Source organism: Drosophila ficusphila, unplaced genomic scaffold (assembly GCF_018152265.1).
Source record: "Drosophila ficusphila isolate 14025-0441.05 unplaced genomic scaffold, ASM1815226v1 contig_414, whole genome shotgun sequence".
Taxonomy (NCBI): Eukaryota; Metazoa; Arthropoda; class Insecta; order Diptera; family Drosophilidae; genus Drosophila; species Drosophila ficusphila.
In genome coordinates, this window is record NW_025064328.1 from 14,083,300 (window position 1) to 15,134,660 (window position 1,051,361).

The window sequence follows — 1,051,361 nt, forward strand, 5'->3', positions numbered from 1 at the left end:
ATATACCAAAATATTGCTTAATTGGTCGATTGCCTTTCACTATTGTCCTGAAGCCGCCTTTGGGTATGCAGCACATTTCGTAACAGGGTAATAAGCCGTTAGTATCCCCGCAGAACAGGACTCCTCCTTGCTTCTTTTTCCGCTGCCAAACGCAGGTCAACAAAGTTTTTATTAAGCTGCGCCGGGGGGGAAACTAATGGCGGGTGGGTGGGCGATTGTTTGTAGAGAGGATCCAGTGGCAAGGACAAATAAATTAAATACACACAAAAAACAGAGGGGGAGGTCCTGGGAAGCGGAGAGACACGGATACAAAGGAAAAAGGAAACCAAAGCGATGTTTTGGCAGGGGGTTAGTTGGGGGAGGGCAGTTTGGGGATAATTAACATTTATGGGGGGCTGCTAGAGCGGGACAGCGAGCTATGCGAGCGAAATAACTGTAACTGTTGCTGATTGATCGAATGTGAGTGTGTCCGTGTGTGTGTGTGGCTGTGTGTAACTGTGTGACTGTGTGTCTGGCTGGGCACAAACAAAAACCATATGTTTCTCGTTCGACTCCCGCACGCACTCACCCACGTACACTCACTCACCCCCTCTCCCACTCTTCCACGCTCCCCCTCCCCCCTCCACAACTCTCCCACTCTTGCTTTCGTTGCGAGTGAAAACTCAAAGCCAGCGCCTGCGCACTCTCTCTCCCGCTCTCTCTCTCGCTTTGGGCATGTGTGTGCGATATTCTGTTACACAAAAAGGCGAAAACAAAAGGCACCGTTAGAAGGTGAGCGCGTGTGAGTGAGTTCGTGAGTTCACCACGAAACGAAAATCCTCCTCGCCGCTGGCAAGTGTGTGTGAGTGTGCGACTGCGGCGGCGGCGGCGGCGGCGGCGGCGGCGAGAGAGCCTGCCTGTATCCGCATCTGTGTGCGGCCGTATCGGTGTGTGCGTACTTGGCGTTACGACGTCAACGGCGGCGTATCCGTCAGTACGTTTGTACGCGTCCGCAGCGCCGCTTCTTCAGCTTTTCGGTTTTCGGTTTTTGGGACTCCGGCAGATTCAGATCAGATCCGTTTGCGAGTTCGATATTTTCATTCCGAGCCGATCCGATTCCGCTAGCGATCCGCAGCAGATAGAGATCCTAAATCGAACGCGCGAGAAATTATGCTGGCCCGCTGCTCTCGCTCTACGCGCAATAATTTATTTTTACTCCATATAAACAAATTCAACGTCTATTTCCAAAAATAAATGGCAACAATAATAAAAATAACAACAGCCGTCGGACAATTATAAGTTTTTATTTTTAACTTTTATTTGCGCCCGCCGTCGTGAGCCCCGCCCCGTCCACTTCCCGCCCCCCGGACTTTGTTTATATTTACAAAAGCTAAGGCACACGACAAACATAACGGCAAACATATCACTGACTGCATTTCGCCCCGATGTTTATCGAGCGAGCGGCGTAAACAAAGCCCGAATTCTGAGTTCTGAATTCTGAATTCAAACAACAGTTCAATTTGCATCTCAATTGCGAAGATTTTCGTGTGTGAGCGGAAACATTTGTGCAAACACCTCCCGAGCGACCTGGCATCCCGCAAAGTTCAAAACTCGTCGGTTTCTATTGAGCAGCCTTTTTGGGAACCTTTCTTGAGGAAACGGAAGCTCTGCTGAAAAGCGAATCATGTAAGTTTTTCCCCTTTCGAGGAATGTGCTTGAGTTTTCGCGAATTCGAAAAAAATAAAGAGTTTAAACTTGGTGATTACAGTATAATTGAAAATATTTTAGATTTAGAAACAATTACTTTAATAAGTCAGCTGTGTTACTCATGTACATATGTGAATGGTGCTCGCGAGAGAAGTATTCTCAACTAATTGTAAATTAACTTTCAATCTTGAATAAAACAAATGATTAATGCAGAAAAGACGACCTCACCACACTTGTGGTGGGGCTTTGCCCACTGACTCGCCGTTGCTCCCAAAGGCTTAGTGGTTATTTACAGATCTCGCCCGGGCTGTAACCCCTCCTTTGAAGGGCCGATAGGCAATTTGATTATCTATAATTTACAATTACAAACACGATGGCAGCCGGCATGTCGGTAACGAAATCGGTAGACCGATGGCAACTGACGTCACCGCTGGCCAATCGACTGGATTCCGCGGAAGAGCAGATATCGTCCGGGCCTTCGACTCGTGCTCTGTCCCGGTTCCACTTATGGTATTCCCTTCAATTGATATCGTTCGATGTTCGGTTTCGGTTTCTTTCCCGCGACTTAATGCTGGAAGTGGCTGCCACACACGGGGGAGCGACACGCACATACTGAGAACACTGAGTTCGCTCGCCTGATAAGCGATTTTCGTATCAATTGTGAGGGAGCCGCACTCCTCCGCGAAGTTCAAATCCATTTCCCTGCTATCAAGTTATTTTGCATGTAGTTTTATGGCCAACCGACCAGCCGACCAACTGACGGATCGACTGGCTGGCCGATTGGCGAGCCTGCTGATAATCGTCTGCACTTTGCTTCAGCCATTGGCGAGAGGAGAAGGGAGAAGGGAGAAGAAAGCGCGAACTGCGAGTTTCGTTATCTCGCTCGCACTCCAGCCAGCTGGACATGCGTGCAATGCACTTTGACACCTCGCAGGATCCGCAGGAGGGGCTGGCGTTGCGGGGGGCAGTCGGCTCAACCAGCTAACTAAGCAATTGAGGGGCGATTATCGCTCCCGATTTGCCTTGGACTTAGCCACGGCGATTGGCTATCGATAAACGATAGCGGGCGCTCGGCAATGCAGGCCCGAGATAACGGGATCCACCTCTGATCACGTTCTCGATTACGATCGATTACCTTCGAACCTGAAACATGTTTGCCGTAGTCACGTTTAAGCCACGTTTTCAGTTTCAGGCTAGTAATTACTAAGGAATTTCAAACGTAAAGTCCTACTAAACTACTTAAACTTTTTTGTTATTTGGGTTTTACTTGATTTTACTTTAAGTTCTAAACAAGAATTTGCATTGTGTAAAGTGACGAAGTACTGTTATTTTTCAAGTTCGAAGTCAAACAAAGAAGTCAATCCAAAACAGGAAAACCTAACTAACATCTTATCAGCAGAAAATAATTTGTTGGCAAATTTTTCAACGAAAAATAGTTGAGTTAGCTCCTCGTTGTTGTTGTTGTTGTTATAGTTGTTGTTGTTGCTGCTGTTCGGGGCTTGATAAAAATTCGCAATCAGAATTTGTTTTATTTGCCGTGCTTTGTGCCGCTGCTCCACTATCTGCCATCGAGAGCGAGAGTCTTTCTTATCACACGTGTGTGTGCCTGTGTGTTGGTGGTGGTGGTGTTGGTGGTTCTGGTGGTGGTGAAGGTGGTGGAGGTGGCGGGCTCACAGCTCACAGACAGGCTCATAAACACGCCGGCTTCGCTGTATGGGTGTAGTTATTAAAAAATAAATGTTTTTTTGCCATTTGCCGTGTTTGCGGCTCTCGAGTGTCTGTGATAATTATGGTTATTGCCGCCGCTCTTCCCCACAATTATAATTATTTTTATTATTATTATGATTTCTTCTGTCGTGTCCGTTGTGTCTGTTTGTGTTTTTGTTTGGCCCTCTCTCCCACAATCCGCCCGGCGGAGTGCGCCTGTGTGAGTGCGGGCGATAAGATAGTAGATGGTAGGTGTACCCGTAGGTGACTCGGGGCCCGGGAACTCGAGTTTGTTCGACTACCTTAACATGGGACGCGTGTTTCGGGCCAAAGAAGCAAACCTTGGATTCGGGGAACTGCACTCCTCCCCCTTCGCTGGCCTTTTCTGCTTTCTGCAATCGGAATGTTGATAAACAGGCTGCAGGAAGGCGGCCAGATATCGAGGGGTACTGCAGCGCTGGCAGAAATATTGGAAATCGAAGTGTGCAGATATCCCGCCTTCTTATAAACAAGAGCAGGCTATCGCATAACACTTCTTCGGCCACATAAAACCGCCACGAGTTCAGAACAATGTTTACGGAGTCTGCAGAAAAGCTGAGATTACTTCTGGATATAACATTACATTCAAAACACGAGAGGTAGATTGGAAAACCAATAGTGTAAGGCATTTGTAAAGCCAAAGGTACAGGAACCCTTTTTAAATGGCTCAATGGATACCCAATAAAAAGCACATTAGATCAGCTCTACTGCCAACATTATATTGATGGGGTAACCCCAACTTCTTTGTTCGGTAATTTACAGTTCTAAACTCAATTTCCGACCACCAAAAAGTTCCGCCTCAGTGGCCGCTCCAAATGACGCGTTTGTGGCGCGTTTTCATCGCGTCTTAAAGCGCGCGTGTCTTTAATTAAGTCAAGATTTATAACCGAGTCCCAAGAATGCGTTAACTGCGGCACATTAACAACAGCACAGCAACAACTAAGCCCGGGGGACATTGACAGATCTGCGGCAGATGAAAAAAGTGAAAGTGAGGCGCAAGGCGGAAGTCGGAGCCTCCCAAAGCGACGATCTATTGAATTAAGAAAAATTATCAAGTACCTCTAATGCGTTCACAAGTTGGGCAAATACTATATAAAGGCCCCTGAGCTTACATTATTCGAAGGCAGGTGATAAATTGCGAGTTTCTTAAACTTGAAATTTGGCCGGGCAGCTGCCATAAAAACTGAATTTATGAAAGGTTTGCCGCGATCTCCGCCGCTCTAATTGAGGCTGCGCGACTCGGACGGTGAGAGATTGCATTCAGATCGGCTCATCTCAGGGCGGCCACAACTGGTTTCGCAATCGGTTCGGAGTTCATTCCTCCAAAATACGGAAAAGTTTAAAATTTGCATAAATTTGCCCGCAACAAATGCTAATTGAGCGCAATCAAGGCAGCAACAGAAACAAGTTTTCGCCTTTTTTAATGCCTGCTCATCGGAGAAAAAGCCGCAGAGCGGTGAGTGATTCACTAAATCAAATCGATAATGTGCCGCCGCCTTTGTTGGCCAAACGAAACAATTAGGAAAACACTGTATAAAGTTGCCAAGCGGAGGGTTTCGAGGGATTCGCGATTCCGGCAAAAAACACCCACATTCTTGAGGCTTGTTCTTGGCCATTTGCCTAATGATGTCGCCGCAGACTTTGGGCCAATTAAATGGAGAAGCAGGCAGCAGGCAGCGTGCAACGTGGCGGCAGCTTGCTTCGTTTTAATTGCCCGCTCGCAAGACAAATGTCTTGACACACATCCTCCGATGGAGCGGACTGGGTGCATCCTTGCTCCATCCTCTTCCGTCCTCTTCCGTTGTCCTCAAGTGCCGCCTTTGCCGTTGACCCAGTGAAAAGTTGCAGCCGCAAATGGTTGATTGTCGCAATGAAAACCGTGTTAAGTTCTTTCGGCCCCCGGGCCACAGATTCATTCCGCACATCCTTTGTTTTCCGAGACGTTCCGTTGCGGTGATTAGCCCTCCTTCCGATCCCGAGCACCCCGCCATTTCCCCACTTTCTGCCCTGCAATTAGTCGAATATTTCAGCCGTCATTCTAGATTGTTTTCGTGGGCCCACACCTGCACCACTTCAAGTGCCGCTCGACCGCGCAAACACAGGCCCATTAATGTTCTCCGGATGACGCGGGTGTCGCGGGTGGCCGTTTGATTTATAAAGAGTTTTGGCAGCTTGAAATTCTCGAGATTAGATACCGGTGAGCGAGTGCTTCTCCCGGGCAAAGAATGCAGATTTCCGATAGCTCTTGAGTGGGACTTTCTGGCCATCGGACTAATTATGACTGATAAAAACCAACCGCTTTTTACAACAGAGAGATGTAAAAGAATAACATATTATAGTTGAAAAAGGGGATCCTTGATTGCCGTATTCTGCCCAAACCGATTGTAAATTCCCTTTTAAGTGCAAAATTAACCTTTGAAGCTGTGACCCTTAAAACTCCCCCGCTTCAGCTGCCTTCCAGCCAAGTCCCGAGCAGCGTGGGTCCAATTCAATTGCAGACGCTGATAAGTATGCTACAAAAAGGACAAGCTCGTAATTCGAGCACTTGGCGTCCTGCTGCCGTCTGCCACATGGCCTTGCGTACTTGCCACCACCCCGAATCGCGGCCACTTCCCAGTTTGCAGCTGATGCAGTGACAGATGTGGCATGTTGCTCCTAACTGACTCACTTGCGGTGTGATAACTGGTTCGCCTGTGTCACGCCTTCAGTTATTCATCTGCGCCACTGACGCACTTCTCCCAAGATTTGGACTTCTGCAGCTTGGAGTCTCGATAGGAGCACAAAGACCCCAAAAGTGACTGGAATCAATCGCAGGCTATTTCCCGGATAATCCGCTGAACGGCAATCACAAAATGGTGAGCGGCACGTCCTAAGCGGATTAGGTGTCCCTTAATTATGGCCCAAGTGCTTAGCCGAAACTCAAACACGAGCAGACAAACAGAGAAGAGCAGCAATTTGCCCTGTTGGATAGAATTTTCCAAAATCTAATATTGATTACTAAACGGATAATTATTGATAGCGGGGCGGGGGTCACCACTGCGTATACTTGATACTCTGTCTCGCTGCTTCTGCTTTTCCATTCGGAGCAACACTTGTCCGTGGTCATGCCATTAAATCCCCGAAGGAAAGTCACCGAGTGAGAGTGGCTCTATTCTCTCCACGATGTCTCCTGATTCTGATTCCGATTCGGTTGCCAGCGAATCAAATGGTAACGTCATCAATATCATTATCGATTCATTCCTTATGCTCGCTCCCCGCCTGCTGTTTGCCTCCGTTTCGTTTCTTTTCCATATCAATAATGAATGCTCAAGTCACCGAGCACAAAACTCACGCATAATCATGGAGGGTCGCCCGAATAAAGGAAGGCGAATGGGAAAAGCAGGGAAATGTATCGAGTTTGTTGAGTGTGTCCTCGCTGTTGCGAGTGTGTGTGTGCTGGCTGTCACACATACTCGTCAAGGCTAAGACCCCTCCCACCCACAATAACACCACCCACTTTCTCCTCCCGCTGGCAGAACTGAAAGCTGAAAGCTGAGGCATATTGCGTAGGTCGCTGCGTGCGTCGAGGAAAAGCGATGGGGGAAAAGGAAAAAGGGAAAGCGTTGCCAAGGCACTTTAGTTGTTGCTGTTGTTGCTGTTATTGTTGTTTTTGTTGTAGTAGCAGTCCTGGCCGGAGGACAAACAACAGACGAAGACGAAAAGGAAGACCAAAACTGAGCCAACTGAAATTCATCCGCCTCGATTTCCTTTTACTAAAACACGGAGAAAAAATGTATGCATTCAATATTGAAATTTCGGCAGAGCAGCGGTTTATTTGTGATAAAAATATATCCCGAACTTAATTAAATTTTTGCCAACCTACGTGATGAGACTTCTGTCTCGGAACATATGTTCTAAATTTAAAAGAGTATAAAAATATTGCTTATTGTGGCGCAGGGCTGACACACTCTGGTCTTCTCGGTTTCATAGTTCATTGCAAACTTGATCAGGCCAAGTTTTTCGCAGTGATGAAGCGATTGGGGGACACGAGGATGCTTTTGCTGGCTCGCGTTTGCCAGCCACGTGCCACTGCCGCAGAGGGGAAGGGCTGCGAGGGGCGGGAAAAGCGTGGAAAGCCGACAGAGACCCAGCTTCCGCCGGAGCTCCTCAGTGTTGCCGTTGCCCCGGGCGGGCGGAAAACGGGAAAACGGGATCTGGAGTGCCGCTTCCGCTTCCGCTCTCGCTCCTCGTCTCTCGCTTTAAAGCGGCTTGCGAGCGAGTTGTCGGCACATCCTCAGTGATTCGGTGCGTGTGAGGAGGGAGCTGGCAGGACATCAAAGCAAACCCGCTCGGCTCGGGTCCAGGCTCCCAGGGTCTCCCGCTCCCAGGGTCTCCCGCTCCCAGGGCCTCCAGTGGAGGCGGAGGAGCAGCGCTTATCTAATCATGCGTGGGTCAGTCGACATCAATTAGAGACGAGGTCGGGGCAGGAAATAGGTCATCGTGGGCGAAAGGTGGCTGGTGGGTGGTGGGTGGTGGGCGTCACTTGCTCTTCATTAGCGGTGCATTGAACTTTCAGCGCCAGTGGAGCGACAATGGAGCAAGTTGACCGCAAATCCTGCCCCGTCCAGCTGGAAGAGCCTTTTGAAGTGGCCAGCTAAGTGGGTTAAATGGTCAGCCACGGGTTAATTTACGGGTTAATTACTCCCACCCATCGAGCCAGTCAATCACTTATTGTCTCCCCTTCTCCTCGTTTTTTACTCGTTGCAGTTACCTGAGGACAATTTATACGGAAACACAACAATTATATAGATCTATATACACACCTATATACACAAGAGAATTTGCCGTTTTGACAAGCCGTCCACTTATACACACAGCGAGAGGAGGGATACTATATAGGCAATATATATAACTATGCCCCACGCCTGCCGCCCGAGGAAGAGCCACAGCAATCCGCAGGGCAGCCACTAACAGTAAGAGAGTTTTGCAGTTTGCAGTCGGGAATCCGGCGAAGGAGCAGGAATCCAAGCCAGCAGGACTCAGCCAGCCGAGCCCAAGGACACCGACGTCTCCGTTTCAGCCGCAGGAGGAGGAAAGCGAAGCTGTTGCCATGGGTCGCAAAAAAATCCAAATATCACGCATCACCGACGAGCGCAATCGGCAGGTGAGTGTCAGCAGGTCCTCCCATCCCCGGAACTCCCAGCAATCCCAGCAATCCCGGCAGTCTCGGCAATCCAAGGCAATAGTAGCATTCCATCCCAAAGGAAGCAGCAATTGTTCGCTTCTGCTTCTCCATGGCAATGCAACTCAATTAAGACGCTGATGAAGCACGGGAATCGACTTACGGTTGTTAAACTGAAATCGAACCCGCGTTACGCGGAATTTCCTCATTAGTCAGGCTAATTAAATGTCTGATCGGTGGTCCGTATTCCATAGTTTGGTCCGCTGAAGTTTAAGTTTAATCTAGAATGCGTAACTTCCGATTGGGCATTGTAATAATTCTTAAAATATATTATCCGTGAGCAATGCTCATTTTCCACAACAAGTAATTTCCCGAAAGCATTATCTTCCACTTTGTTATTCACTGGAATTATAAATACGAAAGTGAATAAATAGTAAGCAATCTTAATTTCAAATTGCTTTGCCCAATGGCTTTGTTCTACAGTTTAAGGCAGTTTCATTCACTTTTCTACTCTAATCATTTTGGGCCACAAACCATCCTGCCAGCAGTGAAAGTTTTTCACTCGGAAATTGCCTCCGCCATTCCCACTTTTCCGCTTTTCCACTTTCCAACTGGCGAGCGAGCGTGTGTCGTGTCATCGCAAGGTTTTCCCACCGCTTTTCTGCTGGGCTGAGGCGGTGTCTTGGCCAGGCCATAAACGCGTCATCGCCCGGCAGTAACAACTTGTTTATTGTGCTGCCCCTTTGGCCTTGACTCGGCCGTAATCGATTCATTACCAACTAGCCACCAATCCAGCTAGCCAGCTTTCAAGCTTACCGGCTAGCAAAGGAGACAGAGTTCTCTGGCCACCTTTCCCCTAATTACCTTTGAGGCGCATAAATATTTGAGCACGGGCCGCAATTGAACGCACTTCCGCTTCCGGTTCTCCGCCCGCAGGTGACCTTCAACAAGCGCAAGTTCGGAGTGATGAAGAAGGCCTACGAGCTGTCCGTGCTCTGCGACTGCGAGATCGCCCTCATCATCTTCTCGTCGAGCAACAAGCTCTACCAGTACGCCAGCACCGACATGGACCGCGTCCTGCTCAAGTACACCGAGTACAACGAGCCGCACGAGTCGCTCACCAACAAGAACATCATCGAGGTGAGTGCGGGGAAATTGGGTGGAAAGCGGGGGGGAAATTGGGGGGAGCGACGTTATGCAAAACTCAAGTGAGCCGTGAAAAGCGCAGCAGCAAAGGGATAAAAACGGGGGGATTGGGGTTGACGGCTACAGTAGTAACCTGGCTCTAAAGGAAACTTCTTCATTTGATAACTATTCTCTCTTACTGAGTACTATCTACGTTTAAACGAATAGTAATTCTAGTAGTTTATTTAATTTATTTTAAGGGAGTGTAATCTAGTAGGAGTCTTTAATAAATCTATTCCAACGGAAGTGCTGCAGACCTTTAAGTAACCGGTTGAGTCTTTTGGCCAGGATTAAAGCCACAGCGACTGCAGCATTTAGTGAAGGAAGGGGAAACAGGGGGAGAGGGGGGATGGTTAGATGTCACCAGCGCATTTGAATTTCTAATGCGGCGTCGCCGTCCCCGCGCAAATGGTTCTGTAATGGTAATGCTGCAGGCGGGGATCGGATGGCAGGACGCGATGGGCATTTGCATAATTCAGCACAACAGAGCGCGAAGTGGTCCGAAAGGAGTAGGATAAGGAGAAGGAGGGGCAGGAGGAGGAGGAGGACTCCACGTCACTGGGCGACTTTTCTCACGACTCTCCCTTTGCCCGCAGAAGGAGAACAAGAACGGCGTGATGTCGCCGGACTCGCCCGAGGCCGAAACGGACTACACACTCACGCCGCGCACGGAGGCCAAGTACAACAAGATCGACGAGGAGTTCCAGAACATGATGCAGCGCAACCAGATGGCCATCGGCGGTGCGGGGGCGCCGCGCCAGCTGCCGAACAGCAGCTACACGCTGCCGGTGTCTGTCCCGGTGCCGGGCTCCTACGGCGACAACCTGCTGCAGGCCAGCCCCCAGATGTCGCACACCAACATCAGCCCACGTCCATCGAGTTCGGAGACGGATTCAGGTGGGATGTCGCTGATAAGTTAGTACAGTGTCTCGCGCGGCTGCACACACATTTCTATCTCTATCGTTCGATTGTTTCTCTGTTCTGATCTTCCGTTCTGTTTGGATTTGATTTCTGATGTGATTTTAAATTGATTTCCGATCTGATCTGCATGCGAAAGCTAACCATTCTAACATTCTATTGGTTACTTACTGCTTATGGTTTCTGTTCTCTGCTAACCCACTCACCATCGCCATCTAACCTCGAGTTGCGTGCCAAGTAAAATACTTACTAGCGATTGCCATCCGGTCTAAACGTGTTGCATATTCTTATCTTCTCTATCCCCGGAATATCCATCAGTCTATCCATCGGGTTCCATGCTGGAGATGTCGAACGGCTATCCGCACTCGCACTCGCCGCTTGTGGGATCACCGAGTCCGGGTCCCAGTCCCGGCATAGGTGGGCATAAACCTCATCTATTCATCCATCCATCCACTCCACTCCACACCAGTCCACCCCGCACTTAACCATCCATCCATCCATCCGAATCTAACGTCATCCTGGATGAATCCAAATCCAAATGCAGTGCCCCACTAACCGAACTCTCTTGCAGCCCACCACTTGTCCATCAAGCAGCAGTCGCCGGGCAGCCAGAACGGCCGGGCTTCCAACCTGCGGGTCGTCATACCGCCCTCCATCGCCCCCTTGCCGCCCAACATGTCCGCCTCCGACGACGTGGCCTACGCAGATGTGAGTACTCCAGGAAGCCAAGAAGGCAGACCTCCTTATATCCTCCATCCTCCTTTTATCTCTGCAGCAACGACAGAGCCAGACGTCGCTGAACACGCCGGTGGTCACGCTACAGACGCCGATCCCCGCCCTCACGAGCTACTCCTTCGGGGCGCAGGACTTCTCCTCCTCCGGCGTAGACATCATGAGCCTCAACACCTGGCACCAGGGCCTCGTGCCGCACTCCACGTAAGTTTCCTCTGATCTGTTCGCACTGCTTTACATTGCTAACCAATTCGATGCTCTCTTCTGCAGTTTGTCGCACCTGGCCGTCTCGAATAGCACGCCGCCGCCCGCCACCTCACCCGTCTCCATCAAGGTCAAGGCCGAGCCGCAGTCGCCGCCGCGGGACCTCTCCGCCAGCGGGCATCAGCAGAACAGCAACGGATCCACGGGCAGCGGCGGCTCGAGCAGCAGCACCAGCAGCAACGCCAGCGGTGGCGGCGGGGGAGTTGGCGGAGGAGGAGGCGGAGGCGGCGGAGGGGCAGCCAACGTGATCACGCACCTGAACAACGTCAGTGTCCTGGCCGGAGGATCAGCGGGCCCCGGAGGCGGCGGCGGAGGAGGAGGAGGCGGTGGCGGTGGCAGCAACGGGAACGCGGAGCAGGCGACCAACCTGAGCGTGCTGGGCCACGCGCAGCAGCACCACCTGGTCATGCCCAACTCGCGGCCCTCGTCCACGGGCCACATCACACCCACTCCAGGTAGGCTTCGATTTCCGCACCTGCTCGCTGCTCTTCCTTGTTCTCTGTTCTCCGTTCTCCGTTCTTTGTGCTCTGACTTCTCCTCGTGCTCGAGGGACTTCCGCTTGCACTTGGATTTTCTGCCACTCGTCTACTAATTTGTCCAGAGCTGCAAATTTGAAATTTGGAGTGCCTATTGCAAAAATTAAAACCTAATGCGGCATGTTTCCGGCGCTAATCGCTCTCCTTTCCGCTAACGTTCAGTTTTCAGTGCCCAACGGGCGTATACTTAATGCCCTATTTCGTATTACGTATACGCTGCGTTGCCCTCGGAGGCACTGCGATTTTCTAGCTACATACTTTCTACCAACCTGCAACCTGCCGTTCTAATATTGTTACTACTTAATACGATTGTCTTTTTTTGCATTAACCCACAACGACAACGACAACAACCACATTGTGTGATAATTTAGGGCATGATAAGTATGAAGGATATCCGTACCGCGCGCTAATGGGACATAATCCTAGATGGAATTTTGCCGGTAAATTGGCCACAACCGAAACTACATCAAAACATTCAGACACACACACACATACACATAAACACGCATACCAACACCTATAAATACGCATACATACACAACTGTAGCAAAATTGTTGTAAAGCAAAGAAATTCCATTTAACTTAGGGAAGGGCTTGAGTTCGGTTCAGTTTGAGTTTCCTTTTTGAGGGGGTCCTTTAAGATTGTGAAATTCCAAAGAACATTTTGTTGCCTGGCTTTGTTTTGATTTCCCCCACTAACCACACAACCAATCGACTTCCCTCTAACCAGAAACACCCACTGCAGCTTCAAAGGTCGCCGAAACGCACTCGTGTGTGACCTTTGGAGCTGCAGGACTCATATTCACGAGACACACACTCACACTGGTCAGATGCTCCGAGTGATCCGAGTGTCTGGCCACGCCCCGATCGCCCACCAACCCGCCCGCCTTGAATGTCCGCCCGCCTGCCTTTGTCACACACACGCGACCTGGAGCAAATCGACTAATGGCTTAACAGACTTCATTATCCTTAACGCAGGTGCGCCGAGCAGCGAGCAGGATGTGCGTCTGGCCGCCGTGGCGGCGCAGCAGCAGCAGCAACAGCAGCAGCAGCAGCAACACCAACAGCAGCAGCTGGGCGACTACGACGCCCCCAACCACAAACGGCCGAGAATATCGGGCGGATGGGGCACATAGCCGGCACGAGCTGCCGGAAGCAGCCACTACAAGCCGCATCACAGCAACAGTAACAGCATCAGCAGCAGCAGCAGCAACACCAGCTGCCACAGCAACAGCAGCAGCAGCAACTCCATCAGCAGCAGCAGCAGCAACAAGAAGCCGGCGGAGTGCGACGACCTGGCGATGATGCCGCCACCGCCGCGGAAGGAGCTGGCGAGGAGCTCCTACAGCCTCCTGCAGCCCGGCTACGACTGCTACGGGCAGCAGCTGGCGGTGTCCTACGGAGCGCAGCAGCTCCCGTAGTCCCTCGGCGTCCTCCGTTCCCGCACCAGTGCAATAGTTGAGAAACGGGAAGCGTGAAGCGTTAGGCGTTAGGCGGGGGGAGCGGGGGCTTTGTTTTGTTTTCGGTTCAAGCGAACAGTGACAGTGTCATATCTATAGTTATTGTAACTTAAATGAATTACGAGTACAGCCTACGGTAATAGATATAATTTTAAATTATGATGCATGGCAGGCAGGAGCTCTGCCGCGCAGTTCGGGCAGGCCGGAGTGTTGAGCTGATTTAGTTTAGTTTTAGTTACAATTACAATTACGAGTACAGTTACGCGTATGGTTAAAGATAATGTTAAATCTAGTTAAGGCAAGTGCTGCAGACGAAAAGAAAGAAGAAGAAGAGGAAGGGGGGAACACATTCAGAACGGAATGGAACGTAACGTAACTTGACGTAACGTAATGGAAACGGAAACGGTTGGGGCGAGCTCCTTATGCTGTAAATATCACACAGACCCCCAGCAGACGTACTCAGTGTTCGATCATAATTTATAGCTTATCATTTTGTGCAATTACTGTCTCTTCAGTTCTGTTCTATGCACACACTCTTTTGGCGGTTCGAAGTCGAGCCCGGTTTGTTTTTAGCTTACGCAATTATACACATAAATATTATACACACTTTACGATTATGATTTAGTCCTGATTTAAGCGATTATTTAATAGACACTCTTCTCTTCATCTCTTAAGCGAAACGAAGTCATATTTGTAATTTACGTTTAAAGTGGATTTCTATTCAATTTGAAGTGCTTCAAATTCTTGTCCCTAAGTTTTGTATTTTCTACATTTACATGCATGCAGTTTGTAAAACAACAACAATCGCAATCGCAACCGCAACAACAACAACAACTCAACAAAATATAATTTAAATAAAATTATTCGAGAAACTCTTGTGTTCGCTTTTTGTTTCGGTTCTTGTTTTCGTTGCCAGTTTTGTTTGATTAGTCCATATCTTTATTTGCTACCCGCCCCGGCCCCACTCGCCATGTTTCCGGCCCTGTTTGAACAGGCCAGTGGGCGTGTGGGCGTGTCTGCGTCTGTGTCAATGTCAATTGCCCATTTCGAAATTGCCAATATTTGACTAAGGGGTAAACGCGCCCGCCAATATTTGCTCTGGCCGCATGACCTGTTGCACTTTATACAGCCGCGCGCGGAGCGCAGCAGCAAGAGCAAGGTATTTATGTAAATTTGTATTTAAGACGGGCTGCATCAGCTGTGCACATTTAGGAGCAGAATGCTTTCTGCAAGCTGCAACTGCAACTGCAGCCGGAGGAGAAAGTGAAGAGGAGCTAGCTTACACTCTACAGGTTTCCCCATTGAACAAGCTTTACACGTACATATTTAAGCATATTGAAGCGGATCGGGCGGGGAGTGCGAAGCGAAACGTCTACCAGCACGCGAAAGATATTTTATAGCCATATTCGATATACACATACACTAACAACTAAGCAACCAGCCGAGGTCCCCGAACCGAAGCGCACTTTTAGGATGAGAGACCCTGGACGCGGTCCATTCCGCGGCGAATCTCCTCCAGTAACCCCGGGGATGCCCGGAACGGGCCGCTCCCTTCTTTGTTGGTAACGTTATATATTATATATATTGTGTACATATAAGTAATTCGTGGATATTGTGGTTATTCTTGTTGCACCCCTGAATGTTGTGACCCGGACCCTACATGATTTTCATATTGTTTGCGAGGACTTTCGGACTTTCCCACACCCCTCCTCCCTCAATTGATTTGGACCTCCTTCTGTTGGTGTACATAGATCCTGGTGTATAACTTCACTGTGTAGTGTTGCCTTAAAAACAGTGCCTCTTTTTGATGAACAAACAAATACATGGAGACATACACACTTGCATACCTGCATGTTGTACTAATGTTGATTGCAAATGATAATGATAACGAACAACTTGATGGTGAAAAATTTCAATACAGGTGTTAATTGTGCTACTTGAATAAGCGTAGATAAATCTGGATACTTTAATGATAACCCCAATCGAACCTAGTGAGTCCCGAGAGAGAGATAACCTCCACTAAGCAGCACGTAATGTACAAAGGGCGTTTCAATTGGCATCGGACAAGGAAGGCTTACCCCGAAACCCACATAGTCTAGTCTATTTAAACAAGAAGTTGTTAGGAGTAATATAGATTCGGTGGACTCGTTGTACAGTACAGACTGTCTAGAAGACGTCCTACGGTCACAGGGACCACTCGCAGCACGGAAGCAGTCGGGAAGTGGGATCTCCGGATCCAGGGTGTACATTTGTATTCGCTGTACCTTTAGGATAGTACCTAGATAAAATGTTAGGCCCACGCACTGTTGTAATGGGATTTATGTGGCACCCCACACGCATCACGTACACGTACTAGTTGTACAAAGACTTGTGCTTGGACTCACCTAGATAGTATTGCGGCTCGCCCCAGATAGTCTGGCGAGACGTGCGGATCTGCACAAGGATTAGGAGCATTTCGGAGAGAGGGTCACCCACTAAGTGTATCCATCGATGTGTCTGTTCAAATAACCATATACATCTAATCTTAACGCTAAGCTAAGGACATGCAACCGTTTTGGTGAAAAACAAAGTAGAGTATACACACGCATATATGTGAACTATATAATGAGAAACAAGTTTTATCCGTGCACTGAATACGAAAGGTTTTGACAAATTGACAAATTGATTGTGGATTCAATATTTACCTAATAAGTTGGTGTTTTAAACAGAAAAAGCGAGGGCTAAACCGAACAATGATAGTAGAACATTTTAAATAAAACCTTTTTGGCAACTGACTCTGGTTCTTTTATTTCAATTTTATTGCAACTTTAAGCTTACTTCCGAATCGCGGGTTCAAATTATCAATTTACAAACTAGAGAAATGCAATCGCGGTACACGGTACTCGAACGGGCTGGGGGCCGTTCCCTCACATCCCGTTGTAGGCGGGGCCGCCGCCCCCCTCGGGCACCACCCAGTTGATGTTCTGCTTGGGGTCCTTGATATCACAGGTCTTGCAGTGGATGCAGTTCTGGGCGTTGATCTGCAGCTTCATGTTGCCGCCCTCCTCGTTGGGCACGTACTCGTAGACGCCGGCGGGGCAGAAGCGCTGCTCGGGTCCCTCGTACAGCGCCAGGTTGTGGTCGACGGGCACCCGGTCGTCCTTGAGCGTCAGATGGGCGGGCTGGTCGCCCTCGTGGTTCGTGCCCGTGAGCGCCACCGAGGAGAGCAGGTCGAACGAGATCTTGCCGTCGGGCTTGGGGTAAACGATGGGCTTGCTGGAGCTGGCCGGCTGCAGGCACTCGTGGTCCTGCGGCCCGTGCTTCAGGGTCCAGGGCTCGCGACCGCCCATGAAGATGGAGAAGCCACTGAGGACCAGACCGCCGTACAGGCCCAAGGGATTGTGGAACGAGGGGTGAACGTTGCGCACGTTGTAGAGGTCCTTCCACACAAAGGAGTCTTTGATTCTGGGGGGAAATGGTTCGGTTACTTGTATTTCCATCTACTGAGGACTCCTCACTTACTTCTCCGCATAGCTAGTGGGTTCCACGCCAGCCGTCGACTGCGTGCCCGCACTGATGGCCTCCAGCGCACTCTCGACCGCCAGCATGCCGCTCTTCATCGCGTAGTGGGAGCCCTTGATGCGGGGCACGTTCAGGAACCCGGCGCTGCAGCCCACCAGGCAGCCTCCCGGGAAGGAAAGCTTCTGCGGCAGACTCTGGAAGCCGCCCTCGTTGATGGCTCGCGCTCCGTAGGCGATGCGCGTGGCGCCCTCGAAGACGTGGCGCACTTTGGGGTGCGTCTTGAAGCGCTGGAACTCCTGGAAGGGACTGAGCCAGGGGTTCTTGTAGTTCAGGCCCACCACAAAGCCCACTGCGATGGTGGGAGTGGGTTCGTTCAGGTGGTACAAGAACGATCCCCCGTAGGTGAACCGGTCCAGGGGCCAGCCGATGGTGTGCTCCACCAAGCCGGGTCTGCAAGAGGGGATATTCGCGTGAGGAGATGATCGGTAGAGTATTGGGCACGACTACTCACTGGTGCTTCTCGGGGGCAATCTCCCAGACCTCCTTCAGTCCGATTCCGTAGGTCTGCGGCTCGCTGCCCTCGTTCAGGCCGAACTTCTGCGTGATCTGCTTGGTCAGGTGACCGCGGCATCCCTCGGCGAAGATGGTGGTCTTGGCGTGCAGCTCCATGCCGCGGGCAAAGGTGTCCTTCGGAGCCCCGCTCTTGGCGATGCCCACGTCGTTGGTGGCGATGCCCTTGACACTGCCGTCTTCGTGGAAGAGCACCTCGGAAGCGGCACAGCCGGGGTAGATCTCCACCCCCAAGGCCTCCGCCTGGTCGCCGAGCCACTTGACCAGGTGGCCCAGACGGACAACGTAGTTGCCGTGATTGTCCATGGGCCAGCCCTTGAAGACGGGGATCGAGATGCGGCCGGAGCCTGTGAGGAAGGAGAACGTGTCCTTGGTCACGGGGGTGTTCAGAGGAGCACCCTGCTCCTGCCAGTCGGGGATGAGTTCGTTCAGCGAGACGGGATCGATGACGGCGCCGGAGAGGATGTGGCCGCCCACCTCGGCGGACTTTTCCACCACACAGACTCGAATTTCCTACAGATGTCGAAGATAAAATGTGTGTGGTCGAGATGGACATGCAGAGGCCAACCCACCTGATCCTTTTCCGCAGCCAACTGCTTGGCCCTAATGGCGGCGGACATGCCGGCAGGCCCTCCGCCCACGATCACCAGGTCCACCTCCTCGATGCAGCGCTCCATGTCCACCTCCGCCCATCGGTCGTCCTTCTCGCGGGGATTCAACGTGTAGTGGGTGGTGATCCTCGGATACTTGGCCGCCTCCGAGATGCTGCGCACCAAGGAGGGCCTGAAGAGCCGCTGGACTGCGAGGAAACAGATTGCGGTTAATCTGCCGAGTTTGTGGGGCTAAGAGGTCTCCCCGCGTCTTTGCGGTTATGTAATGCCAGCCATTGGGATTCTGGGAACACTTACCTCTGTGCATTTTTAGCAGCGCCGACATCTTTTATTCCGTTCCCAGCTGATAACGGTTTAGAAGTGGGAAGAGTTTCAGGAACTCTTTAAAAACTCTTCCTAGATATGTAGATATGTATGCTGTTGTGTTTACTCTGATCCCAAACACAACACTAACAACAAGATCGGTGCAACAAGTTGGACTTTAGACCCGTCCGGCTGATGACGTAGCGCCTTCCAAAGTTCGTTGGCAATTAATACCGTTCGCAAAGAAGTTTTTTCGGATTGTGATTGCCAACTTAAAAAGCAAATAAACTGATAAATAAAATGGCAATATTAAAAGTGTTTGCTTTTGATTCTCAAGTAGCGGTTTTTATGCTACACAGCTGGGCGATAAGGAAATTGGCACTAAAAAAGGCCTTATAGCGTGGGCGCGAACCATCTTAAAAAAACGTTGTTGAGATTTTTGTCTCGAACAGAACCTGCTGCCTTTGCAGAGTTGACAAGCATTCAAAAGCCGTTACCATCCCAAATTAAAATTTACCCTGAAAAGTTGGTTTTTAAAAAAGTGGTGCTGGCCAAGATGGGGACGGCGGATGTCCTGCTCCGGTAGGTGACAAGCGAGGACGAGGCCTATATGAAACGCGGTGAAAAATTTAGCTGGGGAAGAAGGGTTGTCAATTAAATTTAAAACTTTATCAGTTTTATATATACATATTATGTATATAGAGAAGACAAAGGCAAACACAAATCATTCTGATAGTAAAAGTTATCGGTCAATTTTTTTTGGCCGTCCCATTGGTATAAAAAGCTGCACTTTCTTTTCGGTCCGACAGAAATCAAGTTAAATTGTAATGGATCTGCGTATATTCACACTTCTCTTTGCTTTATGCGGTTGGCTGCACATTCCAGAAGCAAATGCTGAAGAGGTAAAAAAATAAACAGTCGAAGTAAATGACTATCTCCTGCTAAAAAAGTATTAAATTTCAATAAAAAATATTTAGGTTGAGTCTAAGATTCGCTCACCAAGAATACGTGTTTTAAACATTTTATCAAATACTAATCTCATATTTTCTAGTGTTCTCTGCATCAAGTAATAAAGACGGGTGAAAAGTACGATATACGGACTCCCCTATATCCAGACTTCTACAGAACGCCACCTATTTGCAGGTGGCATGCACATGCACAGGGGTCAGATAACGTAATTGACCTCCAATGCTCAATTGATATTCCATTCGGGGTAAGTACTTTCCAAGCAGTATATTTCCAGAATCTTGATTTTTAATTCGTAAAAATCCTTGTTTAAGGGACCCAATTGCAGGTACAGTTACCTTATGGTGTTCGACGACAATTCTCCTGACTCTCCAATGGTTTTCTGTGGATTTTCTAAATACCATAGAATTAGAATGTCATCGAGATATGCCCATATAATATTTTCCGGGTTCGGAAAAATTTATTGTGAAGTAACGGCTGTGCGAGCTTCGACTCCTTCCGAAGAGACCTAAAGTCTAATACTTCCCTTCAAAATACAAGAGCATTAAAAACTAAAATGGGCTTTTTATTTCAGCCGCTTCTTTGTGTTATTTTTCTGACCAAATCCCGGCTAGCACATCCCCTCCCCAACGCCATGCATTTCTGACCTCGGAGTACAGTGGAGCAATCTTTATTTGGAACGTTTCACGCCTTCCGATGCGTTCAGATTATACTTATAAACGATATATATATAGATAAGAACTCCAAAGCGCAGTGAATTTTTAATCCAGCCCTCATTAAAAATTCATGGGTTCGGCGTTTGTCGGGAGTTCGAGTGGTGTGAGGGGCGAGGGAGTACGTATACGTATGTCAGTTACGATTAGTGGGATCCTTTGTCAACATCTATTTACAAGGAGGACCTTTCAGGGAGCACCGCTCACTGGCCGAAGAACTGCTCCTGCTCCTGCTCCTGCTCCTGCTCCGCGCTGCCCTCGTCCACGGAGCTCGCCTGCTCGCCGCTCTTCGCCTGCTGCTCCTGCTGCTCCTGCTTCTTGAACAGCTCCGACATGGCCTTGTCCACGGGACTCCGCTCGCCCGGCTGGCCCGCCTTGGTCTGGTTGGACTCGGGCTGCGCCGGCTTCACGCTCTTGCCGAAGCGAATGAAGTTCGCGTCCATCTTTCCGGAGCGCACGAAGTCCTGCTGGGCGGAGCGGCCGAAGCGCATGAAGTTGTCGGGGCGGCCGAAGCGCATGAAGTCCTGCTTGGGGCTGCGGAGCTCCTCGTGAGGACTGCGTCCGAAGCGCATGAAGTTGTCCGCGCGCCCGAACCGCATGAAGTCCTCCGCCGGAGTGCGCCCGAACCTCATGAAGTCCTGCTTGGGATCCCTGCCAAACCGCATGAAGTCCTGCTTGGGATCCCTGCCAAACCTCATGAAGTCCTGCTTTGGATCCCTACCAAACCGCATGAAGTCCTGCTTGGGATCACGTCCGAATCTCATAAAGTCCTGCATGGGATCGCGACCGAATCGCATGAAATCCTCCTTTGGGTCCCTGCCAAACCTCATGAAGTCCTGTTTGGGATCCCTACCAAACCTCATGAAGTCCTGCTTGGGATCCCTGCCAAACCGCATAAAGTCCTGTTTGGGATCCCTGCCATAGCGATCCATGACGGACCGCTTGCCCACGCCCTCCAGCTCGGCGGAGCCACCGAAGCCCCCGAAGCCCCCGTCTGGCGGAAGGAGCTCCGCCTGCCGCTTGCCGAAGTGCATGAAGTTGTCCTGCAGGGACCTCCGCTTGGCCTCCAGCTCGGGGTCGAGCTTGTAGCGCGGCTTGCGGCCGTGCTTCTGGAAGCGCAGCACCAGGGCGTTCTTGGAGTAGTCGATGCCGATCACGGAGACGGGGTGCCGGAACTCCAGCTCCGCCTGCTCGTCCTGGTCGCCGGCGAGGAGGGCGTCCACCAGCTCGCTATCCTGGGGGGCGGGAGGCGCCCCGGAGTCCTGCAGGGAGTTGCCCCCGAAGGCGGGCGTCTCGATGATCTCGCTGTGGATGGCTGACTGCATCTGGTACAGCGCCAGCAGGAACATCAGCGCGATGCCCATCTGCAAGGAGAGGAGGAGCAGGGAAGGCGAAGTGAGCAATGGTGGGTGGTAATTACCTCTCGCGTTATCTACTGCAGCTCTTAATCACATTAAGGCTGTTCGTTTTACCCGGCGAAACAGTAGCCCCAACCAGGAGTCAGGACACTAGACTTCAGAGCAGAGTGTCCTGCTAATTAACCATCAGGATATTTATGGCCAGATCTGCTGGGCGGCGCGTAAAAAGTTAACCGGCCGCATTAAGGCCACCGCAAGGACAATGGCTCCCACTCCGCCCACTCAACCCACCTATGACGGGTTTACAGGCACTAACACTTGCTCGCCTCGGAAGGTGGGCGTGGCAGGGGGAGGGGGCGTTGATGTATGGTGTCCGGGCGACGACAGAGCAGCACCATTAGAGATGCAAATGATTATGGCTTTTGGATAAGGTGACGGCTCAGCCTGCGGAGCTGCCGAGCTGCGTCGCCTCGATGCGAGTGTGGCAGGTGCAACAGGTTGTGGGGCAGGGGGAAAGGGCTCCTCACAGCCGAAGTTGGACTTCAAACAAAGAAGCGGGGTCACCGAACACCTTTCCCTTTCAGCTTGTCAAACAGTAAGTACTATTTGCCTTCCCCATGTGGCCATAATATTCCCCCCTTCCTTTCCGCAGAACTTTGAAGAGCAGTTTGTGGTTGCAACAAAGTGCCAAGAGAAGAACAGCCAGTGGGGTTTCCACGGGTTTCCCAAGCCCCTCAATCAGCGGCCAATTAGCACTTCTGCCCAGTGCTCCGCTCGAAGAAATTAAAAACTTGGCCAGACAACTCGCGACGAAAAACTTGACCTCCAAGTCGGCGGCTGATGAGCGGACTTCGCAACGCGCGCATTAACATACTTTCGGCGGCAATCAGACTCGCATTCAGCCATTCAAGTGTCGGAGTGTCGGAGTGCTGGAGTGTTCAAATGCGGAGATGGCCCAGACGAACCGTCTGAAGATTTGCATACGCACTTCTCACCGTTTCCCAACCGACGGCAATCGCATTCGCATTCGCAGTTGCATTTGCAGTTGCAGCGAAAGATTGCAACAGGTTGGGACTCAAGGGTCCCATAAAGAGGAGACTGGTCGGAGGCGCTTAATTTATGGGCTCCAACCGGAGTTTCGCAAGGCGCCTGCTTCGCCAAAAAATATGACAGACAGCCTCTCCAGAGGCAAGGAGTCGGAGGAGTCAGAGGAGTCTGAGGAGTCAGTGGATTCAGCGGAGTTGGCGATGTGAAGTGCGCAGACAACAATTGCCAAACGTCTGATTGATTCGCGATGCCGAAATGTGCATTTATAATTCACGAGTGCCTGCCTGCCCAACTGCCTAACTGCCTGAACGACGCCTTCATAATTCTGGAGGTGGTATCGATGACACACTCGTTAATTCGCTTAGTCGGCGCGTGGAAGATGAAACCCGGCACTCGGGGCTAAACTGATTTGCATGGATTATGCGATACACCTGGTGGGGCAGGATGCCTTTGAAGTAGCTGGAGCTGCCTGGCAACTCCTGGCTGGCAGGATGGCAGGATGGCAGGATGTGTGGAGCACATTACCCGGGCGGCATTTAAATATCATTTGTCAGGCAGGAGCAGCCAGGCGGGAAAGCGGGACAGTGGGACACTCGGAGACAAATGATGGCGCGGCCATTTCAGCTGTCCGGTGTCGGCGATAAATCAAAAATTGCACACGCTTCGCTTTGCACTTCTTGAGCTTCAGCCGAGAGTGGAGAGTGCTGCCCCTCCTCCCCCCTCCCATCCTCACCTGTGCCACAACAGGTGCGAGTACGGATGCAAATGGAAATCTAGCTCTGCTCTGGGCCCCAAAAGTGCACTCATAAATATTTCAATTTGCCTTCATTAGCCGCAACGACTCCGACTTTTCCACGAGGCTGCTGGGTGCGGGGAAACTATTTGCCTACTTCCTGGTCGCATTTTCCCTACCCCAACTAATTTTCCGGGGGGCGAGAGTCGAAAAGTTGACAAATCCGAATTAGTTGCTCTCAGTTTGGCCGCACACTTTGGGCCAATTAAAAATTACTCCCATTCGAGGATTATGAAATCACATTTAATGTTGATATTTGAAGGGCAGCTGGGCGATAACTAAAAATAGTATAAGCTTTTTAAATACAGACACTAAACTCCCATAAGGAGATGTACTATAACAAGACTATTACTGCTTTTGCCTCATTATTTAAATCTCACAAATTAACGAATTTCTTAAAAGTGAAAGCCAAAACCTCTTACAATTTTATGAAACAAGATTTAAAAGCAAACTATTCCCTATTAAAAATGAAATGCATTAAAATAGCATTTTAGTCATTAACTTTGACTTGTAGGCCACCGATTCACTTCACCAATCCCACTTCGCACTAAATAGAATTAACATTCCCCGAATAGCTCGTGTTTGCTTCCTCAGAATTGGTAACTTTCGAGCACTTTGGATATCTAGATGGCCCTGCCTAGTTGATTGCTCAGCATTCGGGGATGCCTTTGAAGCCCCCTGTTCCAAAATCTCACCTTCTAAAGTTGTTCCTTGGCTGCGGTGGGCACTCGGAACTGGGATGGAGTCGGGAACGGGGATCCTGGTCGCACACACACTTGTTGCCCGGGCGAGTGAGTAACACTTCTGTGCGAGTGCCTGCCGAAACATCCTGTTTTATACGCTGTCCTTTGTGGGCCTCCAAGGAGGCTGCTGCTGCTGTTGTTGCTGCTGCTGTTGCTGTTGCTGTTGCTGCTGTTGCTGTTGCTGTTGCTGTTGCTGCTGCTACTGTTGCTGCTGCTGCTGCCGTTGAGGTGTCGTGTGGGCGCGAGCAACAAGTGCTGCGGCAACATGTTGCAGAGGACTCTCGCTGGAACGGGACTCGGGGCTCGGAGTTCGCCGGCTTTGTTGCCACTGCACTTTTTCAGCACTTAGGCGCTATTCCGCGGCAGATTAGCGGCTGCATAGTCACTGTCACAACAATAAACCCTGACATTGTCCGGTTGTCTGTCTCTGGTCAGCCGTGATATGTTTGTTTCGCCTGTCAGCGGCTGTCAGTGGGACAAAGGCCGAAAGCAGCCGCATTCAAGCTGGCTTATTAGCCAGCAGCCAGGAGCGGCAACAATGACGTAGCAACATTTCGTCGCCAGCCTGCTGGCCACTCGAGCCCAAATTGTATGCAAATCGCCCACAATTGTTATGTTACGCCCACTTTTAAGGGGCGCGGAGGGGAGCGGAGGGGCCATCCTGGCCGGGCACGTCCAATTAGCCCGCCAGCCAGCCAGCCATCCAGCTAGCCAGCGGATCGACTACGTGTCCGTATGCGTTATAATTTGCCCTTGCCGTCGCGGCGTTTATGGCGCTTTATGGCCCTGTAACCTGTAACGGGATACATTGTGGCGCCTCTGGCACCCACATACCATCTTCCCATCATCTGGATCCATCCACCCCCAGGGCCACCCCCATCCCATCTTTTGGGTGGGGCTGCGAAACTGTTTCAAAGACGGAAGTCTGTAATTACGGCCCGCAAAGGCCGAAGTTTCGGAGAGCCGTCTATCAATGGCTTTTGGCCACCTCGCATGACTTGGCAGAAATGGGTTTGTTGGGCAGGTCCATTGTCATTGTGTCACTGCGTCACTGCGTCACTCCAAGATCGCATAAAACAAACACCAGCTCGCTCGATAGATAACCAGGTCTGCGGATGGCTCATTTGCATAGGAGGCTGGCTGGCAAAGCGAACTGAACTGAACTGGAATCCGAAGTAGAGATGAGTCGAGAGTAGCTCAAGTTCAAGCACGGCTCCGCGCTTGGGTTTCTTGACCAGGCCAAGTCGTGTGCCAGTCCCCCAGTTTAAAAATAGAGCAGCTCCGCCGTCCACGTGGCTGTGGGATCTGTAAAGTCCGTCTCGAAAACTTTGTTAATAAGGCATTTGCATTCTAGTTCCTCTTCGAATTTGAATAAACTAAAGAAGCTCTGAAAGGTGTGTAAGCAAAGCTGACAGAATGGACTCCAAATATTATGGTTATCCGAATTTAAATCATTACGGCATAGGGTTTTTTATTTCTAAACATTATTACTCCATCTAAAAACCATTTGCTATGGCTTTTGTGTGACAAGAACACAAATCTAAAGGCGTGAAATACCTTTTGATACAGTAAATATAATATATATGATAAAAGAGAGCGCCTAATGCAAGGTGACCTGAGGTCAGCTTCGCTGATGCCCCTCCGAATGCTTCTCTTGGCCACTTTGATTAGCCCGATTAGCTGCAGCCCTGGCAGAAATCAGAAATCAGAAATCAGAGCCAATAAGCAGATGCTGAGCTTTGTTTCGATGTCAATGCCATTGCCAATTTGCGGCTACCTCTCTTTCAGCTGCTTTGAGCTTCTTTTGCATCTCGTTTTCTGCCTCGCTTTTGGCCCGCGTTTTGGCCAACAACTGTAACCGAGCAGGTCCGCCTAATTAATGGCCAGCGCAATGGGGATTTATGTGTGCCATAAAGCCAGCTCAGCCGCTTTCCGCCGATCCACCCTCCGATGCGGTTCGCTGGCATTAATGGTCGAGCCACGCCGATTTCCCTAAGCGGACCCCACTGCGTATGCGCAACGCAACGCGGTGCTGGCCTGAAAATTGAATTGTTTAGCCGGGCCAAATTGCATCACGTTCTAAGTGCACTGGCTCCGAGATTAAGTGGTGATCGTTGCTCACCCAGATGAATTTGTATGGTAACTCCGTTAAGCAACTAGACTTCAGTTCTTGAGTTGTAAGCCTACGCAGAAACTATTAATTGATTTAGTTAAATAAAGTAAGGCGTCAGTGCCCAGCAGTTTAACCCCAGACGAATGGAGTTAGGGGGCTGAGTGGGGTTAAGGGGACTGGAAGGGGTCGAGGGGAAGCCCCCCTTCCGGGGTTTTGAGCCCCTGCTTGAGTCTCTCTCGCATTCGGTTACGTCTGCGTGCAGAGAAAGAAAAAGTGTACTTGTTTCTACCTAGGAAAAAGCTACAAGCGCAAGAATTACTAACTAAACTCATTCAGATTAAAATCATACGGAGAATGGGATGAAAGTGCATACGCAATTCCGGCGAGATTTAAGACCAAGTTGTGATGCAACGAAAAGAAATTAAGTTCAATCCCTATCACACATTGGATGCAATAATAGCGTAAAAATGTTAATTCCTCTTTGACCTGTCACGAACCTGTTTCTCTCTGTGTGCCAGCTCGGAAAGCAGCTACCAGATCTCGGATCTGAGTATCCGAGTCCGCAGCTGTGTGTGCGCCAAACTAGTAGATGCGATACATAGTTTGGCCCAAAGTTGTTTTCGTTTTATTTTCTATTAGGTTGGCTGGGAGTGCGAGGCGCTTTTCGCGATCAGTTTGTGTTTAGCATTCGGCGAGCGCGGGTCAACAGTATCTGAATCCGAATCCGAATCCGAATCCATCTGAGTATCTTTCTAAAAGGGTCTGCCAGCGTTGATAAGTGAAGGTGCGAAGCAGTAGTCAAAATCGAAGACGTTCCAGTGGCTCTAATGCAATTAGCATGCGAATCAAACTCGTTAACAAAGGCCAAGGCGAATATCCGAAGATATTCATGGGGTTCAGTTAAGAAGACCTGGCCGTAAAGTGTTCGAATAAGTTTCCCAACCACTGTATGTACCCACCATCAGCTTCGTGACTTCGTCCAGCTGCTGCGACTCCTTGATTTTATTATCGCATTGTTGACATCTCTGCCTGCTCCAAACTGGTTGGCTGTCCCCAGCGGAGAAGCGGAAAAGCTGCTCATGCAAACGGACCCAGGAGCAGCAGGCGCTGCTCTTTTCGGCTGTTTTTTTCCAAATGGGGAAACTGCCAAGTGCCAGCCATCAGCCACCTGGACACTGGCAGTTCTCCCAAGCAAGTGCCGCTGTCGTCGGGCCTGCCGCTGATTGCAGATCAAATGCTGGGAACGTTGGCCAGATTCCCATGACCGGCGCAAGGGGCGGCTATCCGGAATCGCTTGCTTCCCGAGCGATTTAGATGCCAACTCGATTGCCCACGGAGCAGATCTAAACTGCGGTAATTGCCGCTCGAGTGTGGCAGAGCGGAGCTGGCCGAGATTAGCGGGTCAGCGGTTCAGCGGGCCGAGTGTGGCAAGCCTGCCCTTTCCACTTTCGAAACTCACGTTCGCCGCCTCAGTTTTGGCACTCGTATCAGCAATGAACCGCGCTCCATGGCTGCGATCTTGGCCGCAGGCTGGCCATTCTAGGCCCAATGCTAAAGCCATTAGCGCGATTAACTGGGGCCCAGACACGCGGAGCCGCCATAAAACCAGAGCTTTTATCGCCGCGCTTGGTCGTTCGGCTTTTTTATACCCTCGCAGTGGGATAACCACTCTGGTTGGGTTTGGCAAGGCCACGCTACAAAGTATAAGAGTATATGGTATACCCCTGACCAGCATCATCTAGGCTATAGATCTGGCATCGGAATTATCTAGACTCATATGTAAATAACTTTCTTTTTTGAAAACCACTTATAGGTAGTCCAAGGTTAAGCACTTCTAGTTAATGTGCTGTCCGATTAACTTTAAACGGTGTTCATGCGCAAGGGTGTGTAATCTTCGAGCAGCTGCAGTCTGCCAAGACCCACTTGTCACCCCAACCCCAGCTTAGAGGGGCTGTGCTCCGCCAGCCAGAAGATTACAGGTTGCCCGCCTTGTTAGCCGGGTCCAAGTCCGCGCGTCTAATAACCAGGTTCGCGATGTGCCGAATGCGGGTCAATGTGTCAGCGGATGAAGGACACAAGGTGCTCGGGTATCGGGGATAGGGGATCGGGGCTCTGGACACGCTCCACCACCCAGCGCCACCGGAGAGCCCGTGGTGCGAGTCGCGGGGCATGCGACTGGGACACGGTGTGGCAATCTCTTAATTGGTGCCGTAACGCCGAATCGGTGTCGCTCCGCTTGCCCACTCGATGGCCACCGCGTTGACACTCAGCCGGCCAGCCAGCCAGCCAGTTATGTGGCCAGTCAGCCAAACGTGGCCTAATCTGCAATTGCCGCTCCGCCGGCCAACTGGTTGGTTGCCTCATAACCGCCTTTACGACCAAGATCAAATGAAATTAAAAGTGCACTTGGCGGCGACATTCGTTATGTGCTCACCGCTCCAAAAGTGACCGAAGAAATCCCCAACAATGTCAGCGCGACTTTTGGAGATCATGTTTCTCTGATAAAATGACAGTTATCACTGAGAGTTGTTTTACCGAGGAACCACTTTAAACCACTTACAGATCAAATGGAGTTTTAAGGGGATACCAAAAATCTACTCTAGTTTACACTTGGGAAACATTTCCATAAGAATAGATTATAGAACGCCATTACAATCCGACCTTTTCAACTAAAGCAAATTAGTTATAAGAAGATAATATCAGCTTATTAAGACCTGCACTATAAAACCCATGTTCAATGATTAGTAAACAACAATTACTAAATTAACTCACCCCTCACCCCTTCCACCTGCATTCAGCTATCCGAGATGACCGCCAAGCCGAAGTTCGTGTACGAGAAGGACGACCTGGGAACCATCGGGGAGGTGGACGAGGGCGAGGTGGACCGCATCGCGGAGTGCTTCAAGGGACGCAGCCTGTTCATCACGGGAGGCACTGGCTTCCTGGGCAAGGTCCTGGTCGAGAAGCTGCTGCGGTGAGTGGGCGGAGTGGGGGAGACTAAGCGGAGCGAGGGGGCGGGGCAGCTCTTCCGTACGTGGCCCCATTAATCCCAATTTCCGCCACGGCTTATGCAATATTATTAATTCCTGCAGGTCGTGCGGCGGCCTCAAGCGCATTTATCTGCTCATCCGGCCCAAGAAGGGCAGGGATCCGCAGGAGCGCATCAAGGATATTTTCCAGAACGTGGTAAGCAGGGCGGGAGTTATGGAAGCAATGAGAATTCATAGCCGAGTCAACGGATTAATCAAATTACGTGTTGTTCGCTCTGTGCGCAGCTGTTCGACCAGGTGAAGCAGCTCCGCGGCGAGGAGCACATCCTGCAGCAGGTGGTGGCCATTGCCGGCGACGTCCTCTCGCCCGGACTGGGCATCTCCGAGGAGGATCTGGAGACGCTGCGGCAGGAGGTGTCCATCGTTTACCATTGTGCAGCCACAGTGCGGTAAGCGCAATCCCTTTCATCCCTTATGATTACCCAAGGATACGACAGATTGCAAAATATAGATTATATCTTCCAGAACTATAACCCCATAGGAATCTCGCTTCCAAGGGTTTATGGTTTAATTCGTGAAAAAGGATGCATTTTCAAACAGTTAGGCATTGTAAAGTGAATGGTGCTTTCCCCTCTTCTCCAGCTTTGACGAACCGCTCCGGAACGCCGTGTTCATGAACACACGCGGCACCAAGTACATGCTGGAGCTGGCCCAGACCCTGCGGCACCTGGACTTCTTCGCCTACTGCTCGACGGCCTACTGCCACCTGCACGTGAAGACGCTCTACGAGAAGCCCTACGACCCGCCGGCAGACCCGCACAAGGTGATGCAGGCCTGCGAGTGGCTGACGGACGACGAGGTGGCCACCATCGAGCGCAAGGTGCTGGGCAACATCCCCAACACGTACGCCTACACCAAGTCGTTGGCCGAAGCCCTGGTGGTGGAGAAGTTCGACGAGCTGCCGGCGGTGATCCTGCGGCCCTCGATCGTGATCCCCATCTGGAAGGAGCCCATTCCCGGCTGGACGGACAACATCAACGGCCCCACCGGGCTGCTCATCGGAGCCGGCAAGGGCGTGATCCGCACCATGTACTGCAACTCTTCGGGCTACGGCGACTTCCTGCCCGTGGACGTGGCCGTCAACGGGATCCTGGTGGCCAGCTGGCGCAACATCACCGCGGGCACGGACACCACCAACCGGGTGGCGCACATGACCTCCTCGAACGACATCAAGGTCTCCTGGGCGGAGATCATCGAGCTGGGGCGCTGGGTGATCGAGAACAAGGTGCCGCTGAACGGCGTGGCCTGGTACCCGGGCGGCTCCATGAAGTCCAACTACTGGGTGCACTTCGTCTGCATGGTGCTCTTCCAGTGGCTGCCGGCCCTCTTCGTGGACGGTCTGCTCTGGCTGCTGCGCTACCCGCCGGTCCTGTGCCGCGTCCAGAACCGTATCTACAAGGGCTTCGAGGTGTTCGAGTACTACGCGAACAACGTCTGGAACTTCGACAACTCGGAGGCGGTGAAGCTGCGCAAGCTGATGAACAACCGGGAGCGGCGCACCTACGTCATCGAGAAGATCGAGCTGGACCTCATCGACTACTTCACCAACTGCGTCCTCTGCGCCCGCCGCCTGATCCTGAAGGAGTCGGACGAGTCCATTCCGGCGGCCAGGAGGCACATGAAGGTGTAAGTACAACCCTGGTCAGCTTTGTTAAAACCCCTCTGAACACGATCTCTTCTCCGCAGGATGTGGGTGGTGGACAAGGTCTACAAGGGCCTCTGGATATTCGGCATTCTCTACATGCTCTACAGGTGCTTCTTCGCCGGCTGAGTCCTCTTTGAGGCGACGCCTAGTTAAGTGCTGGAGACCAAATGACGTGCCCTGTCCCAAGCCGTAGTTGTTATGTTTTCCTTAGGAATTAAGTCTTCTAGTTTTAGGCGGTTCTGTTGAATAGAAACGTTGTTCACTTGTTTTGAATGGCAGCGAATAAATCATTGGTTTATGTAATGTGACAGTTTTTTATAGAGGCAGAGGCGTGATGAACCCATGCACACTCAATTGGAATAGGCAACGAGGAAAGGATATATTTGATTTACGCGGTAACTAATAAAGTATGACCATATTTGTTAAATTTGAATTTATTTCAACATGTACTGAAGGCCTATCTAGCTTGCTCGAATGCCTATCGGTAATCGATAATAACAGTGTGGTGGGGACGTACCGGTCGGTGGATAACAGGAGTCAGAAAATCGTTACAATCGTTCGACAAACCGATGTTATTGCAGCCCTAGCGGAAATAGAGTTGTTGAATTTATATCGTATCTACAACATATTCTTGTCCAAAAACATATCAAAATGATATTTGGCTCATCACTTAAAAAGTATTTGTTCCCAAAAAATAATTGTAAATATAAAGACACCAAGAAAATAAAAATATTATGAAACGAGATTCGAAATTATTTCAACACTTGTTAAATAGGATAGTAAGAGGATAGCTATTAGATTGGTCAACCAAACATTCAACTGTTTTACAAAAAAATTGTCTTCACTTAATTTTTAATTTCAAAGGAATTCAGTTATTAAGTGACAAAGTATCGTACAACACAAAAATCGTATTCTGGTATTTAGGCAAATAAATATCCCTATATGTAAATGCATGACTTAAAAATATCGATATTTTGATATATTTTCAACAACCCTATTTTCTAATCGAACAATTTCAACTTGTGAGACCGATGTTTTTGTTTTCCAAGCGAGCGAAGCTGCTGTGACAGATTGCGGGTGCGAGTTGTGGAGCAACATTGCGTCATCATCGGCTCCTGGCCAGATAAGAGCTCGCAAATCGAGCCAAGCGATCGCCGGCGACACGGAACGCCACTGGGGAAGAAGACGAAGACGGATCAGTGGAGGGGGAGGGGGCGGTGGTCGAGTCACGGGAACTGGAGGACATGGCCAGCAGCGGTGGAAGCGCTCCCAGCCTGGGAGTCCCTGCTGGTGCAGCCGGAGGCTCGGGGGCCACTGGCACTTTGGAGGGCACGCTGAGCAAGTGGACAAACGTAATGAAGGGATGGCAGTACCGTTTCTTCGTGCTGGACGAGAACGCCGGACTGCTGTCATACTACACGGTAAGTGACCGCTGTAGAGCGAGTGACTAACCCCAGAACCCATTGCCGCGGCTGTGGCCTTATCTTATCTGCACTAGGTACATTTGGATACACACACTTGTTGGTTGTGCACTTTTATTGCGAGATTTGTTTGCGTGGGATCATTTCCCCACTTCGGGCGAAGGAGACAGATTCTTGCAGCGCTGCGAGCCCTGGTAGGCACTATTGTAGAAGTCCAAGAAGCCGTAAAACATGCCCACAATAACGGCGGAGAAGTAAATGATTTGTAAGGGCGGCGTGCCGCAGAGCACGATCTGACAGGCCACCTGGACCAGGATTAAAGCAAACTGCGTCATTTGCATCACCGTGATGCTCTTCTTGACAGGCCACAGGGCCTGCACTATCTTTTTGTCGGCTACGGCGGCCAAGAAGTAGTAGGAGTACATGAAGACGTGGACGATCGAGTTAAGAAACACGCTGAAATAAGCGGCGTCGCCTGTGGAGTATTGGACGCTTTAGAAATAGATAATACGTAAAGAGGAAAGGACTCGCCATTCTCGTTGTGGTTAATAAGCAAGTATACCAGCGTCACCGTGGATAAATGGTGAAAGATGTGAAGCTTGGACACCTGCTTTTGCTTTTTGCGCAGCACGAAAATTACGGTTTCCAGGAGCTCCGAGAGCTTCAGCCAGAAAAGGAAGTAGGCCAGGCTGTAGTAGCGGCGCACATGCTCAGGACTGCTTCCGATATCGCGGCACTTCCAGAAGTACAGTATGGTGTTGTCCGTGATAAAGAAGACCTACGGAACTAGAGCCATCAGCCGCTGCTGCATGGGCGTCTTTAAGTCCAAGCTACCCACCTCCTTGATGACGTAGACGCAGGACACCACCTGGATCAGGTTATGCGCGAGGATCAGCCGCTTCAGCTCGTAGGCCTTGCGGAGCTCCATGAATCTGCAAAGCGCATGCGATTAAAAGTTTGTTCTGGAGATTTTGCGTAAGCGTGCAAACGAGTGCGTTGCCCTTATCATGTGGACTTACTGGGGACCCGCCTTGGTGACGAAGTAAAGGTAGAGGATCAGTATTGTTATCATATACCAGGGATCCGTGTAGACCCCCGATATCTGCACAACTGCCGGCAAACTGGCACCTGCAATGCGATTGGACACATCAAAACAATCTGGCTGGTTATTTAGTTGGTTGAGGCTCACTTTTTGACGCCTCCATGTTAATATATTTAAGTGTGCTCTGCCCCGTATCCTTTAGCTCGCGAGGGTCTGTCGGGTTAGTTGCTGCTCCACCGCTGGCGCAGAATTAAGCGCGAAAAGTCCACTGACCACGGTTTTTATATTCCCCGGCATTGATTAGAATTCATGAATTTGTAGCTCGCGTTATAACCCTTGACAGCAGCATTTTTGCTTTAATGAGGTAGCCTAATTCCGTCTGTCCTTCTTTTTCAGTCGAAGGAGAAGATGATGAAGGGCGTGAGGCGGGGCTGCGTGCGCTTAAAGGACGCGCTGATCGGGATCGACGACCAGGAGGATAACACGTTTACGATCACCGTAGACCACAAGACCTTCCACTTCCAGGCAAGTTTTGAGTAGAAAATAGAACAAGCAACATTTGCAATTAAAATAAAATGCGAAGGTGAATAAACGATCGTTGAGTTGCTGTTTTTCCGGTGTAATACTAAAAAGAAAACACCTTGGAAATTAGAATTTAACATTGTTTACTTGATGAACTCATTCCAAATTAAACTTTCGATTTCTTATGACGACCAAAAGTATACGTAGGCAACAATTGGATCGAAAAGACAGACACGTTTATTTTTCCAATGCGCAGCGTCGAGGCAAGAACGTGTGTGCCATCCTGACCCCTTGGCAATCAGAGCTCTGTTGTACGGAAAACAGGCGCACAATAGTCGGAGAAAGCGTATTCGTTGTGCGACCTGAAAACCTCTGTCTGGCCATCACGTTTCTCCTTTTGTTTGACTTTGTTGCCTTGATGTAACGATAAAACTTTTCCCAATATCCACACACACTAGCGAGAAGGAGCCCACTAAACTTGCCAACTTTCCAACCGTTTGCAGGCGCGACACAGCGAGGAGCGGGAGCAGTGGGTTCGCCGACTGGAGGACACCATTCGTCGCCACGCGAACCGGTCGCGTCTGTGGGACAGCCAAAGCGCCTTCTACATCGCCGGCGGCTACACGAGGGAGGTGGGCGGACCCGGGGCAGGCGGCAGACGACCCAACCACCTGGAGCTCTTGGCGCGCCGCGTTTCCGAGGCGGATGCCTACCTCCAGCTGATGATTGAGCAGACGAACGTGAGTACAGTGCCACGTAATGCAGGCATTATGCAATTTACTGTCACTTCGTTTTTACCCTGTTCTACTCAGTTGCTGGACAAACGCATTGCGGAGCTGACCGACCCGGCGGAGCAGATCAAGTGCAAGGCTCTGCAGGACAACGCAAGTGTAAGTTGAAGGCGGTTAATGCCGTGCCGGTGGAGCCTGGGTCCGCGAGCGACACCTCGAGGTGCAGTTCGTCGCGGAAGTTGTTAGACAGCTTCGTCACCTCTGCGTGAGACAGCGGCCAGTAGTTTTCGTCGATAGCCATGAAGCAGTCCGTGTCCTGGCTGGAGCTGACCTGCCGAACCCCCACCACGCATTTCGCCCGCACAGCAGCATCCCTGCCGCTCAGAGAGAGGGTGGCGCTCAGCTGCAGCCGCTCGCTGGGAGTGACTAGCCAGAGGACGTACACCTGATCGGAGGGCAGGCCCCTTCGCGGAAGAGCCGTGTTCCTCAGAGCCGCTGGTGCCGCTGTGCGGCAAATGAGCACCACAACCGGGACGTGGGCCTCCAGATGGAAGTGATCCTGTGGCAGAACGCTGTTACAGACCTCCCCGCGCCGAAGGGACGCTGGGGAACGCTGCTCCGGCAGGCCACTGTAGGCCAGGAGTCCCAGCACCTGGTTCACCCGGAACTCGCAGCCCTGCGGCCGAAAGGAGAGCACTGCCCGCTCACCCTCCACCAGCGGCTGGCAGCGTTGAAAGGAGGCGTCCTTGTGGTCGTGGTCGCAGAGGTAGTGCAGCAGGAGCAGCTGGTTGTCCACGCGCCTCTGGCAGTTTTCGAAGAGGCACTTGCTCACCCCGGACTTGATCACTAGTTGCGACAGCTTGGTACAGCAGTCCTGGGCAGAAGAGTCCGCTTGGCCCGCTGGAGCAGACTCGATGGCCTCGTCGCTGGTCGCCAGTTCTTTATTGCACAGCTGACTCTGCTGCTCTAGTTCGAGCTTCTGCATCCCTGCCCGGAGGGTTTCCATGGCGGAGTTGAGCTTCTTAAGATCGCCATCCAAGTTGAACTTGGACTCCAGCCTTTTGTGCAGCTCCTGCTGCTCCAGCTGGTGTTGTTTTTTGTACTCCTCGAATTGGGCACGCACCTCTTCGAAGCTGTGGAGCTCAGGATCAAGGAAATCCATGTAAATGTGATTCTGTTCGCTGGCCAATCTGGGAATTTAGAGAGTCGGATTGCTGGAATGTGTGTTCGTTCTCCCAACGGAGTTTGCCAGGTGAACAGTATTGCCGGGCCGACTGGGCCACCCACCCGTATCGATTTCCAATGCAAGTTCAGGGTTAGCAGGCGCCCGGATGCAAACGCCTGGGAGAATGCCCTTCAACCGGCAGCTGGCCACCAGCGGCAGCTGCTCACTTCCTCAGCGAACTTTGGCGAGGCCATATCGACGTTCATTGCCACCGCGCTCGGCTAATCGCGCGTTCTCGTTTCAGGCCATGCTGGATCACATCAAGCACTCGATTGTCAGCCTGCAGATCGCCAAGAATATGGCCCACCCCATCAACGGAATCTACAACGGGCCGCCGGCCACTGCCTCGACCAGTTCCTCGGCCAGTGGAGCGGCGACCACGGGCAGCAGCAACAACGTCCAGGCAGGCGGCCTGAAGGTGCCCCTGGAGGGCGCCAAGGGTGAGCTGGGCGACGACGAGGACGACTCGGCCACTGAGAACGGTGAGTGGTGCTCTTGGCCCAGCAACCGGTAATCCAGCCAGGGTCAAGATGCCATCGAATTCGATTCGAGCGCCCCATTCCGTTTTGAATCACACCCCTAATCGCTCGTCCATTTCTCCCCCAGCCACCACCGCTCCTCTCGGCCTGGTTGTGCCGGAGACCTCCTATTCGAGCAGCGAGGGCGAGGAGGACTTCTACGATGCCTACGACGATCCCTTCACCAGCCTAGGCAGCTCCCCGATTGGCTGGTGAGTGGACCACTTGCAGCTCTTTCAAGCAGCAGCCAAGGCAGCAGCCCACTTGACCAAGTGAGCCGACTGGCCATCAATCAGATGCCAGATGCGATGCGGCAGCCGGCGAGCGTGCTGTGTAATGTGTAATGTGTTGTGTGTTGTGTGTGATGTGAGCTGCGTGCTAAAATTACGCATTCATTGCCCTCCGGTCCGGAACCCCCATCTCCTGGCCTGTTTGCCCCGCTCCTTCTCCTTCCCCCGCTCTCGCTCCTGCTCCTCTGGAGAAGCGCATGCGCATAGGCAGCGCATGCAAAATGCAGTGCCGAAGTTCGTCGCAGTCGCAGTCGCAGTTTCGGGGCAGCCTGTAATTTCGGCCAAGTCGCGTGTAAATAATAAATACAGGACCTCCTCCTCCGGTTCCCCGGCTCCCCGGGCACTCGTCGTGGCTCTGTTGGCACAGCTGACACGGCTTCGCGGTCGGCGCCTCGCTTCGTCATCGCCTTCGCCTTCGCCATCGCTGTCGCCATCCTTCGGCCTAGTCGTAGTTACAGTCGCCATTGTGTGTGCCTGTCAGTTGTAGTTTCGTTCGTCATCGGGTCGCAGTGTCAGAGCGCTCCTTTGGGTGCAAGTTGCCCCTTCCCCGCTCCCCGGTTGGATTTTTCAGCAGATTCTGCCTCCACCAGTAATGGCCTAGCCCCTTTGGCGGCTTTTCTCCAGGCTTCTATTCGAGGGCTTCCGCTTCCAGAGCGAAACTATGCAGCTGTTGGCAGTGCAGTGAAGCATCCGGCCAGCATCAGAGTTCGCCGTAATGTTCAAGAAGTGGGTCCGACGCGTGAGCCTGAGGTGAGGATGTACTACGTACATGGGCGCCAGGGCCGTAAGTGTTTTCCCCCATCAATTGTTAATGAAGCGAGCAACAGAGCTCGCCGAGAAGGAGAGGGGGAGCCGTTGTGGAGGCTGTTGGTCCCAGTGACGCACACGCACTCGTACACGCTGACATCACGCCTCTGGATTTTTGTCGGCCCATTAGTTATGCCCAGACGCCGCAGGAACCCCCATCAACAAGTCCCGATCTGATTCCACTTCACCTCTCCTTTCCCGTTCAACAGCGCCACGCGTGGCTTCTCGGAAACCACGTCGCCCAGCCACGAGAAGGGTCCGGACGGCTTCGCTGGCTGCGAGCCAGTGCTTTCGGGCGAGCCAGCCGCCCCCCAGCGCTGCCGGAGATCGAGGAGAGCGCGGCCGATGCGGATGCCAGCATCAACACGGCCAGGACCGCGGCCAGCTCCCGAAGTGCCAGCTACGATAATGGAATAGACTACGACGCCTTATACGAGGAGGAGGAGGAGACGGACCTCAGCATGGAGGCGCACGGCTCGATGATCACGCACCTGCTGTCGCAGGTCAAGATCGGGATGGACCTCACGAAAGTGGTGCTGCCCACGTTCATCCTCGAGCGCCGCTCGCTGTTGGAGATGTATGCCGACTACTTTGCACATCCCGATCTGTTCTTGAAGTATGCGTTTAGAAGTCTCACCCAGTCTCAACCCATTAACCATATTCCCCCACAGAATCTCGGATCTGGAAGATCCGCGCGACCGCATCGTCCAGGTCTGCCGTTGGTACATGAGTGCCTACCATGCGGGTCGCAAGAGTGCTGTGGCCAAGAAGCCCTACAACCCTATTTTGGGCGAAGTCTTTCAGTGCCATTGGGACATTCCGGGTGGGTGATGCCGAATCGCTGGTATGTGGCCTCCATTTACGTTTTATTTCCAATTCCAGGGGAGACCGAGGATGCCCAGGAGGTGCGCGACGGCCCAGTGCCTTGGTGCCGCCGGGATCAGCTCACCTTTTTAGCGGAGCAGGTGTCGCACCACCCGCCAAGTAATGCTCATAGAGAAGCCTCTTCGAGTGGAGATACTCACATGTTTACTCATTGCAGTTTCTGCCTTCTATGCGGAGCATTACAATAAGAAGATAACGTTTGCGGCCCATGTCTGGACCAAGTCGAAGTTCTTGGGCCTCTCGATCGGAGTCCACAACATTGGCGAGGGGGTTGTCACCCTCGTAGATCGCAGCGAGGAGTACATAGTGACCTTCCCCAACGGCTACGGCAGGTGGGCGCTTACCCCAGGAAAAGCTTTAACTGAAAAACTGCATAACCATCCATTTGCAGGTCCATTTTAACGGTGCCTTGGATTGAGCTCGGCGGCTCGGTGGAAATCAAGTGCCCGCAGTCGGGCTACTACGCCAACGTGGAGTTCCTCACGAAGCCCTTCTACGGCGGCAAGCGCAACAGGGTCTCCGCTGAGGTGAGTAGCTCCTCGAATTGTGCTGGACGTTGTACTGACCCACAGAATCCGCAGGTCTATGCGCCCAACGAGAAGAAGCCCTTTGTCTCGATTGCCGGCGAGTGGAGCGGCCTGATGGAGGCCAAGTGGCACGACAAAAACGTAAGTCGTAACGTAAGATCTGTGCGTTACACGTAGTTAGCTAGTTACCGTAAATGTTGAACCTTTTTGTGTACTTTCTCCTCCGCATACCGTGCCAAAACGCTGCAACAAACAACGCCTCGAGTTGGCAGCCACATCCACTCTCCACACCCCACCTCTACCTCTACTTACTATCCACGATTCTTCTGCTTCTCTCTTAAATAGCTCGGGAGCATTTGCTCTGTGGGACTACTTTGTTTGTCTAGAAAAGCGAACCCACCAACTACTCCCCTGCCTGTCTGTCCAAAGTTGTGTTTCAAATTGTTAATAGCCGTACTTATGTTTATTATTGTTGTGTGTTGACCATTAGACCGATACCAATCAGCTTGAGCGCCTAGTGAACCTGAATGAATCTCTTGCATTTTCTAGAAAACCGAAGTATTCGTCGACGTAAATCGCATACCCATATTTAAGAAACAAGTTCGACCAATCGTTGAGCAGGATGAGTACGAGTCGCGACGCGTTTGGAAGGAAGTGACAGCGGGACTCAAGTAAACAGCTCACCAATCAGCCGATTAATCTTTGACCCCCGAACGCAAGGCAGACTAATCTGATATCTTGTTCGTTGCTCTCCCGCAGGTTCAACGACATCGAGCGCGCCACCACCGCCAAGTTCGTGGTGGAGCAGCAGCAGCGTGACCAGGCAAAGGTGCGCAAGGAGTACGATTTGGCTTGGGAGCACAAGGTAATCTATTCGTACCTCTTCGGATGCAGCTTACTAACCAGAATCCCCACAGCACTTCAAGCCCGTGGGCGACAACTGGATCTACGCCAAGCCGCTGAGCCAGCGCATGTATCTGCAGGAGAAGGAGGCCAAGAGATAATGCCAGCGCCGGGCGTCGAGAGCAACAACACCAAAATCGCCTATATATATGGATCATATCAAGAACGAGCCTCAACTGTATGTTTAATTCCACAAGTGCGCAAACCCCTGAACACTGGCGAGCCAACGTAACGAATGCAGGAAAAAATGGAGGGAGGACGTGGTCTCCAGTGTCTGTTTATTAATTGTAAATAATGTACACGAACAACCAGGCAGCGAAACAGAAGGAGCTCTGCTCATAAGGTTGAAACACGAGTAAAGCTCGACAGCTCACCAGAGACAGACAAAACAAAGACACTCACAGTTTCTACACACAATTAACGATTATTATTTACTACTAAGTACTAGAGTGTTTCAAAGGCAATCGCAGTAAACTGCAACACAAGAACACCTATTCAATACCTTTTCATACTAACATTTATTAACTAGCAACAATGAAGAGGAAAACCAATACATAAAGGGATATATCAAAAGTTGTAGATTACGAAATGATAGAGATTTAAGGATAGAAATTCTATTTTTGAAATAAAAGACTCTGCTATAGACGAAATACAATACCGACACGCTAGTATCTGATGGATACTGCCTCTACGTTTGTTTCCCAGACCCCAACAGACATCCAGAAAACGGTGCACAATGATTTTCCAATCGCATAGTTTTAATCAAATTCAATTATACGATTACCTCTAGTATTATGTTTCGAATTCCACTTGTCACAATGAATAAAGCTTTACTAACAGTCCGCTGCTAATACTCCTTGAGATATTCACAGACAAACTGTAACTTTAATTTTAAATCTATGAGCCTACGAAAGGCCAACACCACCCACAACCACAGCAAAGCTACCGAATACTCTCACGCAAAGTTAACGCAAATGAAACGAATAAAGTAAATACGCTTCGATATCTATTAAAAGTAATATTTAACGAACTAGTTAACCCGTAGAATAAACGAATACAAGTCCTAAGAACCCAGATTGGAATCTGTATCCACTCCCGGGTGCACAGAATCTGTATATATTTTTTCGATTTCCTTTTTAACCAAAGTGTTAAACGAGAAATAAAGCAAATTCCCCAATCAGAATGATTGTAACGAAGCCCCAGATACAATTATTGCAAATAAAGCGATTTGTTCTTACAGTAGATGGTATGCATTTTAATTTCATTTTATTTTTTTAAGGAAACAAAAGAGTTTCTCAAATAGGAAAGGTTGTCCTTGCATACATTTTCAATTTAAATTGTAACGGTCTTCTTTTAGACATCGACATAGATATGTAAATTATCTCTATCGATATATTAAACTTTACAGACAATAGGCGACCAAGCGCAGTGCCACCACTATTTTAATAAAGCACGGTCACACTATTGACGTGGCCTCAAAATTTTTTGTTCTCTCCGGATAATGCAAAAAGTTAGCATTTTTTAATTGTGTAAAACTCGTCACCAAGTCCACAGAATCCGCCTGCTAGTCCAGGACGTGCCCGCACTTATCCGGAACACGCGGGGAGCGCTAAAAATCGCGAGAGAAAGAAAAGTTTTGAGCGGAGAGAGTGCAAGGGCAGTGCCGTGAAAATTGTTTAAATCGCCTTCGGAAGAAAAACTGGCCCAGGACTCACCTAAATCCATTTGACAAGTTCCCACCCAGCGGTTTTCTCAACTCCCGCCGCCTTTTCACGTGTTATAAAGCGGAAAAGCCAATTCGCAGCCCGCAGCAAAATCGCCAATCAAGGGCGCAAGAAGAAGAGGCAACTACAAAGTGCAAGTGCTGGTCGAGAAACTACATGCCACTGCGGCTCGGACAGGTGATAAGTGACGGGTAACAATGATATGGACACCCCATTTGATACGCCTTGATTGCCCCCAATTAAAATGAGTGGGTGGTGGGACGGCGATTGGTGGGAGGGGCGGGATGACTTTGCCAATAGGCACGTCATCAAAAATTCGCTTTGTTACGGAGTTGGTTCCTTCCGCTTCCGCTCGCTTTCGTGCAACTGGGTCACCACCCACTTGACCCAACTCCCAACGATCACTGGTGGCGAGGTCAAGTGCTTGAGGGGCTCTCACACATCACAACCATTACGCTCCGCCGTTCAAGCTGTTTAAACAGCCGAATGTGATACAATTACCAGGTTATTTCCGACTTACTGTTGACGTAGACACACTTCTGTAAACATTGGCTGGAGATATTTACCTACGCAGCCAGCCAACTGAACGATAAAGCCGCGTAATACCACCTTCTCACATTCCAATTGTTCAGGTACCTCTGCATTCGATGCAGCTACCCGTCAGCTGGAGAAGCTTTGATTGCTCGCATCTTCAAGCACATATCTGCTGCACGTTCCGCTCATGTAACCCGCTTTTTTGGCATTGAATGATAAGATAACGCCTAATTTCGTGTCGGCATGATCGGCAGCAACCTTCGCGGGTGATAAGATAGCAACTAACAGAAAATAACTCTCCATCTTTCAGACCTCGAACTTATGAATTAGTAGCATGTCGGCTTACAATCCGAACCTCGTGCCTCCCGCCCACGCTCCCATGCCTCTTAACGGCAACAATCTGATGAACGGCCTGCCAGGTGCCACCCAGCAGCCGCAGCAGCAGCCAGCTCCTCCAACTAGTCAACAGTATCTGCCACAAAAGCAGCCACAGCAGTTCCAGCAACCTCCGCTTGCAGCAGGATATCCAGCAGCTGGACCACCGGCAAACCTGCCACCGCCGCCGCAGTTCAACAGCGGCATTGCGAGCCAGTTCTTGCCACCCACGTCAGGAGCAACTCCTCACCAGCAGCAGCTGCCGCCCAGCACGCTTCCGCCACATCTGCGTCCACCCACTGTCAACGGCCCACCCCTCACTAACGGTAGCAATGGGGCGTCAAGCGCCAACTCTTCGCGCACTGCGTCCCCCAGGCCAGTGGGAGCTGCTTCCCAGTATGCCCAAGGACCGATCGCCGCAACGCTAAACAATCCGCCGCCGGCGTCAGGACTGCGTCCCACAACCCAAACGGCAAGCCAGCCCTTGGCTAACTTGACAAGCAATCTGGAGAACCTTAACTTAAACCCCAACCGGACAAACGGAGGTGCCAGCGCCGTAGCAGCGCCAACGCAGCAGTTTCCGTCTCTGGCGCAGAAGGATTACAGGGGCGTGGCCTCGGCGCAGACGGGACCGCAGCAGTTAAACGATGCTGGTAGTTTGTTAACCGTCAGCGGAGTGGTCCCTCCTGTAGTTTCCAATTCCATGGCGATGCCGTTTAGCGGACAAAAGCCTCCCAACTTGGCTCCGCATCCGGCAAAGATGTTTGGCAGTGCAGCAGGACCCGTCAGACCCACGCCGCCCCCAGTGGGCGGTATCCAGAGGTTACCCTACGGAGTGCCTCCTCCTCAGGCAAACTCCGAACTGCAAAACCAGCAGAACAACAACCTGCAAAGGGCAGCGCCGCCCCCGGGAGCGGGAGCAGCCTGGCCGCCCAGTTTGCCCAAGGCAACGGTGCCGGGAGCCCAGCCCTTGCTGCCACCACCGCAAGCGCAGCCTTATCCATACGCCCAGGCGTATCAACAAGCGCCTCAACAGCAGCCGCCTCCCCCTGCGTCTGCAGTGCAGCCACCTCCTCCAGGAATGTTTGGAGCACAGCCAACAGGGGCTCCACTGCAGTACCAAGCCCAGGCTCCTCCTCAGGCTTATGGACAGCAACCCCAGCATCCACAGGCGGCTCCAGGCGGACCTTTTAGCACTGCTGCTCCAGTGAGCGTTGCTCAGCAGGGATTCAGCCGGCTGTGGGGTCAGGATACGATCGACCTGATGCAAAACCGGCACATCCTGTCGCCGGCCACGCTGCCGCCCCCAAAGGTGGTGCTGCACAACCAGTTCCACGAGTCCATCAACTGCAGCCCGAGCATCATGCGCTGCACTCTGACCAAAATTCCCGAAAGCAACTCGCTGCTGCAGAAGTCGAGGCTGCCGCTGGGCATTGTGATTCATCCGTTCCGGGATGTCAATGTGAGAACAATCATAAAAACCCTTCTAGTTTGACTGAGCTTATATGTATATTTAATTATCTTCTACAGAGTCTGCCCGTGATTCAGTGCATCAATATCGTGCGCTGTCGGCTGTGCCGCACCTACATAAACCCCTTCGTTTACTTCGTGGACAGCAAGATGTGGAAGTGCAATCTATGCTATCGCGTCAATGAATGTAACTTAATAGATCTTTTAAAACTCCAAAAGAGTAACTAATTTATTAATTCTTGCCCTGCAGTGCCGGATGATTTTCAATTCGACCCGGCCACTAAGACGTACGGAGATGTGACTCGACGGCCCGAGGTGCGTTCCAGCACAATCGAGTTCATCGCCCCCTCGGAGTACATGCTGCGTCCGCCGCAGCCGGCCATGTACCTGTTCCTTTTCGACGTCTCGATCATCGCGCAGCAAAGCGGCTATCTGGAGGCGGCCTGCGCCGTGCTCAACCGGCACTTGGACGAGATGCCCGGCGACGCGCGCACCCAAGTGGGATTTATCTGCTTCGACAGCTTCGTGCATTTCTACAGCATGGCCGAGGGCCTCAACCAGCCGCACGAGATGACGCTGCTGGACATCGAGGACCCCTTTCTGCCGCGCCCCGACAGTCTGCTGGTCAACCTGAAGGAGTGCAAGGAGCTGGTGAGGGATCTATTGAAGCAGCTGCCCAAGCGGTTCGCTCACACCCACGATCCGGGTTCGGCCTTGGGGGCTGCTCTGCAGGTGGCCTTCAAGCTAATGGTGAGTGGAGCTAAAAAAAGTCTCAGGAAGTGTTGACATATCTTGCTTCCGGTTTTTCCAGCAAGCATCTGGCGGCCGCATTACCGTCTTTCAATCGTGCCTTCCCAACAAGGGACCCGGCGCCCTGGAGCCGCGCGAGGATCCCAACAATCGATCCGCCAAGGATGTGGCCCATCTGAATCCGGCCACCGATTTCTACAAGCGTTTCGCCCTGGAGTGCTCCGGCTATCAGATAGCCTGCGACCTCTTCCTGATGAACCAGCAGTACAGCGACATGGCAACCATCTGTGAGAATCACTTGGTTAAAAGAACAAGGCTATCGGACAATTACACATCTTTCCGTTTTTCTAGCTGGCATTAGCAAGCACAGCGGCGGCTGTGTGCACCACTTTCCGCTCTATCAGAAGACGAAGCCGCACATGGTGGACTCGTTCCGGTCGTGTTTTAAGCGTTACCTGACCCGAAAGATCGGTTTCGAGGCGGTGATGCGCATCCGGTGCACGCGCGGTCTGCAGGTGCACACATTCCACGGCAACTTCTTTGTGCGCTCCACAGACCTGCTCTCGCTGCCCAACGTGAATCCGGACGCGGGCTACGGCATGCAGATCTCCTACGAGGAGAGCCTGACGGACGTGAAGACAATCTGCTTCCAGGCAGCGCTGCTCTACACGAACAGCGAGGGAGAGCGTCGCATTCGGGTGCATACTGTGTGCCTACCGGTTACCGCCTCGCTCCCAGAAGTTATGCATTCGGCGGACACGGAGGCTATCATCGGGCTGCTCTCCAAGATGGCTGTGGATCGCTCCGTGGCCTCTAACCTGTCGGACGCACGAGACGCCTTTATCAACGCCACGATCGACGTGTACAACGCCTTCAAGATCGCACAAAATCTGCCGTCGGGGCAGTCTGGTCAGCTGATAGCCCCGCGCAGCCTGGCTTTGTTGCCCCTCTATATCCTGGGGTTGCTTAAGCATGTGAGTATCTAACCGGAAGACGAAACTTAAACACCCCGCCTAACCCGCCCGTTTTTTCAGCCCGCCTTCCGCGTGGGAACCAGTACGCGACTGGATGACCGCGTCTTCGCCATGGACTGCATGAAGACGCTGCCGCTGGACCAGCTAATGAAGTACGTCTACCCGGAGCTGTATAAGATCGACGCACTGATCTACCACGCCCGCAACTCGAACGTGAGTGCGACGCAAGAGGACGATGAGGAGGAAGACGAACCGCTGCCGGAATTGCCGCGCCTGCAACTTTCCGCGGAGCAGTGAGTAGTGGTCACTTTGATCTCCTTTCGGATATTCCATTCATTCTCTTACAGCTTGGACTCGCGGTCAATGTTCCTGATGGATTGCGGCACGCTGATAATGATCTACGTCGGGCTAAATGTGCCGTCTGATGTGTTGGAGGCTGTGCTGGGTAAGACACCTAAATCCGTGCGACCCAAGATCAGTAGCTAACGTTTCCGCATTTTAGGCATTAGCTCCACCGCGGAGCTGGGTGACTATGTATACGGATTGCCAAACGTCGTAAGCAACGAGAACGATGTTCTAAAGCGCTTCATCTTGCGACTCAACTACGATAAGCCCTACTCGGCGCTGGTTCAGATCATTAGGTAAGCCGAAGGCCCATAATTAAAAGGAAGTTCTCTTTTGCAATAATTGTTTTCCAATTTCAAGGGACACGAGCACGGCCAAGGGCCAGTTCATCGAGAGATTAACCGACGATCGCAGTGAATCTAGTTTGTCATACTATGAATTTTTGCAACACATTCGGGCTCAGGTTAAATAGTACATAAGCAGGGAATCCCTTCACTACTGTATGCAACATAAATACGAGTTTCTTAGACCATAAAGACTCAGACTCTGGTGACTAAAAGCAAAAAGCGAGTGCAGGCGATGAAGGCCACAACGGGACACACTACCACTGGATTCCCCCACCCTCCCCCGGTAACCCATTCTTCACCACTCTCTCGGCTTAGGTAATTTAAAAGTGCATGTATTTATTTATTTGTTGATTTGTTGCACTAAAAAAAAAAAGTTAAATCAATTAAAGAACATAGAGAATGCGTGAGAGCTGACTTGTCACAACCGAGACTAGAAATCGTTGCCAGTTCGAGTTAGGTGAACATTAGTCAAAAGTCCAGCTAACCAATCAGTAGAGCTCCCCTGCAAGCGGATTGCGCTGTTATTTATTATAGATATTTTATGCGATAATATAACGAATCACTGTTGTAAATTATAATTTAACGCGATTTTTGTTCGTTCCAACTGCTTCAAACATTCTGCAAACTCTGAGCCCACGAATTGTTATAGCTTATCCGTTTTTTTGCTGTTTTGCGTAGTATTTATTTTCGGAACCCAAAAGAACCCATCATACAGTCTATTTATTCTTAAGTAAAAGGGAAGGCGCTTTGTTGCACTGTAGTTAGCGAACTTATTTCAAACGATTGTACGGGAACAGATTCGGTATTGTGTATTGCATTGATTGGACTGCTAGGAAGTGAAAGTCTTAAACTTAGAAGGATTATTATACTGTATCAATAAAGAGACCCCAAACCCTGTACTCCAGGTGACACAGTTGTCGTTCTTTGAGTGGGCTGACTAATCGAAACCATATACATATTCTGTACTATACTTTATACACATACGAGTACATCAATATATAAAGCGAAATACATTTTAATTAAATCATAAAGGAATGCGTTTTGTTTCAGCGGGATTGCCCTCACGTTCAATAAACTTCTTCTTCGAGCCTATTACAGTAGAATCCTGTTAAAACGACTCCGCTTATAGTGTCCCTCCGGGTATTGCGACGAAAACTCGATGGCTTGATTGGTCAGACAGACCTATACTCTTAAATCCTTTTACTTAGTGCGTCTTCCGGGTATAACGACGAAAACTCGTCGGTCCCTTGAAAGTCGCTATAAGCGGATTCTACTGTATTTTCATTTGGCGAAGAGCTCTAGGTTAAGATTCATACTTGAATAAAATAAGTAACCATGGTTTCGAAGGTATATATTGATACCGTGTATTTACAGAGTTTCTTCACATGAAAGATTGGTCCAGCCAAAGATTTCTAAAAAATTTAATTTTTCAATTGCTGAATCGTGGAGTATCTCATCTCAACTTACGGGTTAAAGAAGGGGGAACGCGGCGGATACTTTCTTTTAGGTGGTGGGAGTAGGATGGGATCTAGCTCATCGTCGGCGGTTAAATCAATGCTGATGGGCTTAGGATTCTCCCACTCCGACGACTTCTCTGATCGAAAGCGGTCGGTCGAGTGGTCCAACTTCACATGGACTTTAAGGTGTTCCTGGAGGAGAAACATCTTATCGCAGAGCTGGCAGGAGAAGTGGCCGTCCGTGCTAGGCACGTGGGCCTCATGAAATCTTTGGTAGTGCTCGTGCAACTCCAGGGAGGATCGCATTCCGCGTCCGCAGAGATCGCAGTTCTGGTTCCTGGCCACCTGCTGGGGAAAATGTGTGGACAGGTGGTCGTTTAACTTGTCCACGGAATCGAAAGTCTGGTCGCACAACAAGCACGACAAATGAATCTCCGGCAGGACGACCTCCATTATTGGCTCTCTCCTGAAAGTTTTAAACTGGATTTGTGTACTGTGTTGTATTATATTTTGAGATCTACAATGTAAAAATCTGAAAGACAAGTTGTTCGCTATACAAGCGATCACTCTCAGACAATCACAAACAGTTCGAGTACGTATTATTGTATTACAATTACTTATGAACATTATAAACCTACTGCAAGTTCCGATCTTTTGTCACACTTCGTGATGTTGAAGAATTTTGTTTCCACGTTCACCGATCGGCGCCCTTTCCCGACATCACGAAAAACTAAACTGTTCTTTTCCCAAACAATCGTTGACCCTACTCATGAAGTCAGAAAAAAAAGAGAGTGAAAACGGAACATGGAGAGCGTTGGAGAGTTCTAGAGCTCCCGTTTCTTTTGTTTATCAACTGTACCTAAAAAGACGAACAAACACCTGTAAAACACCCCTATAAATAAAAATATCCTGATTATTATTAGAGCATATCTTTTTTAGCAGGTGCGTAAAGGTGCGTAAATGCGAGAAAAATAATTTAAAATTCAAAAGCAAAAACAGGATCTGAATTAACGTCCTGACAGTTCAGATGTTACAGCAAAGAGCGTGGCTTGTGAACCATCTGCTTATTAAAAAAGAAACGTCGTCCGTAAAAATTAAGACGTAATTACAAAACAACGTCGCCAATAGTTTAAAGAATGACACACAACAAAGCTCCCTGCAAATTTGATGTGTTTCAATTAAATTCTTATGTGATAAATAACAAGAAAGGAAGCTATATACCCTTGCATGCATCAAATACTCAAAGCCTAAACGACATCGAAGCTACGACGACTTTTCTATTAATTTTCCATATTTTTTCGTCTGATTTTAATGAAATTTTATTTATTATTCAAGAGTCGTTAGAAAACTCTATATTCCAAAAATCATGATTTTCTGATGAATAACAACGATGTTATAATTTTATATCTGTAATTCTATATAGATTTTTTGATCTTTCCTATGGCAGCTATATGATATAGGTAGTTGTCCGATTTTTATTACATTTTTTTTATAAATCAAGGCTTGTTACAAAACTTGATACTCAAAAAAGCATGGTCGTGTGATAATCAATGACGTTATCAATTAATTTCCATTAATTCTATATAAAATTATATTTTGATCTCTCCTATGGCAGCTATATGATAGAGTTATCCGATTTTAATCCAAAATTCGACAGTTGTTAATAAACACTATCTGGAAAAAATCAAGTCGATGCGACTTGAGATTGAGAATTTTTTTCTCAATCTCTCGTATGGGAGCCATCCGATATAGTTGACTGATCCGGCTCGTTCCGACTTATATACTGCGTGCAATAACTACACAACTTTTGGGAAAGTTTCAGCATGATAACTTCAAAACTGAGAGACTAGTTTCCTTAAAAACTGACAGACGGACAGACGAACAGACGTACAGACGTATTTGGATTCTGATCGTTATGCTGATCAAGAATATATATACTTTATGGGGTCTGAGGTGTCTCCTTCACTGCGTGGCAAACTTCTGACTAAAATTATAATACTCTTGGCTCTGCAATGGTATAAAAATGAAGACGTAGTTACAAAACAACAACGCCAATAGTTTAAAGAATGACACGCAAAAAAGCTCCCTGCGGAGTTGATAAGTGTTTCAACGGGTGCTTAACGGGCGAGCGGAAGTTTAGATACCCCTGCAGTCATCACAAATGTCGAATAAAATGCATAAATTAAGACGTAATTACAAAACAAAATCTTGAATAGTTTAAAGAACGACACACACACAAAGCTCCCTGCGGTTTTGATAAGTTTTAATAGAATACAAGTGTATATAATACATAAAACAAAAAAATGTCATGCTTTAAAGAAAATACACACTTACAGACCTTATTATTAATTAAGAAAAATTTCCTCTGCTTTTAAGTAAGCTTATAAGTAGCTTTAAATGTATAGCAGCGAAAGATAAAGACTCGTAATGTAAATCTGAGTTCCCGATGGTCCCTTTTCAACGTTTTAAAAACACGTGGGTGTCACATGTCCTGGACTTTACAGGGACTATCAGTAAAATCCCAGCGGGAGACTGCTATGCCTTAAGTGCTGCGTGTAATCCGAGAAATCCTGCTGAGAAGTACCGTTTTAATGGATCCTCTAAGAGTTCTGCAGGGCACTAAAATCACGTTATGCTTGGTTGTTTACACACAGCTCTTTATTTATTTGTTCTTTTTTAAGACACACAAGACCAACGGTCTTACTTTTGCTTATGAATTCTCAAATTTCTTTGCCGAGCTCAGCGAATTTATTTTGTTTTTGCGGCGTAATCATTATTAAAGCTATCCCTTTGGGACTCGATGTCGAGCTCCAAAGTGCTGAGACGGCAGAAAATATCGCTAACGCGAGCGATATTGTTCGTGAAATTCTATATGTGCGCTGTACATTGTACATACTTTGGACGCTCCATAATATGAAGTGGTTTTCGAGTCTTAAGTAATCGGTCGGCCAGCTCGGCTGATATCCGCTCGGTGGCTTTATCGTCTCCGATGAGCTAAAATAGTTAGAACAGGATATTGACTCTCCTCCGATCCGGTCCAGAGCTCCCTAGAGGTTTGCGTCGCAGTCGAGCCACAAGTCGCTGGAAAGAAGGACAGATTAGAGGGCATGGAGGGAGCTGATAAGACCGGTCTGGACGTACGGATTGAAGAACGGCGACCGCATCGGGTACGTCCGCTTCGGCTTCACCGCGAATCCCGATTCCAGCTGCGGAGCACTGAGATACTTGTCCGCCCGTTCGGTGGCCGGTCTGTAATTGGCTGCCGCCACTGCATTGGAGACCCGTGTGCTCCAGATCTCCCGCTTTAATTCCCCGCTCGGGGAGACTGGGGAGACGGCAGCCTCCGGGGACTTCGATGGTGCATCGGCACCCTTTGCGCACTCCCGAGCGGGAAGCGACCTGCCTGCGCTCGATCCCGTGACCCCGTGCTTGACCTTCATGTGCATCAGAAGGAAGGTGCGCCGCTTGTAGCGCTTCTTGCAGGTGGCGCACTTGTGCTGCTTCTGCACATTCCGGCCACTCCGGTCCGAGGGCAGCTCGTCGTCCGAGTGGAAGTGGCTCTCGTGGTACTTCAGAGACTGTCGCGAGCTCAGCCGCTTTCCGCACCAGTCGCACTCGAAGAGTCCGTGCGAGGAGGGCTTCGGCTTCGCCAGCACCGGCACCGGCACCGGAGAGCGGGATCGCGGTTGGACTGGCTCCGGCGACAAGGGTCGCGGTTTCACTTGAACCACTGGCTCCTGCATTGCCGCGGAGCTCCTCACTGGCGCGGAGAACCTCTGCTCCAGCACTTGAATCGGTAGCTGGGGCCGATGCTTTTCAGGAAGCGAGTTGACCACGGGGAAACCGGGAAACTCGAGCGGGGATTGCGGTGTCATGGGTTGCTGCATTGGGAGTTGAACGGGTCCGGGTCTGGGTCCTGGGAAGCCCAGAGCTGGCTGTGCCGGCAGTTCGCAAAGCGAGTGTTGGAGGGAATAGTGCACTGGAGGCGGGACGGGTGGCTGTCGCTGGAGCGGCGGCATGGGAAACTGCATTGGATGCGGTATGCTCTGTTGAACGGGAGGCGAGTACAGACCCAACGGCGGCTGGGTGGTGAACTGCATGGGAACGGTCATGGGCAGGGCAAGCGGCTGATGCTGAACCAGGGGCTTGAACATCGGCGACGGCTCCTGCACCCGCGCACGCGTGTTCCAGGCGTGGATCTCGGCCGCGTGCTGCGTGAGGTGCTCCTTGAAGGTTTCGATGTCGTTGAAGGGCTGCTGGCACAGGTAGCATGGAATGCAGAGCACGAATCCCGGCGGCACATTTGCCGCTCCATTGCGGGCCAGGAGCTCCTTGAGCAGGGGCATTTCATTCGAATTCGGGTCCGCGAATGGCCAGGGATCTTCGTTGGGCGAAAGCGGTGGCGAAAGCAGGCCACACGGGACTTGGAAACCGGCGGAACACTTAAAGGGCTCCATAGGGAAATGGCGATGATACCGATTCTGATCGATGGGAGCCTGATCTGTCTCAATGATCTCCACATCACTGTCGTTCTCCAGAGGCATTGCGAATGAACTGAATTCCGAACTGAAGCCAACGAGAAATATAAACTCCGAACGACTGCACGCTTCGACGACTCGCAGAGAACTGACTATTTCACCGCATTATTTTAGGTTCGAGATGCTTGGTATTCGGTTGATGGGCGGTTTAGAATCGATTCCCAGGCTAGAGATAAGGAGCCTCTTTTTTTGCACAATAACACCTTTTTTAAGCAGACGACCATTTTGCGATTGTGACTATTTAAATTTGCGATAAGGCATTGATCATTTTTTTAATTTTTAAACATTTTAAATTTTTTTAATTTTTAAACATTTTAAACTTCTACATCAAGCAGGACGATTCTGTTCTTAATGACAAGGTTTTCTGGGTTTTAGAAAAAGAAGGTCAACCAGGTAAAAAAGGACATATTTAAAAGATAAGGAGAAACGTTGAAAGGAGAAATATTTTACAGGTCCAGCCACGCTTCAGTGTCATAAATTTTATTTATGGATGTTGTTCATACGGATAGTGTTCGGATAGTGCACAAAAGTACAGGCTGTACCTTCTGAACGGAACATTGAGGTTGTATGAATTCAAATGGATTTCGAATGCTGAAATATAGAATTATGTTTTTGATGTGTGCCGCAAGTACAATACCAGTGGCAGAAGTCGCCGCAAGAAGTAGATACAATACAAATTGGGCTCCGGAGAAGTGAATACGCCAAGAGTTCTTTTCGTACTAATTTTATTGAGTAAAACTTAGGCTTTATATAGATGCTTCTGGGTTAAAGGATATTTACTTAGGTATATTCTAGATAACAATTATTTGTTCCATTGCTTAGCCTGTAAAAACAATACCATTAGGACACAGATATCTTAGAGAATAAATTCCTACAGATAGGAATGAAGATGGTGTGAAGACGTGACGTGATAGGTCAGAACATATGGATGCAGGCCGAAATCGTCCTGTGTTTGACCGATATCAATAAACGAACCTTATCTAAGTTAACCCATAAATACCGATCCAGCTGCGAGCTATTTTCTCCTTGACGAAATCGTACAGAGGTTTGAACGAACAATAACCGAACACAAATATTATATAATGATTAACATTATTTTCTTGCTGTTTTATTACTTTATTTGATAATGCTAATTAAAATCTAAGCATCTAAGAGTAGAAAAGAAAACATTTAAAACCCCATTTCGGGTCGTGAGCGCTATCTGTTCTGTTATGAATGGAGGCTATTATTTTGCGGTTATCAGTATAGGCTGACGACAATAATATTTTATATGTATATGTTAATATGTTAATATACGTTTATAAAATATAAATTAATAATAATTTGCTGTTCTTCGCAGTTTTTAAGTTCGTCCCGCCATAACATTGGGTTTTACTTGATTTTGGAGATAGGGACATTTTTGGTTGCAATTTTGTAATCAGTGTATCGCTGTTAACTCCTCATATCAATGTCAGTGGACAGGATCCATTCGTATAACCTGCAGGTGTATACCTAACAGGTTATCGTTCAGAAAGTCAAAAGATGATTTATTTATAGCAGTGAGATAATGTTTTTGGCATCTATTCTTTTATTGCTCTCATTAAAACCTTGATTTTAAAACCCGAGACTATTTATTTTGTCATATTGTCATTATAATTAGCACTTTAATGTGTTATCAAATGCTCAGGATCCACAGCCATTTTGGTGTTTGTTGTTTTTGAAACGATAATACTCCATACTTTCATAAATATCAGCCTTTTCACAAAATCAGTTTTGATAACTTTGCAAATTATCCTTATTTTCTATGTCTCTATGATCTTATTTAAATTTAATAAAATTACGAGGGGAACCCATTGAAGTTCCTAGCCCAAGGGAAGTACAAACACTTAAAACACTTAACATAAAAAAAAAACTAATAAGGGTTAAATTTTTTTCTGGTTTTGTATCGTGGCAACATCGCTCAGATTAGCCACCTTAGGAATGGTCTACCGCAGTGTTTCCCAAACTTTTCGGGACCGCGACCCACCTATACAAAAAATTGCAAGATCTATATGACAATTAGTACCCACCAAAAATCTACCCGCGACCCACCAGTGGGTCGCGACCCACACTTTGGGAAATACTGGTCTACCGGGTTGCACATTTAAAAAACTATTTAATTATTACATTCATATTCGTTAAGGAACGTGAATTAGCTCTTGCAAGCAAGTTTATTTGCTGTTCAAAACGATACAATTTTAAATGACTAGCTAGTAATGTGACATTGTGGTAAAATATCTTTAGTTCAATCTAAACTAACTAAACTTTAGAAACGGGCTTGCAGGCTATCATATAGACCGGAAAGAGTCCCTTAGGAAAGTTCTGTTGCTTGACCTTCCGCACTATACGAAATCCGGCTTCTTTAATAAAACGCTCATAGCTGTCCAGAGGCCTGGTGACTGAGGAGTCCTCCTTGTCCAGTATCGCCTGCTTGGAGCTGCTAACGTTTTCTTTCAGGCAGAAGAAGGCTCCCGGCGCCAGACCCTGCTTGATGCGCCGGAAGAAGGCAACAAGGTCGCGATCCGTGAGATGCCCCAGCACCCACTGGCTCCAGATCAGGTCGTACTGCTGGGAGGGAGCGAACTTCTGTAGTCCTACGTTGTAGATCTGACCTACCTTTCCGGGGCCCACGTCTTCAGTGCCACAGTACTCGCGAGCCTTTTCCGCGAAGGCGGCATCCTGCTCAACGAGGTCGACGCAGCTGAAGCGCGGGATCAAAAGGTTCCGGGTCACCCGCCCGATTCCAGCGCCGCAGTCCAGGGCCAACTTGTTACCCGGCACGCGTATCTCACGCAGGAACACGTTGGAGCCCTGGATGTCAATGGCACTGATGTAGCCCAGGCCACCGAGCATCCCGTTTACAGTTGCCGGTACCTCGGACCAGTACTTCTGTGCTTTGTTGTAGAACTCGGGTTCGGGAGCGGAGGTCTTGGCAACACTAACGGTAGGAGGCGGTGACGGTGCCTTAATATTGGATTCACAAAGTGTCAAGGCGGTTTCCTCCTGGTTCGCCGGCTGCTGGGCGTTGTCTTTAGTGTCGTCCATCACTTGCAACTTGTCTAAGAGCTGCGCTTCCAAAGTCGTGGTCATTTTTGTCAGGTCTTCAAGCTCCGCATGTTGTGTTTTTATTTGGCCAACCAGGGCTGCAAAAGAATCTGATTCCAACTGTGACATGCCAATAGGTGGCAACTCTCTGCAAACAGCTGGACGACAAAGCCCACTTTTCGTTTTGCTTGTTAGTTTTTGTTTATTTTCCCATTTGTTCAAAATGACGCTTGATTTTGATGGAAATAAAAAGGACGACAAGCTGCTGATCGCCACCATCCAGCAGGAATATAAAATTCTGGCAGAATAGTGAGTTGCTTTGGTGTTTAGTAAATGAGTAAAGACAAACTAGTTTCTATATCTTTGATTCTAGCAAAATGATTGAATCAGAGAAGTTAAGTGGCTTATATGTGATACCCAGCTATGCGAATTCATTGCGTTAGTAATCCCACAGGTTTTCTATATGAACCCATTGTCTAATTTCTACCTTTTGTTCAGAGTGGTTCGGGGTCCTCTTTGGACGCCAAGGATTATATGCTGGAGGCGTATTCCGCTTCTCGATTCTGCTGCCCGATCGGTTTCCCGAAGACAAGAGCCTTCCGGTGAGTGAAATCAAGGTAAACCAAGGAAATGCTCATCAACATACCTCCGCAGACCGTTATATTCCAGCAGAATGTGCTGCACCCCCACGTGTGTCCGTACACCCACAGCCTGGACGTAAGTCACGCCTTTCCGGAGTGGCGCTGTGGCGAGGATCACCTCTGGCAGCTGCTCAAGTACGTCCAAGCAATTTTCGCCGACCCCGTGGATAGTGTTCGCGGCATTGAAGTGGACAAAGTTAAAAACAGCGAGGCTGCTCAGCTGCTGCTGACCGACAAAGACGAGTTCGCGACCCGCGTCCAGAGAAACATTGAGGAGAGCAAGGAACACATCTTTGACACCCCACCCACAGAGGATCCGCACTACATAGTATTCGAAAAGTTCCAGCCGGATCTGCACGGACCCGTTCTCGAGCGAATAAAGGCTGGCAGGAGCAAGCAGGCGGAAACCTCCGCGCAACAGGCCAACGGAGGCCACACCACTGGTCTCTCCTGGGTGAAGGAGGGGGAGTTCAAGCCTCTCAGTATTGAGTAGAAGCAATTCGTCGGCCCTGTAAGTTCAAAACGTAGTACTAACGTTGTCTCAATTTTACTCCATTAAAGTTATTCGATTATATACACTCCTCGTTCATGGGAAATCGCTGGGTGTTGCTAACCCATTCGTTCTCCAGTTTCAATCGCTCTCCGTTCCACTGAAAATGAGTGGGGGAAGCCTCACCAGCCGGGAACTCGAAGTGCTGGCTAAGTTCTATGGCCAGCTTAGAGCGGACCAGGCCGATTCCACCCACCTGTGGCGTGGTTGGGTGATAAACCCTTCCATTTCGCGGGTCCATGTGCAGTTTGTGGGGCTCGTAGGGCAGAGTCAGGACCTGACCCGAGTGCGCATAGCTGAGCACCTCTTTATCGTCCTTTATCAAGTGTTCCGTGAACACAAGAGGCGTATCGTCGCATCGTACAAAATTCCTCTCCCGTCCGCAAAGGGAAATAAACGGGAACTCGCTTTCATATCTATTCGTTTTGTTCACCCGCAGTCGGTTGAAAAAGAACCTGAGAAAATCCTTTTCCTTAAAGCAGCTGGTGAAGTTTTTCATTTTTGCATCGTCCAAGAAGAGCTGCAATAGTTATTGTTTACTGTAAAGATATTTTCACAGTATGAGAACTCACCATTCCCTCATGGTCAATGTAGTAAAAATACTCTCGAATTTTTGGCTCCGGGGATTGACCTTGATTGTATTGCAAATAACGAGTAGCTAGACTTGGGAAAGCATTCACCTTCGGCCTTTTTGGATACCTAGCCAATAGTACAAACATGACTATAACCACTGCGATGCAGAACGAGAGACAGCTGACTTTTGTTTACTACTTAATATGTTGTACATTGTACTGATTCACCGAATCAGGGGTTATTATTGCCCCTGAATCATTACTGAACTGATTAAGCTTTATTGGCATGTCCTTTCTGATGTTGGCACATACAAAAATTGCCTAAAATGTGGACAACCTCTTTGAAAAACGTAATTAAAAAATTTGTTTTATTTAATATTAATGTGGCTGCTCTTTCAAAGTGCAATTGGCTTTCTAGGTCTTTTTCTACCGTTGGCCGAGAAGTATGCAAAGCTTTTTTGCTACCTTACAGTCAAATGTAAAATTCCTTCCAGTAAAAATGATTAACATTTAAATACCTTCTACACATCATACTTGGTTTTTAATTTTCGATGTAAGAGATATGTGAATATGGATAAAAAATGAGTATGTCTCGCTATATCGGCAAATTTCAAAATACAATACATTTAAAATAATAATATCATATTATATGTGATAAATTATCAGGACAGGACCTACAGACCTTGGCCAACTGCTACTGCTTTTAAAACCATAAATCCGGAAAGACCTTTATCAACCTCAATATTTATCTTGTGCCAATGAAATTCAAAGCACCAAAATAAGCGGCACGTGTATAATAGTGCCACTGATATTTTGGTACCTATGATTAAAAAATGAACTCCTGTTGGATGCTCTTTTTTATAAAAAGTAGAAAAATCCCATTTGTTTTTTCGGACGGCAGAAAAAGAGAGAACCCCAATCGGGGTAGGGTATTATGGTTTAATTCCCCGCACTTGGAGCTGATAAGATATTGACTGTCCGGTAATTATTGTGACTGCCTATTTTGCACCATCAGCTTGATAGCTTGTGAAAGATTTCCATTCAGACGGAGGCGTGGCCCTTCTTATCAGCTCGCCAATACGTGATGTTCGTGCGGAATCTTTTCTATAGTGGTAGGTAGTAAACCAAATTAGCTGCTAGATTTGTTTAATCTAATCTTAAGGCTTCAGCTTTAATGATTTTTTATTTGTATTAAGGCTCTGACTGTTGCTTCAGAGTTCAAAGTTTCTTAAAATGAGGAGAGATTCACATTTTTTCCATTTAATTTTATAAATAATCTTTCGTAGCTTTTGTCAATTAAATAATCCTTATATTCAGCTAGAGTCGACTCAAAAACGTAATGCATTATGTTTAGTTGGTAACTATTTGCACCACTAACATAGTTTCTTTGGGGTGAGGTCATTATCTGGCTCCTATATCTCCCGACGCGGGTACACAACATCATTTTTGTCGGGCCCTCTGTCGGTCTGGCGATAAGATTCAAAGTTTTATTATTCCCCAACCGCGCGTGCCGCAATATATAAATAAAAATCTCAAAACTTCCGATATCAACGTGCATGCATACATAAGCTCCAAGATGTATTTTGAGAGAGAGCTCCCAATAAATCCAGCTGATACCGGCGATAACAGAAACTGAGAGCGTAGGCGAGCAGTCCTCTCTCTTCTCTTTCGGCCAAATCAGCGCCAAATCTTTGTGTCGTACGATTCTCCCGACTCTGCCAACAAGTCCAGAAATATATAGACACACCGGCTGTTCATATAATAAGTTTCACGCATTCGATCCCAATGGCCATAGCACTAGATTCCCTTTACAACAACAAAACCAACAGAACAACACAGAGCTAAAAGTTTCCACGAGCATAATAGATTTCAGGGGTTGTGATGCGATTCCACTACTTTTAACCAGGCAATCGTGGCAACCAAGGGTATGCTAAAAACATTTGTTATGAAAACTTGAAATAAAAATCGGATTTTATAGTCGATTTTATAACTATAGGATAGAGAATCATATAATTGAATATTGAGAATGTTTTTTTTTTTTTATTGTTGTTGTATTTAATTTATATATTCTGGTGATAAGGTGAACCAACAATAAAAAAAACTTTAATTTTTTGGATATTCATTTTATTATAGGCTAAGTAGTCTTTTTTGATTTGCCGATCAGTCAGTTTTAAAAATTCCAAGTGCTTAGATTAATGTAATTGCCGTTTTTTTTTCCCTTGTCGCATTAAAACACGTTTGTATGTCAAAATTTGGAAGGAGTTAAAGTTAAGTGGTAAGGTCGGGCTTAAAGGGAGCTCTCCGATTTGGGGGCCGGTAACCAGCTGGCGCTCTCTCTCGAGTCGACGCTCTCCCTCTCCCTGTCTCCCGATTGACGACCCGTGTCAATAGAAAGTTCTCTTGCGACCGGCATACGGCGACAAAAACAGCTTTTCCACTAGGACAAAGTTCGATGTTGTCTCAGTCTCTTGTCCAGGTACTTCTCGAGTATATTAGACTAGAAAGCCAAAACAAAGCCACCTCAATTACAAAGGTTTTGATTTAATTTAGGTTTGAAATTTTTGAGATGCACCTTACTAAAAGTAAAAATAATTGCGGTTAAACATTAATTAGAGAAGAGCAAACAATGACATTTGAAAACCGTTTTCAATCTTTTAATTGTGGATATTTCAGTTCGGAAAGTTTACCCAGGTGGGAATTCTTAATCTTAACAGCTGGGAAGTAGGCTCTTGTGATTTCTTATACTTCTTAGCGCGCTACCAATCCATCCATTTAGTGAGTCAACCCCAACTGAATGAGTAAGGGGCAACTGAAAGTCCACGCGTTTTGCCCGAGAACAAATCATTGCCGGCGGGGAGCATGAGAACGCGCAGGCCTCGAAAGTGCGAGAGAAGCCGCGGAGATTGGGGGAGAGAGCCGGCGAGAGGCCTCCACGGAACTTGTCGAAACTTTCGAGTTTTTCAGCCCGGCCAGTCCGACGGACAGCTTCGAAGTGAACGGTTCGCGATTTCTGGGCACGAGACCGAGAAGCAGAGTGCAGCCACCGTTTGCGAATCCGCGCTGTTCTACCTACCAAACCCAGACCCGAACCCAAAGCGAGCCCACAGGCAAACCAAAAAACAAAAAAAAAAAACCGAAAAGAGGCCGACTAGTTGACAAACGCCACATCTGGGAGCCGTGAATTTGTATGTGCCGAGCCTTGTGTGCAAGCCAAGGAACCCACGTTGACTCACGACTCGTTTAAATTGTTTTGTAGTGCTGGAGCGAGCGATTACCCACCACTTGGAGCCGCCAGGACCACGCGGATAGGCGCAGGACGCCCCTTTCGGACCTTTTGCCACTAAAGTGAGTCGGGGTCAGTGGACCCAGCCAATTTGATTTCGCGTATCGATCAGCTGCATGGCAAATTAATTGCATAAGTTCGCTCAATTTCTTTTCCACTCGGTGCGGCGATGGGACCTTCTCCCCCGTCCCCCGCCTCCCGCTTATCCAACCATCGTAATTCGCCTTCGTCACTCTCTGGCAGACATGTGTTAATTACATTTTATTCTATTCCATGGCCCATGCCCATACTTCCGACACACACCCATACCCATGCAGAACGCACCATCCCAGAGAGGGAATGTGGCTGTTTTATTTTCGGACTCATCCTACTTTTTCTGCCCAATATTTATGACCTTCTTATGGTTTCGCCATCGGGGGAAACGTGTTTGTCGCACATACGCCAAACACAGATCCGTAATCTATACGTATGCGCATAATTCAGATATTGGCCCGCATTGGCAGTGCGAGGTAATTAAAGTGTGATCTGTGAGGGGATCGGGGGCACCGAAATTTAACCAGTTTATGGGACAGTTTAATTTGTTCGATCGCGTTTGATTTGATTTGCCCGGCACGTCAGGCCGTAAAATATGTGAGGAGCTGGACCCGGACTAGTCAATGTCAAAGCTCCTCTATCAGCTATTCATTTGGCGCGATAAGGTCTAGAGTCTAGACGGGGTGCTCAAGTGAATTGAAAAGTTTTCGAACAAATGTGAGAATGTGTAGTTCCCTTTAAAGGGGAATATTTTTGAAGATGAGAATTGTTGAGCATATTTATACAAACGAGTGGAACAAAGTCGCAGAAGCTTATTCCTTTACAAATTTGGGCGAATTTAAATACTTTGATCTGGTTGGACAAAGAAACTACATTCTAACCTTATAAACCGAATCTTCCTCCAAAGTCGGAATAGTGAAAGTATAATGATATCCTTTCCATCCTCCATTTTTATTTGCGGAAAAATCAATGTACGACCTACATAGAAAGGCGACTCTGACCTTAGCAGCTTGTCGTTCAAGATCATACGTTTATTGAGCAAAAAATCAAAGCACGCACATTTCTCTGAGCAAAGTTGGTGAACAAAAGCGAAACGTTCGAGTGTGCTCCATTATTGCTACTGTTGCTCGATGTAGTTAGCTGGGTTATCATGCTATTATTACATAATCGCTCATTTTGATGGGCAAACACAATCGGGCTTCGGGGTTGGTTTTTGGTTTGGGTTTTGGTATGCCGTGTCAACAACGTTTTCGTGTAATTGCATGAGATTGGACCGAACTGCGCCCTCCTCACCTTTAGAAAATAGCGGAACACGCCCAGAAAACAAGCCGAAGCAACAGGATAATTGATCGCCTGTAAATATTGTCAGAAGTGCCGAAGGGGCCGCGTGGTTATTCCAGAAATTCCAGAAAATATCTGTAGTTTTGCATGCAAAAATACGTGTTATTTTCACAACTTGCTAAACAATTTGTTAGACTGGCATTTTATCACATTTATTAAGATGATAATGCGCTTTAATTTTCAAATAAAGAAACTCAATAGGAAATCCAGTTCCTTAAAAGCTTAATTTCTGATTGCAAACTAAGCAATGGGTTTCAATATTAAGTTAGATAAACATTTTTATCGCAGATCGATTCTTAAACTATTTATGGCAAGTCCTTTTAATTTCAGAGGGTAGTGATACCGAAAATCTTCCGATTATAATTTCCGGTTGGCCAGAGATAAGATTTGCCTCCAGCGACTTAACTTGCACTAGAGATAAACACACAAGAATTTAAACTTTCAAAGACTTTTTTTATTTCAAAGTGACCTTATAAGTCAAAGAACATTTATTGATAACTTTCGCTTTCGATAGGTGACTGTATCTTCATCAACTTCCCGAGAATCTTTTAATCCGCTTTTAATATTTAACCAAACTGTTTAGATAAGGGAACTAATATAGCAAGTGACCTAAATTTCCAAAATACTCCATATGCTTCAGTTGCTCGTTATCTTGATTTAGATACAAGCCATATTTTGAAAACCTCGAGAAGGATCTTGATATTGGATTCGTGAACCGTGGGATAAAAGTTCCCATAGTTGCATATATCTTTTGCCATACATAGCGTTCTTCATAATACAAATATTGCGAGGTGATACTGGACAAGTTTATAATATTTGACAATAAATAACATAATCGTGAGTTATGCGGTGCCAACTAATCGAATTAGCAAACGAAATTAATGCTAACACAGGGGAATTTAATTAGAGTGGATCGAACCGAAGATTTCCATCACTCCGCGACTAATTATAGCTCCCAACCAGTGGGCCCCCAGGAGTTTCATATGAGCGCACTCCCACCGGGAGTGATAATGTTTACTCTAGTCCGACCTCCGATGTGTTAATAAAGCAAGCTTATCGTGGCTCATTATCTGCACCTGTGTCAAACATCCAATACAAGTGTCAACATTGGTACTTTATTATCTGCGGACCCCAGGAATCCGCTTTTGTAGGGCATGCACTTCATGTGCGGGTGCGAAAACAACCATTTATCATAAGTGCATCCAAAAACGGTAAGCCTGCTGGCCGAAACTAAAAACTAAAGGGGTCTCTTAACCGAACTCCGAGGCCAGACCAACTCCTTGAATCTCAGATCGACGATCACCTGACCTGATCTCCCAACTCGTTTCAGTTTTTAATGAACCCTAGGCGGATTATTTCGTAGAGTCATAGGCGGTATAACCAGTCATCAGGTTTGCGCAGACGAGCCCCCACAAATAGAGTACGATTTCAAGAGTACTCCCTGCGCCGGTTATTGGAACTCAATTTGGGTCGGAATCTAAAATGCAAATCACTCGTCTGGCTAACAAACCCGGTCTTCGGCGCACCCTTGCACCCTTGCACCCGTAACCGCGTCCGTTGATCTGTCCCATCGACAACGGGGGCTACAACACCCATTTGAATCGATGATAATGAGCTAAACAAGCTCAAAGCTAACAGACAAAAAACAAATAAAATATTTAATGGCGTGTGCGAAAGGAGCGAGCCAACAATCGACGGACTGCGAATACTCTTTAGAAGACGAGTCTTAAATGCTTATTACATTGTGTCATCCATTTATCAATTTAGGGTGCTTACTAATCCTCCAGCCATTTGAAGTCGCAATAAACAAAAGCTTCAACTCAGTGAAATGAATCGAATTCCCAATAGCGCTTTTTAGAAGAAATAATTCCTGACCCTCCTTGATCCAAGCAGTTAGACCCTCCAAGTGCGCACGACCATTGGGTAAACTCGAAGTGCGAAAACGTGCTGGAGTATTTCTGCCAGTGCAAATATTTGTCAATCTATTACAACCTCTGCTTTTATAAGTAATAGTTCCTAAACAGGCAGCTTCAATGTTTCAATCAAGTGAATCGTTTGGATTCTAAAACTCGGAATATGCAATAAGCAAAGCGTCACTCAAGCCATATAATTTAACAAGTTTGTCGTAGATTTGATGAAGCCCGCTTTGGATTTTGATCACGTGAGTCAACTCATTTTAATGAGCAGACAGATCGCCATTTATATGGAATAATACCTAAACAACAGACGATCGGACTTTGAGCCGCAGATTAAACTCGCACTTAAGCAAGCAGATGCGGGTTTTGTGATGCCGAAACCCAGGATTGCTCTTCCTTAGCTTTTCACCCAATCAATAACTCCACGAATAAAACACTATTTCGTTGCAGTAGTTTTCGGTAAGAAATCGGTTGTTAGTTTTAGATTTCCAATTGCATCAACATCAGACCTTCCAGCAGCGCTTGTTGTTTGCTTTTCGAAAGCAATGTCGATAACCTTAGGCATTTGGCAATCGAGCTTTTGAAATTAGCAGATAATTAAGGCGTTAAATGCAATCTCTCGATCGAAAGGCAGAGCGAGCTGAGTGCCCCTCCGTTCCCTTCTAAACGACCCAAATGAAAATAAATATTCACGAGCTGTAATGCTTGGACATACTGGCTTGTTGACAAGGCCGTAAATTCTTAATTGAGTTCAAGCTCTTAAACCAAATATTATGGTAAATCGTTTCTTAATAAATCCCTTTCTTGCAGATAAATTCGAGTCCTAGGCGGGATCACCATGTTCATTCCGGCCGCACAGTCCGCGTACAGGACGCTGCGCAAGACGCAGCCGCGCGTCCGGCTCAACTCCCTCTTCAAGAATGGATACTCCAGCAAGGTAGGTACCCCCGTATCGGTCTCTTTCTCGGATCTGTAGTAGCGGTTATCCTCTTTCCCAGGTGGAGTACAAGCCCATCCGGTCGGTGCTGGTGGCCAACCGCGGCGAGATCGCGATCCGCGTGTTCCGCGCCTGCACGGAGCTGGGCATCAAGTCGGTGGCCGTCTACTCGGAGCAGGACAAGATGCACATGCACCGGCAGAAGGCCGACGAGTCCTACGTGGTGGGCAAGGGCCTGCCCCCCGTGGAGGCCTACCTCAACATTCCAGAGCTGATCCGGGTGTGCAAGGAGAACGACGTGGACGCCGTGCACCCCGGTTACGGCTTCCTCTCGGAGCGCAGTGACTTCGCCCAGGCGGTGATCGACGCCGGACTGCGCTTCATCGGCCCCTCCCCCGACGTCGTCCAGAAGATGGGCGACAAGGTGGCGGCCCGCGTGGCGGCCATCGAGGCGGGCGTGCCCATTGTGCCGGGAACCGACGGCCCGGTGACCACCAAGGAGGAGGCGCTGGACTTCTGCAAAAAGCACGGCCTGCCCGTGATCTTCAAGGCCGCCTACGGAGGCGGCGGACGCGGCATGCGCGTCGTGCGCAAGATGGAGGACGTGGAGGAGAGCTTCCAGAGGGCGAGCTCCGAGGCAAAGGCCGCCTTCGGCAACGGAGCCATGTTCATCGAGAAGTTCATCGAGCGACCGCGCCACATCGAGGTGCAGCTGCTGGGCGACAAGGCCGGCAACGTGGTGCACCTGTACGAGCGCGACTGCTCGGTGCAGCGCCGCCACCAGAAGGTGGTGGAGATCGCCCCCGCCCCTCGCCTGCCCATCGAGATCCGGGACAAGATGACGGAGGCCGCCGTGCGGCTGGCCCGCCACGTGGGCTACGAGAACGCCGGCACCGTGGAGTTCCTGTGCGACGAGTCCGGCAACTTCTACTTCATCGAGGTGAACGCCCGCCTGCAGGTGGAGCACACGGTCACCGAGGAGATCACGGGCATCGACCTTGTCCAGTCGCAGATCCGCATCGCTGAGGGCATGACCCTGCCCGAGCTGGGCTACACGCAGGACAAGATCCAGCCGCGCGGCTACGCCATCCAGTGCCGCGTGACCACCGAGGACCCGGCCAACGACTTCCAGCCCAACACCGGCCGCCTGGAGGTCTTCCGCTCCGGCGAGGGCATGGGCATCCGGCTGGACAGCGCCTCCGCCTACGCCGGAGCCATCATCTCGCCCTACTACGACTCCTTGCTGGTCAAGGTGATCTCGCACGCCAGCGACCTGCAGAGCTCCGCCTCCAAGATGAACCGCGCCCTGCGCGAGTTCCGCATCCGCGGCGTCAAGACCAACATCCCCTTCCTGCTGAACGTGCTGGAGAACCAGAAGTTCCTGCACGGCGTCCTGGACACCTACTTCATCGACGAGCACCCGCAGCTGTTCAAGTTCAAGCCCACCCTGAACCGCGCCCAGAAGCTGCTCAACTACATGGGCGAGGTGCTGGTGAACGGACCGCAGACACCCCTCGCCACCACACTTAAGCCCGCCCTCGTCACGCCCCACGTGCCCGATGTTCCGCTGGGTGAGTTTCGGCCTTAGGTCTCCCAGACCCCAGGTCCTGGCATGTGCTTTTCGGGTTCTCGCTTGCTTCTTTGGCTTCCACTCACGGCAGTCGGCGCTCTCCGAATGCTTCAGCCATCCGGGTCAAGCGGCCTAGATCCTGGATGAAAGGTCCCTACACGAAGTTTTGCTTTTTGGGGCGCCCGTCTGGTGACCTTAATTGCGCATTTAGATCTGCTGCATTGCTACAGTAGTTTAGGATGTTTAAATCGGAGTTTCATACTGCAGACATGAATTCATTGCTTCGCATAGGAACCCTAATTGTCGAGGCCCACAACCCATAACTTTGCAGTTTTAGTCTGATTCCAAAGTGACATACCTCTAATGTTTGTAATCGCATCCTTAAAGAAACTGCGTTCAAAATTTTCCATTCTCCGATGGTCGAAATTTTGCCCATGTTCATGTCGGATTTACTCTTGTCGGGTAACTCTTATAATTAATACAAAAATCGCCATAGCTTTGATTTCGTTTAAATAGTAAATATGCTCGGCTCGCCGAAGCCAGCTTTCTTTCTTGTTTTACTTGTGAATTTTATTCAAAAGTGAAAACTTTGTGTAAGGGACCTTTCGCTTGGCAAAACGGATCAATGATCTTTTAACAATTTAAACTGATTCATTGAAGCCCTTTCTACCCAAAATAATCGAAAAGGCATGATAGTGAATATTTATTAGCTTTACGCATCTCCTGTGAAACGTTCTTTGCTTTTCTTATATGCTTTAATCGAACCTTTATGTTTTTACTTTTCAACTATCAATTTTGTTGCATCCGTTATTAATCAACCAATACCGAAACCGAATCGAAACCGCGATCGCAATCGAATCGGCAATTGCAAACACCAAACCAATATCACACACCTATGTTATGTATCAACAACCAAACAACAACGCCTCAAAATGCACAACACGCCCACCAACAAACCCACGACCACGCCCACGCCCACTCCGCCCCGCTCATTCGCGACCGTTCTCATGATCGAACTCATAACCAACGGTCCGTAGACCTGTCCCCGGAAGCTCTAGAGCGCGAAGAACGCGGCGAGGCCAAAGGTACGTTGAAACTGAACCCGAACCCAATGGGGGAAGGACCCCATTTCCACACAGGACATTTGTACATACGCTCATTGGTCACTTCGGTTTATGTCCACAAGGGTTTCCCAAGGTGACTTAACCCTTTTTCCGATTCTTCAGTCGCTACTCTCTAACTGAATTGCAAAAGATATTACACTCGACTCGGAACACTGACCGACACAGAATAGAAGTTAATATACGTATATATGTTGTGTGCTTGGCGCTTTCCTTGGATTATGTAATTATCATTTCTGGGTATAAAGCTAATTTCATTCAACGCACCTAATCAATTCGATACGTTTGTTTGTTAATGCTAATTTTGGTTTTACTAGCTTTCGATGTTCAGTTTAACCGAGTTTATGTTTTGGGGGTTTGGTAAAAGTATCTGAAACCCTCCATTAATGTCCCAACCTCAAAGATACATTGCCGCTATGTTAATCCTGTAGATGCGGGAATGTATCGAACCACTTGAAGCCCCGAACTAACGAATCCTTGTGATCTAGTTACGGAGCCGCCAAAAGGACTGCGCGAGGTCCTGGTCTGCGGGGGTCCCGAGGCCTTCGCCAAGGAGGTGCGCAGCCGCAAGGAGCTCCTGCTGATGGACACCACCTTCCGCGACGCCCACCAGTCCCTGCTGGCCACCCGCGTGCGCTCCCACGACCTACTGAAGATCTCCCCCTTCGTGGCCCACAAGTTCAACAACCTGTACTCGCTGGAGAACTGGGGCGGTGCCACCTTCGACGTGGCGCTCCGCTTCCTGCATGAGTGCCCGTGGGAGCGGCTGGAGGAGATGCGCAAGCGCATCCCCAACATCCCCTTCCAGATGCTGCTCCGCGGCGCCAACGCCGTCGGCTACACCAGCTACCCCGACAACGTGGTCTACAAGTTCTGCGAGCTGGCAGTGCAGACCGGAATGGACATCTTCCGGGTGTTCGACTCGCTCAACTACCTGCCCAACCTGATCCTCGGCATGGACGCAGCCGGCAAGGCGGGCGGCGTGGTGGAGGCGGCCATCTCCTACACCGGCGACGTCAGCGACCCCAAGCGCACCAAGTACGACCTGAAGTACTACACCAACCTGGCCGACGAGCTGGTCAAGGCGGGCACCCACGTGCTCTGCATCAAGGACATGGCGGGTCTCCTCAAGCCCGAAGCAGCCAGGTGAGCTTGCTTGGACTCCACTGCCGAGTGTTCTGTGTTCTAATCGACTCTGATTCCCCGGCAGGCTGCTCATCACCGCCATCCGGGACAAGCACCCCGACATACCCATCCACATCCACACCCACGACACCTCGGGAGCGGGAGTGGCCTCCATGCTGGCCTGCGCCAACGCCGGCGCGGACGTGGTTGACGTGGCCGTTGACTCTATGAGCGGCATGACCTCCCAGCCGAGCATGGGAGCTGTGGTGGCCTCCCTGCAGGGCACCCCACTGGACACGAACGTGGACCTGCGCACAGTGTCGGAGTACTCCGCCTACTGGGAGCAGACGCGCACGCTCTACGCCCCCTTCGAGTGTACCACGACGATGCGGTCGGGCAACGCCGACGTCTACCTGAACGAGATCCCCGGCGGGCAGTACACCAACCTGCAGTTCCAGGCCTTCTCGCTGGGCCTGGGCGACTTCTTCGAGGACGTGAAGAAGGCCTACCGCGAGGCCAACCTGCTGCTGGGCGACATCATCAAGGTGACGCCCTCGTCGAAGGTGGTGGGCGACCTGGCCCAGTTCATGGTACAGAACAACCTCACCGCCGACCAGGTGCTGGAGCGTGCCGAGGAGCTGTCGTTCCCCAAGTCCGTGGTGGAGTACCTTCAGGGCTCCATTGGCATCCCGCACGGAGGCTTCCCCGAGCCCCTGCGTTCGCGCGTCCTCAAGGACATGCCCCGCATCGAGGGACGGCCGGGCGCCGAGCTGCAGGACTTGGACTTTGACAAGCTGAAGAGCGAACTGAAGGAATCTCACTCCTCCATCACCAACCGCGACGTCATGTCGGCCGCCCTCTACCCGCAGGTGACGAACGACTTCCTCCACTTCCGCGAGAAGTACGGACCCGTCGACAAGCTGGACACGCGCATCTTCCTCACCGGACCCAATGTGGGCGAGGAGTTCGATGTGCCGCTCGAGCGCGGCAAGACGCTGAGCGTCAAGGCCCTGGCTGTTTCCGCCGACCTAAAGCCCAACGGCATTCGGGAGGTCTTCTTCGAGCTGAACGGCCAGCTGCGAGCAGTCCACATCTTGGACAAGGAAGCCGTCAAGGTGGGTGCAGCCTCTACTGTTGCCTGGGCACTCGCGTTTACCCCTTTTCCTTCCTTTCCTTCCGCAGGAGATCCACGTGCACCCCAAGGCCAACAAGTCGAACAAGAGCGAGGTGGGCGCCCCGATGCCCGGAACCGTCATCGATATCCGTGTGCAGGTCGGCGACAAGGTGGAGAAGGGCCAGCCCCTGGTGGTGCTCTCGGCCATGAAGATGGAGATGGTGGTGCAGTCGCCGCTGGCGGGCGTCGTGAAGAAGCTGGAGATCGCCAACGGCACGAAGCTCGAGGGCGAGGACCTGATCATGATTATCGAGTAGAGTCAGAGCCTCGGAAGAGTGCCCCGGGCCACATTGTAATGTCCAAGCTGCCACCGCACACCTTATGTAAAATTAAGTAAAAACAGTGATAATGTAGGGATCCTGTCGTTTGACAGACCACTAATTGTCCACTCGCCTGTGTCTATTTTAATATGTGTCCGAAGAGCCGCAGGCGCTCTGTCGGACGTGTTTACGTACCTCCCGGATTACCGACCAACCGCTAAATCAACTGGAATGGAAACGGATTGCATACGTAAGTGCCGGTACATATTTGTAAATTCATTGTAGACACACTTCCTCAAAACATCTGAATAAAAGCTGTACGATTTTTGAATTTTAAATTCGCAAAATCTCCGTCGAGATTCGCCACCTCCAGTAAATATGTTAGTGGTTATAAATGTTATATTTACTATTGTCTAATAAACGTTATACAAAATACAAGAATATGTTTTCTTTTCCCTATAAAAATACAACAATAAAAACAATTAGATTGTACGTTTTATTTTCGTATAACTAATTTAACTCAACTATATTACTGCAGTGCTCTAGTCTACATGCACTTGACAATAAACTCCAGGAAGGCCAGCTCCTTGTTCAGCTCGGTGACCCTTTTGAAGTGCCTCTGGACGTAGGGTGTGAGCACCTCAACCATGTTGCCGTTATTGTAAAACCGCGCCTTGGGATCCTGCAAAGCGTCGCCGATCAAGTGCTTCAGGATCAGGTTGCCCACCTGCGAGTGTCGCGAGTTGGTGGTCCACGCCTTGACGTGCTGCAGCAGTGCCACACGCTGGTCCACGTTCAACTGCTCCACCAATTGGCGAAGACCGGGCTCATCCCGCTCGCGGACAAATTGGTTGATGATGTCGAAGCTGGCCTTCGGCTTGTTCAGGTTCAAGGCCAGCACAAATGCCTTATGCAGGTGCTTCTGGGCGTGCAGGAGGGAGTGGAGGGTCTGCTCCTGCTCCAGGACAGCCTGCCGCTGATCCAGCGCCTCGTTGCGCGTCGCCTGCGTAACGTCGCCGAAGCGAATTAACTTGGAGTCGGCTCCTCCGGTGTAGAAGAAACGGTTGCTCCTGCCGGAGACCGCCAGAGCCCAAACGCGGTCGTTGTGCTCGTCCAGGGACTGCAGGCATGTACTGGTCTTGATGTTCCACAGCTTGAGCAGACCGTCCGAAGCAGCGGAGAGAATGAACTTCCCGTGGTCTAGAAACTCGGCTCTCAGTATAGTGCACTCCTGGTCGAAGCGCTTTATGCAGGCAAAGTTGCTAATCGACCAAAGGCGAAGACTGCAGTCCGAGGAAGAGGTGAGAACGATTTGGTCCACTGGCGAGAAGCGCACACTCCACACTCCGCGGGTATGACCCCTCAGCACGCCTTGCAGCGAATTGGAATCCGCTAGCCAAACCTTGGCCGTCTTGTCCTGCGAAGCGGTGGCTAGCAGTTTGTTGTTCGGGGCATAGGCCACACAGTTCACCTCCTTGTCGTGGGAGAGCGCTGCGTAGCGCAGGTTGAAGGAGTACGAGTTGCGATCCGCCTTGTCCCTGGCCAGCTGCCACACCTTCATGCTGCCATCTTGGCTCACGGAGGCAAAGCCGGTGGCTCCGTTGTGCGTCATGGCCACGCACCCAATGGTGGACGTGTGGCAGTTCGCCTGCTCTGCCAGGGCCTCCAGCGAGCAGTCCCTGTCGTGCTGGAGCCTCCACAGCCGGATGCTGCAGTCCTTTCCCACCGAAATGAGCAAATTCTGGGAGGCAGCCAACGACATGACCGTATCCGAGTGGCCCACGATCAGCTTGCAATTCATATCGTGTTCCGTGTCGTAAAGCTTAAAGTGCTTGCTGTTGGTGGCCACGGCCAGGTAGCGGTCGTTATCGCCCATGAAGCACATGTCCAGGATCTCGTCGTTGTAGCCCACCAAGTGCTTAACGGGTGTCAGGCTCGCGGCGTCGAAGACAAGGATGTTCTGCTCCGTGGTGACCAGGGCGAGCTGGTTTAGTTCTCTGCAGTGCAGCAATCGGCTGATCTGGAAGTCAGACTGAGAGAGAATCTCCCTGATTTTCCAGGTCTGGGCATCCACCTGTTGCAGCTTGCCCGCTCCACTGGCCACGATAATCTGGCGTCCCTCATTCACGAAAATTAGTCCCTCCAGCTCGTCATACAAGGGAAGAACCTTTAGCTGTTTGCTCTCCAACTGTTCCTCCAGCTGCCAGACGATCAGAACCTTGTCCCGGCTCACGGTCGCAACCTCATTGCAGTCTGCTGCGGTGCTCCTGAAGCTCAGGCCCGTGACCTGCGAAAGGTGACCCCGCATCTTGTGCAGCAGCGTCTTGGTCTCGTAGTTCCAGGCATAGACAGTGTTGTCCGCTCCCGCGGCGAAGATCTCCTTGCGTAAAACATTGGGGTGGAAGACGAGGAGCCAAGCGGGACCCGGGAAGTCCTTCAGGGCGCCAAGGCAGCTGTTGTTAGAGTAGTCCCATAGCCTCAGAGTGGCGTCCGCTCCGCCGCTTGAACAAATAAGGCGGCCGCAGGGACTGAACTCCACCCGAATGACGGGTCCTTTGTGCTGAGCCTTCCACAGTTTCACCAGCTTGCCGGTGGTCAATTGCCACAGCCTCAGGAGCCCACTTCGGTGCGCAGTGACCAAGTGCTCCTGCGACAGCCCAAAGCAAGTGATGGTGTCCTCCTCTACCTCAATGTTGTCAACCTCAGCCGTCCGTTTATTTTCGGTAGACCCGGAGGATGTTCCGAAACTGCACAGGATCTGAGAAGTTTGCACATCCACTTGGTTGACAACGGCTCCGTTCAAGCAGTAAAAGAGCTGGCCATCCGCGCTCCAGGCAATGTCGCCACCTGCATAGAAGTTCGTGTAGCGCGCCTCTGCAGCATAGCTAAAAAACATAATAATTATTAATACTGCCTAAAAACTTAGCATTGATCTTACCTTTTCTCGCTTATATTCGCCAGCATGATTTTATTTTCGTTGTTTATAAATACAAAAACCGCGTGCGCCGCGGGTTGTAGCTAAAAAAAAGGAACTAGTTCAAAATGGTACTGGTCAGAACACTTTTAGGATGTTTTATTTGTAGTGACATACATAGGGGTTAAAGTTTTAAATTAAAAAATACTTCCACTATTTTCATTGAAGAAGTTCGATGACCCCCTGTTTTTATTATTATCCGCACATTTTTATTGGTTTTTGAAACAGTACCCTTCCTTGTGGGCCCCGTAAATCTTAAAATTTAAGTTCTATTCCAAAACCTGCATTAAAATATTTTCTTAAATGAGAGGGATATAGCGAAGGATCTTGAGTTTTTTAGGTATTATTTTTAAACTGTCAATGCTCTGAAGATTCAAAAATTTGTTAAAGCTTTGCGACATCTACTCGTTTGGAGACGTTGCTCGCAAACACACTGTCGAAACCTTGGCAATCGATAGGAGACATTGTTTTGTCCATCCCTAGCAACAAAAGCCGTCAAATCATTGTCGTCTAACTCATTTGACTCGACATATTAAGCTAAAATTTGCGTTTAAACTTTTAATTTCGATCGAGGCTTCACAATGAGTACTATTGGCACAGGAGTAAGTAGCTATTGATCGAAATCTCGGATTGATTGATTCTAAAGATGGGCTTTTCGGTTGCAGTACGACTTGTCGGCCTCGCAGTTCTCGCCGGACGGCCGCGTTTTCCAGATCGACTACGCCTCAAAGGCGGTGGAGAAGAGCGGCACGGTGATCGGGATCCGAGGCAAGGACGCCGTGGTCCTGGCTGTTGAGAAGATCATCACCAGTAAGCTCTATGAACCGGACGCCGGTGGCCGCATATTCACCATCGAGAAGAACATCGGAATGGCTGTAGCGGGCCTGGTGGCCGATGGAAACTATGTCGCGGACATCGCGCGCCAGGAAGCTGCCAATTTCCGGCAGCAGTTCGAGCACGCCATCCCACTAAAGCATTTGTGCGAGCGGGTCGCCGGATACGTCCACGCCTATACTCTGTACAGCGCTGTACGTCCCTTCGGGCTGTCCATCATTTTCGCCTCCTGGGACGAGGTCGAGGGTCCACAGCTCTATAAAATCGAGCCTTCTGGCTCCTGCTTCGGCTACTACGCCTGTGCCAGCGGTAAGGCTAAGCAGCAGGCGAAGACGGAGATGGAGAAACTGAAGTCTGACATGAAGATCGACGATCTTGTGAAAAGCGCCGGAGAAATGTAGGTTTACCCCCGCAACTCCTTTCATTTGTTACTGATTACCATTTCTATCCTGTTTTTAGCATCTACAAGGTCCACGACGAACTGAAGGACAAGGACTTTCGCTTCGAAATGGGACTGGTGGGCAGGGTTACCGATGGTCTGCATCGCATAAATCCCCCAGAACTGACGGAGAAGGCGCGAAATGCCGGAGATGCCGCCAACAAGGAGGATGACAGCGACAATGAGACGCACTAGATTGTTAGTGGCAGTGAATATAATTCTTGGCCTAAATGCATAACGTTAATCATATATTTCCCTAAAGCGAAAAATGTATAAAACAAATCGGGTGAACAAATGGCTTTTTTCATGTAGTATTGGGGGGAGCAACTGGCTTGTGCATCTTATATACATAGTTTTAAAAAAAGCTACTCTTGGAAATAAAGTAAAAAACTATTGCGCCCTTATTTAAAAATTAAAAGTAAAATGTTATCGGAACGCGAGCTAGTTCAAAGATTTGCTATCAGAAACAGCTCGATTACTACAAAAATTGTGCTATCGCCCACAGCTGACGCAGTTCGCGCCAGAAATTGTTTGTTTATTCGACTTGAATTTGGGAGTACAATGACCACGCTAATCGAACAGTTGATCAACAAAATGGGACTGCAGGAGGAGTCCAACGCGTTGGAGTAAGTCTAAAATCGTGCAAACATACAAAAGATATATCCTTGTAACCAAATGCTTTCCAGGAAAACCACAGAGTTGGTGCGCCTGTTGGAGCTGCGCTCCACAAATGTACCCCTGCAGATTAACGAGTACGGCAAAATAGTCCTATGTGCGGACATCGCCTCCTGCCTACTGGGCATCGGGTTCGATAAAGAGCAAGCCCTCAAGTTGTCTGGACTCCGCAAGAGCCACTACCAAAACAACAAGCGGATGTTTGAGAAACTCCTTGACCTGAACAAACTGGCCAGCGTAAACGACATCTGCGTGCAGCTGGGCCTCAACGAGGTGGCCCGCAAGGCGGAGGAGCTTATGACCCTATTTCGCGGCGTTGCTGCCACGGAGGACACCGACACCAACCATCCGCAGTACGCGACCATGGCAGTCTTCCAGGCTTGTCGCCTGCTTAAGAAGAAGGTTTCTAAGACGAAGCTCATGCCATTCAGCAATCTGCGCCCCACTCAGTTCCAGCAGCTGGAGCAGCAATGGGATCGCATGATAGCAAAGCACTACAAGGAGGTAAAGCTGGGACCCAGCTTCGATCTGGAGGGAAAACTTAAGGAAAGTCAGCAGGAGAACATCAAGGGCCAGGAGGCCAATAAGGCACAGAAGCCTCAGGCAGAGGACTACGAGAAGTGGAAGGCACGAATGCTGTCCGCGGCCCAGGCCAAACTGAAGGAAATGGAATCAACCCATCCTGAAGTCTAGGAGGCTTTTACCATTTTAATTTTTATATCTTTTTACCATGTCCAAGTGAAAACCAGTTTATTCTGTTAGTAAAACTATTTATTACGCACAACATTCTCTTTAGTTATACAAATGTATATAAAAAGTAAAAAAGTTTGCTGCTATCATACTTATACATAATATGTCGAGAATGGTTATTTTTCAGGAATATTTAAAGTAATTTCTCGCAACTTAAGTTTTGTCTTTAGTTTTTAGACTTTCGGATTGTCAAAATTTTTGGTTTTATTTTCCATTCGAGCTATAAGCAAATCGCCAACTTCAACCAGATTTCCCCTTTCATCATGGGCTGCAAAAAAAGGATCAGAAAATGTGTATGCTGTTAGAGAAATAACTGCAGGTATCAATATATGTTTTTAATTTGTAGGTTTTAAGTTTTTTTAAAAATTATATATCCGTTCAAGAGATTTCAACCCACATTTATAGATTATAAGCTCTACTTCGTTGCGGGTCTCAGGCCATGTCGTAACGAGCTCCTTCAAGTGCTTGTAAAACTTTAGCCAGATTTCCCGCTTCAATTCGCGCATCTGCCAAGTGGTCGACAAGTTTGACTGCATGGCTTCGAAAAAGGAAAGCATGGGCGTGGCGCCCTCGATGGCAAAGTAGTAGTGTTTGCCGTCAACCTTTTTATTCATCCTGTAGACAGCGTGCTTGAAGGGCCGATTTACGCCGGCCCGATTAATGAACTTTGTTTCCAGGGGCTAAAAAAACATTAAGTTTTCGGTTATAGGATCTACATATGTTACTAAAGAATATTTAAGGCTTTACATCAGCTTTTTCCAGCAAATCGCTTTCGAGTATGCCGTTCACAAACATTTCGTCGGGAATAAGAATAACCAAGCGGTCTATGCCGAAGGTGATGTTGTTCTTGTCCTGGAAAGTTCGAGAGTATTATTGCTGTGTACCGAGCGAAGTATCACCCTACCTCGTAAAGGGCCATTCGGTGTTTCAGGCCATCGTCCTTGCGTTCCGGCAGCGAGAGCTTTAGGTAGCCGTGAAAGTAATTGGAGGCCATTCCGGACGCATAGTCCAGTCCATGCGATTCCCGGATCCAGTGAGAATAGCTCAGCGTGCTCCTGCCCAGGTCGCTGAAGATCCAGTACAGCGGCATTTGGGCCAGGAAGACGGCAGTGGGCACTACAGTCTTGAAGTTCCCTGTGACCGAAATTCGAGAGAGAGCCAAGAAAAGGAACGCAAGCAGGAGGTAGATCGACTTGTTGTTGTAAGTGAACGAGCGCCGCAGGATCGTCTGCACCCTGTCTTCGGGCAGATAATACCGGCTATAGCGGACATATTCGACGATAGACCGGTACAGGCGCTGCAGAAAGTCAGCCAGGAACACGGTGGCCACAACGCGAACAGAAGTCTCTGAAGTGAATCACGTCTGTATAGTCTATGGCTCCTTATCAGCCGTCACTCACCTATGTAGTCTCCAATCATTCTCTTCAAATAAAAACATTTCCGGCCCTCCTCCTTTCGAACTGTGTGTTCCGCTTCTTCTGCGTCGTTTGTGATTGCCATTTTGCCCAACATATGGTATTTAGGTTGCCAGACTGATCTTGAACTTTTATAAAACAAAGCAGGATTTAAATCGAAAATAAAATAATAATTTCACAATTAAGATTCGTTAAATTATTATTATTACATTTCTAAATTAAATTATACACAATTATACAATTGAATTACACTTGAGTTTTATCACATTGTATAACAAAAACGAAATGTTGAGATGAGAGAGTTTAAGCTCAATAATCATTTACTGCTGTAAAATAGCAGATCACATAGCGAAAAACTTTAAAACTGTATAATTTTTTTAACCAATTTAAGCCAACTTCTACAGATAATAAAAAATATGATTTATGTACATATGGATGTGGTGGTATGTGTACCCTTTGTGATAGTCCAGTAAATGAACGAACACCCGTTGTTCTTTAGATTTGTGATATTTTTTCTGTTTTTTTTTTTTTTCAAAGGAATCGTTCGCTAATTTTGCATTTTTAATTCACTAAGTTGGTTTAAAAAGTCTGCGCTTTGATGACGGATACAATTTTTTGTTCCTTTTTCGAAGTTAAAGTTTTTTCATTACACTTTTTTCGAGCTACAGGCAAAAACACACACCCAGCTGTAATGTACACATTCGTATATGCAAATTGCAATATTGATGACCATCATGATCAAAATAAATGAAAACTTAACATTCCTGAACACGTTTCGAATGTTTCTAAATGGCTGTTACTTGTATACATACCTTGTATGTCTGCCCAAGACTACGAACCTCAACTGAATGATCTCAAGTTTGAAACTCACAGCAAATATATGGTTTACTGATTTCCATTCTGATTACAAACATCTGTTTAAAAACTCGAGCTTGTGATTACGTAATCCTCTGAGTAGTACGTCTAAAATGTTGGGATTTCCCTGTTTCATTTCCAGAAAGGCATTAAATGAGTTAACCAAATCCAAATAATAATGAGACCGCCGAATACATTTTTAAAAAACCTATTGTTCAGAGTGACCGTATCTTATAATACCTGACAACAGGGCATAGATGCATCGGCAGTGGACCCTTTATTCTCCGCCTCTGATTTGTATAACTGCATCGCATTGTTGTTCGAATTAGCAATACGAAAATTAGAATAATTTTCCGATTTGTAATGTTTTTTCGTGAGTGCCAAGCAATTTAATAAACTGCTGTTCCGCAATCGCAAAATGTAATGCCGAAGTTTTCCTAGGAACTAAAACTAATTGGATAAACAAAGCAGGTTCTTTATATATTTGTACATATATGTATTATATATCAGTCATGAGTATCACTTTTGTTTTGTGACTATAGGCCCTGTTCTAGTCTAGTCGATACTAAATCCATATTTTTTAACTTCTCAGATTCCGAGCGCACGTCATCCGTGACTATTGTCGATTCCCCGATAAGCCAAACAAAGCGGGCTGAGGAGCTGAAGAGCCGAGGACAGGAAGTGTCGAACCGCACCCTCAACAAAGAAGAATCTGCGGCTCCACCATGCCGATACTGTACAGCGTAATATCACGGGGCACCACGGTGCTGGCCAAGTTCGCGGAGTGTGTTGGCAATTTTGCCGAAGTAACGGAGCACATAATCGGCCGGATCGGGGTGCACAACCACAAGATGACCTACACACACGGCGACTACCTGATCCACTACACCTGCGAGAACAAACTGGTCTACATGTGCATCACCGACAACGTGGGTGAACGAACCGAGCCACTGGCCCAGTTACCGGTTACGCGTTACCCAATCGATAACATTAAGTTTCTTCGTAGGAGTTCGAGCGTTCCCGGGCGTTTCTCTTTTTGGCGGACGTTAAGCAGAAGTTCATCCAGACGTACGGCCTGCAGGTTGCCACGGCCATTGCCTACTCCATGAACACGGAGTTCTCCAAGGTCCTGGCCCAGCAGATGGTTTACTTCAGTCAGTCCCGGGAAGTGGATACAATTTCGCGGGTTCACGGACAGATCGACGAGCTAAAAGACATAATGGTTAAGAATATTGGTGGGTAGCAATGTGGATCCTAGAAACTTGCACTTCCCCTGATAACTCTTCATCCCAATTGCAGACAGTCTGCGAGATCGCGGAGAAAAACTGGAGCTGCTGGTCAACAAGACCGAAAACTTGAGCAATAATGTAAAGCGACCCGATACAAGCTTCGTCAAGTTTTTACATCTGCCTTTTTTTGTTACAGTCCGTTGCATTCCGAAAAGCATCCCGAAACTTGGCGCGACAAATGTTTTGGAAGAACATCCGCATCTACGTGGTGGTGGGCCTGGTAATAACCTTTATTGTATACGTTATTGTGAGCATGGCCTGTGGCGGCCTCGCCTGGCAGTCCTGTGTTTAGGACCCGCTTAAAGTTGTTTGTATTGTTATAAGCTCATAACACGTGTATATTTGCATATAAAACTCTACGGTACTTTATTTATCTATGTTCTATGTAATAAACGTGAATGTATACAGTATATAATGTTAAAAAGCCAACGCAGTATTTACTTGTCCTCAACATAAACCACATCGTTTGCCTTAACCTTTCCTGGCAGCCGAAGACCAAGATGAATTCCCAAGGCCGGCGAGCTGAGTTTAAACAAACGATAGCTCCTGAGCGTCTTCAGTGGCTCTCCGTCGGGATCGCGTTCGGCCGTCTTCGCATTAATGTTCGGTAAGATGCAACGAGTGCATGGCGCCACCGTACGAAAAACAGCTTCGTCTCCAATGCGTACCCACTGCCAATTGTCCTCAGCATATGGCTCGTCCACATCCATTTTCAGCTCAAAGTTGCCCCGAAACTGCAGCGCATCAACGGGATTCTTTAGCCTGGTGTTCAGATCATCCACCGACGAAAGGTTCATCAGCATGAAGCTGGTTGCATCGTTGAAGGTTCCCTGTAAAACGTACAAAAAGGGATAACGCAGGTCAAACTTTCAAATTGAAAACTGAAAAAAAACTTACAGAATCCTCCTGTCTTATGAAGGGCATATCCTTGAGTCGCGGATTAATGCTTTTTACCGGCTTCGGATAGGGATAGTGGACCAACTTAAGGCCACTCTCTTTCTTCAGGATGGCCTGCGAGAACCACTTGTTAATCCGGTTGCCGCAGGGCATCACTTCTACAGGAACGCCCCAGACTGCGGTGCGCAAATCCTTTTCAGGACCCTCCAGGTTCTCGAAGTCCACCTCCAAGTCGGGCAGATCCTGCGCGGAGAAGACCAGCTTGCTCGGCGACACCTTTCTAGAGTGAATCTGCGTCATGTGCGGATACACCCGCGCAGTAACCATCTCGTTCTGGTCGTTAACCACCATCAAGGTCCGGTCCCGCATTCCGTCGAAGGACATGCTCAGGACATCGCAGTCGTACTCCGCGTTGGGCTTCGAGATCTCCAAAGGAGCACAGGACTTGACCGGAAAGAAGTGGATTCTAGCCACGGTGCCCACGCGTCGCCATTTTTGAGGCATCAGGTCGCGGGTGAGGTGGCGGTACAGTAGGTAACTGGCCCCGCCGACCACCGCCAAGCCAACGCCCACGCCAACCATGGTCTTGGGGCTGAGTTCAAAGCTTGCATTGCTTCCGCCAACTTTAGGATAGTCTGCGTTACGGGTGGATCTCAAGGGCAAACCCAGATTTTCACTTACCTGCCATCTCCTTTTAATTTACAGCAACTTGTTGCTATCTCCGCGATGAAAGCTCCACTGATCGGGTTTATGGGACAAAAGCTTTCCTCTCATGATCTTTCCAAGGCTGGAAAATATCCACTGCCATTTTACACCTTTAATTGAGAGAGAAAAAGTTGCTACGAATTGCAATTGGGGAATTATTTACCGTGTTAAAAGTTAATTAATCCAGTGTAAAATTATCAATAAGCTTATATTCTCCTGTTTTTGAATTACCATCCCTTTGGCCTCCCGTTCAATCGATTAATGTTATCGGACAGCCGGTGAATTTGTTTACATTTCTTTAGTAAATAAACACACGAATATCTAACTTTCAAATGGATCCGATAGTGTCGATGGAAGCGACGTTCAAAAACCCCGAATTGGATGTGTGCAGTGACCAGTTTAACCCCCTTAGAGCCTTGTACGAACCCAATTATAAGGTGACCGATGTGGTCCCCAAAGTCCTGTACCAGAATCTCGCCGCCTTCGACAGTGCGCTAAAGAAGTTTGGCATCTGGCAGTTGAACAAGCGACAGAAGTCGGAAACTGGGGGAGAAGCAGGAGACGATGCAGGACCTAAGAAGGCCTTAGCTTCCAGGTCTGCAGACATCGCAGAGGCCCCTCAGCGGCGCTTTGAGCTGCATCAGATGCCCACGACCAGCACTTCGAGAAAGAAACACAATCGCAACATTTTCACGTACATGGATGCGGTTGTCGGTCCCCTGGAACTGCTTAAAAGGTGCATTTCTCGGGAGAGCCACAAGGAAGTCAGCGAAAGAAGGCGTGTTCGGGTGGTGCTCCGCAAGCAAGGAGCAGTCGGTGGATGCGTGGAGGGTGATCTGATCGCCTTTGACAAGCAGTGGAATCTCCTTTTGAAAAGGGCCACCGAGACCTGGAAGCGACGCAAGTACGGTTACGGAGAGCAGAACATATGCGACACAGCTTCGGACTGCACAGACCGACTCAAGCAGTTGGGAATTACTCTTCCCAGATTCCAAGTCAAAAGTCTGAACCGGAAAAACGTGGAAATTACGCGGGATCTTCCACAGATCCTTATCCGCGGTGAAAACATAGTTTTCGTTAGTTTAATAACATAAAAAACAATTTAATTATAAAATATATTTTTGAAACTGTAACTACGTATTAGAAGTTGATATCTTAAGAGAATTAAAACAATCGTCGATAAAATAAAATATAAAATCAGGCGGTTATGCCCCTTCCCCCAGTGTGACCAAAGTCTTTCAACGTCTTTTTAAAGGCAATTGTTATCGATAAGCACTGTCGCCCAATCGAATTCAAATGTGAGCTTAGACTTGCTCGAGACCAATATTTGCTTTGGCTTTTGTTTTGATGGCCTTTTGTGTGTGAACTCAAAGGACAGGCTTTGTGGCGAACGCACAAAAAGTGCACATTGTTTGCCCACAAAGCGGGTAAAAAAAGTACGCTTTCATTCATTAAAACCGGCATTGTTGCTGCTGTGGTGTTGCTGTTGCTTTTGCTTTTGGTGTTGCTGTTGCCTTTGCCTCGATCTCGGGCTCAGTTGAAAACACGTTACGCGCCTGTGCAGAGCGTTTTGCGCTATCCAAACGTTTCCGATCCGAACCGATCCGATCCGATCCAAAGCCAGCAGATTCGAAAGTTTTGAGCTGCGTGCTGCAGCAGCAACAACAACACCACAAAACAATCTGCATAAAGCAACAATAACAATTCGTATGTTTCGTTGGTGTGTTCAAGTTTTAATTTTTATGCAAAGCAAACGACAGACTTTTCGGCTGGTCAACAATTTCTATTTTAATTGGCAGCGCCCAGCAATTTACCATAAGCGAATGGAAAGCTGACAGAAGTGAACAAGTCACCGACTCTTATTTATTGTGCATAATTCAAGCCAATCAATGTGTTTTCTTTTATCCGTTTTTGTTGCCATTTTGCCATTTGCGACAAGACCGCGATCACGCAGTGGCCAGAATTTTGGTTCTTGCGACCCAATTCGTTAACCACCGCCATTATGGCATAATTGCTTAGAATTAATAACTTTTAACGAACTGCGTGTGCCAGTTTTTTGCGTGTTTCTTTCTCGCAGTGTACGCAAATTGGCAAGCGCCGTTAATTGGAAATTTTCTTTGTCAAGGTTGCGGGTCCCAATACGAATCCAATCGGAATCCGACTTCGACCGCGACTCCGGCTCAAGTGCACGTCCATTTGTGTTGTGTGTCAATTAGCGTGTTATTCAACCGCGCTCGCAAATAGATCATTAAAGTAAAGCACTCGGCGGCGTAATTGTAATGATGTGCAAACATCGTCTGGCGAGCTGGCAGCGGAGCTGTGGAATTCTGGACTCTAGATTCTGGAGTCCCAGTAATTAGCACATCGATTGGCCTCTGGCCAAAACTGGCTTCCTCCGCTCCGCTAGGCGAAAACTGGTCGACACAGAAAAAACACATGTAGGGGAGAGTGGGGCATTGTCGTCACTTTTTTTTTAATTGCGTAATTTGTTGATAAAATAACTTATTTTTATCATGTAATATACATGGTTGGATTCGGAAAAGATCTGGCTATAAAATGCAGTAAGTATTTCGGACATCCTCTCACTTGTTTATTAATACGAAACTGTTATCTGAAAGAAGGCAAAATTGGAAAATTGAAAAATCGTGGGGCAAAGTCGTCACCCCCCTGGGGCAAAGTCGTCACATAGAATAATGAATGCAAATATAGGTACCCATGTGCACAAAACTATTTCAACTTGTCAAACACACATTTATTGATATTCATACATATAAAAAAGTGGAACACTATACCTATTTTTTGCAAAAATTTGACACATTCAGATCTAAGTGAAGGATAGAAAGCAAAAATCAGAATTTCTTAAAGTTTTTTCTTTGGGCGACCTCTTTTTTAGAATTTTATTTTTTTTGAAGAACATTTTGGAGAAATTATATTTTATATTTAATACTTTACATAAACAATCACAAAACAATAATAAATTGATACGAGTTTGTATTTCAGTCTGAGATAATACAGTGACGACTTTGCCCCACCCGTTGAGTGACGACAATGCCCCACGCGACATTTTTTGATAAAAACATGAATAACAAATCGAAACTCGAATCAGGTGTTACACAACCTACCATCTCGTGTTCGCCAAACATTTCTCAACAATAATAACTCACCTTTATACTTCTTTGATCAAAAATGTACTTGGAAGAAAAAAAGTTCTGCGCCGGAGAAAAATTACTTTTGAGGCTCCGAAACACTTTCTGATGAATAAATAATTACACATAACCTATAATTCTACCAAACTCCGTCGGTAATGTAGGAATAGTGCAATACACTTACGCTAAAAAAATTGGGTTGGTAGCCCTTATATTTTTTAAGATAATAGCGAGTGACGACTTTGCCCCACTGACGACATTACCCCACTCTCCCCTATTCATAGTTTTTTCAAAATTAGCAGATCAAGATTTCATCAGTCAAAAACTTTATATAGATTTTGTCGCCTCAATTGTTAACTAATTTGTTAACAACAAGTCATGAAAATGATTTATAAATTACCGTACTTAAACTTACCGCCTTATCAACCCTAAACATTTTCACTTTGATTCGATCTGGGATACTAAGCTAACAACAATATTTCTTCAAAAGAGATTTAATCGCACTTACTGGAAAATATCCCCAATCGATGACCTATATCTGCGGTGTTTTTTCTCTGTGCCGTGTTACCAGTTTTCCTGGCCTTATGATGGCCAGGCAGCATGTATATGGGACATTCGTTCGTTTTCAGGCCAGGCCACTCCCGTGGGCACAAGTCAAACGGCTTTCCCACTCCACCCAAATCCACTCTGCCACATCCCGCCGCCACTCCCCCGCGGTTTTCACGGCCACCGGGGAGGTCGTCCGACTTTGGCGTTATAGCACTCACATTCTCGCTCTGAACCGCGGAATCGGAATCGTGTAAACGGAAAATACACTTTGCTCTCGCTATCAGCGAAGTAATCAAACAGCGACGAAAACACAACACCAGCTCATAAAATTTCGGTGTTGGCAAAAGTTATCAAACCAATATGGCTTCGTGTGTTTATTTTCGGGAACTCTAGTGGTGATGCGAACTTCAATACCGGAAGCCCAAAAAGTGTGTGAAAAATATAGCAAATAGGGCGTCAGACTAGGTTTTTATTTTCGGAAGCAAAAGATTTGTTTAACTAAATCGTTAGTGTATTCAAATTTTGTTTAACAGCACCAACTATGTTCTGAGAGTATTTATTGACATGAGATTGCGAAGCAAATAATAAATGCTTAACAATATTTTTAATTACTGGTGAAAAGTGATCTGTGGTTCTTTTTCTGATTAGATACTCTTTTATGATTCAGTTTATATGTACAATTGCTCACACCTGACAATTATTCTTAATTAAAGTTCACGATAAAAATTTTATTGTGTTGTCTTAAAAATACTATAAGAATTCGTAACTGAACGACTCTTATCTGCCCTCATATACATTTTATATTGCATCGATTTATGGAAGCCAGAGAGAGTTTCCACACGAAAGTTGAACACTAAAATTGATTCTTCTCATCTGTATCGAGGAACTTCAACCCATTGCAAACTAGTGCACTCTGCACTTTGTCTCCTTTTCAATTAATCGTTACAAAAGCCGATCTATAAATACGCCGCAGTTGCAGTAGTCATAAAGCAGGGCAGCGGGTGATCTTCCCGCCCATTGAATAACCGCGTAACTCGCGCAAGGTAAATACACATACGTGTCTGTCTAGAGCAATTGTCCCGCCGAGCTGACCTATTGGGCTGAGAAAATAATCAGTGGGTGAGTCAACGACAAGTTGTTCCCGTTCGCCGCGCAAATAAACACATTCGAGTAGTGCTAGAACGCAGTGCACATTCCAGATCGCGGATCATGCGACTGCGGCAGGTGTGAGCTCCGTCAACTTATTAATTGCTTTCCGAAGCCATTTAGGCCAGTTGGGGGCTTCTTTCGTTCCGCCCGTCGGAAGTGTCCACTTTGGGGAGTCCAAATGCACAATTTGCCAGCAATTAAGTAATGTACACACACACCACACTTTCCGCTCTTTTCAGGGGGTGTTGCGAAGCGCACCTTTCACGCCGGGCGCCTCTGGGGCATTTTTCTGGGGGCTCTGGGCCACGGCTATTAGGCGCCAGCGGCCACAGCTCTCAGGCACTGGGTGCTTGGCGCTCGTGTTTGTTTTGCCAGCCATGTAGCCAGCTGTATGGCCAGCTATATGTGCCAACTTTGTGCGCACGAGCAGAGCGATAACCGCCGACGAGCGACGACGATGTGACTCCAGGCGTTCGAACTTCGAAGTTGCTCGCTCGGCTTTCAGTTTCCAGTTTTCAGCTTTCAGCTTTCAGTTACGTTTTGGCGTTTTACGGTAACGCAGCGGACAGTTAGCCTCCAATTATAGGTGCGTCCCCATCCCCACCCCCCTAGTGTGTGCCAAAATCCAGCGGAGTAACGCCAATACTTTGCGAGACCTGCGAGCGTGTAAATTTCGTCTGAGCGCCTTACGATCGCTCATACGCCGCGTTGGCCGCTGCGAAAAAGCCGCTTACGCTCGGCGTTCGTGACTTTGACATTTGGGGCCGTTAAATTGCCATCTATATCGAATTGCCGCGTATCTCAACACGTTCTACGGCGTGCATGTGCATGTGTGTGTGTTGTGTGTTGTGTGTTGTGTGTGTTTGGGCCCTAATCGAGGGGACCCATTCCCGACGTGCCTGGCTTTCGCGGCACCTCATAACCATAAATCCCATAAAACGTATAAAAATATTTACAACTAATTATGCGGCCAGACGGCAAAACACTCTCGCCGGAGATCCACCGCGGTGCCTTGAACTCGGGCTCTGGCTCAAGCTTTTCTTTCTGCCAGCCGATTTCACTTTCTTTTCGCTCTGTCTAGGGCCGTTAATCACATGATTGAGTAACACTCGAGTGCCCAGTTCAGTTCCCAGTTTCCATTACCTATTACCCATTACCCAGTACCCAGTACCCAGTTCCCAGTACCCAGTTTCCAGTTTCCAGTTCGAGTGGCCTTATCGCGCGGATTATGCTGCCCGCTTATCAGCCGATTTTGGCGATGTCTCGATAAGATTACCGCCCGACTTGGCACCCTTTCGGCTGATGTTTACGGGCCCAAAGAGCCGTCGCTCTTGGCCAAGTCGGCCGCAGCAAGTTCCCAAGTTCCCAAGAGCTGTGAGCAGGCTGCAATTGTTGTACTCGTTTTCAGTTCACACAGCGCTGACCGAGTTTGTCTGCGACCACAATACCATCAGCCCAACGCGGGTGAGCCGAAAAGGTTCAGGAAGGGGCCGCGGGAGCAGCGAGATCCGCCGCGTGATAGACGCACCCAGCTCACGCAACTCGAGCCGGGGAGCTGCCAAATCGAATTTCTGAGGCAGCCGCTCTTTTATGGCCGCGGGTCTCATCTCGCCCTGAAGCCCAAGATGCTAGGAATTCAGGTGAAATGGGCACAAGAAAGTGGCCATTCCCGCGCATTGGGGGGAATTGGTAATATCTCGATCAACGAATGTTTGGCTTTCGCTCCAAGATCAACAAAAGATGCTTTATTAAGTTCGAATGTGTTGTTGTTTTGCCACTTAAATGTAGCAACACAAAGGGAGAATGATTTAACAGTCAAATATTTGTATTGACAGCGAACGTATGATTCAAGAATGTTGTTTGCTACTTAAATACAAAAATTCCACAAAAAAAATTCAAAAAGTAGCTCCTATTTTTACAAAAGTATGATTCAAGAGAATTTCGATTTATTTTATGACTATAAATCGTTATCTTTTTAAATGCGTTTAATCAGCAACTTGTTGAAAGAATGGTTGGCTAGATTATTTTATTGTGCAACGAATTGGCGCACCAATGGTGTTTCACTCTCGCTCACCTTATGCAAATTGGCAACGAAAACAGCCAGCAGTGCACTTCAAGCGGCTGTACAGTGTACACAACAGCTATTTCAAGGCCAATTGGTTGAACGCGGTCCGATTGCCGGCTAACCAAAAGCGAGTAAGCGAGTGGGAAACGGCATACAAACAGCTAACAGCTAACAGAGAGGCGAAATCGGAGTGCAATTGGGAGTGTGGGACAGCGATCTCAGGCAGCGCTTCATCCCAGTTGTGCGCAATTAGCACTCCCGCAGCCCTCGAAAAAAACAAAACAAAACAAAACAAAACACACACATTGGCCGGCTAAGCCAGGCGGCAGAGTTGAAACACTCGGCCACAAATTCGTTTACGCTCCGCCTTTATCAGCTCCAGACATTGTTTAATTGTTTGTCACGGGGCCCACAGCAGGTTGGGGAAATATTGTAATAAACTCCGCTTGACGCACTCAATTAAGTTAGGGGGTCCGTAAAGATCTTGCTCACGGCATGTGACTCACTCAAAATGGATAATATTGCCAAGCATTCTCCTAGAACTTAAAAGCTGATAACTTATATAGTGTAGATAGACTTTATCATTTAATTTTAGTTGACCTTGTCCCTTTGCAAAGCTGGATTCAAAACTTTGTGGAAGCTATTTACTTGTAGGCAGGCAGTGCCATTACCCTAATTAATTGGTTTGGCCCAGACTTGCGCCTGATTAATGCGGGGCAATCAGAAAGCTGAAATCAACGGCCAGCGGAGAGCTGACCTTTCCCTGGCCAATCGAACGCGACTCGAATTTACGAGTGCCGGCGATGCACACGGGCCATAAATTGCAGCTCTTAATTCAATTACCTCGGAGTGCGGCGGGAAATGCCAATGGAAATGGGCTGGTATTCCGCTCCTATCAGCTGCGATCGCAGCCTACGTGCGCTGGTCAACTGATGGGTTTTCGGGGCAGCCGTCGTCACGAGGTCGTGATCGATCTGGATCGCGAGACGGATTGCCTTCCGGCGGGCAACTGGCTTCCACTTCGCCGGACAAACCCACGGCATTCGAGTGCGCCACCGATCTAATTGATATTTAAGCAGCTCAGCTTGGTCAGCAATCAACCTGTGCTCGCTTGGGGCCTCCCAGCTCAGTACTCGGTGACCCTGGAATTCTCACTGCCAGCGGAGTTACGTAATTACGCATACGCCGTGTGGAGAGATTGCAAGTCGCTCGCTTGCGAAAGTGAGTTGGCAGAATGAGTTATTCGTGAGTGCCGCTATCAACCGGATTGATAGATTGGCGTATGATTTATGGGGAAGAGGTTCCACATGAATATATGAAGAGGGTCTCCTCCCGAGTGCTTTCGATTAGATTCTGAGGAAACCCCCGAAGTAATTGTAAGCTTTGGAGGATGAATTATTCATCAGAAACATTAGTCTTGACAGGCCAGAATATATTAGTACGAGTGAATGACTCACTGCGCAACTAATCTAAAGAGGTTGTGAAGAAATCTAAATAACCGAACTAAAAGTTGGGTTCTTGGCTGTAAATCGATAAGATAGCATTCGCCACTAATCTACAGCCAGTTTTTGGTTAATCAAACCTGCGAAATCGTTGCAATTAGCTGGCCGCTTTTTCGCGTTTTCTCAAGCGCTCCTCTCTTTCACCTCCGGCGATTTCGGATGGAAATTTGCATGATTGAAGCCGAGCGATTTAATTTTGCCATCCGAATGAAATTATTAATTTGCTTTGTTCGTCTTCCTTTCTTTAACCCGAAAACAGCGACCGTTAGAGTAGCGACGGAAACGGAAAGTAAAAGCCCCGACCACGACCACGACCACGACCACATTCCACATTCCCAGGCAGACCGAGATGGCCGAGACACTCAACAACAAGCCGAGCATCCAGATCCGGAGCGGACTGCCCTCGCCGCTGCCGGACAAGAGTCCCTCGCCGGCCACCAAGCTGCTGATCAGCCACGGCAAGCCCAACTTCACCATTCCCCGCTCGCCGAAGGCCGATGAAAATGGCAATGGCAATGGGCAGTTCAACCCCCTGTCTGCCCAGCCCAACGCCAACAACAACTACAACGCCTACAAGAGCGCCAACAGCAGCGCGGTCGCCAGCCAGAAGTTCCTGGTGGGCACCAAGTTCAACGGCGTCTTCAAGCCCTCCAATGCGGCGGCCACTTGGGCCACCAACGCCAACGCCAATGGAAATGGAAATGGAAATGGCAACGGAGCAGCGGAGTCGGAGAACGAGGCGGCCAAGGTAGTCCTGCGGAGGCCCAAGCTGGCGGACTCGCCGCCGCCCGCCGAGGGCGAGGACCAGGACGTGCCGGAGTTCATCAGACGCCAGCGTCGCATCCAGGAGCGACTGGCCAAGGAGAACGTGCTGGACTTCGAGAGCCGCCGCAGCGGCTACTTCACGCACGTCGTCATCTCGCCGGACTCGCCCAACCGCACCTCGTTCGTGGAGACCATGGCCAGTCCGGCCATCGTGCCCGCCCTCGAGATCCCCGCCCCGGTGGCGGAGAGGCGTGAGGAGGAGCTCCCCGAGTCGGAGCAGCCCGCTGCTCCCGCTGCAGCCACAGAGCAGTCCGCCGAGGTGGCCCCCGAGGAGGTGGCCCAGGCCATCGAGCAGGTCAACCAGGCGGTGGCTGGCGAGGAAGAGGCTGAGGTGGAAGCTGCTCCAGAGCCAGAACCAGTGGCTGTTCCAGTGGCTGCTCCAGTGGCAGAACCGGAGGCTGCTCCAGTGGCTGCTCCAGTGGCTGCTCCAGTGGCTGCTCCAGTGGCAGAACCGGAGGCTGTTCCAGAGCCCGTTCCAGTGGCTGCTGAGAGGAAGGCAGAGCCCGTGGTGGAGGAACCCACTTCTGCTCCCGCTCCCGCTCCTGCTCCAGTGGAGGCTCAGGTCGAGGTGGTTGATCCAGTGGCGTCCACCAACGGTCAGAAGGAGGAGCAGGCAGCTCCCACCACAAACGGCCACAAGGAGGAGGCCAGCCCCGCCAGCAACGGCCACAAGGAGGAGGAGCAGCCCATTACCATCTCGCACACCAATGGCCAGAGCAGCGACGGCCCCAGCCTGCCGAATCCGGACCCCAGCGGCGCCCTGGGAGTGAACTACGAGCCGAAGACGGTGGTCAGCTTCTCGCAGGAGCTGGGCGGCGGGGAGAACCACTACCCGGACACCGTGAAGGTGGTCACCGAGGTGCCCTCGCAGGCGGAGCCGGAGCTCCAGGAGCTGACCAAGCTGAAGTTCGACATCAAGAGCGACGAGCAGAACGAGGTCCAGGTGACCCCCGTCCTGCGGGCGGACTAGGATCGATGAGCAGGATCGGGGATGAGGACGAGGACGAGGACGAGGGCCAGGAGCAGGAGTAGTGCAATTCGTTTGTCCGCCGGACACCTTCAACTATTGTATTGTATTGTGTTAGCTGCTAAGTTGATTACCAGAAATGTTGCCAAATTTAATTTTATGCTTCGCGCATCAGTCAGTATCGAGAGTCGAGTATCGAGTACCAAGTACCGAGGGGGTATCGAGATGGGAGTATCGGGGGAGCATCGAGTGGTGAGCCCAGTTCCCGAGGAGCCACCCAAGGAGGCCCGGTCCCCAATAGCGCGTTTTTGGGACTTGCTAAACCAAACTACGTTGTTGCAGTAGACACCACTTGCTTTATTTAAATAAATTATTATTATTGAGAACGCGACTTTGAATTGGATCGGTAGATCGGTAGGTGCCTATAGCTGCGATAGCTATCTACAGCTTGGAGTTGTTTACCCCGCTGACTTGTTCCACAGAGATAACGCTGTTTGTTTCCACGGACGGACGGCAATTGTCTGCGGGGAATGTTGTCTCAGAACTCGAAGGGTCTTATATAGCGAATTGCCATCGCGATAGGGAAATTGATAGATCTACATTCCAGACCTCGCTGGCTAATTTGGCCGACTTGCTGCGAGTGTTATTTCTGTAATTATTCGGGGTAATGCCTGCTAAGTCGGGAGATACCAGGTAGGCCAGCTATCTGAACTGAACGCCCTGGGAATGTCGAGACCACGAGCTCAGGGAGTGGGCGAACGAAACCGAAACCGAAAGTGTTTGCCGGGTCTGGCATTGAACCCGAGCCGTGACCTTCGCTCCGGTGAGCTCCAGCCGCAATCAGGGCCCTCCGTGATTGATTGCCCCGCTGCCACTGGTCGTCCCAATCAGTGATTGATGGCGGTGCACGAACAGTAACTACGTAACGAAGTAGTGGTTCGCTGGAGTGGGACTGGAGTGGTGAATCATGGAGGGGACGCGACACCTGTTCCGCCGAGTGGGGGTGGGTCAGGTGTGTTCGTTGAGTCGTTGAGGTGGTTGAGCTGGTTGAGGTGGTTGAGGTGGTGCTGTAACCATGTCAACTGCCCTCGGCTTCGGGGGTTGCAGTGCTGACCAACATCTGACCCTCGTGGCGAGCACATGCGTTTAATCGATACGAACGGTGGCGGTTTCCGCTGGGCGCAGCCAACTCCGGGAGAACTGGAGTCAGTCCGGCTCTAAAGGCAGTAGGCGATGGCAACTAACTCAGCTACTCAGCCGCCAGCAACCGTCTAGAATCCAGATGCGGGCCCAGCTTAGAAGCTATTATGGATCTATGTCTTAGGGGCTCGCAGATCAACCTCGCCGCCCGCCAGAAATCGAAGCCTAAGCTCGCCGCTCGCTCGCTGACGACCCTCCACAGCCCGTGTCCACACTTCCGGCCCCGCTCGGCCACCTTCCTGCAGCAGCGCAGCCGCTCCTCGCCCTTCCTGGGCAGACCGCAGTCCGCGGACCCCAAGTGCGGCCGTCGTCTGGGCAGCTTCTTCGTCGACAAGGAGCTGCGCCACAAGGTAGGTGCTCCCCACTCCCCACTCCCCACTCCCCATTCCGTTCTTCCCACTCCCCGATTGTTCAGTGACGTAACTGACCCTTCCAGCGACAAGTGTCCTCCAACGACCTGCTGAAGTCCCTGCTGGAGGAGCCCATCAAGCGCAGCTGGCTCTGCCGCAGCACCTGCAACTCCTCCGAGTCGGACTACTCGCTGCACAAGCGCACCCCCGACAGCAGCGAGGAGGGGGAGCACCTGGAGCACCTGGTGGCCATGGCGGCCTCCTTCCCCTCCGCGCAGGGCCTCAGCAGCGGGGCCCTGCTGCAGCGCACCGCCAAGCCGGACCTCCCCGGCAGGGTCTCCTTCAGCAAGCCCAACGTGCACGCGGACCTGGACTCCAGCGACTGCGACAATGACAAGCAGGAGGTGCGGCCCAGCATCTCTGCTCCCGGACCCCTCGCGCTGCCCAGCTTCCTGGGCAAGGGGGAGCCGGCCGACTCCGGCGGCCAGAAGAAGTCCGTGCACTTCGGCTCCTCTGCCGCCGCCGAGGGGGAGGTGCTGGCCGAGACCTACGAGTACCCCAAGTGCCCCTCGGAGAACTGCACCTGCAGCACGCGCTCCTCCTCCACCACGAGCACCACGGAGGCCTCTGCCTCGGAGGCCAAGTGCGCCTGCGACGCGCCCAGCTGCCGCTTCGCGGAGTCATCCTCCTCCTCCTCCCCGGGGAAGGTTCCGGTTCCAGAGACAGTTCCAGAGGCCCCCACCCCGGAACTGAACGTCATCAGGGAGTACAAGCAGGCCGTCCAGGTGGTGAAGAACCACCTGGGAGGCGAGACCCTCAACAACATCGAGCTGCTCCCCAGCTGCAACTTCCTGGACAAGTACGCCTCTCCGCCGAAGGAGAAGCAGAACAACCTGTCCGAGACCAGGAACCAGGTCACCAGTGCTTCCTCCGCCAACGGCGGGGCCGCCTCCTACAGATCCGCCTCCAACCAGAGGAACTTCGGGGCCGAGAGCAACTTCCTGCCGGCGGTGCAGGACGACAGGAGGGCCTTCGGGAGCGGCAGCTCCGAGTCGGTGATCAGCAACTACCTCAAGGTGGCCTCCACTCCGCCGTTCGTGGGCAAGAAGAAGGAGAACGTGAAGCCCGCCAGCGCGGACCCCGTGGCCAGGAGCAGCAAGTCCAGCAAGGGGACCAAGCCGGGATCGGCCCCGCTGGGGAAGCTGAAGAAGGCCATCAGCGTGGGCAGCCTGCGGGAGGAGCGCAAGCTGACGGAGTACAACCTGGACAAGGTGGACAGCTGGATGAGCATGCAGGAGCAGAAGCAGTTCGAGCACAAGCGAGGCCTGGAGGACTTGGACGAGGGCCAGGACAACGACTCCGCCTCGCAGCTCTCCTTGAAGTCGAACGAGGACTCCAGGGACTCCACGTACGACGAGATCGTGTCCGTCATCAAGGAGATCGAGGAGGACAAAAAGAGGGGTGAGTTGGGGGGCGCGTGCGGCTAAGGATCGGCTATATTCTGCTCTTCTCCAGACAACTTTTCAGAGCGCATTCCCAGTGAGCTGAACCTGAAGCTGGATTCCCGATGCGAGACCGCCGAAACAACGACCCACAGCGAGGGAGCAGTTCCCGAGAGCGGAGACAAGTACAAGTGAGGAAATAACAGGGATCTTCTCCCGATCATCTCACCTTGAACCCTTCCCAACAGGGACATCCTGGCGTATCTGAACAACGTGGAGAGCAGCTGCGACAAGACGCTGATGGAAACCCGTCGCTCCATCCCGGACAGCAACCGATCCGAGGTGGAGTTCGTGGTGGAGCCCGACGTCACCGACGAGGTGCCAAAGTGAGTGAAGACCTTAGAGTCCTTAGCTATCTGATCTATCTCCGAACGCATTGCCAGGCTCTCGGAGCTGCTGATGCTGCCCAACCACCAGCTGGCCAGGCGGGTCATCGCCCTCAGCCTGCGGGCCAACGAGCTGGCCAACGCCATCCACCTGTCCAAGGAGCACGTCCTGCAGCTGCGCGGCGAGAAGCAGAAGAGCCTGCGGGCGGAGAAGTCCTCGGCGGCCGCCAAGCTGCGCGACCAGAAGAAGCACTACGAGGAGGTGGTGACCCGCCACCAGGGCTTCATCGAGCAGCTGCTCAAGGACAAGGGATCGCTCTGCGAGAAGGTGGCGGCGCTAACCCGCCGCCTGGAGAGCCAGAACCAGGCCTGGGAGCACCGCCTGGAGACGGAGCTGGCCAGGACCAAGGAGACGACCATGGCCGGCGAGAAGATCCGGCGCGAGCGCTGGGTGCGCGAGAACACCAAGAAGATCAAGGTAGGCGGTTAGGAGGGGTTCCCTCTGTATCTAATGCCTCATCTATTGTCCCTTTAAGGAGCTCACTGTCAAGGGATTGGAGGCGGAGATCAACAAGATGAACTGCGACCACCAGCGCGAGGTGACCGAGCTGAAGCGCGCCCACCAGATGCAGCTGCTGGACGCCCTGGAGGAGGCGCGCACGAAGCACGAGCAGATCGAGACGGGCATCCGCGAGAGCTGCGCCCAGGACCGCGAGGCGGTGATCGAGAAGGAGCGGGCGGCCATCCGGGAGCGCTTCGAGCGCCAGCTGGAGGAGGAGCAGCGGGCGCAGGCCGAGCAGCGCCAGAAGCTCACCGAGGAGTTCGCCGCGGAGCGGGAGCGCCTCCAGGCGGAGCTGCGGCAGCGGGAGAGCGACCACCAGGCGCGCCGCCAGGAGGCGCTGCGGGAGCAGGAGCAGGAGCTGGAGCAGGCCAGGTTCGATATGCAGGAGCGCATGGCCAAGCAGGAGGAGAAGTACCAGAACCGCGTCAACACCATCGAGCAGCAGTACCGGGCGGACTTCGAGCTGTGGAAGGCGGAGCACGAGAACCGGGCCAAGCTGGCGCAGGCGGAGAAGGAGAACGCCATCAGGCAGCACTACCGGGCGGAGCGGGACCGCCAGCTGGACGAGCTGGTGGTGCGAATGGAGGCGGATGCACTGCAGCACGGCGAGGAGCACGAGCAGAAGATCACGTGAGTAGAGCCAGCCTTAGGATTGAATTGGATTGGATTGGATTAGAGATATTCCTGTTTCCGGTTTCAGTCGGCTCAAGGAGAAGCATGAGAAGGACCTGGCTCTGGCCGAGAGCGTGGAGAAGTCGCTGCGGGAGAAGTACGCCGAGACGCGCGGCAAGCTGGCGGAGGCGGACGCCCAGGTGCGGAACAGCCAGGCGGAGGTGCAGCAGCTCCAGCTGGAGCTCGGCCACAGCAAGAAGATGTGCGGCGACATCATCATGGAGCGGGACCGGCTGCGGGAAAACCTCAACGCGGACATCCAGAGCGAGCTCGGAGTGCTTAGCGAGCGGCACAAGCAGGAAATGGAGCAGCTCCAGAAGCGGGTGCACCAGACCATCCAGCGGCAGGAGGAGACCATCGAGATCCTGAAGGGCGACAACGATGCCCTCCGTCAGCAGTGCCTCAAGCTGAACGCGGTGATCAGGCAGCAGCGCAAGGATTACTGCGTCAAGTAGACATCCCTTATTCATCATTAACCCATGGGAACTCCAAGCAAAGAAGCTCAAATATTAATGTTAAGAACACTTTAAATAATATCAATAGACTAAGATAAATTTCTTAAAGTTCTACGGAACGTATCTAAATAATGTATCTAAAGGATAAGCTAATTGCTAAAGCTAGGTAGTAAAACAAATATAGGCGCTCGGAATCAAAATAAAAGAGTTTTCAATTCCAGAAGATTTAATAATAATTATACATTGTAGCATTTTTTTAGCTAACTTGATTTTCTTTGAAAATGATTTAAAGTGTAACGGATATTATTTAAGCCACTCTACGATCGATAAGTTTGGGTATATTTCGTATTTTTTTAGAAACCTACGGTCACACTGCGAACGGTACAAAAAATAAAGAGTGTTTACTTTAGATTTAACCGCGAAATATGGATATTTTAGAGGTTTCCGACAGATATTCGCACATCGGCAACAGCTTCGGCTTAGTTTGTAGGGTAAGTTCGTAATCTAAATTCATGCTGATTAAATTAATCAAGATCTTTCATCCAGACCATAGAAAAGCAGTGCGGAGTTCAGCGACAAGGATTGGTTGAAAAATTCGAGTTTGAGCAGCTTCTGAAGATCCTAAATGCCAAGGAGAAGGTGAGGAGTTAACATGATAAAGGTTCAAATTCAAACTTTCTTTACCTTCAGATGCTGGCCGCCAAGTTCTTTTGCCAGCTGCCCACAAATGTCGGAAGCTTCCGGGTGCTCCTTCAGCTCCAGGACCTCGGCTACCTGACGGCCACTGAATACATTCTCTGGTAGGTTTGGCGCTGTAAGTAATCATTAACTCGTCTTGTCATTTATTCACAGCAAGAAGGACTCGGATCAACTGCAGGTGGACATGATTATATTCCTGGAATCTGAGTTTAAGCTTCTAGAAAATATTTTTACATATGCGGCTTACAGTTTGTAGTACGCCAATCCTTATCACTTTCCCTCTTAAACTTATGTCCACCTTCAGATGTCGACTCTGGGTTGAGGTTAAAAGAGATACTTACTGCTGCTTTGGGCAACCTCTACTCCGGCCTTCTCAACAATCCCAAAATAAGCAATTTGGGGTACGTAGAACCTTTACGAAAAGCTCTACCTGGTGTGTAATTCTCCCTAGTCCGAGTCAATTTTACCTAATAAGTTTACACTTTTATTAGATAAAGCCATAAGTTTGTGTATAAAGATGCATTTAAGCACCTTGCTGGAGCTTCACCGAGCGGAGAGTATTACCGAAGCATTCGCAAATTTCAGCGCATGGATCAATGAGGGCGTAGACGAACTTACTTTTGTGAAGCATCTCTGTGAAAAGGTTTAATGATTTTATATAACAGAGTAAAAAAATGTTCTTACTTGCGTTTGTTATCAGCTCTTTCTTGAACGTCACGAGGAAGTTCTCCAATACCTTTTTAAACAGTCAAAGTCGGAGAACTTTAAGCACTGGAGGTTCTACCTAATTTTAGTGCAGTCCATCGCCATCTCTGAAAACCCAGAAACCGTCTTGTTTGTTAAAAGTAAAGGTTCACCCCCTAAGTACTAGCTTTTTTATATTGTGTATATTTTTTCAGAGTATTTGAAAAATAGACTTTTGCAAACCGCTTCTACTGGCTGTCTGACATCCCTGCTCCACTTGCTGCTGACTGCAAGGGCTGCCACGGCATCAACGATGGATATTGAGAAAAATCTGGACAATTATGCCAAGTGGTACAAGCAGAACATTGGTGAAATGACCTACATCCTAGGAGCGGAAAAGTTTAAAATCACTCTGGGCCTCTTGGAGGAGTGTTTGCAGTACGAAAGAGAGCTGCAATATCTGGAGGTAAGAGACAGTGCACAGCGTGAGACAAGCAATTCATTGCCATCCTATCGCCCACAGATTCATGCCTTAATTGCCATTTCACCAGGGGGTCGACTGGTTCAGGCCTACAAGGCTAAGTGTCGAGCACGTGTATCTCAGCTAAAGTCAGCAGTCAAGCGAAAAGCCTCCGGAGTCTAAACGCTAGGTAGGATAACGTATCAATTGGAACCTTAACAAAGCCCGCTTCACAAACTGAATACAGAGGCATACAAATATTATTTCCTCAGCATTTATTGCGTGCTTTGAACTACGATCTACGAATTAGAGGGCTACAACTTGTTTCTCCTCTTCGGAAATGGAACAGTGGGACACTCCATGCCTCAGGTTTTCCCCGTCGCACATTTCGGTTCTGCTGCAGATGAACCTCTTATGGTCGAAGCAGTCCGCAGACGCAAATTTGTAAAAGCCGCGTTCGTGCTTCACAAAGGCGCACTGTCCTTCGCTCGCGAGCTTAGAATTCCGTGGAGCGTACTCAATCGACTTGTTGTTGGATACGTATCTGTAGGTGAATTTCTCGTGCGAGTTCAAGCCGAACCAATACTCGTGGTCGTCTGGGTTCCACTTTTCTTCCATCTGGATCAGGGTGACTTCGGTGCTTAGGTCAGCCAGGCACATGCGATAACTTTGGCAGACAGCTAGGGCCTCAAACCAAGAAGCCTGTTGCACGTTGTTGCTAAACTTTGAATGGCTTTGAGTTTCTTTGACGAACTTACTCTTTTTTCGCTGAGATAGAGACATATTCCCTTGGCATTTACCTCCTTGACATGCAAGTGGAGCAAAAGTATGGGAAGGCAGCAGACAAATCGCACCAGTCGACTCATTTTGTTCTGGGTTCTATGTGGAAATGTAATGAGCGGATTTTGAAATTAGCTTAAACTGCTGTGGAACTGATAAATCCATTTTGCCATGGCTTAATCAATTTCATTCTAGTGACTGCAATTTCCATTTGATTATTTTTTTGTTCTAAATAATAAATATTTATTGCTAATCAAATTATTGTTTTAACAAAATTCTATCATATGTCTTAAATTAATACACGTTAACGGACTTTCACTTCCAATTTTTTCTTCCAATCATTTTTCTTGGGTGTAGTCCCTTAACGTTCTGAATATCGGTTGGAGTGTTTGGGAAAATGTTGTCCAATGTTAAATATCTGTTAACCAGCAAAAGGAAAGCGCCTCTAGCGGACGACAGTGACTGCCGAATCGGTGGTTCGGGCTCAGCCCGCTGCCGCTCGGGTGGCGCTCGCAACTACCTTACTTATTCTACCATGCTTTCGCTTACAGTCTATACGAGTTTATAAGTTTCTTTGCTCTCGACGCAGTCGGACGTTTAAAAATAAACGCGCTCCTCCGAAAATAACAAGCTCGCTGGCCGCAAATTCCAAAGCGATCTAGTACAGAATCCGAGAATCAGTTCCCCCGACTCCAAGGACCGAGAAGCACCAAAAGTTCCAAAATGTTCAGCTCGATTTCAGGTAAAGAAAGCCCCATATCGCCGATGTGAAAGTTTCGAAATTAGAAATCTTAGGTCTAGCATACGTATGTACCCATTGTGTGCAGCTGTGTATGACATATATACACATATATATATATTACTACGTGCAGTGAGTGAGTTAATCGTGGTAGTTCATGACAGCATTGCAAGCAAGGATGGCCGTAAACACCAGTTACATCATCACCGTCATCAGCCAGGAGTCGGAAGCCAGGAGTCCGAGCAGCTGGCCACTGGGGACGTGGACCGGACTGGACTGGGCGGGGCGGCCGTTCGGGCGTGTTCGATCCGATACGGGTGGCAGTAGCTAAAGCTAATTGCCGCTACCGTTGCTGCCTGGCTTTTGGCTTGGCTCCGATGATGGTGATGGTGATGGTGATGACGACGCTGCGGATGATACGTAAGCCAATTATGGCGCAGTTATATGTAGCTTCAAACGGACTACAAGTTGCCGTTCTCGCTGGCACATCCCACACCCCAAAGATGATGATACGTATATATAATTATAGCTGCCTAGATACACACTACGCGCTGTGTGGAAACATATTATATATACGTACATATACTCCGGGTCTTCAGGGGCCGTGCTCCGTGGTGTTCCTTGAACGGAGCACTTGGCTCTTTGAAGTGGGTGCAAAAACCAGAGTTCTAACGTCCGTCTTGCTTCCGATTTCTGAAATTCTTCTGCAGTAGATTCCACTTGAAAGCGCTCACTCAAGCATCGGCACTCGAGATAGGCGTCTATTTCTATTATACAGATCATATGCTAACTCTATATGTACCTAATACTATTATCTGTTCCCACTCAATGCCAAACAGATGCGTCGAAATGTAAGTAACCCCCACTGGTGAACTTTCCACGAATTTAGCTTACTTGATAATGTTATTCAGCCCTAGACATTCCTCACCGACTGCGTAGTTCAACCTTAGTAGCTGCATCTTTTTATTTGTTTTTTTTTTTTAAAGCATGCCTGGAGATTAAATAATTTATTTTATAAACTATCCAGAAATTATTGTGCTTTGGTTTTCTTATAGAACCTAAGGAATTCCATTCGGAACTTGAAAACAAATTGAACACATTCTTTGATAGGTGATTCCATACCTGGGGAATTTTTTGTAATTTTTTGCGGCTAATCAGATTTGGTTTTTAAATAGAATATTTTCTTATACACAAAATTAAGATGTTTTCCTTTTTTACAAATCCCAAAGTGGTTAATTTTATGTCGTGAACCTGTTTCCAAACAATGTTCTCGTCACAATCAATAATCCATTGATTAGAATTCGATTTTATTTTGTGAAAGCTCAAACATTCTTCGATCGCCGAGGTGTGTGTTGCTGTGGGTCAGCCGGGTGGGTGGGTCGAGGTGCTCAGGCCGGAGCTGCTGTGGTGGCTCCTCCCTCTGCCGGCGGCGCCACAGCAGCTGCTGCCGGAGTGGTGGCCTCGCCGGCCGGGGTTGCCGCTCCCTCCGCCGGAGCAGCTGTCCCTGCAGCGGCGCCTTCCGCCGGAGGGGCTGTGGTCGCCGCTCCCTCCGCCGGCTCCGTCCCAGCTCCCTCTGCTCCCTCTGCCGCCCCGCCCTCCGCTGGCGCACCACCCTCACCAGCAGGCGCCGCGCCTTCCGCTCCAGCTTCCGCATCCGTGCCCGCCCCCACCTCTCCCCCCTCCGCCTCCTCCGAGGAACCGACCTCCGTTGAATTCGAATTGTCAGCTGGCCGCGAATCGCTCTCCACACTCGGCCGCTCGGTCCCCGCCTCCTGCTTCTCCTTCTTGGCGGCGTCGTGGTGGAAGTGGTGCAGATGCTCGTGGCTGTGGTGCTGCCCGTCGCCAGAGGTTTCCTCTGCGGGCACGGCGCACTTCTCCTGGCTGCGCTCGCAGACGAAGTACTTCTTCTCCTGGCAGTTCACGTCCAGCACGACGGTGCGGTTGGGCCGGATGCGGATCTCCAGGCAGTCGTCCATGTTGGAGCGGTGCGTCGGCTCCACCATGCCGTCGTCGCCCATGTAGCGCACCAGCCGCCCGCTGCTGATGTAGGTGAAGCGGCCCTCCGTCTGCAGGTCGTTGCCGCCGAACCAGAAGTCGTCCATGCCCACCTGGGCCTCCATGTGGCGCACCAGCGCGTGGAAGTCCTCCGGCGTGGACACGTCCGCCAGGTTGAGGCCCTTGCGCAGGCAGTTGTTCTGGGCGCCGAACCAGTTGATCTGCCAAGGGATTCGGGTTTAAGTTGAGCTCTCCTCGAGGCTCCTCGGTGGCTTCTCACCTTTTTGACGGCCACGTAGTAGCACTTTCCGTTGATCTCCTTCAGGAAGGGCTTGCCGCAAGGACCCTTGTCCTTGGTCCTCTTGGACTGGCGGCGTGCGCTGCCCGAGTGGATCGCCATTAGGGCCAGTATCAGGATTGGAAGGATCCGCATGGCTGCCAGACGAACTGAGCCACCTGTCCAGCAAACTGTTCCCATGCGGGCCGCCCCCTGTTCTATATATACCCTTCTGGGGGCGTGACATCTGCATTAGCGGATGACCAACTCCCTTCCCGAGTTTCTTGGTTTCCCACTGCACTTTCCTCCACTGATTAGGTTCGTCGAATCGATTGGCTGCGATTTGTGATGGTGGTGCGCTGGTTCGCTACTCGGTTGGTAATTGCTTTACCACTGCCCACCAGTGCCACAATTATGCTGGTGCTCGACTGGCATTCACATCGGAAGAAGATCAGTTGTAAATGAGCGGGCCCTTCTGGGATTCTGGATAGTTCAATTGCTTTCCATTGAAACCTAATTAGTCTGAGATTCACTATATTCACTTGTTTGAGAAATAAGTCATCGGAAGTAACCAACTCATTGCATTCGATGTTCCTTACATGTTCCTCTTAATCACTAAAACTGAAGTTGGGCTTTAAAACAAAGAAACACACAAATAGTTTTTACTGAATTTCAATTTATTAAAGTCAAGCCATGGAGTCAAGTGTAGTCAGTAGCGAATCCAAGTTGTATTTAATCTAGCTTATAATATTCTCAAAGATCCCAATTTATTAAAGTCAAACCATGAAGTCAAGTGTAGTCTAGAAACAGCTTCCAAATGCAATTACAGTGACGCATCCAAGTTGTAGGATATTTAATCTAGTTTATGATATTCTCAAAGATCTGTTCTTATGCTCGGCTCTCGTTTATTTGTGATCGTGGGGAGGGACGGGATTGGATGGGGCGGTGCTCCACAGCTCAGGCTGGAGCCGGAGTTTCGGCGCCAGGAGTCACTGCTGCTGCGGGGGCTTCTCCTCCAGGGGCGGGGGCGGGGGTGGCTCCCTCGGCTACAGCCGCCGCTGCTGTGGTGGCTTCTCCCTCGCCGGCAGCCGCAGTGGGAGTGGCTCCCTCTCCGGTCGCAGGGTTCTCTGCTCCTCCGGGGGCTTCGGTTCCCGGAGCTGGCGATCCGCCAGGCACTTCCGGCTCAGGTGGGACCTCCACATCCGGCACGTCCGGTGCTGCGGCCGCCGCCTCCGAGTCCTGCTCCTCCTGCTCCGCGGACCCGCTGGCAATGGGCTCCTGGCGGTCGGCCGCCTCCTCCTCCGCCTCGCCGTCCCCGCTGTCGCCGACGTCGTGGTGGAAGTGGTGGAGGTGCTCGTGGCTGTGGTGCTTCGGCTTCTTGCCCTCGTCCAGCTCCTGGCAGTAGCGCTCCGAGCAGATGAAGTACTGCCGCTCCTGGCAGTTGTCCGCCGATACCATGTTGATCTGGGAGCGGACGCGCACCTCCAGGCAGTCGTCGCACTCGGAGTGCTCCACGGGCAGCACGTTGCTGTAGTTGCTGTAGTAGCGCACCAGCCGCCCGTTGCTGATGTACTGGAAGCGGCCCTCGTGGTACAGGTCGTTGCCCCCGAACCAGAAGTCCTCCGTGTTGCCCAGCCCGCTGAGGAAGCCCACAGCCCCGTCGAAATCCCGCTGGTTGCTCAGGTCCGCCAGGGTGAGTCCCTTCCGCAGGCAGTTGTTCAGTGCCCCGAACCAGTTCATCTGCGAAGGAAAGGAGGGGGTTTCTCTATTGAGTGAGTGTCCTGGGTAGTGGATAGTAGATCCTGGGAACCCTCACCTTCTTCACCGAGAAGTAGTAGCACTTGCCGTTGATCCTGCGCAGGTAGCGACGCGGACAGGGAGGTCCCGAGCCCAGGACCTCGTCCCGCGGCAGCAGGCTGAGCAGGGTGACGAGTGCGGTGAGTAGGTGCTTCATCGCGGCGGCCTACAGACTGTCCGGAGCGGCGGTTCCACTCCTCTACTTGTATCCTCCGCCGGGCGGCAGTGCGTCCAATCGATTGGACTCCTCTTGCGGAGCATCGGGCATCCCTAACGTCCGGCTAATTCAATTACGAATTACGAGTTCGTGGCTCCGGAGGAATGCCTGAGTAGCTGACTAGCTGGCTCGCCAGTGGGTCAGGTTTAGGGTCATTCAATTTAATTGCCTATTGGCTACACTCGGAGAAAACAAGCCGGAAAGCGTATGTAACAGCTGGAATCACAAGTATCTTCCGCCATCATTCCATTCCGCCTCAAGAGTCCATTTGTTTTAATTCTGTCGAATTACTCTACCTATTTCACCCGCTTAATTCACTGGCAAGGTCGGGGCTAATTGCCTTAGCGGGAGGCGCCAGTGGCTCCCACCCCTCCCAAAGAGCAGCGGATAGCACTCCGCGATTCGATCAACTCCAGTGACTTCATAGTCATTAGCATAACCCGCAACCCGCAATCCGCAATCCGTAACTCGTAAATAGGGCCGATGTCTGACTCCGACCTGCCCTCGCTCTTTCCGATTATCGATTTACCTGGCGGGCCATGACATCAGCCACCAGCCATCAGCCATCGTGGATTCCCCCTTGGACAGGACACGAATCCTTTGGCCTCCTGGCTCGCTGCCAGCTGACTCAGGCGACCTTCGAACGGATGACGACTGCCGAGAGTCGGCACAACCGGTTGGTAGGTTGGTTGGTTGGTTTGTTGGGCGTGCGAGTTCCGTGCCACCGCTCTCTGCCACGCGCTGCTAGTGTTTGCTGTACGAGCACACACACACACATTGTGTCTCCATTCCACTGTGGTGTCTCACATGACATCATCAGCAACCGAATGAACGACAACAACAACAGAGAGCAGCTCCATCGATTCGGATGCGGAGTGGGCTCTTTTGGGCATCCAGAACTGGTGTGGAACGCGAGTCGGCAGACCTCGAATCGCAGTTACTCATAGATATTCATCCGGCGATTCATTCTCTGGCGGCAGGGGTGTTGGTATGAGTGTTGGCATGAGTGTGAGTGTGAGTGTTAGTATGAGTGTGAGTGGGTTCTCGTGTACTGGCTACAGGTTTTCCTCTATTCAGAGGCTTCTGCGCATTATCTGCGGTGCGGGAACGACGTCGAAAAAAATAAAAAAACAAAAGCGACTGAGGCTGCGAGAGTGGGTCCGGGCTCTCGGCCGATTGTGTTACCTTGTGGCCCTGCTTCCAGCCGGTTTTGGCACTGACCACAAGCTCTGTATCTAACGAAGACCGCTCAGAACCAAATGCGTCGTACTACGCAAATGCTTTGGGTCGTAAAAGTGCGTCTTTTATACGCACGAACTTGGCTAGACGCAACGCAAATGGGGAGTTTGCCTTATAGATGCGGCATTCCCTTCAGATCCATTTGAATTTAAGTTCGCAATTTATATCTCTCTATAGCGATATAGCGTGCGAGTACGAGTATATTTAGTAAGATTTTAATTTCGAAAGCAGCACACACAAGAATGACCCTCTGTACATAAATATTAGTAGTACAATGTAGAATGCACGATTATTCCACCCGAATTCCTGGATTATTAGCAAGTTCAATGCCACACGCGTTCCATAGCCATTAGAAACCATCAAATTCCTCTGGAGCACCCCGTTTCTTCACCGAGTGAAGACTGTTTTAACACCTCCACCGATCCCACATTCCCACATTCCTCAATCCGATACCTCTACACGTATTACCTTCGCACAAATCGCAGCCTCCGCGGAGGCGTGTGGATCATTAAACGCGGCATGAAATTGGCCGCAAACGAACTATTTCGAAATGGGCCGAGTGGCGGGCCATTAAAGTATCTCTAGCGAATTAGAACAAACACATTCCCGATCGCAATCAGAAAGCGTGGAGAGTGGTTGCCCACTCATGACATCACATTCGCCGAATAACCAAAATATTTGCATACACGGGTACATAGTATCCAATATTTGTAGACAAAGAAATTCCGCTTCCGATTCGCCATTTCGCCCGGTTGCCCATTCCCCATTCCCCATTTGGTGGCACAATGTTTCTATTTGAGGGGGAGCTCACGTCACTCCAAGTGAATGCATATTCGAGGGACTGAAAAAGTGGCGCTCGTTAATTCTTATTAAGTGCGAGTAGTATTCTGAGCGGCTAATTTGCCTTAAACTCGGGGCTGACGACATGGGGCGCTCGATCACGATTTGAGCAGCCCCTAGTTGCGCAGTTTCTATTAATATAAAAAACTGTCCCAGTCCAATCGATTCGGTAATCGATTCGGGTTCGACTTGAGTCATGTATATAGTTCATGCTTCAGCTGATTTGCTTCTGATTATGTTTCGGCAATTAGCAGCCTGGAATTTGGAATCTGAAATCTCGCATCCGATCGGCGGCCAATCCCGCTGATTAAAATCAGGCTATAAATTATAATTGGCGCCAGCCCAGAGCTTAGTTAGCATTCAGAGAGCCAGTCAGCATGTTTCCCAGCCGCCAGAACCAAAGTAACCCGACTTTCCCAGCCGCACCGAGATCTAATCCCTCCCTTCCTCCCCAGCCTCGTTGAAGAATTTCGGCGACAAGACGGCCAACCTGTTCAGCAAGAAGAAGGACGAGGCCGAGAAGCTCGCCAACGAGAAGGCCTCCGAGGCCCAGAAGCTCGCCGAGGAGCAGGCCAAGAAGGTCGGCCAGTCGGTGCAGCAGACCAAGGGAGAGGCCGAGCAGCTGGCCGCCAGCACGGGTAAGCTCAAAAAATCATATAAAATAAAATAAAAATTAAATGCATTATTCAGGAAGATTAACGATTAACAATCTGCAAATGTATATCATCTTAATAATTTTTAAATTCAAACTATATACTCGTAGAAGAAAAGCCAAAATGTTAACTGAGTAATAACAAACAAGATCATATACGATTTTACAAGCACCTTTCTATTTCGAAAAAAACTTGTTCAGAAACATCTTTCATAAATAGAATTGATCTAAAGAAAAGAACCACTTTGAAACATAATTAATGGATTGCCAAATTGACCCGATGACGCAACTCGAATTTCTCAGAAATGTTTTTGCGCTTTAGATAACGTTTTCAAATAATGCTGAGCAGCTTCTACATTAAAAGCTATATATAATATACATATGTTTCTTTCTGAGATGTTTCTTGAATTCCTGAAATGTTATTGCATTATTAACTACTTACTAAAAAGGACCCATATTAAATTGCCTCCTTGCAGCCAAGGAAGCCGCCGCTCTGGCCTCCGCCGAGGCCCAGAAGGCTGGCCAAGCGATCGACCAGGGCGTGAACCGCGCCGCCGGAGCAGTCAACCAGGGCAGGCAGGCGGTGGACAACACGGTGGCGCAGGCGCAGGCCGTCGCCCAGAACTCGAAGCAGGCGGCCGCCAACGTGGCCGAGGCCTCCCAGCGGGCGGCGGCCAACGCGGTGGACCAGACCAAGAAGGCGGCCAACGACGCCATCAACAAGAGCGTGAAGGCCGCCGAGACCGTGGCGGACCAGAAGCTGAAGCAGGCGGAGGGCGCCATCGACGGGGCCCTCAAGCAGACCGGCCAGGCGGTGGACCAGAAGCTGCAGGAGGCCAACCAGTACGTCGACCAGAAGCGGCAGTCCGTCGAGAAGAGCGTCCAGGAGGCGGCCGGGCAGGCCCAGGAGTCCGCCGGGCAGCAGGCCAACGCCCTGCTCGGCAAGCTCCACCTCGGCCAGAAGTAGAGGGGAGCGCCTCCGCCGGGCAGCTCGCAATATCTCGATGTGAAGTGCTTGCAAACGGAACCGGAAACAGAGGGAATTTGCTTCAATGTAACGAGTGCCAGTAATGTGATGCTAATCCTCGATTGAATATATACACACACATATTTTTGAAATCTCGCTGGTATTGGTAGTAGTCCTCCACTTGTATAGGAGGCCGCTGCTTTTGGTGTGAGCGTTTCGCACATCTCTGTCCGCACAAATCGCAGCTAACCCTTCGTTCCCCTCGGTTGATTTACTTTTACTGTTACTTGAGGCCTTTGATATTTTACACTCGGCGACGTTGAGATGCTTTTATATACGTATATTCTGTTTATGTAAAAATGTATGATTAAGTACCTTTAGCTCTTGCACAATACATTGCAAATGTGTTTTTAAAATATTGGACTCGCAAGAGTTTTGACTTTCAATTGGCGGCTAAAGCGGAAGTGAGGCTCTTATGGTAACAATACTTTACCCTACATTTAAGTCAAGCGCGTAATCTTACAGAATGAGTTGGTTGTTTCTTTACATATACTTACACGGTTTCTACATGCTGTACAGCGCCATCTATCTATGGGACTTCCGTCTTCTTTATTTACTTCCTGCATTTACACGCGTAGAGGATGTTTGAGTTCCCGAACTCATCTTTCCGTTAAATTGTAATTTTATGTTTGATTATTAATAGAATTGCTGGACTTTATATCATTTGGTGACCACGCTTATGTTCCCCGCCTTTGAGATTAGGTAAATCCTGCAAGCTGCTCAATGCAAGAGGTTAGAGAAGGGTAATAAGATTGAGTGCGAGAGATAAGATCCAGATTGCCATCGGTAAGTGGATACGAGTTCAGTTTTAAATAAATAGTAGTTTCGAGCGAGTAGGGTTTTCAGCAGTACAAATTAGACAGCGCTTCAGTCGCGTCTCTCTTTTGGCGAAGTTACGACGAAGAACACCGGGAAATTTGTTGCGAAGGAAATAATGTCGGTATTGTTTTCTACTCCTGTCTCCTTTCTCCTCCCTCCCCCTACAGTTTCCATTGCTTTGTCTCATCAGCGGACCCTTTGAAATATGCAACGTCGCCATGTGAAACTTCCGCACAAAGGTGGACCAGTTCCATGGAGATGGATGCGGACGGGATGGATGGGATCCATACAAATTGACCGAAACATGCTGAAATTTGCTAATAGAAGCTCGCATTTTGTCCTCCGATATGTCGGGGAACTTTTCGCCAGGCACAGGCCAGAAGTTGTGTTGGCTTTTAATTATGGGAAAAGTTTGTTGCTGTTTGTGGCTAACAAGTGGCCCGGCGCATTGCAACGTCAATAGGACACACGACTTCAAAGGACCAAGGAGCGGCGGCGATGTGTGCGAAGTATTGGAGCCAGAGTGCTGACATAAATTCAGGTGGAGCGATTTTTAATTTCAGATAAGCCCTGCCCGCTGGAAAATCGAGTGATAAATGCATTGCCACTGCCAACTGCAAGTGGAGTAAAAGTGGCAGTGGCGCCAAATTCAAATCCACGCGGACCACGGACCTCGGACTACGAGTCGCGCCAATTAGGTTGGCCAAGGGAGTTGATTTAAATTTAAGCGACGCCCGCAGCGCGATTAATTACAATAACTGTTTATCAACACGTATTAATCATGGTTCAACATGCTCGGCGCTCGTGTTTGCCCAAGCAAAATGGCGTGCAGCAGGTTCCGGTCATGTGGTGGCCACCCCTCACTCCCTCCACCCCTCCATCCCTGCTCCCCTCCCCTATGTGATTTTGTGGTGTATATTTTTAAAGCTGCTAAAACTTCCCTTAAATCTTTAAGTGCGCCATTCGAGCGGAACAATGCTTTCGGATGCGTATTTCGCGTTTATTTAGCATTAGTTACCTCACCGATTACCATCTCTTTGGGCCCGCACTCATGAACGTGTTTTACAACTCCATCCAGAAAACTGGCCGACGGCGCTTACTTTATCTGAAAACTTAAATGCGAAATGCGAGCGTGTGTGGGCAATTAGGCGAGGATATTATCGGCAGAGCGGCGGAATCGCGCGGAAGAGAAGTTTTAAGCGACAGCCACTGATTGTTGCCGGCGGGGAGGTCCTTTTCCGCCGCACTCACACTCCGACAGCCTCACATACACACTGGCATACACACACACATGCAACGAGCGCTTTATTGCCGAGCAGCCATTAGATCCTTGGGGACTCAATGGACGCTGACGCGCGTCTTGCCAGCTGCATGCTAAATAAACATCCTCGCCGAGCAGCCGAATCGTGTGCTCTTGGGGTTCGACTTGGGGATACTCAGTGGGTGCACAGAGCAGTTTGTACTGCAATTAGTCATAAGACCTAAAGTAATGTGGTTCAAATCCCATTAGTTTCTGAAATCTTTTAAAAGAGTATTCCAAGTGATGTGCTGTTGGTTGTGCCCCAGAAACCAAGCATGCCCCCAAAGAAGGCAGCAACGCCGAGCGACAGCAGTTACGGCATCGAATGTGTTGTAATTGTCAGCTGAACGGACATGCAAAGAGGGCCAGCTAAAGGGGCAGGGAGGAGGGAAGGGGAAGGGGGGGAGTCCGGTCTGGAACAATTGGTTGGTGCTCAATTTGAGCCAGTGGCGCGTGTCGCAGAAGACGCAAATAAAGTCGTCCATCGTCCATCGAACGTCGAGCGGAGGAAGAAGAGATGGGAGAAGGAGGGGAAGGGGAAGGGAAGGAAGGGGGGGGCAGAAAAAGTGTTGCAACGGACGTGCCTCGAACGCCAAGGTGCAGCGACAAGTGGCCCCAAGAGCCGCAGCCGAATAATTGGCTTTCTGAGTCGGACGGCAAATGAAGGGCTAAGCAAATTCGGGCGTTCGGTTTGTTGGGGCATTAATTGCAGCCCGGCAGAGGGAAGCCCCAAATCCGTTCCATTCCGTTCGAAGATAAGGGGGCGGTTTGCTGAGGGTGCCCACTGCATGATGCGATAAATTGCTGGCAAATCCCTGACGAACGGGCATTGAGACAACTTTGATTGGCCTGCCGGTGATTTATGCCCAAGCTCATTAATTATGGTTGTTAGCCCGATGTTGATGTAGTCACCTGGTTATGTCCTGGTCGCCTCCTGCCCAAAGGAGAGGCACCAGCAGGGTCGCCTGTCCGGCTAACGAGGTTCATAATTAGCAGCCCCTGAAACTGGATCCCTCCATCGGTTCCCAGATAGCCAGCCAACCGCCGGAGCGTGACGATTGACCGAGCGAGGATTTATGGCCTCCAAGGAGTCCCTCGAGCATGTAAATTCTCCACGCAGCCAGCGGTCCACGATGTTAGCAAATAAATCGAGCGCTGAATCGCCGGCAATCGCCTTTTAACTCGTCTTGGCCAAATTCAATTATTCCCTCGTCCATTCCGCTGCACTGGTAATGATATACACACAAAGTGGTTCTGGAGGGGATCCGGCGGAGGAGGACGCCATCGAAATTGCATTTGGGTCGCCAACTGTGCACGCATTTTATGCATCTCATTGGACCGCAGGGAAAGGGAAAGGTTTGCACCCACAGATAAAGGTATTAGATTAATGTTAGGACAGATTCCCGGCGAAATGAGATGGAATAATTGAGAGGTTGCAGAGCGAGGTCCCTGCGCTAACTGAATTCGAGAGGGTCCTCCAATAGCAAATAGCTAAAACCCAAATTGGTTGCCAAAACTACAAAATTTGCATTCTAATTTGGAAGGTCGTTTAATGCTAATTACATTTTACCACCCTGTTGGAAAAATAGTTTGAATTAATTGTGTTTTTCAAATATTATAAAATATAATAAAAAGGCAGGTCGTCGACTTATGACATTCTTAACCTTTACGTTTTGTTTGCAGGCCTTGGGACTTCACAGGTATGTGGCTAGGATTGCTTGAATAGCAGCCCGGAATTTTCGGGGTGAAGCTCATAAAATATGCTCACACCTAAGCTGCTGCCACGTATTCCTAGTCAGCCGCAACTCCACTTCAACCCGCTTCAGCTAACCGCCTTTGGACGGCGACGTGTTTTGTCGTTTGGCTCGGGCGAAACGATTGCTCGGACACCTCTGCCAGAAGGGAGTCCGCAGCTTAAGGCGCCTGCCGTTCCGGGAACAAAGGCGTCCTCGCCAGGACTCGACCACCCACCCGGATCGCCTGAAAGGAGGGAATGCATAATTGAAATCTGCGATTGCAACTGCTGTTCCCGCAAAGCTGGCTGCTTTGGCTGTTTTGGCTGCTTTTTGGGGCCATTGAAAAACGGCTACAATGTTTTCAAAACGACATCCACTGGAGCAGCAGGCGCGTGCGCCGTTTCGAGTGGAACCCATTGGGCCACCGGGTTCCGCCAAAAGCGAGCTGCTGTCCCCGCTGAGGCTCCAGTGCGACATCGGCTGTCCAACGAGGCGCTTGGCTGCGACTCTGGGCAATCCTCTATCCAATATCCAATATCCAATAGCCGACATCCGAAACTCGACTCCAATCTGAACTGGCGTAACGGTCTTTTGAATAATTGAGGCAGTGCGTGCCGAACTCGATGCAAATTGATTGCCATTCGTATTGCTCATACGCCGCGTGGCCCGGCACAAAGGAAGCGAAAATCGAAATCGCAATAGCAATAGAAATAGAAATAGAAATAGAAATGGAAATTGTTGCATGCTCTCGGCGGCGCAATTGTTGATTGATATTTGTTGGTGCAGTGAGTGTGTGTCAGTGCGATTTGTGTGCCATTCGCCTCGAATGCTTTTTTGATTAAAGCTCGCGCGTGAATAGTTTTCCATGCAGTCGGAAAATCTCTTTGGCCGCCCAAGCCCGCTAATTGCTCAATGGTGTTAGCTCTGTTCCGGCTCTCCGAATCGAGGGGTAAGTCAAGGGGGAGGCGGGCTTACAGGGTAATGTGTCATATTTGTGGTGCCAACAAACAGGCGTTGATCCCGACGAGCCCGCAGAAATAACAGAAAGTCAAGGACGACTCCGAACCGTTCTCACTCGGTTTAATGCTCCTCGCTGTTGACTTTTTAAGGGCCATCTTTATTGCCAGGCAACTGGCAGGCCGATGCCCCCATCCCCGCTTCGCTGCGAATCACTTAGCAATTTGTGGCCCCATTCGGGAATCCTTTTCAGCTTTTCAACATTTCAGCTCCTCAGCTCCTCAGCTCCTCAGCTTTTCAGCTCTCCCTCCTTTCTGCGGCTGTCATTGTGCAGTCTGTTTAATTTCACAATTCATTTCATGTCAATCGAATTGTCTGGGGCTGAGGCCCAGGCACTGCCATCCCCACTTCCCCTTCCCCGATCCGACAAGTGTCGCTATCTCGGAGCCGCAAAGGGAGATAAGGCCGTGGCAAGTTGGCTGTCACGACGCTTGAGTTTGATGTATTAACGGTTCCGGACTTCAGGCTTGCCTGCAGCTGGAAATGGACCATAAAAATGCGAACGGCTCGCATTAAACTCGCCCGTTCTGCGTCTGGTTTAGCCAGCGATAAACCTAATAGTAAACACTCCCCTTTGTTGACTCTATCTATTGGATTATGTTGTCTCCGACACAAAGCTTAGATGCTCGGCGTTTGGGCAACGACATAGTTAAAAGTCCGTCCTTCGAGGGCCCCCTCCTCCTGCCGAAAGGAGGATAAATACTTTAACCAAGCCTGCTTTTAGTTTGATTTGAAAACTTCATAAAACGTGTTTAAGCCACTCGGATGTTGGACCGTAAAGTCTTTTAAATTGCTTGGTGCTATAAAGCCGACTGGAGCTGCAAAATAGGTGTCTTTAATTTGAGTAGCTCTACTTATTACTGCTTCTGACGGACGAACTACTTTGCAAGAAGAGGGAAACGATTCAGATTAAACAGCCTATCTAAATATTTTAATTGTGAAGTGGTTCCTCCACATTGAACTGATAGTCTATGTGCTGTTTGAGTAGCTCTCTCGAGCTCTGTCCTTTAAGTCACCAAAACAATTTGGTTGACAAGGCTGACAGGCCAGGAGGCGAACAGGAAAGTGGCTCGCAGCTCGCAGCCGCGGTGAAGCGAGGCGAATCGGGGCAAATGGAGCGGACAACGGGGCGTATGCCTAATCGTTTTTCACACGGCCAACGACGGCAACTGCTGTTGTCTGACGGCCTCGGCTCGGCAAATGGAATATTCATATCTTGTGATAAACATACATCCAAACATAATCCATTGTGAAGTACCGAAAGTACTTCAAACAAGTTGCTTACCTAACAAAAAGCGCCGAGGATGGAGGATAACTGCGCGAGTCCTGGAGTCCTGATTTCTGCCTTCGGAAGTTCGCGGCGCAACGCCTACTTTTCCGTGGCGGCTTTGGCCGGCTTTACTTTTGCTGACTGCTATTTTATGGTGGCCATTAAAGGAAATTGAATATAATTTTGTTTGCTAAGCTCTTCCATAAACTCCCAGAGGCCAAGTGGCCTGAGCCTTGGTGTTGCCGTATGATTCCCCACCCTCCGCCCCGCACTTTTCATATTTCACCGGGTTTCGGGGCGCAAAAAGGTCGGTGGTCCGATGGGCATTGGCCACGGATTCGGGTGCAACCGGAGCTCAGGCCGCTGGCCAGCGCCAAATGTGATTGGGAAATCGCACGAGAGGCGGCAGATTTCGCAGCTTAAACTCGGCACTGCCCTTTGACCTCCGAGATGACGGATGAAGCACCCGTTCGGCCGAACCTGATCGAATGTCGAACGTAGAACGTCTTGCCATCCTGACGGCCAGTCCACTCGGATTTGTTTGCTGTCCGGTTCCAGTCGATTCTGTGGTCTCTCTCGGCCACAGCTCCTAACTTTCGGCATCTTGGGCCGCCTGCTTACCGACTCCATTATTTATTCGGTTCGTAGAGACGACCTGCATATTGGCACTTTCGGGGGGAAATCACAAATAATAAATTGTTTCTGCGGCCGTTTCGCCCACGATCCCTTTGTTGGCTCCACTCCACTGTCCTCCACTCCACTGCCCTCCACTCCACTCCACTCCGGCTGTTTGCTTTGTCTTAGTCCCAGTGTGCTGTTTGCTGTTTGCTCTGGCTGTTTGCTTATCTTCGGGGCTTTCCCATGGATTTGCAATCGGACGGAAAACATTGTTTTCATTTAATTTAAATGCTTTCGTATCATCGCCGCAGAGCCCTTGGAAAACCATTTGTTACATTTGCTGTTGTTGTGCTGGGCATTTGCTTTGGCTTTTTTGCACTGACGGATGTAAATGATGGACGGCCATGGTGGCGGAGGGGAAGTGCAAAAAGCCCTTTGCGGAAACAGAGTGTATTCAAGGCTCGCAAAAACCACAAATATATTCGTAATTTTGTTGTTTGATTGATCAGTTGGTTTTCCATGGCAGCCTTCCCATTAAAGTCAAGAGTAAACGCAAAAGAGTTGAGGCTTTGGCATTGTGCAATGCTTTGACTTGCCCGTGTCAACAAATTGGATTTATTGTGGAATTGATCCAGAAACCATTAAGTGTCGCCGCTGACAGGTGACTCTTTTGGCACGGCTCAATCGAACACTCCCCCTACTCGCCAGGTGACGAGTGTGCGAGTGTACGAGTGTGTGTGCGACAAGAAATACCCGAACATTTGGCCGTGACAGCGTCATCAATCAATTTCGCAGATAACTCCCCCAAACGTCATTGTAATTCGATGCAAAAGCCATCTCCTCGTTGTTGTCATTGCTTGAATAAATAAATGCCCGCTATTCCGGCGGGAGGGCGAAAAAACAACTCACATAATTAAGGCAAACCCGAGCTTAAATTGACATTTCCAAGAGAGCGCACCGAAAAGCAGAAAAAACGGAAAAGCGGAAACATTTTTTCCGCTCCCCTCGCCGGATGATAAATTGAGTGATGACGGGAGAATTCACTCTCGACCGAAAGCGAGGGAAACACTCACCTGGAGCCGCATGATGTCCTGCTCCCCAAAGCGGCCATTGTAATTTTGATGAGTGTGGAGGGGGAGGGGGAGGCGGCGAGGTAACCCACTCAAGGTCAGCAGGACATCACGCATACGCCATGGTGAGCTGCGGTTAAATCTAATAAAGATTTCCGGCTTGCGCACGCATGAATCTTAATGCCTCCTGCCTGCCAGCCAGGGTTTAATGTACTAGAAATTACGTCCGGCCCCGGAGGAACTTAAAAGCGAGACATAGTTACGGGTAGCTGACAGGCAGTCAGTCTGCCGTTTTCCGGAGTCAACTTCCCCGGGCGGTGGCAAAGATTTGCAGGCAACTTTATTTGCCGAAAGATAAATCCACTCGACTCGGAAGTTGGCCCGTTTAGATGGAAAGATTTGATGCATGTGCCAAACTCAAGCAGTTGGGCACTTGAAAGGGGTCCCAAGTGCCGCTGGTCATTCGGGTTTGAAATGGATTTCCCCGGAATTAAATTAGCCAACTTAGCCAAAGGATATTCAGTGGAGGCAGGCACTTGCTTTTCGACTCCCAATTAACGGCGAGAGTTTAAAGTTCCCTGTTGATTTTTGCAGGCTGTTGTGCCAACTACACGTGTTTAACAAGTCCATGATGTTCGTCACAAACTTTGGCTCTTTTTGTTTTCCCTGCCAGCTGGCAGCTGCCATCTGCGGCTTTCCCATTTCCCATTTCCCATTTCCCTGCGACCAGTCGCTGTCGCTCTCGTTGCGTTGACGACATCCGGCGACATTTCTTTTCACTGCTCCTCGCTCCACAGGCATTTCAGGCTGTCGCATCTGATTCCTCGATGTGGGCACTGTGGGCGCAGGGTCATTAAAAGCAAATATGTTCTGTGGAGCGGAGTGTGCTCCTTCGCCTGCAATAATGTTTATATTTGCGCGAGGAATTGGTTTAATCAAACGATCTGGGAGGACCTGTTTGGTATCAGTACGGCTTAAGTAATCTCAGTTAACAAATATTAAAGGGAGGGATTTCAGCCCAGGGAGAACTTTAAGCACCAGAAACTCATAAATGGTATAGGGACAATAAATAAGTGAATAATAAAATACGTTTAAAATATGTTTGTGCTCCTTCTTCGCAAATATGTTCATGTGGACAGATCTCTGCACTTAATTTGTGGAATACCCCGCATGCTTCCCAGCAGCAAGGCATTTCCTTTTAATTGTGCGAAGGTGGATGCCTCAACCGGGGGTTCCCGAAACTCCGCAAATGAGTCGGCAACCTAATGGCCTGCCCATGCGGCTGGAGCCGGGATGCCGTAGTTTGCGTCCCGTGGCGTGCCAGTTGGTGGTTCGTTCGTTGTTCGTTTTGACCCATGGTGCAGGATCCGGGATGACAGCCAGCCATTGTGATGTCGGTTTTTGCCAGGGAATGCCCTCTGATGGGCCGCTCCAACTCCCCTCCCCCTCCCCGCCGCCGAGTGGTGGCCTAATGTCTGTTTGGTTTCTTGGCACGACATGCCTGGCGTCTTGTGATGAAAAACTTATCATAAAACTTTGGCAAAACTGCAAAGTTGTCAAGGTTTTTGTCATTCGCCTGTCTCTCTATTCTGTGCACTGCTTTTGAGCTGTGGCTGGCTGGAATAATTATAAATAACTTAGCTCGCAAAGCGGCAGGCAAGCGGCAAAAACCGAGAACCAAAAGCAGAAAACCGAAAACCGAAAACCGAATACCGAAAACCAATAAACAAATCCCCTTCAGGCAGCTCGCCCCACAAAGTATGCAATGGCGGAGCACGCGATGCTCGTATTTAATTTTTACGCTTTAATTGGCACTGTAAACAGCTAATAAAGGCGGAGGCACTCCACGTCAAATGGCCAATCGATAGCTGAAGAGCGGCCACTCCGGCGAACAATAAAAGCTCGAGCCAGGACATGGAAGTATCCGTCCGACCGACATGTACATTGTCTGCCGAGTGATTTGTTTGCTTCGCGGGGCTCCTGCCATTGACAGACTGTCATAAATATGAAACACACAGACGGCAGGCGGCAGGCGGCAGCCGAAACTACTGAATACAGAACACAGAATCGCAAACGTCCTGAATCGCTTCGTGCCTGTAGTTGACATCCAGGCTCGGATCGGCGACCATCGACATAACAAACTGTGCAGGTACACGGATCCCGGCGAGTCCTTCGCCAAGGCAACGTTTGATAAAAGGCCGCCTGCCTACGGAATGCTTTTCCGCCGCTCGAGTGGGGAGGAATGGCTGCAACTTGTTGTCGCTCGATTATGACGAAAAAACCTCTGGAAAGATACGATATTTATATATATACGGATATATGGCAACATCCTAATTTTTCGTCCTTGAAAATTACTATTTTTGACCGAGTTATAACAGAAAAACGCTTGGAAAAATACGATATTTTGGCTAAAAGTCCAAATTTTTGAGGGTGCGACTCCATCTATGCTTCCGTTTTAGTTTGCAGTCGAAAAAAGATCTAAGGATTAAATACAGCCTGAGCAGTTCTTGTACTTCCAAAGGTTTTGTCTTTCCCCCTATTCCATTAAAAAAACCTAATTATTTTGCCATAAACCTAAAAATAAACCAAAAAATAAATAAGTCGACTTCACAGCTTGTTTGGTAAGGTTGTCATACTTTATTCTGGAATGTGTTTGTGTGGTGGCATCGTGTGTCTCTCTGGGCCTTATACATTCCCGTACTACTTACTTATCGTAGCTCCAATAGCAATACCAGCGCGTCTTGGTTGCTCCGTCTGTTTACAGGTGAAGCCCTCAATTAATTAGACTCATCGAACGGGGGAGAGTCCAGGGCAGTTGTCAACGAATTTTAATTAGCATTAGTTCCACTTTCGAGCCATTTCACTTCTAATTAAATACATATTAGCATTGACAGAGCAAAAAATGTGAGTGCCACATTATTATACATTGATTTTTAATTAGGTTTCAATTAGCTTTCAGGTAGGCACTTGTAAAATCGTTGAATATTATCGAATTAAATTGAAATTATTCATATTTTGTTGACTCAATGCAGTGGGAAAACAATGTTCAATAATAATTTAGGACTTAGCAAGCAACACAAAATTGTTGCCCAATAAAAATGTAAATTCCCGGCAATTGCTTGGCGATTAAGGTAAACCGAGACTCTCTGAACGAAACATTCGGAGCTGAATTTTTATGTTAAGGCAAACTCAACACATTCTGATGCCGTTTGTGGCCTATAAAGTTCGGCTGTAAATTTTTACAACAATGAAAGAAGGACACAAGTGCCGAGCAGATCCGGCCAAGTGCCATTCAAACTAAATCACTGGCAATCTGTTCGCTCGGCGGGGGAGCGGAGTGGAGTGGCTCTAATTTATTTAAATAATTTAAAATTCGGGCCGGGAAATAAACAAAGGCAGGTAATAGCCCAGCAGCTGTGTCTAGTCGAGCTGTGTCATTGCCGCCAGATAAGAAGAGGTCGCGGGTCGGCAGACAAAGCGTTCTTGGCCGACAAAAGGCCAAAAGTTAATGTGTGCCTAAGCAGAAGTCTCTCGGCTGTCGGCCATTAAATCGCAGCTACTTTGGCCCGCATCCGACAAGTGGCAACTGCCACCCCCGCCGGATCCTGTCCCGTTTTCCCCGTTTTGGCCAGGCCGAAAGCCCGGGCCTTTGTCTGCGGCCAGTGCGTTGATTACCTGGGGGAAATGTGCGTGAAAGGCACGCCGTGTTGCCGTGTTGCCGTGCAGCTGGCTGTCGCTTTCTGTTTGCCGTCTGCCGCTCAACTTCCGTTGGCTGATTTATTTGGCCACCTTCGGGTTGCCCACACTCGCACAACGCACTGCTCGCTGCTGGGCTATGATTTGCGCTGTTATTACGAGGCCATAAATCATCGCATCCCCGGAATAATAAGCGTAAATTGTAATAAAACCAAATATTTGCTTTCCATCCGGATTTGATGGGGGTTTCCAGACTTGAGAAACCGTTTTGGTCCCAGCTTTGGAGCTCTTTAAACAGCCCATGCATTTTGCATGCCCTTTAAGGCGCAGAGGATCCAGACAGACTAATGGACTCTGACCAGCCGTCATTTATAATTAAAATCAAGCGATTGCAACGGCAAAACTTTCCGTTTCGCTTCTTCACGAACGCCATTTAATAACAGCCTTAATCGACTTTAATGGCAGCGATTAATAAGTAATCCATCTTAGGTATTCATGATTTTTTCCCTATTTACGATGACATGTGCATGCATCATAAATAAACACTTTTATTGGCCGCCGCCGGAAGAACAATATTTTAAAAAGCAATTCACTGGCCTTTTTGTGCGAAATCACTGGCTCGTTTAAGCACAAATTAATTCCATTTACATTCAATATTGGTGGCTGCGGCATTCGATCGATGGAGCGCATCCACTCCGGCTGCATGGGTTTCCATTACGCATTACGCATACGACCCGTTGACGCGGCCATAGTGTCTCATTATGTTTGAGTTGTGCTGGAAAACAATGAAATTAAGCGGGGCGGACACTCGCCGCCGACCACTTGAGCGGAGAGCACAAAGCACATTCACGTCCATGTGCGAATGTTCAAGTTTGGCCATTAAAAACGCATTAACACGGAACAATGGCTTGACAAATAACTCGAAACGCATTGGCTTTCCGCCCGGCGTTGCGCATACGCCGTGTGTTCGCCCGGCGAAGCGGAGCGTAAGCGAGCGGCCTTTGTGTCGCCGAATGCGTTTTATCGGTGCAATTAGCACGCCCAGCTGTCCGTGCAGCAGACGTCTTCATTAAGGCGGCAGTCGGAGCTGTTCTGCGGTTCCTTCTGGCCGGGATGCGATCCTCCCTTGGACTACTATCTACCTTACTATCTTCTGAATACTCGATTTCGGAGTGGAAGCTCCCCTCACTTCCCCACCCGACAACACTCCAACATCACCCAGTTTATCCGCGCAGCAGGAAGCCTTGTTTGCCTCCACAAATTACTTTAATACTTTGCGCCCCATGTTCCGCGGAAGTGTTCTACACACACACACACAAACAGCACACACACATTCCGGGTAACTTTTTCTTTCAATCATAAAATCAGAGCTGCCACCCTTTGCGGCATAATCAGTGCGAGTGTGCCACACCCACACACACCCCCGAGAGAGGGAAAGGCGGCAAAAGTGCCGCTGGCTGCAATTGTCTTGTCTTTTATAGTGCCGCCAGTTGGCAGGAGCCACTGGAGATGGCAGGGCGACACAAAAAAGTACTTTCTCGGCACGAGGAGCTCGGTAAAAAGTTTACAATCTCTGGCACGAAATCGATTCCCCCTAAAAACGGATATTGTGGCCTGAAAGGGTTCCAGAGCTCGCCCTTTATGATTGCCAAATGGCTAACTACACGTTAACTAATAACAACAATAACGCATTCCCCCCTCCTGAAGAGGAGGTCATCTAATTTACGACGGTATTCCTTGGCCATCTCTTTCGGATTGTAGTTCTCCCCGAGGGCAACTCCGCTGCCATTTAATTCGGCCCTTAAGCCCCGGGCTGGGTCCGCTTTTTATTGCGAAAGGGTTGCCCCTCGTAAAGCGACTGTTTCTGGGTTGGGTTGTACCATATACTCGAAGTTTTATTGCTAATTCAGCGCTAGCCGAAGATATTGTCATAGATTCTCGCCCAGATGCTGCTCCGCCGGAAGAGCGCGTTGGCGCGGTCCTCCTGCACGAACAGCTGGTACCGCTTGAGGGTCTGCGGGTCGGCGGGTCCCCAGTCAGGGAGCGGTTCGAAGGCCTTGCGGACGCGCTCCCAGAGCCCGAGGTGGGCGGGCTGCTGTCGCACGGCGGGAATGGCCCAGAGGAGCACCTGGCCCACTCCGAAGGCGCTGAGGCACCAGCCGAACACTGAAAGGCGAATTCGGTTAGCCAGGTTTTGGAAGAGGGGAGATTTCTCAGCTTACCGTACACCCCCTGCTGGTAGGTGTAGTTCTTGTACTGGAGCGGCTTGTAGAGCACCAGCGTGTAGACCAGGATGGCCAGCATCATCAGCGGGGTGACCACCGCCCAGCAGAGGCGGTAGTAGAGCGAGGTGCGGACGCCGATCATGAACTCGACGTCGCGGCAGAGCCTCCTCACTCCGTACACCCAGGCGACGGCCAGCAGCTCGAGGATGGCCAGCACCAGGGCCACGAAGGTGGCCCCGAAGAAGTCGAGCAGGTTGAGCACGAACTGCCCCCGGGGGTGATGTAGAGCAGCCCGAGCAGGTAGCCAGCCACCGCGATGCCCGCCACGATGGCCCAGCTGCGCAGGTGCGTGAACTGGTCCTTGATCACGGTGGCCAGGCAGGAGGCCATGCCCACGTTGCTGCCGATGCCCAGCACGAAGAGCATGAGGAAGAAGAGCACGGAGAAGAGCTGCGGTAGCACCTTGAACTTGGCGATGGCGTCCGGGTACGAGATGAAGGCCAGTCCCGGCCCGCCGTTCACCACGCTGGCGATGTCGCCGGTGCTGTTCTCGTGCGCCAGGTTGCCCAGGATGCCGAAGATGATCACGCCGGAGAGCAGCGAGGTGAAGGTGTCCAGCGTGGTCACGATGTTGGCGTCCCTGTGGATCGGACAGCCCTGTAGCTTGTAGTTCTTGATCCCAGAAGTGGACAGCTGACTCACCTGTAGATGTTGTGCCCGAAGCGGTTGTAGGAGGCGTACATGATGATGTTCCCGAAGCAGATGGCCAGCGAGAAGAACACCTGGGTGACGGCGGCGTACCAGACGCCCGGCTCGAGCAGCTTGTGCCACTGCGGCCGCAGGAAGTAGAGCACCCCGTCGAAGGCGCCCGGCAGGCTGAGCGCCCGCACGAGCAGCACGAGCATCACCACGTACGGGAAGAGGGCCAGGAAGTAGGAGGCCTTGCCGGAGCTGCGCACCCCCGGTACAGGATGCCGGCGATGAACAGCCAGGCCACGGCGAGGGCCAGCGCCAGGCTCCAGCTGGGGTAACCGATCCCGTCGTCGATGCTCGCCTTCTCGCGCAGCACTATATTCCTGCGAAGGAAAGGGAGGGAGGTGATTAGTTCCACCTTATTCAGGTACCTCCTGCTTGGAGCCTCACTCACGTGAAGTAGAACTCCGCCGAGGTGGTGCGCACCTCCGAGCTGTTCGAGCTGCTCGTCCCGCCTTCCTCCTGCGGCGCCGAGTCCAGGCAGTCGGGCCCCCACTCCGGGCGGCAGTAGCTCCACGGGAGCGTCGGGTAGAAGGAGTCCACGAAGTAGCGCAGGGTGAGCGCCATCAGCGTGGCGTAGTAGGTTGTCACGATGCCCGTGGCCAGCACCTGTCCGTAGCCGATGCCTGTTGGGGGGAGATAGGATAGGAGTTATCCCCTGATTTATCACACTTCCCGGGCTTCGCCGCCTGAATTCTTAAACGGCTTGAATATTCGATTGCCCGGAAGGGTAGATAAACGGTGGTGGCTTGAAAACTGGCTACCATAGGTTACTGGTGAGTAAAGTTTCACACTCTGTTACATTTTCATCTCTTCAATCTGAAGTAGATACTTCAAAACCTGATTACCTAAATCAGCTTATTTATCCACTTGTAAGCGGTGTTGATTCACAGGGAATTTACCTAAACTCATTCACTGAAATGCTGTTTTTACTCACCCCGCAAGATGGGCGCGAAGTCGTAGACCTTCACGCTGCCGCGACTCGAGAACTGGCCCAGCAGCATCTCCAGGTAGTAGACGGGCTTGCCCACCAGAACCAGGACGATCAGGTAGGGGATCACGAAGGCGCCGCCGCCGTTCTCCAGCGCGGTGAAGGGGAACCGCCAGACGTTGCCGAGACCCACGCTCAGCGCGATGCAGGACATGAGGAACTCGAGGTCGTTGTTCCAGCTGGCCCGCTTCTTCCCCGGCTGCCCCGCCTCCACCCCGGCGCCCTGGCTGTCCCCGGGTGCAGCTCCCGTCGATCCTGGCGAGGATCCCTCCGGGATCGCCTGCTTGCCATTCGCGGACTCGTTCGGCTTGTAGGCGCCGGGGATCGAGATGGTCGAGGTGTTCAGCGAGCCCACAAACGCCTGATTCATGTACCCATTGTTGTTGTCGCTGCTGTGGTTGTTGTTGTTCGTGGTGGCGGCCTCCATGTTGCAGCTGCAAATCAATCAGAAATGTGATTACAGCAGCCTTCAACTAAGGTTACCTCCGCCGGTGGTCAAGTTGTGAGGCCCAATTATGGCCACTGGCCACTGGAGCAGGCCAATCACGATCGCTGGCCAGTGGAGTGGGACCAAAAACAAAGACAACGACAAAGACAAAGGCGGAGACAAGTCACTGACCCACTGACTTAGACGATCAAGAGTTGCATAACAATGGAGAGGTGGCGCTGCCGCCTTGAGGCAGCCAAAACTGCACCAAACTGGTAAGAGGTAAGTGCAGCAGGCAGGCAGGCGAACAAATGCTGGCAATTTGGCTGCCAAGCGACCGAAACCAGTTTGCTGGCCTTTTCAGGGAAAGGTCTCCGAGTGTTTGCCATTTGCGCCCCATTCATAACAACATCTCGGCTTTCTCGCCTGGCTCCGATGCGGGACAGCCAGCTTTCCTGATATCTCGGGTTTCGGATTGATTTATTGCCCCATCCCTTCTCCCCTCCCATAAATAACTCTCAAATTGATTGGGCTTTTCAAATAAGGCAGATATGAATGACACTCCCCAAAAGGATTCTAAGCTGTTTATAGCTGTGTAATACTGAAAGTGGAAGTGATTAGCGCACAGTCCAGTTGCACCGGCCTCTTCCTGATTAGAAACCAGTTGGCATTGGCCTTGTTATCGCAACAGCACTCGGAACAGGTTAACGAGCTGTTACAGACAGCTTTCACAGCGGATTGATGTGGACATTCTGTGACTCAGCTGAGAAGGTGGAATGTTTTTGTAGACTAACTCTTGGCTGCTTCAGCTGTAATTTTCCAGCCACTCAACTTTGGATTAGCATACAAAACAGGTGGGTAGGGTATTCAGTCTGCGACTTTGGAGCCACCTTCCTAGGTTTGTTTACTTCTTGGGTGACTCTAGATGCCACTAGATCGCGCCAGACTGTTTTGAGTGTTGCGCATGCGCAGCTGCTCTTTCGATTGTTCTTGCGGCAATAATGGAAAGTTATGGCACACAATGCAACTGCTGCCTGGCTGGCATGGCATGGCTCCAAAATGTCAGGGGAACGTGCAAGCCGCAGTTACCCGCCAACTTGGCCCAAACGAAGCAAAACAAAACAAAACGAATCGATCCCAACCAAAACCAAAACCGAACCAAAACAAAACAAAGCGTGAAGTACGCGCCACAAAACTCGATGGCACGTTCCCCCGTTTCTGGTTTTTTGATTTTTGTTTTTCGGGGGAGGTTGCGGTTGGTGGGGCGATAAAGCCTGCAGCGCCACACGTTCTAAATGAGTTTTTATTATTTTATATTGGCAAGAGTCAATTATTTAATTGCGCCCGAGGTGCTTTCCTGCCGCTGACAGCGCTTTGTGCAAACGCGTTGACTGTTGCGCTTCGGCTTTGATTTATCGCACAGTATGTTGAGTCCGACTAATATAATTTTGAAAAGCAATCGGGTTATGGCCCGCTCGCAAAAGTGTCTTCTTGACTCACTTTCCCACTTATCTGGCTGGCGGAATCATATAGTTTGCAGACGAATTGCAATGCGAGAATCTTTACGGCGCGTCAATAAAGATATTGTGAACGAGAGGTGTTTCGCAACCGAAGCACTCGGCTGAACTGGGAACATCACTCACAACTCTCGTTGTTGCCCGGCGCTCTAACTTGTCTCATTGAAAGAGTTTTGGGACAGACTTATGGTACCCCATCATATCTTGTTGTTTGTAGTTTGCACACGAGACATATTTAATGGCATGTTTCGCTTCTTGAACACACAAAAGAAAAAAGCGGGTTGGCAAACTTATGAAATTACTTTCGCTCCACTTTCGTCCGGATTTATCTTTTTTCAGGAATGCGTTCTCCGGTTTTCGGGAAGCCTTGGCATTTTCGGCTGATTTTCCTTCTGAGAATCACTGTCGCGGGCACAACTTTGTTTTTCAGTCATTCAAATTCGATTTTCTGTCTATTCCGCAGGCACTCCGCTCGCAAACAATTGAATTCCGCCGAGAAACGAAGCGAACCTCTCACCGCGAACGCCGAAAGCTCACTGAGCAGCTCTTTTTGCCCAGCGTGTCTGGCGCTATTTGCCGGAATAAAAACAAAGAAAGATACGGCTCGAAACGAAAACAAACTGCGAAAACACAAGACGGCGAGTCGAGAGTGTTTGGGAGCTGGCCATTAGACTTGACATAAGCCAAGGTAAGTGAAAATATGGAAATTGAGTTATTAACTCCGCCTGCGCGGCGCACTTATATACGAATCACTTCTTGTTGGAAAGCCGAGTGGACGTGCTTCGGAGGGTCAGTGACATAAGCTCTGTTGTTAAGAAGTCGCTATAACGTCGGTTTTATAATTTGTTTTCCCTCACAAATTAAATTATCTTTCATTACATTTCGCCCACGGCAAACAAATTATTTCGTAACTTGAAAAACTACTCTTAATTTATCTCGAACAAATATTGAAACTACCTCAACTGCTATTTCGTTGCTCATTTCACCTTACTACTTTACATGACTCCGATACAAGTTATTTTGGCTTACTGAAGCAGTTGCGCATCGATTATAGTCGATCTTATCTTGAACCAAAATTAGAAATACGGGTTTTATCAGAATCGTACACAGAACTAATAAACAGTCCGTCGGCGGAATGACTTGTCGAAGTAGAGAAAGAATGTTCCTGGAAAAGAAAACCCCTCTGGGAGCCCCGAACTTGATAAGAAACCCATATAAGTTTATGATGGCGACCCGGATTACAACCTAATTGCAGTTTTCGGTCGGTGGCATCTCCACTGGAGCCACACTGCATTTTGGTCATGAAAGTAAGCCTCGTGCTGGCTGATGTGTTAGGGCAAACATTTTAATTGGATGCAAATTTTCGACACTTGGCTGCTGCGGTTCGTTTACCGACTGCGGCTCACTTTTGAGAGGAAGGGGGATTGCTGGGGGGAAATATAGAAATGGTAGTAGTGGCAAACATTTTTCGGCTTTTACTGGCATTAACACGCAAATTGACCGCAACAAATTTACAGCATTTCCATGCGAGCAGCTTCGGTGCGTGGGCGTATTGATCGCAGCGGCAACAATTCAATTAAAATCTGAACGATGGCAAAAGGCTCTAAATCGCATTCCCTCCCAAATGAATTGCTGTAATGACATTTATTTTTACTTTTCAATTAAGTGCCCCGGGACAGCCGTTCGGAGTTTGGAGTTTGGAGGAGGCCGCAAAATTAAATCTTCGCCCATTGAAAGTGTAATTAATTTTTAATGCTCGCATGCGGTGACGTTGACGGGTTTAATCTGTCTGTTTATGGAAAAAATTCGCCCCGATTATCCGCTCTGCATGTGTTTCTGTGGTTTACACATTGCCCATTGGCAATTGGCAATTGTTGCGATGCCAACAATGATTCGGCCTGCTGAATATGCAGTTAATTCGATTAATAAAAGCTAACGAGTCTGTGAGTAAGTGTTTGTTGTGTGTTGGTTGGTTGTGTTTCCCTCTGCGATTTATTTGTTTTAGTTTTCAGGTTTTTTTGTCTGGATCTTCACATTTGGAACTGAATTCCGTGTCTCCTGTTTTGTTATCCCGTTTTCCATTTAATTAGCCCTTTCGGCTGGTCACTATATTTAATTTCCTCCCGGTTGCCGGGTCAACTCACCGACAATCGCAATTACGGAAATTATCTAGAATTTCTCTAATTTGCCGGGCTAATTTGGCGTTTTAACGAGACTCGGCCGCCGAGAAAATGACAGAGCAGCAGCGAACTGTGAATTTATGGCCAACGAGCTCTGCTCCGATTCGTACTCGTACTCGTATTCCATTTGACAAAAAGTGAGGCCCTCCCACAAGTTTTCCCAGTCATTTATCAGGCGCTAGCAGCGCATAAATCTCGTCTAAGCAAATAGCGAAGTGGCAGTGACAAGCCACTAACGCAGTCCTGGCCAAAAGTCAAATCCAGGCCGTGGCCATAATGCTCCGCGGCACGCAATTGTCTTCGGCGGCATTAAATTTTACTGCCTTCGACTGTTGGACAATAAAACAAAGGACGAAAGACGCAGGACGAAGGACAGCGGATTGGGACAACAAATACAAATGTCGCGCAGACAATGAGCCAGGTTAACGTGGCTGTTACAACGGCCTTAGTTGCTGTTTAGTGGCATGTGGCATACGGCGGAGGCACGTGGCAGGTTGCCAGTCGGGTTGATTTATGCAGTCGAGTGAGATGAAAAATTGATGACTTAAACCCGGCTCTTCGGGAAGCGGAATGCCTCCTTGGGGCCTCGTTTTCGGGTGCGACTCGGCCATCTCGATTGATCCTTATCCGTGCTAACTTAATTAAATCCAAGCTACCTGCCAGAAAACACGAATCTGAGCCGCAACTTTCACATCGAGATGCGGCAACTTCCGAATTAGTTGTGTGGCAATTAGCCGGATTACCTGGCCGGCAGAGTAATTGGAGCGAAGTGCAATTTAGTTGCTATCTGTGATCCGGAAGGCCGCAACTCGTTGCCAGAACCACAGGCGAGAATCTGATGAATAAAGGGCTTTCGAGTTGGCTGCATTCCAGAATGGTATCTCGATGCTGCCGCCACATGGAACGCCACAAGTGTCGGCCACTCTATGTCAGCATACTTTCGGGCGGAGCCATTTGAATAGAAACCACATTAATCATACGCCCTGTGGCCCTCCCTCGGAGCCGAAAACTAATTGAGCTGTGGTCGCTGCATTTTTCGCCGCCCCTCTCCCCCGATCCGCTGCCTCGCTTCTTGGCACATCACGCATACGCCGCATTGTCCGCATATCAGCGTTGCAGTGTATTAAGTCATTCCTCCGCGCCGTTTGACAGCCATGCACATGTGTTTATGTATTTACATGTCGGGGAGCTTGTTAAAGTCACGTTTCTGGCAAATTCTATTATATAGCAAAGCGCTCCCCACTTGCGCCAAGTGGCAAGTACCAAGTGGCAAGTGGCAAGTGGGAGGCGGCAGCTGCCATCTGGCAGTGCGCTGCATGCCATAAAAATGTCTACGGCACACGCAACTTGACTCCGGATCCGGCGAAAGGCGGCTCCCATCGCTCCGGCCGGAGCGCATTTCGTGCGTACGGAAACAGGACGGGGCAACAAAAATCTGCAATTCATGCAATTTTCATGGAAAATTTGCCACGCCAAGAGAACAGAGAACACAGAACACCGAACAGAGGACAGAGGACAGGCGAGCAAGGACACCACCACACAGCTGTGTACATATTCATGTGTATTAGGATCTGTGCTTTGAATGTCAAAATATTTGTGTGTTCGGCATTTCGAGCGTTAAATTTCTGCTGTCAACGCTCCGCCCGGAAAACTCTCCATCTCCATCTCCATCCATCGGGAGCAGAGATATTTTGAGGTTTCCCAGCGCTCTGTTTTTCCGATTTGGGCGAGTTCACCGACGGAATCCAAATTAATTTGCCTAGCACGTGGGCCCCAGTGATTATACTCGTAGTACGTTATGTCTGGCTGGCTGGATGGATGTGTGTGTTTTTGTTTGAACTTGTCTTAAGTGCCAAAGTCCCTGGCTCGATGCTTTCGAGATTACGGCTTACGTGAGCCATCGCCCGACGGCTGCCACTTCCATCGGGACACTTGATACGGCGTTTAAGGAATACTCCTAATGAATTGCGGCAATTATTCTTCGGATGCCAAGGAGATTGGCCATCTTTGAAGCTGTAATTCACAGAGCCTCCCTAAATGTGCAGTACAAGTGCCGAACAAAGGGAACTCTGTCACAAAAGACATGAGAATTAAATTTAACTTTGAATGAAGTGCATTTACACTTTTGTTGTCCTTATTAAAGAGCTACCTTTAATATTTATATCGACTGCTCAATGTTAGTTCAGCTTTCTCTTGCCACTAGCAAAGTCTTCCTACGATGTTTTCGAACACTTTGGGATGTGTCCCCCTAACAAAGGCTTACCCAGATGGGAAGTTCTGGTGCGTGGAATCCCCAGACTTTCGTTAATCCCAATGCTTTAGGCTCCTTTTGGCTCCTCTTCCATTGGCTTCGAGTTGCGCCTGAAAATAGGAAGTGGCAACGAAACAGAGGAGATAAATGGAGACCAAGGCAGCAAACAAGGCAAACCACCTGCCACGCCCACCGCATCCCTTCGCCTCTGCGGCAGATTTGCGGCGGCAGTTGAGTCTAGAAATATGCCGCCACCGCTAGCCAGCCACGCCCCCCTAACCGCCCTCTCCGCCCACACGTGATGTTTGCGGAAAGCGACGTCGGCGTGTTTGCCCCGGCTGCATGTGGAAAGTGGCACATAATTAATTCAAATTAATTACGAATTGTGTGGAATTAGTGCTTGTGGCAACTCCTGTTGCGAGTCCCAGATCCTGGCATCCTGGCAATCTGGGATCCTGGGTCGATGCTCGGCCTACATTGGCAGCCAGATTTTTCGGTCGGTCCCCTTCAGTTTGCGGCTGCTTCAGCCGGAATGCTAATTCCTCGCCGGCCAAAAGTCGGCCATGGAGCTATCGCCATTGTGTGCGGTGGTGTTTGTGTTTGCCTGACCCAATTAGGCGCACTGCAACAAAGTCATAAACTGGGGCGGGCGACTGCAGACAGCAGGGGGCGTGGCATCTGATGGCCCGCCGTTTGTAAATCAATTATGCAGCGATTGCACGCTCATTAGTGTCAAACTCAATTAACGCTCCGACAGTTTGGCAGGGTTCAAGTGGACAGACGGTCGGCGGACGGACCGACATCGGAACAACGGACTGCGGACGACGGGCGACAGCCGTGCGGATTGGGGTCACTTCTCCCCGGCTGTCCGGTTGTCCGTTTTCCGGCTGACCGGAGGTCTACTCAAGTTCAAGCCCTAATTGGCCCTGTCGACCCGGAACTCGGGAACTCCGGACCCCCTGAAACTGACAGGAGGAGAGCGCCGAGGGATTAGCGAGGATAATGAGTCGAAGGCGGTCAATCGATTGTTGGCCAACGGAAGTGATTTTGCGCGGAATATTCAGTCCCCTGTCGTTTCCCTCTGCCAATTATGCATAACTAAGCGAAAAAGTAGGGCAAGCTGGTTGGTTAACCATGCTTACGAGATGGTGAGCTCGGGCACTTGAGCATTGAGTTATCAAAACACATCCGAATGCAGTTTCTGCCAGAAGAAAGCAAACTGGCTATTTCACAGTCAAGATGACCCTGTGGATAATCTCCTGGCTTGCAGGGCTTCAAAAGCAGTCTTTAGCCGACATCCTCCTAATCTTCGACTGGCACATTTGCGAATCTGAAACGACCTTGGCCCAATCATCAGCTATGCTCTTGGCTTCTGAGGCTCCGGGCATCGCGGCATTCAGCGGGAGCGCAGACAATGCCGGCCAGGTCCATTCAGCTATCTGGGCCCATTTCCAGCTGCGACCGGTGTTCTATATCATAATTGCAATCTCGCATAACTGCGAGCCGCCCGACGGCTTCAAGTGCGCCAAATGAGAGGCGAGTGTTTGCGATGGACTCGTCGGTGGGTTTGTGTGCGCATCCTACACGTATCGGTGGCCGTGTTTGTTTGTCCTTCGGATCGCCGTTTTAGTGTGCGTCTTTTTTACAGCCCCGCCGCAGCAGCAAAGGCAAAAGCAATCCCAGGCAGCCATCTATGGAATGCCCGCCTGCCATCATTATCATCGTCATCGTCATCGTCGCTGGAACACGTGTTTCCCCTCCCGCCAAAACAAACCAGCCAGCCAGCCAGCCTCGCCATGTCCATGACACACTTGCTCCACAATCTGCGTGTGTGTGTGGGTGTGAGCTAGGTGTGTGGTGTGTGCATATCTCGGTGTTTGCATCTGTGGGTGGCCACAGCCCCCATTCACCCCTCCACCCTGCCACCCTTCCACCCTTTCAACCAGCCAGCCCTCGGCAAACATGTGTTCTCCGCCCTCCGAAACGCATTGAAACGCGTTCTGTTTGCTCTGGCTGGTCAGCAGAGGAGCATTGAGGTCACCCGGCCTGCATGTTGCCACCCACAGCGAGGTCCCAGGGTCCTGGATTCGCACCCCCACCCGATTTCTTTCGCTCCCCACCACGCCAGACCCATTAGCACTCAATCACTGGCTGATAGCAGCGCCACTCGTGCGTCAAATTAATACCAAACACCGAGCGAAATGTCATCAATAACGCTCCTCGCCTCAAGGAGCCGCAGCCCCGCCAATCCCCCGCCACTCCCCTCCAATCGCCAATCTCCGCCGGCCACGTGACCAAGTTAATTTGGCGTCCAGGCCACAAACAATTAGTAAGCAAAACAAAGCAATTACAATAGTCGGGGGAGAGTGAGGCGGGAATCGTTGCGGGGGAAAGGATGGGAGTCCCCCGAGTTACACTCGTCATCGGAGCATTCAGCCGGGAATTAAGTTGCGAAGCTGGAAAACTTGTGAAATCAAATTCACAAGAAGGTTATTAGTTGTGTTGTGTAACAACAGCATTCGTTGGAAATTAATCCCCCTAAAAATAAGTTATTAGTAGGTATCTCCTGTGGTATTAAATTCGATTCATTTTGCTTTTAGGCTTCAACAGCGATTATGGAGTTCTGCAATCATTAATGTTTGCAACGCCGGGCTTTGCGTGTTCGGAAAATCCCCGGGATCCGTTGTTGACAGCTTTGAGCCCCGTTTATGTAGACCAGTTTCCGAGCGTTGAGTGGCCAGACCCATTATTGCATTCGGTGGCATCCAGACTCACACTCGCTTCGGGAGTCTGGCCGCTTAATTTGGGCACATGTCTGCGTTAGTTGGCTCAATTAAAACACTCGGCGGTCGGTTTGCGGTGCTCGGCCTGCGGCACTTCTGCCCGCTTTTGTGGCGCAGGAGTGGTGCAGGATGTGCAGGCCCAGCCAACTAATCCAACCGCTGGAAGAGATCCCTTCATATCCATGCAAATCGCCACGACACTCCACATATCAGGGGATTAGCTACGATCTGGAATGTTTTTAATGGCGGCGGGACCTGAGACAAAGTGCGCGTAAAGTGCATTCAGAACGGCATTATATAGACGTGATTCCGGGAGCGAGTTACGGGGGGGTCAAGGGTCAGGGGGCAAAGGGCGGAACATCAAAGCTGACTACGTGCCACGGGCTTTTATGCAAATTTGCGCCGCCATCCTTTCGCATGCATTTTATGCATGCCCTTGCCATTTTCCGCTTTTCCACTTTTCCTTTTTCCTCTTTTCGGGCAGTCTTATCCCCCGCTCAATTGGCTAACAATTCGATTTTATTTGATTTAATTTCGTTCTTTTATCTCGTTTATGCCAGCCGAGAGCGGCAGAGAGTGAGCGGAAACTTTTTGCTTTAACTCGGCAAAGTCAATTAAGCCAACTGGGCAAACATTTGTTTACACATTCAGGGAATGTGGAAAAGGGGGAAATCGGGAAAGCGGGAAAGCAAAAAAGAGGAGGTGCAAAAGGGAAAGGGGAGGGAGCAGGACCTCTGGACCATTTGAACTCGGTGTGACTGCAAACTGCCATTGGCAACGTTTTGCTTAATTAACATTAAATTGTGTTGTACTACAAGCGCCCAACGTAACCGAGTCTTGAGCCCCTCCCCGAAAAGAGTTAAGACAAAGGCAAATTGCCACTAAATTGGCACTTAAGGAATTCGCTGAGCTGGCCAAAGGACGATGTCCTCCGGAGCCCGGTGCCCGGAGTCGGTGCTCCGCCTTCGACGACTGTCAATTAAAGCCGAACTGATGTTTAACAATTTAATTATGGGAGTAACGAGTTTATGTCGGACTTCTGCCCCCAGCTATCAGCTATCAGGCTCAGGTTTTTCCGATGGCTGATTAAGAAGCCTGTGAATGGCACGCCAGCTGCCCTCGGGCCAATTATTTAAGACCCAGCCTTGTCAACACAGTAATTGCGGCCTAATTTGTAATGAAAATCTGTTCTTAAGACTCACTTTTAAACCTTTAAAATTTAATTGGCAGGGTGTAATAAAAACTTTCCGCGAACATTGTTAAGCTTCGTAACTTTAGTTACCTTCCTCAACCCTATTCACTCGAAATTGCAATTATGATATTCAGCAGCTGATTGAACCAATTTTGGCCATTAGCCAGAAACATCTTCGCAGCCTTCGCCCTGCGATTCAACCATTCAGCTTTCCCGGCACAAAGGAAGCCTTCATTAGCAGCCAAACGACTTTTAAATTTGCTTCTAATTATTGTGCATTTGTTGGGCAGTTTTGCATTTTCCCGCTCGACTTGGCCAACCCCCATCACCCCTCACCCCGCTTTCCCATTTTTTCCCAGGGTTCTGCCGTGTATTTATGGGCCAAACGTTGCATTTGTGCAGTTTTTAATGAGTTTTGTTGTTCTGCCACGCCGCCCGGAAAAGTTGCCAGCGCCCTGCCACTGATGCCCACTGACTGACTGGCTGACTGGATGACAGACTGAGTGGAAACTCCGATGGCGGACCGCGTTGCACTGCAGGCACTCGAAAAACTAATCAGCGCGGCCAAAGTTTTGCCGGCCAGCTGAAAGGAGAGCTCTGCCACTGCGATCCCCGGGATGTTTTTCCAGAGCTCCTGGCCGAGGACTTTACAACATAATTAAGATTGTTGCGAGCGACTTGAGTGCGTTTAATGAGGAACGAGCAAGCGGCCAAGACGCCGGGAAAGGAGAGCTCCACAGCTCCACACTTCCACTGGCTTTCCGAGTTTACTTGTTCTGGGAAAAGTTTGCGAGCGGGGAGCGAGATGCGCTTTCGGGCTCGTTACTTATCTCGCTCGTTTCCTCTCAGTGCACTTTTGTGCCGGGCATTAACATGGTCATTATAGCCCGGCTCCTGCACACAACATCCGCTGGCCTGCACTTGCCAGCCACTTGGCTCGCTGTTTTTTCGGCCTTTGTTCCTTTGGTCCTAATAAGAGTTACGAGCGGCGCCCAAGTGTTTCCCGCACTCGATTGCATAATCATAATCGTATGAATTTCCCGCTCCCCCTCCCCCTCCCCCCGACTGGTTGTACTTTCGAGTACCTTCCCGAGGAAATCCCCATCTGAATCTGTTGATCCCCGGCCGCCGCTTCTTGTTTCGCACCTCCGGCCATAGGAGCATAAAACCAACTACTTTCCGCACTTCTCGGCTAATGTGCCGAAGTTCAGCGCACGCTCCAGTGCTTTTACGGCTCCGAAAGAGTGGAAAACTGGATGGGAAACTCGGGAAAGCCTTATCGGACCCCTCCCTCCGGCGGACCACTAATCTTGGAGCATTTAGTTTTCATTATAGGCACTTGACTGCGCAATTCTATTGTGCTGCTTATAAATAAAGCTGCTCCTGCGTTTGCTCTAATATGTTGCTAATTTATCTAGTTTTGTGTCACGTTTTAAATTTCGATTCGGATCAGTTGCTATTTTAAATTCGCTTTACCCTAGAAATAAATAAAGGCAATCGTTGTTAAAACAATACGGAATGGCAAAAAATGGCAAATCGCCAAAAAAGTGTTGACGATTCGCCCTCAATTAACAGCCAACATGCAAATATGGTCCGAATCAAAAAATCAACTCTGCATTCGCCCTCCTCCCAATTTGCTCATTTAACACGATGTACTTTTCCGCCACGATGTCCTTTTTGTCCTTTTTGTGCGGGTTTTTCAGCGCTGGCTGCTAAGTGTCAGCAATGCAATTAAATCGCCAATGACCAGATGGCAGGGGGAATAGAGAATGGAGAGGGGGGAGGGGAAGGGGGGTTCTCCAGGGACGGAAAGCGGATTGGAGAAGAGCTTGCCGGTCGCGTTATAAAATTATGAGGCGAAATTGCATTTAAAAACAGCCAAGCTGTCCTCTCCTACTCTCCGGAGGGCGGACGGAATGAGAAATGTTAGCGCCATTAGCGCCATTTTCCTTGGATGTCCTTCTGCTCCTTCTGCTCCTCCGCTTGCTCCGCTCCTCCTCTGCGGCTGCTGCATTTGATGAGTTGAAAATTGTAATTAAACTGCGTTTGTTGTCATTGCATTTAAAAATAATAATAATAAATAATGCACAAAGCCGAGTCTGCAGCGAAGGAAATGAATGGAAATAAGGCGGAGGAGGAGGTGAAGAAGAGGGAGGAGGAGCTCTTGGCCACGTTATCCCTGCCTGCAGATGTACTTCACTATTAAAACTTTGGCGGGAACTTCATGAAATGACGTGCGAAAAAGAACGAGGCGAGGAGCAGTGGGATGAATGAATCCGATGAAATACAAAACGGAAAGAATATTCCCCGGCTGAAAAGGGTTTTGTCAGCTGCGAGGCTGAAAACGCTTTAATTAAAGTGAAACGCAAACATTTCAATTAAGGAGCGCCTGTAAGCTGATTTCAATCTGGCTAAAAGGGATAACTTCCGGCAGACATTTCCCAGTGCCTTTTGCCCTCTCCAGCTTTTCTGGCTTTTCCGGCTGGCTTTTCCTCCTGCCTCAGTGTCCTTCGCTCGCTTAGATGTGTGCGTGTCCCCGCCGGAGTTCAAATGTTAGGTCACAATTAAGAGGGCATTGGCATTTCCCCGGAGAGGGGGCTTTCTATAAGCGATTGACATTAATTTTGCATTAGCCGGCGCCTTCGTCCTTTGTTGCTTTGTTGCTTCGTTGCTCATACGCCCCGTTGTGGGCTGGACTAAATTATGCGCGCTAGCCGTAAAAAGGCTGCTCGAGTGGCCATTGTTTCTGCAGCCAAACGGTTTCCGGCTTGGCGCAGCTCCAGTGCCCCAAATCCGGAATCCTGAACTCGCAATCCGAAGCCCCGAGCCAAACCCCAATCCAAACCAGTGCCCGTCTCTGTCTCGGCTTGTTTTATTTTCCAATTAAGTAAATTGCGTGTGCCAGCCGAAGACGCCCATTCTTCGCCTCAAAGGGTGGCTACAAAAGAATAAATGTTTTCCCCGGGGTTCCTCGTCCCGGATTCCCCACATCGATGAATGTTGCGTGCCGCCCGATTCTCCCAGGGAGCTTCAATAACTAATCTCCGGGTTTCCCGGCTTTAATTGGTTCAATGTCTAAATATCCTAAGCGTATTACCCAGCCGCCCACGAAGTCAGCTCCATTACGATTATGGACTTTGATGTGTGAAGACTGAATGGATGGAATCGGGGCAGTGGGAGGAACCAACCATGTGGGTATTCAGATGGTGCTCCGGCAGACGGATTTCAATTTGCCACTCTCCACCGCCTCGCCCAATTTGTATTACGCGCTGGCAGTGCGGACTCCGCATTGTTATCATTTTATGGCCTAATCGATGGGATCCGATAATGAGCTCTTTGTGGGCCAGTCTGGTTAAATGGGGCTTTAACCATGTGTGGTGCAGATTTAAGCTCCCTCCGGAGTGGAAATCGATATTCAAATGGAGCGGAAGAAAGTTCGAAGGGGAATAATGACTTTCTGGGATTTTGCTTATATATTTAAATCGTGTTTGCCAATAATGCAGATTTATTAACAATCCAATTACCACAATCCCATTGTGTTGCTAAGTAAATGCAGTCACGTATTTTGGTTCAGAGTCGCAAAAAACGCTAACTAATTACCTCTTATTTGTTATCAGTAAACTACTTTTTGCTCCTCAATCAACATTGGAGAAACATACTCATTCGTCTGCCATTTTGTACACGAGGCTGGCCACCTGGCAAGAACAGAAAGCTATGGGCCTTAAAGAGTGGCTAATTAGATTAAGTGAAGTGTCAAATTTAGTGCGCTATACTTTGTGTGCGCTTAACCTACTCCCAAGTGCACTTCAACGGAAGCAGCGAGGCGGCAGCAGAAGCAGTGGCAGCTACTGCAGCAGCAGCAACTGCCTCTGCCTCTGCCACTGCAACTGCAACAATGAGAATACCGACTACAGCATACAAATGTTTTCAATTACAGGCACTACAGGCTGCACTTCGGCGAGGAGGGAGCGGGCAAACTGGCACAACAACTTTAAAAGTACAAACGGCTGGGCGGAGGAGGGTTCCACGGAGTGCGCAGACCGGGAACAATGCTAAACGCCACGTCAGCAACATTGGCAGCAACAGCAGCAACAACATCTGAGGCAGCAACATCATCAGCCAGCAGCAACAGTAGCAACTGCGGCAACAACAGGAACTGCAACAAAAACGAGTCAACGACAGCTTAAAACATAATACGCTTGCTGAAGGCAACAGGCGGACAGACGACAGAAGACAGGCGACAGACAGGCGGGAAGGCACAAAGATATAGGGGCGATATAGGGCCGACATAGAGGACAAAGCGGCATTGCGAACGATGAGGAATCGCTGTTGCAATTAGTGAGCCAGGGGTTCCGAAGCCATGAATCAGGGGCTCTGCCGCCAGCGGGAACGGAAGTGCTTGCTGCAGGGCGAAGGCAACGGGAACGGGAACACGGAAACGGAAACGAAAACTAAAACGAAAACGAAAGCGGAAGCGAGAGCGTAACCGGAAACGGAAACGGAAACAGATACGGAAACAAGACGCGGAGGGAGGGGAGCAGCAGGTGGCCACTAAATGCCATTGAGCGCAGAGCGATCATGTCCGACGTTGAGCAGGCGATCAAGGCCAAGCAGCGGGAGCCCCAGCCGGAGCTCTCCCACGACGACGAGGCGGCGGCGGAGGTCGGAGCGGCGGAAGCCGGAGGATCGGAGGTGGGGGCCCGGACCACCGCCTCGCTGACCGCCAAGCCGGGCAGCGGAACCCGGCGCTGCTGCGGCCTCCTCCTCAAGCTGCTGCTCTCGACGCCCGGGCTGGTGCTCCTGGTCGTCGGCTACTCGGTGCTGGGCGCCCTCATCTTCCCGCTTCTCGAGGCGCCGCAGGACCTCAGCAAGTCGGCGGCCATCGCCAAGAGCCGCGAGGACTGCCTGCGGGAGCTCTGGATCATTACAGGTGAGCATCGAACTGGGAACCTATTCAACTTATTTATAAACTAGAATAAGCTATATAACCCCCGATAATCAGCTATCGCAATCTTTTTGAGAGTGCTGCGAATATTTTAACGCTTCGCTGGCGGCGCACGAATTTCCGCATAAATTATTATGACCGCCACATTTTTGCCGCATCGCCCGTAAATTTTCGGCGAGCTTTTCACGCTTGATTTGCCTGCAAATTGGCAAAGTAATTCGGACATTAAAGCGACAGTGTTTTGTTATCGCCCAATAATGCCAAGTAAATAGTAGCGGTTGCAGGAGCAGAGCCAGCACAAATATTTTAATTATAAGTGCTGGCAAACACGCCCCCCTCCCCACTGAAATCCAAACAAAAGGCCGGCTAAATTTCATTTTCGCAGCTATTTATTTGCATAGCCAAATATTTGGCCGGGCGCGGCCATTTAATTTCCTTCCGCAAATGCGATGCGATTGGACTGCTTTGTCGCAACTATTTTGAGCTCTATTTGTTGGCCTGATTTATGAGAAATTAATTACTTGTCGCACCTGCCAGTGGCACTCGATTGGAGGCCCAGGAGGACTCCTATTCCGCCGACGCAGCGGCACGTGCGTGTGCTCTAGAGCTGATGTTTATTTAATTAAAATTCCACATAATAAATAAACCAATTAACTCGAGCTCATCCGCGGCAGAGGCGACCCACCTGGCGTATGATTAATTCGATGGCCCAGCAGCAGATCCTAATGATGTGCTGCACTCGTCTCACCTTGCAGCCTGGCCCTTATATCACAGGCAATTTATTACTTGCCTCAACGAGGGCTCCGCGATTTAAGGGTTAGTCTTGTTCAGAGGTAAATAGAGCCAACAGGATCCCTGCTTTAAAGCTTCATCCAGCCATGTCTTAAGGTAATCTCATTAAATCCAGAAAAACAACCCATAATCTTTTAGTTAAAATTTAGTCAGTTAGAATCATAAGAATTTTATGTTTTTCCGAAATTTACAACTTACTGAAAATTTACCATATTAACTACTCCTAAGCCCATTACTTTTCTTATTTATATCCGATTTTGAAGTGACAACCTCTAAATGTTTTTATTTAAATTCTGTAACCAACTACATTATTAGTTAATGTTTTATTTTTTGGTTGATTTTTGTTGAATTTTTGTTACTAATTTTTAATTTTGTTGCCTTTTTTGTTTTGCTTTACATTTGTGATGACTGCAAGAGAATCTATGTAAGCTTCGGCTTGCCAAAGTTAGCTTCCTTTCTTGTCTTCAAATTGCTGCTTGCTGTCTGATTCTTGATTCTAATCAATTTCAATCACCGAAGATCAAGTATAAAATGCTTAACTAAAAGTTCATACTACTTTCGGATTGTTATTCATTGCCAATTAGTTTCTTATAACTCTTCAGTTCTGAATCAGAGGGGATTTTCCGAAATCGGTCGATTAAGTGAAAAGATTGACACAGAAAAGCGTTTGATTTCGGCTTTGTTCTGGCAACTTGCTCCTTGCTCGATGGGACTGGGTGGCTGCTGGGTGGATGATCTCCGGGGAAGTGCGCCCTCGAGGCTTCCGACTCGAGAGCCCTGCCACCCCAACCCCTCACACAACCCCCATCCCCCTTTAAGCCCCTCCCAAGGCCAGGGGGCGTGGCAGGAGGGCAAGACGGCAAACTAGTCTCGAACTGCTGTCAACAGCGACCTCTGCAATTTGCAAGGGGCGTGCACCCAGCACCCAGCCGAACGGAGGCAGATTCCTCAAGACAGGCGACCGACTTCGAAGGGAGGGATTGGGGGAGGGCAAAGGGGCCAGGGGATTGCAGATTGGGGACTGCGGATTGGGACAAGGTGAGTCCGATTTGTCGGCACTTGTCGCCAGTGTCGATGGAGGTCGAAGGCTGTCGTTGCACTTGGCATGCGATTGCGACTGCGACTGCGATTGCATAATTACGGAAAGAGCACTCAAAGCTATCCGATTTAACCTCTTCCCACCTTCCTCCTCGTTTCTTGCAGAGAAACTCAACGTGCTGTACGAACGCAACTGGACGATGCTCGTCCACGAGCAGCTGCGCCGCTTCGAGGGATCCATCGTGGCGGCCACGCGCCAAGGATCCGCTGGCTCCCCCGCCGGAGCAGGTGGAGGGGAGGGGGAGGGCAGGACTCTTCCAGGGCGGCAGTGCCAGCGCCCTGGGCCACTTCGGATACGACGCCGGCGACTCGCAGGGCTGGACGTTCAGCGAGGCGCTGCTCTACTCGGTCACTGTGATAACGACAATTGGTGAGTTCCGCTCCTGTTTCCCGTTTCCTGTCTCCCGTCTCCCGTTTCATGCTCCCTGCCACCATCACTCCACCCCCGAATTACCTAAGCTACTCCGTGTTTATCTTGGGACTCGGCTGCTTATTATGCTTTCGACCAGCCAGCAACTCGTGCTGGCCCACAAATATTTACTCTGCGGGGGCAAATAGACCTCGACATCCGAACGCCTTCGATGCAAACTAAGCCACAGGAGCGGACGTTGGACGCTGGACACTGGACGCTGGAGTGCCAGGACATTGGACATCGGCCGTTGTGTATACGCCCCGTAGGCGGGGCTAAATATTTGCATATGCTAAACGACGGGCCATCCTTGTGGCTACAAATTAACTGTATCCCTTGGACCTTGGCTTTAACGGCAGGCCAGTTATCCGGAGAGAGTCCGTCGAAGGGCATTTATATAAGCTACGAAGTATGTCGCTAAACGGATTTATTGTCGGCAGTTTGGGCAAACAATAACTGGGTTACACTAGTAAATATTAGCCTTAAATTGAGTGCTTGCGAAGTTAAGTACTCGCACAGAGTACGAATGTATCCCTTTAAATTAAACTTGTGCAATTTACACTTCAATCAGGCATTTAATGGCTGATTTCACATTCCGAAGGAGGGGGCGCACATTAAAGATACCTATGTCCTTTGAAAAGCAAAAAGCCATTCCACTGCAGACTGCGAGTGTCCCCAAGGTTCCTTCCCCACAGCCCCATTGCCCAGCATCCTAACCTCCATACATCCGATTAAAAGTACATGCATTTAGATTAGCCCGTTCGTGCCTCCCATTACCAACCAACCATTCTAACCGGATACCGGACACTTTCCCGATCCTTGCAGGTCACGGCAGCCTGACCCCGCGCACCGCCGCCGGGAAGCTGGCCACAATCTTCTACGCCCTTGTGGGCGTTCCCCTGATGCTGATGTGCCTCTCCAGCCTGGGAGCCCTGCTCGCTGACGGCCTCCAGTGCACCTACGTGCGGCTCTGCTGCCAGCTGCACAGGCACCGCGACCCCGGGAGGAGGAACCCGGTCCAGAACGCCGCCACTGCGAGGGAGAAGGAGAAGGACAGGGAGAGGGGCTCCAAGCGACGAGTGGTAAGCCATGGCGTATGATTAATATCGCTGAAGCGAGAACAGCAGCTGCTCCCCTTTACTCGAAGTGTATTTTAGGATCCTTATATTATCATGAACTACTCTCCATTCATTTTACTGAAAGAAAATGAGATGTTTAGGGAACTCCTTTTCCTGCTCAATGCCAAAGAGTGCAATCCGACTCCGCCTGCCGCATATTGATTTCCCCACGGAGAAGAGAAGAACTCCTGGCAGCCGTGGCGTATGATTGATAATGCTGAACGGAAAACAGCAGCTGCATCCAGTTCATCAGCAACTGCAACTCGAGAACATTTTTATGGGTCCTAATTCGATAGTTGAAGGGACATCGGCCAACGGACAATGGACAACTTACTTACTTACTTACTGCTTACTTTCTGCCTTCCGCAGCAACTGTTGCTGCCGGTTGACCCGAATGGAAAGGGGTCCAAAGTGTTTTGCTCCGCACTCCGGTTCAAAGCAAACTTTCGACATTGTTCCGCGTGTCCAAAGTTGCCGGGAAACTTTCGCTGGCTACTCCGCTGTTTTACGCATGAACTTTTCCCACTACTCACTAAGTGTTTCGCTTGTAGTTTTTCCAGCTGCCCGCTCGCCCGCGAAACTTTTCCGGCGGCAGGGTCAGATTCTGCTGGCTTCAGCTGGGCAGAGGGAAAACCCAGTCGGGTTACCCGCTCGGCGAGGTATGGAAATGGCGAACGGGCTCTTGAGCCAGGATGTGATGGGAATCTTCGATTGCGAAGGGTTCGATTCTCCGGACATCAAGCTGCACTGGGTCTCGAATTACGGCTTTTAATTGCGACAGCAGAAGCCTTTTAAGTGGACTTGGCCCGGAACTCCGCTCCGGATTTCTATTAACGCAAGCTGGAAGTTTGTAATTGATTTGGGCAAACAACAAAGAACTTTTCGGTTGCCTTTTTGTTTGCGTTATACTTTCCAGGTCTTCCCACTGCAGACTGCTGTTTTCTGGTTCGGATTCGGGTTTGGGTTCGGCTTCGGTTTTTTCCTGGTTTACTGCGTTTATTTACACTCCCCGCCGTATACATTATAAATAATTTTTAGGATATCAAACTCCGACTGGGTTCGCCAGCGAGCCCTTTTTGTGAGCCCTGCTTGTTTGTTTGCGTGCTCAGAGTTCTCTGTTCTGTGTTCTGAGTTCTGTGCATTCGTGCACAAGTTTTGTAAGTGATTTGCTGGCCTCCCGTAATGACATTTCTGCTTTTGGAGCGGGCTCCGGATTTCCCGGGTTCCCCGGCTTTAAAGCTTTAAGGCACAAAAAGCGATTCGCTGTTTGCACTCGCAGCCTTTTTTCAATTGCGGCCACTCATTTGTCCGCGCGTCCTGTTTGTTTTGCCTGCACAAATTTCTGTTTAATTGGCAATTTATGGCTGGCGAAAAAAGAGAGAGCGAACAACAAGGTCCGATAAATAAATAAGTGATTTTGCGGTGGCCTCGCCACTGCGATGGCTGTTTGTCATTCTGCGGAGCGTAGGGCAAAAAATGCATTTCATAAATTAACATTTACTTGGTCGACACTCTTAATGAACTCCCCGCTAAACTTGGCCCGTCAAACTTGAAGTTCCTCGGGGAAAGTTGGCCTCTAAGCGGGAACAAGGACCCCTTTCGACACTTTAAGAGTTGCGCAAACTTTAGTTCGAGTTCGCGTTCGAGTTGGAGCCGGGTCAAATGGCGGCGGCATAAATTTAATTTTGCCGGCCAAGTGGCCGCGTTTCGCGATTCGTGCCAGGTAAATTGAAACGAGTGCGAGCCACTTTAATGCGGCGCGCAAAAGTTTTCCCCGCTCAACAATTACACTTCACCACAGTGGTGGCATGCAATAACTTCTCATTTCCGGCACTTTTGGCCCTAATTGATTTGATTTGGCCGCGACTGCGGCTCCGCGTGGCAGGTGCCATCGAACCTGAAAACTAAAAACAAGAAACTAGCAGCTAGAAGCTAAAACTTGCGCATTCTCCGACTGAAGTGGTAATCTACTTGCCGTGTTCCCAGCCACTCGAGCATGGCTTTCCTTTCAGGACGCCAGTTTTCCAGTTGCCAGTTGCCAGGCTGCACTTGTTGAACAGGATTTCTGCATTTGCCAGCCGATGTTGGGATCCATGTGCATTCAACAACTCATTAGGACGGCATCCAATCTCGCAGCAAGTGGACTTTTGGGCTTTGGACCACAGGATGCGCCTGGCAATTGATAAGACTGCCAGCAGATTGCGGTTGCCTCCGGGGATGTGCACTCATCGGTTGAATTATTATCGCCCTCGTGTCGACTGCTGCCATTTCGGCTTGGCCCTCTGGCCTTTCCTTTGGCTTCTGCTCTGGCGTCGTCTTTGCAATTATCATGTCGCATGCCGCAACGGTTTTGTCTCCGGGTCTCCGGGTTTTCCGGCTCAAACCGCAACACTAGCAGGGGGCATTTCACGTTTCGCATTTCCCCAAGCTCCCAGCTCCATTTGCCATTTGCCATTTCCCTCATTTCCATCGGTTGTTTGCGTGTGTGTCATTAGATTTGCCTGGCATTTGATGATGATGCCGCAGAACCGCAGAGCACATGAGACGCCGCCCGCTCGGCCGCAAACAGCTTTTGGGGGCGGCGGATCAGGGGGCGGGGCATCGGTTTCGGGTCCCAAGAAGCCAGGGATTGGGCCTGCAAATCACGTGTTTTATTGCCATCACGACAATTGCCCACAGTCCGGTCGTTTGCCCAACCAGTTCTCATTAGATGATGCTTGAAATTACCCCTAATTTGCGCAGAAAAGGTTGACTCTTCATTTGGAATAGCAAGCCATAATACTTTACATTTTATAATCATTCTAAAAAAGGCTACTCAAAGCAATGAACTTCCTTTTCAGGCCAGCTGCAAGGGCTGCAAGTACGATGCGGCCAACAGCGAAACGAGCTTGAACGACTGCCTGGACTTTGGCCAAAGGGAAAAGGGGAAGCTGCCCCCGGACAAAAAGGAGGGAGGTGAGTATCGCATTGTTGCATTGTTGCATGCTAATTGTGATGTCAGCACAATCGCAAGTCGTTAATCATCCCGAACACGTCTGTTCTTTCCTTTGTTCCGTGTGGTCAGCAGACGGCTGTCAATTGCTGCGCAACTTGAATCAGCAGCAGCACTTTTACCAGCACCAGCACCAGCAGCAGCAGCAGCAGTTGCAGCAGCATCAGTTGCAGCAGCAGCCGGATGTCATGCTGATGACAACGACATCGGGCAGCGCCCTGCTGAAATACACACCGCAGCAGCAACTGCAACTGCAGCAGCAACAGCAAATGCAGCAGCAATTAGCGACAGCCACTCTCCCGCGACAACACCACCAACTGCAGCAGCAACACCAGCAACTGCAGCAGCAACACCAGCAACAGCAACTGCAACAGAACTTCGTGGCGGTGCCCAGCAGCATGCTGCGAATGCCGCTGACGGTGCCGCCCAACTGCTACGCGCCCGCCACCGCCACGATTTACTTCCCGTTCGGCCCCGCCCCCTCCGCCCCCGGCAGCCCTGCCCACGCCCACGCCCATGCGAATGCCAGTCCGCTGGGGAGCTGCGCCCTGAGTCGCAGCGAACAGCCGCTGGTGAAGTACCACACGATCCACTTGCAGCCCGCCTCGGGGAAGCACCGCGTGCTGGCCTCTGGACTCCAGGAGGCAGCTGGCCCGGGAGGCGTCCGGGAGGGATCCGAGGCAGCCGCGTCCGCGCTGGAGGCCATCACGCTGCCCCCGCCGCCGGCCTACCAAACAGCCAGTGTGCACGGTGAGTAATGAAGTTGTCCCCAGATGAGCAGTCGCGTCATCCCGAAACGAATTGACGACCCACCCGCGTTGCATCCACTCAGGAAATCAATTTCCTCGCAAAAGCGCTCTTTGATTTCGGTTTCACGTACTTCAGGGCATTTCGAAGGGGCTTTCGGCGAGAAACATTGTTTGTTTCCCTTCAAAGTACGAGTTGAAAATCCGTGCATGTGCTGTAAAATAACTGCAGCAAATTGCCGGCATTTGTGAATTGTTAATGAGAGCTAATGCTAGGCGGCATTAGAATTTGCATAAATCGAACAAAGGAAAATCGAATTTAATTGGACGGGCAATTTGCTGGCAGGCCAAACCAAAAACCGAAAATGTTCTGCTGACAGCTTTGGCTTAACCTGAGCGAACTGCGAAACAAGACCGAACAGTAATCAATCAATCATACGCCCCGTTGTCGCAGGATGACTCCCCCACCCCCCTCTGCTCCCTCCCTTCTCCCTCCCTTCTCCCTCCCTTCCTCTCTTCCCTTCATGTGTCGTCGCTCATTTACGCTTTCAATTATATAGCAATTTTCGTCATCATCAGCAGCTTGCAGGCTGCGGAAGCGGCGTCGTGTCGAAATGACAGAGTCATTTCAGGCAGTCACACACTCCGCCGCATTAAAAGTTTCCAGCTCGAGCTGCCTGACAAGCCAGGACATGCCAGGACATCCACGGCAGAACAACAACAACAACGGGGGGATAAGGACAACATGCACTTGAGGCAACTTGCGACATGTGCGACACTTTTATTGACGATAATGATGACTTGGCGCAAAGCAGACGGCTCTCCGCTCCGGCTGTGCAACGCATGCAAAACTCATTACGGCTAACAGCTCTTTGCAGCGCGGCACGTGACTCGATTTGGCAAGCCGTTCCCCTCGATTCCGCGGCGAGTCGTAGCGTGGGACTTGGCCATTTGTCGCCATTGATTCCATTATGCATGTTAATTGTCTGCGACTGTCACTCCGCTGAGGAAAATACCAGCAGGAGCAAGAACAGTAGCCGGAGTCCACTCCCCGGAGTCCGAGTCGCGGCGAACCGCACCATTAAAGCCAAAGGCCAAAGGCCAAAGTTGCAGCTGCAACGACCGCAGGAGCAAAGTGACTTTCCTGCGAGTCCGGATATATAGTGCCGGGCACTCTAATGAATGTCCTTGTGCGCCGCCTGTCCTGCCAGCCAGCCAGTCAGCCAGCCAGCCAGCCAGTGTGTGGTGCCCAAGTTTAAGTAAATATTTCCAAATTGGCCATGTCCGGAGCAGGTCCTCCGCTCCAACGCACTCTGCACCGCGACTTTCTGGCGTCCTGCTGACAGCTCCAAAGCGAAAGAAGCGCTCCTCCTTCCGCTCTCCCCGCTCCTCCTCAAGAGGGGAACTATTAACTCAGTGACAGGCACAGTGGTTGCGATGGATAGTCTCTGCACATTCGGTTACTTACCAGTTGAACAGTGAGCAGAAAGAGCTCCAGACTCCAAACTAGAATATATTAATACATATGAGCTGAAGTCTAATCCTTGGTTTCAGTTGTAAAATCCATTAATGTTACTTTTAACAACTTGATTCCAAATCATGCTAACATTAAACACAGTCCTTGGCTAACCTATTTAAACGAGTAATGGTTTAAAGTGCGTTAAAGATGCAGTAATGCCCTCAATGGCAGAAATTTCAAATTTCCACATTTGTTCGCGGAACGCGATGCATAATTTACCGCAGTGGCGAACTACGAGTATTTCGGTGGCGCCGCCAGATGTTTCCGTGCCCCTGACTTCCCGATTCGCCACTGGCAGCCGCTAATGAAAGCTAACGCCAAACTTTTGGCTCTAAACTCTGAAGGGCAGAAGCGGAAACCGGGAATGGGAATCCGAAACGTTCCGCCACTTTGTTGCATTGTCGGGCGAACTTTGAAAATGCAAAGCAAATACTTTTCGCAGTGTGTCCCTGTCCCGGCTAAATGCACAACTTTTCCGGCTTTTCCGCTGCTGCCACTCCCACTGCCACCCCCACCGCCACTGCCACTTCCGGCGGAACTAACGGGCTAAAGGGATAATCTAACCGTGTGTGGCAGTTGCCGGAAGTTGTTTTGCCAATTTGTGCGGAAACTTTTTTGGCCGTGTGCATCTCGGTTAATGCCGGTATTGGAAGCATTCTGACCCGTGTTCCCTTCCGTGTTTTTCCCTCATTTCGTTGCAGCTGTGCGGCGAGCCAAGTTCGTGACCAAGCCGCTGCCACACGAGATCAGCGCCCTGATGGACTGCGGCGCGGGATCCCCGGACTTATCCGGCAGGCGTGATTTATTGCCGCCGGCCCACTCGGCCGCCACCAGCAGCCCTCAGCTGTCGTCGGGAATCAAAGGAGCCACAGGGACAGAAACAACATCAGCAGTAGCAGCAGGAGGAGCAACAGGAGGAGCAACAATGGCTGCCACCAGCATGGCCGATAACAGTTTTATGGCCGCAGGTGTTTGTGGCACACCAGCAGCAGCAGCAACATCGTCATCGCCGGCAGTAAATGCAACAGCATCCTCGGCGGCGGCAACATTGTCGGCCCTGCTGAGTGCCACCTCCACGGGCACCGTGGACATCATGGAGGACGAGGACGAGCAGGAGCGGGAGCGGTTGAGGTAAGTGCCCCCTCCCCAGAGGAGGAACAATCCTTCCCATTCCAGGTTTCTTCGACTGTTTTTGTTTCCCTTAGCTTTGAAACTAGTTTATCAGAACAAAGATTTGTTTGTTTATTTTACTTTAATTAAATCCCTGGCTTGTTGCAGAGAATTTATACAGAGTTATCTTAGCTCAGATTATCATTCAGTGCCGACGGCACAGCTGCAGGTATTTAAGGTGCATCTGATTAAAGCCAGCTAAATCGGGAGCCAAACGCTGGGGGAGAACTGTTAATTTAATTTCGAAAACAAACTTTCTGCCAGCCAGCAACACTTTAAATCAACACTTCAGAATCTGCATGCTGCCTGCTGCACACTGCAGGCTGCCAACCCCTCGACCCACTAGCCACCCAGCCACCCACTTTTCCCTTGAACAGCCTTGCGGATTCCCCTCCGCTGCGGTGGCTGCCCCTCCACCCGCCCATCCGCCATTTTCCGCCAGAGTGAAGAGTGCTCCGCTTCTGATGATGGTTCCTTCGCCTTTTTGAGCGCACAGTTTGAGCATTTTATTTAATAAAAAGCAGCAGCAGCAGCAGCAGAAGCAGCAGCAGCATCAGCAGCATCTGGTAATTAATTTTGACAGTGAACCTGGCACGCGTCGTGGGTGTCCTGTGGCAAGTATGCTCGTGTGTACGGCCTCGGCCTCGGTTTGGGTTTCGGTTCAGTTTCAGTTTCAGTGCCAGCCCCGTTTCGCTCTGTAATTAATTGTAAGCCGAGCCGGGCACTCACTCGCAATGAATCGGGCCAATTAATCGCAGCCCCGCCCCCTTAACCACTTTCATCTCTCCTCCCCTCCTGTCTTAGCCAAACATGCACTTGGGAGCAGCCCAGCAGTCGATGTGCTTATTGATCGCCGCCCAAATCGGGAGTGCTGCTCAGGCACTTCCCGGCCAATCGCCCTGCAAGTGCAAGTGCATCTCGAGCGAGTGTTTGCCCAAACAAGGGCCCCACTTCCACTTCCACCCAAGAGCTGTTGGCCAGGTTCAATAACTGTTCGCCAAATTGGTTTGACAGAGTGAACTCGCCGGTCGGAAGCCGGAGTGCGGCATCGCACTTCTCCGGGGAACTGTTGCGGGATGTCGAGACCCTCGTTCGGCGACTCAAGGGGCTTTGGATTGTCAATCAAATCAGTCTCGATTCGGGACTTGAACTTCTCGACAGGAGAGATTTCGAGACCTGGTTAAGCGGTTGCTTGCCGGCTTTAAGGCGGATTGCTCGCAAGGAGTCTTTAGTTTACTGGTTTTACAGGTTTATTTAATAAGTAGAAATCATGTTATGTATGCTTTTTATGTATTTAAATGTTTACCTAGGGGTACAGCAGGGCTTCTCTGCAGTTCCCGCAGTTGTAGTTTCCCAAATATCGCGCATACGCCCGGTATTCCCATCCAGTTTGGACCACGAACACGGACAGTTTAATGTGTTATTGATTGATCGGGGAGGCAACGCACAGCTATTTCCTTTTTACGGCCCGGGTTGCTGGGTTGCTTTTTATGCCTAATTGATTTGTTTTATGGTCAGCTGCGGCGCAATATTTATGTCCACCCATGTTGTTTTTTTACCGCCCACAGCAACTGCCCGCACGGAACGCCCTCGCGAGTGCCGCTGATAGCGAGTCCTGTGCGCGTGCCGCAGGACTCCGGCCCCGCCCCCTTGGCCGCAGGACCCTCCTGCTGACGAGGCGCTGCCACCGCCACGCCACCGGAACGCTGCTCGAGGGCACGGCCAACAACACGGAGACCTCCGAGGACGAGGAGTTCCTGCAGCACGGCGGCGAGCAGTTCGCGCTGCGCAGGATGCGCCATCGCTGCGGAGCGGAGGAGTGTGGCTTCGGAGGCGGGGAGGATACCGAGGAGGAGGATGAGGATGAGGGAGGAGGCGGAGGGCCGGCAGGTGCCCATCAGCCTGGTGCTGCTCATCCTGGCCTGCTACATCTGCGTGGGCACCGCGCTCTTCGCCCTCTGGGAGAACTGGTCGCTGGTGGACGGGGCCTACTTCTGCTTCGTGACCCTGTCCACCATCGGGTACGGGGACTTCGTGCCCGCCCGCAGCTTCAACGGACCGGAGCTGCAGCTGTACGCCTGCTGCGCCTACCTGCTCCTCGGCCTCGTCCTGGTGGCCATGTCCTTCAGCATCCTGGAGACGCAGCTCATGTGGAAGTGCCGCCGCATCGCGGTGCGGCTGAAGCTGGCCCGCACGGAGGGGTAGTCTCCCTGCGCCTGCGTCTAGCTAGCCAGCACCCAGCATCCTGCACCCAGAATCCTGCATCCCGCATGGTGCAACAATCGAATCTGCAATCCCACTATCGAACCTAGGCTAAGCACTCTGTAATTACTAACCTCTAGCCGTCGTCTCTGTGTACATTGTCTGCCTAGCGAAGTAGTGAGAGCTCGAGCGCCGAGTTCGGAATCCGGAACTCGGAACTCAAGTGAACTTGTGTAAATAAAGGCGATTTTTGGAATTTTCGATTTTCTGCTCTTGGCATTCCATTGGGTAATCGGATGCGGATACGTGATGGCCAGGAGTTCGCGCACCGGAGCATGAATATCAGGTTTGCATCTGCTGAACTACGTGGAGCCTAATCACATTAACATACATTACTGCCGCAAGGGGCAGGGGCAAGCGACATTTATACTTGCTCGAGGCACCGCAGGGCGGGGAACACTCGTAATAATCGTAATACCTGCGTTTATCCGGCGAGTGTCAGCAAAAAACATCGGGTTTCATGCAAAACTCACGGACCCCCAACTTTGTCCCCCGAAAAACACACACACGTACGGCAACTTGGGGCGTTCCTCATCTTTCCGAGGCACTGGCCGCATACAAAGTGAGCTCCGAGTGGCGCATAAATTTCAAAAGTGCCACGCGTCATCAAAATCAAATGCCAGCCGCAGTCGACTCTTCCAAGGATCCCTGGAATTCGGCTGGCGAAGCGGCAAAAGATGCGGCCCGAAATCAATTGATATGACATCAAATTGAATTTATAATTCCCCTCTTTTCGGCCCCAAAGCGTTTATCCGGCGACTTGTTTGTGTTTAAGTTTGTGTTTGTGCCTCAATTGCCTTTGAAGCTTCCTGCTTGAATGCGAGTTCACGCACGCTTTCCCCGGGGAAAGTTAAGTCCCGGGGGTCCGCATCACCCGGGATGCTTCATCGGCTGCAAGTAACCGGGGGAAGGAGACAGCAGAGCCCTCATTACATTTGCCTAAACAACTTTATTCCCTGTTACGCATAATAGACGGATGGATACAAGAGAGGCGCTGCTCGGAAGGCACCTTGAGTAGCCATTCCCAGGGAGACTTATGGCCCGAGTCCACGCCACAATCACATTCAGTTGCGGTGCCTCGGCCGCTGGGGACTCGTGCTGGCTATGGAGCTGATGTCGGACACGTTGTCCGCGGCCGTGGCCCTGCCCGGGTGACCTCCCCGCTCGTCCAGGTCCACCACGTGGATGTCTATGCCATCCGATGCCATCCGGGAGCGGCCCCTCTCCACGGAGAAGGGCGTGTGGGCGGCGGAGGCCTTGTAGCTGGGCGGCGGGGCTCCAGTCGGGATGGAGGGAGCCGCCTTCTTGGGGGGATTAGCCGAGGGAGCGGGGTTGGCAATGAGCTTGCTGGCGCAGAGGGGCAGCTCCCGGCTCCGCAGTTGGGAGACCGCACTGTGCTTGGGCGTCTCCACGGGAGTGGGAGCCGGACTGGCCGAGGACTTCCGGCTGAACTTCAGCTCCGGCGCTGTGAGGGATCGGGTGTTGTTGGAAGCGATGGCCCTGGCGTGCACCGACTTCAGAGGAGGCCGCCAGGTGGGCTTCGCCTTGGGTCGCTCGCTGTCGCTGATCTCCGCGCTGATCTGGTTGAGCAGCTCCAACAGAGTGCTCGACTTCTCGTCCTCGAACTCGATGCGGATGGGGGACTCCCGCCCGGAGGGACATCCCGGGTTGAGCATGATGAGTCTGCAAGGGAGGAGGAGTTACTAGGGGGAGAGAAAACTAATCTGACCCACCTCTTGGCCTCCTCGATGGCCCTGCCCAGGTTCTGAAGGCTCTTCCGCTCGCTCCGGGTGCAGCGACCGATCTGCGAGTCCTGCGCCGCCCGGAGCACCACGTTCCACCTGTGGGCGGTGGACTGGAGCAGCACGGTCCTGGCCACCCGCTGGAACCGCTCCCTGGCGGTCTCCTTGGCGGGCTTCGAGGGGATCGCCTCCACCTTCACCTCCCGCATTTCCCCCTGTCCGTTCACGTTTCCAAAGGCATCCGCCTCGCAGCTGCTCTGCACCGGCGCCACCTGGAAGCCCTTCATCAGGCGCCGTTCCCAGACCTTGATGCGCCGCGGTCGAGGCTCTGCCGAGGATTGAGGATAGAGGATTGATGGTTGGGTGTCCCATAAGGGATTGAGGAGCACTTACGCCGCTCCTTCTTGTTCGCCGAGGAGACGTCCATGCCGCTGTTCTCGAATATCTCGAGCATCTCGTAGCGCATCGTGTTGATCTCGCTCTTCACCTCGTTGATGTCGTCCTCGGAGACGGGGTTGTCCTCGAACTTGCGGTGCATGGCGGCCACGTAGCGCCAGACCAGGGAGCGCATGATGTTGTCGTACTTGCTGAACTGCTCCTGCTCCTGTCGCTTCTGCCGAAGAAGGGGATGCTGCACTTCACTGCAGTGGTTTTAATACTCGATTGGAACCCACCTTGGAGCGCTGGCGGTCGATGGCCTTGCTCGACTTGCGGAACACCCGGATGAGCCACTTCACGGAGGGCAGGACGTTGAAGGGCGGCGGCAGGGTGGCGCTGTCCTCGAAGAAGCTCATCCACAGCTTGGTGCGGGCGAACTTCCACTCGGTGTCCGAGTGCTCCTGCAAAAAAAGGGGTTGACTGAACCAGACGGGAAAGGGAATGGGAAGGGGAAGGGGAACCGCACTCACATCAATCATGGCGTACGAGTTGGACATCATGGCGATGAGCAGGTTGAGCAGCACAATCACGTTGATGACGCTGTACGAGCCGAACATGAGCAGTCCCCAGAAGCGCGTGTACGACTTGATGCCGCTCAGCTCGAAGTCGTCCAGGCCCACCATCCCGAAGCTGGCCCAGAACAGCGACTGCGAGGATTCGAACAGGCTGGAAAGATGAGGAGGAGGAGGAGGGGGAACACATGTAACACGTGTCGAATCACCACGATGAGTGGGCAGTGGTCAGTGGGCAGGGGCAGCGCTTAATTGGCCCGCTGACTGGACTTACTTGCCAAAGCGGCGCCACTTCATGCAGGAGTCCCCGTGGGAGCCCCAGTCCGCCTCCCCGTTGGGCAGCACGTAGCACTTGCTCTTCTCCAGCGCCGCGAAGTACCAGAGCAGCTGGTTCAGACCGCAGGCGAAGGCGAACAGCACCAGGGTGTAGATGAAGAAGAACTTCACGATGTCGATGACCATCCGGCCCAGCGAGATCTGCAGCGGCCCCAGGTGCGGGTTGATGCTGAACAGGTGCACCAGCTTCAGCGCCGAGAAGACGTTGGCCGCCGCGAAGAGGCCCTCGGCGATCAGCTGCGGGTCGAAGTCGTGCCACTTCTCGCGCGGGATGTACGCCATCTGGGGGTCCCTGGCAATCTCCGTCGCCTGCTGGATGTAGGCAAAGGCCCTGATGGGGAAACAATAGGAGAGGGATTACCCTGTGAACTCAGAAGCATTATGCTAACTCACCGCAGACACATCACGCTCACGTAGAGGCTGTTGCGCAGGAAGTCGATGAAGTTCCACATGTTGCGCAGGTAGCTCTTCAGTCCCACCGCGAAGATCTCCTGCACCTCCTCCCACACGAAGCCCACCACGTAGAGCACCACCACGAGCTCCAGCTTGCTGGGCGGCTGGCCCCGCTGGCGCAGCTCCTGCTCCGCCAGCTCCTTCCGCATCCGCTCCGTGCCGAAGATCCGCACGAAGTCGTCGTCCGCCCGCTGGGAGACCAGGATCAGGATGACTGCAAAGTAAGTAGCAACCAGACTTTGTTACTTCAAATAAGGTATAAGAACCTTCTTTCCAAATTAACTTGTTTTAACCATACAGCTCAAGAAGTCAACCCAAGCTGTCCACAAAAAGAATTTAAAAGGATCTGAGGACCAATGCTCACTCCGCTGGTTGGGTCCTCCGCAGGGAGGTGGGATACTCACACAGGAAGAAGAGGTAGGAGGAGGCGTGGACCAGGAACTTCATGAAGGGCTTGCGCATCAGCTGGCCGGTGCGGCAGTTGGGGGCACACATGTAGATGAGGCAGTAGAGCGGGAAGAGCACGGCCACCTGGCCAATGCAGAGGACCTTGTCGACGATGCTCTTACGCCGGAACCCGGGCAGTCCGTCGTACCAGATCGAGGACAGCAGCTGCTGGATGTTCGAGTGGGCGACGAACTGCGGAGGAGAGCTTGAGTGCGGGGAACCTGAGTGTAGGAACCTGAGTCTAGGAAATACCTTCTTCTGCTTGTAGGAGATGGCCTGCACCAGGCGGGTGAGGCTCATCCGGTCGCCGGGCTCGTAGCTGGACATCTGCGGGTCGTGGTTCAGGATGATGGCCAGCTCGCTGGAGGTGCGCGTCTGGTCGAGCAGGTCCACCGCGAACTTCTGGCACTGCCGGCGCAGCTCCATGTACTCCGCCTTGCACTCCTGCTCGGTGAGCGCCAGGTTGCGCAGCTCCCACGACAGCTGGAAGGCGGTCAGGATGGGGTCGTTCGAGGTGAGGCAGATCAGCGAGGGGCTGCACAGCGCCCGGTAGATGTTCACCCGCGAGAGCGAGTGCCGCAGCGAGTCCTCGGTGGTCAGGCGGACGCACTCCTCGCAGCCGCAACTGCGGGGGACTTGGTTCATGAGGGATTCATAGTTGGTGCGACAGCTCCACTTACCGAATGTCGTGGGGCACGGGCACCGCCGCCCCGCGGTCCAGCAGGATGCGCAGTATCTCGAAGTTATTCTTGTGGGCGGCCAGCATGAGGGGCGTGATGTCCGGCGCGAACATCGCCGTGTTGATGTCCACCTTCTGCCAACTCTGCGGGGATAACCAAATAAAATAACTGAATGAATCCTAAATTTTCTACCCCCATTATAGTAGATAGCCAAGCCATGATGAAATATCAATTTACCTTCATTTATTCTGATACCATACTTTATAAACCTAAATCCAAACCTATTGTAAATTTATTTCCTTACTTTTTTCTGACTTCCCCCTCTGACCAACCTACACACCTCATCAACCTCGGATGCTGACTCCCCGAAAGAGGACCCGAAATCACTCCGCAGTCCACTCGAAGCGCGTTGTCTCCGCCGCTCGCCGGTGTTATTAAGCCTGTTAAACGTTTTATTGCATATGCGCCACAATAGTAATTTTCAGGCTCCAACGGCGCCCAATGGCTGCCTAATGAAGCGTGCCTGTGTGCATAAATACGAGCCTTGCCGACGGAAGCCCAGACGACTTTATTTGCAATAAGCGTAAACCTCGTGGAGTGGAGTAGGGGGGCATGCGGGGTATCCTGCCTGTCCTGGAGGAAGTGGGGGTTCTTGGTCGTTGGCCGCTTATCGCACACTCCCAATCACTCGAGGACCGAGATGCTGCGAGTACGTGCCCAATGGCGAACATGAGCCCGATGGGTGGCGCACACCAAGTGCTCCAAGTTCCCCTCCTCCCACTCCCACTCCCACTCGGAAACTGATTAAAATCGTGTTAGCTCCAACTTACCGGGCCTCAACGCCTACGGACGATAATGTGGGCCACAAATTAGCTGAGCACAGCAGACAAAACAAAGGGCGCACAGGGAGAAACTGAGCTGACTGAAGTGAGTTCCCCTTTCGAGGCAAAAAATGCTTAAAGGTAGATGGCTCTACTCCGAACTTCCATGCCCAGAAAGCTCCCATCAGTTTCTTCGAGTGCACAATGACTTACGTAGGGCTCGCCCTCCTTGTAGATGAGCTCCTCGTGCTCGAGCAGCAGCTCCACCGCCTCGACGAACTCCGCGTTGATGGCGTGCAGCAGGGCGTCCTTGGTCTCCACCCCCATGACGACGAGCAGCTCGGCCATCTCCAGGTTCTCGTTGTCTATAGCCAGGGTGAGGGCCCGCCGGCCCAGGGGGTCCATGCAGTTGATGTTGATGTGCTGGTGGCGCAGCGCCTTCTGCAGGATCCTGCAATTATCGGAATTTACTTAACAACGGACCGCCAACTTTTCTTTCCTTATTTTGGGCGACCCTCCCTCCCCCCTGTTCCCCCAGTCGAGTCAAAAGTTGGAGCCAAAGTTTCTAATTACATCGCTGCTGCTGCCGCGGCCGCGGCCAACAGAAAAGTTTGCCAATCAATCGGGTGCCAAAAAGGAACTCATATCGGGTCCGTTTTCCCAGCTGGCGGAGAATGAGGTCGAGAAATGGGTCTTGAGTTGAGATTTCCCCAATTAAGTTATGTACATGGCACGAAGCGGTTTTTTTTTTTTGCAACACTGCCTGCCAATTAATCGAAATCTAGTTACCCTGGAGGCGAGCTGTCACCTTTTGCTGGCACCTGCCAGTCAGTTCGGGCAGAAATCTCTCATTTTACGATCGTTCGTCAACATAAATTGTTGTACTAAATTCAAAGAAACGGAGTCCGCTTTTCAAGACGCGATTGAAGTGAGCACATAGCACCCCAACATTAGGCGATTAAATTATTCGTAAGCCCAGTGGATCTGCAAAATCGACACCAAATGGAAGCCGTCGAGGGTCAGAGCCTGGTCATCAAGATGACCCAGAAGAACAAGGGTGAGTACGCGATGGCCGATCAGTGTTCCCCCCAATCTCCATCCCCGTCCATCTGTAATCCAAATCGCACTCCGAATCCCGCAGAGACGCAGACAGTGAAGTTGGGAACAGGCGCCGCACTGGGCGACAACTGGTACAACCCGGCGGCCTACGGAGCGGGGGCTGCCCCCTTCGGGGCTCCCCCATTGACGCCTCCGCCGGCGCCTCCGCACCACGCCGTCTCGTGCCAGTTCTACATGGACCGCGAGGAGCAGCTGTACCGCCGCGCCTGCCAGATGAAGGGCATCCGCGTGGAGCGGCTGAACGAGATCCGCGAGAAGGAGGACGACTCGAACGGGTCCGAGGAGGAGCCCCCCGAAGGGCATCCGCTACCGCTACACCCTGGACGAGATGAAAAGCTACAACCCCTACCGCTACATCAACTTTTGAGAGCCGCCTCGCAGCAGCCGCAGCCCCACCCACATCCACCGAATCCACCGGATCCAGCACTAGGATTAGCCCCCACCACAAGCCAGCGCCCACCAGAATCAGCACAAGAAGTAGTAGTACCGACAGGAGCCCCATCGGCTCAGCAGCACATTCCACATCCCACAAGAGACGCCAGCTCGTGGCGCCACCATGCATGCCTCCAACCCGAGAAGGGAACCCCGACAGGAACGGGAACCGAAACAGGAAGAGAATCAAGGACACCGGACACCACAAGCTCGTTCGTTGTCAGAGTTTTGCCCCACCAATGAAAACAATAAAGAGTTGTTCATAAATGACATCACCTTGCCTTTTTTACCAAAATTGTCAACAAATCTTTTCCAAAGTGGTTTTCATCAACTAACCAAAGGATCAGTTAAATGACAACTTAATTGCATTCAATTGAATAGATTATTGAGCTGCCTGTTTTTTAAAACTATACTTAAGTCGTTTCCTGTCTAGCCAATTTGTAATAAAATTTTCAATCTAATGGCATCCTTGCCTAAAAATGTTGAAACTTGGTAATTTTTCGCAAAAAATGATGACGTTACCCCTTACCAAAAATGCGAAAATAGACCAATAATCAATTTTTTAATCGTCCGAAAAGCCGCGTCCGAGTAATAACCAAATTTTTATGTAATTGTTGTTGGCGTTACAAGAATTAATTGTAAATCTAGTTTAAATTGATCAGCTGATCGCTTACACTCTCTTAGCGGCTCTCTTCATACATAAGAACCCTGCTGCGCATTCACCTACTTCGAATTTCTGTTTTCCTGGTATTTGGCGTCTTAATATCAGCTCAATTTGCTTTCCAAATCGATTTTATGCACCAGGCCAACATAACTCCATAGCAGGTTGCTGCTGGTAAATCTGATCTTACTCAAATAACGGTTCTTTTTTTTAATTGGCTGCACTTGGAGTGAGGGGAAACACTGTTCCACCAATCAGAAAGTTATCTCGCTGGAAGGTACCGTTTCTTTAAAGTAAGTATCAGACCAGAGATGCGAAACCACGCTGATTCTTTGCGCGTGTCACGAAAGTGGCACGCCACTCACGAGTAATAAATAAATTTCCATGTGGTTGTTGTTGGCGTTACAAGAATCACTTGTCACGCGCTCAACACTGAACAAGCCAAATTTAAACTGATCAGCTGATCGATTTTCACCTGCTAAGCGATTATGTTTGCCTGGTGTTAAGGTTTAGAAACGTCCAAATTTGTATGGGAAAAGTGTTGTTGTTTTCATACACAAAAGCGCTGCTGCGCATTCACCTACTTCGAAGTTTTGTTTGCCTGGTATATGGGGCCCAAATATAGCCGATTTTTCTATACAAATCGATTTTATGCACCAGGCCAACATAACTAACAGCAGGTTGCAGCTGGTAAATCTGATCTTATTCAAATAACTGTTCTTTTCATAAGATAGCTGTCCTTGTTACGCTTCCCCTCCCTGTCCACACCAATCAGAAAGTCATCTCGCTGGAAGGTACCGTTATTTAAAAGTAACCATCAGACTAGAGATGGGAAACCACGCTGATTCTTTGTGCGTGTCACGAGAGGGGCACGCCACGCACAAGTAATTAATAAATTTTCATGTGGTTGTTGTTGGCGTTACAAGAATTTGTGTCACGTGACCGTCACTAAAAAACCTAGCTTAAACTGATCAGCTGATCGATTTACACCTGCTAAGCGGTTATGTTCGCCTGGTGTTCGCAATTCAATTCAACACAATTTGCCTGCGGAAAGTCTTCTTCTTTTCATGCATAAGAGCGCGCAATTCGAAATTTGAATTCCGGAGTTTCGGCTTGAGAACCACCAACTTTTGTAACTTTCTTTTCTAAATAAAACCATAACTTTCTGAAAATAATTACTTGTATATATACTGGGATTAGAAGAAAGGCATTTAATAATTTAAATTTTGTTGAAAAAGCACAAATTATGTCTTAAATATTGGTTTTACGTCCACGAAACCAATTAATTTGCTGTGGATTTAAAATTTTTAAACTGCATCTTATCAAAAAAGTAGCCGAGAATGTGCGGTGGATCCCTTAACACTTTCCCTGTTATAGTAAATATAAGTTAAGGCTTCCGGAACTTGGTGGCTAATCTGGTAGAAAGCCACCTTCTGTATCTGTAAATTGGGTAAAACCCAATTAATTATTATCCTAACATTAAAATCCAATCTTTTGGAAATTCCCATTGAACTTAAATTTATGATTTGATCTTACTTTAATTGTGCTGTTCACCCTGCATTATTTACATTCAATTTAAAGGCGAAAGTAAATTCGAAGAGGACTGTTCCCTCACTTTCTTGGACGAGCTAGCGAAGAGGCGCGAGTACCTTGTCTCGTATTCATTGCCAGCGAAATTAATTGTACATTTATTAAAGTAAAGCCGTAAAGGAGCGCGAATGGGCGTATGTGGGTCGGATGAGTCCTTACACTGCTTATTAAGTGGCGTGCGGATGCGAGTTAGCTAACCATTTCGGGGCCCACAACAGTGGCGGGCGACTGAGCAAATAATTGAAACCACCTCCGGCACCACAGCCAAACATCCCGAGGTGGCTCCCAAAGGGGACCTGTGCTTCCTGTCGGCCCAACCCAGTCAACACCTGTGCTTCCCCGGGGACGACGCCTATGGATCTCGTGATACCGCGCCACAGGAGTGGGGCTGTGAAATCGAGGAGGGTATGTCTGCACTCAGCGGAATCGGGTAACAGTGTGGGTGGATTCAAATACTCGGAGGGATAGTTACTAGTTACCACTTATGGCTTGGGTTAAATCAGTTTTGCAAGGATGATTCACATCGAAGTATCACGCACTTTAGAACAATATATAATTAACTTCAAGACTTTCTTTGCTCTAAGTGTATGCTCCCTTCCCCTGGTAACGCCGCCCACCTGCGGAAAAAGCGCTACTCACCTGCGCACGTTCGGCATGTCGCCCCGCTCGACGGCCAGCAGGAACTTCTTCTCCTCGAGCAGCAGGGGCTGCGGCAGTCCCAGCGGCACACAGAACCCGCCCACCGACTTGGGGGCGGCGGCGTTGCTGCCGCCAGACGATACCTGCCGCATTTCGAGCAGGTGAGTCGGCGAAGGGCAGCACATGTGTGTGGGGGGTGGGGAGTGGGTAGCGGGGAGCCGAGAGGGCGGATTGCAAATAAATAAAAAATAACACACGCAAAATTAAGTGCAAAGTGGGGCTGCTGGGCGATGGGGCTGATGGCTGCCGGGCGGGATGCCCGGGCTCCTTCTAGATGGCGGGAGCGTTTAAGGAAGCGGCGTTCTAGCAAAGCTTGCGGCTTTTGGTGCGGGGGTGCTTCTGTATTGATCGACTCTGGTTGCTACTTACGCCCGTCGGCAGCTTCTTTTTGCGACCCATTCCGGGAGGGAACGCCTCGCTCGACAGAAGGAGGCAGTAATTAATATTCCATGTACACTGTCCGGGTTCAGAGTTCAAAACTCCGGCTCCGAGTCGCAGGGCTCACACACACGGCAACTGCACGGTATTTACATACAGCACATATAACACATATAGTATCACACATACGAGTATTCACAATGGCTAAGCCAAAAAAGTCCGATATAAGCCGGGCCAAATGCAACTTTCAAGTTGATTTCGACCTATAGTTATGTCCAACTGAGTCTGGTTCTGTGTGTGTCTGCTGGGTTTCGACTTGGTTTATGGTTTCTGGTTTCCGGCTGGCAAAAAGTTTCTATTTAAGCTGTTTATAGTGTTTTTAGTTGGCCAGCTAAGCCTTTTTCGAGTGCCAACTGCATGGAGTCGAGTTAAGTTTGCCAGTTGATTAGGAATGTGTTCGGAATTCTTGACCCCGCGGACGGATTGGCAATGGCAATGGCAATACAAATTGTGTTTCGCGAGCACTGATTTCCCTTCTATTGCTCAATCACTTTCTGTTTCGATTTATTATACATTTTCCCGATGGAAAGCATTCCCATTGCATTTCCCTTATTAGCCACGACCAGCTGCATTTTTTTTTTTTGGATTTTTCGCTCTCATTCGATTGTTTACATCACCGCCAATCGATTTCCCATTAGAAATAATTTTCAGCGGCTCTTTGTTCCGCAATATTTTCCCAGGCCCACGCTGCGGATATTTTTATTTTGCCGCTCCCCTCCGCATGTGTGAACAATGCCAAAATGAATATTTAAGGAGGTTTTTTCGGCAGCGTCGACCGATCGGTAATCCGCAAAGAAAAAAGCCACTCCGTTTACATGCTTTTGCTTTAAAATGGCTTTATGCTCCTGCTCATGCGGATGCGGATGTGAGTGCGGATGCTGCAGATGCATTTAAAAGTGTTTGGGTCGCTCATAAAAAATGCAAGTGCTTTGCATACGCGGCCAAAAAAAGGCAGGGCTCGCTCCACCAAAAAACACTTCCTGTCCGGACAAAAGGCTCTCCGAATGCCACGGTGGCCGATGGTGCATTGTTTAATTAACTTAATAGAAATATAAGTGCGAGGACAGGTGGAACCGCACAGCAGACATAAAAACGTCACAATAAATTCGGTTTTATCTGGCTCTTCATGGCAAGCGTTTATAAATGGATTTATAGCCCTTCGCCTGGAGCAATTGCACAGGGAAAATTCCACCGAACCTTGCAAACCCACGGAAAACCCAACACGAAAAGTACAAGTTTTCGTTCTTTGTTTAATATTTACACCGCTCTGTTAGGCAATCAAAGCTCCAGTACATTTTTGGTTCATTAAAACTTTAACCATTTGCATTCGCATGCAGCAAGGGCTTATTACGAACTCCACATTCGGAGACCACAAAATCCCACAAAATCACACAGAGGCACAGACTCCACAGCCAAGGAGCCAGGGCTCCCTGAATGAGGGACACAACTACGTAATTCAGCCGGCTCTCGGACTGCACTTAAGCCACTTAAAGCCGCACGGATACACGGATACTCGGATACCCGGAGAATCGGATACTCGGATACGTACTTCTTGCATTCCGGCACATAAAAACGTGTGCAATTGTTCGACTCGCTGGCACAATGGACGCTGAAATTTCATGGGACCGGCTTAGGTGGGCTAAGAATATGAGTTGTGTGTGTGCGAGTATTTTATAACAATACGCCAAGAACCGAACGGACTCCCGTTTTTCTGCTCCTGGTCCTGAGGAATCCCGCCGAGTTGCGACCCGCGACTGCCACCTGCGAAATTTACACGCTGCGACTGCCGCGCGGAAATTTATACCTTTGCCGAGGGCCGAGCGGCGCTGGGCTAATTTAATTAGACTAAAACGTCAAATATTTGTCGGCCAGCGCGTGGATCCGCCCGGAGGTGGCAGCAAGTGTATGAGCTGCGGGTCGAGGGCTGTCCCCAGAGCCAAGCCACGTATGTGGCTGTAGATACGATACATATAGCCGCGCAGTATCAACAAGTTTTCGCCGGGCTCCTAAGGGGATTAGGAGCCCAACCAGCATGGGGAATGGAGGGCGGAGGCAAGGCGATTCAGACGGCGACTGTCGGCAATTGAATTACAACTAATTTGCCGTGATTTGATTTGCTGCGCCAGCCATTGTTGGCCAAAAGAGATTCTGCTGCATACTTGCGGATATTTCCGATGTCGTGCTGCCCAGTGCAGCGTGCCTAACTTGATTTGCTGGATGCCATTGACATTGCTTACCTGTCGGCCTCAATCTGTTTCAATAACTCTGATTGTGACTCTGGACCTGGCCATATTTCATACCGATGCAAAACAGATTTGTTTTCGTCTGCATTCGCCCTTTGGCCCTCCAATTTGACCTGTCGCAACCAAACGCCCACTTCAATGTTTTCCAACGCTGAACAAATTGTTCAATAACTTAATTGTTTCTATCAATTATTTTGGTAGAGCCCCGAGAGCAATAAACGGATTCAATTGAATGAATTTTATTTAGTTTCTTTCGTATTTTAAATCAAAGTTGGTAGAAAACTTAACTTTCAGGTGGACTTTAATAGCTCAAGCTCTTGATGTTACTGCAGAAATGTATTTAATTGTTGACATTTGATTGGAGCACTCAGAGATGGAGCTCTGTTTTGATACAGCAAATGCTAGACAGTGCTGGAGGATCCTTCACAAGTTCATGTGTCTCCGGCAGGACAGCCTTTTGACGGCCACAAACAAATTTGGCTGGCAAGTCCAAAGCCAGATAGAGTACACATGGCATGAGCAGAAACCGACTGACTGGCGAACAAAAGCGGAATTAAATCAAAAATCTTAAACTGGATTTTGATGAGATAGGGCGTGCAGTGGGCGGTGAAGGTGGCGGTGGTGGTGGTGCTGGTCCTTTGGCGACAGACAACAATTGAAGCAGACTCCAGCTGAAAAGTCGGGGTTTGGGCCGGAGTCTCGCATGACTGCACGTAAACAGCAAAGCCAAGCAAACAAACATCCGAGGGGTTTTTGGACTGGCAGGGGCACCTCCCACCACCCACCACCCACCTTCCACATGCCAGCACGTTAACTCATTTAGTGGCAGGTGGGTTGCCATGACTGCGTCTTTTATCAAGCTGCATGCGGTTGGCAAAAGGCTCCACTCCGGAGGAACTCGCGATGCTCAGCCAGCGTTGGGATGTACACGGGGTTTTCCCGTTTAAACCGAATAGCATAGTAGTATCCCTCCTGTTTTGGCCAGGTGTAGAGAAATCATAAATACTGAAAAGTCACTAGCGGTTACTCCTTAACTCAGGCCATCAAACACGCAATTCTTTTATTGGGGTTGGCAAACCATTTATTTTCCTTACAGCCCAGTTAAAGTAGAAAGGGTATTTATGATTTCCAAGACTTGTACACAGAGTGCACTCGTATTTCTCGCTGTGCACTTGAGAGCGTCTGGCGGAGGCAGCCCCTTAAGCAAACAGACAGTAAGTAGCATAGTTACACGCACGCCCTCACACATTCCGCAGAAGGTGCTCCTGGAGGAGGAATCCTTCCTTCTTTCTTTCGGGGGGAATCCTGGGGAGCAGGAGCCGCGGAATAATATGATGCATCTCCATAATTCACCCGGCAGTTCGCCAAACGCTTTGCTGCTTTGGAGCATCGCTACTGTGTGCGGCAAATAAAATTGCATTCAATATTTCTCCCGTTTCGCTGCAGCTCGCTGATGAGATTTTTTCCCAGGACACCGGCCTGCCACGCCCCCTTTTCATACTGCACATTGTTTGGCTTGCATTAAATTTATGGCTGCTGCCGCAATCGCCCCAAATTGCGTTTTGGTTCTATTATTTCAAGCAGCACGCTCGCATAATAATGAAACTTTCAGGTTAACTCGATGAAAATGTGTTTAAATCGAATCGTTTAATCTGGTTACCAGCAAGTCCATTTGAGGTAATGAATTTACCAGTTATAAGCTATTAAAATATCGAATGCTGTTCATGCTGCTTTTCAGCCATATTCCCTGTATTTCGATTTCCCGCCGAATCGCTTTTCACAGCCGACTTTTGGGCGCCGCATTCGTTGTGCATTTCCCTACATTTCCGCTTTATTTTCTCACGCCTTCTCTCTCTCGAATTTTCCCCCAGTCGACTGCAGTCGCTGAAATGACGCCATCAACTGGAAGTGGCGGCCTTTAAATATTTATTCTCGAATGCCAAAGTGCTGAGGCACCTTTCCTTTAAACAATGCGAAATTTCAATCAATGAAATGAGACTTTAAGTTGAACCGAAGGCAAATAAAGAAGTGAACCAAGTGGCTGGCCTGCCCATTGTTGGCCAAAAGAAGTCCCCGAACGCTCCGCAGGCAACATCAAAAAGCAGTCCTTGCGGTAAAATAAATTCCCTGCAATTCATGACAGTTCAGCTGAGTCCTGGGATGCCAGGTGGAAGTGGAAGTGGAACTGGCAATGGAAATGGAGAGGCGAAAGGGGAAAGAGGGGAGATCCCGGAGTGAAAAGTGGGCGTGCTGGAGCGTACGTGCCGAGATACAAAACTTGCCGGAACGGATTAGAAAGTCGAGTGTACGACGCACGTTCCTCCGTCCCCCAACGCCACCCACTCCACCCGCTTCTGCTCCCCCTCAAAGGGTTTAAAAGGCAATCAAAATTAATTGTTTTGCGGTTGGCCGCAGAACTTCTCCGTCTCCAAACTTTCCATGGTCCTCCGCCTCTGCCTCTGACAGTTGGAAGCGGCAGCAATGGACCTTCGGTCCCCCATGATAAACGAGGCACTCAGCTGCCAGACAGCCGGCAGAAGTGCCAATTAAATGTATTTACCATCTACGATTTACAACTTACCAGCCGACGCAAATCAGGCAGATGAAGTGCCGCATCACTGACGCCACCGATCCGATCCAAATAGGTCGTGTCCGGCTAAAAATACGACTCACCTGTGCATTTGTTTACGCGGTCGGCAGTTAGACGTAAACAAGTCCGCCGGAAGTCCACGAAGAGAAGAAGAGGAGAGTACACTAGAAAAAAAGACGCCGGACTTGTTGGCAAATCAAGTCATTGCCCCACTTGTCGCAAGTTCAAGCTGCAAGGTCCGTCGCACCACGCGATTCCCCTGCGACATTGATCTCCGGCTGTCAACGAGCCGTGTAAAGGCCAGCCGTTTATTTTCGACGGCGAGATACAGCCACGGACCCCAGATATCATATACGTACGAGTATATGCCCAATGGGAAGTGTCATAAGTCTTGGCGCCAGTCAACGACTCGCCGACGACCTTAGAAGTCAGAACAAAGCGCTCTACGGCTGTCTTGCTGGTGGCATCCACAGAGCGGCTAATTTGGGACCACGCACTGCGATCGCTGCGAATCGAATCAATATCTGCCTTTGTCTGCGTTCTCCGCATATTTCCCACTAATGACCCAGAAACTGTGGACGGAAAACTGGACGCGAGGGCCAAGGGGAAAGCCACCAAATTGATTTGAAGCGATGGCTAATTTCGCTGTGGTCGCTGAGTGGGTGGAATGCAGAACGCAAGGCTGCCGACTCGGCGGAGAGCAGAGTACAAGAAATCAGAATGTATTAACGCGCTCTGGCCAAAAATAAGTGATAAATTCCCAAATGCCACAACATGTACCACCCTCGGCCAAAACATAGCGTTCCTTGTTTTACTATTTTCAATCCAATCGTGGTGCGTCATTTAGAGAAATTGCAAACACATTTCCGCAGTTTTACTGCTGGTCTAAGACCAAGTCTAGAAACGCTGCTCCGTTAGGACCACGACGACCTCCAATCCCCCGAAGACCACGTCGTCCTTTCTAATCGTGATGATGCACTTGTTCAGGCCCGTCTTGCCAAAGTTGGCCCAAGTGGCGCCGGACAGGTCTGCGTTCCTTACGTAGTACTCCCCCTTCTTGATGGGGCACGACTCCTTGTCGATCGGGAAGTTGGAGTCCTTGAAGGAGGGCGCGAAGTAGGTGGCGTAAATGATCGCGATGTAAGTGCAGGACTTGTAGCAAACGCCGATGTTCGAGGACCTCCACTCGCCGCGCTGAAGGACATACAGCAGGGTCGACACTTCGAACTCGTCGGACAGGTCAGCCAGGAAGTTCATGGATCCATTCGCCAGATTGTCCCGTCCAATGACCCGCAAGTTGAACTCGAACAGCGTTTCGGTGTCTCCGTCGATCCTTTTAATCGACTCCAGTCGACTCTCATATTTGGCTCGCACCTGCTCCTTGGGTTTAAGTTCTTTTCAATTCGAGTTTTGGTTGCTTGATTGCTTACCAAAGAAGCGAAAAACAGCAACAGTGGAATCCCAGGAAAAAGCATTCTCCTGCAACTTGTTTGTTCTTAATAATGCAAAACCAACTGAATGCATTGGGTTTTATATCTGTTCACTGCGTGTTGTGTCATCATAAAGCGATATCTTTTAAATCTCCAAGCATTCTGATACAATCTGATCATCAGTAGTTGATATTACTTGTTCGATTACATCGATAAAAAATAAATTAAAAGCAAAACAATTTAATTTTATTTTCCTTTGCCGAACAAGGCTACACAACATGTTTTTCTATCGAGCGCTTTGGAAGTAGAAATGTTTGCCTGCTTCTCCGCACGTTTGGCCAAGGAAAAGTACTATACACCGCCTCCCACATTCTGAAAATGGAAATGGAAAATGGAAAATAGAGAACGGGGCTAATGGACCAGCGATGCGTTGTTGCACTGCCGAAGTCCGATTGTCGGTTGTTGCCGCTTGTTGTTTGCTGGTTTATTATTAGCACGCAAAGAAGTTTAGCGAGGTAAACACATTGACTTCATGTTGCGCCGCGGAAAACTCGGCGGAAAGCGGGGGGAAATTTCGAAACGAACGCGAACGGGAAAGGGAATGGGAAAGGGGTACGAAAATAGCGCAACGAGGCGGTGCCGAGGGCCCAAAACTAGACTGAAATTGAAATTGAAAAATATTTTCGAGCATTCCGAAACAGTTGCGCGTGCAATGAGCGAGAGGGAAGACGAGTTGCCAGTTGTCGGCCGGCGGAATTTGTCAATTTTCCAAAAAATCAAGCGGAGCGGCAGTTCGCACTGATATGTAAACATTCGCAAGGTGAAAAGTTTTCGACGAAAAATTCGGTAAAAAGCCATGGCAAAGTGAAAATATTGCTGCGTGGGCACATCTAAACAATTCGGTGCACCCCAAAGCGGCAGCAGAAGCTGTGGTGCTGCCACAACACCGGCTCCCAATAACGATGGCCTTTTCACCTGGCCGACAAGGTGCGAAGTCGGAACAAACCCAAAAACAAACAGAAAACAGGGCAGAACAACATAAACTGCAGTGACAACGACAAGCGAGCGAAACACCAACAAATCAACTAAATTGTAGTGAAAAGTTTTCCTCGCTCTGTGAAGAACTCTCGTTTCCCTTGCCCGAGATTAGGATTTAGTAAAATGGGAGGAAACTAATTGCACTACTCCCTATTCCTGTATAGATATTTTGGGGATTGCGTTTATAACTTCATCTATCTTTTAATTTATCCAAACAAAGTGATTTGCAATGTATACATACACATATTAATAGGATATTAATCGATCTCTGCATAATAAGTCAGTATGTTGTGCAACATTCAAATATCAAAGTGTCAATCAAACGAGTAACTCAACCCCAAGGCAGAGCAGTTTCTAAAACAAAACGTGCCGCCAACGCAGTTTTCAATCGAAGCGAAAAAAACGAGAGGAGGAGCGACTGCCAGCTGCGTTTAGCGCATTTAAGGGATTTGCATTATTCAAAGCGCAGCCAGGAGCGGAAGCCCGTGACGTGAAAGCGGGGAGGATTGGGGCCCAAACCAATTTCTGGCCAACAGCCCTGACCACTTGGCCTGCTGCAAATCAAAACGCAGCTTAGCGCGCCAGCCGCTCTGTTTGCCTTGGACTCTGGCCGAAAACTTTAAGGCCTGGAGTGGCCATCTGTGGGTGGCTGGGCTAGTGGGTTCGGGGATTGGGGATTGGGGTTTCGGGATTCGGAATTGGAGGAGTTTCGGGCACACGTTTTCCAACCACACACCGTTGTCCGGGCACGTTCGCATCAAGTGGCTCGACCTGGCGGCGTTTTGTTTTTTTGCCTTTGCCTCTGCCGCCGGCGGAGGCGACTGACCGAATCGGCGGAGTGGAGAGAGTGCGGGGAAAGTGGGGAGGGGAAAGAGGGGAGGGGAAAGTGGGGAGGGGAAAGTGGGAAGCAGAAAGTGGGAAGCGGAAAGTGGGGAGCGGAAAGTGGGAAGTTCTATGGCTGCAGCTGCCAACTGCGCGTATACGTAATTTTATGGCCAAGGCTTCGGCTTGTTCGCTTTCGGCTCAGCCTTTGTTATTGTTTATGAGGCACTGGCACTCTTAAAGCGATTTAAGCCATCCCACTACCATTCTCACCCACCGCCAACCAATTAGACAGAGAGTCAGCCATGGAAACAGAGTAGGAAATACAAGCCATTGGCCATCAAAATGTTCGCTATCACAGCAACCTAAAAGCGTATGTGAGTCTGAATTTAACTAGGTTTTTAAAAATTCGATAGATTCGATATATCACAGCAAAAAGTTTGCTTACTTCTCGAAATACTAATAGCGGGAAAGAAATACCTTATCTGGCAGAAAATCCACTCCCAAGCGGCGTACTTGGTGCCACTGTGCAATCTATTTATGTTTGACTTCGTGTGCGACCATGACGCATGCCCCCCGTTCCGCCGACGGGCTTTCTTCCGTTTGATAAGATACGGAACAGTCTACGGCTTCGGGAAAGACGGGAACCACGTACCCGTAACCCATATAAATATAGACGGGCATAATTTAATAACGAGGCTGGATAATTGCCGGCTTTGCCATTATTTATAGTTCACACCTGTAGCAGACACAATGGGAAACATGCACTTTCGGGAGACATGGGAAATAGTGGCAGGAGATTGGAATGCCAGAGATTTACGGCTGTGTTTATCGCGTTTCTTTATGTACCCAAAGCTCGCAAATGAATTCTTTTATAAATGATGAGCTGTAAGCAGCTTGGAATGTTCCTACAATCTTTGAAAACGGGCGAATAAATGCCCTATAAATTTGTCTCTGTTATTAATTGTTGTACTCAATTAATTTGTTGCCTGAACACCTACATTAGCAGCTAAAAGTTTTTAGTATAAAGGTAGCCAAGAAGTGATTTAGCCAAATATGACAAGCACAGGGCAACAAGTTGCTGATGAGTGACAATTGGGAATGGGAATGGGAATCGGGCGAGAGCACTGAAAAATCTGCTAGAACAGGAACTCATACTAATGTCGCATTTAGCCGTTCTGTTGCCAAAAAGAATACGGGAAAAAGTGTAGAAAATGCGGCAGGCGACAACAGGCGAAATGATTTTCATTCGCGTACGAAAACAAGCCGCAAACGAGCGGATGGCCAAGAGAGCGGAGCGAACAAATGGCTCTGCAATTTATTTTTATACGGAACGAAGCCAATACAAATAGCCGTGTGTGTGTGGATGTGCGGCCGAGGTTTGCCCCTATATTTGCGCCTGTGTTTGTTTATTTATAGACGCGAACGCGGAGAGTCGATCGAGCGTTTCTCTCAGTGCGGCAGTTATCAGGCGAAAGCACATCAAACCACAAAGGAACCGTATTGGCAAAAGGCAGCGGCAGAAGCGGCAGTGGCAGCGGCAGCGAAAACAGCTCAAATCAAATAGTGTGGGCCAGGCCAGAACAGTTTGAGGCAAAACGCTCGCTCGCGATGACACAATAGCCATAGCAATAGCGAAATACCGAATAGCGAATAGCGGATAGCGAATAGTGGCGCTGGCAACCGAATTCTGCGCTAATATCAAGCATACGCAACGTGGTGCGCGCCGACCAGCCATACCAGCTATAAATAAAGAATCGTTCTTTGTGCCATTTTTTAAGTGCGCAAAACCAAGTGGTTCGGCGGAGTCCATGCAGCCAGTGAAGTGAAAACGCAAACGCGCAAAATGTTGAGTGATGAGTAATTACAGAAGCCATTAGGTATTGTGAAAAACCAAGCGAGAAACAAACACTAAAATCAAGGGAGTGAGTGCGGGAAAGTTTCGTGGATAATCCAGTTCAGCCAGCAGCAGCACAACGGGTCAGCGATTGCGGGTAGCCGGCGGCAAGCGACGCAGCAACATGATCTACATAGATGACTCAGAGCCGGAAGGTGGTAAGTCTGCAGCTCTGCAAAAGCCGAAACCCCGATAAGGGCTATAGTATAGCGAGCTGTGATAAGAGTCGTCGTCAGCGATTCGCTATATGTGTACTCCTAACTGATAAATGTGTCAATCAGCCAGTGTAATTATTGTAGATTCCTTGCCAGAGATTGGGGCGATAACTCTTTCCATTGCCTCTTCCCCAAAGTCCACATAAGCCAAACTGCAAATAGACAAATCAAATCAGCCCAAATCTACGGCTTAGCAGCTGTTTTCGATCCCTCCTTTTTGGCCATTTAACTTATCAGCAGCTAACTACGCTTTAATACAGGGCCAAAACAATAAACATTTCGGCCGATGATGCCGATGGCGATGGGAATGGCGATGTCGATGCAAAACATTAACTTTTATGCACAGATAAAAAACAAGCCGAGCACAACTGCAGAGCGGATCTGGCGAAATCAAGCTGTGAATGGTGGAAACAAATGCTTAAACGATTTAGAGCCGCATCCCGGGCAGTGGGCTTTTAAAAATACATGAATTTCAATAAAATACGGCAGTGAGTGCTGGGAAAAGCGGAAAAGTGGGGGCGAAAAGGGACCAGATAAGGCGAACTGTGATCAGGAAACATTTGCGACGCCGTTCCCATTGTCAGAAGCAATAAATTTCACGCATAAAACAAAAGAGGGCCGAATTTATTTTTTGTCTGGCGAATTAAAGCTGAACTGAAGCCGAAGGGAAGGGCAGACGATGAAGGATAAATGTCACACCCGATGAGCGTTGGGCAACTGCGGTAACTGTGTTTCCAGTGGCTTAGGCGCTCGGAGACAAAGGCGAGTGGCAGAGAAGCCCAGGCTTCCGAGGGGAAAAGGAAGTGTCAAGTAGTTGGGCCACCAGGAAGGGGAAGTGGGCGGGGGCGGGGGCTTCGGGTTGGCATGAAAAATGTCCAGCGTCGGGCAATTCCAAAAATGAAAGGAACCCGGCCCGAAAAAAAACTCGTAACACGAGCGGAGCAGAACCCGCCTGATTTAGTGCCATCCAATCCACACAGTCGGCCGGGAAAAGGGTAACGCGTTTGCAGTTTTCCCAGGCAGTTTTCCAAAATTGGCATATAACAACAAACGGAAATGCCTGTCTACCTGCGGCAAAGGTGGCAACCTGACCGATTGGCCGACCTTTTCCCCGGTGAAAACACTTTTCCGAGTGCAGGGCTATCTTGGGCTTGTCTCAGCTGAATAATGTGCTAATGGCGCATAAGCCGATTTCTCAATTTCCTTTCCCCAGCTCGTCTGGGCAATTAGGGCAAGTCTTCGGAAAAAAGACTCTTTAACCGGAGAGGAAATGAAAGCATTACCAGCGGAAATTGCCAAACCGCAGGGAAAACCAACACGTGGACTTTTAATAAAAATATTTTCACGATTTTTTCCCCTTTTGTATACACAAACTCTAGTCAAATAAATCAGACAAGCGGCTCCTATTATATTTTAAATGTAGTTCGTTTTATACATTTTCCAGCGTTTATTGTTTGCCCTGAAGGCAGGGGAGCACGCCGATATTGTATAAATATTTAAACAAGAAATCTGCATAAAAATGCTGGCCAGCGCCTGATTGTAGCGTCATTAGATGAGCGAAATATACATATTTCTCTGCTAGGAAGAATTCGCTGCACACAGTGAAGATTTATAAGAATGAATAATATATTCGAATTGAAAAACAACTGGTCCCGAAATACATTATAAACATTTCCCATTCAAACAATCTTTGGAAACCACTCTTCGTTGCAAACAGTGAAGTCTATTAAAATATTATACATATTTTAAATTCCGCTCTATATCCTTGGATATATACTCACTTACAGATAAAACCAACTGAAGATTGGCAGAAGTGGGTGTGCAAAATCGATAGTCAATCAGTGATTTGCGAGCCCTGGCCCTTAACTTATTAACGATGCGTTCGTTTTAGGGAGGCCTGCCGGTTGGAGGGAAGCATTTCTCATTTCTTTTTTTCGCCACCGCCGACTGAAAATATTCAAAAATAAACTCGTATTTTGCTTTGGATTCGAACTGCGCTGCCAAGGTGAATGCTGAATGCTGAATGGTGAATGTAAACCAAAGCAGCGGCAACGGCGGGCCGAAAGAATCTCTCAGTGGCGTCTTGAAAGTTACTCGCCCGCACCGCGAATCCGCGAATCCATCCGATTTCCTCGGAGAGGCGGCCGAGTATATAGATCTGGTGGCGTATATAATTGAGATAAGTTTATTTTACGTCGCATTTCATGTTGAAGGTCGTTCGTTGATATTCACTTCACTTGACGTGGCGCATTCCTCGACTCTGCCTCATCGCGGGGTCTCTGTACTCGGACTCTACTCTGTACTCTTGGGCGCTCGGGCTTTTAATGAAACGCGGCCAGAACTCGATCATTTGTGGTATTTAGTAATTCAGTAATTATGTAAATGCCGCGCGTTTCCTGATTTCCTCAGATCATGTCAGACATTTTCCCTACCCCCTCTAAATTCCGCACATATACGTATGAGTACTGCATTACGTTTCGTTTGCTTTTGGCCTGCAACCAAATTTCTGAATTTATGTGTGCCTCCACGGCGACCGAAAGGGAATATTTATTAACCCGTCTGGGCGAAGCCAGATTAAGAGACATTTAATTTGCTTGTATCTGGGGAGCATAACAATTTGCAGAATATTTAATTTGGCCCCAAGGCATTTCGGCACAAGTGGGCAACCGATTGCGAATCTGCCTCAGATGTGCTGCCCGCTGGAAAGCAAGTCCAAATCCATTTTTGTGCCCGACTCTCCTGCAATGTCGCTTAAATCTTTAATGCGAAAGTATCTCCGGCAGCTTGTGGGCCGCAGCTGCAGGTGGATTGGATTCGAATGGAGTGGAGTGGAGTGGATGGAATGGCAGTATTAAAAATGCAGACACGGCGTGGAGTGCATGTATGCAGGGGCTGTGCGATTATAACGCATACGCCATGTGGTGCAGCTGCAGATGCAGATTCAGATGCAGGACGCCAGTGCCGCATGCTAAACAAATTAAAATTGCAATTTAATGTATTGGCAGACGGGCGGCAGGAAGCCCTGCTAAGATTGCATTTGCCAAATGCAAACCAAACAAACAACTCTCGACGGTCGAACGTTCGGGGGGGAAAGCTGAGCTGAGTGAGCCGAGGGGATCTGCTGCTGCTGCTGCAACTCAATTTGCATGTAGACACTTCGCGCCCCAAAATGACAAACGGAAATTTCCATAATGCCAACGGGTTGGGCAAAACCGCAGCAAAACAACCCCAAAGCAACCCAAATACCAAATACCAAATGCCGAATGTCGAATGCCAAATGGCAACTGCAAATGTTATTCGGGCTAAGGACACCGCTCGCATCCAGCGAAAATAATCAAAATTATGTAAATGGCGCAAACCGGTGTGTTTTTATTTATTAGCAGCCTTGCACTCGCCTTTGCCCGTCATGCAGGTCATTCTATTTGCATTCCAGCAGTAAACATCATTCGTTTGGTAATTTCCCATGCCGCTGATTTATGGGCAACCGAGTTCCATGGGACCTCCATTACGCAGCCAGCTCGTCAGTTTCCCAGCTAATAAAGTGCTGACAGCCGAATCGCAGCTCTTTGGCTCGGGATCCCTTGATTGTTGCGATATTGCGATATTTAATTGCCGACCAGCCCCTGGTATTTAAAGTCCCATAACTCGTCGGGTGCTCCCAATCCCCTCCAGCATCCGCGAGTCGCTCCTGCTCGGTAATCGCCTTTATGTGGCCAAACAGATCGTTAATTCAGCGCTTTTCCCGTTCGGACTGAAATTAAATTAAAGCCCATAAACTGTAGCAGCCAAGAGTAATGCGCTGGTTGCCACCAGCGGGATTCTCGAGCTGCAAGTGCGAGTATCCTTATCCCATCCGCGAGGGCGGAGACTGACGAAGGACGAAGGATCCTGCCGCCTGTCGGAAGCTGTCCTGTCAATCTTCGTCCTTCGCGAGGGGCTGAAATGCAATTCGAACTTGTTGAGAGGGTTGGAAATGAGGTCGTGGTTCCAAAATGACTTCAAATAGATTCTCTCTTTTATATCCTTAATTCTTAGTGCTATTTAAAAGTTCGATGACTAGTAACCGCATTTTAGTTATACTTTATGTCCCATAAAACATTAAGCAGCTCTTGTCATACTAATATCTTATGACTGGTTTTCTATATTTAAAGTACTTTCTTCATAATATCATGAACTCACTTGCTTCAGTTAAGCCATAGCGGACTTATATCTTGCTAATCGCTTCGATAAGATTAAACCAAAACACAAGCGTTCCATCGGCTTGACTTGTAGTTAAACGGACTAGTTTAAGCCATTAAAGCGGCACTTTAACCGACTGCCGGACATTGGCTGCCGGTCACTGAATATTTGAGTGCTTGCAGCGAGCGTATTGTATAAATAACCTCAACACCATTAAATTGTCAAACGTGCCCCACTGGGTGTTCATCTCCCTTTTATTTTCCCCGCATCTGTGTGCGTGTCTGTCTGCTGTATGCATGTATGTGTGTGTTTGAGTGGGTGTGAATGTGGTGGGTGTGTTGGCTGTGCCCACGTAGCCAGCAAGTGCAAACTTTATTTAGAGATGTCAAACTGTCGCTCAGCCAGGACACGGATACAACTGCAACAGCACAGATACATTGCCTTTGCAGTTCCACGTGTCAGCACTTCGAGGATGTGCAAAAAGGCGGGACACACGGTGAAAAAAGAGGAGGAACCAAACGGAAAGCAACTACAAATCCATTTATCGCACCCAATCAATTCTATCAAATCAAGAGATACAAACTGCGAGTGCACAGAGTCGGGTTCAATCCGATTTTCTCTCAGTGTACGGGGACGAATCCAGGGTAGACAGTCGGGCAGTAAATAAAGCGTTAAATTTTAACAAATTGTTGGCAGAAGCGCGTGCGAACATGCAGCATGTGGCCGTCACTGAACCGATGACCTTTCAATTACCTCGCTGTGTACTCCCGATGCCACAGATTCCGATCCACTCGCACTAGAACCTGCATCTTGATTAATTGCTTTGTTTTTGCCGCGCGTTAATTGATTTATCTTGCTGACGCCGCAACTAATTCGCAGAGCTGGCCAATTATTTATGGGCGGGCACACTCCCCCCCGCAGAATATTCGATATGCCATATGCTATATTCTATATGCTATATGCTATGTGCTATATGCTATATGCGATATGCAGACATGTGTAAGCGGCACTTCCACTTCCGGTCGGCATTTTTAGAACGCCTCGCTCTCCGCCATTCACAGTTGTTATTCAATTATGCCCCGAACAAGTGCAATTCGATTTGAGTGCAAATATGTGTTCGCACTGCTCGGCACATTCGCAATCCCCTCTGGGTTTTCCGAGACAGCCGCACTCTTCGCTCTGCGTCTTTGATTTATGCGACCATTCCCAGCGGGAAAGTGGGAAGTAGGTTTTTTTGTTCTGAAAAAACCAGTGGAAAACCTACTGCTTTTAGCAGGCGTAGGGGTAGGGATAGATGAAAACCTACTTCTTTTGGCAGGCGTTGGGAAGGGGTAAATAATTTCGGACCGCTAAATGGGGTGGGTTTCTGAATATGACCATAAGTTACAACGAAGTTGTGACTAATTATTGTCTTTCTTCGGAATGTTGTTATAAATTATGTTATGATGCACGGTCACATCAGTATAAAATTTCGTGCAAAAAGTGTAAAAACTGAAAAAACGTTGTGTTAATCTTAAAAAACAAGATAAAGGTAAGTTATAACATAAATATTTTTGTTTGTATGTATATCCTTATTTCAGCGTTACGGATATGGTGAACATAGGCATTTTTCCAAAAACTACAATTTAGCCGCCGGAGGCGTTTGTCAAGTAATTCATATAATAATTCATATAATAATAAAATAATAATTCATTTAAATTTATTTTTCAATTTTAAAAGAACAAACTATGTTTTTTTTAGGGTTTGTAATAGATTCGACTTCAAAGATTCTGGCCCTTGTGTTAATATTAACGGCAAATCTGAACAGGCGCAAGCGGACAATTCGATTTCGTCATTTGAAGAACTCGGCCATTTGGACTCCGATGCCGAAGCCAATCCAGAAGAATTTGTAAGTACTCACTAAATTTTTAATAAGTTTCAACAGCCCTGTCCCCATGCTTTTTACTATGTTTATTACTTATTTTTCTAAATTTCTCCATTTTTCCCATTACTTTTTATATATGTATTAATGTGTAATATATTAACATATTATGGTTTTTATTTTCAGAGTCACTCAGAAACGACAATTACAGTCTTCCCCAATATCAAGATGATCTGCGTTCACCGTTCACAAAGGCAAATAATAACATACAACAATATTTATGATAAAGGACCTTGGACTGTAAATAGATTAATAAATGCATATACCAAATTAAAAAGTATTATTTTTTATTGTGGAAATTCTGTAAAGCGGGAAGGTCAAAAAGCAGTGGATTTTGTCCTGCGTTAAGCAGCCAGATTTCCACTGTTTTTTTCAGTACAAAAACGAGTGGATTTTGCCCTGCATTCAGCAGCTGTAGGTCCACTGGATTTTGTCCTGCATTTAGCAGCTGTAGGTCCAGTGGATTTTGTCCTGCATTCAGCAGCTGTAGGTCCACTGGATTTTTTCCCTTTACCCCTTCATTTTTGTGTCACCCCCGTGTATTTTGAAAGGAGAGACGGCAAAAATGTAAGGGGTAAAGGGGTTTTTCCACATTCCGCTTGTATGAAGAAAGCACAGGAAAATAGCATATTTTCCACAGGTTTTTCCCGCTGGGTTGGCCTACACACACACTCTCGCACACACACACACTCTCGGCCGGGAAAAGATATAGAAAACACGAATATATCTCTCGCAATGGCTGCCTTTGTCTGCTTTTTAATCCATTTGTTTTGGCAGCTGCTCCGGTCCGAGCCCTTAAAGTATTTGCGGTTTAGGGATTTAATCTGCGGAATGCACGCCGCAAATGTCTTAAATTCAGCCCAGTGTGCCAAGCCTTTCACCGAATTTCCCAGGGAGAACGGAATGCTGCCAGTGGCAGTGGCGCCGGCCTTTGTGTTGCACTCATAAATTAATACACTTTGAACGGGATGCCATCGGGAGCCGATAATTAACTAAGCGCCCGTCGCTCACTAACCGCCATCAACAGCGACCATGGATAGCTAGTTTATTGACAAAATTCGCAAAATTTCAGAATTTTACGCTAACGAGTTCAGCTGATGCCTTGGACCCAACCCACCTGTCACCCAAATCCACACGTAGTTCGGTACAGCAGAGGGCACAGGAATAGTAACTGATTAAAAGAGATACTTTATTCACTATAGGAAATAATGTGTAACAGGCTGGGTATTAGTTATGTATATTAACTTATATTATTAATGTCATTATTATTATATTATCATATTATTTATTATTGTAAGCGCTGGTCACACTTACGATCTTTCGAGAGAGGATGTGCTCTCTCGAGAGAGTAAGAAGCTGAACAGGCAGTTCGTTTTGAAAGTTATAAAAGAACACAATAAAGAAGATCCTGATACAAAGCGATTGTTAGAGTTTCAGCAAATGATTCGCATATGTTGCTTGTAATATTTGAACAGTGTCGAGTTGCAGTTCAAGATATTCTAATGCTTCGACCACGATGGTAGGCATGAACAGCAGGCAAATGGCGAGTGGCAGCGGCGAATGGCGAATCGCAAATGGGAAATGGGAAATGGGAAATGGGAAATGGGCAAATGGGATGTGGCCCAGGAGCCGGGGCAGAAAGTCATTTATGAGCGCTGGCAAGAGGTGTCTGCGGCGGCCTCACGTCGCTCATTAAATTAATTAAACGCCGAGTTGAGTTGCCGCCAGCGAATGCAATCGGCTCCTTTTCCCATTTGAGGCACTCGCCGTTGAGCTCAGCAGTCAAACGGTTTTGAACTTCCATCGCAACGCGCTCTTTGACGCCGTTTTGTTGCAGGTTGCAGGTTGCAGGCTGCAGGCTGGGTAGAAAGTTTTAATGAGTTCACTGCGGGGTGCGTCGTTAGACTGGCCTGAAATTGTTTTGCATTTAGAGCAGGCTTTCCCCGACTTCCCAGATTTCCCCTTCCAGTTGCTGATGACACGGCAGAGAGGCCAGAAATGCTTGTGTTTATCCTTGGAGCCTGCAGTGCAGAGGTCCCCTTGCGATGTCCTTTGGCCCATTGTTGAACTTCGGAACTGGCTCGGAATTGGCTCGGAATTGCTGTGCTCACATCGATCAATTAGCAGGCACTCTCCTGCAGGCTCGGCGTTTTTAGGGTCAGTTTAAGCTCGGCACCACTGCAGTGCCCTTAAAGCGTCGTCGCACCGCTCGACTTTCGGTGATTAAAGGGAAAACAAAATGGAAAATCCCACACACTCGCGCTCCTCGAATGGCGGCGTTGATTATAAGCGCGAAAAGCTCACCCACACAGCCGGCCGGAGATTATGTGTGTGCCCACAAAAGCCAGCGTAATGAATGTGTAAAAGGATAGCCACGAGGACAGGGGGTGGTGGGCAGGGAAACCCTCGGAAAAGCGCCACAAAGCGATCCAAGAAAGGAGAGGGCCGCACCGTCACACAGCGCGTATGGGTGATGTTCGGGCGACTGATATTTCGGAATAACTGGCTGGTCCTCAGCGAGCAAATGACTAAATTAAAAGCGAAATAAGCTGAAATGAAAATTCCAATTGAATGAGCCTGGTAATGGGATAAAAAAATAGGAGCGCGACACATGCATACAAATTTCTAATGCTAATTTCATTGTGTCAGAGCTGCGAGAGCCAGCGAAAATGAACTGAATAAAATAAAATAAAATTGCATCAGCAAGTAAATTGGCAGCGAGAAGGAGCCAAAAGTGACATCCCCTCCTCTATCCCCTCATGCCATCCCGTTAGAAAGACTTTGGCATAAATTTTGAATGGCAATTGCCCAATTAAAGTGTGCCGCAAAAGTATGCAGCATAAACTGGAAATTGCCGCGGCGGGCGGGGAAAATGTGGAAATACTTTGCACTGCATTAGAGCAGAGAGCTTTACGGCAGTCAGTTCTCGGGAAGCGCTCAAGGTCTCCACACACACATACAGAGAGACACCGACACACCAGCACACCCACACAAACACACGCCCACACTGATTATTACTTTTCATTTTTCCATAACGATTTTCATTTTGTCCCTGCGCCCCGCAGATGAAAAACAGGGCGTTGTCGCAGCGGATTTACGCTTGGCGTGCGGGAAAAAAATGATGAAGATGAATTGCCGCCGTTGAGATACTGCCGAAACATTCGATATAGATATGCAGGGGGATTAATGCGAACGTATAATATTTACGTATACGTATATGTTCGCACGCAGGATAAATGGATACACGGTATTGATTTGTCCCCTGTCATCTGGCCCAAACGAATTTGTTTAAACAAAAAACGTGGGTTTAATTCCGCAAGTTTCACTTGTCATTTATCATTTATTGAATTGGTATCGGCGAGCGTTTAACACATCTAAAGTGTGCACTCGCTCGAGAGAAATAAATTGTGCGACTGTCTAATCAGATGGCTTCGACAGGAATCACTGGATTCTAAGGGCTCGGGATTGTTTCAGGACTTGAACTTATCTCAAATATCTAGTTACTTTTCTCCAAGCGAAGCCCTTCTTTCAAATAGGGATTTTTAAAAAGAAATACGAATTTCTGGAACCTCTCCTTTTACATCTTGTTTCGAAATGACCCAGTTTCCGATGAACAATCTTAAGCTTGCTTCGGGATTGACATCCTGCTTTGATGTGGCATTGTATCCAGGCTTACAGTAAGTGTGAATCCCCCTTTCTTCTCCTGCATTTATGCATGACCATTTGATGGGGGCTGTATATGTGTATGTGTGTGTGTGTGTGTGTGTGTGTGGGCAGACCTGTAATAACCAATTTGAAATGGCACCGTAGTCACAGCCGAGGCAAATTTTGCATTTTTTAATTCTGCCACCACACACTTTCAGCCATGCTCTGCCATTCTCGTGAATTCCATGGCATTTCCCAGGCACTTAGGCTGATTAAAATGCACAGACATCCCGCAGCATCGTCATCAGAAGCAACAATAACTGGGAAATATCCACCGGCAACTGGCAACTGGCAACTGGCAACACAAACACGTTGCAACAGTTTTCGCCTTCAGATAGCTCGACATCATCAACTACGTTCGGAGTCGAAGCGGAAATTCAAAAAAGGAAAGAGCCACCGAAATCAAAATCAAAGTTTGGTGAATAACACATTTATTTCTGCTTTATTTCGGCTTTAAGCGAAACCCAAATTCCTACGAAAGCAGAAAACAACCGAAAATTACAACACTATTTGACTTTCATTTATTCAGGGAAAAATACAAAATGGATCAATTGTTTATTATTTATTACGTGTGCTAATAATAATTATATTTGCTTTCAAATAGTGCTCTGTGCAAATGTGAAATAAATTATACAATCAATAAAAGAAATACAAGAAAGTTGGCATGATACTATTCCAAAGTGGCATACTTCGAAATGCTTATCAGATTTTTCCAAGATTTCCGATTTTTTGCCAATAGGAACCCTAATTCTCGAGAACTCCGATGGTCGAAATTTTTACCCCTGTTCATGTCAGATTTTTCCCAGTTTCCCGACAGGAGATTCTCTGCCTTGAATTCAGCGAGTGATTTACTTAAGAAACAAATAGCGTAATGCGGTGAGATTTCTGTGGCGACTTCCTGTGTGAAATGTATTAAAACGAATTACTATGTGCGCTTTCCGTCTGGCCTTGCCATTAAATGCTCGGAATACTTGTAATAAAGTGTTTTTAAAAGCGAATATAAACAATGAGGAAACGCCAGCAGGACTCTCGTGATTGCGTAACGTTGGCTCGCATATTAAAATGCCGACGTCTGGCTTGTGGTTTTTTTTCCGCCTTTGTTGCTGTGTAATGTGTGGCACATTGACATCCGCCGTTTGATGTGCAACAGTTTGCATTTGCCGTACACATTTTCCCTGCTAACTCACGTGCCCTTAAATTGTGTTATTAAAAAATTTCATTAAGCACATAACGCAATTTTTATGACAGAAACAAATTGCAGCATCAAATCGACGGGCTGTGGGTGGGGGAACATTTTTCGCTTCCGCTGGGGATTCGGTTCGCCCGGATTTTATTTTTAATCTGAAAGTCGGGAAAGTCGGGAAAGCCTGGCAACAGTTGCCGAAATGAGCGGGGGGACGGGCTCGACTGCCAGGTCCTTGACGACCGAAGGAGCAAAGGCAAATCAAAGAAAAATTTGCTGATTTTCATATCAGAAAAAAATTGCCATCGTTGGCAAAAAAATGGTTCGCCATTTGCATCGGCAGCTCCAATGGCACTCCACTGAATGAGCTGTGCAAATATAGTATCTCCGACTCCCGCCCAGCCATTTTTATTGATATTGTGCATAAATTAACTTTATAAAGTTTTCGAATTGAATTTGCAACGAGTTGCACTTTTGAACGAGCCCCACACATTGGCCCAAGGAGGGAGGGAGATGGAGATAGCGAGGGAATGGGAGAGGGGAGCGGGGAGAGGATATAGACGCCGATAAAAGCGCTTCAGATTAAGTGATGTCTGACACAATTCAAACTTCAGACGAAACCTATTTAACAGCCAACAGACAAAAATTGTTCGGGATGAGTATCATTAATATCCGTGGAACAATTATGAGTGGGTATATATGTAGCTGGATATTTTAACTATTATTAATTGGATAAATGTGAGAGGGAGTAGCTCAGACTTTTAAGTGGCTAATACTACTAGGTATTGGTTAGAGTCTGAATTAAAATTTGAAGAAGCGGTCCCTTAAGTAAAATTCGGAATTCACGTATTTGCAAACCGGAGTACTTGTACATCAATATTTTCACTCCACTTTCTCCGAATCCCTCGCATCGAAGCGAGTATTATATGCACATCTTGCAGCTTAATGGAACTGAAATTGATTTACGAAAACACTTCAAACGGCTCAAGTCCAATTTCGATTGCATTTGGCTTGTGCATCGGGGTCGTCAGCCCCCCGCAGCCACGCCCCCCGCCTCCTCAGAGCATATGGCCGTGCCCCGGTAGCCCCCTTCGCGCCAAGTCCCTGGATAAGCGGTGCGGTGCAAATGCCAAGCGGAGTCGGTATAAATTCATTTATTCATGAGCCCGAACCAGGAAATGAATGGGAACTACCTGCCGCCCCCTCGCATGCGTTTGTGAGTATGAATATGAGTACACGCGAAGAAAAGGGATTTTAATACAAGTGAAATTGGAAAGGTTAAGTTGACTAACTAATTTAGGTTATTTTTCCGTTGCTTCATTGCCCGAATTAGGAGGTTTAATTCTCTTGCTTACTTCCCATTCCTTCCACAAACATCACACTCAAATATTTTTCGATATTATAGCTTCGAGGAGATTTTGGGTGAGTGTGTGTGCATAATGTATGTCTGTCTGCGCCCATGTTGGAATTTCATGAGCGATGAAACATCTCGAATCTCGTCGCCCCTTTCGAGTCCTCTTTTGTGTCCTTTGAATCATGAGTTATGGGCCGAGAAGTTGGCAACTTTTCACCGAATCTTCCATTCAGCGCTGGCCCCTTCAATTTTCTTCTCTAATGCAAGTGTTTGGGCGTGTTTGCCGAAACTTAAATTGTGCGCATTATTGGCAGAGTGCACTCAACTGCACTCACACATGCACTCACTCACTCAGCGAGTCGCTGCATGAATTTGCGCCAAAAAGCGTTTAAGCGGCATATGGCCAGGGGGCGTGGCCGGAGAAGGGCGTCAGGTCTCGGCAATCGCAGCAAATGCATGCATACACACTCGTAGACTCAAGTGCCTCGCTGCACACAAATGGCGAAGGAACGCTCGCCCAGCTTCCATTTCTATTCACAGTAGACGCTCAACTTTCACTTTGAATTCGCCAAGTTTGGCCACTCCCCCTCCCCTCTCCCCTCTCTTTCTCCTCTCTTCTCTCCCCTTGACTCGCAAAAGTCTCTTACTTTGCCTCGCCTTTGATTTAAAGATTTATCGTGTTTTCCGTAGCATACTTATGTGCGCCATTTACATATTAATGGGACAGCTGCCGCGCAGATGACATCAATTCATAGGCGCTCGCTAACAAGTTAACCCCTTAAATGCCACAGTCAAGTGGGGGTGTCTATGTCGTATAATTTTGAATCCTTTGGGGCTGGAGTACAGCCATTTGGTAATTCCCAACCATTAGGTGAAAGTGTGTTTAAAGCTTAAACATCTCCCAATATAAAAGTGTTCTTTAAAGTAGTAAAAACTTTCAAAGCAAGTATTTCCCTCTCTTAATATCCCATATTTTAGAGGTCTACTTTGATTTTCTGAGCACTTGCAATGAGTGGGTTAATCCCCCAGAACGACTGGCTGACTTGGTTAACTTTTACCATGAACCTTTCCCGGATTATCAATAATTCCGACTGCAAATTTTTGAACGCAACCGTTTCCATGCCTTCGATGAAATCTCGGGGGATTATTGTGGTCGAATGTCAAGTTGAAAACTCTCCTGCGTAATGGGAAAAAATATGAAAAGCCGAACTCAGTTTGGTGACCACCTCGCATAGCTCCCCGCCCACAAGCAGACAAGAAAAGCCATATTTGTCACAATATTCCCACTCGTCACTGTTGTTGGCCCCATTTCATATCGTTGCGCTGCACAAATTCAATTGAATCAAGTCATTTCTGTTTGTTTGGCAACTTGTAGATACACACAACATCGAATCGAGTCCTGAAAGGGTTTCCCCCGAACACAACAGGAAAACTTGTGTGCAATATGTCCTGCAAAATATGTGACAAGCACAAACTGTTGTTGAGCAGTCGGTGAGGGCCATGCCCATAATAGCCGATATTAAATGCACTCCGAACTGGCTCGGGACAATGGCAATGATTGAAATGCCATATTGCCAGAGCAGCACTCCCCACTCGGCCTGGGGGGCACTTGGAGTCCCCTCTGCTGGCCAGGAACGGAAAATCTAATCAAATCACGCAGTTGAGGTCTTAATCAGACCGAGACATTCCCAACCAAGGAGCCCACCTTGTCTGTCAATTTATGGCAGTCGACTGATATGCTGATAAGGGGGTGCCATGCAATTGCCAACTGATGAAATGGCAGGCGAAGCCAAAAATTGTTGATTTCGAGCACATATTGGTGCACTGTTGCGTGGCCTTAAGGGAAAGAACCCAAATGTGCCAATGAAATGGAAAACGTGTAAATTAGATATCGTTTGCCCAAACTTATAATTACCTTTTAGTATCCCATTGTATGTCTTATGGACATTATTATATTATATGAAAAAAATTGAAGAATTTTGAAGGCCTTTTTCATATTCATTTCTTCCAATAAAGCTATTTAAGAAAGGTTCTTGCTGAACTATTTTATAATCTCCTTTTAATAGCTTCTCTTCTTTTTCCGCAGTTTTGGAGCCGGCGTTTCCCATGCGCGATGTGACCATAAACCGGAACGTCGACGCCCACAAACTCTACGACGTGCTGGGCGAGGTGGGACGGTGAGTATCCCGCAGCCTCGGTGGAATCGTTGAGTAATCAAATGTATCCCTCTGCAGCGGGAAGTTCGGCACGGTGTACAAGTGCAAGGACAAGGCGAACGGGCTGCAGCTGGCGGCCAAGTTCGTCCCGATCCCGAAGAGGGAGGACAAGCGGAATGTGGAGCGGGAGGTGGAGATTATGAATTCATTGCAGCATCACCTCATTATCCAATTGTACGCGGCATACGAATATCAGAAAATGATGTGCGTCGTCCTGGAACTGTAAGGATACCGAGATGCCGAGGCGTCGCGACTGAATGTGTTGATTTGCTTGTCTTGTCTCGTGGGACCGACTTCCTTTCTGTCTTTCTGTATATTTGTTTGGGGGTAGATTACGCTTGGTAACCAAAACTTAGGAGGAGGCTCTAAGCCATGCAACGATACAAAACTGGAAGCCAGAAGAGGAGAATGCTCAGAGAAGAGAAGCATTTTCTATTAATTTAAAGGGAAATCCAGCAGTAAAACGCGGAATACGCTCCGCAAATCCAAAGTATAATTGAGATCTTAGAGGGCCATTGCCTTGAATGTATTCCTCAGCATGGCTCACTTCTCCCCAAGTAAGTTTTGGTTACCAACTCCGGGTCACCCTAATGAATACTTTCGCACTCAGATCCACTATTCGTTCAGTTTGTTCCCCCTTTGTTGTTCGCCACTTTGTTGCCGGGACACAATATCTTGCAATCAGTGGGAATGTGCATAAAATGCGATTTACACGTACGCACATTATCGTAAACTAGTAAACTTTTCTGCCACACCCAAACACAAAGCACTCACACAAAGTCCGAAAGAAAAGCCTTCAGCAACAGGTTTTCCCTTGGCACGCAGCATTCACAAAAATTTACAGCAACTTTTATTCGCCTCGCTAAAGTTTTTCCCAGCTCTTTGTTCGCAAATGAATGGAGACATGGGTTAAGGCCCTAATGGGCCATAAAAACGATTGAGGCAGGTGTTTGGCCCACTGATTAGTCGACGGCCTTGACCCACATCCGCCACCCAGAGGGGAAATAAAAGAAACACGAAACAATTTCGCTTCGTTTTCATAGACCCAAAGACAAGGCCCGAAAGACTTTGTCAACTTAAATTAATTTCCAACAAAACAAGGAAACTGCAGTTTGGACAACTTGGGCTGTTGTTCTTGCCGCTCTTGTTGTTCTTGTCTCCTCCCCAGGAAAAGTTAATTGTTGACTGGCATAGTTATCCTTGGCATATTCATAACAGAATGTTCAACTACGGGCAGCATATTTTCCGAAGAAGAAAATTCCTCGCACCGAGACGAGCTGCAGGGAAACTTTAAGCTCAAACAAAGTGTTACTATTTCATGTAGATTTAAATCGAAAAGTAATATCTTACCAGGAATACCTAAACATTGTTGTCTACGGCTTAAAAGTTTCAGGAGATATTCTTTGCTTAAATATAATCTCATTTCGGCAATGGAATTGAGTGGGATACTCAACTATCTAATAATTAGAGAGAATTTATATCAACGTTTGCTGTTATCCACTTTGTGTAGAAACATTTGTTTAGCCTTTGAATACTCTTAATTGTAATCAGTTTGTGCACAACATTTTTTTCAATTTATTTGCTTTGTAGAATATTTGTATTAATTTTTAATTGGACTACGACGGACTTACCAATTTATTTCGGACTGTGCCTGAAGTGCCGCACTCGCCAGCAATTGTCCATCTGGTAATAACAGTATTCCATTTCAAACTGGAAATGCACAAAGGTCCACATGCAATTTTAATTTACTCAATTTTGGGGTGAAGTGCATCAACTAACTAACAACCCGAAAAAGCAGAGAAAAACTAATGCACTGCGGCTTTTCTCCTGTTTTTTCGACATTTTTCATGAGCATCCGATGGAATACTAAAAGGGGTTTTGTGCTGTGTTTGTCGAAATTCAATGGCGAATCTCGGCTGACGTTTGTTCGAGTGTCTGAACATAATTCCCCCGATCCAATCCGCATGCTGTTAGTTGATGCCCGTCACTCGGCGGATGGATGTTCATGGATTATCTGATTTTCGTGTCTGGCAGAGCAATCGGTTCTCTTGTAAATAACATAACTAGTTTAGAGTGGGCAGTCAGGTAAGGTGACTAAACACGAAGCTAAAACCTATGGTTAAAAACGAGGAGGAGACACTAATTGAAAGGCGATAACCCTGCTTCTGGTGCTTGGTTTGCATGTTTTGCTATGTGATTTTTAGAGTTCGCATGCCCCTTTCCCTAATTTCCTCGTGCCTCCGATTCACCCAATTTTCTTTCAATTTTCAAAGCATCGAAGGTGGCGAGCTCTTCGACCGCGTGGTGGACGACGAGTTCGTCCTCACCGAAAGGGTCTGCCGCGTCTTCATCCGCCAGGTGTGTGAGGCCATGGCTTTCATCCACGGCAACGGGATAGTCCACCTGGATCTGAAGCCCGAGAATATCCTGGTGCTCACACAGAAAGGAAACCGCATCAAGATCATCGACTTCGGTCTGGCCCGTAAGTTCGATCCTGACAAGCGACTCAGAGTAAGTATCCATCGCTTCGAAATACTTTGCACGCAATCTCTTATTTTACCTTGACTGGCTTTTAGGTTCTCTTCGGCACCCCAGAGTTCGTCGCTCCAGAAGTGGTCAACTTCGACTGTATATCCTATGGAACCGATATGTGGAGTGTTGGTGTGATATGCTATGTGCTGTAAGTTTTGAAAACATTCTAATATAATATCCATACACGTCCTAGCAATTAAATCATAGCTTGTACACTCGACACTGCTCATTAAATTAAAACAAAAATTCTTCCAAAGATGTTAATTTTACCGCACCCTAGATTTCGGGAAACACAATGCTTTCGAACCGTTTATGGGGTAGAGCAGCAATTAGAAATTTAATCAAGCCCCGCTCTCATATCTCAAGGGTAGGTGCTTGGCAGGAAACCAATTAAAAATGTGTTCCAGCTAAAAATGTGATAATCAAAGGGGGCGGTTCGGTATCTCCCCCTCCCCCGTCCTGGCAAATTTAATTTAGTTAATTAAGTGTTGGTTTTGTGTTTTTATTTATTCTGCTTACGCTGCCTTTACATTTCATGTTTATTGACTCTCCCACACCTCGGAACCCACACACTTGGAACGCCGCGATTCCGCACGATGCGATATGTGTGGCTGAACCCAGCATCTCAGGACTGTCGCCTTTCATGGGCGAGAACGACATTGAGACAATGTCGAACGTAACCATTGCGAAGTACGACTTCGAGGACGAGTGCTTCAACGGCATCTCCCCCGAGTGTCTGGATTTCATAGCCAAGCTGCTGGCGAAGGACCTGAGGTGGGTGTTCGCAGTCTCCCTAATTAGAGCCTGCCGCTAACCCTCTCTATTCCGATTCCGATTCCGATTCCCCAGCACTCGGATGACGGCCGCCGAGTGCATGAAGCACAAATGGCTCCAGCAGCGGCCGGCCACCGCCGCCACGGCCACGCCCATCACAAAGGCCGCCTCCGCGGCGTCGAAGTCGCGGCTGAAGTCGGTGTCTCCGGTGACGGCTCCCTCGGAGTCCTCCGAGGACTCCACCGAGACCATCGAGGACGAGGACGACGAGGAGGAGGAAGTGGAAGTGGAAGTGCAGGCGGAGCAGGCCAAGCAGGAGGCAGCCCAGCAGGACGAGGAGCTGGCCAAGCTGTGCAGCTCCGCCGACCTGGAGGTGAGCACATAATCGGAACGACGGGAAAGGTGTCAGGGGAACCAAGCACCGACTACCGAGGTGTCATATTCCCAGAGATGTCGGGGTTGGCGTACTTTGTACACGAAAAGAAGGGTTACTTTAAATGCGAATCAGTACTCAAAAATGTTGTGCACTCTATTTAAATTCAGTGGGGTTTTAAGATTGATAGGTACAGATCGAAATAGCGCCCAAGAATGGTTAAATATACTTTTGAAATGCAGAAATATTGCCCGAGTACCTATCGACTACTGTACCCCGCACCACTGGCTCTTTGCAGGACAAGGAGCTGGACGCCACGAAGGACAACCTGAAGAACTTCATCGTGCGCTGGGAGACGCACCCGAACAGCCCGTACGTGTTCGACGTGGAGGGCAACGTGATTGCGCCGCTGGGCGAGACGAGCTACCCGCATCCCCGCAGGACCCACGGCCAGGACAGCCTCTCCTCCTCCCGAGGTGAGTACGGATCCCAGCGACAGCGCGACCGACACGCCCTCATCCACGGCAAGTGAGGCATCCGCATCGCACCTCCGACTGGATCGACTTGTATATTACACGATTAACTTGTCAGACTAATTGTTGTTCTTAACTTGAATGTGGACCAGGCTGGCCAGCCCCCGTCCGCCTCTCTCGCCTCCGTCTCTGTATTAACCCCTGTCGTCAGTTACTTTTTGCGGACGCGGGGCCCGGCTGGCCAGCCAGAACTGTTGTTTATGTTTAAGTAACCGTAGCCGTAAGCAATGTGCCCGGCGTCCTTGTAGCGGACGACCAGCTCTTTAACCACTTGACACTGTGATAATGACAGCCATTGACAACAACTACTGAAATATATATATCCAATATGTAACTCAAACTCCAGCACAGCGGTTCTTCTCTGTAGTTTCTTCGCGATGAGAAACCGAATTCCATCCAAACTCTGTCCATTCCCCATTCCCCATTCCCCATTCCCCAATCCCCCTTCCAAGCCCAAATCCCTACCAGAATCCAGAACTACCCGACTCCCAGTTCAGGTTTCGATCAGCACACATACTCGTAACGCCACGGGTTCTGGTCCGCCAGCCAGGTAAGCCCAACATCCAGCTCCGAACTCCATCATCCTCAGAGATCGCAGTCAAATTCCAAAGTCAGCCTCATGTTCATTTGTGGTTTGTCCGCCAGGAAGAGTCAACTTCAAAGTCTGAGAATAACTATTTCCTTGTGTATAAAAGCACTTTATTTATCCTTTTTCAAAACAGTAATTCTTTCGTATGGATCAATTATAATACAACTATTTATCAAGTAAGGCAGTAAGGCAGGCAGTCGCTTTCTCCTTTTTTAGTTTGAGAATATTAAGTTCATTGCCTTATCAACGTGTTTTAAAGCTGCCTAATTATCCTTTTCTGTAGATGATCACTCACTAACCCATTTGCAAGTTTCGATGTTACCAAGAGCCACTCTACACAACTCTCTGGACTCATTAGCATGATTTCCGTGTGTGAATTACCATTTCATGTACACTAACGTGTCTGTTAACTCTTTCGGCAATAAACCCACAACCTCTTACTGACCAGATGCTCCCAAAATGCCAGTCTAAGACCCATCTCCACTTGCAGTTTGCTCGCCCTCGCCCTGCGAATCCATCGCCACTCTGACGGACGACGAGCGCGGCGAGGAGGAGGAGGAGCTGCCCGAGGAGGACGAGTCCCGGAGCGCGGACAACGAGAGCCCCCACTCGGTGGCCACGCCCATCAACGAGTCCCGGGAGAAGCTGTTCCCGGCGGTGGCCACCTCCAGCCCGGCCACGCCCACGCCACAGCACCTGTTCAACGAGAACTTCGACGAGTTCTCCGGCAGCCAGTCCTCCGCCCAGCAGCAGCGCAGCATGAAGAGCTACCTGCACACCTTCGACCGGCGCAACTCGGACACCACGTACCTCCTGGGTCGCCGCAGCTCCGGCGAGCGGGTCAACCTGGCGGACGAGATCCGCAAGCTCTCCGACCACCTGCTCATGCTGGCCGAGATCAACACCAAGCTGGGCGATGCCAACAACAACGGCGGCAGTGCGAGTAACAGTGGGAAGTCCGATCCCGACCCGCCGGCTCCTCCAGCCCCCAGTCCCTCAACTCCGTCCGGCAGCAGCTCCAGCAGGACCTCCGAGGTCAACCAGGAGGGTGGCCGGTGGAGCAGCAAGAGCACCGCCAGCAGCAGCTGGAGCCGGCCGACTGCGCGGGGAGGACTCCTAAGCCAGGCCAGCAGCAGCTCCTGGAGCCAGAGCAGCTACGACGACGGCCAGGGCAAGACCAAGGTCAGCTCGCTGTCGGTGCGGCTGCAGCAGTCCATCGAGGAGACGCCCAAGCTGAGCAACGGCAGCAGCTCGGCCTCCAAGTCCCTGGTGCAGTCGCAGCGCAGCAAGTCCACCGTGCAGACGGTGAGCAGTTCCAACGCCAGGAGCACCACCAGCCAGCATGTACAAAGAACCAGCACCACCTCCTCGAAGGTGATCTCCAGCAGCAGCGCCTCCGCCTCCAGCAGCTCCAGCCACCAGATCTCCACCAGCGCGGGCCACGAGTCGGCCAGCAGTCGGCGGGCCAAGTTCCGGATAAACCAGATGAGCCGGGACGTGCCCGTCGGCCTGCCGGACACGCATCAAACCGTGAACCTGGAGGAGGCGGCCAACACCACCAAGGACTGCCTGCTGCACCTGCTGGAGAAGTACAACGAGACCCGCATCCGCAGCCCGATGGGGCGCCACCAGAGCATCAGCGTGGACTGGCACGTGAGCGACAACCTGGAGTACCGCTCCATGAGCTCCATCAACGCCTTCTTCCAGCGGCACAACCACACCGGCGGCGGCCACAACGTGCGGCACATCCAGGCCCAGCTGGAGGAGAAGGCGGCGGGGAAGTAGGCGCCCTCCCGGAGTCCACTGTATATATCCGGTTTGTATAGATGTATGTAGGCAGAGATCGACTTAACGGAAGCTAGGTAAAACTACGAGGTGGCAAGTGGAACCATTTAATATTTATGTACTTGATGTAAGCGATAAATGAAATTAAATTATTGAATAAAAGCAAAAACATGAAAATCTCTGTTGCCCTGGGTCGGGATGTCTCTCACAAATGTGCAAGAAATAAAACCATCTTCACTTACTACCAACTAAAAAATCAAAAACAATTTATTGCAGAAAAACAAATATTAACTTATAAAATGTACAAAATCGGTTGAATAAACTACATTTAATAACTACGTCTACAACCAAAGCAATGGATAGGAAGGAATAGAAGTGAATCGGTAGCAAACATTTAAATAATTGTGTGTTTTTTCTGTTTTAAAGAGCATATTGGGCGATGTTTTGTTTTGTTTGTTTTATGTTTATTGAAGTATAAGTTTGCGTGTAATTTAAATATACATAGAGCATCTATCTATACATATAAATATTAGGAGAATACTTTGGATTTGTTCTTAGTTAGGCTTACAAATAGAGGCTTTGTATAACTGTTATGAAGAATAGGCTCTGCCTATGTGTATAGTATAGTAATCTAGCATTTGTACATGATAGTTTTAGGCAAAACTGTTTTCATAATTTGCCCAGAGATCAAAGCAAATCATAAGGACATTTTACCACTGGTTAAGAAATGAGAGCGCGACAATTCGTGCGCATTTGGCGGCCGTCGAACGAACGCGGCATCCAAACGCGCAGAAATTGAAGTAAATAATTCAAAGACATTCCTTTGTTTGTTTTTCCACTGGTCGAATTGGGTACAATGTTAGTGGGTCACAAAACAAGGCAGCAATGAGCCGAAAGCAGGCTCATTGGGGCTCCGTTTTAGCGCCCTCAAAGTGCAACACGGCACCAACGACAAAATTCAAATCTGCTCTGCCCTGAGTTGCTGGTTTTCGGCAAACTAACAAGGGCAGAGAGCAGGGATGAGTTTTGTTTCCTGCCAAATTTCAAATGCAAAAGTTGCCGGAGAAATTTGAAAGGGTTTTACAAAGTTATGTAAAGTTAGCATTTCATCGTTATAAAGGTTAAATTTCGGTTGGCTTCAACATAGTTAAGACTAATTCCATTTAGCTTGCGGTCTCTCTCTTCTAGTTCAATAGTTGGTTGTTGTTAAGAACTAATCACTTAGTTTATGGCATTTCTCACTAGAGAAATCTAAAAAGTTTCATGTAGCTCGAGCTTACTGGTTGGCTTACAACTAATTACTGGTTACGAGTAGTTGAAGACTAACGATTAATATTCGCAACTGTCGCCCTTGCACTGCATAAAAAGGTTCGTAATAAAAATTAGGAATACTACACAATCGCAGTGGCTTATAAAAAATCGTTTAAAATTACAAATTGCAATTCGGTGGGGTTGGCCAGCGAATCCGAGCGTTAGTTGTGGCGCGGACGCTTCAGCATCGCCCCGAAGTGCGTCCCCAACCCGATTCCCCGCTGGAGCTCGAACTGGCGGATGAACTGGGGGAGCTGGTGCGCAGACGCTTTGCGGGGGACAGTTTCTTGGGAGCCTGAGCCAGGCGCTTGCGCTCCTTCATGAACTCTGCAAACAGAAGAGAAGAATCGTGTTATTAATCTGTGTTACGTGTGATCGACAAATCAAAGTCAGCTGCTGCACTTCCGGTCGTCCCTGTTGAGAAGTCATTGATCCCTGAACAGCAGGCGCCGCCTGTTTTTGCACATTTTGATTTCGGATTCGGGTAGATCCCAGATTGTGGCACGTGGCCGGCAGCAGTTCCCTGCAGAGGGTTGCAGATCCGCACAGGGGTAGCAAATAAGTGCCAGACGGCAGCCAGACAGTCGGTCCCCAGCCGGTTTTCAGGTAGTGCGGTGAAAGCGAGAGTGGTGGTGCATAGCTGCATAAATTACGCGCTCCAGCTTACTGACCAAAGTAGCAAAAAGTACACCCAGAGCGCTGCGACTCTGGGCTTTAGGGCTTCAGGGGCTTCCCGACTGACCACCCGATGCGGGTGCATTTATAATGCCCCGAACAGACACTTTTTACGATTATAATTGCACTGCGTGTGCGAGTGGCATATAAAAAGCCGAACACAAAGCAATCAAAGGGAGGTTTGATAAGGCCTCGGACCCTGGATGGTGGTGCATTGAAAGCCGATCCCCAGACCCCTTCTCTCCTCGTTTTCTGTAATGAGGTCATGGCATAGACAAAGCCGAGTCACAGCTGTGGCATTTATAGATGCAGCCAGCCAGCCCGCATGCGATCGATCTGGAAACCAACCCCCGCGTAGCCAAGGATCAGCTCAGAATAGTTTGGTTTCGCCGATGAAGAGCTGCGGCAGCTGCCAACAGCTTTGAAGTTGCTAACCCTTTTTAAGGAAAATAAATCTCCCACAAAACATTCGCTAATTGCTGTAATTTGGGTTTAGTTGCACGAGATACGCCCACTTCAAAAGGTCCCAAGTCCTTGTGAAAATAAACAATAAAAGATGAGGGAGTGCTGGCAAACAATATGAAGAACCAATTAATACCCCCCTTTAAAATTTAAATAAATGGCGTCTTTGTTTAACCAAAAAAAATTATCAACAGTAAAAATAAATGCAAAACTCAAACTCAAAACTGAAATAAAATGTTTTGTAACTGCCTAAATTAAACAGGTCACTCCCTCAACTTCCGCCTGGGAAAAACAGGAAAAGAGCTCAAAGCTATGGGAAACCAATTTGTATCGCCCACCGAAGTGCAATGAAGCTTGACCCTGGGAACCGTCAAGCCTGGCTGATCAATCCGTTGTGGAATAACTAAGCCTGAGTGGGAGACTCACCTGTGATTTTGGGCTGTCGCTTGCGCAGGACTATCGAGGAGGTGCTGGCCAGGCTGGAGGAGCTGAACCGCGTCGTCAGTGACTCGTCCTGTGAATCGTAGCAGGAGTCGTTGTCCGTCGTGGACTCCAGCGAGGAGTTGGCCAGGTTGGAGCCGAAGTTCTCTCGCTCGGAGCGCTCGTTCACCAGAACATCCATGTCGCTGGGGCTGCAGTCGGCGGAGGGACGAACATGGGCAGCTCGGGTGAGGGTGTACATCTCCGGGGCGAAGCTGGACTCCTGGAAGCTGACGCGTTCCCAGATGAAGGGCGACTTCTCGGCCAACGGGCAGCCGGCGCGGAAGTCAAAGCCCCACTTTTGGGTGGCCAGCTCCTGGTGGCGCTCCAGTTCGGCATTAAAGGGTCTAAAAAGATGTTAAGTTAGTTGGGCCTGTATCAAATGGGGGTTTTCGCAAACTCACGTTTTGTTGGCTGTACCCTCGGTGGACTTGGAGCTGCCGAACAGGTCACGCTTGATGCGGTTGAGCTGGCGACCGCAGGGCAAATTGCGACTGAGCGCGGGACTGCTGGTAATCTTGCAGAACTCGCTTAGCATAGCAGGATTCAGGACTCGAGCACTGACCATGTTGACTAATCTTAGACTGCGATCCGATTCACTCGACTTTTTCTGCTCTGTTTTGGGACGCAGTTTCCTCGCCACTTGTTTGCGAAACTCACGCCAAAGCGAACTGTCAAACTTTTGGCGCCAAAACTTTGTTTTCGGGCAGCCCCAAAAGAGAACGAGAGAGAGCAGTCTCCACACAAATACAAATCACGGTCTCCACACTTTCGTGAGTGTGGGAGATCGAGTGTGCGTGTGTGAGTGCGCTGTGGAGCAGCCTTTTTGCGTTTTGCCTTCAAAATTGAAATTTCACACTGCAGTTGTTTATAAAATGATTATAAACAAAGTTCTTAGTTTAACAGCACTTGGTCACGGTTTTCGGTTGACGGTTTGGCACAGTACACTGCAATTCTATTCACAAAACGGAACGTTTGTGTGTCTTTTGATTTTTTAACTGGTTGTTGCCCTGTGGCAGCACTTCTGGTGTCTTGTGTGTTTATACAACTTGCAAGCGTTGTAGCAGCGAGGTTTGTTGACTTTTTCGGGTGTTGTGTTCAGTGCACTGCGCCCTGGGGTTTAAGATATAGCGCTTCCGATCGGGGCGAACCTCTTTCGGCGAACTCAGAGAAACGAATAAATGATAAATAAAACACGGAGCAAAAGCAAACGTCAAACAACCACCACGCGGAGTTGCCGGATAGTAGACAGAGCGGTTCGCGCTCTCTGTCAAGCAACCCTCGAATTCAAAACGATCGAAGCGACAGCGAGCGAGAAGGAGACGGAGGATGAGAACTGAGCGGTTCTGTTTGAATGCGCTTTTATTTTGTTGTTGGGCACGTCGAAGGGGCAATTCACTTCTTGGGCTCGATTATAATACTTGATAAAACTCAAACCACTAAGAAATTAACATTTTGTTGTTAAAAAGAAAGTTTAATGAGAAGTACAAAAATGGAAATACTAGATTCTTAAACAAATAAGCACCACACATATTTTTTCAATTGGAAAATGGAAGCGTACAAAAAGTCGGTCTGACTCCAATGTCTCTCTCACTCCTTTCTCCCTCTCTCTTTCTGACTATCTGTCGCTCTCTCTTTTTCCATCCGAGTGTTTGTTGTTGCATTGGTGGAGCTGTACTTTTGGTTACGATTACGATGGGAAGATACAAAAATAAAAATGCTTTGGCTTCGGTTTGTTTGGCTTCAAACTGGATTTTTAGCTGTCAAAGGGGCGTGGCAGGGGGCAATTTGGGGCAGCGATTCTTTTCACTTTCCTCGTGTTGCCAAGGGGAAAATCGCGCATGCAATGTGGGGCACTGGTCCAGTGTATACAGACCCAGTCTAGATTCTGTAATTTCCTCGTGCAGTTGCCATAGCAATGGGAATTTTGAAATTTCCGTTAAGGCTCACTTTTTTATTTCCAAAGTTTTCTGCTTATTTTATGCTGCATTTTCCATAAGTTTTTCACTATTCATGTGCAAAATCGTAAAAAATTAAATTACACTACCAGAAGCAATAAAACGAGATTTATATTGTTTGCACAAATCCAATTAAATAAGAAGGAAAGAAAGGGAACAAAGCCCTGGAAGTCAGATTCGAAGACTAAAGACATCATTTGCTTTGTCCTTTGCTCTCGACGAAATAATGTGAAACCTCTTGGTTTTCCACATAAAAAACCGAGAAAAAACGAGGAAAATCGGAGTGCAATCACCCCAAAAAAGGCAGAGATCGTTTGACGACCGTTCGATTAGGCAGCATCATCCATAATTCTTCCCCGAGCACTCCCATGCGATCCGAACCCTTGTGGTTCGGTTTCTGTTTACGGGACACACCCTCCCTCGAGAAGAAAAGCGACGTGAATTTACACACTTTATTACAAATTTGAGAATTCTACCGGCGTTTGGTGGCAGTCATGCCTGAAAACATAAACAACTCAAGAGTTTTTCGAAAGGGGGAAGAGTTCGTGATCCCTTTAAGTAATTTCCTCCCGAGCAGGATATCCTGGCAACTACTTGTAGTATATGGGTTGTGTCAACACACGCGGAAAACTAAAAGGCGTAGAAAGGAGGTGGAAAAGCGGTTTCAAGTGCCCGGCTATAGGGGCCGATCCCGAAAGGATTGTCCTGGAACGTGCGGGCACTAGATGACACTCAAGGTATTCGCTTGATTGGAGTCCATAATGCTGGTTGGATCGAAATCGGTTCTTATCGGACGCTCCCTAATACGCACTTAACTATCCTCTGAACCGATAAGAGCTAGGCAAACATCATCAGCAGTTCCGTGGCGAAGGTCGCGGTCTGTAAAACACTATCTCGTATCTATTGAAACCTCAACAAAGTCCGGTCCTGCCTCGACATGAATGTATAAAAAATACGTTACACTCATTTCGAATGCAACGCGTCTTATCGCCCCGGCACTCAGCTCACAATCAGCCAGCCCAGTCCACCCCAGGAGGAGGTCCAAGATAGCCCACTCTATAAAGCATATAGGACCGAGAACTTGGCCCGACCTGCCACGTGATACGGTGGTGGGGGTGCAAATGTTCAGCGAGCATGACCAACCGGCTAAGTAACGCTCGAAATTGCCGTAAGATAGTTTTCAAACACTCTCCGCTCCGTAAGAAAATTACCATAAAAACTGTCCAGCTCACGGAACTGTGACCGCAATTCCGAAATTTTGCCAGGCAGGTGTGCTAAGACTAGGGATATTTCGAGGGTTCAAGCCAATTTGTGGGAGTGTTTCATTACGTAATAGCAACCAATAGACGGGAGGTATAATGAACTGCGAGCAAACGTTTACTTGGTTAGATTGGCAGAGAAATTAAGGAAGAAAATATTATCGTTTTATAACAACTGGAATCTTTGAAACGGTCATAGGAATACGGATCGAGATATTAATTATACTTGTATCTGGTACCCTGCTCAGAGTCGGGAAACAATCTGTACATCTCAGATCGCAACCTTAATCACAGGGATCCCTATCCCGAGTGTTAGCGAGCAGTTACCCTGGCAAATGACCCATCATTAATATTACCAAATCTCTGGCCAGGACATTTATAAATGACTTTCGCTCATCTGGCATCTTGTGCTCGGACAAATTGCGGTCAGATCGAGGAGTTATTGATGGATTTCCTCAAAGTGGAGTGCAAATAGTCGGGCAGTATGCAAATATTTGGACTGGCTACCGGGCAGGCTAATCCTTTGCTGATCCTGCGGCTACTGTGCTACTTCCACTCGACTCATCAATCACGGCAAGGCACTTGTGCTGACCGCGGACTAAACTGGCATGACAACTCATTTTATTGGGACAGTCTCTCGGTGGACAAACACCCGAGGAGGTTGTGTGAAAAGGTTCCCTGTTCCTGGTAAACGCGTGGAAAACGTGTTTGGGAAAAATCGTTGGCTCAGCGTGATGCGAGGAACTCGTTTTTTCGGCCGAGACTATAAATATTTATGGAAAACCATTTGAGGAGAGCGGACCCGAGGAAAGACAAACAAACAGAGGCTTGGAGTCAAGAAGTTGTCAAATCCCAAGGTATCTTAGGTCAGGAAAGCAGATCACCCAGAGATGTATCTCTCGGATCTCGGATCTCGGCACTCTGTACTCGTATTTGTGTACGCTATCTGCGGCCGAACTACCCCAAAAAAGGAAGAAACCTCAGTCACTTTTGGATACATATTCGGTACATTAGGGGCCCTGGCACCCCGACTCCGCGACTCTTTGACTCCCCGCCTCCCAGAGCAAACGCAACTCAAATAATAATAAAAACGCATTTATGACTGCATCGGCGAGAAACGCCATAAAGCAGCGAGGCAATCAGCGTCGGCGATCGTTCCAATGCGAGAAACAGCCGAAAATCCTTTTGAAAATCATCCAGAAAACAGGTTGGGAAAGAAGGCAGGTAGATCGCCGGCCATTTGGGGTTTTCAATCACAAGACGAATTTATTAGGGAGCAAGAGACGTGACCCTTTCCTTTTTTTTTTGGTGATGGGGAACAGAAACAAACCAAACGAACAACAAACTCGAACTAAGGCAGTGTACAGTTGCGCAGGGGTTCAGGGGTTCAGGGGTTTAGCTGATGGACTCGTCCTCCTCCAGCTCCACGTCCTCGTCCCAGGAGCTCTCGCTGCTCCACGGACCGCTCTGCCTGGGCAGGTTGTGGCGCCAGAGGACGGTGGTCCCATTGCTCCTGGCGAAGGCGCACACGTCGCCGTCGGGACTGAACCGCAGGGAGCACACCTCGCCGCCTCCGCTGCCTCCGCCGCAGTCGAAGGAGTCCAGGAGCGCATCCGTGGCGAAGTCGAACTTGTGGACGTGGCCCCGACCATCCCCGCAGGCGTAGCACTCCTTGCCGGGGTGCAGGGAGGCCGAGGTGACCTTGAAGGGCAGCTTGCGCTGCCGCAGGACCTCGAAGCGCCGGCAGTCCAGGAAGAGCAGGCTCTCGCCGTAGGCTATGGTCACCGTCTCGCCGTCGGGGTGCAGCTCCAGCGACTTGGCGTGGTGGGGCAGCACCACCGAGTGGCTCCGCTGGCCGCTCAGGCAGTCCCACAACTGCACGGTGCGGTCGTAGGAGGAGCTGAGCACGCAGCGCTCCCCCAGGCAGAAGGTCACGTCCCTCACGCCGCGCTGGTGACCCCGCATGACCACCAGGGCCGTCTGCTCCTTCTTCTCCTTCTTGTCCGGCCTCTCCAGGTCGAAGAGGCTGATGGTGGGGTCGCGGCCCAGGCAGCCGGTCACCAGGTGCCTCCCCCGGGCGTCCAGGTCCACGCAGGCCACCGTCTCCGGGTGCGAGAGCCGCGTCAGCTGCCGCCCCAGGACCGCGTCCCAGATGCGCGCCTTGCAGTCGCCCCCGCCGCTGGCCAGGATGCCGGCGTCCTCGCTCAGGGAGACGCTCCACACCTCCGCCTCGTGCTTCCGCAGGGCGCCGATCCAGTCGCCAGTGGCACCGTGGCGCAGCACCGCCAGTCCGTCGAGGCCGGCGGAGGCCAGGTAGCTCCCCGATCCGCGGTCCCTGCTGAAGGACAGCTCCACCACTGCGTCCGTGTGACCCTCGCACACCACGTCCGACATCTCGAATCTCGCTGCTTGAAGCGCTGCTAGGTACTTGTGGGGATCAGTTAATCGGGAAGAGCTTCCAGCTGGAATCTTATATTTCTAAATCGGAAAGCTCGGGGGCTACTAGATGAGACAGTGCTGAGTTTATTCTCGTTAGCTGCTTTTCTATCTGTCAATTGGCTTTCCTCCCTACAATTCAATGCTCTTTCAGCTTCCTGAATATCCACTAGGCAAAAAATCGGGAAAAATCCGAACATGATGCTACGACGGATAGAAACAGAGTGAAAGCGCTTTAATTTTCGTATGCTTAGTGGAAGGTTTTCAATATAAATTTTGGCACAGCTTATCGCAATAGGAATCTCTGCAAATACATATATTTTAAGAAGAAACAAGAACTATTACTAACTAAGCGACTGATATCGCAGAAGAGCAACTTCTGATCCAAAACCATTATGGTTAACAAGTTAACTTGTATATTTTGTGGTTTACAAAAATCCCATGAAAGTTACAGAATAGGTGTATTTTTCTTTAAAAATTTCAAAATAACACTGTCCGTTTTCTTATCTCTGTTCCAACAAATGCCAAAAAGCCTAAATTACATACCAAGCATAAATAAATGTTCTTACTAACGTAAATAAAATAGCATTGCAGAATAGTTTTATCAGCTTAAGAGAAAAAGATATCAGCAATGGCAAAATCGAATTATCACGTCTTTTTGGGGGCTTAGAAATTCTTAAATTGAAAGGCTTATCATTAATTCGATTAAGGATGCTTTATCGACACGACACAAAGTCTGCTGCTTAAGCCGAAAATCGAGTGGCCCAATAAAGCTTGCTCTTTGTGCCAGAAGCCAGCGGCTTCCTCCGCTCCTCCTTCGCCACTTTTAATTTAATAGAAAGCACACAACCCCAAGGACCTGGGCGGGATCCCGGTATCAGTCATCACTTGTTAATCTCACTTAAACGTTTCAGCGGATATTGTGTGGCCCGCGCACCCGAGCATTTTTCGGCAAACACGGAGGATGGCAAACTACTTGCAACTTTGTTGGCAGAGGAGCGCCAGGATATTAGCAAGGTGCCAAAGGCGGGGAGCACGAACGCGTAATGTATATTAAATGCACTCGAGGAGATTCAATTCATATTTCAGGACGTTTTGCTTTCATTATGCGGCGAACAAAGGGCGCCCGGCACGAGTCCTTCGCCTCGGGAGGATCCGTTTCACCTGCAGGACGACACCTGAGCATACACAAGCGGGCCGACACAATGCTGCTGCTCCTGGCACCTCTGACTTGGTACCTGGACCACTTGTGCGGGCACAGGACCAAAAACCAGGAGCAGGAGTCCCCGGCAACCGCAAGACTAACAGCACACGCCCGCAATTGCGTCGATTTCACTTTCACACAAAGTCGGAACAGCACTCCTTCCAAATCATTGCACTGAGGAAAAAGAGGCTCAGCAAAATAGTTGCGTTCAAAATAAAAATACAAAACAATCTTTTAAGGCGTGTTTATTTTCAATAACCCCCCACCTTTGGGCTCCGAATGCCATTGGTATATGATTGGAAAGTAAATCAGTAGTATTATTATTCTATGTGTAGCTTCTCGAGGAGGAACATTTGTCGCTGAGTTTTTGGGTTTAGGGGAAATTAAACGGATTTCCCCAAGAGCCTGACTTGACAATGTGTGATGTGGAGTTGCCTGAAGTCATTGTTGGAGCAGATGCTAATTAGATTTGGGCACAAAAGAAGCTCGCAAAGAAAACCGCACTTGAAGGAGACGTCGGATACTAAAAAGGTAAGTGTTGTATGTACTTTGTAGTTGAATCTTCAGAGGTTGGTAACCAGACAACTTTTGTTCCCATAACCCACTGTCCCGGATTTCCTGAACTGGCCCACAAACACACAAATCATTGAGCGATTTCCCTTTTCGATTTCGGTTCGAAAGAGCATTAATAATAATTAGTGCGCAGAGGAGTTTAAAGGAAGTGCAACTCATGTCCGTAATGGTCTCGTTCGGAAAGTGAGTGGCATCATCAGAATCGGGGCGTGGTCAGCGGGAAGTCGGACTTCATTTGTCAGTCAAGTCAGAGCGTTAGATAATGGTGCGAAGTCAGCGAAAAGCAGACTTACGAAATTATTTTTCTGCGAATTCGCGGCCATCAAAATATTTACTGGGCCCATAAAGTCGCGTACTTTACGACAATTCAACGGAAAGCATTTGCGCGTAATTGGTTATAATTTTTATAGGAACATCGGGACATTGGGAGCAGGAGCCTCAGCCTCAGCCTCAGCAAGGGGTAAGGACCACTGAGGGAAGGGGAGTGGCGGAAGGACACTCCCATCGATAATGCGAGCAGACAGCAATCTGTCCCGGACGCGGAGGCTCCTTTCGCATCCCGAGTCCGTCCTCTGCCAAAGTGTCAGGACAAATCAATAAACCTCTCATTTTATTGCGAACGTCTCAGATACCGATCTGTCACTTTCCATTGTCGCCCTGACAATTGATATCTCACACATCATTTGGCTCGAGTGCGCACAATGAGATTGTTTATGCCATTTTCGGGTAGTAGCAGAGTCTTGCGAATATTTCCCCGGCTCTGCGGACCTTCTCGCAGGGGTTCTTCTAGGTATCGGCTTTTCACCTTTCCCATTTCCCTCGCGGAGGCTGCTTTCTCCCGTCTAGGGGTTGGCTCAACTTGCGGTTTTCCCTGAGAAATGGACGTGATTTTTCCGCATTTTCTGCCGGCATTTTGTCCACTTAACGCCGCTCTGTGGTCAGAGTTCAAATATGGGACCATTGACTTATGACAGTTGTCCGCAAATGTTTGCATAATCCTGCGATCCGATCGGATCGGCTTTTCCGGGTCAATGTGCTGGAGAAAGCGGGCGGGGGACTCGGTGAAAGGTCCTTGGCCCACAATGGGGTTTATGACCTACTTAGCTTACTCATTTCGAATGAGATTATCTGAGGGATTATGTTCGATGACCAAGTGATATAGTTGCTGGAAATCATAATAGTAATAATTTAATTTATGCCTATAAATCACAACACATTGTTGTAAACTAGTTTTTTTCTCTAAACTCTTTTGTACATCTCTAGTTTCGCCTTTCGCTGCCAGCTTTCCCATATCTAAGGACCTTTCCCTTAAGTCCCTTGTAAGAATCGTGTAAACCCGAACTAAGTTATGCAAAAGCCACGCTCTACATCATGTTGAGAACTCGAGTGATCAATCCCGGCGGCTCCGAGTGCCTGTCACTTCTGCTGGCAGATCCTGGCGAGACAATGGAGAAAGCGAGTCCTGTACCAGTTCCCCGATTCGCGACGCCTGTCGCAGGAGGATGTTTCGCTTTCGCCGATCTGCAGATCAATCAAAGTTGGTCACGCTGTCGGGAATTATGTCACTCGCTCACTCAAATTGCAGGATTCGCAGGATTCGCAGGACGAGGATGACGAACTGACGGTTGAACTGATTTGCATACGAGCAGCGGAGAGTTTTCCTCGGCAGCTGCGGTTGGGTTTTCCCAGTCGTTTCCCCAAGGGGGTTGTCGGCAAACTTGGCTTGACAACGGTTGAAAGTTTTCCGCGTTTTTCCTCTTTTTTTCCCTTTTTTTTCATTCTGATGCTCTGTCATCGCATCAATCATGCACTTTATGTTTGCGTCTTTTAGGCAAACTATCCTTTGTAATTAAGTAAAGTCCGTTTAAACGGCTGCCAGGTTATTCGATACTTTTCGGGGCTTACCCTATCCTGCTATCCTGTTTTTCAATTCATATGGAAATCCGGCGGCTGAAAGTTAATACTCTGCGCCTGCGCAGATGTGGGAACTTCGGCAGGGAAAACTTTTAAATGAGACATTAGGTTTTGGACGAAAATCAGGCCAGTTCTCTGGATGTTCCCCCTGCCGTAAATCAATCAATTGTCAGGGCCCATAAACGATTTTATAATGGCCACCGATGGCCAGCTGGCCGAAAGTGATACAAAGTCATCGGACGGGCATGCCAAAATCGCACTTTATGGCCATATAAAATCGGGATCTGCTCACGAAAAAACAGATGTGCCACTGCCAAATTAAACCCAAGATTCGTGTAAGTCCACAAGTTATGGCTCACCCTCGAATCGGGCTTCCTGTGTGCCGCCGCTCCACTAATTGCTCGAAGGATGCGACATCGCCGGCACAGGAAGCGGAAACCAAAGTGGACGAGAAGAGGGAGGAATGAGGATTAGGGGGTGGGGGACACTTGGTCGTCTAACTAAGCGACTAGCCAGCGGCAGAAGTCATAACAGCAAACAAAACACACGCAATCTCCTTAAGCAAATTTAAATGACGCTTCTCCCCGGGTGCATTCATTAAAGTCTGCCCGATAATTAACGCCCTTATGTCCGGGAAGAAGTCCACGAATTCCTCTCTCGGGAGGAGGAAGGGACACTTCCACTGAGCCATTGTCCTGCCGAGGGCCATTGTGACTAATTGATTCGCCCAGACAAATGCCCGTCGCTTCCCTCGTCGGTTCCTCGCCTTAATTTTGTATGGAGTGCCATTGCTTGTCTGGCCAAAAGAATTTGAATTTGCGGCGGATAGTTAATAGGGCTCTAATGCCGACTTGAGCGGATTTCATTTGAGTGAGACAATGGGGCATTCGTCATGGGAAGGGTGCATTTCAGCATGAAATATTGCTCACACTTAAAAGACAATGGAGACTTTCAAATCAAATCTGAAAGGAAGCTTCATTAACATCATAGCATTGATAATAAAGCACATAGATACTCCACAGATTAGTTCTCGATTTCAGTTTCTAGTTTAATATTAAAGAAAATTCCCAGCCTTATTGCCAACTGAAAATGTTGTGTTCCGAATCCTCCCTGATTAGCAGCATCACAACATCTCCGATGCAAAGTTTTGCCAGATTTCAATAAAGTTTCCCTGCACAGATGAGTTTACCTGAGTCACCCTTTCGTTTCAGAATGACCATTTCCCTGTTTTCCTGATCTCGAAGGACCAGAAAAACCTCGCCCAGCGTCAGAGTTGTGGAAACAAAGGGGCTTGCAATCGGAAAACCCTTTTGTTTTCCCACATGACACATAAATAAATACGAGTATGTAGCTGCAACTGGTCAGCCTCGGCTCAGCTGCCCTGTTAATTGAATCATTAGGGTGGTGCAACCAGAGACAATGCCTCCATAATCATTATGAGTGATTGCAGGCAGGCCGAAAGACAAAGGTCTGTCCAGAGCGCATTTGAATAAGTCACCAGCTGGCCATTTCACTCGTGTAACTCCAGATGCGATTCTTGTAATCCGCTCAAGGGTTTCCCCTAGTCTGGAACCACTTGAGGAGCGGGTTTAGCCGATCCGCCAGTCGGGGAGGATGTGACTCGGGGATTTTTCGGACTGATGCACTCCAGTACCTCTCACGGGTCAATAACTTCCTTCCGAGTGCCTTGGTCTCATTTCCAAAAGGGCAGAAGCTCTAATATTTACTAGTCTGCCTCAAGAGCAAGCAAGTTGCCTCCCAGTTGCACATTAAAGTAGAGTCTACCCATCAAGCAAGATAACTGAAGTACTCTCCTTAAGTTCTGTCCAAGCTTCAATGCATTAAATTGGATAAAGTTAGTAGAAAGCAGGATCTTGGTTATGATGACGACTCCGCATTACCCAATGCTGCCACTTTCTTTCGGCTCGGGTTCACTCCTCCAGCGGCACAGCTGTCTTCCAAGCTCGGTTTCGCATCCCGGAGTCCCGGCCGCAGTGTCGGCTTACTGCGGGGATATCATGTCAACGCTTTGGCTGGCATTTAACTTGCCCTTGTCGCCGTGTTTCGCCCAGGCAGCAGCACTTAGGGCTTAAAACTTTAATTAAAAGGCGCAGGAACAGAAAAGGACGAGCACAGCTGGGTCCTTAGCATTTGATCTATGCGCTGACAGGACGGAGAACGGAGAGCGGAGAACGAAGGACTCGGCCTGGTTCCCAGTGCATTCCGTAATCGGATACTTTTATTGCTGAAAGGATAAACCGCAAACTGCTTGCACGGCCATCGCATAATACATTTTATGGGAGTTTACCCGCTGGCATAAGCAGCTTAAAGTCGCAGCGGCACCGAAACTTTACGACAGTTGTAACGATTCCTGCGCCTTTTTTCTCCACTTCACCACGGCTTCTTTTGTTTCAGGAAGTGTCGCCTTTGTTTGGGGCTGATCGCAAATAAAAATAATAAATATTCCCGGCTGGCCATAAAATTGATGGATTCGTTGCGCGGCGGGCTCAATAAAACGTTGCAGCGGAATGAAGCAATGAGAGGCGCTGCTGCGGAGTATCAGAAAGACATTAAAGCCGGGATCCCGATTCCCAGACAGGAAGTGCTCAGCACACCTCGAGACGGCGACTAAGCACGTTAAAGCGTTAACTGGGCATTATTCAAATGCCAATGCAGTAATGCCGCAGTAATGCTGTCCGCAGTAAGCACATTAAGCGGGATTATGTATGGGCAATAAACCGAGCCAAGACTTCCTTTACGGGTATGCAAAGTTCGCCCGATCCTCGCTGCACTCGGTGGTGGCACCAGGGGACTGGGAATGGGGGTCGCTGAATTCCCCGATTACACATCATCTGCTGTCAGTCGTTTTGCGAGACCCTTTGTCTTCCTCCCGGTTGAAGGGAATCCTACTATACACGTAAGTAGTTGCCGAAGGGGTTGCAACTGGCTGTTGTAATAAAATGTTTACAAATTTCTGCAAAATGATTTTGCATGTGCCAATTGAATGAGGAGGATTTCTCGTTTGATTTATCGCCCGCTGAGTTTGTCCCGAGTGGGAAAATTCAAGTAAACTCTGCTGATGGCTTGATCAAACCGAAGGACCAGAGGAGTGAGAGCATTTTCATATAATTTAATAAGAAAAATGTAACATGCAACCGAAAATATATTTAAAATTGGCAAAGTTCTAGGATCAAACTGACTGTTTGAAACTAAATTTAACTACAAACCATCAGTGGTAGGTCACTTTGGAATCGGAATAAATTGGCAAAAAAAAATGAAAAATCAAACCAATTCCAAAGGCAGCAAACTTTCCCAAGCACCTTCCTAATGTTGAACCCATTAATCTATGTTGAATGAAATTTGAATAGTCAAACCCCTGGGCGATAATGAAAAATGACTCGCAATTGAAAAACGACGCCAATGGAGATCCATATGCAAATTTACCAGGAGACAAACGGCTACAAAAAAGAGCTGAGAAATGTGTCTCTCGATATTCGCGCATTAATTACAAACGCAATATTTACAAAACAAATGTGTCGCTTTGTGTCCTCCAGTCCTCCTAAAAAGGCAAAGGCAAAGGGGAGGGCAAAGGGGGAGGGAAGGGTAGGGAGTGATTCAGCTGCCCGCTGTCAACCCCTTGGAGTGACAAAAATTACAAAGATTACAACTTAATTTCGACTTTCAGCCCTTTGGGTTGAGTGCCGGCCGGCATTTACATACATAAATCTCGGATCTCCGCCTCTTCGGCGCTGCAAAAGACACTCGAAATAGTTGAAAATATTTTGTCGGGCCCTCCATTGTTGGGAACCCCTTCTCGAGATCCAGGTAAGTCGGCATTTGCATTTCCTGACAGCTCCGATTCGTCCTTTCACACCTTTAAGACTCGAGTTTAAGCCTGCAGATCTCACACTCCGCTGCACTTCTAAATGCTTTGATTGCGTTCGGTGGGACTCTTCGGTGGGGCAGGAGGGCTGTACTCCGCCCAGATACCAATTAGCAGCTGCACTCACCTGTGGCCAACTGTCCACGCCCTCGTACCTGCAACAATGCCACCGCCGCAGGGCCAAATCAAAATTGCAGCCAGCACTTCCTTCGGGGTTTCCATGGTCTGAGTTCCTTCCCCCGACTTTCACACGTTATTCAGTGAGCATAAAGCGGCGCGTATTTAGGCCAGAAAAAGAAAATAGGGGAAGACCAGCAGCAACTGCAACTGCAACAGCAACTGCAATCCACTTGACCAACTCGCTGGATGCCAAAAGCCAAGTCGCCGAAGCGTTGGATTTGTAACGTATTTTCCATTTGGGAAAAGGCAGAGGGGACACTTCTTTAATTGTTGCGACTGTTAATATTTACGCCGGGTCTTCTTCTCGGTTTTCTTCTTTAACTCGTAGATGGTGGCTGTGCGATAGTGCACATTTTCCCAGACAATTAAAGTAAGGGAAAAGTCGTCGTTTAGTGGCAATAGAGCTGAGATGTTGATCGCCATAAAAGATATATTTTGTCTTTAGTAAGCTGTCCGGGGTTAGTTAAGGAAGCAATTCTTGTATCTGAAAGGAAGCCAAAAATTAAGGAAACGATAGCGGATGTTCGCCATCTGAGAGAGAAAGGAAAGAAATGCAACCAACGTAGCATGTTAAGGATGGTATTCTCATTGGTCTAATAACAACTTACACTAAAGGAGCACCAAATCGTTATCTGAAACATCGAATCTGAAATGTTTGACATTGGCCATTTGCTGAATTCGGGAATCGGCATAGCTGTTCTGTGCGCCGTTGACAGCGCGAAAATTAATAGTGCCAGCTACTTTTTACCGAGTTTTCATATTCAAATTACATTCCAAATTGATTAATGGGCCAAAATTTGCATAGGGATGAAGCGGCGCCATATGCGATGAGGCTTAATTAGGGAAGGTAGCAATGCTTTTCATTTTTCCCCGAGTGAACGTATCTCTTTAAAGGCACGCGATGCAGGATATTCGGCGGACAGATGGGCAGCAGGACACCCCCGCTCTGCGCAGGATCAGTATGCTAATTTGTCCAGGAGTTTAGTTTTACCACGCGACAAGGCCTTAAACACACCGCACGCGATAAAGTCCGCGGCCAGTTTTCGTTCCTATCGAGATCGAACTAAAATTAGAGCCCCGAAAAGGGGAAATTCCGAAAACGGGAGCAGTTTTTCGCGCAGCTGTAGGCGTAAATTAAAATGCATTTTACGCAACTGTGCCACGGGATCCGGGCTCAGATCCTGCAGCTGTTGCCCCTCGAATTTTCCTAATGGCACGCTCTCAACACTTGAAAAGGACACCCCCGCCGCACTGAAGACTGGAATGGCTCTGTTTTTCGTGGAAATTTACGCATTTTCATGCTCGACTACCGTTGCACAGAACGAAGGACCCCGGCCGAAAATAGATTAGCCGCTCTCAAAGGATATTGAACCCGGCAGGGACGGAGGGACGTAGGGACTCTCAAGGACTCGCTGCCGGTCAGGGAGATGGTTAGACAACCGGAGCGCGTGCCACGATCTAAATTTCGGCCCAGGATAATTGCCTCAAGTGCCGACAGATTGACGACTGGTAAATTCCGATGCAGGATATACATAATTCAATTTACGGCTGACGGGTTTGAATTTGAAAGATACGATTTTAAGCTATCCTTTTGCTTTTAAAACAGAACCTTGCTCTCAACCGTTTGACCGATCTTATCCAACAATACCCGATTTTATGAAGATTGCTTTGCCCAGTCCGTGTGGCTTGATGGGCTGCTAAGTATTCGTGGGGATAATGGTACCAGCTGGGAACTTATATTTCTGAAGTCGGAATGAAGCTACTTGATGTGGCAGTATTAAGTTTATTCTCGTCAAGTCCTATTCTGTTTCTGCCTGTTTTCCTCCCTACAATTTGGTGTACCCCGCCAGCTTGTTGAGTATCCACGGCACGTAGGTGGGCACGTCCATGTAGTAGGCTCCAAGGCCAGCTCCGCAATCCTGGTGCCCAAGGCTGACCACTCCGAACTGGACGAACCGCAAGGAGCCAAGGTATTCGACCGACTGGGTGAGCGGTCCGCCCGAGTCGCCTGGGCAGGTGTCCACGCAGTTTCCGTCGGCGCAGAGGAAGCTCTCGTCCCTGCCGCCGAGGCACTCCTTCGTGTTTATGGAGACCTGCATGGTGCTGTTGGCGAAGTACCCTTCCCTGTCCGACCCCCAGCCCACCGCCCAGTAGGCATTCCCGATGGTCGAGGTGTACCCAAGCAGCTCGTCGGAGAGGGGCAGACAGATTGGCTGAATGTGCTCTGAAGGAAGGCGGTTACTCCGGGCCTTGGAAACAATGTTACAAGCAGTTACCTTTAAAGAGCGCTGGGCGGTTCAGTCTGATCAGGGCGATGTCGTTCCAGCCGGAGGAGTGATCGAAGTACTCGTGGACAATCCACTCCTTTATGCCGAACTCCTCCGCGGGTGGAGCGCACACGCTTGAGTCCCCGTCGCAGTCGACATCGGAGTTCAGGTCCAGCTCTCCCAGTCGCACTCTCAAACTGCTCGACAAAGGGGATTAGAAACCTATATGTCGAGGAACATGCCTAGAAAGCCTTACTCATTTTTCCGGGCACACAATACGTTGCAGTGGGCAGCAGTCAGAACGAAGCCTGCGCAAAGTGGGAGTTTGGATGGGAGGGGTTTTTTCCAAATATTCATTGCTTACGCGGTGAGATAAGGGAGCCTCCGCAGCGACAACTCTCGGTATCATCTGGCAAATAGATGAATGCCATCCAGGGCTGGGACATAAGTAAGGACTTTCTGCCACCGGTGATCCTTCGGAAGAGCCTTGGTTGGGGCATCAGCAGCGAACGAACTCCGCAATGCTGTTGCTTTAGTTTTTTGCTCACCCCGTGATGTACGAGCTTCCAAATTTCCGGACATGCTTCAATCTGCGAAATCGAAAAGATTGTACAAACTAGGCACAAAATCGGGAAAAAACTGATCATGATGCTAGGTCGGATAGGAATAGACTGAATGTCTTAAATATATATTTTGGCACAGCTTGTCGCAATGGTAATCACTGCAAATACATATATCAAATTTCACATATTTCAGGAAGAAACAAAAAACATTAATTATCAACTAAACAGCTGATAACACGTAAGAGCTACTTTCGATCAGAAAAAAAAAATGAATCATCAAATTAACTTGCAAGCAAGTGGGCTTCTTTTCCTATTTCAAATTACCACTGGATGTTTTCTTATATCTGTTCACCTTAGATGCCAACAAGTCTTAAATAATAATAATAATTAGAGCGCCGAGGAGTTTAAAGGAAGTGGAACTCAGGTCGGTAATGGTCTCTTTCGGATCGGAAAGTGAGTGGCATCAGCAGAATTTTTTCAAGTTTCCCGATGTTGTGCCAATAGGAACCCCAATTCTCGAGGCCCTCAACCTATAACTTTGGCAATTTTAATCCGATTCCAAAGTGGCATGCATACCTTTAAATGTTTGTAATCGCATCCTTTATGCAGCTACGCTCAAGATTTGCCATTTTCTGATGGTAGAAATTTTGTCAGATTTTTTCAAGATTTCCGTTAATTTAAATAAGAGACCCAAATACGAACTTCCCGATCCATACCTCCGCCAATTCTAATCCGATTTCAAAGTGCTATGCCTCTAAGCATTTTTGATTGAATTCTAAAACAAACTGCGTTAAAATTTTTAATTTGTTTGTAAATTGATTTTCTGCCGTAATGGCCGATCGTTAGCTGGCAATCCGTTACTCTTTATATATAGTGGATTATTGCTGATGCTGATCTCTAGTTGATGTTGCTGCACAGATTAGTTTAAAAATACCGGGTTACTTGTTGTATTTAGCAACACTTATTTTAATGAAACGCTGCCAGATCATCAAAAAAAGAATGTCGGTTGAAGTCTCTGCTATCTTAGCCAGGGCACTAAGCCGCTGGTTTTGAATATTTATTTTTCTCGGCCAAGATTAAATCCGCTGGCTGGCCTTTGTTGCCGATGGAGGAGGGATTTATACATTTAAGTTACGTAATCTGTTTTCCCACCGCCACTAATTTCTGAGAATAGACCTTTGGTCAACAATTATCGTTTTCTACTGGGTATATAGATTCGATAGTATCGAACAATCATCGATTTTTGGTACATCTCTATTTCATTTGCATTTGCCAATTCTACCTTGCCGCGGTCACACTTTTGCGAATTCATACCAAACCCGATCGTGCGTGCTCTGTGTTTTTGCTATTGCGTTGAGTGAAATTTCGCCGCAATCAGGACCTCGCTGTCCTGGAAACCAAGTGAACACATCGGACAATTGCCGTCAGTACGCTCTCGCGTGTTGTGAGTCCAGCCGTGTGCGTGTGTCGCCTTGCAGCAGTGTGCGTGTGTGCACGACCGAGAGGGAGAGAGCGGTGCAGCCGCATCTGGGAAACTCGATTGCCAATATTTCATCGAGGAGGCAATGTCGTCGAGCGGTCAACAATTGATGGCCGATTCGCCAGCCTGCAGCTCCACCGACCACTCGCCGCTGGCCAAAAAGAGGCGATTGGAGCCGCTTGGCGAGGGAGAGGGAGTTGTAGAAGCCGGTGGAGCAACGAGCAGTAGCGGCGGCAAAAAAAAAAGCAGCAGGCGGCGTGGATGTGTTAAACATGTGTCAGAACGAGACGACTAGTGAGCGCCAGCTGGAATTGTGCGTATCGTCGTCCACCTCTGACACGTGCGGTGTTAACGCGTTGGCGAAGCGAGCCGACAAGCAGAGTCAGCAGCAGCAGAAGCAGGGAAGCGACGACGTTAGTACTTCGTCAGCAGTGGAAAAGGAAGGAAGCAAGCGCCCAGAGAAGCGCAATTACTTGGACACCACCACCTCAGAATCGCAAGAAGCATCCTCCAGCGGTCAAAACAACAGCAGCGACAAAGTCAGCTCCAGCAACAATAACAACAATAGCAGCAGCAACAACAACACTAGTGGCAATCGGCACCTGGAAGGAAGCAGCAGCATGGCTGGAAATAGTGCCGCCGCGGGCGGAGATATCGATGAATCGCTGTACTCGCGCCAGTTATACGTCCTGGGCCATGACGCTATGCGCCGGATGGCCAACTCCGACATTCTCCTGTCGGGACTTGGAGGACTCGGACTGGAAATCGCCAAGAATGTGATTCTGGGCGGTGTGAAATCGATCACCCTGCATGACACAGCAACTTGTGGGGTATGTGTGTGAGGCGAAGAAAAAAATCGATAATTTTCCAGGCTGACGCGGGAAATGCTAGGGAAGGCGGTCTTGGCAGCCCTGGTTTATGTGATTCATTTAGAGTTTTTCCTCGCCTAAATTTTAGACTCGGCGCGAAATAAGGTTAGGTTATCTCTATTTGCTTGCAAAAAAGTGTTGTGTGTGTAATTCGGTTTTCCTTCTTTTTCTATTTGCCTCAAAATGTCTGCGCCAAGCTGAAAGTGTGCGTGCGAGCGGGACGACGGTATAAGCATAGCGGGACTGCAATTGTTTTTGCATTCTCTTTTGTTCGGCTTATCCGCTATTGTTTTATGCACTGTAAAAAAACGTTTGTCAATTAGTCGGTTCTTAAATCTCTTTATTTGTTGGCAAAATATTAACTAAGTTCGTTTACATCATCAGTTTATAAACCCAGTAGTTCCGGAAATCCGCAATTTTTTTTGTGCATTTAATCACGCAACAAATAGTCGTTTGTTAGTCATAGTCTCTTGCTCAACTCCTCCTCTCTAATTTCACCACATTTCACAATATGAACTAATTAAGCCTTTTTGGTCTTGCAGCTCCAGGACTTGTCATCGCAGTTCTATCTTACGGAGGCCGATATTGGCAAAAACCGGGCGGAGGCCTCCTGCGCTCAGTTGGCCGAGCTGAACAGCTATGTGCGCACCTTGTCGCACACGGGACCGCTTACCGAAGAGTTCCTGCTCAAGTTTCGCGTGGTGGTGCTCACCAACTCGGATGCGGAGGAGCAGCAGCGGATCGGCCAGTTTGCCCACGAGAACGGGATTGCCTTGATCATCGCCGAGACGCGCGGACTGTTTGCCAAGGTGTTCTGCGACTTTGGCGAGAACTTTACCATTTACGACCAGGATGGAACCCAACCGGTGTCCACCATGATTGCCAGCATCACGCATGATGCCCAGGGAGTGGTCACCTGCTTGGATGAGACGCGACACGGCTTCAACGATGGTGACTTCGTTACCTTCTCGGAGGTGCAGGGCATGCAAGAGCTCAACGGCTGCCAGCCTCTCAAAATCACCGTGTTGGGACCCTACACTTTTAGCATTGGCGACACTAGCCAATTTGGCGAGTACAAAAGCGGCGGGGTGGCCACCCAAGTAAAGATGCCCAAGACCATCAGCTTCAAGTCCCTTGCGCAGGCCAACGATGAGCCCGAGTTCCTGATCTCCGATTTTGCCAAGCTGGACCACCCAGCTACGTTGCACGTGGCCTTCAACGCACTGTCCTGCTACCGCAAGGCTCACAGCGGAGCCCTGCCGCGACCCTGGAACGAAGAGGACGCCAACAGCTTCCTGGAGGTGTGTCGGGCCAGCAGCAGCTCGGAAGTAGACGAGAAGCTGGTGCTGCAGTTCGCCAAGATCTGCTCGGGCAACACGTGCCCGCTGGACGCGGCGGTTGGTGGAATTGTGGCCCAAGAAGTGCTTAAGGCTTGCAGCGGCAAGTTCACTCCGATTTTCCAGTGGCTGTACTTTGACGCCCTGGAGTGTCTGCCCACGGAGGGCGTGGCGGAGGCCGATGCCCAGCCCGTCGGCTCGCGCTACGATTCTCAGATCGCCATTTTCGGCAAGAAGTTCCAGGAGAAGCTAGCCGATTCCAAGTGGTTTATTGTCGGAGCAGGAGCAATCGGTTGTGAACTGCTGAAGAACTTTGGGATGCTGGGCTTGGGTGCCGGCAAGGGCCAGATCTTCGTCACCGACATGGATCTCATCGAGAAGTCGAATCTGAACCGGCAGTTCCTTTTCCGGCCGCATGACGTACAGAAGCCGAAATCCATGACGGCGGCCGCCGCCATCAAACGCATGAATCCGGAAGTGAATGTCACCGCCTACGAGCTGCGTGTTGGCCCCGAGACGGAGAAGGTCTTCTCCGAGGACTTCTTTGGCAAGCTGGACGGCGTTGCCAATGCGTTGGATAACGTGGATGCCCGTATCTACATGGACCGCAAGTGCATCTTCAACCGTATCCCTCTGGTCGAGACCGGAACGCTCGGAACCTTGGGCAACGTCCAGGTGATCGTTCCGTTCCGCACCGAGTCGTACAGCTCCTCGCAGGATCCGCCCGAGAAGAGCATTCCTATCTGCACGCTAAAGAACTTCCCCAATGCCATAGAGCACACTTTGCAGTGGGCGCGCGACGCCTTCGAGGGCGTCTTCAAACAGTCCGCTGAAAACGCTGCTCAGTACATCGCTGATCCGCAATTCACCGAGCGAATTGCCAAGCTGCCCGGTATTCAGCCCTTGGAGATCCTCGATTCTATTAAGGTGAGGGTTTGATTTCGTTACGGTTTAGTGCTTGACTAACTCCTTTTTGCTGTAACTTTCAGAAAGCTCTGATCGACGACAAGCCCAAGAGCTTTGCTCACTGCGTGGAATGGGCCCGCCTCTACTGGGAGGATCAGTACGTTAACCAGATAAAGCAGCTGCTTTTCAACTTCCCACCCGATCAGATCACCTCTAGTGGTCAGCCGTTTTGGTCCGGTCCCAAGCGCTGTCCTGATCCACTTGTCTTTGACGTCAACGATCCAATGCACTTGGACTTTATCTACGCGGGGGCCAATCTGCGAGCACAGGTCTATGGCATTGAACAGGTACGCAATCGCGAGACGATTGCAGAGCTGGTGCAAAAGGTTAAGGTTAGTTTCTCGAACAAAGCCGGTCGAAGGCAGTCGCTGATTCTTTTTGTCGCAGGTGCCAGAGTTCAAACCACGTTCGGGAGTGAAAATCGAAACCAACGAGGCAGCGCCGCCGCCGCCTCAGCTAACAACTTCGATGATGGTGAGCTGGATCAGGATCGCATGGACAAAATCATTAATGAGCTGCTGAAGAACGCCGACAAGAGCTCCGTGATCATGCCGCTTGAATTTGAGAAGGACGACGACAGCAACTTACACATGGACTTTATTGTGGCCTGCTCGAACCTGCGCGCTGCGAACTACAAGATCCCTCCAGCCGATCGCCACAAGTCCAAGCTGATTGCCGGTAAGATCATACCAGCCATCGCCACCACCACGTCGGTGCTTTCTGGCCTGGCTGTGCTCGAGGTGATCAAGCTGATTGTGGGCCACCAGGAGCTCGAAAAGTTCAAGAACGGATTCGCCAACCTGGCGCTACCCTTTTTGGCGTTTTCCGAGCCGCTGGCCGCTGCCAAGAACACCTACTACGGCAAGGAGTGGACGCTGTGGGACCGCTTTGAGGTGACCGGCGAGCTGTCGCTGCAAGAGTTCCTCAACTACTTCGAGGAGAAAGAGAAGCTGAAGATCACGATGCTGTCGCAGGGCGTCTCCATGCTGTACTCCTTCTTCATGCCCAAGGCCAAGTGCTCCGAGCGGCTGCCGCTACCCATGTCGGAGGTTGTGCGACGCGTCTCCAAACGCCGCCTGGAATCGCACGAGCGGTCGTTGGTCTTTGAGATCTGCTGCAATGACGTCGACGGCGAGGACGTGGAAGTGCCCTACGTCCGCTACACGCTGCCCTAAGCCCATACATATTCCTAGTTTACCCATTAAATTATTTTACTAACCCGTTTTGTTGGCGCCGCGATTCTAGCTGTTTGCATTTTAAATTATAGAACACCACTACGGGCAGCCCAGATCTAGAAATTATATATATTATGTGTGTATCCTCTAAGGAATGGCAAATGAATTCGCAACGTACGAAATACAAAGACTCGACTTAAAGCAAAACCTAACTGCATACGAAGAAACTCTCTGCTCAGCATAGTTGTAAAAGAACCGAATTATTGGAGATGTAAAGCGGACGGTCTTTAATGCCATTGCGTAATTGGAAACTGGAATCTGATTGAGCCAGCTGGCAAATTTCACACTTCTCATATATTTTTTTTATATGAAAGCATAAACTAATTACGTCATTGTATTAAAAAAGAGTAAAGCAAATGAATAAAGCTGTATATTTCATATGGTAATCGCCCGCGAGATGACTCAGATAATTTCGTTCTGCACTTGACGTTAGTAATCGCATTTCCCCCGCCAGTTCAGAAATTAAAATTGTAATGCATACTGCTCAACTGCAGGAGAAGTATATAAGGGATGCCATCTATCCGTACGCCAGTCAGTTGGAAGAAAGTTACGTGACACAATTAAATATTTTATGCCCTCTCAAGACGTTTATGCCACCCCCAAGGAGGCGGCTGCCACCGAAGTGCAATTGGCAAGTGCCGTAAAGTTGCACTGCTCCCGAAAGCTGTGGGCGGGCAGAGGGCGGCGTCTTATAATTAAATATTACACGCAATGCAACTGAAGTATGGCCAAACTTATGCAGTTTCGCCTTTCAGTTTTGGCCTTTTGCGGCTTTCCGGGGAACTTGCTTGAATAATGCAGTTAATGAAACAAACAGGCGGAGTGTGTGAGCTGGGTTGCGGATGTGGCCGAAACGGATACAAGCGGAATCCCCGTGGATCCCAAAAACGGCTTTCTATTTGCCAAACAAGAATGTTTTCGGCAGGCTAATCAAAGTTTGTGGGCGACGTCCGTTTTCTTTATCGTGTCTTTAAAAACGAAGTTCAGCATGTATTAAAGTTGTGTGACAAAGGAGTACTTAGGGGTATTTAGGTTATGCTAAAATAATGTCACAATAATTTCTAGCAAAAAAACCGTTATTATTTCAGATTTTGCAATTCCATTGTATGAATTTTACGTATGAATGTACACATCCAAAGTGCTTTCTTTGTGGTGACCGTCGTTTTCTGCGTAATTCGTGGGGATGAGCCCATAGATTTAAATCTCTGCGTTTTTACGTAAACGTTTGAATAGTATGCGTCAGCTTTTTATCCAATGATCACCGGACAAGCGCCAGAGGGTATTGACTCATGGGAAAAGAGGACCGCTGGAGCGTTTGTTCTTTTTGGGGAATCTCTCATCCGTGGTGCCGCTTTCAGGTGTAAAAAAAATATGCGAGTATTGTAGTCGTAAATTTGGATTCGAACTTCAGGCTTAACTCAAATGCTGATCGAGCTAATGTTCACCAGTTGTATTTCTCGATGTTGGGATCCCAGGCAAGGGCACAAAAACTTCTCTCAGCGCCAGTCGCAAATTAAAATCTTTTGTTTTATGCCTCGCAATCTGTTGCTAATATACGAAGTATGCGGGCCGCCCATTTTTCAGATTTTTTGGTTGATGTCTCGTTGTTTTTCATGCAAATCGGATATGGAAATAAAATGTGTGGCGTTCTCTATATTAATTGTTTGTTTTCTCTTGCAATTGATTGAGCGAATTCAATAAATCGCCAGTTGGCCGTGTGACACTTTCCGTGCGATAATGAGCCAAACTCCGCCGAATGTGATTAATGGACCTGTTAAATGGAAATGCTGGGTGGCGTTTCTCAGATGGACACATCAAGGCGAGACGAGAGCAACGCACGAGTCCAGGGAAAGCACAGAGCCGAGTGCACTGGATGCATATTTTAATTAATTACTCGGATACAGATACATCTGCCTGTGGGCGGGGAAGGTCAATTGGGCTGGCATTTCCTGCCCATTTGGCTATATGTCGCATTTGGGTGTGCGTCACGTTGAGAAAGTTTGGGGCTGTGTAAAACACAATTAGTAATTGCTTTGATTTCCTGCCTGCGGAGGAACGTGTTCGATATCGCACGCTTGGGAAATGGTAGTATGTAAATCGCATGTCCGACCAGTGGGTCGCTTCCATTTTAGACCAGTTGAACATAGACTCAAATTGAGTCATCGCACAGTGGGAAGTGCGATCTCCTAGCCACACTTTTCTGAGTACACTGAGGAAAAGATATTATCCACTGCTCATCGAGTAACTTCGCCTTTTGGAAATTTATTTTTCTGTTGCCTGGTAATTATAATTGTATGTTAAATGTTAGTAAGCATAATATTTTTTATTTTTGCATGCATTTTGTCAAATTATTATTTGCAATTACAGCCGCCGAGCAATGTAAGGTAATTTTTGAATTTGGTTTGAAATATTCGAGTGTAAGTCGCATATAAATAAATAAGTTTCACCATATCTGTCAGACGTCCGTGCCACCACCCACTCAAATAATGCAATATTGTGCGAGCAGAGGCGACAGGCGGTCGCAGCGAAGATACCCGTATCCGTATTCGCATCCGTAACCCGTAGTCGTACATTACCAGACAACACTTCTCCATAATTGATTTGTCACGAGCTTGTCCCCGGCCATCCGAAATTGAGGACTGCTTGGATGCTCCCGACCAAAGCCACATAGTTGCATGGAAAGCAAAGGCTAACGCTGCAGATAGGCTTATCAGCGGAGAAAAGGCAATAAACAAGATAATGCCCCACTGAGTCAGTGACATAAAAGTTACTAACCTTTCGCATTATCAGCGGCCTTTCCATCCGCAGGAAATGGTCGATAAACAATTCTTCGATCCTGACCATGGAAACTCAAGAAAAGTTATATTCACGGATAACTCCCTGAAAGTGGCGTAAGTCCCATTGAGTAACTAGCATAAGTCGCAAGAACTGATATGAACACTGACTGCATACCCAAGTTTCCAAAATATTACGCATCTTTGAGGGCCCGACCATGTGTCATGTATGTTGGGTTTGTCATTTGTACTTTATCTGGGTCAACTGCAAAGCAAAAGGGGGTTTTGCATTCAATTCGTGTCCAATTAGCGATTGAACTCAAGACCTCAGTCTAGGTTCAGAAATTGCCGGCAAAATGTTTCGGGTATCTGTGGCTACAGCACAGAACGATACCATAAGATCACAGATTGTCTATTTTTACCAATATGCAAAAATTCGTACTTAGGGAATATCTAAGAAATATTTTTGACCAAAAAAAAATATCTGCGATACTTCTAATAATATTTTCATGATTTGTACTTTTCATTTGGCACATTTTTTTACCTATGTATGTATGTACATACAAAAATTAGGTTTGTTCATTTTTCCTTATAGTAATTAATACGCATGTTCGCTTGCTCTTGATTTTAGATTAGTAATGATTAAGAAATAATAAATTGAATTTAAACGGATATTGATCATGAAGGTTATAGAAAAAATGAACATACATGTTATCATTTATAATTGTTTCTAAGAACTTGTCAGTTTATTCTTGGTAGTGACAAGCAGTTGGGACCTAAAAAAGGTGTATGACATTCATGACTACCACGGTGAGCAATCGGGTAATGGCCAATATTCGTGCGTAAAATGATTGGCCGGCCATTCCGAAAAAAATACCGGATTTATCAATGAACCACTAAAAAATGTGATAACAATTGAGACAGTAAAACCCCCAATACCGTATCTTGACAACAACATAAAAGTCATTGATAAAAGTCTGAGTTTATCTCGGTCCCCAATATGCACTATCTTTTTCGCAGACGTTTTTATTTATCATTTGCCTTGAATTTATTGGGCAATCCCGGCGATCTTTTTATAAATGTGTTAGTATTGACAGTTCTTTAAGTGACCTAGAACACAATAGCCGGAAAACATATCTACATAAATAAAGAAGAGAAGACACCACCTTGCATCATTAGGCGCTCTTAAAAACTCTTAAGAGTAACCAGTACCTTTGCACTTTAGAAGAGATTTAAATTTTTTCGTTCGGCTTAAAAAAGTTAAATAGGTATAATAGGAAAAAATTAAAAAAAAATTTAAACAGGTATATGATACAAATGGAAAATTCGTCTTTATTTTTAACAAGATCAACCCACAAAGTCTATCTTTTTTTAGGGCAGCTTAAGAGAGGGGAAGATTAAAACTTCGCGATTTTAATGTTGGGGCTGATCCTTAATGGGCAACGGCTCCACCTCCCTCCGATCGCGCTCTCTTTGGGCTCTCTTTATTAAACGCGCGGGCTGTGTGCTCTTTGTTTCGATGGCAAGTCGCATTGGAGCGCCGAAAGTCAACTCATTTCCAGTCAAACAGCCGCGCGAAGCGGTGTATCCGCCGCTGTTCTCCAATCGGCGGTGTAACGAGACTTTTCAGTTCGAACAAAACAGAAACAAGTACATAAGTGCAAAAAACGAAATCAACGAGATTTATGCTCAAACGAAACTTGCGAATAAAGAGAGTGCCGCCCATTTCTTTTCTTTTCTTTTGTGGGGCGAACAAAGCCACCTAACGGTCAACGGGCAACGGGAATCGGTATCGGAAATATACTAAAAAACGGGAGAACAAGGAAGCCTTCTTCTTTGTGCAGGCACTGCGTGCTAATCATTTGTGTTCCTGTAGCCCAGTGGTTAATGTGCATTCGATATTGGATTTGAACTTAAATTAAATCCAGCCCAGCCCATTTCAGCACCCCCTGCTCCTGTTTCCCACCATTCGTATGCGTCATATGTAAAAGAGCGGAAAAGGGGCGAAAAGGAGAGAGAGCCAACGAAAGAAGCAGTAGCCACAACAAAAGCAACAACCATCACACAACACAGAACAAGAAGCGGAAAACTGAGCCACGACACCCCCGCCCGCTCCTTCCGTTGTTTTTGTTGCTGCTGCAGCTGTTTATTTGCTGCCGGCTACTTGTGAGTGTGTGTGTGTCGCCACTGCGCATGAGTGTGTGTGTCAACCCCCGCGGTCAAAAAAAAAAAAAAAATAAAATAAAAGTGAAAAGTTCAGTTCCTCATTACATTAGGAATTGTTTACTTATTACATCAATTATTAAGCTTCCAAAAGAAAGCAAAGATAAATAGTTATTGAAGTGATCATAGTAAAGTGCCAAGTTGTTGTGTTCATTTTCACGCGAAAGAAAGTCGGCACAAAAGGCTACAAAATGTGCTCCACACGTGTCGCCTCCGTCCTGCTCGCACTCGTTGCCCAGACATTTTGCCTTCAGGACCTGTTCCTCCCCCAGCGGAGTTTCCCGCCCACTTCTGAACAGCTGGACATGCAAGCGATCAAGCCCGGAAAAACGAAGAACGCCGTTTCCGAGGATGTTATGGTGAGTTGTCAAGACCTTCGACCGAAACTTTTCAAATAAACCCTATTGTAAGGCGGGTGAAAAATACTTTCCCATGCATCTATGAATTATTCACCTAAACAAAACACAAATATAGTTAACCCATGCTTTGCTGGTGATGAATAATTGAACAGTGTTTGACACAATTGCCCATTTAAATAAAAGGGCCTTATTGATTAATATTTTAACACTTGAGGAATATAGTCGTTGAATGCTTGCAATAAAAATTATGTACAGCAATTACTGCTTCTGCGACATAAATATTGAAGCATAATAAATTTGACAACTAAAACTTCACTTTACTGCATTCACTAAGGGGAAAGGAAAGGGCGAGAGGGTCAGTGGCAAACGTCTGAGAATAAAATCTCCATACGAAAGGAGCCAACTCAATGCAGATGCAGTAGGTAGTTCCAGATACTCAATCCGAATCCGTACATACGGGAGCAGAGAGTAAACCGAGGGGCGGGGATGTTTCATCGAGATAAGGCTGATCCGAAGGCCCCCGACCACCACCTCCTCATTCCTTGCCTGCTCATGCTGCTCATGGCCCCAAATCCCAAAATGGTCTACATATGCATACACAGTGTGAGACATAAATTCAAAATGTGTATATCTTGTTAGAGAGTTAACAAAAGATACATAACATGAAGAACACTATAATGATATCATTTGATTATGTTCCATATTCAACTTTAAGAATAGTTCCATTTTATTCAATAAGGTTTATTTCAGGTCAAAATACTTCAAGGTGGTAAGCATTCAAGTAATGCTAGTACCGTGTATTTCTCTTTTCGAAACGCACTGTACGTGTGTGCACTCAGCCGCCGCGAGACGGGGGCCACCAGATGAGTAGTCTCGGTTTGGCCACTGCAGTTCGTAGTGCACAATGCATGCTTATTGTTTGGCACCATGCATCCCGTGGCTCTTAATGCATTTGCGGGTCTGGCCCCCGCTCCGGTGCACCGAACCCCCTTCGTCGCCGCCCATGTGGAGCCCTCGCCACTAGGACATTTGCTGGCGGATTGCTGCACTTAATGAGCGCGGGCGCCTTTTTAATCAGAATAACAAAATATGAGCAATTTACCCATTATGCCTGCCTTTTGCTTTTGTTTTTTTGTGTGCCAAGCAGTTGTGGTGGCATTCTTAAAGGCGCGCCAGGACATTGAACCCGATCCGCTGACTCAGCAGCTCCAGACACGCGAGGCGACCAGGATGAACTATTTACGTACTATGTCCGTCTGCCGTCCAGCCAGCCATTCAGGCGGTTTTGCTCATTTGGCTGGGCCGAATATATTATATTCGAATTTGAACAAATATAAGCCCAGTTTCATAGCTACAAGCCTATTGGTTATATTCTCTATCAGAGATATTCTTCAACTTGCGAACGATATGCGGAATTTCCTAAGTCCCTTGCATTTATTTTACTTAAGCTTTGATATCGTGTCAATGTTTTTTTATTTGCTGGCTGCTTTCAATGTAAAAGATAATAGAAAATAAATGGATATAAAATTCTTTTAAAATTAAATTAAATTAAGGGTCTGTAGATGCTCCCTAAGATGGCACATTTCATCCCTGAAACAGGTTATAGGATGAGGTCTTTAAGGGCCCGCATGTTGGTTATTGGGTAAGGATATCGAATGCGATGGATGTCGCCGCTCTCCAGCTGCCCGTGGAATGAGCGAAGCGAACATATGCTATATAGAGATAGGTCTGTGAATATGTGGCGCACTATATATAGCGGCGATATGAGCGGAACCGAAAAGAAAAGAACTGAATCAGTTGAGTTGAGTTTGGCTGGGTTGAGTTCGGCTGAGTGTCGCCAGCTAGGCGATGCCATTAAGGCGGTTCAACAAACGCACCCCTCCCCCTCACACACACTCTCCGAATTGTTCGCATACACTCACGCAATCGCGCTTATGAGTGGCGTGTAATCAAATAAATGATGAAAATGGAGCCAAGACGAAGCGCAAGATTCCGTACACGGGGAGAAAAGCAGTATAAGTCCTATCCATGACTCAAAAAGTTTGCTGGAAATGTTCAGTTTGTGAGTCGAAAAGTAGGCAACATCATTTTTAGGCCAAGGACACACCAAAATTTTTACAATTATCTACATTTTGATTTGCGATTTACTGACCCCAACTTGTGGACTTTTGTGTACTGTGTATTCTTGGGAGTGTGGCCGGGAGGGAACGAGCAGGGGTGCCGGGGGCAGGGTCACGGCACTGCAGTGCGGTTGCATGCCCCAGCGGAAGTAGTCCGGAAAATATACATACACACATAGAAAGTGAAGTGAAGTTAACTTATCTGCACGCGCACAACCACACACATTTGCATGTCGCCACGCACAAGCGTCTATATAAGTGTGGATATATCTGTCTGAAGGAGAGCGGTTTGCCGGGATATATATAAACTCCCGCTGCCACTGACACTGAGACGGGGACAGGGACAAAAGGAAGTCAGAGAGGGATAGACAGCCCTAACAAAATGTTGCAATTTGCTTTCAAGTTTTCGCAAAATACTAATTGGAACTATAGGAAACAGCAGAAGGAAGCGTTGTCATCCGCAGACTTTGGGGGACTTTCAACTTTTGTGTTTGTACTTGTAATTGCTATTTGCGGCCAAGCTCTTTCTGCCACTCGAGGGTAGTTTTCTAATGAATTCAGCAGAAGAAAGCACAAAGAAATTTTGGTCAGCGACAGGAACAGGTGTTTCCTGTTCTTCATGGAAACTGAAAATGATCGAAGCATCTGCGTTACTCATTTGCAATTTGTAGAACTTGAAAGGAATCCGGTGTACTCTTAAAGCATATACACAATTTTATTTATAATTTTTTGTGTTTATAACACTCGTATATTTGAACTGCATTAGTTACACTAATATGTAATCAGTTTATTCAACATTCAAAAGTTACTTTGAATGGTTATACAAATTGAACTTAAATAGTGTATGATTAACGAATGCTTTCCAGAGATGAAGCATTTCCAGAAAGAGAAATATTTCTCGATATGAGTTCCTGGCATGATGCACAATCTGACGTTTATTTATACTCCCGATGAAGTTATTTGCAGTTAAAGCTTTATTACTCTTTTTAATTGATCCACTGTCAGGACCACCGAATTTCTTAATATTCTTAAATTCCTCTTTTCGGAATTGCAATTAACGCAGTTGCAACTGATCGAAGTCATTCCGAGCATTTTTGTTGATTGTTTTATGGCTTCCTGGTAGGAGGGCCAGTTCCCAGTTCAAAATTGACCCCTCCCCGATTTGTGGAACGACTTTTATGGCGCACTCAAGGCAGGGCAGCCCCAAGTTTCTGACAAAAACAATCGGCCTCTTAATAGGCTTATGACAATTCTTGGAGCGCCAGTTGAATGCGCCAAGCGGGACAGTCATATGACAGCAGCCAGATCAGATCGCATAATTTTTAAATGCCAACTCCATATGCGATAATCAGAAACAGGAACAGCGAGGGAGTAATCGAGTCAGATCCGACTTGGAACAGATTAAATTTGCAGCTATTAATTAGCTGGCGACGATCTCCAGTCGCATTAAGTCAAGTCAAAGCCGTTGATTCAGTGGTGCTCCAAAGCCAGGAAAATGAGGGGGACTTTAATAAATTGAGCAACTCATTAACGTTATTATCAATAACAATAACAGATATTTCCGGCCGAATCGTTGACACGATTGCGATGCCCGCTTCTCAGTAATAAATTAACATTTTTAAGGTAATTTGTCAGTGAATGAGTGCGACCCACTGAAAAACGCCGCTTGACACCTGTAAAATGCGTTAATAAGACCTGTACGACTACTTGGGCGGCAAAATTAATGAATCGAGAGTAGGAAATCCCAGATCCCACATTAAGTCAATGACTAACATCATTACACGATTTTGTTACGTATCATGGAAATATCAAAATGAAAGCCGTAGAATATATACATATTTACTTTTAAGTTAATGAATCACCGGTCAAGTAAGAAATATAAAACATAACCATTTGAACGTGTTAATTCAGCCTTTGGATCCAACTTACGAGTCGTTATTAACACAAAATTTAAAAGAGGCAGGCCAGAAAAGGAGGACCCTTGAGTAAAAGTAATTTTCTTAGGCTCTTTTTATTATTCTCAACTTCTTTCTCGATTAATTTCAAAAAGGTATTCCTGGTTTTGATAATTTAGAGTTTTAATTAGAGTAGTGGGCAGTCTAAATTCCAATTGGCTTGAAAAAATGTAATTTCTTATGGAGTAAAAGGACCCTGCTCACTGTCGCCCCCTGGTGGCCAGTCATGCAACCTGCACATGCATTTACTTTACTAAAAAAGCTTTTTATTAAATTTCGCTTTCAATACATAATACTGCATTCGCTGCGGGCTTCCTTTCTATTTATTTTTTTAATTGTGTCACGTAGGGACCTATAGAAAAACCAGCTGCCGTTTCGGCTTTGCTTGCTGGCTGGCTAGAAAAAGGTAAAATAAACTACATCCGATACGTGTTTGTGTGTGTACTGCAACTCACACGCATTGAAATGCAAGGAGCGGAAAAATTTTCGAGCCGAGCACAAGAACAAATAATGCCCAATTTGCATTGGCAAAAGAGCGGAATACAAAAACCCCGCTAATACCAACGAGAGGTTTATGCACTAAAAAATATATATGGGAGTAGGGAAAAGGGGAGTTATATGATATGTTATCGAGATTTTAATATTCTTTTTTTAAAGTCTAAATTGGCATAGTTAATTCAAAACCTAAAAAAAATTTGCTTCTACTGAGGTATTTTACATTTTGTTTCAAATTAAAACATAATACAAGCGACTTTTGTACTTCGTCCCACCTTACGATTACCAGGCATCAACATGAAAACGTGTTCGTTTCAGCTAAAATACACAAAAGCAAGTAAATAGGAAGCACTTCCAATAATTTACACATTCGAATTATATACTTAATTAAGCTGATAACCCAAAAAACGTTGCTTCGAAAAGGAAACACTCAGCTGGGCGATAAGCCTGCAAGCAGAAGCATCAACAAAGGCCCCCCGATTTCCATTGTTGTTGTCTTATTCATTAATTTTATGTGCCATTGATTGATTTTTAATGTCATTCGGGGATGGGGAACGGGAGGCAGAGTGGCTGAGAGGAGGGGGCGATTGAAGTGTTATCGTCTGGCCAACCCACGCAGCGTATGATTGATGCATTTATGTTGATTTTCCTTCGCTTTCCGCTCCTTTTTTCGTGGTCTCGCTGCATTTTATGCATCATTATGGCTGCGTACCCAAAAATATGAGACATTTGCTGTGCATACACAATTTCTGACGGTCCTCCTGCCAGTCAAACTCAATCTGTATGCACATTAGCCGATGGAGCTAGCGCGGTGCGGATGGACAACCAATGCGCTCCCCGAAAACTTTTTGCAACATGCACATGTGTTCGCTGAGCTCTCCTCAACTGTGTGGTTGGTAATTTCTATGATTCATGCAGACAAAGGGCCAAGGAGAAGTAAGTGGAATATATTAAACGAAATATCAATGGGATGATGGTTTCAAGGGACTTAGGATTTAATTAAAACGTGGATGAATAGGTACCAACCTGATTAAAGCAAATGGTGTATGTTCAAGAACATTCCCAAACTGATAGGTTACTCAAGTGGGGCACCCAACGAAACCCCCAAGTGGCATTCACATAAATATCCGACATGCAGATATGCATTTATGTTTTTACCATTCGTGCAAATCACTCAAGTGAGTGCTGAAAAACGAATAATGCATTATCGGAATTGCACAATTCCGATTGTCATTGTGTGTGTGTGGAGTTTCGACTCTATCTGCTTTGCATTTCACTCGAGCAGAACCCAAGAAGGATTGAAAGATATATGCTGGGAGCCAAGGAAGCGGGGAGTGGTGAAAGGAGGTGGGGAGACCGATCCGGAGGTCCAGCCATTGGCAAAACACAAGCACTCACACTTTAGAGCCCGTATGCAGATTTGTTTCCAACGGTCTATAATGGCGGGAGGAATAAAAGCGCAATAAATCCAAGAGGTTGGCGGTGGCAAAGGTGTAAGTGCATAAATAAATACGAGCGTTTAGCCCAAGCCAGAAATTCGATGTTGGAGTTCCAAGAGCGCCACAAAAGCTCCACAAAAGAAAATATAAACAAAGTATAAAGCAATTGTTTGACCCAGATTCATTGCTGCCGTCTGTTCCCGTCGATTTCCCCTTATTTTTTTTCGGCTTGTGCATGTATTAATTATCACATTTTTGGGCCCCGATTGCAGAAGCACCAAGAGCAACAACAATCGGGAGCGAATAAAAACAATTTATTATCGATTTATTTGTTCTGGCTTGGCTTTATTTGGGGGAACCGAAACAGAAATGCCGAGAAGCACGCGAGCTAACGGGAAATGTTGGGTCCCAGCGAGGGGTACCATCCCATCCTCCTACAGAATTTGTTCAGGAACCGAGTGGCAGCGGCAGAATGAAAAAGCTTTGACATTTTGGCAGGAGGCAGAACGCCAGAGCATCAGAACGGCAGAGCGGCGGAGTCTTGATTCCTTGACTTGATTTTAATGATGCACATGGTGCTGCAGCTGCTTGGCCTGGCCTTTTCCAGAGAAACATCCAACCAACCACTGGCATCCAGCAAGCGGCAACAATGGCAATGACAACGCCTTTTTGGGCGACATTTGTGCAGCGAGCAGGTTTCCTTTTAAGCGCTGAATGTGCCATCAATTATGCGGCATGAAGCCAGATCAGCGGCCAAAGCTCCAGCGCGAGATCCAGCTGCAGTTGCAGCTCCAGAGCTCGACTCCAACCCCACACCCAAAGAAGGCTCGAAAGGAACAACAAACACGTAGGTGTTGCTGCGCGTGTGTCAGTCATTTGTGCACAGAAAGAATTAATTAACCGGTTTGGAATTTAAACGAAATAAATACACAACAAATTGTTCATATTATATGATAATATTAATCAAATTGTAGTTATTGATATTATTAAATATATTTTAAAGAGCCCGAAGCCACATTGAAACAATATGGGGTTTTGGCAGTGTGATGCTCGACGCCTTTGCTTACCTGTTTGCCACCGCTGCTTTGAGTCCAGCATTCTGACTCAGCGACATTCCCTCGAAGCTCTTTCTGATTTGTGTCTCATCTGCGTTCAAAGTGCACAAATATTGACCAGCTCATTTGGGCGTTCGGGGGTTTTATTTTTCCGCTTAGCCACCTAATTTTGCCACACTCATCAGCGATTCAGCGACTCCGCAGCCAATTTCGTCAAACGGTTGGAAGGCATATGACCGAAACTGGTTTCAGCAGTGCCACAAAATTTATGTACGTGTGCAGCGAGATGGCGGCGATGGTAATCCAGCTAGGCCAGTCAAAATAATAGCCGTTTGCTGCAGGTTTCTCGCCTGATTTACATAACCCATACAACTGGCGCCTAACAACCAGTAGCTCCGCAGAAGATAACATCTTGTCTCGGTCTCTGTAAAAATAATTTCGAATGGACTTTATCCGAAGGGAATCAAATTACGGGAAGAGAAAAAACGTCAAGAATGAACGATTACAAAGGCTTTAAATTGTGAAACATGATTGTACACTTCATAGATTTCGTTTCCAGATTTCAGATAGCATTACCTATTTTCTATGCCAGTAAAAAAACCATGGACATTAGACCTTATTAGATCCCATCACTTCCCCTCCTTACGTTGCTGCACATTTTAAGTGTTCTGCAAATTATTGCTGTTGCTAGAGCGGCTTTCCAAGGAAATAAAGTCGGCGGAAATATGGCATCCTCAATTGAATTATTAAGAGAATTTATGCACTGTCCCCTGAAAGCCGAGTCGAAACCACGGGAGGCGGGGGGCTTCGACAATATATCACCGGCCGTATCGAGTGGCCGCCGCCTTGGTGCTCCGTCTGCAAATGGTCTTAATGTCACAAGTTAAGACGGAACGCAGCGAACCGTTTTAGCCAGGCTGGTTGTGGGGTTTGCATACCAGTGTAATTGGACAGCCATATGCTGCGGCTATTCCAGATCTCGGATCTCAAGGCGCTGCATGTCCTCACATCGGTTTCTGTTTATTTAACTGTCATGCCGAGTCATTGAACGCAAACTTGGCAGCTTTGTTTTTGAGCGGAACGCAGCGCCAGAGTGCGCTGATATATATAATGATTTATTTGTTTATTGCAAATGGCTCTCGGACACAAAGCGTAGTAATCAAGAGTGCAGTTCGCCTTGGAGTCCAGATTCTCCTGCCGTTTCCATTTCCATTCTCACATCTTTGCTATTTACGCCGCCGCCTTCTCCGCCGGGGATTGAACCTATTGTGTGGTGTGGCGAGATTGAGGGAGTGATTGGGGCCGGGATGATTGAGAGTGGGAGTGGGAGTGGAAATGGGAATGGGGATGGTGTGGGGTGGGCGCCTTTAATGACTTGTTGCTCGGCTCGGCGACAAAGTAAACGCTCGAGCACCGAGAACCTGGCGGCTGGCAAGTGCCGAGTATCTCATCACTTTCCCATAAACTCTGGGGCCCAGATGGGGCCGCCAGGGGCCGTGGGCGGGGATATTGCAATTTACGTCCTGCGGTCTAATTAAAGTGCAAGCACAAACACAAACGCAAACACAAACGGCAGAGGACCAACTCAACTTGTGGCAGGTTGAAAGACGGACCACGAGCAATTCGCCAGGCGCATTGAACGTTGCGTGTTTGCAGCTTTGCGGTCGGTTCATTTGATGGGCTACACCGGAAGAAAAGCGTAGTAGGTGATTGGGAAATCGATCAACATACCTCTTATACCAGAACTGACCTTTCTCATTTCAAAAGAGGTTTATTAGAAGTTACCTCCCTAGTTGGTACAATTACTTTGAATTGGAGGTACACAATCTACCACCGCTTTTTCTCTCTGCACTGGCCAACAGAGCAGCTTTCAATAATATAGTATCCAACCCTATCGCTCTGCCCCTTTCTTTGGCTTCGTTGCTTTTCTTATCCCACATTAATCATGTTCATTTCAATTAATTTACCCATTTCTTCACTTTGTCCAGCCTGTTGAAGGAGAGTGTGTCTGTGTGTGTATGTGTGGGTGGGTGTGTTTGTTTTATTAAATGTTCGCAGTGGTGGGCGTGGCCATCACTCGAGCCGCTAGTTGGCACATCCTTTTTATTAAAATTCGCAGTCTATAAATTGCCAAGGAGCATCGGTGGGACGGATGAACGTGGGATTGGTTGCGGAAGGCGATGGTGATGGTGATGGTGATGGCAATGGAGATGGTGACGTTGACGGTGTTGAGAGTTGGGATGGGGATGGGGATGGGGAAATGGGTCCGACTCGCGCACATGTTTCCGAAGACGTGTGTGTAGCCAAGACTTTTATGAGACAGCAACAGGAAATGCACGGAAACGATCTGGGCTGGGCCCAAAAAGAGGGAGCGTGTGTTTCTTTAAATGGAGCAGGTCAGCCGAAGAATGTGGCAGATGCGTGTGCGGCTGAAAATAACTTAGGAACGCTGCCTAAATACATTCGAAGAAGCTTAAAAAGTTATTGCTGCATCACATTACACATAAATACACCTTTATAAAATGAGTCCCAACACCCCCCTTGACTCCATTTGCAATATAAACCAAATAAAGCCATTAATATGATTGATTTAGAATCCATTTCACACACTCACTTGCAGTAAATTTGTTTGTGGCGAGGACCTGTTGTTCCGACGACACATTTAGGTCCATATCCTGGCAATTTGGCCTCGATTTCAGGCTCCTTGTGGTTTCTCCTTCTCCAGTTTCCTCTTCCCTCAGCTTTTTTGCTCCTTTGCGGAATTCACAGAATTTGTGGCAGGCTCTGAGGCCGTGTCCTTCTTGGCAGGCGGCTTATGGCAGGAGCCAGAATGCATATGTCTTGTGGGGGGTTTGGGGGCCTAGTCTTATAGATGCGCTCGTTTGTTGCAGTCGCCTGTCATTTTTATAGGTTTGTTTGCCTGCCGATCCGGCGACATTTGTAGATGATTTTTATTGGCCACTGTCGCATGTGGGGCAGAGAGTTATGGCCAGCATATGAACCATTATGATTTGTTTTTGCGGTTCTCAATGTTTCCAGAAATCTAACTTGATTCCTAAATTTTAAGGTTTCATATCCCCTCTCCTAAGAAAAAAACACTTTCGCTTCGGACTTAATTGAATTAGGCGCCCCGATAAGCCCTTTATTTTTATTTCTGTGTGACCCGCTCGCGCGTAATTATAATCCAATAAAATAATAAACATATCGCCCCGTTCATCGTTCAATTTACTTTCACACTTTCACCAGCAGACGGAGGCGAGAAGTTTTCCTTGTGACACGCCAACTTAACTAAATTAAGCCCCACAATTATTGGATGGCAGTGGGGAAAAGCCACACACACACACACACACACTCGCCCCCGGTCGCTCCATTCGCACTTTTCTCAATTGTTTTTCGTTATTGCTTTTCGTTATTATATTTTGATAACATGATTTTGTTTACACGACAAATACTCACGTAGCAATGTTTTACTGTTATTGTTTCTGATACGATGCTCACCTCTTTTCCCCCGACTTTTTCCACTCCACTGGCGCTTTTCTATTAGTCAGAATCATGGCTTGGCCACGTACGAAAGCCCCTTCCCGCTCCTCCCCCGATTTTCAAACACGTAGCCTGGGCCACAAATTTCCCATTAAAAACGCAAAAGGCCAATGCATAAATGATTGATACCGAACGGGGGGGAGATCGTGGCTTAAAAGCGCTTGGTGGCTGGTGGGGGGTCAAGTGCGAGCACTTCCGTCACTCGGAGACCTGGCAACTCATTCACATGCCCATCCATCCATTCATCCATTCATTCATAACTGCGGATTATAGTTTATCGTGGTCGTAAATGCCCTGGCCCTGCCATTTGGCACACCTTTGCAACTTCGTAAGTACTGTTTACAGTCCGGCAATACTTCGATTAGCCAAATTGACTAGTTGCCTCCTCCCGAAAGCAACTCGAGTCCCCCTCCAACACTCAGCTCCTCGGTGGACAAGTCTTCCATTCATTAAGAAACTTGAGGCGTCTGCTGTTGTCTCCGCCGACCAGACATTCGGCTTCCGCTGTGTGCCACATTACTCTTGCCCCACCCTCAGCTTTTCACAGGCAAACCTGGCTAAGGTGGAACTTACTGTTGATAATGGATTAAAGCAAATATTTGATTTGCCTTTTGAATCATATATGCATAGCAAAACCTGACAAGTTTAATCAACCGAAGGCAGCGGTGAGTCACTTCACTTTATGGGGTTTCTACTGTAGCTGGATGTCGCCTTTGCATTTCAGCATACATATATTAATTGATATCGTTTTCGTGTAGTCATCGGTGGAAAGCGGGGCCGGGGACCAAGACAGGGGCGCAGACAGGGGGGTCACTGGCTGCGGGGGTTCGTTATGTGAATTTCAATTTGCTAGTGTGGGCTTTCTTACGTTGCCTGGCGTTACGTGTGGCCGGTGCCGTGCTGACGCGTTCCGAGCAACGTGACAACCCGTGAAGGGACGCGCTCTGAGCCAACTTTCTGTGACGCACACCTGGCCGCAATCTGTGCTAACACCAGCCTGGGGTCACTCCGGCTTATGCAGCTCCATCCCGGAGTCCAGTGGCAGTGGCTGCTCCTTCGACCTTTATTGCCGACCTGATGCACTTGCAGCGCTGCGGGAGTTACGTAAAATAATAAATAAAATGGCTAAGCATACGAAATGCTGCCCTCGGCCATTCCAAGAAAGTTTCCTTCGGTTTAAGCCATAACATGTCGTTGCTTTAGTGTTGCTTTTGTGGCCTTTTAAATGTCGCATTCGAGCGAAAGCCACAAAAGTGGAAGCAAATCTGCGGATTCGCTGGGCAATCAACCTCAGATTGCTTTTACGCTCCCCAGAGAGGAAATAATTAGAAGAAAGGGGTACTTGCTGCTTGAGTTCAATCCGGACTTTTAAAGAGCCATGAAAGGCAGCGAAACAAACAACTTTCCTTGCCAAAAAAAGTTAAGCCATGATTCCTTAAAGGCCAGCAACTGGAATCTGATTTGTGCATTTGTATGCACCGCACATAGCTACTTTTCAGCACCTAAACACGATGTAGAAGGGCCATTCATCACTCGAAATAAATCCCAACTAATCGCCACACACCACGCTGCCTCTATAAGAATACCAATACCAATCTAGCCACAACTTTTGGCTAACGATTCTTTTCATGAAATTTGCAAATCGTTTGGCCATTCAAAACTTTGTATATAATATAATACGTATACCTCTTCTTTTTCTTTTTCGTGCACAATTTTTAAGCGACTGACAATAACAAGTAAGGCGAAAATCGAAGCGTTCCGGGGGGCGATGGAAAACGTGGTGCGAGTGTGACAATTTTCTCGTGTGTGTGGGGAAAACGAAAGAGAAAATTAAATTTGCAGGTCACGTAATTTGCTGGTGTATGTGTCAAGTTTGCTCTGCGTGCCACTGTGTGCGTTAGTTAATAAATATGCGCGCACGCGATGTAAAAATATGTAAATCCAGAAGCAACACACATATGGCCACTGGAACGAGTCGATATTCGAGTTGGGTTCTATTCTCTATTCTCGTTCTGTTTTCGCACTTTACAGTTATGACCCAGTATACACACATACATACATACTTTGGGTCTGAACGTAATTCCCTAGAGAAAACTGGCACTCAATAGGGCGAATACAGCTCGAGATGCTGTGGTCCCCAAGGGGAAACCTCAAAGCAAAAGGTTTTCTAATGCAAACTAAGACAAAAAAGTAAGATATTCAATAATATTTAATTGTAATCAACGGGCTAATAAATATAAGTATTATTTAAATGGTTTACAACCCGAGCTATGTTCAAAGTTAAAATCGGCTTACCAAACTTGATTGATACTTCTTAAATTTCTATTGCTGGCCCTTTAAGTAGCCAGCGCTATGATCTCGGCCAGGAGATATGGAAGTGGTCCACATCCATTGGCTCTGCCAAGCTCCTTCCTTCGAGCACTTCTCCATCAGCGTTTCCTTGCACTTTTTTGCTGTGGCACACTTTTCGGGTTATTAATGTTAAAGTTTTTGTTGCTGTTTATGTTTTGTTGCTGCCGCCCGCCGTCCTATCTGGCGTTGCTTTTATCATTAACTTTATGCAAAAAGTTTCGGCTCTGGTCCGGGTCCTGGTTCTCGTCCTTTTTTGGGGAATGATGGTTTTTGTTGATGCTGGCAGGCTGGCAGTCAGGCAGGCAGCATCATTTGCAAACGACAAATAGTTTGGCTCACCGAACCGGCCATATGGCAGACGGGCCATTGTTGAGATACCCGTTCCTTGGCACTTGGCACACTTCCCTAATGCATCTGTATCTACCCATCTCTCCTTGCAGTACAATTACCTCATGCAGTTTGATTATCTGCCCAAGTCGGACCTGGAAACGGGCGCCCTGCGCACCGAGCAGCAGCTGAAGGACGCAGTCCGGAGTCTCCAGGTGAGTTCCTCCCCCCATTATGCTCAATTTCCCCACTAACATTACCGTCTGCACAGTCTTTTGGCAACATTCCAGTCACGGGCCAAATCGACGCGGCAACGGCCCGGCTAATACAGCGACCCCGGTGCGGCGTGGGCGACAAGCCGTCCGCGTACAGCTTCTCGCCGGATAACCTGGACCACGACGGCGGCTCCGGCGGACGGGTGCGGCGCTACGTCCTGCAGGGACCCAAGTGGTCGAAAAAGGATCTTACGTGGAGGTGAGTCGCCTTTCTGTACCCCAAGACCCCGGCTTGAAGAGCTCTTGGCACGGCCTCGCTCAACAATAATGTGAATACCCCTCGAAGACATCGCAGTATCGCGGAACGTTTCTCCTATTTCTTTGCGTTGCCCTGCAAGTTTTCTCGATTTTTATGCAGTCCCGATTCTCCTGCAAGACCCGTGATTCATGATTATGCCGCCCTCGGCGAACCCCATCCATCGACCGGCTTGCCGCTCCCTCCGGCGGATGTTCATTTCAATTAAACTGCATGCAGTTCATTAATTTTGCAGCGTTCATTTAGATGCGAATTTATAATTTTACAAGGAGCTGGGTGGCGGGAAGGGCTCCTTTTTCCTTTTTCAGACAGTCCTGCCCTCATTTCCCCCGCCGCGTTGTCCTGTGCATACGCGCTGTCAATTAATTCAAAACTCAAACGTTGCGTAGCTTGTTAATTTTTATTACGGCCATTGCACTCGCCCCCAGAATGGGATTGCATAATTTCGAGTCCGGAGCGCTTGTTTTTATTTTTATGCAAAACAATTCAGTGCGTTCCGAACCTTAGTTGGCTGCTGTTCCTCCGCCCGCTTGTTGGCCAAGTTGACCCGCTGAGCGCTGAGCGGGAAAACTTGGAAGCGGGTGGCAGTCGCTTTCATTAAACACTTTGCGCCAAATTGAATTTTACGATGAGCCAGGCCGAGGCGAAGGAGCTCTGATTGCAGCTGTCACTTTTAGTGTTGTGTTTGATTTTTAATGCGCAGCTGCATAATTGCGCTTGAAATATTAAGCGGGAGTCTATCTCATTAGGAAATTTTCCAATTTAATTTGCATAGCTCCGGGGAGCCGTTCTTCGCCGGCAAACTGCATACTTTCGGGCTGAGCTGCAAAAGTTGAGAGCTCATCGCCATATCGCCGAATAGCCACATCGCACATACGCCGTGGTGGCCCTTTAAGCTGCTGGCTTCGCTCCACTCGGTTCACTGGGGTTCATGCAGCGATGGCTATTTAATTATTTCTTGTGTCGTCTACCCTTAATTGGCCATTAAGTGGCAAGCGACCAAAAGGGGCAGAAGCAGTAGCAGAAGCAGAAGCAGCAGCAGAAGCGAAACGGCAGGACAATATTGCGACTAAATTAAAGCATTACGCAGCTTCCAGGAGCCAGGACACCGGATCCCGATCACAGCGGTGGCTGCCCGCATCAAATTGACTCTACATGAAATACGCATATGGCGATGGCTCGGGCTGGGACATCAATATGTATTGACCTGCTTTTGGCCTAGCTGCATGTGTTCTCCTTAATTGCGGCACAAAGCGCTGAGGAGCTGAGGAGTCGAGGTGGCGAGGAGGCGGGTGGAAAAGGGGGTGGTCCGCCTGATTGTGTGCCGGCAAGTGTTTTTCCATTTCCGCTCAGCATGGAAATTGTGGGACGGAAGTCGTTCTTAGCAGTTTTGTACTCATTTCGTTTTCACCGCATTTTCGCGAAAACACACAATGACAACATCCTGGCACAAAGTTGTCGCCATCGCAGCATTCCTTGAGATATTAACTGCTAAAATTGCTGTTACACAGAGAACAAATTCCACAGTTGGGATTGATAATCTATCTATTCTGAGTAAGACTAAAAACTTAAGGCAAACTTAGGCATCTTAATTGAAATCCTCACAATAGGATGCACATTGCTTGTTTGATTTTCATGACCTGTTGAAAGTACCCTAAAGTTATTTCCTGTGCAGCCACAAATCAAGTGACAGTAGCAGCTTCAGCTCCAGCGGAAGTGACCAAAAACTTGCACTTTGCGCAAATGTTTAAACTAAATTGGCAATTGTCCTGCAGGAGAATGGGGAGAGAATATCTGTTTGGCAATGGCAATAGTCGTAATGTGGCGTTTGCTTGGCTGCAAATTAAGCTCTCACACTTTCCCCATTGTCAAGTGTTGACTCTTCTTTCCTCAAACTTAAATCTGTCTTAATTAAGTCAGTTATGCAGTCGGTCCTGCTGCCGAGTCAACTTGTCAAATGGCTTTTGAATGGAGCAAAAAATGCTTGTTCTTCATCTCCTCTGTTTAAGCTTCCATTTTTCATTTTCCATTTTCCATTTCTCTCTTAATGCATCGGCAAACAATTGTCCAGCCAGGAAAAGTGTCAATAAACGGAGAACTGGTCCTCGCACCTGTTGCTTTTCCCATTTACCTTTTGTTATAACTTAAAGTGTTCTTCATTCTTTTTCCTAAAAGCTTGGGAAACGTTTGAAAAATTCTCTGGAGAATTTTTCGCCTAATTGCGGGGATGCCTTTTCGCCAGTTTGCGCTCGTTTTGCGGCTTTCTCTCTATTAACAGCAACAATGTGGTCAAGGGCCGGCCATTAATTGCCCGTTTTTGTGGCATTAATAAACCGCAGCGAATGTGCATTGCGCACTTGCTGGGCATTTGTTAGATTTTTAATAACATTAATAAAGTGCACAGTGAAGTCAAAGGAGCGGAGCGGAGTGAAGGTCCTTAACACGCACATTCTTGCGTTTGCGTTTACGCTTATTAGCGTGCATGCGAGCCATTAACACGATGCACTGGGAGAAAAAGGGGGCGAGCACGTGGTCCAACCTTTTAGCTGCTGCAGTATAAGGGGACGACGTGAACGGATGCCTTTGACAGACGCCATAAAACTGTGTGCCACTCGGCAAAATATCGTAGAGACAAAGCGCCATCTTGTTGTCCATGTTACAATGATAAAAAGTAATTTTATGACGGCCACTCGCACGCCCACAAAGAAGAAGAAGAAGGGCCCGGATCCTTGGCCAAAGATGCAGCTTCACCTCGAGTTGCACTCGATGGCGGTGGGCCATTGTGTCCTTGGCCCGCTTGGAGTCGCAGCTCCTGATGGAAAAGCTTTTAACCAAAGGATGTAACCGGAAACTCCCGGCGAACCCCAGATCGTGTTTGGCTCCAATCTTAAAGAGCTGGGTTGCTTAAAAGACTATATATGATAGGTATTTCTTCAATTAAACCTGTTTACTCAAACGAATTCGGTTGGGGAATAATGATTTAAATGAAATTAGTAGCAGCTGTGCATTCCAAGCAAAAAGTAAAAGAGGAATCAGTTTGTAGTGAAGTACTCAAGGTGGGTTGGCTAAATCAATGTTGAATGGTGGGAAAACCATAACCAAGCTATTGTCAACTGAATGGGACCCCCAAAAACGAAAATGTACTTTTCTGCACAACAACACCCCATTTGGCCCTCTTATGTTCCCTTTATTTATAACCTATTTTTTATGATTTTTAATTTGCATAAAATAATTTGCTGATCAGCGCCAGTGAGCGTTTTTCTCATCATAATTTATTCGCCAGGCGGAGTAAATCACACGCACCAGGCCGAAAGAGATGGCCGCAGTGGGAGCGAGGGAGATGGGTGTAGGGAGAGAGCGAGAGGGCGAGAGGGGTCATTTAATGCCGCAAACAGAACATGGCAATAGTTTTATGCTGCTTCAGCTGCTGTTGCTGTTGCTGTTTATTTTGCAGCAGTCATTTGCAGAGTTGCCTTTACTGCACTTTGTCCTTTCATCCTGCCCAACCCCCACCCAACCCCTCCACTGTCCCTGTCCCTGTCCGCAGGACTCTCCTGACATTCCTCAGTCCTCGTCCTTGGTCCGTCCGCTGTGCATTTTTTTCGGGGGGCGGCCAGGGCTAATGGGCGTCCATTGGCCATAGTTTTCTGACTTTTCGTATGCTGTCAAGTGCTCGGCACTCGAAATTATTATCTGCCATTAATCATGGCCATAATGTTTGCCAGCTATAAAACGGAGCAAGTGCAGCCAGAACTGCACTGCAACAGCGAACCGGACTGTACCCAATAACTGCTGGCAGTAAGCAACTGCCAGAGGGCGGCTTAAAGGAACTTCCCTCTGGTAAGTAAAAATAAATTTGGCCGTTGGAGATTGTTATTTGCAAGGAGCAGAACGAAAGCGAAAATGGTTTAGGATTTCTCTTCAGATTTATATATTACGGAAAAAACTTAGTAAAACATCGCAACTGGAACAGTTAAATTCCTACATTTTAAATTCGTATTACCTTTCTATATCTCTGATTCTGAAAACCCTTCGATCTACCCTCCAGCGGGTCAGTTATAATTTTGTGCATTGCTTTATTACTGTGACAATTATTTTAACTGCTGGAGATTTTTATTATTTTTGTTTTTTCCATAGGATTCCGTGTCTGTGTGTTTTTTAAGTCGGTTGTCTGGTCGCTTTTTATGGGCCGAAGGAGAGGGTATACCCAAAACACGGGCAGTGCAGAGAAACAAAAGTGCCGCGTACAGTTGGGAACAAAAGCTCCTTGAGGTAAAGCCAGCTAGTATTGTAAACTAAGCTCGTGCATAAATAAAATCCTCAATTTGGGTTCATATTAAAATAGACATTTTGTGCTGAGCTCAGACGGAGCTCAAGGAAACTGTGTCAACATCTGTCTGTGTGTGCGGGCAGATCCTGTGAAAGGATTGCACTCACACAGCAGAGCAGCAGAAGAGCCGAGGCCCGTGATATGCCAAATTTATGATGTGGCATATTTTCTTATGCTGGCTAGGGCCTTTGAATTTTGCATGAACTTTGATAGCATATAGGTTAGGGTTTCCTGCGCCGACACACATACACACATGTACGTGCTGCACGTATCCTTTGTCTTAGCGATTACTCCTTGAGTCGGCAATCCGATACCGCACAAGGTGTAGCATTTCAAAATTTAATAACCAAGTGGGCTGCAGAACTTGCCACCGCACAAATGCCTATAAGTCCCTCGCTTCCTGTTCGAGCTGCGGGCGAACCGAATTCGAGCCATCGCATTAGAGGAGGGGCTTCTGGGGACGCAACCCATTGAAAACCCATTTGCCAACCGCCCGCTGACACAGCCGCAAAAACAGCAGCTGGCGGGGGAGGAGGGAAAGGGGAAAAGGGTGGAGGAGCGGATGGCCGAGCGGTCCGCTTCTTTGTACGTGTCAATTCGGGAAGCAGAGACTGGTTTGTCCACTCACAAAAAGTTGTCTTATGTTAGCATCCGTTAAGTCAAAAAAAGAAAGTGAGTAAGAAACTTTTTAAATGCTTAATATCATTGAATAATTTATCTGTTGGTAAATAATCATTTGGTAAAAGCTAATACCTTTCTCAGATTATTTGTAATCAAATTTTTGCTCAGTGTAATGGGCAGGGACTGTGTTTTTCCGCTGGCTAGCAGTCAGTCAGGCTGGGCATTTGGTTTTGTGCCACATCAGTCACTGCGCCACAGAAACATCACGAGCAGCACAAACACACATCCGCCGTTGCAGAACGTCCTTTTTGGGCAACTTAACACTCGCAGGCTGTCGCTCGGCTACCCGCTCACCCGAAAAACCACCCAAAAAACCACCCAAAAACACCCACTCAGCTCCCCGGATTGTGCTCCGGCTGGGAACCGTTAGTGCATCAGTTTTGTGTGCTAATTTAGCGTCTAATTTTCCATGGACAGCAAATGAGCAGCTTCAACTGGCGCTTTTGGCTGCCTTTGGTTCTCTGTTGTGTCAAAACCATCAAAACGAGATGACGCTGCAATTGGAGCTGCGAAAGCGATTGCATTTTGTCACTTTTGTGATTCGACACCGAAATTTTCCTAGCAAAACTTCATTAAAAGTACGTAGAATTTTCAGTGGAAGCAACCCAAAACCTGCGCTCTGCCGCCAAACCTAATTTGTATCCAAAACAACTAATTGTAAGTTGAAACAAATGTGCAATTGTAGGTCAATAAATCCATAAACAATATGATTCTTAGGTAAACAATACAACATAATAGGCAACAAAAGAAGCCAAAACCCAAAGCTCTTCTATTTAAAATGCATTTCGAAACTGACATAAATTTGCAATGCCAAATTATTCTGCCATAAATTCACCTCGGCAAGGAAAATTCGACCATGACGCAAAGCCAATGACGCTGCCCGGAGATACAAACACACTATACTCAAACACATCCATACATATGTTGTGTATTCCTGCGTTTGATCCTGCTATATTATTATACACGACCGTGGAGCATTGGCATCCGCGTAATTATGTTTGCTTCCGTGGCCGACGTCGCCAGGAGCTCTGGCAGCCACAAGGATGCGGCCGGCCAGGATGCGGGGTCCGGGGATCGGAGACAGAGCCAACAATGTGTGGCTTGAAATTTGACACTTTCGCAGTTGGTCAGTTGATTTGCTCGCCCCTCGCCCCTAACCACGCCCCCCGCCCCCGCCCCTTTCCCCGCTCCTGCAGGCTGTCTGCATTTTGTTAGATTAATGTCCTGTTCAATCATCAATGGTTCAGCGTACAGCGCCATCTTTGTTTGTATACCACTTGTTTATCGCTGTCCTGGATGAACGGAGGGATAACGGTGCATTGAGAAAAACATCGACCAATTTGTTATTATTTCTGGTTGTTATCTTTGGGTTTCAGATATTTATGGCTTCTGTAAAACTTCTATATTTTTTTCAGTAAAAAAAGCGTTTGAATACAATTTTTAAAATCCTCTAAATAAAGAACAGCGGAATGCAATGCTCATTTTTCTCAGTGTAGTACTGGACATCGATAACGGTCATTGCTGGTGTGGCTGTGTGCGTGAGTGAGTGTTGGCTGTTTGTGTTGGGTTTCATCCTTGTGTTTCTGCTCTTGCTTTTCGGTTTCCTTTTCGGTCGCTCCTTTTCCTCGTTTCCCGTTCATTTGCTCCTTCCATTCTTTCCCCGTGTCTCCTGTTCTTCTATTTAATGTTGTGCCCTGTGCATTCATCCTTTGCTTTGTTCTTTCGTTTACTTTTAATTCATTTGGGTTTCGTTTTGATTGATGACCACTTTAATTGCGGATATTAAATGACAAGCGCCAGAATCAAATCGAACCGAAATGCAAAAAAAGGAGCCTTCTAATTTTCTGGCATTTTTCCCGAATAGAACTTCTCCTTCTAACTAGTATGATTTGCAGTAAACAAGGGATTTAAGGCTTTCCACATTGAGTTAATCATAGAGGGAGAAATAACATGCAGCTAGTTTCCAAGAAGAAGTGAAAAAAGAGAGATATGTGTACACGGCAAAAGATTTCCTATAAAGTTAAATTGGAAACATTCGTAATCCCTATTTACTTTTACTTTTGAACAATAAGAATTTTTGTTGGCATGTTTACTAAAACACATCTTACTTTAAATTAATTTGTGTAATTTTATGCGTTCACCCACTTCCTTGAGCCTCTCCGTGAACCCTGCGCTACGCATGAACCCAAGGACCTTTGATTAAAGGTCTCTTGTCCACACAATTTTGCGCCTTTGATGTGGGCGCGATATAATGCTGTTGATACAGACTTGTGGAGGGCGGGACGGAGGGCGGGGGAGTGCAATCGCAACTGGGTTATACCCGCTGTAACTACATAATAATTCTAATGAAAAATGTCAGGAGGCAAATTTGATTACTTGCTTTGATTGTCAATTAAAGCCCAACAACAATTTGCCGTGCGGTGAAACCTCGTTACGTTTATATGGCCGCCAAGTCGCCCGGCAGACAATCTATATACTTTGTGCACACATATTTATGGCGCTATGTGTCGGGGTTGATGATGAGCGAATCCTAATTAATTTTGCAATACATATGTGTGTTTGGGGGAGCCTTGCATTAAGTGACACAGCAACGAGTCACAGTTCGCCTGCTCATTAGCCGCATTAATTGATAAATTGATATTGGCTTTGGGGCAGCGGTGGGTGGGATTGGGAGGAACTGGCTGGTGGAATTGGGGAACACTCCCGAGCTGCCGGCCATGCTGCACTGGCCTTCTGACCGCAAAGTTTCCACTCCGGGCTTAAGTTTCGGCCGAATCGGAAAGAACAACACCAGTTCCGGGCATCCTTTTCGACCGGTCTGTTTGTCTGGCTGTCAAATCAAACTTTGATTTGATTCGATATAGCAACTGGCCGGCGTCCGAACTTTTATTCAAACTGACAAGTTTCCTGGCCGCAGCAGCAACAATCAGTTAATGCAGGCGGCTTGTTGGCTTGTTTGGCTTGTTTGGCTGTTCCTGAGCCCCAGTTGATTAATAGACGGGAGTTTTAGTGTCACAACTGTCTTGATTAATGTTTGGTCCTGCGGAATTCGCTTGTTTGTTGGCCCCGGAAAAAAGTGAGGCGGCCAATTGTTAATTGTGGTTAAGCGCTTTTAATTTTCACATGTGAGTCGAGCTGAGCCGAGCCGGCAAGCCGAACTCGTTCGCCAGCCGAGAACCAATTAAGGATGCGCCTGCGCACCACTCTCTTATACTCGCTCGAAAGCTCTGCGAAAAAGCTCCGAGATCGAGCGGAGCTTGGCCAAGGTAGAACCGTACTCATGGCAGCCACTGATAACGGACTGAACGACCCGAGAGGACTGCCTTATACTCATTCTACCATGAGCTTGGCGACACTTTTCGTTTAAATACGGCGGCACACTTGGCACGGAGCTCAGTCGCTGCCAAGTGAGTGGTGCTCCAGGGAGGAATCATCAGGAAGTGGAAGTGGGAGACCCGAGGAGGAGGAGCAGCCCAAGATCATCTGGGAGCGACAACGATAACCGAAACGGGAAACAAGCAACGGGCAACGGGCAACGTGCAACGGGCAACGGGAATGGGAGCGGAAGTGAGCCACTCCAGACGCGAATCCTGCGAATCAGCGGCGCATTCAACGTCGACACGTAATCCCCGCAAGGACTCAGCGTCGGCGTCGTCGTCGTCGTCGAAGTGGAGGCATCACAATAATGCCCCCGATTAAGAACAAAAAGCCAGGCTGAAGTGCTGCAAGTCATTTGTGTGCTCATTGTGCAAACAGATCCCGGGTCCTTGTGCCCGCTTCCTTGCCCCCGGATCCTTGTTGCTGCGCCGGAAACGCTTTAAGAGCCACGGCAGCCGAGGGCTTAGAGCCGGCACATAATGTCTGCTAATATTTGAAGAGTGCGTCGCATTAATTGACATGAAAGAAAGTCACGAAAAAGAATAGGACGACCCGGCCGACCGAGTGCAGCCGGCAGAAGGGGACGGACGTGCCCCCTAATGAGTGCACGACTAGGAGGAGCCTTCTTGACGGGTAAGTGCCTCTGGCTAAGACGGCTTGGCCCCACTCCTCCGGGAGCCGTGATTTTACGCAGTGATTTATGAGCCAATAAATGCAGGCGGCCACAAGACATTAATATTAGATTGCACTCTCGACCATCTGCCGGGCCATATATCCTGGACCAAAATTAGCCTCGATACCCCGATACCCCGATACCCCGATACCCTGATACCGATACCCTTCGGGCCACCGATTCCCGACTCCATGTTAATTAAGTGCCGCAAGAATCTCTTCATAAATTACACAATTTTCGCCCGCTTTTCCGGCTACGGCCATTAGCCTCATTGGCATATGCCAGCAATCAATTTGAAATTATACACCACAATTTCTCATCGCTTTGTTGTTGTTTTTGCCGCTGTCAGCCTGCCAATTAGGGATATATATATATGTATGTATATAGCACTAAAATGCAAATAGGTCTGCTGATTTTTTGTCCCCACTTTGTCTGTCCGCAATCAACCATCAATTGTCAAACATTTTCTAGTTGATTACGGGCTTTTTTTGTGTCCCATTTCTAACGATTCCCACTCTTTGCTGGTCGTTCTTGTTTGTCGTTTTTTAATATTTTCGCCAATACTGTATTAATTGAATGCTTTGTGAAATTAATGTCATTGATTTCGATGCGGGATTTTCATAGAGTAATTACTGATTTGCATTAACTATAATCTCATTATGTTTAAGTCAAATGTGTGTTGATTGGAATGACGAGCACTTGTTAAAAGGTAAAAAAAAGCCTAAGTCATTGTTTTAATAACACTTGTATCAAATATCGAATATGCAAGACGAAACCAATAACTCCCTAAACAGAGTATCATTTAATTTAACCAATATCAGGCTCTATGCTCTGTTGCTGGAAAACTTTCCTTTCAACTCGTCCGCCCTCCTAATTCTCCGGCTTTGTTTATGGCAACTCGCCACAAACAAAACCAAAAGATTTTAAGCCAAAAAGTCAACCCTCCTCCGCCTTTTGCCCGTCAGCCCGGAGACTTAGCATCTTTTGTAGATTTGCGAGAAAGACAAAGACTGGCTAAAAATTCAATTAAACAAAAAGGAAGTGAAAATCGTTGTCGCTGGCACAAAATGTTCCATATTATATTTAAATGGAATTAGTTTTAATTAAGTCCCTGGCTAGGTTAGGCGCAGCCACAAAGAAAATTCCCCGCCTGGCCAGAAAAATGGCAACAGACTCAAATTACCAACTCAGAGGCCAAATCCCGCCCAAAAAAAAGCAGCGACCCAACTAAATTGAGCAACAGCAACAAAGTGAAACCAAAATGTAGCCGCTGAAGGAAGTGATTAAAATTTTACCTAGCCCCAAAACCCCAAAAACTCGGACCCCAGACCCTGAGGCGAAGACCAAGGAATCCCGCCGGGCTCTGGCTCCCTTTTACCTTTTCCTGCAGTATATTTTTTCGTAATAAGTATTAATTAATGCAAAAATGAAGACGAAACGTAAGTAGGGCTTCTGATGATTTTGCTGCCGCTTCTTGTTTTACAAAAGGGGAGCCGCTTCGCAGTTGTTTCCCTCTTTTTAGTTCGTTTTTTTGTACTTTTTGTACTTTATTTTTTGTTGAAATTTGAGCCCTGCCGTCCAAGCAAAGTGACGCAAATTAGGAGAACCCCTGGTCAGGAGCAAGTCAGGCAGAAGCAACTTAATGAAAACGAAATTGACACCTAGCTACCTGGAGCGGGATGTCTGAGCAGCTCCGCAGGCTTCCCGACCGCAGCGTAAGGTTATCCGCACGTCTGGAGTTACGCAGTGAGACGGAGTCACGGAGTATGTGGTATGCTCCTTCATGGAAGGGCGCCCTTTCCGGGGAAAGGACACGTCAATAGCTGCCCGCTTCGCACTTCCGGTGACAGTCTGCTGCCCGTCATCGAGTCACGCCACTCACTTCCTCGTGTCCTGTCCGGCTGTGTCCTGTTCCGAACTGCTCTGTCCTCTGGCCCGCTCATAAATCTTCCGCTCGCACATTCCTGGGTGTGTGTGCTTTTATCTGGCTTTCACGCTTCCGGGCGCTTGCAGGACCTCCAATCGGGGAACCCGGATCCAATACGAAAACCGAAGAGCCGAAAAACCGAATTGTGTCTCCAGTTATTTGAGTTTCGTTGTTTAGCTCATAAATCTGCTTATCTGGGGAGTCGGATCCACAGGCGATGGAAAGGGCTGGGAGTTCTGCCAGCCTCGGTTTGTTTTCCCAGCTTTCCCCGCAGCTGCGTGGCATTAAAGGCTAAGGGCTTTGCAACTTGACCCTGTTGCAGTCATGCATAAATTTCTTAGATTCCCAGCCATTGACAAGCCGCACAAACAGTCCGAGAAATATAAATTAAAATATGTTTCGGTATTCGGCAGTAGCCATATTGGCCCAAAAGTTATAAATATTTTTGGGAGAATTAATTAAGCCCTTGCACGGGCGGCAAAGGAAAGCCAGGCCGAAGTATGCACAAAATGAAATTAGAGCCGAAAAAAGATAAAAACGTAATGAAATGAAATGCGGCCTAAATGTTTTCAGACATTTTGGGATTGTCGCAGGCTGGCAGAGACAACGGAGGGGCAGTGGATTGGCACTAAGGAGCGAAAGGGGGGAAATTGAAATATGTTCGGCCTACAAATGGGTTGGAAGGATGCTGTGTGAACTGGAGTGTAAAGCACGGGGTCCTAATGAAAGATTATGGCTGCAGGTTCGAGATGATCCATTGTTATCGGCCGAGAACAAGTGGGGGGACCCAAATCGCCACAGTGATATATAGTGGGTGGGGAAAACTGAGCTGGAAAAGGTCGGAAAGTCAGGCAGGGAAAACCCAAGTAATGTAGCGTTAATTGCGAAAGAAAAGAAGACGAAACTTACGAATTATCTTGAGACGTTTTGCTTCTGATGAGATTATTTTAAAAGCTTTGTTTAATTGAATTCGGCTGTGACATTCCTGCCAATTAATAACTAAGCCTCCAATTAGCCCTACAACAAGTTGGGCTCTCGAAAAATCCCAACAAACGGAGCATTTTCATTTATTTCGGCCCTAAGCCTTTAATCTTCTCTGCTATTTAAATTACATTTTGATGTGCGGTCAAAAATTCCTGCTTGGTCATATGCGACCATTCCTTTCGGTTATTTCTATTTTATGTTGTGCACGTATTTTTTCCTTGGCTGAGCAGCGGGATGCGGACAGGATGCGGACAGGGCGCACTGCAGGACACTTTCGGCCTCGGCTCTCGATTCTTGATTCTCGGTTCTTGGCTGCAGTCTGCAGTCTGCATACGTCATCGAACTGTTGACCGAGTTGGCGGCGGGCCAACATGTTGCCTGTTGCCTGTCAGCACAATTTCCAGATAGGCACGGACTCCGAGCTCCGAGCTCCGGACTCCAGACGCTGGAGGACCGGAGAGATCCGGGACCCGGTGCAGGGAAGAAGGGCCAGTTCACGCAGCTAGGACACACTGTTTTATGCATGGCAGGCACTAAGGCGCAAAGTGTTGATAGAGCACACCCATATCTAACCACCCGAACCACCCAAGCCACCCAACCCACTCCCCTCGACAGCAACAGCGACTCCGGCACGGACAGATGCAGATTTCTGCTGAGGCTGCAGGGGATGCAGGATGGGAGTCGAAGGATCCTGCAGCTGGCCCCGTCATAAAGGGGGAACTGAGCCTGGCCAGAGCCCACTGCAGTGGTCACAGTGGTGCACACAGGGAGCAGAGGCCTCAAAAGTCGGGAAACTGTTTGCTTAAACAAAGAGTATTTTGATTGATACTAATATCTGCAACCCTTCCAAAAGCCTTCCTAAAATCTAATCAACATGGAAGCCAAATGATTTCTATTTATTATCACAATATTTTTGAAACTTGTCCACTTTTTATCCAAGTCTAATCATAACTATGCCTCAAAGAATCGATTATTTGGTATTGCTTGTTTCTATAAAACCTCCTCGCTTGCCATATGTTGTTATTAAGTTGTTCGATAAGCGGAATGGCAAGTGCGATTTGTTCTTGATTCTGCAGAACATTTCCCGAATGTAAACGGTCCTGGGAAACCGCAGAAAAATGAGTGGCAACCAGGTGGCCACTTCCACTTCCACTTCCACTTCCAGCTGACCGTCCACCTGGATGCCGCGGCTGCCGTGGCTGCTGTTCCGCCACTGATGACGCCGCTCGGTGGCATCCATCAAACGCCGCCATATTGAATCAACGCAAAATAATTGCTTTTTAAATGGGTTTTTATACCGGCACCGGCACTGGCACTGGCTCCGGCGAGGGAAGGAGTGGCGGGATCCAGGACGCGGAGGCAGGCCATAAATTCGAGGTATCGCCACCTTACAGCCGCCCTGCCACAACTGCCCCTGGGGTGAAGTTTTTCTCGACGCGAATCATCGGAACTCGCTTTTCTTCTTGAGTTGCCGCCGATTTGTGAGCTTTAATTTTCAGATTTATGCCCATGGCTGCGAGGACATTTTTAATGAGATTTCGCTTGGATGGTCCTCCAAGGATCGGGATGGGGGAACGGGAGGAGCAGGGAAACAAGAGGAAGTGGCGTCCGAGGCGTTGACAGACACAGATTATGAGAGATATGCCAAAAAGTCAGTGCGGTTAAGCAGCTGCTATGGAGAACCATAAAAGGAGGACGAGCTTGGCCCAGAAGTGGGCTGCATGTAAGCCAACTTAAGTTTGCCATCGGATGATGAAAGTATACATAATTTCCTCCATCCTCCAGCCTCCTCCTTTTCCTTCAGCCACGAAAGTTTCTCTTGTTTTCAGTAAATTTGAGTTAAGCGAAGTGGCGAGAGTTTTCTATCCATCGCAATCGCCTCTTTTCCTCGCCGGGGAAATGACAACATAATTAGCTCATTTATCAACTGATTGTGTTTTGGTTAAGTTGGCTAAATCAAAAAGAAGGAAGCCTTTAAAGGTTGTGGGTTCTTGTCTTCCTGCTTACCATTCGTATTCAGTAAAAGTATCCACTTTTAAATTTACTGGAACTTAAAGAAGAGAAACCAAACCGAAAACAAGTTGAATATTTAAAAGCGAAAACCGTTGGCGAGCGATGACAGCAATCAAATGCAATCTGCCCCACGATCGGAGGAGACTCAAGATCGATGGGAGGGTGGGGTTTATGGGGAAAGGGGGGACTCGAGCGAGTCATCGAGGTTGTTTGTGCCCGAGTCTAATTGAGTTCAACTGCAAGTGTCAAGTCATGTGGCCGAACTTCAATGCGCGGTTCGTACGCAAATCGAGAGCAAACTAATATATATATTCCTTGTATCATAAGAGAATACTACCCCCATGAAAAAGTATTTTATGGGCAGCCAAGGAGCTCATATCGCTACCCGATAATTGCACACATCTGCAGATCTGCAAATCTGCAGGATAAAAGATAATGTCTGGCTGTTTACGAAGGGGCGGAGTTGGCAAAAACGCAGCGCTTTAGCGTTTCCGTTTTGGCACCGGAAACGGAAGTGTAACTGCCGCAGAGGCGCATGCGAGGGCTCTTTGTCCTGCGCTCCTTGCACTCCTGCCACGCCTCCTTTGGAGCCGAGGCGTAGTCGGTTGCATTTATAATTAACATAATGATGGCATTTTGCTAAACACCGTTTTCCGCATGTAACACACACGACCAAAGAGATAGGTTGAGTGGCAGGAATGGAATGGGAGGATGTGGGGAAAGGGGCGGAGAGGGGGATGGGGAGGGGCAGGAGGTGGAGATGGAGATGGAGGGGGCACTCAACAACGGCTGCATAGTTGACATGAAATGCCAACTTAATGTCAGAAAGTTAACATGCCACTTGAAATTAACAAGCCGCGCAGAGTCCCTCCTCCTTGCCACCTCATCAACGGAATCCTTTCTGCATTGTTTTGCGCATGCACACACACACTCACACACACTCACACACGCACACACTCGTCGTCGTCCTCGTGTGTGTCCTTTTACCCGCGTATGTGTCCTGCTGAAGTGCCTGGCCCGACTTGACACAGACGACTGGCGTGTCAGGTGAGGCGCATTAAAAATGTAGAATTTCATCTTTTAGTCAGCAATTGTAGCGTTTTTTGTCGAGTGTTTTCGGCCCTGTCTAAGCTCCCGGCCCTCGAGAGCCAGGCCTTCGCTTTGGAAACTGTCGCGCTATTAAAACCGCTTTCGCAGAAAGGCCGTATCCTTTCGGCCTGCAGGCCCAATAACTAATTTATTCGCCACACACAACACACAACGCACACAGACTTTTTACATAACTAATGAGGCCGGCTAACCCGGCTGGGCAAATGTTGTGCAACAAAGGATATATTTTGCACAATGAACTTGGTCGGCAGCCCAGGAGGATCGCGCGGTTCATTTGCCGACCCAAAGTTGATTGGCTGTGAAAAATTCAGACCGCTCTGCCAACCAATAATGCAGTTTATGGAATTTACCCGTTTTATGATATCTGCGGTATTCGCCGTTTAAACTGTCAAACGTGTCGCCATTATAGGTGTTGTTTTTTATTTTCAGCTGCTAAAAACACATAGAATTCCTGGCAATCTCGCGGAATGCCAAATATGTATTAATTAAAATGGCCACTCGAATTCCTGCACTGAGCACACAGGTTTTTCCTCTGCCAGGGAAACCCGAACGCGCTTTAAAATACATTTAATTTAATATTCAGCGTACGGGGCATAAGCAACAACAATGGCTCGAAGCGAGATATTTTAGGGCCCAAATTGGTCGTTAGCACATTGGTCGGGGTGGTGCCTTCTGGGTGGTGAATGGTGGATTGTGGGTGGTGGCAGGATGGAAAGGTCGCTGCAAATTACACGTGACATGCTAAATGCTTGTGGGTTGGGGAAGGGAAGTTGGGTTCGTGGGCGGAAGAAGATGTTCCTGGGTTGACAGCGGCACCAATTCGCCGCCACCCTCGCTCCTTTCCTGCTTCGGTTGCCGTGCCAAAATGATCATAAAATTAGCGCACAAAAGTAAAACATATGAGACGCGATTTGAATTTGACGCCATTACCTTCGTTTGGGCACAGCCAGCAGTAAAAAGTACAGTGAGAGAAAAAATATCGGATTGGAGTAAAAGAACAGATGCATACGTGCAATAGAAATCCCACGAGATTTAAAGTCGAATGGAAAATACTCCACAAATTGTGCTATGCTATTTAAACCTCTTTTAAGCTTGAAGAGATTTCTTCGATAACTTGTAGTTTTTTTTTAAATAAGTAACCAGTTTCAAAGGAGAATTTCCCTCTCTGCACTGGGAGTGACTGGGGGATCCAGACTTTGGAGCGGCGGCGGGAGACACGCATAATGACGCACCAGGCGCCAAAGTCATTTGCATATGCCAACCTAACCGAAAAACGGAAAAACGGAAAGGCAGACGGGTGGCACATCGCAGTCCTTGCTGAAAGCCCAAGGATGCGGGTGGTGTGTATTTTTATTGGCAGCTGCCTGCGCCGGAGACTGCGGCTGCCTGTCTGGCATACTAAGTGGGCTGCCACCTCGTACCGCCCCCTCCCCCCCTTCCTTCCCCCCCTTCCCCGAAAAACAGCCGATAATAATCGTACATTATAATGTGTTTGCCGCTGATAGCGTTAATTATGCAGGGGCCGCAGCGCTAATTATGATTTGTAAGCTGGAAAGTGCTGCGAGCTGCGAGCTGCCTACTTGCAGGCGCCGCTTTAATGAACCTGCCGAACGTGTTCGCCGGCCAATCAATGGGCCATTGTTGAATGAATTCGGGCTCCCACTGAAATGTGCGCAATCTACAATCGACTACAATCGTTGGGGGGCTGGCCGAGAGGGCGGCCAAAACGCCACTTGAGGCGGACAAAGGATGCGGCGGCGGCAGAATGTATCTGCCGGATGCGGCAGTCCCGCAATTATGCTGCAAAACGCTGCAATTAAGCAAACTGTAACAAAGGCATGACCGACCGGGCTGTAACTAAATATGGCATCGGGGCGAGAGCAGGAAGAATCGGGAAAACAAAAAACTTCCGCTGTCAACGCCGTTTCAAACCCCCCAGTCCCCCATCCCCGAATCTCCATATCCCCGTATCTCCGTATCCCCGTATCCCCGTATCTCCGGATCTCCGTGCTCTCAAGTGCACTCCGAGCTCGACAACTTGGGGAAATTCGTACTGCATTGTGTGTGTGGAAACGTGTTCAATTGATATTTCTGAGCGTCGAGGAAAGTTATAAATAGCAAGAGCAACTTGAGCCGAACTGCAATATTGCTTTTCTTTCGCTCCTCCGAAAAGCCAGTCTGCTCTAAAAGTACAAACGAGATGTGACGCCAGGAGTGTCGGAGTGCCAAAGGGCAGGAGAAAATGGTGGGAACGGGGTCACTTGAGGCCACCTCTGGGCTCGAAAAGCTGGTGGGACGGAGCGGAGCTACTTTGCCGCAAGTGCTGGCCGTCTTGTCTCGGCCAAGAAAGCCAAACAAGTGGCTGCTCCAATATTGATTGCTGAGCCAGCGCTCCAGGCTGCACTCGAGTCGAGGTCCCCAACTCGCACGGACTTTTGCACTTTCGTTTAGATGTCGCACTCACTCGCCGACCGACACCGCTGAGCTCCAAAAACCTGTGCACTCCGAGGAAAAAATTCTAAAGCTGCGAGCTTATCAAGTAGTTGAAGTTATCATGGGTCTGCAACATTGAATTTCGCTTCATTTTGCTTGATATCTTACGCTTATAGAAGTTGCGAGTCCCCAAGGACATCAAACCATTCTCTGCGTTGAAAAGTATGCTATGAATTATATTCCGAGGTGTTTTATGACTTAAATACTTTTTTTTCCATTGAGTAGGTCTATGCTACTATTTATCTTCGCTGCAAATGCAACTCTAAGTACAGTTTTAAATACTTTTCCATTGAGTAGCTATATGCTACTTTTTATCTTCGTTGCAAATGCAACCCTAAGTACAGTTTTAAATACTTTTCCATTGAGTAGCTATATGCTACTATTTATCTACGTTGCGAATGCAACCCTAAGTACAGTTTTTAGAAAGAATAATCAGTTTGTGTTTGCAGTGTAACCCTGCTGACTCACCGGTCGCCACGTTCAAATGACTTTTCCGAGCTGCATATTGAAATTTTATTGCACTCGGCCCAGAGGGGCTGAACGAGGTGTTAAGGGGGTGGGGGCAGGGGGAAAGTGGGGAAAGGGGGCGACTGCAGAGCCAGACTTTCGGGGTCGGCAGTCAAGTCAGTCAAGCGGCACAAATTCAAACATTTGTATTGCTGAAATTGAAAAGGTGTCGGGTCGAAATGAAAAATTATCCCGGATGGAGGAGGATTTGGCCGGCAGTCTGCCGACTGGCCGACTGGCCAGTGGTGATAGCAGAGCTGTTTTGTCTTCATCGGCGTGGCCTTTTGGGTCTGCTGATGGGATGACCGATGTCTGGCCGACTTGGTTCGCTTCGGTTTGGTTTGGTTTGGTTTGGTGAAAACAGGAGTTAACCGTTGATTGGCCGCTGCTGGCAGCTCAATTGTTGTTCACCAGCATTGCCGGGCTTAATGAAATGAAACACCAGCCTTAATTGATCGATTACACTCGCATATAGAAAAACGTGTGCGGCGGAGTTCATTCCGGGGAGTCTCGCACTGCGGTGCCATAAATCATTGCCCCATAGTTGCAAGTACATAAATTAATGCGATACAAAGGGAGAATTGTTCGCTCGGTTAATATTTATGACTTTCCAAAACTATTAAAACCGGTTATTAACTGTGTTGATTAATCGGGAATCGGGTGGCATGTGCCGATGCTCTATATCAATTGATTTGTCGTTGTCACGGGACTGCGGATGAGCTTTCAATTATTTTCGGCTGTAATTAAAGCGGCTCGCTTCTTTAATGTGCAACACATGTGCTACTCCAGTTGCATCAACTCATAAAATCCCATTTCTTACTCCGTGATTTGCGGGTGTGTGCGAAATTTATCTTTCGTTTTGACGCTTTTGCTGATGCCACATTGGATTTTATGCAAACATATGCGGCGTGAACAGCAAAAGTCGCGATGCGGCTTCGTGGAAAAAAGCGTAGACATGCCAAAACTTTTTCCTGCCTCTCTCGATGGTTGAAGGGGGCGGGGAAGGGGGTGTGAGCCTCGGCCAGACAGCTGTCAACAGTCAAATATGCAGGCAGCAAACAGTGCAGGGCCAAGGGAAAGAGGCAAAAAAAGAAGCTTGCAACCGTGGCCAGAAGAGCGAAAAACCTAGGCGCGATTCCATTTCCAAATTCCTGACTGAGGATGACATATGCGAGGGATAATCAAACTGGTGTGGGCACATTCTATTCTGCTCTTTCTCTAAAACTGGCCGTTAAAGGCCTCTGGCACCTCTTTGGGCCAAGAATATGGGTATTTAATGTCCGAAGGGCCGCACAATTTATTATTCGGGCGTAAGCCCCATTAAAACAGCTGACTCTAATGTCAATCCAAAACGAAGCCATGGCTTAAAGCAAATTTCAATAATTCTAATTTAGCAAGAAAAACACGGAGGATGGCTAAAAACGCTCTGAATGTTTACTGAACGCAAACAATGCCCACAGACAGGGGATAAAATACCAAAAAATGGTGAAGAAGGAGATGCGGGGTCCTCTCATCCCCGGGAAACGTGCAACTCACTTGGTCGTTTTGTTATTTTGGCTTTTTCATGCTCCATTTATATAACCAGCGCCGGCTGCCCTGGCAGCTGAGACGGCTCCTTGGTCCCGGGTCCTTGGTCCTTGGTCCTCGGTCCTTAGTCCTTGCCCTTAACCCACCGATTCCTCGGTCTGGCCAAGAATTTGACGTGTGCTCGTTTATCATTCATTTTGCGCTCGCTTACATTATTCGAACGGAACCTGAAACATTAAATTTTAGCACGTTTTGCGCTAACGTGCGCTCATTTCTACTTTGGCATTACGCACGCCATAAAGCTTAGCCTTTTTCACCGCCACCGCCCCCTCCCCCAACCCATTTTCCTTCGCCATCAGCCATTTCCCCCGCTTTTCATGGACTTGGGCATCAGCCGTAATGAAGTTAAGTGACGGCATTCTGCTGGCGGCTTAACAATCTTGCTGGGAGGGGCGGATTGTTAGCACCATCGTTGTAAAACAAAACAATAATGTTGAGTCTGAAATCCTTGAACAAATGGATTTGAGAAAATTACGAAAACCCCTTGATCGGTTAGCTTTTTTAGGGGATTTTCAGGAGTGTTCGTAATCCCCAGGGATGTTTATGTGTAAATCCATACCTAATAAGTACATTTTGGGGAAAGTATTATTCTACGAACGAATCCAATAATCCGTTTGATAAGTTTTTAATTTGCTTCCCAAACATTGCGTTTAATCCCAAACGACATCTATGTATCGACTATTAATAACTTTTAAATTCACATGCGATATCGCCGCTTTTTGTCACTTTATTTGAGTCATAAATTTGTTTTATTAACGAACATTCATTAAGTTAGTTGGGAATCTATTTGTAAATGGATTTGCCGCTGGCTTATTGCTGTTGCATTTTTTGCGCCACTTTCGATTGGCTTTTATGTCAACATATTTAGTTGCGGCGCAACATTGTTTTAATGCTGTTTGCCGGTCCCTGTGTCCTCGTCCATTAGCCCCTCATAGCAGCTGCAATTTAATTAGAGCTCAGCGAAAATAGCCCTGATAATTTATTTATCACGCACACACCGAAGGAAAAAACGGAAGCGGGGCGCATGGCTTTAAAACAGGTAAAATGTGCCGGCCATTTCCGCTTTCCGCCGGGCTAAAAGCCAGACAAACCCACCCCGGGTTAAGCGACATTTAAAATTCAATAATCATAATTAAATAGCCGAAACGCCAAAGGCAGGCCAAGAATCGCTAAGAGCTCGCCGGCAAATCCCAGATCCGAAAAATCAGAACCGAAATCAGAAATATGAACCGAGGCGGGGAAACAACAGAACGGAGTGGAATAACTTTTAATGTTTCTAACTACTCGGCAAGCAAAGTTGCCATAGCCGTTGCTCCATGCTCGACGTGCAGCCATATAATGGAAAACTTGTTTAAAACTTTTAAATTAATTTTATTTTCGCCAGCCATCCAGCCATACAGCCATCCAGCTCTGCGCTCCGACTTCAGATGCAGCGTTAGATTTAGTTTCGTTCGCTTCGCTCCGTTCGAAATGGCAGCCCGCTCCCATTATTTCCTGTTTCATTTGTCTGCAATCTGGAATCTGGACTGTGGACTGTGGCTGCTGGCCCGCTTTTGTCGCAGTCCGTGTCAGTCCGAGCCAGCAATTAAGACAACACAATTGCACACAGCTCGGGTGGCACATCTCCGTCTTGGTATCTGCATCTGCTCCTGCTCCTCTGGTCTTCTGGCCGGCATCCATTCGCATCCATTGAGCCCTGGCTTTCGCCCGTCCGCAGTTAGTTATTATAATTGCACTTGACTCCCGACTCAAGACTCGGCTATTCGGCCAGGGAATCCCCCGGAGTGGAGGGGCTCATCCGCTGGGAATCTTGTTTAGTCTGCATAAATTTATAAATGGCTTAGTTTTCTTCGAACAAAGGGTTTGGAACAGTCGCAATTTGTTCTTGATCTCCAGCCACAATAAGTGTTTACTTAAGCATTATCCAACAAAAGGTTGACTCTCCAGGACTTCCAGGCATCGATTGTGACCTCACCGGGATTATATTATATTTTTTTGTTGATTAGTCACACCGAAACAAAAGACAAATCAATGGCAATTAATTATATCCGATAGCACCACTTATATTGATATTTATGTAATGGCAATTGCATCGTTATTATTGATGGGTAATTAGGCCCCGTTCCCCTGTCTCCCCTCAGTTGTATTGAATTAGATTGACGCAGATTGACTCCGTCCGTCCGTCCGGATCGATACTCAGTGGTCAGCAGTCCATTTGGAAGAGGTGGACACGCGAACAGCCCTTGGCAGGATAACAGCAGTTAACCCACAGCCCGGGGCGTGGCTGTCTGACCATTTTGCCGGGATCCATGTTCCATGTCCGGGCTTTTTGTTTGTTGTCGCGGTGTCGCGTTAACGTTAACCCATGACACCCGTGTCCACATGCGCGCCTATGTACACAGACCCCCGCCAAGAATGCTGACTGATGAACACGCACAGTGTGTTCAGGGAAAGGGGGTGGGGAAGGGGAGGGTCGACAGAAAAAGGACGCCGCTGACCAAGTATTGTTTACCGAAAACAAAACAGCAGCGAAAAGTTTTCAAATTACATTTCGTGTTTTGCGTTTCAACTTTGTTGCGCTCCTCTATCTCCACAGAATCGTTTCAGATGCGTTTCAGAAATAAGCACAGTTGTGGTAATATATCCTTAAAACGTACTGTTTAAAATCGAAGAACCATTATGGCAGTAACCCCAAGTATTCCACTGAAGGACGGAGCTTAAAGGCCATGTCCTTTGGAGAATGTCTTTGAGCGCCCTGCCAATTAACAAAGTGAATTGCGTAACTTGGCCAAATGGCCGTGGGGCGTCCGCCGACTGATATTCTACTAATATTTTCCCCTCTCCCCCTCTCTCGTTGCAGGTATGTATCTATTGATAGGAGCGCTTAGAGTGGCAAACGTCAAACGGCGAACAGGGCGCCATTTTCCGCTGCGGCAGCGGGTTTTCAACTTTTCACTTGGCAGCGAAAGGGCGAAGCAGGGCTAAGGACGATGGGCAAGGACGATGGGAAAGGGTGAGGCACGGGGCATTCGCAACATGCTGTCGTTATGGCCAAGGCGACAGTTTTCCGCTGCAGCAGACTTGCTCCATTTCGGCTGCACTTGCTCCTTGCTCCCTGCCACTCCTGCGACCCCAACCCAACCATCTGACTGCCTTTAATTTCTTGGCGTTTATTTTGTGCTGCTGCGCTGCGGTAAGTTTTTGCGCTTGCCGCTTGCTGCTTGACAAAGTTTCAAGTGTTCGCTTTCTAATGTAATTAAAATGCTTACAAATGTTTGCCAACGGCGATAAAATAATCATTTGAAGCTGCCACAAGAAAGCAAAGAGATGGGAGATGGGAGGTGGGAGATGGGGCTGGGAGCCGAAAAAGAAGCAAATGGAATTATGTCCTAAGTGGGGCAGGCAGCGCTATCAACATCTAGTTTGCAGCATCAAATAAAAATCAAATAAAATTATCAGTGCAACGTGTGAATGCTTAACAAATTGACGAAAGCCGGGATCCGGGATCCGGAATCCTTATACTTTCATTCGCTGGCGAGCTTCGCCTCCAGTTCACTTGTGCTCCCAGCTCACGTAGGCGATAATGTTTGCCTGCCAAGTGAGTCGGGTGCTGGCGAGGATGGGTCCCGGGCCAGGAGTGGGATCCCGGCGGAGGCAGACGCCCGCCCCAAGGGTGCCGTGTCACGTTGAAGTGGGAGCAAAACGGCAAAATAGTGCGACGTGTCGTACGTCGTGTGCTGTGCTCTCAGTGTTTCCAGTGTTCCCGTGCTCGTACTCGCATAAATCTCTTGGTTTTTAACATATGCGGGGAACACGACCCGCATCCATATGTAGCCACATATGTATCATATATGCTCTCCATGATGTCACCGCTTTGCGGGCACAGCCAAGTGGAAGTTCAGTTTTTCAGCAAGCAAAGCTTATTATTCATTGACTTGTGTTGCAGTTTCTCCAATGTAATCAAACCAATTTGTTCATTAAAAGTGACCTTTTATTTATAAATGGCTCAACATTTCAATTAAGTATGGACGTTGTTACGCAACCAGGGCGAGTGATAAAAAAGTAATGAATGCATGAGAGTCAAATGGTGACAGTGATCCCTGGCAGAGAATTCAATGAGTACAAAATGCTTTCTATCTTAGGTATCTTCATACCATAAATGCTTTCCAAACTGATGGAACTTAATTATTATTTTGATCTCAAGTAATAAAACTGTATGTGCAGTGTGCATCAGAAGCCACAGTGCACTGTACCGGCAATAAACCGCTCTCGAGTGCCAGGCCGACCTATCTCTGGGCCACTTGGCCTACCACCCACCCTCCCACTCTTTTGGCCATTGTCACGCAACCGCAAAACAAAGAGCGGAAAAGTGGGAATACGAATACGAAAACGGCCATAAAGCTGCTACAATGCCAGATATTTATCTGGCTTTATTGACAAAAGCGTTTTGTCGATTGTTCAAATAAATTATGCCTTTATCAATAAAGTCTAGGCTCCCCGATCCTCTCACGCCGCAGGGTTTTCCCCGCTTTTCCACCAACGCGGCTGTTGCTACGTGACGTTGGCTGTAACTGGGGCGAAGATTTGTTATGGCCATAATTCAGAGCAGACCGAAAAAGATGAGGCGAGCGAATCCGAAGTCGCGAGAGCTCTACGCGTCTATTTATGGACTGCGGGGCCCAGAAACTCCATAAATCTTTAAGCAGGAGGGCGGGAAACCAAGAGCCAGCCAGCCAGCCAGCCAGCCAGCCAGCCACCCAACAGGCAGGCAAATCAAATACCAAATTGTTTAAGTGATTTTTCATTTTGCGCTTTCACCTTGTTACCGTTAACATAATTTCAGGGCAGCAACTTGGCCATAAGTGTTCCGCCCACCCGCTTTTTTGCAGCGAGTGTGAGTTTGTTGTTGCCACTTTGATATAGATTGTGCCGAACAGGAATCGGGGATGTGCGGCACCAGCCGTCATTTAATTTTATCGTGCGGAAGTTCTAAGTGCAGCCAGGTTGTTGTTTCTGTCAGCCGGGGAGCAACTTGAACCCTGCTTAAAAGCCCGCTAAAATGTTCAATTTACGCGTGCTCCCCGCTTTTTTGCCGCCCTCATTCGAAACATTGAAAATAAATTGGAGCTGCTGGCTGGCTGTTCGACTTCTCGCCACGAAAAGCGAATAAAAGGTCCGCTGACAACATGCGACCCATCACGCCCATCGTGTGTAATATAAAAAGTGTATTTATTTATTATGATTTTCCATTCCGTGCACAGTCGGCAAAAAATTATAAATTGGCACAAACCCCGCCCTCCGGCGCTTTTCTCCATTTGCCTTAGCCCCTGTGAAAACATTTTTCCCCTTGTTTAACAATTGGGGTGGCGAGTGGACGGGTGGGGAAACAAAGTGGAAAAGGAATTAATAAAAATATTTAAACTGTCCTCGGGGCCAACGAACATGGGAGAACACAAAAATAAACCGACCGAAACTAAGTAAACATTGGCTACATGATAGTGCAAGGATGTTAAGTGGGGAAAGTGGGGAAAGTTGGGAAAGTAGGAAAAGTCGGGGGTTCGGTCATCGAAAAAATAGGTTTATCACTGGCTCCTTTGTTTTATTTCGCTCCGAAGAACTGCAGCAATAACCATAAATGAGCTCATTGCTCATGTCGGTCGAGTGTACTCGTAAAATGTAAATTCGGTGTATCTATCGCAAAATCCGCGCCAGAATATAATGTATACGCCGAAGTTTCGGAGCGCGGAACATACAATATATCAAGCAATTTTTCAGGGACTTGTTCAAGTACAAAGTCAGTTCAGCTGCAGTCTCGCCTCCTCCTCGTAGTCATCGTAGTCATACATTTATGGACGTGTCCTCGGCAGCCAAGCAACTCAATAAGCCGGGCCACAACTTCCGCGCAAAAAACAGGGAAATCGCTGAAAAAATATACATAAAAATAGCAGGCAACAAGAACAACTTTCAACAAATTTCTCCGCATTTTGTGCGCATATTTTAACTACAGCGCATTATGTTTTGAGTGATTTACGGGCTACATCGGGGATGGGGATGGGGAGGGGGAGGGGTAGGGGGGAGGGGTAGGGGGGAGGTGGGAGTTTCTAGGGGGTGGGTGGATTGGCTGCGGAACAATAGCAGGGAAGGTATAGGAAACAAAAACAAGGATCGCTCCTCCGTCCGCGTTGTTCTGCACTTGAGCAAATGATTTGCGACGCCGGCCAAGGCAAATGCTAATGCGGAAAGTGAGCTACGCAATCCTGCCACTGCCACTGCCACTGCCACATCCTCTGCCTCTGCTAATGCTGTAGTGGCACTGCCATTAGTGTCGCCAACTAACTTTAGATAACTAATTAGGGAGCGAGGCAGACCCGCTGACTTAACTGTAGTTCTGTGTTAACCTTAGCGCAGCTAATTACATTTAATGTGTCTAGTAAGCAACTTGGCAGCGCGAATTGTGTTACTTTGAGGGGGCGGAAGTGGGTGTGGCAGTGGGCTGCAGCCGGCTTATTAAAACACTTGGAGGCGGCACGTAGAGTGCTCCGGACTCCACACTACGGACTCCGGAGCAACTGAGCAACTGAGTAAAGGAGCAACGTGTGCTCCGACTTAATTATAACTAATTTGTAGCATATGTGGGCCGGAAGGCGGGATGCGGGATGAAAAAGTGGCCGGAACAAACCTCAACTTTTGCGGCTCAAGTGGCCATTAAAGCATTAAAGCCATTCCCGAATGATACAGCAATTAGCCATGTGCACGTGTTATATTATATATGTTGTTTAGGCACTTCAGGGAAAATCTGTACTCAAATCTGTGACTAAGAAAGCCTCTCTTAACTTATGCTGCCACTACAATCAAATCGGAAGTAAATTGGAATCCTTTTTTTATGATTAAAAATACCTGAAACAATAACTCTTTTCTCAGTGCAGGTATAAAAACATATGCGGTAAATAAAAATCCGGGGAATCTGTTCCATGCTAATCGCATTTGTGTGCGCATCGCCCTCGCATTTGCATAATTATTAACGCTGATTTTCAAGTGCCACTCCAACTCAACGCCCACCGCCCACCGCGAATCGCCCACTTCCGGACCCTTTGGCAAAAACCAACTAACCAACCAACAAACTAACCAAGTGAACGAGCCACCGTCCAAATGATTGAAATTAAAACCACAGGCGAACATAAAAAATCGCTTACGTTAAAAGCTCATGCAAGAGATACAGTGTGGATTGGTGGAAAATCGGAGGGGCGGGGGGAGGGGTAAACCCACCCCCGCCCTCTAGGATGCGGCGCCACTCGAATGAATTCACGTAACCGCATAAAATCAAACGAAATAAGCCAAGCGCCGTGGAAAAATGGCAACAAAATGCACTTTATGCCGAACTACAAGGGAGCACCTCCACGTGCCACTCGACACCAGCTTCACCAGCTGCACCACTCCACCACTGCACCACTCCGGCGATCGAGAGCGAGGTGTAATAATGGCCAACGGCACGCACGTTGGACCAACCGCAGGAGCCACGGACAAATGTTCTCTGCGGGCTTCCGAGTTCCCGGGCTTCAGAGTTCCGGGCTGCGGGGATTCCGCTTCACCAGAGCTCAAATGCTCCGGAGGAGCGGAGCACGGGAGGGGAAATCCAGGGGATGGTGGGCGGAACGGGGTGAAACTTTTAACCATAAATGTAGGTAGCCACCCAAATGGCCAACCGAAAAAACACTGCGCCAGGAAGAAATTGCCAGAGCAAATACGAAAATCAAGTTGAAATTCGGTGAGCTCGAGTGCGAACACAGAGTGCCGGATAGCATGACATTGGGGGTGGGAAAAACCTGGGGATAGGGGGTGGGGGAAAGGGGAAAGGAAGGGGGGGCAAGGTGGCACAAGTGGCCAAGCAGAAAATATTTAATTTTCCAGCAGTAGTGAACCGAGATTGCGTTAAAGTTTCCATTACAAGCACTCCCGCTTAATGGCTGAATAAATGCAGTGCTGGGGAAATATTTTCGCAATTTTCCGAATTTCCCGGAACTCATTAGCACTATAAAGTTCAAGCCAAATTGGAGTATCTCAGCTGAGGTCTAATTACCAGATTTATTGAGGGGAAGCCAAGACACTCGATGCCACTTATTTTCGCCCGAAACTGAAGTATCGATTCTTGGCTCGGGCTTATAAGCCGAAATTGAGGCATCAACAGCCTTGATCAGAATGCATGAGGCATACGGATAACTGAAATGCATTTAATAAACGGCAGTATTTGATGGGCCATTAATCAATCAGGCAATCAGGTGATTGACCCCATTCCGCCTAATCCCTCTTGTGTGAGTCGCCCAAGTGCCACGCAAGAGCCATAAAATCGAATTATCTCCAGGTGTGCCGATGAATGTTGCAGCCAAAGTCCCAGGCTAATGCCGAATTGTCAAATGCGGCTGCAGCCAATTGGCCATGCACGGCTATCAGCATTCAGCATTCAGCATGCAACATGCAACTTTCATTGCCGGCGGCAAGGACTGCTGCTCCCCGGAGCCCGAAGCCCGGTTCGCCTGCATTTTCAATTCCGAGTGCCACTGGAGTAGAAAGACAATAACCCAAATGCAACTGCCAATATTAGTTACGGTTCGCAACAGCTTGCCTCTTCCTGCGCAGAGTCGCATCGAATCGAATCGAATAGAATCAAATCGAATGGGAGAATGCTGAATGGATTGGCTTCGAGTGGCTCGACAGATGGAGTTGGCTCGAATGGAGGGCAGGGCCGGGCTAACGACATAAGCGACATAAACGACACATACGTGACGGAGTCGCAGCACAAAGCAGCCGGAGCAGGCGGAGTGACAGCCACCCGTCAAAAAGTAAATATGCAACAAACAATGGAATTATATAACTTAAAGTGCACAGCGCTTTTTCAGCGCCACTGCCACCAGCCACCAGCCACCAGCACAATGCCTCGGAAATCGGATTAATGCAGCTACTGCTGCTACTGCTGCTACTGCTGCTACTGCTGCTCCTGCTGAAAGGCGGGAAACCCAATCCGCAATCCGTAGAGCTGCTCCTCCGCTAAATACAATGGCGAACGGAAAACTGGGAAACTTCCACCGAAAAGCACACACTGCCAATAAACAAAAGGACAACTGCGACGCGTCGCGCCGCCCCAGAGCCAATCAATCGCTATGGCACCCCAGGGGCTCACAGTCCCCTCCCGAACCGAAAGGGGGTTTCGGGTGAAGGGGGTGAAGGGGGTGAGAGGGGGCCAAGGGGCGGGGTTGGGGGCGAGGCTATTGAACGCAATCTGACACGCGACCAGTTCAATGCTCGCTGCCCCTCGCGTAGGTCAAAACCCAAAAGCAGCAGCAGAGTAATAGATTTTTGTTGTACAACGATGGAATCGGAGAACGGCGAGCAAAAAACTGTTCTAAAAAACAAGAATCCCTTGAAAAATGTATCATTTTTAAAGAGATTGAATACCAGTTAAAAAATAGTAGAAAATGTTATCTTCAAATGTGAAATCAAATAAAATACTCGAGAACAAAGCTTACATTTCAGTTCTCAGTGGAAAAGCTGCGTGACGCAAGCCTTCCAGCTGATCCATACCCTCTAACCCCGATATCTGCTTCATCCCAATTAAGCCAATCAGCTTACCACTATCGAACCCCGAAGCTCATCAGCCATCAGCAGAGCAGCAAATCCCCCTCAGCTGCGATTAATGGTGACTCATGGCGGCGGCTTAAGCCCGGAATCAGGGGCGTCGGAATCCCCCCAACTTACCCTGTAATCAAGCGGGTCGTTGTCTCTAGTCGCCTAATTCAATTACATAAACCGAACCCAGCGCAGACAGTATTCGGAAACTTTAATTTGTATGCAAAGTCAATGCGAATGGGGGATATTGGTGGGCATTGGAGGTTCAAGGGGTTCGAGGGGTCATACCCACACGTAGATGCATCGCCGTGCTGTCATGTCCTGGCGCACTCAAGCGCTTAATCCTTTGAAATTGCCACGCAGCATTCGCTGCATGCATGCGGAGTGGCGGGACAAGGGGGCGTATGAATATTACGCATACGCCGCATACGCCGCGTGCTGCAGCCACTCATAAACAAACTAGACAGCGGAATAACATTCAATTTTATGCAAAGTGTTGCATAATAAGATTACCAGCGCTAACTGGCGGGCGAAATCAGTTGAAAGCCAGGAAAAAGGGCGGCGCGCACAGCTCTCATTCATTCACAAATAATATTCGGCATTAAAATTGCATGGCATAAGCGGCGGGCGAGCGGCCCGGCCCTTCGTCCCCCGAGCTGAAATATTTTCTCATTTCCGCAACGAGCGAAAAATATTTCTGCGATTTCCGCCCGGCCATCGCAGGGATCCCTGCGTTCCGAGTCCTGAATCCTGAATCCTGAATCCTGAATACTGAATACAGAATCCAGAATCCTGATCTGAACCGTGGTGCGGCGGCCCAGCATGAAATATAAATACAATACAAATAAACGCGTGTCGTGCATATTGTACATTCTGCAATGTTGTATTTATTTACCCGCCAACAGCGCTGGCAAACCGAATCAACAGCGCAGAAATGGCAACAAATGTTGGCTCTTTGGCTCCCTTGCTGGCTGCCTGGCTGGCTGGTTGGCTGAATGGCTGGCTGACTGGGTGGCCGCGCGACAATTTGTCAGCCGCCCATTTGGCCAAGTTAGGGCCACATAAGCCGGGCAGAGCGACGAGCGCCCATGAAATGCCTGCAAATGTGCTGTGAAAATTTGTCGCGCGCTGCATTAAACTCGTGTGCAGAGGCCGAAACGCTGGCAACAATAATAAAATGGCTCCATAAAGTATCTGGTGGGCAAGACACTCCCAAAATGGGAGTGGGAGTGCAGTGTGGGCAGACCCTGGCGGCTGATTTAGATTTAGATATTCATGCAAGCGAGTGTCTGAATAGTTGGGTTAAAACGAGCAGACAAACAAGTTTTCGGATATAGCATAAACATATTTTAAACCTTGCCTTAGGAATATCTATGATATTACATTGTCCTTAGCTATTAGTTCATTTGAATTAAGGCGAAGTGAACCTAAAAAGAATTCCCAAAATACCCAGCAGAACTTGAACTTCCATGGGGATAACGAAATTGTCTTCTCGTTTTTGATGTGCAAATATTTGTCGTGAACTTAGGAAGTGTGCTCCAAATGATATGCACGTCTCTCCTGCCGGCATAACCCCTTCGTCATCCAGTTTAATTTTCCCCAGGCAGGGAAGCCGTGCAAAGGGCAAAGAGCGTTGAAGCAATGAAATGAATTTGCACGCGCTCATAAATATTTTACATATGCATATTGGCCAACTCCGGGCGCCGTAACTCAGTCGGCAACCTGAAGATGCTGGCTGCCGTTGCTGCAGCTACGTGGCATGAATAGACAGACGGGCGGAGCACGCTGCCACAACGAGGCTGCAAATTATTGTGACATAAAGTGCTTTGACAACGACACCAGTCCCCACATTCTGCGGATGGAGCACAGCTCAGAACACAGAAGAAAAATAACCCAATGTTTGGTGGCATCTAATGCATCATTGGAATATATATTCAGGGATCATTCATTAAAGTTATAGTGCTTACTTAACAGCCTAGGTGGGAGTGGGGATTTATTGGGTAAATTGGTTAGCTTCAGCAGATGCCAATGGCCAATTCCAATCCCAGATCAGGCTGCCTTTCTTCCCGTGCAGATCCCGGGCATCCACATCCTGGCTGACATTTAAGCTGAATGGCGCTGCTGTTTGTGACATTCATGCGCTACATATTTCATTGCAAACTTCGTGGGGCGAGGGAGGGAATGGGGGAAGGGGAAGGGGTTGTACGGGTATGTTGGCATTGGAAATTCAAATGCTGCGCCGTGTGATTAGGCGGGGTGTCGCCGGAGTTGCTGTGCAGACGACATATTTAAGTGGGTTATGTGCCAGCAGGCAGTGCTAACATTTTTGCTCATTAAGCCGGGGAAATAAGGGGGGAGGGGGAGGGGGAGACTGGGGAGATGAAAAGCTCATAAGTCCTCGACAAATGCAGCACGCACTCGCACAGACAGAAGCAATTACTGTCTGCGTAATCGTCTTAGCCAGGCAGTCGCCTTATTGCCTCGTATGCATATGAGCCAAATGCAAATTTATCCATTTATCCAGCCACACTCGTGTACATTTAAGGCAATTTATGCTCGTCCTCCAGTGTTTTTCCACAGCATAAAGTGCCAAACTAATTACAATTTGGCCAATTTATTGAATTAGCACAGACCGAGTTAGGAGAGCGCCTTCGTTCAAATTGCCGTCTCAATTTGATTGCCAACTGTGAGGAGAAGTTTGACTCTTTTGCGGAGCGCCTGCACTTGTTCGCTCGCCAGACTGAATAGCAAACAAACCTAAGGCTTTAATCACGGGCAGGCAGCTTGTGATTAATCACGCTGCTAAAGTTGCGAGCGAGAAGTGTTTTCCTGCCAACAAAATGCCTCGATGTCGGCTAATGAGATCAGCACCGGCCCATTCCATTTGCTTACGCAAATCACTTAAGGCGGCGGAGACAACTGTCAAGCACTTTTCCCCGGCTTTCCACGGCCATTTCCCAAGTTTCCTCGTCCAGGACACTTGAGCCCCGTGCCAGCTTAATTTTTTCGTTATTTCTTTCACTTTGCCCGATCCAAAAGCAATTATTTCCCATTCAGCGGAGCCCGGTGATAGCAGCGAGGGTCCTGGCCGGGGGATTGAATTACGCGCCGGACTTCTTTCTTCCCAGTTCCGAGTTGCGAGTTCGGAGGAGGAAGCCGCAGGCGCGGACGACACTTACAGTTGCCGTGTTGCTTTCGGAAACCGAAAAACACAACGATATTTTTGGGAGAGGCGACGAAAAAATCATGGAACAATAAGTGCCGCCGGCGACGCGTCGAGGTTTGTTGAGCGCCGCCATAAAGCGGCTCAGTGCACTTGATCGACGTGGAAAATGGCTTTCGAATGGCTTTCCCCGCTCTTCGCTCTTCGCCCTTTTGGCCGGGCCAAAACGAACGCCTCGCTGGCTTTGTATGCGTCACTCAGACCCGCTTCTGCTCTGTGCCACATTATGTGTGCCATATTTTGTCCGTACTTTCCACTCCGCTCCGGCATTATCCGATTCGTCTGCTCCTCACGCCGTTCCTATGGCCTGCACATTATAACAAATTTCTCGCTTGCATAAGCAACACAATCAACATGCACGTGTCTGTGTGTGAGTGAGTGGAGTGTGCGTGTGAGTGTGAGTGAGTGTGAGCTGAGCGTGGATACTTTCCAGAGGTGTGTGCGTGAGCTGAACATGATGGATGACTCACTAAATAATTGAAAAACCTTATTAAATACACAAGCATTAAAGTTTACCCTTTGAAATCCTGAAACTACGTTTCATATCGTTGAAATAAATATATTTTATTTATTAGTTGTGTCATCTACCATTTTTTATGAGTCTTGTATCAGTTTATCTTTATTATCGAATGTAGCCGAGTTTCGTTTCCCTATTAGCCGACCCAATCTGTCATCCTGCTCCGGCTTATCACGCACTCATCTCTAATGGGATTGTTATGTAAAGCGCACAAAGAGCTGCTAGGCTAGCCTGATGCCATATCACTGCATAACAAATGGCCCACACAGACACGCATACACACACACACACACACACTGGCGGTCGGGCACTAACACATGCTTAGGAGGGAAAGATGGCGGCAGTCTATAAAAATGGAACGGAACTGCAAGTAAATTAACAGGCAGGACGCATGAAGATGAAGGCGGCCAAGTCGGCAGGCGAAGGCGTGTCCTGCGAATCTGCATGTGTGGCACGAGTGGGCGGGGATGTGAGCCTTACATAAGCAACATGCCCCCACCCCATCCCCTCCTGCTTCGCCATTTCCCATTCCCCATTCCCCTTTCCCCATTTTCCACTTGCCACTTCCCACTCCGCATGCCGGCTACTTAAGTTACACAATGACATTTTTCAATGTGTCAGAATTTTATTGTTGCAACTCGGGGCATTGTTGCTGACAACTGACATCTTTCTTTCTGCAGCTGTCAGTCGGCTGCTTTTGTTGCCTCCGTGGCTGCTGATACCGTAGAGCCGTTGCCACTGTTTCTGCCGCTTTGCTGTTTTGTCTTGGCTGGGAAATGTTGACAACTGTTTTGCCACTTTTGCCGTAATTGAAAAAATGTATTCAAATACTCCGTCCGCTCGGTGTTCGGCCTGGGCGAAATGTAAATACTCGTACACAGGGCTGGGGAAACACGATCAAGTACGGCAGAAAGTTGTACATTCAGCAGAATAATCAAATGCAGGGCGAAGCGAATAAATTCCGCTTGCTACTATCGAACATTTAACTAATTTAAACAGCTGAGATTAGTGAGCTCTGATTGAATTTAAAAATAAATCATTTAAAGATTCTTTTCTTTGCACTAAGATATCACCTTGTCCCAGCTATTTGATTTCCAATGATATTCCTCCGAATCCGCCTCCAACCGCAATATATTTTAAGCAAACAAATCGGACATGGTTATTGTATTTTTTCCGTCCGACTCGTTTTCTTATTCGATTTGAAGAGGACTGCTTTGTAATGCGGCAAAAGTGTTCCCAAACTTTGCCGAAGAAAGTGGCGGCGAAAGGGGTCGTTAATGGATTAAGCCAAGCTGTACAATGAATAAATTTGTCGGATTGCATGACAGGAAAGGCAGCCACAGACCGTTTCCTTGGAGATAAAGAGCTCCGAAGTCGGAATGGGGAGTGCTCCCGATACTTTCGCACTCTTGACATTTTCCTCGGCCCTCTTAACTGTTGCAAATGCCAACTGTCAACTTTCTGCGTGGTTTTTGTTTCGAAACTTGACTCCTGCCGACTGGCCCACCGCAAAGGGATAAACCGAAGGTATTTGCCACAGCACCAGAACCCGGACAGAACGAATTCCCCGAAACAGCCGGTTAGTGGGCACTTTGATCCGGCTTTAAGCTGTGCGTGGGCCCAAAGGCCGGCCGGCCACTCGAATATCCAATTTTGCAAATCAGCGTGCAAATTACCCGAGCAGAGGCAAATTTGCTGAGCAGCCCCCGAAAATTTGCTCGGTCCGTGTAGTTGGCAACTGTATTAAGTTCATTTTTCATCTGGCACTCATGCATTAAGCAGCGCAGTGAGAGGCCCCAGGACTCGCACAGTTACACAGATACAGAATACACAAATACACAGACACAAACGCACTGGCCAAAGACACATCCTCTGGATGCCGAGTTACTTTTTCACTTAGGGCTTTGTGTGCTGCCTTTTGGCATGCAAATAAAACGGGCAAGGCAACCCGAAACCGAGACCAAAAACCAAGCCAAGTTAAGCCCAACACGTTAGAGAACACAGCGCGCACAATTTGCTAGCTCCCCCCCCTCATTTCCCCCCCTTTTCGCCGCTCATGGAACAACAAGAAAAATGTTCAAGTGCCAGAATGTGTGCGAAGAACTCAAGTTTGCCGCACACACACACACACATGCGCGGAAGGACGAGGCAGGACCAAGGAAAGCAACTCCAAACTCCGACTTTGGTCCGGCTTCAAGTCCTTCTGCATCTTTGGGTGGCCACACTGAGAGAAAAGCTGGTTGGGGTAGTGAGAAATTCACTTTCACAGCAGACTCACGAAGCTGTGAAGCTGTAAAGTAAATGAATATTTAGCCTGTATTAATTTCTCGCAATTGAAATACTAAACCTTGTCTAAGGCGACTCGCTTAAGTTTTTCCAACTGTGCATGGCATTGTTTCGCTGCATTTTCGCTCGCTTTGCCGCCTGGAGATAATTTGAATTTTTCCCATTTGCTTGGCTTGGCTGGCTGGCGTTCCTTTTCGGAGGTCCTGCGCTTTCCTTTTTCCATTCTCAGCCCCATTTGCTGGTGGCAGGTCAGTTCGGTTCAGTTTCAGTTTCAGTTGCATGCCCCGCCGCTTGGCTGTTTTAAGAACTGTAAATTGCTTTAGTTGGCGCACATTTGCGGCGCGGGGGAGCGCGGGTTTGCCGTATTTATGGATGCGCGGATGGCAATGGCTCGGCGGAGCGGCGGCTCGGCTTTGTTCCGCTGCCAGTTATACAAGAAACTTATAGCATGTGCTTATCTATGCAGTGGAATGGCGGCAGTCGGATCCTTCAGCTCTCGCCCTCCCATTTTATTTGCTCACAGTTGCACTTTTTCGCTCTGGCATGTCCTTTCGGCACTCGGAAAATGTTTCGTTGAATTTCTTGGGCAAGGAGTTGGCTGCGCTGGAAATTAATTTTCAGCTTTTCCTGGGGTCGGCCCCTCAATAAATATTCCATTTCGATCCCTTAAAATGCATAAATTCCATCTCTCGTGCTGTTTAAATTGCAACGCAAGCTGCCTGGCAATTCGGTTATGGCTGTTTACTTTCGAATAAAGTTGATTAGCAGCCGCAATTCCTCGGAGGCAAAAGTGGGCAGCTACTGCTGCAGTTGTGGCTGTTTATTAGAGTCGAAACATAAATATTTCCGAATGGATTGTATGGTTCACATTATTTGCTTACGGCTGCCGTACACATTTGTGTTGTATTTGTATTTGCATCTTAGTATTGCCTACTTTCCGGCCGAAATGGCCACGCCTGCGAAATAGCTGCTCCTCGCCGCTTGACAGCTAATGCACTTAAAACTTCAGCAATGTCTTGTCAATGTTTGAATATGGCACCGGCAGTACCACTGCAACACCCCACCGGCGACCGGTGGCACCTGCAACACGAGCGCTGGCGACTTGAGTGCAAAATTCAATTAACTGGCTTAAGCACAGACACATACAAACCACACCACACCACGCTGCACTCACACACTCGCACACCCGCACACTCGCACCTGCTCATGTGGGTGAGCTATCAATTTCATGTCCAATCAACCTGGCAGACAGGACACCCCGCCCCCGGCGCAGGACCTCCAGCTTCTGCTTCTGCCGGAGGCCAGGAGCTCAGCCATGGCCCAAAACCCCGGGCCACTTAAGCAGATGTCAGCTTGATTTTGCATATGCGACAGCGCTGGGAGCCACTAGTATATAGCCATGGCTATGGCTATAGCACCCGATCGAAAAAGCCGGCGTGATTTCATACTTTCCCAGCCAAAGGACTCCTTGCATGTCCTGTCCAGCCTGCTAATTGTTTTGCGGTTCATTGTTTAATTATTATGTGAGTGTGTGTATGCGGTATTCAGGGCAGTGCAGTCAGTTCATTGTGAGGGCTCTGTTTCGGCCAGATGGCTCCTGCGGAGTGCTGGCCGAACTCTAATTAAAGCGCTTTGTATAATAAATCAGGCGTGGCTGCGACTATAATTGTGGCCCGGCCTGTGGTCGCAGCTGTGCGCTGTAACGTCGTGTCACTGCCAAATGGCCTGTCAAATAAGAAGGCATTTTGTCCAAATGTTGCCGCTGCCAGCGCACGAACAACTGGAACGGCAAACAAGTCAGACATTTTATGATATGACCACATTGGGTGGCCCCCCTTCCCGAACCCTTGAGCCACCCAACCACCCAACCACCCAACCAGCCAGCCAACCAACCAACCAGCCATCCTTTAGCTGTCAATTACATCAAAATTGTGAAATTCTCTCGTTATGCATTTGACATTTTCGACTCAATATAAAACGGAAATAGCTCACAAACACTCGCACACACAGTGGCTGCACGCTCCCTCAGATATATATATATACCTATATATATATACATATAGATATACAATTGAATCTGTCAAACAGCGCTCTGTACACCTTTCGCATGCCATAAATAAATAATCAATGGATTTGTGCCCATTTCAGACCGTAGCAACCTCGCAACATGCGACGTATACGTAATGTGCTCAGCAATTTGTTTCCCTTTCAGAGGATAATTTCACTTTGTTCTGATTCAAACAACAGAAAGTGACGAAGAAAGAATGGAAATTGGCATTCTTAGAAACCGATGGAGCTGAATTGAATTGAGTGGCAAGTGGGCGATAAGTCGAACAGCTTTAGGCTGCAATATTAATGCCTAAGTTTTGGCTTAACAGCAGGCATTCATAACACATTGCTCAAGGATTTCGGGCTGCGCAGGAATTCATGTATAATTTACAGCGAGATTGGAATTCATTTGATCTCAGTGTTTTCGCCTGGAGGCGAAACTTAGCTTTGACTGCGCCAAAAACTGCATTCAAAGCCATTCAACTTTGCGACAAAACTTTTGACAAACTCTTGCTCACGAAAAGAAAAATCAACACCAGAAACAAAAATGCTAAGTAAATATGAAAGTCCCCCTGAGCATAAATTGGAAAATAGGAGAAAATTAAAGGAAAAGAAAAGCAGTGGAAATAAATGTTAGAGTAAATAAAACCGGAATGAATGGATTGGGTGAACTCAAACTATTGGTTTTTGAATAAGTTAGGCAATGGCTTAAACAGCCACGCTTTAGTTTCCCCGTTAAATAGCACTCATCCTGGCTAATGCGAACTCCTTTATCCTGTTTCGGGACAAATTCTATCCGCTTTCTTTCGGATTGGCTTTCGCCCGCCAGTTGTTTTTCCCCCCGGCTTTGGTTTAGTTTTCTCCCGTTTGCTTTCGCCTCCGCCAAGTGCAAGCAAGCGAACCGAAAACCAAACAGCCAAAGGATAAGGACGAGCGGAAGGAGCAGAAGGAGCGGCGGCACAAACTCGTGTTAACTACACATTTGGGTATTTGTGTATTAACACTTTGCCAGGACCGAACAGAAGGATCCGGGATCGGAGTCGGAGTCGGGTTAACGCAAACAGACAGTGGCCAGCAGGCCATCGCACTGCTGCTCCCGAGGTTCATGGGCCAAAGTTTAATTGGCTAGTTTAATTGTCAGTGGGACCTTCACACCCACACCCACACCAACACCCACCCACACACACTCCAGTAGAAACAACAAAGAAATTTAATCAAGCGACGAACAATTGCAGGGGAACATAAATAAAAAGTGCAAACGTTTATTGAGTTAAACGAGCGCCGTCTGCACTCAGTCTCTCCTGAATATCCTGCCCTCGGATCTGTGTGGGTTTATCTGTGTGTACACGAAAGGACTTTTAGCGGTGGGGAAAGGGGAATTGGGGAATGGGGAATGGCAACGGCAGCAGCTTAATTTAAATGTCACCTGCACTAAACAAATACGCTAAAAGGGCGGCAATCGGGGGTCGGACAAACAGAGTATGATATTGTTAGTGACACTCTTTCAGCATTAAGTGTGTACATGACAGGCACCCCCCATCCCCACCCCCCCCCCCACACACACACACACACACAGAGAGCCGGGAATGCACTTCAGAAGCCACTCAACACTTCGACCAGCCAACCGGACGGATAAACAAGGAAAGCCCAATTGATAGGATGGCTTTTAAAAAGTATTGTAGCCAAAGGCTCTGCAAAACCCATGGGACAAAACTATTCACTTTGGCCCCATTGGAATAATTTTTTTCAGTTCGAGATCAATGGGCTTTGTGCCCGTAGATGGGATGAACGTCTGATCTTTTGTTCAGTTAGTTAGCTCTCCTAAAAGAGGTGAGGATAATCAGCCCTGAAAACCAGTGAGATTGACACTGACTCGTCCATTTACTCCGCTTCCTGCAGCTGCTTAAATATTTGGATTGAATAAAATTAAAATAAACAAAGTCCCCTTGACAGGACTTCAGCCAGCTCCGTTTCCAGCGCCATTATCGCAGCCAGAAATCATAATGATGCCAATAAAAATAAATAATTGACAAGTCGGCAAACTGCGGCGATGACACTGGCCATTTGGCTAAGCAGGAACGTCAAAGTGGCTGGCAGTGGGTGGTATTTACAGATGGGTGGGCTTACGTAATATAATGGCAGGACCCTTATCCCCGATCCCCGATCCCTGTTCCCAGTTCCCAGTTGTAAGCGTGTGGGTAATGGGCCGCGTCTCGCGTCCCATATCATTATGCATCATTAAGTTGATGGTCTCCCCGGCAGCGAGACACTTCGATTTTATGGACGCAGCATATGGATGGCGGTCGCTGGCCAACTGCTCCGCCGTTGCTATTAACCACATATTACTCATCGAACAATGTCCTTGTGGCCCCTCGATTGCCCATAGTTTTATGTGGCAAACTACGCTCTGCGGGACTAATATTTTGATGGTATTTGGGGCCTGACTTCTGAAAGTGTCCAGCTGGAACAACAATCACTCAAAAGAATGTGGAACTTAGCAGAGCTCAAGTTTATATGGGGCGAAAGAAACTTAAAAATAGTCATGGCTTATTTCAGCAAGTACTTGGTAGTAGTTCCCCCGCAGAGCTCATTACTTGGTAAACAAATGCCATATTGCGCTGCAAGGGCGATATTTTACGCAACCTGTTAGGTGGAAACACTAGTTATCCTTCGGCTGGCTGACGTAAGTCCTTGCGTCACTGCATTAAGCATTCTCGACTGTACTCCGTTGTTTGCCTTCGACGCGCTGCTCCTGCTCCTGCTCCTCCTGCTCCTCCTGCTGCTCCTGCTGTTTCTGTTTCTGTTTCACTTCAGTTTCAGTTCAGTTTCAGTTTCAGTTGCCGTTCTGTTCGGCTCTGTTTGCCTTGCCCTGTTTGTTTGTTTGCTCGCCATAAGTTACCCATTGGCTGGCATCAACTTTTGGCACATTTGCTTGACAAATTGTTTTGTTTTTTGGCCCGGCGACGTCACTCGGTAATCGATATATGAGCTCGCAGGACTCAGGACCCACACCTCACCACACACTCACCAATCCCCAGTTCCGAGCTCAGAGCTCTGAGTTCTGAGTTGTCCCCGGCAACCAGTTTTCGCGTTGCTTTCGTTGTCAGCAAAATAAACATAAATATGTATATGGGGATACGTTTGCGAGGGGGGGGGCGGTGCTTTCCCTATATACAATTGACTAAATTTCAATTTCTTTCTCTGGTTTCTTTGCAGGTGAGTTTGGGTTGCGAGACACTTGGCGCTTGGCTTCGCCTCCGTCGACGGGTTGTAAAATCAAAGTACGTACTTCGGCTGACACCTCCGCCACTCCCCGAAAGGCGCAATCGAAATGGAAGGCGGCGGGTGGCTGGAATCAATAAAGGCGAACGTATCCGGCTGATAGCTGTTTAATGTTTACAATATGTCTCTATCCTCCTCTGCCACCCCGTGACTTTGACTTTACCTTGGGACCTTGGGCACTGGGAGGAGGGAGGTGGCTTCCTTCATGCAAATGCTTCGCCATGCGATCCGAGCGTTATGGCCAGCTGCATCTGCAGTTGTTATGATAGCCCTGGGTGCGAATCCCGGGCAGGAACCCAAAGAATCCTAATGCCAAACAATTTAGTGCAGTGTCGACGCCCCGGCAGGAAAAGGTATCTCCATTATCCGATTTGCATTTAGGTGAATGCGCTCAAATGTGCAATTCAATTTGAGCAAACTCCGTCGCAAACAAACAGGGCAGTACAAGCAGAGCTGTGCACTTGAAAAAAAAGTGGAGAAGGTTCCGAATAGAATACTGTGTACTTATGAATTGCTCTAAACACAAGTTTCCCAGTTCTCGTTGGAACTTCTAGTGAATTTATTCAATTTTAAAAGTATATTCCCGACTTTTCTCGCTGTGCCTTTTAGGAGCAATCCGAGGACACGGGTTCGGTATGCAGTTAACCAGAAAAGCAGCGCAGAAAGCAGCTTAGCCCGCCTGTGAACCGGAGGATACCGCTTGCCGGGGTCGACCTGCCGCATAAAAAATTCAAAGTCAGTGAAACGCAGCTTAAGCTGTTTTTTACACAGCCAAGCCAGCAGAACACACAAAGGGGCGCACAAAATCGGGATAAACACACATGTACAACACAGATGCTTTCGGATGATGATGGGCTGGGCTGGTTGGGTTGGGTTCGTTGGTTGGTTTGGTTTTTCCGGGGGAGAGGCGATGGGGAAAATCCCACGGAAGAGCGAATGGCAAACGGATGGGAAGCTGCAGCATAAGCAAAGTAGATTAAACACCGCAAAGCAGTAAGCGCCCAATGAGTCGACAGTCGCCAACAGTAAACAGTAAATACCGGCTAAAGTTGCCTTTCGAGGCCAAAAGGGAAGGCAAAGGGAAAGCCGACAAAGCGCGCTTAAAAGTGTCCAAAGCGAACCAGGTCGTCCTGGACTGTCCGCTGTCCGCTGTCCGACTGATGGAATCTCTGAATCTGCTTTTGGCCAATCCCCGCGGCTCACCGAGCTTAAATGTTTAGCAACAGTTCTCGGCCAGGAAGTTTTCGGGGAACGGCAAAGTTATGGGAGCCGTGATATACGAGTATGCTTGATATTTCTGGCCCCTTCGGGAGGAGCTGTAATAACGTAATTAAGTGGCTCACTTGTTGAGAGTTTGCAGTTTTTTGGCCACTACATCGGAGGCATCGGAGGCGTTGCTGCAGCCAGCCAGTCGCAGTAATAATGAAATATCACAAACTTTCTAATGAGTTGTGGCAAATATTTGTACTAAAACTGCAACTTTGGCCAGCACAAAAACAGATTACTATTAAAATTGTTTACAGCTCATGTATTTTGTGAATTCCTTTGCCGTGCCATTTATTTCCGCAACTACTTGTCAAAGTTTATAGTAAAATATATTTAACTGTGCCTTTTCCCGAGAAGCAACTTTAACAAAAAGGTGATTAGTTTGCACAAATAAACAAATGTAGTTATGATTTGTAAACCCTTACAGAGGGTATTATGGAACGCCCGGATCGGGCGACTATATCGGATAGCCGTCACATGAATTTTATGATTATGAAAATTGACCAAAATTCACTACTTCTGAGGGCATAACTTTTCTTATTTTTTTCTTATTTCTATTTCAATTCTGTAGGAAATTTCCTACGTTTCTATTTCATTAGGAAATTTCCTATTTTTTGGCCGATTTTTTAAAATTTTTATAATTTACAAATTTCCAAAAAATGGGCTTGCTGAAAATTGACCAACATTCACTTATTCTAAGTTCATAACATTTCTAATTCTAATCAGATTTTAAAGTAGACTACCTCTAAATGTTTGTATTTTTTGCCGAATTAAATATTATTTATTATACTATATAGTATAGAGTATATAAATTACACTATATCATATAGCTGCCATGGGAATAATCAGGAAAAATAAGGAAAAATAAATCGAAAAATCATCATTACTTCGATGTTGTCTAGCCTTTACGCATATTGCTCGATTTCAAGTTTACTCCTTAATTTATCATTTTTGACATTATACAAAGTAGTGTCTAATCATATTAACCTTTTTTAATCACTATGCCTTTCAAGTCCAATGCAGCTTTCCCTCTCATCAAAACTGAATTTCCGAATTTATTAGAAGCTTCGCTCGAGACATTTTAATTGCATGTATTGATGGCCCCAAGTTATGCAAATTCATTTAAGCGTTTGCCACTGCCTGACACACAGATTGCATATTAAATATGCATTAACCGCAGTTCACTTTGTGCCTTTCCCTGCTCCTTGGCAACCGCCGCATCCGCATCCGCATCCGCATATCCGCAGGATACTCCTTCCAGTTGCGGCCCCAATTTGTGTGCTACACTTTTCTCCGCTCGGTAATGTGTTAAATTTTCACAGTTGAATTTGTGTCTGTGTGCTGGGTAAATTTGAATTTGATTGAAAAGCGTGTGACAGCGCTTCGATCCTTTTACCTGCTTGCGCTTACAAGGGTCCCCTTGCCCCTACCTCCCCCCTCCCTTTGTAAACCCCGCCCCCTCCCAAGAAGAACCACCCACATTTGTCGAAGTTTAGATAACGCTGCGCATCATTTGGCGCCCGAGCTGACTGCTTACTTTGGCCCGATGCGGAGCGCCTCGCTTGTCGAATGGTTTTGTGTGGATTTACCCCTCCCCCTCTCCACCCCCAGCCCCACTCCTCCCCATTATCCTGCTCCGTGCACATCTATACGCCTCTGTACGTTTTTGTGACAGCTTGTTAGACGTATCCTGGCAGTTGCAGGAAAACGGAACAGCAGCGGCTCGAAGTGAATGGAGCATTGTGTCCTGACGGCGATGAATGTAAGCGATTTATTTTATGATTTATTGCGTATTCTTATTGTGTATGCTGTCCGAGGATCCACTGTGTGGCGCATTTATCTGTGCCCCATTGTTAACACTTGCAAATCGCCCGGACTCTGCCTCTGATTCTCCCTGTCCGCCTGTCCGGGCGGAGAGAGCGTTTAAAAATTTCAATTCAATCAAGTGTCAAATTAGTGCGGATTCTTAATTTAAGCAGCCATTCCACGTCGGGGCCCTCGCTCGTTCTTTTATGTGTTTTTTACCCTGCTCCGTTCATAAATAAAACATGCGGCTGCCACTCAATTAGGGCGCCGGTCTGGGTCCGGATTCCGACTCAGATTCGGATTCGGATTCAGAATCGGTACGGGATCCCGAAGCAAGTGTCCAAAGCCGGGACTTACAAATCAAGAAATGTATAAAACATGCAATTTGTTTGCCAAAAGTCATGCGTAAGTGGTCCCTTTTCAGTCCCTTTCCCGGACCTCGAAGTTCCTGGCCTCGAAGCAAAAGTAAAACTGTTGCTGTTATTGCCCAAGTGCTACTGTTTTCCTTAGCTAAGCCCTGGCCAAAGTTGGCAAATGAAGTGCCAAGAGCTGCCCGTCTAGACAAAAAAAAGTGAAATCGGTGCCGGGGCTAGAGCATTTTGTCTTGCTTTGACTCACTCAACCTGGGTGTGATGTTATTTCGATATGGTATCCATCACAACCTCCTTGAGTGAGCGATAGCAGGACAGAGTACCCACGGATCTAGCCAAGTCGGTCAGTGAAAAGTGTGATTCCCCCTCTCGAAAGCAATTCATTGCCGGATGTTTGCTTTTTATTAAACTTCTCAAATATTTCTATTTGCTTGGCGTAAGTGAATGAAGTGTATTAGGCAAACAAGAGAGCTCGGGCTTTAAACAAATTCCAGGATTCAGCTAAACAACCAAGGAATTCAGAGGCCGCGGGCCAAATTCAGCAGCATGTCAATTTAATAACGCTTAATGGCAAGAATCATTTTGGGCAATAAATTTGTAAGTGCATGTGGCACTCGCTGGGGGCGTGCCACTTGATATCGCCAGCCCAGGAGTTCCACCCCTTCCCCTTCCTCTTCCTCTTCCCGTTCCCATCCTGGTTTTGGCTCCCCGGGGCAAACGGATGGCATGCCATTCTCGGGGCAGCTTCTTGTGGCAAATATTTACCTTTTGGGGCCTCCGGCATCCCGCATGTGTCGGTCGGCTGTCTGGATGTCTGGATGTGAGCTCTCTATGAGAAAATAACATTTGCAATGTGTGTCAATCTCCGGCATCTCCGGCTAATGGCAAATTCCCATTTACTGCGCTCCCGTACTTTTTCGTCATTCGTTATTACTCTGGTGGCTGGCTTGCGATTATTTATTAATTAAATTTGTTATGACAACGCAAGATGCAAAGTCATTTGTTTCCCCGCTGCGTGTGGGTTTCTGTGGCTTTCGGCCAAAAGCCACGTGGAACTCGAGCGGACAGGCTGCCCGGCTATTATTTCAAGACTAAGCCGGGTGTTTGTCCTGCTTCTAAGCTATTTTATTGGGTTTTCCACCCCGTCCACTTCGTTGTCAAACCCTTTTGGCCCACACACACTGCATAATAAAGGCTTAAATTTTTAATGTCGGGCAGACGGTTAAGCATAATTATGTTTGTCGATGGGGCGGAGTCGAGATTTTCGACCCCGAGCAGGTGTGCTGAAGTTTAAGCAGATGCCCTCGAACTCGGTGCTGGCTTTAATGCCCGGAAAAGTTCCTCCACTCAGCTTAAAGGACCCCGAATCGGAAGCCAGGGTAAGCCAACTGGAGGTCGACACTTATGAGACACGCTGCTGCCACTTTGCACTTCTGTGAAGAAATGGCTCCTGGCCCGCAGCAATTGCGTCCAGCTGAGATCTTGGATCCCATCAAGAGTTATGTAATTGACTCGAAATACTCGCCCTACATTAGAAAATTTAAGGAGGAGCAAAGTTTTCGCGCGACGACAAGGAAAAATTGCGCAAGAGGAAGATTTCTTATTTTCCAAGCGTTTTAATTTGTGCGAAATTAAGCAAAAAATAAACTCATTCTGCCCGCTGCAGCCGGAGCAGCACAAACATGGCGAAACTTTTTCGATAGCTGTCTGACAACAAAGCGAAAATCTAAAAAACGCTGCGAAAACTTTCGGCGGAAGTTGATGGCAGGAAAACTCGAGTAAAATGTGCACGAAATTGTCTATGCGCGGAAGAAAAATCTATGCGATTGAGAAGAAATTGCAAAATTCAATGCCCGCAGCCGCTGTCTGAGCCTCCGGCCTTTTCCATTACGGCGTCTTTATTCCGGCCACGCCCCCCTCCGCCACCTGGCCGCCCCCGCGTTTCGGCACTGACTTTGGGCCGACTTCATGCAAAGCTTCCAACTGCCGACTGCCAACTGGCGAATGGCAACTGCCGATGGTGATTTAGTTGTTAGCCTGCGGACAAACATTTCATGGCTCGATGTGCTCGATTCAATCAATTGCCGTCGACAGACGGGGACTCCCTTGTCCTTGTCCTGCTGTCCCCACATCCTGTCGTGTCCTGTATGTCCCGGTGCAATTTTAATCAAAATTCGCATGTGTGTGCCGGCTGATATATTGCGACTGGCGCTGCCTTCAGATGTCACCGGTTGGCGTAATGGCGACGTTGCCGGGACGAACAAGGATGTCGGGCCAAGGATTTGCTCGCGGTGAAGATATCAACTGCTCACGAACGGGTTCAGGCCCTCCTCAATTGATATTTGGCCGGTCGGGTCTGTCAAATAATTTTAAAGCTCTACGAGTTTCCCCGCTTTGAATGGCAGTGCGGGAAATATGATTATTTATTTTTATTTGGCCAATAAAGAGTTGATTTAAATTTTAAGTGGATAAAATACATATCTTTGATAGTGAAAACTTGTTAATGAGTACTGTCTTGAAACACTTTTACTGCCACACTCCATCTTCATCACAGTGGAATCGATGCTTGAGATGCTTGAGTGCAGATCCCTCTGAATAGGTGGTAGTGCCCCTTATGGAATTCGTGTAGTTGGAGAAAAGCTCCAACGCATCAGCTCTACTGGGATCCCTTTCCATCTTTGTTTTCATTTCATCCTTCCAATTTTGCTTAAAATCATCCGTAGAGGTTATAATTTTAAATAGGAGATCCGGGACAACTATTGATTTATTCCGAGCAGCCATCGCAAACTCTTTGAAATACTTAGTCTTTTCTTCGTAGGGACTAGCAGAAGTGATGGAATCCCCACGATCTGAGTGTTCTTTGAGGAAAGCCACATAGTCTGCCTTCTCCGGGTCACCCAGCGCATCTCTGATCGCCTCAGTTAAAGATGATTTCAATAAATTAACATAATTCTGGGCCAAGTCCGACCTGTATGCCTCCATGTCCTTGAAAAATTCGCAAAAGCTTTCCCTGTCCGTTTCCAAAGTAGCACTCCTGACTAGAGCCTGGAATTCAGAGTAATGTTAATCTACTTTCATATTCTACTTGTAAGATTTCACCAGAGAAGCCAGGAAAAATGCGAGGAGAGAGAAGTGCATTTTCTGTTAGGTTGCGTTGAACTGCGACTTTCTTGATTTCTTCCTCTGTTTTATAGGAGTCCATGGTCAGAGATTGTTTCAATATCACCATACTCTATTAATACCTAAGGGCAATGGAATATCAAAATGGAATTTCAAAAGACGTCACGCTTTATAAAGTTGTGATAGGAGCATTTTGAGATAGCTTGGCAACCTACCTTCTTGTGGCTTTATAACATAACTTTTGCATAAGGAAATTTATAGTAAAAAACCTGGTTTTGGGACATTCACATTTCCGTACTCTTTACACATAAAGGATTCTGGGAGAACTCGTCTGGTGGTAGCCAGAAATGTAGTACGAAATGCAGTTGGCCGGCACAAAGGCTCGCACACAACGCAGCCAAATGATTTCCTTTTGTTATGCACAGACCATAGAGAGGAGCTCCATCCATTTGGCTAATTGTTCAGTTTGTTTTACGTGTAAGGCTACAAATTGGCCGAAGCACACGTTTTGCCAGCCAGCCATCCAGCCAGGCAGGTAGAGCACTCTCCGCCCGGAAAAGCCGGGGAAAGCGTCCTCCGCCTGTCGGAGTCGTAATAATTTAAATGCTGGGCACACAGAGTGACATGGCAAAGACAAACAGAGGTCAAGCTGCACCGCTGGGGCCGCTGCAGCTGCAAATGGCTACGTGACCGGATGCACTGCAGCGGTTTGCATTCAAATCCAAGGGCGGCGGCAGCAGAATTAGCACGACAAAGGGTCGCCAGTTACCAGTTGCCAGTTGCCAGTCGCCAGTCGCTTTGGGTTTGTGTTTGGGAGTCCTAACAGCCGGGAACTAGACAGCGGGGGGAGCTGGAAACTGGGAACTGGGAGCTGGGAGCTGGGAGCTGGGAGGGCGGCTTGAGTTAATTTGCCCTGGCAAGCAAGCAACAAGCTCTGCGCAAATAGCAAAGGACAAACGGACTGGGTCCGCAGCCACTCCAAATCCGAGTGGAGAAGGCTTTCGGATCAACTGCCGGGCAAACAAATGGCGTTGCAATTGAGCACGTTTTTGTCGAGCGATGGAAATGAACTGCGACACGGTGATTCGGCCTGGGCCAGGACCCGGACCCGGAGTCAGAGATCGGGCTTAAGTTCTGCCTGTCCGAGTTGCCCGTCCGTGTGGCAGGTCAAGTGGCATGCGGCAGTTGACAGTACGTGCGCCCAAAGACGTTTTCGCAGGATGTGTGTGCCACTAAGTGAGCCGGATGAGCGGAGGCTGAACTGCGATAAGTCCTCGGACTGCCTTCAAATGGGAAGCTAAACTAACAAGTCTCTGGCAAAAATAAATGTGCCATAACCGAATACCTAAGAGTTACCTTTGTCTATCGGCTGACACTTTTTAGAGTTTCCTGATCCCTCGGCAAGACCATCTGCCTTTTTCCTGGCTCAAAAAATGTAATTGGAATCGAAGCAGTTTGCTCGAAACGAGGCCGTCCCTTTTAAGCGATTTTAAGCGATTACTCCGCCTGCAAGTGGCCACTTGCCCCAATGCATACTGAAGAGCTCCACGCACGCGGACACGTGGAGAGTCCTGGCCAGAAGACGATTCCCGAAGTCAACCTGCGGGGAGAGAAAAAACTGGCTGGCAAATTGGGAGGAGAAAGCATAAGGCAAGCCAGGAGTGAGCAAACCGCAAAAAAGGATCAACTTTCGGTCCTGTATTTTTTCCACGCTAGTTCAGAGGCGGACGGGCGGGTCCGGCATAAAAGAAACATAACTAATTTGCATAAAATGCGGAAACACGGCGGCAGCACACAGATATCTCTGTTTGCCGGAAGGGGAAGCTGGGAAGCCGAGAAGCTGGGAAGGGGAGCCGCAAACTTTGTTGACGGAAATCGGGCAAAAGTCGCCAGTGGGGAGAGCGCTGTGCCCAAAAGCCAAACCCGCTGCGGTTTCCCTTCGGGTTCGCAGGTACTGTGTGTGTTTGCCAAACTTTGCGCAGCATTTGCAAAATACTAAACTAAGTGAAAACCACCAAAGTCCGGCCCGCCCACGTCTTTAAGTGAGCGAAACTTTTGGCATGACAAAGTGAAAGTGGAGAGTGGAGTGGGTGGCGGGCGAAAGTTGGCACTGGCCACCATATTAGCGGCTACGAAATACTCCAAGATAAGCCAGAGACACAAGGAAAAACAGGTCACCGTGATATCTTATATGGTTGGGATGGGTTCTGTATCATCGCGTTGCAGCATTCTGCAACCAGAGTCTTATATCTCTTTATCGCTTTACTAAAGTACAAACTAACCTTTCTTTTCTCCCTGTGTGGGTTAACTTTCTTTGGCGTTTCGGATTATGCAAAGGAGGGAACCCTTGCAGAGCGGAATATCTTAGCATGCTGATATCGTCTTTCTGTCTGTCTCCTTGCAGCCTGGTCAACCAGACGATGCCCGATGCCCCGAAGGTCCGGATGATGGTGAGCCGAGCCCTGAGCGTGTGGGAGAGCAACTCGAAGCTGACGTTCCGCGAGGTCTACAGCGACCAGGCCGACATCCAGATAGTCTTCGCGAGGTGCGTACTCGAGGCTCCGCGGGAGCAATGGGAGCGGGCACGAAGGGCGAAGGGGAGATCGTAAAAGCGGGTCTTTAGTGCCATAAACAAGCGCACATAAAACTGCACTTAAAACCGGCGAACGATAAATAAGCCAAGTATTAAATCCACCGAACGACAGCGATGATGGAATGCCGCCGATGACAAAGTCGATGGATCCCGAACCAAACCGAACCGAATCGAATCAAAGAGTTTATGGTGCAGCTGCTTGTTCCTAGATAAGCTCTGAATATGATTTCCCCGTGGCCGTGCTCGTAATTCGTTGAAACACCGGACTAATCCCGGGGAAACCCACTCCTCTCTACCTTTTCCTTGTTCCTTTCCAGGCTCCAGCACGGCGACGGCTATAAATTCGATGGACCTGGTCAGGTGCTGGCCCACGCCTTCTATCCCGGCGAGGGGCGTGGCGGAGACGCCCACTTTGACGCGGACGAGAACTGGAACTTCGACGCCGATTCGGACGACAGTCGCGGTGGGTGCAGTTCATCAATCCCTTGGCCAAGTCCCATAACTTCGTTAGCCCTTTGAAGAGAATTAATTGCATTGCATAGCAGAGTTTGAATGGCATTTTTGGGTAGACTCTAGAGTTGAAAATAACTTTTACTTTTTTTTTAAATTCTTCAAATATGGTTCACAAGAAATATTAGCATGAAAAGGTTGTTAGGCTCCCTAAAACAAATTCTTTATTTGCATTCAGGTTAGATACTTCCGTACAGTATAATTACCTTTTGTTTAATAGCTCCCTTATGGTGAACAATGGCCCCATAATCACAAATTAGTTGGTTTAATTTACCTCATTGTTTGAAGAAGGGGTCGGCGTGAAAAACCGAAACCACACGCGAGCAAAATCAATAAACGCTGCATACGCTGCGGTGGGAAATGGGAAATGGGTCGGGAAGAACAAGAAGAAGGCCGAATCCGGGGCCCTGGGGAAAGTGGTAAAGTGGGAGGAGGGACGAGGACTGGCGACGGGTTGCCTGCAGCCAGTAGCTAGCAGTCAGCTGGTTGCGTTTTGTAATTTAGCACAATAAATCGCAGGGCCAGACCCGTAAACCCCGAACCCCAAACCCCGAACCCCGAACCCCAAAAACCCCGCAGATCCAGGGAACTGCGCTTCGGCATTTTTAATGGTTTTTAATGCCAATAAAAAGTTGTCAGCATGACGCGTGACGTTGGCAGCCATTTTAAAATGTTGCAAGCGTCGCCATTTTTATGCCACTTACAATGTCGTCAAGGCTGCGAACCCCAACCCGTCTTAACCCCCCTCCTCCGCCTCCGTTTTGGGCCAACCATTAACCCGTCAGCGTATTTATGTTGCATTCCGTGCCGCGTCGTTGCAGGAACCAGCTTTCTGAACGTGGCCCTGCACGAACTGGGCCACTCGCTGGGCCTGGGCCACTCCTCGGACGAGAACGCGGTCATGTTCCCGTGGTACCAGAGCATGGAGGTGGACGGCAAGCTGCCCGACGACGATCGCAACGGCATCCAGGAGCTGTACGGCGCCAGGGAGAAGACCTGGGGACCCTACTGGCCGCGCAACACGCCCCCGACGACCTCCACCACGACGACGACCATGCGGACGATGAGCTACTATCCCGAGAAGCCGGTGAACAGGCCGCAGTACAACCCCAACAGGGATCGCGAGCGGGCCAGGGAGCGCCAGGAGCAGGAGCGCCGGCGCCTGGAGCAGGAGCGGCAGGAGCAGGAGGACCGCCGCCGGGAGCGGGAGCGGGAGCGCCAGTGGGACCGGGAACGTCAGGAGCGGGAACGCCAGCAGCGGGAGCGGGAGCGGCTGGAGTGGGAGCGGGCGAACCGGGAGCGGTGGAGGGATCGGGAGCAGGTGACACAACCACGACCCACAAGCACCACCCCGAGAGCCACCACCAGGCCGCACGCCACCGGGGGCCACCGGCAGAGCCACCACCACAACAAGCCGCGCAAGCCCAAGCCGGACACCTGCAACACCTACTACGACGCCATCTCGATGATCCGCGGCGAGCTGTTCATCTTCCGGGGACCGGTAAGCCCTTAGCCCCTGGCTATTCCCACATAAAATATATAACCCGTATTGGGTCTCCTCTGTAGTACCTCTGGCGCATCGGAGCCTCGGGCCTGTACCCCGGCTACCCCACGGAGACCCGGCGGCACTGGGCCGCCCTGCCCGTGAACCTCACCAAGGTGGATGCGGTGTACGAGAACAAGCAGCGCCAGATTGTGTTCTTCATAGGTGGGTAGAGATTGTAGAAGAAATTACTTCATATAAACTGGATTACTGGATTACTCCTAACCCTCTCCTTTTGGGTCCACAGGAAGCCAGTACTTTGTGTTCAACTCGGTGACCCTGGCACCCGGGTTCCCCCAAGCCGCTGGCCAGTCTGGGCCTGCCGCCCACGCTGACCCACATCGACGCCTCCTTCGTGTGGGGCCACAACAACCGGACCTACCTGACCAGCGGGACGCTCTACTGGCGCATCGACGACTACACCGGCCAGGTGGAGCTGGACTATCCGCGGGACATGAGCATCTGGTCGGGCGTGGGCTACAACATCGACGCGGCCTTCCAGTACGTGGACGGCAAGACGTACTTCTTCAAAAACCTGGGCTACTGGGAGTTCAACGACGACCGCATGAAGGTGGCGCACGCCAGGGTCAAGTTGTCCTCGCGCAAGTGGATGCAGTGCGCCCGCAACGCCAACGAGGTGGACGACGAGCAGCGGTGGACGGCCTCCCTGGTTTCCGGTGAGACCGAGGGCTCCGAAGGCGAGGGAACGGGGCGGAGCGGCGCCAGGACGAACGGGATCAGCCTCCTCCTCCTCCTCCTGCTCGCAATCGTCCAATTGGCCTCGACGGTCCGGCGGAGCTAAGATCGGACGGAGGGCTTAGACTAAGGATCTCTAGCACTAGGAGCCACGTTTCGCCTCGTATTTTTTATAAAGTAACGATTTTTGTAAGCGATAAGCGAAGAAAGGTGAAGATCTGTTCTGGCTCCAATTTTCCGGGACTTAGTTTGATTCGAAAACTTTTTAAAATAGTACTGAAGGAATACCATAATTTGATTTGAAATAAAATCGAATCAGTTGTGGCCAGAACAGATCCGATAGGATCTAAATATATAGCAGAGCGCAACTGTGTGACAGTCTGGCGCTTAAATGCCCAAAGACGACACCGAGCGGCCTTTCCGTGAAGTTATCCTTGATTTCTTCACGGACACTTGCCAATGTGCACAATGGCGCCCAATTTTAAATACCTTATACATAAGATTAACCCCCAAGATTAATTGAAATACATAGAGTTACAAGTACATAAGTACAGCAGCGCCGAAATTCCAAAGTTGAAATTCGAAACCACAACTGCCTTATAAATAAGATTAGTATTGCTTCTATTGACGACAGAAGACCCCTGCTCCGCCTTTCTTGTTCTGACTAACCTTTCTAACTATTTATATATGAATGTGATATTATCATAAATTCAGAGCGATTGCGAACGAATGATCAACTGAGCAAAAACAAAAATCGTACTTTTGGTTAGTTTTTAGTTTAAGTACACTAGACACTTAAGGTGCGGAATACCTTTTTATATACACTTCTACAGGAACGAAATTCAATAAATAAATTTAAAAGCGAGTATCGTCACAAAAAATAATGAGTTTTTACTAGTCTCCGATATGGTTTGGATATGCCTTTTGACACAGCCACGATGACGGAGCCGAAAATGAAACGAAAAGTGGGAGCCCACCCGATATCGTCTACGTATTATCGTAAAACAGGAATAAACAAATGTATCATTAGTGATAACTTCGTTATCTCCGCATATAGACAAGGCTGAGGGAAATCAGAAAAGTCAGTGCTCCGATAAAAACGCCGGGTGTCAGGCAATACTCGGACATACTGAATGAGATGGTGCATGTCCACTGAATGGGCACTTCCTGTTCGGCGGCTCATCTTTGGAAAAATGTTATTTGGGGCAGTGACTCTATATTCCCCACCGATTTCAATGGCATTGTAACGGTTACATCAACGTTAATTGCCCCGATGTGTTTATCTTATCGCCGGCATTAGCTGCCGTTTGACACAAGGTGTGAATTCAGTGTCGCAGTCACCAGCTGCTCGAGTGGGGCGATCTCCGCCTGGGTTGCGTTCCCAGAGCTCGATTGCCATTACTTTATGCGTCAGCTCGTCTCACAGCCGTGACGTCCACACAGTTCCACAGTTCCACCGGCCCCACAACCAGAACCATACCCAAAATCGGCGATTCCACGGCGACTCGGTGACAGTCGCGCGCCCACAGTCAAAGCCAACGGTTCAACACTCGATTTCGCGAGCAGGCGGCATATATCGCGCACATTATAAATATATACATTCATATGCATATATGTATATAGAACAGCCGATATTAAATTGAAGACAATTGTGAGTAGAGGTCGCGACAACGCAGCGCTAGACTCGCACGGTTGCTTGTGATCCCGGGCAAGACACTCCGATATCTGGGTTTTCGAGCACTTGAAACTGATTCGCGATCCCTGCCGATAAGCGCTATCTTTCGGGCGGCGAGTTCTTGGTCTCCCATTGTGCCTGAGCCCCCGTGCTAAGTGCTTTCTAATATACTCGCCGTGACTAATCGGGATAGTTTAGTGCCGTTTGAGTGCAAGGTAATCCACCTCAGCGAATCCCCCCGATAGGCCGTATCTGTTGCGTCGAGTTTCTGTTTCCTTATCCCTGTTTGTTGTTTGTTGGGACCAGGTGCTCCATTAATATTTTGATCCCCGCTAAGGCAGTTAATCTAATCAATGACATGGCAAGCTAAATGCCTTTTACGACTGTGTTTAAATTGGCTAGATAATTATTCACAGAGGTTTTCGGCTATGACCAGCCGGGAATCCGGCAGAGATTCAGATCTCCACTTCGGTGGCAGCACTGTTTATCTAATCGAAAACAAGACTATGTCGAACTTTAGTGACGAAGCATCGGTGGCCATATGGCGAGGGCATTATCTAATCGTTACTGTCATAACTAGGCGGAAATTCGGGGCCAAAAGTAACCGGTTGACTAATCGCACCTGGAAAAATTTCAATAAATCAAACCTCTGCTTTGGATCGAACAGGTGTTGATAAGGAGAGCCCAGCCATGTCGGACGCCCCCTCGAATTCCATCCGGATCCTGAGTCCGGAGCTGGCCAAAAAGGCGCACGACGAGCTGGGGGAGGTGCCCGAGCGGATCGACGAGGACATCGAAACGCTGCGCACGTGGATCTCCAAGCAGCCGCACCTGAAGGCGCGCCAGGATGCCCAGTTCGTGGTGGCCTTCCTGCGGGGCTGCAAGTACAGCCTGGAGAAGACCAAGCTCAAGCTGGACAACTTCTACGCGATGCGGGGAGCGGTGCCCGAGCTCTACAAGAACCGCGTGGTGGGCGACAAGCAGCTGAGCATCCTGGAAACAGGGTGAGTTGGGCCAACCTCTGCCCCGGATATCCAGTAGTAATCCCCGTCTCGTAACAGCTGTCTCCTCCGGCTGCCGCGGCCCTTGCAGCCAGACGGTCCTCGCATCCACATCTCCCGCTACGGGCAGTACGACTCCAAGAAGTACTCCATCGCCGAGGTCATCCAGGTGAACACAATGATCGGCGAGATACAGATCCGCGAGGACGACAACGCCATGATATCCGGCTTCGTGGAGATCATCGACATGAAGGGCGTGGGGGCAGGTCACATCTTCCAGTTCGACGCGGTGCTGGTGAAGAAGCTGGCTGTCCTGGGCGACAAGGCCTACCCCTACAGGCCCAAGGGCTTCCACTTCGTCAATGCCCCGGCGAGTGCTGAGAAATTCATGTCGATCGCGAAGAGTCTGATGAGCGAGAAGATTCGGAAAAGGGTGAGTTCTTAATAGAGTCTCTCATCAAACACGAGAAGCCTACATGGCACTTCTTTCCCACAGTTCCACATTCACTCCAAGCTGGAGAGCCTCTACAACTACGTGCCCAAGGAGTGCCTGCCCGTTGAGTACGGAGGCAGCAACGGAACCATCCAGGACGTGGTCAGCACATGGAGGACAAAGCTCTTGGCCTACAAGCCCTTCTTCGAGGAGGAGGCGTCCTACGGCACAAACGAAAAGCTGAGACGGGGAAAGCCCGTCAACGCCGAATCCCTGTTTGGGATCGAGGGCTCTTTCAGGAAACTGGATATCGACTAACATAGACACCGTTATAGCAAATAGTAGAGTTTTATCGTTAACTTTGTACAAACACAGACAAATCGGAACTAAAAAACTAGAAACAAAGTCAGCTTTAATAACTACGCTTAGAACACCTCGAGTGGAGAGCCCCTTTCAATTCTTTTGTGGCAGTATTCCAGTCCCTACAACTTTGCAACAGTGGCCTGTTTTGCCTTGTGGTTAATGAAGGTGAGTCCCTCGTCATGATATGGATTAGTGGCTTCTCTGACCCGCTCCAACCACTTGGCCACTTTCGGGAACTTCTTCTCATCCACTTTGTAATGACAGATCTCTGGAAAGGTATAGCCAAGACTAGTTACATAAACTACTCTGGGTGGTGGTAAAACCCACTCAGTTGATTGATTTCCGAAGCGCCCATAAGATCGGCCACGGTGAGGTTCGTTCCCGCCAGAAAGTCCTTCTCTAGCCAGAGGAGCTCCAGGAGGCTCAGGTTGGATTCCACGCCCTCAATCAAGTTCTGAATCTGTTCCGGCTTGGGTTTGGGGGCCAGTCCGTTGATGGGGAACAGCCAGACGTCGCGGAAGAACAGGGAGCAGGCCAGTCGGATGTTGAGGTGCTGCCACTCGAGGAACTCGTCCACCCGGGCTCTGGCCTCCACTGACTTCGGGTAGAGCCTTTCGTCGAACTGACCTTTGTCAGCGAGATAACTAAGGGAGCAATGTACGTGGTAAGTGAGTATGTGGATAGGGAGTGCGCGGATTTCTTACCGAATGATGGCTATGGTCTCGGCCAAGTGGAAGTCTCCGTGCACGATGGCAGGCACCTTTTGGAATCGATTGATCTTCTTGTACTCATCGGTCAATTGCTCAACTAAAAACTCACAAATTAGCCGGCGAAGTAGAAAGGCTTGGCTCTACTCACATTTGCGGAGGGCAATGGGGCAATACTCAATGGGCTTGTTGCCCAATTTTAAAGCCAACCAGAGTGCGCGGCTGGGCGGGGACAACAAATCGTAATAGAATCTAATTGACTTTGACATGGCGGTCCACTGCCTCGATCCTCAGTCAAAACTGCCGAACAGCCGGCGACTATGGGAATATACCATCTGGGAAAAGAGAAAATAAACAAAGCTCCAGTCCAAAGATCAATAGCGCCACCTTGCAGCACTGGTTGGAAGCTATTAAATAGTATAGTTGTCCCGCTCTGGAGGGTAAATTCAAAGAGGTTTTAAAATTATCGGGCCCAGCGAGCCAGTTACTCATGTAAAAGACTTAATTCGAGTTTGAACAAAAGAAACATATAATAAGGCACAGTCACGTGAATACAGTGATGTCTTAAAATTTTTATAAATGCAAACAATCAACGCGAGCTATGTTTAATCAAATCTTGGCACTGGCCGCCTGCTTGGAAGCCTTGTACAGGAAAGCGTGGGCCTCATCATGGTATGGGTTAGTGGTCTCCCTCACGCGTTCCAGCCACTTTGACACTTTCGGGAACTGCTTCTCATTTACGTTGTACTGGCAGAGCTCTGAGATAGGGAAAGTTAGATATTAAACTATGATAATTGTTTTGGCCTCAGACTTACTCATTTGATTGACTTCCGAAGCTCCAAAAATATCTGCCACAGTGAGTTTATCGCCAATCAAAAAGTCCTTTTCCAGCCAGATGCGTTCCAAGAGGCCCAGGCTGCCCTCCACGTCCTTAATTAGCTTTTTCACAGTCTCTGGTTTTGGGGCGGGTGCAAGTCCTTTAGCAGGCAGCAGCCAGACTTGGCGGAAAAACAGGGAGCACACCATGCGGACATTAAAGTGCTGCCACTCCAGGAACTCATCCACGCGGGCACGGTCCTCCAGGGTCTTCGGGTACAGCTGCTCGCTGAAAACCCCTTTGTCCGAGAGATAGCTGCAATGTGAATGATATAGTTGATGTTTCTAAACACATTGAGGTGGAAGCCTACCGCACTATGGAGACACTCTCGCCCAGCTGAAGTTTGCCATCAACGATGGCCGGCACCTTTTGGAAGCGGTTGATACTCCGGTACTCGTCGGTCAGTTGCTCCTCTAGAATAGGAATACCCAAATATTGTATCAACCGGCTTCGTGGTTACTTGACACTTACGTTTTCGCAAGGCTACCGGGCAGTCTTCGAAGGGCGTTTTGCTCAACTTCATCGCAATCCACACCGCCCGGGAAGGCTGTGATAGAAAATCATAATAGTACCTAATTGCCTTCGACATATTGACAAGCTATTGACCAGCTGGAACGAAACAACAGGGTAAACACAAAACACAAAAATACAGCCCCAGGTGGATTGTCAAAAAGCTTTGAGCGAAAGCTATATATCAGTCCAAGGTTCAACCTCGTCATCTTTCAACACTATATGTTCACAAAAACGTATAGCCATCCCGCTCTAGCAAGAGATCCGAAAGGGCGGGTAAAAATACAAATTCAAATCGAAAGGTTTGCTGGAAATATTCTCAATCAATCAAACCCACTGTTTAGCCTTGTATTTGGCACTCCCCTTTTGCTACTTATATCACTTATCAGTTACAAGTCTTAGTAAAATCAAACACACAGATACGTCAGACAGACATCGGACGCGTTTATCTAGCCCAGATAAAGTATATTACCCCTAGCATTTAGAAATGAACCCCGAAGTAATACATCTGGGTGTGTAAGTTATAATTGTACCGACATTTAAACAAATTCGCTTTATTTATTAACGCACTCAACATGGGGTCTACAATACATTGTCACTTTTAACTGTAGTCATATAACTATGTATGTATTATCCATAAATATAGATGCATGTATATGTGTAAACTAGTATCAAAAATTAGTAGAAACGACACTTAACCAACGGAAAAAAATTATCGAAAATATATATATATTCATGTACCGTATGTATAAAATAAAAGCCAACAACAACTTAGCACGCAAGTAGAAGACGTTTAGGATTTCATCATAAAAATGCATTTTGGGATCATGGTAGGATGAATCGTGCGGGTATATATGTATGTACATAAATATACATATGGACATACATAGTTTCCCTCGCGACCGGACGTTAGAATGTGTTTAAGTATGTGCGTTTGCGTTGATAAGGACAACAATAAATTAAAATCGAAAATAATGTGAGGTTTTTATGCCATTTGATGGCGTTCCATTTTCTTCTTATTGGTTTTAGTGTGCACTTGTTTATCATATTGTTCAATTTGCTTTTAGTTTCGATGTTTTTTGTGGTTGCATTTATAAAATATCAGGTTCTGCTATGACCAAGGATCGCGATAGCGCTGTAGTGTCTATACATTCCAGAGTGTATATATGTTTGTGGACCGGGCTGTGTGCTCAGAGGGCGTTCATATAGGAAGTGCTTCAGAATATACAACTAGCTGCCGGCCAGCGCCTCAATCGAAGTTCAGCTTCCGGAAGGTTCCGTCGCTCGGAACGCTGGGCACCAGCGGAGCGGCCTGCTCCTTCTCGCTGGCCGCCCGCAGCTTCTCGTCGACGCCGTACCGCTCGTCTTCCTTGAAGTACTCGGCGAAGCTGTTGAGCTGCGTCTCGTAGCGCGCCATCGCATCCGCCAGGGCACCGTTCTCGCCGCCCATCTCCACGGGCAGGTACTCCTTGCCGATCGCCTTCTGCAGGGACTCGATGTTGGAGTGGATGTGCAGCTGCAGGAGGGAAGGAGTTACTGCTGGAACATAAGAGGCCAACCCCTTCGGACTCACCAGCTCCTTCTGCTTCATGACATTCCGGACCAGCCCCAGCACGAACTGGGTCTCCCTGGAGGCGTTCACGATGTGGGTGGCCACCAGGTTCGTCGGGATGCCGTGCTCTAGGAACGCGTTCATCCGCTTGAACATGCCCGGGTCGAACTGCAGCAGCAGGGAGTAGGGGATCTTGGTGAAGTCGATGATCTCCACCACGCCGGCCACGTTCCAGTTGTCGTCCGTGTTGAGCTCGATCTCGGCGCGGAAGGCGTGGAACCTGAATATGTCGCTGACGCTGTGCTTGGAAGGCTCGATGTGACCCATGCGTGTGAAGTGGATGCGCGGCCCTCCGGGGCCGATGGGGTTGGGCAATGTGGCGAAGATACTGCGGTGGAAAGTCGATTAGAGTGCGCGCTCTCAGATGTCAGATATGGGGGAACCCCCGAACTCACCCGGAGCGAGCCAGTTCGAGCAGCTTGTCGTCCACCAGGCGGCTCTTGAGCAGCTCGCGCTCCTTTGTCTTGTAGGTGTAGTAGAAGAGCACCCGCTTCTTGGCCACGTCCACGTCCCAGTGGCAGAAGCGCAGGAAGGCCACCAGGAACTGGTCGTCGGTCCGCGCCTCCAGGTAGTTCTGCTCGTTGATCCAGGTGCGCAGGGCCTCGATCTTGGCGACCACCTCGGAGGAGTCCTCGCCGAGCGTCGTCCTTGCCACCTCGGCCAGCTCCGGCACCAGGGGTCGTATCTTGGCCATGGTCACGGGGATCTGCAGGAGGATGGAGTCACGCCTTAATTTTGAGCTTCGAAGCCAAAGGTTGAAGGGTTCTGCGGTGTGTGTGCTGTGGCCAGGTGCGAACACGACTAATCGAAGCGACGCTGCCCGCCTGCCTGGACTGGCCCGGAATGGGTTGGGGTGCCGATTGGCATTGGTATCGGAGCGGAGCGGAGCGGGACGGCGGGCACACTGGGGCAAAGGCACCCGAAAAACAAGCTCACAGTGACAAGCGAATTGCGGCGCCTGATTACGCGATATCAGTGACCGATAGGGCAAACACAAACAGCCATGTTTGGGAGATATGATAACTTCTCTACAGCGACTAGCTCTGCCTCAAATTGTCATATTGTTTGTAAATTAAATCATTATTCAATTACAGTTAATTAACTAAGGAGGAACTTGTGTAACCAGCTTATAAAATATATTTAACTTTTGGTTTCAGCTTCGAATTATTTTCATTTTTCACCTATAGCCCATGTGGCTACGATCTGAATGGTTTTCGATGTTCAAAAGAGTATTAGCTATTGGTTCTTGAGGTCATCTGAACGGGACCGCTCCACCACTCGTAAGTCCCTAAGCACTGGCTACAAGTGTACGCATAAAAATCTTTTCTCTCAAAATAGCACCAGACCACTTGAAAAGGCATCAGCTCTTAATAGCCATAATTTGGTAATTCCAGCCAACTGTGCGATAAGATATCGCCTGCGTGGTTCGATCTCCGGACTCTGGATACAGTTTCCCCGGCAGCTGCACAAAATTCGCCGCGATACCGATGCAGGTGCTATCTAATCTGTACCGCAGCCCGATTCGGGTTGGATCGAACGGGAAGTTTGGCCAAGGGAGCGGCGCGAATGGCGGAGTGGCTATCAGCCGAGTGAGTAGCCATAAAGGCAGTAGATTAGCTCTTGACGGCTACGTTTCGGCCGGAGATTTCGACTGGCGTGCGATTAGGCGGCGTTTAGTAGCCATCCAGCTGCCACGAAGCAAGCGACTTCCCAGAAATGGCCGATCTGCGTCCCCTGAGCGCCGAACTCCGCCAGATAGCGGAGAAGGAGCTGAACGAGGTGGAGGACCGCCTGCCCGCCGACCTGGCGGCTCTGCGGGACTGGCTGGCCAAGCAGCCGCATCTGAGGGCCCGGCAGGACGACCAGTTCCTCGTCGGCTTCCTGCGCGGCTGCAAGTTCAGCCTGGAGAAGACCAAGTCCAAGCTGGACCACTTCTACACCATCAAAACGCTCATGCCGGAGCTCTTCGGCAGCCGATTGGTGGACGAAAGGAGCCTGGCCCTCTGCCGCACGGGGTGAGTGGAGCTCGGATGCGCGAATTGGGGATATAACCCGAGCCGAAATTCCCTTCCAGAACTTATGTCCGACTGCCAAAGCCCTGGGGACCCGGTGGCCCCCGGCTGCAGCTCACAAACTACGAGAAGTTCGACCCGAAGCAGTTCAAGCTGTTGGACCTCTTCCGCTACCAGACGATGGTCTCGGAGCAGGCCATCCGCGAGGACGACAACAGCAACGTCAGCGGCTACGTCGAGATCATCGACATGGGCAAGATGAGCCTCAGCTTCCTGGCCCAGCTGGACTTCACGCTCATCAAGAAGATGGGCATTTTCGCCGAAAAGGCGCAGCCCACCCGCCTGAAGGGCGTCCACCTGATCAACTGCCCCAAGGAGGGAGTGGCGCTGCTCAACCTGGCCAAGAGCCTCATGCCCAGCAAGCTCCAGCAGCGGGTGAGTAACCACCCGGCGAGCAGCCGACTAGTTGAAGCCACTTGTGCTAATTTAGTTTCGCCGCTTATCGGACACTTCACGGGGATTATCAGGCAGTCTGGCAGGCGCTGATAAGCGTTGGAGCGCTCACCCTTGAACTGTTAATTAATATTTCACAAATCACAGCAATTAACTTTCGAGCGACGCTTGGGCATTGCCTAAGGTCAGTTGACCACGCACATGTTCCCTTATCTTCGAGGCGCTAGCCCGAGGCCCAGAGAAACATATATCAGCACATTTTGCAGGCAGGGCGAAGCGCGGGAAGATATATCACCAGATAGCAACACAATCCCCAACTCATGATCTTCTCCCTCCGCAGTTTCACGTGTACAAGAACCTGGACCAGCTGAACGAGGTGATACCCCGCGAATACCTGCCGGAGGAGTATGGCGGCAGCAACGGACGCATAGCCGACATCCAGGCGGAGGCGGAGCAGCAGCTGCTGGCCTACAAGAGCTACTTCGCGGAGGACTCCCGGTTCGGAGTGGACGAGCAGCTGCGACCGGGGAAGCGGGTCAGTGCCGACTCCATTTTCGGCGTGGAGGGGTCCTTCCGCAAGCTGGACATCGATTGAAGTCAGAACTCTCTGACTGCAAACAAGAGTTTTTCGAAATTAAAGGCAGCATCTGCAATCCTGAACGAAGCGTTACTTGACTTTTGGAGCGACATATGGCTGGATCGCAGAGCCATTAGCTCTTAGCGGGCACTATCTGTGACACTTGCTAATGGCTTTGTCAATCAGCCAGCGGACTTATGTGGGATCAGTTTTGGGCCATGTTAATGGGCTGCACGCGAGCCAGTTCCTCAGCGGAAGGCGGCCAAGCAGGAAGTCCACGGGATGTCCTCGTTCTCGAGCAGCGACGAAGTGCGTAGCAGCCAAGCCTCCAGCAGCGGAGAAGTAAAGTCTGTCTGCTTAGTTCGATTTCAGCAAGTGGGACTTCCCCGCGGAGCGCATCTGGCTGCACAAGTCCGACGGGGAGATCACCTGGAAGATCTGCACCTTCCTGCCGCTGATTGCCTTCGGGCTGTACGGGAACTTCACCATGGTCTACCTGATAGCCGCCAACCGCTCCCTGCGCTCGCCCACCAACCTGATCATCGCCAACATGGCCGTGGCGGACCTGCTGACGCTGGCCATCTGCCCGGCCATGTTCATGGTGAACGACTTCTACCAGAACTACCAGCTGGGCTGCGTGGGCTGCAAGCTGGAGGGCTTCCTGGTGGTGGTGTTCCTCATCGCCGCCGTGCTCAACCTCTCGGTGGTCAGCTACGACCGCCTCACGGCCATCGTGCTGCCGCGGGAGACGCGGCTGACGGTGCGCGGAGCCCAGGTGGTGGTGGTCTGCACCTGGGTGCTGGGCATCCTGCTGGCCTCTCCCCTGGCCCTCTACCGGGTCTATAGGGTGCGCGTGTGGAAGAACTTCACGGAGCGGTACTGCAAGGAGAACACCGTGGTGCTGCCCAAGTACTGGTATGTGCTGATCACCATTCTGGTGTGGCTGCCGCTGGGCATCATGCTCATCTGCTACGCTGGCATTTTTTACAAGGTGAGCAGAGTTCGTGAGTTCGTGGGGTTCCTTCGTAATAAAGCAGTTCATATGCAGCTCGATCGGTACGAGAAACGGGTCCTGAGTCGCGAGAATCCCCTGTCAGTCAGCTACAAGCGCTGCGTGGCCAAGACCCTGTTCATCGTGGTCGTGGTTTTCGCCGTTCTCCGGCTGCCCTTCACCATCCTGGTGGTCCTGCGGGAGAAGTACTTCGACGAGGACGTCTCCGTCAGCAGCGGAATGCAACTCTTCTGGTACATCTCGCAGTACCTCATGTTCCTCAACGCCGCCGTCAACCCGCTCATCTACGGATTCAACAACGAGAACTTCCGAAGGGCCTACTACCAAATCTCCTGGGTTCAACGGTGCAGAAACGCAGCCAAGATGACGAAGGAATCCAAGACACCGAGTCACTGCTGCTACTGTGCCTTTATGAAGAAGGGACAGCCGAAGGCAGAAGAGCCGGAGCGGCCAGGAAACGTTGGGGAGGACGTTGGCAAGACTTTATCCACAGGGGAGCCAACGGCCAAGTCAACCGAGAGAGCTCGAGATGATCGGGCAGAGCAACTTGTTTCGGAAATCGAGGCAGAAGGGTTTATATGAAGGAAATCGTATATGAACAAACATAACTATATAACCCACTTAAGTACCTATGTATATGTTCTAATATACCCACTATCGTATGGGAAATCAAAACAGCTGAGCATGATTATTAATCAGAGCTTTAGGAACCGTTCAAAAATCTTCGCTCGATAGTAAAAACCAATTAGTGCACGTGGCACGGCTTGTGTTTCGTTTAGCAGCATTTAAAAATAGCTAATTATATGTGTCAAATGTGTCGCGTTCTGTTTGTATTGACCCTCTTGGGTTTGTTTGCCCCGGGTCGGAGTTTGGAAGTGACCTTCCAGGAATCCTACCCCACACACTTGTTCAATTCGGATCAGGAATCTATTCCGCACAAGCGGGCGGCGGATGTTCCTCAGTTTTTCGACCAAGGTTCTAAGTTAACTCGCATAACAAACTTTATTTACAATTAGAATTTCGACGGCCAAACCGCTCAGGCTAAACCAAACAATTCAGACTTCATGTAGCCAAAGCCGTGGCTCTCGAGGAACCGGATGAACTGGCCCATGTTCATCACTCCCTCCTCGGCGTTGAAGAGCTGCTCGCTGAAGTCCTCGAATCCGCGCTTGCGCTGCCGCGGTTCCGTTCTCACCACGCTGATCTTCTGCCACCGAAGCGCCTTGATGGTGCGCCAGAACTCCTGGACATTCTCGGACTCCCCTTCGACACATATGATGCCTGGTTTGCCGGGTCTGCTGAAGCCAGTGAGCTGCAGCTGGCGGGCCTGGCGCACGAGCTCCTGCCGCTTGGCGGTGGACTTGATGTGGTGGGAGTAAATCCACATCCGCTCCAGGTGGGAGGGCGTCTTGTGGTTCTGCGGGGGATCTTGTGGTTCTGCGGGCTGCACCACAAACTCGGAGGCGGGGCGCTGCAAGAGGTCCTCGATGTGCTCCTGCAGCCAGCTCAGCAGCTGGAAGATGTACGGCTCGGCGTCCTCCTGCCGCCTTTCGCTCTGGAACTGCTCCAAGTCGCTCTTCAGGCGCTGCTCCCTGGATTTTCCCAGCAGAGGAGTATGCACGCTGACCCGTGCCCACTCCAAAAGCGGATAGAGGTGCGGCAGCTCCACTCGGACCTCCACGCTCTGCTGGGCGGGCAGGCTCAACTTGACCACGTACTCCAGGTGCGAGAGCAGATCGGCAGCGGGCCGACCCTCGTCCGCCGCGAGGAACTCACTGAAGTCGGCCACGACCCCGGCATCGAGCATCTGCAGCTCTCCGGGTGCGCAGTAAATGGAGCTCAGCAGCTCGAGCTCCTCCAGCTGCTGGCCGATGCAGCGGCGGTAGGTGATCAGCTCCTCCGCGGCCATGGCTGACGGAGAGGTAGAGAGAATTGTTTGGTTTAGTCAGCGGCGGCGCTTTGCTTACGATCCTATCCTATAGATGAAGGTCAAAATGCAAATGGCTGGCGGGTTATCTTAGCGAATTGAATAATAATTGGAGAATGTTAATCTCTGTGCCACTCCCAGCTAGCTTTAGCTTCGACGGACTGACGCGGGTGGCCTCCGTGCCAGTGCCCTTCCCCCTGGACATCTGCATCCTCCAGTTGCCGACGGTCAAGTACGCCACCGCCTTGCACAAGAACGCGGACGGCCTGCGTCACCTTGCAGTGTATGCCTGGCGTGCAGCGGAGCAGGATTACCAGCTGCTCGTGCATCTGGCCGCACCCAAGGCGGTGGCTCTGGACTGCCTGGCCTTCGCTGGAAGAGGCTATGTGGCGGTGAGTTACAACCTGTCCGAGCCCGTAGGCCAGGCTCGAGAAGGATCGCCCATCTACGAGCTCTCCCCGGAGACGGGGATTCGCACGGTGCAGTACTTCTCGGGAACACGGCTGCGGGGAATGTACCTGCGGATCAGCAGCCAGGAGCTGACCCTTCTGCAGGCCTTCGACGCGGAAGCCAAGTGCCCCTACTTCAAGTGGACGGGCTCCAGTTTCCGGCGGCTGGGAGCGATTCCCTGCAGCAACGCTCGGCGATTGGAGGCCTTCGGCATCGACTATACCGACTACGTGGCCGTGGCCAACTACGCGGACGCCCAGGGCCGCACTTCCACCCGCTCGGAGATCTTTAGGTGGGATGCCGCGGCCCAAAGGTTCCGCCTTTTCCAGCAACTGCGCAGCAACGGAGCCGTGGACGTCAAGTACTTCAGTCTGCCGGTGAACGAGGTCAGCCGGCGGCACTTCCTCGTCCTGGGAAACACAGTTGGCGGATCAAGCTCCGAAGCGGGCGAGGCCGACACCGTGATCTACGTTTTCGAAAAGGGCCAGTTCGTGCCCTACCAGCAGTTAAGTTTCTACGCCCTGGAACGACTCTTGCCGGTTGAGGTGACTTGCGCATTAAATACTGAAGACATTCCCATAATTCCCAGTCCTTTAGCACTCCATCTCCGAGAAGTTCCTGTTGCTGGTGGCCTGCAACAAGCAGGACGTCCAGATCTACAACCTCAACGACTGGAGGTTCGAGGAGTCCAAGGTGCAGTTCACCGAAGGGGCATTCAGCCGTGGAGTGGCCAGGATGAGGAGCTATGAGGAGGGGGGTCACAGCTATTTGGGTAGGCAATCATTCGGAGTTGAGACGTAACACAACCGAGTTTCGCCTTTTCAGTAATTGCCAACGAGAACATGGCTGCCAACGAGACGAACATCTTTCAGCCGCTCTACAAACAGGATGAGCATGCCAACATCCTCCGCCAGCAAATCATTGACTGGGCTCGAGAGCAAATAAAGCGTCTGGAGCAGGTGAATGTGGATCAGCTGTTTAGAAGACTGCAGGTAAGTCAACTGAACTTCAAGATTCCGTAACACGTACATCGCATTTTAAAATAGGAAAAACTGAGGAAACGCGAGGAGAAACTGCAGTGGTCAGTCATAAACGAAGTAAACACCGAATCGGTAAGGCTGCTCACTGAAATAAGATAGATTGATACCAGCGAGGTAATTATCCCTATAAAGTTTGTAGACCGCCAGATGAATCTGACTCCGAACTACTGGAAGGCTCTTGAGCTAATTACGCAGGCCTTAGATGTGCTCGAACGCAAAGCAATCGAAGCAAGCACCAGTCATCCCGCCAAGAGATCCGCTGACAAGCCAACTGAGGAACTAGACTTCGAGGTGGTCACGGTGGACACCCTGGTGGTGCACGAGACCGTCCGAGCAGATCGTATCAACGGAGTTAATACGAAGACCCCTGTTTTTGAGTCCATTAGTGCCAGCAAAGTTTTAGTGAGCGAGGAGTACAGTGAGCCCGCAAGGAAGCAAAAAAGACCGCGCCTGGAGAAGCTGATAGTAAAGAACCTGACGCTGGAGGGCAAGATCAACGGCATCAAGTGGACAGATCTCATGGAGCAGACCTTGAAGCGCAGCGGAGAGGAAGTGCAGTTCATAAAGGCACCCGCAGACCTCGAACGCCTGCAGGCCGAGGCTGTGCAGGTCAACAGCAACGAGGTCAACGACCGGCCGCTGAGTCAGCTTATCCCGGTGGATGGCGGCGACTTTATTGTCCAGCAGGACGTCCAGTTCGCGCAGCCTGTCCAGGTGAACCGTCTGCTCATCAACCAGCGGCTGAACCACATCCACGTCGATCGCCAGCGCTTCGATGCGCTGCTCAAGGAGGCGAATTACACTCAGGTCATCGAGGGTCCCAAGCGATTTGAGAATGTCCGCGTCCTGGAACCGATTACCATTGCGGTGGGTATCTCAGATAGTGCTTGGCCAACTTTCGTATCGACTACGGTCTTTTCAGGGACAAATGATGGGCGCCGAATTGAGGGCAATGTCGCCGGCAAAGGTGACCCACAAATCCGTACAACTGAGTGGGGATTTTGTTATAGACGGCGATGTAACCATAGGACGGCTGCTGCAAATGAGCGATTTAGTGGATCAGGCCACTCAGAGATCAGCAGCAGATGTATTCAGTCGAGGCCTGCGGGTTGACCAACCGCTGGATAATGTGAATCTGAACTTTTTGCAACCCCTGTCGGCTAACAACACAGAACTGAGCTTCCTGAATACCCAAGACCTGCAAAACCTGGTTAAACTGAACGTGGATGAGGTGCAGTTGGTGCAGGCAAAGAAGATCTTTCCCCAGGGTCTGGAAATCGTGGATGGCTTCGGTGAGGTGAAGTGGCTAAACGGTATCGATACGGAGAGACTCCCGGAAATGCTGTTAACCAAGAGCGGCAACCAAACCATTTCGACTTCAATTGAACTGCAGGGTTTGGAAGTGGAGTCAGTGAACTCATCCCTGGTGCTGTTGAACGGCTACGGGGTGGAGGACTACCTACAAGTTGACCAGGATCAGAAATCAAATGGAACGCTCTATGTTAAGCACTTGGATGCTGGGGAGGTGAGCGTGGAAGACCTGCACTTGAATGGCCTCCTTTTTGGCCAGCCCCTGTCCTCCATCTACGCATATGGTAGCCAATCCCTAGACAGCTGGCACCTGCCACCCGACTTTAAGGGAACACTATATGCCCAGAATCTGTGGGTCAGCGGAAACATTAACCAAGTGAACGTGGCCCAAGTGGAACATCAATTGCAGCAACTGGCGGGCAACATCAAATATGTGGGCGATTTTAGCTTCGACCATGAGGTGAACATAAGTTCGCTTAGCTTTGAAAACTCCCTAAACGGAATTTCAGCCCACCAATTCGGTCGCTGTTGGCTAGAATCCGAAGGAGACCAGACATTCACTGCTCCGCAAAAGCTTTCTTCGCTGGTCAGTGATCAGGGCATGTGGCTGGATGGAAAGCTGAACAACCACTCCCTGGAGGATCTTGTTAGCCGTAGCTACAGACTCAATACACCGGAGCACCTGCAAGCAGTGCGATTTGGTGAGTATCAGGAGATCCTTTTGTATTAGAAGGAGGCTATCGCTTACTTTGCTTCTCAGAGAATCCCATTGTGTTGCAATCGGAGCTCCAGTTGGGTAAAATAAATGGCCTCCGAGTGCCGGAGGATATGATTTACCACGACGGTGGAGGCTATCTCTCTGCCCCAGTTAGCATAGACGGTAACTTGGAGGCAGCTGACTTCTGCAACATTACCAACCTTAATGGTTACCCTCTGGATGCGTTGGACGAGTATTTAAATGGAAAACCTCAGCACACATTTATGGCGGAAAATGTAAAGTTTGACGGGGCGCCTTCGTATCACCAGCTAAATGGTTATAATTTGAGCAAGCTGCTAGATGAGGTTTGGCTAGACAACGAGCAGATTGAGCTACGGGGATTGAAACTTGATTCCGGGGACGTTGAAGGCCTGTTGGAGTTCCAGGTGGGCGAAAAAAAAACACAACAGAAGCCCATTGCGTCTTTACTGAACCATTTTATCACAGGGAACTCTTAATGGGCTTCACGTAGAACACATCAGGCAAAACTATTTCAGCAAGACGCGCAGCAACCGAATGAAAACTCCCCTGCGTTTCCTGCATGACGTCACGTTCGCCCAGCCTCCAGCAGCCAACAACGTGGAACTACGACGTGGCAGCTATGACGCACTTGTGGAGTGGAGCGCCAGGTGAGCGAAATTGGCCAAGTGATCGCGGGGCAAAGGGTAATCGAAAGGGGTTTATTGGGTATCACGTTTCACTTTCGCAATTGTTTACGCGCTAACAGTTTTAGAGTCACTGCACCTGCACAAGTCAGCTGTGCATTCCGTTTTGCCAGGTGAAATTTCTGTACACGTTTACAGTTTGCGCGCGAGGCTTGGGTAGCACTTGTTAAAAACACCTGCAGGTGTGCTTAATTACCTCGTCAATTGGTCGCTGATTGGGTTTGGTTAAATGCACTTTTTACGGTCGGGCAGTTTCGGCAGAGAGACGATTGTGTTTTGAAACAACAAAAACGCTTTCGATGGAATCCCAAACGCCTCTTCGTTAGCGATGGTAGAAGCTTCTATCCGTAAATCGTTCGCTATCGTCTATCGACAAATAACCGTTAAGCCAAATTTTAAAATTGTACTTGAGATACTTTTTTATTTCAAATTATAAAAAATATATTTTAGCAACGTCTCGCTGGATTTTGATAAATTTGTAGCCAACACCTTAAAAACTTCCGGAGTTCACTACATTAGTGGAAAATGGGAGCTGACAGAGGCCACAGTTTCCGGAGATTTGAATAAAGTCCTTATAAACCAGTTGAATTTAGTTGATGATATTGTAAGAACGCCCCAAGGCAACGACAGTAATGCTCCCGTGATTGTTGATGGCCTGAAAATTGTTAGCAACGCCACGATAAATCGCTTGCATGTTTCACCTGAAAGCCGAGTGGCCGAGGTTCCCGTGGCCAAGTGGATCAACGAAGCCGCCTATCTCTATGGAAATCACAGCATTTCTGGAACCACCCGCCTGGAAAATGTAAACCTCTACAACGATCTTTCCGTAAGTGGCACTGTCAATGGAGTTCTTTGGCATCCGGATAATCTCCTCTTGCGGGACAAGGAACAGGAGGTGCGGGGATCCCTGGTTATGGACAATAGTCTGCCCAATCGCAGGCAAATCTTTAGCAACAATGTAAAGAATCTCTGGGTGGACACAGTCAATGGTCTGCCAGTGAACGAGTTATTGGCCAACAAGGCCCAAAACAGGCCTAATCTTCACGTCAAGAGCCAGCTTATTTTCACCCAGCCATTAACCGTGGGTCACTATGAGGTGGAGAACGTAAATGAACCTGTGGATAAATTCTACAGAAGAAAACGGGGCATTAACACGAACACCATTGAAGCTTGGAAACAGTTTCAGGAAAATTTGGATGCTTTAAAAAGAGATTAACCCGTAAGTAAAATCAAACATTAAAAATAGGCATTCTTCTTAATTCTTTGATCTCACCCACTAGAGCCACCAAAGGTGCTGAAATACTTTGCCTTGCTGCAGGAGCTGCCTCATAAGGATTCAAAACTAGAGATCATCTCCTCGGGAGGCGGTGATGTACTAACCATATGGGAGCAGGGATCCAAGGAAATAATTCCCTATACTTGGTCTAGGGACAAACAGCGGTTCAGTCGTAATTCAAGTAAGTTATGTAGATTTATTTGCATATGAACATACATTCGACAAATTTGAACTTAAGCTAGGGACACACGAATCCGGCATGATCGCGGTTAAATCTCAACCCTAAAATTCATTTAAAACCCCACGTTTTGGCGTGCACAGTGCCAGTTTAAAAAAGTCCAGAAAAGTTACGACGATCCATGTCGAGGGGAACAGTGGGCAAAAACGAAGTGCAGCGACGCAACGCAGAGGGTTAGACAATAATACAATTAATACAAGAAGGGACTTAGGCAGGCTCCAAATCTACTTTCGAGTTCGTCTACTATTTTAGCTGAGTAATCATTCAAATTGCGAGTATCAGTCGGGCTACTTCTCCAGTTCGTCGCACTGCACATCGAGGATGGCGCGTAAGATGGCCAGCTCCAGCTTGGCGGAGGCGCGCGAAGAGAGTCGGTTCATCACATTGGCCACGTACAGGCCGAGTGACTCGTGTCGCGACGAGTTGCAAAGATTCTTGAAGAAGGTCGGCGGCAGCGAGTTGTCGAAGTTGCCCAAGTTTATAATCTCGGGCGTGTTCGAGGATGCGGCGTTAATTTTCGAGTCGAAGATGATGTCGTTCTTAAAGTCCAGCTCCTCGATGTGCGGCGAGAAGCCATTCGTGGAAGCCACTGACGTGGAAGCAATGGTGGCGGCCGTCGACGAAGTGGGCCCTCCCCCGATGCCACCGTTGATCTGCTGGGTCGGCGGAATGGTGATGATATTGATGCCCGGCGGCGGTGTCTGGTTGTCCTCCCTCTCCTTCTTCACCTGCATCAGCTGAGCAGTGGTTGTGTGCACCACTCCGGCGGATGGCTGGACCTCTGGTATGTTAGAGCTTGCTGGAGTGGTGGCCGCAGCTGCAGCGGTCTGTTTTGGGCTCGTGGTCTTCAACAGCTTTTTGTGCCCCGGAGAGGCAGTGTACTCTTCGGAGAGTTTGCGCTTCAGGGACTCTGGCAGCTGGATAGTGGTGCGCGACGAAGCGGATCTCAGGCCACTGGCTGGTGGCTGCTGACCAGATGTGGACTTCGGCGCAGTCCCTGCTGACGAACCGGGCGCCTTCTTCACGGTGATGCCCTTCTTCTGGAGTACAGCTGCGGCGGCGGACAACGAGTTGCTCGTCGTGGAGCGCGGTGTGTTGTTGGCCAGTGTGTTGAGCAGCTTCTTCTCCTCAAAGGCAGGACGGGGTGTGTCCACGTTGGGCCTGGAGTACACCCGCTCGTCCTTTTCTGGCGACCCCGTGCTGTGCGACTTTGTCGGACTCTCACCGTCGGAGGACGCCGAACCGGTGGAGTTGGCCGGCTGCCCGTCATGGTGAACGTCGTCGTCTTCCTCCGGCTCCTGCACCTCTAGCATCTCGTATTCCTCCACCTCGTCCAGGGGCCCTTGATCGCTGCGGGGAATTGGAAAGCCGGTTATTCTATGGTCCTGCACACTAGAGCAACTACTTACTCTTCCTCTTTGATAGAGGGCCTGGACTCCTGATGAATCTGGTGCATCAAACCGAAGAGTTTCCACGCAGAGTTTCCCTTGAGCTTTTCCTGCTCGTACTTCTTCTGCAGAACGATGAAAATGGAGCGTGACTCGTGTACTGAGAGCTTGTTAAGGCGCCCAATCCTGGCCCACGCTTCCTCTTGCTCTTGCTTGCTTGCGCCGCCATTGTTTGGATGCAAAGCCTTCTCCTTGGCGATGTCCTGCAGAATCTTGTCCAGTTGGATCGTCATTTTGGTCAGCGACTTGCGGCCCGCTGGTTGCGCGTTCTTGTTAATTTTGGAGGCTGTTTTGTTTACAACGCAAGTCACAAAAAACAATATTAGCTAGTTTGCTGCAGAGCCCTTTTCGCTTGGTTTTTGCACTCCGCTTTTTCGCGTTTCTCTGCTTCCCTCTCCTCTTCTTCTTCTTCTGTATTTGGCGTCGGTAATTTGGCGGAAAATGTGACCGTGTCTAGCGAATATACCGAGATGCAATCGAACTGTAACGTAAGGGTCATTTGAAATGGGAGAATATTGACAATCAAATATACATACAGTACTCTCTCAGAAGGCTAACCTGAATAGTTGAAGAGTACTTTATTGAAAAACGAATTTGATTATATTTATTAAGTTGTTATGATAAAACTCGTGTTTTGAGTAATTTCAATATTTCAAGAGCCAGAACATCAGGGTGGCCATATCAGTTTTTATTTCTGTCGCTACCCAACACTAATTTACTAGGGACAAATTCAAACTAAAATTTTATTGAAACCCTTCTTAATAATGCATCTGTTTACAACGACACTACGTTTACTTTTTCTGGACCCGGGATGCACTTGACCGTTTCTAGTCGCGTGGGCTCATCCGGCCTTGCAGGACTGCTGACCATGAAAGGGAACTCCTCCAACCCGTAGCAGGCGGCCGCATAGTTTCCCAGCCGATCCACTGCGATAACGGCGCCCATAAATTCCTTGTGGTGCTTCAGAATCCGGCGGAGGCCGGTGGCTTTCCCGCCCGCATGGCCTCCACTGCAAGGAGCGAGGGCAGAAAGCGCATCATTACGTCCCCGTCTCCCGTGGCCACTGCTGCTCCCACCTCGTTATCCGCATAGCCGCCAGCTCCCGGGATCGGGGAGTCCCCCACTCGGCCGGGGATTTTGTGACGCGCCCCGTTGGTAGAGGTGCCCGCGTGGATGTTACTCTCCACATCGATGGCAATCATGCCAATGGTGTCGTGGTTCTTGCGCCCAATCTCGTACTCGTTTCGGGCCCGATCCTCCTTCCAACGAGTCAGCGGCGTGGGCCGCGGCTTGTAGGGGCCGCAGGAGACCTTCGGGTCCGGATGCACATTCCTCCAGAAGTTCGGCTGACAGTTCTCCGCTGTCCACTGCTGCCACATGTCCTTTGACTCCGGCGTAACCAGTGACTCGGACTCGAAGCCCATGGCATTAGCGAAGGCAGAGGCTGCGTCGCCCACCAGCATGGTATGCTGAGTGTGTTCCAGGACATGACGGGCCACCTTGATAGCGTCCTTAATGCGCCGCAGCCCGGCCACCGCGCCCACGTCCAATGTGCCACCGTCCATGACCATGGCGTCTAGTGTGGTTTCGCCCGACTCGTCTGGCGATCCGCCATAGCCCACAGTTCGGTCGCACTGCAGCTTCTCGCACTTGGAGCACCCCTCGACGACAGCGTTCCGCGTCTGGCGGAGGCCGCCCTTGCTCTGCTTGAGGATCCGCCAGGCCAGTACGTTGGCGGCCGTAAAGTTCCAGGTGTTGATAACCATTGGTAGGAGCTGACCCGTCGTCCGAAGACCAGAACCTGCCTGGGCATTAGCACTAGCAGAACTTGTGGACTTGGAGCTGCAGAAAGTTGAATTTAAACGACAAAGGCTTGCAAACCCATTGCTGCTCACCCGAACGCCGATGCCAACGTTGGTTTCGGTGAAGTTGCCACCGCCAGGCTGCCAGTCGCCATGGAAGTAAAAAAAGCAGCCAGAGGCATCCTTTGAAGCGCCTCTCCATTGTTAATTATGATTGCACTAGGAGTAGACGTCGTTTTTATTGCAACCAATGCTGGTACACTGCCGTGAAGCGCATAAAATCTGCTTTTAAATGCTTTGTGGCCTAACCTCACTCCGTTGTTTTCTTATCTGTTGTTTTCAAATACCCTTTTTAAACAGTCTTACAAATGTTACATTGACTTTGAAAAATGAATTCCTTCATAGAAAATACTGATTTCTAAATTCACTGAAAAAATGTATGCATTTTTCGAATTTAGTTCAGGAAGTTAGTTTTTCAAGAAATTATATTAATAATGCGTACATTTAAAGAACCGCTTTTTTATTCGTTGCCCTAACTATGATTTAAAGGAAGTGTATACACAAGCTCACAAAACTAAATTTATGTAAAATTTGTTGTTTTAGGCTTGACAGCACTGCCACAGCTTAAGCAACTCATGGATAAATATACTCAGGACGCAGAGTCCACTACAAAAATGGAGTTCGGAGAGCTCAGGTTGCAGTGCGGAGGAATCAAAGAAGAAAACCAGATAGTAATCCAATGCCAGGATAAACAAAACCACAGCAGGGTAGCAGTCGTTGATGGACGGAATGCAAAACAGCTGCTGTTAGTCGCCAACACAGATGACATGCCCATTTTGGTGACGACTTCCAAAGCTGTGGAGCTTTGGAGGTTCAGATATGGCAACTATTCGCTTGTGAGTAGCTTGCAGGGAGGGCAGGTGGAACACATAGCCAACATAGAACGGAAAGCCGGCATGGCAAGCGGTTTTACGGCGTTCCTGGCTTCATCGCCAGCAGCAGAGATCCGAATTTACAGGTAGATCCTTTGGAACTGATTTAGCGTTGGATTCACAATGTTCTATCCATTCCACAGCCACGACACCAGGGAATTTTATCTGGAACAAGTGCTAGGACTCCCAGATTCAAAGCTGCCGCGCGAAATGAAATTCATGTATCTGCCCGAGTCGGAAGACCTGCTCCTGTGTGTTTCGAATGTGCTGCAAAACCAACCGCTCACCATCTACCAGCACCTCGGGGCAGCCGGATTCCAGCAAATTCTCGGAGACAGTGTCCTGCCGGAGGCTCGTGCCTTGCAGGTGCTCCAGCTGCCCGACCAAAAGCTCAGCCTGCTTTCCGTGGCTACGGGGAAAGCAGTCTACTTGGTGCAGCCACTATTTAACACTCTTTAGATCACTTTTGTTTCGTTTTTCCTAATAAAAATTACTTTTTATTAACCGTTTTTGCGTGGGCCTTCAATTACACTGCTTAGTCGTCGCTGGACTCGACGTTCTCGGTCTGCAGTTTCTTGAACGTGGACACCGGCACATAGGTCACGTAGGTGTACAGCTTGTTGGGAGAGTCCTCATCGTCGTTGCGACGACGCGCAAGGCGCACGCGGATGCGGAATGGAGTGGACCTGCAAGGGATTAGCGGGACCGTTAGAGAGGATGCTCTTCAAAAGGTTTAAGCTGGTTAACGCACCTGATACCCTTGGACCAGATGTGCTTGTTCAGACGGGTGTCGATCCTCACATCGGTGGTGCCCATCTCCCGCTCGGCAAACTTGCGGATCTCCTTGATGGCGCGAGGCGCACGCTTCTTGAAGCCAATGTTGTGGACACGCTTGGCCAAGTGAATGGTGCACTCGCGGGTCACGACCTCGTTGATCGCCGATTTGTTGATCTTCTCGCCCTTGGTCTTGGTCATTGTGCTGTTAGGCCGCAACGGTGCAATTCAATATCCTGCAAGGTTACAAAGCGTTAATACTAGACTTGCAAAACAATAACAATATATATGCGGAAAACATCCATCCTCCGAAAAATTGCACAGGAACTAATGCACAGGGAATTATTTACACGTGGTTTCGGGTTTACACATTGTGCACTTTATAACTCGGAGTCTATTCTGTGAAAATCTTCAATGTTTCTTAAATAAAAAGCCAATTTGGCAAATCATGATGTTTATTGCATTTATTCCGTCCAAATCCTCGAGTTTTGTCGATTAAAAACTTAAATTCCGAATTTACGAACCTCTCCGGAAATGAAAGCCTCGAAAAAGAAAGAAGAAGAGGCGTTAGAGGTGGATGCAGCTAGGTGGAGCGGGTAAACCGGCTCTATCGGTATATCGATAACTGCTTATGATATCGATGTTTTGTGCAACGGTCATACTGCTTCTTTTTAAAATCCTGCTTAGGCAGCCATATGAATTCCTTGAAAAAATGTATCAAAATTATCCAGATAATCAAGCGCTTATAAAATGTATAGCAATCTATTTTTATGATTATTATCATAGACATTATTAACGGAGTTCCCCTTCTTTATTTACCAATTATTATGATACTACGAAACAGCTGTTCAGATATAAACAAAACCAATGCTGGGGATTGCTGGTAAATAAATTAAAATATTTGCTTGTGCCGAGAATATAAATGAACTATATACTTTCTAGTACAACTTCTTGCCGTGGGCATGCTGTGGGGCATCACCAATCCGTTCATCCGCCTTGGTAGTCAGGGAATCGAGACGCTTCAGGACACGGGCTCCAAGTGGAGGAACTTCATCCAGGAAGCCCGAACAATCGGCAACCGCTGGCGCTACTGGCTACCCTTTGGACTCAACCAGTGCGGCAGTGCTTTGTATGTGTGGACTCTTCAGAGTGCCAGCATTACGGTGGCGGTTCCGGTGGCCAATTCCCTAAGTTTCGCATTCACAGCCATAACCGGTTTTGCCCTGGGCGAAAAACTTCCTGGAAAGAGTAAGTCCAGCGAAACCCCACAAATATATAAACTTTACATACTCTCCTTCTCTTTCAGAGGTTATTTTAGGCACACTTCTCATCTGTTGCGGCAGCATACTGATGATCTATGACAAGATCCTGCAAGAGCAGTCGCAAGACCGACTAAATATAACATTCCGATGATCTTACCCTAAACCCAAGGCCAATTGTCTTTATTACATTCGATAAAAGCATAGTAAACGATAAGTTGAAAGGAGCTGGCGCTTACAAAGCCTTGTGCACCGCCTCCACGAGCACCTCCATGCTTGTAATCGGCGTCTGGGGCGTGATGCCGTGCCCCAGATTGGCGATGTAGCGCGACTTGCCGAACTTGTGAACCATCTCGGTGGTCAAGGTGCGCAGCTCGTCTGGGTCGCGATACATGTCCATGGGATCTAAGTTGCCCTGCAGCGTAATGTTCGGGCCCACCACACTGCGCGCCTCTACGGGATCCACAGTCCAGTCCAATCCGATGACGTCGTAGCCCAGTTCGCTCTGCTCCTTCAGCGAGTGTCCAGCGCCTTTAGCGAACAGCGTCTAAAAAAGTACTCGAATTCAATAGAAACTACCGCAAGCTTTAGCCCGACTTACGAGGGGGACCACCGGAATCGCTCTCTTGGTGAGACGGTCGACCAACTCATCGCGTATCCTTTTCAGGTAGGGCACTCCCCACTGCAGGAACTCCTCCTTTGAGAGGTGCTCCGCAGAGGACTCGAAGATCTGCAGCATTTGGGCGCCAGCCTTCACCTGCATTTCCAAATAGTCCACTATGGCGTCGGTCAGCAGGTTGAGGAAAAGCTTCGTGTCCTCCGGATAGTCCTTAAGCCAGGCCTTGGCCTTTGACATGGTCTTGCTGCCGCCGCCCTCGATCATGTAGCCCATGAGCGTCCAAGGTGCGCCAGTGAAGCCGATGAGGGGCACTCGTCCCTCCAGCTTGTGCCGCATCATGGTGATGGCGTCGCCCACGTAGGCGAGCCGGGACAGGGCTCCGTCCGGAGTAAGGCGCTTCAGGTCCTCAGGCACCACTATCGGCTGCGGCAAAACTGGACCCACGCCCGCGTGCATCTCCACAGTAAGCCCAAGAGCCTGAGGAATGACTAGGATGTCCGAGAAGATAATAGAGGCGTCCAGGTCAAAACGACGCAGCGGTTGCATGGTCACCTCGCAGGCCAGCTCCGGGGTACGGCAGACGGTGAAAAAGTCGTGCTGCTTGCGCAGTTCCTGAAACTCCGGCAAATAGCGGCCCGCCTGGCGCATCACCCACACAGGCACGCGATCCACCACCTCGCCTCGGGCGGCCCTCAGCAGGTTGTCGTTCTTAAGCACGGGAAAGGGCTGCAAATACGGGTTTCGAGTATTGGTGGTCTGTTCCGCTCCCACGTGCAGCAAGAGCCAGCTGCAGAACATCAGCCGAAGTCCAACGACAGACATGATGTAACTGTGGGCGCCCTTGCACTTTGCCGGGTAACTCACCTTGGCGTCCTTCATTCTGACTTTTGGTTGCCGGGTAACTTGATTAAAGATCGCTAATTATTAGCAGTGACTTTTCCGTCCTAATTTGACGAAATTTATTATGGAATTCTGCAATCCTGCATGAGTGTGCGTTATGCCGCACTTTGTTTACGTTTTCCCCTGGTGATGGGGGATCGCAATAATCGCAGTTTATCGATAGCCCAAGTGAAGCAAATTTTTCTGTTTATTCAACTCAGAAATTTTTTATCATGCTTATTCTTAATTGCCTCATTTAATAATTAATTTTTACCAAAAATTGTGAACTAAGGAGCGTACAGGAACAGTTTTGCCGATACCGACTGGGTGTTTGTCCACTTCTACAATAGAACAAAAAATCCTGAAAAGCGAAACTGCACCTTTTTGTACATATGTAATTAAGAGCCGGCAAAAATGGAACGTTTGGCCAAAGTTTTTTCGAAGCAAGACGAACTGATCGATCTTGACGGAGGATTCAAGGATGAATTTGAAACAATTAAGTCCCTGGACTCCCTACCTGCGGAAAAGCTGGAGAGGTTTCGCCAGCTGACCCTTAAATTGCTTAAGGATTTGGAGCAACCACACGACCGAGAAAAGTGTGCGGAGAGGTCAAGGATTCTGCGCGAGGAAGGAAACATCGTATTTAGGGGACCCGCCACCGAAAATGGATCTTCCCAGGACGCAGAGAGAGTGTTGAAAGCTTGCAGGCTTTACACGAAAGCCGTTTTTGAGGCAGAGGACGCGGTGGATGAGTTGGCTTTAGCCTACGCCAACCGAGGAATGGCCCTGCAGGAGTACGGATTCTATAGTGAAGCCTACGACGACTGCGCCAATGCGCTGGAGTGCGGCTATCCGGAGCGGCTGAGGCATAAGGTGATCATGAGGCAAGCACACTGCGCATGGAAGCTGCAAAAGATTGGGCCTCTCGAGGCGCATATAACAAGTCTGGAGCAGCTACAACTGAACGAGAACTTTTTGCAACAGCTCAATAACCTGAAGGAGAAACTGCAGCTTCTTAAGAGCGAGCCCGAGAAACCAAGCACGAAAGAAGAAGGCGAAAAAAAAACCCTTGAGGAAATGTAAGTTCAGATCTCTAAGTACATGTCATTTTCTGACTTCCTGTGTCACAGCTCTACAGATCCTGGCCCGCGTGGTCGCTATATGGTGGCCCAGGCGAGCATAAAGCAGGGCCAAATCATCTTCTCCGAGCGAGCCTCTTGTTTTGTTCCCCTGGAGCAGCGCTTGATTTGTCAGCAGTGCGCTGCAAGCTTGATGAGTGCACCAATTCCTTGCTGCAAGTGCCATCAGAGGGTCGTTTACTGCTCAAGAAAGTGCCGAGAGGCCCACTTAGGCATCCATAAGTATGAGTGTGCGGCCTACGGAAGGGATCTTCTCAAGCTGCTAGGTGTTTCTCACTTGGCCTTGCGTATGCTCTTGGCTTACATACCCCTAATGCTGCCGCAACTGCAGGTGGGCACAGACGCTCAGCAGATTTGGGAAGGAATCATTAAGCTGGTTAAGACACCGAACGGTAGAGAAACCGCGCCAGAATATTTGCTAAGCCTTCGCATGGTCAGCCATCTGGACCAGGCATCTAAGGCGGAGCTAGTCTACCACGCCCTTTGCGCCAATCTGCTGCAGGTTTACTTGAAGGAGCACACCGATTTCTTTGATCAGTTTCACTCCTCGTTGGCCAGCACAAAAGAATGGCAACAGATTACATCGGCACTGATTCTTCGATTTGCCGGTCAGCTCTTGGCCAATGGCCATGTTGGCGATGCCCTCCTTCCAGTTGGCTTGGAGCCGAACGAGTTCGCTCTGCTGCAACCGGACATGTGGGAGAAGCCACGACACCTAAAGGTTGGTCAGTTGCACAATATGGCCCATTCGGAACTGATCACGGCCATTAATCTGCCGTACTTGAGCCTGTGCAACCATTCCTGCGTCCCTTCGATTCGCACCAAGTTTGACGGTTGTTCTGTTGTTAACTACGCTGCGAATAACATCTTGGCGGGCGAGGAGATATTCAACTGCTATACGAGGGACTTCAGGAACAGCCTGAAGCTGCAGCGATCCGAGCCCTTAATGGAAGTCTACAAATTCAAGTGCAACTGCGACAAGTGCTCCCGAACTGATCCCGATCAGGATTATGTGAGTTAATAATGGATTTTGATATATTCCTGTGTCGAAAATTTTATGAAAAGCAAACGCTAAAGACAGACTTAACCGTTAAATATTTTACTTTCAGCTTACTTTCCATCAGTATCGCTGCGAACAACCCAACTGCAGGAAAGTTTTCCTGCCGCAAATTGAACCTCAAAAGAGTAATCTTCGCTGGTGGCTCTCACCTAACGAAAACCACTCGATAATTTGCACAGTATGCAAGGAACGGCAACTTTTCAGCTGGTACAACGGGTTCCTTGACCTCATCGAGAGCTGTGCGGACCCGTCAAGAAGGCAGGCGCTGTTCCAAGCATTCGATGATCTGGACAAATGGTTGGTCGACCATCACAGTCTTAAAAGAAATCTGGCCGAAGAACTAATTACGGCCTGTTTTGTGGAAATAGACGGTAGGCATTACTCGCTCGCTATACAATTTTTGAAAACTGAAGCATTACATTTGTAAGCAGAAGGGACTTTGTTGGATGAGTTGGAGTACAAAAAGCTGGCAAACATTATTCGGCGGCAGCTAGAAGGCATTGCTGCCCAGTGCGGCGACACGTCTATGGAGTACATCGTGCAGATGACCTTTCTCATGGATCTCATTGCCCTGAAAAAATGCCAAAGCAAAAAAGAGGAACTTTTGGAGTTGAAGGAAAAGCTGGAATACCTGGCCAACGAACATCGCGCAGTTTTTTTGAACTATTACAACGATTTTATTGAGCAACAATGTAAATAACAATATACACGAGGTAAATTCACTAGTTTCGAGCTACAAGCAATCAACACTGGCACTTTTTGACCTACAACTAAGGTGAGCTTCTTAAGAAACGTTATTCTTAACATTCTCTAGATGAAGTGGGAGGCATATTCGTGAGGCATCACGCCCCGTCGAGGATAGAAGGTGTGGGTGGTGGAGAACTTTAGCAGATTGGTTATGTCGCTGGTGTAGATGTCGGCAAAACGGAAGAGGCGTCTTGAGAAGTACGTGGGGTTGTGGTATGTGCGGAACACGCTGCCAAACTGCTCGTTGAATACGTTCTTCGTTTTGTTACTGTTGACAGTTCGATAATTTGTTAGGTAATTTAATTTATACTGGCTTGACTAATATATACCGCAACTGATCTCGCTCTTCCATCCACTCTTTTAGGCAAATCTGGGCGGCCTCACTCTCGTCGTCCTGGGTCTCTTCAATTAGCTGCGTGAGCATCTGTAGCCAGTTAGCACTCATCTTAAAATCCTTCCGATTGAGGGTTTTTATTTCGTGCTGTAAAATAAGGAGACCTTTGTTGCAATTATTTGATGGCAAGGCGTAAGAAACCCACCGCCAGTTCACTGATGATGGCACCTGTCCTCCAGCTGTGCTTGAGAGTAACATCAGCCAGATCGCTGTAAGGATGATCTCCAAAGTAAAGTACCGAGTGACCGCGCCAACCCTTGAGCTCTTGCAGCTGTTTTACAGAACCCTGAAGAGCAATTCAAGATTCCAGTCCATATTACATTACAGTTAAGCGAAGGAAAGACTCACCTCGTAGTAAATCTTGCCCTTTTCGAGCTTGAAAACACGATCCCACAGATGCGACTTAGTCCGCTCATCGAACAGCCTTATTGGTCGCGACTCGTCAGTGAAAAATTTGGGCTTGCGAGCCTGCACGATAACAACATCGAAGAAGTCGCGCCAGTTGGAGCCCACCAACCAGGACATTCCGCAGTTTCTAAACATTTGCGCAAAACAATTTGATATAATAAGATCGATTAATAAGTGAAGATCAGTTCCTTACACAAACGAGTATGGACTGTTGGTGACCAGAAAGAGATTCTTGCCCGCCTGCTGCAGTTTCTCGAAGAACTTGACCAGCTTCGGGTTGCGTTCTATGTACTTCTCGGTGTCAAGCATAACCTTGCCGTGCATTATGGGATGGCAGGAACCCATGGCGGTTCGTGTGTCATGGAAAACAATCTCCGGATTATAGTCGATGCGATTGCGCTCAAAATATTCGATGACGTTGCACAGCAGGCACATTTCAGGTACAGAAAACAGGTCGGCTAGTTGAACCATTTTGGAGTTGGTGTTGTGCTGGGAAATGGAGAGGATAACGAGATTGTAAATCACAGATTGATAGAGCAACGATAAGATACAAACTCGGTAGCTGTTGTTGGGTCCCTCCACGTAGGCGATGGGCAGCAAGCGGTTGTGGTACAGCTTCAGCACCTCCTCCGCCTCCACCTTAGTACGCCCCCGATAAACAGAGCCGAGTTGCAGCTGCAGAAAGCTGTCCAGCTTCACCAGCAGTCCCTTCTCAACGTCGTAATGCAGGCCGCGCACCGCGAAGTTAGGCTCATACTCAAGTTCAAGGATGTCCTCCGGGTAGTGGAACCTTTTTACCAGCATCTCGCGGGCGAGGTTGTACAGCAGGTCCTCCAGGATGGGCTTGTAGCAAGCTAGAGTGTAGTCATAGTCAAATCCATACACCTGCACCTCGCTGAGGTCCAGCTCGTTGCAGGCGAACACTGCATCCGGATGCACGTCCGCCGGCAGCTTTTTGGCTGAAAAGGTCAAGCGGTCGGGAAGCGTGGGCATTACTAATGGGACCACTAGGAGGACGGGTATTTATAGATCGTGCACATACTACGCATATGCATACGCCTGCGACTGGTTGAGGCTTACATTGGAACTTCTTTTTGGTGGCTTCGTGAAGCTTTTGGAAATCACTCACTGTTTTTGGGTGCGAGATCTGGCCGGGAGCAGCTGGAGCGCCAGCCAAAGCCCCAGCGTTCGACGAGAAAGCCCGGGACTCGCGTCTATAGTTCGGTTTGCATGGCGACAGCATGGAGTCCCGGCTCCGGAGAACACCACTGCTCCGGAGGAGCACATTCTGCCGGAGAAGCACACTGACGATGGGACTGCCTGCCGCGCACATTTAACCCGCTACTAATTTGCCAATTAAGCCCGTTGGTTTGTTATGTACACCAAGTGGGGGCGGAGTGGGGTGGATGTGACCGGATGGGGAGCCCCACAAAATACCGTTTGGCGGATTCCTACATCTACGACTGCTTTTAATTTAAGAACAAGTAATTTGTTGGCGAAAAACACAAAATCAATTTGGATTTTTATAGTTAAAAATCTATAGTGCTACAAATGAATATTTTGTGTACATATTTACATCTTTTGCTTTGGTAAGTGAAGTTTAAATATTGGATACAACCGTTAAATATCAAAAAAGTTTTGGAGACCTTGCTATACATTTTCTGGTATTTATTGTTTTATTCAAAATACCGAACTGTGTGTGGATGGCGTTAGGGATTTCTTTATTTCGAACACCGAATCTGGGTGTTAAAAACAGTTTCGGCTTAAAATAATAATCTAAAAATTTGCAGTGATTTCCACAGCAAGCGAAGTGTGTGTTAAGAACCAAATTACAAACCAAAAACCCGCACAGAAGTGGTCCAAAGATAACGAGGAGCAACAATATTTCTCCCACTGCCTGTGTGTGCGTGCGTGTATGTGGTAGTAGTAGTATTTTTCATTTCTGTTTTCGCTGTACGTGCGGATTGATTCATATTATTTTATTACGTGAGCTATTGCAATATATATTCGATTCGGCCGAGGACAAAGCCAAACCGATTTCACCTGGCCCTTGAACCCGACCTTATTGTTTCTTTGATTTATGTGAAAACAGATGCCGCCTGCGATGTAGAGCTGCTGATGGCCCCTTTTTCACGGGGGCCGCGGCTAATGATTCCACAGACCCTAAAAAGAACAAAAAGTAAAGCAGAGACAAAAACAAATTACGCCGTAGATGAAAGGAAAAGCGCCAAGAAGAAGCAACAGTGAATACGTCAAATATTTCTAATCTCCAATACCAGTGCACTCTAAACGTGTGTGCTCAAAAATTCTGGTGGCCCCAAATACAACAAAAACAAGAAACATCCGCTCAGGAATTGACAACTGATACGTAGAATTATGAACGTTGAGAGCCAACTGAAGACACCGCTAACGCACATACGAAATCTGGTCAAGCACGTGAACAAGCGAAATTTTAATGAGAGCAGCGAGCAAATAAAGCAGGTGAGTTGTTACAGTTTTCCCAGCAATTTCATGATCAATCCATTTTTGTCAACAATAACAACAACAAGGTGATGAGGTAGTGCTGCCAATTCGTAATAATATCGCACCTGGTCGGCCAGAGTTGCCAATTGTTTGCACTCACGACTGCCCGAGTAACTATTGCCATTTCACTCGCTCGTGCATTTTGCCGACGCCATTACAGTTTTTAGGTAAAGGCAGCTGAAAAAATTTCTCTGCACGGCGTTGCGCGTTTTGTACCCAATTTGATTAAGCTAAAAGTGGTTTAGAATGTGTAAAACGAGGCTTATTGGGTGCGCTTAGCCACGCACTTGACTCTAGCGTGGTCGGCGGTGTGAAATTGGCAGTGTAAAAGTGTGGAATAGAGTATAAAAACCCGAGTGGGAAAGCCCAAGCCAAGCGAAGGGCTTTTCAGCCCCCAAAAGTCTTTCTTTCTAGTGGAAGCCAAAAAAACAAATTTAAATAGTAAGTTAAATTGGTATTTTTCACGGAAACACCAATTGCGGCCGCTTTCTTTTTGCTGAATTTGCAATATGTCGCACTTTTTCCTGTGACCCCCTTCCTTTCTCGCACCGTCATGCTCTCCCCTCTTTTCTCTCCTCTTCCATGTAACGTTTTGCCAGTGAGTGCGAGCGAGAAGGTGGGAGTGTAATTTGTTGTGGAGCAGCTGCGACGGTGGGGTCACAGCTGTTGTCTCGCTCCCGCGAGTAGAGAGAGGCCTTGAGTCCGGACTCCGAACTCCGGATCCCGTATTTTGAGCAGTGATGGATCAAAAGGGGGTTACTACTTGACACCCCCTCCTCCTTCCCCATAAATTTTTTCCCACAGTAGTACCACATTAAATACTATGTTTAGTTTAAATAAGATTGTGCTGTTTTGCCAATAGGTTTTAAACGCAACTTCCTTTGTGTGTTACTAATTACCAAATCAGAAAACGTAATTGGCAACTTAGCCTGGCAAAGGGCCTCAAACTGAATGAGTTCAATCTTCGAAAAGTTTCGCATTAAACCTCCCCTGTACCTCAGAAAATACACTTCCCATTAGGGCAGTCAAGGATTGACACTCGCACAGAGCAGAACCTATCAAAATTTTCAAGTTTGCGATGAAAACCACATAAAAAGTCGGTCACTGCACAATCCCAGAAATTGTTTGAACTGCCGATTGTCCACCATTTACTGATATGTGTCCCAGGTCGCGGACAGCAGCTGCCAGGGCGCTTTTACTGGCCAATAGGACCAGGCCAATGCCTCTCGCCAAACCCGATACTGATCGCCTCTTTGATTTCTTGCAGTACGTTAAGGAACACGGCCTGGAAGCAGATCGCAGCAGTCTGCGCCACCTGTTCTCCGTAAATAACTTTAACGATCCCGCGCCATCGGTTACCGCCCAGCTGCAGGCGAAGCTCCTGGGCGCCCAGTTGCAGCGCCAGCTGCAGAGCTCGTCGTTTGTGTCCAACATCTGCTACGCTTTCGACCAGTATTTCGTCAGCAACCAAAAGGTGAGATTACCAGCAGAATCCTCTATAGCATAATGTTATCACTTACGAGAACTCTTTTCTATCAGTCCCTTAAGCCCTCTGCGGTAGCGGACCTTGTTAGCCAGGTCGCCCGACTCACTGGTATCAACAAGCTCTGCGAGTGCATCTTTGCCTTGGCCGTGACCCATTCCTCGCACTCGGAACTAAGACAGTCGGCCAGGAACAACCTAAAAGGCAGCCTCAGTGAGCTGATTGACTCGTACCTAGGCAAGAACAACAGCAGCCCGGCAAGCACCGGACTGCAGGAGATCTCCTTTCATCTGTTACAGTACCTTCTCTGCTGCTTAAGCGAGTACGTCAATCCACAGCTGGAGGCGCAGTTTTTGGTCAAGCTTCGAGAGGAGTTTCCTCGCCACGCAGTGCCGCTGGTTTTAGCGCCGTTTCTGTACGGCTCGACGACGGCGACGATTGCGGAAGCAGGTGCCAGCGAAGCGGATGCTGAGGCCGAAGCTACGGTCAGCGGCAACAGCGCCAGTTCCGAGGCAGATGCTCTGAACGAGGTGGGAATCGAGGATATCTATGACGATTTAAGCGAGATAATTTTCACCAACCAGGTGCGCACATAAATCTATGTAATGTCGATATTTTGCTAATATTTACTTTCTGCTGCAGGGCAAAAATAATATTATGGACACATCCTGGATAAATCTAATCCTTGAAATCGGTTATGAATTTACATCGAGCGTTGAAGAGTGCAAAAACCATTTGTGTTCCCGCGAGCGAGATCGCGCTGAGCTCCAGCCCAAAGATGTCGCCAAGATCGTGGGACTCATGTGCCGTCGGCACTCATCTCTGCTCGATTGTAATGTAAATTTACCGACACCGGCGAACTTTTGGCCAGGCCAGGGGCAAGGTCAGGGACAGGGCGCTGGCAGCAATACCAGTGGCTCCTCACAGGCACAAAACACACCGCAGCAGCAGACTTCGGGCAGCACCAACAACAACGATGGCAGCGACAGCAACTCGTCTAGTGATAAGAAGGACAAGAAGGAGACAACGGACGCGACGCAAACATGGAAGCCGGATGTCTTTGTGCAGGCTCTCAAGGAGGTCGTGCCGCAACTTAACTGGAAGGACGTGTGCATGGGTAATGTCCTGCCAACTTTAAAAGTTATTTTCAACCAATGCAACTCTGTCCTCTTTTTCTTTCAGAACTCGATCATCCTGAGTTTGTGCTGAAGGATCGCATCGGCTTGGACCTTCTGTTGACCATCCTGCGGCTGGCCACTGGCTCAAACATATTCCCACATCCAGAATGCATTTACCGACACTGGGCAAACACAGAGGGTCAGCTGTCGCTCATCGCGACGATGCTAAAGAACCCGGATCTCTTTTCCTTCGCCGACTTTGTATTCAGCCAGCCAGCGTTGGATGTGCTCAAGACGGCCCCCGATGCGGACAACAAAGAGATCTCGGCCTGGAAGTCACTGCACCTGGTAGAGGTGCTGCTTTCCATTGCGGACAAGGGCTACTATACACAGGTGCACGAGCTCTTGAAGTTTCCCGCACAGAATTGTCCCGATGTGCTATTTTTGGCTTTGCTGCACATAAGTCCACCTATGACCCCGTTGCGCCAGGATCTGTTCAACCAGCTAATACCAACGTTTCTGGGCAACCATCCGAATTCGAACGTAATCTTGGCCAGTGCCTGGAGCTCGACAAACTTTCAGCTGCGCCCCAACATCATGAACGCCATGTCCGAATGGTATTTGCGCGGCGGGGACTTTGACCAGGTGAAGCTGTCGCGCATCCTTGACCTTGCCCAGGATCTCAAAGCGCTGTCCGCCCTCCTCAACGCGCGCTCGTTTTTGTTCATTATCGACCTTGCTTGCCTTGCCTCTCGGCGCGAGTACCTGAAGCTGGAGAAGTGGCTAACCGATAAGATCCGCGACCATGGGGAGCCCTTCATGCAGGCCATGATCAAGGTGCTGCTGCGACGCTGCCCGCAGGTGGTCAACTCCAAAGTGCCCGAAGACTTGTTGCCTCCCAAACAGGCCCAGCTCTTGCCCGAGACGGTCACCACCATGGTCAACTGTCTGCAGGCTTGCATTAACAACTGCATTGTGCCGGAGATGGTTGAGATGATCATGCAGATGACCGCAAACGTGGCGATCATGGCGAACAAGGCACGTGCGCAACAGCAGCAGCCAGGGCTGGTTCCGCCTCCGCCTCCCAACATTCTGCGCGGTCATCGTGGCATGGATTTGCCTGGCGGCATCGTTCCTCCGCCTCCGCAGCCAACGTTTTCTGGCAACCTCAACGCGCAGATGTTTGGGCTTGGAATGGATCCGCTTACCAATATGTCTAACAATCTGGCCGGCCTTAATCTTAGCGGCCCGAACGGAGCTTTTAACTTCGGCAACATGCTAAGTAAGTCGATGACTTTTGTTTTTCCACAATATAAAACATCGATTTCATTCTAGCCTCTCCTTCCCGTCTAATGACTCCGGGAGCCAGTCCCTATCCGTTGAATCCCATGCAGATGCCGCAGGCTCCGCCGCCACCCAATGTCGGAAATCTCGGCCGTATGCTGCCGGGTGGTCCACAACAGCAGACACCCACGCCGACTCCAACAGCCCCTAATCTGAACAACCCCGTTATGGCCGACCTGCAGATACCTGTATCCAAGGAGGTGGAGGATGAGGTGAACTCGTACTTCCAGCGCATCTATAACCACCAACCGAATCCTACACTGTCCATCGACGAGGTGTTGGACATCTTGCAGCGCTTTAAGGAGTCCAGCAACCGACGAGAGCAGGAGGTCTTCCTGTGCATGCTGCGAAATCTTTTCGAGGAGTACCGCTTTTTCTGTCAATACCCGGAGAAGGAGCTGCAGATTACAGCGCAGCTCTTTGGAGGCATCATCGACCGCAATCTGGTTCCCACTTTTGTGGCTCTGGGTCTATCGCTGCGGTGTGTCCTGGATGCGCTTCGCAAGCCGGATGGCTCCAAACTCTACTATTTTGGTGTGACGGCACTGGACAGATTCAGAACACGATTGCACACCTACAACAAATACTGCGAGCATATCCGCTCCATCCCCCACTTTTCGGACTTCCCTCCACACCTTATCCAATACGTTGAATACGGAATGCACGGTCAGGAGCCACCGCCGCAAACGCTAATTGGTCTCAGCAATACGATCCCGTCTGCGATTTCCACTGGACCACAAACCGAGGCGCTCTACAGGAGTAACTCAATACTAGGTAATCATAAGTTAACCAAACTTTGAGCGAAGTCTTTCAGTAATAACAGCCAGAGAATAACGTATTTTCTCCCCCATTTTGCATAGGTAACATGCCCATAGCCACACCCGGATCGGGACCAAAATCAAGCGCTGCGGTGTCGCATGCCACGAGGATGAAGTCCATCGCCAACGCGACTAATATCGACACCCTATTGGTGGCCAACCAGGAGGAGAAGGTGACGGTACCGCCGGAACCTGTTCAGGACAAAACTGCCTTCATATTTAATAACTTGAGCCAACTGAACATACCCCAGAAGTGCGACGAGATCAAGGAGATCATGACCAAGGAGTACTGGCCCTGGCTAGCGCAGTATTTGGTTCTTAAGCGAGCCTCAATGGAGTTCAACTTCCACACGCTCTATTACAACTTTCTGGATGCCCTCAAGAACGGCGAGATCAATCGATTCGTGACCAAAGAGACGCTACGCAATATCAAGGTGCTTCTGCGATCCGATAAGGGAGTTATTAACTTCTCTGATCGAAGTCTCCTGAAAAACCTCGGTCACTGGCTTGGCATGATGACCTTGGGGCGCAATCGGCCCATCCTTCAGTTGGATCTGGATCTGAAATCTTTGTTGGCCGAGGCATATCATAAGGGACAGCAAGAACTGCTTTTCGTAGTCCCCTTCGTGGCGAAGATCCTTGAGTCATCCGCCAAGTCGCGCATTTTCCGCTCGCCAAATCCCTGGACAATGGGCATTATGTACGTGCTGGGCGAGCTCCACCAGGAGCCAGACCTCAAGCTGAACCTCAAGTTCGAGATCGAGGTGTTGTGCAAGACACTAAACCTGGAGCTGGCCAAACTGCGACCAGTAATTTACCTGAAGGATCCCAGTCGCGCTCTACTAATTGAACAACAGATGTCGCAGCCAAAGCCAAAGCAGCTGGAGCCCGTGGCACCTGCGCCCTCGCTGCCACGTGAACAACAATCCCCGGCACAGCCGCCGCCGCCACCTCAACAGCAGCAGCCACAACAACAACAACAGCAACAACAACAAGCTCCTCCACCTCCACCATCTTCGGCGGAAGTGGACGCCCAGAATGCGGCCGCTATGATGATGGGTTCGGGCGGAGCCAGCAGCACTTCCGGATCGGTCTCCTCGCCAAATCTGCCTACCGATCCTAGCCAGGTGGTGCTGCCCCCGCCGGAGCCACGCTTCTCCTACGTAGACGTGAACGTGAGCAACTTCCAGCTGATTGCCCAGCAGCTTATTCTGCCGCCCAACATACCTTTCCTTCACGCGAATCCCGGCATCAAACACATCGCTATCAACGCCGTGGAGCGCACAATCACCGACTGGCTGCAGCCGATCGTAGACCGAAGCATTCGCATCGCCTGCGCCACCACCGAGCAGATCATCCGCAAGGACTTCGCCCTAGATGCTGACGAAAATAGGATGCGCACTGCCGCCCACCAAATGGTACGCAACCTGGCCGCCGGCATGGCTATGATCACCGGCAAGGATGAGATCGCCCGTGCCATTAGCCAAAATCTGCACAAGGCCTTACTGTCGGCTCTTTCCGGAATCCCCAGTATGACGGAGATCCAGGCCGCCGCCATGCAGTTGGCCAGCGAGAATGTCGAGCTGGTGTGCGCCTTTATCCAAAAGACATCTGCTGAAAAGGCTGCCGCCGAAATCGATAGGCGTCTGAGCACCGATTTCGAGACCCGAAAGATTGCCCGTGAAGAGGGCAACCGCTTTGTGGACGCTCAGATCCTCAGCTACCAGCAGGAGCGTCTTCCAGAAGCAGTGCGCATCAAAGTGGGCCCTGCTCCAGCTACACTCTATGCTGTGTACTCGGAGTTCGCCAGGAGCATTCCTGGGTTCCAGCAGATGAGCGACCGGGACATTGCCCTGTCCGTGCCCAAGCCACAGGATTTGTCCCAGCCAAATGTGTTCGCCAACGATGAAAGCAGCTTGGTGTACGCGGAACTTGCCAGCAAGATGGAGGCCTTCATGAACACGGCCATCGGGGTGCCGTCGCTGCAGGTGCAGGCCAGCAAGATGCACATGCTCCTCAACGCCCTTATGTCCACGCGCCGCCTGCGTGACCAGGAGTCTGCCTTCAATCTGCTGACCCGTGCCGTCGAGGGTTTGACCGAGGGACTGGTGAATATGCACGAGAACATGGAGCAGATGAAGCTCTACCAAAATATCCACCTGCGTATCATCGGCCTGCTGCACAACAGCTTTGGCGCTCCAAACACGGAGCGCGCAGTAACCAAGTGCTTCTTCGATATCCGCGAGGAGGTGCGATACAATGTGGAAGCAGCTCGTGCGCTGATTACCTCGCACTTTGTCAACCTTAACCAGTTTGACGGAATGCTTCGCGACTGCATGGACAACGGCAACAACTACGTGGCCATCTCATTCGGTATCGCACTACTGGAGCGCCTCATCATGGACGATCGAGTGATAAACATTGTGTCCGACAACGAATTCATGGCCACCGTAGAGCTTCTGGGCAGACTTACCCAGCACCGTCATCGGTATCCGGAGTGCATCGTCAACGCCATTGACACGCTGTGGAGCGGAAACTTCAACTCGAGCAGCGACTACAGTCCGTTCAACGCGAGTGAGCGCTACCTGGCGGGAGCCTCCCACTACATTCACTCCGGCATGCATCACGTGAGGGTAGGGATATCAACAGCATTTCACTAAATCTCTTTGTCTAATAGCACCGCTTTTTATGTTCCCATAGTCATGCGATACGGATGATCCGCCCGGACTGCAGGAGAAGACCGAGTTCTTGCTTAAGGACTGGGTGGCCCTGTACACCCAACAGAACCAGCAGTCTACGCGCGATGCCCGCAACTTCGGTGCCTTTGTCCAGAAGATGAACACGTACGGAATCCTGAAGACCGACGATCTGATCACTCGCTTCTTCCGCCAGGCCACGCACATTTGCACAGATGTGGTCTACCGAATGTTCGCAGAGCCCAGTCTGCCAATCAACCAGGCCAAGAACAAGATATTTCAGTGGGTCGATGCGTTCGTGCACCTGATTGCGATGCTGGTGCGACACTCCGGAGAGGCAGGCAATCCGACCACCAAGATTAACCTGCTGAACAAGGTGCTCGGCATTGTGCTGGGCACACTGCTCAAGGACCACGAGATGCGCGGCGTGAGCTTCCAGCAGGTGGGCTACCATCGCTTCTTCATGATGCTCTTTATGGAGCTCTGCTCGGCCGACGTGATCCTCGAGTCGCTGATGCACAGCATTGTGTCGGCCTTCGCCTACACCTACCACCTACTGAATCCCAGCGTGGCTCCGGGCTTCTGCTTCGCTTGGCTGGAGCTCATCTCGCATCGCGTCTTCCTGGGCCGCATCCTGGTCCAGATTCCAGGCCAAAAGGGTTGGCCGCTGTACGCGCAACTGCTGCAGGATCTGTTCAAATACCTTGCGCCCTTCCTGCGCAACACGGAGCTCGGTAAGCCAGTCCAGCTCCTCTACAAAGGCACTCTGCGAGTCCTGCTCGTCCTCCTGCACGACTTCCCCGAGTTTTTGTGCGACTACCACTTTGGGTTCTGCGACACCATCCCGCCCAACTGCGTCCAGATGCGAAACATCATCCTGTCGGCGTTCCCTCGCAACATGCGCCTTCCCGATCCTTTCACGCCCAACCTGAAGGTGGACATGCTGTCGGACAGCAGCAACGCACCCAAGGTGCTCAGCAGCTACATCATGAACATCCAGCCACCGAACTTCAAGAAGGACCTGGACTCCTACCTTAAGGCTCGGGCGCCGGTAACATTCCTTTCGGAGTTGCGTGGTCACTTGCAGGTGACCAGCGAGCCAGGAACGCGTTACAACATGACGCTGATGAACGCTCTGGTCATGTATGTGGGTACTCAGGCGATTGCTTTGATAAGGTGGGTCCTAAGAAGATTCTCACTCCCGGAGAGTGGTTGATAATCTATATTAATGCTTGCAGAAACAAGAACTTTGTGCCCAACACCTCCAACATTGCACACAGCGCCCACATGGACATCTTCCAGAACCTGGCTGTCGATCTGGATACGGAGGGTCGCTATCTGTTCCTAAATGCCATCGCAAACCAGTTGCGCTACCCGAATAGCCACACGCACTACTTCAGCTGTGCTGTGCTGCACCTGTTTGCCGAGGCCAACTCGGAGGCTATTCAGGAGCAGATCACGCGTGTTCTGCTGGAGCGATTGATCGTGAACCGCCCGCATCCGTGGGGACTGCTCATCACGTTCATTGAGCTGATCAAAAACCCCATTTACAAGTTCTGGAACCACGACTTTGTGCACTGCGCGCCGGAGATTACCAAGTGAGTTGGCCTGATACATAGCCTTTAAACATATTTTTCTCCGATCGAATAGACTTACACCATATTCCTGGATCCATGATCAACAAAACACTGGCCACACAAATGTAGTTTATAGTAGCTTTGCAACGCACCCGACTCACCCACTTTCTCACCTAACTTACAATTATCATCCCTTTTGTTTTCAGATATTTCGGTGAATGTTTGATTGTAGTAAAACGTGTTGTTTAATTACAATTTAATTGGCATTTAGTGTGCGTCGTAGCAAGAGAGCAAGTTCAGGCCTCAAAGCGAACCCACCAGTCCCATCCCACTCATTTTGCATGTTAACCTTATATTCGTTTGTAACCTCCCATTTTATACATTTAGCATTAATGCATGAAAATATAACTTTTTAGTAAGCAATCGAATCTCTGGCTGGCTCTCTGGTGCCTTATCCAAAGCAAGTGTTGATATTAAACGATGTGCTCTGCTCTCTGTATTTCGTAGGCTCTTCGAATCGGTGGCCCGCTCCTGTCTGGCCAAGTCGAGCGTTACTCAGCAGCTGAACATGCCCGTCGTCGATGGCGAGGGCCAGGAGGTGGCCAACATCAACTGAGAAAACGCCACCGTCCGACGCTTCTGCCTGGAGGTCTGTGCAAGACCCAGACGCAGGCAGTAGCAGCCTGGGCAGGCACACCACTCCACCCGCCCCACGCCCCACTCACAGCACAGCATTCATTGAATTCTACTAACCATCATTGTGTTTAGTTCTTAGTAAATCGTTTTAAGGAGACAGTGAAATCCGACTTGTATTTAAACGAACGGAAACGATAACATTTTAAATGCCTCCCCTCGCAGGGGAATGTTACAAATTTTTAATTGAGTTGTATTATAAATGGTAGATGAAGGCGTTAAACTGTTGATTACAGATAATGTGTAAAGAAATCAATCAAACAGATAGAAAGAGAATAACGAAAAACGAAACACAAACAAAAAAAAAAACAAAACAAAGAAAAAAAATGAAAATCGAAAAAGGAAAAACATTTTCTACAAAAAAATTGCAATGGCATATGTAGAAAGCGCGGAGTGGATAACAGAAGAGGAAGAGAGTAGAAGAAAGCAGCAAGGGCTAGCTTTCTAGCCAAAGGCCCAACTCATTTATAGACTAATTCCGTTTGCAAAGGCTAACAAGTGATGTATATGATGTATGTACAGACATGCGTTCACCGATCGACCGACACAATATATACATTCATAACAAAAGCTGCGACACAAGAAACCACAACAAATCTACATTGATAAATAATAATCCATTACAATCGAAATAAGTAACACTATGCAGTAAGAGAACAATATATATAAAAATAATATGTATACAAAACAAATATTAAATGTATAAATGGCAAAATTTTAAAAGCCCTGCGTTTGAGATGCTTTCCAGCCTTATGGCCATCATGTGTATCTCAGTGTGTGTGCGTGTGTGAGCGCGCCTGTGTGTGTGTGTGGGCCAACACTTAAAAAAGCTTGTTTCATTGGAGCAAAGGCCCCGTTTATATACTGACAGTGCCCACCCGTACATATGTAGCCCATTTCCGCACCCAGGCTTACATAACCCACCGCCCCCTCCGCCCTCCGCTGGTGGGGCGCATTTGGGTTAAGTAAACACAAATGTCGATAAGTGCGGAGAGAGCGGTTTCAGCTCGGAAAACTGAAATGTACGGGTGTATCTATCTATTGTGCGACACGAATTCAGCATTAATTGAAATGCTGCAGTCATCGCAGTGCCCCCTTACACCCCACCGACCGCCCCGCAGTCACCCGCTTGTTTTCGTTGCCAATTCACATGAATTTGTCATAAGGCTGATAAACGACGGTTGTGGAGAGTGCACTCGTAGAAATAAAGGGGCTTTTTCAAAGGTCTTCGGAGTTTTTTGTCTCGTTTTCTAGTAGTAAATAAATCAATGCAAAATTGAATATTTATTATTTATGAAATTAAAAAATGGTACTTGGATTTGAATATATAAATTGCATTTCATTTGCTTTTGTTACTTCTTTTTAGTACAGTGTACAGTGTAGAGTAGAGCGAATGTGAGTGTGTGTGTGTGTGGCGTATCTGTGTGAGCGCTTGGAAACAGAATGTGGCACACTTAGCGCTCTGCCGACGTCGCTGCGCAACAGCAAAAAATTCCCCTGCTGGCTGGCCGCACATTATGTGGCCCCCAATCCGCGTCCCGTCGCAATGTATCCGAAAGATACAAAACGCTGCAGCTTTGTGGCTCTACATGGCCATTTGAATCGGCTTAGATGTGCGCGCGCGCGCTGCCGTGCGAGCGAGATGGCAATGGGGTTTCGTCAAAAAGCTCTCCAGTCCGCTCGCTCCAACACAGTCACGTGTTTTGTATCTGTGAGCGCGCGTATCTTTGTATCTTTGCGGCAAGCTTCTTGGCTGAGTCAGCTAAGCAGCGCCATTAGTTGCGAGCACATTTTGTGTATGCTGCCATTAGTTTTTTCTTCTGCTCCGCGAGGTTTCTTCTTCTGGCCCTGCAGATACAGATATACATAATTGGTAGCACCCCCCGTTGGTGGAGAGCCCAAGAACCAGGCCGCAGCTGCATTTCTTTGCCCTTCCCTTCCCCTGCCCCTCCCCCTTCCCCATTCCCCCTGCTGGTGACCCAGTTTCGCTTTCTCAAGGCCCGCTGCACCGCCTCTTGGCCAAAACTCTGCGACTTAGCCCGGTCCAGTCGCAACTAGGCCCTTTCGGCCGCATAAATCGAAACTCCGAGCATCTCAACTGAACTGAAATTGCAGCGGAAATTGCCCGAAAATAAAAATCTGGTCCAGACCAAGCTGAATCGGAAATGGAACCCAATCCACTGCCAAGTATTCGCTTTCGCCCCTGGAAATCGTCAATCATCGCATGTTGACACTAAATGGAAAACATAATTTAATCATCCAGCAGGGCTACAAGAATCGTTTGTGGGCACCTTCCTGTTGGCAGTGGGAGGTTTTTCGACACAAAATATAATGTTTCTAGGAGATAATAACAAAACTAAGCTGGTCAGTATTAATACTAGTCACTAGGTAGGAATTCTAAACGGATTTTTGCTTTGGGTATGAGCTCTTTGAAATTGAAAGTGGGACGCATTCGCATACAAATTCGTGGACTCCTTTAAAACCGACTCTTCCCGATGGACTCCCAAATGCCATCCCACATGCATACCTTTCCCGGCCTTCTGATGGAGCACGAGAGGAAGCTCCGTTACTTCTGGCCGCGATTTTCACTCCACTTGCCACTTGCCACTTGGCCAGCGAGCACCTGGGCAATTGGCCGGCCGAGAGTGATTGCAACTGACTGATTGGGGCTGCCTGCAGGTTGTCAGACGCCAGATGCCAGTTGCCAGTTGCCAGTTGCCAGTTGCCATTGCAATGGCCATGCATTGGTAGTTAATTGAGTTCGCCGTCAGGTGGCATTTATCGAGGAGCACGGCTCCGCAGGAAATTGCACAGCTTGCCAGTTCAATTAGAAGGAATTTGATTTGCCCCACCCCACACAAGACTCTTTTCGGCTGCGATGCACTTTATTGGCTTGCCCCGACCAGGAGGCGGTATGCATATGCTGGGGAGGGATCCCAGATCCTAGGCGTAGGGTCCGATGCCGGCTGCCCGGGCCATCAGGGCCGGGATGTTGCTCTGCTCGTAGTTGCCGCTGAAGAACTGGGCGTAGGGCCCCGAGGCGTAGACCGCCACGTCGTCGCCCCCGTGGGTCTCCGAGTCCAGGGGCGCCAGCGTGGGATACCGGTACTCCGAGTCCGTCACCAGCTTTTCCTTCAGCAGGGTGCGGCCCTCGGCGCGGTTGTAGGCGGAGTAGTAGCCAGGCCCGTTGGCGTAGGAGAGCACCGTGTAGGGCAGGTTGTCGTCCGCCAGCTGGGCCAGTCCGGTGATCTCCTGGTCGCGGAACTGCCAGAGGAGGATGTTTGTTGATTAAACAAAACCAATTTACGAGGACCTATCTATCGATCTATCGATCTTCCTTATGGCATCTATGGCATCTCTACTCACCGGATAGCCGTTTATGGACATGACGTGCGCGTGGTCGGCGGTCACCACGATCAGGGTGTCCTCCTCGGAGGTCAGCTCGCGGGCCCGCTGCACGGCGCTGGCGAACTCGGCGGTGTCCTCGAGCGACCGGCGGGCGAAGGTGTCGTGGTGGGCCATGTCGATGCGGGCGCCCTCGACGAACAGGAAGAATCCCTGCTCGCTGCGGCCGAGCACCTTGATGGCGGCCTCCGTGAGCTCGGTGAGCGAGGGGTCCGCCAGCTGGCTGCGCTGCCTCTGCCGGTCGCCGTTGTAGGGCAGGTGCGAGCTGGCGAAGAGGCCCAGCAGGTAGTCCGTGCTCTCCAGGTCCACCAATCCGAGCCCCTTGCGGCTCCACACGTAGCTGGCCGAGGCGTTGGCCGCCTGCTTCTGGTCCAGCCAGCTGCGGATCAGGTGGCGCCCGTCGGTGCGCTGGCCGGGGATTCCCTCCTCGTCGTTCACGCTGGCGTTGATGAAGTTCTGGCGACCCCCGCCGAGGATCACCTTCAGCCGCTGGCCCACCGGTTGTTCCACCAGCTGGCGCGCGATGTCGACGGTCTGCTCGGGGTCGCAGCCCCCGTTGGCCACCTCCCAGTCGTTCTCCCAGTTGCGGTCCGCCGTGTGGGCGAAGACGCCGGCCGGCGAGGCGTGGGTCACCCGGGCGGTGGTCACCAGGCCCGCGTCCTTGCCCGCCGCCTGCGCCCACTGGGCGATGCTCCACACGCGGTCCTCCTCCCGCTCCGCGCCCGAGCAGCTGTACCTGGGCACGTTGGCGTTCACGCCGATCGTCCCGTAGTTGCCCTTCACCCCGCCCAGATAGGCGGTGGCCGTGCAGGCGGAGTCGGCCACCTGCCGGTTCACGCAGTACGTCTTGGCCATTCCGGTGTGGGGGAAGCCCTCGAAGGAAAGCTGCTCCGCGCTGTCGCCCAGCAGGTTGCGCGTGGCCGTCGTCGTGTGGACGGACATCCCGTCGCCCAGGAACAGGATCACGTTCTTGGCCTTGTTCGTGTGCACCGCCTGCGCCTCCGCCAGCTTGGCCAGCAGCTTCTCCTGGGCCTTGTCCACCCAGTACTGGCTCTGCTGCTCCTCCGCGTGCTTGATCGGGTGCGACTCGGCGTCGAAGGACCTGCCACGAGGGTGGTCTGAAAGGTTCGGGAAACAAACGGGGGTTTTATCTTTTCTATTTGCTACTTTCTCTGAATTCAAGCACATCCAATGGACGGACATACGTTGGTTAAGGAGTATAAATCAATTAAGGCTTAGTGGCTTTCGAATACATAATATATCAATCGGATTAATCGACTCTTATCTCCACGCAGGGTTTAGCAGCAAACAAGAACTTGAGATAAGATGAGGTTCCAAGAATTTAATCTAAACGTTCTTCGTCCTAGAAGCTCTTATTACCAACCATAATTTAGTTTTAGTAGTTAGAAATTAATCCTTTGGTTCTTTTATTTTAAGTTTTATATATTTAAACTTTACTATCGATCATTTGGCATATGCAAATGGTTTGCCATTTATCTTTTGGATTTGAATATAAACTGCTTAGTTGGTTAATTTACCTCTCTGCCCACTGGCACTTCCGCTCAGCAAAACGGCGGCGAAGAACAGAAATATAATTGGCTTTGCCATTTTCCGGTTATCCCAGGCTAACCCAGTGACTTGTGAGGAGGTCAGACCTTGGTTGAAGACTGAACGGACTGACCGGCTGCCGAATAATTGGCTTCGGACTTATCGCGCAATATCAGAGTAAATCTAATCAGCGCAGGCCAAAGAAAACTAATCTAGACTGTTCAATCAAATCATCATTTATGGCTAACCACGAATGGGTTGACAGAAGTCGTAGAGCGGAGAAAAACCAATGCCAACAAGCTCACGTGCCTCTGGCCATAAAGTTTACACGCCTTCGAATCTCTCCCCATAATAGATTGCGTATACGCAGTGTGTGACCGAACTGAAGCTGTGCAGTTTCCTCTTGCTTTAAAGTTTTCTTACCACATCTCTTCTACTTTTGGTGACTTCAGGGGCTTTGTTCAAACGTCTTACTACTAAGGTTTCTGTGAAATGGCAATTGAATGTAACACTTGAACCCTTGACCCTTGGAAACCAATTGACTTTGAGTCTGCACGACTGATTGTCCAGATTGCATACTTTCGGGCTAGCCTAATACCACGGACTAATTAAAAGAAAACCCAAACAATTTCAATGTATATTTGTGCTTCGATTTGCCGCTTTTACAATATAGTTTTGGCCAGGGCCACGATGGAACCTGTAAACTTGATGACCTGAAAGGTGTGTTCGTTAGTTAAGTAATAAAAGAGCACAGCAAAGAACTCACCGATGTGAAAACTGGCAACGAAGGCGCGAAGAAGGGCACCCTCACCATGATGGGCCGTTGAGCTCGCAGGATGATGAGGAGCGCCCGCCGCCGGGTCTCTCGATCCCACTTGTACCAGGCGCTGCTGTAGGCAGCCTCCCCCAAGGAAAGACTCTGGAAGAAGAGCAGGAAAATCACTGATTTGGATTCGGAGGATTCGGGTACCCACCTCAGTGGACATTTCGGTGCCTCCGTAGCAGTAGAGGAATATGGCCGAGGACACAGTGAAGGTGTACACCACGTAGCGGATGATGTTGTAGCCGGAGTACTGCAGTGACAATTCGATTAGGGGAATCTGATATCTCAATAGAAAACAGATCTCACCAGCAGTATGTCAATCACACTGGTGGCTATCACCAAGCTGGCCGACACAAAGTGCACGAAAGTGGGGGCTGCCATGATGCCGGAGAACACCTGGACGATCTCCTCCACTTCGTTGTGGCGATCCACAATCTCCGCCAGGCGCTGACAACACCGCTCGCTCTCTCCGGCTGAGGGATCTGAGGGATGATTGCTGCTTTAGATGCATTGATTGTGGCCGCAACCCAGAAACTCACCCTCCACTGGCCTCAGAGCATCCTGAACGTCGAACCTCAGGGCCCGGAGCAGGAAGGCCATGTAGAGGGTGAAGCCGAAGAAGAAGCCATCGGTCCCGGCAAAGGCGTAGACGGTGACCTGGCCACTCCAGGTGGAGTAGAGGTAGAAGACCGGGAACCAGGGCATTCGGTGGGCGAAATCGGGGAAACTGTGTGCTCAAATCATATAAATCATATACTTCCGATCCGATCGGGTAATGTATTTCACCCACAGCATGCGGAAGGGCATGTCGAACTTGAACTCCTGCCGCCGGCGGGCGTACATCTCCCACAGGGATCGCAGGACGAAGGCCCCGGTGGTGATGCTGCCCAGGGTGAAGACCAGCATGCCGCACCGGGTGACCATCACGTAGTAGCTCCTCTGCGCGGAGTCCCTGCGGGGGTCGCGCCTGCCCTCCTGCTGCTCGATCAGCAGCCGGATGCGGTCCATCAGGGCGGCAACCTCCTGGCGGCGCCACCACATCCAGCCGAGCTTGAAGAGCGTGGTGAAGCTACAGGCCAGCGGGCAGAAGGCGTCCATCGCGTCCACCGGACTGCTGCGCAGGTGGCTCCAGCCGAAGACGAACTCCGCCTGGCAGCAGTGCGCCAGGTTGAGGAAGTTGAACAGCAGCCAGGAGAGATGCAGCCAGGTCATCTTGCGGCCGAACCGCAGGCCCAGCAGGCCGAAGGAGTACCTGGTCACGAAGAACAGATGCTTCGCCAGCGGATAGTTGCGGTCTAGGAATCGCGGATACATGACTTCTCCAGTCTTCCCAGGGGGACCTTTCTTTTATATTCCCCCAAAGGAGCTCCTTATTGCTTAATTACTGTTTTCAGCCCAAGGAAATGCCACCTGGCCATGGTTAATGATGGGATTGGGTAATTGGGTGGGCGACAGACCCAATACGCCCCCAAAATATGTAATGTTTGTGCTCTCAACCTAGCAATTAAACTCTTACCCCTATCAAAACATTATAAGCGGATCAGCCAAACGATTAGTTCTTATACCCTCGCAGAGGGTTTTATAATTTCAGTCAGAAGTTTGCAACGCAGTGAAGGAGTCACCTAAGACCCCATAATGTATTATATTCTTGATCATTTTTTGCAATTTTTTTCACAGTTAAAATGATTTATGTGTGTTGTATAGTTTTGTAAAACAGAGAAGCCTAATCTAATCGATTGAATGCAATTTAATTGCAATTTGACTGACCCCCTGTCCCCTGACCCCTGTCAAAAATCGGTAAATGTTTTTTTTTTTTGGAATTGTCTTAAATCTATCACCAAAAATATAGAATCTTAATAAAACAATCAACATAGCTTTTATGTTGTTTAGCCTTTACGTTGTTTGTTCGACATATTTGATGACTACAAGGGTATATAAGCTTCCTGTCTTGTTACATAAAAAATTGTTTAATTGAAGTCCAATCCCAATTCAAAGGTAATTATAACCTTGGATTCAGAGTAATACAATAGTTATACCACACAGAATAAATAAAGCCTTTTTTCTATACAATTTATATACGATATACAAAAAGTTGTTTGTTTTCAGAATTGTACTTGTGCGAGCATATCGAAGTGGAAAACAGTTTGGTGATGGCAGGGGCTCCCCATCTTCTGTATACCCAATTTAGAGCGCTCCTCGGCTTGCGCCAAACCAAAAGGCATCCATAAATATGAGCTCCGCTTGCTGTGGGCTGCGAGCATAAATTTGTGTTTGCCCTTTTCGCTGTGTTTCGGCTTGTTGTGGGAAGTTTGCCGGGATGCCGATGAACCCGCGCCAGATTCGAATTTCAAATCAGCCGGAGATGTGGGTCAGGCGAAGGGATTTGCATGGCATTCGCCGCACGGAGAGTGATGGTGATGCATGCACCGCCCGCTGGCCTCCTCTCCTTGGGTGAATCACTTTTAATTAAGTTCTTTGTCCGGCTCACGTTGCGTATGAGCGATATCGATTTGCAGTGGGGCCCTCTCGATTACGACTTCTTTGGCAGGGGTGGGTTGGGCCGTGGAGCAGCCAGCTCCTTGCGGAAAATCATCCACCCCGGGCTGATATCATCACTCCGCTCCACGAACTGAACTCCCACAATTGAGCGCCTCGTTTTACGGTTAACCACCCCCGAAAAACGGCAACAAAGGTGACCCCGACACACCCTGTTGAGCCACCCAGCCACCCAACCACCCCGGGAAAATCTCGCCTGGAAGGCCCCCTCATTACGCTTTCCCGATCCCGCTGCGGGAAATGGGGAAAATCAGCACAGCGCACAGCAGAGCCAGCACAGCAGAGCAAGTGGAAGGCTAGGAGTGCCAGAGCTGGAACGGCGAAAAGGAGGCCAGCGTGTCAGCGAGTCGCCAAAAAACAGTTGCAGAACCCGAACGAAAAACCCGTTTTCCCACCAGCACAAAAGACACGCCGTTGGTTGGTTGGTTGGCCCACATTCGGCGAGTCGCTGTGGAAATTGGAAGCGAGTTTTCCCTGTTCCGCGCGGGGAGGCGCCTCGGAACAGGTTGATTTTCCTGCAGCCGCCGCTGGCCATTAGCCAAATGGGATTTCACACGCTTCCTTTGGGCTCCACTTGGCACTCCGCACTCCGCACTCCGCAATCCGATGCGTTCGCCGCACGTCATGGCCCAGTTGGAGTTGCCCCCGCCGGAGTCGCTGGCATCGGTGCCTGTCAGCACCACCATTCAGTGCTCCATGTCATACACGGAAAACATAAAGGCTCGACAGTGGGTCACCCATCACCACTCCTATATTCCTGCAATATAATCTTTTCAATGGGTAGAAATTGGGGGTTTTTTCTCGCTGTGCAGAGCACCTCCATCCACCGTCGTCGTCGTCCAGCTGCAGGCGGGATCAATTATTAAGGCGCCGCTCGGGATGTGTGCGACAACCTGATTGACAACCTGCTCAGAGGCTTTCAGCACGTCATCCGAGTGGCATAAACTCATCCACAGTTGACAATCAGTTTGGCTGAAATAAAAGCCCGAAATGGGTCCAAAGTTAATACACCCGTGAGTGTGCGTTGCAAATGGTGTGGAGGTGGCAGAGACTCATATTGATTTGAACCCTTGGTGACATAAGAGCGATTTTACGGATTGGATGTACACCTTTGACAGTACTATAAAGTTATGATGGTTCTACAGATTGAGAATGGAAGTTCTTTCATTTGATTTTGAAGAAAATAGCCCCTTTTTACTCACCATTACTTCAATTGTTCTCAGAGCCATTGCCATGCAATCAAGATAGAGATACGAAGCCTTAGCTTTCGCCTTGGGTTTATGCGTTTCTGACATGACATTCCGGTTGGGAGTGCGTGATTATGGAGACAGTTAACCCAGTTGATTGTTATCAGGCCGAAGGCATTACTTACTAATAATTTCCGATGCCCAGCGCTAATCCGGAGCAACTATTTCGGATGGGGGTAACCAGAACCCCGCGGACACTTCGCTCTTCGCTGGTTAATTTACAGAGCTGCGTTAATTATAATTAAAACAGGCGAACTAAATGAATAAACGTATAAATAGCATGTACGTGACTGTGTGCCAGAGCCATATCTATATAGCGATGAGTGGCTATATATATATATACACACACATATCTAGCGGACTAGTGGGGCTATATCCCCGTTCGCATGGCCGCAGATCGAGCGTGACACAATACAATTTGAGGCGCTTTGTTCTAAGCGCTCGAAGCCCCTCGCTTTGCCCCGATTTTCCCCGCTTTTCCCCGCTTTGGCAGCTCGGCACTGAGCGAGCAGACGTGACATAAGCTAAATTGTTTTAAATTTTGTTGAATCGCTTTTCCAATGACTGGCGACTGGCAAGCGTTCTCAGTGCGATAAATTGGAACCGCCTCGCATGTCATGTGGTCGAGTGGATGTTGCTGGTTCTGGATGGTCTGAGGTCTGCGGCTTGCGGCCAACTTGGCCGGAGGAGATCTTAGGGCCTACACCCACACTCACACACATGTGAGTATCCCAGTCAATGGGGCAGCGGATAATTGCGGACCGAAGGGAGCTGTCAGCTGACCGCCAGTGGGCCAAACGGACAACCACTTACCCCTGTTCGCCGAGCGCCAGCAAACGCCCCTGATTAATGACAATTAGCGCGGATCGATGTTGGATCGGCGGCGGCCTCCAGCTTGGCCACATTTACAGACCGAAACATGAGCACTCGCTTCCTCCGGTTCGAAGCGACAAATGTGCTGACATCAACATGTCCAGCATAACAAGGCCGCAAAGCGGGAGGGGAGTGTCAGGGGGAGGGGGGCCCAGTTGACATTAATTAGTGCCATTTTAATGGATAATTGTAATTTATTCAGCAGCATACTTGCTTAGTGTGGGACTGTGAGTGTCAGCAACACTCTAAATTCGTATTCTGGAATTCTGGAAAAACCACATCAGCTCATGACGTTTTTCAGAGAGAGATCTCAGGCGGTACGAGCTGACTCTTTAATCTCCGTGGCACCGGGATTATTCTTAGGTAACCAGTGCATCTAAGGCGAAAAGCTCAAAGCTCCAGGGAAGCCGAGTAGAAGTCCGACCGAAGAAACCCCATTAATCACACAACTCGGCACAAAGTGCTGTGTTCTGGTGTTCTGGTTCTGGGGCTGAAGTGCGGCTCAAAAGCCAAATCCACAAATTTCAAACTCGTTGCCTTCAAGGCCAACTTCTTATTAAATGCCAACTTGTGAGCCGCCGAATGGAGCCGCTTCGAGAAGTTGCAAGGGGCAGGCAGCCAAGCAGAAGGACTATGATTTCGCACCGACCAAAGATCAAACGAGGGAAGAGTCGCGACTAGTTCCATTTACTGTAGGATAAGCTTTCAAAGATCAACAAATGCACGATGGCGTCACTTCACTTGACATCCGATGTGGGGATTTGGAGCCTACAAAGCAGCAACAGGATCCCGCCATTAAATAATGCTTTTCATTTTTGCTGCGTCAGGATGAATTCTGGCTGTCACTGCACATTGTGAAATATGTATTAGAGGCTTTCACTGTTGAATATTTTTTTAATTGCCCGAAATGACTATATTAAGGTAAAGGGTTAAGGTATTCGAATCGGGGAGTGTCCGCTAAAAGGCGACACTTAGAACAAACTTACTTCTATAACGATAACATACCCATATTTACTTAAAACTGCAGGCTTTTGAACAGAAAACAGGTTAGTGATTAATAAAGACTTTAAGCAGTAGCTTTGTTCCTTACATTTTCCTATTATCAAACTTCTATTTTACTTTTCTTTTATTTATAATATTTTTTGAAAACCCCATTTTGTATAAGACTGCACATATGTAAATTGCTTTGTGTACATCGAGTATTAGTTCGAGTTATGGAAGTCGGAATGTACATATTATAGACAGATCTGTATTTACTGTTTCCCGTCTCTTTCCAACCGCTTTGTTTACCCGTTGGCTTTGTCTCGCTCTCAAGGTCAGCTGCTGCAGGCGTTAGAAAGAGATAGAAAACCGAGCCGCGACTCCGGACTACAAAGTCAAAGTTTCGAATGCAAAAAATAAATTATACATTGCGAATAGTAATAGTTATTGTTTGAATTTCCAAGGTCCACAAATCGTTCTGCGAACGCAATTACCTCCGACATTGTATATTGTATACTAATAAAAATCTCTAATCGAGTTGCTGGCATGACATTCCGTATATCTATTTTTTCCAAGCGAATGATTCGTGTAATGAGCACCTGAACAACCAATTTATATAATTTTCGAAAAATAATTTCAGCGGGAATTGCATCACCAGCAATTGCAGTTCTTAGTCATATCCCCTTAATTAATGGGAAAAATAAGTGTCAGCAAAAGTCCCATGACAAATGAAGATTGTTTATTAGTCTGAGATACTTGTTCTGCGAAATATGATTCATTCCTCAGATAGAAACTTGATTTTCTACTTCTCCTTTTCGAAAAAAAACTAGAAACATAATTCTCTCACACACACACGGATACACTGGCGCGTAGACATGCGTGTTTACGTAAGTTTCGCTTTTGTTGTAGTTCGTAGCTCCCCTCTCTCTGCCGCTCTCCCCCCGCTGCCCATCGCCGTTCATTGTACAGTTTCATTTGCTTCCATACAACACACACACATCATTCACTCTTGGCAACAGCAAAAAGACCAACAACAAGCACGCGCTGTCGTAACGGTTCTCGGCGCGCCCTCTCCCTCCCACCCGTTAGCTTTGCCGCACACACATCCGAAACTTGGGTCAAAGTGTGCAAGTGTGCGTGTGCGTGGAATGATAAAACATAAAACGTGTAATGAAGTCATTGAAGAGGAGAGCAGAGCGAAGAGCACTCACTGGAAAGAGGCAAACGGTTGCGGCTGAATAACTGCTGCTGGAAATATAGAGGGCATTTATTTATTTCGACTACAAATGTGTGGCTGCTTAGAACTATGATTAATTTGTGGCACTCTGCCCATGTTGATACGCCCGCAATTTGTATAGGAGAGAGAAAAAGACTGACTATTTAATAAGCACAGTGAGTCCCCGTCTCGCTCCCACATAGGTTGCAGTACGTTGCTGATAGGCTGATAAACAGCAAAAACTAGTCCACTGCTGGCTGGAGAAAACACTCGCGGGCGCAAAAAATTCCATTAGATTACCGCGAAGCGAAGGAGAAGCGAAACGCGCGGAAAAAACGCGGCCAGCTTTGGTCGCTGTGCAGCTGCAAATGACGCGAGTTGACGAAGCGAAACCAAGGCAACAGACTCGACGAAGCCGAACTGAACGAAGCGAAAGCGCTTTGTTAGAATTCACGCGCTCGGACGTGTGTTCCATAAAATATGACGTCGCCGGAGCTTTTCGCTCTCTCCGAATTTGGGTGAAAAATATGTATGTGTGGATTTTTTTTTTTTCCGACTTGCCGTCTGTCTTCCGATAATGAAAAGCACACATTCACGGGCCTTAGAAACACGCGAGCGAGCGGGACGGCAACGGCGGCAGCGCCATTTGCAAGTTGCGTAATTGATTCAGAAAAAGAAATGTGTCATCCAGTTCCTGCTGCCATCTCCCTCTTTTGACTTGGCTCCCTCGATATTCCTGTTCTTTACGTAATCCGCGGTTCGCCTCTGTGATTTTAATTGTCCGCTTTCTTGCTTGTTTGGCTGTTCCCGGTCTGCGGCTATGCAGGCAAAGTTCACTAGGAAAACCACCACCAACTCAACCGCCGCGACTATTTTCGACGTTAGCAACAGCGTAGGACGCGCTCTCTCAGCCAGTTCTCCTTGGGTTTTCCCACTGAGGGTTCTCCGTTACTTTGTGTTTTGCTTATTTCCAAGTGAAGAGCTAAACCGACCGCACTGGTCGACGTTCGACGGCGAATGAAACGCAGAACGGAAAAACGCGAGCCAAAGTCGCTTCCCAGCGCGCGAGTGGAGAGTTGGCGTCGACGTCGCCGCTTGGAGAGTTGCGCGCAAGTACAGTACAGCGCTATCTGCTCCGCGCGGGAGCGAACGGGATGGGAGGCAGAGCTTTCGGCGCTGTACATAGGCGGCATGTTTGTGTGCGTGCGCTTTGTCGCTGACACACATTCAAGTCGCTGCTCACTTTTGTTGCTGCTGGTTTTCCATTGAAGTGTAGCTTTGTCGCCGTGTAGCGCACTTTGATGAAATTTTCCGCGTCTCGATGTTTTTCCATTGAAAGGCAAACGTAACCATGTAAATTACGAAAGATAAACCTGCAATCTAATTAGAAATCTGCATGTTGGCCAAAGAAAGTGGGTTAGTTTGATTAGTTGTAAGGCACAAACACATTCTCAGCGCCCCAACATGTGTGCAAAAGTGTGTCATCACATGTTATGTATCTGAGTATGTATGTATGTATGTATGTATTTTATATACGAGTTTTTCCGCACACACACAGACAGTTCTTTGTGTGCAGTAAGTGCCAACTAGAAACGGAAAACTGAAAACTAGGTTATTGGCGCGCGAATCTCCAACTTGCCACTGCCCCCCTCATTTTCTTCCTTCTTCACCGATTTTCCACTTGGCACGCAAAGCTGCAGCTGCACCATTGTTTTTGTTTCTGTTTCCAATCTTTTTTCGGTTGCCAGGCAACGGGATCCGAGGGGCTGGCTTGGAAGTGGGCGGAAATTGATGCAATTTTTGGGGTCTTCGCGATGACGACATCAGAAAATAAATTAAAACCAGTTCGAAAGCGAAACAAATTTTCGGCGATGACGCCACAACTGCTGCTGCCTTTTGCGTTTTATGTTTTTATGCTCAAAAATTAAAAGCCACACGGGAAAAAACCATAAGCCCAAAGCAAAGCAGAAGAAAGCTGTCAAGAGAGCTATCGCCATCCCACTCGCTCTGCAGACGTGAGTTGCATGTGATTTCTTTTAATTTTCGTCTCTGTTTACGTTTTCTTAACCGCAAAACAGAAACCGAAAAGACCAGAAAATTTGTTCGTCTTTTTTTGGGTTAAAAGTTAATGCGCTCCAGGCACGAACTTCTGTGTTCCCCCGATTTTTCGGATTTTTTGGAGAGTGTCTTTCAATTACTCCGAACACGCACAAATTCTGGTTAAAATGACTTCGGATCAGGGGCATCTAAGGCTTTCTGGGGTAAGGGGAATTTCGAGAGCATTTAAGCTTGAAATCATCTAAGGAATGAAAGTATAAACATTCAAGGAATGTACTACGCATACATACATACATACATATGTACATACAAATGTACATACATACATATATTGTTATTACTACCCCACACCACACTTTTTGTTAACTCTCTTCAAAATCATTTCAAATGGTTTTCAGTGTATTCTACTAAGAAGAATCTTGTCAGAAACCGCTCTTTCCGAGCATTACAGTGGTTCTACTGGGCAGCTTCGGGAAAACAGGTTTCTCTAATCCCACAACATAACCACTTTTAATTGGAGGCGAGCTGCAGCCTTGTGGACTGAGCTTTTGAACTTTAAGTTCTAATCCATCAGCTGGGGCTGGGAACAAAAAGCCGTACACCTTGAACAACCCACACGTATGTATTAGTGACTAATTAGAGAGTCCGACGCCGAGAATAACTCGAAAAATCGATGGCGAATGATACAGCCGAGAAGCGTTCGCTTGGCTCTGTAATTTTATGCAATTATTGTGCTGCAGGTCGGCTGCTTGCCAATAGCTATTAATATTTAATGGCTTCTGCCCCGACATCTGGCATCTGGTCCACAGTTGGACTTTAAGCCTATGCGATTTGGTTCTAGTGTGGGGCGATGTCGATGGAAGTAGTGTTATCAGCGAGCCGACACTATGGGGTCAAAATTCCACAACTATGAAAAAGGTTCTGAATTGAATTTTTTTGTTAGCATCTTACACTTTTAACATTATACAAAATTAAGAAAAACATTTGTATCACCATTGGTTCTTGAAAATGGTTTGTTCCTTTTAAAATGTTTGTTCAATCACACAAGTATGTACATAGTTGGTTAGGCTGGTAATATAAAAAGTCCATTGAAGTTACCGTTATTTTGTCTACAAGATTGTGTATTACAAAGCTTCACACTAGCACGAATCGTTTTTGTTATAAAAACTTTGAGAAAGCACCCATAAAACCCATTTGAAAGAGAGTTCCGCAACGGAAAGTCCCCATAACTCGTCTTTCTATTTGTCAGATGGCTCGACTCAGAGCTCCCCGGCGGCCGTCCGCTACTTACTTGGTCCAGATTGTCCAGAACTGGTTTATCAGCCAACTGATAAGCGAATTCGCGCGCTGCACACCATGGAACGCGTCTAATGCCAGCGGATCAGGATTGGCGAATGGCCCATCAGACTCCAACTCGCTTTCTGCTCGGCCGAAAATCGTTTCTGTACTTCTACGCTTCTATATGCGTGGCGTGGAGCCCACGAAAGCCGAGGCCCCAGCACATGGCCATAAAAGTGTACATAAAGTGGGGTCTGTACAAGCTTTTCCATGTACTCGCTGGGGTGGGGGGCTTTGGGGGTGTGCCAGTGTGTAGGTCACCGAGGCACGGCGTCGACGTCGCCGTCGCTGCTCGCCGCTCGCGAGGCCCCCAAGAAGTCTGCGGCAGAAGCTCAGACCCCGAAAACCCCATTTAACGCTCTTGAAGGGAAAATATCTGAAAAGCCGCGACTGGGAATTGCGCACAAAGGCGGAAAAACTTGGCCAGCTGCTGCGCAGTTGATAAGCAAAATGAAAACTTAGTCACTTCCAGGCGATAGACGCACTGCTGTTTCCGCCTTGGGATTGATTAGGAGCAGTGGTAAAGCCGATCTCAAAAAACCAAGAAACACAAAACTCGCATTTTTGGAATGTATGTATCTTCCGTTTGGGAGAAGGGAGTTGCTTTGATATTCCTCGCAAACAAATTCCGATGCAACTTCCTTACTGGGACCTTCACTTCCCGAAAAACCCAGTCACCCCCGGGCTTTTTCCCGCCTCGAAACCTCAACCCACCCTGGAAAGTCGGCCAGTACTGCGCATGTTTCCACATTCTTTTGCAGTTTCCTTTGTGAAACAATTCATCCGACGCACGGAACATTCATACAACATATAGGGGCAGAAAATGTCTCTTTGTTTCTCATTTTTACCTGGCGGCCAAGGCACTTTTCATTAGAATGATAACTTGGCAAGAAATTGCGCCTTATCAAGGGGCTTCCACTTCCTTTGTTTATTTTCTTTTTAGTTTTTCCCGAATGCAATTGCAATGTTTGGGGAGGGTATTTTGAAATAGAACCAGTTTGCTGACATTTGCATATATGTATGTACATATATCTATGTATTTTCATATGAGTGCACGTACATATTTACAATTCCTTGGCAATTGGATCTTCTAGTTAATGGTCTGATCGCCAAATTCAGGAAGTTAAGTTTGAAGAGAATGTAATCAGCTCGTTTCGTTTATTGCTGGATTTTTATGTGTGAAATTATCCATAGGATTTCCGTTCGAAATTATTATCCGAATGTTCGCTACTGCCCACAATATTAGCAAATATGTACATACTTTCGGATGTTTGTACATATGTATTACATTTTGAAATATTTAAAAAAGAATTCCTTGTCTGATGACTTAAAGATTAAATTCATATTTTATGTTGTCTATTATTCGGGTCAGACAAAGTACATGCTAATGACTAATTTAGGGATACTTTGTTGGCAGTTTCTGTTTTTCCTGGCCGCAATCTTGGCCAAAGGCAGACAATCTGCGCCTAATTGGTAACCAAAGAGCGCGCTGGCTCTGAATAAATATAATTAGAAGGTCTTCAGAGTTTGAATTACGATTTTGGGTCTGAGTTTTTTCCGTATCAGTGAGCTCGTTTGGCTTGGGACTGGGGGAAATTCTGTCAGGTCAGGTAGAGGTTGCGAAAATGTAAACCGAAACGGTTTCGGGGATGAGAAGGTCGTTTGCCCGGCACTGGGCACTTTTCCCCCGGAACGAGTCCGGGAATCCGTGACACGGAATTTCCATTTGGCTCCCCACATTCCCCGGGAGTGTGCGGCGTTAATGAAGGCATTTGAGCCAAACAAGTTGCAGTCCCCCCTCCCCGAAAGAGGAAACCCAAAAGACAGGAGAAACTCCGAGTGCAACTCCGGAAAGTCGCCGTCCAAAAATGAGTGAGAGAAGAAAAGGCAGCCGACACACAGCGACAATGCAGCTAAGTAAACAAAAAGAGGGAGCCAAAAGAAAAGAGGGAGGGACGCAGAGAGAGAGCGAAGAAAGGAAAACATTTACAAAAGAAAGTTCATTGAACCGCTGTGGCAGCGTTGTTGGCTACTTCATTTTTGAGCCATGGATGTTGATGACGTCTTGAGGTTGAATTTCAAACCAATACTTCAAATAGCCGAGCAACGCAGAAATTTAATCGTCAGCGTCAGTGACCCCCGCTACTTCCCCAACCATATGCTTTTCAGAATCGGAAACCAAGTCCCCAAATGGGGATCGTTTACTCGTTTACCCAAGGGTGCAGAAACAAAGTTGTGATTTTAAGGAGTTAAATCGCACTAAAGTAATAGCCGATTTGGAAATGGAACAGCAACTCGATCACAAGATCTTCGACGAAGAACATACATATATGTATATGTATGTATGTAAGTATGTAAGTACATATGTACATATGCCTAGAATAGTCGACGGTTAAATTCCCAGGAAAAAAATAATACTTTTTATGAGGAAAAATAATTGAAGCTCTGACACACATACATATGTATGTACATATGTAAGAAATTCAGAGTCAGAGAATTTTCGTTATTTACAGCTATTTTTCAATGCAATATGGGAAAAAGGTAGGGGAGTGAGCGATCGGTCTTATCTGCTAGCTGTTTGAAGCGCTGCTAGTGCGAATTTATCAATAAACAATCAAACAAACTTACGTGCAGCGACACGAAAACAGTAACCGCTGCATTTACATACATACGAATGTACACACAGCCAGCACAGGTAAGTAGGTTGTACATACCAAGGGTGTGGTTGAGATTGCTTTTTGAGGGGGTTTCAAACAAGAAAACTTCCATCAATGAAAGATAACAGAACGGTGCAAATATTTGAAATTTTTAAAATTAATTTTGAATAAAGTTAATAAGTTACGCTTGACCCCTTTTCTACGGCTGCCTACTCCCTTGGTTCATACGCCGTTCGTTGAGTTTTGCGAAGCCGACTACGAATGAACGAAACAAAAACGATGAAGAACAAAACGCGATGAAACCCAAACGAAAACCGTATGTATGCGTGGCGTTCGTGCGAGTGTGTGTGAGCGTGAGGGACGGGAGAGAACGCGCCTGTTGCAAAAATTCAGTGTTGCACTCTTATTCGTGACGAAAGGATGTACGCCCGGTTGTAGTCGAATGAATCCGTGTACATCATCGCCCCCGCACATGCCACGTGGCTCTGGATCGGTGGAAAACTCCACGCTGGAATCTCACGGCTTGCAGCTGCTGGAGATGCCTGGAAAAGAAGATTACGAGGAGTTGCGCGAGCTTCTGCAGTCATGGGACGTCGCTGATCTGCTGCCCCACCTGCAAGGTATGTACATATGTATATATGAACGCCTGTACATACATATGTAAACAAACCAAAACACAAGCGCCGATAAAGAGCGGGAGCAAAGAGAACGCGACTTTAACCCTGAGTGTGTCGCCGGGGTTCAGACTTGGCTGTCGAGTCAAGGTCTTTCTATTATGGGGTTGAAAATAGTTATTAATTATTAAAAGAAATATATGTATACATATATACAAAATATTATTAATGAAAAAAAACATAAATATTTATTATGCTTTAGCTTAAAAAGCAGATTACCCAATTTGTCCTTACTCTTCTCCAGATGAGGCCATCAACGTGGACGAGCTGCAGATGATAAAGCGCCACCACGTCTCCGAGTTGCTGCGGAACTTCCGCTTCGGAACGCGCATCCGCTTCGAGCACCACTTGGAGCGCTGGCGGCGCTGGCTGAACGTGCCCCTGCAGGGCGGCCAGGGGCAGGGATCGACGCACTGCTCCGGGTGCCGCTGCTCGGAGGTGCAGGCCCAGGCCGTCTGCCAGGGACAGACGCCCCTGGGCATGGGCCACGCGGCGGAGGGGTTGGAGGAAATGGAGAAGACCGTGGACCTGGCCAAGGCGGTGCCGGCGCAGTCGCTGTTGGCCAGCAGCGAGCCCGGGGAGATGCCCGTGCCCTTCCAGATGCCCATGGAGCAGACTGTCCCGCAGATGGCCAACGAGATGGCGCTGGTCAAGCAGGAGCTGCTTCCGGCGCAGCCACAGCGGGCAGCGGAACCGGAACCGGGAGCCGGTTCCTCCGGAGGAACCTCCGCCTGCAAGGAGGAGCCAGGAGCGGTGGCTGACCAGGAGGTCAGCATCGTGGGCATCCTTCGGGCCTCCGGAGCGAAGTCCCAGTCGCTGCTAGAGCGCATTGGCCTGAACGAGCCCCTGGACGCTGTGCAGCGGCTCCTGCTCATCCAGCTGGTGTGCAGCTACTACGAGGAGAACCACTTGCACCTGACCCTGCAGCGGAGCCACCTGCTGGAGCGCGAGATCCTGCAGCTCTTCCCGCAGGAGCAGCTCCACTACTACCGCACCGAGAGGCGCGGCAAGATCTACGTGCGGTTCACCAACATGAAGCGGAGCAAGCGGCTCAGCTCCTCGCGCCAGGAGCTGAAGCGCCGCCGGACCGAGCTCATCAGGCCGCTGCCCGCAGGACCGGCGCCGAGTGCCAACGCGACCTTCGGCCCGGACCAGATCTCCAGTCCGGACCGCTCCGATTGAGCCGGTTGAACAGCTAAGCCCAAAACCCTAACGTAGTGATAATCTTAGGCTAAGCTATTCTCTCGGTGTGTAATTTCTGTGTGTTATATCTGTGAACCGACCATTTATAGGGTACTTTGCGGGTCGACCCGATCCGGCGACTGACGAAACTAAATCGAAACTGATTTTGGTTACATGGCTGTTTTTCTGTTTCTTTTTTTTCAAAGGGGGTTCTGTTCTTGCTGAAAAAGTGATTACATCAGCGGCGAAAATAGCCGGTCGACGGCGTGTTAACAATCGGCAAACACGGCAAGCGCGGCCAGCGACTTGCTGACTAACTGCTAAGTGCGGCCAGAAAGTATCTGCACTGCGGGAAAACAGCGCTTTGATTTGCGAGCAAGATTTCAGCTTTCGGTTGTTTCTAATGCTTACTAATGACGGCATTTTGTTTTTTGTTTTGCTAACAATACTTTTCGTTTGGACTTATACGTTTTTAGATACTTCTTTGATCAATGAGAAATTGAATAACTTTTCAAGTATAAATAGTTTTTGCTTCCCAAAGCATGCTTATTGATGCATTTAATTTCTCAGTTCGAGAAAAGGGAGTCTTCGATACGAGCTGTTTTTTATCTGCGCGAGATACACGACGAATTGCAAGGGGCGTTTCGCTCGAAACTAATTAATTAAGTTGCCGCTTAGAGCTGCTTTTCCAGTACTTTGTCAGCCGTGCTGGGCGCCTCGCTTCGACTTCAGCTCGGCCCCACATGTTCGTTGCTAATTGCCTTTATCAGTGTCGCGCCGGAGAGCAAACAGAACTATCTGAGGCCCCAACAGATAGCGGGTAATTGCCCGGCGGGCTCCATTTTAGCCACCTTTGGGGGCGGTGATGTTCGCATTTGTGCATTTTCAGCGCTCTTCGATTTTCGGCCAGCGCATTCCGACAGATCTCTCGGAAACCCCTTTTGGTGTTCTCGAGCAATTGTTCTGTGCATGTATCTAATGGATACGCCGCAGTAAATAGGTCGGCGCCGCAAAGCGACAAAAGTCGCGCGCGACAAACTATTTGATTCGAGGCGAAAGCGTATCTGCGAGCTTTGCCAGCCGCAAAAGCTCCTATGTACTTCGTATCTGCGAGATACTTCTTACATTGTTCCTGCCTTAATTACACCAATTCTGGGTTATTACACACGATCGCCGTTCCCGCAGCCTACATACATACATACATACATACGTATGTACATCAAAGCGACTTTGTGAGCAACGCCGTACTTGTTTCGTTTATCTTATCTAGGCTCTGTGCTTTTTCAGCCGCCTCTTCTGCGCGTTCCACTCGCTCTTTCCTCTTTCCTCTTTGCACTTTCCTCCTTCCCTTGTTTCGTTTTTCTATGGCATCCGAATAGCTGGACGGGCCACTCACACAGAAACACTTTTTCGAGTGGGGAAAGTAGGTCAATTACACGTGTCAGTGTGTATGTACATACGTACATCTGTGTTTTGTATTTTGTGTTTGGTATCTGCGGCATACAAGGTACATGGGTTTTATGCTTGGCCAGCATAATCAAACAAGCGCTTTGTTGTCGCTTCTTCGTGGCCCGATCAAAAGTCTACTATTTGCCCAGTTCTCCATTCTCCATTCTCCGCGTTCCGTACTCCGTTCTTTGTTTTCTCTTTTTCCACTGGTTTCTAGGCCAAAACGCTGCAATGGGCGTACTTCTTGTTTATCTTGTGTGGAGTTTTATGGACGGAACTCGGACTGAAGATAACCTGCTAGAAGATAAATGGGTGGCTCTGTTTTGGGTAGAGATTGGGAAATCCCAAAAGTATTTGAGAACAGCTTAAAAATCATTGAAAACTGAAGAGATAATTCATCGTTAAGAACTCTCCAATCAATGGCAATCTTCAAATCTCTCCAAAATACAGAAAAAGTTCTAGGAACCTTGAACTAAAGTTTTGCGGCAATTCGAACGTTTTATTCTTAGGTCTCTCCCCGTAAAAATAGTCCTCTCCGAAGGCGAATTTTTCCCGTGTGGAAAGGACGTTGAAAGGACAAGAAAACCGTTGGAATGTGCGGGGGTGGATACAAATTATATACATACTGCGAATGGCGCAACTTAGTCGGGGGGGAGATAAAAAAACGCCCGACTATATATGCCCGCAAATTGGGTCAATCGATAAAAGAGGCAGCGACGGAGGCGTCGAAAGCGGCACATGCGCCAAAAGGGGGCGAAGGTGGGGTGGGTGTGGCGCCCAAGGAGCTTTTCCGACGTTTTTCCTTTTTCCGAGAGCCTGTTGTTGGTAATCCAATTGTAGGTGGGCCAGCAGCGTTCTAAATATATGGGGCCATGTAATGTGCGCATTACACATAGGAGTCATGTGCTCTGTTCAAATATATACGAGTGTAGTGTGTGTATGTATGTATATAGTACCCTTCCTGCGTTACATGGCTCCAGCAATATGGATTACATCACACGAGGTTCTGCAGCCCGAATCTCTGTGTGTGTTTGTGTGTGTGTGTGCGACTTTTAATATTTTATAGGGCAGCTGTCACTGCTCCACTTCCACCCCCCGGAAACCCTCTGAAGGGCCCCCGGAAACCTTCCGAAGAACCCCCAAAAGCACCCACTAACTGCGGGCCCGTAAAGCGGAGTTTGGGACACATTTTCGTTCCAAGCTGATAAAATAAATAAAGGACCCGTAATGAATGTTTTTCTTCCAGGGCTGATTAAATTTTTGCAGGCTGTTCTGAATATTTCTTCCCACAAGAATGTTAAACATTGCGGGGAGGCAAAAGTTTTACTGGAACTTGCTACTTTATTCTCGGCGGTCTAAAATTGATTTTCTAAGTGCTTTAGGCCAAAAGTGGCTACAGGAAATGTTGTACTTCTTTGTAGTTCTCTTTGTTTTATGTTTTCCGAAAAGCGCTGGCCATGTTTTATTTGCATATACTTAGATGACTCAACAAAAATTCATTAAAATAGTTTAACACTTTGATGTTTTAACTATGTTCCAAGAAAAAAAGACAAGCGGTTACTCTTGACTAAAAAAATAAAAGAAACCGAAATTATACTATGAATTGCTCGAAATGATACAACATATCATTCAGAACTGAAAAATATAAAAATTTAGGTATTTTAATCGATCTTAAATGTAAAATAGAGAAATCTTAAATAGAATTGATTTAAAAAATAATATTATTGTCACGGACCCAAACCATCTTACATTACTTTACATACATTCACTGCTTACCTTCTTTACAGATATAATTTACAGAGCCTGTGTAGAATGAATAGCACTGCTTGGATTTCGTGAGGCAACCCTCGAAAAAGGCGGGTAATTTAAAAACCTAGAAAGAAAATATTCTTTAGCTGTAACTTGTCTCGATCAGAAAAACTCCCACAAACTCAGTTCAACACGACACTGGCTGATATTATTTGAAATATATTTTATTGGTAGGCAGTTTTGAAGAACATTTGTAATGACATTTATATATAATGAACATGTTTCAAATAATCATTTTCATCTCGCTTTCATTGCGCTCGACTTTCTCCATTTGTAATATTCTTCTATGTATGTATGTATATAATAAATTTATTTACTTTGTTATTATTATATTTTTCCCACCTCACCTCTAATCGTTTACTTTGTTTAGTTGCTGCGGTTGCGTTTTTGTTGTTTACCTTTAATGTTGCTCTTTGTTGTTGTGGTTGATTCTTAATTTGGTTTGTCGTTTGTTTTCTCATATACCTTGTAAACTTATGTAGTTTCATATATGTATAATTTATATATATGTGTGTATATATACTGGCTTACTATAAGTTACTTAAAAAACATTATATAATAAATATTTACTCGTACTTTATGTATGCCTCCCCTTGTTCCGTTCAATTGCCTACTCCTGCTAAAGTCCAGTGCTCAGATCGACAAGGTTTGTTCGGATCACAAGTTTCAGTAGAAATCGGGTGGCAGAGCTTAGAGCAGGATTCGAGCACAGTGTGGCCAAAGCTATTGGTGACTTTATCTAATGACCGGTCACACTGCGCCAAAGCGGCTATTCACCTTCCGAAAAAGTTGCTGTTCTGAGTACTGGGCTTTACTTCATATATTTGTATAATATATGTATGTGTATATATATATATATCCTTTTATTTTATTATATTATCAATAATTATTACCAATATCGTAGATCACCAAACTTGTTAAAAAAATGTTTACACGAAATTGTTGTTCTTCCTTTGGATTTTATCGTTCTCTGTGGATATTTCGGTATCGGTATCGCTATCGGTATCGGATTCGGCTTTGGGACTTGGTTTCTGGGCTACTCTCCTGCTCCGCCCCCTCCTCTCCGTCCGACAATCCGGCTATCTGCCTATCGGCCTATCTGGCTATCTGGCTCTCTGGCTATCTGACTACGATCTCGGCTCTGATCCTCGATGGATGATGCTGTGGTATCTATATAATTTGCGCTCTCTTTCCATATCTGCTATGTATATGTTTTGTATCCGTATATTCCTATATTCATCTATCGTATGCTTGCTCTAGTCGTAAGTATTATATATATATATATATATATAGGTCTATGTACAGAGAAGTACACACTGGGTTAATCTTCGCTTGCATTATCGGTAATATAAATTCATTAATCTGCCGCCGATTCTCGCCTGATCTTCGGGTCTGTGTGAGAGCAAGAGTGCCTATATTGAGTTACAATTTGCTAAATTACATTATTCGAGACTTGGGCTTGCTGTGGATTCAGATTTTGGTTTACGTTTACGTTTGTTATTTTCGCTAGACTGGTATAGAAAAAGTTATCGAAGCTTCCTCGCTATCCTTTAGTTTCGTAATCGTATTTGTATTTGTATTTGTATTTGTATTTGTATTTGCATTTGTATTCGTACTTGTATCTGTATTTGTATTCGTATTTGTATCTATAAGTAGGGTACACGACGGCGGGGATAATATGATTAAAGTGTACGGCAAGTTCTATAAGTAGATAGACCGTTAGTTCATGTTCTTATTCTCAGCTGGTTGCCACTTCTGCTGCTGCCGCTGCTGCTGCGTTAATTGAGACTATCTAGGCTAACAATACGATACGTGGTAAGTTAAGTTAAGTAGTAAAGGCAAACGTTCCGTCCTCTATAACTGGAAATCGAAGTCGAGATCAAGATCGAAGGTGACTGAGTGACGAGTGACTGAGTTGGTGACCTGTCATCAGGTTGTCCCCGGTTGACATGAGATTAGCGCTATCTTGACTCAGATATGTTGGCTTTCATTAGCTTAATGGTCTTGTTCAAAGGTGATTCCGGTTCTTAGTGTTCAGTGTTAACGTGTCTTGTGGGTGGTTGTATTGTCAACGTGGTGTGTCCTTTGTGGAGTGTCCTACCGCGAAGTTCGCTCGCTTGATTTGTCGATAGTTAATTGTTCTCGTGTTCTCAGTGGTCTGCGTGTTAATCTGGCTGATGGTTAATCATATCGTATATAGTAGACTTTCATATATTATACAGCTTCTGTCATGCTTACATAACTAGACACCTATGTACACCTGCGTCGAACGTGAAGATGCCACCGATAATTACTTGACTCGCGAGCTCTGGTTTGTCTGGTTTTCTGCCCTTCAGCTGCACCGAAAAACCCGGGGTTCCTGCAACTTAGGAACTTGAGGGGGAACTTCCTGGCGAGAGAGGACCTAACTTATGTACACAAATCGAACGATCGCTGAACGGAACGCAAAGCGAGAGTGCAGCTCTATCGTAGTTACTTGGTCGTTAATCGATTACCTAAGAGGTGGAGGGCCTCCTCTGTCAATCCCACAATCGATCCCTTCTCATTACAAATGGAAATACATAGTTGGTAGGGGGTGGGGACCTACTGTCCTTCGTTCTGGGGTTATGATATAGGCTTGTATGATATGATTGTGTTGTGTCTTCGCTGAATGTCTTCGTGGCTGGTTTCACACAGTAACCGAAACTCAAGTGGTAATCTAATGACAGGCCCTAGGATTAAAGACCTCCCTCTATCAATATTCTTGCTTACACTGGCAGTGATAACTCCGTACTTCCTCCCTCCATATGCTTCCTTCTAGGTAAACCATACTGAACGGAAATACACTCAATGGACCAACTAATTCCTGCTAGTCAATGCGGTACTCTACAGTTTGTACACTCTACTCCTCCGAGGCTATATAATATGCGTTACTGGGGTGCGTCCCTAAGTCCGATAACAATAACACTTCCGCCTGCATCCGAACCAAAAGCAACTAGAGGAATATCGATCTTCTACGAGACTCTATAAGCACTAATGCGCATTCACAGCTGACTTGGTAAAGCTTGCGTAAGGGACTCGTCTATTTAGTCGGGGGAACGGGGATCGGGGGCTAGGGGCATATCGTGTAGATTTGACTAATTAAAATAGAGATTGCACTTGTGTAGTTGACGTTTATCGATAATATCCGTGCTAGCTGATACGAATGGTAGTAGGTAGGTAGTCCTCCTGGGTCTATATTGATAGTTCTTTGGTACACGGCTAAAGGCTAGGCAATATGTATAACTTCATCGCAATGCATGTAACTATGATTTACATATATACTCGTAACTACGCTGCTATTATCTGTGTTTATCCTTTATTGCTCTACGTATTGTGTCCTTTCCCTTCTGATTCTGAGTCTGATGCCAATGCCTATGTACAGTGTGCTAGTGAGGCGAGTGATGTTCCGATCTTCCTGTCTGACTAACTATAACCATATATCGACGATAATTGATGGTGCCCGCTGCACCTGTTCGGGTCCAAAGCAGCTCTAACGGGATGGTGGTCCTACGGGAAGGATTATGGGGGCCGAGGACGTAGTCTACGTTCTTCAGCTCCGACCGACAGAGAGAAAGTGGGGGACAGAAAGCTCGCGGGGGAATTCGGGCAACAGGGGGTCCTGGCTAACGATAAACTTTAAGTTGAGTTCGAGTTGAGTTCGAAAAAGGATCGAGTTAGTGAGTTAGAGAGAGTTAAGAAAGTTTACAAAGTACGCTATACGAGCTGACTTTTAAATGCATCCACAATTTGAGTATAGCGGCAACCTAATTACACAATACACATAAATATCAAATAATTGCAGTTTGCATTTACATGGTGTCATTTACAAGTGTGTGTCAGTGTGTGTGTGTGTAGTTTGTATAGTGTGTGTGAGAGTCGTAGAAATACTGCATAGTTGGTAGTGGTAGTGGTATCGGTATCGTTATCGGTATCAGTATTGGTATCGGTATCGGTATCGGCATCGGTAGTATACAAAATAGTAGACAGTGCTTTTGGTAATTTGTTGCTCTTTTGGTTTTCCATTATCGCTGTTGGGTAAATAGTACGGGTGTATTCCTGCCGCCTCATCTGCATATTTGTTTTCCTGCTTTTCGGGGGCACTCTTTAGAAAAAGCTCTTCAAGAAGCCAGCTGGCCCAGCCTGAAAAAGATTCCCAGTTCAGATACCGAAGTATAAGCTAACAAGTTGAGGTGGACTTACATCCTGCTGCTGCTGTTGCTGCGTTTGTGCTTGTTTGACTTTGGCTTGAGCGATCTTTAAGGCTCTAAGAGAGGGAAACGGAAAAAGAAAGGACATAAGAAGGACTCCGCATTAAGGAACACTCTATGCACTCACTGTTGCAAATCCATGATGGTCTTCTCCTTGGCGTTCTGCTCCTCCTGCGACATTTGTACCAGTTGCAGCAGGCGCTCCGTCTCGGTTGCCGCCTTCTTGTGCTCCTCCTTTGTGTTCTGCAGCTCCTTGACGCATCTAGAAATGGATTTGGGTTATGAGGGATCAGTTGGGTAAAAACAAAAGATCTTCTAAGGATCCCAATCATTGATATTGGAACTTTAAGCGAAAAGAAAAGGATTCAGATTGTTCTTTGGAGTCTTATTTTGCACTAGTAAATATAATTCCCAACCGATTTTGGGCAGACTTACGCCTCCAGCTGGCGCTGCGTGTCCATGAGCTTCTTGTTGAGCTCGCCGGCGGCCGCCGCGCCGCCTCCCTGCGTCTGGAGAGACTTCTCCAGCTGGTCCATCTGCTCCTTGCGCTTGCGCAGCTGCACGTCGAACTCGGCCATCTTCTTCTCCTTGTCCTCGATGTCCTTGCGCTTGGCGTCGATCTGCTTGCGCTGCTCGTCGATGATCTTGCGCTCGCCCTCGGTGGCCTTGGCCTGGTTGTCGATCTGCTTGCGCACCTCCTCCAGCTGCTGCTGCTGCTGCTGCAGCTGCTGGCGCTGCACGTCGGTGGCGCCCGCGCCCGCGCTGGCCGCCTGCTGCAGCTGCTGCATCTGCTGCTGCAGTTGCTGTACTTGCTGCTGCAACTGCTGCACCTGCTGCTGCGACGCCTGCAGCTGCTTGGTCTGCTCCTGGTTGGACAACTAAGAGATGTTCCTGGTTAGCCAAATTCAACTGGAAGCCTTTCGCGAGAGGACCCACCTTGCTCTTCTCCAGCTCCGTGACCAGCAGCTCCAGCTGCTGCTGGAAGCGGTCCCGCTCGGTGCAGGCCGCCTGCAGCTCGCCGCGCACCTTCTCCAGCTCCTTGGGGTCCGCTCCGCCGGCTCCTGCCGCGCCCTGCTGCTGCGCCGCTTGCTGCGCCGCCTGCTGTGCCGCCTGCTGCGCCGCCTGCTGCTGCTGCTGCATCTGCTGCTGCATCTTCTGCATCTGGGCGTGCTGGTCCTTGATGTGTTGGTCCATGAGCTGGGATACGAGTTCGGGGGATTGGGTTTACTCATCGTTTACTCAGGGCTGTTAGCCATTCAACAACTGAATAATTCGTAACTCAGAACCCAAATGATAAAGTTAAGTACTTACTTATCGACTTAAAATGTGTGGAAACAAGTGATTACTGTATCGAAAGTGTTCTCGGTAATGTGAAACGTTGACAACTCATGGTAAAGATTTAACAAAATAAACCAAACAACTCGAAGTACTTACATATCGAGCGAAAAATGTGTGGAAACAAGTGACTTAACTTAGGAAACTTCAGAGTGTTAATTCGTGTTGGGAAAAGAATCCTCGGAGACCCGCCCGCGATCCTCACCTGGATGCGCTTGTGCATCTCCTGGGCGGCCTTGTCGGCCATGTCGGCCCGCCCCTTCTCCTGCTCGATGACCTTGCGCCACTGCTCGATCTCCTCGCGACTCGCTCCCTGCGCCGCCGCGGCTGCCTGCGCCTGCTGGGGTCCTGCGGCGGCCAGGGCGCGCTCCGACTCCTGCAACTTCTGCTGCAGCGCCTGGATCTCCTTCTGCATGGCCTGGATCTCGGCCGGCGAGGCTCCGGGGGCGGGGGCGGGTGCCTGGGCGGTCGGCGGGGCCTGGTGGCCGTTGCGCAGCTTGCGGTTCTCCTCGCGCGTCTTCTGCAGCTCCGCCTCGGCGCTCTGCAGCTCCTTCTGGAAGTTCATGAGGATCTCCTGGCTCTTCTCCAGCTGCAGCACCAGCTGCTCCCGCTCCACGGCCAGCTGCTTGACGTCCGCCTCGAGCTTCTGCACGTGCTTCTCCAGCTGCGGATGGGGGGCAGCGGCGCCTCCGCCTCCGCCGCGTGCCGACTGCCGCAGCGCCTCCCGCTCGGCCTCCGTCTTCTCGAGGCGGTCGTGCAGGCGGCCCAGCTCGGCGCCCATCCGCTCGAACTCGATGCGCGCCGACTCGGAGTTCTCCTGCTGCTTGGCCAGATGCATTTGCGCCTTCTCCAGTTCCTTGGCCAAGCGACCGGCCTCCAGCTCGGTGGCGTCGCGCGACTGGAGCGCCTTCTCCAGGCGGTCCCGCAGCCGGTCGATCTCCTGCCGCTCGCCGGCGGTGAGGGCGGAGAGGGCGGACGAGGAGCCGCGCACCGGATCGCCGGGGCTCACCGAGGACTGTTGCAGGCGCAAACGATCGACCTCCTTGAGCAGCTTCTCGTGCTTGTCGCGCGCCTTCTCCCGCTCGATGTGTGCCCGCTCCAGCTCGGAGCGCTGCTTGTCCTGGCTGGCCAGCATCTTGGCCACCTCGCCCTTCGACAGCTCCAGCTGCAGGCTGGTCTCGTGCAGCTTCGACTCCAGGTTCTGCACCTCCAGCTCGATCTTCTCGTACTTGTCCTTGTACTTCTCGAACGACTCCGACTCGTACTGCGACTTCCCGCGGATCGTCTCCAGCTCCATGAGCGTCTTGTCCAGCTTCTCGCGCAGCCGCTCGTTCTCCTCCTTGAGGCGGCGCGTCTCCCGTCCGAAGGTGTCCGTGTCCTGCAGCTTGCGCAGCTCCGCCTGCGCCTTCTCGTAGCGGTCGCGCATCTTCTCCAGCTCCACAGCGTAGTGGGCCGCCTCCTCCTTGGCCGCCTCCGCACTGGCGCCGGCCTTCGTCTGGGCGGCGTGGGCGCGCTCCAGCTCGTAGGTGACCCGCTCCAGCTCCGACTGGAAGTGCTCCTTCTCGCCCTGCGCCCGCCGCACGTCCGTCTGCAGCTTGTCGAAGCGGTCGCGGCTGTGCTCCAGTTCGCTGCGCGCGTTGTCCTCGCACTCCTTGGCGCGGCTCAGCTGGAGGGCGGCGCGGTCGCAGGCCTCCTGGAGGCGCGTGCTCTCGTCCTGCAGCTTGCGCAGGTCCTCGCGCGCCTTGCCCGCCGCCAGCCCCGATCGCTCGGCCTCCACCTCGAGGCGGGCGCGGTCCGCTTCCGCGGTGTCGCAGCGCGACTGCAGGCGGTAGATCTCGTTCTGGGCGCGGTCGTACTTCTCGAGCATCTTCTCGAACTCCTTGTTCGAGGTGTCCTTCTCGTCGATCAGCTTCTGGCTGGCGTAGAGCGCCTTGTCGAGCTTCTCCTTGAGTATCTCCACCTCGGTCACCGCGTCGTCGCGCTCCATCTGCAAGAGCGAAAGAGGAGCAGGGTTTGGGGGGTTAGGTGTGCGGGGTCTACCTATCGGGTTTCGGGATGCGGAAAGCTACAGACTACACAAACAGCCAATTTCTCTGCGTTTCAGATTAGATTAGATCAGATAGTTCTTAGTTCTTAGTTATTAGTTCTTAGTTCTCATGCGCTTTTTCAATCAGATGCAGTACAGACAACGAGCTTTGGTTAGAGTTTAGTGGGTTCGGTGGCCAATTGTTTCACGGGTTTCGATTGCGATTGCGATTGCGATTGAGGTTGAGGTTTCTGCCGGGGTCTCAATTACCTGCAGTTTCTGCTGTATGGCGTGCGACTTCTCGTAGCGCTCCTTGAGGACCTCCAGGTCCGTCTGCATCGCCTCCCGGTCGCGGGCGGCCTTCATGAGCAGCGTCTGCGCCGACTCCGAGCGCTCCTTGAGCGTCTCCAGCTCGTCGGAGAACTGGTCGCGCTCCTTCTGGATGCGGCCCAGTTGCACCTGGCGGAGCGCATGTGAGTGTTCGAGTGGTTTATGTGGGTGTAATCAGTGGTCGGTGGTCGGTAATCAGTGTGGTTGGGTGGTTGAAAGATAGTTATAGAAAGTTATGTACACAGGGGTTAGGGGGTTAGGTTAAGCTAGGCAGTCACATCGAGCTAGGCGGATTAGGGATTGTTAGTGGGTTTGGTGTGTTGGTGTGTTTCAGGGGTTGGCACAACACAGATACGTCACAGACAGATTCTCGGCTAGCTACCTCTCAAGGATGCGGAGTGTGGTGGTGGAGAGACGGGGGTTCTTGGAAAGGGGACTTAGGTTCGGGTTGGGGGACTGGCAGTGGGCATACCTGCGTCTTCTCCAGCTTCTCGCGGATGCGGTCCGTATCCAGGGAGAGCGTTTCGCGCTCCTTCTGCATCCTGGCCGCCTGGCCGAGGGCCTTGTCCAGCTGGGACTGCAGGTTGTCGTAGTCGTAGGTGAGCTTCTCCTTCTCGAGCACCAGCCGCCGGTTCTCGGCGCCCAGCTTGTCCAGCTTGTCCTGCAGGTGGTCCACCTCGTTCTGGGCCTTGTCCAGCGAGTTCTGCAGCTTCTCGTGCTGCAGCTGCGACTTGCCCAGCGTGGCCTGGGTGCGCTCCATCTCCTCCTTGATCTTCTCCACCTCCGAGAAGGCCTGCTCGGCAGTCGGCGATTGGCGATTGGGGGAAAGGGTCTGTGAGGTCGGTACTGGTTGGGATTGCTGAGAGGTTTGCCTACCCGGTCGCGATCCGCGTGGATGCGCGAGACGCCGCTCTGCGCCTTCTCCAGCTCCTGGCGCAGGCTCTCCTGCTCGCCCTGGGCGTTCTCCAGCTTCGCCTTGAGTCGGTACACCTCGCCCTGGCTCTTCTCCAGCTTCTCCTGCAGGGCGGCCGCCTCCTCGCGGGCCCGCTCCGCATCCGACTGTTTTCGGAGTTGGTATCGGTATCGGTATCGATATCGGTGAAGGTATCGGTTTCGGTCGGTTTTCGTTATCGATCAATCGAGGGGTTTCATGTTGGCGGGGGCAGAGTGGATGAGGATAACGGATATTATTTACAGGCCATTATGGGGGACAAGGCTCTTAATGACTGATTCGACTGACTGACTGACTGGCTGAATGTCTGGCTGATTAGTAGACACGAAACGAGGGTTGAGGTGACAAACAGAACATCAAGTGTTACGACAAATAGTACTTAAATTACGATAACGATTACGAACACGATCACAACGTCTAGCGAGCGATAGAGAGCGATTAATGCTGCGGCGAGCGGCTGACTTTGAGGGGGGTATAAAGCTTGGGAGCAGGGGAAATCAGAAGGAATGGGTAAAGTCTTAAGGAACATAACAGTATTGCGATTAAAGGGTTCAACATATTAATAAACAAGAACAAATATGAATAATTAGATAACTTTACAAATAAATAAAAATAATAAAATTAATAAAGCCAAAAATCAAAGGATTCAAGGATTGAATTTAATGAAATAAAAAAAAAACATATAAACAAGTGCAAGTCCAAGTAATCGTTTTGTTGGTAACAAGTTGACCCTACCAAAATAAAGGATTTTCTGGGACTTAAGTTTAATAAAACTAAGCAAAACATAGATAAGATGGACTGGCTAATGGCTTGAAACAAGGAGACGCAAAAACTGGACCGACTTCTTGATGGACACATGGCGGGCATTGGCGAACGAGTTCGCGATGAATGGACGACCACAGATGGCTCATTAGTGCGGGAGAAAGTGGGGGAAAGTTGAGAAAGTGCGAGAGCAAAGTAGGCAAAGAGTGCGTAGAAAGCTAGCGGATGTGTGGGTGTCAGTGTGAGTGTGTGTGTGAGAGCGAGTGATGGTTAAGTCAATTAGCCAGGTCGAGAGCGCCTTTCCGCTTCCGTCTCTCCTCGCTGCGTTCTATGTGTGGGTGGGCGAAAGTGAAAGCGAAAGTCCGGGGAAAGCGCTCCGGGAGCTGAGCTGCTCGAGGTCACTTTGTCATACTTTGCTCGCATCCGGCTTTGGGGAAGGTTTTCGGAATATACACCGGAAGTGGGGAGATGATGAGCTCGAGGCAATATACAATATCGTACAAGGTCAATCGATGTGTGTGCGTATGCTATATTTATAGGCGACTGTTTGAAGGTGTGAGTGTGTGTGTAGATGTGTATGCTGGTATGGCAATGGTAGTACATCAGGCAATGCAAGTTACATTAAATTGAACAAGTGACAGATTGCAACTATCTTTGATTATCTTTTGGTTCTTTGGATCTCTTTGGTCAGATGCAGTTCGAGTTGGCAATCGAATTCAATTAGGGTTAGTTGCGTTACTAAAAACTTGTTTGATTGATTGATTGTTGGAAGCGGTTACTCACAAAACGTTTTTCAGTTTCGCCCTATATTTAGAGAATGAATGTAAGCACAACGGTTTGGATAGAGTTTGGTTTTAGTATACATGTCTCAACGGTGATATTCGCAGAAAGATCTTTACAATTACAGTTTACAGCTTGCCAATACGATTACGTTACAGTTAAGGTTAGAGTTAAAGTTAAAGTTAAGTTAGGAAAGAAGCGAAATTAAAAGGAGTAAGTCCCTAGCTTTGGTGCTCGGGTTGTGTGTGTTTTTTTGGGATGGCGTTGCAGCTGAGAAAGAATGTCGGTCGGTGTGGACAGGTGGACAGTGTGGGTCCCTCGACAGTGTTGGTGGTGTGGGTGTGGAGGGGCTCCTCATTGCCAGGCGGAAGTTGTCCATCAACAAAGCACACGCACACCGAGACAAATCTTTGTACAGAGTCTTTGTACGCCAAGAATACGATACGATACGGTAAGTAAATCATAAGGTAAGGCCAACTGAAGAGCATTCGGAATGCATATCGATATGTATATATGGCTGTCGCGGTTCGCAGGCAAGGGCGGTGGGCGGTGGGTGTGGTTTGGGCCATACCTGCGTGACTCTCAGCTCCGCCTGGGTGCGTCGCAGCTCGGCGGAGGCCTTGTCCGCCCGCTCCTGGGCGCGGTCCAGCTCCTGGGAGGTGGTCATCGTGGTCCGGCCAAACGTGGTCTTTCGGCGAAACGGAAACGGGATAATTAGTTCGGTGGCCAGGAGGAAGGGGGTTAAGGTAACGAGTGCAACACAACGATCAAGCGGTTCAAGGCAAGCAAATGTGTGTTCTCAGATATCATGTGGACTCGATGGCGGATAATGCATAATGGATATGGGATGATGGATAATGCACGATGACTGACTGATGTTGAATGAGTCCAGCAGGCAAGCGGATTACATGGACCCCGTCCACGAAGCAGTGAGTGATTCAATGGGAGTTTCGCGTGTTCGGATTCGCTGGCTTTCGGTGCAGTTGGCGCTTGCTTCTCTAGATTTCGCTATGGAGCTGCTATTGCGGTTGGTGGACTATTCTGGGTCAGCGGACGGGCCGACTTACCGATATCTTGCCCGTTTCGAACATTAACTTTTGCACGTTCTGCAAGTACGATACGATACGATACGAACAGGTTATATCTTAGTCTCGGGACTCGCTTCTGCGGATGTGCGGACGTGCATGCTCGGCGGCAATTCAACTTGTTCACACCTCCGCTTCCTGCAGAGCGATTAAATCAAAACCCAACTAGGCGAGTGCTGCTAATCCCGTCTAAGTATCTAAGTGATATGTCGGGCTCTATCGGATCGGAAATCTGGGTGGTTTTGGTGGTGGTGGTTCTTTAGGTATTGGTGGTGCCAGCCTGCTGGCTCTAATACATGTATATGGTGGTTCTAAGCGGAAGTTCGGTGGGGCAGGCAAACAAAGTGGTACGTGTTCTGGGTGAAGAGTGCAGGTTGGTGGTTGGTGGATGTTAGGAGGTACGATTTACGACAAATGGGATTGCGATTTACAAATGGTGCGAATTTGCATAACAGCGATGATCGAAACGCTTTCGACGGGCTCTAATTACGTATCCAAAGTGAATCCAAAGTGATTATATTCAATGCTACGTTACTCGAAAACTACGATGCTCGATATTATGCAATCTAGTGGCAATTGGAAGTCGGAACTCGGATTTTCGGGCTTACTTTGTGTAGTGTGGTCTGTTCTTCTAGCTGCAGCTATTTGGTTTATGTTGGGTGGTGAGTTATTAATAAGTAGTTATTATTATTGATGTTGTTGTTGGGTAGTTGGTTGTTGGTAGTTGGTTGTTGGTTGTTGGGATGCGTAACGTGTACATGTAAATACATAGTCAGATACAGATATATAGATATATAGATATGTTGTATAGATATAGATGAATAGATAGCACATAGATATGGCCGCAGATCGATAGCATCGACAGCAGTATGTAAGTGTGTGCAGGTCCCCGACTAAACATGTATGTACACGGCGCCACATACTCGTACATACATACGGTTATGGGACCGCCCATGGCTAGTGACTCTGCTAATTACTCTGGTAATGACTCTGGGGAACTGGCAATAATGCACGAGTACCTGCGAACGCTCCAGGTCGTGCTTCAGCCGCTCGTTCTCGAGCTCGAGGCGCGCGATCCGCTGCTTCGTGGACTCCCAGTCGGCGCTGCTCCGGCCCATCTCGCAGGTGGCCTTCTCCAGCTCGGCCTTCGACTTGCCCAGCTCGCTCTGCGAGGCCTCCAGCTTGATCTCCAGCCGCTCCCGCTCGGTGACCGCCCGCTCGAGCCGCGTCTGCAGCTTCTCCACCTCGCTCTCGGCGGCCCGCAGCTTGATCTTGTAGTCGGCCACCTCGCGCTCGTGCAGGTCGCGCTCCTCCTGCTTCTCGTGCTCCGCCCGGTCGCGCTGGTCCCGCAGCTGGGCCATCTGCTTCTCCTTGTCGCCGATGGCCTCCTCCAGGCTGGTCAGCGCCCCCTCGGAGCTGCTGTGGTGCGCCTGCATGGCGGACAGCCGGGCCCGCGCCATGTCCACCTGGTTGTCCTTCTCCTTGAGCAGGTCCTCCAGGTTCTCGATCTGGCGGAGAGAGGGGTGGGGTTGAAATTGGGAGGGATTTCTTGTTATATTCTCTAATGAATTACAGAAGTCTTTACAGATATGAAGCTCTCTAAAAGGTTTCCAAAACTGTACTACAAAGTGTTTCCAGTTAATAAGTATTAGCATGTATTTTTAAAGCATACTTTTACGCGCCTTTTTCAGTGGTTTTAATTAATAGGAGTTTTTAAAGGAAAATCAAATAACTTTAACTTCCCTAAGATGAACATTTAAATAAACTAGTATAAGTAACTAGTAGCTCAAGCTAATTGATGTTTTGGGTGAAGTCTAACCTTGCGCTGGAGCACGCTGATCTTGCGGTCCTTGATGTCCATGTGGTCCTTGAGCTCGGTGAGCTCGCTGGTGAGCCGGTTGCGCTCCTGGACCGTCTGCAGGGTGCCCTGGGTCTTCTTCTCGATGAGGCGGTTCTTCTCCTCGAGCCGGGCGCGCATCTCCTCGACGTCCGTCTGCAGCATGTTGTAGTGCTCCTCCTTGGCGCAGAGCGACTCCTTGAGCACCGCTATGTGCCGCTGGTAGTCCTGACGGGAATTACGTTACTGGGCAAACGAAAATGAGTGCGCCGGCGGGAATTTACCTGGTGCTGCTCCTCGAGCGTCTTCATTTTGGCCGCCATCGCCAGGATCTCTTGATCCCTTCTCTGTATTTCAAGACGGAATTCGTCCAGCTGGGTTCGGATCAGTTCGGTTCGGATGGGAGTGGGTGGTGGTGTGGATTCGAGTGTAGAAGGGGGTGGAAAGGAACAACAGAGATATCATTAGATCAGAAGGTGCTGCCTCACGCGCGGTTGCCTGATCCTTAGCCAGGACTACGAGTACTTGGTGGTGGTGGTGGTGTTGGCTGTCTGCTGTCTCAGGGATTCTTTGCTGGTGCCTGTTGGCTATTGGCTGTTGGCTGTTTGCTATTTGCTGTTTGCTGTTGCAACTGAGTGTGGAATGAGCGATTGGGTGCGACAGCGAGCTTACGCCGGGTGGAGAATGAAGTTTGTTGGGATGAAGGGATGGAGGGTGTCTGGGCCCCCAGCCCCGAGTATCGCCCTCTTTGGGTGGTGTCTTCTTCGTGGTGGGTGGTCGTGTTGTTGGTGTTCGTTGTGTCCCTGTATCTGTATCTGTGTTTTATTCTGTATCTGTGTCTTTGGTTTTACTGGGGGTCGAGTGGGTGGTGGGTGGCGGGTGTTCTGAACTAGTTATCGGGCGGGTTTCCCTGCTTTCGGGAACGACGTTCGGTTTTCGTATGTAATTTTATTGTTGCTTTCGAAAAGTTCCATTTATAATGCTTACAGCTTAAGTTAAGTTAACAGAGTCGAGAATATTCTTGCTTGTCGGAATTAAGTCTGAATGCAATCTTAATTAGGTTTACAGTTAAATCATTGTATAAATAGTACGTCCCGTGGGACCGTAAATGTATATGCGTATAATCAGAATATTAACCATAATTATTCAAATACAATACAAGTATATAGAGAGTTATGTATAATGTGTATATCTTATATCAATATTCAAATGCCTCGTTTCTTGTTCTGTCGTCGTCTTGTAGAAAAGGTTACAAATCAACTGAGTCGCAGAGGAGAATCAAGTTTGGCTTTTGGATTGAACAAGAACAAAGAAGGGATAGTGGAAATTGGAAAGTGGAAAGTGGGATATAGGACTCTACTTATCTATTCACACGATCGCACCGGAATGCTGTCTTTCGAGTTGGCTAGTGATAAGCTTTATCTTTCGGTACACTCACTTTCGCTGATTACATACGTACGAGTATATATGTATATAATATAAACAATTGAAAAAGAGTTATCTATGAACACAATTTCTGTTTTGTTCTGCGATTGCTGCATATTTCGGGGTCTCGATCTACGAACTACGACTAGGCAATTAGGGTAACTCCAATCCGTTCTCGTTCCGATTCATCATCTAGTATATATTTAACCACTACTTTAACAAGAGTTTTTACTTTCTTTTAGAAATATCTATGCGTAAATTTCGATTTCGATTTCGAGTTCAAAGCACAAAAAGAAGTTAGGTAGTAAGCATGCGTTCACCGTGAATTTTGAATTTGGTTTCTTGGGACACAAACGAGTAAAATGTCTGCCAGAGGATTGCTATAGGTCTTGTATACTTGTAAGCGCTCTTCGAATACGAATACAAACACTAGTTGAGATACATAATAATACAGTATACGAGTATTCGCATAGACACATTTTGAATGCTTCTTCGTTTCACTTTGTCGGTGTCTCAGACACACAAAACTAACCTCATCCCCATTTCGATTCGATTCGATTCGATCCGATCCTATTCGATTCGATTCGACTCGATCCCCGCCTCTTGGGCTCTAGATTGCACATATAAATTTCCACGATTTCGTTCATAATTGACCTTCATTGCTAATCACACGCTAGTTTGTTTATAACGCTTGCTTTTGCTTTGCTTTTGCTTTTGCTTTTGCGGGGGAAGGTTGGAACTGAGTTTAGTTGCAACGGGGAGGCGGAAGATGATGGATGCCACTTGTGGCCACTAATGCGAGAGAGAAAGTCGTAATTGGGTCACTAGGAGTAGTTAGTGGCTGGGACAGGAGGTCCTTGCTGGCGAGGAGCTACTGGTACGCTTACTTTTAGATAGAGAGTGTGTCTGTGCTGCACTAACAATTGGCTAAGTTTCGAATGTTCATACTAAGTACGAGTTACGCTATAGGTTTTGATTTAATAAATTTTAAGCTTCGTTTTCGTTTTTCGGTTTTTCGTTTTCATTTTTCGTTTTCTTTCGATTTGTCAGATAGACAAGTTTAAAGTAAATGTTATTTCGTTCGCACACACATCCCCTTGTGTTGTGTATATATAAATTGTTGTTATTCGTGAGTAAATCTCGTTAGTTTTATATACAGTCTTTTACTTTGAGAGTCAAGAGCAAGGTTCTACGGTTTCCAAAAAACATCCACAACAATTCGAATGCCCTGAGTGCTCTATGCAAAGAACAGAGTAACGTAAATCAGTTAACTGAAATCGAGAACATGGTTGGTTGCTCCTTCGCTTCCTGTCGCTACTTTAAAATGGCACATGAAACAATAGTTCTCCCCACAACATCCGCCGCGAACTTCTTAGCCTAGTCTACTGAGTATCCACGTTATTATCGTATATGTTGTATATTGTATGTATAATACTTGGTGTCTTGTCTTCTCCCTACGCGAGAACTGCCGATGCGGAGGAAAGCGTTAAATGCAGATCGGCCAGATCGGCCAGATAGGCCAGATAGTCTATATCGCGGCTATCTGACCTCCAATTGGATTCTTTCGTTCGTTCTCTGATTGTAATTATAGGATGTTGCGATGCTCATTCTGATTCTGATTCAGATGCTGATGCCGATGCAGATGCAGATGCGAATGCAGATGCAGATGCAGATGCGGATGCGGATGATGAGCTTTTCGATGTTATGGGTGGTCAGGAGTGGGTTCTTTCGCTTATTCGATTTTTTGGTTTTCTTTTTAGGAGTCTAGGGATAGCGTGTCTACGTCAAATTTAAAACTTACTTGTCGCTTATGCTCTTGCGGCAGTTTCGGGTAATCTAAGTCTAGTTTCGAGTATGGCAGATGGTGGTGATGGTGCTGCGGCTGCTGCTGATGGTGCGGATGCGTATGCGGATGCGGATGCGTATGCGTATGCGAGTGCGGATAGGCCGCATGATGCGAGGATGCGTGGTGCGAATGCGGATGCGTATGCGAATGCGGATGCTGGTGCGGATGCGGATGCGAGTGGGCCGCATGGTGCAGCCCGTCCACGTAGTCCCTGGCGCTGCTGGCCAGCGTCCCGCCGAAGGGGCCGCTCGTATTGGCCAGTGCCGCCAGTGGGTGCGTCTGCAGGTGGTTCTGGTGCTGGTGCACGTGGTACTGGTACTGCGGGTGCATCTGCTGCTGCACGGACGCCTGGATGTGCGAGTGGCCCAGCGGCGGGCCCTGCGCTCCTCCCCCGTAGTGGTGCGTCCCGGCGAACTGCTGCTGCAGGTTGTAGGCCAGCGCCGCCGCCCCCGCTCCCCCTCCCCCTCCCGCTCCGGCTCCTAATCCCGCTCCCAATCCCTGGTTCTGGTAGTACTGCGAGATGGCGGGGTTGGAGGCGTGCAGCGACTGCTGGGCCATCAGCTGGCGCTGCTGGAAGCTCGCTAGCGGGTTGCCGTATCCCAGGTCGCTCTGGTACGGATAGCCACCGCCGTACTTGCAGCCGTACAGCGACCCCGTCCCCACTCCCACTCCCGCCGCCGAGGGGTAGCTGGACACGAGGTTCGTCACCGAGTAGGCGGGCCGGAGGCGGGCGGCCGCCGCAGCCGCACTCTGGGCCGCCGACAGCTGCGTGGGCAGGAGCTGGGCGGGCGGCATCTGCGCCTGCGCCGCCGGCTGGAAGTACATGTTGGGCTGCGAGGAGAAGCTCGTCGACATCTGCATCAGGTTGTCGTTGAGGTACGGCGGCGAGGTGTCGCCCGGATGGAGCGTGGGGTAGCTGGACACGACGCGGCCCAGTCCCGCGCCCACGCCCACGCCGGTGCCGAGGGGCGTGGTCACCAGCTGGCCCAGCTGGCGCGCCTGGTTGGTGAGGTTGAGGATCTGCGAGCTGCGCGATATCGACTTGTGCGCCTCGTTGAGCAGGTTCACGATGTTCGAGGAGCTGGTCTGCTGCAGCGGGGGGCGGGGTAGCCGTACACGTCGTTGTACATGGTCGCCGAGGGCAGCCCGGCGATGCTGTAGCGCCTGCGCCGGATCGGCGAGGTCTGGCAGGGGCCGTAGGGCGCCGGGTCGTACAGTCCGTAGCCCGCTGAGCCCGCGGAGGTCGAGGGGCCGTAGAGGTCGTAGGTGGTGGCCGGGCCGTAGCCATTGCCCGCTCCGTAGGAGAGGGGCCCGCTCCCGGACCCGGGCCGTAGTACTGCCCGATTATGTCCGGCAGGGGGGGCTGCTTCCGCTGGCGCCCGCGAAGTTATTGTACATCTGAAACGGCGATTGCAATGGTGGTTGCTGTAACTGCTGGCTGACTGACTGACTGACTGGAGTTGGGTTATTCGGGTTAGTCGGCTCTGATCTGAATTAGATTTCTTATTTCTGGTAACTGTTTAACTGGTTACTGGTTACTGGTATCTGGTATCTGGTATCTGTGGTTAGTGGTCTATTGTCTGGTGTTATCTGTTATCTGTTTCGGCTCTCCGGCTTCGATGCGTTTTGGCTCACACAGCTCTCGGCAGCTTTTGCCCGTGACCTCGTGATCATGATCGTGGCTTAACAAACATTAGCTACACATATACGTATACATATACACATACATATATTTTTAGTGGACATTCTCGGTTTGGCTTACAGTTAACATTGCGATTGCGATTGCGATTTTCACCCGAACACTTACGGACTATTCTGGCCCCATGTATTATACTTGAAACTTGGTTAATTTGCTTAGTTCTGGTTATCATTATTTTTGTTGTTTTTCTACAAGTTATTCAGCCTCGGCTCGATTACACTTTTGCGCTTAATTTACAATAGGGTTTTGTAATAGAATGAGATTGTTGATTGTGAGTTATGACTTTTCGGTTCTCTTCGTTTCGTTTTCCATCGGTTAGCTTTCGTTTGGCTTTATATGGTTGGTTATACAGTTAGTTCTGGGGCGCTTTCAACGGCTCTTGTTGGCACCCAAAAAAAGTTCAACAAGGGCGGGGAGTTGGGCGTGTTGTGTGTGTGTGTGTATGTTATGCGTGTGTTTGTGTGTGTGTGTGTGTGTGCGAGAAAGGGGGTGTGGCGTCGGGTTTGGGGACAGAGGGCGTGGGGCGGCGGGGAGGCGCAACATGAAATGTGTGTCACTTGGTTGACAGCCACGAGGATGTCGCTGCTTTTGTATCTATTTATGTGTGGATGGCTGTATCTTTGTAGCTGAGAGGGTGTGGGTGTGGGTGTCCCTGTGGTAGTGTGTGTGAGCTTTCATGTAAGTGTGTCTGTGTGTCGATGCTTCTCTTTTGTTGTTGGTTTGGTTCGTGTGATCAACGTGGCATACAAATGCAACTCGGATTCTGATTTCGTATTTCTCGGGTATATTTTTCGGGTATTTCGGTTTTTGTTTGTACAATTTGCTTTCGGTATTTGTTGTACGCAGAAAAGAAACATAAATATTCGTATAACAATATATAGTTCAGATGCATTATAGAAATAACGTGCAAAAGTATATTTGTTAAATAATTTGGTTCGGTGTGTTGGAGAAAACAAACAAAATATATATTCATATAGTTGTTTAGACAGACAGTGAGAGAAAGAGAGAGTGTGTGTGAAGGAGACAGTCAGCGATTGAGTTGAGAGTTAGAGAGAGACGGTACAAAGAGACTTAGAGAGATGGAAAGAACTCAAGTTGTGTGTGTCAGACAGAGCAGAGTATCTTTTCGTATCATTATCCTTTCTTCACAGATAGTGTTTCTTTCAGTGTACGTGTGTTGGTGAGAGAGGGTCGGAACTGTGTGTGTGTGTGTGTGTGTTTGTGGGAGTGTGCGAGTGGAACCCATCATGAAGAGAGTGTTCTTGTTGTTGCATTGCGTGTTGTGTGAGAGTTGAAGTTCGGTTTTGATTTCGATTTCAATTTCAATTCAGAGTGGATTCGGTCAACGTTCGTAGGATTAGTTAGCAAGTTCGATATTTACAAAAACCAAAAAGTAATATATCATACACAAACACGAGCACACATCCAGATGTGCACACAGACACATGAGATTGTGTGTGGGTCGGGTGCAACGACACGGCAACAATTGTTGCCTATTTTCCGGCCTTGAGGTGGGCTTGGAATCTCAGGTTTTCGGTGGGCGGTGGGTGGTGGTAGGTGGGTCGGAAGATCGGGGCTTTGGGCTTAAGGGTCTCGGGTCTCGGTCTGTCGTAAGCGAAATAACGCAATCAATATCAAAAACAACATACTGCAGAGTAACATATTTATATATATAGTTGTAGTTGCTGATATTCGTATATATAAAGAGCGACAGAGACAGAGAGAGAGAGAGGGAGGAAGAGAGAAAGTAGTGGGAGAAACAGAGACAGAAACAGACAGGTAGGAGTATATATTCATATGTTTGTTAGCCATATTGTGGATATATATACACGTCGTAATTGTTTTATCATTTTATCGTCAAAGAGTTGTCAGTAAATGAAAGATTTGCTTTCTTCTTCTTTTCTTTCCTTTCTTCCGTCTACTCGAAGTATTAATCAATTTGTTATTGCTTTCCCTTTGGTCTTTTTTTGTTTGTTATATTTATTTTGATATTATTTTTTTTTGGTATCGTGCGAAAATATTACAAAAGCATATTGTAAATAGTTGCATACGTTTTTCGATTCTTTGTAATCAAATTCGTTTTATATTCGTCATTGCATTTCATCAATTGTTTTTTTTTTTTTGGTGATTGCTTTTAGAACAACAACAAAATATATGTTTTAGATGTAATTAAAAAAGATCAATTCTGGAAACAAATATATATTTTGAATTCATTAATTGTCGCTTGATTTGGTTATTTATTAGTCAAGACTGATTGCCTACGTTTTAGACGATTTTGTGTGGATTTGATTTTGGTTCATAAAGCCAATTATTGGAGCCATTACAATCGATAAGTTTCGTGAAAAAATCATCTGCATCTTTTGGCAATAAAATGACAAAAGAATTATTCTTGTATGCTAAACAGATCACAGTTCACTAATGGTTTGTTAATTCGTATCTGATCATTTCAGTTGGGATTTTGCTTTCTGATTTTCAATATTTTTAATCTTGATTTCTAAGGTTTGCTCTTTGGTGTGTTGGTTAAATGTTATATATTACTTTTTGATTATGTAAGAACAGTAAGAAAAAGGAGTTCAAAAATCAGCGTTCCGTTCAAAATGCTAAGTTTAAAGTTTAACAAACATTGTGTGAGTGTGTGGGCGTGTGTGGGTCATTAAATGAAATCAAAGTACAAAGCGAGTGTAGGAAACTATATTAAATACTATAATAAAACGATTACACAAACAACATTAAGACACAAAACGCACATTTATATAGTTTATGGCTCGAAGTAAAACAAAGATTATTATAAAGATTGGATAAAGATGCCAAGTGAGAGAGAGGCAAGGAGAGAAAAAGAGAGAGAGAGCGCAGGTGAGCAGAACACTTAAAATAATGCCAAGAACTTTTGCTCACCCACGCACACACACAAACACATGGAAATGGCGGACCGAAATAACAACATTTTGGTTACAAGGTTACGTATACGTCACGTGTGTTTGTGTGGGACTACAATAGAAAGAGAGAAGGGGCATAAGAGAGAGAGAGAGAGAAAGAGAGAGAGAAAGAGAAGGGACAAAGGCAAAGTAAGAGGTGAAATCAAAAGCCGAGTGGGTGGTTGTGTGTGTGTTTGTGTGGGGTAGAAGTGTGTTAAGTGCCAAATACATGTAGCAGAGTGTATTTTCTGGCTTTTCAACCATTCTGTTGCTATTTTCGTTTGTTGCGTGCCCAGCGAAAATCATAAAATTAAAAAACAAACTCATAAAACGGAGTATTGCAAACTGAAAAGAAAGCTGGGGCAAAACAATTTCAACTTTTATGACTCCTTGAAGAGGGGAGAGAGCGTGAGGAGGAGGAAGACAGAGAGAGAGAGAGAGGGAGAGGGAGTACGAGAGAGGGGGGAGACTGTACCCCACGACATTGACATGTGAGCACATCACGCAGAACAAAGAGAATGCAAAACATTAAAGTGGTCGAGGGGAAGTCCCGCTTTTCAATGGGGATCCCCCTTTTTCCTCGCGTTAATCATGACAAATCATCACGTTCACGTTTCGTTTCGTTTCGTTTCGTTGTTGCCTGTGTTCTGTGGGCAAGGCCAGACAGAGTCCTTTTCCCTATTGTGTCCTGTCTGCCATCCACTACCCATCATATCCACCCAACCCACCTCTTAACTCATTGTCGCTGTTCCATCTTTTTCCCCACGCACGTGCCTGATGGAAATGTATTTCAAGTGACATCTATGAAGTGCATCCCTGTCGGTTGTCGCTTTTTAGAATTTCGGTGGGCCTTTCTGCTAATGAGCACGGACGCCAAAGGGTTAAGGCGAAAGGGTGTTAAGGTTACATGCGCCTGTGCTGTCTATGCTTCTTGCACTTTTCTGCAAGTTCGCCCTGTTGCCGAATTTCACTAATTACGCAGAAAAGCAGGCAATGCGCTTTTCCCTTTTTAGCCAGCATTGGCGCGTGAGTGTGTGTGTGTGTGCTAGCCTGAATGCCTGTAGGTGTGTGCTGATATGTGCCGCTGTATGTGAGAAATTTAATTTGCAACTCGAGGCCACAAAAGGACAGGCTAAACAGAAGAAGTTTAACCAGTTTTGTTTGTTTTGCGTGTTAGTTGCTGCACAGCGAAAAAATTTGGTGACATGACTGCACATTTTAGTAAAGAAAGTAGATACTTATTATCTGAAATAATTCTCAAACATTCTTTTGACTATGTCTCTTCTAATAGCAAGCTTCTTCTCTGTTTTGCGTAGTTAATATACTAAATTCCCTTGATTACTATTCTGCTTTAAAACGAAACTCTTTCAACTTCAATAAGCGTTTTTCTCAGTACTCAGCGTTTTTATAGCCTTTCCCTCTCTCTCTTTGTGTTTTCTTGGTTTCCCCCATCAACCATCCCTCCCCGCCCCCTCGGAGTTGCTCATGTTACGCCTTGACAGGACATTTAAATGGCTTTTGGTGTCTGGGTGCCTGCAGCGCCTATTGGAAGGGGCCATTGATGGGGCTACTTTGATTCACACTACTGATTTACACTACTCCCAGGGCGCGACTGCCCCCTTGGAACTCCACCCACAGACATTTCGGTTAGATGCATTTCGTCGGTTTGGTTTGGTTTGGTTAGTTTGTTATGCGAGTTGCCTTTCGGCTGATTGACTTTTGAATGGAGTTGAAGGTTGTAAGTTCTGTGTGCTGGTGATGAGTAATGACATTTCGAGCTGGCTGATTTGATGGCTGGATGATTCGCTGGTGGTTTTCGTGGACTTCAGTTGCCGCAGTTGTCTGACTCTGACTGACTGTCTGATTGTCTAATTGTCTGACTGACTGACTGACTGGTTGGTGGAGTGACTGTTTCCGGTGGGCGGTACAATACCTTGTAGTAGACATAGGCATTGTCCATAGGTTTCTGGGTCTCTCGCCTGGGTCTTTAAGAGCTAATGTCGCTGCAATCGCAATGTTGCAGTGTTGCAGTATCGCAGTATCGCAGTGTTGCAGTTCTGCCGTGTTGCACTATTGCAGTTCCGCAGTTCGTTGTACTTGGGCTTAGTGCTGCCTGGCTGCTATTTATGTAATTTGAGCTGGCCGCCGTTGGTGTGCGCAGGTGTGTGCTATTGTAATACAATAATAGACTGCCTCCCCGTTACTTTCTGCCTTTCCACGGTCGTTGTTCTGGGAGAAGGCTCCTCGCCGTTTTCTTCGGGGCGCGCTGCTTCCTGATTCTTAGCGCTGTCTGCCTAATCTAATGCAGTGCGAGTGTGAGCGTAACCTTCTGGCCCACCACACACACACTCGCACACTCCCAGTGGCCGAGGGGCTCACGCACACACACACACGAACACTGCCGCACAGACAGGACGACGAGCTGTAAAAAGAAATTGTTGTTTTCCTCGCCGTTCCCCCGTTGTTGCTAGTTAATGTTTGCTGCGAAAGATTTTTTTGGCTGCTGCGGCTGCTTAAGCAAAAATTATTGATTTTATGCTGCCACTGCTGCTCTGCTTTCAGCTTTCTGCTTTCTGCCTTCTGCTTTGCTGCTCTCCTGCTCTGCTGCTCCTCTGCTGCTTTGCTGCTTTGCTGCCTTGCTGGTTTGCTTCAGCTGCTGCTGAACGACGGGATGCAGGGATTGAACAAATTGCACTGGCACTCTCGATTTAAGCTATTATTTTCACACAGACACAGACATTTACAGGTAAAGGCACAATAATGAAATGCTCGACATTCCCTTTATCTACATCCTTTTGCGGTCAAGGAATGGAATTTTCATTTGTATATCCTCTTTCTTTTTTTCTCGCTTTTCCGCAGCACACGCGTTCGCGCCACGAACGGGATTTTCAATCGCGAATCCAGCGGATGACAGAGGGGTTCGTGTGGGATTCTCGTATCCTAGCACAGTCCTAATTCACTTGGCTCTGGCTCGCTGCCCACTACACAATTTTTTGCCATTTGCCCGTGCCAAAACTTCTTTCTTTCTTCTGTGCGATTCGCGACGCGCTCTGCTCGAATCTGGCTTTGGTCCGTATCTCGGCTCGACGGCTGAAGCGTTGCGTGTACAACTGTTCGCGCCTGCGGAGCTTTTGCGACCACGAGGCCACTCAGCAGCGCGGCACATCGCTCATCCGCACCGTCGCTCGGCCACTCGGCAGCTCAGCTTTCACTCGTTCGCTCTGTGCTCCTGCCACTCATTTTTCGTCACCAACTTGCTCGGCTTTGCGGAACTATTCATTCATTGAGCTGTGCGAAGTTGAACTTCTATTGAGTTTCGGCTCCAGCAAGGCCTTCTGATATTTAGATTCTTGAGCTACTTCTCTTTGCAGTGGTTTTTTAGTTTTGTTTCATAAGTTGTTCTTAAGACATTGTTGTGACTTTCAAATTATTTATTTATTTATAAATAAATTAAATAAATACATTATTTTCGTTCCATTTCTGTTGTTTTGTTTTCATTATTTCATATCTCGACTGGTTAATGCAAAACCCGAAGGGAACTCAAATTGAATGTGCTCCATGTGCTGCGATTTTATATTTTTTTTATATTTGATACTATTTGCTCATCTCAATTTGAGTTCCTAGACTGCGTGTCACCTAGTTTTTCGTCACTAAGCTTGGGCATAAATCTTCACTCTGTTTGCTTGCCAATTGTAAGCTTTTGGTACTCAGTTCGCAGTCAGTTGTCTTTCGGCACTAGGCTAAACCACTCGTCCTCTCCTCTTGCGGCTCTCGGCTCTCAGTCACTCGTCCCTCGTTCGTTTGAGCCCTTTTACCGTTTCCACTCGCGAGTCCAGTCATGTGGTCTGTGCCCCCTACGGAGCTTTGCAAGTCAGGCGAGAGCTTTTACGCTCGTTTACGCTCAAAAGCTGGCGGCAGTATTGATTGCTTGCCAAAGGGCTCGAAAGGGGGAGGGGCTTGGAGGAGTTGGGCGAACTCGTTTACAGCTACTCGCTGCAAGCTTAACCCTGCACTGGCTGCGGCGGTTGGAAAGGCCGTTCCTGCAACTGCAACTGACGGACGGCCTGCGCATGGCACGGACTGCACTTCTCGAGCAGCTGACTCGCGGGCGGTCCACCGCCACCCCCTGACCTGCACCCCTTGTACTTGCCCCAGCCCCCACCACAAATGGCATTCCTGGCCAGTTGGCCCGCAAAAGTAGGCAACACTTTGCATACTAAGGCAGCCTCCATTCAATTATTATGCTAAGTGGGCAACTCATTAGGCAGTCATTTGTTTTCGGATATGCCGCTTCAAATTGAATTCCTGGGCGCCCGGCCAATCGATAAATCGAAGAAGAAACTCCCCCAGTTGCTGCTGCTTCGCTTTAACAGCACTTGCTTCTCCTTAACGCACTTACTCTTTTTTCCGTGCTGGCAAAATGAATTTTGCGGTAGGCCGCGTAATTATTTTATGCCCCCGCAAAACAAAGAGCTCTGCGACCGCCAGCCAGCCAGCCAGTCAGCCAGTCAGGCAGCGGCATAATATATCAGCGTTGAGCGAGGCCCACTGGCAGCCATAACGAGTTGCCAGTAACCAGCACCCAGCACCCAGTAAGCAGTACACATTGCCCAGATCCCTTTGAAACCCGCTTGTGCTCCGTGCCCCATGCCCATTATTATTTATGCGTATGCATAGGACTCAGGACTCAGGGCTCAGGGCTCAGGGCTCAGGGCTGGTTCTCCGGCCGGGAACTTTATGTGCGGGGTGGCGTGTGAGTTTTATTTAGTGACCTGCGAGTGAAATGCCCGCCGCAATCGGTGGCCGCTGCTGGGGGAGTTTAAAATAGAGCTGGCAGTGTTTTATGGTATTCGGTCGTGAGTTGAAGCCAGTATGTTTGGCTTTAAATTTACGATATGGCACAATTTTCGCCGCTTTCCCGGGGTGATTAATCTATCGCCCAATTACAGCCAGATTTATGTTTCGGCTAGCGGCTTTTGTGGGTGCCACTTATGATGGAGGGGCTTCTATAGAGGTCAGAATTATTATTTTTAAGTATCGCACTGGACCCCCAAAAACTAAATCCCTTTTAAGCTACTTCTCCCCTAGAATTGTCCTACTCAAGATCCTCCTTTCAGGTCCTGCCCCAACGCACTTGAGTCCGCTCCTGATTTGGCATGTGCCAATCCCCGTAACACATCTAGAGCCCCCGCTTACCCCTTTAGGGCCTGGCTTAGGCTGCTAATTAAAATTCAGCCATTGGCATCGTTTTGCATAGTTTCTAATTTGCCAGGACGTTGTTGCAGAGAGATGGAGAGAGAAGGGGAGAGAGAAAGAGGGGAGGAAGGAAAGGGACAGGATGCGAAACCGAGTGAGGGCGAGCCAAACAACATGAATATTTGAATATGGATTTGTGTGGTCTGGCATACTGAGCAGCGTACTAAGCTTTGGTCATCGGCAGTCGGGGGTTAAGGCGGGTCGGATTGGCCCTAAGAAGGTCTTTAGCTCGCAGTCTTATTTTTGTTTTTTTTTCTTTACAGTAGCAGTAGCAGTGTACAAGGCACACACTCACCCTCACCCCCTGCTCCTCCTGAGCGAATTTCTTGATTTCACGCTCCAAATCAAGCTGTCTCATTGTTGTTGTTGTTGCGGTTGTTTGTTGTTGTTGTGGTGGTTGTTGTTGGTGTGGTTGTTGTTGTCGTCGGGTTCACCAGAAGTGAGAAGGTTGAGTATCGCATAAGTTTGTTAGATTTGTGTACATATTATATGTGTAAGCGTGCGAGTGCTCGGGAGGGGGCGGAGTGCGAGCCGAAAGTTGGGCATCAGGCAGACAAAGTGGCGTCGGTTAAATGGCCATAAGAAGCAGACAATAAAGCCACGAGGACTCTCGTAAAAAAATATTCGCATATTCCGGCCGAGATGTACATACGTACGTAGATGCGTGAGCCCGGGCCTCTGGCTTATGTAAGAGGGCCAAAAGTCGGGCGGCCGGAGTGGAAAAGTCGATTCAATGCGGCCCAACTTGGCCAACTGCTAAACAAGATGAATTATTGAAAGTTTTTCGCCCCGAAAAAGGGCCAACGGGGAAAGGGAAGGGAAGGGAAACGGGGGGGAAACTGCAGTTCGCAATAAATAGAATCTGCACCGAAAATAGGAAATGTAAAACGCAGTGACCTCGAAAGAACTGCGCCAGCCGATTGCTCTCTTTCCCGGCCCTGTTAACGCGGCGTATACGCAACAACTTTTAATTGCTCGCCCGGCAGAAAAAACATAAAAAAGGGGCGAGGCGAGGCGAGGCGAAATTTGTTTTCTTTTGTACGGCATGTGGGCGGGCGGTTGTTTTTCTTCAGTCCGGTTTTGTGGGCTGATTTTTAATTACTGCTGTCCGGGCCGAGCAGCTATGCCGCATTTCCTGCGACCATTTGTTTGCTTTATCAGAGACAAATTAATTTCGAGCCTCGCCAATCGCCGGTCAAGGCGCCTGTTGTCCCGCGTTCCATTCAATTGGTGTAATATAATAGCCACCGCCGGCTGCGCACAGAGTGCAGGGCGTTACGCAGAAATAAAATGCGATTCCCGAAAAATGCCAGTGGGCGCTGAGCCAAAAAAGCGGGCAAAAAACGCAATTTGAATACTTATTGTGCGGGGAATTCCATAGAAATGGGGCCCCGAAAAGGATGTCGGGCTTATGCAAATGGCTTTAACGCCACGGGGACTCAATGCAGTGCGCAGATAAAATATGAAGTTCAGAACTCAGCCAAGGATAGTGGCCACTCTCGGATAGTATCTGTCATTCTTGATGGCCATTCATGCGATACACTCGCACAAAGCGCACAGAAAACAAGCGCACTTTGAGTTTCGGAATGGAATTTCCCACTCTTTTCTGTTGTAGATTTCCATTACTGGTTTTTAACCAGTTACCAAACAAAGAAACCCAAGTTTCCGCCAGGCGTTTAAGCCGAAAGCCAATCGGATAGCAGCGGTATTCCCTTTGGCCTTTTCTCCGGCCGTCGTCTGTTGTCCCTAAATAGATTTGGTTTCTGTATCAAGGTTGCCCTGCCGCCCACTGGGAATTGGCCAACTGTCTGACCATGCTCTGGAAACGCTTTCCCGCTCCCCCACTTTGCCGCTCTACCCCTCCCGCTTCTTGTTTTCCCAGTGTTTTCTGTGCGCTCCGCTGCCTTTTGTTCTGTTTGCGCCCGATATTACGCATACGCCGTGTGTGGCTGTGTGGGAGTTTAGCTCGGGGCAAACATGTAATTAGGGGACGGGCTCGGATCAGTAATAAGCAGTTGGTCGTTGGTTGCTGGTTGCTGGTCGCTTGCCACGTCCTTGGGGAGGTCGGTGGCAGAAGTTAAGCTGCTGCAAGGCGAGCTGCAGCACTCCAACACTACAGCACTCCAGCTCTGCAGCCCTGTTTCAGATTGATTTCCCGGGGGAGGCAGGTCGTCGCCGCCCCCGATGAATAATGGCAGGCAACAGTAACAGAAACAGAAACAGCAACAGAAACAGTAACAATGGGGAAATGCACTTTCCTGCCACGCGAAGATGCATATCCGTCCATTGTGGCGCCGAAAAGTGTGCAACAAAATCGAGATTTTATTGGGTGGCGAACAATGAAATGACTAAGCTGCTGTCTGAGTGTGTGTGTGAATGTGTGGGTGTGTGAATTTATGGGTGTGTGAATGTAGTGGGTGTGTGGTAGTGCACTGCACTTAATGTTAATTTGAACGACGTTCATTGATGTTGACTGCCTCCACTGTCCTCATTCTCGTCGGCACAAAGTTGCAAATTAATTAAGCGACAACGGCAACAAGAACAAAACAGTAAAAATATGCAAAACATGTAGCAAACTGAATGAAACGTGTCAGGCTTTATCTGTCTATATGTGGGTGTCTGTGTGTGTGCGAGTCTGTATGTGTGTGTGTGTTTGGGAAATGAAAAATCAACAGTGGAAACGGTGTGGAACAGTGGGAAAACACTACGAACAACTCAAGCTTCGGTTGGCATAAAAGCGAACATTTCTAGGCTCTACTTTCTGTTTAAGCTAGATTGTAACGGTTATAAAGCGGTGTGTATATATAGTTGGTATGTGTGTGTGTGTGTGGGTAGGTATATCGAGTATATAAGGCTTGGCTTCTGCGTGTGTGTCCTGGGTAAAATAAAAGCTGGCAAAGTTCTGATGTTGCACCAAATGGTTCGAACTCAAGATGCATAATGTGTTTTTTGTTTTTTGATTCGTGTTCAGAGAGAAAGGGCGGGCGGGGAAAAGGGGAGGAGGGGAAGGTGCTCCCCCTCCCCCGCTGCCCGTGTACGAAATCATTCTCTAGAGCATTGTTTGCCGAACGAAAGAAATTAGAGAGATAGATTGACAGAGATATACGTATAAAGTACGGAGGCATTCGGAGGCGGAGGCAGAGACTCGACCACTCGCCTCTTCCGGCAGGGAATGTGGCAAGGACTCCAAGGACTCTTGGCGGGTCTTACCTGCTTCTGGGCCATGGCCTGCATCTGCTGGAACATCTGGCGCTCCTCCTCCTTGCCTGCAATTCGAAAGGAGAGCTCCGGTCAGCGGATCAGTTCATCTAGCACTCCGAAGGGGCGAGACTCACCCATTCCCTTGGCCTGCAGCATCTCCAGCAGCTTCTTGATGCTCTCGTCGCGGGCGATCAGCGTCTGCTTCTGGGTCTCCACCCGGCACTCGAGGTCCTTGATCGTCTCGCGCAGGATGCTGATCTCGCGCTGCAGGTGGTCGTTCTCTGCGTAGATCGCCTCCATCTGCTGCTGCATCTCGAGGTTGGGCTGCCGCATCCGCAGGCGCAGCTCCTCCTCCAGCTGGCGCACCAACATGGCTTGTTTCTGGAGGAATAAATAATGTAATTAGTTCTTCAAAGAAATGCAAAATATATAGGGTTGAAATGGTTGACATTTAAATTAATCCTGGCTATACTCCAATTCCTTTCCTATTTAATATATGTGTACGTAATTCAGTTACCTGATTCTCCGTGCTGAGCAGCTTCAACTGGTCGTTGATCAGACTGTACTTGGCGCTCTCCTCCTTGCGCAGGGCCCGCTCCTTCTTGAGCTCCGGCGACCAGAAGGTCTTGATGCTGTGCATCGAGCTGCCCAGCTTCTGGTTGGTCAGCTCCAGCTCCCGCTTGAGGTTGCCCAGCTCGCGCTGCAGGTCGGTGTTCTGGTGCTGCAGGTCGCCCAAGTAGGCCCGGTCCGAGGTGGGGCCCATGCCCGTGTTGTAACCGCCCATCGCGCTGGGGCTCTGCCGCGCCGACCGCCCGTACAGCTCGTCCTCTAGGTAGAGTCCCCGCTCGAGGGACCGGTCGCGGGAGCGGTCGCGCGGCTCCCGGATGGGGATGAACTCGCGGTCGTGGGGGTCCACGAGTCCGCCGCGGTCCAGCGATTGGTAGCGGGTTCCTAGTTGGGGTTTATACACTGTTTAGTTTATGGATTTGAGGTGGCGGGTAGGCAGCTCAGATCTCTGGTGAAACTAGCATTCTGGGAGGTCAATTTAATACTGGTGATTTGGTTACCCAACTACCCAATAAAAGTATCAAGATATTTTAGGAACTAATCTGATGGGTTAGGACCACGATTAAATTGACCTTCTTTTTGTGAGCCCCCTTGGAACGGTCTTTACTTGGATAGTCCATGGCGTGGGCCATCGGTGGTCTGCTGGCGCTCCGGCTGCGATGGTGACCCGCTCCGGCCGGACTGGTTGGCTCATCCATGTCGCGGTAGTATGGACTGCCCATTGCTGAAATTCACACACACACAGAATTCATGAGGATGACCAAATGAGGATGACGAACGGGCGGGTGGTTGGTTGGTGGCTGGTGGGTGGTTTATCTCTGGTGGCTAATGGTGATGGTGGTGGTTCGTGTTTCGATTCGGCTCCTCTTCCGGCCACCAGGACAGAGGGAACGCAACCAAAAGTATACAAAGTGTTTTCTAGAGGTGGCAACTAGTGCAGTGGAGCCTCTGCCCCATTCTTCGGTTTTCTTATTTTCGGTTAGGCTAGGTTAGTGGCAGGTAACTCAAAAGTGGATAAAGGAGAAGGAGGAGGGAAGAGTGTTTGTCGTGTTCTGGCTTTTCCCCGCCCACCCACAAGTCGAGACCCGTCTGTAAAGCAGCTACTTTGTGAGTCCTGGCTCCTGGTTACTGGTTACTGGTTCCTGATTCTCGTATTTCAGTCCACCCTCGCGGGTTGTTAACCAAGTTCGCCCGTCACGAAATCATTTTGCACGGCAAAGGCACGGAACAAAGTTTGCGGTTCTGCCAACGTCCTCGTTCGTCGGTTTCTGTTCTGCTGTTCAGTGGTCGCCGTTCTGGCTCAACTCATAAACGGTTTATTAAGCCCCCCGAATGGCGGCCAAATGCTAATTAGCTGGCGTAATCATGAGCTGACCCCGTTCAAGTGCCAAGTGCAAAACAGTTTAGCTAACCATAATTGTAATCCAGTTTGAGGCTTTGATATCAAACGCGCTGCTCCCGGCGAAGTTTCAGTGATAGTTTCAAGGTGCGCTTTTTCGCAGTGGTTTTCTTGCGTCGCTGGCTCAGCTGAGGGCCATTTCCCAGTCGCCGGTTCCCGGTTCTAATGCAATTTCCCGGCAGCTGCTGGTCCCCGTCCAATCCCCGCACGGAATTCAATTTGCATGTGTTCAAGTGTTCGGGTGTTTGGGTGTTGAGTGCCGTTTGTGTGGGTTAATTGAAATGAAAATCGGTTGAGATTCGCAGGATGAGTGAAGCGAAACGAAATACGGATACGGAATACGGAAAACGGAGTACGGAGTACGGAATAAATGAAAATCGAATCAAGTGAAATGAAATGAAATCAAATTCATGTACCATGCGCATGCGTGTGATGTGGACAGAAATAATAGACTTTAGTTAGAATTGCATTAGTTGAGTCGACTACAAATAGTACGAAACGAAAGAGTTATAATCTATGGCGGTTACAGGAGAGAGCTAGCGAGCGATGAGCAATCTGATGGATAATCAATTTTGAATTTCGAATTTGGAATTTGGAATGGCGTCTGCTTGGCACAGAGTCAGTGGTTCTATCATAGATCGGTCTGGGCTCAGCCAATTGATCGTGGTTCGTGGGGATCACTGATCGCCGGCTCTCGCACAAACAGGATACTGGCCAGGTGCAGGACTACGTAAGTGCTCGTTTGTTCGTTGGGTTCTGTTACAGTTACGGATCAGTTCGGTTTCGGTTTCGGTTGCGGTTGCAGTATCGGTTGCGGTTGCGGGATGGATGGGGGCATTCACCTAAAGGACTTCCGCGAGGAGCGCCGTAGTCCCGGGATGGGGATCGATCGACCGTCGGCAATTCCTGGAGACGCCGCACGCGACCCGGACTGCGCACACCAGAGCTATTCACTGGATTATAGTCGTCTCGTGACATAATCCGCGGCTCATCCGCGGAGAGCAAGTGGGTTCGGTTGTGCGCCCTGTCCGGCGGACAGCTTAAATGCAACGCTGGCCTTCGGCTTCCCCTCGGGTTCTCCTCCGGTCGTCGGAGCTGGCCGCTCGGTTGATATGCTCGGTTTTGATTGATTGCCTGATTGATCTATTCGCGACTCTCTCTTGTGCGGCATCTGCAAGTGGAAGAAGTGAGAAGAACGAAACACATACACACAATAGTACACCAAGCACACAGCACACTGCACAGGTTGCGCGACAAACAAATCCTGCATTACGTATACGCCCCGTTGCATCTTTGCTTCTTTGCATCTAAATTGGCTCCGGCCCGACTTGCATATCCTTAACCTTCTTACCCAAATCCCAGCCAGGAGCTGTCTCTCTGCCGGCCCATAATCACATAAACAAATACCATAAACAGCCTCAAAAGACTCAAGACTCGAAAGGGTCGCGGGGAGGACATCTCGCCGAGCATTGCATTACGGCGGCTCTATGCAAATGCGTCTTCCACGGCGACGGCGACGGCAGCAAATCGCATGCAAATTGCCACTTGAGCGGTTGCCGCTCGGCTGAAAGGAAACCTGCCGCGGAGGCTGAGGGCCCAGTTTATGCGGTCCGCCTTGCATCGATCTTGGCCAGACTTTAATATCATTAGCATTGCTATTCATTAGCAATAAGAAAATTATAGCAAAAGAGTATTACAGTGATTTACTTGGAACTATGTTATCTTTATAGGAATCCCCTATGCTTCAACTAAAAAAATATTTATTTTGATGAACTGTTTTCAATTCATCATGGTTTCTTTTTGACATATTCATATTCCATGGCTTGAGGGTCTGTGAATGTCATGAATGCTAAATTGCAATCACTCCGCCCGCATAAACAATGGCGATAAGACGCTGCGGCATGTTGATGCCTCGGTTGCAGTGAATGGGCCAAGAGTGCGGATGCGGATGCGGATGCTGAGGGGGATAGCAAGTGCAGCAAGTGCGGACAGTGCGACAGCTGCAGCGGCTCAGATGGGAGCTAAACGAATCAGCAAGCCGGAAGCCCATTCACAGCCACCAGAAGGAGGTCTCCTCCTGATCCTGTTTCTGCCTCCTTCCCCCGTCTGTGTGTGTGTGTGTGACGCCACAAGGAGCGCCGGCAGATGAGGTCAGGATACGGCAGACAGGCCATAAAGTATCAGGCCCAGATTCGATTACATCGCCATGCCATTAGAGAGCCGCAGGCACAGCACTTTGCTGGGCAAACACATCAATGTGTGTTTGGGTGAGTGCAAGTGTGTGCAACTTGTGTATGCGGAGGCCGAGACAGATTGCACTTTGGGCTGCATCCTTGGGGACCTGCAGCCCGTTCGATTGTTGTCCGGACTCGGGACTCAGGACTCAGGACTCGGGACCTCGGACATCTTATCGGGAGCTGCCCGCTCCGGAGCCCCCACCCCAAAACAAACATGTTGAATAGCCCGAAAATCGAAAAGCGGAAAACGAGAACCGAGAATCGAGAATTGAGAAACGAGAATTGAGAAACGAGAGGAAGCCGGAGAGAGAACTCACCACACGGGGCAGCGGTGGCAAGTGCGCAAGTGCGTGGCATGCCACCAGGCACGGCGCTCGGCGCTCACAACAATAGCGTCATCGTAAAACGTTTGCCGTGTTTTGTTGTTACCACTGCCCCAATGTAAGCAGTGTGTGGATTGGCGGCGTTTCTTGGCCCGCAAACACACACACAAGCGCACAAGCGGGTGCCACATGTAAAATAAGGTTAAAATTTGAAATCAATAAAAGTTATTCGACTGATCTAAAATTAGAGCAGGCAACTCAAATAACAACCGAGGCAAATAAATAATAAAGGCAAACACCGCAGCATTGGCACGCGAGGGGCGGCCATAAAAACCCGAAAATCGGAAAACGGAAAGAGCCCAAGAACAACAAAAAAGCTGACAAATCATGCGAGCATTCGAATGCGTTGGGCCTGCCCCAAAACAGCCCGTCCACAGAATCTAATTACGAGTTTCCGAATTGCTTGCCAATCTCCGGGTGATTGATTGATCGACGGGGCGTATGGGTAATGCATGGAGAGACTAAACTAAGCTAAAGTTTGTTATTGGCTACGTTCTATGACTCCAACTAGGTCTAGGCAATCGGGATCTTATGCGAGTATATATACGTATGGGGGGAGCCCTTCTACCGAAGTTACAACAGATACGAACGAAAGATACGGGATACGGGATAGGGAGTTACAGAGTTACAGAGAGAGAACGGCAAAGGCAGGCAAAACAGATTACTCATAACTGATTACGGTTAAATTATGGCGGCTCCTGTTACACAAGGCATACGCACAAATCACAAATCAATATCGCTTACGGTTCACATCACAAATTGAAGTTTTTTGCGTGTCTCTGTGTGTGTGTTTGTGTCTTTGTTGGTGTGGGTGTCGTTACGTATACGTTATGTGGTTAAGTAGCTCACCCGCTTTGCTTAGGCGATGAATTTTGAATGATTTTCCTTAACGAACTGCGGCAAATGAAAAAGTCTCTAATCCGCTGCTGCTGCTTCCTACTCCTCTTCGCGATCCTCCTGCTCCTGCTCCTCGACTTCCGCTTCCGGTTTTCAGAGCCCGCACACACTGACGCACTCGCGCTGCCACTACATGTGTGTGTGGGCGATTTGTTGCTCGGCTTTATGGCCGCTGCCAATGCAATGCTGCTCGTTACTGCAACTGCGACTGCAACTGCGAATGTGTGGGTGGAAGTGGCTATGGCTATGGCTATGGCTATGGCTATGGCTGTTGTGGTCGTTGTCAGGCGGCTCAATGGGCATTTCCGGTTCCGGTCGCTCGGCTAGCTGCTTGCACTAATTTAGTTGATGACACTGGCTTAGTTAGTTTGTTGACTTTCGTGGCGTGCGCTCGCTGGCTGGCTAATTGCGTTTTGTGTATGATTTAAACGGCTTTTGTTTTATGTACATGGCTGTGTGGGAGGATAATTAAACCGCGTGAGTTTCCCAGCTAAACTAATTAAAGTCTCCGTTCTTTGTGTGTGTTCTTGTGTTTTTTTCTGCTCTCGAGTGGTTTCGCTGGCTCGTGCCCAACGAGGATATTTTTTACACTCGCTCCCGCTGACACACATTCGAGGCGCACACACACACCCGCACTCACTTACACACACACACACAGCGGCGGAGAGATAGGGAGTTGAAGAGTGCTCCGCAAAATGGAGTGGAGAGTGTTCTACGCACGAGTTACGCTCACGAACAACGTAAGCTTCGACGTAACGAAGGGGGTTGGAGTGGGAGTGGGAGTGGGGGGTGGGGGGTTGGTGTGGCCAACATTATGCTGGCAGCACCCACCCCGCCCTCTGCCCTCCGCCCTCAGCCGACCGCCCACCGCCCTCCACTTCATTCGCTCGGCTCTAGGCTCTGTTATACAGCTTATGGCTTTTCAAACTTAATGTCTCTTTGTAGGCGTATGCGTGTGAGTGTGTGTGTCAGTGTATCAGTGTGTCCGTGTGGGTGTTCGACCGCAAGTGTGTGTGTATAACTCGCATGGCTTATATGTAGGTTGAAGCAATTTATAATAATTTTTCTGCCTCTGCCCCAATCGATAGGCAGCGTTTAGTGGGCCAGATTACTCCTTTTGATTGACAGTGTGTGCTTGTTCGTGTGCCCCATACACACACACACTCACACACACGAATATATGTACACGGGGTGTATCTTTAATGGTTTCTCGAGTTTGTCACACGATTTGGGCGCTGTAGGCGGCTTTTCGGGCCGCTCGCCTTGGTTTTCGACTCGCTTTTTTGCACTTTTTGCAGGAAATCACTTTTCTGTATCCAGGGAGCAGCCTCTAGCGCAATTGCTGCCACTCACGCACACTCACTCGCCCGCACACACACTCACAGCGATACACACACGCCAACGGGAAACTTATGCATTTTATCGGGGCACTTCGACAGTCAATGGAATTTTCTCGCGATGTTTTTCACTTTTCTCTGCTGCGAATGCAATTAACTTGGATTTTTCTTGGCCTTATACATTTCTCAGCCAGATACATATACTGCGCGAATATATATGTGTGTTTGTGTGTGTGTGTGTGGGCATGCGAGAGTGAGATGGTATTGGTGTTCGTGTGTCTGTTCCTAACCCAAAAATGTATTGTGCGGCAGCTGAGGTGGCCCGTTTTCGGCAACGCCGTTGTCCAACTAACTACCCTCAAAGAACTGAGCGCCGCTCGTGCGAGCCAGTCGCTGATATAGTCGCCGATTCGCTGGCAAGTGGTGAGTTTTCCGACTTTCCCGCCCCTTCCCCTCCACCTCCTCTTTCCCTTCTGTGGTCTAGCTCTAGGAATAGTGAGGTTGCGAGCGAGCGGGAGAGCGCGCGATTGCAATCAATGAATTTTCCTTTCGGCGCTCGCGCAGTTCGCCGACTGCTGGCATTTCGAGTTTGCGGTGCGAGCCAGCCCAATGGATTCCGGAATTCCAATACCAAAATATGGAGCCAGCACATTGCGTTACGCCGGCGGAAAACTGCCCTTACGTACCGCTCTTCATTTCCACCTGGCAATGCTGCGCGCCAACTATTTGAACCGCCCTCAAAGTTGCGCTACGCTTTTTGTGCAGCGCTGCGGATCGTTCGCTAAAAATACTTTTTGGGAAAGTTGCTACGAAAAATAGAATGATGAAAACTGGGATACTGATTTTTCGACAAACAAAATCAATGTTTTGGGCACAACTTGGAAATAAATGGTCAGAAACATGAATGTCATATCTCGTTGAGCTCGTAATGACATTTGCAATCGATTGGCATTCGAGGTTAAACAATTTCATTTTTGACCAATCTTTGCAAAAAATTATGATGCTACCCCTTATCAAAAATTCAGTTTTGGTTTTGACTTATTTTGGAATCTTATACCTTTATAAGCTCGTAATGACATCCCTCATCGATTAGAATTCAAATCCGAAAAATTATATTTTTTGCCAATTTTTGCAAATTTTGACGATGTTACCCCTTATCAAAAAGTGAAAAATGGGCGAAAATTGAGTTTTTCAGAGTCATCCAAAATGTGATTGGGATTGTTAGCTGAGGTCGAAAAATGAAAATATCAGTTAGTCTTTTAGTTGTAAGTCGATTTTTGACCGAGTTATGACAAAAAGACCTCTGGAAAGATACGATATTTTGACTAAAGGGCGACATCACAATTTTTGGGCGAGTGACTCCACCTAGAACTCCGTGTTAGTTTGCAGTCAAAAAAAGGGGCGTTAGGATTAAATCCTGCCTGAACAGTTCTTGTATTTCCTTTTGCTTTTTTCCCCCTATTTCATTAAAAACCCCCATAATTTTGGCACAAACCAACAAATAAATAAGTCTCCTGCACGGCTTGTGTATGTTAAGTTGTTATACTTTATTCTGGAATGTGTCTGTATGGTGGCGTCGTGTGTGTCTGTGGGCATAATACATTCTCGTAATACTTAATTAACGTAGCTCCGATACCAATACCAGCGCCTCCTGGCGGCTCCGTCTATTTACAGGTGAACTCCTCGAAGCTCTCGTCGCACTCGTCGCACTTGACCTCGCAGCACCAGCGGAACTGACAGCGGCACTGCTTCGTCCGCCGGATGTGCTGGGTGTCGTGGCCACGCCCACAGCAGAGCATCTCGCAGCTCTGGGGGCCGTGGCCGGTGCGCTGGCAGCTCCTGCCGGCGGTGCCCAGGCTTCCCGTCTGCAGACTCCGCTCGCAGTAGTTGGGCGACGCCTCCAGGTAGATGAGCTCCAGGCGCTTCGGCCAATCGAGGACCGGTTTCTGGGCGCGGGCGGTGCCGGCATGCTTCTTTCTGCAAACGAAAAAACCAATAAATAATAAATAATACAATAATATACAATACAAGAAATGAAGATATTTCATGATATTTTGCCTCCTGTTTGCATTGCCCCTTCATTGCTTGACTTAGTCATCTGTCTGATCTCACCTGCTTAATACTAATCTCAGTCCACGTTTGCCTTTGACGGCTTGAACAGTTTTGGCTTTTTGATACTTGGTCATCAGCCTGTCGCCGATCAGGCGAAAGGGCGGCAGGCTCTTCCAGCAGGTCTTCATCACGCAGGAGCCGCTGACGCCGTGGCACTTGCAGTCCGTGCGCAGCATCTTCTTGACCAGCTGAGGAGTTGGGTAAAAGGTTAATAATATATATAATGTGGTTGTTAAAATGTTAACACACCGTTCTCCCCGCCCGGTTGTTGTGCAGGTTCATCAGCGTGCGCGCATCCCGCTCCAGTTCGCGGGCGTCCATGAAGCGACGGGCGTACCGCATCCCGAAATCCACGTCCGCCGAGCAGCCGCCCCACTTCCAGGGCTCCTCGGGCGTGGCCCCTCCGGTGGGCGTGGCAGCCCTGTGCCGTACGTCGCAGCCGCAGGTGGAGATGTTGCCGCGGGCACAGGCGGCGGTCACCGCGAACGCCGCTCCGGCACTGGCTATCGCATAGGTGAAAGCGGCCTCACGGGAAGCTGGGGAGGAAAATTGGGTTGGGAATATAAAAAATCAGTAGTGATTACAATACGTTAGGTACAAAATGTCTACCAGTAAAAGAATTCTTTGGGATATAATAAAGGTTGAGAGCTGATTTTAAATATTATGCAAAATGTTTGACTGAAATTATAATGCCCTCTGGCAGGTTATAATAAATCACTTGCAAATCACAAAAAAAGTAAAGGATGAATGTCTTCTCTGAGATTTCTCTGTACGAATATGCTGGAGAAACCCTATTGATTATGCATACCAATTATCACATCAAATCGAAAATCACATTTGAATCTATAATCTGTAAGCACGACCCCTGCGAGGGCGTCTACTTTGCGATCGGTGCATCTCCAACTCCAACTCCAACTCCACCCAAATAACTCACCTGTGGGCATCACATGGGCGAAGACGCTGCGCTGCCACACCTCCGAGCAGTTCCAGCGGTGGCCCCGGAACTGGTGCTGGCACTCCTGGGCGCCCAGCTGGTGGCCCTCGCCCAGGGCGACCAGGGCGTCGGGCATCTCGCGGCACAGGCTCCGCTGGCCGGGCGTCAGGCCCGGGATTCGGCCACAGAGCATGGCGGATGTAAAGCTGGACACTAATCTGACGAGAAGGCAGAGCAAACAGAGCCATAAATAACACCCTGTAGAGCCGCGGTCAATGAATAAACAGATAAACAAACAAACAAGTAACAAACGAATGCCGATCGATCGATCGATCGTTCGATCGAAGGCGAAGGCGATGGCGATGGCGATGGTGATCCGATTGGCAAAGCTGAAAAGCTGAAAAGTCGTGCGCAGCAAAAGCCGCCGGCTCTTTTGGGCTGGCCGAGTGCATTTGCAATGCGACTGCCATTGGAGGCTTCAGTTTCAGCTCCGAGCTACGAGCTCCAAGCCGCCAGCCCGAGCTCCAGATCTCAGCCAATCGAGTCGATTCTGGGGCCAAGATTAATGTGTCTGCCGCACAGGCACAAATTTATTTGTATTTTATTAATCAACTGGATAGGTTGCCCGGGAAATAGGTTGAATTCAAAAGGCATATCGATTTCGCAGTGAGTAAGCAAAGAGATTTGCCGGATTGACTGTTCGGCAACTGTCACTCTGATCTGATGCACTTCCTCCCGGAGATCCGAGATCCATGTTTTCTCCCCGTGTACCTGCGGCAGGTGGCAGGTGGCTGTGGGCTTGGGCGTTGCACTGTCAGCTTAAGTCAAACCCGGCCGCAGCTGTATTATTAGCCATAATTGCACGGAGATGCAGACGGAGCACTCGGAGCAGTCGGAGCACTTGGCCATCCGTCGTGACTCGCTGGAGTGTCTGATCGAGTCGCGTTTGGCGCAGCTCAGCTCCACCTGAGTGGTCGGGTTAAATGGCGCGGCTAATGCTCACAGTCAAAAACGGCAAATGGGATTAATGAGTTTCGACAATGAGTTGCAAATTGCCAATTGGCAATCGCCAATTTCGGATACTTCTTTCCCAGTATCCGCCCAGCCATGCAGCCATCTAGCCATCCAACCATCTAGCCGCCTCCCACTTGGCCCCCAATCGCCACCCACTCCCGCGACGTGTCGAGTCTACCTGTCTACCTGTCGACTTGCGGCTGCCAAGCCAATCAGCATCAAACAGCTGCGGCAATAATCATGCCATCGATCGATCGCCTGCTCGCCTGCTCGCCTTTTGTCCGTGGAGCGGGCCAAGTCGGGAAAGCCAGGCCAACACATCCCCGGGCCAAACAACTGGCGCACGGGTGGGCAACTGCAATATTGAAACACAGATGCAATTGTTGCCCAGTTGCCTGGGTGCACAGGAAACCATGAATGGTTATTAATTTAAAAACAAAAAAATACATAAAATTAGTGCAGCAAACTATGCCCATTTCCTTATTGCCGTTTACTGCTCATATTCACTTGGCCTAACAACCTCAAATGCAGACTTCATTTCTCTGCGTGTGCACAAATCCAAATGGCTTTCGCTGCCCGCCACTCGAGTGTCTCCAACTCCGACTTAAGCTCCAACTTAAACTCCAACTCAGACCGCAGTCGGAGCCCCACAGCTTACGAGGCACTCTTAAACGCAGCAATTAAATCAATTTACAGAAATTACACATTTTACCTGCCGCAGAGGAGCACGAAGACATGAGCTTAAACCCTCGGCGAGACGTCGATTGCTGATGGCTGATGGCTGGTTGCTGATATGCGATCGCTTTCGTTGTTGCTGGCTTGTTGAACACGCTGTTAACATGGCCAAAACTGGGGCCGAGCGTCGACGATCGACGGCGAAATTGGTGGTTAAACTAATAATTAGGCCCGTTTAACAGGGCCGAAAGCAAGGGACCACAAAACCTTCAACTCTGCGGCCGCAGTTGGCCCGAAATACGCGATCGATCTGTCAGCGCATCCGCTCCGCCAGTCCAATCAGTCAACCAGTCAGTCAGTCATCCAGTCAGTCAGTCAGTCATCCAGTCAGTCAGTCAATAGCTTTTACGTGCGTTCGCCCAGCGTGACCGTCAAGCCTCCCGCTCCTCGATAAATATGGCTTGGAGTACTACTCGTACTCGTACTCTGCTCAACAACCAGCCGGCAATCAAGGCGGCCATCTCCATCTCCTGATACCCGCAACCCTTTTGTTTTTAGCTGCTTTATTTAATTTGTCGCTCGGCCCGCCCGTCTGCTGTTTGCCTGTTGCATGTCAACGCCGACAATTTCATCATCGTCATCGCCATTACCAGAACAGATTTCAGCTCCAGACCCGTGCACAGTGAGAAAAACTACTAACAGCAGTTTATTTATTGCTCAAATTGTTAGCTTAGAACAATTCAAGTTCAAATGGTGCAATGATTTATTACCAGTTAGCTTTACCTGCCATTTCTGACAGGTTTAACGTTCAACTGTATTTTGTTTTGTAGAAACTGAAAGTTTTTTCAGCTGATTTATTTCTCCCTGTGCATTCCCGATCCACTCCATGATCTTCAGGCCCTCGAGCAGTCAGAGTCACGTGTGCTTGATTTGCGCTTTGTTTTGGTCCCCTTTTTGTCGTAGTCCTGGAACTGCTCTACCTTTGTATTATCTCCGCTTCTATATCGGGGTTCTGCCGCTTCGTGACCCTTTGTGCTGCGTGAGAGCAAGGACCTGTCATGAACTTGATACCACTTCCGCCTCCGCCACTCACCACATACCATCTACCATCTACCCATATACCATTTACCATCTACCATTTACCATTCCCCAGTGAGCCAAAATAGAGCTGGCACTTGCAAAACGACAAACTAGTTCCATCGACAGTCTTATGGCTTCTGCCGGCCGACAAATTGGTGATTCCTCAGGCACTAATTTGCACAAAAATATTTGCCCCGACAACGCGCACTCATTAAAAATGGATTAAGCCGGGCGCATAATTCAGCTGAAGTCGGAGTCGGAGTCGGAGCTGGAGCTGGAGCGTAGCCACTTTGAGTGGAGTTGGCCACGAGCAGCACACTTTAATATGCAGCCAATATGCAGCCCAAACCAGCAGCAGAAACCACGAGAAATGCCGACTTAATGCGCACTTTGGAGCCTCATAAAAATATGACTTTAATATTTTCACGCGCAGGCGTAGCAGCACAAGCCAACTGGCTATCCACGGTGCCCAATCTCCGATTCCCAATCCCCACTCTCCTGGATCCCCCCGGCTGGGTCCGGGGCCCTGTCATAATTGTGCGAATCTAGTCGGCCAAATAGTTTCGACCCACCGCTGCGAAGGCGGCGCTGTTTGGGCCTCGCTCCTCGGGAAGGGACGCGGCTCTTGACCAGTAGCGCCTCCAATGCAGGCAGATATATATGGCCGGCGCTCCGTCTGGTAATTACATGCCTCGCTGACATGTTCATGGCCCCCTCCCCGGACCACTTGGCCCCTCCTTCGCCGAACGGGCAAGCGCCAATTGGAGGCGGAAGCAACAAAGGCGCTTTAATCCGGCCAAAACAATGCGTTGGTCCGGGGAACAATGTTCGTGGCCGGGTCCCTCGATTCCTCCATCCCCCAATCCCTCCGTTTTGGGGGCATTTGAAAGTTTTGTGTGCGCTGATAAAACAGCCGCTCTACAGCTCCACAGCTCCACAGTGCTACAGCTGCATGTAAAGTGGGCGGGGCTGGGAGGAGTGGTCGCGGTGGGAGCGGACAAACCGAAAACCCATAAAGGCTGTTCAACATGCCATCAATAAAACACAAATATTCCAATGGGGCGGAGGCAGAAGAAGAACGAGGAAGAGAGGAGCAGTGGAGCAATGGAGCGGAGCTGACCATGGTCATGGCCAAGAAAAATGTCGCTGCCACGCTCAGACAAACGGCCAGCAACAATTGCCGGCCATCCTGGCCACAAAAACGACGACGTAATTGACCAGAGAAAGACATATGTACGAGCACCGCGAGAAACGGGGGGGTGAGAAGTTTTCAAGAAAAGTTTTTAGCAGTCTCTGGCTTTAATGGTGGATTTCGTTATTTTATTATAGCTCTTAAGCTTTGTGATTGCGCTGTAAATGCACACTCAATGTTTATTCAGGTTGAGCTTCGGCTGCAACTATTTTTCCAAGACTCCTGCACTTTGAGTAAACAGTAACCAATCCCTCTGTTTACTCAGCTCTCTTTCGCTCAGTGTACGCTCGCCGCGTCCATGTAACAGGTAAAAGCCAAAACGGATCGTTCGTCATGGACAATTGGCAGAGACCAAGTGGTCGAATGGCCACTCAGGCAGTTAGCCAGTTGGCCAACCGCACTCGCACTCGCCCTTGCCATCCCAATCCCCATTCCCATTCCCATTCCCATTGCCATCCCCATTCCCATCTGAATCCCATCACGCCCTGGCAAACAGATCAGCGCAGATAGTTTTGTTTGGGCTTTGAGCTTTGCAGTCGATCACTCATCCATGGCCGCAGAAAAGTGGTAAGAACCGAGTGGTAAGAGCGGCAACAATGCGAGTGGCTGGCTGGCCAGCAGGCCGCGGATTCTTCGGCCACCGCGCCGACGGCTCCCGCGCAGAGATTTCGCAGGTTGGCCTGGGAAACAGCCAACTTGCACTGCCAACTGCCAACTCTGGCTCTGGCAACAGACAACTGGCAAGAGTTTAGGCCATTTGGGGCTTGTAAATGCAGCCACAACTGGCGCAGAGTGATCTTGATCGCAATTTGAGCGTTTGTCTGCACGTTCATGCGTTCCAATTGTCCATGTACGAGCACGAGCACGAGATGCTCTGGAGGAGATGGGTTGGAGGAGGCAGCTGGTTTCCTGCCTCGAAATTGCAGTAACCTCAATTACACGAGCCGAGCATTTCTGGGTTAAGACCCTTCGAAGGTTTTCTTTTCGGGTTCAGTTCTGCCCACAAGACCAGCCCACTGGCGAGAAGAGCAGGAAGAACCAGAAAGGAGGCTAAGTTGGGAAGTCAGAGGTCCAAATACTCTTTCACTTGCTTGAAATAATTATCCATGAATTGGAGATAATTCAAATATTGTAACTAGTAAACTAGTTAAGTATTAAACAGAAGGGAAGACATATGTTGACCCACATCGATATCTCCTTTCGAACTTCCTAATGAAGTTGTAGTACCCTCTGCTAGAGTGCAGAAAGAAGCACAGAAAGTGGAGGGGGGAAAACACGGCGTATCTTCGAGATACACTCAAGTTATTGCAACTGCAACTGCATCGGGGCAATTAGATAGCAGTCGAAACACACACACACACACATACACACACACAGAGACGCGGAGACACGGAGGCAACGTTGATGAGTTTATGGCAAAAATTGATTTCCAGTTGTCGTTGCCCCGCCCACTGCCCACCGACCGCCGCCCCAATCGGATTTTAGCCGCGGCTCTTAGCTTTTAGCTGCTCCTCGCTACAAATGAGAAACCGCTGTCTTTCTGTCCCCTACCATAACTCTCGATCGGGCGGGCAGCAGCTATATAGAACGAGGCGTTCGCTGAATGGGCGTTCGATAAGGATTTACATACATCGCGCTGTGGCTCCGCAGATAAAATTAGCGATCGTGTCCGGCGATGTGCGCGATATGCCGAAAGGTAACGAAAGAGTTGTCAACTCGTGCAGATCTGTCAGCGATAAAAGAAGCCGAAGGGGAGCCGAGGAGCTGCAGGAAACCCGGGTTTTCCAGGGGAAAAGCGGGGGAAAACCCAACCCAAAAGCGCCCGGGGATCGCGGCTACATAACTGTGCGGCCGTTAAAGTTAATGGGAATTCCGTTTATGGGCTACTATACCTTATTTCCATAATCCAGAGCATGTAGATTAAGAGCTTGTTATGTATTTTCCACATGACGATGCAAATCCGAGGCGCACAACACGAATTCGAGCCCGGCAGCTGGCACTATCATCATATTCTATTCGCACTAAAAGTCTCAATACTCAATGCATTCGAGGCTTAATTTCTCTTCCCTTCCTTTCCTTTTGCTGAGCTTAGCAGTCTCCGGTTTCCGAGGGCCGAGCTCCGTTCCTACCCATAAATCGCAGCCATGGGAGCCAGCTATACGTATATTGGAAGTGAACCGAACGCCTCCGTTGTTATTCCTATTGTTATTGTTATTAATGGGGCGAAAACGCAGACGGCAGCACTCGATACCCGCGAATACGACCAGGCCCGATGAGCGAGTGCCGAAATACAAGCCACTAAATACAAAACACGCGAGCTCTTGTCCATTTGTTCGTATGCTAATTAACACCTTCTGCCTTCTGCCAACTGCTGCTCCGGCCAGCGGCGTTTCAATTAAGTCATCGCGATCGGATCACCAAACAGTTTTCGGCAACGCGTGCGTTTCATTCATGCAAATCTCCGACTCCGACTGACTTGGCCCGGCCATAACTCAGACCCGAACTGCCATCGGCGGCAGCATCATCCATCAGTGGGCATCAGGGGGCGGAGCTGTCCAGCGATCCAGCGGTCCCTCGCCGACGACACGACTTTTTAATTTATGATAAAGCGCCTCCGACTGTCACAACGGAATTGCGGCAATAACCATAAACGGCTCAGCAGGTGAAAACTACCAAAGCACCAAAAAAGAAGAGCAAAGAAGTGCCGCGATGAAGATGCCCCGACTGCCCGACTGGGGAGATCCGAAGACTGGGAATCGTGCAGCGCTTAGACGTCCCGGGTGCGGAGATTAACATAAATGCAGCTCATTAGTGACGCAATTAAAGAGCCGAGCCGCCAAACGGATTGTCCAGGAACCGCGAGATGGTTGGATCGTTTCGGGTTTAGCGAGCGGAGGTTCGGGAGATCGCTCGACCGTCGGCCGCGAGTGTCGTATAAGAACTGAGCGGACCCGAAAAACTATCCCAGCACTAGTCGGTAGTCACCTGGCCAACAAGTTGCAGTTCGATGGGGTTTCAAGTTGAAAGGTTTTTGGAAAATACTTCTGGGGTATTTAAATCCTAAAGAACGGAAGTTCAAGTAAAGATTAACAGCAAACCCAAAGGCTATTAAGTGTAGTCAAGTAATTTAAACCTGATTTTATACTTGTAAGTTTGTCAAAATAGAGAATAATAGAATAATCTCCACTTAGAAAGCCATTAGACAAACAAAAAATAAACTGCAATTATGAAAATCATTTTAAATCAATTTGATGCTCTAAAATTGTAATCAGATAATCGTTGAATATACACTTAACTTTTTAATGAACATTAGTATGGGAAGAATTACGGATCTACATCAATCTAAATCCCCACAACGTTTGAGTTCAAACAGGACAATCCAACTGCAACTCAGGTCGCGACTGAAGTGCGGCAGACATGTTCGCATCGAACATGTTCGACAGCCGAGTTGGTGAGCCCTGTTTGGAGCTGGACCAGCAGGCCAGCTCTCAAGAGACTCCCAACGATGGCCAATAAGCGATCCTGCACGTGACTCGGGCTCTCGGCTGAATGATAATGACGGAGACCTCGATTTGATGGTCGGGCCTTTTTGGGGAAGCAACTTTCATCGGCAATCAAATCAATTATTCGGGTAAAAGTCGTGGCTCCCCCGTCCGCAGAATGCTTGGAGTGGCCGAGGGCAGGGGGTCCTCTGCGGAAACCTGCAAGCTGATCGAATCTTCATGGTCCATGGGATGCGTTCGGCGATTTGTCAGCGTGTCGAACAAAACACAAATCATGTTCATCAAAGTGTGGCTACAAATGTGTGTTTTGTGGCTTTTTTTGCGGCAAATTTATAACTTGTTGCGCCGACGACTCCAGCCCCCAACTGCAGTTTGCAGTTTTACAAATTGTTTTCGAACATTTGTTCAAAGTGATTTATTGTCGGTTATTTACAGTCCGCCTCTTGAGCAGTGGGAAAATTGTTCATTTTTTATTTTGCACGCCACCTCTTCATTCGGTAGCCAGGCGGCCAAGAAGGAGGAATGGCTGAAACCTAAGGCCAGCCAGCCCAGGCAGGCCAGTCTAATGCATTTCTCGGATACGCGTGTCGCCTTAATTGATATGTCATTTATGCTAATTCCTGGCCAGAGAGCAGGAATTCGCTATCTCGACGGCTACAAGATGTGTTTAGTGCAGTTGGAGTCGAGTAGCAGTCGATGGCAGCCTATTAAATGCAATTAAGTTAATTTAAACAGTTTTGTGGAAAGCGATGACAGCCAGCAATAAACAGGTGCCCGCGGCTCTGGCCGGAGAACAATTGAACAACCATTGTTGTTTGCTTGGTTTTAGCCAGACCGAAGTCTGAGTCACTTGGATGACACGACGCTAGTCCCAATAATAGTTGACGTCAATTATCGCCAATTGCCGGAGACGACTGGCTGGGCTAAGTACTCGTTCTTCAATCGGAGCTCAGCCTGACCCAGATTGCGGAGTCAGACTCTTTGCCGGAGTACCGGAGTACACACATTATTGTGTGCCAAGACTTTTAAGTTCCAGGTATGTAATTGCTATACGGCCCCTGCGAAGTCGCTTTATGGCATCCAATCGATTGTTGATTAGCCGCAGCAGCGTGAAAATGTCTATGGCAACATTGTAGCTCCGCTCTCGAGGATGTGGGTGTCTCAGCGGGAGGGGTGTGTAATCAGGCATTGTCTCAATATCTCTGTAATTTACACTTGGGCTTAAAACATATCGGGGTGTTAGCAGAGCACTAAAACGTATTTTTATGTTCCAAAGCAGTTATTAAGGCTTCAATTTGCAATTGGTATTTCCCAACATTTTACAGAATGCCAGTTTTAAGGCCAAGCCATTTATGCCTTTAACTTTTTCTTCAGATTTTGTAACTAAAGAAATCCAAGTTTTTTGTTTAAGTCTTTCGTTTTCCTATTATCGATCTATGATCAGGGAGGGAATAAATAAAATGTTGGTAATCAAATAAAATTTAACAATGGAAAGTTGTGAGTCAAGCCTTTTGTTTTGGTTCTTTTGGTGATTGAAACATTTCACATTTTACTAGTCCAACCCAATTACTGGCTGTAAAATTAGGAGCTGGAAAGCCATTCAGAGTTTTATTGGCTACCTTTGGCCTCTGAATGAATCGGAGCCGGCTTACGCCACTCCAGTGGCAGCGGCACTCAATGACCATAAAATAATGCACAAAACACACAAAAACAAAGCGCTGCCATCAAACAATCGAGAACGGCCCGAAAATTCCACTAAACAACAACTTCGCCGAAAAGCGAAATACAATAAAACCGGAGAGAGGAGAATTGCTTTCGGTGTTTATTGTGGCTGTTGTTGTGGCTGGAAAGCGCTAACGGAGGGCAACGCTTGGTTTCACATTACCCCCAGCTTCCGCTGACAGACCGAATGTCAAGCAGCTAAACAACCGAACAACTAAATAACCAAATAACCAGACAGCCAGCCAGCCAAGCGATCCGGCCCCCGAGGAGCGAGAAAACCGCAGTCGGAAAATGATTTTTGGACCAAGCTGCGATTGCCCATAAACAAGTGTAAATTGAGCTGGAAAAGCGGAAAAGGCAGCTAACGCATCCGATTTCAGGCAGCGGCAAAGGTCGAGAGCAGGCCGATTTATTAACGAGACACTGCGAACGCCTTGGCATTTTGCATTGTGCTCGTAATTACGAAACAACGCAGCCAGCAGATACAGATGCATCTCCGTCCACGCCCCATTAGCTCATCCTCCTCCTCATAACCATCCTCACCCCGGCGCGCAGCAAGTGTTAATTGAGCCGAAACAGAAAAAAAAGGTGGAAGGGAAAACTGGGAGAAAGGAAATGCCCGCTGACCCGAGCAGCTGGAGGTTTCCTTTCGTATTTTTGTTACCTGAAGACACTTTCCTTGGCCGATAGGGTTAGCGCTAAGCGCTAAGGACCGTCCATTGATAATGACTGGCGCCAGCTGGCTGGCGGCTCACTTAGACAAATTGATTACTAATTGGTTTGTCAGGTCGGCAAGAAGAAAAAGATAGCCGGAGCAACTCAAGGACCAAGCGCTAAAGTGTTGAATTAAACTTTATTGGATGTAATTACAATTTTACAGAAACTGGAAAGTCGTTTTACAATATATATATATAACTCTATGTTTTTTTGTGGTTGGGTGTATCAGTGTCTGTGTCTGTACATATATAATACGTTGATTTGTTAAACATTCTTTAGTTTGCGGATATATGTGTATAGTTCATGCTAAGTATCCCGTACAAGTAAGGTATAATATTTAAAAAGATTAAACTCTAGGCATATTTCGCTTAAAAGTTTAGTTAACAGTTTCATATCCGTTCCTATTTGCTGGTCTACTAAGCCTTAAGTCGGAAACAAACAGTTCAATCGCTGAATTTAGGACTCTGGGGGCAAATCGGATGGTTAGTTAGCTAGTTGAAGTTGAAGAAGAATGCTTGCTTCGTACATGCGCCGCACTTAGAAGTTCTATTAGGACGAAGAGGTGTAAATTATCTAACAGATATGTGGTTACCAATTATCCAATTACGTTTACATTAGCTATAATAGTTTCGTATTATTTACTTTCGTTAGATATCAACAATTTGGTGTTGCGTTAGAATAAGTTCAGTTGTTGAAGGAAAAAGTTCGAACAAAACTAGGCCGGGGAATTGCCCTACGATCGCAGACACCGCCACTTCGATATGGACACTTATGTGAGTCCGTTCTAGGTATTTATAATTTTTTGTTAGATTAAGTTTAGTTTTAGTGCCAATTGGCTTAAGGTACTTAAGTTTTCTCTGCCTTTTGGCCTCCCTCTATCTAAAAAGACTCCTTCCATTAAAACACACTCAGGTTGCTACTTTGAGGTTTATAAATTGTGTGTTGTGTGTTGTGTGTTGTGTGTGTGTGTGTGTCTGGGTGTTCTTTGTGAGCCAGAGCATGTCTTGTGTGTAGTATGTGCAAATATTGCAATTAATTGGATTTAGTATTCAGCTGGTACATGTCTAACACCCTGCCTAAACAGTTAACAAAATTGATTGCAATTCTTAAGTCAGTTGAGTAGTGAAATCGTATTTAGTCTTCATTTCGAATCAGTTGATCAGATTTATACATAGTTAAGTTAGAGCAAAATGCAATCAAAGTTCGTAGAGTAATAATAGTGCGAATTAAGTATAATAGTTCGTAGTTAAATAGTTAACAATGTGATAGATCCTAATCCCACCCTCCTCAACAGTAGCTTCTGCTTCTGGTTGTGACAATCATCGTCGCGTAAAGTCAACTTACAGCCCGTTTGCACATCGCACTTTGCAGGTTCTACACTCTCGCACTTGGAGTTGCTCTATTTTGCACTTGGGTTCTTGTGAGTTTGGTATTTGTGGTTTGGGCCTGCTAGAGGTAAGAGTCCCGATCCCGTGTGCAGGACACAGGATTCGAGCTGGTGTATGTACATCCGTCGTCCAACTGTCGCCTGTGTTCTGTTTTATTAATTCGAACTTGAACGATCCTTTGAAAGAGTTTCTCGAATTGTCGATCGAGTATCGGCTCCTTCTATATTATATATTTTGTATATTTGTAAGTATATATGTTCTTGTTGGTATGTTATGAAAGCTAACAATGTGGACGGACAAAAATAATTTACAAAAATTCATTTATTGTTACATTTAGTTTAAAAACTTTTCTCTCTTGTATGTTTGGTTTTTGGCTGTGACTTCAAGCAGTTAAGATTGACTGGCGCGGTCAATCAGTTAATCAGTTGGGGAAGCAGCAGCAGAAAGTCGGAAACTCCAGGCTCTGGATCCTCCACCTCTCTTCTGGCTGACCGCCCACAAATTTGTGGTGAAACATGATCCACTCTTTTGATTTCTTCTATCATTAGCTAAGCTTAGTCTAGGTAGTCAGATAAGTTAAGACTTAGTATTAAGTACTTTCGTATTAGAAATTAGAATAGGGTTTTCTTTCTTTGAAACATGATAGATTGGTAGCTGCTGCGCACTATCTGATTTTAGAAATCAACAACAACTTGGACTTTCTGTGGAGTCTTATGCTTAAGCCTAAGGAGCAGTTAGCAACTAGTTAGGATCGAGGATTAATGCTTATTTGGATTTGCTTTAGAGACAAGCTTAGTCGCATCGCAGAGCTTGGTAGTACTTTAAAATAGACTAGAATTCAGTTAGTTAGGCAATATCTATATACAAATGTAACTATATAGAGGCATACACATGCATAATATTGGTTTAAATAGTATGTATATAATATGTATATATTGCAGGCTACGTTTTCACTACAATTGGAGTTAAAAAGTTTTCAAAGGCTTCGGTAATAAGTTCTTTCGAGTTGACAAATGGAAAAATTGTGTTCTTATCATCTCCCTGGAGTTCGATCTTTAGTTAAGATTAGGTTTAAGTAATACCATAAAAGAGCATTAACCTAAGCTACTTTCACTTCCAAAAACGACATCTGTTTCTATCCATAGGGTCCTAAAGTTCGTTAGGCAAATGAATCAAGGTGCCGGTAGTTGCTACTAATTCAGATTGTGTGTGGTTTGTGTTATAGAGAGTTTGAAACAAAGTTCCACTACAGAGGTGCTTGGGATTGTTTTTCCAAATCGGAACAAATACGAAAGTAGAAAGTTTCACTCGGTTGTTAAAGCTATTCATAAATTCTTATGGAACCGTGCAGCGTGTTCCTATCTTAAAAGTTCACTCAGTTGACCCTCACTGATTGGATTGCATTTGGTGTAGATTGTTGTTGTTGTTCGCATTGTTGATGCCACTGATCGGCGCAGAAATGCTGTGAAGGAAAGCCATTCATTAGTTTGCAGTCAGTAAGGAAACCGAAAGAGGGGCTCGTCTTACCTATTTTCGGGGCACACCAACATTTCCTGCTGCCCTTGAAACTGCAAGTTTTGAAGGTATTCCACCCTGCGTTGGTGCACCAGCTTCTCTTTTTCGGCTCGCTCTTTCTGTAGTCTGTGGGTAGGAGAAAAGTAGGTTTTAAACAAGATAGTTGAAGATATCAAAAGTTTAGTAAATCAAACTAGAGTTAGGTAAAACCGAACCAAAACTATACACACGTTCTTACCAAAGTCGTCAAATTGGCATCCCAAATGCTTGCGTGCAATTACATTTCCCATGAGTTAGCTTAGTGTTAGGTTAATCCCAATAAGTCGGATCAATTGGCGGTACTTACTTGATGCGTGATTGTCTCATAAACTGTTGTATTTTTCTGGCAGCCTGATTTTGGGTGGACTGAGAATAGGTTCGCCTGGAGATGCATTTCGGATTAGTAAGTGAATGCAGACAAAAAGAAAAGCTCTTCCACTCACTTCAGAGGCCCCGAGGGACTGGTTTCCTTGGGAGTGCTGGGCTGGGAGCCCATCTCGTGCAGCTGCTGCTGGTCCTGCTTGTAGTGGTCGTAGAAGCTGGACAGGCACTGCGAGTTGCTGCTCACGCTGCCGTGGTCACTGGAGCTGCCCAGGCCCAAGCCGCTCTTCTTGAACCGCTTGTTCCGTCGATAGGAGCGGTAGCCGTGCTGGATGACCAGGGCGGCGTTCGTCATCTGCCGGTAGTAGGCGTACTGCTTGTACCGCCGGTAGTAGTTCTGGATCACGGTGGCCGCGCTCCGCTCCTTGTTCTGCTCCTCCAGCTTCTGGCGGCCCTTGTACGAGCGGTAGGCCTTCTGGATGCACTTGGCCGCCTCGTACAGCTCCCGCTGCTCCGTGTCCGTGAGCGTGAGCTTGGAGAAGTCCGCCTCGAAGGGGTACTGCGAGATGCTGGAGGCGTGCAGGAACTCCGTCAACTGCTTGGTGGACGGCGGGGGACTGGGTGAGCTGACCGAGGGGTCCGTGCCCAGGATCGAGTAGCTGGCGGGCGACTGCAGGGGCCCCGAGCTGGCCGGGCTCAGGCTGGAGCAGGGCGTGCTGACGTCGTGGTAGCGATAGCTGTGGTCGTGGAAGTCGAAGCTGAAGTCGCTGTCGAAATGGGTGTTCGGCAGCGAGTCGAGCAGCGGGTCCATGAAGCTGTCCGTCAGCGCCGATGACTCCGAAGTAAGGGGTTCTGTTAGGGGGCTGCCCAGCACCATCATTTCATCGGCTTCGTTCTGGAGAAGAATAAAGTAGTTACAGAAAAAGTTATAGGTAAATTCCTTATAACTGCTTACCTTAATCCTTTCCGGCATGGCGGCTATTATGTGTTCGGCTAGTGTCAGCACTTTGGCATCCGAATCCCCTGAAAGCAGGCGAGAGAGTTTACAAAACTAGTTCCACCACAAACGCTCATACAAATACATGGCAAACGAGTCTACATAATTGAGTTGGACACTTTGATGTACAGATTTACAGATTTAGTTTCATAGCTATAATTTAATTTGTCATTTAGGCTCAACTAGTCAGTCAAAAGATGCGATTGAGCTTAAATCGAGCAAGCTACGTTAATGACTCTCCAAATTGATCACGATAAACAAGGTCGTTGGACACGGATAATTATTATTGTATCATACACCGACAAGCATCGGCCTTTGTGTTCAGAGTGTTCAGCTAGCTATTTACATACACCTCGGATTCATATTTACAACGATCAATTCGCGGCTGATTAGGCGGCGAGTGTTTGTTAGTCAAAATTAGTAATCGGTTAAATGTAGACATCGATAAAAGCGCCCATTTGGGACGCACAACCAGCAACCAATATTAACAACGAACATTTACATTGATTAAACGAGCACCCCGCCCCTCCCCAAATACACATGAGTACATATAACAACAAACAGCAATAGCAACAACAACATCAACAACATCGATAGCCAGCCCCATATGTTAGTTAGTGTGTTACGGTAGCTACGGTACGGATTACGGGTGAGGTGGTTCGGGTTGTTCGGGTGGACAGATTGAGACTGGATTGGATTGGTTTGGATTGAGAGTGGAGCTGGGCAGGTCCGCCTGCCTTCACTGACCTACAACGGCATCGGGCAGGGCCAAGTCGTTGCCAATGGTCACGTCGGTCGCGCTCGTGGAGTTGTCGTCGCAATCGATGTCTTTGTCGTGCACGGGACTCGATTCGCCCGTGGACACCTCGCCTGGTTTGAATTTACCAAGAAAGTTTGAGCATTTTGTGATTGCATAATGTCTAAGCTAGGAGTAGGGTCATGCAACAGCCGATCCCCACACTTACAGAGGGCAAAGTCCATCTTGCGCAGCGGCGACAGCAGGCAGTTCGTCCCGGTCAGCGAGTCCAGCGGCGAGTCAACGCCCAGGGCATAATTGTCATGGCTCTCGAAGTTGCTAGAGAGGTTAGAGATTTAGATTAGAGGAAGAGTCGAAAGGGTTCGTTCGGAATAGCAACCTGTGAAGCCGGGCCAGCGGTTTGCCGGATTTGCTGCGAATGTCCATGTTGATGCCACTGTCAATCGAGGAGCGTTTGGAGTACCGACTGCCGTTATTCGGGGGACTCTGATTGCTGTGGATGGAAGTTAAGGAGAGTAGTAACCAGTAATAAACTTGACAGTAATTTGAATCACCCTACCTGAGCACAGCAACAGGTCGCAGAAAAACGCCATCGTGCTTGCGTTGGAGCTCCAAGTCAAAGCCACTGAAGCTCTGGTGCTGCTCCACCTCCGTCTCCGCCTCCAAGCCCATGTTCATAGAGAGGTTGGCCAGGCCGCCGCGCAACTGTGGCTTCCGGCAGCGCTCCTTCTCCAGGCGATACATCTGCGCCAGCAGGTGCTTGTGACCCCGCATGCTGGCCAAGTCGAGGGGCGTCTGCTGTGCCTGCGTCTTGATCTTCAGCGCGTTGTGGTTCCACTTGTACAGCAGAAGCGAGCACTCTACATGGCCTCGCACGCACGCCCAGGCGAGTGGGGTGAAGCCATAGACATCCTGGCTCAGGGCGTCCAGCTCCGTTTCGAGAATGATATGTGGGTTCTCCGAGCGCCAGTTCAGCATGGCGCCCACCAGCTTAGCGTAGCCCAAGGCGGCGGCCAGATGGAGCAGGGTCATGCCCCGCAGGCCCACCGTCCAGGAGGCCACTGTGCTGGGCATGCTCCAGGCGTGCTTGATCAGCCTGTGGCAATAGGCCACCAGCTTCTCCTCAAAGTTCGGCTCCAGATAGAGAGCGGTGTGATCGGTCTGGAAAATCAACCAAGCAATCATAAGTGAATTACAAACCTATTATATAAAACACATTCTGTACGCACCGTGAGCTCCTGCTCCTGCTCGGTCTTCACCTGCAGCTTCTCGTCGATGGTGGAGAGGCGGTTGAGCAGCGTGAACTTGTACAGACAGTCGTTGGAGCTGCTGGCGTCGAAGGGAGCGTCCGCCAGCAGCGACAGCTTGTACTCGAACATCACGGAGTTGGAGACGAGCAGACCGCTGCAAGCCACCTGCAGGGTCACGAAGCCCGCCTCGTGGGCGGGGCAGTAGCAGCGGAGGACTCCCTCCTGCACCAGCTGCGTGGGCACGGGCTGGGCGTCGAACAGCACCGTGTAGGCGCCACCGTTGGCGGACGTCCAGGGTCCGGCCACCAGCACCTTCACGCCCCCCTCCGTGTATGACCACTCGGGGCTGAAGTCGCATATGTTCAACACCTTGCGGGGCTGCGAGGGCGCCGCCTCCCCCAAAAAGGAGCCCTGCTCCAGGGCGGTGTTGTTCAGGGCCTGCTTGTCGTCCAGGTCCAGCTCGGGGAACTCCACGAGCATGTCGAAGGCGTCCAGGTTGGCGAACACGTCGTCCGTTTCGTCCTCCTCCACCTCCGCTTCGGGGTCGGGCTTCTTCTCCGCCTCCTGCTGGCTGCTCTTGGGCTTGCTGCTGCCCGCGGACATCGCCGCACCGGGTGCCGCTGCTCCGGCTGCTGCCGCGTTGTACGGCATGTTGGCGATCAGGGTGCGCTGGATGTCCTCGTGCGAGAGGTCCAGGGTCTCGTTGAAGAAGCTCAGCGCCTCCGCCTGGGGCTCCTCCTCGCTGCTGCTGCTGCTGCTCTGGCTGCTGTGCTGGTTGTTGCCGCCGAAGCTGCTGCTCTCGTCGCTGATCTGGCTGCTGTTGTCGCTGGAAGCACTGAAGGTGGCACAACCGTTCTGGTTCTGGTTTTGGTTTTGGTTTAGGGGCTGAGCCAGCGCCTGGCTCCTGACGAGGGCTTCTGCGGCCTGATTGTTGAGCGGGGTGCCCTCCTGCTGGCGAATAAGTTTCATTTTAATCAACATAAACACAATGCTTGCAGGCGATTTGCGGTTGCACTCACCTCAGAGGGCGCACTGGCGCTCATTAAATTATCACAAGGTGCTGCCGTCGCCGTCGTTGTAATTTGTTGCTGCTGATTGCCATCGATAATCGATTGTAAGGAACTCGAGGTGGACGAGGTGCCCGACGTGGGCGTGCACATGGAGATGGACGAGGCTGAGACTGAGGCTGAGGGTGTGGGCGTGGGCATGGGAGTGGATGTGGGCGTGGACAGGGAGGGGGCGTTGTTGCCAGCGGAAGACGTTGCAGTGGTGGACGACTGGCTGCTGCTCCGGTGCTCGGGCGACATGCACATGGCCTCCACGGGGGGTTGGGGTTGGGCCAGGGAAAGGGGTGCCACTTGCGCCAGAGGGGGTGGCTGACCACTGCTCGGGGTTGCCGTTGTCTGTTGCAATTTATAATAATGTTGCTGTTGCTGTTGTTGCTGCTGCTGCTGGCTGCTGTTGTTGCTGTTGCTGGAAGCATTGAGTTGCTGCTGTTGATTGTACATAAAGTTATTGTTGCCGGTGTCGTTACTATTTACGACATTTAATTCGTTGTTTGTTTGGGCTGCTAATTGCTTGCTGGCATTGCTGCTGCTGCCACTGCCTCCACTGCTGCTGGAGCTCGTGATTTTGTTTGCGGTCATGTGGCTTTGGTTTTCAATTAGTTCCGTGTCCATAACACTCGAGGCGGCCGATGCAGTCGTCGCAGGATCTCTGGCAGTGGCCGTGATCGTTGTGTTGGCTATCTGCAGCCTGTGCTGCTGGTTCAGGTGCACCGAATTCTGGCTCTGGCTGGCAACGAATCGCTGCAGGCTCAGCTGCTGCTGCTGTTGTTGCTGATGGTACTGCTGCTGCTGCTGCTGCTGCTGCTGCTGCTGCTGTTGGTGTTGCTGCTGCTGCTGCATCACCAGATTACTCCTTGCTGCCAGCATCTGACTGGCTCCTCGGTACTGCTGCTGCTGCTGCTGTTGCTGCTGGTAGCTCCCTTCCTGCTGCTGGTGTTGCTGCTGCGGCGGAATGATCTGGAACTTGATGGCCGACTCCTGCGGCAGCTGCTGCGTGACGTTGTGGAACTGGCCGTGGTTGTCGAGGTGCTGCCGCGGCCGCTCCGCCCACCGGGAGTAGAGCTTGCTGGCCACCACCACGTTGGGCGTGTTCCCGTTGAAGGGCTCGCCCAGCCGCTTCTCCTGCACCGAGGCCTTCAGCATGGCGCCCGACCGCCGCATCACGGGGTGCGTGCAGCTCTTCCCGTCCGCACATCCGCCGTCGCCGCAGCCGCAGTCCAGCTGCTTGACCAGCGCAGCCTGGCGGGACAATCGCTGCTTCTCCATCAGCTGGCACACAATGGACTCCACCGTCTCCGCCGTCTGGGCAGGAAAACCAAGTGAGATTACTCTTGGCTTCGTTTTATCTAGCTCTGCACTCACCGATATTTCAATGTCGTTGCCCGAGTCGGAGTCATCATCCGAATTGACTGTGGAGACTAAGGAACGAATAAGAATAATGATAATAAGGTTAGTGGGAATGAACCTTAATTCCTCAAAGAAATGAACTATAAAACTTTTGAGCATTTAAAACTTTTTTTTTAGAAACAATACTTAAAATGTAGACCTACGCATTGGTTTCAGCTGGCTGACCAGCTCCTCCTTGGTCCACTCCTTCTTGTCGCCCCAGAGAGTGATGCTGGGCGCAATCACGGCCATTTTATTATCATCCGGATACGGGACGTTCAGGTAGTGCACCAAAACAATGTCCGGATTCTGTTGGCAGGAGGAGGGGAAGTGCTCCCGGGATTAGAGTGGGTTAGGCGGAAGGGAGATGGCCGACTTACCTGCAGCAGCCAGTAACATCTGCGATGAAATGTGGGCAATATGGCCGAGTGTACGTAACAACCATAGATGCACTGTGGAAAGGCGGAAGGAATCGAACGAAATTCAATTTATCAACCCGGCAACACAAACAAGAGCATAAAAAAGGGCTAAAATCCGGGGAATCCCGCTCCAGGCTCCACTCACTCCACCGCACGCAGCACACTTTCCCCCGTGGAGAGAAATCCATTTAATTGGAAAACATAAAAACGAAGAGCTAGTGGATCCCAAATTAAATTACCAACCGCCCACGCCAGGGGGCGCCACTCGGTCCTGGTAAGTGCCAAAAATCAGGACTCAAACCCCAACTCAAACCCAAACTGAAAGTCGAAGCGAAAGGCCAACGAATCGAAACGGAAGAGCTGAGGAAAAGGGTTTCCCCGACTTATAAAGCATCTCGCTGCGCATTTTTCTTGTTCTCAAGACTTTTTTCCCCCCTTTTTTTCCGTCTTAGTTTATTTTTTGGGAATTTCTTCTACCCGCTGATAAATTTGTTGGCTCTCGTTGGCCGCGATATGCCGCTGACTTCTTCAGCTTCGCCTGGCACTTCCTTTGCACTATCTGCCTCGTTTGGGCCCAGTTATCATGTAAGGAGACGGCACCCCGCCTGCGCTGCCAACTGCATAAATCTTCGCCGGCCACGTTCGCTGGCGAATGTATTAAAATAAAAATTAAAATAAAAACAAACGGCGGGGCGACTGTGGAAAAAATTGGCGTGAAATTGCCAAATGTTTTTATGTTTCTGTAATGGCTTGGTGGGGGGACAGATACTCCATCCGACCGACCGACAGACAGACATTATAAATAAGCTTAACCCTTGGCAAGGCTTATTTCATTAGCAGGCAGCGGCGACGTTGCACACATCCTTGAGCAAACACTTGCCACGGACGGAATGCCCGGAAAAAAACGGGGAGAGCACCGTCAGTTTCTGTCAACTTCCGGCGGGAAATCATAACTCACCCGAAGGAACCCCCATACGGTCAAGAGCGAACAGAAAAAGATAGCAGGGAGCCCCAAGAAAGTCCAGGCAGTTTAAGCCATTTCTTTTTAGCTCCCTGACAAATGATGGCAATGGCTGGAAAACGATTCGGACTAATTGCCTAATTGTGCAGCCAGGAATGGCCCTTGACCAGAAAAAAAAGGAACAGGAAGAACTCACCTCAGTGCCTTGTACTTTCAGTTTCATGTGATCCTCGCGCGTGGTCTTGCCATCCTTGCGCTTCTTCCAGCAGTAGCCATCGCGTCTGTAGCGCACCTTCTTCCTGGAGTAGAGCAGCAGCGATCCGCTCTTGGGTCTAAAATAAGGTAATACAGAGTCAGTTTATACAAGCTATCAAGGGAAACTGCATAGGAGATCATTGAGTTAGGAACTAGTAGTACATTAAATCTTAAATTGCTTTTAATTATTATGGTCGTGTGACTCACCTGGTTCGAACCTCCTTGGACTGCCACTCGCCGTGCTTATCAAAGCTGATAAGAATCGCAGCGATTTCCTGGAACACATAAACAGAACCCATATTAGATTCTCGAATATTTGCATACCAAATACATCTTGGGGAGAATATTCGCAGATAGCGCGGACGGCCTTCACTGGGGGCTTATCATCGCTGCGACACTGGAAAAGTTATTTCCCATCCTCCATCACTTCTTCATCGCTTCCCCAGCTCCCCCGCCGAGCTGGGCTAACTGACCTTAACTAACGTGCTAACAATTTCCGGACTTAATGGCCAACGGCTCCGCTGCCCAGTCACGGAACTCGCGGCATTTCCTCCGCCAAAAGCTGGAGCGGCGGCATTTCTGCGCCATAAAACAAAGGAAAGCATTTTAGAAATTTCATTTGACCGCAAAGCGGACACCACCACCGAAAAAACGGGGCCAGAGGCGGTGGCCGTGTGTTAACCACAATTTACAGGTGTCGCCGGCAGTTGACACTTAACCAAGTTGGTGGCCCGAAGGCTAGAAACCAGCGCAGACGCATCCCGAGTGCAATTTGTGTGCATATTTGAAGTGCCCTGTCACCGAGGAATACATCCTACGAGCGGCGGAGAAGCTCCAAAAGCGATTCGAATGCAAATCACACAAAGCCAGCGAAAGTTCACAAGGAATTCGCTCGATTTAGACATTTCATTGCATGTTTTGCCGATAAAGTTATCAATTTGTTTGCTTCCTTGACGTCGCATGAATAATGCAAAGAGGCCATCCATCCACTCGGGCATCCCCAGCTGTGCAGCCAGCAGCCAACAGCCATCTAGATGTGCCTCAGCCTGGGGCAGATATCGCAGCATTTGCGAGTGTCATAAAAATTGTATATCGGAATAGGAAGCGGGTTGAGCAAATCACAGGCGCGTGTTTGTCAAGTGGCAAACGTTTGCATTTTGCAAAATTGCCCCTGACTTGGCTGTTTCGCCGAGGAGCTGAGGAGCTGGAAAGCTGGAGAGCTGAAGAGCATATGGAAGGACATATGGAAAGATGGATATGCGGATGGATGGACGGATGGCTGTTGCTAACTTATGCATGGCCCGGGCGACCTACTCCAAGCCCCTCCCCCTCGCCTCATGATGAATTCCAGGCACATACCACGCGGGGCGAGGCATTAAGAATTTATGCCCACCTCGGCGCACAGCCCGCTCCCTTTTCTATGGGCGTGGTCCTAGGCAAGCGTTCCTTCAACACTTTCACCCGGCCGAACGCCGGATCAATCGTATAGGAAGTTTATAGATTTAGCTTGATAGATCTGTTTAGGTTTGCAAACCGTTTCTACTATGTTACATTTCCTTGAAACAAACAGCAGGGTCTAATTTAAGGCACGCCACTTAATCATTTCCAGCCAAGTGGTCCTTTTGCCGACCAACGCAGAACGGCCAGTTCGGGTCACCCAGAAAACGAATGGGCCGCAAAAATTATACATAAAATGCGACTCATTATCAATTTAACTTTTTGATTTTTAAGCTGCGCCTTTTGCGACCACGCGGACACACACGGTCGACTGTCCGTGTTGCTATTATTTTGCAGTTGCTTTATGAGCTGGGTCGAGGGCTCTGGCCCCCGGCTACTGCTTAAATGCCAAATTAAAACCATGTGGTCAGGCGGCAGTCCCAGGATCGCCATGCCACCTCGCCGTGCCCCCATCTGCCCGGTTTTCCCTGTAAGCAGACTAAAATAAGCGTGCGTAATTTTATTTATGCCCCGTGCACGGCTACATTTTGTAATTTTTGCATGCTGATGCAGGGGAGATTCTGTGGGTAGTTCGGCTCGGGAGTCCTGCTGCTGGATGTAAGGTTCTTCCCTTTTCAGTTGGTTAACTTTGTTTTAATCAACCAGGAGATTCCCTTTCTGGTGCAGGAGTTCCCCAACCACATATTCAGATATTGTAAATTTCATTTTAAATTAGGTAGCAAAGGAATCCGTTAAACTGTTTTTCTAGGAAATCGTTTTTTCTTTTGTCTCCCATTTCTGTTTAAGTTAGTCAGCTATAGTCAACGATAGTGTGTACAAAGCCGCTCTTCGGATAACTCCACCCGTAGCCCCAAAAAAACCCCTCCAGTTTGAACTTTACAACTGTCCAAATGAATATTTGCGGTTGCGCTTAATTCACAAGTAAAACAACAGGCGAGCTCGTTGCGAAGAATCTCCGCTGTTTTTGTTTTCTCATTTGCCGCGAGTGAAAACTTTTATTGCAAACCGAACGGGATCCCGGGAAAAATAGTCCAGTGGCAGGGGAAAACGCGGAAGCGAACTTTTCGGCGACGCGTGGTCAGGTTTTTAAGAGCGGGTCCCGAGCAGATCCCGAAGTCCTAGTTTGCTGGTGTTTGCATTATAGTTTGTGGCGCAATAAAAACGCCGCGGAGCCTCCTAATGGACTGGCCACCATCTCATTAATCTGCATATAGACCCTCACAAGTGTGTGGCGCCCCAGGGAAGAGGGGAGAAGCCGTCGCCGAAGGCTGTCAAAGTGTCCTGGCGAAGGACTGGCAGGCTCATCCGCCTGTCAACTGTCCAAGGGCCGCCGAAGTCGTCGACTTCCTCCGGCTTTCACTCGTCGACTCCCCCGTTTCGACAATTTTATGTGCAATCAAATGCAAATAGAACACAAATACGAACTCAAATACAAACCCAAGCAGAAACGGAAAAAGCAAACAGAAATACCAACTTAGAACTAAAACTGACCTCATTTGTATTCCAACGATGGCGCTGTGATGGAAAACTGTCGGCTCTTGGCAGGCTCTCCAAATTGTCGGGCAGCTTGATGGGTTCGCCATCTGTAAGCGGGCAAAAAGAAGTTGATGTAAGTGCACCGAAAGCGCAAGTCGGGAAATCAATTTCGCATATCTCAACCCACTCGGAAAACCCTTTCCACTTTTCACTTACCACTTACCACCCCACCCGACACCCAATACCCAACAGGTGCAACTGTCGGACATTCATAAATGCGACAAAAATGTAAATCAGCTTAGAGCGATGATTTATAGTTCGGCCCACAAAAAATAAAGGAGGGGGAAAAAAAAGGGGGAAGCCTCCGAGGAAAGAAATCCCATAATGTCAACCTTAATAAACGAGTCTGTGCACTTATCCATTTATCAAGCCGATCCTCGGCATTAGCTCGCAGAATGCGTGGCAAACTTTTCGGTTTTGAGTCATTGAATAATTACCCACACTCAATGGAGCTTGCAACGTAAATCGAACCAACTTTCGGTTTATTAAAACGCCTCGCCACGCAACTCGCGAGGGTAAATAAACTTGCGGCCGAACTGTAATTTAGCAAAATGTGTAATAAAAGCGGACACATCTACGCGACATCTACGCTCCCCCCTCCGCTGCCCACTCGTCGTATATCAAAGAGCCAATAGGTTGCACTCGAAGAGCCATAAAAAGTATTTGTACACAATTTATATAAAGTGCTCGGAGCGGAGCGACTTCGCTGCCAGTTCGCCAGTTCGCCAATTCGCCAGTCGCAGTAAAGGCCGCGTAACCGAAATGTGTTGCCAAATTGCAAATGCCAGACGTTTGCTGGCGGAAGGGGTGCTTCTTCGGGGGGTTCGGGGGAGGGAAGGGGCGGGGCGGAGCAGACAGTGCGTGGGGTTGGGCTGGCCGACCTCGGAGGAGAGGTGAGCACACACGACCAGGGATGAGCTAGGGATTTCATGATCACACTCTCCACTCAATAAATTGGGTGTATAAATAATAATAAATACAGCAGATGTAAGCTTGAAGTACATTTCGGATGAAGACTTTTCACCGAATTCCAGATTCAAAGAAAATGATTTGTTAGCAAACAAAAATGCAGCTCGAACCCCTCTATAGTTTTATTAAAGAAGTAATACCAATATTGAAACCAAAAATATGACAAAGAACCATCCTCGATAGAGAATAAATTCCTCGGAATCACGCACGCATCCCTGGCGAGGCAAGGACTCCCAGGACCCCCGCACCACACTTCGCTCGCAATGATGACGTTGATGTAGTTACTTTTTCAGGGCGTTGTTGTAGTGGCAGTTGAAGTTGTTTATGCGATTTTTATATGGCTCACGTTTTGGCAGAGGACACACTCTCGAAAGGCGGAAGGAAGGACGATTGTGCAGGGGGGCACATCGGTTGAATCGGCGACGAATTGCTTGCTTTGATCGCACTCTCCACTTTTATGGCCAAACTAATTTGTCATCGCTGCCTTGAGGCGGCACTCACCCCGCGGACTCGGTGGGGAAATGTTCGAGCGATAATTGTCAAAAATGTCGAAACAATCGGAGCACCTTGCCCCCTCCAGACAGCCCTGCACCTGCCTATTTATAATGCAGTTGCTGCCATTGTTGTCAAAAGTGAGAGGGGTGCGGTGCGGGGGGAATAACTCTGTTTGATTAATACAAATAAAAAGTTTTTTAACTGCTCTCTGCATATTTCATGGCGAAGAGCTTCAAAAACTGACGTTGCCCGCCATCATAATAGACTCGCGAAAAAGGGCGGCCGAAAGCGAAGGCCCAGCAGCCGGGACTGCCAAAAAAATCAAAAGGAGGCAACCGCAGGTGAGGGGGTTGCAAGTGGGAAAGGAGGGAAGAAGGGAGGGGCGGGGCGGGGGTACCGAGGTCCCATGTCGCCAATGTCGATGGCGACGTCAACGTGGCAGAAGTTTTCGCTTTTCTTTTATTTTTCCGGCGGTTTGCCTTGCCCCAACTTTAACAGGTAAGCGGTGACCCCTCCGTGATTTTATCCGCCGCTTAATTGTGACAAATGCGCTTTGGTACACACGATTTTCTCGTAATTTGCCCGAAGAATTTAAGCAGCAGCAGCAGCAGCCGTTAAGCTCTGGGGAAGGAGAGGAAAGGGAAGGGAGGCGGTTTCGGTTTTGGTTTTGGGTTCCGGCGGTAACCTCGGCCATGTCCCTCGAATTGACACGGCAAATAGCACAAAAGAGTTGATATAAATAATAAATTTCCGTTTTATGAACCCCATCTAGGTGGACCGACTGAGTCGCCGCGAGAGCTGCCAATTTGAGCTGCCTGCCAAATTGTGGCTAATAAATATCTCACCGAAAAATGCCAACATGGGAGGACAGCCTGGGTGGGCAGCCGCAGCCGCCGCTCCTCGGCTCCTATAAAACATACAAAAGAAAAATTGTTTTCCACTTTGGCCGCCGACGTCGCCGAAAAGTCAGCTAGTGTGAAATTACTTTTGTTCAGTTACACACTCTTGCCACAATTAAAAGCCATTAAAGTGTCTCGCAAATAGCTACAAAACAACTGCGAGGCGGAGACCATAGAATGAAAAAGGCCGCTACGCAATTCTTTATCGCTGAAGAAACGGTGAAATAAATATCGCCGTGGTCGGATTTTGGAGATAACGCATGATGACGTCTCTGAGGAGAAATAGCTGCTGAAAGCACAGACCAATAATAAATAGAGATAGCCGAAGAGGCCAGAGCAGACGTCATGGTTGGGACCAGTAGCCAAGAAAGGCGAAGTAAAAGTCTTAAAGATAGCGAGCACAAATATTTAAGAGCTTAGCAAGACTGGGTAATCGAAAGGCTAACATGTTATCACAACCGACAAAGTGACGAATATTACTCATAGAAGCGGTAATAGTTTGCGATTTCTCCTCGAAATACTTTTCCCAAGTGCTGATCAGTACTCCCTTTGGGAGCCAAGATTGTTTAGGAGACGTCACTGCCAACCAGATACAAGACTCTGGCTCCCCGCAAAGCAAAGTCCTCATAACTGACAGATGTGCGGATGATTTATGGGGCGAGCAAACCGAAAACAAACACAACGCTCCGCACGTTGCGGCTGATAAAAATCACATTTTGGCAAACGGCAACGGCAACGACCACTTACTACTAAGTCACTCGCTTTGCATTTCCCGGCTGTTGTGGCACTGCAAGGAAACATTTCTCATCCAGTTTTGCATATTTCGCCCCGGCGAGCGGCAAGAACAGCAATTAAAAGACACATAACAGCAAATATGCATGTCAGGCGCGACGGGGCCAAACAATAATTAGCCCAAAAGCGGCAGAAAAATGCAATTTCACCTCAAATGAGGAGTATTTGCGAAAGTCATGGGAGCGGCGGAAACACAAAACACAGAACAGAACTGAGCACAACTGCGATTAACATAAAAATGCAACAAATGGGGCGAAACGGGAGGTCTGAAAGTCATAAAAGTCCTATTAATGAATGAAATCTAAACAGAAATACGGCGAAACAAAGCCAAAGCCAACAAAAGTTTGCAAAAATGTTATAAATTATTTACAAGTTATGGTCGCGCGGGGGGAAGGGGAATCGGAGGGGTTTAGCTCACATTGTCATCGTCTTTTGTGTCTGCGGGCAATGCAATTACGTGCGGATTTCATTACTTTTCCCCGTTTCGCCAAGGTAATAGTGTTCTTTGTGTGGGCAATGTACATTTTTCAAAGTATATACATATTTAGAAAACAGATTAGAAAGTGGGAACTTAACGTTTATTGTGGTTCAACAGAGGAACTTTAACAGTTTTCAGGCCTTCCCTTTGCTACAAAACTAAGGGACTTCGATAAGTGTATCCCCTTTATTAGCTTAACCCTCTTTGTTTTCCTCAAGGAGGGTGGCCCTCGTGGCTTAAGAACCTTGGCATAAGCCGCGAATAGAGTGGAATAAAAGGTTGCCTTCCTTGTGTCTGATTTGCTGACAGGAGGGCAAAGGACGAGGGGAGACACTCGGTTAGGCTGCCTGCAAATTATATTAATATCGGGGCTCTTCATATCATATATTTTTTCCGGATTCACTTCACATTTTTTCGCCGCGCCTCGGCTTGCATGCAACGTTTGTGTAAGTCTCCCCGATCCCGACTCCTTTTTCGGTTTTTCGGTTTGTTTGAGTATATTAAAAATACTTTTTTCTACGTAACTGCAGGGGGGAAAGGGGAAAAGCGGGCTAAGCGAGAGCTGTAATTTATTTTAATGCCGGGTATTTATCATGATACACATACGTTTCTCAGGCTGCAAAAAATGTTATTTCTATACGGACATTTTCGGTAGTTTGTTTTTACATAAATTGTAAATTAAACATTTAAAGTGCCATGAAATTGGCACCGACTAACTGGCTAAACAGCCCCCAAAACACATGGCCCCCGGTAATGCCGGGCAATGGTTCATTAAAAATACATAAAATCGGAGCACTGTCCATGCCCCAACGCCGGATGACTCGAAAACTAATATTTATCTAACAAAATTAATATGGTTGCACGCCAAATAGAGGCGGCGGGTGGCGTGCGGCGTGTGGCGGGCGGGGACCGAAAACTGTTTGTCCAACCAGAAACAAACGACCGAATGTAGCACAATTTTCGGCAACGCATCCCACCGACCGGAGGCCAAAATCCTTTGGAGCGATAAGCCAAATAAATAACGCAGGACCAACACGGAGGTTGCAGAGGCAGGCGGACAGAGGCAGCATCATGCAACAACATCGGGCGTCGGTCGCATTGTTCAATAAATCTATTTGGCCCCTAATCGAAAGCACACAGAGGCGGGGACTCCTCCGCCTTTCCACCTGGAAAAGGCAACAAATTGCCATTGGATAGGCACAAGACCGGAAGCAGCAACAACATATTAATCCGAATTAGCATCAAAGTGATTTAATTGCTTGGAATTTCGGCGTTGGCAAACACTTTTCGACTTTTCGGCCCGCACGGACGCATGGACACTTGTAAACAAGGCCAAAAGGTGCAGCCCCACCTGGCTGCATTTTGTCAGCATTTGGCCATCGATCAGGCTAAACAGGACTCGCATGCACCATATATATCTGCTGCAATTTAAGGTCCTCCGGAGTCGCTTGAAACTCCGGCAGCGAAACGGGCCATAGAAGCGCTCATCCAAAGCCCTTGGCACGATTTATGTGGCTTTTAGTAATATGAGCAAATATATTACGTGACGGATCAGAGCAGGACCTGGCCGAAGGACAACTAATTGAATTGCTGCCGCTGAAAAGGAACAAACTCGAAATTAATAGGCGCACATCAAACACAAAAATGAGCGAAGGCCCAACGCCCACCAGCTGCCGGCGAAATTAAAGGGCCGGCCGTAAAGGCAGGACATTAGGACTTGGCCGAAAGGATAACAAGTGTAGCCAACTGTGCGCGGCATTCGAAGCCTGAGTAATATTTATTGAGTACGTGATCTCCTTCCTGACCAAATCCGAATGTGAGCGAGAGTTTTGAATTTTTTATTGCGCCCCGGGATGGCCGGCACACACCACCAAAAGTGTCCTCCGTATGGGTGTGTGTGTGTCCCGGCAGCTGCCAACTTCTGGCTTCCTTTGGTCGGTCGCCTCTTTGGCATGCAAAAGGCGGACGGCAAAGTGGCTTATTAAAAATTTTGTCAACTTGCGAGTTTGCTCCGGCTCTCTTACTTTTTCATGACTTTTTCACACTCCCTGGCCACATGCATATATTATATATTAGATGAAAGATGCCTGGACTCTCGGCTTACTTTCTAGGAAATGGTTGGGGCTATCTTTCAGTTGTCTTACAACTGGCTTTAAATGCAAAACGTGCTATTAAAGACGATAAGTTCTGCGGGAAGACAACGAACTCCTGGGTGCCACAAAAACCATCCAATTGACTGGGAACAACAATGGCCTCACCCACACAGTCGCAGACCTCCGCACTTGTTGGTTTTGCACAGCCCCAAAAAGTGTGCTACAAAAAATGAGGCGCATAATGAAGCTACTCATAAACGAGGAGTCTCTGTGTGGTGTGCGTGTGGGTGTGTGATGTGTTTACTTGCAGCCGAGTGCAGCCACACCTACACCCACACCTACGCCCACACGTGTGCCCCGAGAAAGCCATTGTTCGTGCCACCTCGCATAAAAAACACTTAAAACGCCGTTAAGTTAAAATAATAAAGTTAAGCGGCCGCCGGGCAGCAACAAAATCTAATGTGACAATGGCCGCACGGCAGCAGCGATTTGAAACAACAAACACAAACAACACAACGAAAGTCGCAACAATCGCTGACATATTTCACAACGTGCAACAAAAGACGAGGAAGAGGCGCAGGTGAGGTGACAAAAAACTAAGCCAGCACAAAAGCTGGAAACGAGTGGAAAAAGACGCCGAATGTTGGGCATATTTTGCATTGTTGCCCACACACACTCACACACGCACAATACCCACACACACACACACAATCACACGGAAGGGAACGGAACGGAGAAAGGCTTTCCTTTGGGCCTCCTTTCGGTGGCCTTTTGTTTCAATTGTCTGTAGTTTAGGTTTTAGGCGTGCGAGCCTCGTTATAGGTAAACGTAACTGTAACTGTAACTGTAACTGGTTACAGCGTGTCCGTACACGAGTCCTTGTGTGTTTCAGTGTGTGCGTGGAGTGTCCTTTGCGAACAATAAACGACTGTCAACGTATGCGCGAGCCACCCGTGCACGCGTCTCTGGAATGGCGTGCGAATTATTGCCCAGGAAGATATGACATAAAATTTAATGAAATGTTCAGAAAATGCTAAACTCCATGTTCTCGGCCCCCATAGTGTGTTTTCCGAAGGGGAGTAACCCGAATGGAAATCGAAATCGCGGCCAAAACACAGTTTAAACTTGAGTGGACTGAGACTGAGTGTTAAAGGGATTGTGAGTGTCAGTTGAAGTGATTTTTGACCGCTTTAAAAGTTCACTACAAACAGAATACAAAGTGTAGAAAACGTAAGCTCAGAACGTGGGTTTCATTCTATACACATAAAACACAAGAACAACATTTAGAGTATGATATTTCTACTGTTCTCCGAGTTTCTCTTCGAATATCTATACATTCGGAGGAAACACTAGCACATTGAGAAGTAAATATGTTAAGTATACACAACATCGATAGGAAAAACACTCGAATAAGTACTGAGCATGCAACACCAATGGAACAACATATCGATGGCTATTGAACGTTGGTAAAGCGATTTCTTCGGAGGCTCTTTAGTCGCGGATCATTGGCAATAACGATTTGACTTTAATTAATCATGTTCTGGTACTGTTTAAAAGGAAAGCAAACAGAATTATGCAATATCCCCCGCAGGATAAGTGCTGAACCGATCACTGATTTCTCCGCTTTACCAACTTCAACAGCCACAGCATCAAAAGACGTTATCCAACCTGGAATCCGACCTCTTTCTATCGACCTGCCACGCCCCTTGGAGGGCGCCGCGGGAGGACATACTTACTGACACTGAGCGGCATGAGGGCGCTCTGCAAGTGGCTGAAGATCTGGCGGTGGTGGTGGTGGTGGCCCAGACTCGCCCCGCTGAAGTACAGGTGGTTCTGGTGCAGCGACAGCTGCTGGTGGTGGTGGTGGTGATGGTGGTGGTGGTGCTGTTGCTGCTGCTGCTGCTGCTGCTGCTGCTGGAGTTGCTGCTGCTGCTGCAGGTGGAGGTGCTGCTGCTGCGCCACCGAGTGCTGCTGGTGGGTCATCAGGTGCTGCATTTCCTTGGACTCTTCCTTGGCGGTGGCCGTGGCTAGAATGTGATGATGGGTGGTGGTTGAGGATCGGTGCTGGCTCTGAACCGTATTCAGGCTGTGGATGGAGGCGTGCACCGCCGACTGATAGATAATACCGTTGTTCGACATCGCCGTCATCGACTGGTGGTGGGCGTAGGCGGCCATCGTGGGCGGCACCCCGCCCATCGTGGGCTGCACCGCCGCCGTGGCGGCCACCGGAGCCAGCGGCAGCGACCTGTAGCCTGCCATGGCTGCACTTTCTCTTTCTACTGTTAACTGTTAACTGTTAATTGTTCACAGATCACCGATCACCGATCACCGGTCACTGATCACTGATCACGGATCACTAGTCACTGCAGGCAGCACAGTTTATGTTGCACCGAAATCGTTTTTGTCCGCCAAGGGCGTCTGATCGCTGGCGGATACGTGAGTTGACTGAGTGGACCGACCGGACCGGAGCGAATTATTTTCAACAATTTTCGTTAGATTTGTAAGTTGAATCGCCTTTTTCTCAGCCATAAATTCGTGGGAGGAGTGGGTTTTAGGCTTAGTTCGGGTTGATAATGTCACTCCGTGATGCTGATAAGTCTGCCGGCTATCTTGACATCTCCTCTTTATGTTCAGCCCGAGTCGTGTGTCAACACACACAGATCTCGGAGCGGGTGGCACTGAAATTTCACTAATTTCCTGGACAGCCTTACAAACTGTGCAAATGTTTAGGTATTTCAGCTATTTGTGTGTGTCTCACTTGGCTTTAGCTATTACAACTGCTGGCACTTCCCCCTCGCGAGCTCTGAAACCTTGAACCACGGTTCAATCTCAATCGAGTTGGCCAAGCCGCGAGGGAGTTTTGCCAGTTGAAGAAAACAATTTGTATATTTAGCCGACTTATCAACTGACAGCTGCCAGCTGAAACTAGACCCAGATAAGCCCAGTCTCGTGTCCCTAAACGGGGTCCAAGAATTTCGTGAATCACAATAGTCAAAAAGTGTTCTTATCTACTTTTCCTTAAAATACATGTCGTACAAGCGAGGCTGTTTACGCTAAGACACCAATTAACAACATCAATCAACCAATAAATCACTACGTACATAACCAAAGAGCACATGTAGTACAAAACACACATAGGGTCCGGATCTTAAGTACACCAATTTAAATTGACCACACAACATCGACAGAAACAACAACAACAACAAGAACGGAAAGCAAACAACAAACAGAGTCGAGGGCTTGAGCAAAGAGTAAACAAATTACATAAACAAATTGAGGCAAATTGGAAGATCCGCGAGCGGGCGAACTGCTCCCGATTAAATCGTGTTTGTGGAAACCTTATTGCCAGATCAACCAGTCGGCCTGCGGACACTTAATGCCGCTGCACGGGCAAATAATGGACTGCTGGACGATTGGACGACTGGAGTATCGGAGTATTGGATTGGCCGTCTTCACGTAAGCATGGCGACGAAGTACGTAGAACGGCACGTAAGCGTGGCTGGATTTTCCGGAGGCCCAAGAGAAAGCCACGTCCGACAGGCTTGGCCAAGGTCTGGAAACTGAAAGCTGAAAGCTGGCGACCGCCAGCGGAAGGCCAGGACACTCGGCTGGCCGACGGGAGCCGAGTCCTGACGCTCGGGCCGGGTTTTTGCGTTTGGGCCCGGATTCGTCGGTTGCCAGCAGTTTGGGCCCAAGCAAGAGCGAGCGAGAGGGCCGACGAGATGATGGATATAGTAGGTGGTGGTGGTGGTGGTGGAAGAGGGCAGCTCCTTAAACACTCGCTAAGTGGGCGGAAGGCTTTATGTGCGGCTCCCGAGATTCGCCTTAAAACTCGAACTTATTTTAATAAGTATCTATCAGCCTTCGAAGCAGGGGTTATCAATATTAATGCAAGACATACGAGTATTCCTATCCTGTAAGTGAAGCACCTCGGCAAGAAACAAACGACATTAGCCTAATTTCGCTGGAATGCCAGAAGCGCTGTGTGGGTTGGTCCACAAAGGCACCTACACTTCTATTGCACAACAGCATTTAGGGGTTGTTCGCCGACCGTTAGAGACCTGCGCAATAGATTAACCCCCTGCCCACCTAAACCGGAGGGGCTCGTCGTCGGCTCCACTTGGTCCTACCCCAAAAGGCAGCGAAACCAAAACAATAACAAGTCCAGGAAGCAAAAACAAAAGCGTGAAAAGCGGAGGGAAAGGCCGGGAATTGCACGTGCCTGGAAAACCTTTGCACACCTTCCGGTGGGCAGTCAACTTGGCGCTGGAATTTTTAATCAACGCGAGGCGCAACTATGCAACATGGACACGGACGCACCTGCGACACACGCCACAATCCTACGGATTTATTTAATATATATTTTATTATAAGTATATTTCTTGGCAAGAAATTAATATTAGGCAAATATTTGGGTTATTGACGGGCAAATTCTTTCACAAAATTTTGAAAATCGCGAAACACAAAATTGGGTTAGCCACCCAAAAATAACTGATGCATTAAATATTTGAAGTGGACAGCCAAGAGAGTCACACTAGGTTTTCAGCACTCTTAAAATATACATCGACTGATTAACGAGCTGATCAGTTAAAACGATTAGAAGAAAAGATTTATTTTTAATTGCTTAGTAAATCAGTTTTTTTCTGTCTTTTTTCTATTTTATGCACCAGTTGCCACACAATTTAACAGTTTGTTTCATCTTATTTTTAATTGCTTAGTAAATCAGTTTTTTTCTGTCTTTTTTTATTTTATGCACCAGTTGCCACACAATTTAACAGTTTATTAAGGTTCATTTAAGTGAATGCGCTGGATATCTGGATATAACGAGATGAGATATTTAATTCTATTTAATTGAGAAATTTAGTTCTCTTTTCGACATCCAGGAGCCATGTAAGCACTGTTAATCTTTGGACTTGTGCTTCTGTCATCTTTGCAGGTGGATACCAAGTTCAAGAGTCTCCACTGTGCTAACTACGACAAGTCTTTTGGCGAAATTATACTGTACAAGATCAAGGCCATCAACCGAGACAGGAACTCGATAAATATTCAATTCAGACAAATAAGGACGATTAATAATGTGCCCGTAAATTATATTTCTTATCATGTCCTTTACATTTTATTATACCCCCTCTAGATGCATTTGGAGCTTTTTAAGCGAGCGAATGGTTGGCGCCCTTTTCTGTACAATATCACATTCAACCTTTGCGATTTTCTGTCCAAGAGGAACAACTTGATAGTGAACCTAGGATTCGAGTATCTCAAGCCGGACATCCCGATAACCAACTACACGTGTCCTTTCAAGGTAAACACACTTCACTAGTACAAGATATAAGCTCCTTGGTTCCATACTTTTTCAGAAAGGAGCTGGAGTTTGACATCAAAAAGTTCAGAGTACGTTTCCCGATAGAAACGGGTGAATACGCTCTGCAGCTGAGTTTCGTTGTCCAGAGGAAAGTCACTTTGACCTTTCAAAGATCGGCAGAGTACTACAACTATCGAGTTTAATAATTATTGCAAGGGCACCTGTTCTTTGTTATTTACGTGGGCAAAAGGACATTAAGTATATGTTAATAAAGTGTATATATACTTTACTGTTGCAAATCAATTTAGCATTAACGCCCTTACAATATTATAATTGGTATAAAGATAATTTGGTAGCTCTCTAAATTGAATATTCCACCGAACTTAGCTAATGAGATTTTAAGCTGTTCTAAAATTTCCATCTGATTCATTTTAGCGTTTAAACCAATTCAGTTTTGCTTTAACTCTACAGTAATCATGTTGGCTGTGTTGATTTTTAGCCTTTTGTTTCTGAATTCGGTTGGGGTGGATGCCAAGTTTAAGAACCTAGTGTGCACAGTGGATAACGATGGGTTTGGGGAATTTCTTCTCTGCAAAATTAATCCTATTAATCGCTATAGGAATTCAATGACTATACACTACAGACAGAAAACGCTCGTTAACAAAATATATGTGAGTTATGGATCCTTTCAATCTGTCCCTTAATAATATGTCCCCAATAAATAACCGCAGTTACGCATAGAGTTCTTTAAGAGGGCTAATGGCTGGCGACCCTTTCTGTACAACTTTACGTTTAACTTGTGCGAGTTTTTAAACCACAAGGACCACTATCTCTTCAGCCTTGTTTACGGCTACGTAATGCCCTATCTCGGCAACAACTACACGTGTCCCCTTAAGGTAAGTTTATAAAGGCAATCCTTCAATTTTATTTCTGTACTCTGTACTTTCAGCCCAATGATGAAGTCCAATGTAATAACTACGAAATGGATTGGGATAATTTTCGCAAACGGTTTCCTGTCGAAACGGGCGAGTACGCCCTCCATATCAGTTTTATCACGCAGAATCAAGTTAAAGTATTGCTAAAGGCAACTTCCGAATACAAGAACTACAGAGAGCACTAGTTGCTGGATTTTTAACAATAAACGTCGATTCACCAGTACTTATCTCTAAGTTTATTGGCATAGAGGACATTCGATATTGTTGTTGGGAAAGGGAGCAGTCCTGACAAGCAGCAAAGGCTTGACAAGACATTAGTTGCATAGCCAAATCTATTAGCCAAAATTACATTTTCAGTGGAATTTCACCGTGGTTGAATGGGCAGGCGGACAAATAATATGTGATTAGAGTTCTAGAATGAAATGCGGCACAGATGGCCAAAGCAAATCAGGGCATGGCAAACACGGATTGAAAGTGGGTAAAAGACCAAAGAAAACAAAACCCAGGACTTTGACACAATAATCAAACGAGGTGTCTGTCCGCTGTGTGTGTGTCTGCAAAGGAAAAACAAGTGGAGGGCTAGGGCGGGCAGTGGGCGTGGCAGGTCAAATTAGGCCCAGTGTTATCTAATTAGCCAGCCACCTACGGCACGACACCGCTCCGCCCGCCCGCCCTCCTTTTGGGCCTGTGTGAAGTGGTGCCAGGCGCCGGCCATCATATTTTGCAATTTAACTCACACGAAAGATTGTTGTCGGCCCTTTTGTCTTCTTTTTCAGTCAGTTTTTTTCACTCACTTCTGGCGCTCACTACGTACATGCTCGTCCTTTTTTTTTTGCACGCGCTCAAGTTTCATAACAACGGAAATGCAAAAGTTTTGTGCAAAACAAAGCGCCAACTTTTTTATTTCTCTTGGCAATTATGTGCTCAAGGCAAGAGACAGGGAAACGGACTCGAATAATGATAATGAAGCACACAAGGCTCGGCCAAAAGGATTTTCGAAGAAAAATGCACAAAAAGTCGAAAGCGAATTGTAACGCTTTTTCAGATTTTTTCGACGGGATTTGCATGCAAAAGTATTTCACGGATCCACATGTGTGTGGGGGTAATTTGTTTAATTTGCCTGCCTTTCGGGCATAAAAAAGTGATAGAAGACCTCGGCGAAAGGCGAATTTCGTGGCTTTATTTCAGCTCTCTATATATCTCTTTTTTTCTGAAGGTTGGCCGCCTTTTAGCTAATGGCCATGGCGAATATGATAGGATAACAGGAAAACAGCACGGTTGCCGAAAAACTAAAGCCAAACTAAATTAAAATATTTTAAATCCGGAGCTGGCAAAGTTTTATCAATAAAATGCAAGCGGGCAAGTCTGTTGGTCTGTTCGTTGATTTTTTCGCTTTGCCTTGCATTTGTTTAACTGCAAATCAGATAGAGATCTCCCAAATGTCTGCATTCGAGACCACACACATGTGCACTTGGTCCGCCGCTCGCTCGGCAATTGAAACATCAGCAATACTTGAGCCTCGCAATAAGCCGGCAACTCGGCAGCCGACACCCCCACAAAACGGGATGTTGCCTCTAGCCATAACTCGAATCTGGCTTAAAAATCACTTAGACACTTCTCGCCTCGTTCTGGCCCGTCAGCAGAATCGCCGGCCAAGACGACACTCATGTATCGAGTGCAATAATCATCCCCACTCCCTCACCCACCACCGGATTCCCGAATGCGACTTTTCTGTGGACCTCAGCAGATTGCCCGTTTCCCAGGGCGTTGCTCGCCAATCGTTTTCCAGTTGTCAACTTGGCTAATCTGCACTTGGATCTCTGAGGAATGGCTTTAACACTTATAAGGCGATGAAAAAATGCGTGGGCAGGACCAAAAAAATACTTAAGGGGACTCTACTCATTTTCAAAGGGTGCGTAAGTTTCCAAATTACATTCTTAAACTGAATTAGAAGGTTATACATCATGCTTTAAGATTTACCAATAGTCTAACACAATTAATTCAAAATTAAAGTAGAAAAAGATTTGCTTGAAGGAAGCTACTCAATTCGCAAAGTTAACCTGCAACTTTCAATTGGACTGAAATGGAATCATTGAAAGTCTTGAGCACTTTACGCCCAAACGAATTGATTTGTTTTCAATTTTTTGTGTTCTTGGGAAGTCATTGGGCCGGACTGGTGGAAACTTTCTGATAACTCGTAACTTGTTACTCAGCACACACAGCGCTAATGAAGACGGCACACAGCCACTCTCCTCGAGTTGGCTGTTTGTTTTGCCCTGCCCCAGAGCAAAACACCGGACACCAGGGAGCAGCCGACTGATTCGGGTGTGAAAATCAATGGCATTCACAGCCGAGTGCAGCTGAGCCCCCGAGGGGGGCGGCCAAGACGCTTCTCGACTTAATTGAATAATTGTTAGGCAGGCCACGTCCGCGAATTCCTGGTAAATCAGCGAAATTTCGAAACTAAACAGCAATAGAAGCCAACCCGAAGCACTGCCCCAAAATAGGCAACAAAGACGGCGTACAAAGCCGAATCTGGCGAACCTTCCGCCAGGAGACTGCGTCAGGCTTTGTTTTCGGTCCCGATGCAAATGCACCTGCAGCAGGAAACACCTGCTGCAAGCCCCGCCAGCAATTTATGCGCCGCATTCGAAATTCGGCGATACCGAATCCTCGAGACTTACCGTTCCCAAGCGGCACATTCGTTTGCGATGTTGTCGATTGTTGCTGCTGCTGCTGCTCGCTTGTCACCGCGCCGGACAATTTATTTGATGTTGTCGTTGTCGTTGTTGCAACAGCACCTGCTGTTGTTGCCGCCGTGGTTGTCGTTGCCTCCAGCTTACTGCCGCCGTTAATGGCCAGAGTGGTGGCGCTCTTTCCCAGCCTCAAGATCGTAGTGGCCGTCGACGCTGTTGCTCCCGTGGACGTTGCCCCTGCGCTCGCTGCTGTTGTTGCTGCCGCCGCCTTGAGCTTGTGCAGCGCCCCTGCCACGCCCTTGGCCGCCTTCGAGGTGCGTGTCACGCTGAGAATACTTGAAGAGGTCAGCCCGTTGCCGCTTGGAGGCGAAGTGGCCATGGAAGAGTTGCTGGCGGAGCTGGTGCCAGTGGAGTTGCGGATGACCAGGATGGACTGCGACTTTTCCAGGCGCTTCAGCGTCTGCAGCACAAAGGGCGACTTGCTGTCGCAGTTGCTCTCGGAACTGAGGCTGCGCGAGGCCTGCAACAGAATGAAACAAATCAGCTACTGTGTAAACACCAAACAAGAAACATTCTTACGTGTTTCAGCATAAAGGGTCGCTCCACCAGCTTTGCTTGTGCGGCATTCTGCTGCTTGGAACGCTCCTGGGCCTTCAGAACGCTCTCCAACTGGCTGGCATTGATGGGCGTTTGCAGAAGGATCGTGTTGCTGCTGGACTCCTTGCTGTTGCCGCTGGCCACAATGGAAATAGTCGAGTTGCTGCTGCTGTTGCTGTTACCGCTGATGCTGCCACCCGAGCTCTGCACAATGGTCTTCCTGGCCACCGTCGTGGCTGTGGGCAGTTGGTTGAGCGTGATGGCCGTGGACGGGTGGCCCTTCTCCTGCTGCTGCTGCTCGCTGAGCAGGCTGAGGATGTCCTGCTTGTTCTGGATGATGATCTGCCCATTCTCGTTGCGCGTGCCGCGCAGCAGGATGATGTTGCTGCCGTTCGTCGGCTGTTGCTGTTGCTGCTGTTGCTGCTGCTGTTGCTTCTTCTGCTGTTGCATGGCCCCGATCTTGAGCTTGGCCGCTCGCAGATTCGTCGTTGTACTGGTTGCTGCTGTAGATTTAGCCGGTTTTGCTTCATTGCTGATTAGCTTGCCACTGCTCTGCGATCGGATTAGTACATTTTTGGAATTTATTTGGCCTAAAAAAAACAAACGATAAAGTCTTAAGTAGCTGGCCTTTGTACACCTGCTTTAAAATCTAGTTGTCGGTTAATATTCTTCTTTTTTGCGTTAAAAACACTTCTTATATATATTTTTTTAATTTATAAAACTTGGGTTGTTTAAGATACATTTTGTTTTGGGTATTGAGAGCACGAGCTTGAATTGAACGTTTGCGGCCCCAAAAAAGCGGACAGCCCCATTGTATGCAGATTCAATGGAAACTTCATGAGCGGCACAAGATTTATGACTCCATCTCGATCGAGTGGCGAAAGCTTTGCATTAGAAGCGCATGTGACAGAGCAGGAGGCGTGGCTCCATTGTTGCACTTTCCCAGAGTCCAAAAAAAGAAAGAGGGGCGACGGGCATTACGTATACGCGGCGTAAGCCTAGAGCGGTCAGTGGCTCGGACACTCTATTTTGTTGGCCAACAATGGGTGGACGGAGACGGGGGCAGCCAAACGCTAAATCAAGCGAAAGACGACATGTTTATGGCAGGGACGAAGGACTACTTAGCCGAGGAACCCCGGCACAAAACGCAATAAAAGTGCAACAAACAAACAGCGAGTTGCCAGCCAAGAAAGGAGGAGAAAGTAGACTTGGGGGTAGATTCAAGGGGGTGAATTTAGGGACTGAGGAACGTGGGGGTCTCTGCCCTGCATGCGTTGCCAAATATAGACTCTCAAGGCTGAAGGCGACACGGAACGTAAAGTGCGCGCCGGAAACATTTCGAAATGTAGCCTAAACACTTGTCCGGCTCCCCTGCTCTTCCACCTCCCACCTCCCTTCTCCCCCTTGCCCTGCCAGCTTTCCTCACCCCCCTCACCATGTGTGTTTGTTTTCGCAAAAACGTGCGGGTCATAATTAGCCGTTGACGCCGCCTTCATTTGGCCGTGCTTCGGGAAAGGCGAACCAGCGGGCCGGAGGAGCGCCACATGCGGCCATCTGACCCCAAGTGGACAAGTGTCTGCGCCCCTTCACCCGCTTTGGAGTGTCTGTGCGGAAAGGTCGCCTGCCGCCAGGCAAAATAGACCGCCCGAATCGGACCAGGATCGGAATAGAATAGGTGGGGCTCGGGCAGTTGGCTGGCCATCCTTTCGGGCGCACATACTTCATTGTAATGTATGGCGGGGCAGCCACAACCCAGGGATTCGGGGATCAGGGGATCGGGGGATCAGGGAGCCGCGTAACACATAAAACACTCTTGGCTGAAGCTTGGCATATTTTTGCGTTCGTCGCGGCTTTTGATGTTCTACGGTCCACGTACTGTGGGGTTAAAATTAATAAACTCTAAGACCTAGGTTTACTTCAAATAACAAACATAATCAACAAATGAGAAAATGCAATGCAGACATGACTAAATGTTTTTTTTAACTTAAGGGGCACAACTAGTGTGAAGTTTTAAAAAAATCCAAAAAATTTTTTTTTCATTTTTCGGTAGATTAAACCTTTAAAAATAACATATTAAAATTTAAAATCTATATCTCAAATAGTTTTTGAGTTATAACAATTTAAAGAGCAGCCGCTCTCATAACAGTGCAAACGATCATTTTATCTTTAAACGCGTTTTTCTCGAAACAGCATTTCCAAATTTGCTGCAGTGATAACTCAAAAACTAGTGATCCGATCACTACCAAATTTTTTTTACATGTTCTTTATATAGTTCTACGTACCATGAACTATCGGATTTTTGATCCGATTAAAAATTGAATTTTGGCAGGCCAAAAACGACCAAAATTTTGGTTAAAATTCGATTTTTTTTTTTTAAACGCTGCCATTTTGTCATTTTTTGATATTTTTTTTTTATCGTAGTTCATGGTATGGAAAATATTATCTAGTTTAATGAGAATTTTTCATTTTTTGATTTCGCCCACGGAGAGGGCCGGAATCACTGCAGCAGTTGAGGCACTTTTTTTTTTAGCGCCGTTGGAGATCGACTATAACTTAAAAAATATTTAACTTTTTTCTTTAAAAATTTTACTATACATTCTTAAAACATGTATAAATATATTCTGAAAATTTGAAAAGAATTGATCAAGTAGTTTTTTTTATAAAAATTCCCAAAAATCACCATTTTTTTAGGCCGTCACACTAGTTGTGCCCCTTAACATTTAAATACAACTTATGATTTCGATTTCCTTCGCACCACAATATTTGAAGTTTGTCCCACTGTGCTGTACCACGTGCTTCGCCCTGTTTGCTAAGCAAAGAGTAAAGGGAGTACACAAGTTTCTGGGTAGCTGAACAAATTGCAAGTCTATTGAATTTTTATTAGAAGCATAAATCAAATGAACGTTAGATATGCCAGCTGGGGAAGGAGTTCGATAAAAACGCCAATAGATTCTGGGCATAGATTGCCACCAAAGGGTTAAGAAAGAGGACAAATCAAAAAGAATAGGCCTTAACAATTCCTAAAGTTCGAATGTTGATAGTTGTCAAATTGATCTGCCTTAACTGATTGTAGTGGTCTAGACTTCATTTGCGCCCATTTTTAATTAATTTTCATTTTTATCAATTGGTTAGATGGTAATTTTTTTTATTTTTTTGTTAAGGTGTAATTATTAATCGAAGAGTAAAATAAAATGTGTGTAATAGCACACAACTTATATCATAATTTATTGTGCTTTTGGGGAAATTTTTAACGAGCTTAATTTAGCTTATCTTATCTATACCACACTCTTTTACTTATGGAAACCAAACAGTAATTTATTTTTAAATCTAGATTAATATATAAAATCATAAATAAAATCAGGGCCCGCGAAGGTTTTTTTCAACGGAGTTGCCATATCCTTGAGAAGCAAGAACAGCTGATCACGACTATAGGAATTTAGAAGAAATAAACTTACTATCATTGAAAGTCAAGTAAATCCATAAAATGATGAAAAATTATTACGTTTTAAGCAATGCCAAAACTAAAGATAATACCAACCCTAGCCACCAATGGGTTAATGGCCCAAAGAAACCCACCAACAACGTGAAAACAAAAAGCAACGCAAAGGGAAGCACAACAAAACAAAAACTAATTGGAAAACCAATATGTTATCAGGTCGAAAATCGGGAGATACGGTCCGTCGCAGATACAAAACATTGATGGCGAAGGGGGGACTGGTGGAGTTAAGGACTACTCACTTTGGAGTTTCAGTGCGGAAGTAGTTGAAGTTGAAGAAGAAGACGAAGTGCTGGTGGAAACATTGGACACATTTTCCATGTGCGCAGCTTTAGCAACCAATTTTAGAATGCGCTACTTTTCCTTGGTTGGCACATTTATTTTATTTTATTGAGAATGCATTTCCATTTTTGCACACCAGCTCGCACACACACGGGCACTCTTACACGCACACAGTGACACGGAAATCGCAGAACTCTGGGATATCGAAAAAAGGTAAACAAAACTTTTTCACTGCCTTTGTGTGGGAAATCCGTAAAGTCTTCCAGCGGATTTTGATGTGTCTCGGCTGGCCGATGCATTAAATGCAATTAAAAATCAATAATATCACCGTTTCACACACGAAATTATTAAAAAAAAACCATAGCGAAAATATTTTGAGTTACTCCAAAACTGTGTGCATGTCAAACTGCGCACAGTGTTGTTAAGTGCAGGGGCCTTATGGGGTCTTTCAGTACTGCTTTCTATCGATGATTAAATCGATAAATGGGAAGTGCCAACTCGCTTACAGGTTTTGTTATCTGGATGGCGCTAATTTCAGACACATTTCAAATTATCATTGAGTGTATTAATATGAAGGAATTTTAGAGTTTTAACATACATATTGTCCACTTTAATATAATTCTTAGTAATTGAGTTTCTAAAGAAAGTTTTCGAGTGAATTACCAACTTTTATGCGCTAGGTAAGTGAAGTGTCATTTTAATTCATATTTATTTTATGGCCTTTTTGATTAGTAGGTTAAGTTCGCCTAATAAATTCCCACTTAACGATTTTTGGGCGAAAAAGGGGAATAAACGACGTATTTACGGTTTAAAGGGGTTGTTAATTTGGTTGTTAAAATTGCACTGGCTCAACTGAATTTTTTTAACTATTATTGTTTAACACACAAATAGACTTTTAAGCCATTCTGTTGTTACCAACACAAACAAATTCGGCCCTTGTCCGCCCCTTTTCTTGATAATTCCCGACATTCGCCAAACTTTCCTTGGATTTTTCCAGCCCCAACACCGCGGCTTTCCGCCCCCGCGCCTTAGGCCAGCGGAAGTCTCGGGCTCTATCAAAATCAACGGGCGGCGAGGCGACTGAAGCGAACACAGAATAATTGCTATAGCTGTGCGCCAGTGCCAGTCAGTGCCAGTTTGAAATCGACGACAACATCAGCAACAAGCATTGCAACAACAGCAGCAACACGGCGATAAGTCGGCTTGTTATTTTATTGTCGCTTTTGTTGCACATTGAAAATAATACACAAAATAATTGAATTACTCGAAATGTGTGCATGCCCGTATGCGTGAGATTGGCGTATGTGTTTCGTGTTTTTATTGGGGGCGTTCAGGGCCCCCCTGATAAGCACTGATCAACAGCTAAACGAGATAAGCGCTGCTCATTTGCATGAACAGTGGAAATCCCCGTGGGTAAACCAGCTTCCAAATAAATTACGTGTATCTCATGGATACTTCCAAGAATAAAGCATTTCGAAATCCATCATTCTAACTTGCATTACTTCCACTCAGTTCCTTAGAATTGACCATAAAATGATTATAGCGTCCAACAAAATCACGCTTAGAAATAAATTATAGGAATGATTTTACTTTTATCTAGGTTTGGATCTAGGTTTGGACTCCTAATATGGAAGCTCGACTGTATTTTCATTAGCAAACTAAAGAGTTTTATTGAGGTTCGACTGTTCTCTATTAAAATGAGGCATGCTCAAAGCAATAAAAATTAAAAGAAGATTGTTTTTAAAATGGCGGCAGTTGTCATCTCATTTTGATTTTACTTCCGAATTTGTAACATAAAATTAATCTTTGCCAATTTAAGATTTAAATTTAATGTCTTGTAAAGCTTATATCCATGCATGCTCGATTTTAGAGTCTTTAAGAACCTTTGATTTTCTCCGATTTCTACAATACTACAAGTGTTTCCCCCTCAACGACATGTGATAAGGAGCGTAATGTGGAAACGTGACTCTCGGTTGGACGGGCATCGGCACGTAAATTATGCTGATGACACCGGCTCCGCACCCAGGCTTAAGTTAAAAGCTCAAAACTCAAATGAGAACTCAAACGATTGCGCTTCCAAATACCAGCACGTTCCTAAGAGCTGCAAAGCAACAAGAATAACTGGCTTCGGCTGCCATTTGATCGCTGCACTCAAATATTTACAATACCATTTAATGTCATTTTGCCTTATAAAACAATGAGTAAAAAAAGTATTTTCTGGTTTCATGCATTTTATTTGGTTAATTGGGCCTTTGAACTCTATTGCGACGATGATGAAAACGACGCCAAGATAAAGTCATGTGCGACGAAACTTGATTTAAGACAAAGGCTCCTAAAGTCCCCGCAGTCCTCCCCTTCACCAAACATCCGCTGTCAACGCCCCTTGCCACGATAACAATTTTAAAGAGACCCCCATTCAAAATGAAATTGTGAATCGTAAAGGCCATTATTACTTGCAAATAAGGGGGCGTTCTGACGCCCCCACAATCAATGCATAAAGAACAATGTTGATTTCTGCAGGGATAAATTAGCAGTATTCTATGTTCGGAAAAAGTCTATTTATCTTTTTGATAAAAGATGATTTGCCCGGCAGTGGGACTCCACGGAACTTGCGGCTTGTATAAAAGTGAATAGTTTTAAAATTCCAATATACGTATATATATTTGTCTTAAAAACAATAACTTTAACCAATAGCAATGAAAATCAAATTCAAATAAATTACCTTTCTCCGAGTATAAGTGTGCACGGGTTACCCTGTCTCTCTGAGGGAAAAATCTCTCAATGAAAAGCCATTCGCAGTTTTCTTTGGCCGGCGGAAAGGAAACTGGTAATAAAGTTGCAGCGGGAGAGGAAAAGCCAATAATAGCCGCAATATTTTCTGTCAGCCACGCAGCGAACAGCCTTTAACTGTAAATAGCCAATTTTGAGCGGGAGAGGAAGGCCGAAACAGGAGCTTATAAGTCAGGGGGAAGAGAGCGAGATCGTTGTTACAGAGAGCGGGTGTGAGAAACAGTATGTGTAGATGGCCACGATACTACAAGAAGAGCACCGTGGACAAAAACGCAAAGTCGGTGGGGTGTGCTAACCACCCACAGTGTCAGCACTGTTTAGGGACTTCCTAATCATCTTCCACCCTTCGAGAAATTCCAACTCTAATTTACTTACATATTTAGTACTTTATGTTCCAAGCCACATCGGTTTCTTTGCAACCTATTAAATATTGTATTACAACTTTCAGTAACTATTTGCGGAATTTAAGCTTTCACGCCAATTTACAACGCTAAATGGCATTTACGTTCCACGGTGCCGAACTTAAACTCCAATTGCAGTTGCCCCACACACTTACAGCGACATGCCTCCTCACGCACACTTCTTTATTTTAAGCCGGTTTTTTTAAGGGGCAGGGGAGGAGTGGGGGAAGGGACTGCAGTCAAAATGTGGCAAAATGCAAAAGGAATATGTGTACTGAAAAAATGCAAGGCATGCAACAAAACAATAGCAACATCACAGTAAAAGCAACAACAGCAGCAACAAATAAAGAAAGCAATAATCAAAATCCTGGTACATTATTATACGCTCGACTTGGGAAACCAGTTTTATTGCAATTTGTATTTGAAGCGGCCAAACAACCCCAGAAATTACGTATCACAAAAATAAATATATTTTTCTCGAAGCTGCTTCTTCTTCGACTTCTGCTGTAAATAAAAACAAAAACTACAGCAAAGATGTCTTTGTTTTTACACCAGGTCGAGATTACAAACACACACACAGGTCCAAACCAGATTACATACACATCCCTGTGAGAGCACTAGGCCCACCTGTTGTAATTATAATTGGCTAAAAGCATTTCGGAGGAGTCCCGAAGCCGTGTATTCTGGCAATTGTGGAAAAATCTTTTTTCTGGCCAAATGTAAAACAATTGAAAAACAACAGGTAAACAATCAAAAAACCCACACATAAACACGCGAATTACTAAGCTGAGGCGGACACATGTTTGTATGGGAGTGGGGCTCCAACCGCAAAAGAGAAAACTACAGGAGATCACCTACGCTGGATCTGGTCGGGTTTTTGAGTGCAGAATTGTGAGTTGCAGTTGCCCTTTGTTAATGTATTAAAATATTTCCCAGCAAAGCATTCAATTTTTTACAATTAAGTCTTAAAATCGATCAAGATCAGATGAAAGGAAGATTCATGCTGTGTAGGGGGCTCAGCTGTTTCCCCCTGGCCGACTACCTGTCGCCTAACTAGTTTTACATCTGTAGCTCTCTCTCTCTCTCTCGCTCTCTCGAAGTGCATCCAAGCCGGAGAGAGACCGACCCGCCGATTCCGACTGGTCGCAATCGAAGCCAGCTCAGTCAGTTTTTTTGTGGGCTCGCGATCGGTAAATCGAAGTAGCGGACCGTGAAGGTGCAGAGGATATTTCACATAGCACACCGTTGTTGTTGTTGCTGCTGCTGCTGTTGTGTTATCTTGTAATTTTGCGCAGTTCAGCTAAAAAAGAGAGAAAGAGAGCTCGCGCGATAAGTAAACCGTTGTTTTTGTAACTCAGCATCCCGCCATTGCTGCTGTTGTGGTTTTTGTTTTCGCCTCGCGTGTAGCCAAAATATAAGAAGTAGTACATTCAGTTGCACTAATTTCTTCAATCAACGACAAGGCATAACGAGTGAAACTAGCGAAAATTGTTTGGCAGGCAGCAAAAGTAAGTGAGCGATTAACTAAGCCTAAAGTCGCGCTTCGAAACGTTATTTTGTGCAGAGTCATTAACGAAAGGCAGGTCAAGAGAGAGGGAGAAAGAGAGAGAGAGAGGGGAAATGAGAGGAAAAACAGCTGGGAGAGCTATAGATCAAGACAGTCTTTGTTAAAAATTTAATGGCACTTAAAAACATTAAAATTACAAATCACCAACCTCTCTTGCTCTAATCTCTGCAATTGTTTATCTCTCTCTGGCGCTCTCTCAAGTGCTTTAGCGAAACGACTTGAAAAAGTTGGAGCCCAGTATTTTGTGGGGTATTCGTTGGCATCTCCCGTCGCGTTCGTTTGTGTTTGGCGCCGAGGCGCTCCAGATATAGCGGTGAATTGTTGTGACTGCTCCTACACATCTTCCTCCTTCTACTTTTAACGGTATGAGTGCGTGCAGAAAAAGGAAATAAAGAAAGCAAAAAGCAAAAGTGCTCAAAAAGAAATTACCACAGTAACCACAGAAATTAACAATTTGTGTGCCAGTGTGTCTAATGAAATCCCATGTTGTGTTTATTATTTCGCTCTGCAACATTCGTGCACAGAAAAAAACGATAATATATATATCAAAGCATTTATTTTTCCCTAAAAAAACGTTTAACAAGTAATATTTTGAACAGTTGTTAGATCCCAGTCTTGGCCACCATAGCCCGAGACTGTTCTCTTACATACTTTTATAAAATCAAAACTAACTGTTTGATAAAGTTAAGCTCCTGGTTTTTTCTGTGTACCTTTAAAAAATCAGTCACGCACAATGGCAAACAAACACGCAAGGTCCGCGTGTCCCAGCTTCTCAGCTTCGGCTTCTGCTAATTATGAAAGTTGAAAAAAACACCGACGCTTTATTTGTTTGTTTTTGTTAGCCTTGTGCAATGCCTTGTGTTGGCCAAACACCTGTTGAATACCGCTTAAAAAGGTCTGCAAAACGGCAAAGAAAGTGTCTGACAAGCATGAAAAGAAAATGCTCATAAACACATGGCAACATTTTAGCCATAAAACAAAATTTCAAAAACCACAAAGTCAGCAAAGAGAGTGAAAATGGAGGACCGAAAATGGTTCAAAATAATTTCACAGTCAGTGCGCAGGTCCAATTGAATTTACATTTCCCCCCTTTTCTGTTTTCTGACCCCTTTTATCCACATGCTCTTACCGCATTTGCATATTTAATGTGTACTTTACGACTTTGTCTAATCGCAGTTGGTAGTAATCTCAGTAACAAGTGTTGGCAGGTTGGCTAATTCCTAGACAAAGGCAGGAAGCCATATAATACTATACTTTCATCTGGATTTCCAAGTTCAAAGCATTTAATATCCTTTAAAAAAATCTTTTAAAAATCACACCATAAAATCTTTTTTTTTATTTATGTCTAAAATTCTTTTTAAAATTGATACATTCATATGTATGGGGACAAAACTTATAAGCTTCCTCTAAAATAGCTGATTGCAGGCTTCCAAGAAATCTATCTGCAAAATTTCTTTAAAGTACAGACATTGAGAAATAGTGTCAAGTTGCTCTGGTCCGCTAATATCAATTTAGGCGATATACATTTTGTACGATCGGGTACGCAGTCTGCATATAAATAATGCGGGAAGGATTGTGGGGGCGGATCCATAAGTGCGATGAGATGCGGAGAATGACTTCCGCGACTTGGCATTAATTTGTTATATTTATGTGTGTGCGTACATATAAGCAGCGACTGGTACCTAAACATACATATGCAAACCGCGGCTTAGTCGTCGACATTATCTTTTGTTCGTCGTTTGAAAAATGTGTGTAGTTGCTCGGGTAATTGCGCACAATTGTCGGGAAACAGGGTGTTTCGGGTCTTGATTTCAGCTTCAAAAGCCAAGCGTTGTGCTATTTTCGAATTTTGTATTTTATAACTCGGCTGTCGTCATCGGCGACGCTTGCCGTTTTTGGCCAATTTAGCTTTCGCTTTTGTGCGATTGCCTAACAAAACCCCCATTCCCAAAGCCCCCATCACTCTCCCCCCTTTTTGGCCAACTCCAAAATAAATCAAACTTATAAAAACACACATGCGAAGGCAAAACAACGAAAAAGAGAGCCAAAACACAGCAGAGCTTCATTAATTTTTTGCAAGATTTTTCTTAATTATGAGACGGCACGAAATGTGAGAATTGCACGAAAGAACTCACAAAAGATCCGTCCCTCACATCATCTCTGTCCGCAAGGTGTGACTGTGATCCGATGTGAGCTCAGCTTAGCTGGGCGACTTTGTTCTAATTTTGGTTTACGTTTTTTTCCCGTTTGTGTGGTTTTTATTTCTGAGAAACTGTTGCCTTATTGTCTTTGCACAATAACGTCTGTTTAGTGCAATCTTACATCCATACAGTGCGTTTCCCAACTGGGGCTTGAAAAAGTGGCTCTAGACAATACATATCACGACCGCCTGAAATATTAATAAACCAAATCAACTATAAGTTTGGCCAAAAATGTGAAATAAGAAAAACAAAATTTAGTTTCTTTTCATTCGTCTACATTCGACATATAAACATTTGTACGTAAGCCTTGCGAAAACCCAAGCCAAACTATAACCAATAAACTACATAACATTTTTCAATTTGGGAGACTGTTCTGAAAACTTTATCGGAATGTTGATGGTTTTTGTACCCAAAAAGAAATCGTTTGAGGTTTTGATTTGATTTTTTGTATAATTACAAGACTGTGTGGATGATTTGTTTATAGAATTCTCTAGGTCCAAGTGCACTGGAGTCGACAGCTGACGGAGGCAACAGGTTTCCCTCCGTGGTGACGCAGATGCCAATGGAATTGGCTTTCATGGACCCGAATCTCCCCCTTCTCGCCATTCGAGCATTCTAGATACTTTGCTGTCCCTCTCTCGGAACACGATTTGCAATTAGCCAAAAGAATACATTCAGATTCAGTGGTTGTATAACGATAATTAGCAGTACAGCGACAGCTGGAATTTGTATGCACATTATATTTTATACTCGAGAGATTCGAGAGGAAAAACCCGACGCCGGGCAAAGTTCAATTCGCAACTCATTTGTCAATTCCGATTCAACTTGCAGCTCCCTCAAACGCTTAAAAACGGCGCCGACAACAACAATGCCTTATCAGCCAGCCAACAGTGGCGGGACGTCTGGGGGCAGCAAGGCGGCGGCCAAAATGGCCCAGCTAAAGTTTTGGAACAAGCAGAACAGCAGCAAGCAGCAGCAGCAGGACAAGGACAAGGACGCCGCCGATGGGGGCAACAACATCTCTGGCGGCGGCACCGGCAGCAGCAGCAACGGCGACTCCAAGAGCGAGGCAAAGAGCGGCAAGCGCAACTGGCTGCATACGCCGGAGCAGCTCATCAGCGGACATGCGGTCTATCTAGTCAAGGTGAGCGATCTGAGGAAAATCACACGACTTGTGACGACCCAATTTATATTGAGTTAGCCTTAAATTATAATTTAAAACCAAACTGACCATCGTTCCATCGTTTCAGTTCTTTGGTAACCTGAGTGTGGACCAGCCTAAAGGAATCGAGGTGGTTAAGGAAGCCATTCGGAAACTGCAGTTCGCCCAGCAGATGAAAAAGGCGGAGACGGGCACTCAGGAGAAGTTCAAAAAGCTGGAGATCACCATCAGCATCAAGGGCGTGGCCATACAGGAGCCACGTACCCACAAGATCCTCCACCAGTTTCCGCTGTACAACATCTCCTATTGTGCGGACGAGAAGGGTGTGAAAAAGTTCTTCAGCTTCATTGCCAAGTCGGTAAAAACGCGGGACGGCAGCGATGCGGCGACAAATGGCCATGCGAACGGAAACGGCGATGGCAGTGCAAAAGTGGAAGAGAGTCACGAGTGCTTTGTGTTTATTTCGAATAAACTGGCCTCGGATATCACGCTGACCATTGGGCAGGCCTTCGATTTGGCCTACAGGTTAGTAGCCTCGCCGTGTTAAATTAATCACTTCAACTTATCAATGCCATTTGTCTCGCTTTCCTCAGGAAATACATGGAAGGCACTGAGAAGACGAATCTTAGCAAGGCGCAGCAGCAGATAAACCACCTGCAGCAAACCGTTAACGTTTACAAGGAGCGCCTGCGCGAAGTTTCTGCCAAATTGCCAAAGGCCGAGCTGGATGCCATGCTCTTCAATCTGGGCATCAAGGACATTCTAGAAGCGCCCGTGACAGAGCAGCAGAACGGGGTTGAGGTGGCCACCGAAGCCCTGAGCAACGGCAAGCTGGGTAGGTTAACAATGTTTTTTTTAATTCCTTATAACTAACTCAATCAACACATTTCAGATGATGACAAGTTGCTGATTGACACCAATTCCACTACCGCATCGACCCACTCGTCGTCACCCAGCTCCTTCTTGCCCATTGTCCCCCCACGGAACAATTTGTCCAGCCAGATCAGTATCGGCGGCAAGAGCAACAGTCAGAAGATGGACGAGCTGCTGCTCAACTCCGATTCCGACAGTGATTTTGATCCGCGTGCGGATGAGATTCAGGACAACGTGAGCAACGGCCGTAATGCGATTAGCAATGATTTGTTCGGCTTTGAGCCGGCCAAGAGTTTTGGGCAGCAGCTTTTTGTCAACAACAATGACCACAAGCTGCAGAATAACAACACGAACAACAGCAGCTTACTGATCACAAGCAATAATAATAGCATTAACAGCAGTGGCTTCTCCAGCGAACTGAACATAACACCACCATTGTGTATGTTTTAAATATTGCATTATTAGTTAGAAATATTATTAACAATTATGTGATTACCGATTACAGTGGCGCCGCCGCCAAAGATTGCTGCTCCCAGACGCCTGAACTCGGTGACAACGGGCAATGGCCTAAATGGCAACACGGACCTTTTCGGCTCGGATCCCTTTGAGATGAACAATGGTCCGGCCATTTTCAAGGTTAGTTTAACAAAAAAAACCACAAGTGACTCAATTTTTGCTAATATGCAATTTCCCCTTCAAAGCAAAACCAGCTGAATCTTGATGACTTCTCGCTGGAGAGCTTGGATCCCTTGCGCAAGTAAAGCGGTGCTATAAAGGCCATTTTCACACTTCAACTTGATTGAATCTAAGGACATCGCGAAAATTGTCCATCGTTTATCCTTCTACGTTTCTCCGTTTCGCATGCATTCCAATCCAATTGCAATTTGATTTATTTAATGTGTATTATTGTTTATATATTGTATTGTATTTATTATCATTGATTTTTGTCGATTTTATATTGCATATTATGATTTCTACTATTATTATAATTACGTTTATTATCTGAGGTCGAGATCTAAAGAACACAACAACCAACTTCAATGCACTTTGTTTAAACGTATCAATTTGTTGATGTAGTTAAATAGTTTAATTGATTGTCGAGAAAAGCAAATGAAAAAATGTTAATAAGTGATATTGTGAAAAACGCTAATGCTAACTAACTGAATGTGAGAAATTTGTATAAAATAATTATAAAGACAACCGGAAGCATATGAATCAATTATTGTATAGAGCCGAAGAAGGAGGAGAATCAAAGCTAAATGAACAATATTTAATGTTATCGATGCAATATAGAGAAATATTATTATTACTATTATTATTGTGTATGTAAAGAATAAAATGTAGTGCCTAAAAGAAAACTATCGCTTGACCTTTAACAATTGCATTATTTATTATCCAACCGTTTTTTTTTTTTCAATAACAACACGATAACTACTCATTACTGCCATGAATACAAATTTGAGTTGCTTGTGATGGTGCTGCCGTTTGGGAATGTTTGCCTAGGACTAGTGATATATCAAGATTTGAGTATCCGAAGGTGGCTTCCTGAAACGTCCTGAATCGTGAACCTGTATAGCGGTTACCAGAGGACTTCCTTTAAGCATCCTGAATAAAGTCACATCGTTTTGGTATGCTGGCCGACAGCTGACGAGCGTTCATATCCGAGCTCTAGAAGATCAGAGAGTTTTTTGAGCTTAGTGGTTACCGCATAATACGATAAATGAAACCAAAGAACTGCAAATGCATCTGGCCGGATACAGTCTTATAAATTCTTTAAAAAACCATATAAATAACGCCAACGATTGGAAAAGTTCTGAAAGAAATCATCAGTGGAGAGAATTTAAGTATAGAAATGGCTAACCGAAAGCAACATAAATTACCACAAACTCTTAGATGGGTTAATAAGTTATATCAGGGAATGAAAAGAAAAGAGGAAATGCAGGTGAAAGTCATAATGCTCAAGGGCTTAACAAAATCCAATAAATTATAAGAAACATCGATTTCGATGTATATGTATCGAAAAAAAACTCAAACATGGGTTGACAAATCAACTAGTTTTGGTGTAGACGTTCCAGTTTATTTGTTTAAAATTGTATTTCTTAACCAATAAATTTAAATAATGTGCTTAAAAAGATAAATGTAATTTAACGTTGCATGCAGTTCGGGCTTTAGCCCAAATAAAATCCACAATTTAAAGCTAATTTCGTAAATGTTTCAAAACATCTGTAAAAGTTAGAGTATGTACGATTTTCGTGTATATATGTGTGTATATATAAATATTTTTGGATTTTAGTTGCTACAAACGTAATTATAAAGCCAAGGGCGCTGCGCCACTCGCTTCCCAACAAAAATTAAAAAGAACTTAAGCCCGCTTTAAAAAGGCCAAAAATGTTTGTGGAATGTCAAATGTTAAATGACAATATTTAAAAGCAGTTTGCGAAAAACAATCGGTTGGGGAAGTTGGGGCACATACAAACAGAACTCGTATTTAACATTAACATGACATTAAACAATAAATAAACACTTTTCACTTGACTGGGTTGCGGGTGTGGGAAGAGGGTTGCTGGCTTGCTGGGATTGGGTTGAATTCAATTGGTGCAGGGTGGCGCAAACTTTTTACACAGCCAGGCGGGTTCGTTTCATTTCCAATCTCATTCTTGCTTTTTTCGTTATGGACTTTCACACGTCTACTGGCTGACAGCGCTCGTCTTCTTCTTCTTAGGGTGCTTTACCTGATTGGACCAGTCACCCGTGGGCACGGTGGCGCGATAGAACTTTGAGCTTGTCTTGTTGAAGATCGGCAGCAATTCGTTGGCCTCGTCGGACAGAGCCTGCAAAGGATTGGTTCATATTGGTTAATAAAATTCGTGGAAAATTTCGTTCTATATGAAGTGTACTGCAAATTACGTTCAATGGTACAGAGTTCGAAAGGACCTTATAGAACGCAATTCCTTCCTTTACTTATTCTATATTTTTCAAATATCATGACCAGATAAGTCATAGAGTAACCAACACACCTTTAGATAAATGATCGCGTCGGTGCCGAATCCCTCACAGGAGAGCAGCACAATGTCACCATGGAAATAGCGGGCGTACAGCCTTGAGATCGGCAGACCATATCCGTAGCCCGCCAGAGGAACCGTGTGCAGATCCGACTTCGAGGGCTGCGGTGCCGTGCTGTACATGTACTTGAAGAGCTGGTCGGTCTGGGAGCGGGGAATGCCGCCGCCCTGGTCAGAGATCTTCACGCAAATGTCTTCTTTGCCTTGGCAGATGGCCACCTTAAGCGGGGGCAGGGTGTCATTGTTGTCATGGTTGTGGTGCTCCACCACCGCTCTCATGGAGTTCTTAAAGAGCTCAAAGAGCATGTAGTACAGGTGCGATGGCACGTACACTGTGCGTATGGGCAGGTTGTCTCCGGGCTCGCTGCTGTGCTGCTGGATCTCCAGCGCCGGACTGGTCAGGTAGTACTGGTCGCACAGGAAGCGGGCGTTCTCATAAGCATCGCGCACCACGTCCGACAGATCGCAGGCGGGGTCGAGGCAACCGATGTGCCGGCCACCCGCGTGGGGATTTCCTCCGAAGAGCAGGGCTTTGGGCAAGAGAAAATACAGTCAGTAAGCAATACACTTGGCTAAAATGCAGGGAACTTACTGTGCTGGTTAATCAGCATTCGAATGCTGATTCGCGACATGTACAGCCTATCCAAAAAGTACTGAATGGAGCTCTCGGTGGGAGCGTCCACTTGGCCCCCCTCGTTCTCCTTCATTTCGATCACTCCCTGAGCCATCGTCTGCACCACGTCGTTGTGCCTGTTTCTAATGAGATCTAAATCGGCCACAAATCTGGAAGGCAACAAACGTAAGTCAGAAATGTAACATTTGGACATCGTCATTCTTACTTTTGCAGATTGTCATGCGTTGGCTCGGCCTTCTCGTACACCAGCACATCCTCGAAACTTTTGACGTACCAGGAGCTCACTTCGCTCACGGACCTCGTGTGCAGAAGGTTGTCTGGCAGGAGGGCGATCTCCTTCATGATATTCGCCAGTCGAACTGGGAGCTCCTTGCGCAGAAAAATGTAGGACTTCTTTTCGCATGCATTTTGACCTGTTTTAAAAAAAATTAAGAATGTGAGTTGTGATTTTGTTATAATAGATCTCCCTAATTTAAAACTAGTTAATTTTTTAGTTTCTAAATATTTGTCTGCTTGATGGTTTAGATTACTTAAACTATTTTCCCGGGGGGCTTATCAATGCAGCTTGCCCCATTCGGCGATCATGAGCTCATGAGTGAAAACCTCGTGGAGACGAACAAGCTAGCCAGAATAAACAACCTTGTCGCACACAGAAGAAAATAATTCTGAAACCCACATAAATTCAATTGGATTAATTATCAGGAGAGCCCACAGTACTTGAGCCAAATATGTACATATCTACATTTGCTGTGTTTGTCTGTTCAGCTTTTGTCTGTACTTTTTATAAACAAGCTAAGTTCAAAGCTCTCGGGCAAATGTGAAATAAATCAACCGCAAAAAACTTTGTCCTCGTCAAGCTTTTGAGTTTGCCTTTGTGTTTGTTATTTTGACGGGTACTTTGTATTTGCCGTCGATTCTCTCAGTGTGTGTGCCTGTGTTTTTTCGGTTTGTTTGTCCAGTCAGCAGTTTCGTAACAAAAAGAAAACCAAGAAACTGATAGCGAGGAATCCACCTTATCGATGAGGCCTCGACCAACCGGTAAAGACACGCCTCCATTTCCAACCATTTCTTTTCGCTAAAAGTTAATGGCGATAATAATCATCAGGAGTCCGAAAAACATCCATGGTTAATTAAAATTCCAGACAACGCAAAAACAAACTAGATATATGTATAAATACGTGGCTATAGCGAGCAAATTGGACTGAAACCGCTTTATGAGTCAATTGTAACGAATTGGCCAAACAAAACAGAATCAATAAAACGAGTTATAAAGCCGAGCAAAAAATACGGAAAGAGAGGCGATAACCTGATGATTCCACTTATAAGAACCTGCCAGAAAACGATCGAAAAAGCTAGAGATCCGAGTTAGAGATATGGATACGGAACGTGAGAGATAGGGGGTCCGAAAACGCCCCTACATGCGCCTCCCTCGTTCAGCCCAACAAAAGTGCCTAGTGGATGACCTCAAAACAAAGCTTTTAATGCTTTGTTTTTGTTTACTTGTTTGCCATTTCAGACCCTCTATTTTCCCCTATCTCTCTCTCTCTCCTCTCTCGCGAAGTATTTGCTTGTTTTGACTGTAGTTGAAAATAAAAAAAAAAAATAAAGAAACCTCCAGACTCGATCGGCCCGTCAGCTGTACACAAAACTCGTCTGGCACTCCAAAACATGTAGACTTTGATGCATTGCTTACTCGTTTGATAAGTCCCACCCTCGCTTTCATCGGCGATAAATTGGCAAAGGCGTTAAGTGTCCTAATCATAAGAGCTATATGCACTTACGAAATTGCCCTGCTATAAAAAGGAAGTTGAGCCACAGATAAGAAAATGTTATTAAAATAAGGACGGGGAAGTAGTCGGACATACTGTTAAGTATTTTTTTGTACTAGATCTAGCAACAATAACAAATATTTCTTCTATAAATCTAACTTTTAACACCAACAAATTTACAAGTATAAATCAAGAGCTAAAGAGCGATAAGAAGTGTTATGGCTATAGAACTTAATGTCGGAACGAGTTGAAGCATATTCAGCTACAACAGTTATGTTTAAATGGCCAAAACTGGTTAAATTGTTTTAAACACAAGTGGAGTCGCCGGCTTATATGCAAAAACTGTTGCGTGCTAGTGAAATTGAAAACTTAGCACCCCACAAATTCAATACTAGAGCTTAGAAACGAAAATTGGATGCGGTTTCAATTCAATCCTCATTATCAGCTTGAGCCATTCAATTGGCAAGGCAGGGTAATGTAGTCGTCAATGGCGCATTAAATTATTTACAACACATGGCACGCAATCAGCTGAATCGGGCCCAGAGAAATGCAATTTCTGCAACGACTCAATTGTCCACTCACTGTGCCAGAGCAATTACATTAGAAAGGGGTATTTTATATATAGAACTACTGACGTCACAGCTCGTCCCTCCTTAAAACCATGACCATCCCCTATTTTCAAAAAGCAGCTGTTCTAGCACGGTAATAGCTCTCTTCTATTGCATCAGATCACTTATTGGCACCCAATTTTTGGAAAATGTTCTCTCAAAGAGTCTTTCGAATATGTATATTTGACTCACATTCGCCCTGTGACAAAAATACGGCGCGTGCGAAAGACTACGTCTTTATTATCGCCGGGCGCTCACTCTTTTTCTGGCCTTTCGTTTCTGTTTTCTGTTTATTTCGGCTAACTGTTGACGTCTGCTGTTTTTCTTTTCTATCCCAAAAGAGGTTCCAAAGTTCAGGTCCAAGCCGTGGGTGAAATGAGGTGACAGCATCTTGGACTTTGCCCGAAACGGTCACGGTGATCTGATCCATGGAAGCTTCCATTATACAATATACATTTGCATTGTCAGACATTGCGTTTTGGCTTCCCTCACCCTCAATATATGTAATTGTTTCTCTTTGTCACAAGAAAAGTTGGCACATGATCAAACTCATAATCAATTCCAAATCGGGCAGCTAAATATATTCATTCGATATTTTCCATTGATATAAAAACTTGGCCTTCAGATATTTGCTCGAAAGTATAATGAGCTCCGCATAAACAATGTAGGTCGCCTTACAAAATAGACTTTATACCAGACTTTATAAATAAGGCCCAACACGCAGACGTGAATTTTAGAACCTTAGGCTTAAAAGCGCTAATCGATAGCTAGTCTGAATCATCACACACTCGGTTGCACGATAGTTTATTAACAGTGTTCCAATCCAATAACAAGTCACATACTCGATAGATATAAACATAATTACTCAAATTTTATGGACCCCAACAAACACAAGAAAAACACAATTAAGTACTGGGTACAGTTTAGTGCAAAACAAAAACGAAAACCAACCTTATCTACGAACCGACATCAAAGTTCAAGTATAGGCAGGTATACATTAGTTATTTGTTTGGTTGGTTCAATGAGGGGTGGCGATTTGGGCGGCTATAAAAGCTTGTAAACTAATTCTGTTGTTTTGTAGCTCATAAATAAAGCCCAAGACTGCTTAAAAAAGGCGATGCACGAGCGCCCTAAAAGGGATAGAAGACAGGCAACAAAGCCTGTTGTTTAAGTCTAAATTTAGATAATAATAGCTCAGCCTCCGGAGGCCAACCTTTCCCACATTTTCCCCTGCTACTTTTCAGCCAAGCCACTTGGCCTGGCTTTGTTTTTGTGCTCACGTCAGTTGCCAGTTTTTCAACTAGAACGTCCTAGAAGTTTTCACTCAAGACTGCTTGTGGCACTGAAAGATTTTAACCCTATATACGTACGAAAATTCTGTGATATTTTTTTTGGATTGATATACCATCTTTGAGTAATCTAAATGCTCAGTATTCGATTATTGGGATAGGGTAAATTCCTGGATTTTGGAATATAGTCAAGAGGGTGGTGGGTTTGACATTGAAACGTCATTGAAGGCCACGTGCCGCCTGTCGGCGCTCAATGAAGTGTGGGCGGAAAGAGAGCTTTCTTGCCCATCCTCATGTTTCATTGACGAAACTTGTTTATGAATTCAAATACGGCCACCTCATAAACAAGTTGAGTTGCTCTAACTTCCGTTTTTGCAACAGGCTGTTGGCTTTTGGAAGGGGTGAAAATAGGGGGCTGAGGAAAATCCAAAGCCAAGCTGAATTGAACTGGGCATTCAATTGTTTATACTGCAATAGTGTGTCTGCCTTTACGCCTCGCTTACCGACCACAGTCTGCGGACACAAAAAAATACAAATGCAAATGCTTAATTGACAATTCAATGAAACGAAATTGGCTATTAGATAGCGGGAATTTTGCGCAGCTTAGCAGTTTAGAAAGATCGGGTTTTTATAAATTAAAATCGAAATTTTAGACTTACTTATATTGCAAGTATCATTTTTCTTGGCCTTCATAAATTATGCAATAACGTACACAAGAGGTGGGTAAATATAAACTTTTTTAATAACATATGAAATGAGTACACTTTTCCAAGACGGTTGTACAATTTTCGAAACCGCTTTATTAGGTAATCTAGAAAATCTTTAGCTGTTTAATTGCTTAATAGCTTTTTGATAAGGCAATTGGAACGGAACCGGCGGTTCAAGAACCTCCTCTAGGTAATTACTCTACCCATTACTCACCAAAGTCCATAAACTGCTTTATCGAGAGGGGCGACGGGTTGAAGCCAGAGTAAAAGTCGAGCATTTTGGCCAAGCTCGCCATCGAGGACGAGGCAGCGGAGAATCGGACTGGAAACAGGCGCATTTTGGCTTATTTTTCTGGTTCGCGGGGGATTACGTTGCTGATTACGATTGCCGGTCTTTGGACCTTATCTTTAACAACTTTTTGCCACTTCAAAATTCCTCTGTATTTATTTGGGGAGCGGCGAAGAAGAAGAGGCTGCCGGTGTCCTTTCGCTCACCTTTGCTTTTATCGCCTTCCCGCGGTTTCTCTCTACGCAGGACGTTGACCGCGCTCTCGCTTTCGTTTGACGAAGGAGGGAAGAATGGGAAACGGAGGGCGGTAGAAACAGCTGGCAACGTCTTAAGAAGCTTGAAAACTCTGGCAGTGCGCTCGAAATAAATCAATGGAGCGTTTTTTAACCATACAAAATTGATAGGAAAAATATATGATTCTTGTTTCAGTTTTGTGTTAGCTCTGTTTCTGGTTGTTGTTGTTTTTGTGTTGAGAGGCGGGGGCGGCGGGGCGCTGGTTTTTCCTCTTCTCCTGGCGCGCCATAAACGTTTCCGATTTGTACGGTATTTGCTGCGTTTTTGTTTTCTATTGTCTCGCGGTTTCCAACTGCAGTTCCTCTTGCGATAATTATAATTGTTGCGCGACTTAGAAGCGAGTGGTTCGGCTTTTATACTGGGAGTGCGATTCTGGGGAACTGGCTCTCCAATCTAAAAACCCAGTGCTTGCATGGCCCAGCTGCTTAAACATCGGTTTCACAAACGATAGTATCGTGATAGTGATTTGGACAAGTTTGTTCACCCACCATAAGTTTCTTGATACAAGATGAAAAATCTTCACCCACTTTTAGAAAACTTACAGCTCACATTTTAAGAAAATTTTAGAAACATATGAAAATATCAACCTTGTGGTGCTTTTGATTACCTTAATTAATTTGTCCGCAGTTATTTAATATGCTCCCTGAAAGAAAAGGCTTTTGCTGGGGCTCCCTAATAGTGCTGGAAAACGTTCGAACCGTCTTAGAAGTCCGGCAACTCCGGATCTAACGAACATTTACGGTCTTTACTAAACTTTTAAACAAGTTTAAATATTTTTCTACAAAAAATCACAAAGTCCCCACAAATCCAGATGAAAACAATTTATAAATGCTGTGAAATTCTAACAAACTAAATGTATTTTAATATGTATAATTTAGTAAAACTACGCGTGTGCGATTTTCTAGAAAAATATACAACAGATTACACAGAAATCCGAAATTCGACACACGGCTTTTCCCCAACAGATTGGTACATAATAATGTAATGTTAACGACTAAAGATTAATGATAGACTTTTTTAGGATGCAGGAAATGTGTTCAGCAGATAGTGCCTCCGTCTCGATCAGCCGACTGGCTCGCGCACACACACGGAATGAAATGCAGCAAAGTATACGGTTGTTTTTGCTTTGGAATAATGTTTAAAAACATACGTCAGCCCGACGCCTTCGTTTCCTTCCTAATAAAATCTGCAGTCCGTCCATTCCAGAGAGTCCCGCTCAGCTTGTCTTCAGTTCTTTACGGAAAAGAGTTGCGCTATCTTAGTGGCGTGGCACTTGAAGAACTCGTATCCCACTTTAGCAGTGCTCTTCAGCGTTCCGATGTTGTTGTGATTGCTGGATGAGTTGGGTGCGGAGGTGGTGGCCCCAGGAACTTCAGCAACCGAGGAGGTCGGGGTCACTGCGGGCTGGTGGTGTCCTCCGCCCACCAGACTGTGCGGGAACATACGCCGCAAAACGTGGTTGAAGCCATTGGAAGCCTTGTTGCCGTTGGACTTAAACCGTTCGATGCCGAAAGCTCGGATAGCCCGCGAGAATCCAAACACCTGCGAGCTGATGTAGGCTCTTCGCACGGCCAGGGTGCTGCCGTCCTTCTGTTCGCTGTAGACGACGATTTCATCGACTTTCTATAAGGAAAAAAGTAAGGCGATATTAATAGTTTTTAATTCATTTCGGAAATCTCAAAATACCGATGTCTTAAAGCCCCTGCAAAAAATATTGTAAAATGGAGGAAACATATTACATCTTAAATTGAAATGCAATTAAATTTCTAAAAGGCAAAGTTTAGAACTTGACACGTTTTTCTAGTCCCTCTCAACACATCAAAACGTATTAATTGTATTTTACTTATCCCCTATAATTTTACGTAAACTAAATAACCCAATTAAAATTTTTAACTTGGCGCTATGACAACTTTTGTAGGTTAAGGACTTTTTCTGTTTGGGACTTAGATCACTCGATGCTACAAACAGCGTTCACGGATCCTAGTAGGTAAGGGACATTTCTGCCATGGTATTTATAATCAGCTAAGGTAATATAGGCCACTATCACTTGCCATTATCTTTGTCATGCCCAGATTCCTGGTGAAAGTGGTGAAGGTCTTTTTAACCGGGTCCAGCACGGAGTCCTCTACAATCTTGACTGGAACATTGTTGTAGAACCGTGCTCCCCATTTGGGCACAGGATTTGTCTTGGAGAGCAGGCGACGGGAAAAGAGCTTGCCGTCGCGCACCTCCCGCTGAATGGTGTCCTCCGTAAGGACGTGAGCGCTGGAGGGATTCGGGTAGCGGTTCCAGTAGGCGACCACCACGTGTTTCCAGCTGTAGTCGAAGACCGTCTCCGTGCGACAGGTGGATGCTGCGACGACCATTGCGAAGGCTGATCAACGAACCCCTCGGCGATTCTAAAAGTGAAAGCCGCCGTGTCCCTGAGCTGAAAAGTGAACCGATAATCAATTGCTCTCGCGTGTTCCTGTCTAAAAATAGCGCCGATCGATGGACGTACCTTCGCAGGGGGTCGATAATCGGAGGCCTTCCGGGTTTCCGAGCTTCAGAGTGCAGTGGTGTGTGTGGACCAATTCACTGGCTCACGTTGATTCAGCTAGCTTGTTTTTGCCCCGAGTTTGGGCGCCTACTGAGAATTTTGTTGTGTAACTGCGTCACAAACTCCGCGCACAGGGTGTCTCGGGCTTGGCTTCACCGATATCTCGCAGTGTGCTCAATCCGTGCCGCGAATCATTTGTTACCTCGTCCTTCAGTGCCCCCTTCTCCTAGTTATCCACTGTTTCATCGTTTAATTCTGCGCGATTTTAGCCAATTCGGGTCCAATTAACGCCTGTTCAAAGGCCATCCGGAAACATCTGCTGCCAGTGTTGCCAGATGTTCCCAATCGAAAATATACCAAAAGCGCACCCCTTTCGATAAAATCAAATATTATTTTCCTTTTAAAGCTTTTCGTCAGTCTAAAAACTACTATTTTGTAAAAAAGATTGAAAAAAAATTGTAAAAATTCTGTTTTCAATACACAACAAATGTAAAAATAAAAAGGTTATAAGAATGAAGGACACTTCATTTCAAAAAATAATTGTCTGCACTAAAATTTTGTCAAACAGCAAATTATAGTTTTAAACCACCGCGCCTTGGTGTTGCCAGATAGTTTTTGCTACTGGTCGAAGGGATTTTTGTTTTACCACTCAATGGTCAACTAACCACCTTTTACTACCAAAACAAAGAACCAAAAAAGTTAACAACTTAAAAAATGCCAGTGGATTGGTTCGGTTATGTGTACGCAGCTACGGTGGCCGCCGGTGGGATAATGGGATACGCCAAGGCGGGTAAGTTAAGATTCTCTTGTAGAATCGGACTCCCACAGTATTGTGCAACCTCATGTCTCCCCAGGTTCCATTCCCTCGTTGGGTGCCGGTCTGGCCTTTGGAGCCCTTCTCGGCTACGGGGCCCACCTCAACTCCCAGGAGACGCCACGCCCCCTGCTCCAACTGGGCACTTCCTTGTTCCTGGCCGGATTAATGGGCACTCGATGGAACCGATCCGGAAAACTAATGCCCGCCGGCGTAGTCTGCATGCTTTCCGTTGCCGCTTTGGTCAAAAACTTGGTCACCTATAATCGCCAATTGCTGCCCACCAGCACAAAGGGTGCCTAAATATCCATTCCCAGCCGACCCTGAAATGCTGGACTTGCCGGGAGATTTTCTACCTTAATTCTTCATTATTTGATTTCGTTATTGGTGGTTGGACCTTGGGTTAAGAGCTGTGTCACTTTCTAGCCTGCGATAAGAATTGTTCTTGTTGGCTGCGAATAAATTTTATCATCTATGCTTTTATCAATCTTGCTAAACTAAAACCTTCGTATTTTTTTAATGCCTTGTCATTTAATAGATCTTTAAAGATTGCATACTTTTAGGCATAACACATAATCAAAGAGCTGCCAAATTTCGCATTTTTGGTAAGGGCCGATTTTGCTAACCAAATCGATTTCTGACACCAGGCCAACATAATCAATAGCAGGCTGACGCTGGTAAATTTGAATTAACTTAAATAACGGTTATTTTTTAAGATAACTGTCCTTGGCACATTTCCCCTCACTGTTTCCACCAATTAGAACGCCGTCTCACTGGAAAGCACCGTTACTTCAAAGTAAGCATCAGATCAGAGATGCGAAACCACGCTGATTCTTTGTGCGTGTCACGAAAATGGCACGTCGCGCACGAGTACTTAATAAATTTCCATGTGGTTGTTGTTGGCGTGTCAAGAAAAACTTGTCACGCGCTCAACACTGATCAAGCCGAATTTAAGCTGATCAGCTGATCGATTTACACCTGCTAAGCGGTTATGTTTGCCTGGTTTTGCAATCAAGAAACTTTGAGAAATGTTGCCTACATTTGAGCGCTGCTGGACTATCAGGATGGGCAACCACCTATAAAGTATTTTTATTTTCCTGTTATTTTTTTTTTTTTTTTTTTTTTAGTAAAAAAGTAAAAAGTGTAAATTTATTAATTAACGGGTATACTGCTACCTATGTGGCAGCTTGAGCAGGTTGTAACTATAGGGGATAACAAAGGGTTGGTATACAGATTATACATTAAATCTATTAGTGTGTAGTTTAATTATATCAGTCTTCAAGTGTGTTAAATGTGTCTTAATGGAAGGTCATGTGGGTGGAACCTTTTAAGTCTTCTTCTTCTTGGTCTCCTAATTAGCCTCTTCGCCAGGGAGTTAGGATGAGAGCCAAGGCGTCTGAAGTAGCTTTCAGCATGTGCGCGACAAACATCGCCAATCTTAGGGATTTTGAGATCTCTTTCGATATCTCTCGTTCTCATGAACCAGGGGGCATTGCAAATCGATCTCACTATCTTGCTTTGCGCTATTCGGATTTTATTTAGGTTCGACTTAGACGCTATGCCATATATTTGTAATCCATATTTCCAGATTGGACTGAGAATCGATTTATATATGCGAACTTTGTTCGACAAGGAGAGCTTATTATTTGACGCAAGTAGCCAGGACATGTTTGCTGCCTTTGAGAGCACTGCCTGCTTGATCATTGTGGTGTGCCTCTGGAAAGTAAGCCCTCTATCCAAAATCACACCAAGATACTTGTAGTAGTGCTCGTGACAAAGTACAGAACCGAGCATTGAAATGCCTGGGCAGTTCTTTGGCCTTGTGGAAAATGTGACACAAGCACATTTGTTTATTTGGCGTCTTAAAACTAGCCAAATTTTTGTGCGAAATTGGCACGCTACGCACAAGTAATAAATAAATTCAATTATAGTTGCTGTTGGCGTGACAACAAACAGTTTTGTGAGGGACATTAAATTTTAATGTGCGCCAGTAATTGGGTGCGCAGCAGATGATCCGGGACAGGATCGAACTAACAACAGAAAACAATAGGACAAAAAATTTTTTACTATGTACATATATATTTGTAATGAATGCAAAGCTTTCTTGTCTTGTTTACCCCACATTTAGAAACCATTTTTATTAAATAGGAAAAAATTATTTTATACAAATAGATTTTCTTTATATTTATTTATTTTTAACCTAGTTTTTTCTTTTTTTTGTGTGTGATAAATGTACAGTTTCATTTATTGTAAGATGTTCAGTTAACTACAACTAAAACTTAGCTTTTACATTTTGTTTGCTGTATAAAAAAGAGCATTAGGCTAGGTGTAAACGTAGGGTGATGATTTTTTTTTAGAATTTGGATTTCTAATATTAATACAATAATTAAATGAACAATTTAAGTTTTCTTGTAGGCAAAGTGCGGCAAGGTAAGTAATTGAAACCTTTCAAGAAAATTTTTCACGAAAACTGATAAATATTTTGTTAAGTAAAGAGTACAAATTATATATGTTTATCACATTGGAAAGTGGGATTATTATAAATTTCCTTTCAATTGATTTGTGGGCCGGAGAATAATTTATGTTATCTGCCAAAGTGCGTGTGTAATGAACTTTTTACAGAATAATATGTACTAATATACAAGATTTTGCATTAAATTAAATTACATAATATATGCATGTATTGAACAAAACAACATTGTTTTGTTGTTTGGGTTGCATTTAACAGACAATATTTTAAATTAGTTGCGGCTAGAACTAACAACAAATCAATAGTTTTTATACAGATAGTAATAGTAATAAATTCTAGCTAAAACACTTTTAACTGCAAACATTTGTTCCAATTTCGATGGCAGTGCCAGTTCCAAACGCTCCCCAATGTTGATGCATTGCACTTTTACTAGAACGGAAACAGCTTCCAGTTAACCACTGCAGAGTCCGGAAATGGAGGGGAAATGGAACGAAAACGGAAGTGGGGAAGAGCAAAGAGATAAACAAAGAAAATTAGTGATAGCGTAAATACTATTCCTATGGGGCGTGCAAAAAGAATGAACTATATATTGGGATTATTTTAAATGCAGTTTAGATATATTTTTGCAGACGCCGGCCATTAAAATTGTGTGGGTGGTTGTGTGGTATGTGCGTGTATTCCACTCCATGCGTTTCCTTCTGCCAAATTACTCTGTTTCACTTTTGCCACTTTGCCGTCTTATATTTAGTATGCAGAATGCGTTTCTGAATCCATGCCACTCTTGTAGATCAAATAAATTACTTAATTGCTATAGTTAAAGATGTTTGGATATAGTTTCATTTGGTTTTGCCTTCAAACAGTGTGTATGCATGTGTGTGGTGTGAGAGAAAGAGCGTGTATGTTTGTATGCTGGTATGTGTGTGCATGTTTCAATGCCAATTCGTTTCAGTTTCGATTTTACTGTTTATTTAGGTGTGTGGGCGAGTGTTCGATGCATTTTGAAAAAAATAGCGAGAAATTAACCGCGGAAAAATAGGAATCAGCTGATGAGATTCAAAATTTTATTTCAATAGAAAGTGGTATGAGAGTCTTTCGTCAAGCATGCTTTATGAGGTCTGCGAATGTGTGAATGCGAATGTCCTAGTCAAGGCCTGCCTGCCATTCGGAGACAATGGGATTGGTTGGAATCGAGTGGACTGAAATGATATACTAAGTTATTCTTAGGTCATGCCAAAATTAAGATTCAAGAACTACTGTTTGGACCGCCGTCAAAGCAGATCGCACTACAAAATTAGGTATGGTCGATGCAATGCCAGATGCCAAATGCTTAAAGTACGAGGTATCCATATTACAGCTAAATGGACCGTCACGCATGAGTTAGCGCTTGCGTTTCGATTCGTCAACCTCAGCAACCAGAATTATGTTCTTATTCAAGGGCAGGCAGCGTACAGGATAAGATACTACTAAAACTATCGCGTATCCATGCTCTACTGTGGTTCGTAGCATACTTTAGGGCAAGCTTTAGACTACTGGGGGAGTTAAGAACCCGTCATGAATGCTGGATTGGTTTGGGCTTACCGCACGCAAGGATAACGAATCGGTAGCGGTTTCGATCGGTTTGGCATTTGCTTGTGTGTGATGCGTGTTGCTTTGTTTAGTGTGTGTGGTTGAGTTGGATGTTGTTGGGCAGCCCTCGGATGTTGGATGTTCGGTCTCGCGAGCAGCTCTCTGGATCTGTGTTTCTGGCTGGCCAGCAGTAAGTAGTAGCTTATGGTAACTGATTTCTGGGTTATCTGCCGACCGACTGCCTCTGATCGGTTACATGACTCGTGTGCGGCGTATGAGTTTCTGTGTTTTGATTTTGGGTTTCTTTGCCGTCTCCGTGGTGCTCGCCGCACTGCTATTGTCCAACACCGCTGGCAGGTTGTTTGTGGTGTCGCCAATGTAGTTTGTCACGAGCTGTTGCTGTTGGGGCTGACTACTGCTGTTACTACTACCGCTACTACTAGGTTTGGATGCCTTAATACTACTCCGGTTTGGCGTACGTTTCAGGAAGGCGCCGCCGTCCGATTGCTGATGTTGCTGGTGCTGCTGCACGTGTTGCTGCTGCTTGCCGGACGTGGCCGAGCTCACTGACGAGGTCACCGAGGTGGATGTGCTGCTGGCTGATCCGCCATCGTGCAGGGCTTGCAGTTTTTTGAAGTACGCATCGAGAAACGATGAAGTTGTTATCGGCTTGGCGGTGGTTGCCGCAGTTTTTGTTGTTGTTGCTGATGTGGGTGTTGCTGATGTCTTGGCAGCATTGGCTGCTGTTGCAGGTGGTGTGGGGAACTTACGTTTTTGCCGCTCAATCGCTTCATTGCTCTGAATGCCGGCAGTCGCCTCGTTCTCCTCGTCGGGCAGCCCGTCCTGCAGTTGCTGCTGCTCCTGCAGATGTTGCTGTTGTCTCTGGTTCTCGTCCTTGCTGTTCGCTGGCTGTTGCTTTGCCCCGTTGCTGTTGCTGTTGCTACTGCTGCTGCTGCTGCTGCTGGTTACACTATAATTTGTAAGGCGTTTTTGTACCAAGGGGATTTCGACTATCGACTGTTGTTGTTGTGACTGCTGTTGCTGTTGTTCTGGTTGCAATTTGGTAGCATGTTGTTGTGTCTGTAGCATGTGTAGGTAGTATTCGATCTGTTTGCGTAGTTCGTGTGTATAGATTTGGAATATGTTCGGTGTTTGTGTGGTGGTTGTTGAGGTTGTTCTGGGCGCGGGTGTGGACGTGGGTGTGGTTGCCACGGACTCATCGTTGCTCCTGCCACTGCTGCTGCTGACGCTGCTGCTGATGCGCGTCCTGACCAGCACTCCGTTGTCCTGCACCCACTGTCGCTCGGGCAGAGTGCGGTGCAGGTAGCCGAAGGACTTCGACCTGGGCTTCGCGGTGCTCCTCGTCGTCGTCGGCGTTGTCGTCGTCGTGCTCGTCGTTCTCGCGGTTGTCGTCGACGTCACAGCAGCGGCGCCAGCGGCAGAGCTCTGCTCGATCTTGTTGTCCTGCTGGTTAGCCTCCTGCTCCTCGCTACTAGTGCCGCCCTCATCCGTCTCCTCATTACTCTCACTCTCGTCCTCCTGGGACTCGGCCTCCTCACTACTACTCTCAATATCCTCGGCTGCATCTTGCTTGTTGTTGATTTTACTATTGTTGTTGGGTTGTTGGGTTGTTGTGTTTTGGTGTTCGTATTGTTGTTGTTTCGAATTGGTGTAGGGGTGTAGAAGTTGTATATTAAAAATTTGCTTTCTGAGTGTCTTTGTGTAACTCAAAGTTTGTGTGTTTTCGTGTTTTTTTTTAGTAATAGGAGAGGTCTTAGCTTACACAACAAAACTACTGGAAGAACAGTCTTTTCTAGATGGGTTACCTATGCTACTGTACTCACTTGTAGACCAAACGGTAGTTGTGTCCGTAGTCGGGAATGATGTTTGAGGGCAGTGGTGTGCAGCGACCATCCAGGCAGTGCTAAGTGGTGTAGTATAAACATTTAGTTGTTTTAAGATCAAATACTCGAATTCGAATATGCTGAACCGCTAGCTCCCCAACTACTTACGAAACCATTTCCGCAGGCCGAACCCTCGGCCGCCGGTCTGTAGGCCACGCAGTATCCCGTCTGGGCGTCGAAGCAGAAGAGCTGGGCGCACACCCTCTCGTCCTTGAAGCAGGCGTACGTGCCCCGATCCCTGCGGCACTGGGCGTCCAGCGAGAGCAGGGTTCCTGGCAGCGACCTGCCCAAGGCGCTGTCCTCGTGCGGGGCGTTGTGCAGGCAGGTGGCCGTGTCTCCACTGTGAAACGCAAAGCAGTCGTTAGGCCAACTCTGTCTTCTGTATTCTGTGTGCTGTATTCCGAACTCACTTGAGGAAATGGTGGAAGCTCTGCACCGTGCAGGCGGACCATCGGAAGCCCCGCTCCGTGTGGCGCAGGTCGGACATGATGTAGCCATCCTCCCAGCGGCACCGCTGGGCACCTGGTCCGCCCAGGTAGCTCGGCGGCGGCGATCCGTCATGCACCGCTCCCAACCTGCGGAGCGAGCGGGGACACATTTTGATTAGTGGGGGAGAGGGGGAAATGTTAATTGATTAATTGCACGGCGAATGATGTCAAACGGAAATGCAAACGAGTTTCAATGACCAGTTTTCAGCTGCGGAAATTATTCATGTTTTTTATTGGATTGGGCGCCAAATGAAAACCGAATCGAGACGCTAAATAGTTTGACTTTGCTGGAGAAGTAGTTTCGTTTGGCCAACAGCCGAAAAAGTGCCAAGATCATCAAGCTCATCATTCAAAGTCTACTCTTGCGAACAAATTGTTTAAACAAAGTGTAACTAAAATTAAGGGAAATCCGTGTTAGTACGAGTTCTTTTGTACGATAAATTTGATCGCTTTTAGAAAGCTTTGTCATTATAACTCGAAGCGCAGTCAATGGTGGTGTTTTCTCCAGTGCTTGGACCATGGGGTACTCACAGATGTCCCACTTCGTGGGCCGCCACGATGATGCCGCTGAAGCCGCCGGTGTCTTCGATGATGGCCACGCTGTTCACCTTCTCCAGCCGCTTGTTCACCACGCATGCGCCACCGACGTAAGCGAAGCCTTTCCGAAAGAAAACACACGACCGAAATTAGGCAATTAGTGGGTTGTTTACTCAGTTGCATTTTTTGTTTCTTGTCCAACAGGAAGTTGACAATTTTTTTTTGAGTCTCCGTCGCCGTTGCAGTTATTATGTGAAAAATCTGATGTTTCTTTCGCCATCGAGCAATTTGTTTCTCTCTTATTACTTGCAAACATTGTTTATATTTTTTACATAATAACTGTAGCCGCTGGGAGAAACTGGTCGCTTTGGCTTTATGTGATTTGATATGAGAGAGAAATTAATTAGTAGGTGCTTTTGATGTGTAAACTTAGTCACAATTACCATACCTTATACTCGTATATTTAGTAGTGTGTCCACAGCCCATTAAGTAAAGTTAATTATGTATTTCATGTGCGGTTAAAAGTAGGACAATGTTTGTCAATCCAGCACCGTTTTTTTAGTTACTCAGTTAGGTTCAACTTAAAAGTTAATCTTCAAAAATAGAGAAGCTTACAACATTGGCTGTTTCTGTATCACTTTTTTATGATTAATAAACATAACATAACATTTTTACTCCTTATAAAGGAGCCTTAAATGATCACCCTTCCTGGGGAACTCGAATCTCACAAGGTGTTACTCAGACAATCCTTATTCAAAAACGTAAATCTGTAATTGATAAATATTTACACACAGAACAAAGGCAGGTCGATAGGAGTGAGAGAGACTGTACAGTGATGCTCGTACGAAAAGCTGAATTGGAAAGGTTCTTGCGGGCAGTGTTGAGAAGTACAAAGTACAGTTCGGGAAGGAAAATGGCGCATGCGCAGCCATTTCCTGTTCTTGTTCTTCTCGCTGCCCAGAAGCCGCGTGCGACACAAACAAAGACAAAGACAAAGACACATACAGTTCAGTTGAGATTATAGTTTCCAGATCTCGGAAAGAGAGAGGTGGAGAGGTGGAGCAGCAGTAGAGTAGAGAGGATAAAAATAGAGACAAAGAGACGTGCATGAAATTCAATTAAATTTGCTTGATTTGGTTGATGATGGAGCGACGCATTTTTGGGTTCGGCGGTGGCCGCCTTTAATGTTATTTATTTTTGACGCGTTTGCTTAACTTCTGTGTTTCTTTTTGTATCATTTTTGCATTTATCTGTACAGACGTTGGCTAACAAATTGCCAGCCAGCGGTTGGGTCTTTACCTGCGGTGCCGCGGTTACATTCGCCATAAGCGGAGGTGCGACGGCACATATCGAGTCTGCGGGCGAAAATGGTTTAAAAATGCGTAGAAATTTTAGATTTGGTTTCTTTCGGGGGTTTTCAGCTTCGTTTAATCAATTATCTCCTCTCGGTGCTTGATTGATAGTTGTTTTCTCGTTTTGCGGCCCAGCCCAATTAAAAATCGGGCAATTGCGCACACTTATTTTCGGTAGGTTGCAGTTTTGTGGTCAAGAGCAGTAACAAGTAGATTTCAATCTTCGGACACCCGAAGTTTCTTCGAGGCTTAAGTAAAAAATAAAATAACTACTCGCAGATACCTTAAAATAAATCAAAGGCAAGAATAGGGATTTATGGCCAATAAACTTTAAAGTTCAACTTTTTGGGTTATTTTTACCATAAGAAGTGTCCGATTTTTTAGGCGCATAAACCAGAATTAAGTTCTAAACCTTGATGTAAATGTTGCTTCAACCAATGAGACCTTTAAGCAGATAAAATGTACTAAACAAATCAACCGGTTTTATGCCTTATGGACCGACCCGCTACTCAAATTAGTCGAACGCTTTAAGATTACCTTTTTTCCTTAGCTTGAGTTTTGTAAGTTTGGTGTTTTGTATGAGTATGTGTGCAGTGTAGTTGTGGTGGTAATTTACTAAGGCCCACACGCAGTTTTAGTCAACTTTACTTGGGTTTTCAAGGGTTTTTTGTAGCTTAAAGGTGCAAACTAAGAACTCAACTAAGGTATGTTAAACACCCGCAATGACATTTGTTCCTTGTGTGTTCGTGTTTGGTGTGAGTGTGTGAGTGTCGTGAGTCTACTACTAGGATTGGTTTGAATTTCTTGAAATCTTTTACCCGCTGTGCCCTTGGTGCAACGACCTCCTTTTCGCCTGCGACACATATCATACCTAGACACGAGTAGAGATTATATATACGTTTTCGGGAAGTCTTTGTTGGGGGAAAGGTCAAAAGGTCAAAGGGGGTTCAATAGAGAGGGAATCGCGCGCTGGGAAATCATCTGCCGACTCTGCAACGAGAACACAAAGCACAAGGCTGGCACGAGCCAGCTATCCCGCCCACTCACTTGGTTATGGCCACGGCAATATCGTAGACGGGCAGTCGGCGTTCCCGGAAGAGATACTTTCCCATGTCCGTGAGAGCAGCCGCCGAGTCGATGGCATCGCGACCCACTCGGTTACGTTCCAGGTAGGGAGTGGCATCACGCCCCTGAAAGTGCAAACAAACGTTTCAGATTAACGAGGAGCTATTCATGCAGAAGATACTACTAAAAAGGAAGTAAAGGCAACCTTTCTAAACCAAACAAACACTTAAAACTAAGTCATGTGGCAGCTACTGGCTACCTTGGATCTTTTCCTCCTCCGATCTCTGCAATGTAACCCATTCAACTCCCTCCCTCGGGCTGGCATTTATGGCTCGTTAAGTCCCCGGCCAAAGCCCCATTGAACCCTGCGACCCACATTAGAATACTGTAGGCCATCACCAGGCAGTAAAAATGGCGAAATACTCCCCAAGGAAGCTTTCAATGCGGTGATGCAACCGATTTGGCATTTGACTGGATGAGACGGAGCGAATGGAAGGCTCCGGGTGAAATATTTATGGCCCGCTCGTGGGGAAAATGCAGCTGGAAGCCGAAGTCGAAACGGAAATCAAGTGAACGTGAAAAACGTGCTGCTAAACCAAGCCTAGCGATAAGGCTAATGCAGCAGATGATCGTCGTTAGCTGCACTCGAAAAAAAGAGTACATAATACAGTATTGCATAGTAAACAGGTTGGATACGAAATATAGTTATAACGCCTTTTGGTGTAGGATAGTAAAATCCATTAAATAATGTTTATCAAAATGAGTTAGCTAAGTGAAACATGTTTCTTGGAGTGTACGGATGATGATCGCGCAAGGCAAAGTCAAAGTCGTGTGGGCTTCCTTTGGAAATTCGTAGCTTTTGATTGTTAGGCTGTCCCACTGGAAACCAGTTGCAATTGTGCGTTGCATAATTGGAGCTGAGTTGCAGTGGCAGTTGCAGTTGCAGAGGCAATTTCATCAGCTGTGAACGTTCATCGGAGGGCAACTTTCAGCACTCGTAAATCCACGGGCTCGTAAGCAGTCACGTCGTGACCGAAGGGGCGTTCAGATTTACCGAAGTGACAGGTACATAAATTAAAATAACACAATTGTCAATCACTTTGAACCCTAGGCAAATCAATATGTTAATGCGGATCTGGGGATAATCCGTGTGCCCGGACCAGTTGCAGTTTCCACTTCCAGTTTCCACCGGAGGTGCAGGTGATAAAACCGAAGTTAAGTGACAATCCGCACTCGGTTGACACATTTGATTTGCGGCCATTTGCCAACTGGAAACAATCTCGCAGATACTCCGCTCGCAGCTCACTTCTATCTCAGCTGGCGAGCCGAAGCCGTAGTCGAAGTCGAAGTCTTTTGATAAATTACCAACTAGTCGGACAGACAGCAGATGTCTAGGAAATGAACACGGTCTGACAAAGTGATCCAAAAACACACTGCGCCTGAGTTTTGAAATCTGCAGGTTGCCAAATGAGATGCAAAACGTATCCGCTGGATTGGGTGTATCTGTATCTGAATCGGAGTCTTAATCCGAAGACATCCACCATTAACAGTCCGCACTCGAGGTCTATCCGTTTCGTTTCTGCCTCGATCCCGTCTACTTTTCGACTCTTGGACTGTTGGACTGACACATTGATCATTTAGAAGTGCGGGCACGTCGTTCTCCCGAAAGAAGCCAAAGCAAAGAATCGAATTTTTGGCCATTTTCGACAGACAAAACTATCAAGAATTTTAAATGCTTCGATTGCGGCCTTGGGCCGAGTGCGAAAGGCAGCTGACTTAGATTGGAATCCACAAATTACAAATAATTATTGTGGAATTGCAGTTTGAGTGGTTTATTAGAGCAGTCTCTTGCGCTGAAGATGCTTCACTCGAGTGGTTTGTTGATGAGCTTGATTCGAGCTGTAAGTTGTTCGTTTTATAATTGAGTAGATGGCGAGGCTTTCAAACTTTTGTTGTAGATATTACGCAAGGAACCGCTTCCTTAATCCAGCCAACATGCAAACAAATTGTCTTGCGGCTTTTTCTTACCTAGATGCAAGCCTGTGAGATTCCCAGGGATCTGTCGGCCATATGCGACCATCAACGTCACACAAGTTGGCATGGGAAAAACAAACCTTAGAGAGAGGTAGACCACCAGACCACCAGACCACCAACAGACAGCCCGACACATATACTCGAAGTGTCTCCCAGGCACAATCTCCCGAAACCACTGGACCACGGATGACCTGGCACATCTTTGATTACGGATTGCACAATTCCAGTGGCGGTGGCGGTGGTTACCCCAGCGATCCGGGCCGAAAAAGCATTTGTCAAGCAGTCGGGGAAAAAGGCAGGCAAAAATAAATTATCAAAGAAACTGTCAGTAGGACCTAAAATGTAACCGAGCCACTAAAACCGGGACCGGTTTGCCTTTCGCCCAAAAATTGAAAATAAAGCAAAGCCCCGCGACAGTTTTGCAATAGCCTTTTGTGCGTAATTAAAAGCAAATCGTTATATTTTAATTTAATTTTCCTGTCCCGCCTGGCTCTCAGTTGGCTCGGCTCCTTTCCCTGGGCCGGGCAAATAAATCTCGCGGCAAAAAGCAGAAACTGTCAATGCAACTGCTCGTAATTTCTAGCATTTCGCAAGGCCCACTAAACTATCCAACGGGGCGGTGGACAGCGAGGCGGCGCACACCCACTCGGACACACACACACCCAGGCGGGGCCGCCCCCTCCGCCCCCTCCGATGACATATGCTCCGACTTTCGGCGCCCACACAGCCAACAAAGTAAGTCGGAGCTGGGCGACAGGCGCCCGATCTGGCCACCACCCACAGAGCCAGCAGGCTTTTGGGTCAAGATGTGGGATACTTTTCCTTTTCCAATACCCTATGAATGGCCATAACAAGATGATGGGGAGCCACACTGCAAATACGATACCCTAAAACTGTCTAACCTTTGTGAGAGTTTTGTAGGATTAATGTTTAGTTCTATTTCAGTGAGTAGATTTGCGAATTCTCGAAAGATTACCTAAGCTGTGCCCTTAATGACTCAGTGGCAACCTTTTAAAATCGATAACATTTTTATTTCCCACAATAAATTGTTTAAAATCGTATTCTTAGTCATCCTATCTAATTCCATTGGCTGATGAATGTCTGCTTTGACTGGTGAATGTCCAATTAATTTGATTTCTGTCTAGGAAACCAAGCAAACATGTTCCCCAGAAATTATGATGAAGTTGCCCAGAGTCTTCGTGGTATGTGTGTCAGTATTTAACAAGTTGTACCATTTTTCGTAGAAGCTACTTCCCGTTAGAGTGTCGAACTGCCCCCCAATTCGCAGCGACTTTTCCGGCTTTTCCAGCGCCCCTAACCACCATTTGTTTGTTTGTTTATTTGTTTGCCTGTCGCTCCGCTTCACGTTTCCATTTGCATTATTGCAATTTATGTTTGTCTGGCACTTGCGATTTCGGCTACCGGCACTCCATATACCACCCGCTTATATGGAAATGGACGTGGATATGGATATGGATACGGGAGTCTGGGTATAGGGGAAATGTGCCCTGGGGGCGACACCTGGCCTGCCCTATCCCGAACTTTTGCAGCCCAGCTTCGTTAGCCGCGGAATTTGTTATGACAACTTGCAAATATGAGAACTGGCAAAGGCATTTTTCGTACAATATCTCTGGGTCCGCTGGGTGTGTCGCTCGTGCATTATTTGGCATTTCTGTGGCACTTTAGATAAAGTCGTCGAGATAAGAGTGAGTGGAGAATGTCGATTGGCGCTGAAATTGGGATAGCCCAGCTGGATTGCCAGAATTCTGGCGAGGAACGGGCAGCCGGCTCTTTCTTCGGCTCCACCCAAGCGGATCGATTAATCAAGTGGCTGGAATTCCTCGGGCTGATAGCACTGCGCAGGTGATCACAACAAGCCGTAGATATAGATTTATAAAGCCAACACTATATATCAGAACAGATCAGCTCGGATCGGATTGGATCGGAATTGGCGTGGGGGTAGCTTAAGTCGGCTACCGACTTGACTTGAACCTTTATCGGTGACACTTAATTAACATTTTAATTAATTGCGGGCAACTTTCCGTTAGAAGCTAAACAGCCCCCCCTGTTTCGCCCCGCCCCCCGATTGTGCTACAAGTGTCGAACGCACTGGCGCTGCGCTTGCGCCACACACATTTTTCAGCGCGGCCAACTGCTGCAACGTTGCGTATGCGCAATTTATTAGGTGCGTATCGTGTGGCGAGCATGGGGAAATACGCCAGAGCTCGACGGGTTGTTACTCAGCATTGGGTTTTGCTCTGTAGTGTCTTGCCAAATATTATTTATTAGTTGTTTAACTAACCGCCAACTAATTACGTTATCTAGCTAAGTTTTTACCAACACCTATATTTAAAGGGTTTTTTTATGGAGAAACTACTCCCAAGTCGGCACACCCTCCTCTGCCCATTGATACTAAAAGCCACTTAATATTCCCCTGGCAGAATGTAATTTGAGCGCCGGCCACTCGATTAGAATTTTCGATTTGGCCAAGCTTCGCTTTTAAAAGTATCTGGGTTGGCACTCGATCAGAGCTCATTGTTCTGCCTCCGCGGAAAAAAAAACAACGCTTTTGACCAGGCTCGACTTGCAGTTTCCAACACCTTCGGACCCAATCGAACTCAGTCGAGTTACGCAGTTTATGGCTTATTAATGCTGCAGCGTTTTGTTGTCATTTTGCTGCGGCTTATTTATTTTCGAGTCCGAGTTAGAATCAATTAATTGAACAACACTCGTAGACCGCGGCTGCGGAGTTTCGGCCTAAGTAATTCTCTTAGTTATTTGTCAATTGGTGATTAATTTATGTGGCTGGCACTTCGAGCATTAGGTGGCTTTTTGTTTTATGGAATAAACGATTGGCATTGGGGTCAAGTGGCTTGGGTTTTCAAAATTGGCACTCATATTTCATGGCTTCATATGTAAAGTGATCGGTGGAGCTCCCGTTGGCCAAGCGATTTATCAGCACAATCTCTTCCGATAACGTGACGCAAAAATCCAATAAAATCGTTCGGAATTCTTGTTTTTTCCCTGCTCCAACTTATCGGATATGTGTATCCAATAATTTGTTGCCCAACTCAAATTCTGAGTAATTACCCGACTTCCATTTCTCACCCGGCCAGAGCGGCGTTAATTAGCGTCGCGAAAAATGGAAATGGAAAATGTTTAGCGACGGATGCCGAGATACATTATGAACCTGCATCCACCAGATACGCATTGCAGCGAGCGAATAAGCGAGTGAGTGTGCGAGTGTGTGTGTGGGCATAGAAGAGGAAGTCTCGAGTGTGTGTTAAATTGGGCACAGAGGAAAATAAAAACATGCCAGCCGAAAAAATCTGATCTGAGTCAACTGCCGGCTGCAGTTAGCGTGGCCCATTAGGTTATGTAACCGACAGCAGCGCGGCCAACACGCAGTTGCAGCGCAGTTGCGCTGTTGCATTATTTATGCGGTCTGAAATAATTTTTTTTTCCCTCTGCCTCTGCCTCCGCCGCTAGAGCCGAAAAGCCAAAGCCAAAGCCAAAGCCAATTGACGTACTTAGGGTAACCGTCGACATCGTTGTCTCCTCAACGCGGCGGACTTGTCGTGTGGGCAGCCGATCCAACTGGCTGCCGCAACTGCTGTGGCTGCCACTGCTGCAGGTGAACCACTCTTGCGGCAGGCAACCGCGGCGCAGATCCCCGGACTGTGCCAATTTTCCACTTTCTTGGCCCACTCTCTCTGCTCTCCGTTCTCCACTCCACTCTCCTGGCCAACGACAAATGGCTTCCTGAAGCAGCGCGAACTGATTTGTGTGAGAAAGTCTAGCCGAAAGTCTCCGCGCTTTCGGCCGGCAGTATTGAGACAAAACGAAGCCACGATGCTATAATGTTGTCAAAGTGTTTTATGGTTTTCGCTTACGCAATCAAATTAGTTGAACGTTGATAAGTGAAAGATGTTAGCAGACATCGCGCAGATCGCTCACGACAGCGGCCATCGATGTAAGACAACCAAAAGGTATTTGTTCATGAAACATTTTTGTGGCTTATTAGGCTTCTAGAACTGTTGCAAAATAGTTCGATATCCATTACCTGGGGCTTGATTTAACCTTAACTTTTGGCCAACGCGATTCACGTGCCCATAAAATATTTCTGCCGCTAATTTATAGAAAAGCATTTAGCCAGGCTCGAAGAGCTGGCACGGGCAAAAAACTTGTTAAAATTAGTTGGCCCGGCTTTTTGTGTGCTTTGACCAAGCAAATAACCAAATTGATTGTTCACATTTTTTCCAGCGAATCGAAGCGCATGCGTTGCATGTTTTTCTGCCAGTTTTTTTCTGCCAGATTCCCAGATCGTGACAGTTCATTTGGAGCTGAGTCGGCCGGGCTGGCTTGCGGCTAACTGGGCTCGAAAGAGGGCTGCCCGATTGGCAAGACCCACTTTGGCCAGGGGTTAAAGTTTAGCTCCCCGAATGGATTACTCAATTAGTCAAATGAAAGTTGAATTGCTTCGATTGTGTAATGATCTTGCTGGAGGGGAGATTTTGGAGTGCAGGCAAATCGGGGAAATATGTTTTGAAATAGCAAAGAATTCTCCACTTGATACTATACAATAACTAGTTTACTTACCCTTGAAATAATAATGCCGGCTATGCTGATGCGTATTCTGGGACCCTTCAGAAGGCGGTAGCGCAGATCCACTCCGTTCCAGAACGAGATGAAGTAACGCTTGACCTGGTTGGAGACACGAAATAAGTTAGCCAAAGCTTGCACGTTTGTCTCCGTCAGGTAAATTCATCACCACAGCACAGTAACTTTCATCTGAGCCGCATCTGTGTGTTTCTAGGTATTATTTTCAGCTAGAACGCACCCAGCTCGGGCAGACAAATAAATCCTGAGCGAGAGTGATGTGCATACCAATTAACATCGGCCACCACTTGCAAAAGAAGAGGTAAACCCAACACTATACCTGAGTACAGATCAGAACTCGAACGTTCAGATAGAGCTAATAAAGTGTTCAAGCCAGAAATGATAAAACTGTTTATGAAAGTTGCAGCTATTGCCCCAATAAAACAAATCGCCTTAATAAATCCGCAATTCCCCAAATATAATTCAGAGCTGATCGTACTCGCCTCCGGGGACTCGAGTCGCATTCGCAACCAGATCTATCTGTCCATCAGTGTCTGGCCGGCTCAATATCTACACATGTTGCGGCGGGGAAGCGAACAAAAAACAACTTTTACAAATCCTCGGACCGAAATCCCCTCCGGGTTGGGTTGGGTACCCGCTCGAAGTCCGCAGACACGCAGAGGCAATCCCGAGCTGTCCGCAATGGCCGAAACAACTCCATTCGGGCCCGATTATGTTGCCTTATTTTCTCCCGTTTTCCCCTTGCTTTCAAGCGCTCCTGAACGTCACGCACACGTACCTGCAGATTATCGCCGCCGTGCAGCCGGTAGCCGTCGTAGTCGACGATGACCAGGACCTCGGGGTAGATGATGTACGGCGCCTGGCGGCGGGAGCGGGTGCGGGACTCGGCCACTTGGGGCTCCGCCTCGAGGGCGCCTTCGTCCTCGTCGTTGAGGTCCTCGAAGTCGGGACTGCTGGGCGCACTGCGTCGCTGGCGGCGCTGCAGCCTCTCGAGCTTCTCGCTGGCCAGCAGATCGTCGGGTTCCATGAAGGCTGCACCCAAAAAAAGGGAAGGAAAAAAAGCGATAACCGGAAACGGCGAATTAAACACAATTAAGCAGCCGAGAGGTGGTATGTCTTTATTACGAGTGTGACTCAAGGAGCTGGGCAAGTCAGGTAGCCGCACACTTAACTGTATTGGGCATAATTTTCGGGGCACTTCGCCGAAAAAGTAAGTGTTCTGCGGGCGAGAAATGCCAGACGTAAAGTGGATAACTTATAGCGATTATCGCTGGAATTTTGGCGCCACCGCAACTGCAGCTGGGGTAAATGCATCCAGCGAAGGGCGAGCAGTCGCATTGAACTCTTCGGGTAAGCGATTGCATATTTCGCCGCCGAGCAGGAAATGCTATCGGCATCACGTCGATCTCTCTCTGGGCGGAGATTTATGGGCCGCGGCTTAGAGCGGGGCTTCTATGCCGTTCTTCGGGTCAATGCGCCCATTAAGAACGTAGCCTGCTTCTCAGGGGCTCGGCCCCCTCTATCTTACCAAAGTCACTCAGTTGGTCTTCTGCTGCGGACGCCTCTCTCTTGAAGATGATGTGGTGGGACTCCTCCGGGTTGGGGCTCAGTTCGTGCGGCAAGGGCTTAATCACCAGGTCGTGACCGATGCTGCCCTCCTACAAGTGGAAGCGGGTGGAAAGAGTGAGTTAGTGAGTCGGGCCAATTAATCAGAGGGAAGCAGAGGGAGGCATTAGGGACTGTTGCGTAATTAATATGGATTTATTGCAGGCCGAGTGCTTAGGAATTAACACAAGCAGACACAAGAACATTAGGCTTCCACCGACATTTGTCAAACCACTGACACCGGCGAACTCCATTTCGGGCAGGCCATTTAGATAATTTATTGAACTCTTTTTTACCCAGCATTCTTGGTGTGCGAGCGGCGGAATGAATGCCGTATGAATATGAGTTGCGTTTGAATGACGCTGGCCAAGTCATAAAAATTAGCTGCAATTTGCATAGTTGAACATTTTATGCAAATAGTCTGCGATCTAGATAAGCAGTGTTTCCACACTGTTCTCGGTCTCTCGGTCCGTTTTTATCGCCTCTGTAATTGCAATAATTATTGAAGTAAAACAGAGCCAGCGGACGTAACCTTGAGAAAGGTTAGCTGCTGAAATTGTTGACTAAACATTAAGTCACCCAAGCGCTTTCAATTCAATTTGCCTGCGATTTCGTTTCGGCTTTAATTGGCCTTTTGTTTATCGATCATCGAGCGAACACCCACTTGCGCCTAGGCGTGATCAGGGCTAATTAAGTCCCGGCCATAATGCTATAATTAACGTATTAACAGCGAGCAAGCTGGCTGGACACCAGAGCTACTGCGAGAACTGGCCACCAGCTGAGCTCGGGTTTAGCATAAACACATTAGGGAAATCGAACCGTAATTGTTCTCGAGCTGAGTCAACTGCTGGTGTGTTCACTCAATGCTCCTGCCGACCGGAATCCATGGGATTTCACTCAGGTTGGCTGGGCAACTGGAGTTCCCATGGATGCAAATGGCACAAAAGCTTTACAAATCAGCCAAACGAATGACTTAGGCAACGAACTTGATAATGCCCCCAATATATTTGAGCATTTATTGAAACGCCACAAAATTCGAGCAAGCACAAAGCGGCAAGGTTCAATGTCCCCGCACACGCGACTTAACTTAAATGTCAGCCAAGCAGCAGCGACGTGGGCCATAAACAAATTGCTGGCAAAGCCAAGCAACAAATTGCCGCAGATGACATGGGCCAAACAATCTCTGCACTGAGCAAAAGTTCCAAATTAAATGTGAGTTTAAATATGATATTCTGATTATTTTAAGGTTAGAAAATAAGAAATAAGTCTACATTTTATGATGTGAAGATGTGCTGCTTTAGAAAACAGAAATGTTAAGAAAAAACATTCATATGTTTTCGACTTATTTTCTTTCTCTGTGCGAATGCAAATCGAGTGCGATTGGAAATTGTTGGAGCAGCCTCTCTCCTCACCCGTTGCAGCATCGCTGGGCACTTGAATTACGATCAATATTTGCGTTAGCGACACTTAAATGGCTTTTGGCACACAGTGCGTATGATAAATGTGCGCGATAAATGCTTACCATTCACATTGAAAGTCAGTTGACAGCAGAGAAGGTGTCAAAAGCTAAGCAAACAGCTTCATTGGTAGCCACAGATTTCTTCACTTTTCACTGAGATAACCATTAATTCTGTGTTTGCCACAACATGCTCCGAGATTTATTTTACTCGCGGGTTTGGTTTTATTTGCCACTTGACAGATCTTTTAATTTACGCTGCTTACTGCAGTTTTTCTCGGCATGTGGCAGTTAAGCGAGTGCTAGTAACAAATTTTTCGTGTTCCACTTTGCCTGCGTTTTCCGCATTTCCACCGAAAAGCCAGCACAAACACAGCCAAGGCGTTTTGGGCGTGTGCTGTGCTGATTTCAGACTTACTTAACATTTGTTTATGCGACTCAAGTTTGTCTCGCTTCAGAGTTCTGGTACATGTGTTATGTAACTGCCCAACTGAAACAGGCTGTTATTTGCGAACGCCTTGCCTTGAACGCAATTTACGCGAGAAAACCAATTAATAAACTTCCAAAATACAACATATATTTGCCTCGCTCGACGTGTTGAAAGTTGGGCCCCGTAATTGCCTTTAATTGTAGGCGAATAAAAAGCTTTTACTTCGCATTCGAAGTCGGGCATGGAAAAGCTGTCGAATTGGGAAAGGAAGTGAGTTTCGAATGGCTTGTTAATAACACAATTTAAACGAAAGGGATCGGTAAATCGATTGACTCAATTAAGTTTTGGTGTGAGTCTATGGGGCTCCATCTACAGAGTTAAAAATCTTTTGCATTTGTAGCCATTTATCTTCGATCTCTAGTTATATTACCTTTGATTGAAGCAATCTCTAATATATAGGAAGGCACTACTACATTTTGGTTGGGTGATGAGATGATTAATCTCTCCCTAGCTTATTCCCAAACCTACTTGGCCGACACTAAGACCCAAATACTTTTCGATAATCATGAACCTTATAATTTTCCGGCTGTCGGCAAGTGCTGCCAGCCCAATTACACGTTGTTCAAGCTGGATCGGGGGGATAAAAGCATGGGGATTGGGGGGAAAAACAGCAAATTGCTTTCAAATCACGCAGCTCACACACCGAGTGTCCATTGGCCACGAGTATCTGCTTTCAGCTGGCCGAAATAGAGTTGTCCGAGTTGTCTTGTTTATGTAATCACCCACAACACGATTGTTGTATCTGCAGGAGCAGAGCTGATTGGGAATTACGTTTACGGCTCTTTCCTTTCACACATTGCGAACAAGTGCGCGTATCTGTCAGATACAGATAGACAACTGCGATTGGCACCTGCAGAAACGCCCAGCGATCCAGTCAGCCGTCCACTGACAATGAGCTTGATTGATTTGTGATGATATTTTCGTTCGCTCCTTCCTTTGTTCAATTAAATGTAAAGATTTTATAATATTTCCCCGCAACGATCGCAGATAATCGCGGCGGTTGCATAATGTGACACGCCACAAAAGAGTTCAGTGAACCACAAATTTACTTACAATCAAAATTAACACCTATTCGCATTTGGCGCTGTGCGCGTATTTGTTTTTGCCTTTTTTTTGGCTGTGCCCAGAGCATCAAAGCGTTCGAATGTGCAAATACCAAAAATTGGCAGACAGCGAAACACAGCAGCGGCAAATAAAGCAATACAGAAATCACTTTGCGGTTTGTAATTTCGGGAAATTAGCATAATTTGTGCAAATTCATGACACGAACACTCGCCGAGTGGAAGAGTGGAGCGGCGATCGTCATTATAGTCATGACGGCTGCTGTTTGCTCAAGTCGGTGGTGTTACCGCCCAAAGCGCCAAGAAATTGATGATAATACGAGCAGAAGTCGTCCGTCTTGCGGGGTGTTTGTTCAGGCAGTTTGCATGTAAATTGAACTGGAATCTTCGTATCTGGGTGTCGTTTATATGAATATCTCGCACATTCAGAGTGCTAAGCAGTCGCCGCTGCGAAAACCTTGATTCGATAAATAATTATGCTCTTCTCGATGCGCCGTCAATGGAAATGCGTTTAGGTGTGCTTTTTCGGTTATCATCTTGGTCAAGGTTGAATCTAATCGCCTCTTAAGATCGCTGTTCGGAGCGAGTGCATGTAGTCGTAAACTACACGGTCGACAATGAGAACAAGAACGGGTACCAATACTCCGATAGCGAGTGGCTCGAAGGGGAGATACCTGCCGTGTTAACAGTTTGTTTACACAAAGCAGCTCGTTAAAAATGCTCCGAGCCCACTCAGCTTTAGATTCTGTATCTGTATCTGCATCTGTATCTGTATCGGTGGCTCGGCTGGTCAATGAATATTTATAAAAGAATAAAGCCGGCCGAGCAGCGGTGGCCACCGCCCATGGTCATTGGCCAATACCCAATACCCAATGGCCAACGGCTAACGGCCAACGGCTAAGAACCTGGCCCACACAGCGGTTCTCGCTCGCCCGCAATCACGGGCAATCAAAATTAATTTGCTCACAAAATGTATCTGCCACCAGAACGCACTTCGCCTTGTCTTTTTGGTCTCTCGCGGTTTTTTTTGGCATAATTTGTTGTGATGTTTGGTGCGTTGGTGCGGCAGCAAGTTCAATGCAAACAGGGATCGTCCAAGGGGGGCGGAAAGGGGAGGGGCGTTCTTTCAAGTTGCCGCCCCAATAACTCCAATATATATATATGTGTATAGATGCATACTAGGGTGGCGGCAAGTGGGCAGGCAGCCAGGCAGGCGTATGAGCCAGGCCTAATGAAGTTCGAGCCGCGTGTCAAAGTCGAGTGGAGTCGACATCTACATCGCAAGCGGGTTTGACTGACTGATCGCAGGTTATCCTTGCACTTAGAGTGTCTCAGAAGTGAAGGCCTCCCAAGGCCGGCGGACTGGGTGTGTGTGGCTACCTCTCTACCTCGCCGAAGAATCAGTCTTTCCATCAATCAATACAAGCATTGTCCCCCTAGTAAAGCTTTATCTCGATCTGGTTCTAGATATTTGCATTGTAAAACATATCTCTATTAGAAGTAAACGGTGAGCAGAGCATAGTATCTTTCACTTTTATCGGGTGTCGATTTCTTCGTATCTTGATTAATGGTGTTCCCTTTCATTTGCCACCGATTAATCCGCTTAATTGAAATTTGATCCCCTGGCAGACGCCAAATTGAATTCCCATCGGCGGGCAACACCGAATTCACCTATCTTAGCGTGAAAATACCAGACCCGTGCTCTTGTTCCCCTTCCCCTTCCCCTTCCCCGGAGAAACTCTGATCGGCGATAGTTTGTGTATGGTTGACGTAACCGATACGGCCGTTTATTAAAATGCAGTATGCAGCTTAAGTCTTCGAACGGCACCCGCCAGAAATGTTGTTATCATCTGGCGCTTGCCACACCGAGCTGCACCAATTAAAAAACATTTTTCACGAGGAAATTGCGGCCACAACCCAAAAAACGAGGAAAAAATGTGCATTTTGATTAAATAATACGAGCGGCAGGGAGTAATTGAAAACGGTTTAACGGCGGTGTCTAATCCTTTGTGTTCGGGGCGTGCGTGCCCCGATCTTGCTGGAGCCGAGATCGTGATGGATAGGGGCGTGTTTCTGCCCCCAGATCGTGTCACGCTGCCATCTCCTGCTGCAGACTTGAGTACAGTCCAAAGATCCGCAGATCTGCAGATCTCTATATGGCTGCTAACCAAAGTTGTCGGCCTGCCGCCAGGCACTTATGAATATTGCTAACACGCTCGTCGTTATGTCGACTCGATTTAGCTTCAGATCAGTTTCCTTTCGGTCAAGCCGAGCACCCTGCGGCTATCGAGTAACCGCAACCGAAACCGAAACCCGAATGACTTAGGCAACAAACTCGTCAGTTGGGGGGTTGTGTCGTCCGAACATGCCGAAATATATATATAAATCCAGGGTGGGGTGTCCGAGCCAATTTGCAGACTATTTTGCATTAATTTGGCTCGGGCCGAGACTGTGCACATTGCACAATGACCAGAGCCGGATCAAGTGGCTGGAATGCTTCGGCTTTAATCAGCCAAAAGTCGGAGCGAATAAAGCCATCAAATTGTACAACATTTGTAAATGTCGGCGGCGCATAAATTGCACTTCTCCGCCTGAATGTCAAGCCATCTCCGCCGACTTTGGCCCATAAATTGTGCAATTTGAACGCTTGATGACGAGGCTGCCGAGGCGAATGCAAATCAAATCAGCGGTCAGCCGAGTATCTAGATATAGAATTTCCATTTTCCAGCCGAGAAGAACAACTATCGCATATCGCACATAGATAGTGCGCTTATGCATACGGTGAACTCTTTGTAAATATCAAGGCTGGCAATTAGCTGGGAAGGTGAGAAGCCGTTGGCTGCGAAGAAGCTCTCTCGAGACGAATAAAAACTTGTTTGGCACTTTGGACATGAATGTTGCTTAATGATGACGCCGCGATAGCCGTCTAATAGAGTTGGCCAAAATGCTGAAAGCCGTGTCCAAATGTCGCCTGCGCTACCTTATAATTCTGCTGTTTGTTGCCATTGTTGTTGTTTGCTCGATTACGGATTTCTGTTTGTTCAAATGGCAATGCACATATTGATATTTCCACTGCTGTCAAATGCCAAGCGGCTCGAAAAAAGGGCAACTGCATTTTCGGGGTGTGACCGATAAAGTTCAAAAGAGGCCAAATAGCGAGCCAACAATTTATGAACAACAATAAAGCAATATTCTGCAGACAAATAATACGAGGCAACTACCAAGCAGTACGTGCAAATACGAAAGACTTAAGGCACGAACCTTATTTAATGTAAATTTCAACTGTTACATTGGATCAACTTGTGAAAGTTCAACTATGGCTAAATGAGGAAATTAAGGAAACCCACCAATTCAATTCAAATTGATCAACTTTGTGTTAACCAACTGAAGATACTTTTACTGCAACCTTACCAAAGATTTCCAAAACTCATTAATAGAGAGATGCATATCACGTGTGCTGCATAATTGCGCTTACGTAAGCCGCTCTCTCGTCATGAAAGGTGGCTGAAATGAAATGCATTTCATGACTTTCGTGGATTGCTTTTCAGGGCCAATCTCTTCGGAGCAGCGGGTGATTAGCAGTCGAGGCTCAGGCATCGGATGCACAACTCACATCACCTGCATCCAATTCATCAGCGGCCGCACGCATCGCCTTTTGACTTGACTGATGTCGGCCGCAATTAGCATTTATCAAGCTTGGTTACCAAGACCCCCGCAAAATACATTATTTGTTCAAGTGCATAAACAAATGACCGTAAACATTAAAGGCGAAGAAGGTAAGACAAGAGCCAGAGTTATTATCGCAATTTGTTTGGCTGGGCAGGTTCCCTTGAGCTCGTTTCGTTTTGATAAACTTCCAGAGGGGGAGGCTAATGTAATTGGCCCAAACAATTAGCCATCTCCAAAATGGATGTCATCAATTTCGGATACACTCGCAAGGCAAACAAACCATTTGGAAGAGGCTCGGAATCCGAGAGTAATTGGCCGTGAAATTAATATTCGCATGTAAGTGTTTCTCTGTGTGAAATTACGAGTCAATGTCAACATTGATTGGGTCGAATTTGGCTACATTACCGCGACCATCAGTGGGTGGCTCACATAATGGATGTGGATGCTCAAGTCCAGGTCGTCTAAGGGCACTTGGGGCGACCTTCAACTTCTGACATGTACGTATTAAATCAAATTCGATTTCGGGGTTTGTTTCCCACACTATCGAAGTCAGTTGAATACCTTCGGCTTTGGGATGCATCGTTTTCAAGTATGAGTGCGGATTGTGGGAATGGTTTTGATCGCAGTTCGTGAAGAACCTCAATTCCAAGCCCACTAATGAAGTTTATTCAATAGCTGCAGACTGTTTTTAACAAATGTTTCGAACAACGAAAGAAAACTTTTTAAGTTTTCAATGGTTTTCAGCATAGTGACCCTAAACTGGTCTTTCCGAATCCATAATTGTATCAATTTGTATGCGATTTTAAATGGACATATCATTCAAAATTTTCCATTTTCCGATGGTCGAAATTTTCACCCCTGCTCATGTCAGATTTTTCCAAGTTCATAATGATTTTCAGCATAGTAACCCCAAATTGGACTTCGATAACCCACAAAATGTCGTTTTTAATGCGATTCCAAAGTGGCATACCACAGACTTCGAATATCTTATAAAATACTGCGTGTATAACCACTCTTAAGTAAGCTGTAATTAAATTAAATCGTGGAGCCTGAAATTTCCTTTGAAAATGTTTTGCAATGCGCAGCAGTTCGAGTCTTGAGTCTCTCGCACAGTGGATCGGTAAGAGATTTGCTGGCTTTAAGTGAACTCATTTGTGGAAAGATCTAGGTGGCAGTTAAGTGCTTGTATGTTCCCGCTGTGATCATTGATTCATTGATCCAGCGAAAAAAGCCTTTAGCCACGAAACAGCTCTATCCCACGGTGGCCAAATACCTCAGATACTTCCTCCGAAGTTTGTAAGAGGCAGCAGATATTTTATTTATTTTTATGGTCGACACTGTTTAGTGGTTTAGTTGGGCCTAATTAAACGGCCATAAACGAGGCGGCGGAGGAGGAGGTGGCAACCCCTCAATTTGTCGGCATTGTTTGAATAGTGGACCGGAATGCCAGGCTAGAAGTGTTACGCAACTTCGGCCATCTTCGACTTCTTGTTAATTACAAGTTGGCAGCCGCAGCTCGGCGCGAGATGCTCGAGAGCCTGTCCGTTTAAGGTCAAAACCGAAGCCGGAAGACCAGTGGATTTGGCTGGCACAGCTGCGTCTCAGTGCTTTGTGCTGAGTGCTGAGTGCCCATTGCGAAACTTTTCGCCGGCCTCTGCGCCTCGAAATGTCAGCCAGCAAACACTTTTCATGCTCACATGTGAGCTGGTGTTTTCTACATATTATTTATGAATTTTTCTGTTTCTGTTTCTCAGCCGCTGCAGCGGCGCACTTGGCCATAACAAGTCGGTCAAGTCAGACCGGCCAGACATTGCTGTTTGACCTTTTATTGGCTGTCTGTAATTATTATCAAAAATACAAAAATACATTTTTTTCCTATCCGACTTTTGTTTAACAAATTAAATCCAAGCAGACGTCAGCGGAGCTCAAAAATTGCCAAAAATAAAGGCCCGAACGAATCGGAGGGGCAAAGCTGAGGCCCCAAGACTGTTGTTTATTGACCTTATTGTCTGCCAATATTTGTTGGCCATTTTCAGAGTCCGACGCTTATTTGTTTGTCCGCTCGGCTTGCTGATTATTAATTTGCTTGAATTGTGACATTTGGCTGTGCGATTCTCCATGCAGGCAAAGCTCTAAAGGTTCCCTCCTCGGTTCTTTTCCCACAAGATCTGTTACCTGATCTCGATTTCCACCCTCCGCGAAGAAAGAAATCCCACTCACAATGGCCGGTAATTAAGGCGGACTTCCTCCTTGCGAAACTTGTTCCTTCACATTGGGCTTCATTTCCGCTCGGGTAATTGCCAATTGTCTTTAAGTTGAGCGTCATCAGAAGTTATCTGATGCTAGTTGAGTACCAGCAAGAGCATTAAAATTGGATATTAAATAAAGCATAAACAGAAATGGCACATAATACCGAGAATTATGGCGACCTTGATATTTGGCGGTGAGGAAATGCCTTATAATTGCAAAACATTTGTTGGTTTACTGAATGAAAAGAGTGAACTCAATCCACCCAAGAATGTTCTGCGGCTGCTGGTTGCCAAGGCCCCGGGTTATCAATGCTGTTTATAAGCATATCTGTGGCTAAACGATTGTGTTTGTTCTAACATGGACTTTTATGGTCTGTTGCAATATATCTTGGCTGTATCGCCCATGCGCCATCGCAGTTTTCACTCTTGTCAAATTGGCCAAGCTGCTCGACAACGACAATGGCAAAAATTCGTGAAAGGTGTTGAAAGGGTATATAGGATTGCCAATTAATTTATGAATAAACGGGTTAACCAGCCATTTTTAACAAACTGCTAGAAAATTATTAGAATTATCGTTAAATCCTGAGTTACCATTAATAGAAATCACCCAAATTAAATTGGCACCTGCCATAGGTATCCATTAGTCGTCCCTGAATGTTCTATAGCTTTTTGCGTTGGCCATTTACATTTACAGCTGCCGATCGGCCTGAATGGTTTTGCGGCGATAAATTAATGCTTAATCAGCAAAAATTGTCTAAATCCGCAAATTATCCGCCATGGCTCTCAATGCCCGATCAACGGGCGTTTAATTGTGGTGCACCCAACTGCAAAGTGCGACAGCCAGCAGTTAACTTGGCCGGCAGGTCCGAGACCAAAACTGACCGTAACAATGGCCGTCTGTCATAACAAGCAAAGAATAGAGCCAGAACAAGAACAAGAACAAGAATAAAGTCAGAATCGAAGACAGAAACAGAATCAGAATCAGAAAAACGGTAACAGAACAACGCCAAGAACAAGCATTAATGGACTGCGCTAATTGAAATTCTTGCTACACGTTCATTGATCGCCGTGCAACACGGTGACCTTGCAAGGTGGGTGGCAGCAGGGGGCGGTAGTGGGGGCGGAGCTGTTGATCTTTGGCCACTTACCATTATCAGGTCGCCGGTCTCCATGTGGCGCCGCATCAGGATCGCAGCCATGTTCTTCTCATCCTGAAAGACTTCTCCCACTTCGTTCTTGTGGTGCTGTAAATAGGAAGACAAATAGAGTTATTAGTCGATATCGCTTAATAAGTCTCCCAACAACGGCTTGTTTACTTTATTACTTGTTTACATATACTAATAATTTTGAAAATCGATAAAGTATAATAGAAACATGCTGCCATAATCCATTTCATTATAACTAAACTCAAAGTCATAACAAGTGCGCTTGGTAGATTAATAAATGTAAGACAGCTCTGCGGTGATAAAAATAATTTGTTTAAAAATGCAATTAAATACTATTTTACATTTTAGGGGTCCGAATTCCGCACATTCCGCGAGATGTAAAACAAATACACAGCTGTACCACAGCTGGCCATAACTAAATTTAAAGGCAGTTTTCGTTTTGTTTTCGTTCACAAACGTATGTTTTGCGGGCCCGCAGCTGAGTTGGCCAAGACAAAACGCGTGGTTAGCGGGTAGGTTTAATTAAATGCAGCTCTGGCCGGCCGGAGGACTTGGTCACTTAGTGGGGAGCGTGGGGCAGCCGGGGCCGAAGCTGTAGCGGTAAACTGAGCTTTGATTTATGCCCGTGGTCGGCAAATGTGACGCCTCAGCATGCACGTCACTCATACGCCGTGTGGACTGACCATGAAAACAGCGCTGCTGGCCGGCTAAGCCTAAGCTTCTGACATTTGGCCAAGTGCTCTAGTTTCGGCTAAGTCTCTCGGTCGTTCTGCCTCCAACTGTTTTCCAATCCTGTGGCAGAGACATTCATCTCGGCTTTTCTTGTGCTTGCCACTCAAGGGAGCTGCCAGCAAATAGCCCGGGGATATTAGTCTCGCATTAGCATAAATTTCAATTGCAGCGGCTTATCTTCGGTCCTTCTACGGTCGAACTAATTAAATTAATTGCCGCTGCTTAGCCTGACCATTCAATTCGATTCCGTTCAATTGAGTTGAGTTCTGTAATAAATATCGAAATAAATGTAATCTGACACTTGACATCGGCCGCAGCATTTGGCATTGGACCGCGGACCATTGGAGCCTCGAAAACTTGTCGTGCCGGTACTCTATCAAATTACAAGCATAAATCATAACTGCCCGCGACCAAATCTACAGTTACTAATCGCAGTACGCTCGACCGGAGCAATAAATGGCAGTACGTATTTGTGCTCGTATGCATCAAAGTAACGTAAGCCAAGTGCCAAAATCCAACTTGAAGCCGGACAAGGAGCCACTGGCCTTTGGCTTGATGAGAGCTGTCAGTCAGCAGCTAATCTAGATGCCTCCGATGCCTGCGGCCAAGATAAAACATTGCGATTGCACTTCGCAGATCCAAGTTCAGGGAACGTAAGTCCCATTAGGAGAACAACAAAAGTGGGTCAGTTCATAGATTGCAGATATCTGAAAGATATTTAAGTGCATCTGGCTTTGGCTTTGCATAGGCCAAAAAATATTTATCTAAGCCCAAAAGAGATGGGAATCAGTAATGAAAATTCCCCCAAAAATTTGAACTGAAATGTATGTGCTTCCCAGAAATGCTGGCCAGAACCGAGCAATTATTTATCGCTCCGATCGAATTACTGAGCTGTCCAGAATGGGCGGGGCTCCGGCTAAGTTGGCTAACTGACCGCCAAGCGTGCGGACACGCAGCCGCAACAACAAAAACAACAAACAGCAACAACAGCAACAACAACAACAAAAAGAACAACAACAACAAAGACACACTCAAACTTTTCATGTGCAGCAGGCATTTATGGCTTAATTCGTTGTTGCTGTCGTTGTCGCCGGTCCGTTGTTGGAGCGTTGTTGTACTTGCTAGTTGGACACGGCGACCTTGTGGAAAAATAAGTTCAAAGCAACAAGTGGCAAGTGGCGACCCCCACGCCACCACACGTATTTCGGCTGCCATGAATCCGAATTGAAGCCAAATCCGAATCTGAATCTGAATCCGATTCCGAGTCGAAGTCGGAGACTAAAAGCAGCGCGGGTTGTCACCGCTTGGAGCCTGGCCAAGTGTTTTGGCCATATACTATTTATGAACTGTCAGTCGGCCACTTACTGCAGCGCACTGTTTGCTCTTGACCACTTTGCACGGACCAATTGACAATTGTCGTTCTCATTTTGACTTATTTTGTTCTCTCCCGCGGCCGCAGTTTTAATTAGTTGACTTGCAAATTGTAAATTGTTAGCTGTCGCGCATTTTTTCTTCGGCTTTTTCACTTCGATTCCATTTCCATTGAAACTCACTATGGTTATTTTTTTTATTTATGGCGCCGTTAACTTTTTAATTACAAATGGCTACAAGACATTATGCAGATATCTTGGAGGAGATTAGGCTCTGGCCGGAATGTTTTGTGACTTTTTGTTTGGCCGCCATTTGCAGCTATTGTCTTACGTAAGAGGCGAATTTCTCGGCTGCCCCAAGGGTTTTGCTTCGATTTCTGCCCATAACTTTGTTCCGCACTCAGCCTAAAACCATTTCAATGAATGCTTTTTGTTTGACCAGAGAAATGTTGGCGAAAGGGAAGCCTTTTATTTCTGTATTTTGTGGAGTTTTGTTTCGAAAAAACATGGTAAAATACTGTTAAATAGTTTTGGGCTGCGGCATCCAAAGGATGTAGAAAGCAAAGTACGTTGAAACCAAACCCTTAAAATGCTTCACGTCAGCACTCTGCCTCCAAAGTGGCTTAAAACGAAAGTAAAAGCCCCGAGAGCTAACTACTTCCTGGGTAAAGCAGTTTAGCCCATTTTCTTTCGCTCTTTCTTTTGGCGATTTTGTTATGCAAATTAAGCCGAAAATTTGAGAGAAGAAAGACACAAATGACCCGGAGCGGCGAACTTGGCAAAGTGAAAATTAGCCTCTGAACTCTTTCAGTTCGCTTGGTGGCGAAGCGAGAAGGAGGTTAAACTTAAAGCATTAGTCTCAGGCCCTTAACCCGGCTCAAACGCGATAATTTGCCATTGTTCGACGAAAGTCCGACCTTTCGAATGGAACGTTTATCCCACACACACTCTCTGTGGGTACGCACTGTGAGTCCACGAGCCATTTAGCCAACTTAACCGACAATTAACGCATTAGACGAAGTGTGGGCGTCGCTGTTTGTTCGTTCGTTCCATTTGCTGGTTTGTTTGCCCGCCGATTTGTTTGGCGTCGTTACGCATACGCCGCATTGGCCGCTTTCGGGCTGCGCATAATAATAACGTCGGACTGTCGGTGCGTGTGTGTGTCCGCTGATTTGCTTTGGCAGTTAGCTTGTTTATTACGCACCATTATGCATTGTGTGCGAGTCGCGTCGAACTGGATTTGTTGTTTGCAGCTCGCCTTTGGCTTCACGACAATGCCAAGGCTGCAACTGGCCATTGTTTGCCTATTATCCGGCCAATTACTTGACCCATTGAGTTGTCAGGCGACTGTGATAAGCCCGAAACCGTTCGGGCACCTCGATAAGCCAGCAGTTCCTCATTTCTGGCCCTAATGGCTGCAAGAAGGGAGTGAGCGGCCAGCTCGTTGCTGGCTACAAAGCGAAAAGCCGCTCGGCGCTAACAATAACTGCAACATGAGCATAACAACAACCACAGAAACTGTCAGGCCGTGGCAGCAACTTTGCGGCATTATGCAACCGATTGCAGCCGCACGAGAGGCCCGCGAGTGCGAGCGAGACGGAGAGCAGCCAGCGAAATGCAGCCCGAACTGCTTTCTAAGCCGCAACGTTTTCCTGCTACCCCTCAGGTTTTTTTTTTATTTCTTTTTGCGGAATCGCAACTTGCATCGCCCGCACACTAAAAAAATGGATAGAGATAGAGAAACAGAGAAAGAGAGAGAGGGAGAGAGGGAGAGAGGGAGAGGGAGAGAGGGAGAGGGAGAGGGAGAGAGAGTGTGGGGCACAGTGAGCTAATTTCGAATTCATTCAGCTGCCAAATCGCCAGCTCATTAATCATGCTTCTCCGCCGTCGACAACAAGTTGGAATCGTTTTGCAATGACAAGATACAATTTTGCGTCTTGTGAAACGAGTGCAGCGGCGGCATTTGTGTGGCATGCAGCTTTGCAGTTTTGCAGTTTCATTACTGCCGTTTTTTAATTATGCACTTCGCGTTAGCACCCATCAAAAGTGCATTTTGAAAACTTAATTAGTTTGCTTTCGGTTTTCCTTCGACTGCCTCTGCCTGCCTGGTGGGAGATATCGAAAGCGGCTAGGGGGTGAACACCACTAATGCGCGCTGGATGGCGCGTTCGTTGCCTAAGTCTTTCGTTTGTGTTTGCGTTTGCGTTTGCAGCTCCCCTTAATGGTAATTGTCGATCGTCGGAGTCCCGAGTGGGCAGGTGGCCAAGCCCCAGTCCCCGAAGGGGATTGTTCTTCTCACCGCAGCCGTGATCCACGAGCACAGTCTCCACTGTCTGCAGATCGCTATCGAAGTACCTTGGTTACTTCATGAAAACCCGGATCGGCGGCCTCTGTTTCGATGGAGAAGTCGAAACAACCTTTACGGATACTTAGGCGAAGTGCACTGCTGTTGCATTCAATCAAAAACTTAATGGTGTTTCAGCATTCGAGGGCTCCTAATAACTTCTTATTATCCGGTCTCCCTGTTTTATAAAGCTTTTAAGCAATCTCGTCCTAATTCTGACTCCATCGAACCAAAAACCAATATTCATTTGAAATAAAATTGCGATTGCCTGCAATTTCAGGTACAAATACCCCGCTTACTTGGCTCAGCGCTCCCCTTTTCAATTTTGCGAGAAACCTGTGCGACTTTTGTTTCCATTTCGCTTTATATTGCGGCTGCACTGACCTTTGTGTGGGCCTATCGCCTTAATCGATTGAATGCGGCAGTGGGAGTGCCGAGCAACGCCCCGTGTTTGCCTTTTAATTCCTTGGAGTGTCATGGTACTAGAGTAAACCGAGAGTATCCAAGTGGAAAATACAGTGTTACCGGGCGGAGCTCCAAACAAGGTTTCCACCTTTTCAGCTAAGCAGAGAAATTTTCACCGCAAAACAAAAGAGATTGCATTTCTGCAAATTTTTTAATTTAATTTTAATTTCCGATCGAAATCGAAAAACGCAGCATTTTCCCGCAGCTCGATGGATTTGTCGTTATAAAAAACGTATCGGGGTCAGTTTTTCGGACCCCGACTCAATGGAAAATATTTTTGGGTACTTTTGCGGTTGCCAAACAATAAGGCAGAAAAAGATAAAGAATGGCAGAAATTAGAATAAATGTTTTTCATGGCGTTTTTGTCCCCCTTGATTGCTGTTGGAAGGTCTCTGACAAAGTGCCGCCATTACCAAAAAAAAAAGAGAGAAAAATCCGACATAGAAAACATTGAATTTGCTGTAGTTATGTGGTCTATATCTTGAGGCCATTTGTTTGTGGCATGAGTCCGAAAAGCGAAACAAAAATAATTGCCGAGTCACAAGACTCAAAGGGGAAAATGCCTTTGCGTGGGCCACTCGAAGTCTTGTGCCGAAAATGCTAAAAAAAAAACACTGCTGCAGCTTATTTCGTTTTAATTAAAAGTGAAGACAAATCCCGTAAGAGATGAAGGAAAAGCCAAACGAATCTTTCCGCGTTTCGTGGTGCCGAGCTTAAAACCGAAATTATCACACATAAATCACTAAAAAGGCAAAAGCAAGACACAGAAAAACTCCGCAGTTGGCAAAGTCCAAAGACATAAGAGTTCGAGTCGCCGGGTTCATTTCTTTTTCGGCTGTCGCCTGACATGACATTTCACTTTCATTTCCGAAGTGCGGTGTCTTGCATTCAAAATTATGCTGTGTTTGCGATCTGCTCTCCCCCGCCGACGTTAATATCCGCCGAATATAAATCTCGTAATTTAAAGTGCGATCAATTGATTGTACTTCGCAGGAAAAAACACGCCCACCGCAGCGCCAAAAACAACACGGGTAATGGGTAAATGGAAAAATTAAATTACATGTACAAACACAGGCTGCCCAAGAAAAGGGGATCGATGCCAAAAGAAAGTGAACTTTGTTGGTAATTGCAATCAAGTCACGTTCGCGGCTCGACTCAACTAACTGAATTTTGTAGGAACTTGTGGGCGAAATGAGTAAGTGTCTAAATCCATTGTTACTTCTGTTTGGCCCGAAATATATAATTGCCTGGCATTATGATAAGTAAGAAAAATAATAATAAACCTGTTACGCGTCGATCTGCTAAGCTGATTTCCGTCCGTCCTTGACTTTAAGCCAGATTTCTGACGTATGCGTGATGTTTCAAAGCTTACACACAATAAACCGCCGTCGTAACAGAGAAATGTAATTAAAGTGAGCTCTAAGTGTTGGTTTAGGCAAATAAAATCTTTTTATCACGTGGCCAATTAACTTCGATTAGATACGTCCGAAAGCAAAGGCAGACCCAACAATAAAATAGTTGAGCAGCAAGGCAAACGCAGTGCAGTAAATGAAAAGAAAATCAAACAAACAATAAACTAAGTCTGAAACGAAGCGCCGATAAAAGTTGAAACAAAATATGTGCCTACCCCAAGCGGAAGTGTGTTGAATCGACAAATCAGAAAACGTACAAAAGCAAAACGCAACAAAAAGCAAAGTAATCATTTTTTCACGTTACCCGCCATGATGCAACCAATGAAAGTGCAGCAAAGGAAAGACTTGTTGGGGGAAATGTGCAACGAAAACGACAATTTAGGGCAGGAAAATACGTGGCATTAATACGACTGCCAATAATATTGAAAATAATGTAGGTAGTTACCTGACTGACGGAATGACTATGCTTAATATTTTTATCCCTTTTATAAATATTATATTTACTAATTGTTAGTTATCAAACTTAGCTTTCATTTTACTTTAATCCTATGACTCCTACTCACATCCCAATTTCCCAAATAGACCTAAAAGTAAGTTCGTATCCTAAATGAAGATATAAGAAATGTACTCACCTCTTCGTGGGCGATCTCCTGGAGGTCAAGGCCGTGGGTGGCGTTCGGCTCGCTGCCCACGGTCCACATGCGCAGCTGGTGGGGCGAGTCCTTGAAGAGTCCTTGGGTGGCGCGCAGGCTGAGGTTCAGGTGCTGGCCGAAGGCGCTGAAGGAGACGTTGTGCACCTTGATGGCCGCCACGTCCGGCCCGAACAGGTGGTTGCCGCCCGAGGAGAGGGCCTCGTGCTTCAGCTCGCTGTAGTAGGCGTTCTTGCTGAGATCCTTCTTCACGTGGTGGGTGACCTTTGGCCTCTCGCCGCTGCTGCTGCTGCTGATGCTGCGCCGCCGGCGGGAGTGCTCGTCGTGGTGCAGCAGCTGGACGAGCTCGTAGTGGGGCACTGCGTCGGCGCTGTCCACGTGGAAGACCGACTGCAGCTGCTCCGGCGACATCTGTTTGTGCAACTGGAGTTGAGGGTTGGGTGGGAGAAAACAAAACGAAATGAATTCACGTTAGCGATCGATCGCACGCACAGGTTGCCGCGGGCAAAGGCTACAAATTGTAGCAATTGTCGGGCGGATAATTGAAAAATTATCAATAATTCAATGCAATAATCGAGTGTTTGCCAAGCCTGCTGGCTGGCTCTCTCTAGCGGCCGCTCGGTTCGTGTTTGCATTGGACCTCAAGAGCTATCCGGAGATTAACGACTAAGCCAGGCCAAAGCCAAAGGCAGCGCGGCCGGGTTTTGAGTATCTTCGCCAACTGGGTCAGGGTCAACGCGGCGATTGATAGATTTATTTATTGTGTGCAGACACCCATGTCTTTGAGCATTTCCGATTCGACGAACGAGCCGAACAAGAAGCCAAAACGAATATCGAGTGCCAGTCTTATCCGAGTTGCGTGTAAACTTTTTCTCTATAAACACATTGTGCGCTGGCCATAATTGCGAATTTCAATTAAAGTCCAATTAATTTCATATTGTTATTAATGGACTTTTAATCTGCGCGCTATTGTTGCAGCTTATAAATAGTTGTATTCTTCTGTTCGGCCCCATAGCATTCAGTGGGAATTCCGAACATGGTTTATTTTTATACGTGAGGTAGTTCGGATTTCATTCATAAGCCACCTTACCGCTTCTCGAAATACCTCTTCAGCGGCGTTCCATTCTAAACGGCATTCTACATCAATCAACCTCAAGAGTTTTTGTTCTTCCACTGCATTTCCGTTTTATTTATCTGCCAAATCTGCATCTCACTTGCAATCCAATCAGCGGCAGCAACAGAAACAAGATCTGTTACAGGGTCAGAGCAAGAGTAGAATTTCCTTAAGCAACGGCTAAGCGCAGGCGCAAAAACAAAAGACTCTGGCAGCGAACCAGCGAACTTGCTGCCAGCAAGCGGCCCGCAATTTAGGCAAATTTCTTGCATTTGCTTTGCCCAAAAAGGTCTAAAGTGAGTCAGACATGGAGTTGCAGCAGAGCCGAAAAAGCAGCAGGCGAAGACCGAGACGAAGGCGAACGAGATGGCCAGCTGTCTTGGCCAAAGTGCGGGCCTCACTTTTACAGTTACACCGCTAAGAGAGGTGCTGAGCTGTTGATGATGACACTGCCGGGCATAACCGTAAGCCGAAAGCCGAGAGTCGAGCTCTATAATTCTTTTATAATTGAAACCTGGGCGAAGAGATGGCAGGTGAACAAACGCGAGAAGAAAACCAGACGCTGGCTCAGACGCACGGCACAATGCCAAAGAGTTTTACTTTCATTCGAAACGTGTTTTGGCCACAGACCACAGACAGCAGCAGCAGCAGCAACAGACAACAGGAGCCAGCTGTTGGGGTCGCATTGAGCAACTTTTGCCATCGCGTCGCCCCATTGAAAGTGAAACTGCCGCTTGGGAAAGGAAAACAGACGCGAGCGGCTACTCTTTCGATGAGGCGTTGAGTTTGCCACTCGAGTGCAATTGTTGCGTTGAGGTTGCTTCGCTTTGCCTGAGTTTGCTTAAGTTTGCTTCAGCTGAGTTGAGTTGAGTTGAGTTGAGTGGAGTGCAATCCCCGGCTTAGGGCTCTTGGCTGGCCACATTTGGAAAGTTTTGCACCTGCAGCAATTTATTCTTGATCGGTCTCCCCTCTCTCCGTATGCAAATCTTTCCGACCGACCGACGACCACACCCAAACACCAAACACCAATCGGCACTTGGCACTTGGCACTTGGCTCTCCGGCCCTTGCGGCCAATTAATCGCAATTAAAAACAAATGAGAGAGAAACAGCCACGATCAGAAATAGCGAATTATGCAAAAGATTACCAGCGTGGATTAGAAAACCAGGGTTGCAAAGGTCCATAGCCTCATGGCTTAAGGACCGAAAATGGGTGGCAAATTATGTAAATCACAGATAGGAATCGCAAATTAAAGCTGACAAGCTGTTGAAGAGTTGACTAATAAATGAAAGACAGCAGGGCTTAAAAGCCGCTAGAATAATTACGGCTATCTTGTTAGACATTATCTTCAGTTGTTGTATCACCTACAGTAAAACATTATTCTCTTTAATTGCTTTTGACTAGGCATAATTTGTTCCGAATCTTTTACCAGCAATGATCATCTACAGGCCTGCTGTTTGTGTTTCCTAAGACCATCATAAAATTGCAGTTTATTAAGAACCAATCTGAAATTAGCCAACTGCGTCCGGAAGCCCAGCGAAGCGAATCTAGCCCTAGCTGAATTGTCATTCGATTCGATCGGCTGGCAGTGGCCATTAAGTTGCTGTTTACCCAGCTATTTGTCCGAGCTTACTCCTAGTTTGATTTTATTTCGGTTTTCGCCGAGTGCAATGACGGATGTTGTGAAATTGGCGCTGATCGTAATTTGTATGGCTAGCTGGGTTGCTGTTTTCTGTTTTCTGTTTGCTGTTTGCTGGTCGCAGTTTGCTGGTGCTGCTGGTACGCGGGCAATTACTGAAATTGTGCGATATTACTCATACGCCCGGTGAACAGCGCTATAACCGGCATGACGACGACTTCGATGGCGATGGCGATGGCGATGGTGGTGGCAGTGGCGGTGGCGACCAAGTGCAATCAGAGTCAAGTCAAAGTAAAAGGTGTAGCCGCCATATTAACGCGAAAAGTGTGCTTCAAATTGGCTCTGGCTGAGGCCAATACACTGTTTATGGCAAGAGCGGCCAGCGGTGTTTGTTGAGCAATTGGTTTCCCCTCCTCCAGCCGGTCAAAGTCAACAGCGGCAGACGCTCGGAAGAGTGTCACTCGACCTTTCAGTCCCGCCGTCAGTCAAACACAAAGAAATTATTCACTCTTCACTCGCAAGAGCCATGGATTTTGGTTGAAGATTTTGGGCTGTGGACGGTTAACTATCCACTAAATTGCGAACTCGTTGGCGTTCGCCGCCTCTCCTCCCAGTACTTCTCCTTCCATTTCCATTTCCTTGGGTGTGTTGACCTTGTCGCCACGGCTGACAAGCGGCGGAAATTAGCAACCGCTTCTGTCGGCGCTAAATTTTCAGGTTTTTTCCTCGCTCATTTGGGAACTTTGTGTTTATGCCAGCGATTAACAAAGTGCGAAAAGTTCAGGGTGTTGCGACACCTTTGACATGCGCTGTGTCTAATGCCAACTACAATTTTGGCTGACTTATTTTTTAAGGAGGATGGGGGTGAAAACCGCATACTACATATTGGTCAATGCAACTACTCAATGTAAGGATCTAACTACCACAAGGGGAGGAACACATATAGTACAGATATCTTTTCAATGATAAATGCTAACCTTGGTGGAAGATTCTTTTCATTTTTTAACGATAACCAAAGCATTATGTTTCGCTTGAGTGCTGAACTTTTCCACTTCGATTGCATAATCTGCTAATCGACCAGCAATTACTCATTCGCTGACATTCCTCCGATTTCCTATAACCCCACGCAGCACACACACAGAAACAGCGGGGAGAACGTGACCCGAGAACCCGGGCTCAAAAATGATTAAAACAAGAAACAAAACCGAAACTGAAACCGAGGCAACGTGCTGGGGACTGCAGACTGCAAAACTCGAAAGAGTAGAGCAGTAGTCGAGAGGAAACGACAGCGGTCCCAGGAGCAACGACAAATCGTGAAACAAGCCGTTCTTGATTTCACAATTAAAGGCTTAATTTATTTGGCCGGCAATTGATAGCCAGCAAACATCTGGATACCTCATATTTTTTCTGCACTTCTGACAGCACATAAAAAGTATAAAGAGGTAAAAACAAAAGCAAGAGCTGACTCATTCGCGTTCGTATCGATATTCTGCTGGTGTTTTGCATGTCTCGCTTGGCCCAAGTCGGTTTTTTACATCACTTTTTTCATGCTCGGCTGGGATTTGAAGGGCCTCGTCAAAGTTGTTGCTGGGTTGCTGTATTGCTGTGTTGCTGTGTTGCTTGTCGTTGCTGTTTGTGTTGTTGTTGGTGTGGCGTGTCAACTTTAATTGCAGTGGAAAACGGAGACGAAGTCGTTTATGGGGCACATTTTCTGTGCCAGCGCCATTTATGCGACCACGGCAAGGCTAAGGGGTCGAAGTCTCTCAGCCAACACGAACTCGCACCGAAATCAGCCCGAAAATCTTGCTCTATATTTAAATCTAGTCTAGTTAAGAGTATCCGTACACTGAGTAGTAATAATGACTCGCTTGCTGTGAAGGGAAAACTGTATGTAGAAGTTTGGCTTACAGTGGCTAACAATTTCTCCAAAGCAACTACAACACTCATCACTTCTCTAATTTAAAGACAAATCAAGGGGAGGAGCTGCGCTTCTCGACGGGCTGCTCGGTGAAGAGGCCCTGGATCTCGGCCAGGGAGGGGATCTTGTCCAGGTACTTGCTGAACTGCGACTCCGGGAGCTGTCTGCTCTGGCCGACGAGCTTCTGGGCGCAGAGCTTGAACAGCCAAGGGATTTCGAGGTAGTTGCAGCCCTCCATCAGCTCGCAGAGGGTGTCCATCTCCACGCGGAGGAACTCCTTGTCCCAGTCGGAGGTGCGGACCTCCATCTCCGAGGACATGATCGGGTCGCTGTTGGCCACCCAGGCGGGCTCCTCGTGTCCCTTGTGGAACTCGGCCCACAGGAGGATCTTGAGCAGCACCTTGCTGCGGATGCCGTGCAGGGGGAGGACGAAGTCACCGTCCGCCGAGTCCTCGCTGACGCGGCACATCTCCCGGATCACCAGGGAGCGGTTCAGCAGCGTCAGGTCCACTCTAATCCTCCTGCCGTCGCTCGTCTCCAGTAGCACCATTGTCAAGTGGAATTTTGGGAAACTCGCGATAGCAGAATCAAGGCCTACCTTGACGAGAAATCAACTCCAGTTTGAACTCGTATTTGAAAAAAATATCTCCCTAGCTTGGTCACTTTTCAAAATCATTTTAAAACAACATGCAGTGTTTCTCTGCGCAGGAAATCGAAAACGGACTTGAAAATGGAAATTAAGCCACCTTGGACCCGCCTCGATCATGGAGTTTTCCTCAGTCAAAGCCAAACCATAACCTCCGCAACAGCGGAAAGCAGTGACAATGAATGGTAAAGAGAAAGAGATGGAGATGGAGGGGAAGGCGGCTTACAGTTGGCCAACGACAGCAAAAAGTGGTGGCAGCAAAATAAACAAACAGAAAGGGGGAGGAGACAGACAGACAGACAGACAGACACTCACTTGAAACAATTACAATTACAAGAACTTTTTACGTCTGACCTTGGCCATAATTTTGCTGGCCGAGCTTTTTCTTCAAAACAAAACGAAGCCAACAAAAGCTGTGTGTGTGTGTGTTGGTGTGTGTGTGTGTTTCAATGAGATACCCACACAAGCGCACTCGGAAACCCGGGCCAAAACACAATGCCAATGTTTTATTTCTAACGTCGACTCTCTTCGGCTCTCTGCTCTGGTTGGTAATTTAATTAATATACAAAAAATGTTTTGTATTTCTTGAAATGCTAATTACGCACAATGCGAACGACAATGAAACCGCTGACTGGCGGCCGTTTGTTGCTGGTTTTGTGCCCGTTAACAGCCGACTTTAGCCGCGAGTGCCCAAAGGTTACTCATACCGCATTGAATTGATTGATGGGTTCTCGGACTCCAGCCGAACGTGATCCGAGCGCTGGCATTGGACCTCGACGGGTACTTACTTCTGGCAGGGCCTGGCACACTGAGCTCGCCAGGAGGAGCGCTGAGATTAGGACCAGTGTTGGGGACATCTTTCTGAGCCGGCCTCCTAGGGTGCTAAGACTATCCTTAAAGTGCTTAAACTGCAATAAAATGGAGAAAGAAAAATGTTAAATTAGAATGAAAGACATTAATTGGTAAAAACGATTAGTAACTTTATTAACTGTAGTAAATAATAATACTAGCACACTACCCCACCTTTCCCAACCTTTTCAGGCAATCGCGGCATGCAAAGTATTTACTATTTACTTCCAAATAATAATTTTACCACCTCGCGTTAACAGTTTTCCTGCCCACAAACCTGTCTCGGTCATGCTCAAATGGGCATTATGTTTGTAAAGCGAGTGCAGTAGGCATCTGTTGTTGCAACTCCAACACTAGTTGCTGCTTCAATTAATATTTACTTTTAGTTTTGCAGAAAAACCTAGTTTACTGCCCCGCTGGCTGAGTAATTAATTGTTGCATAAGGCCAAGAAGCAGCCTCGGGGCTAAAAACAATCTTGTCGGCCCTGCTGATTGTTGTTGCTCGTGTCGCTGCTGCTACTACTGTTGTTGCAGTTGCAGTTGCACATCCGCCCGGCATCGAATGCGGCTAATTGTCAATAATGATGCAGCGATGCGTGGCAGGAGGCGAACAGCATCCATCGCAGCCATCGCATCGACGGCAACGACACGGCCAAACCTTTTGACAAACCAACCAAGAAACAAACAGAACTGACCAGCGGCAACAACAGCAGCGACAGCGACAGCGGCAGCGGCAGCTGCAATCGCGTGTTGCAACTCCTCGGCGGCATTTACGACAAATTGCATGACATTTTGCATCCCCGAAGGTTTGCACAATTTGCATGCCGCGTGCTGCAAGATCTGCCGTGGCCCACTTCGGTTCGAAGAAAGTCTCGCCGGCGAATCAATCATCATCAATCCTAATGAAATGCTCGGCTGGCCAATTGCCAAAAATGGGTGGAACGCAGCCCAAGGGCAGTGCCACAAACACTTGCTCATGGATTGCAACAAGTTTTATGTATTAGTACTTCTCGTGCCAAAGAAAGTGCAGATTCCAATGCTATATGCTGGGTAATTCGGAGCGATACCTGAAATGGTAGCAATCGTGGAAAATAGTATACTGTTTTCCATTCAGGAAACAAATGACTTGGACCACAAACTTGGTTTTTTAAACTTGAATAAAAAAGAGTCTTCGAAAGCTTTATTAAAATGCTTGAGACTTCAAATATATGAGACCCACTTCCAACTTGGCCAAAGGGCACATGGCTTGTGCCGGGGTGCAAAGCATTCATAAATGCATAAAAAACCACCAAAGCCATCGGTTAGCCGAAAGTGCAATTTGGCAACCTTCAAGGCAAGACTTTCACCCAAAAACGAAAACGAATCAAGAGCACTGAAGAGGGTTTAACGAAAGCCAACAAATGTGCAGTGGCTGCAGCCAAATTATCAGGAAATTTAAATGCTCATAAACAAAACCGAAAACCGAAAACCGAAGCTTGGGCAAAACGTGACGCCTCCTCGGTGACCGCAAACATCTTGTTTGCAGTCCGATTCATATTTTACAATACAAAATACAAAATCCACAATCGGACCAAATCGGACGAGAAACAGTTATGAGGCAAGCGAGGCAGGCCAAAAGATGGCAACAACATTCGGTCTATCATTTGCATAATTAAGGTCGATTAGGGTCGAATCGTTCGCCATATGTGTGCATGCATAAATCTGAATCAGAGCCAGCTCAAGGTTACGGCTATGGCAAAACTGTTGTTTGATTTATATTCAAGCTTGCATAATTCCCGTTCATATTTTATATAATTACGGCTTACGGGGGAGGGGGGAGGTTGAAACAAGTGAAAAGATCCGCATCATCGAATGTCAACCAATTCCAAACAGAAGCTGGCCCAAAAGTGTGGAAATGGAAATGGAATTGTGCCAAAAGCCGCCGAAAGCCGAAACGAGGGGACAGCAAAGCAAGTTGCATTGTCAGCTTCCGCATAATTATGCCGCCTGGCCGTGTATTTCGCTTTTTCCCCCCGATTTTGTGGCTTTTGCTTTTACCATAAAGTCAGCGTCTGTTTCGGTTTATGGGAATTTTTTGTGTGTTGCTGCTGGTGTTGGCTTTGGCTCGCTTTGCTGTGCCCCTCGCTTTCTCAATGAATTTGCTGACACAACCCTCGGAGCCGGGTCTGTTGTAAGCTTGTTGTCTCGATCTTTTCGGAGGGCGTCAGCGTTTTGCTCTAAATTGACATTGACGCTTGGGCCACCACTCTCTTTGGATCATCAGACAAACAGCTGCTTCTGGCGAACTCGTGTGTCAGCACCTGAGTCAGAAGCTCTCCGCCCGGCTGATAATGAACCCATTTCCCCACTTGCTGCTTTCTGCCTGGCCACCAGTCGACCAGTGACATTGGCTCCAAGAACGGAAGCCACGGAGCGTATGAGCAACGCAGGAAATCAACCCACTTCTCAGGCAGTCTGGAGCACAAAACTGGATCACACATAAATCGGCTCAAATGTGACATAACAAAGTTCAACTGCGAACGGTTTGCACAAGAGATAATAAATTTTCTGATATTTCACCGACAATTCCGCTGCAAGTTGCAGACAACGATCAAGTGGAGGTGGAGATTACGTAAAATGTCTGTGACCTGAACTTTTTGCATTTGCTCAATGTTGCTGTGTGCCTGAGTATATGCATGCATATGTGTGTGTGTGTGTGTGTGTGTGTGTGGAAAGGGCGAGCGAATCTTTTGGCCATTGTTTTATAATGATAAAACAATGAATGTGGTTGGGAACCAGCACCTTGAGTCTTGAGTCTTCGCCTGCTGAAAGCTCGGCAGCGGCGCTGAGCCGAGGAAACAGCTGTGCAAATGGAGTTAACGACGAACAAAAAGAAGTAAAGCGAGACCAAATGTCAAATACCAATATTTGAATGAGCCCAATTTGAATTCTAGGTTCGCTGACATAATCCATCGAAGATCATGGCTTCTTAACTGGTTTCAGGGCCGCGGCTTGGATGCCTGTCCAAGCATCTGCTCCTCGGCATATTATTAATTTATGTATATTAGATGGTAGATGGTTAGCCATCTGAGTTCTGCAGACAACAATGGCATGGTCAGCCCCACGGTGCGTATACGTAATTTGCTCGGGGGAGGGGCAAACAGCAGATACATCACCGAAAACGAGTTTGATGGGTCTCGCTTCTTGTCCCCCCGAAATATTAATTAAAATGCCATTATAAAATGCGCAAATATTGAAAAATTGCAAGTCAATGCGGGGAAGAGGAGGCAAAACAAAGGCAGCCCTGCGTATACGTAATATGCCAAGCTAATTAAATTTAAAGATGAGCCCGCCATGACAGTCACTGGCAGGCGAAAGAGCAGGGAAAGAAAACGAAATAAATATTTGCCAAAGAACATGCAACATCACACTCCGAAAAAACATAAAATATGCAATTCGGAATCGAATGTTTGCTCCCGTATTTCGTTGTTTCTGCAACTATTGCTGCTCTTGTTATAATTTTTCAGCTGTTGTTACAACATGCAATACCGCCAAAAACAACTATAACAACAACAACAACATAAACCACTTGCACTGATTGCGTGCTGCGTCAGCGTCGCAGTTGACGTCGCAGTCGCCGTTGCGGTCGAAGTCGGAAAAGCCGTAAACCACATGAAAATGAAAGTGAAATTGTAATTGAAATTAAAGAAGACGTTGGCTAAAATCTGCGTTCAGCTTTGCTTCGATTTATGCGATGGTTTCATCATAAAATTATGAGATTATATATCTAAATAAATATGTTAAATATAATATAAATATTTTAGAGAAATATTATATATTTGTAAAGGAAACAAACCTAAATAACAACGACAACTATGAGCAGGCGAATAACAAAAATCAACCCGAGTACATTGACTACCCTGACAAACTATTCCATGAATGTTAAACATACTGAAGTCGCAACAACAACTACGTAAATTGAGTGGCTAGGCGACTGAAACAACACCAATAAAAAATAAAAACAAACAGGTTACTCGGGTTTCGTCTTCGCCGATGTCAATGAAAAGCTAAAAAGATCCCAATAAACAAAACACGGTTTAAAGATGAATTGAAAGCGAGCTGAACTCGGAATCTGATGAATGATGGCTATCGGGTGGCACAAATAAATGGGCGATTATGGGAAAATACATAGCGACGGAAGGGCTGTTGTTGCGGGGATCCGTTCCAAAGAATATCAATGGTTAGAAAGTGTCAAATCGGTGGACATATCCAGACAAAGGCCGATCCGAAAGCTCAAAGCTCTCGCTTTTTCTCTCGCCCTCTCACTCTCTTTGTTGAAACCAAAACTGCAATAATTGCAGCGAAATAACTAAAAAAAAATAAAAAAAACAGTGCGGAGAGCAAAGCGTAGCGGGAAATAATAACTGTAGCAATATTACAAAATCGCATTGGTCCGAGCCTCGCAAAGGCAGACTGAAAACTCAAAACTCAAAACTGAAAGCTGAAAACACACCAAAAGCCAAACTCACACAACAACAATGGGATAATAAGCCCACAAAACACCAACGACAACAACAACAACAAATCGGCACGAAAAGTTGTTTCAGCGAAACAAAAATATAAAACAAAACCAGCTCAACTGAACTTAAAACTGGGAAACAAGCCCATTTTGTGGGCTGCACTAAGAGCCAGACAAAAGTCTTGTATCGTGAGCATGTATATATGTACATATATATAGTATCCCCGCCTCAAGATCCTGCTCTAGAAATCTTGTTTCCCGCTCTGCAGTTTTGTAGGGCCAGCAGTCCCTTCCTGCCCCACCTTTCGATATCTCTGAAGCTTGTCTCGGTTATACTATCATGCCCAATCCTAGATATGTGCCCTGTATCTCTCCCATTTAAAACTACTTGATTCCGCAATTAGCAAGTTCAAACCAAACACACATGTGTGGTAATAATTATGACCCAAAACTTGTCTGCAAATTAGTAAAAGCCAGCACAACAACTTTTGGTTTTGTGAGGTAATAATCAAAAATCAAAGATCAAAGAAAACTACGAGGTTTTCGTAGCTCTGTTCGGTTGACATGTGCCTAAAGGTTTTTATTTACTGCTGGTGGAAAATTATGAAGAGCGGGTGATGGTAGCATGTGATAATCGAGTTACAAGTTTTAGAACTACGGAAAAACTGCATATGGAGGAAAACACTTTAAATCATCTTGATTTGACAAGACACAACTTGGATATTCTGCTACCCCTTATATAAAGAAGAAGGGGTTTTGTAAAATTTGTTCTCCCCTTCTTAGTAAGTAGAATTTTTGTCACTGAACTCACCTAAGTTTGTTCCTGCTTTCTTCACTGGCCAAGCAAATGCTGCGAGCCAAACGGATTTTTACGTAACTTTCAAGTTTTCTATAGCACTTTCATAGGCGGGCACAGAGCACTATCATTATCGGTGCGAAGTGGTTTGAATTTCTCGAGTTTGGGGAAAGGAACCTCCTGCGATTTCTGCTCGGGAGCTGCTCCGAATCGCAAACTGCGGCGGTGGGGAAACGCGCGATCTCCAGAACACACAGCCCGGGAATCGAGACTCGAGGGCGGGATTTGGGAGTGGATCGGGGTCGGATTGGATCGGTGGCCGTTACTGGGGTAGAGCCGGAGCAATATGGCCAGAATCGGGCACAGAACACTCGCGATCGCGATCGGAACGGAAAGAAAGACGAGCAGCGATTAAGCTGGAGGCGGTCAGTGAGCAAAGATTAAATACGGCGTGAAATTCGCTTGGCAGTAAATTTTTTTCTTCTCATTCGCTGCTGATTTTTTTCTTATTTTCGCTTTTTGTAAACGAAATTATTTTTCACTCAATTTCGTTTCATTGCGAGCGCATTGCTTTTACTACCGCTTCCCCGCCTTCTGGGGGAAGAACACAAAAAACATAAACAATGGAGAACGCGGCGACAGCGACGGCGGCGGCGGCGGCGGCGACTGCGACGGCGACGTCGACTGCAGCGGTACGAGCTGCTGGGCGTGCGAGCGGGATGCCGATGGCAGATTCACTTATTTAATAACTCTTTTTTCGCTTGCACGATGCGATTACGATTACGAAAACGGGGTTTGCGGATTGTGGACTGCGGATTGAGCTTGGTTTCGCTGGGGAGTTGCACTTTGAGCCGCCCTGACGTCACGATCTTGTCACTGCACCGGGATTTTGATTTTGATTTCAGATGAGGCTTGCTCTGTGGCTTTGTGGCAGCAGCAGTCACTTTGGGGACGCTCGAAATCGATTTGGCGATCTGCGTACCGTGGCTCGAAGGCAGAGTCCAAGTCGGGGCTATGTCTTTGACGGTTTTTTGTGGCCGTCTACGGAAACAGGTCGGCGCACACTAAAGTTAACGCTCGCTGGGCCCGCTCGACGGAGTCCAAAACCGATCCAAAGCACAGCTGGCGGTGCGAGCGGGACGGCTCTGTCGGCTATGTCGGCTCTGTCGGCGGTCCGAGAGCGGAGCTTTGGGCCAAACTGCTAGACGATCTGGTCCGCCACGAGCTGGCTGCGACTGTGAGCCAAAGCCTTGAAAGCTCCAACGAAAGCGAAAACATAAAACACTTGCGTTTTTCGAACCATAGTTCGAGCTTCGCCTTTGAGCCAGCTTTCGAGTGGCTTTGGGCCCCGTTTTCCGTCTCCCTCTGCGTGAATGACTCTTTGAGTGAGGTCTGAGTGGGGCTGATGTTGCACAGTCTCGGCTCAATTAATCTCTGGGCGGGGATCTTCGCACCGAGAATGTTACGGGTACTCCGAACATCTTGACATTGCTTAATCGGCGCTCCCTGGGTGCAAAATTAATTGGGAAGGTGTCACTTGGGCATTGACATCGCTGATGCTCAGTACAGGAAACCGACTGGGGAAATCGGAGAACTAGTCACTAGTCAGTTCTCAACCTTCGTGATCGATGTTAACGGCTGATTTATAATGGCAATAGGTCAATCTCGCAGCTCATTAGCTGCAGAAAACCAAAATTTGGTTCTAAGCCAATCATTTTCTTTATAGATTTCAATTTAGGTTTCATTAAAGTGGCAATAAAAAGTGTTTTTTTTTTTTGTTGTGCTGTTCATGTAAATGCCCAAGTGCACTTCGAAGGCCTTATCCGAGAATTCTATGCCAAAATCTCTTAATGATTAGCCCACTCTGGCAATCTAATCCGAAATTCCATTCGAGCCACTTCCCCCAGTTATAGCACAATCGAGACAAAACAAACAAAAGCCATTTTTCAAAGGTGTTAGAAAAATTGTTTCGTTCACGCCGAGTTCAATGGCAGGGCGGCTGCTGAAATGTTTATGTTCGCATTGATAAAGGCTCATTCGACTCCCTCGCGAGTGCGTGTGTCAGATAAAATATTGAGATCCACTCGGCCCGTTCAAAGTGGGCCAATTAAAAGGTAATTGTCACACATCGCGAGATCGATGTGGGATCTGGGATGTGGGATGTGGGGACCTCAATGGGCCGGGTTCCGACGCCACCGGGCTCAGTGACCCGGCCACGTACGTCCGGCAGCTGTGGCATCAGGATACCCGAATGCTTTGTGGGTGAAACGGCAACGAACCGAGCTCCCAAGCTCCGGATCTCGGGTGACTCAACGGAGGCGGAGAAGCAGAACCCATCCTCCCACAACCCACACAGTGAGTGGAACTCATCGACCTCGTTTGCAGGCGGCGACAACCCGTGCAGATCCCATATCTGTGTGCATCGCGGAGTGCCACTTCAGGCGACATTTAACTCGCAGTTGGAGATACCCATCTATTAATGAGCTGTGAATTTCCTCCCCTTACCCTGCCCCTTCCCCTTTTGACCACCGATCCGTGAGCGTTGCCGAACGGGTTTCGTTTTGGCAATTGAACTCATTACTTTTATGCGGATTTCGTGTTAACTGCTTTGCATTTGTTTACATTACCCTTAAATTGCGCTGTTTATTGGCCCAAACTTGCCTTTCTCACAGTGCATCGCGTTCGAGCGCACTTTGCATGCATTAAATATTATTTGACACATTTTCCTCTGCTTTTGGCAATTGTTCTCGCTTCTGTCAGGCTCGAAATTGTTGAACCCCCAACGAGTTTTTTTTTCTGGGAAGCGTTCGGATGAGTCGCTGCGAGAAACACTGATTTTCCTGGGAGTCGTGCATTCTGTAGACTTGGGAAGGTCATCGAAGAAAAATAGCTCCACAGTTGGCCGATTAATCAAAGTGTAGTTTTTCTCCTCGCCCATCCACATCTCGTACACGTATTTATTTATCCGTGTCAAGGGTCAATGTCAATCAGCCCGCATCGATGGCACTAACATTCACAGCCAGAAGAGGTGGAGAAAGACCGTTGCTCCGTTGGTCCGTTGGTCGTTGGGCAACCGCAGCTGAGGCGCCGATAAAGAGGTTAACAGATCATCGGATATGGCTTGTTATCGCCGCGACTCTCCCACTCTCAAATATGGCAGAGTTAACGAGCCGTCAGCGTACACAAATGATACATAAAACATAAAAAGAGAAGTAAAAAACGAAACAAAACCATTTAAAAACACATCCCAGCTGGACTCAATTCATGCGTCCCATCCCCCCAAAATTTCTTTAAAAACAAACAAAGAAAAGCCATAAAAAATTTGCATAATTTTTAACATTTCACGCTACTTTGTCGTTGCTTTTGGAAGTTTGTTTGGAAACCTCAAAATCCGCCAACGAAATATTTACGAAATTGTCAAGCCAAACGTTCAGTTTATTTAAATGATGTAATAAGCATCGACAGCCAAACAAACTAGTCTTGTTTAAGTGGGATCACGGGTTTATAGGGGAAAATCAAACAAGTGGAGCGGATAAACTTAGTCCCGATTAAAGCTGAAGAAATGTTCATAAATCTAAGGGGCAGACAGGCCGAACAAGTTGACCAAAATTGCAACCGAGTCGATTATATTATTATTTCCATTATGTCAGGTCGAACTATCCGCTGGCGACTACCGAATGCCCAATAGACCAGCTTCACCGTTTTGGCCAAAAAGGCGCCGCCATTAATACAATCTGGCCCATAAACTGGCTCTCTTTCTCCCCTCCTTCCCTCCGGTTTATTTTGGTTTGTTAGTCGGCCAAACAAATCTATAAATATGCATAAAGCTGGCCCGAAGACAGGCGCACACACGCGAATACCCATGGACGCGGCTCCTGGTCTTGCGAAAGCCACAGGCAAAGCCCCAAGGCACTTAGCCTGGCTCAAACCGCCGCCAGTCCGCGCTGCCACTGATGGCCAAGTGCTGGCCACAGATTTTTTGATTGCTCCAAGAGCTTACTCTAGGAAGTGACAAGGAATTATTTGATTGTCTCTCGGCTGCTCGAAATGTGAGCACAATCATTATAAACCATTTTCAATGGGAGACCAAAGTTTTTCCGACCACATAGACGATTATTTTTTGCTCTCACAAACTTCGACTATCACGTCGCAACAGGCCATTCGTATCACTTATTCCGAGCTTATCCAACACATTTTAAGGAATACAAATATATGTTTTTTTTTGTAAATTTCTCTTTTTTTACTCGATACTATTTTAATCCCAGTACTGGTGGAAAGTTAGCTAACAGCCAAAGACACTCATCGTGACTCAAGAGGATGCTGCGCCTAATGTACATTTACTATGGCGCTCTCTGTCCCGGATGGTCCACCCTGCGAGCCTTCAGCCATGGCCAAAGCCACTTCATCGAGCTCTGGCTGAAGTACTGGGTGATATACGCGCTGCTCCAAGGACTCGGAGTCCTGACGGACGTCCTTATCGGCTGGCTTCCGTTCTACGCTGCCCTCAAGCTCATCCTCTCCGTCGTTCTCTGGTTCAGTGCCCCGTACAGCACCAACCACCTGTTCAATCTGATCGGAAAGTACCTGTTGAGCAAGGTGGAATGGATCGTCGACCAGGGCGACCACTGGCATCAGGCGCTCGGCAAAGAGGTATTCCGCACCCTTTTGCAGTCGCCGCTGGTGGCTACGGTTATCCCGAAGGATCGGGAGGACCAGGGAGGAGGGCCCCAGCTCAACGGCGACCTCTTGAAGCGGGAACTCTCGGAGCTAATGGCCGAGATCGAAAAGGACGAGGCCTCTAGGTGCCAGCAGCCCAGAATGAGTGGGAGGAACCTCCACAGGCCTCAGTTGGCATCCGGCGAAGGCCTTCAGAGCACCAACGTGGACAACTTTATCGGCTATCTGACCCAAAGACTGGAGGATCAGCACTCGGAGGAGGACAGGCCTTGGCACTCTCTGCGACGCAGTAAGAGAATGAACCCGGGCCATCCCAAGTAGATTTTCGAACTCCATTGCTGTTGTTTTCGTGCCCTTGCCAACGTCAGTGATTAAATGCGGAATCTGATCTGATCGGACTGTCCGGTACCTGGTGTTGACTCATTTCTGGGGAGTTTACAGAAGCAGCTGCCGGTGCGACCTCCCATTAATTATCAATTAGAAAAGTTCAATGCCAGAGGACGAGCGTGTTAATTGATTCATGGGTCGGCGCCAGGAATCGATGATCCGGCGATCAGTAGCAATTTGTTGGCCAATGGCCCACATTGTAATTACAAATTGGCGAACAAAACTGTGTCCGATAAATTGTTGAGAGCGAAGCAGAACACTTACACGGAGTTGAGGGACTGCCACTGATTAATTGAGAACGGCAGGCACAAACAAAAGACTGAAGCAACGAACTTGATGCGGCGGTACAAACGCGAGCTGCGACTTTTCAAGGAATGCTGCTGGCGACAATCTTAATGCAATTAGCACACTATTAATCTTGATCAAAATCCGAAATTCAGCAAATTCGCAATAACAACCGCAATGTAAATGACTCATTCGTCGCCCCATTGTAAAGCAATTTGTTTCGATTTGTTTATCGATGATCTTTTGGGTCTCGGATTCAGTTCATTGGGGTCTCAAAAACATCTTGACGGGGGTCAATGCAGATTCTAAAGCCAAGCAAGTGAATATCACTTAAAAACATTTGTTATTTTATTAATTTCCTGCATATAATTTGATTATCCGATCAATAAATAAAAGCAAGCGTTCATTTGGCTTAGCAGGAAGGAAATTTGCTTAGCGCGTTTAAATTATCAAAAGGTGACAGTATGGCAAGGTTTATTATCACCCAATGAACCCCAGTAGGATTGATTGGTTCTTATTTTTCAAGGCACAATGGGTCCTCCATTTCAATTCATAATCATTTACATTTAAACACAATTTCATTAGCTGACAGCACCCACATCGAGATGTCAATAGCTTCTTACAAAGTTCCTTGGCCTTTGGCCGCACTTTTCTCACTCCTCAGATTGAATGGAGCTTGGGGTAAGCTCCATTTAAATTTGGGTTAATCAGCGATAAAGCGCGCATTGCCATTGACAGCGTCGAACAAAAACAACATGAAGAACGTCGGGCGAAACAGAGTGCGAAAAATATATTTTCATTTACATATATTGTAAAAAAATAACAATAATAATAACGTGCAATTAATAAATCGGCTTTGTCTCGCATCGCTAATTGTTCGTCATTAATTTGCATAACAAAATTAATTGGCGGCATTTATGCAAATCCCGAAATCCCACAAAAAATCACTTCCTAGGCGATGTGCCAAAAGATGACACCCCAGTGGAGCTCAGAGCCAAAGCCTCTCGAATTGAAGTTCAAGTTTTTGCAATTGACCCACAAATTAATTATGCATGCATGTTGGTAACTGTGCTTTTGCCTTTTACAATCGAACACGTAATGCTCCCCGCCGCCCCCTCAATCTCCATTGTATTTTGCGTTATTTCCGTCAACATTTCATTTATTAGACACAATTACAATTGATTCGGGGCTTCGGTTTCAATTGCCGAAATGTCGGTGAATTGTATGGGAACCTTTTCTTGATGGCTTTTTGAATGCCTATCCAAAATGTCATGAGCGTTCAGCGGTGGGCAGGGTCAAAACTCCGACCTTTTGGGTCTGTTTGTGAAAGAAATTTCCGCCGAAAATCGATCTGAATCAGAAGCCAATGATCCTAACCCTGGAACAGCCAGAAATCGTTTTTCAACAATATCCATTCGCACGTGTCAGGAGCATCTATATATTATATTAAACTGAAATAAATGCACACATTAATAATTTTAATTAAACCCCGTTTATTACAATTACAAAGGGATAATCAAATCGGAAAGCTCTTTTACGGCCACTTAACAAATTTATGGCAAATTTATTAATTGGTTTATTGCACCGCGACTGATGTTTATTACAAATGTTCGACTCTTGTGTATCACTTTATTAGCGGTATTCTGTAAGTGTAAAATACACCTTAACCTGAGCTCGTTCCTTGCGACCGAAGCTAAAGGTGGTGAACAGGCCGTAGTCCCCGGACGGAAGGGGCATAATCTCCAACACCTTCACCGGAAATCGAAAGTGATCCAGAATAATTTCGGGCTGAGGAGAGCAAAGAAAGTTACAAGGACAGGTTAACCGAGATCCAACCTACTGGTACTGGACATTTGTGCACATTAGTTCTGTTGCCGAACTGGTCGATAATAATGTTGACAAACGGATGATTCCGTTTCTCCAGGTATTCACACACATCCGACTGGCAAATGTTGTACAGAAAGGGCTTGTAGCCACTGGCCTTCTTCAACAACTGCATGCGCATCTGTAGAAAAATAGAGATCTATTAGTTTTAGAGGCTGTTTATATTCCGAATTTCTGGCGTGGCTGACATCTGTTTTGGAACTTCAAAAGTGTTGTTGTCCAGGGAGGCTGGGCCTTTTACTTAAAACACACCAGTAGATCATTGAACACGATTCACAACGAACAGTTTTCTGCGCATACATAACAAATTCAGTTTCACCACATGCATTAAATTCGGAATTGTCGTAAAAAAACTACTCATTTTCGGGCAGACATTAGTCGAACCACCTTATTTAGACTCAGACTTTGGCCAGGCTTGATGCAGATCGAGATGTGTATATTTAGTCTCGTTTCGCGGATCCTTTTCTTCGTGTACGGCACCTTGGGGCCAGCATGGCACACCTACAAGACGCTCAACAGCGGGGACGACGAGTTCCTGGGCTGGGTCAAGTACTGGATAGTCTACGCCTTCCTGGTCACCTTTGAGGTGCTGGCGGACGCCTTCCTCTCGTGGATGCCGCTCTACATGCCCACCAAGTTCCTGCTGGTTCTGTGGATCGTCCTGTCCGCCCCGGGGGCCAATGTCTGGATCTTCGACGCCATCCTCCGCCCCGTGTTGGCCAAGCGGCAGGAGCAGATCGATCACTTCCTGCACCGTGGCAAGGACAAGCTCCTGAGTGACGTCTTCGCCGGGATGTCGCAGATGGTGGTGCGCAGCCGCACAGTTGCGATGCCGTTCGTGTCCCATCTGTTGACTAGGTCGACCACCTCGCTCCCGCCCCCAAAGGATTCTGGCGTTGCAGCGGACCTACCAGGAGGGGTGGCAGCTCGGGTTTCGGAAGACTCGGATTCGGCTTCCGCTTCGATTGGCAATTTCGCTCAAACCCGGTCCAGCTACTCCAGTCCCGCCGGCAGCTCGATAATCCTCAACGATGACGAAGAGATTCATGTGGAGGCTTCGAAGGCCACCACCCATTTGCACGCACACCCATCCCTGAGCGAGCTGGCCAGGAAGAACAACATAATGAGCCTAGAGCCCTCCGACATTCTTAGTCGCCGGATTCAACGCAAGCCCAAAATGACCAAGACGTCCGCCGATGAGTCTGCCACGATCTCAAAAACCAAGCAGCCCGCTCAGAAGGAGGAGCTCCATGACGATGTTGAGGATCTGCTGGCCAAGTCACAGATCGAGACTGCCGGCCAGGATGTCCGTCAACAGCGTCAGTCCGTCAACCGCCGTCGGTTGACCCTCGCTAATTCGTAGTGCGCACTTCTGGCGTACGAACAGATAGTAAATGTTATCAAGATTTGTTAAAAAAATGAGGGTTTAATTACTAAGTTGCTAGCAAATATAAATTTAAATTGTATGCACGATAGTTATGCGGCCAAGAAAAACAGTCTAGCCAACCAGATATTCTTAGCACCCTTAGGCACAATCACATTGAAAGCGTACTCACCGAAATGGGACCTTTGGGCCAATGCAAAATGTTGACCCGCAGACTTAGTTCAACTACATCCCTCTTGATGGCATACAATCGGCACAGGGAGACGCTGGTAAAGTTTTCATCCATGCTCAAGCACTCAATGTTCGTGAACTTGGCCACTGCTTGCACCTGATGTGGGCCAAAGATTAACCTTAATGCCAACCAGCTTAACATAAGACTTGCCTGCAAAATGCACCACAGACCATTCCAAAGGAAAAGGTACCTCAACGTGGCCATAACTACAAACTCTGAAAAACGATTTTTGACTGACATATGTATGCCGTCATTTCATGCGTAGCAAAAACAAGTCAACCGAAAAATTTTGGATAAACATCAAACATTATGGGCATTTATCGATTCTGTTTAATTACATGAACTTTCGATTTGTTGTCGAGTTTTATTTAGAAAACAACTCTTATTGGTCTGTATCCAACAGCAGCACATAACTAGAACTAGGGGTGTATAAACTAGATTTGGGGCATGAGTGAGTGAGACGTGTTTGTGGAATTATCTGCTTATCTTTATTGGCCTAATCACTGGCCTCATCTTCCTCATCCTCATCTTCATCGCTAGCATTGCTGGCCTCCTCGCTCTCCTCCGCCTCGCTTTCGCTCTTCGCCTTGCTCTTGTTGGCATCGCCATCGGATGTGGAATTATTTTTTTTCTTGGAGGGCTCATCATCGGAGCTGGTAGAGTCGTCGTCAGATATATACTCCTTGCTCTTGAAGCCACTGCCTGAGGTATTGGCCTTTTTGCTTGGGGAAGGCTCCGACTTGCGCTTTTTGGGCGATTTACCACCCTTTTCGTTGTCGCTGCCGCCCGCTTCAGGCTTGTAGTTGCGCATCTCGTCCTGGTAGCGCTGCTTGTCCTTAGCGGCCGCCTCCTCCCACTTGGACTTGTCTTTCAGCTCCTTCCACATCTCGCCGCCCTTCTTGGCAATCTCGGTAACCTTAATGCCGGGATTGTCTTTCTTGATGCTCTCGCGCGTGTCGTTCAGCCAGAGCATGAAGGCAGTGGTCGCACGCTTCGGTTTCCCGGAGTCCTTCTTCTTGGTGGATTTTTTCTAGTGTGATACAATAAAATGTTAGGTAAGACTATATTTACTACTCTTCTTGCTTACTGTTCGATCCTTCTCCTTGTGCTTCTTCTCCTTTTTCTCCTTCTTCTCGGACTTCTTCTCCTTTTTCTTTTTGGCGCCGTCGCTATCGCCATCTCCGCCTCCACTTGCATCGCTGTCGTCGTCCGAATCACTCTCCACATTACTGTCGTACTCCTCGGCCACATCGGACTCGTTTTCGTTTGGCTTGAAGTCCTCATCCGTGGACTCCTCGTCCGAGTCGTCACCGTCATCGTCGTCCTCCTCCTTTTCCCTGGCCTCGGCCTTAAGGCGAGCCAGGTAGGCATCCGGTTCGTTCTCGTTGTCCGAGTCGCCGAAGTCCACGTCCTTATAGCCGCTCTTGTCCTTGCCCATGTTGCTCACATGCAGCTTCTTCTGTGTGATGAAGTCAAAGAGCTTGGCATACTCCTCCTTCTCGATCGAGGAGAAAATGTGCACTGTTCCGTTCTTGAGAGTCACCTCAAAGTCGAAAGAGCGAGTGGAGCCGCCGCTGCGCGCGAAGTTAACCGAACTAATCTCCTCGAAGCGGATGTGTAGTGGTGGCTTGTGGATATAGATGAACCCCCGCTCCAGGGGATACAGATATCCAGCGGCTGCCTTAAAGGAGCAGCCGACGGCGGCCGTACCCGAGTGTCCGATGAAGTTGCCGGGTCCGGTAATCTTCCGGCCGATTAGCACCTTCATCACCTTGCCCATTACCTCGTACACAGGTCCAGAAATCTCCTTTTCCAGCTTGCCCTCGTACTTGTCGCGCAACTCGGCCTCGGAGAAGGGCAGTTCAATAGTAGTCTCCTCATCGGAAGCGAACAGTAGTACTAGGTAATGATAGCGAGTCTGTCCCTGCTTGATTGGCGGATCCAGGGATAGCACGAAGAACATCTGCCGACTATCCTTGTGCGGCAGCATAAAGAGCCGCAGCACCGAGTCCATGGGGATCTTGTAGTCGAAAGTTTTGCCGTGCAGCTGGAAGAAGGTGGAGAAGATTTTGATGTCGTACCGACCGCGCGGCGTGAGGATCTGGATCTCCCTGAATATGGCAATGGACTCGCCCGAAGCCGAGATGACCGAGGCCTTGCTCATGACGTTCTGGTGAAACTTGTCCACCGGATCCTCCTCGGCCGACTCGACGGCGGGAATGTGAAACCGCATCTCCAGCAGGCCCACAGGGGCATCGTCGTTCTGATGGAACTCAAGGGTGACTTCGTTTTTTCCGGTGACGCACTGCGAAACGTTCGACAGGGGCACTTCGAAGATGGTTTTATTTTCCTTATCGAAGCTCAGGACGGAGCCCATGAAGCGGGCAGTGCCCCAGTTCCAGCCCTTGACGCACATCTCCTTCTCGACCATCTCCTGCGAGTAGGCGTCCTTGATGAACTTGCCCAGCTTCTCGTGCTCGCTGTCCCGGAAGCCAGTGAAGCGGTGGAGCAGCCCGCTCTTTGTAAACACCCTCAGTCCCCAGGTGCCCACAAACTTCTGCGAGTTGATGAGGTCTATGTCCTCCGCAGAGATCTGCTCCACCTTGCCGGTCTTTGTGTTCTTGAATATGATGTTCTGGTCGGTAAGCTTTAGACGTCCTGAGGACTTTACGAAAAAAAAGCCCGGGGTACGAGAGCCTCAGTCAGAACAAATGTGCAAGAGTGCCGGCTGCTTTCGCAACTTACCAAAACACCGCGCATTTCGGCGTTTATGTCGTTGTACTCCAACGAGTCCGTCATTATGCGGTCCTTCTTCTTAACTAATTAAATAAACAAGAAATTACGTCGCCTTGCGAAATTGTCTACAATTTTGCAAAAACGTCGGCCGACAAAAAAACAACACTGCGCGCCTAATTTTAGGTTAGACGCCAAACCGAGACAAACAGAGTTACCTTGCTTGGAATCAAGCAGTATATTCGGTATATCGCTGAACTACACAGTAATCATGCGGAATACCCCTAGTATTTTAACCCTATATCGTAAAGTTATGAGTTCATACGCTCGGAAAATGCCGAATATCCTGTGGTTATTTGTAAAATTAAATTTGAATGCTTTAAAATATTTTAAGCCGCCTATGTAGAACATTTACCCTACAAACCAGACTTGTTGGAATTACGAATATCGTAAATAATTTCCAATTTGCTTTTGATAAGCTATATACCAAAAAGAAATATAAAACAGTTTGGTATTTTGAAGTATAAAGGTACATGTTAAAAAACGGTCACTTAAAAATTTTGTTTACTAAATAAGCGGCATATGTTATTGAGAGAACTTTTTCTTAATTAATTAAAACAACGAAGAAAATCACAAGCCATGCAGCGTGGTAAAATATCCTTCGGGAAGATCCAGCTGAACGTGAACAAGACACCCGCCGAGCCGGAGTCAAACGAAACCGCCAAGAGAGATGAAAAGGAATCCCCTAATACCAGTGGAGGGTTCAAGAAGATGGACAAGCAACAGATGATCAGCCAAATTGAAGATGTGGTCGTAGATCTGGAGAGCCAGCACCTTAAGGAGGTGATGGGCATCAGCGGATTTGGGCGCAAGGCGGCCAAAGTATTCGACATTAACGAGCAGATCGAAAAAGCTAGGATAACCCGACCGGGACTAGACAAGAAAAAGGAAGAAGCAAAGTTGGAGGAAAATGAAAAGGGGAATGAGGTAGAGGTGGAAGACGTAATCGGTCCTTTGCCACCAAATGCAGAGGAAGAGAAGGGAAAGTCCACGGAGGCGGCTTCCAACGTCGAAGGTTCCGATGATGACTCCTCCGATGAGGATTCCGACGACGAGCAGAGCTTGGCAAAGAGGATTCCCTACACACACGAAGTGCAGATGCAGCACGGATCTCGGGCAGTCCTGGCCCTGGCTGGCGATCCTTCGGGAGCCCGCTTGGTTTCCGGATCCATAGACTACGACATGTGTTTCTGGGACTTTGCCGGCATGGACTCGGGCATGCGCAGCTTTCGGCAGCTACAGCCGTGCGAGAATCATCCAATACGTTCTCTCCAGTACTCCGTGACCGGCGACATGATCCTGGTCATATCGGGAAACGCACAGGCCAAAGTGCTTGACCGCGATGGCTTCGAAAAATTGGAGTGCTGCAAAGGCGACCAGTACATTTCTGATATGTCACGCACCAAGGGGCACGTGGCGCAGCTGACCTCGGGCTGCTGGCACCCCTTCAACAGGGAGCAGTTTCTAACCGCGGCTCTAGACGGCACCCTGCGCATCTGGCAGGGACTAAGGAGCAAGGAGCAGGTGCAAGTGATTAAGACCAGAGCGCAGGGAGGTCTTCGCACGAACGCCGCCTCGTGCAACTTCAACAGGGACGCGACACTCATAGCGGCTGGATGCGTGGACGGATCGATCCAGACTTGGGACACACGTAAGATGTATGTGAACACAACGCACTGCGTTAGAGAGGCTCACCAGAAGGGCACAGAAATCACCTCCATTGTGTTCTCGTACATGGGACAGCAACTGGCCACGCGGAGTAATGACGAGACCATGAAGCTATGGGATCTACGGCAATTCAAGAAGCCCCTGCACACCTGGACAAATCTGTTTTCCCGCTACGACACCACAGACTGCTGCTTCAGTCCGGACGATCGGATGCTGGTCACTGGAGAATCGCTGCCCAAGGGCCAGGCCGAGGCCAATCTATATTTCTACAGCACAAAGAGCTACGAGGAAGTGCAGCGAATACCCGTGTCCAACTCGCACGTTATTAAGACTCTGTGGCACCCCAAACTCAGTCAGCTGTTCGTAAGCTGCGGCAATGGAACCATTAAGTGCTATTACGATGAGCAGCGCAGCATCCGAGGCGCCAAGTTGTGCGTGGTGAAGACGCATCGCAAGCGGCAGCCCATGGAAATGGTGGGAGTCTCCCAGATCATTACTCCACACGCCCTGCCCTTGTTTCGACAGGAAAAGTCGCGCACCTCGCGCAAGCGCATGGAGAAGGCGCGTATGGATCCTGTAAAGTCCAAGCGGCCGGACTTGCCCATCACCAGTGGACAGGGTGGCCGCGTGGCTAGCTCCGGAGGCACTCTCTCCTCTTATGTTATCCGCAACCTTGGCCTTAGCAAGCGTGTGGATGACGACCAGGATCCTAGGGAGGCCATTCTGAAATACGCCAAGGACGCAGCTGAGAATCCGTACTGGATAGCCCCGGCCTACAAGCAGACTCAGCCGAAGGCCATATTCTCTGAGAAACTGCCCGCAGACGAGCCGACCACCAAGAAGCCCAAGACGGAGGCGGAAAAATAGGTATTTAGGTAAATTATAGATGCCAAGAAACAGAAATAAACTCGTTGCCGTTAGAAAACATAGCTTAACTTTAATTATGCATAAAAAATTACGAGTTCTTCGCGGCTGCCTTAAACCATTACCTCCTGTAGGCGGTAGCAGTCAGACACAATTTTCCATTTGTCGTTCTCGGCGGTCACGACAAAGGTCTGCTGAAAGTTGCGAGTTGGCTGGTGGGCAAACTTTACGGTGCCACTGGCCAGGACGAGATAGGTGAGCTGGCTGGCCACCGCAGGGTCGAGAATAGGCTGAGCGTCCAGGGTATTCATCTGGTGGCTGGACGTGGGCAGCTCTAGGAAGTAGCGCTCGATCATCTCACGTCCGGTCGCCCCGTTTCCGTTCCAGCTAAAAGTGGCGTTGTCCAGGTAGAGGCGACCAATTTGCTGTAGAGCACCGTTATTTCGTTATTCCTTTTAAATGCCGGCTCTTCAAAGGGATCTGAACTTACATGGCGGCGATTGTCCACTGCGGCGTAGTATAGACGCGTGAAGGTGTCTGCTGTACGGGCGCAGCTCTCAATCTTAGTTTTCAGTTCCTGTAAGCCTAACGATTAGTTTATTTTGAACAATTTTGCAAATTCAACAACTCACGTTATTCATTTCGTTATTTCGCGCAGTTCTGTAATCAGAGTGACCGTTTCACTTTAAGCAAACAATCCACTCATACTTTTTAATACCAACTTGTAGAGTATCTCAATTTGAAAATTTAATTTTGACAACTTTGAATAATCCGTTACAAATACTAACTTTGTTAATTTATTTAATTATTGATTTTTTAAGGTGCGGTAATAAATGATTTGAGGTTTTATGACCATTAAAAATAATAAGAAAAGCATTGACATGAATATTCGCCTAAACTGTTGTTCTGCAAATATATTATTCAATAAATAATAAACAACAATAAAACACCAGCCATAATTATAGCAGATTTGTATTTCTATTAATAGTTTTAATTATCAATAAGACACAATTTAAAGCATAGCGATCACAATTGGAATTGGTAAACATAACAGTTGAAGATTCCCTGTCGGTGGTGCCAAGCTTGGGACACTGGAAACTCGAGCGACTACCAGGCGCAGTGGCTAGGACTATGAGAATGCCTAAGACTATCTAAGCTAAGAGCTGAAGTAAAACTATGACCCCGGATTATGCGTCCGTCCCCCGATCGTTCTTGTTCGGCTGCAGGGGTTGCAAGTTGACCGTCTTGTAGCCGCGATCCCGCCGGAACCACAGCCAGTTGTTCCCGTTGAAGTAGTCCTCGATGTGCTCCAGGCTGCGACCTTTCGTCTCCGGCTGGAACATGCACATGAACGCGGTGAGCAGGAAGCTGGATACCCCGAAGACCAGAAACACGCCGCGCATCTTGAGCGCATTCTGCAGAGCGGGAAAGTTCTTCGCGAAGAAGAAGAGTGCCACGTTCATGGAGGCGAACACTCCGCCCGCCGTTCGGCCGCGGATCCTGGCCGGAAACAGCTCTCCGATCATGATGCCCGGCATGACCATCAGAGCCGTGTTGAAGATGATGTAGCCCAGCAGGCAGCCACCGCCCACCAAGACGTCGTAGGACATCTTGGGCTGCCCGAATGTGGCATACTGGTAACTGCTTAGGGCCAGGCAGAATATTCCGGAGCCGATGCCCGACACGATCATGATCCTGCGGCGGCGCACAAAGATCAGGATAACGCAGAAGAGCATGCAGCAGACTAACCGCACTCCCGCCGTCACAATCGCCGCCTTCTTGGAGTCGAAGTCCACTCCAAACTCCGCGATCATGTCGATGGCGTAGAAGATCACAATAAAGGTGCCGGAGAACATCTGCAGGAGGGAGAACACGATCACGATCACCAGGGGCTTGATCGCCACCCGCTGGCAGCAAAGCCGGAAGATGTTCTCGTTGGTCCTGGTGGTGACCCGCTCCTTGGCCAAGCGCTGCTTCATGTCGTTCAGCTCCTTTTGGGCGCTGATCTCGCTGCCACGGAGGAAGGTCAGCGCCTGCAGGGCGCGGCGTTCATGGCCGTTGCGGAGCAGCCAGGCCGGAGTCTCCGGGATGCAGAATATGGACACCATGGCGAGCAGGGGCAGGATGTTGGCGCACCAGGCCACATTGCGCCAGTACATCATCGATCCGAGGAAGTAGACCAGCAGGATTCCGCTCGAGTAGGCCACGTAGGGAGCGCCGATCAGCAGACTTCTCAAGTTCGGCTCCGCCGTTTCCGCAATGTAGACCTTGGGAAAGGGTAATTACAATTAATGGTTATAAAAGTATCAATGTATAAAACCTTTATCTCTTTTTGGGGCAGCCCTTTAGCCAGTATAACTAATAGCCAGTGGATATATGTATTACCTCCTTACCCAAATATTAAATAAAGTCCATTTAGAAACCCCCTCATAAAACCTTATAAAACAAAATTGTTTTTTGATACGTGTTAACCCTGAACCCAGCTAGAACTTTCGCCAGCAAAACAAATTGATATATTTGGGGGCCACAAAAGCATCAACATCTCAATCTCTGGGAACTCTTGGATGGTAATCATAAAATCGTAAATCACGTCAGTCGGCGAGCCATTAATGAAAACGAAACCCGCCGGGAAACACGCGCAGCAAGTCAGCCACCCATTCATCCATCCATTCTCCCCGACAGTCCGTCCACCCGAGAAACACCCACAAGCTGCATCAACGAAATTATAGACTAAGGTCAAGAATCCGGAACTACTACGCGTACTATATAAAGCGGAGCGTGGGCTCGTGTGTGCGGAAAGCTTTGCTAATGCAAATGATGCGCTGGCCATTTAAAGTCCGGGAGCGATGACGCCGTCGAATATCGCTATCGCTTTGGCCGCAAGATAAGTCACGGACATATCCATAAGATACTCGTAAATAAACGGAATGAATAGCGCCGGCTGACGACGCGTATTAGCGTAGACACAATGGAACCGACCGGAGAAGCCGGATAATTTATCTAGAATGGAGCCTCAAGTGGTCAATTGACGGCTGTCCACCTGTCACGGCTGCTCTTTTCGCTTCCCCGGGAGGTCCACTTGCGGGAGTTCAAGGCTCTGCCGATTACGGTTAATGGGTCAGTCGGACAATCACGTACGGTTCCGGGTACTCAGAGTGTTCCGCGTGAACGAACCCCTGGCCAATGGCATTGAATTCTCCGCACTCACCTGGCCGGGGCCACCCAAAATTCCGGTCGCGAATCCGCACAGGAACCTGGCGAGGATCACCACCTTGACGCTTTTGGCGATCGCCAAGGTGCTCCAGCCCAAGAGAAGAGGGATAACCGACAATATCAGGGTCTTGCGGCGACCCAAATAGTCCGCCAGGGGTCCCGAGATCAGGGATCCAAATGGGGTGGCCAAACTGTGGACACTGGCTGCAGAAATAGGAAAAGTCAATGGGTTTCCTGCTGGAATGGGCTGGGCAAACTCACCAATCCAGGAACCCGTGTCCAAGTCGATGGGAATCTCGGTGGAGTTACTGTCCCTCAATTGGGGCAGCAGGATAGTGGAGTACCCGATGGGCATGCCACAGCCAGCAGAAAGCAGAAGAACTGCACAAGTGGCCAGAATCTGAAACGAAGTCATAAGTTCTGTATTATTGGTAGCTGAAACGCAAATATATTAACCTAATGTCTGCTACATTTGATACCTGATTGTAAGCAACAGTATCTTGGGTTTAATTGAATCAACATGATGTCAATGTTGCGGCGCCTGTCAACCAATTGCCAGCAATGAATGTTACAATTGCATCACGGACAACTTTAGTTTGATTTGCACTGATAGTGACAAACGATCTGCGTTCGCTGCCCACTGATTACTATATAGTGATCACTGATCAGTTCAATTTGTGACGTGAGCAGGCTGGACGCGGACTCACTGGAATTGAATGACTTTTGTGCCATTCGCCGCCATTTCATTCGAGTCAATTCGAGGGCCCCGTCACATGTCCGCCACATGTTGCCCCCAACAGAAGCGTTTTCTAATCATTCCGCGAAGAAAGTTCAATTGCGTATCTTATCATTTTGTCCTTCATGGAGTATTTAGTATCTGTCACGCATGTCTTGCGAAACCCCGGAGATGTCCGTAGCTCGACAAGGGGCTGCCAAGATTATGAACAAACTTCGAGGTTTGTTGGATTGGCAACATGGAAAAACCTTAAATAGGGCACTATTCAGAAATGGTAGTAAGATCTACAAATTTCTTCGCAACGTTGTTAATTTGATAATGTACAGGTATTTCCCAGAAGAATCCCTCAACAGAATCATATCTCTAATTCCCCAGTTACACATCCCTTTTAACTCACCTGGTGCATCATTCCCTTTCTATTGGCCACATCGTCGTCCTGCTCGTCGATGGTCGATAGCTTTCTGCATTTGTGGCTGCCCAGTTTGCACTGAAACTCCGCTCCAGGAACCACATGGTATGACTTTGAGTGGGGCACAAACTTAAGGTATTCGTCGTCTCTATTTCTTGGATAAAACAATAAAGGAATCAGAACTCGTAACAAGTTATCAGCCAATAAAGCGACTTTGCAATCAGTTATTTAATGATATATTAGATTAGGTGCTAAGTAACAATAGTTTGATGATCAATGAGTTGTAAATGGGTAATAACAAATCGATTTCACACCCAGATAAGATTGTCCAAATGTGTTTGAATGAATAATGCTGTATAATGTTTAGAGCTTCAACTACTGGTTAACGTAAAATATTCCTCTATTAGGTGCATTTATTGCCAAGGTACTCCGACACTTTTTCAGGCTAATGGGCCTAACGACTCGCAATTATTGGCAATTTCATGGTCACTTGGGAACAGTTCGGATCTGCGATACAGGGCAACCCTTTCACACGCCACTCAAATCAATCCGGTTGCATTCCCCATTGTTGTTTCACCTATTTCGTTGCACTTTAATCCGGGCAATTGACTCACTGACAAACTTTGGCGGGAGGCGGAGTGATAAGGGTCCGCCGGAGACAAGAAATACGTCACTCTGGGAACCAGCTGTGGTTTCAGCTTGTTTTGGCGCTGCGATAAGAAAGAAACACAAGAAAAAACAAAAACGATCGAGCAATTTGCTGAGTTTTTAGCAGCGTTTCGCTCTCTCGCTCTTTAGCTCGGAAGCTCTTGCTTTGTTTGTGTTTTTAACTGCTTAAATAATGTTAACGTATATTTTATCGCTTGCCAAGGTCAGTATGGAGTCACGTTTAATGAACCGAATCAAACTTTCTTCTGTATCGAGTTTTGCAAGGCAATAAAACAAAGGGGGTGCTTTTAGGCCTACATATCTGCCACTTCCCCTTAGCATTGATCTACAAACTGCAAGCCTTGGACATCTAAAACTCACTCGTAGCATTGGGTATACCATAAGTCGGTTAATCGTGATACGCATTTCAAAAAATTAAGTAAAGCAAGCTAATTTTGGCCCAACTTCTAATAACAAAACATTCATTCAGGTGGTCATATACAATATTAATAACACGGCAGTATCGCAGGTGGAAATCGTCTGCGATTGAGGAAGTACAAAGATAATGCCAACGGTTCAATGTACCAAAACAGACTTTTCCCCAACAATGAAACGCTGACTGCGAAAATTCTTTGAAATTGACATCTTAATAAGCTTCTTATGATCTAAAAACTTGTAGGTAAACTTTCCAATCACAATGAGTCGGCGTGACTGAAGTCCAAGTCTTCCTATTAGCCTATCAATGTGCTGATGTGTGAATTGAAAAAGTCGCCTGCACGACTGGATGGCTTCTCCAAACTAAAGTGCTCACCCACTGTTGACACCACAAATTAGATAATTTATAGCACATAGGCACACACTCAAATAAAACAATCATTGGGAGCATGTGGCTGCCAATCGAATGGCCAGTCAACAAATGATTTGCCTAATTGAGACAATCGGTGTGGAATAGAGGGAAACTCAGTGGGCTGATGGCGCCATCTCCAGCTCTCCGTCACGGATTAATTTCATAACTGGTTGTCATGGAGTTCCAGCCTACTCGGCGTATGCTTGATAACTAAACTGATTCCTACAGCCGCAGCCAAATGCCAAAACGCCAGATAAGAAAAGCGTGGAAAAAAGCCGAAAAATCAAAAAATCTCAGTAACTGGTTGAGGTAATTCAAAACGAAGGCAGTTGGCTCTTATCGCCAATTAATAGCCAAGTTTAGCAATCCAATTAGGGAAATTCAAAGGAATACCCAGAAGAGTCTAGCCCAAATTTCACAATATTGATTAAATACTTTTCATGAGTAATTTGAAGTCAATCAATATTTTTATGTAAAGCATGCGAAATGGAGGGCTCAAAGTACTTAGAAGGCAACGCAATTTGGATTGAGTTATGCATGTAAATTTGTCATTGATTGATGTGGTAATCAGCCTAGAAATACTTGGACTCATCGTGAGTTTTGATAAGCTTAAAATAACCTCTACATTCATTTCAAAACAATGCACATTTTCGGTCTATAAATTAAGCTGGGCGCCAAAAAAATGTACTTTTGTTTTCAATCAACACGTGTTTTGTCTGGTAAATACCCCATATCTAATCTCTGTTTGAAACTAATACACAGCGAAGTAAATTATTTATTATCACTCAAGAAAAGAATCTAATGGAACGGAAATCATTCCCTAGGGAGCACCTTGTACAAAAGATCTGCAGACATTACTGGCAGTTCAGTTATGTTGAGATAAGGAATATTTAGCTGGCATTGAAACGCGCCTTGAACTTATCAAAGGGCGGACCAAACTGATTCTAATCTCGCATCGGGAACACTTGAGTCCCTTTCGTCTGGACCTTGGCAACACAAATGCACAAACTACCCGAAGAAAGCCGAAAACTTGTTTATGGTGGCTGGGGTTTAAAGTCGAAGAGGGTATTTTTAGCTGGCCAGACAGTAAATTCGCAAAAAATGCTGATGAGTGGACACAGTGTTTAACACAAATGCACGAATAATCAATGTTTTTTATTCTTTTTTTTGTTGCTTTGTTTTGATTTGTTTTATTACCTTTCGACACTCATTTTGGCCAGCTTAATGTAGGCAAATTATTTCAAGTAGTTTGGGAATTAATTTATGGAATTCCTGCGTTTTTTGCCCTTTATATAACTGGTCGCGACTTAGTGCGCTCGCTTCAGATGCATTTGCTTAACAGGGCACCCGATCGCGTGGTCAATATATATATCTCCGATCTCCGGCAAAACGAGACACTGGAAGAAAAGACGAGCGACTACGGAGCAACGACGGTTTCATTTCATGCCAAAACACACACTGGCTGGCAAAGCGGTTCCGATGCGGCTTTTATTTATGAGCGATCGGTTCGCGCTCTCCCTCTCTTTTGCACGCCGTTGCGAACCGCTCGCTCTTGCTGTCTCGCTCACAAGCGCCTGCTGCGCCAGCACGCTTGCAAAAAAGGTTCTTGCTTCGCTTGACCAAGATCTCAGCTGATCGTGCCATCATGCACTATAACAGTTATGTGGGCTCCCATTTACTCTCTTTCCCTCTCTTCTGAGCGAGGAAATCTTGGCAAGAGCTTTTCGACTAGCCAATACTAGAACCAGAAAGTAGATCGCCGGTGTCAATTTATGGAATCTAGAAACGGCTAGCTCTACATACGAGTAGTTTCCCAGTTAGGAACGCACACAAGGGCGCAGAAAATAACTTACCCAAAATTTAGCTGATAAGGACCTCAGTCAGGATTTGACTAATGATCTAGATTTTCAAAAAGCTTTTATTATATTAAATTTGAATTATTTCCCAGACCGAAGATCTAAATAACGCTTCCCCTTTTTCTTATTTTCCTTTCGTTTTCTCTCATGCTTTTCTAAATTTTCTCATCGGGAGAGAAAAAAACAATCGTGGAAATTACCCGAGGGTTCGACCAAAGCTGAATTGGAAGAGCTTTTCATTCATAACCTTGCACAACAACAACGACAGTAAGGCTAGCATCAACAGCCATAAAGAAAACGCAATGAACTGTTTCCCAGTGGGGAAGATAAAATGGCCAGGTAATTGGGGAAAACTCATTTAAGCATCCAGCTACGCTGGCTCACTTTTGAGTTTCTGGAAACTATGGCTAATTGTGTAAACTCTTTTCAGAGGAAAACTGCTTGAAACTGTTTTATTCCCGTTTTTTTCGAGAGCTTTCGTAAGCGGCTTACGATGCTCGACATTCACCGCTCCCGCCCACTCCCGACTTTTCTTCCACTTCCGTTTCCTTTCGCTAAGCTCAAACACTTGCACAAATAAATGTATCACCCGGAGCGTCGGGAAAAACGCTCTCTCGCCGATTTCCCTCTCTTTTTAATGCTCCAGTGTTTCATTGTCTAGGTCGAGGCAGCTTTTTCTCCTGAAGGTCGCCTGGCAAACAGTTCGAAGTGTCTGTATTGGATTTCCCCCTTTATTGCGACTGCTACAATTGCAGAGCGGGCGGAAACTATCGACCGACGGCAAGGGATGCTCATAGAGTCAGCCAGCGGCAAATGAAGTTAAGCATTGACTTAACCACCAACCCTTTTTAACCCAATCAAATATTTGCCCAAAAGCAGGAAGGCTTTTCTGCCTGCCAAATTGGCTGACTAATGTGTTTCTAATGAAATTATTAAATTTACAACCAATCAATTGCGTTCCGATACGCGCCTTAATTGTCAATCCGCGCATTGTTTGTCGTCTGAAAACTGGACGCCCAAAACGTCCACATGCACCCACATGCAAATGCATAATTAAGTGAGTTATTGTTCAAGGACGAATTCACTGTTCACTAACTGCCCCCAACCACCCACAAAAGTATGAAAAGCTCGTCGACGCAGTGTAAGGCAATCACTGAAAAAAATTTCCGATACTTAGTAAGGGAGTTTGGCAAGATATTTGGTGAAAATGCTTCTTCCTTACATTACTGTCTGGCAATAAAAAAAAACAACATATTTCTTACCTTTTTTAGGCATAAAATTCACTCATATTATTCACGAGTTAATAGATTTTAAAATTTGTACTTTACAGTATACCTCTGAGGACATACCTATTTTCATTTAATCCTGTCCCTGTGTTTTCGCTCAGTGTTCACATGGCATTACCACTCCCACTGCCTTATTTCGTATTTTGCCCACTCCATTGGGCCGTAAATCAAATTGCAAATCAAAAGCAGCGCCCAGCAGCTGCCATAAACTTTTATGGCAAGCGAGCGTGGGAAGAGCTTAAACATCCGAGAGCTTTCCACGCTCGCGCTCCCGTAAAAGAAAAGCGTTCGCATTTCGCCTTTCGCTCTCGCTTTTCCCGCTCGCTTTTCACTTTTCACTATTCGCAATTCGCACCCACACTCGCAGCGAGATTCTCCTGCTGCTGCTTCCGTTTCACTTTCAGTTGCTTTCGAATTGTCCGCCAAATTGGACGCTCCAAGTGCCCGTAACTTTCGATCCACCCACGGCAGCAGGCTCAGAAACAACAACAGCAGTGGGTGTGCTAAGACCGCAGAACAACAACCTCGGCTGCAAATCCCTCTTTGTGACATTCGCCAAAGCTCCTGACCAAATTGATCCTCGCCAACAGTGCAGAAAGTGAAGAAAACCGCAGGGAAAACCGAAAGCCAATTATTAATTGTGTAAGTCACGCGTAATGTACGCATGTGTGTGTGCGTTTGTGTGCTCCGTGTGCGTGTGCGTGTGTGTATTGGTGGGAGTGTCCTTCGAGTCCTGCCAGTAAATATTAAAAACAATTAAAGCCCGACGAGAACGAGAAGAAAGCGAAAGCCCTCACCAAGGTCCCGCAGGACCCGTTGACAGCCCTAATTAGGCGGCATCCCGTCGCACGTCCTGCGCGCAGGATAACTGCATTGCCTGGTTAATTCGCCGTAATGCAGCCTGATTACAGGCCATCCTGACCAGCCTTAACCCGAGCTGCGTTCCTCTGTTCCGGAGACAGATGGCCACTAGAAATGGCCATGAAAATACGCAGCTACTGCAACAATTTCGTAGTCTACTTTTTCGGAGAAACTATGAGTGGAGTAGAGCCTTGGTTTTTAGCGAAAGATTACCCGAATTATACAGGAGGAATTACCTTAGAAGCCCGCCAACTCTAAACAACAGTTAAGCAAGCTTAAAATCAATTAAACGCGAAGAGACCCAAATGGTTTACAATAACTTCTTAGTAAACTTCAGCACCTAATAAAATATAATGGCAAATATATTACAGTTTACAAGAACTTTTCAATTGCCAGAAACCTATTATCAGTTAAAGTTAAATTCAAGCTTTAAGATGGGCACGATTTATGCCCAGATTAAGCTGAAATTGAAACCTGATTGGAAGCGTAATTTTCATTATCTCGGTAGCTTGTCCAATAAATTTGCATGTTCATGTCGGGAGCTCCGCAACCACGCCTCCCCGCCCCGCTCCCCGTTTGCCGGCCCACGCCTCCCAAATGCAATCGCTCGGCTGGGCATCAGGTGCATCCAATTCCGGGCCGAATGGATACTTCGGGCTGAGCAAATATTTGCCGCAAGTTGGCCAAGAGTGGGGCCCTCATCCCTTCATCCCGGTCCTCCGCTCAAGCCAAGCGTGGATGAACGCAAAATTAATTCCAGCTTCCACCCACTGAGGTCCTTTCGGCGTCTTCAGCCCGAGTTCCGATAACTTTTTACAACTTTTTGCTATCCTTTCGCTCCTTCGGCCTAAGTTTTCTTGCTTCCTTTTCCCAGTGAGGACTGTTCTTCGCTTTCCTTTCTCATTGTTATTGGAATGTCTATGTCGAGTTTTTTTTTATTGTTATACAGACGAGCTAGGCAGAATATTCCCATTCCCATTCCCATTGCAACTGTTTTCTGAAGGACCCGTTCAAGGAATACCTTCTTTGGCTCCTGAACGAACGTAATTAGGCTGGCAGGAAACTAAACAGGAAACTGTTTTGAAATACCTGATACCCAAATCTTGATTTTTAATGGTAATGTTCTTAGTTGCATTTGCCTTAGTTCAGGTTTCCCCTAAATGCTTTCACTTAGTAGACCCTAATTCCAGTCCCACTTTTGTATAGTTATTGCGCTCGTTGTTCTCGCTACCTCAGCATCCTTGCCCTTGGCGCGCGCTTTTCTTCCTCCGCTAGGGTCCTTCCCCACCCTCCCTTCATCCCAGCCCCCTCGTCTTTCGTCCCGCCGTGTCGTTTTTGTTCCTTTCCTGTGTGCCTTGCGCCTTCCTTCCTGTTCGGCATGAACGTGCGTTGTTTCCTTCGCGCTCGGGCTTTTGGCATTGGCCTGTCCGTGTTTTGTGCGTGTTTGCCAGGGCTCAGGCTCAGGCTCAGCATTTCCAGTTCTCGGTTTTTTCTGCCGCTCGCCTTGCTATTTGCTATGTTTTCAAGCTTAGCTCCCAGCACTTTTCCTTTATGTGTACGTTTAAATCGCAATCAAATAACAATAAAAACTTCAGCAAGCTGGCTAAAATGATCGGCGACATCGTGGTATCCAGTGCATTAGACTTGAAGCCAAATTTTGATGGATGGCTGGATTTGGCCGTGTTTTGTCTGTGTCGCCCACGGCGTATACGCAATGTGTTGGATGTGTTGACTTATCGTCCGGGGAACTTGTTGAGGGCTTAGGTGGCAAATTGATAATTTGAAGAGGGTTTTTGGAAGAGCATATCTCTTTTTGAATCAATGTTGTACTTTTTCTCTTAGTTTTCGTGTATTATAAAGCCAACTTTGAAGTTCCCTCAAATATTTCTGCGATGATTTCTTCGATTTTTTAGCAGGAAGAACAAAGCGAAGGCGAAATGGATTAGATGTATTTATTAATTCAAACGTGCGGGATTAACTAAAGAAGCCGCGACAGCAACTGCTACGAACTTTGACCTTTGACTGTTTGTGGTGGAGGAGGGGGGAGGGGGGAGCAGGAAAAGCTAGCCATTGCTACAGCAATAAGCTGTTAAACTGCTTGTGCATGTCAGCAGAAGCTTTCCCTGTTTTCCCGACACTTCCCGCTCCACTCGCTCACTATCTCTCCGCCGCAGATGTTGTTGCATTTCCCCGACAATGCAACTGCCAATATCCGAGGATGTGGAAGGCCGATTGTGTTGGCTGTGTGCGGCTAACATTGACATTTGTGTCCATTTGAGCGTAAGACTCCTTCAAGGGAAGCGCGCCCGATGTAACATTACAATTAAATTAGATTGCGTAAACAGACAGCCGCACGTGGGGTGAAAGTAGAGATTTTCGTACTGAGGTTTTGAAGAATCTTTTTGTTGGCGACACAGAAAAATACTAAAATTAGCTTATCAAATATTTTATACTGGTTCAAAGGGCATTTGATTCAATAGTTCTCTTCATCACATTTTTCTTTTTTAACGTTATTTTGGAATGTCTGCTGGCTTGCGTCTGCCTCAGTATCAGCCGAAGGTTGCATTCACCTGACGAATTCGTGCCAGGGATTTGTGCTTTTGCCTGCGTCAGCACTCGGCCACCTCCTGCCACTGCTGCATGATCAGGCCCTGCAGCATTTCCCTGGCCAACATGCATCCGTGGCACGGGCAATCCCGGGAATTCGGAATGTGCTCGGTCCGCAGGCTCGTCAGCTGCAAGCGTCGCTGCGCCTCCCTCCTCGAGCGCTTCTTCAAGGTCCTCACTTTGCAGACCACACAGCAGTAGATGGTTATGCCTGTGGGGATAGCTTTATCATATTATCAGTAAATAGAGATACACAGCAGGTGTTATGAACAGAACCCCGAGCATTTAGAACAGATCATAGATTTTCTTAGTCAAGTTCAAATTACCAACTCCCACAACGGCGATATGCAACAGAAGAACCATGAGAACAAATCGGGCGAAGTGGCGATGATGCTGCAGCTCCTCCAAGGGAACTTCAACTTGGCCATTGTGGCTGATATTGGCAGCCGTTTGGCCAACACTCGAGGTGACCTCCAGCTCGGTCGCCTCCACATCGAATTCCGTGGAACTCTCGCCAGTGTTGTTTTCGATTTCGAGCTCGTTCTCGAACAGCAGCTGCGTCTCGTTCAGCCAGTCGAAGTCTTTCCGGGAATGCATAGAAATACAGATCCGATAAAACAACAATCAACCCGCTTTCAGGGGCACTGCACCTACCCGTAAAGTCGTCTTCGGCTCCGAACAGGTGAGCATGGGAACAGAAGGTGACCAGCAGTAAGATCCACCTGGCCAGGTTTCCCTGGACGGAAATACTCATGGTGCTTCGACGATCGCTGTAAAGCAACTGAACAAACCTCAGGCATTCGTGCCCGGCCGAGACTTATCAACAGAAAGCTGTTTGTGGGCCAAGAGAATTCGAAACGTAACAAAAGGAAAGTTAGGGAACTTGCACCTAGATAAAACATAGTCGTAATTGTAGAATAAACTCGGCTTAAGTAAGAGGTCTGCATGTATAATAATATATTTGAGAGAAAAGGCAGTCAGTTGTAGCTTGGGTGAATCTAGTTCAGTGGCATCCACGCTTCTAGACACACTGTGCGATGACCCCGCAGGATTCGGTGCAGAGTGAGTTCCTGGCGAGGCGGCAGTCGCCACTCGGACAGGCGACCTTGGGGGTGTGCAGAAAGGTCACCTCCAGGACGCGGCCCGACTCCTGGGGCAGAGTGGGCCACACGATGCTCTGTGTTCGCGGGGCGTAGACGTCGAGGCCGTCGGATGTCGATGCCGTGGCCGCTGTCCGGCGGATCCGGCAGAAACAGCAGATACATCCTGGGCAGGAAATCAAAAATCTCCGCTCCGTGAGTTGATCAGGCGCTGGGGGGCATTCGAACTTACCCAGAAAGCCCAGCAGAATCAGGAGGCCGAGGCCCAGGACAGTCAGCAAAAGGACTCTCATCTGAGCCTCGGCCAACAGCGAGTCCTGGCTCGCCTGCTCCCGAATCCGAATCCCGGCCCCATGGCAGTGACGTCGGTCCACTAAAATGCAAAGTGCAATGACGACGAAAGTGCACCGAGTGCCCGGCCCCAAAGACATTTTGTTAATGGCTTGCTTCGCCTTTCAGCCAACAATAAACAACTCGAAAGGGGAAACAAACGAAAAGAAAACAGCTGCAAGCAGATGGCGACATCGCCGTAAAACAGCAACAATCGGCTTGCAAACTTCTTTGCAAATGAAAATGTTGCCAGTGCTAATCGGCTCAAAGCTTCTTTGGGGCATTTTCCTTCCGCATCCTCTGCTCTCGGATGCCGAATGCAAAATTTGCTAACCCCGTTTGAGGTGGTTACTTATTCTAATTGAATGGGAAGTGGCCAATCCGAACTCGTTCAAAAAGTGCTGAAAAATATAATATTTTAAGTATGGAACGTGTAATTTATTTTGCCACACTGCCACAGGTCCTCACGAGCCATGAACAACCTTCATGGGTGCCACCAGCGAACTCACCTTGCCACCTCGGTGCCGCCCACTTGTCTGAAAGCATTAAATCTGTGCGTTTTGCCTGGGTGTGCATTTGTCATAAACCAAATAAAAGTAACCCATTTGCCCTGAGAAATTACATTTAAATTGCAAATTTAAAGTAACAGAAACAAAACAAAACACACCGCACCCAACACGCTCGACAGTCAGCTGCACTCGAAAGCGTGAAATGTATGCAAAGGTGGCCACCCACAAGGAAGGAGGAAAGCTGTGCGAAATTCAGGATAACAAGAAAAAATCATTTGCAGACATAATTCACTTAACCGCCAGCTATCTCTGCTCGTCCTTGTTTATTCATTTCCACACACTTCGCTCACATGCACTAATATTCCTGCCACACTGCCACGCTGTTTGAAATTCAAAAATGATTTTACACGGTGTCCTCAAGGCAACTGCAAACACGAATGCTTTTAGTTGGCGTAATTTTTAATCAATAGTGGGGCAATGGATTAAAAATAGGCCACTGGGGAATATGTGTGTGCCCTTTGTTAAAGTCGTGAATATAATGCCTTAAATTGCAGCAATTTTCCCTGAAATGAATGCCCCGCACTTGTTATCCACTTAAAGGACTTTAAAATGCAGTTCAATTAGGGTGACAAAAAATTTGATTACTGTTATGATTACTATTCCTCAAGTCCCAGGAACTATCCTTTTATCGAGGAACGTAAGGCCGCTGGCAACACGAATTTACTCTGTCCTTTGCAACAATTTAATCAACAAAATGATTTGCAATTTGAAATTCATAAAAAAGAGGCGAATCACTTGAAATGCCACTTTACGCGCATTTTGATTGTGATTTAGCGCTGAATTTGCGATTACCAGGACGATGACAGCGAAGGACGACAGACGATGACGAAGTAGATGAATATTTAATGCGGGGGCTCGGGACCCCAAGGGGCGCAAGACGAAGGACCCTGAGGTGCGGAGCCGAGGAGCCGAGAAGCCGAGGAGGTGCAATAGAACGTGAAAATCTGTTTTCCACAAGCATTTTCCGGGGGCGAGCGGAGGGGATGGTAGCAACTTCGTTGCATCGAGACAAATTTGTATGCGTGTGCTTTGGCCTCCGCCGATGGTCATGTTGCCGCTCCGCAAACTGAATAATCGATACTGCCTGTCAAGCACTTGAAATAGCACCAGTGGCCCACTGAACGACACCAACTGCGGAAAAAGAGGCCAGCATCATCCGCTCTTTTTGTTCCTTCCGATGCCTCCATTTGCATCCACTTCTCCAAGGGGCAACACTCGGAGCTGCATTATTATTCAAGGCTCTGATGCTCGCTGACGGACGGATGTTCGATTGGGCAAAGGATTCAAACACCAATCGATCTTTAAAGCGTTCATTCTGATGTTTGAATACCAAAGTTTGACAATTTAGCCCAGCTATGGGTTCAAAGCGGGTATTGAGTATTGGTGTAAGTCTTTCGCAGGCCTGCTTTACATGTCCTGCGCCCTCCCTTCCACCTAAGCCTAAGCCACCCACTCCCGCCCAGCGGGCGAGGTCACCCACTCGCTTTGTTTGCCGCTTGCGGCAGCCTTCGTGGGTTCAAGTTCAAGTGCTCTGAGTTTGCCCCTTCATAATTGCCGTGACTTGTGCAACAACGGAAAGTACAGATGGGGCGGTCATGATGATGATGATGGGGATGGGAATGGAAATGGGTATGCCGATGACGAAGGTCCCTTGTCTCGCCTTGGGCTCCCGGCCCAGGGAAATTTAACTTTCGCATAAAAATGTCAAAAAAGGGAAAATTATGAAATGCCAAAAGGCGGAAAACGCTGTCGGCGGGTTGATGGCAAAAAAAAAGGACAGGAAAACTAGAATGCAGCTCGTGTAAGCGGTACCCCGTTGCTCCCGCTTCCCCCGCTGCTGCATTGCACATTCCCAAGGTCGTTAAATGCAACTCACCCACCTCCCAGCTCCCACCTCCCATCGCCACCCGTTCGTTTTCATCAAGCGTAAACAAGCGAGCGACGGCAGAAGCTCGAAAACATTTTCACACTCGAATTGACCAAACACAAACAAGCCGGAGAGCGAGGGAAGCGGAATGTTGGGTGGAAAATGGAGCAGGAGTTCGACTCCCACTCATTAGATTTGTTTTTTCGCTCACACACGTGCCAGTTGAATTGTTAATTGGTCGCTTTATCCACTGACGATAGTTCCATGGAAACCGTTTTGAAGTTCAACTACAAATACCTGATGATATCTTTAATTGAGCTTTTCTCTGAATTGTTTTAACCCGTTTAATTCGCAAACAATTTCTAGTAGTTTGCCATTCAAACTCTGAACTAGAGTACAAGTACAAATCGCTGAGTAAACATTCGCTTTACAATTTCGTAAACATCACCGGACGAGTATGTTATTTCAAGCAACTCTCTTGCAGGAGGAGCAACCCAGTTACTTGGCCCACCGAAATGCCAAATGTTTGTGCGGACTCTCGTTTCTACGTGCCCGGAATAATCGGATTGCTCGCAATTCGCCAAAGGGAAAAATGTATAGACTTTCTCGGGGTGCTAAAGCGTTTTCGCTTTCACCTGACCGATGCGAGGCACAACTTTCCTGCCACTTTTCACGCTTTTCAATGGAAACTTTGGCGCTTCCGCCTGCCAACTCTCGACTCGCATTGTCAGCCGGTTGTGTTTCAACCGTATCCCGAAACTTTTCACAAAGCTAAATGTTTATTTGTGCTGCAGTTAGTTCGCCGCCTGTTTGCTGTCTGTTTCCCTGCTTCTGTCCCCCCTTCCCCGCCACTGAATCGCATTCTTGGCCAGGAATCATTAGGAACTATTTGCTAAGCAAATGCCACCGGCATTGCGAACGGGTCGAAATAGTTGCAGGCGGAATGCCGGACCGCAGAAGGGAGAACCCAAAACCAGGTCAGGAGCACAGCAACCTCGCTCGAAAATGGCATTGGGAATTGGGCATTGTGGTTTTCCCTTTTCCCTGCGGCCTTTTCCGCTCGCAGATGAAATTCCCTGACTCGAGCCGTTTTCACAGGTTCGCTGAGATCATCGCTGGCACATAAACGGCATCATTGGCACATTCACTTGGTTAAATACACATTTAGTCGCCTAATTACGAGGCTGTCAACGAATTGCCATAAAAAAAACATCGCCATCTCGCCCAGAAAAGGCACAAAAAACGTGACCAGCCAGACACTCAGGCAGTGCAAAGAGCTGGAAATGGAAAACCCTCTCACATCTCATCGCATTTCCCCTCACACCATGTTATGGCCACTACAGAAAGTGTGACAGTCGGTCTGAATAGTGTATGTACGGGACACACACACACACATGTGCGAACCAGTGAGCCAGTGTGAGTGCCGCCCAGCGTCAAGTGCCATTGACGGCGCGTCATTTTCTTAAGTACTCATTTATCCTCGGCGCACCGTCTAAAAGTCGCGTTTGCCTGTGTGTTTGATAACCGAAACGGAAATCAAGAAGTGTGTTCGCAGATGCTGAATCCACTGAACTTGAATTGAGATTAAATTACCTGGCTTAGGGCAGTGCAGGTATATTGTAATTATTACTTGTAATTATTTTTAAGGTGAATGTTTTTTCTCACGTTCGTTTCAAAATTCTTACTTCCGCTTCTGATAATTGAATACAAATATTCATAGCGTGAAGTTCACACTCCAAAGTTAATTGAGAAATTTTCCATAAAAACATTTTCAAAATTGTTTTTAGAACACTCGCTTCAATTAGATTTATTTAGTAGGAAAGCTTCTCAAAATCACAACTTTAAGCAAATAAAGTGGAATTATTTGACTCTCAGTCTTGCCCTTTAGTGGAATGTTTATCAGAGCCAATTTATGCATTTTCATTTTTTCTGTTCAGCAGTGTTTATTTAGCTTTTGGCGTTTTAGCTTGTGACCTTTTCAATTGCATCCTTTGGCTTCAATGGAGGTCAGTATAATCCATCAAACGCTCTTGGCCAGCTGTGAATGTTGGCAGTCGGCCAAACGGTTGTCACCTGTGGAAACTGCCTAATGAATTCCAAAATATTTGCATATTCAACAGAGGGTCAACCATCCGCCGAGGACTGCCACCGGAATGGGGCAGAGCAGCAAGTCTGGGTCTGGCGTAGGCGGAGGCGGAGGTGGAGGGGGCGTGGTCTGCCCCTCGACCGCGATCAGTGGCTGTGCCTCCGGAACGGCCCTTATTCAGCTGGATGCCTCTCGCGGCGCAGGAGAGTCGGAGCACGAACGTGGCACTTGGACGGGTCGCTTTGACTTCCTTCTTTCACTTCTCGGATATTCGGTGGGCCTGGGGAACGTGTGGCGCTTTCCCTACCTGTGCTACAACAACGGAGGAGGTGCGTACCCCCAAAAACTGAAAGAGTCATCCTTATGGGATCACTGACTATTTATTGCAACATGTAAATCTCCGCAGGAGCCTTCCTCATCCCGTTCACCATAATGCTGGTCATCGCTGGACTGCCGCTGATGTTCATGGAGCTCTCCTTCGGCCAGTACGCCGCCCTGGGTCCCGTGGCCGTGTACCGCAGGTTCTGCCCCCTCTTCCGGGGACTGGGCACCGGCATGATCCTGGTGTCCGCCATTGTGATGCTCTACTACAACCTGATCATCGCCTGGACCATCTTCTACATGTTCGCCTCCTTCGCCCCGGTTCTGCCGTGGCAGAACTGCGAGCCCGCCTGGAGCACAAAGTGTGAGTAATTCCCCCGAGACATATTATGATGGCTCCAATTAATTAATAGGGCAGAACACTCAAGACACTGAGGGCGGTTGGGGACAGTGGGTGCCAGATTCGGATCTTTTGTTACGTTTTTCGGGTAATAAATTAAGCAAATTGCAAGTTGTCAAAAGTGGAATTTTATTTTGCTTTTCTCCGGCTTTGTTTTTGTTTGTGTCCGTCGCCGGCACGTGGCTCGGTTCGGAAAACACATGGCCAGGACAATGGGAGCTGGGTGGTTGAGGGTGGGAGATGGGGGCGGGATGTTGTGTAACCAGCAGACCCCGGAGACAATTGATTCAGGACAACGAAGATGACACGACTGAGGCGAAGATAAACACACACTGGATGCCAGGGAAACGTCCAAGGAAACTTGCAAATCATTGCAAAAGTTGTAATAAAAACCCCGACAAGTTCAAAATATATCCAAATAGTTAAAGTTAGCATAATTCCGTGGGGATCAAAAGTTCATCATTCTCCTGGCCCCCAGAAATGAGGCGGCCCGTTGTCTTCTGCCCTTCACGCACACGCCAACAAAGCGAAGTAGGAACAAACTTTCGCCGAGAATTATAATAATAAACAAGATGGAACAATAACGCATGGGGAAATCCTAGGCGCCTTGAAGTAGGCAATTGTTTTTTTGCCTCGTTTGACATTGCGAGGTGAGAGCTGCGCCAGTGTGAGTGTGAGTGCCAGTGTGTGTGCGGGTGTGACAGTGTGTGTGTGCCTGGAAGGGCGTTCCACTATGGGGCAAATGACCAGTTTTTGTGACATTAATTAATAACTTGAAAACTAATCAACATTTTTGGGATCTGTTTTTTGATTCGAGTTAATAATAAAATAAGGCATGTATTTTAAGAAAAATAGGCGTGGCTCCGCCCATTTTTTAGTTAAAAAAATTTTTTTTTAATGAATAATATTAAAAAAAAATTTTTTTTTTATTTTCTAACTAGAATTATTAAACAAAACAACTAAAAAAAAAATTCGTTGTCCTAACTTTTTTTAAATAATTATATCGACTTTTTTTGTATTTTAAGGAACACTTTTTAAGACCCTGTAACAAAAAAGTATAAAACTTTACTTTTAGTTAATATGTTTATGTTTTTCTGACTTATTTTTTATGGTCCACTTGGTTCTTAGCGTTTTTTATAGTAACAAATGTTTGCGAGCTTAGCCAAGTGCCATGTCTTCTCTCAAACTGTGTTAAACTTCTATTGCTAGGTTAGCACCTTAAAAGTTAAATTTTGAAGAAAGTGCGCAAAATTGCACTTTTATATTAACTGAGTATAAGGAGAATTGATCACTCTACAAAATAAAACAAGTTTTAGAGCTGGACTCCGCTGGACTCACTTTGTTGCTCCATTTAAAAACAAAAATGTAAGACTACGTTTCAATTTTATGAGGTTAGAACTTACACAAGATTATAGGGACGCCACAATCAATTTTTATAATTTAAGCTCACAAACACATAATCCAAACCATTCTGAATCGACTTCCATTCACACATTTTACAAAAATTGGTTTTAAATGCGCTTTTTAAACATTTTAAAGTTTGAACAAATACAAACGATTTTACAGCATGTGCTTCTGTTAAAAAACAGCTGACTTTGACAGCTGATATCTTAACAGTGGTGCGGTCTGTTAAAATTTTAAGTACGTAACATTTTACCTCAATGTTATCTTAACTCATTGCGATTAAAAAAAAAATTTTTTAACGACTTTTAAAAAATGGGTTTCGGCCACCAAATGTGGGCAAATGCCCCATAGTGCGTTCTCATAAATGGGTCTGTCTGTTTTTGATTTCCTTGCCCGAGCACAGACACAGGGACACTTTAAAGCGTTCCGCCACGCGAAACTCATAAATCTTTAACGAGCATCGAACGCCAGCACTTCCAGGATTCTGGAATAGAAGATGCGTAATTTACCCACTTGGGCGGATAAGCGTGGAAAAGTTTTTATTTAGGTCAAAAATGATGACAGCCCCAACAGTATTCAGTTAAGCTCTTTGATACATTAGGCATACCTAGATTTCCTCTTCGGCATTAAGTATTTATAAATATTGGGGCTTATAACAAGCGAAATTTTGGTCAATCATATTGTGCTACCTAATATTTTCAAAAATCCACGTCTTCGACTTAGTAGTAATTCGTGATACTTGGTAGAGATTTAAGAGGAAGGCAAGTAAGCCACCATCTTCGCAAGGGATCTAGAAATTAAATCAGACTTATTTCGCAAATCGACTGCCATTTCCGATGTTTTAGCGGGAGCCCAGAAATCGATAAGGGATGCTATTGAGAGGCCCCCGTCGCGTTCTTTTCTCGTATTTCACCTTCTGGGTGTTCCACACGGCAGCTTGAAATTGTTAAAATGACAAACAATTATGTCTTAACTGTTTTTGACACCCAATCGCTGGCAGTGGAGCAGCAACCTTGTGCCAGGCTTTGGCCTAAGCTCTCGGGACACGAAACGAGAGAAAGTTGAGTTGAGGCAGAGGAAAATATTGTGTATTCGGCGGGGGAGGGGCGGAGAGCGCCCGGCAGACAAGCAATTTCTTAAGGATTTTATTTATTGACACTTTCGATGCTCCTCCGAAGGATGGCAGCCTCTCTGACCTCGTCGGAAGCCTTTGTCCTCGTCTGCCCGGTCTGTTTTAGATGACAAATGTTTACGTTTAGTGTCACGATTAAAATGTGTTTAACTTTGTTTGTCTACGGATTGAATGTCGCACTCTGTTTGGCTTTCCACTTGCTTATGTGTTTGTCTTTTCTCAGTAAATATTCGGATAGAATTTATGTGGCTAATAACGAAAATAAGCTCACAGGGCGTGCGGCTGACGATTTACAATCCATTTATCAGATGCAAGAGCTCCACATCATCACGACATTTTGTTTTCGGGCCCGAACAACTCATCAAAGTTCGCCATCAAACTTAAAGGTCAGGAAATTTAAGGCCAATTTCCTAAGCCAGAAGCAGCACTCAAATTGAATAAGCAACTCGGGGCGTGTGTATCCTTTTGCCACCAGGACATGTATGCACACACACTCACTCACTCACTCACAGGGATTTATTTAAATGTGTGAACCGCCCGAATTTGTTAGGCAGTCCTCGTTTCTTTTTTATACCCTTTCAGAGGGTATTATAATTTCAGCCAGAATTTTGCAACCCAGTGAAGGTGACACCTCGGACTCCATAAAGCTTATATATTCTTGATCAGCATTACGATCTGAATCGAAATACGATTGTCCATCTGTCTGTTTCTTTGTCTCTCAGTTTTAAAACCAACTTGCTGAAGTTGTGTAAACAGGGAAGCCCAACCATCTATTTGCTTCAATGCAAATTAATTATCATTTACCTGATCCTTCAGTTAGTTGATAAAAACCAATTTGGAACCAAGAGAAGCCCAACTATCTACCCCACCGAATGGAATTTAATTGTCGTTTAACTGATCCTTTAGTTAGTTGAAAAAAACCAATTTGGAAAAGATTAGTTGACGATTTTGGTAAAGACCACTCTATTTTTAGTAGTTTTTGGGTTGTAATAAAGCCAAATAGTGACTAACAGCGAAGCCAAACACGTTTTTGAGCATATTATTTTTGCACTTTTTTCTCGATTAAAAAAAATGATTTTTGGCCAATTTTTGTTTAGCCTTAATGTTGTTCGTTCGACATATTTGATGACGGCAAGGGTGAAAAAGCTTCGGCTTGCCGAAGCTAATTCCTTTCTTGTTTTCAAATAAATTCTGTTCCGTTTCCTATGATTCGCATCTGGGGGCTGCAGACACGCGAGTGTGTTTGTGTAATCAAATTAATTGCGATACAAACAGATGCAGACAGGCAAATTAAACGGCGTGTAAACACTTTGAAGTTTTTCACCAACCGCCGACCGCCAGCCACCGAATTGTTCTCAAATTTATTTCCCCGTCGGAAAATGAAGTTGATGAATTGGTCTGATGGATGTGTGTGGGGCCGCTCGAAATTCAGCCTTGATTCTGGCTCAGAGTTTCGTCTATAATTACCAAGGCTTTTTTCTGGTTTCACTTAAGGAAAGCGGAAACGCGGCGTATGAGTAATTTTTATTGACAGCTGCTGATCGGGCGTGAAAAGGGTCTTTTTTCTCTGACTTATTTGACTATAAATTTAATAAATAAATTCGATTCTCCTCGCGAAACTTATTCAGTTAGGAAATACTGAAAGCAGTTCAAGCATTCTGTTAGTCATTTTGTTATTCTTGGGGGAAAACTTTGAATGTGACATGTTCTAGATGACATCCACTTTCGTCAGCTCACAACGGTCAAATGTAGCAACCAAATTTGGAAGTGGAGCCAAATTCGGGTAAACACACTTTGCGGTTGGACAAAAAAGCGATTATAAAATCTCTCGTTTTGCTGAAAATATTAGCCCTATTAGAAGTTTCTTTAAGGGCATTCGTACCGAAATGCCGTCATACGAAGGACTGAGAAGTGAAAGTACCGCCGAAAAACAGGAAACCAGGACAGATTGCTCTGATATTGACCTTCCACCTCCCCGACTCTGGGCCAAAGTTACAAGTTGCAAGAAAAGGGTTGGACAAAGCCTTTAGCCAAAAGACTTTCCCATTCGCAGACCCTTTTTTATGTTTGCCCTGGCCATCCATTGTTGTTGGGGCTGCCCTTTTCTGCTCCCCCGACTTGCTACTTTGTCCTTTTAATTATGTAGCCGGACACACGGAGAATAAAGTTGCACAGCCGACCGACAAATAGTTCATAAATATTAAAGCGGCGTTCGGCACTCATGCATAATTCAGGGGAGGGGTTTGAAAGCGGATCGAACTGGCTGACAGCCCAATCTCTTGCAGACTGCTTCTCGTACGCCCAGGCGGACCAGTGCGAGGCCACCAACGGCACCTACTACCTGCGCACCTGCCACAACGCCACCTCCGCGGCGGAGAACAACATCACGGCCCTCGCCCTCGTCGCCCTGAAGCGCCCGCCCGCCGAGGAGTACTTCAAGTGGGTATACCAAGTAGTGGGAGAGGGCTTCCAGAGAAACACCATATGATTCTACCCCAGCTGATATCGCAACCAATGACTAATACTCGTTTTATAAATTAAAAGAACAGCCTAACCGAATCAGCCGAACACATCGTGTTTCTTATGGCCTTAACGCAATTTGAATTAATTTGAAGGGTGAAGTACTTTGCTTTTGCTCTACTCCCTAAAGCAATCCTATTGAGCCCTCAAATGCTGACAATTTTCAACCATACGTCAAATTGCATATTCAACCCACTCATTCACGCTAACTCTGCCGACCTGTTAACCTCGAACTCTTCCCTGTAGCAACTTCGTGCTGGGACTCTCGAAGGGCATCGAGGAGACGGGCAGCATCAAGCTGTCACTGGCCGCCTGCCTCTTCCTGGCCTGGGCCATCGTGTTCCTCTGCCTGTGCAAGGGAGTCCAGTCCTCCGGCAAGGTGGTCTACTTCACGGCCCTCTTCCCCTACGTCGTCCTGGTGATTCTCTTCGTCCGGGGCGTCACTCTGCCGGGCGCCAGCACTGGCATCCTCTTCTACCTGACGCCCGACTGGAAGCAGCTGGCGAACGCCCAGGTAGGTGATTGTCCCTGCGGGCAATCTGCTCCTCAGATCTGCTCCCTCATTCCCGAACCCGTCTTGCAGGTCTGGGGCGACGCCGCCGTGCAGATATTCTTCGCCCTCAGCCCCGCCTGGGGAGGTCTAATCACGCTCTCGTCCTACAACAAGTTCTCCAACAACTGCTACAAGTAAGCCCATTCCTAGAGCTTTCCTCTTGGAAATATAGATTTAGTAGAGTTCAATTAAAGTTACTCAAGCACCAAAGCAAAGAAGTAACCCCAGAACCGATCTCTTTGAAGGGACTCTCTGATCGTGGCCTTCTGCAACATAGCCACCTCGTTCTTCGCCGGCCTGGTGATCTTCTCCATCATCGGCTTCCTGGCCCACGAGCTGAACGTGGACGTGGAGAAGGTGGTGGACCAGGGCGCGGGACTGGCCTTCATTGTCTACCCGGAGGTGGTCACCCGACTGCCCATCTCGCCGGTTTGGGCCGTTCTGTTCTTCGTGATGCTGCTCACCCTGGGACTGGACTCCCAGTTCGCCCTGATGGAGACGGTGACCACAGCGATTCTGGACCGCTTCCCCAACCTCAGGCAGTACAAGATCTGGGTGGTCCTGTCCGTCGCCATTTTCGGCTACCTCGGTGGCCTGGGCTTTACCACCAATGTGGGTAGTTAGGATCCCTTAAGTTCCTCAATTAACTGTTTTCTGTCTTGATTTTTGGTTCAGAGCGGCATGTACTGGCTGCAACTGATGGACAAATACGCGGCCAACTGGTCCGTTTTGCTGATCGCCATTTCGGAGTGCATCCTGATTGCCTGGATCTACGGATCGCAGCGCTTCCTCAACGACATCCAGGGCATGATAGGCAAGCGATCGAGGTTCTGGAACTTTTTCTGGGGCGTCATGTGGCGCTACATCACCCCGGCCACTCTTCTGGTGAGCTCTTTCCACTCCAGTCTAATCCCGTCTGGATTACCTAACCCAGCATTGTTCATCGGCAGTTCATCCTCTTCTTCAACTGGGTGGAGTACAAGCCGGCCAAGTACGGCCACTACGTGTACCCCATGTGGGCGGATGCCGTGGGCTGGATCGTGGGACTGCTGCCCGTCCTGGTCATCTTCCTGGTGGCCTTCCAGGAGATATGGAAGGCGCCCAAGAACCTCAGCTTCCGGGAGCGCATCAAGCACCTGCTGCAGCCCACCGCCGAGTGGGGACCGGCGGGAAGACCCTGCGTCAACCTGCACGCCGAGCGGTACCAGAGCCAGAACTACGACGGGGTCACCAACACCCAGATCCTCATCGAGGACGACGCCTCGCCCAAGCAGAAGGCGGGCAAGAAGCCCGAGCAGCTGACCCTCGACGTGGACCTGGATGTGGATGTGGACGTGGACGTCGAGTGCCTTCCGCTGGCGACTGTGGGCAAGCGGCCAGGTCCCGTGAAGTCAGCGAGCAAGCAGAGCAGCAGCAGCAACCTGCAGACCACTGCCAAGAACGGCGCTCACAAGTCGTCGCCCGAAGTCAGTCCCAGCAAGCAACCACTCATTGCAGCTGAGAAGGACAAGGAAAACAAGGCCGCCACCACAAAAGTCCTGGCGGCAGGGACGCTGAGCAGCGGACGGGAGTGCACCACAATGTCCACTTTCGCGGGTGGTGGGGAGAAGAGTCAGACAAAGGCCAATTCCGCGACAGCAGCGACAACTGTGGCAGCCACGCCGGCCGCCAGCAACACCCAGTCACCGGCCATTGTTGCTACTGCTACTGTGGGTGCAAACAAAGCAGTGCCATCAGCGACAAGTGTTGCACCTGCGACAGCAACAGGTGCTGCTTCGGCGAACGGCAGAGCCTCGGCTCCAGGTGTAAAGATGCCGTCGGCCGCAAATGTTGCTAGTGCTGCTCCAGCTAAAGCAGCGCCATCGAATAAGGCGGCGCCACCCAAAACGGCAATACCAGCCAGTGTTGCTGCCGCGGGAGTCACCAAGGCATCGCCTTCAGTTGGTGTGGCAAGTACAACTGTGGTCACTGTCTCCACAGGAGCCACAGTTGCTGGTGGGGCAAGTGGCAAAGCAGCCAACGCTGCCAGTGCTGCAGCTCAGGTCAAAGTATTGCAGTTGGATAAGACGACTCCACTCAAAACGACAATATCATCAGCTGTTGGAGTTTCAGCTGCAGCCAAGTCGAAGGCCAGCTTGACTGCCACAAAGGACCCAACAAATACCACTGTTGCCCAAGTAAAATTAGCACAAGCAGTGAAAACCACACCAGCAGCAACTGTTGCTGCTCCTGTTGCTGCTCCTGCGGCAACTATTGCTGCTGCGCTGCCAGCGAAGCCATCGGGCTCGGTGCCGAAAGCAAGTATTGACTCTGGCTCCAAGCCAGCGGCTCCCTCACCAGCTCATAAGTCGGAGGGCAAGCCAGCAGCAAGCGCTGTGACGACAGCAGCAAAGGCTAATATTGGCGGGCCGGGTGGAAAAGTCAACCCGAGTGCAGCAGAACCGGCATCTGCTGTAAATACCACAACAATTGCACAGCCAGCTGCTCTCCAAAAGCAGACGACAGCAGCAACATCAAAGCCGCAAGCGGCAACTGCAATAGCTACATCCTCCAAAACTGCCTCAAATGCCAAGCCAATTGCCACTGCAGCGGAAAGCGGTAAGCCTGCCGCTTCGGTCGATCTGTCCGGCAACAGGGCATCGGATCATCCATCGGCAGCAAGTGGCGCGACCACCAGCAACATGTCAGCAAAGTCTGCGAGAGCTGGGAAAACAAAGTCGGGTGAAACTAGCCCCACAAAGTCCCCAGTAAAACCCGTAAGGCCCGGCCAAACCAGCCCCACCAAAGCAGCGACATCGGCGGCCGGAGCGGTGAAGACAGGAGCGATCGCCAAGCCAGGAGCAGGAGCAACTTCGGGTGCAGCAGGAAGCGGCAAGAAGGCAGCAACGTCTGGCAGCCAGGCCAAAACGAAAGGCAATGCATCGGCGGCAACTAAGAAATAATAAGCCCTAGGAATTCCAGGTAGGATCTGTTGGGGTCAAAGAAGAAGGTTGAACGCGTGGTTCCCAATATCGAAAGCTATTTTTATAAGTATATATAAATGTGTATGTGTATGTACCTAACGAGCTAAGCACCCACTTAAACTGTAAACTGTAAACTGTAAATGTAAAATGTAAAGAGTTGAACTAGGCGACTATGTAACCGGTCACAAGCTAAAATCAAATATTTTATAGCTGTTTAATTTTGATTGGCCAGGCGAGAATGGAAGAACGAACCTTCATGTTTCCTATGCGAAAGTACCTATTTATCAGTCATCACGGTGGGATTGCTGTTCCTTAGTACCTAATTTCAAGTCGATGGTGATGATGGCAGGCAGGACGACGGCGGAAAGACTCGAATGTAATTACCAAACAAGTTAACGTAGAATTTAGGTCAGGACTCCTGGTGTTTATTTAGTTTTGTGTATATCCCCTTGGACCCCGTCAGAGGGCCTCAAGTAATTCGAGAGCAATGTTAAAAGTGCAATGGAAAACGTTGAGTTTTAAAATATATAAATTTATATACAAATATACACGGTTACAACTAATCAATTTTTACAAATGAGAAATCGTTCGATTGGTTTTTTACGGTAAATATTCTTAAGACTACTTTGGAGGGACAGAACATTGGCAGCGGAGTTGGTTTTTCCGTTTTGTAAGTGCGTACATTTGTTAATAGAACCGTATACATCACCTGGAATACGCAAACACAAACCTTTTTCTGCAGTGTAAAAAGTATCTATGTGCTCACTCTGCTCTATGCTTTCTGTGCTGACGAGAGACTCATGTACCTAAATGTTAATCTAGTTGCATCAAATCCCTATTTGTGTGCATTTCTATAGTTAAGGCAAAATATTTAGAAATGTTTTATGTGTGGAGTAGAAGGAAGCTAAGCCGAATAGGAACAAATGCTCACTAAAATCAGAAAAAACAATAACTACAAGTAAATTTCTAGAATTTATATAACCATTGTTGTGTATTCATGTTGAAAAACAAATTATATAAAATATGGAAATATACAAGTATAGGAGCCGATATAATATTCGTAAATATTTATATGTGTTTGTACCTGTAGTTAGTTGGATGAATTAATATGCCACTTGTTCAGAAACGATTTAATCTGAAGAAACGCATACTCTTATTTCTGTTTGAGTTTTATTTAATTTTTGCATTTTTATCACGTAAAAATCGAAAAACAAAAACACTTTTAATAAAGCCCCTGAAAATGTGTGATAAATAATTTGCTCCGGCTCAAAGTAATTTTCAATTTGTGTCAAACATACTTTAGATTTAAGTGGAATAATTGGAAACAGGAATATATATTAATATGCTAGTTAAAATTGTTGTAATTTGAGTTTGTTGTTGTTAATTGTTTAGCGCAGTAGCTGTGACACAAGCCAACATCCATACATATGTACCTATAGGCTAGACTCTAAAGCCAAAAACCCTAAATCAGACATATAACGATATACATATGGGTATTTGGAGTAATGAACTAGGCCATCAATGTTGCATGTTTGTTAGTTGAACTGGATGTGTACCTGTAAAATAGAAACGGAAAATAAATCAAAGCGGAGTTATCAAATAAATTTAGATAAGGAAATATGTAATGGCTGTTTAAAAGGTAAAAGTATAAATAATAATACGGGCATTTTCACACGAATGCTAATGTATTGCCGCAATTTGCTCAAAAATAAAATAAGTCGCAAGTAAATTTACGGAAACATAAACTGTCAATTCGGACAAGATATTTTAATTTTACAAAATAACGTATTACTCAATTGGCATGTAAAATAGTTACATAAGAAGAGTTTACTTTAAAAATTCAACAAAGGAGCTTCAAATTTTATATGTAACTTTGGGATGAGTCTTAAGAATTCAAAATATTTAATGAAACTGCAAAAAATAGGCAAGAATTCAAATAATAGCCATTCATATCCCTGTAAGCCGAAATAATCCTGCAATTAACACATCAGATCAATGTGCACATTAAAATCAAAGATCGAGATATTCATGATCAAGGTCAAATTCGTATAAATAACGAGCCAGATATTTTTAAGCAGAAAATCTTTTTAGTGTTTTCATTTTAAGCAAATGTTGCAACCGTACATAAACGAATTCAGAGAGTATGGTAAATGTTAAAATTTTTCTCCGAAGAGCATGTTTAGTTAATGCTAACCATCAACACGACTCCTTTGATTTTTAGTCTTAATTCTCAACCACAAGATCTTTGCCGAGAGTTATACATATAATCAGGAAAGCTACATATTTTCAGACGTAATTAAAAGGATGCACAGTAACTTACCGTACTGATTAAAAACCAAAAAATTTCAGCCCATTCGTTTAATTGAAACTGCACACCACAAACAAGGGGCTTGCAAAATATCTTATTAAATAGATGTATAACCTTTTTGCTGTTCTGGTAATCAAAAATGTATGTTATGTATATCAAAATAAAAGTGTAAGCAAATATTACACATATTCCACAGATGCCAAAAACTACATAAGAAATCATTGATATTTATGTTAAAACTTAACGATAAGCGAAAGAAAACAATATTCCTGAATAAATATTTATTGGTTTTAACAAAATAAAGTTGTTCGTGTACTGTTTATCCAATAAAAAATTGTGGAGGGAAACAAGGATGATAGTTATCTCGTGGATTTGAAACCAAGTCGAGCACCGAAGGCGTAATCCCCACCATTCCTCACTCTACCTTCTCCTCTTGCATATACGGAATTAACTATAACAAGAATTAATCCGGCCAAATAGAGGGGCATTTTCAACAAATAAAAGTTTTTTCTACCGGTCCCAACTCTCAACGCGTAACGCCATTGACGACACTAGATGGGGGTTGTCTTAATTTCATATTGTGTACTTCTAAGAACCCGTTTCGCCGCCCTTAACATGAGCTATATTTTGCGGCGGCTGGCTGGCACTGTGGCGCAGAGCGTAGTGCGCACGACTATAAAACAATGCTGTGCGGGTTCGAGTTTCGCTGCTAACAATAAATATTTGTTTTTTATTTACATACATATGTAAATTTTTTTCAATTCTCAATTTCTTACGCCTTTTAAGTAAAAAGTGATTAAAATTATAACTGCGTAAAATTAATTTGTCATGGAATATATTGTGTCCACTCAACAACGTCAAACGTATTCATAAACAACTCAGAATATTAACGCTAAAATGATTTTCATAAATGTTTTTATTGTGATTATACTGGCCGGGCTCATCAATAAAACCACGGCCAAAGGATTTAAGGGCTACAAATGGTGCACGGTGGCAAGAGATGGAATTTGTGTAAATTAACATTTTGTATTCAAATATATAAATAAAATGTGGTTTTTACCGGTGGCCATATGAGCCGAAAAGGAATTAAATGGATTTCACCCTCCTAAAGGTGTATAAACACATGTACCTTGATTTCAAGGGAACGCATATGTTTTCTTATCAAACGATAAGTAAACAAAAAATTGCTTTGAATTAAACATCAATTTAAAGCATTCGCTAGTTGTTCTTTGAAGCGCATCGAAAATGCCACTTCGACCAGGTATATGTTCGGCAATAGTATTTTTTATAGGGGTCTCTTACGACGAAGCTTATTCGCAAACTTTTAAGCAAAATGTCCTGAACATATTTGCACAAAACACAAGCATCAGCGACGACACGTTGCCTATGCTGAGCAACTATTTATGCCCATTGCTCCTGCTGTTCTTTTGGATGGTCTCCATAAGTAAATATATCAAGTTTCTTTATGCCAAGCTTTATAATCCTTTACACCTCTAGTCGTTGTAGTGTGCACCTGCCTGTGTTGCAAGTTCGTAAAATCGGAAACGTCAACCACCTACGACTCGAATATCTTTGAAATGCAGGAGGTTCATATCCTGGGTCCCGATGTTCTTCATGCCAAAGCATGTGCTTGTTTGGAGTGTCTGCATCGTCAGTTAGCTAAGGAGATGAAGCTGAAAAATAATACCTAAGGCCTAAATTGTATTTAATGCAACGAGTACATTTATTGGTGGATAGTATTTAAATACATTATGCACCAAAAACTTATTTTGTATATCAAAAAATAACTTTCAGATTAACGTCTTCATAAATCTAAATCGTACATAACTACATATGTATGTAAGTAACCAATCTTTGATGTGAAAATTTAGTCCGATTTCACTTCCATCTTCGACAAAGTCAAAACATCCTTGTGAATAGGAGACAGCGTAATTTTCAAGTTGTGCTTCTTGACCAGAGTACAAAGCAATCCAAACTGGGCCTCTGAAAACATTTTGCGGGAAATTCCCAACGTTGACTGGCTAGAGGTTTTAAAGTCCGTAATAATCGTCTCAAGTTCTTGCTTAAAACCCTGCTCCTTGGCTTGTTTCTCCAATTCAGATGCTGTTTTCGGGCCATCTGATTGAGAGCCTTTTAGAGAGAAGGCGCGTTCCCAAAGATCCCGACTGGCTTTTTGGTATTTGTTGATCCTCTTGTCCATGGTGATAATCTCATCGCTGATCTCCTTGTTTACCGGTTGCTTGGCCTGTGCCTGCAGGAAGACCTTGCGGGCTCTATCGTATTCGCCCAAAGAAGCCAGCGCACGACCCTCCTGAAAAAGCGCCTTACAGGAGGGATTGTTCTCGGTCAAACGCCGCACGGACTTCATCATGATGCAGGCTCGCTGCGGCTTGTTGAGCTTGTTGTATACGATCATAAGGTTTTGCTAAAAATATTTAGTCATGTTATGCAAATATATATATATACTATATGAGTTTTTATTTAAGCTGTCGGCAACTTACAGACAAAGTAATCAGCAATTCGGTTTGCCTCCCCTCCTCCTCTTCATTGGCCAAACGGCAGTAGTTCAAGGAATTGAATGCCTGTTCAAAGGCAGTGGCCGCATTTCGATAGCGCCCGCGCTTCACGCAGTCCTTTCCGTGCAGGTGCAGATCCTGCGCCTTAGGATAAACCACGCAGAACTTGTCGCGGTCTTCCTTGGCAATCGCGTTGAGAGCCTCCGAGTCGCCAATGAGGGAGTAGTCGATCACTTCCACTTTGAAGAGTCCATCCGCCTTAGGCTTGATCCTAGGCGGGCAGCCAAGTTCCCGGAAAAGCAACTGGTAAGAGATTATGAATTCGGCCTGCTCGTAAGGGCGCATGGTGCGCACTGCAGCCTCCAGGCCTTCGATAACCATGTTCTGACCCGTCTCGAACTCGAACTTGGCCCCCCGAAGCATGGAAGAGTCGAAAGGAGCGCCCTCGCCCTCCCAGTAGCCACTGTATCTTACTGAGACCCTTGCTTTCTGCGGCACTAAATCCCGATCCACGTGCCCCTCTCGTGTAATCCGCTTATAAATGAAGTCATTGACCTTGGTCATCAGGCAACGCAGCTCCTCGAATGACAGCATCCACGGGGAGAGCAACGCCTCGTTGTCCACACCCTCTGCGTCCTCGTAGTCGCTGTCTCCGTCACTACCTAAAAATTCGGTGGCGGCGGTATCTTGACGAAACGTGTCCACCTCGAATTCCGTGCCCTTCTCCACGAGGTCCCTGCAGGAAGAGCAACAGGTTCATGGCTATGTGTTCTATGCTGTATGCCTTTAAATAAGGACTTACGCAAAGGACAAGGGTTTCTTAAGCACCTGGGGAAGGCTGGAAAAATAGGAATCCTCCATTTTTGGAAATGTTACTGGTTTTATGTGCAGAAGTTATAAAGTGCTGAAATTGCGGTTTATTTTATAAGGCAATAGTGCTGGAAAGCGAAGGAAAACTTTATCCCCCAGGCCATTTCCAACACTACCACTCCGAGATCAGAACCCAATAATTTGATCGCAAAAGCATTAGCGAAAGGGACAAAAATCCTTCCTGAATACTTTTTAAATTGAAATTGTAAATCAATTGTAATTGAATTGTAATATCTTAAAATAAAACAACTCAATTTAAATGTATTTGCAGGAAAGAACTAGATTAATAAAACAACTACCAACAGTAGTTTATTCTTTCACCCCTATAAAATTATTTGAAATTAAAAAGACGTTTCCGTGATTCATAATTCAATTCTGAAAAATGCTGCATCAGCATCGTTTAAGATAACAAAGAAGCCGAGTATGTACCCTTATCCGTTTTCGCTTGACTTCTCTTTTGTTTTGTATGCATTTTATTCAAAACTGGACACTTATCGCTCTTTACCGATTCGTGTAACAATAAAAAACTAAAAAACAATGAGGAATGCATTTGAAATGGCCTAATGGTGTGCTCCAATCATGCGACATGGTATAACTATGATCTGTATATTTAAGGGAGGCTATTCTATGAATGTATCGCGACGAATACGGGCTCACTTCTTCAGAAGCTTGCTCATGTCCTTGTTCTGCTTGTGAATCTTCAAGTCAACGTCCTCGATTTTGTAGTTCATATTATCCAGCAGTTCGTTCTGCGACTCGATTTCACCGCCCAAATCAGTGGCTAGCATCTTGAGCACCGACAGATTACTGCACATCTCCTCTAGATTGGCGTCAATCTGGGCCTGGAAGGGATTGCCCGTCTGCCGCTGAGGATGATAGGTGCTGCTGGGGTCACCGCGCATCTGGCTAACCGGGTGATTTTCGTAACGCTCGGCTGGTGAGAGCGGTCCAGGTGGGCTTACCCCGCCACAGGCGCCCAAATCAATGTTGCTATTTGCCTCCTGGGAGGACTGACTAGCGGTAGGTGATCCAGCGGCAGTGGAGGGATGGTCCCGGTTACCGGAGAGGTAGTTTTTCAGTCCGCCGAAGACGCTCTTCAGCCCAGTCAAGTGACGCTGGCTGAAGCGCAACGTAGAGTTGATCTCATCCAGTTGGTGCGAGGTTTTCTCCAGCTGCTCCCGCTGCTTAGCCAGCTCCACTGCAGTGGCCTTACCCACCTCCTGGGTCTCGTAAAGCAGACCTGTGGATAGCACTCGTTTAAGTAACGCCCCTTGATTGATTGTCAATAGACCCCCTGTTACCCAAGCTCTTGTTGGTGGAGTCCAGAGTTCGCTGCTCGATGGCCCTTCGTTTTTCCGCATAGGCCAAACGTTGAGCGGACACCGAGGGCGACATGGTTAACTCATCATCGTCGTCGTCCTCAATCTCGAAAGGATTTGTGCTCCTCTGCTGCGGAATCTTGGGAGCTCCAGTTCTTTTGTTTTGGAGAAAAAGGTCATCGTCGACATCCTCGAATCTGTCCACGTCGTCAAAGTGGTCATGTACTGGCTGCAAGTAGTTGTGTGCCATTTTTAGGCCGAGAGAAACTTCCTAATTGTCTAATTTTGATGTGTTTTGATAAACTTATTTTTTCTTTGTTGTTGTTCGTCGATTGATAGCTATCGATTTCACCAGCGATGGGAAGACTGTAAAAGGAAGAAGTGTCTTGACATATTTTAATTGCATTGCCAAAAAGAAGATAATAAACTAAATATTTTACAATTATTTTCCCGCGAAGACATGTCTTCTCCCCATGTTAAATTAGTTGGAGGAAGCCCCTCATTGTCGATTTGGCGGGAAAGAAGTGAACGGCCATCACTGACGGATATCGAACCAGAGTTTCTATCAATTTTCCAGCAGGCGTCACAGTTTTTTGTAACTTTTCAACACGAAGAAAGGAAACGTAGTTCAATTTAGCAAATTATAGCAGCCGGTCGTCCAAAGTTTCAGAAAACTCACCGGCGATTACGAACCCCCAAATGCTTTGCAAATCGCTCCTTTTGACCGCGCCATGTACGGTGCTGCTTCTGCTGGCCGCAGCAGCGCAGTCGGCGGCTGCGGCGCAGTCAGGACTGCAGCCAGGTGGCAAGTTAATCGAGTTGGACGAGGACAATTGGCACCTGATGCTCCAGGGCGAGTGGATGATTGAGTTGTAAGTGCAAAAGAATAGCCCCAACCTCTTGAAACACACGTAGCCCCTGACGTAACGCAAAAGGGGCGTGGTGCCCCGGCTTTTTTAAGCCGGCAAGCTGGATTTATTCATTCCTCAGAGTCCCAGACACTCCTTTCTTCGCAACAATGACTCATAGCAGCTGTTTAAAGACGTTTATTTTTCTCTCAAACTTGCAGCTTTGCCCCGTGGTGCCCGGCCTGCAAGAACCTGGCTCCCACCTGGGAGCGCTTTGCCCGCGTTGCCAAGGATGTCCAGGTGCAGGTGGCCAAGATCGATGTCACCACTTCGCCCTCGCTTAGTGGGCGCTTTTTTTGTCACTGCCCTGCCAACCATCTACCAGTGAGTCGCACAACCCTTTTCGGGCCAGAAATTGCTTAGTATAACCTTTACCTTTTCATAGCGTAAAGGATGGCGAGTTCCGTCAGTATCGCGGCGCCCGGGATGGCGATGCCCTCCTGTACTTCGTGAAGAAGCAGCAGTGGCAGAGCATCGAACCCTTGTCCGCCTGGAAAAAGCCCGATACCATCCACATGTCCGTGCTGTCCTACTTCTTCAAGCTGTCCCACACTCTAAAGGTACGTTCACCTATCCCACTTATCACCTCAGTTCATTGCATGAGACACAAGCGGAAGCTTATCGGCAGACTGATCCCGCTGACCCAAAGATTGTTGCTCATTACTCATTACTATGGTCTTTGCTCTCTGCTATTTGCCTCGTATATTGGGTTCATGTACTAATAGCACACGCAAAAACTCTTTAAGGACTTCAACGGGCGGCTTCAAGAGGAGTACGGACTGCCCACGTGGGGCTCCTACGCCCTCTTTGCGATCGCCACCATCTTCGTTGGCGCCGCCCTGGGGCTGCTGCTCGTGTGCCTTGTGGACTTTGTGTATCCACCCAAGAAATCGCAACGCCAGAGCTTCTCTGAGTCCCAAGACAATCTTACTGAAGGTCTGGAAGATTTAGCCACCGAGGAGATCGAGGACGATGGTGAGGTCGAGGAGAACGACGATGAGCAGCGCGAGAGCGACGAGGAGGAGCCTGAGGACGATGAAGAGGAAGAGGAGGATAGCGAGGAGCAAGCGGGCGATTTGGCATCTGAGGGGAAGGAAGCCGAAGGTGAGCCGGAGAAAACCGGAAAAACACAGCCCAAGCAGGTTGGAGATTCTGCGCCCGAGAAGACGGAACAAGTGCGCAAGCGTAAGCCTCGCAAGGGCGACTAGGGGCAGCCAAATTCCCCAGGATCACCAGGATCACTAGCCTTAGCGATCAGAAGCGGCAACAAAAAGACTAACACACAGAATCGAGAGAACACAACCTCTTACCAAGCATCATTCGAGCAGATTTCCTGCTTTGCCTTCGCGCACAAAACTTATGTTTTCCCCACTTAATCCTAGCCTGATACTGGCAACCCATGTATTTCTTAATTATGTAAAAGAAAATTATAACCCGTTAAGCAAAAACAAGCGTAACAATAACTAAATTTAAATGTAGTCATACACTTTTATTTTCTTTTGCCAAGCATTGTATTCTCTTAAGCATTTCATTTGTAATTGCATTTCAAATTGCAAATTGTATTAAATTTTCGTATTACAAAATAAACTAAAGACCAATTAAACTGTGGTTATATTGCTGGCTGGTGCTAATACATGAAATTGCATATCCGTGTCTAGGTAAAGTTTCGATGCTTTTAAAAAAGATATACAATTCTCGAGTATTAATTTTCTTTATTCTTCAAACCCCAAACCGCAAATGGTTTCGTTATTCCCAATTTACTCCCAGTTATAATTATTCCATTAATCGTTTTAACTAAAAAGTGTTCATTTATATGGTTTTATAAATTTATTATCATTTTATTGTAGGAGAATATAAAGTAAGACAAAAATCCCTGCAATTTCGTTGTGTAAAACTACAAATTATTGGTATAAGATGGGTGTGAGTGCTGTGGCCAAAATAATTCAAATTTTTAAATAAATATGGTTTTTCAAACGAAAAAAAAACGGTAACTGTAGCTTAAAATAGTTTGCTTGCTGCGGCATACAAAATTCATGGCTACCTTATAAAAAAGAGTACAAGTGATTATACAAATATCTCTATAAAAACGTGATTCATCTTCAGCGTTGGTTTGCCTGATCTCTTGGCACTTGTGATTTAAATCGGAATTAACTGGATTATTAAAACATTTTGATTGTTAAACAAATAATTAATCTTTCAACAAATTGCTATGGCTATTGTTAGGTTTATTCTGGGGTTTCGGGGATAAGGTACTTGTGGTGTGTGTGTATATAATAATTTCTTTGTATATAAAATATATATTATATATATATTGTTTGGTTGTAAAAGTTGTACTATTGCAGCGTATGGAGGAAGTTTGTTGGGCGGTCTGGTGAGGAATAGGGGATGGGGATAAGGATGCGATTGGTATAGTTGGTTCGTTTTGGGCTGTGTTGTGTTTTCAAATACTTTAAGTAATTGTCGGTATGAGAGTTTGGAAATTTTGCTGGTGCGAATTTCGTGTTTGGGCTATTTCAGGCTTCAGTTAATTCGTATTCATACAAAATGGCGAGATGTCAACAAAAACAATTGTTAATTTCTTTGAAATATTCAAAAAGCAATCGAGGTGCGCGCTTAACTGCAGCTGAAAGCAGATTCTCCAACCGAGGAGGTTTGGAATCGCTTTCAGCCCCAGATATTTGTTGTAAGATTAACCTGGGGGCAAACTCCATAACAAAGGCGCACTTCAGGCTTAAACTACTAAATAACTTATTGAGGTATGAGTGTGTCCTTTTGCAGAACTTGATTGATGAGTGGAAATTTTGACAGGGCCAAAAGCTGGCTGAATTTCGTAAACCGGTCTATTGCATAAAATTGCAGGTCTTCGTCCGTCTCCCAAAGAGCACGGACAAGTAAAAAAGCGTAGCAAACTAGTCGAGCTGAGGAAAAGGACTGCTAAGCCACGAAATCGAGCGGCCGGTTGAAGCCACCCTTGCGATTCATGTACTGGCGGTACTTTCGCTTTAGGATTACATGCACTTCTCCGACATCGTTGCCCTCGACCTTCCTGTTCTTGGTGGTGTCGAACGTGCAGAATCCCATTGTCTTGAGCATCTCGACCTCTTCCGGCGATTTACCCTCTAGGTCCGCCTCGTTGATCTTGGGTCGGTCGGCAGCTGTGGCCGCCGCGTTGTTCCTCGTCGTCCTTCGCGACGTCGATGGTCCGGAGCTGCTGTTGCCGCCGCTGCTTCCGCCGCCTCCTCCTCCGGCGCCCCTCGACCGCGATCTGCAATCCGTGAATTGTACATGATGAGCTTGGATATTATTCAGATGGTGAGTAACAGGACCAGTCGCAATTGCACTCAAATTGCAACGAGCCTGGGAAATAACTGGGGCGACCTTGAGCATTGTGCACCCAAAGTAGCAATTTGAAGTTTTAATTAGGCGAAATACGACACTTTGCGACCGGTCGGTCGGGTTCATTAAAGGTCTTATTAACGTCTTGGTTTTTGGTTGACAATCTGAACTGCGATTCACCCATAACTATTGAAGGGCCCAAACCCGCTAAATATTCATAAATGCATCGAAGAACCGGCTCGTAAGGATGTGAAAAGAAGCTGATTAAGTGAATCCTAATTACAAAATAACTGGTTATTGATGTATAACTAATCACATGCCCAAGAACTTATTTTTAAGTAGAGAAAGGGGTTTGCTAAAAATCAGCATTAGTTAGATTAGTTCACCCAAAAATAACTGCCGACCATAACAACAAAACTATTTTAGACTCGCTATGACTATAATATGACTGCAGCTTCACTTTTATGGTTTTTTTTTTTGTATTTCGTTCTTAAATGACAATTCGTAGAAGATAACAGATTATCGCTTAGACCAATCGTAAAAGGTTGATGGTGTCTAGATGCCTAGGACATGTCCTCAATGAGGGCGGCTCGCAGTTTTGTCGTAACCGTGGCGGGTTGCGCCTGGTTCAGCTTGAAGACGCTTTCAATCACCGAAATCTCTGTGGCCGTGGTGTTCATGCCCACAAAGGAGAGCCAGTCGTTGACCACCATGCCAGCGGCGAGCACCTCGCTGCCTCTGTTCACTGTTCCCGCAACAAGGGGGACCTGCAGCAAGGACGACAGCTCATCCTGGTCCTGTATGCTGGTTTTGGGGTGGACCATGCCGCCCTGGTTGCTCAGAACGGCATAGGAACCCACTAGTGTGTTGTCCGCGATGGTCTGGCGAAAGACCTCCACTTTGAGCACATCACCGATGATCTCCTCCGTCTCCTTGTCTAGATCAGGGTGCACTAGGGCCACATAGTCGTTGCAGGCTATGACGTTGCCCAGCGCAGAGAGGCGTTCTTCCACGCGCTGAATCTTCACGGCATCCGGCAGACTGTTGCGCAGGTGCTGCAGCTCCTCGTCGGTGGTGGAATTGGGCACCAGCAGGCCGTTTCGGTTGCCCACCGTAAGGCGACCGATGATTCGGCAGCCGCCCACGTTGGCGTGCACCACAGGGATTGTCTCGGCCAGCTCCGCCTCGAAGGCGCTGTAGAAGGTTTCAGATCCCCCGATGGCCACCAAACAGTATGTGTTAGTTAGCTTGGTAAAGACGCCGATGTCGTCGTTGTTTTCGAATTGCACTCGCAGCGCCATGTTCTCTGTGTGTTTCGGGTTGATTTTCTCTTGGGGTTTCTATTTGATTGGATCTGCTGGCCTGACTGAGTCCGAACCCTGTGATCCTCTGCGTTTGGTTTAAATTGCCGGAAATTTTTTAAACGCCGTGATGAAATTCGCACAATTTCGCTTCACGTGGTAATTTTTTGTTGAGCGGTCAGAGCTGCATGGCCGTCGATTGCCTGCCTATCGAGCCAAGAGTTTATCGATACGTGCAAGTAAACAAACAAGCGTGGGGTTGAAGAAGTATGAGGAGGTTCTTTTTCCCACCCACACAACACCTAAAGACTTTCAAAATGCAAACTCCTTGTTTTTAGCTTAACTAATATTTTCGAGTCAGTTCAAAAAAAAACACACTGAATGTGACCCCAGGTACGCTCTATACGTATGTACTGCCTATCGGTATTTGCCGGTATACAAACAAGTTTTTACAATGGAGTATATTCTCCCACAAAGAATTTAAAGATAAATCTATAATTTATCAACCCAGTAATGTTAATCTGCATACGTCCCAGACAAACTTACTTCTAGGTTTTAGCAACTAGTTGTATACTTATCATTTCTTGGCTTTTGGTACACTACACTTTGTTATTCACCTAGAACGCCTGCCCCGAGCACGATCGCGATCCCGCTCACGTTCCCTGCTACGACTCCGGTCACGGCGACTTGATCCCGGTCCTGATCCTGCGGCGGGAGCCACTCCGATGGCCTCCCTTTCCCGGGAACGGCGTTCCCTGCGCTTCTTCCGCTCGGATCGCTCCTTCTCGCGCCTCCTATGCGCCGGCGATGCGGGACTTCGGCTGCGGCCCATTTCTCCGTTTCGGTTATGCTTCTGTGGCGGTTAAGTGCTAGGTGTTGTGCCTGGTCATAAATGGGCAAAGTTATTTAAAGCCCACCAGGTGTTGCTTCTTGGCTCACCGTTGCTCTAGGCTGTGTCTCGCATAATTTGGGCGACACCGGCGGTGGGAAAAACGCGCTAACTTAAAACTAAACGGAAATAAACAACGCGAGTTCGCGACGCCGCCAACGGAATGAAGAATAAGGGATGTGATGGAATCTTATAAAAATACCTTTATATATCGATGTATTGTCGCAGTGTTGAAAATTTAGCTACAAAGTAGCTAAATTTCGATTTTGAAATCAAAATAACCTGCCTATCGAAGTTCGAAATTCTGTTGCAAGATACAAATGCATATTGTTATACAAATATGGTTAACGATTAATTACATTTCTTAATTTGAAAACCTTTTAGTTTAATTCCTGATACAGTTTTACGTTATTGCATACAAAATCTTGTAATATCGTCCAAGGCATTTCTCGATTATCACTGTTTCCACGATCGCAGTTCAAATGAACCACTTTACACATTTCTCCTGGTTCGATCTGCGATTGGTGAAGGGGCTGCCAACTCCCTTCGGAATAGGGAGAAAATGCATTTCGAAGATTAAGATACACACAACCATCCGTAAGTGCGTCAGAATTTTCAGAACCCGCGGTTCGCTGAAACCCACGAAACAAGGAATTAAATGTTTGTGTACACCTGAATGCCACCTCATAGTAGTTAGCCTTGTGTAAAGCGAAGAAGCGATCAATCAAGCTTTTTAAATATGTTGTCGGGCCTGCGAAATACCTTGGAGGCTGTTGCAGTTCTGGCTTCTTTTGGACTAGGACTGGTTGTGCTGATATTTGTGGCGACGACGCCGAACGCGGTGGAGGCCACCCAGTCGGGAATTTATATAGACAATGGCAAGGACCAGACGGTCATGCACAGGGTGCTCAGCGAGGACGACAAGCTGGACGTGTCCTACGAGATCCTCGAGTTCCTGGGCATCGCCGAGCGGCCAGCGCACCTAAGCAGCCACCAGTTGTCGCTTCGCAAGTCAGCTCCCAAATTCCTGCTAGACGTTTACCACCGCATCACGGCGGAGGAGGGTCTGGCCAGCGATAGCGACCGTGAGGAGAATGATGGAGCCTCCTACGAAGGTCACCGGTCCAGGAGAAGCGCCGATCTCGACGAGGACGAGGGCGATGATCAGCAGAACAATTTTATTACCGATCTGGACAAGAGAGCCATCGACGAGAGTGACATCATCATGACCTTTCTGAACAAGCGCCACCACAATGTGGACGAACTGCGTCACGAGCACGGGCGACGTCTCTGGTTTGACGTCTCCAAAGTGCCCGATGACAACTACCTGGTGATGGCTGAGCTGCGCATCTACCAGAACGCCAACGAGGGCAAGTGGCTGACAACCAACCGGGAGTTCACCATCACGGTCTATGCCATAGGGACCGGAACGCTGGGTCAGCACACCATGGAAACGCTGTCCTCGGTAAACACCACGGGAGACTATGTGGGCTGGCTGGAACTGAACGTGACCGAGGGCCTGCACGAGTGGCTGGTCAAGTCGAAGGACAACCATGGTATCTATATCGGGGCCCATGCTGTGAACCGACCCGACCGCGAAGTCAAGCTAGACGACATCGGGCTTATCCACCGCAAGGTGGACGACGAGTTCCAGCCCTTCATGATCGGCTTCTTCCGCGGACCAGAACTGATTAAGGCGACGGCCCACAGCAGCCACCACCGAAGCAAGCGAAGCACCTCCCACCCGCGCAAGCGCAAGAAGTCTGTGTCACCCAACACTGTGCCCCTCCTGGAGCCAATGGAAAGCACGCGCAGCTGCCAGATGCAGACCTTGTACATAGACTTCAAGGACCTGGGCTGGCACGACTGGATCATCGCTCCGGAGGGCTACGGAGCCTTCTACTGCAGTGGCGAGTGCAACTTCCCGCTCAACGCGCACATGAACGCCACGAACCACGCGATCGTCCAGACTCTGGTCCACCTGCTGGAGCCCAAGAAGGTGCCCAAGCCGTGCTGTGCTCCGACCAGGTTGGGGGCGCTCCCGGTGCTCTACCACCTGAACGACGAAAATGTCAACCTTAAAAAGTATAGAAACATGATTGTGAAATCCTGCGGGTGCCATTGAATTCAAATTACCACTTAGGCTAAGAAATATAAAGCATTTCTGTGTAGATGTCCATCTCTGTACTAATCTCGAATATTTTTTATAGAAATATACAGCGCTGTACCTAACTAAAACAAGGTTCATAGTTTTTTCTTGGTGGTAAATTGTGGCCAATGGCCGAAATTTTGTAAATAATTACAGTAAGTTTTAAGGTTCATTATTTTATTAAATGGTTCGGTTTAATTTAAATAACAAATATATGCATACAAAAAAGTATTTAAGTATTTTCGCACAAAATCTTTAAACTTTCTTCTATGTTTTTGAATACGCCATTTTTTGATTCTGATCTTTATGGTTTTCCACTTAAACTAAAAGTGTTTTACTTCCTAACTAGTAAAGTAAGTAATACTTCGGTTTCCATAATACATGCCATTTTGATTAACTCTTAATTCATCTTAAGTTCAATAAAAAACAATATTAGACCCTTGCAAGCCAATTTATGCTAGTAATTCATACATATTTTCAAGCTTGGTTTTGACCAAGTAAAAAGCAAAAACAAATCAAAGCCTTATTCCTTATGAATCCAATGATGACGGAAGGCAAACAAGTCCATAATTAAGTTACCGATTCGTTTGTCAATAAGGCAAGACATTAGGCGACCATCAAACACTGGCGCGTTTACGTTTATCGACATACAGGCCTCTCTGAAAGGAAGCACATTAGAATAGGACGTCATCAAAGCTGTTTCTTACTTACACAATTTCAGACACTGGAATGGAGTTTCGAAAGTATTCCTTTAGCGTAAATTCGCCATTAATTGTCTTAGCTCGACTTACGCTGAGCATTACTTTCGGATCCTTTTTGTACAGAATCACAAAGATATGCCTGTTGGGAGACTCGATGGGTCTGACAAATTTTCCGAGAACACTTTCAATATAGCCCGCTGTGCTGGCGCTATAAAATTCCTCGCATTCGCCCTCCGAAAAGAGCAGGAAAAACTGCCTCTCGACGAAATGAGAGTTGAATTGCTGCGGTTTTTGCAAAAAGTGCCGATTCTCTTCTTTTTCCCGGATCCAACTGAAGTGAGCGTTGACGTTCAGAAGGTAGGAGGCCGGCGTCTGACTAGTTGGTAGGTAGGTTATGGGCAGGGGCTTGGAGAAGCCCACGGCAGATTCCTCGCTCTCAAAGATCTTCGAAAGCGTTTCAGTTAACGTCGCGTAGTGCGACCCCGTTGGTGACTCGTTGCGCCACCTCTCCTGGTCGCTGCAGTGCTTCAAAAATTCGTAGTACATTTTAAAGAAATACTGACGCGTTCTCATGATCATCTCAGCAGAGGTTTTGGAGGTCACCATCCATATCCACTCATCTAAAAAGATGTTAACGTCGTGATCACTCGAAGTTACTTGGCTCTCACATATTTGGGAAAGGCGAAGACGGGGACGCCCTAAATAATAAAATTTATTAAAAAAAAAGAAACAAAATTAAAGGCTTTAATAACTTGAAGTTCACTTAGATTACCAGAAAATAATGCCACGGCCAGCGGTACAACCATGGTGGCATAAACAATTTGGTTCTTTTGCTTGGTGCACACAATCCAGGACGTGCGGAAATTCAGAGCCGAAAAGTTTATTGGCTGCAAGAACTCGCGAAGCACTGTGCTGGGATGCAGGTAAACAGTGCCGGAAAAAGCTGATTTTAGTAGGTTTAATCCGTCGTCTACGACACAAATACTGGGATACATCCCTCCCGTCAAGGCCGCCTTGACAACTTGCCAGTTCCCGGACATTCGGTTAAGATTCTGGATGGATAGCTTCCCGCGAGCGTGGATCAATGTCGCGGCCCGGAGGCTGCTCACAAGCTCGGAGCGCGTATAGCTAAGTTGTTCCATTAACCCGTTCAGTACAAAGTCATATTCATCCGTGAGATAAAGCGGAGCCTTTTTGTTATGCAGTCCGTTTTGCCACTCCTGAAACAAACGCACGAAGATAAAGTGGTCGGAGAACTGGTCGTCGGCCAGACGAGCCCGCTCGCTTTTAATCCTGTTCTGGATGTAAATGGTGAACCTGTCCCACAGGTGGTCAATGTCCTCGTTGAACGGGATTCCCAGCGGATCGGCCGTCAACAGCGAGCTCACTATTGTCAAAATTGGGTCCAGGCATCGCAGCAGAATGCCAAAGATCAGCATACGGCCGAGTTGGCAGGGAACCGGGATGTCCACCAATCGGCAGCCTAGCCAGGTGACATCCTCCACCTCATCCAATACATCTATTTTCTTGAGAAACTGCACGGCATGGTGCACGTTAATCAGTGGCGGTGGGGAGATGGTGAAGCTCAGGTATTCGGTAATAACCATGTCGGGCGAGAGCAATTTGACCGCCAAGCTGATCTTGTCCAGCTGCATGGTTTGCAGTCGAGGCATGCTCGTCTCCCCCAGCTCCTCGAAAGCCTCTTTTGATATTAAACGGAAGCATTGAGCATCAGCAGCTGCGGTCGAAGTGTTAAGGAAACCATTTACTTCAAATACTGAGACTACAAACCTTTCGGATCAAGAATCAACTCCCTTCGCCGAAGGCAGTCCTTCGCCACCCATTCGTAGCGATCCTCTCCGCTGTAATTGGAGCTGTCGTATACGTTGGTCAGCCGACAGGCGGTGTCGATTTCGTACTTGAAGGGCACCTTTAAAGGCAGTGATTCGATTATGTCCGTGGTCAGGACAACCATCACGGTATCGGCGGGTGCATTAACCAATGCGTCGATGTAATCCTTTCTCATGTTCTCGTGCAGCAGAAATATGGAGAGCTCCTGCAGGTTGCCGGTTAGACAGTGACTCAGTATCATGTAGTTCAGCTTGACGATGTGGTAGTAAGTGGGCAAAATGATGAGGATGTTGCCTGCAAAGCAATTTAAAACTAGTAAAGCTTTTCATCTATGCTAATAATATATATTACGGAACATATGTAGATTCAAATCGATAACAAAAATCCTTGCTTTAAATGGGTTCAATTTATTAAATCTGATTTACAAAGTTACCTATATATAAATAAACGAGCCACTCCTGCATTCGTATAAACTAGGTTTCAAGATAGACACACATTAATAAAATAGATCGATATTACTAAATGGCTTTGACATCTTCGGCTAAAACTAATACAACTATTTAACAGACATAGGCATGTGTATGTGTTTCTTGTAGAGGCGGCTCGACGTCTGGTCGTTGATTTGTTCACGAGGTGAGGATATAGCAGTATCTGAGTTTATTGGGACCTGGGGGCTACGATCGCGACTCGGTTTCTAACGCCTTTATTTGTCGCAGGATCTCCGCCTTCTTTTTTACTTTGTCCAGCTGATCCTTGTCCAGCTTTTTTGCTCGCCAGCTTCAATCCGGGCTTCTATTTGCTCGATTTCGCGGATCTTTTTGCGCAGCTTTTTTAACTGCTTGGCGGAGTCCACCTCCTGAGATCCGTTTAGGCGTAGGGTATCCTCGAGTGTTTTTGCAACCGAGTTGACGTCCTGGCTGCCAGATGACTGCTGGTTAGGTTTTTGTTGCGTGTGCGTGCTAGGTGGCATTACCAGGACGCCGGGCGTAGGCGCTTTCGTCTGCCTGGCTGCTTCCTTTTCTTGCTTCTTGGCCTTGGACCGCTCCAGCTTCTCGCGCTCTCTCTTAGACTCGGCGGCCACCAGGGGACACATGCCAGGCGGCACTCCGGCCTGGCTCCGCTGGGCCACGAACTGCTTGCCCTTGCTCTCGTACAAGGGAACTTCTTCTTGCGGCACGTAGCCGTCCTTAACTCGGCGCGCCTTGCGCCAAGTGCCGTCCGGCCTCTTTGTAGCAGGGATGAACTTGCCCTCGCTGCTTTGTAGATAGGTGCTCATCTTGCTGCTTCTAAAAAAAACAATGCCCAATCGCCAAGCGATACTAATCGATAGCTGCCGTTGCAGATGGAACTTTTTGCGCGGCGGTGAAAGCGTTACTTCCCGCGATTAATCGCATTCAAGCTTGGAGGACGAGTCACTAATGGACCGTTACTCAACCGAGGTTTTAATTTTTGATTTGTCCTACAATCAAAGATACTTCTGTTAAAAATTCCTGAACGAATACCGACTAAGCCGAACCTTACAACTACATATATCTAGTTCTAGTCCATAAACGCTGTTAATCGTAAAAATAATCCTTAATTTCCAATATTAAGATCTTAAGCACTCACCTGGCGAATACTCCGGCTTGGTACGCAAAAGATACATAATGTCTATTATGAGATCATAATCCACAAAATCCGGCTTGACCCTTTTCACCACGAAACCGTGCAGGCTGTAGTTGTTAAGGATGTCGATGCACTCATGATTGCCATTCATGGCCGCCAAAGAGATGGCGTTTTGGTGGGACATATCCATGATAAAGGGATCGGCGCCCATGAAAAGCAATAAGCGCAGATGATTAGCGTTGTTCAGCTCGGAGGCGATGTGCACCGCCGTTTTGCCGTTCATCGAGTGGCGGTAGTTGACCGGAACAAGATCGTAGTTTACGGCGTACAAAAACGGACGAATGGCCGTATCCGTTCCTATCTCCGCGTAGACCTGCAGGCATTTGTCCATCTGCTTGTTTCGCTGGCTCTGGCCGCGGAAGCCGTCTGGAATATCCTTGTAAACGTCTGGACCCTTGTGGATCCCCGCCAGGGCAATGCAGCTGTGCAGCTCGTTTAAGTAGGAAATGCGCGCTCGAGCCATCTGCGATTGCTCGCCTAATAAGTTTAGCACGGTTCCCTCAAAAAAATATTCCATGAACTTCCTGGGATTTCTCATCTGCGAAAGCAGGATCACCCTTAAGTTTGGGTAGCTTTTCAACGCTTGGCGAATCTCGCTCAACAAAATATCGGTATAGGGATCGTGAAGGTGAACATCGTTTACCAGCAGGTGGCTGATGTTGCGGAACTTCTGGTTAGCCAGGCAACGAAGGAAGAACTCTCCGGTAGAGAAAATTATGTGGCTATTGGAGCTCAGAGTGCTAAAGTGTGGCAACTGCACGCCCACCATCTCGCCAAGCCGTTCTCCGAAGAAGTTAGCGATCCGCTGGCTATTGTAGAGGGCCACAATGACCTCCCTCTCAATGCAGATGATCTTGGCATTGGACTTCTTAGTCTGGCAGTCGTCCAGAATAAGAAGAGGCAGGAATACGGACTTGTCCCATGCGAGTTCGGCGTTAAAGACGATTACCCGGTGGGCATACAACGCGCTCATGATTTCACTGCGCATCGGGTGGCCCGGAAAACTGGCCAGAAAATTCCGTTGTTCCTCTGTCCAGAAGCGCGAGATCGGAGGACGAATATCAGGCAGGGGGAGATTAAGGTGCGGCATACTTGCTGCACTGGCCTTCTGTGGGACCATGTCGGCGGTGAGCTCCATGTCCTCCCTGCCCATGAAGGACTTCTTGGCCAGCAGCGTGAACATGTTCAGCTTGGCCCCTGACGATAAAGTGAGTAGCTTGGGCTTTTCCAGGTAGTGGCGACATGCCTGCTTGTAAATCTTTACGCTGCTATTCCCGTCGCTATGCACAACCTGAGATCGGAGCCCCAAGGCAGTGGCGCAGTGGACGAAGGCTTCGTGTTCGCTGGACCGAAAGGTGCACGGAAACTGCTGGCAGCAGCGTCTGCCGGCTATAAAATACAGCAACTGCTGCGGGATGAACTTGTCCTGAATTATCTTGTTCATTTAGAGACCAATCGCTCCGACTTTCCACTAAAATTGCAAATCATGTCTCGACTTCCTCGTCGTAAAATAAATCCGTTATGTCGGTCTTCGTAGAATTAAAATGGTGGAATAAAACAGCCAGTGTTGTATTCTTGTTAAAGCAAAGCTTGTCCGTTTGGGGTATTCTCTAGACTTTATTGAATGTGAAGCACCAAGTATTGATTAATGGTTTTTAAAAACGGATAAAAACTAACTTTGCTTTAAGATTATCTTATTTTATTGGGCATATCTGTATTTTCTAATATGTAAATGAAATTGCTTTTTCAATGTAATTTTAATTTTGTCTTTGTACATACATATGTATATATTAGGAAGGTCCTTGGCAAAATGATATTTGTGCCCGCCAGATTTATAAAAAACAAATAAAATACAACAAAATGTGCTCTAAACCATAATTTATTTTACTCAGGGTTCTAGGTATAAATTGTATTTTTCTCCATTGAGTGTCATCATTACTTGTACTTATTAAAATATCTAGCATGTTTATATTAAATACAATTCTTAATTTCTTTAATTGTAGAATACATATATATTTAAGTAAGCTACAGAAGTTTTGGTTAAATCAAAGTTATTATGAACCACAGTTAATGGTTCCCAGTAGTGCTAATGTTACAGCCTTAAAGAAAGTTTGACTTCTCCACGGAGTTTTGAGAGCCACTGCTCTGATTTGACCATCCCGTGTTTCCATTCTAGAATTGTTATTGAAATTTAAAGTAAAACAATAAATAACATATTTATAAATGTATATAACCACCTGTTGGTCATTACATCCGGTATTGTCGGCCTTGCTCATCCCATTAGTGCCCGGATTGTTCGGGTTATTCGATCCCTTACGGCCACCAAAGTTGTTGGCGTTGTTGTGGCCACCGTTCTGGGCCATCCACGATAAAAAATTTCCGCCCTGTGAAGGAACTGAAAGAGTTTTTTGTTTGAAACAATGACGGAATGTCGATGCTTGCCTGCTGGTCCTGGTTTTGGTTCTGTAGCTGGTTGCCTACCAGGCTCCACTGGTTCAACGCAGCAGCTACCAGGGCGGGATTGATCGGCAAGGAGTTCAAGTTAAGCATCGACTGGTTGCTCATGTTCTGGCCCTGGTTAGAGGAGCTCGATCCCTGCGAATTAATGCCCAAGGCCTGCAAATTGGGCATATCCAAGTGGCCCCGGTTCATCCACCCGTTGCTGCCACCCACGTTTCCGTTGTGCTGCGGATTCATTCCATGGAAGTTAGCCTGTCTACTGCTGTACTGCGTACCACCGTCCTGACGGTTCACGTTTCCGCCAGTGGAGTGATTGCTGCCGTTGTGATAGCCCCCGCCCGAGTTTCCGCCGTAACTGTTGCCACCCATGCCATAACCAGCCGAGCCGTTGCTACTGTGATTGTTGGCGATGATGGTGTTCTCACTGCCGTGAGCACTGTGTTGGTTATTACCTCTGTGGTGTCCATTGCGGCCCGTATTCATGTGGTTGCCCTGTGGATGATACGAGTGCATGCCGAAGCCATTGGTGGAGTTATAATTGTAGCTCTGCGCCTGTTGGTTCCTGTTCTGCTCCGCTTTCGGGGCGGCATTCGACACATGCACCGAAACACCTACGAAAAGCACCTTCGTAAATGAGACTTCGCTTTGAACCGTACCGACTCACCCTTGATTATATGGTCCTCTCCGCAAAGAGACTGCGCCACATCGGGATCGAGAAAGGTGACAAAACTAAAGGCCCTGAAGGGACGGGGAATGAACACATCCGTTACCTCTCCGAACTTGGAGAAATACTCCCGCAAGTCGTCCGAGTTGATGTCCTCTGTGCAACGGCCTACAAAGACCTTACAAGGCACCTGGTGGCCCATGCCCTGAAAGATCAAACAGATTACCTGGTGAGGAGTTCAGAAAGATTTTTAAGAGATCTCACCTTGGAGTTGGGCACCTTTACCTCGCACCAACGACCATCGATAAGGTGACGGTTGGAGAGCACACGCATCTGGGCATCATATGACCCAAAACGCACGAACCCAAAGCCCTTTGACTGCCCCGACTTTGTGTCCTTCTTGATCTGCGCCATCAGCACCTCACCGTAGGTCTCAAAGTACTCCCGCAAACTGTCTTCGGTAGTTTTCCAGGGCAGACCAAGAACAATAAGATCAGTGCATCTAAGGCGAGTCTCGATGCGTTTGGTCTTGGCCGTTGAATTTTCCAAGTTGTCATCACTCTTGCGCTTGTTTTCTGTGGGCGGTAAAGCTGGTTAAGTTGAAAACATCGAACTTTTGGGGTAAGTACAGGTCTTACCCTTGGGAAACACACAGAAGTACAGGTACTCCCCCCAGCCACAGTCCACGCTGGGGGGGAACAGTCTTCCCTCATTAGAGCGAACTCCGCGCACCGCCTTGGTTTCCAAGTTGCGATACTTTAGACCACAAGATCCGGGAAACTGAGCCTGCAAGGTTGACACCAACAGGGTGCCGTCTTCCTCGGCCGGCAGCTCGATGGGCTCGTCACCCTCCTCCTCCGATACTTGAACGAAATCCATTACAAAGGGCCTTCCTGCCGGGGATACTGTTAAAAACGACACAGAGTTAGGGAATTCAATCGCCGCACTGGTCGTACACTTCGCTCTAGAAATGATCCACCATATCATTCAATCAACTGAAGCATCCCACAAATTCTGCCCTGCATTCATGAAATGCACTCACTCAACTCAATCCATCCGCTCTTTTCAGATGCGTTTCAAAAAATGAAATTAAAGTCACCTTAAGAAAAATAATATAACCCCAATAACTTGACACTCTTACCTATACCTAAACCTACTTTGAACTTTTATAGGAACTATCTTTCATCAAATTTAAATCAGAAACATTTTACATGAAAATGAAGCTACACCAATTTTGAAAAATTATTTTTATAATATATGTATGTACTTGCTGTTGATTTATGTACATTTGCTATTGACCTACATATGTATGAAACCAGCGATGAAATCGATTATTCTATACCATACATAAAAATAACGAAGGATACCCACAACAGCATAAACCCCAAAATATAGAGTTCTAATGTTTGTGTGTATCCAAGTGTACGGCACACATACACGCTGCACACACACAAACACTCTGGGAGTAGACAAAATGGAAAATCCAGTTTGACGGTCCTAAAAGGTGATTACACAACAATTCTTACACTATTGATAGGGGTTTTTGGAAGCTGCTCTACTTGACACAGCTCACTTTAATATATGTTTCGATTTCTTGCAGCGCCCACACAATATTCTTGATATACTTTATGTGGCAAGTAAATTCAGATAGGCTCGCACGCTCTCTCACACGTATTCGATTCACACTCAGGCAGAATTCAGAAGTCACTTTACGTTCCACGCTCGTTTTTCGACTCAACACACGCTTTTTATGCACATCCACTTTCAATCCGTGCGAAATAAGAAACAGGTAATATTTACAATTGATATTTCAACATTATTTCTTTAGAAAAGTGGACCATATTTTCAGATTTCAGTTCGGATCCGATTTTTCCTGTATGTATCGCTTGAAGTTTTTCAGAAGTGTGACCAATACGGATACGGTCAATATACCAACCGACAGAAAAAAAATATTGGAAATAAGTGTTAATAAGCTCATTAAAAATAAGGTAATAGTTAAAAGTGAGATTCACGGTAAAAACGACTTTAAAAAAAAAAAGTAAAATACGCAAATGATTCGTCTTTTTATAAAACAGCGAAATCCGTTGGCCTAAAGTGAAAATATAGAATATAATTTAAATCGGTACATCCCTAGCGGAATCGTATTTTATTACCAAATTGTATATTTTATTATTTCATTGACGGTCACACTTTAAATGTTCTAAATTTCAAGCGCCTTATTTTTGACGGTTTTCCGAGCTTTAGTTGCTGTTTTGTAGGTTTGTTAATAATTTACAGCGTGTATTGGATTACTAAAAGAATTTATGGAATACTGCTCAACTCAAAATAATTTTTCATTCGTGGATGCTTATCGGGTATCACAAATTGCAACCCATGCAAAACGGAATGAGGCCCGGTTAAATTCACGTTAAGATAAGATTAGAATCGTCGGCTTTTCCTACCCTAACCATTTTTTTGTTTAATCCTTTTTCAGGATCATAGTCACTGCTAAGGAAAGCTGTGTCAAAATCTTCAGAATCTCTGCGTTTTCCACAGTTTTTAAAGTCTTTTTAGAACCTCTTCAATACAAATTTATGCAATTTTTTTTGCGTTGGATGTCAATAGTAGTAAAAAAGTTCTTCATCTTCCATATCGAGATTATCACAGTTGGCCATGTTAAATATATTCAAATTGCTTAAGAATTAGATTGCCGTTTCTGTATTTTGCTCATGTTTTACTTCTTTTATGTCACTATTTGATTCCTCATATACTGGGTTTCCCTTGAAGCCATTTTGATCGGGAATGGGCATCTTCTCCGAACAGTTTCGTGTGGGAATAGGCTTCGGAGTCGCAACTAATTTACGCTTTTTAGTATTCCGCTATGATCTCTGGGCTTCGATGGTAGACGAATGGGCGTGACATCCCCTCCGCAGCTGATTTTGGGCGACTCAATGATAGGATCCATGCACTCTGTGCTGAGGGCGAAGTCTAAATGGAAAGTAGAATGAATTATCTCACTCTTAACTGTTTTGACGCTTTACCTCTTTTGCTGAAGTCAACATCTGTTCCGACTGTCATTGTGTACCTTCATAGAGCTCATAATTGGTAAAAATCTACCTGACTTACACTTGGCGGCGTGGCCAGCGACGAATTCGAGTGCCTCTGCAGTAGTCCAAGCACCCTGGAGGACCGGAAAATTGCCAGTGGTTTGGGTTTGGGAAAGCAGTTGCTGCCGGATGAAGGAGGCTGTGGTGGTTCCCCGCGGGTTCGCACCTTTAATTGTTTATAACAAAAAAACTGTGCAATTTATTTATATTCATTTTAAATTATAAAAACCTGGACATCACCAAAAAACCCTTTTGCCAAAGACCAGTTGAAGTGCTGACCAATCGGAATGAACATTCTTACTTGGCAGCCTTATTTGCGATGATAAGCATTTCAATCTATAGTGCTTCCTGAAGGAATTATTTAAAAATAGTAAAAACTATCCCAAGTTACTAGGGCACATTTTTTTTTTCATGAAAACATCAAGGACTTTATTAATGAATAACATTTATTATTTACAGCTGAAGTTGCTCTTGCAGACCGCGATTGAATGACAAAATGCATTAGTTGGTTTCGAAATATCAGTGATTGGCGGTGCCGACTTTAACGTGAGCAGTCTAACAATTATGATACATTACTATACACAATAAAAAAGGCATCGTTGATTTGCACTACACAAATATTATTGTATTTTCTCGTAAGATTAATAAAATCACAGTGAAATATTACTGCACGCCGTAGAGTTGAAAATGTAGTTTTGGGCCTCTAGAATGTGCATTTCAGTTAAACAGATTGCAACTAACAGGATTATGTAACCGCTGTACCGAATTGCACGCAAAAAGTCCCATAACTTATCGCAGAAGATGCTCAGCAGGACGCAGTGAAGCAGGGCGTGCACGTTGACGATGCGCCACATCCAGGCGACGCAGAAGAACCACGACGACTTAAAGACGTAGTCCTGACAATGAGACTGACTCCCGCTCACATCCTCCCGCTCCAGCATGTTCTGGTACACGGCTATATAACGGTTCCACGCTGTAGAGCTTAGTAGCAGCTGTCCAGTAAAGCTGATCACGTTCTTGGCCACCTTCCTTGTGGTAGCCTTCATTTTCGAAATCATCATCGTAGGCTCTGGCAGCTTGGAGTCGCTCATCGGGATAATGGAGTAGCCCCTTCGCGGCGGGTTGTTTTTCAGGTAAAAGAATATACCCAGCAGTAGGGCAATGCATCCGAGTCCGTCGCACAGTCCATCCACATAGTAGCCGGATGTGCCAATCTCTGAGCGCTCGCCACGTATGTGCTTCCTCACGCGCGCCACATGGCCGTCCAAGTCATCAAGGAAGGTGCGGATCTGGAAGAGCAGCACGCCCAGCCGCCGGTAACCGAGACTGTCCGATGCCACCAGCTTGCCCGCCAGACAGGCCACCCCCACGTGGAAAAACGATATCATGTTGGGCGTGATGAAGGCGGAGCGCGAAAAACCGATCACGTTGTCGAACATGGTGGCCAGCGGGGCGAACAGGTAGTGGTTGGTGTGGTCCAGCAAGATGGCCTTCACGGTGACATGGCAGAGCGGATTTATATCACAGGATATCCAGGTGTGGTCCTCGTAGGACGGCTGCCTGTCGGCGGCGGTGGGAAGTTTCGTGCTACTACCCCCGGTTCCGGTCTCCGAAGTGGTCTGTCCTCCGGTAGAAACAGGCGAAGAGATGCTTTCGTTCGTATGGTAATTCCGCTCGATAGCATAGTTGTGAATGCGCAGGTAAAGCTCAACGTCCATGAAAACGTAAAATATGATCAGCAGGAACAACAGGGTAAGCAGGATCTTGCTGATCTGCGAACTGGGCCCGATCATGGTGACACTTTGAGGTAGCCTTTAATACTAAATTCTTGTTGAGTTGATTTTCAGGGAGTGACTGCAATGACGGCGAAAAGAAAATTTTTTTTTTTTGGAAATGAAACAATTATAATAAAAACATTATATTTTCTTAAGAAAACAGGTCTATATGTAAATATTTTCGTGTAATAAATTTCAAAATGCTCTATCCTAATACATACATAAACTAAACTAAACCGAAAACTATTTCAGAACGATTTTAATATTATTCCTGTAATTAACCCTTAGCACTACATTTTCTTATCGAAGTGATTTCTGGGGGCGACTGTAGTGACGAAAGAGGGAAAAGATATCAATATGGTCTAATGGATGAATAACCGCCTATTTGGGCATACATACATACACATCCCCAAGAATCAGTCCACCCGCTTGCTATCTACACGCCTGAAATACCTTCAGGTATTTGCTAAAGCTTTTAGCGAGGCACTACAAATTAAACCTGCTATTAGTTATCTTTTAACTGCCAATGACGATTAACGGGGCTTCTATTTTGGCTTCGGTTGTGTGTGTGCACGCACCAATCAATCATACATACATACATAAATATTCGTGTGCATGTATTTATGTGGGGTCGAAAGATAAGGGGCATATGGTAATATTGCCCATTTATTAGCCCAGAATTGCGAATCAATCCCTCATAACTGAGGCAATCATAGTTCATGGGATCACTCACCGCCTTGCTGAATCATTGCACTCGAATATACACAGCATTAAAACATTCTGGTGTTTATCACGCTGATTTGCAGAACTTCATTCAACTGGTTGGAGTTTCGTCCTGCAGACACTGTGGCACTTAGACGTAGTCAACAACAGCACAAAAATATATTGTTATTTTGAAAACACACAGATCAATGTAAAAGTTTATGTTAATTGTTGGTAAATTTCGTAAATTAATAGGCGATCGGTGTGGCCAACGCAGCGCAACTATCGTGGGTCTTGTCGAACTATCTGTACCATTTGCGGGGTGCCCACCTCGACAAGCCTGGTCACGCTGATCTGATAAACTTTTCAATTCCAGTCTATTTTGTTAGCTTTAAATCGTTATTTATTTTTATAATACAAGAAGATGATTGCGAGGACCCTGACGGCCATGAGTCGGCAGACCCGCAGCATCTTGTTGCCGAGGTGCACTATTTGCCGGCCATTTCACGCGAATTCGGGAAGTTTAAGCAAGGCCTACGACCACGATGGAAAAACCAAAGTCACAATTTTCAACACCGAAACGGATCTGGGTCTTATGGTCACTGGATATAGCCAGTACGGTTTCAGGCTCAACAACGACATGGTCCTCATCGGACCTATTTCCGTGTTTCCAAGGTTTGTGGCGGAGATATTATTAATTATGTAAACAACTGCATGTGGTTTATCTGGTGGTTTTCAAAGGTGCCGCTTTTCAACTTCGATTACTAAAGTTATTAAAATAATTTTAAAAAGTTAAAGAGTTTCACTAAAAAAATTGTAAAATGTATGTCAATGAAGCACAAAACACAAATAAAACACAATGTACTTCTCATTTTAGTTTCACATAAAACTTTTTACCGTCATTATCTCAACATCTACACAACAAAAAGGTTAATCATTCAGAATTACCAAAACTTTCTTACAAACATGTTTATATTTTTAGATCAGTTCTCTCCTGGAACGTTAATAGCTTCGAGGACATAAACGAGGAAAGTCTCAGTCTTTTTCCCACACTTGAACCAAAAATCGACGTACTAATTATAGGGATCGGCGACCAAGCTCCGCCTCCAGCGCTCTCCAAAAGAATTATAGAATTCATGAAGAAATACAAGATTAACGTTGAAGTTCTTCGCACGGAGCAAGTAAGTGCCTTTGTTGTGGAGATAAGTCCTATTTGTTCATTAGTCACTTTTTCCAGGCCTGCGCCACCTTTAACTTCTTGAATGCTGAGAACCGCATGGTAGCCTGCGCTCTGATACCTCCATTGCATCTCACATATAATGAGAACGACATTCTGCAGACAAAACTTCGGCAGAAAGAGCTCTACGAGACCGATTAGAATTACTTAGGTGCATCTCATGTTGGTGCCTGTTAGGAATTAAACTGATTTTAAAATTCAGATTTCTTTATTCGTATAACCAAAGTTCTATAGTTTATAAAAGCTAGGTAATCTCGCAGTCACACTGCACTCTCTTCGTTGTCGATTCAGTTGCGGTTTCAGTCGGCTGTGGCGCCCGGGTAGCGCTCAAGAAGCATGGCCACACCCTGTCCCCCTGCGGCGCAGGCGGCAACCACTCCCAGCTTGCCGTCCTCGCGGACCAGCCGGTTGGCCGTGTGCATGCAGAGGCGGACGCCAGTGGCGGCAAACGGGTGACCGATGGACAGGGAGCCGCCCCAGTTGTTCCACTTCGATAGGTCGGGGGTGCCGACCTTTTCGTTCAGACCCAAGTACGTCTTGCAGAACCATTCGGAATCGAGGGCCTTCAGGTTGGCCACGATCTGTCCGGCGAAGGCCTCGTGAATCTCCCAGGAGTCGACATCCTTTAGAGTGAGTCCGGCTTTCTTAAGCAGCTTGGGAATTCCGTAGGCGGGACCGAGCAGCAACTGGTTGACGGGATCCTGGGACACGTACAGGAAGTCACGCAGATAAGCCTTTGGTTTTAGGCCTAGTTGCTTAGCCTTCTCCTCGGTCATGATTAGGCAAGCAGAGGCGCCGTCTGTGAGGAATGAGGCGTTGGCAGCTGTTACAGTTCCGTAGGGCTTCACAAAGGCGGGCCTTAGCTTGGCCAGACTCTCGGGACTGGAAACGCGGATTCCATTGTCTTTGTCTACGATCTGGTCCACCCCGGACACCTTGAACGGCACCAGATCGGTGAAGTAACCCTTCTCTTGGGCTTCTTTAGCTAGCGTGTGCGAGCGCAGGGCGTACTCGTCCTGCTCTTTGCGTGAAACATTGAAGGCAGAGGCCAGGCGGTCTGCCGAGTGACCCATCGTCTCGCCTGACGAGAACTCCGCCACGGCGGGCAATTCGGGAGCCAGGAAGTCAGGCCTGAAGGTCGACAACAGAGACAGTCGCTGACCCAGGGTCTTGGCCTTGTTTGCTTTCAGCAGCAAGGAACGCATCTTGCGGGAGTGGCGAATGGGCACGTCTGACATGAACTCTACGCCGCCTGCCACAATGACATCGTACGTATTGGTGGCAATCAGACCCATGCCCGTGGTGATGGCCTGAAAAACTGGAGTTGCTAAATCATACTCTAGGAACAACTTTTGGTGGGATTACCGCATTAGAACTAATGCAGGCCATGGTGACTGTGTGGGCGGGTGTCTTGTTGCTAAATCCTGCTGCCAAAGCTGCCTCCCTGGCAATGTTCGAGGTCTTGACCTCCTGGATAACGCTGCCGTACACAATGTAGTCGATGAGTTCCTTGTCCAGGCGATTCTTTTGCAGCAACGACCTGTTGATTGGGGTAAAAAATGTCAGACTCTTTACTATTGGCCCACTAATTTTATTTAGGAACATACAAAAGCGAGTGCCTGGCCAGCTCGTGAGGCATTAGTTTGGAATAGGACGTTCCTGAAGTCAGAAAAGGTGTCCGGACTCCATCCACCAATACGATGTTCTGACTGTTTTTCTGCTTGGGTTGCGGAATTGCAACCGACAAGGTGCGGCATTGAACTGCAATTAAAGGTAGCATGCAACTTCAGTTTATTTATAAAAATGATGTGGGGTGAAATTATTATCTTTTCGACTCCGACGTCACTGCTGATTTCGATTTGGACTTTGGCCCTTTTGTACTCAGCCGCCGGCTGCTGCCACAAAGCGTTATGAATTATCAAAGGCAAAGTCCAACTGGTGCAGTCCTACTTAGGATCGGAACAAGATCATTGTAAAGTTTTAAGCTCACCTTTCCTGGAAACGTTCAACAGGTTGAAGGCATTGCCCTTGCGGCAGACATTTTGAAGGCTCATTTTACAAAAGTTTTCGGATTCGCCTGTCTCAGATTCGCGACGTTGTTTAACTTTTAGTTTGCAGTAAAGTGTAATTAAGTGCGCCCGTATACCTTTTCCATATTTATACCGTTTCTTTATTGCACACACTTTTTAGTATTTTATATTTTTAATTTTTAAATAAAATTACAGAATCTTAAAAGTTTTTTTTTAATCAATTCGGATGTATTCATTTTTATATAACTTAATTGTTTTTTAATGAAGACTTGCAACTCCATTATTTTCCACAATTTTTATAATTACGAAAACCGTTCAATTTAGAAAATTTTTTCTTTACTCAAATGTATTCAAAACATTCGGAAAGACATAAAAGGATAAATGTTTGCAGGGACCTTGATCCTCGCTGCGTGTCGATTAATGTCTAGTGCACAACGGTTAATGTCCTGTTTTCAACGTTTAACAGTCCGCCCATTCGTCACCTACAAATTGTGCACATACCCTTTTCCATAACAGAAAACCATTAGTCGTGTCCTTGAACTCGATTAACTGATTACGGCAACCGTCAACGGAATCTGTATGCAAATGGAAAATATATTGTTTTCAAAGTTTATTTGTTTTAATAATTTAGCTAATATATTTTATGTACTGAATACTTTAACTGCAATATAAAATATATTTTAGTTTTTGTATCATCCTAAACCCATTCATTTGCTTACAAAATAGTTTGATGCCAAGGGAAAATAGGTTCAAGGACAAGTGTGATTGTATTTTAAATGGGATAGCAAAGGGTAAGATGCAAATGTAGGCGGCGTGTGCATTTCAAATTACCGATCGTTAAGGACTCACAATGGAAGCAAATGTTGAAAGGATCACAACTTATTGGGGATCAAGGTGAAATCTTTTATAATACCAAAGCCTTGTAGCCGGTTTCTTCAGAACTCAATAATATAACAACATATGTATATTACGGATGATGTACAGAATTATATTATGTATATAATAGTTTTACATAAAAATTAAATAAAATGTTAATGTTTGCCAAAAGGTTCTGGGTGGGTTTTGCCCTTTTTTCCGCGAGTTATTACAAACTGCTTTGAAATCGATAAAACGATTTTTGTGTTTTTTAACTTATGGAATCAAAAATTTAGAAAAATCGTTTCTATAAAGATAAATGTAGTTTTGGTGAAAGCTTACTTTTTGGCGGGAAATGTGTCTGAACTGGTGGCTCTCACTCTCGTTTCCGCCAAGCGGTTCGCTCGCAGACCAAGCGAAAACCCATGTACATATATACATATACTCACGGAGAGTCAAACGTTCGATCTTCGGGCCAAGACTTCGCTCGATTTTGTTGCCTCGAGACGGAAGTTTCACTGAACGTTAATGGACTGGACCCGAACGAATTTGCACCCGACGAGACTACCTTATACTCCACCATATTTACCGATCGCGATTCCATTGCGTTTTTTCATTCGTTTTCCGAATTTTATAGCGAGCGGTTCTGCAGCTCCGTCTTTTCGAAAAAAAACTAAAACCAAGTGAAATAAGAAATAAAATAGAAAATAAAATATTTAACAAAGTAAAATAAAAAAAAAAATAACTCTACAAAAAGAACTGTGAAGTAGTTACAAGAGAGAGGCCCGACAAGAGATCGGATCTCTCACTCACACTTGCAGCCGCTCTCGCGCCAGAAAAAGTTTTACCAATCAAGTTTTTTATTTCGCAATAAAACAAAAAGAAAAAACAAAACTTCAACCTAGTTAAAGTTAATGTTGCTGTTGTAGTTGTGCCGTTGTATTGAACTTGTGTGAGTGTGTCCGCGCGCATTGGTATTGTGTTGTGTGGATTTCGGTGTTTTAGTGTTGGTGTATATTTCTTGCGTAGCGTCGCGGAAGAAGAAGAGTCAGCGGCAGGAAAAGCCAAGAGAAATTAGGCATTAAACACGTAAACAAGGGATATAGCCGACATATAAACAAACATGATCAACGAAACCGAAAGTTGTCAATTGGGAATCGTTTAATTGTTACACGGAAGAAGCAATCCAGAACCGAACGTGCGAAGCTTACTGACTATTTCGTCCTGGCTTTAACTAACTGCTGAAAAACCAACTTAATGAAAGAGGTAAGCTGGCTTTTCCGTTTCTGAGACTCCCACATCTCGGCATTGCAACATCCAATTAGCTAGAGACACGAAAACATGCAGATAAAAAGTAGGGGTTTAGGTCTTTTTGTTGATTTGTACGTGTTTGGCTCTTTGTGCACCTAAGCACACAAGCAGCCAAGGTCAGAAACTAACTTAATAGTGGTAGAGAAAACAGAAAACATTCCAAGCTCGGTTTTGGTATCCAAAACTTGCTCTAAAGCTTTGGATTCAATCTTCGCCGTCATGAACATCATTAGCAGCAGTACAATAACAACACCAACTGGAGACAAGAAAGGCTTAGTGACCTTCATCGCGTGCTTTTGTCTGCGTAATACCCTTCGACTGTGTGATGTATGCATGTCATGAAATTTGAAGACATACATACACACAAGCATTCGACCAACTTAACTGCTTTCCAATAAGAGTGAAGGTGAAAAAGCACACTATACATATAAGCACACAGACAGACAAAAACATACTCGCGGTTACAGGGCGATCGCGCAGATGTTACAAAATATGCTGTTAGCAGGGGCAGGGGCGTAGGTATTTTACCAAGAGGTGAAAATCAAAAGATTGTACCTCTAACGCTGCTTTTAGCTTGTATGCCAAAATGGTATGCTGATTTTAAGTTCTGAATTAGACAACCCCTTTGCTCCTCGGCACTGTTTTTAAATCTTGCAATTATGTAGCAGCTAAGTAAATGCTTTGATTTCCCTGAACAACAGATATTTTAAAACGTAAATCCAACATGAAATATACATACTTAGTTAGGCATTATTAAACATTAACAAACCTCCGTGATATCTTTCTCCGTATCGACCAACTTATGGAGTTATGTAATTCAAATTTGGGTCACTTTTACGAGTGTAGCATTTACAACAAGTACGACGGCGGCTCTTTGCGACTCTTTGCCATTTTCCCTAGCTTCTTTGCCAGAGAGCTTTTCGTGAAAGGGAAAAGAGCGGCAGAGTGATAGAGAGGGGTAGAGAGTGCTTAAGAGGGACCGAGAGGGAGGAAAACGAGTTTTGTGTTGCCCGCTCCCTTTTTAACTTTTTACCTTTTACGAGCTTATAATACTTTCAAAATCACTGTAGCTTTCTCTTTTGAGGCCTTCGGTCTGAAACGATCCATGCAGTTCCAGTTGTAGTTTTAGTTCCCGTTCTCTTCCACTGGAAATAGACACATGTGCTTTAAATTCGTAAACACTCACGCAATCTGCACACACTTATATGTATGTATACAATGTGAGAAAGAGTAATTGTAAAACTACATTTACATTACATCGAAACGATGACGACGACAAAAATCGGAAAGTGTAGAAACATACAAACTATTGCGTTCTCTGTCTGTATGTCTGGCCGTTTGTAGATTTGTTTTGTTTAGCCTTATACCCCGATCTTTAGACATACAGACAAACACAAGCATAGAGAGAAAAGCTTTTTGTGAAAGGTGATTTTATGTTTTTTCTCGCTTCTCTCAATCCTCCTCGTCTGCTCTGTCCCTTACATTCTCTTTTCCAGTTTGCCATTGTGTTTGTGTTTCTGTGAGTCTGGCAAAAAGAGGAGAAATGTTAAGAAATATATCCCTACATGGACTCAATTTAAGGAATTGTTACTGTGAACTTTCACCTTTTGATTGCCTTAAATGTTGTAATGATCTTAAGTCATGCTTTGCTCGCAACCGATTGCGAAACAACGAAAAAACTTGTAGAAAGTGAATGGCCCTGATTCATAGAAGCATGAATTAGCCAACCATCCATTGGTTCATGTCTATGCATTCTATCAATACCGTTTTAGAATTTATCTAACGTTAGAATGAGCACACAAGATCCCCCTTTCCATCTCCATCTCATTTCCCATTTCAGCGCAAAAAACCGATCCATGTTCAGCTTTCGCTTCCCATTCCCATGAAAAAAATACAACATTCCCCATTTCCATTCTCTTGCTCTCTGCCAAGCCAGTCATTCAAGTTTTATTGAAAGTGAACGTTTCGTTTCGTCTCCATGCAAAAAGGAGTAGTGGAGCCAAGAAGGGGGAGGAGGAGTATGGGGAGACGCAACTGAGCGTAACAAAAAGCAAGACTATCTTTCTGACGTTTTTTTTTGTTCGAGATCTGCTGCTGCTGAACTTTAGCTTCGCTTTTTGGTTTATTATTTTTTGTGGGGCCATGCAGACACTCACGCACACAGGCGCAGTGAAAAAAGAGCTTACAAGCCATGCTCTTGCACAATCCAATAATGGTGGCCCCCCAATAAACCCACACTTACAAAAGCCCCACTGCACTACACACACACTAAAGTGCGCAGACCTTACACCGATACTATCAGATACAGAGGAAAAAAAACTGTTCGAATTAAAAGAACAGACCCATTTTTATTAAATGTTATGGTTTTTAATAGCCTTTGTTTTGAGCCATCTTTGATTTTCAAAATACCTTTAAACTACTCAGAAAATTGCAAAAAACTATAATAAAATGTCAATTTTAAAATGGAAACCATAGGAAATTGTACTGAAATTTATATATGATCAGTTTTTCTTTCGGTGTTTACAAACACATACAGCACAAGCCAGTGAATTTCAGTGTAACAATTTCATCGCATAAAAGAAACAAACAACAATAATATTCAACACAGCGGGAAAGCTTTTTTGTAGGCAACACCAAAAACACTAACAACAATTTAGTGGAGCTCCATGAAGTAAAGCTTTCATCTTTTTCAACAAAGCACTCTCACACATATGACGATTGTGGGTTGCAGTATTACAAAAACACCAAGTACAGAAAAACCTAAAAACCTGATTAGTAAAGATTTACTATTGCTTTATGGGAAGTTTGTTAATGCCAGCACACACACGCACACTATAACATTCGCATGCTGAAATTCCACTAATGTGTCGTATTTAACCGCTATGGAAAGCACTTTCGAATCTTTCCACGATCCTTTTTCTAACACAAAGCGTTGTGGCGCTGTATGAGTGTATGACACAATCGCAAGAGAGGAAGAGAGAGAGAATGTAAATGGGAAGAAAAGAGAGGGCTACACTTTCGGTGAAAGGCGGATTGTGTAATAATATTAAAGCAAAAGTAACAGACTCAGATGCAAACTTCCCACTTCAAAACTTTCTAATTCACTGATATTAATTTTTACCACATGCTCCACATATGCATTCGTAAATAACCGCAGTTAAACAGTTAATCTTCTAAATCCCGAACTTATGATAAATTTTATAACGCCCATAACTTTACCAGTTATTATTATTTGTATAATATTTCATATCCGAACCTTTAAGAGGTCGAACTTTCTTAGATATTTTGGTAAGGGGACTTATTGAAAAACGATAATTTTTTTTTCGGATGGACAACCTTTTCAGTTAATACAATTCATAATGTTTCCTTTTCCTCTAAAGAACATCTTAATACAATTAATCGACGGTGAAAAACAAAAGTATTGTAACGATCTCCATAGTTTCTAAGAACTTAACCTTACTTAAAAATCATGTCTCAGTATGGCAATTACGGAATTGGGGCTCTTATTTTTGTGGTATTTTTGTGGGACTCCCGGCCATTTGAAACCCATGATTCAGGCCAAAAAAATAGCAGAAATCTAACGATCCCTACATGCTTGTTTGTCCACTTGCAGTTTCAAAGAATGTTGATGTTGCAATACAGCAAGCATGGCGAGTGCATACTCAAAGAAATCGGAGCAGCCTTCAGAGGAGAGCACCCGGCGGACCTGACCATCGTCTGCGAGAACAAAGTAAAGCTGCATGCCCACAAGTTGGTCCTGGCAGCAGCCAGCCCGCTGATAAGGTAATCCCTTCAAAGCCAAACCTTTGAGTCCGGTAATCACTTTGCATACCCACAGGAACCTCTTGGAGGAGACCCACCTAAGCGATTGTTCCACCACAGTGTACTTCCCCGACGTGAATGCCACCTACTTTAAGTTTCTGCTGGACTTCCTCTACTCTGGGCAGACGTGCATCACCTCGAGGGACGTAAATTACCTGCACGACCTGCTGCTGCTGCTGCAGATCAAATCAGACAGCTGGAAGACCACCGACTCCGCCTATCTGAGCAGCAAGTGCGGTAGCCATCGGGATCGGGTGGATCGGCGGAAGCAGCAGTACGCCAGCCCGCAGAACCTGGAGCCGGATCAAACGCTTAAGTACGAGGTGGACAGCGTGGACGAGTCGCGAAATGCAGCTGACTTCTCATCAGCATTCAACTCGGGTGACAACTGCGAGAGTGCGCCCGAGTGCGAGCGAAGTGCCGGGAGCCATGGCAAAGAGGAGGAAGACGACGACTGCACCCACAAGGACAACAAGAGCGATAAGGACACGGACGAAATTGTAAACCTCTCGAACGCCCCGCCCAGCGGAACTAGTGGCAGCAACAGTAACAGCAGCAGCAACCACCAGCAGACGCACCACCACCACCACCATAACAATAATAACAACAACAATAACAACAGCAGCTCAGCTATCAATCCCGTCAACCTTTCACTGGATCTTCGGACGAAGATCGAGAGCTCGGCGAGCAGAACCATGGGCTCCGGATCCGACCACAGCGGCATTGACCTCGCAGTGTCAGCGAGCGAGAGCACAAAGCGCAAGGGCCTTTTCTTCGACTCGCACAAGGACGTGATGAAGCCGCTGTCAGACGGGTCAGACATTAACAGCTCCCCGGAGAACTATGTGGTCACGCCGCATCGAAAGCGGCGACCCGGATTCCACAATACGCAGAGTGACAACCAGCCGTTCACCTCGTACCCACACAGTCTGCTGGAGGAACTTCGCATGGCCAAATCGACGACGTCGCCCATTTCGGGTTTCGGCTCGGAGAAGAACATGCTGGCGCACCTGGAGGACGGAGCACTTAACGGCGATACTATGACGCCGGACCGAAAGCACCTGCTAGATGCGCAGCGCAACCGAGCACAGAGCCCCGAGATGCCGATGCACCTAGGTCCCCAGTTTGTGTACCAGTGGCAGTCCAACCAAAACGCCGCCATGTCCGCTATGCCCAATCTGCAGTCGCGACTCTCTAGTCTGTCTCACATGGGCCTCAATCTGGACCATCCAGAGGGTCGCAGTGGCTCCGCCGCGGTATCTGGGACGAATCTGGCCGGCAGTAACACGCATGCCTCCTCGGTGCGCGAGTACCGGTGTGAGTACTGCGGCAAGCAGTTCGGCATGTCGTGGAACCTTAAGACACATCTGCGCGTCCACACCGGCGAGAAGCCGTTCGCCTGTCGCCTCTGCGTGGCCATGTTCAAGCAGAAGGCCCACCTGCTGAAGCACCTGTGCTCCGTTCACCGGAATGTTATCACCACCACTAACGGGGCGGACACGGAGAACCGCTACAGCTGCTGTTTCTGCTCCATGTGCTTCGAGTCGGTCCAGGAGCTTGTTCGCCACCTGTCCGGCCACCACAATAACCTGCTGCTGACCAAGAATCTACGCGAATAGTGTCTGGGCATCGGTTACCAAGAGTATCCCATCTGTCCGATCCGATTCGACGCGATCCGCCGGACGGACAACTGCAAAGAGACCTGAATTTTAAATATATACAAAACAATCGTACGGTAACAGTAGCAGATTTAATTGCCTATTGTGTATAAATATGTAAAGTTTACTTTTAAATTTTAAGTTTACCAACAAATCAAACACATTCACGCGACTTTGCTTGATAATGTTTCACCCAACGCCAATAGCCTGGAGCTCCACATCCGAATACGCATGATCCTCGATCTATGTTTGTGCGCGCACCCCGGAGGCCACTCAAGTTGATTTCTCATTTAAATTTTATTCGACATAAAATCCAACTCCTGCAAACGCACCCACTACCACTCCTACTAAGACCCCCACTCCTTTTAAGCGGCTGGTCCATGCACAGTGGAGCACTTATATTGTAAGCATATTTTTATACGCAAGGTATTTTAATTTCCAACCTGTCCTTTATAAGCTTCATTACCTAAACCTTAACCTAAATATTTTTTTAGATTTTTATACACTCTTTCATGTTAAGATTTTACATATTCCCTCCTAAAATCGCAAAGTGTGTAAAGTGTACAGTATAACTTCGCAAGCTCGTAATAAAATCAGAAAGGCATTTCCGTTTTGTTTATACTCTTTGAACCATTTTTAGAAATATATTTTATGTTAAAAAGACCCTGTATTTTGTATCAAATTCAATGAGGGGGGAAAGGATTTTTTAAGCGGTAAGTGCTTGTCAAACGTTAACTGAATTTTGACGACTCGAAAGTCCGTTAATATGTTGGTATTTTAAATGTATTTTTCCTGGAGTTGATATTTTTACTTAAGCCTGAGTTGGCAGCCCCTTAAATTTTTAACAAAAGCTTATACTAAAAGTGTACACTTTTAATAAATAAATTAATGAAGTATATACTTATTTTATATTATTATAACTATATTTATATTCTTTAGTGTTGCTTTACTTAATTATATTTCAAACTCTAGATTTTAGTGACAGAAACCGCCAATCTTAGCTGATTTTAAACATCCTCTTTGAAATGTAACGAAGTTTGGCGCTCTAGTGGCGCTGTCATCGAAACATGATTGCAACTGAGTCGACGGTTATAGATAATATTCGCACTGTTGGTCGCTGAAGTATAACAAAACAAGGAGCTAACTGGTCAGACCGTCGAATACGTATTTTCGACTGTGGACGATTTCGAGTCGCTGGAGTTAACGTTAACTGCTATTTTTAGTTAAAAATTGCATCCGATAAGTCGGGAACGGCGAGTTTAAGTCGCGACTATGTGGTGTATGGGGACAAGCATCCAAGAGCGTGGAATTTAGTGACGAAAACTCGGAAATCGGGTGAAAAACTCCAGATCGAAAATCAACATAGCCCACACCACTGCACCATATGCACAACACACATTCGAAAGATTAAGTTTACTAGCGGTAGTTCAGTGATTGTCAACTTGGAGTAAAAAAGGGATAGCCAATCAGGAGAAAGGATAACGCTAAAGGATGGCTTTGCCAAAGAAAATTAAATGTTTTAAATATTTGGTTTACAGTTATGTGGTGCTCCTAGCGGTAAGTTGCATGGGTATTCGCTCGAACGAGGGCATAATTACCGTCAAATTACATAAGGTAAAAGTTAAAGCAGCACGCATTTGTGTGTGTGTGGACCACAAAGCAGTTTCCATTTTCGATATGAAAATCGTTAAAATCCAAGTAATTCCGTCAAAGAATAGGAAAGTGCCCACCCTTCCCTTTTATTTTCCCAAAAATACTTTAATTTATTTACTTACGAAAGTGTGTCAAATCTCTGTGTCAAGTCCTGTACTTTTACTTGTGTAGAGAACGTTATTGATACATGCTCCTAAGTGCATTTCTACGCCAGTAAATTCCTATATCCTATATGTACATACATGATACAACGCTGTCAGGATAAAGCCTCGCGAATTGGTCCCGACTTGGCGTGACCTTGAGCTACTTAAAGCTGCGTCTAAGTATGTATGTGGAAGACCACTTACACACACATGCGTGGAAATCAGGCTCCTTGACATGTGACGTCAAAAGGGAGTAGACCCCATCTATACAGTTCGTAGTACATCCCGAATACACACAGTGCAGTTAAAGCCTCTCCAAGGACACCGAATGTGCGGGGCCTTGAGATGAAAAACTCGAGCCTTTGATAACAGCAGCACCCGAATTATCCTTTTTTCAGCTGACCGGAGCTGCGCAGATATTTCTGGGCACATCCCTGCTTTGGGGCCACTCGGTCTACTATGGAATTGTGCAAAACAAACTGTGGGCCCCGGCTGCGATCCTGCTCTGCCTGGGACCCGTCACCTTCATTCTCTGTTGGATGGGCTGCCAGGCCACCAACCAGCGGAAGCGCTGCCTACTGGGAATGGTAACAGCCAATCGGGCCCTGTCCATTGACCCTACTAACGAGTATCCACTGGACTTGCTTTCAGTTCGCCGCCCTTCTGGTTGCCTGCATCTGTGTTCAGTTCATTATCTGCGGCTGGTCGCTGGCTATGCGGGAGAATCTCCCCACCTCCGTGGAGATCTTCATCGACGACTCCTTCGTCGAGTTCCTGGACAAGTTTTCGCGCACCAAGGTGGACAATCTACACTTGTGGAATCGGATGCAGTCGCAGGTAAGCTTGTGGCGGTTACAAGTTCGTTAAGAAAACAAGATTTCATTATTTTGAAATATATTCAAGGTACTCTTAATAAATAAATAAATTTTTAACCAAAAAGAAAAACTAGAAACAGAAAAACTTAAAAGTTTAGATTTTGAAATTTGAGAGACGTGTATCATTTAGCAATTTCTTAAATAAAGATCAAAACCCACAAAATTTTAAATAAAAAAAATGTGAATATAAGATTTTAAGGGCTTGATATAATACTTTTTGAAAATCCAACTAGTTGCAATGCTGCGGTGTGGACGGACCCCTCGATTACCGCCGACTTTCGCTGCCCTGGTCCTGCTGCTCGCGTCCTGAGCACGCCTACGAGTCAGCATGTGATACCCACTATAAACGCGGCTGCCTGGCCGTCGTCTCTGAGCAAATCAGAAACCGCCTGCTGATCACCGCCTTCGGAGCTGCCATCATAGCCATTTTCCAGGTGAGTCTCCAAGCGCTTTTCTTTAAGTCCAAGATTTACGCATAAAGGATTATCCCTCACAGAGCCTGGGAATCTTCTGTGCTGTTCACCTGACCATTCTGTTCGGCAAGAACGACAACACCCATCCCATCAACATGAACCGGAAAAAGAAGCAGCAGCAGTTCTTACCGTTGACCATACAGGACAAGCGGCATGGGCACGACATGCCCTCGCCCATCAATCTATCTCCTTCGGCACCAGGGCAGCGGGTTTTAAAAACTGCTCTGCCCTCGGCCATGCACAAATGACAGACGATTAGCTTTTAAGATTGCAAATTTATGGAAACTCCAAAGAAAAAGTATAAAAAAAATGTTGTAAACTGAGATGGAATGAATATAACTGTGACCCTCAATGTTACGTTATGGTAATTTTAAACAATTTACTGTTCAAGAAAAGAAACAACATTTGAATTTGGATTAACTCTCCAGTAGTTTAATTAAAGCTTAAAAACAATTGGATCTAACTTGTTTGTGGCCAGGTCTTGGGGGCATCAAGTTAGGCGTTGTGGGTGATGTTTGGCGGCACGTAGAAGGTGTCCGCTGCCTTAGGTTTCTTTTTCTTGCCAAACCACCGCTTGGGATAGTACACCTTTTTCTTATAGATCTGGATATCGATGTCGTCCTGATTCTCGAAGAACCACAGGTTCTGGCGCTTGGCTTCCAATTCGTCGAGCGTCTTCTGAATGCTGGCTTTACGGTTAGACAGATTCTTGGCTTCCAGTTGGTGTTGAATTGCGTACTCGAACTTCTTCGCCCACTCCTCATAGGACCCAACGTAGTCGGCCAACAGCTGCGGCTCAAACTTCTGTGCACTGCCTTTAACAATGTTCTGCATCAGGTCATCGATGGCATTGGATTTGTTACTCTTGTTGAGGGTTTCTTCTAAAGATTTTAGCAACTCTTCTGAATCCTCCAGCTTCAAGATTTCCGCTACACTTCGAGCGATGGTCAAGGTTTCCTTGTGAAGAGCAGCTTGGTTTTTGGCAAGAAAATTCAAAGCTTCAGGTACCTGTCCGCTGAGGATATAGCCAAGTAAGGTAATGTTTTGCTTTAGCTCTTTTAGGGTCCCATCGCCAGAAGCCAATCGAATCATGGCGCGACCCAATTTCTTTTCTTCGGTGTTTTCTCTGTCATCTTCGGGATAGTTGCGAATAAACTTGACTCGAACCTTTTCCTAGAAGTTAAACGTAATATAAGTTAAGTAAACTTACTTAGTATTGGACATAAGTTTAATATGTAGCTAAAGCTCTATGTTAATTAATTTCTAGACCTAGTTTGTCTTACCACTTCAGCGTTTTTGGCAGGAGGTTGAATTTGAGAAGACTCAAATGGCTTAAAGTCTTTAGCAAAGGTCCAGAACGACTGGAGGACCAGGGCCTCAATCAGTTCGTTGTTGCATAAGTTTCTATCTACGAGAATCGTGGCCACCTGAGCCGCTTCCACCGCATGGCTATTGTGAAGAAAATAGTCAAGCAGGAAACATCCCGAGAATTGGTCCACGAACAGGCCGTATTGCGTGGGATTACGTAGGATCGATACCGCCTCCTGGGGATTTGTGGAGTCTAGTAGTTGTTTGACCAGAACACTTGGCAGCAGTGGCACCAATGTTGCCTCTTTTTGTTTCCTGCAACGAGTTTTCAGATTATTGTCATCATATCTTTAGATAACGTCTTTACCCACCTGAGCTTAAGCAGCCGGTCCACTAGATCCATGGGTCTATTATCCGGATTGACAAACAGATCCAAGTCAATGCTTGTTACGGCATGACTGCTGGATGTGGCAAACTTAGCAGGTCCCTCGTTTGCCAACTTTTTAAATTCCTCCGAGAAGTACGATACCCATCTTCTGTTTGATAAGGAGCAGAGAATCCTCGATCTCAACATGTTAAAGATATCAATTTTAATTCATTAAATAAAAGATAAAAAGGTTTAACCAGGCCGACTTTTAGTGCTGGAAGTAAGGCCATTCGATAGTATCGATGTGTCTTGGTTGTGGCATTTTACAACCCTAGGCAGAGTGTGTGTTGAAGTCCCAGCTGGGGAGTGTAACTCCGCTATGTCCTGTTCAAAACTAAACTAAATTTATATTATATGCAATTAAAAAATTTTTTTTAAAATTAATATTTAAGAAGATGTATGGAAATGTTATTTAAATATCGCGTTCTTAAAGAAGTGTATCACTACTCAATCCGATGTTTGAAATTTAAAAATGTAGGTGTATTAGCAACGACTTTACTTCTCTTTTTGTAGGAGTAAGCGGGAAAAAAACCAACTTATTTATATATGTATATATATATATATATGTATATATTTTTTAAATTGTGCAAAGGGATTTTCTTTATTTAAAAAGAAAATTTCTTTTATAAGTTGAGAAGTTCGATTTCCAATTTAATAATTTGCCTTAAAGAGCCCTCTATTTAATTTTTTTCCTCAATCAGGGGTCTATTAGTAATCAAATGTAGGGTAGGATATTTCTCAATGCGATATGTATGAATAAGTACATATTAAATTGATAGCATAAACTACTTTCATAAAAATTCCAAATTTCAGGGAGCTTCGATTTTACTGGTTTTTAACTGGTCTTTTAAAACAATAACGTTTTTATTTGCCATCTTATCTTTAACCATATCCTTAAATAATTATTCAGTCAAAAAATAGCTGTCATCGACTTTTTATTCAATTTACTCCGATTTAATCAATTTTCCATGCAGTAATTGGATAACAATTTACAACAAAGGGGCGTGAGATTCGGTACTTATAGATAGTGACCTTTCAACCCCCATTAAACCTCTTGTTTTGTTTTCCACAGGTTCAGACCAGCTAAGCCCTCAACAGGGTGCTAATCCAGCTGTCCGATATAATATGGTTTTTGGTTCCCAGAAAAGAGCAGCGGTGATACACAGATCTTATTTATTTAACGCAAATTCGCTCCAAAACATTCAGTAAAAATAATATCAAAATAATTGGTTCATCAAAATGTATACTAATATTTACATAGATATTAGTGGTTTCTATATTTGATCATATAAGCATTTCATTTGACGGGTACTCTGCGATCCCTTAAGAGATGGACCAGAATACTTTGAGCCGGCTGCAGAACTCTTTCGGCTATCCATTTTAATGGACTTGTCTTTCATTATGTAAATTGCATGTCTCTCCTGCTTTCGAAATTTAGCTCGTCTGTTTTGAAACCAAACCTGAAATGCACAAAATCAACTTGTAAAGGCTATTCAAATATATCAATGAAACATATTATGTAAAATCAGACAAGCCTGAAGAATCAATTTTTCTCACATTCTATTTTAATTTCGTCTAATTGTGGGTCTGATATTTGAAAGACGAACATTTATGAAAATTTAGCGCTTATTTATTGTTATATGTTTCGATTGTTATCTGTATTAAGCATCTAAAAATAAAATTTTTATCTTTCAACTTGGTTAATAAATACAATAATAAAGACGCAGACATATATTGTTTTAATGTCTATTAAAACCCAGTATTCATTTTTTCTGGGTTGCAACACTTAAAAGACTTTAAAAGAATACCCTGTCTACTTGGGTCAATCATCATCGCAAGTTTTTGTTAAGTTTTATATTTTTTAATAGTCTCAAATATAACTTTCTTCATACCTGAACTCGGGCTTCTGTTAAATGAAGTTTTGATGCGATCTCTTCTCTAGTATAAATGTCTGGGTAATGGGTTTCTAAAAAGATTTTTTCCAGCTCGTTTAGTTGGTTGGATGTAAATGTTGTTCGAATCCGTCTCTGTTTTGATTTATCAGTCAAGCTTAATCCGTCATCTCCATAAGACTTTAAATGGAAATCTATTAAACGAGGAAAAATTGGTTTAAAGTTTAGAACTTTAAGCGAAATATGAAAATTGCCACAAAAGCTATTTTATGCAATAGAAAAAATACAAGGTTTGTTCCATTTTATATTTTACCTGAGTTATAAGACGCAATGTTATGAGTTCCAGGGTAAAATTCCGAAACAGTTGTGATTTTGGAAAATAGTAAGCTCGATTCCTGGTTGAGTGAACCTCTTATTGCAGTCTCGTTTGCACATAGCTTATAGCTGGAGTCAATCATTAGATTATAGTGATTCATGTGGTTAGCCACGGAAAGTCCTCCATTGGTGCTATTATTATAGAAGTCCGAGTTCGCGTTGTACAAACAATCCTTGTCAAAGTTCGCCTTGTTGATAAATGAAAATTCCATCGCACCAGATGCTTATACATATACAGCACTTAATAAAATTTACTGCCCGTTAATGAGTCATTCGCTAATAAAACACATAGTTGTGGATAGTCTCGCAGAAAACACAATTTTTAACTGCCCTTGAATAAATAAGCTTCGATTACGATTGTATCAACTACAGAATGTTGGACGAAAAAGGATGCTGCACTTGTCTCGGGAGAAAGGGACGGAAAATTTCATTCGTTTCCGCGTTTGGAGGCGGTGCTAACGAGCTCCACTCGACATAAGGGTGGAAATCCGACTTTCCGGCGCGTGTCATGCACTGTGGGAAAGCCAAGTATCGCAAGCCCTGTTTACTAAAGAAATCTTAACAAAAAATAGTTTTAGCTGCTTAAATTTATTTGGTAGCACATCGGATTTTCGGAAGCTCAAATTATGTCGCTGGAGATTTTTAAAATGATCTATTGTTTCCCAAAATTAAACAATTCATAAACCAAGTCACTAGTAAGTTTTTCTTTGAGTGAACAAATTTTCACAGGCCTCAAAAAGCAACACTCAGAAGATTAAATTGGCTCGTTCCTCAACGATGAATTACATATGTACTTTCCTTAGGAAAGTTGAGAAAATAACAACGTTAAAGAATTAAAAAACAATAATATAAAACACTATTAAGTTCAACATAAAAATAAAGTTTATGTATCATGGAAATTTTTAAATTTAAAAAAAATTCGAAACATCAGTCTTTTCAGTCAGAAAGGGTATCTGGGGGTGTACTATTCCGATTACCGCGCCGAAGCAATTTTATTAAACAAATGGTGTTGTACCTAACACAATGAATAACGGGACACCTTACTATCTTTTCATGTTCATAATATTAGGCTGATTGAAACGTTGTTTATAAGAGCTTGGAGGGTGTAACCCTATTTTAAACACAGTTGTTTACATTGCGGATTATTTCGATTAGTTAATTTTCGTAACCCGAGTTCTTCTTAATTTGTATTTACTTTTTGGAGAAGTTTGTTTTCGGACACCCTAATTCTTGATGAGATTCAAAAAGGCTGCAAATGTTGGGGGGTGTATAATCGTGTTATTTATATATCAACGAAGTATAAAATATGTAATCTAAGTTATGAAATAAAATGTAATGAATGTTCAATAAATATTCAGTGTATGTGAACTTTTAGACCCAAATGTAATTTTTTCAGAAATCTGACGTTGGTTGTTGTATCTCGAATCAAAATTATCCGTTTAGGTGATTTAAAGTAATAAGAAGACATTTTAGTGATCGGGTGAAAAATTTCGAATCTTTTTATATTTGTATACCTTCTTGGTTATTATTTTAACTGCTATGGTAAGAACAGTAAAGTGTACTGTAGAAGCAAAAAATGAAACCAATACCAAAGGCGATAGATGGCAATGGTATCTTTTACGACTTTATAAAAGTCTTTAGAGAGCCTTACATATAGTCTTTACATACTTACAGCCTTTATTCTTTTCTTATTCAGCGGGTTGGAACGAGGCTCTTAGTTTAACAAAAATAGTACTACACTAATGTAATACATTTTACACTTGAAAATTAGTTAACAAACTTTAAAGAAGTGAGAAGGAATTGTATCCTTTACATAAATAATTATCTTAAAATTTTAAAAGTATAGAAAAATCTTGAAGTAACATACTGTAGCAAAAACGAAAGACTTATCAAAACTGATGCTAAGATTTCTTAGGGTTTTAAGAAAGACTCCGACATAAGTTAGGTTTTTTTCACGTTTGAGTCAAAAGTTTATGTACCTTGTAGGTAAGCAAAAAAGGGTTTTATAACGTGCTGCTACAATAGTATTCTCTTTTTTCCTTTCTTAATCAGCGAGTTGGAACGAGCAACCAAGTCTTTACAAAAGAAATCTACTTTCTTGATAAATGTGCATCGTTCAGTTCAGCCAAACTATATCTAGCCAAGTCTAGACTCAAATCAAGAGATCTCAATATATTGCGGTAGTTAAAAGTTTCGAAAACGAAACCATTTCAGGAGATTTAATAATCGTTGTTGCTATGGGGACAAAGTTTTTTGAATATTAACGGTGGCCAAGTCCCCGACTACCACGGGTCCTTAAGGCCTTGGTTCGACGCCCTGCCAGTAAAGGAATCCCATGATCGGTCGGGAAAACTGAACTGGCTATCGTTAGTTGTAGGAGTGGGCCGAGAGAAGCCGTCGACTGGTTTTCAAATATGCAACGGCAGCTAGGAGCAGCGGAGAGTATCGAAGCGGAAAGGTTTTCCAACCCCCACACATGCAGGGCTATTTACTATGGCAGCTGCACAGTGATCTCCCCCGAAGCGGACCCACTAGCACATGTCCACACGATAATGGTTCTCCCGAGAGCCAAGCACAAGTGGCACGGGCTAAAGACCACGGCGTTTGGATCGTGTGCCAGAGAGGAAGTGCCGGCATTATCTCTGCCAAATACGAATATGTTTGGTTACGCTGGGTGGGTTTTGGCCAAGAGCTCTCGAATTGTGCTCAGTTGCTGTAGTTATACCATGCCGAGCGGACGGCTGAGTTGGGATCACCTGTGAAAGTCCGATTTACCGCGGTGGTTATATGAGGAAGTGTAAATAGACCGTTATGGAGCCTCTTCTTATTGTCCTTCTTGCAATCGGACTATTCCACAGAGGTATATTCGAAATATGCGGCGGTGTAATGAATCTTTAGCATTGGAGAACTATTTTTAAATTAAGAAATGAAATCATTTCATCGGGCAAAAAGAGAATATAAACTTATACGAATACAGCAAATGTACATCGTACAAACCTTGAGAAAAATAATGACAAATCGGATATCTATAAATAAGAATGTATAGCTAAAACAGTTTTGAGTTAACATGTGCATTTAAACAAAATACAAAACAACTGGTGGCTGCGAAACTCGGATATCCTTTTTGAACTACCTAGGATTAACAATTCTCAATAAGTTCTTGGCTGCCTGAGAGGAAGTGGAAGTAGTTAACTAAAAAAAAAGTGTAACTAACTCGTTTCAACAATCAACAAAAAAACATAAAGTTCACAAACAAAATATAGTTAATAGTTACAAATCAAGAGTTAAAAACTGGACTTCTCCAGTAAAATGTACTTTATTAAGAGACGTTCCACGCATTTTGGCACACATGAAAAGCTACCAAATGAAAAATGTTAAATTTTTCTAGCTTTTTGTTTGTTATTGGTTCCTATTTTTAAACAAAACAGGCATCTGTTCTCTTGCTTTCGTGCTGTTTCGCAAAATTATATAGATTTCCCACCTATGTGTTTGTATACGTGCGGTAATGAATGTTATATGGATTTGCCTACAAAATGCTCCAGACAATGATATACTCGTACATTCTGTAATAACTTTCTAATAGGAGTTTCGATTTTGTTCAGATGCACTGTGCTATCCCACAAAAGATGAGTCCGACGTTAAGATTGTAGTCCTTCAAAACGAAGAAATGGAGCCAACGATTTTGGAGTGTGACTATGAGGTCGAAAGGGATCCATCCTTTATCACTGTAAAGTGGTATAGAGATGAAAAGAACATATATCAATGGATCTTTGGAAAACCTCCAAATGCTATTGTGAGTTTGTAAAATTATTGAATATTTTTGTTTAAAATAATAGCTAATGTCCCATTACAGCCTGAGTTTAGGGATGAAATAGACATCTCCTACGAGGGCTCTACGGATCCAAGCAAGCAATACAGCTCGTTGGCTCTCATAAACCCCACGATCAACACCACCGGGGACTATAAGTGTTTGGTTCAGACCGAACTGAAGACGTTCACTAGTCACCAGAGGGTGCAGGTCATAGATGTGAGGAACTACACCCTTGAGCTGCTCCACAAACCAATCCACAACGAAACCCAGCTGGAGTGCATCGTAACCAACGTGTATCCCAGACCCATAATAACGATCCTGTAAGGAGTCCTTTTCTATTAAGCGCATCAATCAGTACTAACCTGTATGTTTTACCTACAGGTCAAATGACCAGGACGTCGTGAAGCGTGAGCCCAATGTTAAGGAGAACGAGGACGGGTACTTCAATGGCACTGCGGTGGTGGCGGTCTACGACATTGACGATGACCCGGATGCCTACCAGTGCATCGTTTCATTTGACGGCTACGCAAATAACCTGACAACAGTAGCCACATCCGCATCGGCGGGAATTAGCCACGCTGGCCTGAATCTGTGGCTGTTTTGTTTTTTGTACTACTTGCTCTCTAAGCTGGGCATCTTAATATAAATAAAAATGTTGTTATTTATTGTTACTAAAATTATGTTTATTGAATTCTGTTTGCCATAAAAATTCTTCTCTACGTTCTTTCGACTTACATATCCATTTTGTAAATAAATACGAATACTTCACAAAACCAACTTTGTTAATTACCACTCAAGAAGTAAAGGTTCATGCATTGGCCTGAACTTGATCTGGAAATGGCAGCTTCTAGATTTTCAATCTAAAGGGGGCCAACGTCGATCTTGTCTAGTCGGAGACATTTTATTTTGTTAGCTAAAAGGCTGCGAATTCCAATGTAAAGAAAAAAGAGATGAATTTCGGAAATGTTGGGTATTACAGTTTATTGATATGTGGGACTGGAGTCGAGCAGCAAATTGGAGCACTTGTTGAGATAGGCTTTGTACAGCTTGTTGGCGAACTCCTTATCGTTCTGGATAAGGTATGTGAATGCCTGAACGAATTGCGTCGAATTAAGGGGCTGCTGGGGTTCCGGGTTGCCATTGTTGGGCGCGTCGAACATGGTGGGCGGCATGAGAGCCGGCCCTGGTTTGTCCCCGGCCAGCAGTCTCCGCAGGCACTTTCCAGCATCGTTGTTGGCTCCCAAGGACGATGAACTCGGGGCCGTGGTCGGGGAAGGCGGCGTGGCGAAGCTCTTACCGATCTTCAGGTCACTCAGGAGCTGGGTGTTTAACTGCTGGGCCTTCTGAAACGGGGACAGCCGACTGTCTTGGCTGTCCCTGCCCGCCAAGGGTAGTAGGTCCTCGCCAGGAGTGGCTGCCCGCTGCTGCTTCTCCAGCTGGTCCACGGACAGTGGCTGGACGCGGTGAAAGAGGGATTCCGCCGTGGCCTGCTTGGCAGACTCAAAGAACTTAAGCACGTTGCCGGCCGTCACGCTCTCCGTCGAAGGCGTCTTCGGCTGGCCGCTCACCTGGGCGTTGTAGTCCTTTTGCGCCTTGCTTAGCATATTAAATATGCTTGCGTTGTCCTGCTTGGGCAGCTGGGGCACAGGGCCATGCCGCTGGGACTGCCCGTTGGTCCCCTGCTCCTTGGACTTAAGCAGGCTGTTAACCAAGCCGCTGATGCGGTCGCACTCCTCGCTGTTGTAAAACCAAAAGCCCCGAATGCGGGAGCGCTCGTTGCGGTAGAGCAGAAACGGCGGCTGCGACTGCAGCTCTAGGCTGCCGGTGATGGGCTCCACGAAAGACGTAAGCGTCAGCCTGTTGTTGATGAAGATGCTGTGAAAGGGCTCGGCATTGCGGTGGTATATGAAGAAGGCGCCTTCGACGTCGGTCTTCTCCCACTCGTTCTGCGCCGAGTTGAAAGTGTAGAACGCGACGTGCGATGACGAGTCCACGATCTCCTTGGCGTAAGGGTCGATCTTTTTAATTGCCGAGAGGTTCATTCGCGTGATGCTTTCGTCAGCCATGGTATCGTCGCGGTGCTAATTTCTCAGGCTATCGTAATTATTTGTGAATTCAACAATACCTTACGTATATATGTAGTGTGACCAATCTGGTAAAAGTGTGCAATATACTAAACCGCTCTTATAACATACCAAAATCGTACCACCAACATTTAAATGCATTTACTTATTAAATATTTTATTATTCTTACAATTATATTTTTATTTTATTTTTTATATATATATAGAAAGTCAAGGGAAAACAATCTTTATGTTCTTAAAAATAGGGAAGAATGTCCTTGGCACAATAACTTATATCCTGGATATTTAAGGATTTAAATTATTTAATTTTGGGAGCTAAGATACACAAATTGAAAAACTTAGTAAAGTCAATGGATTACTTGATAATTTATCTACTTAAATAAAAAAATGTTCTGTATTGGCAAGATTAGTGTTTTGTCCCTGCACCGTTAATCACACTTGGTCACACAACGTTCAAACTGGCGGGAACCAATTTCTAATAGCATTCTAATTTATATTTCCGTAAAAGCCATTGCTATAAAAATGCAAAAGTCTATAACGTAAGTAATTAGTACCAATATTGGTTCCAGTTCCGCATTTAGCAATCCCCTGCTTCAGCTCCTTCTTCAAGAAGAAATCCGACACCATCGACAGCCCCTCGCCACCAAAAAAAATTCCAAAGTAAGCTGCCTTAATGTTTCATAAACTTAATTTAATTAAAATATTTTATAAAGGATCGAGGCGAATTCAGAACTGCTAGAAAAACCCATCATTAAAACTGAAAATGTCTCTCCGAAAGCTAAGTCAAAAGTTCAATCGATGGATGCCGACTTGGAAAAAGAGACAAGTCCATCGAAAGATTTTAAAAAGGAGCAAAATTTTAAGAAGGTCACAACCATAGGTTTAAATTCCTCCTCAATTAGCAAGGAGGACATGGAGAACTATGATCCCTCAGCCGATTCCTATCATCCACTCAAAAATGCCTACTGGAAGGACAACAAAATGTAAGTAACGTAACTTAACGCTCCACACCTCCAAATACAAACCGAGGAGACCTTTTCCAGCACTCCTTACTTGGCATTAGCCCGCACATTTCAAGTAATTGAGGAAACTAAAGGCCGTCTTAAGATGATCGACACGCTAAGCAACTTCTTCAGCTCTGTAATGTTGGTCAGTCCGGAGGACCTGGTGCCAAGCGTGTATCTCAGCATTAACCAACTGGCGCCTGCCTACGAGGGACTGGAGCTGGGCGTGGCCGAAACCACTCTAATGAAGGCCATTTGCAAGGCTACGGGCCGCAACCTGGCCCATATTAAATCCCAAACGCACCTTATCGGTGACCTTGGTATTGTTGCCGAGCAGTCACGCGTTTCGCAGCGCATGATGTTCCAGCCTGCTCCCTTAAATGTGCGAGACGTGTTTAGGAAGCTGCGTGAAATAGCCAATATATCCGGTCAGTCCAAAATGGATCTGGTCTATAACATGTTTGTGGCCTGCCGGTCGTCTGAAGCGCGCTTCTTCATTCGATCTCTGATTGGCAAGCTGCGGATTGGCATTGCCGAACAAAGTTTGCTCACAGCATTGGCTATTGGCCTGGTTAAAAAGAACCACATTGATGACTGCAAAGCCAGCAAGGTTCCCGATGTTTACAAAGATGAAATTGCAGACACGACATTGATGCTTAAAACTGCATACAGGTGGGTCTCAGTTTGCAAAGCAAATTAATCGTATTGACCGATCTATTTTAGCCAATGTCCCAATTACGACATTATCATTCCGGCCATTCTCAAGTACGATATTAAGGAGCTGCAGGAACGCTGCCCAATGCATCCTGGCATGCCGCTACGGCCCATGCTCGCCCAGCCCACAAAAGGCGTTCACGAGGTGTTCGAGAGATTTGGCGGCATGGAAATCACTTGCGAGTGGAAGTACGATGGGGAGCGAGCCCAGATTCACTGCAACGATAAGGGGGAAATCAGCATATTCTCCCGAAACTCTGAGAACAATACTGCCAAATATCCGGATTTGATTGCCAGAAGCAGTCGGTTCCTTAAGGGCGAAGTGAAGTCCTATATCATTGACAGCGAAATTGTTGCATGGGATGTAGATCGAAAGCAGATTCTTCCCTTCCAAGTGCTTAGCACTCGAAAGCGAAAGAATGTCGACATCGAGGAAATCAAGGTCCAAGTCTGCGTCTACATCTTCGATCTTCTCTACATTAATGGCGCCGCGTTGGTAACTAAAAACTTGTCAGAGCGACGCAAACTTTTGCTGAAGCACTTCCAGGAAGTTGAAGGCGAGTGGAAATTCGCTACTGCACTGGATACCAATGATATTGATGAGGTGCAAGCGTTTCTAGAGGAATCCATTAAAGGTTTGATTTTTAACCTACAATACATACATTTAGTTGAATGTCATTTTTACAGGAAATTGTGAGGGCCTCATGGTAAAGACCCTGAATGAGGAGGCTACCTATGAAATCGCCAAGAGATCGAGAAACTGGTTAAAACTAAAAAAAGATTACTTATCTAATGTGGGCGACTCACTGGATCTCGTGGTGATCGGCGGCTACAAGGGAAAGGGCCGGCGCACTGGTACCTATGGAGGGTTCTTACTTGCCTGCTATGATACAGAAAACGAGGAATATCAAAGCATATGCAAAATTGGAACAGGTACTTCCGTTTTTTTTTTATTTGAATGTATCCAACGTCATCCTATATTTACTTAGGCTTTACCGACGAGGATCTTCAGTCACACTCTGAGTTCTTGGGCAAGCATGTGACTCCCACCGCCAAGTCCTACTATAGATACGACCCTAGCCTGGAGCCCGATCACTGGTTTGAGCCTGTCCAAGTGTGGGAAGTCAAGTGCGCCGATCTTTCTCTCAGCCCGATCCATCGGGCAGCCATTGGCATCGTGGACGGCGAGCGAGGAATTTCTCTGCGGTTTCCCCGATTTATTAGAATTCGCGAGGATAAGAACAGCGAGAACGCGACGGACGCCAATCAGGTGGCCCATATGTATCAGTCACAGGACCAGGTTAAGAATAATCAAAAATCATGTACACAGGTAGAGATGGAGGATGAGTTCTACTGACCTTACGGTTCATTTAAGTGAGCAACGCTTATTTAACAATAAATTTCCTTATCGCTATTTTACACTATTGCTGCTTTCCGAGGATTTTGAAACGCGTCGGTCTTCCAGCTGGCTCTCCTTGGTTTCCTTGGGCTTGGATTTGTTTCGCCGATTGGAGCGCTTGCCTTTCTTACCCGATTTTTCTTCAACTACAGAAATCTCGCCATCCGAAGCATCTTTGCAACCCACACTTTGGGTCAACTCTTCCGATCCTAGGCGGATTCGCACCTTAGGTTGATAAATAGCAATCGAGGGACGATCCTAGAATAAATAACTTTGAGCTAACAAGGAGGAAAATGGTATAACAAACAATCAACCTTGTTGCGAATGCGTCGCTCCTCCGATGCCCGAAATTGAGCCGCCTTTATGGCGTCCTCGGCAGTTGATTCCTGCGAATTAGCCGCAGTATGTGCTTCCCCGCTGGCTTTTTTATCCTTCTGAACTCCGGCAGCCTGCACACATTTTTTTATAGCTTCTGGAACCTCGGTTTTTTCATCTACCAACACTTTCGAAGAAGTTGGCAACTCCTCACTATCGTTTGCCTCAGGTTTGTTTTCCTTTTTAAGAATGACAATGTCCTTGTCTTGTTTGCCCTGTCCCTCTGGCTTTTTCTTATCTCGTTTGGCCCGATTGCGGGCCAATTTGCGTTGCTCGTGCTCCTCCCGCCGGCGCTGATCGCGCTCCGTGCGGCGTTTGGAACGTGAAGTCTTCGCAGCTTCGTTGCCTTGAGCAACGGTTGACAAGGTCTCCTTGCCATCCTTTTTAGCGTTGTTACCGACAGGCTTTTTGTTGTCTCCTGAAGCACCTCCCTCCTCCCTGGGTTTTCCCGCGTTCGACTGCTCCGCCAAGCGCACCTGCTTCTGCTCCTCGCGCTGCTTGCGCTTTTCCTCGTTCCGCTTGCGGGCCTCCTCCCGACGCTTCTCCTTCTTGTTCGCCAGGTACTGCAGTAGCGGTGTGGATTTGACCTTCTCGTCCGCTCGCCGGTCAAAGTTGAACTCGATCTTGACCTCGCCCATGCGACTGGCCTCCTCACGTTCGTCAGCCAGCCGTTGGATGAACTCCTGATAGTGCGACTCGCTTTCTATGGTGTTCACCTTGCTGTCGTCATTCCGCGCCTTGTTCTTTAAGAAGCACTGGAAGGGGGCATACTCCACAATGGCCACGTACTCCACGCCCTTGGAGTCAACAAAGACATAGCCGTCAAATCGGTCTCGGAACTGAAGCACCTCGGCAATGTCCTTCATGGACATGTCGATATAGGCGCGGCAGGTGGCCTCCTGGCCCAAGGACCAGTCCGCAGAGCAGTAATAGTAAGAGTCGTTTTCTGGCAATGGACCAACCTGGTCCAGGAAGTCAGCCTCTGTCATGGTGGGCGGTAAATGCCGCATCACAATCTGCGTTTGGAGTGAGCTCAAAAGTAGGAGGGAGAATTTTCATGCTCTGGGTCTTACCTTGACGATCTGGCTGGTCTTGTCCTTCTTGTCCTTCCGTCTGTTTCCCCTAGATTTATCTTTGGGCTTCTCGTCAGCTATTGTTTCAGACATTTTCTGATTATTTTGTCCAATTTGAAATCAAAACAAAACAAAAATACGAGCAAGAGCAAGCATGATGTGGAGTCAATAGAGATGGCACATTAAGTTCGGAACTACTAGCGTTTTATCGATTCTTAATTATAGGCCCGCTACCAGAAATTTTTTTAAATGTATATTTTCATAGAAATATATGTACAAACTTAAAAATATGTTAGAACGACATCTTTATTGGACTTGAACCATTGAACTAGTTCTCCGTAAGCTGACTAGAGGTACGCTTAATTACCCAGACCTGCTAAACTTTTAAAAGTATTCGGTTAAGAAAACGTTGTAAATGCGCAAATGCCCGTTTTTTAAAGGACTTGGTAAGGCTATTTAAAAGTGTATTTAAGAGCTTGATTTATGCATTAACCACACGACTTGCAGGAATTTACTAATTGAACTATGACAACTTTAAAGCCTCCATTGGGATCGTCCCTTAAGTGTTACGTTTGCGTTTACAATGAAGCGCAGATTTGGAAAGATATATTGATATGCAGCCACGAAAAATTGAATCATATGGAAGATAACCTTTCAAAGCTACAGAAATTTCTAGAAAGAGGACATGTAAAGGCCAAAGTTGTTTGCAGGGGATGCAAAATGCAGCGCTATTGCGGCGTTCCCCATCTTTTGGCGGATCGTGCGGAACACCAACCCATTTGCCAGGTGCTTAGGGATCTCCAAAAGATAATGAAGATCAACCGCCCATTGCTCCTGCAAGGAAGGATTTCGGATCGCAGAAAGCTGCAGCTCGTCATTTCTCAGCTGAAACTGATCCTGTCGATCAAACTAGACAGACCTCTTCTTCCGAGGGAAATTCAACTTATAGGGAACCCAGCCGTATGCGAGATTTGCTTCAGCACTGGAGACCTGGAAGCCTGCGTAGGATGTGCCGGTGTGGCGTACTGCTCAGAGAAGCACCGTCATCTAGCCAAGGATACTCATAGCTCTATGGATTGTCGCACTCTAGCTCTGATCTCTACAGCATTCCGACAAATGGACTGCCTTATAAGCATCAGGAAATTCTACGAAAGCAGTCCTTTAAAAGAATCTCATCTGATTGAGGCTTTTATTAAAGCCACCTCCCTGAAGATAAACGATAAACCATGGACTGATTTGCAAGAGTACTACACATTCGCCAGTTGTTCCTCTTTTAGTGGAATCGCCAGCCTTTGTCTGGCTTTATCAAACATTTCCTGGGTCCATGATCCGGATAAAGTCGTCATCATTTATGTGGTGGGCGCCACCGAGGAGCATCTGCGATACTTTCAATCTATTCACATCAGGTTCTTGTTCCTACAGTACCCAAGCATTCGAAATTTGGAGTTGCATTTTATTGGGAAAGAACTAGGCAAGATCGAAGACGTTGAGGCGATTTTCGATCTCAAGAACTTAAACCGAACCGTACTCAAACGTTTTTACTCACTTACTTTTTCACAATTCGCAAACATATATAATGTGGATCCCACCCTAATTCTCATTCTGCAGCCCGATTTTATTAACACAGGGAAAATAACCCAGAGCCTTGTCTGCGGGCTAACCACAAAAAACGAAGATTCAGATCAGTTCGACTGGCAGGAATGTTTATCTATTATCCTTCGATCTTTTAATGTTCCCATATGCTACACCTCGATCTCAAAAATTCAGGCAATGTCTGATTTGACGGCCATCAATACAGTGGCCAGAAATAATAACATCACCGTCCAGCGAGTCTACAACATAACCGAAAATCCTTACCGTGAAATATTACCTGTACACAATCCTTCCCCTGAGGACACTGAAAGGGTTGTGTATGCAAACAACTACCTGGAGGTAATTTTTACAAATAACAAAACGATGTAAACGTAAAAACATCAACTGTTAAGATAACCAAAGAAATGTTGATAGTCCTTATTTCATTATTTGCTAATCCAAAAAAAATTTCTTTCAAACTATAAAGAAAAACATTTTGGTATTTTAGTTTTAAACGCGGCTTTGAATTATCGCCTTTTAATTAAACATGGATAAACTTCCATTTACATTTTTGGTAATTGTTTAGAAATAAATTCTTTACCTAATTTATAGCCTACGTTTGTAATAAGTATAAATGCTCAGTTTATCAATGCAGCCACTTATCTCTAGGAGGAAAATGGATACAATAGTTCAGAGGGTATTGTGTAGCGTTTGGAAGCTTTGATCTAGAATGTCTTTTTTGATATTACAACGATTAAGTCGATCAACCAATAGAAGGACTGGTGAAGATCTCCCTCGCACAAGTAGGGCGCCTTGGTCCAAGACTCTATGCGAAAGCCGCAATTCTCAAGCAGCTCCATGAAACGGGCAGCCTCCTCCTCGAACGACGCCACGCGACCATTGCTCTCGAGAAGCGGACGCAGAGGCAAATGCGAAGTGTTCGTCTCGACGTAGTGCATGTAGGGAAGTACTAGGGCAACCACGGCCCTTCCATTAGGAGCGAGTGCCAAGTGGATATCCTCCAGCAGTTTAAAGGAATCGAAGCACCGGTCCAGCACGTTAAGGCACAGAATCAATTCTAGGTTCTGCAGGCTGCTGATCTCGGTGATCACGTTAAAGTTCAGCTTCTTTAGGCGATCTCGCATGGTCCAACTGGCCTCCGTGGCGAAAACCTGAAGACCTGCACTGCCACTCAGCTCGGAAACGGTGTTGGCCACTCGGAGGGAGATTTCCCCGTCGCCAGCTCCGATGTCTAGTATCGTAACCTTAAATGCGGAGGATTAGCAACGGCGAGCTGCAGAACAGTTAAGCTCACCGGTTCATCTCCAGAAGCAGGTTGAAAGCCACCCGCCAGGAGTAGTTTTCGGAACTGTTCCTCCGACAGAATGAACATGGAGCCGCGCTTCAGAAACCCGTTGATGTCAGTCTGGGTCATAAAGAACTGTAGAATAGATCTGGCCAGAGCGTGCCACAAGTGGGTCCAGATATTCGCTGACAGGGCCTTGGTGCGTTCAAGCCAGCTCACCGTCGTAGCATCTGGCTCAAGCGGCACGAACATGGCCTGGAACCTTTGCGGCAGTTCGTGGTTTAAGGAATACCACTAAACGATAACCAAATGCTCATAAATCTACTGCTCATTCCAAGGTTAAAAACAGATTTCCTACCTTTCGAGTGTCTATGTTTTCTAGGGAGTTGTCGTTGTGAAACTTGGCATGGATCACCCGTGCTAAAGTGCCTCGAGGACGATAAACAGCCATCTTTTTTTTATTTAATTAATAAAAGTAACTTTTTATTTACATTTTCTGAGTTCTAAACAAATTCTTTTTTTGCGGCCAATAGGGATGGGCGAATGCTATCGATAACAAGGCGTGAAAACCTGTTATTGCGTTAACGAAAATGTACATATAATATCAAACAAATATTGATGCTTCTGTTTGATTTGTACATCAGTTGGAATGCATTATATTCATAAAACTAAAATATACATTTACTTACAAAACAAATTTGAAATTAACCTGAGAACTAATGTTGTACCAAAATAGATTCTTTCATTGCAAATCGCTTCCGAAAACTTTGTCGGCAGTTCGATAACTTAGGGCACACTGCACGCTTACATTTTATTTGGCTGTCGAGTAATGTATACAAAATAAGCGGCGGCTATTTTGTGTTTTTTAATGAAACTCAGTGGGTTACGATGAGCACGAACGTTGTTGCGAGCATGGAGGAGAAGGCGCTGGTCGACGACTTGCCGTACTTCCCGGAAAAATTTCCGGGCAAAGTGTGCTGCTTGTGCCACTTAGGAGAAAAGAGTGCCTTGGGCCAGGGCGAGATTCTTCAGCTGAAGGGACCCGCGCCCGTTGAACTCAGGGATAAATACCCAGCGGATCGGCTAAAGGAAGATGGATCCAGGATGCACTACGGCCTGAAACAGGCCCCTTTCAGCGGGGGCGAGTGCCACTACGAGTTGGACAAGATCGGACAGCTGGAGGTGGTGCACCCCACCGAGTTTCTGGACGAGGGCTTCGTTTACGTGCACCGCATGTGCATAATGTGGTCACTGCGAAAGAGCCAACTGAGCGACGCGGACACTGCGTACTTTGCCATCCACTTTGGCGAGTTTCTGGAGCAGAAATGCAATTTTTGCGGTCGCTATGGGGCCTCCGTCAACTGCAAGATGAACTGCCGCCAGGTCCATCACTGGCCATGCGCTGCCGCCGCCGGGTGCCTTCTCATCCTGGAGAGCTTTACGGTCTTCTGCACGGAGCATTTGAGCCAAGTGCCTGTTATATGTAAGTGGTCAGTTTCTAATCTCCCCCAGAGGTTAATGGTTCGACTTGCAGGCAGCGATAACAACGTGGAATGCCTATCGTGCTCCTCGCTAGGCGACCTTTCCAAACTAATTATGTGTAGTACCTGCGGGGATCACTTCCACTCAACTTGTATTGGTCTGGCCAATCTGCCGGGTAAGAAATGTCAAATATTCGATCCTCTAAATATCACGATAACCGCTCCTTTACTAGATACCCGGTCTGGGTGGAACTGCGCCCGCTGCACCAAGTGTCAGATTTGCAGGCAGCAGGACTCGAACGACACCAAGTATGTCAAGTGTGAGCAGTGCCAAAAGATCTATCATGCCTCTTGCCTGCGACCTGTTATTTCAGCAATTCCGAAATACGGCTGGAAGTGCAACGTAAGCATAATATTAAATATATTTTAATTGGATTGCCAACGAATACTATACTCTTTTTAGCGTTGTCGCGTCTGCACAGACTGCGGCTCGAGAACTCCTGGTGGCGGGAGTTCATCCCGCTGGCACAGTCACTACACAATATGTGATTCTTGTTATCAGCAGCGGAACAAGGGTTTTTCGTGCCCTATTTGCCAGAAGGCATACAGAGCAGCTTCCCACAAGGAAATGGTCAAGTGCAGTTGGTGCCACAAGTACGTTTTGCTCGCTTCTGGCGTATTAGATACGCATTCACGATTCTCCATGAATTTCGATTTCAGATTTGTGCACAGTACATGTGACGAGGAGGCGGATTTAACAGCTTACCACAAAAAGAAGGAGCAAAACCCTGACTATGATTACGTGTGCCCCAATTGTAAGAGTAATTCATCGAGTTCAGGGCAATCGCAACAAGCAATCGACTCAATCGTGTTGTCCGCCATGGATTCGTCTTCTGAGCAACTGAACCTCAAGGAAATAGAACTAGACCCGCTGGAGGGCAAACCCTTACTGGATCCATCTAGCGATGAGTTACCGAAGTTGCCCACCGTCAAGAAAAAAGTGTGGCTTTCAAATGTACGCGGCAGAAGCGGAAAGTTCGTTTTGCACCGCATGGGTGTCATGTCGCAAATCAACAAAAAGCGCAGCACGCGTGGTAAGGGACGCCAGCTCGTTCTGCCAAACATCCCAAGCGATCGATGCCTCAGTCGCACCATGGACACTGATTTAACGAGCGACAAAAAACTGCTGCTCTGTTCGGCGCGGGACAAGTTCATTCAAGCCCAGGACATCTGCGTGATGTGTGGTTCGCTTGGCATCGAGAGCGATTCAGCGATGATCACCTGTGCCCAGTGTGGCCAATGCTATCACCCTTATTGCGCCGGGGTCAAACCATCGCGGGGCATTCTTTTGAAAGGCTGGCGTTGTCTGGACTGCACTGTGTGCGAGGGATGTGGCAAGAAGAACGACGAGGCCCGTCTTCTCCTGTGCGACGAATGCGATATTTCTTACCACATCTACTGTGTGAATCCTCCACTTGAAACAGTGCCCACAGGCAACTGGAAATGCTCGTTCTGCACGTTGTGCCAAAAATGCGGACGCAATCCGACAGAGAAGAACGAGTTCGGAGACTCGAACATGGTAGAGTGCCTGCCCTGCTCCAGTCAATCGTCTTGTTTCGTGTGCAAGAATTCGTACGCCAACGGCGAGATGATCATCCAATGCGAGCAGTGTGAGCTCTGGTCGCACTTTTTTTGCGACACCATCAACGCCCAGCTAACCATAGATTATTACGACAATAATGTGTACAAGTGCCTGAAGTGTCGCTGCTCCACGAAGAGCCCGTTGACCGTTTTAGATGCCAAGTTTTGCAATGACGACACACTTGCCATCGGTTCCCAGTCCAGCAAAGCATTGGTGCAGATAACAGCCTCCGGATCCAGTTTCGATGCGAAGAGCGGCATCGAGCGGTCTCATCTTTCCTTGTCCGGCGATTTGCCAGATGCTGCCCCAGAGGCCCTCCATTGGATTGACGGCGTGTGCCTTAGCGAGAGCGGATTGGGCATGATCAAGTCACTGTCCACGGAGATCAAGCGGAAGCGCAAGATGCGACAGCCCATTGGCAACGGAAAGGACGGACTGCCGGATGGCGGCGCTGAAGAGACCCTTGAGAAGTACAAGGACGGAATGATCTGGGATGGAACGGAGAACGCAATTCCCGAGGGCTTCACCATCTCCACCAACGACGAGGGAGTTCATATTTTACGTAAAAAGCGACAACGCAATCTGCAGAAGTTGGGCATTGGAGGGTTCTCCGTTCGCAATCGCGGTCTAAAAAAGGAAAGTGAGGAGACGACGGCGGCTGATCAGTTAAATTCGATGATGGCCATGGACAAAAAGAAGAAAATCATACGGAAAAAGCAAAAAAACAAGCTCATTGAAGCCTATCCTGTCTATCTGCAAGAGGCGTTCTTTGGAAAGCCTCTTCTGGAAGGTGGCGAACTTATCATGGCCGAATCGGATTCTTCTGACGAAATCGATGCTTCCATGAAGGTATATTTCACCCGACCCGAAGGCAAGAGCCCTGCTTACCAAGAGTCTGCCACGGTGAATAAGAGTCCAGCAAAGTCCCTAAAGAAAGTCAAATCTGAGCAGAAAACCGACAATAAGACCGTATTCATTGAGCAAATGCCAATGGCTAATCAGCAAAAAAACGCAATTGCGCCTACTTCGAATGTGTTTGGTAATAATTTGAACATTATCTTGATTACCTTGTCAGACCTAATCGACGAAGAAATTTTATTACAGATCCTTTACATACGGAAATCTCAAACACAGTGTTTGCCAATAGACACCCCTTGGACATTTTGGCTTCACCAAATATTTCAGAACTAGACCCAGCAAACCCAGTAAATGCGGTTCCATCATCAGAAATTATTGAAAAGCCAATGCGGTAAGTCTTAAGGGCTTAAATTATTCTTCCGAAGTTGAATTTTATTTATTTTGCTATACAGGGAGTCGCCAGTAATGTTGGTCGATAATTACATGGTGCCTAACCAGTTGCCTCAGGATCAAAAGTTTCATAACCAGCTTTACTTGCCGGGAAATATTTCGGTGAATTCCGCACAACAGCTTCACTTCCGTCAGCAGACAGATCAGTTAAAGGCACAAAATGTTAATAAGCAAAATTTGCAAACTATGATGGGGCAAGTAGTTTTGGAATCCCAAAAGAGACCAGAGGATGAGCCCAAGGTTGCGGAACCCGTCACAGAAAATTTAAATGCTGGCACTCAAAAGACAGCAGAGAAAATGCGCAAGGACGAGGGTACGAGTGGTGTTAAAGAATATCCGATTTTTTACTTAATTAACTTTCTTTTTCAGACCTTGGTCGAATGGCTACCATTTCTGCCGTTTTGTATGCCAATACGGAACATCCGGACCTCAAGGACTTGTTCCCCAACTGGAATGATCGCTGCAAGCAAATTTTAAAGAGGTGGCGTTCGCTGTGCAACGAGAAAAAGGCTCCGTTCCTGCAAAAGGCAAAGGACAATCGCTCGGCTCTTCGGCAGAGGCGTGAGCAAAACAAGATTCCAATGCCTCCGAAACCACAAAAGCAGGAAGAAATTGGGAGAGTGTGGAAACAGCAGCCTAAATTGAAGGAGGATCAACCGAACATGTTTGTCACGTACAGTGAGTACTTTATAAAAATCCTTAGAACGTTTTATTTATTATGTATTCGTTCAGATGGAAATGCCTATGGCGTAGCTACCTATGTGGGTAACCAGGCGCAGCCAACGACCAATAACCCTAATCCGCAAAGTGTGATGCCAAATGTCAACGATAATTTGGTGATAAAAGCCACGTCGCAAAGGACTCAGGTGCATGCAACAGCAGCTGCAACTTTGAAAATAACACCTGTGGACAATCGACTGTCATTAAATACGGTTTATGGAAACGAACCGATCGGTGATAAGAAGCTACGCAATCTGCTGCAAAAGAACAGCACGGAACCGATGCTAATGGGAGCCAACTCTGACCTGTTCCTACCAAATGATGTCATGCGGCTGGGCGTGATGCAAAATACCCCGATAACCCAGAACAATCCAATGTTGAGCATTAGTGGGAAATCTCAGCCGCCTGAAGGCAGGGCCTTGGAGCAGGATGTGAAGATGACCGAGCCGCAGGAGGCCACATCTTGTGCCGTGGAATTGGAAAACGTTGGATTTAGCGATTTGCTAGGACTCGGCGAAGGCGACGATGATGACCTCCTGAAGTCCCTTACTTCTGATATCGGAGATGACTTCAATATTTTGGAGTACGCGGACCCCGAGCTGGATGTAAATGTTCTTAACTCACTGGATTTTGATGACAATGAAAAATGTTCTACTTAGGAAAAGAGAAATAATTTAACTGGAAATAAAAAAGAATGCAATACCTAATAATTTATTCATAATGATTTCTTCTTCGGAAACAACTGTTCATGCATTTATTAACGTATAATTTAATTTCTTGCTCGAAAGTCATGCTTTGGCGCCAAAACTGAATCTTAATCGATTACCAGTATCCCACAAAAATATCGATCTGGCTCAACATAGAAAGCATCATTGGGATCCCACCAAACTGGTTTTGTGAAATTTGTGCCAGCATTACCTTTTTGCCATTTGTAAATAACGATGCATTTGTTCAGTGCCTCTTCTTTAATCTTAAATATTTTAACAATTCAACTTTTAATTAATGGGATATGTTCTAAACTTAATCTTAAATATGCTATTTTGAGGCAAAAGCAAGCAGCTTATTCAAAAAATGAGTCTTTTGGTGAGAGATTTAAAGAAATTACAAACTACTATTAACGAAATGGTAAAATTTATTTTTAAGCCTACCAACAGAGAATCAAATATGAGGCCCAGAAGACCATGAAAGTTATTTTTTATAAGAACAACACCAAAACATTGGAAACACCAGCTTATGACGATACCTATGATCTCAAGGGATCCGGTTGTTCACCTTCTGAAAAATTCGCAATAGTTTTACATGGGTGGATTCAGAGTTGCTCGGACGAATGGGCATTGACTCTTATTGATAGTAAGAAAAATGTAATGTTTAGAATTTTTCATTTAAATATGTAAACAATTTTTAGGGCTTAGTTTCTACCGGGGCGGTTGCGTTATATGCATTGACTACAGTGTAGTGGCCAGTTCTTCATACATGAGGTAATCCCACTGCAATACAAAAATTCCTATTATGATTCGGAAATATTCAAAGGTTATATACAAACTTCGACACCCTTACTGGAGCCATATCGTCAATAATTTTAACGCTTTTTAAGCAAGGATTCGACCCAAAACACGGCTATATGTTTGGCTTTAGCTTCGGCGGACAACTGGCTTCAGCAGTGGGGAGATCTTTGAGGCCTAATCACATAATCGAAAACATTGATAGTAGGTATTTAAAATATTTTCCAATTTGTTCCTAGTTTGTTAAATATTCATTACATTTCAGCGTGCGATATGGCTGGACCCGGATTCGATCCTATTGCAACTGATCACTCGAAAGCAGGAAGACACGTTCAGTGTTTCCACTCGAGTAGGGATAAAGGCACCTTTGTGTACTCGTGTCACCGGAACGTTATGCTGGGCAGTTGTGGTCTCAAACAGCCCTCGGTAGCCAGTCAACTTCATTTGGGAAGCCATGGGCTTTGCGTCGACATATACATCAATACCTTTGACTATCCCTTCTATGCTTTAAACTCAACGCCTCCAGAGTGCTTTAGCTGGCAAAAAGCAGCCAAGGTACCAGACGGTTATACAGTTGGTTATGACGAAAACTTCGACACTCAAGTCACTGGACAGATCTTTGTCCCAACTAGCTTGCACTACCCATATAACCTGTCCAAAAAACAACTTAAGCTGCTGGTAAAAAATAATAGTTAGCGCTATACAGCCGAGTTACCCCTTGCATTGTCAACGATAATTTAAATCCATTTCTTTTTATACTCTTGCAGAAGCTATTATAATTTCAGTCAGAAGTTTGCAACGCAGTGAAGGAGACACATCTGACCCCATAGTGTACATATATATTCTTGATCATCATCTCGATCTCGAATACGTCTGTACGTCTGCCCGTTTCTTTGTAAACTAGTCTCAGTTTTAAAGCTATATTGCTGAAAAGTTTTCAAAAGTTGTGTAGTTATTGCAGGCAGTATATAAGTCGGAACGGTCCGGATCGAGCGACGATATCGAAAAGCTCCCATACGAGAGATCGAAAAAATTCTCACGCCTTTGTTTTTGATCATATTGACTTGATTCCTTCCAGATAGGTGTTTTAGCTACTATCGAATTTCGGTTTTATCAAAATCGGATAACTATATAATTTAATATATTATATATTAATCAACGAATTTTTTTGTTGTTTTTTAGCAAACAATCATCATTTTTGGAATATAGTTCTCTAACGCCTCTCAAATTTCGAAATAAATTTCATTAAAAAGCAGAACTAAGTGGCATAGATTCGACGTTGTTTAGCCTTTATGTATTTTGTTCGACATATTTGATGATTGCAAAGGTATATAAGCTTCGGCCCGCGGAAGACAGCTTCCTTTCTTGTTATACATATATTTAAAATATGCTTATATACATGATTTAAATTATGAGTTCACACAAATTAATGACAAATACTTGAGAAGATATAATTTTAAGCCTCAATGAACGAGGTAAAAATCCTGTGCGGTTTATTAGAATTCAGCTCATAATCATTTGTATTTACTTTTAATTCACCAAAAATATATTTCAAATCAAATTTGAATTATGTATATACATTATATCGGTAAACCATCCATATCAATATGCCTACTGATTCGGGCAGTCGTTGGGCGACTGTTTCTTGTTGCCGGTAGGTTTGTTTGGGCCCTTTGCTGGCGGGGCATCATCATCGTCGTATTCATCATCTTCATTTTCGTCAAACTCCTCCTCATCTTCGTCGTCCTCATCATCAACAATGTCGCCAGTATAGTAAAGCACCGCTTTTGGAATAATTCTGGCGCGCAAGAAGTGCCCAATTTCGAAATCGGTTGCCAATATCTTTAACGTGTCAAAAAGTTAGCAGCATGTCTGGAGTTAATTGCTATCGGGGCAAACATACCTGTTGAGATTCGTCATCTATTTCCTCCTCGCCGGTTGGAACCTCTGGTGGATTAAAGAAATTGAAGAAAGAATCTGTTGGAACCTGCTTGACAATGGTGCGCACAGCGCCACGCTCCTTGTGTTTCTGCTTCTTTCGGATGGTCTTGACGGTCAGGTTCATCTTCTTCTCCCAATTGATGGTGCAGCCCTTTAACAAGTTTTACTATGAGTAAGCACTTAGAAGGGTTAGCTTGTCAAGTTTCTATACCGTGCACTTATAAATCTCTGGACCTTCGAATGCGAACGGGTCGTCGGGATCCACAGTAGACTTCAGCACGTACTGTTTTGTAAGAACAGAGTTGGTGAAGTACTCGTTCTTGTCGAAATGAAACTCCAAGGTATACGAATGCTGGAGAAAACGTTTGTTAGTTTGCAAACAAACAATTAACAGTACAAAACTTACCCCAGTGTCGTACTTAATGGATATGTCGGTCAGTTTGCGCATGGCCGGCTCATCGTGGGGCTGCACCATTTCGGAGAGAATCTCAGTGTTGCGGAACACCGTCAGCCAGAAGTCGGGAATGCCCTTGGCATCCTGGGGAATACTTTTCAAACTCTTGAGCGCCTCGCGGAAGTGCTCAGCATCTGCTTCGTTGTCCGTCAACTGCTCTGGCTCCTTCCAGTTGGGTTTCTCCTCGGCGGGATCTACCTTGCCCTCGACGACTTCCCTGCGCTTGTCGAACAGCGGCTGGTATTTGATCTGGTACTTCTGCTCCAGCTTGTAGACCTCCTCAAAAAACTCGGCCTCTATTTTCAGGTGCTCCAACTGCAGGTTTTTCAAGAACACAATACGATTCTGCACCGGAGCTGGCAGAGACTTGACCATTTCTTGAAGGTATTGACGCCTCAGAACCGAGTTCATGTAGGCCGGCCTGTGGGATGGTTCGGATGTTATTTTATGTCCTTGATTGGCTGCCAAAATGTCGTCACTACTCACATCGACTGGCACTCGGAACCAGACTTCTCATCCTCTATTTCGTTGCAGGACTCGGGGTCAACGTTTCCCTCTGGCGGAGCGTCCATTCTTTAATAAATGCTGATTTCACTGAAAGATTAAAGTTTTCTTAGTTTTTGAGTAAAAAATTTAATTTCGTTTTGCAATTGATGTAGACTGATGAACACATGTGTACATGCATACATACATTGCATATGACAGGCATACAGAAAATTACAACTGTGAAGGAATCCCAGACTGAATGCCTATGCAAAACTTGAACTACATGTTTATTTGTGTGGCTAAATATTATAGAACTTAGCATTTGCACACACCGAAGGGCGTTTTTAAAACTAATACGCCATTCGTTCGGCAGGCAAAAATGTGTGTGTGTGCATGTGCGATTCAATCAAATTACCACACATTGCGTTCTTCGAAAACACGTGGTGAATCAATTTGCACCGTTGTAAAGGAAACTAAAAAATTTCTGTCGCCTTTATCGCACGGGACTTTACTCATAAGTAGGCCCAACGAACTGCCCCTTAATTAATTACTTATCACACAGAAATACTTGTTAAATCCAGCTTACCTTCAGTTGGACCAGACACGATGAGCGACGCCGAAACGAAAAAGAAATGGCATAAGTTCGCGGGAAGCACAGGGTCGCTCAGGCGACTCGGGAAATCCGCAAGCACACACGAGTGCCCCTGTACTCCCAGCAGCTTTCTCGCATCTAGAATCTAGATGGTGTTATCGATTATATTTATATTTATTTTTTAAATTTTTACCGAATATATTTACTTATTTTTTTTTATTAAAAAACCTAGACTTACAATTGTTAATGGTAGTAAAACTATTAAAGACATACGCTTGTCTAGCTTCTGCCAATACCAATTTGTGTATCGATACTATCGCAAGACTAAAAATAAGAAAAGCTGATTATTCACTTTTAAATTTGAATAATCTAAGTTTATTGTGTAATATTTAATCACTTAGTCTTAAATAAAAAGTCCTTAATTATTTTGACAACCCTCTAGGCAATGCGATTAAGGTGCCCCGAATAACTATTTGTAACTATCGGTTAAAATGCGCAATAATATGTAAATATATAAATTCTCTACATTTAAAGAGTTTTGCTTGACTAAAACCATGGCTAATGTTTTTTCCCACACAATTTATTTTGATTAATTTCCAGCCCAAAAATGACAAAAAATATGAAAACACTGTACGTCATAATGCACAATAATTCACGATAAGTGCAAGCTGCGCCATTTATAATATAAAATTATACATTTGTTTTCCTGCGACCAAAATTTCTATCCATTTATACACACCCACATCGTATGCATTTATAGCCACTGGGCGCATTTTAACTGCCTTATAAACTTTGCTCAGAATCAGTAATTTTTTGCGTTCACAAACAGTGAGAAGGAAATTATCATAAGATGGTATCATGGGGATTTGGGGCGCTAATTGCAATAAATATATCACTGGCGGACTTTTTTCCAAAATACAATCGGAATTCATGCGTCCCCTATGCGTTACATTTGATTTCAATTAGACTTTTCATTAATACAACAGTTTCCCCCACTCGCGATTCCAAAGTATATACAGTGGAAAATCATTTTGTATTACTCATGCGCCTTTAATATGATAGTTTTATTTTATTCGTACAATTGAAAAGTTCACTAAAAAATTGGCTGAAGAGTGGAGCTCATTAAGAAACAAATAAAAACCGAGAAAGGACGTTAGTTAGCACAAGTGGATCGACGGTGAAAAGCGAGTTGTTCAAGGCGCTTGCTCAAGTAAATGGAAAAAAATTTCGCTGCGCGTAAACATTATATTTTCCCCGAGCCAAAAGCATTCCCGACTTGTTCCGTACGTATGTCTGATTGTTCAGGACTGCAGGAAGTGATTTCCGTACATCCGCGGATCGAATCGAACCCTTTGGCCTTAAATATATATATTAGATAATATGCGCTTTCCAGTCAGTTTTTGGTTTTGGTTGTGGTTCCGCAGTATTTACGTTAATCTATGGAACGATTTCGTGTGTATGGGGGTACTAAGAAGCCCCCAATCGATGAGAACAGATTTATGCACTTATCAATGAATTAGACCCCCACTTTGGCCATCTGTTCTGCTCGTTTTCAAACCGAAATCGAGATGCGACCCGATCTTAATAAGCTCTGAGTTCATATATGTACATATATACATGCGGATTGAGCAAGTGTGTCTAGATATTGATAGCTCCAAATAATCTCCGATGCTCTCCCAAATTTCTCTGCTCGTGCATGACTATTTTTTTGTTTATTTTTCCTTTATCAGTCCAGGCTAAAATTACAGTGGCGCTGGACATTTTAAATGCCGCCAAGGTGTTGTTCAAATATTCAAAATGAGACCACTGATGAACGATGAACTGAAGTTATATAAGTCTCAAAAGCTGAAATTCTTAAACCCTATCTTTGATAGAAACTAAGTCATATTTTTTATATCAAAGAACGTGACATAACACCCGAGAATCGTACTAAAAGCTCTTATCTTATTTTCACAATAAAAGAGTAAACCGATTAGCGCGAAGAGATCGAAAACAACTTTTATCTTACTTGGAAAGTGGAGCATAAATCAAAGGTGTAATTTTTTTCGCACAACTTCAATAGTCATGTGACGGTAATATATATTATGCAAATAATGTGAAGCAGCTTAAAGAACCCTCGATCACGGGGTACTAACTTAACAGGGTGAGGCTGAAAAAACAACTGTCTCAAAAGATTATTGACTTTTAGGTTTATGTGAATGCGAAACAAGCCAAAATAGTATTCTTATCGGCGAAATGTTAACTACCCGACTTACAAATCCGGAACCAATATAAGTGGAATAACGATTGTCGGGAATGCTTTTGATGTTTGACTTTCTTTTTTATAGGGAAATACCTTAATTAATTCCACTGCTTTCAGAGTGCCTTATATTCAGAAATATGCCAGATAGATTTCAAGTCACAAAAGCAGACGAAGACACCGTATTGGACTATAATCAGGATGAATCTGCAAGTGGAAAACTTCTGGGTGACATCCACGACGAAACCCTAGGTGAGAACTATGGGTCCTATACTGGTAAGGATAACTAGTGTTTTAAGAAAAAAAATAATGCAAGAGGTAACCTCTAAAAACAACATTATTTGTTACTCTCATATAATTGGCAATGAATGGGGGATGTATATTAAAGTTATAAGCAAAGATGAAAGTGCTGGCCTTATTGGGCACTCCTTCCCTCGAGTGCCCACTGTATCCCCGGATAGAGCTTGCGGGCCTGCAATCCTATCCTGCGCTGCCCCAGTTGCCCGAGTCCAAGATGTCCTGCTGACACATTTCGCGGCAGCTGTGAGCCAAAGCTCCTTCTACCTGTGGAAAGCTCCGAGAGAGTGCCGCCCAGGCAAAACAGCTTTTCGCTTGGATTTCCCTTCCGCTGGAATGGAATGGATGCTGGGCGAGAGTGCTGGGGCTGTTGGTCGGATGTGGGGCTGTGTGGATGGTGAGTCCTGGCCAAGGCTCGTTGGCTCAGTGGGCTGTAGGAGAAGAAATGTACACCTGCAGTGGCGCTCTCTCAGCATCGCGTTCGCTCACGAAGAAGAGTGTGTGTATTAAAAATGTGTGTAGACAAAAGCTTTCGATTTCATCTCAATTGAATGCTCAGGGTCCTGGGCAACATAATTTTTATTCGGCCGAATACCAACAGTTTTCTTAGTTTTTCTATTAATCCACACGAAAAGTAGCATACATCCGAGCGTTTTCGCTCGCCGAAAATAATTAAAGAAAGCATCTTCTTTCAAATAATAATAAAAAAATGAAAAACCAGTTCTTTTTGAGTACCTTTAACAAATAACATACTTTAAACAATCGACGAAATTCTAACAATAATCAAATACATGAATAAAAGTGCGTTCCATTGCAAAGTGTGTGCATTTCAGAGGCGGAAAATTACTAATTTTTATCTAGTTCGGGAATTCGGCCTGCATTCCCACATAGAAGCGCCAAGCCATTCATTTCGTAACAGTTTTCAGCAGCGTTCGCTTTTTTATGCATTTTGCCAACTCGAGAGCCGCATTACAGTGAAAAGGAAGACTTAACGGCATTTATTTACCGCCCCACCATGGTGGCCTGAAAATCCTTGACCTAAATTTATCGGTTACATACTTTTCTGTCTGAGCTGGCACAATTTCGAAGCTGCGAGTGCACAGCATCCCTCCTTTCCCCGCTGAATTTTGAATCCGAAGGCCGCGGGGCATTTCCCGATTATGAACTCCTTTCCGAAATCTCGAATCTCGAGTATATAGGTACACGTCCTTAGGCATGTGAATATACACCGAATCGGCCACGCCTTTCGGTTATATAATGCCGTCACGTAGAGCTCATTCTAAGCTAAGCCCATTTAATTCTTGTCCGCACTCTAGTGTTACCTAATTTTAAGTGAAAAAATTGCAATATAGAGCAAGGGTTTGAGCCAAACATAACGTTAACATGCAAAATAACAGTGCAAAAGATGACTCGGATGAAATGGAAATAATACCATCCGAACACAATGGAACATCGCACGACCCAAAAAATGAAGGTATGTCCGGATTGGTGTGATGGGTCCTATGTAAAAAGAAGGTTTCCTCACGTTGTTGCGAAAGCTAAGTCCGAATGCTGTCATTAACCATGGGCAACGTTCGTCTTCTTCTTCCAGACTCAGGTGATATCCACAGGGCCGAAGAAAACCAGAAGTCCAATATCGATCCAAATCTCTATCTGTACGATGATGATTTGGAGACCAGGCCCCATATATCAACGTTCATTTCATCAATTGCCAATTATGAAAACACGATACCAGCGGCCACCGATCCCGATGCAAAGCCGGCAGCTCCATCGGCTCGAATGGGTATGTTCGCGGCGAATTAATTAACTTGCTTGTTTCTTGTTTCACATTGAAAAGCACTCGAAGCAGACAATGGACTGCAATGTTCGCAGCTCGAGTGAGCTGTCGAAGAATGATTGCTTTAATCCCCTTAAAGTGGTTTAACCTTCACTGTGCAACATTAAGAGTCGCGAAATACTTAATAACTCTGGCACCGAAATTTAACTAACGGTTAACCGTCCCCAAATTTTAAAGGTACCCTAATTGGAGTGTTCTTGCCATGCATTCAAAATATCTTTGGTGTCATATTGTTCATTCGATTAACATGGGTTGTTGGAACGGCCGGCGCCGTGTGTGGATTCTTAATCGTGCTGACCTGCTGCTGTGTGGTAAGAGTAGTTGAAGGGGATGTATTCTTCGGGTGTTCATACAAAACATGTTTTCCAGACAATGCTTACTGCGATCTCGATGTCGGCCATTGCAACGAATGGAGTGGTTCCGGCGGGAGGAAGTTACTTCATGATATCACGGTAATCATATGAGGCCAATAATCGATTCAAATCTAATATCTTCTCGAAACAGATCCCTTGGTCCTGAGTTCGGTGGAGCGGTGGGAATGCTGTTCTATACGGGAACCACTCTGGCAGCGGCGATGTACATTGTTGGTGCTGTGGAAATCGTATTGGTTAGTTGAGAGCCTACCTAAATGTTAATGTTAATTATTGCCTCACTTAATTATTCACTGCCTTCAGACATACATGGCGCCGTGGGCATCAATATTCGGTGATTTCACCAAAGATGCCGACGCGATGTACAACAATTTCAGGGTCTACGGCACTCTGTTGCTCATTTTTATGGGTGAGTTATACTAAGCCCTCAAGTTGAAGGCTGTAAAGTTAATGTCCTTGCCCCCATCCAGGTCTCATCGTGTTTGTGGGCGTGAAGTTCGTTAATAAGTTTGCAACGGTGGCCCTCGCCTGTGTAATCCTGTCAATAATAGCGGTGTATGTGGGAATATTTGACAATATCCATGGCAACGACAAGTTACAGTAAGTAATTTAGGGCTCCCTTAAATCTGAATTCTAAGCTCTGCTCGATTACAGGATGTGTGTTCTGGGCAAGCGACTCCTGAAGGACATCCCCATTGCCAACTGCACAAAGGAGGACTCTTTTATGCGCGACATATACTGCCCGGGTGGAAAGTGTGAGGAGTACTTCTTAGGTAAGGATTTCTTAAGAGATGTGTCCCCCGAGCGAATCTACAATACTTTATCCCGGGTCCATAGCCAACAACGTGACCCAAGTGCAGGGCATCAAGGGTCTGGCTAGCGGGGTCTTCTACGACAACATCTTTCCCTCGTTCCTGGAAAAGGGTCAGTTCATAGCATACGGAAAGAACGCGGTCGACATCGAGAACACCAGCGGGCAGTCGTACAATCAGATCATGGCCGACATCACAACGTCGTTTACGCTGCTCATCGGCATCTTCTTCCCCTCGGTGACAGGTTGGTGCCTTCAAGAGTTCTAGTGCATGGTCTCCATGATATGTATACATCCTTCTGAAACCAGGCATCATGGCTGGATCCAATCGATCGGGTGACCTGGCTGACGCCCAGAAGAGCATTCCCATCGGAACGATATGCGCCATTCTGACCACCAGCACGGTTTACTTGTCCAGCGTGCTGTTTTTTGCCGGCACAGTGGACAACCTCTTGCTGAGGGACAAGTGAGTAGTGCCCTCCTGCCCAACATATTCTGATTCTAAATGGTATTCCCCTTTAGATTCGGTCAGTCCATCGGTGGCAAGCTGGTCGTGGCCAACATCGCCTGGCCCAACCAGTGGGTGATTTTGATCGGCTCCTTTCTGTCCACCTTGGGCGCTGGCCTGCAGAGTCTGACTGGAGCACCCCGCCTGCTGCAGGCGATTGCCCGGGACGAGATCATCCCCTTCCTGGCTCCCTTCGCCAAGTCCTCGAGTCGCGGCGAGCCCACGCGGGCCCTTCTCCTGACCATCGTCATCTGCCAGTGCGGCATTCTGCTAGGTAAGCTCTTAATTATTCCGATTTCGTGGCTATATCCCCAGAATGCCCGCAGGTAACGTGGACTTGCTGGCGCCGCTGCTTTCCATGTTCTTCCTCATGTGCTACGGCTTTGTGAACTTGGCCTGTGCCGTGCAGACTTTGCTTAGGACGCCCAACTGGAGACCGCGCTTCAAGTTTTACCACTGGAGCCTCTCGCTGATTGGCCTAACGCTCTGCATATCAGTCATGATCATGACCTCCTGGTACTTCGCCCTGATTGCCATGGGAATGGCAATAGTCATCTACAAGTATATCGAGTACCGAGGGTAAGTCGTGTGGTACACTTTGCAGCAAACAGCGCCTAATCTCCCGATGACTTTCAGTGCCGAGAAGGAGTGGGGTGACGGCATCCGTGGAATGGCCCTCACCGCCGCCAGGTACTCGCTCCTCCGCCTGGAGGAAGGCCCACCGCACACGAAGAACTGGCGTCCCCAGATCCTGGTGCTCTCGAAGCTCAACGACAACCTCTTGCCAAAGTACAGGAAGATATTTTCCTTCGCCACCCAGCTAAAAGCCGGCAAGGGACTGACGATCTGTGTGTCTGTGATAAAGGGCGACCACACCAAGATAACAAACAAGGCCGTGGACGCAAAGGCCACGCTGCGCAAGTACATGACCGATGAGAAGGTAAAGGGATTTTGCGATGTGTTGGTCGCCCAGCAGATCGGCGAGGGCCTTAGTTCAGTGTAAGTTGGATAGGGGATAATTTATTATAGGACTAATTATATAATTGTGTAATCAGAATCCAAACTATTGGACTCGGAGGCATGAAGCCCAACACCGTTATTATCGGGTGGCCTTACAGTTGGCGGCAGGAGGGCAGGAACAGCTGGAAGACCTTCATCCAGACGGTCCGTACAGTGGCCGCCTGCCACATGGCCCTCATGGTGCCCAAGGGCATCAACTTCTACCCGGAGTCAAACCACAAAGTAGTATTATCGCACCTTAATCGTAACTTTCCTGCAGTAACGGGAAGTCCTGTTTTAGATTGGTGGCAACATCGACATCTGGTGGATTGTCCACGACGGTGGCCTGCTCATGCTGCTGCCCTTCCTGCTGAAGCAACACCGCACCTGGCGCAATTGCAAGCTGAGGATCTTCACAGTTGCTCAAATCGAGGACAACTCGATCCAAATGAAGAAGGATCTAAAGACATTCCTGTACCATCTCCGCATTGAGGCGGATGTTGAAGTTGTTGAGATGGTATAGAATCCCTAGAAGGGTCAATCGAAACCCCTACTAATTCATTTTTTCTTATTTATGCAGAACAACAGTGACATCTCAGCTTACACCTACGAGCGGACTCTGATGATGGAACAGCGTAATCAGATGCTGAGAGCATTAGGTTTAAATAAGAAAGAAAACTCCAAAGTGGTAAGTGGTCAATATTCGGGTGGGCTGCCATTCACGACATCCATTCTGCATCAGTAACACCTCAAAACGAAGAGGCTCATACGTTCAACTCATTCTTGTTTTATTTACACGGCCATAATGCACATTTAGTCTTTCATTTACTTTTATCTTTATTAGCATAGTTTTATATTCGTTCGTTTTAAAGGTTGCGTATTTTGATTTGAGTAACAGTTGAGAGGAAACCATCTCACCCTTTGTTTCTCATGTATTTCGAATCTCCACATCATTTTACTATCTGAGATCCAAATTAAAATTTTACACTTTATATATTTGAAAATCAAAAGGTTCAGACTATTATGGACTTTAAGGAAACACCCAGTGATAATAAATTATCTTTGGTAAAGAGTATAAACAGAATGATTATATTGATATATCAAGATACAAACTTTTCATAGCCCGAACTTTGTACGAAACCTGATTATGTGTGTCTCATCAGTGCATTTTTTGGCGGGAGCATGTGAGCTCCTTTCATTCTCATACAGATCATTAACTCCCTTTGTGTTGTGTCGATGTGATGTTGCTAACGCTCACCCCTATCTATTTTAACTGTACCCACTCTAAATTATTCTCCACACTTACTATCGGAATTTCTTTATGAGTAGCCTTTATCAGCAGACTTACTTTTAGCTGTCTGAGCCCAAATCTATCTGAGAATCTCTGTCAAAATTAGTCAATTGTGTTCCTATCTTGTTTTGAAATGCTTCGGTGCATCGAAGAATTGCCGTTAAATTATAATTAAAAAGCTTTTTAAATAGTCAATACACTTGCTTAAAGAATAGTAAATGCTTCGGTATAAACTTTATTTACCCGAATAATAAAATTTACCTGCTTTGCGAAATGCATCCCGAGAATAGTTACTTCCTCCTCTAATATTGGCCTCTCTACTTTTCTGCAACCTATTTTCTCATACTCCTCATGGTAACATTTTCAGGTTCAAACAATTGTAGACCACCATTATGACGCCACCAAAACGGCGTCTAAAGTTCGCTTCGCCGATCCAACTATAGAAGAAATACAACACCACGTATGTACTGCTTTTAGATTCTTATTTATAATTGTCTCTAATCTCTCAAAAATCCACATGAGAACATATATACATAAATATAGAGTTAAGTGAGAATAACGAGCTCATCAAATGTAAGCCTGAAACATTATAATATAGACCATACCTCCATAGTAACATCCCTTTCTGAGTTGACATAAGTTTAAGTTTAAGTGATATTTTGGCTTCTTACCATTGATTTTACATGATGTTTTGAGTTTCCAAAATCGACGGCACTTGTCATTTCAACTCGAGGACGTGAACAGTTTTAGATTTCTGATTTAATTTTTAATCATAACTCTGCAGGATTCTCAGAACGACGAGAAACGTAACTCAATTGATTTGGATGGTCCCGAAAACGCGGACACACCCGAAACTACTTCTAACAAGGATGAATCGACAGAGAAAGCCGACGGAGACTTTAAGTCCAGTGTGAAACCGTATGGGAAAACTTTCTTTTACTTTACCATATGCTAACTAAATCCGTTTCCACAGGGATGAGTTCAATGTTCGTCGCATGCACACAGCAATAAAACTAAACGAAGTTATTGTAGAAAAGTCACAGGATGCCCAGTTGGTCATAATGAATTTACCTGGACCTCCTAGGGAAGTGAGAGCGGAGCGTGAAAGCAATTGTAAGATCCTGATAAGGTCGATCGTTTTGCAAGCCTAACCATACTCTGCTCGTTTTAGATATGGAATTTCTGGAGGTATTAACAGAGGGCCTTGAGAAAGTGTTAATGGTTCGCGGAGGAGGCCGAGAAGTTATAACAATTTACTCTTAAGAGCATTAATCGCTCAGTTTTATAAGAGTTCGCAACACTAGACAAGTTTAAGAATCAATCAAATTTTTAAAGAAGGTTATTAATTTGTTATATTCAATCATATGTCCAAATATTTTATTTTTACGTAAATAAAATATCAAAAAATTGTAACAATAAGAAGTGAGTGCTTTCGCTTGGGAGGTTTTTAATTGCAGGGAGGAATTAATTTACTTTGTTGCTTTGGCATTGTCGCTTGGAAACGAATTAAACAAGTTTGTTTTTATTTACCTAAATCCATGGCAAATTCAACAGTCGTAAAATAAGAGACATCTAGAAGATTGCCCAACACTGGGATTGAGTAGTTTCTCCCAACTTTTGTTATTTGAACCGTAGCGAGTTGTACGTTGCATTACCTTCGATGGCTTAGAAACTTCGTAGGCTAAATAGATCCCAGCGAAGAGCCTGGAAATACTGGAAAACCACTCTAAATACTCAAAAGATCCTCCCAAAATACTCCATTAATGAATTCGGAAACGAGAGACCCGGATTTGAGAAAGGTTTGTTCGGCGCATTTGTGTCAGCGGCTCCTCTGTTTATTTTGAACACGCAAGCAACTTTTGGTATCTATCAGTAAAAGCCAAACAAAAGAACTGAAAATATATGCATTTGGGTTGATGCGAAAGCCGTGTTTATTGACCAGTTTCTCTGCCACAGGGCGATGTAGAAAGACCGCACTTTGAGGCAGTGACCACATTGGCGGACTCCCAGGCGATCCGGAGCGTCGACTTTCATCCGAATGGAAAGTTGTACGCGGTGGGCTCCAACTCGAAGACCTTTCGCATCTGCCAGTACCCGCAGCTGTCTAAGTTGAGGTACTAACAATTGTGCCTCATTCAATTTGTATTAATTTTAATGGGTTTCTTTTGTTCCTGCCAAGACATGGCCAGCAGACGGTGTTTCCCCCCTCGGTGCTCTGCAAGCGGACAAAGCACCACCGGGGATCCATATACTGCACCTGCTGGTCGCGGGACGGGGAGCTCATCGCCACCGGATCGAACGACAAGACCATCAAGTACATGCGGTTCAACAACGAGACCAACCAGCTGGTGGGCCACGAGATGGAGCTGAACATGCATGACGGCACGGTGCGGGACATGTGCTTTCTTGACGACGCGTCCACCAAGTCCAGACTCCTGGCAAGCGGCGGGGCGGGCGACTGCAAGATTTACATAACAGACTGCGGCGCTGGCACTCCCTTTCAGGCCTACGGTGGCCACTCCGGCCACATTTTGTCGCTCTACAGTTGGAACAATGCGATGTTCGTGTCTGGATCTCAGGTGGGTTACTAGGATACACCATAGAAATTTTTATATATAGTGGTCACTTGCAGGATCAAACAATACGCTTCTGGGATCTGCGGGTAAACGTTTCTGTGAACACCCTTGACAACGAGCGGAAGGATGGTGGCCTGGAAAACTCGGCTGTAACCGCAGTTTGTGTGGACCCCACGGGAAGACTCTTGATTTCCGGACATGCTGACAGCTCCTGTGTGCTCTTCGACATCAGAGGAAACCGACCCATCCAGCGCTTCTATCCCCACAGCGCAGAGATAAGGTAGTACTTTGACAGGCAGATTCCTTATAACTAATCTGGGTAACCCATGTGGTTTTAGATGCGTCCGTTTCTCCCCATCCGCCTACTACATGCTGACTTGCAGCTACGACAACTCGATTAGGCTGACGGACTTGCAGGGAGACCTGGCCCACGAACTCTCCTCCGTGGTGGTGGCAGAGCACAAGGACAAGGCAATCACCATCCGGTGGCACCCAACCGAGTTCTCCTTCATCTCCACGTCTGCGGACAAGACGGCCACGTTGTGGGCCCTGCCGCCCTCGTAATTGCCAAATTACGCCCCATAAACGGCTTTAATATATCGTTGTCAATATTGTATTTCTGCAGAATTGTTCAGACTGATCTAATTTATTAAACAACAAACCGAACGCTAGGCTGAAAAATCAGCTAGTTAATAAAAACACTGCATTATATATTTGGTATATATTTATTTAAATCCGTTCTTACTAACCCACAGTTCCATTAATGTTTTACTTTCTAAAGCAAATAATTGATTTATGTTGGATTTAATGTTGCAGTTGCAAGTAACAGGGCTGGCTTAGCGATTAATACACGAATGATAAAGGCAGAAAAATTTGTCCTCCTTCACATTCACTTTCACACTCGTATCGGCTTAGGTGGTCCAAACCTCTACATCCTGTCGACGACGACTTCAGGAACTACATTTTGAGGCGAATAACGGTGGCATTATTACCAGAGATTCTTGTTCGGGGGCAACCAACGCAAGAGCAAACCAAAACTCGGGGGTAATCGGGATTTATTGGGCTTGGGATTATCAAGCATCATCAGCGATCAGTGATCAGCGATCTGCGTCTTCCGAAGCTCTGGAATTTAGCAGACCCGGTGGGCTCATACTTACAGCCTAGTGGGATGGGAAATGAATGGAGCTACTCGGAGGGGAAAAGTACACGGGCTGGTTTCGGATTTCTTCTTTTATTATTTCGTTTACGTTTAGATATCTTACATGCTGAATTTCAAATCTGTGTGTTTCTCGTTCATGCCGGCGAGTGCGGTAATGTAATAGACCATAATGTACAGCAATTGTTCTTTTCTACATTCACACCAACTCGGCGCACTCGAACATAATGTAATAACTGCACGTACTTTTCTAAAGCAGGGATGGATTCAATTTGTGTTATGGTAACTAATCGGGGTCCAGTTAATGAAATCTGGGGTTGACTGTATAAAATAAAACAATAGTTCATTGAGAGATGGCGAATAGGTGGTGGAGAGGTGGAGGAATATCAAATCTTCGGTAGTGTCTGCCAAGAAGGATTCTTTCGCACTAACGAGTCACGTGCACGTGCAATTAAACGGAATTAAAATGATTAACTAGCAGCAGCGAACATAAGCTTTTTTGGGTGGTTTGGGTCCTCGTCGTCGGGGTTCGAAGAGCCAGCACGTTTTAGTTCTGCATAATTTATTTCTTTAATGTTATGTGTAGGTAATTTTTGTTTAATCAATTCACAGCGTCTCTAATTGTATAACAGAGTAAATTATGTATAATGTTAATTTAATAAGGTATTCTCTAAAAATGCTAGAGGATTACTTAATTCCTTACAACTGAGGCTGACATAAGTACACAATGAATCCCTCAAACAATTTCGATTCGATTGCCGCATCGCCCGAACTTTTGTCGGGTGGCTGCCTTATGCAGTGTGCACGATAGTCAGAAACCCTGTTCCTAATCATTTGCTCATATATGTACATACAATACAATACAAATGGGCACGGACACCGAACTTGGGAGTTAACTGTGTACCGAGACATGTGATCACTTAATATCTTGTGCTCGAAATTATTCTTACAATTATGGAATGAATTAACCAATATTTGTTTTTCGGTGCGAGTAGCCATATGACGCAATTACGGGTAAACAACCCGTAAGCAATGGTACGCTAGGTTGGGGCCTGCTAAGACATCAAAGTACAATTAGATTCGATTGGAAAAAGTTATAGTTTTACCTAAACGGATTAAACAAAAATTGTTCATGAACGTTTATCTGTTAGAAAGAATTTTTCTTTTGCATGATTTAGCCTACACTGCAGTATTACACAGAGACGAAGTTGTGAAGTTCAAGAAGATTTGGTTTTCTACAAAAAGACATCAACTTCTAGAGATAAGACCTTTTCGAAAAGTTTCCTTTGGCAACCCACGGGAAATTGTTTGTCGAAAACTGACTAATGTAATTGAAAATACCGGTGTAGAACTCTCTTATTTGTATATGTAGCATTGTATGTACAAAAAGCAATCCTGCTAAATTTAATAATATACAAACACAAATATAGATTTAGGGTGTACGCGTGTTAGACAAATCGTTAGCTCAAAGAATGTGTTGATCGTTTCACGCTGTTTGTTCATAGCCAAAAGCCAGGAGTGAGTCAGTCGGCCCATCTTTTGGTGTCACCAGTCAATTCTGTGACACCGGGTGGAAATCAGTAGTATTTGGGAACAAACTTCATGTGGGTTAAAGTCGTTACGTTAGATGTATATAATTGTGGGTTTCTTGTTCTGTTTATATTTAGTAACATTTTTATACTAGAAATTAGAATAATGAAGTTGGGCTTATGGATTATAATTATATTCTTAAAGCATCATAGCGTACAGCAGGCCAAAGAAGACAGCCCACATTAACACAATCCCATGCATCTTATATATAGGACTCTCACCATCTGCGATTTTTCTAGCAACAAACTTCAATGTCTCATCTAATAAAACTACAGGAATTGAGAATTTCATCACAGTTATCCATTCCTCTGCAGACAACGGTGTCACTTGGAAGACGGTCTGTGGACGACAACGAAGTTAGCTTTTTGAAAAACGAGGCTCTAATCGCCTTGCACTTACGGAGAGGACATCGACGTAAAGAATAACAAAGTGAAGAGTGAAGGAGAGTGCCATTGATCCAATCAGCCACAGGTTGCACCATGGAGGCATGGTAATCAGCGACTGGTTTTCAGACAAGCTGATCAAGCAAAATAAGTTTAGTTCGTGTCTAATGACTTAGTTGTATCCGTTACGGTTTGACTCACCTGTTCATTGCGTTCAACATTTCGATTGTCACCAGCACGGACAAGGCCATGGTCATCGCGTGAGGGTCGCTGAAGATCTTGCAGTCCACGCCCTTGAACTCGTCACCTCCACCCAAGCAGGCCAGATGATGGGTGAGCTGCCAGTAGGACAGTTTGGGGCCCTCGTCGGAGAACACAAACCACCAGGCGGCGGCACCAACTGTAGCAGCGCCGACGTAGAAGCCGATAGCCATGTAACTGAATAAAGCAGAAGCAATAATCCTTAGCATCAATTTGAATGGGTTTATGTGCCAGTAACTCACCGGAAGAACAACCATCCAGAGATGAGACCCTCATCGGCCTTCCTAGGGGGCTTCTCCATGATGTCTAGATCAGGAGGGTTGAAGCCCAGAGCGGTGGCTGGGAGACCATCAGTAACCTGTGGAAAGTGCGCCATTACAAACCATTCCGGATAGATTGTTGGGCAAATAAATATTTACCAAGTTGACCCAGAGCAGCTGGACGGGAATCAGAGCCTCGGGCAGACCGAGGGCAGCAGTAAGGAAGATGGAGACGACCTCACCGATGTTCGAGGAGATGAGGTAACGAATAAACTGCTTCATGTTGTTGTAAATAGCGCGACCTTCTTCAACGGCGGACACGATGGAGGAGAAGTTGTCGTCAGCCAAAACCATCTCGGCGGCAGACTTGGCGACAGCGGTACCAGAGCCCATGGCAATACCGATTTCGGCCTTCTTCAGGGCGGGGGCGTCGTTCACACCGTCACCAGTCATGGCGGAGATTTCGTTCATGCTCTGCAGGAACTCAACGATCTTGGACTTGTGCTGGGGCTCCACGCGGGAGAACAATCGGGATCGGGCAACGGCGGCCTTTTGTTCGGTGGGGGAGAGGTCATCAAACTCACGACCGGAGTAGGACTTGCCGGTTGTGTCTTCGTCTTCGCCGAACACACCGATCCTGCGGCAGATAGCTTCGGCAGTGGCCTTGTTGTCACCGGTGATCACAATAACGCGGATACCGGCGGCGCGGCAGCGCACAATGGAATCGAACACCTCCTTACGGGGGGGATCCAGCATGCCCACAACTCCGACGAAAGTTAGGTTGACCTCGTACTGGTAGAACTTGGTAGAGTCGCCGAGATCCATTTCATCGGGCTTCATGGGACTGTCGGCGACGGCCAAAGCCAGGCAGCGGAGAGTGTCGCGTCCAGTGCCATACTGGCCGGTTAGCGCGAGGATCTTGGCCTTCAGGGCCGAGGTCAGAGGCACCTTGGTGGTGCCAACACGGGCGTGTGTGCAGCGCTCCAGGACTCCCTCGGGGGCGCCCTTAACGAAAAGCTTGGGGCCGGTGCCCAAGCGGGAGGCCTTAAGGGGGGTGCAGTACGAGGACATGGACTTGCGGTCGCGGGAGAATTCCAGGGTGAACTCCTTCTTCCACTTGGTCTCGATCTCCCCACGGCAGGCGATGGCGGCTGAGCGGCGGTCCAGGCCAGACTTGTTCACGCTGAAACTGTTCAGCTTCTCGGCCAGCACAATCAGAGCGGTCTCGGTAGCCTCGCCGACCTTCTCGAAGGCTTGCTTGAACTCATTGTAGTCGATGGCAGAGTCATTGCACATGATGCAGATGGTGGAAAGCTCCTGCAGGGCATCGTGATCGGAGGCCTTGACGCGCTGGCCGCCCAAGAAGACCTCGCCGATGGGTTCATAGGTAGAGCCGGTCAGCTCAAACTCCAGGAAGCTGCTGTCGTTACCCTCAACCTTGTCGAAGATGAACATGCGCGAGACGGACATCTGGTTGGTGGTGAGTGTGCCGGTCTTATCGGAGCAGATGACGGAGGTGCAGCCCAGGGTCTCCACAGAGGGCAGCGAGCGTACGATGGCGTTCTTCTTGGCCATACGGCGAGTGCCCAGGGCCAAACAGGTGGTGATGACGGCAGGCAGACCCTCGGGAATGGCTGCCACGGCCAGAGCGACGGCGATCTTGAAGTAGTAGATGGCGCCCTTAATCCAGGAACCTCCGTGGGCGGGGTCGTTGAAGTGGCCAATATTGATGGCCCACACGGCCACGCAAATGACGGAGATGACCTTGGAAAGCTGCTCACCGAACTCATCGAGTTTTTGCTGAAGAGGCGTCTTGATCTCCTCGGTCTCGGACATTTCGGTACGGATCTTGCCAATAGCGGTGCTCAGGCCGGTTCCGATAACGACGCCGCGGGCCTTGCCGGCGGCCACGTTGGTGCCGGAGAACAGAATGTTCTTCTTGTCCTGGTTGACGGCGCGGGGATCGGGGATCGCATCCGTGTGCTTAATGACGGACACCGACTCTCCGGTAAGGATGGACTGATCAATCCTGAGGGTAGTCGAGTAGATGTGGGTGATGCGGATATCAGCTGGGATCTTGTCGCCGACGGAAACCTCTACGAGGTCTCCGGGAACGATCTCTTTCGCGCGCACCTTCTGGATGCCAGACTTGTCCTGGCGCACCACCTTGCCCATCTCGGGCTCGTACTCCTTGAGGGCCTCGATGGCCGACTCGGCGTTACGCTCCTGCCATACTCCGACCACAGCGTTGGCTATCAGAATAAGTAAAATAACTAGGGGCTCTACAAATGCAGTGAACGTTTCCTCGTGTTCTTCAAAAAGGGCGAGAACCTGGGGTGGAAGATAATAAAAGGGGTTTACATTTTGGGGGTGGTTGTCGGTGCACCATTGTGGACTTACAAATGAGATGATGGCTGCTAACAGCAGAATCTTCACCAGCAGATCGTCAAACTGTTCCAAGACCAGCTGCCAGATGCTCTTTCCTGTGAAATACAAAAATTAGTATTGAAACACATTCGAATAACAAGGTGGGGGTAGAGAGAATTGTCTGATTCGCACCTTCCTCGGTCGGCAACTCTGTAACGATAAGAAAACAAACACGTCAGTCAATTCAGGAGGCCTTTGGGGTTAGCAGGCGATTCTCACCGTTGGGTCCATATTTCTTCTGGTTCGACTTGATCTGATCGAGGGTTAGGCCGCGCTCTGCGTCCGTTCCGAAAAAGGTGAGAGCCTGTTCGACGGTTTTCGAGTGACCGTCTTCCATCTTGATTCGTTATCCTCTTCGTTCAGTAGCCTGCATCCAGTTTTTTTTATTCAGATTTGAAAGAAAACGCAAAGCAAGGCACTTTTTAGTTCTCGAGGCTCTATGGGTTATTTGATTCTACGGTGCTACGACTGACTGGAATAGCAAATGTGTATGTATGTACGGGGCCGTTTGCAGTTAAAACTACCTCATTAGGTTCTGAATAAGTGTTTGTACATACGAATGTGCATGTGCACACGGGTACTTTCCAACATACATGGTCACATACACAGGTGCTATATGCTAATTTCCAGTGATTCTGGCCACTATAAAATAGCGCAGTTATCGCGCCAACTTTGGATGGGATCGGGACGGATCAGACCGACTAAGAGAATATGCTGGAATGATGGGATTACCCTTGCCAAATCGCTCCGCTTATGAGATTCACACACGTGTCACTTCGCACAACAGACGCAGTTTTCAGGTTCTGCGTTTTCAGACAGGCAGATCAATGAGGGAATTGTGTTCCGGAAGTCGGCTCCTACGTTAGCCTCGCAAACGACGCACTGCGTGTGTTAAGTACTTTTTTCCACAGATTCTCTATATATTATAGGCCATGGCGCTTTTTCTGAATATGGGTGCTGATAACTATTGCACTAAGTCTCGGGCCGCGCATTACTGCCTATCGGCGTCGTTTCTACCTGACATGACACGACATTATTCGCCTCAGGGCTGAATTAAAACGTGTATCGCAATTTCGGCGATGATCGAAAGAGTTCTACCTCTTTCATCACCCAAAATTAAAAGGCTGTTTACCTACTTAATATATATTAACTGCACCGCTTAATTTAACCGCTGCTGCAGCGGTAAATTTGTGCAATCGAATACGATTGTCGGCACTATCGATGTTAAGTACAAGGCTGCGATAGTTAATTGGTGAGTATCCAGTTTTTAAAACTGTGGAGAGAAACATTTTCAAGTGTTATCAGAATTGCAAATTTCATAAAAATGAAAAATGCAATTTAAAATCCTTATCACACATTTTTCAATTCATTTTTTTTTAATCCGGTGAAGAAGTGAGACTGCCGTTCTGTCCACCACATCGAGACCAAGACTACTTATTTTCTGCCAAATTAATGAGATCAAGAGCCCACAATAAATAGATCTGGGTGCCAGGTATTTGCTGGCAGCGACATTTTTAAATTTTAATTTTAATCTTTTCGCGAGCAGACACTAGATTCAGGCCATACGGGGAATTTTGAACGGCAGCCAAATCGCATAATACTTGAATATTACGCTAGAAAAAGCACAATTAACATACTTAACTGCTGATAACGAGAGCTGGACAGTTTCCCGCCTTGAAAATACGTTTTTTTTAAAAGATTGTCAAGCAATGTTCGCGAAAGCCACTTATTTTTGAGCGCATAGACGTATTTCCAAAAACATCTATAGGCCGTTCAGTCTATATATCTCTAATATACTAATGACACATCTTGTGCTTGTGTGGATCCATACGTGTGCATTATGGAGCAAAAAATCGCCTCTGTCCGAGATGGGCTAAAAATAGAGTTCTAGCACCCGAAAAATACTAGCTCAATTTTGAACATTCGTAAATATATAAAGATATATACTAGCAACACATAAATAAGCGTGCACATATATTCAGAGAGACGATCGTAGGGAGAAATATTCTTTTCGGTTATATGTATGATTTAACAGCTAATGATATTTCGAGCACAGATATCTGCATTCTAATGGATGTCGACATTTTTGCGAGATGTTTCCCATGTCCCTGATCCAATAATTCCGATTGACAAGTCCCTCTGATGAGTTGTATAACGTTTTAAATGAGTTAAGCCCGGTAAAGAAAAGGTTTCTAGGGCATGTTTTGTCAAAGGACCTGGGGAGAACGAATTTATGATATTCTCGATGCTCCCCAGCTTGGCTTTATGTCTTTTATAAGGGAAGCACTGAATCAATCATTGTGTAAAATATGCGGATAAGGACTCGAGGAGACTGCAATGAGCATGTGCGGTGATTACATTGGGATAAAGGCATATACGTATTTCCCAGCGGTTGCATAACAAGATTTTCAATCACAAATACAAAGACCTCAGGCACTTGGGGAAACTTTACATCTGTGTCGGATCTATTCGTGGAGTGCTTTCGTATTGGTGACATTCAAAATTTTCAATTCGACTCCGGAGGTCGAGGTCGCTCACTGTTTGTGCTCCTTACGGGTATTTTGAAGTTTTTTAGACTTTGGGACAATAGGGAGAGTGATAACCAAACTGGGAAGACACTTTAAAACACGGTTTTTTTTGGGTGTAAGCATGTTCGTATGTAGATGTGGTATAACTTTTTTATTTTCCAGGTTTTCTATTTTGCGCGCGGTAGAATTTTAATATTTTACATTGCTGGTTTTATTTTTTCCAAATCCAATGGAATTCGGAACAAATCACTTTGAATTCGCTTTGGAATTGTTGCAAAAAATCAACAAAACTTACAATTATTATTCCTAGTAAAAATTCCGTTATTATATAATAAATTTATTTAAGTCGGAAGACCAAGAGCTAACACAAAGATCGCGCTATTATAACGATCAACGGCAACTGAAAGCAAGGAGAACGCTGCTCGATGAGAGTGTCTATTTGAATTACAAAATTCATATATTTTGGCAAAATTCCCAAAACTACATACACTCTCTATTTTGGCCCGGGAAAATACTTTTAGCACGCACAAACTTTTGAGCACTTACCACCTATCCTATGCGATCAGAATTGTTGGCGGTTCTGATCTGCTCGTGTTTTTCGTATCTCGCTGAAGCAAATTATACTGTGGTCCCCAGCCTCAGAGATATATGCACATAGGTGGGAATACCACAAGCACACGAATATATATATCCAGATCGGCGGGAGCGCAGATACTAAAAGTCTAGAGCAATGTGGGGAGATCACTTGTGGCTGTGAGTGTAGACTTATTTCGAAAAATGCACGTGTGTTTGTCTAATATTTAGAAAATGTTATTTTTAAACCAATCTAGGAAAAATGTGTTCGATTAGATAAACGGTTTGTCACCTCTAGGGGTCTGTGCCCCTAATATTAATTAATTATTAAGTAGTCATGTGCAAACCATGAAAGGAAGTTTTTATTTTCCATTGACAAAAAGGTTTCTATATTATCGGTAACATACTTTTTTGTTTCAGCTCCCCAAATAATTCTTTTTTGATTCATTATTAATTTTTCCTAATAGTTTTCTTGGTGCACATAACAGCGAATAGTGTATGCATCTATCGGCTTTCTGTTTTAGGATTCTTTCTTTGGCTTTTCTACTTTTTCCTTAAATTCAGTAGAGACTGGCAGCCGTCCTTTAGCCGCATAAAAATAGTCTTGTAATGCCTCTACGGTCTCTCAAAAGTTGGCAAGAGCGCTCTCCGCACACGTTTTTCCCGTATGATATCCGCCCTGTGCAGAAACTATTACGACTTTTCATAGAGACCCATAAATATGCATTTGGCTACTATTTTACCTCTATATGTCTAGGCCAGAACTTTTATAAGCTACCTATATATTTAAAAATATTGATAAATGACAATACAGCCAAGAATATTATACTATTTTAAGACTGCGAGATCTGGGGTTAATTCTGTTGTCAACCGCTGGATAACAAATATTGAAGAATGCAGTTGGCCACACTAAAAAACCTGCAAATTTTACTAACTAAAATTTTAACCATTTATTTCTAATAAAAATAATCTGATTTGCTTCCTCTTTCTTTTCATTTTAAAATAAGATTTGAAAGCATATAAAAAATCGATTTGTTCAAGTTATTTTTGAAACATAATTTACCTGTAATTGCCACAGTTTATTACACAACTATTCGCCAATTATTCATTTTGTCATATTTCTGTTTTACGTAACAACAAAGAGAAGATATGATCTAGATATAGGCGGTTGGAAACTCTTAACATTAGATCAATCACCAACCCAGTTCCTCATGAAAGCTTTACGTCACAAAAACATTAAAATACAAAAATAGATGAACAAGTGAAGAACTATCACGAATGTTACTGATTACTATGCTAAAAAAAATATTTTTTAATTCAAAATAAAATATGTACATATTTTTCTTAGTCTGGTATTGAAAGCAATTACGTTTTGGTGGAAAATAAGTAAGAATCTTTTTTTCCTGAGGTCAACTTGACGGCGTTTTCGCTTCCAACAATGTTACTTAAAGTAAGCAAGTCATATTTTGTGTACAGGATATTGACGGACATTGCTTCTCCAAATCCATCACGCGGGTTTTGATTGGACTCAAGCATTAAATTTATCATTTCTGAATAAAAGTGCGGAAAATTGGGTGGCTGATACATAATCAAATTCCGGATGCCCTTAATTCGGGTGCGCCGGAAGAAGTGTGCTCTTTCCGAGTACAGAAGAACAGATGCTCCGCTGTGGAAGAATATATCTCTCGCCCGGGAAATTTTTTCTTTCTTCGTATACTCATTGATCTGCACAAAGCTGACCATTTCGGTTTTGAAATAATTTCGTATCCGTACATAGTCAAAATAGCTGGGAACGTACAGCATGCAATGAGAAAACCCTGGCTTACTAAACTGGGGCATAATATTTTTTACAAAGTACTCGAATCGATCGTCAAATGTGGACTCCACACTTGAGCAACTAATTCGGCGGAAAACTTGCTGAAGTGGTGTAAGCACATTGCGGATGTCTCCGTGTTCCACTTGATTTGCAATTCGTACTTTTCCCTGGTAGTTTTTGCATTTACTATTAAGCACTGCTCGAAACTCAGGAAGATCATGAGATGAGAAAAGCAGGGTTTGGCGGTAGAAACTTGAAGCTCCACTCAGGCACCACGTTCGAACCCGTTGACAATTTGCATCGGGCAGCTTTTGCGGTTGCAAATGTAAATGGTCCAGAGAGTGCAAAAGGTTCTCCCAATTCTGGGCCAAGAAGAGTTCAGCCTGGTCAATTACAAGCAGCTCAATTGAGTTTAAAAAGTCAAAATCGTTGTCTTTGTCCGTGACTAGCATTCTTAATCCCAACGGAGATGCAATTAATATATCCGACAAGTTCATATCGGAGAAAAGGGACATGGTTTTCTTGGTAAACCGAATACCCAGCTTAAAGTTGTCATCTGTGTTGCCACTGAATGTCTGCTCATAGTCAACCGGCTTGGGGTTGGTTTTTGGGAAATAAATTGTGTTGCCAGAGTAATCTTGTAGAAAGCGTTCATAGTTGGCAATAGAAGTCTTTCTGGCCTGATCTGTAAAATACGTGGGTTAGATAAATATTTTATTAGCTTTTTCTTAAATTACTCACCGTCTTGACCGCCAAACAGTAGGTCCCCGATAATATTTACTATCTTTAGAGCTGATTCTCTGAAAGGCACTATAAAAACTACCTTCATTCGCTTTAATCCCTGGTCTCTAAAAATTTCTGGTATGGAGATTTCGTTAGGTGACATTTTCTGGGTCTTGGCAAGAACGGAGACCTTTTCATTGTTTCGCAATATCAGAGATCTGACTTTGAGCATGTGATTTAGGGCATGCAGACAATACACATATCTGATATCCTCGCCATTACCATGCGTTCTTTGGGGATAGTAAAGATCCTGATAGTTGTTCGCAATGTAGAAGAGTTGGGACTGCAGTGCGGTGAGTGGAAGCTTGGCGTTTCCGGGAATGGGCATTTTTACCTCCAACTTCTGGAGATCTGAAGACTGAACAATTTGCTTGGGCTCAGTGCAGTCCGGCTCTTTAAATTCTTTAGACAGTCGTGGAAAGTCAAACTTCACCTTTCCCAAGGCAGACCAATCGCTCTTGGTGGTTTTCACATCCTTACCGGCAATTAAATCGTTGATATTGTCTGTGGACAGCTCAAAATCAAAGCGTTTCGAAAACGTGTTGTATGTTTCCAATTCTGCACATATTTTTTGAGAGCATTGTTTCTTTTTGGCTTTAACACTTTTAGTAACAGGATCAATTTCTTTATCCGGATTTGAACCAAGAATTTGACCTAAAAACACGAATTGTTGGTAATAAACCGTTTGGATTAATATCTTATCAAACACATACTGGTTGGGATGTGACTAAAACCAGTCACGAGCTGTTCATAAAATCCAGTCTCGTCCTGAATCTCCGGCAGGAGTTCGGCCACGGGCTCGAATTCCTGTTTAGGCACTGTCGGTATCCTTTCCCTCCGACGCGTCTCCTCCATTTGCTTGCTCCTCTGGATGTAACTATAGTTCTTGGAGAACTTGTCATTTCGACGCGCAGGCGTTGGTTTATTGTAGGGTTTGGCCTTGTTTTTCGGATGTTTATGTTTCATTTTGATCAGAAGTATGTTTTACACACGTGCGGCAACATAGGTCTGTCGAGCTTGATCGAAAAAATCGATAGTTCATAGAGATGGTATTTGTTAAGCCCAAGAAATACTGTAAAAATCAAATTTAACAAACTTAACGGTTCTGATAAGCTTCGGTCTTTGCATAATTTAATTAATAATGAAAGTTATTAAATTAGATCAAATTTTCTGAATTTAAAAATTTTAATTTAAAGTGGTGAATGTGGTTCGTTCTTTGGTTATTAATGCTTTACATTCAGGAGTGTAGTTTAAGTAAGACAGTATTATCAAAAATGCTGACATATTTATTAAAATTCAAAATCATTAACATTTAAACTGTGATTGCGTTCATATCACTTGCTTTCGTTTGACAAGTCGAAATTGATTTGAAGAGTTCTTGTAACGTTTTGCCTTAAACCAACGTTGGTTGATTTCAACAATAAAAACCAGGGCTCCAAAAATATCGATGTTTCAGAGCATCGATGCATCGAACAATTCCAAATTATCGATACTTAGCGTTTGTGAGTCCAATTTTTTTGTCTTATAAGTCGGGACATGGGAAGTGATCGCACGTTAAAAAAGCAAAAGATGTCGGTTTTACAGGAACTTAAGAAAATCACCACCATTGTTGCTGACACCGGCGACTTTGAAGGTAAATATACAAATATACACTAGAATTCACTAGTTTTATATTTCAAAGTAAAGCTTAACTCTTATCAAAGCCGGGAGTCTTGAGCCGGGTAATACAAAAGTGTGTGATCCCAGGCCCATATACTTATGTACACATGGTCAAATTTCGACCATTTACATATTTTGTTATTTACAGAAATTGATCTGAATGATAGACAAACGTCATGGACCCTTAAGCCATAGAAGTTTGTCTTATCTACTGCAGTGAAGATCAAATAAAAGTGAAAAAATAAAACGAAGCTGACTTTAGTTTGACCTTAGGTGCTTACGTGTGTTGGAACTGTGACCGCTACAGTATGACACACTGATAAGGTTTCGTGCGAAAACCTGCTCAGAAATCAAAAAGTTCAAAGACATTTTCGGTCAGGCGATTAAAAAATGAAAGCGGCTCAACAGGTTTTCGTGTTCGCCTAGAATTCGCAATGTAATTCAGTTGCTCGCCCAGTGATTATGCAAAGTTTCAGGCTCTAAACAGTGTTTTTACTTTCAGCTATTAACATCTACAAGCCCACAGATGCCACCACGAATCCCTCTCTTATTTTGTCAGCTTCATCCATGGAGCGGTACCAGCCCCTGGTGCAGAAGGCAGTGGACTACGGCAAGGCAAAAAAAGGGTAAAGAGGTAAATCAAGAACTCGAGACAACATACTCAATTATACATGTTTTCAGCTCCGTGAGTGAACAAGTAGCCGAGGCCATGGATTACCTTTGCGTGCTGTTCGGAACGGAAATCTTAAAGGTCGTCCCCGGTCGGGTTTCCACTGAAATCGACGCACGTCTTTCCTTCGACACCAAGAGGAGCGTGGAGAAGGCCCTGAAGCTGATTGATTTGTATAAGTCTCTGGGCATTGGCAAGGAGCGCATCCTGATCAAGCTGGCTTCTACGTGGGAAGGCATCAAAGCGGCCGAGATCCTGGAGAACGAGCACGGCGTGCACTGCAACCTGACACTCCTCTTCTCGTTCGCCCAAGCCGTGGCCTGTGCAGAGGCTGGCGTGACCTTGATTTCCCCTTTCGTGGGCAGGATCCTTGACTGGTACGTGGCCAACACGGATACAAAGAAGTTTGAGGCCCTCAAGGACCCGGGAGTAATCTCGGTAACCAACATCTACAACTACTATAAGAAATTTGACTACAAGACACTTGTTATGGGGGCCTCGTTCCGGAATGTGGGAGAAATCAAAGCTCTGGCAGGCTGCGATCTGCTCACCATTAGTCCTTCCCTGCTCAAGGAGCTGGAGAACGAGACCGAAACGGTCACCACTTACTTGTCCGTAAGCAACGCCAAGCTGCAGGATATCGAAAAGATCACCGTAAACGAGAGCCAGTTCCGCTGGCTGCTCAACGAGGATGCCATGGCCACCGACAAGCTTTCAGAGGGAATTCGAAAGTTTGCCGTGGATACCGTCAAGCTGGAGAATTTGATAAAGACCTATCTTAAGTAGAAATTCGTGTTTCTTTTTGCAGGTGAAGGATACATTTGTTTAAAAGATAAATGCTTTTATAATTAAATAAAAATTATAAATTATCAAAATATTGTCTTTTCTTAGAGTCTAATAATCAATTTAAAACCAATAGTTGACTATAAGTTTCGTTTTACATTTATGTAAAAATGTATGTAAAACCTTTGTATGTAAAATATTCGTAGTCATTAAAAAATCTTCTAAATCTAAAAAGGTATACACTTATTTATTTTAAATAATTCCTCAAATTAAATAAAACATATAATCTTCCATCACTTAACGCTAATGCTTAAAGGTATCTGCAAAAGTATCTTTACATTCCGCCCGCACAATCCGATAGTAAGTTAAGGTATCGATAAAAGTATCTACTTTGTTGCATCCCTAGGTTGATACATAAAATAAAAAATATATAAAAAGTGAGTTAGTACTGGTATTAAAAGTAATTTTTAAGAAACAAATTTATGCGTTACGACCACGCACATATAGAGAACATTGGTTCACTAAAAAACAGAGGCTGTCGCGTGTAGTGCCATAGAATAAGCCTTTTTCAGCGCCCGAAAGTCGCTCCCCAAACAGAATCGTGCTCCCATAGTTTCAGCCCGAAGTTGCTCCCATGAATAAAAATGTTCGGTAATTTCACGGTAAACAATAACCATTGTCAAACATAGGGAATAAGCTACGTTCAAATACGTAATTAGATTCGCGCTAAGATGTGATTGATTCGCGAAATTATATCTATTCTATTCGATTCAAATTGATTCGATTATACTCGAGTCCGACTTCCTGACGTCCTATGTCCTAAAACCTGAAATCAGTGAAAAATCGTTCGCGCATGAATATTCAAAATACTATTCTCTCCGAATCACGATGGTATAAGTATAATATAGTTTCCCAAAGTGTCAAAGAAATGGCAAATATTCGGAGGCACGGAGCACATACGTATTGATATATGTACATACATTTATTTATGTACATCCATTCACACATGCGAACCGAGAACTTGTGTATATATCTAAATACATACGAACGTATATACGAGTAGATACACAGCGGTGTGTACACATATCTGTGAGATATATATGCGCCCGCTTAGATCCCGATGAATTTATTTAAATTATTAATTATTTACATTAAATCTGCAGATCTACGGCTATATGTCCGTTAGATATATATTTTCCCGAATTTTATCGATCGTCGGGCGGCAAAAATTAATAGATTAAAATATAATTAGTAAATTCATGTTGGAGAAAAAGTTTTATCGAATTTTTGCCTAATATATGTAGATTTTCGCAAACATTGTACCGCGGGTACATACAACCATCCGAGTTATAACTGCAGATGGAATTATGTTGGTATCTCTATATATGTACATGCGTACCTGCCCCTTAGTATGCGCGAAAATTCCACCCGCCCTCTTCTTCACCTGTTACACTACGCCGATGTGAATATGAATGTGAATTTGATGAATTCCAATCGCCCGACGAGAATGTCGAATTTTTGCGTGGAGTAATTTTGATACCCTTGCTAAAGGTACTATAGATTCAGCCCGATTTTGGCAGTATTTATCCTTGCTCGAAATTAGCAGCTAATCCAGTCAAGCTCGTCGTTTTTGTCAACGCAACCTTGTATTTAAAAGATTTAAGTGTACTTAAACTTTGTCTTGCCAAGCCTAGATTTAGTTCTCGTAAATTTCGGCATTGATTGCACTCGATAATAGAGCCAGCGTTATTTTCGGACTCGAAATATAAGTGATTCATTCGGCTTTCGTGGGCGGCAATGTCAGAAATGTCGTCTTGGCTTTGGCGGCTATTATGGGCGATAAAGGTGATATAGGGGCATGATGTTTGTTTATAATCCCTTCGAGTACCAACCTGCTTGTTGAAGCCCAACTTATAATTAGGAATTGACAAGTAAATGCATCGGTTGTTGCCAATAATGTAGTTCTTATAACAATATTGCAGTTTTAAAAGCTCCTTACTTACGTTCCTTTGTCAATCCCAGCTTGCTAGCGAGATCTGCTGAAGCGCTGAGCCAACGGTGGTGTCACTGAGATCGCGGACCTAAGGTGTACATAAGCACATTGTGTATTGATCCGGGGAACTCAGCTATACTGGAGCAGAACGGAGAAAGCACAAGGGGTGCCGAGTCACCCGACGCGAACCAGGAAAACCGAGCGACGTGTTGGTGGACCCCGTGGGCTGCGATGGGTTGCTTTGGGTCACCCACCTCAAAGCAGTCGGACGTGAACTCGGAGGACTCGAAGAGCCAGAAGCGCCGGAGCGATGCAATATCTAGACAGTTGCAGAAGGACAAACAGCTCTACAGGGCCACACACAGGCTGCTCCTCCTGGGGGCGGGCGAGTCCGGCAAATCAACTATAGTCAAGCAAATGCGAATATTGCATGTCGACGGATTTTCTGAAACAGAGAAGAAACAGAAAATTGATGATATTAAAAAGAATATTCGAGACGCTATCTTGGTAAGTTCCAACAACTTGTTTGTCTAAATAGAAATTGTAGAACAAACGCACTGCTTACCACTAACCTTCCTCCTTGCAGACTATTACAGGAGCCATGAGCACACTTAATCCACCTGTAGCTTTAGAAAAGAAAGAAAATGAACCCAGAGTGGAGTACATTCAGGATTATGCATCTAGTAAGGCATTTAGCCTGCTTTTTGGCTGAATTACCTCAAACACAAGTTTTTTCCCACAGGTCCGGACTTTAACTATCCTCCTGAATTTTATGAGCATACAGAAGAACTATGGAAAGACAAAGGCGTTCTTCAAACCTATGAAAGGTCGAATGAGTATCAATTAATTGATTGTGCGAAATAGTAAGTATTGACCTTGTTTTGAATACCAAAAATCGATGTGGTCAGCCGAAAATTTATTTTTGTAGCTTAACAATTTTGTTTATCAATTCTAAAAGTGCATGTCAATCATTCTGATAGCTTAACTAAGTGTTTTTCTTGGAAGTGACTGAAGATTAAGAAAATTCGTTGGATCGAAAGTATGCATTTACTAATTTTAAAAAGTTAATTCGCTTAATTTAATGTAACTACTTACAACTATGTTGGCTTTTTAGAAGATTGGCAAATTTGCCTCTAAGAGTAAACTTGTTCCCAATATCGGTATTTTACTCTAGGCTAAGCAAATTCAAATTAAATAGACTCAACAATAGTATGAGCTCGGCACTAAAAAGGTGTATGTAATCCCTACTCCTACTTACTTTACTTTTTATATTTCCCATTAAAGTTTCCTGGATCGAGTGAGCACAATCAAGAATCCAAACTATACCCCTAATGAGCAGGATATTCTTCGGTGCCGTGTTTTGACTTCTGGAATTTTTGAAACAAGATTTCAAGTGGACAAAGTAAATTTTCAGTAAGTATTTCCGAAGCTGGTGAACTGAACTTAGTCAAAAGTAACCTTACCTTATGTACGTGTGCAGCATGTTTGATGTCGGAGGACAGCGAGACGAGCGTAGAAAATGGATTCAATGTTTCAATGATGTAACTGCTATTATATTCGTAACTGCGTGCTCAAGTTATAACATGGTTTTGCGTGAAGATCCCACCCAAAACCGACTTCGAGAATCTTTGGATTTGTTTAAGAGTATTTGGAACAACAGGTGACACGTGACGCTCTATCAACTAGAAACCTCAAAACTAACAAAAGTTTTTTATAGATGGCTTCGCACGATTTCTATTATACTATTTTTAAATAAGCAAGATTTGTTAGCAGAGAAAATTAAGGCTGGAAAAAGTAAATTGTCGGAATATTTCTCCGAGTTTAACAAATACCAAACGCCAAGTAAGTAAAATAGCAGAACACAAGAATCCGCCTAGCAACCCTTTTAAATATCACGATTCTTTTTGGCTCCAATATTAGCAGATGGGAACACTTTACTTCCTTAACTGCCAAATACAAAACACTTTTTAAAGGTGTAAAAGGAAATTAAATACAAATTTCGTTTAAAATTAAAATCCATACCTAAATTAACTTAAGAAATTTAATGGATAATATGTTTTGTCTAATTTCAAATGTGCTGTCGACACAGGTGACGCAATAATGGAATCCAATGACGACCCAGAAGTAATACGAGCAAAATATTTCATACGAGACGAGTTTCTGGTTCGTTATCCTGCGCTCTCTAAATAATTTAACAAACTAATTTGTTTAATTTCTGTTATTCAATTAGCGTATATCTACTGCTAGCGGAGACGGTAAACACTACTGCTATCCACATTTCACATGCGCCGTTGACACGGAAAACATTAAACGGGTGTTTAATGATTGCAGAGACATTATTCAAAGGATGCACCTTCGTCAATATGAATTGTTATAGGTTATCCCCATCGCCGTAATGCAAGTAAATAAAAATATTAATGACTTACTGTTTTAAATATAATTATCAAATGTAATTTGTATTTAAATAGTCCCTTGATTAAACAAAAATTCGCTGCATTTAGATCTGGTATGACCTTTCACAAAACTCAACATTACAGAATAATAAATAAACATGTTAATAACAGGAATGGTTGTTTTATTTCTAGTAGGTATTTTCTGGCCTGCCCTCGATTTCAAAGACGATACCCGGGGACGGAAATCCAGTCTGTCGAAGCGACAACTATAAATTGTCCGCCTTTTCGTCGTTGCTGGTAGAGCGCTCCCATCTTACCATCTTATGGGCCTGTACAATTGAAAAATAATATAAAATCATATAAGAATGGATTTCCGCATATTTCGACATAAGCTTACACAAAATGCGACTGGGGAGAAGCTTGGCGAGTTCTCGTAACTCCAGATGCCTCGCGGTTGAGAACTTGCGACTCATATTCGTCAGAGACACAAGGGTTAACTAGTTGGTGTGCTTGTGGTAATGGCTTAATGGCATAAGAAGCCCCCTTTTTTTAAACGTGTTAATAACAGAACATGGTCATTTTATTGATAGTAGGTATGAGGATGCACGTTTTTTATTTTCTATAATCCCTTGACATGAAGCATTTTAAGAGTATATTCGTGATTTTAGCGGTGTCCGTGTTCTTGAGCGTTTACAGTGGCTTGGACGTGTATTACTAGACGAGTTGGTTGAGAATGCTGAAGCTGGCGGAAGCCTTGTCGATCTCATCGAAGTTTCTTTTCAGTTTACTGTTCCAGGTGTCCCTGTACACCGGGTCCATTCTGACCAGGTACGGAACCAAGTCTCTGTGGTGACTTGCTCCCATCTTTCCAGGCATAAACCGATCTCCGCAGGGTTTCACAGAGTACTTCGCTTTAAAATCAGACGGGCTGCACTCGTAGCAAACGACTGATTGTCCATTTGCAGCGGAAATCAATCTTTAGGATAGAAAGACGGGTTTTATGGGAATAATTATACAGTAAACCAAGTCTGGAGTGGGTAAATGGGGACTTACCTTACTATAAAGGATCCTTCGTACTTCTTTGAGCCAGCTTTTCAGAACGAAGCATGTGTTAGCAGTGATAATAAGTTAGTAAAGTTTGATGGGATTTTATATAAACTATAACAAATGTCATCTGTGTCTTCTTTTCAACAAGATTGGGGAGCTAGATACAAGCTCTAAAGAAAAACTATTTATAAATGCAATAATTTATTAACAATTAGGTAGCTACATCATTTTATATGTACATATAAAATAGATCTCATGCTTTTTATTTACATATCCGTTTCATAACAGTTTCTTCGGTGGTCAAGATATGGTCAAAGTAAATGATGTGGTATAATTCCTAGAATAGCTCAGTCACTTAAAAGCCGTCTATTTTCAGTCCTTTTTATCAAGTGTCCTCCTCCAATGCTGTCTAAACCTCGTTTTGAGACAGCTCGAGACAACTTCTCTTGTAAGCCCTCAAAATTTTTGTTTTTAGACAGAAACCGATTCACATCTCTTAAAAAAAGTTTGTAATAATCATTTAGCAACGGCGTTGCGGTTAAATCGTCGCTGTTGCCGTTACCGAATTGTCTTAATGCTGAAATATCTGTTAAAAATAATAAAATACGAAATTAATTGCTAATTTACAAGCAAACACTTAAAAAATATAATAATGGAAGAATAAATTACAAGTTTCAAACCGTTTTCGTAGATCATTTTCGTTACCTTCGCAAAGATATTTTCCATCCATTAGTTCTTCATTTGAAATATCCTTTAGTACAACAAAAATTTGAACTTTATTTTCAGCATAGTTTCGTACAAAAAAAAAAAACATTTTCGAAATCAAAAAATATAGACATACCACGTTCGGGGCTGCTTCAATAAAGTTTAGGAACACGGATACCACCACAAGGACAATGAGAATGTTCATGTTTCCAATTGCTGGCCTTTAGAGTGGTCCACTTGGAAAACAGAACTCGCCGGAGTTTTAAGCAAGACTGGCGCTTTTTGCTGCCGGGGTTCGTTTTATATCCGAATATCTTCTGGCTTAAACAGGGTGATGGGAAATTTATGATGCAGATAACTAACGACACCCGTTATTAACAGCTTAGTGGTTGTTGGGCGGGCGTGCGGTTCCTTTATGCTCTTAATGCGTCACTTGCACCGTATTTGTGGCAACTAATGGTAAATACTCTTACAAACAGACCCAGAGTGGTGTCAAGATTTCAGCAAACATACGTGCACTCAGACATATGTTCAGTTATTAGATTTAGTTTTCATTTATACAAGAGTTGGCGGTCCCTCTGTGTCCTTTGCTTTCGTCATTTGCCGGTTAATTAAGTTAACCGCGAATTTAATTCAGCCAGAAACTTTCAAGGTTTAACAAATGGTGCAGATGAAGAGAAGCGTGTCTAAACCATTGACGATAACCAGACTTTGGCTTTAAATATTTAAACTTTAATTGTACATTTTTTTGGTAATGGCTGAAAAAGTCTGAGTAGGCCAAAAACTACATCCTAAACTTTGGATACGAAGGCCTTGGTCTTTCCGTTAATCTGTTGATTCCAGATGGGTGCTTGCACATTAAGGTTTTAAAATAGACCATAAAGCGCCAAATTGAAATTATATCCTTCATTTGCATTTTCGCGATCATTTGCGAAACGGTTAAACCGTCCTCATTAAATGTTTAAAATGGCTGAGTCAAAATACCCCTAACCCAAAATAATCGATTTCCATGTGACATGAGCCACCCTGTTTGTGGACTATCATAATGTTTTCTTTTTAGTATTTTTTTAACTTTATCCCTCTAAAATCGGCACACATATTGCGAAATGTCCAGATTTCTCTTGAACAAAAGATTTGTTCCCAGTTTGGTCCAGGTGTGTGCTATATGTTTTGATTATTTAATGACATAATAACTCCCCCTAAATAACTGTACCAACAGCAAGACTTCTTGCTAGCCGGTTCATGGATTCCGTCACAGTCTCGGAGGGGAAAGGCCTCAACCCCCATAAACATGTGTGTTATGTTTGTGCCTCAGCAAGAGGTAGGTGTCATTGCCAGATCAGCCAAGAGCCGCTCACCCAGTTTGTTACTCCTTGTTCTAGGCCTGGGTGGTGGAGCGCATGGGTCGGTTTCATAGGATTCTGGACCCCGGCCTGAACATTCTGGTCCCAGTGGCGGACAAAATCAAATACGTGCAAAGTCTAAAGGAAATCGCCATCGATGTCCCGAAGCAAAGTGCCATTACCTCCGACAACGTGACCTTAAGTATCGACGGAGTGCTTTACTTGCGAATCATCGACCCCTACAAAGGTGGGACTTAAATCCAATTGTATCGTCTGCTTCATTTGTTATATCACCACAAAGCATCTTACGGCGTGGAGGATCCGGAGTTCGCTATAACACAACTGGCCCAGACGACGATGAGATCCGAGCTGGGGAAGATGTCCATGGACAAAGTCTTCCGTGAAAGGGAGTCTCTGAACGTCAGTATAGTGGATTCTATTAACAAGGCCAGCGAGGCGTGGGGAATCGCCTGTTTGCGTTACGAAATCCGTGATATTAGAGTGCGTTGCGATCTTAAGCTGACTTAATGGAGCTCAAAGGAAAACTAATTCTTTTTTTTTTAGTTGCCCACCAGGGTTCACGAGGCGATGCAGATGCAGGTGGAGGCCGAGAGGCGTAAACGAGCGGCTATTCTTGAGTCGGAAGGTGTTCGTGAAGCTGAAATCAATATCGCCGAGGGCAAGCGAAAGTCCAGAATCCTAGCCTCCGGTAACCTTCCTTAACTCTTTCAAAATGTATCCCTAATACTCAAGATCCCTGCTCTTACAGAGGCCGAGCGCCAGGAGCACATCAACAAGGCCAGTGGAGAGGCGGCAGCCATTATAGCCGTGGCCGATGCTAGAGCACGCAGCCTGCTGGCCATCGCCAAGTCCCTATCCCATCTGGTGAGTGTTGCTTAGAGAATTGAGTAAGGGCAGTTAGAATACTAGGCGTTCCTTATTAAATCGTTTATGATTATTGTACACCTTAACAAGCAAAACAAACAAATGTTAAAATTCGAAAATGTTTCAACCGGAGTACGAACAGCGCCTGCTTCCGGGACTCCTGGATTGCAGAAAGGAGCAGCTGGATCTTCGCTGCATTCCTAGACGGGCCGGCAATCAGTGGGCCCGCAACTATGCCCTAGCACCTGACAACTCCAGCGAGTTGTGCGAGAACTCTGCTTATGCATGTCTGCTGCGCAACGAGTTCCTGGACACGGAGATCACTTCTCTAGATCAGAGTACGCAGGGCATCTATCGGTTTGCCAACAAGAGTTCGCTATCTTTGCGCACGCCATTTGCAGACATCAGTGAATCTAGCCACCGGTTGCTAAGCTCTGCCAAAAGACCAGTGCGTCGACTGCCGCGACTGCCTTACAAGATACTCGATGCACCGGAGCTGCAGGATGACTTCTACCTCAACCTCATCGACTGGTCGTCTGAAAACACCTTGGTCGTGGGCCTGGGTTGCTCTGCTTACCTGTGGAGCGCGGTCACCGGTCAGGTGACCCGGTTGTGCGACTTCAGCCAGGAGGACAACCTGGTCACGGCGGTTAGCTGGCACGGTGGAGGCCGTCAGGTGGCCATTGGGACCCTGTCTGGTTATGTCAGCATCTGGGACGCAGAGGGTCAGCAGGAGCTAAACCGACTCGATGGCCACTCGTCCCGGGTCACTGCGCTTGCTTGGCGCGGAAACAGCTTGGCCAGTGGCTCCCGCGACCGTTCCATTCTACAGCGCGATGTTCGCAATCCGCCGAAGCACATTACTCGTTGCTTGCGTGGCCACAAACTCGAGGTGTGCGGCCTCCAGTGGTCGCCTAGTAACCGCTACTTAGCCAGTGGAAGCAGCGACAACCGCCTATTGGTGTGGACGGAGAACTGCCCGGAGCCGGTATGCGCCTTCAAAGAGCATAAGGCGGTGGTGAAGGCTTTGGCCTGGTCACCACACAAATCCGGTCTGCTTGCCAGTGGCGGTGGGTCTGCCGACCGGTGTCTGCGGTTCTGGAACGTGCTGACTGGCAAGATGGTGCAATGCGTAGATACTGGCGCTCAGATTAGCAACTTGGCCTGGGCGAGAAATTCCTCGGAGCTAGTTACCACCCACGGACAGGCGGAGCCACAGATCATTGTCTGGCGCTATCCCTCGCTGAAGCAGGTGGTCAAGCTCACCGGGCACACGCACCGCGTGCTCTATTTGTCCGTGAGCCCGGACAAAGAGTCCATAGTCACTGGCGGGGCAGATGAGACTCTTCGATTCTGGACCGTATTCACAAAACAGAAGCCGCCCAAACTGCCAAACTCTGTGCTTAACCTGTATCAGCCCATCAGATGAGAACGAAATTACCACGTACCCCTTTTGTTCCTGGGAATTATATTTTTTATTACTTACTGATGATTACTTAAATATCACTTCTTTTTTTAAACGGTTATCTATCCTTGTTATATTTTCTAGGATGGCCAAAATGCTGCTTCCCTTACGCTGGCCGAGCAATACATTGGAGCCTTTAAGAAGCTGGCCAAGACAAATAACACCATGATCTTGCCCACGAATCCCGGAGATGTTAATGGGTTTGTGGCTCAGGCCCTGGCGGTGTACAACCACGTTTCCAACTCAAACCAAGCCACCAAGTCTTCGGAAAACATTAAGGGCGTCGGTGCCTGCTTAAACGCTAAGAACGTTGAATACAAGGAGTTGCAGGAGGATAAAAACAGTGTAAAAATGAATATTGAATAGGAATAAATAAATGGTTATTGCTATTAAAGTCGCATCACTCATCGTTGTTATGACCAAATCAAGAGGAGCATTTTTTAAATAAATAAGCGTTTACTTTGAATAAACAATTATTTATTTTCAATTATTTTGGCAGATACTTTAAAAATCGCACTTCATGGGATAACCATAGGGCGAAACTCAGCAGAATAAGCGATCCAGACTGGTGGGCAGTCGCCAGTGGAACGGGCACGTAGTTCAGCAAGGTAGTTACTCCTAGGGTGGCTTGAGTCCAAGCCATGGCCACCACAGCATTAATGGCCCAATTGGCACGCTTGGGGAGCTGCATCCTTCTGGTCGCCAGCCACAGTGCTGTGGTCAGGGTGACTGTGCTGATCCCCAGAATGCGGTGATTAAACTGCACCGTCGTCGGGTTCTCGGTTATGTTCTTTTGTATCGGCTCAAATTGCCACATGTCATCGGGTATCCAGCTGTCCCCCATCTTTGGAAATGAGTTGTACACCAATCCAGCATCGAGCCCGGCTACAAAAGCTCCAGAAACGGCTGTCAATAGGACCATTGCCTTCGTGAGATGGGAAAAGCCTTTAATATTAAATGCATTTTTGGCTTGGATTACGAAAGTATTTGTTGGAATCAGCAGAGCCATGGCTCTCGACAGCGACAGTGAATACAGGATAAAGGCAGCTGCCAGGTGGGAAGCTAGTCTGTATTGGGATACTCTCGGTACGTCATTGGGATTTTGGAACCGGTCCTCTAGACCGGATTTAACCATGTACCAGCCCATCAGACCTTGCAGACCAATCAAGGTGCCCAATAGTAATACACTCTTCTTGGTCTTTGCACAAAAGTATCCCTTTCTCCAGAAGTATACGGCAGGCAGGAAAAAGAATCCGCCGATGGCGCGACCCCACATTCTGTGCATGTACTCCATCATAAATATGAATTTGAACTCTTCCACTGTCATATTAACATTTTTTCTAAATGAATAAGACTTTGTCATTGTTATTGGACATGGAAGATGGAATTAAACTCACAGCTTATACTCTGGATATTGCTGATAGAGAGTGAACTCTTGAATCCACTCCTCCTGCGTCCTGGGCATCCGTTCACCCGTAAGTTTCCAAGTTACCATAGAAAGTCCGGACTCTGTCAACCTGGTAACTCCACCTAAAATAGGTAAGCCCTAATAAAGAACTATTAACTTGTTAGGTAAGCTAAGTTAATACCTAGACCAACTGCCACAAAAACCATTCCGCTGACCCCGAGAAACCATCTTCCCACAGTTTTTTCACTACTTGAAATACGTATTGGTTTTATTGCAGGGATTTCCTGAAAGATATGTAGGGTATAAATAAGTAATTCATAATTATAACAAATCTTTGTAGGGGGATAATATATTTACTACATATATGTAATCACTATGATAAACACGTACCTTTATCACCGTTTGCGAAAGAGTTTGATTATGCCGCGGACCAGGTACTAACAGTTTTATTAGACTGGTTCTTTTCTGGAGGATTCGCAGCATTATGTTAATTGGTTTACGAGTCTTGCCCTTGCTTATAACAAAAATAGTCAAAATATGTAAAAAGCCGCTGGCAAATGCATAAGCAGCTGATGGTTTAATAAAAAAATATACTAAACATTGTTTAAGTACCGCAAGCAAAAAACTGAAAGTTTTAACGTTTTATCAGCCTGGTCACTCTTTGATTTTATTGTCACCAAATAATACTTTGCTGGCTTCATATAAACAATTTCGGTGATTGAAATGGAAACAATATTAAATACGCAGTTCGAGCAGCTGCAAAAGGCCATCGATGATATAATGGAGGCAAAGAGCAAAGTAAAGTGTGATCGTAATGTCAAAAACACCACTTATATCGTATTTCTTATGAACAGGGACTGTCTTCGGACGAAGGACGCACCGCTGCCACTTTGATGTTCGTGGCGCTGAAGCACGCCAACCGCGATGTAAAGCACAAGATAAAGGCTGGACGAGATAAGCTGCACCTGGAGAAGTGCAAAGTGGACCTGAGTCGGCTGCAGCTGCAAAACTTATTGTACGAAGTGAGCCATTTGAAGAAGGAGATTGTGCGCTGTCAGAAGTTTAAGAGTCGGGATACCAATCTTGAGCTTCTTTCGGAGGCCGAGTATGCCAGCAAGTTACCGGACATGGCCAACAAAAAGGAGGAGTTGTCCAGTCACAAGCAGCACCTGCATCGCTTGGACTGCGAGCTTCGCTTGCGGAAGGATCTTGACAAGCAGTACAGCGCCCTTTTGACGTCCAAACAGGAACTGCTTCAGGACAATCTTAACCACGCCCAAAGGTACATCTCATTCGCGCCTGCCCTGCGAACGTTGCTGGGTGCAACAAAGCCGTTGCACGATGCCCTCCAGTTGTCCCTCGACGTGGAGTGGAAGCTAAGCGCCGTGGTCAAGTACTTGCCCAAGCCCCTCTACGTATTGTTCATTAACCTGCAATCCCTGCAACGATCATGCGAGGACCTAGCCTACACCGCTGAGGTAGTGGGCTACGAGAGCGAGGCTCAAATGCAAGAGTTGCTTAAGGAAAAGCAGTATGCAACATTGCACCCTGAAAAGGAAATTGAATCGCGAAAGAATCCCATAGAAAAAAGTTTGGAAGATACACTGGCCCCCCATCCATTGCACATTCGCTTAACGGTAAATAAAGGTTTCCTTTATATCGTTGTCTTCACATGTATCCATTTTATAGATTGGTACAGCCGGAGCCAACCAGCTTACCCTGCAGATTCGTTATTTCGACTTGATGAAATGTGTTACTGTTTGGGGCCATTTTGACTCTTCCAGCAATGTCAATAGCCAGTGGTTGGTATCAAATATTTTTAAGAAATATCGAAATTAAAAAGTATTTTTACAGTGATACCAATTTTGTCCATCACCTTTTGCAACATTTGTATGCCAATGACTTCGGAAATGAAATACCCATTCCGGGAATTAATTACGAGGTAATACCTTAAATAACTTTACTTTGCCAATATAAAAATCAATTTTTTTAGCTTCGTAATTTTGACTTAACCGCTGAAGAATGCTTGCGCTTTCTGAAAGCCAAAGACTTTGGAAAACCTTTCTGTTGGCTGCAAAGTATGTGCTCCATTGCAACCGTCAACAGTTCTATGCTTTACAATCTCGAACTAAACTTGACAAAGAACACTAGGGAGATTATTCTTCGCATTGCCAGGCGCTGGAACTCTTGGTTGCGTTTAAGCCAGCAAATTCGGGGGCTGACATACAAGGACATTGATTTGTCAACCGTCAAAGAAAACAAATATCCTGCCGGCCTATCATGCAGCCTCGTCCAATGGACTGCCATTACTCACGAGGAATTTTACTCGCAGATCTCCGATGTGTTAAAAATTCCATCGGACGACCAGGGTAAAACATACAACTCTTACCGCGCCGTAATCGTCAGGGGCTCCGCTAAGATGGAGTGTTTCATCAGAATACCTAGTAATTACCCAATGGAAATGCCTCTTTGGATTCTTAACGTGCACTGGAACGGCTGTCACACCTCGCAAAATAACTCGGCCATTAAGGTAAGCACTTTTATTTAAATTAGCTTATACGTCATTTAACTTGTATCATCTTCAGATGATGGAGTTTTGGACCAACTCGCTGCAGCCCAAACAGCTAGAGGCCAATGAACGCTTCTTGTATTCCCAACTTTTCCGCACCATCTACAGCTTCGATATATTCCTCGAAACAGAGGGCTCTATGCAAAGTACCGTCGAGTACAATAAGGAAAAACCCTACATAAGTGCTTTTGCCAAGCGATGCCGTTCGCGACCGTACAAATATATTAAAAAGGGATCGGTGTACGCCTTTAAGCAGTGAAGGTTTCAACTCCCGTTTTAAAAAAATCCTCAATGCACTTACTAAACATTTTAGAGCTTCAGTTTATTACTTTTAGTAATACAATAAATAAGTAACATTTAAAGCTAGCAACGACTTTATTGGCAGCTGATCTTCTGGGAAGAGGTCGCCGCCAGGGATCCGGGGGGCAGAGCCGTTGCAGAAGGGTTCTCTACCACCTCCCGACTCTCGTCTGGCATCACTTTGTCGACAATATGTTTGGCGATGAGCCCATCGTCGCCAAGGTAGCAGATGGAGTATCCATCGTACCATGCTTCCTGGTCCTTTAGTACTTCTTTTAGCTGCCAAAGCTTGTATTTCCAGAACTGGAACATGACCTTCAGTCCGGAAATGCCCCTCACTCGCCACCTTATCCTCACCGTGTAGTCATCCTGGTGCTTTGTAATCTTAAGGACCTCGAACTTCACGTAGGCGTACTTTAGATGTCCCACCGTGCGCAGTATGGCGATCTGTTTGACGTAGTGATACAATCCCACCGTGTGCTTACCGGTGATGTTGTTCTGGAAAATGAGGTCCGGGCTGTATATGGAGTAGTCTAGGGGCTCCACGAACAACTTGGGCAGCGTGGTTCTTAAAACTTCGTAAGCTCTGTCCAGGTCCTCGGGCTTTTTGGCGTTTTCTTTGATGTTGCCGGGCTCTCTTTCCGCATTAGTGCTCTCGTGTAGACTTCGACATTGCTTAAGGTTATGGCATTTTAACGACTTCTGAGGGCATGCTGCAATATCAGGCACTTTTAGCCACAGGGTGGACATCCACGCCCGTTCCTTAGAGCACCAGTGGGTCATCCAGCTGCTCCTCCTAATTGATAACATCCCGAAATTTCGCATCATCTTGCAAGGACTTTGTATAACACTTCCTTTACCGGAAACTGATTTCCCCAGAACAGCTCTACCTTGGCTGTATATTAAACCATTCAAATGTTACGTTGACCCAGGTTAAAAGCTGTTTTTCTTTGGCGGCCTGCGGAAATTCGTAGCACTCGCTCGTGTTTAGGTAACAACATTTGGAAACAAAATGCTCGGCAAAAATCATATGGTTGCAGTGTTGCCTAACTATTTATTGTTTTGAGCAGAAGCACCTGTGCGCAAGGGTAGGGGTACTCCGGAAAAAATTGGAAATAAATCAGAAATTATGTCGTTGAATTTAAAAATCACATTAAAAACATTGAATTTCTTAAGATATTGCCACGTAAAAATGTTTTGTTTACTGTTATTTATGAAAGATAAAGAGGTTGTCTTTTGGCTTTTAATTAATTCTTGAAAACTGGTTTCAAATTCATATGACTTGGATCTTAACATAACGGTATCTCAACAAATATTAGGTCTTCAATCTCAACGGATTTTTGACTTAATCTATTACATTTTACAGTACTACATGGTTCTTATGCGCAGAATTTCTGCGCAGACCAATTTGTTACAAGCTCGAATCACACACAAATCTGGGAGCATACATATGTATGTATATATTCCTACAAATAAACACGTTGTTTACAGACACCTAGCTATATATCAGTAATTTAAGCAAGGAGCTTTCGTTGCCTGAAAAATCGACTTTTATTTGAGCTTAAACCTATAAACCCTCTTACTATGACGCATTAATAAGTGACGGTATTATTGAGTGCCAAATACTTGATTTAGTTTCGATGTTTATTCGCTCTGCTAACCTTAGTATTGAGAAAAATCAATAGGAAGTAAATAAAAATGTTACACGTTTAAAGTACGATTTGTGGATATTTAAAAAAACAATCAATTTTTTTTACAAGGAATTGTTGTTTCCAAAATGTACGGAATCACTCAATCAACAGTAAACGTAAGTTTTTGGCCGGCGCTGGAATGACTTGCCAATTTACTGGGCAACAAACTGTGGTTGCCTCACCTTAATTCTTTTGCGATTATTGATTGTCCCCGAAACTTGATCAATATTGGCTTCCTTGCAGAATCAACGCTTTCGAGTTCGTGATATGGATAACGAGCAAATCATGTCGACTTTTGGAAACATAGGACACCTACTGAACATCGCTGTGGAACGATTTATAACAATTGGTGAGATAATTGCCGAGGAGAATATTGACATTAAGGGAGACATGTATGAGGCAGCAAAGGAGGCCAGGGATGCAGGTATATATTAACCCTTCCTATCCTGAGTATTATATTTACCAGTTAACACCACTGCACAGGGAAATCAATCGAACGCCTCTGTGATATATCACCGTTGTGTGGTATGGAGCTTCGCCACCATATCGAGCCCCTAAAGGACTATGGCGCCATTATTCTGGCGGCCAGGTCGCTGCTGTCCTCTGTCACGCGAATTCTACTGCTGGTGGACATTATTGTTGTGAAGAAACTGCTGACCGCTAAGAAACGCGCCTCCGAGAGCCTAGAAAAACTGGAGTCGGTGATGAACTTTACCGAGTTCGTGCGGGCCTTCTCTGTTTTCGGCACGGAGATGATCGAACTGGCCTACCTCACGGGCCACCACCGCAACTCCTTCAAGGAGGAGCGGCGGCGAGCCCAAATGTTCTCGGCGCGGCAGATCCTGGAGAAGTCCATTGCCATCCTGCTGACGTCCTCAAAAAACAGCTTGATCCACAGCGACTGTGTGATCGTAAAGGAGAACCGAGACACGGTTTTTTGCCAGATACGGCGGGCCATGGACCTTATACACTTCGTGGTGAAGGACAGCATCTTTGACTCTGCAAAGCACATGCCATTTGACAAACAGGCCAGCAACCCGAACTATGAAAACGAGAGCATCTACACGACTATAAAGCGCATCGTGAATCTCATCAAGCGGTACAAGTACCAGATGAGCTACTACGAAAGCAACAACGAGGGTAACAATAATGCCGACGCCTACTTCAACTTCCTGGACGACGACCCCTGGAAGTCAGAGAAGAACCTGACCTCCTCGGCTGGAGGCGGCCGTATCGTGAACAACACTAACTTCAGGAAGCACCTGAGCTCCGAAAGCATGGATCTGCGCGAGGAGCTGTCGCTGGCCTTTGAGAAGCTCTTCGAAAAGGCGCACGACTTCACAGACTCGCCGTACATCAGCCACAACCACCGAAAGAATATCCTATCCTACTGCGACAACTGCAAGCTAGAGTTCGACCTGTATCTAAACACCATCCTCAAGGACCCGCTCGAAACCGCAGGGGTGCAGGTAAAGGGGCGCGACCCCGAGCTGGGAATGCTGAGCAGCCTCGAGGAGCTTTGCAAACAGCTAGTCGTTTCCGTGTCTAGCCAGATCGAGGATTTCAACGAGTCGCTAAAGATCTGCGCCAAGCTGGTCAAGTCCTTCCACGTGCTGGCCACAAACTACGACATAGACAACCTCAACCAGCGCTCCACGAAGTTCCACGACTGCTGCGACCACATTTTCGACATTTGCAAGCTTCTGCAGCACATCGCGCCTACGGAGCGGCTGCAGGTGCAAGCGAAGTGTCTGGCCATTAACCTGCGCATCTACGGTCCGCAGGTCTTCATCGCGGCCAAGATCCTGTGGAAGTATTCAAATAGTAGCGCGGCCAACGAGAACTTCGAGTCCTTCTCAGACATGTGGAAATGGCTGACTAACGAGATTTCTATGATCGCCAAGAAGATACTGGTATCAATTAACACGACTAAGAGCGACAGAGAAGTTGAAACTGAGGTGGGTCCCCTACCCTTTTTTGAGTCTTTTCTTCCTAACAACTCGAATCTCTTTCTTAGAAATGCGAAAGCACAGATAAACTAACGAAATCCGGTGTACCTGCAACAGAAGACGGAGAAATGGTCGAGTATTCTGGCCTTGAAGGCAAAAACAATGGAGATCTAAACACATATCAATCAAAATGGAGCGAAGACTTGTCGGACGATAACGACATATTAAAGAGAGCTAAGAACATGTCAGCAATGGCGTTCCTGATGTACCAGTTTACAAAGGGAAACGGTTCTTTAAGGACAACTCAGGATTTGTTTACCCAAGCCGAATATTTTGCGGAGGAAGCCAATCGACTTTACAAAGTCCTCCGACACTTTTCATACCAGGTAACGTGGTTCCGTGCCTTTTTTACGCTTCTTAATTACCCATTATCCTCCTTAGGTTCCCGCTAGTGACAACAAAAAGGATCTCCTTAACATTTTAGATAGAGTGCCGACTTTTGTCCAAGCACTTCAATTTACAGTCAAAGATCACACGGTTGGCAAAGCTGCCACATTTGTGAAAGTTGATCATGTCATCAGAGAAACCAAAAACCTTATGAATGTTATAAATAAAGTAGTATCGAAGTGCTTTGAGTGCGCAACTAAGGTAAATAGATCTAAACCAACCCATAGAGCCGTTTCTTATAATTAAGACTAATTTTTGGATGTGTATAAGTTATATGATTTACTGTGATATTAAAGCATGCTTTATTACAGGTATGATTTAAGAAGTTTTCATTTTTTTCCAAAGAGGGGACAATAATTTCTTCGTTTCATATTATTTAAGAAATGATTTCGTCTATTTTCAATCTGATTTAAAATATTTCTTTATCGGTATATTCGATGATAATGTAAACACTTAGTCAAAACTTTAGTAATGACAGCTATTTGTAAAAATGTATGCATTTATGAACCCAACTCTTTTTCTTGGCTATTGTAGATTTTTGTAATATTGTATTTTCAACATTTTTTCTTGGTTCATGTTTTAGAACTTTAGTTTTTCTAAAAAACTCTAATCAGCTTCTCAAAAACCCTCTGATGACCAAGACTTATTAACTTACATATTACGAATTCCGTCCCTTCAGTACAAACTAAATTTAACTGGGATAACTGGAGGACTCACTTCGGAAAGGACTAACGAAAACATGGCCGGTGGAATGTGCGATTCCAAGGGAACGACGAGCAGCAGCGATATTCCTTGACATTACGGGATGGCTCGAAGAGCCAAGGGGGATGCGCGGAGGACGAGGGTATCATTTTTACTGTTCTGAGTCCAAATCTTTTATTACTATAGTGTGAACACTATTAGCATTCTTAATAAATTACATTTTGTGTATTAGTTGAGGCCGCTTTTAGCGATGATTAATGTCAAAAACTTTATTAAGAAAATCCAATTAGTTGTTTTAATAGCACGATCTTATAATGCATATATTGTTTCGCTACATTCGAAAACTAACGGCAATAAAGGTAATAAAAGATGCAGATATGTATATGGATTGCTTACATTGTGTCTACAAATCCGTTCGTAAGTATTTCTTATTTGTTTCATTTATAATTTGTGTTTGGGGACTATTGTTGCAGCAGCTCGTCTTTGGTTCTTGGGACAAGTGATACACTTTCAGTGCCACTGTTTCATTAAGCTGCTCTGTTTGGGCTGTAGAATTCTTCAGTTTAAGCAAGTTTTTAAAAAACATCAGGTCCAGAGCAAACAGAGTCGCGCAAATAAATGAAAGGGTTCCCAACGAGTAGGCGTAGACTAAGAGATTCTCAGGTAGTTGTTCAACAGTGAAAAATATTAGTAGCCCTAGGAAATTAAGTTTTAAAGTGGTGTACGTTGTATTGTAATTCATGAATTACCCTCTATGATGAAAAACAGAACTCCACAGGTTAAAAAAATTATTTCACAAGTACCATAGTTCGATGTTTTTTCCGTTATTCTTTAAAAAAAAATTAAATTAGCTCCAATTTTTCAAAGATGTCTTGGTTACCTGGTGAGTAGTAAAGCTGATGCCACAAAAGTGTATCCCACAAACGTGAGAGTGCTAAAATCATCGCCTTCCTTTGACCAAGAAAGATTGTTCAAAAGAGTCCATTCCCTGGATTGCTTTTTGTTAATCAGAAACAATCTCTCCGAATGTTTGTCTGACAGCCTTTTTACAATCAACGCCGCCACAGTAGCAATCTATCAAAGAATCATGTAGGTTTTGATAAGGTATTTACTTTTTTAACTTTTGCACTAAATAAATTTACATAATCAAACAGAATAAGTTCAAGAAAATCACTTTGAATAGGAAATTTGAAAGATACTTTCCAGCTGAAGAACTTTCAAGCATATACAAGCGCTTAGTCCCATGTTAGACAATCTTAACGACAACTTTAATACTGAATCACGTAGGGGCAGAATTTACCTGAGCCATGCAAATTTTCTCACATTTGGTTTCGCTGTTTAGTGTGGGAAAAGCCGAAGTCAAAGAATTGACTGGGACAAGAAAAACATATAACTTGACCTCTGCGTTTCTGCCAATTATAACCATTACCTTGAATTGTACTATCAAATGAGCACAGGTTAAGCTTCTGTAAATATTGTTGTTTTATGCTCGTACTCTTATCGGCAAAGTAAATATCAATAAAATAAGTATAAGTGGAGGCCTGATCTACATATATATTAGCCTATAAACAAAAATAAATATAAGTACAGAAGCTCAGCGGAAAATATTGCCGTATGCTTATAATGTTATCAGTACGATTACAATTAACCCAATGACCTCATTAAGTTGCGAATACCAAATGCTCTTATATTACTATATTGAATTCTTTATATGGTGTCAAAATTAATTTCTTTACCTAGTTCAAGTAACTTGTAGTGTATTTTCTTATTGTAGATAATAAAGGCTTGATGTAGTCAGCCTAGAAATCCAAGTACCCCGATTTTTAAGGGGTATCAACCGCGGACCAGCAATTAAGTTCATCACGATGCGATTCTCAGTTTCGTTAAGGCAAACAGAGTGTAAGAAGCGTTCTGGAATCGCACCAAGAAACATTAACAAAACTAACACGATGAGAGTTTGCGTAATTGGGGCCGGAACAGCGGGACTTTGTTGTGCCCGACACTCGATTGATAATGGTTTTGAGACCACTGTATTTGAACTATCTGACAGAATCGGCGGAACCTGGGTTTACAACGAGGCAACAGGTGTTGTAAACGGCATCGATGTTCACAGCAGCATGTATGAAAATTTACGGTAAGTATTATTTCTGATAATTAAATTTTACCTTTCTTATTTGAGATTTTTAAAAAAGCACTAATCTGCCCAAAGAAGTAATGGGATACCCAGATTTTGAAATCGCTACAAACGATATGTCTTACATACGATCTGATGAAATCTGTGTTTTTCTAAACCAATACGCTAACCATTTCGATTTAAAAAAGCATATCAGGTTTAATTCCTACGTTATTCGAGTTCTTAGAAGAAATGAAAAGTGGCAAGTAAGTTTAATCACTCCTAAAATAGTCAATATTAAAACGTACCGATAATAGGTTCTTGTTAAAGATGTGGCTTCCAATAAGGTAGCGTTCCATTACTTTGACAAGATTATGGTGGCCAACGGGCATTATCACACCCCAAACTATAGTCAAATCCCAAATATGAATCGTTTTAAGGGCGAATACTTGCACAGCCATGACTTCAGAACGAGGAAAGTTTTTGAAGGTGACTACAGGTCATTTAGAGTTAAGAAATGTTACTAATATCTCTCATAATCATTAAGGTAAATCTGTTCTTGTTATTGGAGCTGGGCCAAGCGGGATGGACCTGTCCAACATCATTTCCCGATCGGCGGCACGAGTTACAATTAGTCACCACCTTACTGATATTGGAGAAAACATATTTTTTGAGAATGTGCAACAAAAGCCCGATGTTTTGGAACTTGATGAGCAAGGAGCCTTTTTTGTTGACGGATCCTACGAGCAGTTCGACACAGTTTTCTTTTGCACAGGATATAAGTATAGCTTCCCCTTCCTGACTGTTAATTCCGGGATTTATGTTGAGGACAACTACGTCCAAACATTGTACAAGCAATGCATTAACATAAGGAACCCATCGATGGCCCTGATAGGACTACCGTTTTACGTTTGTGCCGCCCAGATGATGGATATTCAAGCCAGGTTCATCATGAGCTACTACAATGGATCGAATAAGCTGCCATCCACAGAGGAAATGCTGAAGGACACCCAGGATAAAATGGCAAGGATTTGGGAAGCGGGCTACAAGAAACGGCAAGCTCATATGCTGGGTCCTAGACAAGTGAGATTTTTTTTTCATTTATTGCAGTACTCAGTTAAAAAAACTTTTTGTTTTGTTTTCAAGATCGACTACTTTACAGACTTGTCAAAAACTGCCGGAGTGGTGAACATCAAAGCTGTTATGACAAAATTACACAACGAAAGCAGCCAATGTTTTAACGACAACTTGCTCCATTTTCGAGAGGATAAATTTGCTATTGTCGACGATGAAACATTTGTCAAGTTAAATTAGAGTCTTGATTAAAAATTGCGTACACGCCCTGTGTGATATCCATGACTCAATAAAATGTACTTGTTCGTTGAGAGCATGAAGTTTATAACGGTTTTTTTAAATTCGTAAAATGGTATTTTTCGTTTGCATATCATCCACATAATAAGTTTAAAGGTAAATGTTCTTCATAATGGCATCTTTCAGAGGTTTTTTCGATGGGAAAAACATTTCAAGCAACCAAAAACAAATATTTGTTTGAAAATGTTTGTTGGTATTTTGCAGGGATACATCTTGTGCAAGTTAAGGAGACCAAAGTTTGGACTAATCTGGTCACACTTTCGCAGCCACATTCTTGCATAATTTACGAATTACACCTCAATTCACTTTCAAAGTTCGCTGATTTAGGTCGGGTCTTCAAAGTGAAAAAGCGCCTAGTCATGCAGTGTCCGTTCCTGAATCGCTTCACCGCCAGCTTCCTACGCAACTATGCGGAAACCCTCTGTCAATCCTACGGGATGCACTGCCCAGTGGTGGGAAAGACCTTGAGCTCGGGCGAAAAGAAACTTTCGCTCGTCGCCGCAAGTGTTACAAGGTCTTTCTCAACTGGGGCGGGGGGCTGCGGGAAACGGCCTCGGAGCTGACGTAAAGACAGCTCCCGCTGAAAAGGAAAAAGCCCCCTCGGAGACCTTTCCCTACGAGCGCTTTTTTAACGAGCAGATTATGAAAAAGAAGCGGGACCACTCGTACAGGGTCTTTAAGAAAGTTAACCGCCTGGCGGGTGACGGCCTATTCCCGCACGCCCTGGAGTACTCAGAGCGGACGGAGAAGCCCATCACGGTGTGGTGCTCCAACGACTACCTGGGTATGTCCGCCCATCCTAGTGTTAAAAGGGCTGTCCAGGAAGCACTCAACATGCACGGATCCGGGGCCGGTGGCACCAGGAACATCTCGGGCAACTCTCTGCACCACGAACGCCTCGAGCGAAAGCTGGCCGAGCTGCACCAGAAGGAGGCTGCATTGCTCTTCACCTCGTGTTTTGTGGCCAACGATTCGACGCTATTCACGCTTGCAAAGCTTTTACCAGGCTGTCAGATCTTTTCGGACGCGGGCAACCACGCCTCTATGATCATGGGCATCCGGAACAGCGGGGTGCCCAAGCACATCTTCAGACACAACGACGTGGACCACCTGCACCAGCTATTGAAGCAGACGGACAAGAGCACGCCTAAGATCGTAGCCTTTGAGACGGTGCATTCCATGACGGGGGCCATCTGTCCGTTAGAGGAGCTACTGGATGTGGCCCACGATTACGGTGCCATTACGTTTATCGATGAAGTGCACGCCGTAGGGTTGTACGGCAATCATGGAGCCGGAGTCGGTGAGCGGGACGGGGTGTTGAACAAAATGGACATTATATCAGGAACTTTGGGCAAGGCGTTCGGTAACATTGGAGGCTACATAGCTGGGTCCGACAAGCTGGTCGACATGATTCGCTCGTACGCGGCTGGCTTCATCTTCACCACCTCCCTGCCGCCGACTGTACTATGCGGAGCCCTGGAGGCCGTTAACATCCTGGCATCGGAGGAGGGTCGTCAGTTACGGCACATGCACCAGCGAAACGTCTCCTACCTGAAAAACTTGCTGAAACGAGAAGGTAATATGTAGTCTTGCACCTTGTGCTATTATGTAATTTAAGGTTATTCTCGAACTTTCTTTTTATTTTCGGCCATAGTTAGGATTAAACAATTAACGAAATTTCAACGCTCTTTTAATTTTATTGACAATATTTTTTATTTCGCTTCAGGTTTTCCCGTCGAGGAAACACCAAGTCACATCATTCCCATCAAAATCGGAGACCCTTTAAAAAGTAGTCAGATCTCAAACGTGCTGATCGAACAATTCGGGCATTATCTGCAATCGATTAACTACCCAACTGTTGCTCGCGGTGAGGAGAAACTCCGACTGGCACCCACTCCCTTTCACACTTTCGAAATGATGAACGCCCTGGTTACCGATCTAAAGAAAGTGTGGGAAATGGTGGACCTCTCAACCAACGTCCCGCTTTCGCCAAACGCATGCATGTTCTGCAACTCGGAGAGTTGCTGGCACCAGGATGCCTCCCCCGATCTTGAATGTGGAATCCCCAACTGTCCTCGCTTGGAAATCTCCGTTGCTGCATAGTATCCCTCTCTGAAAAACCTCTAAAAACTAAAGCATTCGAAATATTTACGTTCTACAAATTAACTGGTTTTGGAGAAAAAAAAATACAATGGTTTTGGTGCAATATATATCATGTAATTTTTTTATGGGTTTTATGGGCTTATGGGTGATAATTCATGGCTTGAATGTCACCTTCAATAACAAGTTGCGTGTTTCACGAACAAAGTCCATGCAAATGGCATTATAATTAAGAATTTGCATGGAAGACGACTCTTTTAACCTCCACCCAAAGTCAGAAGCAGATAAACATTACTAGAATTTTTCATTTTGGAAACATGGAACTTCCCCTGAGCTATCGTTATTGTTATCCCTTTAGGGGCTTACCATGTTTGAAATAAATTAATGAAATTGATACGCCATTACTTTTAGCAGAGGCAGGGTGAGTCAACAAAATTGTTGCTGATAACCATGGCCTACCCATTATTGGTTTAATTGTATGTTTGGTCAATTTTTGGTGAAATTGATAACAATATAGTTTGTAAACACTTCCTTTATTTCCTAGGCTACGAAAACAGCTGGAGGTTATAAACAATGATTCTACCAAAAAGATCTGTACTGGATTCGAAGACCAACTTTATCTTTGAAGAAGCTTTCTGCCGGGCTGTATCCTTAACTTGAAACACCTGAGATGAGTTGATATCTTCAGGATAAAATGGCTCTTCATGTAATTGGACTCCGTCAGTGGAATAAAATATCACTCTAGATTTAAGGCCAGCGAATCCTCCTTGAAATTGCAAACTAAATCCCGAAATGTTTTGTGGCTCATCTAAACTCACGGTAATCCATTGGGGATTTCCCTAAAAAATTAGTTGGAAGTGAGATTTTATCAGATTGGCTCAACAGTTATGGATTCTCATTAAAATTAAGTTTTTTATTTTTAAATTATATCAAATACCTCATCCGAACTCCACGAAGTGTCTTCTTTCTTGTCAAACATGAATTGTTTTCCATATTGCTTTACTTCTTTGTTCAAAACCGAGCTCACCCTGCAAAATTAAAGGATTACGAAAAATAACTAAAATGTTACTTAAGTAATACCTGCAAGTAAAGTTAACTTCTGATAAAATATTCATTGTTTTCAAAAACAATAGAAATAAACAAAACGAGAACCGCGAGGTTAGATGTGTTAGAGATGGAAAACCATGCGAATACATTCGTAAATAAAAAATTAATATTCAAATAGTTTATGTTTGCATAAGAGTTAATACATTGTATATTAATATTTTATTGATAATACATTTTAAAAATTAATAGAATTTATTAAATAAAAAGTAAATTTTTGGGATATCGATGTTTATTGAGGTATACCAAGGATTGACTTTGAAGCCCTGGTCGAAAAATCAAAACAGCTGGCAGTTTAAACAACAATTACATTTCTTATTTGACTTATCATACAACTTGAAATGATAAAGGCTATTCTTGTTTTTAATAATCATGGAAAGCCGAGGCTATCCAAATTCTATCAGTACTTCGTAAGTGTTTGGTGGTATTATCAAAATTTTAATAATCATTCACTTTGGAACCACTCTGTAGGATGAAAGCATGCAGCAACAAATAATCAAGGAGACTTTTCAGCTAGTTTCGAAGCGGGATGATAATGTCTGCAACTTTTTAGAGGGTGGAAGGTGAGTAATACTTTGCTCAACGCTCAGAATATAAAAATCACTTATTTTAATTAAGCTTGATTGGCGGATCGGACTATAAACTTATCTACCGCCATTATGCCACGCTTTACTTTGTTTTTTGTGTGGACTCTTCAGAAAGCGAGCTGGGAATTCTCGACTTGATTCAAGTTTTTGTGGAAACGCTCGACAAATGCTTTGAAAATGTCTGTGAGCTGGACTTAATATTTCACGCCGATGCCGTCCACCACATACTGTCAGGTTCGTAAAAACTCCCATGTCTTTCAAGTTTAAATCATCTAAACCTTTTTTAGAACTGGTGATGGGAGGAATGGTTCTGCAGACGAATATGAACGACATAATGGCACGCATCGAGGAGCAAAACAAGATCGTTAAGCAGGAGGCGGGTATTTCGGCTGCTCCCGCTCGTGCCGTTAGTGCTGTAAAGAGTATGAATATTCCGCAACAGATTAAGGACATTAAGCTTCCTGATCTGCCACAGGCAATTAAAGACTTTAAGTTCTGACAAATGTATGTTTCATAAATCTCACAACTGTCTATAATCTGTTAACACTAAAGCTCGTCCGCTGTAATAGATCGACGTATTCCTTGGATTTCTTTTTCCGTAATATAAGGTCCTATTTATTTAATGTATCTCCTCCACAGAATAAAAATGCAAATTAAATGCCAATAGCATGATTTCTGTTTTATTTCGAATGATGCTTAAAATGTATATACAAAGCATCTATTTCTCAAGGCTTTTTTAGTGATCTTAAAAATAAATTTTATAACGAGTATCGACTACATTAATTCTTAAATCAACTGATTGCACTTGATTGATCCAGATCATCCTCTTCCCCGACTTCTAGCATAACATGCATTATTTTTCGTTTCAGCCTTTTGCGTGAATTTTCAGAGTTTAGGTTTCGGAATTCACTGGCTATTAATTCTCCAAAGGCGTCCCACTGATCCCGACATGGGACATGGACAGGAGCTAAAGCTGTGGGTGCCTTTGCTAATCGAGGTGGTATAGACGGTTTGGAAGGCAGCTCTGGTCGCTGGTCGGCGGTGGTCCTTGGAACTTCGCTATTTAGTTCTACACCTTCGCCAATCATTGATTCCAAGCTGTCTATTGTCTGACCGTCAATTCGACTCTGGTTTTCTGCATCCTTTTCAGGGTAGTTAAACTTCAGACTTGTCATAAGTTTCTAAAAGCAAGAACGTTTGAGAACTTAAGTGCTTTAGATAAAGATTTTTGAAGCGCACCTTGCATTGGGTCCCCTGCTGGTATCCTGGTCGGGGTTCAATAACGGAACGCAAAAACATGAGGGTTTTGAAGTGCTCCCATCGACAGGTCTTCTCGGCCGAAGAACCTCCAGATTCCTCAAGACGTCGCTCCAGTTTTTTGAGTTCCGAATTGAATTGATTACGCAGGTTGTGCACTTTTTTGCCATACTCGCTTTTTGTTATCCCAAGATCCGCACAAATGGATTCGATGGCTTTTGCACGACAGTCCTTGTTTTTATACAACTCGGAATAATGGTTCCATAAACAATCCGACGAGCGATACAGCTCAATAAGCTTGGCAATCTTCTCCTTCGTCCAAATTGTCTGCTTTCTTCTCGCGCGCCCTTGTCGTTTGTTCAGTTTATTATCGTCCGTTTCCACAGCACCGTTTGGCATTTTAGTAAATAATTAACGACAAGTAAAATACATTAATACATTAATGCTATCGAATAGCTCGTTACTATCGATATCAAACATCACTCGAAGCAGCAGTTTTAATAATTTTTCAACATGTTAACTTTATGAAAAACTCTAGTAAAATACATATTTTTTAATTTTTCAATTGTTTGGGGACAAACAATATAAAAACAAAACATAATATATTATTTTGCACTGCTTTGCCGATAGTTTAACCAAGCGCATAAAGTTGCATCTTTACAACAATCGACTAGTCGATATATCTCATCGCAATTAAATAGATGTAATCCAGTATATAAATAAAATAAAGTAAAATAAATAAGTCCTGTAGAATATGCATTCGCGCTAGCCAAAAACAACTGGAAAATGTGTACAAAGCACCCTGGACAAATGTAGACTGTGATCCGTACTGGCTATGGTGACGAGGGACCACATTTCTGATAAATCCGAAGCCGACGCCCACTGAACGTAGTTTCCTGTACAGGAGTTTAGTTTTGGATAAACGCTAATTGGGTAGGTTGGCGGCTGGAGTTGAGCGTCTGGGTTCTACAGCACCTGCCCTTTTAATTCGACACACTTTGGATTGGCCAAAACCAATCCTCAAACGTAAGCGCAATGTCACAAGTAATACCACAAAACACGCCCACACCCCAAATGCTGACGACATCAACGCCCATAGAATCCATGAAACCACCACCACCAGCGTTTCCCACGCTAAGCGGTGCAAACATACACGAGCAGTCGTCCGATATGATAATACGGGCATCCACTATTTTTGGAGACCTCAAACACGACGAGGCGAATCTGGAGAATGTGCCCCATGGAGTAGAGACTGAGCCGGAAGAGAACTCACCTTACGGCGGAAACGGGAACTCCAAAATCAGGATAATGCCAAGCGTAAAACTGATGGCTTCGCCGCAATCGTCAGATCCCAAGCGCAAATTCGTATGCCCCTACGACAACTGTACAAAGAGCTACGGAAAGAGCTCCCACCTGCGGTCCCACCTCACTTGGCACACGGGCATCAAGCCCTTCGTCTGTAGTGAACCTAAGTGTGGAAAGGGATTCACCCGCTCGGATGAGCTTAACCGGCACCTGCGAACGCACACAGGCGAGAAGCCCTTCGAGTGTATCCAGTGCACAAAGAAGTTCTCGCGCAGCGATCACCTCACCAAGCATCTAGCCACCCACGACCGCCAACTAAAGAGCACCACACCGAAAAGATCAGCGCCCAGTAGCGCAGTGCGACTCAAGCCCCCAAAGAAGCACGTTCAGACAGAATCGGACTCGGGGTTTCACTTCATGGCAGCCATGGTTGGTTGCGGAGAGCAAGAAATGGAACACCATCATCAGCAGCAGACTGCGGACATCGTTGCCTGTCAGCACAAGCCGCTGAAAATCAAGCTGGAGCGACCAGAACACAGTGACAAGTACCAGATCGTGGCCCCGGAACTCCAACACCAGAATCAGGGTCAGAGCCAGAGTCTGAATCAGAGCCAGCTGCCATCTTTTCTCAACCAGGCCAAGCCCGAGGTGAAATATGAGCCAGTCGACGAAATTGTAAATACCCTCTCTCAGTTACCGCCGGCGGACGGTCCCGGCACCTACGGCATGCCCCAGTTTGTCCAGGACAGGCCATTTCGCTGCCGGCAGTGCGAGAAGCGGTTTAAGCGGCAGGACGACCTCAACCGCCACATACGAACGCACACTGGCGAGAAGCCCTACGCCTGCCCTCAGTGCTGTAGAAGATTCGTGAGAAGCGACCACTTAAAAAAACACCAACAGACGCATTTGAAGATTCGATAGTTTCCTAGTTATAATCCTTAAGTCGCTAGCCATCGGCAACCAGTTTATATTGGCTAAAACGCGGGCGTGCGTCGGGTGACGCACACAGTACAATAAAATTAAATAAATTCGCAATCTAACATTATTCCTATGCAAGTTTTACGCTGGCTCTTAAATCTCAATTTTTATCTACATATGTAAATAAGTTGTACGCAATTTTAATTTGTACTTTTTTGTGTTTGCCAAAACATGAAGATATATTTTTAAACCTCTTGTTGTTTTTTTTACGTTTTGGCTACTGTTTTGCATCGATTAGAATAATTTACAGCGGTTATTTGTCTGGATTGGGAACTGGAAGAGACCGTCTTTGATTAAAAAAAACAAAATTAATCTCAATTTTCCTGAAAGCTATAAACTTCGATGTTGTTTAGCCTTTATGTATATTGTCCGACATTATTGATGACTGCAAGGATATACATATAGGTTCATTTTTTTTGTTTTTTTCGATTATTTCCGTTAATTCCATATAGATTTTTCGATCTTTCCTATGGCTGGTATATGATATTTTCTAAAAGTCATGCTCGTGGGATAAAAAATGTTTACCATTATTTACATAGATATATTTCAAACTTTCCTATGGTATCTATATCATATAGTTATCCGATTTTTATGAAATTTTCTTCTCGATTCAAGGGTAGTTAAAAAACTAGATGTTCTAAAAATTATGCTCGTGGGATAAAAAAAAAACATGTTATAATTTTTTTTGCCATTATTTGTATATATATTTACGATCATTCCTATAGCAGCAATATCATATAGTTTTCCGATTTTGACTGAAATTATCATATCTTCTGCAAGGGTATAAAAATACTAATGCTAAATAAGAACTCGTCTATCGATATGGGTGCCATGTCTCATCGATACCGGCAGTGTCAGCCCTATTTGCAAAAGTGTAGGGCTGTTTTTGTATTTCATTTTAAAAGAAATAATGAGCGACTTTGATGCTTTGTGGGTGGATGTTCTGAAAATATTTCCGGTTTTAAGTGGAGGTGTAAGTTCATACCTTAGTTTTACTTAAAAGAGTTGTTTTTAAATTCGCACACCTTTTTTAGAGCGCGGCTTTCAGTAAGCCCGTCGAGGAAAAGGTGTTTGAAAATGTTCGCCGGCACCTCAATATCTTGGGCAGTATAGACACCTTTGCGGCCATAATTGATCTAGAGGTCCAGTCGGCCATTCGAAATGGTCTGGTTCCAAGGTTCTGGAAGAACTTTCACTCCGGCTTAGTTCCGTCCGAGCTGCAAGGCGGGATAAACGACCAGGCCTTGGCCATAGAAGCACTGCCCGACAAAAACCGCTTGTTTACCCAGTTCATAGATGCCATTAACGAGCTGCACAACGGATTCCAAAGACTTATGCAGGTTAAGCCCATGTTGATAAAACTTATTGGGAGAGAGGGAAAACCAGCTCCGAATTCGGTAAAAGTAATGCAGGAAGATGGGATCAAGAGCTGCCTAAGGGACTCCTTGCTGGCCCAACTTCCGCCCACATTCAGTGTGGTCGTGGGCGCCTTCTACTGGGTGCATTTCAAACTCTTTACCAAAGCTTCACAAATCGGATTGGCCCCAGTTGGTATGGATCATAAAAAAAAAATTTCCACATTTACTCAGTTATTTATTTTTTGTAGACTCTGATGTTTTTGATGAACTTCTATGCGTCGGCTGTAATTTCGATGTGGAGCAGTGCTGTTGTCAAAGACTCACGGAAATGGTCAATAAGACAAACATGAAGATGTTCGAGATGAACCTTATCGATCGCCTAACTGGTAGTGCTCTAACTGCCCTTATCAAACTCAAAATCAAGGAGCATATTAACGACACTTGCATGGGAATATTTGATAGAAGTCATTTAAAACAGCTAGAAACTGTGAGTAAAGCACCACATAAGAAGTTTATATTATTGACGTATAACCTTTGCAGTGGCTGTCGGATGTTATTATGTCCTGGCTTACAAATATATTCACGGAATGGAAGTCTAAAGATAGTATTAACGGGCAGGAAGTTCCAGATTCTGTAAAATCATTTAAAGTAAAACTGACTTACTTTATGTACGAAACTTTTGCGCAAAGCGTTATTGGTCAATTCTTTAGCATTATAATAGGTAGGATTTTCAAGTTGTTGAGGCCATAATTTTTTACATTTTATACTTGGCAAATAGACTATCCAGACTCCATACCTGCAATAGATGACCTAAAAATTTGTATGGAGAAAATTGATATGCGGGCGTACCTCACTGAATCTCTTAGAAACTCTCTAGAAGCCCGGATCTTGCATCCTGGAGTTAACACCATGGACATATTAACCGGGTACGTGGCGGCGATAAAAGCTATTCGCCATCTTGATAACACAGGAGTGATCTTGGAGATGGTTACGGCCCCAATCAAGGATTATCTGCGCAAACGTAACGATACCGTGCGACGTGTTGTAACTGGGCTGACTGAAGAGGGACCAACTGATTTGTCCGAGGAGCTCGCCAAGGGTGAGTCGATAAAAGAAGGCAAGGACTCCGGTACGGATGAGTTCAGCAACTGGGAGAATTGGGTGCCGGACCCCTTTGGAATAGACGCTACTATTATGCAGTACAATAGCTCAAGGAAGATGAGATCAGCTGATATAATATCAATGGTGGTTGATATATACGGCAGTAAGGAGCTGTTTATGACGGAGTACCGCAATCTAATGGCAGATCGACTACTGGCTCAGCTGGATTTCAATTCAGAAAAGGAAATTCGAAATCTGGAGCTTTTGAAGATCCGCTTCGGAGAATCTCTCCTTCACAGCTGTGAGGTGATGTTGAAAGACGTCACGGACTCCAAACGAATTAATGCACACATTCACAGCGATAGTAACCGCACTGAAAGTAAATAACTTTTAACCTTTTTACGTAATATTTTGTTTAACAAATCTTTTTATATTAGATCAACTATTCGACATCTCCTCGCTGATAGTATCGGCACAGTTTTGGCCTTCCTTTAACAAAGAGAGTCTTCAGTTGCCGGAAGAGATCGAGAATGAGTTCAAAAAATATACAAAGGCCTATGAGGCGTACAAGGGAAACCGAACTTTGAACTGGCGAACGGTGACTGGCCGTGTAAACATCGAAATTGAGATTGGGGATCGTACCATGGAAATGGTTGTTAGTCCCACATTGGCGGTCATAATATACCATTTTCAAAACAAGAGTAAGAACCATTATTTAAAATATAAAGTCCATGCAGTGCTAGAATTAACGGTTTCAGGCGAATGGACTATTGAGGACCTGAGCTCTATTACAAAGGTTCCACCATCTGCCCTACGACGTCGGCTGAGTTTTTGGCAAAATCACGGGTTGATCTCGGAAACAACGCCAGGAATATTTAGTCTTTTAGAGAAGGAGTCGGAGAAGTCTCAGTTTGAAGACATGAGTTTGGCAGAAGCCGACGAAGAGGATTTGGAATCTGCAATGGCTTCAGCCAGTGATCAAAGGGAAGAAGAACTTCAAGTGAGTATTAGCCAAGTTATATTTTATAGATTTGTACAACATATTTTTTCCTTTAGGTTTTCTGGTCCTATATTGTTGGCATGCTCACGAACCTAGACTCCATGCCAATAGATCGCATCCATCAGATGCTTAAGTTGTTTGCTTCTCACAGCGGAGGAGTCGAGTTTACTCAGGATGAGCTAAAACACTTCTTACAGCGAAAAGTCAGGGAGCACAAGCTTATATTCTCGGGTGGAGTTTACCAATTAGCGAAATAAATTTTGGGAGATTATCAAAATTAAATTGAAAGCGACTGATAAAATAATTGAACAAAATGTGCATAAAAGAGATAACGTTTTTAAAATTTACTGTTCCATGATGAACAATAATTTTTTCCAACCATCGTCTTATCTAATTCTATTCATGGCTTATCTGTTTTCACCGTACACTGCAAAGCCTTTACCAAAAAACTTGTTTTCCGTAAATGATTTGAAGATTCTAAACAAAAAGCATGCAAAACACAATAAACCAGAAGGTACGTCTAATGCTTAATTTATTTAAAGTTATGTTTATAATATGCTAATCCTGTTATTAACAAATTCAAACATCTAAATGTTTTAAAACTAAGGGCGAAGAAAAGTGTACTTGTTTTTTGATATACTTTACATGGTTTAACAGTTTTTGGTTTCAGAAATAAATCACGAACTCAGCGGCTAAATCGATCACTTTATACATACACGCAAACAACTTGTGCTTAATTTAATTTTGTAATCGTTTAAAACTGTAATCTGTACATCAAAAGTTACTTCAGGTTAGAAACAGGCTCCTCCTCGGGCAAGAATCGAGCATGGTAGACGCTTTCGCGGTGAATTGGAGTAAGGACGGCGTTTAAAATGGGCGAAATGCGCTTAATCCTCTGCTGAAAGCGGGCTCGATCCCGCGCCATCACCTGCCACTCGCTCTTCCTGGCAGCCCGATAAGCGTAGTCCCAAGCGAGCATTACGTGAACTTCGGGTTTCATGTTAAATCGAACCTGTAGAAATCAAAAGTTAACTGATTAGTATTGCGCTTCAATATAAGTCGCCTGTGGGCAAACCCACCTTCTTCGCCGTTGTGGTGCTGTCATGGCTGCATTCATACGCCTTGGGCTCCTCGTAATCCTCATCTTCACCGCACACGAACTGCACGCTGCTGTCGTCGTCGTCATCATCATCCTCATTGTCATCCTCTTCAATGTCATTTTCATTCTCTCCTTCGGTGTCGTCTTCGAAGCAGATGAAGCTATCCTCGCTGCACTCCGAGATGCTGCGCTGTCGCTGCAAGGAACCCTTGGCAGGCGATCCCCCAGAGCTTCCCGAATTGTTGTTCTTGTCACTGGACACTTGACTAGTGGGGAACTCATCTGCAGCCTCCTTGAATCCGTGACGCGGGTGAAGGTCGATAAAGAAGTAGCAAGAAGAGGGGACGCAACGGCGCAGAGCGTCAAGCTCGAGTCCCGCCATTTTGGCGCACGGCGGACTCTGCGCGTTAACACACTTGTGAAGGGCGGTCTGCATCTGGCTGACCACGTCCATAGCCATCAGTTTGAAGGACATCATGGTGGCGAGCGGATCCATGGGATCTGGCTGTATTGGCGGTATCCGTAAATCCTCGGACACCTCAGACGGCTTGGCAGCAGGCTCCTGATGGCCCTTGCTTGGTGTCCACAAAGACGCAGTAGGAAGGGGACGCGACGTAGGTCCGCACCGATAGTGCTCGTAAATTGGGGAACTCATGTTCGCAATCAGGCGGAGAACAAAGATGAAGGGGTCAAACAGCGCGCCCATAAGGGTATGAAATCTCGACATCTGAACTTAAAGACACAAGTATGTTGTGATGGGTATCCCTTGCGAAAAGCCATTTTTTTCTGTTTGGCTTTGGGTGGCATTGTGGCCAGCTCAATTTGAGGCAGACTTATCCATGACTACTGCGATTAACTAATGTGATGGGGAGTGAAATAACGCACATATATGGTGAAATGTTACGTATATCTTGCATCCGATAGATTGTCCAAATGTGTTTTTCAGTTGTAAGCTAGTTCTGCTTTCGTTTTGAGCGTATATAGCGAGATATAAAGTCCAGGCACAATAATATTCAGAGTTTTACACGTTTTATACCAGAATAGTTCCATACTTTTTCACTAGAGCTGAAAATTTATCGATTACAGTTGTTGAATCACCTTGGGGAGGTTGTTGTTATTGTGACCACTCTCCCGCGCACCCGACAATATTTTCACATCCATGCCAAAAGTAAAGCATTGTAGCTATAATAATATTTGGAAACCGTGATTAAGTATTATGTTTGAGTTTTATAAATAATTTAGTATTTAAAATAATATTAAAAAACAATTTAACATTAAAAAATGGTCCCAGTGAGTGTGGTCAGAAAGCCAATTTCATTCATGCCAAGAATGTTGTTTGTATATATTATAATTCCGATAAACTAACAATGAATAAATATTATTTATGCAAGAATATTTTATAAGCTGTATTGGGTGACGAAACACATATATAAAAAAGGATTATTTTAGTTAAAACCTAGAAACATGGTCACCCTAATAAAATGTTGTGACTGCCTAGAAATTTAGTAAGACGATAAAAACCGATTTTTAGCAATAAATTTTTATTTAAAAGCTTACTTAACAACTTCTAAATATACAATTTCTATTTAGGAGATAATATAAAGGTAAAAACGGATGTCCTTTACGAAGGTCAGCTAAAAAATAAAATATTTAACCAGTGTTGGTCGTATTTACATAAATTAAAGTGACAGTCTTGTAGATCAACTTTAATCACTAAGAGTCTAGTTAGAGTGTATACAAATTTCTTCATTTATTTGCATCTTAAAAACTTAAAAAGAAAAATTGCGGTCGATGCGATCAACAAGATTACTTCCGTGTATTATACATTTACGTATGTATGTATATTGTTCTTTAGCCGATATTTATACCTGACACTGTATGAAAATGCAAGTGCATGTTCCGCTTCGTCATTCTATAGATAAATATATATATACTCATCGAACTTGTATCTGTAAACATGTATGACATCTAGAATATAGCAGCAGAGTCAGAATATGTGAACCAATACGTATTATATCCATGTATTATTCTGATTTTCCGTACTCAAAACGTTCAGAACTGTCTGAAATAAACAGAAGCCAGATTGATATTCATGCGCACATACTTACACGCGTATATACATATTCACGTCAGTATATGCACACAAGCACACGTACAGATTAATCAAACAGCCATATGATTAAAACACATTGGAACAGCTGATTCATAAGCGTCGAAAATACATGTATATATACCCCGCCCCTTACCCATGTGTGCGCACTCAGTTACTCACACACCAGCTGGCCATTCTACTGCAACAGTTGATATCAACAAATCCAGGGGCGGACTGCAGGTGTCGCCTATTTGAGGGGCGCTTCTTAGTTTTAAGGTATCAAAGGAAAGCCACTATAATATATGATTATATTAGTACCCAATTACTGAGATGCTGCTTAAAAATACAAAGATGTATATCAATTTAATATCTTAATCACCATTTAACTGCTAGGCCCCACCTGGCCAGTTGAGGAACTCTGTATGACTGAGAGTCATGAACATACACACGCGCTCCAAACCTGCGCTCTCTCTCAGTTTCACGCACACACCCACAGCTAATGTATCTGACGCTGGTATGGGTGCATGTATCTGTATCTACGTGCTGCGGACTCAATCGTAAACTTTGCAGTCAGTTCACTTGAACAGCTGTGAGCGATCGACGTTGGTCGGGAACCAAACACACAGACACCCCATATAGACACGCATATACATTTGTATATGCATAATTACATACTTCGCAGTATATGGGGGCTGCATAAGAAACAAGTACAACAAAATCAGAAATATACACAAATATACAACAAAATAAAAACGTAAAATCTTTTGCGTAGTTTATTCGCTCGCGTCGTTCACATCGTTTCGTTTCTTCACTTTACTTCACTCCAATCCAACTCGTATCTCATCGCTTCGTTTTTCGTTGCGCTGCGCTGCTTTGCGTTGTGCCGAGAGTTGCGTTGCTTCTTCAGTTCAGTTCAGTTAAGTTCGATTCGATGTTTAGTTTAGATTGGCCTGGACAGGAAGAAATGCCCTGGTCTCGCGCGACTCGGTGAAGATATAAGCAATCTAGAACCCTCAAATAACACCCACTAACTAAATCTAGTAACGGAAACCTGTGTGCATAAATCTAGTTGTGATTTAAATCCCCCAGATAAATAAATAATACCTGATCCCCGCAAATACTTATTGTCAAGTGATAAGACAGAAACATTTGGTGCCAGCTGAATTTCAAACCAATCTGCACCAAAACATTATCAAAATATTTGGTGTTTCAAAATCAACACGTAAAACAAACACAAACACTAACGCGAGTGCAGCAGTATTAGTGGAGCACTCAAACACAGCGAACGTAACATAAGTGCACCATTATAGACGGGTGTAAACCTCTGCACATACATAAGTACGAGCCAATCTATTTAATTCAGTTTCAGTGCATTTATAAATTAATAAAATGTACAATAAATACCCAGCACGAGTGTGAGTGAGAGACACGCGTACGTATATAAGCTCATTACACAGACGCAGCGAACGTGAGTCTTGGAATATTGCAAACACAAAACAAAAAATAAATAAATAACGAGGAACCAGTTTCACCTTGAGGAGCAATACCTAGTGCACACTCACACTGAGGCGAACGCGAGTATTTTGCTAAATAAAACAGTCCGATCAGACCGCGACTGCGAGTACATAGTGCATACATAGTGCATCTAGTACTCACTACATAATTCGTGATAAAGCCCCGGAGGAACCGAACCCTCCGCACTATCGGAACTCCACCACTGCCTCTGTTTTTGCGACTATGTTCGAGCGGCTATCGCGACAACTGCCCTGGGAAACCACAGACACAGACACAGAGTGTGCGACGCAGCAGTCCTGCCAGATATCCCTGACACGCTGAGAAGATGATAGCTAAGCCCAACCAGGCTACCACCGAACCACCATTCAGTTTTCGCCCCGGAACAGTGCTAACGGTTCCAGCAACCACCCCAGCGAGCCCAGCAAGCGCTAAGAATCCAGCACCAAAACCGGAGCCACTTCCCCGCACCGCACAGACCCCCAAAGTCCGAACACAAAGCCAGTCAGCTATTACTCATCCAGCGGCTGTGGCTTCGCCTTCCGCGCCTGTTGCTGCAGCTGCGCCGAAGCCCCGGCACCCCCGGAGCCCCACCGCCCACACCTCCATCCATCCGGATCCCCTCCACCTCTTAGCCCCCGAGCTCCAGACCGAATCCAATATGGACGGCGAAAGATCTCCGAGCCACAGCGGCCATGAAATGGCACTGAACATAAGCGGCCCCGATTCCAGCCTGGTGTTCGGATCTGCACGGGTTCCTGTCAACTCCAGCACCCCGTATTCGGATGCAACTCGAGTGAGTAACACAGCCCCGGCGACACTGGGGGAAATCGGGTCGAGTTCTGGGGTCTTGCTTTGGGGGAAATGTTTCGTGTATATTATTGAGAGATTAGAACTTCCATTCCCTGGCTTATATTATAACAAACTGAGACGAGAACATTTCTTAAGCAAATAATTTAATATCATTTAATTGCCGTGCAGGCAGCGATTCATTTCGGATGACACGTCATTCAGCCTTCCAAATTCCACTATCTGGTGGCCTGATCTCGTCTCGATAGGAAGATGCGTTTTATCAACACCGTAAGTCGGTGTGCCCACCCGTCCGAGCCGAAACTTTAGCCAGCGATGCACTCCTTATCAGTTATAATGGGAACTACTTAGATAAACACTCACAGCTGTCGCGTCAAGGCAATCGCACTTCACATTCGGCAGAGAGACCTACATATAAAACACATACAAATACTTTTTCCAGACCGGACAGGTCAACAAAAAGTTTGACTGATAAGATTTCCTCCAGATTAGAATCAAGTTTTTTTGCGATTATTTTCTTTGTTTACAAATACAGGCACGGCAAAACAATTAATGGAGATTAGCAATCGAATGGACGTTTGTATTTATTACGCTTGATCGTAAAAGCTGAACTTCATTTCTGACTTATTATGATGAAATACCCAATTAGGTGGATACCCACAAGATTGATGGTTGATTTTTTTGGGCTTGAACCCCGGCTGCACTGGGCTTTCGAGCATAGATTCATTCTCTGAATGCGTGGAAGTGCATTTTTTGTCCCCGTGCCTTTACGGGGCGGTTGTACTCGCGTTTCGCTTCCCTGATGACTCACAATATTGCCGAGCTTGCATATATACACATGTAGATATGTATCTGGTGGATGTGTTGTTCTGGCGGATAGTACGTCCATATTTTGCGCCGCTTAACTGTGACCGATACATATTTGTTTATATTTCTATACGCTGATATGTTTTTGTCAAGGCACGAGTTCCTTATGGCGATCTATTGAAACCCGGAGAATATCTACTCGTCATCTTGTTTACCACACGGCTGAGGAAAACAGCTAGCCAGAACACTTACTAATGCCTCTATTTCAATTCGTGTACCAACTCCTATCCAGAGCTAAGCGTATGTAGAATTTAGCGAATACACATTTGGTGCATTGACCTTGCTTAGCAGTTTGCTTTTTACGGTTATTAGTGCGGACGGATGGCGGAGGCAATGGCTGCCTTTTGCCTTTGGCGTCACGAGCAGAACTCAATTGCGTATTACGCGCACATATAGAACTGAGTCGTTGACTTCTGCGGCTACATGTTTATCTTTGCTGCAAAAATGTGTTTAATATAGTATTCGAGCTGATGACCTTAGGATCTAAGCGTGCGGCAGGAGCGGTTAAAATGGAAAGCCCCGACCTCAGTTCCCAGTACCCAGTTCCCAGTTCCATTTCATCACTTTTACTTGCTCCCCATCGCGTACATACACGGGTCTCTGTATATGCGCCTGTCTCTGTAAATGTATCTGTATCTGTTGCTGTATCCCACGGATGCGGGTGTCTGCAACTTCTGGCCGCCTCTGTATGAGTGTGTGTGTTTGGGCCGGGTGAGAGTGTGTTGTGTCTACAAGACTCGGCTGCTTATTAGACTTGAACTGAACCGTCTGACTGACGGCGACATTGAGAGTGAGTCGGGTTCGGAGCAGAGTTGCGAGGGCAAAGGCAAAGGCAAAGGCAACGGCGATGGCAGAGGCGATGGCAAAGGCAATGGCCGATGGAGCATCGCATCCCGTCGGCCCCAATACCATCTACCCATCCATCCGAAAGTCTGCTCCAATCGGCCGCTCCGCTTAGCTCGCTCCACGCCAGTTCGGTTTGACTCGGCAGTGCCAAGGGTATCGCCTCGACTTCGGATGTGGATGAACTCGCGAGGTACACGAACTGCTGCAAGGTCGAAGTTAACGCTATTAATAGGTAGTTTCTGCCGTCTCTCGCGGCGAGAATAAAACGGTTATTCACATTGACCAAGCGACGCGAGACGCGTCACCGCAGCCGTGCTATGACCTATTCCAAGTGCACCGTTCGCTTCCCGGGATCGGGTTGTCCGGATCAAAGGGAACCAGGAAGCTGGTGCAGGCCCAGTGCCCCGGCTACTGGTCCGCGATCCCAGCATTTAAATACAGCAAACATTCGAACGCAAGCCATATTTCGTTTTAGGAGCGTTTTGTTAACCTTGGCGCGGGACATTGAACTTCAAACGCTGCGAATACGTATTTTTGAACAGATACAAGTGCATACATACCGACATAGACAAGGCGATACACGAATTGCATATATGTCGGCGCACACAGGCGTCCGGATGGACGGCTATAGGTATACGTATAGTACACCTCTGGTGTGAATTTTATTTCCTAACTCTTTATCTGCGATACGTTAATATGCAGCGAACATTTATATACGCAAATGTATAATAGGTAAATGTGTTTTTCGCATGAACAAATTAACGGAGCGTATCTACCTACATATTTGAGGTTTTTTCTACTTAAGGGAAGGAGATTTAAAAAACAAGGGAGTGTAGTAATTTATTTTCTGGGAATACCGGAAGCTACGTTGAATATATGTAAGGGAAACCTATACGTTGCTGTCTAAAGCAATGATATTTACCATGTTAAGGTTAATAAACAACTTAATAACAATATTAATACACAATTTAACTTTTTAAAAAGAAAAAGCAATCTGGCAAATATGTATATTTTATTTGCTTGTTTAAATTGTTTGTAAAAAGTAAAAGTATCTAAGCCCCTGTCCCTTTCTTTACAGACCAAGAAACATTCTCCCGGCCATATTAAGCGCCCCATGAACGCCTTCATGGTGTGGAGCCAGATGGAGCGGCGGAAGATCTGCGAGCGGACGCCGGACCTGCATAACGCGGAGATATCCAAGGAGCTGGGCCGGCGGTGGCAGGGCCTCAGCAAGGACGACAAGCAACCGTACATCATAGAGGCCGAGAAGCTGCGGAAGCTGCACATGATCGAGTACCCGCACTACAAGTACCGGCCGCAGAAGAAGCAGGCGCGCTCCCCGGGATCGCTGAAGCAGAACCAGGACGCAGAAGGCTGCGAAGCTAAAAATGACACTCCCAACCACTCACTGTCCACTCTTGCAATCAATGGAACCACCACTGCCGGTCGGAAAAGCAAACGATCTACCTCTACATGTCAATCGGGTTCGGGATCCAGTTCGAAGCGAATAAGGACCGACTCGGGCGACGCCTCCAGGCCGAGATTCGAGCTCAAGGCGGAATCCGCAGAGCAGCACAGCTCTGTGGATATCATATTGCCCTCGGCGGACAACCTTCTCAGCTACCAGTCGTCCGACTATTTACCTCTCAGCACAAACAGCACCGCCGACGCCGACGAGAAGCTGCACTCGGACTTGAGCACGGGTCCGCTGGAAGCGCGGGAGAACCTGCCGGACGTGGTGCACGGTCTGCTGCCGCTCTTCTGCTCTGCGTCGCACGGCCACCACAACCAGTCGGACCCCACGGCGGGCCTGATGGAGAACATCTCCGCGATCAGCCCGATCAACGAGCCCCAGGAGCTGTCCGCGGAGGAGCTGTCCGCGTTCCTGCCCTACCTGGAGGTGAATCCCTCAAGCGACGGGCCCGGCCTGAAGGTGGAGTCCAGCCTGCTGGACGGCTCCGGGCTGAACGAGCCCGTCTTCGACTCCGAGGACAACATCGTAAATGACGCCAACCTGCACTCGGCCAGCCATCAAATACCTCCCTACGTGCCCGACAGCCACGACTGCTTCGCGGAGGACTGCGGCGGGGACAGCTCCTCCCACCAGGCGGAGTTCGAGGTGCGGCCACAGACGGTGACGATGACCATGACCTGCACCATGCCATACGGCGGCCCGGACGGGGGGCACACATTCCAGAACGACGACTACAACCCGATCCCGTCGGCCGCCGAGGACAGCGACTGCAGCATCCTGACCAGCTCGAACTCGCCGCAGATCGGGTTCGCCGGCGCCGGCTTCGTGGAGGCGGACGCCATCGGCAGCACGTGCACGTACACCCAACAAGACTACACCGGAAGTGTAATTGAAACACACAATGATCTCAACTACGCCGCACACGACAACAACGGAGCTCTGCTAGCCTACACATTTGAGGACTTGCCGCCTCAGCCAACCGGTAGTCATCTAGAATTTAACACTAACAAGTACGAGTTTGCAAGTTATTACAAAATGTGAGAGATATTTAAGTTTGTGTAATTTATAACTAATATAATTGTACGATTATAATTTTACACCAAATTATATATATGTATGTATGTATACAGATAAATACTATATATTCCATAAATTCTATATACAAAAAAAAAAGCGAGAATAAAATGCATTGCATTGAAAACATTACGATGGAAGTTTCGTTTAACTGCGTAGCGGAATTCTTTCTATATACGACAAACGAGCGGGGGATTAACCTCGTTGCTAATTGTTTCCAAACTCAATCAATGCGGTTTTCGTTGGGTTCTCGCGATTTATCTACATATGTTTATTTACACGCACAAATATTTTACATAACTCATTGGGGGCCAACAGAATAGGATACAGAATGATGCTAGGCCATCATCACTTGGTACACACGATAACATAATCCAGACAGTAAGGTGGTATACATTCGTTCACTTTCCGCAGCTGGTTCCGCAGTTTACAAGGTGCTCGCCTCGATATGTGGGATGTTGTGTAGGCCGGAGTCAGGATTGGACCAGTAGTAGTAGGGAGCGCCCTGGCTGAAGCAGAACTTCGTGTTCAGGGTTTCGCCGTGATCCACGTAGTACATGAGGTAAAAATTGCACATTTCGTCTTCGTTCGTCGGTCTTGAAATAAGTGACGTGAGTGAGTTTGATTGATTAGGGATATTGGACATTAAGGATCTGCTACTCACCCCACTTTGGTTATCCGATGTCGCGTGCTCTGCAGAGTGCACCTAACAGCGATCTTGTCTCCTTCCACAATGGGATCCCTGTTGCTAACGTTGTAGAACATCTGGGGAGTGAGGGGATCCCTCTTACCCAGCTGCAGCCACTCCTGTTCGCCCTCGCTGTTCGTCCTGACCCTGTAGCCGGAGACCACTTTTCCCAGTCCGTGGGTATGCACCCGGTATGCGAACGGATGCAGGACCTTCTTCTCGCTTATCTCGCAAGCAGTTTCTAGGTGCTCCGTCTTCATTGCCGGAATCATTCCGTCCGTGCCCATCAATAGGGTTCCAGCCAACTTTTTCTGACTGTCAGGAAACAGTTTGAGTAATATCAAAAAATATTATTTGTGTTAGGGACTTACGGCTCCTCTGTATAATCCAAGAAAACTCCTGAGTCATCGGTTGAACCATCTGAAATAAAAATATACATTAGATTTCATTTTTTGAGCGGGTTTTACCACTCACCTTTAAATTTATCGATGTGGGCATAGTGGACCTGCAATACCAAGTACTTGGTGGGCGAGTTTTTGCCCACCTTGAAACCCACTCCTTCGGGCAAATTCAGTTTTTGTGCGTCTCTGGCCCAGGCATATAAGATCTGTAAATAGATTAAAGAAATGGTTCAGTAAATATTGGCAATTTGAAACAGTAGTTATTTGCCTTGATGATTGCTTGTCGATGACCGAGTTCAAATTTATGGATTGGAAAAAACCAATTGTAAAACAGTTATTTATGATTACCATCGGCTACCAAATCAAAAACTGGACTCAACAATGGAGGCAGCCCCACTAATGTCCAAATAGAACGCTATTCGATACAAAAAAAAAAAATTCTCGAAAAAATAAATTATCTGTCCAAAGGCCTAAGCTGAGCCATGTCCCCTTCCATTTGCTGCCGTTGCAACGAGGAAATTTGGCCCCGGGCCATTTGCAGCTCCGGAAAGGCATACCATCCGCACCATTTTACCTGCAGGAACTGCAGCCTCGTGGTGGATCCTGCTCTGTTTTTCGCGGTAGATGATGATGTGGTTTGCAGCGAGTGCTACTTGGGCAACCATGCCGCTCGGTGCTCCGCTTGCCGGACTCCGATTTTGGAACGCGCAGTGGCCGCCGTCGGGCGGAAGTGGCACGAAAAGTGTTTCCGGTGCGTGAGCTGCGGCAAACCGCTGATCTCGTCTGGCTTTTACGAAGTGAACGGATACCTCTTCTGCAATTCACACTTCCGGGAACTGTTTTCGTCCCGCTGTGCCGGTTGTGCCGGGCCCATCGAAGAAAGAGCCGTGGTTGCGCTGAGCACCAAGTGGCATCAGAAATGCTTCAGGTGTTCCATTTGCCGTCAAAGGATCGTCACCGGAGAATTCAGGATCGTTTGCGGACGGCCGATCTGCCTAGGCTGCAAGCCCATCGTCTTTGGTCCTCAAAATTGCATGTGTCCCGAATTCTAAGTGTCTAGTGGTCTGTATTTTAAGTTCGTTTCGTACCTGGGAATGCGAATGGAGTCCGCAGGGGCTAGCTGACTCCTCGTTGGAAGCTCGATTCATCTCTCCGCAATTCCTGTTCAAGGGAATATTAGGATATCAGTGGGTTATGGTAGCACTCCATCTAAAAACTCACCAAGTGTTTTTTGTGGTCCCGGGCTCTCCGCATCCGTAGAGCAGCATATGGTGGGCCGTATTCATGGTGGCATTGGGATTGAAGCCAACTGTGTGAAAATTGACAAATTAGATTCTTATACCTGAAGATGTATCTGAACATACCGATATAGTAGGTGGTAGTTGGATCAACTTTAACAGGGGTGCACAAGTACAAATCCGGCTGTATATTATATGTTATATTTTGTTAAAAGAGAGTGAAAATATTAAATTGGATTAGTCAACAAGTTAAAAAACTAAATAAGTGTGTGGCCTTCGCAGACTTTTTTGCCACCCCCTAAGTAGAATAACGAATGTATCTACGGCGCAGGTTCGAGAAGTGCAATCTACAGGTTTTGGATCCAAGCCATTACATGTGGGTGTTGAATCGTGTGTATTCGAGGCACCTTACTAACCATATGGAGCAATTTTTACAGTATACAAATCTTTTTCGCCGAACACAGAAATGATGCACATCCCACATAGAGTGCAAACAAAAGTAATTACATTTTTCTCTGTGTATTTGCGCATTTTGTTCATTAAAAAATATATACGCACAGCTGGGGGAATTTTTTCTTCCATATGGGTCAATCTATTATTTTAAAAGGGCACTTACGGTTTGTGGGGAAACCTTGGGCATCAGGAACGGAAAGGAAGCCGTGGTGCCTGTTGCCGAATTGGTATCTAGATCCTGCTGATAGACGGAGTTCTGGTAAACCCCCATTTTTACAAGGCCGTCAACGGTTATCAGGTTGAAAAGTAGGAGGATTCCCAAGGGAGCGCAGATTTCGGATACACGCGCCATTTCGGACTTCTCTTATTCCACTAAGCACTGAATGTCCTTTTTAGAAAACGAAACAAAAACCTTCCTGAGCGGAAGAACAATACGTTTCGTATTGCCCCTGATATTTTTCCACACGTAGCTAGGCCCAGCTTATATATATATGTGTTCTGGGCTGTTATCGATACTTAGAGCCGTTATATCGATGGTGAAACCAGGGGTACAAAAAGTTTGAAAGCGGTGCATTTTAAACACCTCAAAAATTCACTTGTTGGGTTGAAAATGCAGCAGGAAATATAAATATTTCCAGCTAGTAGAGGTTTTTTCTGTGAAAAACACCTGTTAACAAATAAATGAACATTAAAAACATGGCGTTAAAATACTGCTACACATGCTTCGACATACTGGAGGAATTCGTTGCGCGCATGCGTCAATCAATTGATTTTTTTACAAACAGAGTTCCAATGTTTATGGAGCGCTCTTCAAGATATAACTGTAGGCCTTAAGTTGAATCTTTTAGGATTTGTACTTTACTTGACGTTTAAATGGAGGATCTGGGTGATGTGGTCGAACAAGGCGCTGGTAAGCTGAGTAATTCGAAAACCCCAGGCCCCAGAAGCCGATACGCTAACGGTAATTCTTGTTTAACTAAGTTAAAGAACTGAGTTATTTACCAACCGTTCGAATTATAGATGACCCCGTTGGGAACACCCAGCAGTCACGCCAGGACTCGTCGAGCATGCTGAACCTGATGGACACCAGTTCCTTCAGCATGCCGCCTCCCAATCTCCACTCCTCAAAGGTGATCAATCCGAACAAGGCGATATTTACTATAGATGCAAACACCGGGCAGATTTTCATAGTGAACAACAAGGCCTGCCAGCTTCTGGGCTACACATCGCAGGAGCTGAGGAATAAGGGATTTTTCGACCTGCTGAATGGCAAGACGGAGAGCCACATCTCCTCCCTGGCGGAGATGCAGATCGAGGGCGACGAGGGCAGAGTGGTTCTGTTGAGCGGCAAGGTCATCGAAATGAAGACGAAGTCGGGAAACAAGATCCTGGTTTCGCTCTGGATCCGTCAGATCAGCAACGACGGGAGGCACATAGCCGTCGCCGAGCCCGTGGAGCGGCACATCTGTCACATCAGCACCGATCGTCTCGGGGTAATAACCTCTGCAGACTCCACCACGGCCACCATATTTTTTTACGAATCCACCGAGGGCGTCGTGGGCGTCAACGTAACCGCACTGATTCCCTTCATAAAGCTCCCCGATCCGGACAGCAGGGAAATACCGAAGAGCCTGCGAAAACAGCGGGCCACAGGACGAACCACGGACAACGTCAAGTTCCCGCTGTGCCTGCTCATCGCTCTGGACGAAAGCGTGGTGGCAGGATACTCCAATCCTGGCCACAGCGTGTTCAATATTACCGTCTGGGTATTTCAAAACCTCAGTGGACTTATTGTGGTGGACGATGTAGGGAACATCCTGATGTGCAACCAGCCCTTCTCGTTGCTGATGTTCGGCTACGGCCAGGATAGGATCACGAACATGCATATATCCGCCATACTGCCCAACTTTGGCAAGGACTCCCGCGAGGACAAGAGCCCCAATGTGTCGAACACCTCGATAACCAGCAACGACTGGGAGCCGGACACGGATCCCCTCGTCCTGGACAACGACTCCTCACTGCAGTCCTGCAAACGAAACTCGGCTGGTAAGCAGCAAAACAACGAGCAAGCGGCCAACGAGGCCCACTTGGGCTGCCACCCGGAGAACAGCGGAGGACTGTTCTGCGATCTGCGTCAGCCGGATGATTGCACAATAGATGATATCCTGACACCAGTGAATGCCTCGAGTAGCTTCCCCGCCGACGAGTTCGAAGGGGGGTCCCACTCGCACACTAACGATATTGATTCGCTCGACAAGGCGAAGTCCGCATCCACGGAGACTTGCGATGGGTCCGGCAGCAATCCCGCCACCAGACTGCTCAGCTCCATCAACGGAAGCTTCGTGGGAGAGGCCATCCATGCGGACGGCACGGTGATCGAGGTGGTCTACTCCGTGCTGCTGCAGACCCTGCCCTGCTCCAACCGGGTCTACTGCATCTGGGTGGGCCGCAATCCCAGCACTCGGCTGGACGGGGAGAAATACAGCTACGCGAACCTCACGTCCACGTTCAACAGCATGGCCAGCACCATCGAGCAGTCGCTGGGCCAGGTAATAAAAACCACGGCCGCCCAGAACTCCAGCCGCCCCAACTCCCTCTCGCTGGTCTGCAAGTACGATGACGAGCTCTACATGGGCGAGTACAGCAAGCACTACACCTCGATCAGGCAGATCGGCCGAGGGGCCTACGGGTACGTGAACATGGCCTTCCGCAACTCCGACCGCCTGCTGGTCATCACCAAGTTCATCCTCAAGGAAAAGCTCTGCTCGCAGTTCATGGTCAAGAGCCGCGACTGCAAGGAAGTTCCTATCGAGATCCACCTGCTGCAGACCCTGAGCCACAAGAATATCGTGTCCGTGCTGGACGTATTCGAGAACGACCTCTTCTACCAGCTAGTGATGGAGAAGCACGGCTCCGGCATGGACCTGTGGACCTTCATCGAACGGAGGCCCTTGATGGACGAGAAGCTGGGCAGCTACATATTCCGGCAGGTCGCCGATGCCGTCAACTATCTGCACGAGCAGAAGATCCTGCACCGCGACATCAAGGACGAGAACATCATCATCGATCACAACTTCACCATCAAGCTGATCGACTTCGGATCCGCCACCTTCATGGAGGAGGGCAAGTTCTTCTCCACGTTCTACGGCACGACGGAGTACTGCAGTCCTGAGGTCCTGGCGGGAAACAGGTATGTGGGGCCCGAGCTGGAAATCTGGGCACTGGGGGTCACCCTGTATGTCCTGATGTTCTTCGAGAACCCGTTCATCGACGTGGAGGAGACCCTGAAGGCCGAGATCCAGATACCAAAGGTAGTGTCCGACCAGCTGAGCCGCCTCCTGAGTTCCATGCTGAACAAGGACCCCAAGTACCGCTGCACCATGCACCAGCTGATCAGTGACCCCTGGCTGACCCAGGAGGTGAATCCCTCGGCGTTTAGCTTTTCCTGGATAGTGCCCTGCAAGGCGCATGAGGCCAACCCGGACCTGTACTTCTCCGGCTACCTTTACTCCAGCACCTCCGTGCTGTCCACCATTTCGCCGCAGGAGAGCTTCTCTCACATCGAAGAGTCCTCGATCTGCGGCAGTGATGAGGCCAAACTGGCCGGCCACAAAACCGGGTTCAAGTTGTGTGTCAATGAAGGTGAGCTAGGAAGTTATTGAGTAAAACAAACATTCATCCCCTCCTCCTCCAGCCAAACACAACAAGATGGACACGCTCTATGCGAAACAGTTCCAGCTGAACACCTCGGTGAGCAACCACGAGCTGAGGGCCTCGTTACCTGACTCCAGCCACCCCGAAATCGGGGGCTCCATATGCTCCTCGAAGTCCGAGAACGACATATTCAAGAACAAACTCGAACCCTGCGTCTCTGCCTATAACGTAGTTAGCTTGCACGACGTGAACAGGAAACCTAAAACGCTTGATATAAACTAGAGTTCTATATCTGTTGGCCATGTGTAAATTTAATCTAGACATACTGTCATGTGTAAATAGCATCTGTGAAAGGACAATGGGGTGGGCGGAAAAACCAAAGAGTAGAGGAAAATAAATCAATTTTATTGTTACATTACAGTGCTTTTCAACTGCCCAGAATTCATCTTACCTTTTCACCGTACCCTTCTTAGTAAAAATCACACATTCTTTTGCATTCTTTTCTTGCATTGCTGCGCAACAAATAACTGAATAACACTTTAATTGCTTCGTATGGAATCGTCACGAGTTAACAACTATTTATACACACACATAGGGACTACCAAAAGTAAGCGTTCAACTAAATGTATATATGCATGCTTGTGCGACTTGATTGACTAGAAGTCAATGCAATAACTGATCGCTTCAATGGAAAGTCATGTTTGCCAGTTATTGAAGACTCCTAACTTCGAACAGCTCTTAAACTTTTTACAAATATGTATACGGTTAGCATAAGCGATCTACAAAACGTATCTAAAATATCGTGTCGGTGTTCTCATATTTGCGGTCCCAATAGCCTCCGCTGTACAGCCAGTCGTCGGACTTGGTAAATGGGTTAGTTGTGAACTTGAACCACCTGGAATATGGATTACTTAGTGAATTAGTTAATCAACTAGGGAAACAGCCTTACTTCGGAGTCCAGTCATCGCTATTGGCGAATTTTCTCTGCTTCCGCGTGTGCCTTTGTTTCTCCTCGAGTCGTGTTTTCTCCTTGGACGCTCCGTCCAGGTTTCCTTCCTCTAAGTATAAAATATCAGGTCGCAGTCGCGAATCGGTAGGGCAAAGTGTTAGCGGTGGTTTCATGTTACTATTCATGGCGTTAAGCTGCAGCGCAAAATGCGTAAACTGGTAATACTGGAAGGACACAGAGGGCTAAGCAGCCGAAACTAAATTATTGAAAGGGCAACTCCCACCTCGTTGCAGTTGGAAGGTCTGGGCTTGCAACTCCACAGTGTTGTGGAGTCCGGTATGTCAATCGAGTAGGCGGAATCACTCTTCGGTATGTCGCCCTCTTGCTCGAGCGGAGGATAGTTGTCGTTCTGAAATGTAACAATTTTTGAGATACTCCTTGACAGTAACCCAAGAAAGTCTTACACTTACGTCTTGAATGGACAGGCTGCGGAACGAGTTCAGCTTAAAGCTGTTCAGTTTCGAAAACATTTTCTTCGGGGTGCCATTAGGCGAGCCGTCAAAATCGTCGTTCTTTCTGGTTCCCTGCTTAAGATACTGAATGTAGGACTCGGCGGAACAGCACTTGATAAACTCGGTCCATTTGCCGTACAGGAAGTAAAGGTTTGTTTCACTGCAAAGGCATATTCAACTTGATAGCTTACACTCAAAGTATCAGTGAGTAGGTGCCCACCTGGCATCCTTGACGAATCCCTCGACGCGATGTAAGTTCTTAGCTCCAGATCCGGCGGACTTGAAGGTGAGGCTGGCCACATGGCCAGTGGAGTGGTTGGTGATCTCCATCTTTCCGTACTGCTCTATCCACAGTCTGCCCACAATAATATTGTGCACGCAGCAATTGACATTAGTCCAACTGTAGGCTTCGTTCCATCTGAGAAAAGATGTTGTTACACTGCGGTTACCATCCAAAACCTTTAAAGCAAAGATATTGCTTACCTCGGGAACTCCACGGTGACGGTTCCCTTCGGGTTCACCTCAACACTCTTTCCCCAAAACTTGATTTTTGGGTTGATTGTGCCGTGAAACTTAAAGTCCTTGGATTCCGCATGGAAAGCAGATACTGGCGGATGATGGGAGACTTGTTCGCAAACAATTCGATAGTCTCCGTTCTGCAGCTCATACGTTTCACCGAGAAGAGGGTTAAATGGTTTTCCCAGGCGCTCCCAGTTCGAGGCTAATGCGGATACGGCAAACGCTGTTGGATAGTTAAATGATATATTAGTAAATAAGTCATGGGTTAATTTAGTGATTGGGGTTTGTGGTTCAATTCATTTCAATTATAGTCAATGCAATCGCATTGGTCATTGAATGCAAAAGCGCATTGGCTGGACAGATAGTGATTACTAACCACAGACAAGTTGTCTTTCGAGTTGCAGAACTTTCTGGATAATTGGACTTATCAGTGTTTAACGACTTGAGGAACACCTGTTTGCCGCTGATAACCTTTGATAGCACTCACCTGCTACGTATTTCATCCGGTCCGCCGGGGATTCCTGGTGGGCGGCTTCGGTGAGAAGTTGTGCGTATTCCATGTACTCGCAGAGTCGCTGGAGGAAGCTTAGTGGCTCGTTGAGCATGACTGGCATGGTGATCTTGCTCAGGTCCTTGCCGATGCAGTTCTTAAGGATGGCCCAGATACTGACCTCCTTGCGGGAGATCATCGGAGCCGGAAGCCCAGTGCTGCGGGAGATAAGATACGGTGTTACTGGGCGCATGAGTAATAAAAGTACTCACCGTTCCTCTTGCTTTGCCGAATGGTCGCCCTCTGCCATTGCGGGAGTCAGGTGCAGCTTTACCCGAAAAAACGATTGCTATTCAGCGCTTAATTGACTGCCAGTTGACCCTCTGTGTAGGTTCACACTTGGAAAGACATGCGGAGAGCGAGACTACGTGTTTGCCAGTCCGAAAACGAAAAGGTTTTGGGCCTTTCAAGTGAGATTACTCGAGCACTTCGATTAGAAGTATATATATACAAGATCTCGCTGGCTACCGAGCACCTTTTGTTCGTAGTCGCGAATTCGATGGATTGTAATCTTGTGACCAGCGCTTGTCACTCATTGATTTTTCTACTGCTAATGAACGCTGGGAACTCGGTCGCTGTGTGTGTGTTGAGATCTGCTTTATTTTGATTCACATTGTGACTAAACAGTGTTTTGTGTTGTACTAATTGAGGTGTTTGCGTGTTGTACCTAGCACTCACTCTAAAATATAAGCTTCGGAGGAAAATTTAATCAATAGTGATAAGGAAGCTTTGGGCAGCTTTCGAACGACAAGCTTTTCGCAGAGTTGATTTCGGCGAACCGATTTTCGGATTTTCTGATTCTGATTCGCGGGTTCGGGTGCCTCGCCTCTCGACGAACACCTATGTTTCAGAGCGATTCGTTGGCTCGAACTGGGGATACCCTCCACCCAAGTTTAGTATTTTCCCAATATTCCATCAGAGGCAAGCGGAAAACGTTTCTCTTCACAAGCACCTGAGCAAGAGCGCTATTTTTGGCCCTGGCATCAGTTTCTTTTGTTGGTGAAGGTCGCTCGCACTTTATTGATTGGCAAGGGCGATGAGTCGTGGGCGTGTCTGTCAACAGATTAAAAATAACACACCGCTTCGAAACGTTCGTTTAATTAACCAGATAATATATTTATATATATAGAATTTAGATGTTGTGTAATTATTTATATTCCATATATACAAGAAATAAAAACAACATTCCCTTAACACTACTTCGGAGCTAATTGACTAAAATGTTGTGAGCAGTTCCTCCTGGATGCTGTTCGATCGAAGTAGTTGAGTAGGAGTGGGTCCCCCTGCGACCGTGTTCAAAACCTTGGATGAGGTGGCCGTGGCGTTCTTTAGGTCATGGTACTCGTCGCAGAACGTCTGTTTTTGGGGGGAGACAACACCATGAGACATGTCTTCTTTCAACACGAAATATCGGAATTTATTACCTTTAGACGGCTGCCCAAGAAGATGGCACGTTCGCGTTTCCTAACCATGTAGTCGGAGGACATGAGCCACCTGTGCTCCAAGCAGTCCTCGGTGTATGGTCGTTTTCTAGATTGATTGGCGAGAGAAAAGTTGTCAAATGGCTGGCAATATCTATCATAAATGGCCCTGTTGCGGAATTGTTATATTAAACAGCCTTCTATTCCTAAATATATTTTCAAAAAAATAATTTACATGTTCTAAAAGATTTCTTTTAATGTTTGGCAAAATCTGAATATGGAAAATTCAACAATCTATCTCCCATCTTCCGTTAAATATTTTAAATATTTTAGCTTCAAGCGTTTAGATTTCTGCTATTTAAAATCAAAGAGAAATGGCGAAAGTTTTAGGCTCTGGAGTGTCAGTTTTTTCTTGCAACCCATCGGAAAACTCGAATAATCTTAATAATTGTAGGTATTTTAGAATTATTTCTACAAAAGCTTGAACTTATGCCCTTTTGAATCTGCTCAAGTTGCAGAATTTCGAACCCATCATTTGAGTCCCACATTTTACTCACGTGGGGTGGCGCTTGAAGAGCAGCATGATGAACCGCGTGGCCTCTGGGGTGACCTCCTTGAAGAGGTTCTCGAACCGGTAACGCACGAAGGAGATGTTCTGCTTGGTCTCGTACTCGTCGGCGCCGCGGAATGGACTGCAGCCGGACAGGAGCAGGTAGGTGAGGGCTCCCACCGACCAGATGTCGCTCTGCGGGAACACGGGCTCGTCGTTGATCATCTCGGGCGGCTGGAAGTCGAGCGAGCCGCACGGGGTGACCTTCACGCCCAGCTTGTTGACCTTCTTGGCCGCGCCGAAGTCGACCAGCTTGACCTGGATGGAGCGCACGGAGGCCATGACCACGTTGTCGGGCTGGATGTTTAGGTGGCAGTAGCCGCGCCAGTGCAGGTACTGCAGGGCGTCCAGCAGCTGGGTGACCACGGTGGCCACCATCTGCTCCGAGTACTCGTGCCGGCTGCTGAAGTAGGTCAGCACGTCGGCGCCCTGCAGCTTCTCCATCACGAAGATGGCGATGGGCACGTTGAGGGGCTTGTAGGCGCTGAACAAAGCCGGGATGCGCTCGTGGCGCAGGGTCTTGAAGTTGTCGAACTCGGCCACCACGTTGTCCTCGTTCTCGTCAGTTACCTCGAGGATCTTGGCCACCACCACGGTGTCGGTGGACTTCTGGATGCCCTTCACGATCGTGCTGAACTGGCCGCGCGCGATCTCCGAGATGAAGCTGTACTTGTCGCTCACGGAGGCGTCGGTCACCCAATTGGGCGGCTCGCGCTCGCAGTGGTAGTCGGTGTGCACGCGCTCCTCCTCGGGCAGCACCTGGTGCCCGTTCTCGGTGAGCTGCTGTAAATGCTTCATGGCCTTGGTGATGTGGATCTTGGGGGCGTCCGGGCCGGCCGTCGAGGCGCCCACCGGGATGCCCATCTCGCTCCAGCCGATGCGGTTCTTGGAAGCCAGTCGGAACTGGTAGCCGGTGTTGGGCTGCAGGTCGTGCAGCAGGTAGAACTCGTGGTCGATGTTGTCCGCCACCGTGGTCCAGGCGTCGCAGTTGGCCAGCTTGCTCTGCAGGCTGTAACAGAGCACCGTGGAGTGGCCGTCGTCGCGCGGCTGCTTCCAACGGAGCAGGATCTCGGTGCCGCTGTTGGCGGACACCTCCGGCGAGTCGGGGGCGTCGGGCAGCGTGGCCACCACGATGCGGCAGCGGGCCACGGTCTGGCCCACCTTGTTGCGGGCCACCACCTTGTAGACGCCCACGTCGAAGTGCAGGGCCGGCTCGAAGCGCAGGATGGAGCGCCCGTCCTCGTCCACGGATATCTTGATGCGCTTGCTCTCGGTCAGCACCATGTCGTTCTTGAACCACTGCACGCACGGCTTGGGGTCGCCCACGGCGAAGCAGTGAATGTGGCTCGGCTGGTTCTCGGTGATGGCGATCGTCTGGGGCTTCTCGCGGAAGAACGGTGGGTAGCCCTCGCGCTGGGTCTCGATCATGGCGTCCGCCTCGGTGTACTCGTCCAGACGCGGGCCCAGCTCGGTGCGCAGGCGCCTGATGGAGTAGGACTCGTTGGCCGCGTACATGCTGATGCGGCTGCGCGTGCGCTCGTCGTCGATCTCCTCGTCCATGATGTCGGTGAAGCGACGTCGCTCGCGGATCACGGGAAGCTATCGCCAATTAACCCAGTTATTACTCCTTCGGTTGCAGGGTACTCTAGTTACTTACGGACCAGTCCACCGAGTCGTTAAGGGCGAAGGAAGGCGACCGACGGTGGGCCACCTTCATGTACTCACGCAGTCTCACCGGGAAGTTGACGTCGCGCAGTTGCAGGAGATAGGTATCGGGTCCATATTGGTAGCTAAAAAGGGAAAGAAAGGAAAGAAAGCAAAGTGATTTAAAGAGAATCGCCACAACTTAGTGACTCATGACTAAGTTAGTTGCTCATACTCACTGGCTCTCGGATTGAATCAGGCCCAGCTCGTAGTCGGGATGCAAGTACTTGGAGACCACCTCCTCGCGCTTGGCCCTGATCCTCGGCTCCGGCAGAGGCTCCGGGGTGTTCTCCGGCGTGTAGACGTGTCCCGGGGGATAGACCATCTTGGAGGGGTGCTGGAAGCAGCCGCTAAGCCGCCGCCTGCGGAAGTAGTTCTTGCAGGAGGCGTTGGCGTACCAGTCGCGGAAGTGGTCGTAGTAGTTGCGCAGGCGGTCGGTGCCGATCTGGTAGTCGTGGTCGGTCACCTGGCGGTCGAGCATGAAGAACCAGGGGTGCTTCAGGGCGGTCTTCACGTCCATCCGCTCCTCGGGGCTGTACAACAGCAGGCGGCTGATGAAGTCGCGGCCGTCGTCCGAGATGTGGGTCCAGATTTCGTCCTTGAAGTCCCAGCGGCCTTCGCGGATCTTGGTCAGCGTCTCCCGGTCGTCGATGCCCAGGAAGGGGTTGTGGCCGCCGAGCAGGACGTAGGTGATCAGGCCGACGGTCCACATGTCGTGCGAGAAGTTCACCCCCTCCTTGTTCACCACCTCGGGGGAGACGAACTCGGGCATTCCGTAGTCCAGGGTCGACAGGTTGTGCCTGTTGATCTTGCGCGACAGTCCGAAGTCCGACACCTTGATGAGGTCACCGCCGACCACGGAGATCAGAAGGTCCTTGATCTGTTCGTTGAGCAGGGATTAAAAGTTAGTGCAAACCAGTGACTAGTGTCCACTCCTTACCGTGAGACCCATGTGACCCACGCCCATCTCGTGCATGTGCTCGAGTCCCCACAGCGTCTGCCGGATGTAGTGGGCGATGTCCCTCTCGGTGTAGTAGTCCCGCCTGAGGAGGTTGTCCCTCACCAGCTCCCCGCCGGCAGCCAGCTCCATGATCAGGGTCACACTGCGGTCCGTGTCGTAGGCATCGTAGGGTCGGATCAGGTTCTTGTGGTTGAACGTGTTCATCATCTCCAGCTCGTTGAGCATGAAGGGCCGCAGCTCGGGCCGGCCGTACATGATCTTGGCGGCGTAGTTGTCGCCGGAGGAGCGCTCCACCGCGTGGTAGGTTATGCCCTGGGTTCCGCGGCCCAGCTCGTCTCCAATGTCGTATTTGTCCTGGTAGCGCAGCTGCTTGGAGCGCACATACGGGTGTCTGCCGTAGGTCTTGTAGATATACTGGTCCTCGTTCTCCTCGATGTGCACGGTCACCGAAGTGCTGATGGAGCCGGCAATGTTCCTCGCACTGATGGAGTACAAGCCTCCGTCCTTGATTATCGAGTCGTGGATCGAGAGCACGTAAATGTCCGGGTCATAGGAGCTGATCTGAATGGTTTGGAAATGTATATAATAGATTTTTCCCTCCTTCTTCTTCTTCCACCGCTAAAGTTACCTTAATGCGGGAGGAGTCCGCAATGGGCTTCCAGTCCTTGAACCAGTGAACCTCCGGCAGCGGAATGCCCACCAGCTTGGCCTCGATCCTTCCGTTCTTGCGGGCCATGATGAAGGTCTCATCCGGGCGCTTGAGGAACCTGGGATGCTCGGCAATCTCCAGTCTCACCCGCTGCCTCGCCTCTCCATGCTCGTTGGTGGCCACGGCCTCGTACCAGCCAACATCGCGATCCAGCATTCTGAAGACGAATTGAAGTAAAGTAAATTGAACCTTAAGTTGGTTTTCTGTAACCTACTTGTTGATGAAGAGGGTGGCCTGTCCGTTTCGGGTGTAGCTCTGGTCGAATCTGCCACCCGACTCAATGAGCATGTCGTCAAAGTAGTAAGTCATCTTTGGCTTGGGATAGCCGTAGACAAACCACATCAACTCAGTATTGTGATCCTTGACGCCGTAGCTGACGTCCTGTTCGCGCAGAAGGAACCTTAATTGAAAAGAGTTAGTCTCACGAAAATAGAAACAATTCGAACTGCTTACTGAGGAGCCTGGGCCAGTCCATCGTGCGGCGGTCTCTCAATGTCAAAGTCCTTGGGGAAGTAGGGAGAAGTTTCCGGTCTGAAGTCAGTTCCAGGTGGCAGATAGGTGTAGGTTTTCGGTGGCTCTGGCACCAGTTTTTGCCTGCAAAGTTATGTCAAATGGGATTATAGTTTACCTAACCAGTAAATTCATTTGTTTCAACCTGTAAGTCTGGGTGTAGGGGCTGGGATCGCTGACACCGAACTTGTTCTCCACTCGCACCCGGAATCGGTAGTCCCTGAAGGGCTCCAGGTTGCGGATGTCACAGGCACAGCTGCGAACTCCGGTTCTCAGCGTGCGCCAATCGCCCTCCGGCAAGTCCATCATTTCGACCTGTGATTTGGCCAATAAATAAGTGGCATGCATCTAAAGAGACGCTTTTTTTGGTAGCTCACCTGATAGGTTATGGGATAGCGGGGAGTCAGGGGCACCGAGGGGTTCCAGGAGAGGAGCAGCCCGCGATCGGTCATGCGGGAAATGATAGGACCCTCCGACAATGGCGGAGGTGCGCCGGACTTTTTGTACTTCTTGAAGTCGGTGTACTGGTCCTCCAGGGGCTTCTGCTGACTGTCCAGAGCTGAAAGGACCCTTTAAAAGCTGTTCAAAAAGTGCCCGACTTGACTTACAGTCGTAGAACAGCTCGGCGTGGCAGATGTCGTCTCCGTACGGGTTGAAGATGCGGCAGGAGTAGCGGCCCACGTCGTACTCGGTCACGTTCTTGATGGTCAGCCGCAGGAGGCCGTTGGGCTCGACGTCGATCAGGAAGCGGTCCGAGGGGAAGAGCTTCTGGTCGTTCTTGAACCACTCGACCTCGGGCTCCGGGTATCCGGTGGCACAGGCCGTGAACTTGGCCACCATGCCCTCGTAGATGTCGCAGTCGCCGATCTTCTTGAGGAACACTGGTGGCTCCGACCGCGAGTGCTTCTTGCTGCAAAAACAACCTTGGATTACCCCATCACTCGTAAGTATCTAACAGTTAACACCCACATCTCGTTCACGATGTCCAGGCGTCCTTGGGTTATGTCCTTGCCCTCCCGGTTGCTGGCGATGCACTTGTACACGCCCTGGTCCTCCTTCTGGCAGTCGTTCACGATCAGCATGTGGTGGTCGCCGTCGTTCTTCACGCTGTACTTGTCCGACTTCGGGATTGGCTTGTCCTGGAAGTACCACTCCAGGTCGGGGTAAGGAACGCCGGACACGGTCACGGGGATCTTGGCGTTGTTGCCAAACACCTGCTGCTGGTCGGAAATCTTCTGGGTGAACACCGGCGGCTTGTAGACCTTCCGCACGTTGGCGTTGCAGGCGGAGGTGTCCTCGCCCAGCGGGTTGGCCAGCAGGCAGCTGTAGTTGCCCGAATCGGCGGCCTCAGCCGGCTTGATGGTCAGCCCGATGTGCTTGCCGTCGCAGGTCATCAGCAGGCGCTCGCTGGGCGCCAGGGTAACGCCGTCCTTTGACCAGATCACCTCGGGCATGGGGTTCGAGATGAACGGGGCGGAGAGCACCAGCTCCTGGCCCTCGTCCGCGTTCACGTCCCGCAGGGCAGAGACGAACTGGGGCGCCTCCTCGGCGGCCGTCTCGTCGGCCTTGGGCGCCACGTAGAGCTTCGCCTTGGAGGCTGTCGATCCCTCGGGGTTCTGGGCAATCACCTCGTACAGTCCCGAGTCGCCGGGCACGGTCTTCTCGATGATGAGACTCGTGCTCTTGTCCGGGTTCTCCACGATGGCCACGTGGCTGGGATCCGGCTGGATTTCGTGGCCGTTGTGGAACCACTGCAGCTTCGGCTTCGGGTTGCCCACCACCTTAATGTCCATCTTCACAGGGAAGCCTTCGATGCTGGAGGCGTCCTGCAGCTCGGCCACGAACACTGGCTTCGACTCCTTGGGCACGATCTGCACCTTGGACACTCCCTCGAGTTCTCCGCCCTTGTTGGCGATCACGCACTTGTAGACTCCGGCATCCAGGGGCTGGGCGTCGTCGATTCTGGAAAAGAAAACACCATGTGAATCTGGTTATCTGGTGTCACATCTGGTGGACTCACATCAGGCCAATCTGACCATTGGGGCTGTTGATGAAGTTGATCTCGGGACTCGGGCGCAGCAGCATGCCGTCCTTGTACCACTTGACCTCCGGTGCTGGGAATCCAGTGACCTGGGCCTCCAGCTTCAGAGGCTCGCCCACGACGACAGTTTGACTGGTGATGGGCTTCAAGAATTTGGGCTGCATCTCCTCAGCTGAAGGTTATCGAAGGCTTAACTTAGTTTTATTGGATATCTATAAATTTCTTACGTTTAACAGCCACGGCACACAGGGCCACCTTTTCGCCGTGAGGATTGGAGATTATCAGCTTGTAGGCTCCCGAATCATTGGGCTGGCAGTGGTCTATCTCCAGCCTGACCAGCCCATCCGGATTTGTGGATATCTTAACACTGAGGATGGGAAAACAGTGAGTATTTAATCGCAACTTTAAACAAATGAGTCACCTCTCGCTGGGTTTAACTTCGTCGCCATCCTTGAGCCACTGAACGGTGGGCAGGGGACTTCCGTCCACGCAGCACTCCAAGACCAGGGGCTCGCCCTGCAGGACATCCAGAGCGTTGTCCAGTTTCTTCACAAAGCTGGGCGCCAGAGCCAGCAGTCCCAGCTTGAAGGGGGCCTTGGTCACGCTGATCTCATTGGTGGCCACGCAGGTGTACTAATAAATAAATCTTGTTAAAGAAACTCGATTTTTTTAAGCTCTTGCAGTGGGTATTATAATTTTGGCCAGAAGTTGGCAACGTTTTTTGGTTTGGCGTTTCGGTTTTTTTTTTTTGTGTGTTGTTTGGGCAAGAAACGAAAAACAAGGAGAGCCCAACAATCTATATAATTGAATGCAATTTATTTGTAATTTAACTGATCCTTTAGTTAGTTGATGAAAAACGAATTTGGAAAATATAAGTTGCCAATTTTGTTAAAAAGTACTATATTTTAAATGGTTTTTAGGTTGTAATACGGCGGAATAGTGACTCAGAGCGGAAGCAAATGCTGTTTTTGGCACCTTATAACCTAAGTTAACGATCCCTATCCCCTTTTCGACTATTACAAAAAAAAGATTTTTAGCCAATTTTCGCCTTTTTTGTAAGAGGTAACATCATCATTTTATGCGAAAAATGACAAAATTTCAACATTTTTAGGCGAGTATGACATCCGATTCAGAATTTTATTACGAGTTCATCGGTGTATCACTTTTTATACTTGGATCAATGCTTACTGAGATAGAGACAAAAAACGAAAATATTTTAATGATATTTTTCGAATTCGATTTCAAAGAAATAGGAGGACTATAGCATATTGCTGTCATATGAACAATCGTCGAAAATATAGAAACTTAATATAAAAATTTTATTGTCAAAGATAAATTTAGGTCTTACCGCGCCCACATCGTTTTCCCTAAACGTTTTGATATCGAACACACTCTCGATTTGGTCGGAAGCCTTCTTGGTGTCCTCCTTGCTGTACAGCTTGTCCTTGCCGGGCTTGTTGACCGCCTCGTAGTTGATGGGCTTGTCGTCCTTGAGCCACTCAATGGTGGGCAGAGGAACGCCGTGCACCACAACCTTCGTGGAGACTGGTCTGAAGTCGTGGATGCTCTGGCTCTCGGGTTGCACGATGAAAGTGGGCTTCTCCACTGCATGTTGTAGTGAAATATAGAATAGGTTGCATCCCAAGGGAAGGCTACGTACCCAGCACTGCCAAGTTGAAATCGAATGTGGCCCTTCCCTCGCTGTTTGTGGCCGTGATGGTGTACTTGCCATCTTCGCTGGGGGCAACGGCCTGGAACACCAGTCTGTACTTATCCGCATCCACGTCAGCGATAACCTCGCAGTTCTCGTGGTTGCACAGGTTCTCGTTACCACGGGTCCAGGTGACCTTGGGCTTGGGATTAGCCTGGACCAGAGCCTCGAAGCAAATGGTGTCGCCCGGCAGGCACTTGCGGTCGTCCAGGCCAGAAATCTCCGGCTTGGCCAGCACATCGATCCAACCACTAGTGGCCAGCTCACCGTACTTGTTCTTTACCTTCAGTTCGTAGCGTCCGGAATCCTTAATCTCAGCTACAACAAATTTGGTTCCCATTTTGATTTAAATTATATCAAGGTGTATATATTTGTTAATACCTTCCAAAATGTTCAGCGTACAAGTGTACTGAACCAAACCATTCTCGGCGTCCTTCTTTTCCACCTTCAGCTTGAGATTATTGCTCTCCTTGACGGGCTGGCCATCCTTGAGCAGAACGATTTCAGGAGCAGGATCTGCGGTGAACACAACTGGCTCGGAAACCTTGTCTCCCTTGTTGACCTTGATGTCCTTCAGGCCAGGTCCTTGGGTCAGGATCGGCTTGCGGTACTCAGCGATGCCTTAAATGGAGCATTGATATGTATATTGATAAGGATGCTGCTTATCATTTGACCAAGATTTTCTTACCCGACAGAGAAAGCTCGCCCTGATGCGATTTCTCGCCACACTTGTTCTGCACAACCACCTTGTACTCTCCCGCATCCACGAGATCGAGCGACTGCACCTCCAGTTTGTAGTGATCCTGTGGGTGTTCAAAATGTTATCCTCAATGCTCGTGGACTTGTGTAATGAAAACCAACCCCATCCACGGTGATAGCGGTGTGCTTATCGGGGGAGATCGGCTTGCCATCATGATACCAAATCGCTTCCGGTTTGGGAATTCCCGTCGCAATGACTTCGTATTTGAGGGGAACGCTTTCGTAGCTGTGCTGCTGGAAGACATCGACGTGCACGATTTCGGGAACAGCTATAAGAATACAGTTATTCTTTGTTATTATCTTTGGCGAAATAAGTGAGAGTCCACTATTAGATTTCTGTACACGGTGAATAGTTCATTCGGTTGGTTAGTGTTGGCAGTGCATCACTTACGATATCTCCAATATCTGATATTTTACACTATATATATTTTACATTACTTATCACCTATCATATCATATTCAGACACATCCAATGCCAAGTTCGTAAATGTTTAGTCGGATTAAAAGATTTCCGACTTGGCCGTGCGAACAGATTTAATTTCCCAATGATCGTGCAAATTTTATACACCCCTCCACTTACTTACTACACTTTGTTATTGTTCGTCTTTTAATTTAGAATTTCTGTACAGTTTTGTGATAAATGTTTTGGGTTAAGTGTGAAATGTGCTTGGTATGTACAATGAGCGTGCACCATTTAATTATTGTGCAATGTTCACGGTTACTTGTCTTATTCAGGGTTAATACGTTTATATCTAAAATTATTTGATTCGTTCTCATTCATGTGCATTTCCCAAGTATTTTTAGTTGTGCTATAATTGATGCATTGAAAATGGTTTTGGTTTACCCCCTTCTTCAGGTTCTTCGGTGGTCGCAATCATTGTTTTTGTGACGGTCTGTCCCAGAGACAAAGCATCGCTAGCTGCATCAGAGTTTTATATTGGAGACGGGAGATTAGGTTAATTGATGTTTCATGAGGGGTGTCCAATACACTTTGGTTCAATGAAGTGCCTGCTTCCCTTTCGTCTTTTACCCTTTATCAAATTACTGTTTCGAGCCAACCACATACTTACTTAAAACAGCCACCTTGCAGGTGGAGGTGGTCTCGCCAATAAAGTTTGTGGCCTTCATCTCGTAGGTGCCCGCATCTTCGGTCCTGGCCAGATTCAAGGTGAGGTAGTAGTTCTCGATACGCTGGGTGTCCCGAGAGATTTTGATGCGGGCATCTTCATAAATCTCGTGGCCATCCTTGAACCTACATTAAAATATAGTCAGTTACCAGTCCAACAAAACGTCAATAAGTCAAAAAGTTACCATTTGATTTTAGCCTCTGGCTCGCTGTACACCTCCACTTCCAGAGTAAAGGATTTGCCCTCCTGGACTTCGATGTTCTTCAGACCCCGCTTCACCTTGGGCTTGCCTGGCATAAAATGGATTCATAAGCCATTGAAAAGGATCACATGCTGGCCACTCACAGTTCACGGTCACCACGCAGTTGTCCTCCAGCTTGCCGTAGTCGTTCATGATCTTGCAGGTGTAGTTTCCCTGCATGTTGGTGGCCACCTGGTTCATGATCAGCTTGAAGTCGTTGCCCTCCTCCACGTGGCGGAAGTCGTTGCGCTTCTCGTCGATCTCGATGCCGTCGATGTACCACTTGACGTGCGGACGGGGATAGGCGTCCACGCCCACCACCAGCTCCACGTTGGAGTCGCCTTCGGCGACTGTGATGTTCTTCAGCTTCTGGGTGAACTCCGGCGTGCACTTGATGAGCAACTGTGTGGAGCTGGTGGCCGACCCGTGCTCGTTGGTGGCCTTCACGGTGTACTTGCCGGCGTCCACGCGGGTGGCGCCCGAGATCTTCAGGGTGTAGGCGTTGCCGTCGCTGGTCACGGTGTACTTGGCGTCCGTCACCTTGATCTCCGTCTCGTCGTGGTACCAAATCAGCTTGGCCTCCGGATAGGCGTCGATCCGGACCGTCATCTGCACGTTCTCCCTCTCCCCGTGGATGTACTCGCTCTCGAAGTGCTTCACGATCACCGGCTTCGACTTGACCGTGCAGCTCCAGTACTCCGAGGTCTGGCTGAGGTCGTTGGTGGCCTTGATGGAGTAGTTGCCGGCCTGGGAGAGCTTGATCTCCTTCACCTCGACCACGACCTTCTCCAGACTCTTGCCGATCGAGCTCGTGGAGATCTTAACGTTGCTCTCGGCCGTCACGTCCTTGCCGTTGTTGGTCACCTGGACGGTGGGTTGCGGGAAGCCCTCCACCTCGATCTCCATCTTAATGGTCTCGCCGGCCGAGCAAGTGATGTCCGTGATCTTCTTGATCTTGGGAGGAGCTTTAGGTGGTTAAAAATCGTTAAGACCGCTTTAAAAATTATACAAATGAATTTGGGATGTAAGGAACAAGATAAGAAGACAACAGTTACAGTGGAGATTCCTCTGCGAAAGTCGCTCCCTTTCATGAGTGACTATGACTCTGTGAATAATCACTTGGGAAATTGAAGAATAACCGGCGAAAAGGTGTTTAAATGAAGTATAGTGGAACCTTTTTAAATCGAACCACTTTGAATTAGGAAAGCTCGAACTATAGTACTGTACCTTTCACCACCAAGTTGATGCTCGACTCGTCCTGGCCCAGCTCGTTGATCGCCTCGATGGTGTACTCTCCGGCGTCGACTGTGTCCACGTTCTTGATCACTAGGGACATGGTCTCCTCGTCTTCGTACATGAACTTGTGCCTGTCGTCCACCTGGATGACCTCACCGTCGTGCTTCCACTGCACCGCCGGCTTGGGGAAGCCCTTGCACTGGAGCTCCAAAATAGCCGAGCCGCCGATGCTGGCGTTCGCCTCGCGGTGCTCGATCACCAGGGTGGGCTTCTCGGGCTCCCGGTTCAGGGTTTGAATAGCCCCCTGAACCGAGAGCTCGGCACTGCACGAGATGTTTCCTGTCGAGGTCTGGGCCACGCAAGTGTAGATGCCCGCGTCTTCGGGCTTCACGTGCTGGAAGACCAAGGCCAGTGAGTCCTCGTCCTCGCCGAAAAGCACCTTGAACCGCTCCTCGGGATCAAACTCCTCGCCGTTGCGCTTCCACTGGAAGACGGGCTTCTCGCCTGCTGGCAGGATTTGCCCGCTAAGAGCTCCGAAGGGATTCTTATCCTCTGTGAAAATAAGCAGTTTTACACCATCCGATATCCAATACTGCAGGTTATATTACTCACCCACTGTGGTGGCTACAGCTTCGCAAACGGCTTCACCGTATTTGTTCGTGGCCTTACACGTGTAGGTTCCACTGTCGGCCTTCAGCACCTCGGCAATCACCAACTCATAGAATCCCAGATAGTCCTTATCGCGGATTATTTGGATTCTGTCATCGGTCTCAAGGATTTCCTTTCCATCTTTGAAGCTGATTAAAACAAGTAACATTTATTAACGGGTTATAGGTTTTAATGAAAACGAAACCTACAATTTTACTCTAGGCTTGGGATCCCCTTTAATTTTGATCATGAATCGGAAGAGAGTGTTCTCAATCATCTCGGCATCCTTTAGGCTAACCAGGAAAGCCGGCTCCGTGTTGGTCTTCGTTTCATCGTGACCCGGAGCTGTAATTAGGAGCTGTCATTAGTAAATAGTGGTGGATTTCTTGAATACACACTAACCCTGTCCAACTGCCAGCTGAGCCGATAGAGTGGTTGTCTCGGAGGCAGACTGGGCCCGAATCGTATAGGTCCCTGCATCAGTCTCACTACGTAATTAAAAAAATCATTTACATGTATGCAATTTAGATAAATACTAGCTAATCGTGTGCACCAACCTGCAGTTCTTGATGTCCAATCGGTAGGAATTCATTGGGGCCGCGGTTTGGGTGATCCTATCAGCCAATCGATCCTCCAGGGGCTTGTTGTCCTTCAGCCAGGTGACCAGTCCGGGCTGATCCTTGAATTGGATCTCGAAATGCGCAGTCTCTCCAGCTGTTTTGGGATTAAATTACCACTTAGAAGGCTAAATTCTAGCTAGTTAATGTGATAAACCCACGGTCAACTTGCACGCTCTTCAGCATCTTCACCACGACGGGCTTGTCGACGGAGCGAAGGGGACGATCCTCTTGGAGACGGGATGAAGACCGGATTCCAGCACGCGATTCAGCCACCGAGTAGGAGGCTCGACTCTCAGCACGACTCTCGGCGCGACTTGCGGCACGACTTTCCGTGCGCCCAGTGGCCAACAGAGATGACCGAGCTTCTACCTTGTCAACGGAACTGCGATCCCGGCGGGAGCTTATGCCATACTGGGATCGCTCTACGGTGCTGTCGTAAGAGGTTCCCCGGTCGTAGTCCCTCGATTTGCCTTTTGCGGGTGGCGAGGTTAAAAGCAAAACAGTATAAACATTAAACTTATGCCCAACAGACTGATCAAAATGAGGGGTGTTCCCAGAACCGTAGCTTGTATTTTTTTCTTTATCCAGCCAAGAGTTGTACAGATTTTAAGAACACACCTCCATTAAAGAATGCTCAATCTAAACTTGGATATAGCAAGGATTGGAGAAAAGTAGGATTGAATTCAGGAAAACAGGTAAACATAAGAATTAGCAACAAAGAAAGTATCTAGACATTGAAGTGTATATATTGTTCAACAAAGTTATTTACGAGTAACTCAATAGAAATATGTGTGTGATGATAGACGTGACGAATGGGAAAGCTGATCTTGAAGACGCGGACTTGGCTTACAAGCAGTCTTGCGAGGTTACACTGGAAGTTCTCTGCTAGTTACGGCATCCCAGACATTGAGTTTAACTGACATTCAACACGGGCATCCGGCGGTGGACACAAGAACCGGTCAATACACAACTATTTGGTGGCGACTGGCCGGTCGGCAACTTACTTTCATAGCGACGTGTCGAAGCCCTCGAGTAGCCGGAATAGTAATCATCCATACCAGCGACGCTTTGGCCCCTGGCTTCAAAATCGGCACTTGGCTCCCTGAAATCGTCAGCAAGAGACTCAGTATACTCGCCTTCGAGCTCGACTATCTCGTAAATGGGTCGTTTCTTAACAGGCGGCGTGAAAATGTGCAGAAAGTCGCGGGCCTTGGCCTTCTGCACGGTGTCTTGGGCGTAGTTGGTCGAGTCCTTCGACTTCAGCACCGTGTTCTTGATGCTGCGGATCTTTTGCTTGGCGTTGCGAAGCGAGGTGTCCGAGGAGGAAGCATCGAAGATGCCCTCGAAGAAGTTCTGGGTCTTCTGCTCGAGACTTTCAGTGTGGACAAGGACGCGCTTGATGGTCGGCGGCGGCGGGGGCGGCGGCGAGGGGGGGCGTGCCTTGACGATTAGTATCTCGATAGTGGTCTCGTAAGCGATTAGTGGAAGCGGTTGGAAGAAGCCGGGCATGCGCGTGAAGCTGGGCGGAATGGGCGGTGGGGGCGGTCCAGCTCGCTGCAAGTGCTGGTTAAGACCCCCGCGGTCGCCGGCTATGTTGGCCAGCCGGTTGTTCCAGACGGTTAGTGAAGCGTGGTCGGTTATGTTGGCGGAGTAGCCCTGGCCCTGGCCCTGCGATCCCGATCCCCCGGGAACGGTGTCGCCATCGCGAAGGGACTCGCTGTAGCCAACGATGTCCTTCAGCTCGATGGGCTTGTGCTTGGGGGTTATCACAGGGGAGTCGCATTCTACGGGTCGGTAGACTTGGATCTTGGGAATCGAGTAGGGTGACGCTTCGCGCTTGAACTCTTCGACTTGCTTACCGGCCGAGGAGCTCTCCTCAGTGACCAACAACTCCTCTTGGATCTGACTAGACTGGCTCAATACTTGCTGAACCACAACAGACTCGATTGCGGTCTCGGTTTTGGACTGGACTTCCCTGGGAGCTTCGACTTCCTTGGAATGTGAAGCGGACTCTACTTTTGTGGCTGCCTTGACAGGAGGAGTAACTTCCTTCGGCTCCACTTGAGGTGGTGGTGGAGCAGCTACCTCCTTCTGAGGAGTGGCCTCCTTTACAGGAGACGCAAGCGAGGAAGGCTCTGGTGGCGGTGGAGAAGCCACCACCTTCGTGGCAGTAACTTCCTTTACTTGCGGCTGTGGTGCAGGCGGAGGAGTCAGTACCTTCGCTTGGGGTTGTGGAGGCGGAGAAACCACCTTGGTGGGAACCTCTTTAACCTCAACTTTGCTGGTTTTCTCGTGGGAGCTAGTAACCTGGACCAATTCGGTGGTGGAAGACGTTGTCTTGGAGGACTGCTGCTTCTTGTACAGCTCTATGGCCTCCTGTTCCAGTCTCAGAAGCTCCTGCTGCTCGAGCTGAAGACGCTCCTTGGTCTCCTTGCTCAGGAAATAGTTCTCTGCCACGTCAGAGGGTCGGACACTGGGGTTCGAGTCGTGGGCCTCGGCCCTTTGCGGGAGGTGGAGGATGAGCTCACTTTCGGAGGCGATCTGGGAGGAGTCGACCTTCAGATCATCGGCATGGTGCTCCTGCAAGGTGACGTCCTGGTTGATGTGGCTGGAGATCTCGTTGAACCAGGTCAAATGCGACTCCTGCCCGTGGGGCCTAATGCTTATGGGCAAGAACGAGCTGGGATCCGCTGTCTTCAGGCTCAGCTGGATTTGCTTCTCGTCGGCCTTGTGCTCGATGTTGCAGAGCGGGAGCTTCACGATGTTCTGCAGAATAAACACGGACCTGTGCTCGGAAATCTTCCGGACCTTGGTCACCAGCACGCGCGACTTGAACAGAAAGCAGTAGCGCTCGTGTGCCTTGCCCTCCTTGTCGGTCACGTTGCACCACTCGTGCAGCAGGAGGCGGCCCAACTTGTAGATGTTGCCCCGACAGCCCTCGATGCTGGAAAGAAACCTATTGTCGTACGCTCTACTGGGCACACTTAGCATCAACTCTAGGGCCCTGTCCAAGTCTTTAACGTTTTCTTTTAAGCTTAGCGAGTACTTAATGAAGTCCTGCGGAAACAAACATTAATGGAGCTTAGCAAGCGGCAGGTGGTTAGCTTAAGTGGTTAAATAGTTGGCGGTTAACACTAAACAGGGATATTCTGGTGAGTCACCAAACCTTGAACAGAAGCTGGTAGTCGTTTATCCTCTGGATGGGTAGCTTCAGGTGCTCCGAAAGCGATTTGTCGTCCCTAAGCTGTTTTGAAAGTTCCTGCAAGGCAAAGTTAACAGGTGTTTTAGTAGAGCGCCAACTATATAGCTGTGTGTCAATATATCTCAGGCATTGCAAGGTCGCTGGACTGCGGTCTGCCAGATTTGAATGTGTTGGGAAATGAAATAGTAATAATTATCGTTGGTAACAGATTGGTGGTTTTCTGCATCAGAATTCGAATTTGCGCCCAGCGAAACGAACGTACGAGTATACATTCAAAACACGATTTCCCGATCTCTCGCTCTTTTGGGGTTATTTTTGGAACGATGTTTAAAAATTTATCACTTGTTGCAAAAACGGATACGTGTGCGTGCGTCGGTGAATGATTTTCTATAGGCATGTACTTCGGTTTGGAAAGCTATACACATATGTACGCCACATACGTATCCCAATATTAGTATTCAAATGTTTGTTCGGATATTTTTATTCACTCAAGCGCCCTGTTCATATTCACCAACTACGAATATTCACTGCTGAAGCAATTTCGAAACGAACGAGTAGAAGTGAACTCATTAAAGTCAATGTTACAATATTTTTGCCAGTATATATTCAAACACTTTTAGATCTGAGGTCGAAATATGTGGGCTGAAGAAAAATTGTTCACATATATGTATTTATAAATGTATACGTATTGGCGGATCTTTTAATAAATATATTCTCGCACAGTAAAATTTCGGAAATGTTGCATAACGGGCAAACGTCACAAATATTCACAGATTTATTTGAAAAATGGATTTTCCAGCGACTTAATTGCCCCGTGCTGGAGTTATTTCATGTTGAATGGCAAGCGATGAGCTGAGATTAATTTTTTAAGGAGCACCGACTTTAATGAGAAGCTAACCGTTCTCGGACGAAAGTGGGTCAGAATAATGGTATGTCCAGTCAATGGGTAGACAACTTCAGTACCTAAAGCGAAACGGTTACGTATATGAATAATTAGCACGACACGACCGCGAACACTACTCGGAAGCAACTGAAAACTGCAAAAGCTTTAGAATTGAAAAGCGTCTGCCTTTAAAAATAAACTGATATTCTCGCACATAGCACACGCATAATATCTGAAGACGATTCCAACGTTTGCGCGGCTTCAGATTTATTTAATTCTTTACTCTTTATTATTCTTGATTTTAACCCACAATTACAATAAGTAAACGAAAACGTTTAATTTGGCATGAAGCCCACTGTGTTGCCCTATGTTTTTTTTTGTCGTGAGTTTGGCCGGGAAAACTGTTGAGACTTTTCGATACTTACTTGAAAGTACTTCTTGGCGTCGGGACTTGAATTCAAGTAATCCTGCGCCAAGGGCTCGTTTTGGCAATACACCACATGCTTGTCGAAGTCCCTTTCCAGCCGTAAAAAGGTTTTGGCCACCATATTGGGCTGATTACTGTAGCACTTGAGACCCTCCTTCAGCACACTGAAATCGGAAGTGTTTTTATTCCCTTCTAAATAATAAAACCGGGGGGTGGCTTACTTATTGTGGAACTCGGCGATTTGTAGGAAGTTACAGAATATTATATCCTTATTATCGCGCACGGATCTGGGCACCACCGGTTTATCTATACCTTTTATATACTTATCTACCACATGCATCAGATCCCTGGAGAATTCTTCCTCAGTTTCCACCAGTTCCCTGAGGATGGTTCTAAATTTTCAAAAATTACCGCTAGCATTATGTCCCTTTCACTATTTTTAGAAATTTCTTACTGCTTTCTGAATTCCGCATCCCCAACACTCTCCTTGCCGTTCGAGCTACTCATTGTGGGATTAAACTCAAGTACTTCGATGGGCACCCAGCCTTCTTTGGGGGAATCCCCACTGTCGAATATTCTAACAAAGCATCTGAAAGGGGGCATGAACAATTAACGAACTCTCTTGGGGACCAACGACGTACCTTGACTTTTCCGAAGCTTTTGAACTTATAAGTTCGACCAGATCTCCCCGCGAAACGCTGATTTCGTCGGTGGCCATCGATTGAGCCTGGTAATCCCGATTTACAAAAACAATATCCGCGACCTGTTGATTAAAACCGATTTTGATTTTATGTTCTGCACCACACACATTTCCTTCAGCCATTTTCTCGTTTTCAACAAGTTTCTCAATACTCTTAGCTCAGATACACTGTTATTTTCTGAGGCCGGACTTCCGGCAATTGTAATTTTTCAAATACGCCCGGTATTTCTCAATGATCAGCAAGACTTATCGATTTCCTCCCAAAACACTTTCAAATTCAACGTATACAAACAAAAAGTGGCTGTGCAATATTTAGCTCGTTAGCTGAAAGTCTATTTTGCGTTGACATAGACACGCGGGCTCGGCTATTTATTCCGATGTCCAATTTTACTGAGTGAAAAGCTTGCGCAGCCAAAGAATCAGCTGATTATCTCCCTCGAACAGGGTTCTTCACTTCGGGCCAATGATCCAAGACCACAGTAAAACCGGATATGTAGAACTTTAAAAGGTTGTTTTCGGATATCTTTTTGAAAACAGTTATATATTATTTTATCCAAATTGCATAAAAACAAGAGTGGATTTTAAAACACAAGTTTAGATTTCATATTTAAAAAAAAAAAACTGCATCTAATAGTAACATTCTAATTATTGATCTAGCCAAAACTCCAATTTCTGTTAATTAATTAGTTTTTATTTTTAAAAGGACAATTTTCTTTGTTTTGCACTTCATACAATAATTGTACAATAATTACAATGTGGATTTACCACTCTCAAAATGGGTAAAAAAGATTGGTTCTGTAAGTCACTTTTGTTAGCAAAGTCAGCCACTGTACATTTTTGACACTTGAATTTTGTTGCACAAATGTATTAATAAGTAAATCTGGCACTGGTTCTTAAACCGATTAATGGGTAGTTTTGGACACGCTTAACTTACGGCGTCCATTTCGGCTGATTAGATTGATTTCGTATCACTCGATTAACTTCGCACACTTCATTTATTTACGCACATTGGCACGTATTCGAAAATGTATTGCATAACTAATTACTGAGAGCAATTTCGAATTTTATTTAATTTATTTGCACAGGATTTTAGGCAAGATCGGGACCGAAAATCGATCATTCAAGCACTAAATTGAAAGGAACTCGGATTCGTTTGTCATAATCCAATCTGCGCTGAATTTTCCAAGGGGGCCAGTCCAATTCAAAAGTGGAATAGGTTTAAATTTAATCTTCCGTCGTGTGAGAAATAATAGCTACTTCGTGCGGAAACCAATGATTTTAACTGCATCCCGACAACTGTACGACTGATCGATATTCGCTGATCACAACAAAAGCTCCCCTCGAAAATCGTTTTACAATTTAAAAATAATGCACATGCAGCTCGGCCATCTGCATGTGCATAGCCATGTGCTCCTCGAGATTCTCGGCTACTTAAATACAAGCGGACACCAAAAGTTTATGGCCGTCACCGGAGTGCATATAGATTTCGGCACCAAGAGTGCGCCAGCATACGTATTTAATTAAGTATTATAATATATGCGCGAAAAGTTTATTTATACGTGCATATGTGTCATGTTTATGTTCTCGAATAATGACTTTTATAATTAATTTGCAAGTGCATTTCCTCCTGTCACTTGAATCGTAATGAAATGATGCCGAACGCCGACGAATAAATAAGGGGAAAATTGGCTTTACAAAGTACGAAATCACAGGATTATTCGATACACTGCATGGGATTGGACTTTCAGAAAAAGAAAATTAATCTCAATTTTAATTGCAATTTACCATCAGCTCTTTCGTAAATCCTAAACCAAAATATTTGTGCTAAGCGAACAAAAGCTTTTGGCTTAAGAGCTTTGTTACTTTGCAAAAAGACTGAGACATCTTATTTTAGTTCTCACCGCCAAACCACCAGCAAAGAATAGACTTTTAGAATTGGTTTCAGATAATAAACAATAAACGGAGCCCAAAACTAGGCAAACTTATTAGAACTCCTCAAAAATGATAGGACGTCTTAAAACTATTAAAATCTGATAATAATTTATAATGATCGTAAATTAAACCTAATGATAGCCAACATTTTCTCTGGGCAGAAAAGCGCAGGCTATGGAAGCCAGTAAGCCCACAAGGGCATAAGTCGACAAGGCCTGAACTCTGGATGAATCCATCAAAACTTGCGCCACAAAGGGGGTCATCATGGCTCCAAGTCTGGCCAAAACAGAACATCCAGAAACTCCCACCGATCTCAGAGCGGCGGGATATATCTCCGGGGTGTACACATAAATGGCTTGAAAAATCCCAGATATCGTTCCTCGTGCAATAAAAAGAGTTAGGGAAGTTGAAAACCGACTAAAATGTAAAAGAAAACATTAGTAGTTGACTAAAATATCTGTTGAAAAGTATATCCTACCTGGTTACCGACATTAACACTAAAGTGCAGAAGACAAGAACCAGATACAGCAGAACGATCGTTATCTTCTTGCCAAAAAGTTTGATGACCTTGATTGTCAACAGAATGCCCGGAAACTCGGACAAGGTAATCCACAACATGTCCATAAAATCCGATGTCATGAAGGTAACGCACTCGTTACGATTACTCTCCTTGTTTCTGGCCACCAAGAGCTCAGTTGTGACCAGGACCAATCCGTAGTAACAGAAGGCCGAGGCCAGCCATATAAACCACAACAGTAGAGTGGTCCGATAAAGGTTGGAACTGAGCAGAGATCTAAAGCTTTCCGTAGAACTTGGCTCTTCGTCGGCCATCAGGCGACCCATCAACATGTGCCGCTTGTTATTATGAGCTATCTGAAAATAGAGGTTCCAAAATAACATCGGCTTAGTAATACTATTTCCCCATTATGTTTACCTGCTCCAAGACCTTTACGGCCTTGTCGTTATGCCCATTGTATGAGTAATAGCGCGCCGATTCGCTGAGCCACTAGATTTATTTAAAGCAGTCATTAAAGAACTTGAGCAAAATCTGTAAGGAGATTACCGGTGAGAGGATCGTAAAAATTAATAAAGGCGTAGCTGAGAGAGCCAAAAGTCCGCGCCATCCGTAATAGGGATACACAACTAGGGCCAGTACGACCTCAAAGCAAGCTCCCAAGGCCCAAAAGCACTAGAACAAACATAAATTCCACACTATATTGTATACTTGAATAACTATATACTCACGTCCATTAGTACTACGCACTTTCCCTTGTGTTTCGTGGGCAGAAACTCTGCATATAAGGTGACTCTTTTGGGTTGAAGAAAGTTTGTCATTTGGAGTATTTCCCAACAATTGCAATTACTCACGATTGGGGAACGCAGCCGATGGCAAACCCCACTAAACCTCTTAGGGTTAACAGCCAGGCATAGCTGGGGGCCACTGAACTAAGAATGCTATATAAGACTAATAATACTCCAAACAAAGTGAGGGCCTGAAAGTTGAATACTTTAACTAGATATATTAAGCAACAGGGCTAACAAGTCCTACCGACTTTCGACCATATCTGTTGCTTAGCTGGGTCCAAAAGCTGGAACTCAGCATCATGCCCAAAAAGACGATCGTTGTGACGGAAGCCTGCTGGAATTTTGTGACATTCCACTCACAGAACAAAGCCGGTCCGAGGATACTTAGGATGGCCATTTCCATGGAGTCGGACATCCAGCAGAGACCGACCAAAAGCGAGAGCTTAACGTGGAACCATCCGAAACCGAAGGCGTTGATCGCCTGCTGGACAGTGTAAGTGTCTGTAAATGAGTTATTAGTTTGGAGTTTTTCCAAGAGTAAAATGCTATTAGCAGGCACTCACCATCCGGATTTATAGACACGCTTTTCAACTCCAAGGTCGATGACTGTGTCTCCCTTTGGGCGAAACTCCCCGCAGATGGAAGCGCAACAGTCTCGTTATTTAGATAATACATTTTTGGATCAAGCCTTTGTTGCCGCAAAGTGCGATGAACTGACCCTGCCCAAATAACTACTGCAAGCGATCCTAAACTTCAAGAGTATAACCACAACATAAAATTAAAACGAAATGGTTGGCAACTACATATTATAATGGCCTAAATTACCTATTTCAGTTGTAATGAAAGTTTTTTCCCAAAGCTACGGGTTTGATATTTGTATTCGAAGGTAGATACACAGAATTTGTGCCATTTGATTTCAACGCAACTGAAAAACTCGCTTATTAAATTTTAAACAATAACTCAACTTATAAAACTCGTTAACTGCTTCACTAACAAACAACCTCTTTCTTAAGCACTTTCTTTTTGCCAATAAGAAACCGAGAATCAGGTGTATTGGTAGCAACACGAACTCAACAACAAGAAATTCTCATAAACCGGTTTAAAGGTAACGACCGAAGACTGTCTACAAAGCTAGTTGATCGATAACGATAGAAGGCGCTCAAATTCAACATTCCTTTTTTTAATTTAAAAAAAAAATCAAATAGGCTGTTTTTTGATTGAATATTTTGTCAAACAGAATTTTAACGTTCTCCCAGATCAAATAACACATATTTTTAGCGTTTATCAACTAGAGTTTCACTATTATATTACAATGGATAAAGATTCTTGCCAAAATTTCTCATTGGACTCCACGTCCAGTTCCCAATTTGCACTTCCGCCTGTTTGCAATCCCAAAAAGAAGAGGCCGGAAAAACAAAAGCCCGAGACAGTTGCTGAGGAGAGTTCTCCCCAGTGCTCCAACGTAATCACATCGTCGTCCTCTTCCTCGACGACCACCATATCGATAGGGGCCTTCGACTCGCAATGCAACCTCCACAATCCACCAGTTCCCGATGCCCCCAATATTGGCTATGAACTGAACGTGGCCAAGTCAATTCTTCAGAAGTACAGCACTCTCAGTGGCGACAATTTGTGAGTATTTATAGCCTACATATTATACATATACAGTATAGAATCATATTTTGTTTTTACATTTAAGCAAAGCAATCAGGAATATAATATTGTAACCATCCTAACAGATACGACCACTTGAGTGACATTATAAAACGGGTGATAGACGAGCGTCCTCCCAATGTAATAGACTTCTTCGAGGAATTCAGCAGGAATGTTCGTGAGCAGAAGTTCCATTTGCCAGAGCGTTTTCCTCCAAGCGGAGTGTTCGACGAAGTTCGTACTTTCCGGGTGGCCAAGCGGATTCTCCAGTCCATGAAGGTATTAAAAAATCTAACCCACAAGGATCTGACACTATCCAGTCTCCCCTCAGCTGCCGTATATAATCGAAGGTGAGGACCTGGTGGGCGAGGATATGTCCGTAGAGGATACAAAGACAAACGAGGAACTGCGCATTGTTATCGACGACTCCATGCGGTACTTCGTCACCTTCAACGAACGAGTCCAGCAGCTGCAGTTCTACTGGACGCAGTGTGGATTCAGCATCTGCAACGACGACATCTTCCAGCTGGCCAGCGCCATGAACCGCCTGCAGACCCATCCCTCGATCATGCAGTGCAGGTTCTGGGGCTGTATCAACGGGCTGAAGGCCTCCTATTACATAGTCGAGGCCTCACTGACCCGCGAGGAGATTGCCTCCCGGTTGGTTATGATGCAGGACGAGATGAGGGAGAAGCAGACTCCCCTGAAGATGCGCAAGGACAGGGAGGACAAGCCCCTGCCTGCGCACATCGGTCCGGAACTCACGCCGGGAATCTACGGCTGGGAGGAGTACCCGCCCGAGGAACTGGAGAAGATGAGACCCAAGGCTGTTCCCGTTCCCCTGGTCGAGGAAGCGGAGTTCTACGACATTCCCCCAGAACTGATTGGGCTCGGCTGCAACAGGTACTCCTACTTCGTGGTGAACTCTCTTTTCGACGACTGGATCGAGTTGCCAATAGTGACACCCAGGCAGATCGCCGTCTCACGGCAGATAAAAAAATTCCTCACTGGCGACCTAGAGGCAGATGTTGTCTCGTACCCCTGTTTTCCCGGCAAAGAAAAGCACTACCTGAGGGCTTTGATAGGTCGCATTACGGCCAGCACTTATATTGCCCCCGTGGGTTACTACCGACGGATGACCAAGAAGGAGAAGCGACTGTTCGACGGCGAGGATGAAGGCGAGGGCGAAGAGGAGGAAGAGGAAGAAGAGGAGGAGGAGCTCAACGAAGGCGAGGAGGAGCAAATAGAAGGTGCGTTCATAAGACACCACAAATGCCCTCCAAAAATCCAATACAAAATATTTTAGTTCAGCTTCATAAGGCCCTTATTACATAATCGTTTTGATCATCGCAATTACAGATAACGACGTAATGCTGTTGAAGAACGAGAAGTACGAGGAGGAACCGCTAGGATCTCTGGCCACTCCGGTGGCCTGGGTCCACGTACGATCTAACATCCTTAATCAAGGGCGGGTAGTTTGGTACGATGAGGAAAAGGCTCGAAAGGAGCGGGAGAAAGCCCTCGCCCTCTACCTGAAAATGCAGTTGATGGGCGAAATGGAGGATGAACTGGAGGAAGAGGAGGAAGAGGAGGACGATGAGGAGGAGGGCGAGGAGGAGGGTATGATAGAGGGCTTCAATCAGCCCGAAATCGGACCCAGTATCCTTTCCTCCTGTGCCAACGATATGTACGCCGAGGTTCCAGTTCCCTGGTTGGTACGGCTGACCAGCAAGTACACCAACCAAAAGGAGCGGATGCTCCTCATGCAGTCAAACATCTGGCCTGGCGCCTTTACCTTCATCTTTGAGAAGACGTGCGAGTCTATATACTTGGGCTGGGGCCATAAGTACTTCGCCCGAAACATTCCTTTCAAGCACTTGCCGATAATCCAGGAGGAGTACCCCCACGAGCAGGAGGACTTCATTGAGGCCAGTGATCCCACGGTTGAGGAGGAGGAGGCCTACAAGGCGTGGCTTCTGAGAAAGCAGCAGAAGGCCGCCTACGTCGCAGAAGACATCGAGGATTACGACGATGACGAGTTCGCCGATCAGTACGACGATGATTAGAAAAATCCTGTTAAATTTTGTGTTTGTCTTTACATTTCAATTCTGCAATAAAATGGATTTGCAGTCCAACTTTTGTTGGCTTTAGTTTGACTTTATTATGTGGAAATAAAATACATATCGTGTACTGTATCTAATGTGAATAATATTGGACTTACATCTTACTTCACTCCCTTATGTACAGTTACTTTTCTAAAACGGGCTTTAAAGTAAACTTAAATGAAATCACACGTGCACTTGGACATCCTATATTTCGTCGTTAAGTTAATAGCTCTTTGAACCTTATGTACATTGCAGCTTTCGTGTGTTAAATGTAATTTAGTTATCGATGGCTGTGAGTTTGTCACATGGAACCCATGAAGTCTTAATGGCTAAACACGGAACGAAAAAATTTGGTAATACAACAGGCACCACTTGGGAAAGGATTAGCTTACAGCTTCAAGGGTTCCGTTAGATTTACTGTGGCATTTGCAGAAGGCTTTATAAATTCCTGCTTGGCGGCGTTCATTTCAGGCTGCAAATCAGAATGAAAGGTTAATAAAAGATAAGAAATTTTACTATCGAAACATATACCTTAGGTACTGACGGCCTATCTTCACTGCTGGGTGTTTTTTTGTTGCCCATGCTCTGAATGCAAAAGCTCTTTAGCTGATCCATTGAAGCAGCCAGCAAGATATTCTTGCTGTTTGTTTGCGATAGCTGGGGTTTATAAATATTAGTTAATCTTCAGATTCTGGCCACCGGAAATCCATTCGACTTACCTCCTTCTCAATTTTATCTAAAGACTCATCGAAGCTGGCTACTTTCTGCTTGTATTCGGGCCAACTATTACTAATTGTGGCTACATGGGACGTTATATTCTCCGACCGATCCAGCAAGTCGTCTATTTTTGTCTGTAGTGAACCAAAAAAAATTAGAACCGATAACGCACACATTTTCAAGAGATTACCTTATGCAGAGATATTTCTTCGCTGAGCATTTTCGTTGTTTGGCTTAGGGTATTATTCACATCCTTTAGATCGTTGGCCAATAGTTTATAGGAATTTGAAATGGTTTTGTTAATGGCTGAAATATCTTCAGACAAATTTGCGGGGAAGGCGCTGGCTTGAAGCGTTGGTAGGTTCGAGAGATTGACCTGCAAAGAATTTATATTGTGAAATATCTCACATTACAATGAAAGGGACAAGCAATTTAACCTTTAATGCTTCTGTCTCGGCCTGCAGAATTTTCTGAACCTCGGTGTATTTATTATAGTGTTCCTTAATGGCTTCTATATCTGTGGCAACGGCTTCGATCTTAGCTCCAAAGTCAGCCACCAGCTTCTCTTCCTTTCCATGGTTTCTCTGAGCTACCACAGCCACCTCCAAATTGCTGAAGTTGTTGCGTAGACTCTCCATAGTTTTCTGCATTTCGTTTATCTCCGATATGACGGCGGTTTGGTTCTTCAGGAGGTAAGACGAAGTCTCGTGCCATCTCTGCAAAGTGTCCGGAAAATTTTTGCTCATGGCTGAGACTGTAAAATTATGTAATTAATATACTAAAAAGGTAGTAAACAAACAAAACAGTACCCTCCTCGATCTTCTGGCGATAGTCGTTCAGCTGCTGGCGTAGATCGAAATACAACCAGTACAAAATCGCCACAACTAAAATGCCAATAATTCCCAATAAAAGTGGGCCGCACATGCGGAAGTAGGCAATTTTCCGATGACTACGCCGACTAGAACCAGCGACGTTTGTCTGGAATGAAGCGCAATTTTATTGTGAAACCGCACATTTCATTGTTTCATGGTTGGGTAAATTAATTTCAAAAGAGTAAGTATCTTTAAGAAGTTTTAATTGGCAGGTTTAGATACACAGATACAAATACAGCTAACCTTGTACTTGATCGAGTATGTGAATGCCTATTTAAGTATAGTAAATGCCTTACCCATGCGTAATCCTCAGGGTCATCGGTGGATACCGAGAGCAGTTTGTCCTGGGAGTGTGTGGCTCCCCCGCCTGGGGTTCTTCGATTGGCTCTCTTCGACGAGGACGACTGGGAGGCTATCAGGGCGTCCAGCTCCCGACGTTTTTTCATTTTCTTTCCTGCCCGGAGGGGCACTTCAATGCGATGATGGCAGTCCATTGTTTCGCTGCTAAAAATGCTCGACTCGAGGGAAATTCTTGCAGGTCGGTCGAAGAGGGCTCTAGCTTTTTACATTTTTCCAGCGTAGGTCCAGTGGCTTTGTAACTCTGGAAGAACCATAACATGTACTTATACTGATAAAAAAAATACGAGTGCGCATGATTGAGATTTGTAGTGATTAAGGTTTAAGATACATCTATCGGTATTAATCGATAAATTTATTGAGTGAAATTAATTGGACATATACAACTTAAATATGAAATCCTTATTTTACGTTTAACTCTCGATATCTGAAATATATTTGATATTGTGACTGAGAAAGTGGTGCCGGTCGATATATTCGGTTATTTTCGGATATCTAATAACGGTCTTACTGCCCCCAAAAGACTTGCATTACGCTGTGCTTGCTTTATCGATCTAGTTTAATTAAGTTTTAAGTCGGTCCGAAATGTTTTGTGCGCTTTTGCTCATCTGCTCCGAGTTTCCGTTTAGTGTGTTCTAACGTTAGGATGTAAATATATGATATTTACCCGTTGATGAATTGTTACAATAGGTGCGCCGCCTCTGATTTCGAAATGGCCAAGAACAGCTTTAAGACTTTTATCAGCCAGAAACACAAAACGTTTCCGGCGGACCAAAACATGTACGGGATGAAGTGCAAATCGCAACTGTTGGAGGATCAGGAGAATGTGACTCTGATCATCAATCGAAGAAATTCAATTCGCCAGAAGCCGAAGAATTGGACGTGGACTTTTCTGCGTTGCAAGTGGCAAAAGAAGCTAGTTTTGTTGTTAATATTTATATGTATGTGCGTTCTAATTGTTTTCGCCAACACGCATCTTTTAGTTCGCGGGAACATCCTGTCGGCTTTCCTTTCCAGTCGGCTAAATAAGCTTTCACATGCAGAGAAACAGGAGGCGAGATATTCGGACATCCAGGCGACGACTCCTGCGTTTCCTCCGGTTCTGAGGCCAACGCACTATATGCTTAACTATTCCTCCACTCAGCTGGAGTTGGACGCCCACTTGAATGGCTTCTCCTCGGACTACAACATATTCGTCATTTACACACGGGAGAACTACCATCTAAATCTGAAGTTTGATCTTTTCGCGCACAGTTTGCTGAAACACACCAATGCCCAGTTGCACTTACACGTGATCACGGACAGCGAAAGCCAGACCTCGGTGTTGGAGATCCTGCAACGGCAGATCAGGAGATTCCGGAGAACGGTGATATACACCATATACGACGTGAAGGTCTGCTCCAGCATAATACAGGACATCGCCGCCAAGCTGTCTCCTTACTTCAGCTCAACTCCCAACTCGTACTACAGCGACTCCCTGTTTTTTCTGTCGCTTGGCCTACATAGAATCGCCGATAGAAGCCTAAACAGAGCCATTTTGCTTGATTGTGATATAGTCTTCCGATCCGACGTGCGACTGCTGTTCAACGAGTTCGATAACTTTCTGCCGCACCAGCTTTACGGACTGGCTCCAGAGCTCACTCCCGTGTACCGCCATATTCTTTACCGATATCGCGTGCGCTATCCCAAGACCAGTTTCGGCAACCCTTACTACCCGATGAACAACGAAAAGGGCAGCCAGCACAGCCATATTCACCACGGCTATCCTGGGCTCAATTCCGGCGTTGTCCTGCTCCTCCTAAACCGCATTAGGAGCTCGAGGTCCTATCTAGAAAAGCTGACCCACTCGGAGGTGCACACCCTGGTCGCCAAGTATTCCTTCAAGGGCCACCTGGGCGACCAGGACTTCTTTACGCTCCTTGGGTACGAATACCCCAACTTGATCTATAGACTGGACTGCATTTGGAACCGTCAGTTGTGCACATGGTGGAAGGACCACGGATACAGCGACATATTCGACGCTTATTTTCGGTGCGAGGGCAATATTAAGATGTACCATGGCAACTGTAATACGCGAATTCCAGAATAAATAAACTTGTTATAGTAATATTAAATTAAATATCCCTTTGTCTTTTGGTGGACTATTGAAAAACGACGTTTTTTGCTTGAACACACGTTTTTAATTTATAAACAATTCGAACAGGAACTTTCCGCTCTCGTCCACAAACGCTGCTCTGCAAATGTTAAAAAAAATGATACACTAAAGCGTGGTGCAAAACCTGGGAGGTCGGAGACATCCACCCGGTCGGTGGATTCAGCGAATAATTTTAAAACATCGATGCTATCGGTTGTAAGATCGAAAACAGTTAGTCTTAAAAACAAAAAATTGTTTTAATATTGTAGCTTAGTATTTTTATTATTAATTATGTAACGAACCGTAAGTTTTAACAGCTACAGATGTAAATTTTATAGACAAACCCAAAATATTTACACCGCGTCGTTTTTTTAAGAGTTATCAAAAACGAATGATGCATAAATATTGGTTCTGTTTTAAATTATATTTAATCATCTTGTTAAATTTTACTTTAAAAAAAAAACAAATGAAGCTGATCAATTTAGTCAAATAGCCATGCCATATCGAATGATTTCTTGTTAACGACTTTTAAAAATAGCCAAATTTGACGTGAAAATAGCTAAGTCGGCAACAGTGCTCACAGAAGCTGATAAAAACCACGGCCTTCCGTTTTGGCTTGCTATGAATTAGGACCCAAGTAATCACTCGAGCATAAATTGAAAACGATGGCGCCGAATGCAGCTGCACCAGTGGAGCGTTATGAGCCCCAAAGCCTTGGAATCAACGCCATTCTGCTGGGTCCCCCAGGCTCCGGCAAAGGAACGCAGGTGGGTGCCAAGTTACATAATGTGTGTTTTTGTGGCACGGACACTATGTCGTCTATAAATAAGTACAACGTGTTCAAATGGTCCGGCATTTTTTGGTCAAACTAGGGAAAACCAAGTTTTTTCTTAAAATCGGTAGTTAACTAGCTTATATAATAACGTGCATGTGAAAGTTATGTATGTATCTACTCATAGGAACCTTTGTACCAAGAATGTATTTGACCCCGAGAACAAATAGAAGATGGGCGAGATGAAACGAATTAAATGGGGACACCTCGATTGCAATCAAGAGGATATAATGCAGCATAGCTATTAAAAAGCTTCCAGAAATTTCTTTGCTAGCAATAAAATGCATCTTATCTAGCGAGTACCTTATTGCCCGCTGTTCTGATATGAGCGGTGCCAAATTGATTAATTCGTAATTCGTTATTCGTAAATAAGTTTATCAATGTTTTTAATTACGCCAATACTCTAGGCACCCCTCCTGAAGGAGAAGTTCTGCGTTTGCCATTTATCGACTGGCGACATGCTGCGAGCGGAAATTTCGTCTGGATCCAAGTTGGGAGCTGAGTTGAAGAAGGTCATGGATGCTGGTAAACTGGTCTCGGATGATCTGGTGGTGGACATGATAGACTCCAATCTGGATAAGCCAGAGTGCAAAAACGGATTTCTCCTGGACGGATTCCCCAGGACTGTCGTTCAAGCCGAGAAAGTAGCCTACCTTCATCTTTAATCTTAAAATATCAAACTGTAGCTATGGAATCACAATTTCAGCTCGACACATTGTTGGATAAGAGAAAAACCAATTTGGATGCCGTCATTGAGTTTGCCATCGATGACAGTCTTTTAGTACGGCGAATCACTGGCCGCTTGATTCATCAGGCCAGCGGGCGTTCGTATCACGATGAGTTTGCCCCTCCTAAGAAGCCAATGACGGATGATGTTAGTGCCTCGTTAAGATATTTACAAGAACCTAATGCTTATAGATCTTATCCAATCCATAGGTCACCGGGGAACCTCTTATTAGACGCAGTGATGACAACGCCGAGGCTTTAAAGAAGCGCCTGGAAGCATATCACAAGCAGACAAGGCCTTTGGTCGACTACTACGGTCTAAGAGGTCTTCACTTTAAAGTGGACGCCGCAAAGAAATCCAGCGACGTCTTCTCAACCATTGAAACCATATTCCAACGCAAGCGCCCCGCCGTTCAATTATGATCTGTTCCGGCGCAATAATCCATTACTGATAACTGCCTCCTGACAATTTATTTCGAGACCCACACAACGTTTAAGCCTAAAGTTAAAGATGCTTATAGGAATCCTAAATACATACCATGACTCGAGAAGGGTACATGTTGACTACTTTCCTTGTACAGAATTCTAAAATGTATAAGTTTTTGTGAATTTTTATATTTCACCATTTGTAACTTTAATACAACTAAATAAAAAAGGTATATTTTATTCGATCCGTTTATTTTTTTACTTGGTGAGTATGCTTTAGTGTCATCCTAAACAGCCAAAAATGCCCAATAAAACTTGGAGTATTGCAAGTTTAAATGTTTTCCATTGGTGCTACTGTACCTAACTTTTTTAACTAGATGACTCAGATTTGAATGAAAGACGAATGGAAAGCTTATAGTTGTTCGGAGAACTATTAAATCAATCAGCCTTAATCAACTACAGAAGGGTCATTTTGCACACCCCTCATGTGTAATAAATGAGAAGTTGCTAATGGAAATCCAAGATGAGATCGTTAAATTTGATACACAAATAAATTTTATTATGTTTACCCGTAAATAATGGTTGCGAATCCCTCACAGTCCGACTTTCGATCGCCACTTAGTACACGTCAACCGCCTAATGTTCATGTCAAATTAAGTATGTATAACTATCGCATATATTATATAAATCTATAACGACAATTGACTAATCACTGGGTTGACTTTTCAGCAATAACGATTTGCGCTTCAAAGTCTAAAGTGTGTGCAGTTCCATATGGATACGCCTCAAGCCGGAATACAGGCTTACTCCGTGATGTGTGTATTACACTTGAAGTTCAATCGCAAGCTTGACCAGGTATAAAAGCCAACCACATAGTAATATTCCTCAGTTAGTTCCAGCACCTGCTTTGCTTCACATCTACTTCGAGCCGTTTATAAGCCTAGCTCCAACGTAAGCCAATAGTTTTAATTTTTTGGTGCTGATCGGATCGGGTATCCACATATTCGAAAACAAATAAAACTGATAACCAGTTTGATCGTGTGTAAATAGTGACTCTTTTCAGTAGTTGGGCAGTCAATAAATGTGTTTCGGATACGCATACAAAGTGGCGTTTGCCATGCATTAATTTGCATACATATCTAATAGATACATTTTGCGAATGCAGCCCCAAAAAGATTTCCATTAACAGCGACTAAAGTTCCCCAAACACAAAACTGGTTACCGAACGACCGACAGACCTACTATTCCATTATAAATAATCGCTTATCTCAATTTGGCCGGAGAGCCTTTCAAAATTTCACGAAAAATAATTGTTTGTCTCTATTTGGCCATAGACCCTTTCAAAATGAAGATGACACTTGCGCTTCTTGTCCTCGGACTCATTCTGGTCGCAGCTGAGGAAAAATACACTACGAAGTACGACAACCTGGACGTGGACGAGATTTTGAGGTCAGACCGCCTGTTCAGCAACTACTTCAAGTGCCTGGTGGACACCGGAAAGTGCACTCCCGAGGGTCGCGAGTTGAAGAAATCCCTGCCAGACGCCCTGAAGACAGAATGCAGCAAGTGTAGTGAGAAACAGCGCCAGAACACAGACAAGGTCATCCGCTACATCATCGACAACAAACCGGAGGAGTGGAAGCAGCTGCAGGCTAAGTTCGATCCCGAGGAGATCTATATCAAGCGCTACCGTTCCACCGCCGCCGCCTCCGGAATCAAGGTTTAACTTCCGATCCAGATCCCTGGAGCAATTTGTTATATGCACTGTTAATTAGGTCTACGTAATTGTTTTCATCGAAATTCTGTCTAAGATCGTGCTCCGAATAAAGAGATTTGTTTTGTACTCGATGCCTTGTTTAGTCTGAATAGCATATGAATTAATTCCGTTCAAAGCGGTAATTAAGCCAGTCTCATGACTAATCTGAAGACAATTAAAGGTCTAACAAACCAGTCTCAAGATTAGGTCTAGACCTTAATATACTGTTTAAATATGGCAAGTCCATTTGCATTATTATTCTAAGTAAAGGCAGCTAGGGTTAATTGGCAAAAACATCGCGTGTTCATTTTGCTTCTGAGTTATTATTTATATTATTCTTTAAAGGGGCAATGAACGAAACCAGTGGCCGTCAAATTACTCAACCGTGAAATGCTGTCCTTCAAAGAACGAACAATGTATACGGATTATTATGTCACGGCAAGCTTACATTGTGAATCAAAGGAGAATTAAATTTTAAATCATTAGTTTTTAATTATCTTATAAATGTACAAAGCTTAGTGATATATTGATGGCAAAACATACGAGCGTTTACGTTAATGTTTCACCTTGGGCCACACACGCCTCTAAATAATCTATGCGCCTTTCAAGGATCGTTAGTTTTTCATTTAGTACCGCCAAACGAGAGCGACAGGACATATCTGGGAAAGAGGAAAAAAAGGTTTTATGTTGAAAAACATTTTCGGAAAAAAAATTAAATTATCGTTAAAATAAGGAAATAAAATTTAGCTAGAGCCACATACTTCGTTTGAAATTTGTTTAATAGTTTTTTTTTCAGTTAATATTCTTTTTAAAGGAAAAGTTCTATACCTATTATGTATTCTAGTACAAGCTTTTCTATTCAGATTATTATTTACATATCTGTTCATATAAACATGTATGTAACATATGTATGTACATTCATATATGACTTGAAGATATTCACCGTATTTTGCCAAAAGCCGATTTTTATCTTGCACACACAAATACAATGTCATTCCCAAGTTAATTTTTCGAACAAGCCGAAAGTTGTGTTTGCTCTTTATCGGATTTCAATTAGAGTAAATAAAGTCGATGGCAATGGCAGAGATTTCTCAATATTTTTTTACGTTTACAAACACAAATGTGAACAAATAGACTCACACAAAAGAGACTTGAAGTGCCCGATGAATATGTTTTCTTACCGAACGAGTTCAGAAAGTCTGTGATACGCTTTATGCTGGCAGTTATCACTTCAATATATTCCCTGTTCGCCCAGTCCTGGTGGATTTGCTTTTGGATCGCCTCTCTGTGAGCTCCACTCATTTTTATTTTAATTTATTGCTTAAATGTTTACCAGCTTGAAGTAGTTCTGGGCAGTGTGACCGAATGCAGAAATTAGGGCGTAACAATATATACCGACATTAAGGGATTTTGTATAACGATTAATTTTTTAAAATTAAATTCTACATATCTATGTTTAAATATTTCTCTGTTTTTGTTTTATAATAAATGTCACAGAAAGTAATTTTAAATCACTAACATAAACAATAAAATTAAATTTATAAAATATACTAAAATTCAGCCCAAGCCATTTTTTGTTTCGATTTCTCTCGTTTCAATCGCGTAACGATAGTTATTGATGCTACACACATGCACACAAACATACACTAGGTGGCCCGTCAACTACAGTGTTTTTCATTTAGTAAACAAAAATGGACTTTATAGACGACTTTATAGAGGAATATAAGTGCAATCCGTGCCTATGGAAGGCGGATTCGGCGGACTTTAGAAACCGCAGTCGCCGGCAGGAGGCCTATGCAAAACTGATAGAGGTGGCCACCAAGCATGGGGAAATGTACAATGTCGAGCGAACAAAGCAAAAGATAAACAATCTGCGTTGTGCATTTCGTCATCAGTTAAGGAAATACAACGAGGTCAAGAAGAAGGGAGAGAAGTACGAGCCCTACTGCCCAAAGCGGCGATATTTCGAGTCCCTGATGTTCCTGAAGGACGAAGAGATTCCCGACAAGAAGTGCAAGCGCGAGCAGTCGGGGTGTTTGGAAGGCGGCTCCGTTCAGCTAGTGCAACCGGAGATCTGCGACGAATTCTCCGACGCAGAGAGTCTTTCCAAACCTGCAAAACCTTCGACGGATGCGATCAAGTTGTCGCCCAATAACAGCGCTAACGAATTTTGTGCCAACATCTTCGAGGAGGCCGCCGCCGCTGACCCCGTTATCAGTATTAAGTCAATCAATCCAAACAACCATGCTGGTGGCGCCACCATCAAGGAGGTTGAGATCGTGGTGCCCGCGAACAACAGGCTGTTGTCAGCCCGAAGAAAATCCGTCCCGGACTTGGTCAAGTCCCCTCATGGCGACCCCGAATCGCCTAGCAAGCGCATTGTGGTTCACAGCCAACAAAAACAGAACCATAATCAGGTCCAAAACCACATCACCCGGAAACGTTCTTCCTCTGTATCCTCTCAAATATCAGAGGATAACGAGCCACAGCCTGGAAAATTCCGAGCGGACATCTCCACTATCGACTTCGACCGACTTTTTTCGCTAGCACTTAAAAGTGCGGACAGCCAACTGGACGATCATTTCTCGAATTTTGGAAAAATCATCGCCCACAAGTTGCGATCGATGGACAGCACCCAGGCTATATATGCTGAGAAGATTATCGCCGATGTCCTCTATCAGGGACAGATGAAAATGCTATCGACGCTGAGTATACATCAGTTCTTGGGTGTGGACAATGCCACAGTCTATCTAGAGAGCCAAAGCAAATGATGGCCCCCTTAAAGACGTACTTGTAGAGTTTATATAATGATAAGGTGTAAAATACATTCGTGTGTATAAACCTGTGTTATTTTTATTTAGGGTTTAGAAAGATTTTCCACTACAAATTTCAGGAGAAGGAGCCCATAAATAAAAAAGCCCAGTGCCGGGAGTGATGTCGAGACTAATTTATTATTTTCGATGCATGAGAAGAACATTTAATTGCCACGTTCAGGCACTATCGTACTTTCTTAGAAGCATTGCCCAAACGTCCGGGTATCTAGTCTGCAAAAATGTGGTTAGCTTTTGCGCCTTTTGAGCCTGTTGTGGGGAGCAGTTCCTGCATTTTCTGGTTATGACTTCTGGGAGGGCAGCTGTTATTAAAAAAAAATTAATTTAAAGTTTTTATACGGAAATAGGTATAAATTAAAACTGGAAAATGTTAAAAAACTATTTATCCCGGCACTTCTTTTTTATAGAAACTGAACTGGTTTCCCGTTTGATTACCTTTGAGTTGTAGCCCCAGTTGGTCGCATTCGCTTTTTCCCAAGATGCACATTATTTGGCGACTAACCACCACCTGGTTGTTAAGTAATTTATTTATGTTTCTCTCATCTGCTTGGACACTCGATGACATGAGAATAATTAAGAAAAGAAAATTAAACACCAAAGAAAGCGCTCGGTTTTTATTTAGAAATAGCATCCTTCTTAAACGCGCGACTGTATAGTATAACTGAATGTGGAGCAGAAACTGTGTATCTGTATCCCGCAGATATTCGTGCATGCGCAAAGGAGCGGGACTTTGTAAAATCATGGGTAGGGTATGCAATGGGTAAATAATGCGATTACAATCCCAACTAAATAGACGGCAATGCCACGTCTAAAGCTTTAACTAGAGAAAAGAGGAGTTAAAAATAATACCTTTAATACATTTACATTCCCATTTCATTTAATAATTACTATATAGGAATTTGTACATATTACTTTTGTTCCACAGGCAATCAAGCCCTTACAATCGGTAGAAACTTCAAAAAACCCCCCAAAAAAGGTCAGAGCCTGCTGATCCATACGAAAACATGTAAAAAAAAGAGCTTTCAATGTTTTTGCGTTGTGCTTAAAAGTAATGTTTTACTAAAACAACACATTAAGTACTTTGCAAGGCAGTCAAGACAGAACAGAAATATCCTACGCTACAATTATATAATAGATATTATGAATAGAATAGAGGACTTAAAGTACAATTAAATAGATTTAATATGTATGTATGTATGTCTTATATACATTTCCTAAACTTGAAAGCTTTATTTAAATATTTTTACATGCAAGTATGAAAATACATTTGACAATATAGCGAATTATTAAGTTTTTATTAATTTCTATTGCGATACAATGGGACTCTTTTTGTCTATATCAGATATATTCGCGTTGTTCTGCGGGGCAGCTCCGTTCCCAGGGCTGGCCGGGATGGCTCCCGCCCGATCGATGCTCCACGGATTTGAGCCGGAAATGGGCGAGTCTGCGTGCCCGAAGCCGGTGTGATTATCGTGCTCCACGGCATTGGTTCCGTCGTATTGCGTGTTCTCCAACCTGGTGATCAGCCGCTCGTCCTCTTCGCCGAACTCGCCGCCCATCAGCGTCGGTTCGCCAACCACCATCACATCCTGGGAGGATAGGGAGAAACTGGGGCCGGAGGGGGAGCGCTTTTGGTTCGTCACGGGCGGCGTGTTCGAGTTGTTACCGCCGCCCGAGTTGGAGCCCTTCCGTTTGCGCCTTTTATTAGGAGGTCGCTGAGGGTCTTTTTACCAGGCGGGGCCACCATACGCTGCCACTTCTGGAACAGCGTTGTTTTCAAACAGTCACGCGGACTCAGAGCGTACGCCTTGTGCCGTGACATCAGCTCCTGCATCGGCTCAAGAATGACACACAGGCGCAGATAGTTCAGGGTGGAGTTTGTTATGCCAGCCCGCGTGATGTTCTTGGTAATTTGATCCATCAGCATCGGATCGGCCGGCATACTGGTTCCGATCACGGACCTTGGAATGAGCTCGCGGTGTCCTTTGATGGTCATATGCCACGACTTAATGCGCATGTAGTCGTCGTACATGAACTCCAAGATCAGTCTTGCGTCCGCGCAGACCTTCGTGAAAAAGGGCTTGCCGTGCTGCGTGATCACTGTGCACTGGTCACAGTCCAGCGTAATGGACGTGTTGTGGAACGACTCCTTGGCGTGTTTCAGCTGGAAGTACAGGTCCGAAACGCCGCCCTCGTATATGCTGCGAAAGAAGCGCGGGATGAGAGTGCGCCCGATTGTGTACCGCTTTGGACCATCCTCCAGGCAGAACAGTATCGTCAGCCGGGCGTCATCCTCAAAGAACTCCGTGGTGAAGGAGTCCCACCAGCAGTTGTCGCTCTCCTCGTTTCGCTGTTGCAGACGCTTGTTTAGCTCGAAGACGCGGTGCTCCGTGTGGCTGAAGTAGGAATTGTGCCGCCTGAAGCCTTGATCAATGCGCTCCATCTGCTGGGGTCCTCCCATCATCGGGTGGTTGCCTCCGTGCCCAAATGGCGATGCGGGCGGCATCGGGTTGAACTGCCCGCCAACGCCGAAGACCGTGGGCGATGAGAAGTGCCCGGCCTGGCCGCTGTTGAATGGAGTGCCCGAGCTGGCCGGCCGACTGAATTGGCCCAACCCAGACGAAGGCGAGCCGAAGGGTCCGCCTACGGGACCGTTAAAATTGCCCGCCGTCGCAGACTGTGGATAGTTGCCGGGAATGTTCTGCGCACCAACAGGTCCGGGTGTCGATGAGCCTGAGGGAGCAGGTGAAGAGGTATACTGAGGTGTGTTCGAGCCAGGCTGGTTGGAGTTCTGGAACACGATGGACTGGTTGCCAGCTGGTGAGGATTGGCCGGCGGGTGGGTAGGGATTGCCGCCCGAGTTGTACGGCAAGCCGCCCTGCGCGAAGCCGCTCTGATTGCTTCCGTCCGGATTTAAAGCCGCTGAATTGGACGCAGGCAGCATCGATCCACCCTCCGAAACCGCCTTCCAGCTGCCGTCGTCAATGTTCGCTTGAGAAGTCATCGTATTGCCAGCGTTTAAACCCCTACGATTCATGCCTGTGGTCAGTTGTATCGGGCATTCGCGTCAGCCTAAAAAAGAAAGCAAAATCTTTAAGTTTCCACGCAACATTTTGCCGACTACAGTTTGGTATATTTTTATGGTGGCACGGTGCGTATGTGTATGCACTTGTCTATATGTCGCACTGCATTTACAAATTATGTGTGTACACACACACTTTTCACACTTTCGCACTGAAAATGCCAAACGATGCTGGGAGGAAAACTCGCCATCGATTGAGAACAGGTAGCTTCCGTATACGCACCTTTGCAAAAGGCATACAATATTTTAATTCTTAAAGCACAAACACATATAAATGTATCTACAATTTAAGAAAACTGATTGGCCTCCACCGATAGTTTGCCATCGCTTTCCAAATAGCCAATTTCGATAGAAATGGAGGCAAGCAAAGTGTTAGTTTGTTTTCTGGAACGACAGGGAAGGAACGTAAAGCGGTAAGTTTATTATTTATTTATTTTTCGTTAAATACTTATTTTGAATTTTTTATATTCAATTTAGAATAAGTTTACATTTACTTTTTAATGGTGTGAGCAATGATGCACTGCACCTTTAGCATGGTCAAAGTGTGGTATCTAACAATTACTTCACAAAAAAATCAAGCGATTTTAGTTGAGAATTGATTGTAGAAAAATTAACAAGTCATTCAACAATCAATATAAAACATCCAATATTTAATATACAACCCTCAATAAGCAAATTTTAGGTTAGGACGCGTCCAATGTCCCAAGCAACATACAACAATGCAACAAGCAACATACTACAATTTAACAATCATACACATTAAACGTCTCTTATGTTACTACTACTACTACTACTACTACATCCCCAACGCTGAATTAATCAATAATAACTAAAAATTTAGCCCAACTTTTCTTTTCGAACAAAATATAATATTATCTTTTTGAATTTTTAAACTAAGTGCAAGTTAGGACATAACGATACTTCGACCCGATGTCGTGATTTTTTGTATGTTTCATTATCTCCGTTCCAGTTGATCTCTCGCCGCACCCTTGACTTAATAATTTAGTATGTGCCGTATAAATTTGTAATGTAATCAAAATATGGTTGTAAGACTGTTGCTTTAAACTCTGTAACTTATTTTATTTTTATGTAATTATCGTACACATTGAGTGATGCGATCTTTTCTTAGACTTTTCTATATCAGTGTATTTGTATAGGTAAGTTATCTCTGAACGGCGTTAATATTGCAAATTTGTGCATGTTTGTTGTACTATAAACAGATTAATGGTAATATAGCATTACGGTTTGTATAAATACTTGTAAAGTACGATTAACTGGCCAATGGGCCATTTAAAACTTACTGTATGAACTGGAGAAAATGTGTTTCACAATGCAATTTCACATATATAGGAATTTGTTGACTGCAATGTATGCATATAAACAATTTAAACAATTTTCTGTCTTTTGCAGAGCGAAGGAAAATGTCAACCGAGAGCCTTAATAGTTTGAGCGACAAGGAGCTACATAGAAAGCTAATCCAGAGCGGTTTTCCCAGCACCCCGGTCACGGAGACAACAAGATCGATTTTAATTGAAAAGTTGAGGAAGCACACCCGAGCGGACAAGCTTAAAAAGCGAAGCAGCAAGTACGTTCTGTATTCCAAACAGCAGTTGGAGTCGCCAGGCTACCCACAGTTTCCTCAGTACCAGCCCCCTGGATACGCGAATGGGCTAGACAATAATAACGACGTAGAGCTGAGCCGCAGCTCCTCCATTTTTAATCGAAGTTTTGACGAGAGCGACTCGAGTCCGCTACACTTGTCTGCTTCCAAAATGTACGCCCCACCGCCTGTGGTGGCCTCCAATTACGATGGGGAATGCTCGCCCCACGGTTTAGGTCTTAATGGCAAGTACCGACAGCAGTGCTCATTACCGTACACTGTAGACACTTCGAATAATTATGGAAAATCCAGCGGCAAGGTCAAGATGTCCGATGGAGGCGTTGTAAACAGACTGCTCAGCTTTAGGGATACAACTTTACAGCGAAAAATCAATTATCCAACAACTCAGGCGTCGAGAATCCCGCCTAGGAGCGAAAGACTTTCTAGATTCGGTTTGTCGGACCTTAAATCGTTTTTTAAAAACCCTGACAACCGACCATACGTAATACCAAAAGTGCTCATTTTGCTGTTCTTAATATTTTTGACAATAATAACGGTTTTGTATGTGGGAAAGAGGTTCGAGCAGAGTTCTATTGACAAAACCGCTTTAAAGTATACATTATGTAACCCCAACGACTTGCAAATGGTCAGCGAAAGTGTTAATTGCTTAGCAAAAGACTCGCTGAAAGGTGCGCTGGATTTAAGCGAGGAACTCTTTAGACATCTTAACGAGCGAGCCAGGCTTCATCACTGCGAAGATGCCAGTTTGTCGCCCACCCTTGAGGTTAGTGAGTTTGTGAGAGAAATGGTCAGCAGTCCAAAGACTCACAGGGGAAATCTGCACAGCAACCTCTTAGCTGCCAAATATCTTATTGCTGAAAATCCGCAGTGGAGCATTGAAGTGGTGGAGTCTTCTAACCACATTGGTCAGGGGGCATACTTTGAGCTCTCCGAACCAAATCTGCCCCTCAAGTGCATTGCCAAAAAAAAAAATGACCCGCTTCTTCGCCGTGATCGGGACGTTGGTTCTATTGGTAGCTGCTTTTCTCGCCGTCTACTTTGCGGTGGTAATTTACCGAGTCAAGCAAAAGGAAGCATTGCTGGCGGTTGATCAATTTTCAAAGGACATAATCAACGAGCTGATTTACTTAAGTTCCCAGTCCGAGAGTCCTGAGGTGATCATAAGTCAGCTGCAGGATAAATTCTTGCCCGCCAAGAAGCGCACTAAGAACCTGTCTGCGTGGAACAAGGCTCTCAAGCAGCTGGAAAATAACGACAGCCGTGTGCTGTTTGGAATGGTAAATCGCGACGGAAAGGCGATGCGCACGATTGCGTGGAACCGGAACCTGGACAAAAAGGATCTGAGTCTGGTGAAAAAATGGCAGAGTCCCGCCTTCGACAACTCAAACAAGATTGTTAATCCACCGACGCCTTGCCTAAAAATACGACACATGTTTGACTCCTCAGAGGTCGATCAGGCCAACCTTAAGCAGTCCATTGTGGAGTCGATCATTGAAAAGGTTGGCTCTCGCTGCAAGATCTGTGACGTCCAGCTAGACATTCAGTCCTGCTGCGTATACATCCGATGCGCCAGCGAGGAGGACGCAGGCATTATTCACAACGAGATCAACGGCTGGTGGTTTGACAAGCGCCTGATTTCGATTAAATTTCTAAGACTTGAACGCTATTTAAGCCGTTTCCCCAAGCCCTCAACAGAGCCACTCTACTTTCACACCAGCGCGGTAGCAAAAAACACTCACTCATAAACACACAACTCTACACTAGATATTTAAGTTATTAAATGCGAATTTGTTTTACATGTACAAAGGGAGTTTTAATTGGCTATTTACGATCTAAGCTTTAAACGTAACACGTCGGCAGATTGCTACTTTGTTATCGAATTCGAGGACAGAGCACTTTCTCCGGTTTCCAGGTGTTTGATGAGCCGGTACAAGGCGGCTGCTTCCTTGATCTTGCTGAAACCCACGCAAAAGGCTTCGATTTCAATGAAAAGTTCCTGGAAACAGCCGGTTTGTTTAAGTTAACTGACTGAACTTCAGCAAATTGTAATTACCTTAACGTTAACAATTTTGTTTCGAATCAAGGACTGGAGAAATACGCAAACCAGCCGCACGAGTCGGGACTGCATGTACTTATCCTTTACTGTTTCACATGTAGAGATGCAATTGCTTATGTATAAATGGATAAACTCCGTGGGCAGAGGACCCGACGTGGTGAGCCTAGAGAATGAATTATACATGACAGAGGTCTTAGGTATTAACATTTGATCCAATATACCTGTTGACCACTTCCATGGAGTGAAGCGTTATATTCATATTAACTAATATGTTGAAATACTCTGTTATGTCGGTGGTCATCATCAGTCTTAATAAAATCTCAATGGAGATAAGGGGATTGTTCTCAACCAGCAAAGGTAACTGCAATTCAAAAACTGTTATGGTTTTATTAGTTTGTGGATTCAAAAACGTACTTTAGCCGGAGTCAATCCATACTGGCGAGCAATGTCGGTGTTTTGTTTTAGCAAGTCGTCAAACAAAATATGTTGATCCTGCAGACTTAGCGGCTGAAGAAATGCCTGTTCGATAAGGTGTTTGGTATTGGGAGTAACATAGTTAGACTTGTCATATAAGATCTCGACTTTTTCGCTGTTCGACTGATTTATCCACAACAGCTCGTCTTCGAAGTCCATGAGTGGCGGTGCGATGGACATAAACATATTGTCTAAGTTTTGTTTATATCGCAACTTTTCAAGGGATTTTTCCCCCTACAAATTTACAAGCAATTTTCGTGTTTTAGTGTGACCCTAAGGGGACTGGCAAGCGAAGAACGTGATTTAGCTTACAACAATTCCGTTGTTTCAAATTAAAGATATCGCACAGACGCCCCAATGCGTTGGTAGGGGATTGCGCGTTTCAAAATCTTCGGTCACACTACGTCGCATTCGTTGCAATCCGCAAAATAAAAATGGACCGCGGAAAAGGCAGCGGGTCGAATAGATCCCAAAAAAAGGTACCGCTGGGTGGAGAACTATTTGCCCTCGGCACCAAGAGCGTTCGCGATGATACCAAGTCCAAAATCATGCCTATTAAGGCAATATCCTCGTCGGACAGGAAGCGCGAGGCCCCGTCTTCATTGGCCAGTTCGAGCAAGAGATTTCGAGGCAATCTAAAGGATGCGGGCGCCACGGATATATCCTCCGGAAGTAGCCAATGCGAAACCTGGGAGCAATTCGCCATCGATTGTGATCTGGAGACAGTAATCGAGACCATTTACGTGGCCTTGGAGCAAAACGACAGCGAAACTGTGGGTCGGCTGGTCTGTGGCGTTATTAAACAGACCACGACAAGCTCCTCGCGTTCCAAGGTGGACAACATAGCTTTGTTGGCCCTTATATACGTTGCCAAGCTGCAGCCGAGTATATTCTGCACTGATATTGTAGCCTGCGCGTTGCTATCCTTCCTGCGGCGAGAGGCCAATGTGAAAATGAGGTTCAACACCAATCTGCACATCCTGTTTGCCAACTTGCTGACCAGGGGCTTTGTAGACATTCCGCAATGGCCGGAGATCCTTCTTCGCACGTATATAGACGATGCGGTCAACGAGCGATACTGGGCAGATAATGACTTGTGCGCTCCTTTAGTAAAGAACATTTGCGCCGCTTTCAAAACCCGAACTCCACACATTAGTCTCCTCCGCTGGGATGTCAGCACTGCCCTTCCTTCAGGCCAGGCGCACAGGGATAGCATGACTGTGGACGACGACTCCGGGGACAACTCCACTCAGAGCCTGGATGCCAGTCCCCTGAACGCCGAATCTGAGCCCATTTCCGACGCAATGTGCACCACAAAACCCAGGTTTAGCGATGCCGTGGTTCAGAAGCATGTCAGCGACGCCATTCGCGATCAGCTAAACAAGCGACAGCAGCAGGATAACTACACCCGAAACTTTCTTAAATTTCTCTGTACTACCTCCGGTATAGCAGAGGTGCGATGTCTCAGTATCTCGCGGCTGGAGCTGTGGATTCACAACGGAAAACTGGTCAAGTTCGCCCAGCAGCTGCTCTCGTATATATGCTTCAACATAAAAGGGCGCAATACGCAGGACAATGAAGTTCTTCTGGTTCTGGTGAAGATGCGGCTTAAAACAAAGCCCCTGATTAACCACTACATGTCGTGCCTTAAGGAGATGATCTATCTGCAGCCGGATATCTTAAGTACTGTGATGAAGCTGGTCGTGCAAAATGAATTGTCCAACACCAGGAATCCGAACAATATGGGAATGCTAGGTAAATTATCAAAGTCCCCATTAACTTTATATACTTATCAGTATTAAATGATTTTTAACAGCCACAATGTTCCAAACGTCTTCTGATCAGTCCGCTGCAAATCTGGCTGAAATCTATCAGGAGTTTTTGCTCCAACGGGACGATTGTCTGCGGACACTGCGAGTCTTTCTAAGGGAGCTTGTGCGGATGCTGCGCTTTGATGTGAACTTGGTCAAATTTTGCAAAACCTTTCTAAGTGAACGGGAAGACCTCACACCGCAAATAGAATTGTTTGAGTTCAAGGAGCGCATCTTCCACTCAATGGTGGACATCGTGTGTCTCTGCATGTTTCTTTCGGCCACGCCACAAGCTAGGGAAGCCAGTTTGTCTCTGAAAACCAATCGGGACACGAAAAACAACCACGCTCTGCTCAAGCTGTACAACCAAATGTCGCAGATACAATTGGACACAGTTTCGTGGATGTACGAAACCGTGCCCACTATCTTCAAGATTCCTGCCGCCGAATATCACCAGGCATTGCACAAACTGCTGCTGCTGGACAGCCCGGAGCAATACTCGCGCTGCGATCAGTGGCCCTCGGAGCCGGAACGTGGGGCTATCCTGAGAATCATCTCCGAGACGCCAATTCACGAGGAGACTTTGCTGCGCATAATCCTGATTGGCATTACGAAGGATATTCCCTTCTCCATTGCGAACACCTTCGATGTGCTGTTGCTGGTTATCAAGCGAGTCTCAGGGATGAAGGCCACCAACATCCCGGCTGTGCAGGCCAACAAGTTTGACATCATCGACTTTCTGTTCAGCATGTCGGAATACCACCATCCAGAGAATATTCGCCTGCCCTCAGATTATGAGCCACCTAAGCTGGCCATCATTGCGTTTTACTGGAAGGCCTGGCTCATATTGTTGATGATATCTGCGCACAATCCCTCTACTTTTGGAGCCTTTTGCTGGGATCACTACCCAACAATGAAGATGATGATGGAAATATGCATAACCAACCAATTTAACAATTCCGCAGCCAACAAGGACGAGTTGCAGGTACACATTTAAAAAAAATAACTGGTTGCTGTTTGTGTAATAATAAAGTCTTTTTTTTTTAGATAATCACAGTGGAAAGAGACCACATTCTGCAGTTCGAAACGTACTTAGCTGCCCAAACATCGCCACATGCAGTTATCACAGAGGAGACGGCGATCCTCATTACCCAGCTCATGCTGATGGACCCAATGGGTACGCCACGCAAGGTACCCTCCATGGTGTTAGACCAACTGAAGTTTCTTAACCAGACCTACAAGCTGGGCCACCTGTTCTGCCGCTGCCGCAAGCCAGACTTGCTGCTGGACATAATCCAGAGACAGGGCACAACACAGTCCATGCCCTGGCTTTCGGACCTAGTCCAAAACAGCGAGGGTGATTTCAGTCACCTTCCAGTTCAGTGTCTGTGCGAATTCCTGCTCTTCAACGCGCACATAATAAACGAGGAAAACAGCCGCGATGCCGAACTGGTTAACTTCCTGCGAAATTTGATATTCGACGGGAATCTCAGCCACCAAATCGTTTGCGAACTTTTGGATTACATATTTAGACGCTTGTCGTCTACCGTGAAGCAATCTCGGGTAGCTGCTCTTTCGGGTCTGAAGATCATTTTCAGGCACTCGGGAGACTTTGAAAACGAATGGCTCCTAAAGTCGATACAACAAATTCCCCATTTCTTTGAGGTTAAACCGTTCATTATTCCCCAGCTGCGGGCAGCCTGCCAAGTGGAGAACTGCCCGGAACTGATTATGGCGTATATCCAGTTCATTACGGCCCACACGCTAAACGATCCGGTAAACGAAATGCTGGACCATGTAATCGATATGGCGCAATTGATAGTGGAGCGCAGCACAATGTTTCAGCACATTATTATTTCCCAAGAGGACTACGATTACGTCCCAGACGAGAACCGCATTCAGACTCTCAAATGCCTGTTCGTCATGTTTAATAATTATATCATTAAGCTTAGGGAGTACCACGAGCCGTATGAGTGGACCGAGTACCCGGACCTACTAATGGTACAGTTTGACGACGGAGTGCAGTTGCCCCTGCACATAAACATAATCCACGCGTTTATAATCCTGCTGACTTATTCAAACAGCAACATGCCCGAGTCAATACCCATTTTGGACTACTGGTTCCCGCCAGGACGACCGGCGCCCGTTGCATTTTTGCCCAGCATGCCCCAAGAACAGGTGCAGCTGCTGCCTGACTGGCTGAAGCTAAAGATGATACGCTCTTCGGTGGACAGGCTGATCGAGGCTGCACTTTACGACCTGACTCCAGACCAGATTGTGCTGTTTGTGCAGAACTTCGGCACGCCGGTCAACTCGATGTCAAAGTTATTGGCCATGCTGGACACCGCTGTGCTGGAGCAGTTCGACCTCGTAAAGAACGCCATCCTTAACAAAGCGTACTTGGCGCAGTTGATCGAGATTCAGCAGGCGCGGGGGGCGAAGAATGGCCACTACACCGTGCAGGCGCTCGATCTGCACTCCCATTCGCAAACCGTGCCGGATCTGCCAAAGATCAGCGTCATGATCCAGGAGACTGTGGAAATCGGAGACTACGATACCTCGGAGATGACTAGTGGTCGCAGCGATCTTTTGGCCACCAAGGAGGTGGCCCAGAGCATTCTCACGCAGCCCGATCACCTGACTGCACAGAGGGGTGACTGTCGATCCTTGATTCAGAAGCTGTTGGAAATGCTGGTCAGCTCTAATAGCAATGGAAATGATTTGGTCACCGCCATAACAGAGGTAATAGCAATGGGATGTGACGTCATTATGAGTCGGCACGCCTGCACATTTCTAAGAACATTTTTTAGCTGCATGTTGCACAGCGACAAGTACCACATCCTAGAGAACACGCTGCAAAAGAACTTCAGTATTTTCAAGCACAACTTCACCGACTCCAGACTACTGTATCAAACGGAGCTGTACCACGAAAGCCTCGTGTTTATGTTGAGAAATTCCCGAGAGATTTACGTCCAGCAGTTTAAAGCAAATACCGCCTTATTGGCAAGAAAGCGGATCGTCAGGGGCATCATAGAGGGCTTTGATCAGAGCAAAGACTGCAAAGCCGTTGCGAAGACCAAAAGCGACCAGCTCTTTCACAACGGTCTCTTCATCGACTGGCTGTCCGAAGTAGATCCCGAAATCGTTTCCACGCAGCTGATGAAGGAGCGCTTCCTGTTCTCAAAATCCTGTCGCGAGTTTAGGTTTTACCTGTTGTCATTGATTAACCACCAAACCAACTGGGACACGATCGAAAGAATTGCCGAATATTTGTTCAAGAACTTCCATGGTGACTACGATTACGCGACGGTTCTGAACTACTTCGAGGCGCTGACCACAAATCCAAAACTGTGGAAGGGTCGCGAAAAGTACATGTCGAAGAACGTTCGCCCGGACGCATTTTTCTTACTGAAAAATTCGGAGCTGGAACCGTTTGCTCACTTCATCCTGCACGAGGGCCTCTCCGAGATCAAAGCGGACAGCAGAAACTACGACTTCAAACTCTGTTCACGAATGAACCTTTTGTTCAAGCTGACGGAGAAGCGGAGAGACCTAATGGTCCGGGTGATGGAGCACGTGGAAAACAGTGCAGTGTCGGATTACCTTAAACTGCAGGCTTTGCAGCAAATGTATATTATGTATCCGCGCGTAAAGTTCCTAAAACGGAGCAAAACCAGCGAACAGGCGTACAAGTTGCAGAGCTTGAAGGGCTGTCAGGCGGATAAGGTGTCCAATAATCTGATCACCTGCCTGGGAAGTCTTGTAGGCAAGAAGGACTTTGAAACCCTGTCATCGGACACAGAGTTGCTTCTCCGCAAGCTGGCCGCCTCCCACCCTCTGCTCTTTTTGCGCCAGCTGAGTGTTTTGTCGTCGATTATGCAAGGCCGCGCACAGATGAGCATGAAGGCTCTGCGCGAGGAGCACCACTTTCACCGATTCGTCCAGATTCTGAGGACCCTAGAGCTCCTTCAGCCGACAATTTTCGAGGACTCGTACAAGAACGAGATCCAGAATACGCTGTCGTGCTACTTTAACTTCTTCAAGCACCACAGCTCGGTGAAGGAGGCCTGTCAGATGCTGAACAAGTTCGTGCAGATGCTGCAGGCCTACATCAACTACAACCCGTCGAGCGCCCTGCTCTTTATCGAACAGTACGTGGGCATCCTTAAAGAACTTGCTGTGAAGTATACTTCTCTGGGAAAGCTGCAGGTTCTGGTTCAAGCAGTGGCCCTGCTGCAGCACAAGTCACACTCGGCCTCCGAGCTGGACGACGAGGAGGTGAAGTACGAGTACGACCTAGACGAGCACTTCGAAGTGAAGCCGCCGGCCACCAAATCCACTGTGAGCGAGGAACTCGTCGAGGGGAACCCGCCCACGCCAATCGATGCTGGCGGCAGCAGGGGTTCCTCTTCGGCTCTTACCTTAGGATCATACAGCAGATCAAACTTTACAGACATATCCCCGCACTTCCTTGACCTGATCAAGATCATTAAGCAGGCAAACACAGAGGACGTGGTTTTGGGACCCATGCAGGAGCTGGAGTGCCTCACTTCCAAGAGATTCGTTTTCATCAACGAACTTTTTGAGCGTTTGCTGAATTTGATATTCTCACCGAGCGCTCAGATCCGGTCCATCGCCTTTATCATACTAATCCGACACCTCAAGCACAACCCCGGTAACTCGGACATCAACCTTTGCACCCTAAACGCCTACATTCAGTGCCTGCGGGACGAGAACTCGTCGGTGGCGGCGACGGCCATTGACAATCTGCCGGAAATGTCGGTGCTGCTGCAGGAACACGCAGTCGATATCCTGATGGTAGCCTTTTCGTTGGGCCTAAAATCGTGCCTGAATACTGGCCACCAAATTCGAAAGGTCCTCCAGACAATAGTGATTCAGCATGGCTATTAAAAGTTCAGCTTATAAGATTAGACTTCTTACGTATGCATATTCTTAACTCCTAAAAATAAAGTTTATACGATAGTACAAATTTTTTAATGTAATGTGTTTTGAAATGTCAAAGTGCAAACTTATCAAGTTAAATATTTCATTCTTTATTTCTACTGAAAATACAAATTATGTAGAAAATTCTCATACAAATTGGCGATCTCAACAGGATACGTGTTTCCATCGCTGTTTCATGCATGCCTTGTTTGTTAAATGCAATGCACAATGCTCGTACAGTTTATTGGCGGTCGGTGGCCCGGAGTTTCTCCTCAACGGCTTCCCGGGAGGCTTCGGAAAGATCAGTGGCTTGTATGTACTTTTGCACGCCCACCAGCGACTTCTTTAGAGCATCGAACGAGCTGGAATACAACATCTTCTTCTTGACCTGCAGTGAAGTTCGTTAAATTAGTTGTTGGTATTACAGTGCTTTAGATGGTAAATATACCTTGGCAGTGTCGGGGCACCACGACATAAGGAACAGCTTTTGCTTCTTTGAACTTTCAGAGGTGCCTTGACATTGGTGCATGTATTCAAAGTCGAACAATCCATATCTGTAAATGAAACATACGTTTAAAGCAATTTCGTTCAAATCTGCTTAGTAACTTCTAATAATATTACGGGGATATTGGCAATAAACTAATAAAATTAATAAAAACTTACCGGCACTCTCCAGGACCGCATTTTTGGATGTCTTCTAGAAACTGATCGTATTCAGCGTTACGATCTGCCACAGTCTCCACATCAATCTGCTTCTCATCGCGAATGTAGAAAATGACATAGCGATGTTTTTTGTCCTTCTTTATTTCTTCGTATGTAGTCTTGCAGACATCAGACACAGTTACTCCAGAAGCCTGTGAAGAAGAAAGTAGAATAAAAATATTTTGAATTTTAAAAGCGCGCATAGCCTTAGGCAAAAACAATGCGCACCCTGTCCACAGGGTGCTCAACTTTCCTGCCGGATTTAAACATTAAGCTTAGCTTACTTTATTTAATTGACTAGCCAAGAGTGAACTAATAATTTTTTCGACAAAAAAAATATTTACAGGGATAATAATTACTAAAGTTTCGGTTGAAGTGTAAGACACCCTGTACATTTGTTATAGTGTGTGAGAACAACTGCCGACATAACTGCCCACCTTTCAGCTGACAGTATAGCCGTCCCTTTTTAGCTTTGCAAATTTTATTTCTTTGATTGCCGGCAATAACAAACAAAAAGGCATACCATTTATGCTTTTTATATGCGTTGCCACCGATTAACTTTTACCGGTTTCAAACGGTAGTTGGTTTTATATATAATATATTTTATTTGGGAGTGGTGGGCGTGGCCCCTTTTACAGTCCGTTTACATTTCTCACCCGGCGCTCAACGAGTTCAAGGGTAAGTTCACAAGTGCCGGCAAGTTTAAGGGTGAGACAAGAAGACGGAGAAATGGGAGAAAAAAAATGGGGAAGCGGCAATCTGATTGTAAATTTCCCCTTATACTATCGTGGGACCACAAGACAGAAGAATATGCACGATTTTCCATAATATTCGGAAAGTGCCGACCATATCAAAATCATACATACAGACGTCTATGGCCTACACACACATACACCCTCAGACACATGCATACGAAGGCGGCAAGGAAACGATCACACCTTAAATATGTATGTCTGCAGATACATATATGGATATATATTTATACATATTTCTGTATGGTAATATAGTTTTATGTACACACATTTTGCGTCTGCGAGAAAATAAGCATTTCCCGCAGCTACATACATATGTACATACATATTTATAGCCAACGAAATATAAAAAAAGCGGTATACCCACACACCCTCAAGTGTGTAAAAATATATACACATAAAAATTCAAACGTGTGTGCATTTCTCTTTCCAACATTTTAATTTTAATCGCTCCATTCTTCCAGCTGCTTTTTTAAACATTATTTTGCGATAGCTGTTGGCGATTTAACCATTTAGGAGTTTGAGAATTGATGAAGAGTACAAAAACACTTCAATAAATGAGTAATATCCGCTGTTACCAATGACTAATTTGGTTTATATGTATACGCACACATTCATGTCAATCTATATATGCCCGAATATGGCCAACGTACATATTAGCAAAAAAAAAAAAAAAAAAGAAAAGTTGAAATATATATGTATATGATTGGTATATATACACACTTATCTAAATGTATGTGTATACAGATTTCAAAGGAGATGCTTATATGATTCATCGAATCAAAGACACTTATTTGCACTCCTACTCGCTTCCATTGGCCATTAATTTACTTTAACCATCTGTTTTCCTTACTGAGTGTGAATGGAAGTCGCAGTGGTACGTACCATTTTTCCTGTAGTTTTTTACTTTCACAATTTTCAAATAGATTGCCAAGTATATATTACAAATACTGTTTAACCTTCCGCCTTCTTTCACGAACAACCGGACGAATCAATTTGGTCGGTTATTTCGCATAGGTAAGGAGTTGCCAGGCCCATGGAAAATATCAACATGCGTCATGACGCGTCATTAGCGTGAACCCTTGGTTTGGAACGATGAAAGGGAACACTTACAGTTTCGGGTAAATCTTATTGCTCTCAATTTAATAATTATAAAGTTTGCTCAAGAAAAACAGTATGTAATGGTTTTATTAACGTTACGTTCAATTAAATTACTGTCTTATTTACCCTTAATAATTTCGGGTAATTGTTTACAAGTGCGGTGCACGGTAAATACAGCTTAAAAAAATAAAGTAAAATATGGAAACGATGTGGTTTTTCCTAAAACTTCGAAATCCGTTGGCGGAGAGTGAAAATTTTGCACCGTTTTTTTGTTATTAACAATTAAAGATGCGATTTGTAGTACAAATGTGGATCTGAGTGACCGTATTTGCAATAATCCGCCACCAGACGACTGCAATAATCGGCACATCACATGCAAATACGGTCACTCAGATCCACATTTGTACTACAAATCGCATCTTTAATTGTTAATAACAAAAAAACGGTGCAAAATTTTCACTCTCCGCCAACGGATTTCGAAGTTTTAGAAAAAACCACATCGTTTCCATATTTTACTTTATTTTTTTAAGCTGTATTTACCGTGCACCGCACTTGTAAACAATTACCTAATTTCGCATTCTTTACAATAAACTCAATAATAAAACTACACAATGCCAATTTTTTTTTAACATTATTTTTTAAATACCACATATTAATGTATAATGCTTAAGAAGAATATAATACCTTGATTAAAAAATCTAACTCAATAGAACAAAAAGGTTTTGATTATTTTTGTATTTATATTTATTTCTTAAGGTATTTAGTACAACGATATTTTATTAATATTTTTTGACATATTATATATTAAAAGAGGTTTTATTAACAACAAACATGTTTTGACTATTAAGCAGACCGTAAATTTGTAATAAAATTAGCATAAACCTCCTTCGTCTTCAGCATCTTGAGTTTCCTTAATAAAGAAAATCAAAAATTAGTATTAATGCTCTTATTTTAAAACGCTCTGTGCAATCGATAATTAAAAACTTGAATTGCGAAATAGTGGAATGAGGCGTAAATGTGTAAACCAAATATGTACATATACACAAGTTAGACCTTACAAGTGAGTTTACAAAAAAAATAGTACTTACAATTCCAGTATTATCACTGGCCTTTTTCTCCAGTTGTATACCTTGAGGTAATGGAATGTTCTTGGATAAAATTGCATACTCAACATCCATGTGCCGGATAAATGGTGATGCCAGCATTCTTGAAGCTAACTCTGGGTCTTCATCATCAAAAGCTTGCAATAGCGTTTGCAATGTGGATACTTCCTCGGGCTCACAACAATTTCCCCACTCTCTGAATGTCTTTTCGGCTTCTACGGAGTCTCCGCGTGCCAACTGTACCATTACCAAAGCCACAACTAAACGCCCAATTTGTCCATAAGATTCCGTTTGCTGATTTAGGCTTATCTCTTTTTTGAGCGCGTTTGTGGCTTCCTCGTACCTTAGATATTAAATTGTTGATGTTAATTATAATTAAAGATGATTTGATATGAGGAAAGCTTACCTTCGTAGCTTCACCAATATTCTTGAAACTTTCGATGCGTATTCAGCTGCTTGACGGACAGAATCCTCAATCTAAGTACAGCGGTAATAAACAAAAATAAATAAAAACGAGGGAAAAAACTCAAAAGCACCCACCATAATAACTTCCAGAGCGTGTTGATAGAATCTCAATGCCATGTCTGGATGCTTGGACTCGGTTAATTTTGCGGCCTTATCAAGTGCTGAAGCAGCAGCTTCTGGAGACCCATGCTGTTGATATAAGCTTGCAGCCTTGTTAGCGAATTCCTCAACTTCGAGCAGCTTATCAGAATCCTTGGACAGCAAAATAATCTACAACATACAAATATTTTTAAGTATTTGTTAAAGCTTTTATATTCGTTTAACCCACCTGCTCATATGATTTTGCTGCGTGGAACCAGGCCTTGTTGTTTTTGTAACAGTCAATGGCCTTCAGAAAACAATCCTTGCTTTTATCATAACTCTTGGCTATTCGGTATGCAGTAGCTAAAGGGATTGAACATATTTAATTTTCTAATATTTAAAAGTGTGTAAAATGGTCAGAGCCATTATTTTTTGTGATTATTAACACCTCTACTGTTTCTTACATAAATGTGTACACCAGGCTTACGAAAATGTATGTATCACCCAAAAATCTTATCCGTTTAATGGCACTTTTGGGAGAAGATATATTTCCTTCTTATTTTTGTACATTTTTAATGTTATAAAATTCGTGAAATATTAGTCAAACCAACTCACCAGCTTTGGAATACTCATCCGCTGCGCTATCGTAATCAGGTACCCACTTTAACATAGACAATTTCAAGCTGAAAAGACATTTTGGTTTAATATAAAAATCATTATACCAAGTAAAATGCGTTTTAAGTACCTCTTCTCCGCTTGCTTCACCAAATCCTCCGCTTCGGCTATCTTTTTAGCAGCAACTCCAGACATTTTCGTCAGCTATTGTTTTGCAGGAAAAATCAATTGTTTACATTTACAGATAGTGTGACCGAACGGAAAACAGTAAAAAAAGAAGGATTTAGAAATCACGGTGTATGTAAATTTTAAAAAGTGACTAAGTACGCATGCCCACAAGTTTCTAAAAGCAAATAAGGCTTGAAAGCACTTAAAAAAATAATATTTTACAAAGTTCTTTGTTTTATAATAAAGTTATGGCATATTTCATATCTTATCATATCTGTATAAAGTAATTCTTTTATCCAAAGTTCAAAGGTTAACGACAAGTTTAATTTTAAATATTTGAATGTTTATTTTTAAATTTACTTGACAACGCTTAACATTTAAGTGTATAAGTGATACGTGTTTGATTTGCAAAAAAGAAAATAAATGTGCATTAGGTAAGATTTTGATATTTCGGATTATAAAAATTCTGATTATGTGAAAACTGCAGACCTAGCGCTGCTTTTGTTTTTTTGTTTTTGTTTATTCAGCCAAAAGAGCTTTCATCGCGTTTGTTTGTTTTTAATTTGCACCTTTTGTGTTCCTATGTTTTGCAGATTTAAAAATGTCCCACAAGTCTTGCGTGGAACTAAGCGAAATCCGAAAATTGGATAAAATAGTGCAGCAATGCGAGCTGTACATGTCTAACAATAATGTACACGATTCCGCTATAAAACCGCCTTTAAAGGAATTTAAACGAAATTGCCTTGCAAAATCCAATAAATTTGTGGAGAGGGAACTCTTCTCGCTTATGTGCAACCTCAATAAGATTGAAAAGAAACAAGTTTTTGTTTCAGATATATTGATAAATGCCAGTATGTTTGACGACAAGAAGGAGAGTTTGTCGAGATTTCCCAAAAATGTAACAGATCATAGCACTCTGGTCTATCACAAATTCCTTCGGACTAATCCCACTAATGATATGGAAATAATTGAACTAAAGACCAAGTCAAAGTCCAAGGAAAAGCATTCAAAGTATTCAGGGGACTGCTTCTTTTCGCCTATACTTTTAAAAATCACCAACAAAAGAGAGTGTTTGAAAAAGGTTAAGTCCAGTAAGGTTGAAAATCAAATCGAGCAGAACAATATCTCTAACGAGCTTAAATCAAGTCAACCTAAAAAGCACACTAGTATTAAAGCCTCGAAAAAATGCATTAAATGTGATAAAAAAAAGCTGTATATTAAAAACTATCAGACATTAGCCAGAAGGGATTGCGATTTGCTTTGTTCATACGATCCATCGCGTAAAAACAACAACGACATTTTTCAAGCCCACAAGGGAAATTCCTACGAGTGTATGTTTAAAAATTTAAAATACAAACAAACCGAAAAAACGACAGAAAATGTTTTGGGGAGTTCCTTCGATGATATGTTGGACAAAGAAGCTCTTCTCGGCTCTAAGAGCGAACCCAACATGCAAGACCCCAACGACATGGTAAATTATAAATCGTCATATAAACTACATTCTTTGTTAAAACTTTTCTCTTCAACAGATTACTTCGCTGGGGGGAAATATACTTGATCAAAAGTTACAGAATAACTACTACCATAAGTGGACTTTGCTGCACTATTCGCCCTTCAAAGCTGTTTGGGATTGGGTTATATTGATCCTGGTGATGTACACTGCCATTTTTACCCCATACGTGGCTGCCTTTTTGTTGGGGGAACAGGATTACCAAAGACGAAATAACAAATACATAAACTCTGACCCTATTGTAATAATTGATTTAATTGGTATGCTGAAAAGTTACTTTTTATGATTTCGTTATTAAAGTATCTTTTTCAGTGGATGTTACCTTCATTGTCGATATATTAATTAACTTTCGAACTACCTTTGTCAACGCACAAGATGAAGTGGTAAGTGGTAAAAACAATCAATTTGAAATAACAAATCCAAAAAGAAATACAATTAATACAGGTTTCCCATCCAGGACGTATAGCAGTCCATTATTTAAGCGGTTGGTTCTTAATTGATCTAGTTGCAGCTGTTCCATTCGATTTGCTTTTAGTTGGAAGTGATACCGATGAGGTGAGGTATTCCCCCTCTCTTTTTTCTGTAAATAACATGAGTTCGCAATTCCAGACCACGACCCTGATAGGACTCTTGAAAACAGCGCGACTTTTAAGACTGGTCCGTGTGGCTCGAAAAATTGATCGTTATTCGGAGTACGGAGCTGCAGTTCTAATACTACTGATGGCAACGTTTATTTTAATTGCCCATTGGCTGGCCTGCATATGGTAAGTATAGTACAGTACACTGTTTTTGTTGAAAAGTTGGCTACAGGTCGAAGGAGGCACTCACAACTTATATACACGAGGTATATCAAATCTTGATCAGGTTCAGCAGACTAGTCGATCTGGACTGTTTGTCTTCTGATGTCTGTATGGACATTGAGATTCAAAAGTAGCAACGCCTATTGCCAATTTTCTAAGTAACGGGTATCTGATAGTCTAGGACTCGACTATAGCGTCCCCTCTTTCTAAAACTAAAAATATATTTCAAGGTATGCCATTGGAAATGCGGAAAAATCTATCGCGTCGAAAAACATCGGTTGGCTGAATTCCCTGGCCTACGATATCCAGGAACCCTATTTTGACAACCGGACTGGTGGACCCTCTATAAAAGTAATTTTTTATTTTGACTTAAAAAAGCGGTTGAATCTAATATAATGTTCTTACAGTCACGATATATCACCGCCTTGTATTTCACATTTACCTCGCTCACCTCCGTTGGCTTTGGGAATGTGGCACCTAATACTGATGCCGAAAAAGCATTTACGATTTGCGTAATGCTTGTTGGATGTAGGCGAAATTCACACTTTCTTTAAAATTATATTTTACAGAAGAAATTTTACCTTTTTCAGCTCTTATGTACGCAAGCATTTTCGGAAACGTCTCTGCAATAATACAAAGACTGTACTCGGGAACTGCAAGATATCATACACAAATGTTACGCGTTCGGGAATTCATTCGATTTCACCAGGTATCAAGGACCCCAAACTTTGTAAACTTTTTGGACTCTAACTTCTTGCACTTCCCTTAGATTCCGAACCCGCTTAGGCAGAGACTGGAGGAATATTTTCAACATGCATGGACCTGTAATATTCTTAATGATATACTTTCCTTTTTGTTGTTAATCAATTGATCTTTAAGATACGAACGGAATCGATATGAGCTCGTTGCTTAAAGGTTTTCCCGAGTGTTTGCAAGCCGATATTTGCCTGCATTTAAACAGAAAGTTATTAACAACTTGCGCAGCTTTTTCGGAGGCCAGTCCTGGTTGCTTAAGGTGAGTTTGAAAAAAGCCACTGAACCATTTCTTATGGTATTTATTTTCAGAGCGTTCTCTCTTAAATTTAAAACAACCCATGCGCCGCCAGGTGACATCTTAGTTCATAAAGGAGATGTACTTACCTCCTTGTTTTTCATAGCCAGGGGATCCATTGAAATTCAAAAAGCTGGCAATCACATTATCGTTTTAGGTAAGACTTATTCCATCTGAACTATAGCTGCAGTGGCAAAAAAGGTTTTGTTTCGCTACAGGAAAGAACGACATTTTCGGCGAAAATCCATGCATATATCCAACACTAGGCAAGTCCAATGCAGTGGTTAGAGCCCTGACATATTGCGATATTCACAAACTACACAGGGACGACTTGCTGGACGTTCTGGACTCGTATCCTGAATTTCTGGACAGTTTCGTAAACAACTTGGTTATAACGTACAATATGAGAGATGTAAGAGGCAGCACCATGGTTTTAACGAAAATGTCTAAAGATTCCGCACTTTTCAGGACGAACACGGAGGAGTTGACATCAAGCATCGCTTTTTGAGGGCCAAGTCATCCGATAAAATGAGAAGCTCTCCTGACATACCCTCTATAAGGATGTAAGTTATTATAGCGTTTTCCTGACACGCAATGGATGACATCTTATTTTTAGAGTTGGACTGCGGTATAAGAAGCAAAATGTCAACACTTCTGTGCACAAAGTCAAGAATGACAACTCCCGTGACCTTAATATTTTTATAGAAAACGAAATTGCAAACTATCATTTAGATTTGTTTGAGAACAATAATTAACCGCAAACAGCACAATTTGAAATAAACCATTTAATTAGCATTGCTGAAAAAAAATTCATTTAATAGCTTTGTGGTGTTCAAAAACCTTATGCTGCTGCTGCTGGGGAGTTTATAACATTAAAGGGGCTAACATACAAGCAATTGTTTAAGCTTTTTTAAAAAAAATGAGATCACTTCCAAAAGGTTTAACAAGGATGCGCCGAAGAAGAGTCCAATTACACTTCCAATGCCAACTGTTAATATTAAGGTAGTTTTAGTGTTAGTCTTGATAAGAGATTTTATTAATCCTACCTATCAAATCAAGCTTGGTTTGGGTCACTGTCCTGTAATATCTAGCGGTCGGGGGAGATGCTATTTGAATTTCCACCACTTGAGCGCCGCTGCTGGTTCTGTTACTCTTTTCCTCTCGGGACCTGTAGCTTTTGGGTTTTACAATTTTAACAAAACGCTTGCCATTCGCTTACCCAACAAAGCTTATCTGTTGCTCAACGCAGGATGGCAGGCAAGCCATATTAGACCCAACATAGTGCTTTACCTTCTCGGCCAGTTTGCCTAAAATAGTATGATTATATTATTGCACTCGTGTAATTAAGAGACGATTCACACACTGAAGTCCAGGCAGGATATTTCCCTGAATCCACAATAGTCCTCAGAACCTAAAAGGCAATGCGTTGCATATGGTGATCATGATGAACTGTCTGGCTTACTTGAATCCTTATAACTGAATAAAGTGCAGTTGCAGAGTTCCTTCTCAATTTGACTCCGAATAATGGACATACATGTTGAAAAACTGTAAGATCATGTTGCCAGAAAACGTACTTCTTCCAATTCATTCCAAAGCAGACTTACCTATAGGGAAGTCCTTTAATAGTACTTTCACTGGGAAATTTACACAGCCGTTGAGAAACTGGCTCTTTAATGACGTCTTCGTGATTATGAATCTCCTCTACGTTGAAGCTGTGGATCACAGGATCGGCGGAAATCGAATACGTCACGGCATTGAAATAGGGCAGATCCTCTGGACTGTGAACGTACAACTAAAACAACAAACATTTTTGAACGTCGAAAATGTCATTATCTAGAAGCTCTCACCTCGTAGCTAAACACCATTCCACTTCGCAGGGAAACGCGTAAATTTCGGTGTTCGTCCAGTGAAGAATATTGCAAGGGCATATTTTCAATACTATCACTAAAAAATATTCAACTAGTATCTAAGTAATATGCAAAGTACATATATGGTTGTTCGGACTTACTAATCCATTAGGTTATTTGCTAGAAAACAATATCCCATTTCTAGTTCATGAAACTTGAATATTTGTTCACAGTCCGGAAGCAATTTTTCAGCAAAGTAAATTTCTTGAAAAAACTTCGTGCAGCTTGTCGGAAATAACTACCACCAAAAGGTACTAGTATATTAGTTTAAGAATAAAAATGAACATTTTACCTCCTTTCTCATTCCTAAAATGTCAACTCCGCAACTGGAATTTAGATTCTTGCAATGATCGGATTTCATATACAAGTTGTTTGGGTTTATAAAAAGGTAGTCGTATAAAGTTCTTAAATAGACGAAGTTTATTTTTTCTCCAGGAAAACGTTTTTCGACCGCACTTGAAAATTCTGCATTTGTCCGGCTTTTTGACAAACATATTGCAATCGATGGAAAGGTGTTTGTCCACCGACTATAAGAGGTAGAGACTCCTAAGCTAGTGGAATCGGTTTCATATCTATTCTTAAGAAGAATGAAAATTGTAACCATGCTCCATCCCGAAACGATGAGCACAGGTATATAAAATAGTCTGCAATGATAAGAAAATATCATTATTGAATTTGTCCACGACTAATACACTCAAAATTGAACCAAAAATTCTTACTTTTTATTTTGAAGAAGATATGATATTGATCGTATAAAAACCTTGACTGTGTTTCCCGACATTTCGCTTCGTATTGGCTGAATCAATTTCACAGTATTCTGTTGTTAGATGTGCATGTGCATAGAAAATCATTTAATATATATTATACATACATATGTCGCAAACTGGCACGCAATTTTGGGTTCCAATCCCTTATTTTTTTGTATTTAAAAATGCATGCAAAGTTTCAGTGGCTCGCTCACAAGAAACAAGGACGAAACAAGTCAACAATAAGCACACTTAAATATAACCGCCAAATTGGTTTTTCTTGTAGATTTTATTGATTTGAGAAAGCATGTACAAGGCCCATCAAAGTATAAAAGAGAACTACATTTTTAAACAAGAAAGGAAGATTGCTTCTAAAGTGCATAGAGTATACATATATATTATTAGCGACTTACTAGTAAAAAAAATTGAGAATCCATTGGCCCCACAATTATTTCTTGGACCTTAAAAAGGCATAAGGATAAGTAACTAGCTTACTCTGGTCTTTGTTAATAACTTAAGGTCAGTTGCAGAAAAGCATTTCAAAGAAACTGCAAAACAGAACTACAAAATATGTATGACTATTTTTACAAGCTCTAAACAAGGACTCGCCCATAATATAGCCTTTTATAGTTCCTTCACATAAACTATTTCTAAATTGAAATGATTTTGGAGTTAAGGCTTAAATCCATTAAGGCAGTGGTCTGCTTAAGGAACCGAAAAAAGAGCGTTTTTTCAACAATTTTTTTGAAAGGGAAGGAAATGATTGCGGTGAACGAAATTTTGAGACGATATAATATTATATTTAAACTTTAAAAAACAATTTTTATTATTGCAAATAATTGAAATTAGCGGAAGTTGTAACGATTTTTCTGGGGCGGCTAGAGTGTGCACTTGTTAATCGGTGCCGGTGATAGAGTTCGTCCGATGCATCTGAAACAGTGGAACCAAATTTTTTTTACTTTTTATAAGTTCCTTTTCTATATGAACTAAAAAAGTCCGAAGAAATTACGAAATTCCAAATTTTTTCTAAGTTTGAAAAAAAATTCACTTTTTTGTAATTTTTGTAAACAAGTAATTTAAATAGTACTTTTATCCATTTTTTTTAGTTCAAATAGAAGATAATTCAATAATGAAGCTAGATCACTTTGGTTTTTTTCGATCGGACATATATTTTTTTTACTATGGCCGGCACCGTTTTCCAAGACTTGTGAAAATAAAAACTCGAGAAAACGGGCTGTAAAGTCTGCCCGAGCATACGAACCTGCTCGACGCTTGGCCACTAAAACTGATCTAGCTTCGAAAATATGTCGAATTGGCCTCTAAAGTTTTGAACACATATTCTTGGATAGTTTTGGAATAGATTTAAGAAAAAAAAAAAAATCGATTTTTTTAAGTCTGTAAAGCAGACTACTGCCTTAATGAGTATCTACCAGGTCCAAACCGAATGGCTGTATTTTTTTGGGAAGTAAACGTACCTCTTGAAAGTGTGTTTAACCATACGGCTGCACAGATGCAACAATTATAACAGCAAGATGAGCTTGTCCAAGCGTTGATTTCTATGCTCCATAGCACACACGCTATGGTTTAGATACAGCATCTGAAGACTACTTTATTAACAATCATTCACAGGGCAACTTTAGTTGAAATAACAGAAGACTATGTTACTGTTTAAGAACATTTTGCTTACTCACAGAGGTAAATTTAAAAGCTAATGAAGCTTAAAGATTTATTGTTATCATATAACATACTTAGGTTTTCTCGGGAAACATTTTATCTCAAACCATCTTTGCGTGTGAATGATTTACAGTTTCTGCTTAGTCTGAAGGTGCATCGAAAATGAATTTCGATCCAAGTATCCAATAATTTTGAAGAAAAACGAATGTTAGTAGTCGTTGGTTGTCTGCTGTAAAAAGTATTCAAATATTATGTTGGGGAAAGTGAAACCCAGAATTGTTGTCATTTATATGACAATAGGTGAGGCAATTAAGTGTAACACAAACACAATCTAAACTTTTTAAACTCCTTTAGGGTTGTTTTACATATTGCTTAATATTAAGGCATCTTCCACGTTCATGAGATCAAAACGACAGGTAAATATTAAGAAATATCTTTACAAAAAAAGCGATAGCGAGTCCCTTCAATAAACTTTTAGATGTGGTCTGTAGATCATCCATCGATTGTCTTATATCGACAACATCCAAGCGCTATGCGAAAGTTTTATTGGTATAACACCAGGACACCAATTTTAGTAGGAAAAATGAGACTGAAAAACTATATGCGCAGCATGCATATGCTGCCAAGATATATGCCTTCACCCGCTCAATATCACGAGGCCTATGCCAATTCAAAGAGGTATACACTTTATATATGAGTGGTACTTTATGTGCTTAATTAATCCAATTTTCCAGAAGCGTCTTTAGAGACTTGAATAATGTTCACGGATTTAAAGTAACATCAACGCCTGCTACCACAGTGGATTACGTTGCAGCGCCAGTTAATGTCATCGAATATAGTACAGCTCCAGTAAGCCCTCCTGTGGATTTTAATTTCCCCCCCGTTAACGCCTTCATACCGCTAACGGCTAAAACACTGTCAAATTCAGAACGCTGGAATCCATCCAACTTTTCCAATGAAAATTGGAAAAAGTGTCCAGATCAAATCTATACAGCTGGTAGTGTTTCGGAAAACTGTTTTAAAAACACTTTGCAAGATATTCCAAAAGACCAATATAGCTCGCACACTATAGAATTACCAGTCACTACAACAACTACAATGCCCTATTTTAATTATGTTGCTCATACCTACTTTACACTTGACGATGTAATTTTACCCCATTCTTCATCCAAGTTCCATAAGCCTGACACCAAAGATCAACACACATTTCTACCCAGTCACCAAGTATTTACTACAGAAATTCCCCAAGAGACTTTTACGGAGAGATTTCAGCGCACCACAGAGCCAATCCCAACCACCACTTCAACAACCGTAGAAGCTGTAACACCAACAAGAACAACTTTTTTGGATAAGAATTATAGCACCAGACCAAGTTGGTTCAGTCCAACCACCTTTACCACAATCACAACGACAACAGAACCGTCTGCTTTTAAGAACCCCCCAACCTGGACCACGTCGGAACCTGTAAAAATTACCTATCCCCCAGCGAATGTTACAAAAGAGTCTTTCAAACATAGACTAAAATCCATTAAGGCTACTAAAAACTATTCTTCAAATATTGAAACAAAATTGAAACTGTTAAAGCTTCATTTGAAAAATCTCGTTACCACAAAGGAAACCCCTAGAATCATTCAAAATCTAACCACATCAGCTGTTTTCGATAACACCACAATGCCCGATTCTACGACCACTTCAACCCCCGTAACCAGACGAACAAATATCAACCGAAAACTAAGAAAACTCCGGGTTTCAGCTTCAACTAAAAAGGTTCCGATCCAAGTATCAATTAACTTACCAAATTCCAATGCCAAAATAGAGCAAAAAAAATCAAAAAGAATTTATCAAAGACGCAAGTACTTGAATACCACTGCAGCGCCAGAACCAGTGAAAAACACAACAATTGCTAGCACCTCGATCAACAAGTTCAGGCGCCGAACAACAGCCACCTCGCGAAAAACAGCAATTGTCGATGAAAAGTTAGCCGTTCGAAATTCAACGAACGTATTCAGTCACACTATTGCAAAATCTCGCTCCGATGGAGTACCGGAGGAAAAATCCGCCTTAGTCACAGAATCCGCCATTATGACTATTTCCAGTGGCAATGTAAAAATTAGACAGCCATTAACAAAAGTAAACCGGAAACAGCACAGCGCCAGAAAAATTAAACATTTGGATAACGATAATTTTATACCGACTCTGCCCATTGAAGTATATTTTAAAAAAGTAAATCAACAATAAATACCAAAGTTTTGAAGAAATGCTTATAAATCTTGTAAATTAACTAAAAACTAAAAAAATATTATTTATACATTAAAAACATATTTGGAAGCACCAATAAACTTTGTCTTTTTTGTAAACGTTTTGCCACCTAGGTACTTTGCAGCAATAAGAGAGTGACTGCTTAAAGCTAAAGTGGCTCTAAAATTATTTTGCCAATAATAAATACCATTGTGGGAATTATTAAAAACAAAGAAAAACAAATAACTTTATTTATTGATATCGTGATTTTAAACTGAGTTGACAAGCTACATATTGCTTAGCTAGAACTTTCCCCTATTTTAATGTTTCAATTCCACAGTTTCAAAATTAAACGACTTGATTGCGCTGAAATTTCAGAGTGCTAAGATGCATTCCTGCCTCTATTTTATTATTGACCGGAAACAAAACGTGGGTTTGATTCGATAGCAGGGTTCTTTCATTTTACATCTTCGGTTGGAACAGTCACTGAACTTCGCAAGTAGGTTAGTAATTTGCTATTTTGCGGACAAAAAATTTGCAAATTAATCCGAAAAACACCGGAAATGTGTGTTTGCACTTTGGGCTTGACCAAACAGTGGAAACATAGTCGGAGCAAGAGAATTAATCTCCGGCCGCTGGGCTCCTTCAAATATGTGCGAAAGAAAGTATTTACATACACACAAATCTGCAGTACACAACTTTCAAGTGCCGACGTCTAGATGACTTTGCCAATTTAAATGTTTGATCATTAAAGTGTTTGGGTGTGCATTTGGCATACGACATTTTGAATACATACGTATAGGCACCGACGTTTATACATGTGTGCATTTTTTTCGGCTTGCACACATTCGTATTTACATATGTGCGAATCTGTCTGTATGTACACCATAGAACGCCGATGTATATAATGTACTCTTACATTTCTTATTGTGACTTCAATTAATTTGCAATTAATTACCAAATATCTAATCAAATCAATTTATTATGTGGTGACAGAAATGGCTGATTTGGACTTGGATCAATTCGATGCAGTGGATTCCGGCGCATCGTCCACCTATCCCATGCAATGTTCGGCATTGCGCAAAAACGGATTCGTCATGCTAAAGTCCCGGCCATGCAAGATTGTCGAGATGTCTACTTCGAAGACTGGAAAACACGGACACGCCAAGGTTCATATGGTCGGCATTGACATTTTCTCCAACAAGAAGTGAGTATTCTGTGGCTGCAGTACTAAGAAAGCATCGTGGGCTCATTATTATTATCAAAAAAATTTATAAGAAAATAATCTTATCACGGACTAATATTATCAATGAACTTGTGGTGGAAACTTGGAGTCTCCCTAAGGCTTTATGCAAGATGTCTTACGAAAAATCAAATCCACATATTTTCTCTAGGCATTCATCCCTTACTAAACATTTCTTTGTTCACGAACTTTGCAGATATGAGGATATTTGCCCATCTACTCATAACATGGATGTGCCCCATGTGAAAAGGGAAGATCTTCAGCTGATCGCTATAAGTGATGATGGCTTCCTTACATTGATGACTGAAGGCGGAGATTTGCGTGAAGACTTGAAGGTTCCGGAAGGCGAGTTGGGCGATCAATTACGTTCAGACTTTGATAATGGCAAGGACTTACTGGTGAGCTTCCTCGATCAATTTTGAGTGCCGGATTATTATTATTATTTATCTTTATTGATTGTATCCATTTGTTTATCTTCACAGTGCACCGTTCTCAAGGCGTGCGGAGAAGAGTGTGTTATCGCAATTAAGAACAATACTGCTCTGGACAAATAAGCAAAATGTGTCGCTGTAAATTTCTGTTGCATTTACATCTGAAACAAATTTATTCAAAGATGCTGTTATAGGCTAGTTGGCTCTACATCTTAAATCTGGTTCTAACGATTGTAATAAATATAACAGAAACTCAAAGCATCCATGTTTGAATAACTAAGTAACAAGATACACGTTTGCCAATAAAATTTTTTACCTAAACGTCATCCGTAAAATTCGATTCGTTGTTTTATTTGGTACAGACGCCTGGTAAAGATGGAACTGGCGTTACTCACGGGATAGTAAACAAAAGGCTTGATTGGCGCATCAATAAGTGGCGTCACTTATCAAGCTATCAGTAAACAGGGCGGGAACTAAATGGGGTGATGCTACTGTGTTTTAATCAAAAAATTGTATTTAAAAATATTTCCGTTGGTTCATCATTTGGTCCAGAAGAATAAATTTTTCTTTGTACATACATACATCCATTTTGTCTTGTATGTGTTGTTGAGGCAGGTCAATCTTCATTTTATTGATCGATAAAAAAAAAGGCAATTTTTATAAACTGTTTTGGAATGGCTAAAAATAGGAGAATGGCTACAACAGAGTCAAATATTCGTTTATTCAAATTAAATCAAACGATAGTTTTTACTCAGACTAAACGTCATACCATCGATATATGCTAAAGTTATCTATCAAAAAAGTATTGGGTTGGTAAAAAAAAATTTCAATAAATTTTATTACTGGCGTTCTTGTGAAAAGCACTTTAACAAAAGTTAAGTTAACTTCTCGTCTACTTAAAACCGTAATCACTCCGAATATATGTATACATACATATATATCTATTTATAATATATAATAATTTACCACTTAAGGTATTAAAAATGGCGGGAAGTTAATTTACATAATATATAAATATTATATACAATTTATTTAATATATAATATTTATATATTAATTATATTTTTAAAATTTTCCTATTAAATGAGGACATATAAAAACATGTTTCAATTCCACGTTTCATTTAAGACCCTTTTCGTTCCGATAGCTCTTAGCGATACGTACCCTGCACACATTCCTGCCGGAAATCGATAATCTTCTTCTTTCTTTTTCTGTGTGTCTTTTTGCGGTAAAGTACAGAGCCTAAAATGTCTTTAAAAAAATCGGGAAATAATAACGTAATCTTTACATTGCAGCGACTGTTCAAGCCAAGATACCACCATGCCTCCCAAATTCGACCCCACGGAAGTTAAATTGGGTGAGTTTTCAAATGTTGATAGGAAGAGCCTGACTTCTAAATCAACAGAAGCGTTTTAACAACATACTAACTTATTATACTAAAAATTACAGTGTACCTGCGTTGCGTGGGCGGAGAAGTGGGAGCCACATCATCCCTGGCCCCTAAGATCGGTCCCCTTGGTCTGGTAAGCATGGAACCCGGTTTGTTTACCTGCCCACTTGTGTTAATGAAAAATTGTTCCGTAGTCGCCTAAAAAAATTGGTGATGACATTGCCAAGGCTACCTCCGACTGGAAGGGTCTGAAGATCACCGTCTGCCTAACCATCCAGAACCGACAGGCTGCCATCTCCGTGGTTCCCTCCGCTGCCTCTTTGATCATCAAGGCTCTGAAGGAACCTCCACGTGACCGCAAGAAGCAGAAGAACAGTGAGTGTTTCACGATTTTCTGGGATTAAAACTGCATTGTTCGTATAATAAAAAGCTTTCATGAGGGCCTAAGCAATGCACTAAAAACCCGGATCTCCAAACTGTTTACCAAACGACTAACAACCATTTTTACTTTATTTTTTCAGTCAAGCACAGTGGAAACATCACCTTCGATGATATCCTGGCTATCGCCCGAGTAATGAGGCCCAGGTCCATGGCCCGTGAGCTGAAGGGAACCTGCAAGGAAGTTTTGGGTACCGCCCAGAGCGTCGGCTGCACCGTTGACGGAAAGCACCCTCACGATGTTATTGACGAGCTGAACGAGGGCTCCATTGAAGTTCCCGCAGAATAAACAGTTTTTAATCAAGAATTAATAAATTGTACGCGTTACAGTCTGTAATAATTGACCCTATCGGAAAGCATTTTACTTTGAACCGAATTTTTGCCGCCAGTGTGCTTTCAGATAAGAAAAAGTAGACCAGTTATCAAGCGAAAACTGGAAATTGTAATTTTACTGAAAGTAACCAGACTAGAATATATCGGAGTAGATTTTGTTTCAACTGCATTCATTGATTAGCTAGTTCAATAATGAAAATGCGTAAGGAACTCTATTTAAGCGCCTGCAGGTTTTAATGGATGATACTTTGGAAGCACTTCCCAATAATCCTACTTTCTGTGATTGAAAGAATTTCAGACGTATATCCCCAACCAACCGTATTGCGAGAATGGGGAGATTTTAGTTTTCGGGGCGATTTAATTTTAAGAACATTTTTTCATAGTGCGGGCGAAATTACTTATTGCACATATTTTTTGAGGAACTTGCAATATTCGCGGTACTTTGGCCGAAGACGGTCACTTTATTTTTATAAAAACAAATTTTTCAATATTACCCAAAATATGTCCTAAAATCGCCCCGGAAACTAAAATCGTGCCGCGAGAATAAACACAACTGTTTTAATCCGAAAATCGAATTTATTTCATATCTTTTCAAGAATCTTTAGCATTCCAATAAATTGTGGAGCTTCTGGAATCAACAGCTTACAACTTCAACTTGGTACGCCTCCAGTGACGGCGCTTAGCGTTGTAGCTGAAACGAGAAGAAAAAATAATGAAATGACATTGGCGCCAGATAATTTTTTAACTATATTTTTGTGCATTTAATTGTAATTTATTCGTATCCAACAGTTATTTGGCATTACTTTATTAAGACACCAAAATTTGTTTTGACAAAAATGCCGGTGCACAGAACGCAACATATATCTTGATCTTGTATAAATAATGATGCGGAACTTTTACACTCTTTTGACCATATTAAAAACAAAACTTCTACCATCTTCCTATAAATGTAGCTCAAAATTGAAGTCGAAGTTTACTTACCGAATTGTGTTGCCAGTACGTAGACGAACCCATTGGGGAACGGACCTGTTCTGCTTCAGCTTCTTAGCCAGCTTTTGCTTTATTCTGAACGACTTATGTGCAGCCTAGTAAAGAAAACCAATAAGAACTATTTAGTACCGTGAAAATAAAAAAATTTCTTATGATCTCAAACAAACATTTAGATTTCTTACCATTTCGTCCGATCTATTCAACGAGCCACACCGGAAAGAAAGAAACGTTGGTGATGGGCATACCTCGATAAGTTAACAAGTTGAAAAACTCGTTAGATTAGGAACGACTGAAAAGTTAATAGAAACAAATATATGTTAAGCTTAATAAGTTCATTAATAAATAAAACAACTAAAATTTTTTTGCCGAAAATTCTATTCTAATACAAAAATGTAATAGCAAAAAATATTATTGCTAGCTTAAGAAAGTTGACGCGTTCCCATCGAAATCAGAAATCAGCTGATTGGACTGCAAAAACAAAAGTTTTTCCAAAAAATTTAAAGCTTTCTTTCTAGAAAAAACATAAACTTAAAACCATAGATACTTTTTCGGAAAACACTAAACACGAATTTTAATCATGAGGCGGCTGTCATTTCCAAATAATTAAAAGTTTTTAATTTCAAACTTTATTTTTAGAAAGTTAAGTTATAAAATATATGAATAATTTAGTTAGACTAAATATAAAAAAATATAATGTAGGTGTGAAGAATGTTAAGTTACATATAATGATAGTATAATTTTTGTCAATTTAAAGTTTTTGGGTTTTGAAGCAAAGAACTTAAACTTGTGCAAAACAGGTAAATGGTATGATATAAAACTTGTAATTTTATATTAGATTATATATATAAATAATATATATATATATATGAATATATTATAAATACATTTATTTTCTTTTATGTAAATTTTGTTTTATCCCGAAAGTCCGATATCATGCCTATCGATGACTGAAACAATTGTCGTGTGTATCTGCCCCTAACATTTTTGTTCTAAAACCATTATTTCATTTCCTCTATACATATGCATCGTTCCATTTTCCATAAGTGTCAGTGTCATCATTTATCAATTATCATTTGATTATTATATTTTACAATATAATATGTGTTTAGGAGAAATGAAAAACAATTCATGCTGAGGACGATGAACCAGTAGACCGCAGTCTTGCAGACGAATTTGTGCATTACGGGCATTAAAACGCAATGTTAATCCATACATAATATTTTGCTTTGTAAACGGTTTTAAGTTGAAATACATATACACAAATAGTGTTAAATATAAATACGTACAGAACACACATTTGCAACTATATTGTACGCATCGAATAACAGAAAAACTTATTTAACAATGCGCGAATTTAAAGTTGTTGTGCTCGGGTCTGGAGGAGTTGGTAAATCGGCCCTCACGGTGCAATTCGTCTCGGGATGCTTTATTGAAAAGTATGATCCGACAATTGAGGACTTCTACCGCAAGGAAATTGAGGTACGTAAACCGTTTGTTCATATGATATGATGATATCGGCAGGCATAATCAATTTACAAACCCAAACGCAGCACACACGCTCAGACCTACATACATATATATGTATGTACTAAGCGTAATCGCGCACATACATATAAACGTCTGTGCTTACAGGCACATACGGGCATATGTATGCATATATATGTAGATACATATAATGGGCGATTAATTATATATATATGTATGCATAGTAGTTCTTGTAGGTGCGAAATGTGATCGTGTATGTGTGCTTATGTACACAAGAGGACGTTACAAGCCCACATAAAGTATGTAATTCATGAATTCACTAGTGTATATGCAATGCAAATATGCATATTTGAGCATAGGCGTGGGTGTTGGTGTAAGGATTAATGGCCATGCCAATTCCGAAATGATTCATAGGCGTAGTTTCTTGCGGGGTAAATTAAATATTAAGCGGAAGGCTAACCTGCACTGTCCCCTTAACTTTTCAATCATAAGACTGCAACTCTTGTTTAATTATGCCTTCTAGACTTGTTCGGTTGCCATATTACAGTGTGCGTTGATTGTTTCTATTTCGTGTTTACTCAAAATATGGTTGAATGCCTTCCATAGAGTCAAGAAATGGTAATATTTCATATGTATTTTTGAATCCTGGGGCCCTTATAAATCTTTTGGAATAAATATAAGAAACGATTTAATCCAAGTCAACAGCCCAGTGTAAAAAACACAAAGTGTCACATGCATTCACACTATCACAAGCGTAAGTTCGTTGGATATCCAATATTTCATGAATCTCCGAAACGAGCTTTTCGTTCTCAAAACCAGATGCAAGCGCATAAAAGCCGCCTTCGGCAAACACAAAATATATCTAATGATGTTAAAAGACAAAGAGCAAGCATTTCTTCCGCATTTGCACATGCCCACAGTTGTATATATGTATACTACCCCATTGTACTGAAAGCACTTGCACATCCCCTAATACTGCAGCCTTACTTACGAAAAAATTAAATCTATTGACAAACCCTTCGAAAAGCAAATAACTATTTAGGGATATCCGTCCCAAGTCAAGTAAATATTTATCTAACCAAGTATCTAAGCAGACAAGTTCATCGACCCAATTCAATTCTACTAATAAATGAAACCCTTTCTTTGCAGGTGGACAGTTCTCCATGCGTTTTGGAAATATTGGATACCGCGGGAACAGAGCAATTTGCATCAATGAGAGATCTCTATATCAAAAATGGTCATGGTTTTATTGTAATGTATTCACTTACGAACCATCAAACATTTCAGGTATGACACGGTTTTCATTTATGGTCATTGTGTGTTTTTCATTACAATTTTTTCTTTAATCAAGTTTATTTAACAATGCTCATTAATATGTCTGCTTTGTTCTTTAGGATATATCTAGTATGAAAAATGTGATCACTCGAGTTAAAGGAAGTCAGCCAGCACCCATCCTACTAGTCGCGAACAAATTCGATTTAGATTGCCAAAGAGAGGTATCCACCGCTGAAGGTAAGGACCTTTTTTTGAAAGTCCAAAGGTTTAATCAGCTTTGGCAGACAATTATAAATTGTTCCTTTAAGAATTTCAAACAGGTGTACTAATGAGCTTTCTTTTTAATGCTTTGTCCATAAAGGTAATGCATTGGCACAACTGTGGGATTGTCCATTTATCGAAGCATCAGCAAAGGATCGGATAAACGTTAACGAAGTATTCGCCACCATCGTTCGAGAGATGAATTTGACGCAAGAAAACCGGCAAAAAAAAAATTACTGTTGTTGTACGCTTTTATAGAAATTTTGTAAAATTGTAAGATTATTATAGTTAAAAAATAAAATTACTAATATTTAATAGATAACGAAAATATGCGCATCTTTTTAATCGCTGGGAAGACTCATGATTTTGTTAAGTTAGAACGAATTTTTGTTTAATGAGAGTGATTCACAGACACGTACACTCTATAATGTCTTTTAAGACGGCGGTAAAAAAAAATCGAGCTTGAAGCCGAGATTAGTTTGCTTTAAATGTTAAAAAATAAAAACATCTAAGGCAGTATTTCCCAAAGTGTGGGTCGCGACCCACTGGTGGATCGCGGGTAGATTTTTGGTGGGTACTAATTTTCATATAGATTGTGCAATTTTTTTGTAAGTGTGTTGCGGTCCCGACAAGTTTGGGAAACACTGATCCAAGGAGAATTGGAAGAACGTAAGAGTAATGATTTATAGACCAGTATTAAAAGAAAAGCACACCTTGGTGACCTTAAATTTTTTATCATCCTTAGTTTAGTGTATATTTTTCAATGTTAAAAAACCAAAACCAAAAAAAAATTTAATATTCTTTGAAAAGGGCTACTGCAAAAGTTAGTGTAAATACGTAGTTTTAGCTAAAGTCGAGAATGAGAGCCACCAGGAATTATTTTTTCAACCAAGGTTGATGGTTTTACGTCTTTATTACAGAAGTATTCTGTGTTTTTTTTACCCGCACTTTACCAAAGCCGAGGGGTGTGCATATATTTACATGAGTCATCGGCACTGACCACACCTTCATACCACTTGAAATCTCTTTGCTGATCGAGAGTCATCTGAAATACTTAGCCATGCAGACTTATTCACCTTAATAAGCCTCGCTTATTTTAAATACTTACATATATGTAGACGCGGAGCAATCGACCAACACATAAACCCCCGCAATGATGAACGTACTCACAAAATTATGTATGTAAAAAAGTACTATAAAATTTGAAAAATATTTAATTTAGAATAATACAAAATATAAAACTTTTAGGTCTAATACAGATGTATACATTTGAATTAATTAATTTTATACCATTCCAAATCGTCAGGTTTATGGGAAGACGGCGGATTTACAATGGCCTGTGCGTCATTAAACAAGTTACTGCAAAGATTATCCTCAATCTGAAAATAGTAGAGTGGTGGAACTCGGCAATCAAAATGTGGCTATTTGAATGCTCACCTGAAGGGAAGACACTAAGTTATCTGGGCAGTCGAGTACGCTAAGCCCAGATTCTGCAAAGATATATTTTAATAGAGATGTTAATAAAGGCATGAGAAAGATAAGGAATGTTCAGCCTCTATCTCAAGATCAGTACTCTAGTGAAAGCAGAGATGCCATGGGAATTACGTGATCCGCCCCCCGCCCACTGCGCATTCAAGTGTTATCTAGCGATATCTCTATGATATCTATGTGTCTCGTTGTCTTACGCTAGTTGGGGTGTTGGAACGAGACTTACGCATTCTGGGGTCATTCCATGAAGTCGTTCGATCAATGTGATTTATAAAGTAAAGATCTCCGGACTCGGTAACTGCCTGCTCCCAACCATCCGGCAGTGGACCCAAATTGTTAGCAATGGTCGATGTGGTAGTTTGTTTTGTAGTTTGCAAAACATCTATCGAACAAAAACAATGAATTACAAACCAAAGTAAATTAAAAGCAAATTAAAATAGGTCTAAAACGTAATGCTGCAGTGTAAGCGGGTGATGTTTGAGGGGCACTAGCGAACAGCATGCAGCGCATTAAAAAATCAATTTCAGAAAATTTTAATCTATATTAACCTCCACTTCCCGAATGCCAAAATGATTACACTCCAACCCAATCGCAAACGTGTGGAACTACATTCCACTACACAAAATGAAATCCCTAAGATTTGTTCTTATGCTGTTCATGCCTTAAATGAAATGAGTTAGATCCTATTTTGTCCCTGCCTAACCTAGAGCATTGATTAGTTCTCCAACGAATGTGTTTAATGGGTTAACAATGAAACGTAGCCATAGGCAGTTAACGATTTACTTATCTTTAAGCTTGAAGTAACAAATGCGACCTACCATTTTGCTTTATTCGCTCAGCCATTAAGATTTGCTGTTGTTGGCGAAACTGAATTCTTGGATCCTCCCACTGCGTAGATTTTGTAGTATGGCTGGAAGTAAGATATTTTTTGTTTAAATTGTTAATGTGGTTATTATACCTAAAATTTTAAAGTATTAACCCAACCTAATTTAAGATTTAAAACCATTTCACATTGATGAGGCTACGACCAACAGGTTTAAATTCAATGGATACTCACTTCAAGTAATAGATCTGGCCATCGTTGGTCTTGGCCTGCTCCCAACCCGGTGGCAAGGCGCCCAGTTGACGCTGCAACTGAATGGGGCTTATCACGTCGTAGGAGCGCTGCTTCTTGTGCACTGTTTGCATAGACATGGGCATGTCTTGCGACATGCAGGTGTTCATGGCGTCCAGATCAATAGAGCTGGCCGGGGCGCCGCTTGGGAACTCTTGGGCACTGTTCTCTGGGAAAGTGGGCCCAGCGGTCGGCTGTTGGCTGCTCGGATTGGCGTTCGGATTGTTGGCAGCGTCGCTCCGGGCGGCGCGCACATTGTAGTTTTGCTGCAGCGAAGCAGGGCTGCTGCGGGCACGGGAGTGATGTATCGCCAGGCGACTGTGCTGCGCTGACGGCTGGATCTGGAGCTGGGGGATGGCGGCGATGGGCGACTGACCATCGGGACCTCCTGTTTGCTGGACGGCCTTGCCACTGATGTTCGACTGGGAGCCCGCGTCGTAGGTGGAGTCGGCGCTATTAGCTCGCGAGTGCGAGGGCGCCGGGGGCGTAAAGAAGGAGTTGGGCAGCTTCCGCATGCGCAGGGGCACCTGGAGCGGGCGCTTGGCGTCTCCGGGATTCAGGACGGAGTCGAACAGCGCCTGCAGATTGTCGTCCGTGTCCTGGTTGACCCGCACCACCAGATTGTTAGACTTGATCGGCGACAACATGTCCTCGTCGTCAATCTCCTTCTCGATCAGGCTGTTTGTATTGCTGCTGGCTGACATCGTCGTTAACATATAAAAGGCACTTATTGTATACAAATGACAAACTACATAGAATTATCTTAGCGATTAGGTACGCGCACATATATGTTCGTTCATATACATATCACTCCATCGCTACGCGCTGGGCGAAACTATACATTAAGGTGTTAAAAACTAAACTTCGTTGCAATAAATAATAGTAATAATAATAATTACGGAACTGCCAACATAAAACAAACACACTTGGGAACACCATCCACTTGTCCATTCCGATTCCAGTGTTCCTCGGGTTATCGGTTTCGTGGCTGCACCTGCGGAATGTGAGGGGTATTCCTTAGATTTATTTTGCGGTTTTAGACTATTTGGGGATTTTGGATGCCAAAGACATTAGTTTAATAATTATTTATTTTCAAGCCCCATAACAATTCATTTTACCTTAAGAATAACGTACTTAAAAATCAGGGTACACACGCTGCTAGATAAATTGATTTGGAATTAATTATTAGTTTTACAACACCACTGCAATATTCGTGATGTACCTATATCATAGTCTATTATCTGTGTTTTCATTGCATAACTATTTCTAAAGTATCTTAATCGATGCTACATTAAGTAGCAATTAGTACTTCGATCAAGAGTAAATACAGGGTTGTGGTTTTCAGAAAATCGTTTACAAGATTAACGCTTTGTTACTGCCAGTCAAATTTAATTAATTTTTACTAAAGAATTCCACTTTTTATATTGTGCCAGCATTAATTCTAATTCTTATTAAAAAATGATGATATAAAGTATTAAAATAAAATTCTCGTAGAAACATGCGTAGGCTGTTTCAACGTATTCCGCTAGCTATCAGATCTTTAAACGTTCCTATTTTTATCGGCTTACAATAGAGATGTACACTTGCCAAGTAAGAGGTAGGATTTCAACACTTACAAGTACCACCACGGTTTCAAATCATCGATACTATCGTTTGTAAATACGATGATTTTGCAGCTCAGGTAACACTGGTATATATTCGCACGACCAATTCGGAAGCGTTTTGCTCTAAAGATAATTGTTGACAATAACCAATGTTCCATGAACCAAATGTAAAATGATCGGCGCGATACTGGACATATTCTGGATTCCCATTGGGGGCTTCCTCTCATTTTTGATATTTATTTCCGTCATAAATAAGTCCATCGGCGTCCGAAAGGCGTACGTGAGCCTGCTCCTAAGGATATTCGAGGTAAAAATTGTTTTGCCAAACTTGTGAATAAATACGATTCCCACTAGTGTGTTTTTGTGCAGTGATTGCTTTGCTAAAGGTGCTGAGTTACGAAAGTTAAGGTATTCCAAAGTCCATAAATATAGTCAGCTTTACAGCAAAAGTATACACACGTCTATCGAACGCATTAACAATAACGTAAACGTAGTCGCAATAATTTTGTCGCAATAATTTAGCAAAGAATTAAGCCAACTATCCTAAAGAAAAGTCAGAAAGTCGATATAAAATAATATAATCAGTACATATAATAAATTTGAACTGTCACATGTAGTCTGCTAGTCATAAGCTCGCCTGATTATGATATTCCTTATCTTAAGATAATCCGTACTACTAACTTGGTAATAACTGATCAAAATTAATTGTGCCTTTACTTTCAGTATGGCCGAGTCAGTATAGAGACAGCATCCAAAGAGAACCACTTTTCCTCTCACAATCCCAAGACTGATGACAAACAGGGAGTGCAACTGGTTGACGATACTGAGTCCAAAGAAGGCACCAATGGGGCCACTTTGATCACCAGAGATGCAGTACTCTTGCCCCAAGCGCAGGAGCCCGCGCCTGAGAAACCAGTTTCCTCCACGAAGGTAAAAGCGAATCACTTTACATGACCCCCCAAAATGAACGTTACTCTTTGCATTTCAGGATGAGATCAATTTCGATTTTGAGAAGTGTTTGGACTACGTTAAGTCAGGCGTAGAGGCCATAATCGAAGACGATGTGACATCGCGTTTTGAGGCGGAGGAGCTCAAGAGCTGGAATATGCTCACTCGCACCAATCGCCACTACGAATTCATTTCCTGGAAAATAACTGCCATATGGGTGTTTGGCTTCTTCATTCGATACGTAATCCTGATGCCGCTGCGAGTGCTGGTCTGCTTCGTTGGTGTGAGTATCAACGGCTAACTAAGTGCTCTTTTTACAACTGACCGGCCTATCCCGATTCCCATGCATGTAACTAATTGCCCCACGAAAAATAATCTCGTTAATATTTTTTCGTGAAACCACAATCGTGCATTGGAATTGGACTGGCGGTTACTTTTCCCCATAGTAAACAAAAAGAAACTGACAAAACAAACTTGGACTGGTTGAAATGTATAACAACCATGGATCGTTTTTTACAAATAGTTATGTGAAATTTAGGTAAAACAATGGGATAGTAAATTTCAGACAAAAAACTATAATGCTTGCACAAAATTTTACTTTTCGCCTCGTCCTGTTGATGAATTTCGTTTTAACAGAATTGCAGTTTGAAAACTGTTTATTAATCACTAATTGTTTTCCCCCATAAGGACTACAAATTTATTTATTTCAAAACTTCTCTAATACACATTTATAATTCCTAGGTTTTATTTACAGTTTTATCAACTCCCTTTTTCCCCCATAACGATTACAATCTGGTTTATGTTTTGTGTCCGTCTTTTAATTCAATACTTCTCTAATATACATTTTTAATTCCTAGGTTTTATTTGCAGTTTTATCAAACTTTATTGTGGCTTGTTTACCGTTTCAATTTTTACGGCTTTTCTTAGCGAGCTTGTGTTTCAAAGTTACGTTTCGCCTTATTGCAAGTTCTATGTCTTCCTTTATCAAGTTCCACAATAAACAGTATAAGCCCACAGTTTCTGGGTTTTGTGTAGCCAACCATACCTCTCCCTTGGATGTGGCAATATTATCGACCGATTGTACCTATTCTTTGGTGAGAAAGAAATTTTATCAAAAATGCTTCACATAAAATTGGTTTCATTTAAGTTAATTATTCATGCATGTGATCCCCGAAACCGCATCTTTGTGTTATATTTATAACTACTAAATCCTCTTACTAAAAATCAGTTTTTGGACTTTTGTCAACAGCCTGGTAACTGCAGATAAATTGTTCTGGGGCTTTATTAGTTTCGACCAATGTTATCAAAGTTACCAAAGTTGTATATGCCTTCTCTGATAGCCATTATCTTTGTATACCTGAAGTTTAGACCCGACGCATAATAACATACCTACAAGCATCGATAACTTTCGGTCAACCTTGCTGGCATAAATTATTTTATAACAACCTGATAAGTGTAACTGAGTTCGGACAAATAGTCGGTTCGAGAATGCATGCATGAATTTCAACAGGGTTTTAGTTTTAATTGTGGTTATTTATGTTGCAACATTGGCTTTTGTTATCGTACTCGCGTCGTGTGTGTCTGTAACGTTAAGTTTGGCTGATTTTAAGTTCGATCGTTTGCTGTCCCAGTATCCAAGCACGCAAATCAGGTAAGATAAGCGCCACGGGGATCCAATTAATGTATTATTTAATTTATTGCCATAACAGCTGCCCGTCTACTATTCACTTCCTATTTTTCCGCTGACGATTAGCTTGAGTTGTTTTGTGTGGTTTCCCTAAGGATTTTGGTTTTGGGGCGGGCTTGGCGGAAATTACTCATACCGTTTGTGCTATGACCCGAAATGTTGACCTTCAAGCTAAAGGACTGAGTTATCACTTTACTTACAGCATATTCAATGAATGCATAGGTCGGGAAATGTAGGCTGACTCTAAGGCAGATTGAAATGTGAGTCAAGAAGCCAGATGCAAAGATGCCTGCTTAAACCCCACTCCAATGAATTTCAGTTACCTTACCTATCCAGCCTGTGCCACAGTCCTTGAAGCTCTATATAATTGAATTCCCTCATTGTTCCCATTCTCGTTTTGTGCAATCTTAGGTAGTGTGGTTAACAGTTTGTACGGCGGCAGTGGGATACTTGAAGGACGGGCCCTACAAACGCAGACTTGTGAACATGGTGCTCGGGATGTGCTTTGGCGTTTTGTCCAGCGCTATCTCGGCGGTTATAACTTACCACAACGAGGACAATCGGCCGTCGTCTGGCATTTGTGTTGCCAATCATACCAGCCCCATCGACGTGCTGGTCTTGATGTGCGACTCGACCTATTCTCTGGTAAGGCAGCTCTGGAATCTGAAGATACTAACCACTGTATGGAAATAACCACAATCCTTTGTATCGGAATTTATTATTTTCTTAGTTTCCTGTAGAGCCACACAGAATTAACAATGTCAAAAACACTAATTCGTTTTGGGCATTATCCTAAATAAGTTACAAATGGTTTGGGAACCAGTTATTGTTTCAGCCACTGGGTTTTGAAAACAAATATATTTAAACCTTTTAAATTAAGCCTTAGGAACTTAAGTTAAAGTGGGATAGAGATATCCGAATCCCATTCAAACTGAAAATTGGCTTTCCCTTTTGCACGTGCAGGTACTAACCCGAAATTAAGCTTGCTGTGGTGATGGTTTTTACGTGTTGCATGTTTAATGTTATTGCTTTTGTGTTTGCACTAGCAACATACTTTGCTTAACCCAGATAATAAGCCTCAACTGAATTTCTAGATTGGCCAACGCCATGGAGGCTTCCTGGGAGTTTTGCAAAGAGCTCTGGCCCGAGCATCTCCCCATATTTGGTTTGAACGCAGCGAGGCCAAGGATCGGCATTTGGTGGCCGAGCGACTCAAGCAACACGTTTCCGACCCAAACAACCCACCGATTCTCATATTCCCGGAGGGAACCTGCATCAACAATACATCGGTTATGCAGTTCAAGAAGGGAAGTTTCGAAGTTGGAGGTGTGATCTACCCGGTGGCCATAAAGTGAGTAACTGAAAGTGAAGATATGTCGAAAGGGAGCCACGTTTTATGCAACCATCTGACCTGTTTCCCTCGTCTTAAGGTACGACCCGAGATTTGGCGACGCCTTTTGGAACAGCGCAAAGTACTCGATGATGCAGTATCTGTACATGATGATGACCTCGTGGGCCATTGTCTGCGACGTATGGTATCTGCCGCCGATGTACAGGCAGGAAGGCGAGTCAGCGATCGTCTTTGCGAACCGCGTAAAGAGCGTCATCGCCAAGCAGGGAGGCTTGATTGATCTGGTCTGGGATGGGCAGCTGAAGCGAATGAAGCCAAAGAAGGAATGGAGGGAGATCCAGCAAGTCGAGTTTGCCAATCGACTGAAGTCGGACTCAACCTAAATTATCATATTTCTACAGTGACTCTAAACTACATACATTATTTTGCATAATTTGTATTGGAGCAACTGTAATTTGTATAAATTACGATTAACTATTGGATGGTTTAATAAATGATGAAGTCAAATGTACAATTATAATAATTATTTGTATATGAATTAGCTTATCTATTTTATAAAAAATAAATGATATCTGATAAACGTGATTATCAAAACATCTGGAATTGATTGCTGTAAATTCGTTTCTTTGTCATGCTAAACGCCTGCCACACTTTTTCAAATAATAGCTTGAAGGTGAGGCCTTCTTTGTCAAACGAAGGGAGACCAGGTCAGCGGCCTATAGTCATTTCTTAAGCTGCATACTTTGGCTGAAAAAAGATACGCGAAACCAAAGAAATGGTAAATAATTAAATTACATATTCATAATAATGCGCGATGCGGTTATTAATATAAATGATTCAGTGCTGCGCCACTTTTCTATTTTATATTAATTGTCCACCCGTAGAGCCAAATAAAATGTACTTCCGTGATTTTTCGGGGCGATCGAGTGGATAATTCCCGGCATTCTTGCTAAATAACCCTGAACTGTCGCCAAAATAATGGTCGTTATCCGATCGACAGCAACACAACAATGCGGGTAAGCCAGACTGTGCTGTTGAAAATCACGAGTCAATAGGTCTGGCCTTCATAAATTGTTAGGCTCATTGCCAATCGCAAGTGAGCGATTTACAATTAACAAACACCTATAGACCCGCTTATTTATAGATATGTTTATACATGGGCATCGCATCCGATGATGAAAAAAAGCTTCACTTCCATATGCATATTTATTCGGCTCCCGATGAAACACTTGTGGCTATCCGATCCACACCCACAAACCAATTTGCGAAAAGCTGGAACGTATTTTTGAGCGCTTGAATCCGATTTCGATCGGTATCGAACGGCGATATCTGTCACAGATCAGATCAGCAACTAATGTACGCATAGCGCATTTATTTATGGATTTGGGTTGACCAGTTATGAGCTATTTTTGTATTCCTAAGACTAAAATAAGGCCATGAATGTACTTTGATACACATCGCAGTGGTGTGCATATATTTTTAGACTACAAACATACGTATTTACATCTGCGCGGATTTTGGTGTGCGTGTCGAAAGCTAATAAATTAATTGTTGCGTAAAATCGGATTACATACACGGAGGGGGAGTGGGTGGGGGTGGGGGAATTAAGTAGAGCCTAAGGCGTACGTGGAAAATAGCTGCTTTGATTTGTATTTTTCCCAAGAACACTTGCACGCAGCCCAGTCGAGAATGCAACAAAGCAGTACTCCGGATTGGAGAACCCATAAATGGCTGTTGGCGATTCCTGGTTACTAAACTCGGCTGTTACCATCCTAGAAATGAGACATCGGCGTGGATATAGCCGGGTACACACATACAGCCATGGGCACTGCATGATAAATAATGATATATTCAGAAAGTGCTGTTTTTATTACGCAAACTGTATTTTCTTAGTTGTGCCGTGTGCATCCACAAATATAGACTACCTGTGTACAGAATCTTTCCAGTCTAGTCCGCGGCATTTCCGACGAATAGGAACTACTTCACAGAGTACCTCCGAGGTATATATCCCGGGGATTAAATATACACACACTACTTCCCACCTCCAGCCGACAACCACTGCAGTTTACTAACCAGAGTTTCGCCCCATTCAGACACACACGCACTCAGATCACAATGCCTTTTGTTCCCGTGGAAACCCCCAAGTGCCCCGCGTGCGGAAAGTCGGTGTATGCCGCCGAGGAGCGCGTTGCCGGCGGCTACAAATTCCACAAGACCTGCTTCAAGTGCAGTGAGTATTACGATCCACAGGACCTGGTCTTTCGAGCCGGATCGTCGACTAACACGAAAACCCCCACTCCGTTTCAGGCATGTGCAACAAGGCCCTGGACTCGACCAACTGCACGGAGCACGAGAAGGAGCTCTTCTGCAAAAACTGCCATGGTCGCAAATACGGTCCCAAAGGATACGGTTTCGGTGGTGGTGCCGGCTGCCTGTCCACGGACACTGGCGCCCACTTAAACAGAGAGTAAGGACTAAATTAAAAATATGTTTTGTATGAAAATTGTGTAAAATTCCTTGAATTAAATGTGTAGTTTTGCTTTCTATTAGAACCTGTATGTTTTAAATGTTCTCCACCCCTTTCAAAAAACGCCCAAATCAACCCCAAAAATCTTCCATTTGTCTGTGTAAAAGTATCCAGTTTCTAATTCCCTGGAAAAATTTCTCTAACGATACCGAAGAAATACACATACATTGTGGTCCCTGGTGGAAAATACCTTTGTATCTTTATTTACAACGCCCACAGACTGTAAATTGATAAAATAAAATGTACAATAAAACTAAGTATTTGTAAGATTATTCATGTGTTATTTATAGCCCCTGGTCGCTGTCTATGTGGATCCGCTATGTTTCCCCCACTTTGTTTTTTGTTGGGGCACAACGACCGACCTTTCCGTTCTGTTTTGTTAGTGTGTGTGTGTGTGTGTGCTTGTGTGTGACTAAGATGCTCCCCTAGCGAATGTCCATTTCGAGCGCTATAATTGAGGGAAGCATCTGAATCTTTTTAGATTTGTTCAGCCCAAGATTCCCCCCAAAGCACCTGATGGGCTGGGCTGTCCGCGGTGCGGCATATATGTATATGCTGCCGAGCAGATGTTGGCCAGAGGAAAGGTGACATTTCAAAGTGATCTCTGGTTACTCGAGTTAATGAAGTGGTTTATAGGGATACCATAGGAGGTGCTTCAAGTGCGTTCAGTGCAACAAGACTCTCGACTCAACTCTTCACTGTGATGGCCCCGATAAGGATATTTACTGTAGAGGTACAGCTATATCTGCTTAGTTAGAGGGTGGTCCTTAGGAAAAGTATTACAAGTATTACAGGTTGCTATGCACAAAAGTTTGGGGCTAGGGGCTATGGACACATTGGCATTTCGTCATTGGGGCTAATGTCCGACATCAAGGACTGCGAATGGCAAAGGTGAGATCACTCAAAACACTTAGTTGGAGGAAGTTGGTAATAGAAATGGTGGTTTCCAGCGACATGGCTCCCAAAGCCTCTGCCATAAATGTGGAGCAAATTCAGGCGCCTCTCGGAGAAGGATGTCCCCGATGCGGAGGCGTGGTGTTCGCCGCGGAACAGGTCCTCTCGAAGGGAAGACCCTGGCACAGGAAGTGCTTCAAGTGCCGGGACTGCACCAAGACCCTGGACTCCATCATTGCCTGCGATGGTCCGGACAACGAGGTCTACTGCAAGACTTGCTACGGAAAGAAGTGGGGTCCACACGGCTACGGATTCGCCTGTGGCTCCAGCTTCTTACAAACCGATGGCATTACGTGAGTAGTATTTATTTTATTATTATTGATTTATTTTTCCGCAAAGTTATATAAAGTTGTAATACCGGAAATACCTTATCGACGGTTCTGTTTGGATTTGGTTTTACCTTTGCAATTATCATTTCTTTACAGCGACGAGGACTTGGGGTCCATGCGCCCCTTTGTGGCTCCGGACACTACTTCGATCATGGCTCCGGACGGCTGCGGGTGTCCCCGCTGCGGAGGAGCTGTGTTTGCCGCCGAGCTGCAACTGTCCAAGGGTAAGATGTGGCATAGAAAGTGCTTCAACTGCGCAAGGTGCCATCGTCCGTTGGACTCCGTGCTCGCCTGCGATGGTCCTGATGACAATATCTACTGCAAGCTCTGCTACGCCAAGATGTACGGTCCGAAGGGATTCGGATACGGCCACACTCCTACTCTTGTGTCCACCAACTATGAGTACACGCCCAGCTGGTAAGTGTTACTGATAACTGTGTAAGTTTGTTGTCAAAATTAATAATCAACTTTAAACTGATTTTGAAGTAGAATAATGATAAAGTACTATCTTAAAAAGTGGCAGTCAAAGCATTCGTTTTAATGATAATCCTATCCTGTGGAAGAATTTCCAATAACCTAACTATATTCATTGACTTTTTATTCAGCTGGGGAACCATTGACCGCAACGGGCAAAAGTCAGAGAATGGGTGTCCCAGGTGCGGATTCATGGTATTCGCAGCAGAGCAAATGAAGAGCAAAAACAACGTGTGGCACAAGCTGTGCTTCTACTGCTCGGAGTGCCGCAAGTATCTGGACTCGACCAACCTGAATGATGGGCCCGACGGGGAAATATATTGCCGATCGTGCTATGGCAAGTTCTACGGACCGAAGGGCGTGGGCTATGGTATCGGAGCTGGCACACTGACAATGGCTTGAAACAACGACCAAAAAAGCGCGTTCGAGGACTGCCCCCGGTATCCAATGAGCTCCAAAAATTCATATCGGGGCTTTCAGCCCTCGAACGCCCATATTTTTGAGGCTGACGATTAGTGTAGTATTGTAATTCCACATATAAAATTTATATCTAGCTCCAAAAGACAACGACATTTAATTAGAAAGTATAAGCGGCGTCTAAGTTAGTGGTGATTAGTTTAAAAATTGTATGAGACTCGAAACTAAGTACCGAAAGGCATTCTAAGCTCCGGCTGAACTTCGATGTGTAACTTGTGAAAACGAAAATTCCCAATTTTGTGTTCATGTATGGCGGTCGCAATGACAATCCAATATCCTATATGATACGAACGACTAATAAACGACAAATGGCAAAGTTTGTACTTGTTGGTTCTGTTTGTTCAGGTTTTTATTAACATAAGTAACGGTAGGACAGATTACTGACAGAGGGTCTAAGCGGTTTTATTTTGCGAGATCCTTTTATTTAGAATATATTAACGATAAAGCTAAGGGTACATAGTATTGGAACGGAAGTTGCGATCACCAGAGCGCTGCCCGAGAATGTGGAGTTGCAACAATCGGCGGAGAAGACTAGAATTTTCGGGTAGAGCGTTTTCCAAAAGTTGATTCGCTGATTGTTGAGCAGGTTGTCCGTGTTGAAGCTCTCGTCGATCAAAAGCACTGAGTCGTTGTTTGGGGTCATCGAGTTCCACTTCACGTACACATTTGACTTCGTGGGGTTCGAGGTCTTCGCGAAGTTTGCCCACAAGGTCATGATTATGTCCGCGATTTTCTTGTCCGTCGACTTCCAGTCCACGGAGTTGGTCATGTAGGGGTTGCCCCAGACGAAAATCTGGTCGAAGTGCTTGGGAACGCTTATCCAACTAGGAAGATCCTGGAGAACAGACCTCGGCCGCATCTTGAACAGATAGCTATAGACCTGGCTCTCGTTGCTGATTAAGTCGGCAAAGGTTTGCATCGGAGTGATGTAGAACTTCTCGGTGTGGGCGCTAATGATGTGCTTGTTGGCCTTCTTGGCATCCCTGTCCGAGTCGTTTGTGTACATAAAGTTGATTGCGTCGGAAATCAGCTCATAGTTAGAGCACCACTCGTAGTTCCTCACAAGCTTGTGCATGTCGTTCACAGCGATGTCGTTGTAAAATCCCTCCAGGTCCGTGGTGCTTATCTCCGTGTCGAGGTTGTCCTTGAACAAGGTCAGCACCTCCTCCATATCAGTCACTCCTACGATGACAGGGACCTTGTGGTAGCTGCCCTTCTTGAAGAGGATCTCCGGCTGGTTCTCAATGAAGGGATACGAGGTGTTGCTCAGCCCAAAGTCCACCACAGGTCCCCAACTCACCGACGGCAGATTCTCCGCCAGCCTCTTGGCGTCCAGTCGCTTCAGGCACTGAATAAACAGCGAGGTTGGCCTTCGCGGACAGCCGAAAGTGCTCGACACCTGGTCCAGGGATCCCTCGTACTCGTACGGCATCTTCACGGGGTTCAGGGGATTCCCCGACATTATAATGGCCTTGTGGAACCCTCCCTTCGACCACTCCCCCGATGTCATGTGCAGCGCCACACTAACCGCTCCGGCATCGTGCCCCATGAGGGTAATTCGGTTGGAGTCTCCTCCGAAGAAGTTTATGTTCTTCTTTACCCAGTAGAGGGCTGCGCTCTGGTCCATCAGCCCGTAGTTTCCCTGGGCCTCGCCGTCGTCGGTGGTGAAGAACCCGAAGATGTTCAGCCGGTACGAGAAGGTCACCACAATCACCTTCTGCTTAAACACCAGTTGAAAGGGCTCCACGTCCGCCGGACTGCCGGTGGAAAAGTCGCCCGAGTGGATCCACACAACGACTGCGTATCCATTGATTTCGGGCAATCCTGGGTGAGAAATCCCAAGTTAAGGTAAAAGGTGAACAATTTTTTATATTGGTAATTCTTTTTTGATCTATTAATATTTTCTCAGTTCACAACAAGTTTTTTCAAACTTAAAAAGCTGTATTATGTACTTAAGAAAATACATTCAAACAACTATTATCACAAAAAAATGTATATTACTAATCTAGGTCAATTTTAAATTAAAAAAATACTGTTTTACGGAAGAGATTAAAACACAAGTTAAAAAAATACTACCTAAACCAAAAGAAAAAGTGTACAATAACCCCCAAAGCTGTACAATTTTGATTTCCCCTTCCATTTATGATATAAATCCTCAAAATAAATCCAAAAAAGTTCATATATTTGTAGCACCTACCATCAGGTACAAAAACGTTTAGATACAGGCAGTTTTCTTCGTACTTTCGACCATTATCCTCGGAACCCGAGTCGGAGGATATGATTTTCAGAATCTGCTCGGTTTCTTTGCCCACGGAGGGCATGGCGTTCTGCCAGCAGTCCGGCTGGAAAACCGTTGCGTTGAAAATCCCCTTCCAGGGTGTTAGTTCGATATCCGGTGGCTGAAATCTTCTGGCATGTGCGTACCGAATGCCGAGGTAGGCCTTAATGTTTTGGGTTCGAAACATTTTCAGATAAGTTCCGGATATCACTCCGTTGCCCGGAATGTGGATAAAGGGCGCGTCCACGCATTGCACACAAATTAAACAGTAATTACTGACTAGGTGGAACAACAAGGCTAAGGAAGCCAGAAAGTTTCTTTTGCACTCCATGATTCGTCCGTTACCTTCACATCTTTCTCTGTTTTGGACTTATGCGACACTGCTCGCAATCTTTCGAGGCACGCGACGTTTCCGGTTGCCATGGCGAAAATACACAAAAATATTGTTGCCTAGGATTTTGTAACTATGGCAGTCATCCATCTCCTTTCGCTCAGGCTGCTTTTATTTGTTTAGCCTACGTCACCATTGGAATGCTGTTAACCCCTGAAAGCACTCTTTTTTTTTTTTTAATAGACGATATTAAATAAACCATATTAAATAGAAACATCAAATTTTTCGGCTATGCAGTAAATTATCGTTTCTCATACTCTGTAGTAGAAAACCGTTTGAAGATCATCTGCCCTTCATTTGGATCAAATGTCACACTCCCACACACAAAAAATACAAATAACTTTCGAAATTTTTTAAAATACCCTTCCCACCAAAATGTCTCATGAAACACATAGTACCGATAAAGAAGTCGAAAAGCAGGCTCCAGTTCTGGCAGCAGAGGACATTATCATGGACAAATGCTTGGCTGACTTTTGCCTGAAGGGTGGAAGTGGCCTGGTAATCGGCGGCGTTTTCACCTTGTTTTTCACGCGACCACAAACGTATCCGATTTGGCTGGGACTGGGCTTCGGTATGGGCATGGCCTACGATTGTTGCCAGGCCCGTTGGAACCAACAGTGATTCGAGCTTCAACAAACAAATTATTTATAAAAGTATCACGATCCTCGAATCCATAAATCGATTGTATTCTATTCTTGGGAGTTTTTATTTGCATAAGTTATTCGTTTTTACCGGGCTTTAAATATGCCAAAGCTTTTAACGGGATTTAGGGCAAATGTTGTTGTTTTAAAGCGGTAAAAAATCTGAATAAAAATTTACGAAAAGGGTAAATTGTTGATTAAATTGAAAACAAAGGTCTAAAGTCTTATCAAGCTATTTGTTTTTTATTAACATTTTTTTAAGACCTTTTACCCCTATTTTGCTGTTGCTCAGTTCGAAAGAAACTTTTTCGAATCGGCGGATCTCTTGCCTTCATAAAGTTTACATATTCCCACGGCGTATCGGAACGGAAAAAGCAAGAGTGCCAAACTGGTTTTGAGCTCGGATTGAGCCACCCTACTGCTTCGGCCAACCACAATTAACGATGTTGACGTTCTCTTCGAGACTTGGACCTGGTGCGCATGTGTGCAGGCCATGGTAACTTTTGGATTCGGAGTCACTTCAGTTTTATGCTTCGCACGGGACTGAACCTTTGACTGAACGTCTATTTGTTACAGTTTCATAATTGTCTCGGCCAACAGAGTGCTTTAATGATTTTGCTCGGAATATGTTTTAATCAGATCAGAGCCCCGTCGCATCGAATTACTGCGTGAATAAGTGATTAAAAATGCATTTATAGGCGTACATATGTGGCATGTTTGTGGCGAACATAAAAATATGAGTTTCGATTGAAAGAAACCCACACCTTGAACGAAGTGTAAGTGAATTATCCCGTTGCGGAAAAGAAACTGAATTTATTAACTTTTGTTGGAAGTCCAAAACGCAGCTAAAGCCTTTCTCTATTGGATATTTCTCAATGACCTAATGTTTCATTGTCTTCGTGTGCAAGTGTGCGTGTGCATAAGCTGAATGGTTACATACAGTGGGTGAGAAAATTGCTCGCACTCCACGGCTGGTTTCAATGTTTTTCAAAAGTGATCTGACCAGTTCTGGGAGGCAAAGCGTTTTGCACAGTGCCTTTGAAATACCAAAGTGATCTGCCGAAAGATTACATTTGTGTTTTATCATTGCGGGTCACCCTACCTAGTTTTTACCCATTCAATGCCAGAAAAAACAGGGGTCGATAAATAAACTTAACCATACACGATCTGGCTGTCAGCAAATTGGCTCAAACCAAATTTTGTAACTAATGATCAATCACCATTCGGCCGTACGAAATCCAAACAAAGTTAACCGTATTATGTTGGGCACATAAAACTTTACATAACAGACCTACTTGCAATGGTAATTCGCTCAATGAACAACACTCACTTTTAAGCCCACATACTGGCCAAAAGTAATCACACATGGCAACAAGTGCCTGAGTGGCCAATTAAAAATCTTATGGCAACTTAATTGGACCCTACGCAATAAAATGTAATAAGAAGTAATCATAACAATCTCACGGAGTCCAGCTTTAAAAGCGTTAATTAAACGTTTGTGTTTCAAATTAAAATCAGTTTTATAAAAAACAGTTAATAAAAACGTTTGTTTACCGGAATCATTTTAAGTGAAAGCTTTTAATTGTTTACTGACCGTTAGTAATTTAGCGAATATTTATTTCTTTGGCTTTACAGATTTTTTTCAAATTATCTTAAGTTTTTGACCTGTACAGTTTTGCAAACATGATGCGTTACCTGCTAATACTCTGCGCCTTAAGAAGTGGTAAGTTAATAAGTATATACTTTTACAACAAACTCATTGGCACAAAAAAACTATAATAGTATCAAAACTTACCAATACATCTCCAACTTTTTTTAACTGAAAGATAAAACATAGAGCTAAGACCTTGTTAACATACGAATTTACCTATTTTACTTTTCGAATAAATTAACTTCAAAGATTTCACATACATAAATTTTAAAAATGACCGATAAAAATGAATCTGAGATTTTGAATTCATTGCGAAAAACCGGTTTTTAAAGAAATCGTAGTTTTTGCGTTCAACTCAAAGGCACTCCCTCTAATGCATATAAGTTGGGAGAGTTTAGGTATATAAAAATGAAGTTTAGTTTTAATATGCTTTGATTTAAAACCTTTTTGTTTCTAATTTAGTAATTACGCATTAATTAATTAATTGTTCTAGCTACTTGCGGAGATGTTGAGTTACTTACCCAAACTGTTTATGGATTCCTGGATTTTACAACTACCATTGGCAATACTGTTATGGTTTTTTCACCACAAAGCTCTCCAACCTTCGGTAAGTCTTTTGCTGGGACTTTGCTTGTGACTTAAATTTACGTAAATAATGGGGTGTGCATGTTTTTTTAGAACTAAAATCCAACAATACTCACGAGATTATAAATATTATTGAAACTAAACCGAAAGTTACTAAAAAAGAAAAGGAAAAGGTTGGAATCAAGCCAACGCCTTTAATTGTGACTCACTCGAATGTCCATGTCGAAACTAAAACATCCGAGATAGAATCTTACAACAGTAGCCTTTCGATCTCGCCCATTGAAACTCTTTTAAATACTCCCGAATATGACCTTCTGTCCCGGCAACCCGAGCAGTTTGCGGAGGAAACCTATCGCCTGGTTAACTTCAAATCGAAAAGCGATGCCGATCGCCAAAGGATATATCAGTCTAAAAAAGAAACTATTAATGGGTATCAACCGAGATCCAGTGAATTTAAGAGCATTATCACGGCGACGAAGGATACGGGTAAATTCTCCAAGGTTTCTCAGGTGCACCCTGTGTCGAGTGCGGAAAAGAAGAGTAAGCCCCGGCAGACGCGAATAAATAAGCCATTGGCGGCCTCAATTCAACCAAGTAGAACCCTGAAGGAGTCTACCTCTCAGACCCAGCTATCCACTAAGCCTCCTCGCAAAAGCCAAAGTGGTCGCGACAACAGGGGATCATCGAGCAGCAGAAAATCTTCCCGACCCAAAGGAAAAAGGTAATATTAATGTTTCACTATTCGAAGTTTTAATAGCAACTGGCATACATAACTAAAAAGTATTTTTACCGCTTTTGAAATACAATTTCTTTACTAACTTCATTTTCAGGAGGAATAAGCACACCCAAAGTTCCAAACTGACCATCACTCCATCAGTAACAGAAACTACCTCTCGTCATTCATATCGAACGAAGGCAATTGCAAATGCTGTACAGGAGGAACCAGTGTCGGTCGTCAGTCCCAACTCTTTTAAACTGAATAGGCGCCCTGGAAGGTGGCAGTACAAGTCCTCGCCAAAGCCCAAAGTTAACATAAGAAAGAACGCCAGTCCGAATGTCCCGACGACCGTACAAAACGTAACAGCTCCAATTGATGATATCCCAGTGGAAATCATTACCAATCAGGCTATTAACAATGGAAGGGATTTAGAGGCTTCCGGTTCCCAAAACGGTCCTGTTGCGAATAATAATAACGACGATCCTAACTCAAAATACTTTGTGCAAACACTTAACGTTGAAATATCAACACCGCAGCCATTTATTGACACTTATTATGAAATTGCCACCATTAAAACTCCGTTTATATTCCAGGTAATTCTTCGTTACAATTTTTCTATCAAATAAGAAAATATAAGTTTTAAGTAGCTTTTTTCTGACTTCTGTGGTCCCCGTTCACTCTTCTAGTAAATTATTTTTTTATTTTCAGGCCGGAGTGGTTAAGAAAACACGTTTCTTGACTGTAACATCAACCATAGAAAAAGTTATTCAAGAAGAACACACTAAAGAATACTCTGAAGACGATGGTCCTTTAACGGAGAATATTTTGGAGGCTACTGCCAGCACCGAGGATAAAACTTTGTCGGGAAGTGTTACAACTTTAAAAACCATTTATCTGGGAGAGGAGACGGAAACTCCCAACTTGGAGACAATAACAGAGTCCTTTTCTATAACCCAGACTAAACTGAAAACCCAAATCCTGCCTATTGTGTTTGAAAAACGAAATGAAACTATCCAAGTGACGCTTGTTCAGACTTACGATTATACCAGCTTGATCACAGTAACGCAGACCATATCCCCGTTAAGCGAAGATTTTAGTCCGTCAAAGAACTTTAAGGACTTTGAAGGAAGTTTGGACGAGGCTGGTTCGGAGATAAACTTGGACCTTGAGTTCGGGGACGAAGATAATACTGGAAAATTTGACGCAAAAATCAAACCAAAAAATAAAGTGGACATTAAAAGTAATGTAACCAACCCACTAATACCGGATTTGGTTAGCTTCCCAGAAACCCAGCAAAACAACTTGATAACATCAACGCGACCTGTCATAAAACTTGAAACCCTTTGGGAATCCCATGTGGTTCCCCTGGTAAGAGGAACCGAGACCATCATGAGGACTCTTTCGAAATCAATTGGCGTTGTTGAAAAAACCGAATACGTTACTGATGTGGCTACAATATCCATGCCAGTTCCATCATCGCAATATCCATTCTCTATTAGTCCATTCAATCCGTTTAATCCAATTTTAGCCATTCCTCCACAGCAGCTTATTACATCTACTGAAGTCCAGCAATCCATGGTTACCGAAACGAGTTCCAAAGTTTTGAAACTGACTTTTGGCGCAAGAACCGCTTATACCACAATATTTTCGACTTCCGTTGTTCCAACAGCTGTTACAAAGCTCATAACAGCTACGATTCCCATTCCGGGCCAACCTGGTCAATCTTTCCCGAACTACTATCCGCCACCATACAATCCCTTTGCCTATGTTGGTTAATTTTTAAATCCATTCAGCGCACCCAATCTACCATTACTTCCCCTAATTAGGAATCCTGTATTATAATTAAGTCCATGTGCAAATATCGAAAGGCGGTGATACAAAAAGAATAGATTTTATTAGTTTTTATATGCAATTTGTCGCAAAAGTTGTTGATGTAAATAATAAATTAAGCATAAATTAAGATTACATCGATTTTTTTGGATTGTAAGCTAAGAAAAAATGGTTGTAGTTTGGTCTAACTGCTGTTAATAAAGTTTTGAACCCTTCCTTTTCTGGAGTTAATTATACCTATTTTTTTTTAAATTTGGTTGTTGATGGATTTTGTTATTAAAATATTTTTAAAAAGTAAGCTTGCGATTTTTCGTATTCACAGCAGTTATATGTTTGTTTACGCAAAAATAACAGGCATTTCAGTTCATCGTTTCAAGCAGAAGAAAAATCCCGTTTCTCTGCGTGACTATAAGTCGGTACAAATGTATGTATCGATATAATAAAGGAAAATAAAATTAGCTTTTAAAGTTAAGTATTTTTTACGATAGTCGATTTCAAAACATCGCTTTATCGATTGCTTTTGAACACGCCGCTTTACACGTCTCTAGGACATTTGCGGCATGCACACATCTCTAGCCATTGGAAAAAATAAAATTGTCGGAGTTTTTATGTGCTTGCGAAGTAGTGTAAGTAATTGCTATTTTTGTGCTCATTGCTTGCCGGTAGTAAACAGTTCATGTGATGTTCGCTGTCCTGCCACCTTGAATACAGTTTAAATCTAGTTAAAAACAGAACTAGTCATTATTTTGGGTCAAAACCTATGTGTACATATGTATGTTATCGAGTGTGTATTTTTATGCACATGCAATTTATGCTGTTAACATAATTGCAAAATTAGTGCAACGCGTCACTTTGCTAGAAAAAGTGCCTATATGAAATTATTGTTATGACGTTAGGAAATAAATTGGCGGATTGCTTTTGCAATTAAACGATTTTTCGTGTGTACATATATAAATTCTTATGTTGGCATAATTGTGCGTGAATCAAATAAAGTGAAACTAATCTAGAAGACCTTCATGTTTAAGCTAAATTGGTAGAAGCCAATGGCTTTTATTACCAAGTATTTATACCGAAGTTCGGTCAAAATATGTGTATGTTGTAAAGACCTTCGCACTTTAAAGTTGAAATTATTTTTTATAAGGCAATGTTTAATGGTGGTTTTAATTCCAGCAGTTCCCTAAAACCTCAAGCCCTTCGTTATGTAAACTGGTCTATCTGTTTGTTTATTAAGATATTTATGGAGTGTATTCTGGGTCTACCTGTGTTGACTCTGATAACCAAATTGCCTTGGACACTAAAAGATAATCATGTTTGATTTCTACACCGCAGAATTCATCTTTATTTAACTATGTCGGTACACTATAAATTCAAGAGTACCCTCAATTTTGATACAATAACGTTTGATGGACTTCACATTTCCGTTGGTGACTTGAAAAGAGAGATTGTGCAGCAGAAGCGACTGGGAAAAGTAATCGACTTTGATCTTCAAATCACAAATGCTCAGAGTAAAGAAGGTTTGTGCGTCGTAACCCAGCATTTTATCTGTATAAAAATTGATGTACTTTTTCGCAGAATATAAGGATGATGGAGTACTTATTCCGAAAAACACCACCTTGATTATTTCGCGCATTCCAATTGCCCACCCCACAAAGAAAGGTTGGGAGCCACCGGCAGCAGATAATGCCTTTGCAGCGGCGCCAACCAAGCAGGACAACTTCAACATGGATTTGTCCAAAATGCAAGGAAGCGAGGAGGACAAAATCCAAGCCATGATGATGCAAAGCACGGTTGACTATGATCCCAAGACGTAAGTAACTTGAAACGTGCAACGACCTTTTATATCGCATGTCAATCCGTGCAGGTACCACCGCATTAAGGGGCAATCTCAAGTGGGTGAAGTCCCAGCATCCTACCGATGCAACAAATGCAAAAAGAGCGGTCACTGGATAAAAAACTGCCCCTTTATTTTGGGAAAGGATCAGCAGGAGGTCAAAAGAAACACTGGAATTCCGCGGTCTTTTAGGGACAAGCCTGAAACTTCAGAGAACGAATCCTCCGATTTCGTTCTGCCTGCTGTACAAAACCAGGAAATTCCTGAGGATCTAATATGCGGAATTTGCCGCGACCTATTCGTAGATGCAGTCATGATACCCTGCTGTGGAAGTTCCTTTTGCGACGACTGTGTTCGCACTTCGCTACTGGAGTCTGAGGATAGCGAGTGTCCCGATTGCAAAGAGAAAAACTGCTCACCTGGCTCTTTGATTCCTAATCGATTTTTGAGGAATTCTGTTAATGCCTTCAAAAACGAGACTGGATACAAAATAAGTGCGATTAAATCAGGTAAAGTATTAAAAAAATAGTTCGATGTCAAACACAATCCATCAACTCTTCTTCTTCAGCTGCTGTGAAAAATGAGGATAAACCTCTTGTTGAAAAGGATGTCGAGGAAAAGCCGGTGATCGCCGAAGAGGAACCCGAAGAGAAAGAGGAAACAAACGAAAAACAGGAAGAATCGGGAACTAATGGCAACAATCTGCCGAAATCAGAGTCCCCAGAACCTCCACCAAACGTAGAGCCATCACAAAAGGAGAAAGATAAATTTGACTCAGACTATGAAGATAACATAACCATCAAAATGCCCCCATTTTCTGCAGATTCTACGTCAGTTCCAAGCAAGGTGAGACAAATCTTTTCGATTTATGGTTCGATTTGTAAAATTACTTATTTGAATTTATTTGAATACTATGAATTCAGAGATCTCCGACTTATTCCCAAAAGACGAGTGAATCCTCTCACCGACGAGAAGGACCGGATTACGATTTGGAACGAGATCACAAGCATCACGTGTCATCAAAGTCGGAGACTGGCCACAAGGAACGAAGTCTCCTGCCCACGCCCATTGGTACAGTGCCCAGCTATCCGGGACACATGATTGGGGAATCGGAGGAGGCTCGCCGATCGAGTGCCTATAAGCCACCGTACATGCAAATGCAACGGGGTCCGCCTCCGATGCACATGATGAGTCACCACATGCCGCCCTACAACAACGGGTATAACAACATGGGACAGAGGCCTCCTTTAAGGTAGGTTTCTATAACAACCCTGCGGATCACGCCACCGTGTGGATTGAGTGTCCAAGCCACTGGAAATCCGAGGCTCTTCATGAATCCTTAAGCAGCCGGTCCTGCCCGATCTCATAATTTTTAAGTTTTAACTGAGGCCAGACACACTAAGTTAAGAGTATTTTAAGCTTTAGGCTAGCGAGCCTTTACGCTTTGTTGATCATTGGTTAATTGAAATATTCTTCATTAAAACAGTATTGCTTACAATCAACGTTAAGCTTTTTGAATTGTAATTAACTTCTAAAATTGCAGCTATGTGCCGTACCAAAACCAATCCGTACACCCAATGCGTACGCCGTACGGAACTTCAGGCGGAAGTATGAATATGAATATGTCACAACCCTTTCAGTCCCCAAATTTAGCCTCGATATATCAGGGCGTAGCGGCCAAGGTCGGTTCCGGGTAAGTCTAGCGTGGGCAATGGCAAGGAATGTATTATCATGCAAATACATTTACAGTCTGATTGACGACCCGCTGGAGGCCTTCAATCGCATCATGAAGGAGAAGGAGCGGAAGAAGGTAGATCGATTTCGTAGTTCAGATCACCACAGGTCGAGGTCTCCTGACAGGCAGCGGCACCGCTTCAAGTCTCCCATGTACGAAAAGGATGGCCCCAGGGACAGCCTCAAGGACAAGAGACCGCGGTCCCGGGAAAGAAAGAGAGAATATAGCTATGAGCGGCATATGCGACATCCTCGTTCTAGTCGCCAGACCAGCGATGGCTCCAGATCACCAGGCAGCAGAGGCAAAAGGTAGTTTTCAGTGATTTAAACATACAAACACAATTTTTAAATCGGCTTGGTGTTTTTCATTCTGTTTAGATCCAGTCATCGCCGCTCTGCGTCTCCTAAGCCGGCCTATAAGAGTGATTACAGAGACAAGCCGAGGTTTGCTCCAAAACCAGACCCAGTTGAGCCTCCTCCGCCCGGATTCGAACCGTTGCAGCTGACGGATGACGAAGGCTATAAGAACAAGCACCAAGCCAGCTCAGAAGTATTACATAGTAGCGGCAGCAAGGGCGGAAGCTTAAAGAAGAGTGAGGATGGCAGACACGAAGAGGCGCCTCGTAAACGCCACAGGTCCCGCAGCAAGAGCAAGGACTCCAAGGCGATCGACGGCAACTTCAGAAGCTTGACGCCGCCGGCGAAGATCACCACTCCGAAAATGACGGCTGTTCAGTTGCGAGAGCGCGAGTGCTCACCGAAAACGCCGGAAAGGGCCCACGATGATTGTCTTGAGGCTAAGGCTAGAGTAGTTGCACCGCAGCCTGCCATTAACGATTCGGATTTGGGGGCCAATGTAGGAAAGGAAAACAAGGCAAAAAGTCCTTTATCAAAGGAGCGCAAAAAAAGAAGAAGGACAAGGCTGAACGAAAGAAAAGTAAGAAGGACAAGCGGGCTAAGAAGGAAAAGAGTGAACGTCAGAAAAAGAGTTCCTCGGTGAATCGATCTGATTCAGATATAAACAACAGATCACTGGTAAATGATACAAACTATAGGGTCTTGTTGTCTCCGAAGGCAAGTTCTAACTTTGAAATTGAATCAGCTGCAATATCCCCCGCCCACAACACTTCTGAAAACCTTAATCCCAAAAAGAGCCATGAGCACTTAAGTGGGGATTTTGTCACTGACGACAAACTTGGTCCGAGAAGCAAACGCAGCGAGGCTAATTCCATCAATTTGTCTAAATGGGAACTGGAGGAGAACAACTTAGGCTTGGAAGACTCTTCCAAAAAATCTGGAGCGGCTTTGGATGACCAGTCCGAGATAACATCGGATGTGCTGCGAAAAGCCGAAAATGCAATATTTGCGAAGGCTATAAACGCCATAAGGCCGGTGGAGTTTCAAGTTATCATCAACTCCAAGGGCAACAGCAAGGAACGTTCTGTAATCAGAAACGACAAGGATCGCACGCCTTCACCACGGCGTACCAGCAGCAGGTCGGTCAAGGAGAGGCTGGGCATCAAGGTTCGGAGTGAAAGAAGCCGTTCCCCGGACAGGTCGAAAGCCCGGCGAAGGGAAGCGACAACAAAGAGCTCCGACGACGATGCAAACCGGGGCAGAAGCGATCGGCATGGCAGCCGGAAAAGGGACAACAGGTCTCGGGACAGGAACACGGGATCCGACAAAAGACAGGAGCGTTCTTACAAGCGGAATACACCGGAGGACGACAAGCACGGACGGCGTCAATATAAAGAGCGTTCCGACCCCAAGCTCGCCAAATATGATCAAATCAATAGCGAAGACTCGGAACGTAGGGGGGACCGAAGGAACGCGAAGTCCAGCGAAAGCCGAGTGGTGTCTTCCGTTACTGCTGTGGCAGCTGCTCCCAAGCCCTGTCGACCCGACAACCCGTTCAGGAAGTTCGTCGACAACAGTTCGTCGAGCAGTTTAGTTGTAAAATATGATAACACGATACAAAATGAGGCTGTGTCCTCGGACAACAGCCTGGAACATAGGAAGCAAAAAGATAAGAAACTGAAGAAACAATCTAAATATTCGTCAACCGAGTCCTTGAGAAGTGAAAAACGCAAGGAACTAAAAAGCAAGAAAAAGAGCAAGATTTTGAAGAAGAAGAAAAAATCAAAGAAGTAGGTTACGCTAGGATATGGATTAAGGAAATTATAAATATTGAAGATTTTTCTGTGTACAAATCAAAGATTTTTAATGTATGTATTTATCATGCAACTAAGTATGTATACAAATAAAACAGACCTACTCAAGGAATATAAAATGGGCCGGTTTATTTGATGATTTAAACGTACACTTGGCCATCGAATTAAAACTCAGAGGATTGATATTCGAGAAATTAAATATGTTTATTACAAACAGTTATCTTAAAAAATCGAGTAAACTACATATGTAGAGATTTGACTGAAACTAATCGTTATTGCTCAAGCCGTCCATAAAGGACGATGCCATTGGACTGGGGGTTCTAGAGATTATATTATCATTGCCATAGTCGTCAGAGTTTGCATCCACTGAAAGTAAATAAAATTAAATATAATTGATTACACGAGACACGGTCGTGCACTAAAATTTAGCTTGCCTTGATCTAGAAAATTTGATTTTCTAGTTTGGGGTATGGAACTCAACGAATGTATTATTGGACTGCTGGCTTGATCGGCTGTTTCGAGAGTGGTTGGTAAGTCTAGGAGTCGTTGATTTTGAATGCCATCGCCCGGCCCCATATGAGAAATGTGATTGAAATTTGTTGGCGCAGATATCATCTTTGATCTACGATCACTACAAGAATACAAGGCGGTTATGGATTTGTTGCGCTGGTTTTTTAAGTAAATCCCAACCTTTTGATGGTTTTGTTAATCTCTCTAATGGAAAATCTGCGCTTTATACTCGGAAGTCCTTTTCGATTTCCATCGCGATATTGCAGAAGGCCCTCTGTAAGAAACAAAAGAACTTTGTAAAACTGTCTTAAACAACTCGGGTCCTACTTACTCGTGTGAATATTGGATAGGTAAACAATTAACGGGGTGTCATTTACTGAAGCCAACACCACATTTCCCAGATTGTTGAGGGGGAGTGATTGCTTCAGACCAATCGATTGTACCCATTCAGCAGTCTGAGTGTTGAAGATATCCAAATGTGTATCCGAGAACACCAACAAATGACCATCACAAAATGCTAGAAGTATACACAAAGCAATTGAACAAAGCGAGTCACTAAGAATTTGCGCCATACTTACTTATATACGTTGGAAAGGCCGGGTACATTATTTCCCTGTCTCGTGACTTTCGGCCCTGCAGATCCACGTAAATGGCCAGAGTTTGGAAGACCAGTAAGTACTCTCCGAAGTTGCCACCACTCGGACAAAGAATTTCAATCACCCTCACTGCATCGACTCCAGAATAGTTCAAGAACGCACATAGCTGGTTTTCCGGGTGTACCAACGCTATAGAAAAAGAACTCAAGATTACGAAATCACTGAAATCACTTCACTACTAACACATTGCAGTGGCTTCTCCTCTTAAGAAGTAGGCGGTAAATCCACTTTGATGAGCTACAACTAATCGCATATCAGACAGGATCTGCAGATGCTGGGCCATATAGCCAATGGTAAATTCGCAAGTCTTCTGGTGTCTTGTGCGCGTTCTGTTTATCTCGTAAACTACGATTTGTGTGTGGTTATTGGGTCGCTTAAGCGCGATGATAAAGGAATAAACAATGTTGGGGAAACGGCGGATAATTCCGGTGCAAGCAGATATGCAGTTTTTCGATTCGACTACTTTGATCCACTCAACATCACTAGCCTCTAATGCTCTGATGGGTAACAGACGCAGATTACGTTGTTTTCCGCACAGAATAACGAGAATCTGCTCCTCTTCAATGTACCATAGCTGAAGAATCTTCTTGCTTTCTCCAATACGAGCGATTTCTGCAATACAAGTAAGTTGCACTTTTCATACTGGCTACAAATATTAAAAATATATATTCACTTACCGTACTGGTCTAAATTTATGTAGAACAGGCCATCTTCTGTTCCCAGCAAAATCTGATTTGGGTATATGATGACAGAACACAATGCGTTACGTATTAATGACAGGGTATTGTCCAAAATCTCATTAACTTTAAATATAGCAGTATTTGGTAAGCTGTTTCTTTTCAATATTCGATGTAGTTCGCCCAGGGCAATAACCCACTTGGACTTTTCCGACTCGTTGTCGGCGAGCATAAGGGTGTTTAACGACAGTCCGCCGTCAATAAGGGCGGTTTTTATCTGGAACGCAAAAATATTTAAAATAAGGTTTTAAACATAATAATTTCAGTTAGCCTACCTTGAAAATACATGGCACATCTTTCTTGGCGGCATGAATGACGTCGCTTTCCCGCACACTTCCCACAGAGAATTCTGGATCCCGCATATCCAGCACTTGGGAGACACTCACACTGGGCAATGCACACCGATCGGGTGAAATGTCGTAAAGGAACAACTTGAAGTCGCATACGACCACAAACTGACGAATCCAACCGCGTTTGATCACACCCGATTTGGGGACCTTGACGTAGCCCTCGTATGCGGTGCCGATTCCCCTGGTGGGATCGATTCCCAGTGGCCGCTTTGTCTGATCCATGGGCACGGGGCACGTGGTGGGAACCTTCTGGCAGCAAATCGTGTGACAGGCGAATCCGCAGATTTCGCAAACAACTCCCTGCCGCGTAAGTCCCACCATCAGGGAGGTGCAGTGATTGCACTTTGTCGGGCTGCTGAAGGTACGCACCAGGAACTGATGGATCGCCGTGTTGCCGGGCACTTTCTTCTGAGATTCCTTGACCAGCAGGTCGCTCTCCTCTCGCGACAAATCGCTGACCGATACTTCCTTCACGGCCGAGCTGTCCTTACTGTTCTTGCCTGCATACTTTGGCTCGTAGTTAAAGAGCATGCCCGAATTGCCGGACTGGAAGAAGTTGGGCGTGAAATTGTCGCCGGACTCGTTGCCATAACTCTCGGCAGAGTCTATGATCTCGGAGTTCTTCGACATGTCGCGGAAGAACGCGCTGCTCAAACCGTGATGGCTTGATTTGCTCAGGAACGACTCCGAGTATTCCAAGCCTCCCTTCTGCAAATCCCGCAGCTCGGTCTCCTTTTTCTGAAAGTCGTGCAAAATGGAATCATATCGTTTTTTGTAGTCCCGCACCTCCTTCTGCGTGGAAATTAGGTCCGATCTGGTCTGACTCAGCTCGTCCGATATCATGGCCTTTGCCTGGATCTCCCTTTGCAACGCACTTTGCAGGTTGAGCAGCTCCATCTTGTCAAGCTTCTGGGAGCGACGGTTCCGCCAATTTTTATTGTCCACACCGTTGTTGTTGAATGTTCCGACGTGCTTTAAGTACTCCAACTCCTCCGTCATTTTGGTGGCCAGTGCCTGGAGGTAGCCACGCGCATCCTTCTCATCCGAAACCCACTGAATGATCTCTGCCATTTGTCGCTCCCACAATGTTATGGCCTCCCGCTTCATGCGCAGCTCCTTAAAGATCTCGTCGTCCTCGGCCTGGAGTTCCTTCAGGCTCTTCGATTTAAGATTCACCTCGGAGCTCAGCCTCTGCTTTTCCTCGATCCAGGACGACTTTTCTAAGTCGTGCTGCTTCTTCAGTTCCAACAATGTCTCGGCGGAATCAGTAATTGATTCCAACTGGGTGAACTTCAGCCTATCCTGTGTTTGCTGTAGCTCATTCTTGAGCTCCAAGTTGGTGTTCTCCAACTCGCTAAACTGTTCACGCAGTGCTTCCATCTCCATGTTGTGGCGCGTCTGCTGGTGACTCAATTTCTCCGAGAACTGCAGCTCCAGTCTTTCGATCTCGTACGAGGACATCTCCGATGAAATACTCAGGGGCAGGGTGGTCTCCACGCTCGAGGATCCCTTTCGCAACTCCATCTGCAGCTGCCTGCAGCAGTCCTCCGCGTGCTCCCTTAGCTTCTTTTCTTTGGCGGCCTCAATGACGGCGTCCTCGATGTGCAGCTCCAACTCGCGCCGAGTTTTGTCTGATTTGCGCAGCTCATTCCGCAGACTGTCGTTCTTCTGCATGGCTCCATCGAGTTCCTCCTCCTTGTCCCTCACCTGCCGCGAAAGCTTCTGCTTCTGATTGCGCAGTTCCGAGAGTTTCTCAGTGACCTCCGAGTACTCCATCATAGCGATGTTTCGCTGGGAAACTGCGTCCTGGAGTTCCGCCTCCTGAGACTTGAGCCTCTCAAAAATTTCGTTGTGTTGCTTCGTTAACTCGATCTTTTCCTGTTTTATAGCTGCTAGCTGCTCGTTTAGGGCCTTGACCTGCTTTTCTTGAACTGAGTCCACTGACGCCTCCGAGTTGTTGCCCGGAAGGATGGCCTGCTGCGGACTGCTTATGGTGTCCAAAGTGTCGTCTCCGAATCCAGAGCTCTGGTGCTTCTTTGAGTCCAAGGCGGAGCTGCTGCTAAGCGAAAAGGTGAATCCTATGAATGGTAAATGAAAGCCGGAAAAGGCGGGATTGGCCGACGGAGGAATGGAGTCCGTTAACCGGACGTCATTGTCGTCCACATCAAAGTTGGAGGTATCCGTGGGACTCGACACTTCCGGCACATACGGAGCGGGCCCCTGTCTTATGTTTTTCCAATCAATTCCTACGAACCAGGGGTGATCCATAAAGTCTTGAATGCCATTTTGGCCGAGCCGATTCTCGGGTATACATATCAGTTTGCAGAGCAAGGCCTGCGACGTTTCCGATACTTTGTAGTTAATGGTTTCTTGTGACGGTAAGTTAAAGCAGTTTTGATGATTCATAATCTTGCCGTAGGTCTCCACCAAACTCTCTGCGTAGAAGGGCGTCTCCCCGTACAACATTTCGTACATGCACACTCCGAGAGACCACCAATCGCACTCCGTTCCGTAGCGCCCCTTTCCATCCTCCATGGCCCGCAATATTTCCGGAGAAATGTAGTCGGGTGTGCCAACAGCCACATTTGATTGCACGGTGCCATCCTTGTCCAATCGAAGGCAGGATCCAAAGTCTGCCAGCCGCACATGACCACGTTTGTCAAGAAGCACATTATCAGGCTTAATATCCCTATGCACGTATCTAATCTGGTGAATACTGTTGATGGCTAAAATCATCTCTGTTATGTAGAATTTCGCCATATCCTCGGGAAGCTTATCCTCGAATTTACTAAGGAGCGTCAGAAGGTCGCCGCCGCAGTAATAGTCCATTACTAGATACTAAAACGGGAAATCCCATGAATTTTAACGGAGAAACTACTAAATGAAGTATGTACTTACCAGGTTAATATTGTCTTGAAAGGCGTAGTGCAAGTTGGTGATCCACTGACGGTCCCCGAACACCAGGACATCCCGCTCCTCACGAAAGCAGGCCGTTTCAGCCCTCTTTAGCATCTCCCACTTGTTCAGGATCTTCATAGCATACACCTTTTCGGTGGATATCATCTGAACCACGCAAACCTCTCCAAAGGCACCCCGCCCGATAATTTTAAGTATGTCAAAATCATCGCGGCTCAGTCGAAGTTTTCGCACAATGTGCACGAAGGGTTTGGCTTAAAGAAAAGTGAGGTTCAAAATAAGAAGCTCAAAGAATTTAATCATAGTTACATAGTTTGAGGAAGTCTGAGACCCCTTTTTCTCTGCGCAGGGAGGAGTTGCTGCACTCGTCGTAGAGAACGATGAAGGTGTCCAACAAATAGTCCAGTGAAAACTGATGTCCTTCCGTGTCTTCGCCGAATTCGGCTGCCCATTTTTGATCGTTTGTGGTATCACTTAAAATATATTTCAGAAATGTAAGCCTTTTCCTGCAGCTTCCTGTGGTTATATCTGAAACAAAATGGGTGGTTTGAAAACAGCTGAAGGTAAACAGACAACTTTTAAATATTTAGTTCTTAACAAGAAGTTATCTAGCAAAAGAGACATGTCCTACTTTGGCCAAGATTGTCAATTGTTGTAATACCCGAAAAAGTAGACCGTCATCGCCAATATTTGCAAGCCCCATTAAAATGCCGCACCCACTGACGTCGTAATCACCTGGCTCCTTCCATCTCAAAAATGTGGCTCGGGGGGCACAAAATCAGCTCGAACGGGCGGGTTATCATGGAGACTGAAACCGAAACGTGTGGAAACACAGGCTTGCAGTCTTATACATATATGTACTTTGCTAACAAATAAGGGGAGAAAATAACCGACAATTGAATGCGATTGAAACAGAGCCTCTTCTGAAATAGACTTCAACAGACTATAAAACAAAAAACTTATTTAATAAATCATAGTGGCCTTTCTATTCGTATTGGTAACCATTATTAACAAAGCATATCCAGGCCGTTTCGATTTTTCAAATATGTATGTGAGGTAGTACATATGTATTGGCCGACCCCCCGTGCAGGGTGTATATTAAGCATAAATCCATACACATGTATCTAAGCGTAAGTACTTGTCTGTTTGTTCGCTTATTCTTCCGCACAGATATAAATAAATAATTGTTTATATGCATATGTATGTATATTTGACAAGTGCGAGAAACAAATGGTCAACAAACAACAAATAACACAATTGCACGCTTCTTGATTTATATGTCACTGAACTAATAGTATTACCACTAATTTCGGAAGATTCGTATTCCATTTTGATTCTATTTTACTCGGACTAAATCATATTTATCCAAAACAGTGCAAAAAGCCGAACAATAATCCGTAGAAGATTGCTTTTTCGTCCACTGGAGGCGCTTTCAGCTAGCTGTTGACTAACAGAAATGCGTAACAGAATATAGATTTTTACATTGTTGAAAAACACTATCGATATGTTTGGGAGCCTAAAAATATTGTCAAAAATACTGATTATTCTTTCTAGATTTTAACATCATGAACGGTCATACTGGGGCACATAAAAGAAATGGACTTGAAACGTTAAAACTGTTTGCTTAAATTTTACCTTAATTTAAATATACTTTGTACAAGAGTGTAATCGTCACCTGGTCAAAATGCTAAGCTGGAAATAATTAACTTCAAGGGTCAGTGTTTGTAACTTTATATCGTAATCTAGGTTTCATATTAATGAAATCTAACAATATTTAATAAAATTATTTAAAGATTCCTAAAATCACTATTACTGCTTATTTATTTATTTAATTGTTCATTTAAATGGGTTGGAGTATCGTTTCATTCCGTCATTCCAAAGTTGCCGCCTTGCGAAATAGCCGCATTTTTGTTGTGGCAAAGTGTAGATGGGCCCCTTTAAAGCCTTCTAATACTCGGGAATCGAACTTCATTGCAAAATTACAATTTGTTATTGTTTTCAAGATAATAAATGTCTTCAGACGCGTTAATCGTAGAGTTACTAATGAAGGGTTGAGACAAACTCGCAGTTCGAAATACATTCGTGCTTACTTTCATCATAACTGAAATAATAAAAGTATGTACATACGAGCATACTGGCTTGCTTATGTATCTAAATATGTGTGTATGCCGTAGAATAGTTTTTGTTAGGTGGATACGTACATAAAAAATGGGATAGTTGTAGCGGAACTGTGTGATCGAATAGTGTGAAAGCCATGGTTACAAATTATTAAAGCTGAAAGCGCAAACTGAATACACTGCAGTTGCCGGAACTGAATATGTGCAAAGGGAAAAAGAAAGGCGACCAGTAAATTCGTATTCCTGCTTGAGTGTACTAAGAAAAATAGTGTTTCGGACAAATAATACAATGCGGGTCAAGCTATCTTGTCGATCAAAGATACGTACGTGCTTTTCAACGCATCTATAGGATGCATTTATCCTCAAACAATATTAAAATGTGTGTGTGTTACTCGAGATATCGGTTTTAGTAATATTCGGTAATAACTAGTGCTGCTATACTTAACAATCCACGTTTTTAAGTTTGGTTTTGAAGAATAACATAAATCCAAAAAAATTAATTTTGAATGCCTTCTAGTAAGCCATGATGAGGGAGTCGGCTCACGATATAAGCATGGACACCTGGAAGCAGTGGATCCTCGAGGCCATATCGAAGATCAGGTCCCAAAAACAAAGGCCCTCAGTGCAGAGGATTTGTCAAGCGATCGGAACCCATCACAAATTTCATGAGGACATTGTGGCCGAGAAACTAGAGAAGGCAGTCGAGTCGGGAGCAGTTATTAAAGTCTACAACAAGGGACTCCACTCCTACAAGGCTCCAATGGCCAAGCGGCGCATTAAAGTAGACAAGAACACCAATCTGTACAAGCTAGTGGCCAAGGCAGTCCACGATTTGGGCGAATGCGAAGGGTCCACGATTAAGAGCATAGAGAACTACATCCAAAAGTTCAACTGCATTGATCTGTCGCCCAATGTAGATTTTAAGGCCGTTATCAAGGCGTCCATTAAGAAGGCTGTGGATGCCGGCTTTTTGATACAGGAGGGAAAACTATACAAGAAGGGTAAATCCCTTACAACGCCGCGAAAATGTGCGCCTGCTTCAGACGTGGTCATAAAAGGCGAGGAGAGTTGCACCCACTGCTCGGGCAACTCGCAGAAGAATCTCAACGGCATCCCAGAACCCCTGAGCTCTTGCAAACAGTGCGGCATTTCTCTGCACACTACCTGCGCCAATATTGCCGGCAGATGTAAGTCCCAATCCTACGTGCTGCTTTACATGCTCGTTACCAAGGGCACTAATTGGGATTGCCAGAACTGCGCCGACTGCGCCGTCTGCAAGATGCGAAACCGAGGACCTTGCCTGTTGCAGTGTTTCGTGTGTAAAGACCACTTTCATTTAACATGTCTCGACACAATTCCAGACAAGAAGCCCAAGCATCCATACAGGTAAAGCCACATTAAATTTAAGATTTTTTCCGGACTTTATAACTGGCAATTTGTTCACAGGTGTAAAACATGCTCCAAGCAAAGCATTGACAACCCTAAATTGCTGAAAAGGGACAATGCAAGAGTAAAAATGGAGATTGGCAATGAGAGGTACTGTTAGTTTTCTTTTAAACTCGTCCACCCATTTTAAGCCAAAACTTATTATTTCAGGATGACCACCTCTGACAAATATGGCTCCAATAAGCGGCAAAACATCAAAAAAGAGGGCCACATAGACAGTCCATCGACCTCGAAACTTTGCGTTTACAATGACGGCAATGGTCAGAGGCGAAAAATTGCCGCCAGTTTGAATTCGAGAAAACTGAATCACAGCGGAGATCAGTTCGAGTTCCCCGGCAAGCAAAAGAGGTCGCATGTATTACAGGGAGGCTACTTGGCTAGCCAGGAAACGCGGAAGCGAACCTTTTCGGACCTTTCATCGACAAGTTCGTCGAGCGAAAGTGAAGATGACGACGATGAGGACGACGACAGGAACAGAAATGGCGACGACAACGACCAGGACGAGAGCACATCCTCGGATTCGTGTACTTCATCGAGCTCTGACTCGGACTCTAGCGAAAGTTCCAGCGACAGTTCCGAATGCGATGACGAAAACGACGAGGAGGATTATGACACGGATCGCAGTACTCTAAAGGGAAAGATCTTTGAGAACGAGAAGGAGAGCTGCTCTAAACTTAACACCGGCGAAGGTTTAAGCTCGCCTCACAACAGTGAGGTGGCAAGTGAAAACTGGGGCTTCGCAGCCGTGGCAAAAAACCCAATTGACATATTTGTTAAATCAAAAAACAACACCAGTGCCAAGAGCATTGCGTACACCAAGCCAGCAGGGAACGCGTTCGCGACGTCGCCAGCTGCCAATCGGACGCAAAAGAGCACGCCAGTAGCTTCTTCTACACCTGACAAAAGTTCCACGCCCATAGTCGGAATGACCATAAGACGGTCGACCGTAAATGGCCAAAAGAAAAAGATTATTCCCCTGAAGAGCATGCCCCTTGAAGTGGGCAAGTCGTACGAAAAGTGCGAAGACGACATTCCGTATTTAACAGAGGAGACTGTAATGAAGGTTCAGCTCATGGAAGAGATTGAACGATGCAGAGAAACCCACAGCGAAGCCGATGGCAAAGCAGAAACAAACAACGATGAAGATTCGCCCGGGGAAAACACAAAGCGCGCCAATCCTTTCGAAAACCAGCCGCTGCCGCCTGGAGTAACAGCTACGGATGTGGAACTGTACCAAGAGGTTCTGCACAAGGCCGTCGTTCAAATGTCCAACAATCACGTCGAGCAAGTAAATGACTTAAATATAAAACCCGGACAGAACACCCAGAGTCCCAAGTCAATCCAAATTGGAAAGTGGGACATTGAAACCTGGTACTCCAGCCCATTTCCGCAGGAGTACGCCAGGTTAATGAAACTGTTTTTGTGTGAGTTCTGCCTAAAGTACACAAAGAGTCGCTCTGTGCTGGACAGGCATCAGAACAAGTGCATTTGGAAGCAGCCGCCTGGCACTGAAATATTCAGACAAGGAAACATATCGGTGTTCGAGGTGGATGGCAATGTTAACAAGATCTATTGCCAGAACTTGTGTCTGCTGGCCAAGTTCTTTCTTGACCACAAAACTCTTTACTACGACGTGGAACCGTTTCTTTTCTATATTTTGACCAAAAATGATCAAAGTGGGTGCCATTTGGTTGGTTACTTCTCAAAAGAAAAGCACTGCACTCAAAAGTACAACGTGTCGTGCATTCTAACGATGCCGCAGTACCAGAGGCAAGGATACGGACGGTTTCTAATCGACTTCAGTTACTTGTTGAGCCGCGAAGAGGGACAGTTGGGAACCCCAGAAAAACCGCTATCGGATTTAGGTCGTCTCTCGTACTTTTCCTACTGGAAATCCGTTGTGTTGGAGTACTTGTACAAATATCGCAACCATACAAAGATCACCTTTAAGGATATAGCCATTAAAACTGGTCTAGCTATATCCGATATTGCCCTGGCCTTCGAGTTACTGAACTTTATAAAGCTACGGAAAAATGACGGCGACATAAGGTATCAGATTAACGTGAAGATTGACTGGAAGAAAGTGGTTGCCCATCATAATAAAATGACCAACAGTAAGACTCGAATAATCATCGAAGCGGACTGTTTGAGATGGAGCCCTTTGCTGTCGGTTTCGAAAGTGCCCAACATAATCAAGCCGATTTCGAATCGCGAATATTTGAACAACCAAATTGAGAAGAAATCCGATTTGAAGGAAACGAATGAAGATAATAAAGTGGTCGTAAAGCAAAGTGTGCCCACTGCCCCGAAGATGCATCAGGACAGTCAAGAGGTTCAAGCAAGGAATAGGGGGCCTAGCTTAGAAAAGCTGCAGGAAGATAGAGAACACCACAGAAAACGTGCGTGCCCGGAAGAGTTCCTTAAATCGGCTCCGAATGAGGCAAAAAAACTCAAGGTGTCTGCACCACAGCCGCACCTTGAGGATCAGTCGCTTGGTGAGCAGTCCGACTCATCTGACTCTAAATCTGCTAAAGAACTGTCGGAGCATCTCACTAAAAGGGCTCAGCGATTAGCCAAACGCAACGACATAATTCCCCCACCAACAAACGGAAACATTTCGACCGACCATTGGAGAGCAATGCTTTTTCAAGCGACCAAAATCCTCCGGTACAGAGTCAATCGGAAGTTTGTTTACCCGACGGTGAACCCAAGTTGGAAGAAACTGCTGCCAAGGAGATAAACAAAAGTGTTCTGGAAAAGGAGCACGTCGACAAACCGGTTAACATCGTACCCAAATTAAGGGGCAAACAGTCCAATGGAAAAAGAACAGAGGAATCTCAATTTAATGGGAATACCACTTCGGATCCTGGTGATGTTTCTTTACTAAGTCCAGCCAAGAAAACCACTAAAGAATTGGTGCAGTTGACGAAAACTGAGATTTCAGAGAAAAGCCAGGATTCGGCAAAGACCGAGAGCGAAGCCAGCAGTGTAAGCGAACAAGTGCTCGATGCAGTGGCTAAGAAAACCAAGAAGACCTTATTCTCCTCCGATGTTACTTCGTACAATACTGAAGATGTAAAATTTAGTGCGCAGGATAAGCCAGTGGTTAACACTCCGCAGGTAAAGGAGACATCCAAAGAGGTCGAAACAAAGGAGGTCAAGCCGCTTGAAGTGCCGGAACAAAAGCCCAAGAGTCCCGAAAAAGCGGAACCTGTTGTAGTGGCTGCCCAGCCCGTGGAGCAGGTCAAGGTTCCTGGGAGTACCGAGAACGCTAACAACCCCGTGGAGGAAAAAAAATGGAGCTGGATGTGAACTATTTGAAAAAATCCCCGGCTCCACCTACAGTGCTGCCAGTGCAGAAATCAGTGCCTGAGGCGCCTGCCCCTTCTGTTCCGAAGGAAAAGGACAAGGACACCGTGATCGCTCAGCCAAGTGAGGCATTACCAAAACCGCCAGAAACGGAAAGAGTGAAGAAAGTGGAAGTCCCTGTGTCGAATCCACTTGTTAACCGCGCAGATGCTTGCTCCGCTGTGGAGCAACTACAAGCACAGCCGGTAAAGGAAAAGATCGCACCGGAAAAATTAGAGCTGCCAGTGGCCAAGGAAAACGTTGATGTCAAGGAAAAGGCAATAAGGAGAACAGTGTCGGAGGCAACTGTTGTGAAGCCGGAGATTAACAGCGTGGAAAAGAAATACGAGCCCAGCAAGGTGGCAGCTGTTGCTGAAAAGGAAGTAATCAAGTCCGACCAGCATCTAGTGCAGGTCAAGGAGGAGGAGAAGTCAATTGCAAGGGCACCCTCCGCTCCCATTCCCATCCGAGACAAAATCCAGCTGAAGGGCAACGAGCACGCCCAGCTGCAGAACTCGATTCCCTCCCAGTTCCCACTCAACCAGATGCCGAACTACCACGGCTCACAGTATTGGCAGTGGGACTACTACGGCTACAACCTCTCGCACCTGGACGCCGCCTCGCAAAAGGGCCAAAAGCAGTTCCACAAGGACCTGGCCACCACCATGGCCTATACGCACAATTTCACGCAAAACCTTTACCAATCCGCCAATTTGGCCATGCAGCACGCCCATCACCAGATGCACCAGACCAAGGAGAAGCACAAGGTGGAGCGCAAGAACAGCGGCAAGAAGGAGGAACACTCCAAGGTGGTGTCTAGTGTGTCGAACGTGGTCAGCTCTGCCCGCGAGGAGGTGCACGTCCAGCAGTGCAACGAGTATGCGGGCAACAACCAGGCGGCCATTTACAACCAGAAGTGCGTCACGCAGCAAAAGCAGGCGCAGCAGATGAAGGCCCTGGCCAATGTCCAGAATCCAGTGCCACGACAGAGCAAGGCAAACCCGAGCGAAGCGACAGTTCTGATGCCCAATCCAGTGAACGCCCAGTCAGGAGCTGTGCCCGCCAAGCAGAAGGTGGAGCACGGTGTCAACGCGGCTTCAGTCATTTCCCGCGAGGGAAAGCTTAATAAGATTGGCCACCCCAACATTCACGCTTCCGCACAGCATGCTAATCTCCAAGTGGGCGGCGGCCAGTCCGACGTAAACCCCAATCTAGTATACAACACTGAGTCCTCGACGAATGCGACCATGCAGCACTACGATTGCGGGATCAATGCCCAGATTAACATGGAGTCGCCGGCCAATATTGGCTCTGCCATCGCCCATGGGGCGCAAGAAATCGCAGCTTCGCCGAACGTCCATATGCACCAGCCGCACAGGCAGTTCTCCGACTGCTCCATGCAGAACCAGCCCGTGACCACGCCCATGCACATGTCCATCCAAAACTCGCACATGCAGCAGCAAAACAATCTGAACATTAATATGGCGCCGGAGGGCTCGTCGAACATCAATCTCCTCAGCAATCCGCAGCACCAGCATCAGAATAGGAAACTGAATGCCCAGGTAATATACCCAAATCGAATTCCTTGATAATTGTGTAATAATTCATGGGCACTCTCATTTTCAGGCGGAAATCGCGGTCAGCTCTCCAACACCTTCGCACAGAGCCACCACGCCCAAGCAAATTCGAAGCGGAAACACGACTCAGCAACGGGACGCCAAGAACGCGGCGCCCGCGACAACCACAACGAATACTCATCATCAGATTCCCCAGGGCGGGGCCGCGGCCAATATATCAAAGTCGCACCACGACTCCCTGCACAACCTGCAGTTCTCACAGCACGGACACCAGCAGAACATGCAGCCAATCGACTATGTGCCCATTCCGCAAATCAGCCAGAATTTTTCGGCCAATCCCTCGAACTACGACATTGTGGGCATCCAGCAAAGGATGTCGCTCAACAGCTCCGTGCACTCGTTGGCCAATAGCCACCAGCGCATCGATCAGCCGTCATCGGCGTGCGCCGTCAACAACTTCTACTTGCAGAATAACATGCCCGCTGCGGAGAACGTGCCGCGGGTGCCGGTATCCAGTTCCCTGGGCGGACCGCCGTCGGCGGGCAACAACGACCAGCGGCAGGCTGGGCAGGAGTCGATAACGTCGACCAACAGCGCAGGAGCCGCTGCCTCCCTGGCGGGGTGCAGCATTGCCAAGCTGCAGCAGCTGACCAATTGCCTGGAGAGCCAGCCGTGCAACACGTCGCCTGGAGCCCAGGTGAACCTCGCTCCCTCGCCGCATCACCCCATTCCACCGAACTCGATGACCCCCCCGCCGCACCTGCTGATGCAGAACAGGAACATCTCCACCCCGCCCAACATGCTGCAGACGCAGGTGACGCCTCTGCAGTACAAGTACTATCCGGGCAACATGAACATCCCGCCGATCGCGTCGGCGCAGAACGCGAGCCGGAACACCCGCAACACCCCCTCCGCCCCGGTGCAGCACACCTCGACGTCCATGAGCAGCGGCAACAACCAACGGGCCAACGTGCACATCAGTCCCAACTTGATGGCTCCCTACGGAGCTATCAACAGCTACCGCATGTCACCGCAGCAGTCCCCGCCTACTGGAAGCTACAGCTCGGGAAGCGAGTACCCCAACTCGCAGATCCCGATGCAGATGATGAACATGCCATCGCAGTACCAGGATGCCTGCGTGCTACAGCGGGGCACGCCCTCCAACCCGATGTACCCCACGTATTCCCCCTACTTACCTCTCAACGGTTCTATTCGCAGATAATAGATGCGCACATTTTATATGTTACTGTATTGAGTATGATTTGTATATTAATGTGTGCTGTAAATAAATATATAATACGTCAATTTAACAATTCAATCCGATCGCCTAACTTTTCAAATAATTAGAAGCCAGAAGCGATTCGGTTGTTTAATACTTTTTCTTTATTGCTTAGACCTAACATTGTTTAATCAAAGCTTTTTATTATTTCGAATGTGCTATTATCTAGGCTAATGTCAATGTTTTCTAGTTTCCTTTTCGGGGTATTGCTACCTTTGTCCGAAAGGGAGACCAATTTCGAATGTTATTCCGTATGAGTTGTTCTATTCATGGGCTTTTAAATTAAATACAATTGGGTTGAACGATTGCTTAAACAGTATATTACGACCTATGAATATTTATTTAGATTTTGTTTGTATTTTCTGAATGGAAACTAATAACTTATCGTAATTATGCTTTAAAAAAGAATTTACTATGATAAGATAATAAATAAATTACATGAAAATAATGATAAGGAATAAAGGCCGAGCTCTTTTGTCCAGTCAAGGTAACACCTTAATAAATAAGCCTTCCAAATGATTCAGATTGACAAGCCTTAAGAACTTTATGGGTAAAATTGAAGTTTAATAAGTATAGGAAGCATTGCGTGTGGTTTTTCGATCAGTTATGCGATCTCATTAATTGTCTAGTATAATGATAATGCTTTAATAAGACAGTTTGCTTCTTAGGCGTTTATAACTTGCGAAACGGCTAAAGCTCCGCCTAACAAGTCAACATTTTAGGCCCTTTTTTAATACATAAAAAATGTAAACTAAGCGATTAAAAACAAACTGTTCAAATACTATTTTATACAGAAAGCATCGTTTAAAATTGAGCACGAACAAAACAACACAGTAAACAGTTTCAAGCCCTCAACTGGACACGGAGATATGGACCTAGGCTATTTACACTCGCTATTGGGACGACCATTCGTTGATGGGGTAATTACTACCAATGTACGATGGCTGCCGAATAGCTTCGTTTGACGCTGGTGAGTTTACAACCGAACTCCAATGCTGTCGCGGGAAGACGTTTGAGTTGACGTATGACGACGGAGCACCGATGTAAGCTGCCGGAGGATGCAGATTCGAGTGATACGGGGCGAAGTTCAGATTGCCGTACGAGGTGTAGTTATTGATGTGGTAGCTGGAAGCAGGCGGTGCGGCCTTGTGCTTATTGTCATAGTAATCGTAGTACTGGGGGGGATATGTGTGCTGGAAAGGCTTGGACTGAAAGTACGAATTGTCCGCTGAAGTCGCCGCTTCTCCACTTGGAGCTCCAGGATGCGGTGGTAGTGTCGCATTGGGCTGAATACTGTTGGCATTGTTGTAGCCCTCGCCAGCATTCGGCAGGTGATTCTGGTGTTTGTACGCCTGTGAGGCTTGCTGCTGCGGCGGTTGCTGTGGCGGTGCTTGCTGCTGCGGTTGTTGGTGCGACTGCGGCTGAGTTTGCTGTTGCTGCGATTGCTGTGGGTAATTCAAATCGCATGGCAGCTGATGCTGATTTGACGGTATGGTTAAAGTACTATTTGGTTGCGTTTGCGGCTTAAAATTTAGCATGTTCTCCGTCGACTTTCGATCCTTGGCTGAAATCTCTGGCCGGCTAGTGGTTGCTGGTGAGCATTCCCTGTTTTTCACTAAGTGTGGTTCGTCATCAGCTGTAAGATCTTTTACATCTGAAATCATATAAAATATGTATCAAGTACGTTTTTTTCCAAAACTGACACCCGTACCTTCTTCCGGAGTTTGCGGCTTTGCCGTGTCAGTGTCGCAATCGGAAGTAATGTCGATCACGTCATCCTTATTTGTTGGTTTTTCTGGTTCAGTTTTTGCTGTAGTCCTTATAGCAATGATCTTCCCGCTATCCAACTGCATGTAAATACCTTTAGCCGACTTCAGGACCATTACACGTTGGCCTGCCTTCAAAATTATATTGGCTTTATCGGCCGAATTTGTGGGAATAACAACGTCTAAAAGACAGTTGATCAGTAAAATGTTTGGTATTGAAAAAAGTTAATTTACCAAGTGGTAGCGTCATTTCTTGGGCAGTCATTCCCTGTCTTTGCCAAACGTCAGCGGGAATCCAACGAGTTGAACGTCCGCCAGTAGAAGAGGACGTATTGGTCTTAATTTGCTAAACGTATCAAATAAAAGTGTAAGATTTTGTTAATTTTTTTACATTAGTACCTACTTGATTCATTGGTTTTGTAATTACAGTTCCATCGTTATTTACGACCTTATAGTGCATTTTAGCAGGAGTATATGTAAATCGCTGGTTGACGGCGGCTTTCTTTTCCAATTCGTAGCTTCGATGAGCTTGTCTTTTTTCAGCTTGGGATAGCTTTCTGTCCTTTTGATCAACCAACAAACTTTCGTGCAAGAATGGTTCCTTTGTCACACAGTGTCTGTGCAATTCGAGAATGGTGTTAATTATTGAGTCGGCATGAACAATATTCTCCCGAACATCATCTTTTTCATTCTTAATTGGTGATTGAGAAGCCCCATTTAGTGTTTGATGCTCAGTTTGATCGTCTGCTGGTTTATTTTGCCCTTCTTCCGATTTTTTTGGCTCATCTGACGACAAATTAGTTTCGTCTTCCTTCTTAATGCCGTTCTCCGATGGCGAGCTTGGCTTACTCAATTCGTCTGCCGTCTTGTTCAATTCGTCTCCAGTTTCTTCGTCGGAGTCATAGTCGTGGCAGAGATTGGTAATGTCCTTCATTGAAAGATGTGCCTCAGGATTGCATTCATCGACAATTCGATCAGACATTCCCTGCTTTTTGATTTGCCTATCGTATATCTTTTTCTCCAGACACTTGTCCATTACAATTCTGTACACGAAACAGGGCTTTGTCTGTCCATATCTGAAAATGGCGGACAGCATTTAAGTAAATGTCCTGGCGATTCAATTAATTTAAAACTTCTTTACCTATAAATCCGATACACAGCTTGTGTATCGTGACAGGGATTCCAACTAGCGTCGAATATTATGACGCGGTTTGCTCCAGTAAGGTTGATTCCCAGCGAGCCGGCTCTTGTAGATATTAAAAAAGCTTAACATTACAATTTGCATTGAATTCATTGACTAGCCTTTCCCTTTCCTGCGAAGAAGTAGAACCATCCAAACCTGAAACAAAGAAATTCGATTTGACAGAGTGTTATCTAATCGGTTGGCATACTTACGAAAATAAGAGTTGTTTTTTGACCAAAGTTGATTGCTTCCAGGGACATAACTAGACTTTAGATACACTTCAAGTAGGTTTAAGGTTAATAAACTTTGGCTAAACAGCAAAATACGATCCCCTAACTGCAGGCTCTCCTTCAAGATGCAAAAGAAAATTTCCATTTTCGGCGAATTTGATATTAGGCCCGACACATAGTTCTTCATTAAGTCAACGGCCCACGAGCATGAAAATTCATCGTTTCGCTGCTTACTCTTTAGCAACTTTTTAAACGGCTCGGCGGCAACGCCACTAACGTTTTTAATGCCCGGGGCACTCCATTCACTTGCTTTGCTCGAACTGCACTCATTTTCTATTTGATTGTTGGAGCACGGCGTTTGTATTGTCGTCTCGACAGTTTTTATTTCGTTTGTGTCCAGATCGACGATTTCTGAAGATCCCGTAATACTTTCAAAGTTGTTCGACATGTTTGTGTCTGTTTGCTTTATGACTTCTACGCATCCCGGCTTTGGAAGAATACTGGATTCCATCCAGTAGTTATTTTTTCCCTCGCTGCCGAAAGTTCCATAATTAAGTGGCTCTGGCTTTTCGTCATAGAAACTAGGGCTGTAAGTATTATAAGTAAATATAAAAATGACAAAGTGAAGAAGCGAAAACCCTACCTCTTGTTTAAATATTTAGCATTCAAATCCGATGTTGCAGGCATATTAAATAAGTTTGGTTGTTCGGCTTTGGGCAAGCTATCAATACTATTGACCGTTTCGCCGGATCCATTGATTTTCTTCTCGAACAGTGGCGAAGCCACACTCAAGGAATTTTCTGGACTGGGCTCGACCGTCGGGGTGGGAACGACCTTGGACACCTCCTCGTCGATTTCTAAATCTAAATCAGTCTCACATTTTTTCAGAAAGTTATACAGAACATCCGGATGGTTCCAGATCTTGCAGCAAACGGCGAAGGCCTTCAGCGGATTAGGAAAGGCTTTCGTGCGCACCACGTCGGTCATGAAGGTGTCGTAGAGTTTGCGCTGGAAGGCGGTCATTTTGGCCAGAATGACGTATTCGTACTTCTGGGGAAGCGTCAGCTGGAGCACCGTGTGCGAGCGCCGCTGTACGAATCCCAGCAGCAGAGAGTGCAGCACGTGCGCTCGGTAGCGCATCAGCTTGATGTCGTCCGGAGTGGAGTCCACACACTGGCCGTTCTGGATGGGCCGCTCGAACATGTTGCAGAACTCTGTGCGAGTGCCCAGGTAGTTTGGCCGCACAAAGTCTACCATGCACCAGTACTCGAGCAGGTTGTTTTGCAGAGGGTAGCCTGTCAGCACAATGCGGCGCCGTGTCCGGATCTGCTTCAGTGCCAGCGAGATGCCGGCATGCGAGTTCTTAATGCGGTGTCCCTCGTCGCAGATTACCAGGTCCGGCCCCGGCTTCACTAAGGCTTCGAACACCAGATTCATGAGATCGCTGCTCGAATCCATTCCGTCGGGTCGGATGACGCTGCCCTTCCGCTTGCGCGTCTTGACCAGCTTGAGTGCCAGCAGGCGGAACAGCTCGTAGCCAATGAGCAGCACGCCGCCCTCGTGCACCCAGTTGAGGATCACCTTTGCCCGGGCCGTCAGAGTCTTCTGCTGGTCGTTCAGCACGTAGATGTCGAAGTTGCGGGCCCGCACATTACCATCTGCGGAATAGCGCGGCACCCACATGTTGAACTCACTCAGCCAGTTCTGCAGCGTGTTTATGGGCATTACGCACAGCACCGTCTTGGCCGAGGTGTGTCTCAGGAAAATATCACAGAACGAAACGACCTGCAGTGTCTTGCCCAGACCCATAGAGTGGGCAAGGATGCAGCCGAAGCCGCTCGACTTGTTGTACCTCCGCGTGGACTCGATTATGTTGTCGTACAGGAAGCGCACGCCCCCGATTTGGTGCGGCTTTATCACCTTTGCGATCTGTGGAGCCAGGTATAGGGTCTCCTCGCCCTCGGGGTGCGCTATGTTGACCACCACCTGACCGTTCTCGTCGGGGACATTGTACGCGTCCTTCACATGCATGCCGCTGTTGGTGGCATCGTCCGACTCATTCAAGTCCTCGTCCTCGTCTTCCGCCTCCTCCTCGGACAGGAGGATGCAGTCGTCGTCGGAACTGTCATCGATTGTGACCACCTCGCTGGGCTGCTGCACGCTGGCCTCCTTGTGCAGCACGTCCTCAATGCTGCCGCCGCTGAGGCTACTGCTGTTCGACTCGTCGAATGTGTCCGACGCGATTTCCTCCTCAGGAAAGTCCACGGAAGGGATGTGGGGATTCTCGGGGGGTTGGCCACCGCACAGCTCTCTATGCCCTCGCTCTCGTCCAGCTGGAGAATGCGGAAGAACTGCTTGTGCACAACCTGCTTCTGGATCTCACGCATTGACTTCTGTTGACCAGCAACGCGAGCCAAGCGCTCGGACTCCTCTCGCTGCGCAGCCAGGGTGGTGGTGTCTAGGTTGTTTTCGTTCATCACATCGCGGATGTTCTTCCGCAGATGACTGTTTTTCTTCTCCTCGGCGGCCGTCAGGCTGATCTTTTTGTTTGCAGCCTGGTCGTCTGCCCCGGAGTTTTTCCGCTTGTGGGCATTAGGTACTGTGTTCTTGGGCACCTCGACCAGGGGATTTATTACCCGGTCGGGCTCCACATGCTGGCTCATTTCCGGGCAGTATTCTGGCATTTTAGTTGGTAATTCGACGGCTCCGGCGATGGCTGTGGGTATGGGTATAGGTATGGGTACTGGTACTGGTACTGGTACTGGTCCTGGTACCGGTATGCCGGCATGCAGTTCTGGCTGTGGCTCTGTGGAGGGATTGTGGAAGTACCGTCTCGGGTCCTCCGGATACATCATTGAGGGATGAAACTCGTTGACGATGGGCCAACCCTCTGGCTTCTGTAGTCTTTGGTTAACATCGTAATTGGGATTTGATTCTTCCATATTGGCTTCTGATGTATCCCTGTAAAAAAGGAGGACATTGATTAGATTTGCTTGCTTTTATTATTTGTTTTAATTATTAATTTTTTTATCGAGTAACAAATCCTTAATATGAGATTTGGGGTAATCAAGAAGGGGAATACAATAAGCAGTATATACGCAACAACTGTAGCACAATCAATTAATACATTTTTGGAGCCGGTGGCCTTGTAATAAACTAAATCTCCTTACCTCAGATATTGGCTATTACATTGGTACTTAGGGATCGTCTTTAGTTGGCATGAATAAATTTAAAACTTGGATGCTGACACTTATCAAATGCCGCTGTTTATATGTAATTACATACAAACAGGTGTAAATGTTGCTAGCCTCTAGAAGGCATTTATAAAACTGTTCGTAACTGCAGGGGTTTGCCAACAGATTTCCCATATAGTAATTGAACGATAGTGCTCTTACAACTACAACGTTTAAAGAACATTTAAACTTAATTTTCCTTTTATAAGCCACACATGTATGCACGTTACATACTCATATACCCAAGTACATACTAAAACTGTAACCGGGACGGATTTTTAGCCTTAAAGAGGGTAACTCAGTCCTTAATCGGCGTGGAAATAATTTATCAAAACAAATGGGATCACCAGACATTATATCAAAAACTAATTAATTTAATTGTGCACATAAACTGTCAAGATTTTTTTCTTTGCACAAGTTACAAGCAGGTTTTTCTGTAGTTAGTTTTGGTGATAAACAATCTTACGCACATTACATTCAGCCGGCGGTTATGCTTTTTAGATGAAAGAATTAATAACACAGGTTCTTGATAATTGTTATTTTATACATATGGGTGTATTTCTATATGCACGATTGGAAGGTTATTTTTATTGGTGTTCGGTTTTGAGATTCTCGGTTAGTTACGTCTGCCACTTTTATTTTGAAGACCAAGCTCCTTAGTTTGTTTTTATATTAATTTAAAATGTTTTTCTCGATTTAATATCTCGCTGTTTTCAACATGTATATTTGTATATAATGAATACATTACTCTACATAGATATGAACAAAGTTTTGCTCTGGTGCACGGTCAGGCTGCATGAAGAGTGACCAGTTTATTAGGGGTCGTTACACGATAGCTCTTCGATATTTATCGAAACATCTGAAAACGAACAACCGATTCTGGAATTAAAACTTAAATAAATAAGTACTTAAAATTTGGTAACTGGTTTTGGAATAAGTGATGAGAATATATAATTACATAAATGTAAAAACATAAAAATGCAGTATTTTCGACACAGTTAAAAGACTAAACATTTATTTTTCATATTCAAGGCTTCGGTCACACTACAAGGACCTTTGGATTTTAACGTAATATAAATATATAAAGAGTTGTTAAGGTTGTGTTTTCCTAATAAATACCGATTTTGTGATATTTGTTCTGCACGAAAAATGGTAATTTAAAAAATGAACTTTAAGGATATCTCAACATTTTTACTATTTTCACAGTGCCATATATCCAACTGGAGTTCTCTGAAAATTGTGTTGGCCTTCCTGTCGGTCAACATCTTTTGGCTTTTGAAGGTGTATCCTCCGGCAGGGGAAGTACCACAAAAATGCCAGACTCTGGAACCGGCTTCTCGAAGTCCTGCCACCGCTGAATGTCCCTAGCATTCGGATGTCGCCTACGCACTGCTGCAACCTCTGAACAGTTTGGACGGCTTTGTGATTCCGAATAACTCGGCAGTGTTGGCATTTGAGCACATCGATCTTAGCTTTGGCCGCTGGGACAATCAGCAGCTGTACAGGATCAAGGACTTCGCATTGCTGGGCGATCAGTACATTGACTCTTCCGATGGCAGTTTGATTTGCTTGGCCACACAGACTTCGGTGGAGCGCCTCAATTCTCTGCCCCAGGTGGCTGCCAACTGGCAGGGAAAGATGTCCGTGGCCGTTTTTGCCGCTGGTCACGAGGAGTTCTTTGTCCTGCAATATTTCGTGACCTACATGCGTCTGTGTTTTGCCAACATCCGCGAGAATGCCACGTTTCATTTGCTTACGCCCAGGGACTACGATAAGCTGCCCCGAGTGGAGGCACTCCCCCTGAATATGAGAGGCAAGTTCGACTGCCAGTATCCGGATAGAACGCTTAAATCGCTGCTCAAGTTCCGATCTTTAAAAACCCTGCAGTGGCGGCAAAGAAACACCTATCCACAAAACCACATGAGGAACTTGGCGCGCAAGGGCTGCCAGACAAAGTACGTCTTTCTCACCGACATCGACATTGTGCCCAGCACGAACAGCGTGCCGCAGCTAAACCAATTCTTCAGGACAGCAAACTGCTCCAAAAGTTGTGCCTACGTAATCCCTACTTTCGAGATCGACGTTAGAGCCACGTTTCCCCACTCCAAGAACTCTTTGCTACGGTTGATAAGAAAAGGTTTGGCCCGACCTTTCCACGAAAAGGTGTTTATATACAACCAATATGCAACCAACTTTTCCAAGTAAGTTTAGCCAATTAGTTTTTAAACGTATCTCAACAGTATGTGTTTTATTTAAGATGGTTATCCACAAACGCAAGTGAGACGGAGGTCTCAGTAAGCCATATCGTAACAAACTTTGAATTCCTCTATGAACCATTCTACATTGCTGTAGACAACGCACCCGCCCACGACGAAAGGTTTCTGGGCTACGGGTTTACCAGAAACTCCCAAGTGAGTTCCCCAGTTTATTTAAGAATTTAATTGCTTACAGTCTATTATTTTCCAGGTGTATGAAATGCATATAGCTGGCTATCAGTTCTATGTATTGTCTCCAGTTTTTACCGGCCATTGGGGATTACAAAGGAAGCAGGCGAGACCTGCTTGGCGAGAGCAGCAGAACAATGCGAATCGAAGAAAGTTTGATGTTTTTAAAAGCGAAATATTTGTGCGGTACAAAAATGACCCCCGTCTGCTATTGAAATCCAAAAGGAATCAAATCTTAGTTAAATAAAAACTTTATTAGTTGATAGCATTTATTCTGTTTTACTAATCTAGCAGGATTTTACATAAGTTGCATCGAAAAACAAGAAAGGAAGCTTAAAGTTAGTTATAAAAACTTGGTTTTTTGTCTCTATCTCGGTAAGTACTGATCTAAATACAGAATGTCATACACCGATGAATTCTTAATTAAATCCTGAATCGGGGGTTCTAAACGGAGTGAAGGAGGCACTTCAGACCCGATAAAGAATATATATTCTTGGTCAGCATCACGATCTGAATCGAACTAAGTCTGTACAACAGCATATTTAGGTTACTTGAAATGGTAATATTTATATTGCAAAGGCTGCATAAATAGGTTTTCCTGACGAGGGATCGCATCATCCGTGAGCTTTCCCTTTCATGCGAATGTGGAGCCAAACCAAAATGGCCGAGGATGGTCCGTGCGAAAGGAAGCCGAGAGGACAAATGCCGGAAGGAGAAGCGCGCAGGCGCAGGACTTGCGCAAACTTGGGCGCTCCAAGAAAGCTCAACAGCCGTTGCAGGACAATAAAAGCTCGGTTCCTCGGCCAGCTTTCCGCAGTCTGTGGCAGTCAGAAGGCCCAGAGGACTTTAGTGAGTGCTAGTGCTAGAAAAACTGAGTTTAACCCAACACGCAATGAGGCAAAGTGATTGCCATCTGAGCTACTGTGCAATCGGGAAATCGAAGGACTAGTTCTCGACCTAATCCCCATCCGATCCGGGTATAAATTTCCGCAGGTAAGAGTCTTGTTCCTCGGTCCTGGGCGCTTCAAGGCTGCCGAGTCCTAGGCGCCTGTGTTTTCGATTTTTCATAATGGGACCAGAACACAAAGGACAATGCGGGTGGCAGGGGAAAACCAGCCACGACTGACCCCCACAAGCCGAATTAAAGCCCCAAGCTGTTTGCTCAATTCGGTATCAGCTTTCCAGCGGCAGACGCACTATCCTGTCAAACACTCCGACATATCCCCTCCTAATGGCGATGATGCCATGCCCCACCAGGCACTTCATCATCGATATTGATGTCCTGGGGCTGCAGGGACCCCTTATCAGGCCGGCTCACCCAGCACCCACGTTTGTTTACCTGGGCGCCCTCGAATGTCCACTAATTGCGGTTCAAGTGTCGGCCGGAGCAGCACATTAATATCCAATTTGTGTAATTGTGCCGCACCCGCTCTGCGCTCGAAACTCGAATGCCATTGCCCCGAAATCCACAAGGCACTCTGCCGAGTACTTGGGCGTAAAAAACGCAGCTACACATTTATTTCTCGCGGCGAGGAACGCGTCTCAATAACGGCAAAGAACTTACTTTTCGAGCGTTTTTATGGCCGGAATTCAAATGGAGTGCAGAGAGAAAAATATCATAACGTTTTCCTTCGATCCTGAAGTCTTTGGTTTCCAAATTCAAATATAGAGTTGATCAAATTATGTTATGTTTATCACTTCATCAAGGTTTATCAGATATTGGGGGCCTTATCGCATCTATTTTAAATAAAGAGTTAGTGCGCACTCTTAGTGCCTTAAAGCAAGGTGGGTTTCCTCAGTGTACATTTTATGCTGATGGGTAAAAAGTGGTCACCGATGGAGCTTCGACGAGGGTGAGCGAATAAGGACATTTAAACATCTCGGCCGTTATCCACTGTCGCAGGGAAAACGCCGAGAAAGTGGCGGGAGACGAGGTTCTGGATTTGAAGCGACCTTGCTGGCGTCAACTGCAATGCATTTGCGTTTGACAGGACCTATGGTTGTTATTTTGGTCCTGGCAGCAGGACAGAACGCCAACAGGGCCTCCACAACAGGCAACTGGGTCAAGCTACCATAACTATTTTTAAACGGCATTGGCCGAATATTGTCCAGGCATCGAATAACGCTGGGAGGAGCTGCAACTGGGCTCCACGGACGAGGCAAGTCAGTCAGGTTTTAATATCCTTGTTTACGACCGCAGCAGGGAAAACAATTCACTGCAGGACGACACGGCCACGTAACCAACTGTCCGGGCCGTAAAGCTAGGGAGCGATTCCTGCTGTCTCCCGTCTGCTGTCTGCTGTGAAATTAATGAGAATGTCAAACGCTCTGCCATTGCTCAAAGTCAAAAGTTTCGATTAAAGATTAAGCTGGCTTCCATATTAGAGCAGCCATTCGCTCCAAACTCGTCTGAAATCCCGCGACTCATTGCCAATTCATAAGCCCTTTCTCGGAAATGCATGTGCATTTAAGAGGGAAGAGGCCCCACCCAAAAACCAACTGTTGCTCACCACCAAATACCTTGAATCGTATACTGTGGATATAAAACCAAGTTGCTTTTTTTGCGGTTCCATCCGAAATTTAAGAAAAATTTTGGAGTCAGGAAATCCCACTAATGTTCGTACAGGACTTTAAAACAGGAACCGAGAGAGTGGAATGTGTTCTCCCAAAGTAACCAGAAAGTGGCATTGGAAAACGACTTTCGAAATCAAATTCATAGATTTTTTTTTATTATTTCTTTTTTTTACTGGGTTGTGTTTCAGTCAAAAAAAAAAACATTTGAATAGTCTGTTAAAACCATAGCTAAATAATCTTTTCCCCCAACCCTCTCACCAAACAATTTCCAAGAAAGTCGCGCACAAATCGCTCAAAGTGCGGGTGGCTTGGGGGGACTGACTCAAAGTGTTCCCCGCAATTATTCGGCGACTCCTCCAGATGGGGACTGGGGTGCATCCAATCAGCAGTTCCGTGTGAATCTGCTTGCTGAGTCAACACCGCCAGTTTTCAGTTTATTGCCGGCAAATATGGAAAGATGAATGTTTGCGGAATTAACTGAGGCCGTCCTTCACCTGCTCGGCGGTGATGGGCTATCAATCAAGAGTTGATGGGTATCGTTATGCAAATAGGCGAAACACTCCGGCTTAATGGGGATGCAGGCACCCACATGGGGCGCATCCTCCAAGGACGTTTCCAAACAAGACTTAATGAGCTTCCTCGGCGCAATAAGCATAATAATAGTTTGCCTGCGCCAAGACATACTTTGTGCATCTCGGATCGTTTGGATGGGCATGCGAAAGTGGGTTTTGTGCAATCTGCATAATAATGACAAAGGGGCGCAAGGGGCGTGGCCGGAGGTGGTGCACCAATTTCGAGCAACTTGTCGCGCCCCAAAGAAACTATAAACAGCTCAGGGGTGCGGCTATAAAGGCGGTCACAACAATTGTGGAGAAAGTGATGTGGCCACTACACACTTTAAATCAGAACAAGTAGGCGATACTCAGAAACGATTTTTGACTTATGTTTCTTAATTAGCTCAGTTTACATAGCAAATACTTAATTATATATATTTAACAGGGAACAAGAAATAGTTCGGGTATATATTTTTGAGTCAATTTACTGAACCACTCATCCCTCCAAATATGTTACTCACATTCGAAATGTTTTTGTCATTCAATTGCAGGCCACTGAATTCGGACAACCAGGTAATTTGAGCTGTAAGCTGAACGATAATTAAGCTAAATCAAAGCCGTTGCATGCCACTAATTAAAGGCCAGAAGAGCTGAAAGCAAATCGAATTAATATCGATGTAAACCTGATGGAATATCTGTGTTCACTTCTCTCTGTTCGTAATTAAGTCCGCACCTCTGATATAGAATTGTAAATCCGCTGTCCCTCCTCTTCCTTCCTTTCCATCCGACTCTCTCACTGGCTCGTTTCTGTAACTTCCGTAATCTTTGTACCTTTTCCGTAATCTCGGTGTTGTCAAGTCTGGCGCCGCATCCAATGCCTGATTCGAGTAGAAAGCCCTCGCAGTAGAACAGTAACCATTGGTGAGCGGCAGGCGAGGAGGAGCGGGAGGTGGACCCGGACCCACATGGCGCCGTTCAAGCTTAAGTTCCGGATGGGCGGTTCGCGGAGCACCTCGCAGGAGCACGACCCGGACCCGCAGGTCAACGAGGCGCTCCTGGGCGCCCAGAGCCAGCAGCAGAGCCAGCACCTGCAGCCGCATCCGCACCCACACCAGCATCCGCATCCGCTGCAGGAGGCGGTGGAGGCCAGCAGCAGCTCCAGTCTGGACCTCGCGGACTCCGGCAGCCTGGCAGGCCAGCTGAGCAGCGAGCGGAAGCTGCTCCTGCCGCCCGCGAGCAACACCAACACCAGCATGCGATTGGGTAAGGACGACACAGTAGCCACTGCACACTGCGAGAAATTGCCCAAACCCAAACAGGGCATCCATATTCGGATGCCACACAATAGTGTGCGATCAAGAAACTCAAAAGAGTCTAGTTACACACTTGTCACACATTTGTTAAAGAAACACAAGAGAGGCTAGTTACACATTTGATATTCACCACCCATTAATATTTTTAAACAATTTTGAAGGGATAGTTTGGATGTGACTTAGAATGCAAGCCGAATTAGATTATTGTATTAAGCAGGGAAATACTCGTATATATTAAAGATATGAATTAATTTAAAGCAAATAGAATGAAACAGAGTCTATAAAAAATTAGTACAACACATTTGTAGCTAGGAAAACAATTTATATCTTATATCTTTATCAGATATTTCAAGGCAATACGTAATTCTATGGTAGCCCTCTGAAAGTTTTTTTTTTCTGTGTAGTATATTGCATGCCCACGCACACAAGACTAGGTAACAAGTAGTTACAGATGGTCCCATAAGTTCTACTCCACGCACGAATCTTTCCACCGCTGTTGCACAGAACTTCTCTTTCGGAATCTCCTAAATAAAATACGACTAGCTGCATTTACCCTTGTTGTTGGGACACCCATGTTGCTAACCCTGCCACCAAACCAATTGCAGGATACCTTAACCAGAGCCGCACTCCGTGCATTAACGAATCGCTGACGGATGCGGATGCGGATACCGTGCCCACCACCCCGCCGCCTTCCTACGAGCATGTGCTAGAAGAAGTAAGTTCTGGGTGGTTAGGAGTCAGGAGTGGGTTGCTCTGTTGAACCTTTAAGCTAATTTAAATGAGTGAATTGCTGCTCTCCCCTTGCAGAACACACGGCTCTCCCAGCACCAGCGACAACTGTCCCTGGACAGTGCCACTCCGAACCAGAACAGCCGGCGCAGCTCGGCGAACAGCTCGCGGCACAGCGCCGCCCAGCTGAGTGCCGCCTTGGAGCAGCTGGCCGGAAATGGAGGCGCCATCTGCAACGATCCCGACTGCCGGCAGAACCTGAACAACAACGGAGCCACCGCTGGCCACGGCAACCAAGCCAACCAAGGCAACCACAGCCGGGGCAACAACCAGAACAACAACAACGACGACGGGGAGCAGGTCTTCGAGGGAGTGACCGAACTGGAGCTGCGGGCGGACAGCGAGGAGCAGCTGAGCATCAACGAGTTCCTGCTGGAAACGGAGATGGCAGCTTCGCCCTCGCGCCGCCAGGAGGAGCGTTACGCGGGCGAAGGGGAGGGAGGCGTGTGCGTGGAGGACCAGGACCAGTGCCAGGACGACCAGTGTGCCCAGTGCAGCGAGGAGCGCGGCGAGGCGATCTTCGACGGGGATGCGGCCAGCACGAGCAGCCAGGCGGCCTGCGGCGCAGGTGGCGGCCACCACTTCTACGATCCCCTTCTGAACCGGGGAAGCTACGGGAACTACAGCGATGGTGAATGAAAGCAAAACTCAATAACTCAATCAAACAGGGAACTCCGTTTTTTTCAGGCGGCAATGCGAGTGTGGGACCTGGTTCCGGCAGCGGCCAACTGTGCCAGGAGGCCTGCTGCTCCGGCTCCGCCTCCGGATCGACTGCATCCCGGAGTGGACGGGGAGGAAGGAGGCAGCAGCAGCAGCAGCAGCAACAGCAGCAGCAGCAAGGCTGTAACGCCAGCCTGCTCACGCCGGAGATGATGAGCAACAAGACGAGCAAGGAGATCTACAAGGACCTGGCCAAGCAGTGGGGCATCACCTGCAAGATGTCCGAGAGCTGTCGCTGCATGGAGTGCCAGAGCCACTACTTCGACTGCGACTACGATGACGTGAGTGGCACTCCACGTATCCCCGATCACTCCATACTTACTGAGCATTTCCATCCGCAGAACGAGCACCAGAAGACGGACGGCGGACTGGGCGCCGGCACGCCCATGTTCATCAGCGAGGTGATGCACGGATCCGGGTGCAACATTTTGTAGGGACATCCGAGCAAGCCGATGTGCCCGAGATTTGCTGAACAACAACAATTATTTATCCGTATTGTAAATGTTTTGGGAGAGGCGTCTTCTCACCTATCTAGCACTGAATGTTCGCACATTATTTTAGGGTAATGCTGCACTGATATACGTTATTATAGGGATTTGGGAAGGAGTATTTATGGATGGCCAAGTGGCCATCGGGATCGGGTAAGAGTATATTTTTGGTGTTAGCAGTAGGACTTAGGGAATCGGCATGGACAATTAGGACGCGACAGAATCGAGCAATGAAATTAATTGATAGGTAATAATGCCCACCTGCAGATGAACATCTAAATATCCTTGAGTGTGTTCTTTTTCTAGAGGCTTTAATCGCTTGAGTATTTGGAAACTCGCTGTATCTGTCCCATTCGAGAGGCTCCCAACTACCAAATGTATTGGCCAGCCTTTAGAGCTTGTCATCCAGAAATTTACATACTTACGTATTCCCCTGCTGCTTTGACCCCCTAAAATTTATATCCACGTATTTTTCTATTTGTACAGAAGATGTGCAGGAGATTGAGGGCGAAGTGAGCGGCTTCCCAGTGCCGAACGAAGCCAGAAGCTTTCGCAACAGAACTCTAGGCGTTTCCAAAACAAATTGTTGATGTTCCAGGCGAAAGTACTGGGGTATTTCGGGAATGCCGCAAAGTCGACACCACTCAATGTTATCCACATCAGCATCAGCAAAACCGTAGAGTAAGGAAGTCGGCACTTTTGTGCCCGTTTTTAGACCGAAATCATTTCAGCCTAGGCACTTTCCAAATGCGAAAGTGAGTTAACTGCATCGAATTGATACCTTAATCATGTACTCGAACAAACGAATATGCGAAACTTAGTCTGAGGGTTAATGTGGTCCTGATTTATAATGTTTAAATGTTTAACATTGGCTTTACGTGCATGCTGGAGTGGTTTTCCCAAGATGAAGCTGGTTTCACCCGACAAATCCACTTGATTTTACCAGAAGAGCACGAGCGATCGAAAAGCAAGAACCGACTAAGTCTGTTAGCTGTTAGATGGAATTAGAAAATTGCATGTGAAGTGCGTAGTAAAATGCAAATCGAACAACCATTCAAGGAAACTTAGTACATTTTCCCAATAGCTGTGTAAGGAGCAGAGAGCCCAGAACTCGCATCAGCGTAGAAATAATTTCGAGAAGGACCGTAGGATTGTAAGGATTGTATTTCGGATTCACAGTTGGTCTCCTGTGCTTCTGAACCCCTAGGCAGGAGCATACAAAAATATATAAATGTACGAACATATTAAACACCTCACAAACGGACTTTCATTCTTGCCCATCGTCCTGATCCTCCGCATCATCTTTTATTTTTTTATTGCTGCCATGGTCCTGTGGAGTACACATTTAAAATATGCTAGATAAAGAGATCGCGTAATTACCGGGGGGAAAATCTGGCCATTGTTCTGGCACAAATTGGAATACTCGGTGCTGCCCGTCGTGTCCCAGTCGCCGCAGCCACTGCTGGGATCCCCGGCTTTGTACACATACGATCCGTTCAAGTTGTTGAAGTCGAAGTGGCAGGTAAGAAAGTGGCAGTACCTAATAGGGGTTTTCTTCAGTGCTCCTATTTATAGTTTCAAACTAAACAACACTCACGTGGTGGATGACCCGTACCGGCAGTTGCTGCCCACGGCGATACCACATCCCACGCGAGACACTCGATCGCTGACAATGATGGCGAAGTGGGCGCAATCGTCATCCCTGCAGGAGGATTACTATTCGGTTACCCTGAGCTCGCAGATTCAAGTGCCCCAGCTCACCTGTTGGAATCGAAGCCGCTGAGGAGACCCTCTGGATCCAGGACGTTCTGATGCTCGTTAAACATCTCGCGGAACATCTTCACGAGGATCTCGTGGATCTTGAGCTTGTGCTTGGGGGTTATCATGGCCAGGCACTCGCCCACGTAGGGGAAACGCTGGGTGGACCGGCAATCGGAGTGCTTGAAGGACAGGGTGGAGGCGTGTCTGCGGGCCATGTAGCCCAGTTCATTGTCCCAGATCAGGCAGCGCATCCTTTTGGCCTTCGAGAAGGTCTTGTTCTCGCTCGTCATCAGTTCCCCCGCTGCGAAAGAGTCTCTAAAATTGTTCAGAATGCTGAGAATATCCTCTCGCAGCTCTGGAGTATCCGGAACCATGGCGTGAAACTGGGTACTGCCTCCGAAAGGGGCGAATTTGTTCAGTCGGCACATGAAGTGCTCCATGCCGTTCTGGACGCAGCTATGCGTCTTGTTGTTGCAGTAATTGTAGCCGGAAGCCAGCGCAATGGGCAATATCACTTTTGTAACCAAAGTCCAAATCATTTCACTTTGAATTTATCGAGTGCTGAGTAATAATAGAACTTTTGACGTAATACTAAACGAACTTTAGACTGGTCAACATAATCCAGTATTTTGTTAGGAAACGCAGGGAAGAAAGATTAGGTCTTCTTCCTCAGTCGCCTTGATTCTGCACAGTACATCTTTAAGAGAAGATCCATTACAGAAAAGTGCAAACTTACCGGCGGGAAAATGACGCCCAGGTTTTGGCACAGATTGGCGTACTTGTAGCTGCCCACTCCGTTCCAGTCGTCACATCCGGCGGCGGGCCTTCCGGCCTTGTAGACATAGGAGCCCTCCAGGTTGCTGTAGTCGAAGTGGCAGGTGAGGAAGTGGCAGTAGCCGACCTTGTTGTCCAAGTGGCAGTTGGAGCTCGCGGCTATGCCGCATCCCACCCGGGAGACCCGATCATTGGCGATGAGGGTGAAGTGGCCCACGTTGGAGTCCCTGCGGAATCGGAGGGCTGGCTTCAAAACCGGCCTCGCATCAAGGGACGGCGGCTTACCTTTCGGAATCGTAGCATTGGAGAAGTCCCTCGGGATCCTTGACGTCCTTGTACTCCTCCAACATCGATTCGAATGACTTTGTCAGGAGATCCATGACGTTACGCTTCTTCTTGGCGGGAGGCAGCAGCGCCAGGAACTCGCCCACTACCGGGAACCGCAGGGTGGACCGGCACTCGGTGTGCTTGAATGACACGGTGGCGGCGTGGTTGCGTGCCATGTAAGCCAGCTCCTTGTCCCAGATGATCCTGCGCATCCGCTTCGCGCTCGGGAACGATTTGTTCTCCTTCGTGATGAGATCCCCGCCGGCGAAGGTGTTCCGGAAGTTGTTCAGGATGCCCAGGGTCTTCACTCGCAGCTTCGGCGTGTCCGGGAAAACGGCGTGCAGCTTGCTCTTGTTGTCGTAGGGACGAAGCTCCTGCTCCAGCTGGCACATGAAGTGCTTTTTCTTGCCCACGTTGCACACGTGTGATCGGTTGTTGCAGTAGTTGTAGCCGGAGATCAACGGCAGGAGCAACACCACCCGCAATGCCAAGATCAAAGCCATTTTGAGCTGGGACTTACTTCGAATTTACGCAGTGTTTTATACGTTTCGGAGCAGGTGTGAAGTAAATGTGAGAACGATGGAGAACCCCCCACTAAAACAAAGCATAGATTTGTCAAAATTGAATTTATTGTTTTTCGATAGGGGGTTTTGTTAGGAAGAGCTGCCACTAAATTCATTCGGTAATAGTATGCAAAGTTATGTAATAAAATGGTTTGAGCGAAGGTTGTGCCTAAATGGCCTTAGTCGAGTTAAATTTTTATTATCCATCGGTCTAAATACAAAGAGTTTCCTCTTTCGATTTGCTGGCAAATGGTATTTACAGAAAGGCAGTCGGGACTCGAAACGTTAACGTAGGCACGAAAAATACGCATATGTAATAAACTATTTAACATAGAGCAAAAGGTACGTGGTTCCGCTTCCTTACAAAAATATCTCGAGTGGTTTCGATTGTTCCGGGATGCTAGCAACAGGTAATCAATAGTAACATTTCAACATATCAGCTTTGGGACTCGGTGCTCGCGTAGCTTGGGTGGGTGGGATGACAAGTTTGCTCTACCAACTGCGGTTCGCTCTTCCGCCGACCATGCACATTGGATGGGGGCGAGGAACCTGGATTCCTGCGACTCCTGTCTGGTAAAATTTGAATCAAAAACGTTAAGTTTACAACCCGTACCAGTCCTGTTCGATTTATTATGTTTCGCGTTATGCTTAGCTCGGTTCTTCGAATTGAAATCGCTTAAGTTACGGCTATAGGTGTATTATCTATGCAAAGTTCGGTATATACGCTTGGGTTCGCCAAGAACTTCTATTTACTCTGATTTACTATCGGAAATACGTATTGTGAATGCAACTATTAGTATAAGGTATATAATTATCAGTTGATTTCCTAGAAAACGTCCAAGTTCAAACATCACTCTCTCTCGCATTTAGCATTTCGCATTGCGATTTTCGCTTTTCGCGTCGCATGCACACGTACAAATATATAAATGTCTATATGTGTTGTGTATATATAGATGACTTATACAGGGAGGCACGTAATTTGAAACAGAAGCGCCCTTAACAATGGGGAAACAATCTAAAACTAATTAAAGCGTGTGTTTACATGTAGGGGTAACTAATTAGAATACTTCTATGTACAGGCTGCAGACAAATCCCTCCCTCCCTCCGCAGCGCGATCCGCTCTGACCCGGGGAGAAGGGATCCGGATAACAAAGGGTTGACGGCCATCGGACGACGACTACGAGACTAGATCTTGGAGACACGCGCACAGGCTTACATTGGTTGTATAAAAAATATATATATATCCAGCTCTACACTTTTTGTATCACTAACGAGGGTCGCGGCTCCCGGCTGCCGGCGAGCGTGCGTCCTTCTAGACGCAGGTCGAAGATGCGTGCGACACGCTGGTTGCCGCCGCTGCAGCAGCCGCTGCCGACGAGGACGCCGCCGTGGCGGCCTCCAGGTTGAAGTCCTTGCTGCGGCAGCACATCTCGCAGATGCGCTTTGTGTCCGGGTTGAGGAACGTGCAGAAGCTGCAGCTCCACTCGTTCGGGCTGGTTACAATCAGCTGCGGGGACACGGCCGGCGGCTGTTTGGGCACGGTGCCCGTGCGATGCCGCGATGCGCTTCCCCGGTTGTCCACGACGGCCGTCTTCAGAGCGGACTTGACCTTCTTCACGCCGGCGCTGCTGCTGTTGGGCAGAGGACTCGGCGCCGCGGCTTGGACCACCTTCACCTCGCGTCGACTCGGGCCGGTCGTCTTCTTTTCCAGTGTGCGTGCCTTCTCGCCGTTCGTCGGCTTTGCGGGCTCGCGTCTCTTTTCCGCCGGAGGAGCGGCTCCGCCGTTCGTTATGGCCAGCGAGTCCAGATCTAGGCTCTGCACCAACAGGTCCTCGCGGTCGCCCAAGTCCTTGGTGTAGCCGGAGCGCTCGAGATTTTTAAACACATAGTTCCAGGACTCGAAACTGCCGACGCCCTCTTGCACTTTGGGCATGAGCGGTGGCGAGCTGCTGTCCAGGGTCACGAAGCCGTCCAGACTGGCCGAGTCGTAGCTGTTCAAGTCGGAAATGGTGGCGGGGATATCACGTTCGTTGCCGGACCTCTTCGCAGGCGCCGTTCGACTAGCGCGCTCCTTCAATTCCTTGTGCATCTTGCGATTATTGTCCATGGGGTTCTAAGTTGAAAAGAAGAAACAATACTTATGGACTCAGATAACAAGAAAGTCATGCAGCACTCACTGGCTTCTCCGCTGATCGCGGATGCTTGTCAGTCGAGTTGATGCCCCCCGCTTCGGCAAGGGCACGCATCCGGCTGCTCTTGGGCACCGGCCTAGCGTAGATGTACATGTCTTGGGCCGTTGGCGGCGGGGCCTGGGGCAGCGTGGTGGGCAGGTCGTAGCCCCCATAGGTGGCGTACATGCCAGCCGGGTTTCCCCGCATGCTTGGCTGCACCTGGGTCCTTAGCTCGGCGTACTGGGGATCGTAGTCGTGCGTCCCGAAGTCGTGCTGCGTGAGCTGCGCCCGTTCATCAAAGTCGATGAGGTGGTGGTCAGGAGGGTAGGTGCTCTGCCGGTGCTGCATGGCCGCCAGAGCGGCCGCGGCAGCTGTGGAGCTGCCCGTCTGTCGCCGGTGGAAGTCGCAGCTGTGGGCCGGACCCGTCTTTCCCAACGTGGCGTACATGTTGACGGGCTCGCCGCTTCCGTAAAGTTCGGCTGGCGAGGCGTACGGCGCGTTCAGTTGGCTGGAGATGTTGTAAGGGAGCGGGTAGCGGTTGCCCGGAGCATTGTAGGCCCCGGCGACGGCCGCGTAGGATGCACTGCTGCCCAGGCTCAAGCCGTCGAGGCAGTCGTAGGGCGCCTCGTAGACGTGGGGCAGCTGGCACTGCTGCTGCAGCTGCTGGTCAAAGGAGTGGCGGTGCGGCAGGTGGGCGTGCGGCTCCTGGTAGTGCTCCAGGCTGCGGGAGTGCGTCATCAGCGGCCCGGGCAGGTGAGGCTGTTGCGGCGGAGGAGCTGGGTACGGCGGCATGTACTTTCCCACCTCGCTCAAGCCGTTCGGATGCAGGGCACAGCTGGCGGAGCTGCTGGGATGATGGGCCATGCTATGCCCGTGCATGACACAGCTGGTCGGCGCCACTGTCGCCACATTGCTGTACGTATTCTCCTGCACTGGCGGCTGCTCCTTGCGCATCCGTTTCTCACTCAGGTGGCCGACCATCTCCTTGATGGTCCTCGAAGGGCTGCCCACGATTCGCTCGCGGAACTGCAGTACGTCCTTCCAGCTGCAGCTGTATCCTGCTGCCGTGACTCCCGCGTAGATGTGCTTCATGATCTGGCACTCCACGTAGGCAGCCATGGCATCGCGCGACACATTTGTCACCTGATCCGGACAGATGGGTCCTTCGAGTACGAAGGTGTCCTCAGAAACCCTGCGGTATCCCATGGCCACGAAGAGCTGTTCGGCGTCTATCAGGCGGGATTGAATGTCGTGTTGAAAGCATCCCGAGTAGGTCTGCAAGCAGAAGGTGTCTCAGGTAAGATTGGGTGTCAAGCAAAGTAACTATTCGGTATTACTTACCTTGAGAGTGCGATACTCCTTCCGCCAGGGCTTCGTGAAGAGGTTGTTGGCATACTGGCTGATGGTTTCGAAGGCCACGATGGCGTTCTGGGCCGAAAAGTCGGGCAGTTCGCGCACCGATCGCCGCAGGACTTGCCCAGTCTCCGGCAGGAAGAACTTGCGATCGTGCTGCACCACACAGAGGAACTCCTTGAGACAACCTGCGGAGACAACAAAGCGGGGTCGATTAGTTCCACTTCCGACTGAAATTGAATTCGAAGGACTGAACTCACCCTCCAGCTGCTTGCGCTCTTCGAGCTTCTGTATGCTCTCCTCCGTTTCAAGGAACATCCAGTGGCGCCGGAGAATCTCCTCCCACAGGTCGGGGAGGTCGCGCGGCACGAAATCTGACATGTCGGGCTAAGGACTCTCATTCAAGGCGCCTCCGGCTCCTGCAAAACACAAGGCAGCAAGGTTACACTACGGCAAACATCTCGAGAGCAGAGCCTCGAGCCCCTACTATTGATTTTCTACCAAGAGTATGAGGATGCACTTGTCTGGCATGAATCACCGCCAGAATCGGAATCACATCTTTCCCCCGGCATGACGCACGCAATTGAAACGAGCATGCAGCAAATAAATAAATAAATACGCACCTCTGCTCGTCGGTTCCTATTCGAGTGGAGTAACAATAACTGGCCAGATAAGAGCCAACAATGGGCCTCTATTGTGGCCCGTCATCGATAGTGGCATTCCCGCAGGGCTTATCAATTTCCTCCCAGCCAGAACAGAATCTAACCAGTAGTTTAGTAACCCCCTCGATGACAAAAACAGTTGACAACAAAAAAGCTTACCAGAACGCTTACCTCTGACTACTAAGTGGGAACCATAATAAAGGCAACAATGTATTCCACAGCGGTGCAAAACTGAGTCATACGGCGGATTATCTTATAAAGGGAATATTTGAGCTAATAGAAGAAACTTGCATAATGTAATACAACTAATTTCATACCTAGTGCAGAAATCCCTTGGTAAATATGTCAGGGAAAAAAGCTTTAAAATTTCTTATCTTAAAGCTCATTTTATCAACGTAGTCGGTATATTTTAAAAAACAAATGCTGAAATAGGAAAGGTAGATATACAAATATTAATCTATTTAGTCACAAGTATTTAATGTGACTGATTAGTAAAACCGCAAAAAAACGAAAAACTTTTTCGCAATGTTTAGTTTGTTTTAAGTATAGAAAGCTATTTCAAAATATAGAGGTTAAAGATAAAAGAGGTAGTTTGCCCAAACTCCCCTTATTCTAGGGAATATGTGTTCCTAATTGTAGATAACGTTAAATGCCTTTGCACCACCTAATTACTTCGCATTTCCACCCTTTACCTCCTATTTAGCTTTAATTAGCAGATTATCTCGGATGTGACAAGGGTTAACTCGTGAAAACCAGTACAATAAAGTATTATTCACTCGCTGACCTGGAGGAAAGCCCACAACTGCTCAATAGGAACGCCCGAAGCCCCGCGACGACACCGATTCGCTATATCTCTTTGAGTAAAAATAAAAAAAATAAGAGAGCCACTTGCCTGGGAATCTTGATATCGGCTATAGTGTAAGACAAAGATCGTCCGTTGGCCTTTAGCATTCGATATACACATACACCACACCAAGTCGGGGCAAATGGAGAACTTGGGGAAAGAGAGCTTCGTTTAACAACCTTGGGGAGTGACTCACTTGTGACTCAATAAGACCCAAAGCGGGCGCGAAAAAACAAGTGTAATTGCAGGCACATCCAACTGAGTAAATAGCGAAAAGGAAGCAAAAAGAACTAAATAAATCGAGGTGTGAATGGGCGAGCAAAGTTTACAGAACATCAAATTAATTTAAAGTGATAAGAGCTTATTTGAAACCAAATATAAAAAAAACGTTACTTTTGTCCTAGAGTAGTAACATACAAGTATTGTTTTTTGGATTCCGATGAGAATAAACTTAAAAAGAAGACCAAAACTAATATGACTGCTTTTTGTTTGAAATGCTGATGTTGGCACAGTGTTCTTTATTTAACTTAACACTTGATAAACTGACAAGTTACTCCACACCTTTTCTGCTTTTAACATGAAATCCATACATGGATAAAATCTAAAGAAGTGAACATTTAACCCAAAAATGGGATGCAAACGCCAAATAAGAATGCAATTGATAGCAACCCCCCAAATTGTTTGCTGTAGAAAAAGCAAAGGAAAATCAAGAAAAGAGGCAAGGAACTCCTTCCATTGGAAAAAAATAAATTCAGTGGCAAAATAAAGCAAGATGATTACAAGATGAGTTAAAATCAATAGCCCGCATGCAAGTAAAGTAATGAGACATCGTCAACGAAACAGATTGAGTGAAAATGTGGTCAGTAGATGTGTTCATTTATTTAAATACAATAACTGAGAACCGAAAGCCTTGGCAAGTGATGCACAAACATATTCGCGCACACGTATCGGATGATAATTTTATGGAATTTCGGCTGGCTGCATATCGGGTAATTGAATTTTCAATATTTATTGCCGGCCAGTCAGTTGAGGCCGCAGAGTGGACCCATAAATGCCTGAAGCCGAGTGAAAATGCCTTTGGATTGGATGAGAATGTGTGCTGACATTACAATGGACGCAATATGGCAGGGATTTGAGGCGTTTTATTGATTTAGGCAGGAGTCCGAGCCAAATTGTGCAGAGGAGGCTCTGAAAGTATCGATTGGCCATTGGGGCAGGATAAGCCATGCAACAGCTTCAACTGGCCAACCCAATAATTTTCCCAAGTTATATACGGATACTGCAAGCTGGCCATCATGGGCGATTATACAAACATATACATATATAGTATATATTGTACCGGCAACCGATGGCAGGGTGCTCCCATTCTTATTTTCAGCACTGCGGCACTAAATTTAGCAAATAAAAGCTCACCCGGCTCTTTGGCAGGCAGAACCGAAAACAACCGAAAAGTGGGGGCTTCGAAGAAGTGTTACCTTGTTATTGTGGCTACCAAGTAAAGTCATTGATAAGAGTTTGCTTTAAAAAATCTAAATCTGTTAAAAATACCATTGTTTTAAAAAGAAGATACTGTTCAATTCAAAAGATTTTAACATTCGTCACATGTCATACTAAACCAGAGAATAGATCGTCTGTATTTATTTTTACTGATTATTAACCTTGCTGTCGTTCACCTTATAGCTGAGCATCATGAAACTATTTTATTCAGGGGAAACCCCTTATTTGGCCGTACTCACTCACAAATCAACACTGATACCCTGTAATCCACAACCAGGAAGTATCCGCGCCAAACTTACGCAAAATCCCAGTTGTCGTCTGCTGGATGCTCGAACTCTCATTTTTGCATTTTCCTCCGAAAAAGTCCGCGCGCTGGAAAAGTCAACACAAGTTCACCTTCCCGAAATTGTGCGTGGGTGTGGGTGAATTGTGGGCGGGGGTGTGTGTGTGCGAGGGAGCGTGGGTGGGTTTATTTTTAGCCCTCCGACGGAAACGGGCAAAACGATAAGTCGAATTCTGCTTCCGCAATGTTGTTGTTTGCGATGCTGTGATTATTAACAAATATTACGCTATTTTTGCGCTCTTCTTCTTGCTTGTTTGCGTTGACAAATCTTGCTGCGCTTTCACAATCGGGTTTGAAGTCAAATCAAAACTCGTTTTTCCTCACGTTTTCCTTACATCACGCTTTCACCCACATATTGTTTGTGCTTTTGGGTAATTGGAAAGTCTCAGTTTTTCACACGCGTTTATCACAATGGTAAATAAAACACAAATTAAATCAGTTAAATCAGTTCGGAGAACTTTTAACTGTGAGAGATGACCGCAAACTGATGTGGCGGAAATCCCGGATATCAAGGGAAGCGAAAATACCAAAAAAAGCTCGGTTGTCAGGGGCTTAGAAAGGGGATTAGTTCTGACGATTATATATTTTAATTTTTTTGCAATTACGTTTTAAGCTTTTTTTTTTAACTTGTAAAGAAATCAAAAGATGCTAAGTAAGTAAATTTAATATTATTAAATAAAATAATAACTAATTTGCAGTCTGCATACTAATGTTGGTACATTTTGCATGTTTCATTTTCTGGCGATCTAGCTGCGGTCACACTGAACACGAGTTTTTAAGAATGGAAATTGACTTGGGATTCGCTGAAAAAAACGACAATGCCGCCTGGCTGAGTAACCGATACTTTCCCAGCAAGTTGGGTGGCCAGCCCGCCTGGCTAGAACTGGATTCTCTGCCGTCCACATCGCAGCTGCAGTGCAGGAAGTGCCTAGCACCAAAATCCTTCTTAGCGCAGTTGTATGCTCCCTTCGATGACGACTTTAACTTCCACCGGTCGATCTATTTGTTTCTCTGTCGAAATGCCAACTGCCAGGAGGCACAGAGTGCAAGGTAAGGTACTCCGAGGTTTCCTACAACAATAGTGACTAATACTCTACCCTTTTAGCAATTTTACGGTGCTGAGATCTCAGTTGCCGCGGAAAAACAAGTTTTTTTCGGAGGAAGATCCAAGCGAATTGGGAGATCCCTTGGTAGGAACTAAAACTTACAACGTAAAGATCTTAAAAATTAATACTAACTTTTTACAGCCCGCTATTCCCAGCTCGAAGAAATTGTGCGTCGCCTGCGGCTGCCATGCTCCGCACACTTGCAGCAAATGCAAGGCCATCCACTACTGCTCCTCGGAGCACCAAAGGGCACACTGGCCACAGCACAAGCCAAACTGCGGAGCAACAACAGGATCCCATGCCAAGCCACTAAACCACATCGTTTTCCCTGAATTCGAGATTGTGATGGACAGTAATCCAGTGGAACCTGGCGAGGATGACAAAGATGAGGATGCCCGCTTGGCTGAGTTCAAGGAACTGGAGGCCAATGGCAAGACAGGAGACCTGAGTAACGTTTCCGAGTCGGAGATGGACAAATATTTTGCGGACACGGCAGCTGCGGACGACAAGACATTCCGTCTGTTCAAAAAGCAAACTGCCGCGGAACCCGATCAGATTGTGCGCTACAAACGCGGTGGTCAGCCACTGTGGATCACCAATATCGCCAAAACAGTGGAGGATCAACTAAAGGAGTTGCCGAACTGTCCTCTTTGCGGCGGAGCCCGCCAGTTTGAGTTCCAGATCATGCCGCAAGTGCTGACGCTGCTTGAAGACGAAAACCTCGACTGGGGCGTTCTGGCGGTCTACACTTGCGCAAAGAGCTGCCCCATCGAGGGATACGCGGAGGAGCTCCTAATTAAGCAGGATATTGTGGCAGAAGAGCAGAGTTGACATTAAAATGCATACATTTAAATTTTATTCTTGTCAATTACGGAACACGAACATCTACTTCAGCTTTATGATGGGAAAGTAGCTATGCTTCGAGAAGTCAAACTCGGGCTGGCGCTTTACTTCCTTCTGGTGACCGCGAGCCAGCACATTCATTACCACAAAGTTGGTTCGCGCAATTTGAAGAAGGTCGAGCATCTGAAGAAGAAAATGTTAATTTAAATACCTAAAAATAATTCTTTGACTCACCTCCTGATCAGGGTTCTGAATGCTCTCGAGGACATTGCGGGCCTGGTCGAAGTGCTTAGCCGCATAGGTGTACAGATCCTCCACGCTGGGCCGCATCATGTGCTCCCGAATGTTTTTGAACTCCGCGTATGAGACCGGAGGTGGGCTGGTGAGCGTGGCGAAGGGCAGGAAGCGACGGTTGTAGCGGATCTCCTCGTTGTCGAACTTGGACAACGGCAGTCGGACGCGTCCGTCTTTCGTTAGGGCGCCCATGGCCTTGTACATTCCGCCGCAGAGGCTGAGGAGGGCGTGGTAGAAGACGATCTCGGCGCGGTAGGGACGTTGCTGCTTCTTATTTTTCTTCGGCTTGGCTGCTTTGCGGTTCTTTGCTGCTCCACCGCCGCCCGACAGGATCTTGCTCTGGTGCTCGGCGTACTCCTCCTGGGCCAGCAGGATGTTCTCCGTGCGTGTCAGCGCGGAGACCAGGAAGCCGATCAAAAACTCGTATGGGTACCAGTAGATGTAGAGGAACTCGTGCACGGCGTACAGTTCCAGTTCAAAGCCGGACATTAGGAAGATCAGCATGGCACGGAAGCAGTTGTACAGCACCCAGGTGGAGAAGTGGGTGCTGTGCTTTAGGGCGGTTGCCATTGTTTCGTTGCCCTCCATCGCCCGTTCGTTGGCCAGTTGGTTCATCAACGAGTCCAGCCGCGCCGCGTCTACTTGGATGGTGTCAAAGTGCTCAATCAGGCGGGCCAGCTTGTCGCGCTGCCTAGCGCGATTGAATCCGCAAATGCGGATAAATTGCGTGAAGGTGTTCATATTGATGCAGTAACGGAAGAAGTTTTCAAGGTGCTGCTGAACCTTGGGGTCGGCGGACACGGGATGCTTAATATTTAGCACGGGCGGCGAGTTGAATGTCTGCACTGAGTGGCGCAGGAACTGCTTCATGGGAAGCTTCCCGTGCGCTACCCTCATGTTGGCGCTAAACAAAGTCTGCAGAACGCTTCTGGACAGGATGCACTGGCCCGACTTTTTGCTGTACTCAATGAAGAAGTTCTAAAAAAAAAACAATGAGGTTTATATCCCCCAAAATACAAAATGAAAACCCAACGCACCAGTGCCGAGTAGTAGTCCTTGTACTTAGTAACCTTACATGCGTACTTGAAGCGCGAAATCATTTCCTCGAGGAACTGATAGCTGGCCGGACGATCTCTGATCTTGATGCTTCGCGGAAAAGCGGGCGGCTGACTACGATCGTGGATTCGGGGTGAGAAGCCCATGGGGTTCGGGGCTTCAGCTGAACATCAAAGGGAAAATAGCTTTAATTTATATAGGAGCGTACTCTCGCAGTCAACTTACATCCCTTCTCGGGTTGGGTGCCCCGATCCAATGTGTTTCTTATGCCCGGAAGCATTTCCGAAGCCACTAGCAGGATTTTGTAGATATCGACCTTATCGTCTACCGTGTCGGAGCTGGCCATCTGCTCCACGTGGTAGATAACCTGGAAGAGGTGCCGCATAAACCGCAGCCGATGAACCACGGCCATCCAGTCCTCCGTGGTAGTTAGCTTCTTGCACTTTCGCACCAGTTCGTCTTCCACTTCTTTGAGCAAACTGTAGACCGTCCCCGGCTGTGCCTTCTCTGCGGCCAAGAGAGCGGAGTTGCCGTACAACTGGAAGTCCTCCTCTTCGTTGACGGCTGCCACGGCAATGATGTTCTTGATGACAACGATGAGATTGCGCACGGCAGTGCAGAAGACGCGCAATGCCTTATCCTTGATCTGAGAGGGAGCGTGCAGGTAGAGGCAGGTAAAGAGCACCTGGTCCATGGAGTTGCCCTCCAGCCAGGACACGAGGCAGGAAAACAAGGCATCGTAGATGCCGATCAGTTCGGAGGGCGTGAGATCGTCCAGCTTGATGGCGCCCGTCTGGATTTAAAAGAAAGTTGAAGAATGTTGATCTGGAAGTTAGTTAAAAATAGGAATCCTACCGCAATGGCTGCCTCAAAGGACGGCGGCGGCAGGTCCAGCTTGTCGAAGCCCATGCCCACGTCCATCTTGGGATCCATGATCTCGATGGCCGACATGGCCTCAAAAAGACCGAACAGCATGTCCTGGGCAAGTTCTCCGGGCTGCAGCTCAGCGCAGGCGTCGTGAAACTCCCGGGTGACGTCCACCCAGCCGTGCATTGGGTACTGGGTAATGTCCTCGGCAGCACTGCCGCTTCTCATTGTGCGCTGCACATCGGGATCCAGAAACCCACACTCGCCCACGCTCCACTCGTCCTGTTCCGCACTACTTGCCAGTGCAGCTGCTGCCGCGGCGGCAGTGGCCGCTTGGAAATCCGTAGGCTCCGCAACGCTATAAAAATAGGGATATATGTAAATATATAGATGAGGTTTACTTTATGGATACATCTGCGGGATTTTGCCGGCGGATTCACCTTCCATTCATTGTGCTTGGTTCCTTCTATCGTGAAAAAGGCAGAGGTCGAAATATTCTATATCCTATTCAGGCGGTACAGCTGGAGCGACCTGTGGCTCGATTTGCCACCAATTCTCCCTTATTTATAAAAGTTCTACTTTTTACGAATAAACATATGTAACTGTTAGTGTGACCGAATCTCAATTGACCATGCATACCTCGATTAACGAAAAATACCGCTAAATACCATAAGAATTATGCTTTCTTTTTAATTTTTTATGAGGTTTGTCTAAGTTTTGTAAATGTGTAAACTCTTCAAGAAAATCAAAAAACTTAGAATCCTTGCAAGAACAACTGATTTTTCATTAATTGACTAAACTTGTGCTGATGTGGTTTATGTATTAACGGTATTTGGGCTATCGAAATTATACAACACTAATGCTGTTATTGTTAACAGCGCACAGACGTTATTTCTGTTAAAAAGTTTAAAATTCAAAAATACTTCATATTGGTAGATTAACTATGTATTAAATAAAAATTGGCAAGACCTGAGCTCATAAATATATGAACAATACTTTATATTTCCTGGCTCTGGTGATTTGTTTATACTTTTAATTTGAAGAGCAGCCAGACTCTGCTACTGTTGCAATGTTTAAATGCTGAGTAAGGTGAAAATTCAAATAAACAGGAAAACCGACTAACCCACGCAGTTCATTGGACTGGCGAGTGGCTCATTAACTAAACCAAATGACTGAGACTGCAAGCAAGCGTTTTTCGAGAGCCGCACAACCGTCAAACCCGAAACAGAACAGTTCCGCAGCTGATAAGAGACGGGCCCGAGTAGGAGAAGTGTTTGTTCAGAAACTCACAGTTTTATATGTTCGCCTTGATAAGGCAAAAAAGAATATAATATGCTTTGAACCAACAATCTTATCTTCCGCAATTGTCACCGCTCTTATCTGAAACGGAAAAGCTTCCCGACGCTTTCACTCTGCAGCTCCACTCTAAACCACGAGTAACTGGGCGCCCTCCCTACGGTTTTTGGGGTAGTCCAACCACCCGTGTGTTACAAGTATCCAAATTACGAGTGAAAAATCAGAATCCGAGGGGTTGGATTGGTTTGTTTACAGCAGAGGACCCCCGTTCTCTCGGCCTCTCTCCCCAAGTCGTTATCTTTCTCTCCCTCGGCTCCAAAATCTCTCTTCTTTACTCAAATTTGTGCTCAATTTTTAGTTCGTGTACTCATGTTAACTAAAAGTCCGAATGTTCATATTAACAGTTCTTTAATTCAAAATAAATGATACATTTTATCAGCACCTCATATTTTTTGTAATAATTCAATACAAAATATTAAAAATTGTAAGAAACTTGGAACAATAAAATTCCTGCAAATGAAAATATTGTTATTTGTTCTTATAATTTTAACAATATTCAGGGACTAATAAACATATCCTGTCGCCATCAAAAGATATATCAAAGGATATACAAAGTCTGCATACTCCAATAAATCCTCCGTTAAAGCGACCGAATCCGCTGTTAGCATTGAGTGCTCGGCAGAGAGAACTTTGGTACCCAAGGAACCCAAATCCACTCAATGAATGAGCAGAAAAGATTGGGAGAGAGATTGGAAGCGACTGAGTTCGACCGGCGAACTATTTAAGCAACGCTCATTTGCCCATTGCATTTCAATGTGTTTTCGTTTGCCATTAAAAAATATCACGAAAAAACTTCGGTAGCCGAAAATCAGTCAGCCTAAAATCACGAAAAGAATTTCTGGCTCTTCTAAAACAACATTGTTTTTATAATAGTTCGATACATATAAGTTTCGCTAGCCTGTAAAAACTTTATTTGTTCGAAAACGTGCTAACGGTTCATTTGGTCGGTCGAATTTGAACGAATCGGGCGGAAATCTTTAACATAAATTTCGACGGTCTGCAACAAATAACCCCAAAACAACAAACCGAAGGAGACGGCACATTAGGGCCCACTTATTAGCCAATTTCACGCGTAAGTTGCCAACGAAAATACATTTTTATTTTCGTTTTTAATTATAGAAGCCTGCGTTGACATTTACTTTGCCGCCAAGTGTTTTTCATTTCAAGTTCGGTGGAAATAAAACAAGAAAAATTCACTATAAACTATATATATTTGTCGGACATCGGTCCATAGTGTTTCCCAACGGCGCACACGTCCTAATTAAATGTGAACAGCGACTATTTGGCAAGCGACCAAATTAAATTATTGAAATTGACGAACTATACGAAACCACACAGAAACACAAGTATTTACGTTAACAAATGCACAACGCTGTTTTAGTTATGTTTCTTAAAGGAGAGGGAACAAAATGATTTTAGAAATTAATAATTAATTCAAGAACATTGTTTTCTTAGAAAAATGTTCTAAGTTCGTCCCCCGATAAGTTTAAAGAGTCTTCCTCGATTTTAATCAACAAAGTAACCGCCTGATAACGCATAAAATGTGTTTGAAGGGTGAGCACCTTAGATAAGATATTTTCCTTATCTCCCAGAGCAATCAGACCAAAAAGGTTACATAAATAAGCAATACTACCCGCAGATACGTGCATACATAAGACACTAAAGTGAAGAAGTACCAGGTTTTTCGAATCGATTCAGGAATATGTTTGTTAGTTAACCCGTTGTCAAGGCGAACTCGGCGGTCAGCTTTAAGTTTCCGCCCCTCGAAAGCCCTCCATCGCTGACCAGAGGGCGTGACAATTGACCAAATTTAATCGTGGCCCACACGCACGACTAAGCTGCCAATAACAAGCAGACAAATAAATACAAGGAAACCGCACACGGGCAATGAAAATCGCAGTCCTTGGGCCGTAGGAAAAAGCAAATATGTGGAAAACAACTTCTTTCCACGACCCCCCGAACCACACACAGCCATCACACACAGGCAGACCATGTGTATCCTATTTATTTCAATTGATTCGGGGGCAACGTTGCGTATGAGCAATGCCGCAGCCAGCAAAAGAAGGGAATAACAGAAATTCCTGGCTTCGGGCAACAGGATTCTGCTGGCAGGCACGTTCTCCTTCCCTTCCGCCCCTCGACCTTCCGACTTGATACAGTATTTTGTATCGATTTGATTTGATTTCATTCCATTTGATGCTCCTGCCGAGCGGGCTTTGTGGCTTTTTAATACGCTCCAATAAAGCTGACTGAGCTCTCTGGACGCCCGACTGGCTCCCAAACATCAGCCCCCTTAATTGGATTTAATTACAGTCGAACTTGGATAATTCAAACTGAAAAATAGTTGGACCCTTTGGGGGAGAATAGAACCTAGACTTTTCCTGATCCGGAATTTCCAAGCTAGGAAAAGTGTACTGTACACGACGCTGTAAGGCAAACAACCAATGGGTGAAATGCGGAAAACTCTGCTTAAGGATTTGCTACAACACAGATTTCCGTGATTTAGTTTCGCTGAAGGCGGAAAAGTTTCCCCACTTCGATGGCTGACCAGAGCCCCTTTTGTGTTGGCTGCTTGAGTTATAGAAGGCCGTTTCTCATTCAATTAAATAAATGAAAGCGCATGAATATTTCAGGTCCATTCAGAGCGTTCATTAAGTTCGTAAACCCATGGAAGAGCCTTTGCCAATTAGTCAAAGCGCTTCAAGAGCCAACCAATTAGGCTAAAATGTTTGCTGCCTCTTCAAGCGCACTTGATGCCCCGAAATCAGCGCGGAAAAGCACAGCCCATCTCCGCTTTATTTTATAAGGACCCTCAGCCAAACAATAACAATGAAAACACATCAAAATCAATCTGTCAACAAAAGTCGAGCAAAGTGCTGACAACAGAGACGCCGCCCCGGGAAAACTGACAAAGCGTCCTGACTACGTGCCACACAAAAGTCCTTTTCATCATGATGGCGTTCTGAAGGAGCGGAGACGAGTCCCGTCCCTGAAGTATTTAAAACACCCTTCAGACGACAGAGCGGCTCCCACTCCCTCCCACTCCCTCCTTCTCCCGAACCCAATCCCATTACCCTCCTCAGTCAAGGATGTCGTTTTATTACAAGAGGAAAGACAAACAGCAAAATGGCGCCAACATTGTCAGAGTGTCAGCTTGTTGCCGTTCGCTTTTCTGTTGCTCCTGCTGCCTCTGCTGCTCGAGGCAGTCGAGCGGCAATGCCCATAATGAGGATGCTGCTGCTCCTGCAGGATAATCACGGCGCCGATGATGATGCCCACTGGTGCACGACTTTCGTTTGGCTTCCTGCCAGCAATTCGCGCTCTCCTACGTTCTTTGTACAGAGAAAAAATGTGTACTCTAGTTGGATTATTCGTTGGTCGTTATAACCAACATTGTGAGAAATTTATCAGGGAATTCACTAATACAATACTGAACTACTGATACCTGGAAAAGAAGTCCCTAGATTGCCCGTAAACTTCAACTTAACTCTATCGGTCTATCAGCCGATAAGCTCGTTTATTGGTTATGTATTTCTGAGAATATTTATTTCACAATAACGACTTGATAGGCGGATATTCGATTGCCTGGTATTTCTCAGTGCTTGTTCCGCAGGGCGCACACGGCGAATGCGCAATGTGTCGTCGTCACTGCATCCGTTGGCTTGGCGAAAAACCCCGAGGGAGAAGGGGTTCAGGCTGGCGCTGGGAATGGGGCTGTATGTGCCAGCCAGATTAGAGGAAGCCGGAGTTTATTGTTCACTGTTGCTTGCAACAACAGCATCTTCTGCCCCCAGAAGTCCTCCCTCGGTTTTTGCGTCCTGGCAGATGGCAGAAATTATCAGCTGCCTGGCAGGGATTTCGCATTTCAATGGTAACTAGCCCAGATTGAATTGGTTGGGCATGTGGACTGGAATCTCGGACATCCTTTTCAGCTGCGACCGAAAGCAAATATAAATGGAAATTCAGGGCGGGGAAATTGCCCGGGCCTGTGATGAATTTAAATGAAGTTTGCTGTTGGAATGGGGAAAATGCAATTTACAACCGAGATGGGTAATTTGCAGATGGGGCTTAGTTGGGCGCGCTCGTTTATGCAAATAAAGTGCACCGCATATATGCCATATCCGATGTTGAGTTAAACGAGCAATTTGCATTAAATTGAAATGCTCAAAAAGCACTCGAAGTGCTGCTGTAAATAACCTGATAAATAATTTAGATCGTTTCTGTTTCGCCCGCTCAAACAATTGTGTTTGCCACTCGTGCGCTTTGGCGAGATAGGAGGTGATTAATTCTAATGTGTTTAGAATGCAACGGAACACCACTTAGGAGGCGGATTTGACCGCTCGAATTTAGTGAACCGACTATTTGCTACTCAGCGAACTAAAGCCATCCCCGATAGTATGCTTTACATTTTGTTATCAATTTAAATCTGTGTCGTTGAATTGATAAATTATATTTTAGTTGATAATTTATATTTTTAATAAATGGGAAAAGTTGCATCTAACTAAAAACTTCTACATTTTGACATTTCTATAAAGAAATAGATTTATAGAGCTTGTAAAAATAATTATTTTATAACCGTATTTTAGCACAACAAGCTTTGAACTGCCTATAAATTATCTTATTTGATAATTTATATTTTTAATAAATGGGAAAAGTTGCATCTAACTAAAAACTTCGGCATTTTGACATTTCTATGAAGAAACAGATATATGAAGCTTGTAAAAATAAATATTTTATAACCGTATTTTAGCACAACAAGCTTTGAACTACCTATAAATTATCTTATTTGGAAAGGTATTTCGAACCTAGATCCAGCATACCCTTTAGATCCGCACAGGTTTATAGAACTTAAGACCGGCTGCACCACCCGCAAACTGGAATCCAGACTGGCAGCCAACCGGAGCTACTGCCCCAGACTTGGGCAGTGGACTGGGGCCCATCCAGTGGATGGTGGCCCGACTAATTCGATTAGGCGGCTTTAGCCGCTTTGGAGTAAAGTTCTAAGGCCGAATCAAACTTTCAATGTCTCGACCCCTCCCCCTTCGCGTATCCCGCCCCCAACCAGCTACACCGGCAAATCCGATGTGGGCTTTCGATTTCCAGTCACGAGTTCGGGCCGAAGTTGCCCAGCTTCAAAATCCGCACTCCGGCTTCGGTCGTGGGCCACTTGACCAAGGCGCCGTAGGAAATCAATTCCGCCTTATGGCAGCTGTCGGAAAAGCAGAGACCAGCCTGCCAAGTTTACGGCCCAATCACCAGAACTATTCGAAGCTGTTTTTACAGATCCCAAAGCCAGTGGAAATGATTAATGGTAAATGCAAAAAAAAAGTTGTAATTTATATGACAGCGGCCACCAATTGTGGGTATGTGACAGTTCCGTCCGCGAGCAAAAAACTATTGCGAATTTCTGGGAATATTTGCATATTCAAATCGACTCTTACACGTGTAATTGATCTACAACATTTAATAAATATTAATTCATAGCTTGAACTATAAGCGTGTATATATAATATATTAATCGACATTATAATGTCAAGATGGATGACTCCGAGTCCAATGGTGTTGCTTACCAGCAGACAGTGAAAAATCTACTAGTTCTCATTGGTTCGCAAGCATTTACATCGGTAGGAGGACGCCCACTCATGATATGAAATCTTAATCGGCTTGGCGTTTTCCTTAAATAATTGTTAAATTAATGCTTGAGCTACCTATTAATATTGATAAATGACCCAGGTGCTGACACCTGACGTTGATTTGCATGCGACCTTGGGCTGAGCTAGTCTAACTAAACAATTAGCTTTTTAAAACCAACCCAAAGTTCTTGTGGAAAGTAACTGGCTTCAGATTAGGTGATAAGACAAAGGGGGTAAATTAGTTTTCAGCTAGAGATAAGCCAGGAAAACATCAAATCATTTGATTGCTTTCGAGCGTTTAACGAAACGTTCAATCATTTTGATTCTGTTTACAAATTGCCAGCCATCTCGTTGCTCACTTAAACGGCGTTAATGTGATTTTAATTATCCGTATGCAAACAGAATCGCAGCGAGGCGATGACGGCGGGCAGTTCAGCACTTTGGAGTCGTTAATAGCGCCGGAATATCACTCATTCGCACAGTGGGTCCCAGAAAAATGCAACATAATTAAGCCGTTTAAATAAAAAAGTGAATACTTCTTTTTCAATGTTTCGCAATTGAGTAGGGTACCTGAAAAATGAAAAAATTATTGCCAAATATTGAATGTTTTTCTATATCTCGAAAACACAAAAGCATGGGAACTTCACCCATATAGCTCTATATAAATAAAATTAAAATTAAACTGGGAATTTCACACAGAAGCAAATTGTTTAACAGAAAATTGTTATGGCTGTATTTTCCTCTAGTAATTAAATCTGAATAAAATCAAAGCAACACACGAATGATTTGTTAAAATCACACCTTAAGTACTTACTCGACTGTTTATGAATAATACTGGGGGGTCGAACAACTATTTAACTTATGCGTATTAATAAGTTATGGTGCCGTAAAACATTTGTAAGTGTCAATTAATTCGATATCGACGTGCATAATCCGCAGACCCCACTGAATTGCGTTGTGGTGGTGCAAACTGGTTGTGGCCACCGTTTGGCAATTTTGGCAGCTCTATAAACTCGTAGATCGCTTGGAAGATTTATGGAGGATCATTAGGGGCATGACATGCGCTAAGTGGAGACTGCGAAGGCGTGGCGAGAAGTAGATACAGAAGTGCAAGCGGGCTGAATTGCATACCTATTAAACCAAGAATAATCGAGCCGGTGCGGGTTCCTTAATTAAAATCGCGTAAAGTTTTAGTCACTCGCCGGATGCAGAAACAAATGCGGTTAGATTTATAAATACCCGAAAAATTGCACCTGCACCCGGCCCGTTAAGAATTGAGTCATCCCACAAAAAGAAAGGAAACCTTGTAGCCGGCGCAATGAAAAGAGGCGCGACTCAGGGGCTCTGAGATAAATTTAGTACTCCACATTTGAGTGGGCCAGATCAGATGACCGAAAACGAGTTTCCCGCCCAAAAAGCCGCAAAAAACCAGACAGAGTGAGAGGGCGAACCGCTGACTAAAATAATATATAATGTAAACAAAATTACCCATGAAAAGTTTCCAACGATTGTGCATGATAAACAGTTTCGGCGACAATTTGCATTTTTTGCCTGTTAATTGCGGGCCACAAACCACATAGTGCTCGACCGGTTAAATAATCCACAATCAAAATATTCCAAATCGGCGAGGTTTGCCTAGGAAATCGAGGGAGTTAATAGCCTGCATAATTCCGCAATATTGGCGTGGAGGAATCGGAGAGATCCCCGCATCATAGGGCGATAATTGGCCCGAGAGCGCGCGCCAAACTAAACAAACCGATTCGACGGCGAAGAATGTAAATACGCCCCGCCGATCCGTCCTATCCGCCGATTTCTGGGGAGAGACCTCCACAATGGCTTTTGTGTTTCTTTCTTTTGTCGCATATTAATTGAGCCAGCGGCGTGCGCTCCGTTTTTGCCCGTTTGCACGGCCAAAATAAAAAACACAATACGCGACAGCTGCGAGCGGAAAGTAAACAAAAACAGAACGGGCTGACTGGCCGGACTGCGGCGGGAAAATCATTCACGGACGGAATAGTACGCATACGCCGTGTGGGTTTTAATCGCCAAAAGTTTTGGGGGTGTGCCCCATGGATGTTTACATAACGTTCTCCTAGGGCAATCCAAACACTCCGAGTGGTGGCAACACTCATACGACCCGTGGGCCCTAATGAGAAAACAGTCGGGGAGTGTTCCGTGTCAAGTATTAAGTTATTGGTATTTGAATATGTTATTGGGTTCATTTTTTATTTCTACTCAAACTGTACCTATAATTATTAGAAAGGTTCTAGTTACTTTCAACAGTTTGCTTTTTTATCAGTGGGTTCTCGAAAGTAGTTGTTTGTCACGGTAACTCATCATTATAACTCATTATTATAACTCATTATTATAACTCATTATAATAACTCATTATTATAACTCATTATTATAACTCATTATTATATATTTGGAAATTGGAAACAATTGCCAACGTAACCCAAGTTAGGAGAGAGCTCCTCCTTTTTCAATTGATCGGACAGCAGCCGACCTTGATAGTTAGCACATTTAAGACTCGATAGCACTGCACCAATTTCGAACCTGTTTGCCTGGGCTTGTTTATGCTTATTTTTGTTTAAATCTTGACAAGAGGAAAATGTCAAGAACCGCAGACCGCAGACCGCAACACAAACAGAACTCAGCGCCCTCCGCATCGGAAGTGTCGGCGGGGAAAGGCCCATCTTGGAAAGTCCAGGAAGCGGCTGACAAACTAGACTGGTCTCGAAAGAGAGTGGCAACCGGTCACGATTCCTCTCCCCGGCCGAGAGAAGCGAGCAAATAGACTGCTATATAGCCCATATAGCCGACCGATCGACCGGCGACGGTTGGCTTCAGCCAGCGCTTCTTGCTTCTCTCAGTCGCGAATAAACAGCCGGCGGTGCGGGCTTTTGTGCCAAGATCGATTCCACACATTCTCGCCACGATCCGCTGGCTATATAAGTGCGAACGGGGCCGACTCACTCGCATTCATTGTTTGCTCGCAGGCGCATGAACTCAACTCAGTCGAGGACCAAAGGACTTGCGACTCCACAAATTACGGGCCATAAATTCGCTTCATTCATTATTAATCTTGCTCCGAGTCCGATTCCCAGTCTCGGGAACTGTGTGTGTTGTGTACTCTACTGTTTATCAAAGCAAAGTAAAACTGAAAGCCAAACAGCGCCAAATACAAACAACGATTCCTCGGCAGCGAAATAAACAAAACTTCGCAAAACGTGCGCGCCAACAAAAAACGGCAACCAGGGAAAAGTTCGCTATAAATTTCCCCGATTCAGACGCCCGTGCCCCAATAAATTGTTTGTCTACGTAGAACAAAAGAAAGCATTTTGCAATAAACAAGTCCCGAAAGGCCAACCAGATCAACATGGAAGTGCAGAAGCTGCCGGATCAGTCGCTGCTCTCCAGCATAATTCTCGATTCCAGATGTGGGGTGAGTGTGGCTAAAGACCGCCGATCTGGATCTGGATCACCCAGACCCACCAGCAGCATCCAGCAGCCGCAGCTGGGTGGCAGTGAAAAGGTCTATAAATACCAGCGGGGCATCCAATAATAGATAATAGAGGTCTCGGGTGAAGAATCAAGTGGGAGTAAACAGAACTCAAAGGCCACTTTCCTGGGGGCAAGGTATCCACATTAAAAATATGGCGTGTGCGAAAATTTCAAACATTTTCGGGATCGATTTTATGGCCCATCTGCTGTGTGCTTAAGTTAATGATACGTGATTTTATTGCAGGCATTTTTGAAGAAATGCAATCGCATTCCAAGTTTAGATTTCGGTGTTTGTATTCATAATCAAACCATATAATCCAGTGATCAGTCTTCAAGCAAAAGCAAATATTATTAGCAACAGCTGTCATAGCAAGTTGTTTATTAATATTTGGTGGCTTATGCCTTCCCTTTCTTTCTTTACTGTTAAAGTGAGAGAAAATACAATGAGATTAAGGCTTATTTTTGGTATTCACCCATCTTGTCATATTACTTATACATTTTATAAACAACCTGTATCAAAGCTTTTACGACAGGCCAGCTTAAGATGTTTATAATAAACAGAAACAAGCTGTACAATAAGAACCCTGTCGCAAAATGGACGACGACCAAATCCCTCTGTTTAGAAAGTAAGATGCCTCGCTTTTATAGAGTATTTTGCGACTGCGACCTTAATTTCAGTTGTATAATTTATGGCGTCTGTCCGTGGTGTACATGAAAACAAAATTTGAAAAATATAGTCGGGGAAATTGGAAGTGAAAATGAAAATGCACGGGGATAGCGTCGCGTCGCTCTACATGTGCTACAAAATATACAAAACAATTTAAAATGCCTTTCATCTAAGAGCCATAAATAATACTGTTTTCTATACGCGGTTCGTCTTTCCCCCACCTCAGAGCCTCAATCTAAACGATTTGTTTTGTCTGCTCCGCATTTGCAGCTGAACGACTTATATCCGATTGCCCGGCTGACGCAGAAAATGGAGGACGCCCTTAGTGTTTCTGGGAAAACCCCGTCCGCCGCCGCCGCCGTCGACAAGGACTGCCCCTACACCATCGAGCTGGTGCAACCCGAGGACTCGGAGGCGGTGATCGCCATGCTCAAGACCTTTTTCTTCAAGGTAAGTGCGATCCCCTGTTCCCACATTGCAGAAACATAACGCATTGTATTGTAATCGGCGGGGAACTTGGATGCAGATTCGTTTCCATTTCATGGAATTCAATAGGGCCGAACACCTGCCTTTCTGATTTGGGAGTTCTAAACTTATTTATGTATCGTCTCGTATGACTGTCGAATAATTTAAATCGAAAGGCACAAAGGTGAATTTGAATAATGTTCCAACGAATTTCAATTAGCGAGATCACGTGCCCCTTCGATCGCCCTAATTGGGCTTTAATTTCGTTCGAAAGTCGCACACTAAAAGCTGAATTAATTAAGCCATGCGTTGACTAATCTCGGGTATTTCTGCTTCCCGATTCCCCGGAATCGAAATCGTTCTTGGGACTGGTATAAGATCTTAGCGAAGTATTCGGCTGTCGTGAGGCCTTTTGACATGATCCATGTCACGGCTAACTTTCAGGTGGTCTTGGATCACGACTCTTGACGGACTGAAACCAATATGCTCGGTTGATCTTGACTTGATCAGGTTCTGGTTCCAGTCGCCCAATGAGACTGTCCCCATGCAAAGAGCAAAGACCTATTGGATAATCGAAACCTATATTTATATTAAAAGCGCGAATTAATATGCATGCCACGCCCCAATTGCCCCGCCGCCCTCCGGTGATAATGGCAATATGCAAATCGAGTTCCGTTTTTGCAATTCTCAAACTGTCTAATAAATCACTAGAAAATCTCGCTGCGGCAAATGCGTGCATAAATCATTTGAATTGCTGATCAATTCCACGATCGTTTCGCGTAAATGCGCCCGCAATTTGTTCAGCTAATCCTCAGACTGATGATCGACTCAACCTCTAACAACGTCTTTACTTTTCTTCCCAGGATGAACCGCTCAACACCTTCCTTAATCTGGGAGAGTGCAAGGAACTGGAGAAGTATTCCTTGAAGCCCCTTCCCGACAATTGCTCATACAAAGCAGTCAATAAGAAGGGGGAAATTATTGGCCTGTTCCTAAATGGATTGATGCGACGTCCGGTATGTGGAACAATAAACCATCTTACCTTTCGCTTACTAATTTTTCTTCATCAAATAGTCGCCCGATGATGTGCCCGAAAAGGCAGCCGACTCCTGCGACCACCCAAAGTTCAAGAAGATCCTCTCGCTGATGGACCACGTGGAGGAGAAGTTTAACATTTTCGACGTTTATCCCGACGAGGAGCTGATCCTGGACGGCAAGATCCTGTCGGTGGACACTAACTATCGGGGTCTGGGCATCGCCGGACGGCTCACCGAACGAGCCTACGAGTACATGAGGGAAAACGGGATCAACGTGTACCACGTCCTGTGCTCCAGCCACTATTCCGCCCGGGTAATGGAAAAGCTAGGCTTCCACGAGGTGTTCAGCTTGCAGTTCGCCGATTATAAGCCGCAGGGCGAGGTGGTCTTCAAGCCGGCGGCTCCGCATGTCGGCATCCAGGTGATGGCCAAGGAAGTGGGGCCTGCGAAGAAGACAGCGCAGACGAAGCTCTAGATGATCTGAATTTGGATTTCGTACTATGTGATTCTTTAGTTTGTAGTTCGGTGGCGGGTTCCGGTAGTTCCATGTCAAGTGTCTCCACTTTCGATTCATAGTAGCATAAACAAACAGTACAAGTTACGTATTTATATAATTTAATTATCCCTTCGCGACGGTAAGCTTAAGTGTTTTGTGTTTAGAACGGCAATAAATAAAATGCCTTTAAAATCAGTTTTACAACAATTTAACCCCTCACCCGTCGGGAGTTAGAGCTTCGGTTGTTCAAGCGCTTGGCCTGGCTGCCTCGTTTTGCTTGGGCCTTTTTGGCACTCAGCTTTCTGTTGCTCTTGCTCCTGGCACTCCGGGATCTGGTGCTGCTAGTGGTTGTGCTGCCTACCCGAATCCTTCGCACATTCGAGTACACGAGATTGGACACGTAAACATTCTTGGGAGAGTCATCCGATGTCGTACTACCAGAGCTGGGAGAACTGGTCTGCGCCCTTGAAATCTCCATGTTGCAGAGAATGAGGACCACGATACAGATGCCGCTGATCTCAATAATTGACTTCATGTTTTGAGCAGGTTGGATGGGAATATGATTCGATTGATGCGGCCGCAGAGTTTAAGTAGTCGCCCTGTTTGTTTGCACAGTTTGCAAGTCGGCTGCCAAGGTCGACAAAATTGTTTAATTTTGCCTTGAACCAAAAGAAAACTATCAAAAATATCTATCTGCTATCACGTTTAATTTGGTCAAAACGAAGAGGATTTCACTTAGCCGATGTTTGGTTGAAAGGACTCCTGGACATTCGGTCAACCATGCGCCGTACCTGCTCCTCGTTTCCGTACTTTTGCGCATCTGCCACAACGGCTGCGTGGTGGGAATTCGCCTCTGCGGAGATTTCATCTTGGCTCTGGCGATTTAATCGAAAAGAGGTCCTGTTAAGGTGTTAAAACAACTCCAATAAAAGCAAGTTCAAGAAACTATCATCCGTTTACTTACCTGACGGAGGTGAAGCCAAAAACAGCACCTAAAACCCCGAGAGCCATTAAAACAAGCGCAACTTGCCAGTTAGAGACCCTCTTTAGACCCCGGATGCCATAGTAGGGTCCTGGATTGGGATCATAGTTAGGTTTCACATCCCACGGCTGGCCGGGATTACCGGTATCGCCTACAGGACTTCGATCCGATCGACTCGGTTGCCACAACAGGCTGTCATCGTAGTCCCTTCGCTTCTGCGGCTTTATCAGGGTTTTATAGGCCTCAGAAATCTGAACAAACCGAGCGGTTCTCTCAGGACAAACAGCATTGCTCTTGGCATCTGGATGATACTGAAGGGAAACTGGGATTAAGAGATGTAAAAACAATTCCCAGAGGTACCTACCAACTTGGATAGCTGGACAAAGGCATCGCGGACTTCTCGGGAAGTGCAATCCCTACGTACATTCAGAACCTCATAATGTGTTTCCGCTTTTTTTTGTTTTTCGTGGGAAAAACTGCGCAGTGAAAAAATTTTAACTTTATATAACAACAATGTGGCCAGCGAGTCCTTACTTACGCATATAAGAGCCACCTGCTGTTCGTGGGGAGAGACACAACCTCAGCATTGTTAGCTAGTTCCTATTAATTATTTTTATCTGTGGCAAAAACCATAATTTTAAGCCAGATTTTTCAAAACAACTTTATCATAACAAAAACAGCTGTTCCCAGGGCTTTTGATGACCGATTACCGATATAATTATCGATAAACTGAAAGTGGTGTCACATACTCTGGTTAATGAAACAGCAACTGCCGATAAACAGTGCTGCCAGACCATTTAAGTAAGCGCTAGCAACAAAAATAACAAAAATTGTCATTTAATATTTGTCAAAACTAAGAGAAAAAGAAACCAGGATGAGTGGACAAGAAAAGGCCTTCGAGTTGCAGCGACAGGTGCGTCAGAATGCGCGGGAGTACCAGAACTCTGTGAAAGAGCTGTATTCGTGGGAGCAGGACATTAAGAGTAAAGAAAAGGAACTTAAGAATGCGCCGGCGTCTGCCGCCAATAAGGTAAGTACGAAGTTGCTGGATTATTCCTGGAAAATATTAAAAGTCAGTCCATTTCCTGTAGGACATACCAGTGCGCAGTCATGGAAAGTCAGACAAGTCACAAAAGGAGGGCTCGAGCAGCTCGGCGGCCAGCACCCCCACGGAAAAGCAAGACTTGCCATTGGATCCTGTGGCCCAGCAGCACAAAAAGGCCAACGATATAAAGGATCGCGGAAATAGTTATGTAAAGCTGGCGGAATACGACAGGGCTATCGAGACCTACTCCGAGGCCATTAACGTCTATTCGCAGGATCCTATATATTACATAAACAGGGCACTGTGCTATCTCAAACAGGAGCGGTAGTAGTGTTCTAGAATATTCTGAATCCTTCTTTACTAAGCCCTGTATATTTTGCAGCTATGACCTCTGCGTGGAAGACTGCGAGGCAGCCATTTCTCTGGACAAGCTCTGCGTTAAAGCATACTACCGACGGATGCAGGCCAACGAGTCCTTAGGAAACAACATGGAGGCCCTTAAGGACTGCACCACTGTGTTGGCCATCGAGCCCAAAAACATCGAGGCCAAAAAGAGTCTGGCTCGGATCAACGATCGTCTGCGCAAAAATGGTAAGCAATAAATATAATTGCCGTTTTATTTTTTAAACAATTGCAATATTTTGTATCCAATCGGTATACTTTCAGCCACCAAAAGCGGTCCAAACTTCACTCCTGATCGTCCAGGACTGATCGACATCTTGCCCTTCGATAAGCCCGCTTACAAACGTTCCAAAAAGTCAATGCGACGTGTGCCAATTGTTGATGTGGTATCCCCTCGCGGCACCAACGATGAAAGCAGCAAACTACGCATCTCAGATGAGGACATAGACAAAATTTTTAATAGTAACTGCGGGTCGTTCGAGGAAATCAAAAAGGCAGATGTGAAGCAAATACCAGCAAAGGAGACCCTTTCCAAAGCTGAGCCAATTGTTAAGGCCTCAGTTAAAGAAAATAAGCAGAATCCAGCTAATGTAACTTCATTAATGGAGTCCACTAAAGAAAAAAAGAGTAACTTAGAAAGAAAGACAGAAACTGAGAGGGGGATAAAACCAAGCTCCTCCCAAAAAGCGGCTGTCGAGACTGCAAAAATTCAGAGCCCTGACCCCTCACACAAAACTTTCGAAAAACCTGGCACAGATGTCAAGGCGGCAAAAGTCTTTGCAGGTAAAACTGAAAAGACTGAACCTTTTTCAAAGGACAACGAAATGACAGTCAATCAGTCTGAGGTGAGCTAACTTTTAAAAAAAAGAATAAATTATTATTAAATCATCCCTTTTATAGCGCTCATTGCCGCCAGCGCCTACCGGCACAGCTCAGTTTCATGTCACTTGGAAGGAGTTGACTGCTTCTCAGAAGTACCATTACTTAAAATCCATTGAAGTGCCGCATCTGTGCAAGGTCTTGGGCGCTGGGTTCGATTCGGATACTTTTGCGGACCTTCTACGCACCGTTCAGGACTATTATGTACCAAATAAGGAGCCAACCACGGCAGCCGTTCTCCTGGAGATCAGCAAAAATGATGAGTTTACCATTTTGGCAATGCTAATGTCAGCCGAGGAAAAGAAAAGTAAGCATTTCACCTAAACTAAAATGAAATATTTCTTTTATAATAATCTTCTGTCATCCCCTTTTACAGTGGTATCGTCTATTTTAAGCGCCATCAAAAACTGGCCTGATAAGAATCCGGCTTTGCTGGATAAACTACTGAAGGCCTACGATGTAGCCTAAAATGCAAATGTTTATAGTTTAAATGTACTTATGTTGCTTCAAATTGTTAGCATAAAAAACAACATTACAAATATAAAGAGGATGTGTAGATAGGATCCCCAACATGTTACACAGAATGCATGATGGAATTTATTTCAATGGTTATTAGATACGCCAGGTTTGGATCTTTGGCATTAGTTACGCTAGTTGCGAATTTCTATCATGTGACTCATGTTTTAGCTTAGTTTTATCCAAAAATTTAATATGTAAAAGACCATTTGAACAAACAGAACCGTTCTTGCTTTGCCAGACCATGAATATTAAGTAACCAATTGAGTAATACGAATAAGTGTAATTTACATAAATCAGGAGATTAATTCAATCTGCGAAGCCACCTAAAATGGGCTTTCCAGCAAGAACAACAACTCCATTAAGCGACGTTAAGTTGGAAGCGCTGATCAGTCGGGGGATCCGATCCGCGCACATATCATTACAGCGACACCAGTCGGAGGAGTGGAAGGAGGTGACACCAGAGTCCGGAGGGGTTAAATCCGAGCAGAAGCTCATGCCGGCGAGTATCGCGGGCGGTGAGGACCGTGCGGTACGCTAATTGCGTGAGAGCTGGTGCACTAAGCACAGGGGCCGGGTTTTACTTAAGCCCATTGTTGCCGCCGCTAGTTATAATTTAATTTACATTTTTTCTTAACAAACGCTGGCTGCGATTTATCAATTTCTCGCTGCGAGAGAACCTACAAGAGCGATTATCCAGGGTTGTCGGTGCTTTTGGCGCCAGTAAAGCTGCAAGTCGTTTCTTGCCGAAGAATATTTGCCTACAGGGTAGCAAAGACGAGGTAGCAAAAACACCTGTTAAAAGTTTTTTTACCCTTGCAATATTTTAGGAAATTTAAGTAAGGTTGATCTATAAATTTAGAATTCATACTTTTATTGAACTGGACTGAAATAAATTCTTGAATCTTTTAGAAACACCGTTGCCTCAATCTGCAGATAGTTTAAATATTTGTGAATAGATCACAATTAAATTCTAAGATCATAAAGCTTCCGGTTATTTCTCCTAATTTAAACAATCATTTGCTAAATGATAATGTATGATATTTAAAAAAATTGTTATTTTTTAATCAACTGGGAGAACCGTTGCACCGATCTGCAGTCGCAGTGGCAACCCCTGAAGCCGCGCTTGATCGACCAGAGCGGCTTTCGGGAGAGCCCGAACTGGAAGTGAGCGGACGGCGTAGCGTGTGGAGACCTGAGCGATCGGTTAGTTGAGGTCTGCACTCCAACGGATTTGGATATAGTCGCTCGGGCGTGAGAAAATCGCGGTAAACCGGGGAGAATCGAGAGAGGCGGCGATTGAAACCGAAAGGCAGAGTTTTTTGTAAGGCGCGATCTTAACAGCAGCTGCATCGAGTATACGGAGCGTGAAACACAAATAATAGTTACTATAAAACGACAAACGACACAACAAGGCAAAAGATTCGTAAACAATCAAAGTAACGGCAATTTGTGCGAGTGTGAGTGTGACTAATTTAAAGGCGACTTTAGCTAAACTAAGATCTTTATTAACGAAAACGAAAACCAGGGGAAGACCCGCCCCTCCGCAGCGATCAAATATTAAAACTAATATTAAACAACCATACTGAAAGAGAGCGTCTGGAAAATACGCAAATTCTAAATAAAAACCCAGTTAAACCTGTGCAAAACGAGTGATTTAACGATTTCACTGGCGTGCAAGTGTGTTGGCAGCCAGTGCGGCGTATACGTAACCCCAAATCTTGTCAAATCTGTAAAGAATAAACCGAAACAATGGGCCCAGCCTCCCACTGAAAAATCGAAAAGCGTAGTTCGCCTTTCATTCAGTAACAACAATAAGAATGCGGCATGGGGTTTTTCTGAGTTATTTATTTGTTTTTCTTTGAGCTTCGGCTTTGTTTTTGCCGTCGCCAAGTGCACGTCTTCATTTCATTAGTTCGATCGCCATGCTCCGGGTTCCAACCACTCTAAGATTACTTCGATCTTCGTTTCAACCTGTGCCAAGCGCAAAAGCACACAAAAAGATCAGGCAAAATAAAGGCAAACAGCAAAAACGTGTCCCATAGCCCAAAAAGACGCTCGCAACAGCATCGGGCCAAGACATAAAAGTCGCCCGGTTGGTTCAGGTTTTCGAGCACCAGCAACAGTAACAGAAAAACAAACGAAAAAACAGAAACCGAAAGAGCAGACCCCCCTAAAGACCCCCGGTCCACAGCGTAGCGGCAATAATATGTAAAAGTTGAGAAAAAAAATCAGGCAAAACGCGCGGCGATACTTATAAATAACAATCTAGATGGCTAAGAAGAGCCACCTCGGCTCAGAAAGCTGTTTAGCATAGTTTATTTTTGCGCTAATGGGCGGGGGAGGGGGTTCTGGTCGGATCCGTTTAACTGGAATCCGAAAAAGATGCTAAATATGCGATCAATAACAAATGGAATATTCCGTTCCTGGCATTGGCCAAGCCTCGACTTTCTTTTCTCGCATCCGGCAAATTTGCAATTCAAATTAAATCCTAAGAGTGGTTTGCTACATTTTTGATTTTGTCAACTGTGTTATCACTTCTTGAGTAATGTTATATGACGCACTTCCGTTAAGGGATCTTATAGACCGTCCAAAAATCTGGTGAAATATGTGCTTTCGAGTGCGATCACTGCTCCGATATTTGGCCATAAAGTTAGGCAGTCGGTGCTAATTCCATTAATTATTGACGCCTTTGCCAAACATCTTGATTATCCCAACTGGGCTGTGGGTTGGGCTCGCTGGCCAAATTAAAGTCATGGGTTCGAGATTTTGGCCAACAAATGAGTGCTAGTTATAATTGACTTGTTGGCCGAGTGAATCCCATGCCAGCGGCAATTAGCACAAAAACAAAATACAATTTATTCATATTTATGGCTCAATTTGACCGTTGCTTACGTGCAATCGCTTTTTTTTACCCCGCCGCACGCCATTTTTTAGAGCGCGAGATGTCGTACAGTTTGGTCTCGCTGGATTTATTGAAATGCTAATAAAACGCTAAATGCTCCGGCATGATGAGCCAGCCAATTTGCGAATGCCAAAGCCCCAAAGCCTCAAGGATGAGGTTAAAGCCACGACGCTTCGAAAAGCGAAGAAGTCAAGCGCCCTGCAAAAAGCCACGATGCCAACTTCCGACTCCGTAATAGAAACGGCGAACAACAAATCAATCGCCGGACAACTACAGGTTTTTTCTGCCATTTGCTGTCATCTTCAAGTGAAACTCTCGTCACGATCGTGATTCTGGTTTTCGGTTGGATTTATTTTTAGTTGCCCTGCCGCCGACTAAATCAAATCACTTGAGCATTTCATTATATTATTATAGGAGGAAGCGTTCTTTATCCGACGGGCAAACAGCCCGTCTACATGTCTATATGTATGAAATCCAAGGCGTTAATTCAATCAAATCATTGCGACAAAACAGCCATGACAAAGCGGAGGCAAAGTCTGGCTTCAGAAACCACTTTCAGCCGTCAGCGGCTATCGCATCGTATTAGGGAATCGAACCAAGGCTGTGCGTAGTTTATTACGAATTGAATACACCTACTTTTTCACTCGAAAATCTTGTTTTAGGCCACTTCTCCCAGATCCCTCGACATTGCGCATACGCCAAGCGGGACTGCCCACCTTTTGTTGCCTACTTTAGAGCGTATCTGCGCAGGAATTCCCCTCTAGGCACTCTATTTTAGTTTGCATTTCTAAGTAACCCAGCAGTGTGTCACTTACGATACAATTATGCACTTCAAGTTGAGTGTCACGTGTTGGATTCGATGCAAATGAGTTGCTGCTGCACAACGGATCAATTCGTGTCGTTTTGCGGCCCCCACTGAAAAGCGGATAATGCTGCGGATCAGACGTCGCAGAGTTGGAATCGCGAATTGCTTATCTGGCACTTGTGTTTTTTGCGTTCTTCCGATGCCAGACATTGAGATATCAAGTCTGCGTACACACATACATACACATTTGCCAGTGTGTTGCATTGAAGCAGACATATGTATTTGCACGCCGATCTATGCATTGTTCTGAGTAAAGGGAAGGTTTCCTTCAACAAAATGTTGCACAATTTCTTTTATCTTCTTTATAAAAGGGTTTATTTTAATACATTAACTAATTTTATAATTTATTTATAATTTATAATTTTAACTCTAACTTAAGTGTGGATATATACAAGGTGAAGCAGAGCATTCCACTTTAAAATTATTCCGCTTCCAAATTAAGGATTATAAAGTTTAATGGCTTAAATAATTTATTTTCTATTGATTGTTTATTAGTCACGATCTGCGTTCAAAATTTTTGGGATGGTAATAAATGAATGATTTTAAATGCATAGTTGTTTAATTCTTTACCTCGGATTCTTCGAACGCGAACCTTAAATAAACTCCGAACTTGACAGGGGAATTTTCCACCAATCTGTTTGCTCTTTTTTTAAAACATTTATCGTTAAATGAAAAAAATATTAAAAACCCATTTCAATAAATCTCTCTTGTGAGCTGATTCTACGAGGAAACCTTACTTCTGATATGTTTAGAATAAACTGGGTTTGTTCTACTTTACGAATGTGATAAGGCTAATCTTGCTATGTTGTCCAACTTCAACACTTCCATCAAATTTGGCTGCAATGTCAGTGGAAATTTCAAGAGGCAAGGCCGACGGCTCATGGGCACATCTCTCTCATTTTTTATAGACCGATCACCAGTCATGCTGTAGCCACGTAGACAGGATGCTTCTGAAGTGACCCGAATATGGACCTTGATTTCTTCGAACTCTGTAAGTAAAACCTTTCGAAACTCGACTTGCAAATCCATTCAATTACCACAAGTGTTTATGTGCATATTTTCGGCAAGGATAACTAATTCCAATTCAAATGGGGTCCTTGCTGTGGCCCCGTTGAAGGCTGGTTCGACTCTCCTCGTCATTGACAACCAAAGTGGCTACCGAAAATAGATATAACAGAGGAAAGGGCCATCCGAAAATTATAGATACTCTAACCAGCAAGCGCTTAAAATACTGTATTCGGATTTCTAGATTAGGAACTATCCATTGAGATGGCAGAATAAGGAATACCTTTAAAACGAAGACGAAGTTTTTTGGAGATGTATATAGTTTGTCGCCCTTAGCTTACATTGAAGATTCTTTTCATTTTTTCATTTGAAATTGTAATTACTTTAAGATTTAGCAAGGGTATCTAGATTTGAATTTTGACACTCTGCATCTCGTACACCCACAAAGACTCAGAATGGGACAATAAGGCTACATGATAGCTGGAATCGTTTAATACATTTCTGAACAATTTCGGCCCGACTGGCTGGGATTTGCATGCCACTTGTGCGGCACACGAAACGAGCAGGTTGTTTGATCAATAACCGACTCCGGGGGACGGAAGCCCAAATATTTGCACTCCGGTTATGATTTCGTTGGCCGCAGTCAGTGCTCAGATATTTCCAATCCACATCCGACGTGTCGCGAAGTCACAAAGCCAAATAATAAATGCTTGCAAATTAGTGACAATTAACCAAGTTCCGAGATTGTGGAAACAGTTTTCAGTGAATAATCAAGGGCATGCGGAGGGCTGCGAAAGCATTTGTAAAAATATTGATCTGAGAACAATTGCATAAACACTGAGTGCGATTAAAAACCCTGTAAAACGATGATCTGCTGCTGGGGTTTCGCCAATTCTAGGGCTTTAATTTTTATTCCAGGCAATTAGGTTTCGTTTTCATCGGCGCTTTCAGCTGGTTACCACGCCGATGTGAACCGCTCTTGGTTTCGATTTGGTGTAAGCTGGGCCTCATAGTTGGGCCTCATAGTTTGATTATTAGTTTTTGCTCGTTTTCGAGGCATTTTCACTGCTCAGCCAGTTGTGAAGAGTGCATCAACCGTATGCTCGCTCATACGTGCGTTAGATAATTGTTTTCTCGGCTAATTCGGAACGGCAGCAGCAGAATGCATCAAAACCGAGGAGTTACTGAAACCGAAACTCCATTTTGTTTCCATGGATGCTGGCAGCCAGCTTTCTTGGCCATCAGTGCGATTCGTTTGGGCTGCCGAGCTGTGGAGCGTTCGTGCTGAAAGAGTTTTTGGTCCTGCAGACGCCACTCCATAAGTCCTGGCGACCGATAACCGAAGTATCAACTATGGACTATCCCAAGACTTTGAACGGTAAACGCTAACATAATCCCCCAAGCAGCCGCATAAATTACACAACAATTTACATTCGGCACGTCAACAATTTATTCGGCCAAGTATCGATCAAACAGAGCGGGAATTTCAGGGCTTATCAGCGGGCTGCTCCCTGTTTTCACTGTTTTCAGTGCCCCGAATCTGTTTATTTAACTATAATTATCTCGGGGTATGGTAAACGCCCCCACAAAAACGTGCGATATTTAATTTCTCTATAAGTGAATTGTTTTTCTGGTATTTCGATTTGCCGTCTGAGTCGCTTGCGATTCCCGGACTTCGCTCTACTCTGAAAGATAATACAAATCGCTCCGATATTGGATGTCATGTTTACTCCTTAATTACGTAGCGGGGGAGTGGCTTTCGCACTGATTAGTTTATTATTTAGCTTAGTTCTTTAGAACTCATTTTGTACTTTAGATTCTTTGCCATTTTTTGTATAATGCATACCCACCTACATTAGCTAGGTCCAAAAATATTTATACCCGTATCTTTAGATTGTGTTGCTATATCTATACTATATATTTTTCCTCCTGGCAAACCGCCACTATTTGGGAAAGTTAAAGAACTTATTCCTCTGCTTCAATTTCGTTCGGACTAATCAAAAGTTCCTAAAAACAAAAAACTATTAAAGTAGATTACAAGATTTATTTTGTTCTCATCTTAATGCTAATCTTAAACCGTATTATCTCATTTGATTTGTTAACTTCACTTTGTGGTTACAGCTCCCCAAGATCTGGAAGACATAAACAGCGATGGCATGGACAATCTGGATCTGTTGATGCAGGGAGCCCTCGACGACAGCATCCAGCTGGGTCACAATGCCCACCTGTCCGCCGGAGGAGGAGGGGGAGGCGGAGCAGTCCACTCCCACATGGGCTCGCCGCACACACCGCCCATGAACGGCCTCGATGCCCAGCTGGGTGGCTCCGGGCGTGTGGGCAGCGCGCCGGTGGCGACGCAGGCGCAGAGCCACGTGCACCCGCAGCTGCCGGAGAGTCCGCCGGACTCGCAGCCCGCCTACAGTCCGCTGGGCGAGGCACACGGAATGGCGATGCCGGGTCGGGAGCTCATCTACCCGGGGCTGCCGCCCATGCAGCACCAGCCGGGCCTCCTGCAAACGGACCTGGGCCAGTACGCCTCGCCTCCGCAGCACCAGCAGCACCACTTCGCGGCCCCGCAGGCCGACGTGCGGATCAAGCACGAGTCCGGACTGATCATGAGTCCGAATAACTTGCTGTGCCACCAGCAGCAGCAGCAGCAACAGCAACAGCAACAGCAGCAGCAGCAGATGCACCAGCAGCACCAGCTGAGCGAGCAGCAGTTCGCCACACATCCCCACCAGCAGCAGCTCCAGGAGCAGGACCAGATGCTCTACTACGACAGCGGAGTAGGGGCGGGGATGTATGCAGCCGGCAGCTACCAGAACCTGTCCACCTGCACCCTGACCTCCGCCCTGGGACTGGACGACCGTGTCCAGGTGATCGGGACCAGCCAGCTGTCCCTCAACCGCGTCTCCGCTCCCTCCACTCCGGTGCACTCGTTGTCGCGGAAGCGGAAGATGTCCACCCAGCTGGACTGCCCGGACTTCGCCCCCACTCCCAAGGTGGACGCGGGCCTGCAGATGAGTCCCCTGCGCGCCTCCCACCACTCCTTGGCCACGCCCACCCCGGCGCCCTCCCACTGCTCCGCCTCCGTGTCGCCAGCCCTGTCCGCCGTGAATTCGCAGGCGGAGAACAGCCTGGACGGGCAGTCCGGCGGAGTGGCGAACGGAGCGGCATCCGGAACGGGTTCGGGATCGGGATCGGGTTCGGGGTCCGGAAGCGAGGCGGGCGACCCGGCGGGCGGGCAGTGCATCCGGTTCAACGGATTCCAGCCGGAGAACTGGCATAAGCTGTTCGACCAGAGCCTGCAGGAGCTGTCCGTGATCTACTACCGCGTGGACGCCGACAAGGGATTCAACTTCAGCGTCTCGGACGACGCGTACGTGTGCCAGAAGAAGAACCACTTCCAGGTTACTTGCCATGCGCGCCTCCAGGGCGATGCCAAATTCGTGAAGACACCGTCCGGCTTCGAGAAAATCAAATCCTTCCACTTGCATTTCTACGGCGTCAAGTTCGAGGCGCCCAACCAGACGATCCGCGTCGAGCAGAGCCAGTCGGATCGCTCCAAGAAGGCCTTCTACCCAGTACCGTAAGTAGAGCTCCACCAATCCAAAACCAAATTCCTAAATATCAGAAATGCAAGTGTAGTAGCTAGATGAACATGTAAAGATAATGAATTGATTAAACATACAAAGGGAATTTTAGTAAATTAAGGATCCGAATCGCAAGCTAACCATTTCCCGTCCTCCCACAGCATCGATCTCCAGAAGCACATCGTCAGCAAGATCACCGTGGGTCGCCTGCACTTCTCGGAGACGACGAACAACAACATGCGTAAGAAGGGCCGCCCCAATCCCGAGCAGCGCTTCTTCCAGCTGGTGGTCGGCCTCCACGTGCACACCATCTCGGGCAACTTCCCGGTGGTGAGCCACGGCAGCGAGAAGATCATCGTGCGCGCCTCGAACCCGGGCCAGTTCGAGTCGGACGTGGACCTGTGCTGGCAGCGCGGGCTCACCCAGGAGTCCGTGTTCCACGCAGGCCGCGTGGGCATCAACACGGACCGGCCGGACGAGAGCCTGGTAGTGCATGGCAACCTCAAGGTGTCCGGCCACATCGTCCAGCCGAGCGACAGTCGCGCCAAGCAGGAGATCGGCGAGCTGGACACCTCGGTGCAGCTGCGCAACCTGCAGAAGATCCGGATCGTGCGGTACCGCTACATGCCCGAGTTCGCCGTGCACTCGGGTCTCCGGCGGGAGAGCGACACCCGGGAGATCGAGGACACCGGCGTGATTGCGCAGGAGGTGCGCGAGGTCATCCCGGACGCGGTGCAAGAGGCTGGCAGCGTGGTGCTGCCCAACGGGAACGTCATCGAGAACTTCCTACTGGTCAACAAGGTGGGAACTGTCCTTTGCTCAGTGCCTTAAGCCCCTAACCTTAACCGCTTACTCCCTTTAAAGGACCGCATCCTGATGGAGAACATCGGAGCCGTCAAGGAGCTGTGCAAGGTGACCTACTCGCTGGAGTCCCGCATCGAGCACCTGGAGCGGGCCAATGTCACCCAGAACAGCCTCCAACTCCGTGCCAAGGACCTGCTGGAGCCGCGCTGCATCCTTCCGGAGCGCGCTGCCATCCAATCCTTCGGCAGCCGCAAGGACGGGTACGAGGTCTGCTCCAGTCGATCGCTGCAGATCGTCATTTTCCTGCTGATCATCGTTATGGCAGCCTGGTGAGTGGTAACCCATCGGGTTCTCCAATTAATCCTTCTTTTGTATGTGTAAGAGTCATTTTTGTTTTAAAGTATACATTGTGTTTGAATCCTCTAATAACCTAATAAATTTTACTATAATTGAATCGTTTTCCTATTATGATGAATTAATTAATTGAACTCTTTTTAAGTTGCCAATTCGATATTTATAACCTTTTTTTTATATTCAAGCCTGGCGGCGGTGTCCACGCTGTACTTCGTAGAGCACAACAAACAGCAGCAGATGGACGGCTACCCGGTTTTCGGCAACGGACTTTTCCGGCCGGAGACGGGGTCCACTCACCTGAGCGACGAGGAGCGGCACTACTTACACAACCTGCACACGCTGTTCAAAAACAAGACGCACGGCCCGTGGTCGTCAGGCAGGATGTACGCAACCAGCACCAGCCGACCCCCCGGATCCCGTTCTGGAAATGAGGAGGAGGCGGAGGAGCTGGCGGCGGTGCTGACCAAGCCGCAGGTGTCCAGCAGCCAGCAGCAGCAGCAGAGCCTCAAGCATGGCGTCATCACGACGACAGCTCCGCGGTTTGCCAACAAGACCATCAACAGCAAGAAGGGCAAGTGGCCGCCCACCCAGGAGGTACTGCGTCAGGCGGCGGGTCAGAAGTTGCATCTCACGGCGCCGGTCCACGTGGCTCCGCCCGCTCCCGCGAGGAGTCTTCCTCCGGCTTCCCTGAACGACACAATAGCATCAACGGAGAAGCCGTCCCAGGCCATTCCCCTGCCGCAGGACTTCGAGAACAACTCGATCGACATCGATGCCCAGCAGAAACAGTCGCAGCTGAAGCTGGACGAGCACATCGTGGTGGTTGGCACGATCGCCAGCCCCGCCTCCGATGCCTACGACTCCAGTGCCCCGGCCCCCGCCCATCCCATCCGGAAGTTCAACCCCGGAACGGTTTACACACATGTCTACAAGACGGTGTCGCCTCCCACGGCGAACTTGGCCCTGACCACTAACAAGGTGAGCACCGAGCCCGCCCAGAGTCCGCTGACCCAGGCCCTGGACGTTCCGCCGCCGGCTATTCCGCTGCGGAACAGCAGCGACAACCCGGACGCCCTGGACCTGCAGAACCTGAGCAACACAAACGAGTCCGTGGACAACCCGATTACCGGGGTTTATGGCTTTGAGTACCAGGCCTCTGGACTGAGGGAGTCCAATGTGGGAAGGCGGTCGGCCAGCCAACGGAGTCTGGACTGGATTAGACAGAAGAGCGTGAAAACGGCGGTCTTTGGACAGCCAGCCGAATGCAACGGCGACGAGTCGGTCAGCGATAATTGTCAGGTAGGCATCAACTGGCATGATCGGCCTCCAAATTAGTAATGCATTTCGTGTTATCCTCAGTCCGTTTGCTTCGAGGAGCTTCCTCCGATTCAGACTCAGCCAGACAATGTGGACGCCAATGTGAAGGAGCAGCACGTGGAAGATGATCTCCAGTCGGCCGAGGAGCAGGATCAAGATCCGGACATTGTTGAGACGCAGCCCGCTGGGCCAGCTGGCAACGACACTTTGGCCGAGGCCCAGCCAGGAATACAGGGCAAGAGTTCTCATAGCACCGATGCCCTGTCGAAGAAGTTTTCCCAGGAGACGGAGCCGGTGGTCGCAGCCAATGACGATCCGGTGTACCAGCTGGTGCAGGCCGCCTCTGTTCAGAATGAGGCCCCGAAGGATGAGAATGTGCTGCCGCCTTTCCAGCTGGACTGCTGGAGTGTGTCTAGTTGCGTCCTGGCCGCCCAGTACAATCGCACCATTGACATGGAGCAATTCTGTCCCACTTCGGGCACCTCCCTCAACGTCAGCTACACAGTTCCGGTGTCGCGTTATCTGCAGGCCAGCAGTCTGGAGCTCCACCTGAGGTACAATTATACTCGTGTTTATATGTATATCATATATACATAAAACGACTACACTCCTTACAGCTCAAACAAACCGCTTCAGTGGTCCATCTGTATCGACGAGGACCAGGCCAAGCCCAGTGCCAACGCCCAGCTGAATGAGGACGACGAGGCCACAGCCACCAGCGGCGTGAAGATCCTCAAGCAACTGGGCAAGAACAAACTTAGCCTGGCCCTCGATCTGCCCGCCCGCGGCTTCTTCCTGCGGGACTTCATGCTCCGCGCCAGCCACGACTTGGAGCAGGTGGGTTTTTGGGCTGTACTTAAGCTTATTCAGTGAATCCTCTACTCTTTCAATTGCAGCAAAAACTTTGCGATGATAACGCTCACCTGGCGAACCCCATACTCCAGTACAACTTTAGGATCGTAAGAGATTGTGATTAGTTTACAGCTTAATTTATGGCACGGATCGTGTGTACTGCATGTTTGTCCTGGCACCCAACACGGAAAATTCGTTTAAATTAGGAAAATGAAGAGATGAATAAAAAAAAAACTGTTGATCAGCGCGTGGAATATGAAATGAATACATTTATACGTTAAGAAACCAATTCATTAATAAATACAAAACAATTACCGACCATTTAAATAAAATATGTAGCGAAATCTTTTAAAACAATCTTTCATTTATCTAGATTACCCAATTTGAAAGAGGGAACTAGAATAAATATCTGAATATTGAAATATCGATTGGTGAAGGGTGAATGACAAGGTTTGTCTAGTGCCGAACATAAATTCAAAAAATGTTCTTATCTCAGGTAAGTAATGCATTTTACTTTTAAACGAATAGAAAACTTAACAGATAAATGACACGACTGACGATCCTCTACACGGCGAAGGGCTGATCCTTGCCATCCTCATGGTACTTGATATAGGTCTCTCCGTGCGTAAAGTCCTTGGTTCCCTCGAGGCGACCTCGTGGCGGAGCTTTGTCATAGTTGAAGGCCTTCTCGGACTTGCCGAACAGCTGGTTAGCCAACTCGATGTCGTCACGGTACTTGCCCACCACTACCTTCTTTCCAGACAGTGGATCGGTTATGTCACCCAGCGGGTAGACGACCTTTTCCACGTTGTGTGTGATGAGGCGGGTAAGGCGCTCAGGGAGTTCCCTTATTAGGACCACGTCCCCGGTTTTGCACACTTTCTGTGGATCGTGGGCGAAAAAGAACTCGTCCTTCTTAAAATACTGCAAGGCCAACATAAAGATTTAGAATTTTTTTTAGGAGCGATTGTGCTAATGCTTTCCTACCATATTCAGGTTCTTATCCAGTTCCATTCGGCGAATGCGAATCTTTGATGCATTTTGCTTAATACAAGGAACGCATTGGCCCATAAGTAGTAGTCCTCGCCTCGACATGATCCTACAAGGCTTTTATTCAAAAATCTTTAAAAATAAACAACTTGTTTCAAGAAAAAGAAGCCGGTGTGACCAAATAGACTACACTAAACAGCTGGTAACTATCGATGAGAACAGCTGTTCCTGTTATTTTTTTTGTAGGGCTGACACAATTTATTAAGTATTTAAACATTTTTATTTGTTGTACAGAAATAATTTTATCTTTAAATATTAATGTGCCTTAATAGAAAACTTAAGTTTACAAAATTTTCTTATCAACAAATTGGTCAAAGCATATCGATAACTTTTGTCGTTGCAATGCTGCGGGCTATCGATGAACTCGCGCTCCACGTGTTGTCTCGTCCATTTTTTCGTCGCACGCAACACGTGCAGAGGTTCTTTCATTTACTTGGAGTTTTTCTCAGACAAACGCATATAAAATGGCCGACGTGGGTAAGTCGAGAAAGTCATGAATGAAAATGGGACTCCAACTAAAGGAATTAAACACCCGTAGAAGTGCGTAAGGAAAAGAAAAAGAAGAAGATCAAGGAGGAACCCATGGACGCAGATGATATTGGTACGCTGCAAAAGCAGGGTAACTTCCAGATCAAGCCCTCCTCCAAGATCGCTGAGCTGGACACCTCACAATGGCCGCTTCTCCTTAAGAATTTCGATAAGTTGAATATTCGCTCCAACCACTACACACCGCTGGCCCACGGATCCTCTCCCCTGAACCGGGACATCAAGGAGTACATGAAAACGGGGTTCATCAACCTGGACAAGCCGTCTAACCCTAGTTCGCATGAGGTGGTGGCTTGGATAAAGAAGATTCTCAAGGTGGAAAAGACGGGTCACTCGGGCACGCTAGATCCCAAAGTCACGGGTAAGTACGGCGAATGTTTTCCAAGCGCAACATAACCTCAATTTGTGGCCGCGTGTTTTTGTTAGGTTGCTTGATTGTCTGCATCGACAGGGCCACTCGGCTTGTGAAGTCTCAACAAAGCGCTGGTAAGGAGTACGTTGCCATTTTCAAACTCCACGGAGCCGTAGAGTCTGTTGCCAAGGTGCGTCAGGGTCTGGAAAAGCTTCGTGGTGCTCTCTTCCAGCGTCCTCCACTCATCTCTGCCGTAAAGCGCCAGCTGCGCGTTCGTACTGTTTACGACAGCAAGTTGTTGGACTATGATGAGAGCCGCAATATGGGTAAGTCTGGCTTTATCTACATATTTACAATCCTTTTGAGCAAGTGCGTCGTTGCCGGAATAGACTGTCTGGCAGAGATGCAGCTAGCTTGTGCTATTAAAATCTTAGTATTTGCAAGCCTCCGCAAATGCACAGTGTACATTTTAAAAAATAATTTTTTTTTCCCCACTGCCGCCTACTCACGATCTTAGGTGTTTTTTGGGTTAGTTGCGAGGCCGGCTCCTACATCCGTACTATGTGCGTCCATCTAGGCCTTGTCCTAGGCGTCGGTGGCCAGATGTTGGAACTGCGGCGCGTCCGCTCAGGTATTCAGTCGGAGCGCGACGGCATGGTGACCATGCACGATGTGTTAGACGCCATGTGGCTGTACGAGAACCACAAGGACGAGTCGATGTTGCGTCGCGTGATCAAGCCGCTGGAGGGTCTGCTGGTCAACCACAAGCGCATTATCATGAAGGACAGTTCGGTAAGTTAAAAAACTGGGACTTAAAAGTCCCACCTACCCCATGATATTAAGCCGGCAGGTGCTTGCAATCCCCACGGGCACCTGTGACTATGATTGGGAACAGTGAAGCCACTGATGTGTGTATGTTGGGCAGCGCTTTTTTTCTGCGTGCCCGGCAAAGAATATTCGGTCGACACTTTTTCCATCCAAATATCTGTCTTAAAAGCAACTGACCGTCTGTCTATTTCCCCAGGTAAATGCCGTTTGCTATGGAGCCAAAATTATGTTGCCCGGCGTCTTGCGTTATGAGGATGGCATTGAGATCGATCAAGAGATCGTCATCTGCACCACCAAGGGCGAGGCAATTTGCCTGGCAATTGCCCTTATGACCACAGCTACCATGTCTTCGTGTGATCATGGAGTGGTGGCCAAAATAAAACGAGTAATTATGGAGCGCGACACTTATCCACGCAAGTGGGGATTGGGACCCAAGGCATCGGCCAAGAAGGCGCTCATTGCCGCCGGCAAATTAGACAAGTTCGGTCGGCCCAATGAGAACACGCCCAAGGAGTGGCTGACTGGTTTTGTGGACTACAGTGCCAAGAAGGCAGTGTCTCAAGAGACTGCTCCCTCAAACGGCTCCAGTGAACCCAGCAAGGTAGGCCTCTCTGATTCGCTTTCATTATTTAACATTTACTAAAGAAAGCATTATTTATTCAGCGCAAATTGAGCACATCCAGTGTTGAGGAAACAGCGGCACCAGCTGCCTCCGAAGAGACTCCTTCCAAGGACAAAAAGAAGAAGAAAAAGAAGCACAAGGGCGAGGAGGAGGCGCCAGCTGCTGAGGAGGATGCGCCTGCCGATTCAGAGCCAGTAGAAAAGGAGAAGAAAAAGAAGAAGAAGAAGGATAAGGATAGGGACAGAGAAGCTCAGGAATAGAAATCGAACGTTTCTATAGGATTAGGTTTTATAGAAAACTCTACGGTTCTTTGTGGAGACGCCTACAAATTTGCTAGCTGTTAAGTTTAAGGAGTGTTTTTATGTGTAGAAGTGCATACAAATTACAAAATGCATTTAAGTGACATTCGCAATGCAATAAATTGTATATTTTATTGTAAAAAAGTTTAGTTTTTTAAAGTTTAAGTTTTAGCTCTGCAGTTAGAAAGACAAGTCCACTAAAACGCAAGGTGAGCTTATTATTACACACTTTTATATGTTTAAATGAAGCTTTCGTCTGCGTTATCTGATGAACAATAACTTTCGCCCCTAGCTGAAAAATGAAACTTCTCATGTTGAATGCGAGATTGGTCTTACTGAAGGTATAACGCAAGCGAGCACATTTAAGTTAATATATGTATATATCTACTAACCTTGACTACGAAAATTTATTTAAAATACCTCTCTTATTTTAGATGGCGAAACAGCTTTAAGGACAGGACATGGTGCGGGGAAAGGGAATAAAAGGTGAGTCTGAATGTAACGGTAAATTTTCAGTATTATTTGTTTTGATGAGCATTAACTTTCGCCCCTATCTGAATTTGAAACTTCTCTTGTTGAATGCGAGATTGGTCTTACTGAAAATTAAAATTGTCAGAACGATATGGAAATTATTTAAATAACGCAAACACTAATTAAAATTTTTTGTTTTTTCAGTTTTTCTAAAAAGCAAACAAAACAATAAACCGGACTCTCGTGAGCATGTGGTCCAAGGTAAGATAAAGTTTTTTTTTTGTACCTCGTAATTTGGCTTTTTGTGATGAGCTTTAACTTTCGCCCCTATCTGAAATTGAAACTTCTCATGTTGAATGCGAGATTGGTCTTACTGAAATTGCTCCTAACTAATTAACGTAAAAACATTTAGCTCACGTTTACTAAGTATATTTCTTAAATTTTTCAGATTGCTGAAGGAAATCATTCTATCAAAAAGGATTCTTATAAAAAGGTAAATATTAAAGTTTAAATATATCAAACTAAAATAAATTAAGTGATGAGCATTTACTTTCGCCCCTATCTGAAATTGAAACTTCTCCTGTTGAATGCGAGATTGGTCTTACTGAAAATGATTCCATTTAAAAAAAGATCAAAAATCTTATTTACAACCCTCTCTAAACAAATTTATTTATCTTTTTTCAGATTTTTTAGTCGCATAATCAATACACGGATACCGATGCTTTATTAATAGGTAAATAAAAACAAATTGGCTGATTGTTCTTCGCCACTTTTGACTGTTGTTTTCCAAACTTTTGTAAAATACTAATTCCTTACCTGATGAAAAAACTAAAACTGATTTATGTGGTATGATTTGCACATTAACCGCAACAAATCCTACTCCAATAGGTCCTACTGACAATTTTGGCAAGAAACAAATTTTTAAATTTATTTTTAATATCCACTAACTGCTAACTTTCTTTTGCGTTTTTAGTTTGCCAAGCATGTTGTTATTTTACCAAGGTAATTATAAATTACATATTTTTAAATGTTTTTTATTAATGATGAAAATAAGTTACTGAATTATGTGGCATGATTTACGCATTAACCGCAACAAATCCTACTCCAATAGGTCCTTCTGACTATTTTCAAAACTACTTAATGGGATTATATTTATAGCCTTAATAATTTTACAATTTTTCTTTATTTGCAGTCGATGTCTTTTCCTCTGATTTGGTAAACATTGATAACTCGCGCTGCAAATTTATTGAGAACAATGTTTTTCCAGGTACAGTACTGTTCAAAAAACTATTTTATTTTTAATGCGCACCTAATTGCGAAAATAAAAGTAAACAAAGAACACGTGACAGTTATTTTGTTGGATTGGGTCATACGTGTGTATAACTAAAAGTTCAGCTGAAATCTTTGACATGGCTTTTTGGGCGGGCTTTCGTTTTCAGGGGTGCAAGAAAGCGCCAAATAAGAGGTGTAGAGCTCATTATTTTGACAACTCAATTAACGCCGGATGTGTGGATATCAACGAGATCCGATTCTGATCCTCGATATAGTACAAATTTCTGTGCTTGCAGCTGGCTGTGCAAACACGTTTTTGGCGACCTTAAAATATCAGCGTGTGGATTTTTTACACACGCAGCCCTGTGTTTCATTCCGTCTTCCACCTTGGCGCGCTGCCTATCGGACGCCATATTGGAATAATCGCAGAATATTTGTCTGTCACAATTTGTGTATGTATTCGGCTATGCTTTTTCGACGTGTCGTCAGCACGAGTTAAGTTAATTGTGTTCATTTAATCAAAAATTGCGACTTGGTTAAGGATTTGTTGCGCCGACGAACTAAGAGGCTATCATAAATCATTTTTGGGGAAGGTAAGTGGCCCCTGAATTGTTTAAAATTGCATTGCAAAAGGACATCGCCGGCATAAGAATTTGTGCAAAGTGTAGAGGGTGCTTTCTAGTGACGCATGCGATCGTTTGTGTATGTATCCATTGCGACGCCATCTTCCATTTTTAGTTTGAGGTTATTGATTAGTTTTTGTATGAGCGATGCTTTCGTTTTCAATAATTTTGCGAAGATAAATAAAAGAAGCCAATGTAAATTTGTAAAAAGTTTAATACATTTGGAATATTGGAATAAAGTAGTGCGCAAGAGGAATTGTCGTAGTTTTAGAGTGGGCATTATAAGGAACATTAAAAATGAACTTTCCCGGCTGTCAGTTTTTAGATTTGTTTGGTTTTCGATATATTTTGAGTGCTTAGATATATTATTTTAAAAGTTTAAACTAATTGAACCTAGTGTTGTTAAACAACCATTGTCCCTAAAAAAAAAAATTAATCTTGTGTTCTAATTCACATTTATACATGATAAATTGACTCTTTTTTGAAGGCTTTTTCGATCGTTTTTCGTTAAAGGTAGCTCTCTTCAACACCTGCCTGTCCATCTTAAGTGTTGTAAAATCAGGACATTTTTTGGATGTTCTCTTCTTGCCTTTTGTTAATGACTTTTTACATAACACAGTTATCGGTAATCGAAAGGCGCACGTGTGCCACCCCCGTACCGTTTCCCTCTCCTTCTAACACATGCGTAAACAACAACAACAGCCGCTAGTCTATTCCCATGTGTTCCTCGGAAATATGTGAAAAAGCGTCCAGGGTTCATACACACACACTCAAAAACATGTATTTGACGTTGAGTCGGAGTCCGGATTATTTTGTGATCTGATCGCAGCGCCGTCTTTTAATTTTACTCTGTCATAGAATAAAATTACTTTTCGCGGCTGTGCATAATTGTTGTGCTCGGGCGCGCATTACTGCCGACGTTTGTAGTCAACATAAGGGCGAAAATAAAAGTCTTAAAATGTTTTGACTGTGCTCTTCTTTGCAACGCGAGGTTGTGTTTGTGGGTGTGCGGCAAAAGGCGCTTTAACCACAAACTAAACATATTACGTTTCTGTGATACTGGGCCTGTTTCAAAAAGTACGAAATGAATTTTATTAATGAGCCTTAAATTAATTCCTTTAACTCATGGGCAGCCAAAAAAATGATGTTGCAAAAAACTCAGTTTACCTCTTGTGTTGTGTGTATCTGCTGATTTTCATGGCAGAGTGGTTTAATAAATTGACCTGCATTAATTTATAACCTCTAAATAGTTTAGTATTTGAGTTTTTTATGAAAAGATCGCTAAGATTTAAGGAATTTTAGTGCTGCCTAAAGTGATCAAAACATGTTCCGGCCAGTGTTGTTAAAGACTAAAAATAATTTTGTTTTGAGGGTAAACTTTTTCCACCAGGTTCTAATGATATTTTATCTGTTCCCCGCAGCATGACTTACGAACTGCCGCCAATCGTTTTGGAGGGCAAAGAACTGATTAAATACCGCCACCTAAAGCGCAAGTACCCTGTGTCCACGGCCTTCCTGCAGCGCAACTGGTGGAATGTAAAGAGGTTCATAGTGTACGCCCTGAGTCCACGCTGCGTCATCAGGAATTATGCGTGGAGGAGGCGGCGCAGCACACACGTGCGGATCGTGCGACGAGTCCGGATCCTGCTCTTCGATCCGCGTCTTAAGGCGATGATTAAGCGACGCCTTCAAAACGTGAGACAGTGGTCCAGGACTCTGGTGGGTTATTACCGAAAGCAGGGTAGGGTCGAGGAGTATGAGGAGACAGAGGTGTACAGCGTCGCCCAGCCCCTGGGAGCCGAGGAGCTCTCCAAGCAGATGAAACAGCAACTGGAGTTGCTTAAGACCGGCAAAAGAAGTCTGTCCCTTATAGAAGACTCTATTCCCAGTTTGGAGGTTCCAGCCAAAAAGCTTAAGGACCATTCCAAGATCTCCCAGGTGACACCAGATGAAGCCATCGATGATCAACTGAACTTAGACCTGGCATCTTCCAAGGAGGCTACAGAAAGGACACCCACAAAGTCACCCGCCCAAACAGCCGCCTCGGAGGATGCCCCAACTCAGGCTACTCCCAGCAAGGAGCAGAGCGGGCAGATTAGCACATCCTCTAGTGCAGAGAAGTCGGAAAAAGCGGCCGGCGGCAGCAAGTTCCTGGATATGCTCATCAGCAAGGTGCGGGTGAAAAACTTTGCGCGGCAAGAGAACATACCCACAGAAGCCTCGGCGACTTCCTTTTTTGTTTCCGAGGACGATGGCAGTGAGGATTTTGTGGGCTTTGACGAGAGTGTCCACCAGCCAGGCATGCTGCTCACGCCGCTCGTCCCTACTAACTGCCAAACCACGGAGGGAAACTGTGCCTTCGTCAGTGAATCACTGGATGCCTACATGCGGGAGCATCACATCAACGACTTGGACTCACGGCAGGACGACAAGGACAAGCTGCTCGAACCGATGGGACACGATGGGCAAGTTACATCGCACAGTATGCCGCCGCCGATGGACATGCCAGCCGTTCCGGAGGCTTTGCAGCGGCTGCGAACGGTGGGGGAACGGCGACAGTATCTGCAGCGTTGCAAAAACCATAAGATGGGCATTATCAACAACGAGGCAAACATATACAGGGAGTTGCAGCGAAAGCAGAGACACCTGAAGGTCAAGATCGGGGCCATGCAGGGACTGCAGGCGCCCGCCTCCCAGATGCCCTTCTCCCGCCAGGGTTGGCAGGCGGCCAGTTATGTGGCCACGGAGGACTCAAATTACTATTATCAGGTGGGACTTCAAAAAATTATTTTTATTTGGATTCGCCCTTAAAATCCCTTGCTTTTTAGGTAATTCAAGTGGATGGCGAGATGGTGCGTCTACCGGGCGCGCGGGGAAATAATCTAAAGCGTGAGAAGAGCCCGTACTTGAGCAAACTAACTTGCGAGGAGAAGAACAAAATGAAGTGTCACAGTCAATGCTTGGATGCCCGCATCTGCCGGGAGCTGAGAGTGATTCCTACGAAAGTTGATCCACCGCGAAACCCCAAGATCCTCAACCAGTTTCCGCTGCCGTCCATCTTTCGTCCCTGCCCGTTGTCCAAGAAACCGCTTCAAAGACCGCTGGACGATGATACCGCCGCGTTGCTCTTGGCCGGAGGTAGTATGGCTGTGGTCAGCATGCCGAATGTGCAGCTGGATGTTATGCCTCAGCTGGGGCGGCCCCTGGACGAGATTGCCAAGCGATATCTTCAGCACATCCTGCCTCATCACGACATAACGCGCGAATGGGCCGAGTTCAGTGTGTCTACGCTGCAAGCCCCGCCTGCCTGCATGAAAGATGCCGAGGAGCAGGCTGCCCAAACGCCAGCTGGTCGTCGAAAAAGTTTTACCTTCGTTATTCCCTACCTTAACGATCGGAATCATATACTAGTACGTCGAGTGGTGGACCGATCCGAGCAGCTGGACAATAGCTTTAACGAGGAGCCCAATAAACTGCAGGAGTTTGGCTTCCGGGCGAAACTTCCCACTCTGCCGGATGCCGAGATCCTGGCCTGTGCAGACATGATTAACGACATGATCAACACCGTTGCTATCAGCTGCAGCGAAAACAGTTTCATAAGCGAGGATCCAGATGCTGCAACCAACAGTGCTCTCAACTCCAAGTCCTCTGAAGTAAGCCCCGCGAAAGAAGAGGCTGGTAAGGATGTCGAAAAGTTAAACGGCAAGCCAAAAGGACTGCCTAACAAGCAGAAGCGCCTGGCTAACGAACTGAGGCGATTGAATGCCACCATCATTGACGCTGCTGCCAGGAACACAGACGGTAAGTAGCTCTGCCTACCTGTTTTTGGAAGTAATCTATGTATATGGATCTCCCTTGCAGCCAACAAGCCGTGTATTAAAGACTTCTGCCAGTTGGGATGCATTTGTGCCAGCTTGGCAGGTACTGAGTTACCTGTACGAGATCACTGCGGAAGGGCAGAGTGTGTCCTGGATTGCCGTTGCCTGGGCGCGGAGCAGGGTCGTGTAATGCGCGTGGACGCTGCAGATGTAATTATCAGTTTTATTTCCTGCTCTTTTATCCTAATTTACTATCTAATCCTAAATACAGGGACGCGGTATATCAAACGAGGACGCGTTTAACTTGCGCCGCAAAGCCACTGCGCGTTTGGCCAAGATGGAGAAGGACTTCACGTCCACCTTAGTGCTTACCGACAACGAGACGCTGTTAATCAACGAGTCGCAGGGCGACAAGAAGCGCCGCTGCACAAAGGCACCCAAGCGCTACGAAGACTTCGACGACACGATGTTTGACGAGGAGGAAAAGAATGTCGTGTCGCCTACCTCGAAGAAGCAAAAGAAAATAGCCGCTGCTGCTGCAGCTGCAGCCGCCTCTGCTGCTGCTGCTGCCGCCGCTGCCAGTGCCAAGATAGCCGCTCCTGCACTGACCGAGCCCGTACTGGTGAGAGACACGGATCTGGCCAAGCTGAAGCACTGCTTAGTGGGGCTGCGCCGCTTGCCGGACATCGACAACTTGGCCATTTTCTGCATGACCCACCAGCTTTACAAATGCTTCTGTGGTGGCGACTCGCCCGATGGCAAGCCAGTGGTAATCGAAAAGGAGCAGTGGAACACACCGGTGACCCACTTCAATCCGGATCTGGCCACCAGGGCGCACTACAGCTTTGAGAGACCGGCGGAAGAGGTTCCAGCGAAGAAGAAGGGCAAGGTCAAGGCTAAGCTAGAGCAGAAGCCGGCCGAGGATGATCAGAAACCGAAGACTTCATCGGAGAAAACAACTTCGCCCACGACTGAATCAAAAGGAGAGCCGAAAGTAGACTTGTTTGACGATGATTCTCCCTTGCAAAGGTCATTTGAGCTGGATACGATATTCAACTACTACCGTTCCCGGCCAAACTTTTGCCGCAGAGCCATCTCCGTGCCTAAGAGCTCCTACCAGCGCCTAAACAAACGTCGAGCTGAACGCTTGCGTCACTATACGGCCCGCCAAGAGACTCCAGAAACGGTAGAACTGCTCAAGGCCCGCATTCAGGGTGCGATCACATACTACCGCAAGGAGCTCGATCGTCAACGCAAGCGGGAGCTGACTAAGAAGAATGCAAACGCCCCCCGTCATAGAGGTGCGAGATGACTCCGACGGCAGTGAGGTCAGCAACCGGCAAAAGAGGAGCGGAAAACCGGCCAAGGGGCCGACTCCGGCAAAACGGATAAAACTGCTGTCGGATAAGCTTTCGCCGCCGGAGGAGGAAAACAAGTTGGATATTCAAGTTCCCCGTATTGCCGCCTGTTACTCCCTGAACTCGGCCTCTGTGGATGTTCTGGGGTCTGGAATGGCAAATGCAGCCGCTGCAGCTGCAGCCGCCACTGGTGCGGCACACTGCCCCTCCGAGACAGACTCTCCCAACTTCCGATCCTTCTACAACGAGGTCGTGAAAAACATGAACACACTGGTCAGCAAAAAGATGCAGGATATAGACCTCGCTCTGCAGCGCGAAAGCAAGATAATTCCGTCCCCCAACGAGGAGATCCTCTGCATCATCAAGTGGACCAACTTTCTAGCTGCCTATGAGTCCGGGTTCGTGTTCATTTGGGACGTGCAAATGAAGAGTCACAGCTTTCTGGCGGCAACCACCGCCAACTTGATGCCCTCAGTGTGCGGCGCAATCGGAGTGGTGAACACCAAGTTTGCGCCAGATCCGCAGGCACTGCCTCTCATGGCTAGAATGCTGATGAATTCGACGCGCAATGAGAACACCAACCGACTGGCGGTGGTGATGCAGGGAAGGCAGAGTTATTGGCTCGTCAAGGGTTTCCTGAGGCACATGGAGGGCAATGCCTGCACGAAGCCCACGCCGCAGACGCACCCGCTTCTGACCAAGAAGATCAACGTATTGTGCTCGCTGCTGGTGAAGCAGCGCATTAGGGAGCATCAGAAGAAGCTCCAGAGCGGTGACGGCTCGCCCTCAGACAGTTTGGCAGCAGAGGTTCCTCCACCGAGCTCGTTGCTCTTTAGACAGCGCTCTCAGCGCGAACAGAAGGGGCCCAAGAGCGCAGAAGCGTCATCCAGTTGCACCTCACTGGAGAGGTTGCCAACAGTATCACCTCCGTTAGGTTTTACAAGTGTATCTCAGCCTTTGCCGACCAGTAGTACTCCAGGGTCTAGTTCTGAATCTGTTAAATCCTCTGCCGTTCCTGCCAAGATCGTGTCTCCCGCTATAAAGCCCAAGTCCAGTGCTTCTGGAATCCGCAGCAACATCGAGTTCAGAAAGGTAAACCACTGCGATGTGGACGAACTGCAAATACCCGAACTGCACAAGACCGACCACCGTTGGGTGGTGCTGGACATCTTTGACGACTTTTCGCACATCTTCGTGCCAGCCTTCGGGGACATAATCTCGTTGATCAGAATCTACAGCGTGATGCAGGTGGCTCAAGAGACGCAAAAGGTTGTGAAGCTGCAGTTTTTCCCCAATGCGCCTTACGATGCCTTTGTCACGCCTTCGTCTAGGAAAAAGATCTACTTTGGACCCCTGAGTCTGGATATGCCGCCGCCGGTACTTGTACTCCTGCAAAGTGTTGACCGAAAAATGATGCTTCGCGAGGTGTACCAGCGGGAGCACTCCATTCCCGTCCAGCGGGACCGTCGGAGTATGGCCATCTGGGTACTGCACGTAAACGGGCAGGTGCACTTTGAGATCGACATGGAATCTACGGTTAAGCTTGCGGCACAACAGAAAGATTCTACGGCAACGTCGGGTCCTAATGTGGTCAAAATACCGTCGCAACTGTCGGTGGAATTAGAAAATAATAACGATGAAGTACCTCCGGTGGTGATTATCGACAGTGACGAAGAAGACGATGATGAGGAGGATCAACTTGTGATTGACGAGCAGGCGGACCAGCAGCTGATGGCGGATATTAAGGAAGAGCAGCTGTCGCGCACAAACTTCACAATTCAGACAATTCCCTCTAGTGGCGCCCTGCAAATCACTGCCGCAGAGTCGGCAACCCTTACCTCACGACCGCCGAGGGAGGCGACCACCTGCCACCTTTCTGGAGGGTTTATGCCCTACATTGCAAACGTTCCCGTTAAGAACGGGGAGGCCCCGCCCACTACCCAATACCTAACTCCCCAAGTGCAGCTTACCACGTCGGCAAGTGTTTCTGGAGTGGTCTTGCCCAGTTCCTCCGCCCAACCCCCTCCAGCGAAAATCAGTCGTTTTTCGGCGACACCCAACAAGATCAACGAATCATTGCAGGAGTTGCTAAGCAGTGGGAATAATATAACGCCGGGTAGCATAACGATCACCAAGATGGACAGCAAGGAAAAGAAACCGATCAGCGATGTTGTCCAGACTGATAACAAACGCTTCAAAATTGCCAAGCGAGCAACTAAGGCTTTACCAGCACCCGCCACAATGACGTCCGCAGTCGGACAACTTGGCAACAGACCTCTGGCGGGGTCTCTTGCCAAGGGCATTCCGGCAATCAGGCCCGTGCCAGCAAGTCCAAGCACTTTGGTTAAGCTGTACCCCAGACCGGCTATGCCCACCAAGCGGCAGTCCACGCCGGCAAATGCTAAGACGACGGTCCCGCCGATGCCTCGTCAGTCTCTGCCAGCCAAGATGGGAATCTCCAGCAACAAGCCATCTCCGGTGTGCGCCACGAAGTTGTCCGGGTCCGCTGAGTCAAGCATACATCAGCTGCCTTCCCGTCAATCTTTGCCAGCTAAGGTGACTGCCAAACCCATGGTGGCAGCTCGGTCGGATCCAGATCTATCTTCTAGCCGACCGGCAAGCAATGTGTCTGCAGCTCAGCCCTCAACCGAAGAATTCTGCCATGGCGTCATTTGCGCCAAGGGTTTGCCGCGCTTTCGCGTCAAAGTGCAAGGCTCTGACTTTATGGTCAAGATACCCGAGGACGGCGTCCTGCGCTTCAAGACCTTCGGAGCAGCCGCCAGCTATCTCAACCGGTGAGTTTCAGCTGATTCTCTTCTTGATGCAAATATGCTAATTTCAGTTTTCTCTTTTACAGCCACCTTGTAAAAAATCCTCAATTCAAGTCACTCTTGCCGGCGCAGTGGAAGTTCCAGTCATTGGACCAGTCGCGCAACAATCAAGTCTCCATGGCGGCTATCAACGCCTCCCGTGTGCCATCTAAAAATCAGCAGCCCCCGGCCGCCATCGTAATCGAAGATTAAAGCGTCCTTTCCTTTGTTTGCCATTGCACTCAGTTGTTTGTTTATTTACGAAGGAGTGTTTTGAGGCAATGCGCTCAGCTCAGCAGTACACTCCTTCTTTCCGGATACATATTTAATATGTAAACTGATTAGGTTATAGTTATAGTCATCACCATGTAATGTTCTTATTGAGTTTAATAAGGATTAATTATTTTATTAAATTGTGTAAAGCGTGATAGCAATGCCTGCCACTGTTGCGGCAGATTTTTACGGTTCACATCCAATATTACATATAGTATTGTAATGTTAATTTTGTATAATCTGATATTTAATTCCAAGTTTAATTTTCTGAAGATTGTCATTTAAGTAAATCATTAAACAGAAAAAATTAACTAAAGAAAATACTTAAAATTGTGGAAAAACGAAGAAGGTTTGTTTCGATAAGTTTAATACAAACGGTGCAACATTGTTGACTTTGTCTGGGTATTTAAAAATGTGCGCGAATATCAGCTGTTTGTTAGTTCCAATTCCATGTCGTTTCGCCAAGTACAGCTGATTCTCAACGACATGAGACCAGTGAAAAGGTACGAAAGATGTCTTTTTTAAACTAAAATCAAATGTATACGCAGCTGGTTGCCTTTAGGGTTTGGACATAATTTATATAAATAAATATCCTGTCATATCAACTGACTGTCAAAGCTGATAACAGTCAACACTGCACGAATAGCAACAACAATTGGCAATAACCAAAACACTCATTCAAGGTCAGCATTAGATATAGAACCACTAATACAGACGATGGGACATATAAGCGCTACTAATTCGCTTGCCTAAATAATTTGCAGATACCGCTGGCGAAAGCTCGGAGCGCATTTTGCTGGATCGGTTTCAACAGACCCCAGATATTCATTCACCGTGATCAGAGGAAGACCTCTGAGCTGCTGGACAAGAAGACTACTCAGGATGGGCTGTGACGAGAAGCGAGAGCCCGTTGGCGGGCGCCTCCGGGTCCAGGATATTCCTGCACTAACCCAGGACCACTGCCGCATGCGTGATCCAGCGAAAGTAGAGCGCATCATCAATGAATTTGTTTTTGGCGGACCCGAACGCATGCAAATAGTCTCGGATTTTGACTACACTATCACCAAGCAGCGTACTGAGGACGGGGGAGCAGTGCCCTCAAGCTTCGGGATCTTCAATGCCTGCAAATCGCTGCCGAATAACTTCAAGGAGGAGACGGACAAGCTGTACCACAAATATAGACCCATCGAGATCGACCCCCACATGCCTATCTCCGAAAAAGTGCAGTATATGATCGAGTGGTGGACCAAATCGGGGGAACTGACTAGCGGGTTTGCCTTTGACCAGTCGGAAATAGATCAGATAGCCAGCAAATACAAGCATGCGCTACGTGACCGCACACACGAGTTTTTCGCGGACCTGCAGCGCCTGGAAATCCCTACGCTGGTCTTCTCCGCTGGACTGGGCAACTCGGTGGTCTCCGTGCTGCGTCAGGCAAACGTTATGCACCCGAACGTGAAGGTGGTCTCGAACTTCCTGCAGTTCAAGAATGGGTTGCTAGATGGTTTCCAGCAGCCGATGATTCACACTTTCAACAAGAACGAAACAGTGCTGGATGGCAGCGAATACTACGACCTGGTACACTCGAGGGACCATATTATCGTCATGGGCGACTCCATCGGGGATGCGGACATGGCCTCCGGAGTGCCGGCGTCTTCGCACATCATGAAGATCGGCTTCCTGTTCGAGCACTTGGAGGCCAACATGGAAAAGTACTTGGACACATTCGACATCGTCCTCGTTGACGACCAGACGATGGATGTACCCAGGACACTGCTGGCGCTAATCGAAAAGCAGCACCAGCTGAACCTGGAGGCCTCCAAGCAGAGCTCGCTCTAAGTCTCGTCGGGATGCGAATTACCTCCAGCTGAAATGTACTCGTAGCTGCTCCTGCTCTCTCACAAGGCAAGCTGCTAACTGGAAAACAAAGAAGCTACTAATTAGGTGGTTTAGGCTAGCCGTTTTACTTATGTATCTTTACGAATGAATGTTTATTTCATGAATAAAATCCTATTAAAAAACATTGTTTGTTGTCATTGTCAAGAGTTGTACAAATAATTTATAAATCGATTTTTAAACTTCGTTAAAATTTTTTTATTTATTTCATTTTAAAGATTTCAGTATGATTTTTACGTTATGTATCGAACGGGAATTGCCAAGCCATAATTTTATTTAAAAACAATAAAATTCGAAGAATTTTCGAATTTGAATATTTAGAAAGTGAAATCAAGAATGCCCCTTTTTACTAGGGGTGGGAAACGTGCTCAGTCATTCCAGCGCAGTGTAACACAGCTGTCGATAGACTGTTATCGAAATATACAAGAGAAATATACAAATCACCAAATCACTTGCGAACTGGGGTTTTACGCATTTTAAATTCGTGCGTATTGGGAGGGAAAGTGTGTAAAACCGTAAATTTCTGATCGGGGAGCAAAAGGAGCCCAGCTACCGTGAAATCGCAGTATTCCGCCCACCGCACCAGCCAGAAATAGAATGTGGAGGAGTGTTGACTGAACGATTGGAATCTAAAGGCTGGTGGAATAAGTCCACTCGGGCCAACTTAACAACCGAAAAACGCAGCGTCATGTTCGGATTTGATGGGGAGTACCGCCGGAGACCGGTACAGAGTCTGGGCGGAGCCTCGCATACCTGCGACCGGGACACCGTAATCAGAAAGGCGGCCCAGGAGCGCCAGAAGCGAAACGAGCTGCGCCAAAAGGAAAATGGGGCGGTGGTGCTGCAGTCCTACGCCCGCTCCTTTATCCACCGTAAGCGGCGCAAGCGAGCGGAGCGAGAGGCATTCGACGGCTACCTGATGGCCAACAAGGATCGCATCTCGGAGGACGAGAGTCTGACCTTCTTGTTGAGGCGTCTCAACTTTTTCTACAGCAGCCGCGAGGCCAAGGACGGCGAGCGATTGGTGAGAAGTTAACGGTGTTCACCAGATCATCCTCTTATGCCTTATCCAAACCCCACAGATCGAGGTCTGCCAGCAGATCCTTCGCCAGCCAGCTCGTCTTTTGCGACACTCTTCCCTGGACTCGATATGGCTACTGAGGCTCTGCAAGCTATTGGACACTTGCCTGCTCCAGCTGAGTCTGTCGCACACTGCTCAGGCCATTCCGCTGCGCATGCTAGAGACCTTCACCACCGTATCCTCTGTGCAGCGCTATGTGGAGGAAGAGGCTCTGCTGTTCCAATACCTGGAGCGCGTCTTTGGCTTCCTTATTGCCCGTAACTACTATCAGCGCCTGCGGCGACTGCTGGACGACAAGTGTCCGCCGCTGGACGGTGAAACTTTGCAAGCCCCAAGTCCGTTGGCCGAGGCTCTGCTACAGTTGCTGCTTCGTCCCTTGACGGTGGCCAAGAGGGCCTCCGCCGGCGGCCAGGTGTCGCCTATGTCACTGGCCGTGTGCCAGCATTTCATCCGGGACATTCTCGCCTCGCCACACACAGATCCTTTGCGGTACTTTGTACTGCCCTGTTTTGCGCTCAATGCCGACTTTCCTTTCGACTTGCTGATGCGTTCGCTCTTCGACGTCATGGAGATAGCCGGGTCCACAGAAGCGGATAGCATGTCCAGCCGTCGCAGTTTCCTCTTTCATGAAGCGGAAGTAGGCCAAAAGAATAAGCGCATTGAGTCGCTGTTTTCGTCGTTTCTACTCAACTCCCTCCTGGTGCTCGATCGGAGGCAGTTGGGTAAGTAGATTAATTTCTTGTAAACTTGAATCCACAAATAATAATACTCCTCATACAGCTACTCTGCAGCAAAGTTCATTGCTGGTTGTCTACGTGCGCCTCATCGCCGAAATGATGCCCAACATTCTGCAGCTGCCCAAGTCAACGTTGCGTGGACATGCCAATGCCACGCATCGTCATCGGAACAGTGATGACGACTCCGATGACTCTGAGGAGGAAGAGGAGGAGGATCAGCCGTCGGCTCGTACGCTGGACTACGATATGGAGCAGACTTGCCGAACCAGTGGCGAACTGAGTGTCAGGGAACGTGACTGTCTGCTGGAGTCCATTGCCATACTGAACGAAACGGAGCGGGTGGACTTTATTGTCCAGCAGCTGGATCCGCATATTGAGAATAGTCTACTTATATATGCGCTCTGCGAGATTTGTCACAACCTGATGATCTACAATAAGCATGCAGTCTTTGAATACAAGTAAGAAGCTCTTAATATTGAGTTTGAAAAATTCTAATTCGTTTTTCCGTTTAGGTTACTTTATACATTGGCTTTCACTCCTAAGTTCATTCGTGCTGTGTGGTTTAAGTTGGCTGCAGAGTCCAGCCAACTAGGCTTCTCTGCTCCACTGACCCTTATTTCTAAAGGCGTTGTGCGTGAGTATTTGATAGTCATTATGAATATACATATTTTCTAAGTAGAATTTCCTTCGACAGCGAAACAACAAGGCGTGGATCGTACTATCCCACTCTTGGCCACTTTCTGCATGCTTTTCGGACGCCTACTGCCCACCCTTCACGATGTTGAGTTTGTGGAGAACAAGCTGTTGCTGCAGGTGCAGACCACCATTAACCATGTGCAACTTATGCCCTTCTCCATTGCGGAAATTGTGCAAATGTCTAAGACCCTAAAGGACATAAGCATGGGCCTGGTGGAGCTGGCTTTTCCAGAGACTCGGAGTAACTTGGCCAACTACCGAAGTGTGCTAGGGCACACGGAGGCTGACGACAAGAAGCTGCGACACCAGAAGCAAATCTGGGCCAATCTGCTCAATGTGGTCGTCTTTGTGCTCAACCAGATTCACACACGAGACCTGCGTTTGGGATTCTGTCCGGAGGCGCACTGGACGGTCTCCCGATTGGACTTGCCTCTGGACAGGCCCACCGATCTGCCGTTGACCCACAGCAGTCGCCTTCGCGGTATCCGGCCTTTTCAGCCAATTCGAGACTTTACTCGGGAAGATTTTGAGAACGGACCGCCCATGTCCACCAAGCAAATTCGCTCCATTACCATTTTGCGCGAGATTCCCTTTGTGGTGGCCTTTAACAAGCGTGTCAGCATTCTGCAGGGCTTGGTGGCGGCAAACAAGATGCGGGTGCAAGGCAATCTGCAGGCCTTCCTCCAGGGCCCTTCGGTTATGATTACTGTGAGGCGTTCACATCTTTACGAAGATGCCTACGACAAGCTTCGTCCGGAAAATGGTGGGTGTTCTTTTACATATTTTGTTTTGGAGAGATAATTTTTTGTTCTTTTAGAACCAGACTTGCGCTTCAAATTCCGCATACAGTTCGTTTCCTCGCTTGGACTCGATGAGGCTGGCATCGACGGTGGTGGAGTTTTTCGGGAATTCCTTTCGGAGTTGATCAAAACATCCTTCGATCCAAATCGTGGATTCTTTATGTAAGTAATAATGAATTTTTTGTGATAACCGTCTTAAATGTGTTAATTTTAATTACAGGGTAACCACGGACAACAAGCTTTATCCCAACCCAAACGTGGCCGATCTCTTCGAGGACTATGAGAAGCACTACTACTTCATTGGTCGCATCCTGGGCAAGGCCATTTACGAGAATCTGCTGGTGGAGCTGCCGTTGGCCGAGTTCTTTCTCACCAAGCTGGCTGGCAAGTACTCGGACGTGGACATCCATCAGTTGGCGTCATTGGATCCTGAGCTGTACCGCAATCTATTGTACTTGAAGGACTATACCGGCGATGTTAGTGAATTGAACTTGGACTTCACCGTGGCGAGCAGTTCGTTGGGTCAGACGCAGATTGTCGAGCTAAAGCCACAGGGCCAGAGCATTCCGGTGACCAACTCGAACCGCATAGAATATCTGCAGCTGATAGCCGACTACAAGCTCAACGTGCAGATACGTCGTCATTGCAACGCCTTCCGCAAGGGTTTGTCAAACGTCCTGCCTATCGAATGGTTGTACATGTTCAGCAACAAGGAGCTGCAAATACTCATTTCGGGTGCCGAGATACCCATTGACCTGGAGGATCTGAAGAAGTACTGTAAATACGGCGGTGAATTTTCTCCGGAACACCCGTCGATCGTGGCGTTTTGGGCGGCTCTGGAGGGATTCGATGATCTGCAGCGCAGGCAGCTGCTCAAGTTCGTCACCAGTTGCTCTCGGCCACCGCTGTTGGGTTTTAAGGTTCGTATATCATCACTATTGGCTTTCCAATAAGCACAGTTGTGTTCTTTTCATTTTTGCAGGATCTGGACCCTCCATTCTTGATCCAGAATGCCGGGGACATGGAACGATTGCCCACAGCCAGCACCTGCACCAATCTTTTAAAGCTTCCCCCCTTCAACAGCGTGGAACAAATGCGTGAAAAGCTGCTCTATGCCATTCAGTCCGGCGCTGGCTTTGAACTCAGCTAAGCTATCCACCCTCGAAAATCCCAAAACATATCCACTATCACAGCCGCCAAAAAGAAACATAGAGGTACCCACAAGTTTCCCACCTGGAAAAAAAAATGCAAAATAGCAGGACAGCTGGTCGGCAGGCAGGCAAACTATTCCAGTTAATTTACAACCAATGTACATTTTGATTAACGTAATAGCTTAGTGTAAAGTATGAAGCTTATGAGGTCTTTTTATCCAAGTTTTTCTTTGTAGTTCGTTTGAGTTTGTTTTTCATATAACAAAATATAAATGTAAATCAATGCGAGCTAAGAAGATTTCAATAAAGGGCAAGCGATGTCAGTTCGCACTATTGATGAAACTAATTCATTGCGAGAAAGCCGCGGCTTGTGCCCGTTGCTCTCACTCATTAACTGGCCTGAAGCGCCACCGCTGCTGCGTCCAACTGCCAGCCCTGTTGAATTATTCGCTCGTAGACCATTTGCGGGGCTGAGGAGGCGAACAGAAAGTCAATGTGATTATAGCCGGGCACCTGATACATCTGCGTGATGCTGTTTCGCAGTTCGCCGACCAGGCGCTGCACATCCGCCTGACTGGACAGCGCGTCCCGGTTGCCGTGGAAAATCTGGAGCTGCAGGCGGACATTGGCCAACTGATACGAGGGGGGCGTGGTTTGGCCATATCGCAGCGCATTCAGTCTCGGCGAGCGGTAGTCGTACTGCTGGAACTTGCCTGCGGACGAAACGAAAAACCCATCAATGGTAATTCCACCGCCTCCACTTTTCTCCCCGTCACTTGGGGTTGGCATGCGCAGGAAAAAATCGGAAGAGACTGGTAGATTTTTTTAAAAGCCACACCAGCACATAATAATAGATGATAAGGAAATTCTACTATTGAAAGCACTTCGACTGACTTAAATATTTTGTCTTTCTTTAAGGCAAACAAAAGTTTATAAGTTCCGATTGAACTAGCAACATTTTACAGTGCATCTGTGCATATGTCAGCAGTCCGCTGTGCGACTTACCACTATTGATGAGCTGGCCAAAATGCTGCAACTGACCCCGCGAAATGCCGGCCGGCGTCGTCTCCAGGATCCGGGGCAAGATGCTCTGGCGAAAGGAGCAGAGGAGGTCATTTTGTTAGGCTTAACCTCCCGGAACGTTTAAATTGTATGAGCAGAGCAGCCGGAAACGAGACCCCACCTCCCCTCGTCCGCTCGCCCGTCGCCTGACCGCTCATGTGTGTATCGGTGTGTGTTCAGGCTGCTATTTCCGTTTCATTGCGACACAAAGCATATGCGGAAGTGCACACAGGCACACTCACACGTACGCCCACTCACACATGAACGGGCACAGGAGCGAGGTCCTTGGGCCAAAAGGCCAAGAGGTCCTTGCTTTGATCCTGCGGCCGGGAAGTTGAATTTATATTGCGAGTATTTGTTTTGAAATTAGCTGCTTATTCGCCTCAGCCCCTGATTAAGGTAAGTGCAATGAGCTTTTGAGTTTTATACCGAGATTGATATTGATATTGTTGAAGCCCAATGGAAGCAACTGATTGAAATTGCCAACGGATTTGAAAGGCATGGCATTGAGAAGGTGGGCGAGGTAAAGTAGTTTTCTAAAGGAAATATTGATGCAAGGATAAGTAGCTCGAGTTCGCCTTTACACCGATGTTACGGCTATTTTGATGTTTTTCTATTAAGTGGAAAATGAGTTTAACTCTGTTTGCTTTTCATAGAAGTTTTAGGCGCCGTTTCGAGGCAACTTCCGGTGAAGTTTAAAAACAATAAGAAATTACTGTTTTTCTAGCACGAGTTAATGGGCCTCATTCGACTTCATACATTCAACTATTTAATTGCTGGGTTTTTCTCGTAAGCCCTGTTTAAAATACAGTTTAAATCCAAGAACCTTGATTTAAACACTGCATCTGCAAAAAACTGTTCACTTTTTGCGGGTGTGCGGATGTCTGCAATTTTTTGCAGAGTGCGGCAACCGCTCTTCAGTTATAGAATTTTATGTAAATCGTTCCGACTTTAAATTGCCATGACAAGCCATTGAAACGTTGCATGCGTCCTGCGGCGACATATTTTTTTTGTTTTGATGTTTATTTGATTTTCCGCCTGGCCGTTGCATTTCCCCATTTTTTCTCAGCTCTGTTTCCTTTTACAGCCAGCCAGCAGCAACTTGTGGCAAATACTGGCAATTTTGTGCCGCCAGCTTGTTTGTGTTTCCCCGAGTTCTTCTTTTCGTTTCGTTTTCTTTGCATTTATTTTTCTTACATCTTGTGTTTTTTGTATTACCCCTCGAATCTTATTCGACGCAGTGCAGTTTTCCAAGAGTGTTGAACTTTGCGGGGTCGTTGGCGAGGTTTCGTGGGTTACGGGGGTTACTAAATATGCACAAATATTTATTCGGACTTCTATCTGTGTGGTGTGGCATGTTCGGCAGTTGTCGCAAGTATCGCCTCGCATCATTTGCTCAAGCTCGGCGTCTTTTCACTGTGTTTGCTTAACAATTTTTCGCTGCTGGTTCTGGTTTGTTGACTTTTTTATGAAAGTTATGACTCTCGCATGGAATCTCCGGGAATCTGTTATTTACTTGCCTCCGTTGGCATTGGGAGTTCAACATTTGCGTCGGAAACAAAAGCTTGTAAATATGTTAACTTTCGTTAAAGTTTTGAAAATCATAGTACTTAAAGTAAGGCCGCAGTATTTTTCAAGTTACCTTAAATTGTATTCCCGATTAGATTCCTCACTTAACCCCTGGATTATTCAGTGCTTGAAATGCTTATTTATGGCCGCATATGTAAAAGATTTAAGAACTTTATCCACGGGAACTTTCTAACCTTTTTCCCTGCTATTCCGGCAACTATAAAAATTCCAAATCCAGCTACTGAAGCAGAGTGTCCAGGGCCACAGCCAATTGGCCGGAACCCCCACTTTAATAACTTACAAGCGGCACTTGGCGCCAGGGCCTGACCCCCAAACACCCGAATACGCCCCAGAATCACCAAAAACACACCAACAACTCACTTCAGATGGTAAGCCTTTTGAGCACGCGCCCCGGAACACTCCAAAACACACAGATAAGCCATAAAGTTTTTTCTTTCGTTCCACGGACGCGATTTATTTGCCATATTTCACGGCAAAACAAAATTTAAATGTACCGTGTGCGCGGGAAACAAAAAGTGTTTAAGGCAGCGTGGCGTATACGTAATGTGTGTTATACTCTAGTTAGCCGCCAGCTGCAACGGCATTTTGTGGGCGGAGGGGGTTGCGGGGAAAGGGGGGAGTTCGAGTAGTTCACGGCGGGCGGGAATATAGGTTAGAGCACCGCTTCGTCGCACATAACAGCGGGAATTTCGGTTACAGTAGAGTCAATGGGGCAATGTTCTAATTATTCATGTAAATTAGATATTATTGATGTAGTCTATTGTTTTAATAGGATGTTAATTTCTAGTTTAAAATTTTAGTTATGTAAGTTAAAGAAGCAAAAATTACAGCAATGACGGTAGTTCTTGTAGTGAAATTATTGTTTCAAAAATGACATAATGTGGTTTTTAAATTATTCTTGAAAAAGGCGAACTGAGTGATACTGCCAATTAACCTTTTTTTGTCGAGTACAAGGCCTTCTCCCCCTCCCCTTTTTTATCCAGCTGCACAATAGTTCCGGCCTGACTTCCAACCAGGAAGCTTTGCCCGGCAGGAGCAGCTCGTTTACGCATTTAAATTCAAATAACTTTTATTACCGAAACTAAGGCCTCCGCCCCCTTAAACCCCTTTACCCCTCCCCCCTCGGACCATCGAAACTACGTATGTTTGTCTGTTTCTGGGCGCTTTTGCGGGGGTGGAGGTGGAAACGCTGGGCTCGCTCCAGAGTGCAATAAAAACTTTTGCATACAACAAGAAAAAAGTTTTCTGGGCGCTTTGTTGGCTAAATTATGGCCCGCATATATAATCGTACTCACACGATCCAACGGATAGTCGCTGAAGCCCACGTAGAGGGAGGTGAAGAGGGTGCAGAGGGCGTAGGTGGGCCGGGAGGCGGCGCAGAAGAACTGTCCGCCCACCTGGGTCAGCGCCGTCGCCGGCAGAAGTTCGTGGAGGCCAAGTTTGTTGAGGAGCAGCTGTTCGGGAAAAAGGCATCAGTTTTAAATGGTCACACGAACTTTGCTTTGCGTTTGGACAGTGTTGTTTGCAATTGAAATTAGTAACGACAAGAAAGGAAGCCAGCTTCGGCGAGACACTGCCTTTAAAATTGAATTATATCGGTCAAAAAATAAAAAATTAACTAGTGAATAATTAAAGAATTAAAATAGAAACTTGTAAAGGCATGCCACTTCAAAATCGGATTAAATTTGGAAGTGTTAGGGACTAAGAACTATTGAGTTTTGCTCAATGAAAAAACCTATTTTTTGGAAATTTAGAAAGGGGATTAAAAAAAACCTGCAAAAAAAAAAAAAAAAAATAGCTAATAATGCATTCGTTAGAGAATTGAAATATAAACGTTTAGATGTATGCCACTTCAAAATCGGATGAAAATGGGAAAAGTTATGGGCGTAGAAGAAGTGAGTATGTGCAGTGGGACAGTTGCATATGAAAAAACACACAGAGATGTTAATCTCCCTGAGTGAACCTTTTCTCTAAGTGACTGGGGCTTATCACTTGTTCAGCGCGAAGAGCACTTGCCAGCAATCCCATCAAGTATACGCACCGTGACCGCGGAACTGTCGCTGGCCAACAAGCGGAGAGGCGGGCTGCTGAGGTGCTTGAGAAAGGCCACAGGCGCCATTAGAGCCGCATTGGCGAACCGCGAATTGTACTCGGGCCGCTGGGCGAGTAGCACGAGGAGCACCGTGGTGCCCTGGGAGTGGCCGACGTAGTGCACTTGCCGGCGGCTCGTCCTTCCCAGCACGTAGTCCACGATGGCGGGCAGGTCGTAGACGCCAATCTCGTGCCAGCTGAACTGCCAGAAGCGGGCGTCGCTTGTCGGCAGAGTGCGATGCTCGCGGGAGTAGGTTGTGCCCCTGGCATTTCCCATCCAGACGTCGAAGCAGCGGGCGTGGAGCTCCAGAGCCAGGGATCTGCCCCTTCCCCCGAGACGAAGTCCCCCGCAGATCCGAGGAGGCCGTGCATCAGAAGGAACGGTCGCAGGTGCTGGGGACACTGCGGATTCCGGGGAGCGGGAATGCGGTGCACACTCAGTAGGTAGCCATCGGCGGTCTCCACGCGATGCACTTGGCACTGGAGTTGCTGCCGCTGCACCGCCTGGCACACGGAGTCGATCAGCGGCGAGCTCTGACCCCCGGCCAACTGGATCCAGCCGATCGCTGTCGCGACAGTGTAGATAACTAAGCCGAGCTCCATTCCGTTTCGATTCGGAGTGCGGCCTTTAAGACATGACTGATGCCACGTGACGTGCGAACGGATACTGCGGACGGCGATGCACTCGCTTTCGGGTTTTGTGTTTGCGTATACGCAATGTGGGCCGAGAACGTGGCTTTCGGGTGGCGCGGAGGGGCTCCCTGAATGGGAGCTATAAATAAACACATTTTCCGCTTTTGTTGACTGACAATCGATGACTACTGCGTAGGTGGCCTAGAAACGTAAAAATATGCAGCTTTCGAGTGCCTGAAGTTACTACTCAATGTGTTTCTTTTGGCTTTAAATAACATTTTATGCTTCTGGCATAATTACTCTTCAGCACTCCACGTACTTGATCAAATTAGCCACCCGGACACTTATGTTCTAATTAGCTGGATTAATTTACTCGCTGCTTTTCGCCGATTTGGCGCTATATTGTTGCCATGCCAGCGGTGAACTGAAGAGCAAACCGCAATCTGCTGCACAATGCACAGGGAGAGGAACTCAAATATGTACCAGCGTTTGAGTATATATCATGTATAATGAGCGACTGACCGAGCGAATGACTGACTGACTGGGTGACTGACTGACTGGGTGACTGACAGTGGACAGCACATGCTGGGCAGCCTATGTGATTTACAATCTGAATGGCTTGGACGTGTTGAAAATGCAATCGTGCTAATTAAAACGACCGCGACACAGGCGTGTGAAATTATTACACAGCATAGATGTGATGTCGCCGAATAATGGAACGGATCGGAGAACTGTGGTTTGTCTGGCTTTCAATGGCAGCAAAGGCAATAATAGACTGTGGTCAGGTCAGTCGAAAATTCCGCCCCTCAGCCATTTAATGGGTTGAGGCTCTATAAGCTCCTCCTTCTGCCGTTTCTCGATAAAAACCGAGTCGCAACTTGACCCGAAACCGCAAAACTTTTGGAGCCTGGCTGAAGTGGATCTCATCACATATTAAGCGTTTTAAGAAATGAACTTGTGAGCCAAGTACGCCAGACCTATGGAAATTCATTTCTCTCGAATAAGAAAGGAAATTGCTGGCAAATGAAAATAAAATCAGGGCGAAACCTTGGGTGGGGGAAAACATGGCAACGGCAGCATTGAGTTAAGTAAATATGATTCAAGGACACTTGACTGGCTGTGGAATCCCTTTGGCCACTCACTTTTGTGCACAGATTTCCGCCCACCGCCCACCGCCCCACCGCCCGCTGCCACCGCCCCTTCCACCTTCTGCACTTCCTTGGGACCCATTTGAAAAAGCGATTTTAATACTTTCTCGCACAAAAGCTACTTAAAGTTTGCCCTGGCTTGGCGCTTAATTCGTTTTCGTTTTTTTTTTTGTCAACAGCTAACAAAACAAGCAAGAAAAATAGAAATAAAAGTTTTTTGTAAATCGAGTTAAGTTAATTTTTTCTTTGTTTTACCAAGTTCTTGGCTTATTTTTTTGGCAGCGGGAAGTTTGCGCTTTGGTTTGCCTAATAAATGTGCGTGCAAACAAAGGGCCAAAATGGCAGCCAGTGAGCGGGAGTGGGATAGTGGCTCAGACAGTTGTTGCGACAGCCAAAGGATAAAGGATAATGACAGCCATTAGTATTAAGTGCGCGTTGGCTACTTTGGGTCCTCCCCCGATGTAGCAGGTTTTTTTTTCAGCTCCAGCTCCTTTCTTTCTATCCCCTGCTCATTAAAGTTGTTAAGTACTTGGCGTAAATGTGGCTTTTCGAGGGGCCGAGAGAGCTGTGCGTTCCCGAAGTTCCCGAAGGACGTTGGGCGGGTCCTCTGAATGGGCCCGCTATTAAAGTTAATTTAAATGCGCCTTCAGCGCTTTAACTCAATCCGATGGCCCTCCAGGCAAAGCGAGGGGAATGAAGGGCAGCGAAAGAAAAACCATATTGCATCTCTCCACTCCGAGATACTCAATCACTCACCTGCTTTGGCACACAAAATAAAACCGCATTTTTGACTTTGTTTTTGCCTCGGAAAGGAGCCACATCTCGGGCTCCACTTTCGTTTCATGGCAAAGTACAAAAGCTTTGCAAAACAATTCACGGCACAATGAGTGACATCGGGTAACTAGACGAAGGGGTTGATGGCAAGGGGGAAGTGAGTGGGCATTCACTCCTAAAAAATGTTGTTAAATAATGTATACACTTTATGTATTAAACACCATTTCCATTATTTATTACGTGTTGAGTGTTTGCTAATCAACCTCGCATGGGGCAATAGTCTGGTAGTTCTTTATAAACCCTTTACTATTGAAGGGTATTTTGACTTCGTTATTCATAGTTTCTGATTCTGCTCCTTTATTTCTCCCCACCCACCTTTTGTTGGCTCTCTTTTGGCGGGCACGCCACATTTGCGTTCAATGAGCATGAGATAATGTCATCATCAACGTCGTCCCCATCATTCATCGCCAGACAGTTCTGGTCAGGTGAAATGTGAGATGCAGGGCGAGTTTTATGTCTGCTGTCTGGCATTCTGGCTTGGGAAAATGCCTCTTACTATTTAATGAGGATTGCATTTTTAATTAATTCCACACTCGGCCAAATGGGTGGCACGACCAACCGAAGAATACGAGGCAGCTAATGAGTGCGATAAACTCTCTTGATTAAAAGGGTAAACACTCCGTTATTAAACGATTTGGATATTAACTATTGGCTCGGGCGTTTTTAATTTATAATTCCTTAACATTTTAATTTATGCTTTGTCTGTTAAACTGATTTAAGGCAGCTCAGCATTTTCCAATCAAATTAAGCCCGTGCATACACTTGTTGTGTTTTCCTTGGTGGTGTGCGGGCTTAATAAAATAATATTCAATAAAGCGTTCGCATTTCAATTTGCAATTTCTATGGCTGCCTGCGAAATAATTGCATCTCGCCCGCAGTGAAAACCTTGCCAATTCAATAGCGGCCCAATTTTTTGCGCATTTTGTTTCATGCAATTAAATTTATATTTACAGCAATGTTTCACACACAGCAGCCGGTGGATAAATCAAGCCAGATATATAGATATATGATGCAATCAAGTGCCTTTGCTCCTTTTTATTTGTTTGGCATTTGCATATTCGGTTTGTTTTTTGTTATTTATTTGTCGCCGGTACGTATTCTTTTTCTATGATTTACATGCCAGTTTTTTGTGAAATGTACACATAAAATATACATACAAGACTTTCGCTTTGATTTGATTTTGCAACGTATAAACATTTATTTTTCATTTATTGCCGCTGTCAAACATTCACAAAGGGACTTCAATTGGGGGATAAAGCTCCAAATAAATCCTACTTAGTAAGTCATAAAGAAAATTTCGGCTCTCTTTAAAGTTATATATTGATAAATAAATCACAATCAGGATGCGCCGGCGTTGCCTCTAAAAGTAATCTTAAGCACGTATTTTCATCTCCGCCGCACAGCCAAAAGCAGACCTGCTCGGCATATCAATTATTTATAATTATTGTTAATTTTCAAAGAAAGCAACCAACCAAACAAACTGAAAAAAATGAGCACGACTACAAAAAACCAGGAAAACCACAAAGAGAACCTCAATTAAAATTCAAATTAGAGCGCTTGGGAAATTCGCTCTGCCTGGTGGCAAAAGTGCGAAAACTTAAAACCGCAGGGAGGTGCACCGTTCACCAGCCTTTCCGCACTTTCCTCCGCCGCCGGAAAACTAACTGCCTAAAATGAAATATGAACCCTGGGCGCCGAATGTTGATGAGGGTGGAAATGTCGGCGAAAGGGGGAAGCCAACTTCCTCAGCCATGGACTACTAATAAGAAATTTGTGAACTTTGCAAATTTGCCATCATTAATTCTGGGCGGGGGGCAAGTGAAGAGAAGCAGGGGGGGTGCGCCCCCATGGTAAATTGTCGAACGGGAACATTTTTCATTCGGCGTCGTCCTTCGTCATTGTGTAATAATTGTCAAGCAATTTAAATCGAGGCTCCGAGCGTAATAAATTGTCATATGGCAGGAGGCGGCGATACGCCCCCACGGCCTCCAAGGCTGCTCGAAAAAGTCCTGACTTCGCCGATGAAAAAATAAGGTAATGAGGAAACGGAAATTGTTGCCGGAAGTTGGGAGCCAAGGCAAAAGGCGGAAGCTCATTTTGCAATATTCACAGACGACTGATTTCGATTTCTAGCGACGGCTTTTTCTGGGCTTACACCATGAATTGTAAATTGATTGAGGACGCAAGCGAAAATCTTCCAATTTTGCTTTGTCCCTTCAAGACTCACTGTTATTTATCATTAATAATAGTGGCCTGTGGCTCTGGGCATAAATTCGTGGGGAAGAAGCAGCTCAAGGAAGTTGTTTTTCGCCTCGTAAAAGATTTCTGGAAGAAACCAGAACCTCAAATAATTTCTTCTTACTGTTACTGATTTACTAAATCTAACAATATTAAGACATATCTTATGCAACCAACTAAATTATGTGTTGTTTCTAGTTAAACCTAGGCCCTAATGACAGTGCAAATAATTTTAGTTTTTGCAGCACTTTACTGCTCTGGTATATTAGTGAAAATATACATTTCGTGCCTCTTCAGAATTTACCGCTTTCATTTCCTTACTCGCCTCGGCTTTGCTTGACTCCGGCACTGGATTTTTAGCCCTTCGGTGCTCAAGGTTTAGGCCATGTCCTGTGACAGGAGCGCCGAGTGCTGAGCCGTTTGTCTGCCAAGGCAACGAAATGGTTGCGCGAAATGCGCTCGTAAATGCTTCCATGTTGCCAAGTTCTTGTTTGTGAAGAGCTGTTCAAATAAGCACCGGAGCAGCAAGAACAACAGCATCATCCTGAGGTCCTGGGGTCCTGGGGTCCGAAAGGTGGGGTGTTTAGGGCGAACGGGGCGAACCTGCCTGACGTTAGTTTCATTGTTGACATTGCAGAGGCAACAGAAACGGCAGCCTGGCAAAAGTGAGCTGGAAAAAAGGCAACAAAAAGCAATTAACTTGGCTTACATCTTTGTTGAAAGTTGAAACTGAGGGCGCGATTTATGCCGCCGGCGCATCGGAGGCAGCGGAGGAGGCACAGGAGTTGCAGGTGCATTTTCAGGCGGGCTGAAGTGCCCACTCGTCCTTCCTGCTTCGTCCTTGCCCGGAGCAAGCGAAACAAAACTGAAGCGTGAGACTCGCACAATGATAGAAGTTAATGGCGTGGCGCACTTCAGGGGTTAGATCTTGCTTTGATTCCCCGCCGAATTGCCAGGGGCTCCATGGAAGATTGCTGGGTGCCGAGTTAAATGATTGAATATGCACATAAAGACAAATTAAAGTTTTTACTTTTAGGCCGGGGTTCATCTATTCGATGGGGAAAATAATTGGCAAAAAAAAAGGGAAGGTTTTTCTTTTGCCCAACCTTGAAACTAAATAACCTACCCAGACTTTTAATGTATTTTTGTATTTGTATTATATAAAGCCAGTAAATAATCACGCCCAATACTTAAAATATTATTGTGATAATTGTAAATCCCTTTATCCAGCACTTACCACTGTCAACACCCTCTTTACACCCACTAGATTCCCACAAAAATCATTTTTATCTGCTTTCTTTCTTTATTTTCAATGTTTTGATTTCTCATTTTCAATTGCATACTGCCGACCTTTGGGGTATTTATTTTCATTACCGGCTGAATTCGCATTTTTTGCTTTTGATTTATGCATTCGCATTAACATCAACGTGTTTGATTTCGATTAATATTTTCATTCGCATTTCCATCTGATTTGCTGTTTGTTTTGTTTTCCGCTTTTTCTACCAGTTTAGCTTATCTCTGTTTTAGACTAATTATGCTCGCTTACATCGCTTAAATCCATAGAAGCTTAACATTAATTATTTCCCAATGCTCACGCAGCACGGGGTTTATACGTTGACTTGTGTTGGCTATTTAAAAATGTTTAAATAGATCTACAAAAAAGCTCATGCGTGTTTTTGTTAGATTTGTTTTTAGGTGTTGGACATGCAGCTTGAAGCTGGGGACTCGTGTCTTTTGTTTGTTTTTTTAAGCATAGGCGCAGAAATGTTTGCTACACACAGAGAGCAAGAATCTCACACTAATAAACATTTATACAATTCGGGGAGACGACATCGATTTGCGTGTGTGTGGGTAGAATTCTTTCGTTTGAGAGTGTTTTCTAAAAAATAATTCGCTTTTTCCGAGTTTTTATTTTCGTCTAATTAAAATGGACACCAATATTTGCACAGACATAATTGCTTAATAAATATTTGTGTATGTATATTCATGTTACTTTTGTTTATTTGGTTGTTGTTGTTGATTCTGGCAGGTACCTGATACTTAAATATCAATTAGTTTAGGAGTAAACTGGCAGGGGAGATCTGTCTGAAGCAAATGAGAGATTCAAGAGGTTTCCGGCCTTATTCGCTTGCGTGTAAAAGCGCCTAAAAGCGAGCTATGCGAACTACAGCAAAAATGTTATTGTATACGTAATCGCAATATAGATATATAAATACACCGATATATACGCAAAAAGGTTCAGCCTACACACAAATATATAGATATATAGATTCATATTCTAGCTTGTAAATATTGATTTTTAAACTATCTTAACTTAGGCTACGTTGAGTTCTGACTTAGCTTTGGTTTTCTTTACGTTTTGGTTTCATTGTTTTTTAACACTTAGGGTTTTTGGCAATTGGAGCTCCGGCCTTGCCAATTTGACACTTGGCAATTTGTGGCGCCTAAAGTCTCCAATTATTGGACGAATTGTTGATATACGTTGCGTATCATGCTCAAAGTGAGTGAATGAGTGGGACAGAGCCGTAGCATGAGTAGGTGAGTTGGTGAGAGAGAGAGATAGAGAGATTTTAGGACATAGTTTCTTAGATTAGCGTAGAGTTGGCAAACTTCTTGGACTAGTCTAAATAGCTAAGGACACTATTCAGCAGTTCTTAAACTTTTAAACACAGATATTCAAGGAATAGAGACCTAAGCTTGAGATGCAGTGTGTCTCCCGCTAAAGATAAGCCAATTTGGGTTGAAATTGGTCTAAAGCACCCCGTTTTACTCAAAAACATGTTTGTCTCCCCCAAAACAGGTCATTAAATAATTAATTTAAATGTGCACTTGTTATCAAACTGCTGCTTAGTGCCTCTGGCCATCGCCTTAAGCTGTTGACTTGTTCGCCTGACGTTGAGTTGTGCTTATATTTTAAAGCTTAAAGGCAATAGGTTTCGCAAACATGGCCGTTAAAGTACATAGTTGTATGTTGCAGAAAGGAGTGCCGGCTCACACACACAGCGTCTCGCTCGCACGCACACACTCTCGTAAATATACTATAGCAGCTTATAGTGGAGCACTCACAATCACATGCTTCGACAAGCACAAGTTTCAATTTGTTGCACTTTTTTGAAGCATTAAGTAGCTGCCCAAGCTTAAGTGTGCAAGTGTGTGAGTGTGTGAGTGGGTGCCTGTGTGTATTGGCGTGTGTGTTTGTGAGAGTTGGCAAAGCGGTTTAGTTTCATTTAGCATTTAACAGTTACTAGTATTTCGTTTTTTCGCTTATTTTTTCCGGTTTGTTTCCGTTTTTCATATTACACAACACTGAAAGCACACGTAAAGTTTTTGTTTTGGTTTCCTAACTTGCGTTTTTCTCGGTTCTTGTTGCACATTTAGTTAACATTACAATTTACGCCCTAAACATGCAGAGAATTTTCGTAAGTAAGGGCAAATGCAGTACTTCCTTAAAGATCCTTTGAGTCATTAGTTTTTCGAAGACTTACGATCTAGTGGCTATCGGATTCTGAGGCCCTCGCAAATTATGTTACATTTCCTATAGATTTTTCAAAATTTATTTTTGATTTTAATTCGAGATTGCACAACAAACATTTGGCTCTACTTAAATGCTAGCAACTTAATTGGTATCTACTGGGTCTCTTTCCGTTTTCACTTTCAAAAGCGCAAGAAATCGAATGGGAAACTTTTTGAATTTAGAATTTATTTATTGTAGCATACGGCAAACCTGAATTTTATCCAAAAGGAAATACCACTGGTACCAATTCCCCACAGTTTCTGATAGTGTAAACAGCAAGAGACCTGTGCATAATTTCATTTCGTTTCCAACTCGGAACAAAAGATCGGATCACAATACAAAATTGGGGTTCTGGGGCCTTAGGAGTTGCCCAGGTTGGACGGCGACGGTGGCCACTGGCGCTTGATGACCGCGAAGTGGGTCATCTGGAAGGTGTTGGTCACCTGGCAGCGGCGCTCCACGAATCCCGTGAGGCAGTAGCCCATGTTGTAGTCCTCCATCGAAATGTTCGACGTCAGATACAGCTTGAACTCGTCGTTCCACGCCGGCGGCGACTTGTCGCACCCCATTGAGCCCGTCCGGACTGCAGATGCGCCATTGTGGTTGGCAGGCGTCGCCGGAGTGGGCGTGGCAGCCACCGAACGGAAACCCGGTGCCCCGCCCCCGCCGGCGAGGAGGCGCCTCCTGCGCCCGTGCCCGCTGTCCGGCGAAAGTGTCCGGCAATCAGGAGGGAGCCCTGCTGCTCCAGCGGCAGCATCCGCGCCTTCGTCGCCCGCCGCTGGGTTCCGGAGCACTCGACGATGCGGCAGCGATTGGGCTGCCAGAAGCAGGGCGTGATGGTCCAGTAGCTGGACGAGGCCGTGCGCGCCCAGCCCTCCTCGGGATACAGCAATATCTGGAAGGGCAGAAAAGATGAAACGGAAGGTGAGTGCACTGGGAGAAAAAGAGATTTTATTCCCACTTTTAACATTTCTAGCTTTGAATTAGTTTGAGCATTGCTTTTGCTTTTAAATAATGTTTGTATTAGTAACTTAACTCATAAACTATATTTGTTTTTGTCTTTTTCGAAGGTCATCAAGTATTGGTTTTTGATTGACTTTAAAACCTTTTTTTCCGTGTGGGTCCTTCGTTCCATCGGAGCCAATTGCAAATTGGTTTTCTGTGTCGCACTTTAATTGAAAATCGTAATTAAAATCGAGCAGATTGTTTAGCCAGGATTTGGAATCCGATTCGGTTTCCACGGAACTGCACCTTAATCAAGTCCAATGCGAGTGTTTATCATTAAGTGGGCAATTATTGTTAAACACGCTTTCGCTTAATTTGGTCAAATTAAATTGGCATAAAATTAACATGAAATTGCTTTCGACGTTTTTATAGCGCACTATTTTCCAGCACAGCAGAGCCTGGCTACAGTCGTGTGTGCTTTCGGATTTTAATAATTTACTTTTATTTCGCCCACTCGTCGTTTTTAAACATACTTCCCTGTTGATTGGGCTGCTTCTGCTTTATCCATTCCATTTTCATTTTTCATTTCCATATCGAACTGACATTTTCGCCGCTGGCAACCGCACTTGGCCAACAGTGGCCATAAATGAAATTCGTCAGTTAGTTTATCATTGCCAAAATGCCAGACCTCCGCTCGGCTTCAATTTCATTTACCGATTTTGTGTGCGGTTTCTGCGGTCAATGCACGCGGCTCTTTTATAATTAATACATTTCACAGTCGCTAAATGCCAGACATTTCAAATATTTGCACACAACGAGGCGTATGCTTAATAAGCAGCCGCCTCACAGGATCACAGGCAGAGAGAACTGAGAGCGGCAGCGGGCTAATCAAACATTGAACTTGGCTTAAAGGCTCCTGCGCTTCCGGAAAGGGAAAATCACGCTGGCAACTCGAAAGAAAACTTCAGCAAAGCGTGCAACAAAAAGGAGGAAAAGCAAATCTGGAGCCAAAGTGGGTGAAGCGGGGAAGAGGGAAAGGCCAGCGGCCAACGGCCACCGCAGGACACGGAACATAACCGGCAACCGGGAGCTGGTGCTTTTGAAATTGAAGTGGCGGCTGGCTGCAGCAGCAGCAGGAGCCACAAGGATACTCGCCCCGGGGGCCCAGCTTTTTCCCGTTTCCGGCATCGCCTTTGTTCGCCATCCGACTTTAAAACACAATTTCGCACATGCCTCGAAACTCGGTTCGGGGCGCTCGGCAGGCAGGTAAATTGTTTAAAATTAATGCATCGCTGGGGCACTTAAAAATGCATCCATTTACGTTTTATTTATGCTCAGCTCCGGCTGAGCGAAAACAATGAGAATGCTCGATGCGATTGAGAGTTGAATGGAAGTGAAAAGCCCGGCCACGGCACATTAAGCTGGAAATGGAAATCCCCTTTAACGTTAATGAGTATTGAACGCTTTCGCAAGGCTATGGCTGCGTGAAAGTGCTCCTGGTAAATACCTGGCGGTCATTTAAAGTCATTTAACCAATAAATGGATGGAAGCAGTAAAAACTGTTTATTGATCATTACAAGGATGGTAAAGATTTGTAGATTTTGTATAGTGAGTTTAAATCCTACTGTTTCTCTACTCCGAAATAATCATCTGCTTAAATTCAGACATCTGTTTAAAATTCCAATTCCATTCTGCCAGTTGTTTTTTCTAATTAAAAGCATATTTGACACGCTATCGCGCATAATTGGATGACGAAAATCAGGATTTGTGTTCAAAAATCAAGCTGCTGTGGCTGCACAGATGACACATCAATCCGGAACCACAAACTGCCCTTCTGGGCCAAAACCAGAGCACGTGCTGCGTATTTGTCAGCTCGCCCCACATGACGCGATTGGCTTCCCTCGAACTGCTGCCCGTGTTTGGAAATCATGGGCATGGAGCATGGAAAATAAAACCAGCGAAACTCACCGGAACGACTGCCTAATAAGCTGCCAAAATAAGCTTTGCGTCGACAGGTGGAGATACTGATGGGCTGCGATGGCTCCTCGACTCCTCCGACCCCGATTGCCTTTGCATTATTCAAAGATGCCAAGAGTGCGCGCTGCGAAATTGAAAATGCAACGGCAGCCACCGATGCACGCAACAAATCGCTTGCCACTATCAAGGGTCATAAAATCCTTCACTGCCACCGCGCCCCCTTTGCCTCTTTTGCTCCTTTGCTTCTCCGAGCTGAGCACACATATTGGTTGTGGGGTTTATGCGGCAAGGACTCGCTAGTGGTGGCCCAGAAGTCACTTTTGGGAAAGGAGTCACTGGAGTAACCCGTACGACATAAATATTATTTTGTACACTTTCGAGGCGGCTAATCAGCTCAACAGAAAAATAAAAATTTAACATTTGTTCATCAAAAAAAGAATCGAAAAGAATTAAATATTTTAGAGGTCCTGCAAAGGTTATGTTCTCTGAACTTAATGGCATTCACTTCAAGGTTCCATGTTTGAATATCACGAAATGTAGGTACTTAATATAATTTATTTTTGTAATTTATGTCACAGAGCGTACTTTAATTTCGAAGTAACTGCTTTCTCCCAACACCAACAACCTCGGCCACCCACGCACACACTCTTGGGGAGAAAGAGAGAGAGCTGACACGTACACGCTGGAAAATCACTTCCGCTTTTGAGCTGCAACGTTGGCAATTTCGCAGAGGAGACCAGATAAATGGGATGCGGGGTGGGGCAATTGGGGTGGACCAAATCAAACCAAACCAAACCAGACCAGAGCAGACCAAACGGGCATCAGGTGGCGAGTGCCGAATGGCGAAATCGAAAACGTGGCCAAGACTGGGTCGTCGGTTCGCAGAGAACTCCTCCTTGAGGCGTCTATAATCGATTTCTGCGCCGGGGACCCCGCGCGACTCCCATGGAATTGTTTGTTGACTTTGGGTTTTTTATTGCGTGCCATTTTATTGCCACCACAGGTCCACGGCGACCCTATTCCGAGTTGGCTTCTCAGCTCGGTTCGGTAAATAAAATGGCAAACGGCAATACCCAGCGCCGAGGGCAACCTCCATTGTCAGCAATTGGCAACTTTGTCTATTAATTTGCTTAATGAGTTCGGTGACAAATATTGAACGGCTGCAACTTAACAAATAGCTGCCAAGTTTCCTGAGACTCGTACTTGGGTACTTGGGACCCAGGAATTCAGTACCCCCAGGAACCCTCAGCATCCTGATCCCCGAGCACAGAAACTTTTCTCATTTGGCTCGCCCGTTCGCTTGGCTCGACATTAATTAATTAAGTGCTGCCGCAGACATTTCAACACTTTTACCAGTCATTCAGTCAGTCAGTCAGGCTGTTGGTCCGTCGGTCTGTCATCGACTCAGGCATTACTTAGGCAAATGGTTCTTCTATTCGCAATGGAGGGGGCGCATGTATATCTCTGGGCACTTTAACTTAATTACCCGCCCTCATAAGCATACTGCGGATGCGGGAAAGTGGAAAAGCAGCCGGCGGAGAGCCAGTCGCAGACTTCTGCCACCAAATCCAGCATAAGCTCGAAAATCAAAGCTTCAACACGATTGTCTAAGCACTTGAGGAGACCCCCACCAGTCCACCCATCTTGATGCTTCTCACCATTCATCCATCCAACCATCCATCCAACCATCCATCCACCCAGCCACTCATCCTTCCTTGCACGCAACGCCACTTGAAGGCTCCTCGAAGATTTTTATGAACACTTCTGACGAGGAAGGGTAGACCAAGTTTTCCGCTGAGCAGGGAGCTTGGGAGTGGGACCAAAGAAGGCTTTCCGAGAGATTACACGTATTCACACACAGTTCACCAGTTTCCAGATAAAAGTATTTTATACAGGTTATTATTCTTCGAATAATTGCAGAGCTTGAAATGCGTTAGTGGAAATTTAAAACACTTTTCAGCTAGAGAAACAGATGAGTTACCTTTCAAGATCTTTATTATCTCAGACCTTAAAGATCCCAATACAAAATAGAAGTACTAGAATCCACGTACACTCGGCTTTAATTATTTACAAACATTCCGCTGGTCGGTCATATTTGAGAAATTTTCCCCTTCCTACCTTTAAGCAGAGGCTTTTGTTTCATCCGCTGAAAAGTACGCTTTGGAAAACCCGCCCCGAGTTCTTTACGCCATTCTTACGTGTACGGAAAAGCATTCCATTGAGTTCGGGGAAATTGGAGTTTTCCTTCGATTCATTTCTTTGCCTTCCGAGAGCGTAAATGAGTTTTTTGGCTGATTGTAAAACTTATCTGTTGGCTTCGACTCCGGCGACGGCTTTGTTTTCAATTGCCAGAGCCAATTGTATCAGTTATTTCTGTTTGTGTTTCATTATTCGCCTCACGCGCTCCACTATCCGCATCCTTTTGTCCTGAGTCCTGGATGCTGGATCCTGGATGCTGGATCCTGGTTCCTGGCTGGGAGGTGAGTGGTAGGCGGATGGGCTGGCAAAAGTTTTAATAAGTTGCTCATTAGCAGAGAAAATGAGGCCAGCGCTGCGGCAGGCAGACAAAATAATTTACACGCCGACATCCGCTGCAATTAAACTGCAAAGGAGAACTTAAATTTCCGGGTTAGGAATCGCCGCTGGCGGCCCGCTGCCTTGGCCTTCTCCGTCTTGGCCAAGTTTATGGCTGGCTGCTGTGCAAATGTAGATGTCAACGGATGGGCCCTCCGCGAAACTTTGCCCGCCAGTATTTTCTAAATTTAATGAGTTGTATTACGAGCAACTTAAAGAGGCGAGAGACTCCGCCACCTTCTCGTAGCCGCAACTTGGTGTAAACTTATATATGACAAAGTTTCCCTGCGAGTCCTTGCGGCGTCGCAAGTAATGCTCAAATTAAAGTTCTTTGCCAAACTACACGAGGCAGTGGCTGCTAAAAGTTTCGTCCTCGGCGCTAGTTGACATGTTGAGTCGCACAAGGATATGCGTAGCTACAAATTTGATATGTTAGACAAGTCCCGCTTACACGCGCAGCTCGAGGGGCATGGAAATGGGTGATGGGGTGATGGGAAATGGGACTCCGGCATCCAGAAACTAGCATCCAGAATCCACTCCAATCCTCCAGTCGCCTGCACCATGGGCGATAAATGCCGGCAAACTTTGTGGAAGGAAGCGGCGGAGAACTATTGCCACTGCCAGAGTTGCCGGGTTAATGCAAGCGGAAATATAGATATTGCTTTTAGTTCATCCATGTAAGTGACGTCATTTATTAGGGGATTTCTGCGAGGGAAATGGGTTTGCGATTCTTAAATTATTTTAAATACCTGGAAAGTAATTTTGAATCGTTCTGAATCACACTTTTTAAATCAATTTACACTCCTTGAAGCTGAGTCTTAAATCCTTAAAAAAATACATTATCGCATTACAACTGAGTTGAAATAATGTTGAAAGCTTCTCAGAAAAACATTTATGCCTTTCCCCAACAAAACTCATCTTTTAAAGATATCTTTATCTGCTAGCAGGAAAGAAGAACTTTCTCGTCGAAATCAATTCCACTTCCTACCTCAGCAGAAACGCATTAAATTTAATTTTCATAAATTTTACAGCGATTCGGCATCACAAAAGTTGCTGAATCCTCAGGCAGCCAGATTTCGCTCGAGTTCGCAGCGGAGCACACACTGTCAGCTCCTCTTGGATGGGGTTCTCCGGTGTAAAAGATTAAGCACATTTATGTGACAAGTGCGACATCAGCGGAGACATCGTGGAGCAGGGGAAGCCCAAGTAGGAGGTGGGGTACGGGGGTCCTGGGGAAGGATAAGAGCGACAGCCACGCATGTGCCACAATTTTAAAGTTGAGCGCTAATGAAATTTTAGCTGCCGCTTTCGCAGCTGCCAGGCAATTGCAAGCGAAGTTATGCAAGTGCTCAGCGCAAAAGTGGCAGCAAAAGTGGCAGCAAAAGCGGCTGATAGGACGACTTTTGGCCTGATACTCCGGCTTAGAAGTTTGCCGGAGTCCTGTGTCCTGTGCCCGATTAAGGAGAGTCAGAGGTGGCAGCTCAGGGTCCTGCCGAGGCATGCCTAATACAAAGCAGGATTGTCTCATTAGGGGCAGAGGTCCCGGTCACGCTTCAATTCACCGACTGGGCCCGAAAGGCGGGCTCAAAACTCTGCCACATTGCCAAGTCACCGAGCAGAATAGCTCATCAATAACCCATTTGTGCGGCACTCAATGGGGCGGACTGGGTGGCCGGGTCACGACCTTGCCCACGGGGAATCGGAAACAGCTTTGAGCCCGATATCCTCGAGGATTTGAGCGGAGAGCCCCGTTTATTCACTTTGCCATTCATACGGAGGCCCATAAATCAGGTCGAGCGAGCGTGGAGCCACCGTCCCCGCCCCCTCGAGCCTATAAATCTCCCACATCTGCGCTTTTCATTGGCAATCAACGAATCAGCGAGGAAATGCTTCTCCCAGTTATTTTTAATGAGCGACAGCGCCTGTTGAGGATTCAGCTCCAGCCCCCCGTTGGCAATCGCATCATCTTAAAGCGGCGGGAAATGCTCTCGGATTGGGAAACTTCTGCCGGGGCATGCAACATGTTGAGCGTGTAATGTACGCCAATGCCTGACAGACGAAATGAAATGAAAATTTAATAAAATAAAAGTATACGACTTGGACCCGCTGCGAGGCGAGGCTCGTCGGGGCTAAAGACGTTCGCTTTAAATGAAGATGTATGCCAGCCGGGCGTATGAGTAATATGCGCAAATATGCGCATAAAATAAAGCAACTTGTAGCAATTTCCCCAGCTCTCGGGTCCTTTTCCTCGGATTTCCCCTCGTCCCTGAGGGCCAACTGACTGAGACTGACTGCCTTGCGCTGCCACTTTGGCGTCTTTGCCGTCTTTGGCTGGCTTCTTGTGTTTAATTTAGGCAGCCATAAACGTAATGCGGAGCCTCAAGTACTCGGATCCGAGGAGTCCCCGGCAAACCGAATTTATATGGCGGCACATAAAAACCGGGTAGCCCCTACCGATTACCTCCCCCTTGCTGCTAGTCTTGTGCTTCATTTCCCGAGCATGGCTGACATAAAATAGAATTTTATTCGAGACTGTTTTAAAGGCCGAGATATTGTCTTTCTCTCCAGGCATTAACCCATTGCTCGGCTAGAATTTCCGTTCCGGAGTGGGGTAAAGTATATCAAAGGTGGCATCCCATAATTTATAGGACTTTTTATGTTGAAAGTAAATAAACAATTTAATATTGTACTTAATGTCTTTATTACGGTCGTTCCCTTGCAGACAGTATTTAGATCGTGAGATATGATTTTTAACTTGAGGTAAAATGTACCTCTCCTTGCGCATTTTATTTTAAACTAAGAAAATAAAATAAGGATTTAAATTTATGAACTGATACCTTGGAATTCAAAGACTTGCCTTCTTTGAATTTGTTTTTAAATGGTTCTGAGTTCGCGGAAGGGTTCAATAGAAGGGGATCCCTGCGACTCACAGAAAGTGCAAACAATTTCCAATCACAAACTTGAAAGCCCCTATCATTGTGTGCCGCCAGCCCAAACGCCCGATCCCATTGTCTGCGACCCAGTTGTCCCATTGTGCGATTCGAGGTGCTGTGATGTGAGTGCTCGACATCAAAGGCTGTCCTGGTTGTCCTGGCTGTCCTGGCTTCCCGGTGTCCTTGGCTGGCACTCGCACTGGCATTCTGTTCGCTGCCAGCACGTTAGCATATCGCCGATGCGATGCCATCCATCAAATATCGCGCGTCCCACGCGGGCCTTTCGCGTGCCTCGAAGGACTAAGGCTGGGGGTCCTGCAAGTGACTCCGGCCCTCAGCCGTCAAAATTCGCCAGAGGCTCCACCCCCTCAGCCCCGCCGAAGCCTTTTGCCGGGGCTGTACCGATGCTGGAGTGCGTTTTAAAGCCGATACCCTCTGGAGCCCATGAAATTTTAACCTACTTCGTTGCCCACTCATTGAATTAGCCCTCGCTCACACGAGCGGAGACAATAAATTGAATTAAACCGATGCGCAAGGAAATTGAGGGGCTGTCTTGCCAAAGGACCGAATTCATTTAGTTCTTGGCTCAAATGTCTTTTTAATTCGCCCCTTGCTCTCCTCCTTGTGGGTGGCCCAATATGGCTGATGTGGTCTGCAGGCCAGAGCCAAAATATTGTTGACGGCACATGTGGCACATGCCAGGGAAATTGTTTCTTTCGGGGCTAATCAAGCGGCAGCTGTGTGCCAAGTGGAATAATGCCACGGGGATAAAGTCGATATGCACTTGTACCGACCGAACTCTTGAATTCCATAGCCCTACATTTCGGTCTTTTCATTTGGCATCAGAACTGAGCTCGGCCCGAAGGTAGAGCATACTTTTCAGGGCCTGACAGGTGGGCTAAATAGATGCAACAATAATTAACTGCAGCTGAGCCGAGGAGCGAGATAGAGGGCCCAAAGTGGAGAAGGTCGAGCAGCTTTTTAGCCCCAACTTGCCGGCTTGCCGGCAGCTTAACGTGGCATTAACGCAATTTGTCACAGCAGAGCAGACACCAAAAACCCGACAGCTTAGCTACCGAAACTTTGGCCTTGCGAAAGTGAAAAGGAAACATTTTGTTTTATGCGAGTGTGTACGGTACGGGGAAATAAGTAGGCGACTGCAGGGCCTGCGTTCCTGTTTTACTTTTCACTTGGCAGCATTGAGCTGACAGGTGAAATGAAATTGCGTGGGCTGCACTTCGCATTCCTTGGCAGCGCTTTCCTCTCCAACTTTGGCTTATCCCGCTCCGCTCAGCTCCACGTTTTGAATACGGCATGGGGATGAAAAAATTCCAGAGAAAACATTGACAGCCACAAATATATGTAGCCATGAATTTTCCATTCCCGTTTCCTCCTGTACTTGTAGTTCGGAGCTACAAACTGCAAAATGACAGCACTCTGTGGCTTAAACAAGAAATGCCGGGCAGGTAAGCTCCCGAAGGAAGCTTAACAATGATGGCTGCCGACTCGAAGGTATTTGCCCAGATTCGACTGAAAATGTAAGCCAGGACTTAACTACAAGTTTTTGGACCGGTGGCACTGGCTTTGCGATTGATGAAAGATTTTAATTTGGCAATATGATGGTGCAGTTTCGGAGAATTTGTGGCCCCGAGCTATTGCTTTGCACTGGGCAAACATGACAATTTTATTTGAAACAAATACCTTAGCTTGAAGATACTTTAAAGTCCACAGCCCCATAAATCCTGCTGACCACGTTGCAGTCGACGCAATTAGAAAACCTGCCACTCAGTTGCTCATTGATAGCTTTAAGCTGGCAGTGCCAGTGGCAGTGCCAGTGGCAGTCGCCTACCACCTCCCACTTACCACTCGCCACTCGCCACTTGCCACTTGCCACAAAGGAGCGGGGACCAGTCAGCAAAATCGCGCATACGGCCCGTGGCCAGCTGCATCAGCTTGAATAGCAGCAAATCGCCTTAGCAGCTTGCGGGAAAACCCTAATAATTTTTCATGCCCGCCATTCGCCGCTGTCTCTTGGCAAAGAAGGAGGCGCCTCCGTCGCTTCTTGCTACAAATCATGATAATAAATTCCAATTTTATTTAGTCAGTGAGGCGGCAAAGCACCCTTGTCATCGTCATCGCCAGCGAAGGAAGCGAAGGAAACGCGAGGAGGAAGGGAAGCTCTCGGCCAAATAAAGGCAGCCGAACCGCTTCATCTGGCTGGGAAAAAAAGGGTCTGCGTTTCAACTACTTGGATTAACGGTTCAGTTTTATGACTTTTTATTTTATACAGATCCCACATTTAACTTTCCGGCTTCTCCGCCCGTCAGTGCCCGCCAGTTCGCCAGTTAGATAAATACACTCCCAAATTGACTTGGCCTGCTTAACTTTTGGGAAGGACATAATCAGGCCTGGTTATAATGAATAGTTGGGGCTGGCCAAATCGGCAAACAACGAAACCAGAGGCGTCACTCAGCCGGCCAGCTCATCAGTCAGTCCGGGAAGTGCAGTTGGAGAGGACCGCAAAGCCCTCGTTATCCCCTCTCCGTTCTCCACTCCCCATTCCCTTCTCCCCATTCCCCGCATCCCGAATCCTGCCTTCCGATCCCTGCATCCTGCTCGAAAACTGAGAGCGACGAGCTGGTGCAGCATCAGCGCCAGCCAAAACACATTAGCCGTGTGCTAAAAATGTCGCACAGCCCAATCGGCCCAACGCACACATTTTTCGAGGGGAGGGTTCCTAAAATTCACGACCCAGTTTAAATGGTAAATGGTAAATGGTTTAAAATAACCCCTTATTTAAACTGCTTTGACTTGCTGACTGGAACTAACATTGTTTTTATTTTGGTTAGATACTTGATTAGCAATAATTTGTTTACAGCAATTAAAAAAAAAATTTGGTATACTCGTAGATATCAATTTAAGTTGTATTATTAAACGAATCTTCTTTGAAAATAATTATTACTTTCAGTCTTGAATTTAACTATCAGAATCTTTTTGAATTTTGTTGTTAATTCGGAATTTTACGAGTAACCCTCGGTAGCAGTGAGTGACCAGGCGAAGGGTCCTTTTTTTCCGTTGGATCTGTGCTGGCAGGACATGTGGCAGTTGGCAGTTTGCTGCGCTTTCCCCGCCACGCCCCCTTACGCCTCCTGCTTTTGGCTGTGGCCCTTCATTGCCTGTTGGCAATTACAACGTTGCAATGTTGATGGCATTTTCTTCCTTTTTTATGCATATGTATGCACACACACCACACGCCGCACACACACACACACACACGTAACGTAACGATGCTCACAGACAGGCAGCAGCTTACAAGGACATTCGGAGGGGGCGGGAAATGGGCTGGAAGGGGCGGGCCAGTGGCTAGTCACTTCCGCCTTGCCTGAAGAGGTCGTTCATTTTTTCATAATACTCTTCCCGCTCTTTGAGTTGCTTGGGTCCTTGATTGCATTGGCCTTTGTGGATGTGAAGCTAATTATGGAGCACAAAGGCGGGGTGATTAAAACTAAATGTGCGGATTAAGAGATGGAGGATATTGCATTAGCCATTGTTGCCAGTCAGATAAAGGGGTGATACATACAGGGGTACCATACATCATTCCCTAACTTGATCGCTTCAATTTTAATTCGCATATGCCCCGCGATTGCCTGACTTCGAAGACACCTTCCCCCACGAACTCGGTTGTTAATGTAAATATATCCTACAGCATTATCGCATTCGGTTAAGAGGGTAAACTTCGTTCGACAGATTTCACTTGCAACATTATCCGTAAAAATATGTACATTCGTCCGGGGGTTGGTTTTCCGTTCCGTTTTTGGGTGGTTGCAACCGAACACAATTTATTCCGCACACAAACAGTTTTTGTTTTACCTAAGCAATCGCTTCATTATAAAATCGATGCGGGGGCGGAGTGCAAACTACCCTTTGGTGCGGAACCGGGGGTAATCAGATTGTCCATCAAAGGAGCCGAGCTGGGCGCTCTGGTCCTGCTGCTCAAAGCGGTTGATTCAATGACCGAGTAAAGCTTTTCGAATTGAATTCTTCGGGAGCGGGAGCCCCGGAACGTCTCCATCGCTCCCCTGGACTCGTTGTCAACGGATTGGTGTTAATGTCCTTTGGCATTGTTGCACTGCCAGGAGTTCCGGGAGCAGGACGAGCAGAGCCACAAGTCGACTGTGTGCAAAATAGACTGAAATTGATGATGTCACTTGATAGGGCGAATGGGTTTTTCATTTTTCACTTCTCGCTCTCGCATGCACCCGCTGGCCCCTGCCCAATCTTGGAGGTCCTGCAGATCCTTCGTGTTCGTGTTGTTTAACAAATTCATCCTGTTGCTTGCGCTTCAGTGCGTGATGCCCAGCAGATTGTGGTGTGAGTGTGTGTGTGTGTGTGTGCCGAATGTGCATTCGATTTCCACACTCTCGTGCAGAGAAAGAAAATGGGGAAGAACAAATTCGGAAATCAAAAAGGACTCTAACAGATGAAAACGGAGTGTTGTTAATCGTTCAAAATATTGCCTTTGAAAGGTTTCCCCTGATAAAATTAGATAAAATTAAGGCAAGACAAACCTTTAATTATCTCGATCGAAAGATAAGTTATCAGTTCAAGTGAATTTTTATATTTCCAGTGCTATGGCTTAATTGAACCCCTCCTTGCTGGTTTTTGAAATAGAAGCAGCACACAGCCATTGTTGTGCATCGAATTGTTTGATTGGCTTTTCTTTTGCACGTTTTTAATTAGTGGGAATTTGCAGAGATCGGGCGGGAAGAGGGTCCTGTTCGGCAGCCACGGTCCGTGAAACGAAAACGGAATGTTGTCCTTTGGCACATTAAACAAACGAAATATTTCATAAGCGCATTGCGCTCTGGCCACAATGCCAAATGATTTATATGCAAAGTGGCCTAAGCACACTCGCACAACTGTGTGTGTTGGCCCTGTTTTCGCAACCCCTTCCCCCTACCCCCTACCCCCTACCCCCTCCCCCATTCCCCGTTCCACTTTCCACCGTTTTTCCCGCTGCCTTTTACCTAGGCCAAAGCCAAACAAACCGGTAGCAATCGAGCGAACTTCACTCCACAGCTTTGGCTACAAATTTTCCAAAATTTATAACAAAGGCCCACACACACACACACGTGTATCGTTTTTGAGCGGAGGGGTGTATGGCGGGGGGGTAGAGGGACCCATGGGTATTGGCTACCTTACGCTTGAGTGGCTCGTGGCTCATGGCTCATGGCACTTTGGCGCCAGCGCTTCGGCTTTGGGGTCTTTGCCTCGCAATGGATGACAATGTAGCCAGGAGACTGTAAAATTTATGCACTTTTAGGATTGTTTGCAGTGTGCTCAAAAGGGGAATTGTTCCATTATGCGATAAGCATTGGGATTCTCTTTTAAGGTGTCTTACTGTACGAGAAGGGCTTCGCAAGGCATTCCTGCTGCACTGGGTCAAACTAGAAATTAATTATCTTATTATGCTTTTCTGTAGAGATCTAAAGTGGTGGCAGCTTGTACCAACTTATTCTGGCGAATGGGTTGTCTTAGAAAAGTTTATTCATCTTTCAGCACTCTTCCAAACCAAATACTTTCAAGCTAAGACCCTCCCAAAATCGATTCCGGAATAAGCCTTGATTATTCCACTTCAACCCGAGTGAATGCAAGAGATTCGCGAGCTAGGATTTCATGCGCATCTCGTGGAATCACAGATTCTTTTGTTGGGATAAACCAATTGAAATTCCCCGCATTGCCACTCACCTTGTTCGAATTACCATTGAATTTCAATAGCTTCTTGCAGGACTTGCCGCGGCTCTCGAAGTAGACTTCCTGCGGCGTCCTCCGGCGTCCTGTCGTTGAGACGGCTCCCTTGCGCTGCAGCTGGAGCTGCGAGATGGGGTCGCTGCCCGCCACCGATTGCGTCGCCTTGTGGCGGCTCACACAGAGGAGGCGGCCCAGGATGCCGCAGCAGCCGCTGGGAGGCGCCTCCTCCCCTGCCGCCGTGCTGGCTGCCCCGCCTTCCGCATTGTTATTGGAGCAGCGGGCGGATATGGTCATTAGGTTGCCATGGCGGCCGGTCGGGCGATTAACGTCCATTTCCATCTTGGCCAGCAGCGAAATCGTTGCCTACTTGGCGGCGTCGTCTTCCCTTGTTGACTTTCCTCGGCTTCCACAGTTTGTTTACAATTTTTGATTGCGGTTCCTCTGACCGCAGGCTGTATTGTCCTTTCCCTTTTTATCTGTTTTTTTCTTTTTGCGAATGCTTCTGCTCTGCTGTTGTTTACTGGTGGTTAAAGTCTCACCGAAAAACTTGGCGCCCTCACGCGGACGCACACACACGCGCGCAAAACACGTAGCACTCACACCAATAGCGAAGTAACGGGACTTCGCAGCACTCTCAGCGCGACGAAGTTCACAGGACAAAGTCAGCGAGCCAACTGATAAAAGCCATGGCTTTTGGCTCCGAAACTTGCGCTCTGCAGGGTTGCCAGGTTTTCGCCAGAAGAGAGCGGAGCGGGGCTGCCGGACGGCGGGGCGGGCGAAAGAGAGAGTGCGCAGGCCGAGTCCTGCGGACATGAATCACCTTGTGTGCATGAATGAAGCAAAGTTATTACGGTCTTCCCCCGGTTTCCATTTTTTGCGCTCCATAGTTCTGTAGTTCTTGCTGTTTACGTTTCCCAGGGTCAAAGTTGTACAGCCTCTCGCTTTGTGTTTGTAATTGTTTGTGCGGCAACCGAGCGGCGCCTCATGTTGCACTGTGAATTTTTCGGTTTTCGGTTGTCGGTTTTCGGTGGCGAAATGCTCGAGTGGTAATGGGTAGCAAACGTTTCATTAGGCTTATAACAAGCAATTAATTTCCATAATTGTCGCCCGCAGAAGCGATTTAAGATCAAGATTAATAGAATGGTTTGAGCTAATATGGGCGGTTATTAAAATTAATAATATTTAATAAATAAACTAGTTGAATAGTAATGGTGCTGTTAACAAGCAATTCAATTATGCAACTATTCAATTAAAAGCAACTATAACACTAAATTAAACGACCAACAAAAGTGTTTAGCTGTTAATACCAACTGTTTTGTGTTATGTGAAAAGTAATTAAACAAATTTACGTACACTAAGGGGTGCTAAAAACTAATCGAAAATCAATTAATTCTTCTTTAATGAAATTTGCTTTCGAAAAAGTTTGTGCATTGATGATAGTTCAGTAATTTCTAGTTGAAAGCAAAGTAAAAAAGGGTAAATCAAAACTTTGTTTAATATTTCTGATCTTTTACCTTAAAAACAAATTACATAGTTCATTAATGTATGAAAGAACTTCACTCAATACTTAATTGATGAATGATTAAAATTGATTTCAAAAGACTTATTATATTTAGCTCTATACGATCCTACACATTGCTGCACGACCTCAGCCCAAAGCCATCGGGAGTATCAAAAAGTTGGGAGTGCAGGCGGAAAAACAATTTAATTTCGACCAGCAAGGACATGAAGAAGAGCCAGCGCATGTCCTTGTGTCCCGTGTCCGTGTGAGCGGCTTGTGTGTGGTGGTGCCTGTGACTATAAGTGCTTTCTGCTCTAGACGTAATTTCAATGTTTCAACGTAATCTTTGATTTGATTATGCTGTTGAGCTGCCCTCCCAGGGGGCGGTTCGTGAGTGTTTGCCAGTGTTTGTTTGTGGGCCTGTTTGCCTGTTTGGCTGTTTGTACGCTTGTGTCTGGACCACTTCCGGGCAGAGCTATAAACGGATTATAAAGTAATTTAATGCTTTTTGTTGCCGAGGATGCCGGGCCGCCCCGAATGCGGATGTGCACATCTACGAGTGTGCCTTTGCCTTTAGTGGGAACGCATTTGGACAATAAAAACTTTTAATGTCTGTTGTTTGTCTCTCAATTTATTTAGCACGCGTCACGCATACGCCCAGTTGGCTGCGCCAAGTTGCGAGCTCCTTTAATGAGTTGGCGGTTTTAGCCGAGCCTGGCCAGAAGGCAGCCGTCCCGTAATTAATGTCGGCCTCGTCATTTGTGTGAAACTGCGAGCGGGCCGATCGTTTTGGCAACATGTTTATCTGGCCCAATGCCCATATATTAATGTCCGCACACACGGATACACGCATTCCCTTAGATTGTCACATTAATTATGTACGTTAAGCTGTCAACGTGGGCAATATTTTTGTATCCCAAAGTCCACATCCTGTGAGTCCGTGTGTGTACGCTACCGTGTTTCTGTGTGTGTGTGTCCACCGCAATTCCTTTGCCATTTTTCTTGCTTTCATCTGCGGCGATAAGAGCGTCTTAGTTTATCTTTATGCCCGGGCTTGCCGACGTCGTGTTGTGCTTACATCTTGCTGTTTGCCAAATAAATACGCTTGATAATGCGACACGACCATCATATTGATGAGGCTTCCGCTTGCTTTGCGTTAAATGGAATGAAGTGCCAAACACAAGTTCAACAAGCAAATAGATTACACGGGCAGATACGAGTTCGTATAAGTCGATCTGCAGGTGGGCGAGGGTAAAGGATGATTTTCTAACCGAGTTGGAGGCAGTCAAGTCTTTAAGGCATTCAAACTGAGCAAACTGAAACCAAACTACAATAAAAGCTATTTGGTATAGCCTACAATTCCGTTGCCGAGAATGACGATTTCCAAAATTATTTGTTACGAAAAAATTTTTCTCTTGAAGCCATCATGAATCGAAATATTCGTCTGGAATATACATGAAAAAATCGGCATTTCCATTTTAATAATTTTACCCATGCGAGCTCCGACTCATACTCGTAATTTAATAAATATTTCTCTTCAAATGTTCCACATAAAAAACCACCTCAAAAGGCTGTTATGGCCTCCGAAAGTCCTCTTTACATTCGGTCTCAATTACGCACCAATTTCTGTCCCTCTGTGTGTGCCGAATGCTGTTAGCAATGAAAACTCTGCAACTGTGGCCGAAAATGAAAAGTTCCATTGCATTTGGCAAACTAAAAGAGAAGTAAAAAAGAAATGTACTCGTATAGAACAGTTGCCTAATTGCAAAAATGCTGCCGGCCAAACACAGAACCGAAAAAACTTTTTTTTTTGGCCAAATGGAATGGAATGGGTAGCGCCGTTCCCCTGCAACCCCCGAAAATTTCTCCAAAAAATGGAAACTACGCTAAAAGCTTAAACAAAACCTCAATAAAGCCGTGGGGCGGGGCGGGAAACACTGGGAACTATTGAGGCGGCAAATGGCAAACGGAAAAGTTTGCGACGCATGCGCAAACGGACCAGGACGACGTTGGCAGGACTCAGGGCGTCAGGACACCAGGATACTCGGCTGCCACGATGGCAGAATGGCAGGATGGCAGGACGAGTGATGCAAGTGCAGCGACAACTACAACGGCATGTAAATGACGCTTTTATGCTGCAATCACGTTTCTTTTGCTCCTTTTTGTACCGCTTTTATGGTTTTTTGTTTCATATGCAGTGAAATTTTATGATTATTGCCAAAGCGACAAAAAAGTTGTGCCGCAAACTTTTACAGGCGTGTGAAAGAGGATGTCCTGGAAATGGGCCACAGATACCCCGCACGCGTCGGTTTAAATGTCATGCTCCGATGCCTTCATCAGCCACGCCCACCTGCCGATCCACCGCCCCGCCCCTCCCCGCCCCTCTCCATCGAAAGAGTCAGCGCACTTTGCTAAGTAGATGAAAATGAAAATGACGACATCGCCACGTCCGGAGTGCATGAAATTTATGCAAATGCACGGAATTTGTATGAAAATTGTTTTATTCCATCGCGTCATTCCCTCACCCACACACACGCACACACACACACACACACGCGCGCGCAATCATAAAGCACGCTGGTTGTCTTGTGCTTAAGCCAGAAATTACTCATACCACATGTTGTCCGCCGTCGCCGGTGTCCCCACGGATCCCTATTTCCTGTCCCGTCGCCAGTCGCCAGTCGCCCGCTGTGTGTTTTATGCAAATTTTACCGCTGTGCGCAACAATGTTATTAAAAAATGATAACAAGCCAAGCACAGAGCAGAAAAAATGGTTGCCGGGCGAAATGTTTTCCAGGCAGCGCGACTATTTTGTATCCTATAGGCAATAATGTGGGAAGTATGTCATTAATTGATATGGAAATGATTTCTTAAGGTTGAGGTGAAGTGAAATTATCAAAAGATAATTAGAGTAGTAGATCGGTTTGTTTTAGAATAACTAGGGTTGATATATTAATTAGTAATGAAATATAAACTTCGTAAAAGGTAAAATATGGAGCCACTTCTTTAAAACTTCTTTTAAGCAAAGCTTTGATAATATTTCAAGTGGCAGTAAGTAATCTTAGGAAGCCTTTAGTCACTCCATTAACTATGAGCTGTTTCACTTTAACAATACCCGATATACCCTCTTGAACGAGCTATAGATAGTGGGACCCAACGACAACTGTCAGTTAGACGTTTGTTGCGGCTTGCCCCTTGTCAACTTTTTTAGTGTTGCCTGTTTTTGCCGCTCGTGATGTTGCTGTTGTCATTTGCATGCGTTGCGAGGGAAGAGGGAAAGCGGGCAAGCGGGAAAGGGGGAGGGGGAGAGGGCAGCAGTCACATCAGCTAAGAAATTATGCAGTGAAATATGTTGCCACAGCGAGGAAAAACAAAAACAACCGACCAAAAACGCACAAAACAATGGGTGGAATGGAGCCCAGTTAGAAACACACACAATATATATGCGCAGAATGTGAATATATTTTATAAGACTTAGGAATATGACAGACTGACGGCCGAGTTGCCAACATGCTGCCAGAAAGGAGGTCGACCCGAAACTCTTGCGTTTGCCGCGGAAGTCAGGAGTCGAAGGAGATCCTTGTTGGAAATGTAAAAGGCATGTCAAAAATTTCCAGCTCGCTTCAAGCGGCATTAGTTTTGCCGTTTGAATGGCAAGCATTCCGGGAATCAAGTATTCCTGTTCGAAAGAACAGGAGCCATTAACCAAGAAGGCACTTGGCAGTTCTCCGACCTCAGCAGTCTGAGGTTGGCCTTTTAGTCTGCATTTATTGCAGAATTCATCATTTCATTAGTGGCTTGTTGGCTGGTTGAGTGGGAACGCTGGTTGATTAAGATATTTCTAGTAAATCATTTGTTCATTTCACCACAATGTTGTCTGACTTGAATTGTGATGGGGATGTAATTTCTAATGGGACTTATGAAGCTTAGGTTTTAAGTTCTGTTTTTAAGATTCTTTGGATATTCATTTTAACGGAATTATGCACAATTTAAATAAAAAGAAAGGTGGAAAGTATATTTAAACACATTTTAAAATCAGATAATGTAATCCTTGTTGGCCCAATTGAAGTATTAGATATGCTTAACGCTGCTTGTCGTTTGTTTATTCAATTTATCTGTAACTATCCTTTAAAGCGATTTGTCAAACAGCTCTTGCCATTTTATTTGCCGAATCGAATGCTCTTGACTGATAATTATCCTAAAATATTCCCGCATTTCACTGGCATTGTTTCGTGCTGCCGAAGCGTTTAATTTTTGGCATTTCGGAGATACGTTTGCTGCCAGGGCTAATTACAATGTGCAGTTTCGAGGCGCTTTTTGCCGGATTTGTGACAGGCTTCATGGCCAGAAAATCTATGGGTCTGTGTGACTGCGATAAGCGCAACTGCCAGAGATTCGGGGCAATCATTTCATTACACACTCTCGTCTCCACTGGCCACATGAACGGGAGCAATTTAACTACAACTTTATTGTTATTGTGAGCAATGTTGGCTGTAATTTTGTAGCTTAAACCAAATCCAATTAAGTAACAAGCGTAAGCCTTTTTGGCAAATGTCGACAACGACGACACATTGCCTCGTTTAACCCATTTAATGTTGCACACACTGAGACCGAGAGCCAAGGGGCGGCAGGCGACGGGCGGCAGGGGGCGTGGCAGGATGTAAGGGAGACAGAGACACTGGCATGCCAAAAACCAAAGCTGATAATTTCAATCAATTTTAAGCCAGAGACAAAGCGACATAAGGGTAACCAATTTAGCCGTTTCGCAGTTGACTGCCTGCAATTACCAAACTGGAAATTCAATGGAAATCGAGTTGACTGCACAACTTTTCGCAGGGGAAAACTTTAAAGGGCGCGTAGTGATTTTAAATAAATAGTAAAGGTGAGCAAAACTTTGTGAAATTTAATATCTATCCGTTCTTTTTTTGAGCTAGATAAAAAAATATTTTAAGTTTGGAATATAATACCTTGTTGAGTTCGTATAAAAAGTTAAAATGTATGGAATTGTACATTTTTTGGCCGAGTAAAAAACCATCATTAGAAGTTATTATTTTTTTTTTTTCCAAAAAGTCACTTTACAGAAACATGAACGAAACATGAAACTTGAAACATGAATACCTCGTTAAGCCCATAATAACATTTCCAATCGACTGGCATTCAAAACTGCCAGAAAAACCTCTGGAAATGTACTATGTTTTGGTTAAATGGCAACATCCTAATTTTCGTGCTTAAAAAATCACTATTTTTATCATCAAAAGGCAAACAATGGTCAAAAACATGAATCTAATACCTCGTTGAGCTCGTGATAACATTTCCAATCGGTTGCCATTCAAAACTGAAAATTATTGTTTTTAACCAATTTTGACTATTTTACGTTGTCTTTATCGTAAAGCATAGTTTTCCTTTTTGAGTGGGGATGTGATGTTTATCGTTACCTTTGCTTTCTTTGTAAAAACGCTATTCGCCAAGTTACCAGGAAAAAACCAGAAAATTTTCGCAAGAAAGCCAGACCCAAACCGCAAAAAAATCCAGGAAACATGGTTAAAAACTACTCTTCACAGCATAAAGTCTCACAGGGTTGTGCAGCTGATAGCCAAATTCTTAAGTTCTCGTAAATTATCTTTACTAAGCATAAATAAAATAATCACCAATTAAACTAATTAGATTTTTTTGACCCCGCTGAGTGCCCTAATCAAATGCTCTAAAACTTGAACCCAACTCAAAACGCAATACCCGAGCCAATTAGCCGGACCTTTCATGTGATAAACAGTTAGGCCAGAAAAGAATAAAACCTAAATCGGAACGAGGATGAATTGGAAAGTCAAAGATCCGAGCTTTGCTGCTCCTGTGTTTTGTTTACGCAATACGGACCTCCAACGTGTTCGCTTTCGATCGTGCCTGAACCACAAAATAAAGATGTTTTTTTTCCGTATAGGGTTACGACTTTGCGATACCCGTCAAATTCCTTTTAATAGAGCTTAAAATATTTGATTAGGATTGACCATCATAATATAAGTGTAGGCATAATATAAGTGATGCTAAAATTCTAGAGTCAAGACATGCTACTGTTAAGTTTTTGTTATAAAATAGAATTATTTTCTGAATTTGTAAATTATTCCTCATTAATATATTCCTTGGCCAAGTTATTGGTGATGGGTATTCCTTGATTTCAAAGAGTCCTGGGATTGCGTGTGTGTTTTGGGCCAATTCTCGGTTCTTTGTTTTGATCCCGATTCCGAGAGTTTTTGTAGGTTTGGCTCCTCTGTTGTTGTTCGTGCCTGCGGATGGCTTAATAACGTTATTTTCCCCTGGTCATTGTACTTTTAATGGGCAGTGGCAGCAGGAGCAGCGCAAAATCAGCGGCATCGGCAGCAAACAAATCAAACGCAGACGCCGTTTTGCCTTCGGGCCAGAGTGCTCCTATTGCCAACATTGGCATCGATCATGATCATTTGCAGCCTTTTTTTGGCTCCCCAACGATGCCGATGATGACGGTTATAATGATGATCGATATGGGGGTTGTCCCTCTTCACCGGGATCGGAACTCGGGAGTAGGGAGTCGGGAGTCGAGGATCAAAGATCGAGGATCGAGGATCGGTTGCGTGGCGGCAACAACTTATCAAGGAGGTTTCTCGGGCGGCCGACAACGATGATCATGATGGTGGCGAATCGATAATGATGATGATGGAATATGTAGGCTCTTATAAACCTGAGCTTCTGGGTGGCGACGCATAAACCATGAGCCCTGAAAGCTCTTTCATCGCATGACAGCCGGCCGAAACGTTTAAGCCAAAACGTAAAAAAAGCGGTCAGCAAGTTGAGCAAAACAAAAACCAAACCAGAAACACACGTATAAATAAGTAGTGAATCTGCGCAGGTGTGTGTGTCTGGCGGAGAGTAAACATCCGAATTAAAATATGCAAAACTACCACACCGTATTGCATTGTTCATGCACAACAATCAGGAAATATCATTAACAACAAGCGAATTAAATTGTTTACATCGTCAGCATGACAACAGAAAAAAAAACAAAGATAAGAAAAGTTTTCGTTTTTTTGTCGGTTGTGTTGGCAAGAGTTTTGTGTGTTGGCAAGTGTTTGGCTTTTAATTTGGCACGAAACTCGAAAAAAGTAATCTTGAAATGAAAGCAAAAGTTCCTTTGATGCAAGATACAATTTCAACTGCAGATTTGAGCGAGTCTTGTAAAGTTTCGCATAAATATCTGAGGATGATTGCCAACAGAAATAACTTGCGTTATTTGTTTTCGCTATACTTTAGACATATGTTGCTCACTTAAATATTCGAATAACTCAGAGCTGGAGTTAAAACTATTTTCATTAAGTAAGGCCTCGCACCTAACTGGATTATAGAGTCATTTCTGATTTGAGCAGAAATTATTCAAAAGCAAGCAATTGAAAAGGCACTTTCTTGTCCTTGGCTTTTGTTCTAGCCTGCCTTCATTTCGATCCATCATTAGCATAAGTAGCAATATCCTTTTGCCTTTCCTGGAGAACAAAACGAGAGGAAAATGTTGGAAGACGTACAATGGTTCGCCCAAGGCAAATGCACCACTCTACGTTAAATTTACCCCGCCTTTTCAATTTTCAGGAAGAAAGAGGAACGGAGCCTAATGCAACTTTTGTGTTGGCGATGCTAAAAGATTTTACGCTGCAATTTCCACTGGAATGAATTGCTTGCCAATAATCCGCTGCGACAGTTGGCAAAAATGCAATTAAAAAATTTCCACTTTGTCGCTGGCAGAAAAGGGAGGAACGCTCTCGTCTCTCCTTTTTTGCAAGGCGAGTGTGCGTTGGCCTTTTCCGATTTGTTTTGCGTAAGTTTGACAGCAGAAACAGCAGCCTCCGCCTCTCCCCACTGCTTCCCCAACCAACTGTAGCTAAAGAAAATTCTTTCATTTAATAAAATGCGTGCCAAGTTGACAATTTTCACTGGGCTGTCACTTGGGCATAAGGGATAAGCCGAAAGTTTTGCAAGTTTTTGATTTCGCCCGGCCACGCCTTCGCCGCCTTCGCTGTCAATCAGAATCGGGGGGCGGGGGGCGTGGCGGCAATTTGTCCAAGCCGAAGATCCAGGTGTTTTGAGCCTTCCTCGGCCCGCGGCAAACTTTTCCATTCAAAGGTGTTGTAAGGTGCTAAAAACTTGAGCGGCTCCTTTTTTTTTCTGCCCGCCGGAGTTGGCATGATAATTCACTGAACGAGGGATGGACTGGGATGCGGAATTTATTTAGAATACATACGGAAGAAAACAGAGCAGCTGTACACTAACTATATTGAATAATTGTTTGCTTTATAAATCCTGTCCATTTAACCGACTCTACATTCCGCACAAACTATCCCTCAAGCATACTTACAGAAATGAGGCAAAATGTATTTACAGAATATGAGGCAAATACACCTGAGAACTGGTAGTTTTTTGCACAGTTCCATTTCAGTTAAACTCTATTTGGGCTCTGGCATTAGCATTCTGGTGTCCATCCCTAGTGGCTCGATTTGCGGATGCGTGTAAACAAATAATCTAGCTCCCAGGCAGCGAGAAGCGCCCAAGTTCAAACGAAGCCAAAGCCACCGAAAACATGTAAAAAAACGAAAAGCCGGACCACACACGCCACAGATCCTCGAGGAGGAGGAACAACAAAAACTCGGCCAGGTCCGGACCCTCCTGCCCCCTCTGCCCCTGTGCCACTCCCCCGCCACCCGCCTCCGTCCTCTTGGCCTGGCCGTATTGATTATTGTGATCTGCCGTGTGCTCCGCTCTGGGGGTAATTATGCAGCCAGGGGACTCTTTGCGGGAGTAGGGTTTTCGACATGTCGGGGATGGGGATGGGGATGGGGGACAGGGGGACAGGGGATTGGGGACTGAGGGCTGAGGACTAAGGACTGGGAACTGGGGTTCGGGGACCGGGAAACAGGGGCTCGCCTGTCATTTATTTTAAACGATTCCTTTACACATGTCGAGGCTTTCGCCGCCAACGTTGCCGCATTTATTGTTGCCGTTCCAGGGTTCCCCGCTCCTCGCTCCCCACTCCCCGCTGCCACCACTTTCGGTTTGGGCTATATAGCTCCTGGTTGGGCTATAGCTTCTGCCTCCGTCGGCTGACGTTGGCATGCCAATCATTTTGCGTTGATGAAGTGCGAGTGTGAGGCAAAAATGTTGTACCAATAAGTTCGGTCGGCGGTGCTGAATGCCAAAACGCCAGTCCATCGGTGGCTCGGTACTTTAGTTCCCGGCCAACAGCTCCCCAAATCGCTGATCGATTGTCGGGAGCAGCGTGTTGACTCTATCGTTACACAAATGGAGCAGCTGAAGTATTGTGTCAACAGCGAAACGCACTCAATTTCACTCACGCGACATTTACTGGCTTGTCAGCAATTTAAGGAAAATCAATCAAAAATTTGTCGAAAAGTGTGGGCGACCGAAAATATTTGAAAAATTAAAGGTGGGCAAACAAACCGTTTGAAGGATTGCCCTTATGAAAGTATATTTTAATTAAAATGAATAATTGAAATAATATTTACTAAGTGCTGAACGTGAAAGTAAAATATTTTAATTGGAAAACACTTTAGCAATACAGGCTTTCATTTTCTAAATTTTAACTAAAGAGAAGATCTCATTTCAGACCAGGTATTGGTAAGGTCCTTCCAAATAATCGCTCAACGGCCGTGGAACAGGGGCACCTTCTGCTCGGCAGCTAAGTGACTTGTTCCACCTCTTCGCCAATAATTAATTTGTTGAAAATGCAACGCCGACTCTGGGCCACCATCAGCGTCAGGGAACGGGAATGGAGATGGGGATGGGGATGGAGATGGGTTGGCTGCCACTGAGTTGGGTTGGGGGAATGGACTTCTCCGGACACAGTCGCACTGACAGGCGGGCAGTGGCCTGCATTATGCATGAGATTGGGGCTCGGGATGGGGCTCCCGAGATGGAGGACGGGGATGCGGACCCTTGAGAAGTGCGCGGCAGGGGCGCCTCCAAGGTTGGACCTTGTCAACTCTCGAGGCTCCTGCTCCTGCTTCTGCCACTGGCTCCGTGCCCCTGCCCCGAATCCCCTCCTGCCGCAAACTGCCGCTGATTAAGTCACTAAAACTGCTGGCTGCTTTTCTAACTAATTTGCTGTTAATTTGTTGCTACGCTACGGCCAGACGCAACTCATTTCCTTCCTGTCACAGGGCGAAAATGTTGTTTTACTTTGTTTTTTTTTTGTTTTGCGCTCGCTTTATGCCGCCAGAATTCCGGGAAAACCCCTGTGCTCAAACTCACACAGGTGAATGGGCGGGGAAAAGGGCGGGAGCACAGCAAAAAGCAATTTGTTTATATCAGCAAAATGCATATTAATGCCAGCGAGAATTTCATAACAATTTCAGCTGGCATTTATGAGGTTTCGGTTCCGCTACCTCTAAAATTACAAAACAGGAACTGTGAGAAAAGTTTTCTAAAACGAGATGAATCTAAAACAGATGCAGGAATATGAAAAAGGTGAGGGGTTGTAGAAATTATAGTAACAATTTGGCTTTACATTTATTTTAAACTCAAATGTTTCTTTCTTGAAGACAATGCCGATTCCACATTTTGAAGTCGGACAATACAATTTTCCCAATACTATTCTTTGTATTAGTATTGATAAAAACTCCATGGTAAGCATTGTTTTTTTTTTATCATTATTGCTTAACTCTTGTATTGAGTAAGATAGGCAATACCTACTATAAAATGATGTGCGAATTGTTGCATGTATTTGTGGCAATTAGTGAGTTAATTTAGCTTACTTAATTTGCTGCAATTGTGCCCTGTTAACTGATACAGCTGCGCCCGCTGCGCCAAATCAGATTAAATCACTTTGGGACTACGTGTAATATACGAGTATCACAGCCAAGCCCAGCTGCACTGGCACTCGAATGGACCAACACTCGAGTGTCAAAGCGATTCCAGAGCAGCGCCCCATCGCATGTTGCATCCACTCCGCTGCCTCCGCCACTCGGATCTAATGTTTATCTTCCGTGTTTCGGGCAGCTCAGATTTCACGAGGGGCACTTTGCATGCGGCTGGCTCACGGGGATCCCCTTCTGGATTTGCTGTGCTACAAAGATGCGGCCGAGTGGCGCTCAATGTTTCCGCCGAAAGTCACGTGCGGCACATAAAGAATCAACGCACATCATGTTATTCCACTGATTCCGATTGCGGCCTCTTGTTCTTCTTGTGTTTCGCTCTGTTCTGGTTTTCATTGAAAGCGAAATTCAAAAATCAAAATGTTGGCGCGACAAAAAAAAAACAACACAAGCCATCAATGGGACAGGCCCAAAGCAAAGGCATTAATTAAGGGAGAGCAAAAGTGTGTGTATTGTTTTTCTTATTTTTGTATCCGCTAGTCACAGGGTAAGTGGGGTATGTTGTATAAGGGGATCAGTATGTAACAGGGAGAGGAAATCCTATTAGAATGCTTTTTGAGAAAAGTTATATACCGTTATACCATTTCTACACTCATTTATTGTAATATTAACCCATGTAAGTATGCTACAATTAATGTTAGTTACTTATGATTATTATGCATAAATTATCTTTAGTAATCATTTATATTCTTACTATATTAAATCACCTTCCAACCATATTATTTGTTTAAAGGATGACCTTTAAGAAATGGCTGTCAGTATGCAAACTGCTTTATAAAAAGTCCAAAGATACTGGGTATCTGAAAGTCTTCCCATTCGACTTCAAAGTTCTGTTCGCTTTTTTCGGGCCTTCTGTGTGTGTGTGTGTGTGTGTGTGTGTGTGAGTGGGGGAGACTGGGACTTCGGGCCGTCTTCGGGATTTCGTTGGGGCCTTCTTCGTTCCTTGGCATCTGCCAGCGTCGCTGCCTCTGCCACGCCTCTGCCTCGGTCGGCGTCGACGCCGGCGCTGGCGGCGCAGTCGCCTCTTGCTCTCGACACTCGGGCTTTTTGGCTTTCTTTGCGCACGACTCTCGGGCATTTTGCGTTTGCACGTCAAGTCAAACGGACGACGAGCGTCGACGGAAACGGCAGAACGGCCAGAACCTGAACTTCCGCACCCGGGAAACGAGTCGCGTGTGCTCCGAGTGGAAAATACGGACGGGGTGTGCCGGCGCCGCAGAGAACCCGGCGAAAAGCCCGCTAAAAGAATCCCAACTATGCGTGCGGCCACAAATCAAAATACGAATTTATGAAAAGTGCTTTCGCGGCGGAAAAGTAAGAGTGCTCGTGCGTGGGCCATCGGCTAATTGCTCGTGTTCAGCCACAGGTGGTGCTTCTGCCCCGCCTCCTTTGCCCCGTCTCTCTCTTCTGCCCCACGCCCACGGGCCAATTGTTGCGGCACACGCAAATTCACAGAACTTTAATTAAACGGGGGCCCGAGGGAAAGGTCAGCGGGCAGCCGCAATTAGCAAATCTAACAGTTCCGAGAATCGATTCACTGCAGCCCCCAATTAATTGCTCGCCCCAAACAGCCAAAGAATCGAGCCGAAGAGCCGCAAGCAGAAGCTGAAACAGAGGCACCGACGCACAGCGCTGCTCCCCTAAAAAATACATCTTCGTTTTTTGGCAATATTGCGGCAGGCTGAAGAAGTTGTTGCCGCAGCAAAGGACAGTGGGCGGACTCTCGGGGAGGAACAGAGAAGGCAGGCGACGTGTGTCAAAGGTTTGACAGGCCTTAATTGTGCGGAGGACAGAAAATCCGGAGAGGAGCCGAGGGCTGGGCTCGAGGAGAACGGCGGGCTTCGTGTCTCGGGATTTTCGGATTTACGGATTAGAAGCGAAAAGCATTTTTTCGGGGGAGCCAGGGAATTAAACGTTGTACAGACAGAAACGTCATATTTCGTAATAAAGCGAATTTATTAGGCAAGCTTTTGAGCAAAACAAACTTTCTAAACAAAAACTATTAAAGTAGAAGAGATAAGAAGTGTAATAATTCCAAGACTAACAAGGAGCTCTAAGCAGTAGAATGGAGCGACTAACGAAATAAATTGCAACTTTAAAAGTTCGGTTCAGATAGCATTAGTCGAGGGGCTTACCAAGTATTGCATTGGCTTCACTGTCAAAAACCGAAAGTTTGTAAACTTATTCTCTGTTCTTTTCAAAGTAGCTAAGAACTCCGACAAGGTCAATTGACTGCTCTAAGCGGAGCTTATTTAACGGAGACTGTTATGCGAATCTCAGCATTTATGTCTACGGACACGACATACGTTGGCGGTCAATAAATTTTCTTCTCAACATCAATTTATGAACCCCAAACAAGAATCAAATTTAATTTACTGACAAGTGGAACTATCTAGTAATTAAAAAGGTATTTCCCGCCCAATAAAAGCAATTATCTTATTGGAAAACCAACCCCTTGCAGACCAATTAAGCTGCACACTGAACACGCACTCAACTCGAAGGTTGACTTACCTAGACGAGCCAAAAATAAGAACAAAAGACATTGTCGGTGAACAGTGAAAATCGAGTGAAGGAAACCATGTTGCCGGGAGTGGAGCTGCTGCTGCTGCTCCTGCTCAGCCCGCCGCTCCTCGCGGAGATCTCCCACCTGCCGCTGGCGAGCAACCGCGTCATCCTGGACTCCACGGAGCTGCTGCAGAATCCCCTGGTCCGCGAGGCCGAGGTGCCACGGGCGAAGGCGACCCCAGGACCGCCGCGGAAGTGTCCTTCGCTGCAGCGGTACCGCCAGATGCTGAAGGACATCGACGACCTGGAAGACCTCTACGTGGATGTGTCCGTGCACATCGCCTTGGCGGAGCGGAAGCGAAAGCGGTGGGTATTCGTACGGTTCCCGGGTGACGGACAGCAATTCGGCTAAGTGCGATGGCGACGCCGCCTGCCTCACAAATCAAATTACGGCCGAACAAATGTCAAAGATGGCCAAAGCCAAACTTAGGGGCGCCTCTTGCGAGGAGAATAAGAAGCCAACAGGAGCAAAAAATAATTTATAACCACGACGTGTGGCTGGCCAAACAAAAAACCATCCACAGCCAGATTTTTTACAGTCGTCCTCCAGTGTGTGTGTGTGTGTGTGTTTTAGCCGCTCTTCTTCTTATTTGTCTAGTGTGCGAGCTTTTGTTGCCACCACAGCTGCCACCACACACTGCACACTGGATTCAAACCGAGATTCTACACCCAAAAACCTCCTAAGCGGTGGGAAATGTAAAACTTTAATATGGGAATTCCTGGGGAAACCGAGAACAATCATTCTTGATAACAACGAAAGTTAAAAATACCTTAATTAAAGTATACGTTACAACCATTTAGTTTCTATACCCGAAAATACATTTTGTTTTCCGCCAGGAGGGATTTCCGTGACAGCTCTGTATCGAGTTTCACAAACCTTTTTTAAAGCTTTCCTTTAACAAACTCGATTCCGGCTTTTCCCCTAAACCACTGTTCCCGCTGCGTTGCACGTGGCGTATGAGTAACGTTCTTTTTTTACGATTTCCATTGGTTTCCGTTGGTAGGCAGCTTGGGCCTGGGTCAAAAGAGGCCCGTCACGTTTTCGCTTAGGCTCCGAGCTCCGGGCTCCGGGATTTCGGTTTTCAGTTTTCCGTTTTCATCTTCTCCAGTGAACGTGCGAACCATCGCGGGCTTTTTTGGCGAAGCGGGGAAACTGGAAGCCCCTGACTCGTATAACACTCGATCACTTGCCACAGAATGCCAGCAAACATTCAAATTAATGTCGTGGTTTGTCGTCAACTCCTTCTTCGGTTCGCTTTTTCAGTGCTTTCCTCGTTTTTCCTCCCCACTGGATGGCAATTTAGTGTTTAGTGGGCATCTCGGTGTCGCGCGACCCAACGAGAGTGCTCCGATTGCCCGGCTGCAGCTCGAGTGACCAGCTCGCGGGATTGTGGAGCGCGGAGATCCGAGATGCGAGCTCCGAGATCCAGAAACAGAGTACGTGACGTTCGGCTCGAGTTGCCCAGTTTGCTGAGCGTGTGAAAAGGAGCGAGTTGCTAAAGAATCTACGGCGAAATTCGCGTTTATGGCGCGTGCAGCCATTAAGCGTTTTGCTAGAATCAGCAAGCCCCATTCCAGTGGCCAGTGGCCACTTGCCAGTTGCCAGTTGCCTGCTGCCAATTTGCAATTGCCAGTGGCCCAGTGCGTATCCTTCCAGCCCGCCAATCAAGGGGAGCGTTAATACTTTGCACAAACAAATCATAAATATTAATTTTACGACTTAATTCGACGGCGCAATATGCGCTCCCGTTCCCATTTCCCAATTCGCAATTCACAATTCCCGATTCGCATTCGCAACTCGATCATTCTGGACGCGGATGCCACTTGCGGCCACCTGTGGCATTCGGCGGATAGTTGTGGCAGCCAGTCGACCAGTCATCCAGTCAGTGGCCTGAAACCAAAACAAACCCCAAAACTGGCGGAAAGGTGATTGTGTGAAAGTAAATCACACGACTAGGGGATACCTCTTATGAGCGATTTAAAATCAAATCAAATTTCGCGAAAAGTAATGTGTTCTCTCTAGAACTTTCCAACTTGGTGTTTAATTTGTTTTTGAAAAGTGAATTTATAGGGAGCAAAAGTAGTTTTTACTTCGTCGCATACTGACTTCCCCCATTTAGTACAGGGAATGGAGGCAAAATGTTGTTAATATGTTGATGCTGTTGTTTGATTGTTGTTGGCGTTGCATTTTTATGTGCGCCGCAGGCTCGGGCGGTGTAAACAACTTTTATTGCCCGGCCGACACTCGAACTCGGTAGTTCCCGCCCACGCCCCTCGAACGCCCCGATCCGCGGCCTTTATGGCGTGAAACTATTTATTTGTAAGCGCATCAAAGGAGCCACAACAACAGTAAAAAGCGGCAACAACAAATTGCCATAAAATGCGAGGCATAATTCGTTGTGTGTTCTGCTTCGTTTTGGGCCTTTTGCCTCTCGGGTTCTGGCTGAAGCCACGCAGACCTTGCCGCGCAGCGAATTTCGCACAATGACCAGTGCCCCATCATCGTCAAACGCGGCAGCGTCGTCATTATTTTGCGCCGCCAGAAAAGATCTCCTACGAGTGCGGTGGGCCCAGTATTTTTAGCACTTGACAGAGTACGAAAATACGCGGCGAGACCGAGTCCGTCTGAGGCTGGGGCCAAGGAATGGGAATCGGAATGGGAATCAGAATAGGAACTGCCATCGGTGGAGCAATCGGAGGAGCCGCAACTACAAAACACCGAAACCAAAACCAAAGCCAAGCCAAACCGAACAGAACAGAACCGAAGCGAACTGAACAGAACAGACAGAGGGGCGTCGCTCTTGGTCAGACGACTTCGCATCAGCACATCAGCGGTTCAATAGTCTAAAATTTCCCAAAAAATAGACGGAGGAGCGGAGAAAGTTCGGGGTGAAGGGAAAGCCATTTTCAAATTACAGACACTAAGTGCTCACTGTGCCCATTTCGGTGTGAGTAATTGAGTGTGTCTTTGTTTGGCATTGTGCGCGGCGTGAATCACTCAGAGTCGCACAATCGGGCATAATAGAGATATCAAATAATTGTTGTGTTCTTGGCCGACACAGGATCACAACTGAAATGCGAACCGGGTCGGGAAGTGGGTGGTGGGTGATTATATATACACTCGACTTCCCCGACAGCGGATGAGTAATTCCCGGCACTCAATGTCAGGCATAAGATCCATTAATGAAACCGATGATAAATTGTCTCAACAAGTTGCAGGGGAATTTGGGGAATTTTAAAAAAGCGAGACCTGATTTATGGAATATCTAATATGGAATTTGAATTCCTACAGCAAATATACTTTCCTCAAAACGTATTAAACATGAGTTATTAAATTTGAAAATCCAAATAAACCGGCCATTTATCTTGTTTTCAGAATGAGTATAAATGGGTTTCCTCCAGTCTTATATTTATTAATACCATCCAGGCAGTGAAACAAAAAGATATATTGGTGTTTTGATTTATTTAATAGCCTTAAGAAGTCCGTTCTACAAAATTATTATTATTAAGCTGGAAATCTAAAAAACAGTTCTGCTTCCTCCACAAGTCCACCACCTATCAAATGAAAATCCGAGGGAAATTACCGAATTTATATCCCGTAACTCACATAATTCCGAGAAAGTTTTCCCAGCTCTCCGGCGCTGTTTCCAATCTCATTTGGGATATTTTCGAATCGAAACTTGGGCCATCCGATATTGGCGCGATATTTGTTTGGCTGCGCTGCAGTAAAGTAACCTCCGTCGCAATCAGCGAATGCGCCACTTATGGGAATATCTGCTTAACTCCCTCTTTATCTCTGTTTTTCGCTCGCAGTTTTCCGGCAGCAGTGCAGCTGGGAAAACCGAAGCTGATTGTCAATTTGCGGGAGGGGGGGCGAGGGGGTCCCAGTGGCCGGGGGCCGGGGGCCCAGACTCCCCGCCGTTGTTGTTCGCAAAAATAGAATTTTGTCTCTGATTTTAAGTATTTCGCGCGAAAAGCAACAGAGGCGACCCGAGCGGCACGGCTCGGAACGGAACGGCACGGCACAGACCATAGACCATGTAGTGCAGACTGGGGACCAGACAGGAGACCAGACCCAGACGTCGGTTAGGAGATGGGGAAAGAGGATGGGGTAAGGGGGATGGGGAACTGCCAGCCGGAGTCACAGTCAGTGTCTCTCAATTGCAAATTTATGTGGATTGAGTCAATTTTATCGCAGCCAGCTTGCGAGTTAGTTGGGTTAGTTTACTTTTGACTTGTTTGTCCCTGCAAAACTTTGCGTCGTTTGACTGGCGTAAATCGTACGACTGGAGCCACTTGAACTTGGCGCAGCCACTGGCCATCCTTCGTGTTCTTCCTCTCCTTCTTGGTCCTTGGCTTCCCCCTCCTCCGCCTCCTCCCCATCCTCCTGGCGGGCTTGCCCTTGTTGGTGACCAGCTGGCACCGCCAGTGCCGGGTCATTAGCTCGCCGAGGAACGTGAGGGCGGCGCAGCAGATGCCCACCACCAGGATGCCGAAGGGTCCCTTCAGGTGCTCCGTGGTGAGGACGATGGCGGTGTCCGCGAACTGCGGCCGCATCTTGTTGATCCGGTTGAGGTAGGTGTTGTTGTACCTGAAGTCCGCGTCGATCTTCTGGAAGATGCCCACGTCGCGCATCAGGCGGATGATGCTGTTGATCTCGAAGAGGAAGGGGAAGCCCGCCTTCATGATCATCTGCAGGGGGCTGCTGAATACGTTCTGGGGGAAGGCGTAGATGTCGTCGGCCAGGCGACTCTGCATCGTGTACATCCGGTTGCTCAGGATGCACCGCTTGCCCCACCGCACCGCCTCCAGGTTCTTCGTCTGCGGAGTGAACTCCGGCGAGACGTTGTACCCGTTGAAGATCCACATGTCGTCCTCGTTCTCGAACCAGTCGCGGCTCTCCTCGTGGCCGCCGTAGGGAATGCCCGCCGCCACCACCTCCGTCAGCTCGTCCAGCTGGTGGAGGTAGCCCGGGTCCTGGAAGGTGGCTATCATCTTGGAGGTGTAGGTGGCCACCACGTTCAGCCCGTAGAGCGTGAGGCCCATGAAGAACACCCTCGTGGCCTCGCACACCGGTCGCTCCTGAACGGCCACGCAGATCGAGACGGCCAGCGCGTTTATCGCCGTCAGACTGAGCTGCTGGTAGTACCTGGGCTCCGGCAGGAGCTGCACCAGCGCGAACCAGCTCAGCCAGCTGAGCACCAGGATCAGGAGGAAGCCGATCCAGGTGTAGGTCGCGAAGATCCCCACCATCGCCTGCCAGGCGGGCCTCCGCTCGGCCACCTTGACGTACCAGGTGTGCGCGTCCTGCAGGTAGGTGTCCGATCCCCAGAAGAAGTCGGCCACCTCGTTGTCCGGGTAGAAGCCGCCCATCACGAAGTCGCACTCGTTGTCCGTGACCTTGCCCAGCAGCCCGTTCCAGCTGCCCGCGGAGTCCATCTCGCCTCGCGACTCCGTCGTGCAGGATTGGTTAACCTATCAAGGGATTGGGATGCTCGTTACTTCTTAATCAAAAAAATTCATTAAAGTAAACTGCGAACGTATTACTTGTCAAGAAAGAAAAAAAAGAATATTTTATAGTATGAAAAAATATTTTCTTTTAACTAAAGAAATTGAAAGCGCATATTTATGTTTTGACCAGTTATGATTAGATAGCTTAGCTGTTGGTAATGCTAATATTCGAATAAAGTTAGTAGCTTGCTCACATAGAAGTTCAGGCGGTTCTTCATGAATCCGAGGATCCGCATCTCGAGGCCCAGGATGCAGTCGGCCTCCACGAAGGGAGCCGAGACGGAGGCGCAGACGAGGAAGGTGCAGTTGCGCGGACTGAAGCCCGCCACGTAGTCCAGCATGGAGGCGTGGACGGCAGTGGGACTGGGGTACAGCTGGCCATCGTGGCATTGGCCCAGGCTCTGCACGTTCAGGATCCGGCAGTCCACGTTGCTGTAGTAGTCGTTCACCAGGATGTTGTAGTCCGTGGAGGAGTTGGCGTACAGCAGGGCCACGCGGTGCACGTAGAAGCTGTTCATCAGCTCGTTGAAGATCTGGGAGGCGACGCGCCAAGGACGATTCCGCAGCTGGGGGTTGTGGAAGAGCACCAGGAAGCGGGCGCCAGGGTTCCAGGAGCGCATCTTGCTGACATACCGGGCCATCATGCCGAGCAGCCGCTCCACGGAGTCCACCACGAACACGTAGTTGTCCGCGTAGATCAGCTCGCCCATGTAGCTGCCCTTCGAGTGCCTTCTGTGATCGGTGACCACGCGCATCTGGAAGAGCTCCTGGCGGAGGGGCTCGCCGGGATTGGTGGCCGCCTCGTTGATCAGCTTGCTGAAGCCCTCCTGGATCTGGTCCGCCGGGCTGGTCAGGTTGAACGAGTTGGCCAGCATCAGGTTGTAGGCCCTGGTGAACCTCTCCACCGGCTTGCGGTAGAAGAAGATCTGCGCGAAGCTGTCGAGGCAGTCCACGCCGGCTTGCCAGACCTCGGGTCCGATGTCCTTGGCGGGCAGCATGAAGATCACCGTGTTGGCCGTCTCGTTCGCCGGATTCACAATTCCCTCCACGAGGTGCAGAATCAGCCGCAGGAGGATGACACTAAGATGATTCCGCCACATTGTTCTGTCTGTCGCGTTGCACAATTGCGAATTAACTGCTGCGGGTGTGAATTTCGTCAGGGATATTATGTGATGAGTATCCTTACCGCAAATGGTACGGCATATTGGTTAACCAGAGCTTGGAAACCAATGTATATTGTCTGGGAAACCCCTTCAATAAGGCATTATGAAACGCATTAGTGGCATAATAGCAGCCCTTGCGAACCCATTAAACACTCACTGCAGCCCGGCGAAAACGCATTAAATCATTTCCGAGTGCCCGGGAGCGCATTCAACTTTCGCCTTTGGCCGATGTTTGCCTTGTATAATTGACTGCTGTCATCGTGCCGACAACAAGGATGGCCAACGGCAAACAATCGCCGTTGCAACATGCAAGGCTTAAATTAAAGCAAATATTTGCTCAGTCGCATCGGCGCCGCCGCCAACAATGGTCGAAATGCATTAAAACACTCCATCAATCCGAACCTTTTGGCAGGGCGGCCAAAAATACGACTATATGACTATATGTTATTGGAATGGCGCACTAACTTCTGTCCATCCTTCTGTTTTGCGGGGGATGACGATGGCCCTTGCCGTTGGCCGGAAGTAGCCGGTCATAAAAATAAAACTCGAGATGGCCGGCCATAAGCCAAGTCAATGAGTCATTTGCTGCAATGCTCCCCGCTCTCCCGTCCACGGCCGCAAATTGCATCCTTGCGGGGCTCTCGTGCGCCAGAGTCCTTGTGGGTGTATCGGCGAGCTCATTTGTCTTAGCAGATTGTCATTAGAAGAATTGCTCGTAAATTTCGCATTTAATTACAATACAAGACTCGGCGAGTCGCAAAAAGAAAAGCTGGGCGGGGCCCAGGGGACTCAACTCAATCTTTGGCTGCAACAATGTTGCAGAGGCATCAGCGAGATGGATAAACAAAGTTGGCCCAAGGATAACGAATGTCGGAGGGGGAATACTCTTTCAGAAAATATGCCAATTTATCTATTGCACCTACAAATCATATAAATTTATATAAAGACAAAATTAAGCATTATTTATCAGATTGAATTTACTTATCTTTTATCGGTTTCCTGGTACTTTCTTTTTACTTTTACAAATTGTACCTCGAAATCCGTAAGTTTTCCTCCTGAGTAACCTCTTGTCCAGCCGACTGACCCTTTGGGCCAGAGTATGGCCAAAAGCCGCTGACTCATTTGGTTCAGTTCGGCCCAGACAGGCGGCAAAACAAATTGCGTGTGATAATTTAGTGTCATCATTTTTGACAAAGGGCGTTAACAGCTCACTTACTCCGCCCCTCGAAAGCCGCCTTCATCTCTCATCTCGTTTTGCAGATTTGTGCTGAACCTGAACGACTCGACGCCGCTGACGATTCGCTTCTCGGAGCCCGTGGGCCGCCAGATGTACTACAATCAGACAGGTAGGCCCGCCCCCTTGTCTTCCCTTGCACCTCCACTAACCCCCCGCTCCCCTCCTCCTCTCCTCCTCTCCTCCGCACAGGAATCCTCCTCCGGCCGGCGGCCGTGGCACCTGGACCAGGTGTGGCGGTGGGCAGCCTGGTGCTGCCCTGCGCCCTCCGCGGCCAGTACGACCTCTTCGTGAGGGCTCTCCACTCCGGAGCCCTCCAGGTGGACGCCCTGGCCGAGCACCCCCAGCACGCCTGGCCCCCCATCAACGCCACGCACCGCGTCGCCCTCCGCAGCCAGAACCGCGTGAGGAAGCGCGAGATGATCGTCAAGTGGGACAGGAGGTGAGTTGGACGGTTGCTTGTGAGTTGGGGGAGTGCTGATCAGTGGGGCAAAACAGAAAGAGAATGTATGAATTAGTAAATTAATCTAGGTTTAAAGTTACTTTGTATATAAGCAGGTGTTGAATTTTGAATCGCATCTTTAAACAAAACAGCTTTTAATGCATTGAATAGCATTTGATATCCCAATTCAATTCCATACGTTATATTTAATAGCTAATAGATGTGAAAATATGTTGATATATTATTTAATGACTTTGTTTACTGAGGAACAGGGAATAATAATTAATTGTAGTTTATCATAGATATACCTCATTTATCCTGTATTTCAGCAAGTTTGACTACCACGTAATGCACTACTGCCTGGTGATCCAGCGACTTTCGGTGGACAGCCCCAGGATAAACTACGCCAACTTCTGTCAGGCGGTCTCGGCCTTTGTGGGCCAGCGAGCCTCGACTCCCAGCTGCTCCAGTGGCAATCCTCTGGACTCGGTGTGGGGCTCACCCCCTCAGCGGGAACGGAGGCTGAATCCCCGGCAGAATCTGCACATCGTCTGCACGGGGAAGCGGCGGCAACAGACGCTGCGTCGCCTTCTGCCGAGGAACAGCTACCAGTTGGACCTCTTCGGGGTGCACCAGACCCGGCAGAACCTCACCCTCCGGCTGGCCAGCCACCAGGTGAACTTTAACCGCAGCCAGCCGCTGGCCCTGAAGCAGCAGGCCCTGATGCAGCTCAAGATCGGGGGGCAGCACGGCAAGCAGGTGTACAGCTTCAAGGTGCCGCAGACGATACTCCGGGCGGAGGAGCCCTTCATGAGGCATCTGCTCATCCCCTGCTCGGGCAGCGAGATCCGGGTGAAGCTCCTCCGGCAGCGCAACGAGGTGGGCAAGACCGAGGCCTTCTGGAGTCCCACGTACATCCGGCAGAAGGGCGTTCTCCCGGGCGAGCGCTATCTGATGCGGTTCGAGCCCAGCAACGAGGACGAGGCGTTGCGCGCCCAGAAGGTTATGGTAAGTCAAATTCATTAAATAAATACATCAATCAATCTTAAATACATACCATTTTCAGGTGGCTCTGAGCAGCGAGGCTCTGTTCAGGGATCTGCCGGAACTGCCGCAGAACACCAGTGTTTTCAATGTGCGAACGCGGTGCAACAGGGCCACCATCGCCTGGAATGGCTCTCCAGATGAGCGAGAGCTGAGGTAGAAGCTCAGAGTTATTACTTTGATATAGTATACTATATATGATATCCCTTACTTGCAGCTACTGCATCATAGTGTTCAATCTGCCGCAGAGAAACCGCAGCGTGGTGGACTCCACCAACTACTGCATGGACTTTGTGCCCAAGAGGGTGATGCAGTACAGGAACTTCGAGTGGATGACCTGTAGGGAAAGGCAGCAGAGGTATGTCTACCCTAAAAAATAATAAGGATAGATCATCTAAAAAAGAATAATCATTCTCGACAGCCCCGACAACATCGAAACGGAGACCATCCTAAACCTGATACCGGGCTCCAGCTACCTGGTCTACGTGACGGCCAACCTGAGCATGGGCAAGCCGCTCCCCTACCAGGCACTAACGCTCCACATGAGCAGCCAGTGCCTGGACGGATCCCACGAGTCCTTCTACTGAGCGCCACGAGGACCGAGGGTGGAAAGCCCCAAGCAAAGCTTCGCTGCATTTTCGAATACAAAACACTGAACTATCCGTCGTTGTAAAGCTACCTTATCCGATACGATACTACTCTATCCCAAAACTACGCTGGTTAAAAGACTATACACCTAGCTCCATATACTCTATATTATATATACAGATACATATACAGATGTTCGTGGCAAGTGTTGTGTGAGCGAGTGAGTGTGTGCGTGTGACTTCTGGTTCTGATTCTGATTCTGATTCGGGTTCTGATTGTGTTTGCCATTTGATTCCAAGTATTCTCGAGTGCTTAGTTCTGTAATTTAGCTAGCTAGCCGTTAATGATTGTATAAACTGTTTCATTGGTTCCCCACTCCGCTCGTTTTAGACTTAGCCTTAGCTCTCCTAGTTTAAAGTTAGTTTTCGTAGGCTTGCTGTTAAGTTTTAACCGTAACAAGGCGACGAGTTTTGAGTAGTTCTTTTGTACATTAAGCTTACATTAGCTCTACATTAGATATATGTATATGGTGTATCCATTACGAACATACGAGCGTTGAAAGCGTTGTATTTTTTGAGGCGAACTTATGCAACCGAAAGGAGGACAATAAACAATAAACAATGTGCTGCGAGGGAGGAGAGTGTCGCAAATAAATGTGAAACCACTGCTAAAGAAAACCGAATTCGCAAGGTGTTTTATTCTGTGGCATGAACGAGTGAATGGATGAGCAATTACCGCTAATACCATCATCATCGTCATCGTCGTCATTATTGTCATCATGATGATGATGATGATGGCGTGTGCAACGAGGCGCGCATAATAATGACAGGGGATAGCAATCTGGGCGATAAGCGGCACCCGATAATGAAACATTAAAGCCATCGGTAGTCGTGGCCATAAATCTGTCGCCAGTCTGTTCGCGGAAGCTTTCGGCCCCGGACCTTTCGCGGCATACTTTCGGGCTTTTCGGGCTGGAGATGGCCCTGCTCCACTACACCCTCGACCAGTTGGAACTGTATATGCGATGGGCCTTCGCGGAGCACGGAGAGGCTACCCCGAGTCCGGCGGTCCACCCCTTCCCGGGCGTCTTCGTCGGCGATCTCAGCCAGCTGAACCGGTTCAAGCGGAACGCCTTCTCCGCCATCGTGGGCATCCTGTTCTTCTTGGCCTTCGCCGGCAACCTGGGCACTTTGTACGTGAACACCCGCAGGAAGCTGCGGCCCTTCTTCAGGGCCTGTCTCATCTCGCTGGCCTGCAGCGACCTCGTCTCCAGCGTCTTCTGCACCGTCTCCTACATGGCGCAGTTCCAGGCGGAGTACCTGCAGCTCTGGGTGAGTTCGATTCCAGAAGTGTGGAAAAAGGTAGTACCTTTACTAACTACGATTGAGTACGTCTTTCAAAACATCCTCTTAACAGAACATGTTGTTATTGAAGGGGTTCTTTACTTTGTTCCTATAAAGGATGTGAATTTAATTATATTAATCCTTGTGAATATACTTTAAAAGTATTTTAAATAAATGAATGGTTTGCCAGACTGGTTTAAATATGATTCGAAATGATAAATGATATTATATATTACATTCCAGACCATTGGCGGCTTCATGTGCAAGTTTGTGCCCTTCATCACCACCACTTCGGTGCTGTCCGGCAGCTTGACCCTGGTGGCCATCGCCCTGGACCGCTACCTGGCCATCATGCGACCCGTGCTGGGGTTCTGGAACCCCGACGTCCGCTTCAGCAGCCTGTGCATGCTGCTCATTTGGGCCTGCTCGATCGGGGCCTCGGGTCCGCTGCTGGGGATCTACGACTACGAGGCGATCTACCTCCTCGAGGTGGAGGACTCGCCCGAGGAGAGTGAGGAGGCGGCAACAGTAGCGCCCGAGGAGCTGGTGGTCACCGAGCTGGAACTGGTTCACATGTGCCTCGCCGGGGACGTGAGTGAATGACTAGATTATCGCCTCGTTCCCGACAGCGATTAAGGGGATTCGGGAGGGGGAACGTGACAGTTGTCGAATCAATGTCCGGATTATCTTATCGGGCGAGTGAAAAACAATTAATGCAGTTCTATTAATATTCCGTTTCAGCACGACGTCGGACTCTACTACGTCATACTGTTCACCCTGATCTTCCTGCCCTGCATCGTCTCCTTCGTCTGGCTGAACGCCACGATTGCGCGCCAGCTTTGGCTGAGGAGGCACTACCACCAGGAGCAGCAGGTGCGGCAGCAGGAGCCCAAGGAGGGCCACTTCAAGTCGATGCCGGGAGGCGACCTCCTGATGCCCTCCACCCTGGTCAGCGCCGTGGGCGTGGCCCTGCCCTTTGCGCTGGAGAAGGCCGAGCTGCCGCCCAAGAATCCCCCCGCGAATCCCGGCCAGAAAACCACCGCTGCTGGCTTGGCCCGGGAGGCGAGGCACCGCCGGATGGTGGTGGTGGTGCTCCTGATGATGGCCGTCTTCATCTGCCTCCGCCTGCCTGCCTGGGTCTTCCTGATCATGCGGCTCTTCGGCTCCTACTCGGAGCCCATCGACTGGCTGCTCTACTTCAGCTTCGGCATTCTGAACCTGTTCAGTTGTGCGCTGAACCCCATCTTCTACACCTTTCTCACCCAAACCATCAGGACGGTGTCCCTGGTGAAGCAGAAGACCCTCGGGTTCCTCGGCTGTGGCCCTGACAAGACGCAGGATGCCATGCCCGAGGATCACATGGACAGGAGCCGGTGCTGCTGCGGCCTAAGGCCTCCCACTTTTAAGTGGCGGTGTGCCAGGCAAATGGCCGCCACCACCGTGGTTCGCGATGACGAGCCACCGGACCATCGGATCTCCGGCGGAGTCCAGCAGGATCCGAGCAGCCTGCGCCGGTTCCTCAGCTTCGAGAGGGAGGTGTTCACCATTTACAAGCAGTGCGATGACTCGTCGAGTGCGTCAATCGAGTCCTCCGCCTGATAGCCGCCGGCCATAAATCACCCGGGTGCACTTGTCGGATACGGGGGCCAACGGTTAGCAGAACTTGATTGATGGATCGGATCCAGCCCCCACCGTTCGGCCGCAAAAAGCGGATTGTCACGGTGGGATATCGTGCACAGACACACAAATAATCACACATATTATGTACCTCATTAACGTGTATAACTGAGGAACATAGCGCTTGGGTGTTGCCAGCCAACTAACCATTAACACTTACCATAATCGAGATTTGGAAGGTCCAAGTCGTTATAGCAACTAAAACTGAAGCCGAATTAGAGTCACTTTGAAGTGGCTATAATTAAAGCTGGCTTTTATGGAGAACTTGGCTGAGCAAGAAACTAAATCGTATTTTAAACATGTCGGCAAACTCCTCATGGTACTTATAAATTCAAAGTTGTATTTACGTTTGCTAAGGAAAATTCATTTAATAAAGGAACCAGGTGGTGGGTACTAAACTTATCAAATAGAAAATCATAAGAATCTATTTTTTAATGAGTCATAAGCAGCTTATGAAAACTACTACCATTTAAACACTTTGCCTAATTTGACTAGTTTTAGCCATTATCAAATGAGTTAAAAAGTTGTGCACACTCAGTTAAGTTGATTAGGAAATACATACAAAATTATGCTAATACCATAGTCTAATTTTTACTAAGAAGTCGTCTGACTAAGACACTCATTATAAAGTCAACCGATCGTGGCCGAAACAATGCATCGTGATGTGTAGATCTGATTCTATAGTAGATACTTCCGTTTTAGAACAATGGTTGGCAAATGTTCACGCGAGATAATGCTGAACCCAATTAAATGTGAAATGTTGGGCACGCCAAACGTAAATGGCGAAAGCTCTCTCGCTGATTGTTCCCACCACTCTGGGGCCTTTCGGATCGAAAACTACTCTCTCTTTTCAGCCGAGAACCATGAACTTTTGTCAGCCGCAGAGCCGCAGAGACGCAGAGCTCGAAGCTCGACTCAAAAGCTGTGCTCTGCGGTTGCAGTCATTCATTGTCGGCGGTTTGCGGCGAGCGGTTGGCTTTTCTCAGCGGAGGAAGCGCGAAATCTTGTCCGGCGGGTGAAATCTTCGGCCGAAGAAACAAACAACAGAGCGACAAGTGCGTAGTGCGAGCCAAAAAAAAAAACAGAAATATTTCGCGATTGTAGAAAACCGTGAGCCAAACAAATGAATCGCGAATAATCGAGGCCAGTCACCGAGGCAGAGCCGCGAATTATGGCACAATATTGCCTATAAATAGTGTGTCCACAAGAAAGAAAAAGTGGAGACCGGAGAGCCGTAAAAAGGGAAAGAGTGAAGACTCGAGTGAAGAAATCGGAAACCGAGACAGAAACAGAAAGAACAAAGGCGGGTTCGTTGTGGGTCAAGAACGAAAGTTCGGCTCGAAGTGCCCGTTGATTGTGCATTTTTGGGAGAGGTAACTATGCGAAGTCTGCGGCTGTGATCAATGTTTTGGTTTGTTTCGATTTGGCTTCGGTCCGTGGAAAACCAGTTGTGGCGGTTGCTCTTTTTTCCTTTACTGTTACACATTTCGTCAGAAGCAACGCGTCAGGAAAAACACGTTTGCGCATTTCACTTTGGGTCTCTTGGCTGGCCGCGCATGCGCAGTCCGTCTTGCAAAATCCGCACCTGTTTCACTTTTTGCGGCCCATTCTAAGTTGGCTGAGCTATACATATGCCTCGGGCTCCACCCATATCCGATCTGCTGGTTACGCGTTACGCAGCCTTACGCTTTCGTTTGGCATTCTACAATATTTTCCGTTTCTATTCGCGTGCAGTTTGCTGTACTCGCGGTGTCTGTGTTTTATTTGAGGTGAGGTGTGCGGCCAAAGGCTGCATGTTTAATTAGCCCCCGCTAACCAAAACGCTCGGGCCACAAAAACAAATAAATAAATAGGCCAGTATTTGGACACGACGAGGCTGTTCCATTGGCCACCGGCCATCCCGTACATACGAATGGCAAATAAGACGCAGGCACTCCGGAGATTGACCATGAATATCGAATCGGTAGGAGGAATGTCTTAGGGGGAGATCGAAGCAATCTACTTTTCCGTCACTTACGTGCCCGAAATAGCAAGCAATCCCTAATTATCAGTGGCCCAGCCAAATGTCAACGTGTACGAGTGAACGTGAACGTGATTGCCCGGGGAAAATGGGCTAATTCTGGACAACATTCTCGGGGCAAAGCTTTCTTTGGTGAAATCAATTAAAACCATCAATCAATCGTGGTAAATGACTCAAAAATTTCCATGGGCCACCTGGCTGCGGGAAAGGAAAAGAAACCGCACTTTCGTTTTCATCGGCTGGCGCGACTGCGCTCTCCCATCTCTTTCCTAATTATTATAAAACCAGAAATGTTCATTAAAGCATTACATGCAGCGTGACCGAGGCTGCAGCATTATACAATACCGTAGGCACTAAAAGCCGAGCCAACAAGATTGGTCGGAATGACTTAAGCCCTGGCAGCGAGGGGACTCGAGATGTTAATGGTGGATAGACTGGTGGCTGGGTGTGGGACCCACTCCATTTAGCACATGCCCACTGTTTTTACGCTCCCCGTTCGGACACCCGGGGCAACAAAGGCGAGGGAAATAAGAAATTATGTTATCAAAAATAATTTCTAAAGAAAGTGAAAGTTTTCGGGCGCGACTTACCGTTGAGAGGCCCTTTTTTTTGGGGTAATCGTGCCCTGAATGAACGAGACCACGCATTGTGAATGAGAAAGCTGAACCAAATGCTGAACGCAGAACTTCGGCAGATGCAGATGGTGTGTGTGCCAAAAATCCATTTTCCCATCCCATCCGATCCGACCACGTGCTGCAGGTGGAGCCGATGGAACCGGTTTGAATGAAACCAAACTTTTGATAGTTTTGTAATGGCTTTCGGTTGGCTGTCGGGTTGGCGGGTTCAGGCGCTTTTGATGGCTGTAACTTGACCTGCATTCAGCTGGAAATTAGTGTTGTCCTCGGTTAACCTTGTCCGCGAAACGGGTTTGCTGCCCCCATCAAATGTGTTAATAATGCATTTCGCCGAGCACGCCGCCCTAGAGGAGACACTTTCGATTTTCGCTCCAGTCGCCGCGCAAATAAAAAGTCTCCTACCCCGGAGATTACAAGACGCCGACGATTTCACTCCCGGGAGGCCAATGTACCTTCGCGCGACACTTGTCCCTCCGCTCGTCTTGCCATCTGGCCATCCATCCATCTGTCTGTCTGTCCGTCTGTCGGTCTGTCTGGCTCATAGACGGGCATTGTCGGCCGATTTGTGGGGGGGAATTCGCCAATTGGACGGCATTGAGCCGGCTGCATAATGTAGCCCGCACACACAACACGAAACTTAGGCTCGACACCACAAACAAATCAATTTGCTTTAGTTGTTTTGTTTACTCGCACTTGATTGCTATTTTATATCGAGTCATGTGATAGCTGTTTGAGTGGCTAAACCTTCAATTGGTTGTCTGAAGATGAGTCAGGGTCAAAGGCAAGGTCAATCCTGCTCTGATTACTTAAATCTGCGAAGATTTGATTACCAAAGGCCTATTTAGCAAAGAAGCCCTTGGTGAGTCATTCTACGGCATCCCATGTAACTTATCTCAGCTTCGACATTCTCTTGCTTTAATCTTGTTACCCCCTCGTAACTCAAATGGCGTGTTTACCTCTTTATATAGTTCACACTGATTAAGTCGTTTCCTCCAACAGCCGCTTGATTGCCCAGCGTTAAAAAATAAACACAGCAGCGAATGAATTTACGATTCGTCAAAACACATCTGGGCAAGAGATGCTGATAAGGCATTCCGATAAGGCCATCTCAGCAGGAAAACAGTAAGCAAGCAAAGTAAATAGGACCCAGGGGCCGAGATATTTGAGAGCGCTTTAAACAAACAGCACTCGATATGAAGGCGGAGACAGCAGTAGCAGCAGCAACAGTCAGCTACAAATGTATCTGTCAATCCAAATAAAAGCGCTGCAATAATTCCATCTAATGCCAAATGCATCGGGAGGTGGCATTTCCCCGATTGCCGTTGACTTTGCTCGTCATGTTGCTCGTGTTTGTTGCCCGTGTTGCATCTGTTCCTGGTGTTGCTGCTGTTGCTGGTGTTGCTGCTGTTCCTGGTGTTGCTGGTGTGCTCCACATATTGCTGCTGTTGTTGTGGGTGTTCAAACATGTCTGCCATTTACAGCTAACGAGATTTTAAGTGCTGTCAAATGTTGATGAAAGCGGCAAACGCCCGCACACAAATTGAAATTTAGATTTTGTATCCCTAGTGACGAGCCATCGGAAAGGTCAAGTGGTCAAGTGGTCAGGGGGTGTGGATGCGGCGGGGTGGGGTACGAATTGGGGTTCGGAAATTGCTGCAATAGGATTTGTGGCCAGGCAACATAATGCGACAAAAGCCAGAAGGCAATTTATGGGGGTGCGGCAGAGATACTCGTACCTTTATGGCTGAATAAATAAGCAGGATTAGCAAACATCACTCGGACTTAATATCGGGCCATCAAATGTAATAGCTCAGTCCGACAGAATTTGACCTATGGCAGTAGATATTAGACATATCATGGTGTACTTTAATTTAAAATTCTGTTCCCCATGCTGTATCTGTCCATGAAACATCTAGATGATTCGCTAGTTAATGCGGTTAAGATTACGAGTAGTTACCGAAAAGTTATAGCAGCGACCAGTTAATTTGCGTTACATAAATGCTGATGGCTCTTGCCATAAATCAGAGGAGGGAAAAAGAAACTGCATACCGAAAAAGCAAAACAAACCGAACCGTTGATGAGCCACTGCACATACTCGACTCTTACCTAAAAGAGCGGCGTAATGAAACTCGTTCCACAAAATAATAATGACTCTCCAATTTGCTGTCTCCGCTTGCTTTTTTCGGGTAAACCCTGCTATGTAGGTCAAGCCGCCAGTGGAGCTCGGTACCTGGCTAACCTGGCTTACCTGGCTTACCCGGCGTAGCGGAGTCCACAAGTCGGCACCATGACGCAGCAGCAGCCTCCGTGGCCGAGTCCCAGGGGAAACTGCTGGCTCATCCTCGCGGCCCTTCTGGCGGTTCTCTCTGTGGCAAACGGTAAGTGATGAAGTGCTGTCATCCGAGGAGAGAAGCTCTAATTGAATTGGTTGACTCCGCCGCCAGCCCTGCCCTTCCTGTTCACGCACATCAAGCCGCAGATCAACTGGACGCAGCCGGAAATGGAGCGCTGGGTGATCGAGGAGCAGCCGCGCAGCATCCAGCCGCACTTGGAGCCCGCCGAGCACCCGAACCGCTCCCATCGCACGCTGCCCTCGGACGCCTCGGACTCGGAGTTCCTGCAGCGCCTGGTGGACATCCGGCACAACCAGACGGCCAGCTCCCGGATGCTCTGGTACGACGTGGCCGGCGGAGACGGCCTGGTGTACCCCCCGTTCGTGGACAAGGCGCTCAAGCTGCTGAACCTCAAGCAGGTGGCCTTCGAGATCGAGAACAGCGTGATGTCCAAGGTGACCTGCACCGCCTGCAGAGCGGGCGCCGGCATGCTGCAGCACCAGATCCAGAGCGGCAAGACGGACGCGGAGCTGATCCGCATGATCAGCGACTACTGCACCAACCTGAACATCCAGAGTGCGCGGGTCTGCCAGGGAGTGGCGCAGCTCTTCGGCAGCGAGCTGATCTACGTCCTCAAGCGGGTCAACCTCAGTCCCGACGAGCTCTGCAGCTTCGTGATCGGCGACGGCTGTGCGGACGTGTACAACCCCTACCACGAGTGGGAGGTGATCTTCCCGCCGGTGCCGAAGCCGCCGCGGCTGGCCGACCTGCCCATTCCCCTGGAGGCCGCCCCCTTCTTCAAGGTGCTGCACATCTCGGACACCCACTACGATCCCCACTACGCCGAGGGATCCAACGCGGACTGCAACGAGCCGCTCTGCTGTCGCCTGAGCAGCGGTCGTCCTGCCACGCCGAATGCGGCGGCCGGCAAGTGGGGCGACTACCGGAAGTGCGACACCCCCAAGAGGACCGTGGACCACATGCTCTCGCACATCGCGGAGACGCACAAGGACATCGACTACATCCTGTGGACGGGCGACCTACCGCCGCACGACGTGTGGAACCAGACGAAGGAGGAGAACCTGGCCATCATCAAGGACACCGTCAAGCAGATGGTGGAGATGTTCCCGGGCATCCCCATCTTTCCGGCCCTGGGGAACCACGAGAGCGCCCCGGTGAACAGCTTTCCTCCGCCGTATGTCAACCAGGTGGACATCTCCATCAGCTGGCTCTACGACGAACTGGATGTCCAGTGGCGCCGCTGGCTGCCCCAAAGTGTGACCCACACGGTGCGACGGGGAGCCTTCTACTCGGTGCTGGTTCGCCCTGGCTTCAGGATCATCTCGCTAAACATGAACTACTGCAACAACAAGAACTGGTGGCTGCTCCTCAACTCCACGGATCCCGCCACCGAGCTGCAATGGTAAGAAAACTCGTGAAAGCAATTTCAATTCGATTGGAAATGGTTGAATAATAATGCTCTTTTTGTAGGTTCATCTACGAGCTGCAAAGTGCCGAGTTCTCCAACGAAAAGGTGCACGTCATTGGCCACATTCCCCCAGGACACTCCGACTGCCTTAAAGTCTGGTCCCGCAACTTCTACAAAATCATTTCGCGTTACGAGAGCACAGTGACTGCCCAGTTCTACGGACACACGCACTACGACGAGTTTGAAATGTTCTACGATCCCCATGATCTGAGTAAGATAGAGTCTTATAAAATAGATATTCAAGTTAATTAAATTTCCTGACTTTTCCAGACCATCCGAACGGAATCGCTTACATAGGACCCTCTGTTTCGCCGTATTACGATCTGAATCCTGGCTACCGGATCTACTACGTGGACGGCGATCACGACTCCACCACGCGACTGGTCATCGACCACGAGTCCTGGATAATGAACCTAAAGGAGGCCAATCTGTACGGCTATCCCATCTGGTACAAGCTCTACACAGCACGAGCGGCCTACAACATGAAGGCTCTGCGTCCCAGTGACTGGAACAACCTGCTTAACGAGCTGACCAACAACCAGGAGCTCTTCGAGCTGTACTACAAGTGGGTTTCTGTGCAAAGGGGTCTTACTCTTTATAAAAGACTCTCTTTTTACTAGATATTACTGGAAGAACTCGCCGGCGAGACCAACCTGCGACGCCGAGTGCAAGAAGCGACTGATCTGCGACTGCCGAAGTGGACGTTCCCACGACCGAAAGCACTTCTGTGCAGAGGTCGAGTCCAAGATCGACGAGGAGTCGTCCAAGTCCTGGAAGTCCTGGTTCTACAAGGGACTGACCAACTCGTAAGCGCTGTTCAGTTTATACTCGTATTCTTGTGTTTTTGGTGCTGGTTGTCCTAACCCAAACCACTTTGGAATTGTGTTGAATCACTTGCTTGTAGTCCTTATGCTGTCACTCGTTTATTTGTCCGCCATTTCGCATTCACATTTTTATTTTACCGATAATAACGAATTTTATTTTCTGCACTGGTGTGGTTCATGCAACAACTAAAATCGAATATCTTATGAACGAACAGAGGAGAGGATAAAACAGAAGTGCCGCCTACCTCCACCGATGGTTATGGCCCTCTCGATGTGGTGATTGTTAACGTTGGTGGTTGATTGATTAAGGCCTCTTTATACTCGTATAAGCTGGTGGAGCGACTCCTTAGTTTTAACGACAATAAATGACCTGGACACTTACCCCCGAAACTCTTTTTTGTCCCGAAAAGCTATAGCCTGCTGTCCTCCATCACCTACCTGCCCAAATACCTGCTGGGGTATCGCTGAGCTAAAGGATCTGATCCGTCAGTCAAGTGCGAGTCAATGCAATAGGAATGAGAGAAGCCACCTACCCCATAAGTTTACTATGTGATAACTAGTGCTTAAATCCCTCTTGTCTAAGTTTGTCTAAACACAATGATGTCCGGAGTGGCCTGCCACCAAAACTGCGACTTAAAAAACTTAGAACACGCCCCTCGGAATCTGAGTCAGTGAAGAAATAGTCATTTAACTGTAGTCGATCGAGTCGTCGTTGCTGCCAATGCTGCCGCATTTCGGGGCGTGGCAGGTGCGCCCTTCTACGTAATGGAAATTGTTGAACAAATTACCTTTTAGACACCTAATTGTAACGCTAATTTAGGGCTTATCTTTAACATCTTCAATAAAGTGCAATTATTTTTATAAAACCAGTATCAGATAACTTACTTTAAATTCAAATTTGAATTCCCAGTGCTGGACAGCATTGTCCTGTGGCGTTACTCAACACCGCCTTCAACTTTACAGAGCATTAACATGGAATGGCAATGTTAACTTACACAGAATCTATCGATAAGCTAGAGCCTTACACAGTGGCGACTATCAATTTATTGAATAATGGCGGTTGTTTTAAAAACTGAATGCTTGATAAGGGACACTTTGATTTGAAATAACAACATTTGATAAACCAGGAATGGTTTTACAAATTTCATTTTAACTGAGAAAAGGATACAAAAATGTATTAACTAAACAAAAATAATTAGAACATTTTGTGTCTAATAAATAATAACTATCAGTTTATTATTATTCACTCAAGATTATGTGTCAAGCGTTTATCAACAAGTGCACGAGCTACTTGTCACAATGCACTTTCCCTCCGGAGTTGCGAACTCCACCCTGCAGGATAAACCGACGCAAGTCCTTTGAGCAAACTCCAGCACACATCGCAGGAAGGGGAGAAGGTGGGCACGTCCTCCCTCGTCGTTGTCAATACGCCCGGTTGGCCGTTGCCTTGAGCTTGTCGAGCGGCCGTGCGTGTTTTCCTTCATTGGTGATAAGACACGCAGCGCGGCTTGTGTGAGGATGGGGAGCGAGTGGGGATATCCCGGCTGCCAGTCATTATCCCTTTGTCACACACACACCCGCACGTTTTCCCACACTCGCCCACCCCCACACACACACGCGCGCATACACACACACACACCCACAGCATCGGGCGGGCAAAACAATTCCGTTTACATTTCCCACATCTCCTGCGAAACATTCAACCCATAATACACACAAATGGCGTGCGCCGCCTTCCTTTTTTCCCGGTTTCCTGGTTGTTTTGTTGCTTTGCATACTTTTAGGGGACGCTGCCGCTGGGAACCGCACATGTGTGTGTGCCACAAACAAACAAACAAACAGAACAACAAACAAACAGAGACCCAAAATAACAGCAACAACACCAGCGGCGAAAAGTACAACAATGCAATGCGTGCAAATTTTTAGAAAAATATACAAACAAGTTGGTCGGGGGGCGGTGGCTGAGGAGGGGGCGTGGCATTATCTCGTGTGGCAGGCACATTCACGGGATCTCGATGCCGCGCTTAAATGCCGCTTAACATATTTGATTTTTCTGCTTTCCCCCATTTTTTTCGACCTCTTTTGTTGGCCTTGTTTGTTTTGGTTATGCGATTGTTGTTGCTGTCAAGCTGGCATACAAATTTGCATTTCGACAAAGCGCGAGAACTCGCACATGTTAACCCATTAATGCCCGATGTGTGGCTAGCTGCGTCCAATAAAATGGGAGCAAAAATGCATTCGAAGTTCTCCATCTCTAGCATTAACTGACTGTGAAACTGTTTTGGGTTTGTGCAGCTTAGTTGGCTTGCGCTCAATGGGTTAATTGAACATTGGTGCCTTCATTTGAATGCCAAAACACGTTTTTAAATAAATCAGCGCATTAATTATTCCCGCTAGCATAAATCGGTTCGCTGTCGATGACTGCCTGCCCCAGAAACATTTGCTCCGGCCCCTCCGGCTTCGATTTTACTCGGGCCCCCTGCTGCTGCCAACACCTCCGCACATTTTTATTAGCTACGCATAATTGCTGCGGCAATAAAGTTGTTTTTCTTCCCCGGCCCCGCTGGCCCAAAAAAGGACGAGCACGAGCACGAGGCCGCAGGACGCAGGACGGAGGACACGGACATGGTCAGGGGCAGATCCACATCCACATCGACATCCACGACCAGAGCCACATCGACGTCGCGCGTGACCCGACAACATAACGACATTTAAGTGGCCACCGCAGCAGGAACAGCAGATTCAGTAGTGCCAGCCGGAGTCCTTCTGCTCCAGGCTGTGGGCGTGGTTTCGGCCATGTTTGGCAACATGTTACAAAAAATTGATGCCATTGCTGTTTTTCGCAGCCATTGTTGCTGCAGCTGCACACAGTATTTATTGTTACAAGCTGGGGAGGAAGCTCGGGAATGAGTGAGATGGTCGAAGCAGATTTGCAACATCTTTCCGACAAAAACTGCAGGGACCTAACAAATTTTTCGCATCTGTCGAACGAGAGCCATATTTGCTTCAAATAATAAACGCAATAATTTAATTAAAGCGTTTATTAAAAAAAAAAACATTTTTTAATGAATGTCTATCAAGCATTATAAAATCATTAAACAAATAGCAAATGTGGAAATTTAGAATAGTTATTAGTAGGAAAAAATATGTGTGTGTATTCTGTCTTTAATTTTAAAAATTCTTTACCCTAACAGACTTCAAAGCAATCATCTTCTTCGCATTTGACCCTGACCTTCGTTTCGTTCTCCGAATCGGTGCAGTCATCTTGCTCGTAATTACTTAGCCATTTTGGTGGAGCCTGGGAATGATCCTGCTCGTCGATGCCCAGAACGTCGAAAATGTCGTCGAACGATGGGGTTTCCTTCACAAGGCCAAGATTGCCCGGCACTTGGAGGCCCCGCAAGCGCATGCAGATCGCCTCGATGCTCCGCCACCTTATCACGCTGCTCTGGGAAGGATCAAGATGTGGAATTTCCCGCAAGGAGCACTCGCACAGGTTTTCCCTGTGCCAAGCACTCTGCGGAGTTCGCTTACTGGCAGACTTCTTCACTGCATCCCGTTTCCTTTTAACCGGACCGCTCTTTCTGGTCAAGGGAACCGAGTTAGTGCTCAGCATTTGGTTTCCCATTTGAAACTTCGGTCTAGGGGGGTACTTATTCGGGGACAGCGGCAGCAGCGCGGGCATCTCTATCCCAACTCTTGAGTCCTTGAGTCCTGAGTCCTGACCCTCAAGGAGCGAAAAACCGCTTTCCTCTCTCTGCGGAGCAATCCATTGGGTCTGCATTTCCCGATTTGCCGCACTGGATCGCTGCCAAATTCCGGAGAGCGGCAAGGTGGAGTACGCATTGGGCATCACTGTCTTCACGGAAATCTTGTTATCCAGGTTCTCATGGAAAACAATGTCCTCGGAACGCTGGTTGCTCCAGATTGAATCCACCAACGGATTGTCCTTATGCGGATTATATTGACTTGGCTGCAAGGCGAAGGGTTTATGCCTTAACGATTTCTTAGCACAGTTTTGTCTGATTTTTAATTTCAAAGGTTTTTTTATGGCTTTCTTGCTCCGATCAGGCGAACACTCTTTGTCGCTCGATATGTTTATGCTTCCTGAGGGATTGTCCCACTTTGGAACCTCAATTGATAGCTTAGGCTTTTCTTGATAATTTTGTAGATCGAAATCCTTGCTTTGCAATGTTTTTTCTGAAGAACTTTTCTCATTCTCCATGCTGTTCATTTCGCTAAAAGGCAGCAGGCGACTGTCCCACTCCGAAATATATTCCGATCTCTTCCTTACTGAGAGAAGTCGGCCAAAGTGGACGTCCAGTGGGTCACTGGGGGGCTGCACAGCTGGGTTTACCTTCATGCCCTCTGCATTTTTCTTGGGTGTAGAAGTGCATCCGTTCCAAGTCGAGAGCTTCTCTGATCCTTTATCTGGATTAACCATCTTGATGCCGCCTATGGGTGAAAGAGTGTCCACGGTTAGTTGGGGTCCCCATCGGCTTTCTCCTTCGCAATTGTCCTCCATTCGGGGTCTTATTTCAATAAATTCGCTTCTGGGCAGGCGAACCGAACTCCGGTTGCTCCGGTGCCACTTGTGCTTAAGCTGAAAAATATCAACAATGAATTACTACACAGTTCAAGCTTTTTTTTTTTAACAGCTTCTTACCATTTCGGTCCGTTCAAGACAATAGTTCTAGGAAATAATTTATCGATCAAAATTCTCGGAAGGCAGAAGCGCATGCGCGCACGTTGAATTAGTCGCGAAAAAAAAAGAAAGCTTGACAAGATGGCGAAAATCACGGCCGACGGAAGAATCAGAATTCCGCAACGCTAGTATTGCGATTTATATAAACTTAATAGATTTTACATAGTAAAGCCTTTTGTTGCGGCAGCTTCTTTGTTCAGATGGAAGAATTTTATGATTAGGAAATGAGCATTTCGAAGGAATTACAACGACTGCCAGGCTGCCAACTTGCCTTGCAAACGTGCTTTGTGATCGGGGGTGCCAGATAGTTATAATAATGTGCTAATAACTGGCTTACGTTGTTTTAAACGTAACGTAATGTAAACAATATTTACACACATAATGATTTCATTCATCGAAGGACCTCAAAGCGAATTACAATTCGGGTAAGTAACTTCCCAATCGGCAGTTGTCAGGCGGCCTTAACCATTCCGCCGTCACTTTCAGCGGCTGTCAATGCTGTTGGCGCTTTTGTTTCGGGCGGCGTGTAAGGCGCGGAAGAAAATGTTATTTAATTACTCAAGCAAAAGCATGACAAGTGGAAATGTCGCCGGGCGAGGGTCCTGCTCTCAGGGAGCCGGCATCCGGGCGCTGGGAGCCGGGATCCGGGATCCAGAGTCAGGCTCAGCAGGCCTGTCAGCTTGTCAGGAGCAGGCGCCATGGAAAAGCCGCCGGAGGCACATTGGTCACTCTTGTTGCTACTGCCGCCGCTGCTGCTGCTGCTGCTCGCTTTTGTTTAAATTTAAATTCTATAAATAAATCTGCACGAGGGCAGGAGGCCGGCGTGCTGGCCATGGGCACCAGCAAGTGGATTGCGCCTGCAGTTGGCACCGCAGTTGGCCACTAAACAAAAGCAGGCGCTGTGTTGTCCCCGTTTTGCAGACCATCGCACCGCCCGAAAATCGCAGGACAGCTTTTTTGGAGGTTTGAGGGCCTGGCAACCCTGGGAGTCCAGTTTCTGGCTGTCTGCTCGGGTCAGTTGTGTAGCTGTTGTTGCAAAAACATGTTCCTCTGTGTACTGTAATCAAACGACGCAGATCCAGCTAAGTTTGAGTTGAAATGTTGAACTATTGGCCAACTATTACAAAAAATATGACACTCCTTCAAAGATGAGATGCACTTTTGCTTTGACGTAACTACATTTCCCCCAAGCTTTGTTTCATCCACTTTTTCGAATTCCTTTGGCTGCCCCTGGACTCCGGCTGATTCCTACTTCCTTTATGGCACAACAATTTGTTGTCCTGCAACTGGAACCTAATGCATGCGGTTCGACAGACTCGAGCGCCTTGAGCACAATGTTAATCCGATGTAAGCTCGTGTCCAAAGTCCACAGATCTCCACGTCATGCTTCAATTGTTCCCGACATATTGTTCTCGACAGCATACGAAGAACCGGGAAACGGGAGAGGGGGGGGCCGGAACCATCACATGTGCTCACCTTTGCCGTCAGAAAGCAACCACAGGGAAGGCAGGACGAAAAAAATAATCACAAGGATGCGGGGCGAAAAAACGACGTCGGTTGCTCCGTCGGTCGGTCGACTGTGGAAATAGTAGTAGAGATAGGAAAGCGAGCAAAAAAATCTCAGCTGCAAATGACTTGTGTGCCATTGAGATAAACCCAAAATTTATTTATTTTTGCCATAAACCCGAATGCAGTCAAGGCAAAAAGGACTTTTGGCCAGCCATTGTGATTGTGTGTGCGGGTGTACGTGTGTGTGGCAGGCATTTGTTGTGCCTGTATTTGTGTTTGAGCTTTCGACAGCAACAACAAAAGCGATGACGATGGCAACTAACTACAAATCCGTAGGCAATTAATTTGGCTAGAAAGCCCAAAAATACAAAACACCGCCCGCATACTCGTGTGTGTGTGTGTGTGTGCTTGCGGGAAATAGGCGAAAATATTAAAGGGGGCGTGGTGGGGGGTTGGGGATGGACGTGGGCGGAGTGGAGTGGAAATGGAAATGGAAAAGCGCCGCGCTCGACGTCAGCGTCAGTCACTCGCAAAGGAAAAAAAAAACAGAACGCTGGGAATCTGGCTAAGGAAAAAAGCAGTTTGAATGGAAATTCAATTGAGTGACATGAAAATGGAATTTTTCATATTCCTGCCCGTGTTTTTGTTGCTCTCTGCTGCGATGAGAGAGCTCGTGTTTGGCTGCCAGGCACATCAGAAACACAGTTTGTTCTTCATGTTGCTGCTGTTGCTGTTGCTTTTGCTGTTGCTGCTGCGGCTAACAACAACTATGGCGCTTTGCTATGGCCTGGCAGCCGAGCCAGCCACATCCTCGCACCCACACACTCGCAGTCGGAGAGTCCTGGCGGAGATTATACGCCGTCCCTGTCACTGCGCCACCTCCCCTCTCCCTCTCCCTCGCTCCCGTTCGCAACAAAAAAACGTTTGCTTCTGACATTTTCATAATTAGGTATTCAAAATCTTTAATAACGGTTACTCTTGCCGGTTGTTGCTGCTATTGTTGCTGTGGCTGCTGCTGCTGCTGTTGCTGCTGCTGAAAGCTGCCAGTTGCCACAAATACGCATATTATCCTTATAGAGTTTTTGTGTCTTTGGGGCATACGAATGCCGAGGTTGGAGCTTGTCGGAAAACATGTTGCTGCTGTCGCTGTTGCTACAACTAGTTGTTGCTGTTGCTAGTTCTTGCTGCTGAATGCTGCTCTTAATTTAAAACGTACGAGTGTTTCTAATTCAGAGCTCACTGATGAGTTCCTGTCAGCCCGTTAAATTATTGGGAAATGCCCACAACTGTATAATTGCGGCTGCCACGACTTTCCCACCGTATTTTCCCAGAGCGCTCCGCATTGTCCGCACTTCACTTGCAGCCGACGTTTTTACGCTCTTCACTTTGGCCGCCCGGGAAAAGTCCTTTCTTGGCTTTTCATGTCCTGGACAGGACAGAGCCTGTCGGCTTGCCGCTGACGGCGACAATTTTAGCGCGTCTTTTGCCTCCGGACAGGACGACCGCTGAGCAACTGTCTTCTGCTGTCTTCTCCTGGTGGAAAGGACGAAGGACGGGGCTGGGGACCAGTCTAATAAGCCGCCCGGTGGGTGGCCAGTTCCCAGCAGTTCCACAGCAGCAAACAAGGCCATTACCATCCGAGGAGTGTTATCTGCCGACACTCAGTTGCCGATTCCCATATCTGGCCATTGCCAGTCAGCCAGTCAGCCATTCAGGCATTCAGGCAGTCAGAGAACCCCGCCCCCAAAGGCACACAGAGGCAGGACGTCCGAGCAAACAGCTTCATCCTGACCTGCTGGCCTAGAGGACGCATCAAGTGGGTGGCACTCTGGTTCCCGCTGAGCAAACAACTTCCTTATCGCTGCGATACACGCTGCCCTCGCCAGATAAACACGGGCGACAAGTGACGCATGTGCAGCAGCCACGTTGCCGCAACTGCTCCACCAGCAGCAGCAACAACAGCAACAGCAACGGCAACAGCAACATGTCGTGTCGTTCGATGTTTAAAATAAAAATTAATAATTCAATTATGCGTCAACAGTGCTCCGTTGTTTGCCCTCCCCTCTACGTTCGATTCCCACCAACCCATCAACCCATCTCAACATCCCACCATCTCCCCAGCTCCTCCTTTCAGCGACTGGCCATTTGGGAGCGGACTTTCGGTCCAGCTTGGTCGCAGCTGCCGCCTGCCGATGTATGCCACTCCAAATTGCCGTGATTTCATTCAATTTGTCGCAGCGGCAGCAGCAACAAATGTTGCCACTTGCCAGCCAGCGCGGCCCGAAATTGTTTTCGTTTGCTACGTTCCACGAGAGTTTTCCCGACGCCGCCGCTCTCCCCTCTCGTCGCCACTCGCCCGTGCGAAATGCGCATAAAAAAACGCTGTGTCCGACGCCCACAGCCCACAGCCCACAAGCACCCGAATGCCACCCAAACCACCCAATCGCAACCCCCGTGCCACACCAATTCCACTCGAATCCCCCCAGAAATCCCAGACGACGACGACGACGTCAGGCTGGTGTGCCAATGCACAATTGTTGTTTGTATGAGAAAATCTCGCCTAATGGCGTTTTACATTATTTGCCGCCTGATGCTGCTCTTCCGACGACGACGACGACGTCGACGAGGACGAGGACGACTACGACGACTTCGCTGCCATGGCCAACTGCTACCAAGTGGCAGTAGTAAAAGAAGAGCGGCTCTTCGGCCTTCGCCCACCCTAACCAACCCAACCACCCACCCCCACCCTCTGCTTTCCCACTCGGAGTGCCAAATTTGCCTCTCCCCCTGCGCCCACGTTCAAGTTTGTGGTTTAGGGTGCTCGGCTTTCGGCTGTGGCAAGTTTTGCTCATCGAAGGTCGGTGGATGGGAGGAGAGGGGGGGAATCGGGCAAGCTGCGGCTGCTGGACAAGATGAATGGCCACTTATTGGCCAAAAGCGGGTTTTGTTTAAATTGTGGTGGTCAATTTGTAGGAATGTATTGAAACGTCTTCGCAGGCGTAGATTGATGGTGCCACCAGATGGCCGGCCGATATGCATGGGCAATCAGGGAGATATGTCAATCGGTGGCTAATTACTGCGGCGCAGGAAAGGGAAGCTTGGAGGGACTGGATTTGGTTAGTAAGTGGAAGGGTTATGGGAGCAAACTATCCGTTCTTAACTTATTAAATATGTACTATATAGAAAACAATTATCATAGTAGGCCAGGGATAATTTCGTTTGATTTTTCCTGCTATAAAAGGAGCTGGATTTCCAGTAGTTAGCCAGTTATACTTGACAGCTCGGTCGTGAAACACCTCAAAAATAATAAGAAGTGAGTGAACAAAAATTAAAAAATTAAATTAAGTGTTTATAATTTAAAAGTGCTAATTCAATCATAAAAAAATTGTTAATTTAATCAAATATTTTTTATAGGAGGACAATCCCAACACAGGAGAATCGCTCTCCTCGATGCCAATTTGCGATGGTATCTTCGGGGTTGTATTCGTCCTGGGTTGGATTCATCCTCTCTGTTTCTCTGTGAGTATTGCGAGGCGTTGGACTACAGGATGTCCTTCATGACCATCTGTACTTTCAGGACTGCCATCTTCATCGTCACTTGCATTATTTGGATCATCTGGATTCTGGTTTCTCGACTCAGTTATCATTATAATCAGTTTGAAGTTCTGGTTGAACTCTTGATTTAACGTGCATTCATGGTTTAGGTTTTACATATTTTGTATACTATATACTTTCCACAACATATATTTTGTACCACCTTTATATTTTATGAAATATATTTTGTATCGCTGGAACTGAACCAAGTGTGAGCTGTTACTTCCTCGACTAATTGCCCTCGAACACTGATCTCTTGCGTCCCCGATAATCGCCCATCTCCAATTGGAGATCCCGCACCAAATCGCCTCTAATTTGCCAGCTCGTTTCGGTGGGGTGGACCACATTCGAGTGGCTGGGGTGGACCTGAGCATTTGACATGGTGTGAACACGCGCATAAGGCCCTCTTATTTTCCGGGTAGGGGGAAGGGGAATCCCCGGGTGTTCGAGTGTGTGAGTGTAGGTTTGGGCACAATTGGTTGGCAATTTATTTAAATATCGGCACGCAGTTGGGAACTCGAGCGCAGTGCCAACTGGAATGCCAGTGAAACGAGAGCGAGACGGCAACAGCGAGCGAAACGAGCGGCTGCCTCTGCCAAAAAGGAATTTCAATTCAGCTGCCGCCGAGGAGAAGTGGCAGTGGTGGGGGCAGTGCGGCACAACAGCAGCTGATGTTAATAGCCCACCGAGTGTCTGGCATTCGTTTCTTGTTGTTGTTGTTATTGTTGTTGTTGCCACAGAGCGGACCGGGGCAGGCGGTACAGAAACAGCTGTTCCATCTGCCACCGCGCAGGCGCCTCAGAAAACCGAGCGGAGCGCTCGAACATGTGCTACCTGAACTGAGCTGAGTCGAGTTGAACTGAAATGAAACGGGCTGCTCTCACAAACAAACCAAACTTCCAACTGGTCGGACGTCCCTTCAGTTCGCATCGCATCGCATCGCATCGCACTCGCAGTTCGACTTCCGCGTGTTCTCGTCGTCCAGCGCGCCATTCAGATACACGATCCGAAAGATACTTTCGCATCCGTTCAGTCGTTTGGCATTGCTCCGAGATGCCGGTTCGCGAGTCGCACTCCCGCCTGCGTTTCGATGGCTCGATGGTGAATAATGCAAGCAAGCAACCGGTCGCGAAGTGCTAGGTCCACGGAAAGCATCTCGAAGATAGCCCACAAGGCAGTTAGCAGTCAGCAGTCAGCAGTTTCCCAGAAGCACTCTCCAGCCACAGGGCACCCGAATCGAACCAGAGATCTGCCAAAATGGTGAGTCCATGCAAATCGGTTGTGCGATGAGATATGTGGCCAACACATGTTGATTGCGGCCAGCTGTCTTCTGCCACTCAAAGTGTCTTTGGCCTTAAGCAGTGCAGATATACGCAGAATGTCTGAGTATCTGGGTATCTGGCTATCTGAGTATCTGAATATGCGAGTGTCTGAGATGGCTGGTCGCATCTGTTTTTTATTTGCCGGGCACAATTGCAGATACAAATTCGTTTGTCAAGTGCTCGAATAATAGTTTAAGACGGACGGAGCACGGAGTGCCAGTGGGAATCTCGTTTGCTCCGCTTTGTCAGTTTCACGTGCGAAATTATAAATTATTTGCCCTCCCTTTCCCCTTCCCGCTCTCCTCACCCTTACCTCCGCTCCATGTGGCAAAGGGGCCGGAAGCAACATCCAGTGGGTTTTTGGTCCATGACTTTGGCCGCCGTCTGTTTCTGATGGCCTTGTGCGCCGCGTTGCCGGCAGAAACAGAACTTCCAACTGCAAATAATTGCAGCTGGCTGCCATGTGTCGCTGCCTCTGCTGCCTCGCTGCCTCTGCTTCTCTGCTGCCGCCTTTCGACTGTGCCCCGCCACCGTCTGTCGATTCCATCTGCCGCCGCCGTACGTCAGTGGCCCGCAGTCCGCAGAGCCGAACTTTCCTTCCCAAACAGCCTCACGGCCTCAAACGGAATTGGGAAATTGGAAAATCGCGAAAGTCTTCGCCCAGATGGGCCTTTTTCCCGGCCAAACTTTATGGCCGATACTAAAGTTTTGAGTGCCGCCAGGGCTAATTGATTGTTTTGTTGGCCAAGTCAGGTCTGCAAACAGTCTGCAGCCCAACAGTTCGAAATCGTTCAATGTAGTAAATAAACACAAAATATTCATGTAAATAGTGATCAATCAAAACGGAGATATACGAAGAGTAATATTTAAATAGTCTTGAATTTGGAATGCCAATTTTAAGCAGAGGTAAACTATTGATAACACCAGTAAATGCTTAAGCATAATAGATTCTACCTTAAATTAAATTAAATATTCATTTAGTAAATGTTATAAGTTTAATATAAAATATTGTGCAAGAGATTATTAAACAAAGCTTTGAATAATGTGAATGTCGAGGAATGATTAATTATTACGGTCAACTGATAACTATGATAGCTTCTGAAGTTATTTATGGAACCCTCAATTATCGACCACATTATCATTATTAATCCTTTTACAGAGGAGCGCCTGCTAGGTAGACCAATAATATATTCGTATTCGGCGCACCGGAATTATTGGCCAGAGATCGCTGGGTTCTGGGGATGACTCGGCATCTGGGGATCTCGGGACAGGGCTTCTGCCTTCTGCGGCTTGTGACTCAGCCTGGAAATGGAAATCACATGGCCGATCTGGCCTTGGCCCGGCAGCTGTTGCTGTTGCAATTGACGATCAAACGGGGAAAGAACTTCGGGACTGAGGCGAAGAGAGCGGGATGCGAACAAGTGTGAGGCCAGCTGCCTTTTGGCCTTTCTGCAGTTTCTGCTGTTTCTGCCTTTTCGGCCTTTTGCCTGGCTATTGTTATTGTTATTGTTATTGCTATTGGCACTGCGGTTGCTATTCCATCTCGGCCATCTCTTCGCCGATCGTCTCCTTTCAGAGCGCCGCTGTCATTGGCATGACACCTGCATAAACATTTTAACAGCTTGTAGGCTCAGGCGCGGTCTGTATTGAGTTTTGAGTTCTGTGCGCTGTGTTTTCTCGTGTTTTTTCCGCTGCTCGTTAAACAATGCTGCGCCACCGCAAAAAAGGCGAAAACGTCTCGAGAGTTTGCCCTAATTAGGGGTTGGTCTAATTGATACCCAGTTGCATGATCACTGCGAAGTGACATGAAGTGGCGAGCGCAGGGGATAATTCGATAATCTAAATACCCGCATATGGTAATTTGCCAGGCGAAGGGAGATGTTAAGGCTGCACTTATTATCTTGTAAAGTGTGTAATGATAAGCCCATAATATTGGCAGTTAATGGCTAGTGGTATGTCATTCTAGGTATATTATTCCCTTTTTAATATACTCGTAATTGTTTCCGAATCACTGGAAATGGAAATGCCCGCAAGCAAAGTAGACAGCTTAATTGCAGCTAGCAAATAGCTCCGATATTCCAGCCAGCCTGCAACCCAATTAGTGTCAGCGATTTGGTTTTGTTTTGGCCGCTGGGCCACTCAGCTGGCCAGTCCTGTCTAATCGGTAATCAGCGGGCAATCAGGCATTCAACAAAGTCCTATTAAATAATGCAATGCCTCTGGAAGGGGAAGGGGAAGGGAGAGGGGGAGTGGGGCACTTCAGGAGCCGCTGCACATGGTGATTGAATTTAAAATGGACAGCGGCGAAAAAGGGCAAAGTTATTAGCGTAATAGTCGGGCCAAACAAAACACACAACCTGAACCTGAGGCATGGAGGCACCGAGGATAGGAACAGGTGAAAATGCACATGACAAGTGCAGCTGTTGGCATCAAATTAGTCCGTGCCACATGTGCCGCAAATCCGAGTGCCGCCGCCCAGCCAGCGGCAATCCATCAAGGGCTCAATCAATCATTAGCAGTGCAAACTTTGGGCGGGCGAATGGTGAATGGTGGATGGCGAACGAGGAACGAGAAACGGCAAACACCCAAAACAAACAGAAAAACTTTGGATTTTCACACCTTTTGCAATTAAGATGCCGCCTAGACGACATTGACTAATGAGACGCCATTTTGTTTGCGGCCTGGCGCAGCTGAGCCAACAGACAACATGGCGACCGGAAATAAGTCAATTTGCTTATTAGACTGACAGCGTTCGGGAAGGAAAGCGGAGCGGAGCGCTGGGAAGCCGCTCGAATTGCGAGCTCAAACGCTGAAAGAACGTCCGAATAAATACGTCTTTCTTTGTTGAGTTGATATTTCAAACTGATTTTATTTAAGAATATGTTCTACTTAAATAGCTAACATGAGATTTACAACTATTCTTATCTTTAAGGGCGATAGAGGAGATAGCAATTACTCCGATCGCACTTATCCCTAAACATGTGGTGACCACTCGCAGGGGGTCATTTTACAACCTTTTTATCTCGTTGTTTTAGGTATGCACACATGTGAGACATTTGGTGCGGCTACAATTCCGCTACCTAAATATACATTTGTATATATGCGTGTTCATGTTTGAACATACTGCCAAAGGCCGGCAAGAATGATATATTTTTAATATATGAATAGTTATGATTTAACGATTTAGTGGACTGTAATTATTTATTCAATTTTATTTTTTAAACTCAAATCTTGCTCTTTTTGTGCATATATATTTTTCAGCTTAGACATGTAATTCTCTTATAGCTTAACTCTAACATTGGTTTGATTTATTCTTTCTTAAATAATAAAATACTTCGTGTTCTGATGAACATTCTGCCAAAGGCCCGGCAAGCTTTACAATTATTTTTGACTATTGTGCAAACAACGGTTTAGTGGACTGTAAATTTATTATTTTTCAATACATTTTTTTTTTTTTAACTTAACTATTTTACTTTAAATTCCTTGCAACGGGCCTGCGAAAGTTATGGCTTGTAATCTTTGCCTAACAAAACATTTTTTCACAAGGTATATTATAAAAATTCCCAAAACTATTAATGACAATATAAGACCAGCATGTCCGGAAATATGATGGAAATGTAAATCCTTTAATTGTGGATGGTTTTCTTTAAGCTCTTTAATTTCTTCCTTTAATTTATCAATTTCAATTGTATGATTTAATGGCGTTAACTTTAACGGATCCCACATTATTTTCGGAACTTCACTAACCTCTCCTATGTATGGTGTTGACAGTGTCTCTTCACTTTCCGATTGAATATTATGATGGGCTATAAACATTTTGTCATCCGTTCTTGCTGTACAATACGGTGCAATACTTAAAATCCCTTGCTCAGGCAGTTCAGACAACTCCATTTGAGACCCAGTACATTTTACTCTTATTTTAGTACCTATCGGAACCTTAAACAACCAACTACTTTTCTTTTCCAACTCTACCCAGTAACTTGTGGTATCCACTACTGTTTTGTATACACAATTCGAAGCTCTATTTGGTTTTAACGGCTGAACTTCACATGCGTTGTCATTCGCGGAGTTCCAGGGCCAACTTCCTTGGCATATCCTTTTATTTTGTTGCCATTTTTGACATTGATTTAAGGTTGCTTCGCTCATTATGTGATACGAATCGATTTCAAAATTATAAATTAAAAATTCGGAAGTTATGTGTACCATTATTATTTTATCTACATTCCTAATAGGCAACGGAATTAGTCTAAACAATTTAGACGGATGCCTACTGAACAAAGGCACCTTTGCAGTGATGACTAATTTATTCTCTATAAACAATCCTCTCGCTGTTAATAAGGTATATACCTCCTTTAGTTCCGTTCCTGATCTTTTCCCTGGAATTATTAGATTTTCCGACAGATTTTCCTGAATCTTGGCAATCTCAATTTTTAGCTGATTTGGCCTAAGTATGTTTGTGTTTAGTCTGCCGTGATTAATATCAATTAAAAGGCTTATAATCCCTGATTGAACTTTTTCACCTTCTTCAATCAAGGAGTGAAGCTGTTTAGTTATCATAAAGAATTTTATCGATTCTTTGTAAACATAGTAACTCTCTTTAAGAACTTCTGTCATGTTTTCAATTCTTACTTGCATACTTTTAAAATTAGCGTTAACATCCTCGGTTGTTCTTTTTAATAAATTAGTAGTTGAGTCAACAACTGACGTTTGCTTTTGAACCAATTTATCCATGTTCCTCTGATTATCTAATAAGTTTTTCATATCTTCCTCTAACTGTTCCCTGTCATCTTCATCCATTATACCAAATAAAATATGATACAACGAACCTATAAACTCTAAGGGAGCACGTTTGGTTCTGGATCTTGGTTCCATCATAAATAATTTATTATTCTCTTCTAGTTCCATTAATTGGCTTTGCATATTATCCAAAACTAGATTGCATTGATCTTCGAAGCCATGAAGTTTTTCACAAACTCTTCTCATTTCCTTTATCAATGCTTTACCTTTATAAATCATTTTAAAATATGCCTCCATGTTATAATAAATCACCAAATTCCAAGACGTACTTACAATTTCTACATCTCCTAGGGGATCTAAATATATTGCCGCAGTGCTATTAATTCCTTGTACCTCAAACCCATCCTTTTTTGTTTTTATCGCTGCGGCACTTGACATCTGGCACAACAAAGCAAGCAAAACCAATATTACCATGCTACTAAGCTTAGACCTAGGGGAAACTCTTTTTATGGTCGGAGTTGCAGTTGCATCCTCTGCTTGCTGTACACCAATTAAAGGACAAATCTTGGTAATCGGTCTTGTAAATGATGCTTCTGAGGTTTTTACTTTGACAACCCTAACTTTGTCGTCTCTACCTTTATGAACTTCCTCTACTTTTGCCATTGGCCATCTAGCTGGGTGACAATTTTCATCTTTTAAGAGCACTACCTGCCCCTTTTCTATATTTTGACTACCTTTATTCCATTTATACCTCTGCTGCAACGTATATAAATAATCCTCCTTCCATTTGACCCAAAAATCTCTTATCATTTTGCGAATTAACCTCCACCTATCCAGGCTAGGAACCTTTTCATCATCATCTATTGACTCCACTATATCCAACGTAGGTCGACCTATTAAGAAATGTCCGGGCGTTAGCACCTCATTATCATCGACATCTTCTCCCGTCGTATATAGCGGTCTAGAGTTTAGTACTGCTTCGATTTGGCATAATAAGGTTGACATTTCTTCGTATGTCAATATACTATCTCCAATGACTCTTTTTAAATGATATTTAACCGACTTAACACCTGCTTCCCAAATACCTCCAAAGTGAGGTCCTGCCGGCGGGATAAAATGCCACTGAATTTTTTCGGTTTCCTTTTCTGCAGCTACTCTGGAATTATATTGTATGGCTTTTAGTAATTCTTCATCTAATTTTCGTGCAGCTCCTACAAAATTAGTACCATTATCCGAATATATATTGGCACATTTTCCTCTTCTAGCTATAAATCTTTGTAATGCTGCTAGAAATGCATCAGAAGTTAAATCACTCACAACTTCTAAATGAATTGCCTTAGTTGCCATGCATACAAACACTGAAATATAACCTTTAAAAGTTTTTTTGACCTCGATTTTTCGAACATTTTAGGTGATACGGCCCTGCATAGTCTATACCTGTATTTAAAAATGGGTATGCTACATTCACTCTGCACTTCGGCAGGTTACCCATTATTTGTTTACCTGTACATTGCCTATATCGCGCACAAGTGACACACTCTCTCAATACTTTCTTCAGAGAATCCCTTAACCTAAATATCCAATACTTCCTTTGGATTTGGTTTCTCATTAAATTGATTCCACCATGCATTGTCTCCTTATGAGCCTTTTCAATTAAAAGTCGTGACACGTGGCATTTATCTAATATTATCGGGTGCTTCACATCAAATCGTAACTTGCTATTTTGCAACCTACCACCTACCCTTAGAATACCATCTTTGTCTAAGAACGGATTCAGCCCTATAACCTTACTTTTCTGCTCTATTTCCTTATCGGCTCGTAAGCATAATATCTCTGCAATAAAATGTCGTTCCTGCTGTTTTTTAATAATTAATAATCGGGCCTCATTTACAGTCAGCCAATGTGGGTATGACATCTTCTTGACTTTCATGGCGATAAATCGTAATATCCAAGCTACGACCCGTTCCGACTTTTGAAAACTTGAATATTTATCCAGAAACTTAGAAATGGTGTCTTCGGATTTTACTATCACCGTATTTACTTTTACTTTATCATCTATTTGTAACTTGTGCCAGTTGTCCTCCGGTGTTGAGAGCCATTTGGGCCCATTCCACCACAGCGAACAATCTTTTAATTTCGTAGCACAGATGCCTCTTGAGACAATATCTGCTGGGTTATCCTCAGATCTTACATGATTCCATGCTGTATCTTTTACTTTTAAAATTTCGTCAGTTCTACGTCTAGTAAATTTATCTTTGCAGTTCTTATTTCGTATCCGTAACCTTTCCAAATCCGTACACTTGATCATAGTTGCTACTATTGAGTTACTGCCTTTTGATTTTGTGCAGCCTGACACTATCCACCCGAACTCAGTATTTTGACCTAGGAGTCCGTCTATTTTCTTAACTCCTCTTTTAAAAATGTGCGCGTTTAGATCTGCACCTATTATTAGGTCTACTCTACTTGGCTTATGAAATTCGGGATCAGCAAGTCGGTATTTGTCCCACTTTGTCGTGTCAATCTTAACCGCTTGTACTGGTAGTGCCTTCATTAATTTTGGAAGAATAATTGCATCTACTTTCAAATTATTTTTATTCTCTTGATTTGTTTTTATTTGCAAGCTAACTTTGTGCCTTGAACTGCATGTTTTTACTGAGGAAACTCCACTAATCTCCGTATAATTTTTAATTTTCGGTAATTGGAGAATTTGTGAAGCTTCCTCTGAAATTATAGTACTTTGAGACCCACTGTCAATCAAAGCCCTTAATTTTTCATAGCCTCCATTTTTTGATTTGACCTCAATTATGGCTGTGGCTAATAATACGTTCTCCGTTGTCCTGCATGTGTTCACTTTTTCTGGAACTTTAACATGAAGCAACGTATGGTGAGGTTTGTTGCAAGTCAAGCAAAGCTGCTCGCTTGTGCATCTCTTAAAACTCTTATGTTTTAAACATTTTGTACAAATTTGATTTTTTCTTGCCCAGTCAGTTCTCTCTGCTGGGTTCATTCTTTTAAATTTGAAGCACTGGACTAAATAATGTCCCGGTAATTTACAACACGCACAATTTTCGCTGTTATTATTCTGCGTTGTATTTACCACTTTCTTTACAGGTTTCTCTCCCTGTGACAATGATGATATGGAATTGAGCCTTTGCTCTAAAAATTCCATCACATCCGAAAGCGCTTGGATTTCTTTTGTCTTTTTGACATGACTTTCATATAAATTTAACGATTCTTTGTTAAATTTCCGAAGGATTATGTGGGCGAAAATGGCATCCACCTCTTCGGACAATTGTGCCTTCAATTTCATAATATATATTGACTCATTAATTGAGTCAATGAACTTTTTAATCTGCCTATCCGATTCTAAATTTAAATTGGGCATATCCAAAAGCCTATTCATATGTTCCGAGAATATCTTTCTTTTATTCTCGAAACGCTTGGTTAAAAATTCCCAAGTGGCTTCATAATTTTCGCCCCCGCCTAACAATAAATGAGTGACAACACTCCTGGCTTCACCTTTTAAGGCTGACTTTAAATAATTAAATTTAAGAGATGGACTTAAATCCTCTCTTGAGTGGATTAGCTCTGTGAAAAGTTCGTAAAACAGATCCCACTCTTTGGAATCACCAAAAAATGTGGGAATCTGTATTTTAGGCAGGGTTGGTAATTCCTCTGCCTTCACCACCATCGACACGTCAGCATGCCTATTGACTACGCTGGATCGATTTTTAATGGCCGTTAGTATATTTTGCGTATCAAACTCGATATCGCTTATTATGTCGTCAAACACAGAACTCTCGAAATAGGTATTACCCTGTTCAATTAGGTTCTGTATCTTACTCCATAGAAACTCAATTTTGTTTTTCCTTATCGTAAGGAAATCTGGACTATTATCTATGAGAGTAGACGTCTCATCTAAGTATGCTTTCAAAATGCCTACCTGACTTCGAAATGTCTGCTCTATCCTGGACGCGTTTGAAGTGCCTGGCAACTCGATCTCTATTTCCATATTTTTGGTCTTTGAAACGTTTGCCGTGGGAATAACCTGTCCCTCTGGCTTATTTGTCTGAGACTCTTTTTCAACCCTTAATTTTATCTGAGCCAACACCATCATAATGATATCATACTGCTTGGTATTAAAATACTCATGATCGACAACGCCGATCTTTAAAAGGGCAGTATGGTTAGTAATAAAGAGTTTTTGAAGCTCTTCTAATCGTCCTACGTCTAGCTCTGTTAGCCCTATTTTTGCCTCTAAACGTCTTATTTCCAAAATAATCCCGGACTGCTTCTTTAGCAAATCTATAGTTTTTTCCGAAATCATTATTATTATTTTCTTAGGGATATATGTATATGTAAAAAAAAAAAAAAATTTTATTGTGACTTAGCTGCTTCCGTTGCCGTCGCCAGAGTAGTCGTTTTTTGCTGTTGCTGCTAAGGTCGCCGCCGTTTGTCCAGTCGCCGCTCTTCGTTGCAGCGGTATTTTTTGTTGCTGTTGTTGCTGCTGAAGTCGCCGCCGCTTGTCCTGTCGCCGCTCTGTCGTTGCAGTGGTATCTTTAGTTGCTGTTGTTGCTGCTGAAGTCGCCGCTGCTTGTCCTGTTACCGCTCTGTCGTTGCAGCTGAAGGTGCTGCGTCGCTGGTTTTTTTTTTTTTTTCACTTTTCGTTTAAATGCTTAATTGCATTTATTTCCCGCACAATGTCGCTGATGTTTAAGGGCCTCAAGCACGCCTTACACGACACTGTTAATTTTTAAGCTACCTTTAGTTTATTACTACCAGAAGGTGCTTTTTTTGTTATATCTCTGTTCCTTACCTCGGGTGGGGGGTAACAAGAGATTTTTTTATTTTCGCTACCTTAAGCTGCGTGTGTCTAGCACTACATACAGACTTTCAGGTGCTGGTTGATCACTCTGAACCTCTTACCACAGGGGGGAAAGTTGCAGAGTTTCGAAGGATCAAAATGATCGGCTCGATTGACCAAAATGAAAGAACGTCCGAATAAATACGTCTTTCTTTGTTGAGTTGATATTTCAAACTGATTTTATTTAAGAATATGTTCTACTTAAATAGCTAACATGAGATTTACAACTATTCTTATCTTTAAGGGCGATAGAGGAGATAGCAATTACTCCGATCGCACTTATCCCTAAACATGTGGTGACCACTCGCAGGGGGTCATTTTACAACCTTTTTATCTCGTTGTTTTAGGTATGCACACATGTGAGACATTTGGTGCGGCTACAATTCCGCTACCTAAATATACATTTGTATATATGCGTGTTCATGTTTGAACAAACGCAAACATTCGCAACCGAACGAAATGGATGGCATTGTCGAGGGCAAACAGAACGGGAAAAAAGAGAAAAGAGGGAAAAAGCCAAAAAAGCGCGAAAATGTCACACACAGAACACAGCAACTAACGGCGCCCCGGAAAAGCGGAAAAGCGGGGCTGCATACGCTTAATCGAAAAAGTCAAAAACAAAATTCGGTGTCGCTCTCATCCAGTTGCCAGTTTTCCTGGCTTCCTACTCCTAGTTCTTCTGCTCGCCTGGCTGCCTTTCTTTCCTCGTTTTTCCCCGATTTTCCCCCGCTTTTCCTCCGCTTTTCCGCACCGCTGTTGTGGCTTTTCCACTGCCAAACAGCGAAATTGTTGGCGCTGCAAGTGGCAGCTTATTAAAAAGACGTGGGCCACAGCGAAGCACAGAATGTTTTGGGGGCAAGCAAAAATGTCATAGGAAAGCCAGCGCAAAAAACCGATTTTTTGTGCAGAAACAATGGAGAAAATAATAAAGCGGGTTCGCAGTGCCAGGGATATACTCGTACTCGTGTTTATTCAGTGGAGGAAGCTCTATTGGATACGTTTTGATTCGATTGTTCTTCCCCTGGTAATACATCTATTTCGGATAATTGGTATTCGGTACTCCTTCCAAAATGAAAACTAAACATATCCACTGACCTTTCCGTTTCTGAACTCATTTTATTTTGGGGTGTGACGTTTCTTAAATGTCACATATTACTTCTTATGCTTTGATAATCATTCATGATATGAAATATCATCTAATACAAAAAAATATAACTGAAGTATAACAATTATCTAAATTTGTTGTAAATATAATTAACTCTATAAAAACATTCTCTTTTAAATATTCTGCGGATGCTGTGTCACTGATTTCACAGTTTAGTTTATGCCAGAATCCCAGTCCCAAAAGCCTTGGTTGAATGGCAAACACTTTGCCGTGTCGCAATATATTTCAACGTCTTAACCATTAACCTTAGCCCAACCCCACCCGCAGGCAACTCGCACCCGAAATGTCAGCTGCAACCCTCGACCCGCACCCTCTTATGTTTTAAACATTTGCGGGACAAAAAACTGTGTCCACGAGTGCCGCATGTCCAGTACAATCGCCGAGCAGCCGAGCAGCAGAGCAGCAGAATCGCAGACGCCACTCGCTGGCAAGCTGCCAAAAGTCCGTCGGTCGGTCGGTCGGTCGGTCCGCCTGGCGGCATTTGAATTGGATTTGCCAGGCGGTACAATGCGAGTACATAGCAGCCCGGCCCTAAATCTCCAGCCTCAAACTTGGCTGACCTTGCCCCGCACAGTCGCACACTCGCTAACTCGGAAAAGGAAAAGGAAAGCAGAGGCAGGGGGCGTTGGATAAAAACGACAAACGAGGCAGCTGGCACAGCTGGCGCAATATTTCTTGCGCCAGATGAAACGCAGATGATGCCGCAGGAAAAGCAGCAGCAGCAGCAGCAGCAGTAGCAGCAACACAGTCCGCCAAGTGGCAGCAGCTCTGCTCCTTGCTCCTTGCTCCTTGTAAATTGTCAGGACACAGTTGTTTGAGCTGCTGCCTCGAGTGTCTGCAACAGATTTGTGCCGAAAAAAGCGGGGGGATTGCTGCTGCAGGGGCATGTGTTGCTCGAAGGAGAGCAGGGAGCAGCGTCCATCGATTTGTGCACTTCGAGATGGAACTTCCCAGGTATAGAGGATAGTCATCCGCAGAGGAGAGGAGGGACTCCTATTAGAGCGCACAGGTGCACCGCTCGGCCATCAGGAGCACCTGCTGTCATTCGCAATTTTTAATTGAAAACGGCAGTCGAGAGCAGGCTTTTGGCCAAACGACGTCAACGTCGACACGTGCCAACATGTGTTGCTGGTTGCCCGGGTTGCTCTTGTTGTTGCTGTTGTTGGTGTTGCTGCTGTTGCTGCTGCTGGCAGACAACTTGGCAAAAACTTGAATGGCGTCACGTGCTGCAAGGCTGGCAGAATGATTTTCCAATCAGCGGAGAACAAGCGCCGCCAGCCGTGGCAGCTGGAAAATCTTCAATTGCAACACACGCTGGAAAATTGCATCTCGACAGCAGCAGCAACAACAACAGCAACTTTAGCAAAAGCAAAAGCAACAACAGCAACATTGGCAGCTGGCGGCCATCAGCTGCTGCTGCTGTTGCTGGCATAATTGGGATGCCTAAATACGTTTTGTGGGCAACATGTGGCAGCCAAATGTTCACCCCTCCCCCATCCACTCCCCTTTCCCCACTCCCCTGCCACCAAAAGCCTGCCCCATAAAGCAGTTCGTATCGGAAATAAAACAGACCATAAAGCCGATTAAGCGCGACACTCGTTCAACTGTTTTTCCCCGTAGTTGCTGATGTTGCTGCCCCTGTGACAAGCCATTATCTTATTATGCCCCACACAGGCTGCAAATGAAGGGTGAATCGAGGGGCGGCTCTACGGCAAAAGGGGCGTGGCAGGGCAGGAGCACTCGCACGTGCGGCCGAGTAGTGCAAAAATGTTGATGTTGCTGCTGCTTCTGCTGCTGCTGCTGTTGTTGCTGTTGTTGCTGTTGCTGCTTCCCCTTTTCCTGTTGCTCCTCTTCTGAGTGTCTGTGTGTGTGTGTGCGTTTGTGTGATGTGTAATTTAAAATGATGCTGCGGCACGTTGCCAACAGACAGACAGACAGACATACTCGTACAGACACTTTCGCAGACTGAGAGGCGCTTAGCAAATAGTTGACGAGGGTTGCCGCTGAAGTTCTTGCCACTGACTCAGCCAATTATGTAATTTTTTAAGGAGCTTAATGAGAGTGAAAAAAAGTGAATAATTTGTGGTGCATGAATCAGCAGGGATTAGGTTTAGCATCAAGGAAGGGTACAAATGCATTAAAGGGATTTCAGAAAAGAAAAAATACAATTTTTGTATGGTTCTTAGCAACTCAACAAGTGCGTTAAGTTAGGAATACAAACCACTTGCCTATAAAAATAAATCAAATAAACTTAAGTCCCGAAATACTAGTTATTACATTTTAATTGCCAATCAAAATTACAGCTCTCTTCTACCAGAGAATCCCTCAAATCGATTTTTTCAGTCCTAGCCCATCGGCTATTAATCGCTTTGGCACATTTTCTCACATCCCATTCAAAAGCCATAATGTTCGAACGGCGGAAATTGTTGGCGCTGACTGTGTAATTAGCCCCGAATGCCAGACGGCCCAATGCTAATTACCCAGCCCAGAACTCTTCGCTCAACCCGCTCTTCTCGGCCGCGCCAGCATACATTTGTAGCCCATGTGTAATGAAGCAGCTGACGCAGCAAGTTGCAAAAAAGTTTTAACTGTGAAACGATGTTGCTGCTGCACAGGTGTCGTCGCCAGTAATCCCTCCCAGCAGTGGAGAGCGGAAAGCGGGCGCCACTTGCGCATAATGACGCACAATGCGGACTCCGCAATACAAAGTGCCCGGAGTCCTGCGAGTCCTGCGAGTCCGGGTGTCCCGGAGTCCCAGGTTCGAGGTCCGAGGTCCAGTTGGTTGTCATTCGCACACACACACATATGTGGCAGGAAAGCGGGGAAAGTGGAGGGTGAAAAAGTGGCAGGGGCGGGGGAATAGGAAAATGGGCAGCTTACGAGGAAAGCACTTGCAGCTGTGCTGTGATTTCCCAACCTCTCATCCCAACCACCTCGTTCTCGGCTGGCCTTCAACCCCCTTCGCTCTCCACAGCCTTTGCTGTTGTTGTTATTTCAGTTGGCGCGCCTTTTCGTTAACCGCTCCTCGTCCTTTTCGTCCTGGCCCATTTGTGTGGCTGTTTTTGTTGGCAAAAGGGATAAAAGTATAAAATGCTTTGCTGTCCAGCACATGGCTCTCCGGTGCCACGCCCCCGCCAGCAACCCCGCCCCCCACCGGAGAATTAAATGAATGTCGTTTAAAATTTGTCCTTTGTTTTTTATGATTTTGCCAGCCTAATTGAAAATTATGCAGTGAAAATGTATTTTGCCGTCGCCATTCATTTGTCAAATCGTCGAGCACGGGCTGCTAATAGTTGATATTTCCCCGGGGGTGAACTGGTGGCCAGAGATTGGGAGAAGTGGAGAAGTTGAGTGGATTCAACTCCAGAAACAAGCCTGTAGTTCAAATATTGAAATTCTAACATTTCACAAGTTCTTTGCCTTCTGCTTAAGAGGTCCTAACTGCTAACTGGTGAATTAAATAATAATAATAAAAATAAATAAAAATAAAAATAATAATAGTAATAATAATCTTCTTTACTTTACGTTAGTTTAATGGTTTAATGGTTGGTCAAAACTATCGAAACCTTTTTAAAGTCTAGGGAATCGAACTCGTATTAATTCCCCAAAGCAAATCTGTAATGGGGGCTCCTATCCCACTGTGCTGGCTCCGTTTAAATAATTACTTTTCCTCTTGGCAATTTCGCCGGCAGCCGTCGCAGCCCCACAGCCTCCCGAGCCCCCAATCCCCCCTCTCCCCTCCGCCCTTCCCCTTTGGATCCTGCCGCCTCGGCTTCAGTTTCAGCTTCAGCTTCAGCTGGCCCAAGTTTTGTGGGAAAAACTTCTGCGGGCGACATTTTCCATTTTGCTGCGATGGAAGCTTGTGAGGCTCCCGGCTCTTTGAAGTGCTTGCCTTACACAGGATGGAAAATTGGTGGGCGGAGGGGGGCGAAGGAAGAGGGCATTTGGGGCGCCTTCTGGCGACGACAGGCGACAGCTGCTTGAGCGACAACGACACGACTGCTCCTGACATTTGATTCATTCGTCATAGCCAGGCCAAAAGCGGCAGCTGCTGGCTATTAAGTGAGTCAGAGAACCACCATGGCACCATCGCACCACCCCCCCAGTGGCTCCCAGTTCCCAATTAAGCTCACCTGCCGCCTTTCACAAACACTTGTTGTTGTCTGCCCCCTCCCCCTACTCCCCACTCCCCCCTCATCCACATGCACGCATGTTTTGTCTCCGGGGTTTGGGTGTTTTTCGCAAGCTCTGGAAGGGAAAGACCTCGCAAAACACTTGTCAAGTGTTCGGCCCGAGGGATAGGCCGAGATCGAAGTCCGGACTTTCCCAGCGGAGGTGGGGGGCAGAAAAAGAGGGGCTGGGTCGTCATTAGTCGCAATTCCCCCCACCATCTGCACCACCACCCCCAACCGCACTCACTCAGTTTTGGCAAACGGCAGCTGCCGGCGTGTCAAGTGTTTGTTTTTAATAGAATTTCATTTGCGGCATTTGTGTGTAATTTCGCTCTGATGCCAAACAGCTGCTCCAACTGCTCTTTCGGGGGCTGAGGGGACTGCGGGGGTTCCGGAGGCCTCGATGCCCCCTCCCAAGTGTAAATACTGGCGGGCGCGACGATTGACTTTAAACAATTGCTCTAAACATTTCTTGCACCTCGGCGCAGAGCGAAAACGGCCAGCAGAGATTGATCGAAAACATGAATGAAAATGAACAGGTTTGCGGGCCACCGTTTCCCCGTTTTCCGTTTTCCCCTTTTCCGCACTCCCCACCCGATTTTCCCGGCTTGTTTACGCAGGGGCACGGCAAGCTGCACAAACTCCCACAGTCCGCAGAGGTATTTACATATTTTAGTGATAAAAATCAACACAAAAGCGTTTCCCCATGCGAGCTGGACACGAACAACTTGCAGGTGGGGTGTGGAAAGTGGTCGCTGGGTGGTGGGTGGTTTTAGGTAGTGTTTTGGTGGGTGGGTGACCGGATCTCCCCGGCGGCAATGGGTCGCGATGATTGGTAAACAGGAAGTGCAGTTGCCGAGTCAATTAGCAAGGCTTCGATCTCGAGTTCCCCCCCCGAGGAACCCAGTTTCTCGATGGAAATTCATTTAGTTGGGCGTCTCGGAGGAAAGTTCTTCAACTCAATTACGGAACAGGTGTTTACGGCGTGTGGACTGTTGGCAGCTGTCGTTGTTTTTTTCCCCCAGAATCGTTTTTAGCCTCTGCCATTTGGGGGAGAGAAACATCTCAAGAATTTTTAGAAATTTGTAGGAATGACATGCTGGCATCTTATCTATACTAATATTATAAAGAGGTAAAATTTGTTTGTTTGTTTGTTTGTTTGTTTGTTTGTTTGTTTGTTTGCAGGGAATAGGCTCCTGAACTACTGGTCCGATTTAAAAAATTCTTTCACCGATAGAATGCTATATTATCGTGGAGTTAAATAGGCTATAATTTATTTTGAAAAAAATTAGGGATCCGTAAGAAAATTGCAATATTGTCGCATATAAAGTGAGTTGCTACCTCATCACACTGACAAACACGCTCCCATAGCATTTTAACTCAATTTTTGTGTTCACTTTGAAATTGTGAAAAAAAAAGAATTTTTATTCAATTTAAGTTGAACTGTGAAAATTATGTGGATCGTGCATTTGAGAATAAATTCACCACTCTGTCCATAGTCCAAAATGCTTAGAGGACGACGTGCAAACATTGGCCGCAGACATCCAAGCCAGCAGCCAGTATATTCACAAAACTTAAGCGAAGAAAGACAAATGAGCACATGGAGATCATTGGCATCATTCAATCGCATGGCATTCCAATATGACCCCACTGCGAACTACAGTGATAATGAAAATTTAGATATTGGACCAATGGCGACTATATACCGATATTGCAGTGCGTTAAGGTTTAAAAGAGAAACGGCTGGATTGTGCTGCGCAAGTGGAAAAGTCAAACTGGAAAAGTGTTAAATCACCATCTTTCTATACTTCCATATATTTGAAAAAGGTTGCAACATTGACTTTTATGTTGTTAAATTGTGTTGACCAGCGAAGCGGACACAGGCCCTCTAGTTGAATATAAATTAATGAACAAAGAAACATTTTGAAGTGACGCTCAAGGCAATAAAAGAAGCAATAAATGAACGGAAAATTTATGTATACTGGTATGTGCAGAAAATTAAATTAAATCTTAAAATCTTAAATCTTTATATTTAGAAGTTATAGGATATATAGAATGAATAGTAATTACACCATAACCCTCAAAGCAAGCACCCATATGATTATTTCCTTTAAGAACCAGAATTAAAGCAGCAAATAGCATATTTAAGGGACTCAAGGGAATAAAACCCAAGTCTCTAATCATGCAGCTGGTTTATTATTGAATGGAAAGTGCATATTTAAAATATCTGCACTTAAACCTCTTAGAAATGGAAGCAATTTGGCCAAATTAAAGCGGCAGCTGTTCTTTCCTCTCCAGGCGAACAAAGGCCCAAGGTCTTCGCCTTCGATTGTGTTTCAGTTTCAGTGCGGGCGCGCCCAATTTGCATGTCAGACAACCATTTAATCAAATTGAAATCAAATAAGTTGAAAACATAATGTGAGAACTTTGTCACTTGATGTTTTCGTCCATCGCCGCTCTGGGAACCCGTGCAGTCTGCCCGGGGAAATTAGCCGGGCGTGGGCGCCGCTCCCTTCCGTTCCGTTCCAACCGCCTTCTAACCGCTTTTCCCGTCCGCTTTCCCCACTTCTTCCAGATGGCGCTCGACGGCAAGGCGATAATTAAGGAGGAGATTACCGACAAGGACGCCTACGAGGCAGCGGGAGCCGCTCTGGCGGTCTCCACCGCGGCGCCCGTCCAGGTGCCGCCCGCCTCCTCGACGGCAGCGGCATCGGCGGCAGCGTCGGCGGCCAACAACAACAACACATCAGCGGCGGCAGCCACGGCGGCAGCAATTAGTCGCCGGCTTAAAGGTGAGTGGAGCATTTCTCAAGGGGTTCCTTCCACAGCGAGAAAAAGAGCGGGATCGGAAATGGCAATCTGATTTCTACACTGAAACTAAAATATAAAATAAATGATTATACCCATAAAATGTATAATTACTAAATTAGACACCCTAATCTTCAAACACATTTAATCTGTAAATTATTCCTGTAACTAGTTTTTTTTTGAACAGTGAGATTTGTTGAAATGGATAATTACAATGGCTATTAGTAATTATAATTATTACGAAAGGGGCTGGCGAGGAATTAGAATATAGCGATACTAAAAAAAGAGTTGGCTTAGCCAATCGATCAAACTTTTACCAAAAATGTTGTGCTCTTTCTTTGTGGCTTTCTTTTGTTGGTGACAAGTAATGGTTTTAGTTTTGGAATGCCAAACGCTTCCCCGAATCGCTACTATTTTTGTTGTCCACTTAATGGTGTGAATTGCAGCAGCTGCTTATGCTTAAATCCAGGGGAATCTGGACCCAGATCCCAGTCCGAACTCTTCCTCGGAGTCCCGACTGGAACTGCACATCAGAGCATCGGAAATTCGTTACTTTTTAAATGGTTTTCCGAGGCCAAGCCAGACCACAGGCCGCAGTCGGAAACTTCACGAGTTTTCGAATGAAAAAGGCCAAAAGCATTTTGCCAGTTGCTCCCCGAAAAAAGGAGGAAAAGCAGAAACCGCTGCTGGCATTGTTCCCAGCATCAGAAGCCCGCACGCAGACGAGCATTTTGTTGCCTGCTTTTGGGGCACTTTTGGGTGGCAGGAAAGGGGGGAGGGAGTTGGAGAAGGGGAGGGGATCATGCGGCTTTGATGGCTGGCAGTGCTACCTGCGCCAGTTCCCAGGCCAATGATGTGTGGCCCAGCATTTAAGTCGCTTGAATTTCTTTCCTTTTCACCAGCAATTAGCATTTTGCGGGTGGCGGGGAGTCTGCCCCCCTTCCCACCCACACTCCCCCTCGCCCGATGATAATCAGAAGCAGTGCATGATGAATATTTGCCAAAATGATTGTTTTCCCAAATGACTATGCCAGCAACAGCAACAGCAACATCAATGACAGCAGCAGCAGCAGCAGCAGCAGCAACAACAGCAGCAACAACAAACTAAACTTGCCAACGTTTCGTTTTGTGCGCTCGACTGCAATCTATGGGACGCAGCTGTGCAAATTCTGTTGCCCACATAGAAGTAGATACACACACACACACTCACACTGGCAAACACACAGGCGAGACACACACTCACACAGAGAGAGAGATGCAGGACCACGCTGCGTATACGTAACCTTAAATCGATGGAGGGAGCTCATGATGTTGGACCAGCAGTTCGTTCTGGTGCCCATTCCTCCCCCTCCTTGCCCCTCCTCCCCCAAAAACATTATGTTTTAGAAAATATGTGAATTGTCAACACAAAATTTTCGTAAATAGTTTTTCGGTTTTGCGTGGGCTCCTTGGCAGCAGCTGCCGCTCGGACACCAAACTTTGGGTCAGCAGTTGAGGCTTTCCCACAACAGGACCAAAGCCAAACAAACCGAAACTTTTAAGCCCGGTCAAGTGCAATATTTTACAATTGTACCCGACGGCGGAGAGGGGGAGCCAGCTGATGTGGCAATGCTGGCCAATTAAGCCAGGAAAAGTGGGCTGCCCCGGAGGACAGCCTGTGATCCATCATTGTCTATGTTTGGCGTTTGATAAGAGCCGCCGACTCGGTTGACTGATGCCTGCGACCCTCCATGTGTCCTCCGTTCTGGTGGCGTTTTGCTCGGCTTGCTTGGGTTCCCGGGTGGTTGGGTGGTTTGATGGTTGGATGGCTGGATGGTTGGGTTGTTGGGTGGGTGGATGTTCGCCCTTCGATTGGCATGGCGGTGGCGTGCCTGAATGGCTGTGAAAACACAGCCAGTTGCAGCTGTATCCACAATCATTATCACAAAAGCAAACTGTGCAGCAGCCGCACAGCAGCAGCAACAGCAGCAACAGTAACAGCAGCAACAGCAACAGCAACAGCAGCAACAGCAGCAGCAACAGTGGCAGCAGCGGCAACATCAACTGACTGCCATTCCCATCGTCGTTGTCGTCATCATCGTCCTCATCATCATGGTCATCAGCAACATTCGCCACCCACAGTGTCTGTCAGCCACCCACATATCCATCCACCCACCAGTCCACCATCGCACCAACCCACCAACCCGGCAATCCAGCAACCCGGCGACCCACACCCATAAACAATTTCCATTAGCTTGTGCAAACAAAGTTTGTGTGTGTTTGGTCGCACAGGCGACGAGTGCGTCGCAAGTCTTTTCATTTGTTTTGTGTCACAAAAACCTTTTCTACTTTTATTTAAAACCAAACAATCTACTAATGTTAGTGAATTCAAAGCAATCAAGAGCATTACTCACATATATTGTTGTAAATAAATACTAACATTTCCTAAATCAAAAAAAAATTAGTATTGAAAAACATTAATAAATTATAAACACGTTTTTGGGCACCTCATTATACTTATTTTATAATTTATTTTGTATTTGAGTTGAAGTACTTTTCCGAGCTACTATTTATAATTTAGTTCCACAATTTTCGTCGCCTGACAATCAGTTTCCCAGCAGCTTCTCCGTCCAGCTGCGCTCTGCGGATTTGCGTTAAGCTTTTCATTTTTGAGCTACAGCATCGCTCTGCCAGGATCATGGATGTGGATGTGGATGTGGACGTGGAAGTGGATGCGATGGGACAGCACGTACCGCAATGTGTTGCCCCATCTATAAACCCATCCAACCAGCCAACCACCCAACCACCCATCCATCCAGCTCCTGCTCCACCCGATGGCAGTCCTTGCAATTAGTGCGTTATGTGGTGCTTGATTTGCTTGCCTGACTGGGCCCAAACCACACAGCACACACTTCGCAGGGCCAAAAATGTTTGCTAATTTATTTCCCATGTTCAAACAAATTTGTTAATGCCGGCAGTTGGTCTGCTGAGCAGTGTGTAGCAGTAGTGTAGTGTGTAGTGTGTAGTTTGTTGTGTGTACTGGCCAGATCTGTGGGACAAGTGCTGTAGTGCTGTAGTAGTGCCATGGTGATGTAGCTTGTTGTGGTTAGGCGGCACATATATTTCCGATCCCGCTCGGCTTCCCCTTCCTTTGGTTTCTGCTAATGCATTTGTAATGCGCCCGGGCTGCACATCCTGTCCTGGTCTCCGACTTGGACTCGCTCGTGTTCGCCTTGTTCGCCTTGTTCGAGCCCCGACATGCCACTAATCCTCCTCCTCCGCCTCCTCCTCCTTCTTTGTATCCTTCCAGCCAGCAGCAGCGGCGGGGACAAGAGCTCCTCCTCCTCGTCGAGCAGCAAGGACGGCACCACACACACATCCTGCAGCAGCAGGGGCGAGCGGGAGCGGGAGCGGGAGAGGGAGCGGGACAGGGAGCGGGAGCGGGAGCGGGAGAGGGAGCGCCTGTGCCGCACTCCGCCGGACTCTCCGCCGGACAGCTCGCGCAGCCTGGCCCCCCGCTCGCCGCACTCCCCGCTGCAGCTCCACCAGCGGCCGCAGCGCACGGCCAGCGTCTCGCCGGTGGTCAACGGCTCCTCCGTGGGCTCCTCGGGCACCTCGCCCACGCCCACCGTGCCCGCCGGACAGCATGCCGCCTCCCTGGCCGCCGCAGCCGCCGCCGCCGCAGCAGCCGCCCACGTGGAGCAGGCGCGGCTGGTCGCCAAGATGAGGAAGTTCCTCGGGGCGCTGGTCCAGTTCTCGCAGGAGCTCGGCCAGCCGGAGGTGAGCGAGCGGGTGCGGGCCCTGGTGCTCTCCCCTGTGCTGCGGCAGCATCTCCGTGGAGGAGTTCCGGCTGGCGCTGCAGGAGGCCATCAACCTGCCGCTCCGGCCGTACGTGGTGCCGCTGCTGAAGAACAGCATTGCGCTGGTGCAGCGGGAGGTGCTCGCCCTGGCCAGGGCCACCAACCAGTCCGCCCTGCAGTACGTGACCAACAACGAGCAGGCCGTGATGGAGTTCGCCCCCACGGAGTGGCCAGCGCCGAGTTCGGGGACATCTTCGTCCAGCTGGAAGCGCCCGCCGCCAACGGAGGTCCCAGTGCGGTCTTCAAGCGCCGCTCCTCGGACTCCATGATGGAGCACGGCGGCCACAACGGCCTGCAGGAGTGGAGCGAGTACATGGCCAGCGGCGGGGCGGGCTACCCGCCGCCCAAGCGGCTCACCCTCCACCCCGCCCACTCGGTGGTGGCCTACGGCGACTACGGGGTCACCTCCGCCGAGGGACTGCCCGCGGCGGCGGCCTTCATGCAGCGCGACGAGCGGGATCTGCGGCTCAGCGAGGCCCAGGCCAGGCACGCCGTTCCGCCGCAGCGCAATCCCGGCAATCCCAATCCCAACGCCAACCCGAACCCCAACGCCAATCCGAATGCGGCCGCCCAAGGAGCAGCGGGTGCGGGCGGCGGCGAGGAGGAGTGGAAGAACATCCACACCATGCTCAACTGCATATCCGCGATGGTGGACAAGACGAAGCGGGCCATCACGATCCTCCAGCAGCGGGGCATCGAGCCGCAGCACCCGAGCGGCGGCCAGGAGGTCACCCCGGCGGCCATGGCCGAGCTGCGCCGGCAGACCGAGGAGAAGGTCGCCGAGTTCAAGCGGAACGCCGAGGACGCCGTCACCCAGGTGAGCAGTCCATCTAAATTACTTATAAAATACCATGCTGGTTGCAAAGAAATTTCTCAATGTTTATAATTTAATTATAGGATATTTAAAAATATCTTTCTTTAACAATATTCATTTAATATTAGTGAATTATATATATAATCACCCAGGTGAGCAGTCCATCTAAATACTTACAAAAAAACCATGTTGGTTGCAAAGAAATTTCTCAATGTTTATAATTTAATTATAGGATATTTAAAAATATCTTTCTTTAACAATATTCATTTAATATTAATGAATTATATATATAATCACCCAGGTGAGCAGTCCATCTAAATTACTTATAAAATACCATGCTGGTTGCAAAGAAATTTCTCAATGTTTATAATTTAATTATAGGATATTTAAAAATATCTTTCTTTAACAATATTCATTTAATATTAGTGAATTATATATATAATCACCCAGGTGAGCAGTCCATCTAAATACTTACAAAAAAACCATGTTGGTTGCAAAGAAATTTCTCAATGTTTATAATTTAATTATAGGATATTTAATAATATTTTACTTTAACAATATTCATTTGATATTAATGAATTGTATATAAATTTTAATCTAATTGTTGCATCTTCAATTTCCAGGTGAAACGCCAAGCAGTCATTGAAATCCAGCGGGCAGTGGTGGCCGCCGAAACCCGGGCGGCAGAGATCATGACCCAGGAGCGCCTGCGCATGGAGAAGTTCTTCATGGAGATGAGCCGGCACTCCAGCGGCGAGCGGGATCTGGACAACAAGTCGCCCTCGATGGCCACAGCCCAGAATGTAGGTACACCCAGGAGAGTTGTTCGGATGGTGTGTACTTAGTTGTTCCTCCACTTTCAGGGAAGCAATCTGCAGCAGCAGTGCTGGAACTGCGGTCGCAAGGCCACGGAAACCTGCTCCGGTTGCAACATGGCGCGGTACTGCAGCGCCTCGTGTCAGTACAGAGATTGGGATAGTCACCACCAGGTGGGTTTCATAAGCAGTTTATTAATGAAACTTTGTAAAATGGAGATTCGTTATACCCCATTTCCTATAACCTAAGGGAATTGAATACCTTCAACTTCGATTCCTGATTTTATCTTATTTATTTATCCTATTTTAATGGGGTTTTCTTCTGTGTGTTCCTTGCAGGTGTGCGGCAACTCGCGGGCCAGCGAGCTGAGCGCCAAGCACCTGCACTCGGCCAGCAGCCTGCGCAGTGCGATGGCCACCAGGTCCCCGCCCACTCCCAACTCGGCCGCCCACCTGCAGGCGGCGGCGGTGGCAGCGGCGGCTGCTGCGGCGGGAGCGCGGGAGGCGGTCAGCGCTCCAGTGGGAGGTCCTGGTGCAGGAGTGACCGGAGGAGTGGCACCGGCGGGAGGCGGTGCAGCAGGCGGCGGAGGAGGAGGCGGCGCGGGAGCAGGAGGAGGCGGCGGCGGCGGAGGAGGAGCCTCGTCGGTCGCTGTGGCCGCCGCAACTCCGGGCGCTTTGGTGGCCAACGGGTTGGGCTCCAAATGACGCATTCGCATGATGAAACCCAAGAAGAAGTACTTGTGCTAGTCAAATTAGAGGGGGGTGAACCACAAACATATACACACACTTAAAGTTATGCAGCTAATATAGAGTTATCCAAAAACCAAAAACGGAGGAGCATCGTCGCTAAAGACACGGAATACTAGGGGATGCCCGACATCCAGAACTCATAAATAGATACAGATCGATGTGCATTTTGTCTAGAGTTTACACACTTCAATGTTTTAAACAGCTAACCATTAATGATCGGGTCGAAGGGTATAAGTAAAGGATAAAGATATATAACTTAATTCACTCAAATGTACTTTTTAAGGAACTTATCCTTCGATTCTCAACCTGTGACTTAATGTACGGAATTCCATTTACCATCGGCACCTTCACAAGCTACAGAAGATACATAAATATTATTAACGTAACGATATGTGCACGCTATTAAAGATTACATAAGCAAGTAAAACTAAAGCCATCAAATTCAATTGGATCAGCAAATCAGTAAATCAGTAAAGTTCTGTAAGTAAGCAACCCAAAGCGAGTAAAAACAAAACTGAACATAGTAGATTTTATTCATACAATACAGTATATTACTACGGATATGATTACGATTACGAGTATGGCTAATTTATTGAGCGAGTTTAATTTATTGATTAGTATTTATTGTACTCCCTAAACTAAAGCGTAATGTACTTTTATCATAAACGAATACCGAGTAAATGTTACTTACACCTAAACCCAAACCAAGGCTGCAAGGCTGCGACAAAGAAACCCAAGAAATAAAGTGTTTTAAACCAAACCAAACCAAACGAGAACGGTGCGATTCCTAAATGCGAATTGGGGAATAACATTTCGATTGGCAGCCTAAAAGAAGGCCATGAAAAGCGCATTAGTGTGGGTGCGAGAGTGTGCGAGTGTGTGTGTGGGTGAGTGTGCGACTGAGTGTGCTACAAAACCACAAACTACTGTGATGAAATTTCAATTATCGTCACTCAGCTGTGTCCTGCGACTGCCTGTGTGCGTGTGTGTGTGTGTGCCAGGACGAGTGTGTCTGTGTCGGTGTGTGAGTGTGTGGTTGCGTGCATGTATGGCACACCTGCTGCTGTCGCATTGCAAGCTAGCAAGTAAAAGCTCGTTAGCCCACGCCCCCGCTCCCCTGCCTCTTGCCACTTGCCACGCCCCCTGCCCCAAGGACACCCACAACATTTGTTGCACACCCCTCCACACACACAAACACACACAGGCAGACAGACGGCAGCTTGCCTTAACTTCGCCTTTGTCTAGATGCTGTGCGCTTTTTTGCAACCCTTCGCCCAACAACAATTCCAACTACAACAACTACAACTAAAACAACAACAACGACGACGACGATGATGATGATGATGGTGGCATTTGCTACCTGAGTGATTTCCCAAAGCCCACCTGCAATCCCCCTCCCCTCTTCCACCCTCCACTTGCCACTTCCGGTTGGGAGCGAGATGGCTGAGCATTCAAATGGCTGCACGTCCAGCTCTCAGCTCTTCGTTCCCATCTCCCCGGGGACTCCCCTTCTTTTACTCCCCTTTCGCCTTTCCCCACCCCCCACTGGCCACTCGATTACCCCTTTGTGCCGACTAGCCTTTCGCTGGCTTCTATTTAACATGCAGTTATCGTTTGTTATCGCCAGCAGCCACAAGCCAAAACCCAAAGCCTCGAACTCCCACTGAAAGCAGCTTGTCAACAGGGGAGCGACGCGGAAGAGGGATGTCCTGGCTCCTGCCGAAGCGCAGATGCCCTGCGAGTCCTTTACTGCGATAGATACGGGATGAAGCTAAGCTGCAGATTCAGCAATCAGTTCATAGAAAATACAATCTCTCATCTAGGTTAGCTACTCATGAAGTAAGTAAGCTAAAACATATTCAGGAGTCTGTTCAGATCAGGATTGAGATGTCCTCAGATGTCTTCATTATAATAGATACTACCTCCAATATCCTTATTTCAAATGTATTTTACCAGAGAATATTTATACAAATTGGTTTGGTTTTATTCAAGCGTGGATCCAAGAAAATACTTTCCAAGTCCCATGGAGTATTGCCAAATTCCATTCCGCCAAATGTAGTAATGTTTACTCACCCCCTCTCCCCTTCTCGAAACTCCCTTCACCCGCGGTGTATTGTTTTCCAGCTCCAATCGATGCCAATGCATTAACATTAAAACTTGGGCGCTGAAATTTTAATTAAAATGTGACAGGCAACTAGCGCACAATGAGCCCGCTCGCCGGATATCTTGGCCAGGACCAGGACCTCTTGTGTGTGCGTCTGGCATAAAAATATTCAGCATAAGTGGCGGCCACCCGGCGCTGCTCGACATTACAGAGCTGCTGAGCTCCGAGCTGCGAGCTACGAACTGCGAGCTGCCTGGCTGCTGAACTGCCGAGCTGGCAGCAATTGTGCCATTTCAATCGACATCTGTTACTGATTTCAAAGAAACTTTTGTTGACAACACAAACAAATGCCAAACACAGGGAGCGGGGGAGCGGCAAGGATGCCGTCGCCTGGGGGTTTAAGGTACAAACCGTTTGACGCTTGCCTGCGCACGACTTCACCGCCCCCCAACGTCCTCCCCTTCCCCCTTGGCCACCCCCTTTTGGCCCTGAACCAGACCCAGAGCTCACGTGTGGCCCAAAGTGCCGCACAGCTGACGTTAACGTTATCAGCAAGCGGCTGTGCCGGTGAATTTGTGTGGGTCTGTTTTCATACCCAGCAGTCGTAGGAGTTTGGGGTATGCTGGACTCGTTGGAGTTCATGCCACGAAAATACCACTTTCGGTAGAAGAGTACCTCTATCAAAGAGTTTTCTCTATAACTCATCCAAAATGGGACCTACAACTAAAATTCTGACATATACAGCTAATAACCTAGGCTATCAATCCATGTCATTTTTTGGATCGTCTCAAAAAATTTAAATTTTGGTGATTTTTCACATTTTTGAAAGGGGTGTCATCATAATTTTTTGAAAATTTTTTTCCAAAAATTTTTTTTTATAGATTTGAATGCCAACCGATTAGAAATGTTATTAAAAGCTCAACCAGGCATTAAATTTAACATGTGCCAAGGTATTGGTCAAGAGTTTAATTTTTTTTGATGGAAAAAACTAAAATTGATGTGCTTATTTTTATTATAACCGAAACTTGCAGTTTTTAGGAACCTTTAACGATTTATTATACAAAGGGATATTGTATATTATACAAAGGGATTTAGGTATATTTTAACTTCCTTACAACAGGATATCCAACAGCCGCAACTCTCCACGTTCTTTCCTTATCTGTGTGGGTAAGCCTGCTTCTGGGCCTCTCCTGTGTGTGTATGTGTGTGTGTGTGTATGTGTGTGTTTGTGTTTTTGTTTTCGCCGGCTACAAACAAAGTTGACTGAGGCTGCCAGTTTGCGTGTCTGCGAGCCTGCATTTGAAGGCTGTGCAGCAAAGGCATCTGACGGCATGAAGGAAGTCCAGGATAACAGGGCAAAGGGAGCGAGGGAGAGCTAGAGGGGGCGAGGGTGTGCGACCGGGAGAGGTGGTGTGTGCAGGGCTGTGGGTGTGTGTGTGTGTTTTCGGCGGCGCCATTGTCGATAATAACGATGGACTGAGCCCCGGGTCGCAGGCTTTTGTGCGCGTAACATGTGTCAATTACAGGCATCCTCACACACACACACACTTACAATCACACACAGAGAACGGCAGGAACAGCCGGCGCACGAACACAGGCACACCCAAGCACACACACACACACCAGAACATGCATATGCGCTCACTTAGTTTCGCTCTCACACCGTCGATAACTCAAAAAGCTGCCAAAAAGTATGCGCACATTTTTTATATGCGCCGCCCGAAAGTATGCACATATTTTTTATATTTGTGCTGCCGGCATTTGACAGCTAAGCGACGCCGGCGTCGACGTCGACGCGAGCAGCGCCGTCCTATGTTAATTTATTTTCACACAGCATTTTCCTCTGCTGGTGTGAGCGAAGGAGAAAGCGGGGAAATTACTTCGCAGCCTTGTTTTCGTCGCGAGTAAAAATCCTTAATTAAAAATTTCAAATCGCTGTAACAGGTGGAATGGCGACTGCTAAGTGGGTCGACTTTTGACTTCGCGAAGGAATTTCGATTGGAGAGGGTTTCGAATTTCTAAATGTTCTATGACTACGTATTTAAATAGTAAAATATTTAATTTAAGCTACGATAGTTTATGAGGAAGGAAAACATAGTGCACCCATTATCGCTTAAATAGGTTTTAAAGTATTTGATTTCTTTGCATTTTTCATTTAAGTACTTAAGATTATTTTTTTCAATTAGCGTGCAAATATTTGTTTTGATTATTTTATTATGGTTATTGGGAAGTGTTTCGATGTATTTTGCATTAATTTAGTATGTTATGAATACTATTGTTTTTCTTCGCGCTGTTAACCTTACAGCTTTCGGCGGAGATCTCCGACTTTTGCTATTTGCAAAAAGTTGTGGAGGCTGTTTTTTAGCTCTCAGCCGCTCTCCGTCTCTCTGGATTCTTCGCAACTATATAGACTCTCTCCGAAGCCCCAACACTCTCGACTGGGGTATAAAAACCAGCTCCCAACGGCAGCGCCAGTTATTTCTACGATCCGGCGTCGAGTGCTCAGATCACTCGCTCTATATCTCTATCCACATCTGTTTGTTGTTGCTTTCCGTGCAGAGAACCGCTGGTGACCGTGCGAAAAAAGTATGTCAAATGGGGGCGCCGAGGCGACATTGAAAAGTGAATTACCCTGATCGTGGGTGACAGTCAGAAAAAATAATAGAGCCATGTAAATGGTTAGCAGTTAGTAGTTCTCATTGTCAAACCGACGTAACCGGTGCCAAGAACAGCGTGTGCGCAGAACCGACATTAAACCTCTGTGCCCGGCATACGGAATAAGTCAAGGTCCCCAACATAGACGCCACATAACATTGCCTCTGCGATGGAAGCCCGACTTGTAGAGATAGACCCCCTTCCCCCGCCCCCTCATGTCGGCATAATCGCAAGTAGCAATGAACTTTGAAGCCGACGCGTCACTTGATAGCTTTCCTAACCCGTGCTTCTGCGATTACAACTTTTACATTACATAGTTTAATATGTTTTATAGTTTCGATCTACCGGGTGACTGCCTTAGGTGCCCCAAGTGTTCTGTTCTGTTCCGGCCACCTTTCCATTGTTTGGCGCCTTTCGCGATAAACCGGCAAAACAAAGAGCCAGTCGCTGCGATATCAGCTGTTCATTGCGCCAGGGCAGGTTCACCCTGTACCAAAGTTGTTACGGACTGATAAAGCTCTAGGGGCTCCACTTGTGACAGAGATTATGGTCGAGTGTACCTAGTGATCCAAAAATTTCCGTGCAGGCGGCCCTCCAATGTGATGGCGTCGCTATAAAAAAGGCATTAGCTCAGGTCGTAAATGCTGGCTGGCACTCGGGTGAAATAATTAGCCTTTTACCGTGTAAATTTTTTAAATGCATCGCATGAAAGATTATATATTTAACCTATTTTTTATGCAAGTAAAAGTATACTTTCCTACTCCTCCAATTAGTGGTTTTCTCACAAAAACTTGGTGCCTTTTTTAGGCCTTAAAATATGGTTTATTTTGAAGTTAACTGGCCTCGAATAATTTGTTTATAGGAGTCGTGTGAATAAGGGTATTGCAATGCTTCAAAGTACAATTGTGATTGCAGACAGTTGCCACAGCTGTTTATCCAATCTAGTTGTTCCACCTTTCCCGCTCGATGATGTTGCTCTACTTGTGAGCTGATAAATGTTTTCGGTGCACACCTGGGATTTTCGCACTTGAGACCCCCACAGTCCCCCCTTGGGAGCCACTCGTAGTGCTCATGGCGGGTGATAACAACTCGCGACTTGCGACCCACAAACGACATAGTGAATCGGTATCGGACTCGCCCACTCCGCTTATCACTCAGTCGCTCCCAGTCGGTTGCCCTAGGCGCAAGTGGAAGGGGAATCGGAGAGTCGGAGAAATCGGAAAACATATTCCACTCGGTTAGAACGTAGCTATCTGTAGTTGTCGCTGTCAGATCACTCGAACCCGTCCCTTTGCCTTTCTAATTCGACCATGTTTGCTTTTGCCGCCTGCCCTTCGAAGTGAGCGGGAACGAGGACCTGGAAGATCAGGATCGCCAGCAGGATCAGGAACAGGAGCAGGAGCAGGCTGGCGAAGGAAAGATGGAGATCCTGCTGGAGCTGAACCTCAAGCAGAAGCTGGCCACCCGGCTGGGCACCCTCCTCCTGGCCACGCTGGTCTTCGCCAGCTGCTGCTATAACAACGCCCTGGCCAGCTTGACCCTCGGAGCAGTGGTGGCCCTCCTCCTGCGGAACCCCACCTTCGTCTTCGCCCTGGTGATGACCGCCTCGAGGGATTTAAAGTGGGTAAGAGATGCCTGGCAAGGGAGTCTTCTAACTCGGCTTCCCTTTGCAGGGCCTTGCAGCGCTTCGTGGCCCTCAATGTCTACCTGCTGAGGAGGGATCGTGGCGGATTCACCGTGGCGCGTTGCTTCCAGGAGCAGGCCAGGACCCACCCGAAGAAGCCCTGCTTCGTGATGGACGATCGCCGCCTGAGCTTCGCGGAGGCCCTGGAGCTCAGCCAAAAGGTGGCCGGCTTCTTCAAGGATCAGGGTCTGCAGAAGGGCGACTGCGTGGCCCTGCTGATGGAGACCCGCGTGGAGTACCCCTGCCTCTGGCTGGGCCTCTCCCAGCTGGGCGTCATCACCGCCCTCATCAACTCCAACCTGCGGGGCGAGTCCCTGCTCCACTGCGTCAACGTGGCCAATGCCAAGGCCATAATCGTAGGCAGCGAACTCCTCGATGTGTTTAAATCGCTAAAAGACAAGGAGCAACTGGCCCACATTCCGGTCTTCCAGTTCGAAGGCGAGGAGTCGAGGGAGCTCCTGCCTGGTGCCGTGGATCTCAGCACTGCTCTGAGAGCCCAGAAGAAGCTGGAGCTGCCCAGCTCCAGGTCTCCCGAGGAGGCGCGCTCCAAGCTGCTCTACGTCTACACCTCCGGAACGACGGGGCTTCCGAAGGCGGCGGTGATCACCAACCTGCGGTTCCTGTTCATGTCCGCCGGCTCCTTTTACATGCTCCGGATGCGCAGCGAGGACGTGGTGTACAACCCCCTGCCCCTCTACCACACCGCCGGAGGAATCGTGGGAGTGGGGAACGCCATCCTCAACGGATCCACGGTGGTGCTGCGCAGGAAGTTCTCGGCCAGGAACTTCTGGGCGGACTGCGACCGCCACAACTGCACCGTGGCCCAGTACATCGGGGAGCTGTGTCGCTACCTCCTGGCCACGCCCTACGCCCCCGAGCAGATGAAGCACAGCCTGCGGCTGATGTACGGGAACGGGCTGCGGCCGCAGATCTGGTCGCAGTTCGTCCGCCGGTTTGGCATCCCGCAGATCGGGGAGATCTACGGCGCCACCGAGGGCAACTCCAACCTGATCAACATCACCAACCGCGTGGGCGCCGTCGGCTTCGTCCCCGTCTACGGCCTGAGGCTCTATCCCGTGCAGGTGCTCCGCTGCGACGAGCTAACGGGCGAGCTGATCAAGGACTCCAAGGGCCACTGCATCCGCTGCCAGCCGGGCCAGTCGGGCCTCCTGGTGGGAAAGGTGGACGCCCGGCGGGCGGTGAGCGCCTTCCACGGGTACGCGGACAAGGGAGCCTCCGAGCAGAAGCTGCTGCGGAACGTGTTCGCCCCCGGAGACGTCTTCTTCAACTCCGGCGACATGGTGGTGTGCGACATCCTCGGCTACTTCTACTTCAAGGACCGCACCGGCGACACCTTCCGCTGGCGGGGCGAGAACGTGGCCACCCAGGAGGTGGAGGCCATCATCACGAACTGCGTGGGTCTCGAGGACTGCGTGGTCTACGGGGTGCAGGTGAGTCACCTTAGTAACACATTACTATCATAAGATTTGAACACCTATAGAACAGAAGAGTTACTTTTGCATCATAGAAAAGGTCTATTTAACTTCTTCTAAAAGAGCCTTTCTTTTGTCATTGAAACTTAGTTCCATTTATTCTACTAGCTTATCTTCAACTTAGTATTACTATTTTGGGTATCATAGATCCGAAAAGAAATCTTGTTTTGATTACTATTTATTTGAATTGGAACTGATCATACATCATACAGAGCATACATATGCTGGCTTTCAGTTTCCCAAGTTTGGCCAAGGGAACTACCCATATCGCACTTAGTCACCGCGACACCTTAAAAAGTAGATAACACCCTAGGCACGCCTTGATTTTCACTATCGACCCGCTTATCTTGCAGATCCCCCATGTCGAGGGCAAGGCGGGAATGGCCGCGATCGTGGATCCCGGCCGCAAGGTGGACATGGAATACCTGTCCGTGGTGCTGCGGGGCAGCCTGCCCACCTACGCCCGCCCCCTGTTCATCCGGCTGCTGGACGAGATCCCGCGCACGGCCACCTTCAAGCTGAAGAAGCGGGAGCTGGCCCAGGAGGGCTACGACATCAGGAAGCTCTCCGATCCTGTCTACTACCTGAACCGGGACGGGGTCTACCGGCCGCTCAGCGAGGAGCAGTTCGAGGCGTTGCTCTCCGGGAAGGCGGGCCTCTGATGGGGCAACACCCTCCCCAAGATGTGTGAGCCACTCCTCTGGGTGCATATAGCGAAATGTTTGTGAGCCCCAATCTATTTTTAATGCTTTAACAACGACTGATACCAAAAGAGAAGCACCAGTGATGAAGTTGTTTCGCCGCGCGAGGGAAAGCTCGAGGAAAGCCGGGCGCGTTTCTTGGCCATAAAATGGCAGCTTAACCGATAATGGGAGCCAATACGTTTTACGGCCAGAAGATGCTGCACCGCCACAAGATATATCGAAAGTGTTAAATCCCCAAGATTAAGTTCTCGCTCATTGGCAGCTGCTGCAGCCCGCAGTTCGCGCGGCGGAGGCGAGTTGCTACTTTTGCAGTTGCTGCTGTTTCTGCTGTTGCTGCTGCTGCAACATTAACGCCATTTCCGCTCGCCAAAGGCAGCTGCGACTCCGTTGGCCGTCGCCTAAGATAAACGATGTGCAAAATCCATACAAAACAATGCCAAGAACAACAGGAGGTTGCAACCGCAGCAGCCCAGCATCGCAGCAACGCAACATCGCAGCATCGAGGCATCGTCGATGGGCCACCAATATCGATGTCGATGTCGATGGCGAAAAAGTTGTGGCAGGCAATCATAAAAAACGAAGAAATGGCAAACAAAGCTGGGTGCCATTTCGCAGTGGCTGAAAGTGGCAATGTTGCTCCTTCCTTTGGGTTGCCAAAGGTTTTTCGATGGCCAAAAGTGGTTTTTGGTAAAAGGAAAAGTCCAATTTAGAATCAAATCTTTTCCCTAGAATATATTCTAAAGGCTAGTTGCAGGTTGTCCTTTCTTATCCCTACGAACTAATTGAGACTTAGAACAACCCGAATTTTTCTTCGGATTCTGTGCAACACACAATGTAAGAGACGTATGCCGAAAATGCCACATAAAGTGGCAGCTGCCGCAGCTGCCAAACTCCCCCGGTGCCACGCCCCCCGCTCTACGCCCTTTTCGCGGTGCCATCGTCGATGTCATAAACAAAATGGCAGTTGTGGGTGCAGAAGTGCATGAATACGCTCGCATAGCTAATAACAATAAAAGCAACAACAGGAGCAGCCAGTGCAGCTGACACCAACATGCAACACTAACGTTGCTGTTGTTGCTGTTGTTGCTGTTGCTGTTGCTGCTGCTGCTCCTGTTGCTCCCGTTCTCGTCCTGTGTTGTTGCAGTTGTAACTTCGCGTGCGCCTGGCCTGCGTAAGTGGGAAAATTAAAAATTTCTCAATAATTTTTCGAAATGTTCGACAAGAACGTCGGTCGCTGCCATTGTGCGCTGTTCGTCCTGCCTGCCTCCTTCGTCCTTCGTCCTTTGTCCTGCGTCCTGCTCCTTTTTGGGCTCATTTAGAAAGCTTTCGGGTGGACAGAAAGGCGGTGGGTGGTGTTTGGTGGGTGGCGGGTGGCTAAGGCCGGTGGCTCGGCGACGGCGCCACAGCTGCCATTGGAATTCCAAAGCTATTAAAACGCTGCCAGTGGAGCTACGACCAAACGGGCACCAGTGCTTCCGCCTCCACTCCCCCTCTTCGGCTGCCCTTCGCCCGATTACCCTTGCCGAAATGGGGTATTCCAAATTGATTGCCCGCCTTAATCTGGGATTGGGAACGCTAGCTTTTCCGGGAAATTCTCGAGCAGAGAAAGCCTGCATGGTAAGTTGAAGAATCCCACATTTTCATGGCCTACTTCTAGGCTTTTTCGTTTTTATAACTAATGTTTAATCAATGTTGGTTCCTCATTATATTTATTTTATTTTTTTATCTATTCTTTAAGCTTTAAGAGAAAAGAAAACATTTTTAAGTTCACTCATTTAGGTTGCTTCTGAGCTAGAAAATGGACTATATAAGCAAACGATATATATGCACATTTCCAAGGAATCATTTAATGAAATGCACAGGACGTATATATTTTTTTTATTATATATTTTATACTTTCACTTAGAGTACCTCAACATTCGTCCTTTTTGTCCTGGCTTTGCCACTGCCACTTGCTGTGGCTGCTGCCATCGCTGCCATTGCTGCCGCCGTTGCCTGAATTGGTTTGTATCGCTCCGCTCTTGCTTGTATGCATTTGGGCTTAAAGGTTTTGCTTGCTTTTGTTTTTATGTTTCATACTGCCACTGCCAAGTGCCGCCCACCGCCCTCTGGCCACCACCCACCACCCAGCCCTCCTCCCTTGGTCCTTGGTCCTTGGAGCTTTGTCAGTTCGTGCTAATTACATTGCACCTGTGCATGACGTTTGATGTTGGCCTGTCGCTGCTGTTTGTTGTTGGTCGGAGTGTGTGTGCGCTTAGTTTGTTTGATTTTGGCCTTTTTGGGGCGCTGACTGAGCTGCAGCAGCAGCAGCAACAGCAACAGCAACAGCAACAGCAATAGCAGCAGCAGCAGCAGAAACAGCAGTAGAAACGGCAGCAGAAGGCAGCAAAAATTAATTAAAAGCCAACGTGCGGCGGCAATGCAATTAAATTCGATTTGGGCGGGCATTCGACTGCTGGAGACTCGGCTGCCGGCTCCAACTCAGCTGGACGGCTGTTGTTGACATCATTTAATACAACAATACGGCAAAATTATATTTCACATGCAGGAGCGTCAAAAGTCCGCACACAATGCAGCCAAAGCACACATGGCCCCTTGTTTGTTTGTTTTTTGTTTGTTTTCCCTGCGAATTTCCCTGGCTGATCTGCCTATTTGGCTTATGCCTCGCTTTCCCCTGCACCGCCTCCTCTGAGAGCCCGTTGATTCGTGGCACCTTTTGGCTTTGACAGTTTTGTAATTAACTGCAGTCCGCAGTCGGCAGTCGGAGCTGCATACTTTGGGGCGCCTCAAATCTCAATCGGCATTGGCATTTTGTAACGCAATTACTGCTGCTCTCGAAGTTTTCCTGTTCCCTTCAGCCGGCTATTGGCTTTTCAAAACCGGAAGTTTCCCCGAAGCGAGTTGATAGGGAGTACGTGACAGCTGCTCCAGTGGACCACAGGTCCTCCCTCACGTGTGAGAGCTGCTTTCTGCCGGGTTTTAGCCATTCCACTCCGAATGCCAGTGTAATGGCAGCTGGCGCTGCCCCAATCCCCCCCGCTGTTGTTGTTTTTTATGGGGCGACCGCTTTATGCGCCCGCATATTAAACAATTATTGCCAAATGGCAAGCGACAGCTGCGTTGTGTCGCCGATGTCGTTAGTGCGGGCCACTGCTGGAGTGTCCTGGAATCCCGGCATCCCGGCATCCCGATATGCCATCCTGGTATCCCGGCATCCTGGCTGGACGAATAGCAGGAGGCCTATGGACTTTTCCTTTTTTTCGAACATGCCCAGTAACGGGCGCTCCTGCAGCGGCTTACGGGAAAAGCTTTCGGCTGTTGCTGCCGGCTTTTTTTCGCGTTTCAGCGTCTGCTGCAATTTATGTGTATAAATGACAAAAGTACCGTTATTTATGGCCAGCAACCGCAACGCAATTTGGCAACACTTGTTGGCCAATTGGCAAAAATGTGAAGGCGGCAACTTGGCAGCGCTGAATCGAACGGAGAGCCGATTTTTTCCAGGCAATATAATGTTTACTATATGTGTAGCCGAGTAGCCACATCTACATATCCCTGCAATCGCACACATTATCTAATGCGAGAAAGTAGAAGGCAGTAGAAGAAAGTAACAATTCTCTCAGGGTTTAAATACCCTAGAGAATTCTGCCAGAAAACATACAAATATTCCAGTTACTTTTTGAAGTGATAAAAGTTGTATAACCTTTTAATATATAAGATATATTATATGCATTATTTTTAGAATCCAATCACTTTTTTACACCTTCAAAACCTTCCAGGAATGGAGCAACCCCGTGCTTGCAGGGTATTTATCTTGACAACGAACATTTTTGTGCGCTCTGTGCAAAATTTGAATTTTTATTGCTGATCGAAGCCTGCAGCACATTATATGACAGCGCCACCCACTCGCCGCCCCCCGAATTATGCGTATTAAGGTCGTTTTGGGGAGTGGCCCGATAGCTTGTTGCTGACATAAATTTGGAGCTGCTGCCGCCTCGCAGTCGCCCTGTGTAAATGTGCCAAATGCGCCGGAAGCCGCACAGGGGCTCCGATATTGACTTGACCCTTCTGTTTTGTTGTCGCGCCTTTTATTATGCTAATATTTTTAGGGCATTGCCAAGATTTATTGAAATTGCTGCGGCTGCTCGTCCATAAACGCAGGCGATATATATTCCCCAGATTGGCTGTCGGCGATGGAAAGGTGCAAGGACTCCTCGGGCAATTTGGGCCAGCGGCCACATGGCGTATGCGCGATTTCGGGCGGTGGGCGATTTAGATTGGTTCGGGGGCAGAACAATTAAATTGTCATTTCATCGGTGCAGGCGCTTGTTGCTGCTTGTCTCGCCTCGTGTTGCATAATTGGCAACGTTTTTGCAATTAAAACAACTAATTGGCAGCAAAAACTATTGGCCACTAGGAGCAGCAGATGTTGGCCGTTCGTTTCTGCGAAGGGCGAGCGGTGGTTCCATAAAAAAGTATGCGAAAAATTAGTTGCATAAATTTCTAGCAAAAGTTGCAACTTTGCGGCGGCGGCTAATTGAAGGGAGCGGAGGTACAAATTGGCGAACTATATTTTCAAAGGGTTCAGGGAATGCGAGAACACTTTTTGTTTCCCTGGATGTACAAAATTAATCCTTTTGGTTTCGAGATATAAAATGAAAATTCTACTATTGTTCAGAAGAGATTCCTTGCAGTACACTACACTTTAAACAGCTTATTGAGTGGCATGAAAATTAAAAAGAAAAGCTGAAAATGCAATGGTGTTACAACGTATTATATTTACATATTTACATGGTATACCTTTGTGAGTAGTTTCGCTACAAAACTGTATCATAATAATCATCATATCACTCTAATGAAAGGCCAATGTAATTTTTTACGGCAGTAGTTGCCCTTGCAACTGGTTTAATTGCCTCCTGATGGCCATCGAATCATGTTGGGTACTTGGCTAACTGAATTATCCGCGTGCATAAGCGGAGTGCTACGTTGTTTTCGATTTCCGTGAGCTTCGGGGCTTGTGTCCACAGATAAAAGTGTAGCTCCCAGGTCCTTCCACCTCCCCGGTGGAATTGTTATGATTTACAACAATATTATTTTTCCATCAACAACATCAGCAAAAATCAATCAAGTTCAATTAAAATGCTGCCAACGGACACAAAAAGCAACCGACAAAACGCCAAAAAAAACATATGCAAACCAGAATGCAATTATCCAAAATTAATTTCATATAAAAATGTTGTGTAGAACAAAAAGGTTTGTCAGTAACAGAAATTAAAATGCCAATTATAAATTGCAATTAAGAGATGAAAAGTTGGAAAAGAAATTAAAATATTCGATGTCCGGGCAAATCAATCAAACCTAATTGCCGACGACTATGTAAACACGATAATAACATTTACACTGTTGCACAAGCACATATAACCATGTATATATATATATATATATGTTTTATGCGAATAAATTTAACTATGGTAATGCGCAAATACGAAAAAAGACAAATGCTGGCTACAATTTTGTGATACATATACACTTTTCCCAAGTGTGTGTGTGTGGCTCTTTGTGTGCGTGTGGGTGTTTTTTGTGCGTGTGCAAAGCTTACATTTACACAAGTGCAAAAATTCCCAAAACACAAATCCTAAAAAAACATTTGTTACTTTTTGCGAGGGTCCAGGACGCAGGACGAAGGGCAAATGCAGGCCACCACTTTTCGTTGGTATTGGTCTGTGGGTGTGTGTGTGTGTGTGTGAGTGAGCTTTGTGTGCCGCCATAAGCGTAGTCCTGTCCGATTGAATCGCTTCGGGGGTGAGCAGGGTCCTTCTTTATTCACAAGCTTTAATGTAGTTTCCTGGATGGCAGCCTAATCTTCTAAGCTCGCGGAAAATGATAGAAAATGCCTAATGTCGAAGCGGAGTATATTAATTTAATGTCCTTTATTCGAAACAGAGTTCACTGGTAGTTTTAAAAATAAATCGTATTCCATAATGAACTAAGATGAAAAGTGATTACTAAGGAAACAGATCTTTATTTATTCAAGAAATGTTGTTGTTTAATTCAACTTCTTTTTTTTTGAACCCTTTGACTATATCCTACGCCCTTTTCGCACGTTTCCATTCCTATTTGGCCAACCAAAAATGTCAGCAATATCCACATTTATTGTGCGATGGTCCGATGCTCCGATGGTCCAGAGACCTGGACAAGTTCGCTCTGCTCCGGAGTCCTCTGTGCTCCCACTCCTTTCCAGCAAGGCGAGCGATTGTCGCCATTGATAGTTCGGATTGTAGTTCTCTTGTTGCGCATGAATGTATAACATTCTGTCTATTCAGCTCGTAAATTCGAGATTATTTTGTGGTGCATTTAAATTTAGCAAGACTGAGGGACACGAAATGCGGGGGAATACGGATAGGCCGGGATGTAAGTGCGGCCGGAGCAAACGATTCGCTTCACCATGCTTGTTTTGCCATCGAAGTTAAAGTGAATTCTGCGGTTTGGCTGCCAGGGAATGAAAATAGGCTGACAGAGGCACTTGAGCAGCCGGAGTTTTCCGCTTGCTCTTGGACTGCTCTTGCTCTTTCAACTTGAATGCAATTAGAAAGTAAAACGACTACAAATTGTCTCTGCCGGGGCATTGATTGATTTCCAAGGAAACGGGGAAATCGACGCCGCCTCTACAGATCCCAGATCCCAGATCCCATTGCCCAATGCCCAATCGCCGAGCTGCGCGTCGGAAAATCAGCAGCCGAGCGGAGCGCTGCGGAGTCTGTCCAAAAATAGCGTGCACCCTGCATCTCGGTTTTCCCGAGTGCATTAGGAGTTCCAAAAGGCAGGCGGAGAACACATGTACGTATAGAAGACGAAACATTTCTAATGACTGCGGTGACACTTTTGTGGAATTTTGTGCATACTCGCATAGGACTCAGGCACATAGATGCGGACACGGAGGAGTCGGGGTTGAGTGCATACCTGTGCATTCTGCTGGGTAAAATTAGAACGTGAAAGTCGCTGCAGTTGACAGCGTAAAAATGTGTGAACTTAGGAACAGGAGAGCGACGGCGGGGTGCCAGACGAACAGCTTAATGCCCCAGCAAATGGGAGTTTTTCTTCTTCGGCAGAACGGCAGCACATAAACCAAGTCAAAATTAATAGTGAAACCGAAAGGCTGCACCGATTTGCACTTACCATGTCTTGGGCTTCCCATATGGAGTATATCGTGACTTATTCCGCTCGCAAAACTTTTTATTAACTTCCGCTGATTGGGAAAAACTTTCCAATTACCAAAAATGATTTGAGACCTACCAAAGTAAGCCCCCTCCACACGGAGTATATTTCCAGCCCAATCATAAAACATTCGAAACTCTAAAATTAGAGACATTTATTTCTGGTACAAGAATTTGAGTTTCGAGAAACATGTTGTACAATTTTTATGGGTTTGCTATAAAATATTTTATTCACTTATAAGTGACTTTAATAATCAGAACTTTCACTCCAGAATGTATAAATAAAAGATTATATGAATTAATTATTACAGATATTAGATGTTATATAAAAACCTTCTATATATATTTATTTGAATAATTAATATTAATTAGTACAGTATTGCTGGTAGGAAAAGATTTATAAAATGGTACTAAGTAATGGATAACTCAAAAATCGTGCTTGCATTTCTTTTCTCTTTTATATGAACATTAATTGCTGTTGCCATGTGAAGAGCTTTTGAACTGAAGAGCTCGCGTTCGCCCCACTGTACTCCATGCACAAGTGTGCGTGTCGGCGCGCCACTGCCGGCTGTGTGTGTGATCTTGCCTCTCGCTTCAGCCGCCGGCGTTGGCAGGCACTCAAGTCGCAAGTCGCCAGTCGCAAGGCGGCTCGGCTGAAAATCACCAGAACATCGTCGACGGACTCGAGTCTTGGTCCGCCGATCAGTTGTGTCTTGTGCGTTGTGCGGTGAAGTTGCGCCTTCGTTCTAAAACCCAGCAAAGATACTCGGACTGTGCGGTGCATCCTCCTCCAGGTTCAGATCCAAAATCAGATTGAGAGCTCCGTTTCCAGAGTCAGCCGCATTCAGTGATTTGCCTTTGCCTTCTGACCCACAAATCCCGATCCGAAAATGAGAGAAATCGTCCATCTGCAGGCCGGCCAGTGCGGCAACCAAATTGGCGCTAAGGTAAGTCCACTATTTCGCATTATTCTCTTAACTTTTTTCTGGCCACTTAATTTATTCACATTGACCGAAAACGTTTTTCAATGAGTTTCCAAAATGATCGGGCTGAGTCTCGCGGTTCGATGTCGCCGCCTTTTTCAGCGCATTCAGCAATTAAAGCAAAAGAAAATTAACAACAAAAAATACGTTCAAATAAAATGCAAAGTGCAAAAAAGCGTACGAAGCGGCCAGAGAGATTTATTTCGAGACTGTCTGGCACTCGATATGCCCTTTCTGCCTTTTTCACTCGCCCAAAGAAAGGAGCAGCGAAAACGGGTTGGGCCGGCTGCAGATCACGAAAAGTGATTCATTGCGAACCCTCCCGAGGGAAATTGGGAGGGCATGTTCGGCTTTCGAGGAGAGTTGTGGCAGAGGCGCAAATCAGCAAGAAAACCCTGAGATTTCTGCAGTTTCGAGCTCCCTGCGTCGAGAAGGGAAATCTCTCGAATTATCTGACCGGAGAAATCTTTTCGCTTTGCTTGAGCTTCCTGCCCTCTCCCAGAAACCACAAATTGCCATAAAAATGAGTAGTTATTCGTACGAAAGTACTCCGCTGTATTAACCAAGAAATTGTACTTGATGTTGGCGAGTGGCAATCGCCTGCTGAAAGTGGGTAGAAATTCTCTCGAAGTAACTATGATCGCTTACCGAAAGGTATAAATATTTATGAGAGGCTTGAGCACAGAATATGTATATAGTACAAGGTGCGATGTAGTTTCGCCGAAACCAACGTGAATATTAACCAAAAACATAAATATTTATTAATAATTAAGCTTGAAAAGCTCAAATTTCTTCGCCTATATAATAATAATATAAACAAAGCTATCGAATTGCAGCTGTTCTAATCTGAAAACAACTCGAATCAAAAGTAGGGTATTCGATGACTGATGAGAATGTGCAGCAATAATAGCAGCTACTGGGCTTTAATCAATCGCAGTGAACGCGAAACGGAAACTTGAGAAATGCAAACGAATCACAGCAATTAAGTACTGATTTCCAGTCGAGCATTCTCAATTATCGCGTCTATATGGGATAGTCCACTCAATCAGCACGCCCGAAACACAAAGTGCAGCTCTTTGGCCGAGCCAAAGGAGGCAGGCAGTCAAGCGGCTCGCCGCAAAACCTCCTCTTTTTGGCAATACCAGTTTCGGATCGCGACTTGGCCAAGTGGGTCCCCGCTGGGTGCATTTTTCTGTGGCATCAATGTCAATGCCTCGCCCGCCCCAACCGTCACCCCCTGCAAAGTGGGTCACATATGCGGCGCAGAGTGAGCTGATAACTATAGAACCACAGAACACTCATTGAAGATAAGCCAGAAATCTTAATCATTTGATATGAGTCAATTTGAGGTGCGAGCGAGATGGCGAGCGGCCAGTCAGCAGCTTCAATTTAGCGGCTAACTCGCTTGCCTTTTGTGCTTCCCGGAATTTCGGCGTTTGGGCAATAGCAATGGTTTTATGGGGCAGAACTCGCGCAAACAGACGTTCGCGTTCGCGTACTCGAATGAGATATGATGGGAAGTTGTCTTGGTAATTTGAGCGGCGAACCTCCCGTAATGTGAGACCCAAAAACAAGAAACCAACAGCTGAGCTGAGTGGACATTTAAGTAAAAAAGAATGTGACAAGCGGTCGCCCGAATGGGAGTGGGACTCGGTCCCTCCGAAAACCGCACAAGTGCAGGGAAAAAGGAAGTGACTCACCGGACCTGTCCTTTATTGTATACAGTTACAGGATATCGGGGCTGCCTTCTATATGTGACTTCTGTTTCCCTTTCCAGCCCGCTGAAACTACGATTTGTGCATACTAAGTGCGCGGCCCCAGAGATTAAATATATATATTAAATTCAAAGGCCATGCAACCGGGAGCCAAAGTCAATAAACCCGCTCTTTCTTTCGGAATTCTTATCGCCTCCTCTCCTCTTTGGTTTTTTTTTTTTTGACACTCCACAGCAGCTGCGGGAAAGACAAATGGGAGGAGTGGGTGGTGTGGGGCTCCCCTTTCAATTAAAAGAATTTTCTTTTGATGCCAAATGTTTTATATCTTGTGAAAATGCCACTCTCCGTCTTTTGCATAGTCGGCGATCCTCGGCGCAGAAGAAAGACTTGGAGCCCGAAAGTTCATGCCCGAGTGGTTTCCTCTTCGCGAGACTCGAGACTGGAGACTCGAATAGAGAAGCAGTGCATCCTCGGCTACTTTGTGGCGGCTCCCAGACATGCAACTCTTAATGAGGGCGTCTCGATTGCCAGTCGCCAGATGATCGCATGCTAGAGGCGTGGCAGGGGCGTCGAGGGTCTACTTTGTAGGGGGGTTCGCCCGGCCAGTTGCCAGTTGCTAGTTGCCAGTCGCCAAGCAGCAGAGCTTTTGAAATTAATTACTCGAAAAAGAATAGACTCGCAGCCGTTTGGCCAGCGAAGTTGTTAGAACAGATGTTGCCAGTAATTGGAGAAGACTTTCATGGAGTAAATGCAGTGAGAAACTAATTGTAGCAAAGAAGCCATCTTACATTGGTAGTTTTAATTCTAAGTTAAGAATGAAATTCAATTTAAAAAACAATGTTATTTTTCACTCCTGATCTCCTCCTCCATTTATTCCATTTAAGGAACGCTTTGATTGTAATTAAAACCGTAAATGCAATTCGACACGAATTCTCCCCAGCAAATTGAATTCTTGCCACCGATCGTGTTTGCCCGAAATAAATCTGGCCAAAAAGCCATCAATCTATAATTGCATCTAACTGTGTGGCGTTTTTCCAGCCCCCGTTTCCCCTCCCCCTCCCCTTCCCCTTCCATTTTCCATCCGCTGCAACTGACATTCACCGAAAAATCCATTTTCCGACAAACCCATTATCTCCGAAGTGAAAAATTAGTCGAATGTAAAAGTAAAGCGATCAGCGATGGTCGTGCTGGAAGCAGTGAAAAAGTGGAAGTGCGATGGGGAGGGGGGAGGCAAGGGGGAGGGGGAGGTGAAAAACGACTTTTCACTTCAACAGTTTGTGTGCTAATTCGGTTTTCATATCTGTTGCCGCCGCCGAGTGGTTTTGTTTGTCCGACCATCCGACCATCCGGCCTTATAAACCGAGCTTTATTGTTGGAGCTGTTATGGTTAGCTTCATAATTGCAGCGGCCACACTCCAATTAAATTTGATGATCTTGCCAAGATTGCACCGCCTGAGATTCGTTTCTGTTGATGTAGTTTCTTCTCCGCCAGTCTCTTGTTTCTTAAACAAACAAAGAGTGCAAACGCCACGGGTAGCTCCACTCCCCCATTCCCCCCTGCGGAGTATCCAACCCAATCCAATCCAACTCAACCCAACCCATCGCAACCCTCTTCGCTGTTTACAGTCGCACACGTCAAGTTCAAGTGCCAAAGGGAAGAAACTCAGACGTCGGAGGAATGTGTCTGCGCTCGGCTGGGGAATCGCTAACATTTTTATTGCTTCCCCTCCGCCGATCTTTCGATCTTCGATCCGTGAGCCGGCACTGTTGCCATCCAGCCGCGATCCGCTCCAATGGAGGGTCTATTTGGGTCCCCAAAATAGTCGGGCTAATGAACAACTAGCGGCGCCCAAATTTGGTTCTTTCCGAGCACAGCACAACAATTGCAGAGCGCTTCCTCAATAAATCTCCGCGATGGCTGTGTATCCGCGATAAACCCAATTCATCGCATTTCGATTGGGTGGCTTCGCCCGTCTAATGATGGGTCGTTGGCCTGCAGCTCCCCGAACTTTCGGGTGGATCTTTGGCCCCCGATGAGTCAGCATCCATCCTACTTACATATACTATTCACTATATACTATACACTGCACAGGCAGTTCATCTTGCTGCTCCGTCCCACGGGCTGGTCTATTTTTAGGAGCATTTCTCCCCAGGAGCGGCGTGGCGTGGCGTGGAAATTTGTCCCATACAGTGTGAGAGGGCCACTATTTTTTACTGGCCCGGACGCATCTTTTAAATTTAGCACTAAATCAGGGCATGTTCGCCGGCGTCCAAAACTGACGTTCGGAAAACTAAACATAAATTTATTTCTCCCTTTTTTCGGGCAATCTGTCTCACTTTTGACTGCGGCATCGCAGGCCCCCTATATGGACAGGCCGCATACGAGTGCGTCAGTGGAATAGGAACATCCCATATATACACTCTGTGCCGCTGTATATTTATCCAAAAACTCAAACTTTATGGGCTGCGGCTGCGCCTTGTTGTTTGTCACATTGTCACATTTGCGGAGGAGGCAGGAACAGAAATCGTTAGAATTGTTCTCGGCTGTCCGTTGCTTTTTTGGGCGGTTTCTGTGGCTGCGGCCATATGTCAAGGCTCGACATGAACTCTGACACGGCTGGGTGGGCACAATTACTCAGCTTGATGGACGACTCCGGAAATATATGGTGGGGCTTTCGCCGACCAAAGAATCCGCAATAGCCAAGTGCCCGTTTGGGGTAAAAGATATCTTCTGGAGGGACGATAAGAATGAGTGATCTCTGCTCGAACGGCAGATAAGCGGACTTCTAAGATGCGGGCTGCAGCCTCTTATCTTTTATATTAGAGAGGGAATGGAAAAAGAATTAGCTGATGTTGCTAATTTCCATCTCGGTAATGCAAACCTCCGTATCTCTTGTGTATAAGGAAACACTAAATAAATATACAAATATTATTTCATGCTGCTCAGCGGCATCTGCTTCTCATTTAATTGAGTTATACTTCCAGAGAAATATGTTAAATGGCTTTTATTAAGCTAAACAGTGCTCATACTAATTACTACTAATTAAACCAGTTCTCTCTATAACTTGAGTGACTCCAGATTGTCAGCTTGCACTTGCTGAGTTAAGAAAGTTATCCGAAATGTAAATTAAATAAATCTTCTTGTATCTTTCTTTGCAGTTCTGGGAGATCATCTCCGAGGAGCACGGCATCGACAGCAATGGCATCTACGTGGGCGACAGCGACCTGCAGCTGGAGCGAGTCAGTGTCTACTACAACGAGGCATCTGGTGAGCCCTTGCCATCCAATAGATTCCGATGGGCCCACTAACACGAACCTACGAATCTCCTTCCAGCAGTCACGCGATCCTCGGGTGGCAAGTACGTGCCGAGGGCCATCCTGCTCGACCTGGAGCCCGGCACCATGGAGTCGGTGCGGTCGGGGCCCTACGGCCAGCTCTTCCGGCCGGACAACTTCGTCTTCGGCCAGTCGGGAGCGGGCAACAACTGGGCCAAGGGCCACTACACCGAGGGCGCCGAGCTGGTGGACAATGTCCTCGACGTGGTGCGCAAGGAGTGCGAGAACTGCGACTGCCTGCAGGTTGGTTGCTTATCCAGTTCAGGAAAGATGACCTGTACACGTTCTCCTACTGATAACTCCTTTAAACCAAACTCTTTCAGGGCTTCCAACTGACGCACTCGCTGGGCGGCGGAACCGGATCCGGCATGGGCACCCTGCTGATCTCGAAGATCCGCGAGGAGTACCCGGACCGCATAATGAACACCTACTCGGTGGTGCCCTCGCCCAAGGTGTCCGACACGGTGGTGGAGCCCTACAACGCCACGCTCTCGATCCACCAGCTGGTGGAGAATACGGACGAGACGTACTGCATCGACAACGAGGCCCTCTACGACATCTGCTTCCGCACCCTGAAGGTCTCGAACCCGAGCTACGGCGACCTCAACCACTTGGTCTCGCTGACCATGTCCGGGGTGACCACCTGCCTGCGCTTCCCCGGCCAGCTGAACGCCGATCTGCGCAAGCTGGCTGTGAACATGGTTCCATTCCCGCGCCTGCACTTCTTCATGCCCGGCTTCGCCCCGCTCACCTCGCGCGGATCGCAGCAGTACCGGGCCCTGACCGTGCCGGAGCTGACCCAGCAGATGTTCGACGCGAAGAACATGATGGCCGCCTGCGATCCGCGCCACGGCCGCTACCTGACCGTCGCCGCCGTCTTCCGGGGCCGCATGTCCATGAAGGAGGTGGACGAGCAGATGCTGGCGGTGCAGAACAAGAACAGCTCGTACTTCGTCGAGTGGATCCCGAACAACGTGAAGACCGCCGTGTGCGACATCCCGCCGAAGGGGCTGAAGATGTCCTCGACGTTCATCGGCAACACCACGGCCATCCAGGAGCTGTTCAAGCGCATCTCCGAGCAGTTCTCGGCCATGTTCCGGCGCAAGGCCTTCCTGCACTGGTACACCGGCGAGGGCATGGACGAGATGGAGTTCACCGAGGCGGAGAGCAACATGAACGACCTGGTCTCCGAGTACCAGCAGTACCAGGAGGCCACCGCCGACGACGAGTTCGATCCGGACGTCAATCATGAGGAGGTCGAGGGCGATTGTATTTAATGGTGTGGCCAGAGGAATGAGGGGCGTGCGTGACGGGGGCGAGGTGCTGTTTCTGCGCGGCATGCGCCACCAGCTGGCGGCCAAGCACTGCAGCATCCTCTGACCCCACTGGGACACACACACACACACACACCACTACTGCAGCACACACACACACACGGACAGGACGCAACAGGACTCCCAGACAGACAAACAATCAAACAGACAGACAGATAGACAGACAGACAGGAAGGTCAAGCGCAGTTAGAACATCAAACGGAAATGTTCCAAGAGCTCAAGCTTCCCCTGTTCCCTGCCCATCGCCACCCATCCATCATCATCTCAGCTCATCTCATCTCATCTCACGACTCATCGCACATCCTCATCTTTTTGTCCATTTTCGGCACTTGTCACCTCCTCTACGCTATTTACACTTTACACGGAGGCACGTCCATCGCATTTCTCGCAGCCATTCTCTTCATTCACTTCACCACCTTCCACTCCCTCACCCTTCTCTCTAATCTTAACCCCGCTTAATCTGACATCATTTGATACAACTATTTATATCGCAACGTCGGCAAGAGGGAACCACAGTATCTAGTATTCCGAGGGAATCGAATTTATGCAGAAATCTCGATAAACGTCCAATGTCCAGGAGTTGGCACTCAAGCACCCAAGACTGACGAACAGACGACAGTTTGGCAATACCATGCGTTTAGAGCTATATACGATACGATACGAGCTTATCCAAAGATAATCGATTGACCACTCTCAAAAGAGATCCTCCAGCAAAGGCAATTCTAAAAGCATCCGCAATTGTATTTACATAATCTTAGGGCACAATCTATTAATTTTGTATTCGTGTGCAGTACTTTCTCTTGTAGTCTTATATGAATAAAACATTTGTACCCAAATAAACGACTAATAATGGCAAACATTTTGACAAATAACAAATGGAATTTATTTAAAATTAAAAAGTGGATTTTTCTTTTTTTACTTTAAAAGGGGATGGTTCGAACAATTTAAGAAAAAGAAACTTCCAGCATTGTTGCGAAATATTTTAACATAAACAATTTAATGAATATACATAAGTTCCAAAAATGTTTGTTAGAAATGAAAGGCAGGATTTAAGTTTTGAAGAATGTAAAATTTGACATAAGGTAATGTCGTTGTAGAATGTAAGATATCTGTAAAACTCGAATGGCGTAAAATGTAAGGTAGCAATGTAGAAAACATATACAAAGTTTACAACACAGCGCCACCATTCACTATTATTTTAAAACTTAAACCTTTCTGGCAACGCTTTTTTTAACTGCCACTGAACCGTTTATAAAATCCGCATTAAATAATTACACAAATTGTTAAGCTATAACTAAGTGTATATAATAATTATCGGAAATAGTTATAGATATTTATTCATGTATTTATATAGTTATGAAATACTAAACAATCTCTTTTATTTTCGAGATAATTTTTTTTAACAAAGCTTTTAGTACCCTACAAATTATTTCTAAATTTCCAGACTGAAGTCTACAAAAACAAATTGCAAAAATTTTACAATTATAACGTTTACATTTGAATATTTTACTTAATAAGTGGAAATAGCATCCACAATTTTAATTAGAATAAAACAACAATTATTTAAGAACTATCAGGTAGCTAAAAGCTTCTCGAAAAATCCAACCGATTAACCGTAATTTTTCCACATAAAGTCACTTGCCACACGCGCTTGAAAAGCCCGGCTGCTACATGATAATCTCGAGCGGATCTCGGAGTCGCACAAACCTTTCCATTAGCTGACTCTCGCAGACCTCATATGCGACGATTCACGAGAATTAAAAGACATTAAACGACTTTAGCGGTCTCGTGACACAAACAAAGCTTTACCATACATAAAAAACCAGCCAACAACAAAGTCGGCTAAGAACAAACCCCAGACACACGGAACAAGAATGGAAGAAGAGGTAACTGCAAGAGAGAACCAGTTTTATTTTGTTTTTGATCGAATAGCCGGCCGGCTTTTCTGAATGACTGCGAGAACCAAGAACTGAGAACCCAGAACTGAGAACTGAGAGTTGAGAACCTTTTCGAAGCCGGCAAAAATATTGTAACTCGTTCTTCCGTCTGGCTCTTTAGTGGCCGGTTAAAGTGCGATTAACCGTTAGTTATGTCACCTGAGCGGGTCAACAAGAAGGTTAAGCGAGCGGAAGTTCCCCGTCCGAAGCTGAGAATCCGCCTCCGAAAAGTGGGCCAAAGATGCCATCATTAATCTACGATCCCTGCAAATGCAACTGCAGCTATGATGGAAGAATTCGGATTATATAACTTGCATTTATAGCAAACAATCTTCAGGAGTATGAAAACGATAGTTTCTCTTGTTTTTATCTCCCAAAAGAAGATATAAGAAGTTGAAGAATTAATGTTCGTCTAAGCCAAGTTTTCTGCACTGAAAACAATTAGCAGCGAAAAATCTTTCTTGATCTCAAGTATTAATTATAGATACTGGTACTGGTATAAAATTCCTTTTTTTCAAAGATAAACCTTTGCACATACACTTGTAGTAAATGCATCATCAGCACCATTTGACCAGCAGCCACATTTCTTGCCGTGCAGCAACATCGCGCAGAAATAGGCAAATGAAAAAGCAATAAAATAGTTGCCAACTTACACTCATTTGGCGCCGTCATCCAAGCCAGTCGGTCGCTCGTCCGGCAGAAGGAGGCAAGCAATCCGAACTCCGAAATCCGAAAACATGAAGCGAGGCAGCAGCAGTGATTGACCCAGTTTCCCGAGACGACAACAACACTCGCCTGCCTGCCTGCCTACCTACTCCTCACTCACTGGATCTGCTGGCTATATCTATCCGCGGCGCTCGGATCTCGGCTGGGGCTCGACTATCTGAAGCTGGAGACTTTGCCCGGGGAAGTGCATTGCACTCGCCGAGAAACTGCTGCGGAAAAAACTCGAGGAAAATCTTGTTTCTTTCAGCTAGTTGCCGATTCTTCAGAAAGCCAAAAAACGAAACCCGCTTGAAGAGTGCCAAAGTGGCGAGGGATGGTGGGGCTGGTGGGTCGAGTGGCTGGTGGTGCTGGAGGCACATGCAAACAACACGTCAATGCACTCTGTGGTAGCCGAAAGCCACCGCAAACGCCTCGACTAGTTTAGATTGGACTTAGACAACCCGATCTACGCTGCCTTTTGATTTTCTGCCATCAATTTTCTACGTGTTTCTCGGCTCTTTTTGGCCGTTGTCTTTGTGGTTTACAGACAAACACGAGTAGAACAACAATAACGAGACAAATTGCAGCTAGGAAAATCCGCAGACCCACACGAAAATCCACGCTTGACTTGGTCATTGATGCGACCGCACAGTATAGTACTCGTATGGGTATGGTGGGCCCAAAAAACTTTGGAAAAATCCAAAAGCGAAAACCCGGCTCATATGTTCGTTTTGTTTGGCAGACGTTCACTTGCGACGTTGCCAAGTTTCGCGGCAACAACAAGTGCTGCGACTAAGTGCAGCGGAAGTGCTTCAGGTGAGTCTTAACTTGGGCTGGGCCTTTTGGCCGGGTCTCCGCATTCTGCCCGGCCAACGTTTCCAATGAGCAGCCAACGGAGCTCTCAGCGCTGTCATAAACAAATGATATACGAAAAGTCTGAGAGCTTTGGCCCAGTACATGCAAATTACTCGTGTAAATCGATGCATGTAAAGTGATGGTTTCCCAAGGACGAATTAAGACTCTGACCATAGTTAATTCCGTTGATTGAAAGACTTTAAAAACTAATTACTTATCCAGATATACATTCCTTTGACTTAAATGTTAAAAACAATCATTGGTTCAGAACTCCATTATTCCTTTTTGCGGCTTCTTCTGTGGAGTATATCTTAATTTTTGATCGTGTCTTATTGGAAGTAAATATATTATGTTTATTTATGACTTAAGTATAAGCTTAGCTTTTTAATTTCTTTTTCCATTCCCCTAATTCACCAACGATGTCCGAATGACTCGCTTCGATTTGCAGATATTTGGTAGATGACTAACAGTTGGCATCGCAGGTGACTCAGGCATTCGTTTATCAGTCACTTTGCCTGCGATTAGCGAGTTACACACTCCGAGAAAGGATTGCATCACACTCACCCCGCCAACGGAGGAGTCAAGTGATCCGCGCAGAATATCTAATGCCAGCCAGCCAGCCATTCCCGCGTCTTGGCCAATTTCCCATCACGCCTGAGATTGATGCCACAAATTGGTTCACATGGCATGCCGGCTGACTCCTCTGCTCCATCGGCCAAAACAAAACACACAAGCACACACAGCGCCAATCTGCTACTGTTGTAATCTTACGACTTTAATTTCTGTTTTTCTGGGTTTTCCTCTCCTCTTTAGTTTTTGTATTTCGGCTAATTTCGGTGCATTCTCGCGCATTGAAGTGCCGACGTGTGTTTTGTGATTATTGCAAAGTTTTCCATCTTGTGTCTCGGCTTTTCTTTATTTGCTAGCTGGTCTAGGGTCTGCATGTGTGTGTGCGTGTGTGCTGGCTGATTGTGTGTTAATTAACTCCGGCATCGAGTGGGCAAATTTATGCCGTGGTTATTACAGTGGGTACTGCCGAAGAGCCATTAACACTTTCGGCGCTGCGATGTCCAATTGGCGGCCAAAACACTTGTACTTAGCCACCGGCCACTGTTGTACCAACTGAGATCTTCTGCGCACTTTTATTGCCAGCCAATTCGTGGAATCCCAAGTGGAGTTTAATTTTGGGCCGGGTTTATTAACCGTTGACATTTGTTAAACGCACGTCGCCGTCGCTGTCTCTGAATGTGGCTAACAGTTAACTCCATTTAATTTGGAAGACGCACAAAGTGCTGAGTGTGCCGTTATGGCACATTTTCATGTTTTATATTCCCAAGAAAGGCAGCTCGGCGCAGCCAGCCAGGCTAGCCAGGTTGGCCGGGCCAATCCGCCCCAGTTTTCTGGCTTACAAAACTGACAACAAGTGGAGATACTTTTTCTTCTTTGGCCATTTGTAATCGCGTTGCTGCAAATCAATCAAATCGAAGCGGCCAATTTGTCTAATGAGTTGTTGCCACAGGTAAGCAGTGGCGGCTCTCTGTAAATAGGTGCTAATAACCATTGCCACTTGAATGAAATGAAATGAATCTCGGGTGCCCGGCATCTCCCCACCGACTTGCAGCAGTGGCAGCCTCGCCAGATTGCAATGCGACCTGATGCAAATGCTAATTCGATTGTGCCGCCTGTCGCTTGATTGATTGCCTAGCCGCCGCGCAGATACATAGATATACATACAGGCGAACCGAGATATAGCCACTTAGATATAGATGCGGCAGAACCCGACTCCCCGGAATTAATGCGCATTTCGATGAAGCAGATCGCAGCAGAGGAAGCAAGTTCCTGGGCCTCTCGCAGTCGGCATATATTGAACTCTGCGGCTGATAAACAGAGATACCCAGAGCCTAAGCCGAATCCAGTGCATATTTATGAGCGATTGTAAATTCTAAACAGTGCAAGGTAGCAGCTGTAAAGTTTTTCCAGAAGAACGGCATGTTTCGGGTCCATTTGATTTTGCAGAAATGGAGATACATATTGGCATCGCTCAATAGCATTTAAATTTGTATTTTAAATCCAGCTGCATAGGATTGCACCAATTAAATGTTTATAGTATGAATAGTATTTACAGATTTTAGTTATTATCCAAAGAGCAATTCTTTTAAATATTTACTGCATAGCAACCCATTAAAATAAAGTTAAGCAGCAATCCCTGGCAAAAACTTCTCTCCCTTCACAACTGTTTTCAGCAAAAGACTCCTGGCTGAGTGATTCATTCGAAAAGCCACTTTAGGGCTCAAAGTTCCCACTTCGGTTTGGGCCCTCTCAAGTGGCCGACGTTTGACACTCGGAGCCACGTTCATAAGCTCACGTATCTGCGCTTTTGATTGTTTAATGTTGTTGGCTGCACTGTTTGCCGTTGTCACTTGTTGGCTTTTTCCCTGTTCGCTTTTTGTGTACGGCTGTGGCCTTTGTCTTAAACTAAAAACATTTGACATTTTCATCAAGTTTAACTGCATGTAAACAGCTCAACTCGGCGAGCGCTCTCTTTTCCTCCATGATTTAATGTGCTGGCTACGGATTTTTCACTCTGCCAACGAGGAACATAAGGCCAAATATGTTGAGCACGATCACATGGCTCTTATTTTGTTTTATGTCATATGTAAAATGGCCTTTTAACGCCACTCAATGATGCAGCATATTTCTGCTGCCCGCGGAATTGAGCACAATAACGGTTTATGTTTTGGGGCAGAGTTCACGAGATACTTAACCTAAATCATTTTTAATACTAATATAAAATCGCCTAACTCGTCGATGCTTGATAATGTTACACTCTGTTACTCTACGAAGGTGTTAAAAATAGTGCTGAAAACATAGAGTTTGTCTAATAATTTGGGTGTTTTGTAAAACTCCACTAATAAACAATTAATGAATTATCAAGTTTACATGGGAATTTTTGGGTAGCATTTTCAAATTAAAAGCCCACATACAACCCTTTCTAATATTGCTCCTAATGATTTCCCGATACCAATCTACCTTCCATGAATCGAGATGAAGCCCTCTGGGAATCGCCCCGAAATAAATTGAATATTTATCAACAACTTTCCCATGGCTAATGGCTTAGTTTTATTTATAAACTGTTGACTCGTGGCTCAAGGACGATGCTTGTTTACTCGTCTGAATCATCGGCGTGCGTTTCTCGAATGTTTTTACTTGGGCCTGCAGTTTTCGTGTAAGCCAAATCCACTTTGTGGGCTTCTGGTGTCATATTTTTGATATCTTAATGTCCGACTTTTAGCGAGTCGAACGAAACTTTTCACACGCAGCCGAAAAATCGCCGATTGTCTGTTACAGCAAAATGATAAAAGCCGTTCGAATGCAAAAAGTGGGAAAAAAATAAAATAAAAGACATTGTTGACTTTTCAGCCAGGCTTTTGTTAGTAACTCACACTTTCTTGTCAGGAGGGAAAAATAAAGAGACACAGAGACAGCGCACAAAACTCGAATTTGGGTCAAACATTATTCAAATACAGCGAGCGACGACGCACAACTGAATGAATGAATAGTGAGAGTGGGGCGAAGACTTGGGGACTGGAGTGAGGGGACCGGACTCGAACGATCCACCGATCCAGCGATCCAGCGATCCGCCGATCGGACAGCTGACCAGCCAAGCAACCAGTCGGCCACTCGGCCATTTAGCGCCGTTTGCCGTCCCGCCCGCCCGCTCCGCCGCGTACCGCTTCCAAAATGCATAAAGCGCGCGCTCGGGCTTTTGGCTCGGAATCGGGCTTCAGACATGGCTCTGTTGTGCAGAGAAAAAAATGTGAAACAAGGTGCATATCAATAAAAGTTTATATTACTTACAAGAAGAGATCCTCTTCAAAAAATTAATGAGATAAAGAGCAGTAGTATCACAGGAAACAATCACAGCAAATTAATATCAGAATTTATATAATTTGTTTCTTTTAAAAACAAATCATTGCATACCTCTTGGCGTCCTGATCCCTTTCTCTGATCTAAACTTAAGAACATATATTTCAAAGATATATTCAATAAATATTTATAATTTTTAACATTTGTTTTAAAACCGAGACAGATGAAAAAACCAATCTTAAAATGGGCAAAAGTGCGGAGCATTTCTTTGCGTGTACCTCTTGGCCATTGGAGACTCCCAAGTCGGTCGGCTGGCCTGCTGGTCTATTGGTCTGCTGGTCTGCTGGCCGACTGGAGCGAGTGCGACTCCAGCCAAGCGACCAAGCTGTTGACCATTTGGCTGCGGCACGTCGTAAGAGTGCTCGATGATATAACCAGGCCCGGGCCAAAAGCGCTAAACAAAACAAAACCCAGCTACTAGCAAATATGTATGCCAAACGGATCGGGGGATCGCGACCGAAGCGGGAGTGGGTTGGATTCGGCTGGTGTGGAACAGCGTGGAATAGCGGGGCTGGCTCGGAATGGCAGGGGCGGAGCAGCAAGGGGGCGGCCGCATACCGCCCGACAGACTGACTTAGTGACTTAGTAGCGACTAGAGATGCAAGCGATTCGGCACGGGGGCGGCCAGTGGATCGTGATTGGCGGGAAAGCAGTCACGCACTCGCTAATTTGGGTCACAAACTCTTGGCCAGCTATTTTGGTAATTCGCCGAGCCATTACGGATCGAAGGAAATAATCGAACAGTTTACGTGGAAAATACGGATAAGTCGGGAAATCAAATCGTTTAACAAGTAAACACTTTTTATCTGTCCTGAAATATTAATTCTAATTTTGGAGGAATGCTGATCTAGGTTTACATAAGAACAACAGAAACTAAGGAAATATATGTTCTTAATTGTTAAAGAGAAAATCTTTATGGTAGTAAAAGTTTTTTAAGTACCCATATGTTAGATTTACTTCTAGGAATCCTCTTTCGTGTCACGGATCCCCAGGATGACTGCTACCCGTGACTGTTCACGCGGCCATCGCCAAACGGTGACTGCGACTACGATTTGGCTTGTCTTTGGAGTATCTTCGCAGGCTTTCGCAATCGGCCGCCGCCGTTGGATATTTTTTGTGCATTTGGCAGCGCTTCGCTGATTTTTGCAGCTTAGCCAGTTAGTCCAGCGCTATATTGGTCGACGGTTGCTTCTTTTCGGGCTGCAGTTCTGCCCACTCATAGACACACTGCAAATTTGTTTGGCCTAATCACGGGCCCGAAATCTTCCACGCGCTTTCTTGTTTGGGCGTGGTTTTTTCGGGTCCCGGGTTGGGGCCTATCCTTAACCGGTTGCATAGCTCGGCCAGCACTTTTGGCGGGGGCAACTCCCCGATCCGAAATCCTACATGAGCTCCTCACCTCACTCAAATATCTGACCATTTGCCGGAGATTTGGCTCGGAGGCTTCGGCTTCGGCTTCTCCTGCTGCCTCCCTTTCGCTTTCCGCTTGTAATTGCCTTGTCACGATTTTGATTGTCTCCGCTATATCGCTGGATCGGTGGATCGGCGGATCGGTATGCCGGGGAGATCGAGGGATTACTTTGATTCCCTTTGTATTGCCGTTGACATATTTATCTATTTTGGCTTCTCTTTTCATTTGTTTTTATTCGGGGCACATCAATTTATGGCCCTCTCAAAGGTAAACAGTCGACAAACGTGCGCTAATTTCCACATGGAATTGATTTTTTCGGTACTTTGACTATTACTCGGAATCTGTATGGTTATAGGGACTTGCCAGTTATGCAATAGTTTATCCAGTGCTAACTTAAGGAAGCTTTGCTGAGGGTTCAGGGAAGCGGATGTCATGGCGCATTAGTGATATTTTCGATGGCTTTTAAGGGCTTTACTATTTATGATTATTGTGCATTTAAAGTTATCAATTTCATTTGTCACTCTTGAAAGTTTTACTAAACATTAGTTGTATCTTCCCCAAATTTTTAAATTAATTCAAAGCTATATAAAAGTTAACGACTTACCTTCACCCAAAAACTTTTCCCACTTCCCACTTGATCCAAACTGTTATATGATCTCTTTTGATTTATGTATCCAAAGACCATTAAAATTTATAATAATTGTTTTTGATTTTTGGAAAGGGCCACCCAAAAGTAGGATCGAAAGCAACTCTTTTTATTATTTTCACCCATTTTGGCGACGTGAGTTTAATTTGTGCCTCAATTTTTTATGGCTGTTTTTTATTTATTTACGTTTACAGTGCGGCGTGCATAATTTTCCCTAAATTATAATTCATTTGCCCGCCGATCGCCCTTCTTCGTTTATGTTTGAGTTGTTGTTGCTTTTATTGTTGTTGCTGCTGCTGCCGCTGGCGTCGCTGTCGACGGCGATTATGTGATTTTTCTTGCCGCAGTACGTTCGTCATAGCCATTTTGTTGTCGTAGTCGCCGTTGCTGCTGCTGCTGCTGCTGCTGCTTCGTTTTCACTTTCTATCGCTCCCCCGGCAGCAACAGCAACAGCAGCAACAACAGCAGCAACAACAGCACGGCAGCAACACCAACATCGCAGCAGCAGCAACAGCAACAGCAACTTACATGTGTGCATATATTTGTCGACACGCTGACCCAGTTTCTCATACCAATACCAGCGAGTGGAGAGGCACACACTGGAATTAATATTATTATGGTTGGTTCGCTTGATTTTCTTGCTGGTTTTCGTGCCTCGGCGTCCGTCTTTCCCCGTTTTCTTGTATGCAGTTTACGAGGGGGGAGGACCCTCCTCTGCCACTCTGCCCCTCTACCCCCCGCCCATTCAGATATTTCCATTATCAATTATCGTACGCCGATCGCTCGATATGCGGTATTATGCAGCATGTGGGCCTTCTGCCGCTGACAAATAATTGAAATCGAAGCTCGATCGGGGATCTCTCGGTTATGCATTTGCCTTAATTGGGCGGTCATCGAAAATCCGGCGAAAAGAAGGCGAGCACATGGCATCTATAAGGACGGCGGAGCCATGACTATGGAGTTTTTTCCGCCGGAGGGAAATGGGGACTGGGGCCGCATTTCTGCTTCGTTGATTATGTCTGCAACAAAAGCTCTATTAACTACGGAGACGAGACGCTCGCTGGCGATATCGATCAGAATCACGAAAATGTAATGCACATTAACTAAGCATTTTAAAATGCTATATGCGAAGAGTCCATCTGTTTAACAAAGAACTTGAAAAAATTAAATTAAATTCATAAATTGCCAATGGAGTCTTTATACAATTTGCATGCGATATTAAAATAAACTGACGTCAAAATCTCTAGTGTTTTCTATGACTCGGCTGTATTAACTTTATGAATCACTCCTTTCATGAATTTTATTTTGTATTGGATACGGATTAGTTATGTAAATATCCTTCTTATTTTTGTAAAAAACCAAAATACTCTGACTCAACCCCCTAATTTTGTTTGAGTTCAAAGCAAATTCCCTAAAGAGTATAAAAGTATTCGGTGCATCTCGGCGTTTTTCCAGTTTCTTCTTGCCGCTTTGCTGTGGTTGGCTGCTGCTGCTTTTGGACGGTTCGACGTTCGACTACCATATTCCTGCCCTACGTCTGAGCCACTTCACGCGTCAATGAAAGCGAAAGGAAAACTGAGCCACCAGCGGGGCTCGCGAGTCGTAGAAGAAAAAGCTTGGCCCGGTGAGGAAATGGTAAATATTGGGCAAATCTCGGCCATTTTGCAAGCGGCCAACAAAGAACCACAATCAGAGCAGCGTGACTGTCCAAATTGGAGAAAACAAGCGATGTCTTTGGAGGTGCTCTATATGCGAAAATATGTGCGTTAATCGCCGAAATTTGGATCCAAAAAACACAAAAATTGACATATTATGAATGTTATACCTTTTTGAGCTCGTAATAACATTTCCCATCGACTGGTATTCAAATCTGAAAAAAAAAATTTTTTTTGCTAATTTTTGCAAAAAATGATGATATCAAAAATGCGGATTTTCTTTATCTTAAAAAAGGGACGAAAATAGCCGTATTTTTGGACCAAAAACCACATACATTGACATATAATATTATGGAATGTTATACTTTTTTGAGCTCGTAATAATATTTCCCATCGACTGGTATTCAAATCTAAAATTTTAAGGTACATTAACGCGTTTATTTTCTGGGGGGAATCTGAAGAAGAAATAATTTATAACTGCAAAAATTAATGTCATACGCATAACGGTGAAGTGATGTAACCGCTGTCAACTCAAAAACTTTATGAATTTAGGCGGATGGTCGGAGCTTCCCATTTGCATATATAACCGCACACACTCGCATTTGTAGCCTGGCCAAAAAAGTGTGTGCGTGTGTGTGTGTGTGTGTTTAATATGCGAGCAACAACAAAAAAGCAGCAACAACTGTAAACAAGTTTGCCTATATATCTATTTTTTCGTTTAATAAATAAATAAAATTTTTGTTGCTTTTTCCGTTTATTTTTTTGTAGGTGAAACATGTTAGCATGCAGTTACAAGTGTGTACCCCACCCCTCCGCCAGCCCCCCTCCACCCCCTTCTGGGTGTCCGCTCTTGTGTCCCGTTCGTCCGTCCGACTGTCCGTCTGTCCGTTTGTCGGCACCGCTGTCTGTTTGTCTCGCAGTTGTCGATGCTGGTTGTTGTTCCTGCTGAATGTTTGTTTGTTCAAGACACTTCAGCACTTGAGTTCAAGTTTTTGTTGTGTTTCCTTTCCACAATTTTCACACAGAGCGCACTCCACGAAGTGCACTTTTCATCGGCTCCGGAGGGAGTTATCAACTGGAAAAGCGGGAGATGTCCATGGGGAAAACTAATCTATCCATAAATAATCCAGTAGGTTAGCTTACAATCTTTAAATTGATATGATAAAGGTATTTAAGATATTTCTAAAAATCTTTTTGAAACATTTATCAGTTTCAATTAACTATTAGTTATTCATAAAACATTTCAATAAAGAACGTTAAGTTCCCACCCTACTCTATCTGATCCAATCTTTTCTTGACCAAAGCTACACTCGACCTATAACTTCCGGCGCTGCGGGCGCATCCGTTAGATAAACGCGGCTTCCCAACGTAAACGCTCTTCGAATCGGCTTACGTAACTGACCTAAGTCAGTCGCTGTTGCGTCGCCAACTGCTTAACATTTCTTATATAACCCGCTAACTAACTGGCGAGTGGCCTATAAAACTGCATCCCATCCCATTCATGATTCTAGGGCCCGAGCACAAGCCCCCATGACGAGGCGAGATACAATATCTTTTGTTTGTTTGTTTGTTTGTCCGCCTCGGAGATATTTTATTTATTTCTAATTTTATTTGGTGTTCGACTTCCGTGCTGTGGGTCACATGCGTGACTCCCGATGTCTTTCTGGGTGTGTTCGTGCCTTGGTTTTATTTCTTTTCCTCACTTCTGTGTCTCTTGGCAGCGGACGCGTACTATTGACAGCGTTCGAAGCGTTTTGATTACGCGGCCTTGAAAGTGAAAAGGTGTCGACTGTGGCCCGGCCACTTTCGCTTTTTTTTTCAACCCAATGTAAGAGGAATAAATCAAAACAAAATTGCTGTGCATTTCTGGGTTTCTGGTTTGGTTTGAGTGCTCTGACAAGGGGACAATAAGGTGTTTTCGCGTTTATTTCGAACCAAACAAAGATACTTTTGAAACTATTAGGGGTGACTGATACATTTTTATAAATTATACTTATTGTATTTTACTAATCTACACTCTACACTCAATCGAATCAATAAGCCTCAGAGCAAAATAGTGTACTAAGCACTTCGGTTTTGATCTGCCGGCTGTCTGAAATTACAAACTAAACTGCAATTAAATCTGAGCGTTGATTCTGACACTTTTCTGAGCTGTTTCTGGTACTATCAAATGTCAAATATCTGTGCCCACGCGACACCCACTAAAATCGGTCTTGGGCTTAATTTTATTTCCCTTTGCGGCTCATTGTGCTTCTCGGGGCGGAGGGACTTCTATTTGGCCTGCTCTTGGGGCTCATTTACATAAAATCCAGGCAAAGGCTGGCCAGCTCTCGAGTTAATTGTCGAGGCAACCTCATTTCATAAGCAGTTGCATTAACAGTTAAAAACACATTTTATTTGCCGCTGCCGTTGGTTGGCTTAGTTTGTTAGTTTTGTTTTCGTTTTTCTCGTCGGCTGGAGGCAATTAAATAACACGGGGCAGTCATAGCTAACAGGGCGAGCGATTATATAAGTCAACGCTCACATACTTAATTGTCTTTAACTACCCCGAAAATATAATCGTAATAATATTACATACGCTTATGCATTTTTCTTTTAGTTCAGCCCGATTGCAACAGACTCGCTTAATTGTTGTCTTTCCCTTTTTTTCGGGGCCAAATGAAATAAGAGCCCCCTCAAATTTTCCTGCGGGTTGCAGTTCCGTTAACGGTTATTAATTATGCATAACGCTTCAAAACGAGAAAAAAAAACAGAGTTAGGCGACAACAGGTTGAGATGAGATCCGAGCCAAATGACTTTGAAGCCACCATCTCAGCTTTTCGCGTAATCAAAAGGCCGAAAAGCAAAAATACAAAAATCAAAACCCGTCGTCGCCTTCGTCATCGGCGCTGTGCCAGTTACATGGACTACATTTCGAGATGATCTCTCGTCTCCGGGACCCCGAATCGAATCTCCGCCGACCATCGGCAACCAGTTAACCAGTCGCAAACCGGAACTGGCCCGCATAACGGTAAACAGACAAAGCCCGATCTTCAGAGCCAGCAAGACCCCGTTTCCCCCTCCGAAAACTCTCACTCTCACTCTCACCTGGGAGTCTCTTGCATTATTCATCCGCCGCGGCGGCGGCGGCATCCACATCCACATCCACAACCGCATTGTTGGGGCATTTTCAAAGTCTTCCTCTTGACCTTGGACTCGACAACACGGCAACTTGTCGTTGTCGTTGTTGTCGTCGCCGCGTTGTGGCCAATGTTGTTGGAAAGCAGCGCCAAAAGCGTGTGCCACAAAAGAAAGCCAAACCACTTTTACTTTCAAGCTCAAGCCGCGTCGCGTCGAGCCGGCGAAATGAGGCAATGGCAAATGCAATGCTGGTGGCTGTGGGTTTATGATTTTGGCGCCAAAATCAGCTACACGCCAAATAAAAACAGAAAATTTAATGCAGTGTTAGCACTTAACTAAAAATATTTAATAATAAACGTTTTGCTTAGATGCACAGTATTACTTAAGCATAGTTGTGCCCAGAAAATGTTAAAAGTGTGTTATGTTAAAATCAATGAATATATTTTTTCAGTGCAGAAATCAAAAAGGAGAAGCAACGAAAGTGAATCTTAAGGGATTTACCAAAGCAACAAAAATGATTCATTGTACCTGTGAATCAGTAAATTACTGCACACAGGAAGCCATCAAGTAATTGACCCACTTAAGCTTTAAAGTCAAATAAACTCTACTGTTCCCTCAATCGACCATCTTTGTTATCATAAACCACCATTTCGCTTTTACAACTTCTCATCACGCCTCTGAAGATCCCTCATCTCAAAAACTGAAAACCCAAGAACACGCTCCACTTCCCGAATAGATGTGATATGAAAGCCCTATGTGATCTTGACATGTTTTACCGAGCATAATATAAAACACATGATTTAACGTCTAGTTTACATATACTAATTACATTCAAATCTAATTTATTTTATTTATTTATTTCGTTGGCAGCCCGTGGTCTCTTGGTTTTTGGGGACTTTTGGCTAATGCTTGTAAGAAATGCGACGCAGAAAATCACACATTTTTGTCGATTTTATTGTTTTCTCGGACGGAATGAACCTTTTTTTGGTGCTATTTTTAAGCGAAATTAAATGGGCGAGAGCATTTTGGGGATTTGCAGAGCCAGAGAAAGAAAGACAAATTCGTGAATAGCCAAGCAGATACGCATGGCCTAAGACAACAACTTTAGCTAAAATCAAAGGGAAAATTGATTGGAGTTTAAAAATGAATTCTATTTATGCTTCAAGATAGAAATTTGTTCAACAAGACATTATTTAGCGCTTCTGTTAGTGATCTATCAAGATCGGAAGAACCCAAAAGGAACACTTCCAATTTGTTTTATCTCCTTTCGCTATGGAAAGACACATTTTATGAAGTTGCTGCTGCATTGTTTAGACATAAAAGCCCAGAAACCATCTCTTTTTGCCATTACTAGCTGGTGTTACAACACACTGCGGATACTTAAAGATACGTTGGTGCGCTGCATCAGCTGCACATGATAATGAAAACTTCTTGGGATCGGGCCGTAAGTGCTGACCTACTTAACAGGCCCCCGGGTGGGGCGAATGGCAAGGGGCGGGGCAGGGTGGCCGGAAGGGGGAAAACAGGCAAGAGGAAAAGCGAAGGAGAAATACACACCGTCTAAACAGAGTCAAAGATCGCAGATACACATATCCAGACACATTCCACTGGCAAATGCACAAACATTTCTCTCTTTTTCGATTTGATTGCCTTCTTGGGTAGCCGGGGGGTGGTTCTTGGGGGCGGGGGCGGGGGTGGTGGAGACCCAGTCTGGTGGAGTCTATTTTACAGCTGCTGACCCACTTTTCCCAAAGTCAAGACATTTTCTGTTGCTCTGGCTGTTGTTGTTCCTGTAGCATAGAACATTTCTTTCAATGCGCCCAACAGAAAACGCCGAAAAATTGAAAGTGAATTCTGGTGTTGGGCTGCTGCAGCCCCTCCACATTCCCTCCCACTGCCACCACCCACCTCACCTCCCCCTGCAAACAACTCAACAGTGCCGCGAAGCAAACAACAAACGGCACCAACAACAATTAACAACAATTTCAATTTTAAGGGAGTACCATACACAGAGAAAAACCTTGCATATTTTGAATTGTTTTTATAAAATAAACATATTTACAATAATTATAAAATTTAATTGCTTACAAATAATTTAAGTGCAAATTTTCTTTTCTGCTTAACAATTTATTGAATGATCACAATTCTGAAATGGTAAGTAGTGCATACACTTTGTTTTCAGTGCGTATATACTTCTTTATGACTTCAGGGCGCATATTTAGGTTTGTTTGTATTGTGTTGTTTGTATCTGTGTGCAGTGAAGGAAAAAATTTCGGAAAATTGGGTCAATTTGTTGTTGCTGCTCTGTTTTGGTCGGGCGTTCTGCTTGCAACAAGTGTCTGGCCCTTTGGCAGCAGTCGCCATCTCTTTCGCTCAACGGACGCAGGTCTTGCCCTAAGATAAGTAACCGCCCCGCCCCCTCACCCGCCCCCTAGCACCCCCTCCTTAGATTGATAAAGACGGCGACGCCAACGCGCAACTGAAAATAGAAGCGCGCGCAGCTTTCTTGGAAGACTTCGTCTCTTTTTCGACTTTTTTTCGAAAAGGGCGCCCCTTGTAAATTTTGACGCACCAACACACAGATACGCGTTGATTAGCCATGTGTGCGTGTGTTGGCGTTGAGATTATTTTCTAGCATTTTTTATATTTTTATTGTTGTTGCTGGGCTCTGTAAGAAAAGTAGGCCAATGGGTCTTTGGGTGAGTGGTTTAGATTTAGTTTTCTTTTGTCTCGCTCTTTTCCTCTAGCTTTCTTTTGATTTTTTGCTATTTATTGGATTGCCTTTTATTGAGGGAGTGTTCTACAAACTTTACGTATTTATATTTGCACCTGGCTGGAGATTCATTTAATATAATCGACTCTAAAAAGCATTCGATATAATATTCAATATTTAATATTTCATATTAATACATAATATAACATATTCTTGGTTATAAAGGATTGTAATTAAAGTCACTTCTTTTTATTGCTAGGAATGTTTTTGAACAAACCATTATATTTTGGCCCTTCTACTACTGTTTTCTTTCCCCTTTCGCTTGACATGTAAATGCCCAACTAGGCCCATAAATTGTTTTTATATTCCCTAAGGGTGGGCCACTTTTCCCAAAAGATACTTTTACTATGCGTAAAATTATTTCTTTTTAATGTCCGCCGGAGCTGGGTAATTGTTTCAAATGGCAGTGCCGACTGATTGGAGCGAGAGAAGGTAGGTAGATGGATAGCATTTCCACTCGACGAGTTGCGTAAGGAAAATATCGAAGGGAGGCTGGAATATCATTTTCGTCTGTGGGTCACTTTGGCCGAGCAATTTGTTTGATGGTTTACCATCTGGCCAGCGCCACAAAATGTCTCTATTTTGCGTGGTACGCTTGATTTATAACGGAAAATTCGTTTAGGCCAAACAAAACGTTAAACAATTTTTGTGGGCCACGTTAATAAGCGCAACATAACGAACATAATATCTTAACTTGGTCATCAGGCAGAGCAGACAGCCCAACAAAAGAAAAGGCATCTTTAAAGCAGCAACAGCAACAACAGCAGCAGCAGTCGGCTATTACATAACCCCCACACTCAGATACAGATACCGATACAAATGCAGATACAAGATACAACGAGAGTGAGGCTGAATCTCAGCCAGAGTTTCAGAGCTTCGGTTTGGGCCTGGGTTCGCTTTGCGTTTGCCTTTGAGTTTGAGTTTGAGTCTGGGTCCCAAGACTTAGACTCTGCGGCCAACATGGCGTCGTCGAAAAGAAAATAGTCGCTGTATTGTGGAAAGAAAACAACAAAGCGCGAAGAAAAAGAGGTGAGCGTCAGTAGATTGTTGTAGCTGCACTGAGAGAAAAGGTTTGCCCTATAGGTACTGATTTTGTGATCCCATAACCAAAAGATTCCTTTTGCAGTTGCTTTTATTATTGGTTCGATCATGCACATAAAAGTTCCCTGTTGTCCAAGAAAAGCCTGCACAATTTCTCCCTGTGCAACTGGATGCCCCATTGTTGTTGCGGCGGCTGTATTAGATAGCAAAAGCAAGTCGCAGTCGCAGTCGAAGTCGAAGTCGGCATAGAAAGTGAAACCACTGTGTTGGCCACACGATCGTCGTTGCCAGGCGAACGCAAACACAAAAGAGAGGGAACGAAGCCCGGCTCTAAGATATAAGCCAAACAACTAACTATTACTCAATCTGTGCTAAAAAGAAAAAATAAAGATAGATGGATAGATGTAAAGTTGGTCTCTCTCTCCCCCTCTCTCTCTCTCTACTCTCTCTCTCTTTCGCCGTGTTGGGGCATGAAAATAAAAATGAAGTAACCCACTTTTTCCGTTATGGCTTTTATAGTCGCTGCAGCTAACTCAGAGATGAGGAGCCGCGGAGGCACAACAATGCGAAGCGGACAAAGTGGAACTGGAGTGTGAAAGATGGATTGGATGACAACTGAATCGAGATGGATCGGGAGTCGGGATCTGCAGCTATTCACCTCAGAAACCGAAAGTGAAGCTTATCGATGCGATCCAATTTCTCAACTTTAATAACCATTAAAATTGTTCAGAGATTGACTAATTTATGTAACTAACTAGTTTGTACAGTAAATAAAGTATTCTAAATCACTTTCAAATTGTAAGTTGCACCACAAAAATAACCAAGCAAATCAGACTTAAATAATTTCCATTCATGATTACTATGATTGATATAGGTACATATTTCAATACCCCCTCCCTCACTCCCTAAAATCGCTTTACCTCCTAATTTAAGTCCTGTCAACGTTTCTACACACGCCTCTTTCATTGGGGCAATTAGCATTTATCAGCGCGTCGCACAGGTAGACAGGCAAAAATTGTGCTTGCCACCCCATCCGCTGGTTGCAGTTGCAAATTTATCGCATCTCGCGGCCGCCGCTCATAACTCATACGCCTCGTGGTCGCTTGGCGCTTAGTTTGGCAGTAATTGTGCGGCAATTTTCGGTCCCCTGCCAAAACGCAGATGCATCTGCATTCCCTTTTCCAATCAGCGGGGAGCAGGGGCCACTTTCACCGTAAGCAGCTTAGAACCCTTATCAAAGTCGAGCTTAAAATTGAGGTTTTCTGGTTTTCTGGTTTTCGGGGGTTTGCGGCTACCAAGCGACACCCACAAGCTCAAAGCAATTTCACTTTTCGGCTCGAGCTAGAGTGCATGCGCAATTAGCTTTCATCAATCAAAGTACTCAACAATGCAGCTAGACAAATTGGGCGCACGCAGCAGCAGTTGACCAAGATCCGTTTACAGATGGAAAGAAAGTACGGCCACCGCCTTGGGTTTTCGGACCAAAAGGGCTTAGCTCGAGCCCAAATGTCTGTAAGTGATTATCTGCCTCAGGTCGGCTGGCATGCGTTTTTATTTTACTTTTTTCGGTTTTTGGTTTTTGGCTTTTGTTTGGGCTTTCTCTGGCGCGTTAATTTGTCGGTTTCTCGAGTTGCATTAATTCTTTGCGCTCTGTCGTTTATAAATTTGCTTTTCGTTTCGGGTTTGTCTTACTGTCAAATTGTGTCAACACGGCCGCCTCGCGATTGTCTGGCGGGCCGACACTCCCTTTGTGCCCCCTGCTGTCCCAGCTGTCGCGCCTGGCAGCCCGAATGCATTGCCGTGTCTTATTTGTCCCCCAGAAGACAGCCCACAGCCCAGAAGAAAGGCCCTTCCCCCAGCCTCCTCGTGCGGCGCTTCTGTGCGTCTCTTTCTGGTCTTCTGATCTTCTGATCTTCGGCCCCCAACGGACCGCTTTTCTCGCCTAAATATGGCCGACATTTTATTAGACATTTTTTGGCAGGCCTTTTCACTTCACATATTGTTTTGGGCTAATTGCAGATTCGGGGTGATTTGTGAAAATTAAAAATTAACCAAGAGACTATAATAAAGTGGGCAAGGCCATTAGGTTTCTTAAAACCATTCTTGTTAAAAAGTAATTACCAAGAAAATTTATTTTACTGAAATATAAATGGTGTATGAAACCTCATCAATGGGAAACCATATAAAGATAAGCATTTTTTAATGGGAAAAGTTTAACCTAAGAACTGAAAAGTAATAAAAACGCATGACAAACAGTTTCTTTGTATATTGTAAATTTTATTTAATTTATTTAGATTTGCTTTACAGTTTTCTTTGTTGTTTGTGTATATTTAATTTACGATATATAAATTAAAATGAGAACATTGCGTTGGCCTTACAAATTAATAGCATTCATATCTTCTACGCTCTCAGAGCGAGTCCCACCAGCTGGCAGGATTCGCAGGATATTGGATATTGGTTACTTGGGGGCAGGGTTTCCTCGGGGCTTCGTGCAGGTAAAGCGGTTTCCCGATCCTCCGGGCGGTCGGCTTAACAACTAAAGATTTGCTAGTGTTTGTGTCTCAAGCAGGGGCTGGCCAGCGGGAGTGGGCGTGGCATTAAGCATAGAGCAAAGCCGCACACCAGAATAAAGAAATGTACAAATTTGAATTAGATGCGTATAAATAGGTTTCGATTTTCTGTTTTCGATTTTTGTATTTTACGTTTTCTCTCTTTCCTGCGTGTTATTTTTTTACATAAATATTTTTAACATTTTTCTTTGGCTTAACTTTATGATAAGATATAATGTATACGATTATGGTATAAAAATGTGCGAAATATATGTTACAGTCGTTAGAATTAAGTACAAAAATATGCTTTACAATGATAACAAGGGGGCTTGTTGGGGATCAGAAGAAAATGTACAAAGGAATGCCAGAGGTTTCGGCAGAAGAACTTTCAGATGGCTGCAAGCTTTCCTCGGTTGCAACCAGCTCGAGAGTTTCATAAGTAGAAGAAAATGGAGAGCGGGATAAATGGTCCTTACGAGCTACCCACACAGCGTTTTGAATCTTTGATTTAACAGAGTCTCTCACACACACACGCACTTGCGCACTTACACAGGCACTCGGGCACTCAGGCAGTCACACATACACTCGCATCCTTACATCCTGGCATATTGGTATCCCGGCTACAGCGAGTGGTCGTTGGTGTTGAGGAAGCTGCGGCACACGCGACTCACTTCGGGGTTCGCGTGGTTCATGAGCTGCATGTAGATCTGCTTGTGCAGCTGCAGCTCGTTGGTCATCTCGCTGAGCTGCCGGATGAGCGCGTCCTTCTCCTTGAGCAGGCTCTTCACCCGCTCCTCCACCTCCCGCGAGCGCACCTTGGCCTTCTCGCGGCTCTTCCGCACCGCGATGTTGTTCCGCTCGCGCCGCCGCCGGTACTCGTCGGTGCCCTTGTCCACGTGCTTGTTGCTGTGCTTGCGGTGCTGCTGCTGCTGCTGCTGCTGCTGCTGCGCGTGCAGCTTGCTGTGCTGCTTGAGCAGGTGCTGCGCCCCCGCGGCGGCCGCCAGGTGGGGCAGGTTGTGGTGCGCCAGGACGTTGGCCGTGGTCAGGTTGGTGAACTGCCCGCCTCCTCCGCCGCCGCTGCTGCTGCTGCCCGTGCTGCCGTTGCTCCCGTTGCTGCTGGGCGTGGAGCTGCCCCCGTTGAGCGGGTTGCCCGCCCCCGCCAGCCCGTTGGCCGCCGCCCCGTAGCCGTTGTACAGCCCCCCGCCGCCGCCCATGAAGGCCGCCTGCTGGTTGGCCGCCTCCTGCAGGTGCCGCCTGTACTCGGGGTCGATGGGCTCCTCCTTGATCGTGCTGGAGTCGGAGCCCACGGAGCTGTTCTCGTCGCTCGAGTTGTTGTAGGTGGCGTGCACGGGCTGGGGCATGTAGGCCAGCGCCCCGCCTCCCCCTCCGCCGCCGACGCCCCTGTTGCCGTAGCCGTGCTGGTTGCGCAGCGTCTGCTGCTGCAGGACCTTCGCCGCCGCCGAGACCATGCCACTGGGCGGCAAGGTGGCCGAGAGGCCGCCCGGACTGGTCACCATGTCGCTGAAGATGCCCAGGGTCTCCGTGTCGCGGAACTGGTCGTCGATCAGGTGCTGCAGGTCCAGCGTGATCTCCTGCGTGGTCAGCTCGTCCAGGTCCGTCTGCGTGGTGTACTGCTGCAGCATCTGCTTCTGCAACAGGTTGTTGTTGTTCCCCAGCGCGGCGACCTGTTGCATCTGGTGCATGGCGTGCTGCTTCACCAGGAGGGCCGCGTCCTGCGAAGTGTTGTTGTTCGCGTCGGTCGTCTGCTGCTGAGGTTGCTGCTGCTGCTGCTGTTGCTGCTGCTGCTGTTGCTGCTGTTGCTGCTGCTGTTGCTGCTGCTGCTGCTGCTGCTGCGCCGTGGACATGGCCGTCAGGGTGATCTGGCCAATGGTGGCTTGCTGCAGCGGAGGCTCCTTCTTGAGGTCCAGCTGGGCCAATGTCTGAACGGCATCGGCGTACATCTGCGGCGACTCCATGTTCAGCATTTTCAGTTGCGCGAAGGAGGGTAGAATCTTGATGCCTTGTAGAGCGTTAATTTTGGCTGCTTTTTCGTTATCGTTTCGGCTTAGTTCAGATTTTGGATTTCAACTTTGTTTTTATTTATTTTTGGGGGGCCTGAAGCATTGCACTGAGGTAAGAGGGTCTTTGGAAATGTTTGTTTATCCGCGACTTCAGAACGCGCCAAGCTTCATTTTAGGCTGCCTAAGTGGTCACTGCAGCCGAGCATTTTTGCTTGATTTCAGTTCTTGTTGTTGTTGTTGTTGGTGTTATTTGTGAACTTTTTATTTATTTGTTAACTGCACTTCTCCGGCCGCACGCGTTCGAACGACTGAAGTGCCGCAGCAGTGATGCAACAGATTTTATACGAGACGGCCCGACGCTGCTGCCTTCTGCTGGTGTGTATCTGTATCTGTGTCGGTGTGTGTGTGTGGTGGTGTTAGAAACGCTCCTGAAGAACCGTTAGCTGAGCGAGCTTTTCTTTGGGGCTTGCTTGTGGTTTCAAGCGAGGAGGAGAGCGCGCGTCCGCCGCCGACAAATGGTAAATTGTAACTGTGACAAAATGCGAACGCGGCAAAGTGAAAAAGTCTTTGGCGCAGCGACGCAGCCGAAGAAAAAGAAAATGAGCGGACAGCGCATGTAACACACACACACACAAACGAACACAGCGCGCACACACACACACACACTGGCGCAGTACCGCCTGGCCATTAAAGCCCCAAAAAGACGTCGACGGCGCCGTTACTGCGCTGCCTTTACAGCGACCGAAAAAGCCAGAGCAGAGGCAAAAGCAAAAGCACCAGCAAAAGCAAAAGCAAAAACAACAACAGAAGGCAGCGGCTAAAGCAACTACCTGTGGATGAGAGCGAGAGCCAAGATCAGGTAAAAAAGCAAGAGTTTTTCCCAATCACTTTTACTCTCGTCGCAAGGCAGTTCACTTGACAAGTTCTTGTTTTTACTGCCGCGGGCAAAAGCAAGAGTGCAAGCCATTAATCGAAAATAAGATGGATATTGGGGTTTTGGTAGTGGCGCTTATGGTAAATAGAAATAAATGGTTTAAGGGGAAACAATTTTTTAACAGTATGTAATTTAAAGTACATATAAATATATGCGATGGTTTGATTTTCACGCCTATGATTATTTTATTGAAAAGGGTAATAGAGATCTACAACCCGATAAGAAACAAGTTTTAGTAATTCATTTGAATATCTCCCACTTATGAAATAAATTTAAAAAATATTATTTTATACACAAGAATTATTTTATTTAAGAATATACAAATATTTGTTTCTGTGTTTGTATGTAAATGTGGCTAAATCTTTAGTTTAAGCTAGAATTGTTTACCACTTGTGAAGCTAAAATATGCAGTTGTGGATTTCATCAAAAAACTCAATGCACCGTTATTCGCTCGATCGCGTGACGTCACACAAAGGGAGACTAAAAAGCACGCACACTCGAAGAAACCAAGAAGCACACACACACATTAACAAGAGACAACGCCGACTGCGCAGCCAGCGTCTTTTTTTTTGGGGCTCTCGCTTTCATTTTCGTTTGCTTTTTGGGAGAAGCGGCAGCAAGAGCTGCTCACTCGTGTACCAACAAAAAAGCGAAGGAACAACAACACCACGCCCGCATAAACCGGCGATCCACCCCGTAACCCCCGACCCCCGACCCCCCAATTCGGGGCCTTGCCCACTCCGATTTGTGTTTGGACTCTTTTTCGCCTTAAAAATGGAGAAGTAAGGCGCAGAAGTGCAGTTGGCTTTCGGGGGACTTGGGTTTATTTTGGCGCGCATGCGTGACTTCGCAGTCGCAACGCATCAGAGAGCTTTCACGTAATACGAATACGCAGCGTTGTCTTATTTAAATTAAAGTCGTGTTATGAAATTCATAAAAATTAGCACGCCTCGTAGTTTTGTTTATTTAAATGCAGCGATTTGTAAAAGCTGTCTCTGTCACTGGCTCTCTTCGCTCACATTTTTACTCTCGCCTCCTGAGTTTTCGTGTCTTTAATTTGGGTCAAGTTGTCGTTTACTTTCCGAAGGTGCGCCTCTTTCTTCCCTCCTCTCCTCCCTTGCTCCTCTACTTATTTTTTTTCGCTGTGTATCTACCTTTTGTTTATTTGGATTTTATTAATCATACGCCCCGTGCGCAGTTGCACGATAAGAGGGTATTCCGATGTCGATGACAGGACAGCCTCTCTCCTTTCCGTTATCAGTCAAGTTATTGCAGCGGATTGGTTGTATCGTCGATATCGATGACTACATCGAAGATTGTGCAAAAGTTGTGCTTCCTTGTACGTCCACAAAAGATATATAATATAACATGCGAGTGTTTCAAAACGAACTCAACTGCACCCTTATTGTTCTTCGGGGATTGCATTATGGGGTGATATTACCCAAGAATCGGCCGATATCGATCAGGGTTTATCAGCTGGGAAGGCTGATGAAATCTGTCATTTAAATGAGGCAAGAAGATTTTTGTTTTTATCTTATCAATCCATTTATTGCGGAACTACTGGTCAGTAAACCAAAGAAAGCTACTGGTAAAATGTGGTCTTTCACCCGCGAGTAGAAAATGATTCCTCTGGAAGTATTTGATACACATTAACTTTAATCCATTTGAAAGTTTTCAGCTTAGTTATTATATTTTGTGTACACTTAGAGCCTAAATAGAAAGAGATCTATTTAAACACACTTTCGTTTTTTTTAACAACTCAAGTTGCCTTTATAGAATGAAATATTTTAAAAACTCGAAGGTGTTAACCCTGATAAGATTAGAGTATGCAAATTCCACCCGCCCCCAAACAATTTCCCTTTGTTTATGTCTTTACGCGAGCAAACATAGATGCATTAAGCCTGTTGATACTAAAATCAGTGAAAGTCTAGCCAAGACCAAATATAAAACACCTCCTTATCTGCTTGATCTATTTCAACCCTTTTCCAAGAGGTAAGTCGTGGGAGTATTTACACGCCAGTCGAAAACGACCACGCGCAAAGTGCCCAAGAGTTGTATTTATATATTATATTTTGGCAAACGACTGATAAGACGGCCAAAAGCCGCGAACGCGAATGCGAATGCGCGTAAACAAAACAAATACGATTCACCACTCGAGTGGCGTTCGTTGCACTCCGCAGAAAGAGTTGTCTGACAGAGGCGAAAAATCAGACAGCAATTGTGTTTATAAACACGATCATAATTGGGAGTCTTGGCCACTGATTTCTAGGCAGCGTTTTTGGCTTTTGTTTTGCTTCGCGATTTGCTGTCACCTTATCTCGGTGACGCGTTACCGATTCTGCACTTCCTTAAATTTGAACCCCATCGCAATGAACTCGAGTCGATGGGCTGGATGACTGGCTCGATTTATTCTCACGGCCCTGTTAACGGGGAGCACTTTTCTAAGCACCAGGCAGCGAAAACTTTTCGCCGAAGAGCCGGCCAGCCACTTTCATTGGCGAATCGCCTTGCATCAGCACTAAATATTATTAATTTCTGTAGTCATCAGCACAAGGTGAACAGGGAGCGGGCTCGCTTTCTGTGGAAGTAGAGTCTGAAAGCCAGAAAGCCAGAAAGCGAAGTGAAGCACAGCCAGAGCCAAAGAACGAGAATCCCCTTTAGGAAAAGAGTTTGGGGTCGTCGAACTGGCTGCATTCTAAATGGTGTTAAGTACACTGCAATTAGGTGGAAATGGTCGGGGTTTTCGCTAATTGGGGCTTGGGGAAATATATTTGGAGATCCAGATGTGAGACGATGAGTCAATGGGAAGCAATATTAATAAATTAAACAATCTTTAAGCTTTGAGTTCCATTTAAGTAGAACATATAATAACATTCAATGTGTTCATATTAAAAAGAGTACTTTGTGTTGCTTTTGTTGAATGATTATTTGCATAGTTTTAAAATGTGGTTTTCAATTTATTCAACACAATATATATTTTAATATTAACAAAGTAAACTACGATTTGTATGATTTAAAGTAAGTTTGGCGCGCAATGTAAAATCGATAGTTTTATAAACTGCTTGCTTTGCTCAAGCAGTTCGATAAGCTCTCTGGCGCCCTCTATATCTGCGATTCCATGCTCAAAAGCAGTCATCTGCTTGTTTAATGGCGCCAAATAAAAGTTCAATTTAAAATGCTTATAATTTTAAAGGCTCAAGTTTGATTTAGATTCCATGGAATAAACTTATCTTATTTTGTTTCACGTATTTCCTAAAAATGTAAAACAATGTTTCTTTTTGATAAGTAAGGCTAAGCTAAGTATTTTATTTTTGTCATGTGAAAACTCATCCATAGCTTTTCCTCCTTGAGTCCTATTGCAGCCCCACCCACCCCAAAAATACCTCGAAAGGCGAAAGAGGAGAGCCCACAACTCATCCTAACTACCTTTGGCATGCGATCGATGGCCCGACGACAAACGCATTGATTGAAATAGTTTATTTGCAGGCCAGCAGTCCCTTGCTCCCTGGATTCGCGACTGTCTTGGCCTTTTTGTGTGCTTTCCTCATATTATTTGTGATGTTGGCAGAGCGCAGAGATAATGATGACGAGCTGCCAGCCAGCAGAGGCCAGCGAGGTCCAGCGAGGACCAGAGGAGCTGGTCCACCCTCTCCGCAGATTTTTGAGGGGATCGAGGATCGGGGATCGAAGTACGGGAATCGGGGGGATATAGTGGCCTGGCCACGACTGATTGGGATGCCTGGTGAAGCGACGTGCGCAGAATTGACATTTTGTGTGTGCATTTGTGCACAGTGGGCGCGATAAGGTCGCACAGTCCGCTTCCACGGCAATCGGCAATCCGCAATCCGCTGCTCTGGTTTCCAGGCAAAAGTGCACGGGCACAAATTAAAAATGCCCCACAATTGGCCGAGAGATCGGATCGAGATCGATCGACAGCTCTGCAGTGCCAGTGGAATTTTCATATGAGCGCTTGATTTCAGCAAAATTACATACTTGTAATTTTAAAATGCTGCCGAGTGCCGAGAGAGTTGGGAAGCAGCAGCCAGTAGCCAGCAAAAAACGCGCGGAATCGCAGAGTCCAGGAATTTTAACCCCAAGTCGCAGTGGCAGTCTGAACCTCGTTCTGAATCCGAGTCTCCATCGCAGTCGCAGTCGCAGTCGTTGTCTTCCAACTGATCACTTACGCACATTTTATCACAGCCAAGCTGGAGACATCGCTCAGTGGCCTCCTCCTCCTCCAACTCCTTCGCCTGGTCGAGTCCCCCAGTCCCCCGACTCTTCCATCAGCGCAGCTTGACAATAAGTGGACCCCAGTCAGGCGAGGAGATCCAATCGAATGATGGGTACCTAAAAGTAACCATACCATTTATTAAGGAATATATTAAATGGCATTGATTTATTCGATTTGTTCACTATGCTAAAATTATATAAATCAATAGGTGAATAGGTACGCTATCATTTACTTTAGAAATTATTTACTTAGAAATAAGTTCTCTATTTATTTCAAGCCCAATCTACCCAGCACACCGCTTAGTTAGCGGGTAGGAAAAAATAAGTTACCGTTCTACGCGCTGAAATTTGTTGTGCCGTCCGACGATCCGACGGATCCGCAGATCCGCAGATCCCAAGCTGCTCTCCTCTGCTGTTTTCTGCTGATTTCTGCCGTTTTCCTCCGCTGACGGCTTTCTGCGACTTCTGTCTGCTGCGACGATCCTCTTGTCTGCCATGATTGTTGTTCCTGTTGTTGCCATTGGCCAGGGCAAGAAACAAACTATAGATCGCTGGCAATCGATCAAGTATTTCGCGTACATTATCCGAGATGCGTGGGATAATTCTGTTCTAATTTGTAGAGGCCCCGAGTCCGAGTGCCCCGTTCCCGACTAAACTTGACTGCGAGCCGGGCCAAAAAGCACTTCCACGCCTCGGCAAGCCACTTCCATGCGAAGCACGCACCAATCCCCGCCTGCCTCTGACTTTCATAATTAAATATTGAGTGGATTGAAGTGCGCGGAAGGCGAGGAAGTTAGAACGGGGAAAGAGGAAGCTCCCGAACTTCCTGCACTTGTCGACGAAGAGTGGCCCTTGAATGCAAATGAGATTGCCGGACTGCCGGACTGCCGGTAATCAGGTGAAACGGTCACGACCTGTTAATCGTTTTATGATTGTAGCGGTGCTTTTGTTTCCTGTGACGGAACGGTACTTGCCCTGCGGCTCAAAAGAAAACCAAAGCCGAAACCCAAATCTGAACCTGAACCTTAAAGCCCGAAGAAGCAGAGAACCCAAAACCCCAAGTGATGTCTGCTTTTCCTTTTGTTTTCGCCCAGGGAGCGGCAATTTTATTTAAATTGTAACACAAACGGCCAGACAATTGCCCCGAAACCTCGAAAAACCCCGGGAACGAGAGCCCAGTCCTGATTTCGATTCCGATTCCGATCCCGAGCCCAATCCTTATGCGTTATTCATGAGGCAAGAAACATTGCGATCGCCTGTACCAATTGCCAATTGGTTCGACTTTTGAGCCGGCTCTTACCTCTTGGCTCTTAGCTTTTGGCTCTTGACTGAGGCTGAGGCTGAGGCTCCTCGGCGTTGGCGGCTTTCGTCAATCTGTGGCTTAGTGCGGCGGAGTTGGCTTCGCTGGTTAAGTGGTTCATTGTCACCCCAGCGCCCAATTAGACACCTGAGTTTTTGGTGATGCATGCCACATGTGCCCCGTTCTCGTTCGCGTATTCAATCAGATATATGTATGTATTCATTGGCCCGATCTCGGATCGCGTCTCTATAAGGAGTGCGACTGGGTGCCCGAGTGTGTAAATCAAGCGGGCTTGAGGATAATAGAATTTGATTTTTAAATAATGCCTGGGGAATTGTTTGCCGTGCTTTTCGGTACACAACATTTGCTTTACTCTTTGAGAGAATTACTAGGATGCTATAACTTCTTTATGAAAAGTTTGATTCACCTATTAAGAGCATAAGAGACATGAATACAATTTATTTGTAATTATGACTTTAATCTTTATAACAAAGTCTAAGTCAACATCTTTCTCCTCTGAGTCCCCAGCAAATCTCACACCATATTACAAATTCCAACACCTCATCTTGCAGATTTACTTTCATGATTCTAAAAAAGAGGCCAAAAAGAAATTTACATATTTCGACTATTTAAAACACTTTGGCTTTGGCTTAAGGCAAATGCCCAAGAAGCGCTATAAATAGTCAAAAAGTCTATATATAAAAGCACACATACGAGTATCTGGCTGGCTGCATGGGCCAAACCAAAACCAAAACAGCAAATCAAAAGTTGTTCGAGATCGTAAATGGAACAAACCGTTCCTCCGAGTTAAAAATATATTCGGGAGCACACCTATACAGTGCCCAGATGATCCGAGCACCGTTTTGAAGGTGGATTCCGTAAAGGAGGATTACGTAATGCGGAATCCAGGAACAGGAGCAGGAGCAGGAGCAGCGCTCCATCGCTGAAATGTCCGCACGTAGAACGGCGAGCGAAGGCTGGCAAATAATTAAGTATTAGAAATGTTCGCCGAGGAGAATTCCTCGGAAAGCGATTGGCAAAAAGCACAGCATGTTGCAGTTGCAGTTGCAGTTGTTCCCAGCTGAGCCAGGAGGCTTCTGGCCAAGAGTTCCCGGCCAGACAGGCTGACGTTCGCCTAGAAAGACAGCCGCACTGGAGCCAGCCAACTGCTCCTCCTCCTCCTCCTCCTCCTCCGCCGGGAGAAAGGGGCGGAGAAAGACCGAAGACTGCAGACTGCAGACTGCAGCCTGCAGCCAACTAACCAATTAGTAAGCGCTGCACAGAACGCGTCTACAATTGTGAGAACCTTAGACCAGGCCAACGAGCCAGCGAGTCGGGCCGTGTGAGTATGATGAAATGTCAGCAGGACCAGGAGCTCCATCGCCATGCACTGCGAAAGATCACTAAGGGGTGTTCTTAAAAATGTAATTTATTTTAATTCTCAATATACAGTAAAGATATTTCGTATATGATACTTACTACCTGAAAGAACAATTTAAATTTAATTTAATTATTTATTTGAACAACCAGAATGATATCTAAATGTATCCATATACAATATTCATCCTAGAACAATACAACTTTTTGATAACTAAAAACCACTGCTCTAGGAACTATACTCCCTTACATTCCCAGAATGAGTACCCAGTTTCTCTCAGTGAATCGAAGGCAGATGAACCCGCGATCGGGTGCCCGCTGCGTGGATCGATCCTTATATGATCCGATGCCAGCGGCAAACGTTCTATTTTGACAGTCATTATGATTAATTTAAATCATTAGGCAGCCCGGGCAGGTAGACAAACCATCGCGAGTTCCTATATTTCATTCTAATTAAATGCAGGAGGAGCCTCCCCGCGACATGGGACACTGGTTGGAGCTGCAGCTGGAGCTGGAGCTGGAGCTGGGGTCCTGCTCCTGGAAGCAGAGGCTGTGGATCCAAGCCGCAAGCTGCAAGCTGGCTTATTCGCGGAAGAGACAAGCTGGCGACAACGACACCGATGGCTGCAAAAGGCAACGATGACCATTTCCAGCCGGGGGAATGCATCTGGCGGGGATCGCGGGACGAAGGAGGAGGAGAGTGTATCGATTTATCTGGGCTCGCTATATAGTAGATCGGCTGCTATCTGTTAGTCACTGCACGTGGCCATGCCCACTGTTCGGCCCCACTGTTCCGCCCCCTCTCCCCCTCCCCCGGCAGATTTTCTTGCGAACCTCTATTTAAGGACATGGCGAAATACTCGTGCTCCTGTGTACAAGTGGGCCCACCACGCAAATCCTCTAGAGCATTCTGACCATATTGGCCGGCCTGAAAAATTCCTGGCATAGTTTAAGTGTATCGCTTCTTGTTGTTGCTGCTGCCATGGGGACCTGCAGTGGCCAGAAATGCCGGAGAGAGGCTGTGGGCTCTCGAATCGATATTGCAACACAGCAAATTAACCAAATTCACGGAGGCTGATAAGCGATAAAATGGCGTACGGGGTAATTACAAAACTCAATCACGCAGTTTCCAGGGGGAGGAGCCAAGAGTACTCCGCACCACGGGCATTTGTTCCCCCGAAATCCTCGATCTATGCGCATGCGCAGCGAATGAGTATGCATACGGGGGCGTGGCCATCTAATTAATTAAGCCATAAAGCCCAGCCGCCTCTGCAAAATGAAAGACGGCGGCACAAAAAACAAATAAATAAACTGGGTTTTTATGTACATAGTGCTCTTTCCTGCGATCGAAGAGAGCCGCGGATCTCTTTCGGGAAGAGAGAACCGGTTTGTCCAAGTTTGGAACCGAATCGTCCCTCGTCGTTGAAAACATGGTAGAATCGATCGGGTTATGTCCGTTAACGTTCAGAGCAAACGATTTATTTTCTGAAAGTTAACCCTTGAGTTAAAAAAAAATTATTTTGTGCAGGTATGTTAGCTCTAAATTCTTTAGCAAACCAAATTTTATGAGAGTATATTCTGCGGTGCAGCCTTGAATAAATTTCTAAAATTTAAAAACGAATTCTCCTCCTTGTTATATGACTTGCTGTTTCAATCCCCATGCCACGCAATAGGTTTAAACAAAACTTTGTATTGCTGTTTTCTTCGCACTCACTGGAAAACACCCTTGCACTCACACTCATTGTAGGCATTGTAGACGGACTGACGAATCCGACGAGACTACCTCAGGCCATATTATACCTTATACCATGGGTGGAAATACATACGCCTAAGTTTATTTTATTAGGTATTTGCACGCCATCTGAAGCACAACGCCAGCCGTCGATCGCAAGTTTCGTATTTGGAAAGAACCACAATAAAATCGCCACAAATAAAGTTAACAGTCCAAACAAGTGCCTAGCGACAAATAAGCAACTAAATGCAACGCATAAGGAACAAGCAGAAACACAAATATTTTCCATAACTGCACGAAGTCAAAACAATTTAAAAAAGGATTTTTTTTAAAAGACTACAGTTAAAACAACAAAAGCGGAAATTAGCAAGCGATATCAATCCGGAGCGAAACTTAAGCGGACGACTTCAAAACTTTTGATAAATTGATACAACTCACAAGCCATAAAAAACAACATAAAGGGAAGGAAGCAACTGGATGAAGGATAAAAATAAAAAACTTAAAAGAAAATCAACTTTAAATGAAAGAAATCAAACTTACTTAAATTCAACTACAAAAAGTCTTCGGCGCGCGAAAACCCTATTAAATGACCAATAGACTCTACAAAAGCCAAACTACATCGGGAAGGATAGAGTAAATCAGGAAGCCACTAAATCGCTTATCCCAGAACAAAAAAAATTAAACTCAATAAAGGATTAAAACCAACAAAATAACAAGCTGCAAGCAAGCATTAAATTACACTAAAACAAAAGCCATAAAGAAACTAGAAGCCATACTACAAGAATATAAAAGCTTAAAATAAATTCAAATACAAAACAAACAAGAACTTTAATCTCAGCCACACAAAATTCGAACTCGCGCGCCCTGCCCCTCCACTTTGCAACACTTAGCCGCTGTATCCCTGGCTTTCCGCCGCATTCCAACACTGCAGGACTGTCAGCTGTCAACTTCCTTGAGAGTGTGTGTGCGTGCGTGTGTGTTGCAAAACGTCGGCGTTGCACTTAAAAATTCGCGTTTCTGGCCAGAAAACCCGGGTTGTTAACAAACTAAACGGATTTTCTGGGCCCCAAAACATAGCCCCCAGGCAACCGGGCAAGGAAAACCGCCCGCAAAACGCGCTCGCCAGGGAAAACGCGCGCGTTGTGTGTTTTTGTGTGTGGTTTTATTTTTGGAATATAGAAAGAGCGACGAGATCTGAACAGAAAAAAAAAAAAAGTGTGCCGCGGCCGGATTTTCAGAGGCCCCTCGTGAAAATAACGCCAAGCAATAATAGACGCGCGCGGTGCCTTGGATTTTTACGGCTCCACGGTGGAGAACTTTTACCTCAGAATGGATCCTACGCGGGGCGACTCGCGCTACAACCTGAACTACTCGATGAGTAGTATCGGGTTGAGTCTGACCGATCCGGCGGATATGTACGGCAGTCCCGCCCTGGGGGCGGGCGGTCGGCCCCCGTCGGGGGGCTTGCTGCAGAACATGGGCGGCGGAGTGCCGCCCATGCAGCGGCCCACGGGCGGAGCGCCTCCCGCAACCCAGTGCCAAACGCTCCACAGTCCACAACACGCCTCCCAGCAGCAACAACAGCAGCAGCAGCAGCAACAACATCAGCAGCAACAGCAGCAGCAGCAACACCCCCAGCAACAGCAGCAGCAGAGGGGCCTGAAACGTTCCGGCAGCGACTGCTACGAGGATCACCACCGGTCCTCCGGAGGACTCACGCTCCAAGGACTGGACAACGTGGCCACCAATGCAGTCGACGACTCGGTGGACAACTACAATCCGCTGCCCAATAAGAAATCGCCGCCCGCCAATGGGAAGAAGACAAAGGGACGTGTCAAAATCAAAATGGAATACATCGACAACAAGCTGCGTCGCTACACGACCTTCTCCAAACGCAAAACGGGCATCATGAAGAAGGTGAGACCGAGATCGGGGTAATACCCGAAAGCTAATCCCCGTAAACTTAGTTGCCAACCGATCCCGACCACGATTGCTCCCTGCAATTGGGATGTTGACATTTCGGCCACGTTTCCAGCGCATGTGCAATTAATAAATGCTTCGGGGACTCAGTCGCACAGTCGTTTAGTTCGCCAAGAAATTGGCATTGTTCTGACTCTCTCTATAGGAAGAGCGTGGAGTTATCGGCATCTGGCCATCGGCACAGTGGTAGGGATTAGGGAAGGTGAACAATTTGGGTAACCACGTAGATTATTTTAGATTATACTCCTAGACAAAGTTAAAGTCTAAAAGGGGTAAACTTTTATCACAGATTCTTAACAATCACAATTTAGACAGAATGATGGGTTTGTAAGAATTAAAGCTTAAATATTATTAAAGCAGACAAAGATCTTATTCAAAACATATTTTACAATTTGGAGTTTTAATTTATAAAAGTAAATTCTTTTGATCTTAACCACTGTGTACGCGAACTTCCCTTGCTCTTAAAAGAACAGTAGCCGGAGATCCTCTTGTTTTGGCCAGATCGCGTCTGTTTGAGCCGACTGTTCGGTCGCTTTGGCGGCGTTGTGTAAGCGCGGTAGCCCACGATTCCGCGTTTCCCTTTGTTTTCGGCTTCATAAAATGTTAATTTGCCGCCGCAATTGCATTCAAAGGAGGCTGCCCACCAGTTGCTGCCCACAGTCCTCTGCTCCTCCCCCAAAACAATTGATGCGTGCTCCTCGCGGATTCCGGCCCACTCCTTGCAGCGTGGCCAATGCCTTGGCATTTTCAAATGACCAATTTTCACACGCAAACTTACATAATGCCGCTGCATTTTGCTCCTGCTGCTTTCCATCGATCTGGGGGCCGCATATGAAATTTTTCACATTTTTTAAATAGACTCTTTGGCCGCTTGGCCGAACCCCCGATCAAAATCGGACAAAAAGCTTCAACATCGCGGCGCTAAATCACGATCTCAGCACGATCTTTGCCAAGACACAAAATCTTATGAAATATTTGACCCAGGCGACCAAAGAAACAAAAACGTAGGAGCTCTAAAACCACAAAGGTGAATATATTGTCAGTCCGAAGTTTAAAGTACTCTAATTAAAAATACAGAAAATAGAATTCAAAGAAGTGAATTTTAATTATTGATTTTGCATTCTGTCGATATTTTTAGAACCTCTTTAGTTAAGTAAAAGTATGTGAGTTGGGTGCTATTAACCAAACACTTTGACACTTTTTCAAGGGTTATTTGATCCCAAGGAGATATTACCTCGTCAGTTAGGGTATCCGCAATACTTGACCCCTGGGACGTGGGCTCTGCCAGCTTGAGATTGTGGTTCTCGGGGGCCGAACTTATGACAGGCGCACGCCCGGGACAAGGGACCGCTTCTAAATGCGTCCCAAAAAATATCGATTTGGTGACTTTGATGCGGTCCCTCATCGATGTCCAGCCGGCGGACAGTTGACAGGCAGACAATGGGATTCGGGACTTGGCGCTACCGGGCAATCGCAGCAAAAAGCGCTGAGGAGGGCGATCTGCGATCCGAAATACGCCATCCCTACCAAGCGAACAAATTGCGGCCAATGAACTTGGCCCAGAGAGTTGTCGCGGCAACCTGTTGGCATGCTTTCCTCTGGCCAATTTTGGTCATTTCGATCTGGCCAAGAGCCGAGCTCCGAGGCGTGGGTGGGCGGTGGTAGTGAGGCCAAAAAAGGCCACAAAAGTGAAAAGTGAGCTAATGTCCAGAAGTGATCTCATTTGGCCGGGTGAGCCCAATTGCGTGGGCCGCATTATCGGATCGATTTGAGCTTTCGCTTCTGCATAATGCACGGCGAACAAGCCGTCGACAAGTTCCCAGCCAACAATTGGCAATGGCCAAAAGGGCACACAGGCGCAAAATGCCGCCAAAAGGTGTTAAATTGAAATCACGAGGCTTTGGCTTTGGCTTGGGAATTGTTTTCGGTGGCCCAGAAGCACGGAAGCCCCGGCTTCAGTCGCAGCTTCAGCCTCAGCCTCGTCGGCAGATTGTGGCCAGATAAGCCGCAGAAAGCCGGGCCAAGAGGCTCCGCGGCGGCTCGCCTTTTGGCCACATGCAACAGGCTGAACACAACACACGGGGCACAGGCGAACACTCGGGGCAAAACAGGCAACAATCGGCTTCTAACAAATGACTCTCCATCTGGACCGCGGTCTCTGGGGCTGCCTTCTTGTCCTGTCAACGCTTCCGAGCCCCAATCGTGTCCTTTTGTCTTTGTTCGAAATTCAAATTGACATGAATTGTTGGCCTGTTTGGGTCCAGGGTTCCTCGGCTCTTCAGCTCCTGGGTTCCTGGGTTCCTGAGCACCTAGGCACACAATCGACACCTACTCGGAATCAGAAACAGAATCGGAGTGAGAATAAGAATCGAAATCGAATCCGATTCAGATTCCGCTTTCGGACCGTGTCAATTGTTTGCATTTACACATGTTACACATAAAATTGGCAGCCAATCGATGTGTTAAGGGGTCGGGGTAACCCAATCCAAACCAATCCAATCCAGTACGATCGGATGCGATGCGATCCCCAATCGCAATCCCCACAGCCCAGGCTCGCCAACAATGTGTACAACAATTTCATTAATATTAATAAATGTTCCCGGAGCGTTTGCTTCTTGGTCCGCCAGTTATTTATGCGCAGTGCTTTCCGACTCGCCGCGGCAGAAGAGGCGGCGGGAAAAGCAGCAAAAACTGTTTTGCCCGCCAGACCGACAGCGACTTTATCGCTTTTAAAGTAATTACGAGCTGTTGATAGGCAGCTTAGGCTACCGTCTAATGTGCAGAAACACGGCTTGCGGCCCGGGGAGGTGTTATCGAGCACGGAGCCCCAATCGCGATGGTTGCGTGACTTCGGGTCTTGCGTGGGCGTTTCGAGAGGAAGGGACTCACTGATTTGCCTGGCGACGGCCACTCGGAATGGGTTTGCCCAGATCTTGGGTTTGCTTGGGCTTATAGAAGATTAAGGTTTCTTTACAAAAACACAGCTAGACACCTCAATTGATACGGGCTGATAAGCAATTAAAAGTAGGCCAAAAAGGAGTGTTTCGAAGTTTGATTTCGTGTTAACTATTACTTGCAATAAAAAAAGTATTAGATGGATTTTACAATTTATTAAGATGGGTATTATTGATTATTTTTAATCAAACCTGTGGTGGATTCCTCCTTTAAAGATCTGTATTGATTGCTATTTAACTAAAATATCCCTATTTGAAATCACGTTGCCATCTCTGGTAACCTAAGTCCGCCGCGTTAGCGCTTCTTATCGCTGCAACATAATCGCATAGTTTGGTGGGGAAATTTATGTGCCGCTCGGGCAACACACGCTTCGCCAGACAACCGATACCGAATTCGATACCATCGAGTACTTAACACGATCCTCTGCTCTCCTCCTTGCAGGCATACGAGCTGTCGACGCTGACCGGAACGCAGGTGATGCTGCTGGTGGCCAGCGAAACGGGCCACGTGTACACATTTGCCACGCGCAAGCTCCAGCCGATGATCACCTCGGAGGCGGGAAAGCAGCTCATCCAGACCTGCCTCAACTCGCCGGACCCGCCGAGCGTCGGCGGCGGCGACCAGCGGATGTCGGCCACCGGGTTCGAGGAGACGGAGCTCAGCTACAACATCGCCGACGAGGACTCGAAAGTAAGACAATTGATATACGGCCACCACGGGCACGCTCACCTCGGTCACCCGCCGGCGCCGCCCTCGCACTACAGCCTCGAGCAGAGTCTGATGCAGTCGGGCTACAGCGGCGGCCAGGCCTCGCCGCTCTCGCACGCCCAGTACGGCGGCCACGGGCACCACGCCCACGTGCCGCACGTGCCGCCGCCGCACTCGACGCACTCGCACATGACCCACACGCATGCGCAGCGCTAGGAGCTCTGGTCGGGATTCCCTAGGCAATGTCTGGCACTTGGTTGCCGCGGAGAGAGCGTCGGAGGTGGAAGTACTCGTTGCCAGTTCCTTGGCTCTTACTGGGCTCACGGGGTCCTACTGCTCGGAGGATCTGGCCCCCTGGTTTTTCCTTTCACAGAATTACATGATTAAATATTTAAATTCGAAATCCTTTTTCATTTAAACGCACAATTATTTTCCATATTGGCTAATAATCCCTAAAAAAAAATTTCAAACTAAATAACACTTTAATGTTTGGCAAACCTTATTTAGAAATATTCAGGAATTTCTAACAACTTCAAATCAAAGTCCCTTAAAAATGTATACAAACTCAGAAAAAAATATGATATTATTTTAACAACCCCCAAAACCTTCTGTGAAAGTAAAAACCAGCCAGTTTACCAAGCTCCAAAGGCCTCACGAGTGCGATAGGATGTCTTGTCCCCAACAAATTTTTCACTACCTTATTGGCTAAACAATCTGCACTACCAAAACACCACGCCTCGACGTTTTCCCGCAGAGAAACCAAGCCAGCTTAGTTAGACAGCAGTTTATATGTTTAGCAGATCCAAAGTGCAGCAAATGGCTTGATCGAACTGCGATACTCGTATCTCGTGCTTCGTATTTCGGATCCATGGCCAATTCGATCTCGCCGCTCGTTTTGTTCTTGTTTACCGCAGTGTTTGTGTTTTATTAATGTGTAATTTACATTTTTTACATTTTGTATACTAGTCAAGACTCTTACTGAAAGGCGACTGTGCCATAGCAAAGCTACAGCTCCTCCCAAGTACATCCCATAGCAATAGATCAATTGTCGCGTCCAGCTGCAGCTTCTAACCCAGTGCCATTCAACCGAACCACTAGAGACACAACGAGACACAGCCGAGACTGCTTTAGATAGTCCTTTAAGCCATAAGTGCAATACCGTACATAACTAGAAGAAAAAGGAAAAGGAAAAGGGAAGGGGGAAGGGAAAGTCGCTAGAGGAGGAAACTTTCCGCAAAGATTTGCTGTACAGAGTCTAAAAGGGTAAACAGCTCCAGTGCGTTTACGATGCTTAGTTAGCAAGTTTGATAGCAAATATAAATACAATGTCGAATGCGCCGGCGGCCGTTTTCCTGAGTGTGAGAGAGTGAATGCGTGTGTGATGAGCGTGCTCCGTAAGTTTAAGCGTGTTTTCCAGATTCGTCTAGCTTAATGTCATCAGTAGTATTTACCGCCCCTTAGTTATGTTTATTTGATTGATCCAATTGGCTTTTATTGACACCTACTAATTGGAATGTTGCATGACGAATTGCTCAAAAGGATCATCTGGCTAGATTCCCTAGCCAGACTATCTGCTCCGAATTAATCCGTGCAACAGAACCGCTTTGTACCGCCTTTGAGCTGTTTGCTTGACTCGCTCTTTCTACTAATATTTATTGTACATTTAAACTTAAATACCAAATTAAAAACAGCTCAAAGCAAGTTCTCTCACAGCAAAAGCAATTTAAACTTAATTTATTCACTTATGTTTACTGCGTTAAAGAAAATACTCAAGAAACACACATAATTTAATTACCGAACATACCGAACGTTTCTGTCAAACAGAAAGCCGAGTAATTTCTTTAATACTAGTTAAATTTACTATTTAATAGATCGTGCAATGCGCCCAAGCAGAACAAAAGACGTAAATCGAATAACCCTAAAGCAATTTACCGAATAAGCCATCAAAATATGTTTAAAAAACGAACCACAAAATAGTATCTATACGAATGAGACATAAATATATGCATATATATAATATTATTTAGCGCAATATTATAAATAATAAACATAAATCGAAAAAACAACGGATGCAGCGTAATGTAAAAGTGAACCCAAACCCAAACCCAAACACACTTCCAGCTGTTTCAAGAGCAAGGTTAAGAGCACCGCGATAAGCCCGAACCCAAAGTTTATACATAGTTTCTAGTTTCTAGCCTACACACGGTCGGTCTCCAATAATCCCAAGCTGGCGAGTGGGCCGCGCTCCTCGGCTCTCCATGAATGAATTTGTGTTTTTTTCGAGCACATATGTTTCTGTTTTCCTTTCGATGTTGCAAAGAGCTTCCGCTTCTCCCATGGAGACCCCGATCAAATGAAATGTTTTCGGCTGCGGGGGCTTCAGCCGTTGCTTGTGACGTCATGACAACAATGCCCGCGACGAGTTCATAAATCGATCAGAGCCACCACTGAATCTCGTCATGCACCAACAGTCAGTCCAACCAACCATCAGTCAGTCATTCAGTCAGTCAGTTAGTCAGTTGGCCAGCTCGCGAGTTAGTGAGTTCCCTCGGCTTTTTCTCCTGGCTTGGCATGCAAATCGCGTTTGCGGCTCGTACTTTTCAATGCCAAAAGCTTTTGGCGTAGGCACTACTGGCCTCTTGGCTGCCCCGATGACGTGTGCCACGATCTGCGTCCCATTCCGCTCCACTCAGCCCCCCTTTTTCCAGCGCGACTCAGTTTTTCCATTCAGCATGGGCCGATGAATGAAACCAAAATGTTGTGGGTGTGACACCAACGCCGGCTCAGGTCATCAGTTGTTGCTCTACACAGAAAGAAATTGCGATCTCCAACAACATAAACACTCTGAGAATATCCCAAAATCTTATTTTATTTGAACTCTCCAAAAAAATTATTTATAGTTTTTTTGAATTATAATTTTGTTTAAACCTTTTGGGTGAAGAGCTAACTCTCAACTCCGCCTTAATAGCAATTTGAATTCAAACACACCCAAGTTTTTTTTCGGTGTAGCCACTGCTGGTAGCTGACTGCCAGCTGACTGATAAAATAAAATCCATAACTTGTACCGCTGCTGCTGTAGGTCGTTCTGCCGCCGCCAACTCTTTGTCCAGCCAAGGTTAATTGCCGACTTGCAGTGGGCCGTTCGCTGTTCGCTGTTCGGGGTTCGCTGTTTGCCAACAGTCGCTGGCCCGCATTATGTATTGTAAATCTGGCTGGTATCGAGAGTGCGATCCATCAGTCTGCGCGGGTGTCTTGGCTACATAGATCGCCTTCTATGGTCGCTCACCTGCGCATCATCACCGAACCGCCCACGGAGCCCAACCATTGAAAAAACGCTGCAAGTTTGTTGGCTTTTGCGATTTCGTATTTATTTCGGAATTTGATGTGCGTTGACATGATTTCAAAGAGTTATTAGTACAGATGGAGCTGTGTTATTAAAATAACATTCAGTCTATTTTAATCTTTATTCATTCTTTGTATGCTTATTTGTACCTTTCATATTAAGTTGTATGCGGTTTCTATGTTTCTTAACCTCCCTGCAACAAACTTATGTTCTGATTATTACTCTCTTACCACCTCCTCATGTGACTTTTCTGCCGGTCTACCTGCAGGAGAAACAAAAACAAAACAAGGCGAACTTCTGGCCCAAGTTTCTCTCCGCGGCAGTGGGAGCACGGGTGCATATCAGTTTGAGAAATTAAAAGCATTTTGCGGTTTGGCTGACTATCGAAGCTGCGTGCCGCTCGAGCCTCTAACGACATTTCAATGATTTGCTGTTCGGCTGTTGCTGCTGCGGCTGCCGATGTTGCTGCTGTGCCTGCAACAGTTGC

At 46.4% G+C, this 1,051,361-nt stretch overlaps 194 protein-coding genes, 6 long non-coding RNA genes and 5 other non-coding genes across 317 annotated transcripts in view; 104 read left to right on the forward strand and 101 right to left on the reverse strand.

Annotated features, from left to right (window-relative positions):
- Nucleotides 1–944: 944 nt before the first annotated feature.
- Nucleotides 945–16,462, forward strand: LOC108090731 (myocyte-specific enhancer factor 2). 8 transcript variants are annotated; one of them, XM_017189545.2, is made up of 10 exons: nucleotides 946–1,665; nucleotides 8,179–8,575; nucleotides 9,530–9,733; nucleotides 10,375–10,693; nucleotides 11,015–11,113; nucleotides 11,268–11,404; nucleotides 11,472–11,632; nucleotides 11,699–12,147; nucleotides 12,600–12,668; nucleotides 13,207–16,462. In XM_017189545.2, exons 2-10 carry the CDS (start codon nucleotides 8,522–8,524, stop codon nucleotides 13,362–13,364), a joined length of 1,650 nt encoding a protein of 549 aa, XP_017045034.1. In that variant the 5' UTR covers nucleotides 946–1,665; nucleotides 8,179–8,521; the 3' UTR covers nucleotides 13,365–16,462. The 8 variants fall into 8 exon arrangements, with proteins under 8 accessions (XP_017045040.1, XP_017045034.1, XP_043064158.1 ...); XM_043208223.1 differs by having other exon boundaries at nucleotides 10,375–10,675; XM_017189551.2 differs by lacking the exon at nucleotides 11,015–11,113 and having other exon boundaries at nucleotides 945–1,665; nucleotides 10,375–10,675.
- Nucleotide 16,463: 1 nt separating this feature from the next.
- Nucleotides 16,464–19,064, reverse strand: LOC108090730 (electron transfer flavoprotein-ubiquinone oxidoreductase, mitochondrial). The gene is made up of 5 exons (XM_017189544.2): nucleotides 18,668–19,064; nucleotides 18,332–18,558; nucleotides 17,701–18,272; nucleotides 17,190–17,639; nucleotides 16,464–17,132 (listed from the first exon to the last, which is right to left on the reverse strand). The coding sequence occupies exons 1-5, from the start codon at nucleotides 18,693–18,695 to the stop codon at nucleotides 16,595–16,597; spliced, it is 1,815 nt and encodes a 604-aa protein (XP_017045033.1). The 5' UTR covers nucleotides 18,696–19,064; the 3' UTR covers nucleotides 16,464–16,594.
- Nucleotides 19,065–19,414: 350 nt separating this feature from the next.
- LOC108090684 lies at nucleotides 19,415–20,196 on the forward strand. The gene is made up of 3 exons (XR_001771360.2): nucleotides 19,415–19,575; nucleotides 19,725–19,886; nucleotides 19,954–20,196. It is a non-coding gene; the product is annotated as an uncharacterized LOC108090684 (long non-coding RNA).
- A 97-nt stretch (nucleotides 20,197–20,293) lies between these two features.
- On the reverse strand, nucleotides 20,294–27,017 carry LOC108090916 (FMRFamide-related peptides). 2 transcript variants are annotated; one of them, XM_017189840.1, is made up of 2 exons: nucleotides 26,904–27,017; nucleotides 20,294–21,716 (listed from the first exon to the last, which is right to left on the reverse strand). In XM_017189840.1, exon 2 carries the CDS (start codon nucleotides 21,714–21,716, stop codon nucleotides 20,556–20,558), a length of 1,161 nt encoding a protein of 386 aa, XP_017045329.1. In that variant the 5' UTR covers nucleotides 26,904–27,017; the 3' UTR covers nucleotides 20,294–20,555. The 2 variants fall into 2 exon arrangements, with proteins under 2 accessions (XP_017045329.1, XP_017045328.1); XM_017189839.2 differs by lacking the exon at nucleotides 26,904–27,017 and adding an exon at nucleotides 24,246–25,707.
- A 53-nt stretch (nucleotides 27,018–27,070) lies between these two features.
- Nucleotides 27,071–31,404, forward strand: LOC108090915 (putative fatty acyl-CoA reductase CG5065). Its single transcript, XM_017189838.1, has 6 exons — nucleotides 27,071–27,190; nucleotides 29,205–29,380; nucleotides 29,499–29,592; nucleotides 29,682–29,845; nucleotides 30,039–31,082; nucleotides 31,143–31,404. The coding sequence occupies exons 2-6, from the start codon at nucleotides 29,214–29,216 to the stop codon at nucleotides 31,225–31,227; spliced, it is 1,554 nt and encodes a 517-aa protein (XP_017045327.1). The 5' UTR covers nucleotides 27,071–27,190; nucleotides 29,205–29,213; the 3' UTR covers nucleotides 31,228–31,404.
- A 699-nt stretch (nucleotides 31,405–32,103) lies between these two features.
- Nucleotides 32,104–40,833, forward strand: LOC108090771 (oxysterol-binding protein-related protein 9). The gene is given in 16 exon segments (XM_017189612.2): nucleotides 32,104–32,522; nucleotides 33,961–34,089; nucleotides 34,590–34,826; nucleotides 34,899–34,976; nucleotides 36,287–36,524; nucleotides 36,649–36,772; nucleotides 37,867–37,970; nucleotides 37,973–38,273; nucleotides 38,329–38,480; nucleotides 38,540–38,641; nucleotides 38,700–38,874; nucleotides 38,934–39,069; nucleotides 39,124–39,210; nucleotides 39,619–39,740; nucleotides 39,829–39,934; nucleotides 39,987–40,833. Coding segments are annotated over 16 exon segments (2,355 nt in total). The 5' UTR covers nucleotides 32,104–32,345; the 3' UTR covers nucleotides 40,074–40,833.
- LOC108090774 (elongation of very long chain fatty acids protein F) lies at nucleotides 32,542–33,952 on the reverse strand. Its single transcript, XM_017189616.2, has 5 exons — nucleotides 33,712–33,952; nucleotides 33,542–33,650; nucleotides 33,361–33,454; nucleotides 33,054–33,300; nucleotides 32,542–32,997 (listed from the first exon to the last, which is right to left on the reverse strand). The coding sequence occupies exons 1-5, from the start codon at nucleotides 33,725–33,727 to the stop codon at nucleotides 32,663–32,665; spliced, it is 801 nt and encodes a 266-aa protein (XP_017045105.1). The 5' UTR covers nucleotides 33,728–33,952; the 3' UTR covers nucleotides 32,542–32,662.
- Nucleotides 34,832–36,258, reverse strand: LOC108090773. Its single transcript, XM_017189615.2, has one exon. It carries the CDS (start codon nucleotides 35,977–35,979, stop codon nucleotides 34,945–34,947), a length of 1,035 nt encoding a protein of 344 aa, XP_017045104.1. The 5' UTR covers nucleotides 35,980–36,258; the 3' UTR covers nucleotides 34,832–34,944.
- A 563-nt stretch (nucleotides 40,834–41,396) lies between the features above and the next one.
- LOC108090770 (protein transport protein Sec24A) lies at nucleotides 41,397–47,390 on the forward strand. Of its 2 annotated transcripts, none has more exons than XM_017189611.2 (10): nucleotides 41,397–41,887; nucleotides 42,541–44,067; nucleotides 44,136–44,262; nucleotides 44,326–44,825; nucleotides 44,887–45,112; nucleotides 45,177–45,799; nucleotides 45,860–46,092; nucleotides 46,147–46,244; nucleotides 46,302–46,440; nucleotides 46,505–47,390. In XM_017189611.2, the coding sequence occupies exons 2-10, from the start codon at nucleotides 42,565–42,567 to the stop codon at nucleotides 46,614–46,616; spliced, it is 3,561 nt and encodes a 1,186-aa protein (XP_017045100.1). In that variant the 5' UTR covers nucleotides 41,397–41,887; nucleotides 42,541–42,564; the 3' UTR covers nucleotides 46,617–47,390. The 2 variants fall into 2 exon arrangements, with proteins under 2 accessions (XP_017045100.1, XP_017045099.1); XM_017189610.2 differs by having other exon boundaries at nucleotides 41,397–41,873.
- A 435-nt stretch (nucleotides 47,391–47,825) lies between these two features.
- Nucleotides 47,826–48,708, reverse strand: LOC108090776 (uncharacterized zinc finger protein CG12744). Of its 3 annotated transcripts, none has more exons than XM_017189617.1 (3): nucleotides 48,587–48,708; nucleotides 47,959–48,414; nucleotides 47,826–47,903 (listed from the first exon to the last, which is right to left on the reverse strand). In XM_017189617.1, exons 2-3 carry the CDS (start codon nucleotides 48,399–48,401, stop codon nucleotides 47,873–47,875), a joined length of 474 nt encoding a protein of 157 aa, XP_017045106.1. In that variant the 5' UTR covers nucleotides 48,402–48,414; nucleotides 48,587–48,708; the 3' UTR covers nucleotides 47,826–47,872. The 3 variants fall into 3 exon arrangements, with proteins under 3 accessions (XP_017045106.1, XP_017045107.1, XP_017045108.1); XM_017189618.2 differs by having other exon boundaries at nucleotides 47,959–48,428; nucleotides 48,587–48,681; XM_017189619.2 differs by having other exon boundaries at nucleotides 48,566–48,671.
- Nucleotides 48,709–50,584: 1,876 nt separating this feature from the next.
- On the reverse strand, nucleotides 50,585–54,503 carry LOC108090772 (proline-rich extensin-like protein EPR1). Its single transcript, XM_017189614.2, has 2 exons — nucleotides 51,090–54,503; nucleotides 50,585–51,029 (listed from the first exon to the last, which is right to left on the reverse strand). The coding sequence occupies exons 1-2, from the start codon at nucleotides 52,490–52,492 to the stop codon at nucleotides 50,996–50,998; spliced, it is 1,437 nt and encodes a 478-aa protein (XP_017045103.1). The 5' UTR covers nucleotides 52,493–54,503; the 3' UTR covers nucleotides 50,585–50,995.
- A 260-nt stretch (nucleotides 54,504–54,763) lies between these two features.
- On the reverse strand, nucleotides 54,764–55,594 carry LOC108090645 (alpha N-terminal protein methyltransferase 1). The gene has a single exon (XM_017189423.1). The coding sequence runs from the start codon at nucleotides 55,592–55,594 to the stop codon at nucleotides 54,764–54,766; it is 831 nt and encodes a 276-aa protein (XP_017044912.1).
- Nucleotides 55,473–56,764, forward strand: LOC108090702 (protein crossbronx). Its single transcript, XM_017189493.1, has 4 exons — nucleotides 55,473–55,858; nucleotides 55,923–55,987; nucleotides 56,048–56,151; nucleotides 56,204–56,764. The coding sequence occupies exons 1-4, from the start codon at nucleotides 55,677–55,679 to the stop codon at nucleotides 56,681–56,683; spliced, it is 831 nt and encodes a 276-aa protein (XP_017044982.1). The 5' UTR covers nucleotides 55,473–55,676; the 3' UTR covers nucleotides 56,684–56,764.
- Nucleotides 56,722–68,082, reverse strand: LOC108090707 (UPF0598 protein CG30010). 2 transcript variants are annotated; one of them, XM_017189501.2, is made up of 3 exons: nucleotides 67,547–68,082; nucleotides 57,313–57,439; nucleotides 56,722–57,260 (listed from the first exon to the last, which is right to left on the reverse strand). In XM_017189501.2, the coding sequence occupies exons 2-3, from the start codon at nucleotides 57,313–57,315 to the stop codon at nucleotides 56,760–56,762; spliced, it is 504 nt and encodes a 167-aa protein (XP_017044990.1). In that variant the 5' UTR covers nucleotides 57,316–57,439; nucleotides 67,547–68,082; the 3' UTR covers nucleotides 56,722–56,759. The 2 variants fall into 2 exon arrangements, with proteins under 2 accessions (XP_017044990.1, XP_017044989.1); XM_017189500.2 differs by lacking the exon at nucleotides 67,547–68,082 and adding an exon at nucleotides 57,499–57,678.
- LOC108090696 (pyruvate carboxylase, mitochondrial) lies at nucleotides 59,494–70,510 on the forward strand. Of its 3 annotated transcripts, XM_017189479.2 has the most exons (9): nucleotides 59,494–59,587; nucleotides 60,277–60,497; nucleotides 60,569–60,657; nucleotides 64,696–64,822; nucleotides 64,884–66,393; nucleotides 67,430–67,477; nucleotides 68,002–68,659; nucleotides 68,724–69,753; nucleotides 69,821–70,510. In XM_017189479.2, exons 4-9 carry the CDS (start codon nucleotides 64,724–64,726, stop codon nucleotides 70,067–70,069), a joined length of 3,594 nt encoding a protein of 1,197 aa, XP_017044968.1. In that variant the 5' UTR covers nucleotides 59,494–59,587; nucleotides 60,277–60,497; nucleotides 60,569–60,657; nucleotides 64,696–64,723; the 3' UTR covers nucleotides 70,070–70,510. The 3 variants fall into 3 exon arrangements, with proteins under 3 accessions (XP_017044968.1, XP_017044971.1, XP_017044970.1); XM_017189482.2 differs by lacking the exon at nucleotides 67,430–67,477; XM_017189481.2 differs by lacking the exons at nucleotides 60,277–60,497; nucleotides 60,569–60,657 and having other exon boundaries at nucleotides 59,570–59,587.
- A 39-nt stretch (nucleotides 70,511–70,549) lies between these two features.
- On the reverse strand, nucleotides 70,550–73,117 carry LOC108090697 (transducin beta-like protein 3). The gene is made up of 2 exons (XM_017189483.2): nucleotides 73,011–73,117; nucleotides 70,550–72,957 (listed from the first exon to the last, which is right to left on the reverse strand). Exons 1-2 carry the CDS (start codon nucleotides 73,034–73,036, stop codon nucleotides 70,620–70,622), a joined length of 2,364 nt encoding a protein of 787 aa, XP_017044972.1. The 5' UTR covers nucleotides 73,037–73,117; the 3' UTR covers nucleotides 70,550–70,619.
- Nucleotides 73,118–73,507: 390 nt separating this feature from the next.
- LOC108090703 (proteasome subunit alpha type-3) lies at nucleotides 73,508–74,614 on the forward strand. The gene is made up of 3 exons (XM_017189495.2): nucleotides 73,508–73,648; nucleotides 73,712–74,277; nucleotides 74,340–74,614. Exons 1-3 carry the CDS (start codon nucleotides 73,628–73,630, stop codon nucleotides 74,512–74,514), a joined length of 762 nt encoding a protein of 253 aa, XP_017044984.1. The 5' UTR covers nucleotides 73,508–73,627; the 3' UTR covers nucleotides 74,515–74,614.
- A 208-nt stretch (nucleotides 74,615–74,822) lies between these two features.
- Nucleotides 74,823–75,846, forward strand: LOC108090705 (origin recognition complex subunit 6). Its single transcript, XM_017189498.2, has 2 exons — nucleotides 74,823–74,945; nucleotides 75,006–75,846. Exons 1-2 carry the CDS (start codon nucleotides 74,881–74,883, stop codon nucleotides 75,685–75,687), a joined length of 747 nt encoding a protein of 248 aa, XP_017044987.1. The 5' UTR covers nucleotides 74,823–74,880; the 3' UTR covers nucleotides 75,688–75,846.
- On the reverse strand, nucleotides 75,748–78,187 carry LOC108090700. Its single transcript, XM_017189491.2, has 6 exons — nucleotides 77,972–78,187; nucleotides 77,145–77,287; nucleotides 76,649–77,091; nucleotides 76,492–76,596; nucleotides 76,142–76,424; nucleotides 75,748–76,012 (listed from the first exon to the last, which is right to left on the reverse strand). The coding sequence occupies exons 2-6, from the start codon at nucleotides 77,254–77,256 to the stop codon at nucleotides 75,918–75,920; spliced, it is 1,038 nt and encodes a 345-aa protein (XP_017044980.1). The 5' UTR covers nucleotides 77,257–77,287; nucleotides 77,972–78,187; the 3' UTR covers nucleotides 75,748–75,917.
- An 83-nt stretch (nucleotides 78,188–78,270) lies between these two features.
- On the forward strand, nucleotides 78,271–79,713 carry LOC108090706 (vesicle-associated membrane protein 7). Its single transcript, XM_017189499.1, has 5 exons — nucleotides 78,271–78,485; nucleotides 78,607–78,943; nucleotides 79,021–79,249; nucleotides 79,314–79,381; nucleotides 79,440–79,713. Exons 2-5 carry the CDS (start codon nucleotides 78,740–78,742, stop codon nucleotides 79,593–79,595), a joined length of 657 nt encoding a protein of 218 aa, XP_017044988.1. The 5' UTR covers nucleotides 78,271–78,485; nucleotides 78,607–78,739; the 3' UTR covers nucleotides 79,596–79,713.
- LOC108090701 (mitochondrial amidoxime-reducing component 1) lies at nucleotides 79,645–80,982 on the reverse strand. The gene is made up of 3 exons (XM_017189492.1): nucleotides 80,882–80,982; nucleotides 80,201–80,823; nucleotides 79,645–80,133 (listed from the first exon to the last, which is right to left on the reverse strand). The coding sequence occupies exons 1-3, from the start codon at nucleotides 80,886–80,888 to the stop codon at nucleotides 79,741–79,743; spliced, it is 1,023 nt and encodes a 340-aa protein (XP_017044981.1). The 5' UTR covers nucleotides 80,889–80,982; the 3' UTR covers nucleotides 79,645–79,740.
- Nucleotides 80,983–81,073: 91 nt separating this feature from the next.
- Nucleotides 81,074–82,141, forward strand: LOC108090704 (U7 snRNA-associated Sm-like protein LSm11). Its single transcript, XM_017189497.2, has 2 exons — nucleotides 81,074–81,183; nucleotides 81,251–82,141. The coding sequence occupies exon 2, from the start codon at nucleotides 81,256–81,258 to the stop codon at nucleotides 81,997–81,999; it is 744 nt and encodes a 247-aa protein (XP_017044986.1). The 5' UTR covers nucleotides 81,074–81,183; nucleotides 81,251–81,255; the 3' UTR covers nucleotides 82,000–82,141.
- A 297-nt stretch (nucleotides 82,142–82,438) lies between these two features.
- On the forward strand, nucleotides 82,439–91,491 carry LOC108090698 (fibrous sheath CABYR-binding protein). 6 transcript variants are annotated; one of them, XM_017189487.2, is made up of 2 exons: nucleotides 82,439–82,625; nucleotides 89,576–91,491. In XM_017189487.2, exon 2 carries the CDS (start codon nucleotides 89,666–89,668, stop codon nucleotides 91,109–91,111), a length of 1,446 nt encoding a protein of 481 aa, XP_017044976.1. In that variant the 5' UTR covers nucleotides 82,439–82,625; nucleotides 89,576–89,665; the 3' UTR covers nucleotides 91,112–91,491. The 6 variants fall into 6 exon arrangements, with proteins under 6 accessions (XP_017044976.1, XP_017044975.1, XP_017044977.1 ...); XM_017189486.2 differs by having other exon boundaries at nucleotides 82,439–82,612; XM_017189488.2 differs by lacking the exon at nucleotides 82,439–82,625 and adding an exon at nucleotides 82,640–83,466.
- A 640-nt stretch (nucleotides 91,492–92,131) lies between these two features.
- Nucleotides 92,132–96,370, forward strand: LOC108090967 (centrosomal protein of 131 kDa). The gene is made up of 7 exons (XM_017189913.1): nucleotides 92,132–92,658; nucleotides 92,745–94,119; nucleotides 94,174–94,291; nucleotides 94,349–94,486; nucleotides 94,544–94,964; nucleotides 95,023–95,678; nucleotides 95,749–96,370. The coding sequence occupies exons 1-7, from the start codon at nucleotides 92,416–92,418 to the stop codon at nucleotides 96,173–96,175; spliced, it is 3,378 nt and encodes a 1,125-aa protein (XP_017045402.1). The 5' UTR covers nucleotides 92,132–92,415; the 3' UTR covers nucleotides 96,176–96,370.
- Nucleotides 96,371–96,560: 190 nt separating this feature from the next.
- Nucleotides 96,561–98,281, forward strand: LOC108090654. Of its 3 annotated transcripts, XM_017189432.1 has the most exons (9): nucleotides 96,561–96,666; nucleotides 96,722–96,814; nucleotides 96,866–96,975; nucleotides 97,028–97,122; nucleotides 97,179–97,307; nucleotides 97,366–97,517; nucleotides 97,575–97,719; nucleotides 97,774–98,024; nucleotides 98,082–98,281. In XM_017189432.1, exons 1-9 carry the CDS (start codon nucleotides 96,601–96,603, stop codon nucleotides 98,199–98,201), a joined length of 1,161 nt encoding a protein of 386 aa, XP_017044921.1. In that variant the 5' UTR covers nucleotides 96,561–96,600; the 3' UTR covers nucleotides 98,202–98,281. The 3 variants fall into 3 exon arrangements, with proteins under 3 accessions (XP_017044921.1, XP_017044922.1, XP_017044923.1); XM_017189433.1 differs by lacking the exon at nucleotides 98,082–98,281 and having other exon boundaries at nucleotides 97,575–97,708; nucleotides 97,774–97,857; XM_017189434.1 differs by lacking the exons at nucleotides 96,561–96,666; nucleotides 96,722–96,814; nucleotides 96,866–96,975; nucleotides 97,028–97,122 and having other exon boundaries at nucleotides 97,127–97,275.
- On the reverse strand, nucleotides 98,277–98,909 carry LOC108090656. The gene is made up of 2 exons (XM_017189435.1): nucleotides 98,777–98,909; nucleotides 98,277–98,720 (listed from the first exon to the last, which is right to left on the reverse strand). The coding sequence occupies exons 1-2, from the start codon at nucleotides 98,882–98,884 to the stop codon at nucleotides 98,325–98,327; spliced, it is 504 nt and encodes a 167-aa protein (XP_017044924.1). The 5' UTR covers nucleotides 98,885–98,909; the 3' UTR covers nucleotides 98,277–98,324.
- Nucleotides 98,910–99,357: 448 nt separating this feature from the next.
- Nucleotides 99,358–107,937, forward strand: LOC108090871 (late embryogenesis abundant protein ECP63). 3 transcript variants are annotated; one of them, XM_017189763.2, is made up of 4 exons: nucleotides 99,358–99,540; nucleotides 100,377–100,388; nucleotides 106,358–106,540; nucleotides 107,031–107,937. In XM_017189763.2, exons 1-4 carry the CDS (start codon nucleotides 99,522–99,524, stop codon nucleotides 107,519–107,521), a joined length of 705 nt encoding a protein of 234 aa, XP_017045252.1. In that variant the 5' UTR covers nucleotides 99,358–99,521; the 3' UTR covers nucleotides 107,522–107,937. The 3 variants fall into 3 exon arrangements, with proteins under 3 accessions (XP_017045252.1, XP_017045254.1, XP_017045253.1); XM_017189765.2 differs by lacking the exon at nucleotides 100,377–100,388; XM_017189764.2 differs by lacking the exons at nucleotides 99,358–99,540; nucleotides 100,377–100,388 and adding an exon at nucleotides 106,170–106,304.
- On the reverse strand, nucleotides 100,814–102,025 carry LOC108090869. Its single transcript, XM_017189761.2, has 2 exons — nucleotides 101,813–102,025; nucleotides 100,814–101,753 (listed from the first exon to the last, which is right to left on the reverse strand). The coding sequence occupies exons 1-2, from the start codon at nucleotides 102,008–102,010 to the stop codon at nucleotides 100,926–100,928; spliced, it is 1,026 nt and encodes a 341-aa protein (XP_017045250.1). The 5' UTR covers nucleotides 102,011–102,025; the 3' UTR covers nucleotides 100,814–100,925.
- LOC108090870 lies at nucleotides 102,633–103,787 on the reverse strand. The gene is made up of 2 exons (XM_017189762.2): nucleotides 103,626–103,787; nucleotides 102,633–103,549 (listed from the first exon to the last, which is right to left on the reverse strand). The coding sequence occupies exons 1-2, from the start codon at nucleotides 103,761–103,763 to the stop codon at nucleotides 102,767–102,769; spliced, it is 921 nt and encodes a 306-aa protein (XP_017045251.1). The 5' UTR covers nucleotides 103,764–103,787; the 3' UTR covers nucleotides 102,633–102,766.
- Nucleotides 107,938–111,919: 3,982 nt separating the features above from the next.
- On the forward strand, nucleotides 111,920–150,527 carry LOC108090900. Its single transcript, XM_043208119.1, is given in 12 exon segments — nucleotides 111,920–112,385; nucleotides 125,484–125,708; nucleotides 137,364–138,356; nucleotides 140,367–140,491; nucleotides 140,493–140,631; nucleotides 141,496–141,752; nucleotides 144,629–144,743; nucleotides 144,856–145,530; nucleotides 147,747–148,176; nucleotides 149,784–149,854; nucleotides 149,857–150,074; nucleotides 150,076–150,527. Coding segments are annotated over 10 exon segments (2,727 nt in total). The 5' UTR covers nucleotides 111,920–112,385; nucleotides 125,484–125,708; nucleotides 137,364–138,004; the 3' UTR covers nucleotides 150,421–150,527.
- On the reverse strand, nucleotides 120,969–125,487 carry LOC108090901 (sodium-dependent nutrient amino acid transporter 1). Its single transcript, XM_017189813.2, is given in 8 exon segments — nucleotides 120,969–121,273; nucleotides 121,330–121,599; nucleotides 121,602–121,972; nucleotides 122,035–122,296; nucleotides 122,299–122,408; nucleotides 122,480–122,711; nucleotides 123,023–123,510; nucleotides 125,323–125,487. Coding segments are annotated over 7 exon segments (1,980 nt in total). The 5' UTR covers nucleotides 123,504–123,510; nucleotides 125,323–125,487; the 3' UTR covers nucleotides 120,969–121,019.
- An 879-nt stretch (nucleotides 150,528–151,406) lies between the features above and the next one.
- On the reverse strand, nucleotides 151,407–162,611 carry LOC108090880 (transient-receptor-potential-like protein). Of its 3 annotated transcripts, none has more exons than XM_017189780.1 (14): nucleotides 162,395–162,611; nucleotides 160,777–160,923; nucleotides 160,348–160,490; nucleotides 156,120–156,357; nucleotides 155,086–155,228; nucleotides 154,658–155,030; nucleotides 154,363–154,597; nucleotides 153,899–154,172; nucleotides 153,444–153,836; nucleotides 153,128–153,323; nucleotides 152,894–153,058; nucleotides 152,613–152,832; nucleotides 152,211–152,547; nucleotides 151,407–152,160 (listed from the first exon to the last, which is right to left on the reverse strand). In XM_017189780.1, exons 2-14 carry the CDS (start codon nucleotides 160,804–160,806, stop codon nucleotides 151,542–151,544), a joined length of 3,366 nt encoding a protein of 1,121 aa, XP_017045269.1. In that variant the 5' UTR covers nucleotides 160,807–160,923; nucleotides 162,395–162,611; the 3' UTR covers nucleotides 151,407–151,541. The 3 variants fall into 3 exon arrangements, with proteins under 3 accessions (XP_017045269.1, XP_017045270.1, XP_017045271.1); XM_017189781.1 differs by having other exon boundaries at nucleotides 160,777–160,989; XM_017189782.1 differs by having other exon boundaries at nucleotides 162,547–162,563.
- Nucleotides 156,723–157,435, forward strand: LOC108090882. The gene is given in 3 exon segments (XM_017189783.2): nucleotides 156,723–156,963; nucleotides 157,048–157,313; nucleotides 157,315–157,435. Coding segments are annotated over 3 exon segments (399 nt in total). The 5' UTR covers nucleotides 156,723–156,908; the 3' UTR covers nucleotides 157,393–157,435.
- Nucleotides 162,612–166,498: 3,887 nt separating the features above from the next.
- Nucleotides 166,499–167,382, reverse strand: LOC108090681. 2 transcript variants are annotated; one of them, XM_017189468.1, is made up of 2 exons: nucleotides 167,109–167,382; nucleotides 166,499–167,052 (listed from the first exon to the last, which is right to left on the reverse strand). In XM_017189468.1, the coding sequence occupies exons 1-2, from the start codon at nucleotides 167,151–167,153 to the stop codon at nucleotides 166,576–166,578; spliced, it is 522 nt and encodes a 173-aa protein (XP_017044957.1). In that variant the 5' UTR covers nucleotides 167,154–167,382; the 3' UTR covers nucleotides 166,499–166,575. The 2 variants fall into 2 exon arrangements, with proteins under 2 accessions (XP_017044957.1, XP_017044956.1); XM_017189467.1 differs by having other exon boundaries at nucleotides 166,499–167,058.
- A 438-nt stretch (nucleotides 167,383–167,820) lies between these two features.
- Nucleotides 167,821–192,411, forward strand: LOC108090839 (myosin light chain kinase, smooth muscle). 3 transcript variants are annotated; one of them, XM_017189706.2, is made up of 10 exons: nucleotides 167,821–167,928; nucleotides 170,750–171,023; nucleotides 185,509–185,599; nucleotides 185,657–185,860; nucleotides 187,912–188,149; nucleotides 188,215–188,318; nucleotides 188,792–188,944; nucleotides 189,020–189,317; nucleotides 189,616–189,793; nucleotides 190,930–192,411. In XM_017189706.2, the coding sequence occupies exons 2-10, from the start codon at nucleotides 170,990–170,992 to the stop codon at nucleotides 192,222–192,224; spliced, it is 2,595 nt and encodes an 864-aa protein (XP_017045195.1). In that variant the 5' UTR covers nucleotides 167,821–167,928; nucleotides 170,750–170,989; the 3' UTR covers nucleotides 192,225–192,411. The 3 variants fall into 3 exon arrangements, with proteins under 3 accessions (XP_017045195.1, XP_017045196.1, XP_017045194.1); XM_017189707.2 differs by having other exon boundaries at nucleotides 167,896–167,913; XM_017189705.2 differs by lacking the exon at nucleotides 167,821–167,928 and having other exon boundaries at nucleotides 169,046–171,023.
- A 1,113-nt stretch (nucleotides 192,412–193,524) lies between these two features.
- Nucleotides 193,525–196,342, reverse strand: LOC108090840 (cyclin-dependent kinase inhibitor 1). Its single transcript, XM_017189710.2, has 3 exons — nucleotides 195,557–196,342; nucleotides 195,099–195,499; nucleotides 193,525–193,862 (listed from the first exon to the last, which is right to left on the reverse strand). Exons 1-3 carry the CDS (start codon nucleotides 195,718–195,720, stop codon nucleotides 193,717–193,719), a joined length of 711 nt encoding a protein of 236 aa, XP_017045199.2. The 5' UTR covers nucleotides 195,721–196,342; the 3' UTR covers nucleotides 193,525–193,716.
- A 3,266-nt stretch (nucleotides 196,343–199,608) lies between these two features.
- Nucleotides 199,609–200,878, reverse strand: LOC108090659 (serine-threonine kinase receptor-associated protein). Its single transcript, XM_017189441.2, has one exon. It carries the CDS (start codon nucleotides 200,761–200,763, stop codon nucleotides 199,765–199,767), a length of 999 nt encoding a protein of 332 aa, XP_017044930.1. The 5' UTR covers nucleotides 200,764–200,878; the 3' UTR covers nucleotides 199,609–199,764.
- Nucleotides 200,879–203,741: 2,863 nt separating this feature from the next.
- LOC108090680 lies at nucleotides 203,742–204,577 on the reverse strand. The gene is made up of 3 exons (XR_001771359.1): nucleotides 204,488–204,577; nucleotides 204,157–204,423; nucleotides 203,742–204,103 (listed from the first exon to the last, which is right to left on the reverse strand). It is a non-coding gene; the product is annotated as an uncharacterized LOC108090680 (long non-coding RNA).
- Nucleotides 204,578–210,385: 5,808 nt separating this feature from the next.
- LOC108090646 (serine protease grass-like) lies at nucleotides 210,386–212,103 on the reverse strand. Its single transcript, XM_017189424.1, has 5 exons — nucleotides 212,092–212,103; nucleotides 211,191–211,416; nucleotides 211,083–211,134; nucleotides 210,836–211,023; nucleotides 210,386–210,783 (listed from the first exon to the last, which is right to left on the reverse strand). Exons 1-5 carry the CDS (start codon nucleotides 212,101–212,103, stop codon nucleotides 210,386–210,388), a joined length of 876 nt encoding a protein of 291 aa, XP_017044913.1.
- Nucleotides 212,104–212,657: 554 nt separating this feature from the next.
- Nucleotides 212,658–217,662, forward strand: LOC108090872 (ubiquitin-like modifier-activating enzyme 1). The gene is given in 5 exon segments (XM_017189766.1): nucleotides 212,658–213,699; nucleotides 214,281–216,002; nucleotides 216,065–216,373; nucleotides 216,429–216,479; nucleotides 216,482–217,662. Coding segments are annotated over 5 exon segments (3,375 nt in total). The 5' UTR covers nucleotides 212,658–213,141; the 3' UTR covers nucleotides 217,217–217,662.
- Nucleotides 217,663–221,620: 3,958 nt separating this feature from the next.
- LOC108090797 (matrix metalloproteinase-2) lies at nucleotides 221,621–289,893 on the forward strand. Its single transcript, XM_017189645.2, is given in 9 exon segments — nucleotides 221,621–222,632; nucleotides 236,029–236,130; nucleotides 236,187–236,389; nucleotides 286,075–286,215; nucleotides 286,581–286,726; nucleotides 287,595–288,274; nucleotides 288,340–288,481; nucleotides 288,564–288,610; nucleotides 288,612–289,893. Coding segments are annotated over 9 exon segments (2,136 nt in total). The 5' UTR covers nucleotides 221,621–222,464; the 3' UTR covers nucleotides 289,119–289,893.
- Nucleotides 289,894–290,359: 466 nt separating this feature from the next.
- LOC108090961 (retinol-binding protein pinta) lies at nucleotides 290,360–292,526 on the forward strand. 2 transcript variants are annotated; one of them, XM_017189905.2, is made up of 4 exons: nucleotides 290,360–290,902; nucleotides 291,355–291,691; nucleotides 291,749–292,121; nucleotides 292,185–292,526. In XM_017189905.2, exons 2-4 carry the CDS (start codon nucleotides 291,378–291,380, stop codon nucleotides 292,437–292,439), a joined length of 942 nt encoding a protein of 313 aa, XP_017045394.1. In that variant the 5' UTR covers nucleotides 290,360–290,902; nucleotides 291,355–291,377; the 3' UTR covers nucleotides 292,440–292,526. The 2 variants fall into 2 exon arrangements, with proteins under 2 accessions (XP_017045394.1, XP_017045395.1); XM_017189906.2 differs by having other exon boundaries at nucleotides 290,360–290,663.
- On the reverse strand, nucleotides 292,451–293,537 carry LOC108090963 (glutathione S-transferase theta-1). Its single transcript, XM_017189907.2, has 4 exons — nucleotides 293,343–293,537; nucleotides 293,189–293,291; nucleotides 292,812–293,128; nucleotides 292,451–292,752 (listed from the first exon to the last, which is right to left on the reverse strand). Exons 1-4 carry the CDS (start codon nucleotides 293,458–293,460, stop codon nucleotides 292,604–292,606), a joined length of 687 nt encoding a protein of 228 aa, XP_017045396.1. The 5' UTR covers nucleotides 293,461–293,537; the 3' UTR covers nucleotides 292,451–292,603.
- A 159-nt stretch (nucleotides 293,538–293,696) lies between these two features.
- Nucleotides 293,697–294,742, reverse strand: LOC108090760 (glutathione S-transferase theta-3). Its single transcript, XM_017189592.2, has 4 exons — nucleotides 294,540–294,742; nucleotides 294,379–294,481; nucleotides 294,007–294,323; nucleotides 293,697–293,949 (listed from the first exon to the last, which is right to left on the reverse strand). The coding sequence occupies exons 1-4, from the start codon at nucleotides 294,655–294,657 to the stop codon at nucleotides 293,801–293,803; spliced, it is 687 nt and encodes a 228-aa protein (XP_017045081.1). The 5' UTR covers nucleotides 294,658–294,742; the 3' UTR covers nucleotides 293,697–293,800.
- Nucleotides 294,743–295,095: 353 nt separating this feature from the next.
- Nucleotides 295,096–306,704, reverse strand: LOC108090756. 2 transcript variants are annotated; one of them, XM_017189588.1, is made up of 4 exons: nucleotides 306,591–306,704; nucleotides 296,586–296,896; nucleotides 296,152–296,518; nucleotides 295,096–296,094 (listed from the first exon to the last, which is right to left on the reverse strand). In XM_017189588.1, the coding sequence occupies exons 2-4, from the start codon at nucleotides 296,882–296,884 to the stop codon at nucleotides 295,828–295,830; spliced, it is 933 nt and encodes a 310-aa protein (XP_017045077.1). In that variant the 5' UTR covers nucleotides 296,885–296,896; nucleotides 306,591–306,704; the 3' UTR covers nucleotides 295,096–295,827. The 2 variants fall into 2 exon arrangements, with proteins under 2 accessions (XP_017045077.1, XP_017045078.1); XM_017189589.1 differs by lacking the exon at nucleotides 306,591–306,704 and having other exon boundaries at nucleotides 296,586–297,007.
- Nucleotides 297,553–299,315, forward strand: LOC108090757 (alpha-tocopherol transfer protein). The gene is made up of 3 exons (XM_017189590.2): nucleotides 297,553–298,205; nucleotides 298,265–298,637; nucleotides 298,996–299,315. The coding sequence occupies exons 1-3, from the start codon at nucleotides 297,907–297,909 to the stop codon at nucleotides 299,248–299,250; spliced, it is 927 nt and encodes a 308-aa protein (XP_017045079.1). The 5' UTR covers nucleotides 297,553–297,906; the 3' UTR covers nucleotides 299,251–299,315.
- Nucleotides 299,515–300,826, forward strand: LOC108090647 (neuropeptide FF receptor 2). The gene is made up of 3 exons (XM_017189425.2): nucleotides 299,515–299,541; nucleotides 299,594–300,223; nucleotides 300,281–300,826. Exons 1-3 carry the CDS (start codon nucleotides 299,515–299,517, stop codon nucleotides 300,824–300,826), a joined length of 1,203 nt encoding a protein of 400 aa, XP_017044914.1.
- Nucleotides 300,872–312,599, forward strand: LOC108090753. Its single transcript, XM_017189585.2, has 13 exons — nucleotides 300,872–301,219; nucleotides 302,313–303,166; nucleotides 303,219–303,393; nucleotides 303,447–303,613; nucleotides 303,668–303,733; nucleotides 303,794–304,528; nucleotides 304,584–305,673; nucleotides 305,733–306,115; nucleotides 306,177–306,358; nucleotides 306,845–307,613; nucleotides 307,675–307,851; nucleotides 311,762–312,176; nucleotides 312,234–312,599. Exons 1-10 carry the CDS (start codon nucleotides 301,048–301,050, stop codon nucleotides 307,608–307,610), a joined length of 4,590 nt encoding a protein of 1,529 aa, XP_017045074.2. The 5' UTR covers nucleotides 300,872–301,047; the 3' UTR covers nucleotides 307,611–307,613; nucleotides 307,675–307,851; nucleotides 311,762–312,176; nucleotides 312,234–312,599.
- On the reverse strand, nucleotides 301,228–306,693 carry LOC108090758 (RWD domain-containing protein 2B). Its single transcript, XM_017189591.1, has 2 exons — nucleotides 306,591–306,693; nucleotides 301,228–302,155 (listed from the first exon to the last, which is right to left on the reverse strand). The coding sequence occupies exon 2, from the start codon at nucleotides 302,151–302,153 to the stop codon at nucleotides 301,281–301,283; it is 873 nt and encodes a 290-aa protein (XP_017045080.1). The 5' UTR covers nucleotides 302,154–302,155; nucleotides 306,591–306,693; the 3' UTR covers nucleotides 301,228–301,280.
- On the reverse strand, nucleotides 307,847–309,782 carry LOC108090754. The gene is made up of 2 exons (XM_017189586.2): nucleotides 309,318–309,782; nucleotides 307,847–309,258 (listed from the first exon to the last, which is right to left on the reverse strand). The coding sequence occupies exons 1-2, from the start codon at nucleotides 309,587–309,589 to the stop codon at nucleotides 308,196–308,198; spliced, it is 1,335 nt and encodes a 444-aa protein (XP_017045075.1). The 5' UTR covers nucleotides 309,590–309,782; the 3' UTR covers nucleotides 307,847–308,195.
- Nucleotides 310,086–311,198, reverse strand: LOC108090755 (putative N(4)-(beta-N-acetylglucosaminyl)-L-asparaginase GD10667). The gene is given in 2 exon segments (XM_043208301.1): nucleotides 310,086–310,336; nucleotides 310,339–311,198. Coding segments are annotated over 2 exon segments (990 nt in total). The 5' UTR covers nucleotides 311,123–311,198; the 3' UTR covers nucleotides 310,086–310,130.
- Nucleotides 312,560–313,478, reverse strand: LOC108090761 (60S ribosomal protein L31). Its single transcript, XM_017189593.2, has 3 exons — nucleotides 313,389–313,478; nucleotides 312,842–313,100; nucleotides 312,560–312,776 (listed from the first exon to the last, which is right to left on the reverse strand). The coding sequence occupies exons 2-3, from the start codon at nucleotides 313,063–313,065 to the stop codon at nucleotides 312,626–312,628; spliced, it is 375 nt and encodes a 124-aa protein (XP_017045082.1). The 5' UTR covers nucleotides 313,066–313,100; nucleotides 313,389–313,478; the 3' UTR covers nucleotides 312,560–312,625.
- Nucleotides 313,479–313,540: 62 nt separating this feature from the next.
- LOC108090752 (transmembrane protein 234 homolog) lies at nucleotides 313,541–314,289 on the forward strand. Its single transcript, XM_017189584.1, has 4 exons — nucleotides 313,541–313,616; nucleotides 313,709–313,747; nucleotides 313,807–314,112; nucleotides 314,171–314,289. Exons 2-4 carry the CDS (start codon nucleotides 313,732–313,734, stop codon nucleotides 314,275–314,277), a joined length of 429 nt encoding a protein of 142 aa, XP_017045073.1. The 5' UTR covers nucleotides 313,541–313,616; nucleotides 313,709–313,731; the 3' UTR covers nucleotides 314,278–314,289.
- Nucleotides 314,280–315,764, reverse strand: LOC108090751 (uroporphyrinogen decarboxylase). Of its 2 annotated transcripts, XM_017189583.2 has the most exons (3): nucleotides 315,607–315,764; nucleotides 314,725–315,468; nucleotides 314,280–314,670 (listed from the first exon to the last, which is right to left on the reverse strand). In XM_017189583.2, exons 1-3 carry the CDS (start codon nucleotides 315,619–315,621, stop codon nucleotides 314,359–314,361), a joined length of 1,071 nt encoding a protein of 356 aa, XP_017045072.1. In that variant the 5' UTR covers nucleotides 315,622–315,764; the 3' UTR covers nucleotides 314,280–314,358. The 2 variants fall into 2 exon arrangements, with proteins under 2 accessions (XP_017045072.1, XP_043064233.1); XM_043208298.1 differs by lacking the exon at nucleotides 315,607–315,764 and having other exon boundaries at nucleotides 314,725–315,600.
- Nucleotides 315,765–315,808: 44 nt separating this feature from the next.
- On the forward strand, nucleotides 315,809–318,709 carry LOC108090749 (SET and MYND domain-containing protein 4). 2 transcript variants are annotated; one of them, XM_017189580.1, is made up of 5 exons: nucleotides 315,809–316,700; nucleotides 316,752–317,772; nucleotides 317,870–318,191; nucleotides 318,252–318,533; nucleotides 318,635–318,709. In XM_017189580.1, the coding sequence occupies exons 1-4, from the start codon at nucleotides 316,036–316,038 to the stop codon at nucleotides 318,518–318,520; spliced, it is 2,277 nt and encodes a 758-aa protein (XP_017045069.1). In that variant the 5' UTR covers nucleotides 315,809–316,035; the 3' UTR covers nucleotides 318,521–318,533; nucleotides 318,635–318,709. The 2 variants fall into 2 exon arrangements, with proteins under 2 accessions (XP_017045069.1, XP_017045068.1); XM_017189579.1 differs by lacking the exon at nucleotides 318,635–318,709 and having other exon boundaries at nucleotides 315,810–316,700; nucleotides 318,252–318,542.
- On the reverse strand, nucleotides 318,474–320,804 carry LOC108090750 (5'-nucleotidase domain-containing protein 3). Of its 2 annotated transcripts, none has more exons than XM_017189581.2 (7): nucleotides 320,450–320,804; nucleotides 319,925–320,328; nucleotides 319,563–319,858; nucleotides 319,310–319,496; nucleotides 319,107–319,247; nucleotides 318,897–319,048; nucleotides 318,474–318,835 (listed from the first exon to the last, which is right to left on the reverse strand). In XM_017189581.2, exons 1-7 carry the CDS (start codon nucleotides 320,700–320,702, stop codon nucleotides 318,631–318,633), a joined length of 1,638 nt encoding a protein of 545 aa, XP_017045070.1. In that variant the 5' UTR covers nucleotides 320,703–320,804; the 3' UTR covers nucleotides 318,474–318,630. The 2 variants fall into 2 exon arrangements, with proteins under 2 accessions (XP_017045070.1, XP_017045071.1); XM_017189582.2 differs by having other exon boundaries at nucleotides 320,499–320,601.
- A 283-nt stretch (nucleotides 320,805–321,087) lies between these two features.
- Nucleotides 321,088–332,344, forward strand: LOC108090748 (CCR4-NOT transcription complex subunit 1). 5 transcript variants are annotated; one of them, XM_017189576.2, is made up of 11 exons: nucleotides 321,088–321,355; nucleotides 321,462–321,850; nucleotides 323,160–323,366; nucleotides 323,432–323,959; nucleotides 324,018–324,492; nucleotides 324,558–325,775; nucleotides 325,829–326,611; nucleotides 326,698–329,288; nucleotides 329,356–330,527; nucleotides 330,590–330,949; nucleotides 331,436–332,344. In XM_017189576.2, the coding sequence occupies exons 2-11, from the start codon at nucleotides 321,746–321,748 to the stop codon at nucleotides 331,542–331,544; spliced, it is 7,548 nt and encodes a 2,515-aa protein (XP_017045065.1). In that variant the 5' UTR covers nucleotides 321,088–321,355; nucleotides 321,462–321,745; the 3' UTR covers nucleotides 331,545–332,344. The 5 variants fall into 5 exon arrangements, with proteins under 5 accessions (XP_017045065.1, XP_017045066.1, XP_017045067.1 ...); XM_017189577.2 differs by having other exon boundaries at nucleotides 321,088–321,282; XM_017189578.2 differs by lacking the exon at nucleotides 331,436–332,344 and adding an exon at nucleotides 331,135–331,356.
- Nucleotides 332,345–334,487: 2,143 nt separating this feature from the next.
- Nucleotides 334,488–336,705, reverse strand: LOC108090972 (membrane-bound alkaline phosphatase). Its single transcript, XM_017189927.1, has 3 exons — nucleotides 336,565–336,705; nucleotides 334,988–336,144; nucleotides 334,488–334,885 (listed from the first exon to the last, which is right to left on the reverse strand). The coding sequence occupies exons 1-3, from the start codon at nucleotides 336,632–336,634 to the stop codon at nucleotides 334,565–334,567; spliced, it is 1,548 nt and encodes a 515-aa protein (XP_017045416.1). The 5' UTR covers nucleotides 336,635–336,705; the 3' UTR covers nucleotides 334,488–334,564.
- Nucleotides 336,706–337,211: 506 nt separating this feature from the next.
- On the reverse strand, nucleotides 337,212–339,037 carry LOC108090686 (odorant receptor 45b). Its single transcript, XM_017189472.1, has 6 exons — nucleotides 338,188–339,037; nucleotides 337,937–338,124; nucleotides 337,704–337,879; nucleotides 337,549–337,647; nucleotides 337,341–337,493; nucleotides 337,212–337,287 (listed from the first exon to the last, which is right to left on the reverse strand). Exons 1-6 carry the CDS (start codon nucleotides 338,709–338,711, stop codon nucleotides 337,237–337,239), a joined length of 1,191 nt encoding a protein of 396 aa, XP_017044961.1. The 5' UTR covers nucleotides 338,712–339,037; the 3' UTR covers nucleotides 337,212–337,236.
- Nucleotides 339,038–339,350: 313 nt separating this feature from the next.
- LOC108090667 lies at nucleotides 339,351–341,555 on the reverse strand. Its single transcript, XR_001771357.2, has 3 exons — nucleotides 341,326–341,555; nucleotides 341,156–341,241; nucleotides 339,351–340,925 (listed from the first exon to the last, which is right to left on the reverse strand). It is a non-coding gene; the product is annotated as an uncharacterized LOC108090667 (long non-coding RNA).
- Nucleotides 341,556–350,664: 9,109 nt separating this feature from the next.
- LOC108090979 lies at nucleotides 350,665–352,352 on the forward strand. The gene is made up of 2 exons (XM_017189935.1): nucleotides 350,665–350,943; nucleotides 351,242–352,352. Exons 1-2 carry the CDS (start codon nucleotides 350,766–350,768, stop codon nucleotides 352,177–352,179), a joined length of 1,116 nt encoding a protein of 371 aa, XP_017045424.1. The 5' UTR covers nucleotides 350,665–350,765; the 3' UTR covers nucleotides 352,180–352,352.
- LOC108090980 lies at nucleotides 352,230–352,820 on the reverse strand. The gene is made up of 2 exons (XR_001771364.1): nucleotides 352,591–352,820; nucleotides 352,230–352,525 (listed from the first exon to the last, which is right to left on the reverse strand). It is a non-coding gene; the product is annotated as an uncharacterized LOC108090980 (long non-coding RNA).
- A 2,770-nt stretch (nucleotides 352,821–355,590) lies between these two features.
- Nucleotides 355,591–392,293, reverse strand: LOC108090798 (plectin). Its single transcript, XM_043208329.1, is given in 25 exon segments — nucleotides 355,591–359,598; nucleotides 359,659–359,722; nucleotides 359,794–359,928; nucleotides 360,102–360,544; nucleotides 360,603–360,863; nucleotides 361,207–362,988; nucleotides 363,298–363,486; nucleotides 363,830–364,150; nucleotides 364,234–364,416; nucleotides 366,423–366,539; nucleotides 367,545–367,577; nucleotides 367,956–368,444; nucleotides 368,756–369,001; nucleotides 369,058–369,147; nucleotides 372,000–373,147; nucleotides 373,150–373,365; nucleotides 373,368–373,409; nucleotides 373,412–373,442; nucleotides 385,125–385,180; nucleotides 385,250–385,496; nucleotides 385,633–386,066; nucleotides 386,290–386,406; nucleotides 387,924–388,252; nucleotides 390,551–390,934; nucleotides 392,226–392,293. Coding segments are annotated over 23 exon segments (6,816 nt in total). The 5' UTR covers nucleotides 388,060–388,252; nucleotides 390,551–390,934; nucleotides 392,226–392,293; the 3' UTR covers nucleotides 355,591–359,562.
- A 1,165-nt stretch (nucleotides 392,294–393,458) lies between these two features.
- Nucleotides 393,459–401,970, reverse strand: LOC108090964 (protein Wnt-2). 2 transcript variants are annotated; one of them, XM_017189909.1, is made up of 5 exons: nucleotides 400,835–401,970; nucleotides 394,982–395,194; nucleotides 394,297–394,583; nucleotides 394,048–394,235; nucleotides 393,459–393,912 (listed from the first exon to the last, which is right to left on the reverse strand). In XM_017189909.1, the coding sequence occupies exons 2-5, from the start codon at nucleotides 395,172–395,174 to the stop codon at nucleotides 393,600–393,602; spliced, it is 981 nt and encodes a 326-aa protein (XP_017045398.1). In that variant the 5' UTR covers nucleotides 395,175–395,194; nucleotides 400,835–401,970; the 3' UTR covers nucleotides 393,459–393,599. The 2 variants fall into 2 exon arrangements, with proteins under 2 accessions (XP_017045398.1, XP_017045397.1); XM_017189908.1 differs by having other exon boundaries at nucleotides 394,982–395,199; nucleotides 400,835–401,964.
- A 3,037-nt stretch (nucleotides 401,971–405,007) lies between these two features.
- LOC108090852 lies at nucleotides 405,008–437,662 on the reverse strand. 6 transcript variants are annotated; one of them, XM_017189729.2, is made up of 21 exons: nucleotides 437,228–437,662; nucleotides 433,472–434,079; nucleotides 432,881–433,412; nucleotides 418,189–418,280; nucleotides 415,447–415,514; nucleotides 415,181–415,316; nucleotides 413,985–414,056; nucleotides 413,769–413,913; nucleotides 413,581–413,636; nucleotides 412,171–413,520; nucleotides 411,131–412,102; nucleotides 410,461–411,062; nucleotides 410,281–410,394; nucleotides 410,110–410,219; nucleotides 409,892–410,014; nucleotides 409,103–409,170; nucleotides 408,270–409,042; nucleotides 408,134–408,208; nucleotides 408,026–408,053; nucleotides 407,800–407,913; nucleotides 405,008–407,734 (listed from the first exon to the last, which is right to left on the reverse strand). In XM_017189729.2, exons 1-20 carry the CDS (start codon nucleotides 437,304–437,306, stop codon nucleotides 407,800–407,802), a joined length of 6,117 nt encoding a protein of 2,038 aa, XP_017045218.1. In that variant the 5' UTR covers nucleotides 437,307–437,662; the 3' UTR covers nucleotides 405,008–407,734. The 6 variants fall into 6 exon arrangements, with proteins under 6 accessions (XP_017045218.1, XP_017045221.1, XP_017045217.1 ...); XM_017189732.2 differs by lacking the exon at nucleotides 409,892–410,014 and having other exon boundaries at nucleotides 411,131–412,099; XM_017189728.2 differs by lacking the exon at nucleotides 408,026–408,053 and having other exon boundaries at nucleotides 411,131–412,099.
- Nucleotides 427,682–431,781, forward strand: LOC108090632. The gene is given in 4 exon segments (XM_017189411.2): nucleotides 427,682–427,745; nucleotides 428,855–429,042; nucleotides 429,094–429,278; nucleotides 429,317–431,781. Coding segments are annotated over 4 exon segments (585 nt in total). The 3' UTR covers nucleotides 429,465–431,781.
- A 3,959-nt stretch (nucleotides 437,663–441,621) lies between the features above and the next one.
- On the forward strand, nucleotides 441,622–447,619 carry LOC108090836 (PTB domain-containing adapter protein ced-6). Of its 2 annotated transcripts, none has more exons than XM_017189701.2 (7): nucleotides 441,622–441,966; nucleotides 445,058–445,370; nucleotides 445,477–445,913; nucleotides 445,982–446,223; nucleotides 446,281–446,700; nucleotides 446,767–446,897; nucleotides 446,963–447,619. In XM_017189701.2, exons 2-7 carry the CDS (start codon nucleotides 445,095–445,097, stop codon nucleotides 447,020–447,022), a joined length of 1,566 nt encoding a protein of 521 aa, XP_017045190.1. In that variant the 5' UTR covers nucleotides 441,622–441,966; nucleotides 445,058–445,094; the 3' UTR covers nucleotides 447,023–447,619. The 2 variants fall into 2 exon arrangements, with proteins under 2 accessions (XP_017045190.1, XP_017045191.1); XM_017189702.1 differs by lacking the exon at nucleotides 441,622–441,966 and adding an exon at nucleotides 442,270–442,388.
- Nucleotides 447,620–447,629: 10 nt separating this feature from the next.
- On the reverse strand, nucleotides 447,630–455,317 carry LOC108090837 (pyruvate dehydrogenase (acetyl-transferring) kinase, mitochondrial). Of its 2 annotated transcripts, XM_017189704.2 has the most exons (6): nucleotides 454,545–455,317; nucleotides 450,163–450,370; nucleotides 449,916–450,106; nucleotides 449,279–449,853; nucleotides 448,994–449,092; nucleotides 447,630–447,929 (listed from the first exon to the last, which is right to left on the reverse strand). In XM_017189704.2, the coding sequence occupies exons 1-6, from the start codon at nucleotides 454,666–454,668 to the stop codon at nucleotides 447,858–447,860; spliced, it is 1,269 nt and encodes a 422-aa protein (XP_017045193.1). In that variant the 5' UTR covers nucleotides 454,669–455,317; the 3' UTR covers nucleotides 447,630–447,857. The 2 variants fall into 2 exon arrangements, with proteins under 2 accessions (XP_017045193.1, XP_017045192.1); XM_017189703.2 differs by lacking the exon at nucleotides 447,630–447,929 and having other exon boundaries at nucleotides 448,297–449,092; nucleotides 454,545–455,312.
- A 425-nt stretch (nucleotides 455,318–455,742) lies between these two features.
- Nucleotides 455,743–457,800, reverse strand: LOC108090942 (protein preli-like). The gene is made up of 3 exons (XM_017189878.2): nucleotides 457,414–457,800; nucleotides 456,965–457,341; nucleotides 455,743–456,536 (listed from the first exon to the last, which is right to left on the reverse strand). Exons 2-3 carry the CDS (start codon nucleotides 457,277–457,279, stop codon nucleotides 456,141–456,143), a joined length of 711 nt encoding a protein of 236 aa, XP_017045367.1. The 5' UTR covers nucleotides 457,280–457,341; nucleotides 457,414–457,800; the 3' UTR covers nucleotides 455,743–456,140.
- A 279-nt stretch (nucleotides 457,801–458,079) lies between these two features.
- Nucleotides 458,080–458,769, forward strand: LOC108090943 (transmembrane protein 14 homolog). Its single transcript, XM_017189879.2, has 2 exons — nucleotides 458,080–458,242; nucleotides 458,307–458,769. The coding sequence occupies exons 1-2, from the start codon at nucleotides 458,167–458,169 to the stop codon at nucleotides 458,567–458,569; spliced, it is 339 nt and encodes a 112-aa protein (XP_017045368.1). The 5' UTR covers nucleotides 458,080–458,166; the 3' UTR covers nucleotides 458,570–458,769.
- Nucleotides 458,770–460,435: 1,666 nt separating this feature from the next.
- LOC108090892 (venom metalloproteinase 3) lies at nucleotides 460,436–505,541 on the reverse strand. 4 transcript variants are annotated; one of them, XM_017189798.2, is made up of 15 exons: nucleotides 504,446–505,541; nucleotides 499,076–499,195; nucleotides 492,954–493,394; nucleotides 485,981–486,076; nucleotides 475,831–475,960; nucleotides 475,081–475,334; nucleotides 474,282–474,386; nucleotides 467,631–467,773; nucleotides 466,531–466,586; nucleotides 465,226–465,352; nucleotides 464,617–464,781; nucleotides 464,315–464,546; nucleotides 464,147–464,226; nucleotides 462,315–463,908; nucleotides 460,436–461,194 (listed from the first exon to the last, which is right to left on the reverse strand). In XM_017189798.2, the coding sequence occupies exons 2-14, from the start codon at nucleotides 499,142–499,144 to the stop codon at nucleotides 462,555–462,557; spliced, it is 3,252 nt and encodes a 1,083-aa protein (XP_017045287.1). In that variant the 5' UTR covers nucleotides 499,145–499,195; nucleotides 504,446–505,541; the 3' UTR covers nucleotides 460,436–461,194; nucleotides 462,315–462,554. The 4 variants fall into 4 exon arrangements, with proteins under 4 accessions (XP_017045287.1, XP_017045284.1, XP_017045283.1 ...); XM_017189795.2 differs by lacking the exon at nucleotides 466,531–466,586 and adding an exon at nucleotides 467,402–467,454 and having other exon boundaries at nucleotides 463,073–463,908; nucleotides 504,446–505,539; XM_017189794.2 differs by lacking the exon at nucleotides 466,531–466,586 and adding an exon at nucleotides 467,402–467,454 and having other exon boundaries at nucleotides 504,446–505,538.
- On the reverse strand, nucleotides 497,592–498,263 carry LOC108090893 (E3 ubiquitin ligase complex SCF subunit sconC). Its single transcript, XM_017189799.2, has one exon. The coding sequence runs from the start codon at nucleotides 498,189–498,191 to the stop codon at nucleotides 497,694–497,696; it is 498 nt and encodes a 165-aa protein (XP_017045288.1). The 5' UTR covers nucleotides 498,192–498,263; the 3' UTR covers nucleotides 497,592–497,693.
- Nucleotides 505,542–508,612: 3,071 nt separating the features above from the next.
- LOC108090658 (receptor expression-enhancing protein 3-B) lies at nucleotides 508,613–509,989 on the forward strand. The gene has a single exon (XM_017189440.2). It carries the CDS (start codon nucleotides 508,748–508,750, stop codon nucleotides 509,426–509,428), a length of 681 nt encoding a protein of 226 aa, XP_017044929.1. The 5' UTR covers nucleotides 508,613–508,747; the 3' UTR covers nucleotides 509,429–509,989.
- Nucleotides 509,990–511,331: 1,342 nt separating this feature from the next.
- LOC108090993 lies at nucleotides 511,332–513,483 on the reverse strand. The gene is made up of 4 exons (XM_017189950.2): nucleotides 513,430–513,483; nucleotides 513,220–513,375; nucleotides 511,620–511,784; nucleotides 511,332–511,567 (listed from the first exon to the last, which is right to left on the reverse strand). The coding sequence occupies exons 1-4, from the start codon at nucleotides 513,481–513,483 to the stop codon at nucleotides 511,412–511,414; spliced, it is 531 nt and encodes a 176-aa protein (XP_017045439.1). The 3' UTR covers nucleotides 511,332–511,411.
- On the forward strand, nucleotides 511,908–513,129 carry LOC108090992 (receptor expression-enhancing protein 2). The gene has a single exon (XM_017189949.2). It carries the CDS (start codon nucleotides 512,082–512,084, stop codon nucleotides 513,024–513,026), a length of 945 nt encoding a protein of 314 aa, XP_017045438.1. The 5' UTR covers nucleotides 511,908–512,081; the 3' UTR covers nucleotides 513,027–513,129.
- A 103-nt stretch (nucleotides 513,484–513,586) lies between the features above and the next one.
- On the reverse strand, nucleotides 513,587–516,216 carry LOC108090939 (FACT complex subunit Ssrp1). The gene is made up of 3 exons (XM_017189875.1): nucleotides 516,025–516,216; nucleotides 514,367–515,944; nucleotides 513,587–514,309 (listed from the first exon to the last, which is right to left on the reverse strand). Exons 1-3 carry the CDS (start codon nucleotides 516,076–516,078, stop codon nucleotides 513,776–513,778), a joined length of 2,166 nt encoding a protein of 721 aa, XP_017045364.1. The 5' UTR covers nucleotides 516,079–516,216; the 3' UTR covers nucleotides 513,587–513,775.
- Nucleotides 516,217–516,558: 342 nt separating this feature from the next.
- LOC108090952 (gastrulation defective protein 1 homolog) lies at nucleotides 516,559–518,660 on the forward strand. Its single transcript, XM_017189896.1, has one exon. The coding sequence runs from the start codon at nucleotides 516,652–516,654 to the stop codon at nucleotides 518,605–518,607; it is 1,956 nt and encodes a 651-aa protein (XP_017045385.1). The 5' UTR covers nucleotides 516,559–516,651; the 3' UTR covers nucleotides 518,608–518,660.
- Nucleotides 518,652–519,315, reverse strand: LOC108090953 (NTF2-related export protein). The gene is made up of 3 exons (XM_017189897.1): nucleotides 519,237–519,315; nucleotides 519,095–519,181; nucleotides 518,652–519,029 (listed from the first exon to the last, which is right to left on the reverse strand). The coding sequence occupies exons 1-3, from the start codon at nucleotides 519,243–519,245 to the stop codon at nucleotides 518,718–518,720; spliced, it is 408 nt and encodes a 135-aa protein (XP_017045386.1). The 5' UTR covers nucleotides 519,246–519,315; the 3' UTR covers nucleotides 518,652–518,717.
- Nucleotides 519,316–519,563: 248 nt separating this feature from the next.
- LOC108090971 (facilitated trehalose transporter Tret1-2 homolog) lies at nucleotides 519,564–525,905 on the reverse strand. Of its 2 annotated transcripts, none has more exons than XM_017189926.2 (5): nucleotides 525,655–525,905; nucleotides 522,951–523,110; nucleotides 522,079–522,217; nucleotides 521,813–522,021; nucleotides 519,564–520,871 (listed from the first exon to the last, which is right to left on the reverse strand). In XM_017189926.2, the coding sequence occupies exons 1-5, from the start codon at nucleotides 525,666–525,668 to the stop codon at nucleotides 519,792–519,794; spliced, it is 1,602 nt and encodes a 533-aa protein (XP_017045415.1). In that variant the 5' UTR covers nucleotides 525,669–525,905; the 3' UTR covers nucleotides 519,564–519,791. The 2 variants fall into 2 exon arrangements, with proteins under 2 accessions (XP_017045415.1, XP_017045414.1); XM_017189925.2 differs by having other exon boundaries at nucleotides 522,951–523,116.
- Nucleotides 525,906–528,026: 2,121 nt separating this feature from the next.
- LOC108090954 lies at nucleotides 528,027–548,915 on the forward strand. Its single transcript, XM_017189899.1, has 9 exons — nucleotides 528,027–528,241; nucleotides 537,054–537,348; nucleotides 537,426–537,704; nucleotides 542,562–542,715; nucleotides 543,043–543,310; nucleotides 543,380–543,483; nucleotides 543,595–543,961; nucleotides 544,025–544,234; nucleotides 544,300–548,915. The coding sequence occupies exons 2-9, from the start codon at nucleotides 537,087–537,089 to the stop codon at nucleotides 546,289–546,291; spliced, it is 3,636 nt and encodes a 1,211-aa protein (XP_017045388.1). The 5' UTR covers nucleotides 528,027–528,241; nucleotides 537,054–537,086; the 3' UTR covers nucleotides 546,292–548,915.
- Nucleotides 530,966–532,598, reverse strand: LOC108090956. The gene is made up of 4 exons (XM_017189900.1): nucleotides 532,110–532,598; nucleotides 531,722–531,803; nucleotides 531,394–531,648; nucleotides 530,966–531,278 (listed from the first exon to the last, which is right to left on the reverse strand). The coding sequence occupies exons 1-4, from the start codon at nucleotides 532,596–532,598 to the stop codon at nucleotides 531,070–531,072; spliced, it is 1,035 nt and encodes a 344-aa protein (XP_017045389.1). The 3' UTR covers nucleotides 530,966–531,069.
- A 981-nt stretch (nucleotides 548,916–549,896) lies between the features above and the next one.
- LOC122320103 lies at nucleotides 549,897–550,311 on the forward strand. Its single transcript, XM_043208188.1, has 2 exons — nucleotides 549,897–550,064; nucleotides 550,127–550,311. The coding sequence occupies exons 1-2, from the start codon at nucleotides 550,007–550,009 to the stop codon at nucleotides 550,309–550,311; spliced, it is 243 nt and encodes an 80-aa protein (XP_043064123.1). The 5' UTR covers nucleotides 549,897–550,006.
- Nucleotides 550,312–550,319: 8 nt separating this feature from the next.
- LOC108090975 (inactive peptidyl-prolyl cis-trans isomerase shutdown) lies at nucleotides 550,320–552,074 on the reverse strand. Its single transcript, XM_017189930.1, has 3 exons — nucleotides 551,939–552,074; nucleotides 551,122–551,872; nucleotides 550,320–551,045 (listed from the first exon to the last, which is right to left on the reverse strand). Exons 1-3 carry the CDS (start codon nucleotides 551,995–551,997, stop codon nucleotides 550,488–550,490), a joined length of 1,368 nt encoding a protein of 455 aa, XP_017045419.1. The 5' UTR covers nucleotides 551,998–552,074; the 3' UTR covers nucleotides 550,320–550,487.
- Nucleotides 552,075–552,456: 382 nt separating this feature from the next.
- Nucleotides 552,457–553,679, reverse strand: LOC108090806 (synaptosomal-associated protein 29). The gene is made up of 2 exons (XM_017189662.1): nucleotides 553,308–553,679; nucleotides 552,457–553,246 (listed from the first exon to the last, which is right to left on the reverse strand). The coding sequence occupies exons 1-2, from the start codon at nucleotides 553,573–553,575 to the stop codon at nucleotides 552,660–552,662; spliced, it is 855 nt and encodes a 284-aa protein (XP_017045151.1). The 5' UTR covers nucleotides 553,576–553,679; the 3' UTR covers nucleotides 552,457–552,659.
- Nucleotides 553,680–553,880: 201 nt separating this feature from the next.
- On the forward strand, nucleotides 553,881–555,836 carry LOC108090805 (thioredoxin-related transmembrane protein 1). The gene is given in 5 exon segments (XM_017189660.2): nucleotides 553,881–554,197; nucleotides 554,395–554,524; nucleotides 554,526–554,557; nucleotides 554,619–554,793; nucleotides 554,980–555,836. Coding segments are annotated over 5 exon segments (972 nt in total). The 5' UTR covers nucleotides 553,881–554,024; the 3' UTR covers nucleotides 555,442–555,836.
- Nucleotides 555,837–556,041: 205 nt separating this feature from the next.
- LOC108090809 (U4/U6.U5 small nuclear ribonucleoprotein 27 kDa protein) lies at nucleotides 556,042–559,958 on the reverse strand. The gene is made up of 3 exons (XM_017189665.2): nucleotides 559,810–559,958; nucleotides 559,488–559,752; nucleotides 556,042–557,498 (listed from the first exon to the last, which is right to left on the reverse strand). Exons 2-3 carry the CDS (start codon nucleotides 559,700–559,702, stop codon nucleotides 557,168–557,170), a joined length of 546 nt encoding a protein of 181 aa, XP_017045154.1. The 5' UTR covers nucleotides 559,703–559,752; nucleotides 559,810–559,958; the 3' UTR covers nucleotides 556,042–557,167.
- Nucleotides 558,030–559,086, reverse strand: LOC108090807 (eukaryotic translation initiation factor 6). Its single transcript, XM_017189663.2, has one exon. The coding sequence runs from the start codon at nucleotides 558,868–558,870 to the stop codon at nucleotides 558,133–558,135; it is 738 nt and encodes a 245-aa protein (XP_017045152.1). The 5' UTR covers nucleotides 558,871–559,086; the 3' UTR covers nucleotides 558,030–558,132.
- A 346-nt stretch (nucleotides 559,959–560,304) lies between the features above and the next one.
- Nucleotides 560,305–562,000, forward strand: LOC108090804 (protein 60A). Its single transcript, XM_017189658.2, has one exon. It carries the CDS (start codon nucleotides 560,499–560,501, stop codon nucleotides 561,882–561,884), a length of 1,386 nt encoding a protein of 461 aa, XP_017045147.1. The 5' UTR covers nucleotides 560,305–560,498; the 3' UTR covers nucleotides 561,885–562,000.
- Nucleotides 562,001–562,343: 343 nt separating this feature from the next.
- On the reverse strand, nucleotides 562,344–567,635 carry LOC108090802 (benign gonial cell neoplasm protein). The gene is made up of 5 exons (XM_017189657.1): nucleotides 566,069–567,635; nucleotides 564,401–564,754; nucleotides 563,382–564,347; nucleotides 562,620–563,307; nucleotides 562,344–562,567 (listed from the first exon to the last, which is right to left on the reverse strand). Exons 1-5 carry the CDS (start codon nucleotides 567,567–567,569, stop codon nucleotides 562,432–562,434), a joined length of 3,645 nt encoding a protein of 1,214 aa, XP_017045146.1. The 5' UTR covers nucleotides 567,570–567,635; the 3' UTR covers nucleotides 562,344–562,431.
- On the reverse strand, nucleotides 564,848–565,771 carry LOC108090808 (partner of Y14 and mago). The gene has a single exon (XM_017189664.2). The coding sequence runs from the start codon at nucleotides 565,734–565,736 to the stop codon at nucleotides 565,194–565,196; it is 543 nt and encodes a 180-aa protein (XP_017045153.2). The 5' UTR covers nucleotides 565,737–565,771; the 3' UTR covers nucleotides 564,848–565,193.
- Nucleotides 567,636–567,986: 351 nt separating the features above from the next.
- Nucleotides 567,987–571,164, reverse strand: LOC108090929 (TAR DNA-binding protein 43). Of its 4 annotated transcripts, none has more exons than XM_017189865.2 (7): nucleotides 570,776–571,164; nucleotides 569,888–570,154; nucleotides 569,514–569,839; nucleotides 569,250–569,454; nucleotides 569,038–569,196; nucleotides 568,363–568,520; nucleotides 567,987–568,297 (listed from the first exon to the last, which is right to left on the reverse strand). In XM_017189865.2, the coding sequence occupies exons 2-7, from the start codon at nucleotides 570,126–570,128 to the stop codon at nucleotides 568,226–568,228; spliced, it is 1,161 nt and encodes a 386-aa protein (XP_017045354.1). In that variant the 5' UTR covers nucleotides 570,129–570,154; nucleotides 570,776–571,164; the 3' UTR covers nucleotides 567,987–568,225. The 4 variants fall into 4 exon arrangements, with proteins under 4 accessions (XP_017045354.1, XP_017045353.1, XP_017045351.1 ...); XM_017189864.1 differs by having other exon boundaries at nucleotides 568,363–568,509; nucleotides 568,568–569,196; nucleotides 569,514–569,824; nucleotides 570,776–571,163; XM_017189862.1 differs by having other exon boundaries at nucleotides 568,363–568,509; nucleotides 568,568–569,196; nucleotides 570,776–571,163.
- Nucleotides 571,165–571,923: 759 nt separating this feature from the next.
- LOC108090692 (little elongation complex subunit 1-like) lies at nucleotides 571,924–572,530 on the reverse strand. Its single transcript, XM_017189477.1, has 2 exons — nucleotides 572,270–572,530; nucleotides 571,924–572,216 (listed from the first exon to the last, which is right to left on the reverse strand). The coding sequence occupies exons 1-2, from the start codon at nucleotides 572,304–572,306 to the stop codon at nucleotides 572,083–572,085; spliced, it is 171 nt and encodes a 56-aa protein (XP_017044966.1). The 5' UTR covers nucleotides 572,307–572,530; the 3' UTR covers nucleotides 571,924–572,082.
- A 233-nt stretch (nucleotides 572,531–572,763) lies between these two features.
- On the reverse strand, nucleotides 572,764–575,098 carry LOC108090908 (ceramide phosphoethanolamine synthase). Of its 2 annotated transcripts, none has more exons than XM_017189829.2 (2): nucleotides 574,844–575,098; nucleotides 572,764–574,189 (listed from the first exon to the last, which is right to left on the reverse strand). In XM_017189829.2, the coding sequence occupies exon 2, from the start codon at nucleotides 574,126–574,128 to the stop codon at nucleotides 572,986–572,988; it is 1,143 nt and encodes a 380-aa protein (XP_017045318.1). In that variant the 5' UTR covers nucleotides 574,129–574,189; nucleotides 574,844–575,098; the 3' UTR covers nucleotides 572,764–572,985. The 2 variants fall into 2 exon arrangements, with proteins under 2 accessions (XP_017045318.1, XP_017045319.1); XM_017189830.2 differs by lacking the exon at nucleotides 574,844–575,098 and adding an exon at nucleotides 574,510–574,740.
- Nucleotides 575,099–575,135: 37 nt separating this feature from the next.
- LOC108090909 (NADH dehydrogenase [ubiquinone] 1 alpha subcomplex assembly factor 3) lies at nucleotides 575,136–576,250 on the forward strand. The gene is made up of 3 exons (XM_017189831.2): nucleotides 575,136–575,487; nucleotides 575,795–575,993; nucleotides 576,050–576,250. The coding sequence occupies exons 1-3, from the start codon at nucleotides 575,237–575,239 to the stop codon at nucleotides 576,188–576,190; spliced, it is 591 nt and encodes a 196-aa protein (XP_017045320.1). The 5' UTR covers nucleotides 575,136–575,236; the 3' UTR covers nucleotides 576,191–576,250.
- On the reverse strand, nucleotides 576,239–578,179 carry LOC108090907 (trifunctional enzyme subunit beta, mitochondrial). Its single transcript, XM_017189828.2, has 4 exons — nucleotides 578,040–578,179; nucleotides 577,657–577,810; nucleotides 577,415–577,589; nucleotides 576,239–577,359 (listed from the first exon to the last, which is right to left on the reverse strand). Exons 1-4 carry the CDS (start codon nucleotides 578,101–578,103, stop codon nucleotides 576,349–576,351), a joined length of 1,404 nt encoding a protein of 467 aa, XP_017045317.1. The 5' UTR covers nucleotides 578,104–578,179; the 3' UTR covers nucleotides 576,239–576,348.
- Nucleotides 578,180–579,543: 1,364 nt separating this feature from the next.
- On the forward strand, nucleotides 579,544–586,388 carry LOC108090910 (transcription factor Ken). Its single transcript, XM_017189832.2, has 3 exons — nucleotides 579,544–580,200; nucleotides 583,859–584,028; nucleotides 584,084–586,388. The coding sequence occupies exons 1-3, from the start codon at nucleotides 580,192–580,194 to the stop codon at nucleotides 585,684–585,686; spliced, it is 1,782 nt and encodes a 593-aa protein (XP_017045321.1). The 5' UTR covers nucleotides 579,544–580,191; the 3' UTR covers nucleotides 585,687–586,388.
- A 451-nt stretch (nucleotides 586,389–586,839) lies between these two features.
- Nucleotides 586,840–589,327, forward strand: LOC108090935 (23 kDa integral membrane protein). Its single transcript, XM_017189870.2, has 5 exons — nucleotides 586,840–587,282; nucleotides 587,920–588,108; nucleotides 588,173–588,358; nucleotides 588,630–588,830; nucleotides 588,893–589,327. The coding sequence occupies exons 1-5, from the start codon at nucleotides 587,217–587,219 to the stop codon at nucleotides 589,115–589,117; spliced, it is 867 nt and encodes a 288-aa protein (XP_017045359.1). The 5' UTR covers nucleotides 586,840–587,216; the 3' UTR covers nucleotides 589,118–589,327.
- On the reverse strand, nucleotides 589,280–590,841 carry LOC108090933. Its single transcript, XM_017189869.1, has 3 exons — nucleotides 590,549–590,841; nucleotides 590,153–590,492; nucleotides 589,280–590,042 (listed from the first exon to the last, which is right to left on the reverse strand). The coding sequence occupies exons 1-3, from the start codon at nucleotides 590,749–590,751 to the stop codon at nucleotides 589,365–589,367; spliced, it is 1,221 nt and encodes a 406-aa protein (XP_017045358.1). The 5' UTR covers nucleotides 590,752–590,841; the 3' UTR covers nucleotides 589,280–589,364.
- Nucleotides 590,842–591,802: 961 nt separating this feature from the next.
- On the reverse strand, nucleotides 591,803–593,221 carry LOC108090687 (homeobox protein ceh-17). Its single transcript, XM_017189473.1, has 3 exons — nucleotides 592,810–593,221; nucleotides 592,497–592,690; nucleotides 591,803–592,064 (listed from the first exon to the last, which is right to left on the reverse strand). The coding sequence occupies exons 1-3, from the start codon at nucleotides 593,081–593,083 to the stop codon at nucleotides 591,879–591,881; spliced, it is 654 nt and encodes a 217-aa protein (XP_017044962.1). The 5' UTR covers nucleotides 593,084–593,221; the 3' UTR covers nucleotides 591,803–591,878.
- Nucleotides 593,222–595,575: 2,354 nt separating this feature from the next.
- On the forward strand, nucleotides 595,576–597,455 carry LOC108090958. The gene is made up of 4 exons (XM_017189902.1): nucleotides 595,576–595,731; nucleotides 596,474–596,664; nucleotides 596,725–597,002; nucleotides 597,064–597,455. Exons 1-4 carry the CDS (start codon nucleotides 595,683–595,685, stop codon nucleotides 597,326–597,328), a joined length of 783 nt encoding a protein of 260 aa, XP_017045391.1. The 5' UTR covers nucleotides 595,576–595,682; the 3' UTR covers nucleotides 597,329–597,455.
- Nucleotides 597,456–597,637: 182 nt separating this feature from the next.
- LOC108090957 (mRNA-decapping enzyme 1B) lies at nucleotides 597,638–598,827 on the reverse strand. The gene has a single exon (XM_017189901.1). The coding sequence runs from the start codon at nucleotides 598,746–598,748 to the stop codon at nucleotides 597,663–597,665; it is 1,086 nt and encodes a 361-aa protein (XP_017045390.1). The 5' UTR covers nucleotides 598,749–598,827; the 3' UTR covers nucleotides 597,638–597,662.
- A 382-nt stretch (nucleotides 598,828–599,209) lies between these two features.
- Nucleotides 599,210–601,903, forward strand: LOC108090925 (DNA ligase 1). The gene is made up of 7 exons (XM_017189856.2): nucleotides 599,210–599,305; nucleotides 599,364–599,426; nucleotides 599,480–599,749; nucleotides 599,810–600,442; nucleotides 600,494–601,119; nucleotides 601,172–601,417; nucleotides 601,474–601,903. The coding sequence occupies exons 1-7, from the start codon at nucleotides 599,289–599,291 to the stop codon at nucleotides 601,839–601,841; spliced, it is 2,223 nt and encodes a 740-aa protein (XP_017045345.1). The 5' UTR covers nucleotides 599,210–599,288; the 3' UTR covers nucleotides 601,842–601,903.
- Nucleotides 601,822–603,513, reverse strand: LOC108090926 (regulator of nonsense transcripts 3B). The gene is made up of 3 exons (XM_017189857.1): nucleotides 603,332–603,513; nucleotides 602,198–603,274; nucleotides 601,822–602,141 (listed from the first exon to the last, which is right to left on the reverse strand). The coding sequence occupies exons 1-3, from the start codon at nucleotides 603,422–603,424 to the stop codon at nucleotides 601,896–601,898; spliced, it is 1,416 nt and encodes a 471-aa protein (XP_017045346.1). The 5' UTR covers nucleotides 603,425–603,513; the 3' UTR covers nucleotides 601,822–601,895.
- A 165-nt stretch (nucleotides 603,514–603,678) lies between these two features.
- LOC108090898 lies at nucleotides 603,679–605,293 on the forward strand. The gene is made up of 2 exons (XM_017189808.2): nucleotides 603,679–603,777; nucleotides 603,839–605,293. Exon 2 carries the CDS (start codon nucleotides 603,857–603,859, stop codon nucleotides 605,291–605,293), a length of 1,437 nt encoding a protein of 478 aa, XP_017045297.1. The 5' UTR covers nucleotides 603,679–603,777; nucleotides 603,839–603,856.
- Nucleotides 605,294–605,405: 112 nt separating this feature from the next.
- On the reverse strand, nucleotides 605,406–606,755 carry LOC108090899 (protein-L-histidine N-pros-methyltransferase). The gene is made up of 3 exons (XM_017189810.2): nucleotides 606,568–606,755; nucleotides 606,219–606,503; nucleotides 605,406–606,168 (listed from the first exon to the last, which is right to left on the reverse strand). Exons 1-3 carry the CDS (start codon nucleotides 606,658–606,660, stop codon nucleotides 605,629–605,631), a joined length of 918 nt encoding a protein of 305 aa, XP_017045299.1. The 5' UTR covers nucleotides 606,661–606,755; the 3' UTR covers nucleotides 605,406–605,628.
- A 186-nt stretch (nucleotides 606,756–606,941) lies between these two features.
- Nucleotides 606,942–612,070, forward strand: LOC108090896 (histone-lysine N-methyltransferase 2C). 4 transcript variants are annotated; one of them, XM_017189807.2, is made up of 9 exons: nucleotides 606,950–607,692; nucleotides 607,744–607,866; nucleotides 607,924–608,093; nucleotides 608,154–608,344; nucleotides 608,411–610,371; nucleotides 610,437–610,581; nucleotides 610,643–610,953; nucleotides 611,010–611,318; nucleotides 611,373–612,070. In XM_017189807.2, exons 1-9 carry the CDS (start codon nucleotides 607,098–607,100, stop codon nucleotides 612,017–612,019), a joined length of 4,452 nt encoding a protein of 1,483 aa, XP_017045296.1. In that variant the 5' UTR covers nucleotides 606,950–607,097; the 3' UTR covers nucleotides 612,020–612,070. The 4 variants fall into 4 exon arrangements, with proteins under 4 accessions (XP_017045293.1, XP_017045295.1, XP_017045294.1 ...); XM_017189806.1 differs by having other exon boundaries at nucleotides 606,945–607,866; XM_017189805.2 differs by having other exon boundaries at nucleotides 606,946–607,692; nucleotides 607,744–608,093.
- A 216-nt stretch (nucleotides 612,071–612,286) lies between these two features.
- On the forward strand, nucleotides 612,287–614,215 carry LOC108090671 (pancreatic lipase-related protein 2). 6 transcript variants are annotated; one of them, XM_017189454.1, is made up of 6 exons: nucleotides 612,287–612,443; nucleotides 612,504–612,710; nucleotides 612,766–612,838; nucleotides 612,891–613,066; nucleotides 613,128–613,540; nucleotides 613,630–613,669. In XM_017189454.1, exons 1-6 carry the CDS (start codon nucleotides 612,302–612,304, stop codon nucleotides 613,639–613,641), a joined length of 1,023 nt encoding a protein of 340 aa, XP_017044943.1. In that variant the 5' UTR covers nucleotides 612,287–612,301; the 3' UTR covers nucleotides 613,642–613,669. The 6 variants fall into 6 exon arrangements, with proteins under 6 accessions (XP_017044943.1, XP_017044942.1, XP_017044944.1 ...); XM_017189453.2 differs by having other exon boundaries at nucleotides 613,128–614,215; XM_017189455.1 differs by lacking the exon at nucleotides 613,630–613,669 and having other exon boundaries at nucleotides 612,891–613,070; nucleotides 613,128–613,253.
- Nucleotides 614,216–614,375: 160 nt separating this feature from the next.
- LOC108090965 (nucleosome assembly protein 1-like 1) lies at nucleotides 614,376–616,458 on the reverse strand. The gene is made up of 6 exons (XM_017189911.2): nucleotides 616,330–616,458; nucleotides 615,744–615,851; nucleotides 615,210–615,678; nucleotides 615,015–615,155; nucleotides 614,766–614,954; nucleotides 614,376–614,704 (listed from the first exon to the last, which is right to left on the reverse strand). The coding sequence occupies exons 2-6, from the start codon at nucleotides 615,827–615,829 to the stop codon at nucleotides 614,474–614,476; spliced, it is 1,116 nt and encodes a 371-aa protein (XP_017045400.1). The 5' UTR covers nucleotides 615,830–615,851; nucleotides 616,330–616,458; the 3' UTR covers nucleotides 614,376–614,473.
- Nucleotides 616,459–617,363: 905 nt separating this feature from the next.
- On the forward strand, nucleotides 617,364–626,097 carry LOC108090721 (solute carrier family 12 member 6). 8 transcript variants are annotated; one of them, XM_017189524.2, is made up of 22 exons: nucleotides 617,364–617,545; nucleotides 618,695–618,850; nucleotides 620,463–620,654; nucleotides 620,886–621,019; nucleotides 621,078–621,160; nucleotides 621,213–621,315; nucleotides 621,383–621,488; nucleotides 621,550–621,679; nucleotides 621,734–621,852; nucleotides 621,917–622,135; nucleotides 622,200–622,356; nucleotides 622,413–622,672; nucleotides 622,725–622,977; nucleotides 623,035–623,397; nucleotides 623,454–623,640; nucleotides 623,699–623,914; nucleotides 623,978–624,085; nucleotides 624,409–624,462; nucleotides 625,056–625,148; nucleotides 625,473–625,606; nucleotides 625,662–625,801; nucleotides 625,860–626,097. In XM_017189524.2, the coding sequence occupies exons 2-22, from the start codon at nucleotides 618,715–618,717 to the stop codon at nucleotides 625,949–625,951; spliced, it is 3,279 nt and encodes a 1,092-aa protein (XP_017045013.1). In that variant the 5' UTR covers nucleotides 617,364–617,545; nucleotides 618,695–618,714; the 3' UTR covers nucleotides 625,952–626,097. The 8 variants fall into 8 exon arrangements, with proteins under 8 accessions (XP_017045013.1, XP_017045012.1, XP_017045014.1 ...); XM_017189527.2 differs by lacking the exons at nucleotides 617,364–617,545; nucleotides 618,695–618,850 and adding exons at nucleotides 619,452–619,672; nucleotides 620,188–620,345; XM_017189523.2 differs by lacking the exon at nucleotides 617,364–617,545 and having other exon boundaries at nucleotides 618,695–618,826.
- Nucleotides 626,098–626,194: 97 nt separating this feature from the next.
- On the forward strand, nucleotides 626,195–627,963 carry LOC108090727 (WD repeat-containing protein 47). The gene is made up of 5 exons (XM_017189542.2): nucleotides 626,195–626,487; nucleotides 626,645–626,802; nucleotides 626,868–627,267; nucleotides 627,321–627,544; nucleotides 627,603–627,963. Exons 1-5 carry the CDS (start codon nucleotides 626,452–626,454, stop codon nucleotides 627,826–627,828), a joined length of 1,044 nt encoding a protein of 347 aa, XP_017045031.1. The 5' UTR covers nucleotides 626,195–626,451; the 3' UTR covers nucleotides 627,829–627,963.
- Nucleotides 627,964–627,973: 10 nt separating this feature from the next.
- On the reverse strand, nucleotides 627,974–636,525 carry LOC108090724 (calcium-transporting ATPase sarcoplasmic/endoplasmic reticulum type). Of its 5 annotated transcripts, none has more exons than XM_017189535.2 (10): nucleotides 636,165–636,287; nucleotides 633,561–633,708; nucleotides 633,474–633,491; nucleotides 633,315–633,397; nucleotides 631,074–633,245; nucleotides 630,897–631,012; nucleotides 630,595–630,831; nucleotides 630,410–630,527; nucleotides 630,232–630,349; nucleotides 627,974–628,221 (listed from the first exon to the last, which is right to left on the reverse strand). In XM_017189535.2, exons 2-10 carry the CDS (start codon nucleotides 633,676–633,678, stop codon nucleotides 628,193–628,195), a joined length of 3,009 nt encoding a protein of 1,002 aa, XP_017045024.1. In that variant the 5' UTR covers nucleotides 633,679–633,708; nucleotides 636,165–636,287; the 3' UTR covers nucleotides 627,974–628,192. The 5 variants fall into 5 exon arrangements, with proteins under 5 accessions (XP_017045024.1, XP_017045025.1, XP_017045023.1 ...); XM_017189536.2 differs by lacking the exon at nucleotides 627,974–628,221 and adding an exon at nucleotides 628,613–628,741; XM_017189534.2 differs by lacking the exons at nucleotides 627,974–628,221; nucleotides 636,165–636,287 and adding an exon at nucleotides 636,416–636,525 and having other exon boundaries at nucleotides 630,030–630,349.
- Nucleotides 636,526–637,723: 1,198 nt separating this feature from the next.
- LOC108090725 (U3 small nucleolar RNA-associated protein 25 homolog) lies at nucleotides 637,724–640,052 on the reverse strand. The gene is made up of 3 exons (XM_017189537.2): nucleotides 639,755–640,052; nucleotides 639,000–639,695; nucleotides 637,724–638,943 (listed from the first exon to the last, which is right to left on the reverse strand). Exons 1-3 carry the CDS (start codon nucleotides 640,005–640,007, stop codon nucleotides 637,808–637,810), a joined length of 2,085 nt encoding a protein of 694 aa, XP_017045026.1. The 5' UTR covers nucleotides 640,008–640,052; the 3' UTR covers nucleotides 637,724–637,807.
- Nucleotides 640,053–640,542: 490 nt separating this feature from the next.
- On the forward strand, nucleotides 640,543–642,245 carry LOC108090729 (probable transaldolase). Its single transcript, XM_017189543.2, has 3 exons — nucleotides 640,543–640,674; nucleotides 641,203–641,326; nucleotides 641,382–642,245. The coding sequence occupies exons 1-3, from the start codon at nucleotides 640,578–640,580 to the stop codon at nucleotides 642,154–642,156; spliced, it is 996 nt and encodes a 331-aa protein (XP_017045032.1). The 5' UTR covers nucleotides 640,543–640,577; the 3' UTR covers nucleotides 642,157–642,245.
- A 273-nt stretch (nucleotides 642,246–642,518) lies between these two features.
- LOC108090726 (guanine nucleotide-binding protein G(s) subunit alpha) lies at nucleotides 642,519–646,713 on the forward strand. Of its 4 annotated transcripts, XM_017189540.2 has the most exons (10): nucleotides 642,519–642,590; nucleotides 644,176–644,653; nucleotides 644,733–644,829; nucleotides 644,889–645,009; nucleotides 645,431–645,559; nucleotides 645,627–645,806; nucleotides 645,864–645,988; nucleotides 646,227–646,309; nucleotides 646,377–646,547; nucleotides 646,615–646,713. In XM_017189540.2, the coding sequence occupies exons 2-9, from the start codon at nucleotides 644,378–644,380 to the stop codon at nucleotides 646,521–646,523; spliced, it is 1,158 nt and encodes a 385-aa protein (XP_017045029.1). In that variant the 5' UTR covers nucleotides 642,519–642,590; nucleotides 644,176–644,377; the 3' UTR covers nucleotides 646,524–646,547; nucleotides 646,615–646,713. The 4 variants fall into 4 exon arrangements, with proteins under 4 accessions (XP_017045029.1, XP_017045027.1, XP_017045030.1 ...); XM_017189538.2 differs by having other exon boundaries at nucleotides 646,377–646,713; XM_017189541.2 differs by having other exon boundaries at nucleotides 642,520–642,590; nucleotides 646,236–646,309; nucleotides 646,377–646,713.
- Nucleotides 646,714–647,101: 388 nt separating this feature from the next.
- On the reverse strand, nucleotides 647,102–648,552 carry LOC108090657. 3 transcript variants are annotated; one of them, XM_017189436.2, is made up of 4 exons: nucleotides 648,428–648,552; nucleotides 648,292–648,337; nucleotides 647,593–647,629; nucleotides 647,102–647,515 (listed from the first exon to the last, which is right to left on the reverse strand). In XM_017189436.2, exons 1-4 carry the CDS (start codon nucleotides 648,494–648,496, stop codon nucleotides 647,254–647,256), a joined length of 414 nt encoding a protein of 137 aa, XP_017044925.1. In that variant the 5' UTR covers nucleotides 648,497–648,552; the 3' UTR covers nucleotides 647,102–647,253. The 3 variants fall into 3 exon arrangements, with proteins under 3 accessions (XP_017044925.1, XP_017044928.1, XP_017044927.1); XM_017189439.2 differs by lacking the exons at nucleotides 647,102–647,515; nucleotides 647,593–647,629 and adding an exon at nucleotides 647,775–648,172; XM_017189438.2 differs by lacking the exons at nucleotides 647,102–647,515; nucleotides 647,593–647,629 and adding an exon at nucleotides 647,775–648,172 and having other exon boundaries at nucleotides 648,256–648,337.
- Nucleotides 648,553–649,321: 769 nt separating this feature from the next.
- Nucleotides 649,322–652,378, forward strand: LOC108090924 (stomatin-like protein 2, mitochondrial). The gene is made up of 7 exons (XM_017189855.2): nucleotides 649,322–649,445; nucleotides 649,511–649,612; nucleotides 649,674–649,881; nucleotides 649,936–650,135; nucleotides 650,199–650,343; nucleotides 650,404–650,519; nucleotides 652,069–652,378. Exons 1-7 carry the CDS (start codon nucleotides 649,398–649,400, stop codon nucleotides 652,348–652,350), a joined length of 1,101 nt encoding a protein of 366 aa, XP_017045344.1. The 5' UTR covers nucleotides 649,322–649,397; the 3' UTR covers nucleotides 652,351–652,378.
- On the forward strand, nucleotides 650,553–652,045 carry LOC108090922 (fizzy-related protein homolog). Its single transcript, XM_017189853.2, has one exon. The coding sequence runs from the start codon at nucleotides 650,638–650,640 to the stop codon at nucleotides 651,946–651,948; it is 1,311 nt and encodes a 436-aa protein (XP_017045342.1). The 5' UTR covers nucleotides 650,553–650,637; the 3' UTR covers nucleotides 651,949–652,045.
- Nucleotides 652,379–652,424: 46 nt separating the features above from the next.
- LOC108090923 (cytochrome c oxidase assembly protein COX15 homolog) lies at nucleotides 652,425–653,957 on the reverse strand. Its single transcript, XM_017189854.2, has 4 exons — nucleotides 653,783–653,957; nucleotides 653,574–653,676; nucleotides 653,382–653,514; nucleotides 652,425–653,324 (listed from the first exon to the last, which is right to left on the reverse strand). The coding sequence occupies exons 1-4, from the start codon at nucleotides 653,873–653,875 to the stop codon at nucleotides 652,472–652,474; spliced, it is 1,182 nt and encodes a 393-aa protein (XP_017045343.1). The 5' UTR covers nucleotides 653,876–653,957; the 3' UTR covers nucleotides 652,425–652,471.
- A 96-nt stretch (nucleotides 653,958–654,053) lies between these two features.
- Nucleotides 654,054–656,323, forward strand: LOC108090959 (THO complex subunit 5). Its single transcript, XM_017189903.2, has 6 exons — nucleotides 654,054–654,190; nucleotides 654,247–655,029; nucleotides 655,082–655,194; nucleotides 655,247–655,334; nucleotides 655,386–655,922; nucleotides 655,978–656,323. The coding sequence occupies exons 1-6, from the start codon at nucleotides 654,116–654,118 to the stop codon at nucleotides 656,218–656,220; spliced, it is 1,839 nt and encodes a 612-aa protein (XP_017045392.1). The 5' UTR covers nucleotides 654,054–654,115; the 3' UTR covers nucleotides 656,221–656,323.
- On the reverse strand, nucleotides 656,259–657,276 carry LOC108090960 (uncharacterized protein C6orf136 homolog). Its single transcript, XM_017189904.2, has one exon. The coding sequence runs from the start codon at nucleotides 657,087–657,089 to the stop codon at nucleotides 656,337–656,339; it is 753 nt and encodes a 250-aa protein (XP_017045393.1). The 5' UTR covers nucleotides 657,090–657,276; the 3' UTR covers nucleotides 656,259–656,336.
- A 430-nt stretch (nucleotides 657,277–657,706) lies between these two features.
- Nucleotides 657,707–661,424, forward strand: LOC108090940 (alpha-catulin). The gene is made up of 6 exons (XM_017189876.2): nucleotides 657,707–658,068; nucleotides 658,196–658,376; nucleotides 658,436–659,910; nucleotides 659,970–660,287; nucleotides 660,343–660,549; nucleotides 661,028–661,424. The coding sequence occupies exons 1-6, from the start codon at nucleotides 658,039–658,041 to the stop codon at nucleotides 661,142–661,144; spliced, it is 2,328 nt and encodes a 775-aa protein (XP_017045365.1). The 5' UTR covers nucleotides 657,707–658,038; the 3' UTR covers nucleotides 661,145–661,424.
- Nucleotides 661,425–661,449: 25 nt separating this feature from the next.
- LOC108090648 lies at nucleotides 661,450–662,911 on the reverse strand. Its single transcript, XM_017189426.2, is given in 5 exon segments — nucleotides 661,450–661,746; nucleotides 661,800–661,879; nucleotides 661,931–662,124; nucleotides 662,254–662,384; nucleotides 662,866–662,911. Coding segments are annotated over 5 exon segments (744 nt in total). The 3' UTR covers nucleotides 661,450–661,453.
- Nucleotides 662,905–664,562, forward strand: LOC108090941 (senecionine N-oxygenase). The gene is made up of 5 exons (XM_017189877.2): nucleotides 662,905–663,184; nucleotides 663,243–663,429; nucleotides 663,481–663,652; nucleotides 663,711–664,246; nucleotides 664,310–664,562. The coding sequence occupies exons 1-5, from the start codon at nucleotides 662,916–662,918 to the stop codon at nucleotides 664,475–664,477; spliced, it is 1,332 nt and encodes a 443-aa protein (XP_017045366.1). The 5' UTR covers nucleotides 662,905–662,915; the 3' UTR covers nucleotides 664,478–664,562.
- A 225-nt stretch (nucleotides 664,563–664,787) lies between these two features.
- On the forward strand, nucleotides 664,788–666,744 carry LOC108090944 (5-aminolevulinate synthase, erythroid-specific, mitochondrial). Its single transcript, XM_017189880.2, is given in 3 exon segments — nucleotides 664,788–665,069; nucleotides 665,071–666,110; nucleotides 666,261–666,744. Coding segments are annotated over 3 exon segments (1,593 nt in total). The 5' UTR covers nucleotides 664,788–664,893; the 3' UTR covers nucleotides 666,638–666,744.
- A 404-nt stretch (nucleotides 666,745–667,148) lies between these two features.
- LOC108090946 (nuclear receptor 2C2-associated protein) lies at nucleotides 667,149–667,798 on the reverse strand. Its single transcript, XM_017189881.2, has 3 exons — nucleotides 667,715–667,798; nucleotides 667,572–667,662; nucleotides 667,149–667,473 (listed from the first exon to the last, which is right to left on the reverse strand). Exons 1-3 carry the CDS (start codon nucleotides 667,747–667,749, stop codon nucleotides 667,180–667,182), a joined length of 420 nt encoding a protein of 139 aa, XP_017045370.1. The 5' UTR covers nucleotides 667,750–667,798; the 3' UTR covers nucleotides 667,149–667,179.
- Nucleotides 667,799–668,015: 217 nt separating this feature from the next.
- LOC108090984 (AP-3 complex subunit sigma-2) lies at nucleotides 668,016–668,994 on the forward strand. Of its 2 annotated transcripts, XM_017189941.1 has the most exons (5): nucleotides 668,016–668,148; nucleotides 668,210–668,301; nucleotides 668,357–668,559; nucleotides 668,613–668,829; nucleotides 668,895–668,994. In XM_017189941.1, the coding sequence occupies exons 1-4, from the start codon at nucleotides 668,080–668,082 to the stop codon at nucleotides 668,822–668,824; spliced, it is 576 nt and encodes a 191-aa protein (XP_017045430.1). In that variant the 5' UTR covers nucleotides 668,016–668,079; the 3' UTR covers nucleotides 668,825–668,829; nucleotides 668,895–668,994. The 2 variants fall into 2 exon arrangements, with proteins under 2 accessions (XP_017045430.1, XP_017045429.1); XM_017189940.1 differs by having other exon boundaries at nucleotides 668,613–668,994.
- On the reverse strand, nucleotides 668,984–670,039 carry LOC108090983. Its single transcript, XM_017189939.2, has 2 exons — nucleotides 669,565–670,039; nucleotides 668,984–669,506 (listed from the first exon to the last, which is right to left on the reverse strand). Exons 1-2 carry the CDS (start codon nucleotides 669,979–669,981, stop codon nucleotides 669,117–669,119), a joined length of 807 nt encoding a protein of 268 aa, XP_017045428.1. The 5' UTR covers nucleotides 669,982–670,039; the 3' UTR covers nucleotides 668,984–669,116.
- Nucleotides 670,040–670,244: 205 nt separating this feature from the next.
- LOC108090968 (zinc finger protein Xfin) lies at nucleotides 670,245–672,055 on the forward strand. The gene has a single exon (XM_017189914.2). The coding sequence runs from the start codon at nucleotides 670,618–670,620 to the stop codon at nucleotides 671,806–671,808; it is 1,191 nt and encodes a 396-aa protein (XP_017045403.1). The 5' UTR covers nucleotides 670,245–670,617; the 3' UTR covers nucleotides 671,809–672,055.
- A 641-nt stretch (nucleotides 672,056–672,696) lies between these two features.
- On the forward strand, nucleotides 672,697–675,930 carry LOC108090823 (anaphase-promoting complex subunit 2). The gene is made up of 8 exons (XM_017189683.2): nucleotides 672,697–672,838; nucleotides 672,900–673,416; nucleotides 673,472–673,710; nucleotides 673,764–673,944; nucleotides 674,002–674,703; nucleotides 674,762–675,025; nucleotides 675,083–675,324; nucleotides 675,381–675,930. Exons 1-8 carry the CDS (start codon nucleotides 672,776–672,778, stop codon nucleotides 675,579–675,581), a joined length of 2,409 nt encoding a protein of 802 aa, XP_017045172.1. The 5' UTR covers nucleotides 672,697–672,775; the 3' UTR covers nucleotides 675,582–675,930.
- Nucleotides 675,840–677,508, reverse strand: LOC108090826. Its single transcript, XM_017189686.2, has 2 exons — nucleotides 676,404–677,508; nucleotides 675,840–676,336 (listed from the first exon to the last, which is right to left on the reverse strand). Exons 1-2 carry the CDS (start codon nucleotides 677,148–677,150, stop codon nucleotides 676,106–676,108), a joined length of 978 nt encoding a protein of 325 aa, XP_017045175.1. The 5' UTR covers nucleotides 677,151–677,508; the 3' UTR covers nucleotides 675,840–676,105.
- Nucleotides 677,509–679,083: 1,575 nt separating this feature from the next.
- LOC108090824 (putative transcription factor SOX-14) lies at nucleotides 679,084–685,230 on the forward strand. Its single transcript, XM_017189684.2, has 2 exons — nucleotides 679,084–680,823; nucleotides 683,629–685,230. The coding sequence occupies exons 1-2, from the start codon at nucleotides 680,356–680,358 to the stop codon at nucleotides 685,063–685,065; spliced, it is 1,905 nt and encodes a 634-aa protein (XP_017045173.1). The 5' UTR covers nucleotides 679,084–680,355; the 3' UTR covers nucleotides 685,066–685,230.
- A 110-nt stretch (nucleotides 685,231–685,340) lies between these two features.
- On the reverse strand, nucleotides 685,341–688,368 carry LOC108090825 (peptidylglycine alpha-hydroxylating monooxygenase). The gene is made up of 8 exons (XM_017189685.2): nucleotides 688,042–688,368; nucleotides 687,552–687,609; nucleotides 687,409–687,496; nucleotides 687,276–687,348; nucleotides 686,261–686,393; nucleotides 686,158–686,206; nucleotides 685,763–686,101; nucleotides 685,341–685,694 (listed from the first exon to the last, which is right to left on the reverse strand). Exons 1-8 carry the CDS (start codon nucleotides 688,228–688,230, stop codon nucleotides 685,526–685,528), a joined length of 1,098 nt encoding a protein of 365 aa, XP_017045174.1. The 5' UTR covers nucleotides 688,231–688,368; the 3' UTR covers nucleotides 685,341–685,525.
- LOC108090827 (transforming growth factor beta-1-induced transcript 1 protein) lies at nucleotides 686,450–687,673 on the forward strand. Its single transcript, XM_017189687.2, has one exon. The coding sequence runs from the start codon at nucleotides 686,670–686,672 to the stop codon at nucleotides 687,237–687,239; it is 570 nt and encodes a 189-aa protein (XP_017045176.1). The 5' UTR covers nucleotides 686,450–686,669; the 3' UTR covers nucleotides 687,240–687,673.
- A 309-nt stretch (nucleotides 688,369–688,677) lies between the features above and the next one.
- Nucleotides 688,678–691,945, forward strand: LOC108090978 (PAS domain-containing serine/threonine-protein kinase). The gene is made up of 3 exons (XM_017189933.1): nucleotides 688,678–688,839; nucleotides 688,899–691,520; nucleotides 691,573–691,945. Exons 1-3 carry the CDS (start codon nucleotides 688,752–688,754, stop codon nucleotides 691,812–691,814), a joined length of 2,952 nt encoding a protein of 983 aa, XP_017045422.1. The 5' UTR covers nucleotides 688,678–688,751; the 3' UTR covers nucleotides 691,815–691,945.
- An 83-nt stretch (nucleotides 691,946–692,028) lies between these two features.
- Nucleotides 692,029–694,749, reverse strand: LOC108090982 (oxysterol-binding protein-related protein 2). The gene is made up of 8 exons (XM_017189938.2): nucleotides 694,275–694,749; nucleotides 694,000–694,220; nucleotides 693,477–693,735; nucleotides 693,214–693,411; nucleotides 692,952–693,153; nucleotides 692,765–692,890; nucleotides 692,482–692,705; nucleotides 692,029–692,427 (listed from the first exon to the last, which is right to left on the reverse strand). Exons 1-8 carry the CDS (start codon nucleotides 694,310–694,312, stop codon nucleotides 692,325–692,327), a joined length of 1,371 nt encoding a protein of 456 aa, XP_017045427.1. The 5' UTR covers nucleotides 694,313–694,749; the 3' UTR covers nucleotides 692,029–692,324.
- A 404-nt stretch (nucleotides 694,750–695,153) lies between these two features.
- On the reverse strand, nucleotides 695,154–714,861 carry LOC108090799 (obscurin). 7 transcript variants are annotated; one of them, XM_017189652.2, is made up of 39 exons: nucleotides 714,507–714,861; nucleotides 713,514–713,635; nucleotides 713,327–713,461; nucleotides 713,094–713,264; nucleotides 712,871–713,036; nucleotides 711,527–711,619; nucleotides 710,623–711,417; nucleotides 709,365–710,577; nucleotides 708,519–708,830; nucleotides 708,298–708,454; nucleotides 708,143–708,228; nucleotides 707,950–708,085; nucleotides 707,705–707,889; nucleotides 707,084–707,644; nucleotides 705,961–706,821; nucleotides 705,800–705,905; nucleotides 705,559–705,740; nucleotides 705,333–705,407; nucleotides 704,591–704,757; nucleotides 704,418–704,532; nucleotides 704,111–704,350; nucleotides 703,679–704,047; nucleotides 703,367–703,623; nucleotides 702,440–702,651; nucleotides 702,246–702,385; nucleotides 701,998–702,190; nucleotides 700,947–701,939; nucleotides 700,586–700,887; nucleotides 700,355–700,536; nucleotides 700,123–700,292; nucleotides 699,921–700,061; nucleotides 699,682–699,867; nucleotides 699,387–699,624; nucleotides 698,738–699,319; nucleotides 697,977–698,677; nucleotides 697,751–697,883; nucleotides 696,041–697,692; nucleotides 695,487–695,592; nucleotides 695,154–695,418 (listed from the first exon to the last, which is right to left on the reverse strand). In XM_017189652.2, exons 1-39 carry the CDS (start codon nucleotides 714,513–714,515, stop codon nucleotides 695,278–695,280), a joined length of 12,585 nt encoding a protein of 4,194 aa, XP_017045141.1. In that variant the 5' UTR covers nucleotides 714,516–714,861; the 3' UTR covers nucleotides 695,154–695,277. The 7 variants fall into 7 exon arrangements, with proteins under 7 accessions (XP_017045141.1, XP_017045142.1, XP_017045136.1 ...); XM_017189653.2 differs by lacking the exon at nucleotides 705,333–705,407; XM_017189647.2 differs by having other exon boundaries at nucleotides 710,220–711,417; nucleotides 714,507–714,858.
- A 658-nt stretch (nucleotides 714,862–715,519) lies between these two features.
- Nucleotides 715,520–717,873, reverse strand: LOC108090801 (synaptic vesicle 2-related protein). 3 transcript variants are annotated; one of them, XM_017189656.2, is made up of 10 exons: nucleotides 717,811–717,864; nucleotides 717,635–717,734; nucleotides 717,373–717,560; nucleotides 717,054–717,310; nucleotides 716,873–716,997; nucleotides 716,750–716,813; nucleotides 716,568–716,693; nucleotides 716,439–716,510; nucleotides 715,983–716,377; nucleotides 715,520–715,921 (listed from the first exon to the last, which is right to left on the reverse strand). In XM_017189656.2, the coding sequence occupies exons 3-10, from the start codon at nucleotides 717,482–717,484 to the stop codon at nucleotides 715,636–715,638; spliced, it is 1,437 nt and encodes a 478-aa protein (XP_017045145.1). In that variant the 5' UTR covers nucleotides 717,485–717,560; nucleotides 717,635–717,734; nucleotides 717,811–717,864; the 3' UTR covers nucleotides 715,520–715,635. The 3 variants fall into 3 exon arrangements, with proteins under 3 accessions (XP_017045145.1, XP_017045144.1, XP_017045143.1); XM_017189655.2 differs by having other exon boundaries at nucleotides 717,373–717,555; nucleotides 717,635–717,873; XM_017189654.2 differs by having other exon boundaries at nucleotides 717,635–717,873.
- A 153-nt stretch (nucleotides 717,874–718,026) lies between these two features.
- Nucleotides 718,027–720,597, forward strand: LOC108090737 (radial spoke head protein 4 homolog A). The gene is made up of 4 exons (XM_017189559.1): nucleotides 718,027–718,441; nucleotides 718,549–718,741; nucleotides 718,794–719,712; nucleotides 719,822–720,597. Exons 1-4 carry the CDS (start codon nucleotides 718,122–718,124, stop codon nucleotides 720,526–720,528), a joined length of 2,139 nt encoding a protein of 712 aa, XP_017045048.1. The 5' UTR covers nucleotides 718,027–718,121; the 3' UTR covers nucleotides 720,529–720,597.
- On the reverse strand, nucleotides 720,582–723,820 carry LOC108090741. Of its 3 annotated transcripts, XM_017189565.2 has the most exons (9): nucleotides 723,803–723,820; nucleotides 722,453–722,757; nucleotides 722,094–722,262; nucleotides 721,722–722,038; nucleotides 721,475–721,660; nucleotides 721,287–721,418; nucleotides 721,099–721,224; nucleotides 720,960–721,039; nucleotides 720,582–720,896 (listed from the first exon to the last, which is right to left on the reverse strand). In XM_017189565.2, exons 2-9 carry the CDS (start codon nucleotides 722,648–722,650, stop codon nucleotides 720,890–720,892), a joined length of 1,215 nt encoding a protein of 404 aa, XP_017045054.1. In that variant the 5' UTR covers nucleotides 722,651–722,757; nucleotides 723,803–723,820; the 3' UTR covers nucleotides 720,582–720,889. The 3 variants fall into 3 exon arrangements, with proteins under 3 accessions (XP_017045054.1, XP_017045053.1, XP_017045055.1); XM_017189564.2 differs by lacking the exon at nucleotides 723,803–723,820 and having other exon boundaries at nucleotides 722,453–722,839; XM_017189566.2 differs by lacking the exon at nucleotides 723,803–723,820 and having other exon boundaries at nucleotides 720,582–721,039; nucleotides 722,453–722,839.
- LOC108090740 (xyloside xylosyltransferase 1) lies at nucleotides 722,915–724,648 on the forward strand. Its single transcript, XM_017189563.1, has one exon. The coding sequence runs from the start codon at nucleotides 723,187–723,189 to the stop codon at nucleotides 724,600–724,602; it is 1,416 nt and encodes a 471-aa protein (XP_017045052.1). The 5' UTR covers nucleotides 722,915–723,186; the 3' UTR covers nucleotides 724,603–724,648.
- Nucleotides 724,649–725,211: 563 nt separating this feature from the next.
- LOC108090743 (adenylate kinase) lies at nucleotides 725,212–726,871 on the forward strand. Its single transcript, XM_017189568.2, has 4 exons — nucleotides 725,212–725,414; nucleotides 725,887–726,123; nucleotides 726,186–726,353; nucleotides 726,416–726,871. Exons 1-4 carry the CDS (start codon nucleotides 725,313–725,315, stop codon nucleotides 726,626–726,628), a joined length of 720 nt encoding a protein of 239 aa, XP_017045057.1. The 5' UTR covers nucleotides 725,212–725,312; the 3' UTR covers nucleotides 726,629–726,871.
- Nucleotides 726,872–727,474: 603 nt separating this feature from the next.
- On the forward strand, nucleotides 727,475–728,474 carry LOC108090746 (ejaculatory bulb-specific protein 3). Its single transcript, XM_017189573.1, has 2 exons — nucleotides 727,475–727,582; nucleotides 727,966–728,474. The coding sequence occupies exon 2, from the start codon at nucleotides 727,977–727,979 to the stop codon at nucleotides 728,355–728,357; it is 381 nt and encodes a 126-aa protein (XP_017045062.1). The 5' UTR covers nucleotides 727,475–727,582; nucleotides 727,966–727,976; the 3' UTR covers nucleotides 728,358–728,474.
- Nucleotides 728,475–728,854: 380 nt separating this feature from the next.
- Nucleotides 728,855–729,765, reverse strand: LOC108090747 (probable protein BRICK1-B). Its single transcript, XM_017189574.2, has 2 exons — nucleotides 729,569–729,765; nucleotides 728,855–729,046 (listed from the first exon to the last, which is right to left on the reverse strand). Exons 1-2 carry the CDS (start codon nucleotides 729,687–729,689, stop codon nucleotides 728,937–728,939), a joined length of 231 nt encoding a protein of 76 aa, XP_017045063.1. The 5' UTR covers nucleotides 729,690–729,765; the 3' UTR covers nucleotides 728,855–728,936.
- A 241-nt stretch (nucleotides 729,766–730,006) lies between these two features.
- Nucleotides 730,007–731,228, forward strand: LOC108090742. The gene has a single exon (XM_017189567.1). It carries the CDS (start codon nucleotides 730,079–730,081, stop codon nucleotides 731,156–731,158), a length of 1,080 nt encoding a protein of 359 aa, XP_017045056.1. The 5' UTR covers nucleotides 730,007–730,078; the 3' UTR covers nucleotides 731,159–731,228.
- Nucleotides 731,229–731,310: 82 nt separating this feature from the next.
- LOC108090745 (allergen Tha p 1) lies at nucleotides 731,311–731,896 on the reverse strand. Its single transcript, XM_017189571.2, has 2 exons — nucleotides 731,654–731,896; nucleotides 731,311–731,520 (listed from the first exon to the last, which is right to left on the reverse strand). The coding sequence occupies exons 1-2, from the start codon at nucleotides 731,847–731,849 to the stop codon at nucleotides 731,378–731,380; spliced, it is 339 nt and encodes a 112-aa protein (XP_017045060.1). The 5' UTR covers nucleotides 731,850–731,896; the 3' UTR covers nucleotides 731,311–731,377.
- A 350-nt stretch (nucleotides 731,897–732,246) lies between these two features.
- Nucleotides 732,247–734,655, reverse strand: LOC108090739 (LIM domain-binding protein 2). Its single transcript, XM_017189562.2, is given in 3 exon segments — nucleotides 732,247–732,947; nucleotides 732,950–734,290; nucleotides 734,524–734,655. Coding segments are annotated over 2 exon segments (1,731 nt in total). The 5' UTR covers nucleotides 734,256–734,290; nucleotides 734,524–734,655; the 3' UTR covers nucleotides 732,247–732,522.
- A 637-nt stretch (nucleotides 734,656–735,292) lies between these two features.
- LOC108090738 (inner nuclear membrane protein Man1) lies at nucleotides 735,293–737,723 on the forward strand. Its single transcript, XM_017189561.2, is given in 3 exon segments — nucleotides 735,293–735,457; nucleotides 735,711–736,882; nucleotides 736,884–737,723. Coding segments are annotated over 2 exon segments (1,944 nt in total). The 5' UTR covers nucleotides 735,293–735,457; nucleotides 735,711–735,721; the 3' UTR covers nucleotides 737,667–737,723.
- Nucleotides 737,689–738,743, reverse strand: LOC108090744 (CCR4-NOT transcription complex subunit 11). 2 transcript variants are annotated; one of them, XM_017189570.1, is made up of 4 exons: nucleotides 738,392–738,461; nucleotides 738,199–738,352; nucleotides 737,975–738,140; nucleotides 737,689–737,917 (listed from the first exon to the last, which is right to left on the reverse strand). In XM_017189570.1, exons 2-4 carry the CDS (start codon nucleotides 738,279–738,281, stop codon nucleotides 737,786–737,788), a joined length of 381 nt encoding a protein of 126 aa, XP_017045059.1. In that variant the 5' UTR covers nucleotides 738,282–738,352; nucleotides 738,392–738,461; the 3' UTR covers nucleotides 737,689–737,785. The 2 variants fall into 2 exon arrangements, with proteins under 2 accessions (XP_017045059.1, XP_017045058.1); XM_017189569.2 differs by having other exon boundaries at nucleotides 737,694–737,917; nucleotides 738,199–738,338; nucleotides 738,392–738,743.
- Nucleotides 738,744–738,850: 107 nt separating this feature from the next.
- On the forward strand, nucleotides 738,851–745,260 carry LOC108090867 (integrator complex subunit 1). The gene is made up of 3 exons (XM_017189758.1): nucleotides 738,851–740,206; nucleotides 740,268–741,247; nucleotides 741,310–745,260. Exons 1-3 carry the CDS (start codon nucleotides 738,886–738,888, stop codon nucleotides 745,171–745,173), a joined length of 6,165 nt encoding a protein of 2,054 aa, XP_017045247.1. The 5' UTR covers nucleotides 738,851–738,885; the 3' UTR covers nucleotides 745,174–745,260.
- Nucleotides 745,261–745,295: 35 nt separating this feature from the next.
- LOC108090868 (cofilin/actin-depolymerizing factor homolog) lies at nucleotides 745,296–747,675 on the reverse strand. Its single transcript, XM_017189760.1, has 4 exons — nucleotides 747,546–747,675; nucleotides 745,870–746,060; nucleotides 745,655–745,760; nucleotides 745,296–745,594 (listed from the first exon to the last, which is right to left on the reverse strand). The coding sequence occupies exons 1-4, from the start codon at nucleotides 747,546–747,548 to the stop codon at nucleotides 745,448–745,450; spliced, it is 447 nt and encodes a 148-aa protein (XP_017045249.1). The 5' UTR covers nucleotides 747,549–747,675; the 3' UTR covers nucleotides 745,296–745,447.
- Nucleotides 747,676–748,498: 823 nt separating this feature from the next.
- Nucleotides 748,499–750,284, reverse strand: LOC108090651 (gamma-soluble NSF attachment protein). Its single transcript, XM_017189429.1, has 7 exons — nucleotides 750,156–750,284; nucleotides 750,026–750,093; nucleotides 749,658–749,773; nucleotides 749,405–749,599; nucleotides 749,271–749,341; nucleotides 748,850–749,207; nucleotides 748,499–748,671 (listed from the first exon to the last, which is right to left on the reverse strand). The coding sequence occupies exons 1-7, from the start codon at nucleotides 750,218–750,220 to the stop codon at nucleotides 748,633–748,635; spliced, it is 912 nt and encodes a 303-aa protein (XP_017044918.1). The 5' UTR covers nucleotides 750,221–750,284; the 3' UTR covers nucleotides 748,499–748,632.
- A 313-nt stretch (nucleotides 750,285–750,597) lies between these two features.
- On the forward strand, nucleotides 750,598–754,349 carry LOC108090990 (potassium voltage-gated channel unc-103). Of its 2 annotated transcripts, XM_017189947.1 has the most exons (15): nucleotides 750,598–750,627; nucleotides 750,787–751,664; nucleotides 751,723–751,963; nucleotides 752,016–752,086; nucleotides 752,148–752,258; nucleotides 752,313–752,467; nucleotides 752,734–752,854; nucleotides 752,911–753,031; nucleotides 753,094–753,212; nucleotides 753,273–753,327; nucleotides 753,383–753,518; nucleotides 753,569–753,711; nucleotides 753,773–753,966; nucleotides 754,023–754,117; nucleotides 754,171–754,349. In XM_017189947.1, the coding sequence occupies exons 2-15, from the start codon at nucleotides 750,795–750,797 to the stop codon at nucleotides 754,307–754,309; spliced, it is 2,571 nt and encodes an 856-aa protein (XP_017045436.1). In that variant the 5' UTR covers nucleotides 750,598–750,627; nucleotides 750,787–750,794; the 3' UTR covers nucleotides 754,310–754,349. The 2 variants fall into 2 exon arrangements, with proteins under 2 accessions (XP_017045436.1, XP_043063996.1); XM_043208061.1 differs by having other exon boundaries at nucleotides 752,148–752,467.
- An 8-nt stretch (nucleotides 754,350–754,357) lies between these two features.
- On the reverse strand, nucleotides 754,358–756,395 carry LOC108090991. Of its 2 annotated transcripts, XM_017189948.1 has the most exons (10): nucleotides 756,181–756,395; nucleotides 755,754–756,105; nucleotides 755,563–755,699; nucleotides 755,402–755,498; nucleotides 755,159–755,346; nucleotides 755,017–755,099; nucleotides 754,918–754,965; nucleotides 754,774–754,861; nucleotides 754,601–754,722; nucleotides 754,358–754,542 (listed from the first exon to the last, which is right to left on the reverse strand). In XM_017189948.1, the coding sequence occupies exons 1-10, from the start codon at nucleotides 756,240–756,242 to the stop codon at nucleotides 754,436–754,438; spliced, it is 1,284 nt and encodes a 427-aa protein (XP_017045437.1). In that variant the 5' UTR covers nucleotides 756,243–756,395; the 3' UTR covers nucleotides 754,358–754,435. The 2 variants fall into 2 exon arrangements, 1 of the variants encoding a protein (XP_017045437.1); XR_001771365.1 differs by lacking the exon at nucleotides 754,358–754,542 and having other exon boundaries at nucleotides 754,635–754,722; nucleotides 754,916–754,965.
- A 1,186-nt stretch (nucleotides 756,396–757,581) lies between these two features.
- Nucleotides 757,582–760,200, forward strand: LOC108090663 (mucin-5AC). The gene is made up of 4 exons (XM_017189445.2): nucleotides 757,582–758,181; nucleotides 758,236–758,297; nucleotides 758,360–758,559; nucleotides 758,616–760,200. Exons 1-4 carry the CDS (start codon nucleotides 758,133–758,135, stop codon nucleotides 760,117–760,119), a joined length of 1,815 nt encoding a protein of 604 aa, XP_017044934.1. The 5' UTR covers nucleotides 757,582–758,132; the 3' UTR covers nucleotides 760,120–760,200.
- Nucleotides 760,201–760,513: 313 nt separating this feature from the next.
- LOC108090977 (eukaryotic translation initiation factor 5A) lies at nucleotides 760,514–762,128 on the forward strand. Of its 2 annotated transcripts, none has more exons than XM_017189931.1 (4): nucleotides 760,514–760,622; nucleotides 761,116–761,326; nucleotides 761,559–761,760; nucleotides 761,845–762,128. In XM_017189931.1, exons 2-4 carry the CDS (start codon nucleotides 761,118–761,120, stop codon nucleotides 761,914–761,916), a joined length of 483 nt encoding a protein of 160 aa, XP_017045420.1. In that variant the 5' UTR covers nucleotides 760,514–760,622; nucleotides 761,116–761,117; the 3' UTR covers nucleotides 761,917–762,128. The 2 variants fall into 2 exon arrangements, with proteins under 2 accessions (XP_017045420.1, XP_017045421.1); XM_017189932.1 differs by having other exon boundaries at nucleotides 760,540–760,618.
- An 869-nt stretch (nucleotides 762,129–762,997) lies between these two features.
- Nucleotides 762,998–763,970, forward strand: LOC108090973 (60S ribosomal protein L12). The gene is made up of 5 exons (XM_017189928.1): nucleotides 762,998–763,021; nucleotides 763,089–763,150; nucleotides 763,243–763,316; nucleotides 763,378–763,558; nucleotides 763,705–763,970. Exons 2-5 carry the CDS (start codon nucleotides 763,114–763,116, stop codon nucleotides 763,908–763,910), a joined length of 498 nt encoding a protein of 165 aa, XP_017045417.1. The 5' UTR covers nucleotides 762,998–763,021; nucleotides 763,089–763,113; the 3' UTR covers nucleotides 763,911–763,970.
- A 540-nt stretch (nucleotides 763,971–764,510) lies between these two features.
- On the reverse strand, nucleotides 764,511–765,240 carry LOC108090974 (60S ribosomal protein L39). The gene is made up of 3 exons (XM_017189929.1): nucleotides 765,127–765,240; nucleotides 764,936–765,039; nucleotides 764,511–764,645 (listed from the first exon to the last, which is right to left on the reverse strand). Exons 1-3 carry the CDS (start codon nucleotides 765,127–765,129, stop codon nucleotides 764,597–764,599), a joined length of 156 nt encoding a protein of 51 aa, XP_017045418.1. The 5' UTR covers nucleotides 765,130–765,240; the 3' UTR covers nucleotides 764,511–764,596.
- A 703-nt stretch (nucleotides 765,241–765,943) lies between these two features.
- LOC108090987 (ras-related protein Rap-2c) lies at nucleotides 765,944–768,293 on the forward strand. The gene is made up of 4 exons (XM_017189943.2): nucleotides 765,944–766,423; nucleotides 767,579–767,716; nucleotides 767,824–767,941; nucleotides 768,066–768,293. Exons 1-4 carry the CDS (start codon nucleotides 766,289–766,291, stop codon nucleotides 768,221–768,223), a joined length of 549 nt encoding a protein of 182 aa, XP_017045432.1. The 5' UTR covers nucleotides 765,944–766,288; the 3' UTR covers nucleotides 768,224–768,293.
- An 863-nt stretch (nucleotides 768,294–769,156) lies between these two features.
- LOC108090903 (transcriptional coactivator yorkie) lies at nucleotides 769,157–771,552 on the reverse strand. The gene is made up of 5 exons (XM_017189819.2): nucleotides 770,511–771,552; nucleotides 770,272–770,363; nucleotides 769,680–769,835; nucleotides 769,403–769,455; nucleotides 769,157–769,344 (listed from the first exon to the last, which is right to left on the reverse strand). The coding sequence occupies exons 1-5, from the start codon at nucleotides 771,281–771,283 to the stop codon at nucleotides 769,240–769,242; spliced, it is 1,179 nt and encodes a 392-aa protein (XP_017045308.1). The 5' UTR covers nucleotides 771,284–771,552; the 3' UTR covers nucleotides 769,157–769,239.
- Nucleotides 771,553–772,233: 681 nt separating this feature from the next.
- LOC108090902 (glycerol-3-phosphate acyltransferase 3) lies at nucleotides 772,234–776,742 on the forward strand. Of its 3 annotated transcripts, XM_017189818.1 has the most exons (7): nucleotides 772,234–772,478; nucleotides 772,895–773,101; nucleotides 773,160–773,402; nucleotides 773,977–774,213; nucleotides 775,218–775,451; nucleotides 775,901–776,157; nucleotides 776,237–776,742. In XM_017189818.1, the coding sequence occupies exons 1-7, from the start codon at nucleotides 772,344–772,346 to the stop codon at nucleotides 776,538–776,540; spliced, it is 1,617 nt and encodes a 538-aa protein (XP_017045307.1). In that variant the 5' UTR covers nucleotides 772,234–772,343; the 3' UTR covers nucleotides 776,541–776,742. The 3 variants fall into 3 exon arrangements, with proteins under 3 accessions (XP_017045307.1, XP_017045305.1, XP_017045306.1); XM_017189816.2 differs by lacking the exon at nucleotides 775,218–775,451 and having other exon boundaries at nucleotides 772,236–772,478; XM_017189817.2 differs by lacking the exon at nucleotides 773,977–774,213 and having other exon boundaries at nucleotides 772,240–772,478.
- Nucleotides 776,743–778,152: 1,410 nt separating this feature from the next.
- LOC108090886 (muscle LIM protein Mlp84B) lies at nucleotides 778,153–781,237 on the forward strand. The gene is made up of 9 exons (XM_017189788.1): nucleotides 778,153–778,157; nucleotides 778,251–778,387; nucleotides 778,465–778,624; nucleotides 779,166–779,268; nucleotides 779,321–779,417; nucleotides 779,479–779,575; nucleotides 779,635–779,931; nucleotides 780,064–780,384; nucleotides 780,573–781,237. Exons 2-9 carry the CDS (start codon nucleotides 778,273–778,275, stop codon nucleotides 780,841–780,843), a joined length of 1,461 nt encoding a protein of 486 aa, XP_017045277.1. The 5' UTR covers nucleotides 778,153–778,157; nucleotides 778,251–778,272; the 3' UTR covers nucleotides 780,844–781,237.
- A 74-nt stretch (nucleotides 781,238–781,311) lies between these two features.
- Nucleotides 781,312–783,751, reverse strand: LOC108090884 (carboxylesterase 5A). Its single transcript, XM_017189786.2, has 2 exons — nucleotides 783,116–783,751; nucleotides 781,312–782,742 (listed from the first exon to the last, which is right to left on the reverse strand). The coding sequence occupies exons 1-2, from the start codon at nucleotides 783,525–783,527 to the stop codon at nucleotides 781,343–781,345; spliced, it is 1,812 nt and encodes a 603-aa protein (XP_017045275.1). The 5' UTR covers nucleotides 783,528–783,751; the 3' UTR covers nucleotides 781,312–781,342.
- Nucleotides 783,752–783,869: 118 nt separating this feature from the next.
- Nucleotides 783,870–784,279, forward strand: LOC108090885 (MICOS complex subunit MIC10). The gene has a single exon (XM_017189787.1). The coding sequence runs from the start codon at nucleotides 783,963–783,965 to the stop codon at nucleotides 784,206–784,208; it is 246 nt and encodes an 81-aa protein (XP_017045276.1). The 5' UTR covers nucleotides 783,870–783,962; the 3' UTR covers nucleotides 784,209–784,279.
- Nucleotides 784,280–784,713: 434 nt separating this feature from the next.
- Nucleotides 784,714–789,248, forward strand: LOC108090883. The gene is made up of 6 exons (XM_017189785.2): nucleotides 784,714–785,004; nucleotides 785,864–785,951; nucleotides 786,373–786,486; nucleotides 786,558–787,185; nucleotides 787,295–787,775; nucleotides 787,891–789,248. The coding sequence occupies exons 2-6, from the start codon at nucleotides 785,912–785,914 to the stop codon at nucleotides 788,956–788,958; spliced, it is 2,331 nt and encodes a 776-aa protein (XP_017045274.1). The 5' UTR covers nucleotides 784,714–785,004; nucleotides 785,864–785,911; the 3' UTR covers nucleotides 788,959–789,248.
- Nucleotides 789,249–789,545: 297 nt separating this feature from the next.
- Nucleotides 789,546–794,867, forward strand: LOC108090796 (E3 ubiquitin-protein ligase RBBP6). The gene is given in 10 exon segments (XM_017189644.2): nucleotides 789,546–789,638; nucleotides 790,342–790,526; nucleotides 790,585–790,819; nucleotides 790,874–791,352; nucleotides 791,412–791,689; nucleotides 791,767–792,095; nucleotides 792,387–792,536; nucleotides 792,593–792,886; nucleotides 792,956–793,485; nucleotides 793,488–794,867. Coding segments are annotated over 9 exon segments (3,702 nt in total). The 5' UTR covers nucleotides 789,546–789,638; nucleotides 790,342–790,360; the 3' UTR covers nucleotides 794,729–794,867.
- Nucleotides 794,868–794,927: 60 nt separating this feature from the next.
- LOC108090794 (serine/threonine-protein kinase Genghis Khan) lies at nucleotides 794,928–801,371 on the reverse strand. The gene is made up of 11 exons (XM_017189641.2): nucleotides 801,219–801,371; nucleotides 800,227–800,445; nucleotides 799,900–800,171; nucleotides 796,927–799,839; nucleotides 796,592–796,868; nucleotides 796,098–796,526; nucleotides 795,837–796,043; nucleotides 795,590–795,775; nucleotides 795,439–795,532; nucleotides 795,183–795,379; nucleotides 794,928–795,114 (listed from the first exon to the last, which is right to left on the reverse strand). The coding sequence occupies exons 1-11, from the start codon at nucleotides 801,244–801,246 to the stop codon at nucleotides 795,014–795,016; spliced, it is 4,923 nt and encodes a 1,640-aa protein (XP_017045130.1). The 5' UTR covers nucleotides 801,247–801,371; the 3' UTR covers nucleotides 794,928–795,013.
- A 689-nt stretch (nucleotides 801,372–802,060) lies between these two features.
- LOC108090793 (histone acetyltransferase KAT6A) lies at nucleotides 802,061–809,713 on the forward strand. Its single transcript, XM_017189640.2, is given in 7 exon segments — nucleotides 802,061–802,453; nucleotides 802,552–803,420; nucleotides 803,481–803,570; nucleotides 803,631–806,074; nucleotides 806,077–806,769; nucleotides 806,772–808,390; nucleotides 808,455–809,713. Coding segments are annotated over 6 exon segments (6,882 nt in total). The 5' UTR covers nucleotides 802,061–802,453; nucleotides 802,552–802,557; the 3' UTR covers nucleotides 809,628–809,713.
- Nucleotides 809,714–809,765: 52 nt separating this feature from the next.
- On the reverse strand, nucleotides 809,766–816,870 carry LOC108090795 (helicase ARIP4). Its single transcript, XM_017189642.2, is given in 10 exon segments — nucleotides 809,766–811,338; nucleotides 811,396–811,632; nucleotides 811,685–811,796; nucleotides 811,854–812,526; nucleotides 812,592–812,715; nucleotides 812,718–812,789; nucleotides 812,846–813,450; nucleotides 813,507–815,140; nucleotides 815,143–815,824; nucleotides 816,567–816,870. Coding segments are annotated over 10 exon segments (4,902 nt in total). The 5' UTR covers nucleotides 816,569–816,870; the 3' UTR covers nucleotides 809,766–810,577.
- Nucleotides 816,871–817,260: 390 nt separating this feature from the next.
- Nucleotides 817,261–818,808, forward strand: LOC108090649 (beta-1,4-glucuronyltransferase 1). Its single transcript, XM_017189427.1, has 4 exons — nucleotides 817,261–817,377; nucleotides 817,465–818,297; nucleotides 818,354–818,507; nucleotides 818,563–818,808. The coding sequence occupies exons 1-4, from the start codon at nucleotides 817,261–817,263 to the stop codon at nucleotides 818,785–818,787; spliced, it is 1,329 nt and encodes a 442-aa protein (XP_017044916.1). The 3' UTR covers nucleotides 818,788–818,808.
- Nucleotides 818,809–819,370: 562 nt separating this feature from the next.
- LOC108090833 (signal transducer and activator of transcription B) lies at nucleotides 819,371–826,234 on the forward strand. Of its 2 annotated transcripts, none has more exons than XM_043208008.1 (7): nucleotides 819,371–819,533; nucleotides 822,220–822,241; nucleotides 822,527–822,931; nucleotides 823,587–823,696; nucleotides 823,789–824,401; nucleotides 824,458–824,771; nucleotides 824,832–826,234. In XM_043208008.1, exons 3-7 carry the CDS (start codon nucleotides 822,634–822,636, stop codon nucleotides 824,922–824,924), a joined length of 1,428 nt encoding a protein of 475 aa, XP_043063943.1. In that variant the 5' UTR covers nucleotides 819,371–819,533; nucleotides 822,220–822,241; nucleotides 822,527–822,633; the 3' UTR covers nucleotides 824,925–826,234. The 2 variants fall into 2 exon arrangements, with proteins under 2 accessions (XP_043063943.1, XP_043063944.1); XM_043208009.1 differs by lacking the exon at nucleotides 819,371–819,533 and adding an exon at nucleotides 822,070–822,132.
- Nucleotides 826,125–827,394, reverse strand: LOC108090834 (venom allergen 3-like). The gene is made up of 4 exons (XM_017189699.2): nucleotides 826,740–827,394; nucleotides 826,576–826,680; nucleotides 826,359–826,518; nucleotides 826,125–826,308 (listed from the first exon to the last, which is right to left on the reverse strand). Exons 1-4 carry the CDS (start codon nucleotides 827,276–827,278, stop codon nucleotides 826,246–826,248), a joined length of 867 nt encoding a protein of 288 aa, XP_017045188.1. The 5' UTR covers nucleotides 827,279–827,394; the 3' UTR covers nucleotides 826,125–826,245.
- LOC108090835 (venom allergen 5-like) lies at nucleotides 827,328–828,880 on the reverse strand. Its single transcript, XM_017189700.2, has 3 exons — nucleotides 827,799–828,880; nucleotides 827,476–827,740; nucleotides 827,328–827,423 (listed from the first exon to the last, which is right to left on the reverse strand). The coding sequence occupies exons 1-3, from the start codon at nucleotides 828,341–828,343 to the stop codon at nucleotides 827,409–827,411; spliced, it is 825 nt and encodes a 274-aa protein (XP_017045189.1). The 5' UTR covers nucleotides 828,344–828,880; the 3' UTR covers nucleotides 827,328–827,408.
- A 122-nt stretch (nucleotides 828,881–829,002) lies between these two features.
- Nucleotides 829,003–835,756, reverse strand: LOC108090832 (protein tamozhennic). 3 transcript variants are annotated; one of them, XM_017189696.2, is made up of 6 exons: nucleotides 832,907–833,107; nucleotides 832,761–832,841; nucleotides 832,188–832,346; nucleotides 831,916–832,115; nucleotides 830,581–831,849; nucleotides 829,003–830,516 (listed from the first exon to the last, which is right to left on the reverse strand). In XM_017189696.2, exons 3-6 carry the CDS (start codon nucleotides 832,306–832,308, stop codon nucleotides 829,716–829,718), a joined length of 2,391 nt encoding a protein of 796 aa, XP_017045185.1. In that variant the 5' UTR covers nucleotides 832,309–832,346; nucleotides 832,761–832,841; nucleotides 832,907–833,107; the 3' UTR covers nucleotides 829,003–829,715. The 3 variants fall into 3 exon arrangements, with proteins under 3 accessions (XP_017045185.1, XP_017045183.1, XP_017045184.1); XM_017189694.2 differs by lacking the exons at nucleotides 832,761–832,841; nucleotides 832,907–833,107 and adding an exon at nucleotides 835,230–835,756; XM_017189695.2 differs by having other exon boundaries at nucleotides 832,761–833,107.
- Nucleotides 835,757–836,029: 273 nt separating this feature from the next.
- On the forward strand, nucleotides 836,030–837,232 carry LOC108090921 (programmed cell death protein 2). The gene is made up of 3 exons (XM_017189852.1): nucleotides 836,030–836,323; nucleotides 836,379–836,463; nucleotides 836,521–837,232. The coding sequence occupies exons 1-3, from the start codon at nucleotides 836,055–836,057 to the stop codon at nucleotides 837,208–837,210; spliced, it is 1,044 nt and encodes a 347-aa protein (XP_017045341.1). The 5' UTR covers nucleotides 836,030–836,054; the 3' UTR covers nucleotides 837,211–837,232.
- Nucleotides 837,213–840,048, reverse strand: LOC108090920 (N-alpha-acetyltransferase 35, NatC auxiliary subunit homolog). Its single transcript, XM_017189851.1, has 6 exons — nucleotides 839,880–840,048; nucleotides 839,428–839,797; nucleotides 838,798–839,365; nucleotides 838,554–838,735; nucleotides 837,457–838,494; nucleotides 837,213–837,405 (listed from the first exon to the last, which is right to left on the reverse strand). Exons 1-6 carry the CDS (start codon nucleotides 839,888–839,890, stop codon nucleotides 837,265–837,267), a joined length of 2,310 nt encoding a protein of 769 aa, XP_017045340.1. The 5' UTR covers nucleotides 839,891–840,048; the 3' UTR covers nucleotides 837,213–837,264.
- A 1,483-nt stretch (nucleotides 840,049–841,531) lies between these two features.
- LOC108090888 (arylalkylamine N-acetyltransferase 1) lies at nucleotides 841,532–852,792 on the forward strand. 2 transcript variants are annotated; one of them, XM_017189791.2, is made up of 4 exons: nucleotides 841,532–841,867; nucleotides 850,870–851,049; nucleotides 851,928–852,080; nucleotides 852,139–852,792. In XM_017189791.2, the coding sequence occupies exons 2-4, from the start codon at nucleotides 850,909–850,911 to the stop codon at nucleotides 852,574–852,576; spliced, it is 732 nt and encodes a 243-aa protein (XP_017045280.1). In that variant the 5' UTR covers nucleotides 841,532–841,867; nucleotides 850,870–850,908; the 3' UTR covers nucleotides 852,577–852,792. The 2 variants fall into 2 exon arrangements, with proteins under 2 accessions (XP_017045280.1, XP_017045279.1); XM_017189790.1 differs by lacking the exon at nucleotides 841,532–841,867 and adding an exon at nucleotides 849,326–849,873.
- Nucleotides 852,700–853,182, reverse strand: LOC108090891. The gene has a single exon (XM_017189793.2). It carries the CDS (start codon nucleotides 853,130–853,132, stop codon nucleotides 852,806–852,808), a length of 327 nt encoding a protein of 108 aa, XP_017045282.1. The 5' UTR covers nucleotides 853,133–853,182; the 3' UTR covers nucleotides 852,700–852,805.
- Nucleotides 853,183–853,285: 103 nt separating this feature from the next.
- Nucleotides 853,286–854,287, reverse strand: LOC108090889 (dnaJ-like protein 60). Its single transcript, XM_017189792.2, has 4 exons — nucleotides 854,114–854,287; nucleotides 853,944–854,055; nucleotides 853,562–853,890; nucleotides 853,286–853,497 (listed from the first exon to the last, which is right to left on the reverse strand). Exons 1-4 carry the CDS (start codon nucleotides 854,164–854,166, stop codon nucleotides 853,329–853,331), a joined length of 663 nt encoding a protein of 220 aa, XP_017045281.2. The 5' UTR covers nucleotides 854,167–854,287; the 3' UTR covers nucleotides 853,286–853,328.
- Nucleotides 854,288–856,489, forward strand: LOC108090887 (RNA polymerase II-associated protein 3). 2 transcript variants are annotated; one of them, XM_043208128.1, is made up of 7 exons: nucleotides 854,288–854,380; nucleotides 854,438–854,609; nucleotides 854,671–854,948; nucleotides 855,007–855,215; nucleotides 855,291–855,871; nucleotides 855,927–856,212; nucleotides 856,282–856,489. In XM_043208128.1, the coding sequence occupies exons 1-7, from the start codon at nucleotides 854,337–854,339 to the stop codon at nucleotides 856,371–856,373; spliced, it is 1,662 nt and encodes a 553-aa protein (XP_043064063.1). In that variant the 5' UTR covers nucleotides 854,288–854,336; the 3' UTR covers nucleotides 856,374–856,489. The 2 variants fall into 2 exon arrangements, with proteins under 2 accessions (XP_043064063.1, XP_017045278.2); XM_017189789.2 differs by having other exon boundaries at nucleotides 854,373–854,609.
- Nucleotides 856,490–857,622: 1,133 nt separating this feature from the next.
- LOC108090894 lies at nucleotides 857,623–868,473 on the forward strand. 3 transcript variants are annotated; one of them, XM_017189801.2, is made up of 9 exons: nucleotides 857,623–857,881; nucleotides 861,100–861,182; nucleotides 863,318–864,785; nucleotides 864,951–865,590; nucleotides 865,654–865,922; nucleotides 866,133–867,246; nucleotides 867,307–867,818; nucleotides 867,882–868,101; nucleotides 868,161–868,473. In XM_017189801.2, exons 2-9 carry the CDS (start codon nucleotides 861,158–861,160, stop codon nucleotides 868,239–868,241), a joined length of 4,329 nt encoding a protein of 1,442 aa, XP_017045290.1. In that variant the 5' UTR covers nucleotides 857,623–857,881; nucleotides 861,100–861,157; the 3' UTR covers nucleotides 868,242–868,473. The 3 variants fall into 3 exon arrangements, with proteins under 3 accessions (XP_017045290.1, XP_017045291.1, XP_017045289.1); XM_017189802.2 differs by lacking the exon at nucleotides 861,100–861,182; XM_017189800.2 differs by lacking the exons at nucleotides 857,623–857,881; nucleotides 861,100–861,182 and adding an exon at nucleotides 861,841–862,574.
- A 135-nt stretch (nucleotides 868,474–868,608) lies between these two features.
- LOC108090895 (28S ribosomal protein S17, mitochondrial) lies at nucleotides 868,609–869,297 on the reverse strand. Its single transcript, XM_017189803.2, has 2 exons — nucleotides 869,104–869,297; nucleotides 868,609–869,040 (listed from the first exon to the last, which is right to left on the reverse strand). The coding sequence occupies exons 1-2, from the start codon at nucleotides 869,209–869,211 to the stop codon at nucleotides 868,681–868,683; spliced, it is 468 nt and encodes a 155-aa protein (XP_017045292.1). The 5' UTR covers nucleotides 869,212–869,297; the 3' UTR covers nucleotides 868,609–868,680.
- Nucleotides 869,298–869,529: 232 nt separating this feature from the next.
- On the forward strand, nucleotides 869,530–871,957 carry LOC108090930 (H/ACA ribonucleoprotein complex subunit 4). The gene is made up of 6 exons (XM_017189866.1): nucleotides 869,530–869,643; nucleotides 869,705–870,073; nucleotides 870,139–870,390; nucleotides 870,582–870,856; nucleotides 871,089–871,493; nucleotides 871,556–871,957. The coding sequence occupies exons 1-6, from the start codon at nucleotides 869,631–869,633 to the stop codon at nucleotides 871,772–871,774; spliced, it is 1,533 nt and encodes a 510-aa protein (XP_017045355.1). The 5' UTR covers nucleotides 869,530–869,630; the 3' UTR covers nucleotides 871,775–871,957.
- On the forward strand, nucleotides 870,892–871,031 carry LOC122320190. Its single transcript, XR_006245537.1, has one exon. It is a non-coding gene; the product is annotated as a small nucleolar RNA snoR639/H1 (small nucleolar RNA).
- A 115-nt stretch (nucleotides 871,958–872,072) lies between the features above and the next one.
- Nucleotides 872,073–872,161, forward strand: LOC122320197. Its single transcript, XR_006245544.1, has one exon. It is a non-coding gene; the product is annotated as a small nucleolar RNA Me28S-Gm1083 (small nucleolar RNA).
- Nucleotides 872,162–872,332: 171 nt separating this feature from the next.
- LOC122320195 lies at nucleotides 872,333–872,422 on the forward strand. The gene has a single exon (XR_006245542.1). It is a non-coding gene; the product is annotated as a small nucleolar RNA Me28S-Gm1083 (small nucleolar RNA).
- A 160-nt stretch (nucleotides 872,423–872,582) lies between these two features.
- On the forward strand, nucleotides 872,583–872,669 carry LOC122320196. The gene has a single exon (XR_006245543.1). It is a non-coding gene; the product is annotated as a small nucleolar RNA Me28S-Gm1083 (small nucleolar RNA).
- A 144-nt stretch (nucleotides 872,670–872,813) lies between these two features.
- Nucleotides 872,814–872,901, forward strand: LOC122320194. Its single transcript, XR_006245541.1, has one exon. It is a non-coding gene; the product is annotated as a small nucleolar RNA Me28S-Gm1083 (small nucleolar RNA).
- A 62-nt stretch (nucleotides 872,902–872,963) lies between these two features.
- On the forward strand, nucleotides 872,964–873,625 carry LOC122320111. Its single transcript, XR_006245480.1, has 3 exons — nucleotides 872,964–873,017; nucleotides 873,258–873,286; nucleotides 873,477–873,625. It is a non-coding gene; the product is annotated as an uncharacterized LOC122320111 (long non-coding RNA).
- Nucleotides 873,626–874,015: 390 nt separating this feature from the next.
- LOC108090854 lies at nucleotides 874,016–882,802 on the forward strand. The gene is given in 7 exon segments (XM_017189735.2): nucleotides 874,016–874,149; nucleotides 875,601–876,948; nucleotides 877,008–877,980; nucleotides 878,041–878,207; nucleotides 878,269–879,273; nucleotides 879,275–882,150; nucleotides 882,213–882,802. Coding segments are annotated over 6 exon segments (6,534 nt in total). The 5' UTR covers nucleotides 874,016–874,149; nucleotide 875,601; the 3' UTR covers nucleotides 882,379–882,802.
- Nucleotides 882,803–883,318: 516 nt separating this feature from the next.
- LOC108090855 (7-methylguanosine phosphate-specific 5'-nucleotidase) lies at nucleotides 883,319–884,461 on the forward strand. The gene has a single exon (XM_017189736.2). The coding sequence runs from the start codon at nucleotides 883,321–883,323 to the stop codon at nucleotides 884,275–884,277; it is 957 nt and encodes a 318-aa protein (XP_017045225.1). The 5' UTR covers nucleotides 883,319–883,320; the 3' UTR covers nucleotides 884,278–884,461.
- Nucleotides 884,462–884,740: 279 nt separating this feature from the next.
- Nucleotides 884,741–889,145, forward strand: LOC108090912 (ubiquitin-protein ligase E3C). The gene is made up of 8 exons (XM_017189833.2): nucleotides 884,741–885,358; nucleotides 885,417–886,137; nucleotides 886,196–886,610; nucleotides 886,665–886,786; nucleotides 886,847–887,611; nucleotides 887,666–887,810; nucleotides 887,869–888,568; nucleotides 888,631–889,145. Exons 1-8 carry the CDS (start codon nucleotides 885,023–885,025, stop codon nucleotides 888,796–888,798), a joined length of 3,372 nt encoding a protein of 1,123 aa, XP_017045322.1. The 5' UTR covers nucleotides 884,741–885,022; the 3' UTR covers nucleotides 888,799–889,145.
- Nucleotides 889,146–889,189: 44 nt separating this feature from the next.
- Nucleotides 889,190–894,196, reverse strand: LOC108090913 (lipase 3). Its single transcript, XM_017189834.2, is given in 5 exon segments — nucleotides 889,190–889,512; nucleotides 889,805–889,889; nucleotides 892,747–892,905; nucleotides 893,493–893,878; nucleotides 893,881–894,196. Coding segments are annotated over 5 exon segments (1,218 nt in total). The 5' UTR covers nucleotides 894,146–894,196.
- A 5,494-nt stretch (nucleotides 894,197–899,690) lies between these two features.
- Nucleotides 899,691–916,751, reverse strand: LOC108090981. The gene is given in 3 exon segments (XM_017189936.2): nucleotides 899,691–902,576; nucleotides 902,579–902,804; nucleotides 916,087–916,751. Coding segments are annotated over 3 exon segments (876 nt in total). The 5' UTR covers nucleotides 916,429–916,751; the 3' UTR covers nucleotides 899,691–902,268.
- Nucleotides 916,752–929,590: 12,839 nt separating this feature from the next.
- LOC108090948 lies at nucleotides 929,591–941,723 on the forward strand. 9 transcript variants are annotated; one of them, XM_017189886.1, is made up of 8 exons: nucleotides 929,591–930,901; nucleotides 930,956–931,365; nucleotides 938,994–939,079; nucleotides 939,160–939,409; nucleotides 939,739–940,417; nucleotides 940,476–940,609; nucleotides 940,671–940,811; nucleotides 940,875–941,723. In XM_017189886.1, exons 2-8 carry the CDS (start codon nucleotides 931,073–931,075, stop codon nucleotides 941,038–941,040), a joined length of 1,749 nt encoding a protein of 582 aa, XP_017045375.1. In that variant the 5' UTR covers nucleotides 929,591–930,901; nucleotides 930,956–931,072; the 3' UTR covers nucleotides 941,041–941,723. The 9 variants fall into 9 exon arrangements, with proteins under 9 accessions (XP_017045375.1, XP_017045372.1, XP_017045373.1 ...); XM_017189883.1 differs by having other exon boundaries at nucleotides 929,591–930,256; nucleotides 930,701–931,365; XM_017189884.1 differs by having other exon boundaries at nucleotides 929,591–929,860; nucleotides 930,701–931,365.
- Nucleotides 935,183–937,905, reverse strand: LOC108090947. Its single transcript, XM_017189882.1, has 2 exons — nucleotides 936,765–937,905; nucleotides 935,183–936,534 (listed from the first exon to the last, which is right to left on the reverse strand). The coding sequence occupies exons 1-2, from the start codon at nucleotides 937,668–937,670 to the stop codon at nucleotides 935,284–935,286; spliced, it is 2,157 nt and encodes a 718-aa protein (XP_017045371.1). The 5' UTR covers nucleotides 937,671–937,905; the 3' UTR covers nucleotides 935,183–935,283.
- A 189-nt stretch (nucleotides 941,724–941,912) lies between the features above and the next one.
- Nucleotides 941,913–944,780, forward strand: LOC108090675 (orexin receptor type 2). Its single transcript, XM_017189461.1, has 3 exons — nucleotides 941,913–942,372; nucleotides 942,628–942,975; nucleotides 943,126–944,780. Exons 1-3 carry the CDS (start codon nucleotides 942,019–942,021, stop codon nucleotides 943,981–943,983), a joined length of 1,560 nt encoding a protein of 519 aa, XP_017044950.1. The 5' UTR covers nucleotides 941,913–942,018; the 3' UTR covers nucleotides 943,984–944,780.
- Nucleotides 944,781–945,010: 230 nt separating this feature from the next.
- LOC108090914 (sphingomyelin phosphodiesterase) lies at nucleotides 945,011–952,232 on the forward strand. Of its 2 annotated transcripts, none has more exons than XM_017189837.2 (7): nucleotides 945,011–945,434; nucleotides 948,921–949,094; nucleotides 949,161–950,472; nucleotides 950,541–950,749; nucleotides 950,809–951,103; nucleotides 951,159–951,344; nucleotides 951,773–952,232. In XM_017189837.2, the coding sequence occupies exons 2-7, from the start codon at nucleotides 949,004–949,006 to the stop codon at nucleotides 951,828–951,830; spliced, it is 2,151 nt and encodes a 716-aa protein (XP_017045326.1). In that variant the 5' UTR covers nucleotides 945,011–945,434; nucleotides 948,921–949,003; the 3' UTR covers nucleotides 951,831–952,232. The 2 variants fall into 2 exon arrangements, with proteins under 2 accessions (XP_017045326.1, XP_017045324.1); XM_017189835.2 differs by lacking the exon at nucleotides 951,773–952,232 and adding an exon at nucleotides 951,578–951,743.
- A 2,212-nt stretch (nucleotides 952,233–954,444) lies between these two features.
- Nucleotides 954,445–956,274, reverse strand: LOC108090665. Its single transcript, XM_017189446.1, has 2 exons — nucleotides 956,029–956,274; nucleotides 954,445–955,965 (listed from the first exon to the last, which is right to left on the reverse strand). Exons 1-2 carry the CDS (start codon nucleotides 956,029–956,031, stop codon nucleotides 954,550–954,552), a joined length of 1,419 nt encoding a protein of 472 aa, XP_017044935.1. The 5' UTR covers nucleotides 956,032–956,274; the 3' UTR covers nucleotides 954,445–954,549.
- Nucleotides 956,275–960,778: 4,504 nt separating this feature from the next.
- LOC108090690 lies at nucleotides 960,779–961,375 on the forward strand. The gene is made up of 3 exons (XR_001771361.1): nucleotides 960,779–960,889; nucleotides 960,991–961,095; nucleotides 961,154–961,375. It is a non-coding gene; the product is annotated as an uncharacterized LOC108090690 (long non-coding RNA).
- A 17,927-nt stretch (nucleotides 961,376–979,302) lies between these two features.
- On the forward strand, nucleotides 979,303–987,216 carry LOC108101942 (protein CBFA2T3). The gene is given in 8 exon segments (XM_043208045.1): nucleotides 979,303–979,414; nucleotides 980,006–980,222; nucleotides 983,528–984,030; nucleotides 984,032–984,230; nucleotides 984,233–984,894; nucleotides 985,515–985,694; nucleotides 985,755–985,880; nucleotides 986,046–987,216. Coding segments are annotated over 7 exon segments (2,295 nt in total). The 5' UTR covers nucleotides 979,303–979,414; the 3' UTR covers nucleotides 986,454–987,216.
- Nucleotides 987,217–991,044: 3,828 nt separating this feature from the next.
- Nucleotides 991,045–995,169, forward strand: LOC108101931 (long-chain fatty acid transport protein 1). 2 transcript variants are annotated; one of them, XM_017206513.2, is made up of 4 exons: nucleotides 991,045–991,146; nucleotides 992,556–992,835; nucleotides 992,889–994,350; nucleotides 994,746–995,169. In XM_017206513.2, coding segments are annotated over exons 1-4 (2,052 nt in total). In that variant the 5' UTR covers nucleotides 991,045–991,145; the 3' UTR covers nucleotides 995,055–995,169. The 2 variants fall into 2 exon arrangements, with proteins under 2 accessions (XP_017062002.1, XP_017062001.1); XM_017206512.2 differs by lacking the exon at nucleotides 991,045–991,146 and adding an exon at nucleotides 992,382–992,452.
- A 7,813-nt stretch (nucleotides 995,170–1,002,982) lies between these two features.
- LOC108101896 (tubulin beta-3 chain) lies at nucleotides 1,002,983–1,010,574 on the forward strand. Of its 2 annotated transcripts, none has more exons than XM_017206458.2 (4): nucleotides 1,002,983–1,003,254; nucleotides 1,008,165–1,008,273; nucleotides 1,008,340–1,008,584; nucleotides 1,008,665–1,010,574. In XM_017206458.2, the coding sequence occupies exons 1-4, from the start codon at nucleotides 1,003,198–1,003,200 to the stop codon at nucleotides 1,009,616–1,009,618; spliced, it is 1,365 nt and encodes a 454-aa protein (XP_017061947.1). In that variant the 5' UTR covers nucleotides 1,002,983–1,003,197; the 3' UTR covers nucleotides 1,009,619–1,010,574. The 2 variants fall into 2 exon arrangements, with proteins under 2 accessions (XP_017061947.1, XP_017061948.1); XM_017206459.2 differs by having other exon boundaries at nucleotides 1,008,343–1,008,584.
- A 19,465-nt stretch (nucleotides 1,010,575–1,030,039) lies between these two features.
- Nucleotides 1,030,040–1,032,853, reverse strand: LOC108101944 (CCAAT/enhancer-binding protein). Its single transcript, XM_017206529.2, has one exon. It carries the CDS (start codon nucleotides 1,032,277–1,032,279, stop codon nucleotides 1,030,915–1,030,917), a length of 1,365 nt encoding a protein of 454 aa, XP_017062018.1. The 5' UTR covers nucleotides 1,032,280–1,032,853; the 3' UTR covers nucleotides 1,030,040–1,030,914.
- Nucleotides 1,032,854–1,042,008: 9,155 nt separating this feature from the next.
- The window catches only part of LOC108101883 (serum response factor homolog), a 26,205-nt gene continuing 16,852 nt past the window's right edge, over nucleotides 1,042,009–1,051,361 (forward strand). The window contains exons 1-2 of the mRNA XM_017206426.2: nucleotides 1,042,009–1,043,805; nucleotides 1,047,265–1,047,513. Coding sequence (XP_017061915.1) covers nucleotides 1,043,218–1,043,805; nucleotides 1,047,265–1,047,513 — 837 coding nt within the window. The 5' untranslated portion in view covers nucleotides 1,042,009–1,043,217. The remainder of the gene's footprint in view (nucleotides 1,043,806–1,047,264; nucleotides 1,047,514–1,051,361) is intronic.
- Nucleotides 1,048,301–1,051,361, reverse strand: part of LOC108101884 — a 13,120-nt gene continuing 10,059 nt past the window's right edge. The window contains exon 2 of the mRNA XM_017206427.2: nucleotides 1,048,301–1,051,361. This exon is cut by the window's right edge and continues 614 nt beyond it. The gene's annotated coding sequence lies outside the window, so the exon portion shown is untranslated.

What these genes read in the sequence shown, in the direction of transcription:
- LOC108090731 (XM_017189545.2), top strand. Translation starts at nt 8,522, where the DNA reads ATGGGTCGCAAAAAAATCCAAATATCACGCATCACCGACGAGCGCAAT. An exon ending in AGGTGGGATGTCGCTGATAA is followed by an intron (nt 10,694 to 11,014) that starts GTTAGTACAGTG and finishes AATATCCATCAG; the next exon opens with TCTATCCATCGGGTTCCATG. An exon ending in CCACATCACACCCACTCCAG is followed by an intron (nt 12,148 to 12,599) that starts GTAGGCTTCGAT and finishes GTGATAATTTAG; the next exon opens with GGCATGATAAGTATGAAGGA.
- LOC108090730 (XM_017189544.2), bottom strand. Translation starts at nt 18,695, where the DNA reads ATGTCGGCGCTGCTAAAAATGCACAGAG. An exon ending in GCTGCTAAAAATGCACAGAG is followed by an intron (nt 18,559 to 18,667) that starts GTAAGTGTTCCC and finishes GTTTCCTCGCAG; the next exon opens with TCCAGCGGCTCTTCAGGCCC. An exon ending in CCCACTAGCTATGCGGAGAA is followed by an intron (nt 17,133 to 17,189) that starts GTAAGTGAGGAG and finishes ATTTCCCCCCAG; the next exon opens with AATCAAAGACTCCTTTGTGT.
- LOC108090916 (XM_017189840.1), bottom strand. Translation starts at nt 21,716, where the DNA reads ATGGGCATCGCGCTGATGTTCCTGCTGGCGCTGTACCAGATGCAGTCA.
- LOC108090915 (XM_017189838.1), top strand. Translation starts at nt 29,214, where the DNA reads ATGACCGCCAAGCCGAAGTTCGTGTACGAGAAGGACGACCTGGGAACC. An exon ending in CATTGTGCAGCCACAGTGCG is followed by an intron (nt 29,846 to 30,038) that starts GTAAGCGCAATC and finishes CCTCTTCTCCAG; the next exon opens with CTTTGACGAACCGCTCCGGA. An exon ending in GCCAGGAGGCACATGAAGGT is followed by an intron (nt 31,083 to 31,142) that starts GTAAGTACAACC and finishes TCTTCTCCGCAG; the next exon opens with GATGTGGGTGGTGGACAAGG.
- LOC108090774 (XM_017189616.2), bottom strand. An exon ending in GTCACCAAGGCGGGTCCCCA is followed by an intron (nt 33,455 to 33,541) that starts GTAAGTCCACAT and finishes TGCGCTTTGCAG; the next exon opens with ATTCATGGAGCTCCGCAAGG. An exon ending in TATTAACCACAACGAGAATG is followed by an intron (nt 32,998 to 33,053) that starts GCGAGTCCTTTC and finishes AATACTCCACAG; the next exon opens with GCGACGCCGCTTATTTCAGC.
- LOC108090773 (XM_017189615.2), bottom strand. Translation starts at nt 35,979, where the DNA reads ATGGATTTCCTTGATCCTGAGCTCCACAGCTTCGAAGAGGTGCGTGCC.
- LOC108090770 (XM_017189611.2), top strand. Translation starts at nt 42,565, where the DNA reads ATGTCGGCTTACAATCCGAACCTCGTGCCTCCCGCCCACGCTCCCATG. An exon ending in AGGTGGCCTTCAAGCTAATG is followed by an intron (nt 44,826 to 44,886) that starts GTGAGTGGAGCT and finishes CGGTTTTTCCAG; the next exon opens with CAAGCATCTGGCGGCCGCAT. An exon ending in CAGCGACATGGCAACCATCT is followed by an intron (nt 45,113 to 45,176) that starts GTGAGAATCACT and finishes CCGTTTTTCTAG; the next exon opens with CTGGCATTAGCAAGCACAGC.
- LOC108090776 (XM_017189617.1), bottom strand. Translation starts at nt 48,401, where the DNA reads ATGGAGGTCGTCCTGCCGGAGATTCATTTGTCGTGCTTGTTGTGCGAC. An exon ending in CGTTCCCCCTTCTTTAACCC is followed by an intron (nt 47,904 to 47,958) that starts GTAAGTTGAGAT and finishes TAAATTTTTTAG; the next exon opens with AAATCTTTGGCTGGACCAAT.
- LOC108090772 (XM_017189614.2), bottom strand. Translation starts at nt 52,492, where the DNA reads ATGCCTCTGGAGAACGACAGTGATGTGGAGATCATTGAGACAGATCAG. An exon ending in CGGTCGCCGTTCTTCAATCC is followed by an intron (nt 51,030 to 51,089) that starts GTACGTCCAGAC and finishes CCTTCTTTCCAG; the next exon opens with CGACTTGTGGCTCGACTGCG.
- LOC108090645 (XM_017189423.1), bottom strand. Translation starts at nt 55,594, where the DNA reads ATGACCACGACTTTGGAAGCGCAGCTCTTAGACAAGTTGCAAGTGATG.
- LOC108090702 (XM_017189493.1), top strand. Translation starts at nt 55,677, where the DNA reads ATGCCAATAGGTGGCAACTCTCTGCAAACAGCTGGACGACAAAGCCCA. An exon ending in CAGCTATGCGAATTCATTGC is followed by an intron (nt 55,988 to 56,047) that starts GTTAGTAATCCC and finishes CCTTTTGTTCAG; the next exon opens with AGTGGTTCGGGGTCCTCTTT. An exon ending in CCGAAGACAAGAGCCTTCCG is followed by an intron (nt 56,152 to 56,203) that starts GTGAGTGAAATC and finishes ATACCTCCGCAG; the next exon opens with ACCGTTATATTCCAGCAGAA.
- LOC108090707 (XM_017189500.2), bottom strand. Translation starts at nt 57,527, where the DNA reads ATGTACAACATATTAAGTAGTAAACAAAA. An exon ending in ATATTAAGTAGTAAACAAAA is followed by an intron (nt 57,440 to 57,498) that starts GTCAGCTGTCTC and finishes ACTATTGGCTAG; the next exon opens with GTATCCAAAAAGGCCGAAGG. An exon ending in ACATTGACCATGAGGGAATG is followed by an intron (nt 57,261 to 57,312) that starts GTGAGTTCTCAT and finishes TAACTATTGCAG; the next exon opens with CTCTTCTTGGACGATGCAAA.
- LOC108090696 (XM_017189479.2), top strand. Translation starts at nt 64,724, where the DNA reads ATGTTCATTCCGGCCGCACAGTCCGCGTACAGGACGCTGCGCAAGACG. An exon ending in AGAACGCGGCGAGGCCAAAG is followed by an intron (nt 67,478 to 68,001) that starts GTACGTTGAAAC and finishes CTTGTGATCTAG; the next exon opens with TTACGGAGCCGCCAAAAGGA. An exon ending in TGGACAAGGAAGCCGTCAAG is followed by an intron (nt 69,754 to 69,820) that starts GTGGGTGCAGCC and finishes TTCCTTCCGCAG; the next exon opens with GAGATCCACGTGCACCCCAA.
- LOC108090697 (XM_017189483.2), bottom strand. Translation starts at nt 73,036, where the DNA reads ATGCTGGCGAATATAAGCGAGAAAAG. An exon ending in GCGAATATAAGCGAGAAAAG is followed by an intron (nt 72,958 to 73,010) that starts GTAAGATCAATG and finishes TATGTTTTTTAG; the next exon opens with CTATGCTGCAGAGGCGCGCT.
- LOC108090703 (XM_017189495.2), top strand. Translation starts at nt 73,628, where the DNA reads ATGAGTACTATTGGCACAGGA. An exon ending in TGAGTACTATTGGCACAGGA is followed by an intron (nt 73,649 to 73,711) that starts GTAAGTAGCTAT and finishes TTTCGGTTGCAG; the next exon opens with TACGACTTGTCGGCCTCGCA. An exon ending in GTGAAAAGCGCCGGAGAAAT is followed by an intron (nt 74,278 to 74,339) that starts GTAGGTTTACCC and finishes TCCTGTTTTTAG; the next exon opens with CATCTACAAGGTCCACGACG.
- LOC108090705 (XM_017189498.2), top strand. Translation starts at nt 74,881, where the DNA reads ATGACCACGCTAATCGAACAGTTGATCAACAAAATGGGACTGCAGGAG. An exon ending in GAGGAGTCCAACGCGTTGGA is followed by an intron (nt 74,946 to 75,005) that starts GTAAGTCTAAAA and finishes AATGCTTTCCAG; the next exon opens with GAAAACCACAGAGTTGGTGC.
- LOC108090700 (XM_017189491.2), bottom strand. Translation starts at nt 77,256, where the DNA reads ATGTTGGGCAAAATGGCAATCACAAACGACGCAGAAGAAGCGGAACAC. An exon ending in ATTTGCTGGAAAAAGCTGAT is followed by an intron (nt 76,425 to 76,491) that starts GTAAAGCCTTAA and finishes ATGTTTTTTTAG; the next exon opens with CCCCTGGAAACAAAGTTCAT. An exon ending in AGAGCTTATAATCTATAAAT is followed by an intron (nt 76,013 to 76,141) that starts GTGGGTTGAAAT and finishes CTTTTTTTGCAG; the next exon opens with CCCATGATGAAAGGGGAAAT.
- LOC108090706 (XM_017189499.1), top strand. Translation starts at nt 78,740, where the DNA reads ATGCCGATACTGTACAGCGTAATATCACGGGGCACCACGGTGCTGGCC. An exon ending in CATAATGGTTAAGAATATTG is followed by an intron (nt 79,250 to 79,313) that starts GTGGGTAGCAAT and finishes TCCCAATTGCAG; the next exon opens with ACAGTCTGCGAGATCGCGGA. An exon ending in CCGAAAACTTGAGCAATAAT is followed by an intron (nt 79,382 to 79,439) that starts GTAAAGCGACCC and finishes TTTTTGTTACAG; the next exon opens with TCCGTTGCATTCCGAAAAGC.
- LOC108090701 (XM_017189492.1), bottom strand. An exon ending in TCATAAGACAGGAGGATTCT is followed by an intron (nt 80,134 to 80,200) that starts GTAAGTTTTTTT and finishes TACGTTTTACAG; the next exon opens with GGAACCTTCAACGATGCAAC.
- LOC108090704 (XM_017189497.2), top strand. Translation starts at nt 81,256, where the DNA reads ATGGAAGCGACGTTCAAAAACCCCGAATTGGATGTGTGCAGTGACCAG.
- LOC108090698 (XM_017189487.2), top strand. Translation starts at nt 89,666, where the DNA reads ATGGCCGAGACACTCAACAACAAGCCGAGCATCCAGATCCGGAGCGGA.
- LOC108090967 (XM_017189913.1), top strand. Translation starts at nt 92,416, where the DNA reads ATGGATCTATGTCTTAGGGGCTCGCAGATCAACCTCGCCGCCCGCCAG. An exon ending in GAGAGCGGAGACAAGTACAA is followed by an intron (nt 94,292 to 94,348) that starts GTGAGGAAATAA and finishes CCTTCCCAACAG; the next exon opens with GGACATCCTGGCGTATCTGA. An exon ending in GAGCACGAGCAGAAGATCAC is followed by an intron (nt 95,679 to 95,748) that starts GTGAGTAGAGCC and finishes TTCCGGTTTCAG; the next exon opens with TCGGCTCAAGGAGAAGCATG.
- LOC108090654 (XM_017189432.1), top strand. Translation starts at nt 96,601, where the DNA reads ATGGATATTTTAGAGGTTTCCGACAGATATTCGCACATCGGCAACAGC. An exon ending in TTTACGAAAAGCTCTACCTG is followed by an intron (nt 97,308 to 97,365) that starts GTGTGTAATTCT and finishes CACTTTTATTAG; the next exon opens with ATAAAGCCATAAGTTTGTGT. An exon ending in TGAAGCATCTCTGTGAAAAG is followed by an intron (nt 97,518 to 97,574) that starts GTTTAATGATTT and finishes GTTTGTTATCAG; the next exon opens with CTCTTTCTTGAACGTCACGA.
- LOC108090656 (XM_017189435.1), bottom strand. Translation starts at nt 98,884, where the DNA reads ATGAGTCGACTGGTGCGATTTGTCTGCTGCCTTCCCATACTTTTGCTC. An exon ending in TCTATCTCAGCGAAAAAAGA is followed by an intron (nt 98,721 to 98,776) that starts GTAAGTTCGTCA and finishes AACGTGCAACAG; the next exon opens with GCTTCTTGGTTTGAGGCCCT.
- LOC108090871 (XM_017189763.2), top strand. An exon ending in GCAGCTGGCCGCCAGCACGG is followed by an intron (nt 106,541 to 107,030) that starts GTAAGCTCAAAA and finishes GCCTCCTTGCAG; the next exon opens with CCAAGGAAGCCGCCGCTCTG.
- LOC108090869 (XM_017189761.2), bottom strand. Translation starts at nt 102,010, where the DNA reads ATGGGAACAGTTTGCTGGACAGGTGGCTCAGTTCGTCTGGCAGCCATG. An exon ending in ACTACGTGGCCGTCAAAAAG is followed by an intron (nt 101,754 to 101,812) that starts GTGAGAAGCCAC and finishes ATCCCTTGGCAG; the next exon opens with ATCAACTGGTTCGGCGCCCA.
- LOC108090870 (XM_017189762.2), bottom strand. Translation starts at nt 103,763, where the DNA reads ATGAAGCACCTACTCACCGCACTCGTCACCCTGCTCAGCCTGCTGCCG. An exon ending in ACTACTTCTCGGTGAAGAAG is followed by an intron (nt 103,550 to 103,625) that starts GTGAGGGTTCCC and finishes TTTCCTTCGCAG; the next exon opens with ATGAACTGGTTCGGGGCACT.
- LOC108090880 (XM_017189780.1), bottom strand. Translation starts at nt 160,806, where the DNA reads ATGGGTCGCAAAAAGAAGCTGCCGACGGGC. An exon ending in AAAAGAAGCTGCCGACGGGC is followed by an intron (nt 160,491 to 160,776) that starts GTAAGTAGCAAC and finishes GAAATGCGGCAG; the next exon opens with GTATCGTCTGGCGGCAGCAA. An exon ending in CTCCTACCTCTTCTTCCTGT is followed by an intron (nt 154,173 to 154,362) that starts GTGAGTATCCCA and finishes CTTACTTTGCAG; the next exon opens with TCATCCTGATCCTGGTCTCC.
- LOC108090681 (XM_017189467.1), bottom strand. Translation starts at nt 167,153, where the DNA reads ATGCTTTTTCCTGGGATTCCACTGTTGCTGTTTTTCGCTTCTTTG. An exon ending in TGCTGTTTTTCGCTTCTTTG is followed by an intron (nt 167,059 to 167,108) that starts GTAAGCAATCAA and finishes CTTAAACCCAAG; the next exon opens with GAGCAGGTGCGAGCCAAATA.
- LOC108090839 (XM_017189706.2), top strand. Translation starts at nt 170,990, where the DNA reads ATGATCTACATAGATGACTCAGAGCCGGAAGGTG. An exon ending in TGACTCAGAGCCGGAAGGTG is followed by an intron (nt 171,024 to 185,508) that starts GTAAGTCTGCAG and finishes CTTTTTCCGCAG; the next exon opens with TTTTGGAGCCGGCGTTTCCC. An exon ending in CAGCCTCTCCTCCTCCCGAG is followed by an intron (nt 189,794 to 190,929) that starts GTGAGTACGGAT and finishes CTCCACTTGCAG; the next exon opens with TTTGCTCGCCCTCGCCCTGC.
- LOC108090840 (XM_017189710.2), bottom strand. Translation starts at nt 195,720, where the DNA reads ATGGTCAGTGCTCGAGTCCTGAATCCTGCTATGCTAAGCGAGTTCTGC. An exon ending in GAGGGTACAGCCAACAAAAC is followed by an intron (nt 195,500 to 195,556) that starts GTGAGTTTGCGA and finishes ACATCTTTTTAG; the next exon opens with ACCCTTTAATGCCGAACTGG. An exon ending in GCGACAGCCCAAAATCACAG is followed by an intron (nt 193,863 to 195,098) that starts GTGAGTCTCCCA and finishes TTCTGTTTGCAG; the next exon opens with AGTTCATGAAGGAGCGCAAG.
- LOC108090659 (XM_017189441.2), bottom strand. Translation starts at nt 200,763, where the DNA reads ATGTCGGACGTGGTGTGCGAGGGTCACACGGACGCAGTGGTGGAGCTG.
- LOC108090646 (XM_017189424.1), bottom strand. An exon ending in TTGTGTGCCCGGAAAAATGA is followed by an intron (nt 211,024 to 211,082) that starts GTAAGGCTTTCT and finishes TTTGTCGAGCAG; the next exon opens with TTTGAGAGTGCGACTGGGAG. An exon ending in CCGCCCAGCGCTCTTTAAAG is followed by an intron (nt 210,784 to 210,835) that starts GTAACTGCTTGT and finishes GCCTTCCTTCAG; the next exon opens with AGCACATTCAGCCAATCTGT.
- LOC108090961 (XM_017189905.2), top strand. Translation starts at nt 291,378, where the DNA reads ATGTCGGACGCCCCCTCGAATTCCATCCGGATCCTGAGTCCGGAGCTG. An exon ending in CTGAGCATCCTGGAAACAGG is followed by an intron (nt 291,692 to 291,748) that starts GTGAGTTGGGCC and finishes GTCTCGTAACAG; the next exon opens with CTGTCTCCTCCGGCTGCCGC. An exon ending in GCGAGAAGATTCGGAAAAGG is followed by an intron (nt 292,122 to 292,184) that starts GTGAGTTCTTAA and finishes TCTTTCCCACAG; the next exon opens with TTCCACATTCACTCCAAGCT.
- LOC108090963 (XM_017189907.2), bottom strand. Translation starts at nt 293,460, where the DNA reads ATGTCAAAGTCAATTAGATTCTATTACGATTTGTTGTCCCCGCCCAGC. An exon ending in CCCCATTGCCCTCCGCAAAT is followed by an intron (nt 293,292 to 293,342) that starts GTGAGTAGAGCC and finishes GTGAGTTTTTAG; the next exon opens with TTGAGCAATTGACCGATGAG. An exon ending in GAGACCATAGCCATCATTCG is followed by an intron (nt 293,129 to 293,188) that starts GTAAGAAATCCG and finishes TTGCTCCCTTAG; the next exon opens with TTATCTCGCTGACAAAGGTC.
- LOC108090760 (XM_017189592.2), bottom strand. Translation starts at nt 294,657, where the DNA reads ATGTCGAAGGCAATTAGGTACTATTATGATTTTCTATCACAGCCTTCC. An exon ending in GAGAGTGTCTCCATAGTGCG is followed by an intron (nt 294,324 to 294,378) that starts GTAGGCTTCCAC and finishes TTCACATTGCAG; the next exon opens with CTATCTCTCGGACAAAGGGG. An exon ending in TTCGGAAGTCAATCAAATGA is followed by an intron (nt 293,950 to 294,006) that starts GTAAGTCTGAGG and finishes TCCCTATCTCAG; the next exon opens with AGCTCTGCCAGTACAACGTA.
- LOC108090756 (XM_017189588.1), bottom strand. Translation starts at nt 296,884, where the DNA reads ATGGCCAAGATACGACCCCTGGTGCCGGAGCTGGCCGAGGTGGCAAGG. An exon ending in CTCGAACTGGCTCGCTCCGG is followed by an intron (nt 296,519 to 296,585) that starts GTGAGTTCGGGG and finishes TTTCCACCGCAG; the next exon opens with TATCTTCGCCACATTGCCCA. An exon ending in TCATGAAGCAGAAGGAGCTG is followed by an intron (nt 296,095 to 296,151) that starts GTGAGTCCGAAG and finishes TCCCTCCTGCAG; the next exon opens with CTGCACATCCACTCCAACAT.
- LOC108090757 (XM_017189590.2), top strand. Translation starts at nt 297,907, where the DNA reads ATGGCCGATCTGCGTCCCCTGAGCGCCGAACTCCGCCAGATAGCGGAG. An exon ending in CTGGCCCTCTGCCGCACGGG is followed by an intron (nt 298,206 to 298,264) that starts GTGAGTGGAGCT and finishes ATTCCCTTCCAG; the next exon opens with AACTTATGTCCGACTGCCAA. An exon ending in CCAGCAAGCTCCAGCAGCGG is followed by an intron (nt 298,638 to 298,995) that starts GTGAGTAACCAC and finishes CTCCCTCCGCAG; the next exon opens with TTTCACGTGTACAAGAACCT.
- LOC108090647 (XM_017189425.2), top strand. Translation starts at nt 299,515, where the DNA reads ATGTCCTCGTTCTCGAGCAGCGACGAA. An exon ending in CGTTCTCGAGCAGCGACGAA is followed by an intron (nt 299,542 to 299,593) that starts GTGCGTAGCAGC and finishes CTGTCTGCTTAG; the next exon opens with TTCGATTTCAGCAAGTGGGA. An exon ending in ACGCTGGCATTTTTTACAAG is followed by an intron (nt 300,224 to 300,280) that starts GTGAGCAGAGTT and finishes GTTCATATGCAG; the next exon opens with CTCGATCGGTACGAGAAACG.
- LOC108090753 (XM_017189585.2), top strand. Translation starts at nt 301,048, where the DNA reads ATGTGTCAAATGTGTCGCGTTCTGTTTGTATTGACCCTCTTGGGTTTG. An exon ending in AACGACTCTTGCCGGTTGAG is followed by an intron (nt 303,167 to 303,218) that starts GTGACTTGCGCA and finishes CCAGTCCTTTAG; the next exon opens with CACTCCATCTCCGAGAAGTT. An exon ending in AAGGCCTGTTGGAGTTCCAG is followed by an intron (nt 306,116 to 306,176) that starts GTGGGCGAAAAA and finishes ATTTTATCACAG; the next exon opens with GGAACTCTTAATGGGCTTCA.
- LOC108090758 (XM_017189591.1), bottom strand. Translation starts at nt 302,153, where the DNA reads ATGGCCGCGGAGGAGCTGATCACCTACCGCCGCTGCATCGGCCAGCAG.
- LOC108090754 (XM_017189586.2), bottom strand. Translation starts at nt 309,589, where the DNA reads ATGACGATCCAACTGGACAAGATTCTGCAGGACATCGCCAAGGAGAAG. An exon ending in CCCTCTATCAAAGAGGAAGA is followed by an intron (nt 309,259 to 309,317) that starts GTAAGTAGTTGC and finishes AATTCCCCGCAG; the next exon opens with CGATCAAGGGCCCCTGGACG.
- LOC108090761 (XM_017189593.2), bottom strand. Translation starts at nt 313,065, where the DNA reads ATGACCAAGACCAAGGGCGAGAAGATCAACAAATCGGCGATCAACGAG. An exon ending in ATCTGGTCCAAGGGTATCAG is followed by an intron (nt 312,777 to 312,841) that starts GTGCGTTAACCA and finishes AATCCCTTGCAG; the next exon opens with GTCCACTCCATTCCGCATCC.
- LOC108090752 (XM_017189584.1), top strand. An exon ending in CGAAAAACTTCCTGGAAAGA is followed by an intron (nt 314,113 to 314,170) that starts GTAAGTCCAGCG and finishes CTTCTCTTTCAG; the next exon opens with AGGTTATTTTAGGCACACTT.
- LOC108090751 (XM_043208298.1), bottom strand. Translation starts at nt 315,564, where the DNA reads ATGTCTGTCGTTGGACTTCGGCTGATGTTCTGCAGCTGGCTCTTGCTG. An exon ending in CGATTCCGGTGGTCCCCCTC is followed by an intron (nt 314,671 to 314,724) that starts GTAAGTCGGGCT and finishes GTACTTTTTTAG; the next exon opens with ACGCTGTTCGCTAAAGGCGC.
- LOC108090749 (XM_017189580.1), top strand. Translation starts at nt 316,036, where the DNA reads ATGGAACGTTTGGCCAAAGTTTTTTCGAAGCAAGACGAACTGATCGAT. An exon ending in AAAAAAACCCTTGAGGAAAT is followed by an intron (nt 316,701 to 316,751) that starts GTAAGTTCAGAT and finishes CCTGTGTCACAG; the next exon opens with CTCTACAGATCCTGGCCCGC. An exon ending in CTGATCCCGATCAGGATTAT is followed by an intron (nt 317,773 to 317,869) that starts GTGAGTTAATAA and finishes TTTTACTTTCAG; the next exon opens with CTTACTTTCCATCAGTATCG.
- LOC108090750 (XM_017189581.2), bottom strand. Translation starts at nt 320,702, where the DNA reads ATGTGCGCGGCAGGCAGTCCCATCGTCAGTGTGCTTCTCCGGCAGAAT. An exon ending in CCATCATCAGTGAACTGGCG is followed by an intron (nt 319,049 to 319,106) that starts GTGGGTTTCTTA and finishes CTTATTTTACAG; the next exon opens with CACGAAATAAAAACCCTCAA. An exon ending in GAAGAGCGAGATCAGTTGCG is followed by an intron (nt 318,836 to 318,896) that starts GTATATATTAGT and finishes AACTGTCAACAG; the next exon opens with TAACAAAACGAAGAACGTAT.
- LOC108090748 (XM_017189575.2), top strand. Translation starts at nt 323,049, where the DNA reads ATGTGTCCCAGGTCGCGGACAGCAGCTGCCAGGGCGCTTTTACTGGCC. An exon ending in CAGGCGATTGCTTTGATAAG is followed by an intron (nt 330,528 to 330,589) that starts GTGGGTCCTAAG and finishes TAATGCTTGCAG; the next exon opens with AAACAAGAACTTTGTGCCCA. An exon ending in TGCGCGCCGGAGATTACCAA is followed by an intron (nt 330,950 to 331,435) that starts GTGAGTTGGCCT and finishes TGTATTTCGTAG; the next exon opens with GCTCTTCGAATCGGTGGCCC.
- LOC108090972 (XM_017189927.1), bottom strand. Translation starts at nt 336,634, where the DNA reads ATGGCAAAGCCAATTATATTTCTGTTCTTCGCCGCCGTTTTGCTGAGC. An exon ending in AAGTGCCAGTGGGCAGAGAG is followed by an intron (nt 336,145 to 336,564) that starts GTAAATTAACCA and finishes CGAACCTTTCAG; the next exon opens with ACCACCCTCGTGGCAGGTCC. An exon ending in TGTCCATAAACGGCTATCCG is followed by an intron (nt 334,886 to 334,987) that starts GTGAGTAGAGAT and finishes CTCCTCTGGCAG; the next exon opens with TTCCGCGACCAGGAGATCAC.
- LOC108090686 (XM_017189472.1), bottom strand. Translation starts at nt 338,711, where the DNA reads ATGTATCCGCGATTCCTAGACCGCAACTATCCGCTGGCGAAGCATCTG. An exon ending in GTGTGATTGACATACTGCTG is followed by an intron (nt 337,648 to 337,703) that starts GTGAGATCTGTT and finishes TTGTCACTGCAG; the next exon opens with TACTCCGGCTACAACATCAT. An exon ending in GCACCGAAATGTCCACTGAG is followed by an intron (nt 337,494 to 337,548) that starts GTGGGTACCCGA and finishes CTCTTCTTCCAG; the next exon opens with AGTCTTTCCTTGGGGGAGGC.
- LOC108090979 (XM_017189935.1), top strand. Translation starts at nt 350,766, where the DNA reads ATGAATCCGTGTACATCATCGCCCCCGCACATGCCACGTGGCTCTGGA. An exon ending in TCTGCTGCCCCACCTGCAAG is followed by an intron (nt 350,944 to 351,241) that starts GTATGTACATAT and finishes ACTCTTCTCCAG; the next exon opens with ATGAGGCCATCAACGTGGAC.
- LOC108090964 (XM_017189908.1), bottom strand. Translation starts at nt 400,890, where the DNA reads ATGTGGAAAATACATAACAAGCTCTTAATCTACATGCTCTGGATTATG. An exon ending in CTCTGGATTATGGAAATAAG is followed by an intron (nt 395,200 to 400,834) that starts GTATAGTAGCCC and finishes CCTTCTCGTCAG; the next exon opens with ATTAGTGTCCAGCTTTACAT. An exon ending in CTGAGATTAGTATTAAGCAG is followed by an intron (nt 393,913 to 394,047) that starts GTGAGATCAGAC and finishes TTTCGTTTGCAG; the next exon opens with AAAGAAGCATGCCGGCACCG.
- LOC108090852 (XM_017189727.2), bottom strand. Translation starts at nt 437,306, where the DNA reads ATGGAAAATGTGTCCAATGTTTCCACCAGCACTTCGTCTTCTTCTTCA. An exon ending in CAAGATGGACTTTGCCCTCT is followed by an intron (nt 410,015 to 410,109) that starts GTAAGTGTGGGG and finishes AATTCAAACCAG; the next exon opens with GCGAGGTGTCCACGGGCGAA. An exon ending in TTGGTGTGCCCCGAAAATAG is followed by an intron (nt 407,735 to 407,799) that starts GTAAGACGAGCC and finishes TTTCCTTCACAG; the next exon opens with CATTTCTGCGCCGATCAGTG.
- LOC108090836 (XM_017189701.2), top strand. Translation starts at nt 445,095, where the DNA reads ATGCCTTATCAGCCAGCCAACAGTGGCGGGACGTCTGGGGGCAGCAAG. An exon ending in GCCTTCGATTTGGCCTACAG is followed by an intron (nt 445,914 to 445,981) that starts GTTAGTAGCCTC and finishes CGCTTTCCTCAG; the next exon opens with GAAATACATGGAAGGCACTG. An exon ending in ATGGTCCGGCCATTTTCAAG is followed by an intron (nt 446,898 to 446,962) that starts GTTAGTTTAACA and finishes TCCCCTTCAAAG; the next exon opens with CAAAACCAGCTGAATCTTGA.
- LOC108090837 (XM_017189704.2), bottom strand. Translation starts at nt 454,668, where the DNA reads ATGCGCCTGTTTCCAGTCCGATTCTCCGCTGCCTCGTCCTCGATGGCG. An exon ending in AAAGCAGTTTATGGACTTTG is followed by an intron (nt 450,371 to 454,544) that starts GTGAGTAATGGG and finishes TTTTTAAAACAG; the next exon opens with GTCAAAATGCATGCGAAAAG. An exon ending in AATGCTGATTAACCAGCACA is followed by an intron (nt 449,854 to 449,915) that starts GTAAGTTCCCTG and finishes TCTTGCCCAAAG; the next exon opens with CCCTGCTCTTCGGAGGAAAT.
- LOC108090942 (XM_017189878.2), bottom strand. Translation starts at nt 457,279, where the DNA reads ATGGTCGTCGCAGCATCCACCTGTCGCACGGAGACGGTCTTCGACTAC. An exon ending in TGGGCATGACAAAGATAATG is followed by an intron (nt 456,537 to 456,964) that starts GCAAGTGATAGT and finishes TTTTCCTTATAG; the next exon opens with AAAGTCGATGAAATCGTCGT.
- LOC108090943 (XM_017189879.2), top strand. Translation starts at nt 458,167, where the DNA reads ATGCCAGTGGATTGGTTCGGTTATGTGTACGCAGCTACGGTGGCCGCC. An exon ending in AATGGGATACGCCAAGGCGG is followed by an intron (nt 458,243 to 458,306) that starts GTAAGTTAAGAT and finishes ATGTCTCCCCAG; the next exon opens with GTTCCATTCCCTCGTTGGGT.
- LOC108090893 (XM_017189799.2), bottom strand. Translation starts at nt 498,191, where the DNA reads ATGGTGCTACTGGAGACGAGCGACGGCAGGAGGATTAGAGTGGACCTG.
- LOC108090892 (XM_017189798.2), bottom strand. Translation starts at nt 499,144, where the DNA reads ATGTCCCCAACACTGGTCCTAATCTCAGCGCTCCTCCTGGCGAGCTCA. An exon ending in ATTGCCGTGGCCATAACCAA is followed by an intron (nt 466,587 to 467,630) that starts GTGAGTGGGCGG and finishes TTTCGCCCGCAG; the next exon opens with ACTCGATATGTGCCGTCGCA. An exon ending in CGGCCTGCGGAAATGGTTTC is followed by an intron (nt 464,227 to 464,314) that starts GTAAGTAGTTGG and finishes TACACCACTTAG; the next exon opens with CACTGCCTGGATGGTCGCTG.
- LOC108090658 (XM_017189440.2), top strand. Translation starts at nt 508,748, where the DNA reads ATGCTGCGCCTAATGTACATTTACTATGGCGCTCTCTGTCCCGGATGG.
- LOC108090992 (XM_017189949.2), top strand. Translation starts at nt 512,082, where the DNA reads ATGCAGATCGAGATGTGTATATTTAGTCTCGTTTCGCGGATCCTTTTC.
- LOC108090993 (XM_017189950.2), bottom strand. Translation starts at nt 513,483, where the DNA reads ATGGCCACGTTGAGGTACCTTTTCCTTTGGAATGGTCTGTGGTGCATT. An exon ending in GTCTGTGGTGCATTTTGCAG is followed by an intron (nt 513,376 to 513,429) that starts GCAAGTCTTATG and finishes GGCCCACATCAG; the next exon opens with GTGCAAGCAGTGGCCAAGTT. An exon ending in GGCCCAAAGGTCCCATTTCG is followed by an intron (nt 511,785 to 513,219) that starts GTGAGTACGCTT and finishes ATTTTTCTACAG; the next exon opens with ATGCGCATGCAGTTGTTGAA.
- LOC108090939 (XM_017189875.1), bottom strand. Translation starts at nt 516,078, where the DNA reads ATGACGGACTCGTTGGAGTACAACGACATAAACGCCGAAATGCGCGGT. An exon ending in CCGAAATGCGCGGTGTTTTG is followed by an intron (nt 515,945 to 516,024) that starts GTAAGTTGCGAA and finishes TTTTTCGTAAAG; the next exon opens with TCCTCAGGACGTCTAAAGCT. An exon ending in ACAAGGAGAAGGATCGAACA is followed by an intron (nt 514,310 to 514,366) that starts GTAAGCAAGAAG and finishes GTATCACACTAG; the next exon opens with AAAAAATCCACCAAGAAGAA.
- LOC108090952 (XM_017189896.1), top strand. Translation starts at nt 516,652, where the DNA reads ATGCAGCGTGGTAAAATATCCTTCGGGAAGATCCAGCTGAACGTGAAC.
- LOC108090953 (XM_017189897.1), bottom strand. An exon ending in CAGTGGACAATCGCCGCCAT is followed by an intron (nt 519,030 to 519,094) that starts GTAAGTTCAGAT and finishes GGTGCTCTACAG; the next exon opens with CAAATTGGTCGCCTCTACCT.
- LOC108090971 (XM_017189925.2), bottom strand. An exon ending in GAAAGGGAATGATGCACCAG is followed by an intron (nt 522,218 to 522,950) that starts GTGAGTTAAAAG and finishes ACTTCGTTTCAG; the next exon opens with ATTCTGGCCACTTGTGCAGT. An exon ending in GGACACGGGTTCCTGGATTG is followed by an intron (nt 522,022 to 522,078) that starts GTGAGTTTGCCC and finishes CTATTTCTGCAG; the next exon opens with CCAGTGTCCACAGTTTGGCC.
- LOC108090956 (XM_017189900.1), bottom strand. Translation starts at nt 532,598, where the DNA reads ATGTCTTTGGGGCCGGGCACTCGGTGCACTTTCGTCGTCATTGCACTT. An exon ending in TCTGCACCGAATCCTGCGGG is followed by an intron (nt 531,804 to 532,109) that starts GTCATCGCACAG and finishes ATTTCCGTCCAG; the next exon opens with GGAAACCTGGCCAGGTGGAT. An exon ending in TATCGCCGTTGTGGGAGTTG is followed by an intron (nt 531,279 to 531,393) that starts GTAATTTGAACT and finishes CTATCCCCACAG; the next exon opens with GCATAACCATCTACTGCTGT.
- LOC108090954 (XM_017189899.1), top strand. Translation starts at nt 537,087, where the DNA reads ATGGGGCAGAGCAGCAAGTCTGGGTCTGGCGTAGGCGGAGGCGGAGGT. An exon ending in GCCCGCCTGGAGCACAAAGT is followed by an intron (nt 537,705 to 542,561) that starts GTGAGTAATTCC and finishes AATCTCTTGCAG; the next exon opens with ACTGCTTCTCGTACGCCCAG. An exon ending in TCACCCCGGCCACTCTTCTG is followed by an intron (nt 544,235 to 544,299) that starts GTGAGCTCTTTC and finishes GTTCATCGGCAG; the next exon opens with TTCATCCTCTTCTTCAACTG.
- LOC122320103 (XM_043208188.1), top strand. Translation starts at nt 550,007, where the DNA reads ATGCTGAGCAACTATTTATGCCCATTGCTCCTGCTGTTCTTTTGGATG. An exon ending in CTTTTGGATGGTCTCCATAA is followed by an intron (nt 550,065 to 550,126) that starts GTAAATATATCA and finishes TAGTCGTTGTAG; the next exon opens with TGTGCACCTGCCTGTGTTGC.
- LOC108090975 (XM_017189930.1), bottom strand. Translation starts at nt 551,997, where the DNA reads ATGGAGGATTCCTATTTTTCCAGCCTTCCCCAGGTGCTTAAGAAACCC. An exon ending in AAGAAACCCTTGTCCTTTGC is followed by an intron (nt 551,873 to 551,938) that starts GTAAGTCCTTAT and finishes CTCTTCCTGCAG; the next exon opens with GGACCTCGTGGAGAAGGGCA. An exon ending in AATTGCTGATTACTTTGTCT is followed by an intron (nt 551,046 to 551,121) that starts GTAAGTTGCCGA and finishes AAATATTTTTAG; the next exon opens with CAAAACCTTATGATCGTATA.
- LOC108090806 (XM_017189662.1), bottom strand. Translation starts at nt 553,575, where the DNA reads ATGGCACACAACTACTTGCAGCCAGTACATGACCACTTTGACGACGTG. An exon ending in CTCCACCAACAAGAGCTTGG is followed by an intron (nt 553,247 to 553,307) that starts GTAACAGGGGGT and finishes TGCTATCCACAG; the next exon opens with GTCTGCTTTACGAGACCCAG.
- LOC108090807 (XM_017189663.2), bottom strand. Translation starts at nt 558,870, where the DNA reads ATGGCGCTGCGAGTGCAATTCGAAAACAACGACGACATCGGCGTCTTT.
- LOC108090809 (XM_017189665.2), bottom strand. Translation starts at nt 559,702, where the DNA reads ATGGGCCGCAGCCGAAGTCCCGCATCGCCGGCGCATAGGAGGCGCGAG. An exon ending in GCTCGGGGCAGGCGTTCTAG is followed by an intron (nt 557,499 to 559,487) that starts GTGAATAACAAA and finishes CACGGATTGCAG; the next exon opens with ATCGCGGTCGAGGGGCGCCG.
- LOC108090804 (XM_017189658.2), top strand. Translation starts at nt 560,499, where the DNA reads ATGTTGTCGGGCCTGCGAAATACCTTGGAGGCTGTTGCAGTTCTGGCT.
- LOC108090808 (XM_017189664.2), bottom strand. Translation starts at nt 565,736, where the DNA reads ATGAGCACCTATCTACAAAGCAGCGAGGGCAAGTTCATCCCTGCTACA.
- LOC108090802 (XM_017189657.1), bottom strand. Translation starts at nt 567,569, where the DNA reads ATGAACAAGATAATTCAGGACAAGTTCATCCCGCAGCAGTTGCTGTAT. An exon ending in GTTGATTCTTGATCCGAAAG is followed by an intron (nt 564,348 to 564,400) that starts GTTTGTAGTCTC and finishes CTTCGACCGCAG; the next exon opens with CTGCTGATGCTCAATGCTTC. An exon ending in GGCCGTGGCATTATTTTCTG is followed by an intron (nt 563,308 to 563,381) that starts GTAATCTAAGTG and finishes TTTATTATTTAG; the next exon opens with GGCGTCCCCGTCTTCGCCTT.
- LOC108090929 (XM_017189862.1), bottom strand. Translation starts at nt 570,128, where the DNA reads ATGGATTTCGTTCAAGTATCGGAGGAGGAGGGTGACGAGCCCATCGAG. An exon ending in AGAGGACCATATAATCAAGG is followed by an intron (nt 569,197 to 569,249) that starts GTGAGTCGGTAC and finishes TGCTTTTCGTAG; the next exon opens with GTGTTTCGGTGCATGTGTCG. An exon ending in CCGGATGTAATGACCAACAG is followed by an intron (nt 568,298 to 568,362) that starts GTGGTTATATAC and finishes TAACAATTCTAG; the next exon opens with AATGGAAACACGGGATGGTC.
- LOC108090692 (XM_017189477.1), bottom strand. Translation starts at nt 572,306, where the DNA reads ATGACAGTCGGAACAGATGTTGACTTCAGCAAAAGAG. An exon ending in TGTTGACTTCAGCAAAAGAG is followed by an intron (nt 572,217 to 572,269) that starts GTAAAGCGTCAA and finishes CTTTCCATTTAG; the next exon opens with ACTTCGCCCTCAGCACAGAG.
- LOC108090908 (XM_017189829.2), bottom strand. Translation starts at nt 574,128, where the DNA reads ATGATCGGGCCCAGTTCGCAGATCAGCAAGATCCTGCTTACCCTGTTG.
- LOC108090909 (XM_017189831.2), top strand. Translation starts at nt 575,237, where the DNA reads ATGATTGCGAGGACCCTGACGGCCATGAGTCGGCAGACCCGCAGCATC. An exon ending in CCTATTTCCGTGTTTCCAAG is followed by an intron (nt 575,488 to 575,794) that starts GTTTGTGGCGGA and finishes TTATATTTTTAG; the next exon opens with ATCAGTTCTCTCCTGGAACG. An exon ending in AAGTTCTTCGCACGGAGCAA is followed by an intron (nt 575,994 to 576,049) that starts GTAAGTGCCTTT and finishes CACTTTTTCCAG; the next exon opens with GCCTGCGCCACCTTTAACTT.
- LOC108090907 (XM_017189828.2), bottom strand. Translation starts at nt 578,103, where the DNA reads ATGAGCCTTCAAAATGTCTGCCGCAAGGGCAATGCCTTCAACCTGTTG. An exon ending in GTTGAACGTTTCCAGGAAAG is followed by an intron (nt 577,811 to 578,039) that starts GTGAGCTTAAAA and finishes CTTTAATTGCAG; the next exon opens with TTCAATGCCGCACCTTGTCG. An exon ending in CTGGCCAGGCACTCGCTTTT is followed by an intron (nt 577,590 to 577,656) that starts GTATGTTCCTAA and finishes CCCAATCAACAG; the next exon opens with GTCGTTGCTGCAAAAGAATC.
- LOC108090910 (XM_017189832.2), top strand. An exon ending in GCAGCCAGCCCGCTGATAAG is followed by an intron (nt 584,029 to 584,083) that starts GTAATCCCTTCA and finishes GCATACCCACAG; the next exon opens with GAACCTCTTGGAGGAGACCC.
- LOC108090935 (XM_017189870.2), top strand. Translation starts at nt 587,217, where the DNA reads ATGGCTTTGCCAAAGAAAATTAAATGTTTTAAATATTTGGTTTACAGT. An exon ending in GTTATGTGGTGCTCCTAGCG is followed by an intron (nt 587,283 to 587,919) that starts GTAAGTTGCATG and finishes TCCTTTTTTCAG; the next exon opens with CTGACCGGAGCTGCGCAGAT. An exon ending in GGAATCGGATGCAGTCGCAG is followed by an intron (nt 588,359 to 588,629) that starts GTAAGCTTGTGG and finishes AAATCCAACTAG; the next exon opens with TTGCAATGCTGCGGTGTGGA.
- LOC108090933 (XM_017189869.1), bottom strand. Translation starts at nt 590,751, where the DNA reads ATGTTGAGATCGAGGATTCTCTGCTCCTTATCAAACAGAAGATGGGTA. An exon ending in GACCGGCTGCTTAAGCTCAG is followed by an intron (nt 590,493 to 590,548) that starts GTGGGTAAAGAC and finishes AACTCGTTGCAG; the next exon opens with GAAACAAAAAGAGGCAACAT. An exon ending in CTGCCAAAAACGCTGAAGTG is followed by an intron (nt 590,043 to 590,152) that starts GTAAGACAAACT and finishes TTTAACTTCTAG; the next exon opens with GAAAAGGTTCGAGTCAAGTT.
- LOC108090687 (XM_017189473.1), bottom strand. Translation starts at nt 593,083, where the DNA reads ATGGAATTTTCATTTATCAACAAGGCGAACTTTGACAAGGATTGTTTG. An exon ending in CATTGCGTCTTATAACTCAG is followed by an intron (nt 592,691 to 592,809) that starts GTAAAATATAAA and finishes CTCGTTTAATAG; the next exon opens with ATTTCCATTTAAAGTCTTAT. An exon ending in TAACAGAAGCCCGAGTTCAG is followed by an intron (nt 592,065 to 592,496) that starts GTATGAAGAAAG and finishes TGTGCATTTCAG; the next exon opens with GTTTGGTTTCAAAACAGACG.
- LOC108090958 (XM_017189902.1), top strand. Translation starts at nt 595,683, where the DNA reads ATGGAGCCTCTTCTTATTGTCCTTCTTGCAATCGGACTATTCCACAGA. An exon ending in AATCGGACTATTCCACAGAG is followed by an intron (nt 595,732 to 596,473) that starts GTATATTCGAAA and finishes GATTTTGTTCAG; the next exon opens with ATGCACTGTGCTATCCCACA. An exon ending in GAAAACCTCCAAATGCTATT is followed by an intron (nt 596,665 to 596,724) that starts GTGAGTTTGTAA and finishes GTCCCATTACAG; the next exon opens with CCTGAGTTTAGGGATGAAAT.
- LOC108090957 (XM_017189901.1), bottom strand. Translation starts at nt 598,748, where the DNA reads ATGGCTGACGAAAGCATCACGCGAATGAACCTCTCGGCAATTAAAAAG.
- LOC108090925 (XM_017189856.2), top strand. An exon ending in TACTGGAAGGACAACAAAAT is followed by an intron (nt 599,750 to 599,809) that starts GTAAGTAACGTA and finishes GACCTTTTCCAG; the next exon opens with CACTCCTTACTTGGCATTAG. An exon ending in CATATGCAAAATTGGAACAG is followed by an intron (nt 601,418 to 601,473) that starts GTACTTCCGTTT and finishes ATATTTACTTAG; the next exon opens with GCTTTACCGACGAGGATCTT.
- LOC108090926 (XM_017189857.1), bottom strand. Translation starts at nt 603,424, where the DNA reads ATGTCTGAAACAATAGCTGACGAGAAGCCCAAAGATAAATCTAGGGGA. An exon ending in AGACCAGCCAGATCGTCAAG is followed by an intron (nt 603,275 to 603,331) that starts GTAAGACCCAGA and finishes CTCCAAACGCAG; the next exon opens with ATTGTGATGCGGCATTTACC. An exon ending in AGCGACGCATTCGCAACAAG is followed by an intron (nt 602,142 to 602,197) that starts GTTGATTGTTTG and finishes TATTTATTCTAG; the next exon opens with GATCGTCCCTCGATTGCTAT.
- LOC108090898 (XM_017189808.2), top strand. Translation starts at nt 603,857, where the DNA reads ATGACAACTTTAAAGCCTCCATTGGGATCGTCCCTTAAGTGTTACGTT.
- LOC108090899 (XM_017189810.2), bottom strand. Translation starts at nt 606,660, where the DNA reads ATGGCTGTTTATCGTCCTCGAGGCACTTTAGCACGGGTGATCCATGCC. An exon ending in AAAACATAGACACTCGAAAG is followed by an intron (nt 606,504 to 606,567) that starts GTAGGAAATCTG and finishes GTTATCGTTTAG; the next exon opens with TGGTATTCCTTAAACCACGA. An exon ending in CTGCTTCTGGAGATGAACCG is followed by an intron (nt 606,169 to 606,218) that starts GTGAGCTTAACT and finishes TCCGCATTTAAG; the next exon opens with GTTACGATACTAGACATCGG.
- LOC108090896 (XM_017189804.2), top strand. Translation starts at nt 607,098, where the DNA reads ATGAGCACGAACGTTGTTGCGAGCATGGAGGAGAAGGCGCTGGTCGAC. An exon ending in AATACGGCTGGAAGTGCAAC is followed by an intron (nt 608,094 to 608,153) that starts GTAAGCATAATA and finishes TACTCTTTTTAG; the next exon opens with CGTTGTCGCGTCTGCACAGA. An exon ending in ATTATTGAAAAGCCAATGCG is followed by an intron (nt 610,582 to 610,642) that starts GTAAGTCTTAAG and finishes TTTGCTATACAG; the next exon opens with GGAGTCGCCAGTAATGTTGG.
- LOC108090671 (XM_017189453.2), top strand. Translation starts at nt 612,302, where the DNA reads ATGCATTTGTTCAGTGCCTCTTCTTTAATCTTAAATATTTTAACAATT. An exon ending in GCCAGTTCTTCATACATGAG is followed by an intron (nt 612,839 to 612,890) that starts GTAATCCCACTG and finishes AAATATTCAAAG; the next exon opens with GTTATATACAAACTTCGACA. An exon ending in CATAATCGAAAACATTGATA is followed by an intron (nt 613,067 to 613,127) that starts GTAGGTATTTAA and finishes ATTACATTTCAG; the next exon opens with CGTGCGATATGGCTGGACCC.
- LOC108090965 (XM_017189911.2), bottom strand. Translation starts at nt 615,829, where the DNA reads ATGGACGCTCCGCCAGAGGGAAACGTTGACCCCGAGTCCTGCAACGAA. An exon ending in CAGAGATTTATAAGTGCACG is followed by an intron (nt 614,955 to 615,014) that starts GTATAGAAACTT and finishes AACTTGTTAAAG; the next exon opens with GGCTGCACCATCAATTGGGA. An exon ending in TAGATGACGAATCTCAACAG is followed by an intron (nt 614,705 to 614,765) that starts GTATGTTTGCCC and finishes GACACGTTAAAG; the next exon opens with ATATTGGCAACCGATTTCGA.
- LOC108090721 (XM_017189524.2), top strand. Translation starts at nt 618,715, where the DNA reads ATGCCAGATAGATTTCAAGTCACAAAAGCAGACGAAGACACCGTATTG. An exon ending in CATGGCAACGACAAGTTACA is followed by an intron (nt 621,680 to 621,733) that starts GTAAGTAATTTA and finishes GCTCGATTACAG; the next exon opens with GATGTGTGTTCTGGGCAAGC. An exon ending in TTTAAGTCCAGTGTGAAACC is followed by an intron (nt 625,607 to 625,661) that starts GTATGGGAAAAC and finishes CCGTTTCCACAG; the next exon opens with GGATGAGTTCAATGTTCGTC.
- LOC108090727 (XM_017189542.2), top strand. Translation starts at nt 626,452, where the DNA reads ATGAATTCGGAAACGAGAGACCCGGATTTGAGAAAG. An exon ending in GAGACCCGGATTTGAGAAAG is followed by an intron (nt 626,488 to 626,644) that starts GTTTGTTCGGCG and finishes TCTCTGCCACAG; the next exon opens with GGCGATGTAGAAAGACCGCA. An exon ending in CCGCAGCTGTCTAAGTTGAG is followed by an intron (nt 626,803 to 626,867) that starts GTACTAACAATT and finishes GTTCCTGCCAAG; the next exon opens with ACATGGCCAGCAGACGGTGT.
- LOC108090724 (XM_017189534.2), bottom strand. Translation starts at nt 633,678, where the DNA reads ATGGAAGACGGTCACTCGAAAACCGTCGAACAGGCTCTCACCTTTTTC. An exon ending in TAGCAGCCATCATCTCATTT is followed by an intron (nt 633,246 to 633,314) that starts GTAAGTCCACAA and finishes CTTCCACCCCAG; the next exon opens with GTTCTCGCCCTTTTTGAAGA. An exon ending in TTTACGTCGATGTCCTCTCC is followed by an intron (nt 630,350 to 630,409) that starts GTAAGTGCAAGG and finishes TGTCGTCCACAG; the next exon opens with ACCGTCTTCCAAGTGACACC.
- LOC108090725 (XM_017189537.2), bottom strand. Translation starts at nt 640,007, where the DNA reads ATGAAACATAAACATCCGAAAAACAAGGCCAAACCCTACAATAAACCA. An exon ending in TTTTAGTCACATCCCAACCA is followed by an intron (nt 639,696 to 639,754) that starts GTATGTGTTTGA and finishes TCGTGTTTTTAG; the next exon opens with GTCAAATTCTTGGTTCAAAT. An exon ending in ACTGTTTGGCGGTCAAGACG is followed by an intron (nt 638,944 to 638,999) that starts GTGAGTAATTTA and finishes CGTATTTTACAG; the next exon opens with ATCAGGCCAGAAAGACTTCT.
- LOC108090729 (XM_017189543.2), top strand. Translation starts at nt 640,578, where the DNA reads ATGGGAAGTGATCGCACGTTAAAAAAGCAAAAGATGTCGGTTTTACAG. An exon ending in TGACACCGGCGACTTTGAAG is followed by an intron (nt 640,675 to 641,202) that starts GTAAATATACAA and finishes TTTTACTTTCAG; the next exon opens with CTATTAACATCTACAAGCCC. An exon ending in TACGGCAAGGCAAAAAAAGG is followed by an intron (nt 641,327 to 641,381) that starts GTAAAGAGGTAA and finishes ACATGTTTTCAG; the next exon opens with CTCCGTGAGTGAACAAGTAG.
- LOC108090726 (XM_017189538.2), top strand. Translation starts at nt 644,378, where the DNA reads ATGGGTTGCTTTGGGTCACCCACCTCAAAGCAGTCGGACGTGAACTCG. An exon ending in TTAATTGATTGTGCGAAATA is followed by an intron (nt 645,010 to 645,430) that starts GTAAGTATTGAC and finishes TTCCCATTAAAG; the next exon opens with TTTCCTGGATCGAGTGAGCA. An exon ending in TAACAAATACCAAACGCCAA is followed by an intron (nt 645,989 to 646,226) that starts GTAAGTAAAATA and finishes TCAAATGTGCTG; the next exon opens with TCGACACAGGTGACGCAATA.
- LOC108090657 (XM_017189436.2), bottom strand. Translation starts at nt 648,496, where the DNA reads ATGAACATTCTCATTGTCCTTGTGGTGGTATCCGTGTTCCTAAACTTT. An exon ending in TGGAAAATATCTTTGCGAAG is followed by an intron (nt 647,630 to 648,291) that starts GTAACGAAAATG and finishes CGTTCTGAAAAG; the next exon opens with CTGGCTCAAAGAAGTACGAA. An exon ending in GAAGGATCCTTTATAGTAAG is followed by an intron (nt 647,516 to 647,592) that starts GTAAGTCCCCAT and finishes TCTATCCTAAAG; the next exon opens with ATTGATTTCCGCTGCAAATG.
- LOC108090924 (XM_017189855.2), top strand. Translation starts at nt 649,398, where the DNA reads ATGTCCAGATTTCTCTTGAACAAAAGATTTGTTCCCAGTTTGGTCCAG. An exon ending in ACGAAATCCGTGATATTAGA is followed by an intron (nt 650,136 to 650,198) that starts GTGCGTTGCGAT and finishes TTTTTTTTTTAG; the next exon opens with TTGCCCACCAGGGTTCACGA. An exon ending in CCAAGTCCCTATCCCATCTG is followed by an intron (nt 650,520 to 652,068) that starts GTGAGTGTTGCT and finishes TATATTTTCTAG; the next exon opens with GATGGCCAAAATGCTGCTTC.
- LOC108090922 (XM_017189853.2), top strand. Translation starts at nt 650,638, where the DNA reads ATGTTTCAACCGGAGTACGAACAGCGCCTGCTTCCGGGACTCCTGGAT.
- LOC108090923 (XM_017189854.2), bottom strand. Translation starts at nt 653,875, where the DNA reads ATGCTGCGAATCCTCCAGAAAAGAACCAGTCTAATAAAACTGTTAGTA. An exon ending in TTTCGCAAACGGTGATAAAG is followed by an intron (nt 653,677 to 653,782) that starts GTACGTGTTTAT and finishes CATATCTTTCAG; the next exon opens with GAAATCCCTGCAATAAAACC. An exon ending in CAATATCCAGAGTATAAGCT is followed by an intron (nt 653,325 to 653,381) that starts GTGAGTTTAATT and finishes TTATTCATTTAG; the next exon opens with AAAAAATGTTAATATGACAG.
- LOC108090959 (XM_017189903.2), top strand. Translation starts at nt 654,116, where the DNA reads ATGGAAACAATATTAAATACGCAGTTCGAGCAGCTGCAAAAGGCCATC. An exon ending in TAATGGAGGCAAAGAGCAAA is followed by an intron (nt 654,191 to 654,246) that starts GTAAAGTGTGAT and finishes TCTTATGAACAG; the next exon opens with GGACTGTCTTCGGACGAAGG. An exon ending in AAAATAACTCGGCCATTAAG is followed by an intron (nt 655,923 to 655,977) that starts GTAAGCACTTTT and finishes TATCATCTTCAG; the next exon opens with ATGATGGAGTTTTGGACCAA.
- LOC108090960 (XM_017189904.2), bottom strand. Translation starts at nt 657,089, where the DNA reads ATGATGCGAAATTTCGGGATGTTATCAATTAGGAGGAGCAGCTGGATG.
- LOC108090940 (XM_017189876.2), top strand. Translation starts at nt 658,039, where the DNA reads ATGTACGGAATCACTCAATCAACAGTAAAC. An exon ending in TCCGACACTTTTCATACCAG is followed by an intron (nt 660,288 to 660,342) that starts GTAACGTGGTTC and finishes TATCCTCCTTAG; the next exon opens with GTTCCCGCTAGTGACAACAA. An exon ending in GCTTTGAGTGCGCAACTAAG is followed by an intron (nt 660,550 to 661,027) that starts GTAAATAGATCT and finishes CCGTCCCTTCAG; the next exon opens with TACAAACTAAATTTAACTGG.
- LOC108090941 (XM_017189877.2), top strand. Translation starts at nt 662,916, where the DNA reads ATGCGATTCTCAGTTTCGTTAAGGCAAACAGAGTGTAAGAAGCGTTCT. An exon ending in AGCATGTATGAAAATTTACG is followed by an intron (nt 663,185 to 663,242) that starts GTAAGTATTATT and finishes TTTTTAAAAAAG; the next exon opens with CACTAATCTGCCCAAAGAAG. An exon ending in GAAGAAATGAAAAGTGGCAA is followed by an intron (nt 663,430 to 663,480) that starts GTAAGTTTAATC and finishes TACCGATAATAG; the next exon opens with GTTCTTGTTAAAGATGTGGC.
- LOC108090946 (XM_017189881.2), bottom strand. Translation starts at nt 667,749, where the DNA reads ATGAATATTTTATCAGAAGTTAACTTTACTTGCAG. An exon ending in GAAGTTAACTTTACTTGCAG is followed by an intron (nt 667,663 to 667,714) that starts GTATTACTTAAG and finishes TTAATTTTGCAG; the next exon opens with GGTGAGCTCGGTTTTGAACA. An exon ending in CTTCGTGGAGTTCGGATGAG is followed by an intron (nt 667,474 to 667,571) that starts GTATTTGATATA and finishes CTAATTTTTTAG; the next exon opens with GGAAATCCCCAATGGATTAC.
- LOC108090984 (XM_017189940.1), top strand. Translation starts at nt 668,080, where the DNA reads ATGATAAAGGCTATTCTTGTTTTTAATAATCATGGAAAGCCGAGGCTA. An exon ending in CCAAATTCTATCAGTACTTC is followed by an intron (nt 668,149 to 668,209) that starts GTAAGTGTTTGG and finishes ACCACTCTGTAG; the next exon opens with GATGAAAGCATGCAGCAACA. An exon ending in CGTCCACCACATACTGTCAG is followed by an intron (nt 668,560 to 668,612) that starts GTTCGTAAAAAC and finishes AACCTTTTTTAG; the next exon opens with AACTGGTGATGGGAGGAATG.
- LOC108090983 (XM_017189939.2), bottom strand. Translation starts at nt 669,981, where the DNA reads ATGCCAAACGGTGCTGTGGAAACGGACGATAATAAACTGAACAAACGA. An exon ending in AGCAGGGGACCCAATGCAAG is followed by an intron (nt 669,507 to 669,564) that starts GTGCGCTTCAAA and finishes TCTTGCTTTTAG; the next exon opens with AAACTTATGACAAGTCTGAA.
- LOC108090968 (XM_017189914.2), top strand. Translation starts at nt 670,618, where the DNA reads ATGTCACAAGTAATACCACAAAACACGCCCACACCCCAAATGCTGACG.
- LOC108090823 (XM_017189683.2), top strand. Translation starts at nt 672,776, where the DNA reads ATGAGCGACTTTGATGCTTTGTGGGTGGATGTTCTGAAAATATTTCCG. An exon ending in TTCCGGTTTTAAGTGGAGGT is followed by an intron (nt 672,839 to 672,899) that starts GTAAGTTCATAC and finishes CACCTTTTTTAG; the next exon opens with AGCGCGGCTTTCAGTAAGCC. An exon ending in ATTCTTTAGCATTATAATAG is followed by an intron (nt 673,945 to 674,001) that starts GTAGGATTTTCA and finishes CTTGGCAAATAG; the next exon opens with ACTATCCAGACTCCATACCT.
- LOC108090826 (XM_017189686.2), bottom strand. Translation starts at nt 677,150, where the DNA reads ATGTCGAGATTTCATACCCTTATGGGCGCGCTGTTTGACCCCTTCATC. An exon ending in GCACCACAACGGCGAAGAAG is followed by an intron (nt 676,337 to 676,403) that starts GTGGGTTTGCCC and finishes TGATTTCTACAG; the next exon opens with GTTCGATTTAACATGAAACC.
- LOC108090824 (XM_017189684.2), top strand. Translation starts at nt 680,356, where the DNA reads ATGATAGCTAAGCCCAACCAGGCTACCACCGAACCACCATTCAGTTTT. An exon ending in CGTATTCGGATGCAACTCGA is followed by an intron (nt 680,824 to 683,628) that starts GTGAGTAACACA and finishes CTTTCTTTACAG; the next exon opens with ACCAAGAAACATTCTCCCGG.
- LOC108090827 (XM_017189687.2), top strand. Translation starts at nt 686,670, where the DNA reads ATGTCCCCTTCCATTTGCTGCCGTTGCAACGAGGAAATTTGGCCCCGG.
- LOC108090825 (XM_017189685.2), bottom strand. Translation starts at nt 688,230, where the DNA reads ATGGCGCGTGTATCCGAAATCTGCGCTCCCTTGGGAATCCTCCTACTT. An exon ending in AACTACCACCTACTATATCG is followed by an intron (nt 687,497 to 687,551) that starts GTATGTTCAGAT and finishes ATTTTCACACAG; the next exon opens with TTGGCTTCAATCCCAATGCC. An exon ending in CCACATCGATAAATTTAAAG is followed by an intron (nt 686,207 to 686,260) that starts GTGAGTGGTAAA and finishes TTTTTATTTCAG; the next exon opens with ATGGTTCAACCGATGACTCA.
- LOC108090978 (XM_017189933.1), top strand. Translation starts at nt 688,752, where the DNA reads ATGGAGGATCTGGGTGATGTGGTCGAACAAGGCGCTGGTAAGCTGAGT. An exon ending in CAGAAGCCGATACGCTAACG is followed by an intron (nt 688,840 to 688,898) that starts GTAATTCTTGTT and finishes TTCGAATTATAG; the next exon opens with ATGACCCCGTTGGGAACACC. An exon ending in CAAGTTGTGTGTCAATGAAG is followed by an intron (nt 691,521 to 691,572) that starts GTGAGCTAGGAA and finishes CTCCTCCTCCAG; the next exon opens with CCAAACACAACAAGATGGAC.
- LOC108090982 (XM_017189938.2), bottom strand. Translation starts at nt 694,312, where the DNA reads ATGGCAGAGGGCGACCATTCGGCAAAGCAAGAGGAACG. An exon ending in GCAGCCTGTCCATTCAAGAC is followed by an intron (nt 692,891 to 692,951) that starts GTAAGTGTAAGA and finishes GTTACATTTCAG; the next exon opens with AACGACAACTATCCTCCGCT. An exon ending in GACCTTCCAACTGCAACGAG is followed by an intron (nt 692,706 to 692,764) that starts GTGGGAGTTGCC and finishes GTGTCCTTCCAG; the next exon opens with TATTACCAGTTTACGCATTT.
- LOC108090799 (XM_017189652.2), bottom strand. An exon ending in CATCAACTTGGTGGTGAAAG is followed by an intron (nt 706,822 to 707,083) that starts GTACAGTACTAT and finishes AACCACCTAAAG; the next exon opens with CTCCTCCCAAGATCAAGAAG. An exon ending in TTTCAACTTGGCAGTGCTGG is followed by an intron (nt 703,624 to 703,678) that starts GTACGTAGCCTT and finishes TACAACATGCAG; the next exon opens with TGGAGAAGCCCACTTTCATC.
- LOC108090801 (XM_017189655.2), bottom strand. Translation starts at nt 717,484, where the DNA reads ATGTATTATCTAAATAACGAGACTGTTGCGCTTCCATCTGCGGGGAGT. An exon ending in CGTGTCTATAAATCCGGATG is followed by an intron (nt 717,311 to 717,372) that starts GTGAGTGCCTGC and finishes ACTCATTTACAG; the next exon opens with ACACTTACACTGTCCAGCAG. An exon ending in GTGTTAATGTCGGTAACCAG is followed by an intron (nt 715,922 to 715,982) that starts GTAGGATATACT and finishes TTTACATTTTAG; the next exon opens with TCGGTTTTCAACTTCCCTAA.
- LOC108090737 (XM_017189559.1), top strand. Translation starts at nt 718,122, where the DNA reads ATGGATAAAGATTCTTGCCAAAATTTCTCATTGGACTCCACGTCCAGT. An exon ending in GGATTCTCCAGTCCATGAAG is followed by an intron (nt 718,742 to 718,793) that starts GTATTAAAAAAT and finishes GTCTCCCCTCAG; the next exon opens with CTGCCGTATATAATCGAAGG. An exon ending in CGAGGAGGAGCAAATAGAAG is followed by an intron (nt 719,713 to 719,821) that starts GTGCGTTCATAA and finishes TCGCAATTACAG; the next exon opens with ATAACGACGTAATGCTGTTG.
- LOC108090741 (XM_017189565.2), bottom strand. Translation starts at nt 722,650, where the DNA reads ATGGACTGCCATCATCGCATTGAAGTGCCCCTCCGGGCAGGAAAGAAA. An exon ending in AAGAAATATCTCTGCATAAG is followed by an intron (nt 721,419 to 721,474) that starts GTAATCTCTTGA and finishes GGTTCACTACAG; the next exon opens with ACAAAAATAGACGACTTGCT. An exon ending in TAGATAAAATTGAGAAGGAG is followed by an intron (nt 721,225 to 721,286) that starts GTAAGTCGAATG and finishes TATAAACCCCAG; the next exon opens with CTATCGCAAACAAACAGCAA.
- LOC108090740 (XM_017189563.1), top strand. Translation starts at nt 723,187, where the DNA reads ATGAATTGTTACAATAGGTGCGCCGCCTCTGATTTCGAAATGGCCAAG.
- LOC108090743 (XM_017189568.2), top strand. Translation starts at nt 725,313, where the DNA reads ATGGCGCCGAATGCAGCTGCACCAGTGGAGCGTTATGAGCCCCAAAGC. An exon ending in GCTCCGGCAAAGGAACGCAG is followed by an intron (nt 725,415 to 725,886) that starts GTGGGTGCCAAG and finishes CCAATACTCTAG; the next exon opens with GCACCCCTCCTGAAGGAGAA. An exon ending in AGAAGCCAATGACGGATGAT is followed by an intron (nt 726,354 to 726,415) that starts GTTAGTGCCTCG and finishes TCCAATCCATAG; the next exon opens with GTCACCGGGGAACCTCTTAT.
- LOC108090746 (XM_017189573.1), top strand. Translation starts at nt 727,977, where the DNA reads ATGAAGATGACACTTGCGCTTCTTGTCCTCGGACTCATTCTGGTCGCA.
- LOC108090747 (XM_017189574.2), bottom strand. Translation starts at nt 729,689, where the DNA reads ATGAGTGGAGCTCACAGAGAGGCGATCCAAAAGCAAATCCACCAGGAC. An exon ending in AGACTTTCTGAACTCGTTCG is followed by an intron (nt 729,047 to 729,568) that starts GTAAGAAAACAT and finishes CCTCTTTCCCAG; the next exon opens with ATATGTCCTGTCGCTCTCGT.
- LOC108090742 (XM_017189567.1), top strand. Translation starts at nt 730,079, where the DNA reads ATGGACTTTATAGACGACTTTATAGAGGAATATAAGTGCAATCCGTGC.
- LOC108090745 (XM_017189571.2), bottom strand. Translation starts at nt 731,849, where the DNA reads ATGCTATTTCTAAATAAAAACCGAGCGCTTTCTTTGGTGTTTAATTTT. An exon ending in ACTGGGGCTACAACTCAAAG is followed by an intron (nt 731,521 to 731,653) that starts GTAATCAAACGG and finishes TTTTAATAACAG; the next exon opens with CTGCCCTCCCAGAAGTCATA.
- LOC108090744 (XM_017189569.2), bottom strand. Translation starts at nt 738,637, where the DNA reads ATGTTTATGTCCATCGCACCGCCACTCATGGACTTCGAAGACGAGCTG. An exon ending in TCCATGGAAGTGGTCAACAG is followed by an intron (nt 738,141 to 738,198) that starts GTATATTGGATC and finishes TTCATTCTCTAG; the next exon opens with GCTCACCACGTCGGGTCCTC. An exon ending in ACAAAATTGTTAACGTTAAG is followed by an intron (nt 737,918 to 737,974) that starts GTAATTACAATT and finishes GGCTGTTTCCAG; the next exon opens with GAACTTTTCATTGAAATCGA.
- LOC108090867 (XM_017189758.1), top strand. Translation starts at nt 738,886, where the DNA reads ATGGACCGCGGAAAAGGCAGCGGGTCGAATAGATCCCAAAAAAAGGTA. An exon ending in GAACAATATGGGAATGCTAG is followed by an intron (nt 740,207 to 740,267) that starts GTAAATTATCAA and finishes GATTTTTAACAG; the next exon opens with CCACAATGTTCCAAACGTCT. An exon ending in CCAACAAGGACGAGTTGCAG is followed by an intron (nt 741,248 to 741,309) that starts GTACACATTTAA and finishes TTTTTTTTTTAG; the next exon opens with ATAATCACAGTGGAAAGAGA.
- LOC108090868 (XM_017189760.1), bottom strand. An exon ending in TGCGGTCCTGGAGAGTGCCG is followed by an intron (nt 745,761 to 745,869) that starts GTAAGTTTTTAT and finishes TTTCATTTACAG; the next exon opens with ATATGGATTGTTCGACTTTG. An exon ending in GGTGCCCCGACACTGCCAAG is followed by an intron (nt 745,595 to 745,654) that starts GTATATTTACCA and finishes ACTTCACTGCAG; the next exon opens with GTCAAGAAGAAGATGTTGTA.
- LOC108090651 (XM_017189429.1), bottom strand. Translation starts at nt 750,220, where the DNA reads ATGTCTGGAGTTGCTGCTAAAAAGATAGCCGAAGCGGAGGATTTGGTG. An exon ending in ACGCTCTGGAAGTTATTATG is followed by an intron (nt 749,342 to 749,404) that starts GTGGGTGCTTTT and finishes CGCTGTACTTAG; the next exon opens with ATTGAGGATTCTGTCCGTCA. An exon ending in CCAGTGATAATACTGGAATT is followed by an intron (nt 748,672 to 748,849) that starts GTAAGTACTATT and finishes TTCTTTATTAAG; the next exon opens with GAAACTCAAGATGCTGAAGA.
- LOC108090990 (XM_043208061.1), top strand. Translation starts at nt 750,795, where the DNA reads ATGTCCCACAAGTCTTGCGTGGAACTAAGCGAAATCCGAAAATTGGAT. An exon ending in TCAACGCACAAGATGAAGTG is followed by an intron (nt 752,087 to 752,147) that starts GTAAGTGGTAAA and finishes CAATTAATACAG; the next exon opens with GTTTCCCATCCAGGACGTAT. An exon ending in CTGGTGGACCCTCTATAAAA is followed by an intron (nt 752,855 to 752,910) that starts GTAATTTTTTAT and finishes ATGTTCTTACAG; the next exon opens with TCACGATATATCACCGCCTT.
- LOC108090991 (XM_017189948.1), bottom strand. Translation starts at nt 756,242, where the DNA reads ATGTCGGGAAACACAGTCAAGGTTTTTATACGATCAATATCATATCTT. An exon ending in GAATGGTGTTTAGCTACGAG is followed by an intron (nt 755,347 to 755,401) that starts GTGAGAGCTTCT and finishes TTGTTGTTTTAG; the next exon opens with TTGTACGTTCACAGTCCAGA. An exon ending in ATTCAGTTATAAGGATTCAA is followed by an intron (nt 754,966 to 755,016) that starts GTAAGCCAGACA and finishes ATTGCCTTTTAG; the next exon opens with GTTCTGAGGACTATTGTGGA.
- LOC108090663 (XM_017189445.2), top strand. Translation starts at nt 758,133, where the DNA reads ATGTTGGGGAAAGTGAAACCCAGAATTGTTGTCATTTATATGACAATA. An exon ending in TCATGAGATCAAAACGACAG is followed by an intron (nt 758,298 to 758,359) that starts GTAAATATTAAG and finishes ATAAACTTTTAG; the next exon opens with ATGTGGTCTGTAGATCATCC. An exon ending in GCCTATGCCAATTCAAAGAG is followed by an intron (nt 758,560 to 758,615) that starts GTATACACTTTA and finishes CCAATTTTCCAG; the next exon opens with AAGCGTCTTTAGAGACTTGA.
- LOC108090977 (XM_017189931.1), top strand. Translation starts at nt 761,118, where the DNA reads ATGGCTGATTTGGACTTGGATCAATTCGATGCAGTGGATTCCGGCGCA. An exon ending in GACATTTTCTCCAACAAGAA is followed by an intron (nt 761,327 to 761,558) that starts GTGAGTATTCTG and finishes CGAACTTTGCAG; the next exon opens with ATATGAGGATATTTGCCCAT. An exon ending in ATAATGGCAAGGACTTACTG is followed by an intron (nt 761,761 to 761,844) that starts GTGAGCTTCCTC and finishes TTATCTTCACAG; the next exon opens with TGCACCGTTCTCAAGGCGTG.
- LOC108090973 (XM_017189928.1), top strand. Translation starts at nt 763,114, where the DNA reads ATGCCTCCCAAATTCGACCCCACGGAAGTTAAATTGG. An exon ending in CCCCACGGAAGTTAAATTGG is followed by an intron (nt 763,151 to 763,242) that starts GTGAGTTTTCAA and finishes TAAAAATTACAG; the next exon opens with TGTACCTGCGTTGCGTGGGC. An exon ending in CCGCAAGAAGCAGAAGAACA is followed by an intron (nt 763,559 to 763,704) that starts GTGAGTGTTTCA and finishes TTATTTTTTCAG; the next exon opens with TCAAGCACAGTGGAAACATC.
- LOC108090974 (XM_017189929.1), bottom strand. An exon ending in CGTACTGGCAACACAATTCG is followed by an intron (nt 764,646 to 764,935) that starts GTAAGTAAACTT and finishes TTCTCGTTTCAG; the next exon opens with CTACAACGCTAAGCGCCGTC.
- LOC108090987 (XM_017189943.2), top strand. Translation starts at nt 766,289, where the DNA reads ATGCGCGAATTTAAAGTTGTTGTGCTCGGGTCTGGAGGAGTTGGTAAA. An exon ending in CGAACCATCAAACATTTCAG is followed by an intron (nt 767,717 to 767,823) that starts GTATGACACGGT and finishes TTTGTTCTTTAG; the next exon opens with GATATATCTAGTATGAAAAA. An exon ending in AGAGGTATCCACCGCTGAAG is followed by an intron (nt 767,942 to 768,065) that starts GTAAGGACCTTT and finishes TTGTCCATAAAG; the next exon opens with GTAATGCATTGGCACAACTG.
- LOC108090903 (XM_017189819.2), bottom strand. Translation starts at nt 771,283, where the DNA reads ATGTTAACGACGATGTCAGCCAGCAGCAATACAAACAGCCTGATCGAG. An exon ending in GGCCAGATCTATTACTTGAA is followed by an intron (nt 770,364 to 770,510) that starts GTGAGTATCCAT and finishes TCTTACTTCCAG; the next exon opens with CCATACTACAAAATCTACGC. An exon ending in ACTTAGTGTCTTCCCTTCAG is followed by an intron (nt 769,345 to 769,402) that starts GTGAGCATTCAA and finishes TACTATTTTCAG; the next exon opens with ATTGAGGATAATCTTTGCAG.
- LOC108090902 (XM_017189818.1), top strand. Translation starts at nt 772,344, where the DNA reads ATGATCGGCGCGATACTGGACATATTCTGGATTCCCATTGGGGGCTTC. An exon ending in TGCTGGTCTGCTTCGTTGGT is followed by an intron (nt 773,403 to 773,976) that starts GTGAGTATCAAC and finishes TTTAATTCCTAG; the next exon opens with GTTTTATTTGCAGTTTTATC. An exon ending in ATCTACCCGGTGGCCATAAA is followed by an intron (nt 776,158 to 776,236) that starts GTGAGTAACTGA and finishes CCTCGTCTTAAG; the next exon opens with GTACGACCCGAGATTTGGCG.
- LOC108090886 (XM_017189788.1), top strand. Translation starts at nt 778,273, where the DNA reads ATGCCTTTTGTTCCCGTGGAAACCCCCAAGTGCCCCGCGTGCGGAAAG. An exon ending in AGATGTTGGCCAGAGGAAAG is followed by an intron (nt 779,269 to 779,320) that starts GTGACATTTCAA and finishes AGTGGTTTATAG; the next exon opens with GGATACCATAGGAGGTGCTT. An exon ending in TATGAGTACACGCCCAGCTG is followed by an intron (nt 780,385 to 780,572) that starts GTAAGTGTTACT and finishes CTTTTTATTCAG; the next exon opens with CTGGGGAACCATTGACCGCA.
- LOC108090884 (XM_017189786.2), bottom strand. Translation starts at nt 783,527, where the DNA reads ATGGAGTGCAAAAGAAACTTTCTGGCTTCCTTAGCCTTGTTGTTCCAC. An exon ending in AAACGTTTTTGTACCTGATG is followed by an intron (nt 782,743 to 783,115) that starts GTAGGTGCTACA and finishes TTTCTCACCCAG; the next exon opens with GATTGCCCGAAATCAATGGA.
- LOC108090885 (XM_017189787.1), top strand. Translation starts at nt 783,963, where the DNA reads ATGTCTCATGAAACACATAGTACCGATAAAGAAGTCGAAAAGCAGGCT.
- LOC108090883 (XM_017189785.2), top strand. Translation starts at nt 785,912, where the DNA reads ATGATGCGTTACCTGCTAATACTCTGCGCCTTAAGAAGTG. An exon ending in ACAAAGCTCTCCAACCTTCG is followed by an intron (nt 786,487 to 786,557) that starts GTAAGTCTTTTG and finishes ATGTTTTTTTAG; the next exon opens with AACTAAAATCCAACAATACT. An exon ending in TCCCGACCCAAAGGAAAAAG is followed by an intron (nt 787,186 to 787,294) that starts GTAATATTAATG and finishes CTTCATTTTCAG; the next exon opens with GAGGAATAAGCACACCCAAA.
- LOC108090794 (XM_017189641.2), bottom strand. Translation starts at nt 801,246, where the DNA reads ATGGAATACGAATCTTCCGAAATTAGTG. An exon ending in ATGTGCCATGTATTTTCAAG is followed by an intron (nt 796,869 to 796,926) that starts GTAGGCTAACTG and finishes TTTGCGTTCCAG; the next exon opens with ATAAAAACCGCCCTTATTGA. An exon ending in CATAAATTTAGACCAGTACG is followed by an intron (nt 796,527 to 796,591) that starts GTAAGTGAATAT and finishes CTTGTATTGCAG; the next exon opens with AAATCGCTCGTATTGGAGAA.
- LOC108090649 (XM_017189427.1), top strand. Translation starts at nt 817,261, where the DNA reads ATGAACTTTAAGGATATCTCAACATTTTTACTATTTTCACAGTGCCAT. An exon ending in ACATCTTTTGGCTTTTGAAG is followed by an intron (nt 817,378 to 817,464) that starts GTGTATCCTCCG and finishes GAATGTCCCTAG; the next exon opens with CATTCGGATGTCGCCTACGC. An exon ending in GGTTTACCAGAAACTCCCAA is followed by an intron (nt 818,508 to 818,562) that starts GTGAGTTCCCCA and finishes ATTATTTTCCAG; the next exon opens with GTGTATGAAATGCATATAGC.
- LOC108090833 (XM_043208008.1), top strand. Translation starts at nt 822,634, where the DNA reads ATGGCGCCGTTCAAGCTTAAGTTCCGGATGGGCGGTTCGCGGAGCACC. An exon ending in ACGAGCATGTGCTAGAAGAA is followed by an intron (nt 823,697 to 823,788) that starts GTAAGTTCTGGG and finishes CTCCCCTTGCAG; the next exon opens with AACACACGGCTCTCCCAGCA. An exon ending in CTACGGGAACTACAGCGATG is followed by an intron (nt 824,402 to 824,457) that starts GTGAATGAAAGC and finishes CGTTTTTTTCAG; the next exon opens with GCGGCAATGCGAGTGTGGGA.
- LOC108090834 (XM_017189699.2), bottom strand. Translation starts at nt 827,278, where the DNA reads ATGATTTGGACTTTGGTTACAAAAGTGATATTGCCCATTGCGCTGGCT. An exon ending in AGCGGCTTCGATTCCAACAG is followed by an intron (nt 826,681 to 826,739) that starts GTGAGCTGGGGC and finishes ATCCTCCTGCAG; the next exon opens with GGATGACGATTGCGCCCACT. An exon ending in ATGGCCAGATTTTCCCCCCG is followed by an intron (nt 826,309 to 826,358) that starts GTAATTACGCGA and finishes TGTACTCCACAG; the next exon opens with GACCATGGCAGCAATAAAAA.
- LOC108090835 (XM_017189700.2), bottom strand. Translation starts at nt 828,343, where the DNA reads ATGGCTTTGATCTTGGCATTGCGGGTGGTGTTGCTCCTGCCGTTGATC. An exon ending in CAATGCTACGATTCCGAAAG is followed by an intron (nt 827,741 to 827,798) that starts GTAAGCCGCCGT and finishes CCGATTCCGCAG; the next exon opens with GGACTCCAACGTGGGCCACT.
- LOC108090832 (XM_017189694.2), bottom strand. Translation starts at nt 832,308, where the DNA reads ATGTCAGATTTCGTGCCGCGCGACCTCCCCGACCTGTGGGAGGAGATT. An exon ending in AGAGCGCAAGCAGCTGGAGG is followed by an intron (nt 832,116 to 832,187) that starts GTGAGTTCAGTC and finishes TTGTCTCCGCAG; the next exon opens with GTTGTCTCAAGGAGTTCCTC. An exon ending in AGGAGTATCGCACTCTCAAG is followed by an intron (nt 831,850 to 831,915) that starts GTAAGTAATACC and finishes TTCTGCTTGCAG; the next exon opens with ACCTACTCGGGATGCTTTCA.
- LOC108090921 (XM_017189852.1), top strand. Translation starts at nt 836,055, where the DNA reads ATGGAAATTGACTTGGGATTCGCTGAAAAAAACGACAATGCCGCCTGG. An exon ending in CAGGAGGCACAGAGTGCAAG is followed by an intron (nt 836,324 to 836,378) that starts GTAAGGTACTCC and finishes CTACCCTTTTAG; the next exon opens with CAATTTTACGGTGCTGAGAT. An exon ending in GCGAATTGGGAGATCCCTTG is followed by an intron (nt 836,464 to 836,520) that starts GTAGGAACTAAA and finishes AACTTTTTACAG; the next exon opens with CCCGCTATTCCCAGCTCGAA.
- LOC108090920 (XM_017189851.1), bottom strand. An exon ending in CCTTTGAGGCAGCCATTGCG is followed by an intron (nt 839,366 to 839,427) that starts GTAGGATTCCTA and finishes TTTTAAATCCAG; the next exon opens with ACGGGCGCCATCAAGCTGGA. An exon ending in CACCCAACCCGAGAAGGGAT is followed by an intron (nt 838,736 to 838,797) that starts GTAAGTTGACTG and finishes TTTGATGTTCAG; the next exon opens with CTGAAGCCCCGAACCCCATG.
- LOC108090888 (XM_017189790.1), top strand. Translation starts at nt 849,808, where the DNA reads ATGGAAGTGCAGAAGCTGCCGGATCAGTCGCTGCTCTCCAGCATAATT. An exon ending in TTCTCGATTCCAGATGTGGG is followed by an intron (nt 849,874 to 850,869) that starts GTGAGTGTGGCT and finishes CCGCATTTGCAG; the next exon opens with CTGAACGACTTATATCCGAT. An exon ending in TCAAGACCTTTTTCTTCAAG is followed by an intron (nt 851,050 to 851,927) that starts GTAAGTGCGATC and finishes TTTTCTTCCCAG; the next exon opens with GATGAACCGCTCAACACCTT.
- LOC108090891 (XM_017189793.2), bottom strand. Translation starts at nt 853,132, where the DNA reads ATGAAGTCAATTATTGAGATCAGCGGCATCTGTATCGTGGTCCTCATT.
- LOC108090889 (XM_017189792.2), bottom strand. Translation starts at nt 854,166, where the DNA reads ATGCTGAGGTTGTGTCTCTCCCCACGAACAGCAGGTGGCTCTTATATG. An exon ending in TTGTCCAGCTATCCAAGTTG is followed by an intron (nt 853,891 to 853,943) that starts GTAGGTACCTCT and finishes GTTTCCCTTCAG; the next exon opens with TATCATCCAGATGCCAAGAG. An exon ending in TTTGGCTTCACCTCCGTCAG is followed by an intron (nt 853,498 to 853,561) that starts GTAAGTAAACGG and finishes ACACCTTAACAG; the next exon opens with GACCTCTTTTCGATTAAATC.
- LOC108090887 (XM_043208128.1), top strand. Translation starts at nt 854,337, where the DNA reads ATGAAACAGCAACTGCCGATAAACAGTGCTGCCAGACCATTTAA. An exon ending in CGGCGTCTGCCGCCAATAAG is followed by an intron (nt 854,610 to 854,670) that starts GTAAGTACGAAG and finishes CATTTCCTGTAG; the next exon opens with GACATACCAGTGCGCAGTCA. An exon ending in CGATCGTCTGCGCAAAAATG is followed by an intron (nt 855,216 to 855,290) that starts GTAAGCAATAAA and finishes GTATACTTTCAG; the next exon opens with CCACCAAAAGCGGTCCAAAC.
- LOC108090894 (XM_017189800.2), top strand. Translation starts at nt 862,412, where the DNA reads ATGCTGGCAGCCAGCTTTCTTGGCCATCAGTGCGATTCGTTTGGGCTG. An exon ending in ATCATCGTTATGGCAGCCTG is followed by an intron (nt 865,923 to 866,132) that starts GTGAGTGGTAAC and finishes TTTATATTCAAG; the next exon opens with CCTGGCGGCGGTGTCCACGC. An exon ending in AGTCTGGAGCTCCACCTGAG is followed by an intron (nt 867,819 to 867,881) that starts GTACAATTATAC and finishes CACTCCTTACAG; the next exon opens with CTCAAACAAACCGCTTCAGT.
- LOC108090895 (XM_017189803.2), bottom strand. Translation starts at nt 869,211, where the DNA reads ATGTCGAGGCGAGGACTACTACTTATGGGCCAATGCGTTCCTTGTATT. An exon ending in TGGATAAGAACCTGAATATG is followed by an intron (nt 869,041 to 869,103) that starts GTAGGAAAGCAT and finishes TTGGCCTTGCAG; the next exon opens with TATTTTAAGAAGGACGAGTT.
- LOC108090930 (XM_017189866.1), top strand. An exon ending in GCTAGATCCCAAAGTCACGG is followed by an intron (nt 870,074 to 870,138) that starts GTAAGTACGGCG and finishes TGTTTTTGTTAG; the next exon opens with GTTGCTTGATTGTCTGCATC. An exon ending in TGATGAGAGCCGCAATATGG is followed by an intron (nt 870,391 to 870,581) that starts GTAAGTCTGGCT and finishes TCACGATCTTAG; the next exon opens with GTGTTTTTTGGGTTAGTTGC.
- LOC108090855 (XM_017189736.2), top strand. Translation starts at nt 883,321, where the DNA reads ATGGGCTGTGACGAGAAGCGAGAGCCCGTTGGCGGGCGCCTCCGGGTC.
- LOC108090912 (XM_017189833.2), top strand. Translation starts at nt 885,023, where the DNA reads ATGTTCGGATTTGATGGGGAGTACCGCCGGAGACCGGTACAGAGTCTG. An exon ending in CAAGCTTCGTCCGGAAAATG is followed by an intron (nt 887,612 to 887,665) that starts GTGGGTGTTCTT and finishes TTGTTCTTTTAG; the next exon opens with AACCAGACTTGCGCTTCAAA. An exon ending in CACCGCTGTTGGGTTTTAAG is followed by an intron (nt 888,569 to 888,630) that starts GTTCGTATATCA and finishes TCATTTTTGCAG; the next exon opens with GATCTGGACCCTCCATTCTT.
- LOC108090948 (XM_017189886.1), top strand. Translation starts at nt 931,073, where the DNA reads ATGTTGCCGGGAGTGGAGCTGCTGCTGCTGCTCCTGCTCAGCCCGCCG. An exon ending in GATGTACTACAATCAGACAG is followed by an intron (nt 939,080 to 939,159) that starts GTAGGCCCGCCC and finishes TCCTCCGCACAG; the next exon opens with GAATCCTCCTCCGGCCGGCG. An exon ending in TGCGCGCCCAGAAGGTTATG is followed by an intron (nt 940,418 to 940,475) that starts GTAAGTCAAATT and finishes TACCATTTTCAG; the next exon opens with GTGGCTCTGAGCAGCGAGGC.
- LOC108090947 (XM_017189882.1), bottom strand. Translation starts at nt 937,670, where the DNA reads ATGTGGCGGAATCATCTTAGTGTCATCCTCCTGCGGCTGATTCTGCAC. An exon ending in AGAACCGCCTGAACTTCTAT is followed by an intron (nt 936,535 to 936,764) that starts GTGAGCAAGCTA and finishes ATCCCTTGATAG; the next exon opens with GTTAACCAATCCTGCACGAC.
- LOC108090675 (XM_017189461.1), top strand. Translation starts at nt 942,019, where the DNA reads ATGGCCCTGCTCCACTACACCCTCGACCAGTTGGAACTGTATATGCGA. An exon ending in CGGAGTACCTGCAGCTCTGG is followed by an intron (nt 942,373 to 942,627) that starts GTGAGTTCGATT and finishes ATTACATTCCAG; the next exon opens with ACCATTGGCGGCTTCATGTG. An exon ending in ACATGTGCCTCGCCGGGGAC is followed by an intron (nt 942,976 to 943,125) that starts GTGAGTGAATGA and finishes ATTCCGTTTCAG; the next exon opens with CACGACGTCGGACTCTACTA.
- LOC108090914 (XM_017189835.2), top strand. Translation starts at nt 949,004, where the DNA reads ATGACGCAGCAGCAGCCTCCGTGGCCGAGTCCCAGGGGAAACTGCTGG. An exon ending in GGTTCTCTCTGTGGCAAACG is followed by an intron (nt 949,095 to 949,160) that starts GTAAGTGATGAA and finishes CTCCGCCGCCAG; the next exon opens with CCCTGCCCTTCCTGTTCACG. An exon ending in TACAAGGGACTGACCAACTC is followed by an intron (nt 951,345 to 951,577) that starts GTAAGCGCTGTT and finishes ATGAACGAACAG; the next exon opens with AGGAGAGGATAAAACAGAAG.
- LOC108101931 (XM_017206513.2), top strand. An exon ending in ACCGCCTCGAGGGATTTAAA is followed by an intron (nt 992,836 to 992,888) that starts GTGGGTAAGAGA and finishes TTCCCTTTGCAG; the next exon opens with GGCCTTGCAGCGCTTCGTGG. An exon ending in GCGTGGTCTACGGGGTGCAG is followed by an intron (nt 994,351 to 994,745) that starts GTGAGTCACCTT and finishes CTTATCTTGCAG; the next exon opens with ATCCCCCATGTCGAGGGCAA.
- LOC108101896 (XM_017206458.2), top strand. Translation starts at nt 1,003,198, where the DNA reads ATGAGAGAAATCGTCCATCTGCAGGCCGGCCAGTGCGGCAACCAAATT. An exon ending in GCAACCAAATTGGCGCTAAG is followed by an intron (nt 1,003,255 to 1,008,164) that starts GTAAGTCCACTA and finishes CTTTCTTTGCAG; the next exon opens with TTCTGGGAGATCATCTCCGA. An exon ending in CTACTACAACGAGGCATCTG is followed by an intron (nt 1,008,274 to 1,008,339) that starts GTGAGCCCTTGC and finishes ATCTCCTTCCAG; the next exon opens with CAGTCACGCGATCCTCGGGT.
- LOC108101944 (XM_017206529.2), bottom strand. Translation starts at nt 1,032,279, where the DNA reads ATGCTGAACATGGAGTCGCCGCAGATGTACGCCGATGCCGTTCAGACA.